Below are 1,153,433 nucleotides of genomic sequence, written 5' to 3' on the forward strand. Positions count from 1 at the left end.
GCTCCCTCACAAAGCCTGTTCTCAGTGATCTTCCCTCACGTGTTGCTGACAGTGGTACTCTACTCCCAGCCCCTGCAATTTAAAAGGAGTCCAAGTCTTAAGTTAAAGGAGTACATCCTTCAATGAGAACATTCTGGACCTCATAGGGGAAAGAGGGTCATGGAAAAAAAAAAGCCACGGGTTCTACTTTGAACTTGGAAGAGCAGACTGGTTATTATGGGCTGGCTGGCAGGCAGGACCAGGGGAATGTCAGCCCTGGGGAACATTCCTGGAGACTCCAGCCTTCCAGACACCCCTGAAATCCCATACCCAAACTGATCCTAAACCTAGAAATTCTTTCCCAGGATTGAAAAGCACTCTTTGCATCAATGAACGATCAAAACAAGGCATTTGGTCCTCCTTTTCCAGGGAAGCCATGCCTGACGTGCCTTCCCTTGAGTTCCAGGAGAGTTGAGAAACGTGTGGCTTGTTAATCTTTTTACAGAAACCAGAGCCTCCAGATCCATTTTGTAAAAGAACGTGAAGCCACATGAAAGAAGAAAAGATCATATTTTTATGTAGACAATTTCCCTTCATTCATTTAGTAGTGCTGCGACAATGTCTAACACTCTTTTTATCAGCAAGTGGTCAACAGAGCCTTCCTTTTGATAATTTGTTTGAAATTTAGCAGCTTATGCATTCTGGCACCAACCATCTTGCAGCTGGCACAGATCCTCCATGATTCCAGAGGGTCTGCAAGAGCTTTCTAGAGCCGCGGCAGGGATCCGGGGTGGTACAAGGCAGCCTTGGAGACTCACTCACCAGGAGACAGGTGGCAGTGGTGTCAGCTTTCCAGATGCCCATCAGAGTCCTTTCTCCTTCGGTGATCAAGAGGAAATCTCACATCTGTGCTGTGAATGTTAGGCCTAAATTAAATCAGTTTTTGTTTGTTTTTTTAAACAGTGAATTCCAACAATCCCACTTTATATATGTCTGCCTTCATCTTTTTCCATCTGTGTCTGAGTGTTTCTCTGCACCACATTCACTCTTTTTCTTTGTCCTTCTCTCTATTTCTCCCTCACGTCGCTATTTTCTTCTCTGTCACGCTTAACTGATCACCATATAGATAGGAAATTTGTTTAAACTTTTTGCTTTATTTATTTGAAATATCATTCTTGTTACAAAAGATGAATGGAATATTTTTATTCCTCTTTCTGTCTCAAAAAACAAAACCCAGCAACTCCACAATGTAACATTGTCCATACACGTGGCCTCCGACTGGGTGTCTGTCCACGGGGAGTCAGCAGCTCTCTAAAGGCAGCTTCTCCACTTGCACAAGAACAGCCGCTAAGTGCATCCACTAGGGAGTGGAAAGGCTTAAGATTTTCTTAGACAACATTATGTCCAAAAGGAATGGAGTTGATGATTTAAGAAAGGAAAGATGAGGAGTTTGTGAGATGTCTTCAATCTGATGCTTGAGGACCATTAGGAGGAGTTTAGACCACTATCCAAGCAGCCAGGGCAGGACTGAGCGTTCTGTTCTTCAGGCCTGCATCACTGGAAAATACCCATTTTTGCTTCCTTTCCCACTAAGCCAGACATGAGCCAGCACGGTAGGGAGCTGCTTTCCTGAGAACTGACCATCCGGCAACACTTCCCAAAAATTACCCTCTCGCACACACTCACACTCATACTCACACACTCTGTAAAAGTTCTCAAAATCTAAAAGGGGGCACTTCATATCCCAGAGGTATTGATTCCGTCCTCAGAGCCTGCTCACCGTCATTCACTTCTGCTCTGAGGTCTGAGGGTCCCAGATCAGGAACTGTCATTGTCACCTTTGGAGAATGACAGCTTATGCAGTGACCCTGAGAGAGAGTAATTTGCGTGGAAGAGTGTGTAAAGGCTGAAGTTATATTCAGAGATTTGTATCTAGCATTTCTGTTTGTAAATAAAAACTCAAAAAAGATATGTGATTATTTAACTATGTTAAATATAACATAGAGGACAAATGGATTTTTCTCAAAAACAAGTACAGAAAAAGAAGACTAATTGGGTAATTCTATACTTTATAAAGATGCAGGATTCTAAGTATGTCAGAGTGTGTAATTCTTCTCAAATTTAAAAGCAGTTGAAATTATTTTCTTTCAAGAAGTGACAACCATGATTTGCCTTGCCCACGCCCCGAAGGGCCAGCCCCTCCTCCCGAGCAGTTCACCCCTTTTTCCTGTTACGGCAACGCAGGGATGGTGCTGCGAGTCTGGCTGCTGCAGCGTGAATTCCCGCTAAACTGTGGGGAAGTCCTATGGCACTGACACGACTTTCTTTTTGTTACCATCAAGCCTACAAAAGACAATTTTTCAAGATCACACTTATCTATGCTGTAGATTTCATGTGTCAAACTGCAGTAATTTCTTAGCAGAGTGAAAAATATTCACTGCTCAAAAATAACATTGGGAGTAGTGGAGGTTTTTTTCCCTTTCTGGGCAATCACTAAACTTCAAACAGCTGCTGGTGAATAGCTTCCTTCCCCATCCTCCTGTCAGATTAAAAAACAAAAACCAAACCAATACAAAAAAACACCACAACAGCAGGAAATGCGACAACATACACTGCACTTAAATTCAAGCAAAGAGAAAATCTAGGTTGTATACATTATTCTGCCCTGAGCTAAGGAAAGTATCTTAGCAAATAAACGTCTTCTACAAACAGAGCATTTTTTTCTCTCTTTTCCAATAGTCTACATTCTTGGGAAAGGGGATTTCCGCCCCTAAGGTTATGGTATATGAGAAGAAACAAGGACAGGATATTTTTCAGGGAGATCATTCCAGGGAAATGACAAATTCTTTAGAGCACAGCTTGGCTTGGAAGTTATCTAGAGCCCAAGAACCTCCTCGCCAGCTCCCAGTCCTGAAGTCCTACAGCCAAGAATCTTAAGCAATCCACATTTCTTCCAAAAATTGATGGGTTACGTTTCTAGCTGCCCTCGGGTTTCCTTGTTGCAATCGTGTACCGTCTTCCCTACCTGAAAAATGCTTTCCACTGGTTACCTCCACTTGTCCAGGGAAGGTGTTCTGATTTGAGGAATTGATGTAAGAATTCCACGTTTGCTCCATGGTGACTGAGATGTTTTTCTCCCGAGGGACGTGGTCAGCATCACTCAAGGAGAAGCTGTCCCTCATGGGCAGGTAATCAGCACATGACCAGGAAAGGGAGAACAGAAAATGGCTCAGCTTGTCCAGAAGGAGGGCTGCGATGGGAAATGCTGATCATCTGGAAAATACTCCCTCTTAGCTCTGTGGGGCTCACCTCCAGATCACAGTGTCTCAAACTCCAATGTGCATAAATCACCCAGGATCTTGTGAAAATGCAGACTCCAATTCCGCAGGTCTGCAGTGGGTGGGGTCTGGTCATTTGCATTTCTGGCAGGCTTCTAGGCGATGCTGCTGCAGCTGCTTCTTAGATACTCTTTGAGGAGCAAGGTGCTAGAGAAGTGAGAGCTGCAGGGCGCTATCCAAAGTGTGGTCTGTAGATCAGAGCATCACCTGGGAGCTTGTTAGCAATGCAGGTTGCGTGGTCCTGCCCAGACCTCGGCAGATGAAATCTCTGGGTGTGGGCCCAGCTATCTGTGTCTAACAAACTGTCCAGGACAGTCTCGTGTATGCTGAATTTGAGAAACTGCCCTCGAGCCACGCCACTCAAGGTGGTTCTCAGACCGGCAACAGCCCTGTCACCCAGAAGCTTACTAGAAATGCGGAATCTCAGGCCCTGCCCCTGACATTCTGAATCAGAGTCTGCATTTGAACAAGACGCCCTAGTGATTGGTTTATCCTAGAGGACTTTCAGAAAAGCAGCGATGACCCTGAGCCCTCAAGGTGAGGACACACATTAAACCTGAGGGGCGGCCGCCATCCAGTGTGGATTGGCCCTCCTGCAGCCTTGGCCGGGGAGTCAGTGGAGGGCCTTCTGCCAGGGCCCACTCCGCTCAGGACTGAGCCTCCCTGCTGGACATAACCGGACCCAAGAGGGTCACCTGCAGGCTCAGCCACATGCCTCACCCACCACAGCCCACCAGGGCCGGCATCCACTACCCCAGCCAGTGCTGGCATCCAAGCCACTGGGCCACTGGGCCACTGGGCCTTCACTCTGGTATGTATTCTTCTTTATTTAATTGGAAAAGTAATATATGTCTACTGTGGGAAATGTAAAATGTGAAGAAGAAAAGAAAGTCCCCCATAATCTCATCACCCAGGGATGTTTACATTTTGGTGTATTTTCTTCCGGTCTTTTTTTCTATGCATTGTTAGAATTCCACATGTTTTCACTTATTATTGTTTTAGGCCTTAAAAGTGCTTGATAAACACAATTTTAATATCTATAAACACTCAAGTGAAATAGCAGGAATTAAAAATTTTTGTGCTAATGTTGACATTTGGATCATTTAACAATCTTCTTTCTATACATGCAAGGAAAATCTTTATATATTTTTTTAATTTCCTTTGGAAAGAGTCCTAAAGGTGTCGTTACAGTCAGTACTGAGCTGCCATGTTCTAATATTTGTAGGCTTTCGTTATCTATGGCCACTTTGCTTTTTGGAAGGTTTTGAACAATTGAAACTCTCACTGGTACGTCAGGGTGGCCTCACCTTGCCCTCACCAGTTTTGTGGACTCTTGTGGGAACATTTGCTAATGTGATGAAAAATAGCATATTGTTGCTGCCTGCCTGTTTCTCCACATGTGATGAGCACCTGTTCATTTGTGCGGCCCACACTGTGGATGGAACCTGCAGGAGCCATACAGCCCAAGGCAACTCTGCTTTTTCCCTTGTCTGGCCTAGCAACCTCCCTCCACTTCTGGGCATCCAGTGGCCACACCCAGCCTTTTCTTTGGGGGTCTCCTCAAGCCTCCAGAGCATGACCTTGTGCAGTCTAAGCTGACCCCAAGCCCCACCAGGCCCACACCTAGACCTGGCCATGGTCCAGGCAACTGCTTCCCAGTCCAGCTCTTACTCCAGGACTTTGGTTCCAGGTCAGTGTAAGTTGCATGTGCATGTGGCAAATTAGGTGTCTTTCCTCCTGGTGGATGTGGCCTGTAGGGGAGGAAGAATTTTCCTCTACCTAATGTGGGTTCATCTGGCCGGAGAACGAATTAAATTCACATGAGACAGAATAGCAAGAGAAAATTAAACAAAGCTTTATGAGGACCACGGCCCAGGGCCTTTCTTCCCAAAGGAAAAAAGGGCACCAAAGAAGTGGGGTGCACAGAGTGGTTATATACCCCCAAATAGGATGTTTCACATATGATTGAAATGTCCCTCCCACAATAGTCACAAGATTGCCCTGTCGGCACAGTGCTTTAGGGACACAGCAGGTAGTGGTCTGCTATCTCAGAGGGCGTAGCAGGAGGCAAGTCTATTGTCTCGAGCTGGATGGTCACAGGTGAGCACAGCAATCAGTTCCTAGCCTAAGGAAAGATGCTTAATCCTTAAGGAGATGCCAACGTTGGGAGGGGGAGGGAAGTCAGTTACAGGAGGTTACCAGAGAAGCACAGTAAACAAAATGCAGATTTAAGTCCTTGCCTTTGGCATCAATTAAGAGTTTCTAGAGACCTTCTTCCTGGTACAGAGGGAGATATCTTTACAGATGGAGAGTTCCTTTACAATGTAAGTGTCTCTTACAAAGGATAAGTAAATTCTACTTTTCAGTTGCTTTCCTGTCTGCAAAGTAGCTAGCCTCAAATAATCATCATGCCAAAGAGACATGTCTTGGGGTGGCCAAATCCAGGTCCCCACAGGCCCCATAGAGGCGTATGCAGGCCTCGGTGAAGGGAAAGGGTTTAGTTTCAGCCCTACTTACCTGTTGACCAGGTATCCTTCTGCAAGGCAAACCTGCACAGCTCTACAAGGTGGCCCCGAGGATGGAGCTCTCTGAGGAGTCTTCATGAAACCTCCGCGCTAGATTTGAGAAAGGAAAATACCTGCTCCCCCTCACTGTGAGCAATGGCTCTCTCCAGGAATCCTTTCCTCTCGTCTGGACATTTCAGCAACTCTTCCCCTTGAAGTGGGTGTTGAGCTAAGGGCTGCACACTCTAGGTTTTCCTGTATCCGCTTTTGGAATGAGGAAGTTGCTGAGACAGACACTTGTTTTAACTTCCTGCTACACAGGTTTATTATCTATTTGCTTTTTTCATTCTAAAGCTAGATCTTCCATCTGACAGTCTCTGAATGCCTTCCTCCCAAATCCTTCCTCTTCTCAGCTGGGGCTTGTGGCCTTGGAGCTGGACCAGCCTACATCTCTCTTGGGGAAGAAGCAGCTGTCATACCATGACATGTGCAGGTCTTTACTTTTTTTTTTTGGTGAGGAAGATTGGCCCTGAGCTAACATCCACTACCAATCTTCCTCTTTTTCAGAGGAAGATTAGCCTTGAGCTAACATTGGTGCCCATCTTCCTCTGTTTTTTATATGGGATGGCACCACAGCATGGCTTGATGAGTGGTGCCAGGTCTGCGCCAGGGATCTGAAACTATGAACCCTGGGCCACCAAAGTGGAGCATGCGAACTTAGCCACTACACCCCTGGGCCAGCCCCTACATGTCTCTACCTAGGGCCCAAGAAGGAGGATGTGGTTGGGGTGCTGGCTTAGGGAGAAGAGCAAGTGGAGAAGAGAGTCTACCTGTCTTGGTGTAACAACTGGAAAGATGGAGAAGTCACAGGCCATCAGGTCTAAATGACAGTCCCCCAGGAAAGGAACTCAGTAGTAGTTTCCTCCTGGTATAAAAGATCATCAGAGATAAACAGAAATGACAGTCAGTGTTGCAAACCCTGCTGCTGTCATACCTAAATGTGAGAGGCATGCTTCTGAGATCCCAACAAAGATCTCATCCTGGGGTGTCTATTTTCTGCTACTGGTAGCTGGAAACGGTATAGAAAATTGTCAGGGTTATGTTTTTGTCTATAAGTTTAGTTTCTAAATGAATCTCCATGCTGTTAATAATCATCACCAAAAGTAATACCCTTTCAGTAGCAACCTCATTCACTTTCTGCATACATCCCCCAGGGGTCGGGGTGGGGTCTGCAGGACTCTAGTGTGAGAGAAGCAGGGAGGAAAGGCTTCCTGGGGGAGCAGAGCACCCTCTTTCCCGAGCCACTTTGAGTGTGTGCAGTGTTCTCCTAAAATGACATCAGGCTTATATGTTGAAGATCATAACAGAATGCTATGGAGGGGAAAAAATCTCTCCACAAACTTACGTAACACCAAATGTAACAGCTCGCTCATGCATCCATGAGCATGAAATACAAGGTCAGCTCCACCACAGATGATGCCCAGAATCATCCCCATTCATGGACAGAGTCTGAAAGCACAACACAAAACAAAGACACTCTGAATGGGAAGCAGGTCAGGCGACTGGGTTTGCTGTTTTGGCCACTGTATGGAAATTTCTTTCTTATAGGAAGTGTGGATGAAAATAACCAATCTATAAATGAAAATTGGGGTGAGTTTATTATGAGCCAAATCTGAGGACTAGTTTAGTGGGAGCCTTCTTTCTTCAAGGAAGGGAGGGCACCAAAGAAGTAGGTTGTACAGAGTGGTTATATACCCTCAAAGAGCATGTTTCACATATGACTGAAATGTCCCTTTCACAATAGTCACGAGACCGCTCTGTTGGCACAGCAATTGAGGACATAGCAGGTATCAGGTCTGCTGTCTCAGTGGACACAGCAGGTAGCAGGTCTGCTGTCTTGAGCTGGGTGGTCACAGGGTGAGCACAGCAATCAAATCCTAGCCTAGGGAGAGATGCTTATCCTCAAGGAAATGCCAATGTCGGGGAAGTTGCACCTTTATCTTAAGGGCATTTGTTTGTGTCTTTGGGACACAGAAAATGCTTAAAGCAGATACACAATGCATGCTCAACGGCCACGTCAGGCCCTTTTGGAAAAACAAGGTCAGGCCAAATTAGGTTTACACTAAATGGCTTCCTCATATACTCCAATATATCCTATTGCTTGCCATTTGTCTGTCAGAAGCAACCCTCAACCAAATAAAAGATTTGACCTAACTAATTAAAAGTGAACTTCAAGCTGTCTGAGCAGCTGAATCCTATAGAATTTGTGCATATGTGGATTTCCTCCATAAACAAGCATCCCATGCAGAGAAAACAATATTCTGAGATCATTATTTTTTACCAAAAAGGAGTTTTCCTTGTAGTTATGTTGCTCTTTTGTTCAAAATTCTCAACACCGTCCAGGGAGGTGCTTTATTTGTGTTTCATATATTATCAGGTTTATGTTTGACAATTTTAATTCTTCTGAACCATTGTATACTTCTGCCTCACCAAAGAGTGACACTGAGTATAACAGTTATATTAGAACATAGTAACACAAGCAAACAAGAGATTTATAGATTACAAGTCCTCCAAACCACTATCAATGAAGAGTGTTGATTGAATTCTGCATAGAGGTTTTGGGGTGGCCTCCTATGGAAAGCAGAGAGCCATGTTTAGGAGGTCAGGCTGACTACCAAGCTCATCCTGTGAGACAGAGCCCAAATCCACCATGCCAGGTGAGTCCCGAGACTTCTGATCTGCAGACATCCAGGGCAAATGGGGATTGAGAAAGGAGAGTGGGGAATGAGCCCTAACACTGCGGCACAACTGCATCTCTGCCTGCAATGAGTGAGCGTGGGGGCGGGTGTTACCAGATTCTCCCGTGATTGAAGGCCCAGAACTTCAGCCCATCTTTTCATTCGACATGTGGGCAAATTTCGCCTGCGCAATACAGAAGTCTCAATGCAGACAGACCAAAAAAACTGAGTGGCAACATGTCCCAGAGGCAAATGACAACATCGGATGTTATGTGCATTTCCATTTTGGCCAAATTGCATTCTAAGCCCCAGAGGCCTTACACACAATGACTCTTAACTGCTCAAGAAGGTGGGCAGCAGCCAGTCAATCACACAGTCTCTCTGGAAACCTGGAGCTGGGAAGGATGCCTTCTGGCCCCTAGGCCAACATCATCCCCAGAGAGGGAATCCCTGGCCTGGGGGTCTCATTTAGCCTCTAATGTTAGAGGATTCCTTTCCTTCTGCGGCTGACTATTCTATTGTAAATCACTCTGAATGTTGTCGCATTCTTTCTCTTTTTGACTTAAATTTTGCTTTCTCGAAACTTCTATTCCTCGGCCCTATTGAATCAACCCAATATGTAGGTCTACTTTGTCTTCTTTTCAGCTGTTTTCAAAATATTTGAGGACACTCCCATGTTTAAGTGTTTTCATTTTCAATGTTAGCACACGGAGTTTTCCCACTTTTCTTCCCGCGGCATGGATTCTATTTGCGCTTTGCAGTCAGATAGTCCTGAGTGTGAGGACCTTGGGCAAATTACCAAGTCTCTCTGAGCCCAAGTTTTCTGCTTTGTAAAATGAGGACAGTAATGCTGTCTTAATTACTTATTGTTGCATAATGTCATAGGTTAAAAAGTGTTTATTTAGGCTTATGGTTCTGCTGGGTGGTTCTTCTGTTAAGGCTGAGTGGGCTAATCTCAGCTGGCCTTGTACGTGTGTGAGGTCAGTTGACAGGGTGGCTGCATGTTGGTGGTCCAAGGTGGCCTCATTCATGTCTGATGGTCAGAGGTGACAGGAATGACTGGGTCATATGTCTCTCCGGCTGGCCTGGGCTTATTCACATGGTGATAATGTTCTAAGAAGCCTCAATGCACACACCCTTTGAAGCCTCTGCTTACATCTCATTTACCAAGGTAAGTAACGTGGTCAGCCAGATTCAGGCGGTAGGGGACGGGACTCTGCTTCTTTACAGGAAGAGTGGAGAATTTTGGCTGTCTTTAGAATCTATCCTAAGTGTCAACCACAATAGTGACGGCATGAGGATTAAATGATAGAAAAAATGCAAAGGCCCAAGCACAGAGCTTGGCACATAGTAGGCATGCAATAAACTTTGATCTTCCTCATCCATGACACTTCCTCACCAGGTTTAGCAAGTGAGTAGGGCCCTCCAGACCCCATTGCCACAAAACCTGCCCGTCAGGGATTAATTAGATTTAAAAATTGCCTGGTAAAACTCTATTTGCTCTTTCAAGATATGCAGGATGTAAATTTAAGGTGTTATTACATTATTATGGCTTTCCCATCCTGGCTTGGGCTGCAAAATCAAGACTATCAAATATTATAGGCCTTTATTCTATTTTTACTGTTGGAGTACTGAAACATAAATTTAAATGGTAGAGACTGAAAAGTAAGATGACCTCTTTCCTGCCAATTGTATCAGTTGAGAATTGAGGTCTAAACTTTGAGAACTGCGAATCTTCTTCCAAGGGGGAAAAATGACTTAGTGATTTAAATTCATGTATGAGGGTTTTTGCAAAGGTGGTAAAAATAGCCTGTCTATGAAGCTGTTCCCTCCTTGGGCAATTTTATTGAATAAAGCTTAATAGTGACTAGTCTTAGCTGAACTAGAGTTTTTTTCCATGTCTTTTCATCAAGTCAAAGTATATATTTTTCTTTTTCTCATTTATTTTAAAACACGATTTAAAAATATTGAAGTACTATTTCTTTAAAGATGCTTGTTCCAAGCTGAGCGCCTAAGGGTTTTTCCCCCAGCGTTTAAACTGTAATTTTGTAGGTTACACTCATTTGCAGATTTTAGAAAGTACCTTTTATTCTTCTCTAAGTGTTAAAGCAATTTAGATTAATGGGCCTCGGACTCTTTGATACCTGTTTTTAAGGCTTTTCAAAATGTGTAGAAGACGATATCCTTTTATATGTGATAAGTAAAAATCTTGGCAGATGAAAGACTTTTTTCTTTTTGTTTTTGCACAAAAGAAATCTTTGGAGCAGTAGAAAAACTGCAGAGGAGACAGGAAAGATCTTCCATATCACGATTTTCTTCTCTCCCCCACTCCCCCTTTGGGAACTCTGCTCTTTGCAGCTGCTGGCAGGAAATGGGAAAAGATGCAGCAAGATACCAGCTCCACAGAGAGGGCCAAAGGAGGGCTAGGCTGACGCTCTTTATGAGCCACTTTATGCTCTGTGCCTAATGGTCACCGCTTGTTCCTGAAACGAGATGCTTCCACAGCCTAATATTCCACCTCCTGCCCCTTCCATCAGCACACGATGGCTCTATGAGAACCAGTGTTCTCTAATGAAGATGGTAATCCAGGCCCTGGAGGGTGAACTGGCTGATAGAAGCCCTGAGCGGTGCTAAAGACCCTAGGAGGAGGGCCTTTGTACACGCCACCAGCTGGGAGCAAGGCCTGTGGAGTTATGTTAGAACTGAAGACATCCCCCAAGAACCTCCAGAAAGTTGAAAATAATTATAATGCATCTGATTTTGCTAGTAGGTTTTGAAATTAAAAAAAAATCAAGTATGTATTTTTTTCCTTTTATGTTAATCAAAAACATATCAAGAATTTGGGGTAGTTGAAGTAATAGCAACTGCATAAATCGGGATTTCCCAACATATCCTCGAAAAATCAGTAGAGAACAGCAGGAAGAATAAATGGAACCACATGAAACCCAACTCTTGGCAGAACGGAAGACAGGGAATGCCTGAACTGAAAACAGCCCTGGGTAGAAAAATGAATGACAAACCTGAGGAAGCTATTTTTCACCCCATCTCAAGATTGTGGAAAGCAAGGGCATTCTGGGAAAAACTGAATGGAAGACTGAAGAGGGAATGTAGTGGTAGGACTAAGATTGACCTAAAATCATTTAAGTGCAAAAACGCCCAGCCCATGAGCTTAGCTGGAAGGAGCAGTCTTCAAAAGTCATTGCTTTGGGGGAGAAACTATAAGGAAGGAGACGCACTCTCTGGAGAACGGGTAGTATGGAGGAGAGAGCAAAAGGCAAAAGTTTTAGGGCTCTTCAGGGCAAGAGAGAAGCAAAACCTGTTCATACAATCCCTTACCCACACACCTCCAGAGAAAGCCATCCAGGAAAGAAAGCACAGTTTTCTACGTTGACAGAAGAGCTGCCCCTGAATGAGGAAACTTGTCAGCCACTCAGTAAAGTGAATAGAGAAACAGACCGAATATGTACAAAACCACTAGAACAGAGAGAACCCCTCAGCTGATTGAAAACTACTTCCCCCAAATGATCAAAGAGCGGAAGAGAAATGTAACATAAGACTCAAAACTGAATTAAACATCATCAACAAGCATTTTAGCATATAAAATCCCACCTGGATCAGAAATTCAAAAGCTAAAATCAGAAACAGGCAGAAATAGGAAGAAATGAAAAGAGAGTTGATTGATCTCAGAAAAGAAAAGGAAGAAAAAGACAAAATGATCTCAGAAATGAAAAATAAGTCACAAGTTGCTGAAAGGGGAATAGACTCAAATAAAAATTTAATAAGGAGTATTGAAGAAAGGTAGGAAAGTAGCCTAAACAATGAAAATGATATAAAGAAAGAACTAAAAATGCCCTGAGAGAAGGGAATTGACGAAACAGAGACAGACAAAAAACAGCATAGGTAATTGGGAACACGAAGAAGGAAAACACAGCAAGGAGCAAAACTAACATTTAAAACTATAACACAAGAAAAAATTTCCAGAAATAAGAGGAAACTTGAATCTACATATTGAAAGACCCACTTAGTACCTGGGAAAATTGACCAAATCAACTCTGAGACATATTCTAGTGAAGCTATTAAAATTTTATTAAAATTTAAAGATAAAGAAAAAAATCCCCGAAGCTCAAAAATCCCCAAGCAAAAAGATCAAATCATTTACAAGGGCAAGAGAATAAGGGAGCAGAAAAGAATAATATCTCATCGATGGCTATATAGGTTGTTAGGGGGAGACACAGTAAAAGATAAAAACAAAGTAACTAGAGGTTAGTGGCATTTAAAAAGCTGTGAGTAAAAGATAAACATTAGAACAAAACTTTGTTTTCCTAAATACCAAAAGAAAATTAAAAAATTAAACAAGCAATGAAAACACTTGACACAGGAAAAAGAACCCACACAGCATCTTCAACATAATGTGGTAATTTTAACATAAAGTAATGTGACATTGTTGAGACCAAACACAGCCTTCTACTCTCCAGAACCAAGAGCAAATAAATTCCCGTTGGTTTAAGTCACCTCGCTTGTGGTGCCTGTTACAGGAGCCCGAGGAAACAAATACAGCAATTAATAATCAATAAATCAATATCCTGTTTAAAAAGTACCAAAATAGACAAGCCACTAGCTAATTTAAAAAAGAAGAAAAAAAAGAGGAGGGAAAGAAAGCACAAACCCATAAACTAAGAAATGGAAAAGGGAAAGTAACTTGACCCAGAAAAAATTTAAATAATCATGAGTCCACTTTATAGGCTTCTCTGCAAATATATTTGAAAATGTAGTTGAAAGGAATAATTTCCTAAAGAAATACAGTTTATCAAAATTGAGCCCATTACAGACAGAAAACACATAAACAGACAAATTTCTGTAGCAAAAAGAGAATTATTAAGGAATTACTACATTAAAAAAAGAACCAGACTCATACAGTTTTACAGGATAATTCTACCAAACCTTCAAAGATTGGATATTCTTAATGATCCATAAATTGTTCCAAAGCATTAAAAAAGAAGGAAATTTCCTAATTCATTTTATGAAGCAACTATAACATTGACACTTTAGATTGACCTAAATCTGATTTTAAACGTATGAAAAAGAGAAAATAACAATGTCACATAAATATTGATGCAAATTTTCTGATAAAATATTATTGTAAACTTATCTTGTATTAAGAAAATTATGACCAAGTGGGATTTATTCCAGGAGTGGAAGCATGGTTCAATGTTAGGAAATCCATGAATATAATTTACATATTAATAGACCTAAGGAGAAAATCCATATGGTTATTATCATAGTTGCTGAAAAGTCTTTCAGTAAAACTCAATATCCATTCTTGATAAAAACACCAAAGAAAGTTGGATTTGATGGCTACTTTTTTAATTACAAGAATTATGTCCTTAGTCCTAAACTAGTACCTTAATGGGGAAATGCTAGAGAAATTTCCACTAACTCTAGAATATGGCAAGGAAGCTCACAGTATCTACTATTCCAGCATTACATTGGACATATTAGCACTGTACTGGACATAGTTAGTAACTATAAAATTATACAAGGGAAATAAATTAAAGGCATACAAATTGAAAAAGAAGTAAAACTAGATGTATTTTTGCATGTGTGATAAAATACTTTGAAAATTCTAGAGAACCAATGATAAAACTAACTCAAACAATAAACAAAAATTTAGTGAAGTAGCAGGGTATAAAACTAATATACAGAAATCAACAGTCTTCATTAACTAGTCAGAAGGTATGATGGTAGAGAAAACCCTATTTTCAATAGAAACAAAGAAGATAAAATACTCTAGAATAAACTTAACTAGAAATATTCAAAATCTAAATGAGAAAAACTTATAAAATCTCTGAAAAGTGCAAGATTAGATTTGAACAAGCCTCAAGGCATCCTTTGCTCTTGGATAAGACAACTCAGCAATATAAAGATGTCAATTCTCTCTATTTTAATTTATAAACTTAACACAATCCCAATAAAAATACCAACAAACTTTTAAAACGCAGACAAGTTGATACTAAAGCTTAGATGGAAAAATAAACGTGGTACAACCAGAATGCCCTTTAAAAAAAAGTATGAGAGCACCTGGCTCTATCAGACATTAAAACATAGTAAAGCCTTTACGATTAAAACTGCTATACTGGCCCATGAAGAGACAAAAAGGGCTATGGAATAATCAGAAAGACAAGAAATAGACCCAACTACATTTGAAAACCTAATATATGATAAAGGTGGCATCTTAAATCCCTGGGGCAAAGATAAACTTTTTAATAAATGATGCTGGGACAAACTGGTTAACCATTTGGAAAAGGATAAAAAATAGGTCCGTACCTCACACCACACAAAGGAAGAGACTGGGTCAGAGGTCCAAATGTAAAACTGAAGCCACACAATAACCAAAGGAAAATGTGGATGAATTCTACTATAACCTATAAACTGGGCATAGGGAAAAGCTATCAATGGCCCAAAACCTAAATGAAATAAAGATTCATAAGCTCAACTACATAAAAATACAAAGAATTTCTGCATATCAAAAGAAAAATGAAGATCTGGGAGAAAATATTTGCAACAAATCTGAGAGATAAAGAACGAATATTCTATTATATATATGCATATATAATAGAGAAAATGGGTAAAGATATCAATAATCACAAGAATATATAAAACATACGAACATATGAAACATATGAAAAAGAGTTCATCACTCTTAATAAGAGGAGGACAAATTAAAAGTAATTAAAATAGGGACCAGCCTGGTGGCATAGTGGTTAAGCGCACGTACTCTGCTTTGGCCGCCCAGGGTTCACGGATTCAGAGCCCAGGTGCGACCGATACACTGCTCATCAAGGCATGCTGTGGTAGCATCCCCCGTACAAAGTGGAGGAAGATTGGAACAGACGTTAGCTCAGCGACAGTCTTCCTCACCAAATAAATAAATAAATAAATACAATATACTGTTTCTTATCTATCAGATTGGCAAAGTTAAAAAGTATAGCTACGGTCTGAACGTGTCCCTCCAAAATTCCTGTGCTGAAACTTAACCCTGAATGTGATGGCCTTAGGAGGCGGTCACTTTGGGAGATGATTGGGTCATAGGGCTGAGCCCTCATGAATCAGAACAGTCCCTCGTAACAAGGCCAGAGACAGCTCCCTTCCTCTCTGTCCTGTGAGGTTACAAGGAGCTCTCACCGGACCATGCGGGCGCCCTCCAGAACCAGGAAGAATAAATTCTCGCTGTTTATAAGCCCCTCGTAGGGCTGGTCTCCACAGAGCAGGTTGCTTGCCCCTGTGTGAAGAACGAGAGAGAGAGAAAGAGAGAGAATGGTAGAGATTCAGCCATAAGATGATAAGGTAAATGTGGTAAAATGTTAACATTTTGGGAGTCTTGGTTAAGGATATATGGGAATTTTTGTTCTACTCCTGCAATTTTCCTGGAAGTCCAAAATTATGTCAAAAATTTTTTTTTTCTTTTTTAGGAAATGACTCCAGAACTATACAAAATCTACTGAAGTACAGGTCAAAGACTCTGATCCCCATTTGCTAAGCAGAGCTGCCACATAGGCTCGGTGTACACTGAGCATTGTTCTCGCTTACTTCTCCCAAATGCTTGATTTTCTTACATAATGTTAAAATACTAAACATTGAATGATGACAACCAGGGATCCCAGACAGTGAGCCACGATTAGTCTCCTTTCTGTGCAGATGGAGACACTGAGGAGGTTCTGCTCTTGTCCTGGAGTGAGCCCCTGGATGTTGACCTTCTAGCTGACACCTAAGGGGCTGAGCGGAGAGGATGGTATAGCACAGGTGGGCACAGCTTTTGTCACCTCCCCAGGAAGAAGTTCCCACCTGCCACCTCTTTCCCCAGCCAGATCTGCCCACTCGGTTTCATCGCCATTGCAGCTTGAGAGCTTAAAATGAAGGTTTATCTATTCCTCTTCTGTGGTCAGTTCCACCCTTAGTTGACCCAATTCCAAGATGTAGTTTGAGGTCAGGGCTAGCAAATGTGGGCTGTTTCAGATAGATGAAAAAGCTAATCTATTGCAGTTGTCCTGTGGAGCCACCTGACAACACTGATAGATTATTCGGGAGCAAGCACAAATTTCTAATATCAGTAGCGATGGTCAGTGCCCATGCATTCCACTTGTCACTTCCTCTAAAGTTTCTCTCCTTCTGTCTCATGAGATATCACTCATCATCTTTACATTCTTCTCTTTCTCTCTAAACTTCCTGCACAAGAGAGGTTGAAAAAAGAGGAGTTGTTCACATCTGTTTACCAAGAAATGGTGCAAAGCTCAGTGCACTTATATAATCTCTTATAAAATCTCTTATAAAATCATAATCTCTTATAAAAGTAACAGATACTTCTAAGTTCAGAATCTGGGCTTTTCCCAACTCCCCCCTCGCCCTTCCACTGCTCCCCACCAGCCCACCCTGGAGGGAACTCAGGAGGCCCTGAAAAGTAGAGGCTTCTCCCGGTGGCCTCACACCCCTGAGTGCAGCCTGAGGAGCCTGGGTGGGAATGCTCTTTTGCTAAGGCCATCACTTTGAAAAACAAACTTGGGAAACCCAAAGCACTGCCTTCCCCATTTTTAGAGAGCTGGTTTAAGTAGCGATATTTTCCCACTTGCCCGCTTGGCTGGGCATTTGAGGAATGTTCCAGTACAACATCTAGAAGGCATGTTGGCTCTGGACCCGATTGCCAGGGCTCGAATCTCAGTTTGCTGGGGAACTTGAGAAACTGAGACAACTTTAGTTTGTTTGTCTGCAAATGGGGCTAATACTTGCATCTGACTCCGAGTGGTGATGAGGATTAAAGAAGCTAATAGATTGAAGCGACAGTTCCAGCAAACACCAAAAGGCAAATAAGGGCAGCCCCTCCTCTCCCCACGGAAAGCACGTTTCTCCACGCTTGGCCAAAACGTCACGTGACTAGGTACAGTGGACACCAGTGGCTTGGGCGCCAGGTGCCTTCCTGCTGCACTCTCTTTTTATAGGGGCTCTTGGGGGCCGAGAACCCCAGACCAAGCTGGAGGAGAGAGGACTTTATGGCAGTGAGGGTGCCCTTGCTGGAAGAGAGGTCAGCTGCCTAAGGAGACTGCTGCCACTGCTGATGGCTCCCAGAGACCTTGTGCTTGTGGCAAGTTGAGAGCTCAGACAGCTCTCCTCTCCTCTGAGGGGAGAGGGAGCCCTTATTCCCAGGTGAGGTTGGCAGAGTTCTGAAGATTCCCATCCACGATGATCCATCCAAACACTAGTTAGGCACCACTCCAAGAGGGCTTTGCAGATGCAATTACATGGCTCAACAGCTGACTTTAAAATAGGGAGGTTATCCTGGACTTTTCAGATGGGTCCAATCTGATCACTTGGGCCCTTAAAAGCAGAAAAATTTCTCTGGTTGGAGTCAGGTGGACTCAAAGAGATTCAGTGAAAGAGGACAGCAGGGGAGATGAGGCGGGTGGGGGATCAAAGAGATTCAAAGCTTGAGAGAGACTCATTTGCTGTTGCTGGTTTTGAAGAGGGCAGGAATGGCGATGGGGTGGCCTCTGGAATCTGGAAACAACCCCTGGCCATGCCAGCAAGGAAACAGTCCTACCACCACATGGAACTGAGTTCCACCAACATACCAGATGACCCTGGAAACGTATTCTCCCCTATGCCTCCAGAAAGGGACGTGGCCTTGCTGGCTGACACCTTGAATTTGGCCTCGTGAGACTCTAAGCAGAGAGCCAGCTGAGCCGTGCTGTGCCTGCACTTCTGACCCACAGAAACTGGATAATAAATGGGTGCTCTTATAAGCCACGATGTTTGTGGTAATTTATCACAGCAGCAATAGGAAAGCACTAACACACAGGTCATCGGGAGAGTGTGGGCTGGGGGTGGGGTGACCCAGCCATCAACCCTGTTGGTCTCTCTCAGATCTGTCAAGAAGTCAGGAGAGTGCTTGATTCGGGGTAAAAGCTAGTTAAACGTTAACAGTGATGATGACAGTTACGACAACCATGAGGACACGGGGACCTACGGGAGACCACAAAGCTGGGACCTTCAGCCTACAGACTCACACTGAGTCCACCTTTACCAGCCCCTCCTCCCAAGACAATGAATTTGATGATACTTTGCCAGTCAGTCAGAAAAATGTCCTGAGTGTCTGTGTGTGCAGGGCCTTGATGGGGAATGTTCAGGGAGGGGAGCGGGGGTGGCTCACGCGGGTGCAGTTACTCAAACCCCAAGGCCTCTCTGAATCCTGGGGGCTCCATATCTGTTGTGGAGGGCCCAGCAGAACTGCAATCATTTTATTTGAAAATTTTTAAAATTATTTTTCATTTTTATTGGTTTTATACTTGGGTCAATGGTAATATGCCTTCCAGGATGTGGGGTGGGGCTGTACCTAAGTTTGATGATTGTTCAAGGTCATAGGTGTCAAGGATGATCCCTTGGTCTCTTCAGCCACTCTGAGTGACACCTGGCCCCACCTGGTGTGCTCCATGGGACCGGGGTTGGACTTCACTCAAGCTGCCTCAGATTCTTAGGCCTCAGTTTCCTCATCTAAAATGAGAGGGAGGGGTGAAATTAAAAAGTCTAAGACTTCTTTGACCTTTAAAAACTTGTGATTTCTGTGTCTGGGCAAAGCGTTACAGCCCCTGCCATCTTCATCCTACTTAATTGGTCGCCATGTCTGTCTCTTGGGGTGACCACAGGGTAGGCCCTTTCTCACAGCACCACCCCTCCTTCTTGCCATCCCACTCAGTCATAAGATCTCTTTTGTGAGCAAATAGGTATATATCTTTGAGGCCTAGGGAAAAATTCTGACCACAGACCTGGAGGGGCCAACTGCTGATCTCTGAGGTCTCTTCCTAGTTGTACACAGCCTGTTTGTAAACGTGTTTTCAACGTATCCGTTTTCCTAATTGGGTGATATAAACACATGTCACATATGTGTGGTGCGTTCAAGCTGTGTGATAGCTGCTGGTGGTTCGTGTGCAGGCTTTAGTCCTGGTAGCCCTGAAGTGCTGCTGCTGTCACAGCAGTCTGGGGAGGCACAGCACCCAGGCAGGGTTTCATCCAAGCCCATGAGCTGGGCTGGTTAAGCCCGCCACTCTCCAGAGCCAACAGAGCTGACTTTGGAAGGTCAGGCACAAAGGGCTCTGGGCTTCAGAACTAAGCAACTCCCGTTAAAACAGTCAGTCAGGATCCAGGCAGGAGACAGAAACTATACTGTAATTTGAAAGTTTAATGTAAAGAATCATTAACTATTATAGGGGACATATAATAGTAACAGGAAACTGGCTACTAAGAAATAAAGGGAGCTCTAAACAACACAGGGGTCACAGACACAAGAAGCAGCCACACCTAAGGGCTGAGACAGAACACCCAAGGCAGAGGTGCCCACACCCCAGGGCTGAGATCCAGACCTCACTGGAGGTGGAGGGCACGGTTGTGGCTCATGGGTGGGCAGAGAAGAGACCTGGTGCTGCCCCAACAGAGCTTTATGGGCATCTGCCCTCTGAGAAGATGGGGATCCTGTCCCCAAAGAGGGGCCGCATGTCAGAACTCGCTGCAAAGCTGTCCTCTGGCGTGTTGGGGACAGCAGCTCCTGCTGGCCACTGGCCTGCCAGAAGCCCGTCCTGGAGAAGCTGTAGGCTGTAGGAGCCTGGTGAGAGATGCACGCCAGGACCAGAGAGAGAAAACACCCTCCTTATCCAGCGTCCCTCCAGCGGCCTCCTCTGACAAAGGGTAACACTGTGCCAGCCAGCAAGGGAGAAATACTTGCAGGGCCCAGCTCCATTTTTTCAGAGCAGCCAAAGAATTTTGAATTTGGAACTGAGAGGCAATCAATTGATAACTGAATTTATTAACTGAGTTAAAGTTGATTGAATTAATTGGTTCACTGAATTGAAGTCAGTTGAATCCCCAGCAGTGAAGAAGACTGAGGTGTGGCAGAGGTAGAAGCACTTCCCTCCTCTCCCCTTCCAGGAGCCAGCGCCCAGGAGGAGGTCAAGACCAGCGATGGGGGCAGGGCTGCTGGCTGGGGCTGCCCAGGCTAAGGACCCAGAACTCCAGGGAGGCCCCTCCAAGACTTCACTGTGAATGGCCCCTTGATGCTGTGCAACTTGGCGTCCTACTTTGGAGAGGTTAGTCACGTGTTGCCAGATGAGGACCAGTTGTCCCTAGGAAAGGACAGAGTCAGTGGCAGAGTAAAGACTGTAGACCTGGGTTCAACACCATCGGCCCTCCCTATGAGGACGCAGGGAACGCCTAACACAGCCTCAATGAGACCGACCAGCTGTGCATTTTTGGGAAAGTTATTCTGCACGCCTCAGTTTCTGCAACTATGAACAAAGGGGCTGGGACGAGATAATATTTTATGTCGTATTAGCTCTGAAATTATACATGTGCATACTTCATTTATTCATTCTCCTACTCAGTTATTTATCAGCTCAGTGCAGATTTACTGTGAAACCGCTGGAGTTGAAACCTCAGAGTCCCTTGCTTGCACCGGTCCCTTCGAAAGCTCTGTCTTTTTCTGTCTATAAGTTTCATTCTTTCTCTTCAAGTGGACCCCCAAATTGTATAAGCTTCAGGTCCCACAAAACCTAGCTTCCCCTGTGCCCTCACCAAATCTTTGTTGAGAACCCCTTCTGAGGTCAGACACTGCACCAGGCTCAGTGACACCTGTGCTAGCTCCTGCCTCTGTCATGTGACAGCTGCACTGCCTCGAGGAGATTACTCCACTCTCTGAGCCTCACTGCTGTCATCTCAAAGCCCAGGTTGTTGTGAGGACCCCAGGAGGGAGCACGTGCAAAGGCACTGCACGCTGAGCAGATCCTCCAGCAACAGCAGCCCCATCCCCACATGGGGAGGAAAAGGGGAAGCTCTGGGAAGTTTGGGCAGGAGGCTCAGAGTTGAGAGGTATGCCCTAGGCTGTGGGGCTGCAGGGGAGCCTCTGAGCTGCAAGATGCAGAATCAGCTCCTGTGTAATACATCAAAGGATCCTCGAAGCAGCAGAGGGCAAGGGTGTGAGCATACGACGGCGTGGGGTCTATTTTTTGTGGGGTCCCTGTCTATATAAATAATTTGATTTAAAATGTATTAAAAAATTCACGAGCCCACGTGAGATTTAGTGACTGACTGCTGAAGATTCAGAACAACAGTGGGAAGAAGCCGCTTCCTCCTGTCTGTTGTCCAGTCGGTGTGTGAAGGTTCTTCGTGGCGTCCAGGCACCATCTCTTCCTGCTCTTTCTTGTCAGGTCACCATTCTGGCTAATGTCACAGCTCCTGTGTGAGAAGCAGCAGCCATGTGGTCCCTCCTCGCAATGCCAGGGCTCCGCCACATGTGGGCTGACACAATGGAGACCCTTCTGCCTCGGTGGCCCCTGGGGATGACGGACGGCTGTGACGCTGCTGCATCGTCACTCGGGAGGCTGCCCACGTGCTCAGGGCTGAATTGTGTCCCCCCAAATTCATGTATTGAAGTCCTATCCCCCAGTACCTCAGAATGTCCCTCTGTTCGGAGATACGGCGTTTACCAAGCTAAAGTGAGGCTGCCAGGGTGGCCCTAGCCCCGCATGACTGGTGTCCTCATTACACGGGTGAATCTGGAGGCGGACTCACGTTCAGAGAGAGTGCTACGCGAACAAGAAGACAGCCCTGGACAAGCCAAGGAGAGAAGTCTGGAACAGACCCTTCCCTCGAAGACCACAGGAGGAACCAATCCTGCCAACACCCCGATTCTGCACGTCTAGTCTCAACAGCCGCAAGATAACAAGCTTCTTGTGTGTGAGCCCCCCAGTCTGCGATGTTCCGTTACAGCCGCCGAGCTGGCTCACGCACAGTGAGCACTGGCTTCCCACGGTGTCTTCTCACGACCTTCTTAGACGCAAACGCTGAATCTTTAGAACGGCATCTCCTTCAATCGTAACTGCCATTTTAGTCCCTTCAGGCTGCTGTCACAAAGTGCCACAGACGGGGTGGCTGAGAAACAACAGACATTTATTTCTCACCATCCTAGAGGCTGAAAGTCCGAGGTTAGGGTGCAGCACCGTCCGTTCTGGCGGAAGCCCTCTGGGTTGCAGACGGCCGGTTTCTCGTCGTATCCTCACTAGGCAGAAAGAGGGTGAGAGAGCTCTCTGGGCTCTCTTTTATAAGGGCACTACTCCCATTCCTGAGAGCTCCACCCTCATGACCTCATCACCTCCCCAAAGCTCCACGTCCTAACATCACCTTGGGGGTTAGGATTTCAACATATGAATCACAAGGGGACATAAGCATTCATTCAGTCCACAAGAACTGGAGCAGGGACATTAGCCAGGGGCCCAGGCAGAGTGAGTAGAGGCGTCCCCTGCTGCAAGAACTGCTTGTCCCTCATCTGACACACGCAGCTCGAGACCAAGCAGGAGTGCACACCGTCACCACACGGACTGGGGCAGGAGAGGGCGCATCAGAAGGCCCACTGGTTGCAGTGTGAGGACCTCCAAAGTGTTGGGGAGAGGGTGTGGCCACCCCAGAGGCTCCTGTGTTGGAGTGGGTGACATGGTGAAGGACGCCTGGTGCTGCCCCTGTCCCCGTCGGCTGCTGGAGTCCAGAGGTGGCACTGCAGCGGGGGAGACAAAGTTCAGGCCCCAGGATGGGTGGTGGACAGTTGCTATCCTAGAGGCTGAACTCTTTCTGCATCTCACGTGAGTGAGAGTCACTCAGAATCAGTGTGAGCACTGTTCTGGCAGCCCATACATGCACTTCACAAAAAACAAAGTACACGCCAGCAGCAGCCATCTGCTCCCCAGCCCACACTCCCAGCACTGAGGTCTGGCCACAGGCCATTGGGGCAACCCCATAGGCTCCAGTTCTAGAGCTCCTGGGGGCCTCTAGCAAATCCCCACATAGGACAGAGGGTCAGAATGCCCTGAAAGGGAGAAACAGAGATGGGCCCCCGGGGTCTTGGGTATTCTGCCTGGACAGCCCTATTGCCCCTGCAGGTCGCAGGCACCAGACAGAGACGCAGACAACTTCCAGGAAGGTGTGTTGAGTGACTGGAGCCCTGCCGGAGCCTGTCCTGGGTGTGCCTGCCTCTCCCATGGGGAACTGCTGGCCTCTGCTGGCTGCACCCACTGGAAGAGAGTTGGAAAATTTCTGAACAGATAGTTTTTGCTACTGGGACTCATGCAGGACCGAGTACAAGCTCGAGGAGCCCTGCCCAGATGGCCTCCTCTGCCCTGGCCAGTCCCAGGCACGAGAGAGAGACAGAAAGTTTTTTGTTTTAGCTTCTAACATCAACTACTAATTTAATTTTTCCCAGCTTTACTGAGGTATAAATGACAAATAAAAATTGTACATATTTATGATGTTCAACATGATGTTTGATACACATAGACATTGTAAAATGATTACCACAATCAGGCTAATTAACATATGCATCCCTTCACATAGCTATCATTTTCTTTTTGGTGTGGTGAGAATATTTAAGATCTACAATCTTAGAAAATTTCAAATGTACAAGACCGTATTATTAGAGACAGAAATTTTAAAGAAATTCCCTCCAAAGGGCAAGAAGAAGGTGAGGGAAGATGAAGCGTGGGTCTGGGGCAGGATCTCTGCTTGCCTGGGTCTATGGGGGGTACAGGTGAGTCTGTCCGGCTGAGCAGAATGTTCTAGGAAGCCCTCAGCTACAGCCATCTTGAATCAGAAGTCTAGTAGTCAACAGCATGGGCACGACATTCAGACACACCTGGGTAGAGAGCTGACACTTCTACTCAGCTCGGTGACCTTGGATGACTGACTCAGCCTCTCTGAACTTCAGTTTCCTAATGTGTAAAACCAAGAGGAGTAATCATACCATTGGCTACTGGGGCTAAGCTCATACCATCTGGCCTCGTTGGCTCTGTTGTCGCCTTGTATCTGCGTTACCTTGGCGTGTGACTGAGGCTGTCTATGCCTCAGTTTCCTCATCTATAAAGCAAGGATAATAACGGTATGTCATAAGAACATGTACAACGGCTTGTGAGGATTCAGTAGCCAGTACAGACAGAGAGCACACAGCACCCACTCAGCGTCAGCCATCGTTACTGTCACCAGGACAAGGTTCAGGCTGCAGGCTTTCCTGCACGTGGCACCTTACCCCATGACTGGCACACGGCAGACACTCAAAGGTTAGCCAGTCCATCTCCACAGTGGGCGGAGGGAGCCCCTGGGCTGGAGTGGGGGATGGGGTTATCCTCCCAGCTTAGTCAAGTGGAGAGTGAATTGACTACACGGGACCTCGCGCCCTTCATGGCCCAATGAGGATGCTGAGGCCCCCGCTCAGCCCCACATTCTATGCTTTCTTTCTGTTCCACCCACCCACTGTGAGCACAAAAGCCAGACTGCGTGTGACAAGCCCCTCAAGGGGTAACAGCTCTGGGAGTGAGCTTCCTAGGGAAGGCCACTGGAAAAGCCAGAAAAGACAAAACAAGTGGGTGAAAAGTCGGCCAACCAGAAGAAAAGGTCAGAAATGGTAAGAAAAGAAAAGCATCTACAACGTTTCAGACAAGGCAACAGAGTGAGAGGAGAAAAGGAGATGAGGTGATAAAGAATAAGGAGATGGACAATCTAAGAGGCAGCCAAGAGAGGGGCTGCTGAAGAAGGAAGAGGCAGAAGAAAACGAGCGTGTTGCCTGTTGACAGAGGCCCCGGGACCCACACCGGGTTTGTACTCTCTGCCTGCTCAGGAGCTGCCATCAGGCCCTGTGCTGTCAGCCGCCCGAGGCCTGGGGGACAGCAAGGCCGCTCGTTTCTCCTGTTCCTTGTCGGCAGTGGGCACTTCAGGGAGAACTTGTACTTGGTCGTGGGGTCTGCCACACCAGGGAGATGAGGATGTGTATCTGTGCCTGCACTGGGGGAAGCTGAGGCTGTGCTTTCCCAGGAGTCACATTAGAGGGAAGAAGCCTGGAAACAGGTGTTGGCACTGCTCCTGACACCCAGGCTGTCCAAAGAGGTATTTTCCTTGCTTCCCTCTTTCTTTACGTCATTTAGAATATAATAATAAGAGAAAATAAATGATGCCAGGCACAGCTTTACACACTCTACAATTACTGGCTCATTTAACACTCTGTACAACCTTATGAAGCAGCATGATGCCCGTCACCCGTCCGCAGAGGGGGACATGGAGGACAGAGAGATGAAGGGGCTAGTTTGGGGCACCCAGTAAGTGGGCGGAGCTAGAATTCAAACCTGGGGCTGCCTCCTGTGGCCCCAGCTGGGAGCTCTCCACACTTGGGGACATGGCAACTTTGCCTTTCCTTTTGTTATTTTTAAATCGTACTAGCAGTTCATTTATTTTACACCACAATGGACTGCTGCTGCTTGATGAAAAGGGAAACAGGACTTCTGCGCCTCTGCAGTTTGGGACGTTTACTGGTTAGATTGAGATTTAACGAGTGGAAATAAAAAATACTTTGAGGGTATATACCTTATCAGGTAATATATATTCAAAACAAGATATTCAAAAATTAAGCATCTGCTAAGACACACTAATTTGCGGGGGAACGCTATTGCCTCATTCTGGCATAAATTCGCTGACAAAATCCACCACTCTGTACTTGCAAACTGGCTTTCAAGCCCTGGGCAGGCGCCTCTGCCTGGATGGGCCAAGTGTGACACGCGGTGTCAGCGGCTAAAAGGCCGTTAACCACAAGGAAGACAGGAATTGTAGCTGATGGCCTTCTGGGCAGTGTTGACAGAAGACTCTACGTTCTGGGCAGGTCCTTCCTGGTTGCCGCAGTCGACTGGGCTCCTGCTCTTGCCCAGCTCGCTCCCCCGACCCTGAGGAGCTGGATTTCAAATCACACCAGAGAGGCTGTGACAACTAGGTGACATGGAGTGTGCTGCCATAACCAGTCTATCAAAGGGGGCAATGTTACCACTGAGGAGGAGGCCACCCGTGCGTCACCCCCAACATGGCAGGCTGAGCCAGGAGGCGCTGGATCCCGCTGTGGGAAGGTACACCTCACTCTGGAGGCCTGGCCTGGTGGGGCATAGAGCCCTCTTCCTGGCGGGGCTCACCTCCTTGCAGGGAGCACTAGCGGCCATGGAGTGCAAAAGCAGAAGCTTGTGGGCTGTCTTCTCCCCAAGGCCAGACAAGGGACACTCAGGACATAGGTCTTGAAGCTCCTGCTGTCTGGAGACCACCCTTCCCCGGGAAGAGAGACGGAACACCTTCCTGTACTGGAACACAAAGGCCTAGGCTTCTGCTCACACGGAGGGTTTATTGACCAGGCACAGAGACCTATACGTTGCTACAGGACAGAAGGTTCACTTTGAGTAACAGATATGCCGCTCCACAAAAGTTAGGAGGGAGACTCATCCTTATTCGCATGATCCATAGACACACTTCGTTTCATTGCACTTCACTTTATTGTGCTTCACAGATACTGCGTTTCTTGGAAATTGAAGGTTTGTGGCAACCCTGCATCAAGCAAGTTTATCGGCACCATTTCTCCAACAGCATTTGCTCACTTTGTGTTCCTGTGTCATATTTTGGTAATTCTCTCAATATTTCAAACTTCTTCATTATTATTATATTTGTTATGATGATCTGTGACCAGTGACCTTTGCTGTTACTAATATAATCGCTTGGGCGCACCACAAACCACGCCCATGTGGGATGGCGAACTTAACTGATAAATGTTGTGTGTTCTGACTGCTCCACCAGGCGGCCGTTCCATCTCCCTCCCTCTCCTCGGGCCCCCCTATTCCCTCAGACACAACAATACTGCAATTAAGCCAATTAATAATTCTACAATGGCCTCTAAGAGTTCAAATGAGAGGAAGAGTTGCATGTCTCTCACTTTAAACCAAAAGCTAGAAATGATTAAGCTTAGCAAGGAAGGCACGTCCAAAGCCAAGATAGGCTGAAAGCTAGGCTTCTTGTGCCAAAGAGTCTAGCATAACTTTTATGTGCACTGGGAAACCCAAAAATTCGTGACTTACTTTTATTATGGTGGTCTGGAGTGGAACCTGCAATATCTCCAAGGTATGCCTGTTTTTGACAGTGCCTTGTTTGTGGTTGGTTGGAAGGGTAAAGCAGGTTGATGGAGAATGGAGAACCTGACAAATTTTTCTCTCTGGGGGGTTGGGAGGGTGAAATGGTTGATGGAAAATGTAGGTTATGACAGCGCCGCCACATGGAGGTTGGGTGGACAATGGAGATTATGATGCTTTCCCCTTGGGTGGGTGGAGGGTGAGGGGGCTGACAGAAAATGGAGGTTATGACCACGCCTCTCCCTACACAGCCAGGGAGTGGCAGTAGTGGAAAGTTATGTGGTGGCTTGAGCCCACAGGGCCCTGGGTGGGGTCTAAACAGGACCCATTGACACGCTTGGAATGTGCAGGATTGGGAGAGCAGGGGGGAGCGCTGTCTGCTCTGAGGCTGGAAAGATGGGCAGGAGTCCCTACCCGGCCAGACACACAAAGGCCTGTGATACCAAGGAGAGCCCCGCCCACACCCTGGTGTGACTGGCCCTTGAGGCTGCCTCTCTTCTGCCTTTTGGCCAGTCCCAGCTGACCCCCAGGGCCCTCACCTCAACCCCTCCACTGCTGCCCAGTGACCCCCAGTCTCTTTCCTAGGGTCCATCCACACCAGCAGCATCTAGGGACCACCTACCAATCCCTGATGTGTCCCCCACCCACCACCTAGCTGTGGTGGAGCCAACCCCGCATGGTGCCCCTGGGTCTGCACCTCCTCAGACTCTGCCACAGTCTGTCCCACTCAGGAACTTCCTCCTTGCTACGCTATGCCATCCTCCCTGTTGGCCCTCAGTCATCTCTGCCACTTCAGGCTCTCAGCACCTTCCCGAACTGGCCCACATGAAGCCTCCCCTAATAACCTCACCTGTCCGTGGTCCAGCCCCAAAGGATCTCCAGCCTGAGTCTTCTGGAGGAGGAGAAGGGCATCTCCAGCCAGCAGACAGGAAGGTGGGGTGCAGTCACTGTGCATCTCCCGAGGCATCGCTGGACACTGGACAGGCTGGTGGCCGGCCCGTGGCCTCTTTCATCAGCCACCTCCAAAGATGGAAAGTGGAAGAGTGTCCTCAAACTAGCAAGGACCTGGGCAAAGGGAATCCAGAGTTGCTTGTGTATCCACCTTGGGGCTGTGATGGGCAGGAGGTGGCCCGTGGCAGGCAGGGAGCCTGCACTTTCATGTGCTCTTCATGGGGTTCTCCCCATGCCCCGGGGGCTGGGTCTCCCATCACGCCCACTTTCAGGGTCGCAGCGATCTCCTGCCTGAAATTGTACAGTGAGAAAGGGGTTGGGCAGAAAATCCATGCCAGGGCCTTCTGTCTGAGGCCAACACCCTTGCTGGCCCTGCCTGTGCTGACAGGAGCATCTTGACCTCTCAGAAGCAAAAACACAAGAGCTCATGAGGCCCCGACTCAGACTCAGCATGTGTGAGCACCTTCCTTGTGTGGGGACCACGCTCAGGACTGGGGATACAGGGGGTAACGAAACGGGCCTGCCTGCTTTCAGGTTGCCCAGTGTCATGGGGAAGGGAGATAGCAATCAGACGGACCCACAAACGCATTTGTGATTACAGTGGTGATAGGACAGTGAAGAAGCCAGGGGAGTCTGAGCTAGCAGGGAGCCAGGAGGGTACCCTCGAGGAGATGACTGAGCTGATGATGAGCACACCTAGCCAGGTGGCCGACACCCAGGGCGAGGGAGGAGCACACGCAGAGGCCCAGCGGCGTGAAGGAGATGGGCCAGTTCTGGGAACTGCCGAAGAGGAGGAGGCTTTAGAGCTGTGGGCATGGGCAGGTGAGGAGCCCCGTTCCTGAGACCGCAGCAGCTGATCGGGAGACGCAGGCCTGGCAGACCCCTTCCCTGGGAGCTGTGGAGTGGGGAGGAGCCCTGGATAGTCAGGGATCAGCGCATCTGCATATAACTGAATGTCAACCTAGCAATGACTGGGAAAAAGAATGTGAAGTTCTTCTCTATCCTGTAAATAAGTCTGGATTCTGCGTGCCAAGATTAGGGCCCTGTCTCTGTCTTTCTGCTCCATCACCCTCCCGTGGCTTCCACCCCTGAGGTGCCACATGAGGGGGACCAGCCATCACGTGCCCACTCCGTATCTGCAGGAGGAAGGAGAGGTGGCAGTGAAGGGGCTGCTGCCTCACTTCCAGATCCTCCTCAGAAATCCCACACAGCCCTTCTGCTCAAAACTTAGTCACGTGACCACACCAGGGCTCAAGGGAGCCAAGAGCCTGGTCTTCTTGGGATGGGTGTGTGGCTCCATAAGGAAGAGGAAGAGGGTGTGTGCACTGAGATGACAGGAGCCGCCTGAACAACTGCCAACCCCCTACTGGCGTGTCCCTGACAAGCTCATCTGATGGTCCGCAGACGAATTCCTGGGCAGGAGGCAGGTTTCCTCCCGCAGGGATTGGGGGACACAGGCCCTTCATCCTCGGGGTCCTCCTTCCTCTGGGCCGGGCCTAGACTTGTCCTCTGACTTGCTTTCCCAGCAGAGACCCCAAGGAGTCCACTGGGCTGTTCAGGTTCTCCATCTCTCTCTCTGTTTTTCCTTGTTTTGTCTTGTTTTACAGTAGTAAAGATATTGATCTGGGTGAAGGGCTGTGCTCTGTCGATGGCCCCGACTGTAAACCATTCGTTACACACTTGTAGTCATTACACATGTTTAGCACTGACTGTGAGGGAAGCACGATGCTAGGACCCTGGAGGACACAACAGAATGAGACACGACTTTGACCTACAGCGGTCTATGTCTCAACAGGAGAAACACACATTTTGGTAGTTAGTGGAATCAGCACAAGAAATATTTAGATATTTAGATTACTCTGGGGATGAAGTGGACCAGCTAGGGTGCCTTCAGCTTCATATCAGAATTTCTGGCCCACAGTGGCTTCAGTGAAGGTGGCTATGATCCCACCAACAAGGAGCCCAGCGTTGGGAGGCCCCAGGGCTGATGAATGCATCAGGGGCAGCCTTGCCTCAGCTCCCCTGGGATTCTCTCCACCTCTTTCCTCAGGGTCTCACTGTGGCTGCTACAGCTGCTACCATCACATACTCACCCCACCAGGTCAAAGGCAGAGAGCGATGACCGATTCCTCCCATCTGCCTTTCTTTGGTTAAAGAGAGAAAACTTTCCCAAACACCACCTGCCTCCTACAGAGGCGTCCTCTTGGGCCCTATTGGCCAGACCTGGGTCAAATGCCCTCTTTGCCCTCAGCCAGTCCTAGTAAAGCAGAAGGGGAGGACCATGACTGATTCCCTTCAGTCATGATCGTTCCCTGGGAACAGGCCACTCCCTCTGAGCCCATGGCATCAGGAGACTACAACGATTTACATTTTATTTATTGGTATTACCGTTATTCAGTGTAGAGGAAAGAAATGACTGCTGGGGAAAATACCAACAATGCTTGCAACAGGAGGCAAGGAGGTCAACGACCAAACGTCCAGGTGTAGATAATGGATTGTCACTGTAGATGTAGAAGTCACCGAAATGACCACAGGGGTGTGGTGGTGCCAGCAGAGAGCAGGCGTAACGTCTTCAGTGAGGATCACAGCGATGGGGAAGGGGCAGACAACTGCATTGGAGGGGGGATGGGTGCCGTCCAGGAAGGTGCTTCCACCTTCTCAGATGGGCAGCCTACTCCCTCTGTTGCGCTGGACCCTCAGCGTGAGGACCCTTCCTCTTCTTGGAGTCTCGTCTCTTCTGTCCTTGCCCCAGGCCACCTGCAGCCCGCCTACCCTGCACTCTATCTCACTTTCCTTGAGGTCCCCTCCTCAGAACCTCTGTCAGATGGGAAAAGCTGCAGTCGCAATGGGAGAAGTTGCAGTGTTAGGATCCAGGTGCGCTTAGTGTCACCATGGAAACCCAGGGCGGAGCTTCGGCGATGGGCGGGGCTCCAGGGAGGACCCGAGGAACAGCCCACCCTCCGCCGGCTCTCAGATCCCAGCTGGTCCTGGGAGCACCTGTTGGGGCTGCCTCCTGTGGGCAGGTCACTGCCCCCACCCCCAGTGGCGCCATCTGTGAGATGAAGACTGCAAGGGGAGAGGGAGCCAGGCGCTGCAAGGGGCAAGGGCCTGTGAGGGCGCCTGACCGCCATGTAGTGGATGAAGGATGGTGTCTGCTTGGTGATGTCAGGAGGGCAGTGGTGAGAGCCTCCTGGCGATTGGCCAGCTGAGCTGCCTGGTGATTGGACGCACAAGCAAGGCTCCCCCCGCCCCGCCCCCCGTGATAGCCATCTGGCGATTGGTCTGGGGCACAGATGTGATGGCAGGAGGAGGCAGGGTGGTTATAAAAGCCAGGGTGCCGGTGGAGGCCTCACTGAGGGAAGAGATGGCATTTCCACGGCAGCCTTTCTTGCTCTTCCCAGCGTTGTCTGCTCTGTTCTCCAGCTGGATGACCATGCCCTTCCACTCCCACTCCCAACCCCCCCCACACCCATCCTGCCCTGGGCCTGTCGCCCACACCCTGTGCTCCATCTTCATGTTCAGGTTCACCTTGGCGTCCCTCTGGGGTCCCACAAGTCCTGGAACGCACACCCAGTGCCTCATGGATTTGTGCCCCTGGGCGCTCCTCACCTACTGCCTTCCCAATAGGCAGGGGCAAGTTGAGCACCAGGAGTCAGATACAAAGGGAGGACCTCACCAAAGAGTACATCAAGACATGGAGGACCTCTCCCAGACCTCCAGCATGGCAACCCAGTTCAGCACAGGGCAAGTGAGTCTGCTGGACACCCAGCCCACTGGAAGCCCCTGACCCAGGGCAGCTGCTGACACACACACACACACCCATCCTCTGGGACTCAACCCAGTTGCACATGATGTGTCCAGCCCCAAGTCTTCCCTGTCCATTTCCCAAGTCCTCATCTGCCTGTGGACGTCAGCACTTCTGCCAGGCCCAGGTGAGCTGGCTGGAAGAGGCCGCTCCCTGGTAGAAGACACCTCACAGTAGTCCTCATGCACCCCCCCCCCCCACCATGCTGCACTCAAAAAATCTGAGCCCAGAAGTCGCAGACAGTGAGGAGAGCGGCCTCAGAAACCTGCCATCGCCTCCTGGCAGCCTCGGCCCTGGCCATGTCCTTCGTTCCCAGATGCTGCCCCAACCACCTGAAAGGGAAGAACCGGTCCCAGCGGCCCCTCCCGCCCACGAGGATTCAGTCAGCCTGTAAGACAGAAGGCAGGCCAGGAACCAGGGCAGGGAGAACAAGCTGAACACAAAAAGTGGGGCATCTTGACGCAGACGTGAGACATCTGAGGTCCCGGGCCAGGCGGAAATCCACCTTCCAGCGGAGGGGCTGGTCGGCGCTGTCTGTGAGGGCAGAGGCTGCTGACCCTGTCGGAGGTGGCTCAGAAACATCAGTGGTTGGTGTCCAGGCGCCTGGAGCCATTCAGAGCACATCCCCCTGATGGGTCACTGTGCCCAGGTGCTGGTGGGCTCATGGCCTGAAGACCTTTGGTCTGGGACTCACTTCAGCCTGATGTCCTGGTGGCACGTCACTTGGAGAGCCTTTCTGTGGGGAGTTCTCTTGTCCAGAGGGAGCAAAGGCCGCTGTGTGTTAGAACAGGAGAACGAGCGGAAGTTGGAGGAGCTGTCCGTGGAAATCCGGTGTCTAGAGAAGGGTTTGACAGACTCTGAGGGAAAGCTCAAGGTGACCAAAACAGCTCTTACCACCGGCAGGGAAATTAATGAAGATCTGTGTAACGGAGTGTCCGAGCCAAAGTGTGTCCTAAAACTGTGTGAAGAAAATCAAAAGCTGAAAAATTCATTTGTCAACTTGGCATCCCAGCAAGGACATGAGTTAAAGCACTTGCCAGAGGACCAGGCCTCCCTGGACACGGCACGAGATGAGGAGGGGGCGTGCCAGCAAGTTCCGGAGGAGACCGGGCCCTGAGCCCAGAGGAGTCCTGGCTGAGCCTCTGGAGGAGGGGACAGGGCGGCGTCACAAGGACAGGCCGAGCAGCGGAGTTGGCCGCTCCCGGGCCGTGAGCTGGGGAGCTTCCACCAAGAAATGCGGGGTTCCCGGAAGCTTTTGCCTTCCAGGCAACATTTCCACAGTACCAGGCCTGACGTCCCCGCACACGGCCACCCCAGGAGGATGTGGAGCTGGCGTGGAATGTGGTCCCTCCTTGAGTGAGGTGGCGCGAGCTTCACGATGTCTGTGGGTTTTAAATACAGAAGTGTCCCAGGTGGTTGTGATGGACAGCCCAGGGTCACAATCAGCCACACGAGCTGTCTCATCCTCCAGCTGGCCGGTCCCGACAGGGCCAGTGTCTAATTTGACCCTGAGAGCAGAGCTGTGAGGGGGCAGGGGTCCCCACGGCTCTGAGAAGGTGTCGGGAACCACAGGGAGGTGACACTGAGCACAGCCTGCCCGTCCCATCAACGCTTCTCGCACGTGGTGACTCCTCTGAAACTCAAAGCCGCGCTGAGGTGGGCGCCTTCCTGCTGGGAAGGAGGCGGAGCCGGTCCGCACCCAGGTGTTTCTACCGAGACCAGTTCTGGCCGAGACCTCCCACCCAGTTTGTGGCAGACATGATGGCTCCGAACTGTGGCCCTGCAGCCAGTTGGAACCACCAATCTGTTCTCCACCTTTGGAGTTGTGTCAATTTGAGGTTGTTGCATGAATGGAATCACAGCTGTGACATTTTGAGATTGATTGTGATTTTTTCCACTCAGCATCATGCCCCTGAGATCCAGCCAAGTTGCATTAGTGGTTCTTTCTCTGTTGTTGCTGAGTAGGGTTCCATAGTGTAAACATACCACAGTTGTCCGTCCATTCACCTTTGAGGAACACTTTGGGTGTTTCCAGGTTTTTGGCTATCACAAATAAACTGCAGTAAACATCTGTGCACAGGTTTTGGTGGGAACTGAAGTTTCGTTCTCTGGGATGATGATCCAGGAGTGTGACTGCTGGGTTGTAGGGTACGTTTACGTTTAGCTTTTTAAGAACCTCTCAGACTGTCTTACGAGTGTGGCTGTGCCATGCACGTCCTCACCAGCACGTATGAGAGATCCACATTCTTGCCAACATTTGATGTTGTCACTGTTTTTTCTTTTACCCAGCTGTTCTAATAGGTGGGTAGTGATGTCTCATTCAGGTTTTCATTCGAATTTTCCTAATGGCGAGTGATGTGGAGTGTCTTTTCATGTGCTTATTTGCCATCTGTATGTTCTCTTTTGTGAAATGTCTGTTCATGTCTTTTTGCCCATTTTCTATTTGGCTAGTTCAGTTTTTTTACTGTTAAGTTTCGAGAGTTCCTTATATATTCTAGATACAAGTCCTTTGTCAGATATGTGGTTTACAAATACATTCTCCTAGTCTGTAGCTGTCTTTTCATCCTCCTAACAGTATCGTTAATAGAGCAAAAGATTTTAATTTTGATAAAATTCAATTTATCATCTTGTTTTCTTTCATGGATAGTGCTTTTAGTGTCTTGTCTAAGAATTCTTCACCAAGCCCTAGGTCCTGAAGATTTTCTACTATGCTTCCATCTAAAAGTTTTACAGTTTTACATTTTACTTTTAAATCTATGCTGTGAACAATTTGAGTTCGTTTGTGTATAAGGGATGAAGTTTAGGTCAAGGTATTTTTGTTCATTTGTTTTGTTTTTTGCCTGTGGATGTCCAGTTGCTCTGGCACCATTTGTTGAAAAGACTGTCTTCCATTAAATTGATTTTCACCTTTGTCAAAATCAGTGAGTTGTGCCCGCGTAGGTCTATGCTGGGTCCTCTATTCTGGTCCACTGATCATGTCTTTTCCTCCACCAATACCACAGTCTTGAGGTGGAGTGTACTGATTCCTCCCATCTTATTCCTCTTCGAACTTGTTTTAGCCATCCTAGTTCCTTAGAATTTCCATATAAACTTTAGAATAATCTTGTCTATGTCTATAAAAGAAAACTTTCTGGGATTTCTATAGGAATTGTGTTAAACCAGCATATCAATCTGGGGAGAACTGACGTCTTTACTGTGTTGCATCTTCTAATCCACAAGCATGGTATGTCTTTCCATTCATTTACATTTTTTATTTCCTTCATCAGTGCTATATAGATTTTAGCAAACATCTGTACAAACTTTTTAGATTTACATCTGTTTTAATGATTATAAATGGTATATTTAAAATTTCGGTTTCCATGTGTTCATTGCTAGGGTATAGAAATAAAATTGATATCAGTGTGATTACCCTGTTATCCTGAAACCTCGCTGAACTCACATATTAATTCTAAAGTGGTTTCTTGTTGTTTTGTTTTGTTTGTACATTCACAGGAATTCTCTACATAGACAATCATGCTGTCTACACAAAGGGACAGTTTTACTTTCCCCTTTCCAATTTGTCTGCCCCCCCTCACTTGCCTTACTGCATGGTCTAACTTCCTGCACGATGCCGAATGAGAGGGATGAGAGCGGACATCCCTGCCTTGTTCCCAATCTTAGGAGAAGAGCACTCAGTCTGTCACCATTCAATGTGATGTTAGCTGGAGGTTTTTGTAGATGCTCTTTATCAAGTTGAGGAATTCCCTCTGTTTCGATTTTTTCTGAGAGTTTTTATCATGAATGGGTGTTGAATTTTGTCAAATGCTCCTTCTGCATCAACTGAGGTGCTCATGTGATTTTCCCTCTTCAGCCTGTTGATATGGTGGATTATGCTGATGGATTTTCAAGTCTTGAAACTGCCTTCATCTCCGGAATAAACCCCACTTGATCATGGTGTACAATTCTTTTCATATAGTGCTGAATTCTATGTGATAATGTTTTATTGTGGATTTTTGGCATCTCTATTCATGGGGGATATTAGTTTGTAGGGTTTTTTTCTATATTATCTTTGTCAAGGTGAGTGTCAGAGTAATACAGGCTGCATAAAATAAGTTGGGAAGTGCTCTCTTGTTTCCTATTTCTGGAAAATATTATGTAAAATTGATGTTAATTCTTCTTTAAATGTTTGGAAAAATTCTCCAGTGAAGCAATCTAGGCCTGCAGATCTTTTTCGAGAGCTTTAAAATTATCAATTCAATTTCTTTGATAGTTATAGGGGTATTTAAATTACCTGTTTCAAGTGGGGGATATATAGTAGCTTGTGCTTTTTGAGAAATTGGTCCATTTCACCTAAGGTGTCAGTTTGTGTCGGGGGAGTATTCCCTTATTATTCTTTTGTTGTCTGCAGGCTCTGGGCTGATCGCCCTTGTTTCCTCTCCAGTATTCATAATTTGTGTCTTCTCTGTATCAATTTAACAAGAAGTTTGTCAGTTTTATTGATTGCTGTTTCATTGATTTTCTCTATTTTTCCTTTTTCAATTTCATTGATTCCTGCTCTTATTGTTGTTTTCTTTCTTTTGCTTGCCTTGGGTTTGTTTTGCTCTTCTTTTTTCTAGTTACCTAAGGTGCAAGTTTAGATGATTGATTTGAGATTTTTTCCTTTTTTTTTTTTGCTGAGGAAGATCTGCCCTGAGTTAACATCTGTTGCCAATCTTCCTCTTTTTGCTTGCAAAAAATTATCCCTGAGCTAACATCTGTGCCACTCTTCCTCTATTTTGTATGAGGGACACTGTCACAGCATGGCCACTGAGAAGTGGTGTAGGTCTGTGCCCGGGAACTGAACCCAGACTGCCAAAGCAGAGCATGCTGAGCTTAACCACTAGGCAACAGGGCCAGCCCCTGAGATTTTTCCTCTGTTTTAATGTCAGCATTTAATGCTGTAAATTTCCCTCTTGGCACTGCATGAACTGTGTTCCACAAATTTTAATATGCTTTGTTTAATTGTAATTTAGTTCAATGATTTTAATTTCCCTGACACTTGCTCTTTGCCCCATGAATTCTGTAGCTGTGTGTTGTTTAGTTTCCAAGAGTTTGGAGATTTTCCTGAAATCTCTGTATTATTTTTTTAGTATGACTCCATTGTCGTTGGAGAACATACTCTGTATGATTTCAATTCTTTTAAATTTGTTGAGATTTGCTTCATGACCCACGACACAGCCTATCTTGTTATATGTTCCGTGGGGACTTGAAAACAATATGAATTTTGCTCTTGTTGATTGGAGTGTTTTATAAATGCCCACGTCAATAATCTAAACCTGCATCTTGAGAAACTAGAAGAAAGAAGAGCAGAATAAACCCAAAACAAACAGAAGGAAGGAAAGCAGAGAAGAAAGAGCAGAAATCAACAAAGTTGAAAAAAGAAAAATAGAGAAAATCAATGAAAGAGCAATCAATAAAACTGACAAACCTCTAGCAAAACTGATAGGAAGAGAAGACAGACATTAGATGGTGTTGGCTGGGGGTGTTGCTGAGTTTCTTCTCTATCCCTGTGCATTTTCCGTGTAGCTGTTCTATTGCTCATTGAGAGGGCAGCGTTGAAGTCAACCACCAGAAGTGTTTTTCTTCTTTCAATTCCATCAGTTTTTGCTTCCTGTGTTTTGCAGCTTTGTTGTTTGTTGCATACACACTTAAGAGTGCTGTGTCTTCTTGGTGAAAGCATACATTTATCTTTCTGTAATGTCCCTCTCTGTCTCTGGAAATTTTTTTGCTCCAAAGTCTACCTTATTTGATATTAATTTAGCCATCCCTGTTTTCTTTTAATACTCACATGACTTATCTTTGTCCATCCTTTTGCTTTCAATCTGCCTATATTGATATATTTGAAGTGAGTTTTTTTGTATCCAGAATATAGCCAAATTAAACTTTTTTCATCCACTCTGCCCATCTCTTAGTTGTTTTATTTAGACCATTTACACTTGATATAATTTTTGATGTTAGGGCTTAAGTCTGACATTTTATTTTTTGTTTTCTGTGGGTTCCCTCTGTTTTTTGTTTCCATTTTTTCTTTACCTTCCTGTGGGTGACTTGAACATTTTTATAATCTTATTTTGACTTGTGTTTTTCAGTGTATCTCTTTGTATAGTTTTTTGTGTGCTGGTTCTAAGTGTGATGTTACACGTACGTAACATCACAGTCCACTGGTCTCCACACTTTACAGTTTGAGTGATGTGTAGGCACCTTACCTCCCCTTAGGTCACCTTAGCCTCCCCTGTCGATAATATAATTGTCTTCAATATTCCCTTTTCTTATATTGAGAACCACTGTCAGACAAAAATGTTATGATTTTTGCTTCAACCATCAAACATAATTTAGAAATATCAAGAGGAGAAGAAAAGTTTATTGTATTTACTCATATTTTCACTCTTTCTGTTTTTCTTTGTGATGTTCCGGGATTTTTAAAAACTTTCTTTCCTCTCAAGAACTTCTTTCAGCTCTTCTTTTAGGGTAGGTCTGATGGTGACAAATTCTTAATGTTCCTTCATCTGAGAGTCTTGATTTCATTTTCGTCCTTTAAAAATATTTTCACAGAATATAGAATTATGGGCTGGCAGTGATTTTCCTTCAGCACTTGAAAAATGGCATGCCATTTCTGGTTTCTATGGTTTCTAATGAGAAAGCCACTATCATTCAAGCGTTTTCTCCTCTATGGGTAAGACGTTATTTCTCTCTCGCTGCTTTCAAGACCTTTTCTTTGTCTTTAGTTTTCAGAAGTTTGATAATCATGTGTGGTCTTAGTCTTCTCAGGCTGCCATAACGAAATGCCACAGACTGGCCAGCTGAAACAGCAGAAATTTATTTCTCACAGTTCTGGAGGCTGGAGGTCTGAGATCAGGGTGACAGCATGGTCAGGTTCCAGTGGGCACCCTCATCCTGGCTCGCAGACGGCTACCTTCTCACTGTGTCCACACATGGCAGGGAGAGAGCAAGCGAGCCTCTCTTCTCATAAGAGCACTAATCCCATCATGGAGGTCCCACACTCACAACCTCATCTAAACCTAAGTACCTCCCAAAAGCCCCACCTCCAAATACTGTCACACAGGGCTTAGGACGTCAACACGTGAATTTTGGAAGGACAAAACTCAGTCCACAGCATGTGTCGGTGTAGATTTCTTTGGATTTATCCTATTTAGGTTATACTCGGTTTCTTGAATCTTCAGGTTAATATCTTCTGCGAAATTTGGAACATTATCAAGCATTTTTTCTTCAAATAGTTTTTAATCTCCACTTTTTTTCTTTTCTTATTCTGGGATTCCAATGACTCAAAGGTTAGATTTTTCGCTATAGTTTTATAGGTACCAGAGGTTCTGTTATTTTTTTTTTCTTTTCTTCAGTCTATTTCTCTCTTTTGTTCAGATGAGGTAATTTTTATTGTTCTATCTTCAAATTTACTGACTCTTTCCTCTGTCTTCTCCATTCTGCTATTGAGCTCATTTATTGTATTTTGAAATTTCAGTTTTTGTGTTTCTTCAGTTCTAAATTGTCAATTTAGTTCTTCACATCATCTGTTTCTTTGCTCAGACTTTGTACTTTTTAAATTTGTTTCAATCATGTTTGTAATTGTTTGTTGAAGGATTTTTGTGATGTCCACTTTAAAATCCTCATCAGATAATTGCAATATCTGTGTCATCTCAGTGTTGGGGGTCTTTTGATTGTTTAACTTATTCAGGATGGTATTTTCCTGGTTTTTATCCCCTCATCCCCAACACCAAATTGTAGTCACAGAAGGAGAATAGTCTGCCGGTCACCTAACCTGGAAATGCCAAAGGCCAGTCTTTCCCTCTCCCTGCATCAGCCCAGGGCAGGCCTCTAGTCCTCCCACATCCACCTGGGCACTCCCTTGGGGGAATGGACCCCTCACCAGCAACTCCAGGACCAGGTGTCTCATGGAGGGTTCTCCCTGTAGGTAGCCATCTGGGACCTTTCCCAGGCTCCACCCAGCCTCCTCTGGCTGCAAGCCACAGATGCCTCTGATGCATTCCCTCTTGCTCAGGTTAATCAAGGCCAATCTCTCAACTTGCACCAGAAAACCCAGGTAATACAGAACTGCTAAAATAAGTTGACTTTTCTCATAACCCCAATTAGTTAGAATGAAGGGAATATCCTCACTTCCCCCAAAACATGGATCAGACATTTCAACCTGAGTCCATCTACACCCAAAGTGCCTCCCCTACCATGGATCATGGCTGGCCCCATAGACAAGACAGTCCATTCACTCATGGGTAATGAAAACATATATTTGGGAAACACTTTTGACAAAAGTAACCGCAAACCCTTTCTACATGGAAGCTGGCTTGATGAAATGGAAGTGATGACCTGAACCACATTCTCGAAGTCAGGAAGTGGAAGTTCAATTCCACAAGACTTCTTCAGCTGAACTAAAGATGAGCTCACCGTGTTCATCTCACACTCCTCAGTGTGGCAGCAGTGCGAGGCCTGGACTGGAGCGGGTGGCCCAGGGTGCAGCTGCAGTGATGCCCCAGATGCAGCTCGCTGGACTCAGGGTTCTGTGGGTATCGCAGGACAGTCAGCCTGGAGGAAGCATCCCTGTGCAGAGTCTTGTAGAAGCCCCTGCCTTTGTAGACATCTGCTTTCTATTATGAAAACAAGTGCAACTAGGCGGGCTGAGCCCTCTGTCCAACATGGCAAAATGAGAGATCAGATTCAATGACATGGGACCCAGGAGAAGAGGTGCTGGCTCTCTGGGCAAATCACAGAAGTAAAGCTGATGTTTCAAAACTCCATTTTTGAATATCATATTTTCTAATGCAGATGTAAAATATAATGTATTCTTATAATAGTTTGCAGTAAACTGTGTTTCCCACGGCAGGAAGGAAGATGTCCCCCCATTTCTGCCCTGATTGTCCCTGCTGTCCCCCTTGCTCTCCACCATCTGCACTGAGGGCCCTGAGGCGGCCTCTGTCCTGCTGGCCACAGGGAAACTGAATGGACGCGTAGTAATTTCTGAATCAGAGCAACATAGATGTTGCTGAAAACACAAAATGAGTTGAAAGAAGAGGCAGCAGAGAGGGATGGAAGCTGAGGACTCTGTCCATCGTCCACCCATTTGACAAGGATGACCACAGGGCTTCTCCCGGCTTCGAGGGCAGGGGCCATGCTGGGCACGGGGCACAGAGGGGGCATGGGTCTGTGGGACAACGCTGAATGAACCTCACAGAAACGGTCACCCCAACTCCCCACTTGCTCTTCCTCTCACTTGCTTATGCCCCAAAGTGTCATCCTGGCCCCCTCCTCCCAACACAGCCCCCGCCCAGGCCGCCGTTCTCCCTGCAGAAGCCTAAGTGACCCACGGTCTATCTCATCCTCTGCATCCTGCCCAGCCCTGCTCGAACCTCCCGTAGCTTCCAGGACACAGGCTCCTCACCTGCCCTGCCCTGCCCGCGGGAGCCCCCAGGCCTGGGTGTCACCCCCTCCTTCACTGATCACCTCCCCTGGAAGGCTCCTCCCCATCTCCATGCGCCTTGGCCCCCTCAGGACCTCCCTGGGGACCCCCAAAGAGAGGGCCTGCTCCCCCAACTAGCCTGTCACCCAGTCCCCTCCGTCCGTCCCCTGAGCTCACGTTGCCCCTCCTCACACACTGGACTGGCGTCTGTCCCCCAGAAGGTGACCTCAGTGGGCCCAGGGACTGCTCTGAACCCCTCAACTTAGTGCAGGCCCAGCAGGTAGTTTGCGCTAACAAGCGCATGCTCTTTAGGGGAGGCCACGTTTAAGGAAACAGGCAAACTCGAGCTGGTTGTACGCAGTAGAGAGTAACATCTGACAGTAGCTGCTCTTCCGTGGTCCCGCAGTGACCCCAGATCTTTGTGAAGGCCTGTGCCTTAGAGCATGGGCCCCATGAGCAGGACGGGCTCCGCCCGCGGACGGCGTGGGCTGCTCCGTTGCTGGTGAACCACGCGGTGGACGCAAGTGGAGACTGCGAGTTCCTGGGGCAGACGGAGCCCTGGGACGCGGGACCCCGGAGGGACGAAGGCCGGCTCCGAGGGGCCCGCGGCCGGCCGTCGGGGCGCCGTCAGGTCCGCGCTGCTCCAGCCTCACCCGCCTCCCGCCCGCGCCCCCCGCGCAGCATCTCGGCCTCCGCGGCCCCCGCTCCAGAGCGCAGACCGGGCCTGAAACGGGAAAGGGGGCCGCAGCTCGGGTTTCCAGAGCGCAGAGGAGCACCGGGGGAGGCGAACGCGGCTTGTCCGCCTGCAGACGCTGGAAAGGCGCGGGCCGCCCCGCCCAGGGCCCTCCGCCCCGCAGCTTCTGGGCGGTGCCGGCCGTCACGTGCGCGCCCTCCGAGCCTTCGGAAGGCCGCCGGAGCTCGGGCTCCGCCGCCTGGGGAGGAGGGACCCTGCCGCTTCTCACGCATCGCTGGTCCGTCGCGGCGGGTTTAGGGGACGAGGCGGGTGAGCGTTTCTCGCTACAAATGCTGGCGGAAAGTGCTGGGTCGAGAGGCACTTGGTTCTGGCTGGGTCGGGGTGTTGAGCGAGTCACGCGAGTGACTTTGTCTCGTCTGTCCCAATCTGACCCCACCCAGGGCGCCCTTCACACACCGGTGGTGCAGAGAGAGACGCGGCAAAGGTTTGTTGAGTGAACCTGTGCACAGAGGAATGAGGCACCAGGGCCAGAAGGGGTGTGGCGGCAAGTGGCCACACTCCAGATCCGGGAATCGGGGATGGGGCACCCTCAAGCTGGACTCCCACGCTTTTGATTTCAAGGAGCCAACCGTCCAGGGCGTGCTGGAGGGTTGGCACCTTTCTATTTTAGGAATAAGAGCATGAGGGGCAGTTCCGTCCACACCGTCACCGCCTCATCTAAGGAGGGAGATTTTCCCAGCCCCTGGGAAGGACACAACTTCAGAGACAAGCCAGACCCTTCCAAGAAACAGGGACAGGTGGCTGATTGTCCTGGCCAGGCCCCTTTCAGGGTGAAGGGACGTTCCCCACCATCATAGGACAGGGGGACAACAGGCCTCACCAGTGGTCAGGCACAGAGGATGTGCAGTCACCTGCCAGGAGAGGGCGCTGGGACGCAGGTGCACTGCGGAGCCTGCTGTCCTGGAACCCACACGGAGAAGGTGCCTCAGGGAAGCAGGTGTGGTCAGTGTGTCAGTTGCTGAGGGGCCAGGACGGGGGCACAGTTGTGCACCAGCTGGTGGGCGTCAGGTGGTCCTGCTGGTCCCCTTGTGTCCCTCTTGCTGGTTCCGTGGGCCGCCCCCAGCTGCTGCATCGTGGGCCGCTGCAGGCTCCTGCAGAGCACTGCCTGTGTGATGGGCCACTTAGGCCCAGGTGCAGGGAGTGGAAGCGACGGGCACTCAGGCTGCCCCCAGGGCTCCCAAGCCTTTGAGCCTTCGGCTGGCTGGCGCTGGAGGAGGCGGGTGTAACTTGTGTCCAGGGCCCCACAGGATCAGATGGCACCCGTACCACGTGGCCTCTGGGGTGCTGTGCAGTGGACGTGGCCCACTGGGAAGCAGCCCGCCAGCCCGGACCGCCACCTGCACTTAGAAGGCTGCCAACCGGCGGCAGACGGGCTGAGCCTGGAGGGGAAAGCTCTCCCTTTGGAGCCACAGCGGGCATCCTGGACGGCCAAGGGCTCTGCCCCAGGCTCTGTGCACTCCTTCCACACAGTGGAACGAGTGGGACGGCGACGGGTGGATCGGCAGGTGAAGGATTTCCCACCTTTTGTGATGCACAGGTAGCTGTTTGAACTACTCTGGTGTCCTCTATTTAAATAAGCTAGACGTCCCCTGCTTGTCACCATCTCTGGTCCCACGTTTCTACAACCACGTGATCATTTAGGAAACCTCTTGGGTGACTTGTGACCAGTCAAGTCCTCAGCCGGCCTCAGGTCAGGTCACCTGCCAGCTGCGGGAGGAGAACTTCCCGGGCTGGGCGGCCTCCACCCATGGTGGGGGCCAGCTGCTGCCTCTGACGCCCTGTGTGCCCAGCTTCTGAGAGAACGGGGTCTCTGCAGTGCTGGGAGCCAAAGTCAGAGGCTCATACACCCCGAGCCAGGTCAGCCCCTTGGCCCTCATCCCCCCTCATCCCCAAACAGAGCCAGCCGGGACCCTGCAGGGGCTCCAGAACCATCAGCATTGGCACCACGGGAATGCGGACCCGCCCGGGACCAGGATGTCCCACCCTCAGAGCAGTCAGGGGTGGGGCCAGAGGAAATCACAGGACATAGGATTTGGAGATGGAATTTGGTGACAGCTGCTAACCTGTCCACCAGTCAGGACCCTCCATCAGCAAAAAGATTATGACTCACTGAAGGCTCAGATGATGGTTAGCACTTTTTAGCAATAAAGTATTTTTTAATTAAGGTGTGGACATTGCTTTTTTAGACGTTAACGCTATTGCACACTTAGTGGACTACAGCACAATGTGAACGTCACTTTTACGTGCATTGGGAAACAAGGAATCCGCATGACTCGCTTTATGGTGATACTCGCTTTATTGAGGTGCTCTGGAACCGCGCCAGCACTACCTCTGAGGTGTGCCTGCATTTTGAGCTCTCGAGTTAACAATAACTACCATTTATTAAGTACTTGTTAGGCGCTTTTCATACTGCATCAGTTGGAGTGTTTTTCGTTACAAATGACAGAAAACATACTTGAAATTTGTTTGAATAAAAGGGACTTCAGGGACCAGCCCCATGGCTGAGAGGTTAAGTTCACATGCTCCACTTCAGTGGCCCAGGGTTTTCTGGGTTCAAATCCTGGGCAGGGACATGGCATCACTCATCAAGCCATGCTGAGGCAGCGTCCCACATACCACAACTAGAAGGACCCACAACTAAAAATATACAACTATGTACTGGGGGGCTTTGGGGAGAAAAAGGAAAAATAAAATCTTAAAAAAAAAAATTGCCATTGAAAAAGAAAAAAACGGAACTTCAGGGCTCACATAACCAAAATAGCATAGGGACCAGATGAGGCTTAAGTGGGCACTGGCTCAGTTTCTCCCAGCTCTTTCTCCACTGGCCTCCCCCCATGGTCAGCCTGTACCTCAGGATGGCTCCCCCAGTAGCCCATGGCTCTCAGGGTCACAGGCCTCATGGAATCTATGTCATCAGGCAAAAGAAAACGTTGCTTCCCCAAACCATCTAAATCCTGAGCTTGGCTCTGATTGGACCCAAGTCACACACCACAGGTCACATGACTGGGATTAAGCCAATCAAGCTGTGACCAGGTCACTCCCACCCAAGACCCATGGTTGTTCCCTTTGGGAAGGATACCAAGGAGCCGACTGTCATTCAGAGGGTCTGCAATGTACACGCCATCTCATCTGATCCTCCTAACAACCCCAGGACATGGTCGTTAGTTTTCTCCTCCAAGATGAAGAGACTCAGGCTGATGGGCAAAGAGGAGTGACGTGCAGAATCAGCTGGCCTTCCATGGTGGAGCTGGGGCTGAATCCATGTCTGTGACCCCCAGCTCATACTTTTAACCCCATACCTTACTGCCTCCCATTTTAGAGATGGTTGACAGCACAGCTGATGGAAATTAGCGCATCTATTTGGCAGCATGGGGTAGAAATAGGCTGGAATTACACGGAAAGGAGGTGCTTTGAAAAAGAGAAGTGGCAGAAAAGAATCAGGTTCTGAAGCAGGAGAAGGAGCTGCCAGACTCTGTGGGGGCGGGGGGAGGTGAGAAGGGCCTGAGAGCAGGGGCTGGCTCCAGAGAGTCTCCGTGGAAGGGAAAGGCTTGGGGAGAGGGTGCCTCTTGGAATCCAGAGAGAACCACAGTATTAGAGTCCAGGTGGCCGTGCAGCGGGGAGGTCAAGCCTGAGGGCTGGGAATTTATACCTGGCAGTAAAATATCCTGTTTCATAGGAACTAAGAAGCCTTCCATTCTAAGATGCACCCAGATCACCGCGGAAGAAAAACTGGCAATAAAGCTGATATGATGCATTTTTAGCCGTGCAAGCTTTTCTTTATATTTATTGAAAGAACTCTTTTGGACTTCATAGACATGGATTTTTATCATCCATCGCTCTTGTGCTGACATAAAATTGAACGAATCAGTGCAATCCATCAGTTAGGGTATTTCTGATCAGCTACGTGGTGTCCCCCTTGGGTTCAGGGCGCGGGCCTGTGTTTCCCGTGCTCACTGGGCCCTAAAGGGTGGGAGAGAAGCAGCCTTTTTCTAAAGCGTTTCCAGGGTCTCGTGACTTCTCGGCCTCCAGTTGCGTCTCTGATGGGGACAGGCAGTCCATTTTCACGGATTACTCTCCGTGGGCATCTCTCTTTGTTAGGCACTCCACTGTTGCTTTGCAAGAAAACACGAAATTGCAATGTGAAGTATTTGCTTCTTTAACGTCAAATTTACACCCTGACACTCTGTGTCCATGCTCATCACATACACAATATTTTTTCATTTCAAGGCCGAATCATACTGTAATATTTTTGAAAATATTTTAAAACAGCAATTGAACTCACTGCATGTGGTACTGATAATGCCTGTAACCGGATTAAAGTGACGACCACAGGAAACACTTTGATGGAGTGAGCACACGCATAGTTAACGACAACCATGGCAGGTTGTCATACGGGTCACCTGCCTGACAGTGTTGTAAGAAATGTCCCTGGCTCTTGAAATGTGCCTCATAGATTCGACTCAGTGTGCTGGTTCCATGAGCATGTATTACCAAAGGCAGGAGAGGGCCCAAGGAAGAGCTGTCCGTGGGTCTGGCCCGCACACTGGAATTGCCTGGGGACTCTACAGATGACCTCCGTCCAGGCCGCAGCTCCAGAGGTTCCTATGTGGAACAGGACTGAAGTGGAGCTCCCTGCATCCCAGTGGTTTAGGAGGTCCCCAGGCGATTCTGATGCGCCTCTAGGGTTAGGTGGCGGTGGCCAGGAGGTTCCAAGGTTTCTGGGAGAGGAGGGGCGTGGCCCCTATCAGGGCTGCACCTGCTGCCTGGGTGGGTCCCCGAGAGCTGGCTGTGTCCCCCTGCAGTGCTGCAGCCATTTGCTACCAAAACACAAAACCTGGAAGTGCACACGCGGCTGTGGCCCCTCAGGACTCCCTGGCCAAGGAGAAGGCAGATTGTCCCTGTCCCTCACTCTGTGGAGCACCTGGGAGGAGTGTCCCAGGTGTTCCAGGACAAGAGCTCTTTAGGTTTTGTTCCGTGGCCCTGCCCTCCAGGGGGGACCAGACAGCAGACATTGGTGTGGCTCTGAGACACCTGGCTCTGCCTCCAGGTGTGCACTCCTGAGGACCCGCTTCCCCGTGCAAATCGCCTCCCATAAGGATGGCTGACTATCAGGGCACGAACCCTCCAGCACACCCCGGCATCTGGGCAGAGGCTCAGCCACCATCTGTGTTAAATCCAGGGGGACCTTGCATTTCCTGTTCAGACTGGGTGGGTTTGTAGGAAACATTCCCCTCGCGGTGGACGACACGTACTGGCTGATCACAGAGCTCTTGCGAACCAAGCTGGGTAATTCCGGCAGCCAGGGCCCTTCAACTGGCACTGCCCCGGGGGAACTCTGCGTCCATCCCGCTGAAGCCCCTCCTGGGCCATGGGACACAAATTCCTATGCAGTTAACTTGCAAACTAGGGTCTCCGGCTCCCTGACTGATTCCCTGGGAAAGTGTGCTCCAGGGGCTTCAGGATGGGGACTTGTGGCCAGAGCTGCCGGCCGTCAGAGGGGAGAGGCAGGCGGTGGAAGACTCCTGTTCGAACAGGACGACGGAGGCGGGTCTGCCTCCTGCCCCACAAGCTGTCCTCTCCAGCACCTTCCCTCCACACCCGCGTCTGGCTCTCTGCGCCCGCCCTGCCCTCCGGGGCCCTGGGAGCTGCTCCCTAACCCGGGGTGTCACCCCGCTGAGGTCCGCGCTGGGGAAGGTCGCGGTGCAGACATTCAGCTGTGCGTAATCCTCCGAAGCGATGATGCGCTTCACGCAGCGTATCAGCCATGCGCTGATTTGAAACTTTGGGGAAGAAACTAATTATCCAGAGCAGAGATAGACGTGTGGCCCGAGGATGGGCTTCAGGGATGGAAACGGAAGCCGCAGTGTTTGTGGGAGTGCGTGCGCTTTTTTAAGTGGGACAGGGTTCAAAACTTTTTTAGATTCTCGAATGGGTTGGTGGCCCCAGAAATGGTTAAGGACCCTTTTGTTTGTAGGAAGGCTCATTTGATTTTGGACTTTCGTCTCTCACATCGATGTTGGAACTCCTGCTGCTTAGGTAGTTTGACAGAATTTCCTGAGGGGCCACAACGGAGCCTGGTGTCAGTCACAGGGAAGCAGAAATTAGAAGTAGAGGAGAAAGGAAAAGGAAAACACAAGGGTTGGAACACAAAACAGAATTAAGACTGTCGAGGCCAATACCAGCCTTGTTTACAATAGCCCAAAGGTGGAAACCAATCAATGTCCAGTGTCAGATGAATGGACAGACCAAATGCGGTCCATCCACACAACGGGATATTACCCCGCCTTAAAAAGGAAGGAAATTCTGACACGCCACAGCGTGGATCAACCTTGAAGACGTTATTGCAAGTGAAATAAGCCTGACCCAAGAGGACAAATACTGTATGATTCCACATATATGAGGTACCTGGAGGAGTCAGATCCACAGAGGCTGAAAGCGCGGGTGCCAGGGGCTGGGGAGGGGGCTGGGGAGGGAACTGGGGAGTTAGTGTTTGACGCGTGCAGAGCTCCAACCCGGGACGATGAGACAGTTCTGGAGATGGATGGTGGTGATGGTTGCACACAGTGTGAGTGTACTTGGTGCCACTGAACTGTACACTCAAAATGATACATTTTATGTTATGTGTATTTTACCAAAGTTTTAAAAATGAAAAAAAAAAGACTGAGGCCAATGTCAAAATGCCAGCGTCCTATACACATGTTACAGTGGGTTACACACTTGGCTCTAAGGTTTCAGCAGCCGAGTCTCAAGCCTGTTTCCTTGGAGAGTGAGGGGCTTACCTGACTTATGAAGCAAAACACTTTGTCCTAATGGCCACTTAAGTACTGACAATTAAAACCAATACCTATTACACGGCCATTTAAACGTGTGACAATTTGCTAACGCTTTTATAAGCTAATGGGACCTGAAAGAGAAGGTGAATTATGTTAAAGTGATATATGTAATTTAAAATGAGAGTAATATCCGATAAATTGGTGTTTTACCAAATAGATGGAGACGCTGAGATAGCATGAAGAAGCGGGGAAACTTGGGAGAATGGACACAGATCCCTCTTTAAATCAGCAGATGAATGAAAACCAAGCATTCTGCCTCAGGTTGGGGAGGGAGAGCCAGCCCTGGGGTCACATGCATCCCAAACCCTATGTTTCCAGCACCAGGAAAATCTCGCTTCAGCCCCGGGAAGGCTGCCACTAGCTTCTCTGCTTTGCTGACCAGCCAGGACCCATGAGGTCTCATGACCCAGGATCTAATGATGCTGGAAGGATGCGGAAGCCCTTACACACAGCCCCTGAACGGCACATTCTCTTGCCAGGCTGGAGCAGACCCCCAGGAAAGCACAGCTGCCCCTGCTGGCCGGCTCCTACAGTGGCCTGGCTCCAGCACAAGGTGCCTGGGGGGTGGAATCCGCCTGGGTTGCTAGTCCTGTCCTCCTGGTCCCCTGCTGGCCTCACCTCGCAGGGAGTTCTAGGCTCCTTTCTCCTGTTGCCAGCTCACACTCCCTGGAGGTGGCAAGTGGGCCTGAAACCATCCAGAAAAACAGTCGCCTGCTCTTCAGGGAGGCCAGGGGTCTCCCTCACCCAACTGCGCTCCGGGCCTGAACTCTCAGGAAAAGACCCCTTGCAGCCCACCTAGAGATGGCTCCCCCAACCCCCACCTCCTGGCCGCCGGCCCCATTGTCCTGATTCAGTGCCTGTGTGGGGACTGCTCTGTCAAAAACCCACCCTCAAGTGCAGTGACCAGGGCCAGGGCAGAGTTTCCCTGCCTCACAGGGGCTGCATTCTGCTGACCCGTGGGTAGCAGGGCCAACCCGCCATCCCCTGCCGCCTCCTCCTAGGGAGCAGGAGTGCACCCCAAAGCATTAACAGCCAGTGGGGGCGGGTGAGGAGAGGGGCCACCCTCAGCCTCCCTCCCCGAGGGGGCTTCAGTTCCAGCACCCCCTGCAGGACTGCCCCTTCTCCATCCTTCTGCAAGGTCCGGGAGGAGGGAGGCGTGGGTGCCGGACAAGGCGGGGGCCGCGGGCAGCCGGGCCTGTCGGGGGCAGGAGGGCAGCTGCCATTCAGCCTCTGGGGCCCCGGGGGCCTCTCTGCGCCCCGCGCTGTAACCCGAGAGTGCAGGCCAGCGGCCGAGTGAGGCGTCCGCTGGTTTCAGCGCTCCCTCCAGCGGCCGGGGGACTCCACCGTCCGGAGGCTCAGGAGCGTGGGGCCGCCTCCGTGCCTGCCGCGCGCGCCAGGGTCTGCGCTGGCCGGGGAGGCCCGGAGCCGGGGGTCCCCGCGCCTCGGGCGCCTCTGCGTCTCCGCAGCACCGGCCCTGGCGGTCCGCGCCGCCCCCGGTCCCCGGCGCTTCTCGGTCTGGCCTGTTTTCCAGGGACCCCCGGGCGGCGCTGCAGCGAGCGCTCCCCCGGCGTTCACGCGCGTTCCCAGGCTCGCCGATCCCAGCCGCGTGTCCTCCTTCCGCGAAGTCGCCGCTCATCAGCCGGGTCCACACGGAGAAAGTGGAGGGAGACGCCTCTGCGGAAACGCTCCGGGCGGACTGCCAGGGCGAGAGCAGCCGTCCCACAGCGGTTCGTCTTCAGCGAGGGGGAAAGGAAGGGAGGCAAAGAACCCACGTGTTTTCTCGAAACCTGCCAGCTGCCAAGAAGCGCCCAACCGAGCTGTGCAGACGCGGAAACTAAGACAGAGAGATTAGATAGTAGATGGACTGCCCAAGATCAACAGCCGAAGAGCCCAGTGGCCATGGCTTGAACCCAGGAAGTTGGCTCCAGAGCCTGGACCCTCCGGGGAGGGCCTGTGGGGTGCGGGGGTGCAGGCAGCCTGAGTTCAAGTCCTGCCACGGCCCCATGGCGATGGTGCAACCTCGGGGGAACGTCCCCCTCCCCCCAAGAGCAGTCTCTGCGCCTGAGACACGGGGTTGACACCACCAGCTTCCTGGGGCCCTTTGGGAGGAGTAAACGGCGCAGTCTGCCGCGAGCTCGTGCGGACAATGGCTCCAAGGCCAGTGTTTTCTACACCGGGAGCAAGGGGCGGCTTTCAGACGCGTTCTTAGGTTAGCTGTGGTAATTACATTTTCATGCGATCATTTATATTAACATGGAGGGATAAGGGGGCATCTTACTGTGCTTTGATGAACCGAGAGAAACCTCCGCGGACTGCCCAGCAGAGCGTCTGCCGCCCGTGGTGGCAGCATCTCTGTTGACGGGCCCAGTGGCTGCTCTCCGAGCTCCAGGGCCTGGGGGTCCAGCTCGGTCATGGATGCAACTGCAAGAGCCTGGAGTCCACGCTGGCATCACTGCCCAGACGCAGCAACGAAGGGCGACTTCTTCCGATGCCTGACGATTGTCATTAGCTGCATGGACCAACACTGTATTTACCACAATTTTTACTTTCTCCCTGCGAAAGTCCTTGGGTAGATATAATTCCTCACCCTGACGCCATGTCGGCTGCAGTGGACGTCCATGTGGCTCCTGTTTCCTTCTGTCCCATACCACATCCCTGTGGGAAACAGGGAAGACCCTGCCTCTGGACAGGTGAGGGAGTGGAGGCCGGGCAGTGGCCGCCCAGGCGGGCCCTCCGTGGGCTGTGGAGGTTTAGTTTCATTTCCGTCTCACAGGGGGCAGCAGGGGCTTTGGGACACAGTTTCTGCTCTCTTAGAGGAGGAGAGAGGAGTGAATCGCTGTCCTGTTTTTTCTCTAATTACTGTACACTTGACAAGCATCCAATGACATCAGGTTTCTGGGGTCACTGGTGACTTGAATGGTGCGCTCAGATTCTCACAAACAGAGAGGCTGAGGGCCGCCCCATTTCTCTAACAGGAAAAGGTGAGGGGGTGAAACGATTAAGTGCCCCCGCCCGCACATGATCGGGAGATCGTATTAAAATGGCTGTTACACCGCATCTTTTGTTTAATGGGTTCCAAGCTCACCGCCAGCACAGTAACAGCAGCTGGAAGGTCAAGGCAGGGCCCGAGACAAGCATCTGGTCCTGCCCTTCCCTTGCAGCAGCTCCAGCCCTTCCTAGAGAGAGAGAAGTGGGGAAGGCCTCGCAGAAACGGAAGGCTTTGTCATAGAGCTATTACTTGGGCTGATGTTCACATAAGCTGCCTGACATGGATGTTTCCTGAAGGCTGAGAGCCCACTGAGAGACACAGTGAGGGCTCCGAGGGTCTGCGGGCTGCGGTGAGCTGGAAGGATCCGGAACTGGTCAGGAGGGCTTAGAGGTTTACACAAGCAAATGCTCCATCACTGTTCTGCAAGTCATCCGCATTTGTCGCTTCATGCGACTAAGAAAAAAATCAGCACTTGGATTCCTGCTCGAAATCCTCCAAAGGCAAACCTAAGACCCACGGGCGTTCTACGCAGACAGGAAACTCAGGGCCAGGGGTTTTCCAGCTGTTATCCCCAGAGCCCCAGGGCCCCCGCAGAGGCAAAGGCTGTGACAGGCCCTGGGGCTGGGGGACAGTGCAGAGCGGGCTGCTGATAGCGGGCTGATTCGACCTGTGAGAGACGCCCTGTGTGAGCCCTGCAAGCTCCAGTGACGGGAAGATTGAGGCATCTTCTTCACCTCACAGGGAAGGAGGAGAGGTTTTTGTTTTGTTTTGTATTATTGTGGTAAAATATGCAGACATAAAATTTATCACTTAACCATTTTAAGTGTATGGTTCAGTAGCATTAAATACATTCATATTGTTGTCAACCATCAGCACCATCCAGCTCCAGAACTTTTTCATCTTCCCAAACTGAAACTGTGTACCATTAAATAATAATTCCCATTTCACCTCTAGCCCAGCCCTTGGCCACAACTATTCTACTTTCTGTCCCTATGCATATGACTACTCTAGGGCCCTCATATAAGTGGAATCAAACAGCATTTGTCCCTTTGTGACTGGCTTATTTCCCTTAGCATGATGCCCTCAAGGTTCATCCAAGTTGTAGCAAGTGTCAGAACCTCCTTCCTTTTTGAGGCTGAGTAAATTCCCAATGTTTATCCACTCATCCTTTGATGGACATTTGGGTTGTTGCTGCCCTTTGGCTAATTGTGAATAGTGCTGCTATGAACACGGATGTACAAATATCTGTTCTAGCTCTTGTTTTCAGTTCTTTTAGGTATATGCCCAGAAGGGGAATTGTTGGATCATTTGGTAATTCTGTATTTAATTTTTTGAGGAACTGCCATACTATTTTCCACAGCTATTGCATTATTGTACATTTCTACCAGAAGCACACAAGGGTTCCAATTTCTCCACATTCTTGCCAACACTTGTTATTTTCTGTTTTTCTGTCTACAATTTTTTTTTCCTGAGGAAGATTCGCTCTGAGCTAACATTTGTGCCAAACTTCCTGTATTTTGTATGTGAGTTGCCACCACAGCATGACTGACGAGTGGTGTAGGTCCATGCCTAGGATCCAAACCTGTGAACCCAGGCCACCAAAGCAGAGAGCACTAAACTCAAGCACTGTGCCATGGGGCCGGTCCCCTGTTTTCCTGATAATAGACATCCAAATGGACATGAAATGGTATCTCATCGTGATTTGGGAAAGGCAAGTTTTTAAAAGGTCAAAACAGGAAGCAATGGTGAAAGAAGAGCTTTTCAGGCCACTTGGCTCTTCCCACCGAAATCTCCATCTGTTGCCCCTTGGCCTAATCCAGTTCCTAAAGATTTCATGTGTGGGCTGCCTCCTTCTCCTCCGGAAAAAGAGGGATGGTAGATTGGGTAGAGAGGAAAGCCTGGGGCTGGAACAGGAATTGGAGAAAGGAACTGAAGTAGGGAGGTAATTGCCAGTGTTGGGGATTTGGCAGTCATCTTTCTAGTGCCCGCCTGATAATAATAATAATAATAATAATAATAATAATAGCAATAACAACAACGGCAGTAGCCAGTCACTGAGATCTTACTGCTTATTGTGTTCCAGACTTTATTTCACCAGAGTCTCACAACAATCCTTTTTAAAGCTGAAGTTGGTGGGTTTGAGCTCAAGGTGACACAGCTAGTTGATCAGGATGCCGAGCTGGGAACTGGGGCCTGACTCCAGAGTCTATATCCTTAACCTCACATCCTCTTGCATAGGTCTGTGGAAATCCACCCACATTGCTGAGCACCTGGTAGGTACATGGTGACTGTTCACCAACAAGAAAATTCTAGTAAATTCAGTGTAGGACATCATCAAGCTACCCAAGACCTGCCCCCTCCACTGAAGACTGTTTCCTGGGCTAGAATAAATTGGAGAGGGGTCTCCTGTGAGTGGTCTGTGGTGGAGTTAGGGAGTGAAGAGGAAGCTATGAGGTGGTGATAGATAAGCTGGGCGTGCTTTCTGTAAGAGGACAGGAAGGGTGAGTGATTGGATGGGCTGTATAATGAAGAATTTGTCTGGTCTTTGTCCCAGGTTCCTGGCATGAAATTTCTAAACCCTTAGAATTTCCTGAGTGATAGGAGTCTTTGTTGTTTATAAGTCCCCTGGATCACACCTGAGTTTATGCTAATGAGGGCGTTCATGGTGGCCCCTAGATAGCTTTGGGATGGAGACTGGTCACCAGAAAGACAACCACGTGGTTATAGGGTTGGGACTGTGAGCCAGCCTGACCTCCAGGGAGGAATGGGGGCCTGGCGATTGAGTTCAATCACGTGGCCAATGATTTAATCAATCGTGCCTGAGTAATGAAACCCCAATAAAACCTCTGGACACTGAAGCTCAGTGGGGCGTCCTGGTTGGTGGCACATTGATGTCGGGGGTCAGGGGTGACATGCTGTGACCCCGTGGGGAGAGGGCATGGAAGCACTGCATTCAGGCCCCCCAGACCTCTCCCTATGGGTCTCTTCATTTGACTGTTCCTGACTTGTGTCCTTTACAGTAAACTATAGTCATAAGCATCATGCTTTCTTGAGTTTTGTGAGTCATTCCAGCATACTATCAAACCTGAGGGGGTCATGGGAACCATTGAATTTTAGCCAGTTCGTCAGAAGTGCAGGTGGCCTGGGGACCCCTGAACTTTCAGCCAGCATCTGAAATGACAGCAGCCTTGTGGGACTGAGCCCTTAACTTGTGCTAACTCTGGGTGGTTAGTGCCAGAATTGAATTGCAGTACACCAACTGGGGTTAGACCAGTTGGTCAAACTGAAGCCTTGTGGGGAAAATCCTCGCCTCCCCTAGGTCTGCAGCTGGATGAAACGTCCCAAAGAATGGCCACAGCCACTGGCCAAGCGACAGGTGTGGGGGGCTGGTTCCCAGTGAGTTCTCAGGAAGCCATTATTTAGTTTGCTATTTTAAATCTTTCTGCTTCCTGAGATTTGGTCAGGATATGGGATTTTTCTAAAAATTAGCAAAAGGAAGGTGGTAGCAGGGTAGAGAAATAGGGGAGTGAGCATTTCCAGAATTATGGAACACACTTCAAACTCTGAAGGGTCATAGTCTGCTCAGACATGAAGGAACTTGACCTTTTTTTAAAATTGAGATATAATTGACATGTAACATTGCATTAGTTTCAGGTGTACAACATAATGATTCGATATTTGTCTATATTATGAAACAATCACCACACTAAGTCTAATTAACATCCATCACTACACATAGGTAAAAATTTTTTTTTCTTGTGATGAGAACTTTTAAGATCTACTCTCTTAACAACTTCCAAATATACTATACAGTATTGTTAGCTACAGTCACCATGCTGTACGTTACATTTCCAAGACATTATTTTATAACTGGAAGTTTGTACCTTTTGATCACCTTCTTGCATTTCATCCCCTCTACCTCCCACCCCGGCAACCACCAATCTGTTCCCTGTATGAGTTCAAGTTGTGTTTTTTGTTTTTTGTTTGTTCTAGATGCCACATATAAGTGAGATCATACAGTATTCTCCTTTCTCTGTCTGACTTCACTTAGCATAATGCCTTCAGGGTCCATCCATGTTGTTGCAAATGGCAGGATTTTTCTTTTTTAATGCCTGAATAATATTCCATTATATATATATTATATAACATCATATGTATATAATCATATATATATATAAGATAATAGATTAAGACATTTTCTTAATCTATTCATCTATCCATGGACATTTAGGTTGTTTCCATGTCGTGGCTACTGTAAATAATGCTGCAATGAACATGAGGGTGTAGATATCTTTTTGAGTTAGTGTTTTCATTTCCTTCAGATAAATACCCAGAAGTGGAATTGTTGGATCATATGGTAGTTCTATTTTTAATTTTTTGGGGAACCTCCATACTGTTTTCCATAGTGACTGCAACAGTTTGCACTCCCACCAGCAATGCACAAGTTTTCCCTTTTTTGCACTTGCTCACTGACGCTTGGTATTTCTTGGCTATTAACAAATTAGCTAAATATGCTTAAAAGAAGAAAGAGCAAATCCCATACATACTCCCTCTTTTCTCGAGGAATGGAATCTCTGGATAACTCCACTGATTATAACGAGATACTGAAAGCCCATCAGCTTCCCATTAGGCTAATAGACCAGGTTAATAAACCATAATTATTGGACAAAAAGCAGAGGCCACATACAAAACTTAGAAACCACTTCTTTCCTGGAAAAGACACCAAGTCTCAAAGTCAACATCATTCAGAAAGAAAGATAAGAACCAAAAAGCCCCATGATATTACAAATGCAGCTTCCTTGTAATACAAAGAAATTCACCTCGATGATCAGCGGCTCTGGTTTGAATCAACTTGGTCTGCACAACCATGTCCTGACCAAGAATCAATAGCCACCAGCTCAAGGCTTCCCATCTCGCAGTGGGATCAAGGCAATATTCACTTACTTAGGGATCTGGTAAGACTTCTACAATTCTAGAAAGGCATAAAGTATCAGTTATTAAACTCATAGAGTTACTGAAATCTTAGGACAATGTAAAGCATGTGACACTGGGTATGTGCAAAAATAAGAATAAGGATCAAAAAAAGGACACAAATTGACGCTGTTATATCAATGTCGTTGTAACCTCTTTTGGTGAAAGGGCATCAGTCAACTTTGTAGTTTCCATTTTTTGTGTGACCATTTTGCATTTAAAGAGTCTTGTAACATTGAAGGGAATTCAGATGGTGGATTTGAGATTTTAATTAAATGCCTAAAAATGCTGGGTTAAGTTTGTAATCTAGGTTTTTTGTTGATTGGAAACATTAGTTAAATCAATAATTTTTTACTTATCAGTTGTAAATAATTGTAAATATTTAGAGCAATGTTGATGGTTTAATATCTAAAAGAATGCTGATTGTCTAATGAATTCCCAAGATTAATGATTGGGGCATTGCCTAAATTACAATTAGTAGTGAATATTCCTGTCCACGCACACATGCCTCTCAGACACTAAGAAATCCATCAGCACTGAAAATGGAAAACCAGCGCTTTTCTAATGCACAGTGAAATAAACTCAGAAATGTTGTAAAAATAAGTGCTCATCGTTTCACCAGCTACAGTTATCTTGTGAACCATCCGTAGTTTGTGCGCCGCACTGTGAAGAACCCCTGAGCAGAAGGTTCCAGAACCAAGGGGATAATAAAGTCCATTGATCTACACCTTTAAATTTCCAGGCTAGAAGTACTTCTTTCTAGAAACTTCTATTAGGTACTTTTAGCACCGCCTAAATAGCTAAGATAAATACAGCCCATGGTTAACATAGGTTAACATAAGGGAAGCCATCTTATAGAAGGGAACCATGTTAGGATTATAAATGACCCTGATCCTCAAGACATCCCCCACTCCTTGTCAGCAATGCTTTAGTTTTCACATAGCCTAGATAAGTCCACGCCTGCTTGTGAGAAATACGCATGCTCCGCTGTTTCCCTAGTCTTGGCTTATACATAGACCTTCCTATTTGGTAAGGCAGTAACTTTGTTCTTAAATTTTCCCGGGGATGTGACGACCTCCAGGAACAAGCCCTCTGCTGGCATCCATCACCAGGGACAAGAGGAAGGGATGATCTGGAGTCTCAAGGACGACAACACCAGATGGTCAACACTCCGAGGCACCCCGCCCGCCCCCCACTTCAGCCCATTTGCCCTGTATACCTGCTTCAAAGTTTTGTAGTTTTAAGATGGTTCTTTAGGACACTAGTCTGCCATCTTCCCCCTTGCTAGTAAGCTGTAATCGAAAGACCCTTTCTCTCCTACCACCTTGTCCCTGGACTGTTGGCTTATCTTTGTGGCAAGTAGAAGACCCCTTTTGGTGGTTACAGTACCAGAACTGGAATCTAAGTCAGAGATACAGAATTATCCTTAAAACTCAGCACCTTAAAATAACAAAAATTTATTATCTCACACAGTTTCCAAGGTCAAGAATCTGGGAGCAGCTTAGGTGTGTGGTTCTGGCTCAATGTCTCTCATGAAGTCACACCCAAGGTGTGGGCTGGGATGAGACAGTCATTTGAAGGCTGACTTGGGGCTGGAAAATCCTCTTCCCAGCTGTTTAGTGGCTGTTGGCTGAGGACCCAGTTCCCCACCAGGTGGGTCTTCCTCATGGGGTGTTCATCAGGGCATCTGGCTTCCCCCAATATGGGTGGGCCGTGAGAGAGCGAGGGCCAGCAGGACCCTTCAGTGCCTTTTCATGACCTTGTCTCAGAAGTCCCACACTTTCTTCCACTGCGTCCGATTTGTTAAAAACAAGTCACTAGCCCCAGCCTCACTCAAAGGAGAATGGGCTCCACCTCTTGAAGGGAGGCTGGTAGAGAATTTGTGGACCTATTTTTCAAACCGCCGGGGGAGCACGGGTGCTGGGGACGAAGCCAGGGTGGCCATTCTGAGCGTGGAGAGCAGCAGCCCGTGTGGATGTCACTCCCACACTCAGATGGCAGGTTTCCTTCCGGAGCTCAGAGCTGGCATCACTCAGGGCTGAACCCCTGAATCCCTGCAGTCATTTAAGCGCCATTAGCTGGAATGGGGACAGTGAAAACGACGCATTATCTGCCGACTGCCTGCGTTCTAACTTCTACTCCTTTAGAACATGTGCACTTCCTTTTGCTTTCCTTTCTTTTTTCTTTATGTCAGGGCCAGGACCAATACCGGATTCCTTCCTTCTAGCCCAGATGAGCTGGGCTTTCTAGTCGTTTCCCAAGCAAGAGCAGATATTTTTTTCCTGAATGTTTCAGAGTTCTTCAAGACCCAGAACAGATTCTCTAAGTATAGACGGCTTGCCTGCATATACTAAAAGGCACAGTAACTTGTTTATTTGTTCCTTCTCCCAGTCTCAATAAACATGCTGAGGTGGGCCCTGAGTCAGGCTCCTCACCCAAGGAGCTCCAGTCTGCTGGGTGACACAGACATGGAGCACACAGATACAGAGCCCTGGCACTGAGGGTTACCGGGGCGACGGTAGGGTCTGAAGAGACACAGCAACGTGTTCTGGAGGCCAGGGAGGGCTCTCGGAAAGGAGGAAGGATACCTTTTTGCGTTGGGGTTTCCTTCTGGTGGGTTACCACTTCCCCTTGCCCATGGAAGCAGGAGCTGAGGCTCTCCACATCCTGGTCACAGGGAATCTTGGTAGGTGGGAGCAGGGTAGAAGTTGCCTGTCTGCCCCATCTGTTGGCGGCTTTGTTACAGGAGTGCTGAGGGTGGGCTGGGGTTGCAGGGTGACTGAGAGAAGCAGCACAAGGAGAAACAACGTCCCAGGGCTGGTAGGGGGAGAGGGCTGCGGATTCCTGGAAAGTGAGTGGGCAGCTATGCACCAGTCTGTGGTTACAACCCAAGGAGGTGGCAAGATCCCACGGAGGCTGGCTGTATGGTGCCCCCAAAGCACAGGACCCTTGACGCCAGGCTGTCTAATCTTCCTGTGTCCTGTGGTTCAGGCAGGTTGATGCGGTGTGATGACCCCCCGGGCGGGACAAGGGTTTCCTGACGATCACGGGGACAGATGATGGGGGCTCCTAACTACAGAAGAGCCAGAATTCTGTACAGTTTTGCGGGTGGGTAGTGTGGGGGAGGAAGAACTATTCCTTTGTGCTCTAGGTTCTTCTGGAAGAAGATTCTGGCTGGTCTAAGATTAAATTGACATGAGACAGAATAACAGGAGAAAATCAAAGTTTAATAACATGTATACATGGGAGAAACCCAGGAAATCTGAGTCACTCACCAAAATGGCGGAAGCCGCTGCCTTGAATACCGTCTTCAGCCAAGCACAAAGGAGGCCCGCTGTTGGGGGTAGTGGTTGGGACTTCAAAGGGGAGGAAGGCAGTTTACATGGAGATGGGAAAGCAAGTGTTTGATAAGCAAATGTTGACCCTGTTTTGCAAAGACAGTGAGGGATGGAGAGGACTTGGATCCAATGGGCCTGGTTGGGCCCCTCCCTGTCCATCACGCCTAGTTTATGTCCTACTGCACTCATCTGTGCTGTTAGCTCCTTCCTGGCACGGGCCTTCTGTCTTAAGTTCTGTTAGGCAGTTAGGGGGAGGGCCAGAGCTTCTCTCAGAGTCTTTTGTTCTTAAAAATAAGCCAAAGAGACACATTTTGGGGTGGCAAATTCTGATCTCCTCCAGTAGGGTGAAAGCCTCAAGAAAGACTGAGATCTAATTTCCCTCCACCTACGCGTAACAGGGGCTGGAATCTTATGTAAGTTGACTTGAAGAAAATAGGACGACGCTTCCTGCATCCCCAGAGTTTGTCGTTGGAACCGTTCTGCTACTTGGAGGGACAGATGTTTGAAACAAAGCTGAGAGCTGAATGGTGCGCCCAGGAGAGGAGACACAGGCGAGAATTGCTCTCAAGGTTGAGGAAGAGCACGTGTGAGCATTTTTGACATGAGCTGTGGGAGATGTGAAGGATGACTGTGGCCCAGAGGATAGGGGCGGCTGCTGGAGGGGGAGGTGACTGGGTCCCATGAGGCCAATTGAAGAGCCAGGGCTCTTCCTTGAAGACAGTGCAGTGGGGAGGCAGGAAGGGAGAAGCAGGGATGGGAGGGGTGACAGGAGCACGTTTGGCTTTCTAAAAGGTCTCTCTGGATGCAGCCTGGGGAATAGGGTGAGAGGGGCATGATCAAACACCAGAGAGGAGTTTGCAGGCTGTTGTAGAGACCAGAGAAATGGTGCCTGGAAGAGTGTTGTTTTGGTGGGGGTAGAGAGGAGAGAACAGGTCTGAGAGATATTTAGAAGACAGTCTGAAAGTGCCCAGGTTTCCTGAATAAGCAACTAGGGGAATGGGCTGTCAAATCCCATGGCAGAGAGAAGGATTTCCCAAGGAGAGAGAGAGAAAGCTACCTGCCCATCTCCGATACAGCCCTAGGCCCAGGGCTTCAGAGATGATTCCTGCCCTCAGGACTGTCTCTTGAAGGATTGTCTCCTGAATTTGTTGAAAAGAAGATGAGATGGGTGTGGAGACAGATACCTTTATAGATATGAAGATGGACCATTTGTTTTTCCTGTGAAGTAGGAAATAAAGCCATTGTACAGTGTAGGTAGCTTGAGTGTGGAGAAGGCTTGGATTATTGGAGAGTGGGAAAGGAAAGATGGATACCATGAATTTACAGCATGGATAATATGCCCATTTGAGTAATTTTTTTCTAGCAGCTCTCAGCAGCTTGGATGTATTAAAGAAAGCAGCAGATGGATGGGGTTCTTTATTTGTTTATGTTTACACTGGGTTTCTTGTAGGCGGCATATAGTTGGGTCTTGCTTTTTTTAATCCAATCGGAGAATGTCTGACTTTTAATTGGGGAATTTAGCCCATTTACATTGTAATGTGATTATTGATATAGCCAAGTTTGAATCTACCATCTTGCTCTGTTTTCTATTTGTCCCATCTGTGCTTTGTTTCTTTGGTTTTTTTCTGCTTTCTTTAGGATTAATTGAGTCTTTTTTTATGATTCCAGTTTTATCTCCTTTGTAGGCTTAGTAGCCATAATTCTTCCTTGTGTTATTTTAGTGTTTGCTGTAGGGTTTATTGTGTACATCTTTAACTTACCGCTCACCTTCAAGTGACATTCCATGGCTGCATGGGGACAGGAAGAGTCTTACAGTGGGGTACTTCCATTTCTTCCCTCTCTGCCTTTATGCTTTGTTGTCATACTTTGCTGTCATACTTTGCTTCTACCTGTGTTATAAACCACACACTGCATTGTTATTATTTCTGATTTAAACAGTCAATTATCTTTCAACAATATTTAAATACTAAGAAAAGAAATCTTTTACGTTTATCCATGTAGTTACTCTTTCTGGTGTTGTCCATTCCGTTGTGTAGATGTATGTTTCCACCTGAGACATTCCCTTCATTTCTTGTATCATAAGTCTCCCGGTGGTGAGTTCTTTCAACTTTTGTATGTCAAAAGGTGCCTTTATTTTACCTTTGTTTTGGTAAATATTCTTGCTAGGTGTGGAATTCTAGGTTGACAGTTTTTATTTTATTCAGCACTTTCAACTGTTGCTCTGCTGTCTTCTGTCTTGCATTGTGTCCAAAGAGATGTCTGCTGTAATGCTTATCTTTCTCTGCACACAGTGTGTTTTTTTCTCTGGCTGCTTTGAGATTTTGTCTTTATCATTGGTTTTAAGCAATTTGCTTATGACATACTTTGGTGTGGTTTTCTTCATGTTTCTTGTGCTTGAAGTTTATTTGGTTTCTAGGATCTGTGGGTTCATAATTTCTATCAAGTTTAGAAAATTTTGGCCATTATTTCTTCAAATATTTTTTCCATTCCCTCTCTCCCCCACTTCAGGGAGAGGTAAAGAGTTCACTGATGCTCTGTTCATTTTTGTCCAATCTTTTCTCCTTGTGTTTTATTTTAAATAGTTTCTAAGGATGTCATCAAGTTCAGTGCTTTTTTCTTCTGCAGTCTAATCTGATGTTAACCCCATCTAGGATATTTTTTATCTTTTTGTAATTTTCATCTCTTAAAGTTCTATTTTGGTCTTTTTTATTTGTATCTTCCGTATCTTTGCTTAAATATGCTAAATATTTTCTCACACTTCTTGATCATCTGGAACACAGTTATTTAATAGCTCCTTTAATGTTCTTGTTCACTAATTCCATTACCCATGTTATTTCTGGGTCAGTTTTGATTGATTTCTTTTTCTCCTCATTGTATGTCATATTTTCCTGCTTCTTTGTGTGCCTGCCAATTTTGATTGGATGAAAAACACTGTTAATTTTATGTTCCTGACTGCTGGATATTTTTGTATTCCTATAACTATTTTTGAGTTTTGTTTTGTGAAGCAGTTAAATTACTTGAAAACCATTTGATCCTTTCAGTTATTGCTTTGTTGGGCAGGACCACGGCTGAGTTTAGTCTAGAGATAACTTTGCCCCATTGACTGAGGCAAAACCTTTCTGAGTTTTTTAGCTAATGGAAACTGGAGCTATTCTGGCCCTGGTGAACTTTGAATATTGTTCTCTCTGGTTTTTGGGGGAAGTTCTTTCTTTGGCCTCAGGTAACTTCCTTACATGCTGATCCTGATCAGGACTTAGCTGAAGGCTTGAGGGGCACAGTCTACAGATCTTCAGCACGCCTTCTCTTGCAGTGCTTTCGTCTCTGCTCCTCTGCCCTGGAAACTCTAGTTGCCTTGGATGTTTCAAACTCTCAACTCAAATAAGAGAACTCTTGTTTCAAATAAGGAAGACCCCTGGGCTACACCAAGGTCCCCCCTCCTTGCACCCATTGTCTGGACATCCTCTCCAGGATGTAAGCTGGGGAAATCCTAAGCTTCATCTAATTTGTTTCCTGTTTCCTTCATTACTTGATGTCTAGTGTCTTGAAAACCATTTTTTTTAAAAAATATATTTTCCCCAGTTTTTTAGTTGTTTCACTGAGGAGGGTAAATCTGGTCTTTGTTACTCTAGCTTGTCCAGGATTGGAAGTCCTGGATGAGTTTCTTTAAAACTGACGATTTGCAGGATAGATGTGATGGAACTATAAGGAGTCACGAGCATTGAGGGTGTTGGCAAAACTGGATGGAGTGTTCCATCGTGAGGCTTAAGCTGTCTGAGGAAAGAAAGTAAGAAGGGGAGCCATATTCAGAGAGTGGACTGAAGGGCTTCACAAATTCAGAGAACAAAGATGGCAGGAATAAAGCAAAGAGAAAGCTAGCAATTGAAGAGATTTCGGTCAGAATTTGGGATTTGTTTTTAAGATTTCAGAGGTGAGGCAGTTCAATGTGACAAGCTGCAGGGTGTGGCCATCAGCTGGCTCAAGTGGAGTATGAAGGGCAGGTGAAACTGAGGAAGTTTTTGGAATGTGGAAGAATGAGTTACCTCTGCCTGAGAGAATTTCAATTTCAATTTCTTTGGGAGCAACAGAAAGAGAATCTCATGTTAATTAAGGCTGTGGGGGAAGTTTATTTACAACTGAATAAAAGTTCTTTAAGGCATAGTAAAAATGACTGGACATAACGTCAGCAGAAGTAGCTGGGAGGACAAAAATGTATAGCAATACGGAGAGGACAGAACATGAGAGGAGTGAGCTTGATTGACAGGCTAAGCATTCCAGAGATGAGACTTACTATGTTCCAGTGAACAAGCCTGCATCAGTAGAGGTGCCAGCTGATGTGGGGGTCTTGAAGCAGGCTGGCAGGTGGTAGCCAACCTCCCAGACGGCTTCCAATGAGTCTCACCTCCTGGGATTTGTGCTCTGGTGTATCCCCTCCCACACTGAATAAGGCTGACTATTTGTAAACAATAGGATATTGTGGAAATGATGGAATATGACTTTCAAAGCTAGGGTATAAAATAACTATTGGCTTTTGCTTTTCTCCTTCTTGGGTCACTGGAAGAAGCCAGCTATCATGCTGCAAGGACAGTTAAGTAGCTTTTGAAGAGGCCCACATGGCCAGGAACCGAGCCCTCCTGCCAACAACCAGCACCAGCCTGCCAGGTGCATGAGTCAGCCACCTTGGAACCGTGTTCCCCACCCCAGTCAAACTCTCAGATCACTGTAGTCCTGACCCAACATTTTGACAGTCACTTCGTGAGTGACCTTAGAGCCTTAGCGCTAAGCTACTCCTGAATTTCTGACCCATAGAAATTGCATGAGATAATAAATATTTATTGGTCTTTTAGCATTTAAATTTTGGTGCAATTTGTTATTTAGCAGTAGATAACTAAGGCTGATCTTGGTACCCAGAACTGGGATGTCTTAACAAAACCTAAAAATCCAGGCATGGGTTTGGATCCAGACAGTGAGCAGAGCTGGAAGGACCCTGAGGAGAGCACCGGTGGGCAGCTCATGCACACTGCCACTTACCTGCTGGTCCACCTTGTTGGCACAGGGCAGCAGCTGGGCCTGCGGCTGCTCCACCTTCTGAGTGTGAAAACAAGATAGCTGCTGCTTCTCTTCTGCCCTCAACGTCTTGCACAAAATGACCTCTGAGGCTCACCTAACTGGAAATATATAGAGAACGGAATTCTGGGAAATGCAGTTTAGTGAAGCCAAGTTGACATATTGCAAAGCCACCATAGCACCCGAATGGAAGGCTGTTAAGAAGTTGTCCTTGACCAGGACCATGTCAGGAAGTCAGGGGTGGGATTATCTGGTTTGCGCAGTATCACAGGCATTGAAGTCTCTGGGAGGTTGCGGATGCCACAATGGAGGGGAACCCAGAGTATCAGGAGAAGGCAGAGAAGCGACACTTAGCCAGGAGCTCAGCTTCTTTTGTTTGCAAGGGGCAGAGACTCACTCATGTATTGAAAGTAACGGGACTCTCAACCATGATGCAAGGGCTCATGGGAAATCAGGAAAAGACACAAAATGCCTCTTCTCTTCTATCACTATTTCTGCTAAGAGGTGAAACCAAGTGAAAGAAAAATAAAAATCCCAGAGATTCAAAAGTCTAGAGGAAACTATTGGCTTCAATATGAGATGGAGCTTGACAGTGAAGGGATTGACTAGGCAATGGGTGGTATAGTCGAACTCAAGGTCACTTCTGCACCATGCTCAAATGGGTTCTCCTTCATCCAGGCTAGGGACTGAAGACCAGAGCCCTGCCCGTGTAGACGAAAGCCAAAGATGCCACATTTTCCCCTTGTCCTGGCCCAGTGGGCTCAGAAGGGGTGCAGCTTTCCATGTCTCTTCATCCCTCTTCCTGTATCCCGGAGAAACCGTTTTGAAGAGATACACAAGAGCAGTTTTTAATCTTTTAGGAGCTTATCAAAGAGAACCGGGTGGGGATGATGAGAGGCCACATCCTGCAGGATCCTGAGCAGTGAGGTAGGTGTTCAGTCCAGACTCAGCTCAGCTCCTGAGCGTGTGTTCAGTCCCACTCCCTTTAGGGGGGCTGGGAAACTTACGTCAGTCGGGGAGTATGGATTGTATACTCAGAGAACAACAAAACAGTGCGGGCCTCAGATGCAGATGTCGACGTCAGTCCCCTGGGCAGACAACCTCCACTCCTCTCCCTCTCCTCCTTAGACTCTTAGGCAGGAATGACCACCCTCCAGCCTCCTCCCTTCCAGAGTGGGCAATGGGACCCGTCTCTCTGTCTCAGGTGTTGTAAACAAGGGTGCCAGCGCTGCTGCCGCTGTCCCTCTGCCTCCCTGGGCTCTGGAGGCACCTGGCGCTGAGTGGCTGGGGGGACTTTGGACAAGTTACTTAATCTCTTCTAACCTAGTCTCTCCCGTGGTAGGATGGCTCCACATCTGTACCCAGATCCTACTGTCCTGGGGGGGATCTGCTGCCACACAGGAAAGCACCCTGCACAGTTTCCGGCACAGGTTGGTGTCTGAGCAACATCATCTATTGGTCATCATTTAGCATAGCCTGGAACTCAGTTTTACACTCATGTTGTAAGTCCACGGCACAGCTTCCTTCTTGAGAGGCCAGGCAGAGCCCAGAACAGCTCGGGCAGCCGCCCTGCCGGCTTCCCTCCTGCAGGAACTGTCTTACGCAGCTTGCAGCTTGTGTCCTGCTTAAATGCGCCTGACCCCATAATCCTTTAAAAAGTTTCAGGCTTGAGTGAGGCCTGGAGAGGACAGATATTACCCCCAGTTGGCCGAGGTGAAACAGAGGGAGGAGCGGTTGCTCCCCGCTGGCGTCCAGCCCAGAGCGCTCCGCAGCAGCCTCCCCACCCCTCCCGGGGAGCATTCACGCCACCGGACACCGTGGCTTGTGTTTCCTCGGCACCAGCGGGGGACTCCCAGGATAGACCTAGATTTCTCACTGACTAAAGTTGCCTCTCAAAATCCCAACTTGCTCTGCTTCAGGCCAACGTCCCAGGTGCAATCTCTGCCACCGGCCTGGGGTGAGTGCAGCTGCCCCCACCGCTTGGGCGCTGGGACACCAGGAATACACCACAACTGGTCATGGGTCTTTATTTATTGAGTCGAGAATGCACACAAGGTCACATCACACAGCAGATCATTACCAGGGCTCAATAAAAATGATTGTCACTCATTGTGCTTCACAAAAATTTCTTTTAATGAATAAATAATTTGATGAAATCAAAAATATTTACAATATAAACAAATGGAAAAGCTTTGGATCTGTGAATCTGATCATCGAGCTTTGCATTTCTGAACTGAATTCCTCCCAAGCTTTTCCCTTGGAAACAATATAAATCTGATAGAAACAGCAACTCATACAACATATCTTTGTTCATTATACGTTTATCTGTTAGTCTTGGAAAGCTACATAAGCTTATATTATGCAACATGTTAAAATACAAATATTAACTAAAATAATATATTATCATAATGCCAGGGAGCATTCTCCACGGAACAAAAATGTACACTCAGCTGTAACAATAACAAAGGTTCACGGGCCACAAAGTAATACCCCAAAGGTACAAATTCCTTCCTAAGAATATAATTGTGCTCTTCAGTTTACCAGATGTCTATGCTGCTCTAGCGAGCCGCCGGCCAGGAGCACAGCACGGACGGCTGTCTGCTGTGGGCTGTTTCTGTCAGGCAGCAGCATTACTGGGAATCGGGCAGTGCAAGCAGGTTTTTTTTTGCAAGCAGTTTTATGAACACTTTCTTGGGCTCTTAAAAAGAGCCAATTATGCAAAGCAAAAAAGCACACTGAGAAGTCTTCATCTCATCCGCACGAACACCATGGAGTCTCGGTTTTGTGGGATGAAAGCATTTGCTGGCAGGGCTCTTCATGCCGTCAGCCCGAATTCAAGTACTCCAGGGCCACCTCGTAGCAGAACTTGTACTGATCCTGGAAAGCAGAAGGGATGAAATGTCATCTCTATGACATCTAAATGTTGTTTCTATTAAAGCAGTTACACCAGATTAGGTTTTAATTGGAAGAAATCAAACTGCTAAGGATTTGAATCAGAAATTACTCGGAAGTGGCAGTTCTGAACCACAAACACCCGGGCTGTTTGTAGCTGTTCCCCACCAGGCCTGATGAAAGGCATTTTGCTATCCATGCTCATTAGAATTCCTGCGATGTTCTAGACAACTGAAACACATATACATGTTTGTCCACGTACATCAACATCCTAAGCACAAAGTATAGGGAAATCAAGAGGTACAAGGAGAGAGAATGAGGCTGGAGGAAATGCGTTCGTGACTTGCTCATATAAGGCCCTCGATAAATAAACGTGGCTTCACTCCTGGCTCAGCTTTACCTTTGCTTTTCAGTCAGCAGGATTTCCTACATTTTATGAGAATTTATTAAGCACCTCTTAAGTACCAAGCACCTTGACCTGGCTTCCCTGACTTTGAGAAGTCCACGGTCCAAGGGGGATGAGATGGGAACCCAATGACAACACCCAAGGCAGAGACCAGTGCGGCCACAGAGGTCCTCTATCAGGGGTCAGTAGGGAAGAGAGCAGAACTTGTCAGGGAAGATCTCCAAAGAGGTAGCAGGCAACAGGAGAGAGAATGAAGGCATGGAGCTGGGGTTGGTGGTTACACGCCTTGGGTGCCCAGGACAGTCCTGATTTACGCCTATTGTCCTGGTGTGATTGTTAGTAGCATCCTCTTTCACTCTCAAAAGCATTCCAGTTTAATGATGAAGTATATGGTCCTCCTACCTGGGATTGAACAGGTCTTCCAGGGAGACGCATCAGGATAAGGAAAGGCATAGAGGGGAAGTATTTGATCCCTCTGGGAGTCACATCCCAGTTCTGGACCAGGCAGTGAATTCATCTGCCTTGAGCACACCTTTCTTAGATCATAGCTTGGCCTGAGCAAGCCCTGTGTTAGGGGAGGGCATTCTGCACCTGTGTTTATGCAGCGTGCTGATGGATGCTCACCTGGGTGTGGCATCTGAACTGAGCAGAGGGACACAGGGCTTGAGGATGCCACCGTCGGCCACCTGGCAGCAGCCAGGGTCTGGGATGGAGGGGTTGAGCAACTGTAAGGCTCTCTTCCCACCTGAGTAATAGACGAGCTTTCGCCAGTTATGAGAGTCAGCGCCACTGTCTCATTATCTAACGCAATGGCCACAACCAAGGAAATGGATCTCTTATTGTTGGATTTGTGAAATTAATTAAAAATAAATTTCCATATTTTTTATATCTGCCTCCTAAGTAGTCATTGCAATTTTCCTTTCTTCATCTACATTTTGTTTTCTCAATGCCCCACTAGTCCAATCTATTTATTTAAAGACAAGGGTCATAGTTTGCCCTTCTGAATATAACACACTAGTTCTTGGCACAGAACCTGACACACAGTTGAGGGAGTCAAATGTTAGTTGTATATGGAAATGACGAGAAAACATGGGTTCAGCAGAATTTGATTCAACACAATAAACATTTAAGGCTACAGACTGGGGATTCAAGATACAGCCTCAGTCCTTCAGGAGCTCACAATCTAGAGGTGAAGATAGAAAGCAAACATCGTTTCAATATACTGAAGGTGCCACAAGATTAAAAATCAGTAGCAGTAACATCCTCCAGGATGGTTAAGATAAAAAAAGACAATAACAAGCGTTGGTGAGGACGTGGAGAACGGTACCTTAGCACACTGCTGGTGGGAGTGTGAACTCACGCAGCTGCCACGGAAAACTACGGCAGTGCCTCAAAAGCTTAAACCTAGTTACCCTCGGACCCAGCGACGCTACTCCCAGGTGTACACTCAAGAGAACTGACAATACGTCTACACAAAAACTTTCTGATGCACATGCCAGTATCTATTATTTCAGGATTTGACACTTTTATTTTCAGAATATTTAAAAGAAATTATTTGAATTTCAAAATTCTACAAGGCCATGTTTTCAAATCACTGGGCTGACATATTGATTACGACGTGCTCTCACCATTTCTGTTTTTGTGAATCACAGAACAAGTATTTTCATGGAAATCTGAGAGAGCCAATCCCTTATTGCATAAACATGATTTTGTACAAACCTAACTGTGAAATTAACTTCAGTGCCTACCATGAACCATCCTTTTAACAAACTAAAATGCTTGTAGAGGAGAAATGTGGCTGCTGGCCTCAGGCCACAGGGCAGCAGGTACCTGAGGGGTTTCGGGCTTCACTGCTAAGGGGAGACTGAGCTGGAAGTCACTGAAGTTGCCCTGTCACAGGCATGACTGTAATTTTCAAAACGAACTCTCCCGCTCTCATCATACCCCTCCTAAGCAAGCTGCCAATCCCCATAGATTGTGTGATGACTGGTTTCTGAATCAGAAAAATAAGGGGAATGAGCAGGAAGACCATTAATTGTCGCGTGCCCTCCCCGAAGCACCCTGGGAAATGCCTGGACGCCCCTACATTGGAAACCGGCGGGGCTCGATTGCCAGGTGCAGGGCTGTCTTCTGCGCCTCCCCTCCTCTCACTTGCTTCTGAACAGTGTAACTAAGCCACACAAGCTGTCCTTGCACTTCAGGGAAAAAAGAACATTTACGTCTTGGTCCCAAGCTCTCTGATTTGGGTGACATTAGCTGGCTTTGGGCGTGAAGAAGTGACTTGAACAGGGGCTCCACCTTGCGCAGGACAGCAACCAGAGTGACAGCTATTTCTCTCCGAGACGCCCGACCCATCTTCTCCCCAGACTACATCTCTGGTTCCCAGGAAGAGGGAGAAAGTGACATCTGAATGGGCGCCTAAATGTGCTTTTAAGTAAAACATACTTTAAAAGTCCCCGCTCTCTGAGGGAGGGCTTCGGAGGCTCCCCGGAAGGCTCACGCTGTGCCCCCGTTGACACACGCCGCCTGTGTCTGAGGAACGGGGCCCACAGTCAGCCTGGCACTCCCAACACCCCGCGTCGCCAGCCGAAGAAGATTCAGAAAGAACGGTCTGCACGGCTCACCGGGGCAAAGCTTCCCTCCCTCGGCTCCCACTTACTGAAACTAAGACAAATCTCCCAGCTTCAGACGGGTCTTCTGCCGACAGAGCTCTCAATCTGGACAAAATCCTTCTGATTGATACCCCTTGCCAGGAGGGTGAAATAGTCCCCATGTGCCAATAATTGTGGGTGGGACCATTTGGTTCAATGTTCCCAGCCAGGTCACACTGGGTGATCAGCCACTGTGCCAAGGAGACCCGGCGATGAGACAGCTGTGTGTCTCCGACAATGAACAGAACGGGTCATTACTCTCATCAACATCTCTAAAAATGTATGGAGAACTTTCTTCCCTCAAAGCCTTGTGCACAGGCCCTGCCTGGTTCTGTATTCAGACCCATCGGCATGTAGCCACAGTCTTCCTTAGGGTCCAGAGGGCAGCCAGGGGCAGCTCAGGATGGATGTGGGTCTGGCTGCAGAGAAGGAATGTCCAGTCACTCAGCAAATATCTGCTGGGTCCCTCCTTGGAGCCAGGAGCTCTGCTCGTGCTGAGGGGCGTGGCTGGCCCCTGCTTCAAGGAGATCAGAGTCTGGTGGCAGGAGGAAGGGCCAAGGCATTCACAGAGGTTACTCCAAATGCTTCCCTAAGAGCGCAGGAAGACCGACCACGAGAGGACTCAAGGAGAGGGAGGGCTGTGTGGCAGGGCCAGGCCCAAGGGAAGTAGAATGGCACCGAGTGTCCCCAGAGACAGGCCACACACCTGGTCGGGGGCACAGCTCGGGGATCTGAGCGAGCCTCTCTGATTCTCAACCCGAGTCTACACTTCCACCCCAACGTGCGCACCACCCTCCACATCCACACCCACAGACACTCAACCTACACCTATGTGCACATCCACAACTACACACACACACACACCCCCTCACTTTTCAAATAGCCCGTAAATGTCATGTAACTTCACAGGGAGAGCTATAGAGAGGCAGTTTATACACAGAAGTGAGTAGAGTTGTTGTGTTGTCCGCACAAGGGGGAGAAGTGTAGACCCCACACCATGTGCCATCTTGCAGGGAATACCTTGCACAGCATACGGTTTTTAGTATACTGAAGAGGAAAGTGGGGCCGTGTCTGGGTGGCCAGTCTAAATTACAGGGGGAGACACTGCAGAGGTCTGAGAGAGAGCAGGGGGGATATCGGTGAGGGGGTGGGCTTGGACACTCCTGTCAGCCAGCACGAGGCCTCTTCATCCTGCTGGCCCTGTCTCCCGCCCTGCAGCACAGGGAGTCACCTGCGCTGGCTCCATTCCAGGGCCTGGCCTTCGTTGGTCTGGGGCCTGGCCTGGGCACCAGCATTTGTGAGCGCCCCAGGAGATTGTGATGTGCAGCCCGGGCTGAGAGCCATTCTGGACTAGATAGTGAGTTTCCTAACCTTGGCTGCACACCAAGATCACTGTGGGGGGGAGGGGGCGGTTAATGTTCTGCTGCCGAAGCCAGGTCCCAGATCAGCTGGATCAGAGGCTCTGGGCTGGGTCCAGGGATCTGAATTTTTTTAAAGCTCCCATTTAAAAGAACAACCAATTTTATAGAAACAGAGAATAGAATGGTGGTTGCTAGAGACGGGGGGAAGGCGGAACGGGGTGATGTTGGTCAAAGGGTACAAAGTTTCAGTTATGAGAAGAATAGGTTTTGAGGCTCTAATGTATAGCAGGTTAATAATATGTATTGTATACTTGAAAGTTTCTGAGAGCAGATCTTCAGTGTTCTCACCATAACCATCTACAATAGAGCCCACTAGGTGAGGTGCCGGGCACATTACTTATCTTGATCTTGGTAACCATTCTACAGTGCATGTGTATCAAGTCATCACGTTGGCTTGTCCCCACCACATGCCAGGGGAAGGTACGTTCTCTGCTCAAAACCTGTCCCTTAAAGGCTGTGTCTCTATTAAGACACAGCCCTGGAAACTTCAAAAGCCAAGCGAGGAGGACAGAGGAGAGAGGGGCCCTGCTGGCTGAAACAGGCTGTTTTCCCGCCACTGTAATAGCTTCAGAGGACCTGGGCGCTGAGGACTCCATCTGAATCTGACCAGGCAAGTAGTGGCGAATCTCAGGCTGCACCCGCCTGTCCTGTCCCCTGGGCCCCAGTCCTTTGATGGGGACTTGAGGCTGGTTGAAGAGGAGGATAACTTACAAGCGCGGCTGAAAAAGGGGTCAAGAAAAAATCCAGCTGTCCCTGTTGGATAAAAAAATCCAGTCTTGTGTTATAAATTATTCTGCTTCCCAGCAATCAACCGGCTTTTCTCTAGAGCCCCCAAACCTAAAAATTCGAAGCAAGAAATCTTCAGGGCCTTCTGGATCTCCCTTGAGAGTGCCATGCTTCAAAATGGATGCATGAATTTTCAAACTCAGAAGCAATTTAGAAAAATCAGAGCCACAAAAGGAGACGAGGACGGACACACTGACCCTCTCTGCACACTCAGCCCATGTGGCAGGGAGGGTGTGCTGTCGTGGCGGGGGACCACGGCTACTTGTCAGCTTTAGCTTGAATCTCGACTCTCTCTTTAGCCCCTTTATCATATTTTAAGTCTTAACCCTACTGCCGCAGTGCTGGGGACCCAAAAACATAGGCTTTCCAAACTTGTCAGCATCAGCCATCTCTTCCTCCCTCTCTCTCGCCCCAGGCCATTCTCACGACCTTGGGATTAGTCCTACTGTTTCCTTCAGATCCTTCCCCCACTGACAGAGAAGCACAAAAACCTAATCTAAAAGCATCCTCCTTTAAGCTATTTTACTATTCTTCAGTCACAGTGGTTGGCATTTCAACAGCTCCATACAAAAAGAGAAATTTTGTGAAAGACTCTAAGAAAATAATTGCACACAGTCCTTTGTTTCTCCACTCCTTTAATCCTTTTCTCAGATATGGTCACCATAATTAAATGCAATATTCTGGATGTCAAACTAAAATTCACAGCTTTGATAAATATTAGGTGATTAAGCTATTTATAAAATATATAATTTGAAAATCTGGCATTTCATGTGCTATGATTATTCCTTCTCTGTGGAGACTAAGCTCTTAGCCATGCGGAAGGCACTGCCAGGAACTGAAATTAATAAGGATGTTCACTTGTGAGTTTCAAGTATTTCCACATTCCAAATGTGTTGAGATGAAGTCTGCTTGTGAAAACGCAAAGTGAGAGAGGAAGAGGGAGAAAAACCCTTACAAGCAAAGTGACTCATTACGCTTTTGCAAATCCCGTTTCCCTGCACATCTGTGAGCGCCTCAGCTACCCGGGAAGATGCCCACCCAGCAGGACAGAGGGAGGGGCCTACCAGGAGGTCCACCATGTTGGGCTTGTTGTTCCTCAGCGTCTTCACCGCGTGGAAAACATCGACCGTCCTCTGGTGCCGGAGCATCTCGCAGACAATGCTGATGGCACAGAATGTCCCACTGCGGCCTCCCCCGTTCCTGTCAGAAGAGAAATCAGATGGTTGGACCACATTCGCCCTTCGATGGCATTGCTCACACAATCTGTGGAGATGCCGCCCACACCCTAGAGAACCGGGCACGGTGAAGCTCTCTGAGGCCAGGAACTCTTGACCTGGGCCAGTTCTTCTGATTAAGGCAAATGGAGGCAATGAGCCTCAGCGTTGGGCCCACAGGTCCCTTGATGGGAGGAGACAAGAAGCTGGCACACCCTGTTCTCCCAGCTCCGCCTCAGCCCTAGATTATGTGAACTGAAACAGCACTTTATCAATTTTTATTGCAAGGGCCCACCACGAAAGCTTTTCAATGAACAGACACATCATCTAGTATCCGCCAGGATGGCTGGTGACGAGTATGGGTTATGTTCAAAGATGGACTTGGCCTTAAAAAAACCCATTAGTGTTTCATTATTTAGGTCTAAAACATAAGGGCTCTTTTTAAATACAACTTTTATTTTGAACTAATTTTAGATGTACAGAATCACTGCAAAACTAGCATAGAGAGTTCCCTTGCATAGGCACTTTACCCTGATGTGAACGTCTTACAAGCACAGAACATGATGGAACCCAGGAAAGTAACTGGTACGACACTACTAACTAAACCACAGATCTTAGCCACATGTCACCAGTTTTTTCACAAGTGTCCTTTCTCTGGTCCAGGATCCCACTTCGCATTTAACTGTCCTATCTCCTTACTTTCCTCTCTTCTGTGGTGGGTTCTCAGTCTTTCCTGACCCTGAGCATTTTTGAAGAGTACTGGTCAGTTATTTTGTAGAACAGAAAATAGAGAATGTAGATGTAGAAAGTAGCCATGGTTGCCATCCACAATTTAAGAAGTCATTACAAAATATAAATTGTAGAATGTCCCTTTATTTGGGTTTGTCTGATGCTTTCTCATGATTGGAAATGAGGTTATGCATTTTGGCCAGAAAACCACAGACAGGCCGCCGCATCCTTTGAGGGGTTCATGGTGGTGTTCTGCCTTATTGCTGGTGATTTTAACCTTGATCACTTATCAAGACAGTGGGTTTGGAGAGATTTGTTTCGCTGTGTAGTTACTATCTTTTTCTACTTTGAATTTTGGATAATTGGAATCATACAGTATATACTCTTTTGAGTCTAGCTCATTTCACTTAATATTATCTGTGAGAATCATCCATGTTGTTTCAGCAGTTTATTCTTTTCTATTTCTGAGATGAATTCATTGGACGGATATGCTTCTGTATAATTTATTTCTCCAAGAGCTGATCTCAGAAAATTTGGGCTATTTCCAGCTCTTGATGTTATGAGTAAACCTGCTGTAAACCTTCCTCATGATGCACATGACTGATTTCTGTAGTCATATACATAGCAGCAGACAAGCTCAGTCAGAGAAAACGTTTCTACTTAGCTTTAGGAGATGCTGTCAAACAGTTCCAAGTGGTTGTACCACACTGCTTTCTTACCAGCAGGGTACGGGAGTTCCAGTTACTCCACATTTTCACCAACACTTGGTATTATCACTTATTTGTTTGTCTTTTAAATTTCAGTCATTCTGGTGATTATGCAGTGGCATCCAAACCTGGTTTAAACTGTATCATCTTGAAAACTAATTATGCCGAGTACCTTTTCTGTGCTTATTGGCTATTCTTTTTTTTGAAAAATGAGGTTCCTGTCAAGTGTTTTGCCCATGGAAACAACTGGCTTGTCTCTTTTTCCTACTGACCTGCAGAAGTTCCGCGCCATCCTGGCTGAGAGTCCTTTGTCAGGTGTGTGTGTTGCAAACTCTGTGTCTGCTCTCTGTCTTGCTTTTTCACTCTCTTACTGGTGTCTTTTGATGAGCAGAAGTGCTTAACTTTAATGAAATCGAATTTATCAACACGTTCCTTCACAGCTAGTGTTCTGTGTCCGGTGTAACACATCCTTGGTTACCTTACGGTCATTAAGATTTTCTCCTAGAAGCTTCATTGTTTTTCTTTTCATGTTTTGGTCTACAGCGCGTCTGGAAATGACTTCCGCATGTTGTGTGAGGGGGGAGACCGTGAACACAGGCACTCTTCCCACTCCCCTGCCGTGGGGGCGTGGCTGTGGAGTCTCTGTTGTAGATCAGGCAACCCTGAGGTGCGGCTTGCCCTGGACCTTCTTTCTGCACCCTCAGTCTCGTTTCTATCCTTGCACTGAGCCCACACTGCTTCTTCCCCATCAGCTTTTTACCTAATGCTTTCAGTAGCTGTCGGCGACCATTGTCTACATCCATTATTTTCATTAAGTCTTGAAAAATGGCAGTATCTTAATTCTATGCATTTCTTCCGGTTTTATTAGCTGGAAGACATGTATAAAGAAGAACATTCCCTATTGCTCACCTTGAGTATTCACAGCTCAAGGAGCCATTCACAGTACCTGGGGGTCTGACTTGGCAGGGACGCTCTGCCCACACCCATCAGCTGGTGCTACGCTTTGCTGAATACCATGGCTGTTCTTATCTCAGGAACAGCAGGGAGCTGCCGTGGTTTAAAGCATTCATTCTGGCCTATCCTGGAGGATACCAATTTACAGTAACTTCATTTCTCACGACTAAAAATCTTAGATTTAGATATATAAATCTAAACAACAACAAACACTCTCACCAGGCCTGGCTCTCATGCCCAGCCTGATGCCAAGAGAGCAAGACGCAGCCCCATGGGAACCACAGGGGCCTGAATGAGGGAGAGAGATTCCCAGAGGAAAGTCAAGGTTCTCTCGCCAGCAGAAGGGGATGGGTGCTGGGCCGGCAGGAGGGGTGAAACAGCAGACACCCACCACTGCCCACTACAATGACAGAACAGCCCACGGTTTCAGATATCACACGGAGTTGCTCAGGCCAAGGTCAGCGCTGGGTCTTGGAAGCGTGGAGCCAGAGGGTGCGTACAAGATACAGGGATTTCAGGGCTCCTGGTGTCTCCTCTTCCATGGATCCTGGTGTCTCAGCCCCACTGGGCCTTAGGCCTTTGCCCCACAGCACTGGCCCCTGTTAGGAAGCTGCCAGCCCTGCACTCATTATGCTCCTAGCTCTATATGCTGCTGGTCTCCAGACACAGAAATGGGTATCTGCAAACTATTTTTATTTTTTTCGTGAGGAAGATTGGCCCTGAGCTAACATCTGTTGCCAATCCTCCTCTTTTTGCTTGAGGAAGATTGTTGCTGAGCTCACATCTGTGCCCATCTTCCTCTATTTTATGAGGGATGCCACCACAGCATGGCTTGATGAGTAGTGCTAGGTCTGCGCCTGGGATGCAAACCCACGAACCCTGGGCTGCCGAAGCAGAGTGTGTGAACTTAACCACTATGCTCTGGGGCCGGCCCCTCTGCAAACTATTTTTAGTACTTCAAAACCTAACAGGTATAATACAAACTCTAACTAAAATGTCAGTTTTTCTTGCTGGGATTGTATGAACTCACATTGGTGACCCTCTGATCTCATGCTGATCAGAGCCTATATCTGGACTAAGCGAAATAAAAATGGGGACGTGAACTGTTAATCAATCCTTTTTGGCATTTTCTTGGTGGAGACAGTTTCAAGGAACCGGGTCCAGGAGAAGGAAGGGGAAAATCGGAAGGGGGAGGGGCTAAGGACCAGTTTCAGAGGACAAAGGGTGGGGCCCTCTGGTTGAGGAGAAGCGTGAGCAAGTTCAGGAGACTCTTCCCGAGGGCACGTCCGCTTTCTGCTGGAGGAGGTGCTGCCACGTTCTGACTTGCTGAGCGGCAGGCCAGAGCTGGGCTGCCAGGGGGCATTGCGGGAGTCGTGGGCACCAAGGGGAGAGTAACCCAGGCCCTTAGCCGAGCTTGCCATTTCAACCAGCCTCGGTCTGCCCGAGGAAGACGTGGGAGAGATCTCATTGTGTGCTTCTAATGACACTCCACTGAAAAGAGACATAAGCTTATACTTAAAGTTTCCACAAATTCTCTAAACATCTTCCCTAACTGCCATTACTTTCTAATTGCCGGTTCCATTAAGCTGATTCCAGCTGGCTGATTAGCTACAGCTCATCGGCAAGGAGAAAATGCAGGTAAAAGTGCTCTGAAAAGCATGGAAGTCTCTATTCTGCGGCTCTCAGTCTTGGCTGTACATTGAAATAATCTAGGAGCTAAAAAAAAAAAACACTGATGTCTAGGTCCCACCCCTAGATATTTTGATTTAATTACTTTGGAGGCGGCCCGGGTATTTTTTTCCAAAGCTCCCTAAATGACTCTCAACAGGCAGCTGAGGTTGGGAACGATTGCTCTGCAGCAGAGGTTCTCCCGTTTCAGCACCTGCTACAACTCCTGGCCTGGAGGCCACGCTTTGGAGATGCTGGCTCTAAGCAAATCTTCCCAACACAGACACTCCCAGCCAAAACCACCCAAATCCAAAAGTACAAAGAAAAAGGAGCCAGTGCCTCTGAAGTTTCTGACATGATTTCCAATAGAATTACCGACTAGTGTGATGGTAAACCAGCTTTGCTGGGTGGGAGGAGCCCTGATTTGTAGCATTTGCTGATTCCTGTGATGTAAATACTTCCCCATAAATGATTTCAAGTTACCAACAGTTTAGAAAATTCAGCCAGCTCAGAAAATTCCTGAAAACTTAACAATTGTCTCCCAAGACTCACAAGGAGCCCACCCGGGTGTCTTTTTGTGAAGAGGTCCCAATCACAGTGTCAAGGCTTATTTTTATAGCAGTGACACCCCAACCAAATGCAAAACGTGTGTGTCTTTTTTTCTGCAAAGCAAACCAAACCCTTAATGAGTAGAATGATCATCTCCTTTCACCCAGACCTGCTTATTTCTTCTCCATTTATAGTGAAACAAAAGATAGTGAAGGAGGAGGTACCAGCCGGTGTGGGCCTGGCCATTCTGAGACGGAAGCTCTATCTGAGCACTTACAAGCAGTGCACAACTGTGCGGCCTTCACCGCCGTTGTATTCTTCCTGCCACTTGTCCACCTGGCGAATGAGCTTCAGGAAGGAGCGCTTGGACACCGGTGTGTCCCTGTACATCGGCCAGCCCAGGAACTGGAATTGCTGCACCATCCGATATCCATCTTGGGGCTACAGAGAGTCAGGCAACAATCAAGGAGAGGAAAGGAAACGGGCATTATTTACTTTACTGAATTCCAGGGGGCTGATTCCACCTGCTTGGTCTTCTCATCAAAGCAGGACATTATGGAAGGAGAGGCCTGGAAATAATGAAGGGCGTTTCTACTGGCCTGGAGAGTTATGAGTTTTAATCTCGAGATGTTATAAAAAAGCAGATGTTTTAAATAACAGGCCAGACAAATAAAAGTGAAGCAGAATGCTTACAATTTTGCAGAAGCCAAGTGAAAAATAACACACAACAGGAGCATTGACCACACTGTGCAGTGAGTGGTAAAATGGCTTTACTATAAGTACTGGTGAATTAAAAGTAAAGGATAAATTGTAATCTGGGGATGTTCGCGAGTTCAAGGTGATACAGATTACATTGTGTTTCCTGTGAGTATAATACGGTTTTGCTTATTTGTGTGAATTTTGCTGAGATATCAATAGTTAATTAATCTTTGGTCATAATTAAATGGAATTGCAGGATTCAAGAAAGTGTTAGAAAGCGGCCACACAGCTTCACTCTGGCCATGGCTAAATCACTTGGACTAAAGCTTCCTGGCCTTCAGCAGCGTTTGACCCAGGTGACCACTGTCTTCGGGCTGACACACTTTCTGCTCTCAGCTGTCCCACCCCCTCACGGGTCTTCCTCGCCTGCCCGCCTCCCTCGACTGCCTGCTGAGGACAGCGCCAGGCTCAGGCTCTGGGTCTTTTCTCCTCTCTGTCTCTCATGTGATGATGTCATTCAGTGTCATGGTTTTAAACATTCCAGTAAGTCGCCACTTTATATTGCCAGTTCAGACCTCTCTCCTGAGCTTCCCCCACAGACTCAAAGGCCTACTCGTACATCCACTTCAGTGTCTAGCAGTCACCTCCAACCTGGCACGTTTCAGAGTGAACTCGTGGCTCTCTCCCCATGTGTGCCCCACCCCCAAACAGGCCTCTTACACCCACAGTCTTTCCTAACTCTGCTAATATCAATTCCAGCATTCTGGTTCTCAGGACCAAATTCTTGAGAGTCACCCTTGACCCTCTGGGATCCAACCAACTGCCAGTCCTCCCGGCTCTGCTGCCAGAATCTATCCACCGCTTACTTGCTCCAGCTGCCACTGCTCTTGTCTTGCCACTGTCATTTCTCACCTGGATTGATGGGTCTCCCGTACAGTCTACTCACATCACAGAAGCCAGAGTGCTCCTTGTAGAAGGTAAATTATATCATGTGATTCTTCTACTCACAACCCTATAACGGCTCCTTATTTCCTTCAGAGCAAAAGCCCAAATCCTAGGAGTGGCCTGGAAGGCCCTAGAAGATCTCTGGCCACTACCTCCCCACTCCAACTTTCCTGCTAGGTGACGTTAGTTTACTGTGCTCCAGCACATCAGTCCCCTTACTGTTCCTGGAACTCACCAGGCAAGCCCTCACCTCAGGGCCTTTGCACTATCACTCTTGCCTGGAAAGCCATCTCTACAGAGAGCCATACGTCTGCTCCCTCACTTCTATTAGGTCTTTGCTCACAAAGCACATCAATTTAAGACAGAGCCTTGCTCTCTCTCCTGTTCATGACCCTAGCACATTCTACCTCCCCATGTTTTTTTCCATAGCATTTATTACTTTCTAAATACTACATCTATTACTATATCTGTTATACCCATTACTTTTCAGCTGTCTTCTCCCATTAGAGTAGAAGCTCCACACGGCAGGGAGCGTGGCTCTGTTCATTGCTATAGTTCAAGCTCCTGGAACAGTGACTGACAGAGCGGGGGCTCTAAGGATTCAACGGATGAGTAAAAAATGAAACCACAACGTGAGCCATGTTGGCTGCGATTCTTACTCTGGCTGCATTATAAATGCGGAATATCCTGCTGATGATGTCTTCTTCTAAATCAGCAGAAACAAATTCCACTTGGATAGGGCCGTGTCTGTGTACTCCATTCTCTGGCCAGTACTGCGGACACAACTGCATTCAAAACACAGAAACACAAGGTTATTTACAAAAATAAATTTACTCCTAACAGTTTGGACAAGGTCACTGTTGACATTCAGTAATTTTTAATACTTCATTGATTCACTTCCATTTCCTTCTTTTCTCTCTTCCTTCCAGCAAGTAGACTTAGGACTTTCTTGTTGGCTGATTCTTCAACTCCTCCTGTCCTTCTTCTAGTATTATTTTCTCAGAAAAGCATCTTTAAACCATGAGCAGTTCTGCTATCCAAGGAGGTCACGCAGACGCTGTTTATCACATCCGTTGTAACATCCCTGTTGCATGTTGTAAGGAACTCTTATCATGCCACTGGCTGCCATGACAAGAGCAGAGATACTCAAGATGGCACACACACCTGTCAATGCCCAAATCTCCATTCTCCCCTGCCCGGGCTGCACTGTCACTTGTAGTCATGTCTGGGAATAGGGCTATTTTGTGACAAGACATCGATAACAGTGTTGGGTTGCATTTTCATGCTCTGGTCCAAACCCTCCCAGCTCAGATCTAGGAAACCCAGTGTAATGAGAGGAAATGCTTTGCTGTTTTATGGGGAAGTGACTTTAATTAAAAAGGAAATTTCCTGGAGTCTCAAACTCCAGGTATTGGTGATCCTGGGTAACCAGAACTTTCGTATGAACGTGACACACAGCTCAGCATGCTGGGAGGCCTGCTGGGAGGGTGGCTTATGAAAGAGGCACTTTCATTTGCCACCACCCCACAGAAATACGAAGCCTGGAGACAGGTGAGGGAATGCCAAGATCTCTTCTTCTCACAAACCTTTCCTAAAACCCCAAGACCCTTGCAGGCATTTTAAGTCTGAAAGTAAACTTCTTTTAGGACTTGGCATCCAGTGATGTTTTGGGGAGGGACTTACCTGAGGGACAAATGGCCTGTGGTGAGGCAAGAGGAAACGACTTCATTATTTTATAAGTGGTTTCAACTGGCCAAGAGCAGATGAAAAACATATCATCTCATTTTGAGCAGAATGAGTATCCAGAGGTTGAAATTCTTTTTTGATGACTTTTATTTTCCACAGGATCTAAAATCTCATGTTAAAGGTTGGTTTATACCCAAGATTGCAAGATAGTTTTCAGTTAACAGTGGGTCAGTGGAAACAGCAATCTCCCTCTCTCTATTATAAAGAAGTTAAAACTTTGGACTTTATGATCACGAATGAACGTAGGATAACTAAGAGTACTTTTCACGTCAGCTAAGTTTATAGTATTTTAGAAATTACATTCCCTTATTTTTAAACAATGCTCCCATGAAATTTTTTCTTCCTCACCAGCACTTCCTGATGACAAGTTATAAAACTGCCTTGTCAAACCATAGCATGCTGATGTTTCTTTTCTTTTTTTTGGTGAGGAAGACTGGCCCTGAGCTAACATCTGTGCCAATTTTCCTTTATTTTGTATGTGGAATGCCACCACAGCATGGCTTGATGAGCAGTGTATAGGTCTGCACCTGGGATCTGAAGCCATGAACCCCGGGCCACCAAAGTGGAGTGTGCAAACTTAACCACTACACCACTGGGCCAGCCCCTATTTTCTTTTTGATACCAACATGCACCCACTATTAAAACTTACAGCCATTATGATGGGACTCCGAGATGGGAATCAAAGCCTTAACATGCGTGTTTGAACTGTTCTGCCCATTTTTCTTCTGACTGGGCGGGCTTCGCTTTTTGCTTCCTCTCTCAGTTCCAGCCCTGATCAAAAGCTTGTCATTCACACTAGAGAAATACAAATGGCCCAGGCCAGCACTTGGCTCCTGGCACACTCCATCCTGCACTCTGCCCAAGTAAACCGGGGAGAAAATGGCTTAAATGGTGCATAACATGCCCATGAACTGGACCTATAAATACTTAAAATAGTTGAGTGCTATTCCTGTACAATTGCAAAGCCTTTAAGTTCAAATGCGCAGTTTAGTGTTCTCTGCAAGACTGGGTCCCAAGAGCCTCTCCTCCCTCACTCTGAAATCAGCTCTGTCTGCCGAGCGGAACTGGAGTCCGTCTCTGCTACCACCGGCAAGCCAATGCCTGGTCTGCGTCCAGCAGCTCGGGCCTGGCATGCAGCTTTAGAGTTCAAACACCATTGTTCTAAAGAACACGCCCAAATCACTAATGTCTGGCTCACGAATGTGAGCAAAACCAGTATATCACTATATTTCAAGATTCACATGAGGGGAAGAAGAAGGACTCTGAAGAGGGAACAAGTCTCTTATCCTGTAACTGTCGATGACGAAGGAATCTTGAATCAGTGAAACTTAGCCCATGGCATTGTCAATTAGAAAATCAGGATCACTGCTCCTATTTTGAGTTGTGTCTTTGAAGTTCCCCAAGCTGTCGCGTGTGCTTGTCTTTATAAATGGTTGCAATCTATCCTTCGGAGAGGATCTATGGGGAAGAATTCTAAAACATTTAAGCTTCTTAAGTAAAAAGGACTCACTGAGGACAAGGATTATCATTATTATTTCATTAACTGGCTTTCAGGCTAGAGCCTTAACAATATAATGTAGTGCCTCAAACATAATTAAAAACATTATAGAATTGAAGTGAATGTCCATGCTATTTATGGCAGGTTGATGGCAATAAAATGGATTTTCGGAAGGGAAAATCTTGTCCAGTTCGGATGCTGAAATACTTCAGACCTCTTTTCTTCTTTTTTTTTTTTAAAAAGAGAATTTGTATCTACTAGATAGGAAATTAATTCCATTCCAGAACAAGTTTATTCTTAAAACACACTAAGTTCAAACCTCCCATAATGCCCTCGGTCATGATAGTTAAGCCTGGACTGGCAGAGCCGTCCCCTAGAGCAGCGAGCTCAGCTCCTAAAGGGCTCTGTGCCCACACTTGCCTGACAAATCCCTTTAAGAAAATGTTGCCAACCCCAACACTAATATTGAGTCATCATTGTCCATTCTTTCTCTTTTTATGTTTAAGAAAGGGAGCTGTGCAAAAGCCACACTTATCATTCTGAGCTTCTCTTACGTTCAAGTCCCAGTCTTCTTTCTTTTTAATAGCTTTATCAAAGAGCTGACAAAACTAATTGCTGTCCCTTAAAATCACATGTTGGTCTCCCCTGTCACCCGACCATGATGATCTCTCTCTCCTGCAGGCTCCAGGTGAGCTGTGCCAGGAAGCACACAGATGCCCAGGACACGACCGAGGGCAGAGTCAGAGGCCCACGTCCTCTCTTCACGACTCTCTGGTTTGCCTGCCCTGCCCTCAGCTCTGCGACAGTCACGTTCCAGGTGAGCTCCGGCTCCACCCACACCTCGTGTCTCCCCCAGTAGCGCTTCCATCCCCTGGGAACAGCCCCACTTCTGACCCTGTCTTGCCCTGTTGCTTCCACCATCTATGATTTCAGTCTGTCTTTCCAGTTTCGGTCTACTTTCTGCCCTGATCCCTAATTCCACCTGATTTTTGACATCCATGTTTCGACATGTCCAGTTCTCGATGCTGGCCTGGCTTTTGTGACCTGGCACTGGAGCCTGTACTTCTCAGAGAGCGACAGAGCAACCACAGGTTTGACCTGGGCACAGCCTGCCTGCGGGGATCCACGAGTCTCACCTGGGCAGGATCCACGTCGTTCAGCATCACGACAGACGTGCAGTGATAATCCAGCACTAGTCTCCAGAAGTCTTTCACCGTGTTTGGCAAAGGATGCTGGGTGACTATGAAAGCTGAAGGCTGTTTATAGCTCTGGAATCACAAACAAGAAAGATCCGAATACACCCCAGGAAAACGTGGAGGGCGGGAGCTAAGTTATCAGTGCACACGGGAGCTTGTGACAGAAGACACTGAGCATACTTAACACTGCTGAATTCTACTACCACATCCATGCCAAAATAGACTAAATGTAAACTCACCCGCAGAATAATACTGATCAAATACTCCCACTTTGATACTAGGAAAGCTTAATAAGTATATCTTACAAATTTTTTGATGTTTCTGGTAGAAAAGCAATATCGACCCTATACATAATTATTTTAATAGGGAAAATTTAACTTTACTTTAAAAAATATGCACAATTAAAACAGTCCTGCTTTCCCCAAAATCTTCACTTATCATTTACATGTGTGATGGTGTTACTTAATCCTGCCGTAAAAGGACACCCAGGCCTTTTACAGCTCCGGAGAGCTCCAAACAAGTGTAAGGACCTCTTTACTGACACCACACCGGTAGAATTAAGATTTCCATATTAGCACTGAAAATATCCATTCACTTTTTCCATCAACTAAATAGCAAATGCTCATTCAGTTAGAAGTCAACAGACTGACAGGAAGTAATGAGTTGTGTACTATTTGTACTGACAGGCAAATTTTTCCCCATGTTAATTACTGCCTAAATTAGGAGGAACGGGAACTAGAGTAATGCTGCAAACCGTATTATCCCACTTCACTTCCTTAGTGACTTAATAGCTGTCTCTTGCTCTCCGGGCGGCAGGGTGGAAATTAAGAGCTCAGAGAGTAACCAGGACACGCTTCATTTATCAATACTTTGGGACAGGTGGTCCCCGAGAGACCAAGAACCTCGGCCCTGACACAAAAACATACATGGAATCTGAAAGGCACTTTGTTGAAAAAACAGTTTATGTCTTAAAGAAAAACAAGTGCAGATGAGCGGAAGGAGGAGAGCCAGGCCCCGCCTGCCATCTTCCCAGGGCTCCTCCTTGAGAGAAATCTCCCCGTCTCCTTGCGAGGGCAGGTGAGCCGGCTTACGTCCATGAGGGCGGCGTTGATGTAGTTGCTGCTCTCCCCGTCGATGGTGATGAGGAAGGGCAGGCAGCGGTCTGGCGGCAGGATGTCCATGCACCGGTTCTTCTCATGGTTCCGGGGCAGAAGAGCGATGCTGCAGTCCTCCACGCGCAGGGTCGGTGTTACCATGTTCAGGGTCTAGGTGGAGAAACACAGACACGTGGGGAAGAAACACTGGATGGCACATGGTTTCAGCTTCACACGTCAGAAGATCCAGCCTGCTTGCAGCTGACCACAAGATGGTCCTGTCCCTCACTCACCCCATATCGCCACTTACACAGTTACATTTTTATTTCTCTTTTCTCTCCTTGGATTTTGTCCACAGACAGTACCCATCAGACATAAGGGCCACTGTGGATCTGTAAGATTAAGTGCCATAAAGTCCGACTAGGGCTGGACCTCTGGGTCTTGGGAGTAAAAGGTTGAGTAGAGTTTGGCCTAGAGCCAAGTACATTTAGACTGAAAGTGAATATGAGGGATGCAATGAAGAACTCTTGCCTGGTAAGTACACTGAATGCACCTTGCTTGGTGTAGCTGCACCAGTGTGACACTGTGGGACTGCCTGGTGTCTGCTTTCAAACGGGGAAATGGCTCTGCTACACCAGTGGTCCTTGACTAGGTAACTATCCCCCCCAGGGGACAGTGGCAATTTCTGTACACATTTTTGGTTATCACAACAGATGTGGTAGAGGCCTCCTGGCACCCAGGGTAGAGGCCAGGGATGCTGCTAAACATCCTACATGACAGCCCCCACAGCACAGAATTGTCAATAATGCTGAGGCTGAGAAACCCTGTGTTGGCTCAAGAGTTCAAGAGCTGACTTCGAGATACTTCTTAAGGAGCAAAGTCACAGCCAGTCGTCTCTCCCTTTAGCGTGACTTACCCGGAATTCCTCTTTAATCTGGCTTGAATTCGTCTGTGGATCCAGTTTGTTCATGTCATAATACAGAGACCTAACTTGGGAAGCAGGGATGGAGGTGTCTCCACAAAGACAGGCTTCTAGGATGGCATCGTGGATAAACACATATTGCTCCTGGTAAAGCAGATGGGACTAATTAGTAATAGAGAAACCAAGGCAACCCAAGAGAACTAGAGAAGGAGAGAAGCAGCTCCACGTGGTCAAGGTAATGGAACCGTGGTCTATCACAGACAATGTATCCCCGACAGAAAGGCTAAGTATGAAGACCTGACTGCTAGGAGGGGGTCTTCCAGCACCAGAAATCCTGTACCCACATGGGATGGCTGGGACATTCCTGAGTGGCCATGTGCGGCAGTATGAGGAAGGAAGGGAGGAAGAGACAAACGGGCTCAATGCAGAAGTGTTACATGGACTGATCAGAACCCATCAGACACGGATAAATCTCAGAGCAGGCGCTGTAATTCTGATCCCACGAGTGTGGAACACAATATCCCAGATGATGAAATGAGCAGAATCTTATCTATCTAGGATGAAAAGAGAATTTGCTAACCAAATTAATAGTGCAAAGGAGTTCCAGGGAAACTTGACATCACTGTGAAAACAAACAGTTCCAAGCACTTAAAGCTACTGATTGTGAAACACTAATTAATGTGATAATAACAAAAGTCTTATGTGTTCATAGAAGAGCTCTCGTTTGTATGTACAAATCCACAGTTTAAAAATAGGTACTCTCCTAATTCAGAATTGGCACTGACTTCTCCTACAGTTAATTACCAAAGTTTTACCATATTTATGATTGATTTTCAATTACATGAGATGCAAAAATCTCATTTTTTACCTTGATTTCTATAAATAAGTAGGACTCTTAATCCTTAAAAACAGCCCACTCTCTAAAACAACACCTCAAAAAAGAGGATCAAGAGAGAAATTGGATGTGGCAACATTTGATTAACTGTAACATATATTAAAAAATACATTATCATTATCTTTAAAACAAAGAATCCCTATTTTTTTTTTTTTAAAGATTTTATTTTTTCCTTTTTCTCCCCAAAGCCCCCCGGTACATAGTTGTATATTCTTCGCTGTGGGTCCTTCTAGTTGTGGCATGTGGGACGCTGCCTCAGCGTGGTCTGATGAGCAGTGCCATGTCCGCGCCCAGGATTCGAACCAACGAAACACTGGGCCGCCTGCAGCGGAGCGCGCGAACTTAACCACTCGGCCACGGGGCCAGCCCCCAAAGAATCCCTATTTTAAAGAGAAAAAGACCACGAAAGTAGCATTTACAGTTTTTGCTATTTTTCTTTGTTAGTAAAAAAAAAAAGGAATTCAGTTTCCTAGTGGCTTTTGTCAACTTTAATGTACAAACAAAATGTAAGGGATTCTTATTTATTCTTCATTCTACTTCAGGAATCATTTTCCAGGTGGTGGATGTAATACCTACTTAAAATGATGAAATAGTAAAAATATGAATTTCCTAAGAGCAGGACACAATACTTATTCTTAAAAACTTAAATTCCTGATAGCCCTTGAATTCTAATTAATGGAAGTACTAGTTTGTACAGAGTGCTTCTACAAAATGGGCAAATGCGCATGAGCCAGGCCACTGCGCCGAAGTTCCAGGAATAGGAGGAGAAGAACAAAATGTGCAGAGATGCCCTTGAGCCACTTGGCAAATGCCTGGCTATTTTCAGGAGTGGTCTTGTTCTGGTTACTAGGCAGTTTAAAAAGAAATGGTATTGAAATCCTGAATGCTTAATGTGGAGACTCTACTGGGCTCCTTGACACAGAAGCATAAGGAAATTTAGGGTCATGGCCACACACACCAGCACCTGGGAGACTCCTGCCCTTTTCTGTTTGTTTCTGAAAGGAAAAACCAAAGGAAAAAGGGAGGAAGGGGTGGAGGGAGTAAGGGAGGAGGGAGGAAGGGGAGGAGGGAGTGAGGGAGGAGGGAGGAAGGGGAGGAGGGAGTGAGGGAGGAGGGAGGAAGGCAGGCGGGATTGCCAGGTATTTCACTGTTTTCTTCCAGGGAGTTCTGAGGAGAGGACTGCTGGGGCTCCTCTCCCCTTGGCTGTGGCTCTGGGAGGTGGTGATGCCCGAGAGGCCCTGGGGACCCAGCCAAGGCCCGCCAGGGAGCACCTACCTCAGTCTGCACCATGTTCACTCTCCGCGAGCGCAGCTCCCTGACACAGTTATAGATGTCTACCACCCCTTCCCTGTCCGCCATGTCCAGCATGATATCGATGACGATGAAACAGCCTGTCCTCCCGGCACCGGCACTGAAGGGAAAGAGGGTCTGTCAGTGGAAGAGGAAGGATCCCTGCGCTGCTGCTGCTGCCGCCTTTACAAAAGCTTTATGATGTTGAAATTCACATAACATAAAATACACTATTTTAAAGCATACGATTCAGTGGCATTTTGCACCTTCACAATGTGGTGCTACCATCACCCCTATCGGGTCCCAACACATTTTCATCACCCCAAAGGCCGCCTGCACCCACTGCCCACTGTGCTTCCTTCCGGAGGCCCCCAGCGCTCTGCTTACCTGCAGTGCACCACCAACGGGCCTGCACTGGGCGGGCTCTTGGATTTGACCTGCCGGACGAATCCCAGCAGCCCCGTGGCATGGTAAGGGACCCCGTGATCCGGCCAGCCAGTGAAGTGGAACTGTCTGATCTCTCGGATTTCATGAACGCCTCTCTGCCATCAGCCAGTCAGCAGAACACAGGACGAGAGCAAAGGAAAATAAACGATGAGCAACCCAGAGACTGCAGTACCCCTGAGCAGTCAGCAAGCCTGCCGTGGGACTGTTTACTGCCGGGAAGGAGGGCTTTCTTAGAATTAGTGAGCACCGTGAAGCCTTATCGCAGGCAGGAAGGTGTCTGTGGGTGTGAAAGGGGAGGCAATATTGGGGAAAACCCTAACTGACAGGTGCAATTCCAGCAAATGAATGGATCTCTTTGATTCCTTGAAATTCCTTTCTAACAGTTTGTGAGTCACTTAGATCCTATGGTGTGAGGTGCAGGTCTGCAGAGAAAGAAGTGCAGAACGGGGACCAGAGGAATTAAAAGGGGATCTGTGGGCTCAAAACCAGCTACTGAAATGCAAGACTCTTGTTCTCTCTCTTCTGTCATCTGGTACCTTTGTGCCAGGTACACACTGTGGATGCTCAGAGAACATCCCTGGAAGAACGAATGAGGACTACTTTCTAACGAGATAGGCCAGAGAATTCATTTTCATTTGCAGCTCAGTTTGTTAGATTTCTCTTTTTAATTCGGGTAAACATTTAATGCATTCATCCATTCACCAACAATCTGAGTAAATGCAGTGCTTAAGGCATGATGCCAGGTGCTGGGGACACACAGGTACGAAGACAGTGTCTCTCGTCTTTAAGCGGCTGTCACAGTTGGCTTGTGGGAAACAGGCATGTAAGCAAAGATCTACCATGGAAATGAAGTTCTGCTGGAATTCTGTTAGATCACTAAGCTGAGGTGGGAGGGTTGCCTGCCATTGAACTAAAGTGAAGGCAGAAGAAAAGGGACTTTAAGGTTATTTGTTTTTTTAATTTACTCTTGTTTTGAGAATAATTAAGTTGATTTACATCTATCAACTTTTTTTTTTCTAACTATGAACCTATGAATTAGGACAATGTCTTAAAGCAAAAATCTGCTTTGAAAACAATTACTTCCAGAATCAAGGCTAGATGTGAACTGGGGGTCAAATTTGACTTTCTTCCTCCTCTCATTCAATGATCATTTACCAAATACCAGCTCTGTGTGAGGCCCTGGGTTTGGTTTTATTATATCTTAACATTAAATACCCACTAACCTCATAACACTCACCATCAGTTAGTGTTCACACATACTTAACGAGCAAAACAGAAATTTAGAATTTTTACGTGCTTTGAAAGACTAGGAGAGACAAACAATTGCAGATTTTAAGATAAGACTTATTTGCTATCAGTGTGTTAATATGACTTTTTAATAACTCACAAATGCTGAAGCCTTATTTCTCTTTGAAAATCATCCTATTCTTTAATGGAGTTTAAACATTAAGGAATTAGTCTGTCAGGGATTTGCATATGAAAATCAACACTGTCATCTGCTAAACACGCTCTGTGACCCCAGAGTAATATTACTAGGTGGTAGGAGCCCATATTTCTCATCACTGAAACCATGGTACCATTTGGCTGGTCCCAAAGTCTCCATCAGAAGACGCTGGTTGAATCTGTCACCCTCTAACCCTCAGAAAGCCCCCCTGGCTTTACTCACAACCAGGGCAGGGTGGTCCCATGAAGTGGGAAAGCCTATAACAAACATTGATTTATTTCAAAGAGGACCAAAGGGCATTTATTTCTTCCGTATACTGTCTTTTTATTTTTACTTTTTGAGAACTTCCCCTTCTAGCTTTGCTAGATTTCAGCTGCAGCATCCCCAGGTCCTGAACTCCAGCTGTCATAGGATGGGCCCCCAACTGATCTTAAGACTCACTTCCTGAGCAACGTCAGTGTCGGCTTCTGGGATGCAAAAAACTTCTTCCCAAAATAAACCCCCACCTTTGAATATGTTCACTATTGAGAAGATTAGCAAAGGACATTGCCTCCGAGCCAACTCTTATTCTTGTGCGTTGACATCGCAGTTTCTCCTCTTGCTGTTTCGTAATACATTTTGGGAAAAAACCCCATAGATGTGATCAGTGATCACAGCCCAAATACTTCTCAGTTTGATATCAATTAAGTTGTTTTTTTTTTTCGCTATAACAAGTATTAATGCTATAGGAAAAAACTGATATTCACTTCATTTTCCCATGTAATATAATGGGAAGGAAGAACCCAAGACATACAATAGGGCCTAGCCCAAAGTGGGTACATAATAAATATTTGTGGAATGAATGAATCGCTAAGTACAGGCTCTGTCTCTGAGATAGAAGGACCATATTCCACTGCCTTCTCTGAGTCCCAGGCACCTCCTGGGTAGAGAAAATTCAGCGGCTGTTGTCAACTTCCTTTCTGCTAGGATAGACGGGGACAGATTCACTAGACAGCCTGGATCCATGGAGACTTTTGAGTTCTCTTCCTCCTGACACAAAAGGCACTAAATGTTATTTAAAATCTGTTTAGCTTTGAGTCATCAGCTACATGGGAAAGGAAAGATGACAATCTCATGCAGAACAGGAATTCATCAGTTTCTAACCGCAACAAGTCTACTTGTTTCACAGAGCAGAGCCCAAAACCGTTTTTCACCTTTAGGTCCCTCGATGCAACATACTCTCAAAATAGAATCAGAATTTCAGGACTCTCCCAGTACACGCTTGACTGTTTTTTTCTTTCTCTTCTAATGAGAAAGTTTAAATCCTACAAGAAGTGCTCCACAGAAGTACTAATGATTTGTTTTCCTTAAAGGTTCCAGTTGCCCAGTTAGAAAATCTCTAACGTGTCATTCTGGTTTCCCCAAATGCCTCAGTAAGCTCCTCATCCTTCCCTTCCTTCCCCCACCTCTTCGCTGGCTGGCTGATGACTAAAATAACCGGGTATTTCAGAAACCTTTTGGTGCAGCTGGGGACGTAGAAGAGCACAATAAGAGGTTAAAAAAGAGCAAAGACATAAACAGACACCCCCCGAAGCAGCAGAGATGCGTTTTCAGCTTATTAGAGAGCTGACTACTGTTCAAAGAACTCCATGTTTAAGTGATGGTCTTTGGATGATTTTTTTTTTAAAGAAAAAAATATCGAGGGTCTTTTATCGCTATGCGTTTTAATGCAGTTATTCATGAGTGCTCTTGCCAAAAGCTATACTAAAATCCTCCATGTGTTTTTTTCCCCAATCCTGCCTAAGAAGGAAAAAAATTGACATCAAAGTGTGAGGTTCAGAACTTGAAGAATTGAGTCAAGCAGAACTCCACATTCTTTGAAGTCTCCAAGCCTCCTGCCTGCTTATTAAAAAAGACAGGCTAAGGAAAAAAAAGCTAAATAGTATGAAAAACAGATTAAAATAAAGTCTTTTCAGCCTTGTGATTCAGTGAGAAATACGGATTTGAAAACCAGGATAGGTAGTTCAAAACATCAGGATAAATTAGCCAACAAGCAAACTCTGCCATTTCCTTCATTTCCTAAAACTGGTCTTGTTAATCAGAAAGTGCGCTCGGATGCAATGAGAAGAGGAGGAGGATGGCCAAGCACTGCCCAGCAGTCCCCTTACACCCAGGTCCTCCCAGGACCTGCTACCATTAAATGAGTGCAGGGTTTCACTGAACAAATTCGTGACAGAATAGCTACGTCCACGGCAGGGCTCAGCTCTGGAGAATCAGCTCTTGATAGAAAAGTCTGTGGAACTCAGAGACAAAAGCCTGTTTCCCCTTCATCGAAGGCAAGATGAGGACTGGAAGGCAGAGCATTTCTCAGCCACATCACTTCCACCTTCCCCGCAGCCTACCTGTGACACTTCTCTGGATGGGCTGCAGTTTGCTTCACTTCCGGCCCCTCCCTATGTCAGCGGAAAGAGGGGGAATAAGGAAATTCCCTGTTATGCCCTACAACGAATCCCAGAGAAAAAGCCCCATCCATGCACATGGGATGAGGCAGAGGAGAGCCAAAGCACAGCATTCTCAACCCATCACCAGCAAGTATGAAAGGCTAAAACCAGTATGGGAGTGAGTATGAATGGAGGCGTTGGTTCATGCAAGAGAATCCCGTGTCTACTTATGTTTCCAGAGGGGTCACTTCCAACTGGAAAGCCCATCAGTCCATATTAAACCACAGGCCTGAAAAGCCTCAAGGAAGCAGAAAGATTCCAGAAGGAGTTAGGACCTGTGTCGCAACACTGATACTAACTCATTCCTGGGAAACCCATATGGACAGACAACATGAAGGACAGTTACCAAACTGCAAACAAAGAACTTAGAGAGATGGGACGAAAAATATCAACCAGGTTAAAATAAGGAAAAGGAAATAGGCATTATCTTTTGGTTTAGCTGCAAATTACAGATTCTTATGAAATGGGAACGATTTGCTTCAAAGATGGAACTGAGCTATTATAGAATCAGAGGGCAAGATGCAGTCTGGAGAAATCACTAGAGAGCGCCTACCTGCATTCAGGTGTGACCACATCTAAATTACCCAGATACGTTCCTGAGGCCAGCAACACTGTCCGACCACAGCTTTTCAAAGCAATGTGAAAACTTACCTTTTCAACAGCAAATGTTCTTATCACATATTCTGCCAGTAGTTCTGTTTCTATTAGGGTAACTTTAATGTCTTTATATATCTCTGTGTCATCTGGCCAGTATTTGCAGCATTTGACCTTTAGAAAACACAAAGGAAATGAAGTGTTTAGCGTTTTTTTTTTTGGAGTTCCCGAAATGATGGGTCACAGTATGATTTATAGGATAAAATTTGCACACAAAAACAGAAGTGAAGCTGCACAGTCAAGAGCAAGGTGTATTTATTTAGATCACCTACGCTTTTTTTCTCTCCCCAGAAAAAAGCAAAATTTGAGTTATGGGAGGAGTAAAGTCTAGGTCTAAAGTTAACAAATTATATATATACTGCAAATATCCCAGTTATAATAACCATTAACTTTTTGTTTATGTCTACTCGGGGAATGGCCTGGAAAAATAAACTGTGAAACATAGTTTTTGGGGCCAGGCCTGTGCCTACTGGTTAAGTTCGGCACGCTCTGCTTCAGTGGCTCGGGGCTCGGTTCCCAGGCGCGGACATACACTGCTCGTCAGCAGTCATGCTGAGATGGCAATCCACATACCAAACAGAGGAAGACTGGCACACATGCCAGCTGAGGGTGAATCCTCCTCAGGAAAAAAAAGGTAGTTTGCAATATTTTAGCTCCTCTGAATTTTAAATTCCTCCTAGTTTCAGAAATCAATTGAACACTTTTGAGGAAGAGTGAGCAGGAAATCAGAGCCAACAGTAAAGATTAGAGATTTTTTTCTGAAGAAGGAAGTAGCTATGTATTTTTCCCAAGTTAGAATTACAGATTTGTTTTAAAGTAAATTCAATATACAAAACCAGGTAAAATATGAACACAGTCTTTCCATATTGCTGGAAGCCTCTAATCTAAGGATTTTTCAGGTGCAAGGCACTTGTTAGACTCAGCCCCTCCTAGAAAATTGTTTTTTTGTCCTGTACTGTAGCTCTTCCAGACATCGGCAAAAGCCTGGGATGAGGGAGGAGCAGTGGAAGCTGGGCAGGGCCACGTAGCTTGGTCCCTGTAGCTCTGTCCTTAGCCTCAGCTGCTCTATCCAGAATTCCTGGCAGCTTCATCCACTCCTGTTGCCATCCCTCCATGGATGAACTTCTGCACCTCTTGCCCTATTTCTCCAAGTGTTGAATCCCATTTCTAACTTCTTTTGTGGGCATTTCCCTTGGCGGTCCTGCCAGCACCTCAAAGGCAATATGTTTAAAGGAGAATTCTTTGTCCCACATCCACTGCTTTCCTCCTGACTCCCTATGTTAATAACGCTATGATTTCCCAGTCACCCAGGCACAAAGTCTGGCGATTCCTTCTCCAAAACCCAACCAACTGCCACATCTAAGAAGTTTTTGAAATATCTCTCAAACATGTTTTCCAACTTTTTATTCTCTCTGCCGTATCTTAGTTCGAGTTCTGGGAACCTCCTGCATGGGCATTCTGCACGTGCTAGTACCAGAAAAACCCTTCCAAAGCGCCATCCCAAAGGCTCTGCTCTCTCAGGAAGCTCTATTTTGAACTGCTGCCTGTGAAATTAAAGAGAAAGTCAATCTGGCCTACCATTAGGCATCTTTTATTCGCCCAGAAAGAGCATTTCATCCTTATCTTTCACTACTCTCCTGTCTGTTCACATTTATTTTATGTTCAAAGACAAGTGACTTGCCCCGACCCCCAAACAGACCTCATGATCCAGACTCCTACTCATGCCCTTCCTTCTGTTTAGAATGTTCTCCTCCCACCCATACCTTCCTAGCTGAAAATTTCATCCATTCTTCAAGGCATATTTCCAGTGCCACACCGCTTCAAAGTCTTCCTCCATAGATGTGAGCTCTCTCTCTTTGTGATCCTCTGATAAAATGTGCATGTTCTGCTAGTATGACACCATTCTTATACTGCTGGATACCTGCTTATTACCTGCCAACATGGAAGGGGTGTTGTATCGCTTATTTCTGCAAACCTGCAACATCTGGCTTGTGTCCCATATACACCGAATACGCAATAGATACATGTAGAACTGAATTTCATGGAGAAAATCACACGATTAGTGTAGGAAGTAAAATTCCAGATTGGGAAAGTTTACAAAAAGAAATATTTGACTAAGGTGACCTTTTCCACAAAGCAAAACACCTTAGCACACTAGTGTTTCCAGTGTGGTACAGGGCTGGTCATTATCTTAGCTGGCTTCCTCAGGAAACTTTCTGGCAGCTGGTTCCAGAGTAGCCTCATTACCTTGACTTGCAAGATGTAAGCCAGACACATCTGGAGTTGGAGAGACAGTGCAGCATAAGACAAAGGTGGTCCTGCCCCACTACATTTTCAGTTTCCTTTGGGAATCTTTTTCTTTTTCTCATGAGAACACTATCTGTGACTTAATGAAGCATAGATATTTATAAATATTATGGTTTATCCAGAATATCTCAAAGATTTACACCATGAATACCTGTGCTGGATCTAAACTATTCCAGAATGAGAGAGATCTGTAATTTCTCCTGTTTGTTTCCTAGATGTACAGTGAATCTGAGCAGACCATGTGTATTTGTGGAGATTTCTAATTTGATAGCAACCCTAGTTTCACTTGCAGAATGTCTCATTACTTTCACAATGTTAATTAATAGGTGCTTCTATGGTACACACTGGAGTCTCCTCTATATTGGGGGACTTGCTTTACCTTTCTCTGACTTCAATTACTCAAGCAGAGGGTAGTGAATACAAAGAGAGTACATAAGTGCACTTTTAAAATGAAACAATTCTTGATGGAATGAACATGTAATTCAAAAACCCATGTAGTTCTCTGAAAATTACAAGAGAACAAACACACGCCTGCAACCTACGTTAACTTGGTGTTATCTTTAATAAAAGTATCTTATTAGAACGCAGTGGATGCAGGACATCCAGTATGGTCACCTATTCTTCTATTTTAGACTCCTTACCCTTTCAGTACCCAAATTTTCAATAAATATGGGCGTGGGGGCTTCAACGCCTTGGAGTCAGAGAAACCAAAAGCCTCTGCAACGTACTGAAGGCTGAGTATCTCTTTCCAATTCCCTTGGGTGAGCTTGGGTTCCACGGGAAATCCGACCCGCCCTGCCCTTCTAGGCCCCTCTGGCCACCACCCCCCGCGCCCCACCCCGCACCCTCGGCCGGACGCAGCCAGGCGCCCCCGCGCGTCGGCGGCAGGAAACAGCCGCGCGGTCCAGGAGGAGCCGCGCCCCCGTGGGACAGGTGCCGCCGGTCTGCCTGCGATGGAAAAAAAGGCGGTCTGCTCCGAACCGCGGCGTGCTAACTCCGCGCCCTCCGGACGCCGCAGATGGGCAGTAATTAGAGAAAGGAAGCCTTGGGTTTGCTTCCTTCCAGAACCTGGTTACCGGCAGAGCCTTCTCCCGTGCAGAGGCACCTGGCTGGTCGGGCCCAGAAAAGGCAGACCAGCCATTTCAAATCCTGCCGTCACCATCTCATCTCCCAGTATATCCTGAAATGGTTTGCCACATCTGTTTTTAGCCTACTAAAAACCTTTCTAAATTGGGTTCCTTTTAGTGTCTTTTTAACTGCTTGGACTTGTGTCAGATTATTATTTTGCTTAAAAAAAAAAAGAGGAATGTATGCTTCTTTCTGGATGCAGACTTTCCATGCCTGGGGAGTCTGGGTCTTGAGTAGCCTCCTGTCCTCTAAGGTCTGCATACAGGGACATTAAGACCAGTGGTTTGGGGGTGCCTGTTGGAACCCAGGAACTGCAGAACCAGACGCTGAACCACACTCCCCTGCTTGTGGGTCAGGCTCCGCTGCCTTCTGCACCCTGGTGCTACCAGCACAGCTTCTAGGAGAGGCTGTGCTTCCCATGCATCTTAATCACCTTCAGCAACAGCCTTCAGCCCAGAAAGCTAGGCCCTGATCAGGCTCCACCAGTTACCTGCCCTAGCCTGGTTCCATGGGCTGTCAACCAGGCACTGGCTTCCAAGCCCTACTGCCTCCCACAGGCACTCATTGTTGGCTTTAAATTTGCATTTCAACCAAGCTCCCAGGTGCCGCTGCTCTGCCTGTAGACCACACTTTGAGCAGCAAGGATTTGATGGCAGTCTGCCTCTCTCCTTAAAGTCCCAGTGAACTTGGGTACATCACTCAAGTTTGCCCAAGGTTCCTTACCTGTAAAGAGGGGATGCATTTAGTTTCTCTCTCAGAGTGTTCTAAGGTTAAATCAGGGGTTGCCAAATTTGTCTGTAGATTAGAATAACTTTGGAGGGTACTGAATTCCAAAGCCGAGGCCACACTCCAGGCCAATTAAATCCTAATTTCTGGGGTGAGACAGAGGCATTCATGGTTTCTTGTAGCTCCCTGGGCGACTCCAAAGTACAGATGGGTTTGGGAATCACTGGATTAAGTGATCTAATGCAATGAAAACATTTGCCCCAGTGCTAGTTTATTCTAAGTGTTCAAAAATGGAAACTCATTTTTATTACGTGATAACTTTGTGATCTGGATTATAGGTGACCACAGGAGTTGAAAGGCAGGGAGCCCACTAAGGGCCTGGAGCGGTGAGCAGGGTTTTCTGGAGAAGGAAGAGGGAAACAGCGGGCATGGCAGCTGAGCATGGTTTATGATGGGGAGACTGCAGGCGAGAACAAAGCAAAGGGAGACTCCAGCCTGGCCTCCTGTGAAGCTGTCCTGCGAACCTCACTCCCGGTGGTCAGGAGGCTCTACAGAGTGGGCGGCAGATCTCTTCTCCACGAGGCTGCTTTGATGAACCCCCACAGAAATTCGCAATGGTGTCTGTGATTTGCAGGGAGACGCGTATCAAATAGAGTGGCGAGGAATCACAGAGACAGACAGTTTCCAAACATTCACTTTCCAGATCATTACAAGTGCCAGACACAAGCCTTCCACGCTTGCATTTTGCTGCCTGGAATCACCGCCTTCTCACAACTGTGGCTTCACTCGGCAGCTCAGGGTGGGCAAGTGATTGGCCTGAGAGAAGAGAGCCAGCACGAGCCACGTGTCCTAAAATGAAGCGGAAAGCAGGCCCAGGGAGGGCGAGTGACTGTTCCAGGGAACAAGCTGGATGGGGCGAGGGAGAGGCTGCAGACCCAGGCTCTGGCCCCAGAGCAGGGCTCTTGGGAGGGTGGAACTCAAGGCACATATGCTTTCCAGTGTGGCCAGGTCTGGCTTCAGGAGCAGATCCCAGGTAGGAAGCCTTGGACTGCCTTTAGCTACCTTGGCTTTTTGGAGGTGAGTGAGGGTATGAAGGGTGGAGGGGCAGGAAGAACAGAATCACACTCTGAAACCATTACTCATTTTTGTCCCTGATCGTGTGTTGCTGTGTTTCTGCTGGAGCCTTCCATATCACCAGCTCCACGGGCCAGCAGGAAGGAGGCTGGGGTGGGATGTGAAGGGCTGTTTAAGTGCACTGGGCATGGGTCCAAGGACTCACTGCGCTAAGAAACCCATGATTAGAAGGATTAAGGAATTGAATGTTAGCTCGTCACCTGGGGGCACCATAGTGTGATCTAATAAACGTAACTTTAAAGGGGTGGAAGGGAAGAAAAACAAAAAGGCTCTCAGAAGTTTTGATTCTGCAAGAGGTTTTCAACAGATTTCTTTTTTTTTTTAAGAGACATCCAAAGAGAGTGACCACAGTGCTATTAAGTTGTGTTTGGGCCAGCTGAGGACAGCTTTGATGGAGATATTGGATATGAGAGCAAAAAGGCGGCTTATGCCGAAGAAGTTACCAAGAAGAGGCCCAGCCAAGAGCAGCTGCCAGCAAGGCTTCCAAGAGAACAGACTGCATCCAAATTTGTTTTACAGAGCTCTCACAGCAATAAAAACATTCACGCACTTAAATATCCTGAAAATATGGATTCCTTTGGCTCGGTGTGATGGCGTAAGGGGGAAGCGCATTTGCTTTTTCTTTTTTTGCTAACTTGTGATACTGTAGCCAGTGACTTATACCGCTGAGCCTCAGTTTTCTCATGCATAACAGGGGATAAGAGCATTGATCCCTTAGGGAGGCTGAGGATTAAATGCGATAATATGGATCAAGGCTTTGCATAAGTACAGTACCTGGCTTATAATAGGTTTCCTAGTTCTTCCCTTCCACACCTGCCCCATTTGGGCCTGGGGCCTCCCCTGGGCAATGGCCTGGATGCCTATTTCAAACCTGGCACTAAATGAAGAACTTCTGGAGGTCTGGATGGTTTGAATTCATGAAAACCACTTCATAGCCTGAGTAAATCCCTCTTTCACACCTTCAGGCTCCTGTCTAAAGTTCTCCCCCACAAGGCTTCTGGTTTTCTATCCGGTCTTCCAATTACATCTATTAATTAACGTTATTAATTGATGGACATACAGTACTTATAATGCACACGCTGTCACATCCATATCCATAACATTGGTTTTCCTCAGCTGTGCAGAAACAGGTGGCCTGGCACCTCCTGTGGAATTTTAAGTGTCACCTTACAGACCACCCAAGAAATGTGTCTTGTATCTTTTCTCTCTTAACCTCACGTGGATGTAAAGGGTCCTACCCACTAGATCAGAAAGCATCAGCACTTTGAAGAAACATACTTATCCAGAATGCCTGTTCTCTACTTTATTCAATAGATTTGGCTCTAACTTTTAGCCAATCCCAAAATTTAAGTCCTCTTGCCAAAGGAGGGAGATTTGCCATCATTGAGGACAATAAAAATTGTGTGCCACATACTCTAAACATTCTGATCAAAGAGTTTCAGAAGTCTTTCGAGCAATGACAATATTATTAGAACATATATATATCTATCTATATCTCAATTGTCTGAGGTACATCAGAGAAGACATTTCTTAGAGTGATCTCTGATGTATCTTTGAGAAAAGAATCCGTATTTTCTCTCACTGGCAGTTTTAACATGTATCAGGTTACAATTTAGATCCATGGAGGATTGCGTAGCTCCTAAAGGTTCATGTCTGTTCACTTTGTGCAAGTCACAGAGCCGTCCTGGCTAGACCACGTGGAGGTTACAATCATTCCGAGGCCTCAACCTACCTGATTACTTGCCACCTCATACTAATTTTGTGGAGGACACAATATTATCCCAATTTTCTGCATTATCCCACATAATCTGAATCTGGGAGAGGAGGAGAGGCCGAATTGGAAGATTTAAGGGATCAGCATCATGGCTGCAACGTGGCAAAGCCTGTGTCTGAGCTCAGGGCGGTGACATGCAGGCTGCCCTGGGGCACAGAGAGCAATGAGCTATGGTCTAATGCGTGTGAAGAACAGGTTAGTGTAAACAGCAAACCTAACTCAGGGCAGAAGGAGAGGCAAGCTCAGAGGTCGAGAGCACATTCCCTGGAGCCACACTGTCTGGGTTCAAATCTTGGCCCCATTTATTAGCTGTGTGACCTTGGGCAAGTTACTTAATCTCTCTGTGGCTCCATTTTCCCATTTGTAGAATGGGGATCATAAGAGTTGTTAGGAAGATTAACTAAATTCTTTTTTTGTGAAGCTCTTGGAACATGCTTGGCACAAGCACATGTTTGCTAAAATTAAAAAAAAAAGAAAACTGCTATTGGAATTCAGAAAAAAGAACATGAATTCTAAGGGAAGAGATTCAAAGCTTCACAAGGGAGACTGTGTTACAGATGAGACCAGAAAGATGAAGTGCGGTTTCCATGGGTGGATAGAAGGGGGAGGGCATTCTCATTGAGGAAGTGGGCAGAGGGCATTCAGGGCAGCCTGAGTGGTCCTGGAGCCTGCCGGTGGGGCCTAGAAGGATGGGGCCCCTGTTTCCTGACCTCCGGCCCCTCTGGCACTGTCCTGGATGGACTTCCTTGGTGCTGTATTTTGAAATAACAGGAATGGTATTGGGACAGAATGTGTGTACGTGAGGAGAAGGGGAGGATGCAGGAAACGGATTTCTGCAGGACTACATTTTTAAAGGGTACTAGTCCCTTTGAGTGAGTACACTTATTCACTGGAACCACCTCGGGACTCTGTGCAGCCAAGCCAGCTGTCCTGCTGGGGCGGGCTGCTAAGTGCAGAGTACAAACTGGATGCTAGAATGCACGTGTGAGTGGGCTGAGCATGGGGGAGTTAGGAGCAGTCGAGTGCCCAGGTACATGTGTTAGGCATCTCTGTCACCAGCTGCTGAGTAGACAGCTGTGGCCTGTTGCCTCAGAAGCAGGATGGTGTGATCCCCATAACAGGGACACCTGAGGGTTCTTAGAGCAGGTGAGCTCAGGGACTGGGCCTCCTGCGTCTCCCAGGTTGCCAGGATGTGACCTCTCGGGCTTAGTTACAGACCTGGAAACGTTCTCAGAGCATACCACTCTCAACACACACACACACACACACACACACACACACACATTCTTCTAGGTAGAGGGATAACATTTTGTTTTTAAAGAAGGTTTTTCCAACCTCTCTTAAAAACTCACATTTGATGACACAGCATGGTATAATGGAAAGAGGACTGGCTGGTGTGCAGGAGGGCCTTGGGCTAATTCTAACTGTGGTACAATCTAGCCACATGACCTTCTGCTAGCTGCAGAACCACTCTGGTCCTCAGTTTCCTTTTTTGCAAAAGAGGATGGTAGACCCTATGGCTGTTAAAATTATTCTGAGAGTTATCCAATTACATGACTCTGGAATGAGGTTCTTTGGAGCCATTTAGCATAGCGGTCAGGAGTCTGGTTCTGCAGATCCACTTCTAGGCCTGACATTTACTAGCTGCATGACCTTGGACCAGTTTCTTAACCTCTGAGAGCTTCAGTTTATTATCTGGTAAACTGGGATAACAATAATGCCTACATCACAGTCATTGCGAGGGTCTAAAGATCCATTTCTTGGGTCTTTAGTGAGAAATGTCCTTTCACTGTTAGTGGCAGTTGCCACTGGTGCCGTCTTACCATTGTGTCAGCACCTCTATTCTTAAGGAGGGAAGAGTTCACAGTACAGAGCTCCAGGTGTTCTATTTATTGTAGCAGCTCACACCTTATGGTCTATACCAGGATGAGGAAGACAATGGACTTTAATTTCAGAAACACTGATTTGGGTTAAATTCATCTGAGATAGTCTGAGGTACACCCTTGTCCCAATTAATCTCTTTGGGGAGGTAATGGCTCTGGGGTTCAGGAAGCACGGAAGAGGCACATCCAAAGGCACTGGCCCAGGGTCTTGTATCTTCACTGGTTCCATCACCCTCTTCCTTAGGTTATCACAGGAACTGCTACACAGAGCAGAAGACTTTGGAGAACAGAGTGGCATGAAGACCTGACCGGCCTCATTCTTGACTGAGCATCATGTAAGTTGTCCTAAGTATATGGAGTATGAGATTCAACCAGTCGAATGGATTACAAATCCTACAAATTCACTCTTGATTTTGGATACTCTACCCCACAATATCAGAATCTATCTTTGGTGAGATGAATATAACATCTTTTTCTAGAACAAAGAATTCTTTCTCCAGAATTTTAAGTGATAAGGGTTCTGTTTGCATGTCAGAGTAGACAGTCTGAAGGTGAAAGATGTAAACCCACTGTTGGGTTTTGAAATGTCTATTTCCTCTTACTGTTCATATTCCCTTCTGTGGGCAGGATTCTTCCACTACGTCACTGGTCTCCTTCAGCTGTTCCCTGTCAGGCCTTATTCTTCTTAGTAACTCCTAGCAAGGGATCCAGTGAGATCCCTGGAGGTTAACATTTCCACCGCCTAGACTCACCACTGGCCTAAGCGACCCGTCCACTTCCATAATCTGACAGCTCTTTCACAATTGTTATGTAATGTTACCCACATACATATTCCTAATCCTAAGGGCTACTGGGAAGAAAGCAATTTATGAGACAGCTTCTTGTCAAGTGTGAAGGGGGCTCTTCGATGGGATTTTATGTCAGATAAGTGTCCAGAGCTATCGCACATTCTCATGGCTAGAAACCTGGGCCCAGAGGAATAAGGTGGTGGCTTATGCCCTAAGCTGTTGTCCTGCTCTGGTCTTAAACATATGGCAGGTATTTAGGAGAAAAGCTTCTGAGGCAGTGAATTCTGGTTGTCTGTCAGCCTAGCAAATTACATTCTTCTGCACTTAAATTCCTTAATTAGTTAAAGTAGAGACACTGATGTCTTGCCTCTTGGTTAATCTGGAAGAAGCTGTAGACAGACTATAAAACTGCTCACTGGCTTATTTTGCCTCTTTGGCTTCCTCCTCCTGGGAGGCACCCAGCATTTACTCACATATTTACTTAGCCAGATAATCCCAAATCTTCAGGGAAAGGCAGAGCACGGAGGCCTCAGAAGATGAAGTAAGCAGATTTAGAAAGAAGAGTAGGAAAAAAAGAATTCTGCATTCAAGATAGGACATCATTTACTATTTTTCAACAAATTATTCAAGAATAGGATATACCTGCAGTGCAAAGTGGGGAAAAACCCCCAATTTCCAAGTGCTCATGTGAGCAGAACAAAGGAGGAGGGCTATGGCAGCCCTGAAACCATCCCATATTGCATCCAGTTACCCTGCCAAGAAACCACAGGGGGACGCTGCCCGAGCAGCTACGAATGGGACTGGGGCTCTCCTATAAAAACTCTCAGGCTGTGAGGCATTTGTCCCTGGGACACTTGTCCAGCTGCTACACATTCAGGCCCCACCCTCTAAAGCACTTTATAGACACTAAGGCAGGTGACCACCTACATGCACCCCAAAGATAATGGCAGAAAATTAGAGGTGACAGAGTGAGACAGCAGAGGATCCAATGCCAGGCCAGTAGAACGGGGACTATATAGGAAGCCCAGACACAGAGGAACATGAGGATTGTCCAGTGGCAGGCAACTGTGGCAAAGCAGCAAGAGTGTCTCCTGAAGGCGGGCGACAGGGCTTGACACTGATGACCATGGAAGCGGGCACCGCCACACAGGTCGTCTCCATGGGTTCAGCCAGAGAATGTGGAAGAGCTGATCCGCACGCAGCTCGCAGTTCCCTGGGGAGCTAGGAGCATGGGCTCTGGGGAACACTTGTTATCCAGACCGGCACATTTGCTTTGATCCTGCAACAGTCTGCCACCGTGGCAGTGTTAGAGATGGCTGATACAAAAGCGTAAGATGACTTACAGCACGTAAAGAATTGTTTCCAAACTTAATTTATAATCCATCCATATTTGAGTAAAAATGACTTTGCTTTTTTTAAAGGGACATGATGGATTAGGCTGAACTGTTAAGAACTTAATACAAAAGGATTAATTAGGCTAAATGTAGATATATTTCTGTCATATCAAACAGAGCTGTGGTGAACTCCACTCACATCTAGCGTGACCATGTCATACACACATGTGTGACTTTAGATTTCAGTGTGTTCTCCCAGCGTAGAAATCAAGGGAACAGGAGCAGTAAACAGAGGCTCCCCTCGTATGAAATACGTAATTTTGCACTAGCTTGTATGTGCCTTTGGAATTATTCTCCCACCTTGTCACAAACATTCACTGCATACTTTCTAATCTCTTCTGTGTCCGGCCTTTTGGGATTCATGGAGGAAACAACCTGGCCTCTGCTCACGAGGCCTGCGGCTGGTAGGGGAGGGAAAAATGGTACCTGTAGGGGTTTCGTTTTTTCTTGTATACAATTGTATGTTGTACCTCTATAATTGGATTTTAAATGTCTTGAAGGTAGGGTTCCTGTCTTCTGTTTTTCTGGGCTTCACCTAGAGTAGGTTGAGAGGTCACTCGATACCCACATGTTAACTAGTTATGTGTGTACCAGGAAGGCCACAAAAGAGATGAAGAAAGACTCCAAGGGGTTAAGATTTCTAACACTGACAACAGCAGAGAAACGGGGGTGTGAGCAAAAGATAGGAGACTGAGCTTGTCTTCCCCATGGGAAATTTACTAATTCACTGTGACAACTCGTACAGAATTCAGGAAAAAAGAGACAATGGTCTGCACTTAGAACAAATGGCAGCTTGCTATTCCCAACAAAGTACAGACACTTCTGAAGCTGAGGTAAAGTTGTGTGAGCAAGGAAGCGTGTGTGTGTGTGATACATACATTTGGGAGGAATCTTTTATCAGGTACAGGGCATGTGGACGTGTGAAGAAATCTAGTGTGGTACTCAGGTAAGCAAATGTGAGGGAGCGGAGTAGCTAGCCTGAAAAAAATGCACGTGTGTACACACGCATGCGCGCACACACACACGCACACTTATTTCAGGAACACTATCAGAGGGAAGTTTCCCGAAGGTGGGGTTAGCATTACAGAGATGAACTTTTATATCAGAAACCTCATTACTTTAAGCTTTAAAATGCTATACTTAGTATTTAATTTAAAATACTTAATGAGCCTTGAGTAAGATTGAAGAAAAAAGTTTTGTGGTTTTCTCCTTGCTTTATTCTGAGCCTCTTTATTTTCCTTTCATCTCACATTTTTCAAAATCACCACCCAATTTAGTAGTCAATGAAATGCTCCTTTCGATAGATTTGTTTTATAACTGTATCTGTTCTTGCATGCTCTTTATATCACGGTTTACCTTGCAATTAAATAGATTTTCTATTCAAATCGGACTGATGGACATTAAGTGATGATAATGATTCTCTATGGATTTTGGAGGGGGTAAAATAACTATTTCTGTGCACAAGGAGATCTCCTTCCAGATGCAAAAGTCATACTTGCAGTTACACTGAACACAATGGGGTGTGCACAGATATCTCTATTAAATGTTCATAAGAGTTCTCCAAAGGCGCCGTGTTCTCCCACGACCCCACTCCTGCTGCATGCGAGAACAGATGTGGTAGCTGATCACCGCTGAAAGAAACAGCAATGTGCTTGGAAGGTGAGGTTGCTTGATTGTGCCAGTTGATAAACCTGTGGATTGTTATTTTAAGAATTTTTGAAAAGAATATATTCTCTCAAAATTGTAGTTTACTGAGGTCAGATTATATCATTTTCAAAAAAGTTCCATAAATTACAGACTGAGTATCTTTTATGGTCTGCATATATTAAACATCGGTGGAGCACGTACAGACTTCGTCTCGTCGGCCCCTAATCACACACTGTGACCCCCTGCCCCACATCTGCACCTTGTGTGCAACAGTGCAGAAGGAACCCAGGTGACAGCTCTCTCCTAAGGAAGTGAATCATTCTACTTGAACATCCAGCCTCCACACTTTTCTCCCACTGTTGGTATTCAGAGCACACACAGCGGGAGCCAGGAGGCCACACGGATTAAGCAGATCTGGGCTGCAGATGCACCTATTAGCAAATGGATCACTGAGCCAACAGTAAACAACACACAGAAAAATATTTGTCATATAAATAAACATGGAATTTTAGAGTTCGTTTGGCCAACTTTCCTTCATTTCGGGGATGTGTAGAGTAAGGCTTGGAGGCGGGAACTGGTTGGTATAAGGTCACTGAGAAAGGCCTACGATGCCCTAGTGTGGTTACCATTCACCTCAGAGTCAGTTCTCTAGGACTCTGGCCACTGGTTGTCCCAGGATTCCCATGCCCCCAGGTCCTGCTGCCACAACTGAGTCTTGTTTGGTTCTGCCTCTATTCTTGTCTCCTCCCCTCTAAGAGAGGAGCCCACCAGCTCCTACTCCAGGCCAACCCATCACCTGTGTTCTCCCTGCCTCCTGAAAATCCCCATTTCCCCAATTTCTTCAGGTCTCAGCCCATGGCCTTGCTCCTATCTTCACCCAGAAAACTGATGTTCTCAGGAGACGGTGCCATTCCAAGTTTGGTGTTTACGTTTTTGTTGTATTTATTTAACTGCATCCTCATCTCCTCTGTTCTCTGGGCCCAGAGGAAAAGGCTCGTCCTTAGACAGCTGAACTGAAGACCTGCACTCTGGAGCCCTTCCCTCCTGCCTCCTTGGGAAACACCCTCCTCAGCTGTCCACTTTCTAATAATTCAATCTCTCCCTCCCTCCTGATTCTTTCCTCAACATACAACATTTTCAAAGATCTTCCACCTTTAAACTGTCCTTTGATTGCAAAGCCTCCTCTGTTTATAGCCCTGTTTCTCTCTTCCTTTCTCAGCTAAGCTGCTGACCAGTTTAACCTCAGTCTCTCCATCCTCACTCTTGCCTCTGTAGAGTGTCTTCAGTCCTCACCCTTTGTAGTGAATGCATGTTGTTTTTGGTCACTCAACATCCATTTCATCCATTCATCCTTCCTACTATGTCTTTGACTTCCTTTTAGGAAATTGGGGTGGCTTGTCAATTCGGGGCCTTGGATGGCTAGGGAGGAGCACATGAACCAACCTGGGGGCATCAGATGCTCTGTTCTTGTTATTTGAATCCTGATCACAGTGAAAAAGCCTGGGAATTGTTGACGCTCATCTTCTTGGCGGCAGTGCCCTGACCAAACTGGCTGTGAGCCCCCCTGCTCCCTGGCCCTCTGGAGTTGGTGCCTGCTTTCCTGTTTGTTGGCAAGCCTTATTCTTCACATCAACATTTTGAGCTCCTTATGTTCTTCCCATAAATTTCCCTTTGGCTTAAATTAGCCTGAGTTGATTTCGGTTGCATGCAATCAAAGAACTCTGATAGGTCATCCCTCTGGAACTACTCAGGCAAAAGGTTACCAATGACCTTTTCCTCGTTAAATCCAGTGGCTATTTTCCTGCTTTAGGTTACTTTCTCTCTGCAGCATCTCCACTATGTCCCTTTCTCCATGTTGCTCCCTCCCTCACTGCTTCAAGGGCTCTCTGTTGGCCACAAAGTGAAGCCCGACTCCTCATGTGCCTATCTAGCTCTCTATGACAAAGTCTCAATTCCCTCCCTATTTCCCCCTCTCTCCATGTTCATTGTGAACACATCTGAAGTTTCCCTCAGGGGTCCTGTGTTTGCCTCTGCCCTGAACACCCTTCCCTCCCTTCTTTGCTGATTAAATCCTATTTGTTCCTCCACACTCAGCCCCACACACCACTTTCTCTGGAAAGTATTTATTGACGAACCCCTCCAGCCTCCACTTCCTGTCTGATGAGGCGCCTCTTTTATGAACCGCCAGAGCACTCTGTGAAACCTTTCTCACAGAAGTTAAACACCTTGTTTGATTCCCCATTTCTGTGGACAGGGCTGCACGTAGCTTCTTCGTAGCCCCAGCCGCTTGTGTCTACACATATTGACTGGTGTGTAGCATGTGCTTGTTAACTGAAGGAATCCTCTCCTACCTCATCTGTGATTTTCCTCTGTCACCCTTTTCCCTTTCTTTTATTGTACTTTCAATCTCTGCTTCCAATTACATCTTCTTTTCAGACTCTCAGTTATGCTCATGTCTACCCAGCACCGTGCACACACACACACGTGCATACACACACACCCCCCGACCACGATAATCATACCTCGACCTTGCTTCCCTTGTAGTTGCTGCTCCATCTCTTTCCTTTGATTCAGTTCTCCAAGAACAAGCCGCACTATTATCTTGACCACACACATAGCCACTACTCCACTGCCATGAGGGGCATGGTTCTTTCACGCCACTGAGGCCTGCTATGTACTAAAGGCCTCTTGGTTGTTAAGAGGGCAGCACTGTGGAGCTGTGGAGAGGGCATGGGCTTTGGAACTAGACAGACCAAGATTTCAATTCTAGTTCTGTGCCCTTGGCCAAATTATGTATCCTCACTGAGCCCTAGTTTCTTAGTTTTGAAATTAAGGAATCTTTATGTGTATCTCATAGGGTAGCTGTGATAATGAAGAGAAACAAGCTTGTGAACCATTTAGCAGAATGCCTGGCACAGAGTAGGTGCTTGACACATTTTGTTATCTACCTTCCTCTCCCGAGTCCCATGTACCCTGCCCCTCTGCGCCTTGCTCACACTGCTTGCCTTCTTCTTGCTGAAACTCTATCCTCTCCTACTTCACATGCTTCTGGGGTGTCTTAGTTCTCACCCTGTTTCTCTTGCTGTTCTTTCTCAGACTCCATTCCTAGTTCTTCTTCCCCTATCTGTCCTGGATGGGATCCTCTCCAGTGCTCCTCTTCTCTCTCTCTGTTTTCTCTCGAGAATGCCATGCTTCTGGTACAGTGCTTATCACTTCACATTGTACTTTTTCATTTGCCGTTTTTTTTTTTTTAGAGGAAGATTAGCACTGAGCTAACTACTGCCAATCCTCCCCTCTTTTGTGTTTTTTTGCTGAGGAAGACTGGCCCTGAGCTAACATCCATGCCCATCTTCCTCTACTTTATATGTGGAATGCCTACCACAGTATGGCGTGCTAAGCAGTGCCATGTCCGCACCCAGGATCTGAACCAGCAAACCCAGGGCCGCCGAGAAGCGGAACGTGTGAACTTAACCACTGCGCCACCAAGCTGGCTCCCCATTTACCGTCTTTCTATCCCTTAGACTGTGCCATGTCTTTTCATCTTGCTATCCCTACTCTAGCCCAAGGCCTAGCACACAGTAGCTGCTCAGTAAACGAAGGGAGAATTTCACATTTCATAGCTTGTCTCTATGTCTTCATCTCATGTGTTCCTCCTGAGCTTTCTGGAAAGCCCCCGTTGTTGTTCATTCAGTGTCTCACACTCAGCAGGTCCAAAATGAATCATGTTGCCTTTCTCCTAAACCTGCTCTTTTTTTGGGGAGGGGAAAGGGATTCTCATTCTTGGTTAATAAACTTTACATCAGTCCAAGTCACAGTGGTAGAAACCTTGGTTCACAGTCAAGTTCTTTTCTCTTATCAGCATCCCCAAACAACACCCAAATTGTATATTTCCCATAAATTCCCAATGCCACTGCCACAACTCAAGCCACCTCCTCTCTTACCTAGAGTCTTGCTCTAAGCTCACCTGTCTCCGTGCCCTTCTATAACCTGCCTAAACCTTTTTTTAGTGGCCTCCCGAACTGTCTTTCACCAACACCAATCAGAACATAGGATTCACCGGCTCAGTGCCTTCCATTACAACAGACAAACACACCTCCGCTTCTGCTTCTACTGTTGCCTCCTCCTAGAAAGGCGTTTGAGACCCCCACTGACAAGGCCTCAGTGAGCTTTCAGCCTCAGAGGTCACTATGCTTCCCCATCACCTCTCTGACACAGCTGTGCCAGACCACTCACTCTTTCCCCATCTTGCCATTGACTCCCCTTTCTCTGTGTTCTTCCTGAAGTGGCTGTTGTCTCATCCGGCCATTTAAAATCCTTTCTCCCAGCTCCTCACACATTCTCCATGAAGTCCTCCAGGATCTTCTCAGGCAGAAGTAGGCCCTTTGCAAGTGCTATCATCATTCTGACTTACCCGTGTTACAGTTAATTGTTTAAATGGTTCTCTGTTACATAGTTTATGTTCTTTGAGGACAAGTGAATTATAAATACCTTTGTATTTCTTAGTGCCGTGGATACAGTAAGCGTATCAATAAATGTTGGATACATTGTGCTGACAAGGGATTAGAAAGCCTACTTTTGCGTTTGTGAACAAGACAAATCGGGCTCTTTAGCTGATTTTCTCACTTTGTACAGAGGGGCACTGAGATCTTTGGGCAGAGAAAACCTCAAAGGTTCAGAGGGGCAGCTAGGGCGTCACCTTTCCTGGAAGAGCCGGCTGGCAAGAGGGGTCTGTAGAGGGCCCCTCTCCTGCTGCTCATAGCTCAGTCCCAGTTAGTCCCTGGTTTCTTGGGTGATGTGCTGGGGGAGGTGACATGAAGTGTGGCAGTGCCTGGGTGGGAATCATCGTGGCCTACAGAGTGCCAACTTCATCTTTTCCCTAGCTCTGTGTGAAAGTTATGGAGAGAGGGAAGGCTTGAATCAGCTACATTAATATGATGGTTGAAGTGGTCAACAGTAGATTGAAATGGAGAGCAAAGTTTGTTGAACAAGTATAACCTAATCAAAGTTTAAGACTGTAACTACCCGAGTCACAAAATATCAATCTTAAATATCCAGTTCACTTAAAAAGTTCTATGAGAGGCAATAGCAAGAGTTCAAGACAGAATAATTTCAGCAATGTCTATAAAAAGAATTTGTCTCTTCCCTTTCATGTATGAGTTTGATATCTTGGAACAACTCAAGAGATCTTCTAAAAAATACTACTATTATTTTGTACTGTTAGGCATTATCTACATAATTCTTACTATTAAGCAATATTTCAACATTTTATCCAGGTCAACCTTGACTTTCTCTTCTTCTTCCATTGATCCTGGATCTGGTGGCTTTTGTAGAAAAGCAGATTTTTTGTTGTATGTGATAGGAGCACTTGGAATCTTAATATACCTTCCTTGCATGTGAATTAGGTTAATTCTGACATCAAGTGTTCATCTTAAACTTTTTTCTTTCATTACTTTTTTAGTGATAAATGTTGTGAAAGTCACCCTCTTTTGGTAGATAATAATCTTTAAAGCATCCATTTAGGGGGTCCCTCCCATCCTCTGCATTGATTAGAGGTTAACATCTCTGGTCTCTACTTTTCTTAGCTCCAAAACACTTATCACCTGTTATCAGAACTATTCGGAGCAACTCAACAATAATTTTCCTACATGACTATGAGACTTCATTTGGATTTTTAATAAATAGTCACATTCTAATGAGGTCTTCACAAAACTGACTAAATATGTTTAGAAATCATTAGCTTAAATTACCGGTGCAAAAATCTCCTTTGGGAGTCTCGCAGATTTGGTTATAAGATTTTTGGCAGATGGATCAGTACAACAACACAACAGAGTCTCTGAATCTCCACACAAACACTGTAAATGGGAATGCCTGGGAAACAGGCGACTGGATAAAAAGCCAAATGTCCCCTCAGGTGGGTTCATTAGAGAGGAAAACAATCACAACACATTCCAGTGCAATTTAAAAGCCAGGTGTGCAGCCATGGGCAGGTGCCAGGAAAACTGACAAGGGTCCCTTCCCAGAACACACAGGCTGAAAGGGGACACTCAGCGGTGACAAGGAAGTCTTAGATAATGACAGCTCCTGGCAGATGTACCGAGGACCCGCTGGAAGGAACAGCAGCATCCGCGTCTTCTGCACCAGGTGCTGCGACAGGGAAAGCCTCCCAGTGGCTCCAACACCAGCAATTACACTGCCTAACGCAGAGTGCTTCGGGCAAAAATCAGGAGGAGTGGGTTCCCAGCTCCGACTTAATGAACCGCCAGCAGTCTGGGTAAACAAACAGGCCTCCACCTAGCTCATGCCTAATTCATGACGGACACACCATGTGCGTAAACATGTTCAGTAGGTAGCTGCTGCCTGAACAACCATGTCATTTTGATTTCTTTGGTGGTTTGTTATTGCTGTTTTTAAGCATGGAAAATGGGGAAGTCATCTCCAAACAAATGTGCGGGATTAACAATGGGAACCGGCCTGCAATAAGGTTAGCCCCTTTTCCCGGAGGGAATGTGACCTTTTGTCAAAACCCCCAAATCACGCCAGACATTTCAAGGACAGATGCCATTACATTCATTACTAACTGAAGACAGGCTGAGGCAGGGGACTGGTGGTAACGAGGCGAGCACGCTTCAGAGCTTACCACACCCCACAAACCTGGTAAGGATATGGAAGGATTTTTTTTAAATAAGCTTACAAGATCTAAAATTGTGTTACTTTAAGCCCATAGGCTTCCATTTTTGGGTAAATCTGAAACCTAGTCACCGTCTCCCCTTTGGCTGCACACTGTTAGCTGGAATTTCATGGTTATTTGTCAGAAGGACTAATTTCCATCAAAAAATACAGTGACCACCCTTATGGGTTAGGTCCTCGTGCTGATGGAAGGAACAGGCCACACTGCATGGCCTTTTTATTTTCTGCTTTTCTAAAGTAGGTACCTCAAGACGAAACCTGGCTCCCTGCAAAATGTGCCCCATCCAAGAGACAGCGGGCTTCAGTGCGAGGCCTCTCCTCCACTGTAGAAATTTGACAACACACGCTTCTTTCCACCTTTCAGCCAAAGCCTAAGTTGTCCTCACCATTCCTGAAAGTGAAAGGTTTACCACAGGAAAAGAGCCTACCTCCTGAGTCACCGAGTCGAATTTCAATTAAGAAAAAATACACATGTGCCTTTATTTTAAAAAATCCAGCAGAAGTTGTTACTTTTAATAATTATCTACTTTTCGAAATAATTTACCTTGGTATTATTTTAGGTGAGCTCTGATGCAAACATGTAAAATTTGAGGTGGTGACTAACTTTTCAGGACCAGCGTTACTGTGAAGTAAAGCCCCGTGGGAGCAGCCTCCGGGTGCCTTTCTCCTTATCGTACGTAAGCAGTCAGTGTACATTTGTGAAATGAAGTGAAGGATTCAGAATGAATCACACATTTCAGGGGAAGAAACCCAAGAACATAAACATAGACAAAATATTTAGCTTAGCTATTTCACAGTTAACCTGGCATACGCTAATGGCTCTCTGATGCTAATTTGGAAGAATTCTCGTTTGTTCATTCATTTCATTGCGCATTTACTGAGAACCAGGAGGGAGAGGCCCACAATGTGCAAAAGGCGAAAGATTTATGCGATCTGAAGAGAAACCAGAGTATAGAGGCCCACAATTTGTAAGGCTGTCTCTTCCCTTAAAGAAGCTTGCCTTCTGGGGGAGCTAAAAAGTTTTTTTTTTTCATGTGTCATTACTGCTTTCATAGCAAAAGAAGGTAGATTTAGGGGGTAAAAAAGGTAATTATAGACACCACTGTAGGTCCCAGGTTTGTTGGTGGAAAGGTGAAGGTTACATTAACACGTATATTCAGGAAGTCCTCAGAAGGGGCTAGAACTTCTCCAACCACCTGACAGGTACGTAGAAACTCCCTGACTCTTTACAGGAACCCTGTGAAGCAGGGGCTACTGCATCCCCACTGCCCAGGAGAAAGGTCGGCAGTGGAGAGGCTCCGTGACCTCCTCTAGGCTCGTCATCGGTGAGCACCTGCCACCCCAAGCTCCAGGCCCGCTCCCCTGCTCTCACTGTCTCCCAGAAGGGAGGGAATTGAAAGATATAAATGGTTTTTATACTTTTAGTAGATAAAATATTGCTTTGTAAGTTTTTACACTTTACATAATGGTCCCATAGTACCTCCCCTCTTGTCTTGTCACTTATATCCTTTATCGTATAGAAAATTTTACATTTTAATACAGTCAAATTTCCCTATCCTTATTTTAACATGTTGAGTTTTTGGTATTTTTGGAACATTCTTAAAAAAAAAAGGTCATATTTTCCCCCATATTTTATTTTGAAAGTTTTAAAGCTTTATTTGTTACATTTTGGTCTTCATTTGGTATTCATTCTTGGGCGTTTTATGAAGGAGGCATTTTTTTTTGTCCAGTTGGGTAACCAAATGTCCCAGCTCACCTGACTGAAAAGCTCATGCTTTCCCCACTAATTACACATTTTCCCACATATGTCTACAGTCAACATCTGGGCTCTCTATTCTGATCTATTGGTCTTCTTTTCCCAATTTGTGGTACCTACAATATTTCTTTTTCCTATGTCCTTGCCTGGTTTTGATATCAAGGTTATACTAGCCTCTTAAAATAAAATGGAGGAACAGTCTTTCTTTTTTTCTTCTCTTAGAATAATTTTTATAAGATATGAATTATCCATTCCTTGAATATTTAGTATAACATACCTGTATATATATTTGGGATTGGTGTTTTTCCATGGTTAAATTTTTAACCATAATTCACTTTTTAAATAATTATTGTCTATTCAGAATTTGTTTCTTTTTGAGACAGTTTTGGAAAATCATATTCGTCAATAAAGTTGCCTAATTGATCTCAATTTTCAAATTTATTGTTTGTTATTCATATTATCTAATATGATAAAAAATCTTTATTTTGTTCCTAATATTGGTTACTTTTGGTTTTCTTGCTTTTAGTTCTGATTGTCAAATGTTTATTTCATTAGTCTTTTCACAAAACCTCTTTATCTTGCTTTTTATTAGTTTCTTTGCTTGTCATTAACCATTTTCTGCACTTGTTTATTTTTCTGTTCCTTTTTCTTTCTTTGCTTGTACTCTGTTCTTCACTGTCTTTCTGAATGAGATGCTCAGCTATTCTTTTCTCTTTTCAAATAACAACCTTTAAGAACATATATACCTTTTAGGGACCATTCTGTTTGCATCCTGCAGGTTCAGTGTATGATGCTGTATGTTTCCCAGTTCTAAGTATTTCCTGATTGATATCGGGTGTTTCCCCTTGACCCAGGAGTCAGTGCAAGTGCTTCCTCACCCAGATGCTAAGTGAAGACCAATTCACCTCCTTGTCATCTTTGTGTGCTGGTGTCGGGCTGGCTTCTCCCCGCACATACCCCCACCCCAGTCTGCCCCTTCTCTGAGTGTCTACCCTTTGTGGGTTTCTTTCTCCTCCTAGAGTTTCAAAATTATTATCTTAAAATTTTTTCCCCAGTTTTATTGAGATATAATTGACACACAGCACTGTGTAAGTTTAAGGTGTACAGCATAATAACTTGACTTATATATATTGTGAAATGATTACCATAATAATTTTAGTTAAAATCCATTATCTCATATAGGTACAGAAAAAAAGAAAAGGAGAAAAAAATGCTTTTTCTCTTGTGATGAGAACTCTTAGGATCTACACTCTTAACAACTTTCCTATATACCACTTGGCCGTGTTACCTGCAGTCACCCTGCCACACATCACATCCCCAGGTCTTATTTATCTTATCACCGGGAGTCAGTTTCTTTTGACCATCTTCCTCCAGTTCCTCCCCTCAGGATTTTGGTTTTACGTGGTAGGCTCAGTCCAAATTCTTGGTGCTGCACAGGTCCAAGACGTTATCTCCCGTTCTTGGTGGGCTTTAAAACCCAAGATCCAAGATCTCGAAGACTGAAGCCCCCTACCCTCTCACCAAGACTGACGTCCACCACGCTGCCCAGCCTTCGAAGGACAGCTGCAGCGTCCACTCTTTCTGGTCTCTAGTCCTCACTTTATTTCTGGTCTCCAGTTGTTTACTTTCCTGAGAGCTAAGCTAATTATTTTTAACTCATATATTTACATATACATGTGATATATACAAACATATTAAGACATTTATATTTTGTCTAGAACTTCTAGATTTTTGTAGGAGGAAGGATTTGGGTTAATTGGCATTTTTGCTAGAATTATAACTATCTCCCACTTCTTAATGTCTCTATTCTTCCTGGTTTTTGCCTCCTGATACCTTCTGAGAATCCGTTTTTTTGACAGCTTTATTGAAGATTAATTGATATAGAAAGAACTGCACATGTTTAATGTGTACAATGTGATGAGTTTCCACATACACAAACACCCTTGCTACCATCACATGGTTGAGGTAATAGACATACCCAGCGCCTCCCAGCCTCTCAGAGTCTCCCGTGTACCTTTTCTCTTGTGGTAAGAACACATAAAGTGAGATCCACCTTCTTAGTAAATTAAGTGCACAATGCTGTATCGTTAACCATAAGCACTATTTTGTATAGCACATCTCCAGAATTTATTCATCTAGCATAACTGACACTTTATACCTGGCACATGAACTCCCCATTCCCCCTCCTCCAAGCCCCTGGCAACCACTATTGTATTCTCTGCTTCTATGAATTTGACTTTCAGATGCCTCTTATAAGTAGAATCATGCAGTATCTGTCTGTCTGTGACTGGCTTATTTGACTTACCACAATGTCCTCCAGGTTCATCCATGTTGTCATAAATGGCAGGATTTCCCTCTTTTTTAAGCTGACTGAGAATCTTAAGAGACAACTGCTTTATGGTTTCTGCCCTAATCTTTCAATTCTAGGCTAACATCTTTGCTGAGGGTAAGTCTCACAATGTCAACTTCTCTAAGAAGTAATGGGTTCTTCTCTTGAGTTGAGCAGAACCACGGAATCAAGCCTACTATAAAACAAAGCAACTGCACTCTGTGTATTTTCTCATTTTTAAATTTCACTTTGAAAATAATGCTATAGCATACGACTACTGAAATTATAAGTACTTAGGAGTTTCCTGATTAAATAAAAGTAGCACCCCTTAACTGTTACTACAGATAAAGTAATCCAAGGCCTTGAGGGCAGATTATGATCTCCATTTCACAGGTGAGGAGATGGAGGCACAGGAAAGGAAAGTCTCAGCAAGAGGAGATGCTGGAATTCTATCCTGAGGACAGAATCCAGGGCTGCACACTGGTTTGAGAGTCAATATTCCAGAGTTGGGGAATGTAGCCCTGTCTAATGCAGCACCCATTGAGTTTTGACACCCAGCAACGATCATTCATGCTGAAAGGTATTTTTGTGTGCTCAATATAGCCAGATGATAACTGCTTTTAAATCTTGAGTGCCTTTCCTGTCTGTTGCTATCGCAACAAATGAAAGCAATTCAGGCTATGTTTACTGATAATTTATAAGCAAGCACAGAAAGTGATAGGAGGAATGCAGTAGTAAATGTTTTCGGGAGTACACATAGTACTTCAAAAGCTGGCTCCTGCCTTGCTACCAAGTAAACAAGGAACAAATGCCGTGAGGTAGACGGCCCACTTACCCGCCCCACCTCCACGAGGTTGGTCACCATTATTATGCTTGCGGTGTTTTCGTGCCACACCATCCTCCAGAAGTCATAGATGGTTTCTTGCATTGGTCCTGCAGGAAAACATAACAGAGGCTTTTTTTTTTCTTCCTAAGTCTGTAACTGGAAAATTTCTGGGGCTTACAAATAAATGTATTAATACCCACATATGGTTCCCTCACTTTTTAGAGGGCCAGAGCCCTCCTTTCTAGTGTTATACAGAAGGGTCCTCTTTCTAAACCAGCACCTACAGAAATACTGAAGTTTTCACACACGGTTGAATTTTCTCATGTCATCAAATGTATCTGCATTTGAGCTCTTTTTACTCCTCTTCAACTGCTGCCGTGAAAGAGATTTCTCCATCATTTAGCTATTTATCTCCATAATACTCAAGAGTGAAATTTAAAAAAAATGGATAACATTACTCTTCCTGCTAACAACTGGCAGCTATCCCAGGGAAATGGTATACAGAATGAAATGAGCCTCTATAGGAAAAATGGCCTTTCCTTGTTTCTAATATTTTTCTCATTCCATGCTATCTGTCAAATTAATGCATTTTTTTGCCTGACTTCCTAAACGGAGAGAGAAGTTCGAGTTTCAGCAGCTGTGCTTCCTCTCACTGAACATGATCAGCTTTTGGGATCTGAATATTAAAAACCTCCTTCTTATGGACTGGGGGAAAAAAAGAGGGGAAATAGATATTACAAAACGCTAGTGCTATAGATACTAGCAGGTACATAAAATTGGAATTTCAAATTTCTCCTCATCCAGGAATTTAAAAATGTAGACAAAGACAACAGATTAGTGGCTACCAGGGGAAAGGTGGGGTGGGGGTGGACACGAAGGGTGAAGGGGTGCACCTACAACACGACTGACAGACAATAATGTACAACTGAAATTTCACAAGATTGTAACCTATCATTAACTCAATAAAAATAAAAAAAATAAAAAAAAATTTCTCCTCATCCAGATTTTTTAAAAGCCCAAATTCTACTTTATGCCCATGCATATTTTGAGGGTACAAATGTAACAGTACAAATCTGTATAAGACAAGCAGAAATGCAAGGAAATGAGAGGAACACAACTTCAGTGGCATGAAGAGTCCCACACTGTATGTGGATCATACTGATGTTCAGGTGGGAGCTGGGACCAGGACGCAGTCATCCTGTAGTATCTTGACGCTGCAGATTACTAAATTTGGAGCTCAAATATGTGAATTACAGAGTTGCCTCTGCCTTTTAACCAGCTGTGTGATTTTTGGCAAATTACTTAGCCACTCTGAGCTTCAGTGTCTTCATCTTTACCTATATACTGATTTCAACAATGCTTCTCAAGGTTATTTTGAGGATTTGTGGAGTTAACGCACTTAGGCATTTTATGAATAGTAAAGCATTAGAACAAAAACAAGGTGTATTTAAAGATATTTATTAACAGTCGCTCCTTGGCTAAAGTCGGGACACTGAGCAATGATGGCACACACCCAAGGGGCCCCTTCGGTTCCCTCCCATTCGTCTTGGCCAATTACCAATTGCTTCTTGTCTAACTTTTCCTCTCCTTCCTCACCGTCCTCCTTCCCTTCTGTCCACAACACAAACGTCTATCATCCCTCCTTGCTGCTCTGGCTCCACTCTCACCCTCCCCGTGAAAACCGACTCCATTTCCTGATGTCTCTGTGTCTAGTCCCTTTATGGGACCATGCACGCCACCTCCCATGATGCTGCTCCTGCCATCTTGGCCCCTGTCCCTTGGCATGTGTGTACCACTGTCCCACTGTCCAGGCTGCAAATTTCAGTGACTTCAGTCTGAGGGTACAAATCAACGTCGGATCCCAGCAACCACTGCATTCCTGGCTTGTGCAGAGGTGCATTCATTGTGTACTTAACAGCTTGTTACTTATTTACAAGGAAAAAAAAAAACGCCCTGAGTCCATCTCTGCGCAGAGTCTTGCCATTGTGACCCCTGAAGCAAAGGGTGGCCTGTACCCTTTGTGCTTCCTTCACTAGATACACAAGCCTGTGCCACCTATTCTGAACCTTACGGAAACAGTTCTGATGACAATGGCTATAGTGGGCGGGTCAGGTGTGCCAGCACCTTAGATGGTGTGTGCCGGCAGGAAGAAAAGCCACCTCTCCTCTCAGTGCCCAACAGGAGTCTCCCAGAGACACTCTGGCCAGGGGCAAGTTCCAAGTCCAACTCACTTACCCTGGTTTACCATCAGAGGCCCTTGATTACTGATTTCAAGTTACCCCCTGAGGGAAACTTGGCTGTCAACTGCCTGCTGCTTCCTTGGTGCACTGTGGAATCTCTGGCACACAGCAGAGCTCAATGAATAAATGAATGAGTGAATGATTCAGTATGCATGTGGATAAAGAGTATTATTTATTATTAAAATATCATATTATATAGAGAGATATGAAATAATATTAACATATAATATTTGTATGAGTCCCTTTCTCAACTGATGGTTCAGAGCTTACAGTAGTAGCTTGAAAGCACGCTGCTTTACCCCTTTCAGCTCCTCGAAAGGGGGGCATCTTTTGCAAGGTTTCTTCAGACGGGAGTGGCGATGGCCCTGGCCTGAGAGCGCAGCCTCGGGGCACTGCTGTTGAACCACTGCTCCCAGGCACTGAGCAGGCCGCTCCTCTGATCTCCCTGCCCCAAGGCTTTGCCTCCAGGCTTCACTCAGTTCACCACCCTTCTCGATCGAAGGCAGTGGTTCTCAACTCTGGCTGCATATTACAGGTGCTGTGGATTTAAAAAAAAATTCTGACGTCCTAACCCAAGGGACTCTGATTTACTTGGTGTGGGTGAGGGTTAGGTCTGGGTGTTTTCAAATCCCTGTTGGTAGAGAACCATGGACCCACAGCGTCAGAGGCATTTGGCTCCGTCTTCAGACCTACCTGCAGGTGGCTTGCGCAGAGGTGTCATTGTGGAAGATCACACATTTGTTTGTTTTGAATCTACTGATTAGTCTAACGCAGTACACAAGCTCTTTGAATCAAGACATTCCATTTCTCTGATCTAGAAGGAACTTCACTCATAAAATGTCGTCTAGGAACATGGTGTACCACCTCACCAAGGGGCTGAGTCACAGGTAAGATGACACAGGTTTTTTAATGTTTACATAACTAAACTTGGGTTATCTTTAAAATAAAGGGCATTGATAAGCATTAGTGGCTCACTTGGGTGATGACATATACTTTAGTCTTGATGATTTTCTTACCCACTGACCTAGGCTAAAAAAAAGATTAGGATGGAAAAATGCATTAAGCGAGGTTCTTTTCAATGCTTAAAATTAGGTAACAAGTAACCAGAAGAACTCAAACAGTTTGGTGTTAAGATCTGAAAATAAAATGGGATAACAAGATTATCCTAAATTGATCCCAGGAAGAAAAAGAAGTCTGAGGAAAGGGCCCCCAGCGCCTGCTGCCGCAGCTCTGCCTCGTCCTTCCCCCGTCTCTTCTCCCCACCACTGGCGGGCCCTGTCCGTGCCGCGCCACAAGGGCTCTCTCCCCGACCTGCTCACTAGGGCAGGTCAGCAGTCAAACTGCTCAGAGGTGGGCGCTGGACGTTCTTGGCTGATGATTCAAGATATGTTCGCGAATGTTCATTCAAATCTGTTTTCTTTTTTTTTTTTGGAGGAAAAAAATGGAAGAAGGAAGGCACCTGGATTTAAGATTTTTAATGCAAAATTTGTCAATCCTCCTTTTCTTTTCCCTTTGACACATTTCAAATTATTTCCTGAGATCTGCATAAATTATGACTCAGGGATACATGTCTCCTGACAACACCAAAGAGCATTCTGGAGGCCGGGGCAGGGGAGGTTTACTGACCCTGAGAACTACGCCATTTGATTTCAGCAGCTCCTGGTGGGGTCTGAGAGAGTGTGGCCATCATGAGCCAACATTCCAGGTCTACAGATGTGTCCCTGGTACATAAGGCAGTTATTCTCAGCACCCATGCCCTCCCAGGGCTGAAAGTCGGGGAGGAAAACCATGGGAACGTCAGTATTCCTCCACCTGCCACGTCTGTCTTTGGAAAGCTGGTGTGGCAAACACCCTTGCCACGATAGAGAGGTCCCTGGGGATCGCTCACAGGGTGGACAAACAACTCAGCTGCCAAGACAAGGGATCCAACACAGCAAGCAAAGGACTGAGATACGTCCCTCCCTCCAGGTGTGAACATCTGCAGTTGACAGCCCCAGTATCTGATTTCCACAGGTTCTGGCTGGGGCTGCCGCTACCTCAGTATGGCTGCGCATTTACAGATGCTGCACAACAGGCAAGAAGGTTACTGATGGTGTTCAGGGTAGGCCGCCCCAAGATGCGCCACTCTGGTATGAGGATTATTTCGAGCTGAAGACAGTAAAGGCTCAGACTCAGGAAGAACATTCGACCTTTCCCCCTTAACTTCCTAAAAGAAAGAAAATAAAGGCCCGTTCCCAGGACAGGGCATCACCATGGATAACTTTAGGTTCTAGCAGACTAGGACGATCCTTGCTAAGCCCACTCTTATCAAAGTTCTATTTACCAAACATTTGCTTTTCCATTGCCTTGAGAGTTGCCTCCCTCCCCTTTGAAGCCCCAAATAACTACCCCAAACGTCCTCCTTGTCTGTAGCTGAAGATACTTAAACAGGAAGCCTCGGCCAGTTGGCTGAGTTACTCAGCTTCTCCTGAGTGTCTCCCATGTATACATGCTATTAAACTTTGTTTGATTTTCTTCTGCTAACCTGCCTTTTTAATTATTTGATCAGCCATAAGGACCTTAAGGGAAAGCGAGGGGAAATTCTCCCACTTCCCCGACATTATTCTCACAGTGCTCTCCCCATAGGGCTAAGGCCCAAAATTTCAATAATATCAGGCTGGTAATATATTCCATTTCCCTCCCAAGAGTTGGCCCCCACAGATCTCTGTGGAGAAGGAACCGTGCAAGGGGCCTACTTCCTACCACCCAGCCCCGCAGGAGCCACAGAAAAGGGCAGAAAGAACGAGAGCACAATAAAAAAATTAAAAACACAAGTGAAAGACACTCAAGAACAGACTCTATAGTGTAAGACAAATTCTCTCGTTAGTGGGACGTGAGAGATGTTAAAAATTACAATTTAAAACCTTGAAAGATGGCTTGTATCCCTTCTTTTCACATTCTAATTTCTATACAGTATGTTTTCTGTGTTAACTAGAGCTGTGGAGAGGACAAGATCCTTTAAGCTCACAATGGCATATTAGAGTGTTTTGAAGGGAAGAAAGATAGTACAAACACGGGTTGGTATTCCACCACAAACAGAATGATACTTAAGGTCTTCTGAGCACTTTATACTTCTCAGGTCCCATTTGAAGTATTCTGCGTGTGTTATCTCACTGAATTTAAACATTGCAATCCCATGCTGATGGGGCTATTGTTCGCCCCCATTTTACGGAAAGGAGCCTGAGGCCTAGGCAAGTCGGGTGAATTGCCCACGGTCACATGGCGAGTGAGTCGTGGAGTTGAGTTTTGAGGCCTGACCCCGTTGTGTCACACTGCCTCCATCTGAATGTCAAAGACCCTCGGGAGGGTTCTGCCTGCCAGGTGTGTGCACAGTCATCACGATCCCAGCATGAGGAAAAGAGGCAACCACCCGAAAATGACCTCGTTAAACATGTTTTTATGCCAGGTCCTTGCCCTCCTTTAAACCTCCCATGGTCCCACTGCTGCAGAATAAATCCAACTTCATGAGCACAGCCAGCTCCCAAGACTCCTTCTCCGCTGCCAACCTCTCTGACATCCCGAGCTGCAGCCTCCCAGGAGCTTTTCCAGGACGCAGCACATCCTGTTGACTGCTCCACTCCCCGATCCGAGGCCAAGCCACATGATGGCTCAGGCCAGAGCGCCCCACTCGGCTCTCTCCCCCTACTCTCTGCACCTCAGCCTCAGCCCATCTCTGAGAAACCTTCATTTTCCCCGCTTAAAATCTTCCAAGGGCTTCTACTGCTCTTAGAGCAACACTTACATTCTTTTTTTATTGAGAAGTTTTGTGTGTACAACATTATCATTCAGCTCACATACACAGTACAGTGTGCTCGCCACCAAAATCTAGTATCACCATATAATTGACCCCCTCTACCCGTTTTGTCCTTCCCCCACCTCCCTTTCCCTCTGGTGACCACCAATTTGCTCTCTGCAGAACCCAAATCCTTTAGGAAGGCACCCACGGCCCCGCACAGCCTGTGCCTGGCCTGGTCTCTGGTCTCTGCTTTCCCTGCGGCAGCTGTCGCCCTCCCTGGCTGCCCCCCGAGACCTAGTGGTACAGAAAAAAAGGGTCTCTGCTTTCCCTCCAGGCACTGTCGTCCTCCTCCCACTTGTGCTTCAATTCAAGCCCACATATCCCATCTCGCTGGTCTCAGCTTGACAGGCTGAAAGTCACTTCCTCAGGCAAGTTTTCCAAGACTCCAGCTTGGTTTCCATTTCTTCCTAACGTTCACTGTTAGGTGTGGTGCCAGTGTGTTCCTAATGCCCGTCTTCCTCAGCGGCCCGTGAACGTGGATCTGCCCATGCAGGTCACACCGCTTCCCTGTGCCTTGTGACATACCCCTAGCTTGCTTCCTTCCTTCAGATGCCCTTCCTGGTGGCCCCAGTGGGAATTTGAGCGCACAGCCTATCTACAGGTAAGCAGTGAGGCTGCTCTGTGCTCAGCATTCTGTGAGGGACGGCAAGCGGTGCAAGGTGAGTAATAGAAATACAGCCCCCACTTTCAGGAAGCCTGTACTTGCATAAGGTAGAGGTGAGGCAAGAACAGACCACATTCTCATAGAAAGTGCAGTAAGGGAACTTCAAAGTGAGACAGGCACACCCCTGGAGACATGTGGAGACTTTCCAAGCCATATGTGAGTAGTTTTAAAGTATTAATTTCAAGACATAACTTCTATATGGACTCTGCCAAAACTGATCTCCCTAAGAAAGAGCCCCCATGCAAAAGGGTTTTCCTCCTTCTTGACAAAACCCTCACCCATCTTAAATATTACCACGGGGCACTGCCCAGGTGTAAAACCCACAGGTCTGACATAAGGGGATGGATTGAAACACTGACTCTGAAAACTCACAGGGCTTCCTGCCTTCCATGTCTGAAACATATTTCTGTTAAGTGTAAAACTTGGTGTTAGAAATGGGGTATTTTGGTTCATATTGGGATGCTCTGAATTCAGAACTCCTGAAGCAACAGAGGCTGGTAATGCTTATTGTTTTAAACGTAACTGGAATGTTTTGCAGGGCCACCAAATTTTTTGGGATGAAATCCATGGGTGAAAGTTTCATGTGTTTTTTTCAGGTTAGGTATGCTTTAATCTATGAGGTAGTTAAAATATATTTATCACATTATAAAATACTTATTCTAATTACATCAATCTTCATTTTGTCTTAGAAAATTTTTAATACCGTTCCTCTCCTACTAAAAAGCTTACACAAACACACAAATAAAATTTTAGATATCAACTTAAAATGTCCAAAAGAGGTACATAATTTTTTCAAACTTCCTTTGGTGATATACAAGCAAAAACGTTTGAAGACCATGGTCAGTAAGTGATGTACGAGTGCGTCTACAGTAGCCAAAGTCAGGAAGAGATTCCATCTCACCGGCAAAGAGGCAGCAGGAAAGCATTATGAAAGACAGTGCACCTGCAAGGGGCCTCAAAGGATGGATACGACCTTGAAGTGTCCGAATGAGGGTGGAGGGTGGGGGTGGTAGGCCCTCCAGGTGGAACGTCCAGCGGAAGTGACTTCAGTGCCACCCGAGAGGGGTAGGGGATACGCATGGAGCCATCTTGTGAGAAAACGTGAAATTTTTATAAAAATTGCAGGTTCAGCGTTTATGAGTAGGAAAACAAGACCGATAGTAAAAAACACAACTAGGAAGAAATCTTTTAGATTGAAAGCTCGGCAAGTCAGAGGAAGAAGGCAGAGGAAGAAGCGTTTGGTCATCGGAGCAGACCCCAGGGGAGGCATGTGAACTGCAGAGAAGTTTTAACAGCTGTGGGCTCAGCCCAACGTGTGACAAGGTGGAAGCCACGAAGAAGGAAGGAAGGAAGAGGGAGCTGGAGGAGGAGGGCGCGGTGGCCAGCGGGCTGGGCTCTCTTGCGGGATGCACACAGAGGTCAGTGTCCAGGGTGTGGGGAGCTACTGTTTACTGAACAAAATCTCCCAGGAAATATGTTGAACGTGAACAGTAAAGAAGAGTAAATAAAGAGATCATGCTGCATATTGATTAATGAGAGGGAAACATTTTAAATATTTTCCTCTAGATATATTAAAAAATGCTACAATAACACTCTGAGGATGGCTCCCTGGGTACCCTAAGGGCGGTGGAGATCAGAATCCCAAGGACAGCAGCATATGGCCCCAGGGGGTGATTCACATGGAGCCCGGGAGGCAGGAAGGTCAGAGCAGTTCTGGGCAGGGTGACAGGCCCCCAGCTGGCATCACACTGCTGGCACAGCTGGGGCGGGACCCAAGTATCCCCAGTGCTGAGACCAGGCTCAGGTAGGCCTCTGGGCTTGGGAACCAGTGGGTCCCGGCTTACATCTGAACAAGAGTGGGGAAGACTGGGGCTGCCCTTGGAGGGCAGCTTTGGATGAAACAGGGCAGGACTCTTGGGGTCCCCAGTACAAGACTTTCACTTTGTCAGCAAAGGAGCTGAGGGTTCTGGGCTGGAAAGTACAGGGGGCCCAGAGAGGGGGTTGACAAGGCTGGTGGAGAGTTAATTAAATGACACACAAGGGTGATAAACCCAATAGGCCAGGTGTTGTAAGCTATGCTCATTTATTCACCACTGCAACTGTGTAAGTTTTCATCTTAAGATGAGAACGGGGCTTAGGAGACAAAGTGACTTGGAAGCTGGGATTCCAACCCAGGATTTCAATCCAGCTGCACTTTTTAAATCTCAGAATGACCTGAACAGACTGGGGGCCTTGTCTGTGCTCTAACTCCCTGACCAGACTGGTCCCGGGAGGGTGCGGAGCGCCTGTGTGTGGTGTGGGGTGCACACTGAAAGCTGCAAGGACAGAGGGCAGGGGCAGCAACCCTAGGGGCAAAGCAGCTGCAGAAAACCTAGGAGTCCTTACTTTGGGCAGGGGCCTGGCTTGAGCTTGGTCAAGTCCTTCAGGATCCAGTTCACTCCATCAGAATTGAAGGTGGAATATGAATGTGAAAAAAGATAGACCTGGGATTTACACATTTATCTTAAAGCTCTCTCTCATAAACAAAAGTGGCCCTAAATTTTTGATCCATTATTGTTATTATTGTTGCTGGTGATCATCTAGAATAAGTATTATGAAGTAAGTTATTCAACATTCAGAGCATTAGTGGTTTCTGAGTTTTTATTATAAAACTTTGTGACTTTTCAATATGATACTTCTACAACACTTACGTCTATAAATTTACATTTAGTAGCTTTTCATGTTTGCAGCAGTGAAACGCAAAAGGTAAAATATGCCACATGCTTTACGGACTGAATCTGTCTCCTGTGTCACAAATGCAATAATGGTGACACAGAGAACAGCTGGCCTGTGCATTCATATTCCTCAGTAACACTTACTGGATTGGTGCATTTTGCTCTCCCCTGAGGCTACTTATGTTAAAATCATGGAATTTTTATGAATAATTTTTGGTTTCAGCTGCAGAAAAAGAAAACCAAAGTTGAGATGGCTGAGTGCACGGGACATGATTTGCTCATCTTCCTGAATCGCTAAGAACGCCCTCCCCCCAATACCACTTAAAAGCAGCAAGGAAAATCAGCGAATGAATTAAAAGCAAACACTGAGAATTGTTCTATGGTGGGGAAAACTTGTGAATACTTGAACCTAAATTCAAAAATACAACCGGCAGCATGTTAAAATAGCATTTTCTAGGGATAGCTCTCATGTGAAATACCCTTTATGTCCAGAATTACAGGCTTAGAAATGTTCACCAGTCCAGTGGAATTCTAATTTGGTGACAGTAAAAGAGGAGAAAATAGTCATTGGAGCTGTAATAAAACGCACCTTTTTAGAAGTGGTGTCAAAAACGATGACTTACATAATGACGTTAAGTAGTGGTTTTCCCGTGAATAACTTCCCGTGCTCACACACAGCGACAATGCCTTCTCGTGCTGGAGAAGGTTCCTCCTGTGGGAGTCTGTCCCTTCCCCTGGCTCGCTCTGCTAGCAGGCACTTGCTTACTACCCTATTTCTTCTAAATTGGCTCACAAGGTTTGTGCTCCGCTTCTACCTAAAACACACTAGGCATGCACTTCCTGCTGTATCTGTGAATAACATTTCCTCTCACACATAATCTGCATGCTGATGTTTACATTTCACTCATACCCTCCCCTAAAATTCTCCTTTCAGACTGAAATAAGAATGTGAGCCAACAGTAACTGTGCAAAGATTCGTAGCTCTCTCTAGATAATTAGTTTAGGAAATGTCGGCTTCCAGGTGTGTCACCAGAACATATGAAATTCTGACTGGACACCAAAAGGTCATGTCAGTTTAATGAAGAGAAAATTGGTGTAAACCAAACACTAACGGACAGGCTGCACGCAAATTCTAAAACAGCCTGGGAACCCTCTGTCTGCAGTATCCCTTATAACCTTCAACCCGTAGCTCTTTTTTGGTTAATAATCTGACTTTCATCTTATTCATTTATTAAATTAAAAGTAATTATGAAATATTGATAATCAAAAAGGACAAAGAATAATATACTACATATTATTTAATATGTCTTAATAAAGATAATTTAATGTATAGCCACTTTCTTCCTAAGAAAGTGTATTTTTAATTCTAATCATTACCTTCCCATTTTTCATATTTGCATTGTCTAGCATCTTAATTCCTATATGAGTTCACCCTACCTTGATTAACCATTATTATAATTCTTTTCTCTTGTAAATTTTTATATGCCTTCATAGCTTTTTATTTTTTGCTGAGGAAGTTTCACTCTGAGCTAGTATGTGTTGCCAATCTTCCTCTTCTTTTTTTTTTTTTCTTGAGGAAGATTTGCCCAGAGTTAACATCCATGCCAGTCTTCCTCTATTTCGCATGTGGGATGCCAACACAGCATGGATTGACAAGTGGTGTAGGTCTTCACCAGGGATGTGAACCCACGATCCTGGGCTGCTGAAGTGGAGATCACCAGATTTAACCTCTATGCCATGAAGCTGGCCCACCTTCATAGTTTTTATTGTGGTTTTCCTTAATTTATGTTTACTAGGATAAAGTTTGTGCATTTCCACACTACTCCTAACAATGTTTCAAGTCATGGCAAAAACAGAGAAAGAGGGACATCTTGTGAAAAAGTAAACTGAGAACAAAATGACTCAAGTATTCTGCATGTTTTCTTCCTTTCCCTTGCTCATTATTTTAAAGCCTTAAAAAAGAAAATAAATGGAAATACTGACTTTGAAACCTAAGTTTGTCATGATATTTTTAGAAATTTTTTTTTTTCTTAAAAGCCACACGTGCTAAAATTAATCTGAATGAAGCATTTCAAAATAAAAATCTACAAGATCACCCTTGGGAGTCTTCAAATAAATTATTTCTGATACACAAATATATACAATCTCCTAACTATTTAGATACCTTCATGTGTTAAGAAAATCCAAAATAAAGATTAAAAAAGAAAAAGTCATTTAAAAAATAACTGGTTGCTCTCCTACCACATATGCCATATGATGATATAAATCATAATCATGGGCTTTATTAAAAAATAAAAAACCAACGCATATTATCTATAAAACCACTGGCGCACAAACTCAAAACCAAGTTTCTTCGAAGTGATACAAATGTTCTAAATGTTAAGAAAATTTTTTAAAAAATCTTTATATTCATAAAATAGAAGTGGAATAAGACTGATCTGATTGCGTTGCTAGGCAATTTGTTTTGGAAAGCTGTTAGTAAATTATTGGTTGATAATAAATCATCCTTCTTGCTTTCCCTGTGTGTTAGTGAGGCTTTGGGCGTGGGTCAGTGTGGGAGTCACTCGTAAGTGTTCGAAGCTATGGGCACAATTACTTACTAGTGTAGTGTCAATGTTTTACTGCCTGTATCTAAATATTTCACCTGGTATCTGTATTTTTCTTAAAGAACATAACCATGATACTGTTATATTACTTTAAAAAGAGCAATAATTACTTAAAATCAACAAATGGCCATCAACTATTGACTCCAACGTCCTTTTCCTAAGCTGACATGCAGCGTGTGGGGCACACCTGCATTTCCTGGGACTCCACCCTTGGGGAGTCGATCTGAGAAGTGGCCTGGAGGAGTTTCTTTCAGTTCAGTCCACTGTGTCTACTGCCTCCTGAGGGGTTGTGACCGGCCACTTTCAGGCACCTGGTCAACGTCTACCCAAACAGAAGCCAGTGCAGGCCTAGCCAGCCCCATCAACACAGTTGAGTTGCAGAAGCAGGCCAACAGTTTACACCTTTCTCTCTGTCTCCTTCTCATTTCACCCCCTGCTCCTCTGTCATTATTAGTTTCTCTCCCAGAAGATCATTTCCCAGTGGTTTCTTAGCCTTTTGTTCTCAGTGCTTTCACGGCCTTCCAAAGCTCCTCTCTAAAACATCCTTGTGTGAATTCTGATCTCAGAAACTGGTTTGCATTAAGCCTGTTGGGAAGGAACTCGTCTGGTCTTTGGAATTAAGCTGTTTCCCTGGTATGTAGTCCACCTTGAAATGTGCATCAGGGAAGCCTTCAGAACTCCAAGGCTGGGGTCCTTTGTTGCTATCAGAGTAGCTCAATTTCTGTAAGACTTCAAAAACTGAAGGAAAATATGCTTTTCCAAGCTTATGATATAGCTTATTGTCTTCCCAACCCCTATTTGTCTTTTGTTTAAAAGTTAACAATGAGGATAATCTTTGTACTTTGGAGGGGGTGCAGAATGTTTGAAAATACAGGGGGCTCCCTTTGATACAACCTTCTGGAAGGAAACATTAACAAGTGTAGAACGTAATGGCTTTTATCAAACTATATGAGCATACACTACACTTGAGTTAAAGCCTGAACTGCCCCTGTGCTATTGAGAGAGATGTCTTTTGGAATCCATAGGATCATAATGATAATGATAAGAACTGTGGTTAATATTTATTGAGAGGTTGCTTGCAGAGCTGGTATCTGAGAGCAGGCTATCCAACTCTAGAGTCTATACTCTGTTGCCCGTTGTGGGGGAGAAAGTCTTGTCCCAGTTACTGACATAAGACACATTTGCACATGGAAGGGATTTTAGGGCCAAGTTTCAAAGACTAGGTTGTGAACATGTCGCATAAGCAAACGAATATTTGTGAATCAAATCAATAATGGGGTGACTTCTAGCATGACTTGCACTTGGAAGTGAAATGTCCCAAGGCGTTTCTGGAAACACCACTCCCTCAAACGGGCTGTTGTTTGGATTTTGTTCTTTTCAGCCTCTATTCAGCCCTCCTCTCGAGTTGTGCCCCCCTAGCAGTTACAGAAACATTTCAGCTTGCAGTGGTACTGCTGTCACTGGGAATGCAAAGGCGGCTATCATTCTGAACACAGAACGCGGAATGATAAAGGCAGACAAATCAGAGTTGAGCGCGGCGAGGTAAAGATTAAGCCTCCAAAGAGAAACTCTTACACGGAAAAGAATAAAAGGGTTGGCAGGCAGCGTGTGGCAACAGTTTACCCTTGATGCAGAGACAGAGGCACTGCTACTGGCGGGACCTTTGGTCCCTGCTCCCTGGGACAGGTTGACGGGCAAGAGAAAGTGTTCACAGCCTCAGAAGGGAGCAACAGGACAGATGTTCCACCACAAGAGCCTCCTGCTGGCTGAGTCACAGAGCAGTCATCAGGCCTGTCTCCAAAGAGAATCCTCAGAAACCCATCATGAATATCTGTTCATGCTGTAAAGAGGAGAACAAAGGCAAGGCAATCAAGGAGGACAAACAAGAATGACAGCCTTCAAAATGGAGGGATTTGGGGACCCAAAGGATCTGGCTGCCTTCTGTCAAGGAGAAGTAAAGTGAGGGGGAAACCTACATTCACATGCTTCAGGGGCCCCTGCCAGAGAAATAAAAGCTTTCATTAGTTTCCATCTTCTTTAAGTAAGCTTTTTCCAGTACACAAGTGGGATCTACTTTTATTTAAGAAAAAAGAGAATAAATCTAAGAAATGAATAAAATAGAGGTAAGTTGACTCCCTAGACATAGCTTAGTGCCACCAACCTCAATTTTCAATGGCAGTGTAAGGCACTGCATCAGGAAATTTCCAGAAGCATCCTTTTGAGTGAGAAGGCAAGAAAAAAAGTAACTTGCAATGGCCAGAAACTTCCTAAACTGTGTCCATGGATGATACAGGAACCTGGTCCCAAGAGTCAAGAAAAGTGGTTCGAGGACTGCACTGGGTCTCACTTTTTCACCTGCTAAAGGGGGTAGGGATGGGGGAGAGAAATACCTGCAAGCAGTCTCCAAATCTGGTGTTGTGGCAAACTATAATTATTAACAGTTGGTTGTGTATATATACACCCACATTGTGTAATTCCTGAGGTCACTGCTGCATTCTTGACCCTGGACTGAGCCAGGGAACTTGGCAGGTGCAAAGAAATACCTGTTCAATTTTGGATGAACTATGTTTGAAAGGAATGGCTTGGCTTTGCAAGGGTCTGTGGTGCTGGAGGCCCTGGGAAGCCAGCACCAGGGAAAGGACAAGGACTTTTAGTTTCAGCTCTGTCCTCTCAAAGGGCTGAATCTGGAAGAAAGATGGGACCTCATATTTTTTCCTCCCTGTTGGACAAAAGCCACTTAGGAGACCAGAAACACATTAGGTTTCTCCAAAGTTGAACACTGCATACACTCTATTAAATAGGAATGTTAGTCCATATAGTTAGCAAATACTTTTGCATACATGACCCACTTGAACTCACATGGATGAAAGTCACTCAGATCAATTTGTTCTTTAAGTTTCAACAATTTCAACTACAAAACAAGGGAGTTGGAGCTAAAGAGTTTTAAAGTTTCTGCCAGCTCTAAAGGATTCTACAATTGTCTGCCTCAAACGAATAACACCTCTAAGTTACCCTTAAGGTAAAACTGGGGCCTGCTGAACAGCAGGACATCACTTTTCTTCAAGTTATTCTGTGTTAACTTAGGTTCCACTGCTTGAGGGAGATGTTTCTGCTGTGGCATCTGTAACAAGAGGGGTGGATGTTACCAACATGATCTATTTTGGTTTCACTTTTTAATTTTCAACCTGTTTTTAAACGTTCTCACTACTAATGAGCAAGTTTATTAAGAGCACAAGGATGAGAGATGTCTATGATCTGACCTTTCGGCTAATTGGCCAATATCTATTTAAGTTAATCTGGTGAAGAGACACTATCGTTTCTAAGGAAGTTTGTGGATAAGCTATTAATTGCAATTGTTCATTTCCCTTGGAAAACTACAGATGGAGAGTTACGTGCAGGTGGGCCCCACCTGGAGGACTTGGCACAGGGCGTTTGGCACACACAGACCTCGTGAGGGGTCACTTTGCCTGTGTATCAATCACACTTCCTCAAAGCCTCCCTATTTAAACGTGAAAACTTGAGAATATTCCACTTTACCAGGCAATACTTTTAAAACAATCTCAAATAGGATATAAATGAATCCAAACACAACGCACACCCACTGACACCGTGGGAGCATCAAGCCGGGCAGAGCCGTGTCAGCTAACACAGGCTCTGTTCTGGAAGCGCAAGCCGCACTGGGGCTTGGAGGAAGAAAAACAAAAGTTATTTACTGAAGACTTAGCTTTGGATTTAAAATTTTTGTCTTTCAATTCTACCGAGAAATAATTTCAAGTGTTCATCTCCATCTGGAGGCCAGCATGCAGGAGATAAAAGCTTCTTTACAGAGTGTGTAGGACTGGCACTGACGCACTGACAAGTCTGTGTGACAAGAATGACTTGCTGAGGAAAGTTACGTGTCCTACTCTGAGCACTATTATTTACTGCTTCAGGGGCCTGAAGGAGAATTTTGAGCTGGGAAAATAAAAACCCTATTTCTCTTTCTGAAAATCCTTATTAAAAATGTGCATTCCACACTGAGTACGTGGAAGAAATGTAGAAGAAAGCCAGACTAACAGCAAACAGAAGGAAGTCACGACAGCAAAGCTGCAGGTGCCGTGCAGCAGGTGAGGATCTGAGACATGCGCGCTGTCAACCTTCACCCCCACATCGGCATCATTTTCACTCAAAGTCTGCTTCTAGCTCAAAGTCTCTGCAGGAAATTTTTTCAGGTTTTTCTTTTACAAATTATCAAGAAATCATTATCATGGACAAATAAGACTGATTATATAGGTGTATATGGGAGGGGGTTATGCATACACAGGGTCAGGGCAGAACAGCAAAGTTAGTTTACCAAGATGGACTGTCTCCAAAAACACTGCCTGGATTGAGTGATGCCTAAAAGAAAGTGTCTATAAGAATAGGAGTGGACCAACCCTTAATGTAGAAAAGACGTAGGCACAGTACAGGAGATAACAATCGCAAATCCACCCAGGTGAACAGATGCTCTGTCGGGCCAGCATGAGATATCCTTCTTGCCTGGTTAGAATAGTCTATGGCCTGACTGCTATCTTGCGCACAGTAACTCCCAAATTGTCATTTAGCCATTCATTCATCCTCACTGTTCTTGTCTTGTCACTGAGCAGCTGCTTTGTGCCAGGAGTCCACTGGGCAGTTGGTAGGCACCTGTGGAATCAATGAATTTCGTGGCCCTTCTGTGTCAGGTCATGAAGCAACCTTCTGCCAAGTCATCTTCCTTCTTAGCTGGCCTGTGACACAGAATGCCCTTACGAGGCTGAGGGCAGTTCTGTCTGCTGGACGGTGACATTTCTCATTGTAAATAACTATCTGGTACCTGGTTTTCTGCATCAGTTCCTGTGGCCTATGCCAATGTGACTTGGCATCCGGAAATAGACACTGAGCATCCAGAGTTTCTAAGCATACAACGCAGATGGTGACAAGGTTAATGGCATGTCGTGGAGGCCCTCTGCAGGCCACAATTTCTATGAACTGTGCCTAGGCTTCTTAAAAATATGTAACTTAGCTTTATTCACATGTGAGAAATGCAAGTTCACGTCACTAGCTATTTAGAAGTTTATACAAGACTACTCACATTTTGAAATGTAGACACATTATTAGTAAGACCTACTTTGTGTTGTTTTTGTACCTTTTCAAGGTCAGTGAAGGAGGATATTATTTATCCTATAAACACTTATATGGTTCAAGGTCCTGGACACTGTCCTAAGCTCTCCCACTTCCTAGGTCTATGACCCTGAGCAAGTTACTTCAAGTCTCTGTGCCTCGGTCTCCCCATGTATAAATCCAGCACAGTAACAGTACTTACCCTCCATATTCATGGTAAAGATTAAATGAATTAGTAAATGTAAATGCTTAGAACACTGTCTGGCATGCAGTAAACACCAGGTAAGAATTTGCTCTTACAATGATTATTATTACTGTTTTCCAGACACTAGGACTCCACCTTACATAAATTTAGGAGGTTTGGATAACTCTTCCGTGGCAGCACAAGAATTTGGATCCAGGCCTTCTGGCTGAGGTACCTGTGTTACTTCCAGTACCTCCACTTTTAAGAAATAAATGCGAGCTATGGGACTGCCGTTCCAGTGTCTCATCATTGAAAGAGACTGTTTTCTAATATAAATGCTAAAATTGCTGAAAAGTGAGCAAAGCCATAAACTTTTCAGCAACAAAAGCAAAATGATAACATCAGCCAGCAAACCCAGCCTGAGACAAACAGGAAAACCCAGCCTTGACCGACCGTGGTTCACAATATTAAAGATTATAATAATAACTCCAGGATCTTTCAGGAAGAGGTTAGGCTAGTAAATAATTTTGATGCTGTCAGAAGTATATTTCACACAGTTATAAACAATCTATGACTTTTTTTTTTTGCCCAAAGGTAAAGGTGCTGCCTCAACAACTTCATGAGTTGTAACAGCACACCCAGCATGATATTTACTACTGTCTTTTTTTTTTTCCTGAGGAAGATCTGCCCTGAGCTAACATCTGCTGCCAATCTTCCTCTTTTTGGTATGTGAGCTGCTACCACAGCATGGCCATTAACAGTGGTGTACGTGCCAGGGAACTGAACCCGGGCTGCTAAAGTGGAGCATGCCAAACTTAACCACTAGGCCACCAGGGCTGGCCATCAATCTATGACATTTTTTAACCCCTAAGAAGTATGCCTTTTTTTTTTTAATTAACTCTGTGCTTTTTGTCTTACTACAAAATAGCTTTAAGTTTCTGACCAAAGTGAAGCTCTTACTCTGAGGTCCACACAGCCTGAGATAATTTGTAAATGGGAGTCAGTGGCTGGTATGTGTCCACGAACCATCTTAAATTATATAAAATGTTGCATATGTGTGCACATTTAAAATTTTCTTTCCGGGGAGAGGCTCTCTAGATTTCCCCAGCTACTGAGAGAAGTTCCTTGCCTCCTGAAGGTGAGGAACCGGGGGCCAGGGTACACAGGCTGGGCAGCCCTGGGGAGCGCGTGGTGGGACGCAGGGGTCTCCCTGTTCCCACGTCGCATCTGGGCACCTATCTGGAGACCCACTAGTCCAAGACTCGCCAAGGGTACTGCACGGAGCTAACACTGATGGTGACAGAGAGACTGGAGCCAATCAGTAGCCAGCCCTGTCATACTGCCTAATGCCGAGAAAAGCAACGATGAAGTGAAGTCCGTGTCAAGGCAACTATACTCAAAAGAGGAGTTGTGTGGATTTTACCACTCTAGAGTTAAAGTTACAACATCAAAGACAGTTTTAATTAAGAGGCATTTGAAGATATGACTGTATTGTAGAAAATTTGCTTTTTTTGAGAAGCACCGTAACTTAGAAGAAAGGAGTTGGAGCCTAGATTCCTTTTATTAAAGATTAACCACATGATTTTGAGGGCTGAGCTTCATAAAGCCCAGGTACAGCATGCAGTACATGAAAAGGAGCACAGACTCAGCCTCTGCTCAGGGCCGAATACCCCGCGTACATGCAGCACGAGGGGTCCCAGGGGCAGAAGCACCGCGCCCCATGTGCCCAGCAGCACTCAGCTACAGGTTGGTTCTGTGGTCAGCCTCTGCCCCTCCTCAGGGGTCTCAATTCTACTTACGAAATGAGACTAGTGATATCTAGAATGGTCAGAGCATAGAAAATGCATTCAATTAGTTATAGCACAAAGTCTAGCGCATTATAGGCATTTAATATTTATTGAACGAATGGATAAATAAAAACGCCGAATTTCAGAAAGAACAGCATCATATCAACCCAAACCACTAATGGAGAAAGAAAATGTATTTATCACTTTTTATTAAACGAAAAGGAAATATACTAAGAAATCAGCAGTTTTTGACTTGATAGTATAGTTAATATTAGAAAACATATTTTAGTCGTATGTAGCCTAGATCATTGAATATAATAAAAACACAACTGCCCCACTGCCATTATTGTAGTCTGAATTCTTCATTTCTATCCCAGATTTTTTTGTGTTTACTCCCCATCTTCTTTGTTTCCAGTTCTCTCTCCAGGATAATTCCACACTAATTATTCTCCTTAAAGCGCTCTCTTCGCCACCACATGGCGCCGGAACATCCTTCCTTCTCCCTCCGCGCCTTTCTGCCTTTCATTAGATAACATGCCTGTTCAAAGCCTTCTGACAAGCGTCCTCGCCCTACCTGTCAGTTCTCTGTTCTCAGCCCCTCTGACTCAGGGGATTTCATCTGGGCTGTGCAGATGTTTCAGGCTGGATCTTACTAAGTCTGAACGCCTATGTAAAATTGTGTACATGTGAATTTGTCCTGAGAGATGATCCATTTCAACAAGTGGCCAAGAAGACCCAAGAGGCACAGAGGTGAAGACCCTTCCCACCTCAGTTAGCTCTCTCCTGTGCCTTCTGCTGAGGGGCAGGGGGTGTGCTCCTTCTGGACTGCGGCAGGCAGTCCTCTCACTCGTCCTGTCCTCTGATAAGGGAACCTTTCCTTCAAGGTTGGCTGAAGACCTGCCTCCCCCACAAACCCCATAACCGCCCTCTACCCCATCTCCAGCTCCTCTGAAATCCCAGGCAAGTGCTGCTGCACCACCACATGACTATGACGTGCCCTCCAGATTTCACGATGCAGTCTGCTCCTCCTGAGGGAATTACAGGCAAGTTCCTGTAGGATCCTTCCATGCATCTCCAGCCCACAGATGAGCTCAGAAGTGAGGAAGAGGAACTCTGTGCTGGGCAGGCCATGTCCATCACAGACTTACAGCATTTCCTTCCACAACTACCTTGCACCGTCTCTCCTGAGTTCTCTAAAGCAGGACTCTTGAAGTCAGCATTAAAAATAAAACTAAACAATAAAAAGAACACTTCTCCAGGGCCCCCCTGTTCGTGCACCACGGGCCAGCAGATGTTCTCCCCAATCATTTTGGAGGAGCCGTTCTAAATGTGTGCCTCGAGCTCGTGGCCCATGTTGTCTCTGTGGGGTATCTTTTGGTTGTGAAATATGATTAGTTCTGGGCAATCCTACCCACCTGCGTACTCCTCTGGCCCCCACTGTGAACTCTGCTTTTGAAATACCACCTCTGCCCTGGCTCTGAGTACGGACATGCGGTAACAGACGTGACTTCCTCTCCTTTGAACCCTGGTGTGTCAAATCATAAATCCTGAATGTTACAATTGCATTAACAGCAGGTCAGGCAGACGTGATGAAGCGAATACAGGGTCATCAATATATTAGCTGCCAGATGGAAAACCATTAAATGAAGGGGAGACAGGAAGAACACACTAAAAAAGCCACAGATCTGCCTTGAATGTGGTCCCTTCAATTTGCAGGAACATTACCATTATCATCAAAGGTCAAAGTCAGTTACTGGTAGAAAAATCAATAAAGTTGGGGGAGAGATAGAGGCCAAATAGATAAATTCATGACATGTCTTCTGTACTGCAGGAACTTGGTATTTCACACTCTTGGGAATAAAACTGGTTGTCAGTAAATTAGATCATTCATGTAGTTTCATGTGTTCCTGCTATGAATAGGTTTTAAAGAATTATATCACTGCAGGATAGGAAAAAAAGAGCAAGGAGAGACTTTAAAATTGCATCTGCCTATTAGTCTTTATCATCTATTTTTTGGACTCTTAGAATTTGGTGTTTATGTGCTTGTTTTTAAAGAAGACAATCCACGAGCATGTTCCACCTCTCCACGGCAATTACTGCAGATGATCAAAAATCTCTATATGGGCAATCTGAGGACATCAGTTACAATATGCTTATGGCATATACTGGAAAAGAGATTATAATTTTTTAATATGAACATCATGGTCTGAACATATTACTCTTAACGTGATGTTTACTGTCTTGCCTGAAGGTTAGATTAAAAATCTTTGCTCACTTTTTCTCTCTCCCCCTGCACCAATAGCAGAGATGCAGTTTTTGAGTCCAATCTGTAACCCACTCCAGACTGGGGAAGGCGCCATGCACTGGTGAGCAGGGCATTACGCAGAGCCCTTCTCCTTTCAGGCCCATTGGTCGTCTACTACCAACTGGTTACATTTGCCATTTCTTAGCTGACAACAGATATATTTGCTCATTAGCACTTGATAGGTTGAATGTTGCTGAAGAGGACTGCTGACAATTCAGCACCATTCAAACTAATTCTGAAGGGGCCAGAAAGTGACATCTCTAGAGGCATTTTTCTTCACAGAATAATCTCCCTCAGGGAGAAAGGGGCTGAGAATGAACAAGGGAAGCCAGCCCAGGGGCCACACATAGGACTTGGGAGTTTCAATCTCAACTTCAGCTGGCTGTCTGGTCACATTAATCTAGAGGTCCTCAACTTTGAAAATTCAAATAAATTTAACTTTATGTTCATGCTATCTACAAAAACATAGGTTGCCATTCAAGGACTCAGTAGTATTTTGTATATTTTATGATCAAATTTTCACATATATTTATAAGAGCTGCTAATTTCAAATTACTGTGAAATTTATTATTTCAGATCGGTTATGACCCTAACTCTAGAATGTTCTGAAAGCCACTAGTATGGATGTAAAGAACTAATGATGCATTCCTCTAAAGGCATTGATTAGTTCAGTTTGGAGGCAGCCACGACTGGACATAGGGGTCCTGGACACATATCCTTGTTCTGTCCCAGATGGGACAGCTTGAGCCAGGCACCTGCTTCCTGAAGACCTGAACAACTCCTGTGCAAGAGCCCGCTTTTTGCCAAGTTCACGGTGGCACTCCCTGTGCGATGTTTCTTATGACTAGCAAATGACCTTGGAAGGAGACATTACTAACTTCATTTCAGAGAAGGAAACATACTTGGAGGTCAACCAGGTGTAGAGTCCGTAAGTGATGACCTGAGACTGGGGACTCTACGCATGGTGCCACCCAGGTTCTCACTGAGGCTGTGGGGATGAGGAGGATAAGGCTCCGTTTCAGCCACACTGTCCAACACCACCAGTAACGAATAGCCAAATGAAGCTATTTAAATCAATATTAAAACTTAAAATTCCGTTCATTTGCAGTAGATACATTTTGAGTATTAGTAGCCACATGTGAATAAGGGCTTCCATATTGGGTAGTGTAGATAGAGAAAATTTCCACCATTGCAGAAAGTTCTACTGGTAGTCCTGCTCAAATGTTGGCATCTGGTCTCTGGGTACAACCACCTCTTTTCCCATCCTGTGACTCATGAACTGAACCTGGCCTCTATCCTTTAGCTCCTTCTCTCTCCTCGTGGCCCTTTGAACACCTCTGGCCTCCCTGCCTCCAAGCCTAGAATTTCCAACCATGGCTCTCTTGGCATCCTTGATTCCCTTGCTCCTTGACTTTCTGTTAGGCATCTCTCTGCCAATCCCTAATCATTGGCAGGTCACATCCTTTTGATATCCCTGTTCCTGCTTCTGGGATATAATGCATCACTGGTAACAATGCTAAAATAATAAAATGGAGAGAATGTACACTTTTCAGCCCTAACTGGGTCCTCTCTGCCTCTTAGCACTTCTTCAGTTCACCTTGCACTGATTCACTAACTCGTCCCTGAAAACCTCAGATCTCTCATGATCCTCATTCTCCACAGATGACCTACCTCATAGTCGGTGGGTAAGACAATACAAAAAACATGCCATGAACTTCCCCAAGATGTTTCTCCAGCTTCCCTTTGATTTTCTTTAATCAAAGTGATCCACCAACTGCTTTCCAGCCAGGAGTACTAATTTCCTGCTTTCAGATCTTTGCTTGTGATGTCTCTGTCATTTAGAAGTTCTCCTCCCAATCTCACCTCTTCCACAAAGCTGTTTTTGGATCATCTCATCTGAAAGTAACCTCTTTCTTGCCCAAGTTTTCTTCGCATTTTCTCTGTACTTCTTGCAGCAGTTTTTAATTGGTGTTGCATGTACTAATGTACAGGTCACCTCACATCCTCCCCACTAAACCACAACCAGTGTGAGAGGGGGTGCTTGCTGGATTCAGCTTGCATCCCCAGCAGCAACTAGCACAGGTCTTTATATAGAGAGTATTCAGTATCTATTAATTGAATGAATATCTATATATATATATATATTTTTGCAAATGTCATATTAATTCCTAAGGTAGATTTAATCCAATAATTAATTAATGAACACATTTCTTCTAATGATTTCAACATGAAGTTCTAACTAAACAATTAAATTACCAGAAGTTCTGACGGGAAAACAAGAGTGTATGTGTTAATGACTAGAACTGCAATAAATGGTGCTACAGCAGTGTGTGATATCTTTCTGAGGGAGGTTGAAGCAGGTGCAAAATGCTAGAGAATGGGTAAAAAACCAAAGAAAGACAGCAAAGCTGAAATAAACTTACCTTGAGTAGCAATATAATGATTGGGTCGATGATAACCCTAAAAATAAATGAGAAAGAATATTGGACAAACTTAAAATCAATAAGCAGCAGAGAAGTCACATGCTAAGTTTGCCAAAATGAATGCACATACAAATAGCAACAGCCCCACCATCCGAAAGTTAAACCACCACACCTAGTGCCACTGAGTTCCCCTTGACAAGCGAAGGTGCAGCAATATGAGAGTTCTGACGCTTGCACGGGGGTGTGAGTGACGTGACCATACACTGGCTATGAGATGATGGATGAGCAATAAACACTAACGACTTATGGATTCTTTGAAATAACATAACCACAACTCTGATTAGAGTGCAAACAGACCGGGAATATGCAACAGAATTTCATTTGTGTTTGAGATGTTGTTGGCAATGTGCCAAAGCTTTAAGACCTATTCGGTTATATCAGTATAGACAGTTATGTCAATAATACTACTAACTATCATTCTTAAACCCTGCTAATACCATGCCATGATGCTATAGCCTGGGCCAGGAATTTAAAAAGGCAGAAATTTTGCAAGACCCCTTATTATGACCCTATAAGAGGAGGGAAAGATGATAATTGAGACCAAAGAACGAAAGGAGAAAAGAACATTGTAGATCAATATCTGCGAAAGAGAAAGCCAATTTAGAGAAAACTACACACAGTAACATATATCACCAAGGACCTCAATACTTTCCAGTTCTATACCCTGAGATTACCCAAAATACTGTGTCCAAAGCCAGCTGGAACACAGAATAAAGAAACTTGAAGAGGAAATACAGATTTCTCAGACAACTTAACCGCATACCTGTTAGATTTTGCTCTTAAAGCAAGCTGACAATAATGAACAACCAAGGAAACACATCCTTTTTTTTTTTCTTGAGGAGGACTGTTGCTGAGCTAACATCTGTGTCCAACTGCCTCTGCTTGGTATGTGGGACACCTGCCACAGCATGGCTTGATGAGCAGTGTGTAGGTCCGCATCTGGGATTTGAACCCGCAAATCCCAAGCTGCTGAAGTGGAGCACATGAACTTAACTACCACGCCACTGGGCTGGCCCCGAAACACATTCTTTTATACAACTGACCTGCTGTAGGTCTCAAATATAGAATCATGACATGTACTAAAGAAGATTATTTAGATGATTCCTCATTTCTTGCTAGCTGATAAGCTCCACAAGGCAAGACCCTGGTCCAACTTATTCGCTGTATATGTCAGTCCTAGCAAGGTGCTAGGAGATAGGAGGAACTCATTTGTTAAACTGAAACAGTCCACACAGTCCGTGAATTACCTACGTCAATGACAATGGTCATTTCCCAGTCCTCATCTAGTTGACCTATGAGCGGCAGGAACACAGTTAATCCTCTTGAAATACCTTCTCCGTTGGCCTTCAGGATACACCCTTTCCTCCTTTTCTTCCTCCCTCCCTGGCTCCTCCTCCTCTTTCATTTGTTCATTCTTCCCTTTCATCTTGATGGTGACTTTGGAATGCTCAGTTCTTGGACTCTTTCCTCTATCCATACTCACTCCCTTGGTGATCTCATCCAGTCTCCTGACCTTCCATACCACCATCTGTGTAACGATGAGTCTTGCATTCTAACTTCCAGCCTGGGCCTTTCTCCTGAAATCCTGATGTGTTATCAATCGCCTCCTCAACACCTCCACTTAGATGTATAATATATATTCAAAGCTTAACACATCTAAAACTAAATTCCTCATTTCCTCCCTATTTCCCACCGGAATCTGCTCCACCCTCACTCCTTCTCAGATAATGGTAACTCCATCTCTTGAAAACATCCTTGACCCCTCTCTTCCTCCTATACCCCTTAGCCAATCCGTCAGCAAATTCATCCACTCTGCCTTCAACAAAGATCCAGGATCCTACAAATTCTCTCGTTCCAGTGCACCACCTGGGCCAAGCCACCATCATCTCTCCGATAGCTTCCACAGCCGTCTAGCAGGTCTCCTTGCTTCTACTCGTACCTACCTACAGTTATTCTCCTCTCAGCTTCCAGATCACGTCACTCGTCTGCTCAAAGCCCTCTAATGACTGCCCATCTCACAGCAAAGGCTAAAGTCCTTACGATTGTTCACACTGCCTGGCCCCACAACCTCTCTCGCTTCATCACCTATGACTCTACCCCCTTCACACCACTCCACCAAAACTCACCTGCTTGTTTTGCTTCAAATGCACCAGGCATGCTCCTTAGTCAGGCCTTTCGTGAGCTATTTCTCAGCCTATAATGCTCATTCCCCAGATATCTACATGGCTCAATCCTTCATCTTCTTTGTTCAAATGTCAGCTTCTCAGTGGAGCTGACTTTAGCCACTCTATTCAAAATTGCAATCCACCTCTAAGCCTGGTGCTCCTATTCCCCCTTTATGGCTTTTATTTTCTCCATTGTACATATTACCTTCTAATACCATATGGAATTAACTGGCTTATTTCATTTATTATCTATTTCTCCCGATTAGAACCTCAGCTCCACTAGGTCAGAGGGTGGTTTTCTGATTTTAGTCTGAATTATTCACAGTTACAACTCCAGTACCTAGAACAGTACCTGACCTATGACAGGTGCTCAGTAAGATCTTACCGACGGTGAATAAAGGGGCCCTGAATATTGACTCTCTTCTCTGTTAAAATTGAAACCGATTAATCTGATATTTTCATTACTTTTGTGTTTCCTTTCTCTGTATCTCTACGCGCTCATTCTTTAAAGCTTAGTTCAAATGACCTCCTCTACAATGCCTACTCTGATCACATTTACTCCTTCAGGCAGTGATTCATCAAACACTTATTATGTGCTTACAATATTTCAGGCACGTACAGGTACAGGGGATACGAGGATGAGTAGGGCACTGTCCCCATGCTCGAGGACCCAGGAGGGGTTGTAGGAGCTGGGACTGGGGCATGAATATCTCCCAAGAGAAGGAGTGTCATAGAGAAGATGTTTCTTACTTCAGCTTCTAAATTGGGAGGCCTTGGGGAGACGGTGACAAGTCTTGGACACCTCTGAGTACTCCATTCCTGTAAGGTACTCATTAAACATTTGCTGAATAAAGGAATAAATGCAATGCAACTTAGGAAGAAATTCTGCTTAAATAAAAAAAAATCTAACTTGGGTTGGGTTGTTGTTGGTCATTTTCAAATGTAGGGGTCTTTGTTTGAAGAACAAGATATAAACTGTTCTTCAAATAATCATCCCCCAGGCCCCACTCTCAAATCTATAAATAAAAATGCCACATCTTTCCAATTAGCACTAAAAATAACATTCTTATAGTTATTTTTAGATAACTTTCAGAGATTGTGTTGCTAGTACTTTTAGTAGCATCTGAGTAATACTCAACCAAGACAATAAAAGAATCCACATACATGGATAAAGCCCGTCCACGGAAGTATTGATGGACTAAGAAACAGCGTGAGGTCCAAGCACAGTCTGCCTCGGGAACTACAAAGGAGCTGAAACCTGCTTAATGTAAACTTGGGGCTTGGAGGTAACAGCAACTTTCCCTTGATTTTCAGTCTGCTTTTGATTTCGTTCATTCTTTCAACTGAAAACATGCTGTCTCCTAAAGAATTTATTCTAATGTAAGGCATTAAGTTAACATGATGCAGAATGAACAAAGAAGCAGACTTCAATAATTAAAGAGTCTACATATTTAATGACATGTCTTGCGTGCATCAGAAGTCCTGGTTAACAGCTGCAGAGTACTTTGAAGGCAACTTAAAAGTGCAGTGATGACAAGAGATTGCAAATCATCGAATTAGGAATTAAAGTGTTTTGTCCTATTAATATGCAAACATTTTTTTAAGTGCCAAATAATCTAAGTTATTGACAAAAAATGGAAATAACATCTTCTTAGTCCACATAAGAACGGGGCAGCAAAGAAGACACAGAATGTTACAGAGGAGTTCACCAGCCCATAGGCTGACATATCTTCACTGTAAAGTTCTGTGGTGTATGGGGCAACATTAATGTGTGTTTGCTTCTGGAGTTGGACCAACGTGTGTCCACCAATCTCATAGTGGACACACGATGTGGTATGTGTCAGAATGGTTGGGTTTGCTGACAGTTTCAAAATACATACATCGATATAATTTCCATTGATATAGTCTGAGTTGGTGTCTCCTTCTATCGTTTGCAGCCTCACCCGGGAATGATCATCTGCAAAGAAAAAGGAAAAGAAAACAACAATTAGCAAAAGCAATCCGTTGGGCTGCTCAGAGCTCCCGGATGTAAGCACACTGCAAGAGATAGATCATCCACATCCACGCTGCTTCAAAGATAAACCAAGAACTAAATACTACAGACCTTCTACACTTCCTATTTTGCTATTAAGACTGGGAGGAATTTATGAGTCTTTGCATTTTACAGTAAATCTCATTAACTTATTCTTTGATCATTTACAGACGTCAAGTGTTGGCAGAGGTCTGAAATTCCTACGTAGAATTCTGTGAATCACAAGAGAATCATTTCTTGGGTTGGAAGTTTAGCAACTTCACTAAATCAGCATGCAAGCCCTGAGACTTTGAAGGTTGCCCATGACAGCCCCCCTGACAAATGATGGTTATAGAGCATGGCTCAGCGTCCTGGGAGGTGCAGACGCAGTTCTAACCTCAGTCATGGTCCCTGAGTTCTCTAAGCACTCCTTCTGCACCAGAGGGCTCTGGCGGGTAGAGCAAGGCTGTCCCCTACCAGCCATGTGGCTACAGGCCACTCAATAATGCCACCAAGCCTCACCAAACTGGGCTGTTTTAAGGTTTCACTGAGAACACAAATTGCCAAGCATGATGTCTGATACACAGCAAGTGCTGCAGAGGAGTTGTGACTGTGGTGTGACTTCATTATACTTCAATTTTTTTCTGAATGAAAAATTTTCTCCGCAAATACTATTGAGACTTCTCAATTATTTCCTTGGAAATCTGTATTTCAAAAAGGAAAGTGCTAAAAGCCCTATAAAGGCAGGGTTCTCCCTGTTTTGCTCACTGCTTACTCCTGACCCCTAGATTAGTATCTGGAACATAGCAGATTTGCCCCAAAATATTTTTTAAATCAGTAAAAAGTGAAACTTTTGTTTTTTAAAAAAATACTTCCTTTAAAAAATTATTTTCCTAAATGAATATTCTTTTTAGCAGAAGAACCCTCCTTTCAATTAAAGCTTACACACAAACCCAATATTTGGGACAGATAAGAGGAGCCACTCTGAAAGGGAGGCACTCGAGGTTTCTGAGTGGTGGCCTGGGGAGAACACTTGCAACACTCCAACGGTGCTGGCGCAGTGGGCGGCCCTGCCACCAGCCTGCTACCTCTGTCCACGCTTCATTTGGGATGATGGGGGTGAAAGGATGTCCTCAGTTTGAGCCAAGTGCCAGCAGACCTGCAGATGACAGGCCATTTTGTCTGCAGTCACTGGAGGAAGCTGATTTGGACCTGTTCCTTGGCTTGACGTGCTAATGGGTGAGTCAGCATTTCTATTGGTCCCTCACATTCAGCCTCCTGTGGGAGGAATGTTGAGTCTGTTTTCAGCAGTGCAGGCAGGAGGAAATCTGCGTACCTTCACTGGTGGGACTTTACACTTCTGTCACGACAGTCACATTATTTCACGTCAGGGCCTTACAAGTAGTCGGGGCTCTATCAGTTTACCTGGAATGTGGTCACACATTGGGCCAGACAAGAGAAAAACTTGGAGGAAGCCCTGTCTTTCTGTTCTGCTCAGAAGAGAAGATGGGTAGTGGCACGCGTGGGAGCTCCAACGTCAGGTGTGAGGTGATTTGGGGCAACTTACTTTATCTTTCTGTGCTTTAGCTTCCTTATCTGTACACTGGGGATTAGCAGTGCCTACCTCATGGAATTATTGTGAGCATGACTATAAGACACAGAAAGAGATTAGAAAAAAGCCTAGGCTAGAGAAAGTGATGGATAACATCAGTTGTTGTTATCAAGTGCTGTGCAATAAAGCCCCACAATTTTCTTCTATCTTTATAGTTGATGCCCAAAGAGACAACAGCAACCCAGAAATGGACCCATATGCAGTCAAAATTTTTCCTCATGGTGACCTGCTTTAAGAACTAGTTTCCTAGAATATATTTTGCTTAAAACCTGAGGCTCCCTCTCCATATTTTGCCAGGCTGTGGGGGAGGTGAGTGGTCGGGGCGCAGGGCACGCGTGGATTGTGGCGGCTTTTGTATTGTTAGGAGACCCAGCACATACACAGTTATTTCAGAATGGAGCTACAGGCAATTTCCCTGGTGAAGCCATTTGAGCTTTGAGAATGAGAGATGCTACAAGAGAGCTGATCACGGCTCTTCCACAGCACCAGGCTGTCCGTCAGCTCCTCTGAAGGGAGGGTAGGTTTACCTTCCTGTGCTCCGTGACTCTCCCGGGCAAGTCTTAAACAGGCAGGCGCTGCCTTAGAGTCTCCCAGTCTTGGAAGCAGGGCTGTCTTAGATCTACTGGACCCCCTTGTCAGAATCCTCCCTCTTTCCTACTTTATTTCTCTTAGGACCTCAGGATGATGCCGCCCACTCCCCAGGATTTACCAGCCTTGGGCTTCCCAAATTGTTCTGGAATGTTCTTGTTAGTGACTTCAATCTCTCATAAGACTGCACTCTCATCTCACACAAACTGCTTTTGAAACAGTTCCCCATTACCCCCTTACTATTCAGCCGGTTACCCACCCCTCAATTTTTTTAACTTTGCTGCTACTTCTCCAAATTTCATTGCTTCGCTCGCTTAATGAAATTGACAAGACAAATGTACAGCATATTTCCTAAGAAGACTAAGCTTGTTTTTATTTCTCTTTATACAGATGGTAGTATCTTTTTGTTTATTTTAAAGTTGATTCTACCAGATTATAACCTCTTGTGGTCAGAGAGCACACGGTGTCCATTCTGAATATCCCTGAGAGCACCTTTCCCCAAGGCCACAGTGCCCACCCAGGGGGCTCCACTCCCAGCGCAGCCTGCACTGCCATACACAGTGGTCCTGCCTAACACACCCCAGACAAGCACAAAGATTTAACTCTTCATCACACTAACGAATATGGTGACTCGACAGCCACTATCTCAGTGGAAGAAGCGGCAAGCTGTGATCAAGCGAGGCTCACTGGGGCTTTCCAGGGTGCCGGTAATGGTCCTGTTGTAGACCTGGTTTGTGTTTTTTGGGGTTTTTTTACAGGGAAAGATTCACCCTGAGCTAACGCCTGTTGCCAATCTTCCTCTTCTTTTTTTCCTCCCCAAAGCCCCAGTAGGTAGTTGTATATCCTCACTGTAAGTTGTTCTAGTTCTTCTACGTGAGCCACTGCCACAGGATGGCAAGTGACAGATGGGTGGTGTGGTTCCACAACTGGGAAGCAAACCCAGGCAACCAAAGTGGTGAGAGAATCACGCTTTAACCACTAGGCCATCAGGGCTGGCTTGGTGAATGGTTTTATGAGTGTTTGCTTTACAACAATCTATTAAATTGTATATGAATGTTTTATACCCAGGCCAGCGGCATAGTGGTTAAGTTCACGTGCTCTGCTTTGGCAGCCTGGGGTTCGTAGGTTTGGATCCTGGGTGTGGACCTACACACTGCTCATCAAGCCATCCTGTGGAGGCATCCCATGTACAAAATAGAGGAAGACTGGCATGAATGTTAGCTCACAGACAATCTTCCTCAAGTAAGAAAGGGGAGGATTGGCAGCAGATGTTAGCTCAGGGCCAATCTTCCTCACTAAAAAAAAAAAGAAGAAGAAGAAGAAGAAGAAGAGACCACCTTGAGAACATTATGCTAAGTGAAATAAGCCAGACACAAAAGGGCAAATACTGTATGGTCCCCACTTATATGAAGTACCTAAAGAGGTCAAATTCATAGAAACAGCAAGTAGAATGGTCGTTGTCAGGGGCTGGGGGAGGGGCAATGGGGAGTTAGTGTCTAATGGGTGCAGTTTCAGTTTGGGAAGACAGAAGTTCCGGAGATGGATGGTGGTGACGGTTGCACAACAATGTGAATGAACTTCATCCCACTCAACTGTACACTTAAAAATGGTTAAGATGGTAAGTTTTGTCTTATGCATATTTTACCACACTTAAAAAAAATGAGTCCTATTTCTCCCTTTGTGCCTCATAGAACACCTCCTCACGCTGCACTCTGACCCTGGACGTGGTAGGAAACAGTGCCTGCAGAGGGGGAGGACATCTCGTGCACTTGCAGTCTCATAGCCCTTGGGACTCCTCTGCTGGTGGACTCTCCTGAGAGGGGTGGCTCCCCTCCCCCCGGTGGAATAAAGGCAGTGGTGGCAGTGACTCTATGGCTGGATCCTAGAGGACAACGGTCACACATTATTAATATGTTCTCAGTGGAAATGGTTAAGAGTTATGGAAGTGAGTTTTACGAGGTGTTCTTTCTTTCAGTGATAAAGTAAGTGTGAGCAGTGACAAGTGAATGTATCTTAAGGCAGGGAGACAGACATTTTAGCAGTCAGAGTGGGCTGAATCTCGAGGAGGGAGTCCCGCTGTGGAGGAGAACACAGGAACATGAGTTTTGTCCATGGAGAGGAAGTTGGTCATCGCATGGCTGCACTTCTTGACTGTAATGGGTCAGCATTTATCACGTTAATCCTCTGCCTTCTGGCAGGTGCATGTGAAAACCAGCCTTCCTAATCAGCAATAAAATAAATAGGAAAGCATCAGTGTCACCCACATGGAGTCAGGGAAAGAAAAAGCACAAGCAGTAGGATGATGTGTTCCTACAGCCGGGCGTGCTTTCTCTGCCCGCTGCTCAGAGCTCTGAGACGCCTCCTGACAGAAACTGGGCTTCTCAGGTGTCCTCTTTTAAAGCAAGCTCTCAGCTGGCTGTAAGAACAATAAATATAGATGGTGGGGGTCAAATAAATCAGTACATAAAGGCTATTCACCATATTGTCCTGAAATCTCATTCATCTTGAATCACATACCAATTAAGAAGACTAACATATATCAACTACTCGTTTTAGGAAAACTTAATTTCAAGCCTAGAGGACATTTCCGGCATGTGGCATATATGGCAGTTACTCAGGCAAAAGTACCATAGAAATGCCAACAGTCCACTGGCTGAGCCCTGTCCTGCCAGTCTGCTTTGTAGGCCAACCAGCTGGGAAAGGGCCTTTCTCTGTGCCAGGAGCTCCCATTTGGGTTGAAAGGAGGAGGAAGCTTGGAGAACTCAACTGCTCAAGTATAAAAGTTTGGAAAATTCAGCAGAATGTGTAGTTAACCATAGGTCAACTATTGACCATGAAAGCCAAGGGGTGAAGTCTATAAGGACTTGGCATTTCTGGGAGACACAGACTGATGAGGCTGAAAAGACCTGAGCTCTAGAGTTACAAATTACCATCCTGTTTCTCAGTGTGGGTGTTTTTTTCTTGGTTATTCCAAAGCCATTTCACGTTGATACTGCATAGTAAATGAAAATATCAGGGCTTTGGTGTCCTGGAGACCATGATTTGAATGCTGGCTCTACTACTCCCACGAATTGTGAACCTAGACAAACTCTGAATCTTGCTGAGTTTCATCTGTAAAAAGGGGGTGGTAACGGGCAGCTTTACAGGCAGCGTTGGGAAGACCAAGTGAGGTACTTGTCAAATGCCTGGAACATAGGACAGTTAGTTCCCATTGAAAAGAGATGACCCTCTTATGTGAATAAAAGTGATGGCTTTCTTAAAGCTAAGCAGTTCACACCAGAAGGAACCCAGTATGCTCGTCTGGGGAACAGTAGAGCAGGGTAGAACTGACAACTCCAAGAAGCCACTCTTTGGGGAAGACGAGTTTGACCTTGTTTTAAAGAGGAAACAGGAAAAGGTTTGGAAACAGGCTGAATACTTAATAAGTCCTAACTCTTAATCCCCTGGCATCTATCCAACAACTTTTCTCTTCCATCCTTACTTCTGTACAACACAGCACAGAGGTTAAGGTCACGAGACTCTGGAGCCAGAACCTGTGGGTTTCCCTCCCAGTCCTCACTCTTTCCAGCTGTAGGACCTGTCGCAAGTTATTTAACCTCTCTGTGCCTCAGTTTCTTCAATTGTAAAATGAAGATTAAGTGAGTTAATATAAGCAATGCATTAGTAAACGTCTGGTACATAGTGAGAACCAAGTAAGAAGGAGCTATCATTTGTAGCATTACTGACTCAATTCAAGACCTGGTAATTTTTCACCTGGACTATTTTATTTCTGCCTGCAATGAATCCATGCTAAGAGTTGCTTTTCTAAAACACAACTTGTTCTATCCCCACCTAGTTTGAACCAGTCAATGATATCAACAAGGTACTGATCAACAGTGGTCTTATAAAACAATGGAATCTGATGCAGTCATTAAGAAGTATTACTATACCTTTAATTTCTTTGCCTGAAAAGATCTCTATGACAAATTGTAGAGTAAAATACAGCAGGTTACAAAGCTGCATGTCTCAAAAGAGTCTATTTATATGAAATAATAAATAATGCATTTGTATACGTGTGTAGGAATGCATATGGGGTAACTAAAAGGATGGGCTTTCTGCTGGGTGGTAAAATTTGAAGTGATACTTATTTTACTATTTATGATTTTATGTGCTACTTCAATTGTCTATATAGTTTATACTGTCTTAGTAATCAGACAGGAAAACAATAAACCTATTTTTACTTTAACAAATAAAGCCAACAACTTCAAGACATAGAAAAACAGATTTGAAGGAAATAGAAAAAAAAATGTTAGCAGGATTTGAACTTGGTTGCTGAGGTTCTGGGCAGTTTTTCCCAACTATTCTTTTATGCAGAAATTTTCTTTAATATGTATGAACTACTAACCTATTTAGCCACAGATGACTGAAATATGATCAAAATCCAACTAATGTTTATATTATAATCACACCTCAATGTTACCCCATCAAGAAAGGTTAGACACTCTGCCAATTTGAGAAACTCAATCTGCATAAAGAACTTGTTGCTATTCCTATCATTTCTTTCATAAAAGCTTTTACTACATAAAATAGGGCAAAAATAATATTTCTGGGTAAGAAACAGGCACATAAAGACCTGGCATAAAGCATAACAAACCATTGTTTACTGCTGAAAAATTATAATCTGTGGGCAGTTTCCCCCATGTATGCATGCATGTATTTATGTATATGTATGCAAGCATATACGTATTTATGCATGCATGTATGCACTTATGTGTTTATGTATGAGTGTGCATGCATTATGCATGCGTTTACTTATTCATGTGCACACACCTGCATGTATACACATGTATGCATTTATGTATGCATGTGCACAAAAACACATTTATGGATGGATGCACGTACACGCACACGTCTTTGTGTGTGTGCACGTGTTCATGCATGTATATGCACACATGTATTTATGCGTGTGCATGCACATATGCGTTATGTGTGAACGTACACATGCATATGTGTAGGTATGCATGTATTTATGGATGTGTGTATGATGCACACCTGCTTGCATTCATGCATTAGGATGGGGTAATTAGAGATTTAAAGCAGGTCTCTGTGCTCTACTCTCACTCCCTAAAACATGTTACTTATGCCCTTTTCATCAAGTAACATGTTTAAAATAGCAGAAATGGAGTATTTCACTGATAATCTTTCACCTCTAACCAATTCTCTTTCTGCTAAATATTGATGACATATTTAAGGTAAATTGGAATCACAATGATCTAAGTAACATTCGCCCTCTGAGAGGAGACTTGAAATTAATTTTAACTGCAATTAATCTCTGCAAATACTGGTTTGCTCCTCCTGTGGTTGCATTCTTGCCACGGAGTGCTAAACCACCGGCTCCCAGGCACAAGGTGCGGAGGAGCCAAGGCACCCGTTGGGAAGTGCTCCGTGGCCTGTCCCTCGCTGACCCCTTCTCCAGTCTGGGATCCCTGTTCAGGCCCACCTTGGGGCTCAGGCCATGCAGGCTCCGAGCATGGGGCAAGTAAGGAGCCTTTGCTTTCCGTGGAGGGGGCTGCCTGTGAAGCTTTGCTCTTGCTGCTGGTTTCATGTGATGCTAACTTAGTCTTGCCCTGTTTCTGACTCTTTTTCATCTAGAGCTCTGTCAGAGACTCTTACTCCTTATTCTTCAGATTCCTGGTAGGACCTCTGACTCTCATTTTGTCTGCTTTTTCTAGATTTTACTCTTTGGCTTCCTAAACATGTTGTGTCGATCTGTTTCTCCCTTCCTCTCTTCCACTTCACTTTTAATGCTGAAAGCTCTCCCAGCCAGTCCATTCTTATCTAACAAAATTCTTGTTCCCTCCTCCTCACTTCACCTGCATTTATACATAAACTGGATCACGACAGTAGTAGATTCCTAAAGTGACACTGTCGGAGTCGCTCAACTAGCAGAGAGAAGCACATGGCTATAAAACAAAATCCTGGAGAAGTGAAGTCTGCAGTGTGGGCTATCAAGACTGGGTTACTGTTTAAAAGAATCAGGTGGGACAGATGGGGTCAGGGGTCTCACTCTCCTCTTTGTTACCTCACTATTACCTGGGGAAAAGGAGTAGGAGATCATGGGTAAATCAATCAAGATGGAAACCAGCGCTCAGTAGGGCCCCTTGTCTCTCTTCACCTTCATAACTGCAGCTGTCTATCCTCGCTGTCATGTTCTCACTCACTTGCCTCCTCCTCCCTCTCCGGCTCCATTCAAAGCAGCTCTTGATAATTTCATGAATAATCCTCATGTTGCCACATCAGGGTCTTCACTGTATCACATATTCTAGCAATACACTATCGATGCCCCCTTTTCTCCATGAGAGAATGCTCCTTTGCGCCTGTTAAGCAGTTTTATCTTAGGATTTCTCATTATTGAAGTCCCTGCAGGCTGGGTCATAGGCTCTTTATGCCTTCTATGCTCCCTCCACAGATAATCTTAGCACACCAATGGCCTCAACCACCACTTATCTGCCTGTGATTCAGTAACTCATATTCAGGCCCACACCCCCTCTCTGTGTTTCAGAGCAGTCTGTATAACTGCCTGCTTGACATCTCATTTGAATATTTCAAAGGCATCTCAGTATGCCCCCAAATTAAACTCACAAGCTTTCCCTGCCTTTGCCAACCTCATGCCTACCTCTGAGCTCCCCTCCAAATCTGGTTCCCTTCCAGTGTTTCCCATCTGAGTAAATGGGCCATCTTCCCATCTGTCTGTCTGTCCATGCATCCACTCACCCATCCATCCGTCCATCCTCCTGCAAGCCAGAAGCACAGGAGTCATCTCTGATCCCTTGTTTTCTTACCGCTCATCCTATCCATTCAGTTTGATCAATTACTTCCCTTGAATCCATCTGCTTCTCTTCTTTTGAGTCCACATTATGATCACTTCTCTCCTGGGCTACTGAGAGACTCTCTTAACTAGTGTCCCCTTCCAATTCATTTTTTACTTTGTAGTCAGATTACATTTTCCAAATGCAAATTTGATTAATAACCCCTGTCCTTCCCCCCAAAAAGCCCTTTAATGAGGTTTCCCTTGTTCTTACAATAGACTAAAATCTTTAATCTGCCCTAGAAGGCCCTGCAGGCCTGGCTTCCACCTCCCTCTTTCTGGCCTACCTCACCCTCCCAAACCTCCCAGCTCTGGCCACCTGGCCTCCCTTCAGGTCCTCAGACTCAAGGGGTTCCGTCACGTGAAGGCTCTGTTCCCATGAGGCACCCTCTGTCTGCACCACCCCCTGCTCTAGCCCTTTATCCAGTGATCTTCCATTTCACATCCCCAGGGAAGCCTTCCCACGCCTTCTGAATAAGTCATCCTCACATTACGGGTTCTCACAGGACCATGGACCTCTTCTTTGTGGCCCTTAACTTCTATTTCATTTATTTGTATAATCATGTAATTCACTTGTATAATAATTTAAGTCTCTCCTCCACCGCCCCCATAGGAAACATCAGGGGCTGTCTCCATTTTGGCTCACTGCGGTCACCCTAGTGTCTTCACACTGCCACCTCTCCCCACTCTCACTCTGCTCCAGTAACGTTGGTTCCTTGCTGTCCCCTAACAGGCACCACGCTAAGGTAGGTGTGTCCCCCGCTCAGGGACTCTGCCTGGACTGGCTCCCTTCCTCACCTGCATCAGGTGCTGGTTTGCATCTTATCCTCTCAGGGAGGCCTTCTTGACCACAATTTAAAAATGGCAACCTCCGCCCCACTCATCTCCCTTCCTTGCTTTATTTTCTCAGTTACAAGCCTCACTTTCTAATATACATACTCTACAGTTGACTTAGTGATTGTTTCTCTGTTGCCCCACAAGAGTGTTAAGCACTATAAGGACAAGGAATCCTGTTTTGTTCCCTGCTCTCTCCCTGACACCTAGAATAGAGCCTGGCGTGGAGGCACTCAATAAATATCTGTTGAAAGAATGACTTCAGCTTGGCTCGAAGCCAGGCACAGGGGCGGACCAATACGTATTTGTTGAATGGACCACAGAAAGGGGTAGAGAGCCTGGGAAGGACCTGCAGATTCTGGCTCCTTATCTCCAATCGCAGCAGCACAAAAGAAGATCCCTGGCCCCAGGGGGCTGCCATTAGCAGGGAGATTTGGTAAATTGATGTGAGTCTTAAACTTAGAGTTAATGACAATTAGAAACTGTCTGTCATTAGCTGCAAGTGTCGGGTATCAGGAGGGCTATATTTTGCGGTGGCAATGGTGGCCCGAATATTCGTTCATATGTGGTAAGGGCTATCTCAGCACATTTATGGTGTGAATAAGGGAAAAGTTTAACTTACTTAAGAGGAAAAGCCAGTAAACAGTTTTTAAGCACCATAAAGACCATTTTATATGCAAACACTGTTGCAAAACAATGAATGTGATCATTACAAGCACTGCTCTGTTCTCTGAAAAGCACTAACAAGAGTCTCTAAAATGTGCTGACCGAATCCCCCAATCCCTCATCCCAGTTAGCGCGTTACTCCCGGGCCTAGGCTCTCGGCAGGAGGCTTCCCAATCCGTGCAACTGATCTTTCTACAATTACATAATTTTTTAGGGGGAGAGGAGATGGTAACACTCCTCTGTGCCTATAAAGAAACAACCGATATGGGTGTATGCATAAGCGTGATTTAGATAAGTATTTCTATTCTTTTTATTCCCCAAATTCTTCCACAAGTCTAACAGTATCGAAGATTTATTTTCACTGCTGTAACTAAAGACACACAGACAGCCTCAAATGAAGCATTCCCAAATGACGATTCTCAGAGAGGTACTGAGCCCAGCAGTGGCTTCATCAGACTCGACTGGGGAGCCCAGGCTGGACAGGGGCCATCCCCTAGGGAAAGGGCACTCAGACTGGAAGAGGGCAAACCAGGAGGTTGCAGTGCTTAAGCCAACAGTGTTGGGATTCACAATGCATAACCCGCATCAAACTTATCCTATTTATCGAGGGGTGGACTAACAGTGGTGTCTAAGGATTTGGATATCCTGTTTCAAAAGCATTGCTAACTGTTTGGCAGGTGGTCTGAGTGACTGCTATCTAAGGATCTGCCAGCAGAGAGCCTTATATGTTATTATATAAATACCCACAGACAGTTCTAGAGGGATTTTAGAAAACAATAGAAAACAAGAGGAAAAGATAACCATTGCAACATCACAGATAAAAGTGAAAGCCAGACACAGAAAGAAAAAAACTGCATGATCTGACTGATACTTGGAATCTAAAACTGTGGAATACATGGAAGCAGACAGTAGAACTGTGGGTACCAGGAGCAGGGAGGGGAGGACGTGGGGAGATGTTGGTCAAAGGGGACAGAGTTATGTGGGATGAGTACGTCTAGAAATCTAAAGTACAGCATGATGACTTGGTTAACAAAACTGTAATGAATCTGGAAATTGGCCAAGAGAGTAGATTTCAGGGGTTTTTACCACACATAAAAAAATGGTAACTATGTGAAGAGAAGACACGTCGATTAGCTTGATGTAGTAATCATTTCACTATGTATACATACATTACATCATCATGTTGCACACCTTAAATAGAGACAATTTTAATTTTAAAAATACATGGAGAAAAAGAAAAAGATCCTGTGTGTGTAGGGAAAGGCTTCAGGACGCCGCAGAAGCTAAGGAGTAAAACTAGGAGATTGAGCAGCCGGCGTTGAGAAGTCCCCTTTTTGACATTGTTCCTAGAAAGGCACAAAAACAATGCAACCTGATGAAGACACACTGAAAGAGCCTGGGAGGGAACAGGACAGAGGCCAGGTGAGAGCTAGAAAATCAGCCCCAGCGATCAGGAATAAAGGCCACAGCCAGGCAGACTACCCAGAAATGGAGCCCAGAGTCACAGTCTGTCACAAACCAGGTTGACAGCAGAGTGGTGCTAACAGTTAGGGAGCAATTATCTACCAGCTCATCGTTTTGAACCTGAGTCTTCCAAATGCTGATTATTTTTTCCATTTTAAATTACCTTATGAGTTGCCTAAGCTGAAAAAGAGTAAAGAGTAATTTAGGAGTAATAAAGAAGAAAAGATGTGATTTTTCTCCAGGTAACAACAATCAACGTTGTTTTTGTGTGGCATTTCAGTTCACTTCCACAACAGGTAGTGTTCTCAGGAAACTATGACATTGAGAAGTTCATAACTCACCCAAGGTCATTTGGCTAGTACTTGGTGGGGCGAAGCCTCCCACTGGATCTTCTAACTCCAAATCCTATGTTCCTCTCTTTTGCTCAAAAGGTCTTTCTTCCTTAGTCTACCCTCACTAGTTACCCATCTTCTACCAGCTCATGCGTGTCTCGGTCTGCTCCAGCCCATACATTGTAAAGTCATGGGAGTGGGAGGTGGAGTTGAACCTTTTCTGCCTCTGGCGACACCGTGCTAGACACACAGACTACACGCAGTGCCTATACATATGGGGTGATGAAATGGTAGGTCCTACGTGCAGGGTCTGGAGGTTGAAGATGGTCTTGGTGGTGGAAGAAATGTGCCCCGGGTGGTAGGAATGCCAGGCTCTCCTGGTGGGATCCGTTCTCCACTACAGCAGGAGTCAGCAAACTCCAACCTGTGGGCCGAATCCAGCCCAGGGCCTGATTTTGAAAATACAGTTTCACTGGAACATGGACAGGCCCATTCATTCATGTATTGTCTATGGCTGCTTTTGGACTCAACAGCAGAGCTGAGGAGGTGAAATGAGATGGGCAGGTCTGCAAAGCCTAAAATAGTTATTATTTGGCCCCTTACAGAAAGAATTTGCCCAACCCAGCAATAGATTGTGATTGTTGGGAGGGCAGTACCCCACTATGTTTAGCCATCTTTCCGTAACAGTGCCTAGCATGGGGTCTGGCAAATAGTAGGTGATAAATAAATATTTGTTGACTGAAGGGATGAACTATTGGGTCTATTTAACCACATACTCTTGGTCTAGCTGTGAGGAGAAATCAGGTAGAGGAACGGGATTTAGTGTTTCTGTGCACACCCAACCCAGGGAAGGGTCAGGGCGGAGACAAGGTGGCAGCACCTCTGGAGGCTGAAAAGAACTTTACAGGAGAGAATTCACTTGGAAAGCCTTGGAGAGCCTGCAGACTGTCCCGGAAAGCAAAGGAAGCAATCAATACAGGCCACCCCTGCGTTCGCCTTGAGGGGCTATGCCTCTCCCTGAGTCCATAGAAACGAAATTTTCTAAGTAATTAAACTAGAAAATCAATTTTACATCACAAAAGGACAACTACCTACTCACGTGATCACAGGCAAGTCACTTTAAAGATGAGGACAGCACTTAGTAGAGTTAAAATATTTTAAATTTGTATAGATTTTGTGGTTTTTAAATGTTTTCATGAAAAAGACGGTATAAATTCTGATTGCAGTAAAGTTGGGAGGTAGGTTAGGCCATGCTCATCTTTTATTCTGCTTCCCTTCCCATCCCACATTGAAACGTGCTGGCCAGTGCCCTGCAGCCAGCCCACCCAGAGTACAGACCAGGCAGGATGCAGCTACTGCCTTGCTCATCATCAGCCCACTATGAAATGTCCTCTGACATCTTGTCACCTCGGCACCCATTCTGAGCTAGGTGACAATTAGTGATACTGGGTTAACAATTAACACAGAAATGAGACCCTGTCCACACTATTCTTCTTAGACAATAGACATGAAACTGTCAAAAATGAACTTCTGCAGAAGGCCCTTAAGAGTGGCAGCTCCAGAATTTCTCTCCAGGGGGCCTGGGGGTCAGCATGGGGGCTAGAGGACTTAGCTTGAAGCTACCTTTGAACAGCAAGTGCACAGTTTTTACTTAGTTTGCATACTTATCAGGGGTGGCCTAGGGAGATAAAGGATGGGGAGGGAGGTGACTAAAGTCTCCTTACGCTGCGCCTTGTCACTGACATTGGCCTCTGCAGACTGTGACGCAATGGTGAAAACTTCAGGCACAGCAGCAAGCCGGTGGGGACCAGCCATCCAACTGCCCACTGGGTGGTGATTATAAAAGCTGCTCCTGGCTTGAAATCCTGCCTCCACATCTCATTAACTGTCTAACCCTTTTACCTTCTTTATGCTCAATTTCCTCTCCTGTGAAATAGACACAATCATATTACCTATTTCATGGTGCTACTATGGGAAGTGCGTGAATCAACACTAACACATGTGAAGTGCTTAGAGTGGTGTTTCGCATACAGTAAGTGCTCAGAAAATGCTAGCTTTTATTAGTTCGTTCACTAATCATTCAAAAATATTTCTCAAGTGTCTACCAAGTGCAGGTATTAAATTATACGTCAGGAAGGAGCGGACTCAAAGTTACACCAAACGGAAGTCAGTTGGATCTCTGAGCGCACTTCAAAATCACCCCACTGACATTGCCTTCTGCATCTCTGCATGTGCCCCACATCCGGGATACTATAGCCGCAGCAAGACAGAGGCTCCTCAGCCTCCCCTTCCACGAGGTATGGAGGGATGCCCCGGGCACTGCTGTGAGTTCCCCATTTTACCTCTGTGAATCCCCTTGGAGTTTGCTACAGAGCTGAAGGAACTCCTCAAAGGATCCTGCAAGCCACAACGAGCAGTCTGGATCCTTCTAACAGTGCAAAGCCTTAGTGGGCTCCTAGAGAATATGAAGGAAGTTGGAAGGATCTACATTGGTTAATTAACACCTCCCATGATGTCTGGCAAGAAATGATGGTTTCCTTCTCTGAGCCTCGATAAGACTGTATGCACAGCTCCTATATAGCCCAGTCTCATGGTGCTAGACAGGAGTCACAATGCTCTTATTATCTGCCTGGTCTGCTCTGTCCTGGGAGCAGGGACGTCGTCTCCATCACCTTGGAGTCCTCAGTGTGAGCCCAGTGTCTGGTGCTCCATAAGTGTCGATCAAATTCACTGAGGGGCAATTAAGCCTGAGATCTCAGGGAAACATCTTCTATCTAAACAGGGCTCCGACGACCAAATGAAGCACTAACTAAAGGAACAAACAAAGCACTCACTTCTCACCTGCAAAACCAGTAGTTTGGTTTTCTAAGTGGCCAAATGGAAAACAGGGCATGCTCATGCTCAGTCAGGACCATTCATGTTAAATGTAAACCCCACCTTTTTTTTTTTTTTGGAAAACACACTATAGATCTGCACTGTCCAATATGGGAGCCTCGTGTACCATTTAAACTCAAAATAATTAAAATTAAACACAATTTAAAACTCAGTTCCTCCGTCTCACCAGCCACATTTCAAGTGCTCGTGTGGTGAGTGTCTACTGCATCAGACAGCGCAGACACAGGACATTTCTACAGTCACAGAAAATCCGCTGGGCAGTGCTGCTACAGAATCTCTACTGTCCCACTAAGAAATGGTAACTCAGGCAAATACAATTTAACTGCACTTTCACAATCAATAAAGCTAATATATTGCTCCCCTGGACTATCCAAACCTTTCAAGTTTGTTCTCTTAAAAGTAATAAGACATGATGGGCTAGATGCTCTCTAGGTCTATTCTCACGTTGCCTTTTTTTTTAAGGTATGTATCTTCAGACATAGTATTAATTCGGTGAGTACCTCGTCAGTATGTTGGTGCAGTCATGTGTGACAGTGCGGTGACTGCAGAGGATGGATGGCTTCAGCCTTGGGAGAAGGAGGCTCATCAATCGACCGCGCGCCTCAGCATCGTTACAGGACATTAATGAGGTTGGGCTAGATTTAAGAACCTTCCAAGGTGTTATGAATTGGTAACATTCAGTCTCACCGCAATGGGGAATTTCTGAGATATAATGCTAGCTCTTTTGCTAATGAGTGTTGTGATATGAGGACTACCATTTAACTTCTGAGTTTCAGTTTCCTGTCCTTAAAATGAGGCTATTACTGACCTACCTAACCCAAGTGTCCAGAGGATGAATGAGTCCCTGTTTGCTGAGAACCCCGAGCTCCTGGCATTAAGGCATGCTGTGCATCGTTATTTCTATTTATTCTCACGTAGCAGCTGGGAAACATTAAGACTGTTATGTTTACTCCTTCTAAAATGCATTTTCCTTTTCAGCATTTTAACATTACCTACGTTACCCAAACCTTAAATCTAAAAGTAAAACTAGCCCCACAGCAGGACAGACACATTGACAGAGGGGGGGTATATAGGTAGTTTCTGCTTTCTTTAATAGGAGCATAACACTAGCTTTTCCAGCAGGATGAAGGCAGTAATTGCACCGTAAATTCTCACTGCATGAGGCTGGTGGTCAGTCTTAGCAGATGCAAAAAGAAAGTTATACTACAGTGCAATTACAGCAGCAACACTTACACGCAATGATGTTCCCGTATCTGTTCTTCATTCTGTTCTCATCCTTCTTAGCAGAGTCCCATGGTGCAGACTGCCCTTCAAAGAAGCTCTGGAGGAAGGAAAAGAGCGACACTAAGGGATACAATTTGGTGCAGGAAACACAGGGAGCTCAATGATGGAGGACATTCTCAAGAAATGGACACCAAGGGTCAGGAAGGAAAAGAATGTTCAGGGAATGGGATAATTGATTATTAAACTACTTTACATCTGAAATATTTCATTTAGCTTTTGTTTTCGTTTAGGTCCTGTGGTACAAATACGGAGCAGGGTTGAAGAGTGACCCACAATTTATCTGTACAATCCATTAAAAACTGCTGAGTGCTCCTCCCTATCCTACTTGAATATTCATTAGAGAAAAATATGACCTTTCTCTCAATTTCTTAATTATGTTACCATTTTTCAACATTCTCCTAAGACATATAAAGATATCATTTTTCTTCCCAATTGCTAACTGAAATAAAGTTATTTTTGGTTAAAACTGTGACAGTAGGTAAGCTAAGACTTCACGACTTCAAGGCTAAAATCTTGTAATAAATTCTGCCAGAGTTTTCTCTTCATTTTTAATGTACCTTAGATGTCCATTTATTTAAGGATTTGGCATTATTATGCCCAGGGTCTTTAATCTTCATGTGATTAGTCAGACATATATTTTTCCTGTTCAAGTTATAATGAAAATGTACTCTGTTATCAGTTGACAAGTGAAAGAAAATCTAGGACTTTCAGTTCCATTTCAGCCGCATTCCATTTTACCTTCAGGTAGCCAAGTCAATAAGGAGGAAATGGGAAGAAGGCTGGTAGCAAGAAACATTTAGTAAAACTGATTTCTTGTCTTTGCTTCAGCTACTCATACTTCTTGGCACCAATTGGGAAAGAGGAAAGAGAAGGAAGACAGCATAAAGGTGGAGCGGATGAAGGAAGGCACTGTTCCAAAATGCTGTGGGGCTGTTCCACTCTGGCTTTAGGGCCAGAGATGTGACGTCAGGAACTCACACCCTCAAACATGTGTCAGGATTGCTTTTTAAGTTGTCTCTTTAGAACTGAGGCTCTTTTCTACTCCCCTAATCTCCATCCCACCTATGGTGTTTGGCCGTCTTGGCCATTTCCACCAATTACCAATATTTAGTGATTAGTCTGTGGTTCAACAGGACCTCCTTATTATTCGTTTCTATGGGTCCAGTTATGCCTTATTAGTTAAACCGCTCCTTGGTGCTGCTGCACTAGGTGGGACATCTGCTCACAGACCCTACAGTGAGCCCCGGTCACCTGCATCTCGCACAGACCTGATCACGCAGAGGACAGTGCTCGGCGCCTTCTACCGTCTCTGCCACCAGATTGGATTCTGAGGGCCGGGACTGCGTTTGTACAGAGGCTGTTCCTCATGGTAGGAATCTGATTGATAATCAGTTATTGAATGAATGACTGACTGCAGTGTTTGGTGACAGTCTTTTTGGCTTTGATCTCAAAATGAAACTTAACTTCTGCAGCTTAAGTGTGTGAGTGGTTCAAATACTTGGAAAACCTGTGTGTGCACAGTTTGCAGATTTCATTCTGCTAGTTTGTGAAGTCCACACCCTATTTGTGACCTGCTGTGTGTTGATACCGCTGATACCACACAGCTCAGCCCTCATCAGAGCCTGGCTGGAAAAGAGCCCTGTCCTAGCTCTGTCCCACTGGCACCAGGACTTCCAGGCAACAAAACAGAAGGGGAGGACACACTATTTTATAACATGCAAGAGTGAAAGGATAACAGGGCAAACATAAGAGTTAGAGTTTTAGGGGCTGGCCCCGTGGCTGAGTGGTTAAGTTCACGCTCTGCTTCAGTGGCCCAGGGTTTTGCTGGTTCGGATCCTGGGCGAGGATATGGCACCACTCACCAGGCCATGCTGAGGCGGCATCCCACATGCCACAACTAGAAGGACCCACAACTAAAAATACACAACTACGTACCAGGGGGCTTTGGGAGAAAAAGGAAAAGTAAAATCTTAAAAAAAAAAAATTACTTTAAAAAAAAAAGATTACAGTTTTAAATTGCCCGTCCTAATTTCAGGTCCCATCATGATCATCTTTGACACCTTATCATCATAACAGTTTTTACATTATATTTATGATCTTGAAGAAAACATGGGGGCAGGCCAGGATCAGATGTACTATATACCTACAGGTATATTAACAAATTCACAATATACATTGCTAACTGAAGGGTAAAATACTGTATGATGCAGGACAAATGCAAGTAAAAACACTTTCAGGTTAATTAAGTCACTAGAAATACTAGCAGTAAAAATCACTAGTTAATTCCACCTAGAACAACACCATTATATGATCATGGGATTTATTTAAACATGTAACTTCCATTGTCCTATATAACGTGCACTTAAAATAGCTGTAGGGATTTTAAAGTCACACTCTTTTTCTGAATAGTGTCTTTGTTACTCTATGAATGACAATCATTTTACAGTTGAGTAATAACTATTATTTGACTTCCCTTATAACAATTTAATTTGACTTTGAGTTTGTCATGATGTAATTACGAATTTCATTTCCTTCTGCCTTTTCCACCCTTCTTAAAGTTTTCACATTTTGTTTATTGTAGGAAGATGAAGAAGGAAGCTGTCTTTGAGGGAGAACTTGCTGTCTTCCAATAGGTCCATGGTCACTAGTTAACCCTGTCACAGGGTGGAAGAGAAAGAGAGGAGAAAGGCGTCAACAGTGGATTAGGGGAGACGCATTTGTTGAACTAGTAAAAGAAAATGCTCCTCAGTCACCTCAGACAAATCCACACTGAGCCACGCCAGTCCCTTCCGTTCTTGACAAACAGACGCTGTCCTGTGCCGCACGTTGCTCACATCCCAGCTGTGTTTCTTTAGCATTTGTGGTAATCATAGGATTTCCAATAGCCCTTGCTTTTAAAAACAGCTATTTTAATTTGCTTGTTTTCATTTAACTGATGACCAGGAAACAGACATGAATCAACAATGAAACAATAGCCAATCTCCTTACACTTGAGTACTACACGTAGTTTCCAGCATGTTTTCATAGGGGTGGGCCCCAGTGCTGCCCATCCCCGAGCACTGATTATGGTGGGCATCAACACGCGATTGCAGAATGAAGGAGTCCATCCTCTCAACTAGTCCTCATGCGAGGGGTCAGGCCTGGATCCAGCCTCCCTGCACTACAGCCAAGGGGTACAAGAAAAGACCACAACCAGTTCACAACACACCACCTGGGTCAGACCTTCACGGCTCAGACTCTTATGCCATGGATCTTTTTGTCCCACCTCTACCCTGACAAGGACTTTGAAGGGGAAACCGTGTTAAATCTACTTAAATACACATGGCCTACAACTGCTTTCCATACCTAGATTGCATCTCCTTGTCTCTAAAGGAAGGTTTACAACAAGACAAAATGAAAGATGTCAAGTAAACTTTGTTTCATTGTTGATTACTTTTACGAGATAGGAACTTTTGCTATCTGTGAGGACAACGTGATCATCACCGCAGCGAAGCAGCAGCAGGAGGGCCACAGCAGAAGGGGAAGTTCCGGCCTGAGCCTCCCCAACTTCCTATGCAGGAATTATGTGAGTCACTTTAAGTGGCTAAATGCATTTTGTCTTAAACAAAAGCAAATCAAAACAAAAAAGAGCTGTTCCAAGAAACAGATCAGATGGCTAGTGCTATCCACAGAGTTCTGACTTCTATATATATGGTGACCAGGTCTTGCACTTTCAGGAACAGCTCTGCTTCCAATTATTTGCCAATCTCCCCATGAATACATATGCATCATTAAGACCATGTGTCCTTATCCTTGGCCTGGAAAATAAGTAGTATACCTATGTGGAGCCCAGAGAGAGGAAGGAAGGGCTTTCCGGATGGGCTAACTTGGCTTTTGTTTCCTTTTGTTATGGTGATGATTATATTTTTTATTTTCTAAGAGGGATCCAGTTTTAAATGTTAGAGTTTTTTGTTAGCATACATTTTCAAAATATCTGAAAAGATATTTACCTTAGACTTGACTCCCTCTTATGCTTGAAGTAGGACAAAATTTCTAGTTAGAAAATAAAACTTTATCTAGAGCTCTAGAGCCAAAGGGCACTCAGAGAAATTGACATGATATATAGGTCTCTCACACTGTGGGCCGATGGCTACTTTCCTGGCTTGGGAATTCTAAGCAAGAATGACAATCGTGGCAGGAATGCAGGTCATCAGTGCTGTAGAATACTGTCTCCTGTCTGGTCCACAGCCAGGCCTCGCACACAGATGTGACTTCCGAGGCAGCAGACATGCTTCCTCCATTCCTTTGTTTCTGGAGAAACTGAACCTTCTCTGACTACTTGTCTCCTTTTTTTTGTACACCATGAGATGGACAGATAGTCACTAAAAAACTCACCAGCAAAATATGTCTGAGGAAAATTAAATAATTTTGCTATGTAATCATTCTACTATGTCCTATTTCACATAGTTTTTGGCTTTTAAACATCTTTTAATAAATTAAGCAAATCAATGCACATTTTATATGACTTTTGTGCATTTTTCTTTGGGAAAGAACAAAAAGTTCTTTAGCTATTTTTTTATCTTCAAGAAGGTCAAAAGTTATATGTGTTCCTCTAAAATTACGCAGGGCCCGGTGGCGCAGTGGTTAAGTTCGTGTGCTCCCTTCGGCAGCTGGGAGTTCACAACATAACAAAAGTTATGAGCAGGTTCACTAAATCAGATTCAACCAAAGCACAGGGGGTACTTTGAAAACCGGCCCAATGAGAGAGCTGATGCGATGGCTACGGGAAATACGGCCAAAATCATCCTGTGGCGACTGATGACGTCTCACCCTCGGGGCAGCTGGTGGGACAGGTTTGGGAGACAGAGGACGGCCCATGCTCCCAGGACACTATTTATGAGAGGAATTGTAAATACAATAAGCACATTTAGGCAATATTTAGCGCTTAGGGCAGATTTTTAATATGCCGATACAATTTCACATACAAACTGTGGACTTTTATTTATGAAAAAAACACTGCGTATTTTGGGGATTTAAGTTAATGGGCCCACTGCACCCTCTGTTAGAATTCTCATAAATATACTTATGCTTTGACTCTACTTAAAATGTAATTAAAGTGTTTCCTCTGACCACCTCAGATCATATACACTGAGAAAAGGCAGCAAACTGGGGAGCCACTCTGCAAGGGTAATAAGTTTCTGAAACAGTAAAATGAAACTAGGCAAGCTCCAGCGAATGCCAACAACTTCCCCGCTCTGAGACGCTTTACTCTGCAAGGGCTCAGGGCTCGGGCAGAAGGAGCCTGAACATCCCCCACACAGCCATTTATTTCTGCACAGGAAACATGTTTCTGTGATTCAGTAGCCTCCTCCCCCACCTGGGATACCACCGTCATCTTCCGCAGGATATAATTAATACTTCTCAGTTGCCCATCTCAATAGAGCGTTACTCCAAAATGATGCAGTCTGTTAAAAATGCCACAGCTCCAAGATATTACAAAAGGAGAAAAAAGTCCCATTCAACAGAAAAGCTGCCATGAAGAAAGGGACGCAGGTCGAGGAGCCTGCAGGTAAGGCGCGTGTGCTTCCAGGCAGGGTGGGGCTAGTGCTCTCAGAAGCTCCACAAATCAGCTTCGCCTTCCTTTCTCAATGAATCAAACCGTGCATGTAAAATGACTAAAATCATCACCCTGAAAGAAAGAAGATGAACCCACTGGGGCATGCAACGTCTCTGAACTTTGTTTTTGGCCCAAACTTCTCTTCTGGTTCCTCAAAGCACCGCATTTTACTGGGTCAGAAACTACTGATTGCTGTTGCAGTGAACCAACTGAAGACCCCAACGTTGCCCAACAGGCCATGGAGTGGAGTGCCATCGGGAAGGTGGCCCCAGAAGCCCAGGTACAGCGGCAGCAGTGGTCACCAGTCACTGTCATTATCCAATACCCTGGACGGGGGCAGCCAAAGGGAGCATGTGATGCCTTAAGGGCAAAAGAGGTGAAGACGGCGAAAACAAGAACTAGACACACGAACTGTTATTTCTAAACAAACTGAAATCTGAATGTGAACTTCTTGATATTTTTGAAGAAGTTGCTAACTGATCTCACACTTCAAATGGCCATGTTTCATTGCAACTCAATAAATTCCAAATTTTGCAGAATTTTTCTCTTTGCAGGATTCAGGCAGGTGATGATCTTGACAATAGCTGTCATATTGCTCTACCTAACATCTCTTTCTCTTTTGATAATGGAATTGAGGTTTGCAGCCTAAAAAAATTATATGATATTTTAGTGCCCAGAAACTGTTCCCCCTGACATTTGGCTGAGCTCTAGAACATGTTTTTTTATTCTGTTGAAGATTACTCCAAATGAGTGACTTTTCACAGCAACGTCATATACTTCCTGTAGAATAATATCTGCTTATGAGTGTCTGAAGCTCTATCAGGTAAGCATTTTTATTCCTGCTGGGTAGATAAGCAATTTAGGATTGATAGCATGAAGTTGATTGCCTGAGATCATGCAGCCAGTAAGCAGAAGTTGGGACCCTGGACCCAAGGTCATCTGGCTTTGAACTCAAGTACTTCTGGCACTTGTCTGCAGAGCTGGCCAAGAACACGTGGCTTCATGCCCACTGCAGGGCACTGTGCAGGCAGCTTTCTGAAGTCACCCTTGCAGTGGGTCATGAGCCACCAGGCATTTCTGGGTTTCCACTTTTTATGGAATAAGCCTGTTCGATTCCACATAGCTCTGTTACCATCTGCACAGTGATTCCCCCAGGACCGTGAAGCTATGTGTACCCTGGAGGCTCCCTCAACCTACCTGCTTTTCTTTAAATTTGCCCAATTTCAAAACTCCTTTTCTTTCTACCTTCAGAATTACTGCAGTCGAAGCTCCCACTAATGATGTGACATATTCTTCAAGCATATCGAAGCAAAAAATATTTGAAAACCACTGATCAAGTGGCTGGAGAGAAAAAATACTCTTCACCAGAGTGAGAGAGTAAAAAGTGGTGAAAACGGTAACTGCAAAGCATTGGCTGTTTCAGAACATTCCACAGACAAGGCCAATATTCCCTAGAATTATATAGACTGATGCACAGGAAGGTGGTTTTAAAAGGGGGGCTATTTTGATATAATTGGGGTGAGTTTGGTTGAGCATTACTTTTAAGAGGCAGAGAGTAGCTGTTCAGGAATATTCAACACTGTCTTGGCCTGCCTTTCTCTTCCCTTTGTTCTCTAGAAGAGAGCTTAATTATGAAGAGCTCCCATTTTCAGCTGTACCCAGCACCTCCTCATCCAGGAAGCCTTCTTAGGGCTGGAAGCCTGCCTTCCTGCACATGTGATGAAGTCCTCACCCACTGATGCTGCAGAGGCAGCAAGAAGCTCCAGGGAGTCCCTGGTTCCCTGGCACTTGTCCTTGAAGGAGGCTTTCAAGGGCTCATCACAAGGATATTCATCAGTTTGAAACTCAAAGGCTACACCTGCAGACTCATTCTTCCAGATGGTCGTCGTAGGGCGCCCTGCTGCGTCCCACGCAATGAGGACTGGGGTAGTGGAGTGGCTCCACTGCAAGGGATATATTAGAAGCATTTATACTGATTATATAAAACTTGATTGAAGTTTACTTTTTTGAGTTAGGCATTGCCTATCCCTTGATCATGGTGGACATCATGAGATCAATCAATTTTGCAAAGATTCTGGAATTTGGGGCTGGCCCTATACTTACTGTACTACCCTGGCACCTCCAAGAGGCTACAGTAATTGGAAGGGTGTCAAAACAGTGATGTCAATATGCTGCTTGTCACAGATGGCACCAAAAAGAGGACTGCTTTGCTTTAAACGCAGGTGAAAGTGTCTGACTCAATTGTTTTGTAGTTTCTCTAGATCACTCTGGGTTTGAGTCCTACCTCCAGGATTGCCACCCACATGTCAGAGAGAGCACAATTTTCATTTCCCTTCAGATGAGATCTTGCCAGGGTTTGCGATGTTAATACCACTAGAGAACTGTAATTTACTCCGCCTCTGCACCTGCCTTGAAAGAGTGACTCGTCAGCGAGCTTGTGCTAAGGGTGCCTGAATCTTCAGAGACAAGCAAGGGGCCTTCCTTAGGAAGAGTTCCCCCCTAAAACATCCAGAGAACAAATGGATGCTTTTACAGAAATCTAGCTGCTCCTTTCCTTCTGAGAGCCGCCAGAAACATTGAGTTCCTATCAATCTCTTGCCTGCATTATTGCAGTAGCTTTCTACCTGGTTGCTTCACCCCACTCCAGCCTACACACTTCTCCCAGAGTGAGCTTTTGAAAACACACCTGGGCACCTGCCACTTTCTTATTTGAAAACTGACAGCATGGTGGCCATAAAGACCATGACACTCAACACACTTAGTGCACAGTAAGTGCCTAATCAGGGCCAGCAATTACTGTTCTTGTGCTAATATTAAAGCTTGAGCCTTTGATGACAACAAATCTTTACTGACGTTGCTGCCATTTTGTTACTGTCTCACTGACCACAGTCCTTTTCGGTTTTTCTGCTAGTGCCTCTACATTCTTCCTGCACTGATTCTACACGGGATTTAGAAGTGGGGTGATCATTGTTTTGTTCTTGCCCTTGTTTTTGGAGAACTGTGAGTTTTAAAATGTCCTCACCTCAGAAATCACAGCACATAGGTTTTACCAAATGTGACTGAAAATGTAAGGACACTTTTTAGACATGACAGACTTGGAAATGAATAAGTGTAGCAGAAAAAGGAATTTTAATGAGAGATTTGTGACTCTCTTTTTGACATCTATTAATTTATAAAACCTATCAGCACAATTCCCAGGCTCTGCCTGTAGTACTTAAGTCATGACAATTAAAGATAAAAATTTAGAAGGAAGAATTATTTTAGAAATTTGGAAATCAAGGTTAGACATATCTTTTCAAACAGTTTAGTGAAAAATAATTGAATCTCAATTTACTCTGTCCAAAAGTTCAACTTCTACTCTTAAAAGCAAACATTTTCATTGAAAATTATAACCCGTTATGAAATCAGAGTCATAACTGTTCTCCTTTATCGACTGATGTAGCCAAACGTCATTTCTTATTGAAGACTGTGGACACCACTACTTTACAGGTCCATCGACTACTTCTTGTGAGGAAAGTCTTGGCTCTCAGCCTTAGTCTACAGGCACGAGGAGGGGATTCTAAACAAAGTCAAAATAAAGAGCCTGCACCAGGCACAGAGGAGAAATCCCTGCATGTGGAAGTCTCTACATGTTGCTGATCACCCCTCCATAGAGATAGAGCCACTTACAACCTCTGTGGGGAATCCTGAAGGAACGAATTCACCTCTCAAACAGATTAAACATTATTGGTAGAAATCATCTTACTACAGACCTTGGGTGGAACGCCTTCCTCACCTGAATGTGCTCCCTACAAACTGTTATCATCTCAGCAGGAAGCTTTGGGATTGGAAGTTGCGCAGGCAAACAGAAAGATGAAACAAGAACCCTCGAAAGGTGAGAGATGATGAGAGAGGGGTCTGCAGCAACCACAAGTTCTGCCCAAATTGTAGTCATTGGTGAACGACCTTCACCACTTCCCTCTAATTTATTTAAGGATTTAAATACATTTATTTGGAAATGAAATTTCCTATCATTACAGTAAATGGAAAGCCAAAACACCACAGGTAAAGATAACAGAAAAAGTAAATACAATGAAAACAAAACAATGATATTAATCTCAGACGGGCAGTACAGCTTGGCTGTGTTCTGAGCCTGAGGCCTCTACTACGTCGGGTGAGAGAGATGTCAAAACACTACCCCAAACCAAGGCCCACTGACGAATCAAAGGATTGAAAGAACTAAGTGGACAAGCAATCACTTTCTCACCCTGAAATTCAGCACAGTTTATGCCTTGTGAGTGGACCTCCTAAAATTCACCTTGTACATCATTGGTTGTCTGCATCTCACACTTGGGGAGAGCTCTGAATTCACCGTCCATCTTGGCTCACAGCACGGTGTAGGAGAGGACAGAGCGCGGGATCTAGGACCGGAGGACTCGCGTTTAAATCCCATTTCTGACTGATTCCCGAGTGTGTGGCCACAGGGCAGTTAGTGAATGTGGTTTTAATTTATACAGTAGGAAAATACTACCATGATTTAAATTACTTCACAGGATTGCTTTCAGTATTCAAACCAATGAATGTCAGTGAAAAGAACATGTAGGGAGCTTGTACACATAAAGTGCCATACAACTGTCACGTGATAAGTGTAACGTATGCACCTGTAGAACTTCTCTGGTGATGCACGGGGCATAAAGCATGAAGGCCTCTCTCCTCGCCACCAGGTGCCCCATTGGAGAGGGGCTGAGCATTTATGGAGCCTCAGTACTGAGCATCTACCTGCCATATAGGAGGAGCTCTGTAAGTATTAAGTGAATAAAAAAGTGACAATTATAAATCAGAAGATTCCCACATCATAAATGTATTTGAATTTAATTTTTTTGAGGCCTCACTCTTCAAAAAGTTTTCAAAAATTATATGCTTATATCTAGTTTTAAGTAAATTACCATCATGATTGAGAGAGTAATGCTGAAAAGTCACACTCTACAAGGAGGGCATGGCACTCAGAATTTTAAAAGTTCCTCTCAAGTCCTATAGCATAGTTTTTATTGTTGTTCTTTAGAATCACAATCTGCTGAAAGGATAACAATTAGTTTAAGTGAACCAAGGTCAAATGATAAAAGCAAGTAGCCAAAAGTTGTATTTAGAATCTGCTGATGCTTTAAAAAATGAAGACTTGGCTCTAATTCAAGGAACCAGATATTAGAGTAAAACCTTGGGGGCATATGGTTCAAATTTTTGTTTAGAACTACAAGGTTTGGTATTACACTAAAAATAAGATGCTTTGTGTCATTAGAAGTCCTACCTTAAAACATTTTAGAGAAGGCAAGATAGTTGAAAGTAAATTAAAGTAAACTTGAGGGTCAGTTTTGAAATGCAAACAGCAGAGATCTAATGTCCTTGGAGGACCTGCATTACCGTCTCCATCATAAAACAGAATATCCAAAGATTGTTGTTTCAGCAAAGAGAATCCCTGAAAGGGGATTTGAATTTTGGCCAAGAAGAAGTGTAATAAGGAAAAAACTTTGGCTCAAAATATTTTGATTACATTAAGAATTCTTTTAGTGAAATCACAATAAGCTATCAATTCAGTAGTATTAATAAGAACAGATCATATTAATAATAACACACGATAACAAGGGCAGCATACTTGCTATGTTCTAAACACTACTCTAGGGGTTTTACCATAATCGCGCGAGGATATTACATAATCATATGTCTGTTATTTATCTGTCACATCTCATAGATGTCTCTTCTTAACACACAGGAATCCTTTAATCATTGTCTTGTTACAGCTGTAACTTACGCTCATGAAAAGAGACTCCAATATATTTATAAATAAAAGTTAACCTTATAATTATCATCACCAGTGAGCTAAGGAATCACTATGTTGGCAACCAATAAGTTTGAAATGAATTTTAAATTATACCAAAGAGTAATTTTAACTTTTTATTTCTAAATAATTGTGGATTCACAGGAAGTTGCAAAGATACTACAGAGAGGTCCCATGTACTCCTCAGTTTTCCCCAATGGTTCCCACATCACTGTAGTACAATATCAAAACCAGGAAACAGAACTCAGTACAATGTGCCTGTTTATTCTATGACATTTTAGTGGGGAAGGGTGTAAGTTTTCATTTCTCTGAGATAAAAGCCTGGGAGTGCGATTGTTGGGTAGAATGTTAAATGCATGTTTAATGTTTTAAGAAACCCCAAACTACTTTCCAGAGTGGCTCTACGTTTTCTATTCTCATCAGTAACTTATGAGCAATCCAGTGTCTCCACATTCTCACCAGCATTTGGTATTGTCTCTATTTTTTATTTTAGCTAATATGTGTGTAGTGGTACCTCCATGTGGTCTTAATTTGCATTTTCTTAATGGCTAACCATGTTGAATATCTCCTCATGTGCTTATTTGCCCTCTATATGGCCTCTAGTAAAGTGTCTTCCATGTCTTCACTCATTTCTAATTGGGTTATTTGTGTTTTTACTGTTGAGTTTTGAGAGTCCTTTACATGTTCTAGACACAAGTCGTTTGTCAGATATGTGGGTTACAAATACTTTTTACCAGACTAGAGCTTGTATTTTCATCCTCTTAACACAATATTTCACAGAGCAAATATTTTTAATTTTGATGAAGTCCAGTTTCCTAATTTTTTTCTTTTTGGATCACACTTTTGGTGTGATGTCTAAAAACTCTTCAACAAGTATTAGGTCCCGAAAGAATAACTTTTATTTGATTTAAAACACTGCAAAAATCTGTAATGTCTGAAAATTAAATTACTAAATTGAATAGCAATTATAACTGAGTAATCAACATTGAATCAGTGATTCAGTGTTAGTATCTGTACTTAAGACATCAGACGCCTTCTTAATGCATCAGTGGACCTCCATAACCCGGGTACTGCAAGATGACTCTTCAGTGCCCTTCCTTCCCTACTCCACTTCCACCTCTGAATAAACTGGGAGGTGGTCCCCATTTCCTAGGATTATTGAATGCCTTCTGTATGCTCTAGAGAAAGGATGCTGTTGTGAAAGGGCTAAGGCAAAAGAAGCTGCTGATTCTCAATGTATGGCTCATTCAAGCTCCCTGAACAACCCAAAGGGGTTCTAGCCCTGATGCTCAGTTCCTCAGTCACTCCAGCACACTGCAAGTGCTCACTAGCACAAGTGGCTCGTGGCCATGGTACTGGATAGCAGACTTCCGTCCTTACAGGAGGGGCCCTGCTCAATTGATCTGGTTGTCATGAAGGTAATCTTGCAACAAGCATCCTACTGTAAATTGAGGAGGAGAGCAGGAACAAAACAGTTCTATAGGCAGACAGTAGAAAGAAGGAAATCTTTGTAGATCTGCTAGGATGTGTAAGAGCCCAAGGTTGTACCAATGAATGAACAGGAAAGGCTAAGAAAGGAACAAGAGAAGCTAAGAAGTGAAAAGGAGAGAATGAAAGCATCGACATTAATGTAGGTCCAAGATAAAGGTCATAATGAGAGCTGTCTTCCATGCCTATCTATGTTCTAATTTATGAGGGACCTGACATTGCTCTAGCAGGGGGCCCTTCCTTCCCTTGCCTTGCCTTGAAAAGTTGATCTTAATACTGTACTTTGCTCAAACCTACCTCTTCTATGCATTTTCTTCTCCAGTTTCCATTGATCTTTTTTTCTTCCAAAATTCTATTGTGGCTACTGGCATGTCCCACTTACCTTCTTTACAGATCTGACATTTAATATTTTATGTTATTGTTTTTAAGCTTTTTTTTTTTTTTTTTGTGAGGAAGACTGGCCCTGAGCTAACAACTGTTGCCAATCTTCCTCTTTTTGCTTGGGGAAGATTGCCACTGAGCTAACACCTGTACCAACCTTCCTCTATTTTATGTGGGACAATGCCACAGCATGGCTTGACAAGCGGTGCTTGGTCAGGGCCCAGGATCCAAACCTGCAAAACCCAGGCTGCCAAAGTGGAGCGCACGAACCCAACCACCACATCACTGGGCCAGCCCCAATATTTTATGTTATTTTTATCACAATTAGAGTATGTGTTGACTGAAGAGAGGGCCCATGTCCCCACTTTTAATGTGCGCAGCAGAGAGCTCACAAAGCACATAGCTGTAAGATACCTGTTGCAGGGATGACCTTAATGACTGCCAAAGCCATTGAGCATGGCCCTTCCAGAACAGGAAATGTAATGGCGGTTCTACAGTGATTGAAATGTTCTACATTCTCACTCTCTAATACAATGGCTACTAGCCACTTGTGGCTATTGAGTACTTGCAATGAGGCTAGGGTGACTGAGGAACTGAATTCAAAATTTTATTTAACTTAAATTGACTTAGGTTTAAATAGGCACACGTGGCTAGTAGCTGCCATATTGGACAGCTCAGGTTATGATTTATAGCAAACCAGCGAGGCTGACGGACAGGAGCTGCCAGAGGATTGCCTCTCCCAATCTCTCAGGAAAAGCCCCTTGGTTGGGTCTCAAATTGTAAGATCTCTCAGCCTTCCTGGATATGAAATGTAATTTTCTTAGTGTTAAGAGATGAATTGTCTCCCTCCCTGCCAAATTCATATGTTGAAGCCTTAACCCCCAGTACCTCAGAATGTGACTGTATTTGGAGACAAGGCCATTAAAGAAGTAACTAAGTTAAATGAGGTCATATGGGTGGCCCGAATCCAAGACGACTCGTGTCTTTAAAAGAGGAGATTTGCACAGAGGGATGACCATATGAAGCAGCACCAAGAGGGCAGCCATTTGCAAGCCAAGGAAAGAGACCTCAGAGGAAACCCACTCATCAAGGCGCCCACGACTTGATCATGGACTTCTAGCCTCCAGAACCATGAGAAAATAGATATGTGTGGTTTAAGCCCCTTAGTCTGTCATGGCAGCCCAGGCAAACTAACAAACTTAGCACTTAAGAGCTGAATCCTTCCCAGTCATGGATGTGCAGGTATGAAACTGAAGTGACTCCAATGTGTAACCTCGAATGTTAACGTTCTACTTTAAAACGGGGATACTTTCTTTCCAAGTGTCCGTTATATCCGTGGTGCTGTATGAAGTGGCACTACCCGGAAAGCCGAGCTGTTACGCTGCTGCTGACACTGGCTGGTGAGCGTAGGGTTGGCGTAAGCAAAGTGGGATGTTTTGCGGGAATCAGTCATCGGAGTGCCGGAAACAGAAAACCTGGCTCAGGCAGACACAGGTCTCTTGCTGTAGCCTGACATTCAGTGGTGGATATACACACACAATTTTTGCTTCTCTGAACATCTTTTCCATACTGAACATTCATATTCTTAATTTTTTTGAGTGTTATTATCACTGAATTCTTAGTGAGGCTGTAGTTCACGCAGCAGGGAGACATTCTGCTTCAATACTGCAGACCTGGGATGTGTTGACAAAACAGACCCACTCACAGAGGCAGGCACACCGCACAGCCATAGCCTTCAAGACACAGCATCAAATGAAAGGAAATGTGGTCCATGGGCTACGAACCCACTCCTCAGCTAGGGCTTCTTTTGTAACGATACAGGGTGGGCAACTCCGGCAGCCAGCATTAATTAAGAACTATATGGGGATGATGAAAAGCCAGCAGCAATCTGCAGAGTCCTGGCAGTTAATTAAGGGTCAGAAAAGAGTCTTACTGCTTTCTTGCTCTGTCTGCTATGTCGGGCCTCAAAGTTGTGAAGTCTTGCGCATATGCCGACTTCATGCCTTTTCCATTTCACATTCCTAGTGGTAGAAGATGACCTCAAGAGAGGTCATTATTGCACTGCGACCTTTTCAAAATACTCATATTTAAATCATCCTCGACAGATGCAAATATTTTCCAGGATACATGACCTTCAAAAAAGGGCATTTCACAACCTTCCTAAAGAGTTTTGTCTATTTAGACTTGCTTTCAAAGGAGGCAGTTACAAAACCACTTTGAAAAAGAAGTAAATGGTACATGTTAGCTACATAAATGCAACTGTGGGTGGAGAACCAGGTCAAGAAAAAGAGCGGACATTTCACTAGACAGGAGAGTTGGGAGCTAAACAGGGCGTGCAGGGTTGGACATCAGCATCAGTGGTGAGCCCCCTGCCTCTCCTGTGCCCATTCCACCTGAGGGTCACTGTCAGGTTCACAGGATGCTGGCTGGCATGGCCCCTTCTGTATTTTCAGCAGCTACGTGCAATGTGCACATCCCAAGAACTTGAAATGAACTTACAAGCAATTACATTTCCACAGAAATGTATAACGTGATGAGGTTTTTCATTTATTTATTTTTTCATCTTGTCTCTGCTCTCCCTGAGGACTGCAGCAATCCCTCAATCAGAAGTGAAGGCTGAGGTTTAATGACTTCATGTATAATTTAGTTATCTGCATATGCCTCCTCCCTTTCCGTCCTGCAGAAGCTTAGGAAAGTATGACAGTTGATCAGATCTTCAAGGACACCAAAGATACACATTCCGGCTCTACCTTTTTATCCTACAACTTCTTTCATTAGACCTGTGCACTCAAGTTAAATGAGCTACTGTAAAATATCACAAAAGTTCAGCCCAGGAGATAGGAGATGACTCTGTTTTTTGTATTGCTCCCCACATAAAAATTTTCAGGACACTTTAGCTGCTATGTAAACATTATCTTTACACTGACTCCAGGCCTTTCTTTTTCATTAGATCCAATAGAGGTTAATTAGTCAGCTTCCTAAACTATATATGGGGTATGGACTGAGAAGCAGATACAGGGTGTTGGCCAAAAAAAAGAACTACCCATTCAGGACACCAAAATGAAATATTATATATTAAGAAACCAAAATCCTCTGTGCAGACATGCTCATGTATTTCCATAGTTTTGTGGGTTTTTTTCCTTTTCTACTTTTCCTCCTACTGATGTGAAATTAGAAGCACACAAAATATATTGGCTTTTTTCCATTTAAATCATTGTTATCGGGGCTGGCCCCGTGGCCGAGTGGTTAAGTTCGCGTGCTCCGCTGCAGGCGGCCCACTGTTTCGTTGGTTCGAATCCTGGGCGTGGACACGGCACTGCTCATCAAACCACGCTGAGGCAGCGTCCCACATGCCACAACTAGATGGACCCACAACAAAGAATATACAACTATGTACCAGGGGGCTTTGGGGAGAAAAAGGAAAAAAAATAAAATAAATAAATAAATAAAATCTTAAAAAAAAAATCATTGTTATCCAAAGACTTGAAAAGCACCTACTGTGCTAGAAACAGAAGTTACTTTAAAAGCTGTATTTCTTCTGGTAGCATGCCCATGATGGGCAGTGGAGCTCCTTCCAGCCCACCATGCCAAGAAAACTTTAAACACAAAACACAAATGTACACGTTTGCACACATAAAACAATAAGCTTTTACAAATCTCGATCACTTTAAGCTTTGCTTTTACCCTGAAAGATTTTAATTAAATTTTGAAAGTTTGTATAAGTGGGAGACTGACTTTTTGAAGTATGTTTATTTCTACATATCAAACATTGACAAATAATTTCAGTGTCTCTTTTTCCACTGCTCTGTTACTTGATCACACATATTGCACTTACTGCAGAAAAGCATTACAGTGTTTGAAGTGCAATACAGCATCCCGCTGGTGGCCAGCACCAAAGGACAAATCCACTTTGCTCTCGTCAGCCCTCTGCCACCACGCCTCTTCAGTGGTTGACTGAAGCAAATCTACACTGACGTCTGACTCGTAACAGTTCCAAATAAAGAGAAAATTGTACACACAAAATACAGAAAACAGGTCACTTCACAAGATGAAATTTCTTACAACACCATATTATCTTGCAGCCAGTAAATTAACTTCCAACATTTCTACCATTTCTTTATATTTTGGGAAATTGTGACCTGCCATTTTCAGTTAGGAGAAAGTTGTCAAGCTTTCTGGGTATCTGATATATACAGAATCCCTGTTCCAACCATCTCATCTTCTCCAGCCCTTTAGGTTTTACAGGCCCAAAGCATGGGAGAGATGACAAGGGAGATTCTATTTCCTTGTGTACCCAGAAGGTGGCATGGGCCTTGGAGTCAGTGTCCTGGGTTCATATTCTAGCAACCCCCAGGAGCTCCATGTCAGGGTAAGAGATTGAACACTCTAAGCCTCGGTTTCCTCATCTGTAGTGAAGGCATATGCGTGGGGAAGGTATGGCAAGTTTCAAATGAGATAATGCACCAAAGTGCCTAGCCCAGTACCCAGCCCATGGCTGATGCTCAACCAATGTTAGTTGCTATTATGATGAAAATGCTCATTTCTCTTACTGTCACCATGAAGATGTACACCACCTGTTTCTAATAATTTTCAAAAACATGAAATTATAATGATTGGTTATTAATCTTTGGCATCACTGGCCTGTGTTGACATATCATAAGACAGTCCTGTAAAGATTTCCTTGCTGCAGTCAACCAGCACGCCTATTAGCTGCTAAGCATAGAGCTGGACACTGCAGGCACCACAGCACAGAACAGCAGTCCTCGTCCTGGAGAAGACACAATCCAGTGTAGCATTTGTGAAACAGACAGAAATGGTACAGAGCAGTTAAATAGAGCCTATATTATGCAGCATGGACTCTGACATGCAGTAACGGTTTGGAGAAAGGAGAGATTAGTAAGGGGGTGATAGTTGGTGGGAGAAGGCTTCATAGAGACGAAACTCACAGTGGTCCTCCTAGAACCAACTAGAAGGACCTTGAAAGGTAGTGGGAGACAGGATTGGGCTCTAAGCAGAGGCAAGTGACGCCTGCAACAAAGACAGAGGTGTGGGAATTAGGGAAAGGGAGATGATCTGACTTAAGTGAAAGATTTTTATGACTGAACAAGGGGCTACAAGGAGAGGTGGGAAAAGTTCACAGGTGGGAGTCATAACCACTCAGTGCTTTAGACACTGGGAGTTTCTATGCACAGGGGAATGAGCAATATTTCAATGTGAAAGTGAAGCCTGGTGGGGGTATAATAACTGATTTGATTGGGGTGGTGGCTTGATGGCTCTGGCAGTGATGCAAGAATAGAGGGGCCCAGCTCTGGAATACAGTGAAAAGACAAATATTTATGCATGCACACAGATGTACACGCCGAATATCATTCCCACAACAGTCCTATGAGAGAGACATTCATCCCCTTTTCTCAACCAAGACTTGGAGGTTTCAAGAGGTGCACAGGAAGGGGCGACCATAGCAAAGTGTGCCTTCGTGTAGGCAGCACAGGAAGATGCCAGGAAATGCCTTTTTTAAAAAAAAAAAAAAAAAAAAGGATGTGTTTCGTACTTAGTAACCATCATAGCAAAGCTGACTGAAAGAGAGAACTGGATGATAAAGGGCCTGAACAGAAGTGACAGGGGCCTCCTTTGAAATGTCTTATGATTTTAAGACTTCCTGCTCTCATTCATGTCTTACCTAAACAGCAGAACAATTCCTTTACTTACCTGCTCTTATATTTGTTTTCCTGCAAAGGTCTGAACACAAGAGTCTCTTGGAACCATTAAAGTATTTACTTGTTCATTATTAGCCTCCTCATAAATCAAATGGACATCTCTGAAAGAGGATGCTTTGATTTTTATGACCCATTTAATCACAATTTTAAAATCTAGTACTAACTTTTATGCAGTCACTTTCTTACAGCACCTACCAGTTGCAAGTTGCAGTAGAAAGACGCTGTCTACAATGACAGTGGGCTGAAGGATAATCACATGTGTTCCATAAATTAAGGGGAGACCCCGCTAGTTACCCTTCAACAGGCGATGCTGGAATGGTGCCTGATGTCAATCAAAATCCCAACGAGCTCTTCCTTGATTAATTATGTATGCAAGCTCTTGACAATGACATTGCAGGAGTGTTTCCTGAGGACAACGAGCTGTGACTCTTATCTACCCTTGCTGAAAGTTTTCTAACTTTCCTTCACCAGGTGTTCTGGCACTGACAGTGGTGCACAGACTGTGTTCCTAAGGCTCTGAATGTCTAACCGTACTCCTGAGGGCCCTTGTGGAAAATGTGTTTAGAGGTCTAATTATTTAACAAGTGCTTAGAGGGATGTCATACTGAAAAACGGTCTTTCAAGAGCAATGCCAACACAGCTCAAGCACTGATTACACTGGTTGGACATAATTGCCAGTTCACAACAATCTTGACAGCCACTACTCAAACAATTTTGGAGGGAAAACTATTGAAAAGAGTCACATGGGAAAAGCATTGGAAAAGCAATTATGAAGAATCATTTATTTATTTTATGAGAATACTGATGTCAAAGATTGGCATTTTTTTTTAAATTAAAGTTATCTGACCAATGCAGTAATCATGGCTAGAAGTGGAAAAGTTAATTTAAAATTTTTATTTAGTGCAAAATAGATCAAATTCCATGTTCTGAAACCACCCAATGCTCCTTAAAATACTTAAGAGGTCAATAATATTAATGAGGTCTCTGCCAAGGTACAAACAAAAAGCTGGACAAGGAGATTGGGCATCAAGATCCTAAACAAAGCATAAACTACTGAAGACTCCTTGAAAGATTTACTCCCCCACCAACAATGCATGGAGCAGCATGACAATGAGCAGCGCCAGCCAGTTGCATTTACCATTGTCACCCAAAGCTCCCATGCAGGGACGATGGTTTCAAAGCATACTGGGAGCGGGTCAGCTGCCACTCTGCTGTAGAAGGGCTGAGGGACCGAAATGAAAACTTTACAGGACTGCACATTGACAGTCAGAACTAATGGCCAGAGGACTTTCCAAAGGGCAGAGGAAAATGGGCAAACTATACAGGGCTCTTCAGTAATTACTTTTCCATTAGTTTTAAATTGTTTATCCAGTTCCAATTTCTCCTCCTTTGTGCTCATCAGACTTGCACTACAATGCCTAAGTATAGGCAGCCTTGAATTGCAAATACAACTAATAAAAGACCCATATACACCAACTATTACTACTGTACCTGTTGATTCCCCTCAACCTCTGACAAATGAGAAGATGTTTCTACTGGGAGGGTCTTGTTTAAAAATCAGAGCTAATTTTGGACAAAGATCCAAAGGCTCAAGAGTGGAAGGAAGAGAAGAAGGAATAGGAGCTGCGATGGGAGATGTATGGGCCTGGCTGAAGGCCTGGCTGAAGTCCAGGCTGCGGGGCAGTGACAAGAGAGAGAGGAAGATGAATGACGAGCACAGGGAAGCATGAAAGAAGAGGTAACTGAGCAGAGGGAGTGGAACACATAATCTCATTTTTCAAAACCACTGTGATTCATAGAGGAAAGTCAGGCTGGCAGGGGGCTCATACAAATGATCAAGACTAGAGAGATCTGCGTACTAAAGGGAAATTGGACAGGTACGTTCACTCCATTTTACACATATGTCCTATGTAGACAGATGAGGAGCAAAACTGGAAGGCAAACATAGAGGTAAGGAGTCTGTGATCAGAGGAGAAAAATGCAACAACTGGCTACTGCAGGAGCATCTCTCAAAACAGGAGGATGGCGGCCGAGCATGACAACTGTCATTAGTCACCAAGACCCAAGGGTAGCAAAGGCCCATGTTGCAAGGGAAGTGTGGCCACCATTGTTATAAGCCTGCGACCCTGCAACCATTGGAACTATGTCACAACCAGGTTGAAAACATGGTTTTAGGATTAAGAAAGATATATACTCTTTGGTAGGTTCCTACTTACTCTGGTAGGGGAAGAGACAAAGGGGTGGTCTTAAAGACTGAAACCAAGATTTATTGATTTTTTTAATCCTAGACCTAGCTTTGATGGTCCTCAGTAAACATCTGCTAAATGCATGAATGAATAAATTAAAGAAGTGCTACCTTGTAGCTGCTGCAAATCCCAGGGGGTCTCTGTTATCAGGGAATCTCCTTCTCCTGAGACATTTGGAGAGGAAGAAAGATGTCTGTGAGAAGAAGTGTAAGCAATTAAATTAATTCTAGATTTTTAAATATGCATGCTAACATTTCCAGAGTGATTAGTAAAAGAAAAGAGAGTATGTCATTTCCAGACTGGTAGAGGGAAAAATAGAATGAGATAAATGAAAATTCAATTAATTAAAAGTAGGCAGGAAAAGGTAGGGTGGGGGAAGGAGCATAAGAAAATGTGGAACAAACAACTCACAAAATGAGGTGACGGGAATGAACTCAAAAACATCAGTAATCACAGCAAATTAAAAAGACACTAAGCAGTCAATTAGTAGAGTTTAAAGGTAAAAGCTATAAGACTTGACTGAAATAATAAAATACAGCTAGATGCTATTTACTAGACTCATAATTAAAATAGAGAGGTTGAAAATACATCCAGGAAAATACTAATGAGGAGGAAACTGGCATAGTCATACTGAAATTAGACAAAATAAATTGTAAAGTAAAAATATTACTAAAGACAATGGTGTCACTGCCTAATGGTGAAATGTTCAATTTGCTTGGAAGAGATGTCAGTTCTAAACTTGTATTTACCCAATAACTCAGCTTCAAAATATACGACCTCTTTTACCATAACTCTTTCAGTACCTGGTAGATTAAACAGACAAAAGGCTAGAAAATGTGAGCAAAAAAAAATTCTAAAACTTGATCTAAAGAACATATAGACCACTGCACTTAACATTGTTGTTAAGAATACATAAGATATTTAAGAAAATCAACCATGGTAAGGCTCTAAAAAGTGTCCATAAATTTCAATGAATTTCCTCTGATCATAATGCAATGAAGTTAGACATCATTCATAGAAAGACAACAAAAAACTTCCATGCACACACTCATGTACTCACATGCTCTAAGTAACTCAGGGGTCAAAAAGGAAACTGTAATGAAAATTTGAAGGTACTTAATATTCAATAATAAAGTACTTAACTGTCAGAGGAAAAATTAATAGTTTTAAATAAATGCTTATATTAGAAAAAAGAAAGATGGGGAAAATTAATGTGTTTAGCACTCTGTTTAAGAATAAGAACAGAATAAACTCAAAGAAAGTAGAAGAGCAGGAATAGAAGAAATTTTTAAAATGCAATGTGAAAGATCAACAAAACCAAAAGTTATTTCTTTGAAAAGACTAATAAAACCAACGAACTACTGGCAAGAATATTCAAGAAAAAAGAAAGATAGAAGGCACAAATAAACAATATTAATGATAATAAAGAAAAAAAGGAACATGAGTACAAATAAAAAAGATAAGAATATATTAACAAATGTATGCCGCTACATAAAAAGTAGACATACCAATTCCTGTGAAAATATTAACTATAAAATTAATCCGAGGAAAACTAGAAATCCAGAATAGTCCTATAATTACTGAAAAAGATAGTAATTAAAAATTTTGCCATGAGGAAAATGCCAGATCTAGCCAGTTTCACAGGCGAGTTCTAAAGATAATCTGAATCTTTCAGGAACTCTTTTGAGAGAATGGAAAGAATACAAAATGCCATCTCATTGATTTTAAAAAGCCAAAATACTTTTCATTCTAAAATGAGAAAATAAATATGAGAAGGATAAATAAGAGACTAGTCAGTCATGAACATAGCAAAAATCATTAGTGAACAGGTTTCAGAAATGTTTAACATGTATCATGACCAAGTTAGGTTTATCCCAGGAATGAAGGGTTGGTTCAATATTAGAATGTTAATTACATTACTTAACTCACTACACTAACATATTAAAGAGAAATCAAATAATTATTTTGTATAACAATCAATGCTAAAAGAGCCTTTCATCAAATTTAATATCTATCCATGGTAAATAATATTAATAAACTAGGAATGGAAGGGAATATCCTTAATTTAATCGAAACTAATTGTTAATCACTAAAGGCCTTTTCTCTGAAAATCAGGACCAAGATAATGATGCTTGCCAATCTAAGTTTTATTCAGGGTTGTACTGGAGGTTCTAGTCAGCTTTATTAACAAGAAAAAATAAGTAAAATGAATGAGGCTTAAAAAAAATCAAAACTGTCATTAATGAGAGTTGACATGATTTCTCCATAGAAAACTCCAGAATAATATACAGACAAATGACTGAAATAAAGACTGCTGAAAAACGTTTCTGGACAAAAGAGCAACATACAAAAGGCAATAAAATATATATGTGTGTGTATCTATATACAGATACACACACATATGTATAGATCTATACATTTATACACATACTCTATATACTTGAAATAAAAAGAAAATATAATTTTAAAAGATACTGTTGCCATAACAAAAAAAGTATACATAACTAAAAGATGTACAAGACTCTGGAGAACATTTTGAAACTTTATTGAAAAATATAAAAGAAGATCCAAATAAATGGAGACATAAACCACATTAAGGGATAGGGTGAGCCAATATTGCTAAGAATTCCATTCTCCAAAGCCTTATAAATAGATCCCATGCAATTCTAAAATTACACAGAGTTTTTTAAGAAGTTGACCATATAAAACGTCCACATTTTCCAAAGATGAGGTGATCCTAAAATCACGGAAGCACAAAGCCTAAGGATTGCAAACATGTTTCTAAAGAACAAGGGAGGCCGTGGGAGAGCTCACGCAAGTCAGCAAGAGACATCAGCACTCCAGCAAAAAAGGAGGCAAAGCATATGGACAATTCATAAAAGAAGAGTTTTCCATGGTCAATAAACACATGAAGGCATGTCGAGTTTCAAATGACACTCTTTTTTCACCCATCAAATTGGCAAAGATTAAAAAAAAGACTAATGATCATTTGGTGCAGGTGTGTTAGGTAAGCATTCTCACGGAGAGCGCTGGTGGCCAGTGTGCACTGGTACAACCTTTCTGCAAAGTTGGCTGTCACTATGTATAAAGAAGCTTAAGGATTTTTTGCACTTTGAACCAGTAACTTCACCTCTTGACATCTATCTATAGAAAATAACGTAGTTAATCCAAAGAACTATTCATAGCCATGTTCACAGAAAAGACATAGGAAACATCTGTGACATATTTTAAGTGGGAAAACAAGATATGAAACTCTTTATATAAAGATTCTAATGCATTAAAATATTGGATGGATAGTGGGTTTATTGGTAATTTTTGTCTTTTTTTCTTTACACTATTCTTAAAATTTCCAAATTTCTTTCAAAAACTATGTGGTGCTTTTAAAGGAAAACAACAATAAAATTGGGACTTCAGAACCTTTAAAACCATATCTTGTTACTCTGTATCCTTACAAGTGTTTTTCATTATTAAAACAGGGAAAAAATAAAATCAAGCATTGTCTTTTAGGCAGATAAATTATGTTCATTGGATTTATAGTATATTCTCTTCACGTTTCAAGAAGTAAGGTTAAAATACACTTAGTAATCAGCCAAATAAAATGTTTTGGCCATAAAACTGGCAAGCTCCTCAAATGTATAAGCACCTAAAGCACATAAATACAATACACATAAAACATACGCCGTATATTTATAATTAACACTGAATACATTATAATTATTCAGTATCTCTTGTATAATTTCCCTGCACTAAACAGATAAAAGGTTTTCCATGTGTCCCTAAAGGGCAACAACAGAGGATAAAGGGCGTGAAGAAGTTTTTTACATTTTTAGGATACTAAACAATATGGGTGAATTCCATCACGGACATAGAACTTATTTTATTTCAGAAGATGCAATAGAAGAAATTGGAAAAGTCAGCATGTTCTCTCTCTTTTCAATGAAACAGCAGGTCAAAAAGATTATGGGCTCTGATTCAATATTATTTTGGTCTGAATAACACATGTAACAATAATGTGAATTTATACTATATAAAATGTGTAATAAATTAATTCAAAACATTTAATCTATGTATTTCCTTATTATTCAAGATCCTTAAAAACTGGGACAGTGGGGATTAGAGATGTAATGGAACTATGATCACAAACACATTTCACACATTGTGAGTGCTTGATACAAAAATGGAATAATATCATTAGCATATCCTCTCAACTCAGAGTTCCCAGTGCTTTGGAGATGGAGCGGGGTTAGAGGTTAGAGGTGAGAGTGGAAGAGGTTGACATGGGAGAAGAGAGAGGAGGAAAAGATAGGAAGGGCACATCAGAATAGAAAGCCCTCATTCAGAAACGCTGAATAAATTCAAAACTGGCAAGAGAGAGCCAGAGAACTGCCCGTGGATCCTAAGTGATGGCACTCTCCAGCAGTGACCTCCAAGCTGTGGCTCTCAGGCAGCTGGTCAGTGTGGTCCAATGGAAAACATCTCACCCATGGAAATATGTCAACCAAACTGGAAGTCTGGCATCGCTGAAGTGAAGGCACTAGTAATAATATCAGAGCTGTTTAGTGAGCACGTGGTCTTCACAACTGTTGGAGTTGCTTCAGGAAATTAGAGCGATTCTCTCAAAGGCCCAGGGTTAGGGTCTCAGCAGAGACTCTTCAGTGACATGACAGGTCAAAGACTTGGGACTCAAGTCTTCTGATTGCCAATCTATTGTCCTTTCTAGTATACAGCACTATTGTTTGGGAAAAATAATTGACTTTTCAGCTGGTTTTTTTTTTTTGTATCATTTAATCAAAGCTTACAGGTGTTATCTTGGTTCCTCCTGGAGGTCAGAGATCCAGTTAACAAGGTTGTCACCATCATGTTGTACCAACTCATTGAAAAAAGATTCAACATCTTCCAGAGAGGATGTTTTACAAAAACTTGGGCTTTCACACACAACTCAAGTTTACACATGCATTTTCTCCCTCCCTCCTCCCTTCCTTCCTCTACTGGGTTGGTTGGCAGTAACAGTCCAGGGAGGCAGCATATGGAATCTACGCTCTTGAGAGCTATAGCTTGATTTTAACTTACAACTGCTCCTGGTGGGTTTCCAGTGAGCCAGGCAGGCTGATACCTGCAGAATGATTTCCCTGCATTTCTTAACAATCAAAAACTAGAGCAAGAGAGGAGCAATATTGGAGTGACCTCATTCTCAAAGCTGGGGCACTCAGCGAGGTTAATGGTCAGCAACTGCTGCCGCGGAGATGTTGAAACACACTAGAGTTGGTGCTTCAACGGGGTCCCCAGGGCTGGATGGGTCCTCTGCCAAGGGACAGAACACTTCAAGCAAACAAAACTGCACAGAGGAAAAATAACACTCTTGCTATGAAATCACAAGTCAAATCAATAAAACACAAGGTTAATCTCTGTGATGTTGCATGAGGAAGGGATATGGTGTAATGGAAAGAACATGGAGTTTAGGGTCAACAGATTAGGGAATAAACTCTACCACTCCATAGTGCGATGTCCTTGGGCAAGTTACCTGAATTCTGAGTTATTTCTTCATTTGTGAAGTGGATATGACAATAACGTAATAGCCCTGTGGTTAGAAATATCTCTGTGTATGTGTATCTTTGTGCAGTGCTGACACATTAGGTGTTAGACAAAGGTAGGTACCATCAACATTATCACCAAAATTCTAAGAGCCAAGCAAGACCTTATGAAAAGTCTACTCTTCAAAGCCTTGCTCCCCACTGACATTTGTCCATGATAGCACAAATTACTTCTACAAGCTTTGAAACTCTGTATGGTGACATTTTCTCTCTTAGAATAATCATGTTATGAAATGTACTCTAAGTCTCATCTAAATAATTCACACTATTGCTATATTGGGGTTAAAAAACAAATTTAAAGCAAATATGGATTAAAAGTATTTATCCTAAAATTTTTAAACATACGGTTGGCATTTGACAAGTAAAATGATTAGACAGAACCACATCTATTCTTACCATTTTTAAATGGTATTGGTGAGGTTCAAATTGGTCAGCACAGCTTTTTATGACTGGGTAATGCTAACCCACTCAATCCTGTATGATGATTTGCACCATTCTGAACATGTATTTCATAATACTTCTAGCCATGTTTATTTTCATTTCTCTTCTAGGGCTGTAAGCATTTAAATACAGAGAAATTAATATAAACTAATTTATAAAGTAACTCATATTTAGTAGTGCTTGTCAAATATCTATTAAATAAATCAGCTAATATATAACCTACTATCCTATCAGTTAATATACTGCCCATTGTATTATCAATTAACATACTGCCCACTGTATTATCAATTAATGCATTGCCCACTGTGTTGTCAATTAATGTGTTACATGTTGCCTTCCACGTTTTGAAACCCAGAGCTATGAGACTGTGGAGAGAACGGTTGTTTCTGATCAGGAGATCAAGGAAAGCTTCAGGAGGAGGTAACATCTGTGTTGGTTCTGAAGGGATTTAGCAAGTGAAGAAGAAGCTGGAAGTCCCTCTAGGCAGAGGCCACAACATGAAGCACAGCCCTGAGACATGAAGATGCTCAGAGCGTGAGGGATGGTGAGTGATTCAGAAGAGCTGGACCATAAGGCACACAGTGGAAAGCCACTGCAGGTAAAATTAACGCCTGAAATGCAGGCAAAGGTCATGTCATGGAGGCCTGAGATGCCATGGTAAGGAGTTTCTTATTTTTTATAGACTCTATAGCAGATACTGGAGCAAGATAGAGTAATATCTATGTTTTACAAAGAAAACTGGCTGCAGAGTGGAGGATAGACTTGAAGGAGGGAGATTAAATGTCAAGAGTTAAATTAGGGCACTCTCACAACAGTTGAGGCAAGAGACCAGGGCCAGGCAGTGGGACTGGAGAGGAAGGGATGGAAATGGTAACCGTGGGGAGGGAAAGTCGCTGGGACTTGTGACCTCTGATGTGGAGGTGAGGGAGGGGGCTGGAGAATGACAACTGTGCTGAAGCTAGCTAGACCAAGTTAGTGGGTGGTGACACTATCCAACTGACACCAGATACACCTGAGGTCAGCAAGTGCTAGGACACAGGGGCCTTTACAGTCCTTTCTGGGCTGGGTCCTGTGACTAATGGTATCTGACACTAAAAGCATGTTAACAAGTGGGAAAAGTACTTAACTTCTTGCAGCATAGAAAAGAAAATGCTAATAACGAGCTTCAAAATGGAAACCAGACAGTTGGCCACAGGTGCTTCAAACAAATTGGTCAATGTTCACCACCATGAACTACCATAAGAGGGAGGAGGGAGGGCCATAGAAAATAACAATGTTTAATGCAAGTTTCTGAAGTTTGAGCTCGTGCTTGATATTATCAGGGGCATGGGGAAAAGGAAACTGGATTAAAAAATCAGCCAACACATAAAGGGTCCTGAAAGCAAGCATAACAAAATGGAGCATGCAACAAATAAAACAGGTAGTTCTGTACTCGTAGTTTAGAAAAAATAAACCAAGTATTCACTGTAAAATCAACTCTACTGCACTATTTAAAAATCTGCAGAGACTTTTTCTCCTAAGACAGTATCCATAAATACCTGTGCTTGACTTGCCCCAAATATCTTGAGGCAACCTCAAAATTTGAGAGAGCAGCTTTGTCATTTTCTTGTGGACCTGGCCCAGTATTACCATAATGATTAAAGGAAAAACATATCAAAACTCACTTGGCCGCTACAGCATTTGGAGGCACAGCTGTTGTAATTCTCAACGCATTTACAGTGCTTGCCAATGCTCCCCCAACTCCTCATCCTTAGCTTTCAATGGTTTTGTTGTTTGTTTTGTATCCTGTGGGACAGAAAATAACCTGCACTGATTGTAGCAACCGATTGACTCAGCTGGTGCCTCAGAATATGAAATGGGACCTGAACCGCACATCTGAAAAGTGTGTGGACTGGAGGTGAGGGGAAGGGGGCACCTGCACCCTGGACTGCTCAGAAGCATGGAACCAGCTGTGTCAGGCAAAGGTTCTATCAGCCAAGTAACACCAAGTGCCTCTTACTCCACCTGCCCCACCTCTGTTGTCAAACCCAGCAAAGGCCTGCTGTGCACTGTTGTTAGAACTTCTCTAGAAGCACGTGCAGTTCTCCCTTGGCCGAGGAGCCTCTCCCAGGAGACGAGGCATGAGGCAGCCACGTGCTCTCCTCTCCAGCTCTGCTGCGGCCCCTCTGAGGAGCAGGGCCTGTCTTCCCAGCTAAGCGTCTGCCCCTTCTCAGGGCATCTGACCAGGGAATTATACTCACATCCTCCGCAGGGAGGAGGTGCTTTTCAGGGAGTGGTTTTCTTTTAGGTTCCACTGGCTTCCCTGTGGTGGACAGCAAGTAAACAGAAAACAGGTTTGGAGGGCAAGAGAGACATTTTAATGAAAATTCCTGCTTAATTTGCCACAACTTTGTCAAACAGAGACAAAGGCATCAAATGTAATATTGTGCTTGCATTTAACAAAATAAGCTATTTTACTTAGAAAACAGAGGGAAGGATGAGCAGGGAAGATAGGCAATCCATACATTTTTAAAAAGATTTACATGGAGATTCAAGGAGCTAGACATGTTTACAGAAAACCCAGGTTCCTCAGAAGAATGCACAGGTTGTACCTAAGCCTGAAGATTTTGGCATAATGTCTTTAATGCCTATTTAAATTGAGCTAAAAAAACCAAACTCCATGTTCCATTATAAACTCAATCCCCAGTGTTTGCGCCCCGGAGAAATACACAGGAGAACAGCAGGTGGGGTAAGGAGGATGCTTTTCTAAGTCTATGTAGATACATATCTACACACATGCATATTTTTCTCAAGAGCAGGCTGCAAAGAGTTACTTAGGGTATGTAAGTGTCAGCTCTAGTAACTGGAAAACAATTTTGTTTTTAAAGATTGGCACCTGAGCTAACAACTGTTGCCAATCTTCTTTTTTTTTCCTGCTTTTTCTCCCCCAATCCCCCCAGTACATAGTTGCATATTTTAGTTGTGAGTCCTTCTAGTTGTGGCATGTGGAATGCCGGCTCAGCGTGGCCTGACGAGCGGTGCCATGTCCGTGCCCAGGATCGGAACCAGTGAAACCCTGGGCCGCCAAAGCGGGGGGCGGGGCGTGAATTTGACCACTCAGCCATGGGTCGGCCCCTGGAAAATAAAGTTTTGAGCCCCAAAGCGATGTTGTTTATTAGTTAATGAACAGTTCTGTCTGTGTTTTTCAGGACGCTGTATCCGGCAGTAGTTTTAAATTGCTTGTTCGTCCTTGATCTTAATTTTACAATGACAGCAAACCATATTCTTTCAGAATTACATGACTGTTTTCCTATTTAAGGTTAATATCTTTCTCCAAAGAGACTTAGGATCAGTTCGAAAATTGAGGACTAAAGAAGCCTTCTGGGGATGACAGAGGGGGAGAAATTCACTCTCCAACCCCACAGGGTCACCAGTGAGGCGGCCGCCTCCATCTCTTCTGGCTCCCTGTGGCAGGATGGAGCAGTTCACAGCTCTAAGGCTGCTGGAGCGAGGAGGAGTAACGTGCCCAGGACACCCAGGTCAGGACGGGGCCCGTGGGTTCAGGGCAGGTAGAATACTGGCACACCTCCCTCTTCCACTCAGGTGATAAATGCCCGGGCATCTGCAGGGCAAGATCGCTCAGGCCTACACTGCTCCCTTGAGTGCAGCTCTCTCCTTTCTCCATTCTTGGTAAACCCACGGATTTTCCCTAAAAGGTTGGCACAGCCTGCTCTTGGCTTGTTTGGAAACAGACCAGCTCCTCTTTCACAGCCACGTAAACAAACTTGCCCTTTGCACTTGCCTTTCTCCTGAGATCCTGAACCCCTTCCCGCTGACAACACGCCATCTTCTGCTCAATTCAGTATGTTTACTTTTTCACTGTGATTCAGGTCTGAGTTTCTTTTGAATCACATTATTGCATTTCCCTGGTGAGATATGCCACGTGACGATCTTGTTAGACCAAAATCAAATATGAAACTTGCACTGCTCTTTTTCTCTGGTTTGGACACACTTATGGCAGCTGCTTGGGCAGGAATGAATCCCTCCAGCCTGCAGGCCAACTTTCAGACATTTTTGTCTTGGAAAAGATGAAGACGAGTTGGTTGAAGCAGTGTCAACAGAGAGGAAGTCACTATTTCAAAATTATTTTACAATCTAGACGGCTGGTTTTCCCCAATACACATGGATGGAGGAAAACCAGAAAGACTGATTGGATGATTATGCTGAGTGACAGAAGCTGCTGGAGACTTTCTTGACATTTTATCCCCAGAGACACTTCAGGATTGAAGTAATTCATTGCTTCACCAAGTGTGGAAGCCAAGCATTCCACAGCAATTTTGGAATGGAGATGGAGCAATGTAGTTCATATTACATTTTTTCAGCAAACTTATCCTCTCCCCTTCACTTTTTCTGTGTGTGTGTGTGAGGAAGATTGGCCCTGAGCTAATATCTGTGCCAATCTTCCTCTATTTTGTATGTGGGACACCACCACAGCATGGCTTGAGGAGTAGTGTGTAGGTCCACACCCAGGATCCGAACCTGCAAACCCTGGGCCACTGAAGCAGAGCACGCAAACTTAACCACTACGCCACTGGGCCAGTCCCTTCTGTTCCCTTTTTTGGGTGTGGATTATCTTTCAAGCCATTCCTATGTGTCTCTTACAAACAATGCTTAAAACATTAAGCTGATCATACTAAATAGATCTCCATCCAAGTATGGGAATGAGACTCACGTTATCTGAGTCTGTCTTCTCCTCCCACAGCTTCCAGAATGACGTCCAAGCTTCTCAGTGAGACACATGGGTCCCTGTGTGATGGGAGCCCTGACTACCCTCGCCCACCAGCCCTGCCCAAGATTCTGTTTCCCAGTGCACCTTGCTCTCTTGCTTTGTGTCTACCTGGCATGCTGCCCTCTTCACCTTCTCCTGGCCAATGCCCACTCATCCTGCAAGGGAAGACTCACCCCTGCCCAGTCCTGCTTCCCGGGCTGGCTCAGGAACCCCCTATGGCCTTCAAAGTAACACTGCAAATCTCTCTTGTGGGGTTTAGCTGGATGGACGTGCTGCAGCTGCTACAGGGCAGCTTCCTCCTGCAGAGTGAGCTTCCTGAGGGCAGGGTGTGCAGGTCCCCTCTGCGTCCCCAGCACCTAGCAGTGTCAGATTCACAGCATCTGCTTAGTACTCTCTGCTGAACTAATGAGTGCAACTTGTCAGGTTAAACTTACCCCCAAATCCTACCCAGGCAAAGATGCCAGTAGAACTATTTTTTTAAGAGTATTCTGTGACCTGCAGTCACAGCATTCCTTAGGACTTTCCTAACTTAGATATGGAAAGACTATTTTAGCAATAAAAGGTGACAGCATATATTTTAAAATACTGATTTTCCCAGTTCTCAAACTCTTTTTTCCACAGAATCAAACCTACCTACTTATTTAAGTTACTTTTTAAGGAGAACTTCTGACGATATGACACAGGGTAAAGGGATTACAGGGTAGTCCTGGAGTGAAGCAAAAACATACAGAGCCCTTTCCATAAAGCGACTGGCTCCCTCTCTCCTCAGAGTGCTGGACATGAGAGACAACAGAGATGTATTAAAACCACAATATGACACAGTTTCCCTAGAAAGAACACGGTGTGAACTTCTTCTCCTGGATCTTACTATAAGTTAGTATTTTTCTTTTACTAGCCAACACTTCAACTGAATGCTGGCTATAATTCTAGCACTTATGATGCATTAAATGAGTTAATCCTCACAATAATCTTATGAGGTCGATAGTTATTCCATTTTACAGATGAGGAAACTGAGGCCCAGAAAGGTTAGAGCTTGCCAGAGGTCACACAGCTGATGAGAAGCAGAGCTGACTTGGAACACAAGCAGTCTGGCACCAGAGCCTGTGTCTCAGTGTCTGATCTGTGAGATTCACATGACACCAGGCAGCCACAACATTCCTGACTTTCAATGTGGGTTAAAGGGAAGACGCATATTTAACAGTATGAGTCAAAGACGTACATTTGGGTAGAGTTCTATAGAACTCTAAAAAATAACTGCTTAAGGATTTTCTAGATTCGCACTAGAATAAAAATTCCCTGGCGTTAGAGAAACTGCAGCCTGGGACCTTTCACGGCCCTGCTAGTTCTCATGAACTTGGCTGTGCCTCTAGAAAAGATGTGGCATGTGATGCTGTGACACGGCAGGCAAGGATGGCGAGGGCCAGGCGTCAGGCTTTAGGGGAGACACTTCCAACTGGCGTCCCCTTCACCCTGGAGCCACTACATAGGTTCTTCGTGAACCCCATCCCTCCTCACGTCCCGCTACTCTCTCCCACCACGGTCCTCCTGCCAACATCAGCATCCCCCCAGGAGGGTAGCAGGAGGGAGTGCTTAATAATCTGAAAGTTACTGAGTGCCACGATTACTCCTAACAGAATTCTCCATTTCATGGTTCTCTCAGTAGCACATTCCTATTTGTTCCTGCTTTACTCTCCAGTGTATCATGTTTTCCCCTTCCATTTTTTTTTTAAAAACAGATACTGGTTTTGGTGTGTAAAAGTATTTACTTCTTTCCCCCAGCTTTATTGAGCTATAATTGATATATAACATTATGTAAATTTAAGGTGTACAATGTAATGACTTGATACACATCTTATTACTTTGTGTGTGTATGAGAGGAAGATGACTGGCCCTGAGCTAACACCTGTGCCAACCTTCCTCTATTTTACGTGGGACTCTGCCACAGGGTGGCTTGACAAGCGGTGCTAGGTCTGTGCCTGGGATTTGAACTTGCAAACCCCAGGCCACCAAAGTGGAGTGTGTGAACTTAACCACTATGCCACCGGGCCGGCCCCCACATCTTTTTACTTTTAAGCAATCCTCTCTGATCCACTGACTAGCTAGAATGAGAAAAAGAGTTTTTTGAAATGTAATTAATTAAACCTGGTGGTCTAGTGGTTAAGAATTGGTGGTCTCACCACCATGGCCTGGGTTCATTTCCTGTCAGGGAACCACACCATCTGTCTGTAAGTTGTCATACCATGGTGCCTGTGTTGCTGTGATGCTGAAAGCTATGCCACTGGTATTTCAAATACCAGCAGGTCACCCGTGGTGGACAAGTTTCAGCGGAGCTTCCAGACTAAGACAGACTAGGAAGAAGGACCTGGCCACCGACATCCGAAAAAACGAAAATCCTATGAAGAGCAGTGGAGCATTATCTGATCCAGCTCTGGAAGGTGAGAGGATGGCACAGAAAGGCCGGGCAGGGTTTCACTCTGCTGGACACAGGGTCACTAGGAGTCGGAATCGACTCGATGGCACCATCAACAACAATTAATTAATACAACGTTTTACTTCAGAGTATAACAACTCTTATAATCATCAATTATAATGTGCTTGAAAAGAGTATAAACCATTTCAGTTTGCACTTATAAATCATATTTCTTCAGGAGATCTGAATGGGAAATAATTTTTGCATATGTTCAAGTGTGTTATAAAAGCCCCGAGGTAGGTATTTTAAAATAGTCTGTGAAAAATTGGACTTGGGCTATTTTATAAACTGTTATTTGAGCCTATAACTAATCTCTTTGACATTAACATCTTTAACAAACATTTGTGCAATATCTGCATTCAGAAGATTGGATAGAACTAAGACATCATCTCTATTCATTAGGCTTATATTTTCCCAATAACCTAATTTTGTCTTTCATAAGATATTAATGCTTTTGGAAGTCTTACTCTTAATCCTATTAATTCCTAAGCTAGCCTTTAAAAGTGCATGAGGAAATATGCAAAGGCAGTCAGTTTCACTGAATTATAAGTTAAATTGCTAAAGGTAAATCTAAGAATTTCAGGGTTGCTAAAAAAAAACACTTCATCTGAAAATATTTTCTGGACTTAAACCCTTGGGGTCTGGTTTGAGTTAGTTTCCTTGGCTTTGCAGTCTTCTGAACTAAGGTCACTGGCAACATACAAGGATGCACATTCAGCAGAGCAAAGTGTGTCTGTTTGTCTGTACTGGACCAAAGACCTAGTCTTCAAGGAAGCATAGCAGTGGCATGCTCTGCCTGCTCTAACGAATCTTTGGTGAGTGAGCTTGGAAATGGAGCTAACCCAAGACAAGGCAGCTTCTGGAGCATTCACAGAGTATATGAGTGTGCCCCTGAGAGGAGAAAGAAGCAGAGTTTGAAACTTGTAGGATATGGAGGTGGTAGGAACTGATTTTACAACTGCTCTAATTCCAGACAAGATGTTTCCCAACTGTGAGCTAGTTAGGTAGATACAGGACCAGAAACACATTCTAAGATTTTAAAAAACACACATCCATATAGTCTTATTTTTGCTGTATGCACACTATCTTATCTTCACCAATGACTGTGAACTAATTTTAATAAGGTAAAAAGAGAAATCCATCTCCCCACCTTCCCCCGCTCATACACACATTCACACACACACACACTCACTCTCAGGTGATGGTGTGCTTCTTTGTATCAGACTTCTCCAAATCAATTAATTCTCTTCAGTTCTTGAATGACTTTTCAAGAGAATTAGCTAAGGTCAGAGGCTGTGAAGGGAGTGAGCCCTACATCTTATATTTGGTGAGAGAACATCACTGCTCCTGGAAAATCCCCTGAAAGCTGTCCGCACTAGATCCCAGGCCAGGGACACACTCTCTGGGCTGGCAGGACAATAACAGCCATGAGACTAACCAGTCCCTTTACTGTTGTCTAATCTCCACCACATGATATCACTAGTTGTTCTATAATTGCTTTAGGTGGACAGTTTCTTCCTGTGGTAACCACTACAAAACTATTAGGATTTAACATCATACTTAATTATAGGAAAATCTAAGAAAGGCGATCAGGAATCACTGGGGCAGTGAGCCAGGCAGGCCTCTATGTTCACTGCATATTTATGTAGAATAAGGGAAAAGGTGAAGTGGTGCCCCTTTTTCCATTTAACATATGTTAGCTTCCTGGTAACAAGTCTCACAGGCAGACGGAAATACACTCTGGATGAAAGGCCTGGTCCCTTTCTGGCAGCCCTTATGGGGTCTCACTGGCTGGCCAGATGAGTTGGGAGGACAGTAGCTGGCATCAGGCCCCAGAAGGCTGAGAAGGAGCCCTGGTGAGGAGCTCGTGCTCACCTCGTACTCTTCCTTGAAGCCGTAGCCCTCAGCACACTTCATCTGCGTGATGTGTTGGAGCAGGTCCGCCACCCGGATGGCGGGGTGAAGCTGCCCCGTCTGGTAGGGCACGTCGGCTGGCTCGCGCTTCTTGTAAGTGTGGGACTGCACCAAGCTGCTGGTGTCACTGGCCATCGTATGGGTCTCGTCTAGGAATAGAAGGCACAGGGAAAGTGAGGGAGAACCAGTGGGCTATGGCAGGGTCACTGAGAACGCTAGGAAGCTGCCGCTGACATCCCTCAACCTATGGCTGCAGTAATCCCTACGATGGCTCCGCAAAAAGGAAAAGTTAAATGCTTAGAAATTTAAATGGGATTGGCAACACTGATAGGAATGAGGCAGAAATCTTTGTTTTTACAAAGCAGTCCAAACGATATATTGCTTTCACAAAGCTAGTTGATAAGAACCCTTTAGCCTTTGGGTGCTAAAGTTTGTTAGAAGTTTCAGTCTGAAACTTCATCAAGGCCTGGTGCAAAACCAGCCTTGCATTCTTCCAAAGATTAGTTGACTAGTTTGTATGATGAAGTAAATAAACTCTGTACAAATGTTTTGTGAGCAAAATAAAAGTGCACAAAATGATTTGGTTTATAAAGCTAGCAATGAAAATGTGGACTTGATACATGAAATCTAAGCAAAGTGGAAAAAGAAAAGGGAAGTTGGTTTGATGAGTCACGGTGCATGCTGCAGGATCAGAAAGCTTGACAACGTGCTGTCGACCCACACACCACACATGGAATGTTCTACGAGAGCTAACATGCAGGCCAACATACAGCACAACTGACTGGCTTTGTCAGAACCTACAGAGAAGACACATACCCCCATTCCCTCCACACCTTTTCCATGGGGCGAATGGGGGACTTACCATTTATTGGCACTTTTAAGAAGATACATATAAGGAGAAAAGAGGAAAAAAAGGAAACAGGGCATAAGCAATAGTACTGTGTGAATAACTCCAGGCTGTTGCTATTTGGTGCTTTCATTTTACAGTTAAGTTTTCTAGTCACAGGTGGTCAGGGGGCCAAGCCTCAATTCTCCCTTCACGTCAGGATGGAGGTGTTGAATTTAAGCACTCAATACCAAAAGGAGGTTAAAATAGTATCATAATTGCTTTTCATTCCCCATGAACCAAGTCACGACTAAAAGAAGTCTTATTTGTATTCGACACATTTTCTCATTTAAATTCCTTGAACAAGTCAACCAAATTGTACTATAGAATTAATGTTAAAATTTGGTCAAATAAGCCTAAAGAGGCTATATTTTAATGGAAGACTACTAGTAAATTAGATTAACAAACTGAAGAAATTGTAGCTATTAAAAATGTCTTATGCAGGAAAGTGCTATTAGATTTAGAGTTCCCCATTTTCCACGTTAACTCATTATAATGCTGAATCTCTAGCCATTTTATGATTGAGGAGGTGTCTCATCAAACTATAATGCTGAAGTCACTTAAAATGAGACTATGAAATCAAAATTAATTTCAGGTACAAAGAATTAAAACATATAAGAAAGGATATGTTCAATTTTTTAATAAAAATTACCAGATTGTTTATCAACAGGGAATTCAGCTATGGGGTTTTTTTGTTTTTGTTTCTAAAACTGAGAAACTCAGCTCCAAAGGGCATTAATTTCCTTCAAAGGCGTTTGGTTTGCTGGGCCTGGTTTTGAAACCTCCCTTCCATCCGCATTGCAAAGCACTTGGGGATGCATGGCATGAAGGTGGCACACAGTGTGTCGCTATGTTGCTGTTGCTGAAATGGCACCTGGATCACTACAACGTGGCTAAAGACACAGAGACAAAATAAAAAAGGGTGGTAAGTGGATTTTATGATTTTCTTCATTTGGATTTGCTTTGAAATTTAGCAATTCATATGTTCCCATGTTCTTAGAATAGTCACAAATAAACTGGGAAATTCTCACGTCGGCTTTGCCTGCTGGCACCTGCCAGGCTCCTAAAGTGGGATGCAGATCCCTGCTGAAGTCCTGAACCCACCAGGCTGCAGCTACTCCAGTGGAAGTTCTGCTCTTTATACCAGAATAAATGGAATATTAATTAGTTTCCCCTGTGCCTCTCTCATTCTCTCAGTTTTGTAGCTTTGGGGAGGAACATAATTAAGGGCCCTCCACTGTGCACTCACTTCTACACTTCCCTTAAATGGATCACTGGGGCCTGGCATGCGGATCCCTGCAACCTCGCAGCACTCTGATCCCAGGGCCAGGCACTCTTGGAAGTTGCAACTCCACAGAGCTGCAACCACTGTCACCACTGTATGCATCACCCCTGCTGCATTAGGACATCTGGCCTCATCACCAGTGTGGATGCGTCCTAAAGCATTTAAACACCAGCCAGGCCATCAAAGAAAAGGCTGCATCCGTTATCTAGTACATAGATAGCGAAGAGGGAATAGGAGGTGTATCTTGCAATGTGTGTTATGAAATTGGGTCACCCACACCATTAGAAATTCTTGATTTCACCAAAATTAGTGATTATTCAGTTTCCTCTGACTTCTTAAAAAATTACTACTGATAAAATATCACTTTAATTTTCTTATATTTGTTAAAAGTACCCACCAACAATTTTTTTACTTAAGAATTATGCCTAAGAGGAAATCAGAAGTAAAGCTTCTCGCTAACCGTCCTGATGGTTCTCTAAGAATTGAGGACTAATTCTACCTGTATTTTTTAATAAACTAGTTTGAATTTTTAACAACCCAACTGAAAAATCTAGAATTGAAATGAGTGCTATGTTTTTGAGGTGGGGGAGGTTCTATCTATCGATCAATCTATTTATCTATCTAACTTTTTTTTGCAAGAAAATGATGGAAAGGCATCCTAAAGCTCCATCCATTAGGGCTGGGCACCTCAGCACATGAGAGCAAAAGGTGGAGGCAGGTGCTAGAGGATTTAAGTGCTGAGCTCTGAGTCACAACAGAACACTTCTTTTTGTCTTATTGTGAATTGTAATAGTACTACTGCCAAAAAGTGCCAGAGTAAGGTACAGCTTATCTTCTTCCCATGGCTTTAAGTGACAACCTCACTAATCCTTACTATACAATATATAGATTCATATTTACAGCAATGTGGCAAGAATAGTCCCCAAGCACTACCATTTGTTGCACTGGTTCATATATAAGCTAGACATGATAACAGTTATTTGTTGATCTGGCTGACTTATTTTTCACAATGTGCATCATTTTTGCTATTTGAATTGTCTGTTCAATTGATTCCCTCTCGGTAAAGCCTAACAAACTTTAAAAGATGCTATTAGTGTTCATAATAACAAAGTAGTGACTTTAAAAAATGATATTTGTTTAATAAGCTTATCTTAAATCCTGCTGCGAAATCTGAACATTTTCTTCCCTCTGACAATGCACATCTTAGCCCTCCCCACTCACAGCTCCCCCGAGGTCAGAACATCTACTAGAGAAACTGTGGAATGAATGCCACAGCACACAAAGAAGTCGCAAATCTTTGCCTATTGAAAGATTCTGCAAATGTCATCTGCATGGAGATTGCATTGTCGGGTGCCTGAGATTAGCCCGTGCCCCTCGCTTATGAAAAGAATAAAAATGCCGCCTTCTTTCCCTTATAGTTGGTATTAAATGGAGAGGGCTTAGTGAGCTTTGTTTGTTACCCTTCATAATGATGCAAATTCAAAATTCTGGTATATGTCCATTCTTAAACTTCTGAGTTCACTTTTTTCCTCAGGCAACAAACTTGCTTAAGCCCAGAAAGCACTATAAGGAGGAAAAATCACCCTCTATACAAAAATTGTAACAACTCAGAGAAAAGAGAAGCACAGGGGGAAAAATTATGCTGCAAAGATATAAACCCTTCTGAAGAGAATTAGGAAGCAGAAACGGCATAGCCGAGGATGGAACTCTCGCTCTGATGGACTGTCATACACCTTGAAGTCTTGCTGTGCTCCTTTTCGGTAAGGTTAGTAGCAAGAAAGGAAGGCAGCTGGGACACACTTGGGTTACTTATGCATCTCAAATGCAAGAGCAGCTCATGCCTCTTTGCTCATCATAGCCAGGTAATGCCATTTCTCCTCACCCTTCTTACACTGGACGAACGGGATTTTTTTTCTTTAACTCCCCGCTGGGACCATTTCATACTTTTAATGCATTCTGCCCCACTGAGCTAACATTTTATTTCATTTCTAGTGACATCTGACACATAGTAAACCACGTGATTATAAAGGGCCATCTTGTCATTTTGCTGTTGAGAACATCAGCTCCTTTGAAATTCCACTGTGTGACAGACACTTTGGAATGCTAGGGCTGCCCTGAGTGGCTCCAGGGAGGGGTAGGGGGCCAAAACTCTATTATGATTGTTTTTCTGTATAAGATTTGGCATAATTAGAAAAATGCTATTTTTGGAATTGAAGTTTTTAGCGCTTAGCAATAAGTGAAAATAATAAGAAACTATTTTCACTTTTACGACTGTCACATTGGACAGAATTCAGCTCTTAGAAGTACACAGCTGAGTGATGACATGCTGTGTTTTTCCCTGGATCAGAGCTAACTTTAAATTCCGAACATAGAAAGGAGGAATACTGGAGCTGGGATTGTCCATTTGAACCTTTTGGTATCATTGCCAACATACATGCAGCAAACTCTTCTTATGAATGGAAACTGTTTGGAGAAAAGTCTTTTTATTATCTACGTACTCCCCTGCCCCCCAGGCCACCCACCACCCCCGTGTCCTGCTTACAATCACTGCATCATACAGAATTAAAACTCCAATCTCCTAGAGAGGCCACTGACTTTCTAAATTACTCCTGCAATAAACTGTGATAAAGGGAAATGTTCTCACCTAAAATTGCAGTTGGCACAAATGGGTCTGTCATACATCATAAGCAGGTCAATGCAGAGAAAGTAAAAAGAGAAAGAACAGTAAATGATTGATGAAAGGCCCCCAATTTTCCCATAGAAAGCATCAGGGTACAACACATCAAACATGTTAAACTCCTAAAGCCTCATGGACAGCAACGTGAGCACGGATTGATGCTGATGCTCAGGGGTCAGGAAGAGATGAAACAATGGAAAAATCTGTTACCTGGGTAATAGGAGTTCGGCACCGATGTGCTCAGAGTATTTGTTTTCATTGTAAAAGATGATGGTGAAGACACAGCTGTAAACAAGATAAAGGCTAGTCAGCGGTTGTGCAGAGGCAACATCGGAAGACACGGCACTCTGAGGTCACTCACAGGGACACCATGCTGGTGTAGACTGCACTGAAGAAACCTCAGAGAAGCCCTGCAGTCTGTGTGGTAAATATTACCATTCCCCGCCGTCTCCAGGGACTTACTCAGACTTCAGAGGACAAGCACCCTTTTATCACTTAAAAGATTTTCTTACCCCACAAATGAAGAAAACACCCGATAACCACAACTGCTATTTTGAATTGAGAAATTCACTGGACTTCTAGCCTTTGCTTGCAGCAGTCTAGTATCATGCCGAGCTGATTTTTCACAACTAAGAGTGCGAGAATGTGTCCACACACGGCTTTTGGAGCATATCCTGACTGTTAGTGTTTTTGTAGTCTGCTGAGGCCCCTCCTTCCTCATATTGAATATTCCACAATGCTATGACCTGGTTTATGAAAAATAAATGCGATGCTCCACGTCTGCTATATTTAAGCTGAAAGTTTGCATGCCTACATATTGTTCTATTAGTCTTTTCAATCCTTATAAAAATGTTCATTTTTCTTTAAAATATTTCTCTGAAATACTGAAGATTTAACCATTACATATTCTCTTCCTATTATTAAGAGGGAAAGTCAATCCCATTCAACTTATTTGATTCCACTGAAAGTGGGTATTTCCTATTTTTAAAGCCGTTTGTTAAAAAAGTCTTCAACATCTTAATTGATTAGTGCTTTAAAAACACTTTAATTTCATTAAAGTGTAAGGATAAACGATTTGACTATGCTCAAGTACTCAAACTGGCTAATGTAAACCTTAACTCCTCTGATGCAGGTCCTTATCTACTAGACGCTGAGTTCCTGATCGGACACTAAAGCTCAAGCACAACACTGTATCATGGAAGCCATTCCTAATCCCTGTGGGTATTGCATGTTATCTTTATCCTGATGACTTGTTAAAATATTTTAGCTCTCCTGGAGCAGTTCCTTTAGGACAGTGTTTTTACCTATGTTCATATTTTCAAGTGTAGAATTAATAAATAATAAAACAAGGACCAGGACCCAGGCTGCCTGTCATTTATAAGATATTTTTCTAAAATAGAGAAGTATCACATTTATAATGCTCATTTATGGAAAGCTGCCAGGAGAAAATAAGAGAAATTGATGAAAATAAGAACAAAAAACCTGAGTACCTATAAAACATGTTTGGGTCAGCAAGAATAATGCCTATTATCTGCGAACATTTTTATGTGGTTGGTAAAACGTGCAAGCGGATAAAAAATAACTATGCTTATTTTCACCTTTAAAAAAGATATTTACATTTGTCTTCTAGTATAAAAATTAAACCCATTCCCACTATACCCATCTATTTTCCCCTTCTTATGTACAATTCCCATTTGCTTTGGTGGACAGATGATTCCCCATTCTCATAAATGTGCTCATGCTTATTTCTAAATTCTCCAATCTCATTTTTCTGTCTCCTTTCTAAAAGCCACTCACCTCCCAACTGCCAGCACTTTCTCCCAACCCTAGAAGATCTCAAACATCCCCAGACCTGTTACAGGTTTGGGGTTGGAAGCCTAGTGGTCCAATGAACACTTTTCCTCCCCCAGTAACGGCTTTCTTTTTTTCCAGGCATTAAGAGAGCATTATGATAAAGTTCACCATTGGCGTCACTCTCAACGGATGGGATTCGATGGAACTACTCATTGCCCAAAGAGTGGGAGGAAAATGGAATGCCCGCTGCTGCTTCTACAGGCTCTACTGATGGCAGGTAATGATGCTCAATGGCTGATGAGCCAAGGAAGCCGGCGCCAGCCTCTGCAGCAGTCCTCTTCAATGGGCACTCGTGGATTTCCACTGACATGTTCACTTTTTAAAAAGGAACTGCCAAATTAAATTTCCTGTCCAGAGGCATTATCCCTTGTTGCTCAAACTTCAAAAGCCTGGAAATTACTAATGTAGGTTTCTGCTCTTTGGGCAGGTAATTCCAAGTAAATTTAGTCATGAGCAATTTCACCATGAAATACAAAATTTGGAACATTAACGGGTTATCCTGGAAAGTGAGAACATATAGCCAGTGGTCCCTTTCAGACTGACATGCAAGAACTAACTGCTACTACAAAAATTCTAACCGTGTCTGTGGTGGGAAGGACTTTTCCCACCCGAGTCCTCAATAAATGCACCAGCAATAAATTGCTTTATTTTGGTAGTTAAATGCGTTGTATAGATATATATACGTACATACGCACATACATACATATGTATATACATATCTTTTTAATTAAAAGTATAATATTTGCTAAAAAAAAGCAGAAAAAATTCTCTGAAAAAATGGGATGCTGTTTGTGGTATACTGAAGCCCCACAGACTCACCTACACTGAAAATGACGTGAAAGAGCAAAGAACAACGACCAAGGAGGAGGAGTGCTGTCCTGCCCACCCGGGTCTAAGCCGAGTCTCCCTGTGTGTGCACTCCTGCTCCACTGGGCCAGGTGTGCACGTGGAACAAATAAATGAGACAGGGCGGACAACTGTAACAATATAAAGTGGCTCTCCGCGGATAAGGCAGACAACTGCAGCCACTATAAACAGAAAGAAAAAGCCTCTCTATGAAGGCTTGCTGAAGGGAGGAGAAAGGCGCAGAAGGCACATGTGTTGACTACGTGGTGATCAGAGAGAGGAGGAGTCAACTGGGCTGGGCTGCAGAATCAGAACAGGCCCAATGGGTGTCAAGACATGAGCACACACTGTGCATACTGGTATCAGCCCTCTCCCCCCAGAGACGGATTTCTGTGCTGCTCGCACTCAGAGGCCCCAAGCCTCTATGCATTTACACTAGTAACAGTGACGGCTGTACTTTTATTCCATCCCCACACTGACCAACACCCCAGCTATGCAGCCAGGATGAGCAGCAGCTCGTGGGTGTGGATTTCACATGGCAAAGAAACCTCTGACCTTGAACCCAGGAGGGCTGTGAACCACAGAGTCAGGCCACATCAGGGATTTACTTCTGGTCTCTGAGGAGATCTCCAGGGACACAAGAACCACTCCTTTTGTACTTCAAATAATCAATGTAGTTGTTAGCTTCCTAAAATAATGCCTTGTACCTGGATACAGGTGGTGGTGTGGGAAGGAATTAGCCCAGCTCAGTTTACCACCTGGCGGGAAATGTAAGACCTGTGAAGCGGGTATACAGTTTAACTTATTAATTGCCACTAACAGGCCTATAATAAAGGCAGAACCTGTCAGCCAAACAAACAAACAATTAACTTGTTACTGCCATTTAGTGAACTGTTTTATAACAGGCTTCTCTTGTGGAATCCCACACCTGACTAGCTTACAAACAGGATCTAAACAACAAAAAGGATGCTGAGAAGCAGCTGCCTTCCTCTTCGAGAAGAGAGAAGCCTTCACATCATTGCTCTCTAAGTCTTTACAGACACTTAACCGTGGCTGCCTCTGCTCTCCCATCTGGCCTATCACCTTTGCAACACCTTTTCTCCTAAGCCACCCACGGCACACAGAGGAGTTTTGGGGGTCTTTAAGGGGACTGGAGAAACCAACAGGGCACAAGAATTTCTTAGGGAGTTTTTGTTTTCTAATCCCCCAGTACTATCTGGAATCTGGGAAAACCAGAGAGACGTATGAGAAGCCAGGAAAGGGGTGCACTTACATCTCCCGTTCAGATTGTGCGTGTCCATGAATGAGAACGCCTCGTCGCAGTTTGTGCCTTGCTCGGCATAGCTCTTGTCCATCGAGTTCACCATCACAGTCATCTCCTGGTGGGTGCTGCTCATCGTCTCCTTCCGCTTCTTGGCTAGTTTCCTTTGAACAAAGAATTCATCATATAGACATGCATGTGAACGGAAAATGGGGGCATTGACATGTGTATTAACCAACGATCAGGAATAACTTGCGTTGAATTAATAGTATTCATCTATAACATTGATTTATGGTGACTTCTAGATGTTGGGTTTTCTGCCAACTGCAGAGAAACAGATGAAAAATATCCACTGCCTATCCTCAAAAAAACCCACTGCGATATTAGCCTAAAACATCACGTTCTGTTTCTCCTACTAAAAGCCAAATTAAAATGGTCAATGGCCCCACTACAATGCAATCATAATCTATTTACTGATATGCTCCTAGAATTACTTTTTAGTTTGGTGCCATATTCACTGTCAAAGAGTAAATACCCCTAGTAAATATTTGCCAAACAAAACTGAAATAATCCAAGGATGAATCTAAGAAGCATATTGTAGAGCAAAAGAGCAAAACTGGGCGAGGAATGAAGACAGTCTAACTGCAGTGCATGCGTACAGAGAGCAAGCAGTGACACGGAGCCCACACGGGACAAGGACCTCAGGCCTCAGGAGTGCTGGAGGGCAAAGCCTGAATGCTCACGTGGTGATCACACTCGATAAAATCCCAAATGAACCCAAATTAGATCCCCATCTGGGCTGGTCAACAGAGCAGAAGATAAAAAATGTCAAGTTGTTGGCTTCCCTGGAAAGTTCAGCAGAGGAGTAAGTCCCCGTGTTCCCTCACTCAGTGGAAGAGAATGCAAAAAGGTCAAGGAAGGCAGAGATTTCCAAGTCTTTTGGAGACAGTTTAATCCTGGCCTCTGCATCCTACTCATTGACCACCAAAAACTCCTAATTTGAAGTTACAGATACTTGGACAAAAGCCATAAAAACCTAAGTGAAATTGACATACAAATAAACAGATGAAACAAATTTTTACAGGTTTTACTACTGGAAGTTGTTTTATGCACCCAAGACAGACGAGATTAGAATTAGAGCTGCTTAAGAAGAAGGAATAAAGTGAAAAGGTTTAAGACCATAGCATCATAATACCAAAAATATTATGTCCTAAAATATTCTAATTCTGCCTAAGCACTTAGCAGCATTTACAACAGAAAATGGCAGCTATTCCTAGTAAATCATCTTGACTCTGATTGACCTAGGACACAGCAGAATTTAAAGTGAGCCCCATAATCAAAATCACCCCCATATTAGGTGATTGCTAATGCAATGAAAGGCATTGACAACATTAGACCATACGGATAAACTTTATTATCATTTCCAAATGCCACATAATCCAAATGCTTTCTTGCCTGTAGTTATAATAAGCTTTTAATTTCATACTTTGAAGGCAGAAGGGTTTCATTAATAAGTTGCCCTTTTTATTGCTAAAAGTTGTTGAAAAAAGATACATTTTTAAACAGAAAAATGAAAATCATCTAGAACTTCTTTGACAGTATTAACGTTGTGAAGATTTTTGAAAGGTAAAGCCAGCATGGTTCCTCTGGTGCTGGTGTTCCTCTCTCGTCAGCATGCAGACCATGATTATCCTCTGAGAGCCCGTTCTCCAGACAACCACACTAGTCCGGGCGCCAGGGTCTGGCCCTGGCTGCTCCCCGCAGGTGTCCTGGGCACAGGCAGCATCAGGCTCAAGCTGCACAGCAGTGGTTACAACACCCTTTCTCTCCACTTCTGAATCTGCCAGCTCATTGGAAAAGCATTCTCGGGCCAGGTCTCCCCAGGAACACTGAAGTGGAGGACTGAGATAAATAGTTCCGTAATTCAGGCAAAACGTCCCCTTTTTGCTGAATTTCTCTGATTTGCTTTAGACTGACTACGCAGATAACTGCCTCACTATTCTCTTTTGTTCTGCCTATGAAGAAAGGCATATTCAAGTTCCCCAGACTTCTCTGTCTGCTCTTGCTTCTATTCCTCGAATCCTTACAGGTTAGGAAACGACAGTGAATGCGCTTCCGACGTTGACACGAGGTATGTGTACACCAATAAAAGCTGTGCTTGTACTAGAAAAGATATTTCTCTTTTCTAATCCTCCATTGTGGGAACTAATTTCAGTGATGTCAAGCTACACGCTTCATTAATGATCTTTAAGCACAAAAGAAGGCCATTAAGGATTTGTGAGAGCCTGCTCAAATCAAAGAGGTCCAGTCAGAGACCCACAGCTCTAAGCTCATCTCCACTAAGCACATACTCTTGGTCTGTGAACCTTCTTCAAAACCCAGCTTACATGTCCTCAGCAAGCCTTCCTGAGTTAACGTTACCTGTTCACCAAATTTTTGCTCTCATCAGATGTCGCAAACACAAACGTCTCCCCAGGGCCAGGCAGGTCATGTAAGTGAGTAACGCAGGTGTAAGAGAATAAGGAGTGGTGGAGACTGGAGAAACGGAAGCGGGAAACAGCCACTCAGCTCCAACCGATCGATGCCCATGGACGTCCCAGACATTGCAAATTTCAGGAGAAATCAGAAATCCAAGTTTTATGTAAACTCGTTTAATTTTTAAGTGTTGTCAAATAATTCAAATTAAAAAAATAAAATACAAATGAAGCATGTGTGTGAGCACTTCTGTTCTCCATTAATAACAGAACTTAGACACTTAATTGTCTTGGAGCGGAAGGGAGTGGAAACTAACATAGTGCACAACTAGTGTATGACATGATTCTACAAGTGTGACCTCATGTAATACCAGGAACCTTGCAGGAGTTCTCCTTACTTCCTACTTCACAGATGAGGGACTGAGTCTCAGAGAAGTTAAGTAACTTATCCGAATGGTGGAGCTGCAATTGCACCCCAGATCTCTTTGACTCCAAAGATACTCATTCTAGAACACTGTGCTATCTCTTGCAGTGTATTTGTTAATTTACATTTCCTAACAAGTTACATTATAATTATCACAAAACTGCTTTCAATTGAATACTCTATCGCTTCATAACTGAATACTATGCTTAGAAACAGTAGGATTAATTTACTGGCACCTAGTCAACGCTTTGTTGTTCTTAGCACCATTGAGAGATTCTGACTCCTAGTGACCCTGTATGCAGAGTGCAACCCTGCCTGGTCTTTTCACGCTATCCTCTCACCTTCCAGCACTGTATCAGACTATTGTCTGATGCTATTCACAGGGTCTTCACGGCCAATTTTTTTGGAAGTGGGTGGCCAGGTCCTTCTTCCTAGTCTGTCTTAGTCTCGAAGCTCCACTGAAGCCTTCCACCACAGGTGACCCTGCTGGTATTTCAAATACTGGTGGCATAGCTTTCGGCATCACAGCAACACAGCCGCCAGAGTATGAGAACTGACAGATGGGTCATGTGGTTCCCTGACTGGAAACAAACCCAGGCCATGGCTATGAGAGTGCCGAATCTTAACCACTGGATCATCAATCAGTCAATGCTTTACACAAGCTCAATATGCCTGTTAATTGAATTAATCATTGTCATACCAAAGTATTAGTAAGGAGAGTTCTTTTACAGCCTACTCATCAGAAGTAGCTTGCCTGGTCATGGAGGCTGTGAGTTGTTGCCTGGGAGTTTCCTTTGTTCTTATACACAGCTAAAGGCTGTAGTCCATAATTACAGAAGGTTGAGGAAGGTTAGATTTAGAATTGAGGCTTGGGATGACTGGGGATAAATTATTTACTTCTCTTTCTCTTTTTCTCTCTTGGGCTTTGTGTTTTAGACCGGCATTTTTTTTTTTCCCCAAATGAAAATTGGAAACTGTAGGAAAACTTTGTGACTTAATGAAATAAAGTGTTTTGTGCAGGGAAACTCCTAAAGTAGAAGGAATTTTCTTTGCAATCTTATCTAAAGACACAAGCAAATTTATTTTCAATTTTTATTTATTTACTTATTTATTTTTTTATTTTTTTGAGGAAGATTAGCCCTGAGCTAACATCTTCTGCCAATCCTCCTCTTTTTGCTGAGGAAGCCTGGCCCTGAGCTAACATCCATGCCCATCTTCCTCTACTTTTTATACGTGGGATGCCTGCCACAGCATGGCCTGCCAAGCGGTGCCATGTCTGCACCCAGGATGCAAACCGGCAAACCCAGGGCCGCCAAGAAGTGGAACGTGCAAACTTGACTGCTGCGCTCCTGGGCCGGCCCCTCAATTTTTATTTTTAACAAATGGTTTGCCTGAAATATTTTAATCTCTAATCTCCAAATGTGGACTGCATAAATAGCAGAGGCCCTTAGTAATAATAATAATAATAATAATAATAATAATAATTCCTACTGACATCTAAAAATGGACCAGAAAAAATTAGAGAGGGCTTCCAGTTTATGTACAGCATGTAAAGAGCTCTGTCCTAACAACAAGTAAAAAGCTGAACAAACTAAAACCCAGCAACTCTTCTTAGCTTTGTCAGATGACTGAGGTCAAAGGGAAAACTGCTGCCCCCCCCAAATTACAGAGACAAACGGGGATACAGAGAGTCACTTCTCACCAGAGAAGAAACCCATGAGCAGAAATCTCTGCAAGAACCAGAAGCAGGACGGGAAAGCCTAAACTGTAATTGGTAAATTACTGGAGGCTCAGTGTGGACACGTCTGAGACTTAAACACTCCGGGGGGGCGTCGAGTGAGTTTTACCTCCATGATCCCTAGCAGGTTCCCACAGTAAAGATTAGAGAAAAAAAATCTCTTTGGGCTTCTGACAGGAGGAGGGGGGAAAGCAGTCATCTGAAATATACTCAGAGCATTCTGTGCTTCTTAAAAGGGCTTGTCTTCAGAAAGACTATTTTACTAGAGCCTAACCTGCTGCAGTTTTATCAGGGCATAACCAACCTGGGGGAAGGGAAATATCCAACTCTAGCTCCCTCCAGCCCTCCTGTCCCATTCAAGGGGGGGCTACCGAGAAGCACTTGTGAAGGTCACAGCCCAGGGTCACGAGTTCACTAAAAGACTGAGACCTAATCAAAGGACTATGGAATGCCTTCGTCTCCCTTGACACAATCACATTACTGAAGATCTATTTACAGCAGTTCCTTTCACAGCATATCTAGCAGTTCCTAGTATATAAAATCTGGGTTTAAAAAAAATTACAAGGCATACTAAAAAATACAGAGCAAGCATCTGTCTGAAAAGACAGAGCAAGCATTAGAATAAGACTCAGACATGGCAGGGATTTTGGAACTACCAAACTGGGAATTTAAAATAACTATGATTAATACGCTAAAGGCTCTAATGGAAAAAGTAGATCACATGTAGAAACAGATGGATAACATAAGCAAAGAGATAGAAATACTAGGAAAGAATCAGAAAGAAATGCTAGAGATCAAAAATACTGTAACAAACATGAAGAATGCCCTTGACAGGCTCATTCATTAGTAGGGTGGACATGGCTGATGAAAGAATCTCTAAGCTTGAAGATATGACCACAGAAGCTTCTCAAACAGAAAAGGAAAGAAAAAAAAAGACTGAAAAACAAAAGAACAGAATATCCCAAATCTGTGGGACAACTCCAAAGGGTGCAATATGTGTTCAGTGAGAAACCAGAAGGAGAAGAGAGAGAGAAAGAAATAGAAGCAATATTTGAAGCAATAGTGACTGAGAACTTCCCCCAAATTAATGTCAGATACCAAAACTCAGATTCAAGCAGCTCAGGGAATAACAAGCAGGATAAATGCCAAAATATCTACACTGAGGCATATCATATTCAAATTTCAGAAAGTCAAAGATAAAAAAATAGTCTTGAAAGAAGCTAGAGGAAAAAACATGTGAGCAAGAAGATGATTATATTTGATGATTATAGTTTATATATAAGTGAAATGGATGACAGCAATGATACAAGGCACAGGAGGGAGGAACCAGGAGGACCTTGTTGTCATAAAGTATTTACACTGTCTGTGATGCAGTATAGTGTTATTTGAAAGTAGGTTTGGATTAGTTGTAAACGTATATTGCTAATTCTAGGGCAATGCTAAAAATACTAAAAAAAGAAAGTAAGAAAGAAGAGAAAATGGAATAATATAAAATGCTCAATTAAAACCACAAAGGTGGAAAGAGAATGGAAGGCAAAAATGGGAATAAAGAATATGAGCAACAATAGAAAACAGTAAAAAATAGAGTAGAAAGTAATCCAACTATATAAATAATCACTTTAAATGTCAATGGTCTAAATACATCAATTAAAAGACAGAGATTGTCAGAGTAGATCACAAAACAAAACCCAACTAATATGTTATTTACAAGAAACCCACTTTAAAAATAAAGATACATATAGCTTAAAAGTAAAGGGATGCTGGGGCTGGCCCCGTGGCCGAGTGGTTAAGTTTGCGTGCTCCGCTGCAGGTGGCCCAGTGTTTCGTTGGTTCGAATCCTGGGCGTGGTCATGGCACTGCTCATCAAACCACACTGAGGCAGCGTCCCAATACCACAACTAGATGGACCCACAACGAAGAATACACAACTATGTACCGGGGGGCTTTGGGGAGAAAAAGGAAAAATATAAAATCTTTAAAAAAAAAAACAACAAAAAAAAGTAAAGGGATGCATACGATATACCATGCTAATATTAATCAAAAGAAAGTGAGAGTAGGGGCTGGCCTGGTGGTGTAGTGGTTAAGTTCATGTGCTCCACTTTGGTTGCCCAGGGTTTTTGGGTTTGGACCTTGGGTGTGGACCCACATACCACTTGCTAAGCTATGCTGTAGCAGCATCCCATATACAAAAAACAGAGGAAGATTGGCATGGGTGTTAGCTCAGGGTGAATCTTCCTCAAGCAAAAAGAGGAAGTTTGGCAACAGACGTTAGCTCAGCGCCAATCTTCTTCACCAAAAAAAAAAAAAAAAGTGGGAGTAGTTATATTAATTTCACACAGAGCAGATGTCAGAGAAAGGGAAGTTAGAGGTAAAGAAAGGCATTATATAATGATAAAAGAGTCAGTTCTCCAAGAACACTTAACAATCCTTAATGTGTATGTGCCTAACAACAGAACATCAAACTATGTGAGGTAAAACCCGAGAGAACTGCAAGGAGGAACAGCTGAGTCTACTACTGTACTTGGAGACTTCAACACCCCTCTCTCAGGAGTGGACAGATCTATAAGGCAGAAAGTCAGTAAGGACGTAGTTGAACTCAACAGCATCATCAATCAACTTGCTACAATTGGCATCTACAGAATACTTCATCTGACAATACTAGAATACATATTCTTCTCAAGTTCACAGAGAACATTCGTAAAGGCAGACCACATTCCCGACCATAAAACACACCTTGATAAATTCAAAAGAGTAAAAATCATGCAATGTATGCTCTTAGACCCAATGGAATTAAACTAAAAATCACTAAGAGAAAGATAGCTGGCAAATCTCACAATACATGTGGAGATTAAACAGTGTACGTCTTAACACATGGGTCAAAGAAGAAATCTCAGGAGAAATTTTAAAAATACTTTAAACCACATGAAAATAAAAATACAATATCATAATTTGTGGGATGCATCAAAAGTGGGGCTTAGAGGAAATTTATGGCACTGAACACAAAAATTAGAAAGGAATAAAGATCTACAATCAATAGTTTAAGTTTCTATGTAAGGAAAAAGAAGAGTAAATTAAATCCAAGTAAAGAGAATAAAATAAATAATAAAAATTAGAGCAGAAATCAATAAAATTGAAAAGAGGAAATCAATAGAAAAAAATCAATGAAACCAAAAGCTGATTCTTTGCAAAATTCAATAAAATTGATAAGCCTTTAACTAAGCTATCTAAGAAAAAAAGAGAGAAGACACACATTACTAAAATCAAAAATGAAAGAGAGAAGTGCTTGCTCCATGGCATAGCAGTTAAGTTCGCACACTCCACTTCGGAAGCCCAGGGTTCACCAGTTCGGATCCTGGGTGTGGACCTACGCACTGCTGTCAAGCCATGCTGTGGTGGATGTCCCACATATAAAGTAGAGGAAGATGGGCATGGATGTTAGCTCAGGGCCAATCTTCCTCAGCAAAAAGAAAGAGGAGGTTTGGTAGAGGACGTTAGCTCAGGGCTAATCTTCCTCAAAAAAAAAAAAAAAAAAAGAAAGTGTAAAAAAAAAAAGAAAAGAGGACATCAGATCTCATGGGCATTAAAAGGATAATAAAGGAATGCTATAAACTATTCTATGACCACAATTTGACAACCTAGATGAAACAGACCAATTCCTTGAATGGCATAACCTGTCAAAAGTCACACAAACAGAAATAGACAATATGAACAGGCCTATGGCTATTTAAAACATTAAATCAATACTTAACCTTCCCAAAACAGAAAGCATTATGCCTACATGGATTCACTGGTGAATTCTACCAAATATTTAAGAAAGATATTATACCAGTTCTCTACAATCTTTTCCAGAAGACAGAAACAGTGGGGCTACTTCTTAACTCATTTTACGAGGTCAGCATTACCCTAATACAAAACTCAGACAAAGAGATTACGGGAAAAGGAAACCATAGCCAATTTCTCCCATGAACATACATGTAAAAATCCTCAATGAAATGTTAGCAAATTGAATCCAACAATGTATAAAAAGAATTATACATAATGACCAAATGGTATTTATTTCAGGTATGCAAGGCTGGTTCAACATTCAAACATCAATTAATGTAGCTCACCACACTGACAGGCTAGAGAAGAAGCATCACATGATGATACCAATAGATGCAGGAAAAGCCTGAAGTGAAGTCCAGCACCCATTCATGAGAAAACACTCTCAGCAAACTAGGAATAGAGAGGGGACTCCCCCAACTTGATAAAGAACATCAATAAAAAACCTACATCTAACACCATGTTTAATGGTGAGAAACTAAAAGCTTTCCTGCTAAGATTAGGGACAAGGCAAGGATGTCCCCTCTTACTATTCATTTTCAACATTATACTGGAACTCCTGGCTAATGCAATATGACAAGAAAAGGTATACCATTTGGGAAGGAAGAAACAAAATTGTCTTTGTTTGCAGATGACATGATTGTCTATTTAGAAAGTACCAGTTACAGTATATAGGAGTGGAATTTTAAATTAAAAACACAATACCATTTATATTAGCACTCCCCAAAATAAACTACTTAGCTATAAATTTAACAAATATGCACAAAATCTACATGAGGAAAACTAAAAAATTCTGATGAAGGAAATCAAAGAAGAACTAAATGAATGGAGAGATAATCCAAGTTTATGGATGGGAAGACCCACTATTATCTAGATGTCAGTTCTTACCAATTTGATATATGGATTCAATGTAATCCCAATTAAATCTTAACAGGTTATTTTGTGGATATCAACAAACTGATTCTAAAGGTTACAGGGAGAGGCAGAAGACCCAGAATAGCCACTATAATGTTGATGCAGGAAAACACACATGGAGGACTGGTACTACACAACTTCAAGACTTACTACAAAGCTACAATAATTAAGACAGTGAGGTACTGGTGAAAAAAGAGACAAATAAATCAGTGAGACAGAATAGAGAGCCTGGAAAGAGACAGATACAAATACAGTCAACTGATCTTTGACACAACAAAGGGAATACAATGGAGAAAAAGACAGTCTTTTCAACAAATGGTGCTGGAACAAGTGGACATCCACATGCAAAAAATGAATCTAGGCACAGACCTTACACCCTTCATAAAAATTAACTCAAATTGATCATATTCTTAAATGTGAAATGTAAACCATGTTATCTAGAAGATAAAAAAGGAGAAAATCTAGATGACCTGGTGTTTGGCAATGAATTTTTAAATAAAAAAACAAAGTCATGACCTATGAATTAATAATTGGTAAGTTTAGACTTCATTAAAATTAAAAAGTTCTGCTCTGTGAAAGACATTGTCAAGAAATAAAAGAATGAGCCACAGACTGAGTGAAAATATTTGCAAAAGACACATGTGATAAAGGACTGTTATCCAAAATATACAAAGAACTTTTAAAACTCAGCAATATGCCATATGACCCATCCACCCCACTATGGAATGTCTATCCTAAGAACTTGAAATCAGCAATTCAAAGGGACTTATGCACCCCTATGTTCACCGCAGCATTATTCACAACAACCAAGACATGGAAGCAACCTAAGTACCCATCAACTGATGACTAGATAAAGAAAATTTGGTGTACACATATATAATGGAATACAACTCACTCATAAAAAATGAAAAAGTCATCCCATTCACAACAACATGGATGGACCTTGAGGGTATTATGTTAAGTGAAATAAGCCAGATAGAGAACGACAAACACTGTACAATTCCACTCATATGTGGAAGATAAACACATGGACAAAGAGAACAGATTAGTGGTTACTGGGGGAAGGGGGTGGGGGTTGGGCACAAAGGGTGAAGGGGTGCACCTATAAGATGACTGACATAATGTACAACTGAAATTTCACCATGGTGTAAACTATCATAACCTCAATTAAATAAAACCTCAACAATAAGAAAACAAACAACCTGATTTAAACATGGGGAAAAGACCTTAACAAATACCTCACCAAAGAAGATATACAGATGGCATGAAGCATATGAAAAGATGTTTCACATGACATGTCATGAGGGAAATGCAAATTAAAATAACAAGATACCATTATGTACCCATTCAAATGGCCAAAATCCACAACACTGACAACACCAAATGCTGACAAGCATGTGGAGCAACAGGAGCTCTCATTCATTGCTGGTGGGAAGGCAAAGTGATGCAGCCACTTCAGAAGACAGTTTGATGGTTTCTTACAAAACTAAACATACTCTTCCCATATGATCCAGCAATTGTGTTCCCTGGTATTCACCGAAAAGAGTTGAAAATTATGTCCAGACAAAAATCTGCACACGGCTGTTTAAAGTTGCTAAAAACCATAGTGTGTACAACACCAACAGTGATACCTAATGTAAACTCTAAATTTTGGGTAATAATGATGTGTCAATGTGTGTTCATCAGTTGTAACAAATGTACCATGCTGATGCAGGATGTTGACAGTGGGGAAGTTGTGAGTGTGTGTGGGACGGGGGGTACAGAAAGTATGTAGGAACTCTCTGCTCTCTCGTTCTACTTTCTGCTCAATTTTCTTGTAAATCTAAAACTCTTCCAAAAAATAAAGCTATTTAAAAAACTGCAATACTTACTGGAAAAAATTAGAGGAAGAAAAATATAGTTATAGCCCTAAATTTTCAAACTAGAATAAAGGTGGGGAAAAAAGAAAAATGTGGGATGAATTAAAATTAAAAGGGTAGTCCTTCATGCTTATTATATTCCAATATTTCTCTTGTATTTATTTCCAATTATAAAAATTAAAAACAAGGAGTGGAGGTGAGGGAAACAGAAGAAAACTTCTTGGCAAGTTATTATCTACGTGCTGCGTATGAGTCAGAACCAGCAAAGAAAATATGGTGACGAATGAACTCTTCAACACCGTGTCCTACAGAAGGAAGAGCTACAGGACAAACAGCTGCCCATTAGGAGACCCAAGAGCGGCACGGTTGGAAGGAGAGGAGAAATAACTCCTCCTATTTTCCTCTCTGAAACCCAGCCCAGTGGCAATTGTGAGAGGATGAGCACGGAAGGCCACGTTTTCCACGAATACCAAGCAGATTCAAGGGGAAGGAATCTGAGGGTCAACCTCAGTATAGACCCTAGTCACATTCCTTGTTTATTGTGACTCAGGGTTATAGGACATGGTTTACCAGAGAGCATGACTGCCCCCTCTCCCACCCCTATCAGAGATCCTACCACACTGGGTTATGCCAACAAAGACCACGACTGAGAAATGACTTGGCATCACTGACCTGAAGATCAGTTGTTGGCTCTAGACAAGGGGTCTTCATTTTTAAATTACCTGTCACTTAAAATTCTACAGGGATGGCAAAACTGGAGGATTTACTAGTTGCATTTAGACATAGGAATGAAAGAGCAAATGGTTTTCTGGTTCTGGCTTCTACAATTAAGGGTGTGCTTAGACTGAGGCAGACGCTGGAACTGAGAAGCATTTAATTTTTCTCACAGTAGGGATGAAATAGATATTGGTTGAGTCAAAGAAAGCATACATTATATGAAATTGCCAAGATTCAGCGGAATAAATCTAAATGAATAAGGGGCTGTGGCCTTAAAGATGGATCTCTGAGAATTATCAGATAGTGTTGTTTTTAAAGGCAAAATTTAAAGGAAAAAAAGCAGTGGTGTGACATTTAATTATTTCAACTCAAAAGAACTAGAACTACAACAGCTGATAGAAAAACAATGAAAACAATAATGACCAAACTTACGTAGCACTTCAGATAAGCCAGGCATTTTATGTTCATTAACTCTTTTAATTCTTACAACAGCCCCGTGAAGAAATTACTATTTTATCCCTATCTTAGCGAAAGGGAAACTGAGGCACAGTAGGGTTAAGTTGCCACATGGCTGGAGAACTCTAGGCATCTGGCATTGTTTCCCTATGTTGAGATAAAATCATCTTCATGAGACCGTCACTGGCATCACTAACCAAACTTTATTTGTTGCTTAAATCAGGTCACTGAAAATAGTCTAGTGTACTTTGCCTGCTGGGACTTTGTAGTTGACAACTGAGGCAAGAGTGTTCTTCTAATATCACTGCTAACTGTGTTACCACTTAAGAAAGCCACTCAATCCATCCCTTATACACAGCACTATGGAGCATGCTCCCTGCCTACCCAGCTGCTCTCTGGTTTTCACTGACTAGTAAACGTGGCACGTGGTTAGCACGAAGCAGATAGTTTCACGATAAGATGAGTCAGGGTTTTGATCTTTCTTGGGTCTCTGCTTCAGAGTTTACCTCTTGACCATGTGATGAGATAAAATGATAGGCTGATGTGGCCAAAAGAAGACTGGGAGGAGGGCCTAGGAATTTGTCTTCCTACCCTGCTACCGAGAAGTGCGGACAGACTTTATTAAAATACCACTTTAGACTGCAGCTTTATTTTGGGTGACCTAGTGGCAAGGACACCCTAGACGCTTCATTGGCAAGTCAGGGCATCTGCAAAGGAACACACACTAGGGCAAGGGAAGCAAAGAACAACGGGGACCTCTTAGGCAGGTTGTCAGGGTCTCTACACGTGTGCGCACACACACGTAACCATGTGCCTTTCATGCTGAAGAAGCTCAAATAACAGTTATAGTATACAAATTTAATAAAAATCAGTCTTTCTCTCTCAAACCTATAAGTTGAAAATGAAATATTTGGAAAAGGTTGGCTTTCTTTTGAAACAAGTTGAAATTACATGTATTACAATCTTGGATCACTTCAAAATCATGACTGTGATGATAGTCACTATTATCATGAGTACAATAAACAAGGGGATTGGGATTCATATCTTATTTATTGCAGCAAAATTCAGGGACTCCTAAGTTAACTCAACATGTGGAAACAAAAATCATTTCAATATCCTCATATATTAAACTTTTTATTTTTGGAATTAATAAAATTAAGGACAGAGCCTGCCATTTTTGGGGGGAGCTGAATACCTAAAGCTTTCTAACAGTAGGGTGTTTGACCGATGAGAAGGAAACTTTTCCTCAGTCTTGAATTTCAAAGGAAGCTCCGATTAGAAAGTATTATCCGTATAAGGTTTGAGAGCCATTGTTTTCATTCTCAGCCAACAGGTATTTTACTATGCTTCTCGGCAAATGTTACTGTCGACTGCATGAGGACAGGGTTTTTGCCAATTCAGTTTGCTGAACGTCCCCTGTTCTAGAACTGGGTCTGGCATGTGGTGGGCACTCAACAAGTACTTCCATTTGTTCCTATTATTCCAATTATCTGATTAATCATAATACCTTACTTCCAGACCATAAAAAATATATGATGAACATAACTGTGTGTGTGTGTGTGTGTGTGCGCGAGAGAGAGAGACAGAGACAGAGAGAGAGATGCACAGCTGATGACTTGGAAGCTTCCTGGTCATAGCCTGAAGATGACATGTACTTCTCGTGGCTTAATCCCATGGTATAGCTTTTCTTTTTTTTTTTTAAAAGATTTTATTTTTCTCCTTTTTCTCCCCAAAGCCCCCCGGTACATAGTTGTATATTTCGTTGTGGGTCCTTCTAGTTGTGGCATGTGGGACGCTGCCTCAGCGTGGTCTACTGAGCAGTGCCATGTCCGCGCCCAGGATTCGAACCAACGAAACACTGGGCCACCTGCAGCGGAGCGCGCGAACTTAACCACTCGGCCACGGGGCCAGCCCCTATAGCTTTTCATTTTATGTAAAGAATGAAAAGGACCCTGGCATTTGAAAACACATAACCATTTCATAGATGTACATATTTTATCTTTGAATTTTTCTAAGTGGTGAAAAGGAATTAAAAAAACCCACACAACTTTGTTTTGAAACTTGAATTTAAAATTATTCATATAACAGCCTTGGAGGAAAAGCCTGTGGGTTAATCCTGAAATGCACTTAACTATCACTCTCCCTCATTTTACTTGTGTGCTCAGGCACCTTCCGTACTGCCCTAGGTTATCTTTGCCACCAAGGAGAAATGCCTTGTTAACCCCACATTTCCTCATTTCCTCCCTCATTCTATACTTGGCTCCTGTGCCTGCAGGGTGACAGCTCCTGTTTTGTAACTTGTTGATGGTGCTTTAAGCTGGGCTCCTCTGAACACATGCTGCAGCAAGGAACAAAAATGCACACACATTCTATTCTCCAAGATCTACCTGCAGAGACAGCCCTCCTGACCAGCACATCCTCCACTGGGGAGTAAATCACAGCTCATATGAGCACCCAAGGTAATTTCCTACAGCAGCTGAAAATTTTTAAACACTAAAAAAAGTCAGCAGTAAAAATAATAGATGCAGTATCTGTCACCCTGAGTAATATTTTGTTTAGTTTTATTTCTCACATCAGGGCAATACGAACCCAGAGGGACTGGAACCAGCGATGGCACAGAAAATATGAAAACGGGTATAATCCACAAATAGAGCAAAATGGGAATAAAGTGACATCAGTGATAGCAGGGCCCCACTCACAGTCAGCTTATGTTGTTGAATTCTGTGTGTGCACATTATCTTGAAATTTAATGGTTTCAAAAATGTCACTCTGCAGCAAGACTAAATTGGTATAAGGTTGATCCTTGATCAAACTATAAATACAAGTGAGAAAGAGAGGAATTTTTAATGCATGTCATAGTGGGATAGTACCTCCAGTTTCCTCTGAAGTTTGTTAAGCTCACTAAAAAATAGGAATGCCGCTGTCTAATAAAAACGGAGCAAGCCAGTGGAGTCAGCACAGGGAAATCAAAGCCCAATAAACAAGAAAATTGCATGTTCTGTATCCTAAGTTAAGCAGTGACATTACCATAAAATGCAGGTGACCCCTTGGGTATGCAGAAATAAGCACCCAAGAAGCTCATGAACATACAGGATGAAAATTTTAAAAAAATCATTCTATTCCAAGTTTAAATTATAATTGATGGTTAATTTATTCAGGAGCAAATACAACCCATTTCTTTAGGGGCTCTAGCAAACTGCATGGAACACAGCAAATAAAAGAGATTGCTCCAGAAGCACTAGCTTTAGCCCAGGAAGGGATGTTCATCTGTGCTTGGATTCAGAGCTCAATCACTAGGCAGAATGGCCCCTCAAAGATGTCCACTTCCTAATTTTGGAAGCTGTGAATATGTTAGGCTACATGGTGAAAGGAATTAAGGCTGCAGACGGAAGTGAGGCTGCTAATCAGTTGATCATAAGGTAGGGAGGTTATCCTAAATTATCTGGGTGGGCTGATATAATTACAGGACGTCCTCATATTTTATCACTTACAGACATTCCTATGGTCATTTGACTGACCATTTTGGCCTTTTTAAAACACCTGTTTATCTGTCAACTCTTCTTCCTAACATAGGCCTACATTTTCTTATTAATTTATCCTAAATGACTGTCATTTTATTGTCAACAATATCTTTTTCCCCTGGAGAAATATAAAAATCATGCTTTAAAAATCTTTACCTCTGATTCTGAATTTGTAAGTTTCCCTTTTTTACAGATAAAGGCAAAGCAACCTAGACTTATTTTAGAACTTTGTTACACTGGTAGTGAAAGGTTCTTACTTGTTAACAGAAGTGTGAAAAGCAAATAATGTGGCCTTTACATGCTATTTACTTATGTATGTGTGTGTGGTGGGGTGGAAAACAGGAATTTACTTTTTTCAAAATTAAAATGAAGTCTCAAAAGTATCACCAAAGTTGTACTAAATTAGCTTATTTAACAAATTGTGTTTTCCCATATACTCACGAACACTTGACATCAATTACCAAAAGGTCTGCCAACCTGATGGGTGAAAAAACGGCATCTCATATTACGTTGATTTGCACATACCTGATTACGTGTGAGGTTGAATATCTTTTCAAATGTTACTTAGCCCTGCACTGCTTTTCTACAAATTGTCTGTGTATATTTTATATCCATTGTTCTATTTGGGTTGTTTTTTCTTACCAATGTCTAGATATTTTTTATATTTAGGTCACTAATACTTTGACATAAATATTAGAAATACTTTCTCCTAATCTATAGCTTGTTTTAAAATTTTGTTTATGGTGTCTTCAGGTAGACATTAGCTTAAAAATTTGATGTAATCTATCTAATTCATCAATTATATCTATTATGGTTAAGGGCATTCCCCACCTTGAAGTCATAAAGATATTCTCCTATAATTTATCATATACCAAAGGCTTTTTTCTTCCTAGTAACAGAAACAAAGGGGAGGAGTTAGATGCAAGCTTGTCAGATATGGCAGAAAGATAAGCAGACAATAGGGTTAAAGATGGTGGTGAAAGTAGCTGATGTAACTTTATAAGCAATAGCTGACATGGTTCAATGATTACCTCTTGCAACCAGATTATGATCTCTAAATGCCATTTATCACTAAAAGAAACCAGAGTTTCTTGGAGAAATGGCTGATTCCAGTCATGGGGAAGGCAATGCATAAGACGAGCTGAGAACATCCTGCTGTAACATGAAGTCAAGAAAGCTCTCAAAGAGTTCTGGAGTGATGTCAAAAGCACACAAGATATAGTGCAAATGGGCTCCTACTGGCCGAAGATGAGACACTCTGAACGTCCAAACACTACATACTGTATAGTATTGAAACATATCAAATACATTAAATTCCCTGAGTCCATAATGACACTATTAGTCGTCATATAAAGTCGTTATGGCACCAATTCGTTCTGAAATTGGAAAATAAAGGGAATAAGTCAAACGTTTATCTCGAGTTTCCTATATGAACTGTATTTCAGGGTAACTAAACAGTTGAGTAGAGAATGGTACTTAGTAAATAAAGAAGGAATGATAGAATTAGAATGTCACCATTTTGAAACCCCTAATAAAATAACAGATCTAAGCAATCATCATCAGTAGCTTAAAAAACCATTAAGTGAAAGTCTGATGTGGAACTTTATAATGGATGCATCAGGTTGGCAAAACCACCAGCCATTAATCAATCTGAGCATTCTGTGCTTCCTGATGCAATGTAATGGGAAGTACAAAGCAGCACCTACAAACAACTTTGACCAAAACAAGAAACCCAAATCTGATTAAGCCTCTAGTTCTTGCCTCAGTTCACAGGAAATACAAATAATAAAAGGATATGTTAAATGACACCATAGGAGAGCATCAGCCAAGTTCAGAATGTGAAAAATTCTACAGGATGAATGGTTCACTCAACAAATAAATGAGCTAGGGATAGAACAGACTATTCCATGTTACAAATGACGGATCAGATATGAAAGGTTAGGTGACTTGCTGTGGAACCAGAATAAAAACCCAGGTCTCCATTACTTTAATTCATTTTGTCCAGTGTATTCTGACCGAGATCTCTAGTTTGAGAAGCTCAGAGTCAGAACTAACTTTCATACGGACAATTTGGTTTTTCCATGTTTCAATGGAAATTCATAGAAAAATAAATTGAGATGAACATGCCATATGAGGCCACTGAAGAGGCTGTGCTAAATACCTAGTTCGAAAGGTAACAATAAGGCTGATTTTTGAAGACAGACAAATAGCTTTCCTTTTAAATGAGCATTTCATCTTGAAAGGGGGTTCTCCTTTTCCTCATTGACTGTCTTCCTCCTTTTCTTATGACTGAAGATCACACGATTTAAAGAAAAAGAGAGAACCTGAGTTTCCTCAGATGATAGCCGTGTGATTCTTAGGAGCAAATAACACAGACATGAAAGACATTTCCTGCAATGTATGACAGACTTTCAGATTATCTCTCTAGCTAATTAGCATTTTAGAAAAATTGAGTTTAATCATTGAAGAAGCCATCTGCTTATCTGGGAGATGTCTGGTGAACAGTGCTGGCAACTTCCACGGGATATGTACCCAGCAGGTACTGCACTTTCTTTTGATTTCTGAAGCAAAGAGAAAGACTCTACCATCTCCCTCCCCACATCCAACTAATTCAAACATAATGCCCTGCCTGTGTCAGGCTATGGTGCTCTTCACTCACATCCAAGAGTTAAGGGGGAGCAGAGGCTGGGTGGAAGGTATTTGAAAGTTCCTCTTGCATATACTTCATATACAGAGAAGAGATTTTTGGCTTTAGTTTCTAAAACACCTGTTTTTCCCCCCATATTAAATGTCATGACAGCAAACATATACTGGCATTTGACATACATCACAATTCCCAGACTGTGTGAGGTGTTGTTTTGAGCAGTCTGAACAAGTAAGACTTCTGGAGGTGGAAGAATCAGCAAAAATGGGCCCAAATCCTCCTCAGTCACAAACAGATTTCTTTTTCAGTCCTGTGACTTCAGATTGCTTTGGTGGCTGTGCCAGCAGATGTTCTACTGTGAAGGGTCTGCTCACCGAGTCACGAGGAGAATGCTCAGCAAGTTACTCTGCTAATGAGGCTTAAAACTAAAAACAACTACATGAAAAATATCTGCAATATTTAAGACTGTCGTATATTAAGATTAATAGAATTGAAAATCTTTTGCTAAACTATCCATTGGAAAGATTGGTTGCATCTCTACCCACCAACTCTAAGCCACTGACTTGAAGCCGCCCTAACATTTCATTCTCGCAAGATACAATAACAAATTCTTATCATTACTATCATATGGCTCTGCATTTCAGAGTTTATTTACAATTAGTCAACCAACTCTTAGAAAAATAGATAAGGTATGAGTGGTGTATAGTGAAGCCCAGGGGACATTCTGTGGAAGGCCTTGGGGGCAAAGCTGAGGAAGTGGGACACAATGCTTAAACAAGAAAAGTTATGCTGAGCAGGAAATAATAAAATAGGGATTGCATTTAGGAAAACAAATTTTCCATTTTCTCTTATCTCCTCATGAGTCCATTACCCCTTCCCTCTTCTGTCAGATGAATACTTCTTATTTCACCGAGTAAATAGCTGCAACCAGAGAAGATCACCTCCACATACTCAGTCAGTTCTAGCTTTTCATATGAAAGACACAGAAACTTCCCTAAGCCTTGGTCCCCCATATATATATATATATATTATGGGGAGAGTGTATCACCTACTTTGTAGGGTGATTATGAGAATTAAATGAGAATACAGGTAAAGCACACTTCCTGATACTTGGTAAGGACTCAACAGTTAGGAGGGAGACTGAGAACCTTCTCTAACAGCTGAATGTTGATTTAAACAACACTACTGTTTCATCTTGGATGTCTGGGTATCCATGAAAGATGTCTTTCATCCTTTTCCAGTATTCATTCATTCAGCATTTCATATGCACTCTCTGTGAGCTAGCAATGTGTTGGCAGTTTGGGATACATGGTGAAGACAACAGCCCTTGCTTCGGAGAAACTCCCACTACTAGGATAGATGGGCATGCAGAAACAGCCACAGTGGCCACAACAGCAGCACCAAAGCATGTTAGGGTACAGGCTCTATAAAGTACTAGGGACAGAGGTAACTGAGGGAATACACTCTCGATTATCATTTGGATAATGCTTTTCTTCATGTCTACTCCTATCTTACTCTTCTATGACAAATTCCTCTAATAGTAGTTTGCAAAACAAATACCCTCTCAAATCAGCAGTAGCTCAGCAGGGAAAAAATAGAAGAAAAGAGTTCAAGCTAAACAAAATGCCTCTACTTTTCAAGGGCATTCATTTAACTATTATTTCATCTGATTACCATCACTTTGTTCACGGGAACTTATCTCCTAAGGATTTTGTGCAGTATTTGATGAGTAAACTACCCTCACTCTGATGGTTCTCATTAATTATTATGAAGAAAATGTAGTGTTTAACGACATCCATCAGCACAAAAATGCTTACATTTAGTCCAAAGTAACATTAAGTACTAAGAACAAGAATGACCTTTGGATAGGTAATTCAAGGGATGATCAAAGAAAACACTCCTATTGTAAATGGAACCAGCAAATATAGTCACAGCTGTCAAAACAGATACCCAAGAGCCAGGTTCAGTCTTGGCTCTTTTCCCCAAAGGAGTTTTATTTGGGAGAAACTATAGCTTTCCTAACTAAAAAAAATATATATGGATTTAGTGGATCTATCCACTACACGTTGTATTTTTTCCTGATTCTCTCTTGACAATTGCTTCTACTTGGACAGGTTCACATGGGGAATGCCCCAACCTGGCCAGCGGGAGCATTGAGTGTAAATTCCTTAGCTTTTTCAAAATAGCAAAAGAAAATGAATCCCTTTGTATGCATATGTGTGTGCATGTGTGTATGTGTAATGAAAAGCAGGAGTATTTTATGACTGCTCTATGCTATATAAAAGGACTTTGATAAATGGCTTGCATTATGTAATGTCTGCATGCCCCAAAATGCAAGTTGATATGCATCTTTGAAGGATGTACATTCAGAACCAGCAGAAATACTTTAAACTTTCTGAAATCAGTACTCACAGTTTCCACATTTTCTTGGTCTTGTTTTTCCCTCCCTCCCTAATCTTTTATCTCCTTCTTTCCCTTTAATTCTTGTTATGTTTCCTTCATAATTTTATATTAACTTTTGCAGTTCTTCTTGATAATATCTAATGATTTTACTACTTAAGGTTGCCTCAATCCAGTACAAAGTGAGCATTAGATTAGAATTTGCATAAAAACTGAAACGAGAAACAATGCCCTAAGAGGAAACAAGGCTGACTTCCATCATCCTGTGAGGCTCCATACTGTGGCACAGGAAGCGAGGAACGCACTGTTCAGCACTCCTTCCACGCACAACACGCCGAGGGTGGAAAGCCTGGCTGAGATCATTTATGGCGAGGTTTTCTTCTCTTGAATTCTAAGAACCACAAATCATTACTCTTTCCCAAGGATAGGCTCACAGCAACCTGAATTCTACTTCTTCTTTGGAGGGCATTATGTCACCGTTCAATTCAAGAACAGCCAAGAGAAATAACACGTGGCACTCCTCAGTGCTTTTCCTTTAAAGCCCCAGAAGGCTCTGACAACCATTACCCATTACCAACGCTTCACTTACCAATGCTTCACATACAAAATGGACAAAGTGGAAGACAGAGAGAAATGAGAATCAGAAAAATTTTCTTTCCATTGAGCACCACCTTGCCCCTTTGCCATGGCTCCCCAGGATCCCCACAAAAGGGCAACAGTTAATCCGCTGTTTATTCAAAACCACTGACAGAAGTTAATAGACAGTTATAAACTAATTGAGTGTGTCTGTGATGTTGTCTCCTCATTCATCTTGGTTATTCAATTTAACTCCCTTAGTCTTCCATAAGGCACAGTGTCCCTGCTGCTCAAAACAGTCGCTTCTTGCAAGAAGGCCCTGGAACAACAGGAAACTAATAGTTTAAGTGTTCCTCTAAATTTGTTTGACAAAACTGACATTTAGTGCATTGTGTCACATTGCCGGTAATCTGCAATTTACCCCTGGGCATGCAGTGCATGCTCATTTTATTTACCTCTCATCGTTAAAAGCGTAATTAATATTCCACTCTGTAACAAAGATTAGAGATTTGACAAACATTGTAATTTAAATTCTCCATTATGGCAAACATTAAAATCAAACATCTTCCACACGCTCCATTGCATAAAGGACACGTGTAGCTGTAATTTAACTTTTTAGTTTTTAATACCACAAACTAATTTCTGCTGTCAGTGTAATGAGCTGGAAAACACAAATCTTGCTGCTCTCCGTGTGGGCACGGGGCTGTGAGAGATGAACTGAAGGGAGGGAGAGCACCAGTTTCTTTCAAAACGTATTTCGAAATGCACCAAGAAAATTGTATATGCATAATCTAGCAAATGCAGTGTGATACCATGGATCCCCGAAACCATTTTAAGCCTTTAAAAAAACAGCTGCAAAAATAAAACATTTCAAGAGAAAAGAAAGAAATTACTCTGGTATTCTTTTAAGTAAAGGTGTGTATGTATAAGGGAAATATACGCAGATACTGACCCCACACAAAACAAAACAACAACAAAGCCGCACTCGTGCATACTGAGACTTACTAAGACCAAGGTGGTCATTACGATGTCCATCACCAACAGAGCCCTTCCCAGAACACTGTCAGGGGAATATAAGGTGGCCAGCCTGCTGACGGAGTTCTCAAAGATGTACTACCACTCTTCTAATTCATGCTAATTTTCACTGGAATCTCAGCTTCATAAATTTTATGTGACTGATTAAAATTATTGTATGTAGAATACCTTCAGGCAGCTAAAATGGCTCATTAAACAAGGAAGCTAGCTGGGAATTATCAGTAATGGAACAAATTTGTATACGATGAATTTGATGTCTTTAGAAAGAACGTAGGAGGAAGTGTAAGTCCCTCTTCCCCACTGGAGCTGGGCTCCGGAGGGGAGGGAAGGGATGCCTTGATCTCCAAGAGGCTTGCCTATTCCCACTCTTCCTCCCTGAAATGCAGAAACCCCCTGACTTGCCGACTTCTGCATGAGACTTCATTAGTCACTGCCAACTTCAATCTGCTTCAGTTATTTCACATTCAGATCCCAGGGGGAAACATACTCTCTGCTGCAATTTCAGGCTAAACCAAAGATAAACTGATTCACTTTAGAAAATGACAAGCCAGCATGTCCCAACTTACACTAACATCTCACAACACAGAGAAAAGTTTGTGCAAATACTATTAACCCTGCCAAAGGATTAAATGAAACAGATACATGTTGCCAAGGCAGAAGGCTTCCAAATGGTCTAAGAGTCAAACACTCTACACAAAGCTGTTTCCATAAGCAACACAGTTCTGGAGTTAAGCACATCCGTTTCCCTCCACCCAGGGTAGGCGCAAGAGCCCTCCTAATGGATTTCCTCCTAAATGGTTCTTCTCCCAGGCATCCCATCTCAGCGGCACTGGAGGAGACCTGAGATCACTCCTGAGGAGCATGAATAGTGTACTAGTTTATAGCACTTAAAATGAAAATCTTTGCCAGCTCCTTGTAAAAAAGAGCACTCATTTCTATGAAATGCCTGTAATTTCCCACAAAATGCTTACGTATTCCCCATGGAAATAATATGTCACCAGATGATTCAGAGACGATTTATAAACTAGTTGGGCAAAAAACTAAATCAAAACATACCTGGTAGTTAAAAAACAAAATTTTGAAAAAGAATACCCAAATGAGAGATTTGGCCTTCCAGAAAACAAAACAAAATAGAATTATCCTCCCCCCTCCCTCCCAAAAACAGGAAAAAAAATTGAAAACAAACTAAAACAAGTATATTATCAACACAATCACACTAAATCAGAAAGAAAGAAATCAGCAGAACGTGTTTTCTTTACCTTACAGTCTATTATGAGCATTAATTACAGGTTTTGCATGTCTGAACTATTATTAATGTTATGTGTAGATACAACTGTCTGCGGGTCTAGAAATTATTTACTTATTGAAATTAATTAGAATAGGATATCATGATCTCTTTTCAACCATAAATTCTCTTTATTCCAAATTTTAGTGCACATAAATTTAAATCTCCAAATATTTGAAGTCATTTCGGAAAATTTCAGATACAGAGGATGTGAATGGCCAGGCAATCCTACTGGGAATAAGTAAAAAGAGAGAGATCTGGGGTCAGAAATAGAAAACCAAGGTAAAGTTGAATATGGAGCAGAAAAAGGTTTTTGCAATAAAACCAATCAACATGAAGGAAAATGAGGAAGAAAGCAGAACCATAGAACTTCACTCTTAAGAGAAAGACACGTCCTCGGCACGTGCTTTAGCTGAGGCTAAGTAACCCACGGTTATTGGTGGGGAGAGGTTATGTGAAATATGTTGTGTAGAATAAGAAAGGTTACTCCAAGCCTTTTTCATTCAAAGCATCCAAGTTACTCTTGCCTCAGGGAACCAGGTAAAAAGCGGGAGGTAGGACTTGAGGAAAGAATTAAAGCAAGGAGAGAATAATCGAGTCTTAAAATCAAAAAGGCTTTGAACAACTGTCTATAATGCCAGACACATGGGAAATGGCTCTTAATATGCATATTTCCAGGAATAATAAAAAATGCTTTCTGAGTATCTTCACGAAATTTTGGGAATGGCAAGTCTTGCAAAGTTTCTACCAAGCAAGAGATGGTAAATGACACAGTGCACAATATTGGTTATTACTATTTTAAAATACATTTAGGCAGTTGATGGCCCATTTATATAGTGCTTCATCTTCATTGTATTATAGAATGGAGATAGGACGCTTTTAGGGGTGTCATAGATTCCTCTTCCCATTGCTTCCCAATCTTGTTCCTCAACCATAAATTTTCCCAGTACATGATTTTTCAGAAACCCAGTTCTGGACATAGGGAAGGTACTTTTAAGAGAATAACTTTCAAATTTCATCGTATTCTCTGGGGTTAATGAAGTGGTCAAAATGGTACTAGTCAAAGAAAATCCAGCTTGGTCCTACAGAAAAATGTATTTAAATCATTAACAAGGATGTTCTGAATTTCATATGAGAAACACAAACTACTCACTGAAAACTCAAAGTCTGGATTTAAAATTCAAAGAGCCAGAGTCACTGCAGATAAAAAGAAAATGCATCAAGTGATTTTCAGAATTATAACAATACAATCTGCATTTTCTTTGCCATCATGGGTAATAACCAAACCTCTTAACAACACTTAAATAAACAAAATTAGAAACAACCATCGCTTCAGCTTTTGAAGCTGCGGTTCAGAAACTGCTACCTAATGTTATTGCTGATTAATGTTGTCACTGTGTCGTTACAAATGCACCACCAAACAGAAGCACACCTTTTCTGACAGGAATCCAGGGGTCACAATTTCATCCAGTGACTCACTAACACCTACTTTCCGCATTACTCAGAGCTTCTGTGTGCCTTTCCTCAAAGGCTGTGCTCACAGGATCCTGGTTCCTGCTGTACCAATTGCCACCACCCAAAGCCCTCTATGGGTGGGGCCTGGTATTTCAAACCCGGGAGAATCCTAGTGGCTTTGAGAATTCTTTGAGTCTCCAAAATTTTCTGGGCCTGAATTTATTGTGTGATACGACTAATTCCCATTTCAAAGTTTAACCCAGTCAAAAGTAGTATAAACTTGGGTGACAAATACCTGAATCCCAGGACTCTTTTGTTGAGGACGTCCTTCATTTGTGAAGTATCAAAAGCATGCTGATAGGGAGTCTATTTTATGCTATCTCCTGTCAAAGTCCTGCCATCGAATATGTGCTTAATGAATGCTAGGTGAATGTGAAACTGACCGTCCTGAATAGTTCATTTTGAACACAGCCTCATAGATGTGAAGGCTTGTTTAGGCCAAGAATAATTATCAGTCATTCTCTACCTCATTATCCCATTTCAAATTTCTGCACAGCACATACCACTATCTTATATTTGTCTCATCCCCTCATTTTTTTCAAGTCCTCTTCTCACTAGAATGCAAGTTCATCTCTCTGGTTCACTCCTGTAGTCCTAGCCCCTACAACAGCAGGCTTTCAGCAGGCATCAGTTGAATAAGGGAATGAATGAGATAGGTGCCACTCTAACACTCTCTCTCTCTCTGTGAAATCTATTCATCATATCCTTTACCACTGTCTTATCCACAGATTCCTTTACACAACTGCTGCAAACATGCCACTTTCAGAGAATGTGCTCCAGTAGAGCGCCTGCTTTCTTTGCTGCTCCTCCCTCAACATACTTCTGCATCAGGGGGATGTGTACAGCCTCCCTTTCCAATACACCTTCTCTGGTTCATAAGGTTTTGTTAAATGGGATTTCTCTAGGTTTACGACTAATCAGGACTAGTGCTAACTGGATACAGCTTCCTTTACCATCTTGGGTGTGAGGTTTCAGAACACTATAATCAGCATGCTGTAGGTCCTAGAGGACTCACTTATGTTACGACACATTCTGGAGCCTGTTGAGTTTTCCTGTGCTGAGTATTACCATCTTAAGTCATGCTGTTACTGCTTAAGCATTTAAGAAAATATTTATGTATAAGAACTACCCTCACAGAATATACTTAGCATAAATGACCTCTGTTATTTTTGTGATGAAAAAATCCAAAAGAAAAAACTTAAAACCTCCATTGAAATGTTCATGATTCACAGCCAAGAGGCTAGGGCACCAAGGCCTAGTAAGCTCCACACATCACTCCTAATATTGGTGTGTGTTATTTGCTGGGAACCCAAACTAAACATACTAGAGTTTGAGGTTTATATTTTCAAGTTGGCCTTCTGGAATGTTGGCAGACAGAATATAATGAAGGCCAGAAAATGAGGAATTGGCCTAAAAGTGGCTAGGAAGAATGTTCAGGAAGTTAGAGGAAGCAAGTTGGGACGAGGGTGGTTGGTGGGCAGAAGGTGAAGAGAAACAATGGACTTTTATTCTGTAGTCATAAGATGTAAATGTTAGTTAAAAATCTCACATATATAATTTATATTATAAAAAATTATACATATATACACACATATACATACATACATGCTGGGGAGTGACAAAGAAGTATTAAATTTTTAATTAAGAAATACAATCATTACTATTCATAACCCTAGACAGTGAAGAACATAGTTTCTAGACCTGTTAAAAAATGCATTAACGGCAGACCAAACATTCACTGTCATCCCTGGGGTTCACATTTGTACATGGCATTTTCTTTTTGTATCTGCCCATTCCTCACATGCCCAGCTGTCAAATTTCCATCCTTTCTTTCTGACTTCCTCTCTGAAGTCCTTCCTGTCCTCCTACCCTGGCACATGTGACCTTTTCCCCTCTGGGGACATTCTCATTTCCTCTTCCACAGTCCTCTTTTGTAGCCCTGATCATTGTCTTTTCTTGACTCTTTTCTTTACTAGACTGTGAATTGTGAATTGTTTGAGATGACCGTTTCCTTCGTTTTTTTTAATCTCTGCCCATTCATTTAACAAGGTTTTTATATCTTCTCATGTCCTCACTTCTCTTCTTACCCAGTTATGACAATCATTCCCTTACAAAGCTCGCAACTCTTCAGCTCCTCCATCACATCACAAAACCCTGCAGTTAAGTCCACTCTCCACCTCTCTGGCTTGCATCCTTACTGGTGGATATGGCTGGGAAAACATGCGCAGCCATTCTGATGAGGACAGGATCGCTAATCTCCATCGAGCCCTTAAGGCTGTCTGTCAATCACACTGTGTCTCCCTGGACCATTTGCCTTCCTTCTCTGCTCCAAAACAATTTCATACCTATTCCTCTCTTCTTGAATCTTCATTCCACATCTTCACTCTCAGCTGATGACTTTGCTTCCTGTTTCATTGAGAAAACTGAGGCAATGTAAAGAAACCTACACAAGTGTCCACCGCACCTCTCCCCACATCCCCTGGCTTCCATTCCGTTATGATGGATAAAATGACTGTGCCTCTGAGGCAAACTCTCCCGCTGTGCATCATGTCCCATGCATCCTATTACTCAAAGAGACTGCCCTAACGATTTTCCCCTCTTTTGCTACATCCCCAATTTTCCTTCTGTTATTCATCCTATCTTTACTCTGCATTCTCCTCCACCTGGATCCCATTGCTCTGCTTCTTTTTATAGCAAAACTCTAAAGAGTTGTTTATACTCACTGTCTCTAATTTCTCTCCAATTTTCTCTTGAAACCATTGCAGTAAAGATTTTGCTCCTAGCTGAAGCCATTAGGCAAGATTTCTTGTGACCTCCATGTTGATAAACCCCATGGTCTCTTTTTTTAGTCTTCACCTTACACAACCTATCAGCAGTTTTTGGTCAAGATGAACAGTCCTCTCTCAGTATTTACTTGGAAACTATCCTTCCCCGGTTTTCCGCCTCCATCACTAGCAATGCCTTCACTTTGCTTTGCTTGTTCATCCTCATCTCCCAAAGGTAACGCTTAAGGTTTTTAGACATAATTTCTAACTTGTGAATATCTGTCAATCAAACATATTTCTCTCAAATTGCCAAAATTTTTTTAAAGGTTTTATCCTTTGCTATGAATTTTATTATCTGTTTTGTAAGCCAGCAAACCAAAAAATGGTACAAATATTAGAATTAATGCTTTTCTGCAATTTATTATCATTTTATTATGTAAAAACACTTGCTATAGTAAAAATTATAAATTTCATCCTAAAGTTATCACTTTCCTTTAGTTTTTATCTATTTGAACATTCTTAATTGTTGTTTATACAGTTGGCAATGTTCACAGTAATCATTAGTTAGGGTCATTTTTACTCCTTTATAATAAAAACACAGGTATACTTCAAGTGATTGGTAGAATTTCCACCAAAAGAGACCCCAAGGAGATTTTCACTCATCTGTCATCAAGCATTTTGCTGATTTTTGCTGGTTTTAAGTTTTAATGACTAAACAATACTTAATCAAATGGTTGTATCATCATTTTTTTAAATCATGTCACTGTTGTTGGAAATTTAGGTAGCTTCCAAATAATTCAGTCGTATATAATCCTGCGATGACCATCCTTATCTTTAAAACTGAAAATTCCCTTATAAGAAATTCTGAGCAATATTGGATTAATTAGCATGCACATTTAAAATAACAGTGATGCAAACAATAAATTGCTTTAAAAAAACTTTGTACCAATTTCTACTCTCACCACAAAATGCATGAGGATGTGCTTCTCACTAGACTCTAACTGGATTTTAAAAGTAATTGTCAATTTGATGTGAAAAATAAACTATTTTATTTTCTAAATTTATATTTCATCGTTTATGAATGAAGTTGAACAGATTTTAATGTATATATTGATCATTTGCATTTCCACTTTTATAAATCGACTGTTCATATCCTTCGCCCATTTTTCTATTAAAATCTCAGTGCATCATTCATGGATTTGAATGGATTACATCAAGAGTATCAGCTATTAGTTATTCACAAAATGTTCAGCCTTGATAGCAGTCTTTTGTTGCCTCTACTGTTCTCTCTCCATTCATCTCATTGTGCATTTCCTCTCTTCTTTCACAACCAGAACTAATTCTTTTCCATCCTTCAAGGCTCAGCTCCTTGATGCATCTAACCTTTTGGTCTATGGTGACCTCACTTTTCTCTGAACTCAAAAGAAATCATTACCCCCACCTCATCCTGTCTTATTTAATTAATCACCTTTCAATATGTATAGTGTCCTATGAGACCCATGAGGTAAGAAGCCATTTCTCACACTTCACAGGCTCAGCACATTGGCACTAGACAACAGTGTTCCTAATCACTGGGCCCTCCAAACACCAATGCCAAACAAAAGTTAGCACTGATGTAAAAAGCATTTGCAATTTTCCTCTCCCTGAAGTATGTTTTCCCGAAGAAGGAAAATGTGATCAAATATAAACAATTCTCAGATAATAGAAATTCATTATGTATCTAGATGAGATTATTTTATATTACACAGTCCAAGCTGACATTATGTCCTGAGACGAACAAGTAAGTAATTATGTGTGAAAGCTAGCAGTGTGCAAATGGAAATATTTTTGGCAGATGTGATATCCACTGAACATAGTGGATGTGTCAAATTATTTTTATAACTCAAGCATAACATATCATTCCAAATATGACTATATACGGATCACAGCCATATTGCATATTGCTGTATTCTAAAACACCAAAATATTGAAAGTTATAAGGTCATGACCAATTAAACATATATATATATATATATATATATATACTAAAGAATAAGGAAAGCAAATCCAAAGAACTTAGTGTAGTTTATTATTAGTTATGGAAACCATATGCCTGTTTGGTACACATTTCTAAATATGAAACCATATAAGCGTAACCTAAGGCCATACATGCACATAGGAATAGAAGGGATGTCTGTCTGGAGAACCCACAAGGCAGCCTAATGGAGTTTTTTCTTTAGTACCAAATGGGTAAACTTGATATATATACTCCTTTTGTGTATAGGGACAGAATTTATAGTAGTGAGAAATGACTGTTTCTGGTAAGTGCATAGTTCTTCAAGCTTTCTACTAACTAAATGTTTTAATATTTCAGCTTTGAACTTTAGATCAAATTCTTAATTTTTTTATGATGAACATACTTTGTTCCCAAGGCTAGAATAGTTGTCTAATTGTCAAGCAAATTGGATAAACTGAAATCATTTAGCTACACGATATTTGGGCTGTTAACAATGTAAGAGCAACTCTAAAAAAAAGAAAAAAACCTAGGCACTTAATAGTAATTTAAACAGCAGATATCATTTTATGCTTGCAAATGCATATGAAACAAACAGAATATGGCACATGTTGATAACACAAACTCTTTCCACACTCAGACCAGAAGAATCACAAAACCTGATATACTAGAGAGAAAATAAGAGACTATAATTTTCAAAAACTTTTCTGGTTTTAAGGTGGGAAGCATTAGTGTTTTGCTTTGTTTTGTTTTAGTTACCATATAAGGATTACCTATGAAGAAGAGCTCTTGATCAAGTCATTTTCTGCGTCATGTCCAAATGCAGCTTTGGACAACTCTCAGATGAAGCAAAGCACAGTCAGACGGCCCTGCTGTCACACTGCTTCCCACCAGCACACGAACACTGCCTGCGTGGAGCAGCGCTCAGGCTGGGGGGCTTCCCCTCGCGTCCTCCCCATAGCTGGAACTGACATCAATGCATAGGCTTCATTTTTTTTCCTTCCCATTTTTTTGGTATTTTCTAAGATGGCATTGTGCTTCCAGAACTAATCTTCCTTCTATTTATATATTAATTTAAAAAACCCCTTACTGAACTATTTCACTAAACAAGTAGAGGAATTTAAAAAGTAAACAAACCTATTTAATTTCAAAATGTCAAGACTAATTCATGTCCCCACACATTTCAACACACACATAAAGAAAAGAGTAAAATGCATCCCCAAGTAAGGTAAGTGATGATAAATAAAAAGTGTCCAATTTGGGGTGGGGACGCTGCTATTGCTGAAACTGCAGGAAGGTAAGAGGTGAATGATAAAGACTGCCACGCACCGCTCCCCTTCCACGCCCCCTGCAAGCCAGAGAATGACACTGCAACAGTCGGCAATCCTTTTTAGATCATTCTGCATCAAATGATTTAAATTTCTTGGGTTCATTTTTTCAAGAAATAGCAGAGAAAAACCTCTTGCAGTTAGCATGCAGTTTGGTTTACTTCTGCACATAGGGAACCAGTGACTTCCTGGAGCACGCAGAGCACCCTTAGGATGTGTTTCCACCCAGCACCTTGAAAGGGAAGGTCTTGGGGTGCCGGCCTCTCCTGCTGCCCACACCCTTTACTTTGCCTCACAGAGCCTAAGAAAAATCTTTTATTTATCAGTAGGAAAGTTAATTTAGAAACCAAACTTTCACTCACTCAGAAGAAGTAAGGAATGACAAGAATGAATCTTTGCACCTTAGATTTCCCCCTCTCTCTCGTGTGTGCACACATATATAAGTGCATATATATATACACATACATACATGCACGTATTTTGCTGAACCTTTTGAAAGTTAGTTGCAGACATTATGACAATACAATTTACCCCTAACGCTTTAGCATGTATCACCTAAGAACAAGGAATTCTATATAATGCTCTCAAGAAATCTTAACAATACAAAAATATTATCTAATACATATGCATATTCAAATCTCCCAAATTGTCCTGATAATGTCCTTTATAGTTTTTTTTTTGGCTTGAGAATCAATCAAGCACCATGCATTGTGATTACTTGACATGCTTCTTTAGTCTCTTTAATCTAGAATAGTGCCCTGAATTTTTTACATTGACCTTTTTGAAGAATACAAGCTAGTTATTTTACAAAAACTTCCTGAAATCTATGTGGTCTTCTTTTTTCAATATGACATATATTGAGGAATTTACTCCATAGAAGTCTGTACTATGCTTCTCTGAGTTCTAGTTATTTTAAAGAGCAAAGGAACTCTATGAATGCTAATATTTACAGTATCAGTTACATGTTACCTTCAACACCCAAGAATGGTGCTATACTAGGAGCTGAACCAAATTGAATCAGAGGGGAGTTCCTCCCTGCATTTGCCAAGAATAATCTGCACTAGCAGGAATTACACAGATACACACTCAGTTTAATTCACTGTAAAAAAAATACATATATTTTATATTTTCAAATTAAAGTGCAAGCTCATTTTTAGGGGTGATGACTGGGAAAGTAATCCCAGCTCCATGCCCGCTGAGCTGAGGTGAGTGGGCCCTTCACGTAGGAAGAGGAACCGTGTGGGGACGTGGAGACAGGAAGGAGATAAGCTGGCGAGCTAGAGTGGGACGCTTTCCCCTATAAATGAAGGCCTACTGGAATTATGCGGAGCTTTCATTATATTTAACTAAGATAAGGTGATTGCCTAGGAGAAGGTGAAGCAGAGGACAACTGACACAGAGTCAAGGAGAAAAACACCAAATGACAGGACAATGGTCTCGATTTGTCAGAAATAAAAAATGGAAATAAAAATCAGTTACGGGACAATGAACTGATACAGTGGACAGGTTACACGAATTACCACAGCTTGCTAAATGTCAGGAGTTCACTGAGAAGTCTGCCGATTTCTTACCATTTCCAAAAAAAAAAAAAAAAAATAAGAGAACCAGTGCAAGTGGGAAGGAAGAATTATAAATTTGACAAATCATACACAAACACCTTAAAGGACTGAATTATTCTAGATACACACAAATCGGTGTTTTTTGTTTCATATAGACAAATTTCTGGATATGAGCTAAAAGGCAGGTAAAAAAGTAAAGGTGCTTACAGGATGCACATTATTCAGTCCTCTTTGGGCCCAAATTGAACACAGAATAAATGGAATATGACAAATATAACATAACAGAAACAGGTACCTCCTCTTTCTAGCATCACTTCAAATCCATTTATTGTAAAATACGCTTGTATAATATTTTAAAATGTGACCACTAGGTGTTGCCATGGGAAGGCTGGGAAAATGGGATTATTCTCATCATTATTATCACTAAATAAAAAATCAAAAGAGTCTGCAGGTGGGGAAGGGAGAAGATGAGATGGCTGGAACCGGAGCAGGCTGATCTGACCTTTCTTCACCTTAAAGGTCCCATATATCTGAAGGAGGGTGAGGCTAGCATCCTGTTCCTCCAGGTAGGCTCTGGAGCATGTGCCTCTTTTGCTGCCATCTCTACACAACACAATAATAATTGGTAATTTGGAGAAGTCAGTCCAGCCAGCCCAGTTAAACACATCATCTTAATAACTGATTTACTTAATTGATTCTAGAATGTGGCAGATATAACCAGGCAGGGCTATATTCATAGAGACTTTGACAAAGCAGGACATCTAAGTGGTGACAGCCTCAAGGCTGAGGTGGAGAGCACTCGATTCATTACTCAAACAACAGATGCAACGCTTCGGACTGCATGCTTAGATTGTTCCTCTCACCACTACTGACCAGCACTGGGCAGGGTGCCAAGCACGAGGAGGTGCTCAGTAAATATCTGTTGAATGAATGATCATTGCAGCTGATTTATTTTGTTATAAATCTGAGGGCATCTTTAATTAAGGAGACACAACTTCAGTTTAAAATTATCCAATATCTAACAATCAAAGGCAAAGTTTTACTTTAGTGAAATGAATACACATATCTTCCTTGTTCACAGTCTAGCCAAAGGATCTGATCTTCCAACAGATATTCAGTTTTTGAAACTTCCAGAAGCAGACTGTACACACAGGAAAATGTGGGCAAAGAGCAGGGATGATCTGTTTCCACCCATTAAACTTGGAACATTCTCATTCCAGCAGGTTTCTTAGTGACCCCTTGGAGATCAGAATTTCTGGAATGAGCTTCTAGCAATTGGTGAAGGCCTGCATGAAGTTTCACTGAGAATGTGCTTGGCTGCCAAATGCGTGGGCTCTCTCTATTTTCCTATTATATAGTTAAAGGACATTATCTTGTTCACCAACCATAACAGAAAAGCTAAACTTCATCTTTAATTACGTCTGAACATTCACCTGTTAGGACTGCTTCCACACTGCTCTGTAAGGCTTTTTGTGTGTGGTGTGAAAGTGAAAATGCTGATGTAACTGAGAACTATATTAGTGAAACCACAGGACGGCATGTGGCCTGATTAATCTTATGAACTCAGCATCAACACATTGCTCGAACATAATGCAGATTATAAATTTATGAATGTACAATACCAACTCCCAATAAACAGAAAAGCTTACTCCTAAGAATTTCTTAATTCTATTTCTCTTATCCTTGTCCTATGAACAAAAATTAAAGTGCCAAAGTAGTGGGTCATAAAATTTCACAAATTGATAAAAAGTAACATTTTTCAGTTTTCCCATCCTTTTATTATAAATATATCCTTCCAATAATTTAAGGTTGATGACCACATTAAAATTTATATGTAATAGTTAATTGCATGATTATTAATGATGTTCCATAGATGCTTAGCTTAGTGACGCAGCATCTGTGTAACATACTATTTTCCATGAAAAAATACACTGGGTAGATAGCAACATTATTACCTAAAATAATACATAAGAACCTTGAAGGATTTGCCTTGGCTTTCTACATAATATACTCCCAATTAACTACTCAGAGGCAACCAAAATTTAGAGTTATTAATGGCCCTCCAGTTTGCTTGTTTCCATACCCTCAGGTCAGATATTTGCCTAAAGTATGACACAGATACAGTGGGAGCCATTTTCGTCTCACCACATACCTCCTGCAATTCTGAATTCTAAGCGTCCAGAGACTTCTCTGAGGAACTTCACGGTTTAGAAGGACAGCGGCTTCTACCCTGAGCTCATGATAGGGGAGGCCAGGAACAGTATGGGAACAATGCAACATCGCACACCATTTAGAAACGTCAGAGCTGGAGTCCATGCAACTGACAAGTGTTACTCCAAACTGCTTTTTCACATAATCTAATGGTCTTTCTTAACATAGCTGCCGTCAAATGTGAAAAATAATTTGAAAGCCAACTACAATGAGAATTTTCCTGTCAACCCCCATAGTGGGCACTGATCCTAGACAGCTGAACATTCTAGGCAAATGCTGTGTGCAAATAGGACAATTTCTGAGTACTGCAGAACCAGTATGCTGGTACATGGTCCGCCTGCACAGCACTCCCTCATATCGACAGCACTTTTCTTCAAGGAGGCAGCCACTGCTTATTGTACTCCTTCCTACTCCCATCTCTGTACAGTAACAGCAATAAGGAATAGAGGTGTAACACTTGACCTGAAAAAAAGAGATGGTATCTGACAGCTTTCACTACATCTGTGGTAAAAACCTTTGACAGACCTAAGGTATCCTAAAGGCAGGCTTACTTACACACTGTGGAAAAAACTGATGTAAAAGGGCCTATCTCAGATTTCTTAAGAGATGCTGATGCAAGGAAATCCCATAAACCTCCCTGACCACCAGTTAAATGCATCCCAAATTACGGCTCAAACTCTAGAGGACAGCTAACCTAATGGGAGCAGGGGCTCAGTAATTCTAGTTCTTGAAGACCTTCTTAAAAGTTGGCTACCAGCTGGTCCAAGTGCTTAACTGGAAAGAAACACCAGCAACAAGATACTACTCAAGGTTGGGTAAGGATGCAAATGTGCCCTTTTTGTTTTTTCTCATATGATGTCAAGATTGATTTTATATTTCTTTTTTTACTGCCCCTTTGCCCATTCCAAATGGATGGTCTAGCTTGGTGCTGGCAGAGTCTCTCCACAATGTAACAGCTACTGAGCTTTGCTAAAAGGCAGCCATCACTGAACAAACTTATGCCAATTTTGTGTGTGATGGAACCACAAAGCAAATATATACTTCAGCCAGAGGTTACAATTTGCTAATGGAGTCCGTGTGAAAGGCTCTGTTTTTGGCTTTCCTGGAACATTAAAAAAAAGAAATTGTAAGAGTTGAGAATTTTGACTCCTTTTCACCCTGGCTACTGCCCAGTGGCTCTCGCCAAAGTGTGGATAACAACACCGCAGCTCCTGAGCGGTTTCTGAGCAGAGATGTCTTCATAGGCAGAAAGCTGCCCTGGGGGCGGCTGGCACCTCGGAGTAAGGCAGTTTCCAGGAGATCTCTGACTCCACCAAGGGGAAGAATTTGCACGCCCGATCCTCCCAGTCATAAACCGGGCTCTTGCAGCTCAGATCTGACAAAACAGAGAAGACAACCCAAGTCTTTGGCTGAGTAACACTATTTCACTCAAAGTATGTGGATTCCCAAACAGGAGTGCACAGCACAACAGTATTTCAAAAGCAAGCAGGAAAAGAAAAAAAAAAAAAAAGCAGCACAAAAATGTCATTGACAAGTGGATTTCTACATTCACTTTGAACAGACAGGATGTGGGATGAAGGCAGCTGTGGCTGCACTATTTCCCGCTCAGAGCGCTTCCAGAGGCCAACACCATAAATCACTCTAAGACTGCAACCGCAACAACAAACACGGCCGAATGAAGGAATGCCCCTGCCACCACAGACAGTCGGGAAGCTCCCACCATAAAGGTGTTGGTGGGTTTCCAGGCTGAAGTCCAGCGTGCTCCGTTACTCACTCAGGGCCCTGAGCACAGTGTTCCTCTATGGATAACCTTCCACAAAGTTCTAGACAGAACTTTCTAGACACATAGAACCTTGTTATTTAAATTTTCCTGTTTCCCACATATTTTCTCTTAGTTTTGAACAACTTTCTCATACTTCTTCCATCATTCTCAAAACTTCTGGCTGAAACAACCTGTATACTTGGTTACCATGGTTATCACGCCGACCATTCAACCATGTGACTATGGATGCAACTAGCTTTTAAACCAGAGAAACTGCCAAAGGAGGTTACAGGGATGAGGACAGAAAGACTAGGAAAAGGAGATGGCACAGAAGTGTTAATACTGTCAAATATTCTAAACATATTTTGAACTGTGGTGTTTAGACATGTAAAGTATGGGGGAAAATGGGGGAGGATGAATGGCTGGAAATAAAAGTTGTTGCTTGGTTTCAAAAATGGCTTTTCATAACAAGGAGGACGTTTCTAGCAGAGTGACATTACAGAGGGTCACTGAGAGAAGATCTTCAACGTCAATACAAACCTGTTGTAGCAGACCCTATGACCTGGGGCTTTCCTTAATATGGCATTCAAAATTTAAGACCTTGTGCCTGAAACAATTTAAAAAACCCACAGCACTTTTGTAAGACAGGCTAAAGTACAGAGTGGGCCACAGGGCTGAGGGCCCTGTCCATTTGGCCACCAAGCTTGGAATGGAGACAGCGCAGCACCCTCCCTCTAAACCTTGGCCTGCAGCCCTGGTCTCTAACTCAGGAAGCCCTAGTGCCCTCTCCGCCATTCTGCATCTTAATCAAAGCAGAAGGTGGCCAGCTGTGCACTGCTGCTGCTCTCCAACTCCCCGCTCCCCACATGTTGGGCCCTACTGACAGGAGTACCCTGAGTCTGCACAAGAGGCTGCTCTGGGGGTGGCAGGCATCTGGCCACGGGCTGCACGACAGCTGCCCTGGGCCACTTATGCTCATTACAGCTGACTCTAACTCATTGGGAGAAGGAAACTCTTACGCTGTCATCTGATAATATTGTTTAAAGGGCTTTGGGAGTTACATACATTTTGTTGACTTAACCTTTATACTGGAAACTATAAAACTGGAAAGAAGAATAAAAATAACAGGAAATCAATCTATAAGCATCTGTAAGAGTAAATGCAGCTGTACTACTGTACTACTTGATAACTTTCTTCCCCACAACTTTTTATCCTGAAAATCCTCAAGTCTACAGTAAAGGCAAAAGTATAGTACAATATACATCTGAATACCCTTCACTGAGATTCAGCAATTGCAAGTGCTTGCTTTCTCTCACTATCTTTTTCAGTATCTATATATATCTGTATCTTCCATGAGTTCTTCTCAGCAGCATCTGATAGTTAGTTTTAGATATTATTTCCACATGTAAATACTACTCAGCATATACCTCCTATATAAGCACAATACTATCATCACAACTGAGAAAACTAATGATTCTACAATGTTATTTAATATGCAGTCTGCACTCATTCAGTATGCCCAATTGTCCCCCAAATGCTTTGTTCTTTTCACTCTGCATACAGGTTCAAACACTGCTTTTCGTTATGTCTCTTCAGCCTCCTTTAATCCAGAACAGAACAATCTGCCTTTTTTTTTTAAACATCATTGACTTTTTGAAGAGTCCAGGCTAGCTGTATTGCAGAATGTCTTACATTCTAGATAGATATTTCTATTTGTTCCCAGATTAAACATTTATGTCACAACTACTACACAGGTGATTCTGTATCTTTCTAATTGCACCACATTAGGAGGCACATACTATTAAATTGTCTTACTATTAGCTTTGCTAAATATGACAAGACATTGGCCACTAGATCTTTCCCTTCTACAGGTTCAATTTTCTTTCATAGTAAGTAACCTGTAAGGTGACAATTTAAGATTGTGTGAATATTCTGACTTCCAGACTCTCTCTCACTCAGTCTTCTTTTTGGGGGGGTGGGGGGGAAGATTAGCCCTGAGCTAACACCTGCCACCAATCTTCCTCTTTTTGCTGAGGAAGACAGGCCCTGAGCTAACATCTGTGACTATCTTCCTCTACTTTATATGTGGGACACCTGCCACAGTGTGGCTTGACAAGTGGTGTGTAGGTCCACACCCGGGATCTGAACCGGTGAACCCCAGGTCGCCAAAGTGGAACACGCGAACTTAACCACTGCACCACTGGACTGGCCCTCACCCAGTCTTCTTAACAAACACTGATGATGCTTATCTGAATCAATTATTATATTGGACTTTGCAGAACGGTGATTTTCTAATCCTCTCATTTTTACATTTACTTACAGGTATTGCTCTGTAAAGAAAAACTTCCCTCGTCCCCTTCTCTTTATTTCTTTTTAATTTTTGGGGGTTTTAAAAGTTTACTATAAATGCGTGAATTTTAAAAAATTCAGTGTGTTATAATCAATTACTGCAATTATTCTTTGGGATGATCAAATTGTCCCATATTTTGCCTGTGGCAGACCTTTCAAGTTGGCCCCTGTGCTCTTTTGACATTATCCCCTTAGTTGTTGAATACAACCTTGCTTTCTGGCATAAGATGCTACAGGCTTACCTGGTTTTTCCCTAACCAGACGTGGAATTAGTCATTTCTCCAAGAAGCTTTAGTTTTTTAACGGGGAAGAGCATTTAGAAATCGAGATCTTGGTGTTACGTACGCTCACTGCAACTAGAGCTTCATCGTTTCTAGCTCATTTGAGTGAACAGAACTTGGGAAATTTTATATCTATTACATATTGTATACTTTTTAATTATGACTTCATACTGATATGACTTCATACTGATATTTCCAATTCAAATTTAACATTACAGAGATTTACTTTTCTTTTTTAAAGTATTTGCATCTTTTCTCTTACAGTGAGACTTTGGTCCCTAGTTATATTAATCTACTAGAGTATTTCCTTTATTCTACTATACATAAAACAATTTTAGAAAAACAATACCAATATTACTGTGAAAAATAAATCTATTGAAAAAAGTTCAAGATTTCATTGTAGTTCTTTCTGTCCTTAGAATACGTCCCACAAGGAATGTATAGTCAGGGAGTTGGATTCAAAAGTTACTGGAATTCATTTTTTTCTCTGGGTGGTAAAATTATCAATTTGATATATACTTAGATTCATCTGTTTTCATATATATTCAATCTCAGGATTAGTTTGCCTTATATTTTTAATTTTATTTTTGAATATGCAAAACATTTACATGCTTCAAAAGTCAAAACTATTATAAAAATAATACTCAGAGAAACCTCTTGCTTATCATCCTTTATTCCTTCCATTCCATTCCCACTCACCTATCCAAATTTTCAGGTGTTCTTGGATTCTCTTTGTAAAAATAATGTGTGTGTGCGTGATAGACAAACATATACGTATATTTACTTATTCCTCTTTCTTTCTTACTCAAGAGATATCACTCCACATACAATCATTTGCACCTTATACTTCACTGGTCTTTTCAAAATGGTGGAATTCTAATCCAACCATTCCTTCTCTATTTATTAGCTGGCATCCTTCTATAAAGAAGAGATTTTTCTTCTTCCTGTTTCCTTCTCTGGAAATCACTCTACTTCTCTTCTGTGAAGTCTTTTTCCATCCCTTTTACAGCTGGGTGGTACTCTAGTGTGTATTGCATAGTTTTGCACAGCTTTTCAATAAGATGGGCCATTCAGACGTGTCTTCTATGTTCTACCAACCTCTACCTTAAACTCAACCTCCAGGCACACTGGTTAAGCATCAAGCGACACAGCCTACATTCAGAGGTGACAACCTGAAGAGCACCCTACGAAAGCTAAGGTCGCAGGTGAACTCAGGGTGGAATACTTTGACTGGCTGGGCAAGGCTGCAAACAGGCTCAGTCTGACTGCAGCCTCCCTCAGCAATCCTACAACTTCTCTGTTAATTCCTCCTACAGCAAATGCAGACTTCTCCAGGGGCCCAGCCAATTTCCTAATCATGCTCTTAGGAGACGTTCACCTAATAAGATAGTAATTAATCTCTTCTATGCCAGCCTAGAACAGTAAAAGTATGACCTATTCCACAAGACACCCCCCCAACACAAATATACACCTGATTTTTTTCATTAAGAGGAAATCCAGTCTAGTTATATTAGCAGGAAAAAACCTGCCATGAATAAGTCGTTTCCCACATATATTCTCTGGGCTTACAACTATCTGTAGTCAATAAAGCAATCAGCCTGTACATTACTTTTAGTATCTCTGTATTTGAAATCTAATTTATCTGTTAAATTAACTGTATTTTATAAGAAATTACTACCTATAAACGTGGAACATGGATTTATTATTTTCAAACAGGGTAGACTAAAACATAAGACACTCAAATAAAATTTAGTTACTGATTATTAAACACATTGTATTCTGTCTTTTTGAAAGCCAAAAAGTCTAGAACAACTACTAGAAAACCTATGTTTGCAGCTATAACTGTTCTATCATCTCAGAAAAGTGAGATAAAGTAAACCCAGTCTTACAGGGTCAGTATTGAGTATGTGTTTAAAATATAGCATTGTTACTTTAATTTTTAAGCAAATAATTAAAAGCAACTGTGTAGAAAGATAGGCATATTCCTAACAATTTACAATACAACCAATTCATATGCCAGTCAAATAAATTTATTAACAATATCTTGTTGCATCTTAAAAGACGATTCTTTAAAGTCTCAGGGTGATGGGAAACCCTGTGGTCACTCTGGGGTCAGGTCTTCCAGGAGAGAATTTCCCCTGGACATGCCAGGCCGGCTGAGGAGTGACCTGTGGGCAATGACAACCCCCACACTCCTCATGCAATGGGTTACCTTCCCTCCACTCCACTCCAAGGAGGGAACAAACGAAGACCTTACACATCTGCTCTGAAGGATGCCAATTTCAGGCACAGACAAATAGTTCTCAAAATTTCTTTGTATTATCTCACTTCGGGCTGAAAATACAATTAGAAAGTCCGCTTACTTAGCAGCAGGAGTGCTTTAGCTTTTATAAGGAGGACTGGGCTGACAACATACTGTCCGTGGTGATGTGCTGAAGAGCAGGGTCAGCACGCCATTGCCTTGACGACTTAGAAACAACAGTACCACCCCGAGCTGATCTCTCTAAAAAACAGGGAACTATGCTTTCTCCATTGACCTTCAACCCTGAGATCTTTGAACGCATGAAACAAAAATAACTCATACCTAACAATCTTCAGAAAGGCATTTTCTGAAAAAGTGGTTGAATGTGGCCACTACTCTTGTCTCATTAATCCAACGGCTTTTAACTGGAAGTGCGGTGTAACATTTTTTTTAATGCTATAAATTTTTAAAGTAAACACGTTTGTACATCATCCCTGGAGATTCGTGGTGAGTCTAGGGGAGAGTCTGAATCTCTATATTGAAAAATAAAAGCTCTCCAGGTGTTTCTGATGTACAACCATTTTAACAAAATATTTTGTCCATTAAACTAGTTATAGAGAAACTAAGAAAAATTTCAAATTAAAGAGCTTAACTTAATCGTCTTCACTGTTAAGTCATTCACTGTTTACCAAATTTAAACAGAGCATCACTGCGTCATTGTCTCTCAAGGGCTGAATATAATATATGCAAGCCACGGTGGCCTGAGACTAGTCCTTAAGATGGGCATGTTCTTTAACATTACGGTAATGCACTGCCTGTTAGGTACAGGAAACATTTGGCACTTACTTCATTATAGAAAGCATTATTCACTTAAATATTTCCTACAGAGTCTGCTTCAAAATTATGAGTTGGTTCAGTGCTATAGAATGCAGAAAAATGTTGGCTGTTGCTACAATGAAGGGCTGTAAAAATTCCAGCTGTGCACATCCTTTGTATAAAGTGCAGAGGAACCTTCCCTCTGACTACAAGGTATTCAAACTTTAAGCACAACCATGGCTAGCTTTATGCTGAACTGCATGCCTTCTGGACTTTTTTCTTTTGTTTTACCTTTTAAAAATAAGATACTCTGCTGAGCATTTCCTTTCCACCAACATCTGAAAAATAATTTATGTTAGCAAGTTTATTTTTTGGCAGTTTGTTCTGTTTACGGAATGAAATATATTTTTAGCTCATGAAATGGAAAGCTTATATGATTTTAAGAATGGCTGGAAAGAAACAGAAAAAATATGATGTTAAATACAAGCATCTGAAATTGCCATCTGCATACAAATCTCCGAAAGGCAAATGGAATAAAGCATGACGTATTGTTCAACACAAACAGGGGAGCTGTTCCTCAAGGATGAAGCGGCTCAGAGAGACCGTGTGTGCATCTCCTCATGGTGGCCCTGAGTCCACACACTCCCCAGGGGCGGTGCAGTTCCACACCTAGTGCTCAACTTCACTCTCATATTGTGGCCAACTCGATGAGCAGCGCTGCCGTGCCTCCTGCACCCCTGCCTCACCCAACAGCCTAGTCTAAGTCCTGCTAACTTCACCTCTTGAATCTGTCCAGTTTTCTACATCTCCTCATTGTCAACAGGTCTAGGCTTCCAAAATCTCTTGCAATGGGCTCCCTGCAGATTTCTTGAAGCCACACTGGCCCCACTCCAATCTGCTCTGCACACTGTCATTAGAGAGAGCTTTGAAAACCCAAATCTAATCACATGATGCTCTTACTTAAAACACAGTACTGGTTTCTACTTCTCCTTCGATGAGAGCAAAATTCTTCCCCCGACCTAGAAGGCACCATGTGTTCCAGCCTGTATCTTCAGCAGCCTTGCGTACCAGGCTCTGCTTCTACCCCGAGAAGCCTTTCTCTCTTGGGGCTTTTTCCAGTCACTCACACTTGCCATGTTCCCTCCTGCCACAGGGCCCACTGCAGTTGTTGCTTCTACTACTTAAAATGTGCTACCTTCGACTTCAGCTCATTAACTCCTTTCAACATGCGGATCTCACTGGAGTCTCTTTCTGAGGGAAGACTTCTTCGACCAGGTTAAGTCACCCCTCCTATTATGGGCTTGTAGATAGAACACTGTGTGCCCCACCTTCCGTTATACTTGTCACAGAGCATGTGTACATCCATTTTGTGCTTATTTTATTAGTACCTGTCTTCTCAACTACAGTGAAAGGCCCACGAGGGCCGGCATGAGGCTGCCTTAGTTTTTCACTATATTTTACCTAGCACTGTGCCTGGTCCATTGAGTGTAATATGGTGGCTAAGCAGATATTCTGGAGTCGGCTGGCCCTGTGTTAACTGTATGACTTTGGGAAGTCACTTAACCTCCTTGTACCAAAGTTTCTCCATCTGCAAAATGGACTAAAAATAGAGGTGAGAGGATTAAATGAGTTAATTACATATAGGGCTTAGAACGCTGTCTGGCACACAGTCTTATCTAAGTGTTTGTACCACTATCACCACCACCACTACTACCACTTCTGTTATTATTGTTAAAGGCACTAAAAATATTGCATGAATGAATGATTTTCTAGGGAATTCTAAAAGACCACAGAGTATACTTTGGTCCATATTCCTGTGGAGGGGGAGAAATGGCACTGACATAGAAATTGTCCACGTCAGAGTTGTCTGTGGAGAGCAGCTTTGAGGGCTGCACACAAGGGTGGTCAGGAAAGGTGTTGTTGTCAAAGCAAAAACAAAGCAAAAGAACATCCTGGAAATTACCTGCATCTCCACTAATAAAGGAATGTTAAAACGCTAAGCAATGGTTTAAAGGAATAACACAGATCAACATATCCCGCCGATATGGAAAGAGCCCTAAGTCGTGTTAAACTATATAAAAAGTCATAGACTATCAGGATGGAACGATTCAATTTATAACAGGTACACATTAGTATGCTGTATTTTTCAGATCTAGGAACCAGATTACTTCTCTGGGGAACGAGACTGTGCATGGAGGGGGCAAAGGAGCAGCCTGCGGAGACGCTTTCCTTATTTACTTTACGGCTATACTTGCTGATTAACTTAATTCAATTCAATTTAATTTGTTATTATTATTATTTACAAATGAGCCCATATTCATCTCTTGGCTACAACTCAGATATTTAGCTAATGTTTTATGTTAGTCTGATCCCAAAGAATTCTGTCTCATTTTTCCCTGGCTGAGGAAAACAATAAAAGAAGCTAATAATCATTTAATTTATACATTAACACAGTCTCTAAGTACTTTATCTTACTTTGTTCTTTTGCTCTGTGCTACTCAAGAATCCTCTCTCTTCAGATGAGGCCCCGGGCCCCACGTGGTCATATGACTTTCACATTCTGTTGCATAAAGTTGTTCCAGAGAAACTTTTCACAGAAGACCTACGACAGGTCCCCTCTGAGGATGAGGATGTGAACCCGACACGGGAGGCATGTCTGTCGTGACACTCTGTTTACTCGTTTCTTTTCAGTCTCCTCCCCAAACTGTGCACTACATCTGTTATCCCTCTCACGACATTGCTGCTGAGCGTCCCGGAATGCTGCAGGCCCTCAGCCAGGCCTTCCTCCCGAATGGATGAAGGACACTGTCCAGGGAGGCTCCTGAAGGAGGCATGAGGGCAGAGAGGGGCCAAGAAAGATGGAAAAAGCAGCCGGGAAACCTTGATTAAAAACAAAATGAAAGACTCATCTCAGGACAACAACCCAGGATGCTCAGCCACTCTTTCTTTATATAATTACAGTTTTACAATTTTCCTTCCTCCTTTTTGTCTCATGATAATATTATGGACAACAACAGGGATTCTGATAAGAAAGTCACAACATCACATCTTTAGAAATAATATTAAAAATTAGGGTTTGAGGGGCTGGCCCCGTGGCCGAGTGGTTAAGTCTGTGCGCTCCGCTGCAGGCGGCCCAGTGTTTCGTTGGTTCGAATCCTGGGCACGGACATGGCGCTGCTCATCAAACCACGCTGAGGCAGCGTCCCACATGCTACAACTAGAAGGACCCACAACAAAGAATATACAACTATGTACCGGGGGGCTTTGGGGAGAAAAAGGAAAAAATAAATTCTTAAAAAAAAAAAAAAATTAGGGTTTGAATCATAGCACAATTTAGTCATATTTAAAAACTTGTAGAGGGTTTTTTTTAAATCAAGAAGAAAAGGTATTTATTTTTAGTATACTTCTAATGTTTAAAGCCATTTAGAAACTATGGTTTATTTTGTTTAGGTTTTAGAAATAAGAAAGCTGGTGACTTTCACTTAGAACAAAGAATGTGGACATGAGGAGCTTTTCCAAATGTTTTCAGGTATCTGTAGGGGTAGTTTAGAATCTGACAAAAGTGAACTTTTTGAAAGAAAGGTAGACTTACCTAATCGTAAGGACTGTGTGACTATAAGGTCAATTTCCTGTTCAAGTGGAGCGTGTGGAGACTACTGACTGATATTGAACTGTTAACTATAACTCGTCACGGCAAGATGTTTGTGACACTGTGAAGAAAACGAGCTTGAAAACAGCACATCAGCACTGTTCCGCTTCCACGGGATGTTCAGACAGACACACTCACGTCCACACACACATGTGCATACACATGGCGATGTGTGAAACGATGGTTGTCAGGACCATCACAGAACTCGGCAGCGGGGAAAGAGAGTAGATTATTTTCCTTCTTTCTTGGCACTTTTCTGCTATGATTAAACATTTTATAATAAACACGCATTAACTTTCCAAAGACAAGAAGACTCTTAAAGCTACCCTTTAGTCAGTTATCTAATCGCCACAGCATGTGCTTCTGAGCAGACTACAATGGCAGTTCCCACATAGCATCACCTGTGGTGCTTTGTAAAGAATAGAGACCTCTGGTTCTTCTCTGTTTGGGGCAATGTGGGGTGGGAGCTAAGAAGTCCCTTAGATGATCTGATTTGGAGGTAAATTTAAGAGAAAAGGGTACTACAACCTGTACAACATTCATAAAGATCACCTTATCTTTAAAATATTTAAAATGCACTAAGTTTAGCTAAGACAGTATCTCAGACTCTGAGCCCTGCCTTGGAGGTGAGACTTTTTTTATTTTTTAAAATAAACGAGAGTCTTTAACACATTGAGCAACTATAAATATATTTACACCCCTGTTCGATTCTGCTCTACAGTGAACAATCTGAGGTATTTCCTTTGATGATATAATCATGGCAGAAGAAAAATAATTAAATCAGAATAAGAATGGAAATATCAAAGGCAGCCCATAAGGTGAGCCAGAGACCCAGGATAATTAAAGTCCACAAACTAATGCTACTAATCTTCATCCTAAAATTGAATTAAAGTATTTAAAAGAACAGGCTCCCTTTGATTTCCAGTTTCTCTTTTTTAGAAAGTATTAAAAGGTTGAACTACTTTTAGGATGCCCAACCACAGAGAACTGTCTTTGCAGCGTTGCCAGCACTGATGGAGGAAAATGGGTTCCAAACCATGAATCTGGGGAAAACCTGCATCCGGTGTACACTCCCCCACAGGCCCTCAGCTTGTTTGATTTAACTGAATGTCCTGAGAAGCAGCCAGTGGAGATATTTCATAATATAACTCCACTCTTCTGAGATGCATCAGCAGCAGAGAGTAAGCAAGTTAGGCACAACCCCAGCTGCGCAGAGCAGCCACCTCTTCTGCCCTCGGGCGTAGTCCTTCACCTTCCCCCCTTAGTCCAGCCCAGCCTCATTCAGCCTCACCGCCTTGGTCCAGCCATCTGCCCCCTTCGGAAGGACAAACGTGCTCCAGTTGACAGCTCCCACCCTCTGCGAGGCCCCCACATCTTCCAGGGGGCATAGCACAACACAGCTCCAGGTCCCACTGCTCCTATGTCCCTGTCCACAGAGGTCCCTGCCTTCCTGCCAGAGGCCACCTGCTCCCCATGCCTCCCTCCATTCCTGCCTCCCTTCCTCGCCCTGCAGAGGCTCTGATGCATCTCTGCCTCCAGAAGTGCCATGTGTTCTATGGCCTAGTCTCAGGAGACTGTGGTCATTTCACCAACACTAAGCAAAATGAAGAAGACTGAGCTACACTTGAGAAAGACCAAAGCACTCTCAGCTCTCATTCTTTCCTCCTTGATTATTGCTTATTATTCTAAAATTGCTGAGGCATCTTCGAATCTCCAGAGGGGTCAAGCTTCCTGCTAATTTTGTTCACTGCTGCATTCACAATGTCTAGAACAGTGTTGGCATGCAATAGGATCTCAAAAAATTGTTGAACGGATAGATAAAGAGGCATGAAAAACTTTGTAAAGAATTACTAAAGAAACTACTTATTTTGTTGGGTGGGTGATGGGCTGAGAAACTATACACTGTGAGTCTAAGAAAAGCTCATACTTTTAAAAAGGTAAAAAAAAAAACCTTAAAAATCCATTAGGTTGTTCCAGTATATAATGAGTAATATGAAAACACATCTCCTCAGAAAAGCAGGAGAAAATGGAGTTGACAGAAAAAATTTAAAAAGAAGTAAAAAGTAATTAAGAAATCAACGCACATATAAACAAAGGACAGAAAAAAGGAATGGCAAAAGGAAAAGATGGAAAAGAAACAGACGTATTTCTGTTCAGTCTGCTCCACAATAATTAGAAATAAAACTGTCTACAGGGCTTTGGAGCCACAGTGCAGCATATCAGTCACCAACTCTGCCCGGGTTTGTGCACTGACGGACAGTGGCAGCTGCTGTTGATTCCTGGGGTTGACTTCCCTGTTGGAAGGTTTCTGGCCTTGATCTTTTCCCCTGACTGGCTGTTGGTGTTTTGCTAATCAGAGCAAAATCCTTCTTGGGTAACAACTGGGTGTTTCTGCAGCTAATCTTCGCGTGACCTTTCTCTCAGCCCTTCGTGCGACAGTCATTTGGACATTCAAAAGACATCACAAATTACCATCCTCTGGCAGATGCTGTGCACTTTGGTTCCCTTTATTAACAGAGATGGCTCTTGGGGTTAAGCTTAATAATTGACAGCAACCTTCTATAATGGGAGTGCTGAATTCTAGATTTTTTTTTCACAGAACGACATTCGGAATAGAGAAATCACATCTATATTTATATTTGCAGGAATAAATATGGGAATTACAAAGGGGAAGGGGCTTAAGCAGTCACCAGGTCCGACTCCCTGCCCCCAGGCATTGCATCTGAAATCTATGAAGATGGATGGCTGTCCGACCTATTTTTAGAGATTGCGATGGATAGAGATTACAGAGCCTCCCTTGTTAGCTTGCTTCCAAAAAGAACTTCTAGATTATGTCTAACTGTACTTTTTCTCCCTTTTGTACTGCCATACAATGAGCAATTCATTAATCGCTCAAAATACTAGATGAATTTGCCTTCAGGAAACTATTAACAATATAAGCTCATAAATTTTTAAACTTTTAAATTTGACCCTGGATGGACTAAATCTTTAATTTTTAACACTTTGTGAATATTGCTTCTCTTAATTAACATGCAAAGCTTTTAACTCTTAAAGGTGCTTCTTTCCCCCTTGTTAGTCATAGGAAGAACACACACTTGTCCTCTAGTCTTTGGCATCACAGAAATGAGAAAAACGTAAGAAAACGCAGAGCCACAAGGGGTGGGCAGCTCACGAATGAATCTGCTGTTTGTTTTTAGTGAGAAAACATAATTCTCTGCCTGTGAAAACAATCCTCTTACTGAGATATGTAAGGTTTCAAAGTAGAAATCCTTGCAATTCTAATTCTAAACTCTGTGCAACCAATGAAATTCCTTGAAGATACCTATCTGACTCAGTATGCTAAGCCAGGCCACACCGCTTAAGGCTATTTACTTCCTGGAAGCTGAATATAACTGGTCACAGTTTACTGGCTGTAAACACTTGGCCTAAGGTATTAATAGGTGAAGACCTTAAAACAAGAAAATTATATACTGTCTAATGCAACTCGCAGTTGCAAATGCTGAAAGTTGGTATAGGAAGAGGGTATTTATAGATCCTAGTGTGATTACTAAAACATTGGAATATAAAAACAGCACCTTCCACAAACAACTCAAAAGTCAAAACAAAGCAATTATACATTCAAGCTTTGACAGGAATTTTGGAGGGTTTTATTTTTTTGCTAAAATATAGCTTTTATCTCTAATTTCCTCATGGGGTGAATATTGATTAACTCCAGTTAAAGAAGTCTTTCTTGAGCACAAAACATCATTTCCTTATTTTAGACTTCTGCAGGTCACTGAAAAGTCAAAGAATAATATGATAAATTAATTTTTCTTGACTGTAGGATAACAACTGTAATTAGCAGCAAATCCTTTTGCCCTATTTGCATCCTATTTTCATGTGCTGAATTTTCCTTAATTACTCTGCAGTCTAATTAGGAAGCTCAATCTAGAGAAGAGCTCACAAAATCCAGTGATGCAGAGAGCAGAAGACTGCTTGTTCCACCTCATGGATTTACTGCTTGGGAATCCTGTAGTAAACCAGTTGGAACAGAGTCTATTTGTGAGGGCATTAACATGTAAACAGTGTCAGAGAGAAGACGCATGGTGCAGACTGGCCATGCTAATGGAAAGTGATATTGAGTTTACTAATTCAGATAAGGGCACACAGATTGCCTTTTCTCCAAAGCACAGGGACTGTCAGAGAAATAAATGCATGGCCCATGTTGCAATTAATTTGATTCTTGTTCTTTTAAGGCTCTACTTGTAGACTTAATTAAAGCTTTCACACACTGGGCACATTCAGGACGTATGTGAGTTTAATGGCTTCTTTTGAATGAAAGCAGCAGTGGAAGTTATGATTCAAATAGTAACAGGCAATCATAAGACAAAGATATTTTTAATAAGAAAGTATGCTCATTCTCACTCATGGAGCAATTCATTCTTTATTTTAATAAGAGACAGCAAATTGCACTTTCTCCATAGGTATTTTCGCCCTCTTCTTACTGCTCTATTATTTCTGAGCTAATTCTTCTCCACAGTCCATCAGTATTATACTTCTACCATTAGGTTGATAATGTCTTTCATCAAATTAACTATACTACCCATTCTTATGTTATGAAACCACAAACCTATCTGCTTTTGATTTGATCTTTAAGTTTAATTCCAAAATCACACTTACTTTCACTTGCTTTGTAAATGGACCAAGATCCTTTGTTGGAAAGCAGTACTTTTCTCAACTGACCTGTTTCTATCACTCAGAAGAAGCAGTGACATGAAATGAGCAAGCTAGGCACTCTGATGTAGCAAGTGTTATGAAATATTATGAGAACAATTACTAATAATGATAACAGTCCGACAACACATACTGCCACTTGTTTTACATTTTTTATATCTGAAAATTTCAACATAACTGCCACCTCCTCCTTGAAGTTTTCTGGATTCCTACAGCTGAAAGCAAGTTCTCTCTGTGAACTGGCAAAGCCTTTCCTTCTACATCCTATGGTGTTTTATCATTTTCAACCTAATACTGTCTTTATCTACATGGCTTCTGCTTCCTACGAGGCTATAATGCTCTTGAGATCCTTGGCTTAGTCTGATTTGTGTTGTCCTCGCAGCACCTTGGATAAGCAGGCACTCAAGGATTCATTGAATGAATCAGTGTGTCACTCTACCACTCTCAACCCCCAACTGAGCACAAACCTTTATTAAGAATGATGAAACAAATTCATCATAAATTAAGAAAAAAGTATGTGTTTGTGTGCATACATACATGTACATACATAGATATACATAGAGCTTTGTCCTAGGTATTAGCACACTCTGGGACAAGTAATTATGGTAGCAGATGAATCTATCTAGGATCCATTCAAGGCTAGTTTTTGCCATACCAAAGGTGTTTGCTATGGGATTGTCACACTACCAGCAGAATCAGGACCAAAGAACAAGGTTCACTTGAAATTTTCCTTCTGGTTCAATGGGCTATCCTGAGGTTAAGCATTTTGTTCTTGTGATGTTTAAGCTCACATGCTATGGTTGAGAATCTTCTTCATAATTAGGGTCCCGTTAGGACTCTAACAAGGAATGTTGGCAGCTGGCCCAGCTCTCTACTGGTGGTGTTTTGTCTTTTTTTTTCCGAGGAAGATTAACCTTGAGCTAACATCTACCCCCAATCCTCTTCTTTTTGCTGAAGAAGATTGGCCCTGAGCTAACAGCTGTACCCATCTTCTTCTACTTTATATGTGGGATGCCTGCCACAGCATGGCTTGATAAGCAGTGCATAGGTCCGCACCTGGGATCCAAACTGGTAAACCCAGGGCCACCTAAGCAAAGTGCGCGAACTTAACCACTGTGCCACTGGGTGAGCCCTGGGGCAGTGTTTCTTAATGTCAGTAAGGATCACTACATCACCTGGAAACTTGTTATACACATTCTCCCCTCCCACTATTCTAATTCACTATGTCTGAGGGCATGACCCAGAAGTATTCACTATCGTAAGCACCCCAGGTGAGTCTGAGGCAGGGGGTTCTCGGGCCACACATTGAGGAACACAGTTCTGCATCTTGAAACAGCTATGACCTGCACAATGCTGAACTTCCCAGTGCACAAAAGACCTAGCTATTAATTGGCTATGAATAGCAGCAAGACCATAAAACAAGGCTGGGATGATGGCCACCTTGCCTGTGTTGCAGAGAGAGGATCAATTTATAAAGTAAGAAAGGCCAGAAACTTGAAATGTTACATAGGAATAGTCAGGGTTATTTGCACCACTTGCCATCTTTCATCCATCATATAAATCTGAGTGACATGAGGGCAAATGTCTGAAAATGTATTAATCAATCCTTGTTTAATCATTCACATATTCCCTTAAGCTAATGGAATGATGTGCATGGGGTTGGGGCAACAGTAAGTCATTACCCTAAAGAGAGTAGCTGAGAGCAAGATCAGGTGCATGGGAGAGTACAATTAATAAGTTCAAACTTTATCTGCAGCCATCACATGGAATAAATATAATAAGAAACAAGTTTTCCTATTCAATTGAGGCTTCAGATCTGACAGACTACAGTGATTGTCATAGAAATAAACAAATCAAATAAGTGGACAAGAGTTCTCAGAGAAGCACTCTGAGTTTTAGTTTATCCAATTTATTTCTTTGTTGTAAATATCACAGCTGGTAATACTAGAATCGGACATCAGCAGTGCTAAGACAATCTTTAAGCATTATGTGGGAGTTCCTGAATTGATCAAATAAGAGAGGCCAAGAGAGGTCTCAGGACTTGCCAAAGTCACAGACTGACTTAGTGGCCCTGCTGGGGCTATGATCCAGGCGCCTGGACACAGCTCAATGTCTGCTCTTCCAAAACAGGATGAGCTTATCCTTTTCAGAAGACTCAGCATTTTTACTTCACTAGGATTCCCTTGAACGATCTGCAAGAAGTGACTACTGTCCTATAAAATGGGTACAAATAAACACAGAGCCATCACCATGGTTTTTACATGGAACTTGACAAGAAGAGGTTATCTTCTTTCCTTTGGCTTTCAACCTCTTTTCTAGGATGAGCAGCTAAGGACTGGCCCAGGACCCGAAGGAATGACATAAGCGGTTTCCAACTACATTGTCCACTTCTGTCTAAAAGTACTTAGAGAAAACTGAAGACTTTCAGCTTCACATAAAAGCTAATCCAGGTTACACTGGACATTTAGTTATCTAGACAGAGAATCTCCCCATGGATATGCATCCTTATGAACCTGACGACTCATCTTTAAACCCACAATTTTTGCTTTAATTGGCAAGTACATTTGTATGTTTAACATACCCTTCTCGATGCATGTGGCCCTCTGCAGAGGACTCTTGGGCACAGTTAGGGTGGGCCTTGCCGAGACAAGAGGCTCTTTAAATAAGACAGAGACATGCTTTGAAATGCCAACTTCTAAAATTCTAAGCAAAATGAACAGGATGATGCTCAAAAAAGTGTCTGAAGTTGAAACAGTTGCTTATAGAGAAGAAGAAATATCTAATAATACTTATCTTTCCTAAAGAGAAAAATGAAAATTTGAACTCACATGTTGACTAATTTTTTCTTTCTTTGAGAAACCACCTTTTGTCCTGACATTGGTAATAAAAAAAAATGGAATAGTCTTAAAACATTAGAGAAAGAGTCTAATTGTTCGGGATCTTAAAATGACATGCAAGAATTTCATTCTTCTTTGCAAAAATCTTTTAGTTCAATCCTGATGCCACTTATCTGATAATATTGATGAAAATGGGAATATAGCAAAAACATATCCAGTGGAATTATAGGGCTATTCAGAGGATTAACACTGGACAACAACAACAACACAAAAAAGCTCAGCCCCTGTCACCTACCTCCAGATTTAGACAGCTCTTCTGGCTAATGGAAAGGGCCGCAGGCTAGACACAGCCTCCTACTCTAAATGAGCCCAGGATGTGGGTGCCGACGCGGTTGTGTGAAACCTGCCATGTTTTCTCTTGGCTGTGACTCTTTCACTAAAGCCTCAATTCCTTCCTCCTCACAGAGGTCTGAGCTGTTTACAAAGCAACATTTCCTCATTTCTCACAGTCCCACAGCCATGGCAGACCAGTGGCATCTGGTTCAATATTTCATTAAATCCTCCTAAAAACTAACAGTTCAATCTATTAGAAAACTACAGTCCCCGAGGAACATAAATTACCTAGCAGGCTGCGCGTGGAGCACGCCGCACGGCCCATTTGCTGTGCAGACGTTTATAGCTGCAGACTTTCTGCACATTCCGGGTGCAAGAAGCGTAGCCTTTATAAGCCTCCCTCAGACACTAAACACTGAAACTTTAAATAAAAAAGTTTTTACCAAGAAAAGGTCATTTAGGTGTAGAATGAATAATTTTTGTGTTTTGCCTTAATTATCCAGGAATTTAATGTAGACTCTTTTCTTGGGAATACGAGTTTTGTGCCCCTCCTGTAGCCTGAGGATCCTCCATCCTCTCCTCGCCCTCAGCAAAGTGACTGAAGAGCATTCACACCATGGTCCCATCAGAAGGCTCTGCTCGACAGAAAATCTAGAGCTAATTTGCTTTTGCTGCAGGGCGTCTGCACATTTCATGACTCAGAAGTAGCTTCAGAGGAACGGTTTCATCCTGGACTAGCTTTGGCAATCAGTGGTCAGTGTGCGCCACCTTCAAACGTGCTTGTCACCTCACTGGTCATAGAAGCTTGGACACCTCGGATGGCCATCAGGAGGGGTGGGAAGGTGTCCTACTCCAGCTGCAGGAATAACGCCGGGGCAGACACAAGGGCCGGGCCTGGCCCGGAGGTCGATTCTTCAGGAATCGTCCTGCAGCTTGCTCCTCTGATGAGTTGTTCCTCCTACCCCAGCCATGAGTCTGAACTTCTATTTGTAATAATAAACAGAAAGGTAGGAAAATCTTTGTACATTACTTTCAAGGGCCCCAGACAAACTAGCCACAGGCCTAAGACCGCCTATATGTAATTCGAGGGCTTTTTATTTCTTGAGTGAGTTTAAGGTTATATGTTTGTTGTGTCGAGAAACAGTAAAATGAAGCTTTAATAAGAACAAATGTTCAACTCATTTACAAATTTACTGCTTGGCAGTTTGAGGGAGCAAAGACTGGAACTGTAATTGTGCGGCTGGCACAGCCATCAGTCACACCGGGGCCTTTTCAGTGGGGCCTGTCACAGATTAAGACTTCCTGCTTAGCAGAGCTCACCTAGCTGCACTAGAAAAATACACACGTTCTCAAATGAATCGTGTGGCCCTTGCATTGTCAATGACTTGTCGTGAAATTAGCATAGCTGACATCATTCAGTTAAGCAGTCACCAGAAAAGTCACATTAAAGAAATCTGTGCAGAAATTGCAAATTAGGATTTGCAGCTGTGGGTTCCCCTCCCCCCACCAAAGCATTTAACTTATCTGGGTTTCTGTTTTTTCATCTCTAAAATGAGAAGTTAGGAATTGACGAATTCTGAGGCTTCTTGTAGCTCTTGAAATTCTGTGCATCATTTAGTTTGAACAATCTTGTGCATTAAATGCATTCCAAATGATAGGAGTGTAAAGGGAATACTTGCATACTAAATCATGTTTCTGAATTACTGACACTGTTGTTTCAGGAATAAGGACTTAGAGAAAACAAAAAATGTACCCAGGATTAAAAAAAATCATATTTCTGGGAATTAGAATTCAGCCTATATGAATACACATACTTTGCAGAAAAAGAAGACAAATTAGCAATCAATCCACGTGATTCCCCAAGACTAGAGAAAGGTTCACACATACATCACACTAAACTCCTGCCTTGGGTGGAATTCTTACCAACCCTATGAATTATATGGAATCTCATGACAGCTCCAGATTAGCCAGCTCAGGATTTCCCTCTCTGTCGCTGGTGCTGCTGTCTCTGTGTAAATGCCTGCATCTGGAAACGCCGTGTGGAGGCTCACTAACGACGCGTCCAGAGCAGGCACTCAGCAGCGGGGTAAGGGCTGTAGATAAAGCTCCTCCTCTCACCCTGCCCTCACCCTCAAAAGCAAACAGAAAGTGTTTGTCTTATTGATTTGATAAGTGATATTTCCCTTATTCAACATGATATTTTTGGAAATTTGACTTTTGGGGCAGCGGTTGCTAACATGTGTCTGCCATACTTGGCAATAGGACTTTCTAACAACTTTTTGGGGGAAGAGAAAGAAAATAATGAACATAAGATGGTAGGAGAAAACAGACTTGTCTCCTGTCTTGTGGTGGTTCTCACTGTGATCCATCAGTGACATTTATCCTGTTCAGTTTTCATTTTCCTTCCATATACTCACAATATTTCTTTAAGGAAACCATCTTTAAGGGGGTTGATATGATATTTATAGAGAAATTTAATTCCAAAGTCAAACAGGAATGCAGAGTATTTTATTTAGCTTTTTCTATCGAGTCTAGGCAGAGCTTACATGTGGGACATTAGAGAGAATCTGGATGACGGGTGAGCAAATGTTCCTGTTTATAAACTCTCTGGTGATGGGCTCTGTGGGCCCACACAACTGTAAGCCCCTAGTGTGGGGAATCCATTGCAGTGATAGTGTCATTATGCAGATCTGCGTTGGTTAAATCCTGCTCTGGACAGTTAATAAAGAGAGGGGTGAGTGGTCCATAAATCAGCTTTGTTCCACAAAATCCAGCACTTTTCCCCTACATAAACAATTTGTGATTATCTACTGTTTTATCTGGATCTTTTCTCTCCTCCATTAACACAAATAATAGAGTGCTGAATCTACTTATAAAAGGAAGTTTGGAAAATAGTTATTTTAAGAAAAATGAATATGGAACTAGCTTATTTTTTTCATGATGAAAAAGAAACAGTCTGCAAATTACCAAATTTAGCAAATTTGCTAGTGAGAGAGAGAAAAAAAATTAAAACCAAGAGTACTGCAGGCATTAAATGTAGTCTACACGTTTATCTCTGCTAAGTTTAATTTAAAATATTTATGATGATACTTCAAAGTGTACTTTAGAATGTAAGAATGACAAAAGACTTATAAAGACCTTACCATAGTTTCCTATTGCTTAGCCTTGGCTATAAAGCAGTCTGGGGCTGCCAGGTTTAATGTGAAAACCAAACAATTTGGCATAAAATTGAGATCAGCCGTGATCAAAAATGAAAATATGTCCTTGTCAGATTCATTTAAAAATATTTAACAGTTCTCAGGAAATACCTTTCAGACTAAGATTAATACTGTAAAATAATGCTGAAATAGATGAAAAAGAACATTCAGATGCTGGTAAATATTTTCAGCTGAGTGCTAGGAACACACTCAGTGCTGTCCAGAGCTGAGAAGCTGAGGCCATTTCCCACCCAGCAGAAGATGATCCGAATGGGAAACACTTACATGTGGGAACAAGCAGGCAAGGGCAGAAAGTGGTACGAAGATCAGTCTAGAGCCCTAAAGTCATCCGAATGACAGGTGTACATCACTGCAAGGCTCTCTGTCACTGGACAGTAACACTTATCTCAGCATCAGAAGCCGCCCTACGTCAGCAGAGATAGAAAGCAGAGCTGCTCTGCCACGTTCCTCTCACCCCATTTTCCACATCTCAGAACCACACGCCAGCCCCGCCTGTTTCTGAAGGAAGGGTTTGCAAGCCCGCGTGGGGAGCCTGGATCTGGCTTGCTAAAGTGCAAACCTCAAGCTGCATGACATCTTTTCACTCAGGACACTAGACTTCTCGCCTTCGAACCGCAGAGGCTTCCACCAACACAAGCAAGCTACTCCTCACTAGTCCTGTGGAGGTGCAGCAGCCATGAAATGCAGAGCTGGAGTGTGTTCCATCCACAGGCTGGCAGCCTGAACTTCTCCTCTCAGAATCTAACAAGTGAGCACGTGAGAAATGAGAAGAACACAGCTGGAGTTTCAAGTTCCAGCCTTTTCTGTGGGTTCGAAGCAGGCTACTAATTATGGACTTCTGAGTCACAAAGGTGAGCCCAGCTGATCAGGGCAATGCTGAGAAGCAGTGGGCCTGGCCCTCTTGGGTAATGCAGTGAAAACACAGCAACGACAGGTGTTGTTGGTTGGAGTCACAGGCCTAACGCCACACGGTGCTACAAGTGGGGGAGCTATGAGGATTTCCATAGCAAGTATTCACTGCATTTGTATGAGAGGCTGCTAAACCAACTCGGATTTCTACAATGTGTGTACCATGGGGCTTGGAAATTATTTATGCGGGCAGGTGGCCATTCATTTGTAGCATATTTCAAGCCTAGTGAGGTGCTTGATATGGCAAAGGCTTCTAAAGGAACACAGGTAACCCAGGTCATCTCTGCTGCCTGACCTAAGTGAGCAGAGCTGACATCCAGGGGCAGCTTCCAGACCTCCCACCTGGCTCTGCAGGGTCCCTCTCACATGGGGTACAATGTTCTTTCACGAGATGAGTGAGATGAGAAATAGGACAATACTGGTTACAATATAGTCATGGGATTTTCTTGTGGCTTCTTTCCAGCTCAGTGGGTAGATATTGCGTCACCTTTTACTATGTCTATTCCATTTCAGCCAAAGAACCATAATGGTTTAGACTGGTAGCTCTGGAGACAGGTGGGCTGGGTTCACCTCTTGGTTCTGTCCTTACCAACTGTGTGACTTTAAACAACTTACTTTTCTCTGTCTCAGTTTCCTTGACTGTAAAAATAGGGTCTCAGAACATATGTCACAGTGTTGTTAGAAAGCCTAACAGCAATAATACTCATAAAAAATGTATGGTGGTGACTAGTATGAGGCAAAGGCTTAATATACATAGGCAATCATCATCATCATCATCATCGCTACAAAATAAGTAACAAGCAGTAGAAATGCAAAGAAGAATTTAGAAGAGTTAACTCATGTTCACTCATGGATGTGTTATTAGTAATTTAGATTATTCAAGGTAAATCTTGCTTTTATCATTTTTTGAGTCATTATCACTTCTTAATAAATTTATTTGGAGGAAAGATGGGCCCTACAAGGAGCTTCTGACAGATGTCATATACAACATATAAACAAATAGTGCCTCAAATTGGATAGTTAAGCAAAATTCTATTCCTGGGCACTGTCTTCTTCACAGTGACTCTGATCACAAAAAGAAGTTGCAGTTCAGGGAAAGCAGTTTTGCAGGAAGAAGACAGTGGGAAGCAAGAGTAGGATTGATTCCTTGCCTTAGTAATGACATGAAGCAAGTGGTTTTGAGTCAGCCAAGCCTCTTTTAGGAGCTAGGGGAAGGGGCCCTACAAAGGGCTCACATATGGTGGGACCTGCTGTTTACTTGCTCATTTATTCAATGATCCACAGTTATCTGCTCTAGGTTAGGAATGGGGGAGAGAAGGTGATTAACCATGGTTCCTGACCTCAAAGAGTTTCCAGGGAACTCAGAGCTACCAAGACTGCTCTGGATAGAGAAGCTACTTAGAAACAGTCAAACCAGGGGCCAGCCCTGTGTAGTGGCTGAGTTTGCCCACTCTGCTTTGGTGGCCCAGCGTTTGTGAGTTTGGTTCCTGGGCACTGACCTACATGCCGCCCATCAAGCCATGCTGTGGCAGCATCCCACATACAAAATGGAAGAAGATTGGCAGAGATGTTAGCTCAAGGTTTGGTTAGCTTCCTCACCAAGAAAAAAAAGAAACAGTCAAACCAGACAACAATTCAGGATCCACTAACTGCAGCTTCATTTAAGTGACAGGAACACGAGACCTAAGTTTTAGGCAGCATATACTGAATTTATTTTATTTATTTATTTTTAATCAAACCCATAAGAGTGAAATTATACAAATTCTGAGGCCTGCTGTAGCCGCCCCTGATGCAGGAAGGGTTAATAATCACTGGAAAAGGCTTGCCAACAAACTGTGACCTGGAGGTGAGAAGGCTGGTTAGCCAATGACGGGTAAGATCTCCAGGGGGAGGCAACCTAAGCCAGGCACGGTCGCCCAGGGGCACAGATGGAGACACGATATCAGGAGCAGGAGGGGCTGTTGCCTAGGAGTCCTTGCATACTCTGAGATAAAAATATACGAGCACAGCAACAACATGATAATATCAAAACAGAGGCTGAGGGAGGGCTCCTTGAGAAATCACTAAGAATTCTTGGCATCGGCTAATTACTTTGTCCAGAACACCTGTGTATGTTTAACAGATGTAAGTTATGTATATATTGAAACGCAGGTTATAATAAACTCAGAGTGGCCATCAGCCCTCTCCGCATCTATCCTGGTGTGTACACTGGATCACAACACCGACACCTGCATGTGGGGAGCTATGTGGATTTGATTTGAAGCACTGTGAGCTTCCAGAATGCTGGACACATTTATATTCTGTTTGTTGATGATGTGTGCCATAGTCACAGTTACTAGTGAAGCAAATAAAAAACTGACAGCTGTGAAAGCTATTGGCCTTACACTACCCATATTTCACTCTTTGGTGTCTAAAAACAATGCAGAGGACATACGGCTTTCTTCATCATTACTGCGACAATCAGTGCATCTCCAGTAATCTGAGCTCGTGTTTCGGCTGGTTCCAGGTTCATCACTGCCCTGCCTTGCTTCAGGGGTATAATGGTAACAACTGAGGGAGTACTTTTCAGAGGCTGTCACTCTCACCACTGTTAGTAACAGTACTGGAATACTTGAGCCTTCACGCTTCAGATGCGACGATGTATTTCTGTGGCCCTCCTTGCATCAGGTAAACATGTACTAATTGCATCCACATTCTCTTGCTGTGAGCTAGACAAAGAAACTATCCTAGCCAGCCCAGCTCGAACAGTCCAAAAGGCAGACGCTGCATTGAAAGCCTCGTCTACAATACTATCAGCTGGGCTAACACTCTGAGGCTGACTACTGATGAGAATGGTGAGAGCTGTACTGAGAGTTCAAAACCTGTCTACACATCACTCTGTCTACCAATATTGAAACCTTTTTTATTGTGGTAAAATACACATAACACAAAATTTACTGACTTAACCATTATTAAGTTCAGCAGCAGTAAGTACATTCACTTCCTTGTGCAACCATCAGCACCATCCATCTCCAGACCTTTTTCGTCTTCCCAAACTGAAAGTCGGTGTCCGTTAAACACTAACCCTCCATTCCCCATCCCCTGGCATTCACCATTCTATTTTCTGTCTCTATGAATTTGACTCCTCTAGATGCCTCAAATAAGTGGAATCATACAGTATTTGTCCTTCCGTGACTGGTCTATTTCACTTAGCATAATGGCCTCAAAGTTCATCCATGTTGTAGCATGTGTCAGAATTTCCTTCCTTTTTAAGACTAATATTCCATTGTATGTATATCCCACATTTTGTTTATCCATTCATCCATCAATGGGCATTTGGGTTGTTTCCACGTTTGGGCTGTTGCAAATAATGCTGAAGTGAACATGGGTGTGTGAATATTTGTTCAAGCCCCTGCTTTCACTTCTTTTGGGTGTATGCTCAGAAAGGAAGGCATTTCTGTAAATAAAACCAGTAGGGCTGTATTTCTGGGTCTCAGTTTGGTTCATTTTTCATTTTATGCACACCTAAAAAAGGGATTGCATGTTGCTAAAGAAATAAATTTAACAGACTATGTTTGCCAAATCACAAAATTAACTAATGAAGAGATTTATTTGCTAATATATCCTCTTCCAGTGGGCTCCTCAAGTCATGATAATAAATAATATTTCAGAATCTCCAAATCTACTTTAATTTGTTTTTCTATAATTCTTCTTAGTTTCTCTTTGAATTTATGGATCTTTCCTTACGGCTATTTCATTTACCTTAGCTTAACCTAATTTATTATTTATTCAGAGCTCCAGTTTAATTGTTTTAAGTTGTTCACAAATTATCACCAAAATGAGCTGTGTAAGATCTGAAAGAGAAATGATTGCTGAGTGCCCTCAATTTAACCTAAAAAATGCTACAGCTAATGCATTAGTCAGGATACTAATCAAAAAATATTTTGAGAATTCAAAATTTTGTAAGTCACAGAACACATGGTATTAAAAGAACTCTTGGTAATGTCCTTTCACTCTGTGTTAGGACAAGGACCTGAACATCAGTGAAGAGTGGCATACTGTACATACTCAGATCTATAATTGCGACCTTTCAAACTGTGAACTTGTTAATAATGCTCATTAATCAACCCCATTCATCCTAGAGTCAGTCTGTCCCTTCACATAATGAACTATCATTTTACTTAGCAACTTGTAACTTCAGTTAACTTTCATTGCCACTGCTGTTCTTTATATCAGAGGTGATCAGAAAAGTAAAAAGGTACACAGAATAAGAACCATTTATTTACACTGTGTTACTTTCTTAAATTATTGTCAGGGGCTCTGTGTTTGGAAGGCTTCCCTTGGGAGTAATCACTAACAACCTGGGTATCAGCTGTGGACGGCAGAAGGACACTTCAGGCTAATTATAGGGTGACACACAGAGCCTGGACCTCACACTACAACACTGATGAGTATGTCATCACTTGTGGGGACATTCAATAAGCTAGACTTAATCTAGAGTTAGGCAAGGTTTAGAGAATCAGGCTAGTACCTCGAAATTCCAGGTAAAAAAAAACCCCACAATTTTAGAATTTAGAGAGAAGTTTTAGAACAAGAGTTAGAAGCTATTTGGAGATCCAAATGGATGGGTTATTTATTTAAGTCCAGGCAACAGCACAGCAATTAGGACAGTGGGAAATTAAATTGCTCTTGAAGCTAAGCCTGTGGAGCTCAGGAATCTGAGCAATTTCCTGCCAAGGCATGAAAGTGGGTTGGCCTGGCCCTGGGGAGCCAGCTGTGGCACGGCCAGGGAGTGGCTCATAGGCTTCAGTGGGCTCCTTGGAAGGTGCTAGATGTTGCTGAGGAGAGGGTGGCAGGGCTGTGGTGTCAGGTGTGTCAGACATGTCATGATGGCTCCAGCATTCACTGTAGCCTAAAGCAGCAGAACATTTTCATAACTACAGCCTGATGTCAAGACCAAGTGGGGTCACCAGGCTGTGGACTGGACACTGGGACAGCTCAAAAACTTTAGAGCATCAGAGATTGTTTAAATTTGGATTCTTTTTCTTAAAGACAAGTCGTAAATACATGTGTATCTGTGTATGCCTGCATGTGTGTGTCTGTGTTAGGGCAGAGGGTAAAGAATATATGGGTAAATATAGTATCTTTTCATTCTCGGATTATAGCAGACTAATAAATTTTACTCCTTCTCAAACCCAGCATAAAGGAATCAACAGCCACAGTGTTAGCACACACCCTGTTCTCACACCATCTCCAGGTGTCTTGGCTTTGTTATCCGGGCTGGACTGAGCAGCAGGAGAACCTACAGGTGAAGGGCTCTGACTAGGTCAGCAGGCGCAATCATCAGGAGGTCACTCTAGGAAGGAGGGCCTTGCTGGTATGGGCTGGCTTCCCTCCTGAGAACCCACAATGATGAGCACTGTCATAGTCAGCCTAGGAATATCTCCTACACTGCGGGAACTGTTTTAAAAGACCAGCAAGATGATTAATATGAACCAAATTTAAGAAAGTTAACGTTAGTCTTAAGCACTCTAATAGATGTTACTATCTGAGGTTCATCTAGTCTCCAAAGATTCCACCCCGTATTACAGAGAAATTCTGGAGTCAACAGTAGTTCTAAGGGCAGAAATGCAGGGATGGGCTCAAGTTATAACCTGGAGACACACTTAATTCAAACCACTGGCAACATCACCAACAAGAGAAGCTTAAGTTGTCCTGGATTTCCAAGTAGGAACCACCTATTCACAAAATACATAGCAGGCCAGTTTTGCTATTTTAGGGCATCATGGGTACTAATGAGTACGTGGGTAGAGAGGAAGCTTGGGCAAGGAAAGAGTCTATTGTCTTCTTCTGGCATAAGACAAGACCTATTAAGCAATTCTCAGCAAAGACACCTTCATGCATTTCCAAGTGTCCCTAAGGGGGCAATACCATTCCCAGACGACAGCCACTGAGTTAAGAGTTTCAGTAAATGCTATGTCACCATTTCATTTTAAAGATCTTAATATATTTCTGAGATTTCCCTCTCTTCCTTTTTTAGTAAAGGTGAAGAAGACCATACTTAAGAATTAGGCACTGATAGCTGACCAACTCTCTTTCAGGAGTGGCCAATTTCTTTAGTGACTAACTGCTAACTTCAAACCCACAACTCGGCTTCTAGAGAAATCGAGTAAAAGGATAAAGGACTTTTTGATTGCTCCCAATAACTGTACACTTTCACGCAGCTGTTCAGTAAATAGCCTTTTCCTGATTTTCTTTCTATTAATGTTTTCTTTCTGACATAAGGACAGTGAACTAGCGTTTATCTAAACTTCTTATCAAACACACTGGAAGGAACAATGCCATGCAAGCGTGCAGTGGGAGGGCCATTAGAGGCTGAAGAGCTGGAAATGAGAAGACCCGAATGATTGGCGAGGAGCCCTGGCATAGCCACTGAAGACGTCAGTGTGAACATTTCCACTGTAAGCCGACTTAATGAAAGACCTGAAAAACTGGATATTTTAATTTCTTTAGAACTAATGTTCCTAGCATAAAGAATAATTCATCCTGAGGCTGCTTATTCATTTTTTGAATATAATAATTTTTATCTAAATTGATGTTGCTTGTACAAAATATGCAATGGAGCACATTATTTATAAAAAATGTTTCAAAGGTGGTTTCAAAATAAATGATAATTTATGTAAATGATAGTTTTGAGCCCATTTTTCTTTTATTAAGCTAGATCTGAATTGAAATATACCCCTATTCATTTAAACTATTTTAATATATCATATTAAAAACCTAAGGAACTGTTATTCAAACTTTTAAAAATCATACTATTTGAAATAGGGAATCTGTCCACCAGAATGCCTACACTTCAGGAAAATCAATAAAATACCTTATGATATTATAAAACTTATATCACTCCAAATAAATAAGATACCGAAGCAATTCAAAGCCCAGCGTTGCTCTGAAGCGCTTGCATTAAAGAAGAGCTTTTGTCTTCAGTCACTGAATCTACCATGTGTCCACTATGAGCAAAGCCCCGTGCTGGACATGAGAGTGGGGTGTCCAAGATGACTGAAAAGGACCACATCACACTGTGAGCACTGTCACCAGGAGTGGGTGAGGACAGCACCACATCCCTGCGTCGACCATGGAACCCTGGTGTTCAGGCAGGTGCTGCTTCAAGCCGTCTCAGGAACACAACTAACTTTTGCAAGTTGTATTCATGCCTGCACGTGTGCAGAAGAGAGAAAAATGGGCCATTCTTAGATGGGATAACCTGGGCTACATTTTTACCAATTTTTTGTTTTGTGTTTTGTTTTTGCAAACAAATAGAAGTATGTTGAATTTAATAAATGAGTCAATTTTTACTTGTTGCAGTAAAACCCATAAAAATAGCTTCGCTTTAGTTCCACCGCAGCAGTGCCAACAAGGAAACAGTACATATGAAAACAGCAACCACCACCAAAATTACTTCCACAAGATTTAGTGAAGCATCATTTTCACTTTCAAAGGCATACTCTGTGAAGACACTGGGCAAAAACATGCCTTTCCTGTTCTGGTCAATATATTATTTACCATAGTATTGCATCTTGTATTGGTGAGATCGGCCAAAAAAAAAAAGAGCATTCCTCTCTCCATCAACGCAGCAGTTCCTCTCCCTCCTCTTTAAATAGGAACGTGTCATTTTCTACAAACGAACGTAAGTTAAAGATTCCAGATATAATTCTTTTCCTGGTTAAAAAGAAATTCAGACTTATGTTAGAAGAAGAGGGATCGTGAATCTAGCCCAAAGAAAATCAGGTTAGAAATTAGCCTTTCTTTTTTAATGTATTTTTTCCTTATATTCTATGTGTTTTCATTATGGTTTTATTCATTAATACAAAACAAAACTAGAAAGAATTGAAGAAGTGATAATATTAAGTTTGAATTCCTGGATTCACTAACCAAGATGACAGGTTTAAACAACCACCCCAAGCAGAGCATCCTCAGTTTTCACACCCCAGGTATTCCCACGACACAAACCAGAAAGCGAAGACTCAACGTCATGAATGGAGATACACACCCTCCAAAGAACATGAAGAGCCTGGGTAGGAATGAGCTGAGGATGTCAACACATACCATCTGAAGACATCAGCTGTAGAGAATGATCAATTTTAGTGGTACACATGCAACCTCCTCTTAACACCTTGTATGTACTGTTAGACATAAGCTTCAAAGGTAAGATACACAGAAAGAACAAGTTTTAATAAGCTTTGCTAATGGAGACAGGATAAGAACGAGCTGTGCTAAAAAGTTACAGGGTAAAGGCATTAAAAACAGGAATCAATAGGACAACTGTGCCCTGAGATGGCTGGTGAGAGCCCCACTCAATGTGTGCAGGTTCAGGGCTGGTGCCTGGTCACACGGCAAGGGGGTTCACACTCCAGATGACTCCGGAGGCCTATCCCCATCTCCAGGAGTTGAGGCGGTTGGCTGAGTAGCGTCTAAGACAGGCTCAGGGAGCCCAAATAGATGCATGTTACTATTAAGCATACTGAAAAAAGTAATGCTGTCCTCTTCTGACCTCCGGAGGCAGATCACTTGGCCCCTTACAAGGTCTGGGTCTGACAGGTTTTGATATCCAAAGTTTTTGCGTTGAACGCCAAAGCCATGACTCAGAAGAATTTGGGGCTTAGAGGGAAGTCTCCAAAGTGGTAGTACCGATACCACAGATTTTGCCTGACATCTCTGTAGACAGGGTTTTTTCCATATTCCAGCAGCCCCCTTGACTGAGCAGGAGCCTCTGCATAAGGAATATGGAGAGTGAGGATGCCTGAAGAGCAGTCTCTCTTCGTGATTTCAGCTGTGGTACCTCACCAAGGTCTGGCCTCAAGCTTCGGGACAGAGGGCTATCTTACTCCAGGCAGCTGTGTTCCTAGCTATCTTCATAATTGCAGATGCAGGCTCTCCATGGGCAAGGACATTCCCCTCTAAAGGAGAAACAGCTCCTTGTCCTTGCTCATGTCCTGAGTATGGAAACAAAGACTTGGAGGCATTCACACAATGGGCATTGAAAGGAGAGAGTTAGCTACAGCTCATATAGAAAAGTAGGATAATATGTACATTACATATATAGTTAATATTTATTGGGGCCAGCACTCTAATGGCAATAAGTCACTTTCTTTTCCTAACACTCTTTTGGGATAAGTACTATTATTATGCTCCTGGTATACCAAGGGAAACTGAGGGACACAAGGCTGAGCAGCTTGCCCATAGTCACACAGCTAGTGAGCCACAGAGCCAAGGTGTGCATGTGGGCAGCTGTTTTCAGGGCCCACTGTCACCTGTGTGGCTCCCAGACTCTCATGCTTGTCTCTGAGGAGGAAGGGGTGGAGCTAATGCTCCCCTGCTTCACAACATACTAGAAAGCTTAGCAAAGTTCTCTTTCGCTAAACCAGACAAGGATACAGCATCCTCACTGTTGTGAGCTACTACAAGTAAACTCGTGACTCAAAGGATGACACAAAACACATATTTGAAAGGATTTAAGAAATACCTCTATGAAGAAGGAAGTGGAAAAACCTTTTATTTAGCTAATTCTCCAATGTTCTCTCAAAAATAAGATTGAAACATGCTGGCAGAGTTTCAAATAGCCGAAGACCTGCAGCAACAGGAAGCTGCAGCAAGCTGACGACTGCAGTGTTGCCCGCGAATGATCGCATGGAGGCCCTGCGTTTTACAGAGAGGCATCTCCGAGTTTTATTGCTGTGGCCAGTATAGCAGGGTGGTTACAAATCAGACAGACCTGGATTTGTCCCGGGCTCTGCCACCTACTGCGTGTGTCACCTTGGACAAGTTTCCCAACTCCTGGGTCCCTAAGCAATTATTTATCAAGCACCAACTATGTACATGAGTTATCTCACTTAGTCTTCATGTTTCCCCCATGAAGTTCACATCATCATCACCATCATCATCACATTTCACTCATGCAAAGTGAGTGAGGAGGTTAAGTAACTCATCTAAATTTACCCTGTTGTCAAGTAGGAGCTGGGATGTGAACCCAGGTTTGTAAATTCTAAAGCTCTGACACTTTCCTCCTATACAATAAAAAGTTGGTACCTACATTTCCCACTCTCCTTCAGACAATAAAATCTTCTTTATAAAAGAGCTCCCAAAGAAGCCCTGGTAGAACATAGTTAAATAAACCATTGGCTTGAGTCCAGAAACAGTGGCTAATACAGAAGCTATTAGGGTAATCATATGAAGTCTAGGTTAGCGGAGACTTTTAAAAAGGTCAACTTGCTTAACTGACCTCTGTATACCAAACCCACTCAGTTGTCATCTAGAAAACGGAAGGACATAGATAATTGACAGATTAGGGTGACATATCTGTACCTATTTTGTACACATAAATCCTGTTTCACACACCAGAGCCAGTGCTAGAGTAGAAAAGTCTCAGCATCTGGTTATTATTTACATGGCTGCATATTAAGTACGCATGTTCTAAATAAGAATCACAAAGCAATGTCTATATATTTTTCAGTGCAGTTTCAGAAAATGTGATTTTGAAAGAGGACTCTGAATGAAGCATCCAGACTTAAGACATTTTCCGCATACTACTCACACTTAGCTATAGCGGAAAAAAAATTCCTCTCTTGTATGTACACAGGTATAGCGGGAGAACTGTAGTTAACGTCAATTTGCCTCCAGCCACATGCAGCAGGAATCTCTTTGAAAACAGGGCTTTCATCAAATTTTCTCTCTTATCTTTTTTGTTTCATGACGTCTTCAGAAATAGTTTCTATTTTTATTGAGTTTTTTCTTGGTAGTACCACTATTGCTTAAATATAATAGAATGGGTCCTAATATTTAATGACATGCGCTGCATTTGCAAAAAGTACATCTGTTAAAAAATGCTATGGAAAGGAGGCAGAGTTCTAGTGCTTAGGATTAAGTAGTTAGATGTACTTACAACAGGTGTTCATGCAGCACAAGAGCTAACATTTGTATTTTGAGCAAGAATGCTTATCTCTTTAATTATTTTCATGCAGCCACAACTTTTATAATTTCTAATTACTACAATGGCTGAAACAGGAATATTACTGTAATTAATACAAATGTTCTCAAATTTCTCAAAGATCTACAGCAATTTTAGAAACAATAGTAAGTGTAATTAATCAGGGTAAAACTGAAGGTGCTTGTACGCTAAATTCCATCAAACGTTATTGAGATAAATTATTCCTTATGAAAAATGTTGAAAATGCAGGTATTTTCATTTATACAAATATACTTAATTATACATGGATGAAACATGATAAAAACTAAGTATCTCCTACTCAACTTGTTTTGAGAGTATGTTGTTCTGTAGCTCTGGATGAAATTTCTATTTCATAGATATTCATCTCACACCCTTTCTTAACATTCACTGCATCAAAACACTGTACTCTCAAAAGAAAATACATTTTTTGGAAAAATAAAATAGTAAGAAATTGCTTTGTTTATAGAATACAATAAAAATAAATGTAAAGGTTTTGTAAAAGTTTTTAAGGAAAAAGGGTTTCACATTATAATAGTCCAGGCAAGGCTCAAATGGATTAATATTCCTATACAAATTAACAGCATCATGAATTTGTGACAGGTTTAGAAAACATTAGTATAGCCAGATAAAACTGATGGTCACCTCAGCTTTTAGTCATTATTGCCTAGATGTAAAGAATTCCGTGAGTCAGGATGAGCTGAACAGATTTTACATGTTCTATCAGAGGCCGAGCTTCAACAACTATTTTTACGGAAGGCCAGGCCTTCAGAAGGCAACATGGTCTTAGCTAAGCTAATAACTGACAGGGCCACTCAATAAAGTTTGCTGTCCCCCTCCCAAGAGCTCAGCCCACCTGGCCTGGCATGCTGACAAACACAGGCGGTATACTGACTTCTCCCCAGCAGGACAGACTTCCAGCTGCATTGTCAGAAACACTGATGAAAGTGGTTTCACCACTTTCTCCTGGCCCCAGTCTGTCTTTGTGACGATGGCGTATATTTGCGTGGGCAGGCTCAGCGCGCTGTGGGTAGAGCCAAACAGGCTAACTAGCCCACACAGGGATGGCACTCGCGTTTGGTCAGCGTCAGGCTCTCACCAGGAAACATGCCTGTAATATACCGGAACCGCCCCTGAGGCCCTGCTTTTTCCGCCCACTCTCTCCTTCCTCATTTCCCCACTGCTCCCCACTTTCAACTGAGTGCCTCCTGAGTGACAGTGGGGGACATGTGGTTAAAAGATAAACTGCTCACCAACTAACACTCTGGACTTGAAGTGACTAGACAGAGAGCCTTTGGAAGAGCTGCTGGGCACGTCTGAATGATGAAATACAGTAACGAGCCACCACTGCACTGCTAGAATAGCGAGTGTATACTGTCACCATGGGCAGCCACTTAACAGAAAACCTGATATGCTGGAATTGGGAGGGACTTCAGGGATCATCTAGTGAAATTTTCTCAATTTACAAATGAGGAAACTAAGGGCCAGAGAAGTTCGGAATCACAAAGTTAGTTAAAATACAGATCTAGGAATTCCAGATCTAAATTCAGTGTTCATCTGGGGAGTTGGGGTGTAGGCGAAATGGGGGAAGGGGGTCACAAATTATAAACTTCCAGCTGTAAAGTAAATAAGTCATGTATAGCATAGTGACTATAGTAATAATAGTTAATAATATTGTATATTTGAAAGTTGCGAAGAAAGTAAACCTTAAAAGTCCTCATTACAAGAAAAAATAATTTTATAACTATGTATGGTAAGGAATCTTAACTAGGCTTACTGTGGTGATCATTTCACAATATATACAAATATCATATCATTATGTTGCATACCTGAAACTAATATAATCTGATTATACCTCAATAAAAAAATAAACTCAGTGTTCTTCTAACCAAACAATGTAGCTTATTACATATCAATAACACTTCAGCAACTTATCCACAATTAATACTATGTTTTAACTATTCTGTTTAAAACTACAACTTTTAAAATTTAGACTTAAATTTTGGGGAAAAATCCTGAACAATTAGAATTTTTAAGAATTTCTATTAAAAATGACAGTTTGTACCACATGACTGTTCAGGTCTAAATCTTACAAGTTTTGTATTTATACTGCATAGTATATTGGCAAATTTGCCTTAAAGAGAACATATTCTATATTTCAGAAAAAGCAAACACAAAAGTGGCACATGCTGTGAAAATAACCCTTTTAAGACTATCATCTAATAAATAATCCTGTAAATTTGATATGAGTTATTGGTGTTTAGTCTAAAGTTGTATCAAGGCCATATGTTACCACAGGCAACCTCTTCAAATGCATAACTTATGACATAAGCTCTGTGACTACCTGAGAGACTTAGGTAGAATAATGAATTAACCCAGCAGAAATCGACCCTTGAGGAATGAGTTAACATTTAGCTAAGGTCACAAACGCAACTGGATTAGTACTTTCAGTCTATTCCTCATAGAGAGCTTGCCAGATGACATGAAAATCCAACATATTTCCACAACTTAAAGTAAGTCTCTCCAAAATATTTAGTTTGAATATTCAGGCATGGAAGGGCCCAGTGTTACTTAGAATTTATACTGGATCATATTTTAAAAAACCAGTACAAAGCACTGGTACCAAAGATAAGCTGTCTACATACACACTGAGGTGGGGAGCGATGAAGAACATGCAGGACAAACATGTATAAGCTGTGACAGAGATGTAAAAGAGGAAGAAAAAGAAGAGAAATATAGAGGAGGAAAGAAAGAGATACATAGTAGAGAAGATTGAAATGAAAAGGAAAGAAAGAATTAAAAATGAGGAGACTTCCAGCTATAAAATAAATCAGTTCTGGGGATGTAATGTACAGCATGATGACTATAGCTAACAATACTGTACTGCATATTTGAAAGTTGCTAAGAGAGTAGATCTTAAAAGTTTTCATCACCAGAAAAAAATTTTTTTAAAAAAAGGAGAGAAATTAAATGATTGGTGAAAAAAGAGAGACAGGAATAGAGGACCCACAACAAGTGGGAAGGAGGAGGTGAAATGATGGCACAGTTAGTGATAAACATACAGCTGGGACTGAGCGACGGTTTGTCCCGAGGCCTAACAAGCACATTAAACATAAAATGGAGGAAGAAGTAAGAAAAGAAGAACACGTATGCATATATATTTGGATATTAACTCATGCCTTAAATATTGCTGTTACCCAAGGTTTTATCTTCATCCTTGACATCCTTCTTCTCACACCACAGCAACTTTGAGTGACCTCACCCAAACCCATGGCTTTAGCTCACCATATGTCGATGACTCTGACTATGGAAAGTATTATTCCTGGTCCACACCAGCATATCCAACTGGCCAGAGGACATTTCCACTTAACTTTACAGGAATAGTGAACTGGAAAAGTACAAAGCTCTCCATCTTTACTCCCCACATACGTGCCACTTCCTATATCCCACATTTTGGTGAAAGGTAAGATCTCCACTACGTCGTCCAAGCCAGTAACTAGGTTCTTTCTATACTGTTTCGTCTGCCTTGGCTTCTGCCTCCAAATGGTATGAAAACTTACCTCCTAATATTTCTAAAGCTGCCCCTCTCCTCATTCATCTGGTCTTCCTGACTTGAGTTCTCTTCCCTCCTCACTGCTCAACCCTAGTATCAGAATGATCTAAGGCAAAAATGACATTATGTTACTACCTGCTTAGAGGCCACCAGTGGATTTTAGGACCAGGTCCAGCCTCCTCAGATGATCAGACAAGATTTCAAGACCATGCTTTGCCAACCTCTCCATCCTCACCTCCTACCATCCAAGACCTTACTCTCACTCTGGAATTGTTTTTAAAATACAGAAAAAAGGAACAAGATTTGAGAATTATCTCTGTTTGGGAGAATTTATCCTATTGTTTCTTACCATCTATATTTTTATGTTGATAATTTTATATAAATTGAACATTGTATTATTAAGCAAATTTTTACCTATTTCTGCAAAACAGAAGACTGCGTATTTCTCAAGAATTGGAAGTGAAGATTGTTTATTACAGCAATATCTGTTTTCTACTCCTTTAGACCACCCCTTGGCTAGACAGGGCAATCTTACAACACCCAATGTGCTCCAGGTCTTGTCCTTATCCATGTCCAAACCTTGTGTTTCTGTCAGGTTGTTAATTACAGGGTCCTGTTCTGATTAAGCCCCCAGCATGGTGCCTGCATATAACATGGGCTCAACCAATTCTGTCATCATCACTATCTTCATTATAATGAGAAGGAAAGGTCTCCTTTCTCATAGCCTCAAGAACATCAAATACGTTAATATCTTGGTAATAAATACTAAAATTTCCTGGTGAATAAGTGGTTTTAAAGATTCTGCAGACCTTTATGTACCAATTTGTGGGAAAACAAATGATTCTTTTGTTAACTAGGCAGAATATGCTTCGCATGTTCATACAAAAATCACAGCCACTTACTCTAAATTTTGACTCATAACCTTGAATCCTATATGATAAAAAATATCAACAATCAGAGTCATAGGTGTGTCTTGGTCATCAAAGCCAGTTCAGTAAGTGACTATTTTCAAACACATGAAGCAAGCTGGCAAACAATGAGATAGAACCATGTCCTTGGTAAAGCTAGGAGCTTACCTTTTCTTCATCACCAACACAACTCCAAGGAATATAATGACGAAAAGCAAGATGCCAGCAATGACTCCAGCAATTTTAACTGTATGGTCTGTTTGTTTTTCGGGTTCTGGGACTGGTTTTGGAGTGGCAGCTCCTGAAAATGAAAGGAAATGAAAAAGGACAGACAGTGGGTAAGAGAGAATAAAGACATTACTTTTTAAAAAATTTTGCTGCATTTAACAGAATAATAAGACTTATCAGAGCCAGCAGACAGACAAGCTTTGATTTTTTTCAACAGCTTTCATATGCACCAAAAGGAGTGTAATTGTTCACATTGTTCTTCAATATTTTACTAACCCATAACATAAGATGGATACCCCACCCACGCCTGAGCCTTTTAGCAGAGACTCTTCTCAAACACACCTTTTATATTTTTATTATCTCTATCGGCTCCCTGCTCTTTTTGCCCTTTAAAAACCTGCTAAAAATACAATAGCTATCCTAAGCCTTTACCCAATTTGATTTGCTGGAACTTGATTTGCTCAATTATTTTTCATAAATGAAGCAGTAATTCCATAACATATTAGCCCAAACACCTGGAAAAGTGAGATAAGCTCATTTACCATGCATTTTGCCAGCAATTGTTTTTTTTAACACAATAGAGATTTTCCCCCTGCCTTTGGAAATCTAAATGTAGGTCACATCTGGTAAGCAAAAGACTCCTTCTAAGCAATTTATTCACAAAGTGGGAAGCAGCTGATGATCACACTCCTAGCACCTACATTTAATATCTGTTTAAATGAGAGAACCAGAGCCTTCCAGTGTCTACTGTCTTAGCTCTCCTGCTTTCCCATTTCCAAAACACCATTTGTCCTGTTTACAGCATATTGTGATGGAACGTCAAATCCATGTCTGATGAAATATCCATTTCCTCTGCTAACTGAGTTCAGGACAAAAAGCATTAGGAACGTGACGTTCAATTCACGAAACAGAAGCCGTTTGTCAAGGGCTTCTACCTCTCTAACCAGAACACAGCGGCGCTCCGCACCATCGCGTCACCCTCACCAGGTAGACACATCATTCCAAAAGTAGGAATTTTATGTCCAAATTTCTCACCTTAGAATTTTCTTCTTGTGTTTGGTAAAAAATATAATTAAAACTGAAAGTCGGTACCAGCCCTTTCTACCCTTTCTTTGGGTTTTCCACTCACACTTCATCTGATTCTTGAAAAACTTAACCATCATTGTGTCTTGTGTATTCCAGCCTGGGCTTATTCTAAGATGAGTCACGTCAGAGAAATAGGGAGTGTCAAGCTATAACTTTCCATCTGTTTCCAATGGGAACATACAAACAATGTTTCTTTTAGAAGTTATTCATATTAAGATTTTACACCAGACTCTGCATCCTAAACACAGCTGTGGCCGCCAGACCGACAAGTTGGTCAAGACTGCAGACAAACATAAGGCAGGAGACGGAGGGCCGTGGTCATCTGAGTTTCCACTCCACGCGCACATTCCAGTCAAAGTGTCAGTCGTAACGAGAGTAGTCGTGATGTGAAAATCACACCTTATCAAATACAAACCCTTCTGGATAACCCTTTATAGGTCATTTTTATTTCTGACAATTTCAGGAGGATGTCCTGTTACTTTGTTTGAATGAATATCCCTCAACTAGTTGTCCAGAAAAGCTTGAAAATATTAATGTTTACTATTTTTTATTGTAATTACATCTTAAGTATACCATTCCACTGGAACATATAACCAAGTAGTAAATTTGAAAGATACTGTTACGTTAAATAAATTGCTAAGAAAAATTTAAAAATAAAATGTGTGTTATAAAAAGATGAATAAGAACTGGAAAAAAAACAATCTATGTAAAAATAAATAACATTTCAAATTCACAAAACTAAGAAAAGGTCCAATGTTTTACAATTTTGATTTTTTTATCCAATTAAAAATACAACTCAAAAAAAATGGCTTCATTCTTCCAAATGTTGGCATATTGGGAGCCATTCCATTTGTCTCACTAGTTATAGACTGCAAGTTCTCCAAATATATTTTCTAAATGAATGATTCACTAAGTTTTTTGTATCTAAATTACCTTAATAAATAAAATACTTGAGAAAGAAATTATTTAGAAAAACTTTATTTAGCTTAAAAAATTTAAATGTAAAAAATAACACAGATGCATTATGACCCATACATGGTAAACACTCAGTGAGAGAAGAGTTTGTGCTGTGAATGGTCACACATTTGCTCCTGTTGACTAACAACTAGCTATGCTTTCCTGTAGCCTCTTACCTAAGCTCTAGAGACCTGGTGATGACTCTGCACGTGCTTGGGTCAGGAGACGCCATCCCCTGCAGCCTGCCATGGCCTTTAGGAAGCAGGCACGCACACTGAGATGCAGCCAGCATGAGCTCAGTATTGTCCTTCTTCAGCACTTACTTGTAACTCATCTCGCATTGCAGGTCAAGAAAATGAAATGTGCTCTCTCTGCAGGACGCAGTTCCAATGTGATTATGGTAGCAGTCATGCAAAATGGGAGAGCAACTCAAAAAAGGCGAGGGAGGCTACCCTGTGCTGTCTGTGAGGGACCCTCCCTTTGCCTGTAACGGGGCACGGCCACCACATCACTGCAGGGTGCTGAGTGAAGGGACTGATGCTGACGTCTGTTTTAGGGCTGCTCTGGGGAAGCATCAAGATAAACCTAAGTTGGGATGAAGTAAGTCACAGCCCTGAGATGATCTCATGGAGGTCTGTGTCATTAATCCCAGGTTCACTGTGGGCCCACACCTGAGATGATCTTTCGGAGGTGTGTCATTCATTCCAGGTCAACTCTGGGTCCACACCTGAGATGATCCATGGATATGTGTTTCATTAATCCTACATTCACTCTCGGTCCACACTTCAGATGACCTCATGGAGGTGTGTGTCAATCATTCCAGGTTCACTCTGGGTCCACACTTGAGATGCTTCACGGAGGTGTGTGTTATCATTCCACGTTCACTCTGGGTCCAGACCATCGTTGCCTATCTCTGGGTGCTCTGCCCCTCTACCTCCCACTGAAATGGGCATCTTTATCTTCTCTCCACTTGTGTTTCTTTGGAAACACTTTCTGTTTCTTGTGTCAGTCAGCCTCAGACAGAGGTTAATTTGTGACAGAATGTGGTTGCAACTGATAGCTTGTTTTTTGTTTTTTCCCTCACCCAAATCTATGAATTTAACAGTACAATTTACAAACTGCTTTTGGCAAAAGAGTTGTTTTCACAATATTTTCCCCTCAGTCTTGTTATTTTCTTGCCAAGTTTCTAACAGTGTAAACTTTTACTCTTTTTCTTGGTATAAATTCTAATTCTTCATAGGAAGGTATTTTATCTCTCCTACTGTGCATTCTGTTTAGAGTTTACTGCACATTTAGTTCCTTTTAAAGAGAATAAACTCAAATGTATGCATTCAACAGTAGGCATTATGTAGGCTTGAACATATTCATTAAAATGATGAATAAGCTAAATATTTCAAGGAGATTGAGGACGAGAAGCTGCTAAAATTACAGAGAATCATCTTCACAGATGCCCACTCCATCGAATCCTGGTGATAGTTCTGGGGTTTTTTGTTTTGTTGTTCTTTTAATGACCAAGAAAATAAAAAAGGGGGGTATTCCAGTGAATCCACATTAAGTTTTCAGATATAATGTCTAATGTGAAAAATCTCAAAACAAAGGGAACAATTACCCAATGCCATATTTGGTTGGTTTTCAACTTGGCAGAAAACAGTCAGTGCTGGCCCAGTGTTGGATATTAAATTAAATAATGGCACCATGCCAGGCTGAGAACCTGGAGTACTCAGCCACTGGCTTGATGTTTGGGCCGAATTTTGACACTGAACTGGTTGCATGGATTTTCCCAGAAGACCCAGGGCTGCAAGCCCAGAAGGCTGTGAGGCCATCACTGCTGCCTGGAGCTCCCGATGCTGCTGCCCTAGCATGAGGACTGTCTCACCTTGAGAAAACAGGAAGCCTTCCTAAAGGGGAGGGAGAGGAAGATCAGGAAGCACCGAGGGGGCAGCTTAGCCACCCAGAACCTCTGCATGATGGTGACTAGTGCTAGGCTGTCCTTGAATGTGGTGGCAAACCAGCAATATTCTTCATCTATTCAACAAGTGTTTGTTGAGTACCCAATATGTGCCATGCACTACATTAGGAAAACAGCAGCAAACAAATGGGAAGCCAAAACCTCGTCCTTGTGGAAGTTATATTCTTGTGGGGAAAGACAGACCCAGATGTAAACAAGTACTGTAGGCAGGATGTTACTTGGTACTCAGTACTGCAGAGAAACGTGCAGAATGGTGTGGGGACTCGAGGACGGGATAGTTGCTACTAAGATCTGAGACGGGGGATCAGAGAAGGAATTATTGAGAAAATAACATTTGAGCAGCCACCTGAAAGGAATGAGATATACTGATACGCAAGGTGGAGCACACTAGGCAGTGGGAAGAAAATCTTAAAGGATACAAGATGAGACTGTGAAATAGTGAGGTGTGACTGGAGTGGAGTCATCCAGGGGCAAGTGGTGGGACACACCTCAGAGTTGGGGGGACACCTCTGCACATCACTGGGAGGACTCTGCTTTTTCTCCACATGAGATGGGAGCTGTGGGAAGATTCTGAGTAGAGGAGCGATGTGATCTAGCTTATCTTTTAACAGGATCACACTGGCAGTGGTGTTTAGAATAGACCATAGGGTGTCCATGGTGAAACAGGAATGCCAGTTATGAGGGTACTGCAATAATCCAGGCAAGAGATTAGGATGGTTTGGAACAAGACGGTAGCAGTGGAGGTGGTAAGACATGGTTACACTTGAGATCTATTTTGACAGTCAAGCTGTCAATATTTGCCCATGAACTGGACATAGAGTGTGCTGGGATACCATCCAAGTTTCTGGCACGAGTAACGAGAAAGATGGAGTTGGCATTTACTGAAATGTAGAAGATGGAGAAGAGCAGATTTGGAGAGATAAGTGGGGAAATCAGGAGTATGGTGTTGGACAAGCAAAGTTTTGAGATATTATACATTCAAGGGAGACATTAAATAGGTAGTTGGAAAGAAAGGGGAGAGATCTAGGTTTAGGGCATAAATTTTAGGGTTGTCAGTGAAAAAATGGTATTTAAAGCCATGTGAGTGCTTGAGGGCAATTAGGAGGTGAAAGGCGGGGCGGGGGGTGAAAAGGAGCAGCCAACTGTGGAAGGAAGGAAATCAGGGAGGAAGAAGAAATCAGTGTGAATACAGACAAACAGGGAGCATCAATATGGAGGAGTCAGAGAGGAATGTGGGGATCAAGTGAAGTTTTTCTCTCAAAATGGGAGAACTTACAGCATTTTTGAATGCTAATGCTTATGATCCAATAGAGAGGGAAAAGTTGATGATGCAGGAGAGAAAGGAGATGACTGGTGGAGAAATGTCCTTGAAGGGGCAGGCAGGGATGGGCCCCAGTGCACAGAGGAGGGGTTGGCTTCAGTCACAGGACAGACATTTCACCCAGAGGAACAGGAGGGACAAGAAGCACATGGACACAAAAGCTTGATATACTGGTCTCATAGTGGAACATTTGAATAGTCTCTTCTGAAGGCTTCATTTTCCCAGTGATCAAGGAGGCAAGATGATCAGGTGTGACTGTGGAAGAGGGAGGAGGTGTGGTTAATTTGGGCAGGGAGGAAAAGTTTTGAAATAGTTGCCCAAGACAGCGGGGAGGTGAAGGGATAAGGTTGAGGATGTATGGAATTTGCTGCTGACTGACCTTAAGTCCAAGAGGACACAGAGGAAAGTTTTGAGAGTGGGAGACGAAGGAGAAAAAGTTGTACAGGGTGGTAAGGGGGTCAAAGTCTAGGGGAAGAAGGGAGAGCTAGACACCTGGGCTTCTTGAGAAAAAGGGCATAATGAGATGAATCCTGATGATCTCAAGACAGATAGTGATGGTGAGGTGTGAGGGTTTGAGGTAGGGGCTGTGGGTTTATCCAGGAGCACAGAGCTCTGAGGTCCTCTCCTCACTCTTCATAAGTAGGATGAAGAAGGGGAAGAGGAGGAGAAAAAGGCAGAGGGTGGTCCTACTCAGAGTTACATCCCAAAGGTGGGGAGGGGAGTGATCTGTGATCAAATTAGTGGTGGAAGAATTCCTGGAATGGACACTTGAACAATCCTATTCATATGGTACAGCTAATCTCGGTTTTCACAGTCATCAAGTTAACAACTCCTTACTGAGTACCTTTCATGCTCAAGGTATTGTAACCAGGCTCTGCAGGGGCATTTGAGATGATTGAGAAGACTGACACTTCCTCCTTCAGTGCACAGTAAAGGAAGCCACGTGAAGTGCCATGGGTGAGCTACAGAACCCAACCAGGGGAGAGTGAAGAGGGAGATCTGGAAAGGTCCTTCTCAGAGGGTTCAACACAAACGGGCTTGAAGCACAGGGAGGATTCCAACAGATGGTGGGAAAGATGCCTCACAAGCCAAGACAGAGAGGTAGGGAGCACAAAGAGCTCTCTGTGATCTTTCACTCATTTAGCTTGGCTGGAGCCTGGGTGCAGGTCGGGGAGCACTTGAGAAACTGAGGTTTGATGGTGTAATGGGCATTGTTTACTGATTGGAACAGCCTGTAAGAAATTTAAGAAGTGAGGAGCTGCAGAGGATAACGAGCTGTGCCTTGAGGAGGGTAGCTGTGCAGTACTACACAGGCCACTGAAGAAAGGAAGGGAAGGACGTCGGAGAGCACTGGGAAGGCTCTTGCCTCACCTTGGCCGGGAGCCTCCAATGTCTGATCTAAGGAACAAGTGGAACTGAAGGGACACAAGGACCTCACGGAGGACAGCGTCCTGGCTGCACACAGTGCGCTCGGCTCTCAGAGGGCCAGGGACTGGCTGGACGTTGGTGCCATTTATGGAAATAACGCAGCCGGCTTCCTTCCGTGGGAAGTGTGTTTGGGCTCAATGTTCAAAGTGAATTCAAGCAACAAAATACTTCATTCTCACAACATGCAAAACATTTCAGCAGCAAATCAAACACCAAAATACACTCCTGATTATTTGGGGAGAAAAGAGAAACGTTAGGGAGAGCAACCATGGGAACTGCTGAAAAGAGAACTGAGGAGGTTGAGAAAACTTATGAGATGAGAGATGAGCAAAAATAAAACTAGAAAATAAAATGGAAGCTGTGGAAATCCAAAGTGTGTTTCAAAGAGCACTAGTCTCAAAAGATATTCTAAAATTTCAACTGAGGAGGCCTCAGCCTCTTTGTACTAGCATTTTTATGACTTTATGGAATAGAGAACCTAGTTTAATTAATTTTCATAGGTTTTGTTTGTTTATCTGTTTACCTCTTGCAGCAGTAGATTTTGTTTATTTTTCTCAAAAATAGCAACCCTGGCTTCACAGACGACCGTAAGAAGTACAGTCGTGTCTCGCTGCTCAGAGAATTAGAACTCCTTGCAATCTGTGTTTAGTTTTTTCTGTTGTACCTTATTATCCATTATCATGGGACATCTCCAAGAGTTTTCATTTAAATTACATATCATTGTTTTTCTTTCTGGGATGCAAAGTCAGTCACTGCTCCTTGAATAGCCTACATTCACACGTTATGTGGAATATGCAACCTGATTATGCTCGTGAATTTGTAACTCTCCCAGTGTCCCTAATTTCCACCAGAGAGCATGCAGAGCATATACGACTTATGCGTATAATCAGAAACATAATTTTTCATATAAAACTGAGAAACTGAATTGTTTGATATATAGTGTCTCTAAAAAATTAATCTACTTTTTTATTTTTGTTCTAATTTCACGACAGTAACTGCTTTCATTTGTTGATGTGGCCAACACCCTGTCGGTAAGATGATCTATGAAAGCCTTCCCACTTACTATCTGGCACTAAAATTTCCAAGAGAATTACTAGTGCTGTTACTATTCTGATGAAATAGCTTTATTTTTTCCATTTGCATTTCTCAAATCATGGTCAAGTAATAAAATGAGGAACAATCTGTCAATAATAAGGTACCCGCTCTGTTCACCTTTCATTTAAAGTGAATAATCAATAAAGGGATGTGAGTGGCTGCTTCTGAAGTAGATGTTTTTGAGGATGCACCAGGAAGAGTGAATTTTCCCAAGAGTTTGTTTGAAACTAAACTTTTAAGGCATTAAAATAAAAATCTACTGTCCCTCAAATATTCTTCCAGACTCTGTGCCTTGGGTCATGGTCTAGCTCTTCAACATCATTCCTGGGGAAGAAAGCTGCCTGCACAAAGTAGTAGCTGTTTGCAAAAACCCCTTGTAGCTTTCTCTGCTGCCTGAAATTGGTCATTCGCGATCTGACCAAAAAGTAAGTGTACCTAATAAGTTCTATATGCTTGCTAGAAGAATCAGTATGTCTGAGGTTCAAAAAATGTACAGAGTCTAGCAAACTGCATGCAGAAGTGTGATGTGTCTTTCACATGGCCAACGAGCCACACGCACAAAGGACGGCCCTTAGAAATGCAATAAGGATTCCTGGGGTCTTAGGAGAGAGTGGGGTCATATAATTCTCTGACTCTCATTTAGTTATATACAATTTTTCCTCAAATAATGAAGTTTTTTAATAAATAAGGCTTATATTAATTGTGTCATTCTGTTCAATATATTCTAGAACAGAGGTTCTCTAATTATAGAGAATTTACGAATCATTTGGAGAGCTTCTGAAACACGCAATGGCTGGGTTCCCCGGGGACTCTGGCTCGAAGGTCTGAGGTAGGACCCAGGAACTGATATGGTCCACCTTAGGGGATTCTCCAAAACATGAAGAGGAGTCCAACCTGAGAACCACTGGTCCTAAGTATCTGTGAGGAAGTTTTCACAGACCATGGTAAAATGGGAAAAATATTTTAATTGGGTTATTTTTAAAACCTCCTGATATATTAATATCTTACTTTATCAGTTAGCTAATTTCCTTCACCAAACTAGTTTAAAAGATCCTTTCATACAATTAAGAGCCAAACCTACTGGAATCAGACCCTAGTTTTATGATCAGCCACAGTAAGTAGGGATTGGAAGATATTATTAACTGTAAAGGAATTTAAAGTCTGTGGACCAATTACCCAGAAGCCACTACATTAGATAAGAAGGAAGTGGCTGACCTATTTGAAGACCTACCTTATGTGCCAGGTGTCTTACATAGCTTTTATTTAATATTACACCATGAGGTATAATTAACAGTATTTTACAAATGAGGACACAGAGACAGCAGAAGCAGTCAGGATAGGTAGCTTGTCCAAAGTCAGTGAGAAGGGAAGGGAGGGGGCTACACTCTGCATCCAGATGTGCCTGTGAAGCCCACTCTTGTTTCACTGCATCACAACGTTCCCCCATAATACAGAAAACTTGGGTGATCACTGCTTATGCTGTGGAAGACAAGACTCAAGTTTAAAATCATCTTCATCAGTCATAAAGAGGAGAGCCTAATAAAAGAATGAAAAGAAACAAACAGAACTGCAGAACAATGAAATAAGGAAATTAAAATCCTGAAAGAAAAATAAGGTAAATATATGAGGACAAAGGACTTCCTGGGCCTAAATGCAGAAAAGAAAGTCCTAGTAACATAGTCAATGTGATTCTGAAGTGTAGAGAAGTGACATGCATGTGATCCTTCCAGAGTGCAACATGCTGGTCAAGGTAGAGATGCTGAAAGAGAATCAAAGAAAAGAAACACAAATAAATGATTGACAGGGTAGAAAAGAAGGACCGTGTAAAAGAGAAAAGGAATTGAGGTCATTTATCTACCCAAGGAGAAGACAGACCAGTGGGTGCTGTGATATTGTCTTCCACTGGAGCTTTTCAAGAGTAACAACTATTCCTTATCCATCTCTGACTTCTAGTAATCAACACAATGTTTTTAATGTAGTGGTCGACTGATAAGTGTTTATGGAATGAAAGTCTTAACCACACACAGGAGGTATTTATGAAGAGAACAATGACCACGTGTGATCTGTGCATAGAAGTGGAATATATTTGAACATATAGGCTTCAACAAAATGAGTTCAAGTTCTAACAGAGAAATGCAGCACCCGTTCTCTCTCTACATCCTTAGTGCCTAGAATGTAGCATGTACTCAATAAAAGTCAGAGCAAGTAATGAATTTTGGTTGTGCATAAAGGACATTTTGACCCTCGGCACATAAGAATGAAATATTTTGACATGAAAGGCGGTTCATCCATTCCGTCCCTGGGTTGAAGAATCATCACCTAACATTAGACAGGTCAGTTCCCACGCCCCTGCCAATCTCTAAGAAGTCAGAAAACGCTGCATTTTCCCCATCTCTTCTCCATTCCCACTGCCATGAACCTGGTTTATTTTTCTGCTGGACTCTTGTACTTGACTCCCAGGAAGACATCCCACTGCAGCCATATTAATCTTCCTGAAGAATAGCTCTAATAAGGTCACTCTTTCATTTAAAAAACACTACAACAAAACAAGACTTTCCTCATGCTTATTTCGAAGGGCAGTCAGGGCCTTCCATGGGCTAGCCCCCACTCCCTTTCCTAACTTCACGCCTCTCCTCTCTCTGCTTTCCTTCCTCCACCTACGTTCCAGCCAGATGGACATGCTCGGTTTTCCCCACACATCCAGCATTCCCCTCCTCAGGCCTATGCTCCTGCTGCTCCTTCTCCCTACTCACTTTTATAGGTTCAAATCCGTCAAAGGCCACATTGTTCAAAAACTGTTCCTGATGGCTTTGTAGAAAGCACTGTCTTTCCTACTGAGCTGTGGCGGCACCTTGTTTCACCCCTCTTGCAGAGAACTTACCATTTTCAACCTTGAGTTCAGTTATTTTGTAAATCCCTTATAGCTATACTAATATAAGTTCCTTGGGACAAAGCTGGTTTTACTTCTTGGCCTTCACATGACCTGTCCTAGTATCTTATTCTGTGTTCACAGTAGATGCGAGAACACTTTGCTGAATCAAAGCTCTCTCACAATAAATCTCATTTGAATTTCTCATTTCTACTTTCTTCATAGCCCAGCTATTCTCTTCTATTTGCGTTGAAGTTCTCAGACATGGGGCAATGAGTATAAAGGGAAAGAAAAAGGAGCAAAAAGTAGAAGTGGAAAGTAAAGGCCACAGGTGCTATCTTGTGGTCTTTCCTGCACTGATCCCCAGTGTTTAGTGGGGGGTTATTAAGAAGAGAGGCATCTGCAGCTATTTGCCAATGCCCCTTCATGAGCATCCAGACAACACGCTGAGAAAGGAGGAAAATGCCTGAACACTGGCTCTACTGAGCATGTGGAGAGACAGCCAGTACACAGAAGAAGAGTTTTTCTCATTATGCTGATGATGGACAAAAGTCCTTACCAGGAAATTTACTGACCAAACTTTCATCAATGATACAATGAGATTAATAGAAAGAGCATGGAAATAAACACTAGTGGCAAAATGTTTTATTTTCAGCACCAAAGCAGTGAAATATATATCCATCAATGATGAGAAAGTTAACTGGGTACGTATCAGAGAGACAGGAAGTGAGTACCTGTCAAGAATAAAGTGTTATGAACTCAATACTGGTAATGATTAAGTAACTATAGACCATTTTTCACGATCATATATGGAGTTTGTTTTAGAAGTCTTAAACTTGCCAAAATTTCTGCTGGAGAGTAATTACAATGGACTCAGCCTTTTTAGAAAGCAAACAAAGAGAAACTTCTAACAACACAAGGCTAATACGATTCAAACTATTCAGAATAATTTTACTTAATAAAATGGTTATATCATTCCTATGACCCTGCTTTGGAAGCATTTTCTAACTTCCTTGTTACTCATAAAAGAAATAAGATAGAAATCTGAAAAGGTTCTGTATTAAGCTCCTACACTGGCAAAAAGACACACGTAACTCACTCTGATGTGGTCTTTACCCATGTGAATATGTGTGTATGTGTGCACATTTTTACCTAAATATACACCAATATTTAAAGAAATTATTCAAAGACACATAAGGAGAACCCAAGTTGATAATACTATACAAAGATAATTTTGTTTCTTATGTTTACAGTGAAGTTATATATAATCTTGAGTAAAAAAGACAAAACTAAACCACTGCAAGGACAGCACCTAGGCCAAACTCCAGACACAAATTGGTATGCCGATATGTGCTCTGACCAAGAGCTCCAGCTTGAACGAACTGTTCTAATGAATATTAAGTCATAATTAATAATTACATCATTAGCAATACCAATAAGTAAATTATACATATTTAACTGAATATCAATTACACTGCTAAAGTGATGTATTGCTTGAATATGTACTGGAGTAAATAGGAAAACTCATCAGAGATACTGACAGATGTGCTGAGTAGACGCCATTCATTAACTCCAAGGCAGGTGCCAGGCTTATTTTCAAAGATTGCTTCTCAGAGATATTATTTATTCTTCTAAATGAAAGCAACATGTTGAAGAAAACGTGTGATGCTTCTCATTCCCTTACAAACTGCTCTGTATTCTCCCAACTTCATACCTGTCTCTGAAAAGGTTATTCGGTGAGATAATCTATATCCCTTCTTAATAGAGTTCTATTAAAGTGCGTGCTCTCATGCTCTCTAGGGAATTGTGTCACTGAAGGACAAACACAAAGAAAGGTGTCTGCAGTTAAACCAAGGACAGTGAGGAACAAAGGAACCCCAAATGGCCAGGACAACAAAGGGAGCCTGGTGTTTTTATTCTGCGTGCTGGGCTACAGGGAAGCGCAGAATAGGTTATATACTGCTTTAGGCTATTCTTGCTTCAAATAGAGTAGTTGTCTTTGAAAACGCAGTCGCTTTTTTCATCATTATCATCATCACCATCATTGCCAGTAGCAAGATAATAGCCTGGGTCATGCTGATGCTGTTTATATCCCAAAAACAGGCAAGTGGAAAATACCATCTGTGGGGGACACATTACAGGTCTTAACATATGATACAACAATGACGTTCCTCTCATGCTCCAGTGTGCGTGGAGCCCACCGCACACACATGGTGTTCAGGTAAATAACACCCTACTCAGCATCAAGAAATCCACTCATTTTCCCAGAAGTTCAATTTTCGACCTCTCTGAAAGTCTGGAGCATTCAAATTTGGGAGTGGCAGTGGCCTGGATTAATTACCTAGTTCTCTTGAAAGCCCCAAGGGCCATAAAACAATCCTCTATTAGAATAACAATAACAACATCACAAAAGAAGTTACCAGCAAATGCCAATTCCTCCACCTTCACCCAGAGCCAGCTTTGGGGGAGGACCCTTATATATTATATAGGTCATCGTATTCATTCTCCTGCAGCCCACTGTGAGGTTAAAAGAAGGAGTCTCCCCGTTTTGCAGAGAGGGAAGCTGAGATAGGGAGTTTAAGTGTTTGCCCAAGAAGTCTGGACTTGAACTCACTACCTTCTATCTAAAGCAAGTGCTTTCTACATCATGGGCACTGGGATCAGAGTTCCTGTGTGAACTACTCTATTAAAATCTAGTGCAGTTATTGGTCAGGTCCAGATTCCTGTCTGACTTGTTTGAGAACTGCCCTAGGACAGCATGTGGTTTTGAAAATGATCTGGAGTCTAAACCAGAGGGCCCTCACTGTTCCCTATCAGCTAGCTTGTCACTGTCACGGGGATGCCTTGACTCTTAAACTTTTCCATCATTTGCCCCCCAAGGGCAGATGAGAGAGAACAAGTACCAGTGCAAATCTGAGGTTTCTCTCAAGTTGCTTACCACTGGCTTCACATTTCCTTGAAGTCTGTTGTTTGATCTTTTGAAATAAAGCAGGCAAATTTTCCATTTTACTTCATGACATACTGATTTTTAATAAAAATAATGTTTTAAATGATTTATCATCAAGGAAATGATACTCCCTTTGCGAAGCCCTGGATTCCACCAGGACAAGCGTGAGATGGGAAAACAGCTGGAGAGATGCTGCAGTTCCACAAACAGCTGGAGAGATGCTGCAGCTCCACAAGGAGAGCGGCCCTCTCTCTTCCCTTCCCGTAGGGCAGCCTTCACACGGAGGGAAAGGCTATTGGAGTAAGACTGTGGTAGCTAAACTAGAAGAGCCATGGCTTGAGAACAAATCAGATATTAAAAGCCAAACCCAAGACCCTCACACATTAAAAACAATGACAATTCTAAAGGTAGTTGGGGGCGGGGGTGGTAATTTTAACATGCTAGAATTTCAGAAGTCAAACCTTTTTAAAGACTTTGGGCCTGGAGACTTCAACGAACAAATTTTGACACTGAAGTTGTCAAAAGGAGAAAAGAAAGGAGTCGGTTCTGTTGAAAAGACTGTGCTTTTTCTCCTTTCATTTGTAGGTCTGGGCTTTCCTTGATTCTTTTACAAGGTCAGTAGAATGTTTAAAATAAGAATTTTTTCTTCAAAAAGGAGTTTTGTTTATTCTCAGTCTATCCTTGATATTTTCTGGATATGCTGCCTCCTTGACATCCTGCCTTGTTAAGATAGTGAAGGAAATTCTGACTTCCTTTCCATTCTGACTAAATATATTGAATCACACTCATAAATACTTTAAAAGAACTCTCACAAATACTAAGTATTTTACAGTATTCTAAAAATACTTATTTACAAGAGAGACTAGTCCAAAGTCAACCAAAAAGTTAATCGCCAGCAGGACATCATGGCCCTCTGCCTACAAATTCTGAATGGAATTCACTCGTACCTTAGACGTAAAGCTGTTGGAATGAATTGTGATGTTTATATTCTCAATTGTAGTAGCATTTTCTTAAGCAAGTAAAGGGATGAAAATTAAAATATCACAATTGGTATCTACCGACAATAGTCAATGAACAGCTACTATGCGTCTGGTTCCATGCTAGGTACTGGGGTAAGAAGAAAGACCTAGTAAAACAGAGATTGTCACTCAGTTTTGATAAATATTTTTAAAATATCCAGGCCTTTTCCACATTTACTAATATCAAGGATGAATTAATTTAATTTTCCCATAAAATTGAAATATTTCCTTATAGAAAAGACAAGAATAATTTAACTCATTGCTATAAAATTTTTCATGTAAAAATCTTAAACTATTTTTCAAACTGCAATTACTTTCTTTTTCCCAGTATCTTGCATCTATTACTAATATCTTGGTTTATTTTGAGCTCAAAACTTTACTTTCAGCATTCCTTTTGGACATGAAATTCAAAGGTAGATTTCTTAAAATATAAAATTTTAATTTATGCTTTGCAAGCTAGAAAGCTCTATGCCCTAAGCAAATAAAAGACGCTTAAATACATTGTTTCATTTTCCTTTATCACACTGCTGATAGAAAGAGAAAACACAAAAGAATCTTGAAAATTAAATGGTTCCCTACATTGAAAATCTCTTACATAGAAATCCTAACGTTTATGTAGTAAAAATAAAAAACAATACTATTTCAGCGTAATAGACCTTTTAAAATATATTATTTCTGAAACAAAATGCTTGACATTTGACTCAGTATTTCCTTCCAAAAATGACAAGGAAAAAGGAACAGAATCTCCCATGGCAGACCTGCATTCTCTCACGATTTCCTTCTAACTATACTGTTTTATAGATGAAACTGCCATCGCAAAATGACAAATATAACATATAAAAGAACAAAAAAGGGCAATAAATCACCAGTGACACTACAGCCCATTAAAATGCATTCAGCTGGTGTTGCAAAAAGAATGAAAATTTCCCCTCACTTTATATTCTTTGCAGCTGGAAAGGAAATTTTAGAATCTTCAAGCAACCCTTACAAGAGATGCTGCAATTCCTACCAAATTCTCCTCACACTAACTTTCTACACTGGCTCCAAGGCCATATCTATCTATCTATCTATCTATCTATCTATCTATCTATCTATCTATCTATCTGTCGATAGATAGATAGATAGCACTGATACCCTCATTCACTGTTTAAGAAGAAATGCCCCAGTTGGGGACATGTGAGTTGTTAATCCTCCATACTGATATGATTCTGCATTTGAAAAAAACAGGGTCTAGGGCCAGCCCTGATGGCTTGTGGTTAGAGTTCGGCGTACCCTGCTTTGGCAGCCTGGGTATGGTCCCCACGCAACACTTTATGAGTCTAATGACTAAACTCTTGAAAGGGCAAAATATAACCGTCTGCAGCGAAAGGTGGTGAGGTTTTATCTCAGTGCCCATATTAAAATGATATTGCTGAGTTTTGTTTTCCTTTATGTTCTTTGCCAGTCTTGATTCACATGCATACCCCAGTATACAGCTCTCAACATAAATGAAGTGGATGCCTCAGGCAGAGCTTAAATGAAACCATTCTACCTCGAAGGTACTCAAAGTGCCCCTTTGATACCTTTGAGCCTAGCCCTTGACTCCCCGTCATGTGCTCTCCCATGCCCAGTGGAGATTATCAGTAACCCAGGGCCAGCACTTGGACTGCATAATTTCCTGCATTGAGCTCTTCTATTTACATCCGCTCACTGTTCTTTTCTCTAGGCTGGAGGACACCTTCCATTTCTTAGAGTTTTACTTCTGTCTTTTGGCCTCTTTCATCTCTCCTCCAACATTTCTAGTGTGGCTGGAGTGTATAGTGCAAACTTGAACCTGTCTGCCACTCCAGAAAACACCTCAATTGCTTCCTACTGCTCCTGGGATCAAGACCAAAGTCCTTGATGTAACTTACAAGGTCACAGTCGGCCTCTTTCTGCCTGTACAACCTGACTGGTTCACCACACAGCATTCTAGTCATGAATGCCTTTTCGTAATTCTTCACTCTTGGTCATGCTACTTCCCACCACAGGGCCTCTACACCTGCTGTTCCTGCCACTGACTGAGCTAAAGTTCAGTGAACAATCCCACCATCTTCAAGCTGTGCAGTGGTCTGGGCTGGGGCGGCCATGCGAAGGTGAGAGGAATTAACAGGGATCCATAAGAGTAAGTTGGAGGCCAGGTACAGTGCTTGTGTGGTGGTCTAGACTGGGGTGGCAGCCATGAGAAGGCGAGATGTCACTGAATCTAGAACCTATTCTTGAAGGAGACTTGACCAGACTGGCTAATACAGAAACTCCAAACTTGTATTAGAGGTCTTATAACAAGATCTGAATTAATGGAGAAATTTATCCCATTTTCACAGTCACAATGGTATGTAAATTTACTAAGATTCCACTGAGAATCTCAGTGGCATTTTGGAGTCTTCCCTGCCTAGTGTGCAGCAGGCTGCTGTCTCGTGCCTAGGACACGTCTGAACACAGCAGATGAGATTCCTGCTCTCAGGTGCTTCTATTTTAGGAGTGGGGAAGACAGCAGCAAATGTGACAGATAAGCACAGGAGGTAAGTGCTGTCAAAAAGGGGAAAGTAGCAGCGTAAGGGACCAGTTGTGTGGGAGGGACAGAGAGAGGAGTCATGGCAGGCTGTAGTGTTAAGAAGGGTGAGTATTCGAGGCAGATTTCACTGAGAAGGTGGAATTGTAGGAGGTGAAAGGGTTCGCCAAGTGTGTATCTGGGGAAGAATACTCTGCAGGAAGGGAAATGCTGGAGCAAAGCCTGCAGGTTGGCACACAGCGATGTGTGCAAAGCACAACGGGGGCAGCACGACTGGCGCAGGATGAGGAGGAGGGAGGAAGGGGAGAGGAGTTAAAGACGGAGGGGCTGGGCAGGCCACTGTAAGGACGGAGAAGTAGACAAGGAAAGATAAGCGGTGAGGGAGTTTTGACAAATAATTAGGAGAAAATTCTAGTTTTATCATAGAATAAAATATCCAGCATAAATAGCCAGCATAATCAAAAGATTATGACAATGGCGTAAAAGAGACAAAGAGGACTATAGCAGAATCTATATATGAGAACTTAATATATGACAATATGCATTTCAATTCTATGAGAAAATAACTTTATTTAATAGTGACAGCTGGCCTAACTGGTTGTTTATCTGGAAAAAAGCTAGACCTCTGCCCGGGAACACTCTACGCCGTATCAGTGGTAATTTCTAGATGATTCAAGAGCTAAAATTCAGGGTTATGGCTAAACAATCTGAGAGATGTGAAGATCTTCTTAAGCAAAATAAACATCTTGGAGAAACAGAGGAAAATGGGGGCATATTTGATTATCTAAAAATGAAAACTTTATTCCAAAAGACAAAGTCAAAAGAACAGTGATTGACAGGAATAAATATGAACAGATACAGAAGAAGAAATGTAAATGGCCAACAAACGTAAATCCTCAGCTTCAGGTAAAGTCATTAGAATACCATTTTCACCCATCACACTGGAAAAATTAAGTCGTAAACATCCAGAGCAGCTGGAGATGTGAGAAAGGGGCACTTAGACACTTGGTGGGAGAGTGAATTGCTACAATTTCGGAGGAAAGTAATCTGGTCAGTTCTACATAAAAAAATTGCCATTGGACCCATATTGGGAAATACTTAGAAATAAAAGTTGTAATAGAAAGAACATGTATAGAAGGTTCTTTATTCTAGTTTTTTGTTGTTGTTGTTAGTAGGAAAAAACTGGTGAAAATCTGAATGTCCATTAACAAGGAACTGCATGAATAGATCCTAAGGTCTGTTCCATACAGAGGCCAGCATCCAACCATTAAAGAGAATGTTGTAGACTGGTATGCATTGCTGCAGGGAACCTCGTGACATGCTAAGTGAAAAAGGCAACTTGCAGAGTCAAGTATACGGACAAGAGGTGAAGAAATCGTGTGTAGACGCTTGTGTACTTTTACATACATAGAGGGAAAGGTGTGGAAGTTTCAAAACCTGGATGAGGTTGGTGCAGACACAGGGTAAACTTTTTCAGTATATCTGAGTGTTTATAAGCTTTGTTTACTGAGCTATCTCAAGAGGCTAGCACAGTGGCTAGCATACAGCAGACAGGAAAAATGTGCTCAACTAATCAAGAAAGACATGACAGAGTATGCATTCTTCACATAATTTAAAAAGATGTGTAAAGGTAGGAAAGCAATAATATCTAACATTTATTGAGGGTTTACTAAGTACCTTATTTGTTCACTTACGAGTAGGTAAAACTATAATTCCCACTTCACAGATGAGCAAACTGAGGAACAAGATGCTACGTAACTCGCCCACAGTCACTGTGATGGCAAGGGGCACAGCTAGGATTTGGATGCAAGCCTTTTGGTTCTAGAGCCCACCCTCTTATCTACCACGCCACCCACGGCTCTCCTAAACTGAAGCTGCTGCCCCGCCCAGAGATCTGTGGGAAAAGGGGCTCCTAAGCCTTTTCCAGGGAACCCCACAGAGCACCAATTGAGAACCAACTGGACCAGACAATTTATAGGGTTTCCACCTCTGAGGGTCTATGATATGGCAACTGACTAATGAACGTTTGTGTAATGAAGGATTTGAGATCCTTGCCTTCCCTGGTGTACCCCCCGCCCATAGTCACCACCAAATTTAGATCCTAATTTAGCCTGTCTGCCTAGTTGCAGCCCTTGTCTAGGGCTAAAAATCCATAAACTGGAGACATATTAGATATAGGACTCTGTTTCATTCTTTGTAAAGATGGCAGGATAAACTTCTAGAAAGGTAGTGTTAGGGCTTCAGGGTGTACTTACATTTGATATTTGATATAGACCCACTCATCAATGAGACTCCCAGAAATTTGGTGGAGTTCAATTATGGTTTTTGTCCCTCAGGAAAAGTCATCCTTCTCTGTGACCCAATGGCTAGGACCACTAGGGGCATAAGGAAGGCCTAATCTGCCAGGGCTGGCAAAGGGTTGCCTGCCCAGAAGAGAGGGCCCAGCAATGGAAGGGGTCACTTGACCAAATCATCTTCGGGCTCATGGCTGAGAGAGTAGCTGCGGTGGGGGTGGAGGGCAACGTTCTACCATAGCACATGCAGGAGACACTCATCGATCAGCAAAGAACAGCAAAGGCGGAGGCTTGGGGGGCACAAAGCACACACCTTGAGTAGAATTAAAATCTGCCTGTTTCTGCCATTTCTCCAGCAACACTTGGAAGGAGCCAAGAAAGGAGATTGGATTTTTCTCAAGTGGGGACCAGCATGATATGTGGTAGAGGGCAAGTTGGCAAGGAGCCAAAGGGGTCCAGGTGTTGGTGAGAACCCAACCGAAAGGGCCGCATAGGGTGTCAGGGCCAGGTGGGAAACCAGTGAGGACTAGAGGGTGAAAAGGGGGATGTTCAAGTGGATGCTGGGGTCAGAGGACCCGAGGGCTCAAGTTACAAAGCCTGGGATCAAATTTACGTCCCCGACTCGACAGAATATTGGACTTCTGGAGCCCATGGAGGTGAGTATAATTCCTCTGAGTTTCCTTTTCTTGTCTGAAAAGTGTAACGATGTTTCTCTCAGGTGACCATTGTGAGAAGTTAGTGAAATAATGCCTGTGGAAGTCTCCGGCACAGTATCTAGAACACAGAAGTTTCTCCATAAATACTATAAGTTGTTTTTCTTCCTCAGTGGGGATCTAGTTCAGTGACTTAGATGTTTTATATTTTACATTAAAAAAATCTACTTGCTTAAAGAGCCACCTTAAGGAAAATAAGAAATTCCTTGGGATTTATTTCATGATCGCTTTGCCTATATACTGTGAAAATCAATAAAGAGGATCCTCATTTAAAATGGAGTCAGGAAGTCAGAAAAGGGAGTTCCCAGGCAGTGCCACTGCAGGTCAATTACAGAAAAGATGGTTAATTACAGACCCCAAAAGAAAGAAGTCAACAGTAAGGAATTGTCAATTATTGGAAGAAATATACATTGCATCCCAAACAGAAATTGACTACCCCAGCAACTCAGCCAATGAGAAACCATGCTGAACTCTCACTTTTCTCCAATGGACTTTTGTCACAAAACAACCCCTCCCGATTTCCCCTTTTTTTCCTTATAAAATAACATTCCTCTCCCTTGTTTGTTGGATTTGCCTATGGTCCACTATAGCATGCACATCCCAAATTGTACTTCTTTGGCTATGCCTGAGTAAAGTTGTTTGGCTGGTAAATAGCTGCTGTTTTATGTTCAAGGTTGACAATGCTGACAAACATTCTCTGTGTGACCATACTCTAGCCAGGCTTTTCAGAGCCCTTTTGACACAAAAGAACATTTGCGTTCTGAGGACCACACCCAGAAGAAGCTGATCAGATATCCTCAGTTCCTTTTTCAAAGGTCATCAATCTGACGAGTCACTGCTCTTCCCATGGGAAGGAATGAGAAGCGACCAAGTTTCTCTCTCTGCCCACACTCTAGACAGGCTCCTCTGAGTCATCTTCTCCACTAGGCCTCAATGTTGGCCTATAAAGACTGGAACAAACACTAACAGTTTCTAACAGCTCCAGGCTGCTTCCCTACGATGACCGTAGTCTCCCTCATAGTGCCTGCCTGAGAAAACTCAAAGTTGCCAAAAGAATTTACTGTTTGTTTCAGTGACATCTGAAGATGGCCCATCTCCCAGCCTCTGGGGGAGGGGAGAAGCCTAACTTGGATCAGTGCCAGTTAGCCAACCCAGATGGGTATCACATGGACCAATACGCCATTCCTGCTTTCTGTAATTTTTCACTTCTCTGAGCCCCCGCTCACCCACTCCCTACTCCCTAATTCTCCCTTTAAAACGCCCCATCACCCCTGTACAAATCGGAATGGAGCCCAGCTCTATCCCCTACAGTCAGTAGTTACAGAATAAAAGCTGTTGTCATTGCTTTAACTAAGGTCCAGCTGTGTTTATCTTTGACAACACAGACATATGGTACATGTATCTTTTTCAAAACTTGAAACTTTATGTGGGAATAATTGTTGGCTAGTTATTTTTTTTGGTACTAATTATATCTAGCAAGTAATTCTACATGCTCTGATTATCTGATTTGTACTTGAATCTCAGAAGTCATTTTGTCTATAAATTCTTTACAATACAGATCTTATTAGATGTATGGGTAACCAAAATGGATGATAAAAAATTGTTTAAGGCAATCATTCTCCACAGCATCTCAGAGATGGCTGGTTTATTAAATCATAACGGCAATATTTTAATATACAATAAACAGCCTAGAGATATTTATAAAGTTAACTAAAAAATCTTAAAGAGAAATTTCTAGCATGTACAGCTTTTTAATTTTCTTTCTAAAGCCATTCTATATTACAGATAACTAACCACAAAATAAAGGGAATGATGTAGAAACCAGAAGCATTTCCAGTTTCTAGAACTTTCTCTTTAGAGTAGGAGTTTTGAGGTAGATAGGACCTTCATTCCAATTATATATTCTATTCCCTTTCAGAATCTCCTAAATCTAGTGGTTTAGTAAAGCATTGTTTTAAACTGTGGGTTACAACTCATTAGTGGGAAATGAAATCAATTTAGTAGGTAAAAACTAGAATTTTCCAAAAAAATGAAATAGAATAGAATAGAACAGAACAGAGCAAATCAGAGTGAATCTTATTCAGTGAGTAGCTACAGTATCTAAAGCTTCTGCTTCAGTTAAACTTATGTGTGTTTCTGTGTGTATATTGGATGAGGATGTATTTGTACTGTTGACTGAGGACAACAAAGCTTAAGAAACATTCCCCAGTGCAGAGACAGGACTGCTTATCAAACACGCTAGCATCCTGCAGTCTGAGCTTCATTCATTCAGTGAATTAACTCGGCCAGTTGTGTCGGGCACAGTCTTCGTGCTGAAGTCAGGTCCTCTGGTGCTTGCTATCTTTGGTGTTAGGTGAATGGGGGGAGTTTCATCCACAATGAGGGAAACCTAATCAGCATGTGCCGCATTCTGGGACAAAAGGAACAGCACTACAGAGGACTCATGATCTTTTCAAGGTTTCCTGGTGCAAGTAGAGCCTTGAGTAGCATTTGTAGGGACAAGATGTCAGCACAATTAAAACAAAACAACTGCTGAAGGCGCTTCAGGATGTATCCCTCGTGTATCTCCCATTGGCTTCTGGAAGGGACCGTGTTGATCTAGTAAACAAACTACAGCTGTTCAATGGGTCACAGATGTGAGATGTTCAGATCTGTCCCACTGCACCATCTCCTAAGGTGCTCAACACAATGAGAAAGGCTTTGAAATACATGTCCTTTTCCCCAGTAGTTATAAAGCTGTTGTCTTTTCTTAGCTGCTAAATGACAGCGTGACAGTAATTTTTCATTTACAAGAGCATGTATCTATGTAGGTTTTGATGCTACTAATGCAAATATGCCTGATGCCAAGAGCCTGGGCAGCCACGCAGAGTGAGACTCTTTGCAAGAGTAGATCTCTACCTGGCCCACAGAAGGTGCTCAGTGAGTGCCAAGCGAGTGACTGAAGGAATGAAGTCTCCAGCTTGCAGTGTGACTCATGAACAAATCTACTAAAAAAGACAGTGTTACTGCTATCAAAGTTGATGTCTGATGCAAATGGGAAATGCAAAAGAAATATTACCTGGGTTTTAAGATTAACCATCATTAAAACCAGCAGTAAATACTGAAAAAAGAAGAAGAGTAGTTTTTTTTACTGACTCTTGAGGCTTATTCTAACACTCCATCATTATAATCCCTAAAAAACCAAAGTAAATGATGGAGATCACCTGCAGCCCTTAAAAGACTGGCAGCCATATACTTCAGCGATGGACATGTTCGTCACAGATTACTTCCAAGGTAACTACATGCACTGGATCTGAAAGCCTTGTGAAGGAAGCTGATTTATGAGGCATCTTCTTAACCATGCAAAGTCTACACAGAAAGCTATATTCAGAAGTTTCACTCCACGCCTAGTAAACAGTATGCTTAATTTGAAGGTGGCAGATTACAGGTAAAGCCTGAGAAAGGGGCCTAGTGAACTATATTCCCCACAAGGATTTGTTGGACAGGGGCAGGCCAGCTAAATTTTTATGCTTATTTTTACTGTTTTGAAGACTGGCACCTGAGCTAACATCTGTTGCCAATCTTCTTTTTTCCTTCTTCTTACCCCTAAAGCCCCCCAGTACGTAGTTGTACATTCTAGTTGCAGGTCCTTCTGGTTTGTGGCATGTGGGACGCAGCCTCAGCATGGCCTGACGAGCGGTGCCATGTCTGCGCCCAGGATCCGAACCAGCTAAACCCTGGGCCCCCAAAGCAGAGCGTGGGAACTTAACCACTCGGCCACGGGGCTGGCCCCAAGCCAGCTCATTTTTATTGATTTGCTGGCAAGACTGGTGCCAGCTCAGACACAATTGGGGGGGGGGGTCCCAGATTACTTTCAGGTTGGACACCTAACCCTACGCAGAGGGCCATCTCTGAAATGTAGGGCTTTAGAGGGGAAGACTGATGTTAAGAAAGACACTATCTCTTACGTACTTCTACTGTGGGAAGAGCACTTTAGAAGGTCAGGATATGAAAGAGTCTGTAACTATAAGAACTCAATCAGTAAAAGAAATATGCTTAAGAGAAACTTGAAGGCAAGGGAAGAGAAGTGTTAATAAGTTTACAGCTTCTGGCCCTGAAACAGAGGACTGAAATACGTATAGAGTTCCAGTAGAGAAAGAAGTAGAATTATCCTACATTTCTTTACCTTTTAAGAAGCAGTCTGTAATTTTCCTGAATCTCAGTTGCTCTAATTTCCAAAATAAGTTCACAGAACCACCTCAACATTTATGAATTATTACGAATTAAGCTTTCCTTTTTTTCTTAAATGTTAGGGTATATTCCGTAGTTCCCTTCGCACAAAACAACTGCTGGAGCACAGCTTCTGTGGAAAGCGCTTGCGTGTTTCTTAGTCGGCTTTCATCATGCCTGTGCTACGTGGCTAGCTATGCTGGCTATAATGCAGCAAGCTACAGTATCCCATCGATGATGCCTCTGAAACCAGGATTTGAGTCCTGCCTAAGCAATTATGTCAGAAATCTTGACAATGGCTTGCTTTTATTGTAGGACAAAAGTTTGTCTTCAGGCATTCTCTAACCACTCACCTTGGGTCTAGAGTAATTTACTGGACTCTTTTCCTATTTGAGTTTATACAGATATCCACATACCTTTGGAGGCGGTACAAATGGACAAGCTAATTCCTCTTACTATAAAGTAGCACACAGTTCAACTCCCTGACTCTAAACCAGTCAATATTTTAAAAACATCCCTAAATTATTCAATGTATTGACTTGCAGATGGCCCTGTCCCGTATATAAACACCCTGCTTTGAAACAAGGATCTATGATGAGTGCAGTCAGCTCTGCTCCTGTTGTAGGTACATGAAAAGCTATCTGAACAGCGTTACCCCAAACACCTTTGGGTAGCTTCATTTCCTAACACTGGCAGGCAAGATTGTGTATTGCTAAGTGTGTGTGCAAACAAGACCGTATAAGGTAAAAAAATAAACCTCTCTCGTCCTCATATCACAACAGCTTTTTTAGCTTAATTTGGATAACTGAGAACACATGTTTAGGTATTATGTTTGAAATCCTGTTTGAGGTCAGTGCTACTGCAAGTCCAGCAAATTTCATTTCTATATAACATTAGGTGAGAAAGGAACATACAATCGACACACATGATGAAAACATGCAGTGGAGTTGTGCTTAATGCATGGATATAAATGTGCACAGAGAAGAGGCCAAGCACATCACTCGATTTAATGCGGGCACAGGTCTGGACCAAGAGTCTGAAACATTGTAAACAAGCCTTAAGCAAAGGAGGAAATGTAGAGGGGAAACAAAGCTGAAAAAATGAGCAGGAAATGGGCAAGATGACTCATCTATACTTGAACATCTGACCTGTGAGCTGGTCGTCGCCTGCGGCAGGGGCGATGCGAATGTAAGGTGTTGTAAGCTGAGTCAGGATTATCGCAGCTATGGCAAAGGAAGATTCCCAGGTCAGCATGCATGAGGGAAGAAAAAGCCAGACTGAAGCTAGGCTAGCAAGGAGCATCTCCATCAGTTTATCACATTGTCTCAACTTTGTTCCAACAACAACAAAAAGAGAAGGAAAAAGAAAAAAACATAGCAAAGTGTTGAATTTTCCAAGTTCTTTTCCCTTACACGAGTTTTAGTCAGGCAGTGAGATTTCTAACTATGACACACTGGCAAGCGTTGGCTGAGATTCCGAATAGATCGACTGAAGAAAAAAGTAAAAACAAAAACGTCAGTCCTAAATAAAGGCTCTAGACTGAATAGTTTCCAACTGCTACTGAGTGTAGCATATAAAGATTCATTGTTAATGCTGATGATCCAATCTTTAGGCTTTTAAAATTTATTAGGTTGCTTAAAATTCTACTGCTTAAGTCACAATGTTTTCTCTTCTTGCTAAAATCACCTTTGTGAAGAATATTATCCTCTTTCACTAAAAACATTTTTATGTAGAGAAATTTCTACGATAAATAAATTTCATGTAGAGCATTTCCATTCAGGAACCTTATTTTGTCACATTAAGGGAATGAAAAAATGCACCTCAAAGCATTGGTTAAAAAAATAAAAAGTCAATCCCTGCCTTTGCTGTAGTTGTCATGGTTAACATGTGACTAAAGAAATGATTAAGATTCCTGAAGCGGACCAGGTGGGCTTCTTGGTTTGCCTGCACAGCTCAGCAGTTGGGTTTAAATGGTTAACATTTATGACACACAGATATTGAAAAAAAATTAAAAATTAAAACGTCAGGTCTAACATGATACAACTGGAAAATGATGCAAAGAAAAAATACTGGAAAATTAAGGACAGGCTTACATGAAAGATTACTAATTTACATGGAACAGCCTGGGTGCTATTAGAAATGTGGCAGTGAGTAAGGAAAATAGATCATCTACCATCTGCAGACAATTAAACCCAAAACTGCTGCTGCATAATATTTTGAAATATCCCTCTGCACCGTTCAAACAGTGCTGCTCCTTGTAACTAGACAACTGCAGCAATTGGGTTTAAAAGTGGTATAATCGTCTTTTACGCATTATTAACGAAAACATTCTAGTCTTGCTAAGTGAGATGAATAAACTTACAGTTTGGTCAGAGAATGGAGAACCCCCAAGGTATTACGAAGATAACTTTCTTGAAATAACACAGTATTCAATTTTGCATACTGATATGACAAATTGTAAACAGTAAAATGTTATTTCTAAGACTCGTTACAAACTTGGTACCAATTCCAAGTTGATACATAGAACATTTGCTGGGTCAGAGACTACTGTTGTTCAACCAACATTCCTGTGTGGGTTTTCATTACTTACAGGAAAATCTGACCTACGCTACTTTTGAGAAAAATTGTATGGTCTTATACAAAAACAGAGCAGCATCTATACAATGCAGAAAAAGGTAAACAATATGAACAAAAAGGTATTTGAAAATAGTTATGTGGGGCAGCCATGTAGTCACAACTAAAAGGAAGGCAAACTGCGATCTGGAAAAAGTACGTTACAGATACCAGGAAGGATTTTTATACCATCTCTACGCTCTGCCTTGTAAAGAGTTCATTTGTGACTATTATTTTTAGTTACAAGGAGAAAACTCGATGTTACAAATTACCTTAAAGTAGGGGTCAGCCGGCCTACAGCCTGCTTCTGCCAATACAATTTTACTGCAACACAGTCACGCCTATTTGTTTACGCCTCGCTGACGGCTGCTCTTGTGCAGCACTGCAGAGCTGAGTAGTTGTGACAGAGACCATATGGCTCACGAAGCCTCAAATATTTACCATCTGCCCTTTACATAAAAAGTTGCTGCCCTCTGTCTTAAAATAGCAATGAGAATGTATTATAAATGAGAATATTGCTAAATTTGGTAAAATAAAGTGAGAATTCCAGTCATATACTTTGCAGATAGTATCTGGTGCTGATAAACGTAGGGCCTCCTTTAGGTAAAAAGGTGTGCATGGAAGAGTAAAAACACATCCACTGTATCCGACTTCCCAAGTGCACTTCATGTGTATGTGGCGGGATCTTCTGGAATCTGATGAGCCGGTATTTACCGAACTGTGTTTGATGTGACTGGTGTTCCTTGAAAAATGAGTTGGGGTCAAAGAAATTTCAGAAGCATAGGGTTGAGCAAAGTTAAACAGGTTTCTTTTCCTCCGGAACTTCTCAGGGGCCTTACTGTACTAATGATGCACATTGTAAAGACTATTTCAGATCAAGAAAAGAAAACATTTTCTCTATAAAATGGTGATTGACAAATGTATATCATATTTATCTTCTTATTCTAAATTCACAGCTAAATGATAGCAGATTAGCAAATATGAGTGGTCTTACAATATAATTTTTCTCTGTATTTAATATGAGCAATTAAAAGGAATCTTAATTAGCTTTACATCTCAACAGGCATTCATTTCAGTTCTTTTATCAGTGTACTTTCATTCTGTAGCATTATGGCCTAGAAAGGATGATATTTCTTTGAACAAAACAGTGAACAGAAAAACAGTCTAGAGAAACTTCTCAAAGAGCCTAGTGATTAAAAAAAGAAACATTCAAATTTATGCATATATTTAGAAACCATATCAGAACAATGGAGATCCTTCAGTTTCCTGAAGGTCTTCCAGCAACGCACACGCACACTCCAGAACAAAGGTGGGTTAAATCAAATACTCAACTTTAAAAACAGTGAAGCAGTTTTGCACAGAAAATTCACCTTAAAATATGACATAAGAATAATGATTTGTTTTCTTTTTGTTTACGGTTTATGATCTGACTTCTATGATACTTTTGGAAAGACTTTAGCACGCGTTCTCTACAATTTTTGCTTTGATTTCTAGCTACACTGCTGTTAGCTAAATCACAGCAAGGAAAGGAACAAGTTAACACTATGACCTCACCCCTAGACACTAAAAACAGAGAAACAAACAAACAAAAAAGTGCCGAAACTTTTATGAACTCAAAATCCTCAAAATTTGAAAGGTGGCGTATTTATGTATCTGCACTTAGAAGTCTCACAGATGACACTATGCCTAACATATATAGTAGGCACTCAAATAACTTTTAAAATATATGTATAATGAGAATGCTCTTAAATGGCTATATTGTCAAGAAGAACATGGCTGGCATTGTATTATGGAAGATATATTATGGAAGACTGATGTAAAATATACAGTTTTTTGTATCAATTAGAATGAATATATCTCATTTAATACAAGAAGTGTAATTCACTAACGACAGATTTCAATTTTTAAATGTATCCTTGTCAGTTCAGAATTGATCATCAACAAGTCTTCCAAAACTAGCATAAAAAGATTTTCAACCCTACTAGTTACCATAGGCAGCCAAAAGGTAAGTAAAAGTTAAAGAAAACACATACACTAATTGCTAAAACTCAGTTGGGCCAAGTGGTCTTGAAAAGAATCCAGCTATAAAAATGTGAATGTGATTGAAAATCAAAATAAAAATTAGGAGAATCTAAGACTAGCTAAAAGCTATTCTATTTAATTCCACCACACAGATTTAAAAGAATCCTATGAATTGGGAGGGTAACATTCAAACTCCATATACATTCTCTCATTGTATGGTGTTTTTATCTTTTAATTCAAGAGATAGGATATTCTGTGATGAGTTTGCCTATAGTAAACAATCAAAATACAGTCACACACACCAGTGAGGAATTGGGACGTATAAATTAAAGGAGGATACATAAAAATAGAGGCCATTCCCCACATATGGAGATATGTAGTAACACATCTTAAGTTTTCTCCTGTGTCTAATTTTTGTCAGGCTTTATATTTGAGCTAATTAGTGTCAAAAAATATACTCTTGGAATATGATTAAAATAATCACAACATTAAATTTATAAATAGTATGAAATATATCCTTAAGAGACATACACATACTTGAAATTCAAATTAGTTTTTTGTGAAAAAAAATCTACCTTCACACTTTCTCTATAAAGATACTTGTCAACAGTTGTTTCATGAGAACATTGAAATCCCTGTAAATTCAAAACACTGCTTACGAAAGTGGTTTAGTACCTGAAGATTCAATGAAGCCACTGCACTGCCAGCAATATGTGGCAAACAACAGCCAGGATGTTTGAACTCTTTTAAATTTCAAACATCTTTACTATATGGTACCAAAAAAGCTGTTAGACCTGCCTGCTTCTCTGTTTTGACTAAGTAGTCAAGATGCAATGGCTTCCTACACTGCAAAAAGAATTCTTAGTATGAATAAGGAAAATTTATCTGATTATAAAGGTGGTGAAACATTAGACTGTGCAGTCCAGGAAGGTTGCTGAGTCTATACATGTAAAAATTAATAAAATAAAATAGTAACGAACAGTGTAGTCTTGCCTGGAGGGAGAATATCTTCCAAGGTTTCTTCCAGGACTATGAGCTCATGAATAGAAATGACAATGTTATGTAATGAATATTAAAATTTGTTTTCCTCTTTCCCCAAAAGAGGTTATTTGGATAGAGTCTCTTGCTGTGTAAATGTTTGCAAATGACTCAGAAAATATGAGTGGGGAATATTTAGTCAATCAGGTCATCTGATTGCCTAATCATCCTTTGGTGAATTGAAAAACAAATTACAATATTGATTAAATCTAGCTGATGAAAGAAAATGATCCAAATCACCATCTAATTCAATCTATTGTGGAAACAGCAAACGTCAGATTTCCATATTTACTAGTGTGTTATTTATATAATTATTTAACTATGCAAATGAATGTGATGACAGATATTTCATTGTTTTCAGAGTAAATGGAGCAGTGACTCAGGTCCAATAAAGAGGAGGGCAGCTACTTATACAACACAATACTGTAACTGGCCAGAGGCTCCGCTGGGCGAAAAGCCATGAGACACTGGGGTGGGAGTCCGAACATTGGGGACCAAGCCTCCACCTGAAGGTCATTAGCTAAGTGACCTTGGCAAGTCAATTCGTCTCCAAAAATATGCGTTTTCTTCATCTTAAAAATAAAAATAGCAATACCTGTCTCCTTTCTCACAGTAATGTTGAAGAAATAAATGAGAACCTGTGTATGAATGCCATTTTAAAACTTTCAGCTGTGATGTTAAACATAAGGCATTATAAATTAGGCACTCTGGAACTGGATTTACTCTTTGAGACCTCAAGGGTAAGCAGAATTCCATACAGCCATGTGAGCATGGGCGATGATCTGGAGATCCAAGAACCCTGACATCTCATTTGAGGGCCTCAGAGTACTGTAATGGTTAATAGTTAACACGGTATTACAGTTTATAAAACACATCAATAGCTGTAATTTCATGTATTATTTATTCCTATAAATAAAGGCACTTAATCAGGTACAAGAGGATATAAAGAATTGAGTGTTTTAAAATCAATATAAGTAGATTATTGGAAATAGAACTATGAGCCCATGAGGATAAAGAAAATACAAAAGAGGTGAGCACCTCACACAATGCCTGGCACACAACATGGAACTAGGAAATGTTTTCAGGCGAACTGAATGAGAGGGTCACGTATCTTCATGAAATAAGACTTCAATGAGGATTTTGAAAATGCAGGTGGGTGTCCATGACATATTCAAACTATGTTGTCTGAAAGTTGAACAGGAAGATATTTTCGTCCAACAGAACTCATCAAGTGACTAACTATCACGTCATTAAATCTGGTGCTGCAGACGCAGCAGCTTCTCGCCATCATGTCGAAATTAAATCACACAGAACTTCCTCCTTGTACCCATGGTTCTCTGATGGTCTGCTGAAAGACTGTATCTAACTAGAGTGTTAATTTATAATGCCTCATTAACGTAGCGTTTTACATTTCTCAAAGCATTTTCTCCTACACTTCCACATGTGATGGCTGAAAGCACACTGCAAAGCTGACAAGATGACAGGACAGCTCGCGAACACACACACTGCACTTTCTCCATTAGGAGGCACTGTGTGGCGAGCTGACGTTGGTTTGCCCTCGTCACTTCTACATCTCATCCTTGATCCCATCTTAGGATTTTAACCAGGCCTGGGAAACAGAACTTCCACTAACAACACCTGGTTACTGGGTTCAAAGAGACACACATCATCAGTGACAAACACCCCTGTGGACTCCACTCTGCAGAGCTCCTACAACTGAGCACTGCTGAAAGAGACCAGGGAATGTCTGACCACTTTGCATATGAAGATTCACTAGATAGAGTGCTAGTACGTATGCTACTATGGTTTAAAACACATTTACTGAGATCATATAAACATTGATTTTATTTTAAAAAAGATAACCAGGGGCTGGCCCAGTGGTGTAGTGGTTAAGCTCGTGCACTCTACTTCGGCGGCCTGGGGTTCACAGGTTTGGATCCTGGGCGTGCACCTACACACTGCTCATCAAGCCATGCTGTGGCAGCGTCCCACACACAAAACAGAGGAAGACTGGCACAGATGTTAGCTCAGGGACAATCTTCCTCAAGCAAAAAGAGGAGGATTGGCAACAGATGTTAGCTCAGTGCCCATCTTCCTCACCAAAAAAAAAAAAACAAGATAACCATTGAAAACTTCTTGGAACACAACAATATGACTTTTTATTTTAAAAAGTATCTACATGAAATACAGTCAGTCAGTGTTAGCTGCCATAAGATCCTAATACATACATACATGCACACACACATACACAGACTTATTCTAATAAAGTTAACGTTTCAAGAAGTTTTGAAATATCACATAACATTTTAAAGGACATAAACTAGGAGAGCATCCCACGATTTCAACCTACCTTTTGTGGCTACTCGGACACAGTCTATTTTGGTTTCCTGTGTCAAATAAAGAGGGGAAAAAAATCACTATTCATGTTTTATTTAAAACAAGTAAAGATATCTGCACTTTTATTTAAACTGATAAGGGAAGATGTCATTATTCCAGGTGTGGTGTTAATCTCACAATGATTACTCCTTGAACCACACTTAGATACATTTTCCGACTTCAGTGCTGGGGGTGGGGGCCGTTTCTGGAGCAGACGATGAGCTAGAAGCTAAACATAAATCTCTCTGCCTGGTTGCCCACGGCCTCCTTCTCCAGACCCTCACTTGCTCCTGTGCAAACTACTGAAAAGAAGTCTGCAGCCCAGTCTTCCCCCTTTCCCTGGCAAAAGTCAAGTCAGCGATGACATCGAGACCCTTGACCCTTGCTGTCGTATACCGTGATGTCTGGAAAACTTGCCCTTCTTTCTGAGGAAACGTTAATATCTCATCAGAGTTCTGGATTGGTCTGAACAAGGAAAGGGAAAAAAATTCAGAAACGACTTGATAGTTTTATTTTGTTTCCGTCTCATCTTTCTTAAGCTGTTTTCTCTTAGAAAAAAAAAATGATACCTAATTTAGTCACAGCTTTGGGAAGCATAAAGTCTGTGGAACCAAAGAAATGGGACAGAATATGTGGAAAAGACAGATGTTGTGAATCTCACAAAATTTTAAATGAGCTGAATGTATGTGGTGTAGCTATACTATCTTCCCATAAAATAGTAAGCTAAGCAGAATTACTAGCCAACTTTTGGTAATAAATGAAAATTGAAAACAAAAACAGTTGACAATATACTTTCCCTACCCAAACAAATATAAATATATTCCTTTCTTTCCATAAATTTCTCTAGATGAAAATAATTTTAAAAAGAGAAAAAAACACATTTTTTCCAAGTAAAAATACAAAGAAGATGAATTTATTTCTTCTATCCTATTTAATCTGATTGTGTTCACATTAATAACTCGCAATAGCCTAAGTAAGCAGCCATCTCTAAAACTTACCCCATTGGCTCTACTAGCAGCTTGGAAATAAATCCTGTAGCTCTTATGGGGGAGAAGGGGCGTGTTCCAGTATCCATTGTATGTCTTATTATCACCAATAGTAAAAGGCTGAGCAGCTTGGAGGCTGTTGGCTGGGAACTCGGCTGCAAAATAGTACTGGGAGTTCAGTATCGAAGCATTCTGGAAGTGAATCGGCACTGGGTAGCACTTTAAGATTTCTGTTGTCTTTTTAGTTCTTCGAGGACGTTCTTCCTCGACAACTATTTGGTAGACACTAGGAAAAAAAGAGCATCATCAGTGATATTTTATGATAAGTGACCTGATCCTCTTTATCTTCAAATGCACGAATCCACAGGATATCCAAAATAAAGAATATACTGACTATAGTCAATAATAAGTGCTTAGTACATAATGGACAGGCGTTCAACACTTGCTCAACGAAAGAGAGGGGAGTGCTCAATGTTCTTTCACAGTACTTCTCACCCCAAAGAATATCATTTATTGAGGGAAACAAAATTCAGCATAATTTTTAAAAATTTATATAACAATCTCTGTTTATATGAGCAGGACACTAAAATAATGTTTTTCTCACATGTAAGTGAAGGTGAGTCTGTAGATAATTCACTCATTTTACCTAATAAATGAAATTATGTTAACTGTAAGTTTATTAAAAAAGGCAACGTATTATTTCCTTCAATGACATCTGTATGGATGCATGTCAAGTTGTAACAAGTCACAAAACACCATGTGAAATGATTCATGTTAACTAAGATTTAACTTCTCATATTTTCTTATACTCCTTTGTCCTTCACAATATTCAATCAGTGGGAAGAGATGACATAAGAAAAGCAGAGAAAAGGAATTGGAATTTCAAAAGCCAAGGCCTTGGAGTTACAAGGGTTTCTAAGAGTAAATCATGAACGGGGCTACCTGAATTATACATGAGGCTAAGACGGGAATGAGCATCCTCCAAAGATGCCTGCAAGGATCCAGGTCCCCACGGAGGAGTGGATATCCCAGCACCTACCCACCTTTCCCTTCCCACCCCTTCCGATGTCTTTGAATTTTGAAGTAACCTTAGAAGAAGGGGAGACACTTTGAAGGGATGGACATTTTCTAATTAAGATATATACATGTACTAGAATGATAAACATTTGTGCAGTTTTGTCGGGGGAAAAAAGTTTCTAATGCTGAGAAAAACTAACTCACAACAGCTTTGAAAAACTGAATCTAGATTAGATTGAAAATCCTTCTGGAAAGGAGATGTATCTTTTGCCCACTGTATCAGAAAAGTGCCATGACTCCCCGGAATAATGCTGTAATCCTACAGTTGCTCAGTATGGGTACTCATTAATGCTGAGGAAAAAGATCAGAAGAGAGGTGCCCCCCACCCCCACTTACACCCGGGGAAGGCCTGGAGAGGGCCCTCCCTCTTTGGGCTCTTGTCCATATGAACACTAAATTGCCACTCGGTGTGAAATCACCATTTCTGGTAGTACAGCCACTTAGCACATTCTATTACAGTCATGCAACACAGCCACTGTTCAGTTTGTGATTCTGCCTAAATAAAAATCAATTGTCGTAGAACATCAAGATGATTGCTCAGTGGACAGGCAGTCCAGCAGGTTTACAGCGATTTCTGAGCAGGGATGTAAACTTAAAAAAAAAAAACCAGAAAAGAAATATGACTCTTACTTCCTAACATAGAGACTTTCTATTGGTCACGTGAGATGCTCCACCAACTCCACTGGTAGAATCCTCACTGCATGATGGATCCAACATGAAAAGAAGCATTTAGGAAGAATCTTCCTACAGAGAGGACAAGGAAGAGGTGAAGGGGACTTTAATTTCTTACCCCCTTCTCCCTAACTTCTTACATCTACAGTCAGATGTGGCCATTTAAAAATATATCTACATATTCTTTGACAGTTCTCCCATCAAAGAATGGAGTTGGCTGGGACCGGCCACGTGGCCAAGTGGTTAAGTTTGTGTGCTCTGCTATGGTGGCCCAGGGTTTCTCTGTTTCGGATCCTGGGTGCAGACATGGCACGGCTCATCAGGCCACGTTGAGGCAGCGTCCCATGTACCACAACTGGAAAGACCCACAACTATAATATACAACTATATACTGGGGGGATTTGGGGAGAAAAGAAAAAGATTGGCAACAGTTGTTAGCTCAGGGGCCAATCTTAAAAAAAAAAAGAATGGGGTTGGCCAACTTTAATGACTGCATGCGATCAACAGAATCTAATAGAGGGACACTGTGTAACTCCCAAGGCTTAGGTCAGAGAAGGCCATATATCTTCTGCTTGGTTCCCCAGGGAAGCTAGTTCTGGAGAAGAAGCTAGCCACCAGGTAAGTGACCCTGAACCTGCCATGCTGGAGAGGCCATGTTCAGGTGCTCTGCTCCACAGTCCTTAAGAGCTCCCAGCCAATAGTCAGCATCCCTGACAGGCATGTGTGTGAGCCCTCTTGGAAGGTCACACAGCTGAGCCTTCAGATGACAGCACCTTTGAGAGTCCCCAAGCAGGAACTGCCAAGCCAAAGCCTTTGCTGACCCATAAAATCACAGCAAAATAGAAAGGTTGTTTTAAGCTGCTCAAGTTTAAGTAATTGGATATGCAGCAAATATTAACCATGATATCAGCTCATAGAATAGCAACAGTAAAGGGTTAAGGTCAAAGTAAAAGACTGTAGCACAACCACAGGTGACAGCTGACCCATGAAGAAGTTTAGCCCAGGATGCCATTAAATACAAACAGCAGTGAGACGGTGTGACTGTTTCCTTGAAACGCCTTTTGTAGGGGTGGGGGACAGTGGCATACGCCTTGATCTAGGCTCTAATTCGAATTCTGCTAACAACCGAGGTTTTAAATTAATTCCTTTGGGTCTTATATTTTTCCTGTGAGTCAGATAAATCTCTAAGGTGCATTTTATATTTTTTATTCAGAATTTTTATTCATCATACAAGAACTCTCAAAAATGGATAAATCAAAGGAATAATGAATAACTACGCAAAGGGATTCTCCATTAAATAAAATAATTTTTAACATTGCCTTCTTTCTATCAGTCAGCTTTTCAAATTTATTTGCTATATGACATGATTTTCAAAATATTAGTTTAAAAACAGCCTCTGGGAAACCCATATACTAGACAAAAATGAACATATGTATGAAGAAAAAATGATTTGCAGAAATTATTCCATACAGGAAGTGCTAGGCCAGGTGCCTTACACATGTAGGTTTAATTTTCCCATTTTACTGATGAGAAAACAGGTTCAGAGGTGAAGTGCTCATTCTGTCTGGGGCACACAGCTAATTAAGTAGCAGACGTGGTCTCGTGACCAGCAGACAAGACAGTTCTAGCATTTCCTGTTGAAAAGTCCTGGTTAAGGCACTCATGTGAAACGTCTGCCCCATGGGCATCTTCACTTGCTCACGCAGACGCAACTTACCCAAAAACCAGTCCCCAGTCTACTTTCCATCATCAATTTATTTTGAGTAGTGTGTAGATTCTTTCTGATTTATCACATCAAGGGAGCTACAGATGGTAACTATACTTTTGACCTGAATTCCTTCTCCCACCTGTATATGTGTCATTAATGATTTCCAGGGAGGACACTCTCCTGGATTCCACAGTGATGCCACCACCTGATTGGTGTCCTCTCACACTCCTGATGCCTCCCAGGAACCTCGTCACCAGTGGCACCGAGGACAGTGATCACTCACTTCTCAACCCGAAGGGAGCTTCCACTACATGAAGATTAGCACAGCCACGCCTGGACTTCCCAAGTCCAAGATCTTGAGTTCTCCTACCACAAACATCTCCTCCTCCATTCCTTCACCCTGGCCCGGACTTGCCTTTGTTATCTGAATGCTATTTTTACCAACTGAAATCTTTTGTCACTCTCAGCAGATGACCCTACCTCAAAAAAAAAGCTGAGACCTTCTTATGAACTCTCTCTCAGGGGCTTACACGCTGTTCCTTCATTTTGGCATAGTCTTGCTCTGCTCCAAACTCACAAAAACATGCTTTCTGTAAAGCCTTACAGTCATTTGTGTCCTCCTATCAGTATTGCTAAAAGTCTTGTAAGTTCCTAGAGGAGGGCAGCTATGATTTAGTCATTTCTGTATCTCATGATGCTTAGAATGAAGGAGGTCATGAAGGACATATTTTTCAAAGCATAATATAGTCCAGAAATAATTTCTATTTATATACGTTACATGTAGTAATAGGGAGGAAATACACTGGTGTTCACAGATATGCCTCGCTTTAGTAAAATTTAATACTAAGTTTATTTTGTATTCATTTCCTGAATACTTAAAGCTAATAGAGGAGGAAATTACCAAGAAAAAGGTTTGTGATAAGAGGCTGCTGGTCAGACTGCAAGTTTATCCTGGATAACCCACAGTTAGGTAATGAACCCTGAGAGAATCAAGGTTGCATCTCTGTGCTCTCCACCTCCTCTCCCCACCATCTCTCACTTCCCACCTGTCTTTTCCCCAACGTTGCCAGTATGCGTGTTGTGGTGTGTGTGTGTTTACTCTTTATTAACTCAACAAATACTTTTTTTTTTTTTAATTTTTTATTTTTCCTTTTTCTCCCCAAAGCCCCCCAGTACATAGTTGTATATTCTTCATTGTGGGTCCATCTAGTTGTGGCATGTGGGATGCTGCTTCAGCGTGGTTTGATGAGCAGTGCCATGTTCATGCCCAGTATTCGAACCAACGAAACACTGGGCCACCTGCAGCGGAGCGCGCAAACTTAACCACTCAGCCACGGGGCCAGCCCCCTCAACAAATACTTTTTGAGTGCCTACTATGTGCCAGGCACTGCCCAACTTTAACAATACAATATTTGACATTCCCTAATGATGGAAAATTTTGTTTTGTAATTTAAATACCATCTAAGTGAATATGGATGAAAAAATTAATTTTCCAAACAGCAATTTTATGAGGATTAGATGAAAATTCGAGAGTTAAGTGATCATTCAGTGGGCCTCCATTTTAGCTAGCTGGTACGTTATACGACACACTCTACTCCAGATATATTACTTTTTAAATGGCTACCATCTACTCATCTTCAGATATATTAAAGGAAGAACTAAGTTGACTAGACCAATTTCGAACCCAAAATGTCTTTTCAGCCTTACTCCACAAGACAAATTAGATTTGCAAGCATTCAGACCTCAAATCTATTTGCTCTTTAATAATTTAAGCACTGAAAGGTCAAGCAGCTCTTTTCTATTCCCCTTTATCAAAGTCCAAGTGCTAATGAAAAATAGCTAAATCCTGCCTGCTGCCCACTTGCCACACATTGCTGTCTCCCTGATGGAAATTAACACATTATTGGCACGTAGCTCAACAGTACTTCGACAGAACTTTATGAAGGATATGTTTCTTATTTGTACAAATAGCATTTCACTAATGAATTTTATAAAATCTTTCCAACCACAATTTTAATCTCAAACGTGGCTTTTAAAATCTCACTGTTTGAATGGTTTTTCTAAAAAGATGATTGAAAAAGCAAACTCTCAAGGATAGAAAACCAAGCAGAAGTTTCTAGCTTAGTAAGCCGAATTAAAACTCTATTATCCTCTTAATGTATTACTCATGCTCTCTTTGTTTATTAAAGTTGAACCTCTCCTAGCCTTGTTCCACCACTATTCTGGAATTTAAACTAATATAGAATCTTCCTACGGCTTTTGTAATATGACAGCATAATCCATAGTGAAAATGACCCTGCCAAAAATGTGACATCACTATATCATAAGTTTCTCATGGAATAAAATTTAATTTAAAGTTTAATTTATGGTAGACTTTTCTACAACAAACTCTAAGACTTTTACAAGGAGAATAAGAAATCTGCATTTATATAGAATAGCAGATAAAGTATTTCTTAGAAAAGAACATCTGAACATCTTTCATGCACTCTGTTAAACTTGAAAGTTCAAATGTGGTCTTTCTGGTCTTTTCTAACTTTGAAGATTGTGAGGGGAAGCCTGCTGCAGATTTAAACTGACTTTAAAATTTCTGACCTAATTCATTTCAAGATTAAACCCTTAGTTGTAAGTCCATTTTCCTTATCTACTTATTCTATTTCTTATCAGCATAAAATATTGGAGGGTTATCCAACTGGATAACAGAATGGGGAGCAGGGACGCAGGGAGAGAGGGAGAGAAGTAATGATCCCTTTCAGTGTTGCTTTTGCTCCTCCTTACAGTAGGCACTTCTGATCATCTCGAGGATGTAGAACACCATGAAATGGTGTCTAATAGTGGCTTTTACCTTGATTTGCAATTTTTGGTAAAAACCATCTACTCTATGTTTAGAAGAAGAATAGAAACTAATATTAATATCTTCCTGAGGATAAATTTTTTGGGGAGGGTGAGAGGAAATGAAAGTGTAAGTTATATGCAGAACATGTAAAATAAATGCGTAATTAAGGTTTATTGCCATGCAACAACACAGAATCTATTTTCTTCCTGTTCTTTCTTCAGTCATATCCTTTTCCTAAAACTGTCAGCATTTACTAAAATGACACCCTAGTAATCCAAACAACCTGGTACAAGCGAACTAAGTTTTAGAAGTACTGTCACCAGTTTAAAATTAGAAAGGAAAAGGTCAGTTCAAAACGTTGAATACGTTTGTTATCATGACTCGGATGCCTTAGGGTCCCTCACGTAACACTGGTGCTGAGAGGGCTGACCTAACAGTCCTGTTCAGGAAATCACAAATGAGGACTAGAATCAGTTTGACACAGAGAGCGGGCACTGGATAACACGTGGCACAGCATAAGTAGGTCTGTGGAGCTGAATATTCCATGTTAACAACTTTAATTTCCCTTTGTCCTGCTCTAATCTAGTAATATTGGCCACAAATTGCTGTGGAACATTTGTGGGGCACTACAAATATATTTCACGTTCCTCTCTCACAAGCACGCCTAAACGTGCAGTCCGATGCCCTGCCCTCTGCTAGTTAGTGATAAAATCTGAGATAATAAAATATTAATTACAGCTGAAAGATTGGGTGAGCAATAGGGACTGAAATACAGGCCCACATTGTGAACAAAGGGCAGGAAGGAAAATTCTTCAGTTATGGAGGTTGGGATGTTAAAAGAACAACTAGAAAATTAGACTCAGGCTGAGAAGCGCTGTAAAAGGCCACCTGTTATTAATCTTCACAAGAGGCACCAAATTTCCAGTAAATTAGTCCTAGATGGAACATCTTCAAGAGTGATTTCTCCCCCTTTTAACAAGTGAAGATATTTCCTTTGCATATTTTATTTCACTTAAGTTTATCATAATTTAATCACTGCAATTTCCTAATAAACATATGACTATAAAAATTATAATTCAAGTTCAGCTACTATTATTAAAGCATGTGCTCTTAAACAGTTCCAGTAATTTGAATAAAAATAGAAATCAAATACTATCAAAGCCACACTAAATGTCTTTACTCTTGTATGTTAGTGTTATATTCAATTTATAATCTCTCAGCCCCTAACATTAGCAGTGCCACAGGCCGGGTGAGACAAACACGAGTGCTGCCGTCAGAGAGGCAGGGGCTACAGGGGCCGCTGAGACAGAACGGACTGGAGCTGCCATACCGTAGACACCTGGCTCCCGCTGTGCACTACATCATCGACTGACCACTAAGGTCCTTTCAAGCTCGAACGTTTCATAACTCCTGGTACAAGATCAGATGAGTCTGACATCAACAGATGAGAAAAAATTATTTCATTCATGTTTCCTCTGTCCTTCCTTTCCACAATATTGATCACATACCAGGCCCTGTGCCGGACAGGACAAGAATAAAAACAGCAATTGGGCACACACTGTCCCTGTCCTCGAGAAGCCCAGACTAAGGGTGTTAGAGACAGGTCACTCAAACAAAGAACTCCCGTGACAAGGATCTGATAAGGGTTTGTACAAAGGGTAATGAGGCGGCCCAGGGGAGGGGTGTCAACATCCACATCAAAATCCCTTGTAGCAGCTACTTCACTGAGGACATCTGGCCTGGAGCTAGTACCCAACCATTCCTACTGCCAGTAACCCCAAAGACTGCCCCTGCACTGCCCACAGCCACCAGCTCTTCCCCCAAAGTAAAAATAAAGCGACAGCAACAAACAAAAAAGCTAAAGTCTTTAGAGTCCCAGTGCAGGCTCCATTCACTCCAACCACTAGTGCAAACAAAACCCCACTGCAGTCCCCACAAGTTTCCATCAGACTCACTAAAAGCTGCTTGCAAGAACCCTTTATCAATAGTGCTGAAGACTGAAGGTAATGGGCCGGCCCCAGGTCAGATTCCTGCCAAAGTCCCGACCTAATACACAAGAGCCCCCCGAATTACCCCAATAGTAATCCCAAGAGTGGCAGGGTTTCCTCACTCTATTTCCACACTGCCCGGCTCCCGGCAGAACCACAATGTAGGGCATGACAAAGCAGGATTAGTTGTCTTGACCCCAGGGCCACCCACGATGCCTGACGTAAGGAACGGGAGCGGAGGTCTCTCTGCTCTTTAGGGTGCATGGGGGACGGAGCCCCCAAGCATGCCTAGGCTTGATCTTTGTTCCCTCCTGCCTCTCTCCACATCACTGACACACAAATTTGGAACTACCCTTTCTACCTTCTATAGTCACTCCTCAGGTTACAACATCCATAATTTCTTAATTTAAGTATTTCATTCAATATCCATTTTAATCATTAAAGTCAAATCTGAATATTACACATGCATTTTGTTGCTTTTCTGAGGGAGGTGGTGGTGGTGACAGATTTGGCACTGAGAGCCATTTCGGGCCCTCCTGTCCCTGGGCCGCCTCTCTGCCCTGCCTTCTCCAGGGAAGGCCCGGCCGGCACTCCCCGAGGACGAGGACCTGTGCTCGCTGGCGCACCTTCCCCAGAGGCCCTGGCCATAAGACTGGAGCTCTGACCTCACACACAGAATCCGTTAGTGGAGATTATGCTGAAGAAAAGAAAACTTGGATAATAGGGGAAGAAAAGCTATGCAGTATATTTTCATGCACAAAAGCAAGTTTGAAGTAGAGTTTGAGGGAAAGTTAAATTAAGTTTCATTGTATAAAAGCTCAAATACATCTACTCTATTATTATTATCTTCCCCTGCCATTTTTAAAGCTTCTTTTCAAGGGTTCTTGAAGAACAAACTTCGTTTTCAAAATGAATTTTCAAAGAGATGACTGACATTGTCATCCTAGAAGCAATATTAATAAAAATGATCTTTGTTTCCTGGCAGTAAAGGAATCCAGAGTATTATTTTTTAATACAATAAAATTTGCCTAAAATCAGGTGGGGGAAGGATGGTGGTGGTGGTGGTACTAAGGGATCTAACACCTGCTGTCAACACATGGTGTAGCAATTCAGCCATAATGAGTAAGAAAAAAAGAAGCCAACATAGTAATATAAAAACTGAAGTTTTACCATTGGATGACATTTTGATCTTTGTGATTATGTGTACACTCCAAAGAAAAAAGGAAAAATTTTAGGTTGGAAGCCAGATATTTAGAGCTCCTTTCCTTAAACAATTTTAGCAAAGGACAGACCCTTTTCAAAGGGTTCAAGAACTAGGACAAAAGAACATTTAGCCCAAAAGGCTTAAGATGCTCCTGCAGTTTATGTTTCTTCAATAAATAAGAGGGAACAATTTAAAAGTTATTTATAAGCATTTAAAAAGAGCTGGTATTTTCTTTCTTGATTCTCTTGAGACTATTAAAAAGGGTGAAACAAACTCTAATAACAAACTAACATAATAAGAACCCAAGAATACAATCCCATTTACAATCACAACAAAAAGAATAAAATATCTAGGAATAAATTTAACCAAGGAGGTGAAAGACCTATACTATAAACTGAAAGAAATAGATAACGACAGAAAGAAATGGAAAGATATTCCATGCACAAGGATTGGAAGAATAAACATAGTTAAAATGTTCATGCTACCTAAAGCAATCTAAAGATTCAAGAGAATCCCAATCAGAATCCCAATGATGGGGCTGGCCCCGTGGCCAACTGGTTAAGTTCGTGCGCTCCGCTGCAGGCGGCCCAGTGTTTCTTTGGTTTGAATCCTGGGCGCGGACATGGCACTGCTCATCAAGCCACACTGAGGCAGCATCCCACATGCACAACTAGAAGGACCCACAACGAAGAGTATACAACTACGTACCGGGGGGCTTTGGGGAGGAAAAAAATAAAATCTTTAAAAAAAAAAAAAAAAAAAGAATCCCAATGACGTTCTTCACAGAAATAGAACAAAGAGTCCTAAAATTCATATGGAGCAACAAGAGACCCTGAATAGCCAAAGCAATCCTCAGAAACAAGAACAAAGCTGGTGGCATCACAATCCCTGACTTCAAAATATATTACAAAGCTATAGTAATCAAAACGGCATGGTACTGGCACAAGAACAGACACACAGATCAATGGAACAGAACTGAAAGCCCAGAAATAAAACCACACATTCAACAGAGGAGCCAAGAGCATACAATAGGCAAAGGAAAGCCTCTTCAATAAACGGTGCTGGGAAAACTGGAGAGCCACACGCAAAAGAATGAAAGTAGATCTTTATCTTTCCCCATGCACAAAAATAGACTCAAAATGGATCAAAGACTTGAAGTTAAGACCTGAAACCATAAAACTTCTGGAAGATAATATAGGCAGCACGCTCTTTGACATCAGACTTAAAAGCATCTTTTCGAATACCGTTTCTTCTCAGACAAAGAAAACAAAAGAAAAAATAAACAAGTGGGACTTCATCAGACTAAAGAGCTTCTGGAAGGCAAAGGAAACCAAGATCAAAATAAAAAAACAACCCACTAACTGGGAGAAAATATTTGCAAATCATATATCCGATAAGGGGTTAATCTCCATATATAAAAGAACGCACACAAATGAACTACAAAAAAACAAACCAACCCAATCAAAAAGTGGGCAGACGATATGAACAGATATTTTTCCAAAAAAGATATACAGATGGCCAACATGGACATGAAAAGATGCTCAATATCACTAATCATCAGGGAAATGCAAGTCAAAACTACACTTAGATATCATCTTACGCCCATTAGAATCACTATAATTACCAAGACAAAAAACAAAAATGTGGGCCAGCCCTGTGGCTGAGTGGTTGAGCTCGAGTGATGCTCTTCAGCAGCCAGGGGTTTCGAAGTTCTGATCCTAGGCATGGACATGGTGCTGCTCAATGGGCCACGTTGGGGCGGTGCCCCACATGCTACAACTAGAAGGACCCACAACTAAAATATACAACTATGTACTGTGGGGATTTAGGGGGAAAAAGCAAACCCCTCGCCCCCCCCAAAAATGTTGGAGAGATTGTGGAGAAAAGGGAAACCTTATCCACTGCTGGTGGGAATGCTAACTGGTGCAGCCACTGTTGAAAATAGTATGGAGATTTCTCAAAAAATTAAAAATAGAAATACCATATGACCCAGCTATCCCACTACTGGGTATTTACACAAAGAACTTGAAATCAACAATTCAAAGAGACTTATGCACCCCTATGTTCATTGAAGCATTATTCACAACAGCCAAGACTTGGAAGCAACCCAAGTGCCCACTGACTGATGATTGGATAAAGAAGATATGGTAAATATATACAATGGAATACTACTCAGCCACAAAAAAAGACAAAATTGTCCCATTCGCAACCACATGGATGGAACTTGAGGGCATTATGTTAACTGAAATAAGCCAGAGAAAGACAAACATTGTATGATTTCACTCATATGTGGAATATAAACAAACTTACAGACAAAGAGAGCAAATTAGTGGTTACTGGGGGAAGGGGGGTGGAGGGTGGGCACAAAGGGTGAAGGGGTGTACGTATATGGTGTGTGACAAATTATAATGTACAACTGAAATTTCACAATGTTATAAACTATTATGACCACAATAAAAAATATACATGGTATAAAAGATAAAATAAAATAAAGATTGGCCCTGGAGCTAACAACAACAAAATGGTGAAACAAAAAAGAACACATTAACAAAAAAAGATCGATAAATTTGATTAAAAAATCCAATACACTAAAATGAATTTGTTTAATCCAAGTTCTTCAAGTTCTCAAAATTTTCTTGCTAAACATTTAGCAGATTTGGTGGGGTTGGGCTTGACCAAAAAGAAAAGTTTTAAGAATGTTGAAGTTTCAAAGTTAAGTTAGTTTTAAAAAAATGCCGAAGTTTAAAGTTATTAGTTTAAAGAAATAATGAAGACGACAAAGCCCCTGCCTCTAATGTCTAAGAAGTAATAGGGATAACCCCAAAGATTCCAACAATCATCATCTCAAAACAAAGGTGTAGTAGGTTTTCTTAACACTAGAAGAGACAATAAAGAAGGGATGTTAATTTGCAGAACAGCCCATGTCTGCAGAGGAAGTTGTAACTACCTTGGTTCCACAGAGAGTCTGCAGGGAAGGTGTCTGTGGGCTGAGAGGAGGGGAGTGGGGACTGCTCCTGAGAGGGGGCAGGTTCCCGATGGTTCACGTGGCCACGTAGGGTTGTAGGGAGTGAGCACTGCTGTGGGGTTAGAGTGGGTAGAGCAGCTAACCTTTCCAGACTTCGGTTCTCTCAACAGTGAACAAGGATGCCAGCAACTAACTAGGAAGTCTACTCTGGACGAGTAGAAATCATTTCCTAAAGGACCACGCAGGGACCTAACGCCTTAGAGCTACTTAATCCAAGAAACAATGATTATTCGTGTTTAAATTTATTATTATAATTACTGTCCCTACATCACAAGCTGCTCAGATCATAACTGAAGTTCAGGAATATTATACTAGGACCTAGAAAATTTTCCAACACATGGGCAGAAGAAAAGGGTTACCATGTTATCTATAAGTCATTGCCATCATTACAGGCCAGAAGACCATCTACAATAAATAAGAAAAGCTGTCCTACATTGAGCAGGTAACATCCGTGTTAGACGCTGTCCTTAGCGCTCGCTTACTGTCATCAGTTCTCCCAGCCACCCTTTGAGGGAGGTATTATTACTCACCTCTAAGTGATGAGAAGAATGAGACTCAGAACAGTTACACAACTTGCACAACGTTAACAGGGCAAATGGGTGCCAGGATTTAAACCCAGCATCATCAAACTCCATCCTGTGGTTGCTTGCATTTTTTTTTAATGATTTTATTTTTCCTTTTTCTTCCCAAAGCCCCCAGTACATAGTTGTATATTCTTCGTTGTGGGTCCTTCTAGTTGTGGCATGAGGGATGCTACCTCAGCGTGGTTTTATGAGCAGTGCCATGTCTGAGCCCAGGATTTGAACCAACGAAACACTGGGCCGCCTGCAGCAGGGTGCGCGAACTTAACCACTCAGCCACGGGGCCAGCCCCGGTTGCTTGCATTTCCTTCCTAGGAGAGAGCTGTTATTTGTAACTACTCTAACCAACAAGCTTTCTCACTACTGTGGTGTTTTGATGGAACAAAAGGTCTTCTAAAACTTTGACAATTTTATAGAATGAACGCAAAGTATTAACACCTAACATATTTCTTACAACCTCCATAAAATTATTGTCAAAATATGGGTTATCTTTAGAACACAGATGCTATTTAAATGATAATCACGGTTTATTGGCATAAAAGTTAAAGGACAGTAAGGATTAGAAATTTTAAGCATATTACCAAAAGCAAGGAATAAACGGAGTGAAGACTGAATAGCAATCTAGTCAACATGTTTTGTTAAGCAAATCCCGGTATCATAGTTTTACCCTTTTTTAGCACTTCAGTTTACAGAGAACTTTCGCCTGTATTAGTCTTCATGACAACGCTGTGAGAGAGGCAGGGCACGTACTGGACTCCAGTTTTAGCACTGAAGAGAGACTCAGAGCTCACAGGAATGGCCCAAGGTCACATAACAGTAAATATACAGCCTAAACACAAGGCTTCTGGTCCATGCCAAGCGTTCTTTTAATTTCTGATGCCACCTTTCTAAAGGATTAAGTCCTACAAATTATTTACAATAGAAAGATCAGATTTCAATCACTCTACATAAGACTTCAGTCATTGGAGAGAACTCAGAGAGCGCACCACAGGAGCACTCATCAGCCTCCTCCCACCCAAGAGCCCCTGTGTTTGATGGGGGCCAAGGCTCCAGCCTCTGGAACACTCACTTCTTAACTTTTCATCCAGAAGATGCACGGGCCTCTTCACTTCCTCTGTGTCCCTGCCCCAGTGATTGACCTAATACGCAAATCCAATCATATCTTTGCCCTATTAAAAATCCTTCTATAGGGGCTGGCCCCGTGGCCGAGTGGTTAAGTTCGCGCGCTCCGCTGCAGGTGGCCCAGTGTTTTGTTGGTTTGAATCCTGGGCGCGGACATGGCACTGCTCATAAAACCACGCTGAGGCAGCGTCCCATATGCCACAACTAGAAGGACCCACAACGAAGAATATACAACTATGTACCAGGGGGCTTTGGGGAGAAAAAGGAAAAAAAATAAAATCTTTAAAAGAAAAAAAACCAAACAAACAAACAAACAAAAATCCTTCTATAGTCCAATCGTGTGTGTGTGTTGGGGGTAGGAGGTGGGACAGAAGAGGGAAGAAGAGAGAAGATTCCATGTTAAGGAAGCATCAAATGCAACCTGGCACATTCTCAGTACCGTGTGTATAGTATATTCACATGATTTCAGCTGCAGCATGGCTTGAAGGGGAAGCTGAGCCAGGGACCGACTAGATAACGGGCACCTTCCATATTAGACGACGAAGTCTGGATACATCCTGAGAGCAATGGCGAAACACTGATGGATTATCAAGCAGGAGAGTGAAAGACCCCTGCAGCCACAGTGTGGAGTGGGATTGAAGAACTGAGAGAGGCACGAGTGTGAACTAGGCAGCAATGGGGGATGGACAGGAAAGGAGACAAGGTGGGGTGAGAAGCAGGCATCAGGTGTCAGGACAGGCCTGCAAGATTACAGTGACCTCCTGACAGAAGCTGAGTTTGTAGCAGGGGCTTACCTGAGGTAGTCTTTCTGAGTTTCTCTTCTCATTAAAAAAAAAAAAACCAGATTAATTCAAGGGTAAAGGTAGGGTATTCTTTTATGCTTCTGCACTACATGAAAGGCTCATGGCATTTAACTTTTATTTAGGGATGGAAATACAAATTTAAAACTCTTCCTGGTCTTGATATGTCCACGTAGTTAAAAGGAGGTTTTAGACCCTTAGCTTCTTATCTATAAAAGTTTCAGTGATAATTACTTCTGCTCACAAGAAAAAAATGAGATTCAATTCAATAAATATTTACTGCACACCTAATTAGGTGTGAGGTACTGAATGATATTCAGAAACTAAATTATGAAAATCATTTTGTGATCATTTTCATTTCATATTACATTTACACACATTTTATATAATGATTAACCTGGGAAAATGCTCACTGTCAGCATTAAATACATAAATCTAATACTCCTGAGTGCTGGTCAAACCTCATTTATGAAAGGTGTTTTTAATTATATTTACAAGGATGACTACTGTTTACATCTCTTTACTTTCTCCCATCCTAGACTTTTCTACAGGTTGCTCCTCTCCTTGGTGGACCTACACTCACATTCTAGCCCGATTGGCCCCTTCCTACTTCCTGGCTCCTTTGGGTTTCAGCTTAAATGACAAATGCTGATTCCCTTGTTGAGATTTCTTCTTTCTGTCATATGCTCTTAGAGTCCCCTCGACTTTTCTGTACATCATGATCACCATCCTAGCACAGTGACTTGAACTTGAATAGGTATTTGGTGAACAAATGAAGAATGAATGAACAATAGTCAAAAGTCAACCCTAAAATTTCCCATAACCTTCTGCAGTATTATAAAGGGCAAGAATGTTAACTAGATGCTAATAACTACAGAGAGCTCTTCTCACTTCTCATTGAACAGAAAATACTCATACTGACACTGGACAGTAAAACACTTTTTTATGTAAAAGTAGAGAAGTGAAACAACTGGGACACAGTTAGAGAACAACTCAAAAGGGATATGGAAACATCGAAAAAACCAGCATCACTCCATAATTGACTAACGGGTTGAAAAATTGAGTATTAATTTACTTACATAGCTGCAAACCAAATATAGGTAATCATCACAGGCATAAAATATAACAAAGTACTTAATAATTTTTGATGAAACAGTAGGCAAATCAGCATTTTCATGACACAATTATATTTTATATACAATTACACTGTATACAGTTATAAGTGCTGTTTAATAAAATATTCTGCTGAAGAGAATGACATAAAACAGAGTTCATTATATGGCTGTGTCCTCCCAAATAGGAGCAAGAAGTACTACTGTAACATGAGGAAAGAAGTCAGATCCTCTCGGGTTGCTTCTTGGCTCTGAAAGTCCGTGCCTCTAAGCAGCACACTGGTTGGCTTTCACTCTCTGCCCAACACGTGACTCAGCCTCTTAGAACTTGTAATCTTTTCTAATGTATAGATGTGGTTTCAACACCTTAAAAAAGTTAAAGTGACGCATCTATAGTCAAGTCAGTTAGTCTCTTTCAGAATTCCCAAGATCTTATCTCCAAAGGCTTTCAGTTTAGCTCAGAACACCTCTAGAAATTCAACCCTTAAACTCTTTGGAATCAATCATTGTCATTAGGAAGACCCAGCAGTTCCTGAGAGCAAATGGCATAGCAGCTTTGAGATTCGTAACTAAGGCAATATGCCTTTCAACTCAACGCATTTGCAACCTTTTGGTGCTGTGGGTTTATAATTGAGACTACTTTTAAATTATTCCTCTGGTAGCATTTACAGATGGTCCAGAGAGATGGGTGAAAAGAAACAGCATGTAACTTTCTCTATTGTCAATAGAAAGTGAGATCAACTCGTACGTCTACCTCTCTCACCCTGAGGGAGGGCTTTGAGGCTGCTGGTCAGAATGGTGGACAAACACACAGCAGTGCCTGCTCTCACCGCTAGGGAGGCAGTGATGTTTAACGTATGGCCTCTACTGTAAATGACACTCCAGGGCTTTCAGGTCATCTGTAGTTCCAATCTCAGACATTTATCTTTTCAGAGAGAAGCCAAGCGTGGGTTCCTTTGGGCATAGCAAGAATGAGAAAAAGTATGATCAGAAACTTGGTTCTTCCCTGGCCCAGTCAAGAACTGCCACAATCTTCCACTCAGCGTACTGCTGGCATTCCTTTTGGAACTGGGAGAAGTATTTGCCTTCTGGCTTTTAATAAGCAAAGACACTGCCACATCCATTCAGTGGTCATTGCATACACACCCCAATACATATAATAATCATCATAAAAGTAGCTAGCAGAGGCTCAGGGTAAAGGGGTCAGGCTGATGCAGTTAAAGGAAGTTAGACAGAAACAAAATGAGAAAGATCCGGAAAGTTCTTCTGAGCAAGAGGGACTGAGTATGCCACATATTTACTGCTTATGAAAACTGGGATTTAAAAATGTTCATACAATTAGTGATTTCCAATAAACAGGCATTGCCAAGCTACGTTTTCAAATTCTGGTGTTCTAGTATTCACTTTAACAATGTTTTAAACAGTTAATACCACCAATCATTTTGATTAGCCAACACATTCTCTTCTTTATTCTAAAAAGGCTAGATGTTTTGATTCCTCTAGATCCTGTCTCTAATGAAAATTAACATTTGGCATTTGCAAAACCCTTTCCCTTCACACCGTAAGGGTTAGTTATATCTTAACTGGGCCCTATGAAAAGGAACCCCCGGAAGGCCCAGCACATCCTCTGCCTGCAACTCCTTTCACCTCTCCTATGCCCCGCCCCTGCTAACCCACCTTCCACTGCTGGGCTAATCTTCCTTACATTTTACGTAAATCACTTAAATGGCTACTCACCGCCTAAAGGATAAATCTCCACTCCTTGGCATGGACCTTAAGGTTGCCCAATCCAGCCCCTATCTCCCTTGCTGCTTCCTCCATTCCATGCCTCTCTAATTATAACACGCTTCTCACTCTCAGATCAGGCCAACTGACGCAGTCCTCCTTGTCCTCTTGGAACTTTTCTGTCTCATTTATTATTTATTCCCTGCCACATACTTAACCTTCCCTGCGGCACACCTCCCCATGACATACATCCCTTGACAATATCCACCTGTCAAGATTCAGCTGCTCAGCTCCAGCCTGCTCCTCTCTGAAATCTCACCTGACCTGCTAATGTACAGCCCTTCCCCTTCAGGCACCCTGGTGCCAGTGCTCATCCCTGCAACTGGAGACCATATGACATGTCAGTCTCTTGTGTCTAGACTGCTGACCCCTGGAGAAGAGCACCCATAACAAGCTCCTCTGTGCCCCCGTGCTCAGCACAGTGCTTGGAACCTAGTGAGTACTGAACAACTGTAACCTAACAATGACTCCATGAGGGAAGATGCTATGGGCCTTGTTCTGGAGAGATGAGGGACCCGAGGCTCTGAGATGTTAACACATTTGTAATGGCCACTTAGTTAGTCAATGAAAGAGACAGGATTTAAAACTAGGTTTAACTCCAAAGAGTATGTTCTTTCCCTATGTCATGGGCCTCGTTTTAAAAGTTAGGTCCACAATGCATGTGGCACATAAAGCAGAGCAATTATTTGAATATTAGAATAGTTTCCTCCTTAGAATATGCCACAGGAGCAAAGAGTGATTCCTCCTGGCTAAAAGCTATGCATGACACCTGACGCTATCTTGTATCTTAGGTCATAATGATCTTGATTATTAATTATTGGTAGATTCAGTAGTTTCTAAGTTAATTTATAGCACAGCATTGTTTAGATCTGGAACTTATACATTAATTTATAACAGGTGAATTTAAAATCAAGCTACCTTTAAATTTATATTTTAGAATATTTGGATCTTAAGGTAAACTTGGCATTATGGGGTACACTATAGTCTTTTCTTTCTCAAAATAATATTGGCATTTCAGCAAGAAAAGAAAATGAAGAGACAAACATTTTTGTGAATAAACAATAAAAAATATTACAAGACAAAAACGGAAAACTACAGGCCAATATCACTGCTGAATATAGGTGCAAAAATCCTCAACAAAATATTGGCAACCCGAATACAGCAATAAATCAAAAAGATCATATATCATGATCAAGTGGGACTTATTCCAGGGACACAGGGATGGTTCAACACCCACAAATCAATCAACGTGATACAGCACATTAACCAACTGAGGAATAAAAACCACATGATCATCTCAATAGATGCAGAGAAAACATGTGACAAGATCCAATAGCCATTTATGATAAAAACTCTTAACAACATTGGGATAGAAGGAAATTACCTCAACATAATAAAGGCCATATATGACAAACCTAGAGCCAACATCATCCTCAATGGGGAAAAACTGAACGCCATCCCTCTGAGAACAGGAACAAGACAAGGATACTCACTATCACCATTCTTATTCAACACAGTGCTGGAGGTTTTGTCCAGAGCAATTAGGCAAGAGAAAGGAATAAAAGGAATCCAAATAGGAAGTGAAGAAGTGAACCTCTCACTGTTTGCAGACGACATGATCTTATATAGAGAAAACCCTAAAGAATCCATCGGAAAACTATTAGAAATAATTAACAACTACAGTAAAGTTGCATGGTACAAAATCGCCTTACAAAAATAAGTCACATTTCTGTACTCTAATAACGAACTTACAGAAAGAGAACTCAAGAATATAATTCCATTTACAATCACACACAAAAAAGAATAAAGTATCTAGAAATAAATTTAACTAAGGAGGTGATGGACATATACAATGAAAACTCTAAGACATTATTGAAAGAAATAGATGATGGCATAAAGAGATGGAAAGAGATTCCATGCACATGGATTAGAAGAATAAACATAGTTAAAATGTCCATACTACCTAAAGCAACCTACAGATTCAATGCAATCCCAATCAGAATCCCAATGACATTCTTCACAGAAATAGAGCAAAGAATCCTAAAATTCATATGGGGCAACCAAAGACCCCAAATTGCTAAAGGAATGCTGAGAAACAAGAACAAAGCTGGAGGCATCACAATCCCTGACTTCAAAATGTACTACAAAGCCATAGTGAACAAAACAGCATGGTACTGGTACAAAAACAGGCACACAGATCAATGGAATAGAACTGAAAGCCCAGTAATAAAACTGCATGTGTATGGACAGCTAATCTTAGACAAAGGTGCCAAGAACATACAATGGAGAAAAGACAGTCTCTTCAATAAATGGTGTTGGGAAAACTGGACAGCTACATGCAAAAGAATGAAAGTAGACCATTATCTCACGCCATACACAAAAATAAACTCAAAATGGATCAAAGACTTGAAGGCTAGTCCTGAAACCATAAAACTCCTGGAAGATGATATAAGTAGTACACTCTTTGACATTGAACTTTAAAGGATCTTTTTGAATACGATCTCTTCTCAGACAAGGGAATCAAAAGAAAAAAATAAACAAATGGGAGTTCATCAGACTAAAGAGCTTCTGCAAGGCAAAAGAAACTAGGATCAAAACCAAAAGATGATCCACTAATTGGGAGAAAATTTTTGCAAATCATATATCCGATAAGGGATTAATCTCCATAAAATATAAGGAGCTCACACAACTGAACAACAAGAAAACAAACAGCCCGATCAAAACACGGGCAGAGGATATGAACAGACATTTTTCCAAAGAAGATATACAGATGGCCAATAAACACATGAAAAGATGTTCAACATCACTAATCATTAGGGAAATGGAAATCAAAATTACACTAAGATATCACCTTATGCATGTTAAAGTGGCTATAATCACTAAGACTAAAAATAACAAGTCCTGCAGAGGATGTAGAAAGAAGGGAACCCTCATGCACTGTTGGTGGGAATGCAAACTGGTACATCCACTATGGAAAACAGTATGGAGATTCCTCAAAAAACTAAAAATAGAACTACCTTATGACCCAGCTATCACACTACTGGGTATCTACCCAAATAACTTGAAATCAACAATCCTAAGTAACATATGTTCGTCGCAGCACTATTCACAATAGCCAAGACATAGAGACTATCTGAGTGCCCAACGACTGATGATTGGATAAAGAAGAGGTGGTATATATATATACAAAGGAATACTACTCAGCCAGAAAAAAAGACAAATTCATCCCATTTGTAACAACATGGAAAGACCTAGAGGGAATTAAGCTTAGTGAAATAAGCCAGACGGGAAAGACAAACATCAGATGATTTATCTCATATGTGGAATATGAACAAGCACATGGATGAAGAAAACAGTTCAGTGGTTACCAGGGGAAGGGGGGTAAGTGGTGGGCACAGGGGGTGAAGGGGACCTATGTGGGGACACACAAGAAATAATGTACAACTGAAACTTCACAGTGATGTAAACTATTATGAACTCAAATTAAAAAGAAAATAATGAGTCATCTATCATATCTCTTCATGTTTTTTGGTCTCGTCTGTGATATATCTGTTCATAATTTTTAGCCATTTTTTCTGCTGTATTTTCTATTGATTTGAACATGTTCTTTACATATGTTCTCAATACAAATATTTTGTCAGTTAACAAATATCTTCTCCCAGTTTGTTGCTTGTCTTTTTGCTTTTTTTAGGTGTCTTTTGAAACATAAATAAAATTTAATTTGGTTCAACTTATGAAAAAATAATAATAATCAATACTTCCAAATCGCTATTTAACTGGCTCCTCTGAGCCAGGATCAAACTCTTGGGCAAAAGTATTCTGATTAAAAGGATAATTTTTAGAATCTGGGGATTTGATTCTAACATAATCATAAAATGGCATTTGAATCACAAATATCTTTCTTAAGAAAGTGGAAGGATCAGATTCTTCACAGTCAAATAGAACACAGACTTCACTGAGCCACACGTGTTCCATGCCTCACTGTCACTTCACGGGCTGTCATGTGGTGAACTTTACTTTTAGCATGGTTATAAACACAAGATCAGTTTCCTTTTGTTTTATTGTTAAGTGTTTTGACCATAATTAGCTAATGATTCAGGGGTCAACAGGGAAACATCTGACTTTCCTTAAGACTTGTCATACTACAGAAGTGGGGCCAGGGGAAAGTTCATTACCTATTTATAATATTAATTTCTAAAAACATGCAAATCATAAACAAACAGGTAGCGAGATGCAATCAAATTTTAAAATGCAGCAGAGATATCAGAATTTATAGAAAAATTATGATTTTATTGATAGAGAAAATTGTTAAATCGCTAATTTATTTTTTATGTAAAATTAGATATTTTGTGATAACAGGTTTGAATAAAATGAAACACACAAAGGAAAAGTTAGAGGACGAGGGCTAGTCTTATGAAAAGAACTAACAGAAACCACCTACTGATATGGTTTGGAGAGCACCACAGCAAGAACAAACATGTGCAGCTTTTAGTATGTGCGAAGTATGGCTTAAAGTCTTTTAAAAAATATGACCACATTTAATTATCACAGGAACCCTACAATGCTGACATCTCAAAGGCTCCCTGCACAAAGGAGAAGAGAATGAGAAGTCCAAGAAGCTAGCATTAATGGAGTGAAATGTCTTTTCTTGGACTTATAGATGGCAGGCAATCAAATGGATTGCTGCCACCTTAACAAAAAACAACAAAAAACAAACCTGGTCCATACTTCAAAATATCAAACTTCTAAACCATAATCAATTATATGCCAACAACTGTAATTCCTAAGCTAGGAAACTTCTTAAAACAAAATGCACAATTATCTCCTACCTTCGATAATAATAATGACCTCTTTCCTTGCTTTTACTGTCAAAAGATCTCTTTGTTCCATCTGAGGTGGCAGTTTTCACAGGTTCCCTGAGACTGTCATGCTGAGTCCCTTTCACAAAAACTGCCGTGTGCCAACCAGCTGGGGACATGAGTGAGGCTGATGGCCCACGAGGAGAATCAGTCTCATTTTCTGTATAACTCCAGGATCAAAACAAACATTTTTAGGAAGCGTAACAAATTTTCTTAAAATAAGTACAATTACTTTACTGCTTATTTATCCTCAAGGGACTGAAAACTTGTCCTTCACCTTGTTCTAAGAACACAGAATGAGTTTTCAAAGGACAAAGAGCTTGATAATGAGAAAAAATAGTATCCTTTAATACATTTGTAATTTTCTATCTTTGTTATTTGATGAGTAGCTTGAGTAAATCAGGAAATATTAGAAGTTAACAACAAGGCTTTAATATCTCCACTGTACACATTTTCCTAATTACCTACATAAGGCAAAGCAGCAAAGGAAAAAATGACAGAGGAATAAGTGAGAATAGCACACATCTGTAGTCTATCACGATAATGAATTCAAGGCAAGATCAATATAATAAAAATTTGGACATATTACATAAAAATAAATTCTTGATTTATATATGAAACTAAAGTTGTTTTATGATACAAGTCTTTTTTTAAAAAAATCAGAAGTGTTTTGGATGAATAAAGAATTTATGCTTGCTCTCTACTAACAGGAAATATTTCCTATCTCATTTGAAATCTCACTTCACCTAAGACACATCATTAAAAAAAGCAAGGCAAAATATTTCTTCCATTCCTTACGCCCTCATCTCTTCCCCATTCATAATGTCGTGAAGTCTCTATTTGCTTTAAGATTGGCCCTGACTCTCAGCAACAGAAACTATTCACAAACTGCTTTTTAAATATAACTGTTAAGGAAGCATTCAATTGTGAAGACAACCACAGTATAGTAAGTTGCCAATGACAAGAAGAGTAGAGCATTAACATAATTAGGGCTACAAATAGAAGAACAAAGTGGCTGCTGTAAATTAAAATTGCATTCACATGCTTAGGCACCGGTTTGACATTTTGGTCTTGATGTGATTACTGCCCACCTCCCATCCCCACAATAGACAACCATAACAGATGTTTTCCCCACTCAATAGTTTCTCCTGAATGAATGAATCAAAGGATGATTTGGTAATCTTTTAATATTGCACTGAAATGAATATCAGAATGTTTAATTAATTAACATACTCAAGTACTGAGTTTTAATTAAGAAGACATATAGCTCCAAAACATTTATGAACAATGCCTAACGAACAAAAATGAGAGTCATTTAAAAAGACTATCACCTAAGGCTCAAAAATGTGACTTAGTCTGAAGCCTAGACCATTAGAAGTTATAAAACATCATGAACGCGGGATATTGCACACAGTAGGTTATATTTATATACATATATACACATATGCAAGAGTAAAACCACAGAGAATTTTCACTGTGCAAGCAAAGCACAACAGTTTGTGTAAAACTCATTATTTAGAGTACTGCTCTTTTACCGGCAAATTACAAGGATATTCTCTGTTGGATTGTGTCTGTATGGAATGAACAGTGGAGAGGAGGAGAGAGAGAAATGAGGTGATTCTAAATGAGTAAAAGAAAATTAAGCTTTTCCCTGTCTTACTAAAGAAAAAAAATTGACTCCATACACAGACATTAAAATTCTATCCTAGGTGCTAGTTTACTGGATGGAATGATGGAATTCGTGTTCTTCCTGGCCACCTCAGGATCTAAATAATTTTATGTGACAGAGCTGATGTGTTGATCAATAAAAAGACAACAATCATTTACATTGAAAGTTCAGTGCAATTTCAAGAATCTGCATTAACTAAGCTGAGTGTTTGTAGTGGAATCAATACACAACCACCTTACTTAGTGAAGTGCACACATGAAGTACGACTGAATTTTCAACACCAGTGAATATGGATTAAAGAAAAATCAAATCCATTGAAAGAATGGGTTTTGGAAATCACACAATGACAGTATTTTTGAACACATAATACTGTGCAAAATCCAGGGAGGCAAACAGATGTTCTCTTCTATTTCCCCTCTTTCTTCTAGTATTTATCTTATCATTTGAGAACAGCTTTCTTCTATTGCAGTCTGATTACATGTGCATTTTGCAGATGTGTTCAAATCTTCTAATCTACATTATGGCTTTATATTTTAGGTCTCTATGATTTCCTAATCAGAGTTCTTATTTCTCTAAACATAAAATAAAATTGGAATTTTTCAATACTCCATTTATTTTGAGACTATTATGGACATTTTTTCCAAAATAGTCTTTCTAGATACATCGGTCCTCCATCTACTCAATAGATAATCAGTCCCGTTATGTTGTACTATAATAACAAATCCTTTGAACAGAAGATTCACTTTTCTGCAAAAAAAAAAAAGAAATCCTTTGACAGGTGAGGTTGAGATAATTCCCGCTCTCAAATTTGTGCCAATAAAACTAACCCATTTAAGACAAGCACCCTTCCAGTAAAGGGTTATCTGTAGTGGATTTCCCTCAAATGCTTACTGAACAGTGTCCCACGAGAAGTGATCCTGATTCCAGCCTTAGATTCAGATGATGAACACAGTAAATTTATTAATTTCAAGATGCTAACATTGTGGAAGAAGGTCTATTGGAGGCAGAATGCAAATGACCCTGGCAAATTTGAGGAACATTTAGCCAATAACAAGATGATGATTAATCAAAGCAGAGCAGTGCTGAACTGGAAATTAGGGCATTACGATAACTGTGAAAGAAGATGTGACAATACAAACTGAAATCTTAGCAGAGTGAGAGAGCTGGGCCTGATAAAATGATGGAAAACCTGTGGTGAAAGCTATCTATTTTGGACACTCTGAGAAGTATTTGAATCTGTATTTTTTCAGCTATAAGAATAGAAAGCCTGAGGATATCTACAATTAACTAGCTAGTAAGGCTCCAAAGTCTTCAAAAACAACTGGAGATGTGTAGAAGTAGACAACAAAATAATGCCTTAGCAGGGCCTATGATAGAAAATGCAAACAGTAGTTTGAAATGCAAGTAACACCTTAAAGAGATAACGGCTAACACAGATTGCCCAAAGGAATATTATTTGAAAACTTAAGACTTGGAAACATCCATACAAAAACATGGATGGAAATCTGACTGAAAGGGTTTGAAAGAAAGATGCAACAGGACAGGAATAGAAAATGTATAAAAGGAGTTTATATAAGAATAAAGTAGAAAAAGGCATAACTGGCTATGTTGGAGAAAGGTTAGGATTTCACTTCCTTCTGTCTGGAGGCATTGAAACTGCCTGACCTTTACCCTTTCATTGTATCATAATGTTTCTACAGTAGAACACTGACTCCCATCCCAACGGCCCATTATTGCTGAGTCTGGGCAACTGTGAAATTGGTCAGAAAAAAATGATGCTCCCAAGGCCATTGTCAGAGAGTCAATTTTCATTTAATGATAATTCAGCTTTCTGGAGTGGAAAAAGTCTGACCCTCAGCCACAGGTACACTTGAGTCTTGGACAGCCATCTAAGGAGCATGTGCCATGGGTCATCCGGGTTAGTGCAACCCCTCAGCACTGCACAAATCAACCCAAGGTGCCTGCGGAGTGTCAGTGGCATCACTTTTTTAGCAGCAATAATATCTGAAATTTGGAATAGACTTTTGTATATTTCATAGTGTTCTCACAAACTGCACCTATGAACGGCAATCCTAAATCTCTTACATGAGCTACTATGTTAAATAAGTCAATAGAGTAAACTAAAAATTGTTGCATAAAGTTTTGTAGATTTTCAAGTAAAAGTTTCTGTGATTCCACTCTAATTTGACTTTACTGTCAACTTATATTGTTCTGTTTTTACTCCTGATTCTATGAACTGAGATATGTCTACATCTTATCAAATAGAAAGAAATCCAAACAATCTCCCTACGATATTGTTGTGAAAACGTGATCAAACAGAGCCAGGTTTTAAAAGGTTAATGAAATAAAATTCTACAAAGGAACATGGAAACAAACCCTATGTTGCCTTAACGTGAATGTAAATGTTTCCTTGGAGTACACTATTCAAAATAATAGATTATTTTGAAGAAAACCCATTCTGATAATACAAAATATCTAAATCCCTCTGAAACAGGTAGAAATTTCATTTATATAGATTAATGAGTTTATGACAAGTTCATACTCAAGCGGTAGTCAGGCATTCCTTTGCTCCTACCTAGGAAGAATAAATTTATTTTATTCATTCACTGTAAAAGTTACACTTTGTAATTTCTTAGCTATATAAATTATCATGGAATGAGAAATGGGGCCTACATGCCAGTAATAAACTTAAATCTGTTTGAATGAAGACTTCACAGTGATCTTTCCAATAATCTGTTTCTTTTTAAAAAATAATTATATAGTACATAGTCAATTGAGAAATTAGCCGATTTACTAAAGTTAACTGATTAAAAAACCCAGGTAAACAAAAAAGCTCCCAAAGGTCCATTTAAAGAATAGAGCTCAGGATAAAATGTCATCTGCCCTTGGGAACTAAATTGCAGCAGCAATTACCTTTTAAAAGTAAAGCCACCTCTCAAAAGACTGGAGCTTTTGTTCTTATCTTCAAAGAACAACCCACTTCCATCAGAATCAAACTCTTTACACAACACTTGATCACTCCACATCAAAGCACTTCCCTTTTCCTCACTCATTTCTTTTAATTAGAGTTAATAAAGATATGAGTTTACATGCTGACTGAGGTTGGTAGCAAATCTCTGGAAAACACATTTGAGAAATTAATCAGCTTGATTTTACTTTTTCTCTCTCTAGGGCCAGCCCACCCCTTCCCTGCTCCATACCTGACAGGTGCGCCTCGGCTGTGCGCAGGTTTCAGCATGACCGTCACTGTATTGTCAGTTTGATTCAAAGGGGTCTCAAGTTCATAAGCCGGCATAGAGGGTGCTGGGGGAAATGCAAAAGACGGGAGACTCATTATATCTGGTTTATCCTTTTAGTTTTCTTTTTACTTTCATTTACAAAGAACATTAAGAACACAGTACCCTTAGCTTAAATTGCAGCTATCAACCAACCATGAAGAGCCTTTCTGTATACGTCCTACACAGAATATCAGGACAACTGCTAAAACCAGGATGTGCTGACTTCTTTGATCCTGTGTTTAAGTTGGCAGAGGGCATGAGGGGAGCTTGTGAAGTGTTAGTAATACTCTGTTTCTCAATTTGGAGTCTCACTAAATGGCTGCAGTCAGTTTGTGAAAATTCATTCAGCTGTACACTTATAAGCTGTGAACTTTTCTGTACATATGCTTTTCTTCAAGAAAACATTTACTTCAAATGCATATTTAAGAAATAATTACTAGGATCATAAAACTGAACTTTACGCTTCTTCCATCTAAGCCAAGGTTTCTCGTGCAGCAAAGATCCATCTGGGGATTGGAAGAGGACCTTTGGAGCCAGAGAGGCTCACTGAAATTAGTGCCCACTTGTGGGCTCTCAGAGAAAGCATGAGAGTGGAGAAGACATGGGAATTGAAGTAAGAAAGGGTTACTTCTTGGGTTTGACTTTTTGCTGTTTTGTTTTAACCAGCATCAGACCTTCGGCACATTAATTATCTCTGTAATTTCAGTTTACTTATCTTTCAAAATAGGAAAATATCCTCTAGGGCTATTATGAGAATTCAAAGAGATAACAGATAAAGAAAGACAGGCAAATATAATTCTATAAATGTCAGTTCTCTTCCCAATGTGAATGCTATTTCCAGGGCCACTTCCTCTCATTCTTCATTCACTAGATTGTTAAGTCTTATCAAGAGAAGACAACAGCTGAGCTCTTTGGTAATTCTGTCTTCACCACGACAGGAGAATTCATCTCATGCAGGCTGTGATAAGGGAGGGCACATGGTCTTTCTTTAAGATCCATAGGTATAGACAGGTATCTGATGAGAATGCTAGAGATCACTTCTTGTAAATACAGGTCTTTAAAATCTCTTACATATAAAATGCTTTTATGTAAAGACATGGGCTATATCTCAGTTCTAATTGTTAGATTTTCTCAGCATTAAAAATTAACTCCAATTCTATTAAAAATTAACTCCAATTCATAATATAGAATTACATTTTGTACAGAGAGTAGTTCTCTATCTGAGGTCCATGAAAGTACAAGATAGGGACCTACAAACTATAAAATTTTTTTCAATATAAAAATCAAATAGTGGGGCCGGCCCCGTGGCCGAATGGTTAAGTTCGCACGCTCTGCTTTGGTGGCCCAGGGTTTCACCGGTTCAAATCCTGGGTGCGGACATGGCACCACTCATCAAGCCATTCTGAGACGGCATCCCACATGCCACAACTGGAAGGACCCACAACTAAAAAATACACAACTATGTACTGGGGGGCTTTGGGAGAAAAATAAAATCTTAAAAAAAAATCAAATAGTTTTTCTTGATGACCCTTCTTAGGCTAACTAAAATGTCAGCTGTCTTTGCTTTTCGATCGAACTGTATGACCTTGGGGGGACTAACAGTGACTCAAATCAACCAGAATTTTTATCGAATGAAGATGGTAAAAATAAATTATTTTTTTCTAAAAGAATACCCTCTTTAAAATATTAATCTTTGAAATATGGTTTCCGTAGGGGAAAATTACCTAAAAAAGAGCTTGAAGGTATACACATTGGTACACAATTTCTCTTTAAATCTCCATGATAAATTTATGCACCAGATAATATCATCTTAGTTCATACCCAGGGATAAATTCACCTGATCAACATCAGAGAGGAAGTACACAGTAAAATTATGACTAGAACCCAGATTTTCTGATTCTAGGTCCAGTGGTCTTTCTACTCACTCATCTGTACAACTTGTGTCATTTTCCTAACCTCTAATTTTTCTATCTCCCAAGGATTTTTTCCTCTTTCCCAACTCTCCATATTGTTCTTAAAACCTAATGCTTTATATCAAATATCAAGAGTATATTAAACTTCAAGTCAAGTTTGTGCTTATAAATAAAATCTTCACAGAATAAAAAATTTTCCCATGTTATAATTGCTTAAATCATTTCAAACTTCCCTCCCTCAAAACCTAGTAGAATGCTTACAGTACTCTAGTTGTGAGTACTTCCCATCCTTCAATTCTAAACAAAAATTCTAAACAAAAACTTCTACGAAACTAGGAGTAAGGGACAACAATATAAAAATCAGGCTAAATATTATTTAGTAAACACTGACATTAAAAGACTGAGCCCCTTCCTGCCTCCTGCTTACCTACCCCCAGCCAAAACAGTCAAACTCAACACTTCCCCATGCCCTGTTCACCTACCCCAGCCAAAACAGTCAAACTCAACACTTCCCCACTTCCTGCTCACCTACCCCAACCAAAACAAACTCAACACTTCCCCACTTCCTGCTCACCTACCCCAACCAAAACAGTCAAACTCAACACTTCCCCACGCCCTGCTCACCTACCCCCAGCCAAAACAGTTAAACTCAACATCTCCCCCCTCACATCCAAGGGGAAAAATGAGAAAAGAAGACATCCCTGGAACTGTGTTTCCTGCTGTTACATATCCCACACCAGATGGCAACTCCATTTCCTCTAGGCTCAAGCACAGACATGTTCTGCTCAGCTGCACATGCCCAGAAATATTTCTCAAACTATGTCTTTTGTTGGATGGCATAATTGAGTCTCTACAAGCAAAAAGCTAGAGGCCATGAGTGCCTGGTGCCACCCCTCTATTGTCACCTCTCTCTTCAGGACTTGAAACTACTAATGGTGAAACTACTAAATACCAAGGAAGGCTGATCCTTCTGGAAGTGGACTCCATATACTGCTGTCTTTCTGCTGACCACTCAGTCATTCATGGCTCATTACAGAGATCTGTCCAACACTGCTACTCTGGTAACTTGGGACGGTCAAGTGGCTAAGAGTGTATAGAACAGAACCTTCTGCTCCTGTCCAAGTCCTCCAATGCAAACTGTTAAACAGTGGCTGCTTTATGACACAGGATGATCTTAAGCTCCCAAATTATAAATGTTTGTAGTACTTTAATTCCATTGAGTCTGATTTTCAGAAACCCCAAAATATTAATTTGAATACAAATTAATCTAAGTTTGGGTGAACTTTGGATACTTGACAATGGGAATAAAAAGAACAAACATGCTACTTCTGATAAAAGACATAATTCATGAATACACAATATACCTGATATTTTGGTGGTGAACTGATTTGTTGCTGGAGGTCCAAAACCCTTAGCTGTGCTAGCTCGGATGGTAAAGGAGTATGTGGTTCCCGGATACAGTCCAAAAAATAGAAAATGGGTTTCATTTCCCAGTTTTGAAACTCTTCCACTTTGATTGGATAAATCTATTTCTGGGTCAAAGGAACTGACTGCTTTGTAGGTGATCTGCAAGAGAATAAGAATGCGATAAAATATCCGGAGCAGATGGACCAAGACTGCATCTTTATCCAGTAACCCCTCTGATGTACACACTGTCAGACACTTTATGATGAGCTCTCCTACTCACTTAGAGTCTTCAAATCCTGGGTCCAGTGAAGGGGCACAGGAACTCAGCCAAAACTGTTATGAGTTATTACTTTTATAGACAGAGGAACTGAAAGCCAGTAGATTAGAACATAAAGGATGAGCTCAGGTTTAAGCTAATTCCTTGACGTTGTTTGCTTTCAAAATGTCATTTTTGAAAACTACATTACAGTTGGCTTAAAACAAAATAACAAAATATACAACTAGCTCAAACAGATAAGGACCTGACAAGGGTAAGGCCTCATCTCTCATTCAGTGCCTATAGTTTGGTTTAGCGCTGAAGAGGATTACTGTCTACTGGGAATAAGGACACTTTTAAAGGTTTTCATCAATGTGGGCAAAGATATCTGCTCTAAAAATAAATCCTAGACATGTGTCAGTAGCTCTTGATACTTTGACTGTGGTGCTTATGATGGGTCATATTTAATTCTTTTCTTTAGAGCAATGCTGTCCAATAGAATTTTCTGTCATGATGGAGATGTTCTACTCTGCTCTTTTCAATACAGTAGCTGCTAGCCACAAGTGGCTATGGAGCACTTGAAATGTGGCTAGTCAGACTGAGGAGCTGAAAATTTTATTTTATTTAATTTCAATTAACTAAAATTTAAATTTAAACTTCCACGCGTGACTAGGAGTTGCCATTTCGGCCAGTGCCACTCTAGAAGGTTTCATGATATCTGCCACGTAACAGGTATTCAAGGCACATTGGATTGAGCCTGGAATGTGTGAAAATAAATATAGCATAGGTGCCTTTAAATTTTGTCCTTTCAAATGATTTTTTAAAGAATTTCACTATAAGTAGTTCATCAACTATTCAAGAAAATGCATTTTAGTGGTGATTACTAACTTCTGTCGGTTGTAATGACATAATTTTTAAATGTGGCATATTCAAAAGTTTTAAATTGCAAAACTGAGCACTTTTCTTGCTTTTAAATAGGTAAACTTACTTATAATTTATGTGCATGAAGACTAACACTGTTATTATACAAAGTGATAATTGACATTCTTTCTTCTTATATTTATACCATGTGATTATAATTAAGGAGACCTCTCTGAAAGAATATTTAGATTGAATCAACTAAGCTTTGGCAAGAAAACGTTTGCTGTATGTATTAATCACTGCAGTGCATGACACTATCAGAGTCAGGCAGCACATCTGTTGGTAACCCTCTCTCAGACTTCCCTCACGAGGTTACTCTAGTCAAGAGACAAGACCATGTCTACCACCCAGCTGCTGTGGGAGGGACTTCAGCAACAACGGCATTGCCATGTGCTTAGTTGCTTAGTTTCACCTCTATTCTGATGCCCCCAGAGAAAAGGGTGGTTCAGAGAAGGCACATCTAAGCTATGACAGCATACTGCTCCCCCAAAGTTTATTAATTAATTAATTCACCCATTCAAAACATATTCATTGCATGCTTCTTATGTACCAACCACCTTGCTCTGAGTTGGGATGTCATAGGTGATTCAGACATGGTGCCTGTCCTGGAGGAGGTAACAGTCTGGTGGGGAAGGAGAGAAGCATCCAGCAATTATGATACAGTATAATTAACATAAGAACTAGCACTGCCCGCCAGGGCTAGGTTAATCTTACTCGTTTTACTGCCTTACTAAAACGTTCAATGGGACACAAATGCTTACAGGACAAAGTCCAAAACCCCTAGCTTCGTGTTTAGGCTATGCCTAGACCTTCCTCTCCAAACTTATTTCTGAATACGTGATATGACGACATTAGATGTTCTTCTGTCCTGACCAGGGGATAAAGATTCACTGCCCTACAAGCACTGGGCTTTTCTGACACTGCTTTTGCTCATAAACTTTCACTGGCCTGGAACATGATAGTGTTATCTCTGTTCTGTTTTCTCCATTATGATCTCAGATTCATTCATTCCATTCAAATATTGATCGAATGTTGACATTCTGTGAGCCCTGGGGTCAGCAGTAGATGAAGGCCTTGCCGTCAGGTAGCTAGGAATCTGGACTGGGGTACGAGGGAGCTAGGGAGACATACGATGAGTAGATTAATAAATTTTAAACACTGCATTCCAAGGAAGAAACAAACTGGGTGCTAAGATAAAGAATATTGTCTGGGGAGAAGGGTACATACACAGCCATTTAGAATGGTTGGGGAAGGGCCCACCGAGGAGACGTCAGTGAATCTGAGAAGACTTAAACTTTGTGAAGGAGCCAGCCATGCCAAGAGTTTGGGAAGAAGAGCCTGAACTAAGGCTGTAAAGCAGGAGCGTTCTGGGCACAGTTAATGGACAGAAGGGAGGCCTGTATGGCTGCAGCCCAGAGAGTGAGGTGACTGTGGTTCACGGGGGGGCTGCAGAAGGGGGCAGCGACAACAGCATGCAGCATCTGTATTCCAAGAAACGAAGCATGGATACATACAATGAGGGGACTTCGAACATTTTAAAGTGTGAAAACAAAATGATCTGCTTTCCCTTATAAAAACATCATTTTGGCTGCCAGGTGGGGGACTGATTTGATGGAAGGGAGCAATAAAGGTATTTGGGAGACCACTAGGAGCTACTGCAGAGCCCACGGGGTAAAGCTATAGCACAGGTGAGAGAATAAGTGGCTGGGACCACAGTTGGGGCAGTGAGGAGGGCAATAAATGAAAAGAATTGTCATATTTTAGAGACAAAATGGACAGAACTCAGTGATGGACTGGATGTGGGGGAAAGATGGAAAAATCAAGGATAGGTTAGATGTTGTGGGCTTGAGTAAAAGATGGCTCCACTTACTGAACTGGGATGGAATGAATGAAGAGAAGTTAACAGTTGGATTGTGGACATATCAAGTTTGAGATGCCTATGAAGTCAAGCAGACATACTGTGTATGACACAAAACTGGGGTCTGAGAGCTCTGGGCTGGAAATCGAGACTTGAGGGTGATCAGCACTGAAATATTATGGTTCAGGAAAGGATGAGGCCACTGGGGAAGGGATTTTAGGGGAACATGCATATTTAATATAAGGTGGAGGAGAAGAAGCCAACAGAAGAGCCAGAAAAGTGGGAAGGAAGCCAAAAGAGAGAGAGCTGTCATAGAAATCAAAAGAGAAAAGAAAGTATTTTAAGAAAGAAATGCTTTCAAAGATGCTGTTGAGAGTTCTGGTGAGATTGGAACAAAAAGGTATCCATTGATGTCTCAGCCAGAGTTCCCATGTTACTTCTCCATAAAGCCCCCGACACCTGACCTAACAGTCACTGCATCCGCTGAATGTCCTCTGTTGCAACTGTGTCCATACAATTCACCTGGCAATGATGTTGCATTATGATTGCACAACAGGCTCTAGGAGCTCTTGTATAGTCTTAGATTGTGATTTACATATGCCAAAGGAACTGGAACTCTTCATAGAATTGTCTCTTCTTTCTGAGGAGTGACTGATGTCTTATTCTTCTTTCTGATCCCACTGTGATCAGTAAATATTTGGCACTTAGTATATATCTTCCTACAAAGACTACTGGGGAGAGCAGGTGTGAGAGCTCTCACACAAATGCTCACACTATAGCAAGCAGGATGTCTGCTCGACTGGCACAGAATGTAAAGCAAAAAGCAAATGCTTTATCAAAGGACTTGCTGTTCTGCTGGGGCTGCTGGGTTTGTATTTGCCTATAGCCATGGAGCTGCAAGATAAGCCAGGCCCAGGGTTCTTAATTGTCTTTCAGTCACAGCCCTTTGATAATTTGATAAAAATTATAGAGCTTCTCTTTTCTACCCATAAAAACGCACATATACACGAATTCATGCACTCCTAAAAACTATGAATACTCTCCCTCACCTGTAACAAATCCCTAACAAACAAATATGTTGTATATTTGTGGACACAAATCATCTGAAAGTTTATGGATTCCCCTCAAACATATAAAGCTCTGGGAGACTGAATTCTAGGGATAAAGAAAAGATCCTCAGGAACAGGGGCAATCTGGCTCAAGAACTCCACTGCCCGTTGCAGAGATGATGCTCAATAAGCATCTGCTGCCCTGAGCAGCAGTTCTCAAGGGCGCCAGGATATACCTCCATGCTCAAAGCCAAATGCAGCATGTCCTTTGGGCATTTATTTCTTCACTGTTCATTCAACGAGTGTTAATTAAGTGCCTATTAAGTATCAGGCTGCAGAAAAGCAGCAGGAAACACCCAGAAGGAAAGTTTGGGACTGCTTTCACACTTGCACTGCATCACCGGCTAAGGGCCAAAGCAGTTTTTTTTTTTAACTTTTTATTAAGATTATGATAGTTTACAACCTTGTGAAATTTCAGTTGTACATTATTGTTAGTCCTGTTGTAGGTGCACCACTTCACCCTTTGTGCCCTCCCCCACCCCCCCTTTCCCCTGGTAACCACCAATCAGTTCTCTTTGTCTATATGTTTAACTTCCACCTGTGAGTGGAGTCATACAGAGTTGGTCTTTCTCTATCTGGCTTATTTCACTTAACACAATACCCTCAAGGTCCATCCCCGTTATTGTGAATGGGACGATTTTATCCTTTTTTTATGGCTGAGTAGTAGTCCATTGTATATATACCATATCTTCTTTATTCAATCATCAATTGATGGGCACTTAGGTTGCTTCCACATCTTGGCTATTGTGCATAATGCTGCGGTGAACATAGGGGTGCATGGGACTTTTGCAATTGCTGATTTCAGGTTCTTAGGATAGATACCCAATAGTCGGATGGCTGGGTCATATGGTATCTCTATTTTTAATTTTTTGAGCAATCTCCATACTGTTTTCCATAGTGGCTGCACCAGTTTGCATTCCCACCAACAGTGTATGAGGGTTCCTTTTTCTCCACAACCTCTCCAACATTTGCCACTTTTTGTTTTGGTTATTTTTGCCCTTCTAACCAAAGCAGTTTTAATGAAGCCTCTATAGGGAACACTCACGTTCCAGTGTTGGATCTAGGTAATGTTATGGGATGACTCAAGTCAAAAGCAAACTGAAAAGCAAACAACATACCTAGGGGTTAAATTTAGATGAGATGGAGTCAACTGCTGTTTTGTTGGATGATTTCTGATTTGTATGTAAGTGCCTGAAATATTCCAAAAGTATCTTCCCCTCCTCCACTTAAAGTTTCAAATTCTAAACTGAGGGATTCATAGAGAACCAAAATGTAATAAGACATAATCTTTGACCAGGAGAGGAACCAAAATCTTCTAGGGAGTGTGAGTTGATTGTAATTCCATTCAGCGTTAAATACAGTCCTTTAATGGAGGTCCAAGCAATCAAAGGAACAAATAATTAAGTCTGATTTCAGGGAAGGAAAGGATCTAGGATGCTTCAGGGAAAAGTACAGTATTTGAGTGAAACACTGAAAGATAAACAGAAGTCTCATAGGAGGAGAATGGAGGGGAGGGCATCAGGACAGAAGAAAGATATAAGCAAAAACAGGTGGTATGACAGTTGAGAAGGTTCTTGGAGAAAAGAAAATTCCATATTCATGGCTCCTTAAATTCCAGAAGAAAAACAATGGGAGATGCAGTAATAAATGTAAACTGGGATTAGATCATGGCAGCCTTCAATACTGAAACCAAACTTCTTTACTTGGCCCTAAAGTATTTATTTCTTTCTACACTACTACCTATCTCAGTCAACGGTGACTGAGCCTAGTTATCCAGGCTCGGGATCCTGAGGTGTCTCCAACTCTCGATCTGTCAACGCCCCAATTGGGTGACAAGTCCAGATCATTCTACTTTACTATGTGCCCAAGCAGCCCTGCACTTTATACTCTTTTCACACATTGTATTGATTTGCACTTACTGATCTGTTACTTATTTCATTCTCTCTATACTGAGTTGCTGATAGGGCCCTTACTTTTAGCAAGAAGGGACAACACTTTTGTATACTTTTGTCGTCACTAGGCAACTATGAGCCATGTAAATTTAGTGTGGTACAGTGGAAATACTGTGTATTTGGGAGTATTAGTGACTGATAAACTTTTGGAAACAGATGTGATACACAATGTCTAAATTTTGATAGATACCCTCAAATTACCTACAAAAGAAGTTGCAAATGTATCTTCCCATTAACAGTCTAGGCGTGCACATATTTCCCCACATTTCTCCTTAACACTTGATACCTACGAACGTAGTTTCTGTAGCGCTTGTTTTATTGCTTTCTTAATCATTAGTAAGGTAGGGTAGGTATCTTTTCACATGCTTACATGTCATTCGGATTTTTTTCCTATAAGTTGCCTGCTCTTATTCTTTGTCCATTTTTTTTCTAATGGAGTGTTTTATCTATTTCTTGTTAATCCATATCGTCTCTGTACATTACAGCCACAAGCCCATGACTGCTATAATATTGAAAATCATTTCTCCAAGTCCTCTGTTTGTATGTAGACTTTCTTTGTGGTATCTTTCATCATTCAGAAGTTTAAATTCTTCTATAACCAAATCTGTCAATCTTTTAAAAAATGACTTGGGCTTTATGTCAAGCTTAGAAAGACATATTACAAAAATGTCTTCCTTATTTTTCTTAGAGTTTAAGTTTTGCATTTAGATCATGAATCTATTTGGTATTTATTTCTGTATGATGTGAGGTGGGGACCTTATATGGCATGTTATTCTTGTGATAAAATGCTGGATTTGCTAACATTTATTAAATTTTATCCATCTATATTCATAAATGAACTTTCCCTATAATTGCTACCTTGTAAAATTTGGAAGGACATGTATCTAATTGTTAATAGTAATTACATCTGGAATGTGAAATTGGCAAGCAAGGATATTTTATTTTGACTACTTCTATACCTAAAATATTGTTTCAGAGAACAATATTAGATTTATAACTTGATAACACAAAAATGTTGATAGCTGTTGAGGAAGCGTGTAACTATAAGTCCCAGGTTTTAGGAAGATGACTCTGATAAAATGAAATGGCAGATAGGGAGGAAAGGTAGGAGGAAGGCTGGAGCTGGAACAAAGGTGGGGAATACAGAAAGGACAGGCTCGGAGAAGGCTGAAGATGGATGTCAGGGGGAAATTAGGGCAAAGACTAAGATCAGAAGAATGCTTTAATGTTGTAAATTACCGTAACTCATGACAAAAAATGATGTCGTCAGCATTTTCCAATCATTAACGGTTTGGTATACCTTTCATAAGAGGTAAAGAGAGAACTTGAGAATAACCTGAACCCATGGCATACCCATTTACATCTACAGCATTCAATCTGTTTTTTTTTCTCTCCTTCAGAAACTATCCAGTGTGCTCCCTGCCCTAAAGAACCCCTGTACCACTTGTTAGTAAGCTTTTTTCCAATTATGAAAATTTACCTCCCCTAAATTTTACCTATAGTCAAGTGTGTTTCTATGACAGAATACACTGTTCCTAAGGTCCCTCTTTCCTTTTGGGCAACTGTTCTACTTCCTCAGCATGACGTCTGCTGCAGGAGACGGGTTCTGCAGAGAGGGGACCAAGTCTGGTTCAACATCAGCCCTCAGCTCCAGGAGGAAGCTATGTCTGTCGTAGACTCTGGCACAAGCTGGGCGAATCAGAGCATGTAGTGCATCTTAACTAAAGAAGAGCTCCCTCCTGAGACCCCATGTAAGGCCTACCCAGAGGAACCTGAGACTCCCTCCCTCCTGCTTCTAGAAAACATGGGGGGAAGAGAAAGAAAGATGGAAGTCAGAAAACTTATATTTAACCACTTAAGCATGATTCACACATTTGACATTTTCCCTCAGTACCTAAAAAAATGAACCATGCTGCTCTACTTACCTATATCTGATTTTTAAAACCCTGATTTATGACACACTGACGTATCCCCATTGTCGTGGCATTTAGATCAGTGTTCAACTGGGAGATCCGGGCTGCTGAAGTCAGAGAGATTAATGGGTTCTTCTTTTAAATTATTATTCCTATTGTTTTCACATTAAAGTTACTTATTGCCCAAAGATAAATGTTCAGTAGGATCAGAAAGAATCTGGCTATTATTTTCTGTCTGTCTAGATATCAACATGTGATTTTTAGGACAGATAGACCTATTTCTTGGAACTTAACATTGGCTTCAAAGACTGTATCTTTTCTAGTAAAATATTCTGTTATTCTTAGGTAAGAATTTCCAAAACTGAGACTGCCAAATGGTCTTGGGGCCAAAATATTAACTATAGTTATTATAAGATTATAAAAGATTCTGATCGCTGAGAAAAAATTGCGAACTTGTTTAATTATAAAACTTAGCTCTACTAAAGCTGAGCCATGGATTTTCCTAACACTCAATTCTTTTACAATGAAGCAGCCAATAAACAGCATCAGTAACTTAACATGAAAATCAACTTTTTTCTTTTATCTTTTCCCTTACTTTGTTTGGCTTTCAATTAAAAACAGTACTTTTTGGCATTTCAGTACCAATTTTCAAAAGGGATAAGGAAACATACATGTGAGGCCAGCTGGGTCAGGAGGGTTACCAGTGATTACCGCCTGACAGCTGATCTGCTCAGGCTTTTGTCTGTAGTTCTGAAAGGTATTCAGGCAGAGCTTCCACAGGAGCAACTGCCGCGATTTTTAGAAACCTAACAACATATAATTTTGTTGAATTTGCATTCAAATAAATGCTAGCTTAAAAAAAATGCACCTGCTTGTTTCTATGACAATAGCCATAGTGAAATGATGCTCATACAGCTGTGATGATGACTGCCACCCCATTATTGCTGTTATTTTTCCTTGAATAATTCATCAAGTTCTTCTCTGCTTTCTATCATTCAACCATTTGATATGCCTGAGTAGACAAAACTACGTCACAGAAGTCTAAAGGGTGTTTTGCTAATACTAAGAAAACAAAAGACATTATTGTATTGTTATTCCTGTGGCAATACCTGCTGACTTTGCTAATTGGATAATCAGTGTTTATAATTCAGTAGTAAAATATTTTATAGCTAGCAAGAATTGGATTCTGCAATTGCCTCCTAATCAATATACTCTACAAAATAGCTATTGTTTTTAATAAAGGTGATTTTTTAATATTAAGTTGCATCTTTACATATAATAACATATAATCTGGAAATATTCAAATTATTATAAATATACATTCTGAAATTATACATAAGTCAAAAACTCAGTTTTAATTTTTTTGATTTTATACAGTAACCATTATAACTATTAAAGACATTCAACTTCTTAAAAGGAATGTCATTATGCATTTTTTAATACTAGAGAGCCTAGATATCATAAAAATTAAAATAAAAAATTAAATTACTAACGAATGTGTACACTACCTCATATAAAGTGATGATACCGTACGTTTGAATGGGTTCTCGCCACTGAAGAAATATCTTCTCCTCAAAGGCACTTCCTTGGATGGATTCAGTAGGAACAGCACCTGGCACTAGAAGGGGAAAAAAAAATTGATAAATGTTTGAGTAACAAACTCCCCCTAAACTAGATTTTTCTAGACTTGATAGGTTTTTAGCTCTCTATTGAGGCACAAGATTTTAATAGCACATAGATACCCTCAATTTTCTTTTGAAGATCCAAAATTTAAAACCATTTTGGTTACACCATCCTTATAAAGAAAATAATTCTATCACTTTTTTCTTTAAAGTTTGAATCAACTGGACAAAGCTCAGTAATCAGTAATCTCTCAGTAATGGGAGATGCAGTAATAAATGTAAACTGGGATTAGATCATGGCAGCCTTCAATACTGAAACCAAACTTCTTTACTTGGCCCTAAAGTCTATTTCTTTCTACACTACTACCTATCTCAGTCAACGGTGACTGAGCCTAGTTATCCAGGCTCGGGATCCTGAGGTGTCTCCAACTCTCGATCTGTCAACGCCCCAATTGGGTGACAAGTCCAGATCATTCTACTTTACTATGTGCCCAAGCAGCCCTGCACTTTATACTCTTTTCACACATTGTATTGATTTGCACTTACTGATCTGTTACTTATTTCATTCTTTCTATACTGAGTTGCTGATAGGGCCCTTACTTTCAGCACAGAAGGAACAACACTTTTTTATACTTTTGTATAGGACCTGAATAGACATTTTTCCAAAGAAGACATATTGAAGACCAACATGAAAAGATGCTCACCATCACTAATCATCAGGGAAATGCAAATCAAAACCACAATGAGATACCACCTCACACTTGTTAGAAGGGCTATCATCAAAAACAACAACAAATAACAAGTGTTGGCAAGGATGTAGAGAAAAGGGAACACTTGTGCACTGTTGGTGGGAATATAATTGGTGTAGTCACTATGAAAAACAGAATGGAGGTTCCTCAAAAAATTAAAAATAGAACTGCCATTCAATCCAGCAATTCCACTTCTGGGCATTTACTTGAAGAAAACAAATACACTAATGTGAAAGACAGAGGTACCCTTATGTTCACTGCAACATTATTCACAATAGCCAAGATATGGAAGCAACCCAAGTGTCCATCAATGGATGAAAGAGTAAAAAAGATGTGGTGTATATAAATATAATGGAATAATACTCAGCCATAAAAAGGAATGAAATCTTGCCATTTGGGACAACATGGATGGACCTAGAGGTACTATGGTAAGTGAAATAAGACAGAGAAAGACAAATACCACATGATTTCACTTCTATGTGGAATATGGAAAACAAACAAATGAACAAACAAAACAAAACAGAAACAGACTCATACATACACAGAACAAACTAGGAGTTGCCAGAGGGGAACAGGGTAAAATGAGTGAAGGGGATTAAGAGGTACAAACTTCCAGTTATAAAATCAGTAAGTCATGGGGTGGAATGTACAGCCCAGGGAATATAGTCAACAATACTGTAATAACTTTGTATGGTGACAGATGGTGAGTAGAGTTAACATGGTGATCATTTTGTAATGTATATTGAAATAGCAAATCACTATGTTGTACACTTGAAACTAACATCATATTGTATGTCAACTGTATTTCAATAAAGAATAAATATAAATAAACTTAAAAATAAAAATTAAAAAATAGAAACATTGAAAAAATTGCCTTATGTCAGGAAGAGATAAAGTGAATTGAAACAAAACACCAGGCAAGCTAATTAAATTAGGGAAGACAGTACCTCGTAGGAACTTAGGCCCAGTATCTATTCATGGAAGTCCTAGGAATTCAGGATGTGGGATATATAGCCTTAATTTCTAAGTTTGTAGAATTGAGCCCTATTCTGTCTTGTGACACTCTAAACAGTAATAAAAAGATAATTTTTCCCACATACTTTCTCATGAAATAAACAATTCAATAAAAATATTATACTACAACAAAACTCACAATGTTCAATGAATTATAGCCTTTGTGAATGGTAGATAAATAAAGTGACTCCACAATTATTTTTCTCCTCAAACTTGGTATTGTTTGACAATTACTGTACTTCTGTTTTTCTTTTCTCTTTTTTGAAGTAATTTTTGTTGTTGTTGTTAGGAAATATAGTGTGTGTGTGTGTGTGTGTGTGTGTGTGTGAGGAATATTGGCCTTGAGCTAACATCTGTTGCCAATCTTCCTCTTTTTGCTTGAGGAAGACTGTTGCTGAGCCAACATCTGTGCCAATCCTCCTGTATTTTACCTGGGAAGCTGCCACAGTGTGGCTTGGCGAATGGTCCTAGCTAGGTCCACGCAGGGGATCCGAGATGGGGATCTGAACCTGTGAACCCTGGGCCACCAAAAGGGAGTGCATGAACTTAACCACTACACCAGTGAGTCGACCCCAGGAAATACAATTTTAAATAAAAGTTTTTCTAATTAACTACATGGCAGTGTGCTATGAAACAATAGATTTTTATTTGGAAATAATGCATGCACCTCAGGGACTAGCAAGTTAATTTAAACAAACAAAAATAGAAGTTATTCTGATCTCATGTTTTGACAGAACTTGAGAGAATTCCTAGCTCATGTCAGATCCCTGTCTAAAACCCAAAGGTTTAGAGTGGGTTCATGCTCAGCAAGACATATCTATCCACTCACCTCTAGAAATGCCTGCATTTATCTCCCTCTCTCATTGATGAAAACATTACTGTTGATTGGAACACGAATTAAATGATTACCGACAAATTTACTGTTTTATTTAAAGACTAATAAAATATTTTTGTGTTTATTACCTACTAAATATCATGCATGTTGCTATAGAAGAAAAACAGATGGCTTCTTCTCTCAAGTAGTTTATAGTTAAGAGAAAAAAATTTATATATAACGAAAGAGAGAACAAGAAAGGGTCACCATGAGTTGCTTTGAATCGTTACAACAATAACAATAATAATCATTTGTTAAAGGCCCGCCTCTGGCAGCTACAAACAGCTCTCTATGTAAATTTCTTCTAACCCTAATACACCTGAGAATTGTTATTATTCTTATTTCTCAGAAGACGAAATTGAGGCTTAGAGAATTAAGGATCAGTAAGTGCAAATAATTTCAGAAGGATGAGAGTAAGACGGCTGGAAGAGTTGGAAACAGTTTTATGAAGAATCTGAAGCTTGAGGAGAACTTCAGCACGTAGGGGAGGAGATGAAATTGAAATGCAGCCAGGTGGGAAGGCACATGGGAGAGGAGAACAGACAATGAGGAAGAGCCCAGGATGCAAGGAGTGTTGCATACAGGAGCGAATTTGAGGTGAGATCTTTGCAGAATGACTGCAGTGGAGGAAAAGTTGTTAGTTCTAGAGTATGAGCCAAGAATAAAGAAGCCCTTGAAAATCAAGACTTGGAAAAAGAGAATCATTTAAAGCTCTTGTGGAGAGAGTGACATGATGCAAACGTATTTTTAAAGATTAGTTTAATGACTGCGTAGGGGGCCATTGGAATGGAAAAAGCTGGAACACAAAGAAGAGTTGAAACCATTACAGAGATTTCAGCATTAAATAATGAGGATCTGAACATAGGTCCTGGAAGTTGAGAGACAAGAACAATCTCCCATTTTGGAAGTAGAAACAACAGGAGCTACGACCAAATTAAATACAGAAATGTAGGGGAGGAAGGGTCCAGAGATGGACCTATTGACAATACCGACACCTTCTTTCCTCTTTCCCGGGAGATGAAAAAGAGTTGGAAGAAACAGAAATAGGGCTTCCAATCTCAGCCTTGACTGAGTGACTTGTATCAAACTAATACTGCTTACAAAAGTAATTGTAATAGGACAGCTATTTGAGAGCAGCCAACACAGGCAGGACTTGAGGGGCTACAAAAAAGAAAAGAGAAGGATGTGGGGTGAACTCCTCCTTTACTCTGGCTGTTTCGATGTTCTTCTTCTACAGCAATATGCATGGTATTGCACAGGTAATAAACATTCCAAAATACTTTGGCAGCTCTTTAAGTGGAACAATAAAGTGTTATTATAAACATTTAATTCATGTTATAATCAACGATCAAAGGGCATAATCAGCTGCATGAAGAAACAGAAAGTTAAACATCTATCTTCCCAGGAAAAGTAAGAGTATTCATTTAATGGGTTCCAAGGTCTTTGCCACTTATTCTGACCCCTAGCAAATGAATTTCACGGCAAATGTATGAAACATTATCACTGTATTTTATGTGCTGTAGGAACACATTGTTGTACATGACAGTCCCCTTTATAATCAGAGGAAAAGCACATTTAGATCCATGCTCTGGGATTCAAGGTGTAATTTTACTATTTTAAATTATTTTAGAGGTTTATTGCAATTGTGTATTTGCTTTTTTTGATGAGTTGCTGGAAATGTGCATGGTTTATTTGTTAAACCCTTGTTTATTGACGTAATATCCGATTACAACATTGTTCCTGTGGGAAAGTATGTTTTTCATGACCACCACCCTAATGAGGTGGTGCTAAAAGCAAGGGCAGCCTCTGTTCTGTACTGAATTTTTATCTGAACTATGAAAAATGTTTCAGAATGCCATTTAAATACATTTAAGTAACCATTTCATTTAAATTACCTGATACCCCAAACAACAACTCTTCAGTCCAACACGATAATAAAAGTTGAACAAGAACCACAGCATAGAGAAAAGTAATTATATGACTCATAAAGAATTAAAATCCTACATCTTCATGCCCTTTACCTTTTTCAGTCAATGCTTAAGTACTCAGAAGCACAGACACACATTTGTGCTGTTCAACACAGTAAGTAGTTCTTTCTTCCAGTTTCATTACAAAGATCTCAATTTAAAAGAAAGAAAAGCTGCTTTTTTAAAAGAATATCTATTTCACACAAGCATATTACTTGAAAGTACTCACGATCTTCATCTGTCTGTACTATGAGTTCTTGACTTTCCCTCCGTCCCTCAGGATTCATGAGGACGAGTTTCACACTAACGTTGGTATATGGTGAGAGGTTGGTGATTGTATGCTGGGGGTGGGAATTATCTGTATCCCAGCTTACTTCTTCCCGCACTTGTTCCTGTCCTCCGACTTGGTAACAGTAGTGAACTGTAAGATTATAACTATGGCAACGAGTTACGTTGTAGCCAAATGGCTCCCAGCGGATAGTGATTTGACGAGATTTAACTTCTACTACTTCCAGTTTTCTTGGGCCACGCATGGGATCTATTAGAAAAGAAAAGAAGAAAAAAGACGACATAAGAGAAAGAATTATAAAAGTTCTGGTGATGCCCACATGTCAAAGATAGTCCTACTTGTCCCCAGTACCTGCTCTCCTCTTCTTCCAGAGTAATAAAATCCCTAAATCACAGCTGGGCATAAGGCCACTGAAAATAAAGACTAAAATGTTCAGCGTCTTCAGCAAGGTGTGGCCATGTGCCTACATTCCAGTGAGTGGCACATAAGATGATATGTCAAGAACAGTTTCTGGGAGGTATCCTTGAAAGGAAGTGGCTCACCATCTTTGTCCATTTTTCCTTCCTATTAGCTGGATTGAGGATATGATGTTTGGAGCTCATGCAGCCATAATGGACCATGAGGTGCATTGGAATTCAAAGCAATGGTGAAGAAGGAGACAGAATTCCTGATAATCACTGAGCTATCATACCATCCCTGAACTTGCAAAATTTTTATCAGGGAGAAATACAATGCTTTTATTTAAAGCTCTTCGCCTCTGGGTCTCTGATACACAAAACCAATCTAAATGTTAATTATACACATATTTTATCTTTTAAAATTAACTTGCAATTATGCAATTGGAAAACATAAGAATAAATGCTTGTGAATTCAGCATGAAATATAATGATTGGAGAACATAAACTTCTGAGCAGAACTCCAGGCCTTTTTGGGTTCTGATTTGTATAGAATTCCAAACAATTAAGGTGAAAGTAGTTCTTTCCTATCGCTGACAATGTCTTAGTTATTATTCCTTAGCTTAAGCCCCAGGTACAGAGCTTCAAGCTTAGAAATCTAAATGACATGCAGGGAATATAAGCATTTTGAATGATTTGAAAAAAAGAATATACACAGAGGAAGCTTAAACTTAGTATGAAAATACAAAACTAAACACAGAAAATATTTATTGAGCACTTACTATGTGCCATACACTGTTCTAAAACTTTCACCTTTCATGGGTTTGGGGAGAACTGATCTGAAATGCTCTGCTTTGGTAGACCCATAAATACATTTGATCCATATATTTGAGTTTTCTTTTCCTGAATTGTGGCCATCATATATGAATGTAAAAAGATCTACAATTGGTAAGGGAAATAAGCATGAGAACTTGAGAAATAACAGCTACCATTTACTGAGTGTGCACTTACTACATGCAAGTTGCTTTATATATAGTCTCTATTCCTCAAAACAATCCTGTGGATTAAGTACCATCCTCCCCAATACATGGATGATAAAATTGTGGCTAAGCTTGGTTCAACAACTTGACCAAGGTCAAGGTTTGACTGGGGCACTTGAATTCCTATCTGACAACTAAACATATGCTGCTTCAACTCTACTGCAGTCTCTACCAAAATAAAGAAAATCGGATTGAAAGAAATGAGGACGTTAAAGATACCAAAACTCCACCTAAGACATGACCAAAGAACGTGAACTATAATCAAGATTCCATGTAGTTAATCTTGGGACAAAAGTGGTGAAGAATCCTTCTCCTGTCTCCTAACTCCATAGAAGAGGGGTCCAGGCCACGGTCCCCAGCTCAGCTTCCCCAGGCAGCCCGACCTCTACTGTGTGGCTGCTGGATATTTGTTGGGATTAGTACTTAAGTTCATTTCTTGATTTCCATTTATGCATAAATTGCTTGTTTTCTTCATCATTGAAGACCTAGAGAGAACCTAGAATCATCCTCTTTCCCTGTGACCTCCAACAAATGAAAACGTTTCAAGTGAAATCATGTTTTGTGGGGTTTTTTTTTTTTTTTTTTTTTTTAAGAAACTCACTCTTGGGTTTTCTTTCAGCTGAATTCTTTTCTTGGGGTTGGGAGGTGGCGGTGGGGAAGATTGGCCTTAGGCTAACATCTGTTGCCAATCTCCCTGTTTTTCTCCCCAAAGCCGCAGTACATAGTTGTACATCCTAGTTGTAGTTCACTCTAGTTCTTCTATGTGGGACGCTGCTACAGCATGGCCTGGAGTGGCGCTAGGTCCACACCCAGGATCCAAACTGGCAAACCCCGAGCTGCCTAAGCACAGTGTGAGAACTTAACCACTTGGCCACAGGGCTGGCCCCAATGTTTGAGTTTCATATATGCTAGATAGGATTAATCTGCCAGATACCTGCTCAAACCATAAAACAAGGTTAACAGTGATCATTGCTACTCCATCCTGTAATAACTCTAGGAACCAAGGACAAGTGAGACGAAAACTCCCCCAGGGAATCTTGAGTGGCATTCTCATGGGATGTTCCTTATTATTAATTTTTTATATTTAAATTACTAGTGTTACGGAAAATATCATAAATAAGTTATTTAGAAATAACACTGGGCGTTTTTTCCAGTCTAGTGACTTTTTTTAAGTTAATTTTTATTGAGTTTATGATAGTTTACCATCTTGTGAAATTTCATCTGTACATTATTGTTTGTCAGTCGTGTTGTAGGTGCACCCCTTCACCCTTTGTGCCCATCCCCCACCCCTCTTTCCCCTGGTAGCTGCTAATCCGTTCTCTTTGTCCACATGTTTAAATTCCTCATATGAATGGAGTCATACAGAGATTGTCCTTCTCTATCTGGCTTATTTCACTTAACATAATTCCCTCCAGGTCCATCTGTGTTGTTGAAAGACTGGCCCTGAGCTAACATCTGTGCTCATCTTCCTCTATTTTATACGTGGGATGCCTGCCACAGCATGGCTTGATAAGCAGTGCATAGGTCTGCACCCGGGATCCAAACCAGTGAACCTCAAGCCACTGAAGCGGAGCATGTGAACTTAACCACTGTGCCACCAGGCTGGCCCCCAGTCTAGTGACTTTTTATAATTTAAAGGAAAGGTCTAATTTTATCTAATGTTTCATTAGTTGAGTGTTTACAAAAACGTTTAATAAGCTCCAGATCCCTTATGCATAAACAGATTAACATGCATCTCTTCGCCCCTTTCTTTATTAATCACAAGTTTCCACAAGGACTGTTCCAAAGCATTTTCCTAAGGTTTTCATCAATTGTACTGACTAATAAAATGACTAAATGCTTCAGATATTAGTTTAAACAAGCAATGCAGTTCTCACTTAATTTCACTAGAAAACTACTTTCCACTGCATAAATAAGCCTGCTTCATCTCAGTATTCCTTAGCCAAGAAAATACACACTTGAATTAAGCTCCAGGATTAAAAAACAAGGGTTCTATCTGTCTACTGGTCAAATTTTCCTGAAATGCATGTTCCCTTCCTCTTTCTTATTACCTCTTAGAATCCCATAATGGTAAAATTATATCTCAAACTTTCCTTAAATATGCCAAGTAAAATAGCTAGGCCTAGCACAAAACAACCAACCATCTCTATGACCACGACCCCAGAGACTCTGTTGTCATGAATGGTAATTAACAGCCTAGAGAAAGAGGCTGTATGAGGTCTAAGTCTTAGAGGAAAAGAGCCTTTGCTCACTGGCTTGCATCTTCAAGTTCCCAATTTACAAAAACAAAACTATCTCACAGAAGCCTTCCAAACAGAGTATTTCCTTTGTGGGCCTTTGCCTATAGTACGGTTCTGTTGTGTCTCCTGATATGTCGATACCAACATGGCAAGGTCAATCAAATCAATGGGGGTAGGGATGAAAGCTACTTTGACTCTGATTGCTACATACTTCTCCCATTCATCAACAGCTGAAGAGAGAACTTGAATCAATACACAGGTGACACGGTCCACCTTAGATGAAACGCTGTCATTTTCTCTTGCCAGAGCCCAAAGGCAAGAGTGAGTAAGTTGGGAAAATGGCTAGTAAAACACAGATACATCCAGTCACATAAATTGAGTATCGTGTGCTACCAAGTGCCTGTGATAACGTCCTCCTTTGACAATAGCATTGATAGGCTAAGTCCAATGATAAAGGAAATCCAACAACCTTTTCAACTCATCCTAAGCAAACTGCCATATTTCATTGCTTTTTTCTTTCCTTCTGCCATTATGCAAAACTGAGTTCTGATCTAGCAATGGCTTATAATGGTTACATCTTAAATTAATGTTTCATAGCACCTTTATCTTCAGTGTTTATACCTGAACCGTTTCTGTCAGTGTGCTGCTCGCTGTGAGTGAGGCACTCCACAGAGACCTTTACTCCAGTGAGTACACTGACGATCACTGAGGACTTTGAAGGGCATCACTGTAGGAATGTCTCACACTGTAGGAAAGAAATAGCAACTTCATAACCAGAAGTGTGTAATTTCAGTAGGCTAATTACAACTCATACTCCATTGCTGGGAGCAGAATACAAACACTGCCAAAAAAACTTGGCATACTATTACTCACTTTCTATGTGCTGAAAATAATCTCTCAGGGTTAGATAACAGGGTAATAAATTATATTCACAGGACCACTAGTTGTAGGATATTTGCTTCTCTTTCCTCACAATCCTAAAGATGCAAGTTGATTCCAAGGTCATTTCTCTTGACTCTCGCACCCCTGGCCACACTGGAAGGGGTATCATGAAGCCCAGCTGGCATGAATCATGAGGCCACTTGGTCCAATCTGGGCACACTGACTCATGATAAGAGACTAGAATGGCCTCTTTAAGTAGTGCAATGGCTGTCGCAGCCCAAGCTTAGTCAGGGAGTTCTTACCGATTTCTCTGCTGGCATGAGCAGCATTTTTCATTTTGTTCTCTTTCTGCCAGTTTGAGCCGGGTTTCAAGCAGAGAAGTCTGATAGTTGCAATCTTGACCTGAGGGACCAGCAAGCCTAGTTCTAGCCTCCAGCACTTTAGCATCCTATTTAATCAGTGATCCTGGCTCCTTCTACATTCCGTCCTGTTTTTCTACAAATGAGGGTAGAAACTGACCGTTAGGATCAATTTCCACTGCAGGTTCAATTCACAGCTCATTTCTCTGGAACTCTGCACTTTACCTTCTATTACTACTCCAGTGCTTTTTCAGAAACTCAATTTCAGAACTTGGGAGAGATATTTGGGTGTAATTTTAGGATCCTGTCATTGATAATCAAAAACGCAGATTACAAACCAATGCTCTTGCTAACAGGTTTCTCTTTTCTACCTCTTCATGAACTATCCAGAGGTCTATTAGAATAAAAGGAGTAATAACCAAAATTGCACGGTGGGCCCTCTTTGGCACCTTCAGCTACTGTATTTCTCCCTCACTAGTCACACAAAAGAAGGTGACAAAATAATAAAGTAATAGCTTTACTTACTTTATTCAGTTAAATCAGAGCAAAGACCTGATTAACTAATATTACATTGACCTACCCAGTCATTCAATATTCCTAAGCAGCAAGGATTCAAGGCACGGCACTATTTTCAAGTAACATAGCTATAGTTTTTGAATTAGTCAATGTTTTCCAGAATTTATAAAGTGCCCTTTGTGGTAAAGTTGAAAATTTGAAATATATCAATCTTCAATTTATGCTATCTATAAGTATCTATAAACCTGTGATATAATTGAATAAATTAAAACGTCATAAAAATTATATGAATTTGAATAGTCTCTTTTACCAAAATACACTTCACATTAATAATTTTTACATTTTATCATGATTAGAATCAAGAAATGCTCTTGAAAAATCATCCGTTCTTTTTAAATATATCACATAATCCTATATTAAAGAATAGTGTCTTCTTAAATAATAGACTGAATTTCAAAGATAGTACTAATTTAAGAGATGAGAAACAGTCTTACTGAATAAATGAATGAAAGGGTAGCGATGCCAAGCCTTACATAGAATCAAACATTCTACTCCATTTCTTAGTTTAGGATGCACATGTTCTCCACAATGTGTTTTCCAAGTGCTGGTTTGAACTTAGCCTAAATCATAAAGGTAAGTAACCTATGACTCCATGTTGCTGGGAAATGGACTATCCACATATTGATGATATTGATCAGTTTAATTTTGATCACAGTAGAAAGCTGGAATTCCTACTCATGGTTTATGGGAAAAGGAAAGGATTGTCTTACATGACAAAACTAGGACACAACTAACTGGGAATGCAGATCCTTTCAGGCAAGAGGGAAGGCTGCACACGCACTCTAACCAGGAGCAACCACTGAGAGTCTGGAGGGAGCATTCTCTAGCGGCGTTAGGTGGCCCTGAAAGAGCAGCATGCACAAATGCTTTGCTTAGTTCCTGGTCTGGTTTGTACATTTAAAAAACCAAGTAAAAGAATATATCCTAGGCCTTTCGTCAGTCACCCATGGTGTCTGGTTCCAGGATAATGTCACCAACGCTTTTAGGATAATTTTTTAAAAGAATTTTTAAATGTAAAACTCTTAAGAGTTTGTTGAATGGAGGTTGGAAAAAACAGGCAGTAAACAAATTACTATTGACACCTTCCAAAACAAAGAAATACCAGCTTTGATAAGGTACTGAATGGCAATAGCATTTGTCATACTTTATTCTGCCTGAATTGATGAACTGTACAAAATAAGGCTAGGAGTCCCACAATGGTTGAAAGATGTTATTCTATTAAATATAAAGTATTATTTTTTCTTGGGATTAATTTAAGGTTTAATTTTAAGTAATTTTTTAAGAAAAAATTGTAAGTAATAAAACCTTTAAAACACATTGAAAAGTACAAAATAAAACAATCACCTGTGTACTGACTAATACCAAATGTTAACATTTGTGTTTTGCTTCAGATTGCTTTTTACTAAAGCAATAAAATATTACTGATATAAATCCTTTTCACATTTCTGCAGGCGTCTCAAGATTATTATGTTTCATTCCCAGACATGTTTTTGTACTTTTATTAAATATATCTGGGATGCTTAAAATTTTACATAAATGTTACCATTCTTTGCAACTTGAGGTTTCATTCCACATTAGCCAAGTTGAAACATGTAATCGAGTTTAGTACAGATAGATCACGTAGATCATTTTAACTGGTGTACAGAATTCCGTTAAATAAATAAACCATTGTTTACTTTTCCCTTCCTTATTGGGGAACAGATAGGGTGAGTCTACTCCTTCTCTATCACAGTGCTGTACGATGAGCATCCCTCTCTATATGCCCCCTTGGCCCCAGTTTCCTTTGGGTGAACACAAAAAGTAGGACTGCTGGCTTGTAGAGCTTGCACATATTTAAGTGTACTAGATAAGGTCAAATTGCTCTCCAAAAGGAAAACAATATTCAGATGTTCTTTTCCCCCAAACAGATTCTATTTCAAGGCTAAACAGCTAATGCCGCTTCTTGATGATAAATTTTGAATTATTGGTACCGGTTCCAGTAAACGTAAATAAGCAAAGTCTAATGTGGGACCATTTTATGAACTGCATATTTGACATAATATTTGAAATAAAAATTTATTTTGTACAGCACCATTTCTTTCTTTGACTATAGAAACACTGTTTGACAAGTATTTATGTTAGGAATCTCTCCCAATAACCACTCATCATATCATTATATGTATTTGTATCAGAGCAAAATAAAATAAAACATTCAAACTCATTAAATAGAGGATTAGATAAATTAATAAATTGTCAGATAATAAATTCCTAAAATAATCATTAAGATTTCTGATTACAACAAAATGGCACATAATCTACATAGAAGGGCCCTCCCACTTCAAAACAATCAGATCCAGCATAAGATAATTTTTTACTGCATATGACGTGATGTGTCTCCATTGGCACCTCACACTGTGTCCCTTGTCTAAAAAAAAGTGTAAGCTGACATGATAACTCTGCAATCTAAAGAGCAACATATATCAGCTCTGCAATCTAAAAACCAACCGTTGGTCAGGGGCACCATAGAGAAGCTGAACCTGATGCTCCTAGGTTAAGACAGATACTTGGAAGTGTCTAAAGCATCCATAGTCAGTACTATCTCTTGAATCCCAGCAGACATGAACAAAAATCTATTTCGAATGAAATCATCCCTAATTAGGTCCTTTGTTTTCAAAGATAAAGACCAACCAAATATAAGCTTATTAGCAGAGATCACCAAAAACCTAGGAAACAAGCTACTATGAGTGAAAGTCAGTAGAAATATGAAACAACAGATTTAGATCCCCAAATTTATCACAGGTAGAATATCAAACTTGACTCACACTTTCAAATTGAAAACTGTAATCACAAAAATGAGCATGTCACTCTGAAAAATGACCAAGCCAATTTAAAAACAACCAAATATAACTTTTAGAAATAAAAAAACTGAAATATAACAAAAGCTAAATGGATGGATAAGACAGCAAGATTGAACACAGCTTAGGAGAGGACTGATGAACTAGAAGATAGATCGGAAGCAATTATCTTAGAATGTAGCATAGAGTACTAGAAAGAGGAAAGCAATAGAAAATAAGACAGAGAGATGGAGGACAGAATTTGAGGATCTAACTTATTATTTTTTTTAATTTTATTTTTCCTTTTTCTCCCCAAAGCCCCCCGGTAAATAGTTGTGTATTTTTAGTTGTGGGTCCTTCTAGTTGTGGCATGTGGGATGCTGCCTCAGCATGGCCTGATGAGTGGTGCCATGTCTGCACCCAGGATTCGAACCGGCAAAACCCTGGGCCGCTGAAGTAGAGTGCGCGAACTTAACCACTCAGCCACGGGGCCGGCCCACAGAGGGTCTAACTTATTTTTAATTCAATTCTAGGAGGAGAACAGAGAGGATAGAGGGGAGGTACTACCTGAAGACATAATGTCTGAGAAATTTCCAGAATTGACAAAAGCCACCAACTAAAAGATAAGGAAAGTATAACATACATTAAAAAAAGAACAAATGAAATTAAGTCCACACTTAGACATAGTGTAATTAATTACAGGCACCAAAATCAAGGAGAAGATCTTAAAAGCATGTAGAGAGGAAAGATGTATCACTTACAAAGTGATGGTAATTTGATTGACAGAATATTTCTCAACAACAACCACAGAAGGCAGAAAAGAGGGGAAAATGTATACTAAGTGCTAGGAGAAAATGTGTCAACTTGGAACTGCATAGCTAATAAAATTATCCCTCAACAAATAAAGGTGATATAAAGATGATTTCAAAGAATCAAAACTGACTTGAGTTTACTGCCAATAACCTAAAAGAAAGAATAAACTTCAGGAAGAAAAAAAGATATTTGAAGGAGGATGTGAGATGCTAGGAGAAATGATGAGCAAAGAAATAGCTAAATTTATATTTGAAAATGTCTATTTGAGAGAGTTTAAAAAACGATGTAGAATTAAACCACCAGCAAGATCAATATAAGCAGGGAGGGGAAGCTCCGAGTGGGGATGGTGTACCATCCTACAGCGTCAGGAGAGAGGAGTTTAACATTACAGACTGTGTCAAGTACACACTTTGTTAAAATGCAATGTATAGACTTTGTTAAGTATGCATGGCAAGTTTTCTGGAGTAACCACTATAAAAATGGCACTAGAGTGATAATTTTTGCAATACTAAAGAAGAAGAATGATTTTTAAAAACCTAATACACTCACAGGAAAAAAATAGTCTAATACTATTACTAAAGAAAAAAGCCAAGTCTAATACTAGCATAGTTGGATTTGTTTTGGAAGAAACAAGTCCAAATATATTAATCACAATAAATATAAATGGAATCTTGTCAATTAAAAGATCCAGAGTATTAGACTCAATGTAAAATTAATATCCTGTTTGTAAGGCATAAATCTAAGCCATATGTACACATCAAGTTGAAAGTAAAACAATATAAAAAAGATAATTGGGGCCAGCCCCATGGCCTAGTGGTTAAGTTTGGCATGCTCCACTTTGGTGGCCCAGGTTCAGTTCCCGGGTGCAGACCCACACGACTTGTCAGTGGTCATGCTGTAGCAGTGACCCACATACAAAATAGAGGAAGACTGGCACAGATGTTAGCTCAGGGCAAATCCTCCTCACTTTAAAAAAAAACAGAAAAAATAATTGGCAAATATTAATCAAAAGAAACACAGAGTAGTTGAATTAAGGGTCACAGATAATAATGATAAAATACATTTGATACATAATGATAAAAGTTTCAATTTATCAAGAAGATATAACAATTGTAAATTCTTACGTACCAAATAAGATAGCCCTAAAATATATGAAGCAATTGATGTCTTAATACCAAAAGCAAACAAGGATAATGTGTGTGAGCAATATTTTTTATTCAAGAGCATTAATTAAAAAATTCTAAACAAAATATTCAAATCCAGCCATATATTTATGAAACTGATAACACTGCATGACCATGTTAGATTAAGTAGGAGGGTTTAACATTAAAAATCTATAAATGTAATTCATCACATTTAAAATTAAAAAAGAAAAACATATGACCACTTCAACAGACAGAGAAAGAACATTTGTTAAAATTGCCATTCAATATAAGAAAAACTTCTGGCAAATTAAGAACAGGATGAAGTTTCACAACCTGATCAGCAAACACTGTTCTTAATGGCAACACATTCAGGAACTATGCAAGAATACAAACCATCACTGCCCCTATCGAACATTTTCCTTGAAGTTCTAGCCAATATGGTAGGAAATAAAAGGTATCAGAATTGAAAAGGAAAAAACAGAACTCTCATTATACACAGACACTGTGAATGTCTTAGCACACATGCAGGAACTACAAAGTGTAAGAAACAGCAAAGGTTTAGCAAGGTGGCTGAATATGAGATTAATACTTAGAACTCTGTATTTCTACATATCAACAACAAACTGAAACACTAATTTAAAAAGATACCATTTACAATAGAACCAAAATATATAAGGTACGCAGGAATAAATCTTACAAGAGAACCATAATAAATAAAAATCCCAAATTTATTGTAAGGAATTAGTGAGGATCAAAATAACTGGAGAGCTATAACATGTTCATGAATAGAAAGACTCAATACTATGAAGGTATCAGTTCTCCCCAAGGTAATCTATGGAATCAGTGCCATTTCAATCAAAATCTAATTAGAGTTTTGAGAAATTTGATGTTGATTCTATAATAAATAAAGAACACAGGCCTCCAGTCATAACACTCCTGGAGAATGGAATAGAGAAACTTGTCCTATCAGACAGCAAGAGTTATTTCAAAGCTACAGTAACTAAACAGTGTGGCACTGCTGGAAGAACAGACATGGAGCAGAAAGGAAAGCTAACATATGACACAAGTGGCATTATAATTCTGACTCCTGGGGAAAAAATGGTGCTGTGAAAACTCTATCCATAGTGGAAAAAAAAAGAAAGTGGATTCCTACTCTGTGCCTCACACAAATCAATTCCTTCTAAATTAAAAGCTTAAACATAGGGGCTGGACCAGTGGCTCAGTGGTTAAGTGTGCACATTTTGCTTCGGTGGCCCAGGGTTCACCGGTTCAGATCCTGGGTGCGGACATGGCACCACTTGGCAAGCCATGCTGTGGTAGGCGTCCCACATATAAAGTAGAGGAAGATGGGCACGGATGTTAGCTCAGGGTCAGTCTTCCTCAGCAAAAAGAGGAGGACTGGCAGCAGATGTTAGCTCAGGGCTGATCTTCCTCAAAAAAAAAACAAAAGCTTAAATATAAAAAAATTTAAATTTTTATTAAAATATGTGGGGGATTATCTCAGCGTAAACAAGTATTTCTTAAATAAGAAACAAAAAGCACCAGTATCAATGAAAAGCCTGCTAATTTATACTGCATTAAAATGAAGAACTTATGTTTACAAAGTTGTACCATAAAGAAAATGAAAAGCTAAGACATAAGTTTATTCTTGGTAGGAAAAGGGAAACAACCAAATAGAATAAGGACAAGTAGGCATTTCATAGAAACATAAAAAGGCAAGCCACAGGGCAGGAGATACTGGCAACCATTTAACAAAGGAGAGGTATCTAGAACACATACAGAATGCCCACAAATCACAAGAAAAAGATGACAACTCAAAAGAAAAATGGGTGAAAGCTAAGAAAAGGAATTTCACAGAAGAAGAAAAAAACAGACCATAAACATATGAAGATATGTTCGAAGTTAGTACTAATCTGAGAAATGCAAATTAACTAAGGTCACAGTGAGGTTCCATTTTATAACAACCAGAATAGCAAACATTAAGACGTTTGTTCACACTAACTGCTGGCAAGATGTAGGTCAACAGAAATGAGAGTGTGAACTGGTGTAGCCGCAGCGGAAGACAGCTTGGCATCATCTTGTGAGATAAACATTTGAACACTCAAATCAGCAGTTGTATGCTTAGGTATATGTCTTAGAACAGTCCTTTTAAACTTCTCTGATGATAAGAATAATCTGGAACACTTTTTAAATATCAAGCTTCCTAGGCGTTTTCCCCAGAGAGTCTGATTTGCTGGTCCTGAAAAGAAGCCACAGTACTTGCATCTTATGAAGCAGCCCTAGTGATTCTCACCTCGAGCGAGAGCAGCTCGGGAAACAGCCTAACGCCGCGCTGCTCAAAGCCTAGTTCTCCCCCCAGCAGTAGTGGCTGCACCAGGAAGCTCATTAGAAATGCAGGTGCTCAGGGCCCCCTCTGACCTCCTGAGGCGGAACCTTCCTTTGCACATTCAAGTTTGAGAAACTTCAGACAGAGAGGAGTGCTTTTCAGAGTACAGGCTGGGTCTCTGGGTCTTAGACTCAGACTAGCATTTGTTGTAGAGAATAGAAACTAAAACATTAGAATGCATTTTAGGTTGAAAGGTGAGGACTGTAGTGTGCAATTTCTGTTTCAGGTATATACACACACTCTCCTGCAAATTTACAGGTGCATGTACACTGTGTCACAATGTGCAATATATTTCATACTGCAGCCAAAGAGTGATAAACACATTCCTAGAGATATTACTCCCTGGGGGCACTAGGAGATATGTACAGAAATGTTCTTAGCAGCACTGTTGACAAAAGAATAAGAAAGAAAAATGTGGAAACTACCCAAATATCTACTGACAAGAAAACAGATAAATATTCATACAATGGAAAATTATACTACTGTATAGTGAAAACGAATAAACCAACTATCAACCTTAGAAACATAGAACAGAATGAAAAACTCAAGTCACAGAAGAGTACTATGATACAACTTTATAAAAGTGAAAAACAAGCAAAAGTGAATTAAGAACATAAATATGTGATAAAACTATTTTAACAAAGTAACAGAAGAGCAAAGGAAAACTTTACATGAAAACTCATGATGCGGGTTACCTCTGCCCTGGAGGCAAAGGGATAAAATGGGAAGCACAGTTAGATGCAGAAGTTCTAAGGATGCTTTATTTTCACTCTGATGAGTCAATTATTGTTATGCTGCACAATTTATGTAAGTTACATATATTCTATTGTTTATATGAATATGACATAATAACTTCAAAAAAAAAGAAAAAAGTTTACAGGGAAGACACAAATATCCCAGAAACATTGTTGGCTCTTTGAAATTTCCTTCCTGGAGAACAGCCTATCTTCACTTCTTATGAGAGAAAGACTATGATTTCTACCAGCCACACTTAAGGGAAGCAAGATAACATATCACTGAATATTTAACTGTCCTGGATATACACCCATGGATGGAGACCTCTGACTTGAAAAGCACAGAAAGCCCTCTCCTCACAAGGTGTAACAGGCTTCACACCAGTAATGTTCTCTTCCCTGAAACCCAACGTCTGGATCCTGAAAGCTGAGTCTCAGGCCTGGTGCTCAGCCTGGCTCTGACACTTTGGGTACAGTTACTGCTTCCCCCTTCCCCTGCCCAAACTTCTGAACCTCTTTCTCTTTCATTCTTGGATACTTACAGCAAGATCCAAAAGAGAACTGAGGACTGTCACACCAAGAAGGAGAGAGCACAAGACAGAGAACTGTCTAAAGTCATGGCTAGCCCACATGGCAACTTTGTGAACATCAGAAAGAGGGCCCCTTCCTCAACGCACTTATTGTCATCTGCGGGAAAACTGCCACAATAAAATATACAAATCTATGTGTCTTATGCTATGAATGGGCACCATATGTTTGTGCAATGCATGGCCTGCACAACTGTATGCCGTGGACCTGTTTGAATAAGTGTGTGTGTGTGTATGTAGATGTGTATGCGTTTGTGTGCTGTTCAAAATGTGCAAGTTACATGATCAAAAAGACATGCTTTCTACCAAATATATATATATATATATGCTGCATATACCAAAAGTTCTTAGAGAAGACATTTTTAATGAATAATTTCAAAACTTATGATAAACCAGGTCTGCAGAAGTGGATATGCTGTGAGGTTGATGAGGTATTGTTTTTACAACAAACTAATACCATTTACCAGACTTTAATATTCATTTATGTACATAAAATACTTAAATTGCATTTTTCACAAAGTTACCAATTATACTTACTCCTCCCTAATCTTCTTTCTCCCTCATGCCACTGCCAGAATGCCTTTCATATTCAACAGTTTATCTGAATCAATGGAAGGACTTCTAATTGATGTCCCCTTATCATTGGAACCAAATAAAAAATGCTTCCATTGGTAAGTCACAACTATCAACAGATCACATCATCATCCTTACTTTCTTCACCAGTCAAGCAAATCTGCCTGCTGTGCCCCAAATACAGTTCTCCCTCCAAAATTGGTATCTCTGCTCTCACTAAGCCATAAACATGCGGCAATAGTTATCTTTTTATCTCCCAAAAAGTAGCCTTCAATTCCTTTCAATCTTGGCTCAAAAATCAATCGTTTTTATGACTATTTCTTCCTAGTTAAAATAAAAACTCAGAAACTTTCATTGACCCATGTAGTCAAAATCCTAATGTCCATATGTTGGTTTTGTTTCTATATGTTTTATTTGTGTTCTGTAACCATCAAGTTCATTAAGCACTGATCCCACGTCTAACATGAATGCTTTATCCTTGAAGTTGCCTATATTTGCTAATCAACAGATTTGATAAAAGGATAGTAACATGTAATAAACAACAAGCATCTTGCTCAGTTCCTTTGTTTTCATAAGTCAATTCAGGAAACATCTTCTTTTCTCCAGTATTTACTAATTTTCTACAAAAAGCCTTTCCAAGTTCTTTCTTGTGACCTGCATCTCTGTTTTACTTTCCTGTGTTAAAGACATCGCACTGGCACTATAAACATGGCTTCTACTAACCACAGGAACAGTCTATTTTTGCCTGAGTTCCTCGGTGACATTTCCAAAGTGTAAAGTTCATCACCATAGAAGGAACACTACTGCTACACAGTAGAATTAGAATCTTCAGTTGTTTTGATGCACTGGCATGAACAAATTGCAATGCATCCTATAGATGAACTTTACAAGAAATTCTTGTATGAAATAAAAACGAGTCTGCAGTAAAAGGCTTCCTTGGTATTTATTTCAGACTATATAGAGTAGAAGGAGGCAAAATGATTTTCACAAAATTTTTCAGAACTGTCAAAAATTGGTTTGCATTGCATTTTGACCTTCTCTGACCCTCATAAAGCTGTGAAACACACAAAAAGCCTTGGATGTCTGGATCTGATATTTTACCCAAAGCAAAAGGGTACCCACACCATTCACTCTTTGTTACAGAAGTAATGTAATCAGTGTTGGAAAAAAGCCAATCAAACACAATTTTACTTCTACCTACAGGAACTATTCTCTCTGGTTGATACCAAGCAGATAAATGCTATTTAAAACCTTTTTACCTGTTCGGAGCCTCCTACTTTGGTATTTACAATCTTTATATGATTAAACAGTTTTCTGTTTGAAGTTGTTTATGAGTCTAGGCAAATGGTTTCACAAAACACCACACTTGACTGTGCTCAATTGATTGCTATACTATAATTATTCTTCTGTGTTTTCATCAACAACTTGTTTTAAAAAGAGCTTTCTTCAATTTAAAATCACATATGATTGATAAGTTTGTATTTAATAACCTAAGTTTTCCATCCTTCTAATCTTCTAGGGAAGCTTGGAGAATGAAAGGGTAGAAAACTCAGTTCTGGAAGGACAGCATGTTGCCAGCATCCCACTGAAGACTGTCAATAGCAGGACAGAAAGAAGGATCACCAGAGGAAGAAATGGACCAGTTTCTTTTATTTTAAAAAGGTGAGAGAAAAAACAAAGGTTCTAACTTGAAATTATTTCTGCTCCTCCAAACAAACAACTTAAAAAAAAAATTGTGGGGCCAGCCTGGTGGTGCAGCGGTTAAGTGCACACATTCTGCTTTGGCGGCCCGGTGTTCGTGGGTTCAGATTCTGGGTGGGGACAAGGCACCGCTTGGCAAGCCATGCTGTGGTAGGCGTCCCACGTATAAAGTAGAAGAAGGTGGGCATGGATGTTAGCTCAGGGCCAGTCTCCCTCAGCAAAAAGAGGAGGATTGGCAGTAGTTAGCTCAGGGCTAATCTTCCTCAAAATAAAAAAAAAAAATTTGCTGCTTTTGTAGTGTAGTTTACCTCTCTGCTGAATTATCTCCAGATTTTGCTATCAGATTAGCACCATTTCAGCATCAATTTTACTCTAAAAGTGGTTTTTGTATGGGATTAACATCATTTTCCCACCTTTATGACTCTGCAATGTTACCTTCCTAACCCTTTCAAATATTATGGCTATGGTAATATGAGAAAGCTCAATTTTTTTATTTGAAAAATAGAACGGCAATGTGGATTTTTTTCTCTTTGCTGTTTTCCTGAAAGCCAGAAAATCAATCAATTATTTATTGAAGATGTGCTGATTCATAGTTATTTATTTCAACACTCTCCCAGGCCGGTCATCTGCTCTATATTCCTTTCAGGAGTCGTCTATTACATTTATTTATAAATAACTACCCCAAACTTCTCCTTCAAATGAACTTTTGTCCCCTGATCTCATAGTACTCAACTGGAAAAAGTTCTAGACATTCTCATCTCCACAGTTCACAAAGATGAAGAGGGCTGGGTCACAAAGCCCCCAAGAACCCCGTGCCATTTCGTGCATTCTGACCTCACTCCTCCCACTTCCCCAGCTTCTGACATCAGCTGTCTTGGGTGAGGGCAGCGCCCTCGTCCCACCTGGTGAGGAACCCCTGCATTACAAACATGGTCACATATAATATTAATTTAACACCTGGAGAAAGCAGGTTGTGGGGCAGATATAATACAGCACATTTTTGTTCTTAGGTTGCTTGGTGCTATTTTTTCTTTTTTTAACTTGCTATGTTCTCCAGGTATCACCTTCTTTAGTAAAATAACAAGGGAACTTGTTGTAATAATCACAAGCATAATAAGGATAATAATAATAAGGGTTATTATAACAGTTAATTTTTCACTCAACTTTTGAAAATTAATCACAGTTCACTATACACATTTCTTTCACTTTTAATTCTGCTTATTTGCTACAAAAACTTTTTAAAAAAACCTAACTGAGAAGTATGCTGCCTTGAATATTGCTTAGAAGTGATTGAAAAACTATGGAATATATTGAATAATCTTAATAAGGTAGAACATTCATTTGCCATCTAGTGTTCAGTTTAGTTTAAAATACTCATGATTTTTACCATGTTGAAAATTAATTAGACATTTTCATGAGGATCCACAATAATTCTAATGGGTTACTTATGTAATAAACAGGTTATTGATATAATAAACAGTAAAAAATATCTTAGCTTTTTTTCATCCTTTCTGAAGTTGAATTCTTAGCAAAGAATAAAGTCTTCCAAAATTGAAAACCACCTTTCCTTGGGTTAGTGCTCATTTCCCTGCATTTCTGGGCACTTTTTCATTCACTAATCCCTTGGAGCAAGAGCAAATGATGAGTCAGATGCAGCAGGCACAAACCCAGACAGTGGGAGGCGGCGGTCATGCTTAGCTTTGACATGGAGGTCCAGAATCTGGATTCTGCGGAGAGCAGATCACATCTATGTTTTGAGCGTCGCGACCTGACAAAGTTAATTTGCCACACTGGGGATTCTGAGAGGTGCTAGGTCCTGAAACTAGACCTCCCTGTGGGGTAGAGGAAGATGACAGAATACAATAAATGGAGTCTGTGGCAAAAGATAATAGGTTAAAGGAAGGAAACCACATCACAGAGGACAAACAGACGCACAGACTGGGGGCCTTGGGGAGGGGGTGGTGATCAATAATCATACACCTTCCCCGACTTCCACCCTGAAGATGGGCCCCAGTCTCCCAGCCTCTGTGGGGGAGCCTAACCTGGATGAGTGCCAGTTAGCAAACCCAGGTGGGTGACACGTGGACCAATAGGCCCTTCCTGTTTTGCGTAACTTTTCCCTTCCCTGACTCTACTGAGACCCCGCTCACCCCTCTCTACTCCCTTTAAAATGCCTGGTCACCTCTGAGCAAAGCCAAGCTGAGTTCAGTTCACGCTGTACTCTTTCCCCTCTTGCAACAGTTTTTTTCTCACTAAAATCCGCGCTCCCCACTTTAACTAGAGTCTGGCTTTGTTTGTCTTTGATAGAAAGCAGGAAAGAGAAGGTTGGGGAGGAGGTCCTTTCCTCTCTATGGAAGCATTACCCCCAACCCAGGTAACGTGGAAAAGAACTAAAAAACATCTAACTAAAAAAAACCCCAGAAAATCAACATAGTACAAACAAAGCTTATTTCTAATGTAAACCAGAACAGCAAGCATTTATTATGAAGACATTACCACAGGAACAAATAATAGAGGACAGGAAAGATATTCCAGGTGGAGGGGACCATATCAATGAAGACAAAATGTCACGTGATGGCATGACATCTCTCTTCAGCAGACTAAAACAGTGCTGTCAGGATAACATTAGGAAATTCTGCCAGAGACCAGCAAGGTCTTCAGCACAGAAGGGGACCCAGGGAGAATATTAGGCATATTATTAAGAAAGAGGGTCAGGTACTGCCACAGACAGGTATCTACTTGCTTGACAAGGGGTGTAAGTTGGGATCTACTCTGCTCACTTACCACTGGGGTAACATGAAGTTATAAGGCAGCCAGAAGTCAAGTGACTAGGCGCTGAGCTGCACGCCCCCCTCAAATCTCCCCTGCATGAAGTCCCTGAAGGAGGCAGCACAGGATTAAGCTTGCATATGGGCTCCCCTGCACAGTGGCCCCTGCTATGGCGAGAGGGGCTCTGAGGAGCCTGTGAGGCAGACACGGTGACCATCGGCAGCAGAGGGCTGGACTGGAGAGGAGAAAGCCTGGAGGAAGGGCGCTTGGCTGGAGTTCTCACAGGAGCACAGCACTGGCAATGGCAGACTCAGCCTGTACCAGGAAAACAGCAGGCAACGTGAGAAACCTCTTGGAAACAAACCACAGGGTGTGGTTGATTAGACAGTCAGAGGGGTAGGAGTGGAGGTGGAGGGTGGGGCAAAGGACAGGGAAAAGACAAATTAAAAAAAAGACTCAAACTATAGGCAGTCTTGCCAAGACGAGGAAAAACGGGACAAGAGGCTGGGTGGAGATGGATCCAACTGTTTGCTGCTGGTGCCACATCCATAAAAGACACCCCAAGTGGCACTTAAAGTGAATCTGAAACTCAGGGTCAGGACGGAGAATTTGGAGGTTATGGGACTGTGCAAGCCACTGACATAGATGGTGGTTCCAAGGAAAAGCATTTAAAAATAAGAGAGGAATATTGGAAACGGCTACATTAGTTGAACTTCATTTTATGTTGATTTTATGTTTTTTCCTTTTAAGATTCTTCAAGGCATCTGCTCTCCCCTATGAAACTGACAGTAATAAGATATTAAGAGTTCTAATTTTTAAACCATTCATTCTTTGATATATGCCATTTTCAATACACTATTTTACAATAGGTTTTACTTGAATTTTAAAAGAACGTAAGTTTTTAGTCAAGTAAAGAATTTTCATCTCTGAACTACAGCCAATTGGTATTTGGATTTTTATATTTGGTACATACTTAATAGTTACACATTTTAGAGAATGCCTCATTTAAATTCTAATGTATTTTAATAAGGAATGAAAGAAAATATCACCCAGCATTTTTTTTTTTAAATTACCCCTAGTGCTTGATTACTCCTCCACAATCAAAATCACGTCTTAAATATGAATGATACAAAACAAGACTCCAGCCTGAATGTCTAACAGAGAGATTTTAGCTGCTTGTTTAAAATGACATACCTAGCTATTCAGTAATCACTTCGTAATAACCCCTTTCATTTCCAAATCTACTTAGCCATCAGGCAGCAGTGAGGAAAAAGCTGGCAGCAGTTTTTACAACTGCACATTAGTTTTACATTTCATGACAAGCTAATTCTAGAGAGTTCTAAAGAGAGACAAGCGTGGGTCCTTGTGACTTTCCTTTGCATGAAGGAAGCATGTGTCTAGCTGCTAAATGAAAGATAAAAGACTACAGGCATATACTTTTCACTTCACCCTAAGTCAGTGACAATTGCCCCAGTTTCACCCCAGTGCCATAGTATGTATCCAAGTCAACAAAAAGTAAGTAGGCTGACAATTGCTCCTCAACGCCAGTCAAAGAATTCAGAATCCTAGTCACAACTGGACTTAATCACGGTGTGAGGCTCAGGTCTTCATAAGAGGCCCTGGGTCTAAATGCCACATCATCCTAATGCAGAACTTCAGCTTACACATTTTATAAGGCAAGAAAATCTAACCATACTGTATTAGAAATGACCAGGACGCTTGGCCATTTTAAACTTGGTCCTACAAAAAGCATTTCAATGCAGACTAACTCAAGGTCCTGCCTTTTAATGATGCTTCTAATTAAATTCAAAACCCCACTGAGTGTCAAAGGTGAGTCTCTATAGCACTAAACATCTGAAAGAGTAAACTGGTTTCAAAGTATTAGTTAAACCAACCCATGATCCACACCTGAGCAGTACTTTAAGCTCTTGGTTTAAGCTTTTAAGGTTGCCATGAAAATCGTCTGGTAAGATGATAAACCATGGCATAAATCTCAGATTTTTAGCAGCTCCATCCTTGCCAGGAAAGCAGAAGCACAGATGTTGTTTATAATGTTGTACAAAAATAAATGGGATACGCTATTTCATACATCAGTCTGAAGAAGATGTAGCAGGACGTTCTTGCTATCACTGCAGTCTATTGCTGCTGACAAACTCCATTAATTCAAAGTCATTATCCCCAACAATGTTAGCTAAATCGAGAATTTACGACATGACTTTATTGAACCAAAGTGACAAGTCTGCATGACCATATAAATCTATGCTAAAGAAATGTTATCAATTAATGCTACATGGCTAAATAGCAGAGTTAATTTTTTTCTAAATGGATACATTCTGATATGTGTAATCAACCTGAACCAAGGAATGTAGGATGAAATCAACTTTGGCAAATTAATTGTCAAATGCAGGAATTAATAAGTGAACAATATTCTCCAGATCAACTGGTGAAATAAACTTTGAACTGCTCCGTGCATTCAGGCCCAGAATGAACAGAAATAGCTCTGTCACCAAGTAATTATGTGTTAACTGTTTTAAACATCTTGCAACAAGACAGACTAGAACACAGATGTGAAATGGAAAAATTTGAGATTAAAAGGTAACAAATGAAAAGAAATTCACTTTTCCTTTTTGACTGAATCTTATTCTTTTTATATTTCCTGACACAAATAATCCATATCATTGTTCTCAAAAAGCCTGTGATTCTTTTCCTTTAAATCCTACCACTACCAATGACCTTGAACTATATCGTCTCTCTCAACCCCAAGTCAGCTTTTGGTTGACTTGCCACATAATTTAATAATAACACACATACTGCTAGCCCAATGCACTCTTATGCTTAATTGTACCCAGCTACAATACAGGAAGCAGGAGTAGCTGGCTCTGGAGCTGGGGAATCACCCAAGTACAAAAATAATTCTGAATGGGAATGCTGTTTGGGTGAGACTGAGGAGAGCAAGATTCCTGCTTGGCTGCCATACATGGAAACACATGGTACATATTTAGAGAAAGCATGCCAGCCAGCACCTGCCTGCTTTTCACAAGCTAAAATGCACTGCTCTGTGTTGTTGTTGAAAACTAGAAGCTTGGGATAGGTTGCTCATGAGGCTAAAACTAAAAGCAGTGATGGCAGTGGGTAGCAAAGACACCACATCATTCTCACTAGGGTTCTAAGGCAAGAGGAAGTTGAATTGAACTGGGGAGATGGGAGAGGTGTCAGGGCCTGGGGAATCTGTACAGGGGAAACAAGTTGTCAAGCAGGGAGAGGAACCACACCACAGGTATCTGACCCTCAGTTCAGGGGGAAATTATCCACTAAGGGTTTCCTTTTTCCCATCTCATAAAAATTATTACATCTTCACTAAAGCTATGAATTTAGATTCATTCAAGCTATGAAAAAGATTTAAATTACTAACCCTAATGTTCTATCAGCTTCTAATATATCCTCTTTGCAATATATCCAAGAAGGTTTTTTTTTTTAAATTGAGATCTTCAATTATTACTTTTGACCAGAGTATGGGTATCCACAATATGGGAAGGTCTTTGCAATAATCTCAAAGTCTCAAGACCTTCTCAGGCCTTATGTCAATTGCCAACTCTCTCTGAAAATCTTCTGTCCTGAAAAAGAGTAAATATGGATCTAACCTGTATCAAATACCACATTTTAAACAATAACATTAAAGATAATATCTATCATTTTTGAATACTTATGTTTCAAGCAGTATTCTAAGCAGGCATACATATATATATTTTAGCAAAATTATTAAACATAGAAGGAATTATTATAAAATTACACTTAAAACTTAGTAGAAATATAAGATTAAGATAAAACCTCCTTTAATATAAGTAAGGAAGCAGAATTGAACAAGTATCAGATTGTTGAGAAGAGAAATACGGTAATCTTCAACAGTTCCTAGAACTTCTAACGAGGCTTCACTTCTTCATGCATGGTTTATTTGTGTACAAAATAATATACAAGATTTAATGGGTGTTTGCAACACTGACAACTGCATTTTATTAACTTCAAAGGCTGGCTTCTAGACAATAAATCTGGTGTGCTCTAATAATGTAGGTATTAAAAATATGCTACTTTAGAATTATGAATTTGGTAATTACTTCTGAGTTGCACAAAATCATAAAATGTACTAGGTTTTCTTTACATAATTCTGGTAAAAAAATAAACTAAAAATGTAGTTCCAGTTACTTATTAATATTAAGACCTTTTCAAGATGTTATAAAGACATGTTTCGTCATGGATTATGTTCCTAGGACTCACTCTAGCAAATATCCTATTTCTGGCTATGTATATAACTTTAATCACTCTGCAGTCGTCTCCCAGAATTAAAAGTGTGGGGGCGGGGAGGGATACTTGTCTGAGAAAAATCCAGAGGCTGACTAAATGGCTACTGGAAATACTACTAATATTGTGACAATATTATGATTAAAATCTGGCTACCTCCTAAAAATTCAAGAAGCTAACTGCAGATGGGGAAAAAAGCAGAAAACTAATACATATTCTTAAAACTGTGTAGGCTTCTTTCTTCCTCCCATCCATGCAGCTGTTTCCCTCCTGCTAAAACAAACGGAAATTTGATTAACGTGACAAGTAACCTTATTCTAAATTCCAGGGATGTTATCAGTGTCTGGTGGAAAATACAGGCAGTCACACTTCTCTGTCTATCCTAAAGATTCGCAAGTGGTATTGGGGGGAATCTTCAGTCATTCAGTGAACAGTGAGTGACTGAGCATGTATCACGAATGATCAGGGTATAGGAACATGAAGAATATGAGGTACTCGGAGTCTATCACATCAGTCAGACATAAATAGTTTCACAACAGAGTGAGAATTCTAAAACTAGATCCATGTTCTTTCAGTGGTGACACCTCAGAGAGAAGAAACCCCAAAGGTATTAAGAGATAAAGGTCAGTGATCTTGAGCTAATACAAAACAGTGCAGCTCTGGCCTCAGGACTGTTCCAGACACTTCTGGGATGTGTGGGCTTCTCCACATGGTCTAGTCACTATTCCAGACCTCGGCTTCCTCAGATTAGAAGGGCATCGCCACCCAATTCACTCTCAGTGTTTAAAAGGCACCTCAAAATTAACTGAAGTAAATATAACCCATTTAACAGTTTTACAAATTTGAATTGAAGTGAGAAAAAGAAATAATCAGAGAATTAGAACCTACAAAGATGTGTGAAACTGTTATGTTAGGGAGGTGTACTTATAGGGGTTGAGGATGCAGACTCTTTACACACATGTACGTTTAACTCATTTCTAAAAGTGAGAAATTTAGTACCTCAAGGGAAATGGATATTTTTCAATAACTGCAGTTAACTAAATATAGGCTTCTCACACTTAAGATGTTGAATCAGCAATAGGAAAGTCACAGTATGCTGCCTCAGTAATTAAATAATTAAATCATATCTAAAAAGGAAAGAAATTTTCAAAAATGTAAAGAAGCTATTATGTGAGGGACAAAATGTTTTTCCTCATAAGTACATTCTGGGAGCCTAGAAAATTACTAAAGATGCAAGAAACTTATTTTCTGTTAAGTACATGAGACAACGATGAGGTAATTCTAACCAAAGAAGGTGTTACGTGAGAGAGAGATACAAAGCTACCAGGCACAAAAGCACACAAACTTTGAAGAAGCCTTTATTCTGAGAAGACAGCTCGAAAAATGGGACTTTTTCCTTATCCTAGGTGTTTTACTCAACTTCATTTTTTACTTACACACAATGCCCATACTTTGTCCAAATCAGTTATCCAGCTGAAGGACTCACCCTCTTTAAGGTATGTGCTCTTTCATAAAACAAGGAGTTAGTAATGCCAGGCCAGAGGAAGCTCTTCAAGCCAAACACCAGGACTGACAAACACCCAGTAAATGGCAGCCTCCTCTGCACTGTAAAGTTCTCTCACTGAGAACAGCGAGAACGATGTCTACACTACCATTGCAAATCAGGCCATCTTTGAAATGGGACAGCACATATTCAATTCAGCACATTTCAATTCAGAAATACCCACATTAAATGTGCACTCAGGTGAGGTGTCCAGATAACTGTTCAGTGCTGCTGGAGCTCAGGTAACAGAAAAAGACATAAGCAAAAGTCATAATGCTAAGAGATACGCCCAGTTCTTCAGTGTGAACTAGTGTTAAATCTAACTATGGTGAGGCTGGCCCGGTGGCACAGCAGTTAAGTGCGCACGTTCCCCTTCAGCTGCCCGAGGTTCCCCAGTTCGGATCCCAGGTGCAGACATGGCACCGCTTGGCAAGCCATGCTGTGGTAGGCGTCCTGCATATAAAGTAGAGGAAGATGGGCACGGATGTTAGCTCAGGGCCAGTCTTCCTCAGCAAAAAGAGGAGGATTGGCAGATGTTAGCTCAGGGCTAATCTTCCTCAAAATAAAATAAAATAAAAAATGAATAGTAAAAAAAACAATCTAACTATGGTTAACAATATCTCTGAGAAAACATAATTTTTAATTCATGTATAGTTAAGTGCCCACAAACTACATTCTGTCCACAAAAGAAATTGTGTGATGCACTCAGAATAATAAAGTCACTTAGAAACCAAGTATTTCCCATTTACCAATTTCTCCCTTAGCCAGTCCCTCCAACCTTGAGGTAAGCATACAGCTAGAGAAACTAGTTACAAAAGGAAGTCTTCAGCTTACAGCCTAGGTCCCACTGTTTTAGTGTTAAAAAGCAATAAGGGACAATTTATTACAACTTCCTACCTGATGCATGAATACTTCTTAAAAACCTCTAAAAGGTTACTTTGCCTTCTCTCCCAGCATGCATTGCCTTGGGGCAGCCAGTTTCTGTTTGGGACAAATATAATGCAGAGCATTTTTTCCGTTGTGTCAGAACAGCCTCCTTGAATCAATCCACTTTTTCTTTTGAAGTCAAACAAAATATATACATATATATTTTAAGAAGGACTTTTTTTTTTTTGAGGAAGATTAGCCCTGAGCTAACTACTGCCAGTCCTCCTCGTTTTTTGCTGAGGAAGCCTGGCCCTGAGCTAACATCCGTGCCCATATTCCTCTACTTTATATGTGAGACGCCTACCACAGCATGGCGTGCCAAACAGTGCCATGTCCGCACCCAGGATTCGAACCGGCGAACCCCAGGCCACCGAGAGGCAGAACACGCAAACTTAACCGCTACGCCACTGGGGTGGCCCCTTAACAAGGTCTTGTTTTTTGTTTTTTTGTGAGGAAGATTTGCCCTTAGCTAATGTCTGTTGCCAATCCTCCTCTTTTTTTGCTTGAGGAATAATAGCCCTGAGCTAACATCTGTACTAATCTTCCTCTACTTTGTATGTGGGATGTCACCACAGCTTGGCTGACGAGTGGAGTAGATCTGTACCCAGGATCCGAACCTACATCCTGGGCTGTGGAAGTGGAACATGCAGAACTTTAACCACTTGGCCACGGGGTAGGCCCAAGCAAAACAGTTTTATCCTTCTAGCCAGAGGTATCCTGCCATATGTGAAGAGCTATCATGGTCCCCCAAGGCTTCCTTTCTCACAAACACCACCAACTGATTCAATTTTCAGCAGGATATGGCTATTCAACCTGAAACGATGTTTTTTGCTCTATTTCAATAATACCTGGACTATTTATTCAGCTTTGGCACCTCATTCCTACTAAGACATGGATGCTTTCTCAAAGATACCCAACAAGATATACATTGGAGGGTGACGTCAGCATCATGGCGGAATGAGTTGCTCCTTTGTCTCTCGCCTTTAAGTTACAACTATTAAGATATCCAGAGACCAAAAAAGGATCCTCTGCACAGCACACCAGAATGCCTAAGAGGTCCACAGATCTATACATCTGAAGGTATGGGGACTGGGCCTCCCAGAGGCAGTGGAACCAGGGGAGCAGCAGTGGCTCCTGAGACTGGAAGCTCCAGGAACTGTGGTGGTGCCTGCAACTAGAGGCTCCAGGAACTGTGGTAACATGCATGAACAGAAACCCCAGGGATCGAGGCAGCCCATGTTCCTGGAGGCTCCAAGAACTGCAGTGGTGCCCATGACAAAGCCCCTTTCTTCTCCCCTGGTGATGGTGCCTCTAAACCCAACCCTCCCAGCAGCATGGCCTGCATCCAAGACCCCAGTGTCCGTGTCATTGGCAACAGTGTCCATGACCAGACATTCCAGGAACCACTGCAGCGCCTGAGACCAGAGGCACCAGGAACTGAGGCAGCCCCTGCAACCAGAGGCTCCAGGAATCATGGTGGCACCTCCAACACAGCCCCTCCTCCTCTCCCAACAGTGGCAGCAGTGCCTGTGACCTGAGGCTCCAGGAACGATGGCAGCACCCAAGACCAGAGGCTACAAGAACAGCAGTGGTGCCTGTGACCCAGGTACTCGTCCTGCAGTGGCAGTGCCAGTGACACCCATGACCTAGTTACCCTTCCCCCCATGGTGGTGGCAGTGACACACATGACCCACCCAGCAGCATTGGTGACACCTGCAAACACAGTGCCCCTGACAGTGGCAGTGCCAGCACCCCCAGAAAACCTAGGAGCAGCAGTGGAGGCATAATGTGCAGCAGCAGCTCCTGGCTGCAACAGTGTCAAAGCCATGGAGAGCCTGGTAATAGCACCAGCAAAGCCCATGACCCCAGTCCCTCTGTAGCTGCAATGGTGCCTAGAACTCTGGACCCTCACCTGTGGCAGCAGCGCCTGCAGACCCAACAAACCCAGATGTGGTGGAGGTGGCCATGATACCAGCTTCCACCCCACCCTCCCCAGGCTCCCATCACAATGGGGGAACCCTGAACACAGCAAAGGTGCTCGCTGGCTCGGTGACTCCAGTGGTGATGACTACAACCAGAGTGACACTGTAAGAAGTGAGGCACCAGCAACCTCAGAGGCACAAGCAGTACAAGGGCACAGACAACACCTCTGGCAGAGGAACTAGAGGGTGGAAAGCACAGGCTCTCAAATACAATCAGAAACAGCTCAGATTCAAATTAAAAAAAAATTACCTAAATAAGAAAGGTGTTTGCTGCCACAAATGCATGGGCAGAGGAACAACTCATCAAACACCATGAAAAATTACACTGACACAGAATTACAAAAAGAAAACCACAATGTGGTTTCTCCAGAAACCAAACTAGAAGTCATGGAAGACTGTGACCTAGCTGATAGAGAAATCAAAATGCTGTCATGAAGAAACACAACAAGCTATAAGAAAACTCAGACAGTTCAATAAGCTCAGATATAAAATTAATGAACAGAAGGAGTACATCGCCAAAGAGATTAAAACTCCAAAAATGAACCAAACAGTAATTCTGGAGCTGAGGAACTCAATAAATGAGATGAAGAATAAAGTAGAAAGCAATGGAAATAGAGCAGACCACATGGAAGAGAGAATTAGCAAGCTCAAAGATAGAAACCTAGAATTGACTCAGGTGCAAGAGGAAAGAGAAGTAAGATTTCTAAAAATGGAGAAATTCTATGAGAAACATATGATTCAATTAGGAAAAACAACATAAGGATAATGGGTATCCCAGAAGAAGAAGGGAGGGAAAGGGGAGAAGAGTGCTTAGTTCAGAACTTCCCAAACCTGGGGAAGAAACTGGATATACAAATACACAAAGCTAATAGAGCACCTAATTATCTCAATGCAAAACACATTCTCTAAGGTACATTATATTAAAACTGTCAAAAGTCAATGACAAAGAAAGAATATTAAGGGAAGTCAGGGAGAAAAAACAGTAACTTACAAAGGCACCCATATTAGGGCATGAGCAGATTTCTCAGCAGAAACTCTACGGGCCAGGAGAGAATGGAATGATACATTCAAAATATTGAAGATAAAAACTGTCTGCCAAGAATACTCTATCCAGGAGAGTTGTTTTTCAAATACAAAGAAGAAATAAAGGTTTTCCCAGACAAACAAAAACTAAGGGATTTCATCACCACTAGACTTGCCTTACAAGAATTCTTGAAAAGAACTCTCCAAAAGGCAAAGCTTTGCAAACTTCCAGCAAGGTGATAACTAGACAGACAGAATAGAAAAATGCAACTCTATAGCAGAATAGGTTAGTAAACATTTAATTATAACATAATGGTGAAAGGGAAAGAAATCATTAAAAACAATTATAAACACTTCAATTTGGTAATGAACTCACAATCCAAAAAGGGGTAATTTGTGACAACAAAAACATAGAAGGGGAAGAGGAAAAGGATGGAACCTACAGAGGCAAATGGAGATAAGATGTTATGAGGAGAAAAAGGACTATCTCATCTATGAGATCTTTTATACAAACTTCATAGCAACCACAAAACAAAAATTCAGAGCAGAGTCATGAAACATAAAAAAAGAGGAAACTGAAAAACACATCACAGAAAAGCACCAAACTGAAATGGCAGACAGAAATACAAGAAACAAGAAACAGGAAAAATAAACAATGGAAATACACAGCAGTCAGAAAACAAGAGACAAAATGGCAGTATTAAGTCTTCATATATCAACAATCACACTAAATGTAAAAGGATTGAATTCAGCAATCAAAAGACACATGGTTTAATGGATTAAAAACAAAGACCCAACAATATGCTGCCTCCAGGGAGACCCATCTCAGTTCTAAAGACAAATATAGGCACAGAGTGAAAGGATGAAAGATGATACCCCAAGCAAATGGCAACCAAAAGAAAACAGGTATAGCCATACTTATATCAACAAAATAGACTTCAAACCAAAAAAAGACAATAAGAGACAAACATGGATATAATATAATGACAAAGTGGACAATCTACCAAAAACACATAACATTTACTAATGTACCTAAAATGTACCTAAAAAAGGAGCACTTAAGTCTATAATGCAGTTATTAACAGACCAAAAAGGGAGAAAGGGACAGCAACATAATAATAGTAGGGGACTTCAATATCCCACAGCCATCAGTGGATAGACCATCCAGACAGAGAATCAACAAGAAAAGATTGGATTTAAATGAAACACTAGACTTAATAGATACATCTAGAGAATATTCCATCCAAAAGCAGAATACACATTCTTCTCAAGTGCACATGGAACATTCTCAAAGATAGACCATATGCTGGGAAACAAAACAAGTCTCAATAAATTTAACAAGTTTGAAATCATATCCAGCATCTTTTTTGGCCAAAATGGTATGAAACTAGAAATCAACTGCAAGAAGAAAGCTGGAAAAGTCACAAATATGTGGAGACTAAACAACATGCTACTGAACAGCTATTGGATCAATGAAGAAATCAAAGGAGAAATAAAAAAAATACCTAGAAAGAAATGAAAATGAAAACACAACATACCAAAATCTATATGGCTTGTACACAGACAGAAGTATACAGTAATAAAGGTCTGCCTCAAGGAATGAGAAAAATATCAAACAATCTTAACAGTACACCTAAAGGAACTAAAAGAAAATCATGTCCAAAGTCAGTAGAAGGAAGGAAACAATAAAAATCAGAGTGGAAATAAATAAAGATAATAAAAGGAAATAGAAAAGATCAACAAAACTAAGAGGTGGTTCTTTGAAAAGATAAGCAAAATTGACAAACCTTTGGCTACAGTCACTAAGAAAAAAGAGAGAAGGCTCAAATAAATAAAATCATAAAATAAACAGGAGAAATTACAGTAGATACCACAGAAATATAAAGGATTATAAGACAATACTATGAAAAGCTGTACACAAACAAATTGAATAACCAAGAAGAAAAGTAAATTCTTAGAATCATATAGCCTCCCAAAACTGAATCAAGAAGAAATAGATAATCTGAATAGGTCAGCCATTAATAAAGAGATTGAAACAGTAATCAAAAAGCTTCCAAAAAAACAAAATTCCAGACCAGGCAATTTCTCTGGTGAATTCTACCAAACATTCAATAAAGATTTAATACCTATCATTTTCAAACTCTTCGAAGAAAATTGAAGAGGAAGGGACACTTCCTAATTCATTTTATGAGGCCAACATTACCCCAATTCCAAAACCAGATAAGGACAACACAAAAAAGGAAAAGTACAAGCCAGTATCATGGATGAACATAGACGCAAAAATCCTCAAAAAAAATTAGCAAATTGAATACAACAAGACATTAAAACGATCATACACCACAATCGAGGTTTATTCTAGAGATGCAAGGATGGTTCAATAGCCACAAGCCCATCAATGTGATACACCACATTGACAAAATGAAAAAAAATCATATGATCATCTCAATAGATGCAGAGAAAGCATTCGACAGGATTCAACATCTATTTATGATTAAAAATTCTTGATAAAATGGGTATAGAAGGAAATTACCTCAACATAATAAAGGCCATATACAATAAACCCACAGCTAACATCATACTCAACCATGAAAAACTGAAAGCTATCCCTCTAAAAACAGGAACAAGACAAGGATGCCCACTCTCATCACTCTTAGTCAACATACTATTGGAAGTTCTAGCCAGAGCAATTAGCCAAGAAAAAGAAATAAAAGGGATCCAAATTGGAAAAAAAGAAGTAAAACTGTCACTATTTGTAGATAACGTGATTTTATATATAAAAATCCCTAAGGAATCTGGCAAAAAACTACAAGAAACAGTTAATGAAGAAAGTTGCAGGGTACAAAATCAACATACAAAAATCAGTTGTATTTCTACACACTAAAAACAAACTAACAGAAAAACAAATTAAGAATACAATCCCATTTACAATCACAATCAAAAGAATAAAATGCCTAGCGATAAATTAAACCACGAGGTGAAAGAGCTGTACACTGAAAACTATAAGACATTGCTGAAAGAAATCAAAAAAGACACCAAGAAATGAACAGATATTCCATGTCCATGGATTGGAAGAATTAACATAGTTAAAATTTCCATATTACCTAAAGCAATCTACAGATTCAAAGCAATCTCTATCAGAATCCCAAAGACATTTTCATGGAAATAGAGCAAAGAATCTTAAAATTTATATGGAACAAAAAAAGACCCCAAACAGTCAAAGCAATCTTGAGAAGAAAGAACAAAGCTGGAGGTATCACACTCCCTGAATTCAAAATATACTATAAAGCTATAGTAATCAAAACAATACATTACTGGCAGAAAAACAGACACACAGAACAATGGAACAGAACCAAGAGCCCAGAAATAAACCCACACATTTATGGACAGCTAATTTTTGACAAAGGAGTCAAGAACATACAATGGAGAAAGGAAAGTCTCTTCAATAAATGGTGCTGGGAAAAGTGGATAGCTATGTGCAAAAGAATGAAAGCAGATCATTATCTTACACCATACACAAAAACTAACTCAAAGTGAATTAAAGAGTGAATGTAAGACCTGAAACAATAAAACTTCTAGAAGAATACCGAGGCAGTATGCTCTTTGACATCAGTCTTATCTTTTTGAATACCATGTCTCATCAGGCAAGGAAAACAAAAGAAAAAAAACCAAATGGGACTACATCAAACTAAACATCTTCTGCATGACAAAGGAAACCATCAACAAAATGAAAATATAACCTACCAATTGGGAGAGGATATTTGCAAATCATATATCTGATAAAGGGTTAACATCCAAAATATAGAAAGAACTCACACAACTCTACAACAAAAACCCAAACAGCTCAATTAAAAAACGGGCAGAAGATCTGAACAGACATTTTTCCAAAGAAGATATATAGATGGCAAATAGGCACACGAAAATGTGTTCGACATCACTAATTAGGGAAATGCAAATCATAACCATAATGAGATATCATCTTATGCCTGTCAGAACGGATATTATTTAAAGAACAAGAAATAAAAAGTATTGGAGAGGATATAGAGAAAAGGGAATCCTCAGACATTGCTGGTGGGAATGGAAACTGGTGTGGTCACTATGGAAAATAGTATGGAGTTTCCTCAAAAAATAAAAAATAGAACTACCATATGATCCAGCTATTCCACTTCTGAGTATTTATCCAAAGAACACAAAAACACCTACTTGAAAAGATATATGCACCCATATGTTCATTGCAGTATTATTCACAATAGCCAAGACTTGGAAACAACCTAAGTGCCCATCAACAGATGAATGGATAAAGAAGATTTGGTGTACATATGTATACAATGGAATACTACTCAGCCATAAAAAAGATGAAATCTTGCCATTTGTGACAACATGGATGGACTTTGAGGGTATTATGCAAAGTGAAATAAGTCACATGGAGGAAGACAAATACTGTATGATTTCACTCATAAGTGGAAGATAAAACAAGAACAAACAAACACACAGACATGGAGACTAGATTGGTGGTTACCTGAGGGGAAGTGTGAGGGGGAGGGCAAAAGGAGTGAAAGGGCATATGTGTACAGTGATGGATTGCAATTAGTCTCTGGGTGGTGAACACAATGTAGTCTATAGAGAAACTGAAATACAATGATGTAAACCTGCAATTTACAAAATGTTATAAACCAATATTACTTCAACAATAAAAGATATACATTGAGGTATAATAAATATATCATACCAAGAATCTAAAATAAATTTCAAGTAGCTTGTTTCTTAATCTACCTTGAACCTGAATTTCTTTCCAATGAGGCACTTCCTCTACATCCATTTTGCAGATTATTTTTCTTGATAGAGAAAACCTATCTGAGAATCGAAGTTTTTGTTCTCTTTCTGTTGTTTCTTAATTTTATATCATTTATTCCAGCCAGTTACGCCTAATTTTTTCTTGTTTCTTATATAAACTTTCAAAAGTCCACGTTGCATTCTTGCTTTCTAAATCTCTTCTCTTTGCCTTCTTCCTTATGCTTACCAGTCTGGGAGGTACACCACAACAAAGTGGGAGAGGCCAGCAATTGGAAGTAGGAAATGTTGAGTCTGAAGCCAAGCTTCACTGGTTTCCAGTTGAGTGACATTGGATGTGGGACAACTTCTAAGAACTCCAGTTTCCTTATTTCTAAATTGAGCTAATAATTCCTATTAGAGGGTTCTTTTAAGGATTAAGTGAGCTAACGCACTAACTACTCCCAGCACAGTACCCAGCACACAGAAAGCTATTCCTAGAAATCTACAAGTAGGTTTTTCCCCATAACTTTTTAATGGTATTACAAAAACAACAGAAAGTCATTGTTCAAAATTTCAAAATACAGATGAACAAAGAAAAAAATAAAATATGAATCACCTAAAATCTTACTACTCCAAGATATTGAACTTAACATTTTGGTGTATATTATCTATACTTATTCTATATGTGCATATGTCTCTAATTGTAAAAAATTGGAATGATTCTAAAGCACATATTATAGCCTAGTTTTTGTACTTACAAATGAAAATTTTCTGTGATAAAATATTTAAAGGACTATCCTTTCAAATAGCTGCATTCGGGGCTGCCCCATGGCCGAGTGGTTAAGTTAGTGTGCTCTGATTCAGTGGCCCAGGATTTTGCTGGTTCAGATCCTGAGCGCGGACATGGCACCGCTCATCAAACCATGCTGAGGCAGCATTCCAGATAGCACAACCAGAGGCACTCACACCTAGAATATACAGTTATGTACTTGGGGAGGGGGCTTTGGGGAGGAGAAGAAAAAAGAAAGAAGATTGGCAACAGATGTTAGTTCAGGTGCCAATCTTTAAAAAAAATTTTTTTTTAAATAGCTGCACCGTATTCTACTGAATATACATACTATAATTCATCTAACAAATTCCCTATTGTTTGCCACTGAAAGTATTTACAATTTTCAAAATATAAACTTCACTGTAGTAACTATTCTTGAAGCTCTCTTTGCACACGATCCCCCTTCCCTCCCTTAGAGTGTACTTCTAGAAATACAAATGCTAAGTTAAAGGATAGTAAATGTCTAAGAATTACCAAGTTGCCCTCCAGAAAATTGTTCCCTTTTATATTTCCATTAACAATGTATAACAGTATCTCTTCTCTAACATCAAGTACAATAGTGGATTGAATAGTGGACCCCCAAAAGATTTATCCATGTCCAAGAACCTCTGAGTGTGATCTAATTTAGAAAGAGGGTCTTTGAAGATGTCATTAAGGATCTTGAGATGAAAAAATCCTTCTGGATTATGTGGGCAGGCCCTAAACCCAATGCTAAGTGTTCTTACAGAAGACACAGTGGAGATTTGATATACAGAAGAGAAGAAGAGAGGGCCACATGAGGATAGAGGCATCATTAAAGTGATTCAACCACAAGCAAGGAATGCTGACAGCCACCAGACGGCAGAAGAGGAACAGAATCTCATCTAGAACCTCTGGAGGGAGCATAGTCCAGCTGACACCTCGAATTTGGATTTTGGCCTCCAGAACTGGTGTTTTATGCCACCAAGTGTGTGGTATTTGTTACAGCAGTCACAGGAAAGTAATACAGATTTTGGTACCAGAAAGTGGAGTGTTGATGTTACCAATGTGTAAAAATGCGGAAGTTGCTGTGGAATTGGGAAGTGGGCAGAGGCTGAAAAAATTTTGAGGCATGTGACAGAGGAAGCATGTCTTTCCTTGAATAGGCTGTTGGCAGAAATATGATTGTTAAAGACACTGCTGGTGAGGCTGTGAAAGGAAATAAGAAACATGTTATTTGAAACTGGAGGAAAGACAATCGTTACATAGTGGCAGAAAACTTGGCTGAATCGTGTTCTACAGTTGTATGGAAGGCAGAATTTACAAGTGATAAACTGAGATATTAAGGTAAGATTTCCAAGTAAAATGGTGAAGGTACAGCCTTTTTTCTCCTTCTGGCTTCTAATAAAATGTAAGAGAAGAACATAAAATTGAAGAAGAAACTGTTAAGCTAAAGGAACCAGCACTTGATAGTTTGGAAGGTTCTTAACCTATCCAGATTGCAAAGGATGCTAAAATTAGGCTATTCACTATTGGGAAAGGTACTCTGGAGTGAGAGCCAAGGGGATGGCTGGATAACCTTTTGCTCAAGAGATAATGTGTGTGACTCATGGGTCCAATTAACTATCTCAGTAGAAGCTAGCAATTGGGACAGGGTTATCCAGAAAAGTTCCATGGAGAACTCTTATCTAAAAGCCTGGATCCTGTGACATATATAGGAGGCCCACAATGTTTCTGAGAATGTTATATCAGCAAAAACACTATTAGCTTGTGTTGAAAGAGACGAAGACAGGATTAAATAAAGAAAGGCTGTCAGACTTCTGGAATTCTATAGGTAAGAAATGGGCTGATAGAGCTACTTGGCTAAAAACATATACTACCCTTCAAAGAAAAGGAAACAATCCTTAGGGTGGAGCCTTGGTCATACAGTGGAGCCATGGGTACAGAGGCAGAGGCCAGAGGAGTCACAGGTACAGAGGCAGAGGCCAGTGAGCACAGAGACAGAGGATGGCAGAACTATGAGCTCAGAGAGTGGAACACTGAGCTTTGGAGGTCTTGAAATCTAATGGAATTTGCCAAGCTGGGTTTCAAACTTGCTTTAGACTGTGACTCTTTTATTCCTTCTAATTTCTCCTTTTGGGAATGGAAATATCTATTTTATTCTTGTCCCATTATTTTATTTTGGAAGCAGATAACTTGTTTTTTAGTTTCACAGGTCTACAAATGAAATGGGGTTTTTCTCTAGAATGGATCATACCCAGAGTCTCAGTCATACTTGATTTGGATGATTCAGATGATGAGTTGGGACTTTTTAGCTGATAAAATTTTAGATGTAACTTTAGATTTAAATTCGATGCTGTAATATGTTGAAACCTTTGGGGATGTTGGGTTGGGGTAGATGTATTTTGCACATAGTATGGACATGAATGTTTTAGGAACAGATGGCGGGCTGTGGTGAGTTGAGTGGTGGCACCCAAAAATATATGTCTATCTTCTCAAACCTGTGAGTATGACCTAATTTGGAAAAAGGGTCTTTGCAGATTAAATTAATTTAAAGATCTAGAAATGAAGAGATATTAGATTATGTGAGTTAGCCCTAAATCCAAACATCAGTGTCTTTGTAGTAGATACACAGGGAAGATTTGACAAACAGTTGAAGAGAAGGCCATGTGAAGATGGAGGCAGAGAATGGAGAGATGCAGCAACAAGCCAAGGAATGCCAACAGTCACCAGAAGCTGGAAGAGGAAAGGAATGGAATCTGGAGGGAGCACAGCTCTGCCAACACCTTGATGGTAATTTGTTATGCTCACCAATATCAGACTACTATAACATAGTACAGGCACACATTATTTTTTTTTTAATTGCCAATTTGATACACATCAAAAATATATCATTTAAATATGTATTTTTTTCTATTTATAACACATGCTAACTTTTTAAATATGTTTAAGAGCCATTCTTACTTCTATTTTCATCAATTGCCGGTTGCAATCTTTTACTCATTCTCATAGCATTCATCTTTTCCTTATTGATTTTTTAAGAGCTCATAATATATTCAAGATATTATTCTTTTCACTTCTGGTTTTAAACATTTTCTCTGGGTTGTCATTTGCCTTTTTTTTACATGATTTTTGCATTAAGAGACTTAAAAAGCTGTACTCAAATCTAGCAATCTTTTCTTTAACTGTTTTGACTTTTGAGATTGTGCTGAGAAGGATCTCACATTCCTCAACGCGTATGAGTACAAATGTGTATACTTGTCCTATTTTTTTTTAGTACTTCCAAAGCTTCACCTTTTTCAGTTGTCTTAATATATCTTAAATTTATGTTATTAGAGTGAAATAAACATCTAATTGTATTTTTTTCCAAATGACAATTCTGCTGTCCCAAAACCATTTATTAAATAAGTCATTTTTGTTCATCTAGATTTGAAATGCTACTTTTGTAAATTTCATACGCTTGTACTTTCTATTTTTATCCCACTGAACTGTAATATTTTTATTAAAATAACTATATAAAATGTTTTAATATATGTAGAGCAAATCACCCTCTCCTGAATGCTTCTGTTTCAATTTTTTTACTAGTTTCATATAATTCTCCAAAGAATTTTAAAAGCATTTTGCAAGTCCCTAAAAGTTACTTGGATTTTAACTGAAATTAAATTAAATTTATGTTAGTTTTGGGAGAACTGACATCTTTAATATATGAAGATTTCCTCCATTTATTACAGTATTTCTTGTTAGGATTTGTCTTAGGCACTGTATATTTTTAGTAGTACTATAAATGGAATCTTCTTAATTACATTTTATATAAAGATTATAGGAAAGCTAGGAATAGCAACAAAAACAAAACAATGAAAGTAAATACTTCTATCGTACTAACTGTGTAGTAGGCATATAATAATTTATTTCATTCTCATAACAATCCCCCTTATGCAGATGAGGAATCTGAGGCACAAACATTAGGCACTTTCCCAAGGTTATATAACTGACAGGTGGTACTAGGAATCACTTTTTACTTTAGGACATGGATGCTTATTGTATTTGGTAAGTATTTTGCATCTTTTAAATGTGTCATCAGTCATTTAACTGTTTCTCTTTCTATCTTCCTGGTTAATTCAGACCTTGGCCACGCTTCACTAACTCCAGAATGAGACCAAGCTTGACCAGCCTAGGAAAGACTGCTGATCTGCAACTTGCAAATTCCACCACAGCGATCTGTTACACCACTCTCCACATCTCCATCTATCTGCCAGACACTTGTTTCAGTCTCTTTGATGCCCTGGCTACCTATTATTGAAGACTATAGCTCTGCAGGGGCTGGCCCAGTGGTGCAGTGGTTAAGTTCACACATTCCACTTTGGCGGCCTAGGGTTCTCCAGTTCGGATCCTGGGTGCGGACATGGCACCACTTGGCACGCCATACTGTGGTAGGTGTCCCACGTATAAAGTGGAGGAAGACGGGCCTGGATGTTAGCTCAGGGCCAGTCTTTCTCAGCAAAAAGAGGAAGATTGGCAGCAGATGTTAGTTCAGGGCTAATCTTCCTTAAAAAAAAAAAAAAAGACTAGGGGCTGGCTCCGTGGCCAAGAGGTTAAGTTCGCGCGCTCTGCTGCAATGGCCCAGGGTTCGGATCCTGGGCGCGGACATGGCACTGCTCGTCAGGCCACGTTGAGGCAGCGTCCCACATACAACAACTAGAAGGACCTGCAACTAAGATATACAACTATGCACGGGGGCGGGGGGGGGGGGGTTGTTTGGGAAATAAAGCAGAAAGAAAAAAAAAGAAGACTGGCAACAGTTGTTAGCCCAGGTGCCAATCCTTAAAAAAAAAAAAAAAAAGGAAGATTGGCAACAGTTGTTAGCCTAGGTGCCAATCTTGGAAAAAAAAAAAAAAGACTATAGCACTGCAAATGTGCCTCCATTTTAACTCTACTACATTGTCTTTCTTTAATGCAATCACTTCAAATGCAAGAGGAAGACACGTTTTTGGCCCTGACTTTTTTGCAGAATTGCCTTGCTGTCCAGACTGCTTTGTTTCTTGTATTTTCATTAATTCCACGCATATTGTATCTGACAGAATTACTGTTGTGCTTGTTGACAGGACTCTCTGGCCTCCAAACATCAAACGCATGATGTTCCTATCAAACTTGACATCTGTTTTTCATTCCCAGGGATTGATTTTCCACCCACTAGCCAACATATTTCATAGAAAAAACTGTTAGCACTATCTGCAAAGTATTGATTGCAGTAACACTGAAATCCCTACCTGAAAATTTACAGCCTTAATTTCCAGTAGGTTACATCAGTTATCTCCAAGTGGGTGAAGATTTAAGAGTATGACCAGCATGTGCGAACTAAAAGGTTTACTACTGAACAGCCTACACAACCTGCAACTTAGATAGAATTGGAAAGATAGAAATAAATGTTAAGTAACTGCTTGATTACGTTTCTCAAAGATCAGATGAAATGGTCACTGTTTTCCAAGCAAAGAATCAAAATACATACAAAGTACATTCTCTTTCAAAAAAAGCAGAAGCATTTAAAATAGAAAGAAAATGCAACATTCAATGTTGCAATTTAGAAACAGAAGACTGGGCAGTTCACAGGTAATTTACTCTAAGATTAAGAGCAAAAAGTCTTATTTTTTGTAAAATGTATGACATAGAATTTATTACTTTATATATAAAACGCAGAGAGTCTTACCATGATTTAATTATCTGACTTCTCATTGAACCACTATATACTGAGGAACTCCTATGTGCTAGTCACTGTATTAAGAATTTCATTTGAATCACCTCATGTTGTCCACACAATATTCATAAGACTGGTACAATTTTCCATACTTTTTGAGAAGAGGGACCTCACTTAGGAACTCCCTTTGTGTTCTACACAGAGGAGACACAGAGATAAAGTTTTCAATAATGGAATTGAAAGGACTAAATATTTCAAAATTTATTATGTTAAAATAGATAGATGAACTTTAAGATAATCCCATGGTTGAGACTGGCCCAGTGGCGTAGTGGTTAAGTTCACGCACTCGGCTTTGGCCGCCTGGGGTTTGCAGGTTTGGATTCCGGGTGCGGACCTAGCACCACTTGTCTAGCCATACTGTGGTGGCATCCCACATAAAATAAAGAAAGATTGGCACAGATGTTAGCTCAGCAACAATCTTCCTGCAGCAAAAAGAGGAAAATTGGCAACAGATGTTAGCTCATGGCCAATCTTCCTCACAAAAAAAAAACACCAAAAAACAAAAAAACTAAGATAATCCCAGGATCAGCATGCTGACCTATTTCTATAGGAACGTGTCCCATAGAAACAGCACTTACACTTGTCTACAGTACTCTATACATGTGGTTTTGAGTAAATTCTCACTTTAAGGCAACATGGCAAGGAGAGAATTATTGGACACTACCTTAGAAGTGACCTTGGGAAGCCAGTGTATCAAGTTCTAGCTCCTCCAATCACTTTTTACTCTATTCTATCTAGAGCAAAAATTACTAATTACCCAACCATCAGGCCCAAAACTGTGTTTAATGCTACTGGAAATATACAAGAAGCGTAAAATATTACTTATGCTCAAAATAATTATTTTTGTGGTGGGTATGAATCTAATATGTATGGAATACATAAATGAAGAATGTACATAATGTCCACATTGTACTGTACAAAGCAGATGCTTTATTTTCTTCAAGGGTTCTGAGGACAGAGACATAGCAAAGGCTGGAACGGGCTATATAGTATATGGAGACGGTAGTATCTGGGATCTTACTTAAAGGAAGAGATTGGTCTGAACTGTAACCAAAGGGAGAAAGAAGGAAGGCATTCTAGGCAAGGACAGCATCATTAGCAAAAGCTCAATATAAAATGAATGTGTCTAAATTAAGAGCTGAGGCCATGTGGAGAGGCTGGCCCAATCACAGGTGAGATCAGATCACCCAGGGCTGCAACAGAGTTTGAAATTTATCCCTCAGACTTCGGGAAGACATAAAGAGGAAAACATTCAACTCAGCAATTATTCACTGAGGGTTTACTGTGTGCCAGGCACTATACTGATGCTGGGGATGCAAAATTAAGTACAACATAATCCCTGCTTTCAAGGAACTCACATTCAGTGGTGAAGATTGACATACAAAGTGATAAGAATTACAAAAAAAGTGTTTTGGCACAAGAACAGAAATATATTTAACGTACGAAAGAGGATAGGGAAGGAAGGAGTAAATTCTTAATTGGGGCATGAGGAAGTAGTGGTTGGGGGTCAGTGCCAGGAAGGCTTCCCAATGGAAGTGACATCTGAGCTGGGAGTAGAAGAGTAGACAGATGATGACCAGGCAGGCAAGGCTGGGAGGGGCACTCCCAGCAGGGCAAACATGTCAGGAGGTGGAAGGGGACTTGAAGTGAGGGAAACCATATGAATGAAAGCAGATAGAAAGTTACTTCACACTCCATTTAGGAAACACATGCATAATCCACTGCATAATGAAGGCCCAGCCCAGAGCATTGTGGAGAAAGGGAATGAAGAACCTACACTTCCATTTCCTAGAGGATTTAGTGGATTACAATGTTCTACAACTAAAAATCAAAAAGCAAGAATTAAAGTGCATTGAGCTTGCCGGCATTTGAGATGCTACTGACAAATTATTAAAAGGCAAATGGTGAAGGTGGCTCAATTTCAAGACTAATTCACGGTCTTCTTTGCACACTTTGTCTTCCCCCATTAGATCCTCTTGGTAAATACTATTGCCATTCAACCAGTTGAATATGCTAGAAATGCAGAAGTCATCTTTGATACCTCACTTCTGTCCCTCTCTCTTTCCCTTGTACACAATTTTTCGTCAAGTTCTGTGTGTTTTATTTTCTAAACATCCTCTGAACTAGTCAATTTTCACCTGTCTACTTCCAACACTACAGACCAAACTACCATCTTTTACCTAGACTATTACAAGGACTCCTAACTCCAGTGTCTGATATAGTAGGTATTTACTAAATATTAGCTTAATTAATAATTTATTAATTTAAGGAATTAAGGAAATTGTTAAGTAGGGCTTTAGGAGGCAGCACAGACAATATTGCACATACGGTTTTAATGGGCAAGTTCTGGACAAAAAGTCATATTGATCATGCCCATAAATTAAAAACATACTAACTATAAAAATGCACCTGTTGTATCTACATTTACTTAATAAATTTTCCTGTAGTGACACTAAACCAGGCATTATGCTAGGATCTACTTGATCCTCACCAAGAAGAAAATTAGAACTCAAGGGATTAGCTTCCCAACCATTAAACTAGGATGCCTCCCTAATGGCTACATAGACTAGAAAAGTCAAAGTTGGCTCAAGACTGCTGGGAAGATGGCAGCATAGGCAGACTCTGAACTTCCCTCCTCCTACGGACACAACAAATTTACAACTACCCTTGGAAAAATTATCCCTGAGAGAAAACCAGAAACTGGATAAAAAGAACCCCCACAACAAAGGACAGTGCTGACTGATGTGGAAGAGGCAGAAGCTCCTTTCTGGAGAGGAGAAAGCCACATTCTAGCTGCGGCACTTCATAGCCAGGAGAAATCTTAAGGTATGAAGCCTTCCCTGGAGAAGAGGTGGATTGGAGCAGGAGAGCTTTGCCATAATAAGCAGCTTTTGAATTCAGCACAACTGAGATGAGTGTCATGATATCTGGCTTTGCTGGCTATTAAATAGAACAGGGGATATCCTAGAAAAGCTATCCAACATAAGAGAAAGAAGAGCGTGCTCTTAAAGGGCCCATACACAAATTTACCGATTTCAGAAAGCAACCTAAAGTCACCAGAAAGAAAGGTACATAGTCCTTTGGTGAAAAGAGACTCACCTGGTAGGCTCTGGGTGCATCCTGGTGAGAGGTGAGACCTCTCTGGAAACTGAAACATTGGTGGCGGCCATTGTTGTGACCTAGTACAGGCATGTTGGCACAGATGATGGCAGACGCCATTGGAGTTCTTCCCTTGGCCTGTTAGCCCAGGGTCTGCTGCACCCACTAGAGCACTGATTTAATTCAGCTCAGCCCAGGCAGGCAGCCTGCCCTAGGAACTGGCCCCACCCAACAGTAAGCCCTCAGGCAACTTGTGGGCCTGCACAGGTAGGGTGTGTGACACCTCTGAAGTGGGGCAAGCGGGGCCACCTCCTTGGGTAGGGCATACACATGGGGCATGACTGCATTGATGGGGTATGCGGACCTGTGGGCCATGGGGCTTGTCAGCTGGAGCAGACTTGTGCTTCTCAAACAACCACACAGGGGATTGGCCCCACATTGCAACGCCTGAAACAATGGAGTGCTGCTATATCTGGGGCCTGCTCCACCCAGCTGCATCACTGAGAGAGCTGACAACAGCCTTGAAGGCTGGAGGCCTACAGCAACTGTAAGGCCTTGAGCCTAGCACCAGCCATTCTGAGGCCCTACTCACTAAACAGAAAAACTACAACAGGAATCTGCTATTAGAGCTTCTAACCAACTGTGCCGGGGCTCCCCATACCAGATAAAGTGACTGAAGGGACTGTGGCAGCTGCACACAGCTGAGCATTACAACCAGCTGGCCAGGGAGAGAGCCTAGTCTCCCCATGCACCTGCAGAAAGAGTAATCCTGTCCCAAAAGAAGGACACACGTAGCCCACACTGGGGTCACTCCTGGAACTGGTGACAAGAGGGATGAACACTATTTGGGCCTCATAAGGCATCTCCTAAATAATGCCACTTCTTCAAGATCAGGAGATGCAGCTGATATACCTAATACATAGATATAAGCACAGAGAAAGAGGAAAAATGAGGAGACAAAGGAACATGTTTCAAATAAGGGAACAGGACAAATCCTCAAAAAAGAACTAAATGAAGCAGAGATAAACAATCTACCTGATAAAGAGTACAAACTAATAGTCATAAGGATGCTCACTGATATTGGGAGAAGAATGACAAATACAGTGAAATTTTCAACATAGAGTTGGAAAATATAAAAAAGAACCAATCAGGGGCCGGCCCAGTGGTATAGTGGTTAAGATCACACTCTCTGCTTTGGCAGCCCAGGGTTCACTGGTTCGGATCCTGGGTACAGACATAGCACCACTCACCAGGCCATGCTGAGGTGGCATCCCACATAGAGGAATTGGAGGAACCTAAAACTGGGATATACAACCATGTACTGGGGGGCTTTGGGAGAAAGAACAAAAAAGAAGAAGGAAGACTGGCAAGAGATGTTAGCTCAGGGCTGATCTTCCTCAGAAAAAAACCCCACAAAACTTAAGAGACCATCAACTTAATATAGAAGCTATACAAGTAGGTTATTATACATGAACCTCATGGTAATCACAAACCAGAAAGCTATAACAAATACACAAAAAATTAATAGAAAGGAACTCAAACATAATATTAAAGAAAGCCATCAGATCACATGGGAAGAGAGCAAGAGAAGAAGAAAGGAACAGATAAGAACTACTAAAACACCCAGAAAAAAAGTAACAAAATGGCAATAAGTACGTACTTATCAATAGCTACTTTAAATGTCAATGTACTAAATGTTCCAATCAAAACACACAGGGTGGCTGATTGGATTAAAGAACCAAGATCCATATATAGGCTGCATACAAGAGACACACTTCAGACCTAAAAAATTCACAAACTGAAATTGAAGGGATGGAGAAAGACTCCATGGCAATGGCATGGCAAGGAAAAGATAGCTAGGGTAGCAAGACTTATATCAGACAAAAAAGACTTTAAAGCAAAAATGGTAACAAGAGACAAGGAAGGGCACTACATAATGATAAAGGGAACAATCCAACAAGATGATGTAAGACTTGTAAAAATCTATGCACCCAACAGAGGAGTACCTATATATATATATATATATATATATATATATATATATATATGTAAAGTGACTATTAACAGACATAAAAGGAGAAATACATAGTAACAATAATAGTAGGGGACTTTAACACTCCATTTACATCAATGGATAGATCATCCAAATGGAAGATCAATAAGGAAACATTAGCCTTAAATGACACATTAGGCCAGATGGACTTAGTAGATATACACAGAACACATCATCCCCAAACTGCAGAATACACATTCTTTTCAAATGTACATGGAACATTCTCCAGGATAGTTCACGAATTAGGCCACAAAACAAGTCTCAATAAATTTAGGAAGACTGAAAAAATACCAAGCATCTTTTCTGACCACAAAGGTATGGAACTATAAATCAACTACAGGAAGAAAATTAGAAAAGCCACAATATGTGCAGATTAAACAAAATGCTACTGAACAACTACTGAGTCAATGAAGAAATCAAAGGAGAAATTAAAAATACCTGGAGTCAAATGAAAATGAAAATATGACGTACCAAAATTTATGGAATACAGCAAAAGTGGGACCTTAGAAAAGAGGGTTCTAAGAGGGTTCAGAGCAATACAAGCCTACTTCAACAAGCAAGAAAAATCTCAAATAAGCAATCTAACAGTGCAGCTAAAGGAACTCGAAAAAGAAGAATAAACATAGCCCAAAATCAGTAGAAGAAAGGAAATAATAAAATTTAGAGCAGATATACATGAAATAGAGACTAAAAAATCAGTAGACAAAAACAATGAAACAAAGAGCTGATTCTTTGAAAAGATAAAAAAAATTGATAAAACTTTATCCAGACTCACCAAGTAAAAAAGAGAGAAGGCTCAGATAAATAAAATCGGAAGTGAAGGAGGAGAAATTACAACAGACATCTCAGAAATACAAAAGATTATAAGGGAATACTATGAAAAGCTATACACCAACAAATTGGATAATCTAGAAGAAATGGATAAATTCTTAGAATCATACAACCTTCCAAAACAGGATCAAGAAGAAATAGAGAATTTGAATAGACCAATCACCAATAAGGAGATCAAAACAGTAATCCAAAACCTCCCCTAAAATAAAAGTCCAGAACCAGATGTCTTCCCTGGTGAATTCTACCAAACATTCAAAGAAAACTTAATACCTGTCCTTCTCAAACTCTTCCAAAAAATTGAAGAGAAGAGGAATCTTGCTAACTCATTCCAAGAGGCTAACATTACCGTGATCCCAACACCAGACAAGGACAACACAAAAAGAGAAAATTACAGGCCAACATCAGTGATGAACATCGATGCAAAAATCCTCAACCAAATATTAGCAAATCAAATACGATAATAATTTAAGTGGACATACACCATGGTCAACTGGGATTTATTCCAGGGATGCAGGTGTGCTTCAACATCTGCAAATCAATCAATGTGATACACCTCATTAACAAAATGAATAGAAATCACACAGTCATCTCAATAGATGCAGACAAAGCATTTGACAAGATACAACATCCATTTATGATAAAAAAAAAAAGCTCTGAATAAAATGGGTATAGAAGGAAAATAACTCAACATAATAAAGTCCATCTATGATAAACCCACAACTAATAGCATTCTCAACAGATAAAAACTGAAAGTCTTCTCTCTAAGAACAGGAACCAGACAAAGATGCACTCTTTTGCCACTCGTATTTATTATAGTATTGGAAGTCCTAGCCAGAGCAATCAGGCAAGAAAAAGAAGTAAAAGGGATCCAAATTGGAAAGGAAGAAGTGAAACTATCACTATTTGCAGATGACATGATTTTATATACAGAAATCCCTAAAGAATCCACCAAAAAACTTTTAGACATAATAAAGGAATACAGTAAAGTTGCAGGATACAAAATCAACACACAAAAATAGGTTGTGTTTCTATACACTAACAATGAAGCAGAAGAAAGAGAAATTAAGCATATGATCTGATTTACAATCACAACAAAAAGGATAAAATACCGAGGAATAAATTTAGCCAAAGAGGTGAAAGACTTGCACACTGAAAACAATAAAACATTGTTGAAAGAAACTGTGGAATACACAATGAAGTGGAAAGATATCCATGCTCTCAGATTGGAAGAATTAACATAGTTAAAACGTCCATACTTCCTACAGCAATCTACAGATTCAATGCAATCCCTACCAAAGTTCCAACAACATTTTTCACAGAAATAGAACAAAGAATCCTAAAATATATATCAAACAACAAAAGACCCCAAATAGCTAAAGTAATCCTGAGGAAAAAGTACAAAGCTGGAGGCATCAAAACTCCCTGATTTCAAAATATGCTACAAAGCTAGAATAATCAAAACAGGATGGTACAGGCACAAAAACACACAGATAAGTGGAAGAGAACTGAGAGCCCAGAAATAAGCCCACACATCTATGGACAGCTAGTTTTTGACCAGGGAGCCAAGAACATACAATGGAGAAAGGAATGTCTCCTTAATAAATGGTGTTAGGAAAACTAGACAGCCAAGTGAAAAACAAAGAAAGTAGACCACTGTCTTACACCATATACAAAAATTAACTCAAAATTGATCAAAGACTTGAATGTAATGCCTGAAACCAAAAAACTTCTAGAAGAAAACACAGGCAGTATGCTCTTTGACATCAGTCTTAGCAGCATCTTTTCAAGTATCATGTCTGATTGGGCAAGGGAAACAATAGAAAAAATAAACAAATAGGACTACATCAAACTAAAAGCTTCTGCAAAGCAAAGGAAACCATCAACAAAGCGAAAAGACGATCTACTAATTGGGAGAAGATATTTTCACATCATGTATCCAGTAAGCGGTTAATATCCAAAATATATGAAGAACTCATACACCTAAACAACAAAAAATCAAACAACCCAATTAAAAAATGGGCAAAAGATCTGAACAGACATTTTTCCAAAGAAGATAAACAGATGGCCAAGAAGCACATGAAAATATAGTGAACATTAATAATTATTAGGGAAATCCAAGTCATAACTACATTGAGATATCACCTCATGCCTGTCAGAATGGCTATAATTAACAAGACAAGAAATAACAAGTCTTGGAGAGGATGTGGAGAAAAGAGAACTCTCATACACTGGTGGTAGGAGTGCAAACTGGTGTAACCACTATGGAAAACAGTATGGAGATTCCTCAAAAAGCTAAGAATAGACCTAGCACACGATCTAGCTATTCCACTGCTGGGTATTTATCCAAAGAACATGAAACACAAATGTGTAAAGATATATGCACCTTTATGTTCACTATAGCATTATCCACAATAGCCAAGACGTGGAAACAACCCAAGTGCCCAAGAACTGATGAATGGATAAAGAAGATGTGGTATACATACACAATGGAATACTACTCGGCCATAAAAAAGATGAAATCTTGCCATTTGGGACAACAAGGATGGACCTTGAGGGTATTATGCTAAGTGAAATAAGTCAGAAGGAGAAAGTCAAATACCACATAAATAGAATATATAAAAACAACAAACAAACAAACACATGGATACAGAGATTAGATTGGTTGTTACCAGAGGGGTAGTGGGGAGGGAAGAGGGCAAAAAGGGTGACTGGGGACATGTGTATGCTGATAGATGGTAATGTGTCTTCAGGTGGTGAATATGATATAATCTAGAAGAAACTGAAATATAATGATATACATCTAAAATTTATATAATGTTATAATAATTTTTTATTTTACTTCAATAAAACAATGTTATCTCAATAAAATAAAGAAAAAGTCAAGATACAATTTTGCCCATACACGTGAAAGTTTTCAAAAAAAAGAGAAGAAGAATTAGGTTATCAGATTAGAGATCTGTACCTCTAAGAATGGTAAACAGGATGGACGATCAGATTTGAATGTATTTAGAAAGAGTAAATGCCCTTGTAAAGCAGCATAGAGAGAACTACCCAGGGTAACCAGGGGCAGGGGTACAAGCTAACAGAGGAAGGGAATGGCGTAGCAAAAGGAGACGGGGAGCAGGTGGTGATAGAGGAGGAAGTGGCAGACAGATAGAAAGGAAGCCAAAGAGAAATTCTATTTTTTTATTTGCAATTTTTTTAAAATATAAGACTTGTCTTCACGTCTAGTCAATCATTCTTCTAAAACTGTAGTAAATCTATCACTTTACCCATGGTTCTACTTTGTGGAGTCTTCCATACTAACTCTGGAATGAAGTTGCTCATTGAAAGTCAAACTTTCAGAGGTTAAGCTCCTTCCTGGTTTTATGTTTCTTTGCTTCCTTGTGTTTTTTAAAAAATTTTGCTATATAAGAAGTCTCTTTAATGTCTGACTAATAAATAGATATTTTTATACATGTGTATATTTGGCTATGAAATATGTTAACAGAAGCATGCAGAATCTAATTAAATGGAATTTCAAAATGACTTACAAAGGTTATTACCTCACAAATATCACATTTCCATACAAAATATATTCCAGAGGAATGTAAAATCCTAGTAACTTTCACATGCCAAAGTGGCAGGGGCTTCCATTTTCTTAAGGGATAAATTTCTCATTCTAGAATATAAGAAATTAATTATCAAGCTATCTCTCTAAGTAAAAATTGACTGTAACTAGGAATACAAAATAAATTTCCACCTAACTTCTTTATACTAAAATAATAAAAAGACTGAATATGGAACTGAAATTCTGAAAGACCAATCATTAAAATGAATAGATCAAGACTTAACTTTAAGAATATTTTATAGTGTTTTGCTGGAAGTAAATTTTGGTTTTTGGTGAAGAAATGAGTATTACCAAGCTTAAGCAAAGGCTTTTTTACTTCATGTATATAATACGGAAGAATATACATCAGTGTCAATGACTATCTGTTTATACAATAATAAATAGGAATAATTTGGGTCATTTAGTGTCTGTATTGTAAAAAAAACTTTTTGACAGGGAAAATCATTTGTTTATGAATATATCACCATCCCAGAAATTAGTGCCTTATAATATAAGACATTCAGCAAAGACCATGTAAGTCATATTTCTAAAGGACATGTTTGATTTTATGTGTACCAAAATTTGGAAATATGATAACGGAAATACCAGTTAAATAATATTCCACATACTAGGTAGTTAGCATGAAATTAGGTAAACATAACTACTATTATTGTTCCCTCTACTTCTCCTGTGTGTGATTTTGGATCCTAAGTACTTTGTACTTAACATATTCTTATACCACTATATGATACTCACAAGTATTATTCTAATCCTGCATACCATTCAACACAGAGTTCTAACAGACATCAAGTATCAGGAGAGGAATTTGAGCTGTGGATAGGTCTAAGCAATGGAAAAAGAGGTTGGTGTTTGATACCATCTGATTCCCCTTCTCTAAGTCTTCACCCAATGGCCGCGCCATTCACAGACTGTCCCTACCATCCAATGAGTCAAAAACATCTCATTAACTTGTAATCCAGAGGTGACCAAGGTGCCTTGCCTCTGCAGTGCCAAAGAAATTGTCTCCAACCCTGGGCTGTAACCTCAGGGTGCCCTGCATCTGTGTCCAGCAACTTCTCCAAGGAGTTTTGAGTAGCTGGAAATATATTTTCTCTTCCTTTTGGCACTGAGCTCTTGGTCAGTTCCTTCTCTTGCTGAATCTTATGCCTGTTTCCATGGTCACTAGAGCTGTAGAGTCATTCACTGAACAAGTACTTTTCTTCCCTTGCTCTCTCTTGAAAGTCTCTCTCACGCAGGCATTTATATGCGCAGCAGATCTCCCATCTTCAAATCCCTGTTTTTATTTGGAATGGACTAGCTATCTTTGTTTCCTTGACATCTGAAAACCCTGGCCTCAGGTTCTATGTCATGCCAAGCAGTCTACCAAGGTATTTTCCCACACAAATAAAGTTCCTTCCCTAATCTGGTGCCAGTTGTTGAAATAATTCATTTCTTACGTTCATGAGATTGTATAACACTTCATATTATATGTAGCAAAGAAACACACAAAAATAATTGATAAGTGAATCAATTAATATCTTCCTTGAGTGTATTTATCTTTTATAGAAGCTTAAAGGAGATGGCAATGATTAACATAAAAGAAGAAAGCTCTTGTGGTACCAAGTCAGGCAGATTGGCAAGAGAAATGCCCAGGAGGGTGCTCTTCGCATTGCTCCAGTCATAACCTTTACGTCTCTGTTAGAGGCTGGAGGAACCACAGGGGTGTCCAGATGACTTCAGAACAGAGTCGATCAGTTTTTACAGTCTTCAAAATTTAAGGTCACTTAAGTTCTTTTCAAACATTTAGACAAAAGTACCACCAGTAGCGGGAGAGAGAGAATAAAGAGGTCCCGGAGTGCTGTATTAAGCCGCTTGCTGCAAACACGATATTTATTTGAAGACCAAAAATTTTATCTTAAAAATATGCAGACTTTCGATCCTATTACATAAACATTTTTAATATAAAATAGTATTATTCATTACTTATTACTGATTAAAATTGCTATGGCAGGAAGGTGCCACTTCTTCCCCATAGTTTTGTCTATAAGGTAGGAGAGAGGTTTCCTGATTTGAGAAGTGCAGACTTAAGCAAGAAAGCGATTTGCTGAAATATGGACATTTTAAGGCTTTGAACAGAAAAATGGTTGCCTATAAGTAGAGTGCCCGTATGTCCTGGTTTGCAATGGACAGTCCCAAGTTTCAGCCTGATGTTCTGGCATAATTGTTATTAGCTAAACATATGCAGGTTTGGATGACAAAATAGATGGTTACCTTGCCTATTAGCTATGAAACTGCTACCATATCCTAGACTCATAGTCGTCTTTGGCAGAAATGCCCACAAGCCATGGGACAATAAGAATGACAACCAAAAGTGTGCACAATTAGATCAGGCCCCAACAGAAACTAATGGACAGAGATCAACCAAACGGTAAAGCTGTGAAAAATTTGACATCTAAATATTTAATTGAAATATTTACCTGAAAGGAAAGGAAAAAATCAACTAACAATACTCAAATCAATTAATAAAATCACTAATACCAAAAAGAGGCAGAAATTGAAAACAGAGAAACAAACAACAGAGCTCATCTCATAGCAAATCTGCTCTCATAACATTTCTGCTCTCATAACAGACTGATATGAGACTTCCTAAGGGCAAGTACAGCATCCTTCACTTTTTATTTATATAAACATGTAGTGTCAAAATAAAGGCACACATCTGGGCCTTTGATCAAAAGTACATGATAAGTTGAAGCAGTCATACTGATTTTGGACTGAGCTCTCATTCTATCGATTAAAGTAAGTATTAGAAAAATGCCTTCGCTAAAGACAGGAAAAACCCTAAGTCAGAAAACGGTTCATTGTAGAAGATTTTTACAAGCGTGCACATGTGTTTGTGTATGCTGACAATTTACCATTATAAATTGGTAAGTAATTATCAGTTATTCACTTTGTACATTATTCATTACAATTTTTTAAATGTTCAATTCCAGCTGTTATTAATACATTTAAAAATTTTTTCCTTTGATTGAAAATAACAAGTTTTTCTGAGGCTGGCCCGGTGGTGCAGTGGTCAAGTTCGCATGTTCCGCTTCCGTGGCCTGGGGTTCACCAGTTCAGATACCAGGTGCGGACCTATGCACCGCTTGTTGAGCCATGCTGTGGCAGGTGTCCCACATATAAAGTAGAGGAAGATGGGCACGGACGTTAGTTGAGGGCCAGTCTTCCTCAGAAAAAAGAGAAGGATTGATGGCAGATGTTAGCTCAGGGCTAATCTTCCTCAAAAAAAAAAAAGAAAAAAAAAAGGAAAAAGAAAATAACAAGCTTCTTAAAATTTGCCTAACATTGAACTTTTTTTCCAGCTTTATTGTGATACAATTGACATATGACCTTGTGTAAGTTTCCAGTGTGCCATATTAAGGTGATGATTTGATATACATAAATATTGGTTAATGATTACCATAATAAAATTATTTAACACATCCATCACCTTACACAGTTATCATCTTTTTGTGTGTGTGAGAACTTTTAAGACTTGCTTTCTTAGTGACTTTCAAGTACAGCATTGTTAATTATAGTCATCATGCTGTAAATAGATCTCTAGAACATATTTATGTTATAATTGGAAGTTTGTACTCTTGACCAACTTCAACTCATTCCCCCTCCATCCCTCACCCTACCTTTGGTAACCAACAATCTACTCTGTTTCTATCAGTTCAGTTTTTTTAGATTCACATACAAGTAACATCATACAGTATTTGCCTTTCCCTGTCTGATTTATTTCACTTAGCATAAGGCCTTCAATGTCCATCCACCTTGTTGCAAATGGCAGGATTTCCTTCACTTTTATGCGTGAATAACATTGCACCATCTGTATATACACATCACATCTTCACCCATTCATCCATAGATGGGCACTTAGGTTGTATCCATGTCTTGACTATTGTGAATAATTCTGCAATGCACATGGGACTGCAGTTATCTCTTGGAGATCATAATTTCATTTCCTTCAGATATATACCATCAAGTGGGATTGCTGGATCATACAGTAGTTCTATTTTTAAGTTTTTGAGGAATAACCTACAGTTTTTCATCGGGGCTGTACCAACATACATTTCTACCAACAGTACACAAGGGTTCCCATTTCTCCAAAACCCTGCTAGCACTTGTAATCTCTTGTCTTTTTGATAATAGCCATTCTAAGAGGTATGAGGTGATAACTCATTGTGGTTTTGATTTGCATTTCCCTGATGATTAGTGATGTTGAGCATCTTTTCATGTACCTGTTTGCCATTTGTATATCTTCCCTGGAAAAACGTCGATTCAGGTCTTTGCCCATTTTTAAATGAGATTATTACTATTATTGCTATTAAGTTGTGAGTTCCTCATATATTTTGGATATTAACTCCTTATCAGGCATATGATTTGTAAATATTTGTTTCTATTCCATGGGTTGATTGTTTCCTTTGCTGTGCAGAAGCTGTCTAGTTTGATGTAGTCCCACTTGTTTATTTTTGCTTTTCCTGCTTATGCTTTTGGCTTCACTCCAAAAAGAAAACATTTCAGAGACTGAAATCAGGGACTTTTTCCATATTTTCCTCTAGGAATTTTATGGCTCATGTCTTACATTTAGGTCTTTAATTCATTTCAAGTTATTTTTTGTGAATGATGTAAGATAGGAGTCCAGTTTCATTCTTTTGTATGTGAATATCCAGCTTTCCCAACACCATTTATTATAGAGACTATCTTTTCTCCATTGTATAGGCTTGGTTCCCTTGCCAAATATCAATTGATTGCATATGTGTGTTTTTATTTCTGGGCTCTTGATTCTGTTTTATTAGTCTATGTGTCTGTTTTTATGCCAGTACCCTACTGTTTTGGTTACTATAGGTTTGCAATATAGTTTGAAATCAGGAAGTGTGATGCCTCCTGCTTTGTTCTTCTTTCTCAAGATTGCTTTGGCTATTCAGGGCCCTTTGTGGGAACTTCCATATTAATTTTAGGATCGTTTTTTCTGTTTCCGCAAAACGTGGCCATTGGAATTTTGATAGGGGTTGCATTGAAGACATAGATGGCTTTGGGTATTATGGACATTTTAACAATATTAATTCTTCCAATCCATGAACACAGGATGTCTTTCCATTTATTTGTGTCTTCTTCAATTTATTTCATCAATATCTTATAGTTTTCAGTGAACAGATCTTTCACTTCCTTGCTTAAATTTATACTTAAGCATTTTACTGTTTTTGATGCTCTTGTGAATGGGATTGTTTTCTTTCTTTTTCAGATAGGCTACTGTTAGTATACAGAAACACAACCAACTTTTGTATCCTGCAATTGTACTGAATTTGTTTATTAATTCTAAAAGTTTTTGGTGGAGTCTTTAAGGTTTTCTATATATAAGATCATGTCATATGCAGAGACATTTTTACTTCTTTCTTTCAGATCTAGATGTCTTTTATTTCTTCTTGTTCTTTTGGTTAGGACTTCTAGCATTACGTTGAATGGGACTGGTAAGAGCAAGCACCCTTGTCTTGATCCTGATCTTATGGGAAGAGATTTATATCTGTCGTGGTGCAGTATGGTATTAGCTGAAGGCTTCCCACTATGTATGGCCTTCATTTTGTTGTAATATGTTCCTTCTATACTCAATTTTTTATCATGAAATGATATTGAATTGTGAAATGAGTTTCCTCTGTCTATTGAGATGATCATGTGATTTTTATCTCTCATTCTATTAATGTGATGTATCACATTTATTGATTTCTGTATGTTAAATCATCATTACATCCCAGGGATAAATCCTACTTGATTGCTGTGTATGATCCTTTTAATGTGGTGTTCAATCTGGTTTGCTAGTATTTTGTTGAGGATTTTTGCATCTATGTTTATCAGGGATATTGGCATGTAATATTCTTTTCTTGTAGTGTCCTTATCTGACTTTGGTATCAGGATAATGGTAGTCTCATAAAATAAGTATGGAAGTATTCTCTCCTCTTCAATTTTCTAAAGAAGTTTGAGAAGATTGGCATTAATCTTCTTTAAATGTATGGTAGAATTCACCAGTGAATCCATCTGGTCCAGGGCTTTTCTTTGTTGGGAGGCTTTTGATTACTAATTCAATCTCATCACAAGTAATAGTTCTGTTCAGGATTTCTATTTCTTCATGATTCAGTCTTGGTAGTTTTTGTATATTTCTGGGAATTTTTCCATTTTTTCTAGGTTATCCCAATCTGTTGGTGTATAATTGTTCAGAGTAGTCTCTTAGGGTCCTTTGTATTTCTATGGTATCTCTTGTAATGTCTACTCTTTCATTTCTGATTTTATTTGAGTTCTCTTTTTGCTTTTCTTGGTTAGTCAAGCTACAGATTTGTCAGTTTCGTTTATCTTTTCAAAGAACCAACTCTTAATTTTGTTATCTTTTCTATTGTTTTCCTATTCTCTATTTCATTTATTCCTACTCTAATTTTCATTTCTCCCTTCTTTCTCCTAAATTTGACCTTAGTTTCTTATTCTTTTTCCTTGAGGTGTAATGTTAGGTTGTTTATTTGAGATCTTTCTTTTTTCTTGGTGTACGAATTTATAGCTGCAAACTTTCCTCATAGAACTGCTTTTGATGCATTCCATAAGTTTTGGTATGTTGTATTTCCATTTTTGTTTGTCTCAAGATATTGGTTTACCTTTGATGTTTTCTTTGATCCATTGGTTGTGCTGGAATGTGTTGTTTAATTTCCACATATTTGTGAATTTTCCAGCTTTCCTCATTTTATTGATTTCTAGTTGCATTCCATTGTGGATGGAAAAGATACTTGATATAACTTCTTTCTTCTTGAATTTGTTGAGGCTTATTTTGTGGCCTAACATATGATCTTAGAAAGGGTTGTGTGTGTGCTTGAGAATAATGTGCATTCTGCTGCTGTTGGATGGGATGTTCTATTTATGTCTGTTAGGTCCACTGGTCTATAGTGTTGTTCAAATCTGTCGTTCTCTTATTGACTCTCTCTTTGTATGATCTACTACTCTCTGTTGAGAGTAGGATATTAATGTCCTCAATGATTATTGTTTTGCTGTTTATTTCTCATATTAATATTGTTAGTATTTGCTTTACGTATTTAGGTGTTCTGATGTTGGGCACATAATATTTATAATTGTTGTACATTCTTGATGAATTAACCACTTTATCATTATATAATAATATTCTTTGTCTCTTGTGACCATTTTTAGTTTAAATTCTATTTTGTCTAAGTATAGCTACCCTTGCTTTCTTTTGGTCACCCTTTGCTTGAGATATCTCTTCTAACCATTCACTCTCAGCCAATGTGTGTCCTTAAACCTAAAATGGGCCTTTTGTCAGCAGCATGTCATTGGATGTTACTTTTTTTTTTTTAATCCATTCAGTCATTCTATGTCTTTCATTTGGAGAATTTAATCCATTTATGTTTAAAATCATTATTGATAGATAAGTACTTGCTATTGCCATTTTATTAATTGTTTTCTAAATGTTTTGTAGATCCTGTGTTCCCTACTTCTTCCCTTGTTGTCTTCCTATGTGATTTGATGACTTTTTGTGATGGTATGTTTTGACTCCTTTATCATAACCCTTTATGTATCTACTACAGGTTTTTCCTTTGTGATTATCATGAGGATTACACAAATACCTTATAGTTATCCTAATTTAAGCTGATAACAACATTGACAGCATACAGAAACTTTATACTTTTACTTCTTTCTCCCTCACATTTTAGGTTATGGATGTCACACTTTACATCTTTGTTGCTGTTGTTGTTATTGAGAAAGATTGGCCCTGAGCTAACCTGCATTGCCAATCCTCCTCTTTTTGCTCAAGAAAGACTGTCATTGAGCTAACATCTGTAACAATCTTCCTCTATGTTGTATGTGGGATGCTGCCACAGCATGGCTTGATGAGTGATGTGCATGTCCAAACCCAGGATCTGAACCTGTGAACTCTGGGCCACTGAAGTGGAGCATGCAAACTTAACCACTATGCCACTGGGCCAGCCTCTACATCTTTTTCATATTATGTCCCTAATAACGAAGTATTATAGTTATAGTTATTTTTAATATATTTGTTTCTCCACTTTTAAAATTGAATTGGAGGTGGCTTATGCAACACCATTATAATATAAGAGAATCTGACTTTGACTATGTATTTACTTTTACCAGTGTGTTTTACTCATTCGTAAGTTTTCATGTTGTTAATAGCATCCTTTCATTTCGGCTTGTAAAATACCCTTTAGTACTTGTTGTAAGGCAGACAGATCTAGTAATGATGAACTCCATCAGGTTTTGTTTGTTTTGGAAAGTCTTTATCTCTTCTTCTCTTCTGAAGAACAGTTTTGTCAGGTATAATATTCTTTTCTTGGTTGACAGTCTTTTTCTCTCAATATTTTGAATATATCATCCCACTGTCTCATGGCCTGTAAAGTTTCCTCAGAGAAATATGCTCATGGGGGCTCCCTTGTATGTGATAAGTCACTTTTCTCTTATTGCCTTCAAAATTCTGTCTGTGAATTTTGACAATTTAATCATAATGTGTCTTGGTGTAGCTCTTTTGGGGTTCAGCCTATTTGACGTTTTTTGGGCCTTATGAATCTGGATGTCCATTTCGCTCCCTATCTTTGGGAAAGTTTTAGCTGTTTTTCTTTAAATAAACTTTCTGTCCCTTTTTTCCCTGTTCTCCTTCCAGGATTCCCATTATGCAAATATTATTTTCTTCCTGGTATCCCATGAGTCCAGTAGGTTTTCTTACTTGTTTTCATTCTTTATTCTTTTTGTATCTCTTTTGGATAATTTCAAATGATCTGTCTTTATGTTCACTGATTCTTTCTTCTGGTTGGTTGAGTCTGTTGTTCCATATCTTTATTGAATTCTTCAGTTCAGTCATGGTATTCTTCAGCTCTAGGATTTCTGTTGTCATTTTTTTCCCTTATGGTTTTGATTTGTTTGTTGAACTTCTCATTTTGTTCATGCATTGTTTTCCTAATTTCGCATAGCTGTCTATCTGTGTCTCCTTGTCGTTTGCTGTACTACTTTAAAAGGATTATTCTGAACTCTTTGTCAGACAGGTCATAGATTTCCATTCTTTAGAGTCAGTCATTGGAGCATTACTAATTTCCTTTGGAGGTTTTCCTTGGAGGTGTCACGTTCACCTAGTTGTTCACCATCCTTGTATTCTTGATTTGGTATTTGCCCATTTGGTAAGCAGTCTTCTCTTCTATAGTTTCACTTCAGCAGGGAGAGACCTTCACCAGTCAGCTCAGCTTGGGGTACTAGATGAGCCAGCCAGTATCATCCATGGGCAGGGGTGCTTGCTATGGATGCCTGTATTTGAATGAGGTCACCACCCATGTTCTGAGGTAGTGTGTGTGAGAAGGTGCTTCTGGCTGGGGTGTGTGGTTAAGTGGGCTTGTTGATGTGTTCCACATTCAAGGGGGGCTGCTGAGTTGTCTCACTCATTGAATAGGGCTGCTGGCTGTGCTCCATGGTCAGGTGGGGTCATGAGCTGGACTCTGCAATCACCTCTGGATAGGTTTGCAGGCTGTGTTCCCTGGCAGGGGGTTGCCTCTGGTTGGATTCTACAGTGGGGCAGGGCTGCAGGCTGTATTTCACTCTTGGTCAGGTGGGGCCTCAGGCAGTGCTCTCCAACCAGATGATGCCACTGGCTGGAGTTTGTTTTTAGGCAGGGCCACAGGTCTGTTTTACAGTCAGAAAAGGCCTCAGTCTGTGGTCTGTGATCAGGTAGAAGTGCAGACTGTGCTCAAAGTTGAGTGGGGCTGCAGGCTGGACTTTGCCAAGTGGCTGTGCTCTGCTGTTGGGTGAAGTCACTGGTCAGTCTTCTGTTTTGGAGGGGCCTTTAGCTGTACCCTGCAGTGGGGTGAGCCTGGAAACTGCTGTGCAGTTAGTTAGGGTCACTGTTGGCGTCTACGGTTAGGTGGGGCTATAGCCTACACTCTGCAAATGTGCAGGGTCCCTGGCTGGGATCCTTGCCTGGATGAGACTGCAGGCTGTGTTCACTATTGGGCAGAGTCACATGATGGGCTCTGGTGCTGGATGGTATTGTAGGCTGTGCTCCATGGCTGGGTGGTACCATAGGCTAGGTTCTGAGGCTGCTCAGGGTCACTATGTAGCCTCCCTGATTATGCAATGCCAGAGGCTATGCTCAAAACTTGGGTAGGGATGTTGGATTGACTCCCTGCCTGGAAGGGTCACAGGATGTGCTCCACATAACCTGTGGCCATGCTTCCCAGAAGGGCAGGACTAGAGCCTATGCTCAGCAGTTGCATGGGACTGTGAGTTTACTTCTCAGTGTGGATGGGCCATAGGATGGGCTCCATTGCTGGTATGGCCCATGGGCTGGGAATCCAAATCAGGCAGCACTGTCAACCAAGCTCCCTGGCCAGACAGGGCCACTGGCTCAACTCTGCAGATGACTGTAGCCACTGGCTTGGATCTCTGTTTGGATGCCACTAAAAGCAGGAACATGGTCTGCCAAGAACTGAGCGCTGGTTGCTATAATTTGTGTCTCTTTCTTTGTCTCTATCTGATCCCCAGTGGTTAAGCTCCTGATCCCTGCAGCGATCCCCATGAAGTGAGACTCAAGTGGGCCTACTGGGAAGTGTCCCATCATGCTGGGAAAGCTGGATGTCCACCTTGGTTGTCTTTTTCTCATTGGAGAAACCATGAGCCCAGGCAGGCCCTTTTGGCATGATGCTGGGCTGGCCAGGGGGAGGGGCATTGCATTCAGAGTGCAGCCTTTCCTCAATGCAGTCCTTCTCATCTCTGTGGTCCAGGGCCGGTTTTAGCCTCGCCTCTGTGGTTCTGGGATTTTCAAAATAGTGTCTTGTCTATGGATAGTTGCTGGTTGGTCTTTTGTCAGGAGGCCTAAAGTTGGGAACGACCTATGTCACCATCTTGATGATGTCCCTCCCCTGAAGTTCTTCATTTAATTTTCTAAGACTACCTTCACATCACTCAGTTAAACTCTGTGAAGAACACCAGAATGCTCTAAAACTTTTTATTTGTATGCCAGTTTACTGCAATGAACCATAAAACTATAAAAAACAAATTGATTAGGTTCTTAGAATAAAATCCTTCGTGTCAATTTATGAATGCACACTTACGTATGCCAACTGTATTTAAAATAGAAACTATATCTATTATTATCTTAAGTTAAACATAGATAAGTATGGTCTGTTTGGAAATAAATCAGAAGATACAACAAGTATTTTACATTAGTATATGATTTCAGCAATCCATGTTCTCCTGAGAACACGTAAGTACTTTATTAGTACCTGGAATTAATGTCCCCCCAAAATTCCAACTTGATAGAATCTCCAGTTTCTTCAATGTATCAATTTTTTCCTTCACTTTTCTTCTTTCCCTCCCTAGCAGGGGTGGCCTGCTCATCCCATCAATGACTCTCACTTACTTACAACTCCTGACTTTTGTCCTTTCATTTCCTCCACAAAGCAGACCCTACACTCCTGTGTTAGACTTCCATATTCTGACTCCTCATTTCTATGTCAAGGACTTCATAAATTGCTGGGTATCTCTGAATAAGAGGTTGGTGCTACATCAGACTGATGATATCCAATCTTCCTGGGGCTAAGGCATCATTAGAAAGCTTCCCCTTCTTTTCTGTCCTGTCCCCTCAGAAGTTTGTCAAGTTTCTATAACAAATATTTGCCAAACATTTTATATCCATACCACTTACATAATACCCCATAAAGTTTAGGCACTTAAATATCTTTAAGTGAATAACAGAGGGACTTCTTACATATTAAGGAAGTTGAAGGTCATTCATATGGCTAAAGGATACAACTTCTTTCATACTGCCCCAGAGGGAAAGTGTAGGCCTTGGGAGGAAGCAACAGAAAGATGGACTTCAGACCAGTAGGGGTGCAATTAGGAGCTGCCTATGTCTCACTACCTTCATCAGGTGTGAACTTCCTACCCATATGTGTGCCTGAGTAATAGTGAGTGGACACCTGTTACAGGTTTTGTATAGGTGACTGTGGCTGAGGTGAGAAGATGATCTTTAAAGGTCTCTTCAGAATTCAGATTCAAGAGAGATGTGCGATGAGCTGTGAAATGTAAGGATTGTGTATGAAGAGATATGAGAAAAAAAGTATGAGTAATAGAAATTGAATTAGAAAATGCCTCCTAAGATTCTATGCTTTCTCTGCATCACATGCCCCCAATAGCTCAGTACTACACTCTTGCCTATGTGTAGTGATAGCAGGGCAGAAGAATGAGAAAGATCAGGAGCAATATATCACCATAAGAGGATGGCTTTTGGGGTTTTTGGAAAGTTCACAAGTAGTCTTTCTAACTGGTCCTCTCATCTATAGAAGTCAGTCCCAGGTTTAATTTTATTTCAAGTGTCCCTGTCCCTGGGGGCACAATTTGGGAGTTAGGGACAGCCTTTTAATCTTCTACAGGACCTACAGGGTAGGAAACAATGTCCCTCAGAGAAGAGAAATAATGAAGAGAGGATGCAGAGATGCAAGACAGAGAGAGAGTACTGGTTTATGTTCCGGACGAGGTTACAGGTCTTGGATCTGTCCTCCCTATGAGGCATGTTTGTATGCTTATCATCCATGTCTCTTTCATGATTAAGCACATATCACTTGGTTTCTGTTACTTGGAATCAAAGCAGTTTAACTAGTATACCACAGCCCCTGTAAGACTGCTTGAAGCAGCTGCCTCATATCAACCAAAGCCGAGGTCAGAAATGCTTAACTGTCACCATGGGCAGAAAATATTTCTTATTGCCCAACACAATTTTCCAACATAGCGTGTAGTGGGATGGTCACCAGGAATCGCTACTCAGAAGACTGCCAGATTTTAACAACTTTTCTCAGTCTTCCTGACAGGTGCTTCCGGCCAGGATCATCACACATTTTTCATCAGAATGTATCTAGTTATAACGAAGTCCCACTACTGCACTGGAAATAAAAGACTCAGAGAATGCCACTGAAAATGTGCCCAGAAGCTTCAGTGATCACAAGTACCAGGGCTTTAAAAAAAAATCATAGTCCTATACAGAACTATTCCAAATGATACTTTACTGAGCACATTCAGATTCTATGCTCATCTCCTGCACAGAAACGATATGCAAAATGGGTGTTGTCTTTTGTTTTTTTTTAATATCATCAATGAACAAAACCGACCAACACAAGTGGAAGAAAAAATTCTGGAAGAATAGTGTGCACCATATAAATATACCATAATTGAACTGTAAATGCACCAAGTAAGTACTAAGAGACCAGGAAGTGATTCAGCTGATTAAGCAAAGATATCCCAAATCTTATGCAACAGAAAGAATGCTCCATGTTCTAAAAGACTTAAAAATTCTCATGGGATCTATAAATATTTTCTAAAGAATTTTCACCTTGCTAAAATGTCATTTTTTTAAAACAGCATAATCTGGAGCATTGTATAAGTCTTAGACATTTTTTCTCTTCAAATTTTGAATTCTCACAGAACCATAAAAATTCTTTTTAATCACGTGCATTATCTTTCAGACACATAGTTTACAGTAATAATGAAAAGACTGTGCCTTGACTCGCTCTCCTTTTTCATGCCATAAAGACAAATGAACCCACAAATAATGAGAATCCCACTAGTGTGATTCAAATTAAATGAATGGTTATTTGGACAGGGGATTGGGATGGCATTGCCATATGCATGAAAAAAAGGATGGGGTGGGTGTGGTTTTAAGTGGAGAGTAATGAGCACAGATACTTCAGATGCTTTTTGTCACAGATACTTCAATCAAAATAGCCAATGAAGATTAGTGTCAACAGTTACTTATAAATTATTTGTATATATTAAAACTCCTCATCAAAGCTTCTCCTTGGTAAGATTTTTTAAGTATCAAGTCTTGTTACCCTACATTAGGGGAAAAAGTAACAGTGTCCCTCTTATTAAATAATAATAAAGTTTCTCAGGGGATCTTTTTCTCAGTTACCTTGAATCGCAGCAATTTAAGTCAAGAGAACAATCTCAACAGCTCAACGTTTAGATATATAATGAACTTGAAGTCAGTTTTACAAAGATAAAACACAACCTCTAATCCTCCTTGTTTTTAATTCCATGACAGTCAACAACAGATAAGAAATAGGAGGGGGAATAAAAGATGTTTTCTTTTCCACTGCTACATAGTTTAAAAATATTGAATAAGGACTAAAGAGATGGTGAAATTATTAGAAATAATGAGCAAATAGTAATACGACCAAAGCTTCCTACGGACTACCACATCATTTTGTCTATTATATAGGATAATAATGCCTTTCATGTATTTTTCCACATGGGTTAAAACTAAAAAGAAAAATTTAGGTTGAACTTTCTGATTGTGAATACCAACATTATAATGAATTAACTCATCTCATTTAATTCTTACAAGTCTTAGTTTTACATGATATCTCTATAAAGGATGAAACAGACTCAGTCAAATTAAGTAACTTGTCCAAAACCACACCAATAATGAGTGACAAATTCATTTCAAAGTCAAACCACTTGCCTTCCACTGTGCTTCCTCCTGGGCTAACCCATCTTTACATATGGGCTTTACACTGTAGAGTTTAAGTGGGTTCCGCCTATGAAGAATGAAGAGAACTGATAACATACTCTCTAGAAGGCTTTTCTGTTGTGTTTTTATTCAGTACCTTTCTAAGAAGTCAAAAGGCTGCCATAGACATTCCCTTATTAATATTTACCATTTATCTGCGTGCACTAGTTTTGGATGCTATTACTATTTTGGATGGGAAAATTAAAGTGAGCACTGGTGAGCAGAAATGTCAGCAAATGAATGGCAGTTTGGACTAGAAGTCTAGTCACCTAATACATAATCCGGAGCCCTAGCCACTAAATCTTGCTTTTGGTGATACAGCAAACCACACAAGGTCATGCTACTACTAATCTTTCATGAAACCAAATGTCAACAATACTATTATAAATCGTTCTTCATTTTCTACCATAATATTCCGTATATATTCAATCTTAAGACCACACATTCATATATAAAGGTTGAAAGAAAATCCAATTTCTTTCTATAATTATATAAATTATTTTTAACATGTCACAATCATTTTACACAAGAAAGGAGAAAGAATTTATCCATCAATTTATACTCAAATATTTTTTCTCTCTTTATGGAATTGATCCTCTAATATTGTGGATTAATTATTTTTCCTTTCCTTAAAGAATTCTTAAAGAGAATGAAGTCATTCTGATAAATGTTCCATTTCCTGTTCTTCAGCAGCAGATGTCTACTTCTGCCTAGAGGACAAGTCTAATGCTCTGTGATAAAGAGGGGAGCACAGCAAAGGACCATACAACAACTTGTGTCTCGTGCACAACAGATACAAAAATTGCCACTTAAAAAGGTTCCTATAGGTTTCCCCATAATCCCTAATATTATTAACAATCAGGTTCCTATTTTAGTTGAGTCTTGACCAAAATGTGTCTTTTATGTGGTCCCTTACAAAACTAGAAATGATTTCAGAAAAACACACACATCAAGGTCAGGCTGTAAGCTCTCAATAGATGACACATCCATTTCACTTAATGGATTCACCTGTATGGTTCAAAATTAAAATAAATAAAAAGTATGTTAACCCCTCTGTGTCTTCATGAATGTCATCTCTTAAGCCTGGAATATGTTCCTACTTTTCTTCTTTATCAAGAACTATCTTAGTTATCCTTTAAGGCTTGGCAGAAAGACTACCTCTTCAGGTCAGCCTTTGCTGGCACACTATTGGCTTGAACATTAGCTCATCCTGGGTCATATAATATTTTCGTGATTCCTCTATTGAGTAAGCATTTCCCATTTGCTACCTAATAGTTTATATCCTGTCTAAGGCTGTGCATTCCTTGAAAGGTGCAGCCAGGCTGGTTTTAGCTCTGTACTTCCCCCAGGACATTCCCGTATTTATTTCTCAAATAGGTTGGCAATGATTGTTTGGGAAATGTAGTATAGAGGCCCCTTGAGCTATAAATTTCTTGGGTCTAGTCAGAGCTCCAATGGCCTTGTACAGGTGATACCACTCACCTTAGCTACCTCACTGTAACATGGACCCATGATACCTGTTTCTGGGAAGCTCTTTTCCCAACCCCAAAGCATAACTGAAAATATGCTTTTTAAATTGTGTTTTGCTATACAAGTATAAGGCATCATACCTATATATGTGTGTATTTTTTTAAGGATAAAATGTTGTATACTGTATAAAACACTTGAAATAATGAATACAGGGTCTATATAATAACATATTTGATCTACTTTGAGTAAAAACATATTTAAAGGTGTGGCCGGCCCCGTGGCCAAGCACTTAAGTTTGCATGCTTCACTGCGGCAGCCCACGGTTTCACCAGTTCGGATCCTGGGCGTGGACATGGCACCGCTCGTTAGGCCACGTTGGTTGAAGCGGCATCCTACAAGCCACAACTAGAAGGACCTGCCACTAAGATATATAACTATGTACCTGGGGGGTTGGGGGAGATAAAGCAGAAAAAAAATAAATAAAACATATTTAAAGGGAATACTCTCAGAAGTCATCAGGAAATAGAGCCACCCAACGCATGTCTAATTTATAGATGAATGGCGAAAGCTCCTTGTTTAAAATGTGTGATTGTTTTCGGATTATTTATATGAACAGAAATATTCCTTTGAAAATGAGAGTGCATTTATAGTGATCAAATGGTATCAACAGCTACATTAATTATATGCTATTTTTCTAAGTCACCCTGATGTCAACTCTCCTCTTGTCTTCTAGCTTCTTTGACCACATTTAGTTTCTGTTTTATCCGGTACCCACCAAATGCAGAAATGAGTATCTTTTGGATGCACCAGGAAGAATTTGCTTATAGAAGGAACTGATAACCCTCTAAGACTTTTCTTAAGATTTTTTTTAAGTGAGGCAAAGTAGAGAGTTTGTATCAAACACTCAAGAGCAAAAACGTAATCATCTGTTTTCTTCTATCAGTCAGCAGAGTTCTAGTTCTCTCTTCTTTCCCTGTCTCTCCATTCCCATACCCCCCTCCACCAATTATTTCTTTTTCTAGTAACAGCATTTCAAGACCATCTCAAGTTTACTCCAAAATCTCATTTTAGTGTTACACACAACAAAAGGGACCCGAGTTAATAGGCATACATTCTAGCACCATCTTTTGTAATTTGATTATACTTTGAGGTCTCACCCATCTCAGGAGCTTTTCCAAATAACTTTACTTTTCATTCTGAGATTAATTCTGGTAAATTCAAATTTTTCCTATCTTTAGGCACCTAAAAAGTTGTGGGATTTTTTGGGGCTGGCCCCGTGGCCGAGTGGTTGGGTTCGCGCGCTCCGCTGCAGGCGGCCCAGTGTTTCGTTGGTTCGAATCCTGGGCGCGGACATGGCACTGCTCATCAGACCACGCTGAGGCAGCATCCCACATGCCACAACTAGAAGGACCCACAACGAAGAATATACAACTATGTACCGGGGGGCTTTGGGGAGAAAAAGGAAAAAATAAAAAAATAAAATCTTAAAAAAAAAAAAAAAGTTGTGGGATTTTTTTTGGGGGGGCAGTGGAATTTTCAATTATAATTCTAATTTAAAATGCTTCAAAACGATAAATTCTCAATTCTACACTCATCTTGAAAATAATTAGTAATACACCTCTTTCAAAGCATAGGAGCATTCACATAAAGATCATTTCCTTCTCTGACACTTAGGCATTTAAACATTCTTGTCACATATTCCTTGGAAAGGTTCTGCTCTAAATTAGATTTGGAACTATCATACTAATACTAAATCAAGTAAATTCTACCACCAGAGTAAGCTTGGCTGTCAATTATAGTCGTTAGACTGCCAGAGACGCAAGTCCTAGTGTGTTATTCAAAGGGTCAGGGACACTTTTCTTTGTTGAATTTGAAGCTATATTTCATCTTTTGAATTGAGTATAAACAGCTTTAAATGAGAAGAGAATTTCATTTAAAAAAAAAGAAGAAGTTTAAGCAGCTTATTTATTCTCTCATCTTTAAAGTGAAACAAAAAACATGAACTATAGAACTACTATGAGTAGCAATTTTTCATTTTGTCGTTTACCTGTTCTTTAGAGAGAGCCTTTGTCTCAGGGCAGGGATGGGGGTCAGTAATGGAAGATCTGTACTCCTTGTATGTGTCGTCATGCAGACACACGATGCACTTTCTTGCTATGCTTGAGTCAGTGGTAGGCTCCCTAAGCTACATGCACAAATGTGGATTCACCAAGAAGGATAAATTCCAAAATTCAGTAAGCTTATCAAGAATGAGTTCAGCTGATGAACTCAAACAACACTCCCAGACATTAAAAGTGAGGGCCGAGATGAGCCAAGCCCTTTTCTCTGAGGTACCAGGTAACTCCTGGAATACGAAAAATAAACTCTGTAATTGACACAGCGTCTCTGGAACAATGTTTTATTGGAGTACATCTAAAGAAGAAGCTCATACAAAGGATAAATCCCATTAGTGTTTCATCACAAACTGTTGACACTAAGTATAGACTTGTTTCAGTGTGTTGGGTGTGTATGTATGTGTGTGTATACATATACACACACCCATCTCTCTCTCACACACACATGTGTATGTATGTGTGTATATATTATTCTTAGTTTATCTTAATTTAGACGTATCTACAAATTTTCAAACAAAACATGATTTCCTTTGTCTTTAGATCTATTTTGTGCATTATTCTTTAGTCAAATATACACTTTTACCTTTCATTTAGCAGTAAACAACTGACACGTAATATATCCATAAAAGGCAATTATCCTAATGGTTCTAATTACCTTGTAACACTTGCTCTTTTTTCCTTAAGTGAGTAGGTACAAAAATGTTTGTTTTCTTCAAGAAGGTAAGAAAAAGGAAAAGAAAAGATGTTCTTTTCAGCAATTCACTAATACAGGAGAATTGTCACCTCTTTGAAAACAAAAAAATCTTTGAAATGAGAAAGTATGAAAAATAAAATTTCCACTCAAAAAACTGCTTAATTATCATAAATACCAAATCCTTCGCTTAACACAGGCTTTCTTAATTAAAATACATATACATACAAATTTAAGTGTTAACTTTTACATGATATTTTTAAAAGTTTGATTATCTAAATTCCTGGTGACAGATAATTTTCTTTCAAAATATTGGCCCAATATCAATTTCTCGTATTCTAACAGCCAGGAAAAAAGTTACCTAATTTCCTCAAAATCTAATTAAATAATCTCCACCAAAATAAAAGCTTGTTCTTCTTACATTGCCTGTGTTAAAGAAGAGAAAAAACTGGAACTGACACTAAAACCTTAGTTTTTTTTCGTTTTAACTTGAATTTGTTGTTTATAATGAAATCTTGAATTTCAGGATGGCACGTTTGTATATAATTTTCACTAATGCATGCAAAATAAGTCTGCACCTACAACATATATTCATACTTTCTCTTGAAAGGTCTAAATTTTTGATGCTGAAAAAGTATAATCTCTATAAGGGGGTGATATAACTCCTACACGTTGGTATTTTTGAAACTCTAGAAAAACTTTCAGAAGCCCAAATGGATTTTCTCCCTCTAACAAATACGTGGCCATTTCAACTAGTCCCTGTTACTCTTGAAGGAATGGCACTCCTCTATCAGAGGGCCTGACAAAGACAGGTGCCTCAGGGAACAGTATTTTCTAGACTAAAAGAAACTGAAATCTAGGATTCAGGTTACTACAAAAGGACAAATTCTGCTATTTAATACTATTTTCATACTGCTTTCTGAAAGCTTTCATGCTGTTGAAAATTGAACCAGTCTTTAGAAACATGAATACACTGAGCATAGTGTTTATACCAAGATATGGTATTTTCCCCCTCAGTATAGCTAGTGAGCAAGGCTTCCCTCCCTCCAGGGCACATGCCCTATGGGAAGGGTGGTGGGTGTTGAAAGATCCTTTGCTACCACTCTTCCTCTTCCTCTTTCATCCTCCCCTGTCATGGAGCAGCTGGAAGCATGCCCCATTCAGCCTTGAGCAGTCTAGCTCTTCTGCGCATTTCCCACTCCTCCACACTCTGGGTAAAACAAAAAACATACTTTATTTAAGACATACAACATTGAATGAATTGTGATTCCCTTTGTTAACTGAGAGCATTTCCAAACAAGACAGAGGTGCTCAGGCAAAGAACAAAAGGCAACATAATTGGAAGGCTGTGGGATGCCAGAGGGACATCCTGGTAGAAAAAAGGTACTATTCTAGAGAATTTCTATCGCAGAAATGCACTTCCTTTAGAGTTTCAGGAAACAAAAGAAAGCATGTCTAAAATAACTCTTAAGTTTGAAATAAAAGCATATGCACTATATCTCCAAGTTGGATGGAATCAATAAAGAAAACTTTGCATCTAAAAAAATTAACTACCAGAGGTCTAATTACTGTTTTTGAAAGAGGTTAGAATTCCCCATAGTGCAGTAAGGCACACAGATTAACATTCCCTTGGGTCACGTCTCCTCGCCCAGGGGACCGTGATCACACGGACAAATCCACTGGGGAGTAGCCAGAAATATAGAAAGGGAACCACAGTAACAAGAAATCCTGGTTTTCTACTCTAAGGGAGGAAGGGCTGAAATATGAGAAAGAAAAAATGCACAAGAAACATTTCATTTTATGCCTAGCCCTATACCTATAATTTGGTCATTTTACTATCAGTGATTTTAAGATAAGTACTAATAAACGTATATTTCTTCTTCTAAAGCTGAAGGTGGTATCCCTTCAAGAAGCAACAGTTCACGTTAAATTATTGTTAGTTGTGTTACAAACATGGTACTTTAAACTTTGTTCTTGCTATTCCTGTTGAGTTCATTAGCCACCACAAATCCTGCACATCATCTGTAATAATCCTCTTGAGCAATCCTTTACTAATAGCTAAAGTTTGTCTTTGCATTTGAAAGTTAAGATGGAAGAGGCATAGCAGGGAATGATTGCAACAAGTTTCACGTTTCTGCAAAAGTCCCCACCAGGTTACAATAGTTTGCCTGGGGCAAAGAATGACTGAGCAAAGAATTTGTAGCAGAACTCACTAAAAATAATCAAATCTTCAAATGAGTCTAAAAATGGGTTAAAAGAAATTTACTAGAATGAACCATGCAAGGGTTTTTTACAGGTACTAAAGGCTACGGATAGTTGGATGTGAAGAACTGAACACCAGAAAGCGTCCTGTTCAACCTCTCCCTTCAAGGAAAGTCACCTGTTTTCCATTCCCCTGCCAGCAGGCAGGCCCAGGTCCAGAGGCTGGGGCATGGCTATTTCAGCCTTGGTTTTCACTGCCAACATTTGGCTCCAATCTCCCCTCCAGCCTGAACCGTACATGATCTACTCTCTTCTGTCTCTCCTCATAGGGTTTCAACCCAAATCAAGCCCTGCACTGCTCTACAGGCCCCAGTATTCCCTCACCCTTTCTGGAAAGCCTGTTCTGTTGAGCAGTGTGAGCAGACACTCGCCTTATTTCAATCTGGATTTTCCTAAATCAAAATACTTTCCTCCTCCTAAATATCCCGAATTATAGGAAGGACTCTTGGGTTGGGCTCGTCACTGCCTCTTTTGGACTTTTTTTTTAACACCATTTCCTCACATTCATGACACTGTTGCCAAATTACCTCCATGGCATCCAAATATCTTCTTAGCCAGTCTCACCTCTAGCTCACCACTCTCTCCGGCCCTTCATCTCCTGGAGTCTATAATCTTCGTATCTATACAAGCCATATTCAAAGTTAATCTGGCTGAAAGAACCCCAAGCCCCTCCCTGCCTCTTCTGTTTGACCTTTGGTTCCAGAGACATCTTCAGCTTAAACACATGCTATGCCCAACACCTTCAGTGTAGATCTCACCCTCCCCGATCTCCACCTCCTGCCTTCAAGGTTTTCTACTCTCTCTGTCTTCAGTGAGTCTGTAAGCTCTTTGACCTTTTGTATTGGCCTGCCCTGTCCACACATGCTACCCAGCCCTAGGGAGAATCACAATCTGAATGTTTGAATAGTTCCTTCTCATCTCCACTCTTTTCAATGTGAGAATCCTCTTTCTTGAGCTGAGTCTTTTGTAATGGAGAGAGTTTGGCTAGGCTATAAGACTAATGACAATAAAACCAGAATGGTATGAAAAATAGGACTTATCTGAGGTCTGTGAGTTAACCACACTGGAGGAACAGAAATTTCATAAGGAAAATAATAAGAGATAACACCAAATAGAAGGTGAACCCAGACAAGAAAGACTAACACTTTCGTGCGTAATCTATGAGACAAAAGTCACTGCAGGCTTTTAGGCAGGGAAATGACTTGACCAGACACTTTAGGAAAATTAATGAAGTGAGCCTCTAAGAAGTCATTTAGCCTAGAATGTCCTCCTGTCTCTGTACAACACGCTATCATTACCGGCATCACATCTGTTACAAAACATGTCTAAAAATAGACATTCTCTGACTTTGTTTATTTTTGCTACTTGGTAGCAAAACCAGGATTCCAACTAGAACAGGCAATTGACTGTTTCAGGCTCCAGGATTAAAAAAAAAAGTTATAGAAGCCAAGGAAATACAACTGCTTTATTCCTTGTCTGACGATGCCTCATCTTTTAACCATAACATATTTCTTCAAAATGACAGTTAATATTTACTGAGCACCTTATGTGCCACACTCATGCTCCATGCTTTACCTACTTCACCATGAAATTGCACCCAGTGCACAAGATCAGTTTGTAAATGAGGAAGGCTATCATAGATGCTCTCACCTTTGAAATGTCCTTGCTTCCTTCCCTCCATTTATCTCGCAGATGCCTCTCCAATTATGGCTTGCATTTCAAAGCTCAGCCTAAATTCTGAACACTCTGACCCTCTGGGAAGCCTCCTCCTGTGGCCACTGCTAATGCCAGCATCTCTCCTGAAGGGCTGCAGCAAAAAGCTGTGTGTAGCACCATGCCATTCATCCATTCAGTTTTAAGTCTCCTTACATTCTTATTAAAGCATTTAATTTTTACTCTTTGCTTTTCCCTCTAAAGTATGAGTGGGCAGGATTTAGCTCTTGCACCTTTCCATAATCCCAGTGACTGCTGAATAATTAATGCACAAAAGACATGGCAGTGGAAGAGAGTGACCTCAGTGTGGATCTCTAAGCACGTGCTTGTTTCCATGGAGTTGAGCATGAAGGATCAGGGCTTCTGGCAACAACGCTTTTCTTCTAGCGAGCGTCCAAAAGTTCAAAGAAAAAGCAACAATCACGTCCAAAGCTACATGAAGTCAAAGAGAACAATCTATTATTTTTTTCTCTGTCAATCAAACACATTATTAAACCCTAAATCACCCAAAATACAAAGAAATAACATTACTAGTTATTTAAGTTTTGAACCAAGGCCTTCAAGCCCCAGGATATGGAATGCTTTCTTCTCTCGTTCTTTAATTATCCCTAAAAACAATAAAGACCTTTTATTTAAAAATATAAAACAAACAAGTGGGTTTGCTTTTAAGATTTTTAAGATGAAAGATCTAACCTTTCACCAAACTTCTTCGTCAGCCTTTAATTTTCCCATTGATAGTCTTGTCAGCTGCTGTTTATTGATTTCCTGGAAATTTATTCTCTATAGTACAGAACTGAACTGCCAACCTCTCACTGTGCACATCTGATACTCTGCAGTTTCTGGGGGGGCAGGAGGAGAACCTGAGGTTGGCTGGCGGCAGGGCAGCTACATCAGCCTGTGATTGAGCAGACACTGCCTCTAATACTACAACAACACTTCAGTGGACTTTTCATTCTTCAAACAACAGCCAAGCTGCAAATACCTCAGATATAGTTCAGGGATAATTTTTACTGAAATATTTCTTAGATATTTAACAGTCCCTAAAAAATAGGCAAAGGTGTGCTGTCACTTCAAAAGTGAAGTCAGCCACACATGGGGGAAGGCACCCGGCAGCCCAGGCATCAGAAAGTGGTTACCTAGGGGAATTCAAACTAATAAAAAGGGTCAGGATTGACTTCTCTGCTAATGTCTTAAACCATTCGACAAGAAGCTACCACCAGAAATAATCACAATGGATAAAATAACTTGACTTATAGTTTCCACTCAATGTTAAAATTTCAGTTTTTAGAAGTAAGACTTTCAGTGGCCAATGGTAGATTCAGTATCGAACCTTGAACACTGGGATCCACACTTTTATATCCTGTTAGCTCTCGTCATTCTCCACAATAGTGGACCTGTACCACAGTGTCTCAAATATTTGGCCAGTTCCAGTTTTTTCCTGCTTGTTAAATCAGGATGAGAACTGACCAAGAAGCCCCCTTTTGGATCTATTCCAACCCGATGGCTTGCTGGGCACTCATTTTAATTTCACTTGAAAAATAGATCGACTGTTTACCTGATTCCAGATTGTTCCAGTTAGAGAGAGAATACAGTGCCAAGTGCTTGGAGAAGCATAAGATAGTAGGTAAAGTTAAAGGTAGTATTTACGTAGCAAACATTTATTCAAGAAATTAGTCCCACTATCCAGACATGCCTGATAAAAAGAATCTCCTGCACTTGTGAAAACACAGAATCCTAGATCCCTGAGAATCAGAACTGGCAAGTCAGAATCAGTCTAGGGAAACTGTGCAGGGGACCAAAGGACAAACATGTTTTTTTTTTCAGTTTCCTGGTTCTCATGGAATTTAATAAACAGTCATTTAGTTGGAGTATTATTATTTAATTTTGGAAGAGAGGGGTTAGGATCCACTTTAGAAGAGTGAAACAGAATTAAACTCAAACCATTTTGAGAACAAAATAATAGACATTTTTTATCTAACTCAGGTGAGTTTCTTAAAATAAGACTTCAGAGAGTCTCAAATAGAGTCAGATGACTTCTCATAACCAATCCACATTAAAACCCACACAGGTACAAGAACTGACACAGAAGACAGTTTTGCCCATGGACCATTATTGGTCCACCTCTTGAGGACCTGCATGGGAGCTCTGGAAGATGCTAAAGAAGATCAAGAACTGTGGCACTGTTTGGTGTGACTCAGGAGGCCTGGTACTCCAGTGCAGAGGATCCAACACACCACAGCAGTCCTAAAATCCTGACTCTTTCTGGGGCTGTCACAGTTTTAGGAATACAAGATCCTCCTAGATCTAGCTCTCATTTTCTGGAAACGGGGCCAGAAACACACCAGATTCCACTATCGGGAAAGCCAGCAGAGAAGAGAGAGAAATAAGAGGGGAACCTACCTCTGCCACGTGCTCTTTTGCCCTGTACTACAACAATGATTTTGATGCAAGGACCTTCTAATGTACTTCATGATTAATCAAGGACAGGAAGGCCTCATAATATAATATGCAAATATCTTCTGCTAAACATTCATTATGCCAAGAGTACCACTACAACTCACGTGGATGTCATTCACAGAAAACACCCATCACAACACACATGCCTATTCTTTTTTTTTTTAAAAGATTTTATTTTTCCTTTTTCTCCCAAAGCCCCCCCGGTACATAGTTGTGCATTTTTAGTTGTGGGTCCTTCTAGTTGTGACATGTGGGACGCTGCCTCAGCATGGCTTGACGAGTGGCGCCATGTCTGTGCCCAGGATTTGAACCAGCGAAACCCCGGCTGCCAAAGCAGAGCATATGAACTTAACCACTCAGGCACAGAGCTGGCCCCCTATTATTCTTAAAATGAAGTCTTATATAAGGAATAAGGAAGTTTAAATTTCACTGACATCTCAAAGTATTTATAAATGTTTGAGACAAAGGACATGAGCTATTAATTCACAGAGCAGGAGCCAGTAACCATGTGAAAACTCATTTTTCTAACTAGACATCAAAACACATGTAAACCTGTCCTGGTGGGCAGCGGGCCTGGCAGGAGCTCGTTCAGGTCTCAAGTCCACCTGCTCTAACGTGCCTCACCTTGATCTTCTGCAGACGCAGGCTGCCCCCAGAAGAGGAGATGGTGAGTCCTTCTTTTACTTCACACCCCTCTAAGTCACTCCAAAACCAAATAAATTAGTTTTCTGCTTACATGTAGAGCCCCACAGATCCAGTACGATTCAGAGGATTCTCTGAAGGATATCCCCATCTCCAATACAGTCTTATCCACTATAGTTCCTGAAATCACTTTTAACAAGGAAAGAAAAGCCATTTATTCCACAATTAGAAATTAAAAGGCTTAAAATACAAAAGATAGACTGAGGCAGTGCTTAAGTATAAATGAGTTTCAGCTGTAAAACAGTAATAATAATAATAATAATAATACAATTCTTGAGAACTGTAATGGGAGCAGAGGAAGAAAGCAAGCACCCTGGGAAGTATGGGGCTCCTGCAATAGGAGAGGCTGCCTCTGGGGTGACAAAAAGGCACTCTTCTACAAGGACAAAAGCCACTGGAGGTGACGGCAGGAGTCTTGGACACAAATCTGTGTCCCGCTATTCACTTGCTGTAGAATTCAAGGAGAGTCTTCAATTTGTTGACCCACAGTAGACCCATCTATAAAGTGGGGATGATGTCAACCTCCACCACTGCTCTGGGAATCAGATGGGATTACTCACGTAAAAGCATTTGAACGTATACGGCTGTGTATCAAAGTGAAGCAATGTTTGTGCATTAGAAGGCTGGAGCCAGAAAATAAAAACCTCCCAGAGACACAACTTTGTGCAAAGTGAGCCCCTCTGTTTTAACAGGATCAAGACAAGGAGATGCCATATGTGACACTATTCCAGTTATGCAGCTATGAAATCAGAGGCTCTACTGAGAGGATCTGTGAATCATTTGGTTTGGTTGTAACACAGCTGATCTGATTATCAAAGGGGATTGCTTAATTGAGATATGCCTGTTCCACAGCTCTGTCACCCTGCTTTAGGTGTATTTCCACGAACGATTCACCAGCCATGCCCAAAGGCCAATCTTTAAACAAGCTCTGAAATAAAGTTACCACTCAGCCATACAAGCTGCAAACATGCTTCTGGAAAATACAACATAGTGTGTGCTCATCATTTACACAGACAGCTGGAGTCTACAGAAATGCAAATATTGTCATCACTAAAATGTACTGAAAAAATATTCTTCACTGAAATGCAAAGGGAGGGGGAACCATGAGAGAGACAGAGCTATCAACAAATCCAAACTTTAAGTAAATAAAAAACAAATTCCAGTTTTCTGTAAAAGTAGGGTGGGGGTTGACTTTCTATGAGTCTGTTACCCTGACTTACACCCTGAGCCAGGAGCTTGCTGCTCTCCCCAGGGTTCCCTCCAGCTTTGTGAAATGTGCAGTCATCAGCCGTTGAAGCGTCTCCCCTTTCCCTGGTGCTGTAGGGTTTCCTCCTTTTAGTTTTCTTCTCTCACACCAGAGGCCAGCCATCTTCTGAACTGAATTACTGGGGGCTGCAAAGGATACTAACTCAGGCCACACCCACCCTAGCTTTGCATTCTTCAGTTCAAAGCCTATTGGAACACCTTCTTTAAGTCCACTAGATAGTCAGGCAAACGGCCAATCAAAATACACTAACTGGTGCCAAATATTATCAATATGAATTACCTGAGCCATTTCTCCATCCAATTCCCTATAAGACAGACACCACTCACAAGACACATACATACACACACTTTATATAAAAACATGGGGCCAGCCTGGTGGCACAGTGATTAAGTTTGCACATTCCACTTCAGCAGCCCAGAGTTCGCTGGTTCGGATCCCAGGTGCAGACCTACCCACTGCTTCTCAAGCCATGCTGTGGCAGGTGGCCCACATAAAACAGAGGAAGATGGGCACGGATGTTAGCTCAGGGCTAGTCTTCGTCAGCAAAAAGAGGAAGATTGGCAGCAGATGTTAGCTCAGGGCTAATCTTCCTCAAAAAAACCCCAGAAAACAGAAAACAGAAAAAATCCACGAACTGCAAAATTACTGTGATTCCATGGCTCACCTTCATTATTTTAAACCCAAGAGGCTTATCCCACATGCACCTCTCAACCCTCACTTTAAATGAGGGGCTGCTTTCAATTTAAAGCCCAAATCACTTTCAGCCTTCAAAACAATCCTCAATTCACCCTCAAATCAGAGAAAGTGATTGGGATTAAAGAAATTCAGTGCACAGCTGAGATACCCCCTCTGTCACTTTCTCTCCAGGCCACATGGGGCTCCTGGAGGTTAATAGGTCAGCCCATGAAGAAAGAATTTCCATCTCTTTAGAGAGGTATACACCTTCTGTACCAGGCAACAACTGGCCATCAGAAAAGTTAAAGTAAGTGCTTTTCAGGGCTGGAAGAACTCACTCAGCTTCCATTTGCCAGAACTATTATTGCACTCTTGGAGCTTCTAGCAGGAAATGAGTGACTGAACTTGGTGCTCCTATGGAGAAGAAAAGGCAAGTAATATTTTTCTTCCTTGTTCCTTAAGTTTCCTCTAAATAGAATGGTCACAGGCAGATGGCCAAGAGGCAGCACAAAGAGAGCATAATTAAGGAACGCCACCTTGTTGCAGTAGGCCCTCAAATGTGTATTAAATGAAGCTGTTGAACTAATGGTGCAATCATATAGATGCAAAGAAATATGCAATCTCTTAAAATCTTTAATGTACATAATATAATTAACTCCCAGGGATTTAGTTTAGGGCTTTGAGCCACAGCTTTGACTGTTCTGCAGAAGTTAAAATCTGGCTTTGCCTCTGTGATCTTCAGGATGGCCTGATGGAAGGGGCGATCTGTTCTTCATTCTGCAGATTCGGGAAAGCTCGGAGAAGACCTTCTGCAAGTACAGAAACCATGTGCTGTGACTGAGGAACATTCCTCTCTCGGAGAATACCAGCTCTGTCGTCCACACTTGAAATGGCATGCCCACTTCGCCAGCTCTTCACCAGCTATGGCAACGTGAGAAGCACTCTAAGAAATATGGCACAAAAATGAGCATCAGACTGTTTTGTGTATTTCATTTTATTTTTGGTCCTAGCAGTGAAATTTTAGAGGATTCTTTCATATTTCAGTTTTTAATAGAAGAGAAAAATTTGAAATTAAAAAATAACTACTCCCCACACCTGTTAGTTTCTTGAGTTGCTTGTCACATTGAAGAGAGACGTATCAGCATTTCTTATCCTTCTTCTCGGCCTGAGGATTGTGATCATGGACACACGGAAGTGAAATTCACTTTAATTTCACCTCGGTGGGGAGATGATTATTTATTGGTTCCTGAACATTAGAATGTATCAGAATCACCTTACGTTAAGGACTTGTTAAAACAAGATTTCCAGGCCCCACCATCCAGAGTTTCTAATTCAATACATCTGAGCTGGAGCCTGAGAATTTGCAATTTCTAGCAAGTTCTCACAATGCTGATGCTGCTGGTCCAGAAACCACAGTTTGAGAAGCCTTGACATAGTAGAATATATAGGGCTGAACCTCAGAAGAAATGAAAAACAAGTAGACCCAGCTTCTCCCAGACTCACTGATTTTTCTTAACAGCATTTTCACTCCACACCAGGCGTCCAATGACTTGATATTGTATCTTTTCTGCCACTGGCTCTCACTTCTACTTAATCAATAGCAGGTGCTGTTGGGTGCTAATGAGTTAACATATGTTTAGGTCAAATCATACCTGGTAAGGAATTACTTGCTCTGCTACCTGAATGTATCAACTGAGGGCAGGATGTTCACTCCCTTCTGAATGTTCGCTTTTCAATGTTATCTAGGTTTTTAGAAATCAAGCTCAAATAAGAAAAGAGGAAAGAGACTATGTGTGTATTCTCAGCATTCAGACATCTGAATGTCTGTTAGCCACCCTTCCCAGGTGTGAAGATTTTCTGCCTTGGGATAGGGCTTCATAAATCTAAATACAGCTTGAACATGAGTGGGTAGATTACCTGCAATTTTTTTATCTCATCCCATGTGGTTCCTTGATGGCCAAAATAATCAGAAGCAATTTTCAACATTTAACAATAACTCTTTTTAAATTCTGAACCTTAATGACATTAGCTGAGGCAGAACTGCTCAAGGAAACCAACGGAAAACATCAATTATAATGCACAGCAGGTGCTGACAGTGAACTTGGTGCCAGAGAGACATAAATATGTGTTAACATTATTTGACATTATTTGTTCAGTAGGACCAGTCTTAAAGCTTTCTGCCTGCATGTATTCCAAATGCCCGACAGAGCTGCCTGACATTAGTCAACCTCATCAGGCCAACTTACTGCTGGAGTTCACCAGACAGGCAATACACAGGGACACTGCCTGCCTTTTTGCTGAGAAAAGATCAGTGCAGGGAATGGGACGGAGGGTTTATGAGCAATGCAGATTTGACCATTGGATTCTTGTAATCACTTCATAATTATTCCTAATTTTGGAATATATATCTGAGGACAGCCCTGTGAAATCACAAAAGTCAGTGTGAATGAAGGCTGGTGGAGGGGCAAATCAAAAACCATACCTTTCACCCAGCCTTCTATCACCAGAAAATCTTTAGCCTGAGGCCAATCTCTCAGCAGCTTTTGTTAATTTCTAGTAGAACTTCCAGTAAACCTTTCAGGCCAGACACAAACACACAGACACCAAATTTCACTATGGTTTTTGTCAACAGTTTGTGCCATTCAGAACTGAGGAGGTGGCAATAATTACCCCAGTAGTTTTGGCAGCAAAAGCATCAGTGGCTACATGTATAACGAGAGCTCCATCCTGGAGTTCCTGAGAGGTCTCCAACTGTATTCCCTCGTGGAAGACAGAGGAATGAAAAGTGCCAGTTCTGCTCAGCAGAGAGTTTTAATGATTCGTTCTGCACCAAGGCTGTCAAAGGGAGCGAGTGGCGGACGCAGCTGCTGGGCGATCATTTCAGGTGTATGCTGAAGCAAGCGTGTTATTCTGCTCTCTTTCAAAGCTTCGGTTGCTCACTCTTCTGCCTCAGATAGTTTCAGTTTGCTCTAAAACGCCATTTTTCACTAAATACTTTGGAAATGATAGTCTCTTTCTGGGTGCCCACAATGTTTCACCAATTTATCCTAACCACCATTCTTCATATGTCTTGGAGTTATTTGCTGTGTTTCCACTTGAGTAGTTTCTTCAAGTGCCTGCCACCACTGGAAAAGGTGAATAAGTCTTTGGAAAAGCACACAGAAATGCTGGCAATTGTAAAAGCTGACTACCTGGTTGACCTCCTCTACAGGAACATTCAGCATACAATGCTATCCAGAGCTGATTGTTTTCTTCTCTTTCCTTGTGGCTTCATGATGCATGGTTTGCGTTGGGTGAGGCAGCTTTTGTAAGGTACAACTCTATGTCTCTATTGAACTTGGTCTAAGAAGGTAGGTCTAAGATCCCACTTTAGGCTAATGCCCATAAACACGAGTATTTATAATTAAGGATCCTATTTCCAGCTTACTTATAGAGGGCGATTATTTCTTTGCTTAAGTAAATCTCTGTACTATATCAATGATTATTTTTGTATAAAAATGTGAATTGAGGCAAGGCTGTCAGAAAAAATGAGAATTCTGTTATTCAAATATACCTGTAAAAATCCAAACGTTATTTCTTATTGACACATAGTAAGACCATAATAAATCAAAGAGAATGACATAAACAATGGATTTGATTAATAACATACCTAAGTAACTTTAATAAATGTATTTACTAATAGTTTATCTCATATGGACTTTTGCCTAAATGCAGCACACTTTTCAGCTATCCAGAAATGACATTTAAATTTTTGGCATTCACAGTTGTGATGGTTAATTTTACACGTCCATTTGACTGTGCCGTGGGATGCCCAGACATTTGGCCAAATGTTATATTTCCAAAGAGTTTGCTAATCCTGAGACTCTGAAACATCACCCATGTATCTCATGATGGATTCTTTCCCATGTAACTCCCGTAAGTTATGGGCCTTCTACACACATTCCGTAAGTTATGAACCTTTACAGCATTCACTGCTCATGTTTTTCTGCGAATCTGGAACTACATGGACCATCAGCAAAAGCCTTAATGTCAAACACTTACTAATGGGCATGAAGTCTCCTGAATCACCTGTCTAATTAGTTTAAAACTGATCCAAACCAAAGATGTTCTATACAAAAGTGCTAGAAGGGGTTGCTACTGAAAAATATAAATCTGCTTGGTACAGCTGGTTCCTTTCTTTAAGGGAAATTATTTGCTGCAAGGATATTAACGAAATTAAGGCCCTGGATTACTATCATGTGCTACTGCCTTACAAACAAATATTTGTTTTGCTTTAATAATTACTTCTGAAGGCTCCTTGAGATTTGCCTCTGTCCTTTTCCTCCCTTCCTTCCTTGGAACCTTCCACAACCTACTTCCTTCCCTCCCTTCCAGGTCATAAGCCATTTTCCAGTCACAAAGAAGAGTAATTCCATTAACATTACTGCTAAAGTCACCACAATTCTCAAGTGGTTAAAAGCACTGTCACTGGAATAACCTGCACTCTCTATTTTGCATTATCCCTCACTTAAAGAATAGTGACCAGTGGACATGGTGTTCAACTTTAACAGTGGGTATGGTGAAAATGGTTAAAAAGAGGATTTTTAAAAATTTCCCTAGTGCTTTCATGACATTCTCTGAGGTCAGGACATAAGCTGAAAAACAAATTAGGAACCTCATTCATGGTTTTTTCATTCTCAAGAATACATGGATATTAACTGCAAGCATATAAATTCACTGATTCCACTGAATTACATTCAATTATACTGGGTCAGTAAGCTTCAAGCAAACCAAAAGCTTAATCTGAACCATTTTCACAAGGCTTCCATTAGCTACAACAATCACTCATCTAAGAAACCACTAAAAACACCCTGTCACCTGTAAAGCCTGGCACACTGAGACAAGCGTTCTGCAACCCCCACCCCAAGGCCCACCATCACTTTCACATGTGGAACTGGGCTGACATGAACACAGGGAGTTTTCTTGAATGGAAAGAACGACTTATAAGAGAGGGCATTGTGGAGGGAAGGCCCTCCTCTGTCTAGGTGATCAGTGTCCACTGTCTACATGTGAGCCTACCAGGCTTCTCCCTCAGGGTTGGAAGGCTAACACCTTCATCTCCGTGAATCAGTGCTAGTCAGCACTTAAACCTTCTAGGAAAAACCACTGAATCCTGCAAACAACTCAATTGAAAATTTCAACCCTAAAACATTTTGGCTGTATACTGAATATATTTTAAATTCATATTTTTTTAATGCATATAAGTAGTTACCACTCAAAAACACCCTCAATGAAACCATTCACTAGACAGCAGTCTACATGTAATATTATCCAAAGGAAGTCCACATGGTCTCTCCTTACTAGGAGACTGTAATCTGAGATAAACTGGCTGCAACGAAATAACTAGAGAATCAAACAGCGGAACACATTTAGCACACAAACAATCACACACATACACAATTCTTCACTGCTAAAATGCAAAGGCACTGGTGCATTTTGAATGACGGTTAGTGTTAGAATAGATGTGACAGGTATATACTCAGAAAAAGTAAGATCAGGAGAAAATACCACCTTGAAAATGAGAGAAGGCTTTGAAGAGCTGCATGAAGGAAGAGAGTAACTGAGGTCTGTGGGAGGGGAAGTGAAGACTAAGAGAGTAGATGAGTGGCAAATGAATAATACATATATGTAGCTTTCATATTTGGCACATAAAATATAATAAGTGTGTAAGTGAACAAATACAACATTAAAAATGTTGACTGACATACAAATGGCCAACAGGTACATGAAAAGATGCTCAACATTACTAATCATCAAGGAAATACAAATCAAAACCACAATGAGATATCACCTCACACCTCTTAGAATGGCTGTCAGCAAAAAGACAAGAAAACAGCAAGCGTTGGCCAGGATGTGGAGAAAAGGGAACTCCTGTGCACTGTTGGTGGGAATGTAAATTGGTGCACATGGAAAACAGTATGGAGCTTCCTCAAGAAGTTAAAAATAGAGCTACTATATGATCCAGCAATCCCACTTCACATGTCCAAAGGAAATGAAATCAGGATCTTGAAGAGACATCGGCATTTCCATGTTCACTGCATCATCATTCACAATAGCCAAGATATGGAAACAACCTAAGTGTCCATCAATGACTGAATGGATAAAGACGATGTGGTAGGCAGATACAATGGAATATTATTCAGCCATGAGAGAGAAGGAAATCCTGCCACTTACGACGACAACATGGGTGGACCTTGAGGGCATTCTGCTTAGTGAAATAAGCCAGACAGAGAAAGACAAATGCTGCATGGTATCACTTATATGTGGAATCTAAAAAAAAAAGTCAAACTCATAGAAACAGAGAGTAGGAGTTAAAGAGTGGTTGCCAGGGGCTGGAGGTGGGGCAATAAGGAGAGGCTGGTAACAGGGAACAAACTTTCAGCTATAAGATGGATACACTCTGAGGATCTAATATAAAACATGATGCCATAGCTGATAACACTGTAGTGTAAATTTAAATTTGCTATGAGAGTAGAACTTAAATGTTCTCACCAAAAAAAGGGTAAATATGTGAGGTGATAGATGAGTTCACTAACTAGGTGAGGGGAATCCTTTCACAACGTATATGTATATCAAATCACCATGACGTACACTTAAAATATCTCACAATCTTATATGTCAATTATACCTCAATAAAGCTGAACTTTAAAAAAAAATGTTGACCCAGAAGAATTGAGTGGATATGGTAGAAAAGTTGACATCAACAGGCCAATACGAGGTTACCCAGCAGGACGCAGTGAAGGGACACACACATAACGGGTGGAGAGGAAACGTGCAGCGGCTGCTGGCGGCAAGGAGAACAGAAGGGCTTCTTCTCATGCTTACAAGTCAGGAACAAGGAGAGTCAGGCTTAAATTTTAATTCATGTTCATAATTGAAGATTGATATGCATTGTAAGGAAAGTTCTGTGTTAAGATGGATCAAGAGGGGTTAATTTGGGGATAACAATAGCAATAGGTAAGCAAGATGAGTACAGATTTTGATTGAGCCCACTGGCCTCTGGCCTACTGCTCATGGTTCAGCACAATAATGCCAGCTACTAGAGGGCATTCACTTTTTCCGCTACTTTGCTTGCTATTCAGATACGTTAGCCACATCAATTGACACTGCTCTCTCAGGTCTGTGTTAATAGCAATTATAGTAATAAACTTAATAACCACAAAATAAAAATCCCGTCTCCTATGATGCAGAGTATCCCGGGCGCTCTGCATTCATCATCTTCTTAGGCTTTGCGGGACACCAGCGAGGAGGAACTGTTTCCAATCCTACCTGAGGGCCTAGGAAACTACGGCTTAGACTGGTTCAACGACTTGACTTGCTCAAGGTCAGGGCTGGGCAAACTCTCTGTACAGGGTCAGAGAACAAACGTTTCAGGCCTCTGAGTAGTTCTGCCCTAACTACTCAACTTGGCCTTTAAAGTGTAAAAACATCAGACAATATGTAAAGGGATGAGCGGGGCTGTGTTCCAATAAAACTTTATCTATGAACACTGAGATTTGAATTTATATAATTTCATGTGTCACAAAACATCACTGTCTTTTTTTGTTGTTTTTTTCCCCAAACATTATACAGTTTACAGGCCATATAAAAACAGGAGGCAGCCTGGCTTTGGCCCACGAACTGTCCTCTGCTGACCCCTGCTCAAGGTGATCCACTAAGGTTTAAGTGGCAGAACCAGGATTCAAAGCAGGCTTCTCAGCCTGCAGAAACCGTGCCACCTTCTACAGGCCTCAAAGTACAGTCTACCGTAACCGCTAACTACATTTGGTCTATGAGGCTACCCCAAGTGTTAACTAATATTAGCATATATAATAATAATTGATAAACAATATAGAGTGAACTTTCAACCTATTTAAATCCAATAAATATTAATTGAATATATATTAACATAATAGGCAAAGTATATACAAATATCTAAGAAAAGGTACATTTTCTCTAACCTTTAGGTGTTAGCAATAGTTCTTTACTCTGTAGTTGATTTTCCCCATGCTTCCATTGACCTCAGTCTCCAATCTGACATTGTGTGGGGCCTAAATCCAACTTGTATCAAAAGTTCTTAGAACTTGAACAGATACTTTTATGTGAATGTTCATCGCAGCCTTGAAAACAACTCAAGCGCATCAACAAATGATTGGATAAACAAAACATGCAATGGCATATTAGCTAGCCATAAAAATGAGTGAAATTTTGATATATTCCACAACATGGATGGACCTTTAAAACATTATGTTTAGTGAAATAAGTCAGACACAGAGGTACAAATATTGTATGATTCCACTTATACGAAATACCTAGAACAGGCAAATTCACAGAGATAGAAGAGAGAACAGAAGTTACCAGGGACTGTGGGGCGGGAGGAAGTGAGAGTGACTGTTTCATGGCTACAGTGTTTTTGTTGGAGATGATGAAAATGTTTTGGGTATAGATAGTGGTAATGACCATACAACATTGTGAATGCATTTAAAGACACTGAAGATGGTTAAAATGATAAACAGCATGTTATGTATATTTTATTGCAATAAACAGTTTTTTAAAAAGCCCTTACTAGCGAGTCCTATGACTTTTCTTTTAATAAAAACTAGAAAAGTTCTAGGGGGGCCAGCCCCGAGGCCAAGTGGTTAAGTTCATGTGCTTTGCTTCAGCGGGCCTGGGTTCACCAGTTTGGATCCTGGACCTATGCCCCACTCATCAAGCCATGCTATGGTGGCATCCCACACAGAAGAACTAAAATGACCTGCCACTAGGATATACAACTATATACTGGGGCTTTGGAAAGGAAAAAAAAAAGGGGAAGCTTGGCAACAGATGTTAGCTCAGAGCCAATCTTCCTCACCACAAAAAAAAAAAAAAGGAAAGAAAAACTAGAAAGATTCTATTCAAACCATAAACTGATGAAAAGATTACATGTATTTTACCAAAACTTTCAGATCACTATAAGTAGTTCTAAGTCATTTTTATTTTCAAATGCATACTTGCTTTTGAAGACATCAAAGAAGGGTGAAAAGTTTTTGTTTCCTTAAATTTTGAAAATCAATCAATATGCATTGTGAAAAAGAAAAGATGAATCACAATAATGTTGACTCTGAAAACTGTTTTTTTTTTATTTTTTTTTATTAATGTTATGATAGATTACAACCTTTTGAGATTTCAGTTGTACATTTTTGTTAGTCATATTGTGGGTACACCACTTCCCCCTCCGTGCCCTCCCCCCACCCCCCTTTTCCCTGGTAACCACCGTTCAGATCTCCTTCTCAATATACTAATTTCCACCTATGAGTGGAGTCATATAGAGTTCGTCTTTCTCTGACTGACTTATTTCGCTTAACATAATGCCCTCGAGGTCCATCCACGTTGTTGTGAATGGGCCAATTTCGTCTTTTTTCTTGGCTGAGTAGTATTCCATTGTGTATATATACCACATCTTCTTTATCCAATCATCAGTTTCTGGGCATGTAGGCTGGTTCCACGTCTTGGCTATTGTAAATAATGCTGCGATGAACATAGGGGTGCAACGGACTCTTGAGATATCTGATATCAGGTTCTTAGGATAGATACCCAGTAATGGGATGGCTGGGTCATAGGGTATTTCTATTTTTAACTTTTTGAGAAATCTCCATACTGTTTTCCATAGTGGCTGTACCAGTTTGCATTCCCACCAACAGTGTATGAGGGTTCCTCTTTCTCCACAACCTCTCCAACATTTGTCGTTCTTGGTTTTGGATGTTTTTGCCAATCTAACGGGGGTAAGGTGATATCTTAGTGTAGTTTTGATTTGCATTTCCCTGATGATTAGCGATGATGAACATCTTTTCATGTGTCTATTGGCCATATTCATATCTTCTTTTGAGAAATGTCTGTTCATGTCCTCTGCCCATTTTTTGATCGGGTTGTTTGTTTTTTTGTTGTTAAGCAGTGTGAGTTCTTTGTATATTATGGAGATTAACCCTTTGTCGGATAAGTGGCTTGTAAATATTTTTTCCCAATTAGTGAGCTGTTTTTTTGTTTCAATTCTGTTTTCCCTTGCCTTGAAGAAGCTCTTTAGTCTGATGAAGTCCCATTTGTTTATTCTTTCTATTGTTTCCCTCAACTGAGGAGTTACAGTGTCCGAAAAGATTCTTTTGAAACTGATGTCAAAGAGTGTACTGCCTATATTCTCTTCCAAAAGACTTATTGTCTCAGGCCTAATCTTTAGGTCTTTGATCCATTTTGAGTTTATTTTGGTGTGTGGTGAAAAAGAATGGTCGATTTTCAATCTTTTGCATGTGGCTGACCAGTTTTCCCAGCACCATTTGTTGAAGAGACTTTCTTTTCTCCATTGTAGGCCCTCTGCTCCTTTGTCGAAGATTAGCGGTGCATAGATGTGTGGTTTTATCTCTGGGCTTTCAATTCTGTTCCATTGATCTGTGGACCTGTTTTTGTACCAGTACCATGCTGTTTTGATCACTGTAGCTTTGTAGTATGTTTTGAAATCTGGGGTTGTGATTCTGCCGGCTTTGTTTTTCTTGCTCAGGATTGCTTTAGCAATTCGCGGTCTTTTGTTGCCCCATATGAATTTTAGGATTGTTTGTTCAATTTCTGTGAAGAATGTTCTTGGGATTCTGATTGGGATAGCATTGAATCTGTATATTGCTTTAGGTAGTATGGACATTTTAACTATGTTTATTCTTCCAATCCATGTGCAAGGAATGTCTTTCCATCTCGTTATGTCATCGTCAATTTCTTTCAAGAAAGTCTTGTAGTTTTCATTGTATAGATCCTTCACTTCCTTGGTTAAGTTTATCCCAAGGTATTTTATTCTTTTCGTTTCGATTGTGAATGGGATAGAGTTCTTGAGTTCTTTTTCTGTTAGTTTATTGTTAGTGTACAGAAATGCTACTGATTTATGCACATTAATTTTATACCCTGCTACTTTGCTGTAGTTGTTGATTATTTCTAATAGTTTTTCTGTGGATTCTTTGCGGTTTTCTATGTATAAGATCATGTCGTCTGCAAACAACGAGAGTTTTACTTCTTCGTTACCTATTTGGATTCCTTTTATTTCTTTTTCCTGCCGAATTGCTCTGGCCAGCACCTCCAGTACTATGTTGAATAGGAGTGGTGAAAGTGGGCACCCTTGTCTTGTTCCTGTCCTCAGAGGGATGGCTTTCAGCTTTTGTCCGTTGAGTATGATGTTGGCTGTGGGTCTATCATATATGGCCTTTATTATGTTGAGGTACTTTCCTTCTATACCCATTTTACTGAGGGTCTTTATCATAAATGGGTGTTGGATCTTGTCGAATGCTTTCTCTGCATCTATTGAGATGATCATGTGGTTTTTGTTTTTCATTTTGTTGATGTAGTGTATCACATTGATTGACTTGCGGATGTTGAACCATCCCTGTGTCCCTGGTATAAATCCCACTTGATCATGGTGTATAATCTTTTTGATGTATTGCTGTAATAGGTTTGCCAAAATTTTGTTGAGGATTTTTGCATCTATGTTCATCAGTGATATCGGCCTGTAGTTCTCCTTCTTTGTGTTGTCCTTGTCAGGTTTGGGGATCAGAGTGATGTTGGCTTCATAGAATGTGTTAGGGAGTTCTCCATCGTTCTCAATTTTCTGGAACAGTTTGAGGAGAATAGGTATTAAGTCTTCTTTGAATGTTTGGTAGAATTCTCCAGAGAAGCCGTCTGGTCCTGGACTCTTATTTTTGGGGAGGTTTTTGATTACCGTTTCTATTTCCTTACTTGTGATAGGTCTATTCAGATTCTCCATTTCTTCCTGATTCAGTTTGGGGAGATTGTAGGAGTCTAGGAATTTGTCCATTTCTTCCAGGTTGTTCAATTTGTTGGCATATAGTTTTTCATAGTATTCTCTTATGATCTCTTGTATTTCATTGGTATCTGTTGTGATTTCTCCTCTGTCATTCCTGATTTTATTAATTTGCGATTTCTCTCTTTTTTTCTTGGTGAGTCTGGCTAGGGGTTTGTCAATTTTGTTAATTCTTTCGAAAAACCAACTCTTTGTTTCATTGATCCTTTCTATTGTCTTTTTTGTTTCAATATCGTTTATTTCTGCTCTTATTTTTATTATTTCCCTCCTTCTACTGACTCTGGGATTTGTTTGTTCTTCTTTTTCTAGTTCAGTTAGGTGTCGTTTGAGGTTGCTTACGTGAGCTTTTTCTTGTTTAGTGAGGTGAGCCTGTATTGCAATGAATTTCCCTCTTAGGACTGCTTTTGCTGCATCCCAAATGATTTGGTATGTCGTGTTCTCATTTTCATTTGTCTCCAGATAATATTTGATTTCTTCTTTAATTTCTTCAATGATCCATTGTTTGTTGAGAAGCGTGTTGTTTAGCCTCCACATTTTTGCACCTTTCTCTGCTTTTTTCTTGTAGTTGATTTCTAGTTTAATAGCGTTATGATCAGAAAAGATGCTTGATATTATTTCAACTCTCTTGTATTTATTGATGTTTGCTTTGGTTCCCAAAATATGGTCAATCCTTGAGAATGTTCCATGTGCACTTGAGAAGAATGTGTAACCTGCTGTTTTTGGATGAAGTGTTCTATATATATCTATTAAGTCCATCTGGTCTAATTTTTCATTTAATTCTATTATTTCCCTGTTGATTTTCTGTCTGGATGTTCTGTCCATTGGTGTTAATGGTGTGTTGAGGTCCCCTACTATTATTGTATTGTTGTTGATGTCTTCTTTTAGTTCTATTAAGAGTTGCTTTACAAATTTTGGTGCTCCTGTGTTGGGTGCGTATATATTTATAAGTGTTATGTCTTCTTGGTGGAGAGTCCCTTTTATCATTATATACTGTCCCTCTTTATCTTTCTTTATCTGTTTTACTTTGAAATCTACCTTGTCTGATATTAGTATAGCGACACCTGCTTTCTTTTGTTCATTATTAGCTTGGAGTATTGTTCTCCATCCCTTCACTCTGAGTCTGTGTTTGTCTTTGGGGCTGAGGTGTGTTTCCTGGAGGCAGCATATTGTTGGATCTTGTTCTTTGATCCATCCTGCCACTCTGTGTCTTTTGATTGGGGAGTTCAATCCATTTACATTTAGAGTGATTATTGAGATGTGGGGGCCTTCCACTCCCATTTTGTGTCTTGTTTTCCGGTTTTCTTCAGTTTCCTTTGTTTCTCGTCCCATGGTTTAATCTGTTCTGATGTAGAGCTGCTACTCTCTGTTGTTGTCCTTCTACTTATCTCCTCTGCTCTTGGTTTTGTAGCCCCTTTCCTTTTTTGGATTTTTCAGGAGTGAGGGTTTTCCTGAGGATTTCCTGAAGAGGAGGTTTTGTGGCAATGAACTCCCTTAATTTTTGTTTATCTGGGAAAGTTTTTATTTCTCCATCGTATTTGAAGGATATTTTCGCTGGGTAGAGAATTCTCGGCTGTAGATTTTTGTCCTTCAGATTTTTGAATATATCATTCCACTCTCTTCTAGCCTGTAAACTTTCTGCTGAGAAATCTGCTGATAGCCTGATGGGGGTTCCTTTGTAGGTTAGTTTCTTTTGCCTGGCTGTCCTTAATATTTTCTCCTTGTCGTTGACTTTTGCTAGCTTCACTACTATATGCCGTGGAGTTGGTCTTCTTGCATTGATAAAGTTTGGAGATCTATTGGCTTCTGTCACCTGCAGATCCATCTCCCTCACCAGATTTGGGAAGTTCTCAGCCATTATTTCTTTGAATAGGTTTTCTGCCCCTTTCTCCTTCTCTTCTCCCTCTGGTATACCTATAATCCTTACGTTGCATCTCCTAATTGTGTCTGATAATTCTTGGAGAGTTTCTTCATTTCTTTTAAGTCTTGCTTCTCTCTCCTCCTCTGCCTGCAACAATTCTATATTGCCATCTTCCAAATTGCTAATTCTTTCCTCCATATTATCGGCCCTACTGTTCAGAGCATCTAGATTTTTCTTAATCTCCTCTATTGTGTTCTTCATTTCCAATATTTCTGTTTGGTTCTTCTTTATCGTATCAAACTCTTTTGTGACATAGCTCCTGAACTCGTTGAGTTGTCGGTCAGAATTCTCTCTTAACTCATTGAGAATCTTGATGGCTGTTTTGAAGTCGTCATCATTTAGGTTATATATCTCATTTTCTTTGGGATTGTTTTCTGTGTATTTGTTACTTTCTTTCTGTTCTGGAGATTTAATGTATTTTTTCATATTGCTTGATGTTGTTGATTTGTGCCTCCGCATGGAGATAGAGTTTAGTTGCTCCTTTCACTTGTTTCAGCTGCTGTGGTGGGGGGAGCCGCTGTTTATACTTCACCAACCAGGAACCCTGTCCGTAGTTGCTAACTGGGCCTGGGCCCCTCTTCGTAGCCACAGTGGCCCTTTGTATTCCCTCCTCTGCCGTGGGGGCCGTCACAGGGGGGCTTCAGGCTGCAGGTGGCTACTGTTGCAGCCCACCTAGATGTGCTCTCTCCTTGGGGTCTGCAACGGTGTTATGGGCTTTTCCAGCGGCCAGGGGTGGGATCACTTATATTTGTTGCTCCGTTGCTCTCTGCACCCACCAAAACTCACTTGTCCTCTATGGGTCGCAGGAGAGCTATTGGCTTCTTCTACAGTCTGTGGTTAGTACACCTAGCTATGCTGCTTTTGCCCTGGGGTCTTCCAGCCTTGTGGCTGGCGGCTGGGTGCCTTCTACTGGTGCTGTGCAGAGGCTTTCCCTAAGGCTGCTGTGAGCCTGTAGGGTTTCCCCCTAGGCTACTAAGCTGGGTCTCTGGAACTCTCTCCAGCCCCAGTCCTCTCCGAGATCTCCGGCAATCCCTAGCCTGACGGGGCGGGCAACGGCAGCTGGGGGTCACCCCGCCCTCAGGGCTTCTCTCCGGGCCTCTGCCGGGAGCCCTGAATGCTGGGCGTGGCCCCTCTGCTAATGGCAGACAGAGAGTTTTGTCTGCTGCCTGGCGGAGCTCCGGCGCTTCCCCTCCGGGTCGCAGGACGGGCCTTTGAAAGTTCCCCCCGCCCCGGACCTCTCCGAGATCTCCGGCAATCCCTAGCCCCACGGGGCGGGCAACGGCAGCTGAGGGTCGCCACGCTCTCTGGGATTCTCTCCGGGCCTCTCCCGGAGCCGTGAATGCTCAGCGTGGTCCCTCTGCTAACGGCAGACAGAGAGTTTTGTCTGCTGCCTGGGCGGAGCTCCGGCGCTTCCCCTCCGGGTCGCAGAACCGGCCTTTGAAACTTCCCCCCGCCCCGGTCCTCTCCGAGATCTCCGGCAATCCCTAGCCCCACGGGGCGGGCAACGGCAGCTGAGGGTCGCCACGCTCTCTGGGATTCTCTCCGGGCCTCTCCCGGAGCCGTGAATGCTCAGCGTGGCCCCTCTGCTAACGGCAGACAGAGAGTTTTGTCTGCTGCCCGGGCGGAGCTCCGGCGCTTCCCCTCCGGGTCGCAGAACCGGCCTTTGAAACTTCCCCCCGCCCCGGTCCTCTCCGAGATCTCCGGCAATCCCTAGCCCCACGGGGCGGGCAACGGCAGCTGGGGGTCGCCCCGCTCTCTGGGATTGTCTCCGGGCCTCTCCCGGAGCCGTGAATGCTCAGCGTGGCCCCTCTGCTAACGGCAGACAGAGAGTTTTGTCTGCTGCCCGGGCGGGGCTCCGGCGCTTCCCCTCCGGGTCGCAGAACCGGCCTTTGAAACTTCCCCCCGCCCCGGTCCTCTCCGAGATCTCCGGCAATCCCTAGCCCCACAGGGCGGGCAACGGCAGCTGGGGGTCGCCCCGCTCTCTGGGATTGTCTCCGGGCCTCTCCCGGAGCCGTGAATGCTCAGCGTGGCCCCTCTGCTAACGGCAGACAGAGAGTTTTGTCTGCTGCCCGGGCGGAGCTCCGGCGCTTCCCCTCCGGGTTGCAGAACCGGCCTTTGAAACTTCCCCCCGCCCCGGTCCTCTCCGAGATCTCCGGCAATCCCTAGTCCCACGGGGTGGGCAACGGCAGCTGGGAGACCTCCGTGCCCTCCGTGTCTCTCTCTGGGACCCTCCGGGCGCCCCGAGCACCAGGCTGGGTCTCCCCGCCAATGGCGGGGAGAGACTCTCCCCGCGGGCTCAGGTGTGCAACTCCAAAGTTTCCCTCTGCGTTTAGGAGTAATTGCGGGGGGTTTAGGTAGGGTTCTGGTCACCTGTTTCCACCGTCGCTCCTCTGTTGTGTTCTCGCTCCTGGCCTAGATGTGTGTGGATCCTCTGGGGGCGTCCGCTGGAAGAAAGCCGCTTGCGGGTACTAGGCTGCCCGTCGGGGTCGGAGAGTTTTCACCTATTTCCACATCCTCCCGGAGGAAAGTCCATCCGCCTTCCGATGTATAGTCGCGTGGGTGTCTCAGACGTCCTGAGATGTTGTCTGGATATCCTTTGTCAAGCGATAAGTGTCCAAATAATTGTAGACTCGAAGGGCGAGAGACAAAGAGGACTACTCACGGCGCCATCTTGGATCCCCCCCTCTCTGAAAACTGTTTTTAATCTTTGACATATTTTAAAAATTAGTACGATATTGAAAGCATTAAATGTATTTGCTTTTCATGGGTTTTTCTAAATCAGGTAAAACTGAAATCAAAACATCACCCAGGAGAATTTTCACATCAGCCCTCGCTGTGTCCTGGAGTCCAGTGGGCCCCACTCCCCATCCTCTGTCCCCTGAGAATCATCACTGACAGCCACTGGCTGTGGGGCTGCCCTCAGCTCACTGGAAATGAGTTACACAGTAGAACGAAAAAGAGGCTGCCAAGAAACACTCACGACTGCTCTTCTCCAGTTCACTGATTCTCACTTCTATTATATATTAAGTATTTTGAAGTGAGAGCTTATGCTATTAATAATTTAAGAAAAATTAAAGACAGTAAATATTTCTCCACTTGTTCCTTTACCAGTGGCTTAGCCAGCTTCAGTTGACTCATATAATCACAATTGAGTCAACCTTCTTTTCGTTATAATGTAAGAATAATCCTTTTAAAATCCTATCACAACACGGTCTAACAGGGGTTTACATAAACTTTTACACGTTTCTCAAGAGGCATCCAGTGGGGAGTGGGGAACTAAAGATAGATTTTGGAGTACAGTCATAGCTCGAAAGACCTGTGTTCAACTCGCAGTCTCCATATTGGGGTAACTGTCTTAGATCTCTAGGGCTGCCTTAGCAAAGCACCACAGACTGAGTGGCCTAAATAACAGAAATTTATTTTCTCACTGACCTGGGGGGCAGGAGAGTCTAAGATCAAGGCGTCAGCAGGCCTGGTTTCTCCTGAGGCCTCTCTCCTGGGCTTGCAGATGCCTGTCATCTCCCTGTGTCTCCACATGGTCGTCCCTCTGTGTGTGCCTGTGTCCTAATCTCCTCTTCTTATAAGGACACCAGTCATACTGGATTAGGGCCCAATCTAATGGCCTCAATTTAACTTAATTACTTCTTTAAAGACCTTATCTCTAAATACAGTCAGATTCTGAAGACTGTGGGTTAGGACTTCAATAAATGAATTTTGAGAGAATACAATCCAGCCCATAATACCAACCCAGAACACCACTGTAAATTACTGTGTATAAAGATACTCTCCAAACTGAAAACTGTTTGCTAAACTTGGACCATGCCAGTGCATACATGACCTCCACTGCTTACTGGTGCTAGGTTAACTCCAGCACCTGCCACTGCTGCTGGATCTCTAAGGAACCACAGCACCGTCATGTGGGGAGGTGCATCCACTGTTCCTGAGGCTGGGCCTGGGCTTCCTATCTCCAGGGAAACAATGCTGGCTCCCTCTGGCACAAGGAGGTGATGGGAAACACTGCCCAGGCAATGGCTGGCAATCACAAATTTGAATAAGTGCCACTGTGGTTCTCTGCTTTGCTCTAAGAACGGACCAGAACCACAGAATGGAAAATACTCCAAGGCAACCAGGTACATAAAAGCAAGGAAATCTGTTTTTTTCTTTCCTGAGAAAATGAAAACACATTGCAAAACCCCACAAAAGAGTTTGATTCCATGTGTTAGGCTGAGCTAAGCTGCTTTAAGCCCTGTTACACAGTACTGAGGACTTGAACTAGCACATTCATTCAAATTCTGATAAGCTCTCTAGAATTTTTTAAAATGTTTTCAGCCCATCTATTTGAGTATTGAGCCTTAGACAGCTCTCCTTTTATCTTCCAACTTCAAAGTATAATTCTGAAATAAAGGTTTACTTTTCTGTGAGTTCTGAAAGGTTTATACCGTCAGGGACAATGGGCTGATGATTTTGGAAACCTGTCCCAGACTCCCAATAAACTTCCATTTGCATTCCAGCCTGTCCCTTAGATGGTGGTTAGGACCACAGCTAGTCTGGAGTCCACCTGGCCCTTTGACACTCCGTGAAATTTATTCTCTGAATATTAATTGTGATGGTGGAGTTTCTAAATATTATCTACACTTGTATCACTTTGAAATTTTTAGTTCCCTAGCAACAAAGTAGCTGTGCCATAACAGAAGGAAGCCAATATGGAGTCAGCCCCACACGGAACTGTTTCCGAGTTCTGTGCGACCTTCGGATATCACTTAAGCGCTCAGAACCTCAGCTTCCTGATTTGGAAAATGAGGATACTGTTATCTATCTCACAGCCATTCTAGGAACTAGGCAAAAAAATGGATGTGGCAATACCTTATAAATTATAATGCATCAAAGACAGTATCAGAGGGGGCGTTTTTCTTGATTCGTCAATGACTATGACTGCTGGTCAGCAGTCATCACTGCCCTTTGCTTAGAAACCCCAGGTGGCCTGGTGGCATGGGGCCGTTTCATACTCTGACTTTATCTGAAGACTATTCCATGAGGAATGCTGAAACACACTGCTTTGCAGACCACATTATATTCTAACAATTTACATTTTATTCATCAAGTTAACAATATTTCAAGGCAAACTGGTAAGCTACCACCCTTGATAATGCTGATTTACCATTACGGATAAAAACTGCAAATGTCTCTTGCTCTTTAGCATTAAATATTGAGTGAAAGTGGAGCTTTTATTGACAGCTTTATTACTTTATTTTACTACCACACGTTTTTATGTGACAGTAAAGCAGCTAAACACACATTAAATAAATGCTGAGATAACTTGATAATGACCTTTCACAGACGATTTTCTCCAAGAAGGTTGGTGGTAAAGAAGACAGGAAAATGTGTTAAAAGGAGAAAGTAGCCTGACCTAGACAGCACTAGGAGCAATTCCTTAAATATCAAAAACATGTCTGGGCCCCTGGTGTGTGCTGGCACCGATGCACATGAGACAAAAAGAAACAAGTCTACGGTTTTGTCTTTTTTATTTTACAGACTGATGACAGAGCCAGAGACAGAAAACATTTTTAGAGTATATGAGACAAATGTCATAATGAAGATGTGTGCAAAGTGTTATGGTGGGATGGGGACAGGGCATTGATTCTGAATGGTGAATAAGGCAAGGCCTCATAGGTCCTTTACGCAAAGTGTGTGTTAAGTTTGACAAGCAGAAAACAAAAGGCATTTCTTGAGAAAGCATGTGAAAAGGCACGAAGGCATGCAAGAGAACACCTGAACAATGTGCTTCGGGAAGTGGCAAAGGTTCAGTGTGACTGAAATGTAAGCTCTTGGGATCTGGTCAGCCATGTGAAGTCCCTCACAAACTTGCTAAAGCCTCCTGATTCTCAGAAGCCCCAGAGAACCATCTCTATATGTAACACTTGTTCACACTTAAGGACTGTACCATGACAGCCACTCCTCAAGAGCATGCCTGGAGGTCAGAGGCATTCAGCTGGCAGGTCAGGTGGAGTGAGGAAAGGATGCTGGGAGGTCGGTATTAGATTGACTGCCTCACACTTTGATGTAACTGGCTCCTTTGAGGAAAAAAACTTATCATTCACTGCTCGTTAGACACTAATCCAGACTCTGAATGACCTGGATTCGCTCACTAAGTACATGCTGAGTGCTCACCCTGGGCAGGTGCTGTGCATGCATCAGAGAACGAGGCAGACAGTGTTCCTGAAGACTTGAGGCTTCCATGTAGCAGAGATAGATGTTTACAAAATGACCTGAAGGGGGGCTGCCTGGTAGCATAGCAGTTAAGTTTGTGCATTTCACTTCGGAGCCCAGGGTTCGCAGGTTCAGATCCTGGGTGCAGATCTAGCACTGCTTGTCAGGACATGCTGAGGTGGCGTCCCTCATAAAATAGAGGAAGACTGCCACGGATGTTAGCTCAGTGACAATCCTCCTCACAAAAAATAATAAAATAAAATGACCTCAAGGAAATGCATGGTAACCTCACCTAGAGATAGTTCAGGGAAAAGGTCCCTGAGGAAGCGATATTTCACCAGAGATCTGAAGGGGAGGCACACAGTGGTGAAGCGGGGAAACAGTTCTGGCAGGGGGCACATCTCCCGTGCTTCCCAGGCAGGAAGGAGCAGCTGGAGTTGAGGGAATGAACGAAGTACAATGAAGCTGAGCTGAGAGAGCAAGGAGCCAACGGTGAGAGCTGATGGAGAGGGAGGCCAGGGCCAGACAGTGGGGAACACAGCCAGACATTCGTGCCCACTCCTTCGATGGCCCCAGCGCCACAAACAGGACGGACAGAAACCCCTGCCCTGCTGGAGCTGACATGCTAGCGGGGGAGACAGGTCAGCTCACAAGACGCCCTGGCATGTCAGCCTGTGAGACCAGCGGTGGAGAACAGAGAGGCGGCAAGTGCGGGGCTGCTGTGTGTCAAGGAGTCTGTATTTTATTTTCTTTCCACTTTTGCTTAGACACGGTCTGATTACAACCACATTTTAAAGAGATCTCTGACTACAGGATAGAGACACTCTGGAGGGGACCAAAAAGAATAAAGAGTGAGGAGCTGGAGGGTGCAGAGTCAGCAGGGCTAGGGGCTGAGGCTAGCGCAGAGGCATTGCAGATACACCTTCTAAACACCGAGACGTTTAGGAAAAAGCATGGGCAGGATTCAGTGATTGATTCAGTGTAGAGGGTGAAGTCGTGCAAAGAGTCAAGGTTTCTGGCCGGAATGAGTGGGCAGTTTGTGGAATTATTTCTTGAGCTAAGGGATATGGACAGAAAAATATTTATCTTGGGGGCAGGGAAGGCTATGGGTGGGGAGGAAGATGCTCAGTTGCATTTTAGGGATGAAGAGTTGGAGATACCCAGGTAGTCCAAGTGGGCATGTCCAGCACACAGCACTACTGGAGGCAGCCGCAGGTCCAGTGGACGGCACCTGGAGCTCCCTTTCAGCTGGGCAGGGGACAGGGACGTGGAGAGGCGGGGAGTGATGGAACCCAGGGTGTGAATGAGCTGGCCCCTTGCTCTGCAGTCCTTCTTAGTCAGGAAGAGGAAACAAGTCCAAAGCAGCTTCAACCAAAATGTCAGTGCAGCTCATCCCACACCCTCCTACAACCCCATCAGGGCCTCTCCGGTGGAGCCCCCCACACTCTGCCAGCACACTGCAAGACAAGAGGACCCCGACCACAGCACCAAGACACCAGGCCTGTGGTTTCCTAGTCTCACTTTTTACTTTATATTTCATGTCTGCTATTAATTATTCAAAATAATACCATTTTCTGAGCATACACTGCTGGAAAAAGATAAGTAATCAGATAAATTATGAGCTGTACATTCTCTTTGGAAAAAAGAAGGTTTAACTTAAATATTTTTCATTTGGACTTACAAATACACGATGTAACATGTTAACTATTTGTCTCAAATGAAACACCTTTGATTTATAATCTGTCCAAAAAAGCAGCTTAGGTCTACCTTTCTAAACCTACAATTAAAATATTTCCAAAGGTGCCAACTCACGAACTTATCAGGAAGATTTATAAATTGCAAACTGTTGGAATTTCTGCTTCCCAAATCCCCAATAATTTTATATACAGAGTAATCTATATTGCTGATTTATTTCAAAGTCATTCTTAGGAACTCCAGGATTCTACCCCAGAATGGACCATTTGTGTGTTTTATATCCTTAGGCAGGGTTAGGCAAAGGCGGCAGAAACGGAAACTACAATGGAGGGTCAGTGATATCCTCTGCCAGCTGGGCACAGATCATCTCCAGAAATGATCTCTCTGCTCTCACTGCTGTTTTCACTTGGGCTACAGAGAGAGCTTCAATAGCCACAATGAAATTAAAGACCTAGCTTAGAGACAGGTCACCCAGGTAACAGTCAATTTTCTTTGCCATGGATCTATGGCACAGAGAAAACACAGGTGCAGAACACAGAGTCATGTTCTGTCAGCTTCCCTGTGAAGCACTGTGCTTAAAAATCACTATAGGCAATTCCGAGGATGGAAAAATATGTGTTTTCAAAAAATTATAAAACGGTATTGCAATTTACACGAAAGAATGCTGTCACCTGCTCACAGATCCTTCATAACAGTTAATATCCTAATCTTACTATTATGACACAAACCTTTTTAATAATTAAAGCTGAGATGTGATCAGTATGCTCTAAAGACAGGTATAATATTAATAAAATATAGAGTGAGAGTTATGATTTCACAGCACTACAAAGAAATTTTTTTTTTGAGGAAGATTAGCCCTGAGCTAACATCTGCTGCCAATCCTCCTCTTTTTGCTAAGGCAGACTGGCCCTGAGCTAACCTCCGTGCCCATCTTCCTTTACTTTGTATGTGGGATGCCTACCACAGCATGGCTTGCCAGGAGGTGCAATGTCTGCACCTGGGATCTGAACTGGTGAACCCCGGGCGCCGAAGTGGAACGGTGTGCACTTAACCGCTGCACCACTGGGCTGGACCCAAGAAATTCTTTTTTAAAGAGAAGAAGATACATGCTAATACATCAAAACAAACAAAAAAATGTTACCGGTGTATACCTAATAAGTGAGCAGGATGGATTTGCTAATGTGAGAGAGCCTAACTGAGGACAAAACATTTAATGTGACCACCTTACTAAGTCTACCTTACTAATAACCTTTTGGCTAGGGGGCTATTTAATACCTCATAGTCAGAGTTCCACATTATAATTTAAAATAAATTGATACCCAGCCTCATAGAATTGCAGCAAGAAGCAAACACACACATCAAGAAATAATAGAGAAGGTCGAGTAATCTTACATTCTAGTTCTTGGTAGAGTTACAGCTAAACGACCCTGTCAGATAATTATCTTTTACTCCTCCAAGTATCTCTTAGTGCTGAATAACCCTGTCAGGTTAAATCTATTAGTTATATACAACTAACCAGCCCATTCAGTTTACGTCAATTTTATCTGGTTCTATCTAGAAATGAGAAATTCTTACTGTCCAACTACATCCTTAAATCAACTCTAAACCAGGGCTACAGGCTTTACTCATGGACCAGGGTTTTGTAGTGAGGCAAAAAGCAAAGTGTACCAAGAGCCACAAGTGGGGCTCTGAGAGCTGCTTCTGTAGCAAGAGACTCACTGCGCACGTGCACATTTGCAGTCACCATGACTTGTGCAAACAGTCTCACGGTGCACCTGTCTAAACAGACTCGCTTTGCACTTGTGCGAGTTGCTTAAGTTATCCAGTCTCAATTTCCCAGTCAACAAAATGTATGAACCAGATGAAGTCATAAAGAACTTAATGTTTTTCTTCTAAGTATATTCTGTCAAGAACTGTGAAGGGTCTGAGATTTTCTCCAACTTTCAAATTAGCAGGTTACCTGCCCCAGTTTCATGGATGTTGGCAGACATGAGACTCCTAGGTCAGAGACAAAGGACTTTATTATTAACACCAGAGCAAGTAGCATGAGCTTCAAGTTCCTGTGAGGTGCCCTTGCACCCAAAGTCCCATGGGGTCAACAAGAAGGGTCCAAGTCATGCTATATACAACAGGTTTGTGTTATATTTGAAGAACCCTATGTTTAGGGAATCCAAATCTTTTACTATGGGTGTAAGCAAATCTGTCTGCCCTCTGCTCCAGAAAGAGATACTATTTTTATCATACTGAACAGTAAGACAGCTTGTCCTCTGCTCCAGCAGGAGGCACTATCTCTGTCTTCCAAGGCTATTCACTATACAAATGTCCTCGAAAAGATAACCCAGAATAAAGGCCATCAGTGCCCCTGCTGGCAAGATGTGCAGAAGCATGAGAGGACCATGCAGAATTGCATCCCAACATCCTCTAAACAATTCAGGTATTATCAATTTCTTTCATTGTAACTGACTTAAGCTTGGATCCACACTGAGTATGATGAATGGATTTCTAATTAATGACTACAGCAATTTTTTCTAGTATCCTTACGAAAATCAAGGTTTTTTTTTTTTTTTTTAATATGGAAAGCAAGGTTCTTTGCAGATTTCAATTCTGATTCTTAGATAGTACTCAACAATCTTGAACACATTTACTCAAGATCAGAAATAAATCTTACCCAACTTCTCAATAGTAATTTGACTACAAATACTGCATTCAATTCATACTGCATTCAACTCATATCAACTTGTATAACAGACACCGTTAGTTTGCATAATGGACACTGTTAGTTCTTATCCAGCATTCACCCTCCTCTCTTCCTTCCCAGTAGCTCCCCCAATTCCTGATTTGGTTTAGCTATTTAGTTATCCATACCTTGTGGCTCAGGGATGGCTCATCCCATTTCTAGTCCCAAGGGTACACTTTTTTTTTTCTTAGAGTAGTTTTAGGTTCACAGCAAAACTGAGCAGAGAGTATAGAGAGTTCCCGTATACTCCCAGCCCCACACATGCACAGCCTCCCGCATATTTGTTAGAAATATAAATTCCTGAGGCTGGTGCCAAACTTACTGAACCATAAACTCTGGGGTAAGACACAGCAATCTATCTTTTAACAAGCCTTCCAGGTGATTCTCATGCACACTAACATCACTAAAGTACATTAAAGTTTGAGAATAAGGACACTAAGTGAATCAGTTCATGAAAATTCCCTGGCTATTATTATCGGTCCCTAACTGGCTTAACAGACTGAAAGAAAGGAGGTATATTCTAGGCCTAGGGAAACGTTTCTTTCTCCCCTCGGCCAGATTTGAATAAGGGACATTTTCCTAGTTGCTTCTGAAAGCCATCTTATAACCATGAAGAGGACTAGCATTGGCTTGAAGCCAAAGTGGTCGAGATTTGGAAAGAACTTCTGACCTTGGTAATATTACTGAGCCACTAAATCAACAAACTATAAACTGTTACTTATCTATGAACTTTCCTGTTACTACAAGTTAATAAATTTCCTTATTGGTTAGCCTGTATAAGCTGGCTTAATTTTACTTGCAGCCCAAAATATCCTGATTAAAACAATTTATTTGTAAAGTTCCTATCTGCCTTAATGTTTATGTTTATTTTAGATAGATTTAAGCACATAATATGTAAACATTTCTCTTTAACAAAATATACTACAAATAAAGTCAAAAGCCAAATGGTAGAATGATGAAAAATATTTAGAAAACATACGACAGACAAACGGTTAATAACCCATTATATAAAAAACTCCTACAAATTGAAAAGAAAAAGATTGGGAAAGCATCCTAAGGCTAAAAATAGATAATATGATGATGAAAAAATATAAAAAGTCAATAAACATATGAAAAAAAGTGAAATGCAAATTTAAACAGTAACATACCATTTCCAAACTGACAAACTAGCAACAAATTCTAAAAGATCACTAACATTCAGTGCTCAAAAGCATGTTCAGAAACTAACATTCTCACACCTTGCTGATGGAGTTTAACTCGCTAGAAACTTCTGGAAAGCAATCTGACAACATCTACTAAAATCTTTTGTTTTTTGAATTTTTTTTTTTTTTTGAGGAAGATTAGCCCTGAGCTAACATGTGCTGCCAATCCTCCTCTTTTTGCTAAGGAAGACTGGCCCTGAGCTAATATCCGTGCCCATCTTCCTCTACTTTATATGTAGGACACCTGCCACAGCATGGCTTGCCAAGCAGTGCCATGTCCACATCTGGGATCGGAACTGGTGAACCCTGGGCCGCTGAAGCAGAACATGAGAACTTAACCGCTGCGCCATGCGCCGGCCCTACTAAAATCTTACATGCACTTATCTCTGGCCTGCCAATTCTAGCTTAAAACTGTAAACTACAGAAATAAAAATACTTTAAGGAGATAGATTGATAGATATTCATCGAAATATTCCTTTTAATAGAAAACAGCAATAACCTGACTATCCATCAAAAGGAAAAGGGCTGAATTATTAGGGTATCCATATTCCAGAATAATAAACAGCTACTACTAAGAATGAGTTAAATCTCCATATGTTGCACTAGACTCTAGCAACTAGAGAGATGAGCAGAAAATACTGACGGATGTGAAATACAGTTGCAGAACACCACATACAATATGATCTGATCTTGTACATGAGATATGTGTAGATATTTATATGTCTAAATGGGCACAGAGAGAGACATGGGAGAATAAACACCTACGTACTATCCTTGGGAAAAGGACTGAAAGAAAGATGAAGCAATCTATTAACTACTTCATCATGTTCTTCTGAAGTTTTTGCCTTCTTATGTGGCATCTATGACTTCAGTAATTAAAACAGATCATCAATAAGATATAAACATTAACAAATGTTATTTATGATGAATTCATGATCCAAATTAACAACATAGTCTACCTAAAAATCAGTGAAATTTCAATACATAACATTTAAAAAGAAATATATTTTAATATCTATACCTTCTCTAATGATAATTTTTGCTAGATGATTTATGGTTTTTCAATGCCAAATATAAACATGTGTCTAGATCTATATGAAAGACATATTGCTATTTGGTCAACAGAAATATTTTACCTGGATAGTTATATTCCTTGTATTACTCATTCTACAAGGATAATAACATAGATGGAAGGTCAGCAATTTTGATTATCAAACAGTTCTATTATCTTTCTTATTTTAATAAATAGGTATAACCATACTTCCTAATAAAATTTCTTGTATTTGTAAGTTTTAATTTCATTTATATGCATTATTCATTTTTAAAGCTTTCTATTTACTTGCAATTTATTCTCATAATTACTCGTTCTTTATATTCTTAAAATTAACTTATCAAAAATATCACACAAAGGAACATACTTTGTTCCCTCATAAACCAAAATTTTGACATATCATCAAGCTTTTATAATCTGTTATTACTGTGCAAGTTTTAGCTCTCATTTATTCTACTTCTTACTAATTTAGTTTTTAACAACATGGGTGGCATTATCCTTACAGATAAAGCAGGCAAGTTCTAAGTGGAGGCTAAATGCCACTGAATGTGTTCCTGTTAAGCTATCTGTCCACATTAATGGGGACAAACAAGTTGAGAGCTGGATTGATAAGAGGAGAATGAATCTGAGTGTGCCAAGGCAAGAACGAATAGATCCAAACAGGACTTAAGAGGTCAAAGATAAAATCCATCTATTTCCCAATTCACGCAATTGATTTTGGACATGCTGAGTTTGAGGTTCCAGGCACCAACACAGAGTGTACCTAGTAAGTTAAGTGAGAGTGAACTTTCCTAAAGTGTTCTAAAGACAAAGGTCGTCTTGAGACTACTTCTTTCCACTCTTGGGTCAGGGTCACAAAATACAAGTAAGCCTGTCTCAAAGCAGTCCTCAAACTAGCAGATTTTACCTGTGTGCTTCAATTCCTCAGGTCCACAGCATCAGAACCCTCATCTCCAGTCTCATTCAACAGAGGCCCTCCGCCTTCCTGAGGTCTGCATGGCAATGAGTAGAGGGAAAGATGTCCCCCAGGACACCTGGGTCATATTGCTGGGCTGCCTGTTGCTCTGATCACACTGTGATTGTCCGGCTTCGCATGTTCTGGGCAAACGTATGGGGTTAGTGTCTAGGCAGTACTCCTCAAGGATAAAGCATTCACATGTATTCTCTTTTCTTTGCCAGCTCCAGTGACTCTGGGTCACTATGTGGTTTTCTATCCTGACAACACTTGAAAGACTCAAAATGCAACATTTTCCCGGGTTCCAGTAAACATGCAATCATTTTTGAATATTTGCTTGAGGACATACATATTATTTGTTTCACTTAAAGCAAACTGTAACTTGACATGTGTGTGGCAAACAAAACCCAACCCACTCAGCTTAAAAGTCCTCTTAGAAGATTTTGCCATACTAGTACTTATCCTCAGTTGTAACAAGTTCATCAATTTTGTACAGTGATCAGAATTTGCTAGCAAGCCTACTTAGAATTCAGGGTACACCAGATGACAAAAGTACTCTGCTAACCATTTTTATGCATGAGAACATTTAATTCTTCCAGCAGAGCTATGAAGAAGGTGATAGTATTGGTAGAAGATCAACTAGAATTATTAGGAAACGCAGGTTCAGGACAGTTATGTAATTTGTTGGGATACTTTTTACGTATTAGTGTCAGAACCAGCACCCACACCATGTCAGTCAGACTTTAAAGTGAAAGAAGTTAAGCGATAGACATTGTCTCCTCTGAATAAGTCCAAAATATTCACAAAGGTAGTGACAAAATTACAAAGCTCTACGATAATTTAGAATGGTTAATTATGCTCTAAGTCCTATCAAAAAATGTAAGTGTGTAGTACACTCTGGTTATGCATGTATTACAAATGCTGACATCGAGACCATAAAATACAACTCTGCTGCAGCATAAATTTGATAAGGAACTAAGGCATTTATTTACTCTAATAAAATTAATAATTTCATTATCCATACTTTTTTTTTTGCTAAATATCTGAGACATGGGGAAAGATTCAGATGATGGAGAGTCTCTTCAAAAATTGTCCAGGAAGATTTAGTAGATGTCTCCTTTTTTCTAGAAGATACTTTTGTGGGAAGTAGAGGCATCCTCCAGCAATGGCTTTAGGACCACAGTCAACATACTATGGTTGGTGCTCAATAAGGGACTAATACTGAAAATAATGATGTTTCTCTATGATAGCAACACCCCCCCACTGCCCCCAGACAGAGACTGAAAGAATCGGAACACTAGAACGAGAAATTTGTTCAAGCCCCTCATAGATGTACAAAATGTGATTTTCAATGTTAAAGGGTCCATCAGAGGCACAAACGGGTGAAGACAGGCCACTGACTGACAGTCCCCAGATCTTTCTCTTAATCTTCCCTACCTGCTCATCTCATTCAAAGCTACACAGGAAGTTGCCTACAAAGACTTCCAAACTTCGCCTAGAGCACGCTCATCTTTCACAGCCAACTGGCCTGCTTGACGCCTTCCAGAGAACTAGCGGGGCACTTGAAGCCACTGCATAACTAACGGCAACCACTTTCATTCGTCCCATCCTTTCAGAGGAGCCTCCAAACCTTTTCACGCAGAATGGCTCAAGCATTTCCACACTGTCCGCCCACGGCCATGGCCTGTGGGTTCAGACGCGGAAGGTGCTGAACCAGTGTTTAAAGGCAGCAGGGTTTAGGTTGAGGCATTGCAAAGCCTCTGGGGCGTGAAGGGACTGAAGATACTAGAATAAACAAGGAGCTGGGCTGCTGCTAGGTTCCTGTCCTCTGCCCGGACGCTATGCTACCCAGTGCAAGTGTATTTACACCTGCAGTCTAACAGGAAGATACTTTCTATGCCCTGTTAATGTTTCTAATTAAAAAAAGGTTCTTAATGGTTTAATGTGTTGGAAATGTGTTAAAAACATGTTGCCCTCTGGCAGAGCTATTTTAGAATTAGAACACTCTAATTTTTCCTTGGTAAATAAACTTAGATTAAAAATAAATTATGTTCCATTCAATGAGGTCTTTGACCTGCATTCATTCTGAAAAACAGCCACTGTCAGATCTTAGACGAGCTCCCACCTGCCCCTGTGTGCCTGTGGGTCAGCTGTGTAAGTCCAAACATGTATTGTAACGCTGGCAACAGTTTTATACAGAAAAGACAAATCTGGATGTCCTTGATTTAGGAAGAAAACAAATGAGGTTTCGGCAGAGTTTAATTTCAGATCAGACTCATTCCAATCTGAATGTTTCTTTTTCTCTCACAAAAGGAATAAGAATAATATATAAATAGACACAGAGAGACCAGCCTTCAGTAGAATGTAGGAATCCACAGTTCAGGCTTCATGTAAGGCCCCCTTGTCAAGAAACCCGTCGTCACTAATTTTCCATATGTGAATCTCATTCAGGTGTATTTAAAATGAGTCACTCCAGTGTCACATTTAGCAAATACAGGGAATTAATATTTCAAAATGTGAAAATTCATCAGGAGAACCCTCACTTAAAATGGAGTCAGGAGGCCAGAAGAGGGAGCTCCCACACAGTACCACTCAAGGTCAATTACAGAAAAGATAGTCAATTACAGACGCCAACTGAAGTCCTCAACTAAAAAGAATTATTAATTACAGGAAGAAATGTACACTGCATCCCAAACAGAAATTGACTACCCCAGCAACTCAGCCAATGAGAAGCCACCACAACCCTGAACTCCTGCTTTTTCTCCAATGGACTGTCATTCAAAATGACCTCTCCCAATTTCCTCCTTTTTCCCTATAATGTTTATCTCCTTGACTGTTGTATTTGCCAATGGACAACCAAAGCAGAGACATCCTGTAGTGCAGTTCTTTGGCTCTTCCTGAATCAACTTGTTTTGCTGGTAAAATAACTGGCTGTTTTATTTTCAAGGTCAAGAAAGCCAATATTAAGCTAAATCTTGTCAGATTTAGACTGGACCTGGTAGGACAGAGGGTGTGACTACATAAGCTTTCTAAGAGATGTTCTCAGGGAATATGATAAAAGACCACGTAGAATTTGAACCTTGTAGTTAGCAGAACGTTCCCCAGTCCAGGATGCTGGGCCTCTGCCCTGAAGGACTGTTGAGCCCTTGTTTGTGGATGCACGTGTCCATCAAAGCAGATGGCAAGGATGCAAGAGAGCTACACAAATACATCTGTTCTAGTGCAACAATTCAGCTGCCATCACAAAGGACACGAGATACACGAAAATGTACACCATAACGAGTTGGGCACAAACTCAATCTCTTACAGACTAAAGAGCACTGGAAGGTGAAGTGACTTGAAGTAGATGAGAAGTATGTTCCCTATCTTCTGTCACTGAAAGTACTACAGATAAGATAGCAATAACTGCATGTTAGCAAAGCAATTAAGAACAAAAATTAGGGGCCAGTCTGGTGGTGCAGTGGTTAAGTTCCCACGTTCCGCTTCGGCGGCCCGGGGTTCACCGGTTCGGATCCCAAGTGCAGACATGGCACTGCTCTGCAAACCATGCTGTGGTAGGCATCCCACATATAAAGCAGAGGAAGATGGGCACGGATGTGAGCTCAGGTCCAGTCGTCTTCCTCAGCAAAAAGAGGGGGATTGGCAATAGTTAGTTCAGGGCTAATCTTCCTCAAAAAAAAAAGAACAAAAATTAATTTTAATGTAACACATATTTGAAGCTCTTACAGTTATGTAAAAGGTTTCAACAACTCATATATAAAATAAATATACCCTTCTATGCAAACAGCTATAAAAATTTACCCACCATAACTAGTTTAAAAGAATGGTACTGTATAAAGAAAACCCTCTGCTTTCTTATATAGCACGCTTTATTCTCGACAAACAGAGGCTGACTACTGACGGGAGACACCACCACTCATAGCATTTACTTGTACTGTGACTCTCTGGAGACATGGCAGTACTACCTGCTTTAGTAGGCAAGACTGCCATACGTCAGAGAGATGAAGCATTTCTAAACTCTGAAAATTATTAATTTAATTAAAAACTAAAGTCACTGCTTAAAGTATCAAACTAGTTTGCAAAGAATCACATAAACTAAGTATACACAGTACAATTATCAGAGTAATTAAAAAGGTGCAATCCTATATTTTATAAAATGGGTGAAACTTGAGGACACTATGCAAAGTGGAATAAGCCAAACACAAAAGGACGAATTCTGTATGAGTTCTCTTACGTGAGGTACCTAGAGTAGTGAAATTCATAGAGACAGAAAGTAGAATGGTGCACACCAGGGCCTGCGAAGTGGGGAGAGCAGGGAGTTACTGTTTAATGGGTATAGTGTTTCAGTTTTGCAAGATGAAAAAGTTCTGGAGATTAGCTGAATGTACCTAACACTATTGAACTATACTCCTAGAAATGGTTAAGATGGCAAATTTTGTATTATGTTGTTTTACAATTAACATTAAAAAATAATCTAATAAAAAATCTCCTGCCCCTCCATTCTTTCTCTCTCTATTTTCCTTCACAGCATTTATATTATACATGCATATATATATTTGTTTATTGCGTGTACACTTCCTCCCTCCACTAGCCCCAAGTACATCAGCCTGAAGGTAGGATCTTGCCTTGTTTCTCCACCATCAGGGCCTGGAACAGTGCTTTGTAAATATGGGTGCTCAATAAATATCTTATAAGCACATTTTTAAAAGCTACAATCATCTCTTTTTTCCAAAGATTTTTAGTTATCTTAATTCTAAAGAACGCATTTCAGCTGAGCTTTTTCTTTTATTCTCACCCATCTTAATTGTTAAGTCATTAGTTTATCATCATCCTTCTTTAGCTCCTGGGGCCAATTAGCTAGCCACTTAACCACAGTTAAACAATAACTAGGATACATAAAGAGTAATATCCCAAAATAAAACACATAAGAAGTCCACCGTGAAAATTAATCTAGCAGCATCACCTGTTTCTCTTTTACAAGTACTTACCACTTAATGGGTTATTATATATAGGCTGCACATACTTATAAGAATGTAAGATATAATAGAAAACACAAACTAAATTGCATTTTGCTTAACTGGATACTGAAGTAATTTCAGCTCTCTGGGGTTACCCAACTGGAGCTGAACTGCAGAGCTGGAAAATAACTGGATATATGTATACATCTTGAAAACAGCTCCTGACTATAATCATTTTTTTTAAATACCCCATATAGGCAGACCATTTTATCATCTGTAAAATGCTTTGACAGATAATATCTAACCTGATCTTCAAAAACACCTCAGATATTGTCTGGGCAGTTGTCTCTGCCGCTATTTAGAGACGAAGAGGTGGACCCAGAGAAGCTAAGGGATTTGATCAAGGTCGCATGTGGACAGCCTGTGCATATATTTGAAAATAATTTGCAGAAGCACAAGAAGAGCTCTGGAAGCACACTACAACACAATTCCTGAAAGAGATCTGCCCAGGTAATGAGACTGTGTCTACAAGCTACACGTGAAAATCAATTCCATTGCACAGCAATGGGCAATAAATAGTGATCTGGCCATTTTAATGCAAGAAGTGAAATGCAGTTTCATGGGTGTCACCAAAACACGATCGGATTGGTTTCACTGGTGCAGCACAGAAATGAAAACAGAGAGCTTGTCCAAGAGAAACAGATTTCACAGAAGAAATGAGAGAATGATGCCTGTCATAAATGCAGCGCTCAATTGCAGGGAATTCTGTGAGCCCATAATATACTACAGTGGTCCTCAGATTTTCAGTTTACCAGATAAATAATATTCCTAAAACACTAAGGCAATAAAATCAGGTTGCCAACATCTAATTCTTTTGAATGAAAATGTTAAAAGATCAAAAATTTTTAATAGCAGTTAGCTTTTTTCTTTTTAAAGATTGGCACTTGAGCTAACAATTGTTGCGAATCTTTTTTTTTTCTGCTGTTTCTTCCCAAATCCCCCCAGTACATAGTTGTATATTATTAATTGTGGGCCTTCCTATTGTGATACGTGGGATGCCACCTCAGCATGGCCTGACGAGTGGTGCCATGTCCACGCCCAGAATCTGAACCAGTGAAACCCTGGGCTGCTGAAGCGGAGCGCACAAACTTAACCACTCGGCCATGGGACTGGCCCCCAGCAGTTAGCTTTTATCAACTACTTGCTGTATGTAAGGTTCTTTTCTAGGTGCCTTATATGCAAGAGCACATTAAGGCTTCACAGCCACACTACGAGATATATCCCCTGTTTTCTAGATAAGGCAACAGCAGCTCAGAGAACATACCCACACTCACATGCACAGCTCTGGGCAGAGTCAGAACTCAAACCCAGGCAGCCTGGTCCCACAGCCTGTGTTCTCCACTGCTGACTCTGGCTCTAATACCCACCAGAATTATCATTTCAAAAAAAGGTTATTTTAGCACAAAAGCCCGGCAGAAAATCTCAGAATAGGAGTCAGTCCCTCAAGTTTAATCTATTCAGCAGGATTAAAAACTCACTATTTTCCCCCTTTTGCTCCAGTTTTTGCAAACATCATCACAGACCTCCAGTGGCCTGCAGAGGAGAAGCATGATTATGGAGTATTTGGACAAGAATAAAATAAAAGTGAAACTCAAAGGCTTTCAGGGTGAAACAGATGACGGAGTACTTCATTAGACAGAGAACACCATGTGAACCATAGGATTTTCATGTTGAAGAGATCTTCAGGGGCAACCAGCAACACCTCTTCTGAAGACGAGGCCTTCCATAAAGTCCAGTTCTGCTTGGACGGATCAGCCGCTGGAAACTCACTATTCATGCCTCAGTTCTTGTTAGATTTGCACAGAAACCCTGTTCTTCCTCAGTGCTTTTCTCAGTTCTTTCCATCATTCCTCAATGGTCAAGCAAGGTTCCAGAAGCTTTCCTAGCCTAGTTGCTTTCCCTTGAGCACAGTCTGTTTTGTGCTCCCTCTTTTAAAACACTGGACCCAGAAACAAATGCGATAATTACAGGAAGACTAAGACTATCACCTCCTTCAACACAGGCATTTTGCTTTCTTAATGCAATCTAGGATTATATTAGAGGTTTTCTTTGGGTGGAGGAGGGTGAGGCAATGGCATTTCAGATTGATTAATATAATTCATATTGTAGATTTGTGTGCATTTAAGCCAAATCCTCAAGCTTTTTTTTTTTTTTCTATATACGCTGCTGCTAACTATTTTTACTTTAATTTCATACTAGTACTCTTGGCTTTTTAAGTCACCCAGGATAAATGTAGCATTATTCCCACTACATGGGATCCTATTAGGTTCATCCACTGTTTAAGCCTGGCCAAGGACATTTTCCATCTACTTTGTGGAATGCCTGGAGTCTCTCCCAGGTTATGAGATCTATGAATTGCCCTTTATGAACCTGAATGCTCACAAACCTTCTGAGTAACATTCTGGGACCACCATCAAATTTCCAGTCTATAGTTTACAGCACTTGTCTTCTTTTAACTCAGTCCTGCTTCCCACAAGTTCCCACTTCTCACCAACAGCAGTCACCAGGCTTATCTGAAGATTTTCTCAAAAGCCTCAAGCCAGGAAAGGGGGAAACTATATTTCTTCATCCAGTTAAGTCTCATGGGACGTCACTTCCTCAGCCAACCAACACGTCTTCCCTCTCCTTTCTAACTGTGTCTCTTCTCACCTAACAGACTTCTATTTCGCAAGACTGATTTGCCCACTACAAGTGTTTCAAAAATGTTTAATGCCAGTGGGCGACATACTGGGAACACTGTTGACTGAAGCAAGCAAATGTAAGAGTAAAACAGGCGCTTTATCATCAGCTTCCTTGCTCAAGTGAGGTGTAACGCCATGGCCAAAACAGGATGCCTCAAAATAACACTGAAGAGGAATAACAGTAAACTCACTGCTGACAGAGCATGCTTAGAGGAGGATGGCAGATCACGTGGGCTTCTATTTCCCCACCTGTAATCAGGGGAGCACAGTATCTGCCCTGGATACTTCACAAGGCAGTTATAAAGTAAGTAACAGACCCAAAAATAATCCTACGTCAATCAATACTGCAATATTATGTAGTATTATACATACTATTGTTTGCATTACAACACATGATAAGATAATATAAAAAGTTATTTCACAAAATGGAAGGGAAATTTTATTAAATGAAAGAGAGAGTGGAGGTAGTATGGTTTAAAGAAGTGAAGAAGAGAAAGGATTATGAAACTCGTTTCTCCTTAGAACCACCCACCAGGGCTGTGGACATCACCAGCCCAGAACAGCAGTCCTTATTCAGAGACTCCGCACTGAGGACAACGTGAGCACAGGGGTGTGGTGTCTGGGAAACAGACCCAGCGTTGGCTAAAACAGGCCCGTCATTGCACTCAGTAGCAGAAAAAAGGTACCCCTGAATAAAAAAGGTGCCCGTTCCCTTTTCTAATGAAAATTTTTTTAAAAAAACAAAAAAACAGGGTCTGGCCCAGTGGTGCAGTGTGTTAAGTTCGCAAGTTCCACTTTGGAGGCCTGGGGTTCGCCGGTTCGGATCTCCGGTGCAGACATGGCACCGCTTGGCAAGCCATGCTGTGGCAGGCGTCCCACATACAAAGTAGAGGAGGATGGGCACGGATGTTAGCTCAGGGCCAGTCTTCCTCAGCAAAAAGAGGAGGATTGACAGCAGATGTTAGCTCAGGGCTAATCTTCCTCAAAAAAACAAAAAATAAATAAATAAAATTAAAAAAACCAAAAATTTTCTATGAGTTTTTAACCTGTGGAAATAGTTTACTGTAAATTATGAAGAAACAATGAAACAGCTACAACTGTTACGGTTTAATCATTTCTCCTATGAGACAGTGTCAGACTGTGCTCTGAGTACTTTTAAAACTTAGAAAAAAAAAGAAACATATTGATAAATGTCTTCTTAAATAATTCTGTCTGAAGAATCAATTAAGTCCATAAAAACGTATGGAACCTCCTCACCTCAGCCCACAGTTCAATATAGGGATTGTGCATTTAAATGATGAATGGACACTTTAGCATCCCAATATACCATTTCTCTCTGCTTCCTACCCAAGGGCAGCCCTGTGGAAACAACACTATAAGCCCTCATGGGAGCCTTCTTTAGGTTTTGATTTTTCTAAGACTACGTTTCTCTCTCCATCAACCCTCCTTTTACTTAAGCTGCAGAACGAGTTCAGCACAGTCGATCAGAACTTGATAATCTAAACTTAAAGACTGCATGAAGCTCACAAATCACCTGTGCTTACTTTACAAATGGGCCCCATGTCATTGGCAAGCAGCCCCTCCATTAAATATCCATCAATAAAAACACAGCTCTAAAGCTATCTCTAAGCTGGAATCTATTATTCCAAAGCCCCTCCAGGCTACAAGCACATTAACTGTGAAGATAAAACAAAGGGATCAGGATGAGAGCATCTGACCTATGAGCAGACAGCATTAAAGTGACAGTTCCTGTCAACCTTAGGGATAATTCAATATGAACTATGTGATACTCATGGAAGGTGTAAATTAAGAATAGGAAACAGGGGCCGGCCTGGTGGCACAGTGGTTAAGTTGGCACATTCTGCTTCGGTGGGCTGGGGTTCGCTGGTTGGGATCCTGGGTGTGGACGTGGCACCACTTGTCAAGCCATGCTGTGGTAGGTGTCCCACATATAAAGTAGAGGAAGATGGGCACGGATGTTAGCTCAGGGCCAGTCTTCCTCAGCAAAAAGAGGAGGATTGGCAGCAGATGTTAGCTGAGGCCTAATCTTCCTCAAAAACAAACAAAAAAAAGAATAGGAAACATAGGGGTGGAGGTCTCCTGAGAGATACCAAGCCTTGAGGTCCCGAAGTCCATAGGGCTACTGTTCACAGGTGGAGGGAATTTTTTTGTGCCTGTACAGATTCTGACAGAGCTGAGGGAAGCCTGCTGGCCACTCGACAGACACCAGTGCTGCAGGTCAATGCCCAGAACCAGGACAGTTAGTTCCAGGTTTCCCATACTCACCGGCACACTTTGTTCTTGTTCTGAGAGCTGGCCCAGGAGATCCAGTACCACCCTCCCCGGGCCTGGTGAGAAGCACACTGATCTCATACTCTGTATCCGGGTCAAGGTGCCCAATTTTATAACTCGTGGAATCCACTGGCTGCCGGTCATTCCAGCTCCCACTTGCTGTGCAGTACTCTACCTCTCGGGCGACAATGGGTCCATCCCCATTGATGGAGTTGGCGTTGAGCTGTATCCACAGGTAGGTCGCCCCTACAGAGGCAAGCTGAGGTGGGGCAATGGGAACAGGTGGTTCTGAAAGGCAAAGCAGAGAGCCATGTTTCAGACATTTTGGTCTTCAGTTTAGAAGAGCTAAGTACATCAATTATTAAAACACAGAAGACATTAAAATTGCAGGAATGAATTGAAGAGAATGGTTTTGTTCAGGTTAATAATAAAAAGCATACTGATAAAGATTTTCACAATGTTCAGATTTGTGAAATAAATCATCTTTAAAACCCAAGCTTGCAGGGCCAGCCCAGTGGCGTGGTTGGCGCACTCTGCTTCAGTGGCCCTGGTTCGTCAGCCCGGATCCCAAGCATGGACCCACCCACCCACGCTGAGGCAGGCGTCCCACATATAAAATAGAGGAAGATGGGCACAGATGCTAGCTCAGGGCCAATCTTCCTCAGCAAAAAGAGGAGGATTGGCAGCAGATATTAGCTCAGGGCTAATCTTCCTCACCAAAAAAATAAGAAAAATAAATAAATAAATAAACATTTAAAAACCTAAGCTTGCTCAAGTAAATATACCCCCAATTTCCTTGGAGGACAGAATTCATTTTTCTTTGGCAGCTACATAAACATCAAAAGATTTTTTTTTCCCCCACTAAAAGTAACTTGCTAAATCTCTCTCAAGTGGTAGTATTTAAGCTCTAGGAGGCACTCTGCTGTTGTCAACCCCCTTATTGGAAATGTCTTCAAAATCATCAAAGGTACTAGTTATATCATTAAATTCAGTTTCCTCATATTTATGTTCCAAAAATATCATCACTTTAAAAATATGGCCAAAATTATAGTTTATCTCATCATAAATGCATTTCCAGGATGACTCGTTTCCCAAAAAAACTATCACAGTGGGCTCATTCAGCTCCAGGAGAAGTGAGCAGTCTGGATACTAAAGTCCACCACTGCTACTGTTCAGGGAACTTCCAGTAATGAGTCTTATTAAAGCAGCGAACGGAAAGAAAGCTCTGATGCTCAGCACAAGCTACGCCCAGCTTGATAAGACTCTAAGCAATCAACAGCAAACATTCTTAACAACCCAAGAAAGTCTCTCTCATTGTTTAAAACCTGACACTGACTTTTTCCAGATCATTGTCTGAGAAGGGAGAGAGAGACACCATTGTTTTAAATAGTATTCCCAGTGCATTGGTTAGGCGCTAGCTGAGTGGCTCACTAGGCATCACATAAAGGCATTCCATATGCCAGCGTCAACGTGAGTGGCACCACACAGGATATTAGGAAATAATTGTATGAAAAACATATTTCCATCTTAATGAATCTCCAACTGAGAAAAACATAAGATCTAGTGTTTTTTTTCAAGAATGCTTTCGCAGGTAGTTTGTTCCTTTTGGGTGTGTTTTGTTTTTAACTCCTCATTTAGCTCATATGAATGCACGGAAAATAAAGTCTGCTACGTTCTATCACTGGCATCTGCTGGCTTGCATGCTGCTTCTTCTGTGCTTGCCATGGCAACACAGCCACTTGATCACAGTCATGTTTCCTGCTGAACTGGACCTCAGAGCATCTACATCTGACCTTGGCCCCTGAGACGATACTAGGTGGGTCCCGAGACCAACTAAGAAACCAGTAACATTAGTTGCTGGGATGGAATGTCTTTGTTCTTTTCTGTATCCAAGGTATGATGAGTCATACCAACGTTTTTAAATAGCTGGGGAAATCTCAATAAACTGAGTAAAAATAAGACTCTTAAGGATGAATTATGTTTGGGGTACTATAAATTTAGTGTAAATTTACTAAAATATTGTTCCCATTGTTTATAAACTACAACTTTATGGTAGCTCTTCATTTCTTTAAATAGTTCTGATGCAACTCATAATGATTTAACATCAATTTATATCATTAGGCAAATCGATTCCTTGAACCAAGACATGAAATGGGCCTCTTATACGATATCCTAAGGCATTTATGCAGCCAGGCTGAAAGAGTAGTTAATTACTTTGAAGTTGCAAATGCTAGCAAGGGTTGCTGAACTGCCATTCAAAATACAACTCATGGGCAAGGCCACAAGGTTTAGTGAGCAAACCAATTCATTTACAACTTTGTTACTAGTATCCTGAAATAGACATGACTTTAATGTTTGTTTGTCCTGAGAATATTTTCTCTATTTATTCCCTACTAAGAAAAGTACCAAACTTGTTAAATCAAATGAAAGATTCAACTACAACCTGGAAATAATTGAGACAGATATTCAAAGGACTTTTGAGGTGCTGGAAGAATCAGTATTATAACAACTCAATATCTAAATTTCGAATAAACTTTCCCAAAGTGAAGGAAGGAAGGAACTCAATCTATACTAAGTGATAAAAAGCAATTTAAAAAATTTAATTCAAACAGAAGTGAAAGGACACCATAAAAGTAATTCTAAATGAAGCCAGCAATGATGAAATTTATATACATAGAGATACATACACTACATCTAATTGATACATATATATGAATGTCTAATATATATCTCATATAATTAAATGTTATTGATACATATGCATACATACATGCACTGTGGAGTTTATATGAAATATTTTTATGTCCTTGATTACCAAAAGCAGTAGTAGACATGAATAAGAACAGAGTGATGGTTAAAACATGACTTGGGCTTCATTTGGGGGCTGGCACCAAGTCATTGTGTGACCTTGTGAAAGTTACAAACTCTATGGACTTCAGTTTTTCCCATTTTTAAAAAATTTGCACTCCAAATATTACATGTATGTAAAAAGTATTAAATTATATACAGGTGGCTAAAAAAATGTCATTGTATATTTTAAAGTAATTATCTTAAGGTAGTACTTCATTAAAGATAACATGCTAGATTCTACTAGCATGTTACCTTTAAAAATGAAACATATGAAAAATATGGCTATAAAATTCTAAATGGAAGAAAATTCAAATTTCCAATCTGAGCCATAACTGCAAGCCAGTTGTCACTGGCTTTGGCAGTGTACAGGGATGGAAAGAGGTGCCTGGACATTTTTATCACCATGAGCCAAGCTATCTCTACACTCTCATGAGACAGGGAAACGTGCTGCATAAACGTGAATAAAAATCCATTCATTCTTTGTGTTCATGCTTGTTCTGGAAGGCTAGAAATTTCTGATTTACTTATAGCTCCCAACAAACAGATTTTTCCACAGAGGCGATTTTTAGAGAAGTTACTAGGATTTGCATCCTGCTGTTCATGGAGCAGAATGCCTCAAGAACACGGGCACCAGCAGGTCATGATGAAGCACTGTAGCAATGATAAATCAGAAGACAGAACACAATCACAAAGAACTGAACCAAGATGAAAACTAAGTCATAACCCATTCTTCACAGAAATAGAACAAAGAATCCTAAAATTCATACGGAACAACAAAAGATCCCGAATAGCTAAAGCAATCCTGAGAAAAAAGAACAAAGTTGGAGGCATCACAATCCCAGACTTCAAAATGTACTACAAAGCTACAGTAATCAAAACAGCATGGTACAGGTACAAAAAGAGACACACTGATCAATGGAACATAATTGAAAACCCCGAAATAAAAGCTCTTATGTATGGACAGCTTCAACAAAAGAGCCATGAACATACGATGGAGAAAAGAAAGTCTCTTTAATAAATGGTGCTGGGAAAACTGGACAGCCACATGAAAAAGAATGAAAGTAGACCATTATCTTACACCATACACAAAAATAGACTCAAAATAGATTAAAGACTTGAAGGTAAGACATGAAACCATAAAACTCCTAGAAGGAAATACAGGCAGTACACTCTTTGAAATTGGTCTTAGAAGCATATTTTTGAATACCATGTCTACTCAGGCAAGGGAAACAAAAGAAAAAATAAACAAACAGGACTTCATCAGACTAAAGAGGTTCTTCCAGGCTAAGGAAACTAGGATCAAAACGAAAAACATCCCACCAACTGGGAGAAAATATTTGCCAATCATATATCCAAAAAGGAGTTAATCTCTAAAGTATATAAGGAACTCATACAACTTAACAACAAAATAAAAAACAACCCAATCAAAAAATGGGCAGAGGAAATGAACAGACATTTTTCCAAAGAAGATATACAGATAGCCAATAGGCACATGAAAAGATGTTCAACATTACTAATTATTAAGGAAATGTAAATCAAAACTACAATGAGATACCACCTTACATCTGTAAGAAAGGCTATAATTACCAAGACAAAAAATAACAAATGTTGGAGAGGATGTAGAGAAAAGGGAACTCTCATACACTACTGGCGGGAATGCAAACTGGTGAAGTCACTATGGAAAACAGTATGGAGATTCCTCAAAAAACTAAAAAGAGAAATAGGATATGACCCAGCTATCCCACTACTGGATATTTATCCACAGAACTTGAAATCAACAATACAAAGAGACTTATGCATCCCTATGTTCACTGCAGCATTATTCACAATAGCCAAGATGTGGAAGCAACCTAAGCGCCCATAAGTGGATAAAGAAGACGTGGTATACGTACACAATGGAATACTACTCAGCCACAAAAAAAGACAAAATTGTCCCATTTGCAACAACATGGATGGACCTTGAGGGTATCATATTAAGTGAAATAAGCGAGACAGAGAAAGACAAACACCATATAACTTCACCCATATGTGGAAGATAAACAAACACATGGAAAAAAAGAACAGATTAGTGGTTACCAGTGGGGAAAAGGGGAGGTGGGCATAAGGGATAAAGGGGCACATATATATATATGGTGACTGAGTAATAATGATGTACAACTGAAATTTTACAATGTTATAAACTATTATGATGTCAGTAAAAAAAATCCCAGAGCCTGCCCAGTGGCACAGCAGTTAAGTTCACATGTTCCACTTCGGTGGCCTGGAGTTCACCAGTTTGGATCCCGGGTGCCGACCTATGCACCACTTATCAAGCCATGCTGTGGCAGGTGTCCCACATATAGAGTAGAGGAAAATGGGATCGGATGTTAGCTCAGGGCCAGTCTTCCTCAGCAGAAAGAGGAGGATTGGCAGCGGATGTTAGCTCAGGGCTAATCTTCCTGAAAAAAAAAATCCAACCCTCACCCCCCCAAAAGTTAAGTTGTAACCATAATGATAAAGAACTCAGCCCTAGGAACACTGAGGCAGATGCTCTAGTGGATTTGTTGGTAAATGGTGCCCATTTTCTGCATTCCGACTCCTCACTTCCCAGAGGGCCTTCTGCAGAGTAAGGTGTGCATAACTATGAAGAGTTTCAGTTTTCTTATAAATATTAAACTCAAACTCAAATACTAGCCAGGAAGGCTAGTTAAAGTTTCACTACAAACCAAAATTCACAAGAATCTGCGTGGCAAAATATCTCACTCAAGTTGATACGCTGAAGTGCGCTTCCTTACACAGGCCGGTAGTCACTGCAGTAGGTGGACGCTGCCCGGGGTAGGCTCACCAGCAGACCTGTCCTCTCATGAGCCACAGGTGACAGGACTAGCAGCAGTGACTCACAACGGAAGCATATGCCAAAAATAGGTTTTGTAATAAAGGCTATGGCCCCCAGGATTCTGATTCAACATGGGTATGGCAGGGGGAGGGGAGAATGGGTGGGCAGGCATTTATATGTTTTAAAATTTGGAAAGGTAGTACTGACATGCATTCCTAAATGAAGCCCACTAATGTACTGGAGCAGAGAATGAGAATCACCTCGTCCCCCTCCTCCTTCCAACATGGCCTGAAGAGGTGCTGGCTGCTTACTGTGTACACTGTTCGAAGTACCATTCATATACTGTTTGCAGTTGATCCTCCTGATAGCCCTATAGGGTAGGCAACATTATTACATCTTTTTTTTTTTTTTTTTTTTCTGGAGGCAGATTAGCCCTGAGCTAACATCCACTGCCAATTCTGCTTGTTTTGCTGAGGAACAATGGCCCTGAGCTAACACCCATGCCTATCTTCCTCTACTTATATGTGAGACACCTGCCACAGCATGGCTTGACAAGCAGTGTGCAGGTCCGTGCCTAGGATCAAAATTGGGGAACCCCCCCGCCCGCCCCCACCCCTGCTCCTGCCCCCAGCCCCAGAAGTGGAGCTTGCAAACTTAACTGCTACACCACCAGGCCGGCCCCAGTGTCTATTTTATACATGAGGAAACAGAAGCACAGAGGGAGTAAGCCACTGGCCCATGCCCACATAGCTAGTTCTGGGGTTTGAACCCTGCAGTCTTTCAAACTACCTGCATACAGAAAGCTGCTGACAAAAAGAATAGCAGCTCCCAAAGAGATCAATGTGACGCTCCATATTTAACAAATCCGGGGAAAATATTTAAAAAGTAGCCATCATTCTATTCTCCTAGGATGAAACAGCAATTGCCTGTCACGAGTTGTCTAAAAATGCCTTATGGTATATCTAAAAGTCCAATTATTCTGTCTGCGACCTAAACTCTGCAGCCTACAAAAAAATAAAAATTACACAAGCCAAAAGAAACTTATTTCCCCTGCCTTTTCTTCCTCCTCCTCCGCCTTCCTGAATATAATGACTCAATCTTTCAGTCAAGCAAAATATAGTAATAGACCTAACTGCAGCATTATGAATGTTAACTCAGTGTTATCAATATGGCTTGTGTGATATGACTGAGCATTTTTATACTGACACTGCTTCATGTTATTAACCACCCTGCTATCATAAACACCCTGGCTGGTGAATATTTGCATTTTAAGTGATTTCTTATCATTAAAATTTTTCATTCCTTAAAAAAATTTACAGGTTGTAATCTTTGTATACAGAGTTGTCAGGAGAACTTGCCAAGAGTACATTCATTGTTTTGTATGCAACTAAACCAACATAAATAAATAGATTGTTTCAAAAATATTGCTCACATGCAGAATTTGAACTTAAAATGCAATCCATCAACATAGCCTGTTGCCAAACCACTGTTCAGAAACAGACAAGGATAAGTTTGAGCTTTAAACAAATAATGACTCACAACCATTTAACATGTCTATTTTAATAGACTGTTTTGGGGTATAAAAATACATTAAATACCTTTAACTACCAGTTCTGCATAGTTTGATACTCCAACACCTCCTTCGGTGCGAATCATGCAGCGGTACTTTCCCGCATCTCGTTTTGTTGTGTTCACGACATTAAATGAAGCTATGAATCGCCGGGAATTAGTCACCTTGATTTCCTTCAGAGGAGCATCTCGGACGTCAATGCCCTGTGGAAATGAGGGTAGGGAGGACAAGAGGAAACAACATCAGCTGTCATATCACAACAGTAAGACACCTGATGGCATGTTATATCGATGTTTCTTCCATCCAGATCTTGGTTTAGTCGTTTATTACCCACAGGGTAGGAAACTGAAATGCTGCCACATTCAACACTTTCAAGATTGAAAGACGCAAAATTAAGTGTGCAGAAATGTCTTGTTTTGCCCCTTCAAGATATTAATTATGTTAAATTGACTCAAGAAGAGAAGACAAAAAGCATATGGAAAAATTCCTTATTTTGCTCCAGAACTATTAACATTTGATCTTTTCATAACACTTTATCTTTGTTTTTATGCTTGGCTGGGAAAAAAATTAATTCACACACTACCTTATTACTGAGCTCATTTTATGTATGAACAAACAAACAATTTATCAAGAATTACATTAAAAACCTAAGTAGGCATTAGCATATTCCCTATGGAACAGGGCTGAAGGACTAGTCAAAGCGTCATGACACTCTCCCTGGACAAACAAAACCCAAGCAGTAGACGCTTAACATGACCTGATACTGAAATGCTACAAGAGAAAATCTTCTCCACATCCTACAGACCCAGGACGCCATACAGCAGGTTCCATCACTGGGGCACTTTGTCTTACACTATCCCTGACACACTCATAGTCTTTAGTTACACCTACTTGGAAATGCATCATATGTTTCTTGTAGTTTAAAGTCTCAAAAGAAGGCTACAGACTTCAAATCCATATATTTTTTCACAAGGATCAGGAAAGAGGCTCTCTTTAACATGTTATTTGCAACTATTAAGTAGCAAACAATGGGCACAGACCCTAAGGTTAACACACAGCGCCAAACACTATGTCCATTTATTCACCCAGCTACCACTCTGGGGTGCCAACCACATGCTATCACTGTGTTGAGACACTAGGCTCAGAGTCGTGAACAAAAGAGTGGTTGCTGTGCTCATGGCACTTCAGTTAGTGGGAAGTCTAGGCTTGAAATAAGCACACAGTCACAAAGATGCCCAGGGTGGTAAAGGACAGAGCAGGCGGCTGGCAGAAATCACCATGCGGACCATCTTTAGATATGGAGGCCAAGGGAGGCCAGTTTGAGGAAGCGACATCGGAGCTGAGATCTGAAGGGTAAGTGGGAGCTAACCAGGCACAGGGGGAGGGAGGGAGAGAAAGCATCACTGAAGTCCCAGGAAAAGGTAGAGGAAGCCAGAGAGGGTTGGAAAGAGCTGAAAGCTTAGGATGGAATTAAGGCAGCCAGTGGGACTGGGGAGGCGGGCAAGCACCTGTGCATTCAGGGACTTGCAGGCTATATTAAAATGTACGTGTTTACAGGATGAAAACGTTAGGCTAAAAATAGTAAAACTCATCTGTATTACTTGGCGATTTATGTTACGCAGGCTTTTGGAAGCTTTTATCTGTGGTATTTTCTTTGGCGCTATGTCCTAATGGCCGAGTCTGGGAGTTAGACTGACCAGGGTGCCCAACCTAACTGCAGTGACTTACCCTCCCAGAGCCTCCCTCTCCTCCTCTGTAATGAGGAGAGGATACAACTCACTTTCAGGGTAGCTGTGAGAATTCACGGCTATCTGCAAGGACACTGGCATACTGCCTGGCACCACAGCTCCCCATCCGAATTCTGGACCAACTGAACGATGAGTTCAAGGAGAAAGGCAGATAGGCTGTGAAAATGCCACCTTCATTACTGATGAACCTGATTCTGAAGAATACGGCTGATGTGCAGGAACAATGGGGCTGCTAACACTGAAGCACGAATTAAACAGGCTCACCTACCCAGCCACAGGCCGCACAGAAAACCACAAGGCCTCCCATATGTTGGGTGGTGCTGTGAAACTCAAAGGATGGAGGAACAGAGCTCCTAGAGGGAGTTAGCTCCCGCAGAAGTGGTGGGGCTGTGCACACTCACAGTCTCCTTCCCAGGCAGCTCCCACTTGGGCCGAGAAAAGGCATCAGGAGTGCTACACTAGTACACTCCCTGCCACAGGGAAGGAAACATCAGGGGTGGGGAAAAAGAGTTCCACCAACATCATCTGTAGTATTATCTGTCAAAACAACCTTGTTAATAGCTCTAAAAGTCATAAATAAGAATATGAAGTTCCATATATATCTTATATGTCTTATGTGTCTTTTATTTTTAACTAAATCCCCTAAATTTGGTTTGACAGAGGGCACCAAGAAGCTAGAAAAACAAAACAAAGTCAATCTAGCGTTATTAATTACTACAACAGGAGATAGCATTCCTCTCTGTATTCCATGCACTCAGTCTCCCATTCTCTCCCGAAATAACTAAATCGTCAATTCTACCACCAGGAGTAACATTAGACCTACTACTCTATAAAATTAAGTTTGTCTTTTTTCAAACTAAAGAAAAAATCTCATCTCTAGTTTTGAAAAAAAAAATTAACCCCTAAAGGTAGATTTCATATCCATAGTATTTGTTTTGTTTACCAACAACAAAAGGGCTATCTACTTATTTATTTATTTACTTGTGGCATGAATCATGTAAGAATATACTTTTCTAGTAATCCTGTAATATTTTTCCTAATAGAATAAGCCTATCTCAAAAGAATGTTTATCCAAAAGAATTTTAAAGTATGCAATTATTGTTCCTTCACAACTGTTCAAGGCTGTACTGAGGACACGCAAGTTTAAAACAAACCTCCTTTCTGGATTCTTACATATGCTGAGAGGAGTATCAGTTCACAGTTGTCTTCAGGCCACAGATTTATCCTTTAAAATAAACAGCTTCAAACAAACAACTCTAATGAGTCACATGAACTCTTAGGAATGGGTCTTTCTTCTTAATCCCATGTATTTAATCACACAGAAAGTTAGATTCAGCTTCTTCAAGAGAAATGGTAGGCAGGAAGAAGAAACCTAGTGCTAACTAGCAATCATTTTAGCTTAGGAATGACACCAAATCATAAATATTGTTCAAATCTGCAGGCCATTTTGTATTTAATCATTTGTCTGTGCATGGATCTAAGCATTCACTCAACTAATACTTAGTAGAAATCTTTAATGAGGCGGGCGCCCCATCATATACGGGGAGTATGGAGTTAAAAGAACAATCCCTTACCTAACTGAATTTGTAGTCTGGTTAGAAAAACAGAAAAAGAAGGCAATGATTATAGTACAGAGCAATGAATTGCCTAATACAGTGAACACTGGAGAGAGGTGTGAGGGTTGGCTTTCTAGAAAGCATGACTTGAGGTCAGGCTTGAGGATGATACGAGTTTCTCCTTCTTTCTTTCTTCCTCCTATACAGGAGTGAAGGAGGAGGAATGGAGTCCAGTGAGTGAGAAGAGCTCTGCAAAAGTTAAGAGCCAAGAGCGCACGGAGCTGCAGGGGAAGAAGAATGTATTCTGTACAGCTAGGACAGAAGTGCTTCTAGCAACAGCAGGTGATGAGGCTAGAAAGATAAGCACAGGATAGACCACACCAGGGAATAGGACATTATAGTTTTTCCTGATGCCACGAATGGAAGGATTCTAGGCAAAAGAGTGACATGAACACAACTACAGGTACAATAATGGACTGAAGGAAAGAGTGTGGGAACCCAATGATGTTAAGCTAAACTGGCTATATTTTTTTCAGAAATCATAGTAGCAAATGACAAAAAAAAAGGAATGAAAGATAGAAAGGGAAGGATTCTAAATACATTTAAGAAATAAAATCAACAAAAAGTGTGTTATACTACAGTAACATCTTTCTCTTCTGCAGACTAAAAGGTCCTCAGGGTCAAGAAACATATCTCATTCATTTTGTATACATGGGTGCAGAAGAAATAGAACTCAATAAATATTTGACGACTCTAGGAATCATAGCCTCAGTGGAAAAAATGTTCCATAGGTAGAACAGAAAAGTGAGGTTGTTAAATTAACAGATTTATATTCCAGACCCTAAAACTGGACAATTAATCTTTATTTACAAGAGAGACCAATAGGGAAAATAAAAGGAAATTTTAGAGTTTCTGTGTGTTCCTCATCAGCAACAGTGCATACCCATCACCACTGTGGTAGGCAGAATAATGGCCCCCCAAAATGTCTACTCCCTAGTCTCCAGAACCTGTGAAAATGTTCCTTCCTATACAAAAGAGAGTTTTCAGGTATAATTAAAATAAGGATCTGGAGATGGGAAGATTACGCTAGATTATCTGGGTGGGCCCAGTGTAATCACAAGGTAGGCAAAAGGTAGGGGGGTCAAATGCAGAAGAAGATGTGACCACAGAAGCAGAATTAGAGTGATGTGCTTTGAATATGGAGGAAGGGAGTAGGAGCCAAGAAATAAAGGAGATCTCTAGAAGCTATAAAGGCAAGGAACAGATTCTCCCCTACAGCTTCCAGAAGGAACCAGCCCTGCCACCACCTTATTTTAGGACTTCTGACCTCCAGAACTATAAGATAATAAAGCCACTAAGTTTGTGATTATTTGTTATAGCAGCAATAGGACACTAATACAATGACCATCAAGATAATGAGCAAGCATGTGGCTTTTCAAAGATGCACAGTAGTCACACATTCTGATTTGTTGGGGCTATACAGCAAATTTTTAAGGTTGGTTTAGGTCTTATGGACTAGCAATAGTTCTATTCAAAAGCCATTACCGTAGCCAAAACAAAAGAACAAAGTCAGAAGACTCACATTTCTCAACTTCAAAACGTACTATAAAGCTACAGTAATCCAAAAGTACAGTGCGCTGCATCAAACATATGGATACGGTTATCTTTTTTGAATTAGTGTTTCTGTGTCCTTTGGATAAATACCCAGAAGTGGAATAGCTGGATCATATGGTAGCTCTATTTCTAATTTTTTGAAGAATTTCCATACGTAGTTACCAGAGGAGGGTGGGGGGAGGGGTAATGAGGCACATTTGTTTGGTGATGGATGGCAGTTAGACTCTTAGTGGGGAACACGATGTAGTCTGTACAAAAGGTGAAATATAATGATATACACCTGAAATTTATACAATGTTGTAAATCAATATTACCTCAATTAAAAAAAAAGCATAAAAAAGTACAGAGTAGTACTACCATAAGGACAGACACAGACCAATGTTATATAATGGAGATCCCAGAAATAAACCCTCATATATATGTTCAGTGGAATTTTGATAATGGGAAAATGATAGTCTTTTTAACAAATGGTACACTGATATCCACATGCAAAAAAAAGGAAGTTGCACCCTTATCTTTCACCATATACAAAAGTTAACTCAAAACGGATCAAATACCTAAAATCAAGAGGTAAAACTATAAATCTCTTAGAAGAAAACATAGGGGGACATCTTCATAACTTTGAAATTGGAAGTGATTTCTTAAGTATAATGCCAAAATAATAGGCAACCAAAGAAAAAATTGATAAGACTTCATCAAAATTAAAAACTTTTGTGCATCAAAGGACACTATTAAGAGAGTGAAAAGACAACCAACAGTATGGGAGAAAATATTCACAAATCATATATCTGATATGGGATTAATATCCTGAATACATAAAGAAGTTCTACAACTCAACAACAATAACAACAACAACAAAACAATCCAATTTAAAAATGGGCAAAGGACTTAAGCAGACACTTCCCTCAAAGAACATATACAAATGGCCAATAAGCAAACAAAAAGATGCTCAACATCATTAGTCAATAGAGAAATGCAAATCAAAACCACAAGGAGATACCACTTCATATCCAGTAGGATGGCTATTATCCATAAAAAAGAAGGAAAAATAGCAAGGGTTTGCAAGGCTGTAGGGAAACTAGAACACTTGTACATTGCTGGTGGGGATATAAAATGATGAAATCACTGTGGAAAACAGTTTGGCAACTCCTCAGAAAGTTAAACATAGAATTATCATATTATTCAGTAATTCTACTCCTAGATATAACCTAAAAGAATTGAAAACAGGGACTCAAATAGAGATTTACATGCCAATGTTCACAGCAGCATTATTCACAATAGCCAAAAGATGGACAACAACCCAAGTATCCACTGATGGATGAATGGATGAACAGTATGTGCTCTATCCATGCAATGAAACATTATTTAGCCCTAAAAAGAAAGAAAATTCTCACACATGCTACAACATGGATGAACCTTGACAATGTTACATTAAGTGCAATAAACCAATCACAAAAAGACAAAAGTGGTATGATTCCACTTATAAGAGGTATCTAGAATCAGCAAATTCATAGGGACAGAAAGTAGAATGGAGGTTATGAGGAACTGTGGGGAGAGGGGGATAGGAGTTATTTCTTAATGGTTTTTGTTTTAGGTGATGGAAAAGTTTTGGAAATCAATAGCGGTAATGGTTACACAACATTGTGAATGTACTTAATGCCACTGAATTATACACTTAAAAACAGTCAAAATGGTAAACTTCATGTTATGTATATTAAGCCATCACTATCTACTGCAGTTCAACAGCATAAACTCCAGCTTTTGCACCTACATTTGAAGACTGCTTTAGAATAACCTCTAGTGTAGGTTAAAAATATTTGCAAAGAATAGGTAAAATGTGCTTGGTGAGTTAAATGGAGAATGGAATGAGAGATACAAAGCAGACGTGATATGGCCAAGCAGGGACAGAAGAGGAAAGCAAGAAAGGCTTTCTTCATCCAGGTAAGATGGGGTGAATGCAGAATCCAGATGGCACAGCATTGTAGATGTCTACAAGATGCCAGATACACCTGTATAAACAAAATATACTCAAGGACGACAAAAAGAAATGATTTTTCAAGATTTTTAAACTCAAATGTTCACTACAGAAACATTTTTTAAATACAGGAAATAAAAAATAAAGACATTTAAAACACATAATGTGTGGGGCAGGCCTGGTGGCGTGTCGGTTGGGTCCCCGTGCTCTGCTTCGGCGGCCAGGGTTTCGCAGGTTCGGATCCTGGGTGCAGACCCAGCACTGCTGGTTAAACCATGCTGTCGCGGCATCCCACATAAAGTAGAGGAAGACTGGCACAGAAGTTAGCTCAGCAACAATCTTCCTCAAGCAAAAAGAGGAAGACTGACAACAGATGTTAGCTCAGGGCAAATCTTCCTCACACACACACAAACATAACACATAATCCCATCGCTTAGAGAAATATCATAAATAGTTTAGGATGTTTTAACTTTTTCTTTAACTTAGGATAGTTAACTTTTTCTGTTGCACGTTATTTTAATTTAAATAAAATTTGAAATAGTGGTCCAAAATACAGATAAGGTTTTATCTCTTTGTTTAAACTTCCTGTGATACCTGAAGAATTTTTCATAACATTAGATAATTTCAAAAACATGCTTTTTAAGGCTTCCCACTTTATGGCTGTAGCATATTTATGTAAATATTTCCCTAATGTTATACATTTAAGTAATTTTATTTTTCACTATTATAAATGAGATTAGGACAATCCCTATTTCCTAAAATTATTAGGTCAAAGGGAATAAAAAATTTTAAGTTTTTTTTGATGAATAACATAAGAGGCTCTATAGAGAGCTAGTATCTATTTACAAGAACTGCTTTTTAATGAGAGTTCAGATGGCTCCTAAAATCAAGTTGTTTTCCAACTCCTTTCAAATATTACAAACAGATCAAACAAGACAGAGAATTGGCCTAAATCACTGACCTTTTCTTACTAATACTTCCCAAACAGTATACAATAGAAAAAAAAGTCAGCTTATCTTGGCTAAAAGATCAAATATTAAAAAGAATATTTCTATTTACTTTTGTGGTACTGTATGGCTCCTACAGTATAAATTCAGTTATTCTCTTACTAGATAGCACTTAAAATGGAAATGAATCCCATTTTTAATATTTTAAAGAATGATAAGTTCCTTACAATATTCTGACATGCAGTCTACACTGACCTCTTCCCACAGGACAGGGTATTCCTTGAAATTCACATCTTTAATATCCCTAAGTGGATATTTCTAAAAATGGAATATACAGAGCAAACTAAGTAAGATTAAGTGTGCTTAAGATAATTTAAGTGAAGAGCATGTACCACGACTAAAATGTACACTTAGAATTAGGGACACATGGCAATATTTAAATATCTATAAGATTAATCACTCAGATTGATGTAAACCATTTAAATTGGTGGCATCCCCAGTAGTTTCATACAAGTAGAAAATCCCACTTTGGAAATGAGAGACTGAAGAATAAAAGGAAGAAAGAGGAAAAAGTGAGACACAAAAGAGAAGAGAAGGAGGCAATGACAGTGTAAAGGTGTAAAACTAAGGAATGGAGAGGAGGTGAGCAAAGGGAGAGGAGAAAGGGGGAGCAGGGCAGAGGGAAGGGTCAGAGATGGCAGGGAAAGAGACGGGGGAGGCACAGAAAGGAGAGCAGAGCCACTGCCCACATAATTCACACGAGAAGAAAGACCACTCCTTGGACAATATTAATCCTTTTCCTTTGAAATCCTGACATTTATACTTTAACAATAGTCCTCTTGTTTCTTGATGATGAGAAAAATCTGACAGGTCCAACAGTAACTTTAGGTTCGTATTAGCTCAATTATCAGATAACTCCCATAAAGAAGCAATCTATAGCTGGGTTAACAAAGGAGAAATGAGAGAACATCCTCAGAGCACTGGGCAGGAGGAGGAAGCAGAGAGAGATCTCACTCTTTACTCTGTTAGTGTCAAATCCTGTTTATTGGGCCATTAGGAAAGGAGGAAGACACAGGGTTTGCAGCTGTTGGCAAGTCTTTGGGCAGCATCGCCTATGATATCTCTGTGGACAAGGGGAGAGCAACATGGGACAAATGCCAGGAAAGTCGAGTGGACCAGAAAGCTGTGAACGACCAGAATCCGTGGCTGCCTGTCTGCGTAGATGCGAAAGTGTTTCTGGAGCCTCAGCTCAAGGTTATTTCCGGGACTCTTCCAATACACTTGGAAAAAGTCATAGATGTGTTTGTCAAATGTACAGATATTCAGTGACAATTAACCAGCACATGGGTGAATAAAATGCCATAAAAGAAAAAGGTATCTTTAAAGCCTAACAATAAATTTAAACTAACAAGAAAACATCAATCAAAATAAATGCAAAGCAACCCTGTACTTCCTTGTAAAATCAGACTTTGCAAGGATAACTGGAGACGTGACTTAGCGGCACCCTCATCACCTGAAGGTATACAAAGATTGTGAAGTGGGTTTTTTTAAACCTAATTCAATTTTCAGTTATATTAATAGAAATAAAATATCTGGAGAGGTGGTGATGGGAGACACTCCTGGAAGACAGCATTCTGTTCTGAGCACCCCGCTTTCTGAGGAGCATACAAGAAGGAGGCCTGCTCAGGGGAACATGCACAGGTCACTGGCGTGCTCACCTTCTTTGCAGGTAAACAGCCCGTAAGCATCTGGAAACAGAGGACTCAAGATGGAGAAGGCAGCCCTGTGCTGGCACTGAGAGACCAGGCATGCACAAGAGGGACTGCATGTGCAGGGCATGGCTGTGGAGCTCCATCACTTATCTGAAACTCCTGGGGTAAAATGTAATGCAGAATTCGGATTTGCTTTTGATTTTAAAAAGGTGTGTATACTTGATATTATGCAATGCTCCCAGGAGAGTCAGGGTCAGCACCCCATAACCAGACTCACTGATATCTCTGCATCAAAACATATGAACACTGACTGTAAGGAAGAAAAACAGAGGCCATAAACAGCTTCAGGTCAGTTTAGATCAGGTTTTGTCACCAAAGGAATTACCAAGTGGGCAGGTTTTGCTACTAAATTAGACATAGAGAACTTTCAGTTTTCAGATTTTGGAATAAAAGAATGATCTCCAAGAAAGTACCTAACAGGTCCTATCCACCCTCACACACAATCACTGCACCTCCCCCACTCCCGCCCGCCCCCCCACCCCCACCCATTCTGCTAGTTACCTCGGCTCCAGCCACCCTGGGATCCTTACTGTCTCTTCACCACCCAGGCATGCTCCTCCCTCAAGGCCTCTCCCTTCCTCCTCCTGGAATGCTCTCCCCAATTATCCTCAGAGCTAACTCCTTCATCCCCTTCCAGTTACTGCTCAAATACATTCTCAAGGAGGCCTACCTGGACCTAGATTTAAAACTGAAACCTGCTCCTGCATGGTACTGCTTATCCGCTCCATCCTGCCCAGCTTTTCCTATTTGAATGCCACACATCACAGTGAACAAACTACATCGCTTATTCACTATGGCTATTGTCTATCTCCTCCCTACTAGAATACAAGGCCCACAAAGGTGGGGATCTTTGCCAGCTTTCTTATTGCTGTATCTCTAGCACTGAAACCATGCCTGGTACATCCTAGGGAGGGTTGGAAGTAATATTTAGAGGAATTTAGGCATTGAATGGGTGACTGAACAAGTTGATTTTTAAGATGCCTTTTGGTCCCCAAATACCCTTCCTCAGGTCAAAATGAAACAGGGAAGAGAGGTCAGCCCATTTTCTCTGACGTATGGAGGTGTGAAAAGGCCCGTGAGTCCCTTTCCCCATCTGCCTTTCCCCATGACAGGGATGACCAGACAGGACAATGTATTCAGAACCTTGGGGACTCCTGAGCATCTAGGAGCCTATGGGGAAACTTTTTGTTATTCTGGCAGAACAAAATGACGAAAATGTACATTGGGTAGAGATAGCAAATTTGTCAGCCAGTTTTCTCTCAATTTTCACAGAGTTAGAAAAAGGCAGCTCTGCCAAGGATTGGAGCTCTGTGTTCAAAAGCATTATAGCAGCACAATGAAAAATCACCAAGAATGGGCCTTCTTACTGTTCTTTAGAATATTAGAGTTCACTGAGAGACAGAGCCTAGGACATCCCATGTCCAATGCAAAGCACAGCCCCTGAATGTCCAGGGTTGTTAAAGAAATTGCTGACCCATCTTTCATCAACTTAATGAACAACCATAATGGCCATGTCTGAGAGGAAATGATCTAGTGGGTTAAATACAGCTTTTTATAACAGGAAGAGTATCTTTAAACACGTATGTATTTCAATTTGAGCAAGCTAGAAAAAAAAGTACTGATAGTTATTTAAATTAGACTTACAACCCTCTTTATGCAATGGACTAAGCCTAGGACTTCTAAATGAGCAGTAATTTACCAGCAAAAAGATACATATTAAGTCTTTCAAAAGGACTTTTGCAATAATCAGAGCAATGATTGAAAGAAATTGAGGTCTGGGAAGTTAGCAGCACTTGGAGCAAATTAACCAATCGCAGGCAGTTTGGAGCTGCTGTGAGCGCACAGGCTTAAGAGAAGATCTGGGCCAGTCGCCCTGCTTCAGCCAGACAGGTGGGGATTAAACTGCACTCCCATTTATTCCAGGGGGAATCTGTATTATCCCACTTTCAAATATGCCCATTTGTAAAAGAGTGATTGAAATTTTTACCACTGGGATCACTAATAATATCAGCAGGGCCTGGAATAATTTTGTTTAAAACATTTTATGTAATCTAAATCTAATAATAATTTAATACTTCAAGAAATCTACTTTCTGGAGCACATATATTTTTTATTTTAATAACTAAGATAGTGCTGACCTTTGATTTCTAGGCCATAACAAAGCTAACCCAAATATTTATCAATTTGGAATACCAGAAGCAGAAGTTCTCACTTACATTATCATATACTATGAATATATTGACAAATATACTTTGATTTACTAATGGATATACAGATAGCCAAAATAATATGCAGATATCCAAAGTAATGTATTATTTGAACATATAATAGTATTTTTTTTTTTTTGAGGAAGATTAGCCCTGAGCTAACTGCTGCCAATCTTCCTCTTTTTCTGAGGAAGACTGGCCCTGAGTTAACATCTGTGCCCATCTTCCTCTACTTTATACACGGGACACCTACCAGCATGGCATGGCAAGCAATGCCAGTGTCCACACCCGGGATCCGAACTGGTGAACCCCGGGCTGCCAAAGCAGAATGTGTGCACTTAACCGCTGCGCCACCGGGCCGGCCCCTGAACATGTAATAGTCTTATAGGCATATTCGAGCACAAAATTTGATCATGGAAATTTAAACCTCATTCTGATATTTAGGCGTAGTTCATTCCATTACATATTTGTAATATTTGAATAATTTAACTAACTTGTGTTTAAATTTTATTTATAAGTTCATTCAAATAATATAGAATCTACATAATAAATGCAGTAATTAGAAATACTAATGAAATAAGAAGTTCTTTAGTCTTAAAATCAAATAACCAACTGTTGACTGGATTAACCCAGCCACATCAAACAAAGGAGCCTGACCTGAGCCTGACTGACATTTCCTGTTAGGCTAAAGGTTTGGCCTTGCAAGGCAAGGACTCAGCCCTGTTTACTTCGAAACTGTAATAATGGCCCTCTAACATGAGGAAGACGGCAGTGTCTGCGTAATTGTTCACGAGCTAAAAGATTTGGCTAGTCATAAACATGGCTGGCTAAGAACATCACTTTTTCCCAATCAATATGCCTTGCAATACACTACTCCTTCTGAAAACATAGTTGACACAAGATAAAGATGCAATATAAAGGAGGCTAAAAGCCCTGTAGTTCTGAATTTGAATTGGAATGGTCAATATGACCGAAGAAGATTTTACTTTTAAATGTGTGCAGTCGTATATATCCTAGCTCTGTCCGATGAGAAGATACAGAAATAATAAACCGTAGTAAGGAGTACCTCTATGTTCAGATTACAATTTCCTATTACCAGTTCTCACTACAAAAGAACCAGGGCTCCATGGAGAAATGGCCGACCCTAGGTCATTAAGGTGGAAAATGTAAAATAAAAGCCTGGAACATACTGTCATACCAGAAAGCAAGAAAGGTATCTGAGATGGCCCAGGACAGGGGTCACCTATGCTGAGTAAGCCTCAATGTTTAGGGGTAGAAGATCTGAGCATCAACAAAGATAGTAAGTGCGATGAATCAAAACATATCACTTTTTTTGTTTAAATCCATATCACTTTTTTTGTTTAATTCTACAAGTTGGTGAGGATGACAATGACGACAATAACCCTGTTAACCCCCCTGGCCACTTGTAGGTGATGCCAGTAAACAACCTCATTATTTTTGAAAATTTGCTAAAAGACAAAGTATCAAATATTTATACCATCTTTCCTTTCTGATTTATCTATCAGTGTAACCAACTAGTAGATATGGGAGAGCTTTTCTTTTTAGAAGTATTCTAGGTACTAAACAAGGAAGGACTGATAGAATCGGACCCTTCTGCAACCCTTAATGAATTAACGAAAACAGGAATGATCATCAATGGCTGATAACATCACAAAAAGAGACAAAATTTACAAGAAACACAACAGTCAGAAGAACATGTTAAATGACCCTACTGGAGGGCAATAAGCAAAACTCAAAATATGGGAAACTGTACACAAGAAACACAGCTTCAACAACAATAACCACCACCACAAATGAGGGGAAATGGATGGAAAACCTAAAGATGAAAAGGACTTAAGAGATGCAGCATCTGATTGCAAAGGGTAAACTCTATTGCAATCATAATTCAAATAACCTGCTGAAAGAAATAAAGTTGTCAGACAGTGAAGGAAACGTGAACACTGACTTTTTCTAGAACTCACATAGTCACTATTACTATTATTTTAAGGCCTGTGATCTCTTAGAGCAGGAGTCTGAGGCTAAATCCAGCCCACCATCTGTTTTGCACAGCTCACAAGCTAAGAATGGTTTTTACATTTTTTTTAATGGTTGAAGAAAATCAAAAGAATAACACTTTGTGACAATAAAAATTATATAAAATTCAAATTCCACTGTCTATACATAAAGCTGTATTAAACACAGCTACATTCCTTCATTCATGTGTTGTCTGTGGCTGCTTTCCTGCGACAATGGTGGAACTGAATTTCTGCAACAAACACTGTCTGGCCTTCAACATTTACTATCTGGCCCTTTACAGAAAAAGTTTGCCAACCCCTGTTTTAGAGAAACACTAAAAGTTAAATGATATGATGACTGAGATTGTTTCAAAATAATCAGAGAGGAAGCAGGTGGAAACACAGATGAAGCCATCGGCTACACACTGTTCGTTGCTAAAGGTGCATGCTGAATGTATGAAGTCCACAACGTTATTCTCTCTACCTCTGTACATATTTACAATTTCCATAATAGAAATGAAAAGAAACTTTTCCTCAAATAAACAATTAGAAAATAATCTACCATTTTTGTATTTTTGAATGACTTTTTTAACAATGATTATTTCCCCAAGAAAATACATGGCTTATAAATACTCGATGCTATATGAATCAAAGAACCATTGTGTCTGGGTGTCATTCACCTCCTGCAAAAGAATCAAGCCATTTATATGGTAAAAGTACCACGGAAGTAGAAGAGAAAATACAGTTTGGTGAGGGGGAACCATATCCCAGATGTAGCAGCCCTATTCTGCAGCAATCTTTGTGTAACTACTAACCACATACCCAGCACACGAAAAGTATGTAATATGCATTTCTTGAATGAAAGTAATAACTGGCTTCTAAATCTTAAGAATAAACAGAAACTCAATTAATTTGTCACTGTCCTTTGTGTTTAGTGGACATCATTTCTTATAGGAGAGACAAACAAAACTGCATTACATGTAGACAATAGCCAATTGCCTTTCCTTTGAAAAAATGGAATGAAGGATGGCATTTTAATAAGTAGGAGAGATGCAGAAGAGAATAAAAATATGCTTTATGATTTCAAAGTTCATCCTCTGTAGCAGCTGCCTGGCTGCCACTGTGTGCCAGTCAGAGGTATCTATGGCCTTGTCCCAAACTGGGTCACGCTGGGACTGAAAGTATCATGATTTGTTCTCCATTCCACTTCTAAGGTCCTAAAGACAGTTTTGAAATTGAAACCCATCAAAAATTGTCAAATGTTCTTTCCACCTCAAAGAAGGACCTAAGTAAACTTCCCTCTCTCTTTTCTAAGCACATAATTCCAGATTACCAAACTGAAAATCTAGAAATTTAAAGACCACCTCAGGCAGATACATAAACCTCCTAGCTAAAACATTTTCCATTTTTTCCTCCCCTTCCAAAAAGAAAAGACAGGAGAGGAAAAGATCAGAGATCTTCACAATGTCCAAACTCTGCAGGACGCTTGCTCCAAGGCCTGGATCATGAAAAGGAGACAGGAGGGGCAGAGTGTTAGTATTCTCAGCCCTCCATCATCGAAACTCTGGAGCACGGCTGTCTCCATCTTCCCTTCTCCTGATACAGCTGCGATTTCATGAAAGTCAGAGAGACGAATGAACCTTCTGGTGAATATGAGAAATGAAACAGAATAAATGCTTTCACAGGATTTATGGTTATTGGGTCCAAAGCAAGCAGTCCTGAAGACTGGCAGTTGATGCCTTTCTCTCCTGCCCTCCAAACTGAACCAACCTGACCTGCAGTTTTCAAAGGGCAATTTCACATCCTGGCCCAGAGCCCTGCAGATTGCTGTGGAGGAGAGAGCTCTCCCACTGCTCCTCCACCTCTTTCCGGCACATCCTATTCAGAGCACCAGCTGCTTATCTTTTTTGATGAGTTAGGTGATATCACAAAAAAAGTAAAATTTATTAATTAATTTCTCCCAGAATCTCCATCAATGTAAACTAAATCTTTACCTTTAAATGAAGGTGATTTAAAATCACACTCAGTTAAAACACATGGTATATGCTTTGAAGGCGTTCAGTAGCTTGAGTCTGAACGGTCACTGTTGTACTATATACAGATATTTAACTAACTAAAGCAGCAATGGATGCAATCTCGACCACTCCAAATTTGAAGGAGCAAATGGTTCCTATAGCAACTGCAGACAGTCCTCTAGGTGCATTCCTGGTGTTTGCCATGACGGTAAGTGATGTTAAATTTCAATGTTAATATATATGCTATAAAATACCCAAGTTAAGCTTGCCAAGGGATCCATAATTTTACTTCTTTTTAAATCATTTTATGGCTTCTATATATCATACCAAAATTGTTCTGATATACAGTTGTGATTTTTTTCCCTCACAATCTATAAATGCAACTAAAAGCCACCAAGGAACATTGACCAAATGTACATATTTTTTAACCAAAAAGCCAAAGCAACATTCCACACACCTGAATACAATTTGAATTTTAAATTCTGATGAAAACTATCAGTTAAATTACTACATGATGTTTATGAATCCACAAGGAAATGTCTGGGTCTTTGTACTATGCAGGAGGCATTATGTTTAAGGATGTTGTTTCTGAACTTAGATGGCCTGATTCAAATCACAACACTTGTTACTAGCAATGTGCAACCGGAAACATCAGTGAAACTTCCCGAGCCTCAGTCTCTTCTTCTGTACACGGGCACAAAAGAGTTCTCTTAGGGATCACTCAAGGGAAAAACACCTAACATAGCCTAGCAGAGGTCCCAGCACACAGCGGTGCTCAGCAAAGGGAGTTGTAATTATTTTATTTCAAACACATCTGTTAAAGTCAGTAATATAAATACTATTAATACAATTTATAATTTACTCATTCATGAACTAAATTCTATAGTAAGTCAGAGGAGCTATTCTTATAAGAGAATCACTTTATAAGTTACAAAAATTTCAAGATTTACCTTTTTCTCCCAAAAAAGGTCTAAAATTATCTGAGCTCAGAAAAGGAATACAAGTAGTTTATTAGGCTGGTGAAAAATACTTTTTTCACAATTGGGTAGCTCATATCCCATTAAGTGGATTATATATCAAACTCTCAAAAGAAAAAAAGATCTCTTGGCTAAGTAAAAATAGTTTTAATCGCAAGTGAATATTATTTTTAGAAAATCAAGCTTCCCAAATTAAGAGCATATATTTAATTAAATACAAAAATTTCCATACAAAAAAAAAGAATGAGGTGGGTTTCATTCATTAGTTACGATGACACAGGTCTGTTGCCCTGCTGAGAACTCAGATGGATGATCCTTAATAGAGGTATATTTCTATTACCTTTAACTGAGGTCCTATGGCAAGAAATTTTTTTAAACGGTAGAGATAGAGAACAAAATTTTACAACAGAGCATAAAAATGCCTAGGGAAAGGAGACAAGAAATCAAGGTTTAGGAAAGACGATATATTGACCACACTTGCTTCTAGAATTTCTCTAACTTCACACGATATTTGCTATATATTCGGAAACATCAAAACAGACACCACCAGGCTCTGAATGTCCCTCCTCTCATCAAAGACCATCCCTCTGGAGAGGAGCCATGGGCCTAAAACACACACTCTAGAAGGACAGAGTTCGTGACTGCCTCTTTGTGCCTCTGTTCCTGGTCCAACTCTTGGGCCTTGAGATTCACCTGGAGAAGACACGTGATTTGTTTGGGCAGGCAGTAAGCTGAGCACCCTGAGTAGCTACTCACTGAGCATTTGTTACGTGGCAGGTACTCTTCTGGGGGCTGGGTTGCAAGCAGTGTTTTTAACAGAGTACTTCATAGTAATACCACCCGATTTCCTTTTGTATCTCTGTGAATTGATGCATGTTATGAAATTTTAAAATGCTGTTCTGTGCCTTACTTCTAATAAACACCAAGCTCTCTTTGCTAGGAGCGAAACAATTATCTTATGCTATGATCTTTCTAAAGTTAACAGAGGTTACCATCGCAGTAAATCTGAGAATATTTGGTTGAAAGGCTGATATGATTTGAAATACAAGGCTACTCAGTGAAGACAAATGTCCAAGTGACAAAATTCACTATTTATAAAGAAAAAGTAGTTTTACATACCAATTGACTTTCCCTACCAAAATGGAGTTATCTTTAATAAATATCAAAATAATTGAATACATGACTACGTTAAAGTTTCCTACCTTTCCTGGCCTTCTATTTTCTCATTAATAAAATGAGGATTTTATTTGATTTGAAGATTGCTCCAAATACAGAAGTTACATAATTTTGATTCTAAAAAGTGAGCCACTTAAAAATGATAGGGGCCTCTAAGACCTGTCAAGAGAAAAACATTTTTCCAGGTTTCCTTCACCAGCTGCTATTCACCCAACATGCACATGTCAGGGCCCGGCTGCTTGATCAAAGCTGCCAGTCATCTGCTGTTGAAAAGGCATCTCCACTGTCTCCTTGCTTTCTGCCATTTGGCTGAAACGTTTTCATTTCCTACCCACTTCTGAATCTGATATGCTAGCTGAGTGCTATAGAATGAACGGATGTGTCTCCCCAAAATTCATGTGCAGAAACCTAATCCCCAATGTGATGGTATTTGGCGGTGGGAGCTTTGGGAGATGATTAGGTTTAGATGAAGTCATGAGAGTGGAGCCCCTATTAGTAGAATTAGGGCTCTTACAAGGGACAAAGAAATCAGAGGATGCATGTGAAGATGAAGCAAGAAGACAACAGTCTGTAACCAGGGAGCTAGTCCTTGCCAAGGACCTGGATGTTCTGGCACCCTGATCTTAGACTTCCAGCCTCCGGAACTATGAGAAATGTTGTTCTTGAGCCACCCAGTCTATGCTAGTTTGTTATAGCAGCCTGAGCAGACTAAGGCACTGAGTAAGAAGAACAAGGAATGGAGAAGTGTCTGCAATGTATCCAAAATGAATTAAAGAGCAGAAATCACAAAAATGCCCAAGCTGCCCCAGAGGCAGGAGAAGAGGGCAAGGTGGCCCACGTTCCCTGAAAAACAATATGCACAAACCATCTTCAGATTTACGAACTTTACTGCTAGCTTTGGTGATCGTCTTTATTTATTGAAAAGCTGAAGTAGGTATTATAAATATTAATACTCAACAGAGAATAATTCTCAATATCGGAAAATAAAATTTAAAATACGAAAGAATAGTAATTTTAATACAATCATACACAGCTTAAAGGGTCAATGCATAAAAAATATATTGCCCATCAGCAAATAATACATAAGAATAAAAAGAACAATATCTAAAATTCCATTTTCTCTTCTCAGTTCTTACCTACATACATATTCTGATATATTTTCAAAATGTAGGCTCCACAAGTGTGTGGAAAGTTGATAATAACAGGAAGTATGGTCATGTTTTGGGTGCTTGAATGATTTTACAAATACGTTTCATTTGAGTAGCTCCCATGGTTACAGTCTATGTTGTGTGCATAGACTGCCATATCTGATAGCATATAGCAAGGATCTTCACAAATTCAGGGCATAGCAGTTTTGTAGTACATACAAAGAGGTTTATAGATGCTGTCATCCTACTTACATTGGAGGGTATTATAAGTACTTTGCAGCTGTAATAGTTGATGCTTATGAACTGTGCTTTATTTTGTTGTTCTATACTCTAGAAACACCGATCCCGCCCTGGCAATAACCTGTGTGGCCTACAGATAAGATGGAGAAAGTGTAAGCAGATGGGACACACCTGTTAATCATAAACATTTCTTCATTAGTGTCATCATCAGATTTATTTGTGTTATGTTTTTGTGAAAGACTCTGACAGTGATCATATTTAATCTACATTTTAAACAATCAAACAATTGGCCATTTTTCATGAATGGGGATCAATATGTACATGTAATACATGTGAACATTTCTTCCTATGGTGAGGATGGCTCCTTGATGTTGATCATGTAATGCCGGTCACAACCAAATTCTTTTAACAAAGCGGTAAATGCATACTGTCTATGCACCTAGCTCAGGCTCTGAGAAGGCACAAGTGATAATGGAGTTACTCAGCAGTGAAGTAAATGGACAGAAAAGGGGTGTACTCTCCCGACTATGCCATTACCTTTGTGACCTGGGACAATCCCACACCTCAAACTCCTCATCTATTAAAGAAGTACAAGACCATAGGATACACCCATGAAGCTGTGCAAAATGCCTGTGGTAGAACTCAAAGACTGTAACAAAGGTAACACAAATTGTTATAATTGATTATACTCAAAACACTGATGTTCTCCAAATAAAAGACGTATTATTAATTTCTAAATCCTGAGTTGGGAAGATTCAAACAATAACAAAAATGACAAAAAATTTTTTCCAGTTTTCTGCCTGGATCTCAGAATTATTCTGAGGATCCAAACGCATCTTATATGTGGAAAAGCACTTTTGAAGCTGTCATGGCATTAGAGTAATAAGGAAGAAGGTCCATACTCATGCTTCTAGACTACAGAGACCTGGTCCAGGACTCCAGGATTGCTTCTCCTCACAACTTCTGAAGAACAGCCGGAGGCAAAGGGCACAGACAGAGGGCAGGTGGGCTCTGTGGAACCACCACGTGCCGAGAATCCTCCTCGCTTCTGGAAATGACTCCCCACAAATACAGGTTAATAGAAACCATCCTTGAAAGTGAAGGACACAGTCTTATTTCATCAACTAATAATAAAATAAATATCTCCCCACAAATGCCTATCCAACTAGAGGAAATAAATCATTTAACAGTAAAATTATCCTAATATCACAAAGACCCACAAACCAAATAGCACATGGAGTCTAAGTTTCACTTGGAATTTCAAAGTCTCGGCAGTTCTATCTTTATCACCCTCTTCGTGCCGGCCCTTGTGGAAAGCTGTGGGGCAACATGCAGTCACCTCTGCGAAGAAGGGTGAGAAAGGACTTGGTCACAGACAAAGAGAGGCACTAATGGACTGACTGTAAAACAATGTATCAACACTGTGACCAACTTCCACAGAACCAAAAGAAGAGAGACCTGCTACATGAGAAATTCAACATGAGAGTCACAGCAGGGCCACTGAATACAGGGAACGGCTGTATCTGATATTTGCCTTTCCTTCCTGACGTGGACAACGTGTTGCACCTGGCTTCAGCACAGTGCTTTCCAGGCGTGTTGTAATTACCTGGGGAGTTTTGAACAAAATTTGGAATGGTGGGCCCCACCCCACCAATTAGACCAAGTAAGTGAGAATCTGAGTGTAGACCAGATATTTTTTACAACACTCCAAGTGATTCTATAGTGGAGTTAGGGCTAAGAACTCTGCACTTAGACCCTTTTTTTCAAAACAGTAGTCGGCTTTCTTCTTACAACATGACAGATTCTCTTCAAAACAAAGTCTCCCACTTTGCAATAGGATGCAGTTAAAGATCCCCAACCCGCAAGGACATGCTCAAGTTTGAGCAGGAGCATCCGAAGTCCAGGATATTTACAAAAACAAAAGAAGCAAATTGTGTCCTCAACTTGCCTGTAGATTCTTGGGCATATCTAAGACTTTGTTGAGGCAAGAGCGTAGACTTTATTGTATTCTCTCAAGTAACAATAACACAAATATCAGGAGAAAAGAATATTTTTATGTGAAAAATTAAGATTTCTAGAGATAAATCAAAGATGGCAAGGATAGTTTCATTATTAAAAGGTAGTTGGTGCATTGTGAAAAATGTCAATGAAAAAGAGTCTGTCTCATCATTAATTACCACCAGAGATAGGCAATCTTGACCACGTTTAATACCAAACAACCACTAACTAAGAAAATAATTCTGAATCTGTAACATCAAGAATTTAAAATAACTGGAAAGTGGGACAAAAGGGGCAAAAATGTTGAATACTGAAGACCAAGGCTCAGCTCAGTTTTCACACGCCGCAAAAAGCTCTTAAAGTGGAGACTGCAAAACTTAGAGAAGGAAACAATAAAGATAAACTTGATACACACAATTTCAGGCCTCTGCATGCATTCCTCCCTGCTAGCTAGGGGAGTCTCTAACAGGGACAGTAGGATATGAAAAAAGACAGTGACATTAAGGTAGGAGGGTAGAGAATCATGTGCACAAGACCCAACCAGTATTTGAGAAGCCACCTCCAGAATATAGTCCCCATTTGTCAACATATTGGTGACTAATCTTGGGATCGTCCATCTGGCTGTCTCCCATTCTACCAAGAAATAAAGAAATAAAAATGATCATTTATTTCAGTAATGATGATTAAAAGGGATAGGGATTTGAAAATTATAGTGTCATGCAAATGTGACACATGACAATCATTATTACACTGCAGAAGAAGGTGTGATAGGAGGTGGAGAGGTCACCCCAACAGAGGAAAAGTCAACATGCATGAAATGGACACCATGTGGGGTGGAATAGTATATGCAGAGGGTTAAAACATGAAGCAGCTCAGCAGCAAACTAAAATAAGCAAACAATCAAACCAAGCCCAAACTAAAACCAACCATAGGATCTGTAAGGAAAGTGGGGGGAATTCAACACTAATCAAGGTGAAGGATGAGCAGCCTGCAGACTAATGCTTAAAGGAAGAAAAGAGTGGGGGGAAGGCCAGCTCAGTGGCATAGTGGTTAAGTTCGTGCGCTCCATCCACTTCAGTGGCCCAGGGTTCACAGGTTTGGATCCCAGGTGCAGATCTAGCCCCACTCATCAAGCCAAGCTGTGGCAGCATCCCACATAAAACAGAGGAAGACTGGCACAGAAGTTAGCCCAGGAACAATCTTCCTCACACACAAAAAAGGAAGAAACAACTGTATTGAATCATTACGTTGTACAACTGAAACTAATATAATGTTATATGTCAACTATCCCTTAATAAAAAAGAAAGGAAAGAAGGAAGGAAAAGAAAGAAAGAAAAAGAGAAAGAAGAATAAAATTGGAGACTACTACGGGGGAAAAATGAAACCCAGAGCCTAAAGAATGGGGTGGTGCTCTGGTTAGAAGGGACAAGTCACTTAATCCCACTCACTCTGTCAGAATTCTGAGACCATGGCTATATTCAGATGGTGGAATTTGAAAGATTGTGAAACAAGTTGCACGAATGAGGATTACACTAAAAAATGTCTACTTGAATGATCAAAAGTAAAAGATGTGTTATTAATTTCTAAGTTTAGGTGTAGTGCTGTGGAAATTTGAATTACAAAAAGGCTATAAACTTGCGTGCGTGCGTGTGTGTGTGAGATTCTTTGGATTTTTCTCTAGAGGAGCAGCAGGGAAGGGGACTATATTTTGGACTTTAATATTCTGCTGTAAAAGTAACTTGACAACCAGATCTTCAAAGCAAGATGACTAAGCAGAAGTAAAGGGAAAAACAGAAATACAGAACCAGGTCCATTATTAGCTTATCCAGCACTTTTAGTAATCTGGCCACTTATTAATGAAGAAGGAAGGGAACCAGGAAAACTTCTCATAGCATCAATCTTCCATTAGCAAGCTGACGCTGCCTCGCTTCTCTGCGCCCCTCTCCAGGGGCCATCTATTCCTCCCACTGCACTGGCTGAACTGGTGAAAATGAGTCACTGTACCTGTAACCAGAGCCTGTCGCCTGCCACGGTCCTGCCGATGGCACTGCACTGGAAGGTGGCAAACTGGCCGGCATTGACTTCCACATTCTGAATCCGCAGGAAGTGGGGAGTTCTGGCTACATGGAGAAAAAGAATTGAAAATGTTAAAAGTGGAGCCCAGTGGCTTAGTGGTTAAGTTCACATGCTCCACTTTGGAGGCCCAGGTTTCACAGGTTTGGATCCCAGGCACAGACCTAGACACCACTCACCAAACCATGCTGTGGTGGCGTCCCACATACAAAATAGAGGAAGACTGGCACAGACGTTAGCTCAGTGACAATCTTCCTCAAGCAAAAAGAGGAAGACTGGCAACAGACATTAACTCAGGGCCAGTCGTCCTACCAAAAAAAAAAAAAAAAAAGAAGAAGAAGATCTGTAACTAATATGTGTCTTTTTGAATCTATTTGTAATTTCAGGGCTTTCAGTTTGTTTACCTTTGAAGAAAATAAAGCTTTTGCTTATAAAGACTTTAAAGATTTCATTATGATTGTAAAAGATATTATGGAAAGATTTGGTGTGCTCTGTAAAAGACTAAAAAGTCAAGCATTCTGGGATAGAACCAAACCAGAAGAAGATATTTTATTGTTCCTGCTGTGTAAATTATCATAGCTCAGCAGTCTTCTTGTAATAACAGATCTGTATTAATAAAGATTACACTGGAGCCTAATTGATGTTTTGAACAAAAACATATTAGATATTTATACTAGCAACATGAAAAGAACAGTAAGAAGTTAAATGATGTTGTCAAGGAAACTTTTTAAGCCAAGTACAGAGCTGTGGGTAATATATATTTTAATACAACTAATTGGTATGCAGCATTACTTGTGTAATATTTCCCAGCTACCACAAATACTGTCCCTATAGACAGACTCTGAAATTATGCTGGGATTGCCAGAGCATGGCAGTTTTTGCTGATTCTTATTTCCAATTTAAGAAGAAAGAATGATTCCAAATGCTTAACGGCATTAAGTCTCGTAACATACATTGTCCATAGGGGACAGTTGTATAAATAAAGGATAATCCTACTTGGTCTGAGAAGCACAGAGCGATTTCTGCAGCACACTAAAAACATGTGTCAGGGAACTGGAATGACAGGTCAGGAACTACATTTTGTGATAATTTCTACTTTTAGGGAAAAATTCTCTTATCACAACAGTGACAGAATGAAAGAGTAGCAAGGGTTGGGGGGGGGAATAGGGGGTAGAAAAGGAAGAGAACAGGATGATAGTATTTTCTGGGAGGGATGGATAAATCTGGACAAAAACAAGAATAAGTTTATATGCCTTGCCAGCTTTTGCCCATATCCAACATGTCTTTAGGCCATGTCTAGACTCTTCCAAAGAACATTGCCCCACGACTGGGTACCCAAAGATGATAAACAAACATTGATATTAGCCTGTGTAGGACATAATTAGGAATGGAAGGGGTTACTACCCCACAACAAAGAAAAATGCATTTTAATATCAATAACACACAGGAAAACCCCACTACTAATTTGGAGACCACTAATAATTCAGACAATGTATTCAAGACGCTTAGCACGCAAAATGTCCTAAAAAACTTCCAAAAAAGCAGTCTAACTATGGGTCATTTTTTCTAATATTAATATATTAATTTAAAACCCAATGAACTATTTTTCATTAACATAATCAAATGACCCATGGTCAAGAAGAACATGAGTCTATGGTTTTTAACAATCTCTGTAAAAACTCCATAAATCAAATTTCTCCTCTACTTTCTATTCCCAAAAAGCTGAAAGACCCATTGTTTTTAGAAAATGGAAAAATGTCACACTTTTTGAGCATTTATATGCTAGAAACTTTTCCCTTGAATACTCACAAATGTTCTGTGAGGTAGGTGTTTTTTCCATTTTACAGATGGGAGAACTTGTGGGTATTTGGCTAGTAAGTGTCAGGCCCAGAGTGTAAACTCTGGTCTAGCCAATTTCAAAGGCCAGCATGGCCCACTATTGCACGTGGCCTCTGCAAGACTCGCCGCCCGCAGTCTGCCTTCCCGTGCACCCATCCCACTGCAAGTGGCTCCCTGTCTGACTGTGGGCATTCTAGATTCTTTCAAGGCCCTTCTCAAATGCAATTCTTTCCATGAAGCTTCCATGGATTCTCTTATCTTGTTGGTAGACCCTTCCAGCATCACATATCCTCTATCTGATATACAACAGTGATTGGGATGACGCTCCTTGTTGGGATTGTTGGGATGACCCTCACTGCTGTCTTAATCACTTTTATGTGCAATAAATAGCACTTGATATTAATGATTCCCACATGGTAGACACTCAGTATCATAATTAAATCGAGCTCCTATTATTTAAAATAAAACCACACATATCCTTGAAAATTGTTTACTTGCAATTTCAACTTCTTTAGAATTCCGCTCTCCCACTTCACCTCTGATACAAATGAACAAAATTTTACCATAAAAAGATTTATACAAATTATTATTTTAGATATACCTAGACCAACATTAACAGAGATCATTAAGAATTTGAGATTTGGCTAAATTAATAGGACTACATTGGAAGCCGAAAAGCTGTTTTCTTGTCAAAGAAACTGAAGCAAAATTGAGTATGCCTCTTCTAATCCAACACAATATGTCCATTATAGTATATATGTCATCAATTGGAAATGTTTTCAACTGTTTTTTCTCCCCTGTAAAATAATTCTAAGCACATAACCCCTAGCCACCTGGATATTGAACTACACTATGTACATATCATTAGAAAAAAGAAAAACAAGGGAAGTGAAAACTCCTCTGTTCACCAGTGTATTTGTACAACATATTTTAGCTACTTCACAGGAATTCTAAGGTAGCTGATCAGAGAGGTTTATGCTCTGCAACCTTTCAGGACACACAGACAGACAGACAGACACAGACACAGACACAGACACACACACAGACACACACACACACACATACTACCCTGCATTGCTGATTCCTTAAGGAACCGCTAGGTCCATTTCCTATCAACCATCCTGAGCCATTGGTGGTTCCCTTGTTCAAGGGATCTCCCAGTCACTCACCGTCACAGGCTCCGCCCCTCTATGGAACCACTGTCCTCAGATCACCAACTAGCCCCCAATTGGCCCAACAACCTTCATTCTTTTCTCTTCCTGACTGTCTCCCAGCAACAAGAAATGCTTTCAGCCACACTGATCTTGTTTCAAAACTTCCAAAAAAACTTCCAAATTCTACTTTCAAAGTCATCTTCCATCACTTTTCCTTTTGTTTATTCTTCATTGGGCTCCTCCCCTAACTAAAGATTTGTCTCAGAATTAGACCTTGGTTCACTTCCCTTGCAGAGTGTTTGTGCTCCCTGGTGATATCTTCTACCACCAGCCAGTCAACAACTCAGAGCAAGAACTCCTCAAGCCAGATCCACAAGGCTCTCACTAAAAAACACAACAAAGCAGAAAGTAGCATTTCTGAGGCTCTTAGAAACAAGGAACATGTGAAAGTCTCACCGGGCTATACTCCTGTCAGCCACAAGGTAAGTTCTCAATTATCAGGAGCTTTGGAGCCACTTCTGTCAACTGTGTGCCTCCACAAGGGCAGACAGGCACTCCAAAGTCACACCTGACATCACACTGCACTCCAGACGAAGGGCATCCAGACCAAGGAAAAGAACAGCCACTATACCCTGCATTGGTCAGCCTCTCCTGGAGACAGAGTCCACTGATGGAGTCACAACAAGATGAAAGCTGACAAGCCAGGTATGGTCAGAGGGTGACAAATACTCTGGGGAACTGTTGTCCTATGAAGAACAGGTTTCTAAAAAGCAGACCCTTGAGTCTAGTGGAGGAAAAACTGGGGCACAGGTGAAGGTTAGGGGCAACTGAGAATGACAGCTGACTGAAATTTGGACCCGGTATGCAGAAACAATGGGGAGGCATGTTTCCCTAAAGGTAATGAAGGGTTTTCTAACACTTAGGCTTATAGAACATGTTTGAGCTGGCTACTGAGGGAACCATTTGTAGAGGTAGAATTTGCAGCTGGCTGGGCAGAAAGGTGGGTAGCCTGGGCCTCCCATTTGTGGCTGCTGTCCTACTGACTGTTGCCAGCTCTCAGGGGGTTCGTTCAAGTCTTAGCCCCTAAGAGCCCTTGTCACCTCCCCCCATTGCCTTGGCACTGCCTGTGGCAATGGGTCCTTGTTTGCTTTCTCCTTGGCTATCTTTGGGTATGGGGGCTGCATCCTCTGTCCCCTCTTTGGGGACACCTCTTGCATCCACAGTTAAACCACAATGAAGCTTATGTTTGAGACACATTTAGAATAAACATCATCTCTGAAGCTGGGCTAGAATTCCAGGCTTCTTTGGAAGGTGCCTCTTGGGTGGGAAGTTCTGCCTGGTCTTGGTTTTGAGGCCTCTGTTCTTCCTTGATACTTTTTTTTGTCTTGGCAGGGAAGGAGTCCCCCTGAGCTAACATCTGTTGCCAATCTTCCATATTTTTTTCCTCCCCAAAACCCCAGTACATAGTTGTATATCCTAGCTGTAAGTTGGTCTAATTCTTCTATGTGAGCCACTGCCACAGGATGGCAACTGACAGACGAGTGGTGTGGTTCTGTGACCAGGAAATGAACCTGGGCCGCCAAAGTGGTGAGAGCACTGAACTTTAACCACTAGGCCATCAGGGCTGGCTCCCTGCTTCCTTTCTTGTTGGCATGACTTTACTAAGGATAATTTAGAACTTGGCTCCTTTGAGAAAACTTAAATCTCCCAAGCTGTCTCCTGCATACATTGACCACTTTCATATTCCTGTGGGCTTTTCAAGACTTAAATTATGCCACACACTCAGATAGCAGGATGTCTCGCTAACATTTCCATCTCCTGTCCATCTCATGGCCTTCTAATTCTGCTCGCCTCTTACTCAGGTCACTATAATAAGTTGGGTCTCTAACACAAGGTGTTTGGGTGTGTAATCATCTTTCATTTCTTGGGTTACATGGGTGTTATACCTGAGGCTGCTATTCTGCAGTTTCACCCGCTTGGTTAAGCCCGGGGTCAGTTCTGAGCCTGTGCTGGAAGGTTGCTAAATATTTTGAGTATCACCTCTGATATATCCTTGCATAGTTAAGCTACTAAAACTTAAAGGTATTCCCTAAAACTCCATTGCAAAAATCTCCATGTGCTACTCAAGTAAGTTTTAGGCCTTGGCTTCTTAACCTGTACCCACCTATGACTCCTTCTTCTTCTTCCTCCTGTTTCTCCCTCCCCACCTCCCAAGGCTGCCAAAATTCTTAAAGTCTCTTATGCACTGCTACTGAGTTCTCTTAACTTTTCTCAATCAGAAGGGTCCATCAAGGTATTCTGGGAACAACAGAACACTGTATGCACCCTTCCTCCTGTAGATGCAGAAACACAGGAAAGGTTTTCTTTCCTATAGTAACTTTTCCCTTCCTGCTATAATCATTTCATTAGAAAGAGATTTGCAGCCCTTCAAAAGCTTCCACATTTTCTGAGTGGCACAGGGGGAAAGCTAAAATACATTTATAGTTTGGAACATCAAGAATAAGCTTCCCATGGACTAAAATCATTTACAGAAAATGAATTTCAAACATTGAATTTTTTAAGTTCATTCCTTATCAAGCATGTCAGGTGAGTTATTTTGGAAGAGCAAGGGGGGGGGTATCCACATAGTTTTCTTTTCTTTAAAAGATATTATAGCATTTTTCTGAACTGTCTGAGAAATAATATAATTTATTTTCCCCAAAATCTGAATGGCCTCCTGAAACAACTCTCTAGACTATCTTCATTTTACATGTTCCTCCTACTAATATGACTAGTACAATAAAAGATCTCCAAGATATCTGAAATCAATTTAATTGTTTTTCCTAAGATTTGTGATTTAAGTAATTTATACTTAACTTTTAGAAAATATTTTCAATAATAAACATTACAAATACAGAAGTACTTAAGTTTTTAATCATATATAAATTTATCTCTAAGAAGCAACTTTTGAAATACACATGCATTTCTGCACAGTTAATTTTTTTAAAAATGGAAAGCAACCTGTAACCTGTTGAGGAGATACATAGTATGCTGACCTATAGCTTGGGCCTCCTGAGGCAGGCTGGGAAGTTACTTTGACTCATCTAGGTTCATAGTGAACTCAGGAATGTTCACATAGACTATTTATTTGCACTAGGTAGGGAGGCTAATGAAAAGCCAAATCATGAGAACAGCTGAAAATGGGGTAGGGATGGGGAAGGGAGGGGAATGAAGGTAAAAAAAATTCCTATTGGAACCAAAAAAAGAAAGCTTCCAGCACCTGGCAGAATCCTTTCTCATGTGGGCATATTATGGGTGGCTATGCTATTCACAGGCTGCTCTGAGAGGTCTGGTGGGATTTTCTGGCTCCGCATAGCACTTTCAGAGCAATTCTTTGCCATTAAAGAAACTTTACATCCTCTATCTTGGTCTACTGGTATCCTTCGACATCTTTGTGGCAACTATGCACGTTTTTTTTTTTTCCAAACTAACAAGATATGATCAGCATCTTCCTTTTCAAATATTTATCTTAAACTATTAGAAAATCTGCCTAATATACATCAGTTGTTATCAGTCAGGGGCAATGTCATCCCCCAGGGGACATCTGACAATGTCTGGAGACATTTTTGGTTATCACAACAGGGGTGAGGAAGGTGGGGGTACTACTGGTGTCTGGTGGACAAAGGCCAAAGATGCTGTTAAACATCCTACAATGCACAAAACAGCCCTCACAAAAAAGAATCACCTGGCCCAAAATGTCACTAGTGTCAAGGATGAGAAATCCTCATAGACATCACATGGACATACAGAAGTTTACTGGAACATTCCCCTACTGTCAAACATTTGAGCTTCTTATACATAATGCCAAGATAAAAATTTTCATAATTCAATCCTCATGTAGACTTTTTGGTTTTTCTTTAGGACAACTTTTTAGAAATTGAATTGCTAAGACAAAAACAATGAATTTTTAAAAGATTTTTGACACAAATTGCCAATCTGTTTTCCTTAAAGTGCAAAACCATTTGCATTTCTACCAGCAGGGTACATAAGAGTGCTCTTTTCATCACCCCCTCGAAAATACTAATTATTAATTTCTGTAATCTTTCTGGAGGAACTTTATGAAAAACATGTACTCTGCTCTATCAGCTAACTTAATAATAATAAATAATTTGAATATTGGGATTGTCACTGGTTCTGCTATAGGTTTGTTCATCCATAGGAAGTCTGCCCCTGGGAAAACTGCTTTCCTAAGGGCCTTGTTTCTAGCAACGGGTACCTGAACCAAAGAGAAAGACACAGTAAAACTCATTTATCAATGCAATCTGCTAATCCTTACTGTCTCCAGGGGGTTGCCTGTCAGGATATTTTCAATTTGGAGGCCAGAGAAATGATTGTGTGATAGTCTTTCTTTGTTTACCCCCATTCTTAATAAAGACACGTTGCACAGGATAAAAGTTATCACTTCTTTAGAATGGTTGTGATCTTCAATATGGCTTTCTCAAAGACTGCCACTGCATATTTTACTTGCACAGTGACCTTAAGGATCTAAGCAATTTATACCTCTGTTCAAATTGTATTTTGGGAGGGCCCTTCTGTGGAACAGATTGACTATCTTTGGTTTGGGAAATAGTGTTGCTTGGTTGAGAAAAAGACTGCCAGAGAAAAATAACCTGGTTAATATAATAAAGCCACACCTCAAATGGAAACCAGATGAAGACATACAAACGTATTAAACATAAAGGCTTTTATAAGCAAATTATCCTTTTCAAATGAAAGATAATTAAACAACCGGAATGGAAGATAGTAACTCATCCACCAGGGCAAGACAAAGAGACTGTGGAATCTTATTTTCCAGATCAGTTTCCTCCAAGAACATAGAAGTCAAAATTTCTACTAATGGCATTTATATTTTTCAATACATGTTAAAGGCCTATATAATCTTTCCAAAGTTTTAAGACGCCTGGATTCTCCCTGTCTAGTGCTGTAAGTCCTGGAATTGTTTTCAGTTGAGAAGTAGTTTCCAGCTGATACTATTTTAAGATTTGGATTTCAGCACATGTGTGTTCAAGTATCAATACTTCAGCCCCTTATTAGAAGCAGAAGTTCTTAAACCCAAGCCTCAGTGCATTTTTTTTTTTTAATTTGCAAAATAGGGATTAAAAATATACCTATCTCATAGGGTTGGGATGATGATTAAAAAAGATAATTCTAGGAAGGCATTCTGTGTGCCTGGTACTTAGCCTCAAAAATATTCATTACTATTTAAAATAACTAATCTATCACTGGAAACTGGAAAAGATCCCAAGAAAAAGAGCTCTATAGCCAGGAAAATTTCGATCCCATGCTGAGCTGTATGCTCTGAACCTTGCCAAACTACCTTAATTGTAACACCAGGTAGAGCACTGTTAGAGCGAAAAATTTCAATCCTATCCCATATTCAAAAAGAAAAATTCTCTCTCTCTCTCTCCAAATTTATAGGCCCACTTGGCTCCTGGATACCCTTTCGAAATGCTATGCCAGCTTTCTTCTAAATTCTGCAGGAGTTCTAAAAACTAAGTATCTTCCATGAATATCAAACAGGTTTTCTAGTATAACTCTCCTATTTTCTCATCTCTGCCATATTCTGTTGCTTCTTACAAAGAAAACACTTTTTAAAAGAATAGAGATTTGGAGGTATTAATTGATTTCAAATCAGCCTTTTGATCCCAAAGCCAGGAATTATCACTGACCAAGATACAAATCTTTTTGTAGATGTTTCCTATTATTGATTCTTCAAAGCCTGCATCAAAACACTAACAACGAAATTAGAGAACAGTAATTTTAGAGATCAAAGTGCAAACTGAAGTAGGACAAAAGAGGACTGTGTCCTAACCCCTTTTCAATTTCATTTACATGTTAATGTAATGGCATAGCTTGAAATGAACTAGAGGCATGCCCAACTGCCAGAGTAAACAGTCAGTGTTTCTGTTTATTTGCATAGCATATTATCACATATATGGAAGTCAACTTCTGCCGAAAAGAACAGCCTGGTACCACCCACGTTAACACTAAAAACAATATATTTTTCAAAATTTTTTTTAATTTTAAAATGAACACTGCTAAATTACCCCCATCTAAGAAATCAATCAATTTAGCTAAGTACGGTTACAATCTGCAGCTAACTCATTCTAGTGGGCCTATCAGGATGGAGTGCCTGATAATAATAATAACAGCTCACATTTATTGAGCTCTTACATTATGCTAAGCACTGTTCTAAGTTCTTTATGTACATCATCTCATTTAGTCCCTAAATTTACCCTATGAGAAAGCATTATTATTATTATCCCCATGATATGAATGAGGCTATAGGGCCAAAGAGGCCAAGTAACTCTTGTGATAGAAGCAGGAAGCTTTGCTCTTAATATGTTTCAGAACAAAACTATTTTTGTTTTGCTTGAAATTTAAGAATGTTTCTTAATGGGATAATTTTTCAAGTAGAAAAATAGATCCAACATTCTTATCATAGAAAAAGAAGCTAGGCACTATATACAAATAACTTCCTATATCTTGAAGAATAATAATATTCTTTTGGAGAAAGTTCTAAGGTAAGCTCCTACAAGTTTAAAATGAAATGTCAGCTCTAAGTCTTGCACATCTCTGAACCAAAGCATGTAGATCTGTCTTTATTCAACAGAACATGATTCAGAAAATAATTCTTTTTATTTATCACTGTTATTCTTATTTTAATCACACTGTTTAATGTCTTCATAAAAAATCTAAATTTCGAAGCAGGCAAGCAATGTTGGGTATGCAAATAAATTAGTGAGTGAAAAAATTAATTTTGTTTTATAAAATAAGAATAATTTTGAACCTAGGACGCCATATTATGAACTCAGTGTTTCTTAAATGTTTAAAGAAACTGTTGACTTATTTCGTATTGCTAAGCAGTAATACAGAATAGTCTTGGATTTTGTATTCAATTTATCCAATATGTGGCACATGGGGTTATAAGGTTTTTCTTCTAATGTTTTTCATTATATTAGTATGTTTTTAAATTGGCAGAAAAATAATCGGGCATGATACTCTGTAATTTTAGATTTCAGAATTCAAGGAATCCTATGTGAAAATTAATGTGTAATATGACAACATATTAAAAATGTTATTCACCATAATCAAGTGGAATTTATCCTAGGAATGCCAAGTTGACTTAACATCCAAAAATCAATCAATATAATACACCTCACTAATAAAAGATAAAAGAAAAAAACCCACATAACAATCCAATAGATGATGGAGTTCAGGAAAGGCTACCCCAAAATATGGCACTGGGGCATACTGAATATTTTAAGCTGAAGGAGTTTGAGAAAACAGTAGAAGTAAGAAGGTCACTCCGACCTTCCCCGACTCTGACTCTTCTCCCCTGAAACAGTAATAAAACCCTCATGTGAGAGGTGTCCTCCCTACACCAGGAGAAAGAACTTCCTTAGTCCAAAGGTAAAAGGACACAGAGAAGAATTTGGACAAACATGTCTTGCTGAGTTTCCCTTCGTTTCCTATACTTACCTCATATTCTTTAACATCTGTACAAAACTTGTACCCTGAACACTGTAAACACTATTGAAGGAAATTTTAAAAGACTCCAATAAAGGGAAAGACATCCCATGTTCATGGATCAGAACACCTAATATTGTTAAGATGGCAATAACCTGCACCCAAAGTGATCTATGGATTCAATGCAATCCCCATCAGAATCTCAGCTGCCTTTCTGGCTAAAATTGATAAATTTATCCTAATATTTATAGGGAAATGCAAGACCCAGAACAGACAAAACAATATTGAAAAAAGAAGAACAATATTAGAGGATTCACAGATCCCCATTTCAAAACTTACTAGAAAATTACGGCAGTCAAGACACTAAGGTGCTGGCAGAAGGACAGACATATAGATCAACAGAACAGAACTGGGAGTTCAGAAATAAATCTTTATATTCACAGTCAATTGATTTTTGACAAAGATGCCAAGACAATTCAATGGGGAAAGAAAAGTCTGTCACCAAATGGTGCGTGAATCATTGGATATCCATATGCAGAAAGAATGAAGTTACACCACTTCCTTATATAATATACAAATATTAACTCAAAATAGATCATAGACCTATATGTAAGAGTTGAAACCATAAAACTCTAGAAGAAATCATAGTGTTAAAACCTTATGATCTTGCATTAGGGAAAGCATTCTCAGATATAGCAGCAAATGACACAAATGGCACACAAGTGACAAAAGAAAAAAATAGAAAATTGGACTTCATCAAAAGTAAAAACTTTGTGCTGCAAACAATGTTATCAAAAAAATGAAAAACTAACCCACAGAGTAGAGGAAAATATTTTTAAATTATATATCTGATAAGGGACTTGTATCCAGATATACAAAAAACCCTCTTATAATTCACTAATAAAAAGATAAATAACTCAGTTAAAAATGAGGAAAGGATTAGAATAGTCATTTCTCCAAAAAAGGGATACAAGTGGCCAATAAACCCATGAAAAGAAGTTCAACATTATCAGTCCTTAGGGAATCAAAACCACAGAGATACTACTTCAAACCCACTAGGATGGCTATGATCAAAAGAGACAGTAACAAATAGTGGCAAGAATATGGAGAAATTGGAACCCTCATATACTGCTTTTCAGAATGTAAAACGGCGCAGCCAATTTGAAAAAGAATTTCACAGTTTCTCAAAATGGTAAACATAGAGTTACCATGTGACCCAGCAGTTCTCTTAAGTACACGTCCAAGAGAACTGAAAACAAATGTACACACAAAAGCCTGTACATAAATGTTCATAGCATCATCATCCACAATAGCCAAAAGCTGGAAAAAAGTCATGTCCATCAATTGATGAATGAATAACAAAGAATGTGGTATATCATACAATGGAATATGACCTGGCTTTAGAAAGAATGAAGTATTGATGCACTCTACAACATGATGAACCGTGAAATGTTATGCTAAGTGAAAGAAGCTAGACAGAAAGGATCACAAATTGTATGATTATATTTAAATGAAATATGCAGAGCAAGCAAATCTACAGAGACAGAAAGTAGATTAGTGGTTGCCTAGAGCTGGGGCTGTGGTCCAGGGGAAATGGAGAATGACTGTTAATGGGGACAGAGTTTCTTTTTGGGGTAATGAAAATGTTCTAAAATTGACTATGGTAATGTTACACAACTCTGTCAATATATTAAAATACACTTTAAATGGGTGAATTGTATGATATGTGAATATCTTAATAAACCTGTTAAAATTCTGCATGACTTATAAGATATAAAAATATATATCAACACCACAAAGTAATGATAGAAATAGCCATATACGCATAGCTTATAACCTCCTTAAAAACAGGAGACAACATTATGAAGCTGATAATATGCTTCTTCAGTTTCTCCTAGGATTATTGAAGAAAATTCAAAATATATTTTTAGTGAGCATACCAAATACAAAATTATCGATGTCCATTAGAAATGGTCTTAAGCCAGAAAACTGCTGATTCTGCACAGTCATCTCCACATTTCAAGCTGGTACTGCATCTTGTCACTACATTAAAATCAATTTTAGGAGTAACTGTATACTCTTAACAGAACAGCTACTTTTAAAAAACTGTTCTAATGCCTACTCATAAACCTATATGAATCCAAACAGGAGCCTTCAGAGTGAAGCAAGAAAGTTCAGCAGTTTTGCATCTTTTTGGAAAGCATAGTTTTGGATAGGAAATAGTTACCTCCTTTATGATTTAAATTTAACGAACATCAAAATTTCAAAGAAATTGATTATTATTTAGAAATCTTGACAGGAAAATCCCTCAAAATATTACCGTAAAGCTTTCCATTTTAAGATCAAACTATTGCCTTCTTTAAAGTCTTTATTTGCATGTTTTCCCCATAAACTTAAAGATTCAGGAAAAAATAACTACAAAAAGGCTATCATCAAAAGCATTTAAAGCTTACAGTTCAAAATGCCATTGTATCATACATCACCTGAGTACAGAGCCTGTTTTGCAATTCTGTGTCTCCTAACTGCAGTTTGCAAAGCCAATTAGGTATTAGCATGGGTACTCTCCTCTCCAAAGGAGAAACTTAATCACTATCTCTACGGCCAGGGCAGCCGGGCTTGGAAGGAATGAGCAAAACTGCAGGAGACGTGTTCAGGAAGGCTCTGATAGAAGGACAAGCCTTAAGTCTTTATGTCTTACTGAAGGCACTGACTCATGCTGTGGTATGGGAGGGCCACACTTCGGGAACTCTTGTTCGCCAGATACAGAAGAAGGAACCAAGAACAAAAAAGCCCCAAGCAAAGTTGGCACGGCCACTGCATCTGCACCCAGGCAGCAATGCCATCTACCTTGCGATGAGGTTTGCTCTGAGAAACAGGGAGCGCCCAGCAGAGAGTAGGGATGCAGTACTACCGTCTGATTTTTTACCTCTGATACAAGGTGACTCAGAGGCTGGGAACATTTATGCACATTAGAAGATCCCATGGCACTTTTCCAAGCCTGAGGCTATTACTCCAAATGTGTGGCCAAGTTCCAACTCAGGTAATTATATTCTGCATCCCAAATTTGCCTGCTGTTCCAATTAGGTACAGCACTGTCCGTTTCCTGCCTTTTCAGAATAAAGAGGGAGAAATTCTTCTTGAACTTGCGGGTCTTGGTGACAGAAGAAAAGGCAAAAGGAACATGCCACAAAAGTAACATCCGCCTTAGTATGAACAAGATGATTGCCATGCTTGAACTCCAGGGTTGTGGCAAGCTCCGAGCACCAGATAAAGACCTCCAGATGGAATCTGACTAGCGCATGAAGACACCCTCCTCAGATGACAACCACGCCGGGATTCTCTATAACTACTTCAGCGAGTGCTCGCATGATCTAGTCATTCGTGCAATAAACGCAGAGACACTCCTGCAAGTGTTTACATTTCTAATATCCTTGTACATACAACCATTCTCTCGTGAATTTGGGTAGGGACCATCAGCAGAGATCCAGGAATGTATGAACTAGCGAGTTTTCTCTTTAATGCCAGGGACCCTAAAAATAAAGCAGGCTGCCATACCTCAGATGGTCAAAGATTTAAAGTCTGACAATATCAATTTTGGGCAAGGATGTAGGGAAAATAAAACCTCCGTGCATTGCTGGTGGGACTATAAACCGGTTCAGACACTTTTCATAGCAATTTGGCAGTATCTAGAAAAGCAAAAATGTTTCTACCCTGCATCTCAGCAATTCTGCTTCTAGGATTTGCCCTGCTGAGGCTCTCAAACACTGCACCCAGAGGCACACACGTGGTGTTCATTGCAGCAATGTTTGTCAAAGAGAAAAAGTGGAGGAAAAACTAAACGTTCATAGAAGAATAGAAAAATAAAATGTAGTATATTGATATGATAGAGCATCACGGACTGATCTAAAAAATGTAATGCTAAGTGGGGGGAACAAAGAATACAGAGTAATGTGTATAGTTGAATACCATTCATTAGAATTTGCAAAAGGCAAACATTACTCTCTCACTTTCTACGAATACACAGTGATTAGGGGAAACAGTGTGCATACATGCATGGACACTTGCACACAAACACATGCACACACACACACTTGCAGTGTTTTGGTGGTTCAAGCTCTCAGAGACCTGTTCTGGGCTGGGAAATTCCCCACTGTGTGTTTTTTGGTAAAAGTCTAGTCTTGGCTTCCACGACAGAAGTTGAAAAAGCCACAGCTTGCTTTCTTAAATCACCCTGGTTGATAGTAGGGAGATGAGCTCAAGTCTAGCTTGCCCACACTGACAATCCCACTCGGGAGTCTGAGCCTAAGGCTGAGCGTGTGAAGGCATAGAGACAGTGACGAACATCCAGGTACTGGTGGCAAGGGTCACCCTGAACGGGTCAGCTGGCCAGAGGAGCAGGCTCCAGCACCTATGTCCTCACGGATGGCCCCTCTGGCACAGCAGCCACTGTGGTTCTGGCTGCAGAGCCTCCCTTTCAGTTCCTGCTCATTACATGAGCCAAGATCACTGACATTCCGAGTGGTTCTATTTGCCAGCCAATTCCCTTTTAACACAAAGCTTTTCTGCTTAAATCAGCTATGTCTGTTTCTGCTGCTTGTGGACAGAAACTCATAGACGGAGAGGAGCAAAAGCAAGTCACCACTGTGGTGGCCCCTGGGAAGGTGGGGGAGAAATGGGACTGGCAATCTGCAATATTTTATTGATTTAAGAACAAAGGTTCAGATGCAAATGACAAGCTGTTAATAGTTGTTCCTACTGGGTGGTAACAAGAAAAGGCTTAGTTTATCACCCACTGGACTTTTTAAAAGTACAGTCATGCCTCACTTAACAACAGGGACGTGTTCTGAGAAATGCACCGTTAGGCGACTTCATTGTCCTATGAACATCATAGAGTTACTCACACAAACCTACATGGTACAGCCCACTACACACCTAGGCTCTATGGTACTGATCTTATGGGACCACCGTGGTATGTGTGATCCGTCATTGACCAACATGTCGTTATGCAGCGCATGACTGTACTAAGTTTGGAAAGATGAAAACAGGCCATTTCTGGGGTCCCCAGGTGGTTTGGGTAGATTTCTTATATTCAACAGATCCCCACCTGTTTGGGGCTATACTGCTTCAAACTATGTCAGAAACATACTGGCTATAGGAAAAAAATGCACAGATACTCAATGTTCAACCTTGTGATACTGTTTACAAAGGAAATCCAAAGATGTTTGCGAGGCTGTCTGAGCACACCAAAGCATCCCACTAGTCCCCATTCCTGGTGTTCATGTTAAAGACACTTAGGTACACACAGTGACGTTCCACATGAAACACGTGTGTTCGACATCCAGGTGGGCAAAGCAATGCCCTGGGACTTGTCAGGGGACTCTCTCAGCAGGACTTGTTTCCCCAGGTGTGAGCACCTACTTTAAACCTGTAGTGGAAAGGTGCCCCCAACAATGTACCGAAATGTTTAAAAGTTGAGGCAACTTACTACATGGATGTCCTAACACCTTCACTTCATCGATAGCGAGGTAGCCTTGATGTCCAGAAGTTATAACTTCAAAAATCACCTAGAAAATTAAAAAAGATTTACATTATTCCCTCATTTTTGTCAGACTTTTACCAAATGCCTCCTATATATAAGACACGTAGTTTCACTCATTCATTGGTGTTTCCGACAAACATTAATGGAGCACTTAATATCTGCCAGTCAGTGTTCCAGGTCCTAAGACTACAAAGAGAAGCAGACCCAACCCCAGTTTCCAGGAAGGATAGTGGGAATGGGTGGGTAAGACAGCGCCCTTGCCTCAAGGACTCACCCAGGAAGGGGTCTACCATGGTTAGGATCAGATATTTGGAAGACAGAGGCTTAAAGTCATTTACCAGGGGCAATGTTGGGATTGAAATTGCTTTATGAGAACATATTTTCTGGCCAGCTCCTTTGAAGAGACTCTATGTCAAGACTGACCATGTGTGGCCCTAGGTTTTATAAAACTAAAATTAAAAAACTACCATAAGTGCCATGAAGGAGAAGTACACAGTACTAGAAGAACATACACCAAGAGGACATCCCATGAGGAGGTGACATTTGAGCCGATAGCTGAATGGGAATGAGCTAACAGTGTGAAGAGGGTAAGGCTCCTTCTGGGGCATGTGCAAAGGCCCCAAGGTAGACAGGACCACGGCCATGAAGAGCAGAATTGGGACCTACAGCAATAAAGGTCAACTGTGGCCAGGTTATAGAGGCTCTACTCATAGGGCAGAGATTTCAAGAAGAACATCGTATTGATAAAATAGAGAAGAGACTATGCTAACTGAAATTCAGATGGCAGAGGTTTGAATTAAGAAAAGAATGATACAAAAATCTCTGCAGTGGTGAAATCAAGAGGGCTTTAGCAACTGCTTGATCATAGGAGAAGCAGGGTAAGAAAAGAAGAGCAACATGCTCTGAGGTTCTCATAGGACTGGCATTTTTGAGATGGTGGAGCCACTCAGAGAAATTGAGGTTAAAGGAGAAAGAGGAACTAGTAAGAATATTATCAATTTTCCTAATATGATTGTCTAAAAGTGTCTGTTGTCAGGCAATTACTAAAAAGGTTCACATGACATTACTTTAACTTCTATTTACATATAGCAGGAAACTCTTCACATGACATTATTTTAACCTCTATTTACACATAGCAGGAAACTCTATCAGCAGGGAGACCACAGCTCATGCCATATGAAGATGATAAGTCTTAAAACACAACACAGCAATTGCACTCTTGGAAGAATGAAAATTTTCATTCATATAAAAACCTGCAAACAAATGTTTAGAGAAGCTTTATTCATATTAGCCAAAAACTGGAAACAGTCCAGATGTCATTCAAATGGTAAACGATTAAACAAATTGTGGTACCTGTATAGCATGGAATACTCCTCAGCAATAAAAAGGAACTAGCTAGTGATAGACCCAACAACTTGGATGAATCTCCAGAGAATCATGCTGAGTGAAAAGCCAATCACAAAAGACTTCATACTATACAACGCATTTATGTAACATAGTGTAATGTTAAAATTTCAGAAATGGAGGACAGATTGGGGTTGCCAGAGATTAAAGATGGAAGGAGAGGGGACAGAGGGAGATGGGTGTGGTTATAAAAAGACAACACAAGCGATCCTTGTGATGGTGGAACTGTTAAAATCTTCACTGTGGTGGTGGATGCACGAACCTACTCAGGTATTAGTATTAAAACTGTATAGCTTAGAGTGTTAATCACATCAGCTAAAATATGGAAGCAACCCAAGAGCCCATCGATGGATGAGTGGATAAGTAAAATGTGGTCTATATATACAATGGAATATTATTCAGCCTCAAAAAGGTAGGGAATTTTGACACATGCCACAACCTGGATGAACTTGGAGGACATTCTGCTAAGCAAAATAAGCTAGTCACAGAAGGGCAAATACTGTGTGATCTCCCTTATATGAGGTACCTAGAGTGGTCAAATTCATAGCGAAAGCAAGTAGAATGGTGGTGCCAGGGGCTGGGGGAGGGGTGTACAGGGAACTATGGTTTAATGAGTACAGAGTTCAGTTTTACAAGACGAAAAGAGTTCTGGAGATGTGTGATGGTGAAGGGTGCACAACAACGTGAATGTAACCAATACCACTGAAGTGTACACTTAAACATGGGTAAGATAATAAATTTTTTGTTATTTGTGTTGTAGCACAATAAAAAAGTGAAAAAAACTGTGTGGAACTAAACATACACACACACACATGCATGCACAAGTACAAGTAAAACAGGAAAACTGAAAAAGCTCAGTAGATTTTAATAATGTCGATATGCTGGTTGTGATATTATACTTTCAGATTTGCAAAACATTACCATTGGAGGAAACTGGGTTACATGTACACAGGAATCTGTATTATTTCTTACTACTGCATCTGACTTCACAATTATCTCCATAAACATTTCAATTTAAAAAAATAATTCTAAGTTACCTTTTACTAAGCACATTACATGTTACAAACACTGGGAAGATATCGCTCCATTATCTTATTTATTAGTTCATGTGAAAATTCTCTGATGATGTCAGATTTAAGAATGAAGAGATTTAGATACAAAGTGCAATGAGTCTACCGTAGACGTAACTTAAAAACCCGGTCTTTTTGATTGAAATGTCGTGATGTTTTCACTACTATACACTGCCTGAAGAAACACTTCAACCCCAGGACTGCATTATTTATGTTTGTGCAATGGATGTAAAAACGGAGAAAGCAATCAGCAGAGCCCAAAATGGAAAAGCTCAGGGGGCTTCCTAGATAAGAAGTCATCCCAGAAACATCTGCTAGACTAGATGACAATGTGTCATAATGCCACCACATTAAAATACAAAACACACAAAGGAGAGAGAGGCCCAGGAGAAAAAGAGAAATGAAATAAAACTTTGTCCTGTTCATAAGTATAATATATTTTTTTTCACTGATGATACAGAGAAAGAAGAGATGCATGGATATTCCTGCAATGGGATGTTGCTAATTTATCTCTCTACTGAAGTCTACAGGAGAGCAATCGAGGGGACAAAAGCAGATGAAGATTGAGAGCGAGTATAGGAAACAGCCTTCCAGAGGCCCTCCAAACAGAGCCCTAGGGAACAGTCATATCCGGCCTCACGGGAGGCAGCAACAGTAAGCAGTGCAGGAACTCGCCACCTGCTCTGGTCAGAATGGCCACTGCACAGACTGATGCCCACAAACACCAGCCACCCAAGAACACCATCACTCTGGTCATGAAAAAGGCATTTTGAAAGCCAACCCTAGAAATGTTCATCCATCCTTCCTTCCTTCCTTCCATGTGTCCTCCCTTCCTCCCCTCCCTCTTATTCATTCTTCAACTCAAGGTTCCCATGAGTGTCATCTCTATTCCAGGCGCTGTGATAAGCACTTGGAGCATCTCAAGAACAGAACAGATGAAGACACTTTCTTCATCAAAACTGCCCTTCTTCTTACAGAAAATTACATTTTACTTTATCAACGACAAGAGCCAAAGCTTCTCATAAAAATGGGATAATTCTTATTTTTGAAGGGATGCACTGACTCTGAGAATATAGCGCACATATAGAACATGCTCATGTGGATCTATTTTTGAAGTTGACGTGTGTAAATTTAATGCACAATATTTTATTTAAACCAATACAGGGCCATGGCCCTACCAAAGAAAAGGAGAGAGAAAAGGAGGAGGCTAGAAAAGCCACCTTAAACCCTCTGAATCTGTCTTATCATCCATCACACTAATATAATTTCTCTCTCTCAAAAGTTTTACCCTCAAAAATTCTGAGTCTTACTGTCCAGATATTTATAGAATATTTACTACAAGCTCTAGGAGGAAAAATATTAGACAATTTTATGAAATTTAAGCTTTAGTTGGAGAAAAAATAAGGAACACAATGAAAGAACAGAACAAGACAACAATGGCCAAAGGACAGATGGGAACAATAAAAAACTCACAGGAATGTGATCCTTCTCCACTACAGGACTGTCACCTCTTCCTTACCAAACCAACCAGGACGCCTAAGATACAGCCAACATGACCTTGAATACAGTTTCTGAACCTGCTGGTATAAACTCATAGATGCTCAGTATGGACTCACCAGTGTCCTTACCAGACTAGAGGCAGAGAGAGACTCAGCAACAAGCCAACAAACTCCACATTCCCCAGCACATTCACTGGCCCATGAGGCCACAAGGAAAGAAGTAAACACATGCTTATTTCCAAAACCTTCTTTGCTCCCCTCAGTCCTCCCACTGGAATACCAAAAAGCAAAGAAAGACAGCAACTTATTATAATACACTAAGAAAACAATAGGTGACCTTTTCAGTTCATTACAAACTTCCAAGAGTAAACTTCTGGAACATGGCAGGTTCCAGCACTGACTGACAGCTCATTGTAGAGACAAAAAGAGGAAAACAATCTTTATAGATACGTTTATGTGTGTGTGTGTGTGTACTCCCACATGCACACATACAAACATACACACACACGTTTTTATATATAAGTAAATATTTCACGACACATTTAGGTTTTATCCATAAGAAGGTGGATTACATGTTACAAGTTTGAAGCAATAAGTTCAAAGTTTCTTTCTAAAACTTGAGGCAAGTTTTTCAAAAGACTATTTTCCAGCTCTTTTTTAGTAATTTCAGTCAAAGGATGTATGAGCACAAGTTTTATTATCTGCTTCATCAAGTTTATAATTCAGTATAGAAATGTTTCAACACATACCACAGTTATAAGGCAGGTATGATTTGTACTAAAAGTTTGCTATTTTGAAAAAAACATGATTAAATGAAGACAGCTGAATTTATGTGCTATAGAACAATCTTAGATCAACCTAACTTGATTTAACACCTGACCATTAAGAGATTTACTTTTTTGTTTCTAAGAAACAAGAGGGTTAAAACATGCAGCTCAAAAGATGAGGCCTATCTTAAATAGGTTTCTTAAAAACAGATTTTAGAATCCCACACAAAGGTTTCCCTGTCTTGAACTCTTGCTGTCTGGCAAGTTTCCATCTTGTACATTTTTCTAGCCAGCAACCTTACCAAGAAGGCTTCAAAAGCAAAAATATTTTTGTTTCTTTTTGTCAAATAAGGGAGAACTCTATTGAAGGTATATTTATTGCTCTGGTGAAGTATAACAAGTGTATGCAGGACCCACTGGGAGCCCCTGGAATGTCTGAAAATGCCAGCATCCAGGGCCACAAAGCCTGAGGCCAGAGGAAACAAGAAACAATAACAGGAGAACACTAGGGCACCACTGAAGAAAGACAAAAGAAAGGTATAACGAATTGATCTGGGGATGTAGCTGTGTTTAATTTTATCAAACAGATAGAATACATTGAAAATCCATATTAGAAGTGAGGCTTGGCTCTTTTTAGGGATTCATACCATGTCTTTTCTTTCAAGAAGAAATTCAATAAGTCAAAAAACATTTATATATTGCATATATCCATGTCTCAGTTAACTTTCATATAAATTATCTAATTTTCCCCAGTCAACCATATGAGGTGGGTAATACTAACTTTCCTTTAGGAATGAGTAGGACTGACTCAAAAAAGTTAAGTAATTTTTCTAAGGTCACATAATTAGTGCACTGCAGAGTTGGGGCGTAATTCTAGGTCTATTTCACTTCTAAGTGTGGACTCTTTTCATGTTACCAAATTGCCTTAACTAGCAGGTATGACAGACTATGTATGTAGAACATATATTCCTACGTGTATATATATACACATATTCATACATACCTATATATACATACACACATATATAAAACACACAACCATGCATACACACACACATCCTTTAATGCAAATATATATTTATATATATATATGTTCTAAATTTTTTACTTCAGATTTCAGTAAGGAATGTAGTAACCATCTATTTGGCCTGGAAATGTAGATGCAAGGAACAATTACATAACTTAGTCTTAACAGCATAAATTTTAAGAGAAGTCGGCAAACTATAGCTAATGAGCCAAACTGGCCCCAACCTCTGTTTTCATATTGCCTACAAGCTAAGGATGTTTTTAAAGTTTTCAATGGAGGGCGTAAATCAGAAGAAGAAGATTTTCTGTTAAATGAGTATTATATAAATTCAAATTTTAATGTCCATCCATAAAGCTTTATTGGAACACAGCCACACTCATTCATTTATGTGTTGTCTACAGCAACTCATGCACAACAACAGCAGAGTTGAGTAGTTGCCACAGAGACCATCTGGCCCGCAAAGCCAGAAATATTTACTATCTGGTATCCTGCTTTAAGAGAAAACTTTCCTGCTTGGCTCACCAACACACTGTCATTATTCTAGATAACAAGAAAGGATGTGTCAATAGCAATAGTTTGTCACAGCCAAATATGATAGGCCTTGCACTTCATGTAGGAGCCTTGTATTCCAGCAATGGCAGAGAGAAACCTCCTCCCTGGCTTGACTTGTTTCCTTTGTCTTACACAGGTGGTGTTTTAAATTCCCACTTAAGCCTGTAGTATCATTACTGATTTTTTTTTAAATGCCTAATTGCAATATACCAAAACAAAATCATAGAAACCAATTACTTTATAGACCTCAAAATACTGTATACAATTAAACTAAAAATAAAATAAAATAAAACCTAACTCATTTAGAAGTCAGATCTTCTATAAAGAAAATGAACTGAGAATTTATAACACTTTAATATTAAAACCTGACCCTGAGATCTCATTCTACACAATGTTCTTTAGCATTAGCTGGATTTCAGCTAAATGTTCATTGTTTGTTTTTACCAAAACACAGACATCTTTAGGAAGAATGTCTTTACCTTCTAGCCCAACCTAAATTGTGATTATATAAAAAACTGAAAGCTAAAGTGGTGGATCAGTATGACAGAATCAGAGAGCCATATCTTTTTCTGGAATAATTTTGCCACAACACAGAATTTAATTTTGCATCACCTTTTTTTGGGATTTAGCTTAACAGAAGATATAATCAATCCTAATTTGTGGATCCTCTATTTGTGAATTCCCATACTTGCTACTTTATTTGAAACTCCAAAATCAATACTTGCAAAGCTTTCATGGTCATTTGTTCACATGTACAGAGTAGCAAAAATGTGAGGTGCCCAACACATATGAGCCATCTGAGGCAGAACAAGGCGATGCTCTGCCTTCTTGTCTCAGTTCTCATACCCAAATAAGTGTCCTCATCCTGGGCTATTTAGTGCCATGTTTTTCACTTTTTGTGCCTTTAGTGATGATGTTGCTACTTAAAATGGCCCCAAGGCAGTGCTGAAGTACTGTCCAGTGTTCCTACACGCAGGAAAGCTGTAATGTGCCTTAGAGAGAAAAATACGTGTGTTAAATAAGTTTCATTCAGACATCAGCCATACTGCTGGAGGCTGAGTTCAATGTTGAGAATTAACAATATATATTAAATAAGGTGTTTTTAACAGAAGCACACCTAAAACAAGATTAGGTAGTGATCAGTTGATAAAAATGTTGTGACTAGAGGCTTGCAGAATAATCCCATATTTCCCACAAAATTCAGTGCTCTCTGTGACTTTAGAGCACTTAATGACCACAAATGAGAATCACTGAGTTCACGTGTTTGGATTCACAGAGTCCTCATTTCTATCAAAGAACTCGGGCAGAGGAAAGACTCAATACTCATTTTTGCTGATGGTTCCAATATATTATTTGCAGTCACAAGATGTAAAGAAATGCAGACTAGAGAGGATCAATATTTCTTAAGTCACTCAACAAATAACATCTCAGGAGACAAGGCGTCATATCCGTACTGTCTTTGGAGGCTGTGGGCAATTGCTCTCAGGTAGGAACAACAGGTTAAAGCCCTGACGGGTGCTCTTTCGTTTGCTCATGGAAAGCCATGCTAGATGTCGGCCTGTGAGGGGTTTGACTTCAGGTTCTCCTTCAGATGCCTGCCAAACGGGAGAGCGGAGCAGTTTAACACCCAGCATCCTGACCCTCCCTGCTTCAGTGAAGAGCAAAATGAGCTTTCCATGCTGCCACTGTCCTGAGCTCTGTGCGAGTGAAGAAAAGGGGTCTGCTGACCACCACAAACCCTACAGAAAATGTGTGCTGGAAGTCAGTCATCAGTTCTCCAGAACAAAGGGGATTAAACAGTACATGTCTTTCCTTCCAGACATAACCTAGTAGATCCTTTCTGATTTGATTTATCCAAAAACCAAAGATAGATCGTACCCATTTACAAATACTGCTGTTGTTGAGTTTTTTTCCAGATGGGTTAAATAAAAAACAAGACACAGGAAAAGAAAAGTTTCTATAATGATAAAGAATCAAAGCAAAACCACAAACTGTGTGACCTTAAAAAATCAGGAACAAAATATTAAAGCATTTGTTTATATGGACATGTTATCAAAGTAAAGTAAAAATCTACTTTCCCAAAGTTAAAGGAGTTCAAAGGACAAGATTCACAGATTATCGGTGCTCTGTCAGCCCTATTCATTTAAATTATTCTTAAATGACCATCTATTTTTTCTACCAATAAACACAACTTTCCTTACTTTTATTTTTGTTTTCCCTTTCACTTTTGAAAGGACTAGTGTTCTTTTCAAATCTTTTATAATCATAGCTCAAATACTCATTCTATAAAACAGGACATAAAAGAAAATTAAGGTAGAGGAAAAAATAGGAAAGTTATAAGGCAGCGTGTTGTGAAGCAAGAAGCAACAGACCACAGAGAAGGATAAGATGTTAACCCAGAAGTACTTATCCTTGATCACCAAATAAATAGCACAAGCTAAGAATGAAACTTAGAGATGTGCTAAGTTTTTTAAAATAAATAAATAAAAACATTTTCTTTGAAGATGAAAATCGTCACGTGAATCGATCTACTCCCTAAATGCAGCACTGGGTTCATATGAAATTGACAGCCTAGGATGTCCCCACTGATTTCTTAAAACAGACTGTTTATCTTTTTTAAGCACAAAATGCAGAAGATGGGAGCAACTGCTTAAAATAGCTTTCCTGATGGAGACAGAGTTATGTTTCACTGCCACCTCTAATTCCCCACATCATCCTAAAGGTATGAAGCAATTCAGTTGTCCTGCACTTGGAATAAGGGCCATAAGCTAAGGAATTTATGCAGTCAGAGAAAGTTGTGTTTTTCCATTGGTACATATCAGTATTTCCCAAGTATACTCCAGGGAATACTAGACTTGAGATGCTCAGCAAAAGCCCAAACTGATGCCCAAACTCCAGCTGCGTACCCGTACCTGCCATTTGTCCCTCCTGGAGATTCAGAAACATTCCCCAGCTCTGAAATGGCTTGCAGGACAGAATGTATTCAACTTTGTTTAAATCAGGGCTTCTTCCCATTTGGTCAACTAATTCCTTTCCACATGCCTGGGATTTGTGGAACACAATCCAGAAAACACTCACTTATTCAGACTTAAAACACTGTCTCTGAGCAGCAAACATATGTGGAGCTGTTGCCACTCAGGGTGGCTTTACATGACTTTCTGGTAAAATAAGTGGGCTGAAGGCAAAGACAGCAAAGGGACCCAGGTGGCCATGCAGGGACTAAAGGCTGGAGCTTAATGTGAAGAGATGGGCAAGATCAAGTCATTCCCATTCCCTGCACTCCTCCTTTACAGGAACAGTGTCGGACTGCTAAAGGGTAAATCTTGGTTTAGCCTTCCTAAAGTGTAGATCCCTTTGTGTCCTCACTGCACAGAGAATTTAGAGTGGGGCTCAGCTGGAATCCACTCTCCAGCTTCCCCCAGGACCCTGCACTACATCTAAGGCAGGTGTTTTTACAGGGAGGCCCCAGAGAAACAAAAAGGCTCTGGTCATTCCATGACATCCTCACATTCCCTCTGTCACTGCCCACCGGCCCCCAGCCCAACCCCTTTACTGAGAGGCCTTGGGGAGGGGCTTTCACCGTCACCTATGCATTTTTCTCTTTGCAAAGCAACCATCTGTATTAAAGATCACTGCCTCCTTGGGCTCTGACTGGATTCAGAGTCACCATATTCCAAAGCAGGGAAAAAGGCAGTGAGCACGGGCTGCCGGCGATGTCTCTGGGGGCATGCAGGGTTAGGAACCCAGAGAAAGTGATAGGGGGCCTCTGGAAACTTGTGGGACCAGGGGAGAGGAGAGACAAGGGGAAGAAGCAGAATCAAAGGAAATCTTTTTGTTTTTAATTAGCACAAAAAGCAAGATGGTGCTTGTGAGAGGAAAATGCTATTCTTAAAATGGCAGGAAGTCAATGTCCACATCAAAGGCGCAGATGCAAGAGCCCAGGTACCTCTCACTGCTGCTGCCCAACAGAGGGGCAGGTTCTGAGTAGCAGCAATTAGGACAAACATTAATTAAGGAATTAAATATGTGTTAATCACCAAATACTTGGCAATTTATGTTTTAAGGAACAGTAATTAACCTGCAATTAGCTGCATCCTGTGCAGGTTACCATTAGATTTGTACCTATGGAAGACTATTCTCCTATAAATGGGAAAAGCTACAGAAAATGTGGTAAAAACACTTAACTCTGTTAAGAAACGTTGTACAACTCTATAAATGCCTAATAAAGATAATGTTAGGGAAAGACTGTGAAAATGAGAAATGCCTAGGAAAACCTAGATGTTTCTCAAAAGGACACAGGGCAGTTGTGTCTTGTTGTGTTGAAAGTCTCCCCCAGTCCAACAACTACAGGCTCAGATTCTGACCAAGGTGAAAAATGACTCAGTATGCTGCAGCCAAAACTGAGTGAGAAATGGATATTCTTGACAAAAGCAGAGGGGAAGGGACAGGACAGACAGAAGGAGCCCAGAACAACAGTTCCAAATCATGCTTCCCAGAGCACTGGATCCCCGAGATGAGGTAAAGAGTCCAGGGAACGCTGACCCCCGACCCTGCGATGCCTCCCCTCGCAGTTGTGCGTGACAGCAGTTCTCAGACGCTCTGGTGGAGAGGAACCTGGTTCACTTCACTTCACCAGATGTTTCCCTAAAGCGTTTCTTCCCAGAACCCTTTTTAACTGAACACCTTTGCCATTCCACTAAACACACTGAAGGAGGGCCTTAGCAGGGACAAAGCACTCAACTAGTAGCTGTTTCTCTTTTTACTGCCTTCCACAAACCTTAATCTCAATAAACTACCACCATTTATTGAGAGGCCAGCACGTCCCAAACGTGCTTTTCCTTTCATCTTCACACCCTGCACAGTCTTTATATTTAGTCCCATAATTAGGGAAGTGAGGGTCAGTACATTTAAATCAGTTGCCCAAGCTGATAAGGAAGCAGGGTTGATATTCAAATCCAGTTTTGTTGGACCCAAAGCCTATGTTCTTTTACTACACTATGAAGCTGCCCATTTTCAAGCAATATTATAATAGGAAATTCTTTAAAAGAGTTAATTCATCAATCTTAACATATTACATCAAAACTACTTAATAAAGTGTGAAAAGTATCTTATAGAAATACACTAGGATTTCAATTATACAATCACCTTACACTAATTTTTTAGATCTCTATAACGTAACTTGCAGCCTAAACACTAACCTAGAGGTGCTGTCTGGGGGAAGCTGAGTATCTCTGCGCTGAGAGACGGTCTCTCAAGGGCACCATCCTCTTTAGATGTCCATGTCCTATTACCTTGTCCTCAGCTGTTGGGCTCCAAAACAGCCAATCTGTATTCTAAGAATGCATCATTTGGATGTTGACTTTTATAAACCACGTTCATAAAAGAAAATGTCACACACATGCATGCACGTGTGATACCAGAAAACTATTTTTTATATTTTGTGATTAGAAATATAACAGTCATGTAAAGCACACTCACATCATCAGGCTAGTGCAGACCTCCTTATAGAGAAGTCTATCTTGGAAAATGCTTCAGAAGCAGACAGGCTTGCGCATTGTTCCCGTTTTTAAGAGCATCAGGATACGACAGTCACCTCCTCAGTAAGGGTGTGCTAGCCCCACGGGCTGGGGGCTGCAGTCCACAGCAGGGAAGCCCCTACCTGCGGCAGCGATGCCTGAACACAGACAACTCATTTTTCTGATTGTCTCCAGTTGGGCTGACACCTTGGGCCAGAAGTGGAAATAGGATCTGGTAGGTGTTTTCCTTCTTCTTCACCTCTGTTAGTACAGCTTGTGTTTCTCATCCAAACTAGGAAATACCATTCAGGTCTTATATGGCAATTTTAAGGCTTAACGTTCGGCGTTTGGGAAGTTTCCTGCTGACGTCTCTCTTGTATCCTCTACAGAGTGCCATTTACCTAACAGCTTATGCTACTATTATTGTAATGACTTCAGTATGTTTACTGCCCAGCAGATAAAGGGGAAATAGACGGAAGTACAACCTTAACTGTGCTGTTAAAACTTTAAAGGCTGATGCTTGGTTGGGAGTGCTCAGGAATTGAATGAAAAGTGCATTTTCAGGGTATCCAAACCCTTTACAGTTGTTGATCACCAGGTTCTTAAACACTTAGCAATGCTATATTAAAGAATCTCTACAAATCTACCTTTAAATCCAAAGTCTGAAGCTATTTCTAATGAATTACCCATTGAACTAAAAAGTATAATAGGAATGAAGTTCCAGTTCAGTCTGGCAGGTCACGCACTGCTCAGTAACGTGAAAGAGGTCACAGAAGGAAGTGGGAGAGCTTGGGGGTGAGGGGTCAAAGGTTCACAACCGGGAAGGCAAAATATTTTATTCAAAATGTTCAAGAAAGTGAGAATTCATTGAAAATAACAATGGTCTGATATACAGGACCACCTTACTTTCAATACAGTTTGTTAATTCCTTTTTAAAGGCTGGTCTCCTAACACTGTTTATAAATTAAATTATTCCTTTAATTTTGACTGTATAAGCTAAGTTGATAAAGCCTTTATGGATTGAAAGTTCTGCCCCCCTCAAATTCGTATGTTGAAGCCCTAAGCCCTGATGTGATAGAATTTGGAGACAGAGCATTAAGGAGGTAATTATGTTCAGATGAGGTCATGAGGAGCCACTCTATTGGAATTAGTGTCCTCATAAGAAGAGGAAGAGAGACCGGGGCTCACTCGCTTTCCACATGCACACACAGAGGAAAGGCCATATGAGTGCACAATGAGAAGACAAGAAGGTGGCCATCTACAAGCCAGGAAGAAGACCCTCACCAAGAATGGAATCTGCAGGCACGTTGATCTTTCTGGTCTCCAGAACTATGAGAAATAAATGTCTGTTATTTAAGTCACCCAGTCTGTGGCATTTGTTCTAACAGCCCAAGCTGAATAAAACAAAGGCAAAATAAAAATCTAAGATCTGGATTGAAACCAATGCCAAAACCAATACAATGCACTGAGCTCTGGAAGTTGTGAAGGGTTCCAAAAGAGCTCACTCCTAGAGGTTTTCAGTGGGCACCATTAAGGTGAAAGAGAAGAAAACAAGGGCAAAGGTGGGCAGGACATGCCTTCTGATCTGTCTAGGAATGTGTCCTACTAGCCTCCATCCAGCAGATGCCTGGAGACTAAGAAGGACCTAGCTCAGGTCCCAGAGGAGCAGTGGGACGTCACCGAGCTGGGCCTTATCATCTTTGGGAAGGTCTCCTCCAAAGGAAGTTTCTAAAACACTCAGCCTCTTAGCCTAGTCCACTGTAGAAAAGCCTTCTGAAGCCTAGCTAGCCAAACCCACTTCCACTGCTTCCATGTTAATCCCATGAAGGAAGAACTTCGTCCCAGAGGCCATATTTTTTAATTAGATCACTGATTGGTTATTAAAACATTTATAAAAAAGAAGGTTATTCATTAAATAGGATATTTTCCCTCGGCAAGAAAAATTAGTTTTTAGTATTTTTTGTTTCGTAAGTAAAAGCAGTATGTGTACGTTAGGGAAAATTTAGAATAGGACAGATGACAGAAAGAAAAAAATTCAAATCACTAGCTGGGGAGATACCACTTTTTAATATATTTATTTCAGCATATATTTTAGCCTTTTATAAATATATAGTATATATATTTAATGTAAACAATGGAATTTAACATATTGTTTTATACCGATTTTTTCCACTTAACAATATAAGCTTAAATACATTATTAAACAGTCTTACATAACATTATTCTTAATCATTGTAAAATGAACTTTTATACTGTGGTAGCATAAATTTACTAATCCTCTATTGTTGGAAATACTATTTCTGATTTTTCATTATTATAAATAAACTGCCATGAATATACTTGTGTCAATTATTTGCAAACGCTCTTTTATTATTTCCTTTGGATGAATTCCTAAAGTAGATTCCTAAATTTAGACATATCTACATTTTTAACACTTTTAAAATGCATTGCTGAAGTGTACTCTAAAAAGATTCTAACAATTTACACGTGGACTAACAAAGCTTTTACTACCTCTTCACTTCCATTTATTTATTAAATACCAGAAATTGTTGTAGGTACGAGGGTGCAAAGATAAATTAAGCAAGAAATGTACAGCCCATTTCTTCCCAAAATCAAATCCAGGAATAGAGAAATTGCGGATTGGTGCATCTTCCCTAATAAACACCAAACCCATAGGATGGATTCCGGGTGCTGTTCATGCCATTTGGATGACAAGCAGCCTTCAAGAAGACCCAGTTTTCCCATCCCTGAGTCTAGCCAAGCACCTCAATTCAACATGAGAGATGATCTGGGAGACATGTTCCAGTTGGCTCCTGAGTGAGTCAAAGGAATTAAGAAAGGGAAAAGGAAAATATTGCAATCCTCTTAATGCATCCTCTTAGCTTGAAATTAATTGAGTATTCTTAACAGCAAGTTATATTGTAAAGGCGTTGTGGGCAAAATGAAATAGAGCGGCCAATGCCATTGTCACTAATTTCTCACCTTAGATCCTGAGTTGGGATGCTCTGTGGTGCAGGCACTCGCCGACAGCACAGATGTGACATCATGATTGCTTCGTACTACTACTTAACTGCTCCTGGGCCTCCACCCTTCACTTACTTTAAACAAGAACTCAAAGTGGGCAAGTGGGTCTCAACAGAACACCCCAAATAACAGGACAGCAGCCCCCCTAAAGACAAGGACTCAGTTCACATGCGTAACGGGTGGGAACAGGGACCTGCACCTCACTAGCCAGTCTCCACAAGGGGTCCATCTTAATAACTTATTTACTCCTGAGATCCACTCACAGGAGAAGGGGCTGCTTCTTTTAGAATCAAGTGCTGTCTCCCTGGGTCAGACAGGGCTTACTTAAATACAGAAAGTAACATTTCCTTGCAGAAGGCACTCCCTGCTCTGCTGCAGGTTACTGCTTTTATTTTTTTAAAACAATAGATGCATAAACAAGTTTGAAGGGTATTTTACTCATTTCTCAAGGTAGTGTAACAACAAACAAAGCCTCAATATGCTCCCTATCAAAAAGCATAAGCTTTCCCTACATTGGCATAAAATATACCAACACTTCTTATACTTTCTCTGATTAGACTAATATAAAGGCAATTCATAACTTTAGAAGTTAGCGGATGCATCAAAACACGAAATGAAATCAAAGAGCATACCTGGTAAAAGTTAGGCCAAAAAGTACTAATGGCCAGTTCTGCCCTGTTCCATGTTCGCGTCGGGTCTCCAGATATATTCCAGATAGGATTCCCCAAAGGCCCATTATTGACCTTCACGTAGACACTGAGTATCCCAGGAGCAGAATTACTCTTGCTGGATACAAAATAGTGAAAATCAATGCAGTGGGTATCATTTTCTTTAAGCTGAGGTAAGAAGAGGTGGGCTCTCTGCCCCTCAGGTCTCCCAGATGTGTTCACCAACATGAAAGAGCCTATGAAAACAAAATCAAAGGAGAGTCACAATGAGAAACACTACTTTCCAGGCATTTCTGAAAAGCCACCATCATTTACACGAGTTGACACTGCAACTCCACATATCTTACTTAGGTTTTAAAAGTCCCATCTCTTTCATATCTTTTTACCCCCAAAGTGTTCTCAAGATCAGCAACCGGAAAATTCCCTTGATGTCACCGCAATTAGCCTCCTAAATAAAAATATGCATAATTTGCAGACCTGCACTGATCAATCTGGTAGTCACTAGCCACATGTGGCTATCTAAAAAAATAATTTAAATTCCAAAACATTAAAAGTTCAGGTCTTCAGTCACATTAGCCTCATTTCAAGCACTCAGCAGCCACATGTGGCTAGCTGCTACCATATTGAGCAGCACAGATACTGAACCTTTCCATCATCTCAGAAAGTTCTATTGGACAGCACTATTGTATAACGGTACCACCAGTTAGTCATCATAGCCACTTTAAGATTCTCGCATAATCTAGAGAAAGATTACAGATTGGTCTGGTTTGTGGAATCTTAGAACACACTATTAGCCCTAGGATGCTCCTTATTGTCAATATAATATGATTCTCTTGCAGTTCAGCACCACAACCCTGCCCCACTGCTGTAACCGTTGACTTCCTTGACAGTGGAGGTGTTTTCATGACAGGGTATGACTGAGCATAGTGATGCGATTGCTGTGCCAATTGGAGGATGGTCATTCTCAGAAATCCCTATGAGGTTTTCGTATCTGTACATCTGTGGCACTAACCAACCCATAAGTGCTGAAGAATTTCCAGATAGATTCAAGCTTTCCAGATACTCTGGCATCAGAGATGTCATTTGGGCCCTCCTCATGTTTAAGATCAACAGAAAAGGCAACTAAAAAGATTGTATGAATTTTATATATCACACAAAGAGAGATAAAAGCAAAATGTTCTATGATGAAAGGGAAAACAGGTCATCCTAAGTCCTCTTTAGCAGAGAGGAAAAATATGCTGAAATTCCAAGGAGGAAGTACATTTAAATTTGGAGTACACAAATGGAAAAAAAAAATACTACGTGGGTGAGGTTAAACTCATGATTTCTACGGGGTGAGCAGACTATTATCAACAATTGAGTATTCTTCTCAAAACTTCCCTTATTGTGAACCATAATCTTCAAAGTAGTGTGTGTATGTATGTATGTGTGTATACATCCACACATATCTATAAACATACAAACACAATACTAGAGAAAGTGTGTATTTTTAATCTTGTCTACAAACTGAAGTCCTAAACAGAAAAATGAGAAGACTACCTTTCCCACAGAATTATTATAAGGACTAAATAAGATACATAAATGTAGACATATCCTTTATAAATTAACAGTCTATTATTAAGGGATCAATATTATAAAATGTTTGCTTCTGGCTTTTACCCTCAGTATGCCCTTATATGAGGTGAGGTATTGTTAATGCCATTTACAACAAACAGGAATTGAGTCACAGAGGAATTAGGAAGCAGTTTATCCAGATTTTAGGATGAGTTAGTGACAAAACCAGAACTGTGAGCTTCTGCGTTTCCAGCCCATTACTCATCTTGCCACACTCCAATACCCCATGTTGCTTCATGTGCCATTTGAGCACATATGAAGAAAACAGACCCCTCACGACAGTGAAGCAAAATCATAGTACCTATGTGAAAATAGAGCAATTTTTCAAGAGATGAATGCCATGCACCTGGAAATACGAAAGCCAAGCCACAGGGAACGGTTATCTACAAGACGTGTGTCCCAGCAATGAGGAAGAACTGCAAATGTGACTTAAGAAAGAGTTGGGGTCAGAGAAAGGGAACAGGTTCCAAGAGAATATCACTGAAATAATTCGGGTTAGCTAGAGTCTGCACAATGCAAAGTAATCTTCAAAATGCGCAGGGCTCACCAACCCCATCATAAATTTAAAAGCAGGCTGTTAATGTTTATAAAATGAGTTTAAATTCTACTTTTCCACTTTTAGCAAAATATAAGTGGATTTACTCCATATTCTATCATCTGGAGCTCTGTTATCTACAACATAGTTACCATGTACACTCCTACTGATGGGGCTGAGGTGTGACATGGCCTTGAGGCCAAGCGTGAATCACCAAAATCTTTAGTATTGCCACACTGCCAAGAGTATGATTTCTTGCAGTGTTTCCATCAATTGAACTTGGGCAGCCGGGGTGGTAAACAGGGCCGTATGCAAAGGATGGCCAAAGCACCTGTTCCCACACCCCGTGAAGTCTAGCGTGGATGCTTGGATGAAGGTGAAACGGGGGAGTCTCTTCCCACATGTCGCCATAAGCTGGGTAACTTTCTACCATTACTGCTCAGGAAATCACCAGGGTTCCCTAAAATACCATTTTCCTAGTTACACAGCCTGTCCTCCAACACTCACTCCGCTGTGCTCCATTCCAGCACAAAATGCTCTGTCAGCTTTTGAGCTGTCTGAAGTATACAGAAATTTTTATCTTGAGGTCACGGTGAAATTCAGGTACTCTAAGTGACACACACTCAACTGATCCTAATTTTTATACTCCTTTCTCCCTCCCCCCCCCCCCCCCCCCCCCCCCAGTTTTCAAGCCAGAATATAGTCTGTTTTGTTACATGGCATGCTTCTGTAATGCATATTAGCTCACAAAGGGCAGTGACATCTATCTAACACAGGAGTCCCTTTGGTTCATGTGCAATTTTTTACAGGACATTAAAGTTTTAGAGTGATTGGGGCAAATTTTTTCCCAGATAAAGGAGGCTACCTGGCCTCCTTTAAACAAAGCTAAAAATCCTACAGAAGTGCCTTTGTTTAGCATAAGAAGTGGCAAGAAGTTTAGTGGTTTAAAGAGCCATTCCTCTTCCCACTCTCTTAAGCTGTCTGGGAAACTGCGAGAACAGATAAAGAAACTGAAGCTTCTGCTCCCCTTCTGTGTTGAAAAAGGAGAGAACTCTCACTGATGAAGAAGATAAACCCTGGGTCATATTTTTAAGTCACCAGAAAGTGGTCTCTATCAGAAGGCAATGACTTCAAGGACCTCTCTAGTGAGGAGGAGGAAGCTGGAGCCCCAGGGTACAGGGCTCAGGACGTACTCGCTAGGATTCTAAGTTAAGGAGACAGTATTGTTATTAGGGTTGTTACCATTTTTGTTGGTTCCCTGGTTACAAAGCTCCATAGATTTTTGAGTGGTCAACCCCATTTTTCTCACAAGATCTATCACTCTCAGTGCATCATTTTGTGAAATTAGTCAGAGGTTTTCCAAGAACACATATGGCATTGGTAGGAACGCCTACTTCACTGTGCTGTCTTCCTCCTTCCCTTGTTCTGGCCCACAGGAAGCAATTCCGTCTGGACTGCCCCACTGTCACGGGCAGAGTTACTCTCCTTCCAAACTGTCCAGAAACCAAGTAAGCAGCACTCTGATGTCAATATGCACAATTTTTTAGAGGAAAAGTCTCTGTTTACTCAGCACTTGTTCCCTGGGGTCTGGTCCCCTGAGAGATCTCTTTTTTCTTTCTCCAGAGGCTTGCAGCTGGTATTCCTATGCAGCCCCCACAATGAAAAATTAATGCATATAAAGGAACTTGGGACAATGCTTGCCACATAGCACAAGATCAAAAAACGTTTGCGATTATCATTATGATTACTTTGTTTCCTAATACCTCCTAAATTCATGGCTTCTCTAAATTATCTGTAATTCTTTAGCATTTGGCTCTATATATTTCCACTTGTCTGCTTCACAGACCTCCTGGTCCTATCCTAATTCACTTAAGTGGTCATTTTTCCTTTCCTTATGAGAGAGCAAATATTTTTTGAAATATTACAAAACCTTCACCTCAGTTAATCTCTCCCCTACATTAAGCTTTGGGGAGGGAATCTGCATTTCTGTGTGTGGTCACGAAGACTTACCTTATGGCTTCAAAGTATAGAAGATGACATTTCAGTAACACAAGTATTTCCTGACAGTGCTGCACTATTGTTTTATGGTGAGTTTACAGAAGAAAGTGTGAATACTTCTGTTTAGCATAGTCTAGCAACCCAGAATCCTGGGGTAAATTCACAGTTGTGCAAAATGGAATGGCAGGTGGGAGGGAAGAGATGCCTTTTAATTGCTTGAATTTATCACCTATCTGCTATGAAAGTAAAGTCAACTCATGAACCCAAACCCACCATTTAAAGAAATAAAAGCATTTCTATTCAATTTTAGACTATTAAGTCTGTTTTTTAAAAATCTCCCTATATGGCTGAATGTTTAATTTTCACCTTCTACTTCAGTGTTTTGACTGTGAGGAAATGCATTTTCAAAGAGTAATTGGGTCTCCCTCAGTAGGTACTTTCTTATCTCAATTTTTTTTCCCCTACAAAAAACACTCCAACTGGGCAAATAAATAAAAGAAATCAGAATTCAAATTAGCATAGAAATTCTGTTTGTGTTCAGATAACAAAACACCCTCTAGTCACAAGTAGAGAAGTAGAGAATGCAACATCGCAGGTGAATGAAAAGGGCTCCACGTAATGGAGTCGGCTTCAGAAGGGGCAGTCTTTACATGCAGTCTTTGAGGGTCTTTAAGAATAATTATTTTGGTTTCCCTGAAAAGGAAAACTCTGTTTTTAGAACATGCAATGTTCTCATTCTTGAGTCTTCGGGTGAATTAAATTTAGCTTAATCACATCCACTGGCAAATGCTTTTGATTAGACTATCTTGCATCATTGTTTGTGACAGGAGCAATAGCTACATATAATTAGTTATTCCCTTCCACCCCATCATTAAAATCTGCACTGGTGTGGTAGAGGCTCTGGAATTTTAAAGGCTGAGAAAACTGCATGAGTTCTCTTCCTACATTTGAGAAAGCTTCTGCACAGAACAAAGAAGGGGTGGTTTTCTGTCATCAGCAGGAAGCAAAATTATGTGTGTTATTAAATACTTCAACTGACAGAGATGTAGCATTTTAGAAACTTTAAGGTTATTATAACACTCACTTTTTAAGCTTCTTAGTTTTAGTAAAAGTGCACAGACCATTGGTCTTTCTCTCCCTTTGGCTGTTTTGTCTTCATTTTTCCTCAATGACCGCGCCTTCAAATTTGTGGACTTAAGATCCAAAAGCTACGTAAAAAGTTTACAAGTTCCATCTTTGCTGGCACATATCCTGCTTCTCTCTAGTTCACACAGCCATTTGTACTTCTTCTGACCTATTTAGCTACACTAGTTGTAACAATTCAGTTATCCAGAGCAGCGCTTCTCAACCAATCTATGATGAAGGACCAGTTTTTAAAATTTCCAATATATCTCAGATCACATTTATGTAAAATACAATAAACATGAATTTCTAGAAAAAGGAAATAAAAAGACATGCAAAATGCAAGCCCAAATTTGTTATTAGATTAAATAAACATAAAATTATCAAGTTCCTATAAAAATTTCTAAAGACTTGCTCTCAATTTCCACACTGGTCATGGACCAGGAAAAAGGTGTAGACCCGCTCTGATCTGTAGACCACACTAAGTGGCAGGGGCTTAAAGTTATAACGGTACAGCATCCTGGGTACCCAAATAAATATACATTTTTCCTCAACAGCAGAAGAGGAAGACAGACAGACAAAATGAAAGAAAGGAAAGAAAAAAAACTTCTGGTTTCTTAACCCAAAGATAATGGCTATAACCCCAGTCCCCTGGCTCTGAAAGAAGGTGGTGGCAGAAGAGAGAGCATAGGAAGCAAGTGGACAAAGAGGGAGGAGACAAACGCGATCGTGGTGAACGGAAATGCAGCACTGAGACTCTGAACTCACAAAAGAACCAGCTTCAAGGCAAGGCAAGACAAGACAGAGAAGTCGGTGGGCCACAGCACGGGAATCACCACTTACACTGGCTGTTCTTAAGGACAGCACAGGGAAATGCGCCCCTCAGTGCCTAGGCCAGAGACTCCATACACTCCATCTCATTCACTCCTCCCAAGAACGAAGACTCCATGAAACACAGAGAACCGTTAACTCACCAGATCACCAAAGCGGCCCACTGACAGCATCTGACAGAGCTAGGAGAATTTGAACTTTTTACGTCACGCTCCAAAGACAATGCTCTAAAACCAGTATTTTCCAAACAGCTTAACCATAACTCAAAGTACCAAATATAGTGTATACTGTAACCCAGTATACATGTGTGATAAGGCGTGTGCACTTAGGCACACACACACATTTAGACACAAAACTTTCCTGAAAAATGTGTGTTGCTGTTTCTTACTATGTGTGTGTGTGTATTATAGCCACATTTCCTATTCTACCCTATTTCATTCTGCAACATAAATCAGCAAGTGAACGCTGGGTACAACCCACATTTGACTGCACAGCCCACGGATGCTTCAAGGCCGCACTGCAACTCCTCCTCTGTAACCAAAACCAACAAGATCTAAACCACACTCTGCCTCCACAGTAAGAAGGCTTTTTATCTTTAATTGTAATTTTAAATTTGATCTCATCCCTCAAATATCAACATGGCAGGCTGCATGCCTTCTCCGGCTCCCTCAGCCAGTACTAACAGTGGTCCTGAAGAATATGCCTTTTCTGACGAGAAACCTCATGAAATAGGGAAGATGAAAGCCTGTGGAGAAATAAATGAACTCGGAGCAAAGCTCAAAGGGAACAAAGCCTCTGCAGGGAGCTGCCTCCATCACTTTAGAAATACTTATTAGCACCCATTTCAGCCTGATGAAACCAATGTCTCCACAGCCACAGTCACGTTCCACAGATCAGATGTCACCCATCCTTCTTAAGCTACTGCCTCTTCTATGCGACTTTCAAAAATTTCACCCTTTCACAAATGTGAAATACTTATTTGCAACCACTAGAGAATAAAACTTTAACAAACAAAAATTGTCTCTTCACCCAAATGTCATATCTCCCTTTCTATTTTGCCCTCTCTCTTCTTGCCTTTCTTGTGGATTTTCAACAATTACTGGGCAAGGCCATGTTAGTTCCACTAATTTTTGCCACGTTTGTAATATGGTGGTGAAAATACAGTAAGATGGCAAAGAAGTAGCAACATGCACAGGGAAGCCCAAGCAAAGGTCTAACCAACTGCGCAAGCTTTTTACTCCTCAGGAGTCCAGCTTGCACTATCCCTGAGAGAGAGCTGAACTGCTCCCCTGGCGTGGGCCTTCGTACAAGTCACACTGGTTAGTACATGGCACTCTGTTCTCCTCGAGGGAATTCGGCATCCATCTAGATGCTCTAAAATTAATAATAAGCATAGCTCATACACCTAAAATGTGCACAAAACACTTCTTACAAGACATTTATATTAAATATCCCAAAGATATGAAATTGTCAATTTAGAGATTCACAAGCTAACTGAATGGCTATTTTTATTATTGATTATTCATAAAAATACTGAGCTGACCAAATATATTCATTCTCCTTAACTAGTCACTTTTAGCCATGACAGGACTCCTCTGAGTGCCCATTATGTACTGGGCATTTTGAGAAATACAAACAATAAAACTTGGACCCATTCCTCCAGCAAGAACCTCACAGTTTAGCTGTATGTTATATTTTAAATATTTTGTATTCAGCACAGAAAGAAAAGAAAAACACAGTATTAACAAATCAGGTCCACTAAGTTTACCAATATTTACATAACTACAACCTGAAGTGCCTGTAAAATTTGCAGATTTAGAACTATCAACTAGTAACTCTTAAAAAAAGAATTTTGAGACAGCAATCACATGAGACAAAGAAGGAATGAGGAGGCTCAAGGAAAAGTGAAGATGCCCTGGGGGCTCCCCTAAGTCCCACCATGTGCTCTCCCTTCCGAAGAGAAGTGAAGCTCTAATGAGAACTGATGCATCTTAGAATGTGTCATGCAGACAATCGGCTTCAGTGACTCAGCTGGAAAACACTAGGTGTGCACTTCATAATTTATAAGGAAAGAACAAACAGCAAGTAAAGTAAACACAGCCTTTTAACTGTCTGACAACACTAATGACTGTATCTCAGGAAATGAGCCACCAGTACAATGCAGAAGTGACAGGTAGACTGTTTAGAACGTTCTTAAGAGACTGCTTAATTTCCCATATGTCAGGCTTTTATTGATTGACATCTTTACGAACTAGTTCATTTTATTTTAAATCTCAGAATGACACAAGCCATCACAATATAAGCTTCCACTTATTTTTTCCCCTAAATTATTGCTGCTTTAGAGATGATTTTTTTATATGTGTATCTTGTGATAGTCTACCAGCTAAACTACGTCGTTCTTAAAGAAGAAATTATACAGTTAGATTCTATAGAAAATGTAAACCAAACAAATATTTTAAAAGTGCATCATCTTTCACCTTTTCAGTTTGACTAGAAACCTGCTAATGCTGCTTAAGGAGCGAGCTACATCATTCTTTGTCATATAGAATAGTTCTCCAAAAAACTCCAACAGTTCTGTTAACATCCCTGGTTGAGAGCTCCCCATATTCCTGAAGAGGAAACCAAAGGATTTTGCTTAAGAGGTTTCATTAGCCTGGCTGGGGTCAGAAGTCAGAGTCACACGGGGATATGCACTGATTGATCAGAGGGCAGAAAGAAGAAATTACCAAAACTCAACAAGGTTAATCAGCAGAGGAAATTAAACTGGTCTCCACATTAAACTGATGATATAATATCAAATTTATAAACGATCAAAACAGCCTTGAATTTAAGGAATGTCTTGGGGTAATTAATCAGAAAAGGCATCATGATACCAATAAATAATTAGCAAATGATATGAAAAGGCAATTTGCATTAGCAGAAATACAACTACTGAAGATATAACTGCAAAAATACTCATCTTCACCACCAAATCAAAAAAATTAAATTAAAGCAAATGTCAAGTAAAATTTTAAACATGAGTAAATTTCTTAAATATGTAAAGATTTCAAAACCAAACATTTGTGAGATTCTGGTGAAGCTCCTGCACGTGTTCAGGAAGGAAGCATGATCATTTATTACAGTAGTCCAATGGTAAAGACCTTAAAGAGAGTCATGCTCCTTGCCCTGCTAGAGAGGGGAAAGAAATCTCACCTACAAAACTTACCTAGCCCTGACCTTAGGAAAATCACTCTAAACCTGAGTCAGCTCATCTATAAAATAACAAAAGGAGTGCCTACTTTGAAAGTCGTTCTGAGAGCCACATGAACTAAAGTGGGCAAAGGACTCATCCTGGTGCATGACAAGACGTGGTGTGGCTCCTTGAGCTTGCTGGGAAGAGGTGGGGCTCTGCAGCCAGTCAGCCTATATTTGGATCTTAACTCAGCCACCTACTGGATGTCACTGAGCAAGTTACCTAACTTCACTATGCCTGAGTTTCATAACCTGGGAAGTGGGGATAAAACTGCACCAACTTCAAAGAGGTTGTTCAGTGAATTAAATGAGATGATTCACATAGAATGCTTCTTAGAAGAGTGCCTGATACATGGTAGTAATGGCAGCCCTGATATCAGTTCCCCTACTTTAAACCCAGCATTTATGGGGTTAAAAACCAAAGCACTCTTTCCCTTCTTACTCCCTGGCTCCAGCTCCAGAATCCATCATCCACCATCAAGACAAACAGCCAAGGTCAGCCACTTGCAAATTTCCTTATCTCCTCCTCCTCCCTGCAAACAGCCTCCCAAGGCAAAATGCAGGCTGGTGGGAAAGCTCTGACCAGCAAGGCCACTGACACTCCCCGCCTCTCTACAGTCAGCCACATTCCTCACAAACCTTTAAAACCACTCACCTCACCTCTTTCAGGGAGACGAGATGAAATGAGACAAATTTGAGGGCTCACTCTCGTCTCCCTGCTGATATCACCCAAAATAAAAACCCTTTACTTGCCATAAGCCTGGTGTTCCAGTTTTCATTTGGCCCCTTTTGTGAGGTGGGTAAAGACCCTATGTTTGTAGGCGGTAACAGTAGGCCTGCACCAAAGTTTGACCTTGGCTCTGGTTTTTATCCAAATGTATCTGGCCTTAGTTTAGGAAGATGGAATGGCTGAAAGCCTACTTAAAGGTAATTTCTGGTGCCCCTGTACTTACGTGTATCAATGATCATGTGATTATATAGGATACAAACATCCACATCTATTCAACACAATATGGTCAGTGACACAAACCAGGTATGCCATTCAGATTTATTTTAAATATCTAGACATGAATCTTTAAATATATGTAATCATTTTGGATGTAACTTGGAGTGAAAAATCTCCTAATGTGATTAAAAGGTTGAAATTTTACCAAATCTGTTGAATTATTACAAGAGTAAACTGCTACAATAATTAACACTGATTGAGAAAGCTGTTAATTGTATTTACAAAACTAATTATTAAGAACTTTCAAATAGTAAAATAAATAGGTAAATATATTGACTTAATGTGGAGTAATAATAGGTAATATTTATATGATATTTAATATGTAACAGGCATTATTCTTTAAGGGCTTTACATATAGTAACTTTTTTAACTCTTACAGATGATGAGAAAGCTGAGGCACACAGAGATTAAGTAACTTGTTCAAGATCATTCAGCTAGTAAGCAGTAGAAATGAGATATGACCCCCAGGCAAACTAGCTCAGAGTCTATGCTCTTAAGCACAGATACCACGCTATTTCTCATTTTAAGAGACAGCACATTAGTTAGAGAACTTTAGGAAGAATATTATATCCTCTTGAGTCTAGAGATAGAGATATAGTCTAATTCAGATAAATAAACCTAAGACTACCAGAGAAGAGGGAACATATGAACATGTTCACTACCAGGTGAGCAACTCTGGGCTAACCTGCTGGGGAAGGGGGGTCCTATGAAGCAGAGATGAGCCTTCCCAGCCAGGCCCCAGCTGATCCAACAGCTGACTGGGAGGCCCCAACTGATCCAACAGCTGACTGCCGATGCATGAAGGAGCCCAGTCAAGACTAGCCATATACAGCCCCAATCAGCAGAAGCACTCAGCTGAGCCCAGCCCTACTGCTGACCCATGGAAGTGTCAGCTATGGGCATTGTTTTAAGACATTAAGTTTGGGGATGGTGTATTATGTAGCAAAAGCTAACGATATCTGGTTGAATCTAGTTGATAAGTATATGGGGGTCACAGAAGTACCCTCTCTACCCCTGTATATTTTGAACATTTTCATAAAGCTTTAAATGATGAAACAAATTTTTTAAAGCTAACTATCTAAATGGGCTGAATTTTGGATCATGTCGTATCACTGAAAATGCATTACAGAAAATTAATGTGTCTTTCTGAGAGCACTCAGTTCTACATATGATTCAAAAAAAGATAATCTATTTGGAAATCTAATTTAATCTAACTTAATTTTTGAAAAATCATCTAAGAATGAGTTTATATCAATATAAACCTTGTGAATTACACGCACACACGTACTTATACATTTATACAAACATACATATACACAGGGAGAGAGAGAGAATGGATTTTACAAACAAATTAACTGAAAAAAGAGTAAAGATGGTAAAGCTCAGGTTTTTGGAAAGAACGGTGATTGTTATCAAAAATGTTCCATTTATACCCATGGTATCCTTGAATATAGCATAATATATTGAACAATTTACCCACTGTTAGATATTTCAATTATCATTTCTGAAGAATTTCTAAATGAAGCTTTTGAATTCTCTCTCTCCTTAGCATTTTCAACCTGTAGGAACTATATTTTAATTCAAACAGTTCAATTCCGTACATCTTGATTTAGTCTATTAGACAGGTGATCTAGAAACACATTCAGATAATATTATTTTATCACTGTGTCTCTAAGCTTAACTGGGTGGAGAACTACTTTTACAGGAGTTCTACTATTTAATTTTAGTTGTTTTTTTTTTCAGAATACAGTATAACTTCCTACATTTCTAATAAAACCTAAAGTGTTAAAACACCTCTCTCTGATTTTCATGGAGTTCTAAAGACATGTTTTTCCCATCTCAAGCCTATTTTATTTTCCCTTTTAATTAAATTTCACATAGCTTAAACTTTAACCAATTTAAATTATTCATTTGTTTAAGCTTCTTTCAAAACATACTCACTTGATGATGAATTGATCTGCATATAAGAGAAATAACGGTATACCTGGAGAATTTCCAGGGAGAAGTCAATATATCAGCTTTCTCAATAGCAAAAAACTAGGTAACTAAATTGTAAACATCCTTGCAGACTTTATCTTTTTATACATAGGCCAAGTTCTTTCTTATCCTGGGCTTTAAGTCTTTCCTTTACCTTTTTTAAACAACAAAAGTAACATTAGCCATGAAAAAAGTCAAAAAATAAAAGGAGGAAAAATTAACAACTTCTTCCTCACTCTTACTCAAACACCCACAACTTATCCCATTGAGGCAATAGCGTATTTCCTTCACACTCTTCTTTATACACATACAAACATAAATTCACATACATGAAGTGAGTATTTTTTTAGCCTCTCTCTATTTTTTTCAAAGAAAAATCACCTGACACATTCCTTTACAATTCGTTTTGTCCCTTAACCAACAACATAACATGGACAACTCTCTGGGCCAGTACAGACACATGGACTCAGCTCAACATGTTAATACTACTACACTGAGTAAACCCCAGCGAACATCCACGTGAACACACCGACACTCTCATTGCTGTATACAGTCTTACAAGTCAGGTTTCTGACCAAAAGGTATATGTAGTTTTAATTTTCCAGTGTTTTTATTTATTGGATATAAATACTAAACAATTGCTCCAGACATGAAAATAGTAATTTTTTAATTAATGATAATAGTCAGTCATGTACATAAAGTGGCCCTGTGACTTCAGAGAAGAGCAGATTGGCTAATGTGAAAGAAGGTTGGAGTCCAGAGGAAACTGTTTCTTGGCCTCCCCTGTTCCAAGCAGGGACAATCATGACTTCCTCCTCACATTGTTATTATTGCTATTATGAATATTTATCAAGTACCTGCTACATGCCACTCACTCTGCTAAGCACTTTGTATCTTTAAAAACTACCAAGCTTCACTGAAAAATATGAATTTTAAATAAGACATTAATATAAGGTAAACAATTAGATCAACCTCTGGATCTCTTCAGAAGCCCAGAGTATACTGTTTATTCTTGTTGTTTCCTAATGTAATAAAACGATACAATAACACTCATGTGGCTTTACTTAAAAATGTGATTTAAGGCCAAATTATTCAAAACAGATGTCCAATTTCCTTAGCTTACACAACCCCAGAGAAGACAAACATTATCTGCTAAGTGCTCAAAGAGTCTGGGGATCAGAAACATTTGTGATGTATCATAGAGACACTCAAGAATGCTAAGTGCACTCCATCTTCTTCCTCAACAGAGTTCCCCATTCGCATATTTCGTTAAGAGGCCCCACAAGAATCACTCCCAACCTTCGTTACTGTACAAATAATATGTTCGTGATTGCTGGTAATGAAATGGGAAGAAATGTAGGAGAGTTAAAAATGTTGATTATCTTAGGGATTCTTATTCAAGACTAACTTCTCTTTTATTTAACCAATATTTTGGTGAATAACTTATACAAAGTATTGCTCTTAATCCAAATGGAGATACAGACCACGTAGACATAAACACACTAGATACAATTACAAAGAAACATGAATATAAGTGCACAATAATATAATTTTTTATGTTAACATATACAGGAAATATTAGGAACGATATACCAACAATAGCAGACAAATATAGAGAAGTGACATTGGAGAAGTCGGGAAAGATCAAAGGGACATTTCAAATTACAATCAAAGGATTTATGTCTGAGTGGCTGGAGAGCTGACGGTGTTCAATATGATTCTTAGCTCAAACGATGTAGAAGAACAGTGATTGCATATTTTGTTGACAACTGAATTTTACCTAACAAAAAGCAAAATAGGAAATTTTGTACTTCAATATCCTTAACCTTGCATATTACCTGGCATATGAGGGGCACTCAATTAGCTGTTGAATTAACTACCTGAATATATCAGAATCAAGAAATGGCAATGGATGCTATTTTAAAATCACTTCATGTATCTTACTGGTAGAAATATTTTTTCTTTAGTTTTTCCTCTTTATTATTTATATAATTGACACACTAAGATAAAAGAGCAAACTTTTAGTATTTTACAAGTACCTCCACAATACATTCCAAATTTCTGAGCAAAGCATTCAAGGTCTTATCAGTCTTCAATTACATTCTTATCTTTTTCACTCTTTAAATCTATAAACATGCAGTGAGTAAGTACTGTGTGCCAGGCACTGTAGTAGGCACCACTGATTCAAGGTTGACTAGACTCAAGCCCCATTCATTTTTTTTTTCTTCCTGCTTTTTCTCCCCGAATCTGCCCAGTATATAGTTGCATATTTAGTTGTGGGTCCTTCTAGCTGTGGCATGTGGGACGCCCTCTCAAAGTGGCCTGATGAGCAGTGCCATGTCTGCGCCCAGGATCTGAACCACCGAAACCCTGGGCTGCTGAAGGGGAGCGCACGAACTTAACCACTTTGCCATGGGGCCGGCCCCTTGAGCCCCATTCTTAATTCGAGTAGGGCAGGTTAATAATTACATTGGAATGGTGTAATAGAGCTATCCAACAGTCATTTAGGGCATAAAGAAAAGGGGCACTGAAGCTAGTTTGGGAAGTGGGGGTAAGTAACAGCTCTTTAGAGGAAGGGATCTCTGAGCTGTCTCCCAGGATGAGTAGTTAGCCAGGCCAGTGGTGGAAGGAAAATGGATTAGGGGTTCAGTACTTGGCCATTCAACAAACATTTGTGAGTTCCCCACAGGTAACAGACACCGATATTGGGCATGAGGAAGACATGTTCATGGCCCTTCAGAAGCTTCAAGTCTAACAGGGTAAGCAACCATATAGTCAAATAATTAGAATACAAAGCTCTAAGTGTATGTCAGAGAGATAGTCAAAGTACTAAGCAGTAGAGAAGCATGGCAGAAAAGAGTGGCTAGTGCAACTTCAGCATTATTATCAGGGTAATTTAAGAACTGTACCATCACTAAGAAATTTTAAAGCACCACACAAATACAAACAATGATCACCCTTATCTTTAAAGATGGAAGAATGCTTGTGATTCAGGTTATTCACTGGGAAAACTTTAGAAGAGTTAACCAGCACTCAACAACTGAAATTGAGATGTGATTTGACTTCATGAGGAGCAGGATTTCCACAGTTGTTTTAGAAATTGTAGTATGACTTCCAGGAGAACAACTGAGCTCTTCCAGAAATAAGAGTGGTTCATATTAAAATGCTTTGTTCTTTACAGCTTGGCGCTTTGCTCTTATAAAATTTCTTTTGAGAGCTGCATTGCTGTCTTAAGTGGTCTTCCAGGGAGATGAACTCCCACCTGGCAGACAAACAGATCAGATACTTTAAAACTAACCATTTCTGTGAGGGGTTTGAAAGCTATTTTATCCCCATGAGAGTTAGCTGCCAGAGAAGCCGTTCTCTTAGAGAGCATTTTATTAGGCAGAATTACTTCCACACCCAGAGGAGAAAACTGAACTAAGGACAAAAAATACTTAAAAATCATTCTGGAAAAAAGACCTTAAATGGTGTTTTAATATTTTCAATAAAAATCATTCAGTTAGTTTAATATTTAAAATGATCTCTCAAACTTTGTATTTGTTTGTGGACAGTGAAATGAAGAGATGAGAGGATGGGTACTATTTAGAATTAAGTTATTTATCAGGAACATAAAAAATTAAGTCCTAGAGAGTAAGAATACCAAAACAAAAACCATGAACAGCCGAACAGATGTCATCAAGTCCATTCACTTATTTAGATGACTTGGCATATACTATACTCGGCATATACAAAAATTATGTTATCCAATTTCTGACCCTTCAAAAATTCGCAAGAAAAGAAGAGACTGCTAAAAGCAGACATGCAGGCAACAATGAGGAAAATGAGTTGCCAAAAGAAAAGACACTATAAAAGAGAGCCAATGACACGTCCAAGCACTGCAGCTGAGGGCAGCTATCAGCACGGGTAAGCCACCATGCTGCAGCAGGTTTTGGGAAAATCTTTATATCCTTACTGATGACCTTAACTTACTACCAAAAGGGTGGCTTATATTCAGCAAGGCAGGAGGATGCCGGATAGAGTTCTGAATGACTTTCATCTAACAGTAGTTAAGATAATTCCTGGTACTAAGGGGGTTAGTCAGCCATCTTAAAAATTCAGCTTTACAGAACTTCATCTGCCAAGGTCTAAGGACAGCCATGCTGTGTTGTAATTTTAACTTCAGTTCCACTTTCATTTCACAACCATTAGCGTTCATGATGACACGACAAAGATTAACCTGCACATGACCTAATCTCTAGCCTGCGGGGTGATGCTGGGCCCTCAGATTTTAGGATATTCCTAATGCTCCTGTCAGTTAGGAGCTTGGAGAACAACCACATGTGGTTAGACACCAAGTGAGCTGATACTCGTGGCCCCACAGGTCCTCCTGCTGCTCACCAGCCATTTTAGTTCCAGGTCTCTCCCTAGCAAGCTTCACAAAGGTTTCCAGAGAGTTTTCTACAGAAAATTAACTTACCTGCATAAAATGTGGGATATTAACTAGTCCCATCATACTTTGGATATCTCTAGACAAAAGATTCAAATGAAAGGTTGCTTGCACTCTTCTAGATTGCTGGAATTCACCTTGTCCAGAGAGGTGCCTAAAAAGCCCCATTACTGTGTAGGGGAACAGACTTTGCCACCTCAAGATGAGTCTCCTTGGCATGAAGATAATTTTGGGTTATTTTTTTAAAAAATGCAGACAAGGGAAAAGCTCTGAAAACCAAGTAGAAGTTACCCTTTGTAAGATACATTTACATTTGTAAGAGAAATCTCCATCTGTAAAGACACCTCCCTCTCTGTACAAGGAAGAAGGGGGGATGACCTTGTCTCTATAAACTCTTGTCAATGTGGAAGGCAATGACTTAAATCTACATAATAACCTTACACTTGTTTACTGTGCTTTTCTGGTAATCTCCCATAACTGACTTCCCCCACCCCCAAACATCCTCCTTTATCTTTAGCTGAAGATGGCATTGAAGGTGGTGGCTTTAGCCATTCTGGCGAGCCACTCAGTTTTCCTGGGTTTTTCCCATGTATACGTGTTATAAAGCTTTGTTTGATTTTCTCCTGTTATTATGTCTCATGTCAATTTAATTATTAGACCAGCCAGAAGGACCTAGAGGGTAGAGGAATTATCTTCCTCCCCTATGACTGATTCCAAAAGTCTGGGGATCACTAAAATCTGGCATTCAACAGAGTCCGAGGCATAGGAACTCTTGACGTAAAGCAATTTCCTTCCTACCTGCGAATTAAAGAATGCCTCAGGGCTGCCATGGGGTGAGGGTGGTGGTGACTGCTTTATCCTTTAAGGAGATAAAATTACAATCTTAACCTGAGTTTAGATCATATATTACTTTTATTAAAGAAGAATGGCAAGAGATACCATTTGCTTTTTCCATCATAACCTACAACTGGAAAGGTTTTGTTGAAAGCCTTTATTTCTTTTTGAGACTGTGGTAAGTTCTGGAATAAGCTGTTGACTGCTAACATACAAAATGTTATTATTTATTTATTTATTTGAGGAAGATTAGCCCTGAGCTAACTACTGCCAGTCCTCGTCTTTTTGCTGAGGAAGACTGGCCCTGAGCTAACATCCGTGCCCATCTTCCTCCACCTTATGCATGGGATGCCTACCACAGCATGGCCTTTGCCAAGCGGTGCCATGTCCGCACCCGGGATCTGAACTGGTTAACCCTGGGCCGCCAAGAAGTGGAACGTGTGAACTTAACCGCTGAACCAGTGGGCTGGGCCCCAAAACGTTAATATTTTTGTTGGCAAATGCACAGACCATCTGTAAGACCAAAATAAACATCTAGAACATTATAGAGAATGGCACCTAAATTTCATCATGTAGTTTAACAAAAAATAATACAGCTGGTTTTGCCTCTGGTTCCTGGCACAGAGCTGCAAAAATCCTTGGAATTTCCTGAGTGACAGGAGTATCTTTGTGATGTTAATAAGCTGACTCAGAGAGGGACCCCTCCATTGCTTCAGGACGGGGGCTGGTCACCAGAAAGACTACATGATTAGAGGGTTGGAATTTTTAGCCCCCTACACTCCAACCCCCACATACCATCAGGGAGGGGGACAGACTGGAGATTGAGTTCAATCCCATGGCCAATGTTTAACCAATCATGCCTCTGTAATGAACCTTCAACAAAAAGTCTGGACACCAAAGCTCAGTAGAGCTCCCCAGTTTGTGCCCCGATCCCATGAGGAAAGGGCATGGAAGCTCTGCATGCTCCCACAAACCACCCCAGATCTTCCATCTGGCTGCTCCTGAGTTGCATCTTTAATAGCAAAACTGTGATTGTAAGCATAGTGCTTTTCTGAGTTCTGTCAGTCATTCCATTGAATTATTGAACCTGAAGAGCAATCATGGGAATCCTCAAATTTGTAGCCAAGTTAGACACAGGTGTACGTGGCCTAGGGACCCCACTTGCAGTGAGCATCTGAGGTAATAAGGGCAGTCTTTTCAAGGGGCCCTCTCCTTTAACTTCTGAATCTGATGCTAACTGTGGGTAGTTAGAGTCAGAATAGAAGGACTTTGCCCTTAACTTGTGGAGTCTGTGTAAACTCTAGGTAGCCAGTGCCAGAAATGAAGTGAATTGCAGGACACCCAGTTGGTGCCAGAGAGTTGGTGTTGGAATGTAATCAGTAGGTCCTTCCTCCCTGGCTTGTATTTTTCTCTAGCCACTCACTCTTTCCATGTTACAATATAGCAACACCAAACCACTACAACCTTCCCCAATGTCATGCTCACACATGCCTACAAGACTTTACAATCTCCTTCTGGAACATTCTCCATGTTATACATAAGGCAAACTCTTACTTTTCCTTCAAAATTCAGCTTAAGGGCCATAATGTATATTCGTTTTCAAACAGACAGAAAGAATATTCCTGCCTAAGACGAATGAACCACAAAAACAGAACCATCTTTTGTACAGTACTCCACTTGTCCAACCCAGCCTCAGCTTCTGCTTGTCCTCCTTTAAATGCTATGTTGCACTAACAAAAATAGTCATTGCCTAACACACTAAACCTCCAAGGCCTTACAGATCTTATTTCCTTCCATCCCCACCCTAATCCTCCTGGCAAACTCCCACTCCTTCCTCATCAAAGCACCCTCTGAACAACTCTCTAGAAGTCTTATGATTCATCTGCTTTTCCCACCTGGTGCCCCACTGTTCCCACAATAGCCCCCACCAGCATAATACCTCATACTGCTTGTCTGTCTACCTTAAGGGCAGAGAACTTCTCTTTTCACCTTCTATCTCTAACACATGTAGCCATAGTGCCAAGAATACAGTACAGGTGGAGTAAACATTCAGTGAATGACACCTGAGTCTCTTAGTTTCTTCCACAGCAGTGTGGTAGGGCTGAAAGCATAATCAGCTGAAACCCACAGCCCTTTGTTCCAGACTTAGCTTACTGCAAAATTATCATACAACCCCCAACAGATCTGGTCTGGATATTAGGATATTAATATCTGAAGTCTCCCTTAGGCGTGTATCTATGGACACATACAATTAGTAGAGAAGGCGGCAAATAACTGTGGCATAAGTAACTCAAGAATTAGAAATAACTTCTATTAGGTATCTGTGAAATTTGAACTAAAAGAAATCCTAGATCTCTAACCACAAAATGGTACCAGTGGTAGGAGAAGCAAAATGTCCGCTGTACATAGAAAGCGTCCAATAAACATTTGCATTAGAACGTGCTCAGAGAAATCAGCACTCCTAAAAAAGCTATCCATTTAATAATTGCCACTTAGTGGCCACTTTAGAAAGAAAAGATAATTTCTTTCCCTAGGAAGGTTAACATCTAAAAAACATTAAGCCTCATCATTCATCTACCCACATTTTAATAGATCCACCAAACCCCAGATCAATTAAATCAAACCTATAGTTTATATTACCGCTTTATACTTAAAAAAAAAAAAAAGACTAGCACTTAAGTAAAAGGGCAGTGGAATCCTGATGACTAATGCTGTTGCCAAACTTTTCCCCATTCCAAACCTAACCGCACAAAGATAAATACAATTATGGGAAGCTGTACAGAGTTTCCATAGAAATCTCCCTGAATAGTATGTGCATGTTTCATTTTTTCTGGTCAAAGTTTCTACAGTGACTTCTGATAACCAGTCTCCTTAGAGAGATGATAGGGCCCGCCTCCCCAAGCTCCGGGTGACTTACCCAGGCAGGCTGCACACGAAGGCCTACCACAGGGGATATCGCAATTCTGTATTAATGAAAGAGGGGTATCATTTCTTCTTAGATTCAAATGAAGGTGAAATTATTCAGAGACTCAGTTATCTTTACGGAGTAACTGCACTTAGCCTTCAATATTATCGGGACAACATTTAATAGTTTTAACAGAACTAACCCCAGCAAAAGTGTTAAGCTCATCTTGCACCTTGCTCACCCCATGTTACTTCTCTCACCCTTGACCTCTGTGCCCCTCCATTCATCTACTTAAGAATTTCTTCAGAGAAATCCCTGCGAGGAGTCCATGGCTAAAAGCCAGGGGGTCCATGAACTTAGATGAACAAAATTACATCTTAATTTTCAATACCTTCTAGCTGAATACAGCATTTCCTTCAAATATAGTGTAGGCAACAAACCACAAGGGTGTTAGCAGAACTTGTGACTCTGTCATCAAACGGAAAATCACCGAGATTTTCATATCATGTTACCATGCTACATTAACTACTTTGAAACTACCAGAGTTAATAGATGTACTCATTATTAACGCAATGATGTATAAAGACATCGCTATTATATCACAATTGTTTTTAAGATTTGGATTCCTTCATTTTGATTTAATGTTCCATTGTAATCTTATGGATTTTATTTTATGTATTTAAAACCATCATTCTGAGAAGGGGCCTATGGGGTTCACCAGGCTGCTGAGGGCATCTATGGCACAAAAATAATTAAGAACTCAAGCTCTAAATGTTCACACCTTTCTATGATTCCACTTCCCTTAAGATGATTTGCATTTTTTAAATGTTTTCAAAAAACATAGAATTTCAGGCACCTAGATAATATATGAATCTGAAAGAGAGATTTTCTACCCAATATTCAATCGAATGTATGGCCTACAAATTCCGTTTTTTTTTTCTGGTAGGTACTGCTGTCCATATCAGGATTTTAGCTTCCCGGATATATGAGGGTTCTCGCTCTCCGTCGCCTCAACATATGAGTTAGTTTAACAGAAGCCTTCAGATTGACGGTTTTTAGACTTGTTTTGTGTATATTTGTAGAGTTTGTTTGTTTTGAAAAGAACCCAGAATCAGAAGTTCTGGGTTCTTTTTTTCTTTTTTTTTTTTGAGGAAGATTAGCCCTGACTTAACATCTGCTGCCAATCCTCCTCTTTTTGCTGAGGAAGACTGGCCCTGAGCTCACATCCATGCCCATCTTCCTCCACTTTATATGTGGGGCGCCTGCCACAGCATGGCTTGCCAAGTGGTGCCATGTCTGCACCTGGGATCCCAACCAGCGAACCCCGGGCCACCGAAGCAGAATGTATGCATTTAACCACTGTGCCACCGGGCCGGCCCCTATTTGTAGAGTTTTTAGGTTCCTTTCAATTTATCCAAAATAATCTGTAGAAAATGCTCATTAGGTACAAGAGTAAATATTTTTAAGTATTATGCTGTCACTTGCAAAACCCTTCTGTAACAAGCCAGACTGCATTCAAATATTAAAAACATGAAAATCCTCAGTGAATAATTGTTAGCCTCACTTAGTTTTCATATTACTATAAATACAGAGTGTGTTTCATTTTAATCATTATTCTATTTACTTTATAAGCAGAAATTTAGAAGCACAGAGCATAAAGATTTTTAGGGGATTTACAGAACTGCAAACTTTCAGTTTTAAAAAAAATTTGCAGGGAAGGCTGAGAGACAGAGAAATAATGCACTCAGTCACTGAGGACATATTTATTCATGGTCTAGACACTGGGCTAGGAGCTGGGATTCACAGTTGAAGAGGATAGGGGCCTGGGCTCAGGCGACACAGTCTCATCTTAGAGGGGAAGGCAGACATGTTTAAGGCATAACTAAGAATACAGCATGAACGTGGAAGCACACAGGAAGGAGCAATTACGGAGGGATGGAGTAGGAAGGTCAGATCAGATATGGCTTCCTTCTCAGAGGAGAAAGCTTTAAAGGATGCGTTTGCCATATGAGCTGGAGAAGAACAAGAATAAGGATTCAAATGGGAGGCAAGTAAGAGCACCGGTGAGCATAATTCCTTTGCAGCAGCAGGGGCAGGAACCTGCGGACAGGAGATGGCCTGTAAAATAAAGATTGGCATGTCGAGATAGAGTAAGGAGTGGGCCTCTACCACGCTTAAGGGTATCACAATCCCTGGGCAAATTTAGTGCAAATCACATACCTTTACAATTGTTCTTTATAATATACATCTCAGATAATTTCCCTGCATATTGGGTAAAGCTTGTTTCTGCTAAATGCAAGTATTCCAGAGGGACAAGATAGCGGAAAAGGTGAGGCAGGAGGCTGAGCAGGTGATTCCCTTCTGGAAAGGCTAATAAGGTCTCATTATGACTTTAGTGTTGGGGGTCCCAGTCACACGCACCAGGTACTTCACCTGTTATCTGAGGCTGAACGAGACACAGGCCCTGTTCTGCCCTCACTGAGCACATAAATCCATCTGTTTATCTGAATCTGCTTTATCTCTCTCAAACTGAAAAATGAAAAAGTACAAAATCTGGTAGAAATTCCCCACAAATTTTCTCAAATGTGAACCCCAAACCCCTAAGCCCTGAAACTCCACTTTAGCTGGCTTCCTTCAAAAACGGAGCCTTAGAGGGGCTGGCCCAGTGGCACAGCAGTTAAGTTTGTGCACTCCGCTTCAGGAGCCCAGGGTTTGCAGGTTTGGATCCTGGGTGCGGACCTACCCACTGCTTCTCAAGCCATGCTGTGGCAGGCATCCCACATATAAAGTAGAGGAAGATGTTAGCTCGGGGCCAGTCTTCCTCAGCAAAAAAAGAGGAGGATTGGCGGCAGATGTTAGCTCGGGGATAATCTTCCTCAAAAAGAAAAAAACCAAACAAACCAACCAAAAACCAAAAAAACAGAGCCTTAGGCAAAGACTTTCTGGCTTCCATGTGAAGGGGAGCGAGTGGGAAGGGGAGGGAGGGAAAATGAAGGGAAGGGAACTGGTTACTGACCTGGACATGGTCCTCAGGAGCACAGCAGATCAAGGAGCTATAAATCTCCTGAACCTGCAGACAGCCTGTCTTGGAGGAAGAAGTTATTCCCTAGCTCTGGTCTCCTCCGAAGGTCAAGGTTTCTGATCAAGGTTTGCCTCATGGGCACCAACCCCCCATATTTCTGATTGGTCTCTGGCTCCCCTGGTGGCTGAGTCCCACCATAGGAGTGGCATCAACTGTGACGACCAGGGGGTGCAGGGCGTGCAGGGAGTACCAGTGGGTCCCGGGCAGCACTGACTCTCAGAGGCACAGGACATCCCCCATGCGTGAGGTGAAAATGCTGGTTCTTGATCACAAGTGACATCAGAGTGGGGGACAGGCCTAATGGCTGGTCTTGCTGGCTCAGCAAAAGTGCCATGACGACATGGCTGCCACCACGAAGGATCAGGGTAGAAACCCATCCTCTGTGTCTAGAGAACGCAGCAGGCATCAGGTAATCCACCTTGAGGGATGTCAGTGAAGCAGAGCAGAAAACTGTGGCAGGAGCGTCCTGGAAGATGCATAAACTGGGTCCAGCACAACATGTCCATTAATGTATATATCACACATGTCTATACATACTGTAGATCTAACATAGGTCTTAACCACTTGGCTTCAGCTTTACATGGAATTCATTTTGAAGAACTTTACACAAAACAGAGACCATCAGTAGAGGTGTTTGCCTTGACTAGTGTCATTACAGTTATGAGTTAAGCAAAACTGTTCAAATTGCATTTATATGCTTGGATTTCACATTTCCTGCACTTTGAGGCAGGACTTCAGAATTCACTAACTGCTTCAAGGAGTTCCTTCTGTAATCAAAGGATGTGGTATTTTTAAAGCAGTCATATGATTAGAGTGACTGGCAAATTAAATCATGAATTGTTCCTCTCAATAGAAGATTGACTGGTCAGTTGTTTGCTGGAATGTCAGCTCCCGGAGGACTTGTTCACAGATATCCTCTGCATCTTGACACACCATCTGGACCTAATAGGTGCTCAGTAAACAACGTCACATTCTTTATCTAGTGGATGGAACACAGGGAGCTAGCCTACCAAGATCATGGATTCCCCATCACAATATTCTTATTTCAAGATTTCTCTCCAAAACATTTACAGGCATTGTGCTAAGTATTTTACGTATATTAACACTTGTATTAAATTAAATTATATGGGTAACTCCCATCACAATAATAAAAATACATTTTGCCACCAGAACGAACTTAATTTTGCAGTCTCTAAGTGCCACATTTCAAACCAGCATTGGTGACTCAATCCTGCACTCTTTCAAAATGTGCCCTTCCCTTGTACAGCACCTTTATTTACCCTATTTGATAAGAAAAATAAAGTCCACATCAAGATTTAAATCCTTAATAAGCTCTAAGTGACCGTAAGCTTAATGGGCTTTAATTTAACTGCAGACTACTTAGGGCCAGGCAGAAGGAGCCTTATAACCTGAGAAATCGGACAGATTCCAATGGAAGATTCGCCTTTTCTTTCTCTTCTAAAGAAAAGAAAACATTAAGCAAGCCTCTCGTCTCTTTGCTCCCCTTTTGTGAGGGTCCCATCATCTGTTTCACTATCTGTGTCTGCAGCTCTAAAAAATGAACGCTATGATGTAATCTCAGCTTTATTCCTGCCCACACCTCCCAGGTCTGTATTCAAGGGCTTTGTTCTAGTGTTACATTGATACAGAAAAGTTGACTGTAGAAACAGCTAAAAACAAGCCAGACAGTAGGCCTACTATGAGAAAGGTAATGTGATGGGGTCCCAGGATGAGGATGAAGGCCCTGGAGGAGGGAGGGCAGCAAGGATGCCTGATTCAATACCAAATGGAGCAGAATCTAGAGCTTTCCAGGCAAAGGCCCCTTTTTCTAGCCACAGAACCCCCGAGTGAAATGTAAACACATGTAGAGTCTCATTCCTCCTTCAGCACATTAATCATGCATTTTTTGTAATAATTCTTTCCTATAATTTCCAACCGTCACACGAACATTTTCCTTCATGCAGAATCGGTGAAGCTGCTGTCCCAGCTGTATGGTAAGGCTACCTGTTAGCACGGTTATTAGATCACAGTGCCAATCAGACCTGGGCTGCTTATTTCAACACGATTTAAAACAATTTAATCTGGTTATGTTACTGCAAGGTTTAAACATCGAGCTTCCCAGTTGCTTATGAGATAAAGCCCCACACAAGATCCTTCAGACTGGGCCCAGAGTCCTATTAAGTGTTACGCCCTGTCAACCTCTGTGCTGGGGCCTCTACATTGCTCCTCAACACTGAGACCTTCCACCTTCCACAGTCTCCCACAGCAGAGCGGGGCAAGCCACTAACTTTTTCTGCCAGAGTCAAGAAGGTTTCCCAGAAGAGATGGCATCTGAAGGACGAGGAAAGGAACAGTGAAAGTCTTCTGCATCCACAGGCTCTCCAAAAAGTGGTTTCAGGAGCACAGGCCAGGGAAGGCAGCCTGGAGCTCCTCTCTGCGAGCTATTTATAACCAGGTGTATCTGAGATGAGTGCTGCCTCTGTATGAACAGAGAATATAGATGTCACCCCCTTGTCCTCTGAAAATGCACAACCTGGCTGCAGTTTAGACATATAAATGACACTTTGAGACCTTTTTAATTGGTCCAATACTTATAAGCATTACTTAAAATAGTTTTTAATTTCCACTTTTAGAATTGTCACTATAGTTGCATTGCATGTCTATGAGATGTGGCTATGTCTTTGTAAACTTTTGCTATCAGGATAACTAACTACTGTTTTCAAGGCCAGAATAATATAAGAATGCAAAAATAAGAACAGAGCAGGCATCAGAAAACTTTTCCATTCCTGGAGAAAGTAGAAGGGAATCCAGAATACTGGATTATATTAACTTCATTAATCACACAGTCACCATGAAACAATATTTAAAAAGGGGATGAGGACGTCTAGCACCTATAGGGCTTATATGCAGTGAATGATTTAATCATTAAACCAAGCCAATGAGCAGTATTATACTCATTTTGTGGAAGCGTAGAAATGGTGAGTAACTCACTCTAGGTCACGAAGGTCAGTGGTACCCACACCCAGGTGCATCTGATTCCAGTCTGTGCTGCTTCTCTTGTGACCCTTTCACTGTGGGGATGCTGCTTTTAGCCACATTCCCAGGCAATATTAAACATTTGAATTGTGCCATTAATTCTCCTTATTCTGATTCTGTGTTCACTAACTTACCCAAATGTTTCTCCAGGTAGTTAAGGTGCTAGCCAGAGAAAGCTAGTGTTCTCTCTGATTGATGGTTATATTTTGTTCATTGCAAAATAGTAAACTGGAATTTAGCTTTACACAAGTCTTTTGGGAGCTTGGTTACCAAGAAGCTGATCCATTCTCACTTTACTGACAAAAGCTCACTTAGTCATAAGAAACTATAAGGTGAGTTCAGTATCATTTCCATTTTACAAATGATAGAGTAATATTAGTGAGGGGAGTACATTGCCCAAGATTATTCAGCCACAAATGGGTGGAGATGGGATCCAAGGGCAAGTCAGTTTCTGAGTCTTTGTGTCTAGGATCATACCATGGCCACCTTCCTTCCTTGAGTGGGTCCCACCCCCTCCCAGGAATGGAAGGCAGAAAAGAAAAGGAGCCAAGGGGAGCCTTGTGGGTGGGGAGCAATCCTGCAAGACAGAGGCATGCCAGCTGGAGTGTGGATGAGGTGTTTCCCAAGCCACAGAGCCTGAGTCCCACGCCAGTGAGGCTACTTGAAACCATGTCTCGTTAATCAGTGTTTGCCAAGTGTGGCACATAATGTCTGGGACATTGCTCAGGACAGCTGAACTTTTTTTTTCCCCTGTGTTGAGATCTCTTGGGATTTACTCTCTTGCCAACTTTCCTATATATTGTACAGCAGTGTTATCTATAGTCATCATGTTGAACATTACATCCCTAGTACTTATCTATCTTATAACTGGAAGTTCGTGTCTTTTGACCACCTTCTTCCAGTTCTCCCTTCCCCCACCCTCTACCTCTGGTAACCACATGTCTGATCTCTTTTTCTATGAGTTTGTTTTTTGTTTAGATTCCACATTTAAGTGAGAGAACATACTCTGTCTGTCTCAGTCTGACTTATTTAACATAGCATGATGCCTTCAAGGTCCATCCATGTTGTTGCAAATGGTAGGATTTCGTTTTTTTATGGCTGAATAATACTCCACTGTATATATACACCACAGCTTCTTTATCCTCTCATCCATTGATGGTCACTCAGGTTATTTCCATGTCTTGGCTATTATGAATAATGCTGCTATGAAGATGGGGGTGCAGATATCTTTTCCAGTTAGTGTTTTAACTTCCTTTGGCTATATTCCCAGAAGTAGAATTGCTGGATCATATGGTAGTTCCACTTTTCATTTTTTTGAGGAACTTCCATACTGTTTTCCATAGAGGCTGTGCAAATTTACAATTCCACCAACAGCACAGAAGGGTTCCCTTTTCTCACATCCATAACAGTATTTGCTATCTTTTTGATGATGGCCATTCTAATAAGTATGAGGTGATATCTCATTGTGGGTTTTTTTTTTTTTTAAAGATTTTATTTTTTCCTTTTTCTCCCCAAAGCCCCCCGGTACATAGTTGTGTATTCTTCGTTGTGGGTTCTTCTAGTTGTGGCATGTGGGACGCTGCCTCAGCGTGGTCTGATGAGCAGTGCCATGTCCGCGCCCAGGATTCGAACTAACGAAACACTGGGCTGCCTGCAGCGGAGCGCGTGAACTTAACCACTCGGCCACGGGGCCAGCCCCTCATTGTGGTTTTAATTTGCATCTCTGCAATGACTAGTGACGTTGAGCACCTTTTCATGTACCTGTTGGACTTTCATATATCTTCTTTAGAGAAATTCCTATTCAGGTCTTTTGCCCATTTTTTAACTAGGATTTTTTTTGCTATTGAGTTGTATGAGTTCTTTATATATTTTGGATATTAACCCTTTATCAGATATATGCTTTGCAAATATTTTCTCCCATTCCATACATTGTCTTTTCACTTTATTGATTGTTTCTTTTGCTGTGCAGAAGCTTTTTAGTTTGATGTAGTCACACTTATTTATTTTTTATTTTGTTGCTTTATTTTAGGTGTCATATCCAAAAATCATTACCAAGACATCCATCATGGTGTTTTATTCCTATGTTTTCTTCCAGGAGTTTCATGGTTTCAGGTCTTTCACTTGAGTCTTTAATCCATTTCAAGTCAATTTTTGTGAGTGGTATAAGATATGGGTCCAGTTTCATTATTTTACATGTGAATATCCAATTATCCCAGCACCATTTATTGAAGAGACTGTTTTTTCTCCACTGAGTATTCTCGGCTCCTTTGTCAAATACTATTTGACCATATATGCTTGGGTGTATTTCTGGGCGCTTGATTCTGTTCCATTGGTCTATTTGTCTGTTTTCATGCCACTACCATGTTTTGATAACTTTATAACTTTATAGCGTAGCTTGAAATCAGGAAGGGTGATGCCTCCTGCTTTGATCTTCTTTCCCAGTATTTCTTTGACTATTCAGTCTTCTGTGGTTCTGTACAAATTTTAGGGATGTTTTCTCTATTTTTGTAAAAAGTGTTATTGAAATCTTGACAGAGATTGCATTGAATCTATAGATACCTTTGGTAATATTGACATATTAACAACATTAATTCTCCCAATCCACGTACACAGGATACCTTTCTATTTATAAGTGCCTTCTTTGATTTCTTTCATCAATCTCATGTAGTTTTCAGTGTAGAGATATTTCACTTCCTCAATTAAATTTATTCCTAAGTATTCTATTGTTTTTGATGCTACTATAAATGAGAGCAATTTCTTTATTTCTTTTTCAGAAATTTTACTGTTAGTGTATAGAAACACTACTGATTTTTATAAGTTAATTTTGTATCCTGCAACTTTACTGAAATTATTGATTAGGTCTAACAGTTTTTTGATTGAATCTTTATGATTTTCTATAAACAAAATCATATCATCTGCAATAGAGAAAATTTTACTTCTTTCTTTCCAATTCTAATAACTTTTTTTCTTTTTCTTGCCTGATTGCTCCAGCTAGGACTTCCAGAACTGTGCTGAATAGGAATGGTGAGAGTAGGCATGCTTATCTTATTTCTGATGTTAAAGGAAAAGGTTTCAGCCTTTCATCTTTGAGTATTACGTTAACTGTAGGTTTGTCATATTTGGCTTTATTATTGAGATATGTTCCTTCTATGCCTAATTTGTTAAGAGTTTTTATCACGAATGGATGTTGAAATTTGCCAAAACATTTTCCCACATCTACTAGAGATTATCATATGATTTTTCCTTTGATTCTATTAATGTGATGAATCACACTGATTGATTTTCATATGTTGAACCATCCTTGCATCCCAGGGATGAATCCCAATTGAAGATTATGAATGATCCTTTTAATGTGCTGCTGAATTGAGTTTGATAGTATTTTCTTGAGAATTTTTGCATCCATATTCATCAGGAATATTGGCCTGTAGTTTTCTTTTCTAGTAGTGTCCCTTTTCTGTTTTTATATCAAGATAATGCTGGCCTCCTAAAATGAGTTTGGGAGCGTTCCCTGCTCTTTGATTTTTTGGAAAAGTTTGAGAAGGACTGGTGTTAATTCGTTAAGTGTTTGGTAAAATTTGACGTCTGATCCTGGACTTTTCTTCATTGGGAGATTTTTGATTACTAATTCAATCTCCCTACTAGAAACTGGTCTACTCAAATTTTCTATTTTTTTCTGATTCAGTCTGGGTAAGTTGCATGTTTCTAATAATTTTTCCATTTCTTCTAGATTGTCCAGTTTGTTGGCATATGGTTGTTCATAGTAGTCTTTTCTGATCCTTTGAATTTCTGTGGTATCATTTGTAATGTCTCCTTTTTCATTTATAATTTTGTGGATTTGGGTCCTTTCTCTTTTTTCCTTGGTTAGTCTGGCTAAGAGTTTGTTAGTATTCTTTACCTTGTCAAAGAACTAATTCTTAGTTTGGTTAATCTTTTCTGTTGTTTTTCTCTTCTCTATTTCATTTATTTCTACTGTAATCTTTATTACATAATTTCCTTCTTTCTGCTAACTTTGAGGCTCAATTTGTTCTTTTCCTAGTTCCTTAAGGTGGAGAGTTAGCTTGTTTATTTGGGAGCTTTCTTACTTCTTAATGCAGGCATTTATTTGTTTATTTATTTACTTTTAAAGATTGGCAAGTGCCAATCTTCTTTTTTCTTATTCTTCTCCCAAAAGCCCCCCAATACATAGTTGTGTATTCTAGTTGTAGGTCATTCTGGTTCTGCTATGTGGGACACTGCCTCAGCATGTATTGATGAGCATTGCTAGGCCAAGGTCCAGGATCCAAACCAGCAAAGCCTTGGGCCGCCAAAGCAGAGCCCACACACTTAACCACTCATCCATGGGGCTGGCCCCAATGCAGGCATTTATTGCTATGAATTTCCCTCTTATAACTACCTTTATTGCATCCCGTGAGTTCCAGAATGTTGTGTTTCCATTTTTGTTTGTGTCAAGAAACTTCATTTCCCCTTTCATTTCTTCTTTGATACATTGGTTGCTCAAGAGACTGTTGTTTAAGTTCCATTTCTTCATGAATTTTTCAGTTTTCCTCGTGTTATTGGTTTCTAATTTCATGCCATTGTGATCAGACAAGACACTTGGTATGATTTCAATATTCCTGAGTTTGCTAGGACTTGTTTTGGGCCTAACATATGGTCTATCCTAGAAAATCTTCCATGCACACTTGAGAAGAATGTGTATTCTGCTGTTGTTGGATAGAATGTTCTATACATGTCTGTTAGGTCCATTGGTCTACAGTGTTATTCAAATCTGCTTATTCCTTATTGATTCTCTGTCTGGATGATCTATCCAATGTTGAGAGTGGGATATTAAAGTCCTCAACTATTATTGCATTATTGTTTTTCTCTCCTTTTTAACTCTGTTAGTTTTTACTTTATATATTTAGGTGCTCCACTGTTGGGTGCATTAATAATCACAACTGTATATCTTCTTGATATATTGATCCCTTTATCATTACATAATGACAATCTTTGTCTCTTTTTACCATTTTTACAGTCTTTTTTGTCTGATATAAGTATAGCTACCACTGCTTGCTTTTGGTTACCGTTTGCTTGAAATTTCTTTTTTCCATCCCTTCACTCTTGGTCTATGTGTGTCTTTAAGCCTAAAGAGAGTCTGTTGTACGCAGTATATTGTTGGATTTTGTTTTTTTATCCATTCTATGTCTTTGATTGGAAAATTTAATCTGTTTACGTTTAAAGTAATTATTGATAGGTAAGAAATTACTATTACCATTTAATATTTTCTGGTTGCTTTGTAGATCCATTATTCCTGTTTCTTATCCTGCTGTCTTTTTTGTGTACATCAATGTCTTTTGGTATCAGTATTCTTTGACTTCTTTATCATGTTCTTTTGTGTAATTACTGCAAGATTTTCCCTTGTGGTTACCATGAAGCTTATGTAAAATATCTTAAACAGAAAACATCCTATTTTAAACTGGTAACAACTTAACTTCAATACAATTTGTAAGCTTTACACTTTTATTTCTCCTCCCCCTCACATTTTAGATTATTCCTGCTAAGATTTACATGGTTTTATATTGTGTAACTAATAATAGATTATTGTAGTTACAATTATTTTTACTATTTTTTTTTACCTTTAAGCTAGAGTTGTTCATGATTTATGCACCACTATTACACAATATTGCAGAATATAGCTATGACTATATACTTACTATCACCAGTGAGATTTATGCAAACTTTAAATGTTTTTAAGATGTTAATTAGCATTCTTTTATTTCCAAAGAACACCCTTTAGCATTTCTTGTAAGGCAGGTCTAGTAGTAAGGTACTCCTCAGCTTTTGTTTGCTTGGAAAAGTCTTTTTCCTTTCTTTCTTTCTAAAGGACAGCTTTGCCACATATAGAATTCTTGGTTATTTTCTTTAAATATTTTGAATGTGTCATCCCATTCCCTCCTGGCCTAAAAAGTTTCTGTTGAGAAATTCACCATGTGGGACCCCTTGTATGATATATCCTCTCTTTTCTCTTGCTGGTCTCAAAATTCTTTGTCATTGACTTTTGACAATTTACTTAAAATGTGCTTCTGTGTAGCCCTATTCAGGTTCAATTTATCTGGGGTCCTTTGGGCCTCATGGATCTGGACGTTAGGTTCCCCGGGTTCAGGAAGTTTTCAGTCATTATTGCTTTAAATATACTGTCTGTCTCTTCCTCTTTCTCTTCTCCTTCTGGAATTTCCATAATTTAATATTGTTTCTTTTCATCAGGTCCCATAATTCCCATAGAATTTCTTCATTGTTTTTCATTCTTTTTTCTTTTTGCTCCTCTGACTGGGTAATTTCAAATGTTTTATCTTCCAAGTTGCTGATTCTTTCTTCTGCATGATCAAATCTACTTTTGAAACTCTCTATTGAACTCTTCAGTTCAGTTATTGTATTTTTCAACTCTAGGATTTCTATTTGGTTTCTTTTGATGGTTGCTATTTCTTTGTCGAACTTCTCATTTTGTTCACTTATTGTTTTCCTAATTTCATTTAGTCGTCTATGTTTTCATGTAGTTCACTAAACTTCCTTAAGAGGATTATTCTGAATTCTTTGATAGTTCACAGATCTCCATTTCTTCAGGGTCAGTTATTGGAGCTTTATTAGTTTCCTTTGGTGGTGTCATATATACCTGATTTTTTGTGATCCTTGATTCCTTATGTTAGTATCTTACATCTGAGGAATGGGGCTCCTCTTCCAGACATTATAGGTTCACTTTGGCAGAGCCAGTTCTTCACCAATCAGCTCACTTTGGATTTCTGGGTATGTTGGTTGGTAATGTCCTTGGGCAGATGGGGCCTGCTATTATGGTCTATTTTGAGGAGAGACAACTGTTTGAGCTCTGAGGACAGGGATGGGGGGGTGTGTGCGACTGGCTGAGAACAGCTGGAACTGCTGGCTTGGATCCCTACCCAGGTGAGGCTGTAGGATGTGCTCCACAGTTGCCTAGATTCTCTGGTAAGGCTTACTAGATGATCGGGACTGGTACCATATTTAGAAGTAGAGCTATGAATTAGCTTCCCTGCCTTGGCAGGGCAGCAGGGCATGACCCAGGGCCTGTACAGCTCATTGTCTGGGGGCCAAATGAGGCCTCAGTGTGCAGTGAATTCCCTGGCCAGGTGAGGCTACTGATCTTTCTCTGCAGTCATGGAAGCTACAGGCTGCACTCTCTGTTCAAATGCCACTTTATGTAGGGCTGTTGAACCAGCTTCCCAGCTTTCCATGTGCTCTGCTTAGGTTCCGTGGTCAGACCATCTGAAGGCTGTATTCTAATTAGGGATACCAATTAGATTGTCTGCCTGGATGCAGCAGGAGAAGCAGCTCTAAAACCAGTAAAGCTCCTTGTTTGTTGTCTTAACTCAAGCTGACCTGCACCCCAAGTTTCTAGCTGAACAGGGCTACTGGCTTGCTCTGTAAACTACTGGCTCTGCTTTCCCTTCTCTTGGCTCACGTGCCACTGGGTCACACAGCTTTCAGGTTTTTTCACCAGCCCTTCTGGTTAGATGGGGCTGGGAACCACAGTAAGTGGGGCTATGTCCCAGCCCCCTTGCCTGGGCAGGAAGGGGAGGGGGCAGTGACAGGTGACTGGGAGGGGCCAGGAGCTACCTTCAGTCTTGCCTTTGAATTAATCCCTCTGCTTGTGTACAGTAAGAGAAGCCTCCATGCCTGACACTGCCTTTACTCTGGGGGTGATCAGCTCTGCCTGCCTGCTCACAGTTTGAGTATGCCACTGGGCCGCACAGCTTCCAGAGGTTGTCACCCGCCCTTCTGGTCAGATGGGACTAGAAGGCACTCTCCACAGTGGCTTGGGGTGTGACTCAGTGCCTTGCCTGGGTGTGGGCAAACTGGGCTCTAGGATCCACAAAACTCCTCATTAGAGGATCCAATTCAGGCAGATCTGCACCCTGCCGAGCTCCCTGCTCAGAGTGCACCCATGACTTGGTTCTGTAGATGAGTAAAGCCACTGGTTGGGATTACTACTTAGAAACTGCAGATATGAACTCCATCTGCCAAGATCCATGCGCTGGTTGTTGTAAGCCCCCTCCCCACTCTCCATCACCTTCAGATTCCCAGTGGTTGAGCCCCACAGATTCCCCCACAATTCCCGTGGGGCGAGATCAGAATAGAAGCTCTCATGAAGCAATCCACAATGCTGGCAGATGGGCTGGTTGTTCCCCTTGGATTCTGGAGGCTCAGGGGAGACCTCTCCTCATAGTGCTGCACTGGCCTGGGGGAGGGGCCATGCGGTCAACACACAGCCACTTCTCTTACCCTTTCTAATGCAGTTTGTCTTGGTCTCTGAGGTGCAAGGGTGCTTCAGCCTCACCCCCATGTTCTAGGATTCTCTCAGCGCTGTCTCATTCTTGAATAGTTATCAGCTGTTCTTCTTGTAAGGAGGACAAAAGTCAGGAATGACTTATGTCACCACCTTGGTGATATCACACCATAAGCTTGTTTTTTAATTGCGATGAGATAGAAATTTCAAGAGAGAAAAGGCAGTACAGACATACTTCATTTTATTGTGCTTCACTTAATTGTGCTTTGCAGATATTGCATTTTTTACAAATTGAAGGTTTCTGGCAACCCTGCATTGAGCAAGTCTATCAACGCTATTTTACCAACAGCATGTGCTCACTTCATGTTCCTGTCTCATGTTTTGGTAATTCTCACAATATTTCAAACTTTTTCATTATTATTATATTTGTTATGGCAATCGGTGATCAGTGATTTTTGATGTTACTGTTGTAATGGCTTCGAGGCACCATGAATTGTACCCATATAAAATGGCAATAAATCAATAAACGTGTGTGTTCTGACAGCTCCACTGACAGGCCATTCCCCCATATCTCCCTCTCCTTGGGTCTTCCTATTCCCTGAGGCACAACAATATTGATTTTAGGCCAATGAATAACCCTGCAATGGGCCCTAAGTGTTCAAGTTGTGGGGGACTGGAATTGGCCATCCCAAAGTATGTCTCTTTGACATGAGGATTATTTTGGGCTAGTTATTTTTAAAAACTGCAGACATGAGAGAAACTCTGAAAAGTAGAATTTACTTACCCTTTGTTAAAAGACATTAACATTTGTAAAGGAAATCTCCATCTGTAAAGGTGCCTCCCTCTCTGTACCAGGAAGAAGGGGGGATGTCCTTTTTTCTAGAAACTTTTAATTAATGTGGAAGGCAAGGACTTAAATTTGCATAATAATCTTACCCTTGTTTATTGTGCTTTTCTGGTAATTTCCTATTACTGACTCCCCCCACCCCCAACATCCTCCTTTGTCCTTAGTTGGGGTTAGTATTTAGGGTGAGAACTTCAGCCATTTTGGTGAACTGCTCAGTTTTCCTGAGCTTCTACCATGTATACATGTTATAAAGCATTGTTTAACTTTCTCCTGTTATTCTGTCTCATGTAGATTTAATTCGTTGCCTGGCCAGAAGGACCCAGAGTGGGTCAAGGAAATGTCTTCCTCCCCTCCAAAGTCAAAGGAGGAGTTACACATCTCTCACTTTAAATCAAAAGTTAGAAATGATTAAGCTTAGTGAGGAAGGCACCTTGAAAGCCAAGACAGGCCAAAAGCTAAGCCTCTTGTGTCAAATAGTCAACCAAGTTGTGAATACAAAGGAAAAGTTCTTGAAGGAAATTAAAAGTATTATTCCAGCGAACACATGAATGACATGAAAGCAAATTGGCCTATTGCTGACGTGAAGAAAGTTTTAGTGTCTGGATAGAAGATCAAACCAGCCACAACATTCCCTTAAGCCAAGGCCTAATCTAGAGCAAGGCCCTAACTTTCTTCAATTCTACGAAGGCTGAGAGAGGTTTGGAAGCTGCAGAAGAAAAGTCTGAAGCTAGCAGAGGTTGGTTCATGAGGTTTAAGGAAAGAAGCCATCTCCATAACATAAAAGTGCAAGGTGAAGCTGCCAGTGCTGATGTGGAAGCTGCAGCAAGTTATCCAGAAGATCTAGCTGAGATAATTAATGAAGGTGGCTAGATTTTCAGTATAGACAAAACAGCCTTATATTGAAAGAAGATGCCATCTGGTACTTTCAAAGCTGGAAACAAGAAGTCAACACCTGGCTTCAAAGCTTCAAAGGACAGGCAGACTCTCTTGTTAGGGGCTAATGCAGCTGGTGACTTTCAGTTGAAGCCAATGCTCATTTACCATTCTGAAAATCCTGGGGTCCTTAAGAATTATGCTAAGTCTGCTCTGCCTGTGCTCTATAAATGGAACAACAGAGTCTGGATGACAGCGTATCTGTTTCTAACATGCTTTATTGAATTTTTAAAGCCCACTTTTGAGACCTACTGCTCAGAAAAAAGATTTCTTTCCAAGTATTACTGCTCATGGACAAGCCACCTGGTTACCCAAGAGCTCTGATGGAGATGCACAATGAGATTATTGTTGTTTTCATGTCTGTTAATACAACATCCATTCTGCAGTCTATGGATCAAGGAGTAATTTTTACTTTCAAGTTCTATTATTTAAGAAATACATTTTGTAAGGCTATAGCTGCCATAGATAGTGATTCCTCTGATGAATCTGAGAAAAGTCAATTAAAAACCTGGAAAGGATTCACTATTCTAGATGCCATTAAGAACATTTGTAATTCATAGGAAGAGATCAAAATATCAACATTAACATGAGTCTCTAAGAAGTTGATTCCACCCCACATAGATGGAGGAGTTGAAGACTTCAGTGGAGGGAGTAACTGCAGATATAGTAGAAATAGCAAGCGTAGCAAAGTAGAATTTGCCCACTCAAGATGTGTCTCTTTGGCATAAGGATATTTGGCTGGTTACTTTTAAGAAACAGCAGACATGGGAGAAGCTCTGAAAAGTAAAAGTTACCCTTTATAAGAGACATTTACATTTGTGAAGGAAATCTCCATCTGTAAAGGTGTCTCCCTCTCTGTACTGGGAAGAGGGAGGTGACCTTACCTCTAGAAGCCCCTAGCAATGAGGAAGGCAAGGACTTAAATCTGCATAATAACCTTACTCTTGTTTACTATGCTTTTCTGGTAATCTCCCATAACTGACTCTCCTTACCCTCAACATCCTCCTTTGCCTTTAGCTGAAGATGGTATTTAAGATGACAACCTTGGCCATTCTGGTGAGTCACCTAGTTTTCCTGGGTTTCTCCCATGTATACATGTTATAAAGGTTTGTTTGATTTTCTCCTGTTATTCTGTCTCATGTCAATTTAATTTGTGGCCCAGCCAGAAGGACCTACAGGGTAGAGGATTTGTCTTCCTCCCCCACACAAGAGAATGAGAATAGAAGCGGAGCCTGAAAATGTGACTGAATTGCTGCAATCACATGATAAAACTAACAAATGAGGAGTTGCTTCTTCTGGATAAGCAAAGAAAGTGATTTCTTGAGATGGAATCTACTCCTGGTGAAGATGCTATGAAGATCGCTGAAATGAAAACAAAGGACTTAGAATTTGACATAAACTTAGTTGATAAAACAGTGGCAGAATTTGAGAGGATTGACTCTAGTTTTGAAAGAAGTTCTACGGTGGGTAAAATGCTATCAAATAGCATTACATGCTACAGAGAAATTGTTCTTGAAAGCAAGAGTCAATTGATGCAGCAAACTTCATTGTTGTCTTTTTAAGAAAGCGCCATGAACCACCCCGATCTTCACCAATTATCACCCTGATCAGTCAGTGGCCTTCAATATCTAGGCAAGACCCTCCACCAGCAAAAGGATGACTCGCTAAAGGCTCAAACGATGGTTAGCATTTTTTAATTAAGGTACGTTCAATTTTTTAACACATAATGCTATTGCACACTTAATAGACTGTTGAATAATGTAAACACAACTTTCATAGGCACTGGGAAACCAAAAAATGTGTGACTTGCTTCCTTGCAATATTTGCTTTATTGTGGTGGTCTAAAATTAAACCTATAACATCTCCAAGGTTGCCTGTAAACTGAGCTTTAAGTGAAGAACCTAATGCACAGCACTCTAACAATTTAAGAGGCTGTGTACACAGAGGCTAGTAACCAGCTGCTCTTCTCCACTGAGGAGAGAAAGGGAAGAAAATGACTCACGCTGTACCACAAGTCACTGAAAATATATATAATCAAAAATAGTTTCATAGCAAATAAAGTTGTAAATTCTCCCCTGGAAACTTTTCAATATAAAATGCTCATCTGCCTAGGGGTTGGTGGGCGTGCTCATGTCTGAAGGCCAGGTATATTGCTACCTAATCTCTAAAGATATATGTGTAAGATAATTAACTATTGAAAACTATTTCCTGGGAAGCAAATCTGTCAAGCAAAGATCAAAAGTCTGCTGGATGAAGCAATAAGAAATGAAGCTTCTCTTCCATACTTCTTATATGATAATGTTTACACAGAAAATTCTAAATCATTAAGAATCCCTTCTTAAGGGGGCTGGCCCTGGGGCTGAGTGGTTAAGTTCGCACACTCTGCTTCGGCAGCCCAGGGTTTCGCTGGTTCGAAGCCTGGGCGCAGACATGGCACCACTCATCAAGCCATGCTGAGGCGGCGTCCCACATGCCACAACTAGAAGGACCTACAACTAAAAATATACAGCTATGTACCAAAGGGCTTTGGGAGAAAAAGGAAAAATAAAATCTTTAAAAAAGAGAATCCCTTCTTAAAAATGACATATTGGGGCCGGCCCAGTGGCAGATTGGTTAAGTTTGCACACTCTGCTTTGGCAGCTCTGGTTCATGGGTTCAAGATCCCAGGTACAGATCTACACACCAATCATCAAGCCATGCTGTGGCAGTATTCCACATACAAAGTAGAGGAATACTGGCACAGATGTTAGCCCAGCAATAATCTTCCTCTAGCAAAAAGAGGAAGATGGACAACAGATGTTAGCTTTCGGCCAATTGTCTTCAACTGTCACACACACACACACAAAAAAGACATATTAGTGTAAAAAATTCTATCAGTTCAAGAGTTTAAAAAGTAAAAATTAAAAGTCTCCCACTCTCTCAAATCTTTAATTCCATCCCTCAGAGGTGACCAAATGCTAACAATCTCATGTGTGTGCTCCCAGACATTAGCTTCATCTTTAAATAGTACTGTAAGGTTAGGAAGCAAGCCAAAGAATATTTCTGTTCTGGTACCTGCATTTTCAAGCAGTTGCCAGTATCTTATATTACAAACTTTCATTCCATAATGGAATTTCAAGTAAAATGAAATTAGGCTCTGTTTCATTTTCCACACTAAATTTTTTTTGACGAGACCTGTCAAGATTTTACATAGAAAATTCACTTGATTCTTAGAAAAGAAGAATGTTTGCAGAAGTATAAAGAGGTAACATAATAGATCCTCTTTACTTCTACATTAGCCAAGAAAGGAGAAAAAAAGTGTGAACCAGAATTGGAAGCTTATGGAATTCTTTCCCTAATACGCTCTTATTTCTCCTATATTTCAGCAATAAAAACCAGAGGTCACACAGTAAAAGCAGAATGACAATTACTGGAAAATAATAAATAACCATTTCTTTAAAAGCAACTATATCCATCATTTCCTTAAGACAAAGGAATTATTTTCTTTCATTTTCTTAAGGTACACAAGAACTCATATTGCTGTCAAAATTCTCTGTTATGTGGAACTTCAGGGGGAAATCCTGAAATACATCCTAACAAATGGCCAATTCAGCAGTCTAGGTCCAACAGATAGAGAAAGATAATTTTATGGCTCATTTTCTCTCCAACACCTGCTCTCATTAGCTAGGCTTCTTTCAATGAAAAGAAAACCAGACTGAAAACGTAATCTCACTGACTAACAATTTACAAAATCAGTTTTCATTGAAGTTCAAAGCTGTAGACCTGATTAGGAAAAACTGCTCCCTGATTGAAGCTGTTTATCTTGGTGGACAACAGCAGTTCTAACGAGAATCAGCTTGATAAAGAATATTATTTTAAGCTCTTGCAAGAATACTTTTTTCAAGTTCTCTATTTCTCTTCCACAGGCATATACATGTCTCCATCACTTCTAGTCAATGGAGGTGCTTTCATTAGGCAAAGAATAACTGGAATATGAGATACAAAATGAAGAAGAGATTCAGAAACGGTGTGATTTTCTTGATGCTCACATTTTTGATGTACTGGGTGAAATACCAAAGAATGAGGGAAGGTGGGCTCCTCAATCTTCTTGGATGCTTTCATTTTATCTGCCTACTTCTGGAACCAATGTACTTCCAGTAAAATTTTACTAGCACAAAAGAAAACTGCCTTACTACCAATTCTGGACTTTACCTGAAGCTCCCAGGTGTGGCCCACACAGCACCAACTTCAAGCCCTGGAAAGGCAGACCAAGTCCGTTCTCTTCTCACTCACACTGAGCCCTATGTTCCATTTCCTCAACTACACAACTGAGATGACAGAAAACATCAATCTCCCTTGAAAAGGACTGTGGAAAGGAATGACATGGGCTGAATTTGAAAGCTGCACAAAGATGGGGTCAGCATCAATATTTTCCCAATGCCCTGAGTGCTATCTGTTCTGTCTTCGGCAAAGTCTATTCATTACAGTCAAGTCTCCAGAATATTATGTAATATACTGTCTGTTATGAATGTTGAAGCTACGCTATCAGGTAGACAGACAACACTTAGAAGGGTTCTATTTTCCTTTTACTTGGCATCTTTTATCCATGTAAAGTTTTCCATTGCTACTAATGCCTCTTGTCTTAAGTCAACTTTTTCTGATTTCAGTTTAGTACACCAGCTTTCCTTTGGTTTAGGGGATTCAACCTTTTATTTTCACCCTTTCTATACTTTCATATTTAAGATGTGCCCCTTGTAAGTAGTAAATAGGCTTTTCCCCCCTGTCCTTTTTATCCAATCTGACGATCTCTGCCTTGGAAGTGGAGATCTACTTTCTGTATATTTAGGATCATTATAGCTATATGTGGGCTGGAACTTTCCATTGAGCCACCTGTTCCTTATTCCTTTTTCTCCCCTTTATTGCCCCGTTCTGGACTGAATGTTTTTATTATTTGAGTTTCCATGCCAGCACCTTGTTATTTACACATTCTTTCTCTATTCCTTTCGTGATTGCCCCAGAGATTACCATATGACTTCCTGAATACTGAAGTTCAATACCAACTCGTACTTAGACCACTTCCCAATAAACTCAAGCTTAAAACACTTTTAACTCCATTTTATTTTTCCTGACTTATGTGCTATTGCTGTTGTGCATTTTAAACCTCTATGTGAGACCCCAAAAGCTACTATTACTTTTATTTTTGACAGTTTTTATTTAGATTTACCCTTGCCATTACTCCTCACTGCTCGTTGCAGCTTCATGCTTTATCTAGACTCACTTTTCTTTTGCCTAAGGAACTTCCTTTAGCATTCCTTTAGTGCAATTGTGCTGGTAATTACTTTCCTCAGCTCTTATGTGTTTTGTGATTTTTGGGGTATAAAAATAACTTTTGTTTCATCTTCATTGGAAGTAGAATGCTGAGTTGGTGAGTATTTCTTCTTAGTCCTCTGAAGGCATTGATCCGCTGACCTTCTAGCTGTTGTCGTTTGGCCGTCAACCTTACTATTGCTCCTCGGAGGGTAACATGTCTTCCTTGCTGGCTGCTTTTAAGACATTTTTTTGTCTTTGGTTTTTATCAGTTTGACTACAGTGAGCTTAAATTTTCTTTGCACTTATCATGCTTAGGTTCATAACTCTTCTTGACATTTGTGGTTTGATGTTGTTTGTCAGTCTTGGAAAAACTTCCATCCTTATCTCCTCAAACATTCCTTCTGTCCCTTTGTCTGTCTCCTCTTTTTCTGGGACTCCAATTACATATGCCAGACCTTCTACTCCCTACGTCTTGTGTTTTTCATCCTTTTTGTTCCCTTCTGAACTTCAGGCTAATTTTTCTGCCCAAATTTTGCTTAATTAATTCTTCCTTTAGTGGTGTAAAATCTGCTAAACCAACCCATTGCGTCTTTTAACTTATTACAGATTTTCATTCTAGAATCTCCATTTGATCCTTTTTCATACAATTAGTTCTTTATGAAATTTCCCCATCTTGTTATTAAATTCTCTTAATATTTTAATCATTGTTATATTAAAGTTCTTTGATTAATGTTATATTAAAGAACCAACTCCACTATCTGGATCACCTAAGGGTTTCTATTTTTATGCTTTTTGTCTTATTGATTTTCAGTTAAATCCTGTGTTTTGGGTTACCTGGTTATTTTTAATTGAACAACACTGTCAATGACAAATTACAGAGAAAATTTGAGACTCCAGTTTATGTTACCTTCCTCCAGAGAGGATTTACTTTTGTTTCTGGAAGATGGACAGGTTAGGAACAGAGCCCTTTCTTTCCGAGCTTCAATCACTGTAAGAACCAGTCTCTTTCAGGTTCACTCTCATTCCTTTGGTGTAACCCTTTGGGGTCTCAAGTGAAAGCTTGGGCTGTTTACTGGGGCTCCTCTTCCTTGGCATGACATGGGTTCCAGAGCTTCCCAAGTTATCCACAAGCTCTAGCCCGCTCTTCAGCCTCCCAGATGACACTTGTGACTCAGGAAATGCCTGAATGGGAAAAGTGGTGCCAAATGCTGGGCTCATCTTTTTGGACTGCCTTCTATCTTGAATATTAGCCCCACAAATTCTTGTTGTCTTACAAATCTCAATGCTTTTAAAATCATATCCTTCACTCCTCCCAGACTGTTTAGTTCTAAATGAAGAATGGTCCCAAATGAGCTAATTGGCCACTGCTAGAAATGGAATTCTCACACTGTCATTTAAAAGCTCAAGAACCAAGCTGAAAAATTTAAGTTCTCATATCATTTTCTCCCAAATTACATATACTGTAAGATATACCTTGGGACAAAATTGTTGTAAACATGCATGTATAATGCAAATTCTTATTCAAGATGGATGCAAGGGTACATGAACTGGCCACGTCTGAGGACCGCCTGGGTTCAAATCTTGGCTGTTAGACTTTGGACAAGTTACTCAACCTGTGCATTCACTTCACCATTTATCAAATAGGAATTTTCCTACCTGTGGCATAGGTAGCTCTGAGGATATAAACAAAACACATGAAAGTGTTTAGGAAAGTACATTCTACTCTAGTAGTAAAACCTCAATAAATATTAGCAAACTATTATTATAATTACTATTAAAATAAATATTAATGTAAGTAGCATCTTTCATAACATGCATTTCTAAAGATAGTTCCATGGTTTATACTGGAAATCTTTCTCTTGAGTTTGTCACCTCTGGTGACTGTCTCTTGCTCCCATATTTTGCTGTCAATCTTTGCTGATTTCTGCAGGGTGGCCAGTCTGTTCTTTTCAGTTATTTCTCACAATTATTACTGGTACCTCATTATTTTAAGGTGTTTCCAAAAGTCTACATATCATAGCTGCAAAGAAACATATTAACAGACAACTGAATTCCATTCATTTAATGTAAACTGAGACACAGACTGAAAGCACAACCTCCTTGAGTTGGTACCAGCACACCCGTAGATATCTGCTCTCATTTCCCACTCAAGAATTGGAGCTAGAATTATATATTCCTTTAGAGACCTACTGCATCTGAATACTTCAGCTATATTTCTTTATGTCTAGAACTCTCAAAGAGACAAATCTGGGATTCATTCTTTTTGTTTCATAAAGATTGCAAGGGCAGGGAGTGAGCACGGGGTGCAAGACGGAGGCATGGGGGTAATGTCAGCAAAACACACACCAGACTTCTCAAGAGAACAGCACTTTCTCGACAACCTGAAACACACTGGACCCCCACTGAAACCTATGAGACTTTCTGCCTGCAAGGAGGAAAACATCACAGTCAGCCACTAGAGGAAAATCCACTTCACAGGTGAGAGGGAAAGTCAGAGTCATTCTGGGTGCAATATATTTTACAAATACATATATACACTAATGAGGCAGATGCCAGCTCAGATCAAGCCCAATCAGCCATCTGCTCCCCTGTGGCGCTGGAGAGGAAAAGAATAGAACTTTCAATTCCTAAACCAGAATCAAGGCTGAAACATACTTGATAGTTTATTTACAAGGAAATTTGCCACATTTATAGTGAAAGCTATTTAACTTTCAGAAGTTAATATGCTACTTTATGTAATAAATTACCACAGTTTTAAAAGAAAATGAAAATATTTCATTTTAGAAACAGTAGGTTTATCCTTACTGTGTAAAGTAGGAGCACTCCCAAGCAAATTTTATTTTTAAGCAATTCTCTGTAATTCAGAACTTAATGAAAACAAAGACATTAAATGACAGTAAGTCGCACCTTTTTTCCAGGTGAAATATGGTGGTTTGCCTATTATTGCAGGAATAAAGTTTATCAACATCATGACAACTGGCAGGTTAAACTTTTAAGCATTTTTCATACTGTTTCACCTGACTGCAGAAAGACAAAATCTCTCAGAGCCGCCTGGCCAATCTGACTCTGAAACAGTCTACTTATTTAAGTAGGGATGCAAATCAACACCTTGACCTACCAGCTTCGGTTTACTCCAGTAGACATTATGCAATGCCTCCTACAGGCTGGGCATGGTGCCAGTGAGCAGAGAGACAGAGCCCGGCAGGCAGGACTGGAAGGAGGAGACTGGTGCGAAAAAAACAGAGGTAAGTACAAGGTGACTGTCAGGCAGCCCAACGTCCACGTGTTGTGAAAGGCAATGCATTTGGGTGCAATTCTGACTCATGAAGTTGTTGACCTGACAGACCTGTAATATGAAGCTTTTGTCCATTTTCCCTTTGTCCATTTCTCTGCTGAAACAGTTCTCTGTACGTGAGTAGCCACTCCCCCTGTGGGTGACAGAGGACATGTGTTTGCCCTGTGTCCCCTCCCTTGAGAGGACTCTCCAACTGCACAGTCTGGGTCAGTCTGTTAATCAAGGTGAGCAGATGCTTCAGGCAGGGAAATGAGAATTCTTCTTGCCTGGGTAATGGTGAGTGCATTGTTTGGATTTGGCTTTGTGACCTTCTCCACAAAATGTGTAATATGGATACTGAGAGGGAGAAAGAAAGTTCCTCCTCCTTTTCAATCCTAGTTGTAGAGAACTAAGCTTGAGGTTGTCCTTAGTCATCTCTCAAGCCAATGGAGAAAATGTGCCTGAGAACAAAGCCATAGCATAGGGGGAAGTGAGCTGAGCTACAGAAAGGGAGACAGAGCATGGCTGGCATTGGTTGAGTCCCTGGATCCAGCTGTGCCTGAAGTCATACTCCATTCACCCACACTCCCAACTATATAAATCAATAAATCCCTCTTTATGATTAAGCTAGATTTGGGTTTCAGAAACTACAACCAAGCAAGCAGACTACAATAGCCTTCTACATCCAACACTTAATAGCACTCTGTCCAGTCAAGAAGAAACTGCTGGATAACTAGTACAAATTAAATTCTAAGGGACCTTCCAAAGATTGATAGTTTACACCTGCTTGGTTGCTCTGTTCTTGAAAATAAAATGATACTCTGAAATACATAAAGAGGCCAAATAGAAGGTAGGAAGTCCCTGAGATCAGACAAAATATAGTAGAAATAAGGAAGAAGACAAGTATTTGGAGGGGAACATCAGCTACAGGTCCAGAAATGCCAGTAAGATTAGGGATCAGAATTAGGAGCAGGAAGCAACTACTCAGAAAAGCTGAGTGGAGTGCCAAAGACAAGAAGGAAGGCAAAACAGTGTCTTATGACAGTGAACAGCAGGCAGGAGTCAGTCAAGAAGCATTTACTGAGTGCCTTTGAGTGCTAGGTACAGTGCCCTGCAAATGAGATAAGATTAATAAAACATGGCCCAGGCGTCCAATCCACTGTGAGACAAGAACACATCAACCAACAGCAACCTTGTAAGGACAATAATCACGCTATGCACAGGTTACTGCCACAGACATATGGGGGAGGCCCACAGCCCAAGACTGAAGGATGAGGGCACAACATAGCGTGGTTGTTGCTACAATGATACCCGAACATCCTAGAGGAAAACAGTTTTCACTAGTTGTAGGAAATACAGGAAAAAAGGCAAAAGCATTTCAAGTTACCTAAGATTCTTGTGGAAAGGAAGTCATTGTTTCATTCATTGCACAATGATATAAAAGTAATTCTTCCTTGATTTAGTAATCAAGATAAACAAATCAACAAAAAAGACCATGCATTCTATCTTACAAGAGATCTACTACTACCACACACAAATAATTTATCTGGCCTCCCCCGACCTCATCCCGTTTTAAGAGTGTACAGTGGACACATATGCTGCACGGTTCCTCCCCACCTCTAGGGCTGATGGACGCATTTCCCCAGCTGTGGGAACACTGCTGGCCATCAGCTGTGGGCCTCTAGTATTGCCTTGGATGAAGAGAGTGACCTTGCCCAAGGTAACCCACATCCAGTGACCGGTCAACACCGGGCTATGAAGACTCAGCCTCCTAACCCCAACTCAGGACAACTCTGAAAGGCCCTCAGAGTTTCAGCGGTTTCAGATGGGGTTGGCTGAGGCTTCAGAGCTTCGGAGGGCTCAGCCGAGACCTTTGTTGAGACTGCAGCACAGAACTGAGCAGAGGAAGAAGTAGGGCTGCTTCCTTCCCTTCCCTTCCCCAGACTTGCTCCCAAGGGCACCCCTAAGAGATACCCAGGGAACCCAAACTGCAACAGTGTGCTATGTCTATGGACTTTGGGAACCCACAGTGATTCTGGAAAGAAGGAAAAGAAACTCATTTCTAAATTTCCACTATTGAAAGATGAAGGGCAAAAATCAAAAAGGTACCGCCAAACTTATAGTAAAAGGGAATTCTGTCTATGACTATAAAAAGGAGGAATCAATAGCAACAGAAAAATATTGCTAATCAGGCTGTTTCATTTATCCCATAGATATTTAGGCTTCAGCGTATTGAAAAATTTTCACAAAACAAAAGCTTTGATCATAAGAAAATCCTTCAGGACCTGTGTGGTCATGAGAAGGTGAGATGCTGCACATGTGAAGGAGCATACAAGAGTCCACCGCTTCATCAAAGAGTGACTGAACACATAAGCTCACTTCTGTAAAGCATACAGATCTAAAGATTTCTCATGAAGTTCTCAAAAGCGTCACACATTCTTGAGAGACTTAGCCAATGCAAACTCATGCAATGCAATTTTGAACATGATTGGTCGTATTCTAAGTGTTGTTTCAGGAAAAAGTAGTTTCAGAACCTCAAACTTTTCTAGTTTAATGCTCTTCTAGGAGAGATAATGAATTCCACCCAGCAAACAACTTTTGCTAATGAAGCAAATCCTTTAATAAAATCTCATAAAGACAGAGAACTGTGCCATCAGACAAAAGACTATGAATCTGAAGGGCATGTCTCAGAGATTCTGTCTATTACACAGCACTGTCTCTAAAGATCTTAAGGGTGACATTCCTCAGTAGAAGCTCAAGAACTTATCTCTAAGAGATGGGTGTGGCTTTTGTCTAAAGGAATGAACCTCAATTAGATTCAAGGGAAACTCACCAGGTTTTTAAAAAAATTGGGCTGACAGAAACACTGCCAGCTCCAACTAAAACGAAGAGACAGTTCTAATGAAAAGAGACCTCTGAATGCCCAAACTACTACAAGCAGAAATCAGGCTGGGAAACTATTCAATACAATTGGCCGTTTCTTATGGAAGAGGAAGAATGACTTAGACAGAAACGAGAGCTATGGAGAATCATTCCTAGAAGTAGGACTGAGTCCTAATCAAGCAGCTACATCACATGCCAGGCAGTATCTCAGAGTTTCTATGAACCAGTGACTCCAACATGCTTCCCATTCCAGCCCTTTCTGAATAGGAGACTCTATCTAGCAACATTAACCATCACAGGGATAAAAAAATAGTACCTACTTCATCAGGTTGTTGTGTGGCTTAAGTGAGATAATGCCCATAGGTGCTTAGCACAATGCTGGGCACAGAGTAAATGCTCAATACATGCTAATTATTACTGGGATGACCATGATTTTGCCCTGGACAGCCCTGCTTTATACCTGTTTTTCTGGCATAATTATAAATGACACCCTTGTGTCTCTTAGTTATTACCTACAAATTAGTCTTGCAAACCAGAGGATCCTTCGGCCCCATGCTTCACCCAACCTTTATGTGAAAGTGGCTCTAAGGGAAAGAGCCAAGGGACATGCTGCACGTCCCTGAGGAGACAGATCCAGGGCATCACCCTCTTCAGCTCTGGCTGCCCTCACCTGCCAAAAGCACTAGACCTCCAGTCGCACTCCATCACAGTAGCTCAGTCAATTGTGAATCAACAATGAAAGCCAGATTATGTTTACCATATCTCTATTTTGAGCATCAGAAGAGTATATCATTCATTTAAGAAAAAATAAAAGTTTTCCTTAAGCTAAATTCAAAATGTTGCCACTTAATGTGTTAAACACTTATTACAGTGACTCCTTTCTCAGGTTCTAGAAAGCTTAGGTATTATATACTCTAGTAACCTCAGAAACAGTTTAAATTAACCTCAAGTATTAAAAAGAATAGGCAGCACAAATGTCATGTTTCTATGCCGAAATGACAGGACTTTCAGTAAGTTAAATAGCTTTTTCTTTCGTTCCTCTTCCATCTCCCACTCCCAAGCCAAGGGGCTCATCTTATGAACTTTCTCAACCTACAGTTCAATCTGGCATCCTACAGAATTCTCAAATCACCCTGCATAGGCTATCCACAGCATCAACACCATTAAGTCACTTTCCTTTCTAGGTAACTGGCTATTTTCATGATTATACTAATGTCAGAATATTTTAAGCAACTCAGGTGTTGGAAAATCTACAAATTGTACTCTGAATAATCCAGTGCTGAACGGTGCCTCTCATTAAGCAACGATTTGAGCCCAAAATGCCCTCATCTGCCTGACCTAAAGTTAAAAATACAACTATCGTGTTCTTGTAAAGAGGCATTAAGCAGAAGAGAGGCTCCAGAATATCCCTATATCTTTTCTGAATTATACAATTTTGTTTATATTATGATCACTTAAAATTTGCTATGAGCTTTAGTGTATTGACAGAAATTCCTTCTATATGATTTGCTGTAGAACTCAGAAATCTGAAATTATGCCACGTGACTCACTATAAAATAATGAGCCTGGTGTTTGTATATAGCTTCTCCAATTACTTTCATTGTGGTACTTTACAAATTGTATCTTGTACTTTCATCTGAAATCAGTTTGAGATTAGAACGAAAAAAGTGAAACCTGTCTTATAGAACAAAATTCCCAATAAAATTTATATAAAGTTTAATACAAGAAACACATTGACAAAAGCATCTTGCATTTTCAAGGACATGTCAAACCCAAACAGTAGCAGCTTCTGGAGTTCCAACAAAACAAACAAATTCTGCAGCTAACCGTTGTACCATATGTTTCTAATGGTTTTTATTTTACATAAAGCCAATTTATCCTTTGAACAAAACACATCACAGAGGCACGTCATTGAAGGCACATTTCTGACCATTTGTCAATTTCTTGCTACAACAAGCTCTGAAGTCTGAACAGGAAGCCAAATCCTGCCTGAAATTAATGGACACATTGCCAATGATTTGCCAGCACAGACCCTGCCAGAACAGTGAAAACTCTGGATTACTTTCCCTGTGAACTTTTGGAGGAAGACCCACAAAGTGATTCTTACAGCTGCCAGATATCTTCCCCAAGAGCTTCAAGATAGGATAACTTCAAAAGAAGAATTTACCTACTATACGTGCATATTGTCCTCTCATAAGTAAGTTAACTTATTTCTTAACGAACCACATGTTAGTTAATTTTTCCTTGCAAATTATCTAGAACAAAATTTAACACTCAGGAAGCCTTCCTCTGCCAGTCAGTGATCCTGCTTTCAATGTTAATCGGAAATGTTCGGAAAATAAATATACTTTTGTGTTGGCATAAGACTAACATGATAAGGAAGATAGAGTTGCTCCCAATGGTTTTATTTCAAAGTAAAATAGAAATAACCTTTGGCAATATTTAAGACCACTGCTCCACTTCCCCATACAGATAATCAATAGTTGACAACTGTAATCCAACCCTTGTTGAAAATAAAAGGAGTATGTTATTTTCCTCAAAAACTAAGTGCAGTAAGACTGAAGACTGCGATTGTCCAGAACTTTCAAGAAACTTAAATCCTCCCCATATTATACTACAATTCTGCCTAAATGCTATTTTGGAACTTAGCAGAATACAGAACACAGTCAAACAAATCCCTTACATATCCTATCATGTCACTCGAAATTTTTCAGTAGTGAAGTGAGAGATTCAGGATAAACTCCACACCCTTCCCCACAAAAAAAAAAAAAAATAGTAGAGTCTATTTTGTTCAGTGTGACAGAAAAGCTCAAATCAAAGTAGGCTAATCCAAAACGGAAATATATTAGCTCCTATAACTAACAGACACAGGGATAAAAATGCTCTGAAGTGCAGAGTGAAAGGACTCAAATGATGCCTTGACTCAAATCTCTGTCCATCAGCTCTGTCCACCAATGGCTGCCTTCATCTCAGCCAGGATGACTGGCAGCAGCAATGCGCCTATATCCCACCTATTCAAGGCCCACGGGAAAAAGAGCATACCTCTTCCTAGCAACTATGACGTAAGTCTCCTGATTCACTCTGACTGGATGAACTCAGCCTTCTACATAAGTAATGGTGGCCAGGGAGAGCCAGGGAGATGGGACTCGATCGACTTGCAATATCAAAGTCAGATTCCCACCTCTGAACCAATCTTTATGACTAGGGGAAAGTGAGCCTCTGGCCAGCCTTGTGTGACATGTCCCACTCCTGCAGTTGGAATGGAGCCTCACCTGAAGCACACAGTCAGCAATAAGAGAGGTGGCTCCCAAAGGAAATGCATGTTTTGTTACAGAAAGGAAGGGGAGCGGATACAGGACAGCAAAACACAACATTTGCCACATTCTATTATATTTAATTCATTAAAACAATAAAGTATATTGAATTATGTTTATGAGATTTAACTCACAACAGTTGAAAGAAAGGAGATATTCCATTTAGGTCCAAGTTAACCACAACATTCATTCAGAAAAGTACAAGACAGTATCATTAAATGATTTAATTACCAGCTAAACATAAAAAATGAACATAATCAATACTCAATTATTAAAATGCTGGACAATAAAATAAAGGCAAAGGGAACAGATAAGTAAATAAATAGAAAGAAAGAAAAGACAAGAAAGAAGAAAAAAATACAGATTCCCAAGGGAAAAAGAACCCTGGTTAGGCAGCTCTTTCCCAAGAAAGAGTAGTCTAATTTCTACTAAAAATAGAAAAATTCTAGAAGTAGCACATGGAAGTCTTTACTCTTCCTTCTACGACCAAATGAAAGAATTCCACTTCATGAGATTCACAATTACATATATGAAAGGGTCTTGCATACGATCCTGCACATCCTTTATGACATGCTTAGATTTATATGTCATGTTGACTTAAGACATCTTTTAAGGGTGGTCTCACAGTCAAGATTGTAAAATGTCAACAACATAACACAAACGTGTTTTGGTTACTTATACATATAATTTTTCAATTGATATTCCAGATATCTACAAACTCTTCATATTAAAATGTCACTTTAGCAGCTGGCCCAGTGGCAAAGTGGTTAAGTTCGCACGTTCCACTTCTTGGCAGCCCAGGGTTCGCTGGTTCAGATCCCGGGTGCGGACATGGCACCACTTGGGAAAAGCAATGCTGTGGTAGGCATCCCATGTATAAAGTAGAGGAAGATGGGCATGGATGTTAGCTCAGGGCCAATCTTCCGCAGCAAAAAAAAGGGGAGGATTGGCAGTAGTTAGCTCAGGGCTAATCTTCTTCTTCAAAAAAAATTAAAGATAAATAAATAAAAATAAAATAAAATAAAAATGGCACTTTACATTAACAATCTAGTTTTAGCCACCTATTTCTGGAATACAAATACCTTGATTAGCTAAGGTGGAATATACTAGTATTTTCCAGGAAATAAAATATGCATCTATTGTTATCTTGAATGTGAAGAGAGTGTCATCCTGAATTCTAAGGCAGGCAAACATATAATTATTATGTACTCAGGTTTTCAGGTTTCCTGAAAACATTATGCATAGAAATGTCTCTAACATTTATGTACATTGTTTTGTTTGTTCTCAACACAGAAGAGCTTTGAACCATACACACTGTCACAAAGACATCACTATTATCATCATCATCTATAGTCAGGTTTTAATTATTTATGATAAAAATGGTATAGATAAGATAAATGGCAAATAATCTGAAAAGCATTTCATTTTGATTCCAAAATACAGTTTGCTCTTTACAGTCAACGCACGTCTCTGATACTGTGGGACTCAACAGCACTGCGTGTGAACTGCTGGGACTTAGTGGAGGCCAGACAAAAAAAGAGAAGAAAAGTGGTTCTTTATTGCAATACTTATAGAATGTCATCATTCATTAGTGTAACTACTTTTTCTTTTACAAATACTTTTCATACCTATGACTTCATCTTTTTTTTTTTGCTTGAGGAAGCTTAGCCCTGAGCTAACATCTGTGCCAGTCTTCCTCCACTTTATATGTGGGTTGCCGCCACAGCACAGCTGATGAGTGGTGTAAGTCTGAGCCCGGGATCTGAATGCACGAACCTGGGCTGCCAAAGTGGAATGCACCAAACTTAAACACTGTGCCACGGGGCTGACCCCCATTTATCTTTCTGAGAATACTCCCTACAATAAGCATAGGTATTAGATCAACTGCAGTGCCAGCAGGGCTCGTTCCACAACCCAGTTTTCCTAGATGGCTTCCAACACACCTTTCTCCATTAGACTGGAATAATCCCTTTCAGTGTAGTCTTTCTGACTTCTTATGTCAGTCTAAAGAATAGAGCATCCTCCCCACCAGATGTGTGGCACAGTACACGTCTATCCCTCCCAGCCAAGTTCACTCAGGAATGCAATGCCTTTCCAGGTGCCCTCGACAGGGCCCAGGCAGACCCTTCACACACGAGGTGGATAAGACTCAGCCCTGCTCGAAGGGCCTGCAGTCGTGGTGCTTTCAGGTTTCCATTTCCCTGCTCACAAAGTTTTCCAGGTGTTAAGAATTCTAACTCAGCAGTTCCTCAACCTGGTTACTCATCAGAATCACAAGAAAGGCCTCTGAAACTCCAGGTCCCTGCTCTCGTTTGATTTTAGTTAGTATGAGGTGGGACCAAGTATATACATGGTACCCATGTGCACATATTTACACACTCTCACACACACACACACACACACTGCCAGGATATGTCAGCCATTGTCACACTGCTCTGGATTATAAACTACCTGTGGTCATGGACTCTATCTGGCTCCTTTCTAAAACCCCCAAAGCATCTGGTAAAGCATCTGTACAAGACAAGTGGAATATGTCTACTGACTTCTTAACAGGTAACTGATAATGTCCACAACTGGGATAAAAAACATGTTTCCTGACAATCTCCAGATACGTCTCCATTATGGATATGTGTCCAGTGATGTGGGCAAGTGTGTTCATGTGGAACACCATAACTACACCAGCAGTTCTGCAGATGGGCCCTGATAAAGACGCAGGCATATTCCCTGAATGCTTGGTGTGGGGGTCGACTCCGCTTTGGCTTCTGTTGTCAAACTTTAGGTGATCCTTGGTGCTCAGTGACCGTGGCCAACCCAGATCACTGATGCATGGGGCACCGGTCTAGCAGGAAGGAGATGTACACATTTATTGAACACTTACTATCTTTCAAGGGTAAGAAGATGGATAAGCCATAGTCTCTAACCTCAAATAATTTGCTCTCTAGAGGAGGAGAGAGATTTTCAAACCATAGCACAGCTATGAGAAGTGCTACAGCAAAGCAATAAAGATGGGACACATTTTCTTTCACCGCTGCCCATAGGTGAATTTTAATGAAAAAGTGAGAAAGGCTACAGGCCACAGCTATGTTTAATGAAATCAATTCCATGCTGTGAGAAGAAAAAGAAGAGAGAGACAGCAGACTGGAGGGGGATGTACGGTTGAGGGGAAGTATTGGGTTTGTTTGTTTTTAAGATTAGGGAGATAACAACTTGCCTTTTTTTATACCTGTATTAATGGAGAACAGATGTGTATGCTACTTTGCACCAAACTGCATCCACGATACCCTGCATACAGTCACTGCACAATTAAGTTTTTGTTAAAGAAAAGGAAGTACGTCTTTGCCTAGAAAAAGAGTAAAAGAAATATGCCAAAAAAGTAGAGAGTCGTTTTCTTTGGATGATATTATTGGAGTCACTTTTATTTTGTTATACAATTTCCTGATTTTCTAGGATGAGCAAGTATTACTTTCATTATGAGAAAGAGAACAATGGCATGAGCTTTCTTTACATCAAGGAAATTCCACTTGATACAACCATCAACTATTCAACATCTTTCATTTCTTACTTTCTGCTGATTTTTGCCTTTCAAGGAAACAACTGAGCCTGCAAGATGGAAAGAAACCATTTTACAATGTCCAGTTTACATTTCCGAAGTCACAGCACTTGACTTTACTGGGTAACACAACTCACAAGTAAGCCACTTCATTATGATCAGAAAGAGCTTTGGTTGGCACTGCCCATCCACATCCACCTCAGCATGCTGTGTCTAGAGCCCTGGAAAGGCACGTTAATAGGGGACATGCCCACTGTAAGGCTTAACATGTTTAGTGTAGCTTCCATTAAGTCTGAAATATAAATCTCACACATGGAGATGAGGATACAATCAGACAAAACTTTGTTAGACAATGTATAGTGCAGTTTACTGTGAGCTAATGTGGAGCAGGTTCACAGCACCCTATCAGAGGATCACACAGTGATACATGGACACAGATTCATGGAGACTTGTTTCATTCAGGTTCTAAATGTGCAATCGTGCCTGGCTGATATTAGGTTGACGAGGATGCAATCCAATAAGCAGGAACAGCAAGGTGGTCTGAGAATCACCATTATGCCAGACACGTGTACATGGCAATAATAATTATACTTATGGAACAGGTTTTGTGAGGATTAAATGAGTTAATATATGCAAAGCTTTTAGAACAATGCCTGGTTCATAATAAGCACCGATAATATCCTATTAGATATATTCCAGAAAATGTAAGCTTCAAGACATGAGAGATTTCTGTCTGTTCTACTTACTCCCATCTCCCCACGTAGGTGATATCCATAAATAAATATTTAGTGAACGAACAAATACTGGGGTAAGAACAAAGAGGCAAAGGGCTTGTTCTGAGGGGTACAGGGCAGTGATGACTAGCAGGGGATAGGAGCATCAGGGCTCGCCTATCAGAGAAAACCTAAAGAGTCTCTAGTTGAGGGCACTGAAGACATCAGTGGCTACCAGCCAACCTGGGACCCTTTTAAATTAGAGTCATTTTGACCCAATAACCCAACTTCCAAACCTGCATTTTCTTTTCCCTCACCCGCTTTCCTAATACTCCTGTATCTCTCACAAACACCTGGCTCTGAAGGACCTTCGTTGTTCTTAGAGCAGAAGTCCCTAGACTTCCTCAGTCCATGGTGCTCTCAGCATTTCAGCATTTTTTTCATGGTACCCCTAGGCCAAAAGAAATATCTGACCACTGTTTATTAAATATCTAAGTCTAAACAACTGAAGAGTAGTCCTTTACATGGTGTCCAGCTAATACTGCAGTGTTCCCCTTGAAAAAGTAAACATCCCACAATACTCCTGTAAATTTGTTCCTTGTATGCCAAGGAACGCCAGAACCCCAGGGTTCCTTGGCATACAGTTTGGGAACCAGAGCCTTAGCAATTAGCCTTTATTCTCTTCAGGATAAACTGCAACTAAATTAGGAACACCATTTAGTTCAGCATCCTGGCTCCTTGCCACTTCCTCCTAGCCAATGTCCTCCTTTAAAAGCTGGACAGAGACCCTGGTCCCAGCAGCACTGACAGCCACTGCATGTGAAATGGCAGTAAGCCTTATACTAACTGAAGCAAGAGAAGACCAATCTCTCCACATCTTTAAAAAAGACAGACAGACAGACATGTTTAAGCATTTGGCATAGATCCATGAAGAAAACCTAAAGTCTAGAAAGCGCAGTAGCGCGTCCATTCACCTAGGAGCTCCACCAAGCAGCCAACAACTTCTTGAGCAGCATGGCCCTCCCTACAAACAAGCTTCCCCGGGTCAGAGTCCATTCACCTGATGGCAGGTGTCTAACATGCTCTCAGTCAGCATGGACAAAGCACGCTGGAACACTGAGGTATTTCTCCTTTCACCACATCCCAAGAGGGAGACCTGTATTTGAGGTGGTGTTTTGTTTTATTATAAATGTCAAGGCAAGGCTTTTAACCTTAGTAATTGGACAGGAAAATACAAGGTACAACTGAATTTAAAAAATGTATCTTGCTGATAGGACTAGTCTTACTAGTTACTAAAAGGAAAGGGGAGAAAAAGGAGAGAAGAAAAACCCTGAAAATTATGGAGGAAAAAAATGAGCAACAAAAGAGAATTTTTATAAAACACTGAAGGATCTCTTCTCTCAAAGAAAGAGAATGCTATTGAGCAAAAATAAAAACAAAACAACCACCATCACAAAAATGCAACAACTTCCATCTGCTGTTGGGTTGGTAGGTAACCACCATTAGACTACCACGGGGTTGTTATATGCCTCCACTGTGGCTGCGAGCAACCGTCCAGAGAGATGTTGCCCTGCGGAACACTGAGAATCCTACTTCCTCTAGAAAGCTTATTCTGAAACTGACATTCCAAACCTAAGTGCAGCATAGGAGAGTGGGGCCGAACCCCAGCAGGGTCTAGGTAATGCTCATAGGAGAGTAACTGTGGCCTGACCTAGGGGAAGCAGAATAGAGAACCACTGTGAGTCCTGCATGGAGACAGGTATTTGTCTGAGAAGTGACAAGGAAGTGGCCCAGGAGTGGGGATGGAGAAGGTTAAAGAGGCAAGGGCTGGGGGACACTTACTGCTGCGGCTCGCATGCACCCCAACGTGAGGAGACAATACAGACTAATCCAGCCAGCAGGCTTGAACGCAGGCATAAGGGCTCGGGGCCCCTCTGATTCAAGCTTGAATTTACAACTGCCTGGTGGGACCACTCGCGTGGATATCCATCTTAGTCAGTTCAAGCTGCTATAAGAAAAATACCATAGACTGGATGGCTTAAACAATAAGGATTTATTTCTCACAGTTCTGAAGTCCAAGATCAAGGGGCCAGTCAATTCAGTTCCTGGTGAGGCCCTCTTCTGATTTGCAGAGGGATGCCTTCTTGCTGTGTCCTCACTTGTTGGGAAGGGGAGGGCTCTGGTCTCTTCATGCCCTTATAAAGACATTAATCCCATCATGGGGGCTCCACACTCATGACCTCATCTAAACCTAATTATCTCCCAAAGGCCCTGGCTCTGAATACCATCACACTGGGGATTAGAGTTTCAACATAGGAATTTTGGGGGAGACATAGCAGTACCCTTCTGTTCATGGAACTGAACATGTGTGAAACACAGTCATTTTCCTCCCCCCACCCCCACAATGTAATCATTCTGTTTTCTTAATCTGTACTCAGACAGTTTCTAAACTGCCTTCACCCAGGTAAACACCACTGTGTCATCTTCCTCCATTCTGTGTCTTTGCAGGGAGGAGAGGCAAGAGCGTTTCTATGCAAGGGGAGCTTTGTAAGCATCCTGAGGCCGGGAAATATTAAAGCCTGAATAGAGCAACAAAAATAGAATGAATACTACAAATGCGGAGGACATCAGGACAGTGGTCCTCAACCAGGAGTGGTTTTCTCCCCCAGAAGGCATTTGGCAATGCCCAGAGACATTTTCAATTATCATAAGGATTATGCATTTAGATGCCTCTCGTGAGCAGAAGCCAGGGATGCAGCAAAACATCCTATATTGCACAGGATAGCCCAGAGACTCCACATAGACGACTGTCCCTGTAAAGTCAAGTCTGGACCACGGCACTGAGCTACTGCAAGAAAGAAAGTGTGAGAGACAAAGGGAAAACACCCTAGGCTACAAGTCCTAGAAATACCTATGTGCCAAGGGCAGGTAAGGGAAGGAGCCTGTGGAGACTGAGGGGACGCCAAGAAGACACGTGTGAGTGTGCAATGTCAGGAGAGCCCCAGGAGGAGGAGCTTTCAGCAGGCCGAGGTGGAAAAGTAGGAGAAAGCTGAGTTGAATTTGGCCATTTTATTTATTTACATCCTTCTTCAGTCCAAAAGAGATTTGAGACATTTGGATTTGACAGTTCAAGATCCACAGAGGCCTAGAGAGCCTCCGATGTAAGGGCAGCGACGAAAGCCAAGGCAGCCCATGAAGAATTGCCTCATTTAAAAAAATGACCATAAAAAACAAGCCAGAGGTAACGATTCCATCCCATCCACAGACCACATCAAACTAACAGCCTGAGCTACTTAAACCCCACCTAGAAATATTTAGTAGTGCATATCTTTATTTGACTAATCTCTCTATTGGCAAAATTATAAGTATTATTCTCTAAGTACATAGTATATAAAGTACACTTCAGAACAGAACTCTCAAAACAGAAACTCTCAAGTCAAACACAAATTAATGAATTCTATTACTAGCGTTGATTTTTTGGTCACTAGAAATTAAAATGTTATAGTTGGCTGTTATTATAACTCAAAGCAATCTCAATGGGAGAAAAGACTATTTCCACACTATAGCCCAGGCCAGGCATTCTGAAACACACTAGGCGTTTTTGAGATTGCCTCAATAACGCTGGATATATATGCCTGCAATGAAACTGGATGGGGAGAAAAAATAGTACTGAAGTTTACAAGGAGGGAAAATATAGTTTGAGTTAGTTAGATTCTAAGTGTTCTTTCCCCAGGAATAATGCAAAAATAAAAGCAAAGCAGGTTCAACTGTATAGAAAGTAAATTTAGGGTTACTCTCCAAAGCAGTAGAGAGGCTGCATTCTAAGACAACTACCTACCTTTGATTTAGTTGGAGACACTGATAGACAGGAGTCAGCTAGGGCAGCTAGAATCCAGTTACTTCATTTACCCTCCAAGCAGGCCCTGCTCTGGACAGGGCTTGGGCAGCACAGCAGAGAACTCACCTGGAGAGAGGCAGCAGGAGGGAAACAGAGGGACACCTGGAGCCACACAGCCTACCTGGCAGCTCCAAGGAGAGCTCTCAATAGGGGAGAACACTTCCTGCTACCCTGCAGCACTGCATTGAGATGAGGGTAGATCTGGCTACTATCGGGGGTCTAGGAGGGCAAGCAGACATACCAAAGGGTCCTTTAGGAGATGCGCCCATTTTCTTCCCCAGAAGATCCTGTACAGTCTCACCCTTGTTTAAGATATAGCAGTAAGTATAAATTAGCAATGTACCTCATCAAGAGAGTTGGGGACTCACCTGGTATTAATTTTTCACAAATTAATATTTGACCATGACCCTCCACTTTATAAAACTCTTCAGTGGCTCCTGGCTGCCATTTATGGAGGGGCTGGCTTCTCTCTCCAGTCCCTTCTCCAGCATTCCCCAATCCCTCTCTTCTTTTCAATGTCACACCCTAGAAGTATTAAACCACTTGAAATCCCTCAAGTATATTATCTTTACTTTACCATACTGACCATCTAGAAAACTCTGATATTCTTTCCTCCAATCACTGCCCAGGCTTTATCTCTCCTGGGAAACTTCCTCAAACCTTTCACTCCTGAGTCTTCCTAGATTCCTCATATAACCCCTTCTGTACTTCCGCCCTACTGTCCTTCCACCATGAGTTTCTGCCTGTCACTCTGCTGGAACATCAACTCCCCACGGGCATGAGCTCTGCTCCCTCTCCTCATGTTCTAGCACAGAAGTCACCAACTACACACATGCATTCCTGCATTCGCTCCAGCCATAAGAATAAAATGGCAGTTAATATTGTTTAAGCATTCATGGGCACAGGCACAGAGTAGTACTTCATAGACATGTAATTTTGACCACATCTCTGTGATGTAGTTTACTATTCCATTTTGAGATGCAAAAACCTGGGCCAGAGAAGTAGGTAACTGCCCCAAGATGCCATGACTACTAAGTGCAAGCAAGGATTCAAATAGGCTTAGGACAATTCACTATATATTCCCTCCTAGAATCCCCTATGGGCCAGGTTCTGTGCTAGATACAAAGATGAATAAAATCCCAGAGTCCAACAGGCAAAGACAAAATACATAAGGGTGCAATTAAGTGTCACAGGGGCTAGGATGTCAATCTGTGCCCAGGAGGAAGAAGCAAGAAGAAGGGATTAATCTTACTTTAGGATGGAATCAGAACTGCTTTTGAATGATTGAATGAAGTAAAGGAAGTGAATGTGGTGAAAAAAATTTTGAAGCCTTTGCAGAGAAGCAATAATACCCAGATCTAACCAAGGAAATTAATAATGCTTTCTTTATTCTCTGAGCTATTTTTCACCATAACTCTCTTAAAAACAACAACAACAACACACACCTAAGTTGGTGTAGAAGAAATGGTGTTGTATGGAATCATATTCCCTAGAAATTAAGTTACACCTCTCCCTGAAAACTTTAGTTAAAAACTCCCTCAAAAGAGTGTGTTGGCCAAGATAAAAGCAACTAATTTCCCCTGGGGGGAAGGAGTGACTAACCTATCAAATCTCTAGGCCAATGAGACCCGCGAGTGTGAGGTTAAGGACAGATGCACGCACAATCTACCTGGCACGACCTTCCTTTCTGGCATAAAGCTTTTTTCATCCTTAAGCACTCGGATAGAAAGGTTGGCAGCCTTTGTCTCTCCTGGTTTCCCTGCAACTCACAGCAAGTGAGGACCAGTGGTGAGATTAACGCTGTTCAGAGGAGCGCGTGACAGGCTGCCCTGGACCTGTGCCCAAATTTGACGACTTCTGAGAATCACATGGTGCACAAACAAGTGCAATTTTACAATGTGACCCCAATTATCCTACCAGAGATGGCTCAATCCATCATACTGTTACAGAACAACAGAGTAGACAAAGTGCATCCCCATACAGGTGTGCATTCCTTCACCAAGTAGATATGAAAAGCAGTACAGACATCATTTCATAAATTGAACCATTTAGAATCCTTCACAAAGCTAGGAATCTTTTGTTATAATAAAAACCACATCTTATATTTTATCCATTGTGCAAGTTTAGGCTCATATTGTGGTCAAGTGTCAATTATTACAGCAGGAGTAGTACAAAAATAGCCCAAAATGGTATCTAATTATCTGTTATATATCCAATTTCATGGAAAAAATGCAGTTGTCTCTGAAACTCACAAACTTCAAATAAATTATGTACAGAAGTTACATGTCATTAAATTTATATCAACTTATTTCACAGAGTAGATAAATATTTTAGGAGTTAATGACTGCATCTTTCCTTAATGTCAAGTTTACCTTGGATTAGCAATATGATCTATTGACCTGGTCTTAGTCTAGCAATAAGTAATTATCACTCATGGGTAAACAGACTAACTAGAATAAAATAAAAGACCCTCTCTTCTGAAAGGACGGACTTCAAATAAAATTTCAGTCATTATGCTGAAATATTACTTATCAGTCTTTTATATATTTATGTTGTTTGGATCAACTGTGTGTTACTGATAATTGTAATGACAACTCAATCCAGAAGAATTTGATTTTAAAACATAGAACTTTACGGTAACAAGAAATTTTTTAAGTATTAATTTAATTTATATGTTTATTTTAGATGTAGATAAACAAAATAGGGTAATTCATAAAAGAGTGAAAGGAGCAAACACATAACATTAGAAATTCAGTGAGGAAACTAGGGTGAAAATATGATGCAAAGAAGAAAGACAAAATGTAAAATTTCTAAATGTTAAAGAAGTTGTTCATTATTTAAAATGAACATAACAGCCCTTAAATTACTATGGTATTTAGATTCCAGATGACATATTTAAAAGAATAATTATAACATTTTATTTCAAAATGTTGATATTTATAATTTAATGAGAATTACATCCTTTACCCATATTACAACTTATGATGAAAAACTTTGCATGTCAATTCACAAGTTCAGAAGGGGAGTGCATTATTGTTTTTTAAAAAATCTACTTTGCAAACACCTAGACTATAAGATCTCTATGTCAACTCTCTATCTCATGCCAATGCTGAGACTCCAGCTTCCAAGGACGAACACATCAGAGAAATAGTTCTTAACTAACAGAACACAACTTTCTCTCTTATTACACTGGCATTTTCCAAAGGCAATGCTAGTCCAGTCAGAGACTCTTTGGAAAAAGGGCTCCATGTTCAAAAGCTGAAACAACACTGCAAAGGGAACTCTACTTGCCATAAAGACAAAGTAACAGGGACCAGATTTACTGTCTCATGTGAAACAAATAAAACGCAGACAAAATATACAAAACAACCATTTATAAGATACTAGATTCCAGGAACCGAAGGACAATGATCTTTGAAAGACAGGAAACAAATGAAGTGAACCCTACAATTACCCCAGCTTACTCCCATGAGAGTCTCCAAGCTGTGTGCAGGTGGGGGAATTCAGACAGAGCCCAACAGATTTCCTGGTTTGAAGGGACAATCAGAGAGGGTCTGGAGAGGCCAAGGTGGCCAGAGTTTGCAAGACAGAGTACCAGAGAAAAGAGAGCTGCACAGAGCTAGTGAGCACTGGGGATCCACAGAGCACTCCCCTCAAGTATTCAGTTGAGTAGTCATCAGCACAAGCACATAAGGAAATGACCCACGTCTGGAGAAAGAATCATCCAAAAGGATTAGAGGTGACAGTGTCCACACTGGGCCAGGAATAGTGCATCTTCCCACCAGGCATTCTGAAAAATCTCAATTCACAGAGGGTTGTGAGGATCCGGGATGGTCTTGCCTCAGCAGTCAAGAACAATTAATCCTAGATTGCACACTGCTCCTATTCTGCCTCACAAGTTTTAAAAGCAGGATGAAAAAGGATCAAAATGTTTCCAAATAACTTAATACATCCCAGAACAAAGCTGAAGAATATTTACAGGAATATAAATATATCTAGTACTCAATGTAAAGTTCACAATGTCTGGCATCCAATCTAAACCTACCCAGCACACAAACAAACAGGAAAATAGGACCAATAATGAGGAGATCAATCAATCCATTGATACACACCCAGAACTAACACAGATATTGGAACCAGTAGACAAGGACATTTAAATAGTTATCATAACTATATTCTCTGTATTAAAAACATTAAGTAGAGACATGGGAGAAATTAAAAAGAAAACAAGTAGAACTTTTAGAGATGAAACTCACAAGGTCTGAAATGAAAACTATGCTGGATTGGAATAACTACACATTAGACATTGCAGAATAAAAGATCAGTAAACTTGAAAACATAGCAATAGAAATTACCTAAAATGAAACATAGACAGAAAAGAGAATTTGTTTTTAAATGAACATCAGTGATGTGTGGAACACTTTCAAGAGGTATAATAAATATATAATTGGAGTTCTTAAAGAAGAAGAGAAAGAGAGGCAGACAGCAAGATTATTTCAAGGTATAATGGCAAAAGTTTCCAAATTGGATGAAAACTATAAATCCATAGATCCAAGAAGCTCATGAACTTCAAGCACAAGAAATGTGGAAAAAACTATGCCAAGGTACAACATAATCAAATTGCATCAAACTAGCGATAAACAGAAAAATCTTAAAAGCAGTCAAAGGAAAAAAACAACACTTACAGAAGACCAAAGATAAAGATGAAAGCTGATTTCCCATCAAATACAATACAAGCAACAAGAAAGTGGAGCAGGATCTTTAAAATACTGGAAAAAAAAAAAAAAAAACTGTCCTAACTACATCCGGAATTCTACATCCAGCAAAATTGTTTTCAAAAATAATGGAGGCAAAATAAAGACATTTTCAGATATTCAAAAGCTGAAAGAACTCATTACCCACAAGTACACACTATAAGAAATGAATGAAGTTCTTTAGGCAGAAAAAAAAGATACCAGATGTAAATATGGATATATACAGAGGAATGGAGAGCACCAGAAATAGTAACTATATGGGCAAATATTTAAGACTTTTTCCTATTCTTTAAATCTCTTTTAAAAATTGTAGAAATATAGTTAATAATATATTGTGGGGTTTATAAAAAATATAAAAGTAACATGTATGATGATGACAGCACAAAGGCTGAGGGGAGAGAAACAGAAGTTCACTATTGAAGGTTCTTATATTGTACTTAAAGTGGTATAATAACATCACTTGAAGGTAGCCTGCAATAAGTTAAATACATAAACTATATGAATACTATTAGAGTTATAGCTAATAAGCCATCAAAGAAAATAAAATAGAATTAAAAAATAAAATAAAAGAAGGCAGAGAAAGAGAGGAAAGTCAACCAAAAAAAGATAGGACAAACAGAAAACAAATAACAAAATGATAGATTTCAACCTAACCATATCAATAATTACATTAAATGTAAATGATCTAAATATGCCCATTAAAAGAGAGTACCAGATTAGACAAAAAAGCAAGTCTCAACTACGTACTGCCTACAAGAAATGCACTACAAATACAAAGATATAATTCAGTTATAAGTAAAAGAGTAGAAAAATATCTACCTAATACTAATCAAACAAAAGCTAGAGTGGCTATAAGATAGATTTCAGAGTATAAAATATTACCTAGGATAAAGGAGGTTATTTCATAAGGAAAAAAATGGTCAACTCATCAAGAGAATGTCATAATTCTAAACTTTTATGTACTTAATAATGGACTTTGAAAATGAATGAAGCAAAAACTCATAGAACTGCAAGGAGAAATAAACCGATCCACAATTACAATCAGGTATTTTAATACTCCTTGCTCAATAATTGATAGAAGAAATAGACAGAAAATCAGTAATGATATATAAGGTTTGAAAAATATTATTAACCAACTTGACCTCACTGACATTTATAGGACACTATAACCAATAACAGTAGAATACATACTATTTCCAAGTGCACACAGAACATTTGCCAAGATAGCACATATTCTGGGCTATAAATAAACCTCAACAAATTTAAAAGGATCCAAATCATACCAAAGTATCTTTTCTGGCTACAACAGAGTTAAATTGGAAATCAATACTATAAACATACCTGGAAAATCTCCAAATATGTGTGCATTTCTAACACACTAACTACACACTTCAAAACAACCCACAGGTCAAAGAGGAAACAAAAAGGGAAATTATATAAAGTATTTTTAACTGAATGAAAATAGAAAAACATATCAAAATTTGTGAGATGCCACTAAAACTGTACTTAAGGGTGAAAAACATTGTATATATTCAGATGTGTTGACTTTGTTAAGTCCCAGAAGAAAGGAATTGTCAAACTTATTTTGTTGCAGAAGCTTCTGGTTTTGATGAAGCTATTAAATCTCACAGAACATAACTTGGGACCCAAAAGTCCGTATTACTCACTCAGCATTCAGCGATATACTAGTCAGTGTTACTGAATTTTTCACTCAGCCATGTCTCACCTCCCCTGTTAAATTAGAATCTCTTCGAAGGGAGAGGACATAACATACACTGACGTCCTTCAAACAGTGTAGCACAATACACAATTCAGATCCTCCCTTGCACTTAGGATTTTGCACTGGTTTTGTGCCTTTCTTCATTGATTTTCCCTTCAAACACTGTCTATTCCCATACTTTGAACTATAATCTCTCTCAAACATGCAGCTTTTGCTCTGACCTTTTCCTCAAATACTAGGCCTCTATTTCTAACTGGACATCACTATGAGGAAAACTTACCATTAATAAGATAGAAACATGCCCCAAACCAAATGTAGCACTTTACCCCACAATCAACTTTCCTATCTTCAAGAATGAAAGTATAAATTGTGGATATTTTGTCAATGACTGAGACAAGGGTGGTAGGAATGAGAACAGAAAACCGTGGACAGATTTGAGGGATGTTTAGGAGGGAGAAAGTACAGAAACTGCTAACTGCCTGGATGAGAAAGGAAGAAGCTGGGACCACTCCCTGATTTCTGGCTTGTGCAACTGGATGAATGGTGGTGCAGTATACAGAGTGAAAAAGCTTCTCTATGCTTGACAGATTAAGTCTCAACTGATTTCAGTTTTCCCAGGAGGATGCTGACACCCCTGGAGGAACAGAGATCCGCACAGCAGCACCAAACACCCCTCTCAGTATCCACCTCCCATAAACTTTGGAGAAAAGCAGCTTAAAACAAATACAGCCTCATGAATTGGGTAATATCAAACCTCAACTACAGAGATGGACACACAACCACAAACTGTTAAACACTTGAAGAAAATGAACACCACAAAAGAGAGACAGCAATTACAACAAATAGTAAAAGTAACACTCTAGCAAAGAGATATTAGAGCAAAGAGGAAATTTTAAAAGAGGTCTGAATAGAAAGAGACTACCATGTTAATAACAAAAAAAGTGATTTCGAAAATGTTTAAAAAATGATATTTGAGATGAAAAATGCAATATTTGGTCTAAACAGGAAAAAGGATACAGCTGAAGAATAAATTAGTAATCTGGAAGACAGAGCCAATGAATGATCCTACCCACCAAAAGAAAAGAGAGAGATTAAAAAATGTGAAAGAAAAGACAGCCAAGAAGTTGTAACATATGTCTAACATGAATTTTGAAAGAAAAAAAAGAGAAAGTAACAGAAAAGACCAAAGAAGAAATAGAAGAAAACTGCAGAGTTGAAGGCACACATCCTCAGTCAAGAGAGGTCATGAAGGTCCAAGCATGACGAAGGGAACAATGGCCCAAATCTGGATGAGAAGCTCCTTGGAGCCAGGTCCTCTGTTTTAAACACTTGAATGTTTCTTATGTGGCTACCAGAAATGTTGCACTTAAAGGATACTCACTACTAAAACTATGGCATGGAAGGAGAGCACAGAAATGAATGAGTGATTCTGTCTTAGAGAAACGGTTTTACTGGCTACTGAATCCAAGCTGTTGAACTTTGTCAATCTCAGCAAAGTTTCTGCTGCAAAATTCATCTTTGAGATCACAACACAGTAATGTGTATCACTGTATCCTTACGTTTACATTCATTCTCATTCTCTATCTCTCCTTTTTTTCCTCTCTCTCTTCCCCTTACCTGTACTCCTTGTTCCCTCCTACTTTAATTTGCATGCAAAACCATGGGAACCTGGTCTTGGCACATGTTTATCTTTCAAGGAATCGCATAAGAGACCCTCTTGAAGGGAAACCTCACCAAAATGGGCATACTCTGTAAACACATGAAAGTCACAGGGATTACTCTATCAGCATAATGTCTCATAGAAAGAGGCAGCTGAAACATTGTCAGTTGCATTCTATGTGAACAGCACAAATAAGCTACAAATAAGCCAGGCTTTAGAAATACCCGGCTCTCTCCTTTAGTCCAACCTAAGACCGACAAGTTGTACCATGACCCTCTGCACTCCTGCTGCTAGTTATCATTCCATACCCCATTCACGCACTGTGCAGCCGTACTTAATGTTCACTCTTCAAAGAGCTAGACCATCTAGACCCAATTTCTTCTTTGTAAGCAAGTACACTTTGAACATGTATCGCTGTAAAAGAAAAAAAACCTTTCTGAGTCTCGGTTTTCAACATTCAGTAGTAAAGTTGGCAACTGGATATTTTAAATTCCGTACTGATTGCAGAGCTCTCCCAGACTGCTTTGTAGAGTTTTATTTTCATAGAGTGCCATGACAAGCCATCATATTCTGTCCCCTAAGGGAAGAGAAAGATCTATCTTTTTAAAATAGCTGCAGGAGATTCCTGGGGCAGATCACACCCCTCTTGCACTAAACCCATGGAGCTTAAGATCTAAAAGGCTCACCTCCCACTGTGAAAGATCATTCTTCACCTTTGGTCCCACAAACATTAATGGGGCTGCCTCTAGGTACCTTGACTGGAAAGAGAAAAGTGGCTTATAAGAAATGCTCCGGCTCACGGAAGGGGAGTGATAAAAGTGAGAACAGTAAAGGCACACAATGGACAGAACAGAACCTACAGCCTCATTATAATAATAAAAAAGGGTTAAAAGTCACTTGAAAAGCTGAAATGAGGAAAAGAATCAAGCCCTAAGGAAAGTGAATGATGGCCATAGAGGAACTGGGGATTGGAGGAATAAGTGTCAGGAATGTGTCAGGAATGTCTCAATTATCTAATAATGCCATCACAGAGATAGGGTTGCTAAGGAAAATATATTAAATTGAAACTGGATTCAATTCATTTTTTTCTTGATTAGGAATCAGTGGGCAAGGGCCTCAATGGACATGAACTATGATACAAAGGGTTTCAGAACCAGGACTCACACTCACCCCAATGACATATGCTGGAACTTAATTTTCTAAAATGTAATCCCAGATATTAATCTATCTGGGGCCTCTCATAAACAGAGGCTGCCATATATGTGCAAAAATCACCCCAAACCCCTGGTGATATGAACTCTTTCAACTGTTCAGAATACAGATTATAACCAACCAACAGTACTTCCCACATGAAGTTCCATGATCTCTGTCTCTGGTGTACCAGTGTACACAGCCCTGGGCCCCTCCCTTTGGCTCTCAGCCCGCATACTACAGTTTCTGCCTGGCCACAGCCACGCTGCAGACATCATGGCTTTTGAGTCTCTCAGCATCCTGTGCAAAGCAAAGCCTCTTGCTGGGGACATGCAGTCAGGGCGAATTGCTCCTGCTGCAGGAGGACAGGACACCAGGGAACTTTCACACACTCTCAAAGAGGGTGGTTCAGATGGAAACCAGTTTTGGGCTTGCTGTCACAGGCTGTGGACACTTTATCAAGTCATGCTTGCCTCTCCTCTGCTCCTTGCAGAAACTGTTCCAGGGAACCTCATCAATGTCTGCATACTTTTTTCCCGTGGCATTGTTTCACAAGGCAAGCTGGTTGCCTATGCTGCAACATGACTTGTGGCAATTAGCCCAATATTGATTCAAAAAAATTGATGCACAAAAACTAGACTAGAAAAAGTGTCCAATTTTTCAGAAAAACTGTAAACCATGGATTAGTCTTGATTTTAGTAATTTAAAATGAAGTTACTACCTTCATTCAAAATAGCAGAAAGTATGAAAGGTGTTGAAAAATGGCGTGTGCTTTGGTAAACATCTATACATTTCAAATAAGGAAAAAACTGCTAAGGAAAATAAACCCTCTAATTGAAGCCTATTTCATGTAAGATAGGCTTGACAAGCACAATGCATTTTAAGGTACATACTTTAGCAATTTTGCTGAAGTCAGTCCACAAATTTAACACCTCTGCTGCCCCAAACTCCAGAGACAATACCTTCCAACTGTCTGTTCAAATTACACTCTCCCTCCTTCCATCTCTCTGTCTTGCACATGTGCACGCAGGCACATACACACACACACACACACACACTACAAAGTAGGTATCTTTCAGGCTAATAAGGCACTTAACTCACACTATTTCTCTTGTACCTCTAATGCTTTAAGAGTCAAGTGTAAACACATATAGCCTGTAAATAGGCTACCTGTTTGTAAGCAATGGATTCTATTTCTTTGTTCAAGAAATTTCTTTGCTCAAGAAATTCATTTGTAAGCAGGCTACCTGGAAACCATAATTATTCTTATGGGAAACTATGTACTTCAAGTTAATTTGCATCCCCAGGCTATTCATAATGAGTCCACGTAGCACAGTGTCCCACAGTTAGCGCCATAACAAGTGTACCACTGAACCTAACTATGAGATTATAGTGCCACCGGGGGAACATGCAGATTGTCTCCCATTTTAGGGACCTATCCACACTTCCACCTCAACTTGCTAAAGGCCGGTTCCTGAGGCCTCAGAGGAACAGGAACTGGAGCTTAGGAAGGGCAGGAGGGGGTGTGAAAGGGGTGGGTGGTGGTGGGATCTTTGCTACTCTAGATCCCTAAGAATAGATATTGCTGATTCCAGCTGGTACTCCAGTTGGGTTTTTATTCCCCACTCTCAGGCTCTACCTGCCTCCTATTAGTCCAAAGCCATCATGTACTGCAGAAGCTCAGGAGGACTGACTTTCTCTGGATAACCTGCTGCGGAGAATGTACTCTCACAGGTTTGCCCCTGAAGCCAGCATGAGACCTCGAGGCTTTCTTAGGAAATGTATTGCTGGTATCCTTACAGTGCTTCACTCTTCCGGTCCAACCCTCCAACTTCATTCCCCAGTCTGCTACCCTGCTCCTCTCATCCTAAACTCTAAAAGAAAGACAAAAATCACATGAAGGGCTGTACTAAAACTTACCTTTACTGCAAAATTAACATGCAATCAGGTTATTGTGAGCACTCAGTCTCAACAGGCCTGGTGTGGGGTGGGAGGTATGCCAGCGACTGTGGAGAAGGGAAAGAGTTGGGGCCTGAGCCGAGTTGCTGGCACACAAGGAGACAGAGGTGGTAACGATGGGAAGACAGTGGCTGCATCAAGGGTGGAGGAGCTACAGTTACCTTCTCTCCCTCCATCCTGCACCCTGCCCAGACCCAGGAGGGGTGTCAGTGGGGCCAAGAGCAGGTTGGAGCAGAGTGGGGCCAGGAGCAGCAGAAAGGAGTGCTCCCTAGATCCAGGCTACCTTTTATTTATTTATTTATTTATTTATTTATTTATTTATTTATTTATTTATTTATTATTTTTTGGTGAGGAAGATTGGCCCTAAGCTAACATTCATTGCCAATCTTCTTCTTTTTGCTTGAGGAAGACTATTTTTGAGCTAACATCCATGCCAATCTTCCTCTATTTTATATGTGGGACACCACCATAGCATGGCTTGATGAGTGCTGTGTAGGTCCATGCCCAGGACCTGAACCCATGAACCCCAGGCTACTTAAAGGGAGGAAGGGAACTTAATCACTACGCCACTGGGCGGCCCCCACCGGGTTACCCTTTAAAGCTCTCTTTACGTGTTAACTCACTGGACCCTACTGAGGAGGCAGGTGCTGTTATTCACAGAGGGGAAATGGGCACAGAGAAGCTGAGTAGCTTGCCTGAGGCCCAGAGGAGAAACTTGAATGCAGGCTCCACAGAGGGAGTTTGCTCTCTTACCCACCTTCTCTCCTGGGCATCCAAGAGAACACAAGGTGATCCCAAGTGGCCCAAGTCAGAGAAAGCCAGCACAGAAGCCTTGCTGAACGTTTGCCTGCTCTGTGGCAAACCTCTGTGAGTCCCAAGTCCTTAACCATCCAATGTGGGAAGTGATCAGTAAGAATTAAATGACGGGAAAGCAACACCGTGTCTGACGTAGAGCAGGTACTCCATAACTGATGGCTATTACTACTATTATTATTTAAATCTGGGAGTCTCAGTATTGCTTCCATTTCTTCCAATCAGGAAAATGATGCAAATTAGAGATGAATATTTTTACACTTAGTTTATATTCACTTTTAATATTATAGAATATTAAAATGTTGGAGAAAATTTAGCAGATAGTCATGACATAATACTAACAAAGCTAATAAAATATTCTTTATTCAAAGAAATTCCTCATTTCTCACATTTAGAGTTTAATTGCATGTCCAACTGATCAAAAACTTTCTTCAAGATTAGCTGAAATCTTTTGATACTGTATATGTAATTTCAACAATTCAACCTATGTCAAACAGTAAGTTGACGACAACAGGAAAAAAATCTAAAGTATGTCACCAAATTCAGGCTCATTTTCTACTACTTAACGCCAATGAAGAATTAAAAATTATGCAACTCTTTGTTTTAAACCTCACAAAGGAAGAGTATCCTTCAGAGATGAGGCCACATTTTCTCTATGTGGTTATAGGTTTATCCTTTTAAATGAAGTGGATGCAGATTTTTTTTCCAGGAATCACAGCCCAGAGTCTCCCTATGAATGAGATCTATTCCCCACTGGTGCCAGCTCGCCTCTCTGGTCAGGGATGGCAGCTTCCTAAGCCAGCACGCCCATCCTCCACTTCTCCTCTCTGCCTCCGGCCCACTTTTGAACCACTTCTTCACACAGCTCTAACTCTTCAAGGCAGTGTGAGAAGACAGAAAAAGGAAAGATAAAAATCACACTCTGTCATTTTCGTGTCTATTTCACAGATTTGAGGAAATAGAGACAAAGGAAGTTTGGGGAACGCCTTTAACATTTCTTTCCACTCAAGCTCCCTCTAACCCTCATGACAGACAGACTCCACTATGTCACGAATATACATGAGACACTGGGACGCAGAAAAACACATCTTTTCCTAGGACAGCTGGAAAGATTTACCACTTTATCTCTAAACTTAAAAAAGAATGTTAAGAATTGGAGACGATAAAATAAAGGCTAAGTCTGAACCTCCAGAGTAATTCTGTGAAACAAAACCTATACCATGTACCAAATAGTGAGACGGCATAGACTCCACCCACACTGACTCAAATGTAAAAAAGTAAAAAATGACGTATATCCAAATATTTGTATCTATTTCCTCAAACACATAAAACCAAAAACCGATCAGAGCCTCAGCAGGTTAGCTATGCTTGTTTTTCATTTCTCAGTGGTGGGGCACTTACTCATTTCACTTGGGGGCTTCTTGGGTGTTAAAATCACAAAAATAACTAAGATTACAATGAAAAAGAAGAAATGCAAGCAACCACTTTGCAAGCACAGATACATTTTTTTCAGATGTCTTTTTGATATTTAAGCAATAAGTTCAATGAGACATCCAGAAATGGTTGGCAGTGGGAAACATAAAACAGGCAGGTCACAGGTAGATGGATATGTGGGTGGGAAGCAAACCAGCTTTTTAAATACCTACAGGTATCAGGTTTTGTGCTTGTTTTTTTTTTTTTAATTTAAGACAACAACTAAAGCATCCAAGGACTGCCCAATATCCTGTATTTTAATAAAGTTAACTTACAAAAACTTTAATTTTTCTGTTTCTCATTTTTGCTGCCAATGTTCCATAAAAAGGGACACTCTCTCCTAAAGGAGACATTTCAGCAGTTATCTTTTCAAAAATCTATTCTTATGTCAGCACTACAGGAAAAATAACGACATCACCAACAATTTCACCTTTGAAAATTGGAATCTGTGAAGACACATGAACACTTGGAAGCAGACCCCAGTTTATCAAAGCAGAAACAACTAGGAATACAGGAGGAAAACTCTCTTCTCATGATGGGCAGGCCTGGGATCTCAAAAGGCACACTGCCCAGGCCCCTAGGATGATTAGATGTCACCCGCAGCTTTCTCAAGTGGAGCTGCAGAAGAGTTGTGAGGACAATAGACACCTGGCAGAGCACGCTGCGGGCAGGGAAAAAGGAAGAGAAAAGAATGTCTGGTCCTCCTGAAAACAACCTTGTTTCACATCTCTCCCTTCCAACGCTGAAACCATTTTAGGCACCATATCATCTTACCCATGTGGTAGCCCAGCCATGCTGCTCTTGAAAAAGCTCTACAACTTCCCCTCTGTGTACACACGTAACCAAAATAAGGTCATCTCAATTTAAAGGAAAAGGGGCAAAAAAATCAATCAAGCATGTAGCATCTGGGCCTATCAGATGCTCCGAGTCCACTGAAAAGGGGGCAATTGAGTGAAGAACGAATATCTGTGAGCAGCACCATCTATCTAGAGAGCAGCCGCAGTGTCTGGTCATGGCTCAGCTATGCATAAAGCAACACCCATGCGGCCTCAGAGCCATCTTCCAGTACAGCAGTCCTCTCTCTGCTGTGTTTGGTTCACTCTTGAGCAAATATATTGAATTTTTTTTTAATTTAATGGCTCTCTTTTATTCTTGATGTCTCTAGATTCTTCTTCCTCAAATTAGTCTGTAATTTATTTTTAATGCCCTTATCATGTCCTGCAGATTGTATTCTAGTTTTTATTATCTATAAATGATTAGTTTGATCTTGTTTGTTGTGTCTGCTGACTATACCTCGTGACAGTGGATTTTCAGATGTGTTTCTGATATTCATCTGTAAGTTCATAATAATTCAGAATATTTCCTTCCATGGAGGTCCCACACATCTATAGGACCAATTCATAGGAAGTGGTTTAATGTAAGTGGTAAGAAGTTTTTTCATAGGAGAACCTTAGGTTGTGGAGGCATCCTTGATGAGGTCCTATGGGTGCAATGATTTTCAGACCAAATTTTATGTTAGTTTCTGACTTTGCTGCTTCCACATAATGAAAATTTAGCTCATCAAACATGAAAGGGCAAGGTAGAGGTTCCAAATTCCAACCTGGATTAAGTTAAGAGTTTTTCCAGTGGGCCTTCCCTGCCCAAGTCTATGCCTATCTCCAGTGTGCCCCGAGGCATGAAGCCTACAGCCTCCGCCGAAAACTCTAGCCCCTAAAGCACACCCTGCTCAAGTCATCCCCTCGCCTCTCACTGCTGTGGCCTCCCTCTTCATTCCTGGCGCCTGAAGATCTCCCTTTCTTGGTTCTGATTATGAGTATGTATTTTAAAAATATTTTTAATATTAAATTTTTCATATATTTTTCTAGCACTTCCTTTGATTTAGGATTGGAGGGGGCTTCCCAAGCCAACTGCTTCTGCCATCTTGAAGAACAACAAGCTTCTTACCTAACCTCAAAACTCTCTTTTATCATTTTCGTATTAAATTTACTGAGCATCTGTCTTTTATAAAGATTAGTACTTGGTTCTGTATATACTTTAGACAGTGAAGCATAGACCATGCTTCTTCCCTCCATGAATTTATAGTCCAGAATGAAAGATAAGACAATTGCCCATGGAACAAATAAGTATCAAGTAAATAATGTAATCATCAAGGGTTAAGAAGTTCAGTAAAACTGCTTCTAAACTTGCTGTCAAAAGAAGGATTGAGATATTAAAGCTCAACTCTCAAAACTCTTTGGACTTGAACAGTGTTTTAGAAAGTTTTTATCTCAATAGTACCAAGATGGAAGTAAAAGAGATTTAGACAGCACAGCAAGTTATTGAAGAGTTTCAGAAATCTTCTAAGAAACTGAATAGGTTGGTAGCAATCATTCTGGAAAGAAATGGGTAGAAACGGTGAGAGAAGAAACAACGAGCTATGGTGGCATGGTTGTATGAACATGCTGAGTGTGTCTGACAGAAAAATCTGAGATAATGAGGCCAGTCTCAGGGATGTTAAGTTTACAAAAAAGTGTTATCAACAGACGAATGTTAAAAACAAAGCTGGAGGGGCCAGCCCCATGGGTGAGTGGTTAAAGTTCCATGTGCTCCACTTTGGTGGTCCTGTGTTTGCTGGTTCAGACCCCGGGTGCAGACCTACTCCACTCATCAGCCACGCTGTGGAGGGATCCCACATACAAAGTAGAGGAGGATTGGCAATGGATGTTAGCTCAGGGCTAATCTTCCTCAGCAGAAAACAAAAAAGAACAAAGCTGAAATGTGGAACTAGAGAAAGATATCAGATTTGGAGATTTCTTTCTGTGAATCATCTTCAGAGAAACGCTGGTAGAGGCTGAGCAGGGAATGGTGGTGCCTCAGAACAGAAGATAATAAAGAGGGAAGCAATTTCAAGTGTTTCTGTTACTTTGAACGTAAATAAAGCCAATCAGAGAAATAACCACGCTCTAATATATTTTTCATTTGCTCAATATGAAATTGTGCCCTTAAAAAATTGGAGATGGCCCATTTACAAACGACAGAAATGCTGGGAGCAGGATGTCATTACATGCTCAATGTATAAAGAACTTGGAATTATCCTAAAGCACATCTGTATTTAAATGAAAATAATGTGACTAAAAGGATTTACTGGAAGTGAGATTCAATCTGCTGACAGAGACTGAAAGAGACATTCAGTTGCTTAAGGGAAGAAAGGGATCTAAAATAAAGGCATGATTTTATTTCATTTTTATATGAAGCTTAATTAAATATTTCCATTTTCAAAGTCAGGCAAATGATGTGAATTATTGAAAGTCTTTGTGTTGATTTTAAAGGATACTTTTTCGGAACACAGATATGTACATCTTAAGATTTCAAATCCAGGTCCATCTGCAATCAGAGACTAGTATTAATAAAGTAGATTTCAGATCCATACTGATGATAACATATGTCAAAGAAATTTAGACAATGCACCCATCTGAGCAGTTTTAAATGAAATTTGGTTACAAAGCTCAGCGCAACTCTCAAAACATGCTGTTACTTTCAGAAGGAAGCTGTCTAAAACACTACCTAATATCAGAGTATACAACTATTGCTCTGGCCTGTCCAATTCATGTATCACATCTCCCTCGCCACAGTGAGTGGTTCAGGAATGAACATGGGACTAAAGGTGGTCCAATGAGACCCAATCCTAGGACTTCTACTTGAACTACTGCCCACCCCTTAGTGGGGTGACTGATCTAGTAAGCTTACAGCCTGGAGCTCTTGTTGGACATCTTGTCTCCACAAGGGAAGAGCCTACTCTGATAAACCAACATGCAGGGAAGCAGGGATGGCATTATTTGAGCTCCTGGATCCAGCTATGCCTGAAAGATTGCCGTTGGAATTTTCACTTACATAAAACAATAAATCCTCCTGTGTAGTTTGGGTCCACCTGCGATGGGTATTCACTAGATCGAAGAGTCTTAATCTAAATATTGATCAATATTTTGAATAGCCTGTCATCAAATTCTTTCCAAAACTGCATTTTTGATGTTCTGCATATATATATACAGGGATATTCATTTTTTCTTACTATTTCATATTTCAGATTGAGTTCTGATAATTCTAAATTAATAAGCTTCAATTTATAGTCAATGAAGCAGGAATGTGTTACCAGTTAAGAGGTTCCAAGTGCAGGTAGAGAAAGTTTTCAATAACTCAAATCTAATTATTTCACTCTTTAATGGTCATCCATTTTCCTTAAGATGAAATTCAATCATGTTTTCTTGGCTTGCCTCTTCAGTCCCTTCTCTTGGTCATTTGCTCCCCTGGGCTAAGCTTTTAGCCATTCCAAATTTCTTTCTGCTCTTCAAACATGCTATGTTCTTTTTCTTCTGTGATAGGTAGAATAATGCCCCCCACTACCATTAGCAATGTCCATGTCCTAATTCCCCAGACTCTGTGCATATGGTAAATTACATGGAAAAGAGGAATTAAGATTGCAGATGGAATTAAGGTTGCTAATCAGTTGACCTTGAGATGGAGAGATTATCTGGGATTATCGGGTGGGCCCAATGTAATCACAAGAGTCCTTAGAAGTGGCATAAGGAGGCAGGAGGTGAGAGTTAGAGATGTGAAGGTGCCAGGTGGCTGGCTTTGAGGATGGAAGAAGGAATCACAAGCCAAGGACTGCAAGCAGCCTCTAGAAACTGGAAAAAGCAAGGAAAGGGATTCTCCTCTAGAGCCTCCAGAAGGGATGCAGCCCTTCTGACACCTTGATTTTATCCTGGGAAGACCCATTTCAGTACTTCTGACCTCCAGAATCGTAAGATAACTTTTCTTATTTTAAGTCATGAAATTCTGGTAATTTATTATAGCAACAACAGGAAATTAATGTATCTGTCTAGAACATTCTGCCTTCCCCCATCCTCTCACCATAAATCCTTACTGTCCTTCAGGTCTCAGATTAGATATCATTTCCTCTCTGAAGCATGGTATGAGCATCCAATGTTAGGTACCCTTCTTCTGTGCTTCCATAATATCCTGTATTCCCAGGATTGGCTTTCTATAATTCTAACTGCCATTATAAATTGGAATTACCTCTATACCTGTCTATATTTCCTCAAAAAATTGTAACTTCCTTGAGGGTTTGTTTACTCTTGAATATGCACTACCTAGTAGACTGTCTGATACATAATAGTTTTTCAATAATTATTTGAGTGAATGAATGACATAATCAATGAATGAACCAATTAATCAATAAAGAGACATAATACTTTCTATGGAACTCAAATAGACTAACTCTCTTATTGTAGGCAGAACTCAATTTACTAGGAGGTTGGGTTCAGAAGTGACATCAATGGTGATCAAGTGCTCAGATTAGTCTACGTCTTTACAAACTGCAATACAGGTTAAATATTGCACATCTGTAATAATGGCAGTGGGTTGTCATATAGAAATGTCAGAAAACAGGCAGAAATGTGAAACAGGTAGCCATGGTAAGCTGCCCATGGTAGGGGTCCTCAGGAAACAGGAGCCAGCAAATGAAGCTTGGGAGCTGCCTCAAACCAGAAAAGGTAGAAGAAAGCCTCAGAGAAAGGAGACAAGAAGAAACAAAAAGTTCTTCTAGCTAAAGGATGCCAGACTTAAGAGAAGGAAAGAAATAGAATATTTCTAGGGGGCAGGCCCTGTGGTTGAGTGGTTAAGTTTGTGCGCTCCGCTGCGGCGGCCCAGGGTTTTGCTGGTTCGGATCCTGGGCGCGGACATGGCACCGCTCATCAGGCCACGCTGAGGCAGCATCCCATATGCCACAACTAGAAAGACCTGCAACTAAGATATACAACTATGTACCAGGGGGGATTTGGGGAGATTAAGCAGAAAAAAAAAAAAAAAAGATTGGCCAGAGTTGTTAGCTCAGGTGCCAATCTTTAAAAAAAAAAAAAGAATATTTCTAAATGTGGGTTCTCTACTATACTCTCCAATACAGTAACCATTAGCCACATGTGGCTACGTACATTTACAATTTAATAAATTAAAATACAAAATTTAGTTCCCCAGTTGCACTAGCCAGCTTTCAGTGCTCAAAGCCACATGTGGCTAGTAGCTACCAAACTGGACAGCAAAGATATATAACACTTCCACCAACACAGGAAGTTCTACTGGGCAGCACTCTAATAGATTTGCTACACGCTTTTGGGCTCTCCGGCCTGGTGAATGTAACCGCTGGCAACTAGAAAGGGCGGACTTTAATGCTTTCAATGTTGCATTTAAATAGTTTCTCATCATACTAAGAAGCTGCAAAATTAATTTTAAGGGCTTGGGGTAGCTGAAACAACTTTATTGATTAGGCTCCACCTAGACTCATATTTGTAAGATGCCCAAATCCAAATATCCTGCACTCGTTCACAGGTTTGAGGCAGGGTAGCATCATCTCACATTGACAGATACGGCCATGGCATGTTCCCCAGTCACAGCTGAGGACAGCAATAGGGAAGCCTAAGGGATCACCACTGATTTAACAATGATTAATGAAGATGCAGTGCGATCTTTCCTTTTAAAATCAGTAACAAGATAAGGATGCTATGTAAATAGAAGATACAAAAGAATCTACAGAAAACATTTAGAATTAATAAGAAAATTTAAGAAGGTAGGTGGATACAAGGTCAACATAGGAGAAAGGAATATATTTCTATGTACCAGCAACAGTTAAAACATGAATTTTTTTAATATAACATTTACAACAGCATCAAAAAATATCAACTATCGAGAATCAAAGCTGTTCAAAGCCTCTCCAAGGTATATTATAAAACTTTACTGGGGAAGAACAGAGAAGATCTGAATAAGCAGAGCTAACAAATCAAGTTCATTGATTAAAAGGCATGATATATTTCAGATACTAAATCTCTCCCAAATTGACCTATAGATTTAACACAATCCCAATAAAAATATCAACAGGTATTTTTGTAGAACTTGACAAGCTGGTTTTGAAATATGAATGGAAATGCCAATAGTATCTAAGATACTCTTACAGAACTTGAAAAAGGACAAGGTAGGACTTGCTCTAGCAGGTATGAAAACATAGTATACAACTGCAGTAGCCAAGACAGTGTAGTTATTGCTGCAGGTATAGACAAGCTGACCAATCGAACAGAATACAGCGCAGATACATAACTACAAATATGTATATAGTTATCTCTTTATGTTGATTTATGGCAAAAGTTGCACTGCAGAACAGAGAAGAATGATCTTTTAAATAACGTTGTTAGAGAAATTTGGTTTCCATACTGGAAAGTAATAGGAAGGAAAGAAGGGAAGGAGGGAAAGACGGAGAACGAAAGGGAGGAGAGGGGCGGGCCCCATGGTCGAGTGGTTGAGTTCACGCTCTATTTCAGTGGCCCAGGGTTTCACCAGTTAGGATCCTGGGCGCGGACATGTCACCGCTCATTGGGCCATGCTGGGGCTGCATCCCACATGCCACAACTGGAAGGACCACAACTAAAATATACAACTATGTACCAGGGGGCTTTGGGGAGAAAAAGGAAAACTAAAATCTTTTAAAAAACAAAAAAAGAAAGGGAGGGGAAAAAATAAATCCCTTAATTCACTTCATGCACAAAAATAAAGTCTGAGTAGATTAAACAGCAAAATAGAAAGAAAATATATAAAGGTTCTATACAATAATATAGAGTATCTTCCAGACCTTGGTATATAGAAGGATTTCTTAAATAGTACGCAAAAAGTCTTAACCGTAAAAGAAAAAATTAATGTTTAACTAAGGTAAGAATTCTACTCATTAAAAGATACCATGAAGAGAGTGAAAAATAAGACAATGATAGTTAACACACAACTAACAAAGGATGTATAAAAATTATTTAAAGAACTAGTACAAATCAATGAGAAAGCTTCACAAAAGAGGAACTCCAAATGGCCACGAGCACAAAATTACATCAATTTAATTGGTAATAAGGGAAATACAAGTTTCAACACTGAGATTCTATCACATACCTATCATCTTGGTAATTTAAGCTGATCATTTAAATCGACAACGCCTAGCGTTACAAAGATGTGGCACAAGAGTAACTCTTACACATTGTTACTGGGACTGGTACAACTATCTTGGAAAAATTCGTCAGTACTGAAAATAAAGTAGAAGTCATACATACTCTATACTCAATTCCAATCTTTGTGTGATTATGTTCATTAGGATACATACATAACACTATGCACAGCAGCATTGCTCCATGGAAACCTAAAAACAGAAAAAATTCAAATGTCCAGCAAGAGTAAAATGAGTAAACAAACTGAGGTATATTCATATATAGGAATATCATTAAGCAACATCAATGAACTAACTACAGCCACATACAACATTCTTGAATCTTAAATGATATTGAGAGAAAGAACTAAGATACAAGCTAAGAGAGTGCATATTATTCCATGTAGATAAAATCCAAAAGCAGGCAAAACTAAAACTGGGTATAGTATATGCGTAGGTGTTAAAATTATATTTACAAAAGCAATGAAATTATTAACGTAAAACTCAAGATACTGGTCACATCTGGGCAGAAGAAAGGGAAGCACAGCTGAGGGCTTCTTCAGTATGGAAGTTTCAGTATGTTCTGTTTCTTGACCTGGATTATGGTTAAGCAGATAATAGCATCATAATTATTTAGCTGTACAGTCATATTTTACTCACTTTATTGTTAGCATATTTCACAAAAAAATGCTTTACAAAAACCAAATCTTCAATGAATGACATAAACATGTAGGATCTCTTGGTAAGATCCTCTACCATGGCACCTTCAATATTGTATGCTTTTTCCTCAAATTTCCCTAGAAACTTAAAATAATTAAAAATAAACAAAAAATAACAATGGAGGATCCTCACGTATGATCCTGAGTCACACACAGTCAAGAAGTGGTTGAAGTGTAGGTCTTTAGTAAGGCAAACCAGAGGCACACAATATTAAGATGGGCAAAGCATGAAACATATGTGATCTTATTATCACTATTGCCAAATATTATACGTTGAAAATAATTTACATTAGCACACAGCACATTATCAATTTAAATTAGCCTAAGACAGCATGGTTAGTATTTGTTCAATACTAAGATGTGTCGAGAATCTGAGAACATTTATAATAAACTTAAAGATAGATAACGAATATAAGAAGTTCCAGACTAGAACAGATTTTTCATCTTAAACGTATCTCTGAAAAGATGTTGCCTTCTCCATCATGACCACATAAAGGGATCATTTAATGGGTTTACGGACTAGTTTACCTTTCTTTCTTTCTCTCTTTTTTTGTGAGGAAAATCGGCCCTGAGCTATTATCTGTTACCAATCTTACTCTTTTCTTTTGCTTGAGGAAGACTGGCTCTGAGCTAACATCTGGCCCAATCTTCCTCTATTTTGTAGGTGGGATGATGCCACAGCAAAGCTTGACACATGGTGCTAGGTCCATGCCTGGGATGTGAACCTGTGAACCCTGGCTGATGAAGTGGAACATGTGAACTTAACCACTATGCCACTGGGCCAGCCCCTGGACTAGTATTGCTTTACACTCAGTCATTCACCAGGTTTATGACTGAGGTATTAGGCACATACTGACATGCTCCTTTTCACAGTCACAAGCAGGTACTGCGAGCATTACAGTCACGGTGCCCTGTGACTGCAGGGTTAGAGAGCTTTAACATATGTAGTCCAGCTCCCTCATTTCACTGCTTGGACTCCCCTTTTCCCGGGAGTTACATAGATGAGCTAGTCTATACATCTGTTTAAAAAAAACATTCTTAAGAATTCAAACACTGATTTTGCCATGAGTGCATTCTGTGAGGATAGATCGAGGTGGTTCAATCCTAACGTACTTGGAATGTTTCCATTTTCAAGGTTGTATGGGCAATGAAGTTTTGTCTAACTAAAAGAATATTAATATACTTTAGTTAGGTTTTTTAAATACCATGAAGTCTTACACTAATCATTTTAGTGCTGATTAAGGAAAAAAATAAGCCTTTATTTCTCATTTAAGCCAATGTTCACACAAATCAGAAAATAAAGACTTATAGAAAGATGATAAAGAAAACTCAAACTGTCATAAATACTGTGGCTATACCCTTCTAGATACTGTCTGTAGTTCTGTATTTTTGCACAATTCAATCACACTATATAATTTTGTAATCTGACTTTTCCCTTAGTTAATACTGTATCTTCTTTTTCTATGTTTTTTTTAATTGAGGTCATATTGGGTTTTAACATTGTGTAAATTTCAGATGTACTTTATACTTCAGTTTCTGCATAGACTGCATTGTGTTCACTACCAATAGCCTAGATTTTGTCCATCACCATCCCTGAGTTAATATTATAAAGTTATAAATGTAAATAAAGGTATATCTACAGCCCCCTTTAATGGTTTTAGGGTCTCTAATATAGGGATGCCCCATACAGAGTATAGCCAACTTGAGGTTGCTAGACATTAAGATTTTTTTAAACATCAAATCATAAAAAAAAAAAAAATAGAGAACAGGTTTAACTCTCTGTAGACTAATTTACATTTTGTTTCAAAAGTAATCGTACTATCAATTTTTATGTAATATCCAGAATAGGCAAATCTAGAGAGACAGAAAGGAGATGAGTAGTTTCCAGAGGCTGGGGGTGATGGGAAGGAACAGAAAGGGACTGCTTAATAGGCACAGGATTTCCACTGGGGTGATGAGAATGTTCTGGAACTAGATAGCGATGGTTGCGCAACATTGTAAATATTTTACTACAATACAAAAAAATACTAAAACTTAAATACAAGTAAAAAACTTTAAAAAAAAAACCCACTAAAACAAAATATTGCCAAATGCTCTATGGCTCAGCCACATTCTTCTAATTTTACAAACCAAAACCAAAAATGGGTACTTGAAATACTCATTTTTAATGACTCTGTTGTCTTGACCACTAGGTACTTACAGTAAATTTATCAGAGACCGGCAAAATCAAGACATAAACATAGATGTAATATTGAACATCTTGAGTTTGAAGAAACTTACCAGTAGGCTACTAAAAATACAAGTCTGATTGCAAAGAAAAATATGGCCTAAATATTTATAACTAGAAGCCAGAGGCCCACTGGTGGTAAATGAAGAGTATTTATGAAATAGTACGTTATTTCATAAATTCTTACTAACATAAAATATCAACATAATTATGAACAAATGGTAGAAAAATTAACTTTAAATATGCACATTGAGGGGCCAGCCTGGTGGCATAGTGGTTAGGTTCGTGCACTCCGCTTCGGAGGCCTGGGGTTCATGGGTTCGGATCCTGGGCATGGACCTACACACCACTCACGTGTTCACTGCTGAGGTGGCATCCCACATACAAAATAGAGGAAGACTGGCAACAGATGTTAACTCAGGGCTAATCTTCCTCACCAAAAACAAAAAAAAGCATATTGAATAACCGGGTTTAGAGAAGCATCTTTTAGCCTACTGAGATGTAGATGTATTAATCGTTTCTGAGTCCTAATTCCCAATAACCAGGGGAATCCGGGAAGAGACTTTGAGGTAGTTTTCTTTTAATGTTTAAAAATTTTTAATTGTGAAAAAAATACACATAACACAAAATTTACCATCTTAACCACTGTTAAGTGTGCAGCACGGTGGTGTTAAATACATCCACATTATTGTGCCACCAATGTCCATGATTTTTTTTTTTAATTATCAACCTTCATGGGTACTTTATTTCCTCTTTTATGCTAAGATCACAAACTCATGCATTTCTGTCGCTCCAGAACGAGAGTTCTAACCCTAGGGCAACTATAACCAGCAGACAAGGGGTGGCCTTTTTGTGAATCTAGCTCTAGTCCTAAATCAAATGGGAGAGTCCTCCCCCACTTCAGGGAAAGCAACTTAAGACATCTGAAGGAGTTGTTAATGGCGGTGGTGGCAACAGCAGCCGTAGGCCTTGAACCTGGGATTAGCCACTTCCAAGACTGTGGCTAAAGAACCCACTGGACTACCAAGAATACCACAGGAGCCGCCGGGACAGGAAAAAGGAGGCTTCTGGGGGCTGGAGTCCCAGGGATTCTGCTGCTCCTGAGGTCACATGTATTCTCCTTGGTGGTGCTCCCTCAGATCTGAAGGCCAGAGGAAGCCAGGGTTAGGCTCAATTAAGTACTTTCCAAGGCACCAGACAGTAGCCTAAAAACCTACAATAGTTCACATCCATCTAAGTAGCTGGTAAGCAGCAGCAGGATCTGCATAATTAACTCTTCTCCATGCTGTCATCTTCAATTACAGAGGACCACTGCCTGTTAAACAAACAAGCCTAAAGGCCAAAGATGAGGCTGCTCTGAGTGGACCTCCTGCTTGCTCTGGAAAATCTCTACTGGATTACCCAGAGATGCTCTTTGAAAATTTTGCCAGCGTTTTCTCATGCCACTGTTTGTGAAGTTTTATGACGGTCCACTCACTAAGAACTGGGGGCCACTGCATTGCACACAGGACAAGTCACATCTGCCTTTCAGATATTCATCATCTTCTTTTCTATTTAACCTATTTTGGCAAATTGTATGAAACCATCACTCTTTTAGATACCTTTGTACCAGCACATACTAACTTACATTGTATATTTGCATTGCGAGTTTTGTTCACCAAGATACTATTATTCTGAACTGTAACAATTTTACTATTTTTGCCACTACTTTTAATTTTAATAGGCCACTTTTGAAACCTGGATCCATTATTGCCACTTTGGGCTGAAGTACCACACAACAGTAACAAAGATGACAGATTTAACAGATGTAATTAGTAGCAAGATGATGATATAAATGCACATTAACCAACTTGAACTTCAGACTTGGCCGAACTTGGCAGAGATGAGCCGGCTTAGTGCTTGCGGGTGGCAGGTGTATGTGGTCATTCAAGTCACAGACATGGCTGCGGATCAGATTACAAGTCCCTTTGAGTTTAGAGAGAGGAGAAACATACACATACACAACCTTTCAGATTAAGCAAAAAGACTTCCACACCTGTATGTACTTTGACCACATGACTCAGAAAGGGCTGACTAATCCAGGAGAAGGGAAGTCAGAGCTCATTTCACTTCCCCCAGGAGGTCCTAGCAGGGTCAGTGGTGTCACTCACCAAATGGAGTGTCCCTGATGCACTGTACCATTCCCAGGAGATGGCATCAGACTGAAGGCCACTACGTCTCATGGGGCTAATGGGTGTAAATGCTCATATTTCAGCAGAGCCCAGGCATCTCTGGGTGCTTTTGCCAAGTTCCAGTCAAATCAAATATCCAAATCCAGACCCACACCAGTATCACCGTAAACCAGGGTCACGGCTTTCCACCTAGTGACCATCTCAAGGGGTTGTTGTTACTGAGCCTGGGAGTGCCACCCCCACGAGGAATGTTCTCATGAGTTCCCTCTGAATGCACTTATACAGAACATGTAGAAGTTTTAGGAGCCAGAAAGTTATCAGTATCCTAACAGGATGACTGAGCAGCGTCATAATTCTATTTCAAATCTGTAAAATGTATGTATGTAAATAAAAAGCCTCAGCCCCCTTTTTATGCAATTGTCCCATCTCCCATGGACCACTTTGGGGATTGCCGGATAGAGTTAAATGCCAAGGACAGAATTCCCCCCTTACTATCTTTCTGTTCTTTCTCTGCCCTGAGCCACTAGGTGTCCAGGTTCTCTAAAAGGAAGGTGGGATGCCTTATACTTGAGTCGAGCGTCTGGGACTGTGCTCTAATCAGGGCAGGTGGCCTCCTCCTTCCTTCCTCCTTGCTGTCCTGGACTACCTACAGGTGCCTGGCATTGCCTGTCTCTAGCACCTTTGCTGCTCGAGATACCTTCCCCTGTAAAGACTCCCCCTCCTCTCCTGATGTGTGCCCCAATGTTTGCTCTTCGTGCTCTGTGCTCCTGCTGCTTCCTGGGGAGATGTCTGTGGTGCTGCCCTTCTTTGTTTGTTGTAATGTTCCCACATCTGACATGGTCTTTCCCTAAGACCCAGGGATATCTGAAATGTCTGAAAGTCAGCTGTGACTTGTCCTGTGTGTGATGCAGTGGCCCCTAGTTCTCAGTGAGTGGACCTTCATAAAACTTTAACAAACAGTGGCATGAGAAAATGTTTGCAAAATTTTCAAAGAGCATCTCTGGGTAATCCAATAGGGATTTTCTAGAACAAGCACATTAATTTCGTCTATAAACCTAAAGAATGTTGTCATGAAAGAAACAGAAGACCCTCAGTTACAGAGGCACCATTCAAAATTGTTCTCGAAGGAAAAAGAAATGTACAAATCACACTTTGAGACCCTCCTGAAGCCAGGTGCAAGGTTGACGAACAATATTATGTGCAGAGAGAAAGCAGAAGAGTCTTCTGGCAGAATTTCTACACCAAATGACACTGCTGGACACCAATCGAATACCAAAATAAATGGCAATAGAAAATCCAAGTCACACAATGGAGAATGACAACTGCTGTCCACAATACCTTCCAGGAGATAGCCACTGAATGCAGTCTGTGAGTTAGCTCTTAGAACAGGCAGGCTTAGAAGGGAGAACTGCTCTACAACCTCTGGCATTTTGACAGGAGTAACGCATTTTGCTTGATGCGTTGGAGGTTTGTTTTATAAAGCATGAGGTAGACCTGGAAAGCGCTCTGAGGTTGTCCTGCTGGAGCCCTGGCCAGGCTTCCATCAAAGGATCTCAGAGCTGCACCCGGCTAACACCCCATACCGGACTTATACACAGGCAACTGTTGGCACAGGGCAACTTGAGGTCCAAGAGTCCCATGCCAATGCTATTTTTGAGATCTCTGGCACACTGAAAAAATGCAGAGATGCCAAGATATAATTTTTAAATTGTGTTATTTTAAATTTTAACATATGAACACTTTAAATACTAAAAATATTATAATTCAATATAGCTACGCTATTCATAAGATAAAATAGATTAAAAATACTAATTTCTGGTGTACAGTGTGATCCAGCAGTGAGATATAGATTTGCCCATATGATGGACATATTCTACTTTCAATCTAATTCACACATGTCTGTGCCCTAAAATGTATTCTTTTCTGAAGATAATGTTGAAAGTCTAAGTGTGAGGCTTGGGCCCATGGCCCTCTTGTCACTTCACCCTCACCTCAGGACACACCAAGGTGGACTCAACACCATAAGCCTCCTGATCTTGATTCACTGCTGAATAAAACAGTGAGAAAGGGGAAATGACCAAATTTTAGCCAAATTTCCAGCACATTGCATAAAGAAAGATAACTGCTTGCTACAGTGAAATGTCCTGGCTGGTCACAGACAATGCCAGTAAAGACAGTTTATGACTTCATGGTGCCAACTCAAGCCACCTATTTCAGCAACATATTAACTATCTTGAACAGCTTATCGCTCTATAACTGGGAGATAAAAATAAACCCCTATAGGTGCCAAGACAATTCAACAGGAAAAGGATAGTGTATTAGTTTGCTAGAGCTGCCATAAAAAAATACTGCAGGTTGGGTGGCTTAAACAACAGAAATGTATTTTCTCACCGTTCTGGAGTTCGGAAGTCTAAGATGAAGGTGCTGGCAGGGCTGCTCTATTCGGAGGCCCCTCCCACGGGCCTGCAGAAGGCCCTCTTCTCACCGTGTCTTCACACCGCCTTTCCTCTGTGCGTGCACATCGCTGGGGCCTCTTCCTCCTCTTGTAAGGACACCAGTCACACTGGATTAGAGCCCATGCTAAGGGCCTCATTTAATGTAATCACCTCTTTAAAAACCTAATCTCCAAATACAGTTACATTTGGGGGCAGAACCTCAACACATAGATTTGGGCCTGGAGGAGGGGGGACACAATCCAGTTCGCAACAGATGGTCTATTCAACAAATCGGACTGGGACTTTTGGATATACAAAAATAAACTAATAAACTTAGGCTCTTACCTTACACCATATACAACAATTAACTCAAATGAAACCTGAACCTAAATGTAAGACATTTAGGAGGAAAGTAAACGTGAAACTTTTAGGAGAAAACATAAGAGAAAAATCTATCTGATCTTAAGATATAATACCAAAAGCATGCTCCATAAAAGAAGAAAATGATTAGTTGGTTTCTCTACCAGACACTGGTCTAAGCTCTTTACACACTGTCTCTCACTTAATTCTTCTAACAGCATTATGACATGTTCTCTTCATTTTAAGACAAAGAAACTGAGGCTCAGAGAGGTCAAGTAACTTGAACAATGTCATATAGTCAGGAGGTGCTGAAGTCAGAAAGCAATTACTAAGCATGCTAACAGCAACCTTCCTATTGGGCAGATTGCAGAGCAGAATTAGAACCCACACCCTAATACTTCCATAGAATTAAAAAATATTTTCTAAAGCTGAATACAATCAAGTCTTGGTTTGGGAATCTATTTTGAGTATCTCCAAGCTAAACTATCCAAACTTCCAGCTTTCAGTTGTGGGATGTTCCTTGATGTGGTTCTTGCATAGTCTACAGGGAGAAATCTCAAGGGCCAGCTAGGTAGATAACTTGAAAACAAAGTTAAAAAAATCTTTCATGGGAAATAAATCACTTTTACTTTTGCCAATTTGAAATACAACCTTTCAAAATTTATTCTAAAATTTGTGATTGACCTTTTGTGATTTTTTAAAAAATGTATTATGTGCCAGTCATATAATCAGTGGACACCAAAAGTTTGATAAATATAGCCCATACAAGGGGAGGTATGAGCCCCAGGAAGTTGAGCACAGATGTTGCCAGAGGGATGGTAGACAGGAGAGCAGCAAAACCACAGAGCACTGAGCAGAGCAAAGCAGAAGGGATGAGAACAGAGGCGCCAGGGACTCGGCACCCTCTGGATTTTCCTTCATAGAAAGAGAAGCCAGAGAGGTCCTTCCGTACCTCTGCAATAATCCACTTCTCCCAGGCCCAAGGTTAAAACTGAACTTGATATATCGCACAGACTACTATGAAGAATAATCTACAAAAATTACCATGATGTCATCTATTGGTATCCATACCTTTAAATTATAGGTTGGCATTTTAGTTTATTAAGAAGCTCCTTCAGAGGTATTAAAAATCTGTTTACTCCTAGTATTGATTTTTTGATAAATATATTATCCAGCGAGGTTATATGCAGTGATTTCTCTGGAAAAGGTGACATTTACTCAATGATATTTACTTTACTGACTTAAGTAGCAATATATGCTCATATATCTTGCTATATCTGGGACATTATCTTTGCAGAGTTAAAGTCAGAGAATATCTGTTTTATAGAAATATTTCGGCACGGTTAATAACATAAAGCTTAAGAAGGACTCTAGGTGTGTAAGATCTACTAGTTATGAATTAATTCTTCACTGACTTTAAATCAATATGCCATAAAGTTAAAGTTAATTCTCAAAACTTATTTTAGTCAATTAACTGGATGTTTTAAAGATAGCATTCCTTCAAAGACAAAAGAAAGCCATCATTATATTCAATTTCAAGTAATTTCCTCTTATAATAATTTACCAGGACCACAGCCTTTTCTTAAATGAAATTCTCCAAGGCCAAGTGTGGCAGAGGCTGCAAACCAATCACTAAATGTTCTTCTTCCTCCTGGGCACCACGTAAAGGAGCCCCCACTGCCCTTGCAGGTTGTAGGGACCACATGACTTCGTTCTCTCCACTTCCAAATCTGGTCCATAGACAGCCCCCACCTCCCACCCACATTCCCCACAGACTTTCTCTTTTGCCGTCTAAGATGATGTCTACAAGAGGGCAATCCTGCACACATGCTAAAGATGGCAGTCCTTCTCAGCCTGGACGTTTGTGTGGGACAGGGTTCCCACTCTAGACTATCATATGAATGGAAAATAAAGGTCTACAGTGTTAAGGCGCTGAAATTTGGGGATTTATTTGTCCAAGTCTCTAGTACATTTTTGTATTCTATAAATTTTTAACAAAAACAAAGAGCTTCATTTTCTTTAAAAGCTCTTTAATCTTAAAATAAGGATCTAGATCACAGGACCTATTGAATTTGGATGTATCATATTCTCAGAATTCATTCAATAAGTCAATAGACATTTGTGGAATAATCATTTCATTTGCTCTTACAAAGACAAAGTAAGTGAAAATGTCTCCCATGAATGGAATTATTTAGCTTGGAAAACAACCTATTTGTAAACTGCATCTTCAAATTATACAGAAAGCCTAACAATACAAAAATATGATAAACTACCAGCTCCTTAAATAACAATGCATTTGGTCACAATTGGGTTTTTTATGTATTTGTTTGATTGGTGAGTTGTTTTTTGTGTTTATTTTTGTTAACCAATTTTCATCTCCAATTCTTAAGTGTTAGCAGCTACTCCCATGACCCACCTCAGGTCGTCATCTTTCTTTCCTTTTTAATTTACTGGAAGATAACTCATCAGCTTAGAAAGCACTGAACTTAGGAATTTGAAAAACAGTCATTTTTTCCCCATTGATAAGTAGAAGTAGCAAGAAGGGCAAGAAACGCAACAAATGACATGACTTTAAAGGGCTTCGCAACAATTAGTATTTTTGAAAGGTTTAGTTGAAATTGTCAAAGATGAAGTCTTAGAGTACTCTTCTTTAACTCACCTAAGCAGAATGGTATGAGTATTCAAGGAAGAAAGGAAAACAGTCACTTAACTCAGAAGACCCCTTGAAACTAAGATTGCTTTAAAGTTCCTCTCTTTGTGTTAGTGGGTAAGTAAAGAGGCAAATGAAGACAACCTCTCTCTATTTCCTACGCTGACCTCAGAAAAGCTGTGACCAAAGTTTACCACACTGGCTGAAAAAAGATCTGCCCTCTGGGATTTACTCTGCATCAAAACATGGGCCTGCTGTGGCCTAGGATTCAAACCTGCTCCCCTGGAGCTCAGGGGGTTCCTCTGCTCTTTCCTTTGCTGTGGATATGTCACTAAAGAAAATATTGCTGTTATCTACTGAGGAAAGTCACTAATGATAAAGACCTTATGAAATGCAAGAATGAGTAAGAACTCTGAACCAAACCAAAGGAGAGGAGGGAGAGAAGTGCAGAAGGCATATTCAGAATTAGCTCATTCCCAACTAGAGAAGCACAGCAGTGTCACCTGGGGCAAGAAGCGCACCCTCCAAGAAAAGAACAAAGAATTACATGTCTCCATCTGCTGGGGGACTTAAGGAATTACCCAAATTAGAAAGTGTGACTTGGCAGAATGCTTATTTAAAATCCTATTAAAGATAAATTAAATAAGAAAAGAAAATACTACCCCATTTCAGGGATAAGAAAGTGTGACTGGCCCTATCAGTCACAACTATATACTTTTGTTACTTAAAGTTTGAAATGAAACAAATAACATGCCATTTCTCTTTTCAGTGTCAAGGTAAATAATGTATGAACCCAATACAGGCATTTTATAAGGAGGTACCCTCTCTCACTGAAGGCAGCCCCTATTCCACACGATTCTACTGGAGAAAGAAGCAGGCTGTATGCCAGCTACAGCAGATGGGCAGATGGCCACTTCCTGCTCTTGATCACATCTATTAAATCTTCTTAGGAAGCCTAGATAAAGGGTTCTCAGCCTATGGGGGACTCCAAATAATGGACTCTCTAAAGGGAGTCCCAGGCTTCAGAAGCCACCATAATGGTTAGGCAATTTGTAGACGAAATTAATCCTTGGTGAGTCTTTGCCCCTTCATGAATTTAGTTTTCTTTTCTTCCATTCAGTGCATTATTCTATTTTAATACTTGGTCTTTCTGTCAGGTAAAGCATCATGTCCCTATGCTTGGGTCATCTGTGCTGTTCTTTATTTCTTAGGATACAAACATTGCCTGCCCACAGCAGGTGCTTCATAAGTATTTACTGAAAAAAGGAGAAAAGGTCCTGGCACTAGAAAGGGCTAGAAAGGTCATCTGCTCCATTTTCCTCAAGCTTAAATATTAACTGTCTATAATAGTTGGACAAATCTATAAAGTTCACCAGATTCCCTTGCTAACACTTTCCATGACTATATTAATATTAAACTCAGAAAATGTTTATCTATCATGCCTTTTAAATATTAGCAAGTTCTGTTAGAACCCCTATCTTTGGAAATAAACGTGTTACCTTACATAATGGGACTATTGATGGGAGGTGTGTGACTGGTAAGTTCACCCACAGGATTTGTTAGCAGCTCACACACAATCTCTATCAGGCACAGTTCCCACGTTTTCCTGATAATGTTCAGCCATCTTTATACCATTTTGTCACTATACATTTCATGATAAAGGGGGTTGAAATTATTTTACCCTGACATATATATGACAGTTCCATAGTTACTGAATGAATTTATACAGGCTTGCCCAGATATGAATAAGTTTAAATAATTCACTCTAGCCAAGCTTCTGCTGTCCTGAAAGCTATACCCAAACAATTTCAAATAGATGAATCTTAATCCTACTTTCAAGTTTTTCTAGAGCATGAGACTTCAGAAACGCAACCTTCATAGAATTAGTAGTACTCACACTTAATGTGGCTTTATACAATGTAATTTTATGTGTATTATTTCATTTAAACTGGGTATTTATTAGTATAAAGATGGAATACATTTCAATAATAGAAACGGACTATTTATATTGTCTTTATTCAAAAAGAAAAAGTGAATTACGACACTCAGGGATATCCTTTTGCAATGTTTCCAAAATCTTTTCCCTGTTTTCTTTTCCTTCCAGACTCCTCTGAGCCTTTAACTGTAAATCATCAAGGTAGGCATCTCCCTTAAGATGGTCTAGGTCCAGTTCTCAAAGTGTCTTCCAGGGACCCGGAAATTCCTGAGGCCCTTTCAAGGAATCCCATAGGTCAAAACTGTTTTCATGATGATAATATGACATTATTATTCCCATTTTGCTCTGAATTACTAACAAGTGTACACCATTGCTCTGATGGCTAATAGAATGTATGCTCTGTTTTAAAAATTTCTCAGTTGTAATTTCTAACCCAGAAAATGTAAATAGATATTACCCACCTGAACAAAAAGCCCTTTGGATGTTTCAAAAAAAACTTTTTGAAGAATATAAAGGGATCCTAAGACCAAAAAGTTTGAGAACCACTCAACAACCCACCCCAAAATCTCAGTGGCATAATACAAGGAAGTCTGTCTCACTTAGGCACAGGGATCTGCAGTCAGCTGAGAGTGTGTGTGTGTGTGTGTGTGTGTGCATGTGTGTGTATGTAGGGTCAGGAGAAGTCACTGCTGCATTTCCTCACTCAGCTACTCAGGCTTAAGCATTTCAAGGCTTGCTCAATCTCCAAGGCACGAAAAGGGGAGAGAACATGAGGAATCCTGTACTGGCTCTAGAAGTCTCTGCCTGAAAGTGACACATGTCACTCCTACTCACATTTTACCAGCCAAATGAGATGTGGCCACATCTCAATCAAAGGGGACAGAGACACACCATCCTCACACGTTTCCAGGAGGTGAAAGCTGAAAGCAGTTATTCAACACTACTAAGTACCACAAGGGCTATCTCTTCAAGCAGCTAATCTCTTCCCAGCATCTTTTCCCTAAGTTATTCGCCCTCACAACCAAGTATTCATGAGGCCTCACAAAACACATTTTTGGAAGTGTGGAGAGATGGTATTTAAATATGACACATACATGTTCACATATTTAAAATTTTCTTTCAAAACAATTGAGAAACATCAAATCTAAACAAAATATATTATGGTAAACTCTTGCCAAAGCTAGTATATACTGCTATTGTGTAAAACGGGCTTTCTCAAAGCCTTTGACCGACATGTAAAACCAATTATTTATAATAATTTGTGCCATTAACAAATGTCCAACACCTTTCCATAGGAGCAAGACCCAGATCGATTCAAATAAATTAACATTCCTGTCTGAACTGGCTCATCCAGCCCAAGTAACAAATTCATACGTCAAGGGTGGGCTGACCCAATGACCCACCTGCTGAAAAATACAAACTGTATCATTTTGTTTTCCACATAACAAGTATTGATTGCAATGTTAGAAAGGTCAATTGTCATCAGCTCATTCACTGACCTGCTGGCAAATTGCAGCCTGTCACTCCACGGTGAGCCAGAACCATCAGGAGGAACTAAGGCATGGTGTGTTTATAGAGTACAATTGGGGAGGTGACACCATTTTCACAAGATGTATGTTTAACAGGGTGAGTGTCACAGTCAACAGAGAGGGAAAGAGGAAGTGGCATGAAAAGGAACGACTGTAAGAGAGATTTCATAATTTCCCAGGATGACTACCAGAAACTTTATTGATTTATATGTGCTTTAAAATGCACTGGATCAAACCCAGTCTGTTTCTAAGTCTTATGCCAAGGGTTTCAATATTTTGTGCATTTTCTATGGTTAACAGAATAAATACCAAAAATATCTATGAGTAACAAAATAAATACAAAAAATAGAAAGTTCCCCAGAAGGAGAAATAAAATTAAATAAAATTTAGGAGAAATAAAATTAAGAAACAACCCCATATTAGACAACCTAAATCAGACAAGATGGGTCCTTTGAGAAACACATTTTCAGTGGCATCCCCTCTAGGAGGACCACTATGTTCATATGCTACCCACAGATCCTATTCAGACACTTCCTGCTGCATAATCAGTGTCTCAACTTGTCCACTCGCCAGAGGGAGGCATTATGATTGTCCAGCTGACAATTAATTAAATAGCCACAAGTATTTCTCTTTCACCCACTTAAGCTTTTAAATATCACTTTAAGATATAATTTATCATAGTCTACTAGAATAAAATATCAGTCAACTATGCATTAAAGACTACTTATTTAAAATAATGATCTGCACAATCATTTCATGGAGTTTGCCAAGAAATTCTGTATGATTTTTTTCTTTATTCAGCCCCATATTACAGACAGGATACAAATGAATGCAAGCATGCATCCAAAAATAAAATTTAATAATTCCTTATGTGTTTTCTTACAAAGTTTCAGCTAGCCACCAAGATATCTACCAACAGGATAAAGATCTTTATACTTGATACACCCACTGAGGCATAAGACCACAGCGTGTAGCATTTGTCCTATTTTAGGAAGTCCTAAAATTACATCCCTAAAGTTAGTCGCTCTAAATTAGTCCATAACCTCCACTAAACCTCTCCAGTAAAGACCAAGGAATCACCCCAATATGCTCAGAAAGGGAAGACATGGGTCCACCTAGGTTTTTAAAATATAAATATTTTCAATGCAATTTGACAGGAGAGCATTTTGCCTCAAATGCATCAGAGGATAAGAATCACACTGGCATGGCCCCAAGTCGGTGTACCTCACTCATGTGTCTTTCATTTCGCCTCATAGATAGCAAATTTTGCTCAGTTTCAAAACTAAAGTTTAAAAAGTAGTATAATAAATACTTACATATACTTCACCTAGACTTAACAATTGTTTACATCTTGCCACACTTGCACACACACTCTCTCTCTTAACACACACACAATTTTTTTCTGCACAGACATCCAGACACTTACCCCTAAATACTTTCACATGAATCTCCCAAGAACAAGGGCATTCTCCTACACATTCGTAAGTTTTGTGGTACTTATTCACTAACCAACTTTCCTTATTACATCTTTTCCTAAAAATCTCTTATGAGGAATTTTGAGTTTTCCTCTAGAAGTAGTCAAATAATTTCTTTTTTCCTCCCTTTTCCAGAAAGCAACGATTACCTCCTTGCTTAGCATCCTTCACCAACTTGGGAAGGCCTCTGAGAGTCTTCTCTCCAGTGCTCACCTCCACCCCTTCCCCTCCCCAGCCTCTGCAGTTCCCTGTTGGCAGTTTCCTGACACTGCAGAGTCAGAGCAGCCATGTGAGTGCATGTGCTTTTCCACCCTCCACCCACTGCTTGGGACAGCAGGCTCACTCTGCCTGGCGCGCCCACCTGTTCAGCCTCACTTCTCACGCTCTCATGGCCCCTCTTGGGGAGCCGCCTCCTCCCAGAGGCCTTCCGTGCACCCTCACCCACCAGTCTCTGTCTGGTCCCTACAAGAGCACTGGCCACACCACTTCTACAGCTCCTGGAAGACTGGGCGCAGTTCATCACTACATCCCCAGTGCCCCAGTGCCTCACACACAGCTGGTGCTACAAGAGAGGACTTCCATTTCTTCCTGGTCTTCAGGCAAAAAGAATAATTCAGGCTTAACCATTTCTTTTTCTGTTTTTTTTTTTTTTTGGAACTTTTTTTAATGGTCATGTTTCCTTAATGGCGATCTTTTTTAAAAATTTTATTTTATTTGAGGTCATATTGACATATTGTGTAAATTTCAGATTACATTATTATAAATTATTGGTAATCTTTTTTTTCAAGTAATGTTATTGAGATCATAATGGTTTATAACATTGCATAATTTGGGTGCTCATTATTGTTAATCAATTTCTGAATACACTTCATAGTGCTCACCCCCCCTGTAGTCTAATTTTCATCCATCACCATACATATGTGGCCCTTTATCCTTTTCGTCCACCCCCCAAGCTCTTTCCCCTCTGGTAACCACTGAACTGTTCTCTTTGTCCATGTATTTGTTATCTTCCACATATGAGAGAAATCATGCAGTATTTGTGCTTCTCTGTCTGATATATTTTGCTTAACATCATACTCTCAAGGTCCATCCATGTTGCTGCAAATAGGACAATTTTGTCTTTTTTATGGCTGAGTAGTATTCCACTGTATGTATAAACCACATCTTCTTTATCCATTCATCTGTAGAAGGGCACTGGGTGGCCTCCACATCTTGGCTGTTGTGAAGAATGCTGCAATGAACGCAGGGGAACATAAATCTCTTTGGATCACTGATTTTAAGTTCTTCGGATAAACAACGAGTTGTGGGATAGCTGGGTCATATGGTATTTCTATTTTTGATTTTTTAAGAAATCTCCATACTGTTTTCCATAGTGGCTGCACCAGTTTGCATTCCCACCAGCAGTGTATGAGGGTTTCCTTTTCTCCACACTCTCTCCATTTGTCGTTTTTTGTCTTGGTAATTATAGCTATTCTGACTAGTGTAAGGTGATATCTCTTCGTAGTTTTGATTTGCATTAGTGATGTTGAACATCTTTTCACGTGTCTGTTGCCATCTGGATATCTTCCTTGGAAAAATGATTGTTGATATCCTCTGCCCATTTTTTGATCGGGTTGTTTTGTTGTTATTGTTGAGTTGTATCAGTTCTTTATATATTTTAGAGATGAACCCCTTGTCTGATAAATGATTTGCCAATATTTTTTCCCAGTTGGTGGGTTGTCTTTTCATTTTGTTGATGGTTTTATTTGCTTTGTAGAAGCTTTTTAGTCTGATGTGGTCCCATTTAACTTTTTCTTTTGTTTCCCTTGCCTGAGTGGACATAGGATTCGAAAACATGTTGCCAAGACCAATACCAAAGAAGGTACTGCCTATATTTCTTCTAGGAGTTTTATGGTTTCAGGTCTTACATTCAAATCTTTAATCCATTTAGAATTAATTTTTCTGTATGATGCAAGATAATGGTCTACTTTCATTCTTTTGCATGTGGCTGTCCAGTTTTCCAAACACCATTTATTGAAGAGACTTTCCTTTCTCCAATGTATGTTCTTGGCTCCTTTGTCAAAGATTAACTATGCATAGGTGTGTGGTTTTATTTCTGGCCTTCCAATTCTTATCCATCGATCTGCTTGTCTGTTTTTGTGCCAGTACCATGCTGTTTTGATTATTATAGCTTTCTAGTACTTTTTGAAGTCAGGGATTGTAAGCCTTCATCTTTGTTCCTTTTCTCAGGATTGCTTTGGCTATTAAGGGTCTTTTGCTGCTCCATATAAATTTTTGGATTCTTTGTTCTATTTCTGTGAAGAATGTCATTGGGACTCTGATTGGGATTGCATTGAATCTGTAGATTGCTTTAGGTAGTATGGACATTTTAACTATGTTTTTTCTTCTGACCCATGCATATAGAATCTCTCTCTGTTTCTTTATATCTTCTTCAATTTCTTTCAATGATGTCTTATAGTTTCCAGTGTATAGGTATTTCACCTTTTTGGTTAAGTTTATTCCTGGGTATTTTATTCTTTTTGTAGCGAGTGTAAATGGGATTGTATTCTTGATTTCTCTTTCCGTTAGTTCATTGTTAGTGTATAGAAATGCAACTGATTTTTCTAAATTGATTTTGTATCTTGAAACTTTGCTGTAGTTGTTGATTATTCTGGTGGATTTTTTAGGGTTTTCTATATATAGAATCATGTTATCTGCAAATAGTGAAAGTTTCACTTCCTCCTTTTCAGTTTGGATTCCTTTTTCTTGCCTAATTGCTCTGGCCAATACCTCCAGTACTATGTTGAATAGGAGTGGCAAGAGTGGGCACCTTATCTTGTTCCTGTTCTCAGAGGGATGGCTTTCAGTTTTTCACCATTAAGTATAATGTTGGCTGTGGGTTTGCCATATATGGCCTTAATTCTGTTGAGGTACTTTCCTTCTACATGCATTTTATTGAGTTTTTAGCATGAATGCATGTTGGACAGTGTCAAATGCTTTCTCTGCATCTATTGAGATGATCATGTGATTCTTATTCCTCATTTTGTTAATGTGGTGTATCACATTGATTGATTTGCAGATGTTGAACCATCCCTGTGTCCCTAGAATAAATCCCACTTGATCATGGTGTACGATCCTTTTAATGTATTGCTGTATTCAGTTTGCCAATACTTCATTGAGGATTTTTGCATCTAAGTTCCTCAGTGATATTGGCCTGTAGTTTTCCTTTTTTGTGTTGCCCTTGTCTGGTTTTGGTATCAGGATAATGTCGGCCTCATAGAATGTGTTAGGAAGCATTCCTTCTTCTTCACTTTTTCAGAATAGTTTGAGAATAGGTACTAAATCTTCTTTGAATGTTTGGTAGAGTTCTCCAAACAAGCCATCTGGTCCTGGACTTTTGTTTTCTTTGGAGGTTTTCGATCACTGTTTCAATCTCTCTACTTGTTATTGGTTTATTCAGACTCTCTCTTTCTTTTCTTGACTCAGTTTTGGGAGGTTGTATGAGTATAGGAATTCATCCATTTCTTCTAGGTTATCAAATTGGTGGGCATATAGCTTTTCATAGTATTCTCTTATAATCCTTTGTATTTCTGCAGTATCTGTTTTAATTTCTCTCCTTTCATTTCTAATTTTATTTATTTGAGCCTTCTCTCTTTTTTTCTTGGTGAGTCTGGCTAAGGGTTTGTCAATTTTGTTTATCTTCTCAAAGAACCAGCTCTTAGTTTCATCAATCCTTTCTACTGTTTTTTTAGTCTATATTTCATTTATTTCTGCTCTGATTTTAATTACTTCCCTCTTTCTGTTGACTTTGGGCTTTGTTTGTGCTTCTGTTTCTAGCTCTGTTAGGCGCATTTCAAGATTATTTGAGATTTTTCTTGCTTGTTGAGGTGGGCTTGTATTGCTATGAATTTCCCTCCTAGGACTGCTTTTGCTGGATCCCATAAGAGTTGGTATGTTCTATTTTCGTTTTTGTTTGTCTTCAGGTATTTTTTAACTTTTATTTTGATTTCTTCATTGATCAAATGGCTGTTCAATAGCATGTTGTCTAGTCTCCACATATTTCTGACTTTCCCCATTTTTTTCTTGTGGTTGATTTCTAGGTTCACAGCATTGTGGTCAGAAAAGACGGTTGGGATGACTTCAATCTTCTTAAATTTATTGAGGCTTGCCTTGTTTCCCAACACATGGTCTATCTTTGAGAATGATCCACGTGCACTTGAGAAGAATGTATCTTCCACTGTTTCTGGATGGAATGCTCTCTATATATCTATTAAGTCCATCTGATCAAATGCTTCATTTAAATCTACTATGTCCTTATTGATTTTTGTCTGGATGATCTGTCCATTGATGTAAGTGGGGTGTTGAGCTCCCCTACTATTACTGTGTTGCTGTTAATTCCTCCCTTTAGATCTGTTAATAATTGCCTTAAGTACTTTGGTGCCCCTGTGTTAGGTGCATATATATTAACAAGTATTATTTCCTCTTAGTGGAATGTCACTTTTATCATTTTACACTTCCCCTCTTTTTCTCTCATTGTCTTTTTTACCTTGAAGTCTACTTTGTCTGATAAAACTATGGCAATACCTGCTTTCTTTTGTTTGCCATTATCTTGGAGTATTGTCTTCCATCCCTTCACTCTAAGCCTGTGTTTGTCTTTAGAACTGAGATGTGTTTCCTGGAGGCAGCAAAGTGTTGGCTGTTGTTTTTTAATCCATCCAGCTACTCTGTGTCTTTTGATTGGAGAATTCAACCCATTTACATTTAGAGTGACTGTTGGTATATGAGGGCTTAATACAGACATTTTATCTCTTGTTTTCTGGTTGTTCCACGTTTACATTGTTTTTCTTCCTTTGTATTTCTGACTGCCATTTCATTTTGGTGGTTTTTTGAGGGGATTTTCTCAGTTTTCTCACTTTTTATGAATTGTAGCTCTACTCTGATTTTTTGTTTAGTGCTTACCATGAGGATTGTACGAAAGATATTGAAGATGAGATAATCCATTTTCTCAGTCTCTTACCTCCATTAACCTAAGCAGATTCCTTCCCTTTCTTCTCCCCTGCTGAGTAATTGCTGTTACAAATTGCTCTGTTTTTAATGTTGTAAGTTTGTGACTAAGTTGCAGCATTTATCATTAATTTTGGTGCTTTCTTTCCCTTTCTCTTTTAAGTTGTGATTCAGCATTTGTCTTCCTGTTCTGGTAGAAAGCTGCAGGTTTCTGATCATGTCTGTCTATGTATTTTCTTGCACAGAGCGTTGTAGACCTTTGCCTTTTTGTTGCTGTTGTGAGAGCTTCTTTAATTATTTCTTGTAGGGGAGGTCTAGTGGTGATGAACTCCCTCAGCTTTTGTTTATCTGGGAAAGCTTTTATTTCTCCATCATATCTGAGGAAAGTTTCACCAGATAGAGTATTCTGGGCTGAACGTTTTTGTCTTTCAACATTTTGAATATATCATTCCATTCTCTCCTAGCCTGTAGGTTTTATTCTGAGAAATCTGCTGAAAGCATAATAAGGATTCCTTTGTAGGTTATTTTCTTTTGCCTTGCTGATCCTAATATTTTTTATTTGTCCTTGACTTTTGCCATTTTTACTATTATATCCCTTGGAGAAGGTCTTTTAGCATTGATGAAATTAGGTGTTCTATTAGCTTCATTTATTTGTAAATCCAGAACCATCTCCAGGTTTGGGAAGTTCTCAGAAATTATTTCTTTGAACAAGGTCTCTGTTTACTTCTCCCCCTTTTCTCTTTCTAGAATACATATAATCCTTATGCTGCTTTTCCTAATTGAGTCAGATATTTCTCTAAGAATTTCTTGATTGTTAAAACATTTTAGTTCTGTCTCCTCCTCTACCTGTAGAATTTCTACATTTTTATCCTCTAGGTCAATAATTCTTTCCTCCATAAAATCAGTTCTATTTCTTAAGGATTCTAGGTTATTTTTTATTTCATTGTGTTTTTCATATCCAGAATTTCTGCTTGATTTTTTTTTTTTTTTAGTTTCAATCTCTCTGGTGAAGAGACTCACTTTATTGCTGAGCTCCTTGAATTGTCCTTCCATGTTTTCTTGTAAGTTGTTGAGTTTCCTTATGACAGCTATTTTGAATTCTCTGCCATTTAAGTTGTAAATTTCTGTGCCTTAGGTGTTGGTTTCTGGAGAATTGTCATTTTCCTTCTGTTCTGAATTGCTGCTGCAGTTTCTCATGGTGTTTGATGAACTAATCTTTTACTGGGGCATTTGTGGTATTCTTAGTTTGAAGATTCCACCTGGTACCGCTAGGGGGAAGCAGGAGCAGAGTTTCTGGCCCCACCACATCTGCTGGAAGCTGTGTGAGTATTATGGGTGCTTTCCCCAGCCTGGGGTATCTTCAGGCACTTGTGTGCACTGTACTTGGTGGGTGGGGCTTCCTTGCCAGCAAGGGAGAGCTTGTCAGAGCTAGGGAAAATCCTTGGCCCCGCAGGGGCACTATGGGCTCCCCTTTCCCACCAGGAAAGTGATCACCAGCAGGCTAAAAGCTGCCACTGCCTCTTCCCTCAGCTGGCTGCACATATTCCCTCTTTGGGGGCTCAGCAGCACTATGAGTGTTCACATGGCCCTGGGTTGTATTCACCCCAGCATGTAGATCTGCTGCAGTCTCTGCTTGAGGTCTGCAGGATCACTGTGCTTGGCAGGTGGGGCTTGGCAGCAGAGGGGCATGGTAGTCTTCCTTCCTCGCCAGGAGAGTAATCACCAGTGTGGGCTAAGGGTTACCACCACCTCCTCCCACGGTCACTCAGGTGCATGCTCCCACTTTTGGGGCACTTAAGCCAGGCTGGAAAGCATTTGTGTGTGTGCACAGGGCTACCAGGGAAGAGCAGGGCATGCTCACCTATCTCTACCACTTCCCGAGGGGGCCAGTCCATCCACCCACAGATGTATAGCTGCATGTGTCTCTCACATGTCCTGTTGTGCTATGTGGGCTTCCTCCATCGGTCAGTGAATGTCCATTTAGTTGTAGTTCAAAAGGGGGAGAGACAAAGGGAACAGTTCACACTGCCATGTTGCTGACGTCACACTTGGGCTTAACCATTTCTTATTTAAATAAAATTCAGATTTCTTGGGCTATGGAAAGTCCCAAAGTTGCTTAAAAGGGAGCCTGCACCTGTGATAATTTGACCTGACACAGGCAGAAGGTGAATGGGATGAACCAGAGCCCCCAGGCCACACAGAATTTTGAAGGCCCTCCCCTTGCTGGGTGTCTGTGCGAGGGCAACTTTAATGGCACCGTTAACCTGCCAGTGGCCGTGCAAGCTAGCTCATCAAGGGCACACTCCAAACCAATCTGACAAAAAGATCCTGCCCTCCATAAAGAGAGGTTGCTGTCTGGCAGCCCTGGACCCAAGTGGCTAGTCTTCCTCAGGCCTTGGGCTTTCTGGTCTTTAGAGAAGTTGTTTTCAAAACAGCTTATCCCCACTCTACCTCCCCTGTGCAGTCAAATAAGGAATCTGCACTCAAAAGACTGAAAGACTGTGCCTGAGTTTCACATCAAAACCCATTGTCTTTTCTCTTGACTCTTATTGCCAAAGTGGGCCCCTCCATCCCAAGCACTTGACCATGCCCATATAATCACTTCCCCATTGCCCCATCACTCTGAACCTCGCCTCTCCCACCTCTTGCCCCCTCTACTCAGATTTTGAGAGATTTACAATATCTGTCATGATTGGCTGCCTGTTTATTCCATTACTTGGCTTCACATAACTCTTATGACGTCATCTGGTACAATTTCACAGGAAATCAAGCAATAAATAAACCTATTTTAAAAACATTTATATACACAGGCTCATTTGTATATTTTTAAGCAAATACTTAAAAAAATAGCTAGCCACTATTCTTACTTTTTGTAACAGTTTCCAATCAGCCTAGACAGGAATTTAGAAAAAAACTGAAGAAGAACACTTCTGAACACTGAATATAAACTATAAAAATAAATACTCATAGACAATATACTGTCCCCTTGAAACACTTAACTATTAAAAATCAGGACACTTTTCCAAAAAAAAAAATGATTGCTCTGATCTAGAAAGTCTTTGAAAGATCTTGAAAGTCTATAAAAACTGAATCACTGAAAACATTATGCCAAGGGAAATAAGGCAGACACAAAAGGACAAATAACCTATGATTCCACTTATATGAAGTACCTAGAATAGTTATATCCATAGAGACAGGAATTAGGATTGTGGTTGTCAACGGCAAGGGGAAGGAAGAATGGGGTGTTAGCGTTTAATGGGTGCAGAATTTCAGTTTGGTAAGATAAAAACTTCTGGGGATGGATGGTGGAGATGGTTGCACAACAATTTGAATATACTTGATGCTACAGAACTGTAGTCTTAAAATGGTTAAAATGTAACTTTTATCTTATGTGTTGTCACCTCTGAGTGGAGCACATTGTTTACACCCATGTTAAAAAGAGGCTACCCAGAGCCCTATGCTGTTTAACTAAGAACTCCCCAAGATCACTGATCTGAAATGGTTTTTTCTCATTATCATCTGAAATTATTTTTCTAAATTTTGTAACTTAGAAACTGCTGACAGAATGTAACTCCAGTCCAATTTCTTTCACTGTGTCTCATCATTCACTCTTCAAAAGCTAACTGGAAACCCATTCTCAGCCTCACCAAGGTGATCTGAATTAAGACACAGGGAGTGACAATGTTCATCGATGACCATCTTACATCTGGATGCCAGGCAGGCACCCCACTGGGGACACTTGAATGAGACACTCAAGGACAATGAAACTTTTCATTTCCTGAGTTCATGGACTAGAAATCTTCAGGATCAACTAAAATAATGCCAAATACAATGATCCCTCCCCAAAATAATTTTAAGTTTTACTTTTTATTATAAAGGTATACTTGATCATAAAGGAAATGTGTGAAATAGAAATGATAGGGCAATTATCCCAAATCCTACTGTCCTGACAAAAAACATTGTTGGTATTTTAATGGACTTCTTTCAGCTTGTTTTTTTAACACTTTCAAAAATCATATGAAGACCTGTATTTTCTGTTTCTTGCTTGGTATCATTTAGAAGAGAAAACAAAAACTTAGCATGAACTGCCCACTTCACAGAGAGTCCAAATTAAGCTAAGAGATGAATTCATACCAAATTGCTCCTAAAAAATTACTTAATAATAATAAAAGGAGTGCATTTCTTGAACCTTGTGCTGGGCCAGGTACCAGGCTCAGCTGCTGAGGTGGATTATTTTGTCTCACCTGATCAAGAACTCAATGAGGCAGGTTCTAAACGCTTTTCCATGGCTTTGGAAAGTCTCCTTTGAGACTGACTGCCTCACTCCCTCAGGCGGAGCTCACCCCTGCCTCAGTCTTTGCTCCTGCTCTTCCCTCTGCCCACATCACTCAGCCTCCACGGCCTCCTTGCCGCTGCCCGGATCCTAGTCTTTGCTCATGGACAGCTTCCTCAGAGAGGCTGTCCTTGTCTGTAACTCCCACCACTCACTAAGCCCTTATCCTGATTTAGTTTGTCTTCACAGCCTTTCGTACGTCCCGCCATCACCGTATATGTCTCTCTGCTTATTGGCTGACTGCCCACCAGATACAGTCAGCAAGAGGAGGAGGCTCTACTACTGCAGCCCCAGCACCAGCAGCCAGGTCCAGGGTGGCACTCCACAAACACACATTACCAACACTTGACAGACGAGGATACTGAGAAACTGAGAGCTGAAGAGCCTGCCCAAGATCAACAGCTATGAAGCAATCTGACCCAGGTGGGGCCTGCAGCCCCCACAGTGGAGAGTCCTCATGTTCATTTTGATAAGATCCAAATAGGTGCCACCTGGGATGAAGACTGTTCCCCTTCACTAGGCACATGTGCTCCCGTGGAAAGATCAAGGCACTTAGAAGGGCAAAAATGGAGGCTATTTCTCTCATGTCTAGGCCTGGGGCAAGTTTAACTTCTCTGAACATCAGTCTCCTAAGGTATAAAACACAGATAATGCCACCCAATCTGTCAGAGTCAAAATGGGGATCAAATGATACAGAGCAAAGAAGCAAATTTCGTCAACTACTAAGAGTCATTCGCATGTACCAGATTACTTTGTTTTATAAGGGAGAACGATGGAAGGTACTGCACTGCCACTTGCCTATGATTCAGACTTTTTGCTCTTTTTTTTTTTTAAGGAACAAAGCATACAAGAAAGCTAAATTTGATGCTATAGTGTGCTAAGTCTAATGAACTGAAATTTGTATTACCTTTTAAGTATTCATTTCCAAAAAGTCAATAAATGAGGGAAAGCATAGTCTTATAGGATATAATCTTTCAGCAATCCAAGAGCAATCTTAGCAGACTGAGAACCTAAGGTACACCGGGAGGGTCCCTGATTTGTTCATTCAATGATGAAGCCCAAGCATCTCTAACAATGCCTAACCCATAGCAGGTATTTAATAAATATTTGTTGAATGTTTACAGATTCAAAGAATGGATAAGATAATTAGACAACTGTCTGAATATTCTGTGCCAACATATTACTCACTAAATATACACTGATATTTAAGGAGTAAAAATGACTTTTCAAGCACACGGTCTTCTTTTCTTCATCATGCACTAAGCCCTCCATAAGCCCTGAAGTGTGACTAGATAGGGAAGTCTTCCCGAGCATGAGGAAATTATGCCGAGATGGATGCACCCAAAGAGAAAACTTCAATTTCTTTGTCTATCAATCCACCATCTCTCTCAAATGTGAAACTGACTCTAAACAAACATATGCAGTCATTTTTTCCATTTTTCTGGGTCATCACACTAAGAGTGCATATTGCTTCTCCATCTAGGCACTTCCATCTCTCTGCCTTTCATATGGGCACCCAAAGAAATCATTTAATCCTTTGTTACACTATCTCCATGAAGATCCAGAAACACCACTCAATTTGTAATATGTAAAACTACGATAGGGAAGCTAAATGAGACTTCCACTAGTTGCATGTTACACTGCCTGGAAAAGAACTAAGAGTATTACGTTTTCCCGGCAGTAGCACCCAAATTCACTTAATAATAGCCTTTAGAAGTATGCTATCTTACGGGGATCATGTGGGGTATAAATAAATGTTAACTTTATGAAGAGCAAATGGCTATGATTACAAGCTACCTTTACATTTTAATATCATGGGTGAATTTATTGTTTAACTTTTTTAATAACAAAGGGTCACATTTTCTTATATATAAGATATGGAACTTGTTAAATATCTATTCTATGGAACTGCAGCAGTAAGGTACAAACATTATACTTTCATGAAATATAAAAACATCAACCATTGTCAAACTGTGCAGGTGTTTTTACATCATAAAACACCTATTAATCAATGCTTCTTAGTCTACTCTGATAATTACATGTGGACTGCAGTATATAAAGTGATAGAATACAACACTGCTAACAGAATGTAGCAGGTTATCATGTGGTTAATTATTTGGTTCTTGGGCTCAAAGTAGTAGTCCTTATAATAAAGTTTAAGAAAGTTTCCATTGCTAAGATCAATTGATATGAAATGCAGCAGGCACTTACCAATAAAAGTGAAACCACGTGTGGCATAGATTCACTGTCAAGAAAACCATAGTTCAGAGCTAGTTACAAAAGTATCACCTACTCTAACATAAATGTCAGCTTCAAATACAAACATTTAAACGGCATTTGGTATTTATTTGCCCTAAATATGTATTTCCAGAGCCAATGTCACTCAGAATAGTTATCAAGTCAGCTTGTATAAAGCTCCACACTGTATTTAAATTTTTTCAACGTGGTTAAAAATAACCTCACACATGAAGATACAAAGAAACAACTCCTACACACTGAAGCATCGATTTCAAAAAGGACAGAAGTAAAATTCTAATTACAGCAAATTTAAAAATTAGAGTAAAAATTTTAGTGTCTCACTGCCATAATTTTAAAATTCATCTTGATGGATTATTTGCTTATTAGAATCACAACAGTCCCACAAGGATTTTGGTACTAAATAACAAAAATCATGATGCTTTTTCAATAGACAGCAAATTTATGGGAAAGATAGAGAAAAATCCCTAATCAACACGGTTTTTTCCTCACTAATTTTAATAGCCCAATGCTTGGAGAACATATAATCTGAAAGTGAAAGAAACAGTGAAGTCATGTTTGTATGTTAATAATTATAATATGAATACAAAAAACAGTAACATATAAACTGAGTCCAAAGCAACAATTATATGCTGGAGCCAAAATGGTCTAAGAGAGGGGTCGGCACAATTTTTCTGTAAAGGGTCAGACAGGAAATACCTAGGCTTTGTGGCCCTGACAGCATCTGCTGCAACTACTCAGCTCGGCCGCTGTAGCTTGAAACCAGCCACTGATAATGTTTAACAAATGAGCATGGCTGTATGCCAATAAAACTGTGATTATGGACACTGAAATCTGAATTTCACGTGTCACAAAATATTACTATTCTTTTGATTTTCTCCAAACATTTAAAAATGTAAAAATCATTCTTAACCTGAAAGTACACAAACACTGGCAACACGCTGGACTGGGCCTGCAGGACACAGTTTGCCAGCCCTCAGTCTAGGGCATCACAGAACCAGGCTACCCAAGCAAGACCAAACACAAATGCATACATGAGAACAAATCCAATAACATTTTGAATAAAGGTTTAAAAAAATTAACCTTCAAAAAGCTATGGTTGTATCTGATTTTGCCACCCATTTATGCTGAGAAATTCATAAAACTAGTTTCTGTTTTAGTGTAAGAGGGCCAGCTTTGGAATCTGTTTTTGAAAGGAATAAATCATGTTACATATATTAACAGAAAGAAGGAGGAGAGGGCCAGCCCGGTGGCGCAGCAATTAAGTTCACACATTCTGCTTTGGCGGCCCAGGGCTTGCCAGTTTGGATCCCGGGTGCTGACCTATGCACCACTTGTCAAGCCATGCTGTGGCAGGCGTCCCACACATAAAGTAGAGGAAGATGGGCACAGATGTTAGCTCAGGGCCAGTCTTCCTCAGCAAAAGAGGAAGATTGGCAGCAGATATTAGCTCAGGGCTAATCTTCCTTAAAAAAACAAAAAAAAGAAAAGAAAGAATGGAGGAGGAAGAAGAGGAGACCAAAGAATGGAGGAGAAAATCCATCGAACTAAACAGTATTTAAAACTCACAGCTGCATATACATCTAGGAAACTCAGTGTTAAAGTCCGTACCTTAGGATACTACTATATGCAATTTATAAGGTGATATTTCCTTACTTCCCGCAACAATGCTTCACTGAGTGTTTAACTTCTCACTTCAGGTGGATAGGTCAGCTGGGCACAAGTCCATATCCTTTATAACAAACATATTGGGCTTACAGTAAGAAAATTGCTCTTAGAATACCTCTAATCTATACCACATTTAATCATAAATAGTTTTAGATTGTTCACTAATTGTATTTTTGTAACTTTCTCTCCCTAGTAGATAAATTCCTAGAGAGAACGAATAATTTCTAATAATCCTTCATCTCCCACAGTAATCTGCATCGTGATTAGCATACGCTAGGGCTCTAGGAAAATTTTTTTAATGATTAAAGTTAGTTTAATGAATAGTAGGAAAAAAATACCCATAATTGCAGCTCTATATTATAGCAAAACACCTGATGGAACAACTATCAATTTTCCAAAATCTCCTCTGGACCCATGCCACGGGCCTGGAGACAGGAGAGAGGGACAGGGCCTTCCCCAGCTCCCTCTAGACCTTCGGGCCCTCCAACCACCCACGGGCCCAACAGCCACTTGTCTGGCAGTGCGGGTTGAGGGCACACCTTCTGTAACTATCAGAAACCAGAGAGAACTGATAAAAGTTTTGGAAGATATAACACTCAGAGATTTTAAGTTACAAAGGCCTAACATTAACATTAATTAGGCCCGATAAGTATTCCATTAGTCAACAGAAGTAGAATAAATTCAAATAGAAGATTTAAATGCCCCCACTTCATTCTTCCAAAGGCAGTCATCACAGGGCAGATATTTGCAAAGTTGCTTCTCCTTTATTCCTTCAATTACCCAAGTGATTGTTCTAGGATATAAGTGGTCTTTGCTCTTTATTGCCAATTTTGTAACGGTCTCTGCTAGGAAGCCATGCTTTCTGTATTTAAAACTCGGACAACTTGGTCTGAGATGGTATTATGGGACATCAGAAAGAAGGAAAAACAAGATCAAGATCGTGACAAGAAGCAATCTCCTCCTCCCCTTTACGGAGGGAGGTGGATCATCGTGTGACAAAAATAGAACCAGTGGAGGCTGAAGAAGATACTGCAATATAGAGGCACATTTGTAAAAGTCAATTTCTCTAAGTCAGCCTTCAAACTAAAGGACCATAATAATGAAACCTACTACCTCGTGTGAAAAATTACAAATTTTTCACCAAATTAGCAGATAACACAGACAGCCCGAGTGCACTCATGTGGAGATATCTCTCAGGACTAAATCTGAGCGCCCTCCACGCTACCACAGACTCAGCCATCCCCAGCGTCTCTGGACACAGGCTGGACCCTTGAGAGAGAAGAGGCGATGACCAAAAGGCCTTGAGACTGAGAAGCCTGTTTGGAAAGGGACAGCTCCACAGGGAGCACTGCCAGCTCTCCTCTGCCCCGTCCCAACAGCGCTGAGAATGAAAGCAGGAAGTGGAAATTGGAAAAACAAGTAAAGCACCACTGATTCAAACACAAGCAATATTCAAAAGCACACACACACGCTTCCAAGAGAAAAAGAGCGACAGAAAAGGGGAATGTCAGCCGTAGGGAAATAACTCAGAGCTAAAGAGGTTTCGAAGTCTGGTAAAGCCATGGTGCTAAGGAGCTCAAGGTTCCTTCCTTTGATGTCAGAAGGAGTTGAATGTGGGAAGGAGAGGGCAAGAACGTGGTGGGCATCATAATTGTTAAAGCTTAAGAATAACATTAAACTCTACTTCATGTTTAAGAGCTACTTTTATAAGATGACAATGTAATTACTGCTAAATTGAGGTACATTAATGAAGAACTTTATAGTCATTAAAAAGTACAAAAAATGTGTTTTATCAGAAATCCAAATCAGAAAACATGTTTCACAGTTTGAATCCTGAATGGGGCACACTCACCACCCCATTTGTAAAATGAATCTATAAATCTAAATTTTTTTTTTTTAAAGATTGGCACCTGAGCTAACAACTGTTGCCAATCTTCTTTTTTTTTTTTTTCTCCCCAAATCTCCCCAGCACATAGCTGTATATTTTAGTTGTGGGTCCTTCTAGTTGTGGTATGTGGGACGCCGCCTCAACATGGCCTAATGAGTGGTGCCATGTTCACGGCCAGGATTGGAACGGGTGAAACCCTGGGCCACCAAAGCTGAGCGCACGAACTTAACCACTCGGCCACGGGGCCGGCCCCCAAGTTTTAAAGGGACGTTCAACACCACAGCCTGAAAAGAAGTCATTAAAAAATCAACCTCCAATGTGATTAGGGTTCACTAGTCACCATCTTCCCACTCATCCTTCTAAAAGAGAGAGAGAATTCTTGCTAGTATTCAGTGCAACAAAATATGTCTCATTCATTGGAAAATTTACTAAGCACCTCTACAGGGAAAAAGTATCCACATTGTGCATCACCATTTTATCTTCCGAATGCTTTCAAAATCACTGGCATCCTCCCAGATCTCCAGGTGCCAAGTGAGCCCCTGAGGCTGACAAAGGTTAAGTGACCTCCCAAGGTCTCCTATTTGCAAACGGAGACGCTGTTATTTAGATTCTTCAGCTAGAGTTCCATCCACTAGACACATCCAGGAGAGACAACAATCTATTTCCCATATCTGCTGCTTGGGAAGGGATCAACTGGGTGATGCCCATTAATCTAGCTCAGATGTATCCAAAGATAAAGGAAGCAAACTTCAATTAGACTTTAAAGGGAGAGAGACAAAGATTAATTCTTTGCAGTTGGTGCTCTTAATTGTACTATCCTCACTAGCTAATTGGCCTTTGACTGCCACACTCAAAAACCAACACCTTTACTCATTCAACCAATACCCAGTGAACATTTGCTATGATTATGACTCTTCTGCACCTTTGATTTTAAAAAGAAAACTTAAAACTGAAGGCAAACCTGATGGCATCCATGGATCAGAAGTTGGTTTGGTCAAGGTGTTCACCTGTTCCCAGTTGAAGTCATCATCTTCAGCTTGACTATATCCACACGTGTTATAGGGCTCATCAAAGAGGCAACCACCTAAAATGTAAAAGAATGAAAAGTAACATAAATAACAACCAGACCTCTGGAATAAGCTATGATGACTGCAGCTAATTGTAAACCTACTTAATGCTAAACTAAATTTGACTTGACCTTTGTGCTCAGGAACTGTGGCTCTTGACCCTACTGTACACTTGCTAAGTGCTAGCTGATGTTAACCACGCCCTGCCAGTACTGCTGTTCCCCCAAACAACCCAGTCCTGCTGTTCCCTCTAAAAACCCACCATTTGTATAATCCACTTGAAAGTAAAACCTAAGCAAATTTATAATTCATATTTTGCAGATTTACATAATTTTGGAATAATTGATCTTGTGTTCAACGTAAGCGCTCAACGTGTTTTCAATAGAAAAAGTATTGTAATTTGTCCAATAAATTAAAAGAGAAATGCTTTCACCACAACACCGGCACAATGGTAGAGGAAAAAATGCAGTAGAAATCACGGATGTAGCTTGCAAAATATTTTTCCAAGGATTATTCTAATTCTAACATAGAAGGAGGTTTCACTTTAACACTTTGGAGACCTGAGGTCTCAAAATTAAAAGAGATTATAAATTTGCTTATAGTCCACACAATTTTTAAAAGCAAGAATAAATTCAAAACTAAAATATGGTAAACATCTACTCAATTCAGTGCTAGAAATGAAGCTACCTAAATAAAAAAACAAAGAATAATAGAGAATGTAGTATACGCAAAGAATTCAGCTGTTTCAGCATCCTGGGAAACACTGATGACTTGAAGTCCCACCCCACATCCTTTTAAATGTCTCCTGTTACTTTGAATTATTACAGTATCAAATCTTTTCCCCAATGTTTCATATTGCAAAAGTGAGTGATTATAATGATCATCTGAATTATTCTGAGAATTGTACTGCCCATTATATAATGCTATTATATTAGTTTAAAAGATTATAATCATTTGCCAATGATGAGAATTAAGGGTCTGGTTAAGAAAACAGAAAAATAAGAATATTACTACACTATGTCTGTAATGTATGCTCTGCCGGCAAGAAAATAAAACAGCAATTGCACAAACTCAGAAGTAAAATAGATGTTAGAGATCACTTGGCCCAACTTCCATCCAAATTCTTATGTCAATTCTACAATCTTCTAGACAGACAGCTTCTGAACAGATGAGATACTCAGAATTTAGAAAAGCATCCCCACCATGTAGACAATTCCTCCTTAAAAAAGCCCAAACTACTTCTTGAAATGTATACCATCTATCTTAGCTCTACCCATGAAGAAATGGTAAAAAGCCTCAGTTCTTACACAGGAAAGCTGGTTATTTGAAAAGAGCCGTCATGTTCTAAGTCTTCACTTCTCTAGGCAAAACATGCTTTGCTCCCCTTAATTCCTTCTACTAAAAGGTTTTCAGACTTTCACCATCCTGGCAGGTGTCCTCTGAATACTCTCAGTTTAACAGCACTCTTCCAAAAGAATGACTCCCAGGACTGGAGCCAGACTTCAACTGGCTCCTTCTCTTGACCTCGTGCTCTTTCAGCAGTCTGGGTAGAGTACTGGTCCATGCTGAGCTTCTGCGAGCCTGAAATCCCATACGCCTTTTTCATACCACTGCCACTGAGCCACTTCTCCTGTCTTGTAATAAGGTGAGTGACTTTCTAGAATTCAAATAGAGGACTGTATATTTATCCTTATTAAACCTCATCTTATCGTTTTCAGTGTATCACCCCAGCCTGTTGGGAGCTTTTGGAGTCCTGATTTTGTCATTCTGGTATTAGTCATCCTACCTAGATTTGTGTTATCTGCAAATTTGATAAGCACGCTTCTATGTCTGCCTCCAAATTGCTGATAAAACATATTGAACGGGGCAGAAACAAGGGACCTCAGACCACTTTTAAAGGTCTCTCCCAGTTTTATAGCTTTGTTTTAGTCATTAGCTCCAGACATGACGATGAAATTAGTGGCCCTGGACACTGCCTGCTGTAACAATTTTAACAGAACTGGTCAATTCAACATTCTACTGGGAACAGAAAATTCATTACAAAGACACAGCATTAACTCAACATTCCACCTTGGCAATAATTGGTAATTTATACTTCCCTCTTACTTAGATTTAACAAGTTCACAAACAAAGTGGATTTGTTTAAGGTACATAATACCAACAACTTTCCAAAGAAGGGCAAGAAATGTTAGAAAACTACACAAAAAATATTTTTTGAGAAATGTTTTTCCCTTGGTTGCAAATCCTAATTTTGATGTAGAAAATAGCTTCAGTGCTGTAGGAATAAGCCCAAACAGCAGTATCACTAATAATATTCAAAAAGAAAGAACTAAGAATTTTGACAGAACAGGGCCCCCACAGTGGAAACATAGATAGCATTTTGATGAAAGTCCTGCAGTGCAATCTTAAACAGTGAGAAACAGCTATACTCATCCACAAACAACTCAAGGCTGGTTAAAGATCTGGTTTACAAAACAACTGTTGGCACTGAAGATACAGCCAAATATAAAGGGAAGAGCATGCCTGGCTGTCAGCAAACCCCAGAGACTAATGCAATGCTGGTGCAAGGATACAATTTTCCCATTACATAAGGCTGTTCTCATCACTTGAAAAGAAACGTTAAAAGTATCATACAGTCTTTCTAGACCCGTGTATGATTACTGAACTTCTGGAAAATGAGATACACTATGAATTTCCTATTGCCCAAAGACATATGCCCCTGCATGCCTATTTTCAGATTCACCACTGGCCTTCATCCCACAGATGCTGAGACCCTAAGAAGAGCAAAGGTGAATTACTGAGCTAAAATAAAATGAGATTAAGGTAAATGACATTGGAATTGATACAACCAATTAAAGAGAAAACAATTAAGCACTTAGTTTTCAAGGAAGCTTTGTGTAGAGGTGAAGAGAACAAGTTCCAGAGTCAAATGTCTGGCACATCCCCATTCCTGCCCTGCCAGTTCTGTGATTGCAGACAAATCATTTACCCTCTCTGAACCCAGTTTCTTTACCTTTAAAATGGAGATAACATGTCCCTCCCATGGTATTTCTGACCATTTACTTAAGTGGCAAATACAAAGTTAGCATAACATATGTTAGGCATGTCAAGCAGTATTAGTAATTATTAATTCTTAAATCCTTCATACCATATATACCTCATACAACAATTATTCTCAGGAGTTCATTTCATTGCAAATAGTTGGAATACATACTTGGAAAGTAAAAAGTGTACTTCATAAGATGCTGAAGAGTTGTGAACATTCATGCAGGCACACTCCTGTTGGCTCCTCTGGGGCGCATGCAGGAGCAAAGAACAGGGGGACAGGGGCCTGGCTAGGTTTTCCAAGTAAATGGTCTCGGGCCAATGAAGAACACGATAAGGAAGCAAAGTCCCCTGAAACACCGAAATGAAGCACTTCCAAAAGTAAGCCTTTTTGATTTTGAGAATAACCCAGACAGTTTGTCATCATGTAAAGGAATGTGGTCAGCAACAGACTTGCCAAGGTTTCTCCAGAATTGTGTTACTTGGATTGATGCCCAACAGCTCATGGTTGGACTATATTCTTCCATCAAAATCAAAGTAACTTATTTCTCTTTTGTGGAGGGGAATCAGGACTGAACCAAAAGTCATACAAGACGGAGGAAAGGCGATGCAAGCTGGATAGGGTGGTGGTCTGCATCAGGCATATTCTCTCTCTCACACACAGACATGCATGCGTGCCCACATGCCTCCCTCCTACCTTGAGAAAGGCTTTTCCTCAGCAACTCTGGATACAACACAGATGTATTGGATGAATAATAAGTTATTATGCAAAGGAAGTGTCAACAGATGTCAAATACTCAGGTAATCAACAATGATAATGATTTCTGTATAACGATGTTTGCGTGGCCTGTTCCAAGACACGCAATGCAAAACAATAACATAAAAATTAAATTAACAAAATCAAAGAAAAGTAAGTTAAAAGGCAAGGAAAGTAGAGCAAATAAACAATTAAGAATAACACCAGGAATATGGCTAGGGCACAATCATCACCACCAAGTAATAAAAAATGTCACTAGGTTCATTTACTGGAAGTAAGCCACAAACTTCACTTTGTGCTTTTGGGTAGCCAGTGAAAAGAGGAAAATATGATTGATTACATAATTCACAGTATCTATGAGATAATATTAATACTAAAACTAATAATAGGGGCTAACATTTACTGAGGACATGTTTAATCCTCATACCAACCCTATATGGCAGATACAGAAACTGAAGCACAGAAGGTTACACAGCTTGCACAAAATCTCAAAGCTGGAAGGTAATGAAGCAGAGATTTGAATTCAGGCATCCTGTCTTGAGAGCCCACATTCTTAACGCTATGTGATAGTATCTCCAAGCTGAAAACCCAAAAGTAACACCACTACTCCTAATTCTAAATCCAGAGAGAACTGTCTTCCCAGGGCCCTGGTAAGAAGCAATCAACTTAAGTTAATGAAAAGACTTTGCGATGGCGTCCACCAGCACAGAGCACTGGGTTTTAGGGTCTATTCAGTAACATGCCATGATAGCATGTCATCAAACTTCAATTCCATAAAGATTTTGTGGGAGCTCGGTGCATTCTAGGACTAAAACTGTAATATCCCTTAAAATGGTCTTTATGAATATTTTTTCTCTCACCAAAGTCACAGTGGGCTGCCAAGAGTTTGTGTATTTACTCCCCAAGAAGAAATTGCAACTAGACTGTGCTATGACTGAAGTATAGAGCCACATGCTTTAGAAATGAGATGAAATGGCATTAGGCCTGATATATTTCATGAGAACTGCAGGTTTTAAAATGAACAGATGAATGAAAGCCTATAGGCAGGGTAGGAATTCTGCTCAAAAGTAATTTTGATTATAACTGTATCTTAGTCATCTTGGTATTCCCTAGACCTGGTGCATGGTAGGCACCCAATAAATGCTTTTTAGAAAAATGGGTAACAACTTCCCCAAAATTCTATGCAGAATTTGGCTGCAATAATCATGCCTGGAAATCTTTAAAAGAAGTGTAATGTAATATCGACCTAAACAATGAAAACAATCTCAGTATATCCCCACAAAACACCCATCTCTGTCCTGGTGTATTCCAAGATGAACCAGCTACAAATGTGACTAAATCACTGAACTGTTCATTTTATATTATGGTTGAAAACTGTAAGCTGGTTAAACGTTAATGAAGTTTCCACAAATAATGGCTTTTGCTTTAGAAAAGTTGATTTTTTTTTCTGGTGATAATGAGATAGAAAGGCTAGTTGTCTATAAAGGTCATTCTTGATTTACTGAAATAAAATATTGTCATTTGCATATTGGAGGGAATTTATCTGTCTTCTTTCTTTGGAGTAGCAGACAATTCTTCAGTAGATCCAAGAATAGTATGACATCATTAAGATAGAAGCTTTAAAGGAGAGGATGCTCTACTTTTTCCCCAAAGGAAACTTTATAAGATCTTTCACATGACCATCCGATAGCCTACTGAAGCCCTAGGCATGGAGAGCAGACAAAGGAAAACACATTGATGAGGTTTAGAGCAATATTTAAAAATATTTTTGGTATTGTGATCCACAGGTATGACACCTTGATCCAACACACATATATGCACATTTTACAAACCAAATTTATCTGTCCTGAGATACACTGATACTTTTCATTTCTGTTCTAGTCGATTTTGTAAAAGGCAGGTCTAGATCCACTAACTGACTTCAGGGTCCTTCCGAGGTTGCTGCCTATAGTCTTTAAGGTTTGGGGATGAGAACCACTACCTGGGACTGTTTCTTTATCCTGAAGTTATTCATCAGCACTACTATGTGAGAGACCTACCAAGGCAGTCAGAGTGCCACCTTTGATCTAGAAAGTTCTCTGGGACTAACAGCTACCATTTCCTGAACATCTGCCACATGCCAGCCAGATTCTGCTTAAGGCAATATGTAGTTTTATTTCATTTACTCCTCACAACCAGTATAACACTTTTGTCTCAATATGCCTGTGTCAAATAACTTGTTACATAACAAAACCATGCAAATGTTTTTTAAAACCCTAAAGGCAAGCATCGATATGCTTTGCACCAGTTATCAACGTTTTACGTCTCAGCTCTAAACTCACTTTTCATTGCTTGCTCTGCAAAAATGCATCCAGGTCCTCTACCTACGTTTCCTGCCCCAGCTGGTAAGATGTTAAGCGTCATCAGTCAATGGTCTAGGGTTTGGGAGAGGCACTGCAGGAGAAAGGGTGGGCTTAAAGGACTCCCTTGAAGGCTCCTCAGCACACAGCACATGAGGCTTTCCCGGCACCAGGTCTGCAGTGCAGGAGGCTTCCCCGTGCCCAGCTCCTATAGCGCATGGCGGCCAGCAGGGCCCAGTAGACAGCAGCTAGCCCTAGCACCCCCTCTGCGGTTTTGTAGAGCGCCCTCAGAGGGACATCTCCCATGAGCAGCTTTCCCTGCCACTCTAGAGGACACATTTCCTCCAAGTTCTATCAGTGTAGCCCCAAAGCGACTTCCCTGTCATCCCCTGAGCCCTGGATCTCAACTCTAGAAGGATCTCCTCCTTGGAGCCCTATTTCTGCCCTGGAGCAATGGCTGCTCCCCAAGCCTGCTCTTCCTTTATTCTTAGAGCTCTCTTTAATTTGTACTAGCCAATCTCTTGTATTACAATCCACTGTGTATGTTAATTTTTCTTTATATTAAACTCTCCCTGTTCAAATTACTGCGTGGTTTCTGTCTCCTGGTTGGATCTTGATTGACACATTGCTATTTTTACAAATGGCAGTTTGGGGTGATAAATATCTCGCCCAAAGTCACAGAGAGTTCTGTGTGTGGCTAGCAGTTCAACCAATGTCTGAGTCCAACGTTCATGCTCTTTCCAGTCTGCACATTTCCACCCTTAACACACACTATGAAGTTAACAACAAGGTGTAATATTTATATAGGGATTGTTACACGAATTGCATTGCAAATAAGCTCCTGAAAGAGCTGTTTCTAAGAAGTTAGTGGAGGACAATCAAATGTTAATATCATAAACTTATTTATTAGATACATATATACTTTGAATTGTTTTGCCGTTAACAGGTTAAATTGACATATATTCCAGCAATGGTTCTTCTTGTTATAATTACAGTCCATTTAAAGTTATTTTGTAAAAAGACTGTAATACTCCTTAAGGAGATTTCTGGAACACTTTTCTCATTTGTTCTAAATACAGAACGACCCCATTTAAGGCAGCCTTTTAAATGCATAAAGTATTAAATGGGTCTCTCTACAGAGAGGGAAGATCAAAAACTAGTGCTAAAGTATCCCTCAAAAGAATTGATGTTACATGTTCTATTTTCCTAAAATAGATGTAATCTCAGATGGTCCTATCCACTTATTTCAAATTTAAAACTGTGAGATAAATGACTATAAACTACACATTTCAAAGGATAACTAGAAAATTAGCTATAATATACATAATTGCTTTAAGAGTTAAAAAAACAAACCTACACCAACAAAGCACAGCCACTGCTTTCTGCTTGTAAATCAATCCAGTGATGCCTACATTTAATTGCCTGTCAAACAATGACAGCATATAATGCCTCTTAAACTTTGAGTGCCCCACTGATGGTTAGTGAATCAGACACTAAGCATTATAGAACTCTTCTACATAATTTAATCTACCAAGCAGTTTTTACACATTGCACAGGCATTTAAGCAGCTAATGCTATGATTTATTGTAAAAAATGCTATTTGCCGATGGATATATTTTATATAATTCAAATGAAGTGAGTTGTCTTGTTCTTAAAGTTTCTACGGTTTATCACACTCACTGCATATTTCATTTCATATCAATCTATTGATTTATACTTTTTAAAAAAGACTAATTGCAACAACCAATCATGTATTTTTTTTATTGATCTTAAATCTGTTTTTTTTTAAATGGGTAATGGTGTTATTTCTATTCCCAAATATTATATGCATCCAGCCAAATCATTAGGACTTGGCTGTCTCAGTTTTCCATACACAAACAAGTACCTCATCAAGTTGCTACAGGATTTAATTAAACCACTCATATGAATTCCCTGTAAATAGGAACCTACCTGAATATAACAGTGTGCTTTTATCCTTGACACCAATATTGAAAACTATAGTGTGAAAAACAGTTGTTTCCCTCTAACACAGCAATAGGAGTAACAAAGGAAAACAGAATGATGGGATATCTGTAAGAACAGTCCAGCGGAGGAAATGAGCAAGTCTAGATCAGCATCAGTACCTCCTCTCCAGAGTCACCTCTGTCCCAAGTCCCACACTGGAGCAGTGGTTCTCAAAGTGGCTCCCTGGACCAGCAACAGCACCTGAGAACTTGTTGGAAATGCAAATTCTCAGGCCTGGTCCCCCACCCACTGAATCAGAAACACTGGGCAGGGTCCATCCATCTGGGTTTTAACAAGCCAGACCTCCAGGTGATTCTGATATGCATTAATGTTGGAGAACCACTATTCTAGACTGACCTATTAACCAGAATCTTCTGGGAGCAGCCCCAGGAATTTTAAAAAAATTCCCAGAGTAATCTAATCATTGACCCATTTTAGAAAAGTGCTCTAGATCAGTAGTTTAAACATTTTTAAGAAGGTATCATACCAGTTTTTTTTAAAGGCACAACCATTCTATGTTTACTTATGTATAAATTATATATAATGTAGTACTCGACATATGCAGATTATTACTGACACACATTTAATTGACCTTTTAAAGTACGAAGTTGAAAATAAACATAAACTGAAGTTCAAATATTTTCTTTCATACATCAGTGGATGGTATTATACACCTCAAAGAGTGTGGAGAAAGACTTTTGGAGATCAGTGCTCTAAATAACTCTTTTTAGTCATAAATATGGGAGAATAAGGGCAACAGAAGAATACTGCTTGATCAAAGTGTTGAATTCTATGCTCTGATTTCATGCTATGAAACCCCAAGATGTGATTTTTCTCCTAAGTAGAACTACTCAACAAGAAGAGATATCCTAGGTAGAAAACAATCCTGGTTATTGGTCAGAGATACCCAGGAAATTAATAAAAAAAACAGAACTTCATTTTATGCCCAATAGCACTCCTGCCAGTTTACTATGATTTACAAATCCATCTCTTGATGATTTTATTAGCATAAAGTCATTATCTGGGACAGCTGATAAAATAAACTCCTGAACTCACCAACACACAGTCCAGTCAAGCCATGTTATTCAGCTTGAAACAGCCAGCCAATTGTTTATTTTTACTGGATGCTGATTAACCTAAACGTAATTAATGCATTTCTCTCAAAGAACATTTTCTTATACACACTACATTCACTGGGTAGAACCCAATTATAAGGAAAAAGGAAATATGATTTCCTAAATCCTCTTGATAAAACATTCGTTCCAATTTCCAATCATTAGGAGTACTTATTGTAAAACAAAAATCGGTAACCTGTAAGACTGATTCAACTTAATTGGAATCCAAGACTCAGGATACATTAAGTCCTGGATCTGTCAGCTACCTATTCTATCTTTGGACAAGTCACAGACCATGTGTCTTGCTCACTGTATGAAAAGGGGATGCCCAGTTCACACATCATGGGTAGAATTAACATACCTAATGTCAACGATGAAAATGGGGGGGTCATAAAGGACAGTCTTCCATTTATTCCAGGAGCCCCAATGAGCTGGAAAGTAGAAATATGAACTGGCGTCCCCAACTCCCACTTGTCAGTCACTGTTTCTTTATCCTTCAGGCCTTTCTTAGTGTGCACATCTCATTCATTGGGTCCAGCGTGATCTCACATTTACAGATGTGCATTTTTTAGAAAATATGAGTCCAAAATTCAAGTCTCCTATCTAATTTGGTGCTCAAACAAGGAAAAAGCAATCTATTCCAAAGAGGGGACGGGGGGGTGGGGGGGTGGGTCTCTGTCTGACTTGCAGGGAAACAGTGTGCTGCTTCAACCCAGAAGTTTCCTAAAGGATTTTCAGAGGCAATTTGACCATAGCAAATCCCCGAGGATTTATGCCCTATAGAAGACACAACTCTTGTAATATTTATTACGTATCTCCCAGGAAAATTGTGAAGGTTGAACTTGGTGGTAAATGTGAAAGTATACTCACTGTTACAAGACGATGCACATCAAAGAAAGCCAGGACCATTCTGGTGATGCTATCTGAAACAGGAAATTAAAGTGATAGGCATCTCTATACAGATATTGCCTATTTCGGTTGATGGCACCACAAACCAGAGGCTCAAGTCAAACCCTGTCAGTCAACCTCCTCTCTGCCCAACAACTTCCTGAGTGTTTCCCCATAAGTCTCCTATTCCAACCATACCATGATTTGAGTTTCAGCTCATGTCCCCAATGAACTTGACCCATCTTCTCACATCTAGACTCTGCCCTCTCCAGTATATCTCACACACTACCAACAAGCTGACCTTCTATAAAACACACAGCTAAAAATGGTTTTCCCCTACTTAAAGAGATTCATCAGCTCCTCCCCGCCCATGGGATAATATTCAAATGTTATCACGTGACATAAGAGAATTTCCAGATTTGATCCTTACTTCTTTATCTTCATTTCTTGCCACCACTTCCCTTTCAGTATCCTCTGGTAATCCCTGACTATCTGGAGCTTCACCCCAATGACCGTACTGCCCACATACCACACATCTGCTCATGCTGTCCCTGCACCCCCATCCCAGGGTCTGGCTGGCAGACTCCTGTCCACTGTTCAAATCCCAGGCCCCCTCTCTTGGGTACCTCTTACTGATTCCTTTTCACAGATAAAATCCATCACTCCTTCCTGTGTACCATCACTGCAAAATATACAGGTCTTCTAGACGTCCTTACCACCCCATACAGCAATACAGTTGTGAGGCAGCACACTTACTTGTCTCTTCTACTGCACTGTGAGCTCCCTGGGCCTAGACAATGTTTTCTTCACCTGTGTCTCCAGTCCTGGAAAGGTGCCTGCTACTCACTACGTATCTGCTGGGCTTAATGAAATTTGGTAAAGTTTTTTGAAACAAAGGTTAAGAAGAAAATCCTTTTACTATTCTATCTTTATTAGAAAGGAACACTGAAGAAAAAATACTAATGGACTCTATTCACTAAACACTCTGGCCACACCAAGGGAAGAAGAACCCTGTTTCCAGAGTTCTTGCTTTTTTGATCTGACTCATGGCATCTCTTTCCCTTCCTCCCTCTCACTTATGTGCCAGGCATTGTGTCGGGCACTGGGCAGGAAGGGGAGCAGGTGAGAGGGAATATGCAGAGGATGAAAAAGCAAGTCTTGTCCTCCGGGGAGACAACTTGGGGGACAGGAAGTAGTTAAAAACCAGAACCGTGAAAAATGCTGTGGGATCCAAGAGAAACAACAAAAACTCATCCTGAAGATCTCTTGTCCCTAAACAGTCCAGATAAAAAGAAAACCAGAGTCAGCAACTTGATGTGAGAATCTAAGATATCCACGGCCTATTATTCTGAGAATCTGCATAATAAGGCAGTTATTTGGCAGACCTCAGCATAAGTCAACAGAAAGCACACAGACTTTCTGTGTATCTGTGTATCACACTGGAACTCTGGTTCAAGGCCGCAGTTGGTTGTGTTTGCTTTTATGCTTTAAACATAACAAGAAGGTTAACCATTCCATATTATATATCTTTCAAATTTGGGAAACGTTAAAGTAGTGAATACTTATTCAATACTAAACTTCAATTCTCAGCATAAAGGAAGTACACTTTGAAGAAGAATAATTCGTTACATAAATTTTTAAATTAGGAAGCTGGATTCCATGCAAAATTCTCCAAGCTAAGAGCAATACTGACACAGCACAACAATTATTGTGAATCAGCTTTCCTTCCAGTCATTTTATACGACCAATCAGTTGCTAAAATATAGGGAACTAAGTGTATTAACTCTTCTCCAGGTCAGTGCAGCTGGAGTGTTTTTCTTTTTTCAACTGACCGTTTACTCAATATTCTATTTACCTTTTGTAGGAGGTATTATTTTGCCACTGACTAAAGAGAACAAGTGGTCTGAGGGAACAACTCTGGACCAGGAAGCAGGATCTGGGTCCCAGTCCTGTCCCTGCCTATGTGTGGCTTTGGGCAAGGCAACTAGCCAGCAGTGCGGAGATACAATAGAAAGAACATAGATTTGCCACCAAAAAGACCTGAGGTTAGTCCGAATCCTATCAACTTAAAAGCTTTCCTCATCTATTCATCTGTAAAGCCATCTACCTTCTAGAATGCTATAAGAATTAAATGACTTTGTACATAGGTGTGTGTTTATATATACATATAGATATTAAACTATCTATCTATCCACTTACCTACCCGTCTACTTAGTAAATAGGTAAATGCTGGCTCCCTTTCCTTTCTGGTCCCAGTGTTCTGATCTATATAAAATAGCATGGATAAACTAGATCATTGGTTTTTCAAACTGTGATCCTGAGAACCCTCAGATCCCCTTAGACTGTGAAAGTGAACCCAGTGCAGGCCTTACTAAAACCCTACTTCAACCTCATATATTTGACATTCATTTACTTTAAATATTGGGGTCCCATGAGCAATAAAAGAGTTGTACCAGGGGCCAAGCCTGTGGAAGCATAGTGGTTAAGTTTGGCATGTTCCACTTTGGGGGCATGGGTTTGCGGGTTCTGGTCCTGGGTGCAGACCTACACCACTTGTAGGCCACACTGTGGCAGTGACCCACATGTGAAGTACAGGAAGACTGGCACAGATGTCAGCTTAGGGCTGGTCTTCTTCAAGCAAAGAATGAGGAAAACTGGCAAAAGATGTTAGCTCAGGGCTAATCTTCCTCAGCAAAAAAAGAAAAAAGAATTATACCATAAAAAGTTAATTTTAACAATATTTGACAACTTCAGGTCTAGATGACCTCTAAGGAAATATTTCCACTCTAAGATTATACATTCTATTATTTTTCTCTCTCTTCTCTTAAATATAATACTTCTTTACCGGGAACATAATGGAGGTTAAAATGTGTAGGCGTATATCCAGATATACGGTTGAGTGGGGGCTAATAATAATATAAACCTCAAATAAAATAGTGTTAAATAATAGAAGCAAAATGATGGCTGAGCTCAATGTTTAAGAGAGAAGAGGGGCCAGCCTGGTGGTGTAGTGGTTAAGTTCACATGCTCCACTTCGGCGGCCCAGGGTTCACATGTTTGGCGCAGACCCATACACCACTCATCAAGCCACGTGTGGCGGCATCTCACATACAAAATAGAGAAATAGAGGAAGACTGGTGCAGATGTTACCTCAGGGCCATTCCTCCTCACCAAAAAAAAAAAAAGGAGAAAAGAAGGTTTAGGAAGAGGGAGTGACTAGAGGTAGAAGAAACTCTCTTGATATGAAGATTTGTGTGAGGGCTGGCCATGCTCCTGGCTGGGGAAGAGCAGAGAACATGAAATCACAGGACTTGGCACCCACTCAATCCTATGTGGGCTGGGATCGATTTAGGGTGATCACTCCTATCCAAGTCAACCCCAAAAAGATTACATTACATTTGATGAAAAGATCTTTTTTGTTTTGAGGAAGATTAGCTCTGAGCTAACTGCTGCTAATCCTCCTCTTTTTGCTGAGGAAGACTGGCCCTGAGCTAATGTCCACGCCCATCTTCCTCTACTTTATATGTGGGATGCCTACCACAGCATGGTGTTTGCAAAGTGGTGCCATGTCCGAACCTGGGATCCGAACCGGCAAACCCCGGGCCGCCAAGAAGCAGAACATATGAACATAAGCGCTGCGCCACTGGGCCGGCCCCTGAAAAGATCATTTGAGAACACAAAATATGACTTCAGTAGGAGTCTTCTCAACCTGCCCCCCCTCAGCATCTGCTGACTCAAGTCCAAAATTATCTGAATCAGTTTACATTTTTCAGTCTACAACAAAGAGGCTCAAAATCTAAAACTTGAACAAACACTATATGAAAATGGATCCATACAGCCAGTCCTCTAACCACATTCACTCCAAAAAATATTTATTTAGAGCTATCACATGCAGGCCCACACAAACAAACTCCAAGTACAAATAACTAGATGTGGGGTATTTCTTATTTTAATAAAGATAACTTAGGGAAATTACACATAGGAAAAGTTGATGGGGAACAGGTTCAAAAGAGAAGATAACATCAAGGTCAGTGACTTCCTAATACACCTGGGATGAGCCGTATTTGCTTCAGAAACTATTCACTGGCATATTTTTTTTTTTTTAAAGATTGGCACCTGGGCTAACAATTGTTGCCAATCTTTTTTTTTTCTGCTTTATCTCCCCACCCCCCGCCCTGTACATAGTTGTATATCTTAGTTGCAGGTCCTTCTACTTGTGGGACGTGGGACGCCGCCTCAATGTGGCCTGACGAGCGGTGCCATGTCCGCGCCCAGGATCCGAACCCTGGGCCGCCGCAGCAGAGCGTGTGAACATAACCACTCAGCCACGGAGCCGGCCCCTCACCAGCATATTTTTAATAGAAATCCAGGAGAGTGGAGAGCTGTGCTTCTCATGAAACTCTTCTTTCTCATATGGCTGAGTTGTTATAAGGAACTGTGGTCCCTGGGATTAGTTAATCAAAGCATCACCATATCGTTGATTTTAATCATCTGAGTATGTAATTCTACACTTGATTATATGTGGCCTGGATCCCTCTTTCTTATTAGATGCTCTTTAAGTAAGCTTACTGTCCACCCTTGGCCATACTGGACACTTACCTTGAACAACATCTAACCTAGCACTGGGCACCTCATGAATAAAGAAAAACTCTTGAGGATCAATGTAATATTGACTGGGCTTAAGAAACAGTGACCCTTCATGGGGCCAGAAATGTGCCTGAGGAAACTTCACAGACTGGTTTAATTTCTGTAACGCTGAATCCAAGGATCAAATGCAGGACTTTGGGAGCCAAAGCCCCCTGCTAAGGACAAGCTTCGGTTACCAGCAGATCACTCAGCCTCAGTCATCACTGGAAAACACATCTCTGATCAGAGCCCTCCACTAGAGTTACTGTATCCCATATGATTTTGCCAGTATAAACAATGTGCCCCCTCTTCCATGGGTTTAGGAAAAAAGAGAGAGCAGGCACCACTTCTCTGCATACACTTCACTGAAATAACATTTCTTAGGCTGAAAGTAAAAACCAAGTTGCATCAATATCAATTTTTGGCTCCATAAATTTCAGAAAGATGTTTATCATAGAAATGCAGACCTGACCTTAACCACAGGAGAGTAAAATGTAGCACCATTACTAACAATTCTCAAGAAAGACCTTGATTATACTGAGCTTTTGATATATTGATAGCTTCAAAATTAAAAAGCAAAACCCAAAGGAAACTAGAAGATTTAATTAGGTCAGGACAAAACTTTTTTTTAAAAAAGACCTATAATAGATAAATTTTTAAATCTCTAGATCCACCAAACATTGTCCTTTAAGCATTGAGATATTAACACAAATATGAATCCTGATTTACAAACTGGGTGGCAAGCCTACTTCTCTGACGTGTTTACAGCTGAGCTCCTGAAAACACTGTTTCCCTACGTCACAGAACATTTCTCTAAGGTTACTGATCTCCAGGATTCCTGCCCTAGCACTGTTCTCATTCTGTTTTACTTACTTTTCTTCTAGCTCAGTGATTCTTAAACTTTTGGGAATTTATGGATCCTTCTGAGAATCTGAATAGAGTTATCCATGATCTGTCTTCCCAGGACAAATGGATAATGTGCAAATTTTATAATTCCTTGCATTTACAAAGCCCTCGGGGATAATTCAGCACTTACTCAAAGGGCCGCTCACTGACCACCTGTGTCGGAATCAACTCAGATAATTTCTTAAAACACAGATCCTAAGCCCCACTCCAGACCTATGGAATCAGAACTGTTGGAAGTGGAGTTGGATCTCTAAATTTTAGGTGGCTTCCTGCTGATTCTTCTGCCAGTTGAAGTGCAAGCAAGATCCTCTACTATTGCCATTTTTCTATCCTCTCATGGCATTGAGTGGTTCTGAAACAGATGCTCCTCCGGCACCCACTCACCTCGCCCAAGCACTCCAAGGTCATTTCCACATGACCAAAGGGCACTTCCACCTGCATCTTCACTGGCTCTACGTGCCAGGTTCGTACTTCCACACACAACCACTCCCAGTCCCCACACACAGCAGGTTCCTAGACTCTTCTACACACTTACTGGAGGCCGTCCCTGCCCACCTGCCCAGCAGACTACTGCTCACTCATCCATTAAAGCCCATTGCTAGAGAATGTATCAGCTCCCCTCTTTCTTCCTGGGTTATTAGCTCTTCAGTGAATGCCACAATTCTCACATGTACGAGACTGTCCCTATTCTCACTCTGTACAGTACATGTTCATGCACTGGCCTCCTGACTACAAAGTGAGCACCTGGAACTTACTGCAGAAGCAGCGCCTGGCACCCTAACTGTTTGTAGTAAGACTGAAGGATGTCCAACTTACATTTCCACACGGGAACACAGATCACCCAAAGTATTACGCAAGTAAGGAAACTGAGGCTGGAGGATTTGCCCCATTTATCACAGGCACTCCAGTCAGCAACCAATAACTCCTGATCCATACAAGGGCACTGTGTAGTGTGGTAACAGAAGCCAAAACACAGGATCCTGACCCTCTATTTTAATCTAGTTAGCGATACGTGACACATATGTGACCAACTATAATTCAGCATTGTGTCAAGAAGGTGACCTATTACCAGAAATTACTAAGAGGCTACTATAAGTTAGGAAGAAGAAGGGGGAATTCATAGGGTAGAAGGCATTTAAGGTGTGGCTAAGAAGAGGGGTCAAGTTCTGAGGGGCAGATAGACTGCAGCGAGCATAAACACAGAGGAGAGAAGGCACACCGTGAGAAGGCTACTGTGTGCGCGTGGAATCAAAGTTCACGGCAGCATGAGTAACACAAAGGAGGGCTGCAGACCAGGCCTCAAAGGCAGACCAAAGCAGTCTAATGCCACGCCGGTGTCCACCCTGGGCAGGAAGGGGATTACCACTCTGCCACATTCATGATTCCATGTGGTCATCCACAACAGTCTGGTGACATAGGGGGGCAAAAATGTGATCCCATCTGACAGACAAGGGAAGAAGTCAGAACATGCTCTGACCTGCCTACAGTAGAGAGGTAGATGACGGCAGAGGTGGACCTGGGCTCTTGGTTTCCTAACGCCTAAGAGGCACATTTTCCTTACAGTATAATCATTATACATAATTACAGTAGGATGACTAGTCTATGGATGCTCCTTTCATTTCTACTACTTAAATAAAGTGCATCTTTACTAAAGCAGACACCTTAGACGTCATCCTTGAATGTATCCTCAAACAGCACGGACATCTTAACACCACTGAAGATGCTTTATAGACTTATTAAATAAAGATTTGATGACAACAGAAACAAGTTAATTAAAGAAACACACGAAGTGAGATTTATTTCCTGAAATAGATACCAGAGAAAATTCACTCCTAGTACCAACTACCAATAATTCTGCTCAACAAATCAATCCTTTACAGACTGAAGCATGTTAAGCAAAAGTGCTTCAAGAGGCAATACACTGAGGTACGCATGTTTACAGCAAAACACAGGGACGTGCAGATTAATCACTTGTTTGCTTTTTCCATTTGCATCAGAAACCTGACCTTACACTGAAAGCAGCCACAAGGAACCATCAAGAAAACTCAGACACTGCAGCAGGGTGCTGAGAGATCAAATCTCCCTTCAAAATTGAAAAGAAATGCTAATGCTCTCCAGCTCAGAACTGCTGTACTAGAAAGGAAATTAATATCAAAGCTGGAACAGCATCTACTGTTCCATCCAGTAAGATGAAAACAATGGTGTTTGACCAAAAAGCACAAGGAAATATAGGAGGCTGATAGGAACAGAGGAAATGAAGATGGATCTTACAGAGTATCCAAATGGAACACAGTTGAACAAGAGAAACTCGAGAGGGAGAGCAAGGTTTGTGTGGAAAAGGTATGACCACAGTAGCGTCTCAGCCTAAAATTCTGTATTCTTTAAACTCTTACCTTAGCCTCCCACCAAGAGAGTGGCACATAACTGGAATGGCATTATAAAATAAAAACTTTGCAGAAAAGTACAAACATAATTAATTGTATCCTATCATTTTTTGGAGGCAGGATTTTCTATACAAAAGGTTGGTCACACATAGGGCCAACAATATTTAAGAAAAAAAACAGACATGGAGGGAAACTGTTCTCATCTAATTTTATTTCGAGTCAGTTTAAAAGCCAAATGATATACACCGCACAAAATTCTTGCACTGTCTTCAAATCCTATTTTTGCTTTGGGCCCGAATTCAACCAGCTGCTACGCATCTCAGTCCCTCCTCCACGTGGACTGTGCATGTTCTTCCCTCACGGCAGCAGGAAGATGATCCTCACCCATGCCCTAAAAGAATCTGTTGCCATTTCCTATTTCTCTTACTTCTGGTCCTCCTTCTCACTATGAAAAAAAATCATGTTGACTGAACAGATCACAACATCCCACTCCTCAAAGGACCTATGAAATCTTGGCTATTTCTGGCTGGTCTTTTTTTCCTAGACCAATCTCTGGTTTGTCTGTATTTTCACTGATAATTCTACCCCTTCCTGTAGGGTACACGTCCCTCCTCTACCACGAGTTGTTTGATTTGTCTGATTATTACCTTGAGATTCTTGGCTCCACTATCACAAAGTGTACCCTGGTAAATTTAAAGAGAAGAGTAATTCATCAGAAAGGTAGTTAATAAATGGTAGATTGGAGAACCATGCTCTGGCAGGGACCTAGAGAGGAGAGACAGACAGGATCGGGCCACAGGAACAGGGTGCTTAGGAACACCAGACTCTCCCGTCACTCTGTGCTCTGCAAAAGCCACACAGTGAATCATCTCTAACTAATCCCACTGGGCATTCCCTCAAGGTTCGCATGTCCTGCATTAAGCTTCTGGGTAGCTGCAGGTAGTCGCTGAACCACCTTCTAGCTACCAGGGAGAAGATAGAGGGACTCTGCATCCCCTTTGGCCTCCCTAGAGTGAGGTGCGTCTTGCCTTCCTCTTGTCCTGAGATCCCCGATCTATTGCCGTCCACTTCTGCTGCTTATTTCTCGAGAGAACAAACTGTGAAAAGAATAAAGTAACACTGCTGTAAAGATGCTACCACAGCTAGTACAACTGGCAGTTCAATCAAAGGACTTGTTACCTCATTTTCAAGTGGCACAACCGCCTAGCAATTATTCCCGCCAATATGGAAAGGAGCCTGACATCTCAATACTTAGAGAAAACGAAGACAGTGAAGGGAGATAACATCTTGGGAGCCAGAAGTCTGGTCTATGGCAAATGATGCACATGTCTATTTGTTTACTATTCACACACTCTCTCATTCAAATATTTGCTTGGATTATACGTCCATTATTTGTTTCAGATTCAAGAACCTAGATGTTGCCAATTCACATTCTATGAAATTCTGCCTACAATAAGCAGAGGAAGTGAGGAGTTATTGTAAGAGTCTCTTAAAACTGCTCCACGCAAGACCCAGCACGGTGCTAGGCACATTAGGATCCTTCATCATCATTTGCTGATGACAAAAACTATGAGGTGTATGATGAAAAGGTAAAGAAGAAACAGAAAACCGAAAAGCAACTACACAGCACTAGTTAAGATTTTAAATGCCCACTAATCTACATACAACCTGAAGTTCTAAGGCATTTTCACATACTTGAAATATAAGCTTGTCATTTTGAAAAAGAAAAAACAATAAAAAGGAACACAGCACATGCGTGAACAGTTATGTTAGCAGTGCCAGAAGGAAACAGGAGGAGATGGGCCAAAGAGGAGAAGGAAAAAAAGGTGAGTGAAGCCAAAAATCCAACAGCATAACAGGTACCAAAATGAAACAGTATGCATACAGCCAAAAAGAAAATAGAATTATAAATTAAGCCAACAGAAATGGTATGATTCCAGCAAAAACATTATCAAATATAGCCAAAACAAAATGATATGAATGATGATAAAAGTGGCATTTTAAAGAGAAGCAAATTTAACTATTTGAAACTTCTTAAAGGTCGTATGGCTGAGCTAGTCTGCAGTAGTATACGAACTCACTTGATTGTTGATTTAAACCCTGATTATATTACATACAGGGAGTAAGAAGGGAATTTAATACTTATTGATCATCTACTATGTCACAGTTACTTAACACACCTCACTTAACACACACTCATACTCAAAAGCTCAATCATATAGGAAACATTGTGCTCATCTAACTGATGAGCAAACTAAAGCTTGCAGAGACAAGTTTCTCAAGATTATATAAGCAAGTTAATAACAGTAACTAGCACTCAAATCAAGATGTGCCCGCTTTCAAAACTTAACCACCTCAATTTATTTTCCTTTCATAAATATTACATGGGATATAGAGATCACTGGCTACTTCTCAATGGACGTTTTACAAAATTACTAATTTTTCCAAACAGGTTCAATCAAATTTATATAACTAGAAAAATATCTGTATCCCCTTCCAAACTGGCTTCAATACTCGACTAAACCAAAACATCTACGACTGCTCCTTCATGTCTGATTCATCATAACGGTTCCAGAATCCACCCCTCCCCAATTATTAAACTTCTAAGTGACTTTTTCCTTTAAGGAGAGCCTAGAAAGTTATGAGTACTTACAAAAAATAAACAAAATAAAATTTAAGCCAAGAGCATCCATCATAGTTACTAGTAAACTTAGAAAGTACATTCCTTGCCAAGTGGCCACAACTAAGAAGCCAAAGGACATCTGAGCCGAGTAGGTAGCTTTCTCTGAGTATGGTTTCCATGGGTCACAAGTCCATGTCCAACAGTAATAAAACCTAAAATTAACCATTACTGTCATGTTTCCTTACTAGTACAAATCACAGAACTATTAAAAAAAGAAGAAAGTCCTCAAGGTCTATCATATGTTCTTTCCTAGAATGTCATATTGTCCAAGCAACAAATGATGTTCAGAATCACACCACAAATATTACAAGATTCCAGAAAACACAAAAATGCATTCAGCATAATTAAACATGGTTTAATAATTCAGGCAGGAAACTTGGTTAATCCTTACGAGATAAGATTTTCATTAAGAATTGAAACCAAAAAACATTTAATTCATTTATCAATATGTATGTATGTGAGTTGAACAGGGAACAGGAGGGAAGAAAATAATTTAAAAAATGCGCTATTAGGGTTGGTAAATGCCAGATGGAAAAGTCATTCATTCAACTAATATGCACAAGCACCAAGTGTGTGCTGGGCTGAGTACTGAGAGTGGGGATATGGTGGTAAACACCACATGGTGGAAGCAGCGTCTGCCCTCATGGAGTTGAATGTTTAATATCAAGAATCTACTGCCTAGTAGACAAGACTGGTCTTCTCTCTAAAGGTTGGAAATGAAGAACACACAGTCTCTGTTTGAGAGGTTTATAATTTTGGGAAGAAACAAGATAAAACAGAGGGGTGGGGCTCTGCCAAAAGATAATCCAAGACAAACAAGCTCAAAGAAGGAAGAGAACACCACCATCCTCCTGATTCTCTCCCTCTGGAGGCAGCCATACTGGCTGTGATGGTTAATTGTATGTGTCTACTTGACTGGATCACAAGATGCCAAGATCTTTGGTTAAACATTGTCTCTGGGTGCATCTGTGAGAGTGTTTCCAGAAGAGACTAGCATTTGAATCAGTCCACTGACTAAAGCAGACGGCCCTCCCCAATGTGGGTGGGCCCATCCGATCCACTGAGGGCTGAACGGAACGAAAAGGTGGAGGAAGAGAGAATTTTCTCTCTCTGCCTGATTGAATGAGCTGGAACACCAGCCTTCTCCTGCCCTCAGACTGAGACTCACACCATCAGCCCTCTGGTTCTCAGAACTAAACCACCAGCTTTCCTGGGTTTCCAGTTTGCAGAGGACAGATCATGGGACTTGTCAGTCTCCATAATCAAGTGAACCAATTCCTTATAACAAATATCTTTATGTAAATATATATATTTATATATATAAATCCTACTGGTTCTACTTCCCTGGAGAACCCTGACTAATATGCTGGCCTTTTGCTGTCTTGGCCTATGTCACAAGTGTTACTCCAGGGCTTTGCATGTCCCTCCTCCTGGAATACTCTTAAAACCTCTCATCACAGAGCAATCTCCCACGACCCTGAGGACTCAGCTCAAACACCACTTTCTCAGTGGCAGCATCCCTGATCAGTCCATCCCAACCAAATGAAGTCTCCCTACGTTCCTGCAGAACTTCCACTTCACACTAGTAACAGTCAATTCATTTGTGATTATTTATTCAGTGTAAAATAAATACGAAAAATGTTTTTAGAAAGTAAAGATTATTATTAGCTTGAGAGGCAGTTGTGAGGAAATTCTTCACAGAGGAAGAATCATACACTGAAGAATGTAGCCAGGTGACCAGCTTTAGAGACAGTAGGGGTATCTAGCAGATGTATGCTAGCTGCCTGGTGCTGTGCACGTCACACTGCAAAGACGGCTCTCAGTGAAAGCTCACAGCAACTCTATCGGGGAACTGTGTGTACTTCAAAAATGAAGAAACTTGGGTTTGGAGGCAATACATTTTCTACCCAAAGTCACACAACTTGTAAGCAAAAAAACTGTCTTTTCAGACAAAAATCTAATTCCAAAATTGCATGTGAAAAACCCATTCCCAATTCCCTTTGTTTTCAGATAAGAAAATCAAGACTCCAGGCCATGAAATCACTTACATCAAGTGGCAGAGCCAAAAAGGGCAGATAATGGTAGTGGCAATATATAAAAAGGAAGGAAAGTGAATATCAATGGGAATGAAAATCCAACAAAGTCAAATGTAGGGATGGAGGGATGAAGAAAAGTCCAATGTGACCTGAACATTTCAGGCTGTTTACAAGACTAGATGAGTCAGGAAAGGTGCTTGTGGAGAAGGATGGCAGACACACCCAGCAGACAATTAGCAAGGTCAGATCCTCCTCAAAGGTGTGTGAGAACAAGAGCGAGCCAAGGAGCACAGACATTCATGGGGTCAGCAGATGAGGTTGGAAACATAAGCTGGGAGCAAATTGATATTGGCCTTGAATGTCAAGCATCCAGCCTCCCTCACATTACTCTGCACATCTGTACGTCTCACTGGAGTCAGTGGGTGACAAGCCCAGTCTCTGTCCTCCTGGGGGGAAAGTTACATCCAGAGCCCATTTAGGGGACACATGCCGGAGAGTTCTGCTGTGCCACAGGAACCAAGAAGAAACATCTTTGTTCCCATGCCAAGGGGACTTGCTTCCATCTTACCATTTCTAGCCTTGTATGCTCAAGCCTGGACATTGGAAGTCTCAGTTACGCTGAGAGTTCAGTTTTGCTGAGGACAGAGGCTGTAAAGGAGACAATTCTAGCTGGATATAGAATGGTCCAAAAATAAAGAAATTAGATGAAATAAACTGTGGTCATGAGATGGCACACATTTTATCCAGAGTTGTGGGGAAAACAGCTGTTCTGGAAGTGACCAACAGGTAGGGAGGATAAAGGGGATGTGGCACAATTGAGGTAAGAATGTCAGGAGGGTCTTAAATGTCAAACAGAAAACTTTTATTTGCTATAATAACCAATAAAGAGCCATTCTGGACACCTGAGCAGAGACTGATGCAAGGAATAGTATTCAATTTGCAGCTGTGCAGTGTGAACCAGAACAAAAAAGAGACTAGCCAATGCCAGTAAGTACATAGGCAGCTTCAAAATTAGTAGAAAGGGTTAAATCCACAAAGTACTTTGGAGGAAGATGAGGCAGTGTAAAAGAAGGAGTGTTTAAAAAAATAGCCTGTAACAAGCCTGCTACAATAAAGGGCTTAGAAATAATTTGAATTTGTTTAATAAAACAACAGAATTTTAAAGTGAACAAGTATATAAATTTAAATATAGCTTATCAGAACAAAACTTATCCCCATAGCACTTCCTTTTACAGTTATTAAAATGATAGAGGGGCCGGCCCGGTGGCACAGCGGTTAAGTTCGTTAAGTTCGCACGTTCTGCTTCTTGGCGGCCCGGGGTTCACGGGTTCAGATCCCAGGTGCAGACATGGCACCGCTTGGCACACCATGCTGTGGTAGGCATCCCACATATAAAGCAGAGGAAGATGAGCATGGATGTTAGCTCAGGGCCAGGCTTGCTCAGCAAAAAAGAGGAGGACTGGCAGTAGTTAGCTCAGGGCTAATCTTCCTCAAAGAAAAAAAACAGATAGAGAAAAATATCCTTTAGTCAGAAAACTATCCTGTAATTCCAATTTTCTTAGCAAAACCTAGAAAGATATTATACATTTGGAGATTTATATGGAGACTCTTATCAAGTAAGATACTAGGTCTTAAAATCTAAAGTGAATAAGGACCTTGCTTAAGAAGTCAGAAGGCAACCGTTGACCGACATTAACTGTCATCATAGCACTAGATATCAGGCCTCTCAAACCATGTGCAAACACAGGCTTTTATCCAACTTGCTTTAAAAGAATTTTTTAAATGCTTGATAAAGCAGAGACAGATCTGACCTCACAAGGCAAATAACTTCACTTAAAAACAGAATTGTTTAACCCTAGGGATTTCTGCAAAGATTGTTTTAAACATCCCTAACATGGGGATTGAGATTATATATCTTTGCTTTATAAACCACAAAGCACTAGATCCAGGTAAATTACCGTTAAAGTGAGTGACTCTCCCTGCAAGCCCCATCCTTCTGCCTGTGACGCTGTAAGCACAAACCGTGTGCTATCCCATTAAAATGGCTCAGGCTATTAGGAACAAATGGGGTCAAACTGTAATCACACTTAAATAGGACTCCAAGTCCTACTGGCAGACAAGACATGAATTTCCCACATGGTCCCCAGGAAATTTTTTTTAACACACCCAAAATCTCGGTTAAAATACAAAGATTATTAACTCACATCTGTGGATATTCCAAAGTATACAAGGAGACCAGGCAGGTTCTGGATTGTAGGGAGAAATGCAATTAATGAGCAATTACTATTTAAAAACCAAATTATTGTCAAAACAGCTTGACAAAAAATGGTGGTTTTTAACATGCACAGCTTACAGTAGTGCTGCCAACAAAACCAGTGGGTGGTTATTCTGCCAGCTAAAACGGTTCTATAATGGGGGCAGGGGCCAGAAGAACCGTTCTGCCCCCTCCCACAGACTCTCTTTCCAGCAGCAATTCATTTGGCTACATCCCAGTCCTGTTTCTGCAGACCTTCCTGGTTCTTAACAAGGAATCAACTTTGCCAACACCTTGATCTTGGACTTGTAGCTTCCAAGACCGTGAGACAATAAATTCCCATTGTGTAAGCCACTGTCTGTGGTTCTGTGTTACAGCAGACTAGTACACTACCTCAGATGGCTGGCACAGGAAATCCACTTCTCTCTAGGGGAGCTCACTGAGGCACCCAGCCCTTCTCCTTTCCACAGGCTCTCGAAGGCACTATGCCTGTTCTGGCACTGACATGAACAGGCCAGCTCTTAGTCCATCTCCAGAATGCAGCCGAACCTCACTTCTGTATCCTGGACAAGCCCACATGTTCCATTCATGGGTATGTTTGGGAGGGGTGATTTGACCCATTACATGCTTCATGTCATTACACTAAAATAGTTCACTGGTAAATTTAAGAAACAAAAGCAAAACTTTAAATGAATTGTGTGCTTGCTTTAGGATCAAAAAGAGAGAAAAGTTATGAGACTAAGAATCTCTGTTAACGTAGCGAAAGGCAAAAATCATGGCCACAAACCACAGAAAGAAGAAAGGAAACATCCTGGGAGTCCAGTGAAGAGAAAGGAGGTAACAGATTTCACCCAGAGTGAGAAACAGCCCTGAGGGTTCATGGCTGTCAGAGACCCTGGAGCCACAGAGGTTTCACTGTCTTCCTTTTCTACCTCCCTTGAATATCATCCCCTAATGCCTTTCTACCTTCCTCCAGCCTCCCTTGCCAGAAGAAACAATCACCTTGCACTCACCATCCAGCTGGGAGAAGAAATGTGGGAGGGAGGCCTCGTCCTAATGTTAAGGGAATGATGTCAAAGGCTACTACTGTCAAGGCTATAATGGGGAGAAAAGGCAGGGAAGAAATGTTGTAGGCATTCCAAATTAAATTCTGATTTAATTACTGATTTAAAGTATGATTTTTCGGGTCTATTTGGGGCTCTAAAGAATTTAGTGGGCTGATAAAATTGTATTCTGAATATAATGTAATTCTGAAATGTAATATAATGTAATTCTGAAAATATCTGAATTATATCCTCACTTTTGAAGGATATTATCATTGGATATAGAATTCTAGATTGGCAGAATTCCTCCAGGACTTTGAAAATATGTCATTGTCTTCTGGATGCCATTGTTTCTGTTGAGAAATCAAGTCAAAATCTTGTTGCTTTTTTGAAGACCATATGTCTTTTTTTCTCTGGCTGCTTCCAGCAGTTGCTCTTTGTATTTGATTTTCAGCAATTTGATCACAGTGTGCCTAAGTATAGTGCTCTTTGTGTTATCTTGTTGAGGTTTGTAATTATCCCAAATCTCTGCCCTATGTGTCTTATCAATTTTGGAAATTCTCAGACACCATCTCTTGAGACATTGCTTCTATCTCATTCTTCTCTCCTCTTTTTCTGGGCCTCCACTTCCATGTTAAGTTAAATGTATCCACCATGCCCATATGTCTCAGACTCTTTTCTGTATTTTTCATATTTTGTCTCTCTTTGCATCCATTTGGATATTTTATTCCGTCTTTTCACTATTTTTCTCTTCATCTATTTAAATCATCTATTGAGTTTTTAATTTTAGCTACTGTATTTTTCAATTTTAGAATTTCTAGTAACTGATATCAAAATTCTCAACCTTGTCTTTTAATTACTTTAACATATTAATCATAGCTACTTTAAAGCACATATTGCTCAACTCCTTTTTCCAGATACCTTTAGATCTGCTTCTAGTGTCTGTGTTTTCTCTTGGTTTTTGGTCACAGGTTTGACATCTCTTCCCACGCTCGGTTATTTCTGACGGGATTCTGACAGGCAGACAGGATTGGGGTACAGCAATTCTACACCACCTCAATCTAATTAGTCATTGAGATGATCTGAGCTGGTCTACTTCCTATTCACCCTAACACCCAGATGTGGCCTTTGAGGTCCCCAAGCCTGGGGTGTCTACCTTCTTTGTGGCAAGCCCTGAACTCCAATTTAGTTGCCCTTCCCCCAGCCCTGTGAGTCTCTTAAAAGCTCTGCTCTTTAATATTTATTACCAATTACCAAAGCACACACTGAGAGGCTGATACACTCAGTTTTGAGGAGAAAAGAGGCCCCAAATGCAGGGCTTATAGCTCTGTGCTTCCTGGATCATGCAATTACTATTTAGCAATCCTCTGGGAACTTCAAATAGACAGCTGTATATACAGTTCAGTTTTCTAATTGTTCTCAGCAAAAGGAGTGGCCTAAAATAACTTAGTCCTATTGCCATCGTCTGATGTAGCGGAGGAAGACAAATCTTCTACTCACTCTAGGTCCTTCTGGCTGGGCAGAGAACTTAATTGACATGAGACAGAATAACAGGAGAAAATCAAACAAAGCTTTATAATGTGTATACATGGGAGAGACCCAGGAAATGTGAGTAACTTAACAAAATGGCTGAGCTGCCAGCTTAAATACCATCTTCAGCCAAAGACAAAGGAAGATGTTGGGAGTGGAGGAAGTCAGTTATGGGAGATTACCAGAAAAGCACAGTAAACAAGAGTAAGGTTATTATGCAGATTTAAGTGCTTGCCTTCAGTATTGACAAGAGTTTCTAGAGATAACGTCATCCCTCTCTGGTACAGAGAGGGAGCTATCTTTACAGATGGAGATTTCCTTTACAAATATAAAGGTGTCTTACAAAGGGTAACTTCTACTTGGTTTTCAGAGCTTCTTTCTTGTCTGCAGTTTCTTAAAAGTAACCAGCCCAAAATAATCCTCATGCCAAAGAAACACATTTTGGGGTGGCCAATTCTGATCCCCAACATTGACAATGAGCTGATCAAATTTTACTTCCATCCTTACAACAGCCCTAGGAAGTACTACTTAATATTGACATTATATAGCAGAGAAGATGGATTCCAGAGAATTTTGATAACTTACCTAGGTTCGTCAGCACCCAAACACTAAGGCAGGATTTGAGCCCAGTTCAACAGAACTTCAGAGCTGAGTCTCTTAACCACCATATATTACACCTTCTCTGATTTTCTCCTTAATACCACCTAAGTGATAGAAAGGCTCAGAAAATGGCATGCTGGAGTTCAGAGGTAGTATTCTCACTCCAAAATCCCATCCTCCTGATGGTCTTTCTACTAGAGTTTGGAATCTAAATACATTTAACTTTTGTTTTTTCCTATGGGAAATCTGAACTTCAAATAAATGTGATTTTGAAATGCAGTTCTATCTCCATTGAAAGTTAAGATACTTTTTATGATCAAAATTATCCTCTGGTTGTTCTGGGAAAATGTGGGGTGGTGTCCAATTTCCTTCTCATTTTTTAGACGAATAAACTGAAGACCACAAAGATAAAGACTTTGGCTTCTGGTTTATTTATTCATTCAAAAAATATTTATCTATTATCTACTATATGCCAGGCACTGTTCTCAGCACCTGAGACATATTTTAACAGGCAAGACAGAATACAAACAATAAACATAAATTAGCCAATTCTATAAATCTTGAGTTCTATGGGGAAAAGAGAGAGCTGTGTAAAAGGATCGGGATGGCAGGGGATAAAGGGCAGGTTGCATGATTTTACTTTCACATAAGATTTTCTAATATAGTTGATAATTACTCCACCTCCCTCCCACTCTATTCTTCATAAAGACATGCTTCTTTACAGAATAACTGAGCCTTTTCTCACCTGCCAGTTCAGTTTCCTACCACCTTTAAATGCCCCAGAACGAAAATCATAGCAGTCAATAGTCATTCTGAGTAACTATCATGCCTTTAAGGACTGGCGGGAAAACAAATACACTAATCACTCCTTTGTAACAGAATCTGGTATTCTCCACACCGTGGTCTTTTTGAGCCCAAAAATCTTCAGACAAATGTGGTCCAATTTTTTTCAAACCAGGTTTCACTTACTTTCCACAACACCTTTTAAAGAAGCTCTACTGAGTAATTCTTAAAAATATTACATAGTCTGGTTTAGGCTGTAAAAGGATTTCCTCAGTTAATCTAAATAACATAAATCCAAGTGTGATGCTTTCTCACTAACTGCAGAAAAATCTAAGTCAGAAACCTGATTTCACCGTAATCACGGCCATTTGTTTGATGAATTTTGCTGTTATTTCAGAATACTTATGAAGCCTCTCAGATAAGAAGACACTAAGACCAGAATAAGCGCTACTGAATGATGTATTCCTGCTTTTATGTAAACAAAAGTATTAAATCTTGATAGTTTCTATGGATGTTCTTAATCTACAACTTAAAAGAAGAACATAGATTTCTATATAAACCAGTTTGTAGACCAAAACATACGTAAGAAATAATTACACAGCATATAAATTCCCTTTTTGTTTTACATCCAAAATATTCAAGGGAAAATTCACTGACATCAGCCAGCTACATACTTAACCCTGTAGTGGTAACCTCTTAATATCTCTTAAATACGGCAGGAATTTCATTTCTCCAGTTTGTTAAAATGCCTGTGCTGGCCAGCATTTCCCTTTTTATTTTAAAAAAATATTATTCAAAATTTGTCAAGTAATTGTCTCTATTTCTACCACTCTTGTATTTCACAGTAATCACACAGTAAACACTTAGGAACAAACTGTCAACCCAGTGACACTAGCTAGGACAGAAGAATTTCTTAGACTGTGTGAAAGATTCCACTTTAAAAATGCTGGAGTAAGTATAAGAATATTAACTTTCATTTACATAACATGATACATTGCACTAAAGATGCATTATTGCATGACATCCTCACAATAGTGTATTAAATTTGATAAGACAGGTATTACAACTCCCTTTGTTGTAAGTGATAAAAATCAGGCAAAGCAAAGTGAAGTGATGATCAGTGACCCACAGGTGGTGAGGAGAGAACTGGATATTTGGACCGTTTTTCTTCCTACTCAGAACAACTTAAGGTTTAAGCACTGAACAATAATCATTCCAACCTAGATTTGAAGCTCATGGTTAGGTGCAACCAGACGTGTTACTTAACATTTTGTGCCTCTCTTTTCTCATTAGTCAGACAGGATATGATCCATGGTTCCACAGCACTGTCGAGAGGACTCAACCAGGAACAGCACATGAAGCACAGTGCTGGCGGCCCACGTAACGGGCAAACACTCTCCTACAGAAATCAGTGCAATTTCATTTCCAATTTTGAAGTTAAATTTTAACTTTCAGTAGAAATTATTAACAATTTTATAATCTATCACAATCTATCTCTAGCTGTTTCTCAGACCTTTGTCTTTTAGGGCTCCTATATGCTTCAAAGTCTTTTTCTGTGTCCGAATGCTGATCTGCTACACAGAATCCCAGGGTCTCCTTCAAACCAATAGAGTTCTTTAAAAAGACAGAAATACATTTCCCAAATACACATCTTTTAATCCATCTAATTTCCTAGTATAATACTTTAAATATAAATGATGAATAGACAGTTGGGTGAATGGATGAAAGGATGAATGGAAAGACACACTACTGGATAGGAAAAATCCAGTGACTCAACTATTTTGCACAGTCAGACTGAGAAAATCCTAAGAGCCCATGTACTGCACAAGAAAAAGAAATAAAAGCTCAGTTTTGCATCCATTAATCCAAAATTTTGTGTTGGGTATTTTTTTAAGTTGTTGGAAATAGCCAACATATTTTTCACTCACTGCAATTTAAAACAAATTCTGCTCTAAATGTATATAATGCCTTACAAATGGGAAGGTGAAAACTGCATGCAGGATTCCTTTACACTGCCCTACCCTAGATCACCCTTTTGCAGGTAATTCTAAGTTTATCATCTTTAGTTTTAGGTATCTGAGGATATTTATCCATAGCTTCCCACACACTCATATCTCATATCTTCAAACTCTAGGAACCTTCAGTGGGGAACAATGTGTTAACGCTGTAAGTAATCAGGTTCTAGATGTCATGTTTTTTTACAGAACTGGAAAGAGTAGAAGGCGGTATATCAGAATAACAATAGCTCTTGATAAATGGATGCACAGCCATTCCTGTAAACAGGAACTTCCCTGCAGGAAAACGTCCTCCCCTGGGATCAGTAATTTGGCTGTTGCCTTAGAGAACTGATGAAAGCAATGACAGGACAAAAAGGCTGATTTCCCCCGCCTCTGTTGAGGGGAAGCCACTGACAAGGTTTGATTTGCACTAAAAGAATTCTGGGTTTCTTTCGAAACAGACCCTGAAAGAGGAAACCCATCTCATCAGAGGCACAAGCACCTTACTGCAATGTAAACCCCGTAGAGGTGAAGCCACTTATTAAGAGTTTTGACAGTTTTGTCAAAAATCACCACCTCTAGTGCTTCACGGGAGCCATACAGGAAATATGGAGCCATTCCTCTGTTTTCATTAACTGAAAAAATTAGTGACTAACAAATATAACGTTTTATTAAAAGCCACCAAGGAAATCAGTCACAAGAAAATTTCTTGCTGACAATGTTTTAAAATGCTCTGGTGCAGGAGCCCTTGCTCCGTGGCAATGACAAACACTAGCTCCACACACTTGGAGTAAGGCAGGCCTGGCAGCAGGTGGAATGGGTTCTCCCCCTCCTCAGCAAAACCTGAGTGCCACCCTCAGCCTAGAAACCCAGGTGGCTGCCCACCTACTTGTTGGAGCCTGAGCACAGCCAAGGTGGGGAGGTGTGTGCTCTGATGAAATAATGACAAGTAGTAGGATATAATGGAGTACATGAGGAAGGCACTTGGTTTAAAACTAATTCGGCCTGACCTTGTTTTTCTGAAAGGCCTGACATCGCCTATTGAGCATGCTTTGTACATCTGCTTTAAACATTTACAATGTCCCAAAGCCAAGAATGATGCCTTAAAGATAGGGATGTTGCCTCCTCATATCAGCATTTCTTTAAGGATAAGCATTTCTTCCCAGAAACTAACAATTAATTACTGACCTGCTTTAACTTATCTCATGACCACTGACCTGCTGTGTTCACATAGTGAGTGCTGACCTGCTGTGCCAGCAAAGCATCTCGTGACAGTAGTAAAAGAGATATTCCTGTCATATGTGATGTATGTTCTTTGTTCTAAGACAGTACACAACCACTCTGTACACCCCACTTCTTTGGAGAGCTTCTTTCTTTGGGGAAGGAAGCCCCTAGCCTACAGTCCTCAAACTGGCTCATATAATAAACTCACCCCAATTTTGATTTATAGATTGATTATGGATTATTTGCACTGACAGCTTTCAGGCATGATGCCCAATGAACACCTGTCATATGCAAGGAATATTCACTAAATACCTACTGTATGGCCACCGCCATGCTAAAAACTTTTCATGAAGCATCTCATCTTGTACTTAGAACACCACAAAGTATTGTATACATTATGATTATTCCCATTTACCAATGAAGAAACTGAGATGAAGAGAGGATAGCACCTTGCTCCAGTTCACAAAGCCAGGCAGTTAAACTCCAGTCTACACACTTCCCACCGCCCCACACTGCTTCCTTTGCAATCCCTAAGAATGGGGATGGCTACAGACATGATGCTTCATGCTTGGAGCTGAGGGTGCGGTGGAGAAAACCACCAAAGCCCTGAGCGACCTGAGAGTGCCCTGTTCTGTAAAACCATCTTTGACGATGGAAATGTTCACAACTGTCCAATAACGTCCCCATCAGCCACATGTGGCTAGTGAGCAGCTGAAATGTGGCTAGAGTGACTGAAGAACTAAATTTTTAATTTTACTTTTTATTTGTTTGAATTTGAACAGTCAATGTGGCTAACAGCCACCATATTGAACAGCAACCTTAGAGTTTAGGAGAAACAAGACGTTTTTTCCTAAGTGTCGATACAGGACAGGAAATACAAAGAGGTAAATTCTCTAAGAGATATTCAGATAAAGCCTCTTCTAAAATTCAAAGAACACATTACCTATAGTTGTAGAAAATCAAAGTTGATTTGATCACACCATCATACGTGGTGAAAGCAAGAAGAACTCTAAGAAAAAGCAAGGAGACTGCAAGTAAGCATGAGTGTTGCTACAAGTACCACGTGACTGGACTGTAAAACATGGGAAGATGAGTAACAGGGAGAATGTGGCAAAATAACGAGAGACAAACACGGAAAATCTAATTAGCTATTAAGATGTTTATTGTGTGCATTCTCCACTAAACAGTAAGGTTAAAGAGTGAGAAAGCAAAAGGAAAAGAGTCTACTAATCAAAAGAAAGGCATCATTAATACAAAGAAACAAAACATAGAACTACGTGTCCACAGAGAAGGATCATGATAAGTAAAGGGCAATATACGGAGAAAGCATTTTTTAGAAGCACGCATTGAAGACAGAAGAGTAGAACTCAAAACACTGATGAGCATGGTCACTGGGGAAGCTACAGTGCCCACCACTGGCCACACAAGGGCACCAGTGGAGTGTGCCAATGGGTAGCCAACAGCCATCACCTGGGATTGGGGGAGCAAATATTCGCCTTTAGGCATGTTTCATTGCCACACTACTGGGAATGCCAAGTCCTCTTCAGGGTCTGGGCCCACATTGGCCCAAAGGGTTCTCATGCTGGTGGCTGGGGCAGAGGAACTGCCATGGACAGGTTGGCAGACAAGGGGCTAGCATAGGCCCCCACTCCTCCACCCTAAGCATCGATCACACACAAAGATCCTGGGAGCACCAGTACCAGGCCATGGCTATGTACCAACCACGCCGCGGATATGTTAACACTGTAATAACCTGACATATACTGGTTTAATATGGGTCTGAGTCTCATTTAATCCATGGGGTCAAACTAAACCTTACATCACAGAGAAAAAGCAAATAGGTGTCCTGAGGCTACTTTCAGGTTTCTTTTGCTTACGTAGTGTTGAACACCAATGGTCTTTATTTCATTGCATTAGAATTAGTTAACAGCAGAGAGAGACCAGGAAGTTTCAGTTTAAAAATTCCAGACTTGGGGCTTTTATGAAAACTCAGAAGATCTGGCAAAACTAGGCCCATATTCCCACCTGGAGCTGAGCAGTGGCGGCTCCTCTTACATCAGGACTGATTCACTCACTAATGTCACTTGTCCCTTGCCCAAGAAGTTACCTGGGTTTGTGGCCCTTGCCATGGAAGGTAAGGTGTCTGTGCTATAAAGCAGCATTGCAGTGAAGACAGGAGCTCAAGCTGAAGCAAAACTCAATGCCCAGAGGAAGAGAGGCAATTTTTGTCCTAATGAATTTGGAACCATCACTCTACAGAAAATTATTTTCCCCCAGCGTGCCAATGGGGCTACCACAGACTTTTTAACTGAACTTGAGCAATGTCACAATACTTCCTAGGACATTAATGCCAGTAAGGCTTTTTCAAGCACTAGTAAAATTCCATACCACTTTCTCCCTTTTTCTTTTTTTTTAGACGAAGTCTTTTTTTTTTTTTTTTTAAGATTGCCTCCTAAGCTAATGTGTGTTGCTAATCTTTTTTTTCTTCTTCTTCTTCTTCCCAGAGTTCCCCACTGCATAGTTACTTACCCTAGTTGTGAGTGCCTCTGCTTGTGCTCTCGCCTTTTCTAATTAACGTATACAATAAATCTGTAACCTGCTTTACTTCTTAAGAAACTACAACTCAGATCAATTTTAAATATCAACTCTACTAGAATTCAGATTTGCCTGCCCTCTCCTCCAAATTTTTATCTGTTCACAAGAATTCCATGACACTCTTGATTTAGTACTTAGAACATTAGTATCAACAATTACAAAATTAAACTCAAGTATACATAAAATTACAATTATATGAACACATCTCAGATTTATTAGATAAACCAAAGCCTAATTTAAAGCTGAAATTTGACAGCATGGGCAAACGCACTGCACTACACTGCAGCCTCATTTGCTTTGGACAGAAACAATGTACTACCTTGTTAGTTCTTTTCCTACTGAACTCTCCGTCAGTCCCTCCCCCAAACCACACTGCCCTGACTCACACAGATTTAGGGCACCCGTTCTCCATCCGCCTTCATGGTGCTTGATATGAATACTAATCATTTGTCCTCAGCCAACAGGCACAGCTGGCTCAGAAAAGGCTTCTGTAGGTTTAATACAAAGCTGAGCCACACTTTGGATGTAAGTGTGGAACATAGGACTGGGAGTTTCAAGCCCTTCATAGGTGGGAAATGTTTAGTGTGGAGAGCATTTTTCTTTTTCAGGGAGAAGGAAGGGGTTACAATGCCTGTATTGTAGTGCAAAGGTTCCTAAACACAGCAGGAAGCTGACTACCTAAGGAGCCCTGGAAAAGCTTTGGAAACCAATCCAAAAGCTTTATACTCAGGGTTAGTCTGATTCAGTGGTTCAGGTATGGGACCCAAGAGTCCACACTGTGGATAAGTTCCTCCCAGGAGTTAAGGAAGATCAGGTGGATTAAAGAAGAACTGCTCCCTACTGGTCTGCATCTCCTCTCTCAAGGATGCAGCGAGGATGAGGCTACAGGGAGGCCAGAAGAGGCACTCGGAAGGCGGTGCACAGATAGAGAGGAAGAGGAACCAAGGGCCTGGTTGGGGAGAAAAAAGCCTGAAGATACGCTTTACAACAAATCTTCTATATAGCTAGCCCTGTATCTTGTGTGCATAAGGCTATTTGGTGATGGGTTGTTACCATTGGGAGGGCATGGACCTAGAAACTCTTCCCGGAGTCTGACTTTTCACCGAATTGTACCATTCATCTCAAGTAACAGACATCAAAAACACCTGAAAAATAACTTCGGGTGCTCAAAAAAGAAATGCCCTTATTAGAAGGTTCTAGGGTATTTACAAAATATTTTTCATTCTTTAGACTCATGAGAGAAGAAAAAACGGACTGGTCAAGGGAGAATGCATTGACTACAAACATGGACTTTATAGAGAGACTGTGAGATAGAGAGTGTGGTTAACAGTCAAATCTTTAATGGCACTATTAGACACAAATGGCAAAGTCTCCACATGGCACTCCAAACTTACGCCAATAAAAAAATGGTAGACTAAACTTTCAAATTCAAATACAGTAATTTGTCAAACTCAAACACAGTAATATAATCCTGATTTAGCTGGACTTCTGACCACCCAGAATATAAACTGCATTTTCCAAATTCAGTCCAAATTTTCCCATCTTCCTTGCAGCAAGTATTCTCATAACTAAGTTCTGACCAATGACAATGAAATGTAAGTGGAAGTATTATGTGGCTGCTTCCAGAAACACCAGATAAGTGAGCTAATAATGGCCCTCTCCCCCCATCCCACTTTTCTTCTTCATCACTTACTCCGTCAAACTAGCTAAAATTAGGAGGTGATGGCTGGAGCTTGACCAGTCATCTTGAGCCTTGAAGAGCCACATTAGGATGGTAAGGGAGCGAGAAAGATGGAGCCTAACACACCAGTCATGGTCTTTTTATTTCTGCACTCTGTTTACATGAAAGAAAAAGTAAAATTCTACTTCCTTACATCATTCTTCTTTTGTGTTTTCTATCACTTTGGGCTGGATCTAATCCTAACTGATACATAATGTTTTATACCAATAATTTCCATTACGATGCTAGAAAATATTTTTTTAATTGGATTTTCTTGCTCTTCAAAAAATAACTATTTGGTCTTTGCCTCTGCAGATTCAGAAGTTATTTAAGATGGCATCGTACAGCAACTCTATTAGCAAAATTCATGAATCAATTTTTTGTCAGCTCACAAGTGCTGAGTAAGCTGGAGAGAAACAGGAACAGGGAATGATCTCCTTTCCCCTACTTTCCCCCACATATTTGCTCTTTAATTCAAAACTGATGGCAACAAGTTTTTCGCTTTTTGGGTATTTTTTGGTGAGGAAGACTGGCCCTAACCTAACATCTGTGCTGATCTTCCTCTATTTTGTATGTGGGATGCCACCACAGCATGGCTTCATGGGCGGTGTGTAGGTCTGTGCCCAGGATCTGAACCCACAAACCCCGCCAAAGCAGAGCATGCAAACTTAACCATTATGCCACCAGGCCGGCCCTGGCATCAACTTTTAAGAGTCCGTTATATTTATTTTTCACCATGAACATCCTTTCCCTTACCCTTAACTCACCAAAGATACTGATAAGATTTGAGGGTCACAGAATCCACGTAGAGTTGATACATGAAGATGTATGGTGGGGATGAAAAGAAAAGCTATTCCTGGGAGTCAGGAAACCTGCATTCTTATCCTGGTTCCACTGCAGACAATCAAGATGACCCTGTTGTGACAGTCATTTACCTCTTAAGGCCCAGTTTTCTTAGCTGTGAACTAATGGGATTGGATGAGATTATCTCTAGGATTCTGTGATCCTAAATGATAACCCGTAAAGTATCTTAAAGGACTCGAAATTAATACTTGAAATACTAACCCAGCTTATTTCAATTCAGAACATTTATATTTAAGAATAAGCTAGTATTTTTATACCATTGTATCCTAAGAATACATTTCCATTGCTGTTCTACTAAATTGATATTCATTCTTATTGAACGTTTTGGAACAAATTTGAAAATCTTAAATTGATAAGCAGAAAGCGAAAGCTTGATGAAGAAGTGTTACTCCCTTTCAGGGTGTGTAAATCCTGTAAGATAAAAGTTGTTAAATACCATTTAATCCACTCTGGAGTACAGTTAAACACATATGATGGATGGCAGGTTATCTTGATCTTTTCCATTTGTTAAATTATGATAGATGAATGACTTTCACTGCAGAATTTCCAAGCAGAGCCTGTGTTTGAACTCCCTGTCTTTATCAAGAGCTTCCAGTCAACAATTGTTCTAAATCTGTCTCCATCAAACCAATGTGACACTCCACAATTATGATAAAGGGAAAGGGCAGAAACCCTCCAGAATAAATTCCTCAATTTCGTGTGTGATGTGAAGTGCAATCAACATGTCAGTGAAGTGAAGTGAAACTGCCTCAACAAATTCACAGCGTTTCGGACTTTTAAGTAAGCTTTCTAAGCAACCCTCTCTTAACCCCAAGGCGGGGGAAAAGCTTCTGGCTCCACAATTACTTGCCTTTAGGGAAAGAATTTATGACACCCCATTGGTACAAAAACTTTGCACTTCATGTCTCCTGTTCTCTGAGTAATACAACAATCACAGATAAAGGACTTTTACTTATCTGTTCTAAATCTGAATGAAGAGTGATAAAGAACCGTTAAACTGTGGATAATCCAAAAATCATCGTCAGGACTTTAGGTAACAATATAGGTGTTTGTTTACTCTGTGTGTATTCAGTACATTTATGTTTCTAATTACTTGTGCTTTAAGGAAATATAGGTACTTTTCTGCCACCCCATGAAAACACAAATTTATAAGTTGGGGAGATAATGTAGGAACAAATAAATGACTGGCAGTTTAAATATTCAAATAGCTTAAGAAAATAATTTATGCACCAAATTTCTAAATAAATAAGTTAAATCATCAAAAGAGAAAAAGTAAACACAACATGGCTCATTTTCAGCAACCTATGGCAACATTCTCTCAAAAGCCCAGGAATAAAGATTTTTTAAAGTTATGTGTTTCAGCATAATCCTGAGAGTCAATTTTCATTTACAAGGGTCCAGCTTGGTCCTTACAAAACAGGTCTTATTATATAAGTGCCACATATTTATAATAATAGGACCCTCCAAACCTACTCAACTTAAGGACAATGTTATAGTGAAGTTTTAGGCATAATAAAGATTTAAGGTCAAAGCAGAATTTTTTCCCATAAATATCTGACACTTGGAAGGTATTTCATATAGGCATTAAAGTAGGTTTAGCACATATATATATGTATATGTATAATATGTATATATATATTTGTGTCTGTGTGTGAGGAAGATTGACCCTGAGCTAACATCTGTTGCCAATCTTCCTCTTTTTGCTTGAGGAAGATAATGGCTGAGCTAACATCTGTGCCAATCTTCCTCCATTTTAAGTAGGATGCCGCCACAACGTGGCTTGACAAGCGGTGCTAGGTCCATGCCCAGAATCCAGGCCTGCGAACCCCGGGCCATCAAAGCAGAGCGTGTGAACTTAACCACTACACCACTGGGATGGCCCCTAGAGTGTATATTTTTCATTTGCGGAATACACTAGAGATAACTTCAACAACACAGAATGTCCAAAAGCTTCATCTTAGTTCATTATTTTATCACTAAGATAAAAATGAGACTAAGATTTAAATTTAGCTTATTAGCTTTATATGGTCCAATATGATTAGAGGTTTTTAAAACCCCTGAAGTTAGAGGTATTTTAAAAATCAAAGCAGCTAACGAGGATGATAATTTAAGTAATAAACTCAAATGCGTGCTTTGGATAATAAGGAAAAAATGCCAAAGAGTGGCTTTCAAACAAACAGTGCAGAAAGCAGGAGTCAGAGTCAGAGACCAGTTTTAATTGCTTTACTTTGGTGACTGCTACAGCTTCCTTCTGAAATGAACTCTACCTCAACTGTATTCTTTCATATGGTTTTTACTGTTTGTTTCAATGTTAGCCTTAAAATAAATGCTATTTTTAAATATAATAGAAGTTCCGCTTGAGGCAGAAAAGTACAGAATAAAGGAAAGATGGGGAAAGAGATAATATTCCACCCAGGGGCTATTGTAGAGCATGATTTTCTAATCTATCCTATGATAATCACCCACATCACTGCCTAAAAGGGATCCATGTGCCCTGAATCAAGGACAAACAAGCATCCCGGCAAAGTCCCCTGGGAAAAAAAATTAAGCCAAAATTGAGGAGCATTTCTCCATTTGTCTGACATACAACGAAGGTTAAGGCATTTCATTCAGGAATACCTCACATACAAATTGGAGAGAAATTAATTTTCAAAATGATTAATAGTTTCTTGATGATCTTTCAGTTTTTTACCAATGAAAATACATTTAAATTGAGGTAGGGTTCACAAATAATCCAGGACACAGAAAAATTACTCCTGTTTTTATCAAATAAAATGGGAAAATGCTGCTATTTTGGATTTGAGATGGTCATGAAAAACCAGAATAATTAAACACACTGAATTACTGTAATATGAATCAGAAGTAATATTCTTAAATATCAAAATATCTGGATGTTAAGTATCATATCGTATTATGGTACAAAAGAGCTGCAACTGGAAGAATATGGAGAAGCCTTAAAGAAAAAGGCCTGAGACTGGAGACCAGAAGATTTGGGTTCTAATCCCAAATTCATTGTTCATACTTACTGATTCTGCGACCTTGACCAAATTACCTTAAACTCTGATGCCCTTGATTTTAGTGCCTATAACACAGAACTTATGATAAGACCTACAGTGCTATTTCAGGGCTTAACATGAGATAATATGTAAATGTCACATAACGTTTGTAAAACACCTAGAACACAGTGGATGATGCTAAGCAATAGAGGTTTTTCAACCACTTAACATAATTCTTCGAATTTCTCACATTTGGATTTGCTACAAAATTGCAAATGTTTAGCACAGCACACAGGAAACCTATTGATCCATTCTCAAGTTATTTTAGAAATAAAAGCCAAACACATACTCACTTTCCCACATCCAATTGGGGAGAAATGGTAATTTGGCTGTTTATTTGGATTTCTATGTCTGCAAAGCAGCTTTTCAACATAAATTCAAATTTGACATGCCATTGGCTTGCCACAAAAAAATCAGTTACTTGGCTATCTCTCAAAAGACTTTACTAAATATTGCTGTGAAATTTAAGGATAAAACATGAGAACACACAATCAATAAAAAATTATCTGAGTATACACTTAAATTCACTAAGGATTAATACTAAAGACAGCATATTTTCCTTACAAGCCAAAATAACTTAGTAAAGAATAAAAGTAATCTTTGAGATTAAAAGTATCTGTTTTTGATGAAAACATATACTGAAAATATAATCTCAGCATGCACACAAACACAACAAAACTGGCTTCTCTCATAATTATCTTGGCATAATAGAATTAGAGGAGAGAGAGGCTGGTCTTAAGAGTTACTCAGTCCATGGTCCCTTCTGGTCAAGAGTCCCTTCTACCATATTCCCTGTCTGGTGTCCATTCAGTCTCTACTTACATACTGTCAATGACAGGGAAGTCATTACTTTTCAAATAATCCATTCCATCCTTTCACAGTTCTAATTGATAGGAAGCTTTAATTGAAACTAAAACCACCAAGAAACCTCACAACAACAACAACAACAACAAAACAAAAACCCCCAACAATTTCTGTCTTAACATTGAATTATATATAATGAGTAACTGAAAAGCCCAGTCTTTTCATATGAACTACTGGCAAGGCTGATATCCTCAATTCTTCACTTACATACTGATTTCTTCTTAAACTAAAGGCACGGCTTTATGTCACTTAGATCTATTATTCCAAGATAGAGTATTACAGTTCATTTTTATTTGCAAAAAATAAGAGCTGCATTAAAAAGTCATGAAAACTTAGGCCGAGCAAACAGAAAAGTAGTGTTGAGTTCAAAGAAGGTAATAGCCCCAGTGCATCCACACTAATGATGCTGCACTAGAAATCCAGATGGAAGCATCACTCTTCAGCAAGGCATGATGGCAAAACAGTGGACTTTCAGAGAATGGCCATCCCACTCGGAGAGAGATTGAAAGATGGCAGAATATGAGACTCAACTGAGGAATGAAGGATATTTAGTGTGGTTGGTAGGCTGAGAAGGGAGGTGAAGATACATAACCCATTTACTCATAAACCCCCACCAAAGACCTTCTAGGTACCAGGCAAGTACCAGTACCTTCTATGCACTGTGCAAGTCATAGATTACTAATCTTTAAATATTTCAAGGGCTATGAAACTAAAAAATTTAAAATAAATGATACTCTCAACAACCCACGGAATGGGAGAAAATATTTTTAAATCATATATCTAATAAGAGATTTATAACTAGACTATACAAAGCACTCTTAAAACTCAATAAGAAACTAATAACCCAATTAAAAATGGGCAAAGGATCTGAAAATCATTCTCGAAAGAAGATTAGAAATGGCCCAAAAGCATAGGAAAAAATATTCAACATCAATAGTCACTAGGGAAACGCAACTCAAATCCACAGCGAGTACCACTTCACACCCATTAGTATTGGTAGAATCAAAAAGATGGACAATAACAAGAATTGGCAAGGATGTGGAGAAATTGGAACCCTTATACAATGCTGGTGGGAATGAAAATGGTGCAGCTTCAATGGAAAAGTTTGGCAGTTCTTAAAAAACATATACATAGAGTTACCGTATGACCCAAGAGTTTGACTCCTAGGTATCTAACAGAGAAATGAAAACAAACATCCACACAAAATGTTGTATAAAAATGTATAGAAATATTATTCATCAATAGACAAAAAGTGGGAAGAACCCAGATGTCAATTAACTGATGAATGGATATATAAACTGTGCTATATCCACATGATGGAATATTAAGCCATAAAAAGGAGTGAAGTATTGATACATGCTACACCATGGATGAACTTTGAAAACATTATGCTAAGTGAAAGAAGCCAGTCACAAAAGACTAGGTATTATATGATTCCATTTATACGAAATGTTTAGTATAAGCAAATCTGTAGAGACAGAAAGTAGATTAGTAGTCGCCTAGGGCTAAGGTTGACTGCTAACGGGTACAGGATTTCTTTAGCAGTAATGAAAATGATCTAAAATTAGATTGTGCTAATGGTTGTACAACTCTTTGGATATACAAAAACCATTGAATTATACACTTTAAATCAGTGAATTGTATGGTGTGTGGATTATATATTAATAAAGCTCTTTAAAAAAATAACAGAAAAAGACACTCTATCATTTCAGAAGGGAGACCTACACATCAATCCTTAGAAGAAAAAGAAAGTTAAATTTGGGGACAGAATAAATTACGACAGTTCATCATTTAGATGTGGCCAATAACCAGGATAAGCTATCTTACTGCTGAAGACTGCAAGTTCAGGGAGAAGCTAAATAAGCTTCTAAACTAGCTGCCATAGATGGGATACCTACAGTTGGGATAAATCAGTTGAAATTTGGATCAGTTGACATCTAGGTTTAAACGCAACTTTAAAATAGTACCAGTCTATGTAACTCGTAAGTGTATGAAAAATATGAATCTTGACATTTTAATTCCATACTTATTCTTCAATAACACTATAATAATAAATAGTTTAAAATAAAAAATAAAATAGGAGCCAGAGTCCCATCACCCTACAAATTTTAAAGTTTATTTCAAATACATGTATATACTAGGAGCAGTCAACAAATCTTTAAGACTGATTTCTTAATCTTTACTAATCTCTCTGTCTTATATTGAACAGTAAGCTGCCTTCAGTCATACTGTTAAAATTATCTGAACATACGTGCTCTGACCATTGGAAATTATATACACCCTATGTGCCCATAATGGAGGTTAAAAAATAAAAAAAGTTCACTGTTAGATTCTGAAAAATTTTTTGCAGCCAAGGTGAAGCAATTGATCCTCATGGAAAACCACATTCCAGGAATAATGCAATGCACCAATATTCTGAACGTGTGATGATGGTATAAATGAATCAGCTTTCTTTATGACAGTCACTACTTGTCAGGGACCAGGTTTCTTGCAGGCTTGGTCTAATTTAAATTAGGTTTTACTAGTTCGATGTTGCTTTCCATTTTTTATTTTAAAACTAGAATTGGGAAAAAATAGTTAAAGCCACACTTTTCCAACAACAGAAACCATCATGATTGTCCTTTTATCAGTAATTCCTAACACTTTGGTTGAATAAAATAGAAAATATATTTTAAAAAATATATAAATGTCAGTAGTGCACACAAGAACGATGCTATGAAAAAGCAGAAAATTTGTTACTACTTTCATTCAACAAATGTACTGAGTGACAGCTATCTAACAGGCCAATATCTGATCCTGGAGGGTCACACTTTTTGTCCTCCAGGAGTTTATACCATATATTAAAAGAAAAAAGAAACAGGAAATCACTATAGTACGTAAAAGGGACATTAGAATAAGTTTCATGAAAATATATAGGAAATCAATAAAAACATTTTTTATTGATCTTTTCAAATAAATAGGTAAATCAATAGGAATTCAGAAAGAGGTCACTTTTAGAGGGTTGTGTGAGCAGAGCCTTGAGGCACAGAACACTAATTTCAATTTCAATCACCAGAAGGTATATGTAAGGAAGTTTTAACATACATTGCATTACACAATCCAAAATTTAACATTTTATAATATGCACTGATTCAACATACCCTCAGAATAGCTTTCTAAAAATATCAGGATCTACTCTACAAAGAGAACCCTGCTTCTCAACAACGTCAATACGTACACTCATTTACTCCATCCAACAGTACACAAATATAATTCAGAAGATCTACACCAATGCCACTAAGGAGAGTTCAAGATTTCTTTGTGGTTGTGTCTTTTCTCCCGGAGGGAATATATAATGGACGGAGCCCAAAATTTACCCGAATTAGCTTTTTCTTCTGTGTGGTTACATCATCATCAGGTTTGTTTTATTTCAATTTTCTGGTTTGTTTTTCTCATTCCTTTTACTTTAACTTTAAATTTGAATATTTAAAACATTACATTGTTCAAAAATGCAAACCACATAAACATTCCCATAAACCTTCTACGCTTTGTACTGGGATGCAGTTAAGTTACTCAGACACAGTCTGCTCCTTTCAGATCTTGTGTTAATGATTTGTTAGGTGGATCTAAAATCAAGGTTTAATGACTCCCCACTTCTGAGTCAGTCTGGTTGGTGAGAACAGCCCTGCATATGCACTCCAGGCACTGTTCCCTCCAATCCTTCCTGAGGGTTCCTTTCCCAGGCTGAACTAGGTTTCCTCACCTGCATGTGCTGAGCTGGGGCATACTCAAGTGGCACACTGTGTATATCTAGGGCCCTCCCTTCTGGCAGTCTCTCTTCTCTTGTACTCTGTACTAGGAACTCTGGCCATCTTGGTCTCCCTAGACTGACTCTGCTGGGCTCCCCCTGGGCTGCTCTTCCCTGCGCTGTGGTCTGGAGATTCCCCCCAGGAGTCAGCAGAGGCAATCACAGGGCTCACTGCCTAGGTTTGCCCTCTCAGTAATCACTGTCCTTTGTCGCCAGATGTCCATGTCTTGAAAACCCCCTCTGTCATTTTGTCTTTTTTTCTTAGTACTTTTGTCTTTTTTTTTTTTCAGTTGTTTCAACTAGAAGGTAAATCCAGTCCCTGTTATTCCATCTTGACTAGGAGCAGACGATGTATTAAGAGAAATCTCACCCTCATCCGATCCTTTCCATCTGCTTCCCAAAGTCATCATGTTTAACAGCTTATGGTTTATCCTTCCAGTGTTTATACAAAAATAAGCAGATATATGTATATTTTCCTATTCTGTCATTCTTGCATAAAAGGTAGTATAATTTACATACTCTCTTTAGTAACTTTCTCTTTCCTCTCATCAGTGTGTCCTAGAAACCACACCATAGCAGTCCATAGAGACCTTTGGCTTTATTTCTAATGGCTACAGAATATTCTGTTTCATAGACGCACAATGGTTTACTCAGCCAGTCTTCTAGGGCTGAGCATTTAATTTGATCCCATTTTGCTATTTCAAATAATGCCACAATGAGTAACTGAGTAAATCTTGTTCCTTTTTTTGGAGAGATGCATTTTCAGGGTAAGCTCCTAGACCTGGGATCGCTGGTTCCAAGGGTAAACTGCATGTGGCATGCTCTTTGTTTGAGTTCCAGAGAAGCAGACCTTGTGACCAGGAAACAACTGCAAATGTCTATTTGAGAGATCTGGGGAACACTGATGACACCAGAAGAAAATGCAGCCAAGAAAGGGTGCTCTATGGAGCCTGCTGCCCTAGTGGAGACAGACAGTTAATCCTGAAGGGAAACCCTGGGAAATGGTGCAGAGAACAGGCTTCCAAATTATACCACCTGAGGAACTGAACCAATGCTCAAGAGTCAGTGGGTGAGAGCTTCCCCCAGAGAAGGTAAATTCCTAGGCATTTTCAACTTGCCATGCTGGTGAGCAGAGGAAACTCCCAAGGTTCTGGGGGAAAACCTCAGCGTGCACTGAAAGATTAGGGGAAAGTGGGGGCATGGACAAGGCTGGCTACAGTGATTCTCTTAGTTTTTGGCCAATCTCCCTCCAAAGGCCAGGGGCCATCTTGCACTCACAACAGGAATGTGACAGCCTGTTACACCTCAGCTTTGCCAACAGAATTTGTCAAGATTTTGAATTTTTGCCAGTCTTTTAGGTGAAAAATGGTATCTTGGTAAAGTGCTGTTTTAATTTGCATTTCTTTTATTATTAGTGAACTTGAACATCTTCATATATGTCTAAGAGCCATTTCCATAACTGTTTACATGGACTGTCTGTTATATCCTTTATCTTTCTCCTGAGTTTTTGGTCTTTTCTTTGATATTAGGAAGCCTATGTCTTTATTTCTAACATGTTGCAAGTATTTTTTCCCAGTGTGTCATTTCTCTTTTGATTTTGCTTATGGTGGTTTTTGTCACACAAATCTTTTCATTTTTTATGTTGTTACAAATTTATCAATCTTTTCTTTTAGTCCATCTAGATTTTAAGTCATAGAAAGGCTTTCCTTATATGTAGTGAATTCACCCATGTTTTATTTTAGTATTTGTCTGGCTTCATTTTTTTCCTTGATTTTTCTCTTTTTTTTTTTTCCTACAATTAGATATCTGATTGATTTGAAGTTTATTCTGGTATGTGGTGTGAGCTATGAATCCTATTTTGTATTTTCCAAATGATTATCAAGTTGTCACAACACCACTTATTAAAAGTCTATCTTTTCCAATAAAAAGAAGTGAACTATCAAACCACCAAAAGACACAAAGGAACCTTAAATGCATACTGCTAAGTGAAAGAAGCCAATCTGAAAAAGCTACATACTGCATGATTCCAACTATATGACATCCTGGAAAAGGCAAAATAGGCATAAGAAAAAAAATCAGGGGTTGCTAGGAGCTTGGGGTGAGGGAGGGAAGGGAAGGATAAATAGGTGGAGCACAGGAGATTTTTAGGGCAAAGAAATTCCTACTCTATGTGATACCATAACCGTGGACACACAATATTATGCATTTGTCAAAACCCACAGAATATACAACACAGAGAGTGAGTCCTAACGTAAACTACAGACTTAAGTTAACAGTAATGTATCAATATCGGCTCGTCAATTGTAACAAATGCATCAAACCCATGCAATAAGTTAAAAATAAGGGAAATTGGGGGAAAGAGGTTTATGGGAACTCTCTACACTTTTTGATCAATTTTTTCTATAAACCTACAACTACTCAAAAAATAGTTAAATTAAAACAATGTAGTACTGGCATAAAGACAGAAATACAGAACACTAGAACAGAATAGACAGCCCAGAAATAAACTTTCTCTTATATAGCCAAATTATTTTCAACAAGGGTGCCAAGACCATTCAATGGGGAAAGGACAGTCTCTTCAATAAATAGTATTGGGAAAACTATATGTCCACATGCAAAAGAGAATAAAGTTGGACTCTCACCGTGCACCATTTATAGGCATACCTAGTTTTACTGTGCTTAGTTTTATTGCGCCTCACAGATAAATTGTGTTTTTTACAAACTGAAGGTTTGTGACAACCCTGCATTGAGCAAGTCTATCAGTGCCATCTTTCCAACAGAATTTGCTCACTTTGTGTCTGTTTCACATTTTGGTAATTCTAATATTTCAAACTTTTTGATTATTATATTCATTACGGTGATCTGCGATCAGTGATCTTTGATATTACCACTGCAATTACTTTTGGGCACCACCAACTGAGCCCATATAAGATGATTAACTTAATAGATAAATGTTGTGTGTATTATGACTGCTCCATTGACCAGCCGTTCCCCCATCTCTCTCCCTCCCCTCAGCCTCCCTATTCCCTGATACATAAGAATATGAAATTAGGCCAGTTAATAACCCCACAATGCCTTCTAAGTTTTCAAGTCAAAGGAAGAGTCAGACACCTCTCACTTTAAATCAAAAGCTAGAAATGATTAAGCTTAGTGAGGAAGGCATGTTGAAAGCCAAGACAGGCCAAAAGCTGGGCCTCTTGTGCCAAATGGTTAGCCAAGACATGAATGCAAAGTAAGAGTTCTTGAAGGAAATGATAAGTGCTACTCCAGTGAACACATGAATGACAAGCAAGTGAAACAGCCTTATTGCTGACATGGAGAAAGCTTTAGTTTCTGGATAGAAGATCAAACCAGTCACAACATTCCCTTAAGCCATAGCCTAATCCACAGCAACGCCCTAACTCTCTTCAATTCTATGAAGGCTGAGAGAGGTGAGAAAGCTGCAGAAGAAAATGTGAAGCTAGCAGAGGTCGGTTGGTTCATGAGGTTTAAGGAGAGAAGCCATCTCCATAACATAAAAGTGCAAAGTGAAGCAGCAAGTGCTGATGTAGAAGCTGCAGCAAGTTATCCAGAAGATGCAGCTAAGATCATTAATGAAGGTGGCTACATGAAACAACAGACTTTCGTGTAGCTTATATTGGAAGACGATGCCATCCAGGACCTTCATAGCTAGAGAGGAGAAGTCAACACCTGGCTTCAAAGCTTCAAAGGACAGGCAGGCTCTCTTGTTAGGGGCTAATGCAGCTGGTGACTAAGTTGAAGTCAGTGCTCATTCACCATTCTGAAAATCCTAGCGTCCTTAAGAACGACGCTAAATCTACTCTGCCTGTGCTCTATAAATGGAACAACAAAGCCCGGATGACAGCACATCTGTTTACAACATGGTTTACTGAATATTTTAAACCCTTGTTAAGACCTACTGCTTAGAAAACAAGATTCCTTTCAAAATATTACCTGGTCACCCCAGAGCTCTGATGTAGACGTATAACAAGAATAATGTTGTTTTCATACCTGCTAACACGCCATCCACTCTTCAGCCCATGAAGCAAGGAATAATTTTAACTTTCAAGTCTTATTACTTAAGAAATACATTTTGCAAGGCTACAGCTGCCATAGATAGTGATTCCTCTGATGCATCTGAGCAAAGTAAATATAAACCCTTCTGTAAAGGATTCACCTTCTAGATGGCATTAAGGAAATTGTGATTCATGGGAAGAGATTAAAATATCAACACTGATAGGAACTTGGAAGAAGGTGATTCCAACCCTCATGGATGGCTTTGAGGGGTTCAAGACATTGTTGGAGGAAGTAAGTGCAGATGTGGTGGAAATAGCAAGAGAACTAGAATTAGAAGTGGAGCCTGAAGATGTGACTGAATTGCTGCAATTTCATGATAAAAGTTTAATGGATGAGGAGTTGCTTCTTCTGGATGAGCAAAGAAAGTGGTTTCTTGAGATGGAATCTACTCCTGGTGAAGATGCTGTGAAGACTGTTGAAATGACAACAAAGGATTTCAAATATGACATAAACTTAGTTGATAAAGCAGTGGCAGGGTTTGAGAGGACTGACTCTAGTTCTGAAAGAAGTTCTGGTGTGGGTGAAATGCTATCAGACAGCATCGCACGCTACAGAGAAACCATTCTTGAAAGAAAGACTCAATCAATGCAGCAAACTTCATTGTTGTCTTATTTTAAGAAGTTGCCACAGCCACCCCAACCTCCAGCAACCACCACCCTGATCAGTCAGCAGCCATCAGCATTGGGGCAAGACCCTCCACCAGTAAAAACATTACAACTCGTTGAAGGCTCAGATGACAGCTAGCATGTTTTAGCAATAAAATGTTTTTTAATTAAGGCATGTACATTGGGTTTTTTTACACATAATGCTATTTCACACTTAACAGACTACAGTATAATGTAAACATAAATTTTATATGCACTGGGAAACCAAAGAATTCGTGTGACTCGCTTTTCTTGTGATATTTGTTTTGCTGAAGTGGTATGGAACCAAACTTGCAATATCTCCAAGGTATGCCTATACAAAAATTAACTCAAAATGGATCAAAGAACTAAACATAAGAGCTAAACTATAAAACTCCTAAAAGAAGATATAGCAGAAAAGTTTCATGATATTGCATTTGACAATGATTTCTTGGATATGACGCTAAAAGCACGGGCAACAAAAGGAAAAATAGATAAACTGGACTAATTCAAAATTTAAAACTTCTGTGTATCAAGTCACAATCAACGGAGTGAAAAGGCAACCCACAGCAGGAGAAAATATTTGCAAATGATAGCTCTGTTAAGGGGTTAACATAGAGATTCTATAAAGAATGTCTACAATTCAACAACAAAAAAGCAAACAATCCCAGGCCAGGCCCAGTTGCCTAGTGGCTAAGTTTGGCATATCAGTGGCCCAAGTTCAGTTCCTGGGCGTGGACCTACACCACTCATTTCATTAGTGGCCATGCTGTGGTGGCAGCTCACATACAAAAAGAGGACCACTGGCAGTGGATGTTAGCTTAGGGTAAATCTTCCTCAGGAAAAAAAAACACAAAAACCTGATTAAATGACTTGAATAGACATTTCTCCAAAGAAAATACACAAATGGCCAATAAGAGTATAAAAAGATAAAGGATGCTGAACATCTTTCATCATTAGGGAAATGCAAATCAAATCCACAATGAGATACCACCTCATGCCCATTAGAAGGGCTACTACAAAAAAAATAGAAAGTAATGAGTATTGGCAACAAGATAAGAGAAATCAGAACATTACCTACTGTTGGTGGGAATGTAAACTGTGGAAAATAGTATAGTAAGTTCCCAAAAAAGTAAAAGTAGAATTACCATATGATCCAGTAATTCTACTTCTAGGTATATAACCCCCGAAAGTTGAAATCAAGGTCACAGAGATATTTTTTCACCCACATTCATTGTAGCATTATTCACAGTAGCCAAAGGGTGGAAGCAACCCAAGTGTGCATAAATGGATGAACAGATAAATAAAATGTGGTATATACATACAACAGAATATTATTCAGCCTTAAAAATGAAGAAAATTCTGACACATGCTACAACATGGATGAACCTTGAAGACATTACACTAAGTGACATAAGCCAGTCACAAAAAGAACAATACTGTATAATTCCGCCTTGATGCAGTCCCTAGAGGAGTCAGATGCATAGAGACAGAAAGTAGAATGGTGGGTGCCATGGGCTGAGGGGTGAGGGGAAACGGAGAGTTTCTTTTTAATGGGAATGGATTTTAAGATTTGCATGATAAAGAGAGTTATGGGAACAGATGACAGTGATAGTTGAACAACAATGTGAATATACTTAACATTACCATATACCTAAAAAAATGGTTAAACTGGTAAATTTTATGTTTTACCACTATTAAAAATGAAACAAAATAAAGTCTACTGATTTTTCAAAAAGTCTATCTTTTCCCACTGATTTGAGAATCCGCGTTCATGATACTGAATTTCCTTGCGTTCCTGGGTCTATTTCTGGACGTTTTCCCCCAGTGGCCAAATGGCATGTAATTAGCACCACACTACTTCATCACTGAGGCTCTACAGTGTGACTATTGGATAAAATAAATCCCTCAGGACTCTTCTCCTTCCAGGTTTTCCTAGATATTCTTGTATGTTTGTTTTCCATGTGAACATGAGAACCAAATTATCAAGCTCAAAATAAAAACATGTCACTTTTACTGGTTGCATTAAATTTTTTTAACTTTTCGAAAAATGACATCTTTATGACGTTGAGTTCCCCTATCCAAGAACAGGTTATGACTATCCATTCAGGTCTACTTTTGGACCTTCCAGGAGAGATTTTGAGTTTCTGTTATAAAGATTGTGTATATATACACTTAATTTTACTCCCAAGTATTTTATTTTCTTGTTATTGTTGTTGCTGTAAAATAGGATTTTCTCTTCCGTCTTACCTTCTGCTCAGTTAATGTTTGATTTTTGTATGTTAATTTTATATCCTAGTACCTTCTAAACTCTTTTATTGTGTTCCTTTTCTCAATTTGATTCTTTTCGATTTTCCAGGTATCACCTGCAAAGAGATACTGTTACCTCCTCTTGTACAATTTTCCTTCCTCTAATTATCTTTCCTTGTCTGATTTCAGCAGCTAATACCTCCAACATAAAGTTAAACAGAGGTGAAGACGGTGTTATCCTTGCCTTGTTTGGGGGCTAGCAGGAATGCTTCTCATATTTCAACTAAGTAAGATACTAGCCGTGTTTCTGCAGTCTAAATATTTTAGCTAATGTTAAAGAATTATTCCTCAATTCCTTTTTATTGAGTGTTTTATTTTAAGTCAGCAATAGGTGCTGAATTGTGCCAAAGGCCCTCTCAGCATGTATAAAGAGAATCATAATAAAGGCCTTGACCATAATCCCATAAATTCCATGAAGGCAGAGACTTCGACTGCATTTTTCAACACCTATCTATGGAATGTTAACACAGAAAGTTCAGTATTACTTATTTAATTTTTTGTGAGGAAGATAGGCCCTGAGCTAACATCTGTTGCCAATCTTTCTCTTTTTGCTTGAGGAAGATTGTTGTTGAGCTAACATCTGTGCCAATCTTCCTCTATTTTATGTGGGATGCTGCCACAGCGTGGCTTGACGAGCAGTGCTAGGTCAGCACCTGGCATCAGAACTGGTGAACCCTGGGCCACCAAAGCAGAGCGCACAAGCTTAACCACTATGTGACTGGGCCAGCCCCTAGGATTATTTCTGATACATGCATGAATGAGCCATCAAGTTTCTAATTCTGCTATACAACATACTGATTATTATATTATTTTCTAGTGTTTATAATACACCACAAGCACATTATAACTATCAGAGTATTCACACTTGCTCATCTAATAAGTGGACCCAAGGGGGGAAAACAACAACAACTGGCAGTGGGAGGCTACAGACTTCACCTGCACAATTTAAGTTTTAAAGCATTCAATAAAAATTCCATCTCTGTACTAAGGAACCTGTTTCTTTTCTCTCTCTGGAGGTCAGAAGCAGCAATAGAGAGCTAATCTAAGCCAATTTTAAATAATCTATACCAATTTCAACATTCATTATGCTCTCATTGTAAAAATGTTCAGGTGAAAAGCTCAGGGCATCTAACAGCAGGTTGAAAGCCTTAATTCAGTGGGAGAACGGGACACCATAAGCCAATAATAGAAAAGCCTTTTTAACAAAGGACGTTACTCTCTTAAAGTAGTAATCTATAGTAAATTACACAGAAAGAACTTGATTATAGTTTTCAGTCTTTTAGAAAAGGATAATTTCATATGAAGTTAAAAGCTGATTCATTTTTGCAAGGGCTTTACTAGCTGTCAATTATATTCTTTATGAATCGTCCACTGAGTTGATGTAGAGTTAAACACAGATTGGAAAACATTATTTGGTTACAATTAAGGCTTTCAATATGATATTGTAAAAGCTGGATATACTACCAAAAATATATATTCTTGATCCCGTTTAATTTATATTTCTATAGACCAGATACTCACTTTATTTAAAAACCTTACTGTATGCTTACTCAAAGCCAATTCAAGAGCTGAATACAGCAGTTGGGCATAAATAATCAAAACACTTTTAAACAGGACATTCTGTAATATTCTAGTGCTAAAGTAATTCTTGATAAAATACTGGAAAAAGTCAACAGATAGGGGATCAACTTTTGGGATAATTTTGTCTGAACACACAAAGAGAAAATTGTGGTAGCACCAACTTTGAGGATCACCTGCTAATAAATTCAACCCTCTCCCAGAACAGAGGAAAAAACTGAACTCAAGGAGAATAATTGATTTTCCAAGCCACACATCCAGTCACTGGTAGAGCCAGAACTAATTTGGGTTTCCCAATCAAGTATTAACTCCACTTTTTCTGTTTCTGTCTCTAAAACACAGTTACACAGAATATGGGACACATCTTGTAAGGATTGCACAATATATCTTGGCATGGCTGGCACTGGATGTCAATTTGTATTTTGCTTAAGGACCCACAGGTAAGTTCCCTTAAGTAGTTTTAAAAGAGCCTGCAGGTGATTAATAAAATATTTTTCTCTCCTTCACGATTTTAAACATTACCATACAAAGTTAAATGGTAGGGCCTTGAGTAATTAATAATGCTTATATTGCCTATAAAGAGATTTAAAAATGCTCTCTCAGACATGAGGTAGGTTTTTAAAACTGATTCCACAATTATCTTGAACAGGAATTCAGACATCAAGAGTCACCAAACATCAATGATCTAAACATTACTGCCTTAAAAGTCACTTTTTGTGTTTGTTGCACTCTCACTCCCTTCGTTCCCCATCCCCAAATCTTGAAGCAGTTTTATTTACATGACTAGCCTCAAAAAAATTATTTCCTAGGAAAGTTTAAGGGCTGGATGACTAAAAGTAATTTATAGTTCTTTCCATAAGTTTTATTCTGTTTTAAATCATAACTCATTCTTAACACTCTCAAAATACTCAATACGTGTAGTATCTAGTTTCAGGATAAGCTTTCTTACACAGGTAGAAGCAAATGTCCTTTTTTATTAGCAAGAACAAGGGTGGAGTCTGCATTGTGTTCCACTGGGACAGTCTGCTCCTCCGTATCAGCATCTTGGCTTCCTGTCCCTTTATGTCATCTTCTACTTCAGATAATCACCTCTCCTGAGCCATTTTAAAATCTCATTTTAAAAAAACCTGGCCTCCCCAAAAAATCCTAATTATTGCTTCTTTCTTGATGTATCACACCCCTTCGTGCCTACAGCAGATGATCACTATATGTCATTTTCAGATGATCTGGACCCAAGCAATGTCCCTTGGTTGTACAGAAAGAAAAAAACCTGAAAAGGATTACAGGGGTAGAGAATCAAAAAGAGAACGATTAAGCAAGATAAGATAACTAAATAAGATTCATACATTCTATATATTGAATAATCAATATAGTGCTCCTTTATCTTTTGAGTTTTTAAGGAAACTTCAATTTAAAAAGTTAACATTATTTATTAGAATTTAAAATGCAAAAATAACTTCATCTTAACCCTTATAATCAATCAAAAAACTATGAACCAGACATAGTTAATTGGACTCTGCCAATCACCAGGACTGTGAAGTTGCTGCATGTTGTTAAACACCACGTTACAATGCTTTCAATGGTTTTTTTGGTGTTTTCTCCAACATGAGATTTCCTTTTTTCTCCTCCTTCTAAAAAATTATGATTTAACTTTGGAAAAATAGTAAAACAGAGAAAATAAAGAAGAATATTTTAAAACCACACAATACTAACAATCCAAGTACAACCACTGTTAAAACTTTGAGCTATCTATAGAAATAAATATAGATGTAGATATTGATATATTTTTCAAACATTTTTAAGTAAAAATGATTATCTGTCTTTATAAAAATAGATCATGCTATTCACATTTTATAGTATTTTTTCATTTAGTATATTTCATTTAACATATTTATTCTTTTCAACTGACGAATTACTGAAATGTTGTTTCTCGTGATGATAGAGTATTCTACTATACAGATTTAATAATTTATTTCATATTGGACATTCCATGTTGGACATTTACTTACTGAACATTTACTTTATTTTCAACTTTGAGCTCTTAAAAACACTGGGATGAACAACTTGGTAGCTAAATATTTACATATAATTTCAGTTACTTCCTTAAGATATCTTCCTCAGGTAAAAGTACAGGTTCAAACACCATGCACAATTTTAAGGTTTTGCCACCTTGTTCCCTAAAATGTAGCAGTGTAAACTTATCAGCTAAGAGTGAGACTGTTGTATGTCCCCAAATCCTTGACAACATGATCGTCTATTATCTCAATTTAGTAGACTGAAATAAGTAAGCAAATGATTGTTATTTTAATTTTTACCTCTGCAATTATTAGTAGGATTTATTATTTATTTGTGTGCATTGCTTATTTGCATTTTCCTTTTGAAAATTATCATGTATTTTGTTCGTGTCAAAAATGTACTAATTTCATCCTTAATCCCAAGTGATAATCTAGCTAGGTATAAAATTCTAGGATAACACTTATTTTCTCTTAGCACTTTAAAATCCAGTGTCTTCTGTCATCTGTTTTTATTGATAAAAGATCTATAATCAGTCTCTTTTTTTTTGGTAAATAATCTGTCTATTTTCTTTGATAGCTCTTAATATTCTCCCTCTCTCTTTGATGTCCTTTGTAAATTTTTACCATGAGCTCATCTTTACTACAAATTGTCTTCTTCTGGGGTCCCAAGAGGCATTCCCCTGGAATGATTTTATGGTTGCCCCTCCCTCAGCCCAATGTGATTTTGAAGTAGTTGGTCAGATTTTATGTTGGTTTTTTAGTCCAGGGCTTCCCAAGAATAATCAGAGGAAGCATTCAGTTCCAAACGCATGTCCTGCACAGTCTAGGAGATCCAGTGCCCCATAATTTGTATTGTTTACATCTACTGCCTAGGAATCCAGCTTCTGTCTCATCTTTTAGCCAGCAGGCAGAATTTTTGCCAACTGAACCACTCTTCCTTGGCTATTGGATTTATTTATGCAGGAAGCCAAATTCCTGTTCATACTCACTTGGTTCTGTACGGCATTAAAACCCAAGAATATAAAGGGTTTATCATCCAGATACTCACATCAGTATGAGAATTCACTTCCTCTCATCACTGACAGTCCTCACTTCATTTTTGGCACTTACAGATTTTATTTCCTTATATTAAATCTCCTTTATATATTTATCTTTATAAAATATTTTTAACTATTATTTTAATGTTAGAACTGAAAGGTAAGGGACCTTCCACATCAGCTCACTCTAATGGCATATTCTAACCTACGCATTTTTCAGAAACTTCTCTAAGTCTTCATTATAGTATCCTACAATGAAAGCAGCATAATAGACTGAATTATTACAACAATGATACTTAAGTACAATGGGGTAAAGGATGCTCTCTTCAATAAATAGTTCTGGGTCAACTGGATAGCCAGATGGAAGAAAGGTAGCTTGACCTTATCTCACATAATTCATGAAAATCAATTTCAGAAGGACTAAAAATATAAATGTGAAAGATAAAACAATAAAGTGCTTATAAGAAAACACAGGAGAATATCTTAGTGACCTTGGTATAGGCAAAAAATTCTTACACAGGCCACAGAAAATGTTAACTATGAAAGGAACAAGTTATAAATGAGACTCTATTAAAAATAACCTATGTTTATCAAAAGATAAAAGATTAAGAGAGTAATGAGGATAATGTAATTAGGTTAATGAAGAATTTGACCCAGAAGTTATTCTTCTGGAAAGCTGTTAAAAACAAGTAAAAGAAAACAACAAAAAAGCAATCAAGTAAACGAAGCTTCACCTTCAGGGCCATGGAAGAGTAAAGGGGGACTCACACTACTGATACTCAGTAGAAGCAGGAAAGACAGAAGATGAACATATCTTCCACCTCCAGCTCTGTGGTTGACTTCTAAGCATCAACAAAGCAGGACGTTCAGAAAATTCAAAGATCCCTGCTTTATTCTCAACTGTCCCAGGCAAAATTCTGCTCCAGTCATGCCATATAACAAGCTATTTGTAGCTACAAGAGATACACCAAGTAAGTGGCTCCTTTGTAGGAAATCCTAATGCTCTTCCTACTACTAAAATCAAATCAGCCGCACAGAAAAATGGGCAAAAGACATTAAAAAGGAGGAATACAAATGAACAATAAAAGTTTAAATGATGTTCAACTCACTATTAATCCAAGAAATGCAAACAAATCCCCTTCCACCAACCTAGTCTGAGAACAAAACTTCAGTGGTAGTCAGTCTGATTCAGTGCTTAGGCTTCTCTGGACACGTGACTACATTCCACAACTACTGATCTAAATGTCTACACCTAGTCAGTAAGTGAGCCTCCTCAAGTCCTCCTGTATGCCAGATTTGTAGTAGCATTGCTTCTTGACTGCCAACCCAGAGTTTGTAGATATCATCTCACCAGGAAAGCAATAAACAAAATGCAAGGGGAACCACTGGCAGGGAACAGCAAAGGAGAGAGCAGGGGAGGAGGGAAAGGAAGCAGCAAGAAGCAAGAAAGGAGGGAGAAAAGATGCTCATTGTTGGGCATGGCAAAATGCCCACAACAACTTCAGATGCCCCCATTACCACAGGCTGTAAGTCCTGACTTTGCATCTTTTTATCTTTGCATCTTTACTGATAGTGTACTTCTATCCCCAGGTGACATGTGGAATCAGATGATCTTAGCAAACTTCTCCTGCTACAGACTTTCATACAATCCAGAAACACGAAAATGTGTATAGATGCTCTGACTGATTATAAATCATTACATATGTATACATGTATGTGTACATATGTGTGTGTGTGCATAGGAACCACTAAGAAATTGTTTATTGGTGCAATCTAAAACTGCAAAATAACAATTTAGAAATAAGAATGTCTGGAGATCAGATGAGCCAAATATCCAAGGAATGGGTAAAAAGCTTCAAATCAACGTTGTTCTCTAACTGATTTTTTTCAACTGCACACATTTAAGAGACTTGTAATGCTACAGGAACAGAGCAGTGGCAAACGTCCCATCTCTCCCTGTGGCATTCATCCACAGCCTGCTTTTCAATCTACTTGCGGGACATCGAATCTGCTAAAACACATTTTTTAAAGTGAGGGATCTCTTAAGTTTGTCTTATGGTGAATGCATATTAATCAGCATTCCTCACTCACAAACTTACTCCTCCTTCAAGGGCAAGTTCAATTAGTACCTCAATCATGCATTTATTCTGCAAACACTGGTTGTGCACCTACAACATGTGGGGCCCTGGGAATGCACAGCTGAATAAAACAAATTCCTACACTCGAGAAACCCGGAGAATACTGAGGGAGACAGAAGTTGAAATGCTAGGGGATATGTGCATCCCTCGGGTATGCAAGAGGCACTAGACTCTGAAGGAGGAAGTTGCATCCCCAAGAAGCTAAATTTTGAAGGCTAACAAGGAATTCACCAGACAAAGTGGGAAGAGTCCTCCAATGGAAGCAAAGGCAGAGGGAGAGTCACAGAAGGGTGAACATCAGCGGTCAGCTGTGGGAAGGTGGGAGAAATGGCAAAAGGCTGCTGGGGTCTTCCTCAGAAGTTTGGGCTGTATGTAAGGGGTGATGTGTACACCGCACAAATGATAGCAATATGGCAGATGGCTTGAAGCTAAGGGAGACTGGAAGCAAAAAACCAGTTAGAGCTGACTTCAAAGGCCCAGGCAGGAAGGAGGCTGCCCTGAAGCCACAGTCCTGTGGTGCTGAAGAAGAGACAGTGAGGAACTGAAGGTGGCAGCAGGACTCAGGTGGGAAGAGGGACTTTTTTTCCCGTGCAGACTTTGTAAAGGGAGTATCCGCACAGAGTGAGGGAACAAGAGACCAAATGCAGGGTTTGAGAGGGAGTTTGTTGTCATTGTTTCAAGAGGAGGTGATGAGACTTTTGCGGCAGACACTTTAAGTGTGGCCAACAAGCACATTAAACCACTCATCTGTACTTAGTGTTCCCTCTGTACTTGCACATATCTCCAGCACACAACTCATGAACTATTTGCAGGTATTATTTATTAACAGAATCAGTCACACTGCTTGCAACAGAACCAAAGGATGGTGATCTTCTGACTCACTTTTCCATCTTGAGCATCTGGCAATGACTGGCACAGGGGAGGAACTGGGAGCATTTTCTGGGGACAACATTTTTCTCCATTCTATAAAAAACTATTTGAATTTGAATACAATTTTTAAAGATCCACGTCTTCTCCCTCCATTCCTACGTATGGAGTGTAGACAGACATGATACCCGCTATTAGTACCTAATGAGGACATTTCCCATGCCAAATTAGGGTAGCTCTCTAGATTACTATTTAAACAAACTGAATTGCAAGACTATTAGGACTATAGTATTTATAAGAATTGAACCTCTTATAGTTTGATAAGGACAAACCTGCTGACTTTATATGCTCTAGTCAACTACAGAGCTGTCCCCTAAGGACAAGAGTAAACAGTAATTCAGTACTACTCCAAGAAATTTGACAGTTGGACAAGATGCCTATTAAACTCCTCAAGTGTGCGTATCAAGCTGTCAATAAGATTGAACACATAGTAAACCCTCAATATCTGTGAATCTTGTTTGTTAATGATAGTCTTTAATTCTTTCAAGGATTTGGAGAACATTGAAAAAAAAGGAACTCAGTAGGACTTGAAAGAAGGGGTACACTTTAATTCTGGCATGGCCAAGTACCCAGGTATCTGCATATCTAGAAGCCTTCCAGATGGGTGATGTTCATGATCTTGAAAATCTCCACCAAACTGTTCCATCGAGCTAAACTCAAATCAGCTCTTGGAAGATAATGTGTTAGTAGTGATCCTTTGCTGGGTTTTATTCATTTCCCTTCATGCTAACACACCCCGACATTCAATAATGATCAAGCAGCACATATGGATAATGCTATTTGGTATATGCTAACAATCTTGGCAGGTTTCCCTTTAATAAACCACTCCAGATGTCAGTCTCAGTAATTATGCCTGCCATCATTCAGCTTTAGAAATGAAATACTGCTGCTACAATTCCTTGTTTGTGTTTCTATGGATCATCTACAAACATAAAGCCTGCAAAGACAGCCCATGAATGGGCTCTGCATAGAAACGTGCATAAACACAGACCAAGCAACAAGACAACCAGCGTTAATTGGTAACTATGCAAACACTGATGCTGTTAGAAGTTTTCACATGATTCTTACACAGTGCATTTGCACCTCTATAGCTAATGAAACATTTATACATTCTGGTGCATTACTCTTTCAAAATATGCCAGAAAAGTGACAAATCTGATTCAAACAATTATCTGTGGTACCTGAGTTGTATATGAAGAAAACATCTACTCCGAATACTTGTTTCTACGAAAATTAAAACTGAGATGTATGTTAAACTTTTAAGAGTACTGTTAGAATCAGAAGAACATGAGATTGTTTTCATTTTTCAACGGTTAATTTGCAAAAAGTCAGCCCAAGTGCTCTACTTAAGATTTGGCGCTCTCACTGCTACGGCCCAGGTTTGTTTTCTGGTCAGGGACCCACACCCCTGTCTGTCAGTTGTCATACCGTGGTGCCTATGTTGTTGTGATGCTGAAAGCCATGCCACTGGTATTTCAAATACCAGTAGGGCCACCCATGGTGGACAGGTTTCAGTGGAGCTTCCAGACTAAGACAGAGTAGGAAGAAGGACCTGGCCACCCACTTCCAAAATAACTGGCCATGAAAACCCTGTGAATAGCAGCAGAGCACTGTCTATGCCAGAAGGTGAGAGGATGGTGCAGAAAGACCGGGCAGGGTTCCACTCTGCCGTACTGAGGGTCTCTAGGAATCGGAATCAACTCGATGACACTAACAACAAACAAATTTGCAAAAAGATTTTTTTGAAATACTATTAATAAAATAAGTCAAAACAGATCTGTAAGTAAGCATCAGATCAATAAGTTATAATGATTTGATTTAAAGAAAAAACCGTGAAAAGGCATATCTGATGTTACAAGTGATGCAATTTTCTTGGCTTGAAAATCAATCTACTTGGTGAGGAATAATCAACCCAATCTTTTCAGATATTTAAATGATCATGCTAAAAAGCCAACATTAACCATTTAATTAATTAAACTGATATCAAATGACTGCTGACATTAGAATATTAAAATTACTAATAATGCCATCGGTGTCATCGAGGCATTGAGAAAGGCACAGTTATAAGAACTAATTTTACATTAAGTGGTGTAAGCAACATTTTTACCCATTTATCGTCAAACCATCATGAGACCACTGTCATATCCCTGTCAAAACCCATTTGCTTCCCTGAAGGTATAAAGTGAAAACTGCACTTTGATGGGAGGCTGGCCACAAACCGTGGGCTTTACCACTTGAACCACGTTAATGAGCAGCATGGCGCCAAACACCACTATTCCTACTAACTTCAAGAAGTCCATAGTCAGGGCAGTTAATTCCATATAAAAGCTCTCTGAGGTAGATGAAATCTAAACAAGAAATATCAAGTAAACTGAAAATAAACAACTATATGGCAAAAACAAACAAGGGCATTTTAAAGCTTAAAATTACATGATGATGCATAGAATGCACTCAAAACTTTCAGAAATGCAAGAGACACAAGGCATCGTCCCGACCCCAACAGCTCTGGCACTTTCCAGGGAAGCACTAACTGCCACTGACTGGCACATGTCACAGCAGCACAAAAGACTGTGTGGCAGCCCATCTCTAGGGCTGAAGGAAATCCACGTCACATGCTTCACTGCGCCCATATACACACAACCAACAACCGGAAGGGACAGGGTATTACTAAAACCAGTCCAACATTTAAAAGTTCCTGTTATCTATCAAGTATAACTCAAACGACGTGCAAGTCCCTTCTGGTTTCTATGTCTTGCTAAGAAATCTGACTGACATGGTGAGCTCTGAGTTATACAGGAGGTTAGGTAGCAGCAGCCTCTAAAGTGATGCCAACCTGGGTTCAAACCCCGCCTTGTTCACTTGTGAGCTGTTCCAGCACATCGCTCAGGTTGATCAAACTTACCTCATGTGCAAAATGAGGATAACATCAACCCCTCCCACTCAGGGCTACTGCCAGCATTAAAGGAGATGAGGCTCAGGAAAAAATTAATGCAAGGGTTGCCCTCAGTAAGCCTTCAATAAAGCTGGGTTTCCATTTCCATTCATTTTTTATTTTTTTGGGGGGGGGGATTAATTTTTTTTATTTTTTATTAAGGTTATAAAAGTTAACATCCTTGTGAAATTACAGTTCTCCATCATTATTCGTCATGTTGTAGGTACACCACTTCACCCCTAGTGCCCTCCCCCCATCCCCCTTTCACCTGGCAACCACCGATCAGTCCTCTTTGTCCATATGTTAACTACCACCTATGAGTGGAGTCATACAGAGTTCATCTTTCTCTGTCTGGCTTATTTCACTCAACATAATACTCTAAAGGTCTATCCACGTTGTTGTGAATGGGACAACTTTGCCCTTATTTATGGCTGAGTAGTATTCCATTGTATATATATATATATATATATACATCACATCTTCTTTATCCAATCATCAGTTGCTGGGCACTTAGGTTGGTTCCATGACTTGGCTATTGTGAATAATGCTGTGATGAACGTAGGGGTGCATGGAACTTTTGGAATTGCTGATTTCAGGTTCTTAGGATAGATACCCAGTAGTGGGGTGGCTGGGTCATAAGGTATTTCTATTCTTCACTTTTTGAGGAATCTCCATACTGTTTTCCATAGTGGCTGCACCAGTTTGCATTCCCACCAACAGTGTATGAGGGTTCCCTTTTCTCCACAGCCTCTCCAACATTTGTCATTCTAGGTTTTGGATATTTTTGCCATTCTAACAGGTGTAAGGTGGTATCTTAGTGTAGTTTTGATTTGCATTTCCATGATGATTAGTGATGATGAGCACCTTTTCATGTGTCTATTGGCCATCCGTATATCTTCTTTGGAGAAATGTCTGTTCAGGTCCCCTGCCCATTTTGTAATGGGGTTATTTGATTTTTTATTGTGGAGTTCTGTGAGTTCTTTGTATATTATGGAGATTAACCCTTTGTTGGATAAATAACTTGTGAATATTTTTTCCCACTTAGTGGACTGTTTTTTTGTTTCAATCCTGTTTTCCCTTGCCTTGAAGAAGCTCTTTAGCCTGATGAAGTCCCATTTGTTTCTTCTTTCTATTGTTTCCCTCATGTGAGGGGTTATGGTGTCCGAAAAGATTCTTTTGAAAGTGATGTCAAAGAGTGTACTGCCGATATTCTCTTCTAGAAGACTTATTGTTTCAGGCCTAATCTTCAGGTCTTTGATCCATTTTCAGTTTATTTTAGTAAATGGTGAAAAAGAATGGTTGATTTTCATTCTTTTACATGTGGCTGTCCAGTTTTCCCAGCACCATTTGTTGAAGAGACTTAATTTCTTTCATTGTAGGCCCTGAGCTCCTTTGTCAAAGATTAGCTGTCCACAGATGTGTGGTTTTATTTCTGGGCTTTAAATTCTGTTCCATTGATCTGAGTGCCTGTTTTTGTACCAGTCCCATGCGGTTTTGATTACTGTAGCTTTGTAGTATGTTTTGAAGTCAGGGATTGTGATGCCTCCAGCTTTGTTCTTCTTTCTCAGGATTGCTTTAGCAATTCGGGGTCTTTTGTTGCCCCATATGAATTTTAGGATTCTTTCTTCAATTTCTGTAAAGAATGACATTGGAATTCTGATTGGGATAGCGTTGAATCTGTAGATTGCTTTAGGAAGTATGGACATTTTAACTATGTTTATTCTTCCAATCCATGTGCATGGAATGTCTTTCCATCTCTTTAGGTTGTCATCGATTTCTTTCAAGAAGGTCTTGTAGTTTTCGTTGTATAGATCTTTCACTTCCTTGGTTAAATTTATCCCAAGGTATTTTATTCTTTTTGTTGCGATCGTGAATGGGATTAAGTTCTTGAGATCTTTTTCTGTCAGTTCATTGTTAGCATGTAGAAATGTTACTGATTTATGTATGTTGATTTTATACCCTGCAGCTTTGCTGTAGTTGTTGATTGTTTCTAATAGTTTTTGTATGGATTCTTTGGGGTTTATTATATATAAGATCATGTCGTCTGCAAACAGTGAGAGTTTTACTTCTTCGTTGCCTATTTGGATTCCTTTTATTTCTTTTACCTGCCGAATAGCTCTGGTCAAACCTCCAGTACTATGTTGAATAGGACAGGTGAAAGTGGGGACCCTTGTCTTGTTCCTGTTCTGAGAGGGATGGGTTTCAGTTTTTGTGCATTGAGTGTGATGTTGGCTGTGGGTTTGTCATATATGGCCCTTATTATGTTGAGGTACTTTCCTTCTATACCCATTTCATTGAGAGTTTTTATCATAAATGGATGTTGGATCTTTTGGAATGCTTTCTCTGCATCTATTGAGATGATCATGTAGTATATGTTTCTCATTTTGTTAATGTAGTGAATCACATTGATTGACTTGCAGATGTTGAACCATCCCTGTGTCCCTCGTATAAATCCCACTTGATCATGATGTATAATCTTTTGGATATATTGCTGTATTCGGTTTGCCAAAATTTTGTTGAGGATTTTTGCATCTATGTTCATCCGTGATATTGGCCTGTAGTTTTCCTTCTTTGTGTTGTCCTTGTCAGGTTTGGGGATCAGGGTGATGTTGGCTTCATAGGATGTATCAGGGAGTGCTCCATGTTCCTCAATTTTCTGAAATAGTTTGAGAAGGATAGGTATTAAATCTTCTTTGAATGTTTGGTAGAATTCTCCAGAGAAGCCGTCTCGTCCTGGACTCTTATTTTTGGGGAGGTTTTTGATTACTCTTTCTATTTCTTTACTTGTGATTGGTCTATTCAGATTCTCTATTTCTTCCTGATTCAGTTTGGGTAGGGTGTATTAATCTAGGAATTTATCCATTTCTTCCAGGTTGTTCAATTTGTTGGAATATAGTTTTTCATAGTATTCTCTTATGATCCTTTGTATTTCTTCAGTATCTGTTGTGATTTCTCCTCTCTCATTTCTAATTTTATTTATTTGAGACTTCTCTCCTTTTTTTTTTTTAGTGAGTCTGGCTAAGGGTTTGTCGATTTTGTTAATTTTTTCGAAGAACCAACTCTTTGTTTCATTGATCCTTTCTACTGTCTTTTTTGTTTCAATATCATTTATTTCTGATCTAATTGTTATAATTTCCCTCCTTCTACTGACTTTGGGCTTTGTTTGTTCTTCTTTTTCTAATTCCGTTAGGTGTCGTTTGAGGTTGTTTATGTAAGATTTTTCTTGCTTATTGAGGTGAGCCTGTATTGCAATGAAGTTTCCTCTTAGGACTGCCTTTGCTGCATCCCAAATAATTTGGTACGGTGTGTTTTCATTTTCATTTGTCTCCAGATAATATTTGATTTCTTCTTTAATTTCTTCAATAATCCACTGTTTGTTCAGTAGCATGTTTTTTTGTCTCCACGTTTTTGGCCCTTTCCCAGCTTTATTCTCGTAGTTGATTTCTAGTTTCATAGCACTGTGATCAGAAAAGATGCTTGATATTATTTCAACCCTTCTGAACTTATGGATGCTTGCTTTGTTTCCCAAGATATGGTCTATCCTTGAGAATGTTCCATGCACGCTTGAGAAGAATGTGTAACCTGCTGTTTTTGAATGAAGTGTCCTATATATATGTATTAGGTGAATATGATCTAATTTTTCATTTCATTCTATAATTTCCTTGTTGATTTTCTGTCTGGATGATCTGCCCATTGGTGTTAATGGGGTGTTGAGGTCCCCTACTATTATTGTATTACTGTTGATGTCTCCTTTTAGTTTCGTAAAGAGTTTCTTCACGAATTTTGGTGCTACTGTGTTAGGTGCATATATATTTATAACCATTATGTCATCTTGGTGGAGTGTCCCTTTTATCATTATATACTGCCCCTGATTGTCGTTCATTACCTGTTTTGCTTTGAAGTCTACTTTGTCTGATATAACTATGGCAACACCTGCTTTCTTTTGTTCATTATTGGCTTTGAGTATTGTCTTCCACCCCTTCACTCTGAGTCTGTGTTTGTCTTTGGGGCTGAGGTGTGTTTCCTGGAGGCAAAATATTGTTGGATCTTATTGTTTGATCCATCCTGCCACTCTGTGCCTTTTGATTGGAGAGTTCCATCCAGTCACGTTTAGAGTGATTATTGAAACGTCGGGTCCTACTGTTGCAATTTCATCATTTGCTTTCCGGTTCTTTTGCATTTTGTCCTGATGGAGAGCTGTTACTTTGTGTTATTGTCCTTCTGCTTATTTCCTTTGTTCTGGATTTTGTAACCCCTTTCCTTTTTTTGATTTTTCAGGAATGAGGTTCTTCCTGAGCAATTCTTGAATAGGTGGTTCTGTGGTGATGAACTCCCTTAACTTTTGTTTATCTGAGAAAGTTTTTATTTCTCCATCGTATTTGAAGGATATTTTTGCTGGGTAGAGTATTCTTGGCTGCAAGTTTTTATCCTTCAGAGTTTTGAATATTTCATTCCAATCTCTTCTAGCCTGTAAGGTCTCTCCTGAGAAGTCTGCTGATAGCCTTATGGGGTTTCCTTTGTAAGTTATTTTCTTCTGCCTGGCTGCCCTTAGTATTTTCTCTTTGTCATTGACTTTTGCTAGTTTCACTATTATATGTCTTGGGGTTGGTCTTCTTGCGTTAATAAAGTTTGGAGATCGATTGGCTTCGGTCACATGAAGTTCCATCTCTCTTCAGAAGTCTGGAAAGTTCTCAGCTTTTATTTCTTTGAACAGGCCTTCTGCCCCCTTCTCCTTCTCTTCTCCCTCTGGTATACCTATAATCCTTATGTTGCATCTCCTAATTGAGTCGCATAATTCTCGGAGAGTTTCTACATTTCTTTTTAGTCTTAATTCTCTCTCCTCCTCTGCCTGCAGCATTTCTATATTCCTATCCTCCAAGTTGCTAATTCTGTCCTCTGTATTATCGACCCTACTGTTCAGAGAGTCCAGATTTTTCTTAATCTCCTCCATTGTATTCTTCATCTCCAGTATTTCTAATTGGTTCTTCTTTACGGTGTCATGCTCTTTTGTGACATAGCTCCTGAACTCATGGAGTTGTGTATCTGAATTCTCTTTTAGGTCATTGAATTTTTTAATAATGCCAGTTTTGAAATCATCGTCATTTAGGTTGTACATTTCATTGTCTTTGGGATTGTTTTCTGGATGCTTATCATTTTCCTTCTGTTCTCGATATTTAATATATTTTTTCATACTGCTTGATGGCGTGTATTTGTGCCTCCGCATAGAGATAGAGTTTAGTCGCTGCTTCCACTTGTTGCGATTGGTGTGTGTCGGGGGGCAGCTGTTTAGACTACACCAACCAGGAACCCTGTCAGCTGTTACTGACTGGACCTGGACCCCTCCTCGTAGTCACAGTGGTCCTGTGTGGTCCCTCGTCAGTTGTGGGGGCTATCGCAAGGGGGCCTCAGGCTGCTGTTGCCTACTGCTGCAGCCCACCTAGACGCGCTCCCTCCTTGTGGTCTGCAGCCGTGTTGTGGGCTTTCCCAGCAGCCAGGAGCAGGATCACCTATAATCTCTGATTTGTCCCTAACAGAGCCCACCAGATGACACTTGTCCACTATAGGTCCCAGAAGAGCTATGGGTATCTTCTGCAGTCTGACATTAGATCACTTAGCTGTGCTGCTTTTGCCCCAGGGCCTTCCCACCTTGCGATTGCCAGTCGGGACCTCTCCACTAGTGCTGTGCAGAGGCTTTCACTGAGGCTGCTGTAAGAACCTGGATTTCCCCCCTGGGCTACATAGTCATTTCACCAGAGCTCTACTCTGCCCCACTTTTCTCTCACAGGGTCTCTGGGAGCCCCTTGCCTCATCTGGGACACGGTCAGAGTCCGTAGGCCTGGCAGTGGCTTGTAAGCTGCTGCCTTGTGGGGAATTCTACTCTAGGGAGCTTCCTGGTGTTTCGAATGCTGTGCGGGGCATCCCTGCCAATGGCAAGCAGAGGCCCTCCCTGCTGGGGGGTGTGGGACCCTGGAACAACCCCTCGGGCCACAGAGCCGGGTGTTGGAGCTCCACCCAGTCCCCAGGCACATCCACGGGAAGTCCGGGCACTCCATTTCCTTTCTTGTGAGGATTTTTTTAATCTCAATTTTTTTTTTCCTTAAAGATTGGCACCTGGGCTAACAACTGTTGCCAATCTTTTTTTTTTTTTTCTGCTTTATCTCCCCAAACCCTCCCTGTACATAGTTGTATATCTTAGCTGTGGGTCCTTCTAGTTGTGGAATGTGGGACGCTCCCTCAACGTGGCCTGACGAGCAGCGCCATGTCCACGCCCAGGATCCCAACCCTGGGCCGCTGCAGTGGAGCGTGCGAACTTAACCACTCGGCCACAGAGCCGGCCCCTAATCTCAATTTTTAAAATACTGTTTTAAACATATTTATTCTAATTTTATAAACTTACCACATTCTGTAAACAAGTTGTAACCTCTCATGAATACATTCTTACAGCCAGTTCCTTCTCTTTATATTTCATAATGCTGTGGAAAGGAGTTTCCTATGCTTGCTACTTTTAACTGTCCACACCTAATCAAATCCAAAGTACGTGTTTTCCAAAGCATTCTTTTCTACGAGGAAGAATCATCATTACACACCATCAGGAATTTCTCACGACATTTCACAGAAAGGAAAATGATTTCAGAAACACAAGACACATGGTATTTATTAAGACTAGAATGCACACGTGACCTATGTTCTGGAGTAGCTGAGTCCTCAAATTTAGGGGAGTTGACAACACAAAGGAAAAGCAACATGGACAGGGGAGTCATTACAAACCCCAGGAACACCACACCCCAGAACTCAAACTACCAGGCTTCTGTGATCACTTGGCCATGCTCGATCACTAGGTTGGCATAGCAGACAGCAGTCATGCCTAAAACAAGTGATCCCAAGGCTCTCTGTGACATCCCACTGCCTACTGAACAGTGGTCAGGTCCTAAGGCTTTCTAAGACTGGCACCACCAAACTTCTCTCCATAACACATTACAATTCAAATTATGCCTCTCATTTTTTAAAACACCAGTTCTATCTCTTACTTTCCCTGTACATAGTCATACTTGCCCCAACCCCTTAGGCTCAATCCCCTGCCCCTCCACAGCCCAAGTCTGCAGCTCTGACAGCCATCTGGGATTCCAGAGCCCAGCACAAATGCCACTTCCTCCATGATGCCTTCTTAGATTTTCCTTAGATGCAATTATTCTCTTCTCCTTTTTTTTTCTTTTTTTTGTGAGGAAGACAGGCCCTGAGCTAGCATCTGTTGCCAATCCTCCTCTCTTTGCTTGAGGAAAATTGTCGCTGAGCTAACACCTGTGCCAATCTTCCTCTATTTTATGTGGGTTGGTGCCACAGTGTGGCTTGATGAGTGGTGCTAGGTCTGTGCCCAGGATCTGAAGGTGTGAACCCCAGGCCACTGAAGTGGAGCATGTGAACTTAACCACTGCACCACCAAGCCGGCCCCTACAATTACTCTCTTCTTATAACCTTTAAAAAGCACCTATTTTCCACTTTGAATTAGAGTTCTTTACTGCTACTCTAGATTGCCTCTATTATACCCTACACAATCCTAAGCAAAGAGCCTTGAGTGGGACTCCTCTTCATATTTTCCACACAGCATTTCACATGTTAGACAATCAATACAACTTTTTGGTAGAAGGAATGAATTAAGTTAAATATTTTCAAACGTTAGGCATATATCACTGGTTACCAATGCACCACGTGTTTCTGTTTATTGGCCTTTTAATATTTCTAGAACAGAAGGGCATTACAAAAGAGCAGGAAGGTTAGTCTCTGAGATCAGACTGCCTGGTTTCCAGTCCCAGTTCTGCCCCCATCTTAGCTGTGGAACTGTGGACAGGTTACTCCCAAAAAACGAGGCGGATGTAAAAGTGGATGATGACAGCGTCTACCTTCACACGGTTGGCAGGAAGTGGAATAAGATCATGAATGTGGAGTGCTCAGCAAGTAGTAACACTCCAATTTTAGCTCTTAAAACTTTTATAAAAACACATTCATGCAGGTCACTAGTTTGCCTCACGTAAGAATAAAACAAGCAACGTCAAGGCAAGCTAGTATGCAGTCTGTCTCAGCCCGCCCCAGCCATCTTCAGGGTGAGCATTTACAGTAATTACATTTGTTCTAGGTAATGCATGAGTATTTGATAAGATACTGGTGTGAACTCAATGCCGCAGAAAAACTACTCCCAAAATATAAGCAAATTAATTCCAGGAAATCTCACTTCTTCAGATTCCTCTGTAACTTTCAAGGTTTTGTTCTCCAACTCTCTCTTTCTTGTTGACAATTAAAGGACAAGAATCCCTCCTCCAACCAAACCCCTCACGCACACGTAGTATACAGTTAAGTCATTTCTAGAGAGTCACTGTAGTTCTCTCCAATCGTCAGGTGATCCATGTATTTTGGTGGTCATAAAGATAGCATGGTCCTGGTATCATTACAAAACCAAAGATAATTTGGTTTTAACCAGCGAAAACAGAGGAAGATAGAACTTTATGACTGTAGCAGCACTCAGTGTGAAACCCAAGAACAAGTATGGTCGGCCTCACAAACCAATTAAAAGTTTCTAATTACCCAATTGTTTTCATATAATCATTCAAAATGAAAATCATTCATTTCACAAAGATCAACAGTTCCAATTACATGTCAGGCTCTGTGAAAGTCACTTTGGATTAAAAGAAAATTAAGATACAGTCTCTCTTCAAGGCACTTACCGTCAGAAAGGGGTCCAGTTTAACAGAGATTTAAATCTCAAAATAAAACATATAACCCTATTCAAGTTTTCTTAGAGCACTGCTTAAAAATTTCCATGTTTTTCCCATATATTCAAAACAAACATTTTAAATCTTTTACTTCTAATGTTTCCAAACACAAGCCACTCTGATTTTCATATTTTCTCCTGTAAGGAAGTTGGTTAAAGTAATTAGAGGACCTAAAAATACAAAAATGTACAGTCAAAACACCATTGAGCAATTCTCTTTTTAAAATTACTTAATCAGTGGAGATGTGGCATCTAAGAAATATTCATCCCCAAAGTGAAAAAAGGTAAATATTTTTCTGGGTCATAGGACTAGGCTTTTGAGATCTATTGTAATAGCATTATTCACATTCCATTAAAATTCCAGAAAACAAAGAACTCAACATATAATCATAATTTAATTTCCCTTTGGATTATAAAAGAATTAAAGCTCTGGAGAAGGCCTGTCCTGAAGCCCAGCACTAAGCCTTCACTTGTGAGCACTGCACAGCTGAAGAAAGGCGAGGCTTTTCCTGAAGGTTTTTACCAAGGGGGTCAGAATTCATCAAGTTTAGGTAACAACCTTAATTTTAAAACACTAAACTATATTGCTTGCAGACATTCTTCAATTTACCTATGCTAGAACTATTTCCTGGCTTGTAGACTTGGAATTCTGACTAGATTTCCCTTTTGAAAACACTTATACATGTGGTTCCCTAGAACCTATTAAATGTTACACTTTGATTCACTAAAAAAAAAAAAACAACTTCATAATGAATCACAGCTGCCCAGAATAGCCTGGAGCACTTTCTAAGACACACTGTCCCTGCTCATAGGGAACTCTCAGGCCAAAAAGCAATACTGACAAATAAAAGCAGGTGTAATATAATGTACTAAATGTAATAATATAAATAACATATAAGATAGAGGAAGGGAAGAATATACAGTGGTTAAATATGCATTTGGGGAGCTGGCCTCAAAGCCTAACCAGGGTTTAAAACATAATCTTTTCTAAAATGACATTCCTAACAATTAACAAAATATTTATAGAAATGTAGCCTTCTGCTCCACGCTGGGGGCTGCCTGTGACCAGAAGGCTGCTGTAAATCTGCATCTACTCTCCCATGCTTTTCCACACAGGAACAGGAGCTGAGATGTCTAGGCTCCTGCAGCTCCTATCATATAGGGCTCATCTATCACAAATTAGTGTTTACTACTGAGTGAGATTAATTTCTACAGCCATTAGTAAAAGACCTTGCTCATACTCATTTAGCACATAGCTCCCACTCTTCCATTTCTGGTACTCGACACAAACAGTGTCAATACAATCATACTATATAGACTTAACGTATACATACCTAAGGTACCTGGCCAGGAAAGATCGTGTCAATAGAGCTCTTAGACAGTCCTTTAATCAGGCTCTTTGTGGTGCAATGATAAAGGACAATGATTCATCACCTTCAAGGTAAATAAACCCTTTTTAGGAAGGCATGTTATTCAGTAAAAACACAAAGTATAAACCACTCATATGAACTAAGAAAATTATTTTTAAAAATTAGAAAGTACTTACTACTAATTACAACTTTAATGAATATAAAAAATAATAAAGCCAGAGATGTCAACTGACCAGGAAAGCACACACATGCAGCAGGCATCCCTGGCTGCCTACTTTCTGACACTGGTCTGTAAAGTGTTCAGTAGATCACTGTTAAATTTTTTAAGTTCACATTTGTACCGCTCACTCCACTCCCTCATGTAAGAACAGTACACATCAGTGTTGTTGGTCTGTGCCAGTCTCCTCTGCTCCTTGCCACTAAAAGGAAACAACACACAACAGCGTGCAGTCCCAGATCACTGGGCAAGGCACCACGCTGTGAGCTGTGAGTGTGGGCTGCAGAGTGGGATGGCCTGGGTCAGGTTCAGATTTCGGATACTCTTTATCCTAGGGCAAACTGTTTCCTTATCTCTAAAACATGGACTGTTGTGAAGATTAGGTGAACACACAGGCCCTTTGCTGAGCACAAAGCCTGGTGCTTACAAATGCAATAAATCATGCTCATATTTCATCACTCCTGCTCCGTAAGTTCTGTCATGACCTTTCAGGGTCTTGTACTTCATGCAACAACCGTAGCTCCACCACTTACTGTGAAACCTCAGGCGTGTCACTGTCTCTCAGAGGCAGTTGCATCAACTCAACTAAGTTCAGCAGTGTCACCTGCCCCAGGGGTAGGATGTTGGAAGAATCTTAGGGGATGATTTATGCGAAAGAACTTGGCAGTCTGCAAAAGACGGTCATGCTGTTGATGATAATGGCATTCCTGTGCTGTCAGGCAGCCTGAACATAAGTTAATATAAATTTTCTCCATGCCATCCAGATGGGTGAGACATGGTTACAAACCAGGAAACGACAAAGCTCAAAGGGGGTTACAAATAATTCCAGGAGACCTGTCTGAGAAATAACCCACAAAATGAGGGGATCTTTCTGGTTAACTTTAGATCTAAGATCTAGTCAGTGAAAAAGGGGGTGAGAAGTCATAAGTGTAGCCACCCAGGGTAGACTGGACTGGGACTGTAGAAGTCTTGTGGAATATTTCCTATGTATGAGGAGACCAGCAGCTTCCCTGGTGGGGTGAAAATTCAAGAGCTGCCTCGAAGACAAGGATAAGCAGGGTGGGAAGAGGTTGCCACTGCAGGTCCAAGGGCCATGTGGATCTGACGTCCTGCAGCACTGGATGGGCACAGACACTTAGTGTGGCTGGGCATGAGACCCCTTTCCAGGACATGGAGTCCAATCTTTCACGATCTGAGGTCACAGTGCCCAGACCTCAGGTACCAATGCCACACAGCAACTTCTTGTTTAACTTTACTTCACTGCATTAATTCCCTGGTCCAGTCTGTTTTCAGATTAATCTTACTCAGATCAAGTCACTGTCCTGCTCAAAAGCTTCCAGTGGCTCCCCATTGCCTTTAAAGCCTAAATTCTTTACCACGCAATTTCCCTTCTCTTTCGTCCAAAACATGACCCTAAGCAACCTTTCTAGATACCTCTCAAGGCTTTCTTAGGCAATCCGTATCCAAGCACATTTAGCAATTGCCTTTTCCTGTGTGGTCCACTCATCCCAGAGTTCTTGCCCCTGCTCTTGGCTACTGTAGTCCGTGCACCCTGGAATTCGGCACCTTTCCTCAAAACCCTCACATGGTCACCATGGGCCAAACTCACCTCAGGTCATCTATCATCATCTCCAGGCACCCTGCCTTCATTGTCTCTCACTTTCTCAACACCCAAAGCCTTTTATATGATTACCATATGTTTATCAGAGTGCTTACACATAATAAATTCTCGTTAGGCATGATCAGTCAGCGAATACATCTTTAATTCTTTTCTAGAATCTTCTACTTCAAATTATAAAAGCTTAATACTTAATCCATCTCACATACTAGGTTTTAAACTACATAAGGACAGAATATCAGTCTAATTCATTTTTCATTCCTCATAGTACCTAACAAAAAGGTCTACCTATTATAAACATTCAGGAAGCACCTATCTAGTCAGTTCCAGCTTTGTGTCCTAAAAGTCTGGCATTTTAGATCAAGCCTCTTATATTCTTAACATATTGACTATTACATGTTTATTAAGTTTATATCAAAGTATAACAGAAAAACAATAGTATCTTCAAGTATTTAAAATTAGTTTAAATTAGCACTTATAATTTTGAAAACCTAGTATTTTAAATCTAAAAATGGAATAGAATAAAAATCAACATTAAGGATGTATTCACTCACTGGCAAGTAAACTTGAAAATATCTCAGGATATTATTAACCTGTGGTTTTAGACACAAAATATCTCAGGATATTACTAACTTGTGGTTTCAAATGTGTCATTTAGGGTTGTATTATTCTATGATTTGTGCTTATGAATTATTCAAGTAAGACTACAGTAAGAATAAAAGATGGAAACTGGTCAGTGTCTGTCAGCAACAGCAGAGAGAGCCGAATGTAAGTAGTTTCTTTATTCCAGTGAGAGCTCAACTAAATTCAATCATGCTGGGTCCACCAGTGGAACAAATAGGGGAAACAATTTTTCGCTCTCTAAAAATTACGTCAGTTTTCTTTCAGTTTGCTATTCTCTTTTTAGAATCTATTATTTCCCAATGAACAGTTCTCCCAGAAGCTCACCATACACAGCAAAATTGAAATATAATGATGCACACAGAGGTTAACTTAATAACACATTGACTCATTCAAGCTTGATTCAAGTAAACCTAGTTAGGTGAAACTCTATACCACATCAATTACTTACCCAAAATCAGGAAAGCTACTCTGATCATTGTATTTTATTCATACTATCTGAGAATTATAAAGTAGTGTTTTATGCTTAAAGAAGGTGACAGCATCAAAAAAAACTTTAAAAAGAGAGTTTTACTGTTTTATATTTTTCTCTCTCCATTTCACCATCTATACTGTATGACTCAGATGATCATGACCCTCAGTGCACTTAACATGTGCTCTCCACTCACCTGGACTTCCCAAGAGGAGTACAATGAGATCAAGAAAATACCTGACCCCTTCTATGTCTATGGTTTTAGATTTATCAAGAAATTTTTTTTTTTTCCTGAGGAACATTCTCCCTGAGTTAACATCCATTGCCTGTCTTCTACTTTTTGCTTGAGGACGATTCACCCTGAGTTAGTATCTGTGCCAATCTTCTTCTATTTATATGTGGGTCGCTGCCTCAGCACAGCCACTGACAAATGGTATAGGTCCACACCCAGGAACCAAAGCAGAGTTTGCTGAACTTAACCACTAGGTCATGGGGCAATTCTGATACAAGAAGATTGTAAAGAAAGTAGTGAAAGTACAAAGACTATTACTGAACCTGCTTTGACTTAAGATGAAAGTCAAAAAACGCTCCAAGGAAATCACATTTGGCTCACTTTGGTAAAACACACACACACAGAATTTTGAAAAAAATAATTATTTCCCAACTTATCTGACACGTATGGTACAACTCTGCGTTCTTGAAAATATTTTACATCTCTTCTCAGCCAAGGAAGAGAGGGGATTAATAGATCTCAGATGTCGTACATACTCTACTAACTTTTACTTAGAATTTACTAACTTTAACACAATGCAACAATTTTTTCATCTTCAGATTACCAAGATTTGAGAAGCTAAATAGCATACACTCTCTGCTTTAAAATTTCTCTTCTTAGCTCAAATCATTTGACTTAGCACACAAATTATACTCAAGTTGAATTACAAGCACATTTTATAACTTTATTTTTAGGATAAAGGTGACACGATTACCTTCCTCTGTAACAGCCTTCCTTATACTAAAACCAAATAATTGGATTTATCACATCCACTTGGTACCAATATTTGTTGGATTCATTCTACACGAAAGTACAAGGCGTTCATGCATGACTCCTCACTAGCTTCATTTCCTTTGTAACATATTTTAAGGGTCATATTTTTATTGCAGATTTAAAAGATACACATAAAATTATATTATTCAGGAGTTATTTTAAATTATAAAAATGTTCTTCTAGAACCTTACTACGGTTCTATCACATCCTGAGTTTTTTTTTTTTATAGTACTTAGATAATTTTCCTAAGAAAATTTCTCCCTTGTGTTGTATTGGGTACACTTTATAACTTGTTTCTCAAACTAAAAATGGTTCTCTGCAATACCTCTGAAATTTGAAGTAATCCACAATATTCTATTGAGAAATATACTAAAACTTTGAGTTAACAGTGTGCATATGAATATTAGAGGCAAAGAGAAAAAAAATCCCTATTTATGGATAATATATGAGGTAGACAAACTGGGTCACCACACACAAAGAAGAAAGCTAGAATCATCCATAGCATGGGGTCTGTATCTCTCTGTCCCCATCTCAAGGGCATCAATTCTCCACTCAAATGCTCTATGTTATGATCCTAGTTTGTTTACAAGATTCCTTTGGATTTTTAAAGTTTACCATTGTACAGCTTCTACTAACTTCACGCCTTTAAAAAGTATGCCAAGAAAGGATGGAGAAAAGTTATCACAGCTCAGTTTTTGGGTTCTGTATGTGTTCAGTATCCTTACATCTCTGAAAGTGCTCTGGAGGGTCAGGAAAAGCACCAGGTGATCAATTCCTCTGATTACCTACTCACATGCAGAAGAATGAGAGACAAGATTAAGGTTTTATAAACTAAATATTATCTGTAAACCTCATCTATAATTCATTGTGTTTTAAACTACTCATCACAACATGGAACGGTATATAAATTTGTACACTTCAAACTTTTATATAAAGACTTTGCTAGATATTCTCCACTGGCTACTCCAAATCCACCTTCCACCTTTCTCTACCTTTCTCCATGTGCTGGAGGTCAACCTACAGGGGCTCTGCCTCTGGTTGGGTTCCATCAACAGGGGGCTCCAGTAGGGGGTCAGAAGGCTCAAGGAAGGATAGGTCAGGCCACGGTGAGGCATTTTAATCCACAGCCTCCATCCCTGAAGCCTTTGGTTTGGCACCAGTTGAATTCATCTACAAAAACAACAGTTCCTCTGAGTGACCCCCTCCAATGGTTGTTGCCAGCCCTGACGGAGCTTTGCCATCCCCTGTTGGTGTATCTTAACCCAGGCTCCACCTTTTTAAATAGTTCCTCTATTAAATCCTCTTCAATCACCCATTTTAAACATAACTTCTGTTTCCTTCAGACACCCTGCTTGATACAAATTTTCTTCAGTTCACCTCAACAAGGTGAGCTCTTTCTCATATGAATTCTACTTACTTTATATTCCATTTATATAACATCCATACTGGAATTACCTTAATACCTAACTTATTTTTTTCCATTTAATTATGGCATGCTTGAGGACAGGAACATGTCATACTCCTTGGTGTTCAGACAGCGGGAACAAAACAAATACTTAACAGCTAACTCCTCAAGTTACGTTATGCTAGAAGTCTGGGACAGAGTAGTATGCTAATTTGCATCTTGTCACTGAGACCTCCTTCACAGTCATCATACTGAGAGTTTTTTCCTGTATTGGAAAGGCATAAAGCCCCATGGGCCCCATAAAGAGCACTGTCCCCTTCTGAGGGACCTCCTGCCATAGTAGCTCTATCTACATAAATCTGCTCTGGTCGACAAAGTCAAATTCCCAAATAAACATATCCTACCAACTTGGTCATAACCAACTGGGCTGAATGCTCCAACAAAAGGACAAAGCACAAGGAGAGAGACTTGAAGGGCAACTGTCATCACCCTACAGCAAATCCCCACGGCTTGGAAGGGCCTGGGCTCCTCTCTTCCTGACTTCATGAAGCACCTACTGTTTATACCTCAGGCATAAGTCTTCTCAGCCTTCTTCCATAACTTGTATAGCTTTATCACATGCTAACCTTGGGATTCACTTGAATGCCATCATCCAGGATTTATTCTTCCCCAACACCTATACCCTGCCTCAACATTTACAGGAATAGAGGCAGAAGCCTCCATCCTCCAATGAAGCAGAGGATACTCAGAAAGTACCCTCAGAAATTTGGGGTAACATCATCCCCCGAACTTTTTGGGAAGGACTATCTCTGTATTTCCACCACCATCTTTCCTTTGAAGATTCTCCATCTTTCCCTCTCCTTTCTTCTAGTGAGGGTACAAGCAAAGATTTCTGTAGCAGTTCCCCCTTGTGAAATAAAGCTCCCTGCAGGGGAGCCATGGTCACGGACAGGAGAGGACTGTGCCTGTCAGGTGTGGGGCACAGGTTCAGAAACATGGTATCATGGCTTCTGAGAAAAAACCAGTCCTACCCATCCTCCCAGGACAAAGGCAGACGTAGATCTTCAAAAGTGCTACCATGCTGGGGAAGTAGCTGGAACTGGAGTGTATGTGAGAGCTGACAAAATGGAACATAATCTCAGTTTGCCCCATGAAGGCATTTCTGGGGAACTGCTTTTATTGTTTTAAACTCCTATAGCTCCTTGTTTATGCTACAAACATAGAAGGTACATGTAGTAAAAAGGAATTTTAGTCCATCTCCATTACCATAAAAAATGAAGCACAGCATTGCTGTCCATTAAGAAAATTATCATTCAACGTGAACATAAATATCATCTGTCGTCAATACATACTTCATCGTGTTTAGATGTGAATTTAAAAATTTAAACTATTCTAGGGAATAAAATTATCACTAGGAAGGTTTCCTAAAGCAATTACGGTAGTAGGGGATTTTTAAATTACCATCTAACAGGCTGCTGATATCAGATAAATTAGAGTAAATCAAAATAAGATCAAAAGTGTACATAATATGCTGCTCCAATTCCACTATAGGTGTAAGTTGTTACATGGAATAGTTTTTATTTAAAATGAAGAACATTTACCAAAAGTATCATTTTTTATTTTCCCTGGTGGTTTTATGCCATTATTTTAATTCCTTGCCAGAACACCATTAAATCTTAGATTTTATCTAACTCACCAACAAACCTCCTTTTGCCTATTTATCCATTTAGAAATCTCATATTTTAAGTATAAAAAAGTCTGTGCTATCAAAAGTAACGATTTGCTCTTGTCAAAATTACATTATCAATATTTAAAACATTCTTTGCAATCTAATAGTAAAACTGGTCTGTGTCATTCCCAATGTACACATTAAATTTTTACTTTGAAACATTTACAAGATTAGTTGAGGTTATAAACTAGAAAAAAATCATTTTGAATAAGCCAGAAGCAATAACCTTATTCTATACCAGTTCTTCCTACAGCAGCTTACATTTGTTTTATAAAACAGCCAAAATCTTTTTGAAACTATTACTTCTTTCAGGAGCCTTCTCTTTTATGTCATTAACTTTGGCCTCTTTTTTTATCTTCAATCTTAAATTAATTCCCTGGGAAGCATGTAGCTTGGTGGCTGGTTGGAGGGATTAAATATAACGGTTTATAAAGAAAAGCAGCTTTTGATACAATGCTATTACAACATGATCACTTACCCATAAATTGTCAGATACAGAGGGCTTTTTATGTTAGACACAAATGTTGTTCGTTTTAAAAGCTATTATCATGCAACAAATAGTATGAAGATTATTTCTGTAGTTTGTATTCATTTTACAAATAAATAATCAGCATGACTCCAGGACAACAAACAATGCTTTTTGCTCATGTGTTATTTCCTTGCAGAATTTCTTTCCTTTTTTTTTCCGCCACAGGTTTTCATTGTGATATGCTAAATAGGCCCTTCTTATCAACCTAGTCAAAGGATTTCATTCATACTATGCAAATAAGGGGATATAACTGAAATATTCTAATTTAACATTAGCTTTTGGGGGGCTTTTGGGTTTCTATGATTTAAGACAGCAATTGTGTAATAATAAAAGACTATCTTGTTTAAGGCAGAAGTATGTTTTTTAAATCACACTCAATATATTTTTTTAAATAGTTTTTGAGAAAGCATTTTAAGGAAAAAGATTCTCAAATGAGGGTTGGTTTTCCCTAGCATCTACTCCCTCCTTGCTTGGTAAGTGCACCCTGAGGCCCTATGAAGGATGTATCCTTCCATCACTGGGTGCAGACTTGGGGTCCCTGCCCTTCTGGAGAAAGGTCCATGGGACTGTCTCTTCAGGACTTTGAGTCTTGATTAGCGGGGTGCCCAGAGACAAAAAGATTCTGTCTTGCAGCATGCTCTGAAAAGACAGAGCAGTAGTTAGGTAAAAAATCTTTCTCCCTGAAACTACTCTAGATTTCTCCTGACCTTTATCCCGAGCCCAGTTTTCTGGCCTGCCACTGGATTCTGTGAGTTTCCTGATGTCCTTACAATAAATTCCTTTTTTGCTTTAGATTAACCATGGTCCAGTTTTATTGCATGCAACCAAAGAACTCTAACTGCTACAGGAGGCCTTTTGTGAGACTACTCCGTGGTAAGTAGTGGACATTGACTCCATTGTAGCCATCAGGTGCTCTTCTCAGTGATGAACCCTTCCCTGACCTTCCCGAGCAGCCCTGAGGAGTCCTTAGGAGGTAAACTCAAAACAATCAATAGCCTTAGGAGAAGTGCTTTAAGGGTTTTTGTTGCTATGTCGCCCTAGGACTTGGCAACTGATCAGCATGGTAATGCTACATTTGCCCATTTATATAACGGAACTTCTAATTTATGACCTATAGTCTCAATTATATTTGTAGAAACCCCAAGTGACCCAGTTCCACAGACTCATTCCCACAATAAAATGACAGTGAACTGCCACATAATATGTCTTTGTCTCACCTATAAGACACATTAAGACTCTGGATATAGATTGTTTTGGAAGACTTGAAACAATACTTTCTCCTTTTCTAGTATGTTTACTATCATCTTTAGGAATCACTAACACCCTTTGAAGCATTGAGATATAATGATCATACTTTAGCTGAAATTTCTGCCCACAAATTTCTTAAAATCAAATGAAATTAGCCATCTCTACTGAAATAAGATATTTGCTGGGCCCCTGAGTAACAGGACAGGCTTCTGCTTGTTTCGGCAGGTTCAGATGGAGCCAGGGGCACTTGGAGGCGTTCTGACATATTCCTTATGGCGGGTGGAATTCTAAAAGTGCACCCACCTCACCCAAGATTCCATATCCTGCGAAACTCGTGAATATGATGACATATCATTCCTGTGATTATGCTCATTGTTAGGCTTATCTTATGCACAATTATAATTAGGATAACATAATTATGCCATGTTGTTATACTGCAGAGTTGAACTTAAGAGTAGGACATTTTGATCTCTGGCTCTGATTTAATCTCTTGAGCTCTCAAAAGTGGAGAGTGGTCTCCGGCTGGTGGCAAAAAGGGGAAGTCAGAGAGATTTGACTGGATGAGCCATTACTGGCTGTGAAACTGGACGGGGCCATAAGAAGGAATGCAGATAACCTTAGAGAGGTTGAGAACCACCACTGTAGAAAATCACCAGGGAACTGGGGACCTCCGATGATAGCCACAAGTAACTGGATTCGGCCAGCAACCTGAATGAGCCTGGAAGTGAACTCTTCCCCAGAGCATCCAGATAAGCACTGAGGCAGGGGACACCTTGATTTCGGCCTTGTGATGCCTTGAGCACAGCAAGCCAGCCCAGCCTTCTGATTTACAGAACGGTGAGCTCATCAGTGCATGCTGTCTTAACCTGCTAAGTCTGTGGCAACTTGTTATGCAACAGCAGAGAGCAAATAAATCCCTTGATCAAGAAACTCTTGGTCAGCTAAACTTACTTCTCACCCCAGAGTTTCCAGGTCTCTTTCCATGGAAAAGAAGACGTTTTTTGGGAAATTACTCTCCAAGTTCTGCTGCCAACCTCCCATGCCCAATACGATGCACTAGTTGTCACTGAAGGGGAAGAGGGATGAAGGGAAATGATGGCAACACTTAATGAGTGACTATTCAGTGTCAGGGATGTCACGAGGGGTCTTCATCTAACGTGCACAACATGGGGTTGGCCCGGTGGTGCAGCAGTTAAGTGTGCACATTCAACTTTGGCAGCCCGGGGTTCGCCAGTTCGGATCCCGGGTGCAGACATGGAACTGCCTGGCAAGCCATGCTGTGGTAGGCATCCCACATGTAAAGTAGAGGAAGATGGGCACAGATGTTAGCTCAGGGCCAGTCTTCCTCAGCAAAAAAGAGGAGGATTGGTAGCAGATGTTAGCTCAGGGCTAATCTTCCTCAAAAAAGAAAAAAGAAAAAAAAACCCACTTCACCGTGCACAACAATCCTGGTGGCAGAGAGTGTATCCTTATTTCACAGAAGCAGAAACTAAGCCCCAAAGACGTCAGGTTACATAGAAGCTCAAAGTTACACAGTAGCAGGTGAAAGCAAACGAGGAACAAGCTATTCTCTAAACTGGGTTTTTACCTTAAATTTATCCAAAATTACACTCACTCAAAAACTACTGCAGGACACTAAACCACAAGGATGAAAGAATCCTAAAGCGTAGGCTTCAGGCCTGAGGTCCTCTGTCCAACATAACTCACGTAACTCACACCTCACAATGCCTGAGACAGAAGAAAAAGATAGCTTTGCAGTGTCATTTAAAATGAAAACTCCTAAACAACTTCCCCCAAGCCCTGTAAGCAAGTTATTTGTGAGCCTAAAAAATTTGTGATTTCTTATATAGTGTCTAATTTTTAAGCTACATTTTAAAACTAACTTGAAGAGATCATATATTTCATCAACTCTACAATTACACCACAATGGGTCTTTTTTTTGTTTTTTGAAATCTCTAACAAATAGAACTGTTTAAATACTTTCTACTATCAATTGCAAACCAAGTAGACACCGTACCAATCATATAACAATTGACCCATATCCTGAGGAAGCGAGAATAAATCAAGTATAGCATAATAAAAGTCAGGGAGCAGAATCGAGTGAAATCTAAGATGCTACAGGCTTTCCTCCTTTTTTCTTTATTTTCAAGAAAATTTATAATCCTGATGACATGGAACCCACAGCTAAATAATTCTACATAAAACTGCCAGTTAGTATGTTTTTCAATGCTAGTTTCTCAATCCAGCTGTTTCATATACTTTTGTAGACATTTCCTCGAAATAGCTCTATCTGAGATTCTCTCCAGCCAGAATATTTAAATACACATGAACCAGGATAAGACTAAAATCTAGCCTGTGGGTTACAAACTGGGACTCAAGAATCTGACCAACTGAATTGGAATCCCAGCTCTGCCACTTACTATCTGTGTGGCCTTGACAATGATATACAATCTTAGCTTCCTCTTTGAGAAAATGGAGAACATAATAGTACAAGCCCACAGGGTGGCAGAGGTGAAATGAATTAGCACACACAAAGTTTCATACAGTGTTCACGGGGTGCCAAGCACAGTTCTAAGTATCAGCTCTAAGGAATGTTTTGCTCTATTATATGCACAAACTCTGCCTATATCCACAGTCAGTGCATGAGGAGCAACCAAGACAGACTTCTGGGGAATTCTCTTTCAGCGTCCACCATCCCCACATCTGCCCAACTGAACCACAACTATACTCATCTACAGCCATAGGTATGAAAGGACCACATTTTTAGTACATAAAGCAAATCTTAAAATGAATGTAGAAACTTCAGAGTCATTATTAAAGGAAAAGTAAGTAGCCAAGAATCAAGCAGGTAATGTGGCTAGTGAAGTGGGTGCAGCTTATCTGGAAGGCAACGCGAAGTAGCAGCATTGAGTGGTTAAACCAGGGATGCATTTGGGAACCATTTCTGAAGAGGAATAAGGATTCTTTTTAGGAATGTAGCACTATTTTAATTCCAAAATGCAGGGAGTGAGAGAGTCCCAAGCAGAGACATCATGACCAAACTGATGCTAAAAACAAAATTACAGGGAGAGAACTTGACGGCATATGCCAATAGGCTCCAACTGCCCATTAACCAACAATTAAAAATTTGCTCATTAAGAAAACTGCTTTTACGGGGGCGAGCCCCGTGGCTTAGCACACTCTGCTTCAGCAACCTGGGTTTGGTTCCTGGATGTGGACCTACACCACTCATCAGCAGCCATGCTTTGGTGGCAACCCACACACAAAATAGAGGAAGACTGACATAGATGTTATTCAGGGCAAATCTTCCTCCGGAAAAAAAAAACAAAAAAAACAAAAAAAAAAACCCTGCTTTTAGCAAAGTCCTATAAAATGTGGACTTTGTAGGCAGACATACACTCTCTCTACTTTATAGCTAAGCTTAACCTTAGCAAGCTACTTTAAACACCACTAAATCTCAATTTCTTCAACAACAAAAAAGGATAACATGAGTACCTTCTCACAGTTATCTGAGGATTAAATGAGATCATGCATAACAGTTGATAAGAAGGGATCCTTAAGTTTATCAATTATTATTATTCAGTTAATTCTGAGATTCACATTTTAAAAAAGGAGCTACTTCACAAAAGGGGGAAAAAAACTTCAAGACAAATTACTTCTTTTCTACACATTAACCTTAAGAAAGTTAAGAGTTTCTAAAGCACAGGGTCTAGCCTTTCCTCTGAGCTCAAGCATGACCTCTACACTCAGTCCACACATATCTCCCCTTGACTCCACCAAACATTCCATGTTGGATTCCAAGATCCAAACATGTCTGCCAACATTAGAGAACAGGGAAAATGGTTACCTCCCAGGGGCTGGCAGTTCACTATGGACTGAGCCACATGCTAAGCCAGCCACCCAAGGAAGACATGGAATCAAGGGTGGCTTTTCTTAGGGGATGGAGGAAGGAAGAGTGACACCCTGCATGGCACACAGTTAGATGAGGTCATGGCCAGTGTAGGGTGTGACGACCAAAGAGAAGGATACATTTCATTATTTTCAAGGAGTACTTATATCACAAAACTTTAAGACAACAGGTATCTGTTTAGTTTTCCCTATGCAAGCAAAAAATGCCCAGTTCCCCAGGTAAAGTAGCAAAGAAGAATTCCCCACACGCATCAGTCCCTGGTCTATGTGCATTTGGATAGAGGAAGTATAGAACAGAAGTGCTAACACGTGGGAACATTTTTCCTACATCTACTGGAAAACATCATCCCTTACAAGCACGAATTGTAGTAACACAGTTCCCTTCATCATTAGCAGACAATATATTTTTATTTTGTGCTGCAACATGGCAAGCATCAATCAATGAAGTTTTCACAATACACTAAGGCCCTTGAAGAGAGAAACTTGCCACCTTGAATAAAGCACGCTGTTGTAAGCAAGTTACTGTTCACATAGTTGCCTTTGGTTTTAGGGAGAAAAATCACATTATCGCATGGCACAGAACCACACATGCCAATGAGCACCACCACTCATTAATCTGCCCCTTTCCATCACATGTGATCCCTTCACATTTGAAATATTTAGAATTTACAGCTTCCACTAAATTATAATTCAAAAATGGGTAAAGTCTATTGTCAAGGTTAACTACTAACTTAAAAATTACTTGACACATTAATGGTCCACAGTCCCCCTATTGTATTATCAAAGGTTTTATTTTTTTAGAGCAGTTTTAGGTTCACAAAAAAACTGAGAGCAAGGAAGTGATCTTTTCACTGTCTCCATTAGCAGAATGTCTTTAGCAGAATGTCATATAGTTGGGATCATACAGTATGTAGCCTTTCATATTGGCCCCTTTAATCTAGAAATATGCATTTAAGTCTCTCCCCATGCCCCTTCATGGCTTGGTAGCCCATTTCTTTTAAGGTCTGAATAATACTCCATTGTCTGGATGTGCCACAGTTTATCCATTCATCTACTGAAGGACAGCTTGGGTGCTTCCAAGTTTTGGCAATCAGGAGCAAAGCTGCTATAAACATCCATGTGCAGGTTTTTGTGTGGACATAAGTTTTCAACTCCTCTGAGTAAATACCAAGGAACACAATTGCTGGATCATATGGTAGTATGTTTAGTTTTGTAACAAACTGTCAAACTGGCTGTACCATTTTGTACTCCCACCAGCAATGAATGAGTCCTGTTGCTCCACATCCTCACCAGCGCTTGGTGGTGTCAGTTTTGCCATTCTAACGGGTGTGTAGTAGTATGCCCTTGTGGTTTTAATTTGCATTTCCCTGATGACATATGATGTGGAGTATCTTTTCATGTGCCTATTTGCCATCTGTAATCGTCTTTGGTGAGGTGTCTGTTAAGGTTTGTGACCCTCCTGTATTGTTTAAGGCACACAAAATCTAAGAGAGACAGTCATTATTCACCACCAAACTTTGAATGCTAAAATTTTACATATACATCTCTGAGAAAATAGAAATACTCCCAACTATAAACCCTGATCTGAAAGTTCCTAAGCAATACTTAGAAATCAAACCTGGAAATATGTAAAAAATATAGTATATGTGAAATAAATGGCACAGCATGGCATAGGAAGATGGAATCAATTTTTTAAAAATTTAAACAGCATATCTTCCTAATTGTCTAAATTTTAGTTAACGAATACCAGAAGTTAGTAAAAGCTACAAATCTTGGAGGTTCAGAACGCAACAAAATACTGGACTATATGAGAAAATACATATTCAAAGCTAAAGAACAGGAGTAAAAGATAATCTCATTTCTTACCTGAAGGATTAGAAAAATAAAAAGATTTGAGCATCCACTACTGGCAAATGTATGAGGAAGAAGGTATGCCCTACATCGCTACAGGGAGGATGAATTGTACATCTTTTGTGGAAAGTAGCTGGTAATGAGAGTTAAAACTTAAAATACACATACCCTTTGATTCAGCAATCCTGCTTAGGAGTCTGTTCTATAGAAATAAAAGCATCAGCAGTTAAGGATAGATACATACAAATATATTGTTAAAAAAGCATTTGTAATAGTAAAAACTGAAAATAGCCTGAAAGTACATCAACAGGGACATGGCTGAATAAATGATGATATATCCATCTATAGAATATTATGCTGCAATCAAAAGATTGAAGGAGATCAATACATATCAAATAGCAAAGATGTTTTGAAATGCTAAGTAAAAAAGACTTTGGTAAGTATTGGGCATGGCCTAATGTCACGTGTGTAACATAAAACAGAAGTAGACTTCATACATATGTACATATTTATATACCTTTATATAAGCACAGAAAATACGTAGAAAGACACAAACCAAAGTGTTAACATTGAAAATCTCAAGAGGGCTGGGTTTAAAAGAGAAAGAAACTTAACTCTTCTAACAGCAGGCTTAAACGATTTTTGTAATAAAAATAAGGAGAAGAGTTGAAAGGTAAACGATAAAGTTTAGATTGGCATACTACATTTATTATAAGTGAGCATGCACAGATATACTCTTTTATAATCTTATCACTAACTTCTCCCTGTAAAAATATAGCCCATATGATTCTATTATCTGCCTGATTTCAACTGCTCCCCATCCCAAACTCAGGACATATTCCCAGTCATATCCTGTCTGTTTCTTCATTTAATGGGACATGCTTTCTATTAGCAGGTCTACCAGCACCACTAAACTGTCCCAGACCCCAAGAGCTGAAGATAGCTGGTCTGGGGGCTTGTGGGATGGGGTGGCTGGGGGATTGGCTTGCATGGGCCACGCAGACAGTCTAGGATCTCCTCAGAACATTACTATTCTTGATCACTGCAGTGTCTACTTCTACAGGACCTGATAGATGATGAGATAGTGTTTGCTGGTCCAGAATCTCACACATTCAGCAGTTCTTTGAAGGGAGACCTTCCACTCCCGTAGGGCCCTGTCCAGGCAAGGGTGCAACATGCTTGTGCCCCACAGCTGCTTCTCTTAGTGCTTTCCACTTTCAGTTCCCATACACAGAACTGCATCCATCCCCGGATGCAATCAAATCTCTTAAGTAGGATGACCATATATTTTATCATCCAACCAGGGAAACTTCTGAGAATGAAAGAGGGTGCTATTAAATGTTAGGCTGGAATAATAGGTGTATGCCAGGTCTATTCCAAGGAAAAAGAGACATACAGTCACCCTACCCAAGAGCAGTGAGCCATTACTGGCTACCACCCCCTTTCCTCATCATGACCCCTCTTTAGGGATGGGTGTCTTCCTTTATCCAGCACAATCATCACCTGCTTTCCAAGGGACAGGGTCTTGAGTCCTTCCACATTAGGTGCCATACGTGCCATATCCTCCTCCGTCCCTCCCTCATTCATTCTACAAATACATACCGAGCACCTACCAGTCTTTCATTCACTCCTTCCACTAATAACCAAGTGCCTGTCATACACTCAGGTACCAGGGATGCAACAGGGAGGAGCACAGAGAGCCTGTCTTTGTGGAGGTCACATTCTGCTTGGGGTAAACAGACAGTAAAAAAAATAATCAGATACATAATAGGTTAAGTGCTAAGTCCCACAGACAAAAGTAAGACACACAAGGGGCATCGGGATGGGGGGGTGAAGGGAGTGGGAGCTGCTCTCTCCACGGGGTGTGCGGCTGTCCTCTCTGAAAAGGAGGCATTTAAGCAGAGATCTAAGGAAAGGGCAGGACATTTCAGGCAGGAGAAATGGCAGGAAAGGGCTCCAAAAGGAGAGCAGGGTGCTCAAGGAGTGAGCACAAGGGAAGCAGTGGGCCTGATCATGGAGGAGAAGACTTTGGGTTTTACTCCAAGAAATGAGCCAAGTAACATGTGCCAAGACCTCTGCCACATGATGAGCACAAACAGAGCAGCCTCTGTCTGAATGAAATTAGTCTCTAAGGGAGGGCAGTAAGATATTAACCAACCAGAGAAACAAAGGCCTTCTAAGGAAGGCAATTTTCATCAATTCCCTTTTAAACTGTGGTCCATCTGCTTCTCTTGCTAAAGATAAGAGGGGAAAAAAGGCTAAGTTCTGGCGGGCTGCCATCTCTATAGGTAGATATTGAAACCTATTGTTATGCTATATCTGCTGAAACATACAGCTGTTAAACCAGTAATCACTTGGCATTTTTGGTTGCAAACATTTACCATTATCACTGAAAAAATAAAATAGTTCCCTTACACGATATACTTATTAATCTCCAAACAATTCCAAAAGCTCACATTCAGAGAGAATCTGGTAGGGTTTTATAAACTATAGGAATGTGTAATCACCAGCTGCCTCTGAGCAATTCTAGAAATACCATGTAGGTTTTACACAACTCCTTTATCAGACTTAAAAGAGAAAGATCTTAAGAGGAAAAGAGATAGGTGTTTGGAATGAGTAGGATATTAAATGTAGTCTGTCTAGAAAGTGTCAGCCATAATAAAATTAAGAGAAAATGTCACTCTTTAAATTAAATTCCCAAATAATTTCCATGGCTGGCCCTAAACTTGGCTTATCAGTGACCTCACTGGGAAAACTGTGCAAAGTGCAGAAAATCACTATTTGTCCGGAGACTTATGAATGATTCTCAAAGAATTAAAAAAGTACTTTTTAAAAAATATTTTCATATTCTCAAGACTAACAAAAATCTTCTCTTCTACACTGTTCTAGTTTTTAAATAATCTGGCACATTCAAGCAGTACAACACTTGTCAGTAAGATTTGTGCAGCTAAAACATTAGATTTGGGTGGTCTCTTAATACTCTAATCATTCACACACACACACGGCTAGAATCATCTTCCAGCTGCTGGAAAACTTGCCCAGATGGGACATCAACATTCTGAGACATGTAATTTTGGTGAGGGTGGGGAGATGAGAGTTTAGTTATAAAAATCAGTAATACTGATTTCAGCTACACATTGATCCTTTACAGCTGACCTTAACAAGCTAGATACCATGTAAATAAGGCTAAAGGACAAGGATGGGTTCAGAAGTTCAAGGTCACCAAAGCACTGGAAACAGCGATGACAACACCCCCACAGTTGGAACTGATCAGCGGTCACCAAATTTTCTTTCCTCCATGCCAGGGCTCCGAGGTGACTAAGAGGTTTTCTGTCTAGGGACCTGTCACCAAAGAAGCTAATCAGAAGATGAAAGAATTTTACCAACAATTGCAACAATAAATAATTTCTGCTTTCCAATAGCCAAGAATGCTATGGAAACACTAGGAAAGTAAGCCAAGAGAAATGTCTTTGCTTCCTTGAGCTTCTAAAAGCTTAGAATACACTTCTTGAGGACAAGAGCCAAATCTGAATTATGTGTTCAGCCCTTGATGCCTAACATAGGGCCACACATACAGCAATTTCACAATAAAAAAATGTGCTGAACGAGTAAACAAAATCTCTAGATTCAGCTTGATTGTGCACATTGTTTCAACACAACTCTTACCATGCAGTCACACAGCACTCTTTACTCCCCATCACCCACTAGGCCTAGAACAAAAGCGTCACTTTAGGGAGATGGCTAGGGCCTTTAGCACTTCCTACTTTTTGAACCACTAGGACTAAAAGTAATTTCTTTTCTATTTAACTGAGCAAAACAATAGCATTTCACTTCATTTCTACGTATCCACGGAAACAGAATGAAGAGCTTACCAAAGTCAATCTAGGCAGAATTTAATCTAATGCATTATTTTTATTTATTTTACTTATACCAGTGTCTGATTCTCTAGGTTGTGAACAAAATCAGAGAACCTCACAAGTAATTAACTTCTCTCCTCTTTGCTAGAAAACTTACTACTCCCCTCATCTATATCTGCGTTGTCTATCCCTAGGAAGAAAAAGGAACTGCCTCTCTACAATTATGATCTTGAAAGTCAACCCTCTCCCCATTGCCTGCCCAGCCTTTGGTTTCCTCCCCAGCATTCTCTCTCATTCACCAAAGACTGTGCAATTTGCTCCGCTCCTCTGGTGCGTCCCATCTTCCTCCCTAAGTTCTTCCCCACCTCCTGCCCCTTCGCAAAGAAAACAAAAGCCCCAGCAGGGAGGCCCTTCAGCTCCCATCTAACAGACACCTGCCCCATTTGAAAGGTCCTCCTCCATTTCCCCCAGCTACAGTGGAAGAGGAAATCTTACTCTTAGTTTGGGATAATTCTTCTATCTATGCTTAGGCTCCAATTCCCCCGCATCTTCTGGAGACCTTGTTTCAACTTATATAAGAATGGTTTTCAAATTTAGCTATCCTTTAGAATCACCTGGCAGCTTTTAAAAGTCCCAGCCCCAGCCAGAGAATAATATCAATTACATCAGAACCTCAGTGGGGACCCAGCATCAGTATTTTTTTCAAGATTCCAGGTGGCTTGAATGTGCAGCCAAAGCTAAGAACTGTGCTCCTCCATCTTAACTCTTTTGAAGGGTGTTTAAGTCTCTCTCACCTTAAAAACAGACCCTCCCTCAATCCCACGTCCCCCTGTAAGGACATCCACATCTTCCTCACTTCCTTCATGATGAAACTTCTTAAAAGATTGGTCTACTCTCGTCTCTACTTCCTCATCTGGACTCACTTCTCCACCCAGTTCATTCCAACCTCTGCCCTACTGTTTCACTGGACCTGCTTTCACTGCAGCCATCGACGACCCTATTGCTAAGGCTAGTTGTCTTCCCAGTCCTATTGTTCTCCACGTCCTTGGCTGCTCAGCAGCACATTTCTTCTTATCCATTTTTTTCCTGAATAGTTGTTTCCCTATTAAACAGTGTGTGATTCTGACTTAACACACAGAATCTTTCTATTTCATTGGTAAGGTTTTCTCCTATTACATCTTTGAATATTTTTTGTTCCCATTTTTATTCTCTTCCTTAGGAAAAACAAATATGTGATAGATAATCCAGTGTACCATCTTCAGAGAAATCATTTTTATCTCATCTTTTTCACTTCTTTTGTCAGAGTTTATCAAGTCTGACTTGTGTATCCTTGTGTTTTCACTTGGGTTTATTACTTTTTTTGTGGCTTCTAATGTGTTTTTCATCTTTCTAATGGTTTTATTTTTCTCTTTTATTTCTTTACTGAGATTGATAACCTCACTTTTTCCATCTCCTTTCTCTTTTCTTTCATTACATGTATCTTTCCTTAAACTTTTTTTGCAGGAAACCCAGTGATTCTTCTTCCTTGGAGGCAATTAAGAACTATGAGTTAGAATTTTTCTTCTGTTTGTAAGATAATTTGCCTTCTGATATATACTCTTCCTCTATCTTTGTCTGTGTTCCTTTCTTCTGTTGATTTGCACTATCTATGCCAAGGTGTGGTACTAACCAGAAGGCATTCATGCTGGAATGGGGACAATCAGCCATGTGCTGAAAAATAGCATAGGAAGATTAGCAAGCCTCAAGTTCAGTACTGATCTCCAACATTCTCTCCACCTCTGTTAACTCTGTTAAATTCTTGCACCCAGGAGTATTTCATACTCAAGGTTTTGGTGTGACTCATCAGTTTAAGCAGAGAGTCAGTGTAGGTTAGAGATCTCACGACCACCACTACCTGACTTGCTTCCAGCCTCACTTTGAGCAGTCCTCACTTTTAGGATCCCACATTAGACATTTAGAGGGCACTTGGTCACCATGGTTGCTGAGGTATGTTGGACACTGACTCCAGGTGACTCCATTCACATAGACTTTGATGTTAACAGGGTCCCTGGTGTTGTTTAGTTCACAACCTGCCCAACTGTACACAATGACTCTTCTCCTCCACCAGCTCCATGTCCAACTTTCTGTGGTATACGGCCGAGTTGCTACAGCGAGAGTCTCACTTCTACTATCTTAACATTTTAGTGAAGCCATTTAATTTCTATGAGCCTGACTACTTGAGCAATCTGTACCCTGCTCAAAATTTGAGGATGGTGTAAGCTCACAGCATCTTCTCTCTTTGGTCCAAATTTCACTATGTTTGGCAGATATTCCTTATAGTTTGTGTTCAAGGTTGTAGCTATTTAACAGAAAACAGTAACGTCTTCCTTGTTTTTCATTCTTTTTGTTCATTTTGGGGCTTCAAGACGGAAAAATGGAATAAAAATGCCTTTGCTCCACTATCTTTAACTAGGTCTTTGTTTAATTTTTAAACAGTTTAAACTAAGACAAACATTTTTTTAATTAAAGCTGACCAAATACTAACTATCCCAAAAAATTTAAGTTGATTAAATTATGAAAAATTACTTACCCTTCAATTTACTATTCTGAATATTTCCAAAGTTGAACTCATTTCTAAAAGAGAAATTCTTATTTTTGCTATATTTCACTATGTTACCTTATGTGCAAATCATGAATATATATTTTGCTTTCTCCTTATTAACAATCCCCATGAGGAAGCACTCCACCCTGGATTTTAGTTAACCACGGATCCCAACATTCGTTGAGCTTGTGAACTCATTTTAAGAAGCAGGTTCTTGAAAGACACCCTTAGAAAATTATGATTCTTACCAATGTCATGGATTAACTTTCATTTTTCTTAAACCTGAATAAACTGAGGCTGAATGATTTAAGGAGGATGGTTTTTCCCTGAGAAATTACATTGAAAAGTTAACAATGACAATTATAGATGACCAGCTTCTTCTCTCAACCTTGCTAAGTATGAATGAAGCTTTTATAAACTCCACCACTTGTGTACTTTGGTACACAGCCAGTACAACATTCTAATTTCGTCTCCATTTACGTTTTAAGTTTTTTCTTTCTTTCTTTTTTAGTCAATAAAAAAATTAAAACTAAACCAACTGTATGGGCTTTAAAAAGTCCAGCTTTCTCTTCCACTCCCACCTCCCACCCTTCCCACCCCCTGCCACTGAGCTATCACAACCTCAAATGCAAAATCATGATCAACTGCAATGGCCAATTATGTATTTCACTGACTTACAAATGAGAACGAATTTTCTCTAAATCCATTTACTTTCTTTTGGGAGAATATTTTAGAAATAATAATTGTTACATATTTCAATTTATTATATATTCCATTTACACAATAATGAAGCATTCCTCTATTTTGTAATGTAAATATTTTCTTCATAAAAAGATAGTTGTCTAGGTATAAAACAAATAAAAACTTCAGGTAAGCTATTATTGTCTTTTTTTCTAATTGAGAGTGACAAAATGAAGAACTGCTAGATTGTGACCCCTTGGAAGCTGGCGTTATATGGTCAGGAGGACAGAAAGAGAGGAGAGGCAGGGCAAAGCATTTCTCAGGACCAAGGCACATATCCTGCTAATGGAGGCACGGCAGGAAACACAACCTGACAAGCATTCAGAGACTGGAGCAATATTCCATCAAGTACTTTTAAATTCAGTTCCACACAAGTCAACTCAGTTTTGCCTGGAGATTTTACCAGACATTTAGCTAGTGTGCATATAATTACTCATCTCTCTGAACTGGGGGTGGGGAGGGGAAAACAGTACACAAGGGGCAAAGTGTTTACAGAAGGGAATGAACTAAAAGAGACGATGTGAAAAAGAGCTGAGACTCGGGGATTCATCCCAACTTGAAAAATTTTTTTATTTTATTTTAACATCTTTAAGCAACAATTTTTTTTTTTAAATCTAAAAGTTGTCACCTTTGTTTTGCTCAGAAGGCTAAGAATGTGTAATATTTCTTATTCCTGATGGAAGACCGACCTTCTTCATCTCATTTATCACAGCTATCTGAGATGGTTGTAGGATTCTTAGCATGTGTTACAACTTCCAATCATCTTTCACAGTCATCCAAGTTACTTGCCATACCATGAGCATCCTTAGAATATTATCTTCAGAATTCATTTGAAGTGTTTAGTAGTTAAAACTCCTTGGAAGAAGTCCTACTACTTTATAAAATCTTCAGCTGAGTTTTGAAATGACAATAATATTGCAATATACAAAGGAGCAATAGTACATGAATTCTTAAGCCAGATCTCTACAAAGTCTCATGTACCAAAACAGAAACGTGTATCAGACTGCTCCATGAATGTCTACATAGATCCCAGTTCTCATCTTCTCTGCTTCTACTGGTCATATCTTTGCTACTTGATTCATCAAATATTGAAGTGAAATACAATTCTCATAACTAATAAGTATGTTCGTGATCATCTAGAGAAATACACATTTTCTTGCTGTGTTCCATAGACTGACTTCATAACACCAAGCATGCTACCATACAATTTATAGACTGAAAATATACTTTGAATCAATGCAAACTTTTTTAACAAAGAGAGAGAATCTATACACACTAAGCTTTTTATCTTAACACAAACTCTTTATAGCTACACTGTGCAATATGATAGCTACCAGCCACATATGGCTATTGAGCACTTGAAAGGTAGCTAGTCCAAATTGAGATGTAAGTATAAAACACACACCAAATTTTGAAAGCTTAGTTTAAAAAAATGTAAAATATCTCATTAATAAATTCCATATTGATGACAGGTTTAAATGATAACATTTTGGATATTTAAGTTAAATGTTTTTAAATGTGGCTACTAGAAAAGGTTACATTATAATTATGGCTCACATTATATTTCTGTTGAATAGTGTGGTTTTCTAGACTAATGCTGAAATAGTCTATGAGGCAATTCAACCATACATTAGAGTAAAGGTATAAAATAATAAGCATTCTCTCCCTAACTCTCTCATGTGTGTGTGGCAGGGGGCGGGAACAGCGAAGCTGTCTATCAGGAAAGTCAATGAAACAAAAGATTCAGCTTGTTGCCTTTAGCCTTATCTCTGACATTTAACTCTTCCAAAAATTTCCTCCACTTCACTGCTTCCTGCTGTGAAAAGTTTCCAAGCAAATGGTGACCGGTGTCCCAGAAGGCAAGCATGTGCTTTATAGATCAGCTGAGCTATGGCAATCACCACTGCTCTAGAAACTCTGGGATCCAAACAGGTATGCGAATGGACAGACACCTGTAAGAGTTCATGAAATTCTCTCAGGTTAAACACAAGCACAACTTCAACACAAATCAGGCCACCCACTCAACACCCAAGCCACGCCTGCGGTTCTCATTCTACTATCACTACTGCCAAACAGAGGCATTCTTTCCATGAGACTGATCACCATGAAGGGGCGAGGGAATGGGTTATGGTCTCCATGCTAAACTCTAGCCCTAGCCTGTGAAAGCTCTCCACTGCTTCCCATCTCCCTGCCCTTGATTCCCTAGATTTCTACAGTAACTGAAACTCCATTTGGTCATGGACCAGTCACAACATGGCGATTGGACATTCTTTCATACACACCTTGGGGGCAGCAGATTTAGCATTTCCACAGAAGAGGTTCAGGATACACATACATTGACTCATTCATTCAACACATATTTACAGAGCTCCTACCATGTGCCAGGTGGTGTTCTAAAGCATTTCGCACACATCATTGAACAAAAGAGGCAAAGATCCCATTTGACAGGTCCACAGGCAAGACGGACAACAAACAAGAAACATAATAGAAAGGTGAGTGTTCTCAAAGGTGGTGAATGCAAACCAGAAAATAAGCAGCAGGTGTCAACGGTTAGGAAGGCCTGGGACTGAGGGGGCAGTGGTTATGGAAGTGGTCAGGGTGAGCCTCAGTGAGAAGGTGGGGTCTAGTCAAAGACCTCCGAGGGTGAGGAAGTGAGGGAGTGGGCCTCCGGGGAGTGGGGCTGGAGGCCAGCAGGGGCCCAAGTGAGGAGCATAGCTGGCATGGTCCACGTGCAGGAAGGAGGCCAGTGTGGCAGCAATGAGCTGGGTGAGGGGCTGAGTGACAGAAGGACCCAGAGGAAACAGGGCCAGACCAGGGAGGACTCAGAGGACACTGTGAGGACTTCAGTTTTCCCTCTTGAGATGAGAACCTGCCAGAAGCTTTTAAGCAAAGGAATGATTTGCTCTGACATCTGCTTTGAAAGAATCATCCCGTCTATTGTTCTGCATACTCTAGGGGTCAAGGATAGAAGCAGGGACTATCTAACTAAAATCTGTTAAACATTGTTGCAATTGAAAGCTAAATAATAACAATCAAGACAAAGAAAGATAAGAATCATGGTTTTTGATCTGGGTTGAAGGAGGAGAGGCTGCAGGTGGTAGAGTGGGAGAAGTGGGGAAAACCCACCGTTGCCAGGACACCAAATGGTATCTCTCTGACCCATCACTCAGGAGCAGGTCTGACTGACATTCCGCACATCTGCAGGCATGTGCACAGTGAAAGCCCTGACTGCTCTTGTCCTTTGAAAAGGACTGCAGTAACCAGAGTTCCACTTTTCCCTTTCTATGAAAGAGACTCTCTCTCTAAAAGCAAATTACAACAACAGAAAAGAAAAGGATGAACACATTCCAACCTGATTCAACATTCTTTATGGATTGTCTTCAGATTACCTCTAGCAGGAAAATGTGAGCATGTAAAGAAAAAAAAATATCAGTATAAATAAACAATAATTCAGAACTAATTTCCTTAGTTCTCATTTCACTGAATAATTATACCTTAGGGCTAACGTGAATAATTTATTAAGTAGCATGCAGTTTATATGTAGCCCTGCAACTTTCTGCCCTCATTATGCAATCATTTCAAATCATTCCAGAGCAAACCAGGGCGAAAAAGTGACTTCCATGCAAATATCCTTTTCCTATCAATCTATGGATACTTTACCAAGTATCTTTTTAGATTAACAAGAGCTATTCAAAAAGTTGTTTAAAAATCTTCTGTCTGAAATAAATTCCATAACCCATTAAAGTTCTAAAATGCCAAACTTCCTTTTTTTGTTAGATTATGCATACTGATTCTTAACTCAATTAAGCCTTCAAGGAATGTAAAACCATATACTTGCTTCCTGGTTTCTCCACAGTTATCAAAAGTAACCTATACTTCAACTAGGACCATTGTTACCACGCTATCCTCACAAAACAATTCAGTTTTGGTGGTTTGGGACCTAAAGGCCCCAGCAGACTTCACATTAAAATTGTGTCCACTTTTAGCTATTATAATAAGCCAACACGTAACGAAGCAACAATACCTTAATTCTTAGAGGTGGCCTGTTTTGATAAGTCTCACATAGTGAAGAACACTGATTATACAGACCTGAGTGGTCCTCATTTTTCTTGCTTCTTCATATTCCCTGTTACATTGCAGATCATCATAAAATCGCAATCTAATTACTACAATTATTAATTATGCTCATGATTAATTTGAAATACCTAACACAAAACGTAAATACTACAGTGAGAGACAACACAGTCTTAATGAAATTCTAACATCTGAAACTGTTTGTCATCATTATCAGTCAAGTAACTGTGCTTAATTTCCTCTCAGCCAGGCATATTAATAGAGTTGGTCCTTAGTATTATTTACTAAAAATGTGCTTCAATACAAAACGATTAGTGTACATCTGAACTGTGGCTTGGTACTGCAGATTCTCTTCCTCTATCAGGCTCCCAGGCCAACACTAAAATAAAATGATTAGTCTTTGCTTTTGACTTACTCAATACCTTCACATCCACTCCGCCTAAAACCCAGTCCCTTCAAAAAGTCTGCTGATTGCTTTGAACCCTCCAAATATAATAAGGTATAATAAGGAACACAGCCTTTTGTAAACTGCTATGCAAATTGTTTATATCAGAAATAGTGAGGAGAAGGTTGGTTGAGGGGGATAAATAAAAACAAGCATGCTTAGCCAAAAACACCAGGGCCCTTGTCTGAATATAGTAATCCTGAGCTATGGAACTGAGGAGTGGAGGGACAGACAGAACAACCAGCTGGATTTCCAGAAGACTCAGCCTAGAACTATGGGTGATGAAATTAAATCTGTATGATAGCCCTGAGGGTTGGGACAAAGTATTGTGAAGATTCTTCAGGCATTGGAGCCTTTCCCTTACTTAAACTAAAATAGAACTGTTAACCAGAGCATAAGGCTGCCCAGTGTCTATTCTGGCCAAAGCCCCCTAGTAACTCTGCTCTCTTCAGATCCAGTTATGGTGGAAGGAGGGAGTAGCACAGCTATTATTGATCCAACCTGGGTGTTCCTAACCATCTACTTGTCAATTGCCCCATGCAAGAAAAACTCAGGTCTTCGTTCTGGGAAGGGAAGGAAAGAGACGGTAAAGGAAGAGAAGGGAAGAGGGTGGGAAAAGAGAAATAGAGGGGAGGGAGGGGCTATATATGAGGAATTAGGGCAAAAGCGGAGGGGAGGCAAGGGATGGGGAATCCAAGAATAAATGCTTCTTAACCAAAACTTTCATTAATAGCTTTACCTCTTAAGTTTCTTTTAATTAAAACATTTTTTAAAAATTTATTCAGGTCACATTGGTTTATAACATCATATAAATTTCAGGTGTACATCATCATATTTCAACTTCTGAGTCGACTACATCATATTCACCAGTCAAAGACTAATTACCATCCATCACCATACACATGTGCCCCTTTCTCCCTCCTCCTCTCCCCACATGCCCTCTGGTAACCAATCTACTCTCTGTGCCTGTGTTTGTTTGTTGTCGTCGTTGTTTTATCTTCCACGTATGAGTGAAATCACATGGTATTCGACTTTCTCCTTCTGACTTATTTCACTTAGCACAATATCCTCAAGGTCCATCCATATTATTGGAAATGGCAAGATTCTTTATTTAATGAAATGTACTTTAATGATAGATCTTTAAAATATTTTATGGCATGTCTTTCTCCAAAAATCAAAACACATCCTGTCATTTTGCCATCAAGCAGTGTATCTCACTGTTTGAATATACTAGAATATTTGCCATATACAAATCACAGAATATTAACAAAAGTTAAATAGATCTACTCCATAAAACCCTAACTCAAGGATAGGTAGGGTAAGCAAGCTGATCCAATGAATAGCTCCAAATATCCTAATTTCAATGCTCTTTTAAATTATAATACCTTCAAAAAGAAGCAGATCACTGGAAGACAGCAGGAGGAATAATTTGGTCTCCCAATCTTAGAAACACTACTCAAGCTGGAGCTGAGTTTTACACAGTCATCACTTAGATATCTTTTGAAATCTCAAACTTAAAATGTCCAGCCAAACCTGATTTCTCCATCACATCCCATCTCCCAAACCTGTTCCTCTCATGGTCTTCCACATCTTGGTGAATGGCAATGTCATCAACTCACCTGCTCAGGCCAAAAACCTTGTAGTCACCCTTGACCTGTCCCTTCCAAACTCAAATCCAATATGTCACCAAATCCTACTGGCTCTACCTTTAAAAACATATCCAGAGACTGATCATTCCTCATCACCTCCATTGTTACCACCTGGTCCGAGCAACCATTAAGCCTTGCATTGACTATTTCAACAACTTCCTAATGGGTCAGCCTGCTTCCACCTTTGTCCCTGTACAATCTATTCTATAAAAAGTAGCCAGAGTGATCTTTTTAAAAAGTCAGCTCATATGACACTATGGCTCAAAGATCTTCAATGGCTTCCCATATGTGAGCAAAGCCATAATGTGTCCTCCGAGACCTGAAATGACTGACCCATGTGCCCTTTTCTCTTTTGAGGAAGATTATCCATGAGCTAACATCTGCTGCCAATCCTCCTCTTTTTGCTGAGGAACACTGGCCCTGAGCTAACATCCATGCCCATCTTCCTCTATTTTATATGTGGGATGCCTACCACAGCGTGGCTTGCCAAGTGGTGCCATGTCCGCACCCAGGATCCGAACTGGTGGACCCTGGGCCGCTGAAGCGGACTGTCCTTGTGCCTTTTCTGAACCCCTCTCCTAGGACTCTCCTCCACTCTCACTTGGCTTCTGCCTCTCTGCTTTCTTAATTCTCTATAGACAGGCTCTCTCTTCTGCCTAGAACATTCTTTTCCCAGATATCTATATAGCTCCATCTCTAGCTTTCTTCAAATGTCAGGGAGGCATTACCTGACTGTATTATTTAATGTTGCAAAGCACCTTCCCCCACCAACACTCCTTTTATGCCCTTCTCGGCTTTATTTTTTTCCATAGCACTTAGCCCCATCTCATATACCATCTTACTGTGGCAGATTATGTTTTCTAAAAATATAGCTCCAACAATATGTCCAGACCCATGTGTTTCTCTGGAATGTTGCCACTCACCTGTCAAGAGGTGGAGTCTATATGCTCTTCCCTTGAACCTGGGTGGGCCTTTGCGATTTCCCCCACTAACAGACTCTGGTGGAAGTGACTCTATATGATTTCCAAAGCTAGACCACAAAATGCAACACAGCTTCCGCCTGCCTCTCTAGAGACACTCATTCTTGGAATCCAGCCGCAATGCTATAATGAAAGCCAAGCCACATGAAGAGGCCCATACAGAGAGAAAAACCAATCCTTTCTCTACCCATCTTACCCTGGACTGCACTCCCAGCTGAGAGCCGGCACCAACCTGCTCACCCCGGAGTGAGTCACCCGGAAGCACCTCCTCCAGCACAGGGCCATGGATGTGGGGCCAGCACAGTCACACAGGGCCCTGTGCTCACAAGGGCTTGAACTTGGGGTTTAATGCTCTGTGGTCACAGTCTTGAAATTCCTAAAAATTTTACCTTTGAATTTGTATTCTGATGAGACAATGGAACAGAAGCTGAGGATTTGCAGCCCTGGCTCCTGCATGGTCCCTCATCTCTGGAACAGGTTCTCAGCTGCCCACTTTCTCAACTGCTGGCTCCCCTGCCCACCCTCATGCAGTGACTGCCATCTCCTCTGCTCCAGGTGGAGAACTGGGTGCAAACACAAGGAGGCTATCCTGTGATATGTCAAGGTGCAGCATGACAGGGGTTGTCCCCTCCTTGAGCTGGCAGCCATGGCATATGTGACAAGTGACTTGATGTGGGAGAGCCCTCATTCACCCCTATCCAGGTACCAAGCAGATCTGGCAAAGAGGCTGCACTCTTGACAGTCGCCAGTCCACTGAGGGTTGGGGTGGTGGGCCCAACGGAAGGGGAAAAGCCTGGCTTGACTTCCCCACCTTCGGCCAGGACAGAAGGCATCTGTCCTGGAGCTGGCAGCTGGTGGGCTGCATGTGCTGACTGGCAAGGCAGAGCCTCCAGGTGCCGGTGATGGTCTGCACTGCCCCACAAGTGTCACCAAGTTCAAGGAACCCATCTTTACAAAGCAAATAAAAAACACCTTGACATGTTGAGAAAGAAACAGTGGAAGGAAATATGTTCTATATTTTAATGCCGTTAACAGCACTTTTTTCTACTGCTCAAACAAGGGGCCTCTTATTTTCACTGTGCATCGGCCTCCTCCAGCCTTCACATGAACTGTCCCAGCTGATCCACGTAAGGCCAAGAGGCACCTTCCCCACTGAGCCCTGCCCAGACTGCAGATTCCTGAGCAAAATAAATGGTTGTGATGCTGTTAAGACACTCGGTTTGGGGCTGGCTGGCTGTGCAGCAGAAGATAACTATAACACTTAGCTCTCTATTGCCTAAACTCCTTCCCCCACACAGGCATGCACACACTGTGTGAAGGCAGTGATCTTGAGGGTGTGTTGTTCACTGCTGTATCCCCAGACCCTAGAACACTGCCTCACACATAGTGGTCACCCAATAAGTATTTGTTCAATGAACTGAAGTCCTGTTCATATGAAACTTTATCTTTAGACAGAGACACATTAAGCGAGTCACCAGAATGGGAAAACTTTACTAGGTTAAAATACTGAGGAGTAAATAGTTGGAAAGTGTCCAGTGCATGCTTGCTGATGGCCAGTGTGCTCAGGAAGGTGTGGTCTTTCCTGACATCCATTAGTGGCCTGGCAGTTCTAGAAGAGGGCACTGAGTTAGCACCATGTAGACAGGACTGCCATCCCCCACCCCGACCCATCTCTTACCCCTCAGAAGACAATGTCCTGGCCCCTGACCACTGTGCCTGCCACAGGCCTGCTGGGCGGAGAGGAGGGCATGATGCATTTATTCTGCGAAGATGGACAGATGCAAAGAAGTATTCTGAGCCATCAAAGGAGGTACAAATATGAACAAAACATGGTCCTTAGCATTAATGTTTTATTAGGATTATATATGTGAACATGCTTGGCAAAGTATACTGCCACTTGAAAATAAAACCATCAATGGTTGTAACAATTATTATTCAGGCTCTTTCCATGGTACCACATTGTCCCTTACCCTCAGATGTCACTCAGTACTTGCTCAACTAGGACAAAGAGGGTATACACCAGGAGTCTATGAAGAGTACCACAGGCTGGCAGTGTAAGTGGTTTTCCATGTAGCAGGAGATAAAAGTCTGCAGTAGGAACATGCTCACCTTTCTGCAGGACTGCTGGATATTTCTGAACCACCCAGGTCATTTTTACCCATGACTTCATTGTTACAAAAGGTTGGGTGAAACCCACTCTTCTGACCAAGTGCGGATTATGTTTCCATTTACTCGCCTGGAAGTAAGAGACAGATTTCTCTCTCTCTCGTCACATTCCTTGTCACTGTCTTCCCAAGGACTCCTCCCAACCTTTCCCTGCTGAGAACTCAGTCAGGGCCGAGATCTCAGAGCAGCAAACTCATTGGCAGGACCCCCATGAGCAGAGTGAGTAGCCCACAGAGGCAGCTGACGCAAGAGAGAGAGCCAAGCGCCAATCTTGGGTGTTCTTTTCTCTCAGTCAAATTCAGACACTGAACCACATGCATAACGGAAGCTTCCAAAAGCCACATGGGTGCCACATTAGCTGGTGTTATAAACATTCTGAGTGTCAGAAAACCAAATGAAAATGGATGCTAAATATCATTTCTCGTAAAAAGAAATACAGCTTTTTAAAAGTAAAATTTTGTTACAAATACATCAATGGTTTCTTGAACAGATCTTTCGCTCTGCCTCCCCAACGCTCTGCCCTGTGCAGACAGTCCTGTTCTCCTGTACACAGGTCTCCTGTCGCCCCCAGTGACTCATCCCGCCATCGAGCTGACTTGGACACGTTAGAGAGCATGTCTATCACGGTCTCAGGAAGGCTGGCGGGCTCCCCTGAGGGAAGGCAGAGCTCAGGCTCTCCTCGAGCCCTGTGTCTGGTGAGGTCGGTGGCCTCCAGGTATTTGGGGAAGAGGATCTAAGCGTTGCAATTAAGAACCCTGCCCGTCCTCGCAGGTTCCTACAGAGGCTCTGGAGCTTCCCCTCCTGAGCCTCCCACCTGTGGGCTCCCTCTGTCATCTGCCCTCTGGTGTGCAAGTGCAGCGCCTTCCAGGGTCCACTTGTATTCTCTAGAGGCTGGGTGGAGAAGAACTCTTTAAGCCATGCTGTCCACAGACCCCTCTGAACCCCACAAAATGAGGAAACATGACAGACAACTTTAAAATGAGGCAGACGAATCAAAATCATTGACCTTCTGGGACAGTCTAAGGCTTCTCCACTAGATTAAGCCAGTATACAAAGACTGGGCCATTTTCTTTGGTGCCAGTCTTCTCCACTAACCTAAGCACACTTGAGTTTCCATTGTCCAGAGGATACCCCAAAGTCAAAAAATAATACATGCATCCCAAATGTGGAAAAGACATATTCAGTGAGACTGCTGCACAAGCAAGACAGAGAGAACAAAGAACATACCATGCACTGAGCCAACTGCTATTTACTGAGCACCTACGATCTGCAAAGCAGTGCTGTAGGGTCTGGCACGTCGGTTAAGTAAGGCAAGCAAGGCCATTCCTCACTGGAAGCTTTCTTTTCACTTGGAGAAAGGAAAGACAGGCAATAAGTAGGGAAACAAACAATGCCCAATGTAACTTCAGATTGCAGGGAAGAGCTTACGTAGAAAAGGAATCGGGGTAGGGGGGTAATGCTGTAAACAGGGTGGTCAGGGATGGCCACCATGCATTCACTTATTCAGTAAATTATTTATTAATTTGTTAAGCACCAAATACTGTTCTAGACATTGAGAATACAGAAGTGAAACCAGAGAAGGGAATACAGAGCCAAGAGATTCCTGAATTTGTGGACTCACATTCTAGTGGGAGACAAACAAAATAATGAAAATATTTAGTACATAAGACGGAGAAGAGTCTGTGGAAAAAATAAAGCAGGGGAGGGGGGTTTGGGGGTGTGTATGTGTGTGTACACTTATAATTTTGAATAAGATCACCAAATCAGACTTCATTAGCAACCAGGTACCATTCGAAGGGAGATTTGGATATGGAAACACTGGCCATCTGAAAAACTGTGGGCAGAGCTCCAAGCAGAAGGACAGGAAGTACCAAGGCCCTGAGGCAGAAACAAAGCTAGAGACTTAAAGACTGGAAATGTCATCAGCATGATTGAAGCAGAGAAAATGAGGAGAAGGGAAGGAGATGAGGCCAGAGAGGTGACCAGCACAAAAGCACTCCCAGAAACCAAAGTAAGGCGGCCCCAAGAGAAAGAAGATACAGTTTCTGCTGATAGTCACCATTCAGTCTATTTAATAAGAAAACTTCATGCCTTCGGCTGTTTACTAAGTCAACAAAATATTAAACTGTGGACCTACTATGACTAAGACACTATGTGCTGCTCTTTCTCTGTAAGTATGTCATGCTTCAGGACCAACTTCGGATCCTACCAATAAAAATTCTTTCCAGGAGGAGAAAGCAAGCACTCAGAACAGATTAGAAAGCCTAGGTGTGTAACCTATCATGGCTGAGCTTGTATATATGGGAACAAGGAAGCAGAGAGGCCAGGCAATGCACTCTAATCTGAAGCTGAAATCCTGGAAGACGTCTACGTCAATCACTGAGCATTCTGCTACCCCCTGCTCTGAACTTACTCACTTAAGTATATCTATTTATGAAAGAAAGCTACCTGTCTTTTAGGAGGTCTCAAAGTTTTAAATAGGTTCTCAGGCCTTCTAGGAATTGTTTTGGAGACAAAGCACCAAATTCCGGTCGCTCCATTAGAGTCACCCCACAGCCCAGAAGAGCACTCAAGATGAACAGCAGATGTCAGGGGACTCTGCCCAAAAGAACGTGACTAAAAATCCTCATAGTTCTTTCCTGGGGAAGAGGCTTCGGAAAACAAGGCAAGCCCACGCTGGCAGGAGCAAATCATAAATGAAACACCCCACTGCTTTTTGAGCAGCGATGCTTTGAGAAAATTTCAGCCCGTCCTGAATGATGCCCCGCACGAGGCAGCGTACAATTAAAATCATAATGCCCCTTTCATGGCTCAGCTCGTGTAAACCCACCGTGTAATTTGACCAGAATACAGCATATGAAATGAGTAATGGAGCTTGTGTGTGTGTCCTGTCATTCTGCATTACTGCTGCGTAAAGAATAAAAGATGCAAACAGCAAGTGATGAGCGAGGTGAAGGAGGGAGATGAAAATGTCAGGAGTGGGAGGAAACTGTTAAATGGCACTGAATGCCCGGGCGGGTGTCTGTCTGCCCATGTGCTGCCTGTCTCCCTCAATCCATCATCGGAAAGGACAAGCCACCTCAGGAGGAATGAACGTCCTAAGTCAGGAGGATGGAGAGGCCACCGTCCTCACCGCCTACGGCAACAGCATGCCTGCCCTAAACTGTCAGTTCACGGGCTTCACTGTGGTCTGGCTGCTGTCAATGGGAGATCCAAAAACAGCTGCGCACAGGGGCCCCCACCTCAAACCCTGCCCACGATTTGGCAAACACTAAAATCTGAGGGTAAGCATGGTAATTTTAAGCATCCTTTAAAGGAATAGTAGACGGACACAACTATCTCTTCTCAGTGTTTGTTCAATTAAGAATCCAAATTTTAGCAAAAAGGGTCACACCACATCTGCAAATGCGGGGCTAGTAAGCAACAGAAAGATTCCAAGGGAAAATGGAGTTCTCTCTGCTCCCTACAGTCCACATTCATCTTGGAGCAGCGAAAGGTGGCCTAAGACCACAGGACACTCCACAGGACAACGCTGCTACTGCTGCAAGCCAACTGCTCCCTCAGGAGGAGAGCACGTCTCAGGGTTTGAGAGAACAGAAAACTATTTGCACAAAGGAATCCCCTCCTCAGATAAGAAAACAGGAGAACTTCTCCTAGTTTTTTCAGAGAAGAGGGAATACCAAGTGCTGCTACCCATCCCTGAAAAGAAAGGCAGGTCACCAGCTGGGCCCCAGAAAGAACACAGCGCACCTCCAAGGAGGTTCTTACTGTATGTTCTTAATATATGCTCATCAAGATATGTTCCTGTTTAGGGGCCAGCCTGGTGGCATACTGCCTAAGTTCCCGTGCTCCACTTCAGAGCCCCAGGGTTCACCCGTTCAGATCCCAGGTGTGGACCTACACACCGCTTATCAAGCCATGCTGTGGCATGTGTCTCATATATAAAGTAGAAGAAGATGGGCACAGATGTTAGCTCAGGGCCACTCTTCCTCAAAAAAAAAAAACAAAGAAAAGAAAGAAAAGAAAACAAGATATGTTCCTGTTTAGCATTTCAGGTAAAAACAGGGCTTTGGTTCTCCACTGCAGCACTGGATTCTTTTTTTTTTTTTTTTTTTTGGTGAGGATCTGCACCAATCTTCCTCTGTTTTCTATGTGGGATGCTGCCACAGCATGGCTTGATGAGTGGTGGGTAGCTCTGTGCTTGGGATCCGGACCCATGAACCCCAGGCTGCCAAAGCAGAGTGCACAAACTTTACTATGCCACTGGGCTGGCCCCCAGCACTGGATTCTTCAACAGGCATGTATTTGGTGATTGGGGGGGCAGGGAGAGGAGGGTGAGATGAACAGAGAACATTTAATTATATGTTAATGGCTTCATGATCTCAGGTGGTTGATTTTACCCAGACTATTTCCAGTATGTGAGTTATTTCAAAAACTAGGCCAATTGTACTATTTGGTTCTTTAGCCACATGTGTTTTTTCTTAAGTTTCTTCATTTGTTTGTCTGTTTTAATTATTAGACTTTACTTTTCAGAGAAGGTCTACATTTGCAGAAAAATTGAGCAGAAAGTACAGAGTTCTCACTATTTCCTCTCCCTTCCTCCACTCTCAGTTTCCCTGTATCATGAAGATCTTGATCAGTGTAGTACATTTGTTACAAGTGATGAACTAATATTGATACATTATTATTAACTAAGTCCACAGTTTACACTAGATTTCCCACCGTGTTGTACAGTTCTGTGGGTTTTGTCAAATGCATAATGTCATACATCCACCACTTGGGCAGTGTCACTGCCAGAGAAATCCACTGTACTCTACCTAGTCATCTCTCCCCTACCCCATCCCCAACCCCTGACAACCAGTGTTTTTTAATTTATTTCTCTCTCAAACTATAGTAAAATATACATAACATAAAACTTACAATGTTAGCCATTTTAAGTGTGCAGTTCAGTACTGTTAATTCACATTGTTGTGCAACCAGGTTCCAGAACTCTTTTCATCTTGAAACAAACTCTACACCCACTAAACAATAATTTCCCATTTCCCCTCCTCTTCCTCCCCCAGGCCCTGGCAACCACCATTCTACTTTCTAACACTATGAGTTTGACTACTTTAGGTCCCTCATATAAGTGGAATCATACAGTATTTGTCCTTTTGTGCTCGGCTTATTTCACTTAGTGTAACATCCTCAAGGTTTATCCATGTGGTAGCACGTGTCAGAATTTCCTTTTTAAGGCTGAATAATATTCTGTTGTACATACAGACCTCATTTTGCTTATCCATTCAACTGGCGATGGACACTTGCGTTGGTTCCACCTTTTAGCTATTGTGAATAATGCTGACATGAACACTGGTATACAAATATCTCTTCAAGATCCTGATTTCAATTATTTTGTGTACATACTCAGAAGCAGAATTGCTGCTATACAATTTCCCACAAGGGCTACACATTTTACACTCCCACCAAGCGTGCACAAAGGCTCCAATTTCTTCACATACTCACTAAAACTTTTATTTTATAAAATTTTAAATTTTTTTTGATAGTAGCTACCTTAATGGGTGTTAGGTACTGTTGATCTCTTTACTGTCTCTATAAGTTTGCCTTATCCTTAATGTCATAGAGTTGGAATCATATAGTATGTAGACTTTACAGACTGGTTTCTTTCACTTAGAAATATGCATTTAACCTTCCTCCATGTCTTTTTGTGGTTTGATAGCTTATTTCTTTTTAGTCCTAAATAATATTCCATTGCATGGATGTAAAATAGCTTATTCACCTATTGAAGAATATCTTAGTTGCTTTCAATTTTTGGCAATTAGGAATAAAGCTGCTATAAACAGTGACGTGTAAGTTTTTTTATGAACATAAGTTTTCAACTCAGACCTATGAGCACAACTGCTAAATCATTTGATAAGACTATATTTGGCTTTGTGAGAAAGTGCCAGACTGTCTAAGAAAGTGACTGTACCATTATATATATCTACCAGCAATGTATGAGAGTTCCTTTTGCTCCATATCCTTGCCAGCTGTGGGTTTTGTCAACATTTTGGATTTTAGCCATTCTAATAGGTGTGTGATGGTATCTCTGCTGTTTTAATTCGCAATTGTCTAATTCCATATTATATTGCCCCGCATGTTTTCATATGCTTACCTGCCTTCTGGATATCTTCCATGGTGAGTTGTCTACTCAGATCCTTTGCCCACATTTTAGTTTAACTGTTTATTATTGTTGAGTTTTAAGAGTTCTTTGTATATTTTGGATATTAGCCTTTTATCAGATATGCATTTTGCAAATATTTTCCCCTAGTCAGTGGCTTGTCTTTTCATTCTCTTAAGAATGTTTTTTGCAGAGCAGAAGTTTTTAATTTTAATGAAGTTCAACTTACCAATTTTTTCTTTCATGGATAATGCTTTTGGTGTCGTATCTAAAAATATATTGCCAAACCCAAGGTCACCTAAATTTTCTCCTATGGTATCTTCTAGGAGTTCTATAGTTTTGCATTTTACATTTAGGTCTATGATCCATTTGAGTTAAATTTTGTGAAAGGTAAAGTCAGTGTCTGTATTCATTTTTTGGCATATGGATGTCCACTTGTTCCAGCACCATTTGTTGAAAATACCATGTGTTTTTTATCATGTTCGTTCAATCTCCTCTGCTGACAAATGCTGAATGAATAAATGGGATGGTGTAAGGTGCATCAGTACAGCCTGGACCATGAATCTCCATATCACTGATACCAAACACAAAGAGTCTTCTTTCTAGTAATAAGAGTCTATGGGACGGTCACAGATAAGGGTAAAGGAAAATATCGTCACCCATTTCAGGTAAACTTTAAGTCATCTTTAATCCAAGAATTAAATATTTTTAAACTAAACTATCTGAAATTCCTAAAAATTTTTAACTCTTTTTGCCAAAAACTACAATAAATTATGGTTTGGGGGACTATGAAACTCGTACGCTGTTTCAATAAAGGACAGAATACACAAACAAAAAGTTTTTTTCATTAAGAATTTCATCAAGCAAAAGATTCATTGGCTTCAGACATAATGAATAATTTGTTTTAAACACTTTTTATTCTTTTGTTCATAAATAAGTATAGGGCTAATTTAAAGAGATTAAAATCTACCAAGACTATCATAGAAACTTAGCTTTCAAAGCACTTCGTCATATCTATCTACACCAATGGTTCTCCCAGTGTAGTCCACAGACCAGCAGCATCAGCCTCACCTGAGAACCTGTTAGAAATGTAAATTATCAGGTCCCACACTAACTTTGGGGATGCAGCTCAGAAATTTGTGTTTTAACAAGCCCTCCTGGTAATTCTGAGGCATTCCAAAGTTTGAGAACCCCTGCTGTATTCCATATGACCACCTCAACCACCCTTTGAAGTCCATGAAACAAGTGTCCTTAATCACCATTTGCCAGATTCCAATCTGTTAAGAGACCGGCTCAAAAAGAGCTGGCTAGGGGCATGGCTAGGACACACTCAGGTAGCCTTACAAAGCCAGAGCACTTCTGACTATACCATATTTCTTATTAAGCTAAAATTAAAAGAACCAAGATTTCAATATCCTGTAGAAAACAATTATCTTCAGGCGATATTTACTCTCACTATGCACGAAATACACCCCTCATGTAGAATGAGCCTCTATCTGGAATGTTGTCTATGGGTACTGATCATTTACCTAATAACTTTCTTACTCTAACTTTTACAAGAAGTAAGGGATAAGCACAGAACTATCAGTATATTAGTGAGAGACAACACTTTAAAACCTAACTCAAGATTTTTAGACCAGGTTTTATTTTGATACATTAGAGAAATAATCTGAATTTACCCTTGTGAGATTGACGTTTCAATAGAATTCCTGCATGTGACAGGAGACTATGGGCTCCCATTTGATCAGAGTTTTGCCTGGCTGATTTATGGGTAAATCTTTATCCTCAATGTGCATCTTAAACACATTTCTCATTTAAATCATTTCTCATTTAAAATTATTTCTCTTAATATATAAGAAAATGATATCTTAAATTTATTTCAACCAACCCTGATTTCACCATAACCTGTCTCATGACCAAGCTGCTTAAGATGAAAAGGGCTTGTAGTGGCCTCAGAAAGTGCCCATGATGCAAGGTAAATGATGGCAGAGGACAAAAACGTTAGAGATAATATCTTAAAGGGGGAACAGAATCCATTTCTCCTCCATCTGTGCCTTCTCCCTTTCCAGGATTGCCCCCACTACTCCTAAAAACACACAAACAGACACCTCCACAAAACATTCCAACTTGGAGGAAGCAAGGATGATGTAAACACAAGTCCACATGGGGGTCCCTCAATCTATCAAAGGATACACAAATAATGGTCCTAGGGTAACAAAGTGGGCAGGGCCAGCCTGGATTGTGAACAAAGGGCTCCAGGAACACTGCAGCAGGAGCTGGCAGTCCTGCTCAGCTGGGACAAGGAAGACAACTTGGGGCTGTGCTTGAAGAAAAGCAAGAGGGCAGCACAGGAAGGGCAGAAGAAGGCACTTGGCAAAGAGGTGAGCATAATGAAAGGCATAGCCAGGGAATGAAAACCAAACACTGCATGGTTCCCAGCTTCCTCTGGGAAGGGTAAGTCATCTAGGGCGTAAGCGACAAGGGCCTGCCTGGGAGATAAAGTCAGAACCATGGCAAGACGGCAAGACTGGAAGAGCCTTGAATGGAGAAACAGACAAGGAATTTTACACTTACCTCAAACACTGCAGTGGACTTGTTTTTTACACGTTATGTCATAAAAGTTTTACAACAACTCAAAAAATTTTGAACTTCCTATTTTACAGATTAGGAAACTGATACTAGAGAAGTTAGGAAACTGATCCATAGACAGCTAATAAACAAAAGTGCCAGTAAATAACTCCAGGTATGTCTAATTCCAGGTCAGTGTTAAATGCTGCTTTTGGAAGGCTTCCAGTCAAAGAAAATGAGGCTTTATTTTCTGGGCAGTAAGAAGCCACTGAGGTCTATAAAGTAAGTAACAGATGGTCAATCTATCTTTCAAGACAGGACTGGAAGATCAGGCGGGTATTACAATTAGCCAGCAACGGGAAGACGAAGCCTGAGTAGGGCATACCCTGCAAAGAGTGAAGCGAATCCTGAGAACTGGGAGGTGCAGCAAAGGAGGCTGCCATCTGAAAGTCAAAACCTTCACAAGTCAACACAGTAGACCAAAAAGATGTGCAAAGTAAACTTTCAAAGAAGCAAATCAAAGGAAAGGTTACGCTGATCACTGCTGTCACCTTGTCATCCATGGAGATCCTCGAGGCAAACTCCAGCAACACCCATCAAGGCCAGAGGAGAGGGAGGCTGCCCCAGCCCCCGGCTGCACCAGCTGGGGAACACAGGTGTGTCCTACTCTGGCAGTGGATGGATGAGGCCATCCTAACAAGGACCCCAGTTGTGACGAACAGATTTTAAGGTGAATCCACTCTAAAATGGGGCAGCCCATGAGAAATCTACTTGCATAAAAAAAAATGAGGATCCTATAAAGAGGCTGAAGGATGAAGAACTGGCAATGCCACCTCCTTCATCAGGACAGAGAGACACTTCTCAGTACCATGACACAGCTGCTGAGACCTGCCTCCCGGTTCAACCTCCCACTAACTCATAGCCAAGTGCTGTGCAGGGAAAGTTCTAAAGTGAAAAAAAGACCGTGTCACTGACAACTCTGGCCACCAACATCTCCAGTTTGGATCCTCTCTAATAAAAGGAAACAGCAGGAGGACAGCAGCCCTCACTTTGGCACATGGGACAGCCATGGAGGAATTGGGGGTACCAAACAGGCAGGAAGGCTAGGCCCAGGGACACCCAGGTGGACAATGCACACTGGCCTGTCTCTCTCCAGCCCCGCCAGCTCTCCCCTTCCTCATCTCACCTCACTCTCAGCACTGGCCTTCTCCCCTTTCCTTAGAAACCCATCCTCTGCACCTCAGCATCTCTGCACGCAGGGTTTCTCTCCCTGCCGTGCTCACTGCCCCTCATTCCCTATGAGTAACCCCTCTCTTCCTTCTGGGCTCAGATTGGTGTCAAGTCCTCAAGGACCCCAGACTTGGTTTGATTCCCCCCATCCCACGCTCTCATAAAGTCTCAGGATGTATTCAAGATGCCTCCCCTCTAGATGGCAAGCCCCATAAGGACAGGACGCCTGCCTGCACAGCTTATCAGTATGTACAGGATACCTGCAGGGGACAAGAATGCATTACTGTTAATGTTAACATGGCCCCAGTTTCAAACCTAGGCGTATGTTTACAAAAGAAACTTAAATCTCCCAGTACATTCCATTCCCTGCTTCCAGGCCCACCAAGAACACTGTGATTATAATGGGCTCCCCACATAACTTGCCAACAAAGAAAGGCTGTCTTGGCTAAAAGTTGTGGGTGCCCAGTTCTTTTAAGTCTGTCTCATTTTCTCATTATAAACAATAAAATTCCAATTTGCCTCTAGTTTGGGAGACCTAGTCCTGGTGAACTGACAAAACCCAATTTCTGCTTCTTCAAAGACCAAAGGCCAGACTCTGTATCTTAGCAAATTCATAAAGGAGACACCATCCTCTTAGGACCTTCTGTGCAGCCAGTCAATTCCTTTACAATGTCACTCAAAAGATGAACTTTTTCCTTTAATTTCTGCAGGCATTATAAATCCAGGAGAGAATAGTACCATGGGCTGGTCTTTATGCCATATACTGAATTACTATTGGTCTGACAGCCAAAATGAGCAGCATTCCACACTGGCAGAGAAGACAGCTCACGCATTTATTGCCTCTGAGACTATGGCTGGTATGAGGATTTGTGCTTTTAATGCTTTGCAACAACCAAGATGCATTTCAGCATTCTACCACTAAAATGGCTTTAAATTTTATTCTACATGCCTTCTCAAAATGTCTGTCATTAATTTTTTTTTAAGATTTTCTTTTTCCTTTTTTTTTCCCAAAGCCCCCTTGTACATAGTTGTGCATTTTTAGTTGTGGGTCCTTCTACTTGTGGCATGTGGGATGCCACCTCATCATGGCCTGATGAGTGGTGCCATGTCCACACCCAGGATCTGAACCTGCGAAACCCTGGGCTGCCGAAGTGGAGCGCGCAAACTTAACCACTAGGCCACGGGCCCAGGCCCACAAAATGTCTTATTTTTTAATCATTAGCAGTGACCAAAAGAAACCAAAAGTTTACCATTTTGATAAAATAGGTGGGTCATGAGTCAACTTCATTTCTAAACACTAAGGATCTTCCTGGAATTTTTGAAATAATTACATAGGTAGAAGTGAAACATGAACAAATCACAGGCATGCAAATACACCAGATACTGAACTACTCCCCTAATAAATACCATCAAATGGGGTGGGTATGTAAAATTGGAGTTTATAAATTAAATTAAAAACTGGCTTTTTTTTAATTAAATACTTAATATTTCTGTAAAATTTCTCCAAAGTTTAATCATACAAGTATTTAGAGAGTTTTAGGGAGAAACAAGTTCTTTTTCTATTTAACTACTTTAATATGACAGAAGACACGCACCTGTTTGAAACAGCTGACAAAAGTTTTACATAGACACAGTAACTGAAATGAAATCTATGAAGCAAACATATACTGAATACCTAATAATGATTGTTAGAGGAGACCCTCCTGTTCAACTGTTGAGGAAGGATTAGTTTTTTAGTTAATTGGAAAGAAGTTTCAGAATGGGAACTAAAAAGTAATAAATTAATCAAAAAATTTATTTTGAACTTCAATGATCTCAGTGTATATCATTCTCCAATCTTTCATGTATGACCAAGGTCTTCTCTCAGAGTGTAGGTCTGCCGAATAGAGTTCCCACTCATCTATCTTGCATAAACCTCACCACTTATGATTTTTCTCATGTTTCCAGTTTAGGCTTCCTCTAATTTTTTTCAGCTGGTTTGCTTACCTTAACACAATAGCATTTTTTGTTTTCCTAAAGGAGCTCCCCTTTAGTCTTTCCAAAGGATTCATCTAAATTTTTATAAGACAACTCTCTTTCTAACCCCTACTCATTTTCATCAATTTTCTTGATAGGGTAATTTTTTTTTGAGGAAGATTAGCCCTGAGCTAACTGCTGCCAATCCTCCTCTTTTCTCTGAGGAAGACTGGTCCTGAGCTAATGTCCATGCCCATCTTCCTCTACTTTATATGTGGGACGCCTACCACAGCATGGTGTGCCAAGTGGTGCCATGTCCACACCCGGGATCTGAACCGGTGAACTCCAGGCCGCCGAAGCAGAATGTGTGCTCTTAACCGCTGCGCCACAGGGCTAGCCACAATAATATGGTAATTTTGTAAATTAATTAAATTACAAATACAATTGTCATAAACAGTGCTGAGAACATACACAACTGGCTCTCCTAGGCATACAATTCTACTGTGCTTAGCATGCGGTGGACATTAATTAGTATGTTTTACAGAAGTAATAGAGAATATTAGTTGGTAAATTAGATTAATAAAAAATGTTTCAGGGACTGGCCTGGTGGCATAGTGGTTAAGTTTGGCACAATCCACTTCGGCAGTCTGGGTTTGCAGGTTTGGATGCTGGGTGCAGACCTACACCGTTCACCAAGCCATGCTGTGGTGGCAACGCACATACAAAATAGAGGAAAGACTGGCACAGATGTTAGCTCACCGCCAAGATTTCTCACCAAAAAAATGCAGTTTCCACAGTAAAGATTTTCTAATTTGAAAATAAAATAAATAGAAATGTTCTTCACTCTAAGAAGAGAGAAAACAGTATATAATAATCTAAATTTATGAACACAAATAACAGAGTGTTTATTTTTTAAACTTATTCCTCATTTTGCAAAAGAATTAATCTCAGACCATCTTTAATAAGTGGAAATTTCCAAAGAATTATAAAATATTCTTTTTATGGCATTTCACTTAATATGAAGATTTTAAGAGAAAAACATTCTTATTATAATAAGTAATACTAGTGTAGAGGGAATTTGTTTAAAAACATTCCTACAGAATTATTTTTAAATATGGGCTGCCTAGTTACTACAAGTTTTCTTGCCTTTTAACTTTTTAAACTTTATTTCACTGATATTAAATTCTTTTAATAGAATATTTTGAAATTATTCAATAGACTATCCATTCATGAACTATGCTTATATGTGCAACTGCAATGGAAGAAAGAAAGAGAGAATCTGAGTAAAAATTAACTTTTCTTTAGGCTGCTAAAAAAAAGGCCAGATTATTTTAAATTGCATATTTGCTTTACTATTTAAAGAAACAGTAATTTGGATTTCACAGTCCATTGAAACAACCTGAGAAACATGGATTCACGCTAAAAATAAAGAAATGTAGCTTGGGAGTTCTCGTCAAGACGGCGCTGTGAGCAGACGTTGAACTCGCCTCCTCCCACAAACACAACCAGGTTACAACAATTTTAGGAAGAATCACCCTGGATTGAAAACTGAAAACTGGATAAAAAGAACGCCCACAACAAGGGACAGTCCTGACGAAAGCAGAAGAGGCAGTAACTCCAGCTAGAGAGGAAAAAAGCCACCTTTGGGAGCAGCGGAGCTTCTCAGCTGGCCAGGCGGGAGCCAACCTAAGGTACGTAGCCCTCCCTGGAGGAGTGAGGTCCGGAGAGGGGGCAATACTGCTATAACCATCCTTCGGACTCAGCCCAGCTGAGAGCGGGGGTCTTACTGTCTGGCTTTGCTGGCTATTAACTGCAGCGAGGACACCCCAGAAAAGCTATCGGCCAAAAGCCGAAAAGATCCGGGTCTTAAAGTGCCCATGCACAAACTCACTCATTGCAGCAAGCTAAAATCACCAGAGAGAAGGCTGACTGTCCTTTGGTGAAACAAGACTCACCTGGTGGGCTCTGGGGGCATCTTGGTGAGAGGAGGATCCTCTCCGGAGACTGAGACTATGGTGGGGGCCATTGTTCTGAGCTGGTCCAGGCCTGCTGATAGGGACACAGGTGGGGGCCACTGAGGTGCGTCCCTTGGGCTGTTAGCCCAGGGGTCTGCCACACCCACTAGAGCACAGATTGAATCCAGTTCAGCCAGGGCAGGCAACCCGCCCTAGGGACTGGCCCCACCTAACAGCAAGGCCTCAGGCTACTTTTCAGCCTGCATTGACTGAATGCCTTGATCCTCTACAGGCAGGCAAAGGTGTCTGCCTCTGTGGGGCAGGGCTTGTGTGAGGACCTGGTGAACTGTGGGGGTCACTGGAGCAGAGGAGGGGGCCTCTGCAGTGTGGCGGTGGGGTATGCTCCAGGGGGTTGGGAAGTGTGCATGGACCAGGACTGTGCTGACAGTGTATGTGGTCCAGTGGGGGTTGAGGCTTATCAGCGGCAGAAGACTTGTGTTTCACAAATAGCCATAAAAAGGATCATCCTCACCTTCCAAAGCCTGAAACAACTGAGTGCCTCCATGCCAAGGGCTAGCCCTACTCAGCTGTGCTCCTAAGAGAACTGACATCAGCCTTGTTGGCCTCAAGCATATCACAACTGTAAGCCCCTGAGCCTAGCAACCAGCTAGACTGGGTACCAACCCAATTAAGAGGACCATTGCAATAAGAGTGTGCTAATAGGCGGGACCAAGATGGCAGAGTGAGTGGTCTTCTTTGTCTCTCCCCCGTCCAATCTACAACTAATTGGACATTCACCAATTAACAAAGGATATCCAGATAGCATCTCAAGATGCCTAAGAGTCTCGTACTACTATACATCGGATGGCGGACGGACTTCCCCCGGGAGGAGGTGGAAATAGGTGAAAACTCTCCGACCCCCAACCCCCGGACAGCCTAGTTCCTGCAGGAGGCTCTCTTCCAGCGGACTCCAACATAGCATCGCCACACAGCAAGGGCAGGAGTGTGCACTCACCAGCGGAGTGACGGTGGAAACAGGTGACAACAGCCCTACTCAAGCCCCCCGTGATTACACCTAAGCCCAGGGGGAATCCCCAGGGTCCCGCACCCAGCGGCAGGGAAGGCCTTTGCTCACCATTAGCAGGGAGGCCCCGCCCAGAATCCAGAACCAAGGGAAGCTCCCGGTGGGCGGATTCCCCGGCAGGGCACCAGACCGCAAGCTGCTGCTGGGCCCACAGTCTCCGGCGCACGGGTCAGTGCAGGGGGCATCTGGACTTCCCATAGATGTGCTTGGGGACCCGGTTGGAGCTCCAGCGCCCGGCTCTGTGGCCCAGGGGGAGGCTCAGGGGTCCCGCACCCACCCAGCAGGAAGGGCCTCTGCTCGCAATTGGCAGGGAGGCCCCACACAGCATTCGGAACACCAGGAAGCTCCCTAGAGCAGAATTCCCCACAAGGCAGCAGCTTACAAGCCACCGCCAGGCCCACGGACTCTGGCCATGTCCCAGACGAGGCAAGGGGCTCCCAGAGATCCCGTGAGAGTGGACTTGGGCAGAGTGGAGCTCCGGTGAAACGGCTACGTAGCCCAGGGGGGAACTCCAGGTTCCTACAGCAACCTGAGCAAAAACCTCTGCACAGCACTAGTGGAGAGGTCCCGACTGGCAATCGCAAGGCGGAAAGGACCTGAGGCAAAAGTAGCACAGCTAGGTGAGCTAACGACAGACTGCAGAAGATACCTATAGCTCTGCTGGGCCCCATAGTGGACCAGTGTGATCTTGTGGGCTCTGTTAGGTTCAAAGTGGCGATTATAGGTGATCCTGCCCCTGGCTGCTGGGAAAGCCCACAACACCGCTGCAGACCACAAAGAGGGAGCGCATCTAAGTGGGCTGCAACAATACACATCAGCAGCCTGAGGTCCCCTTGCGATTGTTCCCACAACTGACGAGGGACCACACAGGACCACTGTGACTAAGAGGAGGGGTCCAGGTCGAGTCAGTAACAGCTGACAGGGTTCCTGGTTGGTGCAGTCTAAACAGCTGCCCCCCCCCCCCACACCAGTCGCAACGAGTGGAAGCAGCGACTAAACTCTATCTCTATGCGGAGGCACAAATCCACGCCATCAAGCAGTATGAAAAAATATATTAACTCTCCAGAACAGAAGGAAAATGATAAGCACCCAGAAAACAACCTCACAGACAATAAAATCTATAACCTAAATGATGATGATTTCAAAATTGCCATTATTAAAAAACTCAACGAGTTAAGAGAGAATTCAGATACACAACTCAATGAGTTCAGGAGCTATGTCACAACAGAGCAGGACACTATAAAGAAGAACCAATTAGAAATACTAGAGATGAAGAACACAATGGAGGAGATTAAGAAAAATCTGGACTCTCTGAACAGTAGGGTCAATAATATGGAGGACAGAATTAGCAATTTGGAGGATAGGAATATAGAAATGCTGGAGACAGAGGAGGAGAGAGAACTAAGACTACAAAGAAATAAAGAAACTCTCTGAGAATTATCCGACTCAATTAGGAGATGCAACATAAGGATTATACGTATACCAGAGGGAGAAGAGAAGGAGAAGCGGGCAGAAGGCCTGTTCAAACAAATAATAGCTGAGAACTTTCCAAACTTGGGAAGAGAGATGGAACTTCATGTGACAGAAGCCAACAGGCCTCCAAAGTTTATTAACACAAGAAAACCAACCCCCAAAAAAATCAAAAAAAGAAAAGGGGTTACAAAATCCAGAACAAAGGAGATAAGCAGAAGGACAACAACACAAAGTAACAGCTCTCCATCAGGACAAAATGCAAAAGAACTGGAAAACAAGTGACAAAACGGCAACAGTAGGCCCCCACGTTTCAATAATCACTCTAAACGTGAATGGATTGAACTCTCCAATTAAAAGGCACAGAGTGGCAGGATGAATCAAGGAACAAGGTCCAACAATATACTGCCCCCAGGAAACACACCTCAGCCCCAAAGACAAATGCAGACTCAAAGTGAAGGGATGGAAGACAATACTCCAAGCTAATAACGAACCTAAGAAAGCAGGTGTTGCCATACTTATATCAAACAAAGTAGACTTCAAAGCAAAACAGATAAAGACAAAGAGGAGCAGTACATAATGATAAAAGGGACGCTCCACCAAGATGACATAACACTTATACATATATACGCACCTAATACAGGAGCACCAAAATTCGTAAAGAAAGTATTAACAAAACTAAAAGGAGACATCAACAGCAATATAATAATAGTAGGGGACCGCAACACCCCATTAACACCAATGGACAGATCATCCAGACAGAAAATCAACAAGGAAATTATAGAATTAAATGAAAAATTAGATCAGATGGACCTAATAGATATATATGGGACACTTCATCTAAAAACAGGAGGTTACAGATTCTTCTCAAGCACACATGGAACATTCTCAAGGATAGACCATATCTTGGGAAACAAAGCAAGCATCATAAGTTCAAGAGGATTGAAATAATATCAAGCATCTTTTCTGATCATAATGCTATGAAACTAGAAATCACGTACAAGAATAAAGCTGGGAAAGGGCCAAAAATGTGGAGACCAAACAACATGCTACTAAACAAACAATGGATTATTGAAGAAATTAAAGAAGAAATCAAACATTATCTGCAGACAAAAGAAAATGAAAACACACTGTACCAAATGATTTGGGACGCAGCAAAGGCAGTCCTAAGAGGGAAATTCACTGCAGTACAGGCTCACCTCAATAAGCAAGAAAAATCTTACATAAACAACCTCAAATGACACCTAACGGAATTAGAAAAAGAAGAACAAACAAAGCCCAAAGTCAGTAGAAGGAGGGAAGGAATAAAAATTAGAGCAGCAATAAATGATATTGAATCAAAAAAGACAGTAGAAAGGATCAATGAAACAAAGAGTTGGTTCTTTGAAAAAATTAACAAAATCGACAAACCCTTAGCCAGACTCACTAAAAAAAAAAAGAGAGATGTCTCAAATAAATAAAATTAGAAATGAGAGAGGAGAAATCACAACAGATACCAAAGAAATATAAAGGATCATAAGAGAATACTATGAAAAACTATATGCCAACAAATTGAACAACCTAGAAGAAATGGATAAATTCCTAGACTCATACAACCTCCCCAAACTGAATCAGGAAGAAATAGAGAATCTGAATAGACCAATCACAAGTAAAGAAATAGAAAGAGTAATCAAAAACCTCCCCAAAAATAAGAGTCCAGGACGAGACGGCTTCTCTGGAGAATTCTACCAAACATTCAAAGAAGATTTAATACCTATCCTTCTCAAACTATTCCAGAAAATTGAGGAAGATGGAACACTCCCTAACACATTCTATGAAGCCAACATCACCCTTATCCCCAAACCTGACAAGGACAACACAAAGAAGGAAAACTACAGGCCAATGTCACGGATGAACATAGAAGCAAAAATCCTCAACAAAATTTTGGCAAACTGAATACAGCAATATATCAAAAAGATTATACACCATGATCAAGTGGGATTTATACCAGGGACACAGGGATGGTTCAACATCTGCAAGACAATCAACGTGATTCACTACATTAACAATATGAGAAACAAAAACCACATGATCATCTCAATAGATGCAGAGAAATCATTCGACAAGATCCAACATCAATTTATGATAAAAACCCTCAATAAAATCGGTATAGAAGGAAAGCACCTCAACATAATAAAGGCCATATATGACAAACCCACAGCCAACATCATACTCAACGGACAAAAGCAGAAAGCCATCCCTCTCAGAACAGGAACAAGACACGAGTGCCCACTTTCACCACTCTTATTCAACATAGTACTGGATGTTTTGGGCAGAGCAATTCAGCAGGAAAAAGAAATAAAGGGAATGCAAATAGGCAACGAAGAAGTAAAACTCTCGCTGTTTGCAGACAACATGATCTTATATATAGAAAACCCCAAAGAATCCAAGGAAACACTATTAGAAACAATCAACAACTACAGCAAAGTTGCAGGGTATAAAATCAACATACATAAATCAGTAGCATTTCTATATGCTAACAATGAACTGACAGAAAAAGATCTCAAGAACTCAATCTGATTCATGATCGCAACAAAAACAATAAAATACCTTGGGATAAATTTAACCAAGGAAGTGAAAGATCTATACAACGAAAACTACAAGACCTTCTTGAAAGAAATCGATGACAACCTAAAGAGATGGAAAGACATTCCATGCACATGGATTGGAAGAATAAACATAGTTAAAATGTCCATACTTCCTAAAGCAATCTACAGATTCAACGCTATCCCAATCAGAATTCCAATGTCATTCTTTACAGAAATTGAAGAAAGAATCCTAAAATTCATATGGGGCAACAAAAGACCCCAAATTGCTAAAGCAATCCTGAGAAAGAAGAACAAGAGGCATCACAATCCCTGACTTCAAAACATACTACAAAGCTACAGTAATCAAAACCGCATGGAACTGGTACAAAAACAGGCACTCAGATCAATGGAACAGAATTTAAAGCCCAGAAATAAAACCCCCCATCTATGGATAGCTAATCTTTGACAAAGGAGCTGAGGGCCTACAATGGAGGAAATTAAGTCTCTTCAACAAATGGTGCTGGGAAAACTGGACAGCCACATGTAAAAGAATGAAAATCAACCATTCTTTTTCACCATTTACTAAAATAAACTCAAAATGGATCAAAGACCTAAAATTAGGCCTGAAGCAATAAGTCTTCTAGAAGAGAATATCGGCAGTACACTCTTTGACATCAGCTTCAAAAGAATCTTTTCAGACACCATAACCCCTCACATGAGAGAAACAATAGAAAGAATAAACAAATGGGACTTCATCAGACTAAAGAGCTTCTTCAAGGCAAGGGAAAACAGGATTGAAACAAAAAAACAGCCCACTAATTGGGAAAAAATATTCACAAGTTATTTATCCAACAAAGGGTTAATCTCCATAATATACAAAGAACTCACACAACTCAACAATAAAAAAATCAAACAACCCAATTACAAAATGGGCAGGGGACCTGAACAGACATTTCTCCAAAGAAGATATACGGATGGCCAATAGACACATGAAAAGATGCTCATCATCACTAATCATCAGGAAAATGCAAATCAAAACTACACTAAGATATTGCCTTACACCTGTTAGAATGGCAAAAATATCCAAAACCAAGAGTGACAAATGTTGGAGAGGCTGTGGAGAAAAGGGAACCCTCATACACTGTTGGTGGGAATGCAAACTGGTGCAGCCACTATGGAAAACAGTATGGAAATTCCTCAAAAAGTTAAGAATAGAAATACCTTATGACCCAGCCACCCCACTACTGGGTATCTATCCTAAGAACCTGAAATCAGCAATTCCAAAAGTTCCATGCACCCCTACGTTCATCACAGCATTATTCACAATAGCCAAGTCATGGAACCAACCTAAGCGCCCAGCAACTGATGATTGGATAAAGAAGATGTGGTATATATATACAATGGAATACTACTCAGCCATAACAAAGGACAAAGTCGTCCCATTCACAACCACATGGATAGACCTTGAGGGTATTATGTTGAGTGAAATAAGCCAGACAGAGAAAGACGAACTCTGTATGACTCCACTCATAGGTGGTAGTTAACATATGGACAAAGAGAACTGATCGGTGGTTGCCAGGGGAAAGGGGGATGGGGGGAGGGCACTAGGGGTGAAGTGGTGTACCTACAACATGACGAATAATGATGTGTAACTGTAATTTCACAAGGATGTTAACTTTCATAACCTTAATAAAAAAAAAAGAAAAAAAAGAAATGTAGCTTGCAGCCTTGTTAAGAAACAGAAGTTTTCCGATAAAGGCTTTTATTTCATGCCATGTCAGTACATAAAGTTTTATCTTATGAGTATTATACAAGGAAAAAAACGAGACACAAGTAATTGAAAGGAAGCCAATAACTGGGGACATGTGTTTTCACTGTCATAAACACCCCTATCTCATGTTTCACAAAGGAATCTGTGTCTGTTCTAGTAACAGAGCATAAAGAACATCTATTTTAAAAGAATATATTTAAATTTTATAAAATACTATACTAAATCTATTCCTAAATATTGGGAAAGAGTAAGTTCCATAAAACCAGCAAGCAAAATTCATTCCCCATATGCTATTACCCCAAATATGGGAAATTTATTAATATATAATTATTAAAAGATAAATAATACAAAGATGAAGCTTTTTTAAAAAAGTTCGTAAGATATAGAACAAGAGGCTATTACTGAAGTCTCAGGTCCCTTTACCTTTCAAATGTTTGCAGGCTGATGTGGCTGCAGGTAATTAAGCCAGAAGGGTAAAAATCACCCACAGTTTTCATGATAAATGTCGAAATAAGCACACCAAATGGCCACGTACCACAGCTTCTCACAAATAAAGTCAACACTTAAACTTTCTGTTATCCAGACATGATGCTGCTATGAAAGAAGTACAAAGTAGAAAAAGAGAAAAAACAGGGGCTTGTGATTGTTTTTTATTTCCCACTGTAGAATAAGTTTTTCCACTCCCAAGATGATTTAAGTTGACAAACTGGTTCTTCTGTTCGCTTAGCTTCCTGACCTCGAAAAGTCCATTTTCTAACTTCTGTCTCATCCAGCTGTTGACAGGCTAATGCCACCAACCAATGTAATAAAACCTCCAAGGGGTTTAGGATTAGGGTAGGAAATTGTAATGACAGCAGAATAATTAGATGTGAAGTCTGCCCAACTTTTAAGACCAGATCTCGTCTCTAAAAGAGAACAAACAGTTCTCTGGAAGGAGGTTAATGTATATTCCATCCCTCCCTGGGTACAATGTTGTGCGCATTTCTTGAGAAAAAACTAGAAACTCTTATTGCCTAACACTCTTCTTGAAAGTCGACACAATTTAAGGGCACTCTCTACTTTGGTGCAGTTTTTCTCAGAAACAAATGTCTAATTTTCCTTTTTTCACATAACCATGAGTCAGTAAGCCTACTACAGCTACTTGCTTTTAGATCCTAAGATATTTGAGGCAACGTCTGTCATGGATGCAGGCAGAAGAATTGGTGGCTGGAAAGTCAGACGTCTGCCCACCATACGCATCTTCTGTAGACGGTGCTCTGGCACGTGTCTTCTACATCCCTCCTAGTACCTAAGGGCATCGGGGTCAGACCTGGATCCACCTTAGATCAGTGACTGATCTCTCGAAGCCTCAGTTTCCTCATCTGTAAAGTGGAGCATTATTTGCAGGAGTCCTCACCTTGTGGATGGAAGGGAAGATCGATTAGAATGCATGTAAAGCACAGTGGTGGACCCAGATAAGTATTCAATCACATTTTCACCTATTTTTTTAACGCCCTGTTCTCTGATCCTAACAAATTAATGCCTATAAATAAAAGTCTTCCACTTTAAAATTAGCTTTGATTAACCACTATGTTCATATGTGGTATCACACCAAATCCTTTAAGAAAGTTTAGTGATCACAGTTACCATCTGATACAGAAATACAGCTTCAGGTAATTACCCTCTTCTTAGGAACCATGCTATCCCTCTGGTTTTATAGATGAGGTATGATGAAAGTATACACATTTCTGTTATTAATATCTGGAAGATATGTACATCTTATTGAATGAGAGAATGTCAACATTCTGTGGTTACGTTATAGCAATCATATCTTGATATATTATGCAGTTTTGGATTCACTAAGCCTTTTCTTGTCTCTTCCTTTCTTTCCTGATATTATGGAATATTTCTGATCACATTTATAACAACTCTAAAGGATAATTAGGAAAAATCAAATGTAAAACTTAAATACACACATACATAAAAACACACTTATTTAGTACTTAATACATAAAAGGACAAATTAAATCTATTAGCTGAGGTGAAACTTATCTGTGAATTATACTTTGGGCAAGCTTTCTCCTTCATACTTAATACTTCATTGTGGGTTAACAGCATATGACTAAGAAATGAAGAACTATATAATTAATATAATTTAGTTAATTATATTAATTTAATATAATATAGTTAAATATAATTGAGTCTAGCACAGGCCTCTGAATTTAAAGGTGCTTCCACAGCAAATCAAAGCAAAAACACAACAAGCATTTTGAAACTCCTACTTCGTACTCAGCACTCTATTTGGAAAGATGAGGAATACAGAAAAATTCAAGATGGGCCCTACTCTCGAGGAACTTAAAGTCTGGCAAGGGAAATGGAAGCACCTACTGAACTGAACAGGAAGTGGTTGAGAAGACAACAAAAGGTTCATGGAGAAGGAACGCATGGTTGCCTGGAGCAGGTGGGGACGTGTGCCATGAAAGGGCAGGACCAGCAGCCCCAAGGAGGATGCACAGGGCCAGGGCCAGGTCTGCTTAGGGGCGGAGAAGGAAAGACTGGAGGGACCTGTGTGTTGAACAGATCACGGTTTACATGCTCTCAAGATGTATTTCCACTCTCATAAAAACAAACAAACCACAAACTCCTAACCTTTCAGCAGATTCATGCTTTATTCTGGTCTGTTTATCAAGACACTGACACTGAATTTGTTTTATAAAAGCCCTAACCTCCAAGACTGTAGTTACAAGCTTTTATTTGCTTCAAGTCAAAGCTTTGGAACCCAAACTCCCGGGTACCCTAAAGTGAGAACTAAATAATCTTCTCAAGTAAGATTTAGGCATCCTTCTAATCAATCCATCATCCTATAATGTATTAGGGTTTTGATGGAAATGACATTAGCTTGGAAGACTAAAGGCCAGAGCCCACTTGCAATTCTACCACTAGACTAGGTGGGTTTGCTTCCTTTTTCAAATCTGCTTCTCCCCTTTCAGGTGGTTCTAGTGGATCTGCCATCACGCGTCCTTCTCTCATCACATCCTCAGGAATGAGGGCATGACCTAAAATTATGATACCCAACCTCTAGCCACAGCAATTGTCTAGGAGATCTACACATGAGGCAAGGCAGGAAAGTCACATATTTCCTGATATTTTAAATGCAGCTACAATACACAGGGGGAAGAGGAAGCTGCACTCCTTTCTTATTGGGATGGCTAATCTGGAATAGGCTCAATCACCACTATTAATACAATTTATGGTTGTCTTGGGGGCCTGGTGTAGGAAACATAAGGAAGATGCATAATTACTTACTATCTTGTTATTTTCTTTTGTCATTGTAGGAGAGAAGGGAGCAAACACTTAGAGGAGAACTGTGCCAAGAGATGGAGGGACATGCCTAGCAATACTGGTGAGGCTCCAAATCCACTCCTAGACTTCCTAGCCACACAAATCAGTACTGCTTTGTTTGTTCAGTTGGCTTAAACTAGTTTCAACTGGGGATTCTGCCACTTGCAACTGAAAGTGTCCTGACTAATACATAACAACCTGTGAAAAGTAAGCTTCCTTGGACCTAAGTTTTCCTCAGCATCACAAAATTCCTCCCAATAAGATCTTAAGCTTCTTTCATATAATTATTTGTTTCAAATTATGTAACTATCAGATAATTTGGGTGGTATAGATATTTGTAAGTAATGAATTCTTTCAACTGGACACAGGAAAAAAGTTGCTTTCTTTCTGCAGTGAGTTCTGGTTTTTAAACTGCCTATCTGTACTGGTGCAGAAGAAAGACCCCAAACGCTAATTGTCAATATAATAAAGTATAAAGTATATAACGTTTTTCTTGATCTTCTAACGTACAGAAACTTATTTTAAGTATCATTCTTTTTTCTTAGGTCACTGTCTGTCACTGCCAATTATTCCTGCATTCTGCCATTCATCTTTAACTAAACAGACCACCTTTATCCTCACTATTCCCACCAAATAAATTATCTGGAAAAGACTAGTTATTCACTTCCTTTGAATGACTTAGGAACTTGTATCTGGTTGGAAGTAAAATAAAGCATGATAACAAGGCTGTTTCCTATGTTTCTAATCTACTTGTTAAGATGTGGCAGCATTCTCTGGGTAAGTTTTCAAGCACAGATAATATACTAGCTGGAAAAGAAAACTGACGTAAAGACATTCTTTTTGTTCACAGGAAACGAGCCAATGGAAAAACAAGAAATTGCACGCAACATAAGGATAGTATCTGCTTGCTCAACATACATAATTAGAAAAAATGCCTAAAAAGTGAAAATGTGATACCTAGTTTAAATACATCACCTGGAAACCAAGGAAAGTTACAAAGTAAAATACTATACTTTTAGAGAAACATACTTAAACGTATTTGAGAAAATCAACTTTTCCACTGTGAGAAAAGAGTTTATAGTGATTATTGCCTGTGGAATAATTTAATATTTAATTAAATTTAGAAGTGTTTTTAATGAAATATGTCTTGTACCAAGTGAATAAATCAAAGGCAAATCATTTTTTAAAAGACCATAAAGAATGAATCTTCATTTTGGACTAAATAAATGATTGCTGAATCAAGAGAAGAAATAATAATTGGTAGACTTGAGCATATTTGTTAATAAATATAAAATTAACATAAGAATCAACCTAATAATATTCAAATAACAAATGCATTAAAACTGCAATTCTAATTTAAATAACTTGATACTGTAATGTAATACTTTATGATTTTGCCTAAGACAGTCTACATAACATTCTCAAACAATAAAAATGGACTTAAAATCATTAAAAGACTGGAGTAGACACAAAGGTGGATGCTTGCAAGCACATGTCATTAGACCAATGATTAGGAGATTATAAGCCACTGAGAAGTGTATACAACACACAGCAGGCACAAACACTGATAGTTCTCTTTATAATAGAATTTGAAACTTTAATTGTACTCTTTCTTTCTCCATTTCTAAAAACTCAAGTCATAGACCAAAATATTAAGAAGCATAAATTTTAAAATGAAAAATAAATTAATCTCATAAAGTAAAAAATATTAACCTTCAACTTCTGTCTTCCAAAAGATTTCTTCGTATTGATATAATGCTTTAACTAACCAATCTTTAGTTTTCTGTTTGGTTGTTTGAATGGTTTTTTGCTCACCTTCAAATCAGAGAAGATCTGAAATGGGCTAAATAAGTTTTAGCATTAATAAATGTATCCAGAACTTTACATATCTGTTCTGCTGGCAAAAGGCAAGCAAAGTCCTTCATACTAAAATTACTACCAAAACCCTATTAGATGGTAAGGTTAGTCAAAATGCAAAATTAGATTTTTGAACACTGATCTGATTCATCTGTGGAATTATCTGTTAAATTAATGCAGCACACCAGAAAAGTTTCAAAAGCAGTAAACACATTCTGTTTCAATGAAGGTCTAGGAAACACAGCGCTTAATATTTGTATGCAAGTCCAAAACTAAACTGGCATTTCCAGCAAGTCCACTCTGCTCATCAATGCCCTAATTCCCTTCTGAGATTTTTCAATATACACTCATTTGATGATTATTAAGAACCCACTATCCCCCAAGGAAATTTTAATAGAGTAGGAGAAAGAAAAAGAATATGAAACATACTACAAGTCATGCAAGCACAACTGAAGACACTAGACAGTGCCTGATGCATAGTAGGTGCCTCATAAGTATCTGTTGAGGGAGTGAACAAATGAGCGAGGTAGCTGCGAGGCCAGTGGGAAAGAGGAAGCATGCGTGCATTACTGAGTAAACTTCCACTTCCCTACCTTGACCAGGGACACCACCCAATGTATCTTCAAAGGATACCACGACATGCAATCATATTTCCTTTTTATTTGATTATGAAGAATCCCAATACTTAAAAGAAATAAAACAATAAAAGAACAAAAAAACCTAAACATAACAAAACTTTACTCTGAAATGTCCTGTACCAAAAGGAGATAAAAGGAGAAAATAAAATTTATCTTAAATTTGACCATACATTACTTTACTTAGATACATACACATGTATGAATAAATTAAACTTTTAATTACCATAACTTCACGGATATGACAGTACAATTACTAATGACCATGCCAGCTGCCTTCTCTTATGTTAACGCCCTCGTTCTAAATCTCTCACCCGACCCATTTCTGTAAAGCCAGTTTCCTTCAAAGCCTTCTTCAAAATGCAGCTTCTTGTCTGAAGTCCTTTGGACTTTTCCAGCTGTACACAAAACGTCCCTCCTCTGAAGTCACTCAGCAGGTGATAGGCCCTCTATCCTGAACTGACAGTGCTGGGAGCAGGTCTTATCTCCCGCCAGGCTGCATGCACCTCCAGAAGACACAGGTACCCTATGTTAGCCCCACTACTGCCCAGTAGAGTGACTTACAATTCTGAGATACACAGTATTTTTGAGTCATTAAGAGAATAAATAAAATTAATATCATCATGACAGGAAGACTGGTTTTACTTGGAAGTAAACGGTATACTACAATTAATGATGTAATGATCAATTCCATTCACTGATCTGAAGATGATTTAGCCTTCAGGCAAAATACAGGGCCTTGGGAGAACCAAAGGCAGCTCAGAATTGCGCCATCTCCAAGTGAGCTATCTCCTCTACCTGGAATACCATCTCCCCCAGTTTGTCATCTAGCCCCTCAAGTATTCCTTGAATGCCTACAATATTCCACGTCCTGCAATGGTTAATGGGTATACAAAATAGAACGTGTTACACGTAAGGTCCCAGCTCTTAAAGGTCCACTCTCGTGATGCACCTAAGCAAGTGCTTTCGGAAAGGCTTTCTTTCATGTGACAACAGTTAGAAAACAGACGCAACTGTCTGCTGGCACAGGCTCTGACATTCTCTCCACTGCTTTTCCTACCCTTCTCTAACAAAGGGAAGCCAAATGAGTCATTAACCATAAATAAACCGAGTAACCAATCTTAACCAAATGGGTAACTATCAAATTTAGTTGAAGTGGGCATTCTATGGGTTTTACAGTGCCTTAGAGGTCTCTGAACACTGTAATATATCCCCTGTTAATTTAGTCAAGCTGCCTCAGCAAGGAAGCCATAGACAGGCAAATGTGACTTCTGCCTAGTCCCCAGGGCCTCCTTCTGTCTCCAGTGGCTTTTCTGGGATCATTTAGGCATTAACTTGTCTGTGCTCAGGCATTTCCATCATGTTTGGGCTCAGTGTTATGGAACATCAAATAATCAAAGCTACTTAAATTTTAAAAGAATGTTCACAAGTTCATTATTTATTCAGTGGATAAAAAGTTTATTAATCCCTCACAATGTACAAAAATCTCTACAATCCTAAAGTATAGTTAGCTAGAAAAGACATCTAAAAATAAGCATAACATACGGCAACATATGATGAATGATAAGTCAAGGAGTCTGAAAAGAGGTCACTTCTTCATGAATAACAAAAGCTAACATTTACTGAGCGCTTACTATGTATTAAGCACAGAATACTGCACTAAGCATTTTATATGAAATATTAGCACATTAAATCATGAAGTCCTGCTTATCTGGTGGGAGGATAAACATGAAGAAAATGAGATTTGGGCCCTGCATCATAAAACCGTTTTAAATGTGAGAATATAAAATAAATGTTGATTTAAAAATGAACATAAGTCAATTTTTTCTATGTTTCTATACTTTGGTAAAAATATTTAAAACTCTAACATACATGGAGTATTCATTCCAATACACTTGAGGCATAAATTCTAAATATATGAGAAAATTTTGGAAGACTCAATGCAAATTTAAAAGCTATTTTTTTAACTAGTGATTTAAGTAAAAATACTCACTTCTGAAATCCTAAAAACACCCTATTAAGACTCAATTAAGATCAATTTAGTTTTATTTTTATATTTTAAAAACAAAAAATGAAATAAGATACATGCCCATGTAGTACATTAATAATTCATTGTCTATTATCTTAGGGACATTTAATATGAAAATAACACATTTTATTATATGCATGTTATTTCTTATTCTGGTAAATAATTCATATAATTTCCACACTAATTAAAATCATTTGAAATATGAATTCAGAGCTGTTTCTATCAGTAAGTTGGGCAAATACAGTGTACAAGTGATAACTAAGGACAAAAATTAAAGGAAAATAAACCTATCATCAAGGAGTTTTCAAGGATAACGAGGAGAAAGGTGTTCACAAGCAACTTAATGTGAGGCCAAATGCAATTGAGGCTCTATAAGTAGTAGCAAAATTCTGAGGAGAGAGGGATACATTTTTATCGGGAATCTAAGACATTTTTCTGTTGTGTCAATTGAGTTGGGCATTAACGATAAGAAACAGGCCTTTAATAAGTAAAAGTGAGGAGAAAACTCTTCCGCATGTACCATCTTCACAGCCATGGCAACAAAGACACAGCCAAGGCCAACCTGGGGCGGGGAGGGGAGGGTCAGGTAAACACTCAGGTGTAGCTAAGATACCAACTGTAATGGCCTAAATTAAATAAGGATCAGGGCACGTGGACTGAATGCCATGGTAGGGAGTTTGAACTTTATTTTACAGGTCTGCATTCCTCAAATTGGAGAGGGGATATAGAGAGAGGGTGATGGAGGGGATGGATAAAGCAGTGAATAAAATGGAAAAAAAATCCTGTTCTTTACGAAGAGAACACTCTAGTGGAGGATATAGACAACACAAAGTAAAAAGTAGTAAAAAATAAAACCACAGTATTTTGATATAAAATACAAGGGTAGGTATTTTAATAAGGAGTGATATTTCACCTGAAGGAATTGAGGGAAGCCATGAGGGATATTAGGGATGTGTATTCCAGGCAGGAGAAGCAGCAAGAACAGCTCCAAGGAGAAAGTGTGCCAGCACGTGCGAAGTACAGCAGGGCCATGTGACAGGAGAAGGGATTGAGGGGAGAGCAGTAGGGGATGAAATCAGGGAAGTGTTGGGAGCAGATCATACAGTGCCTGGGGGGCCTTGACAAGAGTTCTGTATTTTGCCAAGTGAAATGGTAAGGCATTGAAGTTCCCTAATCTTTTCACACTTTGCAAGTAATCTCAACAGACTATCATGGGGCAATGTGGGAAACAGGAGGGCCAGCTAATAACAGAATAATCCCAGAGAAGAATCACACCAACAAAGCCCTCGCGTGATGGTAGGGAATGTGGTCAGAAATATTCTGCAGGTAGAATCAACAAGATTTGCCAAAAGTTGATGGTGAGTGTGAGAGAAACAGAGAAAGCAAGAATGACTCCAAGTTTTTTGGTCTGAGAATGAGACAAAAGGCATATTATTTACTGAGATGGGAAAGAGGCAGGAGGAGCATCTGGAATGAAAGATGGGAGAATCAAGAGTTCCAGGTGAGTGATGCCTGGTCACTCTGCCAGGATGATATAGAGCTGGTCACACTGAAACTAGATCTGTCAAATGCCAAGACCCATACACTCTCCATTCAGCTTGATAAAGGCTGAGATGCAGGAACAAGGGGTAACAACACGAGGGATTGTGAGCAGAGTGAAGGGAAGGTGGGAGAGTTGACAAGAATGGAGAAGTTAAATAGAAGGCAAGGCAGGGTGCCAGGAACAAGGGGAGAGCAAGAAACCAGACAAGATGTGGGATGTTTGCTGAGTGATTCTGATACAGAATCAACCAAAGATGAATTAAAGAAAAAGCAAGAACATGGAGACTGCTGCTAAGACTAGATAACATGTTCACAGCATCTATGAGAGAGAGCCCATTTCAGCAAGGAATGGTTACCCAATCTGAACTCCCTTGAATTTTAGCAGCAATATTCCTCTTTCCAGGAGGCACTTGGAATGTCTTCCTTTGACAATGTCTTATTAATGGAACAACTAAAAAGCCCACTTACCTCCAAAAAGTGTAGGAGTTCATGATATAGACTATTGTTAGTAATGTGCTGTGTCATGTAGCACCCTGAATTGAATGAAGAAAAGGAAAGCACTGCTGTTTTTCGAGAATTATTGCTGTAGCATTTTCTGCTTCCATGTGCTATCTCAACACCACTGCTGTAATGACATACTGTAGTGTGATACATCAGTGGCTAATCCTGAGGATTCTCTATTATCTCCTGCTTTAGGATGTGCAGCATCAGAAATCTGATGGATTAATGAAAGACTGTTACTGCTAATTGCTGACATAAGACTATTTAGGGCACTGAGGCAATCACTGAATTTTTTCAGATGTTTTCACAGCTTTTCAGAGCACTGTACTAATCAGCCATGCTAATTCTAACAGTAAACAGCACAGAGCTTTGGTGAGAGACCATTAAAACTCTCCATCATTTCATCCTACAACTCCTTCCCAAATACCATCCCTAAATCCAGATAATTTGCCTTAGACAACTTACCAACTGTGAAGTTTACTCTAGCCAGACTCGAGGCACAAGTGATGGCTAGAATTTTACACGTCCCTAATTAAAACAGATGTGGCCCCCAGTGGCAGCCAGGGAGCCTTTTTCAGCTGCCCTAGCTTAGAATATGCCTCAGCAAAGTGAATCAGACCTCTGTTCAGGGAAAGGCCATCAAGTGCTGAGGCACAAGGTTTCTTGAAGATGATCTGTTCCACTGAAGACCTATGGGCCACTGAAATCTCACCAGTAGAGCACTGTGAGTAGAAACAGCATTTAGAATTAAACATGAGCTCCAATTCTAATTCTGACCCTTATTATCTGTGCAACTTTTTGGCCAATTACACAACCTCTCTGAATCTCACTTTTGTCAGCTATAAAATGAGGATATCACTTCATGTCTTTGCATATAAAATGTCTAGCAGCCCAGCCAACAATTCAGAAAATACCATAATCCAGCCCTTGCATAGGTGTGCCACTATATGGGAAATAGGTACACTAGTCAAACAGCTTGATGACAAGTGGCCACTGACATCATCCCCTGTGCTGATTCAACGTACTACCAACCTTCTAACTCAGCTTCCCCTTAGGCTGTTTGGATCTGGGTACAATATGCCTATCACAGAATGTTGTATCACATTCTCACTGATAAACTAGCATTTGACATTAGGGTCATTATACATCTGCACCTTGTGATTTTGTTTAACCTGCTTGAGTAGAATCAACACAGGATATATTGGCAATCAAATTTCATTAACCTCCAGAACCTGGAGGACATTATGCTAAGTGAAATAAGCCAGGCATGAAAAGACAAATACAGCATGATCTCACTTATACGTGGAATCTAAAAAAGTCAAACTCATAGAAGCAGAGGGTCGAATGGTGGATGCCAGGTGCTTGGGGATGGAGAGAAATGGGAGATACTGGTCAAAGGGCACAAAGTTTCAGTTATGCAGGATGAATAAGTTCTGGAGATCTAATGTGCAGCATGATGACCATGGTTAATAACACTGTATTGTGCACTTGAAATTTGCTAAGAAAGTAAATCTTAAATGTTCTCACCACCAAAAACAAAAATAACCATGCAAGGTGAAGGATGTGTTAATGAGCTTGATTGTGGTGATCATTCCACAACACATACGTATATCAAATGTGCACATATATATATAATTAAATATATACAATTTTTACTTGTCAATTACACCTCAATAAAGCTGGAAAAAAACTCATTAAGGTCCATAACTAGTGTTACTGCCTCTCCCTGACAGATAAGTGGCAGCAGAAAAATCACTAGGGGAAGCCCAGACTTGGGAGAAGGGGCGGTATGAGGGAACCGTTTATCTATGGAGGGAACAGTTCTGTGTCTAACTCCCCAACTGGACTCTGTAATCCCCAGGAGCACCCAATGAATCCCTGGTATATCATGAAATTAAAACGTCAGCCCTGTGTTAGGTAACTCCCTCTCATTTTGAATACAAATGTGTTATATATGGCAAAGTTCATGGGAAGAAATATATCTTATCACAGTTACTAAAGTTGAGAATCAGTGCTGTAGAAAATCAAGCTGATTGATTATTTAGGAAAGGAAGGGTGAAGACAAAGAAGAAAATTAACACAGGTTTTGATGAAACTAAGTAATGTTTTCTCAGTGGGATTCAGTTTCAATTTAAAGCTGAAAGGACTCTTTGAGCTTAAAGATATTGGATGATTTGGTTAAAATTCCCAAGGATTGGATTCAAGATTACTTTGTAATCTCATGACTTTAAAACCTTCTTAATTAAAGACTTACATTTGTTTTAAATGAAACAGGACGTAGATCTGAAGACCAGAAAAGCAAATCAGTATGAGGGAAAATAGTTCTGATGCTGGGTAGTCCCCGAGGCTCCCAAATTTAATGTGATACTCAATAAAGAGGAGTCAGAGCCTGGATGCGGGCTCTCACTTTCACACGTGAAGTGCACTGACCCAAGGCCTGGAGTACAAAACCACCTGCTCATATCAACACTACCACATCCATCTGGAACCACCCTCCCCTCCTTAGATTACAAGGAAAAATGTGGTATTAATGGTGTGTTATCTTATCTCAAAGAGAGAAGAACAAAGCCTTGGTCTCTAGAAAGTCGATTCACAAGGGCTCACTGGTGTAAGAGACTGGAATGGAAATCCCTCATCTTCTCAAAGATTTCTTCAGAGTTCAAGACAAAATATTTTAAGATAGCAAAGATGAGACCTTAAAAGCATTACTTCACAGTTTTTTTCAATTCCCTCACACACAATTCTAAAATAAATCAGCAAATAGGCCAAAAGTCTACTCCACTTTTTAAACTGTTTTAAAACCCGCTCCACATTCCCCGTCCTACTTGTCTGCTCCTGCTCATAACCCAGTTTCTCAGGAGAGTTATCGAGAATCACTGTCTCTGTTGCTCACCCCTCGAGCTCACTACAGCCTTGCCACACACACAAAGGGCTCTCGCTAAAGCCTCAGTGATCTCCACAACAGTGAATCAAGGCCGTTCTTAGGCGCCATCTTTCCTCCTGTGCTCACCACTGCACCATCTTGAAACTCTCTTCCTTGGGCTTCCCTGACACCACTCCTGGTTTCCTCCTCCACCAGGCATTCAGTATCAGGAGAGTCTGCCTGGCCCTGGGTCTCTTCTCACCCTTTCTGCTCCCCAGACAATTTCATCTGCCCCCTTGGCTTTAGTCCCTGACCTCGCCTTCTGAACTCCCATTAGCGATCTCAGAGTGGCTGTCTCTGCACCTGAAATTCCATACATTCAAACCGTTCCTAAAACCCTGGCTCTCCTCCAGGGCTCCTTTGATGAGTAAATGGTATCACTCTCCACTCCTAATACCCTCTTTCCCTTATCCACATAATCCAATCTATCATCATCCTGCTGATTTCAGCTCTCACATACCTCCTCATTTCCCAGTGTCATTCACCTGGAATACTTCCATGGTCTATGAATCAATCTTTCACTATCCACCTTGCCCCTCTCCATCCACACTTCTAAATCCACTCTCTTCAGAGCCCGAGTGATCTCTAAAAATATTATGTGTATTTGTGTGTGTATGCACATTCACACACACTCATATCATCTTGCTACCTGGTGTTGCTCTAACCTAAACTGGTTTATAATTGCACTTAAGATCCTTCACATGGTTCAGCGGACTCTCTCATTTCTGCCCCCCATATCTCCACATTTTTCTAATACAATTCTCCCTTTACCCTCTGTGTTACAGCCATGTTGGCCTTTCAGTTTCTAAAACATTCCATATACTCTCTTCAAAAAGGGGCTTTTGTATATCTGTGACCTCTGCTATACCACCACCACCACCCACCACCACTCCTACCCCACAAATGGATCACCTATTATGCGGATTAAAAATTCAGATGATCAGACCCCACCCTAAACCTAATGAATCAAAACATCTCAGGGTAGCCAGAATACATCCTTTCAACTAATGGCCAGACAATTCTGATGAGCAGGTTTGGGGACCTAATATAAACAATCATCCTCCTAAATACGTGAAACATCCTGACCACATTCACAGGCCCAAGATCTCCATCACCACTCACCATTAATGAGGTAATCCATTCCTCCTGTGGAAGTTAGACAGCTCTTCCTTATATTGACCTGGTGCTTGCCTTCCGGAACCTTCTACCCATTGGTCCTAGTTCAATAATTCCTTAAAAATCTCCCTCGTAGGACATGATTGGCACCTCCACCATCTTAATGGCTTTCCTCTGAGGCTGCTTCCATGCCATCTGCCGTCTTTTTTTTTTAAGGCTTTCATTTTTTAGAGCAGTTTTAGATTCACAGTAAAGTTGAAGGGAAGGTAAAGAGATTTTCCCTATATTCCCTGCCTTCAAACATGGTTAGCCTCCCCAATATCGACATTCTCCACTCGAGTAGGACATGTGTTACAACTGATGAACCTACACTGACACATCATTATCACCCAGAGTCCACAGTCTACCATCATTTTTAAGTGTGGCTCCTAACGCCAAATGTAAATGGTTCCAGGCCAATTCTTCATTGAAGCTAACTCAGTGGTTCAAAAGGACACTCTCAACTGGGTAGTGGTCATGAAACCAGCACGGGGGCAAATGGAGATAGGCTGGAAACCTTGCTGGTCATTTATGAGGCTTCAGATTGCAAACTGCACCAAGTGTCAGCTTCCTCATTTATTAAACTGGGACAATGGTAGTGCCTTCCTCTCTGGGCCAATATAAGGATTAAAATAGCTCATGCCTGGAAACCACACAGCCTGGTGCCTGTCGCATAGAGGTGTACATAAACAGAATTGAGCTCCCTGAAGACAGGGCTTTACGTCAGTTTGCTTTAGCCCCACTGGCACTTCAAACAGCGCCTGACGCACATGGGACATTCAATTATTTGTTGAATGACTGAATTATTAACAGTCATAGACAACTAGAATTTAAAATAAGAAAAATTTAAAATTTGAATATAGTAAAAAAAAACAGAAGTAAAATGAAAATGAATTCTAATTTAGTTTTCCTTTTTGTTTAAATTAAAGTATATTCTTTAAGGTGGCTCTTAAAATCCAACTAATGGTTTTGACATATCATACAGTGATTTACATGTCTTATTCTTTTAAATAAAATGAGATAAGAAATGTTTGATTTAGAAGCAAGTTTTTGTACCATATTTGCAACGTTCAGAAAGCTATATTATGTTTTTCAAATCTCATTTCAAAGATAATAACTATCGTGCAACAGTAGCACACCAGGGAATAACAGAAACACATTAAATCAGTTGCATTAATTTTAAGTAGAATCATTAAACTACTTAACATTTTTTGTTTCTAAATTATTTTAATGTTTTGACATTAAAGTGAAAAATAGTGAATGCTTCAGATACTTAAAAAGATCCACTCTGGTAGACAGACACCTAATAGTGGCTCATAGGATATGTATCCTGAGATATCTACCTTTTATATTAGTATTCAATATATTCTTAATATATTTAGCATATTCACCATATGGCCATATGAAAATTCTTCAAACTCTTTTAGAAAAAACAAGGTGGCATTTTGTTTTCAAATAGGAGTACAAGGGGAGCCACACACAGCAGGATTTCCATTTGCACAGGGCCTCTTATTTGGAAGGAACAGAACTCTGCTCACCTTAGCATGGCACAAGCAACCTGTTGTCTAACTCACCTTACTGTTATTTTCCCTTCTGCTCCTTTTAGTGGGAAATAACTGGGTTAAGTTCAGTTCTACTCCCTACCACAAAAGCTCCTGAAACGTTTCAGATGGCACTTGAGGCAAGCAAGGCCCACGTACCCAGACTCTAGAGCCTCTGGGACCCACCCAGAGGCCTCGTCTTCATGCTCCTTAGGATTCAGCACAGGGCCCGCAGGGAGCAGGTGCTTCCTAAACACTTGCTGGAATGAACTGAGCATCACCACAGGTCCCCGGGCATCCTATATCCGAAAGTCTGCCTTCCACAGTATCCCAAGCCTAGAGTCCAGCCAGAAAACACTAGGATAAAGACCTTCACCCAACAGATGGCTGTGCACTGGGAGGGGCCAGCACTCTGCGCAGACAGGATGTCACTCCCAGGGCCCTGGCCAAGGACAGGACACATGACCTGAGTCAGTGAAGAAAAATGACTTCCCTTCCTGGCTTCTGGGCTTAACCAGGCCCTCAAGGAAGGGAGCTGTGACCCTGACAAGGGAAAGGCCAACGTTTGAGACCCAAAAGGACTGTGACTTTTGGAGGCCAAAAACTGACAAAGGAAAATGTCCTGCCAAAGTGAAGACAGAGTGGCTGGCTATGCAAGTCAGTGGGGGTCAGGAAGTGAGCAGAAATCGCATGGAATGGAGGCAACAGCTCCCAGAAGGAATCCTAATTCCACCACTATTGTAGTGTGAGTCACCCAGAGCCTTGAGAAGGGGAGAGCAGAGAATTCCCCCTGCAAAGAGGAAGGACACTAATCCACCTGTATAATGTGATAGGCCTGGAGTCTGGCGTCCAAGTGAGGGGCAGCCAAGTATAACTCATTCCCCATGGGGAAGATGATTGGATAGAGCATAAGAGCGTGTCAAAACCTCACAACTATACCCCAGGCAACCCTGGTATGGAACCTGGAGTAACACAGGTCAGGCTTATACTGTGAGCCGAGTGCTGGGGTCATACACATTACAATCTTGTGACTAGCAGGCTCTTATGTTCATGAAGCCATCAGCTTTTATTATGGCAGGGGGTGGGGGCTCTGCTAACAGAAGTTATCTGTGTGCTCCCTCCCATTCTCCTCACAAATTTTATTTTCTCGTCATCCACCACCAGGTCAACAGCTGCAGTCTGTGATAGCAGTTTTTAGGTCCCTTTGTATCAGATTGTGAAATGGGAAATTTCCTCTCTGCCTAAAGTCTATGCATCAGGTCTACACTGTATGAACCCTGCTAGAGTCTACAGACTGTGAAGCCCTTTTAAGTGGGGGTGGAGACAACAATCTTTGCCAAAGTTGTGCTTGTCTCACAGAGAGCATGCCATTTCCTATGTCATATCACCTAACTGGAAAGTGTAAGAAAACAACCCAATTTAAAAACAGACCTAGAACACAAGTACTGGTTTGAAGGGTTAAGTTCTGATAATGGGTCTACGCAGCCTTTCCTTTCCTCTGTGAACATCATAATCCGGGAAAAAGGTGGGAAATTAAGGGAACCTTGCATTAGATGTGCTCACAAATGTTAACTTATTCAGGGCTCACAGCAGGAAGTATCATCGCTATGTTATGGAAAATGGAGGTGGGAGGGGACTTGGCTGTGACCTATTCCAGCTGGACTCTGCTGCACACTTTGGTTTTGGGTTTCAAACCCTGCCCTGCAACTGCCAGTGTCACACACTGCCCACTACTAGCGATCCTACTGTAACTTTGCCGGTGACTGACGAAAACCCATGAAGTACATCTGGATGATGTGCAAGGCCCTGCCATCTCCTGGTGTTTTCTCCCAGGAAGGCCTGGAGGAGCTCTAATGAAAGCTTTGTTTTCTATTCTCCTACCTCACAGTGTCATTTCACCACAGGGCAAGGATTAGGCCATATTCCTTCTTCATTTTTAAGTCAAAAATAGCAAACTGATTCCAATAGTGTAGGAAACCAGACTTTTAAAAACATCTATTTGCATTCAATATAAGAGCTAGAAAATTACTAGCAGGTGAAATCAAATCGGGAAATCTCTGACTTACTGATATTCTATTAGGTTGCTTTGTTCTGTTTTGTTTTTCAACGACTTTCATTTCATGAAAAGAGGAAACGTATTTGAAACCACATTTTAGTGCCTGCTTAAAAAGACTTGAACTTGGAGTTTTCCAAGGCTTCTACAGGTTTTCACAAAAACTTTTATTACTCTCCTTAAATATACACTCTCACTGATAGCTGTACGTGTACTTCGAGCTTTTACAGAGTTTCTATAAATTTTGTTGGAGGCAAAAAATGATTCCTTCCAGGTCCTTGGAAATAGGTGACATGGGGAGCTGGTGAAGCCTCATGCCTGGTTCCTCAGCAGCAGCCGCCACCTGCACACAGTGCTTGCCACAGGCCAGGCAGTGGGCCAGGAGCCTCGCACTGGAGATGCTACCGCTGTCTCCATTTTACAGAGAGGAAACTGAGGCCCTGAGAAGTGAGACAGCTTGCCCAAGCCCCACAACCAGGAGAAGGAAGAGCTGAGATTCAAATCCAGCCAGTCCACAGTCCTGCCCCGATGCACTTCAGGAGACACTGCCCAATGGCAAACTAGGTGACGTGGGGAGAAGCCCATCAAGCTGTGACCTGACCTCAGGATGAGCACAGAATGAGCACCCCTGGCTGCTCAGTCTTAGGAAGCCTGTAGGGAAAGAACATGGAAGACCAACTCAAGTTATAAGTAATTAGTCTAATTAGCCACGTGGCCTTAGGCAAATCACTGGAGGCCTTATTTTTTTAATTTAAAATGCCAGAAGCTGATGAAGGAGAGTTTGTATGATAGTTTCCAGTATGTTCGTGTCTAATGCAGTTTCAGGCTGCACAGTACTGACAGGATTTGTTTAATGATAATAGCTTTTTCCTATATAATTTTCAGTAGTCCTTCTCTCATAATTCTCTCTGTGTGCCCAAGCTGGAAGAAAGGAGCAGTGGAGAGCTGGGGCTGCATCCAGGAGGTCACCTCACAGGGTTATTCTCGAGGTACATAAAGGTGCCTGTCACGCGGGAGGAGCTTGTGAATAGGAGTCATTTTTATTATTCTAGGCCTTAATCATCTCTCATCTAAACTATTAAGCCTCATGAAAACATGAAAACAAAGACACTCAATGTAGCATTATTAATAGTGAAAGACTGCTAACAACCTAAATGTACAACATGGCAAAAAGTAAGAATTATGGAACAGTACTAAAGTCATATATGGCTATTGAAAATCATATTCCCAAGATTATTTCTCAGCATGGAAAATAATGATGATCTTGATCACTAAAAGGTGCAAGCTGTAAAAACTGCATACATAGCATATTCACTACTACACACAGAAGTACACATGTTTAATGCATATATACACACATGGACATCTGGAAAAAATACAATAAATTGCTAATAATGCTTCTTTGAGTAATTGGATTATGTTTTATACTCCTTTTGATACCTTCTGGTATTTTCTAGTTTTTCGTACAATGACAATCCAGGACTCATACAGTCAGAAAAAGCATTAAAAACCTAAAACAATTTTTGACAAAGAACAAACACATTTTCAAATAAAGGTAAAATTTACACTAAAAGCAAAATCATTTTTAAGTAACCAAAGTTTAAAGGATCACCCCAAAGAAATCAGCTCACACCAAAAAGGAAAAATACAAAAATAATTATTTTCAGAAATTCAACTAGCATTAAAAATAAGAAGTTTAACATACTGAGAATTTAAAAATAAAAAATATATAATAAAAATTTCATACAAATGACTGGCCAGAATCACAGAAAAATCAGAAACGGAAAGTCTTAGAAAATGATTTTTCCTCTTATGCCTGGAAAAATATCTTGGAGGGATTACGGGTTCAGAGGAGAACTTGGCCAAACTTTGGCTTGTTTCAACAACCCCATTTTTTGTTCTTTCTCTCTCTCTCAACACAGGCACACACACACACAAAGCCAGGCCCAAGCAAGTATTTAACTCTTGACTTGCAGATTAGAAAGAATCCAGCTTCCCCAAGAGCCTCACCGACACCTGAGGGGTGTTCCGTCCGACTCCACGCTGAAGCTGACGAGGCAGCCTGTTCTTTGCTTCTGTCCCCACCTCACTGACACCCTCCCACACCAGCAGGAAGGCTGCTGGCCCATCTCAGGGCTTGCTTCTTGATACCCACCCTATTTATCTAGGGCTTTGCCACGGCATGGTCCATAGCAGACGTGTCATCCAGGCCCTCAATTGAATTGTGCCTCTTAAGATTCCACATGACAGCACCTCTTGAAGACTAACAAATCTCAGGGCTGGTCCCAGCATAGTTCCCGACGGGGTCTTTTACTCCAATTGTTTCCATTCTACAGAAAGTAGTCACATTAACAGCTCTTTTTGAAAGGATAAAACCAATAAACTAGGGAGCCCAGTATCAATTCCTCTCACAGGAGAGGCCTACCCCTACCATGGGCTGCAATGGTAAAGGGAGGTGTGGGAGGGTGAGGGTGATGCCTAGAAGCTTGAAAGGTAAAGCAATAACGTATGCACACAGTACATATTTTCTTGACTTTTAAACCAAAAAAAGAACCATTAACTACATCTTTCAGAAAATGCAGACCATGCATTACTCAGAAAAATTCAATTCAAGAATACTCTTCTTCATTTAACAGTCAAATTGTGGTTCTTTAGAGCAAGTATTCTAGAGCCTGGGTTCAAATCTCAGTTAACCAATTAGCTGTGTGGCCTTGGGTAAGCTTCTTTACCTCTCTGTTTAAAGCACTTAAAAAAGCACAGCATATAGTAAGCACTATAAAAGTTTTAGCTACCATTATTATTTTATCATTGTTGTTTTATTATTGTTGTTACCATCTATTTAAACAGGACTTCTACAGTTTCAAATATTTCCAACTCTTTCAACTATGTCTATTTAATTATACTCAACAGCCGTGTGATAATTAAGTACAAAATGGTCTGTTTTGGAATCAGAGGATCTTTTGCAGCTCGTTCAGCTATGTAATGGTCATGTGGATAACCTGAGTATATTATTACCTTCTCTGAGCCTCAATTCCCCATATATAATGCATATTATATCACTAACCTCCTAGAGTTTGTAAAGAGTGAAAAACATTCGTGAAAAGCAGATTTTATAAAGCACTGAGACGTACCTGTGGAAAATAGATCTAGAATGTGATTTCCCAACAGCTCTGGCTCTGTGAAATACACAAATCTTACTTGCTTGGCAATTACAGTGACTACTTTCATCAACCTTAGGACACAATTTTTTCCTCATCTGTAGGCAACAGGAGGGTGCCTAGGGTCCCATCACTCAAGGCCATATATCTAAAGGAGAGAAGTTGCTTTCCACTTTAGGGTTAAGATGAAAATGAGAATTCCTGCCAAGAAACCATCCAAAGGATAAAAACGGAGTTAGCTAGTGGAGGGAAGAGGAAGAAGGTTCAAGGCGACCCATGGCAGAAAAAGAAAATGAAGACAAAGGCCAATTCCCCATAAAGCTGTTCTTGTCCAGGAGCCACAGGCTGGTCTAGCCCTCTCTTACCACCTACCATGTCAGCACAGGAATTTCTCTACTCAGCATAAGGTGATGAAATACTGATGGGCCTCTTGAGCACATGTGTTTTCCTCAAGAAGAATCCAGCACCTATGGGTTATATCAGTCAGGGTGGGCCGAGCTATGCTGCAGTAACAATCACAGAATATCAGTGAATAGATCACTCCTCCTTCATGCTCCAGGCCCACTGCAGGTCAGCTGGGGCTCTTTTCCAAGTCATCCTACACTGGGGCCAAAATATTGCAAGTTGCCATGGCAGGGGGCACAGGATGTAGAGAAACACACACTGGCTCTTAATGCTTCTGCCCAGAAGTGACATTTAATTGGCCAAAGCAAGTCATAGGGCCATGTATGTTCAAATGGACAGGGAAGTACAGTCCTACTCTAGACAAGAAAGAGTGTCAGAATGTGAACATCCATACATCCAGGTCCCCAAGACCAGCTTTCCCACCTGCTCCATAGAGAACACATCCAGGAAACGTTCCCACCAGGATCTCAAACGACTGACTGGAGAGTGTGAAGCAGAGCTTCAACTGGTACCCTTAGACAAATGGTGACAGCTTCTCTCCCACCTCTTCAACAAGTGTTTCCTTATAGCCTACACGCTGGATAGTACCAAGCTTAAACTGTTACTCAAGACTAAATGATCATCGCTATCCCGTATTTCAAACACATACACGTGCATACATACACAAGCAGAAATTGCCTACCATCTGTCCTGAAAATAAAATATTCTTTTTTTTACAAATAACACTTTTCTAGGATCGGAGTCCCCAGTGAAATGTTTCTTTACAAAGCTCAGTCAATCCCAAGTGAAAATTCTTTCTGAGAAAATGTCACCATCTGTAAATGTTCCCTGGGGCCAAGCTCAAGTAGGTGCTGCAGAGCTTCTCCCAGAACTAAACCCTCCGTGAATCAAGCTTTTAGATACTCTCAACACTCTTGGCATCCAGACACTCGTATAACCCTGAATTATTTATTCACCAATCTTTGCACAACTTTCTAAACACCAATGGAGACTGGGACAGTTTCAGCTATTTGATGTTACATCTTCTCAAGTGGCTAAAGAGGCTATAAAGCACCCCATTGCTTAAGCCTGCCATCTCAGTTCCATTAGCAGTAAAGACCTCTCTATTCAAACTGCTAAGTAAATCCTCCGAGAGCCCAGGGACTGTTTCATGCTTGAAAGCAACTGTTAAGAATTTGACAACAACCAAACTGTTCCTATTTAATCCTTCTCCCAAGGTAAAAAGAATTATAGGTAAACATATGCCTTCATTATTTGCTTTGCTGCATTTCAATACCCAATCCCACACAAAATTGCCAGCCAAGAATTTAATGCAATCACTTCTGTATTTCAGAGTTATTGCCTGTGCAGAATGCAAAAAGCTTAACAAAGGGCTATGGAGCTGGTTAGCCCGCACCTGTATTTTGTGAAGCATACATCTTAAATGTCACAGGGGTAAAGTCCAATTGTGGTGATGCTTTCTAGAAGGTTTTAACACTTCCAGGTTTCTTTTAGCTGGCAACAAATATTTAGTTTTGAACTAAAATCAAAGGGTACACCAAACTACAGAAAGAAAAATGAAGAAAGAAATTGCAGAACCGAAATTTTTATTATTTGGTTTTGAAAGATAGTAGATATGGGGTACAGGGTTTGGGGTTTATTTCTGGATTTTTTTCTTTCAAGCTTTATTGTTTTTATCCTTTACTAATTTATATGCTTATAAAACTTCTGAAAACCAACAAGGGTTAGGCTGGTCATCTTCTCCAGTAGAGGGCTATTTGGAAAACCAGAGCATTGAAGCAATTTCTTTGAACTGCTCTACAATCTCCAGTACTTCCCCCACCAACACACACATGCAAATAGTCACCAAAGCACCAGTTTCCTCATGGAAATACCCTGCAGCAAGATTATCAAGTGAACCACCAATGATAAATATTCTGTCAGTTTCTATATCTTATGATAACCTCTCTTTACATACCTACACTATGGAAGAACCCACCGAGGTATCACTCTCAAGAAAGCAGTTTTTGCTGTCACTTACTTAGAGGAAAGACTTCTATGTTACTTCCACTGTGGAGTGAAAAGCATTTGGTATCTACTGGGATCTTGACTTAAAAAACAATGACACACTGTCTATTTTAATAATACTTAATCCTGTGCAAATCTCCCTAAATTAAAGAGCTATTGTAATTTCTATAACACTGAAAGATTATTTGCCCCAAAGGTACATGCTCTGTTTCTGACTGGTATGGCAAAGACGGTATAGATTAGGGCACACGCTATAGGCCAACCAATGGTTAAAGGACATCCTTCAGAAGTCTATACATCTCAACGTGAAAAGAGAGCATTTTCAAATCATGTTAGAACAATTACTTTTGCTTTTTTTCCTTCCAGGTATACTGTATGTCAACAATCAAATACACATCATAATTTCCTTTTTCTTTTACAGTATTTTAGGTTGCTTCTAATAATATGACATTTTACTAACCAAGGGCACTTACTAGCTTTGTTATTATGAGCAATGAAAATATGAAACGAGGTCTTATTATTCCTGAGAGATTCAGAAGCACCCAGGTAAATTCTTGAGATTTTCTCAATAATATCCTAACTACAATGACTCTCTATTTGAGATAAGATCACCTCATTATTTCAAGACATATTTTTAATCCTAATCTGTTTTCTTCTGCCCATTTACCACATTTGGGGACTCTTCTCTCCTTAATCCACTTCAATTTGGCAAACTAATTTCAACAGTAGGCCAAAATGAACTAAGAAGATAAGTGACTCCTGAAGTAAAAGAGATATGACTGTCATTCTTTATATTGTGTTATCCTTGTCACTGAGGAGTGACCTTTCTGCTAGATGGAAACATGCCTTCTCGAGGCTAGCCGATCCTATCCTGGGGACCCTTTGCTGCCCAACATGCTATCCAGAGGAGCAAGGGTGAAGATCTGTGCATGGGCACAGTGCACTGGGCAGGTGCCAGCCAAGTGGACTTATTCTCAGGTATGAGAGCCTGAGAAGTAGAATCAGAAGCAAACACACCACCAACTCTCCAGGTACAATACTGAGCCAATGTGTTCACTCAGTCTAGGTGGTAGGTCCTAGATTTATGGCTCCTACTAAAGCTAATTTTATTACTACATTAAAAAGAAGTTCCAAAATGTAATAAATCGAGTGAAAGTGAGGGGAAAAAATACACTTTAAAAATCTATTATTCAAGTAGAATAAATAATCAGTAAATCAGAAAAAGAGAAGTGGCAGTAATGAGAAGGGAAAGATAGAGACATGAAACCTACTTGACTGCAATACCTTTATATATTCAAGCTTGTTAACCCACCTCATTTCCCTCAGGGAAGGAAAGACACCATTTTCTTTATCGCAGTGTTTTATTCAACTGTCTACGAAATGTGTACTATTCAATAATCACTTCCAGGAAAAAATTTTTTTGGTTTTGCTTTGTTTCAGGATTTTTGGCTACATTATTAGCAAGTTGCATGTGAAAATAAGACATTTTTATTAATGGTGGAAGAATATTTCCAATATGGAGCTGTCATCAACAAGTGAGACTCAAAGCAACATCTTAGAGAACAGATTCCAGTCCATTACTTCTCAAGATCCCAGGCCCTGAAGCCCATAACTCCAACAGCTACTTCTAGCATTCCTCTTCCTCCGAGCCAATTCACACAGAACCAAGAGCCCAGGGCAGCGTTCCAGATCTTCCAGACCGAGAGTAGGTAAACCAAAGTGAAAGCAGAAATGTTCACAATTTATTCAACGACGCAGCATTCCTGAACCTCCCACTTCCCAGACATTCCGCCACACTAACTCATGTGGTTAACGATTATTGTCTTCTCACGAAAGGCTTATAGAGAAATACGTGTATATATTTATACACATCCCCAGTGTTCAAGCTTGATGCAAACCCTCTTTAAAAGTAAGCTTTTTAATTAAGGCTTATATTTTTTCATTTAGGCAAATAACTTCTAAATTTACTCAGGAAAACAGAAAAAGAAATACTATCTGGGATGTTTTGATACAATTCAATAAATCATTATTGAGAATGTAATTTTGCTACAGGGAAATAGAATGAAAATGGGGAGGTTATGCTTTCAAAGAGCTTACAGATTAATAGAGGGGAAAGTCATTTAAACAAATATCAGTAAGTTCTGCAAAGTAAAATGGCCATATATTCTGGGCACTAGAAAATCATCAAGCAGGGGATATTAGTTCTAGTCAGGAAGAATTTGGGGAGGCTTCAGAGAAGAGGTGACATTTAAGCAAGGACTTGAGAGTTGAGGAGAATTTTGATTATTCAACCTACAAATAAAAATGTCCCATCACTTCAAGTTTTCCAAGTTTCCCTGTCTAAATTCCTTAAAACCATAAAATCCCCTTAGAAAATCCTGTTGTCAGAATCATAATCTCCACACATCCACTGACATAGGCTGGGTGCCTTTCAAACAGCCCATCCCCTAACATGGTAGAGAGCCCTGGATGTTTTATACTGGAATAGAACTCTATTTCTAATGCATCTATTCAAACACATTATTTTAAATTCCCTTCTGCTTTTTGTGAATATGAAACTTCTCTCTCTATACTCCTTTTGATCAAAGAAGAATGATGGTGAGAACAGTGTCAAATGACCCAGCACAGCCCGGCCACTCACATGTGGAAACACTAAGAAACTCTCATCTTGGGCACGGGCCAGGAAAGCAAGCCAGACAAATAAGAGACATTGGGATCAACTTAGCCCTGAGAGTGGTGCGAATGGGAGGGGCTCCGCAGGCCTCTAAATCCTCGCCCTGGAAGCCACCAGCAGCTCTGCTCTCCTAGGAAGGCAGGCAGGAAGGGAGACAGGAGGGGAAGCTCTGACAGCCACACTTTCCTCCAAGTACAAACTGGCTGTGGGCCCTGGAGGTGTTCTCTAGGAAGCCAGCCCTGGGGCAGGAGAAGAGAGGAAAGGGGCCCAAGAGGGAGCGAGGCACAGAGCCAGCCACCCATCCACAGCGGGCCAGTACCTGGTGAATGGACCCAAACCTCTACAGAGCAGCACAGGGCCTTTCTGAGAAGCAGAACCAAAGGCGGCTAGATTCAGCCAGAGTCTCAAGAAGCAAAAGAAATTGGCAAGCAACCCCCAAGGCTTTGCGGGTGTTACTTTGGGTCAGGTCTGTGGGAGTCTGATAGCTGAGAAGAGGGTACCAATGCCTGTCTGAAACACCAGCAGTGTCCCAACCCAGGAATCCCAGTTTCCTGAAGACCCATCTGAGAAGGGAGGGGAAACATTCCTCAAGAGCACCTCAAGGGGAAGAGAGAATGGGCACATCTTCCTCCTCTTGCTGCTGCAGAATGAGAGGCCAGGCAAAGGCCTTCTGCACGCTTCCTTGCTGCCTCCCATGTACCAGGCAGCTCCTCAGGTCACACGGCAAGGCTCCCCTTCACTAAGGTGGCACGATGCAAACACCAATATGGCTTTTGGCCCTGGTCCAAAACCTTGCTACTTTGGATTACAAAAAACCTTTCCTCATTTGTCTCCCTGTTTCATCAAAGTACACATCAGACTTTAGACAGGGCCCCAGGGCTCATCCCTCCACACACACACAACACAAGAGCCCGTCAGCCTTGCCAGTGGCAGGCGCCTATTACTCCCACAGATTCCCGAGTGTGTCCCAAAGGGCACGAGCCACTCAAGGGGCTCCATGGGTGCGTACATTTAGGATATTCTGTAAACCATTGCAATCTGGGCCTTCAACGAAGAAACCTGTTTAGCTCTGTTTAACCTCAAATTTCAAACCATCTTAATACCATCAATCAACTTTTTTCTCATATAACACTTATTCCTATATTCCATACAACATATGAGGGAAACGGGCCCATTCCACCAGTGGAATGCACTGCCAGAAAATTCCTTCTCTTTATCTTGGAATATCAACCTAAAATCTTAAAACAGAGAAAGAAGCCACTTGTTGAATCTTACTAGAATATTCTATTTGTTGTCGAGGGGAGGGACAAGTAGGTTCAGAGTTAAACTCTCAACTCCAGTCTCATACTGATGTTAAAAACTGACTGTCCCTCTTAAAAATGTGATGAAACTTTTAAAAATAGTTGTTAGAAGGAAGTTTATGTACACCTCCCCTGTAGTGGAAAACAACTCTTTAAGTCCATGCTTTAAGAAGCCACATTACAGGATACACATAGGTCTGTGCTAAAGACTGATGGCAATATTAATCTCGCGTCAAACTTATCTGTTTGTCAACAGCAGCTGACAATTTCTTAATGAAAAACGAGAAGTATAGTGAACTAGTATTTCACATCAGGCAGGGAAATTCATTGAGATGATTTGGTTAGGGTTGATATAATTCAGATTATTAACTGGATCAATTGCCTATAAGGGATCCAATTTTCTCTGAAGAAAAAGGCATCCCTTCAGAGTGACAACAAGCTATTTCATTCTTTTTAGGATCACTTATCATTCAGTCCCAACTTCTAAGTTTACAAGGAGCTCTAATCACCTCAGACACGAACCTTCCCAGGTTCTTTAATATTCCTTCAGTTCCTTAGCTTCGAACGGATCTTAGATCACACAAAATGAAACTTCCAGCATCTTTTTCTCCTTCTGAAACTGGATTCCAGATGTGCTGTAACTGTGGCCTGACACAGCCCACAGGCTCATTATACTGTGTATACTTTATTACTATGGCAACACCAGCTTTGCCTTGTATTTGTGCTGTTTCATGCTGAGTTGGCAGTTTAAGTAAATTTCCACAATAACCCTTAAATCATTTGCACAATTAGTAGGTTTGATTTGGATTCTATCTAACACATGTTCTCTGGTTCTGCTTCTTACCCAGAGGATAGAGGTTTTTATCCATTGTGATGCATTCACCACCACAGACCCTCAATGAGTCAAATCCATCCATCGCCCATCAAAGCATCCATGTGTCATCTTCTCATTTCCAATAACTATCTAGCAGCCTGAATAAAGCTATCAATGTTATCAGGGAAAATTCAGATTTCCACTCAACAGGGTCATTTCTACCTAAACAACATTACAATTTATCTACCTGGAGAAAAAATTATGAGTTAGCCCTATTGGAGCTGACAATAGTCATCTGCTGATCCTAGGAGATTAGTCAAACAGCGTTGCCTCTTTGTTACACTGAAATCAACCAAACATTTATGTCCTGATCAGTATCTGCATGGGCAACATAGTCCCAGCTCTCAGGGGAGTTTCAACATCAGAAGAGACAAGGTAGATAGGTCAGCATCAGCTGCAAGCATTATTTATTGAGTGACTACTGAATTAAACAAAAGTGACTAAAATAATATAAAACTAGGAGTTAAATTGTATTTTTAAGGGTTTAATATAGATTATCACAGGGACCCAAGTTTGAGAAACCCATAATTATCCTTTGAGGCTATAAGCAAAGCTATCTTCTTATCTCCCCTAAAGAGGATAAATATTACCAGGGCAAAAAGGTTGAGTCACATACAGGACATTGGTTTCCTCAGCCATGTAGGAAGGGTACCTGTGACTCTCTAGATCCTGTTCTTTTGAAGAGAGACAGGGAGGTAGGCCAGGAGCTTGAGCAGCAGACACACTTGAAGGGAGCCCTCCTATTGGAGCTGAGAAAATTCTACTTTATTAATCCAATTAACTAATGACATGTTATTTTATGAAGCCTTGTTGAGGTGGTCCTCAATAAGATGAGTTGGTCCAGCATCATCTATACCATGCTAAAAGAATTAAAGATCCCCTGAGGTGAAAAGAGAAGGGGCAACGGAAATGAGTGAGAACCATAAGGAGAAGGTCATGTCAGTATCTACTCCTCACACACCCAATTTTGGAGGACTGTGCTGGAATGTATGATTTCATTAGAGCTTCATTCTCATTCACTGAAGAGCTATGACTTCATGCAAACATTAAGATATAGTTGGGATTTAGATGGAACAGGAGACATTTAAAATAAGAGGTTTAACAGGAAGCAAGGTTCCAAGGCAGACAGAATCCAGGTAAATTTGTGGAACAGGTCTGACAGTGTGGTTAAGAGATGCTGGGAAACAGTGGAAAGCGCACTGGACTAGTAAGGTCAAGTCAGGCTAAGGAAAGGCCAGAACCTGGACATGCATTATCTAATGCACTTAAAAGGAAGGCAGTGAAGATTTTGCAAGCAGAATAAGGATTACTTGTCCTTAAAGCCACCTATAATGTGACCAGCACCTCTACACCAAGATCCACATACATTCTGGACATTTACTCAGAACAAAGAACAAAAGTAAACTGTAGCATGATACCAGCAGACCGCTCTGTGACATGCACACAGAATGTACTAGTTCACTTCACTTTCTCTCTCTTCTGAAAAAAAGATACAAAGAAAGAAAGAAGTTATTCCAAAAAGATGTGAGAAAAATTCAAGTAATGTGTGATCTTAGTTACCCTGGTATCCCTCTAAGTCAGTGTTTCTCAAATCTGAATAAGGTTCAGAAACTTTCTGAAGAAAAGTAATTATCAAGGACCCAAAGAATATCATACTAAAGAGTCCTGGGGGAGTCTGGTTTGAGAAACACTAACTTAAAACTAGAAAAACTTAAACAAAGACTTTATAACTGACAAAATACACTTTTAAGAGATCAAGACAAGGTTTAAAAATCATGTAGAACTCTCGCCAGAGAATTACCATAGGAACTCAAGTTCGAGAACTCCATTTAGAACTGTGCAAAACCCAGAAATTTCTATCAAACAAGCTACTCTTGTCAGTTTGCCCTAATGTCAAGATAGTATAAGAAATTTTTCAGTTCAAGGAGTCTTTATGAGACATTTCCTAAAATGACCACTTATCTTATCAAGTTTCCATACTGCCCAATACAGCTCGTCTTGTGTCTTTCACATCTTCCATATCTAATGGGTCTCCCTGTTGATGTCTATAATATAATTATCATTTTCATTAAAATGTCTCCCAATCACCAATACTAAACTAAGAGTTTAAGTCATTTGTCTAGGGTCCCCCCCCTCCAGCCACAAGGGAAACAAAGTTGTCATAATTGCATCACCAACAACATGGGAAGCATCCCTCATTAGCCGTTGTCATTAGTAAAATTCTGAGGCCAGTACCCCCCTACACCATTAGAAATCCACTGGAATTATCTTTTTGCCTCTGCGGAAATATTTTTCCCTAACTTAAGGCTAATGGCCATAACTGGGTAATAATCAGAAATTCCAGAGCTGATAGGGTTTGGGGGATCCTCTAATTCCAACAGATCAAAAATTGAGGTTTTCCCTCAATTGGAGGTGGTGCCTGGGGGGTTATAAAAGGAACTGACAGGGAGGTGAAGTGAATGGATATCAGCTCCATGCAGATACATTTTCTAAATCGAGGTTCCCTATAAAACCGTGTGAAGACTGAAAAGAAGGGCAGTTTTTGGAATGCACTGCTCTTCCATGATATCATTCTATGTGAGAGAATTCCGAGTCTCTGCAAGGGGACATACTGGGCTAAGGTAGGAAGCAGCCAATGGCAGCGGCTGAAACAGAACACCTAGGCCTGTCCCCAAGCCAGTGCTTCACCCCAGGACCTACCTGTGCACCTGTCTCTAGGCGAGTCGTGGCTTCTTAGTGAACTGGGAGCTCAGTCTGGTCAAGAATCTCCTATCATTACAGCCATGCAAAAAAAAGAATGTGAGGGGAAATTCACTATGATTTTAGAAGACCAAAATCTCAGAAGATGAAAGAAAGGGAGCTGGGTAGAAAAATCTCAGGAACTCTTAGGACTACAGAATTATTTTTAGTTTTAAATGACATTAGCTAGAAAGCATACACTAGGAAGGAATGAACAAGTACATGTAATCATTTAATAATAGCATAAACATACCCTAGGGGAGAAAAGAGGAATTAGGAAGAGCATCCCAGATAGCTGACCTTGACATCTGCCTCTATTCCCTCTGATCAGCCGACCTTTTGGGGCACAGAGGAACTAGTCTGCACTTGCAGAGTTTTCCAGATGTTTCTGGAATTGCTCTCTTTGCTTCTTACATCTGTTCTAACTGGGAGAGGCTACTCTTTAATCAAACTGCCCCCACCAGTACACCCCCACCACAGTTCCCAAGAGAGTTCTTCTAAAAGTTCTCTAAGCTGTTTCAGAGCAGACAACACTACCACAATTTTTCATGCTCCAGCTCATCCCCAAATCCACATGGCTCAAGAATGAGACCCAAGAATGGAAAAAGCCTGACATGGAAAATTTTAGTGCCTTGATGCCAAGGCTCAAGGGGTTAAATGGAAAATCCAAAGGAAATCTGAACTCTACAGATACACAAACAACAACTTCAGTCACCTTCTCAGGATTGAAAAAGAGCCAGGTCCTGGGGGCCGGCCCAGTGGCGCAGCAGTTAAGTGCGCACGTTCCGCTTCTTGGCAGCCCATGGTTCCTCGGTTCAGTCCCGGGTGTGGACATGGCACCGCTTGGCGCACCATGCTGTGGCAGGCATCCCACAAATAAAGTAGAGGAAGATGGGCATGGATGTTAGCTCAGGGCCAGGCTTCCTCAGCAAAAAGAGGAGGACTGGCAGTAGTTAGCTCAGGGCTAACCTTCCTAAAAAAAAAAAAAAGAGCCAGGTCCTTCCCATTCTTATCTTAGAGACCTCAAAAGCTCACCGACAATAATTCCAGAGATCAATGTGGAGATTCCAGGAGAAAATATCCAATACATCTTTCTTATCTTGGACAAGCTGTGTTGAAATGGTGCAATGTCAGGAGTGTGCAGAAGCATGCATGCCGGAAATAACACTTGAATCAGGAGAAATGATTCTTTGTCTCTCCAGACTATCCCTGCCTCCCTTTCCCATTTCATCTCAATATTCTCAGGGTACTTCTATCCTATTGTCTCTAAAAAAAAAGCCTACTTAAAAGAAAGGGGATGTTCATTCCTTTGATGTGAATATGGTCAATGTGATGCCTCTCCCAGAAGCCCTGGCCTTTCCAGCCTCTTCCGTAACTAGGGAACGGAAGGCTTTATGGTTTCATTCACTACTGGAACAGGTGGGAGAGCCATCCTGCAGAGCAAGAGGGTACAACGTCCCTAAAAGGCCAGCATATGGGCAGCTGGTAAGGCTAGAATGGCAATAAGGCAGCTACTGAGCTGCTCCTCCACCCCCATGCCATTTGGGATTAAATATCAGACCTCGGGGCAGAAAAAAATCACACTGTGGGGGAGGAGCAGGGCGGGGCTGAAGTGTCCACAGGACTTTGACATACGTAGAGAGGATGATCAGTTCTCTGAGGACCACAGAGAGGAATGAGCAGCTTACCTATGGCATCCGGGATTGTTATTTTAGGAAAGTGACATCTTAGGATTCAGCAGGCAGTGAGCAACTTGAAACTTACCAGCCTGGAGGCCATCACAGAGAAGGCCCCACAAGACTAGCTTCTACTACATGAAGTTGGCAGATGTGGGAGAGAAATCATTACTCATTTTCTGGTAAGAGACTATTAGAATCGTACTCAAATGTTTAATTTACTTAACCAATATCTCTAATTCTGAGGCACAGAGAGGTTAAGTAATTTGCCTGAGGGCACACAACAAGTTGTGGGACCAGAAATCTGCCTCCCGAGTGTAAGCTGCGGTCTAAACCCTAGGCTAGGCTGCCTCCCTCAGGTGGGAGATGCCTGCAGAGGAGAGCACTCAGCACATGGAACACAGCCACTGCCTGCACTTCATCTGCAGGCTTTTCCATATGCAATGAGCAAAGAAAGGAAGCACCAGTTAACTGGCTGCAGTGAAAATTTCCGTAGTAAATATGTGTAAGATAGCTCCACTCCTTGTAGCTCCAAATCTCAGTTTCTGCATCATTAAAATGGTGAGAAGAACAGCATCTCCCCTCAGGAGCTGGTGTGAACATTTAAGGAAGTAGCGCCTGTTACAACACTGCACCCAGGGCCTGGCACACACCCAGCTCCGTTCTCCACCTTTCAGAGGACACTTGCGAAGCTCGAATGGAAGACTCCAGGTATGGGTTAGGAACCCCCAAGGTAAGGCACCTGAGAGTCTATCTGTAAACAGCAGAAAGGGAAGTCAATGACAGAGTAGAAATAAAATTTAGGGAGCCACGGGATGAGCTGGCAGGTCAGGGGACCCCCAGCAAAGCAGTTTCACTCAAAGTGGGATGGGGGCAATGTGCAGAGACACCAAGGCCAACCAGGTCAGAAAAATCTGCTTCCGAGGGAATCTAGGGACCAGAAACTAACAAGGAAGCTTCCTCCAGCAACTGTAGCGCAGACTGAACATAATAAAAGAAACTTCTCCCATCCATTCAACCAAAGCCAGGGTCTGAGTCTGGACAAAAAGCTTAGGAACTAGGAAGGTAATTAAGGGCAGGAGAGCCCGAACCGCCTCTTCATGCTTTAAACAATATAAACTGGCCAAATAACACAGCATTACCTTGCTTACCTCCACAAAGTAGGTACTGTACAACATCATCACATTCCGCTAGCATATGTGACTGTGTGCATATGGCATGCACAGAAATTGTAACTTTTGGGTGAATTCAACAATTCAAAGTCAGCCATAGGAAAAAACCCACCAAAAATGATTTTTACCCTCTCTGACTTCAGAACCGGATCCTAGGACAAGATGCTCCTCACTTGCACTGCATACCTGATCTCTGGGAGGTGGAGAACAAGAAGCAATGCTCTTGCTGCCCCCTCCCCATCCAGCCCCCACCCATCCAAGATCAGAGCCTAAGGTTGAACTGTTTCCTTCAGAGAAGGGGGCAATAGACCCCATAAGCAACCTCGTGAGACTGTGTCTTCTTTCTGGAGCTGTGCAGACCCAAAGGCCCCTAAATCACCTGTGCCCAGGGACTAGGGGTGGCGACCAATTTATTCTCCAGCCTCAACACCAGTAGACAGAAGAGTCTTCTCCCAAACAGCCAACACAGGCCATTACGCCCTTGGGAGTTTTAAGGATGATCTCAGTCTTCATTCCAGAAAGACGGCAGGTAGCAAGCAGCCAGGCAGCCACCCCACAGTTGTGGGAGGGGGTCTAAAGGTCCCCCTACCCTGCTCCATCCAGAGGACAGGTGAAGGGAATGTCTGCTTTGAGGGGCTTTAGAAGAGCTTCCTGCCTTCCCTATTCCCAGGCCCTGTCCATCCCCAGAAACACTGACTTCTCTGGTTCCAAAGCACAGCTTCTGTCTTTGTATAGTTCTGCAAATGCTTATCCCAGGGTGAGAACCAGACTTCCCCTGACACCACCTAACCCCATGGCAGCTCTTGGTCTGTGCCCAAGGAGGCCCTGGGGAGCTGGACTGGGCGAGCTGGGCTGGCAACACAGCAGACTCCTCCCCAAATCACTGCCACAGGCCTCAGAGCTGATAGATGATGGCCAGAACGTCACGACCTACACAAAATTGAAGCTGTCCAGAAGAGGTAACATCAGAATGAGCTGTGCATGGCTAACATCAACTCACTGCACACAATTCAACTCTGCAAAGTAACCAAGGAAATAATCCTTAAAATAACCAAGAAGATTTGGCTTGATCCACTGCAAGGTCTTGAAAAGACAAGCTGGTTTTCACCTGCGACTTATACTTCTAGTGGAGAAAAGAATGCTGATGTGCTATGAACAAGGCTCTCTTTTCTTTCCTGAAACTTTTTGCTACCAAGCATGCTACCAAAAAGCGGGGGGAGAGGGTATGTATGACATATTTGCTGATTTCTAAAAGGAAAAAAGGATAAGGTGATAAATACAACTAATTTCTACGACTGTGACATGGAAATTTTATATAAGCTCAGCCTTTTTGCTATAGTATTTATTAATATTCTAGTGAGTAAAACTGACACAGTTGATCACATTAAAAATTCATCTGGGGAAGTTTTTCTCAGTATTCCAAATTGTACCAAACTGTCAGCACCAAAAGAGAAAAGCCAAAACTCTATTTTGGCGGAACTATGACAGCTTTACTGTAATGTAAATTGAAAATTACTGTGTAATACCGCTGAGAAATATGAGAGTATTAGAACTGTTTTATCATTCCATCCAAAACTAAATGAGAAGAAATACTTGTCTTCCAACTATGGCTGAAGGATCCCTGGCTGCCTGCTGTGCTCTCCTCTGTATCTCCATGGAAATGACTGTGGCACCAGGTGAATGGGATGCCTCCTGGGCATCTTTCAGCAACCAAACCCTCTACTGCCTCTATTTTTGTTTACAGTTACTGCTAGATTATGCATTTCACAAGATGGTAATATCAAAATAAAATTTTAAAATCCTTTTATTTCCTCCTTCTGAGTATACACATTCCTACAATATTCATGCATTTGACATCACCATCAATATGTAACATTCTTGAAAAAAAACACCGCTTGCAAATTTCCCCCAGCAGCCCCCACAGGGGCTATGTCAGACCACTCTGAACTGAAATAGTACTTGCAGGTGCTACCACTAACGTTGCAAACTCCACAGGATTTTCTGCATCAGAGAATCTTGGTTTTCTAGATTTTAGCAAATATTCTATTTTAATCAAGTTGGGTTTTTGTTTTGTATTAACAGAGCAACAGCTATGTCCAAATCCCATCATGAACCTCCAGCCTTACCTCCCGGCATCTGGCATTTGGCCATGCAGCCACCGTGTCTCACTCTTAACTCTCCAGATCCTAAATCTGTCTCCTGAGGTACCAAATTTAGCATGGAGACTTGCTCGGCATGAAAAGAATTGGAACAACTCATTCACAACCTGGATCACTTTTCGGTCTCCCAAGGAGAGAGACAATTTTAGTAAACCTCAAATAAAAAAATAAATGGATCAGGCTCAAGTCGCAGTAACTACACTGATCAATATGTTGACTGAAAATCATTTCTTGTATGAGGGAAAAAATCAGCACATGTGATGCAATGTGATGACTTCATAAATGATTATGTCGGCATCAAAAATCTATAAGGCAGCTGATCACTACATTATAAAGGATGGAGATGAAGGGGAAGCAAGCTCCTGATTTAACTATAAACAAAAGCCAACATGTCAGGTCTAAACACCCACTGAAAGTGCTTTCTGATAGAGCTCACGCTGAGCTGCAGAAGTCTGGATGCCACTCAGCTGTGGGGATCAATGCTCCATTGTGAACCCGCAGGCTTAGCAGAAACTCAACAGGCTACTGTGTGTTTCACAGCAAGATCCCTGAAAGGATAAAAATCAGTAATTTTTAACCAGGGGAGCAGGAGAGTTTGTCCATTTTAAAGCCAAAACTATCAACTGGCAGTAGGAAGAAAGGAAGATGGAGGAACGGACAGAAGGGGCAGGCCTCAGGCTAACAGTCCTACAGCAAAGCAGGGAGGGAGAGAGAACTGGGAGGTTCTGTCCTGCTCAGGGCCTGTCCACCAGACTCTCTTCCTGAAGGATATCTGGCCTCATGTTGGTCTCACACACCAGACACCCAGCCTAGGTTAGAAGGAAAAGCCAATGCCAGATAAGCAAGACCTGGCAGATGTTAACAGCAGGAGCCCTAAGCAAAGTTGCCTAACATCCAAATCAGACACGTCCAGAAAGATGCTAAATGACTCTGCTAAACTGGAGCTGCAGGAAGGTATTTTCGGAGTTTTGCAATGGATCTCAACAAAACAAATTTTATAGTTACAGAAAACTCCAATTATTTCTTTACCATAAAGTTAAAGGATAACATCAACGAAGATTACAATGATTCCAAAGAAATTGTTCTTAGACATTTTCATAATACCTTATCCTTTTCCCCTAATATTTTTAATGTCAAATATTGACATATGTACTTAAACTCACTGAAGTATTAATACTCATTTTTTTTATTGCAACAAGTTTATTTTTAAGGCACCAAGGTCACAGTCAAAGGAAAAGAGACTAACTGAATAGCAGCATCATTTAACTTTTGTATAGTGCTTATTAGTTTACACAGTGCTTTTTACAGAAGCTTCGTCACAATCATATTTCCCAGATAACCCAACATCTAATGCTAAAATCAACCAAACCAACCAAACCTTTGCCTAAAGCTTCTCGTTGGTTTTCTTGTGATTTTTCCCTCATTAATTCCTCTTCACAGTCTTTTTACTAGGTGAGACTGAAAATCAAGCTCACAGAGGTGGACTAACTAGCCCATGGTCTTACACCACATTAGTGCTAGAAACTAGGACACCAAGCCCCCTGCCCAGCCCTGACTTGCAGCCACTTTTCTGCCCTGACAGTCTTTGAGAGCACAGACTCCGAAGGCAACTGCCAGGAGTGCACTGCCAAGTCTGCCAGCAAGCAGATAAGCAGACCTGAGGCAGTTACTACAATGCGCCACACCTCAGTCACTGCGTCAAGAAGATGGGGATAATGGTGGCACCTTTCTCCCAGGGCGGCGTAAGTCAGTGCATATCACAGTACTTGGCACACAGTAAAGCCTCAAAAAACCATACTGTTTCTGGAGTTATCATTCTCACTCCCTCAAATGTGAACAATTCCTGGCAGCAACCAGATTACCAAACTTAACTGGCACAAGACTAGCTGATGGAATTGGTATGATATAATGCTGTATGATCACATAAACTATCATTACACATGTGTGGCACACTGAAGAACGGCCGCCCAGGGACATAAAGTCCTAACCCCTGGAATTGGTAAATGTTACCTTATTTGGAAAAAAGGTCTTTTCAGATATAATTAAAGGTCTTGAGATGAGAAGATAACCCTGGATTATCCAGGTGAGCCCCAACTCCAATAACAAGAATCCTTGAGGAGACACACAGAGGAGAAGAAAGAGACGAGAAGGCCACGTGAAGATGGAAGCAGAGACAAGGCGAGGTAGCATCTAGAAACAAGGGGAGAGGCCTGGAACGACTGCCCCACTGAGCCTCAGGAGGGAGCGCAGCCCTGTTGACAGCTGGACTCCGCACTTGTGGCCTCCAGAACCATGAGAGAATAAGTTTCTGTTGGTTTAAGTCACCAAGTTTGTGGTGATTTGTTACGGCAGGACAAATTTCCTGGTGTACACCAGGAAAAACGTAGTGATCTGTCAAGCAAGACATAAAAGGGGGAAGAGAAATTTCCACAGCTGGGATTGTACTTCTTGACGAAGCTGCTAAGGGGGAGGAAAACCTGATTGAAACTTGGACTTAACATCCAAGAAAATGTTTGGAAACTGTCCAATCTGGGAAAACAGTCATTTGGACACTCTGGCCAGTTTCCTCCCTTCAGAGGTAGGAATGTGGACCACTGTCCCCTGCAGGGCAGGGCCACGTAACCTGGGAGTTGGCTCTGTCAATGCACAGGTGCTCTTTACAGGTTTGCTTCCTTTGGAGGACTGCTGTCTTTTCCAAATGTGCCATTAGGCTCTGCGTTTCTGAGGAGAGGAGCTTGTTCCTAGGCAAGCAGCACTCACTGCCGATGAAGGAGCCGTTTCCTCGGAGGCAGCACCAGGAGGCCCACGGAGAGTCAGGTGCGGCTCATGAAGCTGCAGGCACCTTCTGGGGCATCAGGAGGGGCCTCCTGAGTGCAGATGCCAACAGCCCACAGTGCACACAGCCAGCAGCCACCACAGGTGCTCTGCCCCGCAGCTTAGGAGGACCCGGAGGGAGGGCGAGGCCTGGCACAGAGACTTCTTTAGGAGCAAGAGAAGTATGTCCTTCGGGGAGCCTCCAAGGGAGCAACGAAGACATGTGTTCTACAGTCCACTCCTCTGAGGTCTGGCGACATCCAAGTCAGGAAATGTGTTTCAAGTAAAGTCATTCAATTCAATCAACATTTGCAGGGCAGTCTAGGGAGCAAGCAGTGTTACTTGCTGGAAACGTAAGGGGAGACAAGATTCTTGCCCTCCCGATTTCAGAGGGAGTTCTCTACCATGATGATGAAAATGACAATATTAGAGATAATAATGAAAACAATGGCTGACATTTGCTGCATGTTTACTACTTAACAGTCACTGTCCTATGTCCCATATATTTATTATTTCATTTGGTCCTTGCATTGAGGAATCTGAGGCCCAGAGAAGTTAAGTAACTTACCCTTCCTCAAACAGCTAGAAAGGAGGAGCCAGGTTTCAAATCCAGGCAGTTAAATTCTAGAGTCCTGCTCTTAACAACTGTAAGAAGTGTGAAAAGGGATAAGAGATTTGGGTAAAGCATAATGAAAACACATAAGATAGCCACTGACTCTACACCAAAGTAGGGTGTGTTGTAGGAGGAAAGGACAGTGAGGAGGGGACATGAAATTACAATGTGAAAGATGAGAGTATCACCGGGAGGAAGGTGGGGGTGGACCTCACACCAGAGCTTGGGCAAGAGAACAAGCATGAGAGTTTTGTGAAAGCCAACTGTGCATCAGGAGCAGCCCAGCCATCTGTTAGGGGTTCACCAGGAAATTCAAGTCCCGTGGAAAAGGAGGCCAAGATCAGCTTTTGACCATGAAAAGGCCTTTGCTTTCTTTCAAGAGGCCTTTACAACCACCTGAGTTGCTTTTGAAAGTGCAGATTCTCCTAGGACCCATTCCAGCCTCCTGAATCAAAACTGTTCAGGGTGGTTCAACTCTCTGCACTTTAGCAAGCCCCTGAGATGATGACGTGAATCCTAAGGCTGGAGAGACCTGCTGTAGCACATGAGACTATTGTACCAATGGTCTAGCCAGAAGATGGGAGGGTCCCAATTAGACAACGGAATTTCCATATAGAACTTCTTATTAAACTTGCAATTGTATAGACAAATTGAAGAATCACTTGAGACTAATTAGACCTGCATTAATTCTCATAGTACAATCCACATTCTAACTATAGCAGTGCAGCTCCTAATTACAAATTCAATCTGTCTCAGGGTGGAGCTATTTTTTATTTCGAGTTTGAATACTGCCCTGTAGCAATTAAAAATAAGTATTTTAGCTATATCTCAAAACGTAAAGCACAATGAGTACATCTTATTTTCTAATCAAGACTTCAAAGTTCCTTTCCCTTTAACAGCTCTTAACAATAACATACTTACAAAAGCTTCATAGTGACTAAAGAATGACCTCGCTCAACAATAGCTGAGTTAAATTCTTCTAAAACAGGTTGCAGCCAAGAAATTCTAAACACGATGCAACTACTCAAGCCACAGAAGGCCACTGTGTTTTGGAAGGGCAAAAACTGGAATGACACAGAATATTTTTATTTGGTCTAAAACTTGGTAATAATGCTTAAACATGTACAGAGTTCCAACGATTTAAGGGTCCCTGGAAGGAATACGGAATTTACATCCTTTAGGAATGAGACTTCACTGCTAAGTAAGTGGGTACAAATCATCTTGAACTGGCTACTGCACCAAGGGACACACAGTTGCTTGCTTACTCCATGTTGCTTTAAAAAAAAAAAGGGTTCAAAACTGAATACTCAGGCCAAGGAGTCAGTCAACAAAAAACAAACACTAAGATAACAGCAATGTTTAACAGAAAAAGACCCAACGCGGGGCAAAAGTTGAATAAGCAAAGAACACTTCTCTCAACAAAGTGCTGACATCAACAATACTATTAATAAGCCAAGCTCAGCTATGGGTGGGAACCCTGGCATGAAAGGATGCCCGATTAGCACTATTCCATATCGGCCTAAAAGGGAATGTGACTTAACTCTGGAAAATTCTGAGTACCTAACTTTCTCCTCCTCCCCTCAAAGAACTAAGCTCTGAATTGAGCACCTACTAGATGATCAATAAACACACGCAGACACGACCAGTAGAGACAGTGTAATGAATAGCAAACAGGTTTTTCCTAACCCCAGAATTATGCTTTGTACTCATTCCTATGAAAGTATATACAACTTGAACAGAATCACAAGCACTTAACTCACATTTCAGTTAGATAAACAGAGGATCATAATTTTGAGCCACACTGTTTACTATAAGATATTACTTGGCTGTTGGTAATAAACATTTTGAGTTTGGAGAAACCAAAGCTTTTCTTGGTAATTCTGAGCTCAGAAACAAGAAAAATCAACCAATATATATTCTGATTAAGACAGAAGGAATTTCATCTTGTTTTTGTTTTATATAAGTAGAATTTTGAAAAACATAGGCCTTTGTTTTATTCAAGAATCTAATCTAATGTTATATCTAAAACTTCTCATTAATTTCAAAAGGACTCTTTCTATAAAAGCCATTTTGAAAATGCAAAATATCCCATTTTTGGAAATGCAATGTATTTTTGAAATGCATTGTTCCAAGTTTTGAACATTTCAGTATTAACGCTAATATGCGTTATTTATAAATGTTCTGACACATGATCCTAAACTGCCCATGTCTGGACAGTTTTAGGGAAGAAATCTTTTCACCTATCAGTTACATTTTTATTATTTGCAAATTTGCATTCTCTTTCAAATAGTGTGGTATTTGAAACCAACTTTCGAAAAACAACTTTTTAAAAAACCTCAGCTGACCTCAGGGTTGTGACAGTGGCTAGCTCCCTCTGTCTAATTTCATCCTACTTGCATTTTCCCACAAAGAGCACAACAACTGATTAGAGTAAGTCAATAAACTGCCCGTTTGGGGCAAGAATTACCTCCAATTAGAACACTGATAGGATGGATAAAGAAATGATTAACACTCACATCTGAATAAAGCAAATGGACCAGAAAGGAAAGAACAGCCTTCTTCCAACCCATTTAGCACCTCTCTGCCAATGACTCAAGGCCTCTACTACTGATCACAAAAGCAATTCTTCATCCCCCTTACCACACACATGCACGCACACACACACATACACACACAGTTAAGTTTCTCTATGTTAAGAAAATGCTATGAATTAAAAGATAAATGAAGAAACTGGGGAAAAATACTTTAAAGAGAAGGCTCACATTCCTACAAAGAATTTTAACAAAACCATAAATAAGATGATGACTCTAGTAGGAAAAAAAAGTAAAAGACAAGTCAATAAATAAATACAAATAGCCAATAAAACTTACCAATATTTTTTCAATATATTTCCAAAGAAAACCATTTTTTGTCAAACAATTTGGCAAAGACTGAATTACTTCTGGTGTGTTTGGAGGTGTGGAATATAAATGGACACAACCTTTCTTGAGGGCAGTTTGTCAGAAATCCACAAACACATTTACAGTGATTTATCCAACGTAAATAAACAGGGATGTGCAAAAAGTTGATGTGTGTAGAAAGATGCTCATCACGGCACAATTCAGCATTTCGCATAACAGCCATAGGTTGGAAACAATATCCAGCCTAAGAGAAAGTTCCATAAAAAACATGTACTTCTACATCAAGGAGCATTATGCAGCCACGGAAATATGCTATCAAATGTCTTCTTAAATTTTAAGGATATAGGAAAATACACTTTTAAGATTATTTAAAGTTAATTTAATTTAAAGTCATAATTTAAGGTTAAGTTAAAAAAAGAGAAAGACTGAATTATATATATATGACTCTCATTTCTTAAAACACATACACAAATTGCAAACTGGAAAGAAATATATTGACTTATAGTGATGACAAGTGGCAGCATTATAAACATTTTTCTTCTTTATGTTTACTATTATCCAAACTTGCTCTATGAAAACATAAGTATTATTTTTAACAAAAAAGAGTTAAAGAGAAAAGAAACTATACAATATATAAAGAGTAAAGAAATAAATTAACTGTAAAGCAATGTTTCTATCAAAATATGCCTAGAAGATTTCAACTCAAAATTTTAAAAACTTCATTTTAAAAGGTTATCTACATAATGAAATTTATGATAGAGATGTTTTAGGGTAAAAGTGAAGCTACACAATGCTATAATTTATGAAATTCATTGACTTATCGAAAAAATGAGTATCTGATATGTGCCACACACCATTCTAGGCATCAGGGACACAGAATGATCAAGTTTAATTAAAAACAATTATTTAATTATAAGGTAGGCACTGGTATGGTGAGAACCTTCACTGGGATGTTTGAGGAGCACCCTCTTACTTATTTGGGGAGGGGACAGAACCCCTTCGAAAAACTGTATGGATGGAAGGAAATAACACAATTCTCTAGTTATTGCCTCCAAAATAAAAGAGAGAAATTAGGTCATTTTTCTAAAAATGAAAAATGGGATCTTAACTGAGCAATCCTTATCAGTAATTTTTTTTTAACAAACTCACCCACCTTAAGTATCAAGTTTATATATTTAGTCCCAATTTGCAGCTAAATATTTAGTGGAAAGGTATTCAATAATTGCAAATCTGGAAAAAAATTACAATATTAAAAGAAAGCAACTCTGAAAATAATTTATTACTTTTCCATTTGCTTTGTTGACTTTTGGGTCTCCAATTCGATATCTTTAATCCTTTCAAAGTGAAATGGCTGAATTCGACATTTTAACATATGAGTGTTTATTCTCCTAGTCTCTATCAAACAGACATCTGGGGAAAATTTCTTTATGATGTTTTCTTTAATACAGTCTCCTTGTGGCAACAAGAATGATCACCTCAAAAGTCACTTCTTCAAGGAAGCCTTCCCTGATTAGCCAAACCTTCCCCATTACATGAGCTCCCAGTTCCTGGTGCGACTTTCTTTGCAGCACTCACTTCAGTGTGTCATTCAACATGTATTTGTGTGCCCCCTCCACTAAAATGCAATCCCATGAGAACAGAGAGCAGGCCTGTTTGCTCCTCTCTCGATCCCCAACACCTAGCAGAGTTTTAGCATTCACGGACTAAAAGATCAGGTAAGGAAAAGCCATAGCGTTCTGGCCCTGAGAAGACTCAGAGACAGCTTAATAAAACGTAAGGATAATTAGGTCTCAAGTTTCCTCATGAGTTAGATTAGCTTCATGCAAAGAAACACCCTGCTTTCTTGCTCCAGGCCAGCTGGGGAAAGGGCACTAAACACCACATATCCTATTCCAGATGGGGGCTGCTGTGAGGCCATGGGAAGAACACCGAGTGTGGACCTGAAGGCCAGTGTTCACATCCTGGGCTCTGCTGGTTAACAGCCATGCCAGGCCTAAGTACATTTCCCTGTGTCTTTTATGTGAGAGCTATTGCCAATTTCATGGGATGACTTTTTTAGAACAAAATTAATTTTTTGAGAAAAGAAAAAATAAAAACTGCAAAACTACAGAAATGTTAGGCTTCATTATCATCTTGATAGGTGAAGACTATACTGCTTTAGCCTCAACTGACCTCAGGATATAAGATGTACACCAAATTCAAATATTCACAGATGAACAGCAGAGCAGGGCAAAGACCCAAAAATGGGACCAGAAGTATTCTGTATCTAATTAACAGGAAGATCTTCACCAATTACTGACAGTTAATATGTTAAAAACGTGGAGAGAGCAACATTGCTATTGAATTGCCTGTGCCAACACCTTCTTCCATTAACAAAGCCACCTGAGACTTCACTGAAGGGTCAGGAGCGTTTGACGCGCCGAGCCTCCCTTGCAATGCTGCATCTCCTCGGACGACAACTGTCATGAACCGCTGTTACCAAACAACCTTCACCTAATTACTGTCCCCCAACAGTGGCCAAACATTAACCCTGCCAGAACAAAAATCACCATGTGAGAGACATTCCCCAGCACTTCAATAGCTATAGAAAAAGCCATTGCATACTCAGGCCAATCTGCTTGATCCCTAGAGGGGCTCTGTGCAGCCAACCCCTCCTCAAAGGCACATCGGGAAGGTTCTGATCTTGCTCAGATTTGACACTTCACAGGCGCCTTCCTGAGGTTTTCTTACAGCCATGGTGACTGCCTGGGTACTACATGCTCCAAAATCCTCCAGGCAAAAGCCACTTCTGCCATCATCAATGGCGGGGCACCCTGGGATCCCAACCAAGCCCTGTCTGAGCCTGAAGAGAACCCTGGCTCCTGCCCACATCCAGCCTGGCTGACCTCACTGAATGAGCCACTCAGAGGATGGAGAGACCCTAGAACCCCAAGGTACAGTGGCAGTACTGCTGTGGTCTCAGCTGTCAAAACTCAGTGCAGAGAAGTCATGGCTTCAATGATGTTCATTTAAGAAATAAGTGATTTTTCACTCTGCTAGGATGCTGATTTCTGTCTCTAAATCAACCAGCTATACATCATCTTTGCCTCCCACAGAGTTACCTTTGCTGAATTGTTTTCAAGTTATTCCTTCAATTTGGAGGTCAGGTTGAAAAAAAAATAGCTGCATACATTTTGCTGCCCCAATGTCACCGAAACTGTTACTGAGAAGAACATGCCCCAGCACCTCCCTCAGCCTGCTGACACACAGCCCTCAGCAGGAACCCAGGAGCAGCAAACAGAGATACTGTTTCTCGCTCTCAGAGAAAGACTTTCTGCATTTCCCTTTTCCAGGACTGCCAGGGAGCTTAAAATCAATATCTAACAGTAAATACATCTACCTTTTTCACTCTTATGTTAGTAATTTTCTTATCTTTTTATGTCCCACTCCAAATAAATTAAATGGAACTGACTCTACTATTTCTTCTAGAAATGTGATTTTTTTTTCTTTTGCCAATCAAAAATGTCTACTGCTTCCTTCACATCTACAGGAACTTGACTGGGGAAGAGGTGGGAGGGAGGGAAGCTTTATTCTATCCTCAAGGAGTTCACTAACCCACTTAGGTAAAAGAGTATTACATCTGACTGAAGGAGTTCTAGGTTCCGATTTTACTCCAGAAATCAAATCCCAGCTCCATCATTTACCTACCACGAAACCTTAGATAAGCCACATAGGTTTTCTGAATCTTGGTCTCCACATTTGTGAACTGTGAATGTATGGCCTTCCCCACCAAGCTGCTGAGATTCACAACTGGTAGAGGGGGTTCAGGCAAGTTATACTCTGTAGACCATTATATCTGAGTAAGCTCCTTATGTCATTAATACAGAGGTTCAAGGTTAAAGGCTTGTAAAGTAAAATTCCTGCAATGCCGTTTCCTCTAGCAGGGAACTAGTGGATAGAAAGCGGACCTAAGTGATTGCTAATGCATTAATGACTGACATGTGGCAGCGACAGTGAGACACACAGATGCAATTTGACATTAATGGAGAGATTTGCCTGTGGTCATGTACATGGCAGGGAGGGGGGACCCACTGCCTCTTGCCTTTAACTTGGATATGAAATCAAACGTCAGCCAAGATTAATTAGAAGCCTGGAGTTTCATTCCACGCTGTTGATAGGAAAAGTACATTTCCATAATGTGAGGAAACGTTTCTGTGGGACGCAAATCTGGCTGACATTGAGGGAAGGGCTGCTTCATTGTGAATGCTGCCTGTGTGGTGCTTGTCAGGGCAATTACTTTCAGCTCAAGTGGCTTGCTTTTTAACATTTTATTATCTTAACAACAAAAAACCCTGGAAGCAATAATTATTTATTATGTTAATTCTTTAGCTTTCTTCCTGAAATTTCTGTAAAACCATTAAAAACTAGCTGTGCCCTTGAAACAAACCATGAGTTTATTAATACTCAACCAATTAAGGGGAAAAAAGCAAAGTAACAGAACGCTCCACACCAGCAATTATTAACTAAGCAGTCGGTCTGCACACTTTCCTTGCCAAAAATTTTATTCCAGAAAGCATCCCATATATTTAACTGACTGGAAAACAATGTGAAATGTGTTTACATCATTACAAGGGCTTAGAAAATCTGAAGGAACAGTAAGAACCTGCTGCAGATGTCTAGAAAATGATCACATGCGAGTTATAATGGAAGCCATAGTCCTTTTTCACTTCTCACAAATATGGAAAGCACCTCCAGAGTCTTCCTGCAACCCGCTAGGGAAGGCCTCCAAAGCAAAGAGCAACTTTATCTTCTCAGTTCAACTCCTTTCTCCAGCAGGTACACACGTGCACACATAAATACACACACACACACACGGGTGCACACATACACACACTTGACCCCCTTTGTATTTATTAATTAAACCTTAGCAGTTTCTCTTTCTGGAACACTTTGTCAACATCACCCCTTTTTTTATAACACACACTCCAATCTTTTAGCTCCCTAGCTCAGGACCCCATGGACAGAAAAGGTCAGGCCAATTCACTAACAGCCCAGGGTAGGAGCCAGTAACTAAGGAGCCACTTGCAATGCTCCAGCGGGAAGCTGAGAGCAGTAACTGGGTGTGGTACTCCCCTCCTCAGGCAGGCAGTGGCCTGCCAGCTCGGGAACAGGAAGAGTCCAGAACGGGCAGGACACTGCAGCCCGCAAGGAGCAAGGCCACAGGACTGGTCCACGCTTGTGGCAGTAAGGCGCAGAGGCACCCCCGTGGCAGTCAGGGCAGAAGACCCTGCCTAGGCAAGGAGAAGAAAGCTTTTGGGAACACCCTTGGGACATCCCATAGACTTTCTAACTGGGTGGGTGGAACACATGATGAGCTGGAGGTTCCAGAGAGCTGAGGAGGCAACATCACCTCTCCCCCCTCCTCCCTTATTGTTCTATGACTTATTTTACCCTCCAAGCCCATGTCACCCACACAAATATGATTACGGAAAACTTCAAAAATTAGTTATAGCCTTTATTTTTCTATTTTCCAGGTGACTCTTAAAACTTGTGGGACTATCCAATTTAAAACAACAACGCGACAAGAAAAACACTCAGTGAGGTCTAGTGGAACTATTAAGACAGTAAAAATTCTGACTGCTTCTGGGTTTGAATCCATTTTCATCCTTAATGGTACTTCAGTATTTCTTACTTTCAAAGTACTAAAATACATAATACAAGGAGTCAATAACTTCAAATCAAACAATAGGCTGCTAAAATGTTTTACTCAGAGTTCTGTTACTGTTGCAATCATGCTGAATAATAAACTTCAAACTTTTTTGGGAAAGGAACACAAATAGGTGCATATAAGCAATGGGGGACACAGTCAGAGCGCCCAGAGGTCAGCATTAATACCTCCCCATCTACTCTCCCCGTGCCCGCTGCTCAAAGCGTGGTAAGCATTCCTGGGTGCCGAATTCATCTTCCCTACCTGCTAAAGAAAGCAGCTGCCAACCATGGTTTTTAAAAATTAGTATATTTCAGGTTATTATCTTTAGTTTTCAAAATAAACATGGTTCAATTATATTTTCTGAAATTGTTTTTCTCTCTTTCTTTAAGCACAGAATACCTGTCTGGTGTCTAAATATAAACACAGGAAACCAGAATTAAAAATCTAGCACTCTCAAAATTTTGTTAATTCTTACCCATTTCCTTTCCCCCAAATAAAAGTGAATCCTAGGAGATCTAAATAAAAAAGAACAAGCTGGCTCTCATTCTCTCTCTCTGTCATTAATGGTGTTTAAACATACAGCAAGGAAGCTGTTTCACGTGCTTTAGAGTATTCTCTGAATTTTTAGCAGTGGGGATTTCAATCTGTGTTGTATTTGTTGCGGGGCTCAATTACAGCACAGACTCACTTGTTAGCCTCACTCATCCTTTCTCCCCCACTCCCTCACTGGCACGCTGCTTCCCCAAGCTCTGTGATCTAATTCTGCACAAAGGCTTAATAAGGTTGTAGAGATTTAATACATTTAGGAGTGTTGCTCACAAGTTAACCAATCCATTAACACTCCAACAAAGAAACAATTCCAAAGGAAAAGCCAGCCAAACGAGGATTAGAAGACAACTGGCTAAGGGTACAATCTGTTTAAAAAGTCACATTGCAATACATTTTCACACATGCACTTATATGTGTTGTGTTTTATACATTTCAGAGCAAAGAAAAATAGAGGTAAATTATGTCATCTGAGAAGTTTCCTCTTTCCCTGTTGGGTTTCTAGAAGTAGGAGATGATCACCGACTGCTCTTTGTCTGTTCATACTCACAAAATCATCACAGTTCTTCATTGAACTAAATACTCTTGGATTCAACTCTTACATAATAACTATTTGAAATAATTTTCATCATAAGATGGATATATGAACACACAGAAGGAAATCGGGTAAATATAGAAAAATTAAAAAGAAAGCAAAAATATCAATAAAACCACTATCCAGAAATAACCACTATTAATATTTTGGCTTGCATTTTATACATTTCCATAGATTTTTAAATAAACCTTTCAAATCATTAAATAAAACTTGCATTATCCTATACTTATGATTTTGTCACCAGTTTTTACCCAATATGTGATGATCTCAAGTCCTTTAATATTCTTCTTTGTCATGATTCTTAGTGACTGCATGGCATTCTGTTATACACCATGACTTAATTCATTCTCTACTGGTGGGTATTTAGGTTGTTCCTAATTTTTCACCACTCTAAATAAAGCTTTGATGAACACGCTTTCAGGGGATTCTCTGTACATATCCACTCATTTCCTTAGGAGGAATTTATCATATTTTAATAAAGTCCCACTCTTTTTGCATCCCAATGCTCCAGGGGTATACAATCTACTTTAGAGACCTGTGCTTTAGATGACCCATCACTCTGGAAACAACCACTGGCCAATGGGTTTACCTCGGATTACCCACCACCTTGCCATCTTTTTCAGACCCATGCAAAGCATACTATAAATATCCTTATGTAGGAAAATTACTAAAATACTTACTAGATGCTAGTGTTGTATTTTCTGAAAGAAATTTAAAGGAGAAATTTGACTTAATATTAGTAAAGGCATATGAGCTTCATCATTTTCCTAAGTAGCGCATTATAAAAGATTTGCTGCCTTGCTTTAGGACTCAGGGAAAACTGAGCCCCGGCTTTCTCTAGGGCCTAAACAAACCATTTAACCTGTGCTTCAAGATCTTTGTAATGAGATAATTCCCACCCACTTCCCATGAAAGCAACATCAGAGAGACCACACAGAGTGAAGAGGGAATCTCAAACCATCAAGCACCTTGGACACACAGGCCATTTCAAGCATCTCTACAGCTCCCCATGCTGCTTGTTCCCTCAAAGTTCTGCTGCCGGGAAGGAGGTGAGAATTCAACTGGAAACTGTTAATTGTCTGGAAGATTTAGTTACATAATAGGAAACTAATTTTTTCGCAAGAGTCTTTCAGGTCAAATTGATTCTTTCAGGTCAAATGAGGAGTTTACTCCATCATTTGGTTTTCATACAATTATTAATAACTTATAAGCTTAAGCCCTAATATCTAAATTTTTTGAAGTCATAATGACGTGTTTCAATTCAGAAGGGGTGACTGAAGCAGAGAGACAAAAAGTATTTGCCAAAGTCACAGACTAAGTCAAGACCAGAATACCAGAGTTCACCAGCTGGGTTTCTGCCTCCTTGTGTTGGGGATTTGGGGGAAACAAACAGGGGGAACACAGAGGAGTTTCAGGGCAGTGAAAATAGTCTGTATAATGCTATAATGGCAGATGCATGTCATTATACATTTGCCCAAACCCATAGAAGCTATAACACCCAAGAGTGAATCCTAATGTAAACTATGGACTTGAATGATAATGATATTTCAATGCACGTTGATCGATTGTAACAAATGCACCACCCCAGTGGGGGATGTTGATAATGAGAGAGGCTGTGCATATGGGTGCAGGGGGTATAGAGGAAATCTCTGCACCTTGCTCTTAATTTTGAATCAAAACTGGTCTAAAAAATTGTTTTTTTAAAAACATTAAGGTCTCTATTCAGAAAGATAAAAGCTACAGACTCCTTGCCGTAGGACCCTGCCCCATCATTTCTGGTGTTGGTGTGAAAGTCCTAAAAGAGTCACAGAGCAAGGGACCTCTGCAGCTACAGGAAAATTAAGACGTACACAGAGCTGATGGGGGAAAGGGCACCAATTTCCATCCTAGCATCAAGTAGGTTCTTCTTTCCTGTCTGCCCTTTCTCAACAGACCTCACACCTTACAAAAGGAAGGCACACCTCTCAGTGTAAGAACCTCCACAGCAGCCAAGAAATAATGTGCGCCATTGCTCTCAAAGCAGCCTTCTTTAGTGATTAATCGAACAGCAGACACTCCCCATAGGGCTTCATGTCTTTCCCTGTCATGTCCATATTTCATTTAAGGGTAGAACAATGTACTAGAGATAGAATATTTAGCCCTTGTGGAATGTTATAAAGTCAGGTATCTTACAGAATTTAAGGACCACACATCTTCCTTCCCTTGACTGTAAAGAACTTTTTTCAGAGCCAAAGAATTGGTGAAATTAAAAAAAAAAAAAAAGATGACATTCATAAATACAAATTTACAAAAAATTACTTTTAAATGTACCTAAATGTAATGATCTTTTAAGCATATATATTCACACTCAAATATGACAACAGCTGGAAATAAAAGAACCTGCAAACAACTGAAAGTGTAGATGTTCCTGACACTGATTCTTATATAACTGCAATGCTTTCCAAACTGTTCAAATTATACAGAAAAAATTCACAAATAAAAATCCATGAGATTTAGTTTATATTCAGTGTGTATTATACAGTAATACAGTTAAAATCCAATTTATCAAATATTTATTTATGAAGTAATTTTTTCAATGAAAGTCAACCCTCATGTTATAAAATATTTAATATTTGCTAACTCTTATTATCAAAAATATGCTACATCAATGTGCTGCTGTGTCAATTTATTTTGAGAAGCATATACCTCTCTTTTATTAAATACATAGGAAAAGTTGGATCCTGATATCTTCAGAAACTGATGCAGTTATTTCTGAAAGTATGTCATGATTCTTATTTAATTATTCCTGGAAGTCAAACACCAGAGTTCAAAACACACATTTACCAGAAAAACAGCATGCTTTTTAATTGCAATCCTTACTTTATAATACCTCATAATTTTAGGTGCTCATTGTATTACATTAATAAGAAACAGAATAGATTTGCCATGGTTTTATAACTTATTAAAAATATATAATTAATTATATTAAATTTACATCATTTTAAACTTGGCTAACCTGCTTAAATAATTTATCATATCATTTCTTTTTGCTGTTTTTTTCAAGTTTTCCTCAAAACACAAATTAAACACTTATCTGAAATTAAAAACTAAGTTAGACCTTTTCTGATAAAAAGTAAGGGGGATTAGACTGACAGCTTTGATGAGGACTGCTGTGCTAACCAGATCGTATGACAGATACTTTTCATTCACTGATTAGCGTAAATTTTCACCTCTAAGGTTTGACCAAAAAATCTACACATATACACTATATATACACATTTATATAATATATACGTATATTTAAAGCAAGCACTGGCCAAAGTGTATTAAAATTCTTTCTGTTTTCAAAAACATTTCTGGATATTTCTGCATTTCTGGGTTAAACATGGTGGCTTTAACTTAAAAAATAACAGGTGTACTTAACAGTTACTGAGGAATCTGGGTTTACTCAGCCTGCTTGGTTTACTTCCCAGCAAATTAGAAGGTGCATGACTGGATGACAAATCCTTTAGAGACTAGTTGGTTTAAAAGTTTTTGCTTTGAACAATTCTGAGAATGAAACTAATCAAACTGTCAACTATAGGTCATTAAAAATAATTTCTGATGCTAGACCTCAATGTGCATCTGGCAAGAAACGTGGAAAGAATTCAAAGTGGCACTGCTACACAAAACTCCTCTGTGCTATCTACCTATGTACAGAACAAGTTTCCCAGCACACATTTATACAAGTGAAAATCGGAAATAGAATCAACTGGTGTTTAACCCTGTTTAGCAGTAGGTAAAATCTTTCAACATATACATGAGCTAATTTTTAAAACTCCAGTTGATTTCTGAAATACTATTCCAGTAAATTTTAGCAATGATTCGATTGTATACTAATAATTTTAGTGATAACTCAGATAAAATTTAGCACACAGAGCTTTATGATTCCATAAAATTAAAGATAGAATTTTCAATTTCATACCTATTTTTGTTGCAGAGAAGTTTGATAAGTAATCACTAAAAGACTTTCAAGCTTAAATATGTTATAATAAGATTCTATAGGAAAATAAAATGTAAATACGAGTTCAAGAAGAAAAATTATGCTGGTAAAATTTCTCTCAATTAAATAAAAGCTTGTTCGTGTAATTTTAAATGGACAATGGAGAGTATCAAATCCTTTTGGGATCTGGAGTCTGTTTCTGATGGATGCCTTTAAAAGACATTTTTTAAGTTTTATCTTAAAATGTCAATATTTACCATAGTGCGTAAAATCCCTCCTTCTCAAGCTTATAAACAAATGATGCAAAATTTCAGATCTGAACTTACCAATGTACAAGGAAGTGTCCAATTTTTTTAAATTCTTCAGTTGGATTCCCAAGCATAAAAGTCAGAAGACTACCCACAGGCAATGCCCCACAGATGCTGGAAGTGAGCAGCAGTGGCTCCTTGCTCAGGAAAGCCATGTCACTAGAGTAGGAGCCGTAAAGCACTATCTGTCCCTAGTTTTGTCCCAACCCTAGCAGTTTTGCTGGTTATGTTACAACACAGTCTCCAGAATGATAAACGCATCCGCTGAACTCTGTTTTGAGTCATCCTCCAAAATAGAAAGACGAGCCCAATAAGTGTCCTGAGAGCTGGTGTTCTCCTCCGTTCCTTCATCTTGTTATGCAGGGGCCCGTGCCCTTCACACACGAAGCATCCGTGCACCCTCCATGGACTCTTAGATAACCCATCAAAAGTGTCACACACAAAAAGATTCAGGGTCTTGAAACAGAGGCAGGTTAAGTTCCTGGTGTGTGAAGAGTGATTCTAATTGTATCTGATATAAAGACCTGGCAGGCTCTGCGGCTTAGCGGCTTCAGATACAGGCTGATCAAATTCAAGCCTCACCTCTGCCCTTGCAACTTGTCTGAGCTTGGTCGCTTTGCTGGTTACTCTGAGCTCATTTCCCAGCCTGTAAACTGGGGGTAATTTAGGTGGTTATCAGTATTAAATCAGGTAATACACTTAAAAAAGCACTTAAAATAATGCCCAACATTTTAAGTATCCAACAAGCATTAGTTGTCCTTTTGTTACGTTATAAGTACTTCTACCCTTAAGTCCTGCTGTGCTGATTAGAAATATGGTAAATAGAGCACCAGCCCACCAGCCAGGTGCCTGATGCAGACATGGTGCTTACGCTTTGATCTACCACTTCTCTCTGTTCACATCAACACTCACTGTCTTGACTACACCCTTCAGAGGACAAACAGGATGGCTAGTAGCCCGTCCACTGGCTATTCCACCACAGTAAGAGGATGATGGTCAGTGGGATATAGATACTTGTGTAGTTCGCCACTTTCATTTAAAATCCATCTATTACAGGAGATGCAGATGAAGGAGGGGAAAAAGGAAAAGAAAAAGAGAAAGCCTTGGAATGTGATATCAAGCACAGGGATAAAAGAAGCTACGTTTCTGATTCCTGAACCTTCCCTAACACCTCACACTTTTCTAACTTCTGGCCTAAATCCCATCCCTCACAAAGTCATCCTTAAATACAGTAGCAACTACCATCTACCGCATGGATACAGAAGGGAAAGACACCAAGTCTCCAACAACATAATCTTCTAATTAAAAAAAAAAACTATGACACGTTTGTTCTCCCTCTGCATCTACTCTAAGTAGATGGCCACTACCTTCACCAACTCACTTGCTTAGGAGGCATCCCATTTTAAGAGGGGAAAAAAAGACCATTTAAAGCCAATATTTAGAGGTCTCTTGTCTCCCTTTCCTCTGAACAGTGCCCACTTTGCATTGGCACCCTGCAACCCCACAGCCCGCCCTGCAAGGGCCTGCATGCTGACCCCTGGAGAGCCTCCCCTCAAAAGGCGTCCTTCCCACAGACTCAGCTTCCAGCACTTTTGCTGGGCCAGCCCTCAGCTCAACCCATGTGCCCCTCAAGTTCTTCTGCAGGCTCCTGTGAGCCAACCATCTTCTTGGACATCCTTACATCCTCAGCACCCAGCACAGCGAGGCCCCAGGCCCTCAACACAGAGTTCACCAAGCAGTCCTCTCCAGCAGAAGGTGTGGCCTCTTCCTATGGCAGGACTTCATCTTGCCTCATTTCACTCTCAGTCCTCGATGATTATTTATTTTCAGAAAAGAATACGCCTTGCAAACAACTATTTTTTCCAATCACTGAGGAGTTCTCACTCCTGTATTCAGTTTTAGTCTCTAGAACTGAGGCAGGAAGGAATAATCTTGGGGTACAAGCGGTGGTCCAGAATAGAATAAACAATACGCATTCAGAAAGCATCCCAAAAGGAAAAAAAAAATGCTACTTAAATTTCCCATTTACAAAGAGACAGAGAACCACCACCTGGTGGCTGGAGCTTTTTTATTTTCAGTAAAAGTAGGCTAGGAGAAGGGTCGCAGGGGCAGAACGAGGAGCACAGGGTAGCTCCACAGAATGTCTTGACTCCAGCTGAAATCCTAAGAAACAGCAAACCAAGGGGCGCAACAGCAAAGGTGGCTCACCCGTGGCGAGGACTTTTTAGCTGAGAAAGCAATTTTTAAAATTATTTCATCTGATCCTCATATCTCTTTAGGCACTCGAAGCAGTTATTATAATATCCATTTTATTCTTCTGGGACTTAAGTCACAATTAGAAGAGCTGACCCCAAGCATGCCAGACGGAAGCAGAACCAAACATCAGAACCTAAGGTCAGTCCCGGGACCTCCCTCTTCCTTGACAATGAACAAACCATCTCATCTGACCTCCAGCTGCTCAGGAATCTTTCAAAAATAAGTACTTATGTATATATTTGCATCTGTTGACAATGATCATCATTTCATAAATGACTTTCACAAAAAAATCTAAATCCATAATTTTAAAAAAATCACTCTGAAAAATGCTAATTCTCTTAATATTCACTTACTCTACTTTTAATAATGCACAGTTATTTTGCTTATTTTCCCCCAATGATGTTGCAAAAAAAGTGATTTAAATAAGCAAAGTACATAACCACTGTAGACTATTCTATACCAAATACTTCTTTCCCGTGGTGACTACAATTAGCCCCGACTCATTGGATTCTAAGTCCTTCAAATACGGATCTACATGTTTTCTGTGCCTTTGTCCAACCTCAAAAGAAAATGCAATTTGCTCCAAAGAAGGTGATTAACATCAAACTCCAAAGGCCTGACCACTTCGACCTGGAGTGGCAGGTCTTCAAACAAATTATCACTGACATTGGTGGCATTTGCCCAAGACCACTGACGCACACACACAAGAGACTTACAAAGGATCTTTCCCTTTTCACCTCAATCAGATATCCAGATGCTAAACACAAGAAATTACAAAAACACATTCTATCTAGAGGATTTGAAACCACGGAGAAGACAACATTCTGCCCCCCTCTGTTCATTAAAAATATGGACAATGTCTAATCAATTAATTTCATCCAAGTTACTCAGAAGCTAAGAACTTCTTCTAATTTACTATTGCAGAGGGCAGCAAAATAGCAGTAGCGACAGTGCACTGCTGGGCTATGCCAACTTTACAATTGTTTTTAACATCAGAATAAGAAACTGTACCAAATACTTAAGCACACTTAAAAATTATGACATGTGCTTTGGGCCCAAGAGGCAGGGAGAGGAACAGAGGCTTTGGGCCCAAGAAGCACTGGAGGAATGGAGCCGTTTGGGGTCCACAAAGAGCTGTACCCACTGTCTGTGTGACATCCTGAAATGTGTAGGGCCTCAGTCCTATAAACCATAAAATGACAGTGCCACCACATTCTCCGTATAGGATTGCTTTGGTAGTAAACAACATGTAAAGGAATCAACACCCAGGTGGCACGCAATATTCCTTTCTCCTCTTCCCTTGCCCCTGGGAAGCCAGAGGAAATAGCGGCAAGTTTATGAACTGAATTACAAAAGGAAGAAAACCTGAGGCTGAGTGAACCATACCCTTTGGGGTTTTCAGACATAAATGGAACACACAAGGCAATGACTCAAGGTTACTCCATGGTCATAGGGCTCTACCAGCAACAACAGCAGCTCTTACAGACCCGGCACCGGGTTTTCCATAGGATGACAAAGGAGGGAGACATCATCCCCTCTTTACAGATGAAGACACTGGCCTCAGAGAGGCAACGTGACTTTCACAGCTGATAAATGACACAGCCAGGATGAGAACTCAGGTTTAATCAGTCCACAATCACCTTCAGAATACACCCAGAGACATGATAGTTTGTATAAGTCTCTTTTTATACAGTCGACTATCATATTTGATCTCTGAAGTAAATCTATGAATCAGAATGCCACTGAATAACCCTATTTACAGATGAGGAACTGAATTCACTCAGGTTAAACAGCTTCCCTCTCAGAGGACAGTAAGCGGCAGGGTGGGCCCTTGAATGCAGGTCTTTTAAACCTAAATTCCTTTTTCTCATGCTGCCAGTGATGTCCCAACAGTGTTCTGCAAAGCAGAGGCGTCTCAGAGCACAGGTGCTGGGTCCTGGCAGACCCCTGCGTGGCACCAATTCTCTACCTCTCCTTGTAGCCATACTCTTTACAATGTGGTCCCACAGCCCCACACACCAAGGGGTGAGATCTGTTTTTTCTACCTTTGATTCTAGCCTGGCCTTTGACTGGCTTTGACCAGAAGAATAAGGTGAAAGTGACAATGTGCCCTTCCCAAGCATGAGCCAAGAGGGCCCAGCACACTTCTGCTCTTTCTTTGGAAAATCTTCCTGCTAGAGAATGAAGGACCACATGGAGGAGAGTGCAGTTGTCCCAGCCAAGGCCATCCTAGACCAACTTGCATCGAGCTAACCCCAAAATATCAAGAGAGCCCAGCCAAGCTCAGCTGAGTAGAGACACGTACATAAAGTATAGTTTAGACAAGCAGACGTCCTATGGAACATAAAAAATAGTAAATGCTTGTTGTTTTAAGCCATCAAGTTTGGGGGTGGTTTGTTACACAGCAATAGCTAACCATTATACCTTGTTTCCCAATTTGTAGAGTCACTTTTTTAATCCGCCCACATAAAATTTTGCTTAACCAAAAGATTTTGATGCTTTAAAAAATAAAGTAGAGAACTAGTGAACTAGGCCATAATAACCTCCCTACCATCTTCCCACTCCAGTGTTCTTCACTTTTAGTGAGTTACGAATGTGTTCCATGGTGTCCTAGGAAGTAACGGAAGTGCGCACACACTAAAGTTGTATCCAGAACACTAACTCAGATGTTAAGGTTTGGAACTCATTTATTTTCTGCAACCACCACCTAGTTCCAAAAGATTTAATGCATTTATAATGATACATAAAATGCTGCAAGATAAATTAGAATGAGTTGAGAAAAGTGAAGAGAAGACTAAGAATCAGGCCAGGAAAAGGAACCAGAAATGAGGTCCTCCTGCAAAGATGGTGGCTCTGGGCGTTTTGTTGCTTTTTGCCCAGCCAGCATCCACTCTCTTCAACAGGTAACAGTATCCATCTTTCCATGGAGAAACCTCCACTTCCCCACTCTTATTCCATGTGGTTCATGTGGGATGACCACATGCCTCGTCCAGTGGGTGGGTCAAGCAGAGCATGAGGTCAAAGAGGAAGCAGGTGACATGAGCCACTCAATGAGCCCAACAGCAGGAGTGGTTTGTACCACTGGGGGAGAGAATCTCTCTTTTCACCGGGCTTGGAGCTGGAGGATTCAGCTTGTAACCCCTCAGAAACATCACACACAGAGAGGAAAGATGCTTAGAGAAGAGTCAGAACTCCATGACTGCATTGAGCCCCCGGACCAGCCGTGCCCATCCACAGCCTTCTCTGTCATAAGAGCCAACCAATTCCCTGTTTGATGAAGGCCAGCTTTGACTGAGTTCTTCTGGTTGGAAAAGTTCTAACTACTACAAAACACACATTTGAATCTGGCTTTCTATCAGCCAACATAAAGAGGAAAACTTGATGGGTTATACAATTTGCTATGTCCACAAGAAGAAACTAGCTGCACAGAAGAATCACCTTTTCCTGGAACTAAGACCTGGAAAGAAATCTCCCCAGAGGATCAGTATAAAAATTCTACATCGTGTAATAAGACCTCATTCAGCATCTCTGTACCAGACACAATACTCCACTGAACTGCTTTTGCTTAGGCGCACCTCCACAGAGGTGTATGGCATCAAATCAAAGTGCAAATCAGGACAAGGCAACTGCACCTGTGCGCCTGGGGCTGGGAGATCTAACATGGTACACATACCCCATGCTCAGATGGCTGGACTATGCTAGGAACGGAGGCAGCTTTACCTGCCAAAGCTTCCATCAATTCTCTCAGCCAAGCTTTAAGTAGCTCCTGGTCAGCAATAGGTTTGACAATATCATACTCTCTCAGCACACAACCTAGCACATAATTAGTGCTCCAGTGAGTTATGGTTATGGTGAATATGGTTATCACTTATTACTATCAATTCTAAGGGCCTGAAATAAGGCTTACCTCTGTTGCCAATATTTAAGTAGAAAATCACACCTAAACAGTCTAGTTGCTGCAGAGCCTCTGGTGGCACCTGTTAATGGCCGCGTGTGAATGGCACATATGTATGTGTAGTTACATTCTCAAGTGGAGAGGAAAAGAGTGAGCTTCATTTGTGCCTATCCTGGCAAAGGCAGCCTACGGCAAATGTAGGAAGCATCTAAAATCTTTCAGACATCCCTTCAAATTGACTCCATTTTAACAAGCAACTTCATGCTGTATCAGGCAGACTGGACCCAATGTTCTAGACATCTCTCCCATCATCTATCCAAAACGACCCATTGATCCACATCTCATTCTCTTACACCATGCTATTTGACAAACTAATCTGAACTAAGATGACAATCCTCATACTCTTTAAGTGACTGGAGAGACCTTATAGATACTTGCATCACATGTCTTCATTTTACAAGTGAGAAATCTGACATCTAAGACGTCAACTTATCAAGGTGACAGCTAGTTGGGGATGTCATATTTAAGATGACTTAATGAGCCACCTCTCCCAGAGACGACATTTCAATAAGCACCTTTCTTCCTTGGTCAAAATGATGAGCTAGTAGAAATTTCAAGTGCTTTAACAGACTGGTATGCCCATTTTGAGGTTCGTGAGTATTTTAGGAACTACAACCACCAAAATGCCAAGATTCTGGCCCATGCTTATGGGGCCCCTGAGACCAGTAATTCTACAGTGTCCATATGTTTTAGCGAACATGAGACAAAGGAATAAGTGCTGGAAAATAATCTTCCCAATATCATCTTGTCTCATGATCTTCTCTGAATGAGTCATCTAAAAATGTGGGCTTATATCTACAAACATAAAGATCTAAAATCATCTGTGTTCAGATTACTCTGAAATGTCTTTATTCTTTCACTATAATATCCTAAAAATTCCAGATTGATATCACATGTACTAGAGGCCACCAACTTGGAAGATGGATATGAAGCAGATAAGCTTCTATAAAATACCTTGTTTCACAATTCATTTTCTCTTCTGACACCAGAAAGTCTCTGCTTCATAAAAGAAATACTCTCTAGTCAATTATAGTTTGATATGTAAAAATTCATGTAATGATCCTCAGATGCTTTCTTAACACAGTCAAAGAAGATGTGATAAATTCTCCAAAAGGCAGGGTCTCCGAGTCATTGCTAAGTTTTTACCAGTGATCTTTCAACTTGAATTAGCATCAAGATCATCTGAAGTGTTTCTTTACCAGTTTCTGCGGCCCTAATCCAGAGATTCTGACTCAGGAGGTCTACGGGGCGAGGAATCTACTTTTTTCACAAGAGCCACAGGTGACTCCAACACAGGTGTCTAACACTACCTTCCACGGCAATGAGTAGCGCTGGCTTCTCACGGCCAATGGCCAATTCTCATGGTCAATTCTGAGGTGATCATTTTGCATTTTCGGGGGAGGGGGTTCTTTTAAAACATAATATTGGCCATATATTTATAACATATATATGTGTATAACAGCATCTACATACATACCACCTATACAATCTCCAGGCACAACTATCAAGGCCTTGGACCCAGAAAGGGGACTTACTGGTTTGAACCGTATGAAACTGCCAATATGCAACTCTTTCTGACTCACAAAAACAGCAAATTCATATGGTTAAACCTACAATGGACATGGATGATGGCAGAACAGACCGATCCCCTCTTTTCCTCACAACTGAACAGAAGCAGCCTTGTCACCTCAAGAGGCCTCCTAATCCTGCAAGGTATTTTTCAAGAAAAGAAAACTGAGGCTCAGAAAAATTAACATCCCAAGGCCACACAGCTGCTCAGTGGTAAAAAGAGAATTCAGACTCAAGCGTACCTGACCTGCCGGGGGCTCTGCCCTCTCTCACGGCGGTTCAGTGGTAAAAACAGAATTCAGACTCAAGTGTACCTGACCTGCCTGGGGCCTCTGCCCTCTTCCCATGCCCTGGGCACCCCACAGCTGACGTCAGGGCTTTAACACACTCCACTTGTTCAAGTCCCTCTGTGACTGGGCAGGTCCCCCACTCCAAACCTGCCAAGGGTCAGTAACACAGGACTCTCCAAGAGCTTCCCCCAGGACTCCCCGCCCACTGAGCAGTGCCGCACAGAGGGGAGGGACTCTAAAAAGCCACCCAAACGGGATGAAGATGGTAACTAGGGCAAGAACCCCCATGACATACATACACGACATAATGCCAATGGATGACAACTGTGGAGATTTTACACCACAGCAGTCAGGATTTCAAAAGCCAAGCAAGTGGAGAACACAGTTTACAAGACTGTTGTCAGAGTAGCCTCTTTTTTATCAAGTTTCATCTTTTGAGAGTATACCACACCAAACGAAAAGGACCGAGAGCACGCCAGCTACACTGAAGATGAGCCAGATGTTAACAGGATGGAGTCTGAGCTCTGTATGGGTACACCTAATCGCATTCCACGTCAGAAATAAAAACTGCAGAGATACTATATGTTACTCCCTGTCAGGGAACCTGCTTACTAGGGAGTCCACGCTTCTTTTAAGATACCAGCAACTAAAATCAAATCCCCTAGAGTTGAGGCATGATAAATCTACCACATGGGGAATTTTTTCTTTAGTGATCAGTATTACATCAAAATTCTACTTTATGGCAATAACTGATTTGTAAATTTTTATTATACATGATAAAATTACAGGCTTACTTTTACATATTTAGCAAACAAAAGGTAACACTTTTTCCTTTAAATTTAGCAACTGAATATCTACACGCCTACAAATTGCTAAGGGTACCAAGCACAAAACCCACAATCTGGGCCTATCGTTAAGGTTATTACAAATGCTCAAAAGAGTCCAACTTGATGGAAAGAAGAAAAAAAAGTTCAGCAATAAGCAAAAATAATCTGATTTTTTTTCTGTAAGGGAACATCTTTCAATCATTTGTTCATTCATTCAACAAATATTTATTAAGTGATTACTACATGGTAAACACTATTCAGTTATTTGATTTTATACATCATCAGTATTTATTTTAACAGGAATGTCTTAGACCACTTTTCTATCTAGAGAGAATACGACAGTGAGTCAATTTTAAGCACGTGGCTGTGACATGATTTAAAGTACCTCAAACTATACCAACTGAGAAGAGAGATCAAATAGGATCCATCAAAAATGGACTATAAAATGGTGTGGTCCAATGTCCTTTCCTAGACTGTCAGAAGCCCACCTTCGAGTCTGTTCTGATTCCACCTCTGGAAGCAGGAGAAGCAATGGGGCCTCTGGCTTCCACAGTAACCTGGACTAAAACATATTCTTTTCATTGGATGCGATTAATCTGCTTTTTGCATACTGAATAGGAAAGAGAGATTAAAATAAATATTCACCCATATGAAAACAAACTGATGCTCTATAAGCTTTTATGCTTTGCAGCCCATGAAAACTCAATGCTTCACTTCTGCTTAGGCTGCCATACTTTATTTAAAAGTATGATTTATTTAAAATCTTTCTGTTAAATGGTGGCTTTTTTTTCGAAAGGAGGTTCTAGAACTGTATCCTTCTGGACCAGTCTTTGACAACTCTTACTCTTTCTCTCTTGCACGGCCCACAGTCATCGCTCTTTCACCCACAAGGTCCTCTCCTTCCCTATCAGCCCCAGTTCGAAGGTAAGCCGCACAGCCTTCTCTTGGATCCTCCACCCTTCTCTTGCTTTCAATTCAGGGCGCAACATTTGTGCTTCATTTTTTAATGAGTCATCAGTCTTCAAAGTTTTAAGCAGGAAAATTGACTGAATCAGATTTCCATGCAAATTTTAACGACTTCCTGTATTATAAACCTAAACTGACAAGACTGCAGAAGTAATCTCTTGCAAATGTAAGTGCAGTACACAAGCCACTTCAGGTGGATGTTACACACCTACAAATGGCCGTTCACGCACTGCCTTTTCTGGTCTACTAAAAGGCCTCATCGAGAGGGCCCCAATGGTTAATATGAACTCTTACTTCATTGGCAGAAATACAACTTCTTCCAATTCCACTGCTATATATAGAATAGCAGTTTATGTTTTGATACAGCAAAAAGAACAAAGAAAAAATGAGAAAGATAATAACAGAGGCGTTTAAAGTTGTCTTGGGGTCAGTGCTGAACTACAACAAACTAAATTACAACTACGACTAGTGGAACAAGAACTTCCACTACAGAATGTAACGTTACAATACAGAGTTAGGGACCCGCACACAGGCGCCCTCCTTCAGCGGGAAGTGGATGAGTCCCGGAAGCCTTCCGTGGGTAAGGCTGGGCCTTTCCCGCCCCAGGCAGGTGGGCTCAGGGATGCAGCTACACCTAGCGATCAGCTGCATGTCACAGCAAGAGGAACAGGAAGCAGGTGGCTAGCCTGCCTTGGAAAAGCACTCTGCGACAGTCTCTGAATTCAGTCTGGTAACATTTTTAAGATAAATTTGTTAAATGACATCACAATCACTTTTATTTACCTCGAGGTTTAAGTGATGGAGATGCAATGACTGTCTTTTGCCCATAAAAGAAAAACAAGGCTCTGTTTAGGATATACACTGTTAGTACTTTAAAGAGATACATAATGAAAAACTTTGATTTTCTATCGGGAGGGTGAGTTTATCTCCAAGGCAAAGGTTCACAATTTCCACATTAAAATTCCAAATTTTACGTACATCAATTTCCAGTTCTCTCCTAAGAAAATCCTTCTTTCTTTTTATTTCAGTGGATTTTGAAACTTCTAATAAATGGACAACTTTTCAAAGTATGGTAACTACATCTTTCTTTGTCCATTACCACCCCAGCGCCCCCTCCCAGAAAGGGGCCTTACGAACAGTAAGTGCTCGATAAATATTTACTTGAATTAAAGGCATTATTTGAATAGGCACATTGGGACATGTGCTTATCACAACAACCAACAAATATCTTCTATACACAATATCAACCCAGAGAAATTTCTAACGGCCAATCATTACTGCAAAATTTAATTAAAACTTTATGTTTTGGTACCTAAAATTACAGAAAACTTTTCTCATTTAAGCTTTACAACTGGCTGGATCTAATATCTTCCCCAGATAAGACTATTATTTGAAATGTCACGCTAGCAGTTTCAGCTAACAGGCTGAGAGTCATCCCACAATCACACCAGCCTGTTCATAATCTTGGCCGTGGTCATCAGGAGGCTAATAAGTGCATGAATATGAATTATATTTTACCCCTAGTTCTCCTTCAGCTCTTGTCAAGAGAGGCTGATCATGTGGTTTGGAACAGTAGTTCTCACACTTTATCAAGCACCAGAATCCCCTGGAGGGCTTGTTCCAATACAGCCTGCGCCCTCCCCCCAGGCTTGCTGATTCAGTAGGTCTGGGCAGGGCCAAGAGTCTGTGTGTTTAACAAGTTCCCAAGCGATGCTGATACTGCTGGTCCAAGGACAACACCTCAAGAACTACTCTTTTAGAATGTTTCTCAAACTGTGGCCACAAACCAGGCTCACCCAGGGATGCTGTGGGACCCTCCATGGATCTTCCACTTCAGAATCACCACGGCTTGACCCCAACAATCAACATGGGAAGGCCTGCTCCAGGTGATCCCTGGGTACACTAAAGTTTTGAGAAGCCCGGGTTTTAACACAGGTGGCCATCAATGCAGGCTCAATACCCACAGGCCCTCCCAAGGCCCCTGAAGCCGCTGAGGGGCAGGATGTCGGCATGATCTACATGCACGTCTATCCCTCTTGATTATCCTCCCTTAACTTTCCATATGTTTCACCCTCAACAGCAAAGGGAGTATAAGGGCAGCAACCCTCCACAGCCAGGATCTCCAGAACTTAGGGTGTTTATGCCTGAGCACACAACCCTTTTCTTGTCATCCTTGTTTTCTTTTTATTTTCTCTCACACACTCCCACCCCTTAATTACGCCCTGGCCTTGCCAGCAGCTCCCCGCCCTCGCCCCAAAAGTGGGGGGACTACAGACTACCAAGGTTGATGACTAAAGCTTTCCTGCTCCCCACCCAATACCAGCCTTGCTTATTTTTCTCTACTGAGTTTTTGGAGCTACAGTGTAAACTCAGGCTCTCTGATGACTAAACTGAAAACCACGGCAGTATTTTAGGAACCTGAGAAGCTGTATCCTCTGATGATGGGAGGTTTACATTATTTTGTAGCTTTTTAAAATGTTTCATTAGTGAGTCAGAAAAACATTAGTAATTAAACCTCCTCTCACTTACAAAGAAGGTTATTAATATGTTGTAGTCATAAAGCTATAAGCACACTTAACATATCAAACTGCAAGGAAGTTTGTAGGAAAGTCGGTTTTCAAAGAGAGGAATCTTAAAAAACACGGTGGACAATACCCTTAAGAAAGATGTTATACTGTTGAAAAAGTATGTAACTACTTATTAAAATGCCTGACCCCTGACTGAACACTATGTCTTAGGATATTTAGATAATACACACTCATTCCAGAAAACTTAAGAAAATCTAAAACAAAAACTGAAAGGAAACAATACTTAATCCAAAACATAGTTTCTCTACCAAAAGATATATACAGACTATGAATTCCTAGAATGGATTACAATTGTTATGGAACTACTAAAATGCAAATAAAGCCACCTATTTTTTATAGAATTATCACAAAAATACTTAAATTCTAAAACCTACATATCCCAAAATGAAAGACTATGCTTTATTCATATAGGGCTTATATAATCTGAAGACATAATTCAGATTACTTGCTCATTAAAGAAAGTTCATTTAGATTTCCTCAGGTCATATACATACTTATCCATATATCACTGTATGTAAGGAAATTCTCTTCTGCAAACCTGTAAAATAGGCCTTGTAAAACATGAGAGACTAAAACCTGTAATTTTCCAGATCAGAACAATTTATTACTCTCAAGAAATATTTCTTTACATAGACCTAACACTAAAAATGTTACAGTAATTTCTTGGCATATTTCTTTCATTTCTTTAAATTTGAATTGTTTTCATATCAATTATCAATCTAGGCAAAGCACCACAAAAATGTAAAATGTCATGACAAGATATTTGAAAAAGAAAAAATAAATCACTCTGCTAAACAAATCTATTCCCACTCTTTATAAAGGGCACTTTAAAATTTTGTATTTTGAAATAATTTTAGACTTACAGAAAAGCTGTAAAAAGAGGACAAAGATTTCAAGTACATGCTCACCTGCTTCCTCTAACGTTTACATCTGACATAACCATAGAATTACCAAAACTAAGAAACTATACATTGGGACAATACTACTAACTAAACTATGGACTTTACTCCAATTTCAGCTATTTTTCCACAGATGTCCTTAAAAGAGTATTTTAAAAAATAAATTTCTCCACAAGAGTCCCACAAGGTTATGTTAGGGATTAATTTGTTCCAAATACTAGAGTGGAAACAAAGGGCCAAATCTGTTTGTATTTCTATTTCTGCAAACCAAAGTGTGCCAAGCAGAACTTAACACATCAGTCCCATTATAATGTAAAACTAAACACTTGGTCACATAATATATTAATAACAACTTGGCTTTAAAGAAATCGGGTCAAAGAGACTGCCAGCTCTTTGGCTTCTCACTTGGAAAAGAGAATTTCAAGCAAAAGTAAAATGACTTAAACTTCTTCCTCACGTCTTACTTGTATACCTTTTTATAAAAGTTATTTTTAATGATCATTAAAAGCCTAGAAGGCAGAAAGTGAACCTCCAATATTTTGCCTAACAAATGAGAAATCATAAAAGTAGAAAGTGATTTTTTTAAATGGAATGTTTATAGTAAATAAAGTCCTCATAGACCAAAAACCTAATTCTTTTCTTTTTTCTTCCAATAAGATTAGCACTCTATTTCTGATGTCTGGCACCCAAATTATGCGTAGTTACCTCCAGAAATGACAAACTGACAATCACATAAATTCCAAAACCATTCCAAAAGAGCATATGAGAATGAGGAGTGCTGCCGAAGGGGAACAACAATGTACCTTGTTTATAAATCTTCGTTATACCAAAAACCTCCACTGATTACATAAAACCTCATGACCGAGTCCACCGGGTGGCCTAAAGAGAACCTGAGTGGAAACTGTCCATTTCAAGGAGGGAAGATGCAAGCCCAGTCTGACTTCTAACAATCACTCCTCTCACCCTCCTGTGTCAGTCATTTCACATACAATTTGAATGTTTCCGAATGATCGGGATTCACATTAATTGTTTATTCAATGAATAGTGAGTGCCTGTTAGGTCTAAGACTCTACGCTAAGTGCTTTTTGGAGACACACGGAGAAAAAAAACTGACTTTGCCCTCAAGAAGTTTACAATCGAGCTCCTGTATCCTTAAAACTGATTTCCACGTCAGGTGAAAAGCAGTCAACTATCATAATTTTTGGAAGAATCATAAAAAGAAATAAGTGCCAGTGCCATCATAATTAACTTTCCCAACATACAAAAAACCTGACTTTTCTAAAGCATTCACCTGTAAAATGCAACATGGAGAGAAAAAAATGTAATGCACTGCACCATATCTGATCCTCACACGCACAAAATTTGCCAACATCAATTTTTTAAAATTTCCACATTTCCAAGCAATCTCTTAGATACTGCCCTTCACGTCCCCTTTACCCGCTAACATCCCAGGATAACCCTAGATTTCCAAATAAAAAGAAAGCACTTAAATTAATGGTATGAAAACTCAAACAAATAGAATGATCCATTTCCCCCAAAAGAAAAAACCTAGCTTTTAGTAAAAGTCTCTTTGGGTTTGACTGATAATTTAAATCAGCCTTAACAAGGACCACAGGTCGCTACTACTAAGCTGAAATCCTTTTTAATGATAAGAGGCCTATGGTTTAAATAAGCTATGTAAATATTCGTTTCCACCCCCTTGCACAGAACTAAAAAGCCATCCAAAAGCTATTTGACACAGCTTAACTTTAAACAAATCCCAGGCAGGGAGTTTGGGATCTTAATAAAGAGAAAGCCATCACCAAGGGCCTCGCATTTGGCTTCTCATCCTAATGAGTCACCTGGCTCTAAAACTGGCCAGTCTGCCCCATAATTCACTAATAGGAAAGAACTCAGGCCCAAATCTGCATCAACTTTCTATCAGAGAGCAGCGCATCATTTTGTTAAGTCCTCTGGTGCACACGCAATTACCAGAAGTTAAGGAAATATCAAACTTAGGAAAAGGGTTTTTCTCTATCAAAGTTGACGGGTGGGGTTTTACAGCACAGAGCAATCAGCCAACTACAAATTCAACTTCATCTCTGTGGCCAACTGTGGTCCAGGGTCCTGCAGCTCCGTAACACAGGAGACACAGCCTTCTGTGCCTGTGTGTACCCTGGACTCCAAGAAGTAAAAAGCTATGTTTCCACGAGCCAGAGAGCCAAACGTCTACACGGTCTAAAACACGCGTTTTACTGTTGGTGAAAGTCTCCTTCATCAAATTAAAAAGAAAAAGTCCAACTTACTCATCCCTCCCGAATAAACAAAGAAATCTATTTTACAACCCAAATTTAAAGCCAAATAGCAAGCTTTTTATTAAAAGAAAAACAAAAAGCCCAGCGCCACCACTGCATGTAGACCTTCATGAAAACTAATACACACAAGAAAGAAAGTGTGCAAATGTGCGACGTTAGCTGTCCATGCACGTGCGCGCTCCAGAAGCCGACGGCGATCCAGAGGTCATCGCTGTAACTCCGTGTGGGGCTCGGCCCCTCGCCTGACCCTGGACTCCGTTCCCAGGTCCTCTCCACCAGGAGCTCCCCCGGACTCGGGACGCCCGCGCGCAGGCAGGCACACACGCACACTCATGCACACTCGCACGCACACTGCCAGTCCCCTTGCTGCCCACCTGGGACCCCGGGCGGCGGGGCTGCGCGAACGAGCTGCCCCCGGCCGCGGCGCTCCGCTGGGGGCCGAGGGCGGGGAGGGGGAGCCCGGCGGGCGCAGGGCCGCGGCGCCTGGGGCCTGGGGGCCCGGGCCCTCCCTCTGGGGCGCCGGCTTCCCCCGCTAGGACGGAGAAGGAGCGCTCCCTTCTGCTCTCGGGAGCCAGGTCACCGACCGCAACGGGCTGGGGGCGGCGGCAGGAAGGGCAGGGTGCCGGGCGATCGCAGCCGCCGCCGGAGCTGCGGCCGGGCCGGGGAGATCGCCGCGGGCGCAGCGGGCACCGGCGACCCGGCCCGGCCGCGGCTAGGGGTCGGAAGGACAGCGCAGCGCCCACGCCCGGCGGCCGGCGGCTGCAGCTCCGAACTTCAGGCAAAGTTTTCTGCTGTTCCTCTCGGAGCCGGCCGGGGCCTCGGAGTGGCGGCGGCCGCCCCGCGCAGGAGCCCAGGCCGCGGAGGGCCGGCGCCGAGATGCGGGTCCCGGCTCAGGGGATCAGGCTGGGTGCCCGGCGCCAGCTACACGGCGGGCGCAGTGCCCCCCGCCACCCGCCCTCGGCTCTCGCACCCGAGAGGCTGCCGGCGTCCGGGCCCCCGCTCCGGCCCGCGCGCCCCCGGCCATGGCAGCAGTGGCCCCGCTTACCTGAAAACGCCTCCCCTGCCGCAGTTAGCAAAAGTCCGGCCAAAGTGGCCAGGCAAGTCCCAAGTCTCCTCATGTCGCGGCGTGCGCGCCGGGCCGCTCGCCGGCGGCGGCGGTGGGCGCGCGAGGGCGAAGGGCGGGCGGGAGCCCCGGCTGCGAGGCGGGGAGAAGAGCCGCGTAAACAGCCAGACACACAGGCAGACCCCGAAAGTGCCGGCGGTGGCACAAGTCCGGACTCCAGCGGCGGCGCCGCCAGGGAGAGGCGCCGGGTCCTCCGCCCCTGCCGCCCGCCTCAGTCGGCGTCCGGCGCTGCTGTGAGAGGGAGCGGAGGGCGCGCCCGCGGAGCCAAAATCCGCCCTCCGTGCCGGCGCTGCGCCGCCCTTGCTCGGACCCGAGCCGCCGGCACCCGCCGTGGCCGTGGCTGTGGCCGCGCGCGTCCCGCTCGCCGCCTCTCCGCCCGCAGCCCCGAGCCAGCCCCCGGGCGGCGGCGCGCCGCTGGCCGAGCGCGCGCCGGCTCCGCGCGGGGCTCTTGCACCCGACTGACTGGCGCTGCCCCGCAGGCCGGCTGAAGGGAGCGCCCACGTCACGCCGCCCGGCGCCGCCGCGGCCCGCTAGAGGGCGTGCGCGCCCAGCCCCGCCGGCCCGGCCGGCCTCGGGGGGACTCGGGGGCGGCCCGCGGCCACCGCCGCCGCCACCGGTGCGGCGTCCCCGCGCGGGGAGCAGCGGCGAGCAGACCCCGCCCCCCGCTCGCCCCAACTGCGCGCGGCCTCTGTTGGCGCTGGCTTCGGGGACCTGCCGTGCAAGGGCTGCGCCTCGACCAGAAGTTTGTCCAGGGGCGCCCGCCGCGAGGAGTTTGTGAGAACGGCGGCGGCCCCGAGGCCTGCGGCCCCGCGGGCGTGGCGAGCCGGCTGCGTCCCTGCCGCGCCGCGCCGCGCCGGGCGGCGTGCCTCCGAGTCGCAGAGCCCGCGCCCCCGGCAGCTCGGGAAAGCCGAGCCAGGCGAGCGGCAGGCTGGAAGGGCTGCGGGCGGAGCGAAGTTGGCGGGCGCCGCGACCCCGCGGCGGGCCAGGGCGCTGCTGTCCCGGACCCCGCGCCCGCGGAGCCTGCCGCGCTCCGCCGCCTCGTCGAGCCCCGCGTCCCCGGCGGCCCGCGGCGAGCGCACCGAGACGGGGGTTTGGACACAACCTGTGATTTCTGTATCTGGTGCGAAGTGTTGGGAAACGAGGGAGGAGGCGGCGTGACTGATGAATCAAATACTGCCTTGAAATATTTAATTTACCATTTTGGCTCTGGGATGACTAGTGAGTGAATAAAAACACTTCCAATGCTTCAGTAAAGAGGTTCACTTTGTGAAATTACCGGAAAAAAAAGAAAGTGGTCGTTCCATCTCCCTCGGAGTGAGCGCCTTGAAATCGGCCCTGTGGACGGCAGGCCTGGCTGACTGAACGCAGTAGGAGGCCTGCGAAGAGGTTAACTTAGAAACCAAAGTAACGGGCGTGAGTCACACGGTGTTCCAGCACCGGCAAAGACGTGGGCAAGACGCCAAAGCCACGACGCAGGCATGCCCCAGAGCTCCCCAGCGTGCTTCCACCCACTGCTTATAAGGCCGAGAAAGTAGGGGGATCCCGCGCGCACCTTGGTCCTGTCTCCAGAAGACCTCACAACCGACAGACGAGGGTATGTTACAGCAGTCACGTCCCCGGGGCAGATTTAGGGACTAGAGGACTTGTGCCTTTGGCGTCCCAACCAACAGCTCCTCTTTCTTCAGGAATTCCACTTTCTAGATCCTTGTCAGAAGTGCTCTTTAAAAGGCTCTATGTTAATAATTTACTTATTAATATGACGTTACATCATCCTGCTACTTCTCCCAAGTATGTCCTTGTTGAGACTTTAATTGCAAAATGAGCATTTGAAGCATCAGAGAGGTAGGAGAATGGCATACCTCAAATGGGTCAACAAATGAGGGTGGTCCAGTCTGGAACCCAAATTTGCTTTTTTTTGAATGGCAATATGCTTTCCAATAGAACTTTCATGCTAGTAGATGCATAGAGAATCAAGATGAGGTAAAAGTAAATCTAGTCACTTTCCTTCTGAGAAACTTCAAGTTGGGTGAAAAAGCTAAGATTGGGATAGGTTTTCGTTGGCAACATATGTTAATTGCTTCAGCAAATGTCTGTTAAAGCCATACTATACGCCAGGCACTATGCCACGTCCTGTAGGTTGTGTTAAGCTGGGATCCCTCAGAAATAGACCTGGAGGTAAGATTTTAAGTCCAGTGGTTTTTATTGGGGAAGTAATCCCAGGAAGTCAGACAGAGGGAGAAAAATAAGTCAATATAGTCCCTCAAAACTTGTGACAACTACTGTCTGTTTACTCCCTCTTACAGGTGACTGGCCAGAGCAGCCCTGAGCCCAAATGGAAGGCCTCTGCTGAAACTGGATGGCTTGGACTTCCTCTAAGGTGGGGGCCCTATGGGAGTCCTCTGAGAGGACATTTGCTTTGACTTGTTTTTTCAGCAGTGGAGGTTCTTCATTTTAGTCCAACCATGGGATGTGTCCTGGCTCTCTGGGGACAATAGTGACATTTTCAAAATGGTCGGTCAGAGTTAGGGGTGCTGTGAGGCCAGCCTCCAGCATTGGTGGGCTTGGAGCAAGTGTACAAATGGAAACCCATCGTATGTCTAAATATTTCAGTTATTTATCAAGCTAGCAAACCACTATATCATATGTTACATCTTCCTACCTTGACAAATATAACAATATTGAAAGATAAGAAAATCTATAGTTTTTCAACCGGCCAGGGAGGGAAACACTAGACTCCCTGGGTACCTGCAGAAAGAGCAACCCTGCCACAGCAGAAGGAGACGAGTAACCCACACAGGGGTCATTCCTGGATCATTTGGACTAGTGATGAGAGGGAAGCACACTGCTGGGCCACAAAAGGCATCTCTTAGAAAAGCCCACTTCTCTAAAATCAGGAGACGTAGCTGACGCACCTAATACATAGATATAAGCACAGAGAAAGAGGCAAAATGAGGAGGCAAAGGGATACATTCCAAGCACAGGAACAGGACCAAAACCCCAGAAAAAGAAGTAAATGAAACAGAAATAAGCAACCTACCTGACAGAGTTCAAACAAAAACTCATAAGGATGCTCACTGATATTGGGAGACAACTGGATGAACACAGAATGTCAACAGAGAATTGGAAAATATAAAAAGAACCAATCAGAAATGAAAAATACAATACTAGAAATGAAAAATTCACTAGAGGGACTCAATAGCAGAGTAGATGATACAGAGGAACGGATCAGTGAGCTGGATGAAAGACTAGGGGAAATCACCCAAGCTGAACAGATAAAAGAAAAAAGAATTTAAAAGAATGAGAACAGTCTAAGGAACCTCTGGGAAAACATCAAGTGCACTAACATTCATATTATAGGTGTCGCAGAAGGAGAAGAGAGAGAGAAAGGGGCAGAGAATCTATTTGAAGAAATAATAGCTGAAAACTCTCCTAATCTGAGGAAGGAAACAAACATCCAAGTAGAGGAATCATACAGAGCACCAAACAAGATAAACCCAAGGAGGCCCACACCAAGACACATTATGATTAAAATGTCCAAAATTAAAGATAAAGAGAGAATCCAAAAAGCAGTAAGAGAAAGGCAACAAGTGACATACAAAGGAAAGCCCATAAGGCTATCACCAGACTTCTCAGCCAAAACCCTTCAAGCTAGAAGAGAGTGGCATGACATATTTAAAGTGCTGAAAGGACAAAACCTGCAGCCAGGAATACTCTATCTAGCAAGGTTATCATTCAGAATGGATGGAGAGATAAAAAGCTTCCCAGACAAGCAAAAATTAGAGGAGTTTATCACCAAGAAACCAGTTCTACAAGAAATGCTGAAGGGACTTAGTTAAGTGGGACAGAGAAGACCAAAAATAAGGATAAGAAAATTATCAAAACAAACACACAAACAAAAAACAACCAAGCAATAGAACCACTAGTAAAGGCAAATATATAGTCAAGGTAGCAGATCAAACACCTATGAACATAATATGAAGGTTAAAAGACCAAAGTACTAAAATTATTTATTTCAATGATAAGAGGGTAATGGAAAGACACACACAAAACAAGAGACTAGATATGATTTCAAAAACATAAAATGTGGGAGGAGGGGAGTAAAAGAGTAGAGCTTTTAGACAGAGGTCTAGCTAAGGAGACTATCAACTCAATATAGGTTGCTATATATGTAGAATATTATATAGGAACCTCATGGTAATCACAAACCATAAACCTATACAGAAAATACACAAATAAGTAAGAGGAAAGAAATCAAGCATATCACTGAAGAAAGCCATCAAACCACAAGAGAAGAGAGCAAGAGCAGAACAAAGGAACAGAGAACTACTAAAGCACTCAGAAAAAAAAAGGAACAAAATGGCAATAAATACATAGTTATCAATAGCTACTTTAAATGTCAATGGACTAAATGTTCCAATCAAAAAGCATAAGTTGGCTGATTGGATAAAAAAACAAGACCCATATATATGCTGCATACAAGAGGCGCACTTCAGACCAAAGGACACTCACAAACTGAAAGTGAAAGGGTGGAAAAAGTTATTCCATGCAAATGGCAAAGAAAAGAAAGCTGGAGTAGCAACACTTATGTCAGACAAAATAGACTTTAAAACAAAAACTGTAACAGGAGACAAAGAAGGGCACTATATAATGATAAAGGGAACAATCCAACAAGAGCATATAACACTTATAAATATCTATGCACCCAACATGGGAGCAACTAAATATATAAAGCAATTATTAAGAGACTTAAAGGAGAAATAGACAGCAACACAATAATAGTAGGGGCCTTCAGCACTCCACTTACACCAGTGGATAGATCATCCAAACAGAAGATCAGTAAGAAACACTGACCTTAAATGACACATTAGATCAGATGGACTTGGTAGATATATACAGAACATTCCATCCAAAAACCAAAGAATACTCATTCTTTTCAAATGCATATGGAAGATGCTCCAGGATAGATCACATATTAGGCCACAAAGCAAGTCACAATAAATTAAAGAAGATTGAAATAATACCAAGCATCTTTTCCAACCACAAAGGTATGAAACTAGAAATCAACTACAGGAAGAAAATCAGATAAGCCACAAATATGAGATTAAAGAAAATGCTACTAAACAACAATTGGGTCAATGAGAAATGAAAGGAGAAATAAAAAATTACCTGAAGACAAATGAAAATGAAATTCCGACATGCCCAAATCTATGGGATACAGCAAAAGCAGTTCTAAGAGGAAAGTTTATAGCAATTCACGCCTACCTCAACAAACAAGAAAAATCCCCTCCCCCCAATCTAACACTGCACCTAATGGAACTGGAAGAAGAAGAACAAACAAAACCCTAAATCAGTAGAAGGAAGGAAATAATAAAAATCAGAACACAAATAAATGAAATAGAGACTATAAAACAGAAGAAAAAATCAGTGAAACCAAGAGCTGGTTCTTCGAAAAGATAAACAAAATTGACCAACCTTCAGCTAGACTCACGAAGAAAAAGAGAAGGCTCAAATAAAATCAGAAATTAAAGAGGAGAAATTCAATGGACACCTCAGTAATACAAAAGATATGGGAGAATACTATGAAAAGCTATACGCCAACAAATTGGATAATCTAAAAGAAATGGATAAATTCTTAGAATCATACAACCTTTCAAAACTGGATCAAGAAGAAGTAGAGAATTTGAATAGTCCAATCACCAGTAAGGAGATTGAAACAGTAATCAAAAACCTCCCCAAAAATGAAAGTCCAGGACCAGACAGCTTGCCTGGTGAATTCTACCAAATGTTCAAAGAAGACTGAATACCCATCCTTCTCAGACTCTTCCACAAATTGAAGAAGAGGGGAGGCTTCCTAACTCATTCGTCCAAGCCAACATTATCCTGATACCAAAACCAGACAGGGTCAACACAAAAAAAGAAAATTACAGACCAATATCACTGATGCACATCAAAGCAAAAATCCTCAACAAAATATTGGCAAATAGAATACAATAATACATTAAAAAGTTCATACACCATGATCGAGAGGGTTTGATTCCAGGAATACAGGGATGGTTCAACACCTACAAGTCAATCAATGTGATACACCACATTAACAAGATGATAAATAAAAATCACATGATCGTCTCAATAGATGCAGAGAAAGCATTTGACAAGATTCTGCATCCATTTAGGATAAAAACTCTAAATAAAATGGGTATAGAAGGAAAATAACATAATTAAGGCCATATATGACAAAAAAAAACACATCTAATATCATCCTCAATAGAGAAAAATTGAAAGCTATCTCTCTAAGAACAGGAAGCAGACAAGGATGCTCACTTTCACCACCCTTATTTAACATAGTATTGGAAGTCCTAGCCAGAGCAATCAGGCAAGAAAAAGAAATAAAAGGATCTACATTAGAAAAGAAGTGAAACTGTCACTATTTGCAGACGATATGATTTTCCGTATAGAAAAACCTAAAGAACTCACTAAGAAACTTTTACAAATAAATGAATACAGTCAAGCGAAAGGATACAAAATCAATATACAAAAATCAGTTATGTTTCTATACACTAACAACGAAGTAGCAGAAAGAGAAATTAAGAAGACAATCCCATTTACAATTGCAATACAAAGAATAAAATACCTAGGAATAAACTTAACCAAAGAGGTGAAAGATCTGTACACTAAAGACTATAAAACACTATTGAAAGAAATTGAAGAAGACGCAAAGAAATGGAAAGATATTCCATGCTCTTGGATTGGAAGAAGTAATGTAGTTAAAATGTCCATACTTCCTAAAGCAGTCTATAGATTCAATGCAATTCCTATCAAAGTTCCAAGGACATTTTTCACAGAAATAGAACAAAGAATCCTTAAATTTATATGGAACAACGAAAGACCCCAAATAGCCAAAGGGATCCCGAGGAAAAAACAAAGCTGGAGGTATCACATTCCCTGATTTCAAAATATACTACAAAGCTATAGTAACCAAACAGCATGGTACTGGCACAAAAACAGACACACAGATCAATGGAACAGAATCCAGAGCCCAGAAACAAACCCACACATGTATGGACAGCTAATTTTCAACAAGGGAGCCAAGAGAATACAATGGAGAAAGGAGAGTATCTTCAATAAATGATGTTGGGAAAACTGGACAGCCACATGCAAAAGAATGAAAGTAGACCATTGTATTACACCATGCACAAAAATCAACTCAAAATGGATTACAGACTTGCATGTAAGACCTGAAACCATAAAACTTCTAGAAGAAAACTTAGGCAGTACGCTCTTTGACATCCATCTTAGCAGCATTTTTTCAAATACCATGTCTGGATTGGGCAAGGGAAACAATAGAAAAAATAAACAAATGGGACTACATCAAACTAAAAAGCTTCTGCACAGCAAAGGAAACCATCAACAAAACGAAAAGACAACCTAACAATTGAGAGAAGATATTTGCAAACCATATATCAGATAAGGGCTTAATATCCAAAATATACAAAGAACTCATACATCTCAACAACAAAAAAACCCAACAACCCAATTAAAAGAATGGGCAAAAAATCTGAACAGAGATTTTTCCAAAGAAGATATAAGGATGGCCAACAGGCATCTGAAAAGATTTTCAATATCATTAACTATCAGGGAAATGCAAATCAAAACTACAATGAGGTATCACCTCACTCCCGTCAGAATGGCTATATTAGCAAGACAGGAGACAACAAATGTTGGAGAGGATGTGGAGAGAAGGGAACCCTCTTACATTGCTGGTGGGAGTGCAAACTGGTGCAGCCACTGTGGAAAACAGTGTGGACTTTCCTCAGAAAATTAAGAATAGATCTACCATATGATCAGTCTATTCTGCTCCTGGATATTTATCCAAAGAACTTGAAAACATGAATGCATAAAGATACATGCACCCCTATGTTCATTGCAGCCTTATTCACAATAGCCAAGACTTGGAAGCAAACTGGGTGCCCATCAATGGATGAATGGATAAAGATGTGGTATAGATACACAATGGAATAATACTCAGCCATAAGAAGCAATGAAATCTGGCCATTTGTGACAACATGGCTGGACCTTGAGGGTATTATGCTAAGTGAAATAAGTCAGAGGGAGAAAATCAAATACCGTATGATCTCATTCATAATTAGAAGACCAAAAATAATGACAAACAGACACATAGCAACAGAGATTGGATTAGTGGTTACCAGACGGGAAGGAGGGAGGAAGGGAGGAGGGTGAAAAGAGTGATTAGGCACATGTGTGTGGGGATGGATTGTAATTAGTCTTTGGGTGGTAAACATGATGTAATCTACACAGAACTTGAAATATATTACACAGTACACCTGAAAGTTGTGTAATGTTATAATCCAATGTTACTGCAATAAAAAAGAAAACAGTCAAGAAAAGAAAATGACCTATAGTTTTTATATGACAAAAGCCAGCAAAATATCAAAGACAACTGAATATACCCTCATGCATACCTAGATTTTCTGTTGATAGTCTGGCTATATGAATAAGTAATAAAATAAAGATATACATAATTAATACATTATTATATATTTATTCCATTAAATTGATTTTTTCCTTTATTTGAGTAAAAACTAATATGTTGTTATAATTAAGATGGTCACATAATTCGTGTTACAGGGACGGTAATGATCTGAAGCTTTGCTGTTCTATATGGCGCACCTAGCCACATTTCAGTCAGTTTTGTTCCTCAGTAGCACTGGCTATATTGCAAGTGCTCTTAGACACATGTGGCTAGTGGCCACTGTATTGGACAGCACAGATGTAGAATATTTCCATCATCACAGAAAGTTCCATGGGACAACACTGATAAAAGATTAGTGTACTAAAATTTTACAAAATTGGAGTATATTTTTCATCAAAATTTAAATCAAATTTTTAAAATTAGAAAATTAAAATACTTTCCCGTAGTTGTTGAAAGTTATTTTCTTCCAAATGGTTCAAGGTTATCTATTAAAATTAAAACGCGAGCTACAAATTATGATTATGAATACCAATATTTAAATAAAAATTATTCATAAAAAGCTTAAAATTTTTATTTAGCATTTGAACATTCAATTATACCTTATTAAATTTTTTTTTGAGGAAGATTAGCCCTGAGCTAACTGCTGCCAATCCTCCTCTTTTTGCTGAGGAAGACTGGCCCAGAGCCAACATCCATGCCCATCTTCCTCTGCTTTACATGTGGGACGCCTACCACAGCATGGCTTGCCAAGCGGTGCCTTGTCCACACCTGGATCCCAATCAGGGAACCCTGGGCCGCCAAGAAGCGGAACGTGCGCACTTAACTGCTGTGCCACCGGACCAGCCCCTAAATTTTTGATAAAATAAAAACTATTAGCAGTTCTAACATTCAGTGTCCACCTGGTTGTCCATGTAAAGAATCAGTGTCACATTTCACATGTGTTATAAAGACATTTCTACCATTGTAACTGTCAAATTAATTACTTAGTTTTGCAAAATATTCCTCAGTCACCATGTTCAACCAGGTGCCAATACTATATGAATGGGCGACTTCCTTCTGAACCATGGATTGGAACACGAAGGGAAGCAAGAAAACTGATGCTTGACACTACTGGAAACAGTGTGCATTATTTAAGACTGTATGATATTCTTGCTGTCTGAAAGGAAAGACTTGATTCTTAATTAATATGACTTCAAGACAGTGCCTCTGCCATTACATCATCCACACAGCTAAGTGTCCATCCGCCGTGTCAGCAGCAGCACACACCAAAAACCTTCACAGCAGTATTTCCCAGACAGGGGACCCAAGTTGTGGCGAAGCGTTTCTCTGGGGCCTGAACAGAGTTGGTTTTGAGAGCAGATGTTTAGGATTATGTTTATGCTTCCTGAGCACTAAGCACCAGACCCTAGTGACAGAAGTGACCATGTCTCCCTTAATAAATTTATTTTGATAGGTTTGTGATACTCAGGCCCTGTAAGGCACGGGCACAGGGCAGGAGCCCACCTTGCCAGGTCTGTGGGCAGAATGGCCAACTGCACTTATGGAGTAGTGGGATCTCTAGCAGCAGTTCGTGAAACTTGTCCAAACTGCATTCAAGTCAAAATGTAAGTTAAGAAAAGGAAGGAAACTGGTCTGACCATAAGCTACCCCTACCTATCCAAATTATATGTTGACTTTAGACCTTAACTTCATGCAGAAAGTCCCTGATCCATCCGAAGTATCACCACACCTGCCAAAAGGCATAGACAAAGTTAGGTCACTTAAATGCCCCAAGGTGGCTTAATTGAAAAGATTGTCCTTATTTTCATTACTCATGTTTTCTTCTCTAGGCCTTGTTGCTATGATTATTTCCCACTTTTTGAGGTACACTGAGATCATGAAAGTGTATTTCGAGACAATGAAGGGAAAATGTAAGCACCCTGTATAGGTTTCCACAAAGACGTATTGTCTTTCACTGATCAAAAGACAGTATGTCGCTGAAAAAAAGAAAGGAAGGAAGGAGGCAGGGAGAGAGGGGAAAGAGAGGACAGATGGAGAGAGGGAAGGAAGGAAGGAGAAAGGGAGGGAGTCGGAGACAGAGAGCTAGCTCAGAATGTGGAGTGCACCTTCACTGAGTCCCGACTGCGAGTTAAAGTAGTTGATTTCCACTCCCTGCTTGTAGCAGTGGCATCACACGTGAAAGCTCGGTGTGGATCTAGAGGCACTGGACAGACTGATGGTTTATTCTGTGGATCTCAGACTAAGCAAAGCTTTAAGTGTACAGTGCATCACAGTCTCTGCCCAGCCCTCAGAGCAGTGTGTGCGCCCTGGGCAGCAGCGGGGCAGCGGGACACGGTGATGGCAGACCCCTGCCCTGCACACACTCGCCACTGGAGTCTACTCTGCTTAGCTTCAGACAGGAGAGGAGCAAACAGAACTTTTCACCCAGGACTTCACATCATTGCTCACCTTTTGAATGTGTGCACATGAAACTGGGGAGAATGGCATGAGATGGAAAACTCATTGTTTTTCTCAGGGGCCGGAAGAAACCAGGTCATTTAAACTTTCCCCGATGCAGCCCTGTTCTCACCTGAACAGAAGAAAGAATGGGCGCAGGTGCCCTTTGTTATAGCTGTTCATGTCCTACCTAAGGCCAGAACCTGTCACCGACAAAAGGCAAAACTCATCCCAGCATAGTTCAAAGCCACTTTTGTATAAAGGATTAAATCACTAGGGTGACATTTTTGATGCCCCAGGAATTCCTTCTCATGGCCTAATTAAGACAGGAGAGGTAATACGTTTTAGTTCTTTGTTTTGCCCCCATTACCCTCAGAATATAATCTCCTGAAGTGTTGATGCTAGGGCAATGCATTTGCATATTATTTTTAAAAATCTTAACCCTCACACTATTAATCTGCGTGACATTGGGCAAGTCACTTAACCTCTCTGTGCTTCAGTTTCCTTATCTGTAAACTGAAGGGAATAATTGTACCTACTTCACAGAGTTCTTGTGAGGATTAAATGAGTAATAATACAAAGTGTTTGGAACAGTTTCTGGCACATAATTAGTGATATATAGGTGGTTGTTGTTAGTAACCACTGATTTTAGAATCAAATACTAAAGAGAGTCTGCTGTGCACAAAGTTCTGTGCTAGGGTTCTGTACAGGCGGAGATGGGATAGAAAAATCTAATTGGGCTCAGTTACCATTTGGATGGGAAGACCGTCAGCAGTTGTTCCCATCCTTTCTCATCAGACTCTTCTTTTGGGCATACTGAGGTTCTGTCAGCTGCTAGACCCCACCCAGGACCATATCCAGTAAACCCCGTGGTTTGTCTCAGCAGGGCTTCCTGTTTGCTCATCTGCAGATGAGAGTAAGAGTTTTTGTCCTGTCTGCCGTCTTGCATTGTGAGAATCAGTGACAGTGTGTATGGCGCTGCTTTAGAAACAGGCCCTCGCTTACTGGACTTTGAGTTCATTATGTGGCTCTCATATTTCATTTTACCAGGTGGGATTAGAAGTTCAATTTGCAAATAGGTCATATTTTTATAAAAATCTGTTTCTAATGGGAACTTTTACCTTTTCACTATTTTAGGTAAAATGATTAGGTAGGTTGATATTCTTGAAAAATTCCCCACTTAGTCATGGGTTCCGTAGCAAGGTGAATGCTACGTGGCAGTCTCAATATACTGGAAAATATAATTATGGCAGCCACATCCAAACCTGTGTTCCCAGGAACAGTAGATGTAGGAAGTGACCTGCTGGAGAGACCCTGGCAACAATCTAACCTTCAGAATGCCTGTCACCTCTGTAGATTGTTTTGTATGTTCTGCAGGGAACGACACAGATCTCCCTGTGACTTCCCTGCCATGTGTGAGCAGGACACTAGGGCTGATTTACGCCGAGGAGCCCCCTGGGGAAACAGGTCAAGCTGTACCCTTTCCTTCCGCTCCTGCATCCTGGACTCCTGGACGAGGGGAAACGACTGCCTACAGGAGGCACTCCTCTGACCAGAATACTGTCTGCCCCGCCCTCTGGGAAGGGAGAGCCAGTGGTAGGCTTTTTCCTCTCTGGAAGCAGGGATCCATCTTAAATGACCAGTGGCAGCAGCAACCTTACAGACACAGTAACCACTCTCCCAAACACACATCAGTGGTAGTTCTCAGGCTGGTTCCTTGAATATGGGAAAAGACAAGGAAAAAAACTGATTTATGAAGATTTTATCAGAGCCCTCTGGTGGTCATTGTAGACTCACTTCCTTTGTTTAAGTCACCAAGAAGTCCTAGAGGAAAATGCTTCCTGCAATCTCTGGAGCTGGGAAGTTTTAGAGATCTGCTGGCTCACTCAGAACGTGTGCAATGACACATTGCTGTCTGCATCACAGTCGATTCAAAGGCACAGACAGGCACCAGCTCACCAAGCTGCAGCTCCTTTCCACACGGGTGTTCAATACACAAGCAAGTGTCGGTCTTTGTATCCCTCTTTTCTCCCCAGAGGCTTTGAACTAATGTTCTATATTAGTTCTTGTGCCTTTGAGTGAGATAACTGTTTTTTCTCACAACACAGTTTGGAGGTTAGTCAGATTTTCCAAAACTCAGGGTGGAAATCATGGTACTGTATCATGTTCCCATGGATTCTTATTTCCTTTTTATTTCGCTTTCTTTAAAACAAATCCTTTGAAGTCAATAGGTACATTCTTTAAATCTCTGCTTGACTAGTACTATTAAGAAACGTACTAACAATGTCAGTCCTATCTCAGATTAAATTATTGCAACAATGGTGTCCTAGGTCCTGTGATCTGTAATATAGCTGGGTTTCCACTAGAATATGAAAAAAACATTTCAATGCTAACATCAAAGAAAAGATCATCTTTACTTTCTCTTCATCTTTGATATTTTAAAGTTTCCAAATGTTGCATTTTAAATTGAAGATTTCTAGAAGTCATTACTGTCAAGATGAGACAAGCTGTAGAAGAAAACATTCAAACTTATCTCAGTGTGTTTTTTGAGCTAACATTTACTGAAGCCTTACTAGGAGCAAAGCATTTTGCTCGAGCAGTAAAACTCTGAAAGACGTATATGATCACCATGGCTATTTTAGAGACAAGGAAACTGAGGCTTAAAGATAGAATGACCTAGATCTTATAAAGATAAGTAATATAATTAGGCCACAATCACTCAGCTGGTGGCAAGTGGTGGAACTTAAATTTGTAGGCAAATATTCTAATTTCCAGAGCTCCCTTTCTCAGTCACTCTGGTGTAATTTCCATCTTCATCTTTGTCTCTTCCTACCAAAAATTCTTTGTCACATGGTTGTCTAACTTGCCATTCTCTGGCCACACACTGCACTGATCTTTGTTTATGTGATGATCTCAAAGCTCCCAACTAAATTTTTTCCATCCTTGAAGGATGTATAAGTCAGGATTTTGTTGATCTCTGGATAACAGATGACCAGCCAACCCTGGCATATAGAACAATGGTTAAGGATGTAGGATTGAGTAATACACTGCCTGAGTTCAAAGTCCAGCTGCTCCACTTACTAACTGAATAACTTGGGTAAATTATTCAACCTTTCCATGCCTCAACTTCCTTATCTCAAAATTAGGATAACAATGGTACTTATTTCTTTAAGTCTTTATGAGGATAACTGTGAATTCAAGTAAACCACTTAGAAAGTGTTAAAAAATAAGTTACCATTCTGTAGTTTCTTATATGGAGGTAGGCAGTCCAGGTGGTGCAGCCATGTCACCATGCCGTTGAGGATCCAGTTTCCTCCTGTTCTCCTGCTCATTCTCAGCCTTGCAAAACCTAAGTGCCTCCTGCATTCCAGGCAGAAAGAGGAAAGGCAAAGAACAAAACCACTTCTTCTTGTGGGCATTTGGCTTTTCTTTGAGAAGGAAAGGCCCCTAAAGGACTTTCTCCTCCAGCAAAAGTGGTGTCATATGACCAGGCCTTGCTTCCATGGTAGCTGGGAATTGTAGTCATATGTTTCCCAGCCTCTCTAGTGGAGGAAGGTAGGGGAGAACGCGGCTGGGAATGGCTGTTAAGTGAACCGACCTCTAGTACCGCCCAAAAGACCCAGCTCCTAGCCCACCTACTTGTCTTCCTTAATTACCGACTTAAAGGGCAAGACTTAGACTATGTCTTTGGAACTAATTTATGGTTCTGTCTGCCTGGGACCCATATTTTTTCATGGTTGGTTTTTTCTTATCTTCAGGTTCCAGTTAATGCCTTCTCCTCAGAAAGGAACTCTCTAACCACCACAATGAATACAGGTTTCTCCTCGTATCCTCCTTTGTAGCACACTGCTTATTTCCTTCCTGATGCTGAATTTAATTGGTGAGATGAAAAGGACGATATTTTTTATATTCCCAGTAAGCAGGGTTTTTTCCCTGCCCTTGGTACACCACTATGGCCCCTCCTAAGAGGGCAGGATGCTGTCACTTCAGGAAGGAGGAGAATATACTGTGGAAGTTCAGGTCAAAGAGAACCGAGGGTGGAGAGCCATCCCCTTGCTGCCACAGTGAACGCTGGCAGAAGAAGGAAACGAAAGTAGAGCTACGAGGCCAGACATCAAGGCGGAAGTGCCCAAGAACACTGAGGTCAGTGGCCCAATTTCAGAGAATAGTCACACCTCTCATAGAAATCCCAGGTTCGACATGTCACTAGTCTGACCAGGTCAGTCATATCATTCAATAGCTGCACAGGAACGTAGCTGGATTTTTTTGAATGAATGAATAAATGAATGGATTATTTTGAATGATGTTTTGACAGAATGTGAATACCCCATATTTTGATGAGATGTGAGATTTTGGCCTCACTGCAATTTAGCTACAAAATGATGTTTTGTTCCCTCAAAGATGACTTCTTCAGGGCAGAGACTGCCTTTTTCTTCTTTGCATCCCCTTTGGGGCCTCCTACAGAGGTACTCCATGGATATTGCTTAATTGATTAAATGAGGTGCTGAAGATAAAAATGACAGAATTAGGAAGAAACAAAGGATTATAAATCCTAGGTTACCTGTATTTTTCTTCAGAAAAGAGAGATACTAGCAGATGGAAATGGCAGATACTGTCGGCTCACTTCTGTGCTTAATATAGAAGAACAGCCATGAAGGAAATAAGATTCCCAGAGGGCACCTAAGATAAGAAAATCAGTATTTAACCTTAAGAAATATGGCTTTGTACTTAGCTAATGACTTGTATTGTACGCATGCTTACCAGGGAATCAAATTTGATGTCTTGAAATCTTGATTAAATTTCTAGGTTTCATTCTGTTTCCCTAACCATAAATTTATCTGAATTTTTTTTAGCGTTTGCTTGGTAGAGACTGGAATCTTTAATTCCTGCCTAATACTCTCATTTTTGTCAGACTATGTAGACATTGAATCAGCCACCAGAATCAGCTCCCTGCTGTTTCATTCTCTCTGTCCTCTGTTCATTTCAGGAGCTCCATTAGACCACATGTGAACAGAAGCATGGCAGTTCCAGTTCCATACATCGATGGCAGTGACCTCTGGGACGTGAACCTCTATGATCCTCAGTTTCCACTTAGGTTAAAGGACTAATACCTGCTCAAATGGAATTATAAAATTATGAGGAGGATGAAATGAGGTCCATGTGAAATACTTTATATAATGTACAGCGATATACAGATGAGAATTATTATATCTTATACGTAGCATCATGAGCCTGTATTTCATTCCCTTTTTACAGGAAAAGATACTGAGAGCAGAAAGTCCAAATTTATTAGGGATTTGTGTTAAAGATGGTATACTGAACACACTCTTGTACCTTTGCCTCCTCCTGAAATCCTAAAATAATGACAATAAAGAGATAGGGAGAAAAAAAGGAGGCAATAGCAACACAATTTTGAAAGTGGAAAAGCAAAAGTGGAAAGAAGAGTGGCAACTTACCAGCAGAACAAGGGAAAACGAATCCTAAGCTGCAACTTGAGAAACTCAAGAAGCACTCTACTCTGCACCCCCAAAGTCCCCAAGGCTTCAGGAAGTGGGGTCTAAGTGGGCTGCAAACAGGAGGGTTGTTAAAAGTCTGTTTAAATGTAGTGAACACCCGCTGACCAAATCATCTTTTCTCTGCTTGACCAAGGTGACTGCCTCTCATCTGCTCTGGCTGAAGATTAGAGGTTAATGCTCTGGCAGAGTCACAGCAGGCAGTGTTTGCACTGCTTGGGGACATCAGGCACAAGTGAGGTTGGGACTACCATGTTGAAGATGGAGCTTAAGTGACAGTGTAAATAATGAATTCTGAAACACCTCAACCTTTTTTCCCCCTCAGCTTCCAGAACATTGACCACTAGGCTTCTCTTCTCCAGACAGAAGATGAGAAGATTCTTCTCTGAAGAATCTGACCAGCTCAAGAGATAAGACCTAGATTCCGATGTTGGGGTTCTGCCAATGAAACCGTCCAGTAGCTGACAAACATGTACGTGCCTCACCCACATGCTTGGAACTTCCCACAAGCTTCAAAATGCCCCATTTTTTTTCTTCTATCTATTTATAGCTCTACTGAGGTATAATTTACAACTATAAAATAATGTCCCACTTTTAAATATGATAGAGAATCAGGGGCTATCAGAAAGCTGAGGAAAATCTCTAATATGAAACATAATAAACAGAAACAACTAACATCAGATATTAGACGGAGACATGAAAACTTCAAAAAATATCTATCAATAACAGTCTTAGAGCCTCTTTAAAATAAAAGCAAGATGCTATAGAAAGGAGTATCCAAAGAACAAAAATGAATTCTTAGAAATTAAAAATAAAATAGCAGAAATCAAAGACTCAATAGAAAGGATGGAAAATAAAGTTCTTGAATTTATTCATTAAAGTAGAACAAATTTACTTTCCATTAAAGCAGGAGGAAAAGACATGGAGAAGAAATATAGGAATGAAAAGATGAGAAAATCAGAACATTAGGCCAGGAACATTTATCATCCAGAAAATGAAGTTCCAAAGGAAAAGAAAAAGAGAGAAAACAGAGGGACATAAATAATCAGAAAATAAACGAAGAACATTTTCCAGAAATGAAGGGCTTGGATCTCCAGATGGAAAGGGCCCTTTGAAGCCCAGCATAAAAGAGAAGAATAGCCCTAGAACATGCACATCATCGTGAAATTTCAGAGCAGTGGGACAAAGAAAAGATATCCCAAGCTTCCAGAGAGGAAAAACTGGCTTCAGAAAATGGATTGTGAAGCAGAATGAATTTAGACTTCTCAACAGCATTCAGAAGCCTGGAAAACAACAGAATAAAGGCTTCAAAATTCTGAAAGAAACCTATTTCCTATCTGAAATTGTATTCTCAGCCACACTAAAATAAAGTGTTATGGCGAAATAAAAACATGTTCAAATATGCAAAGTTTCAGAAAAATTAACTTCTTCTAAGGAAACTACTGACAGATGTGCTCCACCCAAATGAGAGAGCAAACCAAGAATTAAAAAGGCATAGAATTTGGAATACAAAAGATTCAACACAGGAAAGACAGAGAGAATTCTCAGGATTATAGTGTAGGGAGATCTCAGATGACAGCTGTGCAGAACACCCAGGGAAGACTGGGTTGAGTCAGGAGGTCCATGAGAGTTGTCTCCAAGAAGATGAAATTAATAGAATCCTTTAAACATAGTGAGAGGAGATTTAGATGTTCATGCGTAGAATTTGGAATGAATTGGTGATACAAATTAGATGATTAGAAAATTAAGCCAGCAAAAAATAAGTCTATTGTTAACTCCAAAAAGTTGTGAAGGAAAGAAAATGTGATCATAGAATACAACATGTCACTGTGAACAGCATTTGGTTGTTATAATAATGTTAACAATAAATATTTATCTCACCCAAATTATTATATAACTGTATTGAGAGGCTGGGAACACAGAAGTGTGGTGTTTCTGCTGTATGGGGGTGATGGTGGTGAGGGAGGGTAGTAAAGGAGAGCCGAATCTTCATCCTCCCACATGGAGAGTCAATAGCAAAGTCTTAAATTAGTAGTATATAAACATGGTATTTAGATATGTGAAGGTAAATATCAAAAGAAATGGTTAATAGTGTTAAAAGTGATTGTCCCTAAGAATAGGAAATGTGTATGGGGGCGGAGGAGAGTGGTCATCATGTGGTCATTAGGACAGATTTTGTGCATTTGTAACTGTAATAAAACTATAAACTAAATTGCTCAAAAAGTCAACTAAATTGCCAAACTATAGTTTTGGCACAGGAGACAAAATTATAGTTTCTCAACATCTTTTCTTTGGATTATACAACTTGCCCCATTTCTAAGCACTTGAGACACTGAAATTACAAATAGCCAATGGCTAGACCAAATATAAAAATAGAACTCTGACCCATAATCTGCAGCAACCAGCCCAGGAAGCCAACCTGCTATAAGCCCACCTTGTAGGAAATCAGACCATAACCCCTTGCAACAATTGGCCCCAAATGGCCAGAACTTGATTAATAACTGACAGCTTCCCTAATTTTTGTCCCAGCTTCCAACTGAGGACCAACTCGTGAAAGGCAAGTGTACACCCCTAACCAATTACCTAGGATGCATCTTTTCCAGCTAGCCCGCTAACAGCTCCCCCATGCCACCATCCTCCAAGCAGTGCATACCTGAAGCTTTCCTTTGTCCCACATAGCTATCCCACTCTTCGGGCTGCCTTTGAGTCTTGACCAAGCACAAGTGTTGGTGGCTGACTCCCCTGCTAAGCAAGTTCTTAATAAATACCCTTTGCTTGTTCTCATTTAATTGGTCTTCAGTTATTTCCACACACTATTTTGTGGCATTACAAATTTTTGAAGATTGAAAACCATTTTATTTGTCAAGAATTAATGTCAGCTAAACCAACGATACAAATTCAGGAAGATTTACTAATTTCTTGACAAATCCTTACATTTATTTGCTCATATATTGTGCTCTATTTCCACATACAAAGTGCTGCACTGGGTGTCATGGGAGATACAAAGATGAATTAGGTAAGTTGAGTATTTCAGTTAATTGGATTTAATAATTTTAGAGTTTCTTAAATTCAGATAATCAAAATTATCTCAAGTTTAGACAACTCAATTAAAGCTGTATTCATACTTTTAAGAAAATGAACATAATTTTAAAAAGCAAGTTCCAAAAAGAGAGATCAACTTAGTATTATACTTTTTTATTTAAAATTTTCTCTCAAATTGCCCAATTTAAATTTTCTTACTTAACTATCTTGGCATATGTGTAAAATATGTTTTTTTTTTTACCCCCTTGAAATCTCCTCTTATGTTTACTACTACAAATATAAATGTTAAATGAATTTCATTTATGCACATTTTCCTCTTTGTGCTTTAGAACTGAATTGCAGATGTCATATGAAGGGCACATATATGATTGTGGAAAATTATTCTATTGAAAATAACAGTAGTTTTTATAATGATGTAAATCTGAGAACGCAAAAGAAATTGAGGTTAGAAAGATAGATGTATTTACTAAAAAACTACTGTGTGCAAATGGTAAACTAGTTTTTAGCAAGATGCAAATAATGCAATCAGTGGGAGTTTGACTAGTCCATGCAGTTGTCAAAGGCATGTGGGATGTGCAAATAATAGCTGGAAATTTGTTGTGGACATGAAGCTATTAAACTTGTCTCCTGCTGCATTCAATATGGTAGTAAAAACTATTATTAAATAACTGATTTTATAGCAACTGTTAAAATTATTTGGCCAAAGTATAAATTAGAGTTTATGATGGATGCAAATGTATGTCTTAAAATGTATACCACTAATTTAGGCTCTTTTCCCATTTTAAAATAACCACTCAAACGAAAGAACAGTGATTACCACAATAAGAGCAAATCAATAAGGCTGCAGGAAGGCTTCACAAGCCTGAAACACGAAATGTGACTTTGCTTTTCACACACAGAATCCCACAATTATTGGGGATCTCTTCCCTAGTTGAGGGCACATAGCTTGCATTAGCAGTAATGGGGTGACACACATGAAATCCTGAGAACCAATTAAGGGGCAGAAACGATGGATCTGATCCCAAGAGCCTTCTGTGTCACATGCAGATATGCAGAGGGTCTGTTGGCACCCACCACATCTGGAGACGTAGAAGTGTAGCTGATTAACCAACTCGTGTTGGTTAGCCTTTCTAGCCTTTGTTTCTACAGGCATCATTTCTTCCCTCACAGTCCCTGAAATAAAACTTCTCACTTTATGGAAAACAAAATTTTTTAGCAAATGAAATGTCTCATTGAATGTCTCATTCAATGTACCATTGAAACTTTTTAGAAATGAGATTCCCAGGCCCCGCCCTGTATTTATAGTCTCTGAGGCCGATGCTGGGGCATGGTGTTTCCTAAAGCTCCTCAGGTGGTTGGGGGCCAGGGGCTGGGCAGGGTTTGAGAAGCGGTAGCACTGGCCTGTAATATCTAACTCACGATTCAGCCAAAAGTAAACACATCATCTATATTTGAGGGTAGATCAATTTTATGGAATATTTAGAAATACATGTACAATTTGGAAAGCAAAAATTCTTAGGAGCATAAAATGAGTTGGAAGCTGCTCTAAAAGTCATATAATCTGAGTTTTAAAAATTAATCTCTCTGATTAATTTTGGTAAAGATAGATTTGTTTGTAAAGATAGATTACTGGTCTCCTGCCTAACTGCTGAGTCTACATTTCTGAGAATGAGGCCTGGGCTCTGTACGGTTTAAAATTTTGAAAATACATCTTATGATTCATCTAGGAATTATAATTTTTCCCACTAAGCGTCCCTGTTCTTTCACTACTTCCCCAGATGGCATGGTTCCCTGCCACTTATCACCCAATCACTGTCCTTTGCACCAAACTCAGTTTGCCTACTTCTCCTTGAAAGCACCGTGACTGTATGGAGCATCATCCTTGCCCCAGTTTTGCATTCTGGTGGTGCCAGAGAACCAAGATTCAGTCAACTCTTCTGGCATCTTTTTCACATTTTTGGCTCACGTTGATCTACCAGTTACCCAAAAATGTTAAGTTTTTTGTTTTTCTCCAAAAGTGCTATTGCGCCATAGTTCTTCCATCTTGGGTTTGTGGAGTGGAATGTTAACCTAATACGGAGCCACTTAAATTTGGTTTTGTTAGACTTAGTTCAAGATCCAGCTTGACAGGTTCATTTTGGATTCTATCATTCAATATGTTAATCTCTGTCTTTCCCAGTTCATGTCACACTTGAATTTGATAAACATGCCATTTCTGGCCTGACTGAAGTTATTGATAAACATATCAAATGGAAGAGAACCTTTGGCAGATCTCCTAAAGATCTCCCCTGTGTCAACATTGGTCACCATCTGGGCAATCTAGTTTTCACCTGGTCACACATGCGCCACATATCTGACTGCTCAGTCCAGGTTTCACCAACTTATTAACAAAAACACTCTTAGAAACTTTAAAAAGCTGCCTTGTTAAAATTGAATCTTAACAGCTACATTATTTCACAGTACCCAAAATCTCTGTATCTGCAACATATATTTCATTTTATTCCTTTAATTGTCAACAGATACATTGCCCATCTTACAACTTGACTCTTTTTTCCCTTCTCTTCATAGGAAGAACTTTACCAGTGTGAAATTTCTTATGATTCTTTTTTCTAAACTTCCACCAACATACACTGTCTTCTCTCATGACAAGATTCTAGCTGGTCCAAAGGTTACAGTGTCTGACAGTAATTCGTCAAGGTACCACATTTCAATTGCTTCAGCACATTTCAATTAGGAGACCTTTGAAGTGAGAAAGGAAAAGAAATAGACTGGGAGTCAGGTAATACGAAAAGAAAAGCAGCATGAAAAGAGAGGATAAGAAACATCTCTGGACAATAGAAAAAGCAAAAAACCCTAACAGGAATTCTCGGGAACGAGTTGATTCCACCTCTGACTCAAAGTAAACGTTCATAAAATGCATGCATGGGTATTTCAAAGCATTGAGTTTAAGCAGAAAATTCCCAAAGCCTTTAAGATTGTGAAATGGATCCAACATGAAATACTTTTTCAGAATTCTAATAGTGGAGATGTAATTTATGCTAGTATTTCTGTAAACAAAAAGAAAAAAGTCTGGCTTAAGCAAAAAGGGGACTTACCGGTTTAACCACTTATAATCCAGAGGCTGGCCTAGCTTCAGGCCTGGCTGAATCCTGAAATGATGTCATTAGGACTCCATCTCCCTCTGTTGTTCTTTATTTTATCCTCCTGCTGATCCCAGCCTTAGGCACGTAATGTATTCTCCTCTTGGTGGCAAGATGTCTGCAGGCTCACACACTCAAAACCCAGTCCAGAATAAAAGAGACAATGTTCCCTCTCATTAATTCTGCCCAGGTTTAGTAGGCTGAATAATGGCCACACAAAGATATCAGGTCCTAATCCTTGGAACCAAGAAAAAAAGAGTCTTTGCAGATGTGATTATGTTATGAAACTTGACGTGGGGACATTGTCCTGGATTTTCCATGTGGACCTCAAATACAATCACAAGTGTTCTTATAGGAAGAAAGCAGAGGGAAACTCCACACACATACAGAAGAGGAGGAGGTGATGTGACCATGGAGGCAGAGACGGTCGCCATGTGGCCGTAAGTGAAGGAATGCTGGCAGCCACCAGAAGCTGGAAGCTGCAAGAAACAATTCTCTCCTAGAGCCTCCAGAGGGAGCACAGCCCTGCTGACACCTCGATTTTGGCTCAGTGAAACCGATTTCAGACTTCTGGCCTCCAGAACTGTGAAAGAATAAATTTCCGTTATTTTAAACCACCAGGTTTGGGGTAATTTGTTACAGTAGCCACAGGAAACTAATACATCAGGTACTGGGGTTCACTCTGATCTGACCACCCTGAGTCACATGACTAACTGAACCAATCACTTGACACTGACAAGTCAGGCTGGGTTATCCACTTCATCCTGGGACCATGGCAGAGCCTTTCATCGGGCAAATGAACTCCAAGTGCAGGAGGGGGAGGTTGGCCAAAAGAAAAGCATAACTAGAACTAGATGCTTGCTGGAGAGAGGGCAAAAAACAGCAGATACCCATCTCGTGTTTGAAAGGAGATGGTGGGAAGGAAGTGCAAAGTAAATACTTACATTCAAGACTATTATAACATTAGCGCACTTAAACTTTTTTTGTTGTTGTGATGATGTTGTTAAGCAGCATATTATCAGGAATACACTGAGTTGAACAGAGACCACTTACTGAGAGCAGATTTGTTTTTATTACCAATCACTGGAACTTCTCCAGCTTTGACATGTCTCCTTTTGGAAAAGTAGTACATTAAGATCACACATATCATTGCAAATAGAAATATACTATGATATTAAGTATTTATGTACTATGACATTTTGTATCTATTTTCTAATATTCTTTCCGATAATGTCTAAGAAATTGTAGTAACAGCTACAGGAAGAACTTGTGCAGGTCTGCAGTGTGAGGTCTATCCAACTTTCCACACCTCTTCTGGAATTAGAACTAACTGGCCTGTGAAGACAGCGCTCAAGGTTGGCTCTGCCTCTTAGGAGCTCTTCCATCTTGGGTAAATTACTTACTTTCCTAATGTCTGTTTCTTCATATGTAAAATGAAGATGCAAAATTTCACAGAATTTGTTTTGAAAATTATCTAAAAATATGTGTGAAAGCATCTAGCAGGGTGCACAACACAAAGTAAGATGCTAATAACACTCCATTATGAATCTATAATCCAATAAGCACAATTTAGATCATTATTCCTATAATTTGTCCTCTTCTTCTTACCCACACTGAAGCTCTGCCAGTGACTCATTTCAGCTTCAAAAGATATAGTTTCCATTTGGCTTAGTATGTTGATTCTCAGAAGATCCTGATGTCAAATGTACTCTTCAATGTTTTACCCTATTCTTCACCTCTTGAAACTTTGTGAAATTTAAAGTAAGATCACTTTCAATGCTGAACCTTGCAGAGCTATATCTGCTTACTTATTCCCAAACTGTTTTTGATGCTAATAAAATTTCTTTGATAGGACTGAATATCCTGGCCCACCTCCTCAACCTGACATGGCTCATTTGCCTTTCTTTTGAAGCCTTCAGATTTTATTTTGAAGGTTTAAATTATTTGGATCTATTAGTTTTCCCTTAGCTCTTTCATTATTTACTCTCAGAAACTCTAGTTGATAAGGCAGGCATAATTTCCCTTTATGTACATTTGCTGGAGGGAAGAGGAAAGCTGGTACTATTGGATCCACAGGGAAGAGAAGGCCCCAGTTAGGGCGCACATTAGCCCCTGGGTTCCTGTGCCTGTGAGCCAGTGTCTGCCCTTGTGAGCAACGCCATAGCAGCTCTGAGTGCCCTCGGGACATTCAGGAAATTTGGGACCCAGTTGGACAGGTTTTGGGGGTTTATATTACTCCATCTTTGACCAGGAAATTTTAGAACTCTGTTGCAGAGCCCCGATAACCATTTGATCACTGGCCTTTTTTATTTAATGAATATCTGATTATAGTCAGGGTAGTTGTTATTCCAAACATAAGCCACATCTAAAATAACTACATTTTACTGGGCTTCAGAGACTTAGGGAGACATAGAGATGAAATACAGAGAGACGACTTTTATAGATATAATTTAAACGTTTGCTAAAAATTTAAATAATGAAGCTTACTATTTAATGAGGAATTTTAACCACCTCATATTTATAATTTATACCTTGTTGAGTATCATAAGATTTCACCTGTGAATACCGTACATTCTGGAAATAGGTATGCCAAAACCCCAAATCCTAAAAGTGGTAAGATTATGAACAATTTTTAATTTCTTTTTTCCTAGGCACATTTCCTAAAACTTCTATATTTAACATGTCATATTCATAATACGAAATATTTTGATTAATACTTTTTAAAAGAAAAAATTTCTTAAAGAAATAACAATTATGAATTTGCATCACAGTGTTAGTTTTATGAGTTAAAGCTGTAAATATATCCAATAACATAAAAGTGTTTAAGGTTTCATCCTTATACAGTAGAATGCAATTATCCTTTACTTAACAAGTATTTGCATTCATTTGGGTGGGGGGATACTATCTTAGAAATTTATATCCATTTCTCAATTATCTATTCTTTTCATTGTTTGGCCAACAAGCCATCCTTTTGACTCAGTTCAAGTCTTCACCAAAAACTGTTGTATTCTAGTGCTGAGATGGAAGGCTTACATCGATGAAAAGCAAGAATGATGTTAATTAAAAGAACATGATTTACATTTTCACTTGGCTCTTCTGAGAGTCTGACTTTAAGGCTAACAGCCAACTGGAGACTGAGAGAAAAGGCCCTTTAAATGTTGAAGAATTAGTATCAGTAACACAGGGACATTCAGACTATAGCTGAAAGTGTCTGGAATTCACAAATGAATGTGAATATGAGAGGGTAGAATGTTCATAAGTATTTTTTCTCTGAGGTTGGATAATAAAAATATGGTGCAAAGAAAAAAAAAATCAAAACTCCCTTAGGATAAAAAGTGATTGTGGAAAGCATTGGGAATGGTTGTAAAATAAGAGAACTCAGGATGAAGCAGAGCGATTCCAATGTTAAATCCATTTCTGGTGACCGGGTGATACACGCCTGTGGTTGCCAAGTAAGCGGCCCAATAGGAAGGAGAGTAACATTTCCATGGATGGGTCTCCTCAGGGCTGTTTCCCTCTCAGCTGGGTAGAGGAATTCCAGGCCTTAGCAAAGAAGGCATCCCATGTCTTCTCAGTGTTGTCCAAGACCATAACTTGAGGGGCAGGATCAGCCACTTGCAAGGTACTGATAAGGACCTATCCACAGTAATTAAGGTTGGCAGATAACACAGGCTTTGTCACTCGAAGGCAGGATAGACCAAAGTGACAAATGTTTGTATCCTATTGCTCTAAGGTCTTCAATACAACGCACAATGAGCGAGCAGAACGGAAAAGTTTCTGAGCGTAGATAGAGACTCAGACTGAGTGGGATGTTTGTTTTTTATTTAGGCCCAATGAGGAAAATAAATTTATATTGAAGGTACTGATGGCAGTCAAAGCTTAATGATTATAAATTTTACTTTGCCTTGGTGTATTTTTTTTAACTTTTTTCCATATTTTATCCCATTTTTATACCAAGAAATTAAAGATAGGTGTAAATGTTTGTCATTAATTTCACAGAGTTGAATGCATAAAGATCACAATTAGATACATCATGTATTGTATTCTTGCTTTTTTCTTAGTTGTCCCCACCTGAAAAACCTAATCAGCGATCTACGTAACCAAAGCCAGGCCTCATCATTCACCCAAAGGGAGTCTGGGCGACATACCAGAAAGAGAACGCAGTTAATCGTCCTTGTTTTATCAACATGGTCTCTTAGCCAGCAAGCCCCTTAGGAAGAGATCTAAGTAATTCCTTCTCTGTGATCTTTTTAATCAAAACTAAAAGACCCAGTCTTCAAGAGAATGGCACAGAATTTTTAACCCACTCTGGCTATTCTTTACATTGTTGTTACAACCTTTATACACTAACTCAGAATCTATTCCTTTCCGCTCAATCAGGGCTACAGACCAGTAGACCTCGAAAGTGAAATAAGAACTCACTGCAGCATGGAGAAAAATCTCCAAGTGTGGCATGGTTCCAAAGAGAAGTTTCTATTCCGTTTAGGCATTCAAAGAGATTAAACAGGGCTTCAGCACCTACCCCATCTATAACACACACGTTTCCATGTAAAGTCATCTTTTGCAATTTTAGGTCATATTTTTTGTTACTGAACTACACTTGGAGTTATCAGATTGGCCCTAGAGAGTCTTTGTTTCTTCCTAGAAGCAGAGTCTGGAACTCATGTCAGTTCTCCCAGCTATAGAATGACATCTCCTTGAGGACAGGTATATTTCCAAGGCCTGTTTCGGGTGTAGATGACAGAGAATATCACAAATCTCCCACCTCAGATATGTATTTACTCATGTTTCAAGTTTTTCTCTAGTCTGTTCTCCACAGTTCTTTACCGTCTCCTCTTTTCTCTCCTCTTCGAATGGCTCTGGATCAGATTTTACACAGTAGGCGGAACTAGATTTAGGCCTCACTTCCAGAGTGTTTATAGCCAGCTCTCTACTCATGAGCACTCTTTTCTTCTCATGGTTTATTCAGAGGGACAGGACTTTTGTTAAAACTTTGAAATCGACACACACACACCACACAAGATAAAGCCAGAGGGGTTTCCTCTTATCTTACTATTGAATGTTATTAGTTTTTGCAAGTGATCATGTCCATTTGATCCTTTCTTTTTAGATCCTATTATATGTGCAAGTATCGGATTTTCACACAAAAATGAACATTTCTGTAGAAAACACATACACACGTACAAATAACGGTAATTCAGAGGGAAAAGTGATATAAAGAGGCATGACCAACCACTATTGAACAAAAGGAAGAAAAATTAAAATTAGTGGAGGGAAGACAGAATTGACGAGAAAACCAAAAAGTGGCAATTGACATAGGCCATAACGAATGGACAGGGCTATTCAGATTACTAAATAGCTTTGTTTTTATATGATATCAACAATACATATAAATTACATATATGTACACATACATGTATATATGTGACTGGATATAAATGGTCAGACCTTAAATATAAAAACTAAACTGTTTTTTTCTTCCCTTTCCTTGTGATACCAGAAGAACAAAATGGAAAATGTTTCCGTCATCTCCTGGCAGGTTGAAACTTTCCAGCCCTTAAGGAAAGGGTAACCAGTTTTGGAGGTTCAAGCTCTGGCTATAATGAGCCACCAAATACATTATGAAAGCTCACCAGGAAGGGTTGGGTTAGACAAAAAGGCTTGTGTTCTAGAGAAGGAAGGGTGGGGCGTTCCCTAGACTAGGAGGGGAAATATGCCCAAGGGTCCCAGGGAAAGAGGACCTGCTCTTCTGGTGACCTCCTGGGGAAGGAATAGAATCCCAAAGAAGCTATGTGACACATCTCAGGGGGGATGTATCTAGGGATTGTTAGTTCTCAGTAGCGACATGGAAACCACAGAAAGTGTGTTAACCATGTCTTTTTACTCTATATTTTTTGATACTTTGACGCCTTGGGGCTTTGCTGACCCTGCAGAGTACTAATCTTATGGGACCATCATTACACATGTGGTCTGTTGGCAACCGAAGTATCATTACACAGCCATGACTGTATTTCACTGTATGAAAGAAGTATAGTGTATTTAACCATTTTCTTGTCCTTGTATATTTAGATTGCATTAATCTTTTACTATCAGGTTATGCTGTCTTGAATATCTTTCTAATGAAAACTTTATCCATATCCATTATTATTCCTTTAAGAGAAATTCCTAGAAGGGCAACTTATATGCCAAAGAATATGCATATTTTAGGGCTTTTCTATGTGTTGGCAAATCATCCTCCAGAAATTTCCTCTCAGCAACAGCGTATGAGAATTCTCACTTCTTCACATGGTAAAAGATTCAGCAATAGATTAGTTACACACGTCATATCCTTGCCATATATTTGTGTGCAATTTCTGTATGCTGTTCATGATTACATAATAAAAAATACACTTTGATAATTTTTAGAGTAAACCAAGGAGAACCACTAATATAGTTAAGGGTTTGGAATTATTTTTTTCAAAGGCTGAAAAATGAAGTTACTCACGAAGCACGTGACTACAAGATTGCTTCTTGTCAGGCCTTCAGCAAGGTTAATGATCAGCTTTTCTCCCTGCTATTCACCGAGTCCAGAAGTTATCAAACATAAAAAATGTTTGTCACAATAAAAGTTATTGTCGGCTGTGGTAAGCAGAATGGCCGCCTGAAGAAGTTCACGCCCAGATTCCTGGATCCTGTGAATGAGTGACATTTCATGGCAAAAGGGACTTCAGAGATATAATGAGGGTTATGGACCTTAAGATGGGGTGGGCCTGTCCGTTATTCTGATAACAGGAAGTTAGGGACGTTCCAAGCGGCAGCAGGATGAATGCCCTGTTGTTGGCTCTTGTATGTAGAGGCCCACATGCACAGACCGGAGAAGGGCGTCTAGGAGCTGAGGGCAGCCCCCAGCTGGCAGCCAGAAAGGGAAGGAAGACGTTGTCCTACATCTGTAACGAGCTGGATTCTGCCAACAACTCAAATGGGCTTACAAGCGGATTGTTTTCTGAGCCTCCAGATAAGAGCCCAGCTGGCTGATGCTGTGATTTTCACCTGTGCTTCTGACCTCCGTAACTGTGAGATAATACGTTTGTGTTGTATTAAGCTATTAAATCTGTCGTATTGGTTACTGCATTGGTAGGAAGCTAGTACATTTGTTGAGTAAATAAATGAAAAAACATAAATAAAAAAATGAATTAGTGAATAAATGAATCAAATATGGTTTAAGAGTGGAAATTGTCATATACTTTTTCTAAAAGAGTTGTGGAATCACGGGTCCTTCTTACTTCTGAGGTCCTTTGAATCCTTCCTTTCATGTTGCAGATCCACGTCAAAGTTTTGTCCCATCTACGGCTTCCAAGAAAACACAATTATTTGAACCACCATCTCTGCCTGGTTGTGATAAGATTTATTATTACTTTTAGTGGGTAGTAACTATTTCATGCTTGTGATTCCCCATAATTATTGCTTGAAGAACGTGAGCATTTCCCATCCAGCACACAAACTGTTAATCTTCTTAAGCAGTGAATTTGGAATTAAGCACCTGCATACATTCACTCTTTTTCCAACAGGTATTTACTAGATGCCTGTTCTGAAATAGTTTTCTGATAGGTTCTGAAGCTATTACAAAAGAAATACAGATAGTTCCCAAATTAAAAAGTGATTTACGCTCTAGAGGTTTATCTCTAAGTTAGGGCTTTGACACTCAGGACATACTTCCACATAGAAACAATACCAAAAACAGTGACTCTGTACTGAAATCAGCCCACAAAAGCCCATCAAAATTTACTTGAACGAATCCTAAAAGAATTTAACCACTATTTGTTTTTCCTACGGGAAAAAGATTTAGTTCTCCAATTTGTAATGTTAGAAGCTGAACATTCTGCGGGGAAGAACTGGCTCCTACAGCAGTGACTTGCGCAGCAGAGGCTCCACTGGGCAACGGAGCATATAAGCCTGCATTAAACAAAATCTTTACTATATGCTTGCTTGAACTGCCTTGTTTGGTTTTGTTTTAGCTATGTATATTAGGAAAATCAGTTATCCTTCTGTTGGATTATCTTGTTCTCTCTTCCACATCTACTATCTTCCCTCTAGCTGCTTTTGTTATATCCAGATTCTGTAATTATCACTGTTAACTCTCAGAATCTGTACATCTGTCACCTTAGACATTCATTTCCTAGAAACACTAAATGGGAAAATAAATGGCAATTAGCTCCACAGAGAAGCCAGTGCTCAGATTCAGAATTTAAGTTTCCTTAACCTTTCATTTATTACTTAAACTTTCATTTCATTAATAAAGGTGGTGCCACTCAGTCAGAAATTATCTGTGATCTTTAAGATGTGTCACCCACATCCAGCTACTTGGAGACAAGTCATGTGCCTAAACCATTCCAATAGGTAGGTTGATAGATAAATTAGAAAAGGTGGTATATATAGAGAGATGATATGGTATAGACATAGATCTCAGTTACATACAAAAGTAGGTGGTACAGACAACAAATCTTTTAGGCTTTAAGAAAATGGAACTCAGCTTGTGCTTGATTCAACCATTCAGCAATCCCCAGTGGGTAATTTCCTTGCTCATGGTTTTACCTCTTCCTTGTAGACTCCTCTTACCCTACCTTCTCCATCTCTGTATATCTTTATCTTACCCACTTTTATCACCCAGCACATATACATACTTCTATGGGGCCTTCCCTGACAACCCCATATTGAGAGAATCTAACCTTTCTCTCATTTCTCGGGGCAACTCATCACTACTTTTCTTATGACATAGCGAATGAAAATGGGTAGGTGTGTTAAGAAAACTGCAAGGATGGACTTTAAAAATATGTTAAGAAAATGATAAGGTAAATTGAGATTTACATAAAATAAAGAAACAGGGAGAACATTTTAGATGTGGTGAAGCTGGTTAGAGAAGATGATGAACAAAGACATAGAAGCTGGAAGTCAGAGGGATGGCTTTCAGGAGCCAGAGGGTTCTACTGAAGGTGGCAGAAGGTGAAATGTTCAAAAGTAGTTGGGGAGCAGATGGTGAAGGGCCTTTCACAATGCCTCAGGGATTAAGACTTTGGACTTCATCCTGAAAGCAACAGGGACCATCAAATGTACTGTTAAAGTAGGCAGTTAGGAAGATTAATTTGGCAGCAGTATGTAAGCTGGATGCAGAGAGCTTATTAAAAAGATATTTTAGTAATATGAGGGGGGTAGCAGGTACAAATTTTAGAGGCCCTAGTCAAGTGTGCAACAAGAACACGAAGAAAACCCATAACTGTCCTCATTTTCTAGAATTCATTTTTGAGTGTGTGTGTGTGAGGAAGATTGTCAGTGAGCTAACATCTGTGCCAATCTTCCTCTATTTTATGTGGGGTGCTGCCACAGCGTGGCTTGGTGAGTGGTGCTAGTTCTGCACCCAGCATTCAAACCTGTGAACCCTGGGCCGCCAAAGTGGAGCGTGCGAACTTAACTACTATACCACCAGGTCAGCCCCTAGAATTCATTTTAATTCCCTTCTACTTGCTGAAGAAAATTTACTCTAGTCACTTCCAGGTAAAACAAGTCCAATTCTGTGTTTTCTCAGCTTTTTGGACTCCATCATTTCAGGAAGGGGTGGAAGGTGTACGTGGGAGACATTCATTTTAACCTTCTCCACACTACGGTGGAGCTTGTTCCCAATGTTACTCATCTTGTCCTCTATGTGGGCATGCGATGGTGGTCCCTCAGACAAAGCCTGGATGCTCACTGGGAGAAGAGGTTGTCCACACAGAATCCTCCTAAAGAGAAGTTCCCTCATTCTGACTGGGATATCCCTTGCAGGTCCCTCTCTTAGATGACCTTAGTCTCCAGAATTGGAAGGCCATGGCAACTTTCAGACACCATCCACACCGCTTCTGCCCACAGGGCACTAGGTGAACTGTCTCCAGCTGTCATTTGCATGTGAGCCACACCACCAGTTTCAGCTTGCAGCTTCTTCTCAGTGACGGCAGGGCCATGGGGGATTTCTCTCCCAGTTTTGCTGTCTGCTGGCTCCCAGTCCCACTCTACCAGAAGAACTTTCTGTTCATGAGTCCCCACACTCAAATAAGAAAACCAATTATGTCCTCTCTCAGGACTCATACTGAGAGGGCAGAGGGTAGGACACAAACTCTCACATCCATGTTTAACTCCCCTCCCCTCATTTCCCTCCTTAGCAACTTCGAGATTCTTTTTTTTTAGTCTAGATAGGGGAGTTGTGCATGTGGATCTGAATCTTTCAGTATTACCTCAAGGATTTTGAACTTAAGAATCAAGAATTTGCTGCCTCTTGTTTTTTCCTGGTTCTACAATGGGTTCCACAATGACAGTGGGCATCTCCTACCTAACTCTGATCTGGAAGGGCCTCTTAGGAAACAAATGAATGACTTAGGTGGGAGTGGGAGTGGGCATGGGCAATCACATCACTTTGTACTTTGAAATACTTTGCCACCACATAATTATGATATCCTCAAGGCCTAGACTTAGATGGAAGAAAGGATAAGAAGGAAAAATCCATTGGATTTGATTAGTGTGTTAGAATCTGATGTAGATACAGAATTCAAAGAAAGTTTTTAAGATATTGAGCCTGAGTGAATGGGAAATGACTGAAGTGGAGGGGACTTAAGAAAGAATGAGAGAGAGAGAGAGACAAACTAGTTGTTTATGTCCCATGGCTGATACACCCGAACCTGGATGAGAGCAACACATGTAGAGTGCACGTTAATTTTATTAGTGATCTAAGATTAGCAGGCTCTAGAGGATCAAGTCCTTTGATACCACTCACTAAGTGTGGTTTGGAAATGAGTATACCTGTTCATTAATTTACCTTGGGGATTATATCTAATGGGATGACTGTTAGCAGTCATTTGCTCATGACCACTGGGCCACTCAGATGGGAACTGGTGCTTGGCCCTCTGTTGGATCAGCATGTTGATTAGTGAGCACGGAATAAGAACAGATCGAGCTGCTGTAATTAGGGGCTATCCAACTATTGAAGAAGATGAATGGCTCTTCTTAGTCCCAGGAATATTCCTAAGATACACCCTTGTAGTCTTTAGAATCAGCCTGTTTCCTTCCCCAGAGACTGTGAGGACACACTGACAAATTCTACGATACTATTCTTTGTCTATATTCTTTATCTGTCATCCAAAACCTCTATCATTTCCTTATGACAGTTTGCAATTTCTTAAATTACTGCTAATCTTCTACCAGTTACATTTTAAATTGCTAACTTCCCTTTTAGGGAAGCATGCTAGACCCCTGGGGAGCCTTAGAAAGCACCCTCAAATTGCTAGCAATATGTCTGTGAATCATCTTTTGGGTGGCTTATTTCCTGCGATGATTTCTGCAGATGGCTAATCTGACCCGTTTTATGTTGGTTCCTGTTAGTGCTAACCTCTAAGCATGAGATCTGATTCTGTCCTGATTTTTTGTTGTTTTCCTTTAGCTTTCCTTTCTAAATTTCCATATTTCTGGCATTTGCCAGGATTTAGAAAGTAAGGCAGTGGGAAAGAACTGACTTTAGTTTCGGACATATGGAGAATTTGATATGTATTCCATATTGAACTAACTAGAATAAGAATATGTTAATTGTAGAGGTTAAGGGGGTCAATACATAACACCTTTTTCTTTCCTTCCCCAGCTTTTTTTTTTTTTTCTTCCCAAATGAAGCAATGAGATCCAGAAATTGGGAAAATAGAGAAAAAAAGATAACAGCTTTATTACTCTGTCCCAAGTGCTTAAAACAGTGCCTTGGAAATAATCAATAGTCAATAAAGATTTGGTAGATGAACAAATGAACAAAAGCTCGGCTGAAGAACTTCCTAACACTTCATTTCTGAGTTACAGTCACCTACCCAGCTCTGAGAAGATCTAGACAACCAAAGCATCTTCCATAGAGATGCACAGGCTGCCTTCCACAGCAGCTCCTGCAGGCAGGCTCATCCTGAGACAGCGGGTAAGAGCTTGCCCAGCAGGACAAGTCACTTTTCCTCTCAAAGAAGAGAGTGAGTGAGAAAGTGGAGAGAGGCCAGAATGTTATTCTGAGCGGAAGTCCTTTTATAGAACAAAAGGCCTTGGGGTGAAGTCTCCTTTAAAGTATCTTCAGCTTATGGCTCCTTTAAGTCACTGAAACTAACAGAACCTGTCCATGCCTGAGGAGCAAAGCCATAGGAATTAGACAGAAGGAGATTATTTTTTCCAATTTTTTTTATTGTGGTAAAATACACATAACATAAGATTGATCACTTTAACCATTTTTACGTGTACAGTTCAGTGGTTTTAAGTACCTAAGTACTTTCATTTCATTGTGTAATCATCACCACCATCCATCTCCAGAACCCATTTCATCTTGCCAACCTGAAACTACATACCCATTAAACAATAACTCCATGTTTTACCCACCCCCTAATCCCAGCAACCACTATTCTACTGTCTGTCTCTATTAATTTGACTATGGCAGAAGGAGATTTTAAAAAATCAGCATTATCTTAAATAGATGCTGGATTAGAGGATGAAGCTTAGGTGTATGGCCAGAGTAGGCTTCCTAACTCTAAACGACTCTCCAGAATTAAACTCACCCAACCACTTGCCAACCACAGATCCCTCCCACCCTCTCCACCTCTCCCACAGAGGTAGACCACCCAGGAAGGTCGGGTGGAGGTTAGACCACTCTGTGGACAGGCAGACCCTGACAAGGTGCCCGAAAGGGCCTGACGTGAGCATGCTCAATCCATCTGTCAAGCTGTCCAGGAAGATGTGACGAGTCTTCCCACAGGGAGGAGTGGGGATAAAGTGGGAGAGGCCAGGAGCCTTACTCTGATGGAAGTCTCTTCATGAGGACACAAGGTCAAAGGATGTCAGGCAATGTGGAAAGAAGGCCTAGAAATTTCATCTCACTCTCACACTAATCGCTGTCCAACCAAACAAGAGGAAAGCCAAAGCCAGGAGGAGTGGGGAGGATGCTGGCGCTTAGCTGGGAGTCACAGCACACCATCATCCAGTCATGTTTGCCCATCTAGTGGAATACATAAAAGAAGCCAACTGCCTGGAAGTGGGTGACTGACAACTTGCATCCATATGTTTTGTTTCTAAGTTGATTTTTTTTTTTTTTGTATTACAGAAAGAGTGAGCAACAATTCTGCCCTCACAGACTAAAGAGATTGTTATCCTCAAGAGATCACTTTTTCAACCCAAAGTGAATCAGTTGCCTGTGTCAGCTGCTGTCTAGATAAGCTATCTGAAGACATTTGCAGAAAACTGCAACAGAGCTGGGAGAGAGAGGGCAAGAGCCAAGCACTCACTTCCTCCTCGTCTTTCTTCTCTTTCCCATTAGAGTGTGCAGGCTTCCTCTCCTCTTTCTTCTCTTTCCCATTAGAGTGCGCAGGCTTCCTCTCCCAGCAAGAATTGTTCCCACATCTTCTCAGAGACACAGACACCTGAAATGTTTTCTAGCACATCTTTTCTCTCAATGTTATTCAAAATCATGGCTGAAACTGAAGCCAACAAAAGATATGCTAGTCCAGGGCCCTTTGTGTGGGCTCGAAGGAAGCAGGCACTTGCACTGCAAGAAGCGTCAGTTCTTTATTTTAGAAGAAACTCTGATTGCTTCTGTTACCAACACACTGAGAAGAGCAGATAACCCAGGCTTTTGGTTAACTTGAACTGGCTGTGAATTCTTTTCTGAAAGCTTTCAGGGTCTTAAAATTTTTTATACTTTCAGAAGTTGGAATTCAAGAAATAGTCTCAGGTTGGAAATCTGACAAGCCAGCAGCTGGAGGACTGACTTTCCTGGGAAAATGCCAAATCACCCTAGATCTCTCAGACAATACTTGCACAGATATTTAACTAGCTCTCTTGAGGTTTTTCTCTGCTCTTCTCAGAAGATTGTATTACATTTGGTGTTCCGAGAACCTTAAAGAGAATAGGTACCTTGCTGAGGCAATGATGTAAAAAAATATTTTGCATGCAAAGAAAGCTGCTCCCATGAAACCCACTCTTGCGGGCCCCTCATGGTGTCACAGATTTGTCTGACTGGTTGGTGGCCTTTAAATATAGTTCTCATACTCTTCTATAGAAACATATGATAGCTTATTTTTGTTGGTTTGAGGAAGATAAGCCCTGAGCTAACTACTGCCAAACCTCCTCTTTTTGCTGAGGAAGACTGGCCCTGAGCTAACAACCATGACCATCTTCCTCTACTTTATACGTGGGACGCCTGCCACAGCATGGCTTTTGCCAAGCGGCGCCATGTCCACACCCGGCATCCGAACCGGCAAACTCCGGGCCAACGAGAAGCAGAATGTGCGCGCTTAACTGCTGCGCCACCCAGCCGGCCCCCTGATTGCTTATCTTTAAACACTTAACCGTTAAAACTTTAACCGCACTTAAAAAAGTTAAGTTAACTTAACTTAACCCAGCCGGCCCCCTGATTGCTTATCTTTAAACAGAAACCAGTGCTTTCATACCCTGAACACTACCCTGCGACAGTAAGAGTTCTTGCCCCAAAAGTGCTTTAGGAAGAATCAAGTAGAATTCGCTGCTTCTCTCCTCTTAGGCGCGGATTCTGTTCTCTTTCTAGGGGATGGTACTCTGTCTGCCTCTTTGTTCGTTTCTCAGGATGGGGAGGAAGGAGAGAGCATAATGGGATAAGGAAGGTCCCTCTGGGCGTCCTTCCTCCTATCCCAAGGACAGCTTCCTGCCGCCTGCCACCCCCTTATTCTCCCAGCCTTAGGGTCTGCTCATTGTTCTTTGAGTTGTTCTTAGGAAAGCTCTGCAAGAGACTTGACCTGGTGGATCCCGCTGGCAGATGTGCGTTGCCTCTATAGGCCCGAATTTCAGAAATCTCTGAAGGCAAAGCTTCTTATTAAGCATTTTATTCTCTATAAAAGTACTGACACATTTTGTACAATTACCCTTCTAAAAGAGGTTATTTCGCCATTAATGGACTTTTTAAGCTGATCTGCAATTCCGCTAAATAAATAAGTAGACATAGAATGCAGACTCAAAACACATTACTCTTGAATCAAATTAGTGCTTTGAAAATTTTGGCTTTTAGGAGGGCGGTCTTTGCATTTATGTAGTATACTAAGCTGAGACCAAATCATAAATAAGTTGAAATAATGCACTGATGACTTTGTTTCAATTGCGGATGTGTTTTTTTCTAGGTTTGGATCTATTCTTTCATTTGTATGTAGTTAAAACTTTCCGTTTAATGTGCATAGTACACTCAAAGTGTCTGTGTACTTGGGTCTCAGCTACTTTCTGTTAATCTTTGTGGAGACAGGGACTTTTAGCCCTGATGAAGTGGAGTAAGCATGGCAATTTCAGTAAAAAGATGGGCTTTGAAATTTTGCCAGTTTCCTTAGTTTCTGTGAATATCAGTTTCCTTATTTCTAAAGTGAGGAAAGTAATATTTACATGACAGCAGGTGTTTCAAGAATTAAACGGTATAATAATGGAAAAGCAGTTAGCTCATTACATGATCAAATCTAACAAATATTAAATCTGACAGTGAACTGGGAGTTAGTTCTTAATGCCAGCTCCACCACTTCCTCACAGTGTGAACTTGGGATAGCTACTTAAACATTTTAAGCCTCAGTTTCCTCATCAGCAAAATGGGAACATAGAAATGAGATATTGTTATGTAAAATGTTTAGTGCTATGTTAAGTTCATGGTAGGCTTTTTCTTTTTAAAAAAAAACAGCTTTATTGAGATATGAGTCACACACCATATAGTTCACTCATTAAAGTGTACAATTCAATGATTTTTAATAAATCCAAAAATATGTGCAACCATCACCATGGTTTATTTAGAACATTTTCATCACCTCAAACAGAACCCCGTACCCTTTAGTTATCCCCCCTCTATTCCACTATCCTTAACCCTCAGTCCTACTCAACCCCTAATAGCTACTTCTTGTCTCTATCGATGTCCCTGTTCTTGACACTTCATGTGAATGGAATCAGACGATATGTGGTCTTCTGTTTCTGTGTGTTCTTCCACTTCGCATAATTTTATCAAGGTTCATCCATGTTGTAGCATGTATCTGTACTTCAATCCTTTTTCTGGCCAAATAATATTCCATTATTAAAATGTGGTATGGATATACCACATTTTGTTTATCCATTCTCCGTGAACCTATTCAAATATTGATGGACATTTGGGTTATTTCCACCTTTTGGCTATGATGAATAACGCTACTATAAACATTCATGTAAAAGTTTTTGTGTGTACATAGGTTTTCATTTCTCTTGGGTATCTACTTAGGAGTGGGATTCTAGGTCATCTGGTAACTCTATGTTTAATAATTGAAAGAAATGCCAGACTGTTTTCCAAAAGGGCTGCACCATTTCACATTCTCACTCTCAATGTCCAAGGGTTCCAATTTCTCCAAATCCTTGTCACTGCTTATCTGACTTTTTTATTTTAGCCATCCTGGTGGGTGTGAAGTGGTATTTTATTATACCCTTGACTTGCATTTCCCTGATGATTAATGATGTTGAGCATCTTTCCGTGTGCTCATTGGCTGTTCTTCCTTGAAGAAATGTCTATTCAGATACTTTGTCCATTTTTTAATTGGGTTATTTGTCTTTTTTGTTATTGAATTGTAAGTGTTCTTTATATATTCTGGATACAGGTCCTTTATCAGATATGTACTTTGTAAATATTTTCTTCCATTCTGTTGTCTGTCTTTTTACTTTCTTGATAAAGTCCTTTGAAGCACAAAAGTTTTTAATGTTAATGAAGCCCAATTGATGTATTATTTTTTCTTCTGTTGCACATGCTTTTGGTGTCATATCTAAGAATCTTCTGCCAAATACAAGGTCATAAAGATTTGCCCCTAAGTTTTCTTCTAAGAGTTTTACAGTTTCAGCTCTTACACTTAGGCCTTTGACCCATTTTGAGTTAATTTTTGTATGTGGTGTGATGTAAGGGTTCAACTTCATTCTTTTCCATATAAATATCCAGTTTCCCCAGCACCATTTGTTGAAAAGTCTATTTTTTCCTCCATTGGATGATCTTGGCAACCTTGTTGAAAATCAGTGGACAATAGATATATGGGTTCATTTCTGGACTCTCATTTCTACTCAATTAACCTATATGTCTACTCTTGTGTTAGTACCACACCAGGTCAATTAACATTGTTTTGTAGTAAGTTTTGAAATTGAGAAGTATGAGTCCTTCTACTCTGTTCTTTTTCAAGATCATTTTTGCTATTCTGGATCCCCTGCAATTCCATATGAATTTTTAAATCAGCTTGTCAGCTGGGAATCTGATTGGGATTGCGTTGAATCTGTAGATCAGTCTAGGGAGTAGCACCATCTTAACCATGTTAAGTCTTCCAATCCATGAACATAGGATGTTTCTCCTGTTATTTAGATCTTTCAACATTTTGTAGTTTTCAGAGTATAACTTTGTACTTTTTTTGTTAAATTTACTTCTAAATATTTTATTTTTTATGATTCTATTATAAATGAAATTTTCTTAATTTTGTTTTCAGATTGTTCAAATGCATAGAAATATAATTGATGTTTTTATATTCATCTTGTATCCTGAAACCTTGCAGAACTAGTTTACTAGTTTTTTTTAGTGGATTTCTTAGGATTTCTATCCACGAGATCATGTCAACTGTGAATAACAATAGTTATACTTCTTCCTTTCCAATCTAGATGTCTTTTATTTCTTTCTCTTGCCTAATTGCCCTAGTGAGAACCTCAAGTATAATGTTGAATAGGGGTAGTGAGAGCAGACATCCTGGTCTTGTTCCTAACATTTGGGGTGAAAACATCCAGTCTTTCAACATTAAATATGATGTTAGCTGTGGGTTTTTCATATATGGTCTTTATCACGTCGAGAAAGTTCCCTTCTATTGTTAGTTTATCAGGTGTTTTTATCACGAGACAGTGTTGGATTTTGTCAAATGCTTTTTTTGCATCTATTAAGATGATCATGTGATTTTTTCCCCCTTCTATTGATAATGATGTATCATATCAATTGATTTTCAGATGTTGAACCAAACTTGTATCCTTGGGTTAAATCTCACTTGGTTATGGTGTATAATTCTTTTTAGATGCTGCTGTATTCAGTTTGTTAGTATTTTGTTGAGGATATTTGTGCCCATATTCACAAGAGATATTGGTCTTTAGTTTTCTTTTCCTGTGATTTCTTTGTCTGGTTTGGGTATCATGGTAATACCGGCCTTATAAAATGAGTTGGGAAGTGTTCCCTCCTCTTCTATTTTTTTAGGAGAATTTGTGGAGAATTGGTATTAATGCTTTAAATGTGTTGTAAAATTCAGCAGTGATGCTCTCTGGGCCTGAGTTTTTCTTTGTGGGTAGCTTTCGATTACCAATTCAATCTCTTCACTTGTTATAGGTTTATTCAGATTGTCTAGTATTTTTAAGGTAGTTTCAGTAGTTTGTGTCTTTCAAAGAACTTGTCAGTTTCACTTAGTTTATCTAATTTGTTGGTATTCAGTTGTTCATAGTATTATTTTATGATCCTTTAAAAAATCTCTGTAAGGTCATTAGGAATGTCCTCTCTTTTATTTCTGCTTCTAGTAATTTGAAGCTTTTTCTCTTTTCTTCTTGGTTGATCTACCTAAATGATTGTAAATTTTGCTGATCTTTTGAAAGAACCAGCTTTTGTTTTCATTGATTTTCTCTATTGTTTTTCTATTCTCTATTTTGTTGACTTTTGCTTTAATCTTTATTATTTCCTGCACATGTTAGACTAAGTTTTGCTTGCTCTCCTTTTTCCAGTGTCTTAAGATGGAAGGTATTGATTTGAGATCTTTTTTCTTTCTTAATATATGCATTTTCAACTATGAATTTCCCTCTAAGCTCTGCTTTAGCTGCATCCCATTAGTTTTGATATGTTATGTCTTCATTTATAGTCATCTCAAAAGTATTTTTGCATCTTCCCACGATTTCTTCTTTGCCTCATTGGTTATTTAGGAGTGTGTTATTTAATTTCCACCTATTTGTGAGCTTCCCAAATTTTTTTCCTGCTATTGCTTTCTAATTTTTTTTTTCATTGTGGTTGAAGAATATACTTTGTGCTATTTCTATCCTTTAAATTTTACTGAAGTTTATTTTGTGGCTGAGCATACAGTTTATCCTGGAGAATGTCCCATGTGCATTTGAGAAGAGTGTGTATCTGTTGTTATTGGGTGCAGTGTTCTATAGATATCTGTTAGGTATAGATAGTTTATAGTGTTGTTTAAGTCTTCTGTTTCCCTGTTGATCTTCTGCCTAGTTGTTCTATCCATTATTGAAAGTGAGATGTTAAAGTCTCCAACTATTGTTATTGAGTTGTCTATTTCTCCCTTCAAATATATCAGTTTTTGCTTCATGTATTTGGGTCTCTGTTTTAAGCACATATATGTATATAATTGATATCTTCCTGATTGATAGGGCTTTATTTTTCTCTTTCCTTGACCATACCCAGTTGTTAAACTGTAGTAATTGCTGGTTTATTGCTCTAGTGTTTTCAACAACGCTCTGGGGCATAACAATTTAGCTAGTATCTTGAATCTCCTCTCACTTGCCTTTCACTACCATCTCCACTGTTCTTGAGAGCACTTTAGGTTTAAACTTATCCATTCTTTGTTACAGATGAAGTCAATACATTTGGAAAGAGATGGAGAGCTATGGGTTTTAAAGTCTGCTTCTCCCCAAGACAAAATCTGTAAACCAGAGCTCTGGAGCTTGGAGTAGGGATAATGGCAACCTTCTCTCTGTTACTCTGCTCTAAGACCTGAGCGCTTCGTGGACTGTGAGGTGTGGAGAGAGGCAGCAGCCTGAGGTTCTCTTGGCTTGCTTCTAGCATGGGACCACAAAGTGGGGCAAATGTTACCAGGGCCCAATATTCTCAGTGACCTGTGCCCGAGGTGGAACTTCCATCCCATGAGTTGGGATGGGTTGGGGAAGAAAGCCCCCATGTCTCAACCACACTTGCACAGAACCTAGTCTCAGTAACAGCAGCTGGGGCAGGATGAGAAATCCTGAGGTCTTGCTTCTCTTGGGAAGAAAGCCTTTCTACTGGGGGATGGGAGGAGAGTGAGCCCCATTTTCTTGGCTGCAGCAGACTAGAGTGGTGCCCTTGCTGAGCAGGGAGTGGGGAAAAGAGAATGGTCTTGGCTCAAATATCATAGACTCTCATCTTTCTTACAAAATTTTCTTGAATAAATGTTTTCTTTATTTGCTCTTTGCCCTTTGGACCATTTGCAGAGGCTTTAAATGGTTGTCTTTTCCTGGTAAGTATTTAATACATGTTAGTTGGCCTTCCTTTTACCTTTATTTCCTCCCCAAAGACTGAAACAATCTTGAAACCCTCTTCTAGCCAACAACTTTTATTTTAGCGTTTCATAATCATTAATCGCATTAGAAAGATTTCTTTGATCACACTCTATTTTCTTGTGATGCCCTTAGGGGTCAGCTTCTTTCTATATGCCAGGTAGAATCACAGAACACTCTAACAGATGATGAGGAGGGATAATTTAACACCATTTTTTTCTTATGGTCCAGAACCTTCACTATCCTTTAAGCCTTTATATTTTACCCAGCTCCTGAGGGTATTTCTAAATAAAAAATGGCTCAGTGCTGCTTCTGAGTCCTTTCAAGAGCAATGCTGGTTGGTCATTTATTCATAACAGCAAATTCTCAAAAATCTTTGTGAACCATAATAATATCCCATAAACACTTTTGCCTACTCCACTACTAACCAGATTTTTTTCAACAGTACAGTTAGTATAACTCCTTCCCCACCATTCAGGGGTTCTATTGACATGTCAATACCCCTCAAGGTTTATACTTTGGTCTATTCAAACTGCTGATATGATTTTCCTACACTCTGGCTTAGTGATTTCAAGTCTTAGTCGTACTCTAGTCCTCATATCTGCTTTCTGCATAAACACAGTGGCCTATCATTACATGATCAAGCCATAATGCTGAGCAACAGCACAGAGAGTATATCATCACGTCACTGCCATTCTGTGTGGAAGGCTTCTTTGCGTTCCTGTCAAGCACTTTTGAACTCTATGACAGCTCACCCTGGACTGTTGTGAGTATCACCTTTCTCATTTCCTAATCTGACAATTTGCCATATTTTCACTTCGGAATATCTTGAAGACTACCTGAGATTATGGACTGGTAAATCTTATTTCCCAACTGGTTACAATTCAAGGGTCCATTATGACTGAAAATAAGGAAAAACACAGAAAATAGATTTATGTACACCTGATAGAAGTACAGCCTCACAAAGCAAACGTAACTCAGAGAATAAAAAAATGAGAGGAAGAAAAGTCATGAGAGAATAGAGAAAGAAAATACTATATCAGTCAGAGTTAAAATTAAAAACAAAAATCTCCAAATTTTTATAATAATTTTTAAAATATTGCAAAGCAATACCTGTTGCCAGATCAAAATGAAATTCCTTGTAATATATACTGTATGATTGCTGATCTCTGTTTATGACATTTATCTTTATGAATTCATTGATTTCATAAGGGAGAAAGGCTAAAATAGTATTGGCATTATCCTGCTTGTCTTCATGAAGAGAAATGTCAATGTCATAATAAAGATGAGGTATCCTTTACAGATACATACTCCTTAGATATTACATTTTGAAATTACAAATTTTAAAGAATCAGCCTAGTTTTTTAAATGTCTTGATTAATAAGATAACAAAGGAAAATATATTCATTTTTTATTGAAAGATCATGGAGTTGTGGATATTTAAGATTATTTCTATATGGCTTTGGGAAATAAATTTTGGACTACAATATGAATTTGGGTATATTTGTTATTCAAGGGATTCATATCAACTGAAATATGAAGGCTGTGTTGTGGAGATTCACTCAGGAGGACGTAATAAAGTCTCCACATTTCACCTCTGTTTCTCCGATCGGCTCCAGCCTGCAACTCCACGTTTGCGAAAGTTGCTATCACCTTTCAGTCTTAGGCAAAGCACATTTGCTTTTCTAAACTTGCTTGTCTCTCAAGCTCTCAGCTTTCCCTGGGTTAGAAGAGATAAATAAGTGTTTTAAGTTTTGAAAAGACTTTCCTGGTAATTGGGAGTAAGAACCTCGACTATTTTTCCTTCTAGGTTCTGCAGGCTGCATATGTAATCACAGGAGGTGACGAGTCGATAAGAGTTCAGAATAGAACAGAGGACCACTGGGAGTGACTTAAAGCTTTTCTAGGAACGGATAGTGGATCGTTGTTCCCCAAATGGGTTTGTAACATTTGTTAAGCTGTTATTTTATGTACACTCAAATCCAAATTTCTGGTTATATGTCCATTTCTGCATATTGTATAGTTTATGCCATCTACAGCTATAGATGCTCCTCATAAAATGAGAGAAAGGAGCAGGTAGATATAGACACAGTCACCTGCATAGAATGGCAGAATCCTTTGCCATGGGGCCATCTTTCTAGAGACAATCTTGCTGACTTCCACTAGCTGAATCTCTTACTGCTTGTTAATGACCAAAATCAAAGACATTTCCCATTTGTTTGAGACACACTCAAAATTTGCACATAAATCCAAAGTCATTGTATCAAGGATGAATTCCAATAATCTGTGGAAAGCTAATTATTGTTATGATACTGAAACAATGAGAATACCTTGTTAAATTTGATTTTCCTACCTATCGGTGTCTTACCATGTTTTTTCCAGGATATTTCCCCCAAGCATATGCTTTTCATTTGCATCAGAATTTCCCTCATTAAAATGTGTGTGTCCAGCACTCGCTCCAGCAGGTATTGAACAACAGACCCACCGACTAACTGCACGAATAAGGCTTCGCTCAGGCAGAAAGATGAGTTCCTTTTTATTTTGTCTTAGTTTCTGTGACTTAAGGAGGGAAACAGTGATATACAGCTTATGTTCCTGGTGATCTAAAATTGAAGCACATAATGCAGAAGCTGAGTGTGAGAACAGAGACAAAGGGTCTCTAAAGCATAAAAGGATCAAAGGGAAATGTCAGCGTGAAGTAGATTGAGAATAAAGGAAAAGGGCAGAAGTGGGAAGAAGAGGCTGGGAGGGAGAGAGAAAGCAACCTGCCTTCAACAGCAGAGGGTGAACTGGGGAGCGGCAGAGGCACTGCAGGAGGGAGGCTGAGGCCAAAGCAACAGGCCGTCCTTCTACTTTAATAGCTCACGGAGCAAACGGCTCAGTGAACTAGACTTGCCCAATGAACACCATGCTTCGTATTATCAGGAGGAGGAAAAGGGCTGTATTAAAACTAAGAGCAGATCTACGAGATGGAGGGGGGGATACTTGAGACTATAAAGATCTAGAGAGCTCAGAGAGGTGGAGCAAGAATCCGTGTTTTCTGACTTTGTCACTTTCAGAACTTGGCCACATGAAGTCAGGATGGGAGCGTTTTACCTCTTAACCAGTGTGGGGAAGTGCTTTACCGCCTCTGGTTCCTGAGAACAGAGAGTCCCAGGTGAGACACAGCAGGTGTCATGTAGAGATGAAGTCAGAGGCACCTGCACAGCTCCGATTGAGGAATCTAATGGGCACCCGATTTCAAAGGGCCAACCTACTTGAAGCCATTCCTTTCTTAAGGCTTCACTCCTCTGGTTCAAGACATGTTTTCCTTTGCTTAGCAGGAACTGATGGACACTTAGAATAAAGCACCAAGTAGCAAGGAATGGGGAGAAGGAGGCGAAATAGGGAGGAAGCCACTTAGAAAAATGTAGGCAGTTTCCTAGGACTTTGAAAGGGTTCCAAGTGTTAAACATTTTCCTTCTTTCTTTGACCTGAATTAGATCATTGCCACCATCCTTTTCTTAATGAATATTTTATAGGAAAACCTGGCAAGTTAATGTCCCAGTGTCTCAAACAGGATTATCCACATATCCCCCAGCCCCTCCCCTCCAACAGGGAATATTTGGCAATGTCTGAAAACATTTTTGGTTGTGACACTGGGAAGGGTGCCACTGGCATCTAGTGGGCAGAGGCCAGGGATGCTGCTAAACATCCTACAATGCACAGGACAGCCCCCCACCACAAGGAATTATCTGGCCTAAAATGTCAAAAGTGCCAAATTTGAGAAACCCTGGTGTGCTGACACAGTCATATAAATGAAAGACAGAAGTTCCACGCAAATTCCTTTGTTCATCCGTTCATTCATCGGCAAATGTTCAGTGAATATGTTCAAGACAGTGTGCCAGCTGCTAAGATGCAAAGATGAGGTGCACACAATCCTGGCCTTGAAGAATTTGCTGCTTCAACAACAGAGTATATGACATAAACATTCAGAGCAAAGAGGGATTATTCCCAGGTGCGCATCAGAGAAGGCTTCCAGAAATGGCAGCGTTTAAATGCTGGGTGGGAGACATGCGGAGGAGTGGGATCCACTCTCCAAAGAAAGGAAAGGGAGGCGCAATTAGGCGGACCAGGAAGCAAACAGTGGGACAGGATCAGAGCTTACTGGAGTGGAAGGAGGGAAGAGAGTGCGGGAAGAGCAGTTGCGACCGGGCTGTGTTATGCCTTGAAAGCCAGGCTGAAAAGATTTTGTTGCTGCTTGTTCCTCTGTTTATTTGTTTTTACTGCATCTTATAGTCAAGGGAATCCATTAAGGGTTTTTGAGCAGAGATTTGCCATGAAGCTGCAACATTTTCCTAGCAGAAGTGGGTGAGTGGTGGCCTTTGAGAAGCCCTATGTCCCCACTGCTCCCTGCACTGGTCACCTAGTGAGAGAACTGAGTACACTCTGCCCATGGCCCTGAGTCTGACAGTCCTCCTTAGCCTGGTCTGTAAGCCAGGCTGCCTTTCTCAGACACTGATCTTGCTGCTTACCTCCCATTTCCTTCCTTTCTTCACTGTTAGCATTTCATCTTTATTCTTATTTTTTGAGCCACGACTCTAGGTCCTCCTAATCACAGAATTTGTTTCAAAACCCCATTGGTTCTAACACAGTAGCGTCAGAATCACTCAGGGATGGGAGGGGTGGGGGGACAGGAGGGAGGAATTACCAAGGGGGTATGTTGACTGTCGTGATGGTTTTATGGCGTGTGCTTATGTCAAAACTTATCAAACTGTACATTTTAAATAGGTACAATTTACTGTATGTCAATTTTATTTCAACGAAGTTGTTAAAAAAAGAATCACCAGGGGGGCTTGCAATTTTGCATTTCTAACACTCTTTGAGAAGCACTGCTCTAAACCCACTTGGATAAACCAGTTCACCCCCACTTTCTGCATGGTTTCCAGATTTCCCTGTCAGGATCCCTTGTGAAGGGCTGTCAGGCACATGCTAACCTTCCATCATCGACAGCTCCTCATCCTTGGCCATTGCAGTCTGGCTCCGCCTTCCACCACTGTAACAAAATTGCTCCTTTGAAGATTATAGATGATGATGATACTCAGCATTTATATTGTTCTTATGTGCCAGTTTTATTCTAAATACTTTACATGTATATTGACTCATGAATCCTCAGAACAAGCCAATGAGATAGATACTATTATAATTTCAACTGTAAGGTGGGAAAAGTAAAGTACAGGGAAGTTGACAAGTGGTCCCAGGCCTCATAGCTGGTAAGCAGTGGAGTTAGGACTGGAATGCAGGCAATCTGGCTCCAGAGTCATGTTCTTAACCACTGCTTGTCTTCATTGCCGTATCCATGGCCTCTTTTAACTTGACCACTTAGAAAGAAAAAAAAAGTACATTCTGAAGCTGGTCTGGCAGTCAGGGCTGTCATGTTATTCTCCTGTTAGACATAAACAGACTCATAGAACAACAACTTCAGCCAAGCCTACCATTAGATCATGTTAAATTGAAACAAAATGAGGCCACTTCATAATTTTTTCTAAGAAGACAAAAGCAAGGTTATTGTGCCTCCACAAAATACCAAATATCCTCTCTCTCAGACAAAAAAAGTGATTACTTCTTCTTTACCAGTTACAATTTTATCTTCTTTCTAGCTTTCCCTCCCTACAGATAAGATTTATTAAGACACCCAATCATAGAACTGTCCTCGCTCTCTGACAACACCCAGTTTGCAGTGAGCTCCTGCTTCCTCAGACTCCCTTCGAATGACTCAACCAAAGCCCAGATCCTATAGCAGGTTCTAACGCCATCTCACTGAGACACTCTGAGGTTCCCCACGGCATGGGCCTTCCCTCCTGCAACAAGCAATACGTCCAACTTGTTCAACTACAAATGGGTTCCTGGTGGGCTTTGGCTGGAGAGCACTGACATTTCTGTGCCACATATGACTTCCCAGTCTTGAAACTCTCTTCTTCCTTGGCTTCTAGAACATTGTCTCCTGATTCTCCTCCTATTTTTTGATGACTTCCAATGATTTCTACCACTTGGTATTCATGTCCTCGTGTAATTCCCTCCCCTCAAGTGTGGGCTGGCCCTAATGACTTCCTTCTAACAAACAGAAGATGCCAAAAACAGTAGAATATCCATTCTGAGATTAGGTTACAAAAAGACTCTAGCTTCCATCTTGCTTGCTCTCTCTTGCTCTTTTGTTTGCTCACTCTCATGGAGCCAGTTTGCCATACTGTGAACTGCTCTGTGGAGAAGCCCATAGAAAGTAGGTTTCCCACAGAGAAAACCAGAGAGAAGTGTCAAGGAACCAATGTAGGCCTCCAAGAAACAGCCATCAAGGTACTGAGTCCTGCCAACAACCACTTGAGCTACCTTAGAATTGGATCATGCCCTAGACGAGCCTTGAGAGGACTGCCATCCTGGCTGATGCCTTGACTGCAGCCTCAGGAGAGACTTTGAAGAGAGGCATTCAGCTAAGCTGTGCTGGATTCCTCGCCCACAGAAACTATAAGATAGTACATTTTTATTATTTTAAGTCTTTAAATTTTGGGGTAATTTGTTATGCAGACATAGATAACTATTACAGACCTCTGTAATACAAAAACTAATTATTCTAGGCATACAACTAGTCATGTCACTGGCATGGACTCTTTCATGGCTGACCACTGCCTCTAGGATAAAGGTTCACAATCTGACGCAAGCTTTGACATATCCTTTGCTGTAGCCACAATAAAACTGCTCACAGGGCCCAGAAAATACTATGTGACTTTGTCCTGTTGCCTTTCCATAGAGTGTCACACATCCTGTTAAGTATTCTCAAGAGCTCCCCATCAGAATTAATTTCTCCTCTTCTGTGGTTCCAAAGCCAAGAGAAACAGGTAGAAATGAAGGCAGGAAAAGTAGAGAAAGCACACAGAAATGAAGAAGTAAAGAAAAATAAATATAACGATAGAAGAGATGGCAGCTAGAAGAACGATAAAAGAAACTCATCGGCTCCAAAGAGAAAGGACTGTGCACCGCAGCAAAAGGCAGACTTGCCCGCAACGGGGGTAGAAGACCGTGTTTGTAAAAGCATCAGTCTAATCCTTAGTTTGGGAGTTACATTTGTAGCTGCGGGGAATGATGGTAGAAGCCTTAGGTGGAAGCTGGCTGTTGCTATTTTTGGCCAACCAACATAAGCAGCCTGAGGCAGAGGCAGACGCCTAGGGCCCTGCTTCCGCGATGCCCATCATGCACTCGGCTCTGCGTACATTTACAAATATTATTTTTAGATGTCATTTCTGGCTCTCAGAACTTTTGGCTCTCAGAGTTACTTCACTCCCCACCCTTAAATTAGCTTTCTTTCCTGTGGAATGACAGGGATTCTATGATGAAATCAGGTCAACTCTGCTCAGAATTGCCATTAAATCTTCTTTTGAGAATCTTGCTTTTATTTTTCCTGTTGGGGTGGCCATTTGTCTAAGGAAGTTCATAATGAAAAACCTTTGCTAAAGGCAGCAAAGGCCAGAAATATCTAACAGTATGCAAATCCCGCAGGCAGCTCCTAGACTGAAAGAGAAGGAAGGTGGGCTGTTCTACTCTTATGAAGAGGAGATGTATTAAAATGCAGTCATTAACTGGTGGAGTGTTCTAGAATTGGCGGTTACCTGCTGGGCATTCAGGTTTCGTTTCTCTGGGGGTAGGACAAAACCATACTTGCTCATGGGAAGCTGCAAGAGAGGAAGGCTGGGAGCAGTGGAGCGTGGATCTCAGCAAAGTGAGGCAGAGATGGAGAAGGAATGCCTTTGCGTTCATTATTCTGATGGAGGGTGGGAAAGGTTGCCTGTGGCTGAGACAGTAGGAGTGGTTGTTAACAGCAGGAGAGCAGTCCAGCCAGGGCAAGCCAGTGGCCATGTGTTACTCATTTACCCTGCAAGAGTTTTGACAAGAGTGAGGAGTACCAGGTACTGATTATAAGGTTCCTTACTTTGATTATCTAAGATCATAAGGAGACCTTTTAATATGAAAAGCATGCTAATATTTTATCTGGCTTACGAATCTCTAGAACTAATATGTGTAGCCCAGACTTGTCATTGTAACTTTTATTTACATGGCTTGTCCGTTTGCCTGCTTGCCTTTCCCTCTCTCTCCTGCTTTCCTCTTCGTCCTCTATATCCCAGGGGCTCGTTCAGGAATTAGGCGGTGCCTGCACTTGAGGAGCTGCCTCCAGACCAGCTGCTAACAAGACTGGCTCTCAGAGATGTGCACTGCTGCATGTTGCCGGGCATCAGCGGAGGACAAACCAACTTTCTGTGCTCTTCAGTTGCTGCAGGCTCCTCCTGCTGCCTCAGCACCTACATCCACATGGAGATCCTCCAACCTGGGGTGTCCCAAGGGTCCAGTCCATCAAGACTCTCACCTTCCTGGCTGCTTCTGTCACTACGAGAAGTCCAAGCCTCAAGGTCACCATCATTGGCCAGATTGCCCTGAATATGCCCTAATCTGACCTCATCCTCTACCTTTCGCCATCCTCCCAAATCATGCCAAAAGGTCCCTTTGAACTTCATCTCCATCATCAACAAAGTCTCAGTGTGTCTTCAACCTCTTGCCCAAATATTCTATACCCCTTCTTGTTCCAACTCAGATTTGCAAACATTTTTTGTGTAGGGCCAGGTAATACATATTTTAGGCTTTGTGGGCCATATAGTCTCTGTTGCAATTACATAACTTTGCTATTCTAGTGCAAAAGCAGCCACAGAAAATACGTAAACGAAGTGTTCCAATAAAGCCTTATTTACAAAATCAGGGGCAGGCCAGGCTTGGCCCAGCGGTGGTAATTTTCCAATCCCTCCTCTAACAGAAACCTGGCTACTGCCACGGGAATCCTGCTTCACTCAGCTTTCAGGTGAAGGCAGTTTTCCCCTCGTACAAACTTCCTAGGTCACGGCTGTCAATGGCCCATCTTTCTGTTACGTTCTCTTATTTTTTGATGACTTGAACACTTGAGTCACTTCACCCTTAACCTTATCACCAATCTTGGAGACTTCAGAATTTAATACATGGCCATCCAGCACCCTGGTCTCTCAGTTCCTTAGTCTTTTAGAGCCACTAATTCTTTTTTTTAAAGATTTTATTTTTCCTTTTTCTCCCCAAAGCCCCCCGGTACATAGTTGTGTATTATTTTAGTTGTGGGTCCCTCTAGTTGTGGCATATGGGACACCGCCTCAGCATGGCCTGATGAGCGGTGCCATGTCTGCACCCAGGATCCGAACCCGCAAAACCCGGGCTGCCAAAGCAAAGTGCGAGAACTTAACCGCTCGGCCTCGGGGCCAGCCCCTAGAGGCACTAATTCTTATTCCACCTCACTTCAGCCACCTATTCACAAAGCCATATCCCAGAACTTATCACCAAGCACATTCCCAGCATCTCAATTTCAAACATCTCCTCTCCAACCATCACCGTCTATTCTCCAGAATATCTAGTAAGTTCACCCCAAAGTTCCCTGAATTTAACGAGACCTCAAATCACACATCACTCACTTCCTGTCCTCACTTCTCTCCTAGACTTGATGATCCAGTACTAGAACCATTCCCCTGAAAACACACAGAGCCCTTTGCTCTCCTGTTTCCTCACTGAACTCCAACCCTGGCTAAGGCCAAATACCCTCCAATCTGCACCTGCTGCAAAACAATTCGGTGTGGCAGAAAAGAACCACACAACCACATGACTGGATTCACTACAGACAAATCTCAGCAAACCCAACAAAAATCCCCATCCTGAAGGAGCTATGATTCTAGTGATAGAGAAAAGACAATGAGCAAAATAAATTAAGATATATAGTAAATTAGAGGATGACAAATTCTTTTTAAATTAATTAATTAATTATTTAGTTTCAGGTGTACGTCTAATATATTTTGAGTTCCGTGTAGATTACATCATGTTCACCACCCAAAGACTAATTACCATCCATCCACACACACACATGCCTTATCACCCCTTTTGCCCTCCTCCCTTCCCCCTTCCTCTACAGCAACCACCAATCCAATCTCTGTTGCCTTGTGTTTGTTTGTCATTGTTTTTATCTTCTACTTATGAGTGAGATCATGTGGTATTTGACTTTCTCCCTCTGAATTATTTCACTTACCATAATACCCTCAAGGTCCATCCATGTTGTCACAAAAGGCCAGATTTCATCGTTTCTTATGGCTGAGTAGTATTCCATCGTGTATAAATACCACATCTTCTTTATCCATTCGTCCCTTGATGGGCACCCAGTTTGCTTCCAAGTCTTGGCTGTTGTGAATAAGGCTGCGATGAACATAGGGGTGCATGTATGTTTACGCATTCGTGTTTTCAAGTTCTTTAGATAAATACTTAGCAGCAGAATAGCGGGATCATATGGTAGATTTATTCTTAATTTTCTGAGGAAACTCCATAGTGTTTTCCACAGTGGCTGCACCAGATGCACTCCCACAAGTAGTGTACGAGGGTTCCCTTCTCTCCACATCCTCTCCAACATTTATTGTTTCCTGTCTTGCTAATTATAGCCATTCTGGTGGGAGTGAGGTGATATCCCATTGAAGTTCTGATTTGCATCTCCCTAATAGTAATGTTGAGCATGTTTTCAGGTGCCTGTTGGCCATCCTGTATATCTTCTTTGGAGAAATCTCTGTTCGGATCTTTTGCCCATTTTTTAAATTGTGTTGTTGGTTTTTTTGTTGTTGAGACGCATGAGTTCTTTGTATATTTTGGATATTAACCCCTTATCTGATATATGGTTTGCAAATGTCTTCTCCCAATAGTGAGGTTGTCTTTTCGTTTTGTTGATGGTTTCCTTGCTGTGCAGAAGCTTTTTAGTCTGATGTAGTCCCATTTGTTTATTTTTTCTATTGTTTTCCTTGCCCAGTCCAGACATGGTATTTGAAAAAATGCTGCTAAGATGGATGTCAAAGAGTGTACTGCCTATATTTTCCTCTAGAAATTTTATAGTTTCAGGTCTTATATGCAAGTCTTTAATCCATTTTGAGTTGATTTTTGTGCATGGTGTAATACAATGGTCTACTTTCATTCTTTTACATATGGCTGTCCAGTTTTCCCAACATCATTTATTGAAGAGACTCTCCTTTCTCCATTGTATGCTCTTGGCTCCCCTGTTGAAAATTAGCTGTCCATATATGTGTGGGTTTATTTTTGGGTTCTCGATTCTGTTCTATTGATCTGTGTGTTTGTTTTTGTGCCAGTACCATGCTGTTTTGATTACTATACCTTTGTAGTATATTTTGAAATCAGGGAGTGTGATACCTCCAGCTTTGTTCTTTTTCCTCAGGATCCCTTTGGCTATTTGGGGTCTTTTGTTGATCCATATAAATTTTAGGATTCTTTCTTCTCTTTCTCTGAAAAATGTCGTTGGAACTTTGATAGGGATTGCATTGAATCTATAGATTGCTTTAGGAAGTATGGACATGTTAACTATGTTAATTCTTCCAATCCAAGAGCATGGAATATCTTTCCATTTCTTTGTGTCTTCTTCAATTTCTTTCAACAACGTTTTATAGTTTTCGGTGTACAGATCTTTCATCTCTTTGGTTAAGTTTATTCCTAGTTATTTTATTCTTTTTATTGACATTGTAAACGGGATTGTCATCTTAATTTCTCTTTCTGCTACTTCGCTGTTTGTGTAGAGAAACACAACTGATTTTTGTATGTTGATTTTGTATCCTTTGGCTTGACTGGATTCATTTATTATTTCTAAAAGTTTTAGTGACTTCTTTAGGGTTTTCTATATAGAAAATCATACCATCTGCAAATAGTGACAGTTTCGCTTCTTCTTTTCCAATTTGGATCCCTTTTATTTCTTTTTCTTGCCTGATTGCTCTGGCTAGGACTTCCAATACTATGTTAAATAAGAGTGGTGAAAGTGGGCATCCTCATCTGGTTCCTGTTCTTAGAGGGATAGCTTTCAGTTTTTCTCTATTGAGGATGATATTAGCTATGTTCTTGTCACATATGGCCTTTATTATGTTAAGGTATTTTCCATCTATACACATTTTGTTTGGAGTTTTTATCCTAAATGGATGTGGTATCTTGTCAAATGCTTTCTCTGCATCTATTGAGATGATCATGTGATTTTTATCCTTCGTTTTGTTAATGTGGTGTATCACATTGATTGATTTGTGGATGTTGAACCAGCCTTGCATCCCTGGAATCAAACCCACTTGATCATGATGTATGATCTTTTTAATGTATTGTTGTATTCTATTTGCCAATATTTTGTTGATGATTTTTGCTTTGATGTGCATCAGTGACATTGATCTGTAATTTTCTTTTTTTGTGTTGTCCTTGTCTGGTTTTGGTATCAGGATAATGTTGGCTTTGAAGAATGAGTTAGGAAGCTTCCCCTCCTTTTCAATTTTTGGAAGAGTTTGAGAAGGATAGGTATTCAGTCTTATTTGAACATTTGGTAGAATTCACCAGGGAAGGCATCTGATCCTGGACTTTTATTTTTGGGAGGTTTTTGATTACTGTTTCAATCTCCTTACTGATGGTTGGTCTATTCAAATTTTCTACTTCTTCTTGATCCAGTTTTGAAAGGTTGTATGATTCTAAGAATAAATCCATTTCTTCTAGATTATCCAATTTGTTGGTGTATAGCTTTTCATAGTATTCTCTTATAATCTTTTGTATTTCTGAGGTGTCCATTTTAATTTCTCCTCTTTCATTTCTGATTTTATTTATTTGAGCCTTCTCTCTTTTTTTCTTGGTGAGTCTAACTAAAGGTTCATCAATTTTGTTTATCTTTTCAAGGAACCAGCTCTTGGTTTCATTGATTCTTTCTTTTGTTTTATAGTCTCTATTTCATTTATTTCTGCTCTGATTTTTATTATTTCCAGCCTTCTACTGATTTGGGGCTTTGTCTGTTCTTCTTTTTACAGTTCTGTTAGGTGCACTGTTAGATTGTTTATTTGGGATTTTTCTTGTTTGTTGAGGTAGGCCTGAATTGATATAAACTTCCCCCTTCGAATCACTTTTGCTGTATCTCATAAATTTTGGCATGTTGTATTTTCATTTTCATTTGTCTCCAGGTATTTTTTGAATTCTGCTTTGATTTCTTCCTTGACTCATTTGTTGTTTAGTAGCATTTTGTTTAATCTGCACATATTTCCTGCTTTTCTGATTTTCTTCCTATGGTTTATTTCTAGTTTCATACTTTTGTGGTCAGAAAAGATGCTTGGTATATTTCAGTCTTCTTAGATTTATTGAGACTTGTTTTGTGCCCTAATAAATGATCAATCCTGGAGACTGTCTCGTGTGCATTTGAAAGGAATGTGTATTCTGTGGTTTTGGGATGGAATGTTCTATATATATCTACTGAGTCCATCTGGTCTAATGTGTTGTTTAAGGCCAATGTTTCCTTATTGATTTTCTGTTTGGATGATCTATCCATTGTTGTTAGTGGAGTGTTAAAGTCCCCTACTATTATTTTGTTACTGTCTATCTCTCCTTTTATGTCTGTTAATTATTGCTTTATATATTTAGGTGCTCCTATGTTGGATGCATAGATATTTATAAGTGTTGTAGAGGATGATAAATTCTACAGAGGAAAAAATAAAGTGGAGAAGGAAGTTATGAAGTGGGAGAGGGGTGTGAAATATTAGATAAGGTGGCCAGGGAAGGCCTACTGAGAAGATGGCTTTTGCATGTAAACAAGAAGTGAATGAGGGCAAAAAACCATGTGTACATCTTGGGGAAAAGCATCCCAAGCTGAATGAATACAGCAAATGTAAAGGTCTTGTGATGGGCATGTGCTTGGCTTATCTGAGACTCAACAAAGAGGCTTGTGCAGTTCAATCAGAGTGGGTGACCAGAACAGTAGATGTGATCAGAGAAGTAACATGACTGCATTAGTTATCCATTGCCATGTACCAAATTACCACAAACTTAGAGCCTCAAACAACACCCATTTATTAGCTCACAGTTTCCTTGGGTCAGGATTCCAGGTGCAGCTTAACTGGGTCCTCTGCTCAGGTCTCATAAGGCTGCGATCAACGTGTCAGCTGGGCCGTGTTCTCATCTGGAGGGTTGACTACAGGAGGATCTACTTTCAAGCTCTCTCAGGGTATTGGCAGAATTCATTTCCTTGCAACTGTAAAACTGAGAGCTTCAGGGTTTTTTTTGCTGGGTCTCAGTGGAGCCCTCTCTCAATTTTTAGAGGCTCCATGGAATTTCTTGCCACATGGTCCACTCCGTAGGCAGTTCACAACACGGCAGCTTTCTTTTTCAAAGCCAGCAGGAGAGTGAGAGAGAGTCTGTTAGCAAGAGGGAACGTTATGTAAAGTGATGTAATTACAAGAGTGACATCCAACACCTTTGCTGTATTCTGTTGGTTAGAAGCCAGTCACAGCTTCCACCCACACTCAAGGGGAGATGATCACACAAAGGCATTGACACCAAGAAGGAGGATCATGGTGCCTCCTCAGAGTCTGTGCTGCAAGGACTCAGATCACATTGAGATATATGGGCCCTTGTTAGGACTTTGACTTTTTCTCTGAGTGAGAGTGGGAGCCATTGGAAAGTTTTGAGCTGAGGAACGACATGATATGACTTGTGTTTTAACAGGATCCCTCCAGATGATGGGTTGTGAATAGTCTGCAGGGGGCCAGGGATGGAAATAGGGAGATCAGCTAAGAGGCTATTCCAATAATCCAGTTGATATTGGGAAGTTTAGAGTGGTGGCAATGGAGACGTTTAGAGTGGTGGCAAAAGGAAAGAATTATATTCTGGGTATAACTTGAAGGCAGAGCCAATGTTATTTGCTAACAGGTCAGATATAGAATGTGAGAGAGAGAGGTCAAGGGTTATCCCAAGGTTTTTGGCTTGAACAACTAGAAGGTTGGAGTTGCCATTATTTATGATGGAGAATAGTGAGGGAAAGCAGGTTTAAGGCAGAATATCAGGATTTCAATTTTTGATATGTTTGAGCTGCCAGCCACTTGATGACAGGTCAATTATACTGGTCACATTCTACTCTGGAAGGAGGAGTGATTTTTCCTTATGGGAACTGACATTTATCCCAGGTTTGAGTTTGCATTCCACACCCGCAGCACATCTGCAAGCACCACTCTGAAGCTTACAGCGTGCTTCATTTATAGCTACAGGCTCCCAAATAACATTGTCTTGCACCAAAGGACCCATTTTTATGGCAAAGGAAGTATGACAAAGGGCACACGACCAAGCGATACAGCAGGTTCTCCCATACATCTCATCTCCTAGAAGCCGGAGGAATGTTGGAGTGGCTTATTATGCATTCCAGAAAGGCATGAGCTTGGGGATAGAGGATAGGGTATATGCTTTGAACTACTGGCTGGTGTGGAGTGCTGTGTCTCTGATAGCTAGACTTCACAGGTCCAGGAACTAAGGGGTAAAATCAGGATTGACTCTTTCACCATCGCTCTCAGAACCCATCCATCTGGCAACTCTAAGCTCAATGGCTGAAAATCCTGGTTCCCAAGAGAAGACTGCTGTGACCTGGGCACAATCAAGCTTCCACAGAAGCTAAAGCAAGCGTGCAACCTGGGCAAGTTGGTCTCTTCAAGACGAGAGACTGACAGGCAAGGAAAGCAGTTCCTATACTGGCAGGGGAAATCAATTCTGATTATCGTGAGGAGCTACTCTTTCTGCTGCAGTGTGACAGGGAGGAGAGCATCTGGAACTCAGGGAATTCAATGGGGCATCTTGTAAGTGTGAGTAAGTGGGGTCACCAAATGAACCCACTGTGGACACGAGTAGATCTTAGAGCTGCAAGAGGTTTGCCAGGAGACATGTATCGTCCCCATATCTCACCCCACTGCCTACCTCAAATTTCAGCTTCAGGAGCAGTGGACAGTTCCTGTGTATGCTGCTGTGTTTGGCCTAAGTGCCTTCTGCATCCTTGTTTCTCTAGTCTAGAACTTTCTCTGAACTTGCACTAGCTCACTCAATTGAGGGCATTGTAGCTGGAAAGCTTAAGGGATTTAATACCTTCAGGAGCAGTCCTGGAGCAATACGAGATGGGACCTAATGGATAATGCTCAGCCTCCCATCTTTTTGGTGGGGCAATTTGGAGTCACATTCTGCATGGCGCCTCAGAAGGACTGAGCCTCAAGTGCCCAGAGCAGTAACCAGCTCAATTAACACATGCTATAGTGGCTTTTATTCCTCCCATCTCTCCCACTTTTCCCTCTTCACTTCTACTTCCGGGAGTCACCTCCAAAATAAACCACTGTTCTGAAACCCAGTCTAAGTCAGTAGGCCCCCAGGCCAGCACTGCGTGTGTCTGGCTGATGCCTGTGGTGAGGAGCCTGTGATGTGCGGGTCTGCGCTAAAGGAGAGGGTTTGCAGGCTCTGGGGCTGGGAGAGTACCCCAGGGCAAGTCTAGGGCTTCTTTGGGCAACAGAGCACAGGGCTGTGGCCTTCTCTAAGCTCCAGTCTCCTCCTTGTTCCTAAGAAGAAATGATGATGACTCTCTTCTCAGGTTGTCATTTCCAATTATAGCTTGTTGTTTAGGAATGCAATTGGGGAAAATTCTGTACTGATTAGAAAGAGTTTAAGACTTCTTCCTGACTAGAACTGATCTTGTACCCTCAACCTTCCTAGCCCTACCCCACACAGACTGTTATCCATAATCCCTATCTTTAAATCATTTTTGACTTGAATTCAGTGAAAACAAGGCACTGCATATTCATGCATGGTTTATTGCTTTTATGCTGAAGTTTCTATTTCATTTATATGATTTCTACTTGGAATGGCAGCTCCTGAAAGCAGGAATGAAACTGTAAGTCTCTTTGATATGCAGTTAGATGCCAGTGGTGGAAGTGTGTCTTTCCTCACTTGAGGATGAACTCTCCTTCTTCTGCTCATTCAGTTATGACTATAGATAAATATACCATGCATGGAAAAGAAATCTTTAAAATTATATGCATTCTTTCTTGTCTAAGTCAGTTCAGAACTATTATTTTGACGAATGTCCTAAAGTATTAACAGACCTAATTTTCCAGAGGTCGAATGGTGGTAGAAAGAGAAATGAGATGGAGGACATTGGGTTAATGGTCTTCAGGCCTGAGTGGGAAAATGGAGCCCATCAAACACAGCGATGAGACAGAGGTGCCTGTCTTCCCACACTTCATCCAGCTCAGATAATACAAAAAGTGCCAACTTTTATTAGGTCTCTAATGGATTGTTAGCAGTTCAAGCAAGGGAGTGTCCCTTCTCATGATCCTTCTTTCAAAGAGCGTATTTCTTTTCTTCCTAATTAATTGCACTCCCTCATAAGAATGAGAGCAGTGGTTCATACAACAGGGCATCTCTTAGATCAAGTGAAATCAGTGAAGAATCAGGAGATTTCTCCAGGGCATTCCTACAGCCTCTCCAACTCTCCACTGCTTCTGGTAACTCATAGTGCTCAGGCAGTTTTCCAGCAGAACCCTCTACTCCAGTTTGGCTGTTTGCTCACGTCTGTGAGGTGTGACACTGGCGGCTAGATGTGAGAAGTGAGACCAGCACAGGCATCACACCCAGATGGTGTTTTGTCCCCTGGTGAGTAGTGATTCTCTGAACTAAGAGTGGTACAAGGCGATTAGGAATTCATTTTCCTTGTTATCCGACACACTGCCTGGGGTAATTAAAAGACAACTAGTAAAAGCAGTGTTTCTGTCTTTTGTTCTAATTTAGTGATACAGATTTATTACTTATGTAATATAAATGAGGTTCATTTATTAATCAGTATAAGAATGTGCCACTGGCCTTTTCTTAGCTTAGCTGCTACTTACATTTAAAAACAACAAAGATTAAGTCAACGAAAAAGGCACTGTGTTTTATTAGTATAAGAGTCACAGCAAACTGCTGAATGGAGTTCCTCTGACTGTACAGCTGAGGAAAACGGTACTAGAGATGGGGGGGCTCGGTCACCTTGCTGAGGTTAGGTCATAGTTACATTGGCTAGAAGCTCTCTTACCCGGAGCCCAGGGCTGGGAGAAGAACAGAAACTCAACAGTAGATGTTTGAACGGAGGGATGAATGAGGAAGGAGTGAATGCATGAGACTGAGGGTAGCACGGATCGGTGGTGATTGGCCAGTTCAGGGATATTTTTTCTCCATCAAGTTACCCTGAAAATGACTCAGAGGGCTCTGTGCTTTGAGGCCACCGGCGGTTAGGAAGATCCGACGCAGCAGATGGCTTATTGCCCCATCATTGTATTAAAGGGACCTGCATTCAGCATGCTCTTGAAATGAAATCTAAGTAATTATTAAAGGAAATAGACTGGTTCATTTTTTCCCCAATTTAGAAAACATAAATAATACAGGTAATGATTTTTCCTATTGTGTTCCTCCTTTTTTTTAAAGGATGAAATAAAATTCGAAAGATTAGGAGTTCAGACATCAGCACTAACTTTCTCCCAATCTGCTATAGACTAGTTGAAGATGTTCAACGTGTGTTCCTGCAATTCTGTTACTTTACTTTACTTTATTCTGTAACTTTACTAAGGTTGCTTCATGAATTCAAAATGTCTGTTGTTTGGGAGTCACATTGCTCTCAAAAGTTCAATCCTTTAAAGATTAGCTCCTAACCTCAAATTTCTATGGCTTTCCTTGCTTACTCTAGTGAAATAAATTTGGCTTAAATTGCATTCATCCTCCTAATTACATGTTAAATTATTTTTTAATCATTTTATTAAAATATAGGGAAAAAGATTTTCAACAAGTAAATATGATCAAATGAAATGTTTACATAGAATTTGTTAAAAAAAAAAAAGAACCTCTAGATTTTTGTTTTTAAAAGATGATATGAATTTTTAATTAAATTTTGGTCCTCTCCATGTCTGGTTCTTGTTCCATTTCCTCCAAAACTCCTCATTAAAACATCAGGAGTTTAAAGTTGTTTATAAATATTTTTAGAGGATCTTACATATCTTAAGTATTCACCATATTCTTGTAATTAAAACTTACCCTGAAAAACAGCACTTTTCTATGTTACTGCTGTTTCAATCAGGTCTTACTTAGCCTTGACCATCCATGTTCATTTTGCCTCACGGAGCTGCAAACCCTTGGCCATGGGCCAAGCCTGACCAACAGTCTGTTTTCACATGGCTTGTGGGCTAACAACCAATTTTACATTTTTAAATCATTTAAGAAAATCCAAAGAATAATATTTTGTGATGCATGAAAACTGAATAAAATTCAAATTTGTGTCCACCAATAAAGTTTTATTGAAACACTGCCACACTCATCCATGAATATATTGGTTGCTATCATACTACAATGACTGAGATGAATAATTGCATCAGAGACTGTATGGCCCTCAAAGCATGAAAAATCTGGCCCTTTTCGGAAGAAGTTTGACATTTCTGTTCTAGTCTGTTAGGTTTTCTCATGAAGAGAACCCTGTTCACCTCCCCTCTTTTGCCAGTCCCTAGTGTTAGTAACCTTTAGCCTGAACTTAGCTCCTAACACACCGTGAAGCTTTTGTTCCTGTTATATGTCCACACTGAGTTTTCTTTTCCCTAATGCCAGAGAAGCTATCCCCAAACAAATGGGCTGCAACATGGGACTTGTGGTAGCCAGCCTTTAAGATGGCCCCAGTGATGCTGGCATTCACACCCCTCTGTGGTCCCCTTTCATATTCGTAGGGTTGGTGTTTGTGACCAGAAGCATATGGCGGAAGCGTTGTATGTTATGTCTGAGATTATGTTATAAAAGACGCTGTTACTTCCTTTTTGGTCTCTTTCTTGCCCTCACCCTCAGATCACTTGGCTTTGGGAAGTAATGTTGTAAGCGACACTATGGAGAAGCCCATGATGGGGGGAAGCCTCCTGCCAGCACCATGTAAGTTAGCTTGAAAGTCGATCCTCCAGCCCTGTAGTCAAGGATTCAGAGACTGTAGCACCAATCAACAGCTTGACTGCAGCTCACAAGAGCCCTCTAAGCCAGACCATCCAGCTAACTCATTCCCAGCTCCTCGACCCTCAGAAAATGTATGAAAGAAGTAAACCTTTGTTACCTTAGCAGCTAACATTGGGGTAATTTGTTATGGAGCAACAGATAACCAATACAGAACTTGAAAAGCCTCATATTGTCTACCACGGCTCTATCTTTTATCCCATTACTATATCCTGTCTATTCTGGTCGTTTTTGAAATGTGACTTTCTTTCCACTTTATGGCCTTGCCTCATCTGTGGAACCTGATTTTTCAAAAGTTTTTCTTGACTTTGAACTTTTACTTCTCTTCTCGAACTGGAATCCAGCTTCTCCCCTGGGCTGTTTCTCTCCCAAGTGACTTTATAGTTTAGTTCAGACTCCTTGGTTCTCCCTGATCCCAGAATATAAATCATTTCTAGGTTGTTGATGTCAAGTTCTCCAGATCAATATTTCCAATAGGAAAATAAGGTGAAAAATTCCCCAGAGAAAATATTTTTTGTCTTTTTGAATATTCTTGCTAATATCATTGTGTTATTTTTAGCCTTTTATTTGAAGAAAGTAAAAGATATAAGAAAATTTAGAAGCAGGAAGGAAATTTAGAAGTGGTATAATCTGACTACTTGATTTATACATGATAAAAAGAAGTCCCTGATGTTATGTGATGTTCCCAAGGTCACTCAGCTAGTTACTGGATCCCTTAATGCTGTGAAAGAGCATTTAAATGTAATAGGTCTACGAAGGGTAATTGAAGCTAAATCAGGCTTTTTTGGGGGGTGAGGATAGAGTGAGTTTTTGCTGAGGATATTGATCAAGCTCTTCTGTCTGAGTGAGTCCTGGTTCAATTACCAGAGAGAGGATGAATACAACGACCATGGTATGAGTCAAGAGGCCTGGGTCAAACAGCAGCTGCTAGATCCCAGTATCCAGCTGCTATAAGAAAATGTAAGAAGCTTTTTTCTACTGATGATTTGATTCAATGGTTTGCTATACAGACAGAGAAAATAAGGCCTAATTGAGTCTTGAGAGAAAAAAACCCAAAACAGAGCAAAACAGATTGACAGAATGCCTAGGAACTGGACCAAAGGTGTAGACAGAAAACGGGTTGGATGTGAAATCTGTGGAGAGAGAAGTGAGAGGAAGTGTTAGTGTTTTACTCTATACACTTTCATAGTTTTTAATCTTTTACAATAAGAATGTGTTTGAGCATTTCTTATGTAATTTTTTTAAAAGATTTTATTTTTCCTTTTTCTCCCCAAAGCCCCCTGGTACTTAGTTATGTATTTTTAGTTGTGGGTCCTTCTAGTTGTGGCATGTAGGATGCCACATCAGCGTGGCTTGATGAGTGGTGCTATGTCCGCGCCCAGGGTCTGAACCTGCGAAACCCTGAGCCGTCAAAGCGGAGCGCGCGAACTTAACCACTCGGCCACGGGGCCAGCCCCCTCTTATGTAATTTTCACAAGGTTTTACAAAGTTTTTACCAAAAAAGTAGCCCCATTCAATATAACCACTTTAAAAAGTGAGTTTGAAAGTAGAATTTGGGATTGTGTGTTACAGGTACACAACTCAAACAACGGTCTATGTGAAACGAATAAGCACCAGTGTATTACAAGCAAGGAAAAGCCAAAACAGCCTAGAAATCAAGACATATATTTTGACAGAAGTGAAAGTCACAGGGAATAGACTCAAACACAACTGATCTCATGAGAAAGAAATGGGGTTCAGTTACACCTTAAGGGATGTGAATTAGCCATAACGAAGAGCTTCTTCGTGGTAGAGCTATTCAGAGCAGGAAGGAAATTTAGTAATGAATTATTTGGGCAAATTGGGAATCTTTTCCCTTGGATATTTTACAAGTGGAATTGAAAAGCACCTGTTTCAGACTAATTAGATATAGTTGAGATTGTGGATTGAATTAGTCAACAGCTTTTCCATTTGGTTAATAGAGAAAAAAACTAGTAGCAACTTTGCTAGTCACAGTCAGCATGCAATCATTTTAAAATAAAATAAACGTGGGTGAAAAATCTGTGTGTTCTAAGTACCTAACTAAATCCTGGATAATCAACTCACATTTAATTTTAATATCTCTTGTAAATATCTTCCTTTTTCACCTATGGTTCAAGCTCAGACCTCCAAATCTTTTACATGTTTTAAAACTTAGCCATGTTTCCTATTTTTTCTATAACGGACACATATTTTTGTGTAATTAAAAAATATATAAAAACTACAAAGAAAAAAGGCAAATTCCTGGAACACTGTAAAACAGTAAGATCTCACTATTTTGGACTTGTGAGAAAAAACAAAATACTTCATTTTAAATTATTTTACTACCTTAAGGTAAATATTATATATAACATAAACCAGGATAAAAGATAGTTTTAATAAAGAAATGAGTTATATATCTCCAAAATTATGTAAGACAAGCTTGTTATTAGACATATTTTAAACATTTTATATTGATTAAGCTATTAATTTGTACTAGCAGTAAAAGAAGACTGACTTGCTTGGAAAAACAGCCCCCATTACACTCAGTCACCATTTTCAAATAGAACCTGTGTCACCACGGTGTTACTAGCTTGTCGTCCTTCTGTGAAGTGACAATCTTAGTCTCTGATTGCTGAACAGACAGAGGGCGAGACAAAGACAGGAAAGAGGAGCAAAGACTGTGCATAACTTGTGCAGAGGAGAACAGGAAACTAAAATGCCAGCAACTAAACAGTGAGGCCAGTGTCTCCACGTGATAAATTATTGGGCATAGCAATGTGCTTTGAAATTCACCCCTCATCACTCCCTATGCTTATATCCTGGTCAAGAAAAGATCCCGGGTAAATGAGACTTCAGTTAATCCAAATATCATATTGAAATCTTGCTTATTAAGAAATGTTAGAAATTACAGAAAATAATGGCTGTTTTCAACTGAGACATTTTCAACTCTTCTTTTGGTATTGTAATTTTTAGATGTGATACTAACATTCTTGTTTAATTTAGTTTACTTTTAATTATCTCGGTAACCATATTAATATTTAGGAATTAAACAATTATATGAATGGTAGAATTACAACTATTTAAAATTTTTATCTTTCATACTTTGATATATTTTCTGCTTTTTAAAAAACACTAATGAGCATCTATTATTTTTACAATAGAAAGAAACTCCATGTCGTGGGTTAGTAAAAGAACAATGGATTCAGAACTTCGTGTCTTTCACCTCCCTGGCTGTGCTGCCCTGGAATCCCGTCTGGAGAAAGATTTGGAGGAAAGTTCTGTCCAGTGATATCTCCCAAACCGTAAAGTCTGGGAAGCTCTAGGCTGGAGCGAGCCTCCACCCCGTTTCAGGCTGTGCCTGGGACAGCCGGAGATCGCTCCTGCATGTCTCAAAGACTCCACGAGCCAGGAAGAGGAAAGAGCGGCTCAGCTCTGGCCTTCTCCTTCCCTCTTCCTCCTCCTTCAAGAGGAGGAGATGATGAGCACAATTTTTAAAAAATTCTGTTAGGAAAGTATTGTAAGCAAAAAAGGAAAAAGTGTCTGTGTCCATTCATTCATTCATTCATTCATATTGGTTGCTTCCAGGAAGAAGAGCTGGGTGGGGGCTGGGGAGGGAGTGAGACATTTTCCAGTGTATACCCTTTTAGACCTTTTGATTTTTTCACCATGTACATGCCACACCTATTCAAAAAGGTAATTACCTAAAGAGAGTTAGGTCGTCTATGTATTCTCTTTCCTAAATATTCCTCCAGGACAGGCACATGGTTTGCTTCCTCACTTATTCAGATTCTGCTCAACTGTGACTTTATCAGTGAGGCCTTCTGCCCAATCCCCCAACCTCCGTCTTTCTTTATGCCCTTACCTGGTTCTTTTTTCTTCACCTGACATAACCTCTCGTCCTTATTTGCTTATTGCCTGTCTCTCCCCTCTAGTATTTGGATTCCAGGAGCGCAGTGACTTTGTTTTGTTTGCTGCTGTGTTCCAAGAGCCTAGATTAGTGCCTCGCATGCAGTCGGTACTTAGTACGTATTTGCTGGTGAACGAATGAGTGAATGACTCGGTAGACATCCATCTCCTTTACTCCCTGCGTCTACTCAGTTGCTGACATCTGTAACTTCTTCATAATGCCTTTCATGCCTTTCCTTGTCGTTACCACAACCTAGTGCACCTTCTGCCTGGAAGCCTATCCCCCAACTTCTACTCAGTCTGCTCCTCAAATCTACTCTGAACACTGAGGTCTGTTAATATGCCCAAAAAAACACTTTCACTTACAGCTGAAGTAGAAAAGTATTTAGACTTTCTTTCTCTATTCAGCCTAATATTTGAAAAGCCAAGTCACTCTCTATTGCCCTAATATAAGTACAAAATCCTTAGCTTGATTTTCAATGGACTTCACAATATGGTATTAAAATATTGTCAAGTTTTATTTCTAATTATTCTCCTAAGTGAACTTCTCTTTCCACTGTCTTGGGACTATTCCAGGTCCATTCTGGGGTTTTTTGTTTTTCGTTTTTTTTGCTGAGGAAGATTCTCACTGAGCTAACATCTATGCCACTCTTCCTCTGCTTTATATGTGGGTCACCAGCACAGCATGGCTGAAAAATGGCGTAGGTCTGTGCCTGGGATGTGAACTCACAAACCTGGTGGCTGAAGCAGAATGCACTGAACTTGGCCACTATCCCACAGGTCCAGCCCCCCAGGCCCGTTCTTAATTAAAGATCCTTACTCACATTCTTGCTCCAGCTTCTTCAGATTTGACCTAAATTATAAGGCTTAGCACAAATCCCACCTTCTTTAGTGAATCCTTACTCCAGCCCTGCAGCCCAGTGACATTTCCTCTGAATTTAGAGTCTTTGCTCTCTGTGTCTCTCACTTTTCACCTAATCACATGACATAGCCTCAAGAAATTTTTCTTCTGTATATATATATGTTTTTGAGGAAGATTAGCTCTGAGCTAACATCTGCAACCAATCCTCCTCTTTTTGCTGAGGAAGACTGGCCCTGAGCTAACATCCATTCCCATCTTCCTCTACTCTATATGTGGGACGCCTACCACAGCATGGTTTGACAAGCCGGTGACATGTCGGCACCCGGGATCCAAACCGGCGAACCCCGGGCCGCCAAAGCGGAACGTGTGCCGTTAACCACTGCGCCCCTGGGCTGGCCCCTCTTCTGTATGTTTTTTTAAATTGCTGTTTGCCTTTCCAATGCCAATTATCTTTTAATTTGTTTTCAATTTGTTGCTCATAAGCTGTGATAATTTAGGTTGTTAGTTAAGTCATTCAATATGAATATTAGTCAGTGTAGACTAGATTTGCTGCAGTGACCAAGTAACCCACAGATCTCAGTGGCTTAGCAGAGCAGAAGTTCCTTTCTCATCCACGCCACTTAGCCAGGGCCGGTGGGTGGGGGGGCTTGCCCCTCCAAGTCTCTCAGAGACCCCACTGATAGACACTGCAGCACCTCACAGGAGAGCTCCACGGTCAGTGCAGTGGGGAGCTGGGAGCGTGGGGCGCTTACACCAGGTCCTGAGTTCCTCAGATAGACGTGACGCTCATCGCTCCCACTCATAGCCTTTTGACCACAAAAACTCACATGACTCCACTGAACTGCAAGGGGACTGCAAAATGTGAAAGCACACTAGATACTATTGAAGCAAAATGTTTACATCATGAATAGATCAAGTTACTCACACAAGTTGGTTGACTTTACCTAGGATGGACCAGACTTTGTACAGCTGAGAAATATCATATAATGCATTTGCGTATTGAGAATAAGTATCCTATTACTGTGGTTTAATTTAAGCTGAAAGCTCAATTCAGTGCCAAACCACAACAAGCTTATTTTTATGCCTTGGAGTTAAGAATCAACTGATGTTGACTCCCATGTGTGTGCACAAAGCCACTATTTTTAAAGCTTATTTGCCAAGTCTTAAAGGATTTTCATATATCCCAAGATGACTATGGAAATCATCTCCTTATTTAATATGTGGTTGACGCCTGGTTAGAAAGAAATGTCACTTTCTTAGCATCTCTTTCTAGCAATTAGATGGGGAATTGTAATACTTGGTATGTCACTCAATCTCTACCAAAGGATTTTCAGGTCAGAAGTGCACTTCTCAGTTCCCCCGCTGAAGTAACAAGATCCATAATCAGTTAATGAAATGTTTTCATGAATCATGACTAGGGTATTTCACTCAAATGTAACTGAAATAGCACAGCCTATTCTGGCTTGAAAAGATAAAGCTGTGTGCAAACTTATTATGCAATAAAGAATAGCCTCATGTTCATTACGTTCAAATCATGCTGAGTAGACTTGCATTTGGCTAAGTTAAAGTCAGAGTGATGGCTGGGTTACTTTGTAAGATGCAGATTTGGGGACATAGGCAGGCTTTTGGTTGGCACTGCTGAAGTCCGCAGAGCTGTTCCTTACTATGTATCAAACAATATTCCTAATGCCTTTCGAATCCAGATTTTCTGGTTGCAACTTTCAAAATACCTTTCTCATCATGTGAAATAAGATTTTAAAAAGAATGTTTACAATTTGCACGTGTGGCAGATACCTGGAGTATCCAGCACTCCTTTTCTTCCCCCCTCCCTCCTTCCACTTCGTCTTCCTCCTCTCTTCCTCCCTGTCCCTTTTTTTTCCTTTTTTGCTTTGGGTACAGGGGTTGACTTAAGCATTAGGTTCATGGATATTATTATCGTTAGTCCATATAAGGCTTTTCTCTCATTTGTGAGTGAGTGAGTTTGGCTGTCTTTATATTTAGTCTCTTTTATCAGCATACTTCACTACCCTTTCTGTCTCACTATTATAGGCAAATATTTAAATTTAAGATGTAGCTTTGTATTTGCATGCCTTCTTGAAAAATGTGTATTTTTTTTGCAGGTATTTTTAATTTATGTAAATAGTTTTTAAAATCTCATTCTCATTACTACGGTGTTTCTTAGGGCCATATGGGTTGATACGTGAACTTCCGTTGGTTCTAACTGTTGCATGGTCACCATGATGTGCATCTGCATGGGTCATTTTCCCAGTGATGGGAACCAGGTCACCCCCGACCCCCTGCCACCATAGACAATGCTTCGGTGAACATCCTCATACATGTCCCTTGATGGGCATGCATAGAATTTCCATAGCATTTGCACCAGAGGAGAAAATTTGGGTCACATATGACTTAGGCATGTCATATTACTCTCTGAAATGAGTGTCCAGAACTGTACTGTGAACTCCCCTCCCCATCCTCGTGAATGCTGAGGGAGCCATCATATTGGTACCATTTGATCTTGCCTCCTGGCCTCAGTTGCTTTGACCAGGGGTCCACATAGATTTCATACTGGGTCAGTGAGCTCAGTCCTAGTGTTAGGGTTCAGTGAAAGAAGGATTGATTTGGGGGAGAAGGAATTTCAGTGCAAGTCAGGGCAATAAGACAAAAGCCAAGCTACCCCTTGTTGAAAATTTTGGGGGAGCTGAAATGTGATGGATGTGAGGGTACCCAGGGCACAGTGGATTCCTAGCTTAGGGGACTGCAGACAGGCGCCCCCATGTAGAAACCCCCTGTGCCTCAGCAGTTGGTGCCAGAGCCATGTGGTGAGCAATGATCCAGTTTCAGTAAAACATCATCATCTCTCACATTAAATTAATGATGTTAATTTGAATGTTATTGCTTTTGTAGCTCTGCTTGTAATTAATTTGTAAATTTGTTTTGGTTTTATAACTGTAAACGAGCCATGATCATAAGGAGTTTATACTTAATTTTATGTTTCTTTATATTTGAGTAGCAATGTGATAAAAAAATTAAAGTCAACCCTGAGGGGGTCTCTTTGTTTCTTAAAAGTGTCTCTATTTTAAAAACTCAGGCTGGAGAAGTATTGCTCAAGTAAGATCTCATGGAGTTGGCTCTTGGGTCCAACTTTAGGCATACATGTTTATCCCTGTTTGATATCATCTTATTAGGTTCTAGTCCTGGCGATCTTTTTCATCTCAATTCTGTCATCCAGCAGAGTGCTTTCCTTCCAGCTTTATGCCTTTGGCAGATTTGAAAAGCATGCCACCAGTCAATGTTCTTAGTTGCAAGAAATGGAATCAGCTCTGGCTGATGCAAGTAGAGAAGTAATTGGTTGCAAGGAGTTGGGGTGGTTCATAGGTTTACTGGGAAGGCCCCAGAACTGTGGGATACGGCAGGGAGAGGGCAGCCTGAGCTGCAGAAAAGATGCTATCACAAGCCAGTCTACAAAACTCCACTGTGGAGGACGTCACTGTCCCTCGTGCCTGGCTGGCATAGCCTGCCAGGCGTCTGGCTCTGGACCATGGACACAGGCTCTGTAGTGTTCCAGTGCTGCCCGGAAGCCTGAAGCTGCTGCTGCAGCCCGTCTCCTACCACCAGAAGGCATTTGCCCCCGTCACTTCTCCTCTGTTTCAAAGTTGGGGGTGTGTGAACCTGGGTGTCTGGCCTAGGTCACCCACCCACACTCTAGATGCAAGGGAGGGTGGGAATGCAAGTATCTGGTACTTTCAGGATCTACTTTTGGAGGTGAGCTCTCCCTCCCATCAGGGCTTGTTATGTAAGCAATTCCCCAGACACAAGAAGGAGGTTCAGATTCCAGGCAGGGATAAAAAGACAAATTTACACTCCCCATGCATTTTATGTCTTTATCTAAGTAATTGTCAAAAATGTAGAATAAGACCAGAGTGAGGATGGCTAGAGTTGGCAAGAGGCCTTCCTCCTGCCACTCTGCCCACAGCGATGACTAGCAGGACGATTCCATGGGGTGGGACCGGGTGGCATCTGAGGTTTGCCTCTGCTCTCTGCCTTATCCACAAATCACATTTTCTCCCAAACCCACACTCATAAAGGGAGGGGGAAGGAGGAGACAGGAGGAGAGCACGTTAGTTCTTGTTTCGTTTGTGTTCTTTCATCTTGCTAGATGCATTTCCAGAACCATGTAAATCAATGGCTTTTTTCATTACTGCAATAAAATTTGCCTTTGTACCTGACTCCCCAAGGAGCTGAAACATAAGCAGAGCTTCCACAATTCACACTCCACCACACTCCAGCGCAATGTCTTTGTTAAGGCTCTGTTTGATCATTTCACTTTTGATCTGTCTGTTTGCTTGGCAAGAGCCATCCTAGTCTGCTGAGGGCCCTTCCACAGCAGCTCCTCTGAGAAGGCCTCTCGGAACCAGATCAGCGCCCCTTGGAAGTGTGTTTTGTTTACGTTGGCTCATTGTTCAATCATGCCTGCTCTATGGGAAACCTGCCAGTTTTCACAAAGTCAAAATGCATGAAAAGTCCAACGCATGTTTGTCAATACACTTGTCTTCAAGCAACCAGGTGTAGGGTGAGGGTGGGAGGCAGGAGGCTGGTAACGGGACAGGAAATTTTATCAGCAATCCCCAGTGGTCAGAAGCTGGTCAAGTAGAGCCAAGTTATTTTCCCCTTTGGACCAGAGCAAGAGAAAGAAGGGGAGCCCAGGGAACACTATTTTCCTTCATGTTCAGGAGGAAATGCTAAAGCAACAGATGTAGAGGGAGCCCAACAAGTGTTAATCAAATAAATGTATATAAACAAGCTATATATATTTTTTACAAGCAATATTGGATAAATAAGACTTATAAACAGCAACTGTAATCTGAGACCAAAATCCAGGCAGTCACTTACTTTCACATGAAACAAGTTATAAAAGCCAAAGTCTAAATATGGTAGGGGAGGATCTCAAGAGAGCTAAAAAATATCATAGAACAGCTTGAATTATAGCTGCTCCAGGCTGCCCACCCAGCTGTCCTGCAGGCTGGCCAGGGCCTTCATATGGTAGGCGGCAGCCACCAGCACCGAGGGCTTGGGCAAGCCCAGTGGGACACCCTCCCTCCTCAAGGAGGCGGTCCCATCCTGTCAACCACATCCCTGGGGCAGAGATGCAGGGTTGGGCAGCCCACAGAGCCTCAAGCCTTCATGCCGAGTTGCTCTAGTTCCCAGACACTGAAGTAGCGGAAGGTTCCGACCCTTCCTTCCTCCACCACAAGCACTTTTACTCAACCTAGGAAGGGGGATGCGTCCACATATGTTCATTGTGTGGATAACTAAGACATCTTCTAAGACGAAGTGACTGAAATCTGCGGAGAGATGTGTAGTCAGCTCTTAGTATTTAATTATTTGTAAATGTTAAAATATTGGCCCCAAATATGATTTCTTAACTATTTTGTATGGAAGCTGTATTTGGCTTAGCTCTTTCAATGTGGATAGACGCTTCACTGGAAAACGCCTGCCCTTTTAAGCTGAATACAAAAGCAGAAGCTCAGCATTTGTTTGTTTCGCTCATCATCAAATACTAGGGAACTTTGATAAAGAAAGCCTTTTATCTGTCCTTGTTTAGTAGAATTGGAAGCAGAGAGACAGAAGAGCTGAGCCGACCGAGGGTCACAACTATCTGGCATCAGAATACTTGAATAATTGGAATGATTATTAGTAAATACACAATAGCAAATTAATCATATGTAAGTGAAAGCGTGTTTGTTCTCTCTTCAGGGAGAGGCAAGATGAGGAAGCTTGACTTTAGGTGGTAAGAAGCCAAGCAGCTTCTTTCTCCTGGTTCCCGAGGGCTGGCGCCCGGGTCAGGGTGTGTGCTCTGCTCACTGTCCCCCGTTCGAGGCGGTGCGGAAGGCGCTCAGAAGGGCTCTCGCAGTGCAGGGTGGGTGAGATCTGGGCCCCTCAGGTCCCTCATGAACTTGCAGTAGGGCATCTTCGCTCTGCAGAGGACTGACGGAGTCACAGCTGTTAGTCTCTGCTTGGAGTCCACCAGTGACTGAGGTGCGAATCCTGGAAGAGGCAGCCCCCAAGTTTCCCCTGTTATCTGACGGTAACAGATGCAGGAGTGCAGCCATGTTCGTGAGTAAGCGAATCTGCCTAGAACGTTGGTCAGAGGGCACAGCACTTACTAAATCCTCAATAAACGTCGTTCATTATTATTTACGTAATCCTCTTTATTGTGCCCTTTACTTGGCAAAATGACTGGAAGACGTCGATATATTACTGATCATTCATTTTTGTTCACATGTGAAAGGAAGAGACTCTCAGATGTTTGATGAAAGAACACTCGTGCTGTTTTCCGTGTGGTGGGGATGAGGGCAGCCCGTGTTATATGATTACCGCACACCTGCACGTGTGAGGGATCTCCAGCATTGCCTTCATTTAGGAGACACTTTTTGGCCTCTGCCACTTCAACTAAGCACAAATTCAGTAATTTCCAAGTAATTCTTACGTACTGTACACAGGTACACTCTATTCTGGATCTTCAAATTTTGATCCCAAAACATTTATTGTCCTTCTTCGTTAAGCCCAATACCATGACAATATAATTCTGAGTGGAAAGTTGTCTTATTTATAGTCTTCTGGAACACTTTTTTATTTGAAAAACATCCTTTTTCAAAAAAGTACGTTTTGACAATGATGAAAACAAAGAAAAAGAGAATGGAAGTGTTTTGAGGGGTGAGATGTTTTTACTTTTACTAATTTATTCTTCAGTCAAGACGTGGTTTTTATTTATAGAGATCATGCTTAATGTGGGGATGGTGAGAACTCTGTTAACGTGACAGTTTTAGAAACTCTCAATGTTTTTTTAAAAAAACAGCAATAAAAACTGCTTAAAAACAAAGCAATGTATTTTCATTTCTCAGTTTTTAGGACATCTGAGTTTATAACACCAAGCACACTAATTTCTTTTACTCTTTTACCATACACTCCAGGATTATGTGTCTACCAAATTCCAAATCTAAGGTCAAGTCTGTTTAAAACACATCTTTTGTGTGTGTGTGCGAGGAAGATTGGCCCTGACCTAACATTTGTTGCCAATCTTCTTCTTTTTACTTGAGGAAGATTGTCACTGAGCTAACATCTGTGCCAATCCTTCTCTATTTTACGTGGGATGCTGCCACAGCATGGCTTGACAGTGGTGCTAGGTCCGCGCCCAAGATCTGAACCCGCAAACCCCAGGCTGCCAAAGCAGAGTGTGTGAATTTAACCACTATGTCACTGGGCTGGCCCCAAGAACACATCTTTGTAAGGATTTCTCCCCAGTAAATGGATTATCTTTGCATGGATTTTAGGTTATGCATTTTTATGATGTATTTGAAGGGTTGGGGATTCTGAACATACATTTTCCTCAATTAATAAGATAATTTATTCCAATTCCAATCCACACCCAAACATATTTTGATGACTTCCCAAAAGCTTTTATTAGAGACATTGTTAGGAAAGAGAAATGAATATCATAAGATTCAGTCTAACTGCTTCTAATGTTATTGCTCTGAGCCTCCTTGCAGTGAAAACAAAGAGGAAAACGAAATTAGTTACGATATTCACATTTTTTAAAAACCTAAATGCCCACTAGTTGCTTATGAGGAGCACATTTTGTCCTGGCCCTGGGACCTGAGAGAAATCTCTCCATTGCATCTCATAAAGGTAAAACTATGTAATATGATTTTTGGAATGTTCAAAAAAATCCCTAAAACAAATGCAATACTGAATTTTATATGGCTGTCTTTACATAAGTAGAAAACATGATGCAAAACCAAAATTCCATAAAAAAATTCTACAAAAGCCCAAAGCAGAGAAGAGTAATCTAGGACCTGTGGGCTATGGGAGGCCTGCCATTCTTCCATCACAGACCAAAACTGGGTTCCAGGAAGCCCCCACATGTAGGGAGATGACTTCCCCCATCCATGGCAGGTTGACAACAGAGTCAGAACAAGATAGGGCATTCTTCCATTCAGACTGATCTCACAGAACTCCTCGCTCAGAAGCATCAGCTGCAGGAAATACGATGTTTTCCAGGGCAGTGCTGTCCAGGAGAACTCTCTGCGGTGGTAGAGATCTTCCATACCCGGTGCCGTCCAATGTTGTAGTCATTAGCCACATGCGACTATTGGGTCTGTGGAACAGTGAAACTGAGGAACTGAGTTTTAAATTTTATTTATATTTAATTACTTTAAATTTCAAAAGCCGCAGTGGCCAGTGGCTGCTTTATCAGACACCGCAGCTCCAGGGCACCAAGAAGTGGGCAGCAAACTCAGCTTCTTTCTGCTCTGATTCTGGGCCCCTGTTGAGGCTGGATGATTCTATTGGTCTGGCAGAGAGAGGAAGATCCACAAATTGTGTTTGTCTAGAGCGTGGCTCTGAGCATGAGTTTGTGAAGGCTTCAGGCAGGGATGATGGGGAACAGGAAAGGTTGAGGCATGTGGGTGAGACACCCTATGTGGCCCATGCCGGCAGTGGTCATGGGGTCCTGGCACCTGCAGCCCTCTAAGCCTTCCAGAACGGCCGCTTCTGCTGCACCGTTCCTGATGGCTGTACCTGGGGAGCGGGGATGTGGGCATCAGGCTGGGGGCCACAATGGCCTCTCTGGTGACGGATTCAGGCTCAGCTGTGTGTTTGCTTCCCGGCTCCTTTCTCAGGGAGGAGGTGTGGATTTCCCCAGCTGAGGAATCACAGTGCCCTCGAGTAATAATATCTTACCTCGTTTTAGTTATGCTGCTTATAATACAATCTATAAGCTTAAAATTTTAAATTTTAAAAAGAATGCAATCATAAGAGGTAACAAAACACAAACCTCATTTCACAATACAGGTCCAGTTAAGGAAAGCAAAAATAAACCAGATCCTACAGTGTCTTACTCAACGACAGAATGTGTTTAAAAGGCAACAGTACAAGTTGCTCCAGAGCATTCCAGTAACTTCTGAAATTTTAACTCCCAAAAGGATACGCTGGTGATACAGGAATAAAGGCAATATTTTGGAACAGTAGCAGATATTGCATTCTTTATTTGAAAATATATAATTCTAAAATAAAAAAGAATAATGCTTGTAACATTTTATTATTTTTTCAAAAATATTCTTTCTTATGCAAAAAAATTTCTTGCTCAGAAACAGACCGTTGTCATACAGTTCAAGTACAAAGCTTCTTATGCACTGGCTTAAACCAAGGATTTCCCTAAATATGATTATGTGATTTTTCATAATGATCATAAATATTAATGTAAGTGAAAAACCATCCCTCTCTCGCATAATATATCGTGTTAGCTATAGAAATTGATGTCAGATTCAAGTCTAATTACTTCTGTTTCGTTTCTGCTATTTTTTTATTCTCTTAATGTTTTTTTGTCTGAGCTTCCAACCATTTCTTAAAAGATGCAATATTTCTTTATAAAGTAGCAACAGAAACTATGTAAATAAATAATTCTACACAAAGTAAATGGAGCCAGTCATAAGAATAGGTTGAAACAAATTATTGCTGTCTTCTAACAAGAAATTTTTGCGTAAGCAAAACGATGGATTAAATAAACATAAGACTCAAGCTCAGGCCTTCCCGGTTCAAGCCCCCGCTGCTGACCGCACTCTGCAGGGACAGGGGCAGGGGCACTGGAGGCCTCAGCGTCCAGACAGCTCGAATCCAGTCACAGTTCCTACTGCTCTCCCTTTTTGAGTAAGAGTTGCACAGGTTATCATAGACTTTTAAGAGCCTTTCCTCTTATTTCTTCTTTTCATATTGAAATATAATTGACATATAACATTGCGTAAGTTTGAGGTGTACAACGTGTTAATTTTCCACGTTTATATATGGCAGTGTGAATACCACCATAGTTTTAGCTAACACCTCTGTCATGTCACAGAGTTATTTCTTTTTTGTGGTGGGAACAATTAAGACCTAATCTCTTGGCAACTTTGAAGTTGATAACACAGTATTGTTGACCACCCTCACTATGCTGTGCGTTAGCTCTCCAGGACTTATTTATCTCCTAGTTCCCAGTTTGTACCCTTATACGGCATCTCCCCAATACCCCACCACCCAGCCTCTGGTAACCACCATTTTATTCTCTCATTTCTTATTTTGTCTCAGCTTTATGAGAAGGCCGGTAGGTACTGTTCACCCAGTAGTTTGATAAGTACCAGGTTAATTTTTGTAATGCCATGTAGTGCAAGCCTTGCTGCCAGGCAGACCTGGGTTTGAATCCTGGTTCTGCCACTGTGTGCTCCAGGGAGTACCTTAACCTTGCTTTGCTTCAGATTTCTCGTGTATAAAAAGGGGCGATCTTATAAACGAGGGTGTGAGGTTTTCATTGGGTAGGAGGTGAAAAGCCTGGCCCATAATAATTGCTATGACAATAAATGACAACACCGTGCTCCAGGGCTGAAGTGATGCTGTAACTGCTCCAGGGGAACAGAGACAGCACACAGCAAACCACGTGGTCTCTCCTTCCTACGGGCAGTTCCCAGCAGACCTAGAAAGTGGTGCCTGGACAGCTCTAGTTCCTTTGGGTTCTTGCCTGATTGAGACCGTCTATTGCTTTTATACCCAAAGAACAACCTGGCTTCTTATACAACACTGATGTCGCGCTCTCTCTCCTTCAGAATGCCTCAGGCGTTGCACATTTCAGACTGGCACTGATGCTCGAGGAAAAGGCGTTGCAGCCTGGTTCCCCCCCCACATCCTCCCTGTTCACCCCATAAGGTATTTTCTTCTTCTTTCTAGATCCCCATGGGATATTTTTTTTTGAAATTGAGGTTCTGTAAATTTACCAAATGTGTCCTGGTGTTGACCATTTGTATCACTTTTTCCAAGGACACAGATGTGTTTAAAGAATTCATTCATTCAACAAATTTATATTAAGTTTCTCCCATGTTCCAGGCACTATTCTAGTTGCTGTGGATATGTCAGTGAACAAAACGGACAAAAAGGCTTGCCTTTATGAAGATTATATTCTCATGGAGGGAGACGGTCAGTTATTATATAATACGTTATATAAGCATAATATAAAGAGTAGATTATATAGTGTTGTGAAAGGTGGTGAGTGCTCTGCAAGGGGTAGAGGGCCTGCAGGATAGAGATGTGCTGTAATTTCACATGGATTGGTTTGGGTGGGCCTGGCTTGGAAGCGACGTTTGAGCAAAGGGTTGATGGAGGTGAGGGTGAGAGGGCATGGTTATCCTGGAGGATGGAGGGCCTAGCAGAGGGGTGGCAGGAGCTGAGGGGACGCAGCAGGGAGGTGGGGTGGCGGCTGCACAGAGAGAGAGAGAGGAGGCTGGAGAGTGCTGGGGGGCTAGGTCAGGCAGCCCTGGACCACTGTGGGGTCTTTGGCTTTTTATCTGGGTGACATGGGAGCCATTGCAGAGTTTCCAGCACAGAAGAGACGTAATCTGACTTACGCTGTGGCAGCTGTGTTACGAAAGACTAGGGTGGAGAAAGACTAAACTCTTGCTTTTATTCAGAAACACTTAAAATAAACCCATTGTATCTTTGTTTTCATTCGATTTACCTTGGTATTTTCTTCAGAAATAAGAATGACGCGTATCTTGGGTCTCTTGGTCAGTACCTCACATTTATCATCTGTCACCTTTGCACATCGCTGCTTTGCTTTCCATCATGTTAGTAAGATTTCCTCAAATGTGTTCTCGGCTTATTTGCTCATTTGACAGACAGTTATTCAGTGTGTTGGGTGTGTTAGACACCGCTCCACAACTGGAGGTATGGAGGAGCAGAGGGCAAAGGCACCTGCTTCACAGACGCCCACATACCAGTGGAGGAGACAGACAACACACCAAGTAGACAAACACACACAATGACGTCGTGTAGCAGCAGTGCCAACAGGAATGGAGTGGGAGTTATGTTCTAGAAAAGGATGAGGGGAGAAGCATTAGATACTAGGGTCAAATGAGATCTCCCTGAGGGATCTCTGAGCTGAGACCTGAGGGACAGGAAGAAACCAGCCATGTGCCCCGGCAGGCAGAGATCCGTGAGGGCGGCAGGAAGTGCCAAGCCCTGAGAGCCAGCGCGAGCTCGAGCTTGGAGGACTTGAGGAAGGAAGAGGGGTGGCTGGAGGCAGCTAGGGAGCAGTGTGGGTGGCCAGGTCAGAGAAGTAGGCAAGGAAGGAAACTGGATTTCATACTCAGGGCAAAGGTGGTCACTGGAGGATTTTGAGCAGGACGCAAAGGTGGTCTATCGACATTGCTGAAAGACCGAGGTGGGGCAGGATTTCTTAAACAAGGCATGAAAAGCAAATCATAAAGGAGAAGATTTATAAATCTTGTTGCATTAAAATCAAAAGTTCTATTATCAAAACACATGATTTAAAAAGTGAAGCAACAACCATAAAACCAATCAATGATTAATATCAAGAATGTCTAAACATTTTTCCTATAAATCATTAAGAAGGAAAAAAGTCAATAGAAAAATAGGCTGAAGATATGAATAGGAAAACAGAAGTCAATAAGCATGTAAAAGATGCTCACTATGACTGGTGTTCAGATTTTAGAAGACACGAGATACTATTTCACAGCCATCAGATTGGTAAAAACCACTAGACTTGCAATATAAAGTTTAGGAAAGGATCTAGAGCAATAGGAGCTCACATATTGATGGAGGACAATAAATTGGTAAAAAACAGTTTGGAGAATGGTTGGAAATATCAAAAAAAGTTGAAGATTCTCATTCTCTTCAACCCAGAAATTTCACCACAGAATATATACCTTAGATAAATTCTTGCACATGTATGCAAGGGAATATCTCAAATATGTTCACAGTAGCTGTCTCAGTCTGTGCAGGCTGCCATAAAAGTATCATAGGCTATCTGGCTTGTAAACAATAGACATTTAATTCTCACAGTTCTGGAAGCTGGAAGTCAGAGATTGGAGTGCCGGTATGGTCAGGTTCTGAGGATATCCCTCTTCCAGGTTTCAGACTGCTGTCTTCTTGCTGGGTCCTCACAAGGCAGAGGGGGCAAGGGAGCTCTCTGGGACCTCCTTTATGAGGGCACTAATCTCATGCATGATGGCTCCACCCTCACGACCTAATCACCTCCTAAAGGCTCCACCTGAAAATAGCAGCACATTGGGGCTTAGGTTTCAACATATGAATTTTGGGGACACATTCAGTCTACAGCAGCAAGTAGCATTGTTTGTAATAATGAAAAAGAAACAACCTAAATATCAACAGGAAAATCTATAAATTATTTTATGTATTTGGAATACTAAACAACAGTTAAAAATGAATGAATAAGAGTCATAGGTATCAAAATAGATTAATCTCACAAATATACTGTGGAGTGAAAGAGAATTGTAGAAAAACTACGTATTTTCTTAGAAATACTAAGCATTATACTCATAAGTGCAGTTTAAAAACATACAGAAACAACATATTTTTTAGAAAACCAAACACAAGGATAAAAATATGTAGAAATACATGTGAATGACAAGCACAAAATTCAGTTTAATGCTCCCCTTTGATGGAGAGGAGAGGGGGAATAGTGAGGCAGGGCTACCCAACAGCTTTCACTAGTCTGCAATATTCTATTTCTTGCGCTGCATTGTGGGTATATGGGTATAGATTTGGAGTTTTGAGCTGCTGTTGATTTTACATTACAAAATGTTATTATGAAATATTTAAATCTAGAAACATGCATAAAGAAAAAAGATCCCTTGGTCTTGTTGTGGAAAATGGTGGGCAAGAGTGAAAGCAGAGATAACCAGTGGAGGATTGAGTAGTGCATTAATCCAGACAAGAAATGGTAGACATGGGGGAAAGTCAAGGTGGTGCCAACCAGAGTTGGTGATGAATTCGTGGAGTGAGTTGAAGAGACGAATTGAGTATGACTCCTAGAATATTGGCTCAAGGAATGGAATGGGCACATGACTACTTATGAGACAAAGAAGACCAGGAGACAAATATGTTTGGGGGTGGGAGGAGATTGTGAAGTTCAGTTCAGAATATATTAAGTTTGAGAAGCTTATTAGACATCCAAGTCAAAACATCAAGTTGAGAGTTAGATATGAATGAAGAGCTCAAGGAAAGAGAGATGAATTTGGGAGTCATTAACATATAGATGGCATGAGAATACCTGGAGAGAGATGGTAGGTAAAGTAGAAGAAACCCAGAATGATTGATGGACATTCTACTATTGGCTGAGGAGGAGCTAAGACAGAAACCTGAAAAGGAGTCAAGTGACATCAGAAGTCAGGTGACAGAATGATATCGGAAGAAGGGAGGGTTGATCCTGCTGAAGTCAAGCAAAATGTGGATGGAGAAGTGGCAATATGGAAGTTGTTGACGAAAGATGTTTCCGAGTCATGGTCAGGGCAAAACAGACTGGACTGAGCTCATGAGTAAATGGGAGGAAATAGGGATGGATTAATCCACCTGCAAAAAATAAACAAAATACGAATACCACTGAGCCCTTTTTTAACCCCTCATCTTTCTCATTTCCCTCCCATCTCAGAGTGAATCACTGTCTGGAAGCTGGTGAATATCCTTTCTGCCACATTTTTACATTTTCACCGCATAGGCATACTTACGTAATTAAAATGCTTTGTATTTTTAACGTTTATAGAAATGCTCTCATAGTTGACATATCAATATGCAACTTGACTTTTTCACTCGACATTATAATGTTGAGATGTGGTTACATGACACCTGCAGATTAGTAGACTAGCTACTTATTTTTAACTGCTTTATAGGAGTCCACTGTATCAGTATAAGACAATTTATTCTTTATTCCTCTATTTATGAATAGTTAGGTGGGTTTTCATTTTTGTTGCACATGACTCCTTGGACTCATATTCAAGGGTCTTCTTGTCCACATACCTAGAAGTTGAATTTCTGAATTTCTAAATTATAGGTGTCTTAGTCTGCTTGGGCTGCCATTACAAAATACTACAGATGAGGTGGGGCTCAAACAGCAGAAATTTATTTTCTCACAGTCCTGGAGGCTGGAAGTCCGAGATCAGGATGCCAACATGGCTGTTTTCTGGTGAGAGCCCTCTTTCTGACTTGCTGTTGGCCACCTTCTTGCTGGGTTCTCACATGGCAGAGAGAGAGATCTCACTTTCTTTTCTTACAAGGCCACAGTACTATAGGATTAGGGCCCTGCTCTTATGACCTCATTTATCCTTCATTACCTCCTAAAGACCCTATCTCCAGATACAGTCTCGTTGGGATTAGAGATTCCACACATGAATTTAGGGGCGGGTCAGGGGAGAGGGGAACAAAATTCAGTCCATAGCGATTGGTTACTGGCATTTTTTCACTAGATACTGTCAAATTGCTCTCGAGAGTAGTGGTGACAATTTACACTCTCATAAACAGAATAAATACTTACCGTTTTAAATTGGAAATCAAAGGAAGAAATTTAAATTTTAAATTTTTATAACAGTTTTGGGCATAAATTGATATCTGAAACATGAATGTGAATGGAATTCCAGATTCTAGAAACTATTAATGCATAGACTCTAAGGAACCTCATCTTTAGGAGGCACCTTAAGTGGCACGATATTATCAGAATCAGGCAGGGAGTCTAGTCAAACACCAGGCATCTCTTGAGCGTGCAGCATGTTCCAAACATCTTTCCACCATGGAAATCAGTTAACTTAGAACACATATATCATCTCATGAAGTCACTGATCTTTAAACTACAGTGTGGGAAATGCTAGTTTACAGCATGGCAGGAGCAGAAACCAAGCACAACATTCAGATATCCACCTTCTCCGTTCCTAGGACAAACACCACCTCTTACGGATGACGTAGTATAGGAGGGCCTTGGTTACGAACTCAAGAGGTTCAGAGTTAACTTAGTGACGGTATTGATCCTTTTCTGATCTGATCTTGGTTTCTATGACTGGTTTCTTGCAAAGGGCTAGATGGAACCTTGTAGCCTTCTTTCCAGTAATTGAGTCCCTTGGTTTTACATCTGTTACTCCAAGACCCTCGAAGGGGGCCTACTTTGCTCTTCCCTTCCTTTCATGGACTAGAGTTCTGTCCATCTACCTAGGTCTTGTCAGCTCCCTCATATAGCACTCACCCACCGACCTCAGCTTCCTCCTTTGCCTTCAGTGCATTCTGGCTACCCTTGGTCTGACCCAAACTGCTGTCCTGTCCATTCAACAAATAATTTATTGCGTTCCTATCGAGAGTTGTGAAGACTGAAATGAGCAAGAAATACTCCCAGAAGAGGTGAATTTTTTTTCATTAATGTTATGATAGATTACAACCTTGTGAGATTTCAGTTGTACATTTTTGTTAGTCATGTTGTGGGTACACCACTTCCCCCTCTGTGCCCTCCCCCCTCCCCCCCTTTTCCCTGGTAACCACCGATCAGATCTCCTTATCAATATACTAATTTCCACCTATGAGTGGAGTCATATAGAGTTCGTCTTTCTCTGACTGGCTTATTTCGCTTAACATAATACCCTCGAGGTCCATCCACGTTGTTGTGAATGGGCCAATTTTGTCTTTTTTTATGGCTGAGTAGTATTCCATTGTGTATATATACCACATCTTCTTTAGCCAATCATCAGTTTCTGGGCATGTAGGCTGGTTCCACGTCTTGGCTATTGTAAATAATGCTGCGATGAACATAGGGGTGCAACGGACTCTTGAGATTTCTGATATCAGGTTCTTAGGATAGATAGCCAGTAATGGGATGGCTGGGTCATAGAGTATTTCTATTTTTAACTTTTTGAGAAATCTCCATACTGTTTTCCATAGTGGCTGTACCAGTTTGCATTCCCACCAACAGTGTATGAGGGTTCCTTTTTCTCCACAACCTCTCCAACATTTGTCACTCTTGGTTTTGGATGTTTTTGCCAATCTAACGGGTGTAAGGTGATATCTTAGTGTAGTTTTGATTTGCATTTCCCTGATGATTAGCAATGATGAACATCTTTTCATGTGTCTATTGGCCATATTCATATCTTCTTTTGAGAAATGTCTGTTCATGTCCTCTGCCCATTTTTTGATCGGGTTGTTTGTTTTTTTGTTGTTAAGCAGTGTGAGTTCTTTGTATATTATGGAGATTAACCCTTTGTCGGATAAGTGGCTTGTAAATATTTTTTCCCAATTAGTGAGCTGTTTTTTTGTTTCAATCCTGTTTTCCCTTGCCTTGAAGAAGCTCTTTAGTCTGATGAAGTCCCATTTGTTTATTCTTTCTATTGTTTCCCTCAACTGAGGAGTTACAGTGTCCGAAAAGATTCTTTTGAAACTGATGTCAAAGAGTGTACTGCCTATATTCTCTTCCAAAAGACTTATTGTCTCAGGCCTAATCTTTAGGTCTTTGATCCATTTTGAGTTTATTTTGGTGTGTGGTGAAAAAGACTGGTCAATTTTCAATCTTTTGCATGTGGCTGTCCAGTTTTCCCAGCACCATTTGTTGAAGAGACTTTCTTTCCTCCATTGTAGGCCCTCTGCTCCTTTGTCGAAGATTAGCTGTCCATAGATGTGTGGTTTTATCTCTGGGCTTTCAATTCTGTTCCATTGATCTGTGGACCTGTTTTTGTACCAGTCCCATGCTGTTTTGATCACTGTAGCTTTGTAGTATGTTTTGAAATCGGGGATTGTGATTCCGCCGGCTTTGTTTTTCTTGCTCAGGATTGCTTTAGCAATTCGCGGTCTTTTGTTGCCCCATATGAATTTTAGGATTGTTTGTTCAATTTCTGTGAAGAATGTTCTTGGGATTCTGATTGGGATAGCATTGAATCTGTATATTGCTTTAGGTAGTATGGACATTTTAACTATGTTTATTCTTCCAATCCACGTGCAAGGAATGTCTTTCCATCTCTTTATGTCATCGTCAATTTCTTTCAAGAAAGTCTTGTAGTTTTCATTGTATAGATCCTTCACTTCCTTGGTTAAGTTTATCCCAAGGTATTTTATTCTTTTCGTTGCGATTGTGAATGGGATTGAGTTCTTGAGTTCTTTTTCTGTTAGTTCATTGTTAGTGTATAGAAATGCTACTGATTTATGCACGTTAATTTTATACCCTGCTACTTTGCTGTAGTTGTTGATTATTTCTAATAGTTTTTCTGTGGATTCTTTGGGGTTTTCTATATATAAGATCATGTCGTCTGCAAACAACGAGAGTTTTACTTCTTCATTACCTATTTGGATTCCTTTTATTTCTTTTTCCTGCCAAATTGCTCTGGCCAGCACCTCCAGTACTATGTTGAATAGGAGTGGTGAAAGTGGGCACCCTTGTCTTGTTCCTGTCCTCAGAGGGATGGCTTTCAGTTTTTGTCCATTGAGTATGATGTTGGCTGTGGGTCTATCATATATGGCCTTTATTATGTTGAGGTACTTTCCTTCTATACCCATTTTACTGAGGGTTTTTATCATAAATGGGTGTTGGATCTTGTCGAATGCTTTCTCTGCATCTGTTGAGATGATCATGTGGTTTTTGTTTTTCATTTTGTTGATGTAGTGTATCACGTTGATTGACTTGCAGATGTTGAACCATCCCTGTGTCCCTGGTATAAATCCCACTTGATCATGGTGTATAATCTTTTTGATGTATTGCTGTAATAGGTTTGCCAAAATTTTGTTGAGGATTTTTGCATCTATGTTCATCAGTGATATCGGCCTGTAGTTCTCCTTCTTTGTGTTGTCCTTGTCAGGTTTGGGGATCAGAGTGATGTTGGCTTCATAGAATGTGTTAGGGAGTTCTCCATCTTTCTCAATTTTCTGGAACAGTTTGAGGAGAATAGGTATTAAGTCTTCTTTGAATGTTTGGTAGAATTCTCCAGAGAAGCCGTCTGGTCCTGGACTCTTATTTTTGGGGAGGTTTTTGATTACCGTTTCTATTTCCTTACTTGTGATTGGCCTATTCAGATTCTCCATTTCTTCCTGATTCAGTTTGGGGAGATTGTAGGAGTCTAGGAATTTGTCCATTTCTTCCAGGTTGTTCAATTTGTTGGCATATAGTTTTTCATAGTATTCTCTTATGATCTCTTGTATTTCATTGGTATCTGTTGTGATTTCTCCTGTCTCATTCCTAATTTTATTAATTTGCGATTTCTCTCTTCTTTTCTTGGTGAGTCTGGCTAGGGGTTTGTCAATTTTGTTAATTCTTTCGAAGAACCAACTCTTTGTTTCATTGATCCTTTCTATTGTCTTTTTTGTTTCAATATCGTTTATTTCTGCTCTTATTTTTATTATTTCCCTCCTTCTACTGACTCTGGGCTTTGTTTGTTCTTCTTTTTCTAGTTCTGTTAGGTGTCGTTTGAGGTTGCTTATGTGAGCTTTTTCTTGTTTAGTGAGGTGAGCCTGTATTGCGATGAATTTCCCTCTTAGGACTGCTTTTGCTGCATCCCAAATGATTTGGTATGTCGTGTTCTCATTTTCATTAGTCTCCAGATAAAATTTGATTTCTTCTTTAATTTCTTCAATGATCCATTGTTTGTTGAGAAGCGTGTTGTTTAGTCTCCACATTTTTGCACCTTTCTCTGCTTTTTTCTTGTAGTTGATTTCTAGTTTAATAGCATTATGATCAGAAAAGATGCTTGATATTATTTCAACTCTCTTGTATTTATTGATGTTTGCTTTGGTTCCCAAAATATGGTCAATCCTTGAGAATGTTCCATGTGCACTTGAGAAGAATGTGTAACCTGCTGTTTTTGGATGAAGTGTTCTATATATATCTATTAAGTCCATCTGGTCTAATTTTTCATTTAATTCTATTATTTCCTTGTTGATTTTCTGTCTGGATGTTCTGTCCATTGGTGTTAATGGTGTGTTGAGGTCCCCTACTATTATTGTATTGTTGTTGATGTCTTCTTTTAGTTCTATTAAGAGTTGCTTTACAAATTTTGGTGCTCCTCTGTTGGGTGCGTATATATTTATAAGTGTTATGTCTTCTTGGTGGAGAGTCCCTTTTATCATTATATACTGTCCCTCTTTATCTTTCTTTATCTGTTTTGCTTTGAAATCTACCTTGTCTGATATTAGTATAGCGATACCTGCTTTCTTTTGTTCATTATTAGCTTGGAGTATTGTTCTCCATCCCTTCACTCTGAGTCTGTGTTTGTCTTTGGGGCTGAGGTGTGTTTCCTGGAGGCAGCATATTGTTGGATCTTGTTCTTTGATCCATCCTGCCACTCTGTGTCTTTTGATTGGGGAGTTCAATCCATTTACATTTAGAGTGATTATTGAGATGTGGGGGCCTACCACTACCATTTTGTGTCTTGTTTTCCAGTTTTCTTCAGTTTCCTTTGTTTCTCGTCCCATGGTTTAATCTGTTCTGATGTAGAGCTGCTACTCTCTGTTGTTGTCCTTCTACTTATCTCCTCTGCTCTTGGCTTTGTAGCCCCTTTCCTTTTTTGGATTTTTCAGGAATGAGGGTTTTCCTGAGGATTTCCTGAAGAGGAGGTTTTGTGGCAATGAACTCCCTTAATTTTTGTTTATCTGGGAAAGTTTTTATTTCTCCATCGTATTTGAAGGATATTTTCGCTGGGTAGAGAATTCTCGGCTGTAGATTTTTGTCCTTCAGATTTTTGAATATATCATTCCACTCTCTTCTAGCCTGTAAAGTTTCTGCTGAGAAATCTGCTGATAGCCTGATGGGGGTTCCTTTGTAGGTTAGTTTCTTTTGCCTGGCTGTCCTTAGTATTTTCTCCTTGTCGTTGATTTTTGCTAGCTTCACTACTATATGTCGTGGAGTTGGTCTTCTTGCATTGATAAAGTTTGGAGATCTATTGGCTTCTGTCACCTGAAGATCCATCTCCCTCACCAGATTTGGGAAGTTCTCAGCCATTATTTCTTTGAATAGGCTTTCTGTCCCTTTCTCCTTCTCTTCTCCCTCTGGTATACCTATAATCCTTACGTTGCATCTCCTAATTGTGTCTGATAATTCTCGGAGAGTTTCTTCATTTCTTTTTAGTCTTGCTTCTCTCTCCTCCTCTGCCTGCAGCAATTCTATATTGCCATCTTCCAAATTGCTAATTCTTTCCTCCATATTATCGGCCCTACTGTTCAGAGCTTCTGGATTTTTCTTAATCTCCTCTATTGTGTTCTTCATTTCCAATATTTCTGTTTGGTTCTTCTTTATCGTATCAAACTCTTTTGTGACATAGCTCCTGAACTCGTTGAGTTGTCGGTCAGAATTCTCTCTTAACTCATTGAGAATCTTAATGATGGCTGTTTTGAAGTCATCATCATTTAGGTTATATATCTCATTTTCTTTGGGATTGTTTTCCGTGTATTTGTTACTTTCTTTCTGTTCTGGAGATTTAATGTATTTTTTCATATTGCTTGATGTTGTTGATTTGTGCCTCCGCATGGAGATAGAGTTTAGTTGCTCCTTTCACTTGTTTCAGCTGCTGCGGTGGGGGAGCAGCTGTTTATACTGCACCAACCAGGAACCCTGTCCGCAGTTGCTAACTGGGCCTGGGCCCCTCCTCGTAGCCACAGTGGCCCTTTGGATTCCCTCCTCTGCCATGGGGGCCGTCACAGGGGGGCTTCGGGCTGCTGGTGCCTACTGTTGCAGCCCACCTAGATGTGCTCTCTCCTTGGGGTCTGCAACAGTGTTATGGGCTTTTCCAGCGGCCAGGGGTGGGATCACTTATATTTGTCGCTCCGTTGCTGTCGGCACCCACAAAATCTCACTTGTCCTCTATGGGTCGCAGGAGAGCTATTGGCATCTTCTACAGTCTGTTGTTAGTTCACCTAGCTATGCTGCTTTTGCCCTGGGGTCTTCCAGCCTTGTGGCTGGCGGCTGGGTGCCTTTTACTGGTGCTGTGCAGAGGCTTTCCCTAAGGCTGCTGTGAGCCTGTAGGGTTTCCCCCTAGGCTACGAAGCTGGGTCTCTGGAACTCCCCCCAGCCCCAGTCCTCTCCTAGATCTCCGGCTATCCCTAGTCCCACGGGGCGGGCAACGGCATCTGGGGGTCACCCCGCCCTCTGGGATTCTCTCCGGGCCTCTCCCGGAGCCGTGAATGCTGGGCGTAGCCCCTCTGCTAATGGCAGACAGAGAGTTTTGTCTGCTGCCCGGGCGGAACTCCGGAGCTTCCCCTCCGGGTCGCAGAGCCGGCCTTTGAAAGTTCCCCCAGCCCCGGTCCTCTCCGAGATCTCCAGCAATCCCTACTCCCACAGGGCGGGCAATGGCAGCTGGGAGACCTCCGTACCCTCAGCGACTCTCTCTGGGACCCTCCAGGCACTGCGAACACCAGGCAGGGTCTCCCCGCGGGCTCAGGTGTGCAACTCCAAAGTTTCCCTCTGCGTTTAGGAGTAATTGCGGGGGGTTTAGGTAGGGTTCTGGTCACCTGTTTCCACCGTTGCTCCTCTGTTGTGTGCTGCTCCTGCCCTAGATGTGTGTAGATCCTCTGGGGGCGTCCGTTGGAAGAAAGCCGCTTGCGGGTACTAGGCTGCTCGTCGGGGTCGGAGAGTTTTCACCTATTTCCACATCCTCCCGGAGGAAAGTCCATCCGCCTTCCGATGTATAGTCACGTGGGTATCTCAGACGTCCTGAGATGCTGTCTGGATATCCTTTGTCAAGCGATAAGTGTCCAAATAATTGTAGACTTGAAGGGGGAGAGACAAAGAGGACTACTCACGGCGCCATCTTGGATCTTCCCTCCAGAAGAGGTGAATTTTGAGCTGAGATTTAAAGGATGGAAGTGTGTAGGTGAGAGAAGGCATTCTAAGTGAAAGAAACACCCTTAGCAAAAGTGTCATACCTCTGGAATGGACGAGGCATGAGAAGTTACGTAAAGCCAAATGAGAAGGCCAAGGCCAAGGACCAAAGGGACAGACTCAGATCCTGGTGCTACCAAAAAAATCACCGGGATAGGAGGCTAGCTAGCATGCATCCATGGAGTAGCTGCAATATTGGTGGCAGTCAAAGCAAATGGGGCCCAGCTGAGAGGATGTGGTTTTGGGATGACATATTTAACATAGCAAGAGGTCCCAAGAGGCCGAGAAGAACAGTAACAGTGGGATACAAGGTGCGTAATCCTCAAGACAGCAAGGCAAGACAGTCAATGGCATCAGGCAGATCTGTGGAGAGGGATCAGTCCCAGCTACCCAGCTGGGGTTCAGGAAAGAGTTAGCGACTTAGGCCCTAGAAATGAAAGAGGGAAAGTAAAACTCCTTTCAGGAGTCGGAGAGGCTGAGGCTCATTACCAGGTGGTGATATCTAAGTGTAAGAGTGGGAAGCACAAGGAGAGCCCTGGGGCCCTGGCCAAGACCGTATCAGAACAAGAGCACCTCGGCAAGAGTATGGTTAGTGTGTCACCCCCAAAGATTAATTTATGCATCTTTTTAGATTTGCACTGGTCCTGGGAAGATGAGGATGGCCTCCCCTGCATGTGGGAATCAGCAGGTTGTAGCTGTGGCCGGGGAAGGGATGCCATGGTTGAAATGAATCAAGTGGTGGGATGGAGAACAACTCCGCTCTGGGGTCTCATAGACCTACGTCCAAATCCTCAAGACCACCATGAAGGAAGGCCTTTTTGGAGTTGAGAGAAGCAGTAAAAGCAGATGGATATGAGTAGGAAGAGCAAATATGTTGGTAAACAGGATTAAAGGTGGCTAAATAGAAAATGTTGGGAGCCAAATTATTTTTAAAACAGTTTGCAATGTTTATATACACTGCCACAACCTTATGGTTGTTTTCCAAATATTGTGCTTAGACTGATGTAGATCTAAGTAGGAGTCATATGTTGTACTTCTTAAAATATAAAAGGAGGGACATTATGCAGGATCTGTTGACAATTGCACGAATGTAGTGAACTACTGACAAGTTCTTTGTTCCTGTCAGCACAGCATGCTGCCTTGCATAGGCGTTTCAAGATTTTAATCAACCTTAGAGTAAACTAAATTGAGAGCACTTTAGAAAAAAAGCTTCCTAAAGAAATACTGCCTATGGGTTCCATCAACCACAGACTTCTTAGAGATTCTGGCAGCCTCTTATACCAGCACCCCCCACAAAGCCTGGAACAGATGCCACATCAAACAGAGGAGGGCTTGCTGGGGACCATAATAGGGCTTTTGGCATATATGAGCCCTTTTGCTCCTTCCTGTAATTCAGGCGTGTCAGTGACTTTAAATAATAATAGTAATTATAGTCTATGTCTAGACAGCAACTTCCCCCTTTGTGTGAGGATAGCTACGAAAGTCTTTTGACTCACATGCTCACAATTCCTCTGAAAATAAGAGGCAATATTGGTTGCCATGCAGAGGTTCTCTTGTCCTTTGGTGCGGTGGGGGGGGGGGGGGGCGGCGCGGGGGCAGCTCATCTCCCTGACCCCACAGCTCTGTCGGGGTCTGGATGCTCTGTACCAGTGATATGGGCAGCTGCCCCTTAGCCCAAATGCTTCTTTGTGTTTACAAAGTTGCTGTATTTGATTAAATCTAAGATGCCACCAATTGTAGAATGTGCCGTTCTTTTATGTACCACTAATTTTAAAAGTTGTTGCTAATTCTAATTGTAAGACACTATCAACGCTAGGTGCACCCTGCTACCAGAGACATGCATATGTGGAAATGGGAAGACATGGAGGTGTGTCTTAAAGCAGATGAAAAAGGATGCTTACGCTGTTCCCTGGAGCTTGCTGGAAGAAAAGGGGCAGGAACCTTAGCACAGTTGGAACTTTCAAAGACAAAAATAAAAATTGCAAGAAAAGCCCATAGGAGCCCTGAGAAAGAGCTCACCAGGAGGGATGACAGAGTCTGGGGATGTGCCCTAAGAAGGCCCAAGGGTCGGTGGAGGGGGCTCGTGCCACCTGTGGTCCCTGGTACACGTGGAGCAGATGAATGTGTGTGAACTGGAAGGGCTGCAGCTCTGGGGCTGTGGGACACGACCCTTTCCAGGACGTGGAAGAACAGCCTGCATGAGGACAGGTGGGGCAGGAGCTCGGCCACACGCCTGGGCTCGTGGCACGGCTTGCAGTCAGATGGCAGCAGGTGCTTCATCGTGCCTGGGCTGGGAGTGGGAAAAGGTGGGAAGCACTCTTCAGGTTGGGCTTAGAGTGGGTGCTTCCTGGGCAGGGTCCGAGGCCACATGTTGGAGAAGCTCGGATGGATTTAGATAGAGTTACTCCTCCCTGGGAGAAGCTAGGACTCTTGCTGGAAGGCAGACTCGGCAATTTGAGCACATATATAAATCCAACCTCATCTATGCTCATGTGAGATAAGGATGAAACAAATTAGTTGCGTTTTGATAAAGGAGGAGCCATACAGATGTTGGAATAAAAGTGCGTAGACAGTGGTAGTAGTAACAGAAGTAGGCCAGGAGCAACCAACTACCCAGGATTTCTCATTGCTGGGTGGGAACAATGGGAAAGCCCCCCAAGTTTCTGTTCCCAAGCTATCAACAGGGCTCATTAGGTGAGGCGGTCTCCTCACACCGGGACAGTATTATGACGCTCAGGGAGGGCTACCTCCCCTCAGGGCCTTGTCATAGCATCTTGAATCCTAGTCAACTGTGTTAGTAAAATGAGAGTCATTTGAACGCACGCTTGTGTAGGGAGAGCAGAGGCTACACACATGGTGAGGACTTTTGCTGGGGGCAGTGCTGCTGGCGGTTTGTACAGGGGGGCTCTGGCTCAGAGTTCAAAAGGTGCTAAGGGGAGAGTAAGAAGCCTGATGTGCTTCTCAATGGAGTTCCAGCAGGAGAGAAATGGGGAAGATGGGGGAAAGGCAATATACAAAAAATAAGTGATGGAGAATTTTTCCAAACTGATGAAGCTGAGTAGAAATTAGAATGTAAAATCTCCAAACTAATAGAGAGAGAAAATAAAAGGAGAGGGCAGGGAGGATACTCTCAAACAATACAAAAGAAGGCCAGAAAGGGAAACAGCAGCCTAAAAAGTCAGCACAAACAGAATGTACAGAATAAAAAGGTAGCAACACATCCAAATACATAAGTACTCACCATCGATGTGCTTGTACCACATTTCTGCCGGACTGCATTTAAAAAGTCCCCAGCAAAGGTTGTTTATGAGCCCATCTCTCTAAGACAAAGTTTCAGAAAGATGAAACGTACCGGGGGCCTCAAAGTACGCCAGCTGTGCCAGCTTATGTGGAGTTGACCTGGTTATATTGGAATTATGCTTCAGAGACTCTTTTCATCCTAGACCATGACTTTGGATTTTTAGATGCCCTAATTTTTTTTTCTTTTCTGTAGTCCTGTGCTAATTTTCTGCACTAACTTAAATCAGTAGCTCAACAGCATGCGATCTGTTTCCTGATTTCTAGACAGTGTTGCGTTCTGCCTGAGATTTCTGTGCAGGGAAGGACCTGGGCAAGAAAGCATCCCGCTGCCAAAGGGAGACAGGGAAGGACAGGTAACTTTCCCAAGGTCATGCATGCAGTTAGAGGCAATTGGTTAGCGTGTGTGCATCCTTTGAGCTTTCAGGCCAGGAAGGTGATGCTCAATGGTGAAGGGCTCCTTCATCCCACTCATGTCATGGGCAACCTTCTTCTCGAGGTCTGTCTGCCTGTCTCATCTCTCTGGTCCCAGGGACCCACCTCCTCATGCTCCTCCTGCAGCTACTGCCCTGGTTTTCCCTTGAAAATTCTACTCACTCTTGTCTCCTCTCCCTCAAGAGACGAGATATGAACTGGCTAAGGGGATAAACTCCAAATACATCATAATTTTCTTAGGAAGACATTTCTCCAACTAGGATAAAACAACTCAGTAAATTTTGTTTGAGAATCTACTATGTATAAAATACCATACCAAATGTCAATGATTGAAAAATAAATCAGACCCTCTAGTCTCTGCTATTGAGGCCTTCGATTCTAATGGAGGAGATAAGTAAGTAAACACACGGTTTCAGGGTCATCTGTGTTATCCTGACAACAGAGGAGATACAGCCTCCCTCACTCAGCAGGAGTGCAGGAAGGTGTACAGAAGAAACACGCCTGAGAAGGAAGTAGGTGGAGATGAAGAGCATTTCATGCAGATAAACTAGCATGAACAAAACACAGAAGTGAAACGTGTGTGATTTGTGAAAGTGCCTGCCCGATGGTGTTACCTTGCATCATGTGCAAAGGAGGTGGCTGAGAACTGTTTAGCAGCCCTTGAAACTTACCTTCTTGAAGGTGTGAAAGGTTTGGAGTAAAAATAACCAAGAAGTAATTTTTGTGTATGGTGTAAGATAACGGTCTACTTTTATTTTTTTGCATGTGGCTGTCCAGTTTTCCCAACACCATTTATTGAGGAGATTTTCCTGTCTGTATTGTATGTTCTTGGCTCCTTTGTCAAAGACTAGCTGTCCATAAATGCCTGGGTTTATTTCTGGGCTCTCAGTTCTGTTCCATTGATCGGTATGTGTGTTTTTCTGCCAGTACCATGCTGTTTTGGTTACTACAGCTTTGTATGATATTTTGAGTTCATAGAGTGTGATACCTCCAACTTTGTTCCTTTTTCTTAGGATTGTTTTGGCTATTCCATGGGTGTGTTGTTGTTCCATGTGAATTTTAGGATTCTTTGTTCTATTTCCATGAAGAATATCATTGGGATTCTGATTGTGATTGCATTAAATCTGTAGACTGCCTTAGGTAATGTGGACATTTTAACTATGTTTATTCGTCTAATGCATGAGCATGGAATATCTTTCCACTTCTTTATGTTTTGAACGTAAGACCTGAAACCATAAAACTCTTAGAAGAAAATATAGGCAGTACACTTTTTGACATCAGTCTTAGCAGTATCTTTGCGAATACTATGTCTACTTAGGCAAGGGAATCAAAAGAAAAAATACACAAATGGGACTGCATCAGATTAAAAACCTTCTGCAAAGCAAAGGAAACCACCAATAAAACAAAAAGACAACCCACAAACTGGGAGAAAATAGTGGCAAATCATATATTTGAAAAGGGGTTAATTTCCAAAATATATAAAGAACTCATATGACTCAGTAACAAAAAAATGAGCAATCCAATCAAAAGATGGGCAGAGGATACGAACATTTTTCTAAAGAAGATATGCAGATGGCCAATAGGCACATGAAAAGATGTTCAACATCACTAATTATTAGGGAAATGCGAATCAAAACTACAGTGAGATATCACCTCACATCTGTCAAAATGGATATAATTAACAAGACAAGAAATAATAAGTGTTGGAGAGGATGTGGAGAGAAGGGAACCCTCATCCACTGCTGGTGGGAACGCAAACTGGTGCAGCCACTATGGAAGACAGTATGGACACTTCTTAAAAATTAAAAATAGAACTACCATATGATCCAGTTATTCCACTACTGCGTATTTGTCCAAAGAATATGAAATCACTAATTCAAAAAGATACATGCACCCCATGTTCATCACAGCGTTATTCACAAAATCCAAAGTGTGGAAGCAAACCAAGTGCCCATCAATGGAAGAATGGATAAAGAAGATGTGGTATACAATGGAATACTACTCAGCCATGAAAAGACAAAATTGTGCCATTTGTGACAATATGGATGGACCTTGAGGGCATTATGATAAGTGAAATAAGTTAGACAGAAAAAGACAAGTAGTGTATGATTTCACTCATATGTGGACAATAAACACACAAACACATACGTAAGGAGAACAGATTAGTGGTTACCAGGAAAAAGGGGTTAGGGGAGGCTGAAAAGGGTAAAGGGGCACGTGTATATGGTGATAGATAAAAACAGGCTATTGTTGGTAAAGACGATGCAGTCTACATAGAAACTAAAATACAATAATGTGCACCAGAAATTTACACAACATTAAAAGCCAATTATGATCTCAATAAAAAAAAGTAACCAAGAGCTGGCAACTGGAGAGAGGATCTCTTTTGAGAGTGTTGCGGGTGTGCTGAGTCTCTTCCACCCCCTTGGAGAGGATATGAAGTGCTTGCTCCCCACTTCACACCAGGGGGAAACGCTACACTGAAACTCTCTGGAGAACTTGATGTATGTCTCTGGGACCCGGGGGCACAGTTGATTGGTGTCTGACTTAGGCCTGAAAAGCCTAAAGGTGTGAGGCTGGGGCTGGCCAGCTATTGTATGGCAGAGCTAGGAGGGGTGAATGCATTGGGCATGTCTCATGTGGCTGCAAGCCCAGAGCTTGTCAGAGCTGGGGGTGCATGTGGGGAGAGAGTGCTTACCCTGGGGTGGTCTGTCTCAGATCACATGCAGAGTCCTTCCTGGAGAGGTGACATCAGACCAGCAGAGAGAAGCTGAAGGTGGTCAGAGTGTCCAGCTGGTTACAGGCAGGTGGGAGATTGCCAGAGGGGGGCGTTCTCTGAAGACCCAATGAAAATGCCCCATGAAAGGGAGTCAGCTTCTACACCTGCCATGCCCAAACAGCAGCGATGCTGACCCATTCTAGTAGTCATCAGGTAAGACCTCTCTTGTCTCCCTACTTCTTCTTCCTCCCTCTCCCTACTCCCTAAGCCGGGGCAGGGGGCTGGGAACAAACTGGGGTTAGCAGCTGGGGGAGGAGGATGGAAGTGCAGGGTTGGGAAAGAGAAAAAGCCCACTGAGACCCCTTGTCAGTGCAGGGGACAAGTCTGCAGCAGGCACAGGTTGGGGACAGGGAGACTCTCCCACAGAAACGCAGGTCCAAGACATTTGAACTACTGACACACATCAGTAATTGATGTGTGTGTGTGTGATATAGGTGGCTGAAGGACTAGCTGCACTTTAAGAGTGAGCAGAGAAGAAATGGAACATGCTCTAGATTTTATCCAATAGGCAAGAAGAAACCTTAGCCATTACCAAAGAGACAAGCAGGTGCAGTGGGGAGAAAGAACACTGTTTGGGTCATGTCCATTTAAGGGTTATATTTGCAGGCATCACACTCTACTGAAACTGGCTTGCCTTAGTATGGTTTCAGCTCACGGGGTCTCGGGTTGGACTCTATTTTATTAGGTCCCCCACATACTCCCGTGTGACCTCCGCTAAGTTACTTGATTCCTCTAAACCCCATTTTATACATAAATTAAGATAAAGCAAAGTTTTGTTTGTAAAAGTCTCAGCTCTGTACTGTCTAATACAGTAGCCATCAGCCACACGTGGCTATTGAGCACTGGACACGTGACTGGTCTGAATTGAGACATGCTGTGAGCATTAATACACACCAGATTTCCACAACTTAGTACACTGAAGTGATAATGTTTTAGATATATTGGGTAAATAGGATGTGCTATTAAAATTAACTTTACTTGTTTCTTTTTATTGATTTAACGTGTCTATTAGAAAATTGCAATGACATACGAGGCTTACATTACATTTCTATTGGATTGCACTGGTTTAGACAACGCTTGACTCTTAGACACTCAGTAAATGTTAACTCTGTTATTTCTGAAGAAACTTCATGAGGGCAAGGAATGCATGTTGGTTAGTGTTGTGGCTTGAGTACTGAGAGTGTCTGGTACGGGACGGGTGTTCAGTGAGTCAGCTGACGGGTCAAGGAAGGACTGCTTCGTAGCCAGTCCGCTCATGAGGCTCACTGCTTGGTTCTGGCCAGCGTGTGTTCTGTTCTGTTGATCAGCATCCATGCTTATGTGTTCTGAAATACCTCAATGTCACCCTTAGCTGGTTGCATCCTTGTGGTCCAACTCACTTATCACTTCCTCCAGCAACCTATCCCTAGTTCCTCCTCCCTCTTATCTCTCCACCAAGAAACCATCTCTCCCTCTTATAACGTCATACATTTTTGAAAAAGTATTTTGAAAAATTCTTTCTCACAGGAGTTCTCACAGCCTTTGGCCCCTCTGATATATTAATGTAAGTTCCTTACGAGCTTGCTCGCTCTGATGCTCCTCTGTTCTTAGCATATTTCTCTGTGCAGAGCAGGTGCTCAATATGGGTTTGTTGAATTAAATTACCGTTTTCTTTGCATCCTTCTTACATTCTTCTTTATAGAGCTTAGCATCAGGCTGGCTGTTTAAGAGTCCAAAGAATGAATAAACCAATGGGACTGACCTGCAAAGGGAGAGAATGAGGAAACCTCTCTTAATGTCAAGGGCATTTTAATGGTGGTCCAGGAGACCTTCCTTCTCCATGGTTGGAGCCACTGGGGCTTCTAGTTAGGGCCAGGAAGAGTAAAAGGCAGGTCTCATTGGACTAATGGGAAAGGTGGGACTGATCTCACCCCCAGGGAACTGTCAATTGGCAGAGCCCATATTTGTGCTCAAGCAATGAACTCTGCTGACTACCCCAGTGACAGCTCTTCTATGCGCAAAGCAATATTAGCAGGTGATCTTCTTCATGGCCTTTCCAGTACAGGGGCTGCACGTTCTCATTTAAGACTGAGACCTGGGCAAGACAATGGCTCGCTACTCAGTGTTGGTCAGTCAATGCCCAGCATTCGTCAAAAAAAACAGAACAGAACAAAAGTGAAACCAAGGTTTCTATGCAGAAAATACAGTCCATCTCATAATAAAAACCCAACAACAAACTCCCTGCCCCCAAAATGAAAATCCTTGGATTTTCTGATGGTTTTCCATAAAGTTCTCTCTCAAGGAGAAGGTGCACTGAGCCCGGAGAGCAGCCGTGTGAATGCCCAAAAGAAGAATGGGAGAGGGCCTGCGGCCCGCGGGGAACAAGGCGGGGGCCCACCCGAGCTGGCTTTGGGATTAGAAAGGTTTGGCTTTGGATCTGAACTCTGCTTCCCACTGCCTGAGCGGTCCTTGGCAAGTTAACCTCTCTGAACCTCAGTTTCTCCTTCTGTAGTGATAACACTAGGTAACCTATTCTGAGAGCGACTGTGTGCCAGGCCCTCTGCTAAGTGAGACAGGTTTCATCGAAGCTTAGGAGGTAAGTATCATCCTCAGGCTCATTTCACAGACGAGGAGCTGAGGTACAGAGAGGGTGAGTAACTGCCAGAGTCGCCCTGCCTCAAACGTAGTCAGTGGGTGCTTTGGAAGGTTTTAACATCCATCATGTGGGGCTGCTGCGAAAGGCGTACTCAGACGCCTGGCTTCCAATAGGCTCTCCAGAGAGGGTGGCAATGACCCACTGCCTAAAGCCTGCCCCGCCCCACCAGCGGCCAGTCCTTCTTTTGACTGTGGGTGGAGTGGCGTTGGAAGGAGATGAGGAGCTATGAACCTGTTGGCACTGATGATCAGAAGGCCTTCCTCGGGATGATCTGTAAGGGATCACACGTGTCACTGCTGCATTATGTGCGGTTTAGATTCTGTTTATACTGCTGAAATGTAGCCTTGTGACACCATTCACAGTCACATTCTCTCTTGTACGGATAGAGTGTTACTAATTTCCTAATCCTGTCTGGGACTTCAAACCCTGGATGTGGCTACGTTGCCCACAGAGAAAGCAACTTGGTGACACAGGCATTTCCTTCTTCTGCTGTAGGATGACACTCTGTTTTATCTTTGAAAAGAATCTTCCTGGTGAGTAGTATTAAGAGTGTGTTGTGAAGTGAAGCCAGGCAGCAGCTAGACTGGCAGCCCAGATGTCTGTGGAGAATTAACTTGTCAAAACACAATCCACTTGTTAGACACACTCCTTTTGTTTCCCTCTTTTGTCTTTATACCATTCCAAATTTAGACCAAATCAGGAAACATGAAAAGGATACGAGGGGTGATGGAAGAAGTTGGTAAAGGAAAGAGTCTATCCTATCCATTGCTGAACATTCTGAAACTCTTTTTTTCTTAAGCTAAATCATTAAAAAGAAACAGTCGCTTTTATTCTGGGTATATGTTCTGTCCCATGTGTAAGAACAAAACAAAATAATACAAATACATAGAAAACATATGACATTTAACTATATAGCAGTGTTTGTTATTTGGGTTGTTTTGAAAAACAAAAAGGAATATTTCCTGAATTTAAAAAATTATAACAGATGTGTTGATATGATCACACCTTCAAATAAACAATCGGATGATTTCAGTGAGCTTAAGAACTCAAGTTTTTCGCCAGCTTTCAGGTGTTCACTCTTGTAAGTTAAACATTGTTACTCTCTTCGTATTCCTATCAACAAATTCTGTTATAATTTTTTATTGAGGTTTAGTCAACATATAGTGAAACTCTTAACTCTTGCTGCAAATTGTACATTGGTCACGCCTGAGCCCCTGCCTCTGGCCGCCTGATGGAGTCTCGGGCTCAGCCAAGCAAGGCCGCTGTTCTCCACGGTAAGTGTTTGCCTCCAAGCTCTGCCTGGAGCCCAGGGCACTGAGTGGGCGCCTGGACTGTGCATGACGGCGGACAGCGAGCTGTGCTCAATGTTGGCACATTGTGAATGTGAATGACTGTGATTTCCCAAGCTAGAAATGACCTGCTTTACTAACTGCCTAGGAAAAAACCACATTTACTTAACTACATGTCTTTCATCTGACAAAATATGTATCACCAGTTTCATCTAATTACTTAAATGTTAATCATTTGTTGAATTTAAAAATTTTTAAGCCAATCCTAAAAAATTACACTATTTTCTAACACATTTATTATTAGTATTATATATAGAAAAAGAAAAAAATGGAACATGCTACAATAATGGAGATCATCACAAGCACATAGTTTTAGAAAATATGTGTTTGGTTTTGTTTTGTTTTTTGTCCAAAATGCGAGCCCCCGCTCTGCTTCCTGGAGGCACGGCCAGGCTTCCTGAGCCGGGCTTCCTCAGGAGCTCAGAGTGCAGCCAGGGTCCAGACAAGAGATAAAACAGTAAGGATTTCAGATCGAAAAGGATTTATGGGCCAGCCTGGCTGGGTGGTAAAGACAGCAACCTTGAGGCAAAGAGGACTGGTGAGCCCCTCCTCCTTTCCAAAGGCACCTGCAAAAGCCACGTGCCCCAGCCTTTGGTTCTCAGTTCCCCAAAAAACCAATAACAAAAATAATTATGCATTGCCAGGCTGACCAACAAGCATGCTCCAGAAAAGAAGGCTTCCTCCTGCAATCCAGTTTTTGCTTCCCAAACCCTAGACTAGGAAGCAAAATGTTTCAGCAAAGCCCCGCCCCCCATCCCAGAAAGAGCATTCTCCCTTCTTCCTGCCTGAGCACAGTCCGCTGAGCACCACTTAGTTTTCTCCCAACTTGGTTGGACAAAATAGGTGCTGTCTCCACGTGCCAGCCTTTCCACACACATGGCAAATGGGCATGGGAGCTTCCTCTGAGCACATAGATTGTTTCGAAGGAGACAGGGAAACAAGGCTGGGATGGGCCCGGGAGAGCACCCCTTTTTGCCCACGTGGGAGACTGATTACCTGTTTACAATGGAAATCCGGGGGGAGCATTTTTCATTGTAGAACGAGAGCTGACATTATGCTGCTGGTGTTTGAAGAGCCAAATATCAAGACGGCAGTAAAGAAAGAGACTGTTGCATCAGAGGGAAGATGGCCTCCTGCCCTCACTTCTCTCCTCTTGGCGTGAGTGTGCACATTCTTTAAGCAGGGAGAAAATCCTGCTAAAAGGCCTCTCCGTGCTGTTTTAGAAACTCAGAATAATGGTACGTCTGGAACTTTTTGTACCATTTTCTGTAGTTGAATCTAGTTTGTATTATCTTTCAACCCCTTCTAAACACAAGTCAAAACTGACTTTGCGACAATCTTTCACTCCTGCAAAGTGTTCTAAAACTTGTATTTATTTCTCTCATTTCTAAAACACAGTTTGAATGCCTTTTGGGAGCTTTAGTATTTGGGGTCTGGCTGAAGCAAAATGAAATGGCATCATGCTGGCTAGAGTTCAGCATTTAGCATTTTAGAGAAAATCTTTAGAGAGAGCACAGCTGAAATAGACTGGAATCTACATTCATACGGCCATCAAAGGAACAGAAACACGCCGGGGGCCCCCATGTGCAGCAGCAGGCCTCAGAAGAAGTACCAGTGATGCACAGGAACATGGACAGGGACCAGGAGAAAGAAAAGCTTTCTTGGGGCAACTGTTCCTGAATTTTTCACCGGTGCACAAAGGGACAAGAGAAACTGATCTCTGACAAGGACATGGCTACATCAAACCTAGCTTCTAGAGACTCCTTAAAATGGGTCCCTGGGCTCCTTGGTACCCTGATTGACATGCAGTGGGGTGGAAGAGGAGCGTGGAGATGGCTCCAGCCCAGCGCCTGGCCTGCAGGGCTGGAACGGAACAAGCAATACATGTCTAGGGCCATAGAGAGGAAAACTGTGCATATGTGGTCCACGCCAGTGAAATGCCAGGACAGCACGGCATGTGTGAGATGCCACTGAAACAGTGAAAGGAGCTCTACCGAGGCACCGCAGTCTGTGGGCTCCGAGTCCTTCACCTGTTGCCTGTCCGTGCAAGGGCAGGTGGACGCGCTCCGCAGCTCTGGGAAGGCTAACGAGGAGCAGACGTCCCTGCAGCTGTGCTATAATGTCTCTCCCAGGCCTGGGGCTGCCACGCTGAGGAGGGCACAAGGGCTGCAGACTGATGGCACCGGGAACTTTCAGCTCCCACACACGTCTGAAGGAAGGCAGGTAAGGCAAGAACAAACAGCCCAGGAACAGGAGGATGAATACAGGGGCTGCCAACGAAGGGGGAGGCCCCTACCTACCCAGGGCAGCGTTTTCTGATGATAGAACAGTTGCCTCCCCAACAGTAGATAAGGACATTTTTACTGATGTGCTCGAGAAGAGATTTGACAATTTTTGGCAAGTAGCTGAATATTAAAGAAATAGCAGATTTAAATATCAATGATTTTAAAAGGTAAAATTAGCTGAACTCTTGGAAAAAAAATGAGATGAGATAGGAAGATGCATACCTATTCAGAGAATTTGCTGGAGAAGATTCCAAAGGGTTATTGTTGTGTTTTTGTTTCCAGTAATAACAGCTCTATCAGAAGCAGGGTAAACTATGAATAGAATAATAATATGTAGCAATCCAGTCCCAAGGAGAATGTTGAAAGCTCATAGTCCCATTTCTTTTTGGTCCAATTTTAGATTTTTCAATAAAAGAGAAATAAGGGTTGTGGTAAAAACTCTTTTTCTCTCTTCTTTTTAAAAACGCTTACTCCATAATTAGAATTTTTGATTCTGTACTAACGAAGTGATACAGATACAGGAATATTTGAATTCACAGCTGATTCATAAATAGCATCTTGCCAGGAATTCCAGCCTCTCCTCCAGTATACCTCTGTCTGTGGAGCGCTGGAAGGAAGCAACCTGTTTTGGACTTGGATGTTTTATCTTTTTGTGCCTGCTGTCGGGTGGACTGACACAGAGGCAAATTCTGCAGTCATGGCTCAGTTAGAGACTATTCTATAGGGTGTCCGGAGACTTTGGTGAGCATTGCTAGAAACTGAGCCCCAGTGCCAGCTGCCAGTAAATCTGGGAGTGTGGAGCTGTAATCAAGTCTGGAGAGGTCAACCAAATTCTAATTCTATTCTATTAAATATGCATTTCCAAAGGAGGTTGTAATCAGAAGGGAAAATGGGGCAGTGGCCCTAAGAGTTCTGTGCTGAGGCTCAGTGTGGGCAGGTATATTGACTATGTTTTTTGTTTTCTGTATTCTTGATGCTCCGGCATTTGGGCCCCTGATCTTGGAGGGGTTGCCTTTCCCAGGGCTGGCCAAGTCCTAGAGATAGTGATCAACTCCCCTGTGAGCACACCTAGACATATAAATCAACCAATCAAGAGCCCATATCCCCTGCCATCTCCTTCATCAAACTCTCATATCACACCAATGTTCCCTCTGCCCTAAATCACCCCAGGGCCAGGTGCCAGACAACTAGGAACCAGCCCTATAGCCCAGGGCCTGCTGAAATCATTCAAACCATCCAATCCTAAGCCTATTCAGTGTACTGATCTTGCCTGGCCCATTCCTTCAGGAGAAACCCCTGACTCACGCTCTGGGCCATACTGTCCCCTCTCCTCTTCCCGCTCCTGATACAGCCTGGTGCTTCTGCATGTGGCTCTGCGTGTTTGGCGTGCATCCTGGTTCCAGGGATCTGAGAGTATAAACTTCTTCCTTTATGACAATCATTTCTGTGTCTGTTGCCTTACCATACCTGACTAAAACAAATCTCGGGTATGTTTTAAACACAACAGGGTTACTGATCATGCAAGACTGGGTGGTGGTTTGTAACTTTCCTGCTCCTGAGCAATGCCTGTGAAGAGGGTTAGGCTGCAGACCCTTGAGCTGCAGCCCAGGAGTGGCAGTTGGGGCGACTTGACTCTGCATGTAATTCTGCTAAAGAGGTCTGAGGATCAGAACTGGCAAACACAGGGCTAGGAGAATCTAGACATGGGAAGCAGAACTGGTAGAACCAGGTCAAAAAGAGAGTCCCCCTTGAAAAATGTACTTACTTTTTGTTGTAGCAATTCCAATTCTGGAAACTGATCATAAGGAAATAACAAGCTATGCACAAATATCTTTGGAAATCTTTTTATATTGTATATTATTTATAGTAAACAAAAAGAAGTCACACTAAACAGGCAGCATTAGAAGATTTGTTAAGTACGTAATGATACAGTCATGCGATGCATTCCTTAGCAGTCATCTGGCACAGTGTTTCATGTCATGTGAAAATAATAAGAAGATATTGTTTACTTAAAAAATCAGTTAATAAAACAGGGATATAATCTTTTTTCATAAAATAGACATCAACATTTATGTAGAGATTAAAAACTGGGGTTATCTCTGGGTCATGCCATTACACTTGTTTTGTGTATTTGTTTATTTTTCTGCATTTTCTAAATTCTGTGCAGTGAACATGTATTAATAAATTAATTTCATTATTCTCCAGCATACAGGCTGGGTTGTCCCCAGAGCAGGACAGAGAAACCCTGAGTACCCAACAGATACCTATAGAAGGAACATGGACAATGTGCTACCCCGCCCCCAAAGACTGGAGAGATCTACATACACCCTACACCGAGGGCTTTGTCAATAGTGAGGGTTCAATAAGCCCAGGCGGTTTGGCCTTCAGAGAAAGCATGCTGAGTTTATCTCCAAGCCCCATCTGCTAGTAGGTGAGAGGTACTCATCTCTGGCTCCCTGGCTCTGGAATGAGGCCTGGTGGTTCCAGGTGACAGGGAGGCCACAGGAGTGTTATTAGACCTGGGCAGGGATGGTGATCTGGAGTGATGCTCCAGTTGATGTGGAGAACTCATAATTAGCAACAGCAGGGGTACAGAGCAAGGACCCTGAGGAGGAGGAGAAATAACCCACCAGCGAAGGGCAAGAATACTCCACTCACCAGATCATCAATCCCTTAATAACTGAGGGGTGATGATACTTACAGTAAATACGCTTTAATAGGAAAGAAGGCAAAGACTCTGATAAGTATACAATAATTTGTGAAAAGGGTAAACATAAGAGCATACAGTAGTTAATCCATCTACGAGGAAGGGAAATCAATATTGATCAATTCATTTCAAGTGATGATCTCTATTTTCATTAGGAAACCATATTTCTTTCTAAAATTTAAGGATGAGGGTAGCGATGCCTGTCACTTTTCCATCCCTCACGGATGTTAGAAGAACGAAACCTGGGAAACAGCTGCATTTGAAACGATCACTCAGAAAACACTTGTGGCATTCATTGAAGTCATGCAGTATTTTTATAATTACAAAGAATTATTATTAAAATGTGAGTACTCCAAATTTTAACTCTGCTATATTCACAAGGCTGCTGCTTTCTGACAAATAACCTGCGACAATTTCATAATACAGGGTTCAGAAACCTCATTAGACCACACGCATGGTGCCGCTGAAGCCCTCGGTGGTTTCCAAGGCCATGTGAAAATGTAATTAGACAAACCACAGGCGTCTGCCAATGTGGTGCATTGGCTCCAGACAGGTGGAATCTCAGGGTGCCCCAGAGCTTTCGCAGGACGATTTACTTTCAGTGTCAGCAACTCGAACACAAATCGAAGATGGTCTCTTTGCTCTTGCAGGAGAAAGTATTGCCAAATGCACAGATTAAATGATGTCTGGCCGCCAGATTTTGTTCTATCACCCTGTGTGCCACCAAATGCCGATGGGACACTTTCTGAGCTACAAAATGGGTGCACAGTCCTGGTCACTGACGTGTGGGCCGCTGTGGGATACGTCTATGGAACTGGCTATAAGTATGAAGCAGAAAATACCATCTGATCCTGTGCAGCTAATTCCTGGTGCTCCACTGCATGTGTGCAGTCAAGGCTCCTCCCTGGAAGCGGTGTGTTGGTCGTCCTGACAACGTCAGTAGTGAGCCCTTCAGTAGATGTCAGATCTAAAGCTGGTGAAGCAAATGGTAATGGGAGGAGGCAGATGACATGCCACCTTACTGTCTGGACAGTATTTCTGGAAGAAAAAGATCCTGGCCAATGGACCCATTGGGATGTGCAGTGGTGGAAGAAACAGAGGCTTTGGAATCTGACAGATCTGAGCTTGGGCTCTGGATGTATCATCCGCCTTTGTGGTCTTTGACATGCTAGTTGATCTTTGACATCAAAACTGAGCCTCAGTTTTCTCTTCTGAAAATTGGGGTAATTGTATTTCCCTTATGGGGTTTTATTGAGGATTAAAGTGTACATGGCAGTATTATTTTGAGAAGTATTAATTGATGCGTACCCTCAAATTCACACACACACATTCCCTTTTACCTTGTCTATGCTTTATATGATCTGCTAACACTGGGGCCTCTTAGCTCCAAATGAGAGTTGAACCAGAGGAACAAATATGTCAAATTCTTGGCTTTTAATGCAAACAAAACAAACAACCCTCGTTGAAAGAGGAGGACAGGAAAATCTGAGAAGAATTCTTGTTCTGTCAGAGCTGCCTCTTTCTTAGCACTGACCCTGAACCTTCCCTGTACATTATGCTGCAGAGATAGGGCAGGCTTAAGGGCATGTAGGAACCAGAAAGGATCCACTGGTCCACTAGGAACCCAGGTTCAGAGGGTAAAATTTTCCATCTTAAAGCCCAGAGGCCAGGCAATAACTGTGAGAATATTGCCTGCTCTTGTATAAATGCTAGCTGCCACGAACAATGCTGATACGGACATGGGGGTGCAAACGTCTCTTCAAGACCCTGCTTTCACTTCTTTTGAGCATATGCCCAGAAGTGGAGTTGCTGGATCTTGGTAATTCTGTGTTTACTTTTTAAGGCACTGCCATATTGTTTTCCACTGCAGCTGCCTCATTTTACATTCCCACCAACAATGCAAAAGAATTCCAATTTCTTCACATTGTTGCCAACACTTATCTTCTCTACATTTTTTTTTTTCTTTGCTATTATAGTAAACCTAACGGGTGTCCCATAAGTTTTTGAAAGCTCTCTAGTTGATTCTATTTTTCGGTCAAGGCTGAGAGCCTCTGATCTCGGCTCTGCCAAGCTTATCAGAGAGTCAGCTGAGAGGAGACTCTGCCTCCTCCTCTGGCTAAACCACCTGATGTGGAGAAGGAGCCTAGAGACAACACAAAAATCCACTCCTAGTGGAGAGAGGAGAGATGTCAGCAAGTATCCAGATCACCTGCCAGGCTGAGGGAGCCGTGAGAGAGAAACATCCCTTGTAGGATGATAAAGATCCACTGGGAAGGACATTTGTGATGATTATTTCAATGTATTAATTGGTATGTTTCCCTTACATACACTCCCTATTAAACATTGCCCCTCCCACCTTTCATTCATTCAGGCCCCAGGATATGAGGTCTCCAGTGCCCTAGGAGGGAGTGGAACTGGAGAACAACAAAGTCAAGTTCTTGGCTTTTAAGTTAAAAACAAACCAATATCATGGGACGAACACAGAAAGATTTTAGAAAAATACTACTGGACCTCCTCTTTCCACCAGATAAAATTCCTCTGAAGTGAAGGTGGGGGCAAGCATCAGGAAAGAAACAAGGAGACTGGATGTTGGTGATACATTGGTGCAACCACTGACATAACATCGGTGGTGGTGACAACGGTAAAGCCTGAGATTTGGCAGAGGGACCACGGGCTCCCTGTGTGGACAGGGCTAGTCCCCTGCACATCGTTCCTGTATAGGAGTGCACGTGGGGCAGCTCTACAGGTCAAAATTGTGGCAGGGCTGGTCTGCATGGAAAGGACCCAGGACAGGCCCCTGAGTCCTCGGTGTCCTAAGAAAGGTGGATTATTTGAAAGCTTTTCCTGCCCCAGAGAGAGGATAGGCTGAGAGAGGGCAGTGGGCCAAAGAAATGCTGTGCAGAAAGTGGCGGGGGGCTCACTCGTCTCCGTTTCTGCCACCCAGTGTTCCAGGCATCTGCACACATCATCATAACACCAAACTCACTGCTGGCTCCAGGCAGAGAAGATTTTTGTCTTTTCCTTCTAGCCCTGTGTTTGTTTTCCCAATCCACATTTTCTGCCTCAGCATAGGCCCCCTTTCAGGGCGAATGACAGTAAGACCATCAATTCCCTTCAGTGGAAACCCTGTACCCCACGTTATGCCCAGGGCTTTGTCCTGACCCTGTGGTTCTAACAACACATTCGAACAAGTCTGATAGAAGGGCGGGTGTCAAAATCTGCATCATTAAGTCTTACAGAACAACACATAAGAGACATCAGCAGCCCAGTCTACCATGGCTGCCTGATGCTCAGACTAGATCCTTTTAGTCTTTCCCCATCAGCATTTCAATAAACCTCAGAAGCTAGTCTCGCCCAGGGCCGTTTTGTTATTATTTTAATAAGCTTCATAGCCATCTCTGGACCAAGGCCACCTGCTCTCATTCTAGTCACTTCTTAGCCCTCATCTGCTGTACCTCACCCAAAAGGCTTCATCTTTTTAAAAGTTATGTTGTAGGGGGGTGCTGTCTTGACCAATTTCAGTGGACCGTGTGTGATGCCCTCTTGGTAAGTGCCCTGGTCCTATGAATCCTGCATCTTTGTAAAGGCCCCTAACCATTCTTCATAAAACCTGGAAAAGAACGTTTGTCTCTGTCCTGAAAAAGAAACGCAACTAAGAAATAATTAGTGAAAAATTAGCCAAGCAAGTGACCTCTGGGGCTGAACATAATTTTTCTGTCCTCATGGGCTCCAAACAGCAATTGAATAAGAATTATTCTAATTATCATTCTGGAGAGGCCACAGCCCTAGGACGAGGAACAGAAGATGACATCTGATGCCTGGACTGCAGCTCATGCCCGCGTGCCACTTAACCCTGGTAGCTACCAGTCAAAGTGATTGCTTCCAACTGCCACCCAAGGGTTTCATGAGGAAGAACTCATTCCTTTTATAATGGGGTGACTCTCATTGAAATACTCGATAACAAGCAGTGAGGTGATCCGAGCCAAGACTCGTGACCATCAGGCCTTTTTCCTTTACACCCGTTTTATGGAGTTGCACGGGTTTTCTGGTTTTAAGCACAAGCAAGATGTAACTCATCTATAATTCTTTACAAGTTCATGTCAGGGTCTTTTTATTCTACTCAGATAATATACTGTTGCACTGAAAATCCCAATGAAGCCTTTGGAAAGGGACAAAAAAATAATAGCCAATTATTGTTAGCTTATTTTATTTCTTCTTAGAGTGACTTTTTTTTGGAACACAGAATGATGGGTTTTGAAGACGCCTGCTCTACTGGACCATACAAAGGAAATTAATGTCAAGTGTGACAGCCAATCCCTGGGCCATTTCAGTTTTTAATATTCTACAACTGTAATCATTTTTCAAGATTCTATTCATAAAGAAGATTTTAGAGTGCTGATGTCCATGTAATCCTTACAGACTAGTGGATACTTTTCAGTTGAATAACACGTTACATTTAAACTGGCGTGGGCAGTCTTTAAAGTGCTGTCACTCAGCAGTCTCTCATCTCGTCCTATAACTTTCCCATGAAACAGGCACAGGTAGCCTTGCTGTCACACAGCTGAGCAACACAGAGATGATCTGAAGACAATTTAAGGGCTTGCATGGCTGGTGAAGGGCCAGAACCCCAACTAGAACTCAGCTCTTTGAATTACAGTCCAGTTACCTCATCACGCATGCTGGGAAGAGTGTCGGATTTGGTGTCAGAATACTCGGCTGTACACCTGAGTTTGCATATGTAGCTGCTTATTTCACTGAGTGGTTGTGCCAAGTGAGTGCATGAATGTAAACATGCCACACAAATGTGGACACCTTTTCTGCTTGTGAAACTGGACAGTCTGGTCATATGAGGGCATGAAAGGACCTCCTTCCACTCGGGAGATGATTTCATTAAGTTCCTTGGGTGTCTCTACCCCAGCGGTTCTCTACTGGGGAGGGGCATTGTCTGGAGATACTCTGGTTGTCACCAACAGGCAGGGTGCTCCTGGCATCTGGTGAGTAGAGGCTGGGATGCTGCTAAACATCCTGCACTGCACAGGACAGCCCATGATAAAGAATTTTCCAGCCCCAAATGTCAATAGTGCTGAGGTTGAGAATTCCCGCTCCAGAGTAGGCTTCTGAATCTGAGGTCCATGGACTCACAGTTTGGCTGGGAGGATCCAGGAACCCACCCTAAAAACATTATATGGTCTACTGGGGGCAAGTGCGGGTTTCTCTGTGGCAAGGGTTCATGACCGTCAATAGGTTCTCACAGAGATCTGTAGTTTCAGAGCAGCTATGATCCTTGCTCTAGCTGTGTCTTAATACCCAATGAAACTGCTGCCTACGCAAAGTTTTGTGTCCTCAAATCTTTTTGGGGAGCCAGGATTGACATATTGTTTAATAAATAAAATATGATATATTGACCTCAAGCAAGTAATGAGTGAGAAAGATGCACTGGAAGAGCTAGCAGGTGATAGGGCCTCAACAGTTGGGACCAGGCAGAGCGTGGGTAGTGCTGGGAGAAAAATATCATTTCCACTCTTGACTTCTTTGCACTTTGTACAGAGAGAGTCAGAATGAGACTCGCAGGTATCTCTGAGAGTGGTCTGCTCACCTAATGCCCTTGGAAGTTGACTTATGTTGCCTCATTCAAGATGATTTTACTCCCACAGTACAGCTTATAAACTTCAGAGCCAGGTCTGACTCTCTTACTAGAAGGAGTTGGCAGCCCTGCTGGAATCCAAACATCAATTCAGACATCCTGGCTAAGTGACCAACAGTAAATGCCATCACAGTATGAAAGAGTCAACACTTCCCTACAGCCATGATTCATAACCTGTTAAATTGTAACCATAGACGCGCACCTGATGAGGTGATGAGCACCTCCTCAGAAGACTGCTGTCTGCCCCAAACACATTAATGTTGCCTTCTCAAGGTGACAAGCGTTCAGAGTCTCTCTGGGCCACAGTTTCGTCTTGATTAGAGCATGTACATACTTCTTTGTCCCTGTATCCTGTAATATTTATTTCATAAGGTTTTGAATCAGCTTTAGCCCTCTCTAGCTTAACTTTCTAAATTACCTTCCTAGATTTCTTGACAGTTGGGGGAAATAAGATAGAAGAGAATAGTTCAGTCTGACTTTCAGACAGAATACTTTCTTTTAATGGCTATGACTGTTAAATTGCAATACATTTTTCTTCTCTAATCTCTATGCATTGAACATGTCCAAAATACAAATAGTTATTGCTGGTGTTGCTGCCCAGGTCACACTGTTTCCAGTGCGGCATGAATTCTGTGGGTGAAAATAACCTGTTCCTCTTTCTCTATTCCTTGACTATTACACAAAAAGCCCTGGAGGTAGAGTATAAGCCTCACCTTCCATTTTGTTCTGGATTATTTTGCTCCAAGTCTAAGCCTCATTCCCAGAACATAAATGAAGTTTACTGCAAATGAGACAGTTATAAAACTTTTTTAAAAGACAGCTTTAATGTGAAGGTAATCCTTTAAGAAAAAATTAAAAAGCCAATCATATCCTCTCTGAAAAATGGATAAAGTCGAGAAGCACTAATGGGTTATAGAGTTTCTCACCTGCAGCTCACATGGTCCAATCCTCTCAGAGCGGAAGGTAATCACATTGTTTATAGCCACTCTGCTGCCTGCGTGATCTCAGCCCAGCTCCTAATTCAAGTGTCCATGTTACAAAAGCTCTTGTCAACCGCCATCGGCTCAGCAGGGAGCAGCCACGGAAGCTGAGCTGCTCGCCCTTGGAGTGAGCACTTCAGGGTAGGGTTCTGGCTCATTAGTTGTGACAGAGGATGGCCCTCGCCACATGGTCCCCGTGTAAGTATAAACCCAAGAAACTTGTTTCTCCAGAGGTTTCAATAATGCATCTATCTTCAGAGCCAAACTCATTCAAAGACTCTGAAAGAAGAGCAAGCCATCTTCCGTTAGTACAGGTCGGTAATCCAGGTGGAAATGAGGACTCCCCACAGGATGGAAAATAGGGCCATATCCTGACGTCCATCGTTAGTTGCCTTTTACAGGCTGACTTCTGCAGATTGGTCAATTCAGACTTCACTGGAGACTCACACACAGACACTAACGGGGCACTCAGAGAATAACTGCAAATCTGGAAGGCAGTGTTGCCAAAGTGCCCGAACATTTACAGCAAACATCCCAGAAGAAGGGAAACAGTCTGGTCACGGAATATTTGGAACAGAATAAGGTTGGTTACATTTTGGTATAAAATAAGCGTTAAATACTGACTTGCTAAGATAATGAGAGTCAGCATGCATGTGATTAAGAGTACATACACAGTCTGCAAACAGACCACCAGGGTTTGAATTCTGAGTCTTTCACCTCTGAATATGTGATCTAGGGCAAGTACTTAACTTCTCTGAGACTGGTTTTCTCATTAGTAAACTGGGGTGTGCACAGAATCTGTATTATTTGAGTTGTTGAAATTTAAGTGAAATAATGTACATAAAGTATTAGAGCCTATGGGCAGTGCTCAAACAATCACCCATCCAACAAATATTCCTTGAGGGCCAACTACGGGCCAGGGGCTGTGCTTGGCAGGTGGGAGATAACAATGGACCAGAGAGACAGAAATTGCGCATACACAAAAATCTCAAAAATACTTGGAGGTCACATTTTACGAGTACTCAATAAATGTTCACATTTTGTAGCAAACACTCAATAAATAGTTAGTGCTATGAAGAATCTAATCAATTCTTTTTGTCATGAGTGGAACATGCGTTCCAGGAAGCCTGAACCCAGTTTCCCCAGGGGCACTGCTCAGAGGATGTGACGACCGCTGGAGGATTTTCCTGGTCTTCTGATGAAGCCCTTCTCTTCCTGAACACTTTAATATTGCTTACGAGATGGCATCACCATGGCCAAGAAACTGGAGGAGAGAGACTGTGCAGAGAAACTCACAGCCTGCAAGGCCCTTTGCTGTCCCTCCCAGCACAGGGGCCGTCTCCGGAGGGGAGGGAGGCCCTCGGCACAGTGGTGTGCCCTGATCACTGTGGCTGTGGCAGGTACAAGTTTTGGCTTCAGTGTGACCCCTGAGCCTATTTGTCTTAATAGCCACAGCCCTTCTGATGTTTAGGGCACTTTGCCTCTACTCAGAGCGAGGAAGCCGTGAATAAACGCGTTGTTGGTGCTTCTTCTTGTCTGACTTGGAGCACGCTGGCGGGTGGGGGCTCAGCCTGTGGTCTGTCTCCAACGAGTCACAGACATAAGAGGCAGTAGTTAAAGAGACCTGACACCTGAGACATTGCTCTCCCTCGTCCCATGGGCAATGGACCAACCAAAGTTGCTGACCCCACTTCCAGGATGTTCCAATTCACTGCTGTTAATCTTTTTCACATTTAAGATTGCATGCACAGCTATGCAAATTAGCAGAGGCTTATCAGCTCAGGATTTGAGAGAAATTGAACTGATTTGAAATGAATTGATAGACAAGAAAGAACTTATCTAAAAATTTAGAATACATTCCACAGCCCTGGAGGAATACTTCTGCCTACCACCCGGAAGAGAAGGGTTAAAAAATAAATAAATAAATAAATAAATATATAGTTAAAATGTCTTGCATGAAAGATAGTTTTTAAGCTCCCTGTAAGGTATAGGGCTATTACGTTATTGTATACATTACATTATATCGATGTACACATGCACATTACACATATATACACATACATACATATCTGATCAAGTTACTGAAATGATACACAACTTTGCTGCATGAGCACAATCTATACTAATGTGACCCTTTTAAAATAAAATCTACATGATGGGCTTTAGAGGATGATATATCCACGATAACTTTTAAATAAGATAATGAATAAATAAAATTTATAGATTTATAGAACTGAAATGTAAATCATATAATTATCAGTTTGATTCAGGTTCAGAAATTACTTTCACTTTCCAATACTTTTATATTAGAAAATATTCAACTTTTTTTGTGGTTAAAATATGTTATCTCATTGTCTTTAGTTTGCCGAATGGATCAAATAAAAAAACATATGTCATTTAGATTTGGTTTAGACTGAGGCTCTGAAAAGCTCATGCGACTTCTTTTGGTTCCATTAAAGTTTCTGCCAAAAATCCATGAATTTCATTATAATTAAAAGAGTCACGTTTTCTTCCATTAAATATTTACAATAATAAGTTGTAAAGTGGACTTATTGGAGTTTTCATTTGAGATATCAGAGGGTAATCATAAGGGGGGGAAGTGATATAATCCACAGACTGCATCAGAAAACTCCCAAAAAGTTGAGTTGAACATCAGCAAGATTCATGTCTCCAAAGTTAGAAACTGTAAGAATTAAAAGAAAACGTAGAATTATCTCTGAAAAAGCAGAAAAATGCTTTTGAAGTTTGACTCTTCCCTCCTCTAATACTTTCCTTATTAACAGAAGTAAACGCTATCACCTTAGTTCTAACGTCAGTTAAACTTAACTTTAAACAGTATCACTATTGCCCGTATGCCACATCTGTTTGAAACAGGATATTCTGAAAAGGCTCAAATCTTTTTCTGTTCTTTTTTCTAGCTGCTAAAATGTCTTAGAAAATTATATATTTTTGTATTAACTGGTTTCAAAAGCCTCTTTAAATAAAAGTGACCCAGCAGCTGAGTTAAAATATTTCAGTCTTACAGAAAAAGTAAACATAATACTTCCTTCAGGAAAACACCATTTTTCAACGAGATGCAGAGACATTAATAATGTTTACTTTTTATGCGTTTTCCTCAATTCTCAAAATATCATAGTGACAGAATCATTAAAATAAAGGTTAAGAAGAGCCAAGAAAGACAACTGAACTGATACTTGTGCCAGACAAGCCAGGTTAAGGGACAATTTCTGCAAGAGACAGGGAGAGCCACGAAATATTTCTTTTACAAATTTTTTATTTTCTGTTTTCATTTCAATTGCCTAACTTGACTTATAACAACCCACAGTCACTGGTTTTTTTTTTTTTTTTGGTTTTTTTTTTTAAAGATTTTTTTAATTGTTTTCCTTTTTCTTCCCAAAGCCCCCCGGTACATAGTTGTATATTCTTTGTTGTGGGTCCTTCTAGTTGTGGCATGTGGGACGCTGCCTCAGCGTGGTTTAATGAGCAGTGCCATGTCCGCACCCAGGATTCGAACCAACGAAACACTGGACCGCCTGCAGTGGAGCGCGCAAACTTAGCCACTCGCCCACGGGGCCAGCCCCACAGTCACTGGTTTTTTAAAGCCTTGTTTGTGATTGAACATGCATTTGTAAACCTGGAAGAGTCTATAGAGATCACTCTGCTTTGCCTTCTCACTTTACCAGTGGAATCACAGAGACTGGGCCAGCCCACAGAGTCAGTCACCTGGAGCCATGCACGCGGAAACCATCTGACTTCGCCCAGGTTTTCCCCCACCCCCAGGACACGTCCTTGCGCTAACACTCCTAGCCATCAAACTTGCATTGTCTGATGTACCAGAGGGAAGAGAGAGGGTGTATCTGGTCTCCCCACGGCACCTCTTTTCTCAAACGTTCAGAGCTTCCACCTAACTCCAGCCCTCCGCGTCCAACCTGGCATTAGGAAAATGAAAAAGAGTATATGGAGTGTTCCCCTAAACTTTTGTAAATTAGCGCTTGTGACTATCAGGCACTGGAAGGTCTTTCAGAATAATGTCCTGTGGCCATCTTTTACTCCTCACCAGAAGTGGAAACAAATACATTTCTGGCTTAAAAATAATTTGTGGGAAAAATAGCTGAGTGGTTGCCTATGACCGTGGGGAGAGGGAGGGAAGGACGGTAAAGGGCAGGAGGAATCCCTGAGGGTGACAGAAATGTTCTGTATCTTAGTTGTGGTGGCAGCTCCTTGGGTATATACGGTATAACTCTCAAAACGCATGGAATTGCACACTTTAAAAGGACTCAGTTTTTGTACATAAATAATTTTTTCATATATTTGAGTTTAAGAAAACTGTGTCAGGAATCCTATGATAAAAGCTTCTAAATTATTATTTCTCTTGTTATTAATGAATAAAATAGGCTCTATTATTGTTTAATGTAGTTTTAATAAGATTATCATAAGGAGATTTCAAGAAAGCAAAACCACCTACCTATATGATACGGGAAATGAAAGATGTCTGAGTATCAATACATTTAAAAATAGAAGACTGTGTAAGGAAGGTGAATTTAATTCAAGAATCTTCCCTTTCCTACTCAGGAAAGGACTGGAAACTGATCTTCATGGGTGTGAGAAGGAAGCAGCCCTGTCTCTTTACCTCTTTGTTGACCAGAGTGTCCTCCTCAGTCCACAGGCGAAAAAGAAATACCTTTTAAAAGCTTACTACTTTCCTTTACTTATTTTCCATTTGACCTGATATCTAAAAATATACAGCTATGCAATAGTCTCCCTTTCTCCATCACAGCAGATAATTAATCTACAGTTCTGGTCAACTATCTTAAGTCCGCCAATTAACTTCTATCTTTAAGCATGCCATTTCACATTGCCTCTCCCAGAGTCTCTAGGGAGAATGTCTAAATGCAGTGGCCTATTTTCATGCAACCGAATGCTCTTAAACCTGATACTATCTCCTGGATCTTGGATTCGGCGTGGTGTGGAAGGCACAGCCTCACAGCAGCTGAAGAGGCCTCAGTCCCTCTCCTGCAGCGCCATGGGAAGTGCACGGTGCTGCCTGTGCTCCTGTGACGCAAGAGGAAAGCGTTAGAGGTTTAATACACTAAACGGGTGGAATTTCTCTCAGCAAATAGTAAGTAACACCAATTAGGCCCTTTGCCAATGCTTTTGGGTCTTTAAATATCAGGGCAGAATGCCCTCTGGGGAAGATACTATCTGCAGGCAGAGGCGGCCCTGGAATGGGCAACAAAGAGGGTCTCGCTCACCCTGCACATGTGGACTGGAGCGCCCGTCCCTGATGCCCTGGCATACTCAGCTCTTTTGCCAGACTGAGATGCCTTCATTCTGTCCTTGCTCACCTCTTTCCTTTCCTGTAGAAGCTCTCCTATTTATGTGTGACACACGAGAATTCAGGACGATAAGTAATTTAATGATGAAGATTAGGAAAACAAGCTAGATTTTTCTCTCTGAAGCCCTTCCCCTAGGATTATCATTGATTCCTTGTGTAGTGGTTTTATTTTTCCCTTTGATCCGGTGTATTTCCATAAAAGAATGCAATGTTTTATGCAATGTTTCCCGTACAGATGTATATTTCATCTGTGTACATAAGGAATACAAATAAGTAGGGATGTGTCAGAGGCTGGAATGGAGATCAGAAGGGGCAAACCACAAACCATGGTGAAGGGCAGCAGCCAGCATTCTTTCTGTGCTGGTGTTTAGGAGAGGTGGAATGGGGCCAAGGAAAGCACACGGACTCTGAAATCACACTTACCTGGAAACTAATCAAACTCTGCTAACCTACCTGTTGGGTGACCTTGGGCATGCAAGTTAGTTTTACTCAAACTGTTTCATCGTCAATAAACAAAGAGGTAAAAGCGTTGTTACTAGGAAACTCACCAGGTTGGCATTTCAGTCCTTGACTTCTGGGGACTATCCACTTTTAAATTCCATGATTCTGCTAGCTTGAATAAGAGTTTATTCTTTCTTATGGGAATCAACACATCACACTGTGGACAGGAGAAAGTGCCCCTTGTTTGTGGGTACTGTTCAAGGCAGGAATGGAGCCTGGAGGACACAGCGTGGATCTGGACTCAAAAGACCTGGTCACGGCAAAGAGCACCGCTGTATTCGTGGCATGACTGTGGAAAAGAGGTTTTTTGTTTTATTTTGTTTTTAATAGTAAAATTATGTGTTCCAAACCTTCTCTGTAAAAAAATGGAATTTTGAAGTACAGGTTTGGTTTCAAGAAACTGCTAATGCCGAACTACACAAGAACTGCTGTTTACAATTCAGCGACATCTCAGTTGACAACAAATTAGAATTGGAAGCTAACAACTGAAAGTGTAGAGAGGGCAGAAAATGTCACAGGAGGGACATGAGAGATTTAACCTGGAGGAGAATAAAAGTAGTGGGAAATGCTCATCATTAGAAAAGAAAAGTGCCTCTGAGTGAGGTATTTGTAATAAAAGGTTGGGTTTAAGTAAACAAGGAATCTGCAGAGGGAAATAAAGGTATGTGGTCGACACAGGACAACGGTGAGGCCTGGAGTCCCGGGCCCAATGACACAACCTGTAGAATTCACTAACGGTAAACATTTTTCTTACCCACTAGAAAAAGAATAGCAAATTGGCTGAATGTTCGGAATTTTAAATTTTTGCTTCACAATTGAAAAACCAAACGCAACAATATCTAGTGGTTGCAAATAGATCCCAGTGGACACAAGACAAATGAATCACAGAGAGACGCGGTGGAAAGACTCAGAATAGCCATTTGGGTGACAGAGCGCGGGTTCCTTCAGCGAGCCTGTGCGCTCGGGGCAGTAGTTCTGTGTTAACTGCATATAACATAGTCTTATTTTTCTGCTAAGGGAACATTTATCGAATGTTTACTGTGTGCTTTCTATGCAAAGCTCGTTTTTCTGCTCTCATTTTTCTGCTAAGGGAACATTTATCAAATGTTTACTGTGTGCTTTCTATGCAAAGCTCGTTTAATCCTCACAAGAACCCAAAGACATAGGTCCAAATTTGATTCCCTTTTCAGAAAGCAATATGCTGGACAACTGAGTGGTCAGGCAGTGTACGCAGGCCACACAACTAGCAGTTGTCTGCGGTTTGAACCTGTGCCTCTGACCGCAAAGGGCTCTTCATTTCTACCTACCCAGCTCCTTGCCAAACTAGAATGACAATGCCAATCTTCTCCGACTCACAGGGCATTTTGGGAGAAGCATACAACAGGAGATGTGTGAAGATGCAACATAAAACATAGGCTACCTTCTCAATAGGTATCATAAGCTGATGAGGTGCTAGCTGTAGGCTAGCTGAAAACAGTGCAAAACATTTTGGAGATTCAAACACATTATCCTTTTTTAATATTAACTAAAAATTTTTAATACATTTTAAGAGCCTAAGACAGCTTATTTAAACCAAACAATTAACATTGATAAAGTGTGAGCATTCACCAAAGTGGATAGATCTCAAAGACGTACTGTTGAGCGTAGAAAAGCAAGTTGGGGAATGCTTTGTACCATTTTTTTTTTTTTACCATTTGTTCCAGCATTTGAAATACAAAGTTGTACTATATATTATATATGAATAATACATATTTAGTAAAATTATAAAACCATGGATCATGTTGAAATTCATATAATGCCAGCTGCACTAACAAAGAAGCCCTGAAATTTTAAAGGCTTTAATGCAAAAAATGCTTAATTCTTCTCATTTACATCGCAGTCTAACGGGGATGTGCCTGGCTCCACATGGCCATTCGAGGACCCCGGCTGTCTCCATCTTGTGGTCCTGGGTCCCTCTCTCTTCAGTAAGTCACTCCCCTGGCAGAGAAGTGCCATTATCCCTTCCACCCAGGTTCCAGGGGCCAGAATCCGTCACACGCCCACCCCTAGCTACATGAAAGTCTGGGGACCACAGTTTAACCTCAGGCCCGAGAAGAGAAGGGAAGTGATTTTAGTGAATTGCGACAGATGGGAAGGTGTGCAGTAACTTCTGGATAATGGCTATGTGTAGTCAGGAAAAGAGGAAAGCTAAAGCAAATATGCAAAATTTAATATTTTTATAGCTGGGTGAAGGGCATGAGTATTACATTACTCTCCATAATTTTCTTTATGTTTAAATGTTTTACAGTTTTAAAAAGAACAAAAGAGGTGCAAGTGGGACAACTTCCTTAATGCTCCTTATTAGCCTGCCTGTGGTCCTTAACTAACACAGAGTTGGCAAACTAAGGCCCGCTAAGTTTTCATTCTTTCAAAGGATTGTAAAAAAGAATAATAATGATAATAAATGACGGAAGCTGTACATGGCCCACAAAGCCTAAAATATTTACCACCTGGCCCTCTGTAGAAAAAGAAGCGGTAGTCAACCCTTGTGCTAGAACAAAAAGAAAATATAATTTACTGTCTTCAAAACATAAATTAAAACTCACTATATGCCAGGCACTGTGCTCGCACATGAATTCTTTTTAATTTAATCCTTATTACAGCTCTATTCAGGAGGTAGACAGGAAATTGAGGCACAGAGAGTTAAGCAACTTGCACAAGCTCACACAGCTATTAAATGAAATTTAATAGAATTCAAATCCTGGTTGTCTGATTCCAGAGCCTTTGTTTTTCACTATTATACTATTTTTTCTTCCTAATTTACATTTTGATTTCTCATATTTACAAGAATTTTCTGAAAGAAAAGTATTTTCGTATTTTCTGAATCTTAATCAACTGATGAAATTACAGTTTACATTAAAGTCATGTGTTTACATTCAAATTTTCAGTAAAGGAGGCCTCCAGAAGGCAGTAGCGTCATCCATGAATTCCGCCTCAGGACAGTAAAGGGACCATTAGGAAACATTTGCTGCTAAAAGGGCTGTCGGTTCTGCTGGTTTAGAAACCACTGCTGCTGCGGCGTGGGAAGAAGGATTGAAGAGGCACTGGGGCTGAAGGACGCAGGGCAGGACGAGACAATTAGTGATCAGGAAGTCGAGGGAGCCGAGGGCTGCAGGCCTGGGGGTCTTGGCTGCTGCCCTAGAAAGGGCCTGAGACTGAGCTTCTGGGAGGCGATCTGCGGAGCGAGTGCTCCTAGGAAAACCCGTAGGGAAGTGAGAGCAGAGGACAGACGGTGGAGGAACAAGGGAGGGCGCGGATTTAGCTGGCCTCTGGCCTCTGGCCTCGGCCTCGGCCTCGGCCTGACCCCTGGGGACACTCTGGAGCCTGGGCATCTTCTCAGCCAGGCGTCGCTGGTGGGCTCCCTCAGCTGAGGGCCCTTCTCTGGAGAGGGGCTCAGCAGGGGGCCCTGAGCAGTCCATAAAGCACCTAGAAGATGGTGCACAGCTCAGGAGGCGGTCTGGGCGTGGCAGGAACAGTGCAGCCCCAGAGGCTGGTAGATAGAGCCTGCTAAGTGTTTCTGGGAGAAGTCAAGCAGGAGGCCACGCGGAGAATGAGTAGAGCCACGGCGGCTCCTGCGGAGGTGTTGGGAGGGAAGTCTGAGTGAATTAGGTTGAGGAATGAAGGTGGGGACAGCAAGTTCAGACCACTTTTTAAAAACTTGGATTGAAGAGAGAATCTGAAAAGTGAACTAATAGCTAGAGGGACGTGTGACATTCTCAATACCTCCTAATTCACAGCCTCTTCTGAGTGGCTCTTTGCCATGTCCTGTCCCAGCTCTGGCCACACCTAATTGGATCTGGAATGGGTTAGTGTCTATCTTCAGAAGCTGTCGGTGGCCTAGCGAAAGAGTCTTGCCAGAGGCACAGGTAGTGAGTTGGCCGAACTCATCTTACCTTCTCTTTCAGGGAGCTTGAATGTGAGGCTGACTTTGCGGCAGCGGAGATGGGGCAGCTGAGTCATGAGCTGGCTCCAGACTTCCTCCTGGGCCAGCAGCGCTGGGTTGACTTGTGGAGCCCCTCTGTTCACCAGTGAGCCACAGCCTTCCAGGGCTCCTGGCTGGGGCTCTGCTGGGACTGTTTCCTCTCTCAGGGGCGCCTTTACCGAATCCTCCTTCAGTAAGATATCTACAGGGTATCCTCCTTTTCTGACCATCTGAGAGCCTAACCCTAGGCAGGCGGTATGGGCGACAAGGAAGGCTTCGCATTGTATTGCACCAATCTAAGATGTCATCAGTTGAAAGGCATATCACCATTTTATGTTCCAAGAAAGAAAAAAAAACCTTCAGGAGAATTGTAAGAGGCCTTCAATTGTAAGAAACATCCTGATTTCAGAGATGTTAAATGTGAAAAAAGTGAGTCTTAGAATTGATGAAATATAGCATGTTCAGAAAGTGAGCGTTGAGGAGGTTTAAAGACTGAGTGGAAGGAGCTCTTTGGCAGATAGCAGATGAAGACACGCCAGGAGGGAGAGCGGGATAAACAAAGCAGCAAGGATGGCCGGAAGCAAGAGGGACTGGCTCAAGGACACAGGGATGTCCCGCCCTCCAGACCCTCGGACCAGCTCTGCAGATGTGGGCGGAGCGTGGGTTAGAAAGCTTGGGCCTCTCTCTCAGTTGCTGGAGCAATGTGTGTTTCATTCGGAATTCTTTCAGGACGTTTTTTAGGAGCTCTTTTATAAGCTCAGACTTGTGTTTCTTAGTGTTAACTGCATTTTGCCGGGGATTTTCGAGACAGCTGAGAGCAAATGGATGTACAATCTAGTGTTTAATAAAAGGACAAACAAGCTCCAAGGGGAGAGCGTTGCTCGCATGACCGCGCCGCTCTTTGGCAGAACGGCACACAGTAGTGCTCACACAACGTTACCAAGATGTGTGCTCAGACGACGATGTTTAACGAAAACAGTGCACGCTTGAAGGTATGATGCTAGAACAGCCTGAGTCCATGGGAGGTGTTTCTTACGCTGACAAAGGCCTGAAAGTGCAGCTGGACCGTCGCTCGATATACAGATGGGAAGACGAGGCCAGCAGGCGTCAGAAGGGCCCAGAGTCCCAGGGGGAGTGCGTGGGACCGGGAGTCGAGAGCTTCTCCTCCTGGGCGAGGAGGGCTTCCTCCAGCCACTCCATCACTCACTGGGCAGTTTTATAAATTCTGTCTTCAGGTTAAATATTTTCATTCATTTTTGAACAAAGTTATGTGTGATTATGGTTTGCTTTCCACAAAGATAGCCGTTTTACTAACCTTCAGCTCAAGGTGAAGAGAGTCTGGGCTGGGAACTCGGGCACTCAGAGCATCAGCACCATGTTGGGACTGATCTGATTTGTCCTCAGTGGGCAGAAGCTCATGGAGGGCAGAGGTCGCAGTACACTCTGTTCTGTGCAGCTGGGTCTTCACTCAGGGCCCCACTTGCACTTTGACCTCACCTTAGTGCTACTTCACAAAAGGCTGAGTGTGCAGGTGTCCCATCACCTCAGAGAAGACCATCCCCCCGAGGCCAGCTTTGGAGGACCCCTCCATCGGAGATTGCAGCTCCACCCCCCACCGGCCCCGCCTGAGCTCAGGTGACTGTGGTTGCCTGCTGCTACATTGGCCTCTCTGCCTTTGTTCATGCTAACCTCTCAGGCTGAAGCATTTCTACCCACCAACCTCTTCAAACATATCTGCCCCCGTGGACCCACCCAGTACTTAGCCAATGCCTGCTGTGCACAGGGACCGAGGCAGGCGTGGGCCTCCAGTGGCACACCAAAATAACCTGGTCTCTGCCATCACAGTGCAGTGGGAAAGAAATACCCCAGACACACAGAAATGCATCCATTGCCACAAATGGCAGAAACTGATGCTATGAGATAGAATAGGAGGAGCGCTTACTCCAGATTGCCTGGTGGTCTGGAAAGGCTCCTCTGAGAAAGTAACGTGCAGGATGAAACCTGAAAACCCTCTAAGCTCCAGCCACATCGACATGATCATCATTCCCAGCAAACACTAGGGCGACCCCTGCCTGAGTCCTTCTGTTCCAGGTGCTGTGCTGTCGGGAACCTCCTTGTCCACCCACACTGCCCCTTGCTACTGTTTCCTTCTTCCCTGACCTGTTCCCACTGCACTCTGGCATGCAGCTTGGGTATCACCTCCTCAGACAGCCTCAGACAATCGGTTGGGGTGGTGCCTCAGTCTGCCGTCCCAGGGCACCTTGTGCAAACTGCTGTCGTCCCACCTCTGGTGACGGACATCGCCTGTCAGCCAGCATCTCCCTGACTACGGACTAAGTCACAGGGCAGAGCTAAATCATCCTTGTAGGCCAGGCTCTGAATCAGCATCTTCTACATCGTAGGCACTTGGCAAATGTTCTTGAAGATCCATAATTTATTTATCCAACGAGTCTGAAGCATACTGGGAAGTCATGGTTCTCATTTGTTGAAAAACACAACAGAACATACATTTTGGATGGAAGTTACCTTTGATATCACATTTGTTTTAACCACTGCTCGCTTGTCTATGTTCAAGATTTCAAGACTCAGGAAATATTTCTGAATTTGGGGAATCAGACTGTGAACCAGGACGCGAATGGTGCAGGCAGATGGTCACCCACTGTGAGGTCACACGGTCTCCGCTCTGTCCAGCTCCTATCCCCCAGCTGCAGGCCTCAGAGAAGTGACTCCACGCCAGGCCTCGGAATTGGGCTCTGTAACATGGGAACCATATTATCACCTAGCTTATACAGCTGTTGGAAGATTAGAGGACACAACAGATATAGTCACTGTTTATCATGGTGATACTTACTACGTATGGTAGTAATATTGCAAAGGCTGTGGAAATAAATTTTCTCTAAAGCTGTGAGCGCCCCGAGTCTTTTTGTTTTACTGCCTCCAAAGTGCAAAGACTAAAAAGTGTTTGGTTTTTTATCATCTGGCTTGAATTTTCGTAGTCTTTAAATAAATAACCAGGTGCATCAATTAAGTCAGGTTATATGTTTTACGGGAAAACGTTAAGGTGGAAAGGGCCAGCCATTCATTTAGATGTTGTTCCTTCTTAAATTTTAACATATGTAAGAACTGTGTTTAATAACGAGAAGGTACTGTTTAAATTTCTCACTCTGAGAGACAGCCAGAAGGAACATTAGCAAGGCTCTAAGGAGGGGATTTCAAACTGGATTCCTTGGATCCCTGGGTCTGTGGCCTTGACTCAGGGGCTGTGGGGTCTCTGGGGCTTCAGTGTCATTGCTGTGGCCCCATCTAAGTTCCTCCATCCTCTGTGCCACGAGGAGAGACTATCTCGGGACTGGCCTTTTCCTTGTTAGGGAGCCCTCGCTATTTATGTATGCCTTTGCATTTTCTTGACATTCTCATGAATTTATGTGGAGCTCTGGCTTGAACATGCACTATGGAATGTTGATTGCTCACTCAACCTCATTACCCTCGGCTGCAGCCCTCAGACTCTGCCTGGCCCTCTCCAGCAGGGACCCTCTGTGTCCTCATTTTGTGCATGGTCGTCCCTGCTAGATGAACATTCTAGAGGTTTGGAGGACCTCCGGAGCTGCGTTTTGTGAAAGCTCTATTCCTGAACTGGAGTCTAAGCTGGAAATGACCAGGCAGGGGTGGAGGTGCACCAACCGGGATGGCTCAGTGTGGGGGTGGGTCCTTAACCAGGCCGTGCCCAGTGTCCAGGCCACGGGGAGACAAGTGGCCATTATTCAAACCATTAAGTAAGAATTCAGCTACATTTATTTTTCTAAAATTAAATGCAGTTAGGTTGAGAGTTTTAGTAAATGTTAAGTATGTGTAATTAATGGCAAATATTTTGCTCAGAGACTCTCAACAGATCATTTGTGATTAATCAGTTGATTTGGAAGGTTAATCAAATAAAAGAGCCACATTTCCTAGACTAGACCCTTAAAGCTCTCTCTCTCTCTCTGTCTCTCACATACACACGCATGCACTCTCGTGTTCACATGCTGGCATTTCACATATTAGGCCCTGAAGAAGATAATTTCCTCCCAGGTTTGCCACTTCAAATGTCTCTTGAAGTCATGATTCATTTCCACTTTCTCCATTCCCCATTGCCAAAATTCCTCATCTCTCCTCTTATCAAACATCAAATATAAATAGACTTGAAAATAGTTTTATGTCAGAAGTAGGTTTGGTTTTTTGGTGAGGAAGTTTAGCCCTGAGCTAACATCCACCAATCCTCCTCTCTTTGCTGAGAAAGGTTGGTCCTGAGCTAACATCTGTGCCCATCTTCCTCTATTTTATATGTGGGATGCCTGCCACAGCATGGCTTGATAAGCGGCGCATGGGTCCACACCCAGGATCCAAACCTGCGAATCCAGCAGACCACTCAAGTGGAGCTGGCGAACTTAACCACTGCGCCACCGACCAGCCCTGTCAGAAGTAGCTTTTGCTTACAAATTGCACATTGCCATCAACGTGTGTCAGATCACAGTGGCAGAATGAAAAGCTCCCACGCTCCCTCCTTCCTCCATCCTGGCCCTGGTCCCTAAAGCAGCCACTCCAAGTCATGTGCTGGTTATAAGCCACATGCTCTCAGACTGCCAAATGCTTTCAAGGTTTCCATAAAACTTTGAGTTTGTGGCTGATTTCAAAAAGTTGAATTTTAAAATAAGCAGAAAAATAATTTTCTTTGGAGCTTTTAAGTAGTTTTGAAACCAAATATAAATTCTTAACTAAAATAAAAATTTTAATGTCCTCTTGTTATTTGCCTCTCTTGAATACTGAGGAACATAACGGTTCCACATTTTGAACTAATTACGTATGACAAAAACAAAACTCTCTACATTTGTCCAATTGTTCTGGAAAATTTCTGAAGCATCATCAACCGTGTTTACCTTATATAACATCCTTTCAATATAGTTTAACCTCTCTAATATTGAAGCCCAAATGAAGACTATGATAGCAATGAAAAAGAAAAAAGAAGAAGTACCCTCATGGTAAAAGTGGTATTTTTAGTCCACCAGATAGCTGCCTGCCTAACTTATGGACTCTTCACGAGGATCCAATGAGATCATGGAGAGGCGAATACCAGTGAATTCAAAATGGTGTACAAATGTAAGGGACTAATTTTATTGTTGTAGTTATTATTGTTCTTTTTATTGTTAACATGGCTAAGAGTTTTGTGTGCTCCTGTAATCAGCCAGAGAATCTTTAGAAAGAAATAATAGACAACCACGTAGAGCTGCGTATGAAAACATCACCAATGTTCCTAGTGCCTTTCCGAGCTGTCCTGGAGCCTGACTGTCAGCGCCGTGCTCCTGTGAGCTCCATTTGATCATGACAGCGCTTTGCTTAAATCTTACCGGGCAGGAAGGCTTGTGGGAAAGATTGTTAAGCGGTTCATTAGACAGACATTCCTAGGTGGCTGCCTGTGTGCTAGGCCCAGGTCTATGTGAACAAAACAGACAAAAATCTCTGCCACTGAGAAACTTACAATCTAGTGGCGGCAGACTATAAGCAACACAGACAGGTTAAAACTAAGTGAATTAAATGGTTAGAAAATGATAAGTAGGTGTAAAAAAGGAAAACACAGAATAGGTTGAGTAGGACTGGAGGGTGGGGGTGCATTGCCATTTTAAATAGGATGACCAGGATGGGCCTAATTGAGCTGCTGACACGTGAGCAAAGACTAGAAGCATATGAGGGGGAAACCACATGGATTTCAGGCAGAGGCATGGCCAGTGCAAAGGGCCTGAGGGACCTGCACAGCCTGCTTGAGGAGCAGCAACAAGGCCAGTTTGGCTGGAACCAAATGAGTGAGCAGGTGAATACAAGGAGATATAACGTCAGAGGCTGAGCTAGATGAGCTGGGGGTGGTTACTGTGTCACGAGGGCCTTAGAGACCATAATAAGGACTTGATTTCTTTCTCTTAGTGAGTTGGGATGCTTCAGAGTATGGAGAGAAGGAATGGTGCGATCTGATTTGTCCTTTAAAAGGATCCTCCTGGTGATAGTGCTGAAAATAAATATGGGAGTGTGTGTGCAATTTTGGAAACACAGTGACCAGCTAGAAGAGTATTGCAATAATCCAGGTGTGAAATAATAGTATCTGGACCAGTGTGGTAGAGGAGGAGGTGGTGAGAGGTGGTAGGATTCTGCACATAATTGGACGTTAGAGCTAACGTGACTTCCTTTCAGATTGGATGTTGCATGTCTGACAGCGAGGAGCCAGGGACCACTCCAAGCCGACACAACAGTGTGCTTTTCTTATTGCAGCTTCTTGGAAAGTATGATATAGTTATTGAAATCTTAGATTATTTTGTTAAAGTGCCCTTTAGAAAACTGTATCAATTTACATTCTTATCAATTGTTGGGTTTTTTTTTTTTAAGATTTTATTTTTTTCCTTTTTCTCCCCAAAGCCTCCAGGTACATAGTTGTATATTCTTAGTTGTGGGTCCTTCTAGTTGTGGCATGTGGGACGCTGCCTCAGCGTGGCTCGATGAGCGGTGCCATGTCCGTGCCCAGGATTCGAACTGAGGAAACACTGAGCCGCCTGCAGCAGAGCGCGAGAACTTAACCACTCAGCCACGGGGCCGGCCCCTCTTATTAATTGTTTTAATTCGTATTTCTTTAATTACAACTGTTGAAACTTTTTTTATATTTATTGGACATTTATGTTTCTTTTTATTGTAGAATCAAATTTTCTCCCACTGATACAACTGTTAGCTTGATAGTATATGAAATTCCCACATTTCCTGGGCTAAACATTACCTCTTATTTTCAGACATATTATGTTTATTCTTTCAGATAAAATATGGAATTGTTTTGTTCAGTAATGTCATCCTCCTGGGAATTATACAGGAACCAGATTGAATTTAAAGATTAAATTAGGGAGAATTGACATCTTTCCTTTCAATATCTTATTTTTCAATACGTATTTTGTAAGCAATCACCTTATAGGCTTTCTTATTTTTCCTAATCTTTGGTCATTTGTTAATCCTACGTTTTCAATACATGAAAGTGTGGCATCAGGAAAAACAATAATTTTGCTTCCTTTTTTCCATTGTTAATACCTCTTATTTCATGCTTTCATCTAATTCTATTAGTCAGCATGTCCAAATGAATGTTAAAAGAAATTTGTGTTAATTGAAACCTGAACTGATTCTAACCATAATTCAAAGGATTGTGTTTTTTTGTTTTGGGTTTTTTTTTTACTATCATGCTTACTGTTTCTAAATTATATATATTTACATATAACAATAATTTTTCAGAAAAGGTAAAGAATTTAGAAGATGGCCTTTTGGCACCTATTTAGATGATCATTTTTGTCTTTTGACTAACATGGTAAATTGTACCAATAGTTTTGTGTGTGTGTGTGTGTGTTTGTGTGTGAGAGAGAGAGAGAGAGAGAGAGGAAGATTGGCCCTGAGCTAACATCTGTGCTAATCTTCCTCCATTTTTTGCATGTGGGACACTGCCACAGCATGGCTTGATGAGTGGTGTGTAGGTCTGCACCCGGGATCTGAACCCATGAACTCTTGGCTGCTGAAGCACACAAACTTAACTGCCATGCCACCAGGCTGGCCCCATCTAATAGCTTTTATTATACTGAATGTCTTTGCATTTCAAGACCTAAGGAATAAATCCAATCTGGTTAATTTTTATTTATTAAATATAGTTAATATATTTTGATTGATGATATAAATAATAGCAACAACACACAATTTCAGTCTCACTTCCGGTGGCTCCTGTTTGTTAAATCAATTATTAAAACTAATCACAGGTAAAATGCCATGTAAGGAAGTTCATAAAATCATGGACTAAGTTTAATTTTACATTTTGGGTGATTCTGAAGATATAAGACATAATTGGCAGCAAAAGCTTAATATTTCAGCTTTACAACATAAAGTAAGAAATAAGATGAAACCCACTTTGGGCTGTAGATGTGGTAGCAAATAACTACAAAGTTCCTGGTAAGATGATGAGAGCAAAAGCATGTTCCACCCCAAATACATATTGGAAAAGGCCAGCAGCCAGGAGCCACTTGACGTGCCTCCTTTTCCCGGAAATTTATGTTTAACTGGAAAATCCAACATATAAAATAGTAAGTTGTTTGAAACTACATTCCTTTATTTTTCAACCTCAGGAAAAGAAACAAAAAAAAAATCTCTTGGAGGCATATTTCTGTAGGGGATAAACCAAATTAGATTTGCTTTCTCTCCTTAAGTGGTTAATCAGATCAACTTTGAGGCTTCAGCTTTGATAAAAACAAAACGAGCAAGGTTTGGGGAGAGGGATGAACAGGTGGGGCGTAGAGGTTTTTCGGGCACTGTAAATATCCCGTGTGATGCCATAATGATGGATACATGCCCCACATTTGTTCAAACCCATAGAACACAAGGTACAACACCAAGAGGGAACCCTAATGTCAACTATGAACTCTGGGTGATAATGATGTGTCCATGTATGTTCATGACTTGTAACAAAAGAACCACTCTGGTGGGAGATATAGATAATGGGGGAGGCTATGCATATGGGGGCAGAGGGTATATGGGACGTTGTTGTACCTTCTGCTCAGTTTTGCTCTGAACCTAAAACTTCTCTGAAAAAGAAAGTCTCAATAAAAGAAAGCAAAACAAAACCAGCAAGGCTAGTGAAGAGGGTGTCTCCATCCATGCCTGTCGTGTTCTGGCTTCTTCAGCCTTAGTCTCAGCTTCCTTTGGCCCCAATTTCTCCCCAAGTGTCTCAAAGCTAAACACTTGGGTTTCCGTCCTGCTCTTGAAAGAGTCTCTAACCTTTAAACTCCCCTCCCTTTTCCTAGAAGCTCTCATTTCTTGTGAACTGTGTACTCCCTTAGAGACTTCCTCTCTGGTCTTCACAGAAGAGACTGGGGACAATACTTAATGTAGAAACACTCACCAGTTGTGGAGGGACGAGGATGGAGGAGATCTCAGGTTCTATTGAAAACTGCATTTCAATATTTATAAGGCCAGAAATGAATTCAATTTTCAACCCTGAGTCCTAAAAACTGATCAAGACAAAGAGAAATGTTGTGCCTGCTCTCCAGGCCTGCGGCCTCAGGCATCTGTGCAGGACTGCAGCAGACAGCAAACCTCCCTGCAAAGGACGCTGCCCACGTTACGATGAAAGCACAATAGTAATCGGGTTTAGCAGATACTATGAAATTATTGCCCTTCAGAATATGTATCTTTTTAATCTTCCAGTTCTAAACAACCTTTGCGAAGGCTCATGTCTGAGGATTTCCTCGGCGATCTCCGTGTGCAGTAAAACTCTCTGTCTCTATGCCGCCGGACACTTTGGAATGAGAACTTCCCTTGGGCCTCAAGACGACTCTCCTGGTGGGAAGTCTCGACATGTTTATTCATCTCTGTCTTTCCAGAGTCTCAGGGACACCAGGTTTGCTGTAAAGAGGTACAAGTCTAGTACTTTCTGTCTCAACCAAGAGTGACACCATGAAAAGGACTGAGAGATGCCATGAGCACAATGCTAGTAGTTGGATTTCTGAGAGCTTTACACAGTGAAAGAGACAAACCTCTTTATGCCTGTGGTCTCAGATGGGGAGTGTTTCCACAGTGGGCATGCGAATCTGTGGAACTCCTCTTTGTAAGATGAAAAAGGCACTTTATATGGTGTTTGCATGATTCTGTGGGTCCCTGGACGCCATTGCTGGAGATGGATGCTTCTTCCCTCTTTCTCTTGCCCCGCCCTCTTTCTCCTTCCTCCGTCTTCATCAGACACTTCCCAGTTGCTCCTGCGTCTAGACCCAGTGCTAGGCTCCTTGGATGCACAGGGGAGCAAAGCACTGTATCTCTGCTGTCAAAGACCTTGCAGTCCAGTGAGGGAATAGAAAGTAACCGAATGCTGACACAAATAAAGATGCGATTCCAAACACGATAACTACTGAGAAAAAATATATAGAAAGCTGTGTAAGACTCTGCCATGGTACTATTTAAACTACCACAATAAAAATGAGGAGGAGATAAGTAGGTAAAGAAGGGAGTGGGCAAGAGCCTTGGATTCAGAGGCCCCAGCACGTGTGAAGGACCACGTGAGAGGGAGCTGGAGCAGCAGCTGAGAAGAGCCTGGTAAGGCAGCAAGGGGCCAGTTGTGCAGGCTCTGAGACCATGTTAAGATTTCAGTCCAATGCTAAGGGCAATGAGAAACCACTGACGGTTCTAATTGGGAGGGGGCTGGGTGATAGGAGCAGGTTTGCATTTTAGATAGACTTTATTTTTTTTAAAATTATTTTATTGAGGTCATATTGGCTTATAACATTCTGTAAATTTTAGGAGTACATTATTAAATTTCAGCTCCTGTATAGACTGCATTGTGTTCACCACCAATAGACTAGTTTTTATTTGTCACCGTACATATGTGCCCCTTTACCCCTTTCGCCTTCCCCTGACCCCTTCCCCTCTGGTAACCACCAATCTGTTCTCTTTATGTATGTGTTTGTTTGTTGCTTTATCTTCTAAATATGAGTGAAATCATACAGTGTTTCTTTTCCTTTGACTTATGTCACTTAGCATAATACCCTCAAAGTCCATCCGTGTTGTTGCAAATGGCATGATCTTGTCTTTTTTATGGCTCAGTAGTATTCCATTGTATAAATATACCACATCTTCTTTATCCATTCATCCCTTGATGGGCACTTGGGCTGCTTCCAAGTCTTGGCTACTATGAATAATGCTGCAATGAACATAGGGGTGCGTATATCTTTTTGAATTATTGATTTCATGTTCTCTGGATAAATACCCAGTAGTGACAAAGCTGGATCATAGGGTATTTTTATTTTTAATTTTTTGAGAAATTTCCATGCTGTTTTCTATAGTGGCTGCACTAGTTTGCATTCCCACCAGCAGTGTATGAGGGTTCCCTTTTCTCCACATCCTTTCCAAAACTTGTTGTTTCTTGTCTTGTTAACCACAGCCATTCTGACAGGTGTGACGTGGTATCTCGTAGTTTTGATTTGCATTTCCCTAATAATTAGTGATGTTGAACATCTTTTCATAGGCCTGTTGCCCATCTGTATGTCTTCTTTGGAAAAATGCCTGTTCATATCTTCTGCCCATTTTTTGATTGAGTTTTTCATTTTGTTTTTGTTGAGTCCTATGAGTTTTTTGTATATTTTGGAAGTTAACCCATTGTAGATTATACGATTTGCCAATATTTTCTCCAAGTTGGTGGGTTGTCTTTTCATTTTGTTGATGGTTTCCTTTGCTTCACAGAAGCCTTTTGGTCTGATGTAGTCCCGTTTGTTTATTTTTTCTTTTGTTTCCTTTACCTGAGGAGACATGTATTTAAAAAGATACTGCAAAGACCAGTGTCAAAGACCCATGTCAAAGAGAGTCTGCTTATGTTTTCTTCTAGGAGTTTTATGGTTTCAGGTCTTACATTCAAGTCTTTAATCTATTTTGAGTTAATTTTTGTCTCTGTTGTAAGATAGTGGTCTACTTTCATTCTTTTGCACGTGGTAGTCCAGTTTTCCCAACACAATTTATTGAAGAGATTTTCCTTTCTCTGTTACATGTAGAAATAAACAAAATAGAGACCAAAACACAATAGAAAGGATCAATGAAACTAAGAGCTGGTTCTTTGAACAGAAAAACAAAACTGACAAACTCTTAGCCAGATTCACTAAGAAAAAAAGAGAGAATACTCAAATAAAACCTGAAATGAAAGAAGAGAAATTACAATGGACACCACAGAAATACAAGGGATTACAAAATAATACTATGAAAGGCAATATGTCAACAGATTGGTTAACCCAGAAGAAATGAATAAATTCCTAGAATCATACAACCTCCCAAACATACCTCCTATACATGCCTGCAACATCCCAAAACCAAATCAAGAAGAATTAGAGAATATGAATAAACTAATCACTAGTAAAGAGATTGAAACAATTATCAAAAACCTCTCAAAACACAGAAGTCGGGACCAGATGGCTTCTCTGGTGAATTCTACCAAGCATTCAAAGAAGGTTTAATAGCTATCCTTCTCAAACTCTTCCAAAAAATTGAAGAGGAAAGGATGCTTCCTAATTCATTTTACAAGGCCAACATTACCCTGATACCCAAACCAGACTAGGACAACACAAAAAAGGAAAATTACAGGCCAATATCACTGATGAACATAGATGCAAAAATTCTCAACAAAATATTAATAAATTGAATACAATACATTAGATGTATCATACACCACAATCAAGTGGGATTTATTCCAGGGATACAAGGATGGTTCAACAATCACAAAAACCAATGTGATACTCCACACTAATAACATGAAGGATAAAAGTCACATGATCATCTTAAGCAATCATCTTGTCAAATGCAGAGAAAGCATTTGACAAGATCCAACATCCATTTATGATAAAAAGCAACTCTCAATAAAATAGATATAAAAGGAAAGTACCTCAACATAATAAGGGCCATATATGACAAACCCACAGCCAACAACATACTCAGTGGTGACAAACTGAAAGCTATTCCTCTGAGAACAGGAACAAGACAAGAGTGCCCACTCTTGCCACTCTTATTCATCATAGTACTGGAAGTTTTAGCCAGAGCAATTAAGCAAGAAAAAGAAATAAATGGCATCCACATTGGAAAGGAAGAAGCAAACTGTTACTATTTACAGATGACAGGATTCTATATATAGAAAACCCTAAAGAATCCACCAAAAACTATAGGAAATAATTAAAGAATATGGTAAAGTTGCAGAGTACAAAATCAACATACAAAAATCCATTTCATTTCTATACACTAATAATGAACTAGCATAAAGAGAAATCAAGAATACAATCCCACTTAAAAATACAACAAAAAGAGTAAAATACCTAGGAATAAATTTAACCAAGGAGGTGAAAGTCCTATACACTGAAAACTAAAGGATATTATTGAAAGAAACTGAAGAAGATATACAGAAATGGAAAGATATTCTGTGCTTATGGATTGGAAGAATTAACATAGTTAAAATGTCCATATTACCTAAAGCCATCTACAGATTCAGTGCAATCCCAATCAGAATCCCAATGACATCCTTCATGGAAATAGAATCCTAAAATTTATGTGGAATGACAAAAGAACCCAAACAGCCAAAGCAATCCTAAGAACCAAGCTGGAGGCTTGCAATCCCTGAATTCAAAATATACTATAAAGCTATAGTAATCAAAACAGCATGGTACGGTCTGAAAAACAGACACACAGATCAATGGAACAGAATCAAGAGCCCAAAAATAAACCCGCACATCTATGAACAGCTAATCTTAGACAAAGGAGCCAAGAATGTACAAAGGTTTGCATTTTTAAAGATCATTCTTTAGGGGCTGGCCCAGTAGTGTAGTGGTTAAGTTCACGTGCTCTGCTTCAGCGGCCTGAGGTTCACAGGTTCGGATCCCAGGTGCAGACCTAGCGCCACTCATCCAGCCATGCTGTGGTGGCACCCCACATGAATAGAGGAAGATTGGCACAGATGTTAGGTCAGCGACAACCTTCCTCAAGCAAAAAGAGGAAGATTGGCAACAGACGTCAGCTCAGGGCCAATCTTCCTCACACACACACACACACAAAAAGACCATTGTTGCTGCTATGTGGGAAATGGATTAGAGAAGAGCAAGCATGGGCATGAGAGGCTAGCTTGGGGTCCAGGCAGCGATTCAAGTGGTTTGGCCTGAACTGACAGCAGTGGAAATGGGGAGGAGATGAGGGATTTGAGTGATAGTTAGAATGTAAAGTCCATAGCTCTTGATAACAGATTAGATATGCGGAACAAAAGAAAAGGAGATATGAAAGAACGTTTCTGTCCTGCACAAGCGGATGGGCGCTCCTGCTGTTTACTGTGAGAGGCAACTGCAGGAAGAGAAAGTCTGGGGCAGCGGTGGTGGAACCAGTCATTCATTGCGTTTTGGACACATTGAATTTAAGGTACTTTTGAGATATCCAAAGACAGACATCAAATAGAAGATCAGATACTATATCTGGGATAGAGAAGAGAGGTCTGGCCTCGGGATATACAATTCTTGAGTCATCAGTGCACAGGTGCTACTGAAGTCAAAGGTCTTGATGAGATTGCCTAGGAGGAGAATCTAGAGTGAGAGGAGGAGCTCAGCCTTAAGGAACTCCTTCATTAATAGCTGGGTGACAGAAAGTAAGTGTGCAAAGGAGACTGAGACAAAGGTCTGGCATCACAAATGCCACAGGGAGGAGAGAATGGTCCATACTGGAAAATGCAGGGAATAAGCCAAGTCAAATGAGAACTGAAAGCATTCAGTGGAATTATTAACACGGAAGTTACTTAGGGCCTTGGCAAGCTTTGTGACCTTCACCTGACCCGAAAGCAAACAGTACACATTGCTCCACGGGTCACTGAGAAAAGCAAGTTCTGAGTAGAGGCTGAGAGACATAATATAATTTACTAACAGATACAGTTTATTTTACGTTGACCTCTTGAAACAAAACAAAATAAATAAAAAATAATAAATTTAAATGATTGAAATCTGGAGAGATGCAACTGCAAATATGTATTTTTATAACTACTCTGTATTTCGTTTTATACTAAGACGCTATCTTTTTTTCTAACAAAGAAGCCAAAAAAGCTAAGGATCCTGTTGAAAACTGTAGCAGAACAAGTTCAGCAATGGCTATAAACCTAAAAAAACCCCAAAAACCAGTTTTCAAGGGTGCAGGCTTCGAAAAGATTCTGGTCAGTGACTGGTGGTTTCAATCAAAATAATCCAGGTGGATATCAACTGTCAATAGAAGTATTTTTTAACAATACATAAAAGCGTGTTCCTATTGACTTACTTGAGGTTCTTGCCCAAAGACCTTTTTCTCCCAGAAGCAATTGATGAGATCTCATTTCTCCCATTTTCAGACAAATGGGATTTTCAGTGAACATTCTTCCTTCGTCCATGATGTTTGGACCTCGGCATGCCGCTCAGTCAATACCTGCAAATGTTTAATCAATGATTGCTCACATACTCCCTTGCCCAAAATGGCCCTATTGGACAAGTTCTAAAACTGCTCTTCCCATGAAGTTAGTGAATTCCAAATTCATGTCCATATCTTTAAATGAACCTCTTGGGAGACTTTGCTGTATGAGAGATCTGGTCAACAAGGGCAGAATTCCTCTAGAAGAGAGATTGGTAAACTGTGGCCCGTGGGCTAAGTCTGCTGCCTGCTTCTGTATGACAAACTGGCTAAGAAGATATACGTATTTTTGCAGTTTTAAATGCTTGAAAAAATCAAAAGAAAAATAACGTGCATGACATGCAAATTGTATGAAATCCAAGTTTCAGTGACTAAAAATCCAGTTTTATTGGAGCACAGCCCATTAACTCATTTATGTCTTGTCTATGGCTTCTTTCATGCTATGGCAGAGTTGAGCAGTTGTAAATGGTCCATAGAAGCCACAAAGCCTAAAATCTTCATTCCCTGACTCCTTATGGGAACGGTTTGCTGAACCTACTCTAGAAACGGTCATCTCAGGGCTCTGACTGCCCTGACTCTTGGAGAGTTGGCATGGGAAGTGAAGATCATAATGCCGTTTCTCATTTGCCAAGACTTCTACAGTCCAAAGTGTTTCATCCTCACAATAAGCCTTTGAGTTAGGAAGGGTGGGCATTATTAACTCCATTTTACAGATAAAGAAATTAGGGTCCAGAAATATTGACCAGATTAAGCCCACAGCAATGCTGTAAATAGGTATTATTGCTTCCATTTTAAAGGTGGAAAGATGAAAACTCAAAGAGGTTAAGTGACTCACACAAGATCAGCCATTGTGTCAGAATGAGACTTGAACTTGGATCTTCTGGTACCTAATAAATACCTAATTTGCCCACACCGCCACCGACTGCTCCCTGGGTAGAGCAGCTGGTGGCTTTTTGAGCTGTCCCTTTTCTAGAGAGGATTATTTTTTACTTTAATACGGACACCACCCTGAAGAGAAAGTCCTTTGTTCTTGGTCCTAATCTGGTTTAGGCCAAGAAGCAGTCGAGTACATTTGAGATTTCTTCGCATCCCCTCTGTAGACCTTGGGTAACCCGAGTTTTAGTGGCTGTTCCAAGATGGCAGCCAATATGTTGCTGAGGAGGGCAAAGTACAAAATTGTTCAGAGAACTGAAATTGTGGCTAAGGAGAGCAGGCCTCTGGTATTTTTGGAGCTCCATTTCTCAATCACGTCCTTCTTCCTCTCCAGCCATCTTTTGTCCTCTTTCTTTTCTTTATTTTTTATTCTCCTTTCTTCCCCTCTTCTTGTCTTTCTCCTCACATTCTCTTGGTTTAAGTGCCTTAACGGTGGCAGCAAAAAGGATCAAGAGCATTTTAAATTCATGAACTGAACACTTGGAGGTAAGGCACAATGCTAATATGTCGCTTAGAGTCATGTGTTTAGAGTGTTGCTGTGAGCCTGGATTGCCTTTACCATGGCCAGGAAGGCCCAAAGACTCTGCTTCCTGCCTGCTCATCCTCACCCCCTTTGCTCTGGCCTCTTTCTGTTCTTTCACACTCCAGAAACTTGACAAACGCTGTTCCCTTTGCTTGGCTTCTTATCACAAAAACAACTTCCTCTTGTGTGCCCTGTCTCAGTTCCACAGTCCCCTCCTCAGAGCTCAGAGAGGCCTTCTCTGACCGCGCTGTCTAGGACGCCATGCCTCTCCCTCATGCACTAGCACAGCACCAGTTTATTTTGTTCATAGCACCTCACCCACTGTATTATCTTCTTACTGGGTATGACAGACCTGAATGCGAGCTCCAGGACCTTCTCTGACTAACGTGCACCACCGTGGTCCCAGCATTCATCACAGTGCCTGGCACAAAGTTAAGGCAATCAAGAATATTTTTGGATAATGAATAAATAAAATTTCCAAAAGGTGAAATTCCCAAATTAAAATTTATTTTGATTTGCAATTCACTATAAGCTCTAAGTTCTCTCATATATATAGTTTAATTTATCTTAACAATTTAAATATAATTTAAATAAACTAGTTAAATATACAGTTTATTTTAGAAATTAAAAAAAACACTGAGGACTTCCAATTCTGGCCAAGATGCTCCATCCCCATTGTTTACTACTCCTACCGGCCTTGCTCTTAGCTAAAACACCCTGGACATAACACAATTAATGTGCATAGGAAGATCCTGGAAAGTGAAAGCCTGGCTTGGGAACTTGCCACTTGAGGAAGAACACTGCACATGTCCCCTGGGTTTTCTTTCTGCCTCCATGTATTGAGAAGGGGTACTGCAGAAGTCTGTAACCCAGAACTGCCAACAGGCACAGACGGAAAAAAGCCCAAGCAAAGCTTCCTCTCTCTAGTGAGAGGACTGGGAATATAGTGTAGTGAAACAGAAAATGTTCTTGAGAATAGCTGCCCCACTCCAGACAAACACCAGAGAAAATCTGCCCCAAACCCAAAGCCCTGTGCTGTCAGCAGGGCCAAGTAGAAGCTGGATTTCCAGCCCCTCCCGGCAGAAACAACCAAGGGAGTTGACACTGCTTCTCCATGAGGGTGGTGCCAGTGGGGTGGAATAGGGAGCTGAACTTCCCCTGCACCAGTGGCAGTGAGATGGAATGAGGTAGAGCAAAGCGGTGCCAGTTAACACTCCACTTCTGCCTTCTCCTGGTGTCAGGGGGCCCAATGGGGAGCTGAACACCCAGTCCCCTCTATACCTGTACAATACACCGAAACAGGGTAACTCTGCAAAAAAAAAGAAAAGAAAAGACTAAGTGGGATCATAGCATGCTACCTAAAATACCTAGAAGGTCCAGGATACGGTAGAAAATTATTCATCATACCAAGAACCAGGAAAATCTCAACTTGAACGAGAAATGACAAGGAACAGACACCAACACCAATATACCACATATGTTGGATTTATCAACAAGGATCTTAAAACACCTTTCATAAGACTGCTTCAATCGGCAATTACAAACACACGTGAAGCAAACGGATAAATAGAAAGCCTTAGCAAAGAAATGGAATAGAAATATAGATATAAAGAACCAAATGGAAATTTTAGAACTGAAAAGTAGAATAACTGAAATAAAACTCACTGGATGGGCTCAACAGTGGAATGGAGAGAACAGAGGAAAGAATCAGTGAACATGAAGAGAGAATGTTAGAAATTACTCAACTTGGACAACAAAGAGAAAATAGACTGAAAAGAAATGGACCGCGTGTCAGGGGCCTGGGAGACAGCAACCGAAGACCTAACATTTACCCCACTGGGGTCCTAGAAGGAAAGGAGGACAAGCATGGGGCTGAAAAAGTGCTTGGAAAAATGAGGGCTGAAAACTCCCTAAATTTGACAGAAGACAGAAACCTGCAAATGTAGGGAACTGAGCGAACCCCAGAACAAGGTCAATCCAAAAAATTCAAGTCAAGGGACATCAAATCAAACTTCAGAAAACTAAAGGCAAAGAAAAATTTCTTTAAACACAAAGGAAATGATGAAAGAAACATGACATATCAGGAGTGAAGAACAGTAGAAAACATAAAAATGAGGGTAAATATTATAGACTATCCTTATCTTGAAACTTCTAAATTATGTCAAATGATTGAAGCAAAAATTATAACACTGTCTGATGTCGTTCTCAATATATGTAGAGGAAACAGTAATGTTAATTATACTGTGAAGGCGGAGGGCAAATGGACCTAAATGAATGCAAGGTTTCTATGCTTTACTCAAACTTGTATCAGATTGAGACCAGTGGACAGTGATAAGTTCCATATGTGTAATATAGTACCTGGGGCAATCACTCAAGTAGCTGTATGAAAAGCTATACTCAAAAACTTTACACAAATCAGAATGGAATTCTAAAAAGTGTTCAAATAAGCCTCAGGAAGGCAAAAAAAGTGAAAAGAGGGAAGGAAAATGAGGACAAACAGAAGACAAATAGTAAAATGGTAGAATTAAGCAATAACATACTAAAATTAAATTAAATGTAAATTTCATTCATCTAAACACACCAATTAAGAGACAGAGATTGGCAGACTGAATTTTTAAAAGTGGCTCAATTATAAGCTGTCTAAAAGAAACTCACGTCAAATGTGTTAGTATATGGGTAGGTTGAAAGGAAACAAATATGAAAAAAGACATATCATGTAAACATTAAAAGAAAGCAGGAATAAGCCTTTGATAAAGCAGACTTTAGAGCACAGAAAGCTACAAGGGATCAAGAAGAGCATTACATGATCATGAGAGGGACAACCAGCTGTAAAGACGATGAAATAAAACCCATCTTACTCCCAATACTCAACTCTCAGGATGATTTAGTTTTTTATTTTGTTCATCTTTTCCTTTTGGTGTATAAATATGAGCGTATTTGCAGACAGAGCTTATAATGCTTACACTTCTTTTTTTTACCATTTTTTAATTTAACAATATCTCTTGAACGGATTTCCAGGTTTTACATTTTTTTCCCTGTAACATCCTTTAATGTCTTACTAGCATTAAATAGATGAAAACAGCCCAATTGTTTTCAAACCCCTTTAAGCCACACAGCACTTCTTTCTTAAACCCTTGTCTTGCAGGGAGGTGAAGGCGGAGCTGCTCTTTGCAGAGTGGGGAGCGGGAGGCCCAGTGGTGTCTTGTGTGGTCTCCCCAATAGTTTCCTCTAAAGGTCCCTGACGCAGCTCCAGCAGATGTTGAGCCTCTCGGATGAGGTGTAAAACTGTCATTTTATAAAACAATGACAAAAATGCCATATCAAGTATATTCAATGCTAAAGTTTTAATTGTACTCAAATCCATCCCTACCTTTTACCAGCTGTGATTATCACCGTGGCCTTGTATTTCACTTTATAAGGAAAAGAGAAACATAGATGTTTGAGCTGTAGTTGCCATGGTGATAAGCAGAGTCAAGGGACTGGGCTAGTTGTCCTTTTCTGTGTCTTCCAGAACTTTTCATTTAAAATTCCTACTTTTCTAAGCTGTGTCGCTATAGACCCAAACTGTCCATCTTGACAGCTGAGTTTTGTACAGCAATATATTTTCACCTATAGGAATTAGTTATTGGCATAGCATTCTTAGCAATGCTGAGTTTTTCTTACTGAAATTGAAAATATGTCAAGACCTCCAAAGTCCTTCTAGCAGTAATTAACCTAAGCATGCCATTATGGTTTTGGTAGTATAGATAATTTGTAAATATGACACAATTTCTTTAAAAGTCTGAGCATTTAATAAAATAGTCAACTATGATCTACAGATCCAGCTACATAAAATGCTTCTTACAAAAGCATGTACTAAAAATTATATTTAGACTGCAGCTTCCTAAGAAAACAATTAATGGACCGTATCGAGTAGCACATACTTTTGCTAGAAGTGAGTGAAAAGGCCGTGTTTTCTCAGTGAGACACGCCTTTGGCAATTCATTCCATCTGCAGAAGTCTCAGCTGCCAAGTTTGCTGCTAATCAGGGTTTCTATCTCAGCCGACAGTCCTGGTGGAGAGCCGTGCTTTGATTTACTTGTGCTGTTTAATGTCATGATTCAGAACTTCAGAGAAAGTGCGATCGTCTCTACTTGGTGCACATGCAAAAGGACAACTAGGTTTTTGATGCCCCGCATTTGCTGGGGAAGACAATTATTGATACAAACTTTATAACCTGCTCCAGAGGACTCTAACAATCGTGCAAATTTTAGGGTGTAATCACTTCAAAGGTTAGCCTTCCCACATGAGCTTGCCAGAGCCCACAAGCAGCCTTTAGTGCCATTCATTGCGCAAAACTCAATGACCTTGCCACCTGGACAAAAATGCGATTCCAGGGGGCTCAGAATTCCAAGATAGATGCAACAGCATTTCAATCTCATTAATGTTTGTTATGAATTTCCATTAATCGTGTTCCATTTCAGGGACTATCCCTAATGTTTTCTGAAAAGCAACCCAATGAAGTGATTAACAAAACTAAAGCTTTAACTCAGCATATTTCTGTGAGGTCTTGATTAGTGAAAGCAAGCAAACCAGGAAAGAAGACTGGACAAAGAGAATAATGTCTGTGCGGCTGGGCTGTGCTGACTTCCACTTGACCTTGTGCTCCTCGTGTGGAAATGATGCATTTTTTAGTGCAGGTGCTGGGAGATGGCACTGTACCCTCGTGTAGAGTCGGAGTTTATTCGTGGAGTGTTTGAAGTGTACCTCCTAATGCCTTGGGACCTCCATTTCCCCATAAGGCAGGCAGATGATGGAGTGGTTTTTCATTTGCGAGATCAGGGTTCTTAGTGTATGGTTTGATTCATAAGCAAGACTCATGACAAAGTGAAAAGGGTCTGTGTGTTCTTGGTGAAATAAAAAAATGGATGTAGAGGATGTGCAGGGTAATTTGGATTACAATAAGGTGCTCTGACCACTCAGGCTGGGGCCAGGCCATATAATATGAATCTGATTCACGTGTTGTCTCATTCTTCTGAGTTCCCAATGATCTACAATTTGTGTTTATCAATTTACAACCAGCACATCATGTATTCTGAGCAGTTCACACTGGCTGCAGCACAAAGCACATACTTATTAGTGACATAAATCAAGAGTTTCTGTACCTGAATAGAGATTAATCTGTAATCCATGCCCGGAAAAGGAGCCCTGGCAAGCAGTGCAGGCTGTCCCTCTGGCAAACACTCATAACCCTCTTCCGGGAACACTGGCCGGCCCATGTGGATTCTGCTTCCAGGGGAGAAAGGGCAAGCAGGAAGGTCCGCCCATGGTTTAAATCAGTTAGGACCTCAGAGGACTCCAGAGGTGGGAGTTTTCTTTTTCTTAACTATGATACATTTTCATGACGGAGGAGGAGGCCTGGAAAAAAGAGTTGTGACTAGCATAAAAGAGGACACAGGGGTTTCTGTACAAATAAAAATATTCTGTCTGCCAGATCTTTTCTGGTGATAGGGCTAACTACGCTTTTTCTTTACAAGAGACAGCCATGACCCAGGTGAGAAACTTTGGCTTGAAAATAGCTGCTTCCTGGGCAGCAAATGGGTTAATTAAAAGTTGAATGATTTTTAAGGCCCAAATGAGTCAACTAGAATTTGGATGCCAAATGTTCACCCGAGAGAGGTGAATAAATGCTCACAGGGCATCTGAAAAGGACAAAGGTTCTTGGAAGCGGTGGGAGGAATTCATCAAGGGAGAAATGCCGTTGCCCAGGTTACCGCCTGTAAACCCTTGGTTGGGAGAGTTTGGGGTGAGTTGCAGCATGCTGCTGATGAGCCCCAGCCCCGAGGAGGAGGATCTCCAGGAGAATCAGCGGGCAGCACCACGGCCCACAGCGCCCAGGGCATGCTGCCAGCGGGACACGGAGCATTGGACAAGCAACCCTCAGAGACGACCTTTACCTGCAGTGGGGACACATCATGATCTCTCCTCAGGCTCAGAATCCCATCATCCCCATGAAGTCTACCCCACCCACTTAAAGGATTAAGTTACAAATATGAAGACAAAAGAGAAAAAAATAGGCATTTTTGGGCACTGTTTGAAGACTGAGTAGGGGCCAGCCCGGTGGTGCAGCAGTTAAGTTCACACTTTCCGCTTCTCAGCATCCTGGGGTTCGCCAGTTCAGATCCCGGGTGCAGACATGGCACCGCTTGGCAAAAGCCATGCTGTGGTAGGCGTCCCACATATAAAGTAGAGGAAGATGGGCATGGATGTTAGCTCAGTGCCCGTCTTCCTCAACAAAAAGAGGAGGTTTGGCAGCAGATGTTAGCTCAGGGCTAATCTTCCTCAAAAAAAAAAAAAAGATAAATAAAGACTGAGTAAATTGCCTTTATTTATAAGAGGAGAGCAAGGGATATGTCATTAATGGCATGCTGCCAGGGCCCTGCCCTGTAGCCTAATGGCTAAGTTCGGCATGCTCCACTTCTGGAGCCTGGCTTCAGTTCCTGGGTGAGGACCTATCCCTCGCATCAGCAGCCATGCTGTGGAGGCATCCCATATACAAAATAGAGGAAGATTGGCACAGATGTTGGGAAGTTTGGGCCAAACTTCCTCAGCCAAAAAAATAAAAGGAACAACAACCAACTGCCTGAATAAAGGCACCTTAGCCCCAGGAACAAAATTTCCACCACTGCGATCTGTCAGGGGTTTGCGAGGTCAAGCGCGTCAAGCAGAGAGGGCGTCCGCACGTCTTCCTCCTAGACCACTTTCTTTCCTGATGCAGTCAAGTGCTCAATCCACATTCATTGTTTTTTTCTTTTCTATCTTTAGAATGTTCTGGGAAGTCACTAACTTTTTGCTGATTGGAAGAAGCATTAAAATGTTTACTGTTACCACATTCAGTTCCTTCCCTTCCCATGTACCTTTGTTTCCAAGGTAGATAAGCAGTTTAATCAGGATCGTATCTTCCAGGTTATGCTACTGTATTTATGGATTTATAGTTCTTTCTTTCAATTTCCTTCTTGTATAATGCCATGCCAAAGTAGAAAAGAGACGGGGTCATTTCTTTCTCTGCATTTGAATCAGCTTGTTGTCTCCCAAGAACGTCAAATCAGCATCAGATAAAAGAACAAGCTTCAAGCTAAATGCCATCGCCTGAGAAAACGGAAGCCACTGGACACACTTCTACCTGCTCCCACCACCACATCTTCACAAGGGCCGGCATCCACGCCCGCTCGCTCCTCCTGCCCCCATTACTATGGCTCAGCTGTCCTTGCTCCTCTTGAAGACTGGACCTCCTCTTGGGCTCCCTTGTCTATTCATGGGCATCTCTCCAGGTTCTTCCTTCTCCTGTTCCTTTGATCACAGTTTTTCCTTGCATCTTAAAAAAAAGAAAGAATCTCTATTGACTCCAGTCAAGGTTCTACTTCACCTCTGCTCTCCCTTTACAGCAAAACACCTCAAAAGAGTGACCGATACTCTGTCTCACATCCTCCCTCGTATTGTCTCTTAAATCTGATTCATTTGAGTATTGTCCCCACTACTCCATCAAAATTGTCCTAGCAAAGTTTGCCAGTAAAACCCCATGTTGTTTACTTGGCCTATCAGTAGCATTTGGCACAGATTCTCACTCCCTCCTCCCAGAAACTATTCACTTGACTTTTGGGCTATCACCTTCTGCTGGTTTCCCTTCAAACTCTGCTGGCTTTTCCCCAGCCTTTTGTTAGTTCTCTTTCCTGGTACTTTTCATCTTGCTGACTCTTGGTTGGAGTGCCAAGGGCTCCAACCCCAGTGATCTCATCCATGCTCATGACTTTAAGTACTGTTATAATAGCCATGTCTTTAGCTTCTGCATGCTGATGCTTTGACATCTGGGGTCTTGCTGACCTGGAGGCACCGCCCCTCCCAGTGCTAGCCAATTCCTAGAGGTAGTAAACAAGCTGCCTACCTGTGAACACAGCTTTCACATGCAAACCAACCAAGTTAGAGCCGCTATCCACCTCCCCTAATCATGCCAGGGCTGGTGCCAGGCATACAGATACAGCCCCTGTGACCTGGAGCCGCAGAAATTATTCCAACTAGCCAGTCCAACTAGCCTGCTTCCCCTGGCTTGCCCATTCCTTCCCACGGAAACCACAACAAAGTCTCTTGCCCACAGTTTCCTTCTCTGTCTGTCTGCCCACCCATCTCACTTTGGCATGGCCTCATGTGGCCCTGAACGCTGTGCCTCTGTTTCTGGGGAAGTGTGAGTATAAGAAGCTTCTTCCTTCATGACAATCATCTCTGTGTCGATGTGTTTTACCTTCCCTGATTAAAACAAATCCAGGGTATCCTTAAAACAACTATAATCACACACACACACACATACACACATAGACACACACACTCCAAACTGACGTCTCTACGCCAGACATCTCCGGGAACTCCTGACTCATATATTCATCTGCCTTCTGAACATCTCCACTAGATGGCAAGTAGTACCTCACACTGGGCACATCCAGACCCGATCTTCTATGATTCCCCCCAAACCTGACCCTCCCCCAGTCTTCCCCATATCAGTTAACGATGACTCAATCTTTCCTGTTGCTCAGGTCAAAAACTGAGATGTCATAGTTTACTCTTGTCTTTCTTTTGTATCTCACATCTAATTCATTGGCAAGTTCTCTTGGCTCTGTCTTCAAGTGACATCTAGAACCTATCCTTCTTCTACAATGCCATGCCAAAATAAAACTCACTACCACTGTGTCAGTCTTCGCTCATAAAAACGTACCCGAAACACAATAAATACTTAATAAACATGCATTGAACGACTGTCATAGTAAATGTATTCTACTTATTTTATGATCTGATTAATTGATAAATTAATGTTAAGTCCTACATTGTTACAAGTGGGATAGCATAACACTTTGCTTCTATCTTCTTGGACTTGAGGAAAGATTAAAATTTATTGCCCCAATGTAAGCTGAGCTCTGCAGAGAGAGATGAGATTGCTCCAAGTCAGTTCCATCTCTGTAGACGTTTAACCCTTCCCAAAGGTTCCCATGAATTCCCGAGGAGCCTGACCCTCGTGATCACCCCTGCCCCTGCCCGCCATGGAAATGGGCGAGGCTACAGATCGCCTCGCTGTGCTCTACCTTATGACCCTTTCTACACAAAGTTGACACGAGACTCAGTTTTCACTCAAATCATTTTGAGTATAGCACAATTTACAGAGGAGGGAATTATATTTCAGAAACGCAACAATTTCAAATTGAACACCGCAAGTCATGTTCACTCAACACTGGGGATTGTTTAATGGCCAGATCACTTCATGCAGTTCTCAGTATTGTACTTTTTCTCTCCCTGCCACCTCCTTCCTCCTAGATTGCTACTCCATTTCCCTTCAAAATTCTTATTTTTTTCAGGAAAAGAAAAAAACAGGCCTTCTATGTTACAAGATTTTACACCTAAGATGGTTTTTGTCTGTGTTCTTATTATGAATAATTTCAAACATATAAAAAATTTAAAGAATAGGACACTGAACATCAATGTGTCACACCATTCAGATCTGATAATTGTTTATATATATATATATATATATATATATATACATATTTTTTGAGGAAGATCAGCCCTGAGCTAACTACTGCCAATCTTCCTCTTTTTGCTGAGGAAGACTCGCCCTTGAGCTATCATCCATGCCCATCTTCCTCTATTTAATACGTGGACGCCTACCACAGCATGGCGTTTGCCAAGTGGTGCCATATCCGCACCCGGGATCCGAACCGGCGAACCCCGGGCCAGCCCCTAATTGTTGATATTTTGTCATACTTTCTTCATCTATATCTTTTGCTGAACCATTTTAAAGTAATTTACAGATGTTATAGTGCTTTATACCATTAGTACCATCTTCACAAAATGAGGACATAATCGTCCATAACCACAGTGCGATCTCCATGTCAAACATATTGACAATATTCCTGAATATCATCTAGCGCCTGGTTCATTTTCAAATTTCTCCACTGGCCCCCAAACAATTGAGGCTTGAAATATTAATTTTACTTATTTACTTGTTCAGTTAAACCTGTATTTAAAATAGCGTTCTATTGCTATTAAACATTTTAATATGGTTGCATGCTTTTCCTAACACTTCTCTTTGTACGAAGTGGAGACAAATACCAGTAGCCAAATGCTCTTTATTGTATTACCTGTTGGAGTAAACCAATACCATTAAAGTGGGGTCTCTATTTTACACAGCTGTTTAATGCCATAAGATGTATGGACTCACTTGTTAAATTGGGATCTGTAAGCAAAAACAAATGGAGGGAAGAGCAACAGAGACAATGAGTAATGGAAATAGTTTCCAGACTGCAGAAGCCACAGCTTTAGTAGAAAATATACGCAGCCCTGAGGAAAGACTTTCCTGGGTCCTTGTGTCTGTTACCTAGCAACAAGCCCATTACACAGGGGCACGCTGGCGTCCAGTTAACAGGGCACAGGAAGAACGCGTGAGGAAGAGGACCAAATTTCTTCTTTTATACTATGTTAATAACTCAGGACTGTGGCAGTGTTTGACAGGGGCAAGTGTCTGAAGAAATCATTCCTGTGTAATGCTTTCTCACGTTAGATCCCTAAAGGAAGAAAATGGCTTTAGTTTAATTTGCTGTGCACATGTCACTACTTATTTGTCCATATAGCTATCTGATAAGAGTTAAATATACCACATGAAAAAGAAAATCGTCCAAACTCAAATTGGTTTTGATTCATGGTGTAAAGCTCTAAGACCCATCCAAATTCATTCCTAACAGCAAATGAAATCAGCGTCACAGATTTACCATCATTATTATTTTTTGCTTTTAAAATTGCTTTTAAGTAAATTACTGCTTTTTTAGGTTTGGCTTCTTTCTTCTATTAGGTGTTAATCTGAACTGACAGGATAGCTTCTCTGTCATCTGTTTTTGCCTAAAGTTTTTCACAGAAAAAAGGATTGTTTCGATAGCACAGTGTTTGAATAATGTAGCTATGCCGGTGGTCATTAATGGCAACACCATCCTTTAAAGCTTGCTCCAAGCGCTTCACTAGCACTGCTCCTCACTTCCCTTTCAGCTAAGTCAGGGGAAGATGTGCGCCAACCAAGGACAGGACAGAAGCCCAGAGCTCCTGGTCCCTGGCCCAGCTTGCCATCAGTTAAACTGTGTCTTCAATTTTGTGTGTGTTTTAAAGTTTTTAAATTGTGGTAAAATACACATAACATAAAATTTACTATCTTAACCATTTTTTTTGAAGATTGTCACCTGAGTTAACAACTATTGCCAGTCTTTTTTTTCCTTTCCTTCTTCTTTTCCCCAAAGCCCCTCAGTACACACTTGTAGATTCTAGTTGTGAGTGCCTCTGGTTCTGCTATGTGGGACGCCGCCTCAGCATGGCCTAACGAGCGGTGCCACGTCCACGCCAAGGATCCAGACAGATGAAATCCTGGGCCACCAAAGCGGAACATGCGAACTTTTACCACTGTGCCATGGGGCTGGCCCCTATCTTAATCATTTTTAAGTGCACAGTTCGATAGTGTTAAGTATATTCACATTGTTGCAGAACCAATCTCTAGACCTTTCTTCATATTCCTAAACTGAAATTCTGTACCCATTAAACAACAACTCTCCATTCCCCTCGTCCCCTAGCCCTTGACAACCACCATCTACTTTCTGTCTTTATGAAGTTGACGACTCTAGGTACCGCATAGAGGTCGGTCATACAGTACTCATCTTTCTGTGACCTGATTGTTTCACTTAGCGCTATGTCCTCCAGGTTCATCCATGTCATACCATGGGTCAGAATTGCCTTCCTTTTCAAGGCTGAATAATATTCCATTGTATGCATATAGCACATTTTGTTTATCCACTCACTGGTCAATGGACACTTGGGTTGCTTCCACCTTGTCAGTATTATGAATAATGCTATGAACATAGGTATACAAATATCCCTTCAAGGCTGTTTTCAGTTACTTGGGATATGTACTCAGAACTGGAATTATTGGATCATATAATAATTCTATATTTTTGAGGAACCACCATACTGTTTTCCATAGTGGCCATACCATTTTACATTCCCACCAGCAGTGCATAAAGGTTTCAATTTCTCCACATCCTCGCCAAGACTTGTTATTCTCTGTTTTTTTTTTTTTTTGATAGTAGCCATCCCAGTGGGTGTGAGGTGGCATCTCATTGTGGTTTTGGTTTGCATCTCCCTAATAATCAGTGATGTTGAGCGTCTTTCATGTACTTACTGACCATTTGTATATCTTCTTTGAAAAAATATCTATTCAAGTTCTTTGCCCATTTTTAAAATCAGGCTGTTTGGGTTTTTGTTGTTGTTGGGTTGTAGGAGTTCTTCATATATTCTGGACATCAACTTTGGTGTCATATCCAAGAAACCATTGTGAAATCCAATGTCATGAAGCTTTTTTCCTACTTTTTCTTCTAAGAGTTTTATAATTTAGCTCTTATGTTCAGGTCTTTGATCCATTTTGAGTTAATTTTAGTATATGGTAAGGTAAGGGTTCCACTTCATTCTTTTACATGTAGATTTCTGGCTTTCCCAACATCATTTGTCAAAAAGACTGGCTCTTCCCCCTTGAATAACACCTTCCTCAAAAATCATTTGACTCTGTATGTAAGGGTTTATTTCTGGGCTTTCTACTCTATTCCATAGAACCATATGTCTATCTTTATGCTAGCACCACACTTTTTGATTACTGTAGCTTTGTAATAAGTTTAAAATCAGGAAATGTGAGACCTTCAACTTTGTTCTTTTTCAAGTTTGCTTTGGCTATTTGGAGTCCCTTGAGATTCCATATGAATTTTAGGATGGATTTTTCTATTTCTACAGAAAAAAAATGTCACTGGGATTTTTGATAGGGATTGTGTTTTTCTAATTTTTTTGAGGTCTCAGAAACTCATTTGTCTAGGATTATGCTCTGAAATCTCAAAGTTCTGCAGACAATGAAAGTGGGACGTAGAATTTACTAAAAAGACAATGGCCACATTTGCCATGTTTTCATTTTTTGGAAAAATAATTCTTGTTGGTGTTCACGACACTGAGATTCCACAGTAACAGTAAACTTTTATTTAAGGCTCACTATTCATTAGGCAATGTTCTAAATGCTTTAAATGCATTGTCATTTAATTCTCACAGCAGCTCTATGGGATAAATACTATTATTAACCCCATTTATGGAAGAGGACACTAAAGTATGAAGAGTTTAAATAACTTGCTCAAAGCCGTGGAGCTGGGAAAGGACAGCGCTGGGATTTGAACCCAAGCAACATAACTCCCAAGTCTATGCTCCTAACAACTACATCATCCCGTGCCTTCATGTTGGTTGTTCATTCATTCATTCATCCGACAAATCTTATTGCAAGGTCCTGGAAATTCAGTGGTGAGTGAGGTAGACATTTTCTTCTGCCCTCACAGGCTAGTCCTCACAACTGATGGACATAATAGCCAAATGCTAATAGTTGTTGCTGTCCTATCACCCTGGTCTACTCAATTATCATACATCACCAGGTGAGTCACTGCCAAATTGTCAAAGATCAGGCTTTTTGTTAGAGAGATATGACTCATCACTCATTTATTAATTTGCTTATTAAACACTTATTGGGTACACTTACTATGCACCAAATGCTGGATCAAAGTATGTTGCGGAAACAGGCATGCACAAGAATGTGGCCATGTGCTAAGGACTGGCTTTTATAAGGAGGATGCTCAGGGTGTTTGGGGAGCATGGAGAATACTCCAGCTGAGGGGTTAAGGAGGAGGGCCGCTGTCAGGAAAGGCCCCTCCTCCTCCTCTGCTTGTCTGGCTGTGTCAGAATATATATTCAATTTGTATATGACTTCTTCTATTTCTGTAGGACCTACGGGAATACTGCATAGGAATACTGTTACTCAAAGCCCCTCTCAGGTGAGGTTCTCTCCTCCATGGACCGCTTGGCTACTAAATCTTCTAAATCCTTAGTACTCCCCACCTCTATAGCTTGGGACCACCATTTATCATCATTGCTAACCGAAGAGCCATGTGACTCTAAATTGCATTTACTGTGTTATTATAATATAGAAATTAGAAGCCGTGAGGGGCCATTGCAGGCTGTAGCAGGGCGCCAGTGCCCCACCCATACCTGCTGCTTTGAGCACTTTGGTGCACTGGGTTTCCAGCTGGCAGTATCTACTTTTTTTTTTCATGAAGGCATTCACGGGCCTCCAGAGTGAACTCTCTCCACCTGTGATAGAAGCCAAAGTGCCATGGGATTGATCCATGTGTCCTGGGAGCAGCCCTTGGCCAATAGCAGCAGGTGGGACATCCGGAAGTGCAACTTCCACACTGGTTCCTGGATTTCTACAGCACGATGGAGCGCCAGGCACCTGCTGTGGGAACTACTTTGCCCTTTCTTGGTTACGTTTCCTTTTCTGTCTTGCTTGCTGTCCTATAGGTGCTGCCTGCGTGCGATCCCAAGTAAGCTAATTGCACTTGGATCTTTGTCCTGGAGATTATTTCTGGGATGCTCATACTGAGACAGGGCACAGTCTGAGAACTCCTCTCCCAGAGTCTTGACGAGTTCTGGTGCCACCTCCAGCAGGCCCTGCTCGTCCATGGGCACGTCACATGCACACCAGTTCCTTGGAAGCTCTTCGTGCAGAAAGTATCACGTCTTCCTTCAAGAGAGACCAAGAATCTCAAACAGGTGTAGGCTTGCCTTTTAGAAGCTTTCATTCTCAATTACTCCCCAATACTTGGCCTTTCTATTTATTTGTTCACTCATTTCATTCTGGATGCATTGTTTAAGAGTCCAGCGTGTGCTGGTCGTGAAGGTGCCCAGAGGATTTGCTTTCACTGCCCCTGGTCTTCAGATTATCACAGCTTGGGAGGCAAGGCCATTCATAGTGTTCTTTTGTGACTTCATTGCAGATGAAACCTGTGCTTGAAGTTACCTTCCTGGAGATGCCAGAAGTCTGGGGATGTGTTTCTCCCCATACGTCTCCATAGCTACTAAGATGGGGAAAAATTCTGCTGGGTTTAGGGAGCAACATCAAAACATTCCAGCAGACATTGATATATTTTTTTAGCCAGAACAGCGTCAGTCTAGAGAACTGAGAGGTATCGTGTTGGTAAATCAAGGAAGAAGACAAGGGTCTGAAGATAGAAACGATTGAAAGGTAGTAGGGGAGGCAAAGTTACAGAGTAAGAGGGAAAGTGACAAAACGGGGTGGGGAGAGAGAAGCAGGAGATAGGACTAAAAGAAAATTCCAAACACTTTCTGTCTGCTTTGCTGCTCTGCATTTGACATCTCTGCTTGGAAAACAAAAAGGAAAGAGGAAAAAGCAGACGATCACACAGCCTCCAACGCCACAGTGGACGGCAGTCCAAGACTCCTCGCAGGGCCTTCCAGGTCGTTTCTACAGCATTTCGAGTGTTGCTTCAAGTGTTCTAATAATTACTATCTGAGAGTGACGCTATGATTTTTGTTTCTCATCACATTCCTAGCAAATTGACAGTGTCAAATCAGAGTCTATTTTGGACTCAGAGTTTATGATGTGGCTGCTTGTGAGTTGCTTAGGAAATGGGAGATAGCCAAGAGCAGCATTTGGGCTCCATCGGAAAATTGCACTATTTTTCATATTTTGCTATACCTTTCGTTCTTTTTTTTTTTCTCACAGCTGGAAAATGACAAAATGAGTTTTATCCCTCTACCTCTTTGAATACTATTTAACCAAAAAGTGAATTGCAGCAAAGTAAAATACTTTCCTATTTTCAAATTTGCAGGCATCCTACCATCAAAGGAAGTCGATTTCATCAGCCCAATGGATGGGAAAACACTGCATCCTTTTTAGATAAAACTCTCCCCTCTGAAACCAGAGTTCCAAAGGAGCAAATTACCAACTGCACTGGCACTGGTACAGGATTAGAGATGAGGATCCTATCTCCTGTTTCTGCCGCTCTTCATCATTTCTAAGCTACTGACACACAGAAACTACCTGATCTGCTTCTCGTCCGAGGCTCCTCAGGGCTAGGAGAGGAACGGCCAGGAACACAAACAGTGCACAATCCTTGCGCGTCTGTGAGAGAGGAACACCCAGCCCAGGGCCTGGGCTCGACTTTGCTCTGCGGAAATCTCCCCAAGATAGTAAATGCTCACAAGGAGCAGATGGACGCCCTGTTTCTCCAAGGTCTTCTTCCAAAGGCCCCTCCACACGAAGAGGCCAGGGATGAGCCCCAACTCCCTCTGAAGGAGGGGAGGGAGGAAAGGCTAAGTTGATTTTGCTTCTGTTCCAGTCTGAGGTTTTCCTGGCTCCAACTCTGACTCAGAAGGAGGGAAGCAGCCTGGGTGGAAAAAAAAGATTCTATTCATAGCTCCACTGCTGGCGCGGCTGCTCTTGTCGCTCCCTGGGCCTCTCGCTCGGTCTGTGAAATGGGGCGAGGATGCTGACCTCAGATGAACATTTGAGACTTAATTTATATGTGCAGGGCTTTGAAACTGAGAACAATAGGTGTAATTTGAACATAAAGCGTTGCTATTATTTCTCTGCCACTTCTGCCAGCACTTTATTGTCTTCACTGTACACTATTATCCAGGGTTTTGTTTAGAAAGTATTACTACTCGTCCAACAACACCCACACCACTAAGCCTCTGCGTTCAGAGGGGGCTGCATGTACAGCACAAGGACAGTCTTGGTAGTGGCTCTGATATTTTTGCTTATTAATTAAAAGAAAACTTTAAAACATATAGAAGGATGGTAATTTCCCGTAAACACTGGGAAACTTTCTGCTTTAGAACCAAAGCAAAAGACCTCTTTCACCTTCTGTCCCAAAACGACGTATGCACGCTGAGCATTTCCCACTCTGTGAGGAACGCAGGCGTGCACGAGCAGGGGCTGCGTGCTGGGAACGCGGCAGTGCTGGGCGTTTATGAGGATGGAAGGCTGCCAGCTCCTCGGGACCACAGAGCTCAGGGCTGACGAGGGCAAGGGAGTCTCTTTACTGTTACCACTCGTACATTGCCTCCATAAATATCTTCTTTTTATTATTACTTCTGCTGGTTTTAGATTTAGTTTATGGATGCAGTTAATGCTGTATCTGAATGTTAAGGGAATTGCTATCCTTGTTAAGATTCTGCCCACTTGGGGAGATTTGCTTAGGCTTTTTCCCCCCTGCAATAAACACATCTGGTGGACGGCAAAGGGCTTATTTTCCCCCTCGATACCCTGGGGAGCGTTTGGTGGGAGTGAGTTTCAAGCACCAAAGAGAGCATTCCTTGAAAGGCTTAGCACGCTTCGATGTTGGCTGAGGAGGGTGATCCTCCCGGCCTGCGGTTATGGAGGAAAGGGCTGGGCACCTGCTGCAGCAGCCAGGCTGTGTCTGCATAGTCATTCCCCAAGAACAAGGGAGGAGGACCAAAGACAAAACCGATAGGGGGCCCATCCCGCGTGGGGTTCACCCACTGCCAGAGCGCTAGCTGCGTCCCCATCTTGTCCCAGAGAGGAAGCCCCCTCTGCTTAGAATGGTGACTAGTTGTGGGTGAGAGATCTACTAACTGCGGGGATCAAAAACTGGATTCCTGAGAGAGGTCGACCCAATCCTTTCGACCATGTTCATCACTCAGAAGAGGTGGTCAACTGGCTGACCCTCACGCCTCTGACAACATTCCACAGTGTCATGGGAACAGAGCCAAGAAGCACAGGCGCGTGCATATATGTGTGTGTGTGGAATTTCTCAGCCAGAACTCTTTCCTGCACTTCAGAGCCATATATCTAATGGCCTATGGTGCATCTCTACTGAAGTCCATAAGCACCTTTAGCAAAACATTCTCAAAATCCATCCCATATTGTTTCCCTCCCAATCTGTTCTTTCTTTTTCTTCATTTAAGAAAACCATTTGCTCATCTGCTCAGCTGCCCAAACCCGACACGCTGATGTTCACCTTACCACCTTTGTTTTCCTTGCCCCAGGGCCATATCCATTAAATCACTATGTCATTGTGATTCTGACTTATAAATATCCTCTCTGTCCTGCTGTTCTCTATTCCAGTTGCTGTCACCTTGTCTCAGGCTACCGTTCTAACCCAGATTACTGCAACAAGTCTCCAGTCTGGCCCATCCGACCCATTCTCCTAGTGTACAGAGTGACATTTAGATGTCATACTACCTTCACTGACTCCCTGTCTCCTTCAGAAAAGGTTCAGTCTCTATAAGATGACTTAGAAGCACCTTTGTGGTCTGACTCCTCTCCCTACCCCTGGCAGCTCCAAGGCCCTGGCCATACTGAATTACTTGCATTTCCCCAAACCACCACTGCCTCTAAATGGGCCTTTGCATATGTTTCTCTTCCTACCCAGAGCAATCTTCCCCTCTCTACAGCTGGTTCTAACTCAGCTTTCAGTTCTTGGTTTAGATGCCACTTTCAAGAAGCTCTTTCTCCTCAAAGATTGGGCAAAATACCCCTCTCGTATTCCATGATGAGATGCTCACATGGTGTTCGTGAACCAGAGATAAGGCGGATCGAGGGGGCTGTGCATAGAGGGAGGCACCCCCAACGTGGGAGGGCTTTTCTAAAACCCTTTCCACCGCAGCTGGCCCCCTAGCCTGAAAGGACCACAGGCGTCTTTGTTCACAAGCTAGCACCTCATGCTGCACCCCACACGCTAGCAGAGTCATGTTGTGCTGTCACGGCCCTTTCCCGGTGAGTACCCGGTACGAGGTGACAAGCTCCTTGAGGGGAGCAGATGCTGTACTTTGTTCATGGTTTAACCCTCAGCATGGAGCACAGCTTCAAGCACCTACTCAGCATATACGTGTTTCCTGGATAAAAACATGTGTGAGTCTTCCTACATCCAGTTCAATGGTTTTCAACTATATTATGGTTTCCTTTCCTCTATTTTCCCTTATTTTATTTTAAGCTCTATATTTTGCTGTCAAAACATCCACGTAGACCCACAGTTTTGTGTTTTATACAAAACTGTGGCTCATCTTACTCAAATAGAAAATAGGTTACAATGCAGTTGAAGCAGTAGCAGCAAAAACAGCGATAGACAACACTTATTGAGCACTTGCTGAATGCCAGGCAGTGTCCTAAGCTTCCCTTTGTTATTTCACTTAATTGTCACCAGAACTCTGTAGAGGAGGTATTAGTTATCGCCTCATTCCAAAGATCAGGGAACCAGGGAAGGGAGGGTGAAGTTTATTCAAGAATTAGAAAATGGTAGAATCAGAAAGCAAGCCCAGGCAGACTGACTTTGACATCCAGCCTGTGGATCAACAAGCTATGCTTCGTAGAGTCGAAACTGAGTTAAAATGTGATCTTGTGAATATCTCCTCCTGGGAATGTTTCGCAGTGAGCATCAGAGTCCCACTGCATTTGTGTTATTAACAATGCAGAGGACTGACTGAAGTTCAGGGATTCCTTCTCTTGAGGGAGATTTTTGCTTTCCTCTGAGGACCCGGCAATGGAGAGCCAGTTGTGTTTTGTGAGTATTCTCGGGTCCAGTCTTCCAGCTGCCATTGCCACGTCACAACTACACCCATCTGAGCGTGCAAAGGGTATGAGAAGGCCACCCTGAGACGGAGCTGCTACCCTAAGTGCATGGCTACCCTAGGAGCCGATGAGGAGTCTCGCTGACTGCACACCTTCTCGTGAGCCGAAAGCCTTGCTCGGCGAAGTCCCGCCTCCCTAACGATTCCTTCCTTCACCAAGACCCAACCACCTGGTAGCAAGCAAGCTACTTCTCTTTCTTCCCCCCGTCCCTCCCTGTCTTCAGTTCTCAGAGACAAAAGATGTGAGGAAAAGGAGAAGCAATAAGGCCCCCTACAGAAGCCACAGTCCTCTGCCCGTGCTGGAGGTTCAGACCTACCTGCTCTCCGACCGCCATGGAGGAAAGATTAAAAGCCTTGATTAGAGTTTCAAGATTGTAACCAGTGGGCGAGGCTCAAATAGAGCTTACAAGGTTGATTTCTGGTGCTTTAAATGCCAAAGTGTTGGGTCAACACTTCTACCAGGGAAAGATGGCTTCTAGACGAGGCATCTGGCATTTGAGCTCACGTGAGCATATGTGTTTACTGTGTCCAGAGAAGTCAACACTCTTGCTGAGCACCCGCCCCGTGCCCAGAGCTGGACTGAATTAGCTCCGAGGGTCAGGGTCTGGCAGCAGCGTGTCGCCTTTAGCCCAGTGAGAGCAGAACGACAGATGGGAGGCGAAGGCGTCGTTTGGAGAAACCTGGGTTCTGAAGAGGCCTTCCAGTGTGTACACTTTCCAGCTCACTGGTACTCACTTCCTCCAGTGTACTTTTTATTGCAAGTCTTGCTTATGCTCCCTCCATAAATTAGCCAGGTGAGGCTAATAGACCAGCGCAATGGGCAACATGGAAACTGGGAAGGAGAAGCAGAAAGCGAACAGACCCCGGACATATGGATGGCAGAAATTTACTTATTTATTTTTTAGTTGCCAACACATATAGTGCTTATTATGCATCCAGTCCCTATTAAACATTAACTATATACCCATTTTAGCCCCTAACAGCCCAATGAAGTATTATTATTATTATCCTCATTTGATGAATAAGCAAATGAAGGCACAGAGAGGTTAAGTAACTGCCCAAGGTCACACAGATGCGGATTTTTACTTGGCCAACAACATGGGCCAAATTCACTTGTCAACATTTATTAATTCAGAGATTTCCACAAAAACCCAGATTTGTGGTATTTCTTTAAAAACTGGAAGATCTGGTGACACCGGGCCCTATGGCAAGCAGAACTAAGCCATAAAATGTAAACATTTATTAGCGAGAGTACCTGTTTTATAAATCCTTTATAAAAGAGTGACGTCCCCACTCTTGTCTCTACAGACACTATGAAGCAATGTTTATGAAAGATTCACCTTGAGACAAAAATGAGACAGTATTCTAATAGTGGATTCAACTCCCCATCTGGTGAGATTAGGCAATAACTTCTTCCAAGAAATTAGGAGGCAAAGGGCCAAACAGACCTCAAGACCAAGGGAGCTGCTCCCCTTGGTAGGTAATGTTGGGCTAAGGGGTGTGCAAGATTCTCGAACCCCATTCACGCAATGGTGCAAGTGCATGAATAAAATTTACTCATTACTTCTCTAAGAAATTATTTCTGATAATGCTTATGATCAGGGTAGCTATATAATGTGCTGTCTAAACTAGGACACTTGTAAGCGTGAAAGCAGCTGTTCCATTTCTCAGTTTATTGCATCTCATCTCAAAGTCCATCCTTCATTGCCTGCTCTACTATAACACAGATGAGCCCTGCGAATATTTCTCCTTAGTCAGCTGGAACGCAGTGGAGGATGCTGCAGGAACACTGGAGGAGGAAGGAGTTTCTCTTCCTCATTCTAAAGTGCTCCTCTCTAGGATTTTGCACATGTGGTTTCTCCCGCCCATGGGGCCGTCAGCAAATGGTGGCCAGCAATGCCCAGTGGCCCGCAGCTTCACCCACCACCCCTTTGAGCAGCATTGCAGGTGAGCACCACCATGGAGACTTCTAAAATCTCCTTGTGGCCTTGTAGTAAAGGCACAGCACCTCCTCATGGACAGCTTCCTTCAGTACTCTAGAAGGCAGAATTCTGGCAAGTTCCACCTGCATAGCACTACAGCAACTGATTTCTCTGGCGTCAAGTGAACCATGGCCACGTCTGCACCAAGGAGGTTTGGAACTCCAGCTGGGAGCTGAAGGGGTACATCTCTTCCTTGGGTGCTTGACCTTAGCCTTGGGGACAGGGCTGCATCTTCCATTTGCAATTCTTTGACTCTTTATACTTCTCCTTAACTCTCACCAGACAATTTCTCGTTATTCCAATCACCTGTGATTCATTCTTTGTATTAAACTTTCCCATGCAAATTACTATGTGTTCTCTCTCTCCTGATTGGTCCCTGACTGATACACAATTGATATTGAGAGTGGTCCCAGAAGATAGACTTGCGAAAGGTGGGATTTGGGGATTGGTTTGGTTGTGCCCTTTGGTCTGAGCACAACGCTGAGCTCAGTAACAACTGATGCCAGTACGCCGTGGCTCGAGTGGCGTCACAGCCAATCAGGCTATTCCCTGTGGTGAAGCACCACTGACGCATGCACTTGGGAGTACAAGTGGCTGCTGTACTGGGCCATCATGGTGACAGTAATTCCTACAAGGTCCGAGGTGTGGGGCAGATCCTGCTGAGCACACTTGAAGCAAGTACAGAAAGAAATGAAAATAAAGGTCCTTTAACTCTCAGTTCAAGTCACGGTCTGAGAACTAGGAGCTTTCATGACAGAAAAGAATCTCTTATTTCTTGTTGCTGTAGGGCTCACGTTGCTAAAAATTAAACACAAAATTTACTTGCAATGATTGCTGAAGTTCAACAGTTGGATTCACAATCTCACCAAGTTTCTCATGTATAAGTCAGGGCAATGGGGAAAAATAGGCTCCTGAAACTCAGAATGAGCACCTCTGGTTAGACGGATTGTCACGTGAAACCGACATCCACATCTCAGTTACCAGCAGAAATGGCTTCCTTCCAGGTCCTGGGAGACTAGACTTGTTTTCTTGAAAACCCTGTGATAACCATGCCCCAGTGGGGTACGTGCCTTGAAAGGGGATGTCTATTCTCCTCAAGACCCTCCATAACCACCCCATTTTCCCACTCAGCTCAGCACTGGGCTCCAATCTCAGCGTGCTCCAGAGGCACAGACATGTGCTATGGCCCAGGAAGAAATAGGTTGTACACCAAAGGACTATAAGACTTTCCTAATATATATCCATAGAAACCTGGAGAACATGTGTGGGGGTGGATTCTAAGGGTGATAGACTAGGGAAGGAGGACTAGAATTGTGGGTAGGACCAAATTCATTGATATTGGTTTCAGATTTCATGTGTCAGCTTCTGCCATTGCAAGTGGCTCTACCAATGGGCTTGTTTGGTTAACTGAAATTGGGCCTCAAAAGTGGCCTGAGTTTAATAAAGCTGAGATGCCAGAGTACTCCCGGCCTAATGTAGAGGAGGGGCTCCCAGGACTTAGGGAGACAGGAATTGGGAACTGGGTTTATCACATGTGACCTGCACATGTGCCCAGCTCACAACTACCATAAGCAGGTCAGGAGGACACTCCCTTCACTCAGGCATAGAGAAACGCATCCAGGAGGGGAGTGCCTGCATCTGTGGAGAACTCTGCGGTTGTTATCTTTTGAAGGCCAGGCGTGACCTAGGGGATCTGATCATTCAGATGGGCTCCCTGGTTTCAGTGAGACTGATGGGGTCCTGGAGGTGCAGAGCCCAGAGTAGTGCGCTGTTTGTGACTATGCCTGCCCAGCAGTGCAAACTAGCAACCCAGGGGCTAAGTCACCCCTCAGAGGGGTGTTATTGAACCGTTTCTCAGTGCAGATTCACAGAGCAGTATTTGAAGTGTTTCTCTCTGGGTTGTAGACCTTTGATTAGGGTCTTTCAAATGGTAACTAACCACCCCTGGAGTGTGAATTTCTAATTTGAAGGGTACTTCAAATGTTAACTGACTGCACCCAGTGAATAGATTAAACTAAATTGTGTACACAGATGTATCACGTGAAAGGCGCTGAAGTATTTTAAAGTAAATTATAGGCAATGTGATCAACAGTCTTTCTCAGGTGATAAAAATCAGCGGCAGCTGAGTGACAGGCACTCAGCGCTAGACGGGCAGGCATGCTCCCCTTGCCACAGTCCCCGCCGCTCCCTGGAATCTCCCTGCCATCGCATGGTTGCCCTCTGTCATCATGCTCGCTCTGTCATTGTTTTCACAGCTGTGCTGGAGGGAAAGCGGAATATGGACTGTACTGTGTCTCTACCAAAAGAAGGACAGTGAGAACCAGACCTGGGAGGGGTGTGTTTTCAACAAAAATAGGAGAGAGTACGGTCATTATTTGTAAAGGATGCTTCTATGCGATTCATACACAAAGCGAAGTGAACCCTTTGGAAAGTTTAAGACACTGCGGTGAGTTGTTCGTCCAAGGGTGGCTGTGGCGTCTCCTGACCCACGTGCTCTTCTGTAACGTGGCGGGTCACCCTTCAACAACAGGTACAGTTTGCAGATGAGGAAACCTGGGTGCGATGTCTCGGTCCGAGGCCACCCAGGTTATCTGCAGCACCACCAAGTCCCAGACCCACCTCTTCTGACTCCCTGTACAGTGCTCATAGAGGAGCACAAGCATGCTGAGTAACAGCGAGGCCCGGAAGCTGGCTCTGTGTCTAGCGTGGCGCCTGACAGGTGAATGCAAGGCTGGAGAGAGAGAGAAACTGAATCGGCGGTCAAATTCAAAATGGAAAATTGGAGATAACGACAAGAAAGTCAGATGCAAGAACATAGAGAATAAGAAACAAATACACTATACTTAAACCTGGGCTGAACTTAGTGATTTGTTTGACCAATAAAATGTGGAAGGAACATTCTGGCACTTTTGGGGCTAGGTCCCTCTTGAGCCAAGTCAACCCATGGAGGCATAGAGATAATTGTTGTTTTAAGACTTTACCTGTGAGCATGGTTGTTGTGCAGCAATTGATAACCAAAATAGACTCCTTATGAAATAATCCTGTTTTCTACTTAAGTTTCTGCCCGGACCCTGGAGTATGTGAGTCTGAGACCTCCCACTTAGAGTTTTGTCATTATTGGAGACTGATGTCACGCACCATCTCAACTAGCATTTGTCCATCATGAATATTCGACCATGAATATTCATTGTGCGTAAACAGATTCAGCAGGCTTCTGTTGAGCAACAGAAGTTCAACAGAACTTCTGGGGTTTTTTTTCCGGGAGGAATAATAATCTCCAGCCTTTCCTAGTCATTCTCCACCTCAGAGATGGGGTCCTGGGCTCCAGAAGGTGCCCCTCCAGACACGTGGGGGATTTATACTTAGGAAGAGTAGAGTAGTTATTTTTCACTTGAACAACTAGATTTGCTTCTCACCTCCAATAGACTTTCAAAAAGAGGGTATTATGTTAAGCGAAATAAGCCAGTCAGAGAAAGACGAACTCTATATGACTCCACTCATAGGTGGAAATTAGTATACTGATAAGGAGATCTGATCGGTGGTTACCAGGGAAAAGGGGGGGTGGGGGGAGGGCACAGAGGGGGAAGAGGTGTACCCACAACATGACTAACAAAAATGTACATCTGAAATCTCACAAGGTTGTAATCTATCATAACATTAATAAAAAAAAATAAAATAAAAAATAAAAAAAAAAAGAGGTTAAATGATGCTATTTTATGATGGGGCACAGTGGCCTCACCATGGTTATAGCGTGGCAAGGGAGAATCTAGGCCTTATTACTATAGCTTCGGTCACCCACCACGAACCACATGCTGCCAGCCCCTTTCCCCCAGCCCCACACCCTCTCTGACCTCTCCTGACTTTGTTCCTCACTCTCTACATGCTTGCATTTGACTTTGTCTTCATCTCTTCAATTTGACTACCAATCCATTCTCTCTCTCTCCCTCTCACCAAGCTTGCCCTCACCCACCAGGCACCATCTTGGGAACAGAGGCAGCTGCCAGCAGCCCCGTTGCTTGACCTTCTTCTCCACAAGCTCTATACTGGGAGTCAGGAGAGCTGGGCCTGGACCTGGTTGTGGCCAGATAAGGTAGGAGGCCTCGGAGCAAGACACTGCATACCTGTGTGCTCATCTGGGAAAATAAAAGAATGGCTCCATTCCGGGGCTCCTTGCAGCTCCTCGTTCTTACTTCCGCATCTGCCTACTCATTTCTTTTGACCTTCCTCAGCAGGCCACTCACAAGAACTTCCTCCATGAGCCTTTTCTTGGATGTATAGGGATGGAGTTCGACCACAAATATATTTTATCCCTCTCTTCTTAATATATTATTTTGCACCTTGCCCTTAGCTGTTTCAGAAATCCCAGTGAATATCTGCCAAGGTTAAATCCAACCTTGTTGTAATTTTGGTCCTGCAGGAAAGCAATTGCTTCATCCATCATTTAGCTCAGTCCCACACTAATCAGATCGAGATCACATAATAATCTTTTTCATAACGCCACAAAACAGTTGAGTTCAAATAATGTCTTTACCAAGACCTCAATCTATTGTTCCAAACAATAAAACAGCATTCCTATCAGAAAAGGCCATCTTTTTCCTGCCTGGGCCAGTGGGCCCTACTTTGGGAGAGACGCACACAGACGGGAAGCCACTCCTCTTCCTCTTCCCCCACCTGGCCTCAGGGCCAGGACCTGGCTCCGGAAAAGGCCTCAGTGGCTCCAGCTGCTCTAGTCCCTCTGCTCTGTGGGACCTTGGGGCAGCCTGGAGCTGCGGTGTCGCTCGAGGTCTCAGCTCTGCACAGCATCCGGTCACTGAAAGGGAGCCCTCCCACTCAGGCGTTTATCTCATTCTTTTTCCTGAGACCCAGCCCGGCCAACAGGGCTCACAAATGCTATCAGCATTCTGCTTCTTCCCCTGCAGATATGCTTGGGAACAACTTCTGAATATAAAGACTTTAAACAATGAACAACGTTTGAGATAGAATTAGAGCTAAGTCCTGAGCAAACAGCTGGATGAAATACGTCTTTATCTCTGACTGTCTCTAATTTAAACAACCATAAGATGTTTGTTCAAAACGCCGGTGGCGTATCTGGCTGTGCCGGCTTTTAGGAGTTCCACCCCCCACCACCCGTCAGCTGCTGGGAGAAAATGACATCTTTTCCTGAAGTTGATTACTTTCTCTCTTCTCAGGATTCACTCCCACCAGAGTCAGCGCCAGGTCGGTTTTCTGAGGCTGATTGCTGTGCCCTGCTAGAGGTTGTCCTGGCAGTGGTCCCCAGGTGGGGCTGGCCATCAACAGCCCGCATTTCTGGGGTGGTATAGTGTGGAGTTTGCTGCTTTTCCCCTGCTCGGGAGAATCTGGCATGTAGATACCTGTCTGCCCAGGCCTTCTGATCTCCACTTCAGTTTTAATTGAATCCTTTGCAGAATATGCCAGGGAACAAATTACATGGAGAAAGTCATCAGTGTGACACATGTCATTAACAAGGCGAGTGAGGCCCCGAGTGGAGGGCAGCCCCGCTGCATGGGCACAGGTGGGAAAGCAGCCGCGTAGGCGTCAGCCTGACCTCAGCTTTTAACTCTGCAGTGAATTCAACTCTCCCTGAGAAGGAGGATGGTTCTTCGCTGGCAAGAATCCTCTTGGCCCCCTCCCCTTTTTGTCTCACTCCGCCCTTAGGATAATGAGGTTCTCAGGCTCTCTGACCAAGCTGCATGTTTCCTGGCGTCCCCCGGATGGAGGGACAAGGCCGGCCTGCATTTGTGCGTCAGCGCCTGTTGACTTGCCATCCTCAGGGCCTCCCTTTACAGACCTAGATCAACACGTCACCGGAATGACGTTCTCACAGCCAGTGTCCACCTGCCTAGCCCTAGTGGATCCCACACCCAACGACTGTCTGAAAGCTCCACCAAAGGGCAAAATGAAAAACAGTCCCCAAGAGCCCTGCGCACCAGGGACGAGGCAGACAGAGGAGGGGTGGGGACTCTGTGGCCTCGCGGCGTCCTGTTCCGCTTGACCCTAGCAGTCTTGTTTCCAAATCCTGCCCTCTGTAGGGCCAGTGTGTGGAGAATGCAGACAAGCGTGCTCCGCGCGCCTCTTCACACTGGGATGGAAGGGGCTTCCAACTTTTCTTGGGGCTGCTTTCCGGAGAAGGCAAGGAACCCACTGGGCTCCAGCTTGTTTTCTTGCTCAGATTCACAAATATTTCAAGGAAATGGAGTTTGACTGGTGGCACAGAGTAACAAATGCATGAATAATGAGGGACCTGAGATGTGAGTGTTGTAAATATGCCAAGTGCCCTCGCATGCCATTCACTTGCGGGCTTTCCTGCCTGCCTGTCATGGGAGCTTGGCTCAACTTGATGAGCAAGCCATACAGGGTACGTATTTTGCTTCCCTAACAGGAATAGGTGCCTGGCTCCGTGCAAATGGCTGTAATCATCAAGTGCCCAGTCACAACATTGTAGCACAGCACAAATATTCAAGCTCCATTCAGAGAGCACTCTGAAATCATCACACTGCTAATTATAAGTGCAGCTTCCTTCCATTCTTCTTACATCCTGCAGATAGCCAAACTTAGGAAATAATCGTCAGATTCCCCTGGAATGGCAGCTGGTAGCTTGATAAGGCAGCGTCTGGGTTTGGACTGTGGCAGAATTTGTGAGACTGAGTCTCTGTCAGAGCACGGCTTTTAGCGCTGAACGATCAGGACACCGTGAGAACACATCCCTGTGCCTTGGCACGCTGCCCCACACTGGAGCACTCTGGCTGGGTAAACACGCTGCCCTTCGTGATCCTTGGGCATCCCTAGCCTTGCTGTAGTTTTGTCCGAAAGGATCAGCCCTCCTTTAAAGGGGACTTGCCAGAGTTGGGAGAGTGGCATGGAAAGTTTGTCATTTTATCAGCCCAGAGGCAAGACTAGATACAAGCACGTAGATTTGATCTAGAACAGTCTTTTTTAGAGTTTGGGATCACCTTTCAAGAAATATGGGGATTGGTTCCATCCAATGCACGTGGTGACAGGAGACGACTCGGCCTCTCCCCTCCTTCCTGGGTACAGAGCATTGTCATTGTGTCCTTCCAGCCCTGAGGCCCATAGGTGCTTAATGGTTCTGTATTTGTTCTTCATTATTGTTTTCAACATGGCTGGAAATCTGCCCAGCGGTGCGCATCCAGCGGAGAATCAAAATGAGAAAACGTACGATGTTGCTGCTCCAGGCCTCTGAGAGCAGCGCAAGGACTGAGGGACCTCACAGCAAAGCTGTGCAGTAGAAGCACTCTGCCCCTTCCCGGCTGTGTGACCTTGGGCAGGTCACTTAATCACTCCGGGCTCCTGCTCCTTCTTCCTATAAAATGAAGGCTGTACTAGAAGCTTCTTCAATCATTGATATTTAATATTAAATCATTTAACAGCTATTGGTTAGCCACTTGTGCCAGGCAATGTGTCGGTTATTGAAGACCAAACAGCTTGAGGTCAGTGTCCTTGAGAGGCTCACCCTGCACACTGGCGTATAGACAGTACCATCCCGCACTGTGGCAGGTGCAAGGATGGGCCACCAGGTCCCCACTCAGGGAAGAACTTGCTGCCCAGCGGCAGGCAGAGATCCCCTGTGCAGGGCCACGCCCTCTGAGTGAGTCAGCGAGGCTGGGGGATAAAGGCCCAGCACAGGCCCACGCAGGGCCGTGTTTGCCCACAGCTTGCCGGTAGCTGAGCCTTTGTGAGGGCTGACTAACATTTGACTTCTCTTAGTCCTCAGTCCTTTCACAAGTGCCCACCCCTAATCCACATCCCGTCCTCCAAACTCCATCGCAGCACCTACTTCTAGAGAACTGACTGCAACATGTCCAGAACGGTCACGGGGGTCATGGGGTGATGGTGTGGATGGAGGAGCACAGGGAGAGCCTAGGAGTGCATCCTTGTTATCCCTCCACTGCTGTCACTGTGGTGGAGGGCTGCACCCTGAGTACCTTCCTTCTTAGTTTGGTTTCCTCCGAAGCAGAGCCTGAGACAAGGCCTTGGGTGGAGGGGCTTGTTAAGCGACCCCAGGAAGCAGGAGTAAGAAGTGAGGAGAGTAAAGTGGCAACGAGGAAAAGCCACACGGTGGGCACTGTTGAGTGGCCTGACCTCATGGTAACTGGGCTCCATCCCCCAGGGGAGCCACTAAGGAGCACGTAGACCTGCTGTAGAGCATCCCGTCTGGTCACTGGCACTCAGCCCTGCTGGCTGAGGGCTGCCTCTCCTTTCCACCCCTGAAAAAGGGGCTGAAAAAGCAAAAGATGCTCTGGGCACTTGAAGTGGCTCCCCCGGCAGCATCGCAAAGACCACCTTTCACAGCAGCAGCCAAAATGAGAAGCAGCCGAGAGTGATGGCATGGGGCCCTGTGGTCACCACAGCCTGTTAACTCCCGACCCGATATTGGGTTGCTGTCATTTCCTACTCAGGGGCGACCCTAATCTCCCCACACGGCTCACAAATGAAAAGGGCTGAGGCTGAGCTGGGCCGTGGACAGGCTGTTTGGACACCTTGAGGGAGTGGCAGTGGTGCTGGTCCTGGCCTGGGTCCCAGCAGCACAGGCCTATGGCTGTGTGTTGGGGCTCAAGAGCCAAACGACGTGGGCTCATATCCCGGCTTTGCCGCTTGGCATCTGTGAGAGCTTGGTCAGCGGCAAACCGTTTCCTCCTCTGTAGAGGGGTTATCAGAGGGCTTGCCCTGGGGGGTGGTCGAGAGGACAATGCGGTCCTGCTGGAGAGCACTTTGCACAGTGCCCAGCACGATACCCAGGTCTACTCTCATTAGGCGTCGGTGTTCTTAGGTCTTAACTGTGTCTCTCCCGCGATGGGAGTCTGGACACTGCTTCCTCAACCCCCGGGACAGCTGCAGGGTACCACTTTATTGTCCATTATGATAACCCCACAATTGCAAGGACAGGAACGCAGACGCATTTCCCCCACAGTTGTGAGAAGTAGTCCTACAAGTATTTCCTTCTTTTTTTAGTGTGTAAGAGGGCAAAAGAGCCATTGTTGACATAAAGAATAGACTGCACCCCTCCCACACCTAAAGCTTCTTGGACAAGGTCCACTGTGAACTTAGAGCCTTTCTGAGGTCGCTTAACATCTATAATTGCTCCACGATAGTGGTCCTCATGTTTGCACCCAAATCACCCTTCATGCTCCATGAGGCAAACTGCTTTAAAGACATCTTTCAGCAGCTTTGTTTTGTGTTTACTAAATTACTTACTTTACAATAAGCCTGATGAGAGGCATGCTTCATTGTTCTTGAGTTCTACCCCAGCAGAAATACAATAATCGTGGATTTAAGCACTTCTGGTTGCTTGTATGTATCATTCATTCTTTGACTCCCTCCCTCCCTCTCAGCATTGTGGGTTACCTGGATGCTGGCACACCCTTTGCTGCTGTAACTGGGGTCAATTCATGGAAGGAGGGAAGCTTTCCTGGTCTTGGTGGATTTCATCAGCCTCTGAAGGATGTAAAATCAGGACAACCGACTCTGAACCCAGGCTAAGGTTCAAGGGCTGACTGAGCCCTTGGGAAGGAATTCCATTGGGGTTAATAATGTCCGTCCACCACGTAGGGAACTTGACACAGTGCCTGGCATGTACTAAGCTAAAGGCAAGTCCTATTTAGACTATCTCATGACATATTGGACTTAAGGGTTTTGAATTTGGACACGAGTTTGGAATTTCTGGTGGAGCATTTCTAGCATGTCTTCGGTTTGAATTTCGAAAGACTAATTAACTTTTTTAACTTTTCTTCGTAACAGGTATTCTCTCTCCAAGGGTATTTAAGCATAAATCTAGAACATGATCAAAGGCCTTTTAAAATATTTTTTAATATTTATTATTATAATTGTTCATTACTGTGCCCAGGCACAACGGGAGAAAAAAAGAGAAATGTGAATGTTGGACAGGGGCTGAGGAGGGGCGAGGAGAGAAGGGTCCACAGCCTCTCTGCTGGCCCTGGCTCAGTGTGGGTCATGGAAAGAACCTCCCCAGGTGAGACGACACTCTGGACAGTCCTCTGAGCACAGACCAGATGAACAGAGGTGCTCCTCAAAAACAAAGCAAAAAATGAATTTAGGAGTAGTTTGTGAAGATGCTCCACTTTAGAGTGGCTTGCTCAAAGTTATTATCCACTCAGTTGAGTTTAGTCGTCATCAATTAAGTAAAAGCCAGAAGTTTGAAACATTCATCCAGAGTATCAGGCCCTCAGCCTCTGTGGGTGGCCCCAAGCTCCCCTTTCGATCATGGAACATCCCAGCCGACCTTCTCCATGGTCAGCCTTGACATAGTTCTTACTCGGCGTATTATCTAGGGAGATGAGGTTATGCTCTCTGGGTCAGGTGATTTTCAAGAACAGCAATCCTCTAGGTTTCTCCTTAAATGACAACTCAGGAATTGAGTTCCTGTCACTTTATGCTCCATCATTATTGAGTCCTTTGCTCGAAGCCTCGAAAATGAGAAAGAGAGGGGAAAGCAAGGAAGATCTTACGTGGGACATTTTAAGACCAGCCTGGAAGGCAAGGGTACTATTCTGCCCACATTCCATCAGCCAGGACTTAGTCACATGATCTGAATCCCACTGCAAGGCAGGCTGGGAAATGTAGTTTTCTTGAGTGCGAGGACGAGTAAACGGTGCTAGTGGGCATCCAGCTGGTCTCTGACACCCTGGACATTATTTCAGACCATCATTTCTGCTAATAGTTAGCTAATGTTCTTCTCTGCAATGATCTTAGGCTGTTTGCAAAAATGAATTTATGTTCAGAGGAGTTAAGTGAAATGTTCAAATTCCTTGAGTTCACTGAAAAGATAGAACTACCCATTTTTCAACACCCACTTGTGTTAGCGTAGGGTGGGATAGGCTAGACAATGCTGTAGTAACAACCTCCAAATCTCAGTGGCTTGAGACCAAAGGTTTATTTCTCACTCCAAATCCCACTGTGATCTAGAAAATGATCCAGGGCACTACTCTCCTTGCACCAGCCTCTCCTTTCAGGCCACTTTGATCTCTTGGCTCATCCTTCTCATGTAAGAATTCCTTCATGATTGTGGCTGCAGAGGAAGAACATGTGCAAAAGCACACACTGACACGTAAGTGCTCCCACCTGTGAGTGAGCCGCATCACTTGTACTCCCATTTCATTGCTGAAAGCAGACCATGTGACCACAGCGCAGTCAAGGCAGCAGGGAGCAAGATCTTTCCAGACATCCTGGAAGGGGGACGATCAGGAAACCATGGGGACACTAATCACGTCTTCTGTCCCTGCAGGCAGTGAGGGAAGGGGCCCGTGAGCTCTCGCTGCCCCATGTTTCAGATGGCTGCTTATGCTGCTGCTGATGGTTTTCAGAATATAGACTCCAAAAGACTCTTGGACACCAGGATGGCTGGGGCTTTCCATCCTCCCCGTGCCCTTCCTTATGTTCTACATCCCCCTTTACCTAACCCCCCGGGTTCTGGTGGGATGGTCTGTCACAAGATCTTGCATTTGTGTTAAAATGCAAAGCCCGTTCAGGTTATAAGGCAAGGCAGGTTTTAGTTTCTGTAGGATTATGAACTGAAAGGAAAGGCACTTGAGCTGACAAGAACCACTTTCCCAGTTCCTGCCTATGATAGGAAAGAATGAGGACAATGGAGAAAGGGGAGCAAAGCTAAATTAGACACACACACACACACACACACACGGATACACACACACACGGTGGGGGTGGGGCGTGTGCTCTGATGACATGGTTGAGACCCTGGATCCAACCACATCTGTCCCAGCATCCATTTGGTATTCAGATCACAGAACTCAGTAGAGACCCAGCCCATTCTGTCTCCCCCTGGACTGATTGGAGTTTCCTTCACTTATAATTGAAAACATTCCGATTAATATATATATAAAATTTCTCAAATAGTCTTCTGGAGAAATGCAGCTCTGGTCCCTGGACGGGGGAGCAAGCACGTGCGCTGCTGTAAACCTGAGAGAGGAGCTGGAGTGCTGATCCAGGCTACCAGAGACATCGAGGAAATGGACACGTGTCCAGATCTTTGACGAAGAGCCACATGGGATTAGGACTGGAGGACGGGACACTGTGGTTCTCCAGGGAGTCTGAAGCTGTTTAGGGAAAGGTGGCTGGGGGGACGTACCCTGAAGTCTCAAGTCTGAGCATCTACAAATAGATGACTTCAGGAGCTTGGCATTGGAATGGTTATTTTCTATGTCATCTCTGGCAGGAGGCATTATGTAGGATATTTCTAAGGAAACTAAGTCTATACAGCACATTAACCTTCATCTAGTTTTTAGTAAATTTTTCTACTCAACTTTTAAGAAACTGGGGTGGTCCCTTCGGAAGACAGGTGCTAGGATGCAATCATGCTTGGCTCCCAGCCCCTCTGCATGCTTGAGTGGGAGGTGGTCAGGTCTTATCTGTGTGTGAGCAGAGCTCCTGGGAGAACAATTGGGGAAGAAAGGAAGTGTGCAAATGAACAGGCTTTAGTATCTGCTCCACTCTAGGAGCCTGCTTTCGGTATATATATGTTTAATCCCTCAAGATCCTGAAAGGAAGGTGACTTTCTATTTATTTATTTGCTGAGGAAGATTTGCCCTGAGTTAACATCTGTGCGAGGCTTCCTCTATTTTGTATTTGGGCTGCTGCCACAGCATGGCTGCTGATGAGCAGTGTAGGTCAGCGCCTGGGAACTGAACCCATGAACCCTGGGCCACTGAAGCAGAGCGTGGTGAACTTAACCACTAGGCCAAGGGACTGGCCCCAAGAAGGTGATTTTGTAAGTGAGGAGATGCAGGCTGAGAGGGTAAGTAACTTGCCGTGCTCTTAGAGCTGGCATGTAACAAAGCTGAAGGGGAGTTGGCTTTCTCTGATTCCAGCGCACTTTTCAGGAAACAGTGTGGCCAGCCCTCACCCCACTGACCCCCTACTCCCATTTTCAGAAGTCTGAAATTCTGTGATAGAAACTAAGACACTTTCATTTGTGAGAAAAAGCAAAACTTTTGATTTAGAATGAGAGAAAGAATCCAAAAATCGGGGGGTGGGGGGGGGAATACTTGTGTTCCTGGTGACAAATTTCATTCATTTCATAACTTTGTGGCTGGTGGCAGCAAGTCACGAGCTCAGGGGCTGGGAACTAGTGTTTCTGAAGAAGGAGTCAAGTATGAGCCAGACTGAGAACTTCACAGCCCTTCTAGTAGATAAATACTGAACTGCACACAAATGAACAGGGACAAGAGTCAGGGCTTCTAGAAAAAACAGTTTCCATTTCATTTCTATGTCTGTATGTAAAGTTAGAAAGAATGAGGAGAAGACAAAAGGAGATAAAGCAAAAGGGTAATGTAATAGCAGCAAAACCAACATGCACTGAACAGTATTTTGAAAGGTTAACAATGGAGAAGGCATTTCCTCTCTTGAAACGCTCTGGAATTATGGCAGTAGAAATGAATAGGGTACACTGAATATCTACTGGCTTTACAAAGTAAAAGGAACATGGGAGAGGAATTTCCAGGAAAGCAAGGTGAGCGAGAAGTCATACAATGGAATACTATACAGCCAGAAAAATAAATGAACTAGAGCTGCAAGTAGCTACATGGGTAAATCTCAGAAACACACTATTGAGTAAAGGTTCCGTGTTGTGTTATACATTTACATAAAAAAACCAAAAACATTTACTAAAAAAAGACAAAAACAAGCAAACGAGTTAGTTCTACATATTGTTTAAAGTTATGTACACATGTAACATAAGATAGGCATGCAGGGATCAGTAACCACTGAACCCAGGGTTGCAGTTCCCTCTGGGCAGGGAGGGAATGGGGTCTTTGGGCTGAGGACCACCACAGGGAGTGCCCACTGCCTTTGTAATGTTCATCAGCTAAGCTGAGGAGGGACAAATTGACATTTGCTAAATTAGTCTCTGCATGTTTTTGATCTCTGAAATATTTCCTAACGAATAAGAAAGAGGTAGCTGACAGAGATTAATTTAGTAAAGGAGAGTAAAAGGCAAGGGACCCTGGATCTTAGGAAGGAATCTAAGATCCCCTTACAATGGTTTGTCCCAAGTGTGGGGTCCTGCTGATTGCATATTTGGCTGACAGCTTAAATGTGACATTTGGAAATTGTTTTTGCCTGAATCAAACACTTCACGTCTTACCTCTCACTTTATGCAAATATAATGCCAGTCACACAGTAGAAAAATCTCTTGTGGGTGATTTATTATAGGAAACTGATATGTTTTCTTTTCTAGTCTTTTTATCTTGGGCAAATTATAAATATTTTAAATGTCAAAAAGGAGGAAGAGCAATGCCATGTGCAGGCCTTCGCGTGGACAGCCCTAATTCAGCAAGAGAAGGCAGTGTTCAGGATGGACAGAGACATTGCATTGGGTGATAGCCAATCCCTATCCTTGCAGGTTTACAAATTCAAAAGCTTATGTTATTATAAAATAAGAAAACTAAACCTTTTTCATTTACATCTTCAAATGTCTTGTTACTTAAAATATAATAACCTATACCACGAAAGAGGTTTTATAAATCCAAAAGAGGGTGAAAATCCTAAAAAAAAAAAGTGCACGAGGAATATGAAGAGACAATTTACGAAAAGAAGCATAGATGATCAAAGATATATATAATGCTCAATTTCATTAATGGTCAAAGATATGCAAGGTAAAAATATTGAGGTTTTATTTCCATTTTCACCTATAAAATTGCAAAAGATTAGAAAAATTGAAAAGACTGTCTTCTTCTCATGAGGTTCAGTGACATGCTAAAATACACTGTTTTCCTTAAGACAAGAACTAGTTCCACATGGAGAGGGAACTATGTCTGCCTTCTGAGTTGTCTTTGTAGTATGACTTAAAGTGTTCCAGAAAATCTTTACAAAATATCTCCAAATTAGCCTGTTATAGGTAATTAAATTTCTTCCCCTGCTCAATCTTTAGATAACATGCTCAAGGAGTTTATTAAAATGCAGTAAATTACCTGGGTGTGGCAAGCCCTTGGCCATTATCACCTATTAAATCTATTACTAAAATTAGATTACCAGTTTAGCTGCTAAATAGACACTAACAAACTGTTTTTCTTCTAAATTTTTGTAGTTTTGAGCAGAAAATACAACTGCAATAGCATAACTCATGATGCATATACAACAAACTATGACAAACGTATACACATATTTATATATGTATAAATACATACATATAACATGTATAAGTTAACATAAGTTTCATATTTGTATTATACATATACATGCAACATTATAGAAATTAACTAACTTTAGGTCTGTCTGTTTTCTTTTGTAATGAAAAGACACTTGCAACAAAATTAATTTGGCATATCCAGTGAGATCCATGTTTATTTTCATACCACGCAGTAGTTAGACATAAGTGGTGGGAAGCCCATAAAAGAAAAGAAAAGAATTTTCTCCTTTCTTATTTTGTTTCAACTATGTATCATCAACATCATGTTAACCTTTTATCTAATGCAATTAATCGTAGACTATTTGCCCTTCATGCACATAATATCCCTTACTCTTATTAAGAAATAATGGTTTTCAAGGGGGCTTCCCAACTCTGCCAGTTCCCTGGCTTTTGACAAAGGCCTGGAAGCAAGTACTCAACACTATGAGGTCTCTTAAGTGCGAAGGAGCTTGATGCAAAAGTAATCTTGGCTCACAAAGTTCTGGACTGTAGACTCGGGGGTGGTAGGGAAGACCTAACTAAGGAGTGGCAGCAGGGAGGAAGAAAAGGACCACAGGGAGAAGAGAGACCGACTCCTCCAAAGTAATGAACCGCGATCAGTATGAGAGATGGGCGGGGACTGCTAAGAAAGGGGAGAAGAGGGACCCACAGAAGCATCCTCCAGTTCCTGCTGACTGAGCACCGGAGGGCATCCTAGAAAGCCACAGCATGTTCACACTCCAGCCTGGGCTTAGCTGTCTCTTGGCTTCAGAGCAAATCAAAACCTGGTCCTGCTGATCCCACATTGCTCCTATCTCCTTCCCAGGGCCAGCTTTCCTTTAGATTTAGGCAAAGTCAAGTGAAGAGGATTAAATATGCAAATACATGGAAGAATGTACTCTTTATGAGAATGACACGAAATTGAACTATAATCATGCATGGTAATACGTCTTGTTGAAGGAGACGGAAAAGGATCTAAAGCAGAGGGGGAGGTGGTCAAGAAGGCAGAGCAAGTTCTTGCAGAAACGCATTCCACTTCACATACAAAGCTATGATAAGCAAAACAATTCTTAAAAATATGTTTGATTCATTTTCTTAAGTCTCAATAAAAACCACTCAGTACTCAAGAAACAGCTTAATCATCTACGTGGACCAGTAATAAAACGGGATCACAGAACAGTGAGCAGGGACCAACCCTCAGGCCTGCTGGAAAGCAGGAGGAGAGACAGGCAGGAGTGGCCAGGAGTTCTACTCTAAAGAGAGAAGGGGGACGGAAAGTTCCCGTGCAGACCGGGTGGGATGCGCTGGGGCTCCCTGCAAAAGAACATAGGCTGAACTGAGCTACAGCTACTAACGAGGTCTCTGGTAGAACGTTAGCTGTTTGCTTGGGTGGAAAAAAAGAACAGAAATTAATCTGCAATATGAAACTAGGCCTAGCTGTGTACCGGCAAAGGGATTGGGTTTGCGTCTAAGGGCTCAAGCTGTAGCATAAAAGTTGATTATGACTGGGGCTGCGCATTGCTGGGAGGGGGCAACCCCCAAAAGACCAGATGTGAAAGGTTGGACATGAGGAGAGGAAGTGGAAGGCAAAGAACTGGCACTGGGAATTTCAAAACACAGGAGGAAGATTAAAATCATAAAAGGCAGCCAAAACATTTAATCAGTGACGAATTTATTTCTGAAAAAATGAAAATAATAGAGTAATGTGAAAGGATTTAAAATGAGTATGGTAATATCTTCAAAGGAGTAAAGGAAGGAAAAATTGTATTTAAAAAAATACAAAAACTGGCAGTTATTAATCACTAATAGCAGATATGAAAAAGCACCAGTTAGGAGCCAGGAAGTGAAAAATATAGTTGTTGAAATAAAAAAGAAAAACTCAACAGATGTTATCAAGTCCATATAAGGCACAGCCAAAGAGAAGACGTAGTAAAATGATTTAAGTGTTGAGGATTTCGCCTAGAATACAACACTAAGATGAAGAGATGAAAGAGAAATGCAAACCGCTGAGACACGGAAGAGCAAGAGACGCCGCGACACATCTCGTGGTGATTCCAGAAGCAGAGGAGAGAGGAAACGGGGGTGAGGCCATAGTCAAAGAGATAACAGCTGAGAATACTCAGAACAAGGAAATAGACAAATCCTTAGATTGGAAGAACACCCCTAGTTCTACACAACGTAACAGACATTCAAAGAGGAGTCTGTAGATCAAGAAAAAAGAGAGATTATTAAAGATGCCAGAGAGGGGGGGAATAAACTTAAACCCAGATTATCTACTAAGGAACAACAATTGGATTGAGAGCATCGGGGACAGCAGGGACTGGAAGACAATGGAGCAATGTCATGCACATGCTGAAGGAAAGCACTGTCAGCTTGGAATTCCACGTAGACCTAAATGATCATTCAAGGATGAGGAGAGGAGCCGGCTCCCTGGCCAAGTGGGTAAAGTTCTGTGCACTCTGCTTCGGCAGCCCGGGGTTTACAGGTTCGGATCCTGGGTGCAGACCTATCCCACTCATCAGCCATGCTGTGGAGGCATCCCACATACAAAGTAGAGGAAGATTGGCACAGGTGTTGGCTCAGGGCAAATCTTCCTCACAAAAAAAAAAGAATGAGGACAAAATAATTTAGAGCCACAAAGACGAAGGATGTATATCATCAAAAAGGTAAATAAATCCAGAAAGAAGCAGGAGATGCACTAAGCTGGGGTCATTATAAATAATGCAACAGGGGCTAAACTCTAACATGGACAATGCGAATCCACCAGGAAAATGCTCAACGTGTGACACAGCCCACTGGGACTAAATTAGACATTAGAAACATGGTGGATAAAAGGAAAACCCAACCTCCAGTTAAGCAAACTTTGTTACCCTGTAAGAAAGGAAGGAAGGTAGGAAAAGATAGAAAGAAAAAGAGATGGATTAAGGAGGGAGGAAGTTTGTCCACCAGTCCCTAGATTTCTCAGGAAGCAGAGAAGTGAGGCATTCCTCAAGAGATGTGCTTGGAAAGACGAGCAGAAGGGAGTTGAGGTCTGTTGAGTTTGCTCCCCCACCCCCAGGGGGTGGTGGTTGGGGGACACATGGAAAATGTGAGCCCAAGAATTTCTGACCAGTGGGCAGGCGTTCACTCCCCTGGACAAGAACTCTCCCAGGAGAGGATGGCAGCACGGGAGTGCTCCATGGAAGGGCAGCCTGGAGTGTGGGGCGGGTCCCACTGCCCTATGGGTCCCAGGTTGGGAGTCAGACAGAGGTTTCTCAGAGCAGGAGGAGGGCACTGACGTCAGAGGCTCCTGTTCTGTGTCAAGCCAGACTGCATTCGACGGCACCCCTCAGGCTTGGAAGATGTTCAAACGCAACTCTCTGCCCCCATCCCCTCTCTGCTAGGAGCTTGAGAAGCCAGTGCAGGCAGCTGCTGTGCCATAACGAGTGGGGCTCTGGGGAGATACGTGGTAAAGAGGATTTTTAACAACTTAGCTCAAATTAATGAATGACATCCCTTCTTGGACCTTATTGAAAATTTATAAAGATTTTAAAATTGCTATTAATTGCTTCTTTTGCTATCTGACTGGTGGATTTCTTTTGAATGTGACGCTGTACCGAGAACTTGAAGGTTCAGCTGTTTTTGGATTACACACATAAAATGTAGCTGCTGTCCCTCTGGGGGAGGAGCAGTAAGCCAGCTGTTCTTCCTGCGCTCGATTTCCACCTGTCCATGCGCAGGATGAAAGTTGCCATCCGAGGACTATTGGGCGTGGAGGGCCAGGTGCTGGGCCAATGCTGACCAGAGAGCTTTTGCAAGGCTCCACAATTTCACGTATTTTAGAGTTTCTTCTCAGCAGACCCAGCTCAGCCTTCCCTGCACAGAGGCGTTTCCTCTGTGGAGACCACGTCCCTTGGCGGGCAAGATGCTGTATGATGTACAGGATGCACAGTATGCTGATGAATTGGCTCACCTGTCATAAGGCGCTAAAGCCAGTGTCCACAAGAGGAAGGGCTATTTCACAGCTGCATTTCCAATGCCTAGAATCATGCCTTAATATTTGGTGAATGAAGCCACATGGATAAGGGCCAACCCTTGACATCCCAGCTTCTGCATGGCTCTTTTATAAATACCTTTGGAATGTGTATTACTTCATGATAGAAATAAAAGAAAAGTTGGGGTTGACAAATGTGAATATTGCATAGGATACTAACAGGCCAGAAAAAAAATGGCTTAGAGAAATAGACAGGTTCCTGAGTGCATTTTAAGTAGAGCAAAAAAGGAATTCAGGCTATCTGCTGCCTGAGAGATTTAGTCTAAGAAATATCGCTGTGCCATGAAATTAATTACTATCAGAAAAGAAAGCCTGCAGTGATTTAAAATTATATTGCATATATCTATGTAGTATATTACAGTACATTAAGAAAGTTAAAGCAAATTAAAAGCCCTAAAACAATCCACATATTATTTCAAGATCCCAGTGGCATATTAATTATGCCTTCTACACTATTCATTTTGTCTCTTTTGTAAACATAGGCAGTCTCAGAATTAAACCACTTGGCTAATAAGAGGTCCTTGCATGGAAACAGCCGTTGCTCCTCCGTCCTCTTGTAATGTCACAGGGGCTGTGGCGGCCAAAGGTCCTGGCTGCCACTCACCCCACCAACACCCCAGAGCTGGTGCCTATGGAGCCCCCAGTGCTAATTCCAATTTCAACTTCCCTTTATGCCTTAAGGCATCCAGCACTCAAGTCTTTGAAAGATGCTGAGGAGTATTCCAACTGTGTTGATTCCAACTGTGATGATTGGGTTTTAGGGTCCAGCCTGAGAGTCTGCTCATCACTGAGAACATATGGGTCAACTGTGAGTCAGAAGAGACTAATTATTAAGAATACAGTTCTGGAGAAGTCAGACCACCCATGTTAGTCTCCAGGCTCTGACTTCTGTGAAGAGTGTAACCTTGGACGGTTTGGCTGCTCTTTGCCTCCGTAAAATGACAACAATAATTATAAGTGAACTTATAAGTACTATTATGGGCTGAATAGTACGCCCTCAAAATTCATATATTGAGGTCCTAACCCCTAGTACCTCAGAATGTGACTGTATTTGGAGATAGGGCCTGTAATAGAGTAACTGAGTTAAAACGAGATCCTATGGGTGGGCCCTAATTCAATGTGACTGGTGTCTTTCTAAGAAAGAAGAAATTAGAACAGACACGCACAGAAAAAGCCATGTGAAGACACGGGTAGAGGACAGCATCTGCAAGCCAAGGAGACAGGTTCCCAAAGAAAGAAACCCTGCCAAGCCCTTATCTTGCACTTCTGGCCTCCAGAATTGTGTGAAAATAAATGCCTGTTGTTTAAGCCCCTCCGTCTGTGGTCCTTTGTTATGGGGGCCTAGAAAACTAGCACAGTGTGTTTCAGGATTCCAAGAGCCAAAGCATGAGGGAAATGCTTAGAAAAGTGACTAGATAGTAGGCAGGTGACAAATGTTAGCTCTCATTATCATGCAGCCAAGTATCTTGCAAATTCTAAATGACTTTCCTAAGAATTAAGATTTAGACCCCAACCTGTTCATACTGTGGGGACTATTACGTATTGGATTACCTCGAAAATTGTCTTTTTACATTAAACATTTATTTGCTCATTCGTTCATAAAATAAACATGCATTCACTGCCAACTTTGAGCCAGGAACTATGCCTGGGGCTGGGAGTACAAGATGGATAGGACACAGCTTGTAACCCTTCCTTGAGGAGCTTACAGTATCTGGAAATGGTCCAACATGGCGCTTGGCATCATTAGAGTGACAGAGTTGTGGCTGGAGGCCAGCAGGTTGAACATGGCAATAAAGGAGAACAAATCGTCTGTCTGCAGGGCAGGCAGGAGAGGGGCTCTCTGGACCAGTTGAAATCCAGCCCAGCTCTAATAATGATGGGAGTTTTCTAGGGAAATTCTACAGTCACCTGGTGCTGACCCGCAACATCCAGAAAAGATGGCTCTGTCTGAGCAAAACTTCCATGACGGGCTGGAGGTTGAAAGGTTGCAAGCAAAGGCCAACTCTGCTGGTACAATCGTAGGGCACAAGGGTCTGGCAGGTGCGGAGTCTAATGGGGGAAATGCTGATGCCTTCCCCTCTCCCCAGTCACACTGTCTGGCAGGGACAGACTGAATTAGTCGCTTACATGTTCCTTAGGGAGGCCACTTACACAGCCAGGTCAGATGTCCTTGCAAGGATAATGTCATTAATGAGATCCCAAATTTCTTTACTTTCTTAAACGACTTTATTCAGGTATAATTGACCTACAATAAAATACAAGCATTTAAATTGTAATATTTGATTTTTGACATACGTATCCACCACTAAAACATTCGCCACGTACAAGATCATAGACACATTCATCCTGCTCCAGTTTCCTCATGCCCCTTAGTGATCTCTCCTTCTTGGTCCTCCCTGCCCCCCGCCTGCAGGCAACTGCTGAGCTGCTTGCTGTCACTGTAAATGATTGACATGTGGGTTGTTTCCCCATTTTGGCTTTTGCAAATGAAGCTACTATGAACATTAGTGTACAGGTCTTTGTATGGTTATAGCCTTTCTTTTCTCTTGGGTAAATACATAGGAGTGGAATGGTTGGCTCCTATGATAGGTGTATGTACACTTCTTGAAGAAACTGAGAACTGTTTTTCAAAGTGGTTGTCTCATTTTACTTTCCTCCCAGCAGTCAATGAGACTTCCAGTTCCTCCACATCCTCCTCAATATGTTCAGTCTTTTCTAATTTTTTTTTTTTTTGGTCTCTAAGTGCAGCTTTATTGTCATTTGGCTTCTTGTAATATATATATATATATATTTTTTATTAAGGTTACGATAGTTAACAACCTTGTGAAATTACAGTTGTACATCACTATTAGTCATGTTGTAGGTACACCACTTCACCCCTAGTGCCCTCCCCCAACCCCCCCTTTCCCCTGGTAACCAGCAATCAGTTCTCTTTGTCCATATGTTAACTACCACCTATGAGTGGAGTCGTACAGACTTCATCTTTCTCTGTCTGGCTTATTTCACTTAACATAATACCCTCAAGGTCTACCCATGTTGTTGTGAATGGGACGACTTTGTCCTTTTTTATGGCTGAGTAGTATTCCACTGTATATATATACCATATCTTCTTTATCCAATCATCACTTGCTGGGCACTTAGGTTGGTTCCATGACTTGGCTATTGTGAATAATGCTGCGATGAACATAGGGGTGCATGAGACTTTTGGAATTGCTGATTTCAGGTTCTTAGGATAGATTCCCAGTAGTGGGATGGCTGGGTCATAAGGTATTTCTATTCTTAACTTTTTGAGGAATTTCCATACTGTTTTCCATAGTGGCTGCACCAGTTTGCATTCCCCCCAACAGTGTATGAGGGTTCCCTTTTCTCCACAGCCTCTCCAACATTTGTCACTCTTGGTTTTGGATATTTTTGCCATTCTAACAGGTGTAAGGTGATATCTTAGTGAAGTTTTGATTTGCATTTCCCTGATGATAAGTGATGATGAGCATCTTTTCATGTGTCTATTGGCCATCCGTATATCTTCTTTGGAGAAATGTCTGTTCATGTCCCCTGCCCATTTTGTAATTGGGTTGTTTAATTTTTTGTTGTTGAGTTGTGTGAGTTCTTTGTATATTATGGAGATTAACCCTTTGTCGGATAAATAACTTGTGAATATTTTTTCCCAATTAGTGGGCTGTTTTTTTGTTTCAATCCTGTTTTCCCTTGCCTTGAAGAAGCTCTTTAGTCTGATGAAGTCCCATTTGTTTATTCTTTCTATTGTTTCCCTCATGTGAGGGGTTATGGTGTCCGAAAAGATGTTTTTGAAGCTGATGTCAAAGAGTGTACTGCCGATATTCTCTTCTAGAAGACTTATTGTTTCAGGCCTAATCTTTAGATCTTTGATCTATTTTGAGTTTATTTTAGTAAATGGTGAAAAACAATGGTTGATTTTCATTCTTTTACATGTGGCTGTCCAGTTTTCCCAGCACCATTTGTTGAAGAGACTTTCTTTCCTCCATTGTAGGCCCTCAGCTCCTTTGTCAAAGATTAGCTGTCCACAGATGTGGGGTTTTATTTCTGGGCTTTCAATTCTGTTCCATTGATCTGTGCACCTGTTTTTGTACCAGTCCCATGCTGTTTTGATTACTGTAGCTTTGTAGTATGTTTTGAAGTCAGGGATTGTGATGCCTCCAGCTTTGTTCTTCTTTCTCAGGATTGCTTTAGCAGTTCAGGGTCTTTTGTTGCCTCATACGAATTTTAGGATTCTTTGTTCAATTTCTGTAAAGAATGACATTGAAATTCTGATTGGGATAGCGTTGAATCTGTAGATTGCTTTAGGTAGTATGGACATTTTAACTATGTTTATTCTTCCAATCCATGTGCATGGAATGTCTTTCGATCTCTTTATGTCATTGTCAATTTCTTTCAAGAAGGTCTTGTAGTTTTCGTTGTATAGATCTTTCACTTCCTTGGTTAAATTTATCCCAAGGTATTTTATTCTTTTTGTTGCGATCGTGAATGGGATTGAGTTCTTGAGATCTTTTTCTGTTAGTTCATTGTTAGCATATAGAAATGCTACTGATTTATGTATGTTGATTTTATACACTGCAAATTTGCTGTAGTTGTTGATTGTTTCTAATAGTTTTTCTATGGATTCTTTGGGGTTTTCTATACATAAGATCATGTCGTCTGCAAACAGTGAGAGTTTTACTTCTTCATTGCCTATTTGGATTCCTTTTATTTCTTTTTCCTATCGAATTGCTCTGGCCAACACCTCCAGTACTATGTTGAATAAGAGTGGTGAAAGTGGGCACCCTTGTCTTGTTCCTGTTCTGAGAGGGATGGCTTTCAGTTTTTGTCCGTTGAGAATGATGTTGGCTGCGGGTTTGTCATATATGGCCTTTATTATGTTGAGGTACTTCCCTTCTATACCTATTTTATTGAGGGTTTTTATCATAAATGGATGTTGGATCTTGTCAAATGCTTTCTCTGCGTCTATTGAGATGATCATGTGGTTTTTGTTTCTCATTTTGTTAATGTAGTGAATCACATTGATTGACTTGCAGATGTTGAACCATCCCTGTGTCTCTGGTATAAATCCCACTTGATCATGGTGTATAATCTTTTTGATGTATTGCTGTATTTGGTTTGCCAAAATTTTGTTGGGGATTTTTGCATCTATGTTCATCAGTGATATTGGCCTGTAGTTTTCCTTCTTTGTGTTGTCCTTGTCAGGTTTGGGGATCAGGGTGATGTTGGCTTCATAGAATGTATTAGGGAGTGCTCCATCTTCCTCTATTTTGTGGAATAGTTTGAGAAGGATAGGTATTAAATCTTCTTTGAATGTTTGGTAGAATTCTCCAGAGAAGCCATCTGGTCCTGGACTCTTATTTTTGGGGAGGTTTTTGATTACTGTTTCTATTTCTTTTCTTGTGATTGGTCTTTTCAGATTCATTATTTCTTCCTGATTCAGTTTTGGGAGGTTGTATGAGTCTAGGAATTTATCCATTTCTTCTAGGTTGTTCAATTTGTTGGCATATAGTTTTTCATAATATTCTCTTATGATCCTTTGTATTTCTTCAGTATCTGTTGTGATTTCTCCTCTCTCATTTCTAATTTTATTTATTTGAGACTTCTCTCTTTTTTTTTAGTGAGTCTGGCTAAGGGTTTGTCGATTTTGTTAACTTTTTCAAAGAACCAACTCTTTGTTTCATTGATCCTTTCTACTGTCTTTTTTGTTTCAATATCATTTATTTCTGCTCTAATTTTTATTGTTTCCCTCCTTCTACTGACTTTGGGCTTTGTTTGTTCTTCTTTTTCTAATTCTGCTAGGTGTCGTTTGAGGTTGTTTATGTAAGATTTTCCTTGCTTATTGAGGTGAGCCTGTATTGCAATGAATTTCCCTCTTAGGACTGCCTTTGCTGTGTCCCGGATAATTTGGTACAGTATGTTTTCATTTTCATTTGTCTCCAGATAATATTTGATTTCTTCTTTAATTTCTTCAATAATCCATTGTTTGTTCAGTAGCATGTTGTTTAGTCTCCACATTTTTGTCCCTTTCCCATCTTTATTCTTGTAGTTGATTTCTAGTTTCATAGCATTATGATCAGAAAATATGCTTGATATTATTTCAACCCTCTTGAACTTATGGATGCTTGCTTTGTTTCCCAAGATATGGTCTATCCTTGAGAATGTTCCATGCGTGCTTGAGAAAAATGTGTAACCTGCTGTTTTTGATGAAGTGTCCTATATATATCTATTAGGTCCATCTGATCTAATTTTTCATTTAATTCTATAATTTCCTTGTTGATTTTCTGTCTGGATATCTGTCCATTGGTGTTAATGGGGTGTTGAGGTCCCCTACTATTATTGTATTGCTGTTGATGTCTCCTTTTAGTTTTGTTAATAGTTTCTTTACAAATTTCGGTGCTCCTGTGTTAAGTGCATATATATTTATAAGTGTCATGTCATCTTGGTGGAGTGTCCCTTTTATCATTATATACTGCCCCTCTTTGTCTTTCTTTATCTGTTTTGCTTTGAAGTCTACTTTGTCTGATATAAGTGTGGCAACACCTGCTTTCTTTTGTTCATTATTAGCTTGGAGTATTGTCTTCCATCCCTTCACTTTGAGTCTGTGTTTTGTCTTTGGGGCTGAGGTGTGTTTCCTGGAGGCAGCATATTGTTGGATCTTGTTCTTTGATCCCTCCTGCCACTCTGTGCCTTTTGATTGGAGAGTTCAATCTATTCACGTTTAGAGTGATTATTGAAATGTGGGGGCCAACTGTTGCCATTTTTTCACTTGTTTTCCAGTTCTTTTGCATTTTGTCCTGATGGAGAGCTGTTACTTTGTGTTATTGTCCTTCTGCTTATCTCCTTTGTTCTGGATTTTGTAACCCCTTTCCTTTTTTTGATTTTTCAGGAATGAGGTTCTTCCTGAGCATTTCTTGAAGAGGAGGTTTTGTGGCAATGAACTCCTTTAACTTCTGTTTATCTGGGAAGTTTTTATTTCTCCATTGTATTTGAAGGATATTTTCGCTGGGTAGAGTATTCTTGGCTGCAGGTTTTTGTCCTTCAGAGTTTTGAATATTTCATTCCAATCTCTTCTCCTGAGAAGTCTCCTGAGAAATCTGCTGATAGCCTTATGGGGTTTCCTTTGTAAGTTATTTTCTTCTGCCTGGCTGCCCTTAGTATTTTCTCTTTGTTGTTGACTTTTGCTAGTTTCACTACTATATGCCTTGGGGTTGGTCTTCTTGCATTAATAAAGTTTGGAGATCTATTGGCTTCTGTCACATGAAGTTCCATCTCTCTTCCCAAGTTTGGAAAGTTCTCAGCTGTTATTTCTTTGAACAGGCCTTCTGCCCCCTTCTCCTTCTCTTCTCCCTCTGGTATACCTATAATCCTTATGTTGCATCTCCTAATTGAGTCAGATAATTCTCGGAGAGTTTCTTCATTTCTTTGTAGTCTTAGTTCTCTCTCCTCCTCTGCCTGCAGCATTTCTATATTCCTATCCTCCAAATTGCTAATTCTGTCCTCCATATTATCGATGCTACTGTTCAGAGAGTCCAGATTTTTCTTAATCTTCTCCATTGTGTTCTTCATCTCCAGTATTTCTAATTGGTTCTTCTTTATAGTATCAAGCTCTTTTGTGACATAGCTCCTGAACTCATTGAGTTGTCTATCTGAATTCTCTTTTAACTTGTTGAGTTTTTTTAATAATGGCAGTTTTGAAATCATCGTCATTTAGGTTATAGATTTCATTGTCTTTGGGATTGTTTTCTGGGTGCTTATCATTTTCCTTCTGTTCTGGAGATTTAATATATTTTTTCATACTGCTTGATGGTGTGGATTTGTGCCTCCGCATAGAGATAGAGTTTAGTCGCTGCTTCCACTTGTTGTGACTGGTGTGGGGGTGGGGGGCAGCTGTTTAGACTGCACCAACCAGGAACCCTGTCAGCTGTTACTGACTGGACCTGGACCCCTCCTTGTAGTCACAGTGGTCCTGTGGGGTCCCTCGGTGTTTGTGGGGGCAATCGCAAGGAGGCCTCAGGCTGCTGGTGCCTACTGTTGCAGTCCACTTAGACACACTCCCTCCTCGGGGTCTGCAGCGGTGTTATGGGCTTTCCCAGGAGCCTGGAGCAGGATCACCTATAATCACAGCTTTGTCACTGACAGAGCCCACAAGATCATACTTGTTCACTATAGGTCCCAGCAGAGCTATGGGTACCTTCTGCAGTCTGTCATTAGCTCACCTAGCTGTGCTACTTTTGCCCCAGGGCCTTCCCGCCTTGCGATTGCCACTTGGGACCTCTCCACTAGTGCTGTGCAGAGGCTTTCGCTGAGGCTGATGTAGGAACCTGGAGTTCTCCCCGGGCCACGTAGCCGTTCCACCGGAGCTCCACTCTGCCCCATACCACTCTCACGGGGTCTCTGGGAGCCCCTTGCTTGTCTTGGACAAGGCCAGAGTCCGTGGGCCTGGCGGTGGCTGGCAAGCTGCTGCCTTGAGGGGAATTCTGCTCTAGGGAGCTTCCTGGTGTTCCGAATGCTGGGCAGGGCCTCCCTGCCAATGGCGAGCAGAGGCTTTCCCTGCCAGGGGGATGCAGGACCCCAGAGCCTCCCCCCGGGCTGCAGAGCCAGGCACTGGAGCTCCAATCCCATCCCCAAGCACGTCCATGGGAAGTCCAGGCGCCCCCTGCACCGACCCATGCACGGCCGGAGACCGTGGGCCCAGCAGCAGCTGGCGGTCTGGTGCCGTGCTGGGGAATCCGCTCGCCAGGAGCTTCCCTTTGTTCTGGTTTCTGGGTGGGGCCTCCCTGCTAATGACCAGCAGAGGCTTTCCCTCCTGGGGGGTGCAGGATGCCAGGGCCTCCCCATGGGCCACAGAGCCAGGCGCTGGAGCTCCAACCCTGTCCCCAAGTACATCCATGGGAAGTCTGGACTCCCCCTGCACCAACCCATGCGCCAGAGACCGTGGGCCCAGCAGCAGCTGATGGGCTGGTGCCGTGCTGGGGAATCTGCTCACTGGGAGCTTTCCTTTGTTCTGGTTTCTGGGCAGGGCCTCCCTGCTAATGGCAAGCAGAGGCCTTCCCTGCCGGCGGGTGCGGGACCCTGGAGATTCACCCTGGGTTTAGGTGTAATTGCTGGGGGCTTAGGTAGGGCTGTTGTCACCTGTTTCCACCGTTGCTCCACTGGTGAGTGCATACTCCTGCCCTTGGTGCATGGCGATGCTATGGGGGAGTCCGCTGGAAGAGAGCCTCTTGCAGGTACTAGGCTGTCCAGGGGTGGGGGGTCGGAGAGTTTTCACCTATTTCCACCTCCTCCCAGGGGGAAGTCTGTCTGCCTTCCGATGTATAGCAGCACGAGTCTCTTAGGTGTCCTGAGACGCTATCTGGATATCCTTTGTTAATCGGTGAATGTCCAATTAGTTGTAGATTCGACGGGGGAGAGACAAAGAAGACCACTCACTCTGCCATCTTGGTCCCGCCCCCTCAGTCTTTTCCAATTTTTAATAGCTGTGTAGTGAGTATCATTGTAGCTTTAATTTGCATTTCTCTAATGACTGATGATGAAATGTTTGATCAGATCTTTTGCTGATTTTTTTTATGGTTTGTTGGTTTTCATATTACTGTTTGGAGAGTTTCCTATATTTTCTGGATTCAAATAAGATATATGCTTTGCAAACATTTTCTCTCAGTCTGAGGCTTGGCTTTTCATTCTCTAAACAGTCATTCGAAGAGCAGACTTTTAAATTTTAGTAAAGTTTGATTGATCAATTCGTTCTTTTATGGCATATGTTTTAGGTGTCATATCTAGAAAATCTTTGCCTCACTCAAGTTGCAGTTTTTCACCTATCTTCTCTTCTAGAAGATCTATAGTTTTAAGTTTTACGTTTAAGTGCACGATTTTTGAGTTACTATCTTTAAGTCAAGTTGGTTCATAATTGTGTTCAAGTCTTCTATATCCTTACTGATTTTCTATCGAGCTTTCTCTCAGTTATTGTGAGAGAGAGACTGATATCTTGACTACAACCCTGGATTTGATCACTTTCCCCTGAACTTCTATCAGTTGTGCTTCCTGGGTTTTGAGGCTCTATTATTAGGTGCATATGGAGTATTGGTATGCCTTATTGATGAATTTACCCCTTTGTCGTGATGAAATGACCTTCTCTATCCGGGGTAACAGCTTCTGTTCTGAAATCTACTTTGTCTGACGTTAATGTAGCTGCTACAACTTTCTTTTGATTAATATTAGCATGGGATATATTTTTTTCAGTCACTTACTTTTAATCTACCTGTGTCTTTATATTTAAATTGTGTTCTTTGTGGGTGGCATATAGTTGTGTCTTGGTTTTTTATCCATTTGGCAATCTTGACCTTTTGATTGAAGTGTTTAGACTATTAACATTTACAGTGAATATGGATATGTTTAGGTTTGTATCTATCATCTTGCTGTTTATTTTCTATTTATCTCATTTTTTTTTATTTCCTTTTTCTTCTTCTGCCTTCTTTAGGGTTAACTAAATATTTTTTATGATTTCATTGTATCTTCTTTGTTGGCTTATCAGCTCTAACTCCTTGTTTTGTTACTGGAGTAGCTCCTTTAGGGCTTATAGTATACATCATTCACTTATCCTCGTTACCTTCTAGTGATACTGCACCAATTCACATTTTGTCTTAGACCTCTTGGTCTGCTATAACAGAATACCACAGACTGGATCGCTGAAACAAACATTACTTTCTCACAGTTCTGGAGGCTGGGAAGCCCAAGATCAAGGTGCTGGCAGATCCAGTGTCTGGTGAGGAGCTTCTTCCTGGTTTGCAAATGGCCTTGTTGTTGTGTTCCCACATGGTGGGAAGGAGAGAGAGTTCCTGTCTCTTCTTATAAGAGCACTGATCCCATTCAGGAGGGTTCATCCTAACCACCTAATCATGAACTAATCACCTCCCAAAGGCCCCGCTTCCTGATATGATCACATTGGGGGTTAAAATTTCAATATATGAATTTTGGGGGGGATGCAATCATTCAGTCCATAATACATGTATTATAAGAACCATAAAATGGTATATTCCATTTCCCCCCACCAGCCTTTATGCTATTGTTGTCGCATATTTTACTGTTACATGTTATAAAGCCCACAATACATTGTTATTAAGTTTGTTTAAACAATCGATTATCTTTTAAACATTTTTAAACAATGAGAAAAAATGATCATATATTTAATCTTTAGTTACCATTTCTGGTGCTCCTCATTTCTTTGTGTAGATACGGGTTTCCATCTGGCATTGTTTCCCTTCTGCCTGAAGGGTTTCCTTTAACATTTCCTATAGTGTGGGTCTTCTGGGGCAATGAATTCTTACAGCTTTTGTATGTCTAAAAATATCTTTATTTTGCCTTCATTTTTGGAACATATTTTCACTGAGCATAGACTTTCGATTGACTTTTTTCTTTACCGATGCTTCTCTGTCTGCTGCCATCCGCAGTGTGTGCTTCTGCACACACATCCTTTTTCTTCTGCTGATTTTTGTTTCCTTGTCGCTGGCTTTGAGCACTTTTAATTTGATCTGTCTTGGTATAGTTTTATCCATGCTTATTGTGCTTGGAGTTCATTGAACTTCTCAGGAGTCTAGGTTTATTGTTTTCATCAATTTTGGAAACGTTGGCCATTATTTCCTTAAATATTTTTTCTCCCCTGTTCTCCTTTGATGACTCCAATGCCATGGATGTTAAGGTGCTTGAAGTTGTCTCTCAGCTCACTGATGCTCTTTCCAGTTTTTAAAGATACTTGTTTCTATGTTTGTCTAGATAGCTTCTATGTCTTCAAGTTTATCGATCTTTTCTCCTGCAATCACCAAACTGCCATTAATTCCATTCAATGTGTTTTCATCAAAGACAATTTAGTTTTCATCTCTAGAAGTTGTGTTTGGTAATTTTCATATCTTGTAAGTCTCTACTTAACTTTTTGAGCATATGAAATACATCTATAATAACTATTTGTCTTTGTCTGCAAATTCTAACACCTGTGTCACTTCGGGGTAAATTTTGATTGAGTGATTTTTCTCTTTTTCTGAATTGTTGCCTACCTGGTAACTTTTTACCAGGTATTATACATCGTCAAATTTGCTCTTTCGAGTACTGGATAGTTTTGTATTCCTGTGAGTATTTTCTTGAGCTTTGTTCTGGGATATGATTAAGTTACTTGAAAGTAGTTTGGCCTTTTCAGGTCTTGCATTTAAGATTCATTATGTGGGACAAGAGCACGGCTAATTTTCATCCACTACTGAGGCAAGGCGCTTTTGAATGCTTTCCCCAGTGTTCTGTGAGTTATGAGGTTATCCAGTCTGACTGGTGGGAACAGGCACTATTCCTGGCTCTATGCAAGTGTCAAGTGCTGTTTATTCTTACCCTTTAAGATAAGATAGAGTAGTTCTTTCCCCATCCTTGGGTTGTTTTCTCTACCTACACACTGATCAATACTCAGCCGAACACCCAGAGCTCTGGAGTTCCCTCTCTGGGCAGCTGTCTCCCCTCTAATATTCTGTCTTACAAACTCTAGTCACCTTCTTCTCCGTAGATTCTTAGCTCTGTCTCCTAAGCTCAGTGAGTCTGCTCTTCCTGGTCACTTATTTCCTGTGCCATGCCCTGGAAACTCTCTCAAGGCAGTAAACTCAGATGGTCATAGGCCTCACGTCATTTGCTTCCCATCTCTCAGCAATCACTGTCCTTCATGACTAATGTCCAGTGTCTTGAAAACTAGTGCATCATATATTTTATTCACAAAAAGCACAAGGTCTTATGACCTAGACTCTGACATTACACTTCATCATTTCCACAATATCCTGTTGCCTAGAGAAGTAGCCCTCTCCAGTGTGTGTGTGTTAGAGAGGGGGTGAGGGTGTCTGAAGTCAAGGATCACTGGAGACTGGTCACCACCCACGGCGGTGAACCCGTCACCTCAGGGAGTGGGAAAATTAGGTTCGATGGGCAGGGCAGAGCCAGATGATAGCACATCAGAAAGAGCTGATATCCATCAGAAAGTGTTTTGATGGAAATAATTCTTTTCTACTCTTATTCTATAAACATTTCTGTCTCAAGTAAACTTTCATTACACTGTTTCACTGTCATATAAGCGCTGATCTCCTCTATTAAACTGAAAATTGCTGGAAGACAGAGACCATCTCTTATTCATATTGGGTCCCCCAACCTTCTAGTGTCATGCCTGGGTTACAGTGGGAGCTCAAGCATGGTTTTTTGAATGGAATCAAGGGCTGGAACAGTAAGTTTACCAATATCTATTACATGGCCCTAAATGTTGAGATATGCTAAGCTGGAAAGTGGCATAATGAAAAAGGTGCTTTAGGAAAGCTGATGAGAATCAAAGAGTCAGGGACAGAGGTCAAGGAGCTCTATTCCAAAGCTGATGTGGCAATTCAGGCATAAAATGTTAAGACTTGGAATAGGTGGAAGTAAGAAACAGCAATAAAGTAGAATACTTAAATTTTATACAAAGAAAATAATTAATAGGACTCATTGGCAACTGGGTTTGAAAGGAAGGAAGAGCCAAGATGACCCTAGGGTTTCAAGCCAAGGATGCCTGAAAATTGTGGTGTCACCAACCTGTTAAGACAGTGCTCAGACTGGGTACATCATTCTCCTTCCAAAATGATTCTTCTTTTATTTCCTATCTGAGTGACCTAAACTCAAATAAACTTGGAATTGTTCTCAACTTTTTCTTCTTCCTTACCTATGAATCAAGTTGCAGGTTGGGTTTCCTGTGAAGCAGACTCAGATGGAGTTGAGTGTGCAGGGTGTTTATTAGGGTGTATCCTGATCTGCCCTGTGGAAGAGAGAAGAATGAAGCAGGAGTGAACAGAGGGAGAAGTAAGCTGCATGCAGCCTTGGGTCATTCCACAGGGAACACTGGAGCTAGATCAGCCCTTCAGAGCGGCCTCAGACTGGACCAAGGTGGGCAAACCTTCATGCCTTCACATCACTTAGTCATTGGGCCACAACGGGTTGGGAAGTGACCTCAGGCGAGGAGCTCCGTGCAACTCCAGAATCCCTGAAGAGGTTGGCTGCTGAAGACGTCTGCTCACACCATTCCCAGTAACTGGGGCAGCAATTCCTTCATTGGCGGGGCATTTGGGTGGCACATCACAGCATTCACAACACTATGACCCCCAAGTCGCCATCACAGCTTCATGGGTTAGTTATTTGGGGTTCTCATTACTTTCTCCTGAATCTCTGCAGCAAGGTCCTAGTTTAATTCTCTCCTTACTGCCTTCGCTTCTCTCCAGTCCACTTCTCACACTGCTGCCGTGATGATCTAAACAGAGACGTAATTGTGCCATTCTTCATCCTACAATCATTCAGTGGTTTCTCATTACCTGTGGAATCGCAGTCTGGACTGCCAAACAACCTGCCCTCTGTCCCTGACAATCTCCTCGGGTTTCACATGTCTTCTGGTTCTTTCTCTGTCAGATACCTTCCTTCTCTGACCTGACTTTTTGTTTAGCTCACTCTTCTTGCCCTGTCCTTCAGATTCACCTCCTTACGAAACCTCTGTGACTCTGCTAGCCTGGGCTAAGTGACCTTTCAATATGTCATTGTAGCCCTCATCATTTTCCTTTTTGTAGCATTTATTACAGGATGCACCAACTGTCTATTGGCAGAAACTCATCTCACTGAGAGCATAGGCACACAGTTTGCTCTCTTTAACCCAGACTCTACCATGTGGTCTGGCATATAGGGGGACTCTCAAGTGTTTGAACAGTAAATGAATTAATCAAACAATAATTTGAAAAATATGCTTACCTTACTTTATTCTCCTGATTACTAACCACTCTCTTTTGGACATCTGGAACAGAGTTTTCAAAAGCAGGAGCCAGTCTATGAAATGAGGCTTATTGATGGATCAGCTCTGAACTTCCCAGTGAAAATATTGCAGTCTATGAAGTTTAGCCAAGGAGCTCCTTTGGATCACTATTAATGATCTTCCCTGTGGCTGCTGAGTAAGGTACTACAGGGAAGGAAATCACTGACTGCTCTGATCCTGGCCTCCAAGTGTCCCTCTGTGCTCTCCTTTTCATACTCCGTCCAGCAGACCCAAAAGCAGAACCAGGGCGGGTGTGTATCCTTCCCTCTTCTCAGGCTGCTGCAACCTGCGTGGATGTCTTCTTCTGCCTCTGGTTTCTGGGTTCCAGTTTCCTCCCAGGACAAGAAGAGATGGTGACACTTGAAGAACCCCTCCTGCCCTCGCCCCAGCCCAGTGCTGTCCAGACTCCACCCTCTCGCCTGTCTTCCTGCCTGAAGCGAGAGAGAATCTCGAGTCCTCGCAGCCACTTGTCTTTAACAGACACTCGGTACCCCTCACCCGTGCATCACTGAGCCCCAGCAGAGGTTCACACTTGAACAGAGGCGAGCCTGCCAGTTTTCCTCATAGGCCCACGTGCAGGAGCACAGAGATGCTTGTAAGACAGCAATGATCTTTCGATAAATTCTCTCACCTTATTAGTCTGTATTAGTTTAGCATTGCGTCTAAAAGGGCCCTTAGATAGAGTACCACATTGCTTCAGACACCATTGGCTTTTTGGAAGTCACAGAGACACTTGGAGAAACTTTAAATAATTCATTTTACAAGGCCATGCCCTGTCCTGAGAGGTTTTCATGTTGAATTCTATTAAGAGCTTTTCTCTTTTGTTAGAATGCACATATTAACAATTAAAAGCCATTTAAAATAATTGATTCAATTCGCTAAAGCCAACAAATTAATTAACTGATGCATAATTAATCAGAGCAGCAAGGCATCCCTTCTTAAGGGACTAGATAAGAAAGCTGTGATTTGTGAGTTCGTGAACAGAGCAGATAGTCAGCTGTGCTCTTGAACCAGATACTGATACAATCAGGGGCATAATTTAAGAGCCAAAGGCTGTTCAGCACACAGAGGGAGCACTTGACCTTGGCTGCTCCTCTCAGTGTGAAGTGATACTCTGTGCTTGAGCTCGGTCTTAAGGTAGACACAGATTTTTGGATGTTAGAGCATGGGTCGGGAGTAGGTCCTGAGAAAGCATCCTGGTCCATTGCTCAACACATACCAGTAGACTCAAATTGCAGTCGAGGAAGGTGCCTGCCTGTAATGTGTTTCAGGTCCATGAAGAGATGAGTCCAAAAACTGAGAGTAAGCATTTAGAAACTTTTTTGGGGGGGTGTGAGGTGGGGTGAGGAGGATTGGCCCTGAGCTAATATCTGTTGCCAATCCTCCTGTTTTTGCTTGAGGAAGATTGTTGCTGAGCTAACATCTGTGCCAATCTTCCTCTATTTTGTATGTGGGACACCACCATAGCGTGGCTTGATGAGTCTTTTTTATTTAACTTTCCTAGTAATTCATTTTTATTGTATTTAAAATAAGTATCAGTACGCCATAGATTACAAATTGTAAAAAAACAAACAGAATAGTCCTTTACTACAGATATTTATAGAACTATTGCCTTGGATCGTTCCAGAAATCCTTAAGCCCAAACCTTGAAAAATACTGTCTGGCCTGCACGTGTTCTAAGGAAGATAACATGAGTTCTACTTCCCTTTGCAGGTGAGTTGAAAATCAGATTTGAGACGCCTTGCGTCTTGTCTCTGTGGAGGTGTTCCTGTGCTCTGCAGAGTCAGTGCCATCTAGAGAACAAGACGGGCAAAGATGGAGCAAAGCCATGTGAGCTGTAAATCATCCAGCTGCACTGAGACTCATTTTGAACATGTGCCCACTGAGAGGGTCTGGAGTTATCTGTGCAAAGTCATGTATAATCAGCAGCCACAGCAGAGCGTTAGAGGGCGCGAGCGCAGACCACAGTGCATGAATGGTCCTGACCGCCAGAGCAAGAGTGGCGAGAACTGAGGACTGCACCTCGGGTTCGTAGCAAGTAAACAACAGAAAAGAAAACTAAGAGTCGTCCTTTGGGGACCGTGGGGTGTTGACGAATAGGTTGGGAGAGAGGTAGTTAGCCGCACCCAGACTTCACCAACAGCAGTGGAGGGAGTGCAGCCACTTACTTGAGCAGAATGGACACCCGCTGGGGCCTGACTCCAAGTTGTCCTTGGGTTGTGGTAACAGAACACCTCCAGCAAGTTTGCCTAAAGCCTCTTTGGTGCTGAAGTAGCTGTAATAGCCTTTGTAGCTCCTTAGATGGGATTCAAGGGGGCCTGTCTTGGTGACTTATAGGTTATGGTGTATGCACGTGTGGACCAACAAGACGACCCCCCACAGCTCATGCATCCCTTCCCATTCCTTGAACTCTTACCATGTACAAGAGCTCTGACTTGAGAGCGAAGGGGGCTCATAGCTTGGTTTTTGTGTGTGCGTGGTCTTTGAAACATGGTTTCAAGATTTTAAAAGTGAAATTACTATTCTGAAAATAGAAGTTGTTTGTTGTGAAACAGCTACCGTATTGCCAAATCATAATAGAAGAGGAAACCCCTCTCCTGAGATTGCACGTGGGATCCATTTAGTCACAGGAATGGGGACAAATCCAATGTACTGAATCAGAAACACTATACTTCCAAAAACCAATGAGCGGCTCAATGTAACAACCCGGATACTTCTGGAGTCACCTAAGTAGTAGGGGAGAATATGAGGAGTGGAGAAAATCAGGCAGATCGGGGTTCAAATTTAACTTCTCTACTTTCTAGCTATATAATCTTGGAAACGTTACTTGACCTCTCTGAGCCTCAGACCCCTAATTTGTAAATTGGAGATACGAGCTGCTACCCCGAAAGGCTAACACCAATGGAACACTTCCTGTATGCCAGGGCCTGCTCAGGATTTGCGTGGTGTTTTTTTTTTGTTTTTATCGGTTTTTTTTGCTTATCCTCACAGCAAGTCTTTGAAGTCATATACTGTGGTAACCTGGTGCCCGAGTCCAAACACTCAACCGTCACAGCTTCCGAGATCAAGCACAGGGAGGACTGAGCATAGCACCTAGCACATAGCAGGCACTTAGTAAGTGGAGTCATTTGTCCATTATTAGTGCTTCCACAGCTCGGGGAGACAAAGGCGGCTCCGGAGGTGAAATGCACGCTTGGCTTCCTCTGCATTCCCCCCGCTGCTCTGCTTTGATAGCCATGGGAGGCTGCACAGGCTCCGGGTTTCTCAGGCCCCAGCTCTGGCCCCAGGCATGTCGGAAGAAAGCAGGTTTTCCTTCAGGGCCAGCCTTAGGCAGGGAATAATTTTAGGGATAACTGGAAGGCCATCCTCCCTTAAGGCCTGGATGTTGCCTAGAACTCATTTCAGGGGAGTCATGCCATTCATTCTGCTGGGATAGCAAGAAAGCTCAACTATGCAAATCCCCAAGAGAAGTTACACAAAAGTGTGAATAAATTTCAGACATACGGTATAAAATGATATCAGGTCTTAATAGCTGTGACAGAAGAGACTTCAAAATGTAGAAAAGCAAGGGATCTCATCAAGATGGCGCTGTAAGCAGACGTTGAACTTGGCTCCGCCCACGAACACAACCAGGTTACAACAATTTTGGGAAGAATCACCCTGGATTGAAACTGAAAACTGGATAAAAAGAACCCCCACGACAAGGGACAGTCCTGATGAAAGCAGAAGAGGCAGTAACTCCGGCAGGAGAGGAAAAAAGCCACCTTTGGGAGCAGCGGAGCTTCTCAGCTGGCCAGGTGGGAGCCACCCTAAGGTATGCAACCCTCCCTGGAGGAGTGAGGTCCGGAGCGGGGGCAATACTGCTATAACCATCCTTCGGACTCAGCCCAGCTGAGAGGGGGGTCTTACTGTCTGGCTTTGCTGGCTATTAACTGCAGCGAGGACACCCCAGAAAAGCTATCGGCCGAAAGCCAAAAAGATCCGGGTCTTAAAGGGCCCACGCACAAACTCACTCATTGCAGCAACCTAAAATCACCAGAGAGAAGGCTGACTGTCCTCTGGTGAAACAAGACTCACCTGGTGGGCTCTGGGGGCATCTTGGTGAGAGGAGGATCCTCTCCGGAGACTGAGACATTGGTGGGGGCCGTTGTTCTGAGCTGGTCCAGGCGTGCTGAAAGGGACACTGGTGGGGGCCATTGAGGAGCATCTCTTGGGCTGTTAGCCCAGGGGTCTGCCACACCCACTAGAGCACAGATTGAATCCAGTTCAGCCAGGGCAGGCAATCCGCCCTAGGGACTGGCCCCACCTAACAGCAAGCCCTCAGGCTACTTTTCAGCCTGCATTGACTGGGTGCCTTGATCCTCTACAGGCAGACAAGGGTGTCTGCCTCTGTGGGGCAGGGCTTCTGTGAGGACCAAGTGAACTGTGGGGGGCATTGGGGCAGAGGTGGGGGCCTCTGCAGTGTGGCATTGGGGTGCACTCCAGGTGGTTGAGAAGTGGGGTATGCTCCAGGGGGTTGAGAAGTGTGCACGGACCAGGACTGTGTTGACAGTGTATGTGGTCCAGTGGGGGGTGAGGCTTATCAGCGGCAGAAGACTTGTGCTTCACAAAGAGCCATAAAAAGGATCATCCCCACCTTCCAAAGCCTGAAACAACTGAGTGCCTCCATGCCAAGAGCTAGCCCCACTCAGCTACACTCCTAAGAGAACTGACAACAGCCTTGTTGGCCTCAGGCCTATCACAACTGTACGCCCCTGAGCCTAGCAACCAGCAACACCTGGTACCAACCCAATTAAGAGGACAATTGCAATAAGAGTGTGCTAATAGACTTTGTAGCCAACAGTGCTGAGGCCCCTCCAAACCGGATTTACAAACAGCTGGCCAGGGAAGGAAAGATCAGACTGCCTGGGTACCTGCAGTGGGAGCAACCCTGCCACAGCAGAAGAACACAAGTAGCCCACAAAGGGGACACTCCTGGTTCTTATGGACTGGTGATGAGAGGGAAGCACACTGCTGGGCCTCATAAGGCATCTCATACATGAGGCCACTTCTCCAAGATCAGGAGACATAGCCGACTCACCTAATACATAGAAATAAGCACAGAGAAAGAGGCATAATGAGGAGACAAAGGAATACTTTCCAAGCAAGGGAACACTACAAAACACCAGAAAAAGAACTAAGTGAAACAGAAACTGGTGACCTCCTCGACAAAGAATTCAAACAAAATATAATGAGGATGCTCACAGATATGCGGAGAAGAATGGATGAACACAGTGAGCACATCAGCAAAGAACTGGAAGATATAAAAAAGAGCCAATCAGAAATGAAGAATACAATACTCGAAATGAGAAATTCACTAGAGGGACTCAATAGCAGAGTAGAGGAAGCAGAAGAATGGATCAGTGAGCTAGACGAAAGACTAGAGGAAATCACCCAAGCAGAACAGAAAAGAGAAAAAAGAATTAGACAGAATGAGAACAGTGTAAGGGAACTCTGGGACAATATCAAGCGTGCCAACATTCGGATTATAGGGGTCCCAGAAGGAGAAGAGAGAGATAAAGGGGCAGAAAATTTATTTGTCGAAATAATAGAGGAAAAATTTTCTCACCTGAGGAAGGAAACAGACATCCAAGTTCAGGAAGCACAGAGAGCTCCAAACAAGAGAAGTCCAAAGAGGCCCACACCAAGACATATTATAATCAAAATGTCTAAAATTAAAGACAAAGAGAGAATCCTAAAAGCAGCAAGAGAAAGGCCACAAGTGACATATAAAGGGAAGCCCATTAGGCTGTCAGCGGACTTCTCAGTTGAGACCCTACAGGCGAGAAGAGAATGGCACGACATATTTGAAGTGCTAAAAGGAAAAAGCTTACAACCAAGAATACTCTATCAATCAAGGCTGTCATTCAGAATGGAAGGAGAGATAAAGAGCTTCCCAGACAAGCAAAAATTAAAGGAGTTTATCACCAAGAAACCAGTTCTACAAGAAATACTGAAGGGACTTATTTAAGTGGGAAAGCAATGACCACAAATAGCGATAAAAGAAAAAAAAATATCAAAAAAAACTAAAACAACAACAAGAAAAAACAGGCAATAAAATCACTTGTAAGGTAAAAGTATAGTAAAGGCAGCAGATCAACTACCTGTGAAGATAACATGAAGGTTAAAAGACAGATGTACTAAAATCACCTATTTCAATGATAAGAGGGTAATAGATAGACACACACTAAACAAAAGACTATATATGAAGTGAAAAACATATAATGTGGGAGGAGGGGAGTGAAAAAGCAGAGCTTTTAGAAAGAGGTCAAGCTAAAGAGTCTATCTACTCAAGATAGACTGTTATATGTGTAGTATATTAAATAGGATCCTCATGGTAACCACAAACCAGAAACCTATAACAAGCAGGAAAAACAGAAAGACAAAAGAAATCAAACATATTACTAAAGATAGCCATCAAAGCACAAGTGAAGAGAGCAAGAGAAAAAGAAAGGAACTGAGAACTACTAAAACACCCAATAAAAAGAAAAAGTGACAAAATGGCAATAAATACATATTTATCAATAGCTACTTTAAATGTCAATGGACTAAATGCTCCAATCAAATGCCATAGGGTAGCCAACTGGATAAAAAAACAAGATCCATGTATATGCTGCATACAAGACCTACACTTCACTTCAGACCTACACTCACAAACTGAAAGTGAAAGGATGGAAAAAGATATTCCATGCAAATGGCAAAGAAAAGAAAGTGGGGGTAGCAATACTTATATCAGACAAAATAGACTTTAAATCAAAAACTGTAATAAGAGACAAAGACGGGCACTACATAATGATAAAGGGAACAATCCAACAAGAAAATATAACACTTGTAAATATCTACACACCCAACATAGGAGCACCTAAATATATAAAGCAATTATTAACAGACATAAGAGGAGAAATAGACAGTAACACAACAATAGTAGGGGACTTTAACACTCCACTTACACCAATGGATAGATCATCCAAACAGAGGATCAACAAGGAAACACTCACCTTAAAGGACACGTTAGACCAGATGGACTTGGTAGATATATACAGAACATTCCATCCAAAAACCACAGAATACACATTCTTTTCAAATGCCCATGGAACATTCTCCAGGACTGATCATATATTAGGCCACAAAACAAGTCTCAATAAATTTAAGAAGATCGAAATAATACCATGCATCTTTTCTGACCACAAAGGTATGAAACTGGAAATCAACTACAGAAAGAAAACCAGAAAAGCCACAAAAATGTGGAGATTGAACAAAATGCTACTGAACAACGATTGGGTCAATGAAGAAATCAAAGAAGAAATAAAAAATTCCTGGAGACAAATGAAAATGAAAACATGACATGCCAAAATCTGTGGGATACAGCAAAAGCAGTTCTACGAGGGAAGTTTATAGCAATTCAGGCCTACCTCAACAAAGAAGAAAAATCCCAAATAGGCAATCTAAAAGTGCACCTAAAGGTACTGGAAAAAGAACAATGAACAAAGCCCAAAATCAGCAGAAGGAAGGAAATAATAAAAATCAGAGCAGAAATAAACGAAATAGAGACTAAAAAAACTACAGAAAAAATTAATGAAACCAAGAGCTGGTTCTTCGAAAAGATAAACAAAATTGACAAACCCTTAGCTAGACTCACCAAGAAAAAAAGAGAGAAGGCTCAAATAAATAAAATCAGAAATGAAAGAGGAGAGATTACAACTGACACCTCAGAAATACAAAAGATAATAAGAGAATACTATGAAAAGCTATACGCCAACCAATTGGATAATCTAGAAGAAATGGATAAATTCTTAGAAACATACAACCTTCCAAAACTGGACCAAGAAGATGTAGAAAATTTGAATAGACCGATCACCAGTAAGGAGATTGAAACAGCAATTAAAAACCTCCCAAAAAATAAAAGTCCAGGACCAGGTGGCTTCCCTGGTGAATTCTACCAAATATTCAAAGAAGTCTTAATACCTATCCTTCTCAAACTCTTCCAAAAAATTGAAGAGGAGGGGAGGCTTCCTAACTCCTTCTACAAAGCAAACATTATCCTGATACCAAAACCAGACAAGGACAACACAAAAAAAAGAAAATTACCAGCCAATATCACTGATGAACATCGATGCAAAAATCCTCAACAAAATACTAGCAAATCGAACACAACAATACATTAAAAAGATCATACATCATGATCAAGTGGGTTTCATTCCGGGGATGCAGGGATGGTTCAACATCCGCAAATATATCAACGTGATACACCACATTAACAAAACGAAGGCTAAAAATCACATGATCATCTCAATAGATGCAGAGAAAGCACTTGACAAGATACAGCATCCATTTATGATAAAAACTCTAAGTAAAATGGGTGTAGAAGGAAAATACCTCAACATAATAAAGGCCATATATGACAAACCCACAGCAAATATCATTCTCAATGGAGAAAAACTGAAAGCTATCCCTCTAAGAACAGGAACCAGACAAGGATGCCCACTGTCACCACTCTTATTTAACATAGTGTTGGAAGTCCTAGCCAGAGCAATCAGGCAAGAAAAAGAAATAAAAGGGACCCACACTGGAAAAGAAGAAGTGAAACTGTCACTCTTTGCAGACGACATGATTTTATATATAGAAAACCCTAAAGAATTTATGGAAAAACTTTTAGAAATAATAAAGGAATACAGTCAAGTTGCGGGATACAAAATCAATGTACAAAAATCAGTTGCGTTTCTATACACTAGCAACGAAGTAGCAGAAAGAGAAATTAAGAATACAATCCCATTTACAATTGCAACAAAAAGAATAAAATACATAGGAATAAACTTAACCAAAGAGGTGAAAGATCTGTACACCGAAAACTATAAAACATTGTTGAAAGAAATCGAAGAAGACACAAAGAAATGGAAAGATATTCCATGCTCTTGGATTGGAAGAATTAACATTGTTAAAATGTCCATACTTCCTAAGGCAATCTATAGATTCAACGTAATCCCTATCAAAGTTCCAAGAACATTTTTTACAGAAATAGAACAAAGAATCCTAAAATTTTTATGGAACAACAAAAGACCCCGAATAGCCAAAGGATTCCTGAGAAAAAAGAACAAAGCTGGAGGTGTCACACTCCCTGATTTCAAAATATACTACAAAGCTATAGTAACCAAAACAGCATGGTTCTGGCACAAAAACAGACACACAGATCAATGGAACAGAACCGAGAGCCCGGAAGTAAACCCACACATTTATGAACAGCTAATATTCAACAAGGGAGCCAAGAGCATACAATGGAGAAAGGAGAGTCTCTTCAATAAATGGTGTTGGGAAAACTGGACAGCCACATGCAAAAGAATGAAAGTAGACCATTCCCTTATACCATGCACAAAAATCAACTCAAAATGGATTAAAGACTTGAATGTAAGACCCGAAACCATGAGACTTCTAGAAGGAAACATAGGCAGTACGCTCTATGACATTGGTCTGAGCAGCACATTTTCAAGTCCCATGTCTGACCAGGCAAAGGAAACAAAAGAAAAAATGAACAAATGGGACTACATCAAACTAAAAAGCTTCTGCACTGCAAAGGAAACCATCAACAAAACGAAAAGACAAAGTAACAATTGGGAGAAGATATTTGCAAATCACATATCAGATAAGGGGTTAATATCCAAAATATTACAAAGAACTCATACAGCTCAACAACAAAAAACCCAACAATCCAATTAGAAAATGGGCAAAAGATCTGAACAGAGATTTCTCCAAAGAAGATATATGGATGGCCAGCAGGAATATAAAAAGATGCTCAACATCATTAGCTATGAGGGAAATGCAAATCAAAACTACAATGAGGTGTCACCTCACTCCGGTCAGAATGGCTATAATTAACAAGACAGGAAACAACAAATGTTGGAGAGGATGTGGAGAGAAGGGAACCCTTGTTCACTGCTGGTGGCAGTGCAGACTGGTGCAGCCACTATGGAAAGCAGTTTGGAGTATCCTCAGAAAATTAAGGATAGATCTACCATATGATCCAGCTATCCCACTGCTGGGTATTTCTCCAAAGAACTTGCAAACACAAAGGCATAAAGATACTTGCACCCCTATGTTCATTGTGGCATTATACACAATAGCCAAGACTTGGAAGCAACCCAGGTGCCCATCAAGGGACGAATGGATAAAGAAGATGTGGTATTTATACACGATGGACTACTACTCAGCCATAAGAAATTACGAAATCCAGCCATTTGTGACAACATGGATGGACCTTGAGGGCATTATGCCGAGTGAAATAAGTCAGAGGGAGAAAGTCAAATACCATATGATCTCACTCACAAGTAGAAGATAAAAACGACAAAAAAAGAAAAACACATAGCATTGGAGATTGGACTGGTGGTTACCATTGGGGCAGGGGTTAGGGGGGAGGGCAAAAGGGGTGATTAGGGTCACATGTGAGGGGATGCACTATAATTAGTGTTCGGGTGGTGAACATGAGGTAAGGTATCCAGAATTTGAAATATGATATACATCCGAAAAAAATAAAAATTAAAAATAAATAAATAAACATTTTTTAAAAATTTAAAAAATAAATAAATAAACAAATTTTAAAAAATAAAATGTAGAAAAGCAATGGTCTCCTGGCGTGAGTTAGAAGATGCTCTGGAAAGAGAAGCGAGGCTGGAAACAATCTTAGGAGTGTCTCGTTTTTATATCTGGCTGGCCCTGCTTATCTCCACCTGTGTGCAGATAAATCCCATATTGTGAGCAAAGCGAAGAAACCTCTGGAAGAAGTGTGCCTGCACCACAGTGCACCTCTATGAGCAGCTGTGCTGGCCGCTTTGGCCCAGCCAAGCTCTCCTCTTGGGCCATGGGCCTGGGGGGTGTGGTCACGCAACTTCACCTCCACCCTTCTCCTCCTCATCTTCTAACTGTATATGGCCAAATAGTTCTTACAATTAGGCTCCCGGTTCAAATCCCAATTCCCCACTCACCAGCTGCCTGACTTGGGGCAAGTACTTGCTCTCCAGGAACAGGGAGGATGAAACGAGACACTGAGCTCAGGCCCTCTGCTCTGGGCCGGTATGTAGTAAGCAACTCCCCATTCATGCTTGTGACCCACAGAAAGCGACTGGCCAGTCAGACAGGTGCCAGGCCCCCCTGTCTTCTCAGACCAGCTGTGCCATTTGTAGCTGCACACCCTTTAGGGCTGAGACACAGTTATTCATTTACAGAGATTATACAGTTTCAAAATGTTTCCTTTCCGCTTCACATGAATACCCACCAGTGACTTACCTCTCACATGACTGTGGGTCTTTAAAGATACAGGCCATCTAAGGCCGGAGATAGGGTTTCTGACACTACACTTTCTCCATGACCCCGGGGGAGTCACCTCACCTGTCGTGTTTCCTCTGAGGTAAAAGGGAGCGAGCGGCTGAGACAACTTTCAGCAAAACCTTCCCTGGGTGTTGGTCAGGACTGCCGTGTAAAGCCATAGTATATTTTCTGAACCTCAGTTTGCCTATCTGCAAGCCCAAATTGTCACTGCCTTATGACAATTTACTTAATATGAACATTAATAAGCTTCATACTTTCTTTCCAGCTCTCTCTAAGTATCCCTCATGCTGTGTTCCCACCCCCGCCCCTCAAAAAGGAAATGAGAGCTTAGAGTAGCTTCTGGAGCCTGCACATCAGCTGAAACCATCCAATGACAAAACCAGTAAGAAAATTCTGTAAATATGCTTCTACATGCAGTCAATAGAACCATTCAAAAGAGCCTGTGGAAGTATCACATGGTCAACATGCATCTGCTGAGCGTCCGCCAGGCGCTAAGTCCCTCGGATAAAGTGAATCGGTGTCCTTGTTCTGAAGGAATTTACAGTATACTATGGGGAGATAAATGCATGAAACCAAGTAACTCCAACTCAAGGCTGGAGGGCTAAGTGCCAAAAAAGAGAGACAAATTCAATATCACGCGAGTTCGAAGGAGAGAAAGTTACTTGTAGCTGAGAGATCTGTCCCTGACACTCCAGTGCTGGCTGTAGGAAAGCTTTGTGGGGAAGGAGCTGAGGGAGGCGAGCTCTGAGGGTAGGTAGGATATGGATCTCTGAAGACGGGACGGGTGCAGGGTCTGCGGGGAGGGAGAGAAAGGAACATTCCAGAGCAAAAGCATGAAGGTGGAAGGGAAAGTCCAGGATGGATCCACAGGCAGTGGATGGTGCATTCAGTTGGCCTGGTTCTGAGCAATGAAGCTATAAACGTTGTCTGAGATCTCAGAAAGCCTTGAACTCTAAGATAAATAATTTATGCCCTGTTCCTTAAGTTATTAGAAAACATTCAAAGTTTTGCAGCAGAGAAAGATATGTAGGATGAGACGGAAGGGGACAGGTAGGGGAGAGGGTGCCCTGTGAGGAGAAGGTGGTACTAATCCCGATCAGAGGGGATGGCAGTGCGGGTGAGAGCCCCGCACGTGAAGAGGTAAGAAGAGATTTGAAGACAGAAGGACCACACATCCTTCCCGTTTGCCAGGGACTGTTGTGACTTCCGCCTGCTGTTCTGGTGTAATTATTAGCGACACTCTTTTTACAAGTGTGCCAGTTTGGCAATAAGTTATAACCCGAGTTGAAAGTGATGTTAAGCTGAGTAACTAGAAGGGTGAAACAGAGAGAAAGAAGCAGGTTTTGGAGGAAAATGAGTCTGGTTGTGGACATACCAAGTTTGAGGTAGTGTTAGGGCTTCCAAGGAGAAAAAGATAAGAATAATAATAATAGTCAACATTTCTTGAGTGCTTACTCGGTGCCAAGCAGAGCGTTCACTCATTTATTCTTCTCAACAACCCTGTGAGGTAGGAATTATTATTACCCTCATCTTATAGCTGATGAAAATTCAGGCCTGGACCTCAGGAGAGAGTTCAGAATAGAGACAAGCATCCAGGAACTATCCAGCAAGAAGAGGTGGCGGAGGCCAGCGGAGAGCGTGAAGCAAGGGATGAGGATCAAGAACAAAGATGGAAATAGCAGGAGAAAGAGGAGGTTGGGAAGACATAAAGGGAGCATTTGGTTATGTTACCACCTGCAAACATAGGTTCCCTACCCGCCACACAAGAGGGGCCGAATGAAAACCGGAACGCCAGGCTTATGGCAACGAAAGGGTTTTTATTTCAGGTGACATCAGCCGAGAGACGAGAGTGAGCCCTCAAATTTGTCTCCTTTCATCTCATCTGCCCGAAAGAGGTGAGGCGAGGGGTTTTAAAGGTTTGTGAGGAATGTGGCTGACTGTAGAGAGGTGGGGGGAGTCAGTGGCCTTGCTGGTCAGAGCTTTCCCACCAGCCTGCGTTCTGCCTTGGGAGGCTGTTTGCAGGGAGGAGGATAAGGAACCCAGGTGGGCGACCTTGGCTGTTTGTCTGCGTGGCTGATAGTGGATTCTGGAGCTGGAGCCAGGTAGTAAGCAGGGAAAGAGTGCTTTGGTTTTAACCCCACGTATGCTGGGTTTAATATAGGGGAAATGATATCAGGGCTGGCATCAGTTACAGAGGTGGAGAAACCAAAATTACAGCATCTTGAAAACCAGGGCAAGAGGAAAGAGACTGGCCAGCTCATTAGTGCAGAGCACTGCAGAGTGATGAGACGGAGGAGGACTGGAAAGGAAGGTTGGATTGGTGACTTCTGACCCAACAGCAGGCAGGTTAACTTCTCCATCATCAAAAATGTTTCTATTGTACCAGATTGTTGGGCAACCACATAAGGACAGGTGTCAGGCCCCTCCTGCCGTCCTGAGTGGTGTGGAGATTGCTGCCGGCCTCATGTTTTGGGGAGCTAGGTAGGAAGTCCATTTGGAGGGTACTGCTGGCTCTGGGAGGTGGGGTGCCTGAAGCACGGGGTGAGAAAGTCTATGCGTGTGTGTGCGCGCGAGGCGCCATTTCCGCCCGGAGCTACCGTTGAAGCAGACTTTTTAAAGCAAAGTGATCAAGCATTCCCTCAGAATCCAAGCAGCATGTAGAAGTAAATGGAAAGAACTATAGGCTTATCTCACCTTTGACTATTGAAAGGAACTCACCAACCTATCTGTCAGCCTCACTGGGCCTGACTCTTGCCAGACTTAATGTAGGAGATGTCCGTCATGGATGCCAGGTGGTGATGAAACGAATCCTTATTGTTTTGTTACAGTGTGCCTGTTAGCATTTTGAGTATTTGTTTTGTGTCCCTTTGGAAGTAGGACGCAATTAGCCATGAAGTTGTTGTTTCTCTTGGTGTGAGATACAATAAGTTACTGGGCTGAAACAACTAGAACCTCAAAATCTGGAGTAGGCTAGAATCTATTTTCCCTCTCAGTTTCAATTTACATTCTTCCTCCACCTGCACCAAACTTCCTCCCTGAAGAATTTGGTGTTTTATGATGAACCTGTCTTTTGATTCAGGAGATAAATTGAGGGCTTCTCAACCTCAGCACTATTGACGTTTTGGACAGCGTAATTCTCCGTTGTGGAGGTCTGACCTGTGCACCGTAGCTTGTTCAGCCACCTCCCTGGCCTCTTACCACAAGACACCAACAGCAGCTAACCCCTCTCCCCAAGCTGTAACTATCCAACGTGTCTCCAGACATCGCCAAATGCCCCCCCCAGCAGCAAAATTTCCCGAGTTTGAGAACCACTGTGATAAGCTCATTCGTACAAAGATGTTAGTGACTTAATCTGATGTTTCTCCAATGAATACTTCCATTTTGCAAGTGGAATTAAGGAGAAATAATGCCAGCAAGCAGATATGTTGATCTCTCTATTTTTCTGTAGCCCAATCAATCTCTAATTTGAGCTTCCTGATGGCAGAAATATAATCCATATAATGGATTGACTTGGTCATCTTCGGGATTGGATTCAATCAATTCAAGGCAGGGTTTCCAGCTCAGTCCTGGGACGTTTGCATAGTGCGATGATGTTCATCCGGAGGGAGCAGCAGGATATGCTGGGACTTGGCCTGCTTTGTGCTGGCACTCTCTGTGTCATGCAAGGATTCTCTCTGGTTCTCTGGTGGCGTCATCCCTGCTTGCATCCACTGGAGTTCTACCATCACCTTTAATGGCTGTCTCCACTCTGCGTCTTCTTTGTCCTGACCGCAGGCTCCCGTAGGACACAGGAAACTTCAGAAAGCCCTCCTTGGCTTCTTTGAGACTGAGGCAGACTCTCCTGGCCTGGACCCACCTTGCTGTGGTCCTGTTCTACAGCTGCCAATGTGTGCTGTTGTGACTTCCCTCTGTCACTGGATCCTTGTGCCCTTTTTACACCCCCTGATACAGCCAGAGTGGGAGGCAGCCAGTGTCCACCTCTCTTGCTTTTCTTCTTCTCAAGCTTGGAGCAGAGAGAGGGAAAGAGAAGGCTCTTAAACTTAAAAGCCAATACTTCACTGCCTTTGTTTGATTTTGCAAAGGCAATTTCTTCCTAAGACAGTGATGCATCATTGCTAGCTGCCTGGGCGCAGGAAGGCCCTTGGGCCTAGTGGAGAAATTGACTGGAAAGAGAACACCTGGCTTCACGTCTCCCCTGCTCTCCTCCCTCTACAGGCACCACAGCTCCGGACATATACAAAAGGCAGCTTTTTCCAGACACTTCCTCCACAAACCGCGTGACATTGCACAGGGAGACTTAATTTATCTAATTACACCAGGCTCTTTGATGGGCAACTATGGGTCAGAGGTATGGAACCTTAGACAATCCATTTCTCTTCATCAGTCAGCAAAACTACATCAAAGTACGCATTACAAAGTAGTGTGTCCTCAACATCTATACAGACCTGAGAAGTACAATGGGAAATCCGGAAGGATGTCAATATGTAGGCACATATTACTAAATGTGTTCATTCAACCTCTAGAGAATAATAATATTCTTTATACTGGGGACACATAAGACGCAGTGAAAAATAAGACTGCCTTCCCACAGCTATAGTTAGGAATAAATAGTATCAAGCATTTATCCAGCACTGAACACTGTCTCACGTGGTCTTATAATTACCAAGATAACTATCTCACACGTTCTCTTTCTGTAAGCTTCCATCACCTCCTACCCTTCCTGATTCTTAATGATGCACTTGCTTTATACTTCACCCAGGAAACAGAAGCAGAGAGAGTGGAACTTGCATGAGCGCCATCCTCCTGCACCTGCACCCATGTTCTCTGGCTCCCTCCTGTCACTCTGGATCAGGTCAGCCCCTTCACTTCTCACTAGACCCCATCGCCTCTCCTTCCTAAGAATTTCTTCATGCAATTAATTCTCTTGGCTCTTTCCTGTCTTGTCAAACCCTGCCTTCCTACTCTTTTTTCCTCATCAGAAAAGTAAATATATTTTTCTCCTTTGATATCAAATGAAAAAAAAATTTTAAAGCCCCCCTGGATTTTGCTTTCCCTCCACTAGCACTGGATTTCTTTCCTTCCCATTACAGAAAACTCAACGGAGTCCTCCATCCTTACCTTCTCCCTTTTTTCACCAACTCGCTCCGGTCAACTTCCACCTACTCGTCAAAGGAAACTGCTCTGATCAAAGGCACCGGGAACCTCCAGTTGTGAACTCAACAGTCAGTACTCACTGCCCAAGGTTGCTGACCGCTTTTCCTTCCTGACACACTTACTCCACTTGGAATGTAGAACTCCACGTCTCTCCTCTTTCTCCCATTCCTGTGATTCTCTCTCACCTCTGGATGGTGCAGCATCTTTGGATGCATTCTATTTTCCACCCACACTCACTCCCTGGAAGTGCTCAGCCATTGCATGACTGGAAATGCACCTATATGCTGATGACACCCCAAATTTATGTCTCCAGCCTGGCTGCCTCTCCTGGACTTCAGACATACGTACATCTACCTACTTGAAATCTCTACCTGGATACTCACAGACATCTAAAACTTCTCATGTCCCAAACCAAGCTCCTGATCTCTCCCTGCTCCCCTCCCTGCCACCTCAAGCCTGCTCAAGTCCTCCTCACTTCAGCAAACAGCAATTCTATCCTTCTGGTTGATCAGGCCAAACCCAGGAGTAACTCTTGACTTCTCTCAGATCTGCATATGGTTCATCAGCAAGTTCTGTCAGTTTTACCTTCAAGATGTATCCCAAATCTGAACACTTCCCAGCTTTTCCGCTGCCACCACCGTAGTCAGCCCACCATCCTGTTATTGATATTGCTTCCCAGACTCAACGCGTGAGGTCCTGTTCACAGCTTCCTTAGGCCAGCGGCCCCCACCTGTTTACTTTCAGATCACTTTATATCTTTAGAAGTAATTGAGTAAAGACTTTTGCTATGTGGGCTACAGCTGTTGATATTTGCTGTACTACAAATTAAAACTGAAAGTTTAAAAGTACTTCATTAAAAAAAACAATAAACCCATTGCATGTTAGTGTAAATAAAATAACTTTATGAAAAAATAACTATTTTCAAAAACAAAAAAATGAGAAAAGCAGCAGCATACATTTTGAAAAGTGTGTTTTGTAAATTGTTAAATGTCTGTCTTAATAGAATATAGATGGATTCCCAATTCTGCTTTTGCTTTCAATCTGTTAAACATCATACATCTTATAGCCTCTAGAAAATTCCGCTGTAGAAAACTCACGAGAAAACTCGTGAGAAGACGGGCATGAAAAGGACAAGTTACGCCTTACATTACGTTGAAACTATTTCGACTTCATGAAGGTCCCTGTAAAGTTCTCAAGGACGCCCAGGAGGCCCCAGGTCATCCTTTGAAAAATGCTGAGTTAGAGCAGGTCATGCCTCTGCTCAGAGGCTGGCAATGGCTTCCGGACACAGGGGAATGAAAGTCAAAGTCCTTACAGTGGTCTTCAAAGACCCGCAAGGCCTGTCCCTGTTACCTGTCTGGCCTCAGCCCCTCACTCACTCTGTTCCTGCCATGCAGCCTCCTTTTCAGTCCTAAAACACTTGAGGCATGATCCTGCCTCAGACCCTTTGCACTTTCTGTTTCCTCAGCCCAGAATGTTCTTCCTCCCTATTCTGCATGGCTCAGTCTCTCTTCTCACTTCACAAATGTACTCAGACCTTGTCAACGAGGTCTCCCCGGCCTCCTCGCTGAAACGGCAGCCTGTCTCCCATCCCGCTGCTCCTCTGAGGCTCCCATCTCCCCTGCACACTTTATTCTTTCCTTAGTATTTATCTCCATCTAGTTTACCACTTATTTTGCAGTTTATTTTTGTTTACTTCTTCTCCCCTACCCCCAAACACATCCTATAACTGTTTATAATTTTAAAAATAGGAAATACTCTGAATATCTAACAGTGAAGAACAAGTTAAATAAAGGACATCACATCTGATGCCAGCATCCTCGCTGGAAGGCGGGCCGGGCTTTGGTCATCTGTTCACCGCCGTCTTCTCAGCAACTACGAGAGTACGTGGTACCTAGCAAGCACTTGATACAATTGAAGGATGAATGAAACAAATGAGTGAGTGAATGAATGACTAGCCCTGTGATGTAGGCATCACTATCTCTGTATTCCAGTTGAGGAAGCACAAACTTAGGATAAGACTTTCTCTGAGTCACAGCGTTTGTGAATAACGAGTCTTGAATACAGGTCTGCTGACTGCAAAGCCCGTGCTCTGTCAACCACACCCCCCCCCCCCCCCCCCCCCCCCCCCCGCCCAGTGCATACGCAGGTGCGCACGCTGGATCGCACAAGCCGGTTCAAGCCGACTTGGAGATGAGACATTTTCTAACTGTACCTTCCTCATTGGAACAGCCCTCAAGGATGGTGGAATCTACAGGTGAGGACAATGGGCTCAGAGATGTGACATGACTCGCCTGGAGTCACAGGCCACAGAGCAGGAAGTAGAATCTGCTAACCAACCAAGGAATGCGAGTCATGGGTGGCTCCATGTAACCCACTACAGTTTGGTTAGACATTCTGCCTTTGAAGCCATTCATGGTTAAAGCCCCACATTTGCTTGGATTGACGACGTCACAGTCACATTGACTGGTATGGTTTTGCTGTAGAGACAGGCAATTTTAGGGCGTTTATCTTCATGTCTTGGTGACTAGTCAGGACATGTGCTGGTGCTGCAGAGCTGCCTTCCTCATGGTCCAGGCTTGGCTGCTGGGCTCAGGAGCCCTGAGTCTGTGCTCGACCTGCTTCCCTAAGGGCGGGGGCTGCCATTGCTCACACACCTTCTCCTTGGGCAGGGCACAGTGTTGAGGCTTTATCCACATCTATGATCTCACTCACGTCCCAGCACAACCTTGTGAGTGGTTTTTCTTATCATTCCAACTCTCAGACTCAGAAGGCTAAGGAACTTGATGAAATTCAGAAAACCAGTGAGTGAGAAACCCAAGAGTGGAATGTACGTCTTTCTGATTCTACAGTGCGTGCTCCTGGCATCTTATAAAGTAGGTGTACAACACGCTGCCACTCTAACTTCACAGGACAAGCAGGGAGACGGCTTAATCTCCCCGCACTCAGTGCCCTCAGAGGGTCTGGTGAGACAAGGGGAGGAAGGAAGTAGCTCTTATCTGTGGTCCTTTCTTACACATCTCTTCCTGTCTCTTAGAAAGAATTTAGAAAGTGTCGAATTTGTTTTAAAATACTCTAAGAAAGAAAAACGTGTGTGTGTGTGTTGGGAGAGGGCAGATAGATGAAACAAGACTGACAGGTTTTTTATAATTTTGAATGTAGGTACTGGAGATACAGGGTTTCATTATACTAATCTCTTTATTTTGTGTATGTTTGAGGTTCTCCATAATAAAGATTTAAAAAGGAAAAAAGATTCAGCTAAAAGAATGTTCATCCTGTAATTGTTTATGATCACAAAATATAGGAAATATTCTAAATTTTAGCAATGAGAGATACTTTAAATAAATGATGTTACATCTGACCCATGTATTTACAATTATGTAGATGTAATTTATTCATGTGGAAAATATACACAATATGCTAAATAAAAATAAAAAATAATTTCCAGGAAAAGATAGATATTAAAATTTCATTTTGATTTTTTAAGTGTATATTTATACTTTAATGTTTGTGTTTATACCTGTATTGAAAAGAATCTAGAAATATTCTTTGAAGACTTAACTTCATATACTTAGATAACACATGAACTTTCAAAATGAAGATGTATCACCACTGCAATTAAACTTTTTTTACTTTTTGTGTGTGTGAGGAAGATTGGCCCTGAGCTAACACCTGTGGCCAATTTTCCTCTTTTTGCTTGAGGAAGATTGTCACTGAGCTAACATCTGTGCCAATCTTCCTCTATTTTATGTGGGATGTTGCCACCGCATGGCTTGAAGAGCGGTGCTATGCCCATGTCTAGGATTCGAACCTACAAACCCCAGGCCGCCTAAGTGGGGCAGGCGAACTTAACTGCTACACCACTGGGCTGGCCCCTGTTTTTACATTTTTTAAATGGAGATCATAAAACTGCATGTATAAGATGGTCATATTTTCATTTAAGAAAAAAACAAAGGAAAAGGAAAGACTCAGAACCAGAACCTGGACATAGAATGCAGGCGATACCTCAAAATTACAGGACCAGAGCTAATCAGCTGGAGGGAAAGTTTGGGAGAAAAACAGGACCAGACCCATTGCCCGCCAGGAGCACAGAACATGAGCGCTCTCCCCCCAAGCCTGGGAAGGCAGTTAGCGCTCAGCGCAGTGCAGGGCTCGGCCACCACTGGTTAATTTGAACAGCTCCTCTCTGCTCCACTACGGGAATGTGCATTCCCTGAATAGAGGGTGACTTGAGCTCATTATTTCTTACAGTAGAAAGTTCTGATAGAAGTAATTCTCCTTTGAAGAGAGAAAGGCAGCGACGAACAAAACAGTGGGGGGAGTCGCTCCTGAGAGTGTCACCAGTGTCTGCCTGGTGACAGCTCTGCTGAGTGACCTTACAGGTAACAAGGTGCAGCCCCTTCCAGGGACGAGGGAGCTGAGGCTGCCGATGGACTTTTACTCCAAGGACAAGGCAGAGGATAAAGTAAACGAGTCCATTAGGATGCTGTAGGCCCTCGAGGGGATCGTAATTGTAGACAAAATCGTACCAGCAGACTCATGCTGTCTGGCTAAAGGGAAAATCTGTAGTTCAGACCATGAAGGAGGCAGCTGGGTCTGTTGCTTTAGATAACATAAATGTAAGGTCAGAAATCTTACCCCGGACGTGCTATAGTGTGAGGCTCTCATCCGTATCCTTTAGCCATCAAGCACAAAGATAAGCTAATATGTCAAAGCAATACTAATGGGACTCTGTGGCTTCTATTAATCAAGTGTCTCCAATCAATTAGGGGTTTTAACTTAGTCATCCCAACATAAATATCTTTTAACATCAATTAAGGCCACTGTTCATCATCATGATGGCTTTGTCATGGTATGTGGGGTGTTTTTGCTGCTGAAATTTTAACAGAGAGGAAGAAAAGACACTTGGGGCAAAGTAGAAGATTTCCTAGCCCTTGACCCACACTTGCGTCAGGGAACAAGGATCAGGTCTGTGCTGTGCTGGAGGTGCTCCCCATTCAAGTGCTCCTTGAGCCTGCCAGGGGAGGTGTCACTCAATGGGACAAATATTCTTCAATAACCTAGTTTGAGTGAGAAACTCTGCTAGGCCCTGGACTTTACTTGTTACACTGAATAAATAAAGAATTGAAAACCCATCATCTTCTCACAAAGTTTTCAAAGTTAAATGATGCCAGAAAATATCTAAATGCTTAAGAAATGTTGATCAGTATTAAACATTATAACTTCCGATTTAAGATTGAGTTGCACCTATGGCAAAGAGATAAAACCAATTCTATAATCATTTTCACGTGCTCCTCCTGCCACACCCTTTCACTTCTTTCCCACATAAAAATCGGCAGTAGGGGCTTTTCTGTTCCAATTACCCTGCAGTGGCGTAATCCTGCCACACGAACCATAATCATCAATAAGTACTCTGAAGTACCTTGAATTACACTAGGTCTTAAAAACTTCTCTAAAATTTCCCCCCAATGTTTAGTTAAGCAGTGGTTCTTAACCTTTTAGGGCTATGTCGTGTGCAAATTCTGAGGAGTCCTCAGAATCCCCGACGCCCGTGCAAACCCCAGGTTCAAGTCGGCATAAACAGGAACCATCTGTCCATCCATCCCTCCACCCACCCACCCACGCGTTCATCCATGAATTCATTTTTACCCACCTTAGGAAGAGGAAATTGCCCTGAGACTGGGGAGAGCCATTACCAAATCATAACTGACATCAGACATATGTTTAAATATTTATTAATACTCATTCAGAAGTCATATATGATTCAGATGCTATATACAAATATTCAGATAAACGCTTTCAAAACATTTGTATTTACCCCCCTCCTTAACAAATTTTAAGCATCCTCAAAATATACACTTATATTTTATACATTTATGTGTATCACTGTGCCAATATATTATGTACATTATAAAATACACACAAAATATGTGTTTTTAAAAGCTGACTTTAAATTAAATATAAAGTTCTGATATTTTCTTCTCTCACCAATATAATATACGTGTATATCTCGGATATACACATCCCACTGTAGAGGTACTGAGTTAGGAGTTATGTTGTGTTGCCTACTTGCATGAGTGGCAAGTCCCACATCCCATACTCGAGCAGATATAAGAAATAAACGCTAGCCGCTCTATTTTCTCATGGAATCTTTTTGGAGAAGTGATGCTTCCCTTATTCTTTCATATGACCCAAGAAGTTTTCTTGGAATGTATGGGTGTGGTCAACTTCTTTGTCTACATAAGTTTAGTTTCACAGACACTGAGGACATTCTGATCCAGAGGAAGATGTCCTGGTACTCATGGGCTCAGAAGCTAATCAGGAGGCAGACACACAAATGGGTAGCTGGCGGTGCACTGAGTGCTGTGTACTCTGGGGGCACAGAGCAAGGTGCTGCAGGCTGGCCACCCTTGTCCTTCCCCCAGACTGCCGACAGGATCCAAGCCCACAACGTGGATGTGCAGTCAACACGCCTCTATGAACCATCACTTCTTCGTAAACCTCAGTGAAATCACAGATCAGACTTCAACATCAGAACTCCTCTGTTGTATTCCTTGACCATCTTGAGTGAAAAATAAACATACACACAGAATGACATATGATATTCCCACAATTCGTCTATCCATTCCTTTACTTTTTCACCATTGTCAACGCTACAATCAACAGCACACCTCTTTCCCCAGTGGATGGTGGCAGCTCTGCACCATTGTATCAATCAAAAAAATGAGAAACAGAGCACTGGTGACTTATGATAAAGCAGAGCGGAGTGGGAGAGCTTTGTCATCTCCGGGGAGATAAGGACAGTATTGTTCGTTTCATTTCACCAGGGGCTAGCACAGCACCTGGTACTGAATGGAATTTCTACAAACATTTGACGAAGGCATATAGATGTTGGTAGCCCTCCCGGATGCAAATTAGCTTTTAGGACAGAAGTGAAAAATGAGGTTGGGGACATCTAGAGACTGATAGAACTTGGAATGCTATAGTGCTGAATGAAGCCCTAGAAATGCTGGTAAGTTTTTGACGAAAAAGTGGGAAATAATGACAGTTGCTTTTGAGAAAGAGAATAACCGTAATATTATCACCCATCTTTACTGAGTATTTACCATGCCCCAAGCACTGCCTAATTGCTTCATTGTGATTAACGCGATTGATCTTCACAGCAACCTTGTTAAGTGAGTACTTTCATGTTCATTACTTCATAGAAAGGGAAACCGAGGCACCAAGAGGATGAGTAGCTTGGACACCAATAAAGGTCAGAGCACTCTTCTGCACCAGGCCCAGGACTCTGCCCATCACGTGAACCCTGGTTTCCGGGGTGGCGTCAGGCAGCTTGAGGAAGACCCGGGCCCAGAGGTGCGGGAGGGCACAGACTGGGCGTCCCTGTGCCGGTGCGCAGCGAGCCCGCGAGGGAGAGCGGAAACTGCACCAGAGACGTCTCCCTCTCTGCCCGAGGCCATCTTTGCTGTCTGCCTGAGCAGCCTTTGTGCAGATTTTCCGGGATTCTCTGCACATCGCCAGGAAGTCAGGATGGCATAAGCACACAGCAAATGTCCCCTGCTCAGCACGCTCTCCAAGTAAACCCGCAAAGCCGGCCCGCCGCGTTCCCCGGCAGGCTTCAGCCACAGGACGAAGCAGCGCTCCTCCGTAAGGTTTTGAATACAAAGCGATTGTATCCAAATGTGTTTTATCTAATTTGACCTCACCAACCTCCGGAGGTGGAAGCATTTGCGGTTTTTAAGTGACACAGCAAACACTCTCTTTAGAGAGGAAGCGAATCCTCCTTCTCTCGGGAGCCTGTGTTCTTCAGCCTTCCCGGAGTGGATCAACACGGATTTTTATAGCTGCTGATGGGCTGGTTTGGAACCACATTTGTCCATCAGTTCAGACAGAAGTGCTGACTTTTTTTTTATTTTGAGAAAGTGGAAACAAGCTAAATCTGTTTGTTTCCGTTTCACGGGATCTTAGGTCCGAATCCATGTTCTTTCTGTTTTAGTTCTGTACTTCGTGTTCCCAGGGTATGATGCACAGGTGATCTTTGCAGCCATCTGAGCTCTGTCTTGGTCCTTGGGTGGAAGTGCTCAGCATTCACGGAAATGACCAAGGCGGGGCCACTTTACCGCTACTCTCAAGCCCATAGGAGCGCCGACGCACACCTCTTAGAGAAAGGCTTTGCAGGCTCTTTAAAAGACTCAAGCGCGGCCGGCCTACTCTCTGTCATCTGTGTCATCCGGCGGATTCTTCTTCCCCGTGGTGGTTCGCCATCTCCACCTCCCACCCCCATGCGTGCCTCTGTTCCGTTTCTTCACCAGTTTTCCAGGATAATGTAACTGTCCTGCAGAACCACCGCGTGTGATGTGATGGCACAGAGGGAAGCACTGGGAGTCGTCCTGGGAGACTCTGAGTGCCACGCTGTTGAGAACAGGGGCCTGGGCGGAGCCCAGTCGAGTCCTAGCTCGCACCTGTGTCAGTATGAGACTGTGGGTGTCACTTGGCTCTCTGAACTTCAGTGTCTTCATCTGTAAAGTGGGCAAAATAATAATAATAGCTCCGTGTACTGATTGAGGCTCCTTCTGTTGCAGGTGACAGAGACTCTGCTGAAATTCACTTACGCAGAAATGGGGGCATCGGTTCACACACTGTAGGACAGAGGACACATGGACCTGGGTTTGGATCTCTGTCCTTTCTGCCTACCCCCTTCATGTTGCCTCGTCCTCTCCAATTGGGCCTTGCACACTGGCAGGGCCTAGGCCACAAAAGGCCCCACATCCTACCAGCTCTGGCCTGGGAGGCAGAATGGAGGTATCCTCCCAGGGCCAGCCAGAGGTGTCCAGAGGAGGCTGTGATTGAGCTGGCTTGGCCCCAAGCCCACCCCAAACCAAGCACTGGTCAGGGCTGTGGCATAATTTGAGGCCCCAAACTCCACCAGGACTCCCTGCCTGGTCAAGGAGCCACGGGAGCAAGGTGTGCTGGGATGGCAGAGATGAGAACCGCCATATTACCTCACTGGGTCTGGGTGAGGCAGAATGGCAGATGGACACAAAGCACCTGGGCAGATTATCTGGAACAGAGTGATCACCCAGGCTTGGCCCTTAGTACTGACATGGCAGGTGCAGGCCGAGGGGCAATGCTGCCAGGAGCCTTGGGAAGCAGAGGAGAAGATTCTCAGTAGATGGGAGTGGACCGAGAGGGCGCTTTCTGGAAATGGCTTGGGCAGGCTGGTGACACTGTGCCTGGGGATTTACAGGGCTGCATTGAAATCTTACCTGACCCATTGCTGCGGGAGCAGGTGGACACACCCACACGCTCACACCTACCTGCTCACACACACTCACATCGTGGCTCACACACATTTACACACACACTTGCACACCCACACACTCACTCATGTACTCACACACATGCTCGTGTGCTCACACTATACTCATTCACACATGTACTTGCATTGCACACATGCTTACACATTCGTGTGCACACTCATGCTTTTGTACACTCACATCCAGCCCTTCCTGGCCGCATTGCCTTGCCCTGGGTTGATGGTACAGGGTAAGAGTCCCCAGGAGATAGGGGCATCCTCCTGAAGGCATCCCAGAATATAGGTTTGCATCTGTCAGGGTTTTGCCAGGAAAGAGGTGGTGACTGAGGGGACTTCCATGACAAGACAACTTACAACAGTGGGACCTAACTTAGAGAAACCAGAAAGAGGTGCTGGAGCATGGGGACAAGTAGCAGCAGAGCAGGGCACCGCTCTCAGGCCTAAAGGGGCACGAGAAGGAGTGGGTCCCCAGCCTGCAGAGAGAGCAGTGGCTGCAGGAGCGAAATGGCCAACAGAACTGGGCCTTTGGTAAAAGAACCAGGGAAATAAGATCTCCTTGATGTTTCCTCCCACTCTCTGATCTCCTGCCACTGCCACCTATTGACCCAGACCAGCTGGCCACCAGAAGGAAGGGAACCAGTTGAGGTGGCCCACACTGGTCAGCCCGCAGAGCTCCGAGCAGATGGGGAAGTGGAGAAGGGACCGGAGGGACGGGGAAATAGCCAGCTCCAAACCCACAGGGAGTGCTTCAGGGACCAGGGGCCTCTCCCAACAGTTCAAGGTCAGAGGGACATCTAGATGCCACCACAATGTAATTTTCAGGACCCCCAGATAGATAGCCAGCTCGGGAGACTCCTCGCCCTCATGGCCCCTGAAGCTGGGGTCAGGGGTCAGGGCATGTCCTAGCTCCGCCCATCAGGGAGGCAGCCCTGGATGGGCAGCAGTCAAGTCTTGGAGGCTTGAGACCACCTGTGCTGGAATCTTCCTCTGCTGTGTGACTTTGGGCAAACCAACTAACGTTTACGAGCCTCAGTTTCTTCTCCATGAAATGGGAATAACCCTTCCTCACAGGATTAGTCTAAGGATTTAGATAACACAAGTAGGACTCCCAGGACAGTGCTGGGAGATGTGCACTACACCGTGGCTATTATTATGAGGCTTAAAGGGAAGAGTTACTTAGTTGATAAAACTGTTTTACAACTTTTTGGAACATTTTTATGACTTCAGAGATGCAAGGGAAACCTTCGTGGCGTAATGCACATGAGCTTCCACTTAAGGTTTTGGCTGCAGAGATAGCACCTTGTCGGGGTGCTGGAAACTCTCCTGCTAACTTTCTTCCCTCCTGTTTCCACCACAGGCACAAAACTCTGTGGTGCTTTTTCGTTCTAACACAGAGCGCTAACTTGCAGTTGATCATCATAATGACCTGGGAACCTTGTTAAAGATCCCTGGGCCCCCTGTGAATATTCAGATCCTCTAGCTCTGGAGTCCAGCCTGGGAAGCTGGGTTTTGGACAATTGCCCCAGGTGTTTCTGATGCACAATCAGGTGTGTGAACCAGTATAATGATGTACATTTCGGACTCAGAAGGACTGTGTCAACATGGGGTAATGGGATGGATACCCATAGCCTCACTGATTCAGAGCAGATGGATGGGCTGGCATTTCAGTGGCTTTTATGTTTTAGCATCTTGTCCTGGTCCAAACTGAGGGCGTTTGGGCGCGTGCTCGTGTGTGCTTCACGTCACCTTCCAGCGTTCTTTGGTTTGACTGTTGGCGTTTTCTAGAATGATGTCCTGGGCCAGTAGTCTACCAAGAATGACGTGGCTCCACAACTTTGGCATTAACTGAGAGGTTCAGTTACTCTGCGTTTTGGCTTTAGGTTGTTGTTAAGGGTTACCTAACTTGGGAATCTGTGTTATCATCCTTTAACTCAGTGGTTCCACTCTGTTTGGAGACCTGGAAGGTCTTCTCCATGCAGCGTGTGTTGAACGCACCTTTTCCCTTGCACCTAACAGGGAATATGGTGCAGCATTTCTGATCCTGGTCCCCACTTCCTCCCCTTCTGGCTGCCCTCCTTCTAGCCCATCCTGGGGAGCGAGCATTGAGTGTCCTCTTCTTTAAATGCCAATGAGGGTCTATTGCTCCCCTGCTTAAACCCTGGGATAGCTGCCCCTCCACTTCCTATGACATCTGCCCTCTAAATTCACCTCCCCCTCCTGCCCACTCCCTCACTGGGCTTCTTTATGTTCCTTGAACTTACTGAGTGTTCTGCTTAGAGCAGAGATTTCATCAACTCTCCAACCTCCGTTCCCAGGGGATTATTCCAGACCATTCATAGTAATTCCATTCCCCTCATCAGGGCTTGGCTGAGGAACGGACAAGCCTAAACTAAATTGGGCTAATGAGAAGGGAGGGGAGTTCAGCTGAGGAGCATCTGGGAAGAACATCTTCACTTCTGAAAGAGAGCCCAGGGAAGAGATGAGTGTGGATAAGGCTGCTGGCAGTCCTTTCCAAGGTCTTGTAGGATTGCAGGCTTGGGATGAACTCAGTGCTGAAAATGGCCAAGTAAAAAGAGACAAAGGACCTCATCGTGCTGTTGAACTAGTGAAGCAACCCGCCCTGACGTCGGGCATATCTCTGCACTTCCTGTTCTGTGAGAGGATTAATTGCCTTGTTATTTAAGGCATTTTTTTTTTCCTGAGTAGAGAGTTTTGCTTATAACCAGAAGCATCCTAAATGTTTGATGTTGTTCTCTCTGCCTTGGGTGTTCCCATTGCTCACTTATTATTGCAAATCTAATTTCCTTTTTCAGACAAGTCATCTCCATCTGTCTTATTTAAAACAGCTGCTCTGACTCCACAGAAAAATAGCTCTGTGACTTCTCTGTATGTCCTCATAGCACTTCTCACCATCTTAAATTACACTATGGATTGCTTCCTCCTACACAAAATGCAAACTCCTTGAAGACAGGCACTCGCTCCTGCTTACCACCACACCCCCCAAAACAGTCACTGGCACATAGCAGGGGCTCTGTAAACATCTGTTAGGTCTCTTCCCAATAAACTCTTTTCTGTAAGCAGAGCATGGTGCCCTGTGCTCCACTGTAAGCCAGGGCAAGAGAAATGCAGCAAGCATGGAAGATATTTCTGGCCCATTCTGGAGGGTATTCAAAAGATTGATTAGATGTTTAATAAATATCTGTTGAAAAAAATAAAAATCTAGAGCAGTGGGCTATAAAATGTTGTCATTGTATGTATTAATTAGTGTTTCTCAAACTTTAAACCCTTCCTTCCTTTAATTAACATACAAATCTCTCAGCACTCCCCGCTCTGGGAAGCATCACACCACACACACACACACACACACAGATCCGGGTGGAGGGGGCAGTGTGGGGTCCTTGCTGGAAACCCCTGAACCTCAAGAAGAGTTAGTTGAGGCTTGTTTTTGGTTGTTTGCATTATAAACCTAACAGAGATTCCCTTCTCTCTCTTTCCCTTCCTTGCTCCAGATAATTTGATTGAGAATCACTGTTTTTCATGCCAGCCGAGGTTTGGGTGCATATTAGGAACAATATGGTTTTCCAGTTTCAGGTTCAGGAACAAAACCACCTTAGCCTCACGGGGAGCCTGGTCATCAAGTGCTGGAAGGACAGTGGCCATTTGTGGCCAGCTTTGACATGCCAGCCACTGTGCTTGGCTCTTTAGCTGCTTGATCCAATTTCATCCTCATGTGAGTTAGCTGAGGTAGGGTCCCAGTGTTCTAGAGGTGGATCTTGGGCTGGACAGGTGCTAACTGACTTGCCAAGGCCAGGCCTGCACCAGTCCTGAACCTGCATTCTGAGCTGTTTCTCTGTTGCGCTTGTCATGTCAGAGTCCAGGTGGCCTCAGCGTCCACTGAGGCAGAGCAGAAGCACTCTCCGGAGAGGAGGGAGTGACCAGGGTGTCTGCTCTCTATCTCACACCTGACGCACAGCCGTCTCAGGAGGCGGCTGCAGCCAGCATCGCAGCCTTGCTGGGGAGGTCTCCAGGGAGCCATGCGGCAGGCCCACGTTGAGAGTGACAGCAGTGTAGTTGAGATAAGAAATAATGCAATTCTCCAGGCAGAACTGCAGTCTTCCAGCCCATAGAAATGATTCCTTTAGTAATTTTGCCAAGGATTATGTGTTATGTGTGCTTGGGGAACCAACACAGCCTGAGAAGCCGTCAATATTTCTAGAAAAGGGTGCGTGTAATCAGTCAAGCATTCCAAAAAAAATATAGTCAATGATTTTAACAGCAAGTGGTTTTGACTCTGAAAAGATTCAACTACAGATTTTCGTTCTTCTTTCCCTCATCGCTGCAAGAATCTCCCTGAGCAATTTCTTAAAGAATTAAAATGCAATGTTTCTGGGGTAACAAATCACCCCATCTTACGGCTAGGAGCGTTATCGCTCTCTAGGTAACAGGTCTGAAGAGAGACTGCGGAAGATTCTGGAGACTGCCAGAGAGACCCTGCAGAAGGAAACACAGGGAGCTCCTGTCAAGATGTAATTGTTTTGACTCCAAGTTAGCCTCTTGATAATGCCCCGGGAACAAGGAGAGCGTGGACGGTGTGCAGGGCACACAGGGAAGGGGCGGTGCAGTCACGATAGGGCACCAGGGCTGAGCAGGTCTCCAGGAGAGCACTTCGTGGGTAGGGGCTGGCACGACTGGGCCCTTAAATCGTGTACTCACTGATCTCTCCCTTGGTTCTTCATCAAGATCTGGTTTGGTTTATATAATGGCTGTCTTATTCATCATTTTGTGAAGAACTAAAAGTGGATATCTGTCCTAGAAGTGACATTTTCCTTGGGAAAGAGTATATAATGATTTATTACCAGGTTACTGTATTTTGGAGACTGGCTCAAATTTGCAGTCCTGCCGGAAACATTACTGACAGCATTCCATTAACGCCTTTGCTGTGGAAATTATCTTTGCGGGGGAAAGAAGAGAAAGGCAACCAAAGCCTAAGAACGGAGCCGAATGAGGCCCTCCAGGACTGGATGGAGCTCTTACAAACCCACCATGTTCTGAAAGGAGGGGCAGGATGCCTTTGTTCCTGACGGAATGTCTCTGGCACCCCTGAGAAAGGTACAGCTGGTGAGCCCTGCTGGGAGTGCCATCTGCCTTCCAGGGTTTCTCCATGACCTGTATCTCGTCTCCATCTACCCTGGGTCTTGTCACGCCTCTCAGAGCTCACATCAGAAAGCAACAGCCAGGTCCGAGTTCCTATCCTCCTACAGGCCCCAGGCCTTCACACACTAAACACATAGACTCCTATGTGCCACTGACCCCCGACCCCCACCCCATCTTTCTAGCTCTCTCTGGGCCTCTCTTCCTACCCTCTACAGCCTAGACCCCATGGCTGATTATATAACCACTCTTTCATCAACACCCTCCCCGCTTGTACCCTGTCTTGTGGAGCCCCAGTCCTGGAGCAGTCCCGCAACAGTTTTCCCTACTGTATCCTTGAGATTGCAGTTAGTTGTATGTGATAGAACCTGACATCAGTGGCTTAATCAGAGGTTTTACTTTTTCCTCCGTAAGAGAAAGCCACAGGGCTGATGTGGACATGAACAGTGCTCCTGACAGGCTCTTTCTTTCTCCTCCCTCAGTCATTGGTAGTGTGGGTCTTTGTCCTCATGCCTGTTGCCTTATGGTCATAACATGGTTGTGCTACTTCTAGAACTGTGTCTGCATTCCAGGCAGGAAAAGGGGAAGGGTAAAGGGCAAAGGGTACGTGCCAGTTGAGTGTGCCCACAGACGAATAAATTAAAAAAAAAACACACACCTTTTCTGAAAGGATCACTTGGGGATTTCTGCTTATATCTCATTGGCCAGTCACAAGCCACCCCTGGAAACAAGGGAGGCTGATAAATTAAGTGTCTTCACTGGGCACATCACCTCTCCAAACAGAATGGGGCTCTGTTAGTAAGGAAAGTGGGAAGGGGATCTGGTCTAGACAATTAGTCGTCTCGGTGCTCCTCTACCCCAGGCTGCTACAGAGGGAGCACTGCAAACACTTGGTCTCCTGCTCAGCAGCCCCCTCTCTGCCCTCAGAGGCGGGCCCACACCTCAGTACTGTCTGTAAGTCCTCTGCCCAACCCCACCCTCCTCGCTGTCCCTCCTGTGACAACGACATGTCAACCATCAGGCAAGTCCCCATATATGTAAACACACTGACATCTACCTTGAGTCTCAGTGGATGAGTTCCCCCCGCCACCGCCCTCCGTCTATGCTTCTGTCACCCCCTCCTTGTTGACTTGGCCCCACTCGTGGTCCACTGGCACTCAGATCTTCAACTTCTTCCTCTCTCCTGGCTGTCTTCCCCCAGTCTCTCAACCTACAGTAGATTCTGTATCTTGTTGCGAGGACCACTTGAGTTTAATATGTGTGAAGCACTTAGAATGGTTATTGACCCATAGAAATAACTCCACAAGAATTAGTTGTTATGATGGTTATTCTAAAAAAATGCCAAGCAATAAAACACTGTTTGACCCTTTGTATATACATCTGCTTGTGGAAACCAGTTACTCAAATATCCCAGAAATAGGAGCTTCAACGTGTCTTAAACCAAGGTGAGCTTCCTCCTCAGGCTGTTCACTGTCTCAGTGAGTGGGACCAACATCCAGTTACTCAAACCAGAACCCAGGGGGCCATCCTTAGTTTGACCTTCTCCCACTTTGTCCCAACTCCAGAAATCATGAAGTCAGTCAAGTAAACCTCCTAAATATTTTGGAGTTTGCTCCTTCCTCCCCATCCTGTGCTCGCAGCCTAGGGAAATCCAGCAGCATCCTGACTCATCTCCCGTGGCTTGGGGCATACATAGTCTCCTCAAAGCTCTCCTCTATGTGACCACCTGTGCACCACAGACCACGCAGGCCTACTCGGGGCACTCCACACAGCAGTGCCAACAGCTCATGGTAGCAGAGCTAATAAGCGTTTCTCCTAGAAAGCTTACTTTGATGTTAGTTAAGCAAAATTTAAGTAAGAATTTTGTCTATAAGTACTGCTTTTAAAAAATGAAAACAATAAAAGTAGAATGCACTTCTCCCGTGTGGTTCTATGGGCTGGATCTCGTGCTAGAATGCAAGCCTGCTCCGTTTGGGGTAAGCGGTGGAGCCCCGCCGGGGCAGCAGTGCGGCGGTCACTGCCCCACCTCTGGCCTTTGCTACCCTTGCTGCCACTGGCTCGCCCTCTTCCTCTGGACTGGAGTCAAGATGATAATAAGCATTCCTTCCCCTCTGGATGGCCAGAACAGAGCCACAGAGTCTAGAGCTGGAACTCATGATATTTATAAATCTTTTTTAAGCCAGAAATTGTTCTTGTAAGAATGAAGAGACAGGCTTGTCTTTAAGCGGGAACATTTTGTCAAAGAGCTTAAAGTTTTCGGATCTCAAATCACTTTTCTAAAGGCTGTATTAGGTCAGAAGGGGGCCAGGATCATCACTGCCATCTGATAGGAGATAGAGCTAAAATACCCGACAGGAAGGTTAGTAGTAACTTGCTCACAGCGGTGTCAGACGGATTTGAGCCAGATTTGATCCCTACACAGTGTTCTCTTCACGGCTGACACTTCTCAGGTAAAATGCAGCTGGTCATAATCTGTAAATCTGGACTGGTTTTGGATCTGGAGGGTGAAGGGCAAAGAGTGATGTGGTCACGCTATCCAATTAATAAGGTTTTCAAGACTAGGTGGGAGAAAAAAGGAGTGGAAAAGGTGTAATGTAGAAGTCAGCTTCTTCCAGTTCTCAAACACTGCCTGATGACTCCCTATCTTCCTGTTTGTAATCTTATTGCTTCCATTAAGGTATCTAATAGAATGTCTTTATGTTCATTGAGAGAAAGTGCACTCTGGTTTCAGGCAGAAATGACTTTCTAAGGCAAGGGCTGAGGAGAAAACAAGGCTGTGGGGCCCAGGTCTACAAAGCACTCCCTTGTTCCTGAGGAGGAGGAAAGAGAGGGCAGGTGGCAGGCTGTGATGCAGGGAGCCCAAGAACTGGGGAGCAGTCAGGCAACTGGAGGTATACAGCTAACAAATGAAATAATTATCCTGGAACCACAGCTTTTCTCTACTGTGATCTAAAATCCTGAATTGTAAAAGCCAGAGGTAAGTAATCTGGATATAGAGCCACTTGTGGTTTGGTCACCGCCTTAAATCATTGTTCTTATCTTCCCAAGGCTTTCCCAAGGGAAACTGCTGTTTCCAACCCCACCGAGCCTCCGTCCGTGGACCATACTCTCTTGCGCTCTGGTCTGTCTGCTGCTATCCCCACTTCCTGGATGCTCTTCACTGCCTTCCCTACATGCTTGACTTTTACTTACACTGCAAAGATTCAATTTTCTAAGACAGTACAGTAAGGACTTCTTTAAACCCACTCCCCCACAAAAGCAATGAGAACACTAGCTGGAACTATCAGACTCAACTTTACCAGAATTCTGGAAATTAACTAAAGGTTTGCAACAGTCTGAGGAGACTTTATTCAAGAAAGCTGAATTTCTGTAAGAAAAGCAAGATTTGTAGCATTTTTACTTGACCTAATCTCCTCCCCCTCTCACCAGCTTCACAGTAATCTTGAAAACCAACAGCCTCACAACTATGATAGTCTCCAGTGGCTGCTAAGGTGCTGCTTTCGAAGACTATCATTTTCCCATAAAGAAAATACCATACCAAATGGCTTCACTGTTGAATTCCCCCAAGCATTCAAAGAAAAAAAAACACCAATCTTTCATAAGCTCTTCCAAAAAATACAAGAGAGGGGCACTTTTTCCAATTCATTCCTTGAGGCCAGTATTACTTAAACCGGACACAGACATCACAAGAAAAGAAAATTATAAATCAATATACCTTATGAATATAGATGAAAAAATCCCCAACAAAATACCAACAAATCTAATCTAGCAACATGTAAAAAGGATTATGCACCAAGGCCAAGTGGAAAAACCAATCAGTGTAATGCATCATGTTAATGGAATAAAGGACAATAAAATACATGATCATCCCAACAGATGCATAAGAAGCATTTTAGAAAATCTAATACCCTTCATGTTAAAAACATCAAGTAATTAACAATATGAGAGAACTTCCTCAACCTAATAAAACCCATAGCTAACATAATTATGAAGTCATAATCATATTGATTATGCTGAATGCTTTCCCTCTAAGATTAGGAACAAGATGTGGATGTCCACTCTCATCTCTTCTACTCAATATTGTACTTGATCTTCTAGCCAGGTGAGTAAAACAAATAAGCATCAACATTGGAAAGGAAAAAAACTATCTCTATTCACAGGTGCAATGATCTTGTGTATAGAAAATCCTAAAGAATCCAGAAAAAAATCTATTAAAGTTAATGAATACATTCAGCAAGATTGCAGGATATAAGACAAATAGACAAAAATCAACTGGATTTCTAGACATTAGCAAGGAGCAATTCAAAAGTGAAATTAAGAAAACAATCATTTTCATACCATCAAAAAGGATACGTTTAAGTGAAGACATGTAAGACTTATACATACACTGAAAACTACAAGACATCACTTAAAGAAATTTCGGAAAACCTAAATAAAATCCTGTGTTTATGAATTGGAAGACTTAACATTGGGGAGGTGGCAGTACTCCCCAAAGTGACCTAGAGATTCAAGCAGTGACAATCAAAATTCCAACTGTCTTTCTGCAGAAGTTGACAAGCTGATCCTAAAATTCACATGGAAATGCAAGGAACCCAGAATCACCAAAACAATCTTGAAAAAGAACAAAGTTGGAGGATACATACGTCCCAATTTCAAACTTACTACAAAGTTGCAGTAATCAAGACATGTGGTATCGGCACAAGGGGAGACATACAGATAAATGGAATAGAATTGAAGGTCCAAAAATAAGCCCTCATATCCAGGGCCCACTGATTTTTGACAAGGTTCAGAAAAATGCAAAAAGAATGAAGTCGAACCACTATTTCACACCATATACAAAATTTAACTTAGAACTGATCATGGACTCAAATTTAATAGCTAAAATTGTAAAACTCTTAGAAGAAAACCTGGGCATAAGTCACTGTAACCTGGCATTAGGCAATGATTTCTTAGACATGACGCCAAAAGCATAAGCAACAAAAGAAAATATATATAATTTGGACATCATCAAAATTAAAAACTTTCAGCATCAATGATACCATCAAGAATGTGAAAAGAGAGTTCATAGAATAAAATACTTACAAATTTTATATCTCATAAAGGACTTGTGTACATAAAAAACCTTATAAACATAAAAAGACGACCCAATTCAAAATGGGCAAAGGATTTGAATAGACATTTTCAGGAAAATATAAAATGGCAAATAAGCACATGAAAATATGCTAAACATCATAAGTCATCAGGGAAATGCAAATCAAAACCACAGTGAGATACCATTTCACACTCACTAGGATGGCTATAATCAAAAAGATAGACAATAACAAGTGTTGACAAGGATGTGGAAATATTGGAACACATATGTTGCTGCTGAGAATGTGAAATGATGTGGCAGCCATGAAAAACAATTTGGTAGTTCATTAAAAAGTTAAACACAGAGTTACCATATGACTCAGCAATTTCACTCCCAGGTAGTTTGAAAACTCCACACAAAAACACCAATGTTCATAGCAGCATTATTCCTAACAGTCAAAATGTGTAAACAGTCAGAAAGTCCATCAGTTGAGTTAATGGAGAAACAAAATGGGTAAAAGGAATGAAGTACTGACACGTGCTACAACATGGTGAATCTTGAAAGTATTATGTTGAGTGAAAGAAGCCAGAAACAAAAGGCCACATATTGTATGATTCCACTTACGTGAAATGTGCAGACTAGACAAAGACATGGACACAAGAAGCAGATTAGTGGTTGAGGAGCCTACAGAGTGGAGAGTGACAGCTGATGGGTAAGTGTTTCTTTTTGGGGTGATGAAATTGTTCTGGGACTAGATAGTGGGGATAGTTATACAACTTTGTGTATATACTTAAAACACTGAGTTTGTCACTTTGAAACTGTGGATTTTATGGTATGTGAATTGTATCTCAATAATGCTGCTATATATACATTTTTTTAAAGAGTCTATGTGAACCTCGTCCCCTTCTTCTAATTCTCCTTTGCAGCATCCCCGGCTGTATCAAGCCTCTTTGCTCTGCAGCATCCTGTGCTTCTCTTCCTTCTTCCAGTGGATTGTAGCTAAGGCCCTTCTCTGCCTTATTTCCACATCACCAACACTTAGTACAGTGACTAGCACAGCACAGCAAGTAGTAATTTTGGGAGATGTGAATGAAATTTACGCTCTTCCATGTTCACCTTGTATCCAGAGTGAGATGCCCAGCTCTGCCACCATCTGTGGGAACTTGGGAAGACCTCACAGCCTATCTGGGCAGAAATTGCCTCATCTGCAAAGTGAGAATGATGAATATGCACTCTGGTTGTCTAGCCCTCCCCTCCCTCACTGGACAAGCAGGGTCCTGGGGTGGTGGGCTGGGCTGGGATTTGGATGTCTGGGTTTGCTGAGGGAACATGAGTGACTCCTTGCAAGGTCAAAGGATGTGCTACAAGCAGCAACCAGAGGTGATCCCAGAGCAGAAGCCTCACAGGACGGGCTGGGCAGAGAGAGAGAATGCCCAGACACGCACCAGGGTATGTGAGGCATGGGGACCCCAACCAAGAAGAGCAAGAAGGTTCAAGTGGAGGCCCGGAAGCAGAATTTGGAGAGACTTCCTGAGCAGCTGGACATCATCTGGGTGAGCCTGAAATATCGGCTGGGAATGAAGAAGCAGCAGTCAAGGGCTCTAAACTGGCTGAATTAGGGGTGTCTTAAAAGCAAGCCAGACCCTGCATGTGTGAGAAGGGTGGAGGGGGGTGGATTTCTAGTAATGGCCACATGCCTCTGCAGGAAATATGGGTGGAGACTGAAGGAATTAGAGTGGCCGTGTTGGCTGCTGGAGGTCAGGAAGAGACTGGAGTGGGAGGCAAGGGAATGTAAGAGATGGAGATACGAGCATCATTATGACCCGCTGGAGGAGGAACCTGCAGAGAGAGAATGACGGATGATCTAAGAATGCTTGCTGTGTGCCTGGCACGATGTTAGGCTTGTTCTGTGGATTCCTCACTTAGTTCCCACAGCAACTCTATAATATGGATACAATTATAATACCATTTTAGAGATGAGAAGTTTGAGGCTGAGAAAGGTTAAGTTGCTCACCCTGCTTCACTCAATCGGTAGATGCAGAGCTGAGAGATATGGGCCAAGTGCTTCTACTCAAGGAGGGAGGAATCTGCTGGGAGGCTCTGCTGCCTGGGGGAGCGTGGGTGTAATAAAGGATGCACAAAATCATTGCAGCACCGGCATGTTTTGGGTCTTTATCAGACTGGATTTTGAGTCTCCGTCTTGTATTTTCAGCTACCAGCTCTAGATTTGGCGGGGGCAGAGAGAAACAGAGCTGGAGCGGGCGTGGCCCCAAGTCCATGCCTTGTCTCACTGTGATTAAGGAGGGAAACTAAGCCTGCAAGAAGTCTGTTTTGGAAACTCAAAGTGCTTGCCCATCCAGAAAGGCTGCGCTTTGATATCCAAAACAACACGTTGAATTAAATGTGTTTTAGAGCCAAGAGTGGAGAAAATTAATCGGCTTATAATACAATATATACCAAGGCACCTGCAGTCTAAAAGGAAGCACCAAAAAAAAAAAAAAAAAAAAACCCATGTTTCCTGTAATCTGATAGATGTGTATTGTCTGAAAGGAATTATTGGGGATGCGTTTTGCCTTTTTTGCCTTAATAGAGAGAGAGGAAAACTGTGGTCATAAACGTGTCAAAAGCTCTTTTGAGATGAAGAGAGTCAGGGTCCATTTTCCTCCTGCTCTCGTGTCTTCATCTCCCCAAAGCCCACGCGGGTGACGTCGCAGGGGCTGGGAGACAGCTGCGGGCCTTCAGTGGCTGCTTCATCATCTCCCCAAAAGTTCATGTCGGTGTTCGTGAGATCAAACTGAAAGCATGTAATCTGTTCTATATTGATATTTATATTAAAGGCACCACAATGTGGGAACTAATGTAGATGGATATGTAATTCGATGATTAAATGATATGGACTTCATAGTGGAGAATTTATTTTCAGATTCTAATTAGAACCAAAATGAACTGTGTAGATTCTTGTTAACGCACGTGGATTACCTTGTACACTACAACATTAATGAAACTCTTTTTTTCGTGTCATTTCCAAAGCAGTCAGGGAGCCAAAGTGGGTGATCAGAGAAAACAGTTTCCTCCAGTGAGTCCTCAGGCCCCAAGACCTGAGGACAGGCCTGTGCATGACGCAAGCACAGTTCGGGGACCCTCACTGATGACCGTCACTGGAGATGTCCACAGGGCGCTGGAGGCCAGGCATCAGATGGGAGCTGGACAGATGACCTTAAGTTCCTGTGTGGCTCCATGATGGCAGGAATCTACCGAAGAGGTGACTCTGTGACCCTCCTCCCAGGGCAACCCCCTGCTCCACAAGGCAGGGAGAGACAGGACTTGCTGTCTGTGCCTGAGGAGAGGATCCTTTCTCTGTGCTGAAAATGTGCAGTCATCAGAACTGCTATTTACTTAGGCAATCTTCAGCTTGGCCATAGGGATTTTTCTGGCTTACTATTCGTACACTTATATTTGAGCTCTCACAACAAGTACCCCTGAGCCAAAACAAACCAGTGCCTCAACTAATTGACCGTGCACATTTAACCAATTACCCAAGTCATTAGCACTAACCAGTCTCAGCTTCTCTTAGGTTCTTGCCTATGAGGAAGGGAAAGTCTCCCTTGGCCATGAGTGTGAATCAGAAAGATGAGTGGGCTCATCCACTGGACTCTTGGACTTTGAGCAAGACATCAGTCTTTACTTCAACCAGGGGAAAGAGAAAAGAGAAGGGAAGTAGTGCACTTTTTTTCCTGACTAGCTAAGCTCTAAGCCACTTGTAGATATGTCCTCTCATTTAATTTTCACGAAATTCCAAAACTGAGCCCAGAGAGTTTAAGCAACGGGCCCATGATCACACAGCTCTAATTCAGAGCTGATTTAGAGAAGGGACCTGCATTCCTTATAGTCTGCAGTCATCACCTTCTCGCATCTCTCCTGAGGAAGTCAGCTCCTTAAGTCCTGAAGGGGGAGCCACCTGCCCTGTGCTGAAGAAAGACACTTCACTCAAAATCACCAATCATGGACCACCGGGAACTGGAAAGCTGGCAGGCCTAGAATGTGGACCTTTCCAGCTTCCCCCTCCCCTCCCCCACCCCTACTCCATCTTTGCCCATTGCAACTAGACATAAATAAATAATCGAGAAAACAAACAAGGCTTCTGAAGTCTGCCTAGTTTCCTGTCTCTGCAGACTGTGAGAACAATGTGCATTGTTCCTCTCTACTGAAGACAGTTTTTATATAAATAAGGGATGTGTAACTCCCGTCACCAATGTTAGAATTCCATTTAAAAGTAAACTGACTTCCTGAAATATATGTATTGGCAGCAGTGGCCACCACAGCTGGTATTACATTTTACGTTTAACACAGTGCTGTTTGCCTTGACAGATTCCATATTTTTTCATATATAAATCAATAGAGTGATGTTTGAAGAGCTCGAATCTATCTTTCCTCGTTCCCCACTTCAACCCTGCATTCTGAACTCATAAAGAAGGAACTTTCTAGCAGGCATCATTTAGGTGGAGGCTGTTATTTACAGCATTTGACTGTAGCAGCATTGACTGTAAACTCAAACAAGAAATGCCTGGAAAGAAAGCCAGGAATTTGATTCTGAACGGAAGCATTCTAATAATTTTTTAAAATCATGTATGCATGTGTGCATGTGTGTGCATGCATTTGTGCGGGGGGCAGTATACATGTGTCTGTTTGTGTACGTATGCATGTGTGTGTGTGTTGTAAGACCAATTATATATAGTTTTTTCACGATCTTCTGACCTGACCATGCAGGCCATGGGTATGGCGAGGAGCAGCCAACCAAGGCAAGAACCTTCGGGCTGCAGGGGCTGGCAAAGCAGGGAATGAGCAGTGGTGGGAAGTGGCTGTGTGTGGGGAGACTCTGAGCAGGGGTGAGCCTGGACTTCTCTTGTGGAACAGCACCTCTCGAGATTGGCTTTGGCTTTGGAAAGGTAGAAAGCCACTGAGGCCTCTAGCCTCTACCTCAGCTTCTTCACTCAACCCTCAAGGAAGACAGGTGCTGATCAGGAATCACTTTCCCAGCTCATTTTCTAGTAGGTGGAGCTTGGGGTTATACAGAAGCTTGTGCAGAAAAATGGGAGTCTCTCTGGCTGCGTTTGTGTGTGTGTGTGTAGCAGAAAGGTAAAACTTTGGCTAGGATCCTTTTTTTTTTTTAAGACTAATGACCTGTAATTTGTTGTTACCATAGAATGACATGACTTGTAGCTTTGCTGTCTAGAATTGGTTGATAGATTTAAAACAAAGAGTAAGTCAAGAACTCTCCAGGACCTTATACCATTTAACATTTAAGACAAAGCCGGAGATGGTGAGTCATGATCCTGGTAGATGAGGGTTATAATAGAAGGGGAGGGTACCACGGGTAGAGAGTGGGCATTTCAAGCTAGGAGCTCACCCACTTGGCTGTATTTGCATGGCCCAAAGGACAACGCTAAGTACACAACTGTTGTAGGAATTCTGACATTTTGGGAGGTCTCTGCTGTCCCCCTCTTCAATTTTCTTTTGAAGAAAAGATTTTTTTCTTTTATTTTAATCTGAAACCTTCTGATTGTTTCCATATATAGAAATTCACAGACTATTTGACCTCTTTCCCTTCTCTTTGTAGTGCCTAGGTTTCACATCATTTATTCTATTCAATAATTGATATTCATTAGAAAGAGAATCTTATGTGATTTAAATTTTATTCCTTTGTCAGTCCATGTATTCTAATTTGGGGTCAGAAATGAGAGTCCCTCCTGTGACTCTCTGTGGAGGAGTTGTCTCTGTCCCCTTAACTCCACGGTCCAGGAGGAAACCTGCTGGCCCAATGACTAAAGCCACATTTCCAGGGGAGTTGAGCTTGGAGATAGACCAGGAAATGAGAACTCTCTGTTATAGTTCTTATCTGTCAGGAATGTATATATTTTACGTTTCTTTGTAGAGCACTATAATCTGAAATTTAGGTTTGAGCAGAGAGAAAAGCGACTACTCAGGCCTCAGTGCTGGACAAATGAGTCTTTGTCAGGATCCAGCCCAGCCTATTGGTGTTCTGCATTGGGATTTGGATCAAAGCCATAGGCAACACAAACATAGCTTAGCATTCTATTTGCTAATTAATCATTGCCACTGATCCTCAGAGACTTAGGAGGAAGTAGTGATCAAGGGTAGGGTTTTAATAGTCCTGGCTCCTTGACTAAGCGCTCTCAAAACACCATCTGGTACCTTCCAATCTCACCATTTAGCAACTCTACCAATAGATCCCATGATATCAACAGTTAGGGCAGAAAGAGAATTCAATCAACTAGGATGCATGGTTAAGAATTGAAGTGAAGGAACTTCATTTAGATCCACTGGCCAAAAGATCACAGAGAGCAGCAATTTGGTGAAGGCAGAAGAAACTAAACCAGTCTACTCACTGTCCCTTTGATTCTCCACCTGCATTCCCTAATGGAGGTCGCATAGGAGTGGATAAGCAACTGACAGGCACCAGGGAGGTCTCTGATGAATTTTCACATCACAGACCTTTGCTCTTCCCCCTGCTGCTGGAACGTGGAACACCCACCACCACTGTCCAGATCTTACGCATTCCTCAAGATCCAGTTCAAGTCCAAAGTCTTCCCTATGGTGCCAGACCATAGTGATCCTTCCAGAATCATTTGGATCAAAATGAGATAGCTTCTTCTGTTTATTAAGTTTTTATTTTTATTCTATGTGATTTGTCTTCTCAGCTAAGTTATAAATATCTTAGGAGTTGTTACCATATTTTATATTTCTCTGTTCTCTGCAGAGCCTAGCGCAGTGACTTGTATGCAGCATGTGCTCATTTGCCATTAATGGATTTTTGAATGAAGAGTCTAAAAGGCCCAGGAATGGGAAAACCTGCTCTGATTTTTGATAAAAAAGGAAAACTAACTCCTTGAATCTTCATCTGCAAGGCTATTCCTGAATCGCAATGGGAATTCCTTTGACACCTTCTTGGCATACAATCATTCCAACCTCTTTATTTCAAACTGCAGTTAAATTAGTTAGAAGATAACCTAATTTTGGAAAGAATGTGCATACTGTAGTCCATCAGTTCTAAAATGCACATTTTTTTTCATTTTTAACATTGATGGCTCTTATAATTATCACTATTTTGTTCTTCCTTATGTTATATAAAATAATGGTGCTTCTTATAATGGATGATGACGTAAAGCTAATGGAACACAGTGTGTCTGCATGCCCACCTAGTAATTCATCTACAATTCCATGCAATGGCCTTTACTTGACGAATGAATGCGGAAGGAGTTCATAGCTTACATCAAAATTTGACTGTCCCCTACCCTGTTCCTTCCCCCTGCTTCCACTGTCATGCATGTTTTTAGGCATCTTCTTAGAGCTTTTAGGGCGTCTGTGGACTCAGAGTTGGGGGAAGAGAAGGTCGCATAAGTAGAAAGTATAGTAAGTAAAGTGCATCCAGAGAAAGACACCCAGACACAGCCAGAGCCAGGCACATCTAGTTTGCCTGTCATCTCTACTTCCATTTTGTCTTCTTTTTATTATTTCTTTATGTTTATGCAGCTTGAAATTTCATCAGTCTGTGATTTATTGGGGTGTTGGGAGTAGAAATAATTATCTACTTTAAAAACACAAATATCTTAGTTAATGACTTAACGCTAGTGTGTCTTAGTTATCTAGCTTCTTCTTACTAGTCAACTGAGATCAACAACACCAAGGTGGAGGAGCGTGGAAGAGAGGAATGGATGGCAGGAAGAACTCGTCGAGGGCGGGGCGGTTGGACAGTTTATTCTGCATAGTCTTCAAAACATGAGTTTCAATATGGACTACTTCTATCTCAATGAAAGCCTGGGTGGGCTGAAAAGAGGGATCCAGGGAGGATAGGTGAAGTTGGAGGTTCACGACCTGACCTTGTACTAGGAATCAGAGAAAAGGCAGTGCTGTCTCTTGCTTCTTTCTATAGCACTTGTGTGCTGAATAGGGGCGCTGTATTTGGCTGTCCAGCATCCATCCTCCTTTCCTCTTTCTTTTTGATTCAGATGTTGGCCTTTTCCTCTTTCAGTGCAGGAGTGTCAGGGAGGGCTTACACTACTCCCACCCCGTGATTGGCTGAATTCAATGAACATATCCCATCCCAGAGAAAGCATCTGGGGCAATGAGATGTGTGTTTCTGAGAAAGCATCATCTCTCTTCTTCTAAGAAAGCTAGTAGGAGAAACACTTTTACTTGCTTTGGACAGGGTGGTGTAAGGCTGTGGTGTCCTGTTCTCTTTCAGAGTTATATAGATTTTTGTAGGTTGACCTGGAAACCTAACCAACATATATATCATTTTTATAATAGAAAATTTTCATCTTTGGAAACACCGTTGACTTTAAGCAAACTTTTGGAAACCAACCTGTTCATCAACCCAAGAGTAATAGTGGCAATTTTTGAATAATAAGAGTCATCGATATGTACCAAAGAAGTGAAGAATCTCTTCTATAATATTTCAAAAATTTTAGAGTGACATTGTGTCCTGAAGTGATATATTAGATTAGAAGGGAATATGACACCCTGATATAAAAATGCAAGAAACTGAAGTAATTTATGAAGAGCTGGCAGCTAGCTTCATGTTAACTCTCACTGTGTGGGCATTAAATTACTTTGGATGCCACAGTAAGACGCTTCAGTACATTGTGTTATGAAAGTACCAGGTTCAAGGTCCAGTGATCAAAGCTGGGATGCTCTTAAAAAGGAGGGTCTGCCCAGCATATTGGAGAACAGGTTATTTCAGCCCAATCTGGCCCAAGGAGGGGCCCAGGACATCTGCAGATTGAGATCCGTTTGGTTCCAGGATGGTCAAGAAGGGTTTGCTTTATCCATGGATAATCTTCACACTCACATAATAAATAAATAAAATAATGACAACAGGCAATGATTTTAGAGGACTTTTCAGTCCGTAAAATGCTTTTGCACATATGTATCTCAGTTGTGCTCAGGAGAGGTAGCATGTCTGTCCTAGAGAGTCGCCAGCAGGTCAGGCAGTGCTCAGGGTCTCATAGCAGGGCTGGGACTCGAACAGCTTTTCTGACTCCCAAACATAAAACTTGAGTTTATTAACTAATCCAGATGTTTCCACTACGTCTTGCCTCAAGCTTTACTGAGAAAATTGAGACCACCAGGTGTGAGTTCCCTTGCTTTCCCTCATCTACATCTTAATGTATCTTTGCAATCATCTATACTTTCTCCATTTTCTCTTGTCTTAAATAAAAGGAAAAGACGACCCCTCCCATATCCACAGCAAATTCACTGGCCTGTGTTCATGCCTCCTTTATTCTTCCCTAGGTCATCTCTGGTTTCTTTGTCTCCTGCCTCCTTCCCCTTTGCCTCCAAATGTGTTGAATTCTTCCATGTACAAAAAACAAAGCTTTTATCTGTGGTCCTATTCTTATTCTTTTCCTTCCTTTCCTTTCATCCCTTACCCTTGAGAAAAAGCAATTCTACATTCAGGCTCACCAAGCATCCCTCTCCCTTCTGCCCACATCCAGCATCTCACCACTCACCGTTAGTTCCACTTTCATCATGGCTCTAGATTTGTTTCTTCTTCTCCATGCCCAAGGAAATCATCCTAATTCAAGCCCTCATTACTCTTCTTAGGACTAAATTGTGACCCTCCAAATTCACACGTTGAAGTCCTAACTTCTAGTACCATAGAACGTGACTGTATTCGAGATGGGGCCTTTAGGGGACAATTAAGTAAAATGAGGTCGTTAGGGTGGGCTCTGATCCTATAGACTGGTGTCCTTATAAGAAGAGGAGCTAAAGATACACACACGCACAGGAAAGACCATATAAAGATGGACCGAGAAGACAACCATCTACAAGCCAAGGAGGGAGGCCTCAGAGGAAACCAACCCTGCTGACACCTTGGTCTCAGATTTCCAGCTTCCATAAGTGCAAAAATAAATGCGTGTCATTTAAACCCTCCCAGTCTGTAATACTTTTTTATGGCAGCCCTAGCAGACTTATACAACCCCAAAACTCTAATTAGCTTATAACCACTTTCCATTGCTTCCCTTCCACTGTCAATGTCCTTCTGCAGGACCAAGGATAAGAATAATTTTCTTAAATCACCACTTTGACTACAGCACTCCCCTTCTCAAGAAATTCCAATGGCTTCTTTCCACCTCTAGTAAGTTTGAAAAGCTTTCATCCTAGCGTTTAAGGCTCCCACAATTTTATTACCGTCTCCCTGTCCAGCTGCATCTTCCTTAACTTCTGACTTGAATTTCTGCTTATTTCATACTCAACTATTTGCCATACCCACCATGATTTTCCTTTGGACATCCCTTCCCTGCCACACCTTAGCATCTCCATTGACGGAATCCCCATCCACATTTCAAGGCCAAGGCCAAATGGCACCTCCAAAAAGTCTTGCCTTAACTTCTTTTTTCTTCTAAATTCTGGAGGAAAATACCATGTATTTTACTCATGGGACATATAACCCACAACGCTTAATTTATAGTAATGTGTGCCCTGGATATAACTCAACTCCTCAACTAGACTCTAGTTTCTTGGAGGACAAGGATCATTGTTTGTTTGTTTATTTTGTATTCTCTATACTTCTTGCCAGAATGTTTTATACATAGCAAGGGATCAGTAACCATTGGTAATAAATTAATAAATCAAAGTACAAGTTGAAGTGAGCACCTATTGCTTCCTCACTCCTGGGTAATAAAAATAACATTTTAAGGGGCGTAGAAATGTAGAATCTAGCTCAATGCTCTACAACGGACCTTATTTATTTTTACATACCTATTGTCTTTGTTTTTATTTATCCATCTTCCGTATCTTTCCTGTGGATTGTTTCGGTTTTTATGTGGTTATGAAGAAGCGCTGGTATAGAATATTGCTCAACTTCACTTGGGTTCCCACTTAATCACTTTTGTAATATACTCATTGCATTATTTGAAGTAGCTCCTGTATAACTTCCATGCTCGAGCGTATTCATTTAATGAAGATTGAAAATGGATAACCAACCACTTTTGCTATCATGTATATGTTATCAAGGAAAGTATGCTATTGCTTTGTAACTGTCGATTCAAAGAGAATTTCCTTTTGTTTACTGTGCTGATGAATAACCCCTGCTCCCCACCCGACTGCTCTTCAGAACAGCTCTGGCGCTGGCGGTGCTCGCTGGCTAGACAAATATATCACTGCGATTGGAAAACTATCACGAGAGGGACAGTTCCAGGCTGAAAATGAGGCAATTAGCTCTCAGCATGAAAAGGTGTGTCAGATGTTCCTGAAACTGAGTGACAGAGAATGCTGTCTTAAGCCAGGCATGATCCCAAGGGCTGATGGCCACGCAGGCTGCCTCCCCGCATGTTTCTGTTGAGGAGGATGACTTCTGAACTGAATTCCGTGCTCACCCCGGGCCACTGTGCTGGTGGGTAGTTGTGCAGAAGTATATATATATGGGTTCAAGTATTCATTCTCACCATTCCCTTTATTAGTAGGAGGAATTCTGCTGCACAAATCATGTTGACTCTTCAGAAAAATCACCAGAGGAGACATTTTGTGTGTGGGTCAACAGCAGTCCCTTCCTTGAGAGAGCAGCTTTTCCACAGCTCTTGTTTCTGGTGGGTCTACCAATCATGGTTCCTGATAACCCGCCTGGAGAATCATAGCCCTGTCCTCAACGACTGGTCACAGTGGTGAGTGTGTCACATGCACTGGGCCAGTGAGAGGCTTTTTCTGGGAATCATATATCCTGAAGCAGGATGAGAGTCTCCTTTCTTTGCGGTTGCCACATTGACAGGACGTAAGCCTGGGTTTAGCAGCGCCCCATGCCAAGCGGATGCAATCTGTTTGGATTAGAAGGGAAAGAAGAAGCCAATTTACCAAGATAAACAAAGACAAGTTGGAGAGAGAGAGAGAGAAAGAGAGAGAGAGGACATTATTTGCATCACTGTACCCAGCCTTCCTTATGGCCGTTTCTCCTACTGTCTTCACAATTCCATGAGTGCACAATCCTCTTCTATTCATGTGTGCTTTAAGCTGAAGAGCCAGCCCCTGGAGAAGAGGGGCTGGTGGTGGGTGTGGAAACGCGGAACACTGCCTTGCAGGACGCCTGCCTCAGGGCCCTCCCTGTGCAGTTGTGCTTGGATATACCAGCGAAGATTGGCAGGGGGTCGGAAGTGGCCACCAGGTGTCCTAGCTCAGCCTCATGCGGGCTGGGCTGCCAGGTAGGATAGCCACAGAGGTTGTATGTGGCTCTCCAACACACAGTTTCCGTTCCAAGACTCTTTCAGTCTAGTCAAGGAGATAAGACAAGACACTCAGAGAAACAGAGAACAATCGGGAGCGCCCTGCCTCCGTCCACCAACATTCACAGCCTGCTCGTTGGTGCTATGGGGCTGTGGAGAGGAGCAGACAGGCGGGGCTAGTAGGGTCTCTCAGGGTTCTTGGTGGCTGTGGTCCTTGATCAGGGCCTTGGAAGGACAGCTGGCGTCTGTAGTCAAATAGAATCCCAAGTTTTTAAATGATGGGAAAAAATTATTCTCTTCACCCTTTAGACTTTTAGAATAGCTGGAAGTATTTGCTTCCTACTTTTCTCAACGGTTTTAGGTTTTTCCTTTTGTTTTATTCTTTAATTGTCCCAAGGATTATCAGGGCCACACCAGAAGTGCAGGGCAGACTCTGCACTCGTTCTGGTCTTGGCCAAACTGGGACACCCGGCTCTCACGGCTGTAGGGAAAAGAGTGTCTCTTTGCAATGAGGTCAAATGCGGGCAGGTGGCCACTTGCTCTACCTCCCTCACAGCACTGCCGTGACCAATCACTAAGATCACCTGTGGGGCAACACGTAAGAAAAGCAAATAGCATAAAGCAAATACTATTATCAATCAAAGCCTCTGAGCTCTGATACCAAACATATTACCATTCATCAAATGAATGGACCATAGCCTTGCAGATTTGGTCTGCATGGTTCAGTGTGGTCCTTGCTCAGAAATGCCAAGAGCAGATGAACTTGGTGGCCTCCATCCAGACTGTTGTTCTGAATGATGATGCTAACCAATCCTTTTACTTTTCAGTATTTATTTATTTATTTATTGAGGAAGATTAGCCCTGACCTAACATCTGCTGCCAATCCTCCTCTTTTTGCTGAGGAAGACTGGCCCTGAGCTAACATCTGTACCCATCTTCCTCTACTTTATATGTGGGACACCTACCACAGCATGGCGTGCCAAGCAATATGTAGGTCCAGACCAGGATCCGAACATGCGAACCCTGGGCCACAGAAGCAGAACGTGCGTACTCTAACTACTGCACCACTGGCCCAGCCCTAACTTTTCAGTATTTAAAAGGAAAGAACTTATTCAAGAAATTGCAATAATAAAGCATTTGTTTAACTCTCTTCAATTTATAAAATTACTTTATATTTATAAATTCATATTTAAGATAGATTCCAAATTTTAAAAATGGATAAAGAGGGATAAATAAAGGAAAAAGAAAAAGTATATTTGTGACAAGTACTGTTCAAAACAATTTAAAGTTTCAGGGATTAAATTCTCTTCCTACAGATCAAGAGCCCTGAGAAGACACAATTGATGTGGACTTCTCAGTTCATCCCATGTGAGTACTAACACCTTGAGTGAGATAGTGAACAGCTTCTAAAGAGATGAATCTTCATTCCAGGGATGAATATTAAATTTCACATTCCATAAAGGACTTGAGCCAGATCTGCTGCATGAAAAGTGACTCTTGGTTAATGTCGTCCGAAGGAAGGAGGGCACCTTCTCCTTGCTTCTGATTTGGATTGCCTGGCTCATACCAGCGAAAAAAAAAGGCAGTCATTTCCCCTCGTGGTCACCTCAGCTGTCCCCTTGATATCAAAGATACTACAAGCATATTTTTATTCTGGACCAGGACCAAGAGGTTTCTCAATCTATCAAGATTTGTCCGAACCTACATTTGGTCACCAAGAAATGTAGAGAATATAATCTCTTGAGCTTCTTGAAACTTGTCTGGCTGGTAAAGGTGGGGAAGTAAGACTAACTCATCAGAGGAGTGACTTTATGATGGTGTGTGCCTTTTAGACTGTACTCCTCCCCCGCCTCTGAATCAGTATGGTTTGCTCAGGAGACCTTGCTGTTAGAGAGTTAAGAGCTGATGTTGCTTCAAGTCGGGAACCTACAGACAATTGTCGCAGGTCTCGTGGATGATCCTCTGTAGGCCAGAGGTGAACGAGATACCGGGGCTGAAGCTGCTGAATAAATAACTCACGTCTGGCAGGACCACATCCATGACTTCCAGAGGGAGAAACAAAATGGCACCCTTCCACGTGCCAAATAGCGAGTGAATTCATCTTGTTGATGAAATTTAAAATGTGTGCAGGACACTCCTGGCAAGGGAGAAGGAGAAATGCAATTTCCAAGTTTCTGGCCTGTGAAACATGAGAAAAAACACAGAAGGAGATGTATTGCCAACAGATACCACCCAGCCCGAACTCCATCTTCAGTATTTCTAGTTTGGTATGTTTCCTGCACCAGTCCCCGCCCCCCTTCCTAACTTTCAGCCACTGTACAGTTCTGACTGGTGCTTGCCCATTGATGCTTATTGTCCCAGATAAATTTCTTCCCTAAAAGCAAAGCAATGACCAAGTGGTCTTCAAAATAATTCTCCATTCACTTCCGTTTTCTCTCCTTTGGACCCAAACCTCCCTAATCCCTTCCACTTCTACTTTTCTTAAATAAAAAACAATTGCATAAGTAAGCATCTTAACACAGATTGGGAATGCTAATATGTGCAAAATGTATTAGATCTGACAGCAGAGACGTTACCATCATAAATGAAAGATGTTGAAAGTGTGGTAGCTATGGCTTGTTTAAAAGAGCATTAATTCAACTCAATATGACCATTTACATTTAACAAAAGACTCACAATGACCTTTTGACATACTTTTCCTCCTCTTGGATCTGGTTGGTGTGAAGAGTAAAACCATGCTAAGAAAACATAAGGATGTAGTGGTGGGAGGGTGAAAACATAAAATAGGGTAATTCTGTTCAAATCTTCAAGCTAAAGAGAGGAAATCAGTTATGCCACTTTTAGTGAAATTTTATGTCAGATCAGAGCAATAAAGGGAAATGAGTCACTGACCACATTCCCTTCCCCAAGCTAGGAGCCACAGGACAGAGGATCAATACTTCAGTCTCATGTTGTTTTTGTCCTGGGTTGAAGCCCAAGGGGCTGGGGAAATGACGTTCTGTGAGTGGCTGGTGACTCAGCTATTGTGTCTACACCCAGCCCTGTGAGGCCAACGCTGGGCCTGCACGCCACATCACTGCTATGCCCCCAGCCCCCGTCAGGTTCTGCCAGTGGGAGGCGCTAGAGGGAGCCAGGGAGGAGGAAGGAGGGAGGGCGGACCTGATCGTGTCAGCTCGCCACTCCTCCGGGTGTTCCCCTAGCTACAATTCTTCCTCTCCACAGCAGCGGCGGAATCCCGTTGGCAGTTTTGCTAACACTCAAAGAACCGTCCTCATCGCATAGGCTCAGAGCCCAGCACCAGCTGAGCGGAGCCTCCTCAGAGCTGAGACCAAGCACAGTCAGCCCGGAACTTCCAGGTCTGATACCCCAGCCACAGGGGCGGCAGCTGCTCCACCGCTATGCCAGGATATCTGGCTGTCTCTTTTGTCTATTTAGATATCTAGTTAACAACCCTACGCACAGTTTACGATTCTTTTTTTATTATTATTGTTGTGTGTGTGTGTGTGTGTGTGTGAGGAAGATTGTCACTGAGCTAACATCTGTGCCAATCTTCCTGTACTTTATGTAGGATGCTGCCACAGCATGGCTTGACCAGCTGTGCTAGCTCCACACCTGGGATCCAACCTGTGAACCCCAGCGTGCAAACTTAACCACTGTGCCACTGGGCCAGCCCCTATAATTCTTTATGTTAAATTCTCTCTCTTAAAATAACTAGTGTGGTTTCTGTCTCCTGACTGGACCCTGACTGATAGCCTGAGCAACCACCACTTTGGGAATATAGAAGGCCTTGTATTTGCTGAATGAATGAGTGAACGAATGAACAAATGGCCTCAGAGCTCTTTGGAGGCTGACCAAAGGCTCTACTCATTGCATGCTCAGAGGAAATGAACAAAAGTCCCCCTGGGAGGCTGTAGGGTGCCCCCGGGAATCCCCTCCCCTTGTCACCCCGACTCCCACTCAGCTTTCTGGACAAGCCCTTTTCCAGAACCCTCTTCTGGGCTCCCTCACCTCCAACAGGGACAGTCAGGGACAGTCTCTGGACTGTGGTAAACTTGCCCCTGGTCAACAGGGTTTCTGCAATAGGTGACTTGGAACTATCTGGAGTGACACCCAGTTCTGCATGTAAACACCGCGTTTCTGTTGTCTGCCAGGCCTGCACTTTCAACTAACTATCTGCCAAACTCTGGCGAATCTCAGACCTCATCCCTGCCCCAGGAAAGAACATAGCTGGGGGAGAAGTTGGGTTGACTATTACCCATGTGAAGTAACACAGTAGGAAGCAAATGAACCTGATTAAAGAAAATGGAGTACATTTCTGGCTTGGCAGAGACAAAAATATATAAATAAATTTTTAAATGCACCTGAAATTTTCCCTTGTTACAACCTTACTTAGGAGCTGAAATCCTAAAACGAGAGTGCCACCTGCTGTCCATTGTCAAACCTAAACATCACAAGTATTTCAAAGCTGATGCCCAGAGCGTCAATTGTGGACAAAACATGCCAGTTAACGAGGCACGAAGGTGCATATGCCTAAGTCATTTAGTTTCCACAGGGTGTGTGGCCCTGCCCAGAGCAGGGGAACTTACACACATCCAGTTACTCCAGGGGAGGCATGCTCTCAAGCATCTGGCTCTTTGAAAAGGTACCTCATCCAAAGATAGGGAGTATGCCACACTTTCTGGCAAAACTCTCGGCAGATGAAACTGAAACTGGACAGTTAATGTATGGAAATAAATCATTATGGCTGTGGATGAGAGAGAATAAGATTACAGGAACCTGTTCCATAGAATGAGTGAAGCGTGGGATGTTAGCACTAGAACGGGTCTTAAAATATTTTTTACAAGAGCAGTAGCAAACTGTAAAAGTAGGTGAAGTGGGTGACAGCTTATAAATGCCATTTTGGGGTATTGGAGAGGATGGTGCCTATGAGAGAGCGTTGAAAATACAGAGTGGAGATGATGAGGACGATAAATGTTATTTGTTAACCCCCTCCCAGGATGAGGAAGAAAGACCACCTTTCCCTATCTGTTTCTGAAAACCCTTAACAAGAAATGTGACAAATTTACAGGCAAAATTAAAGGTGAAGATTAAAATGCAAATATCACAGAAAAGAAGAAAATAGACTCATATGTGTTACTGCAAAGAGCAAAGGGTTTTACATTTTCTTTCCTGAAACAATGTTGGAGTGGTGCATATGCGTGAGGGGTGTGTCTAGCCTGAGTGAGTGAGAAATAAAATAAACCAAAAAGGATTGCAATGGTGATCAAGTCAAGGGGGCAGAAGGCAATTCAAGGATGGATGCATCGGACCAAGCACAGCTCGTCACACTGTGATCAGGACAGGAGAACTCGTGCAAGTGGACAGCGGGCATGCCTCCTCGTTATGCTGCCAGCTTAGCCCTGCCCATAGCCTGGGAAGTGTGAGGGGGGCCCATGATGGCCACAGTCCTGCTTACAAAGCCAACAATGTACGTAACCTCTGGGATAATTTGATGCTATGGTCTCCAATGTAACAGGGTTTTTTCTGTTTTCTCTTTTCATTTTTATTTTGTGTGGAACTCATTTCACATCCTTGAGGTAGGTGTGTGGTTTATCTATAGTTTCCCCATTACTGTCCACAGGTGTACATGCCGTCTCTCTGCTACCTGCACATAATCCATCACGACTCTCTGTTCACTGGCACGTGAACAGAATCAAGTGATATTCACAGCGAGACACCATGAGACCCTAAGGTGCTTCTAAATCGTCAGTGATCAGATTATGTTCAGTGAAATATTGGTGTCAAGTATGTTTCCCTGTGATCCAATTTCCTAGAATCGAACACCAACATTGCTAAATGTGACATTTGGTGACTCACTGTAATCCAGGATATCAATTGAATGGAATTGCTCTTCCAAGTGTGCTTACGCATCATTTGCAGTAGAAGCAAATGAAGTTAAATTTGTTTCCATGCCTATATAACATTTTCGTTTCAATGATAATTGAAGGCTTTCAGGGCAATAGAAATTTACCTGAAGGTAAATCTCAAAAAATTATTAAAGCATACCAAAGCACGTCAGTCATAACGGGTATTTTCATGATATTGATAACATTGACTTAGCAAAACTAATTGGAGAGCCTACAGTGCTTCAGACTTTGTGCTCAGCACCATGGGGGAGAAAGACTGAGTAAGATGTGATCCTGCCTTCTCTGAATAGTTTGTCCAAATCGCCTCCTTCTGCAACCCCTCCACCATCTATAGGCTTAACCTGGATTTATTTTTCTCCATAGCAGTTAACACTATCTGAAATAACATATGATGGTTGTGTAGCAAAATAATGTAACGAACACCCATGAACACATCAACAGCTCACATTTCTTTCCTTGTTGGTTTTCGATCTCTCCCAGGAGTGAGGTCCATGAGGAGAGAGACTTCATCTGATCCTCCACTGAATCCCCAGGGACGAGAAGTACAAAGTAAGTGTTCAATAATTGTTTGTTGATCCAGGAATCATGGTTAGACAAATCTATGTCAATATATGTTTTGGGGTTTTCTATACTGGCTTATTTTTTCCATGGTAAGTAAACTCAGCTGTTCCTGGCTTAGCAAAATGATTATTGAAATTGAGTAGGTGCTTTAATTGCCCTGCATGGCACATTTATAAAAATGAGACATTTTCTAATTCATATATATCTTCCTAACTCATTCATTTTTCTACCAAATTATGTCTCTCACATTATGAAACACATCCCTTGGACTTTTGCTTTCTGGTCATCGTAGCCTTTTCACATTAAGATATATAAACTCCAGAAATATCATTAATTTGAAACAGATCAGATCCTGGACATTTATGTTAACTGATCTGCTGTGCAACCATTTGTTGAGTGAATACTGTATGCCACAGGAGTGCCAGCACTTTGCATATGGTCCATTTTAGCTAAATTTATTCTAAAAATAAATGTTATCCTCATCTTGCAGGTAAGAAAACTGAGCCTCACGCCAGTTTAGTAATAAACCTAAAGTTTGACATCAAATGAATGTTAGATCCTGGGTCAAACTCTTCTGACTCTCATATCCAGGCTTTTCCATGACCATTCACATGTATACTTTATATTGTATAAGATGGTATACAATAAAAAGTGCTAAAATCTTTTCTCATGTAAAAGTGGAGCACAAACAATATTGTTTGTATAGATCAGTAACGCCAGTTTGCCAGTAAATATGACATTTTCTCCCACTGATTATTAACTTGTGACTGGGGCCGCCTCAGGTGGGTGATTCAGGCAAGGCAGGGGAGAGTAGGGTGCCACAAGCCCTGGGGTGCAATGAGCTTGGGGTGCAATGAGCTTGGGGTGCAATGAGCTTGGGGTGCAGCCAGCTCAAGTGTGCTATGAGCTACGGGGTGCTACGATTTCAAGGGTGCTATGAGATCAGGGGTGCAATGAGCTCAGAGGTACTAAGAGTTCAGGGGGCATTGAGCTCAGGGTGCTATGAGTTCAGGACGCTTTGGGTGTAGCAGTCGGCGAGCTGAGGGGCGCTAGGTTTCACAGCAGGCCTGCATTATGGCTTTCATGAGCCCTAGGCATTTTTGTCTTTGTCTGCCTCTTCCTCCATAAAAATTATTAAAAATTATATTGTTTGACTGTGCTAGTATAAAGACAAATATAACACACACTGGATTCATTATTACACGTTTGTTATTATTATATTCAGTTTTCTTCTGATTTTAAAAGAAATTAGAGTTTAAACACATTCATGGGCCCTACCAACTATTGTGGGCCTGGGCCTGCTGGAGAGTGGGTAAATTGGCCCTGAGGAAGGGGGTTAGGCAGTGCTCCCCACATTTTATTTTTTCTAATGTGTATTTTTTCTACTTCTCTAATTCCCATCATGAGAAAGTTATTTGTTTAGATCATATGCCTATTAAGGCATAAATGTTATTGGAAGAATAGATGTTAGGTTAGCACCCTATGTACAATTTAAATAGGCAAGAGCAGAGATGAGATGCCTGGGCCACAGGTGGGCTTGGCAGAGGGCCTGCAACCACGCTCTTTGGGAAGACGCCACCCAGTCAGCTTCCTACAGAGGGACCAAGGGCTTGCCCGGCAAGATCTTGGATATCTGTCTACACATCTTGTCCCGCTTCTCCTCTTGTGTTTTTATAAAAACCAACAAATTTTGGCCCATTTCTTCTCACTCTTTTTGCTAACATCCACCCACATGCATGCACACACAGGTATTAAAGTTTGAATCATTCTGTATATATAGATTAAATTCTGCATATTTTCCCTTGTCCTTAAAACTTTACTGTTTTTATGGCTCTTCACTAAGACTTGTGTTTTAAGTGTTTTGTTAATCCATTGGGTTTTCCAAAGACTTGGAAGGCATAGTCTATTTTAAATCTAACAAGAGTTTCTTTTAAGCTATAAAAATATTACATCATACGTTTCCCTAACTACCAAAATTAAGCCATGACATGATAGCTTTTGTGTACATGACATAAGATGAGGTATTTTGCGTTGTTTTAATTCAACATTACCTCCTATATCCCAGACTTTATTAATAAAATCTGGGATTTTAGACCAATTTTCTCTTATTACTATTTTTCTACCAAATAAAATTCTATACTAAATCTGAAATTTTTCAGGAGACTTTCAAGCTAAATTTATAACAAACTTATAGGTTTTATGCTATATTCATAGATTTATGCTAAATCTACAATTAGCAGCTTTCGTTGTTCACCGTTGGTCCTTTTATATCACAATTATCCATTCACCAATAGCAGATAGTTTCTTGTTTGGCTAGAGGACATCTAAAGCAATTTTTACCAGAATAGTACGTTAATGCCTATTTCTTGAACCTTAAATATTTGGGAATATCTTTCTGTTGCCTTCATATGGAAAATAACTCAACGGGGCATATATTTAGGGGTTGCAATTGCTTTGCCTCAAAAGGCAAATGTTCCATCATCAGATCTTAGTATTCAATGATTCTCTAGTTTCTGAACTTCTCTAGATAACCTATTTTTTCTGCGTGAGTTCTTGTTGGATTTTTTTCCTGATCCCAGCAATTCAAAAATATTGTAAAGACATCTCATGTCACCGATGCCTCAACTTGGCAACCTCTTTCTCAATTGCACACTCAGGTCTTTTTTCAGCCCAGGCTCAGGAAAGTTCTCCTCCTCTCCCACAATGATGTCTTTGATTATTACTGCATCTGCTCCACTTGTCGTCTCTTTCCTGGGGAACAGCCCTCACTTCTCTCACACGCTTGCTTGTTATCCCCTCCCCACCAACAGCGCCGTGAGTAGATGTCAGTATCCCTGTTTTGCAGATGAAAGATTCGTCCAAATCCACACACGCAGTACATACTGGGACTGAGCTTCAAGTGCGCATGACCCAAAGGTCAAGTTCTTTGACCCCTACACTGTACTCTCGTCTTGTACTGTCAACACCACCCGCGTCCTGGTCTTTGCCTGTGATTCTCTTTCCTCTCCATTCTGGGAGGGCCGCTCGGTTAGTCTTGTCCGTTGAGCAGTTTCCAAGGTGTCATTCTGCTCTTCACTGGATCCAGGGAGATTAATTCAGCTTTGAATTTCTAGTTCCCTGTAATGCTTACTTCTTTTATTATCTCACTTCTCTTCACATTCTGTCTCGGTTGCCTGTCAGTCCATTCTCCTTTAGACATTTTGTTCCTGTTTCAAAAAGACAACACAATTTTTCATCCTATGAAAGATGATCATTTTTCTCTAAAATGGTCTAGGAGTGTTTGGAGAAAAATATCACTTCCAGTGAAATTTTAGCATGAAGTTCACTTCCTTTGGTCTGTAAGGTTTTTTCAAAGGCTCTCTGGTTTCCTGTTTGCTTGTCCAAGAACACAGAGCAGCACAAGAGGAGGAGATGAGCAGCTGTGAGCTCCTGTCCCCATTCTGTTCCACTCCTAGAAAGAGCAGGGGACATCCCATCCCTCTCACTTACCTGTGTCTCTGGGGCTTGCATCCAGCATGTCTTTCCTACCCGCCCTGTCTGACCTTCTGGCTCTTTGTAATATTCGAGCACCTGAAGAGGAGCAGCCGCCACAGGGCTCTTCTGGACTCTGTCCTCTTTAATTGTGATTTGAGGGCACTACTCCCTCCAGAAGGCAGTGTTCTTCCTTAGAGATCGCAGAATTATCTAACTGGGTCAGACAAAAGTACTTTTATGGAGAGGAGGAAGACAGAATTTGACTGTGTCAAATAGTTGCATCTGGAGAGTCGAGGCCTGTTTGTTACAGACGGGGCCGATTTTGGGGGAAGGATGAAAGGGACCCCAACCTCCTCCAGCCAGCAGGAGCACTCCATTGCTGGGGGCCCAGCTTCTGCTTTCTCCACTGTGTCCCATTAGTCCTACAGTTTGCAGAAATTCTTCCCAAACTCTGGCGGGAGATGGGCTGCCAGTCCCGGTGATGGGGTTGTGAATAGATTCTCCCCTTATAAATTGAAAGTTATTTCAGTGGGAGATGAGGGGAACTGAATCAGGAGCTGCCGGCAAAACTTTAAATTGGAAACCTTCTTTGCATTTCCTCCCCCCAATATAAAAAGTTACCGCATCACTGTCTAATTCCAAGAGAACTTAACATTGAATGTTTTAAGTGTGTACTCAATAAACAGATAAAAGGGAAAGAATGATACTGATATGATAAAGTGCCCACTGCACTGTAAGAATATTCCGGCCTGTCTATCCGTGTCTGGGGCACCACCCTGTGGAGCAGATCCAGAGGGAGCCGAATGCTGTGGTGAATGCTTGGTCATGGTGCTTCTAGGAAGTCCACAGCAATTCATTCAGTATGCAGTGTAACTGCTTAATGAGAAGACCCTCCTGCTGTCACTACCAGCACCAGCAACAGACACAGTTCCAGAGACCCCCAGAACGCCCTCAGAAAGGCCTGCCCTGGGGGCACCGGGCTGGTCTGGCACCCTCACTGTTCTGGGTCTCTTGGGAACAGCATCTGCCCGAAGCAACTGAAACTGTGTTTGAGAAGAGATCAAATACTGGAGGAGATATGAAGCCACTAAAAGGATGGAGAATAGAAAATAAGGTCTCTGGGAAGAGGTGGGTTAGGAAACAAGGCCAGGTCAGTGCTCTAGGGAGGAGCCGATGGTGAGGGGAGGCGAGAGATTAGCGGAAATCGTAGCGCAATAGGCAGGGCAGCAGAGGCTACTGGGAAGGGCCAGGAGCACCGCCTGTCCCTCCCTCAGGGTCTGGATAGTTGAGTCAGGGGCAAACTGGGCATCAGAAATAAAGATTAAATAAAGATCCCACATTAGTGTGGGAAGGTTCCTAAGATACGTTACCAAAAAACCTTCTTTATTTTGTTCAGGGATCTTGAAACAAACCAACAGATGCACAAATGAACAATCAAGTACCTATGTACTCATTTTACAACTTTCTCAATTCCAGCATGCCTTGAGGTTCCAGAAGCCATGAGGCAAGTGATGTTTGCCATTATCTGCCATTCCAGAGGAACATCTTAAAACAGCTGTTTTAGGCACTTCTGCAAAGTAAGGGAATATGGTTCTTGCCAGCTCCTTGTCTAAATAGAAACATTTCAGTGATGCAGCCAGTAAAATTGGTAGCCTTTGATCTCTAAAGGCTGTGACAAGACCCTGCTTTGCTTGCAAATAGCAGAGCTAATTATTTTCCTGCCTTTGATAGGTATTTGGCTACCACCCCAAACTACATAATTGGCATCGTCTACTTTTGTCAAACAGAAATACCACAGATGAAGCTCTGGCACTACCACACAGAGAAGTATATGCTATCTGGGTCTGGCTAATTAGATAATTTTCATAACCTAAATGCAGCCCAAAATTCACGCCAGTCGTGAAAGAATCAATCAATGAAATGTCTGTGCCAAGAGCCATCTCTCTGGCCTCCCATTTGGCTTCCAGCTTTCCTGCAATTGGAAAACACATGTGGTGAGTTCAGATCTGGCAGGGGGAGGACTGGGCAGCGGAATCCCAGGGTGATTGGTAGTGACAAGAGCAATACCAGTCCATGTCACATGCAGGATTCTGGCCATTGGTAAGTTTGCAATTGTACTGTGGAAAGACCTACAAGCCAGCAAAAGGGGCCACTGGGACACAGTGACAAGTCAAGTGACTTTGTCTCCTTTAGAGGCAGTACTGTTTAATTATTGAATGAAAATAATCCAGAAATGAATTCCAACTGCTTGATATATAAATTGATAATGGTGCTGTGGGGCCGGCCCTGTGGTCGAGTGGCTAATTTCCTGCACTCTGCTTTGGTGGCCCGGGGTTTTGCCAGTTCGGATCCTGGGCGCAGGCATGGCACGCTCATCAAGCCATGCTGAGGCGGCATCCCACATAGCACAACCAGAAGGACCTACAACTAGAATATACAACTATGTACGGCGGGGGCTTTGGGGAGAAGAAGGAAAAATAAAATCTTAAAAAATAAATTACATAAGAAATGCTCAAATACATTCTTATCTCATCAGGGAGTGCTTTAGATTAACAAAGGTGAACATTCTAACATTACCGGAGGGGTTACTACATCATGTTAAATATTTCATCTGTCTGATATCACTTTACTGACTCACCACTATAATTTACTAAATCAGCCTCCCAGTCAAACTATTTGAAAAACCACATTTTTCACAGTGCGGTTTGACTTTCAGTGTCCTCTCTGGCCGTGCCTGCAAACATGCATCTTCCCTTCTTCCATCTGCTTGCTGTTTTCCACAAGTGGCATGCGGGAGGCAGTAAATCCCTGGCTACATGAGTGGAGCAGGTAGACAGGTTGAGAAGTCAATGGGAATGAGGCAAAGGGAGGTGAGGGCACATCAGAAGCGGATGTGGATGGGCATCTGGTCAGTCTGTTGGACAGAGTCAGGACTCAGCACTAAGAGTGGAAATAAGCGGCTGCCCCAAGCCCAGATGCCTGAGGCTGCAGTAGGCAGTGAACTGACAACTTTCATCCTTGGAGCAACTGGATGCCTCAGTCTGAAGTCATCCAGAGTGTTGGTCCTACTGAAAGCTTCTGATAGGACAGCAACGCACCTTTGTCTGTCTTGCCAAGATTGACTCATTCTGTAACTGAGTACTTTGTCCATTCATCTGAGGAGTATTTGTAGGACTACTATGTGCTAGGCATTTTAGAATCAATGATGATCAAGATATGGTCTCAGAACTCATGGACTTACACAGTCCAGTGAGATCACTGCTGTTTCCCTTGTGCCAGATGCATTAGAGGGACCATTTTCAATCCTTCCAGCAACCCTGCAATGATAGGTATTATCAGCCCTATGTTACAGATGAGAAGTTAAGTACCTCTTGTGAGTTCATGCATCTAGGATGTTAACAGCCTACCATGTGGACTCAGATCCTTGTGACACCAGAGTCCGAGCTTTTTGTTACAGAAGGGGATCCTACTTACCTAAACAAAGCACAATGGGTGTTATCTTTCGTGTGGATCTACAGAGTCAAAGGGCAGTGTAGCCCCACCTAGGACTTCTCCTTGAAAGAGTGAAAAGACTCTTCCTCTTTTGTGCTCATTGAGGTCTAATGGGAAGCGTTCAGGGTTTCTTCGGCCTGACTAATATCTGTGGGCTTGGGTTCTTTTGTTGGAAACCTCTCCCAGTGTTCTGCACCCCTTACATCTACAACCACAAGGAAACTGGGCCCATGTTCACTCTAGGAGGCTTTAATGGAGAGGAAAACATGGTTGTGGAGCAAAATGTTTCAATCAATGGGATATTTTTGTCATTTTTCAGAGATTTTAGTAACCTGGATACAATCTTATCTACCACAGCAAGTCAAGACAGGTTTGTTCAGGCCTTCGCATAAGGCATGAGATGGATGCACTTCTATCCTTGTCTCAGAGACAGGGCCAGAGGTCTGAGCTAATGTGAAATTTCTGTAATTGTAATTAGGTCATTATACTGAATCACTTTTATTCGTAAAATATAAATGATCCATTAAATCCCAGTCCTAATTTCATCCTGTTCCCCTTTCTGTTAGACAGAGTGCAAACAGAGCCTACAGCAGCATTTAAATGATGGCAGTGTCATCTCTGCATGGCCTTGGTCCTTTATAGCTGAATCCTTTACCATCTCTCACCGGGTGGCACTGTTTCTTCAATTACTACTCCCTCGTGGTCTTCTGAGTGGATTCTTTTGATTAGATCCACCAGGATAGATTATGCTGAGGAATGTAGTATACCTTACAAGCAGTTAACCATCCGCATGACCACAGAATAGAAAGGAAAAGAAATAATGCTATTCATCACTTACATCTCAAAAAAGAATGATCACCTTCCAATTAAACAAATCTATTTAAAAGAATTGTGTTCTCAACTATTTAAAAATAGAATAGCATACCAAAATCTGGATAAAAGTAGATATAACAAAATATGAATAGTAGTTACTTCCAGAAGGTGGGATTAGTGGTGGTGTCAACCTTCTTACTGATATTTTCCCATTTCATTTAGTGTCTGTAATAAGCATGTGATATTGTTAAAATCAGAACAAAGAACAATAAACATTTTATTATTTTATTAAATCTTAGTTTATGAAATGTTACCAAAAACATTCAAATTTAAACTGTATATTATACACACAGGAAGAGACTTGAAAGCTAGAGATGTAACTTGACATTCCCATAAAGTCTTGGTTCCAGGATTTTGTCTCTAACATCATGGCAAAACCTGAATCATGATCCCACATAAAACAAATTTAAAATTTGGATATAGTATTTTAAAAAATTGTTTTAGATGCAGCAGTGACCTAGAAAGTGGAAATTCAGAGAGGGAAGGGAATCACTGAGGCAGCCATTTTCAAAACTAAAGTGTTTGCCAAAACTAGCTGAACCTGAGCTTAAATTTCCCATAGCTTCTTAGGGCATGAGGAAAAGGAGACACAGCCTGGAGTCTGCCCAAGGGAAGAAGTCTGCCTCCTACCTTCAAAACAACTTAAACTCCAACCAGATGGCTAACCCTCAAGATAAAGGTGAGCTAGAAATAAACCCACATTCCTACCCCCAGGAGATAGCAAGAGAAATGTCCAGTTGTAAAGATTTTGGCTGAGCAGAGAAAAAAATTTCCACCTAGAATCCATAAAGACATACATTAACTTAAAGCCATCCCAGGTGGATGAGGCACTCAAGAATCAGCAGAAGCAAATGCAGGTCCTCTCTAGAGGAATCCCCTCCCCACTTTCAACCTGATTTTCAGAGGATTACTTCAGTTCATTCAGATAAAGCTCCACAGTGAAAAAATCACAAAATTTACAAGGAAACAAGACCTACGAGCAAAAGGCAACAGAAACGAAAACAAAAATTAGCACAACTGAATTAAGACACTAGATATTGGAATTATCAGACAATGAATATAAAATAAGTATGTTTAATATGTTAAATGACATGGAAGGGAAAGGATTGGAAACAGTAATGAGGAAAAGGTTAGAAAAGAAGACCTAGCAGATTGGAATGAGAACCAAATACAATTTCTAGAATTTAAAAATATAACAATTAAAATTAAAAATTCATTTGATCTGTTTAACTGCTCAAGACTTAGCTGAAGAGAAATTAACAAACTAGAAGATGAACCTGAAGAAATTTCCCAGAAGTCAGCCTAGAGAGAAAAAATGATGGAAAACATGAAAGAGAGTTTAAGATCAATGATAGAGTGAGAAAAAATATAACAAACACTGAATCAGAGTTTCAGAAAGAGTGGACAGAATAGGGAGAGGCAATCATATAACTGCTGAGAATTTTCCAGAACTGAGGAAAAATGTCAATCAACAGATTCAAGAAGTTAGTGAATCCAAACCAGTCTGATCAATAAAAATAAAACACTAAGAGACATCATGATGAAAGTGAAGGAAAACAGAGAAAAGTAGAGAAATCATAAAATCAGTCAATAGATAAAAGATAAATTGCCTAAAAAGAATAGCAGTTAGACTGACAGCTGACTTTTCAAAAAGAGCAATGGAAGACGACATAGAGTGGAGAGACATGAAGGTGCTAAAACAAAATAACACTCAGCCTCGAGTTACATCCCCAGAAAATATCACTCAAGAAGAAAGACAAAACAAATACATTTTTAGATAAATAAAAACTAATAGTATTTTCCAATGACCATTAACATGCTAGAGCATGTCAGGAAAGGAAATTTGAAAGGACATACATTGGTTAAAGAAGAAATGTGATTCCCAGATAGGTGGTCTAAGCTGGAATGGTAAGGCAAAAATGCGCTAAATATATGGGTACAACTAACAAAAAAAGACTGTCGTAAACAATAATAAAAATGTGTGATTTATTTTAAAAAGAGAGAGAACTAAAATACAAAATGTGAAAAAATGTAGAAGAAGTAGAAAGAGAAGTAATCAGAATTAAAGTATTTTAAATGGCTTGTATAGATGGACCGTAGAGATACAGATTAACTTTAGACTTTGACAAGTTAACTGCATAACTTCCCAACTAGCAGAGCAAAAAATGAAATGGGGAAAAAAATTAAATCTAAAAGAAAGGAAGAAAGGAAAGAAGCAGAAACCTGTAGATAGTAGAACAAACAGCACCAAATAGAGAGTCAAAAAAAATAATCTCAATTCCATACAGAATTTAGAGCGCCACTTCTGGAACACTGGAGTTGTTAACCTTAGATACGCAGGCAAAAGGAAAAGTCAGAAGTTGATCAGCCTCGTTCCTCGAGGCACCGCTGTGAGAGTGGGAAGGTCTGGCTCTTCGAGCCACATGAACCTTCTTCATGATCACCCCACCATCAAAACTCTACTGAAGCAAAACACATCCTCTGAACTCATCCACAAGCCTTCAGGATTCCCTGCGTTCATGCAGGAGCAAACCTCAGAATCTATAATACAGTCCATGGGTCGGCAAACTTTTTCTGAAAAGAGCCAGATAGTAAATATTTTAGGCATTATGGGCCGCTAAGGTCTGTGTTGCAACTACTCAACTCTGTTTCTGTAATGCGAATGCAGCCAGAGACAATGTGTAAAGGAGAGGCTAGGAGCGGCGCTACACTCCAATAAAACTTTATTTGCTCAAACAGGCAATGATCCAGAATTAGTCTGCAGCCTGTAATTTGCTGACCCTGATTTAGTTCAAAAGGCACAATTAGAGGAGACACTTTACTTCATTTAACAATATTAATTCCAGCTTTCAAATAGACTTGGAAAATGCCTTCTGTAATATGGTCTCTGTGGCAACTGACCCCGCTGACCACATGTAAGGAACTATTTTAGGCAGTAGTGGGGCTGTGCCAGGTAATTCACACATCCCATGTGGCATCCACGTTGCCATAAAGCTACCAACAGAAGGCAAGAAAGAACTGGTCACTTAATTGGGTGCCATCTAACGTGTCCCTCACAGCCACATACCTACAACTGTGCGTAGACGATGCTGTAATGTCAGCCCCAGAGGCTATGGATACTTCCTGGGCAACATCCCAGCACAGTAGAGGGATTAGGCTTGTCTAAATATATTGATAAATAGAGAGGAGGACAGATGGCTCTACCTCATGACTCTTGAAATTAGAGGCACAGCAAAAGGAGAAGAGGTGAGTGACATTAATCCCCTTCAACCACTTAACAAGGAATGCCACAACAGCATTTCAAACTTGCAGCCTGGGGGTCTATTATCCCAGAAACACACCTCAGAATGGGCACAAAGGTTTCCTACAGCAGAGTGAAATAACTTCAGAGGATTCTGAATGGAAACCAAAACAAAACTGGGAAAATGAAAGGCTAACATATGGAGGCTTTCAGGAAACAAGATGAATGCAAGCTCTGGAAGAAAAGGGCCTTGAGCTTGAGAGGACCGTGCTGGTGAACGAGGCGGAAAGAGTAAGAAGCAGAATCAGCCTCAGAGTTGGGGTTGGTACGTGAGGATTCCGCAGTGGGCCACCCGACCTAGGCACCCTGGAGAGCTGTTGACCTCTTTCTTGCTGGTTGTTGCTCTCTCCCAGTGAGGGACAAACTGTGGAATAGCGTGCCTAGACAGGCACTTCTTACAAGGATATCCGGGGGTATGGATTTTCCCATGGGATGGGACAGGACTAAACTTTGCCATACATTTAAAATGTTTTCTTCTTTTGACTTGGACTACGTAGTATAAAAAGTACGCGCTATATCAGCAGCCAAAGCAACTCATCTGGGACTTACAAGCACCATCCATCATATGTGGCATTTTGATCCAGGGTTCCGTCTGAGGCTTGAAATGACAGAGCTGCCAGCATATGTGAAATGTGCCTTCGCTGTTTGCTGTTGCATTTCATCCTTGATTTACTGTCACTTGTGGAGGTATTGAACACGTTATTGAAGGGCTGAATTGATGTCTACAACAGTCCTTCAGCTGTCTTCGATTTTCAGAGCCAAGTATTTTAACAGAATCGCTACAACTGAAACCAGAGTGTAAAAACGTTTGTATTTGTTTATTGGAAAACAATCAATAAACTATTCCTACAATGTTTGAAGACCTGTCTATATCAGAAATGACAGATTTCATACCAGGATGGGTTGGCCTGTTTCAAGCTCCGAACAGTGAAGATGCTCTGGAGCCCAGGACACAGTGGGCTTAATGTGATCAACCACAGGGCCCAGCCTGGACCGTGATCCTGGAGCATGCACAGACAGCAGTGTGTCTGGAAGCCCTGGGAGACGGCTTCCAACCTCAGCCCAAAGAGTCACCAGGAAGACTATGGGGAGAGAGGGAGACAAGGAGAGGATGGGCTGCCTGGACAACAGCAGCGATCTCTCTGCTAGGACGCACCCCAGAGCAGAACTTCTTTCCCAGCAAACACCAAGGGAGTCTGGGAGTGTGCCTAGGCGACCTGTGGACACTGGGGAGCCTAGGGTGAGGGGCGCAGATCTGAGTCCCCCTGACTCCAAAGTGGTCTGAGTTTGGGCATTAACCACGAGGAACTCAAAAAGCAACGTTTAGAGAAATATGGCGGGGTGGTGGGGGGAGTAAGTTCCACGCACCTGAAGCGCAAAGTCTGTCCTTGGAGGATTTAAGCACATGCTGCTGTGGCCCCAAAACTAAGGGCTCTCTTAGAGGAACATGCTTGGTTCTGTTACAGAACGGGACCATCCCAACTGCTACAGCAGGGAGAGTGCAGATGAGAAGGGAAGAAGCAAAGCAGAGTGTCAAAGGGAGAGGCCTTCCCAGAACCGGACAGGACTGCCCCAAAGGCTCCTGGGCGGGAGGAACCAGGGCCAGCGGGGATCCGCCGCCTGCCCCTCCCCCGCCCCTGCGTGTGAGAGCCCGAGCCTGTGAATTCCACTGGCCTCTGGTTTCACCAGCTCTCACCCACTCCTCCTGTCGCTCATTTGCTCCCGCCTTGCCTCGCACTGATTTCTAATTCTGCCCACAAGGGCGCTGCCGTAGATGGTGCCTCCTGTTGGAGTAGATCATGACATTTCCCTAAGGTCACGTTCGCTGAGTGGCAGCAGCCAGGAGATGCGCCCAGTGCTGCCCCCCGGGAAACCAGCTCCTCCAGGCTCGGAGAGGCGTCAGCCCCCAGCTCGCTGCTCCCAACGCCTCACTATGGGCGCCCTCTGTGCCCCACTTTCCTCAGGGAAAATAACCAATTAACAGGATTGCTGTAGAGACTAACTGGGAGATGTAAATCACTAGGATTCACCAACACCCACAGTGGGGGAGTTGGTAGTAATACCAAAAACTACCCGGATGTGCTTGAATATTAACGGTCTCTTTCTTAAATTCACTTTCAGGTGCACAGACTGAATTTAATCATAGTAAACTGCATAGCTCTCTTTACTTCAGTCTTTTCCTTTAAAGTTCTGAGGAAAGAAATCTTCTGTGTCCTATTAAGGGGAGCTATCTAAGCACAAATGAAAGGGGTCCCCCTGCAGTCACAACCCGATGCCCTCCCTGGGGAGATCAGGGACCTGTACCTGAGAGAAAACTGGGAGCAGTGGTTGAGAGCGCCGTTCCTGGAATCAGACACACCCGGAGTCAGGGCCCAGCTCCTTCACTTACTAGATTGACGAGCAATTTAAGCTCTTCAGGTCTCAGTCTCCCAACCTGTAAAACGGGGTGATGGTATCTGTATACTAGAGAGCTTATAAGAATTAAATAGACCTGACTCATGGTAAGTACTCAATAAATTACCTACATTTCTGCTATTATCCTATTTAACTATTATTATTATTTAGTCCACATACCACCAGCTAAGAAACATATGTAGGTAAACTGTAGCAAGCAGATAATGTCCTCTACCAAACAAACAGTGAACAAGATGATACTGCCAATGGTGGCCATACTGTCCCCAAGCTAATCATTTATTTATTTAACTCATGACTGTGAGTTTAATTATGTATGCACTGTTAATGTTAAAGTTAACCTAAATAAGTGATGAGCACCTCATATGTTTATTCTTTACTTCTCAAGTACAAAATTTTTTAACGAACATAACTTGGTTTTATCTTAAAAGGCACTTCTTAATCAAGGACACACATACATCACTTAGTTGATAAACAAATTTCAACTAAGGCACACTTTCCAAATGAATGATTTCTAATAATCGGATGTGAATGCATTCTTTACAATGTACTAAGTACATAATGGGGGCCAGGAACAAAGTTCTATGTGTGGTAATGTGGCAATGAAATAAGGCAGATATGCTGCCTACCGTCACGGGTGGGAGGCAAACGTTATACAAAATATACGTCCATATGCGTATATGTGTAATTATATATGCATTTAATTATATGTGCACACAATCACAACCAGACCTGTGCATGTAATTTCAGTTATAGTCAGGACTATGAAGCAAACGTGAACGGTCAGGGAAAGCTCTCCTGAGAAAGTGTGTTGAACTGAAACCTGAAGGGGGAGGAGGCTCTGGCCAGGCAGGGTCACCCAGGGGCAGGGAACAGTGTGTTTGAAAGTCCTAAGATAGGACCGTGTTGAGACTCTCCAGGAACTAAAGAAGGCCGTATGGGTGCACATTCGTGAGAGAACAGAGGGGTGTGTAACGAGTCTGAAGAAATAGTGAGAGCTGGAGTTGGCAAGAGCCTGTAGATCGTAGGATTTTGCATTTTATTGCAAGTTCATACTGAAGGGCTTTAAGCAGGGGTCTAACATGATCCAATTTTCATTCTTTAAAATCCCTCTTTGTGCCTGTGTGGAGGATGGAAGGAAAAAGCGGCCAAGAGAAGGAAATAGGGAGACGAGAGTGAGGCATGATGATGGCCTGGACAGGACGGTAGTGGACGAGCAGAAGAGAAGGATTTGGAGGAAGAATCTCAGGAGTGGGCTATAGATTCTATGGAAGAATTAAGAGAGGGAGGCGGCTGGACGGAATCTCGGGTTTCTGGGTGGATAGAGGTACCATTTATAGAGGTGGAGAACAAGGGAGAAGGCTCATATTTAAGGGAGAAATATCAAGGAATCAGTGGACTGGACTATTTGCATAGTGAGCCCCTGTTACTCAAATTGTCTGAGCACAATTTTTTTTTTTCTTTGTCAGGAATATTGGCCCTGAGCTAATATCTGTAGCCAGTCTTCCTCTTTTTGTTGGAGGAACATTGTCCCTGAGCTAACATCTGTGCCAGTCTTCCTCTATTTTGTATGTGGGACGCTGCCACAGCATGGCTTGATGCGTGTTGTAGGTCCACGTGGGATCCGAACTGGTGAACCCCAGCCTGCCAAAACTGAGTATGCAAACTTAACCACTATGCCACCAGGCTGGCCCCTACAAGCGTTTTTAAAGAGATATGTATGGGGAAGAAGTTTAGATTAGATTTGTTTTAAGGTTTGTTTGTTCCAATTCTAGAGCTTGCAACTATTGAATGGATGTTAGCCTGAGTAATAGCAAAAAGAGAAAAAACATAAATATTTGTCCACTCCTTGACCTATGGACTTGGGTATAAACTACAACTTTTTTTTACCTTCAATATGAAACTAGTTGACATTTCTCTGCCTTATACAGTATTGTTGCATTATATGAAAAATTGAGTTTTAAAGATTTGAAATAATGTGGGAACATTATTAATAAGGCCTCATTTTTGCACAAAACTTAAAATAATATTAATCCTCTAAGTAAAAAAAAAAAATCAAGAATTGCCATTTCAAAGCTGATAAATCCTGTCAATTTTGAACTGTGTTTATGTTACTTTCCTGTGGCTGTGTCACTTTATCTGGTAAACGGAAATGTTGATTATTCTTTTCTAGAATTAGTGATGAACTATGACAGTTTTGAATTAGGTAAGAAAGAAAACATCCTCACTTATACTGAGACTTCCTATGTAGCAGAATTACAGGATTTTAGCTTAGAAATGATCTTGCCCAGCCCCCATAGATGTAGCTTTGTACAAGGCTATGAACCCAGTAGAATTAGAGAATTGTCTCTTCTTCCAAATATTTCACGTATATTCGCAAATGTATTATTCTTTTTTTTTTAAGATTTTATTTTTTCCTTTTTCTCCCCAAAGCCCCCTGGTACATAGTTGTATATTCTTCACTGTGGGTCCTTCTAGCTGTGGCATGTGGGATGCCGCCTCAGCGTGGTTTGATGAGCAGTGCCGTGTCTGCGCCCAGGATTCGAACCAACGAAACACTGGGCCGCCTGCAGCGGAGCGCGCAAACTTAACCACTTGGCCACGGGGCTGGCCCCTGCAAATATATTATTTTAACAAGTTCTTTCTTCTCTTCTACTTTGTGCCCAATTCTCCCAAAGTATAGATTTAAAGTAAATTGTTAGCAAATTTGTAGACAGTTTTTAAACTGCAGTGATATGTGGGTAGAATGGCAAGTATCAAATCAGAAATTATTCCTTACATTTCTGTTCCCCAAGAAGGAGGAACCACAAGATGGAAAAAGACCTATCACCATCAAAACACGTGTGGAGAAAGTAATTTCCCAGTGAGAAGGCACAGTCCTGCGGGCTGTCTCTGAGGTCTGAGCAAGACACGTAGGGTCTGCTCAGAAGACCTTGTATTAACAAGACGGAAACAACAATCGGAGTATTTGACCAATATGGCGAAAAAATAAGTGCACATACATGCCAATAGAACTGCTTGGCTTTCAGAACTGTTCAGCATTTTGTTTTATTTTATTTTCAATATCCTGTGGGAAAAAAGAGAGAAAGAAAAAGAAACAATGAATCACATCCTACATTGATCTCAGGAAAGAAGCCCCTCTCTCTGCGTGATTGGGCAAGAACGGATCATGACCTATGGCAGTGTCTCTGCCCCCACACACAAATAAGAGTCTACAGCCCAGTAATGCCCCCTTATACGTGACTTTATGGTGTTGCCACACCTGTGGAGAGAATATGAGATAAGGGCAAAATAAAAGGTAGATTTAGTTAGAGTTCCAAAAGAAAGCTGTTTGCTTCTGCTTTAATAAGAGAGGCATTAGTCATTTAGAACAAGAAAAGCAGCAGAACACACAATACAACAGAGAGTGACCAAGAAATCCCTGGGCGCCTTGTCTCATGGACCCCTCAAGATGCCAGCGGGGGAGCAGGCACCTGCAGCATGTGGGTGGAGAAAATACAGGGCAAACCTTAAATTACATTTATCAGCTTTTGCATTCTAAAACATACTTATGAGAATGACAGATTTAAGGAAAGTTTTCCCTTCCAAAATTCGAAGAGGAAATCCAATGTAAATGTTAGTTTTGCCATCCCTCACTCTTGTTTGAAGCACATAGCTTACAAACATAATGATATTCCCCAAGATCGAAATAAATTAAAACCAATGGAGAAGGAAAAAGAGAGAAGGGAGACGAATTGAGACTTGTCCAACTGTGTTCCAGTAAATGTTGAATGAGACCAACATGCATCTGTGCTTGATGATTGATTAAAATCAATGCCAATCAGGACAGTGGGGAGGGGCAGTGGAGCAAACAAAGGCATGGGGCAGAAGTATCCACTCCAAACGCTTGTCCTGCTATGCTCTCATTTCCGTGTGATTGAAGAATGCCTCTCTTCCTGTCAACCAATAATTTTAGGGGTTTTCACAAATACAGATCTGAGATACAGATATAGTAATATCTCGTTTACTCAGCATCTGGAAAAAACAAGCATTTACCACATGTGGGAATTTTCCAGATGACTGAGTATAGCACTTTGAGTAGCAAAACTTAAAGAAAAAGAATCACCATTTTTGATTGGAGCCCTTGACAATTGATACGTCTTTTCCTGACTCCTTCCTGGGTATTTTGCTGATGATTCCCAAATTTATGTCTCCAATCCATACCTCTCCCCTGAACCCTAGGGCCTTTATCCAAGTGCCTACTCAGCAGACCCATTTGAAAATCTATTTATCATCTTAAAATTATCATGTTGATGTTCTCTCTTCTAAAACCTTCCTCTCTCAATAGATGACAACTTTATCCTTCCAGTTGCTCAAGTCAAACACATTGAAGTTATTCTAGATCTTTCTGTCTCTCTGTTTCTCTCTGTCTCTGTCCCTCTGTGTGTGTGTGTGCACGAGTGTGTCTCTCTCCACACCCAATCCATCAGCAATTTCTGATGGTGCTATAATTAAAATATCTCCACAATCAGATCACCTCCACCACTTCCACGCTGGTCAAGCCACCTCATCTGTTACTTGAAATATTGCAACAGATTCCTAACTTGTCTCCATACTTTTACTTTTGCCCCTATAGTCTATTCTTAACCCAGTAGTCAAAGTATCTCCTCTAAAATATAAGTTAGTATGTGTTTCTTCTCTACTTAAAATCTCCAATGGCTTCCCACCTCACTCAGAGAAAAAGCCAAAGTTCTTCTAATGGCCTAAAGCCTCATATGAGCCATCTCTAACATCAACATGACCTCAGCGTTCTCCCCTGCACCCACTGCATTCCACGGACATACCAGGCACACTTCTGCCTTTCCATGTGCTTTCTCTTCCCTCTGGAATACTTTCTCCTAAAATGTACCTACATGGCTATCTTCTTCACTTTCTACAGGTCTCTGCTTCAACATGATTTTCTCACCTTACAACAAATACCCTCCCAAATCTATTCTCCCTCACTGCTTTATTTTTCTCCATATATTTGTCATTATCTAACATAGTATGTATGTATGCATTTATGCATTCATCCATTCATTATCTTACGATGAGCTTAAAGGTCTCACCTACGAATAAATGAATAAATGTATGACATTAACCCTGGGATCTCAGCAGTATTTTGAATAACCGAGCTTGACATATAAATGACCTCTTGATAGAGTAGCATTATTCCACTTGGGAGGAAAGTGTGATATGCCTAATATCTTGTCAAAGGGTTCTCCGAGGAGCAAGAACCTCCAGAAATGATGTGGGAGCTCCCTCTTGGTCGCCTGGATAATGAGTTAGTGGGACCAGGGCTTCAGGAGGGAATAGCACTCTAGGTTGTCTTCCTGGGACCGATGAGTTCCATCCCTTATGGCAACTCCATGATGCCCAAGGTTTGCTGGTGCAGCTGGCTTTCTTAGACCACTCCTAGCATCAAAACCAGACAGGCAGGCACCAAAGGTGTCTTATTATTGTGCTCAAGATTTCCCCAAGAAGAGAGAGTACTATCAAGAGAGCAAGTTCTCTCCCAGAAAGGCATACCCACCACACGTGGCCAGCATGGAGGGGAATCTGAGGACCTTTAGCTTCTCTCCCCTTGCTTTCTTAATAAAGTCTCCTATTTAACCCATGCTCTTTGGGGGATCCCTAAGGCCACCCTCAAGTTCAAGAATTTGCTAGAAGGACTCACAGAATTCAGAAAAATCTGTTATACTCATGGTTATAGTTTATTACAGCAAAAGGACACAAGTCAAAATCAACAGATAGAAGGTGCATATGGCAGAATCCAGGAGAGACCAGGCACAACCTTCCCATTGTCCTCCCCTAATGGAGTTGTTTGGTGGTGCTTAATTCTCCCAGCAATGATATGTGACACATATGGAGTATTGCCACCCAGGGAAGTTCACATGAGCCTTGGTGTCCAGGGTTTTACTGGGAGTTGGTCACAGAGGCATGGAGCTCCCATGTGACTGACCTCAGCTCCTCAGTCTCCAGCCTCTCCAGAGGTCAGACTAATACTGGGTTGCTGAAGGCCACACCATAAACCACACTGTAGCATGGACTCTCTGGTGTAGCCCAGGTACACAAAGACACTCTTATCAGGCAGGTTTAGAGGTTTTTCCTCAAGAGCTGGTCAAAGGCCACACTTCTCTTGGAAATGTGCAGAATTTGAACACCCTAGGCCTGCTGAGTCAACCCTTCACTGCACACATGCTACGTGATTTTGTCAAATTCACCCTTGTCCTTTGCACAATAGGTGATGACTATGAGGGAACCAACCTCACGTGGCATAAAAAAGAACCTGTTCATTTTGATCTGTCAGAAAGAGAGTTACTTTCCCTCTTCTGCTGTAGAAAAGAGTCAGTTAAAAGGACATTTGAGTTAGTGGATTAATATAAAGAGCCTGCCAAGTTAATTTACAAACTGAGTTAACTCAATTTTCTATGGACAACATATTACATCGTCAGATGAACAATTAAAATGTTCTATAACAAACATATTATATACATTTCTGGGAGATAAACAGATTTCTCAATTATTTACAATAGATGTTTAATAATGATAATAAGAAAGTTTAAAGAATTAAAACATAAGGAAGACTTTTATCCTTCTTGGCTAGATTCTTTGTTTATACTACTTCTGTGATTTCCACAATGAAAATATTCCTTAACCTTCTCATATATCTTGGCCGAGGAGCATAATACCAGAACCATACTTTGAATTCTCAAAGTACTTATGGCAACAAAATTACTCATGAATCCTTATCAAACACAATTGTAACTTGCCCTCTTATAAGGAAGGTTAGTGAAAAACAAATTAAAGTCATTAATTTCTAATTTCCACAATGTAGATATCATCAATTTGAGGCTTTAACTAAAACAGTGGAGGCAGAGAAAGGAGCGATATTATTAAGAAGCAAAGAAACCAAAGGAAGAGCTATTTTGCAGTTTTATGTGTGCTCATTTCCAAAAGTTGCTTTTGAAAATTTATAGCAAAATTCATACGTGCATGTGGCTCATACGTGCATGTGCATGAGGAAGTGCTGTGAAGAAGGCATAAATTTCAGCTCTAAGTACCCAAATCCTATTATTGAATCAAATCCAATTAGCACTTTTTTTATGGAAAACAGATAATTAGAAATTCCTTCTCTCCAGAAACATAGGCGTTTTAAATCAATCAATCAACAAAGCCAAACAGAAATATTCCCTCTGAGCCTCCAATCCAGTAAAAAGTTAGAGATGGAGTCCAGACAATCTGGAGGTCTGCAAACTCAAGGCAAAACTAAATTAGACCTCTATGCTGCAGCAACGAGATATTAAAGCAGTCATACTGATCTTGACCCATTTCCTCATGCTTCTTGCTTTTCTCAGTAATCACAATGATTATAAGCTCAGATATCTATTTAGTGAGGCATTAGATAAGGGGAAGACAAAGCAAAAAAATAAAAAAAATACAGTCAGAATTTCAGAACTGAAAGAAGCTAAAAGTGAGTTCACCTTAAAGTAAGTTCAATCGCCTCACTTTACAGAAAACTGAGGCCCTGAGAGGCTGAGTCGTCCGTGCACACGGGTTCATTTTCTCGTGCATTCATTCAGTACGTCATTACTGAACAGCTTCCCTATGCTGGATGCAAAAGTAAAAGTCAGCAAAGAGTTCAAAGCCTAGCGGCAGAGCTCGTCAGGAAAATCAGGAGCGTCCAGGGAGCAGCTTAATCTAGAATTCGAGCGGCAGCCCTTTTCTGGTGGGCACACATGCTGCTAGCGCAGGTTTTCTCCAGTCGGCCTTATGACAGGAAACAGCTAGAGTGCTTGTCAGACCCACACATGCCAGCCCTGCCCTAGACCTCCTGAATCTGAAAGTCTTCCAAAGGAACCTGGGATTCTAAATTTTCCACAAGTGCCCAGATGAATTTAATCACGAGGCCCCAGCAGGGCTTCCATCCACCGGCCAGGTTCAGAGATCTCCCACCTTCGACTGCTCTCTTTCAGCTGGTAGCTCCGGGCCCCGTTGGCTTAGTCCCATATCTGACTGTTTAGGTAAGAGCCTACATCACTATTTCTCAGCTCAGAGTCACCGGCAGAATTATGTAGTGAGCTTAAAAAAAAAAAAAAGCAGCTCAGGCCTCACTCAAACCAACTATATTAGAATCTCTCAAATTGAAATTTAAGGCTTTCTTTTTCTGAAGTTCCACAGGGGCTTCTGATGAGCAGCCAGTGTTGAAGGCCATGCTAACCCACGGTCCTTCCAGAACGCTCAGGAGAGACCTTCGCCCACATGCGGTGGGAGAGGGGCTTGGGAGCACCTCTTGAACCCATGACACACGGTGCCACCATTATTGTAATGTGTCCTTCTCCCCCCATGTGCCTGCCCAAATCTTAGATTCAAGCAGGAAAAAAACTGCCACAAAGGTGTTATAAAGCAGACCACTCTGCAACAATGAGAGTCACAAATTTTCCATCAAGACAAAGCAAAACAAAGGAACCATTGGGTCGATAACCATTGTGTTAGATTGTGTATACCCCACACCATTTCAGTCACACCACACCTCTGCGCCTCCTGCAGCCCCGCCCCATGGCTTTGTGCTAGTTTAGGCATCGATTAAGGCAGTTGTCCGCAGAGGACTGCATCATGTTTAGCTGAGCCTTGTTTTCTTTGCCCAGGGACTTGGGAGCTCTTGGAGGGTGGGGAACTTGTCTCTCATCCTGTCCCCAACACTTGTAGTTTAGGATGCACAGATGCTCAGTAAGTCCTGTGCAATCAACACATGCAGCTCTCAGGCCAGAGCTTTTCCCACTACGCCACAGGGCCTCTTCTCGAATGCACGCACAGGGTGATGGGCATGACATTCAGGAGACAGAAGAACACACATTCCCCCAAGCGGCATGTCCTGGCACACTGACTTCTGAACTCAAGTCACTCAAGACCAAAGAATACGGGTGATTAGGTGATGTTCCATCAGCAGCTCTAGCCCATGCCATCAGGCCAATGGTCTTGTAGTTTTCACAACGTATGTTTCTCTCAAGAGTATCAGTAAATACTTTGACACTTTCAGAATGGACTTCCGTTCACCTTTTATTTTCTGTCCTATGCTGAAATAAGGAGTAAGTCTAGAAGCAGTGAGAAATAAGCTCTCTCCCTGCAAGTAGATTCCTTTGACACCACTAAAAAAAATCTGCATAGCAAGCTGCATGCTAAGGCCTTCAGCAATGCTTGCCTAATGACGCTCACAGACTCATGACCAGCCTTCTCTGCATCTCTTTTATTACTGTGCTGTCCCTTTTTTTTTTAATTAGTAATGCTTTGGATTCAACTGGACATACAACTTAAAAGGAACATTTAATAAAAAGTTCTTTTCTCAACAAGGTCAAGATCATTCCCATTATTGTTTATAATAGCTTTCATGTTCCTCTGAATTTTATTCCATTTTCTTAAAATATATGGAGAGGTTGTGTTTTGGTATTTTGGGATGAATTATAACTATATCAAGTATACTGGTACTTAGTTGCACATTTAATCATGGCTGGGTATTTGGTGTTTCTCAAGTATATCTTACACGGTATTGAAAATAACTCTGATGGAGTAAGAAGATAGAGCACGTGTGGATAGTTAAGTAGATACTGATGGAAATTGAGTAGTATCTTCATATTAGCTAAATCTAGCAGCTTGAATTTTTGCTTTTTTGTTTTTGTTTTTTTAAGACCATTTCCTGAACTCATCTTCTATTTTTCATCTTTTGTAACAGAATCTCAGGAACTCCATCAGGACAGACTCTCCATAGGGTATGGATATTACTGAGAAGAGGCACTGAAGCCCAGCCTTCAGGCCTCACTCAGCCCCGTGATCTCAGGTGTTGACACTTGCATGTGTCTTCCAGTGACGAAGCCCACAGTCCTTCAATCTTCCTCTGTTTTTAATGCATAGCTATAAAAATGCATATTTAGTTAGTACATGCTTTGAGGCATATGAAATGGAATTTTAAAATGCACTGATACATGACCAGAAGAAAAATGTTCCGTTTACTGGATCCCTGCCGTAACAGCAGCATCCTCTCTCGCCAGTGCCAGTGCGACGTCAGTGTGCGCACAGGTGCACAGTCCCGTGGTCGCTCTGTCTTCGGTTACTGCAGAAAGGCAGCCTATTAGCTAAGCCTGAGAATGGAGTACAATTCTTCTATTAACCATTTATTTAGCCAACAAACTAAGTAATGACGACATTTTTCTTTCTATTATGCGGGAGTTTTATGCATTTAGCAGTATTATTCCTTGAACAGATGTGTCTTTTCAAAGTCGTCATCCTTTCCTATGAACATAGGATTTCTTCTTAATTGTATGGTTTTAAGCTACAATTGCTTCAAAAGGAGTTTCTAAACACACCACTGAGATTGCTCTGAACTGAGAGCCAGGTGACATGAAAACCGCAGTGTCATCAAGAACGTGAGCAGCCAGCTCCCCACATCAAGCACCCAGTTAGCTCGTATTCTTTGGCTAAATAACTCCACAGTCAGTGCAGTCATCCTCAGAAGCCTTAGAAATACCTGGGAGTGATCTGAATGCGGCAGTATCAGAACTACAAAAGAGAAGCAAGAAGCATTTCGCAGTCAGTCAGCAGACTGTAGAATCTGACACTGAAGGTTGTATCAAATCCCCGCCACGTGAGGGTTTTGAATAACCAAGCACGCTAGCCAGTCCCCTGCACAACACTTCCCTTTATCAATAAAGGAGCATTCACGAAGAATCAATATCTAAAGCCCGTTGGGCACCTCCCAGTACTTCTATGATTTCCTCATGCTGAGCGTTAACAAAGAAAACCTTGCTACTACACTTTTGAGAGGCACCCATGGACGCTGGCAACCAAATGATACCACTTTTTTCTAATAAGAAGTATAATAAGCTCTTGGGTCACCTTCAAAATACGGTTCCGTTCTTTCCCCGGAATAGAGTTACTGTGGAATCAGGTGACTGAAAAAGTGAGGAGAGGAAATAAAAGGATGGCTCAGCAGTAAAAGCTGGCGCTGCTGCCCGAGCCTGCCTCTCTGCCCACAGCAAGGTCATGGAAACTCAGTGCGAGCCCAAGCGGCTGTCAGTAGCAGACACCAACAGGTGTGATCCTGGCACACATCGGTGTTTGTCTGACAGCTGCGTGTGCTCCCGCCAGAGCTCCAGCCAGTGATCTGCCTGGGTCTGCTCTGCAGAGGAAGACTCGCCCTACAGTTTCCCACTGAGTCATGAGGTCAAGGAAGAATCCCACTGATGTCTTTAAATAGTCTTGGCTCCAGCAAGCTAATGTGTGTGATGCTACTGGAGTGTGCCTGTGTGTGCCTGGCAGGGATATGCGGGGCTCCGCTTGCTGCTGGAGACGGAATTTAGAGGGGACTTCTTCAGCTGCCTCCCAGTGATGCTGGTAAGACCTGTTGGCAACGACTCCAAAGAAGAGCTCACGCACAAACGTGCTAAGGGAACTATGGTATCTGACGATAACAGCGGGAATTGTTGCCCCCTTTTGTGGATGGGAAAATTGACTTTAGAGTCTGCTAGGTAAATCACTTGTCCCCATGAATAAGCTATATGGACCCCCTTTGAGCAGCTCTTGAAAGAAGTCAGACGGCAGCTCTACACTACAATTGCCTGAGCTCAGAACCTGAGAACGAGCTACCGACCACCCCAGCACTTTGCTGCTCTTTTCCAAATGGCGTGAAGTGGGGAGGAGGAATTAGGATAAGATGCCCACAGTGGACGGAGGGTCTGGCTGATTCAGCCCACCGTGTTCTTTGGTGACTAAGACTTTGGGGCTCAGTCTAGTCTGCCCACCCACGTTATCCATGCTTCAGCCCCTTGCTTACATTTCTCTTTAGCAGGGCTCACATTTGCCACATATTTTAGAAACCCACACGAGTCTGTCTCTTTCACCAAAGTGTGAGCTCCTTGGTAGAAGAAGCAGGGTGTTATTCCTCTTGAAGTCCCAGCCCAGTGTCTAGGCTAAAGAAGGTGCTAATAAATATAAGTTTAACTGAATTAAACTAAACATGAAAAAGTTAGACAAGCCTTGGCAGCAAATCTAAATCCTAGGTCTTGATATTGTTTGCTATGTTCTGTAGACAAATGAGCCAAGAAACCTGGGCACTTGGCTCTCCATTATCTGAAGGTACTGTACTTTCTTCAGTGCCACATTTTCATCCTAAATCTTCAACTCCAAATGAATAGCAATGTCTTAGGGATTCTTGGCAGCCATGACAGCAGTAAGATCCAATGACCCTTGTGACAGGAACTCTGTAATTGCTTGTCCTGATGTTCGTGTTTAACAGCTGTGTACTTTTAAAATTAAAAACAAAACAAACTTAATATTTGCACAGGCCCTTTTGTCCAAAGAGCTTTTAAATGTCACTCAACTCATTTTTTAAATGTCCCTATGTGAAAGCCAAGTGGCAAATACTACCTTCCTCTTAATGGGAAAAGGGTAATTACTTGTTTTCTGTGGCTTATCTATGCCTTACCTCCTCTTTCCTGCCTTTTCACCATTTTCCCCCCAATTATTAGCTCATCTCTGAGAGGGCAAATCTAGAAAGGGAGGAGAAGTGAAGTTAGAATCGGATAACGTAACCACTGGCCGGCATCTCTAGAAAAGCTCAGGGATGTGCCTATGGATGCAAGAGGACTGGGAAAGAAGGTAGACACTGACATTAAAATTGATTTGTATTTATTATCTGAAAGCCATCATGCTACCCCCATCATTCACCACCAGACGTGAACAAAAGCAGCTCGATTCTTACTCTATAGACATTTTAGAGACAATGTTCCTCTGACTGTTTCCCCAGAACCTGAGGGGAAAGCTCTGTCTGATTTGGTCATCGCCGGCAGGGCAGGGCCCCAGCTGGCTCTTTGGTCCCAGGTAACACTTACCAAGGCTGATGGAGGAGTGTGTCTCGCTGTTACCTGGCTGCAGGCTGCCGATTCGAGGGTTGAAACCAGACGGTGTCAGTGCCTCACATCGCACTTGGCTCACACCACATGCTTAGCAAATATCTGACTTTCGGATTGCATTGAATTAGACCTGCTGTCCACTATTCCAAGGGCTGAATCCCACTACTCCTCAGAAGAATCAGAGCAATTATTTCTCTTCGGAGAAAACCAAAGGCCTGCTTCAATTTATGTTTAGAATGAGATGAACATAATATTTTGGGGCTTATTAGGAACCTATAGAGTTCAAAGCAAACACTTCCCTACAACAGGTGTTCAATACGATTTAGCAAATGGTAACACAAGCACTGAGCCACGCAAACAGTAAGGGGAGAAAGTTTAGACTACACAAGTACCCAGCTGACAAGTCTCCATGCACTGGCTCCAGTCCACGCTTCCTGGGCCGCATCAGTTGTGCTTTTTATCCTTCAGGTAGCTGAAGAGCATCTCCAGGCCCCCCTCCACCAGCTCTGGCAGAGGCTTGGAAAGAGGGTTATGGGAAATATGGAGCCCCTTGTCCATGGGGTTCCAAGCAATCCTCGCCAGTCGACACAGCAGGTAGAGTTCGTCCGGGAGGGTCTGGATGTCATTGTTGTTCAAGTTCAGCAGCTCCAGGCTCGTGAGCAGGCAGAGAGACCGCGGGAAGGAGTGGATATTGTTTCTCTCCGCGATGAAGATCTGCAGGCTGACCAGACACTGGATGCTCTCAGCGATGTTTTCCAGGCGGTTAGAGCCCACGTGCAAAAAATCCAGCTCCTTCAGTGAAAACACACAGATGGGGATGTGAGCAAAATAGTTGTTGCTGATGTTGAGCTTCCTCAGTCTGGGGAGGTCGGCGAAGCTGGCAGGAAGCTGGGAAAGGCAGTTGTGCGACAGGCTCAGGACCTCCAGGTTTTTGCAGGCGCTCAGCTCGGCCGGCATCTCGGTCAGGCAGTTCATGTTGACGAACAGCACCTTCAGGCTCTTGAGGAGGCTGATTTCTCGGGGCAGACTCTTTAGGCGGTTCCCGCACAGGTTCAGGACCACGAGCCGAGTCAGCTTCCCCACCTCGGGCGGGAGAACCCTGAGCTGGTTGTGAGACAGATTGAGTTTCTGGACCTCAGACAAGCCCCACAGAAAGTCGGGGATGTCTGTCATTCCCTTGGTGACCAGGCTGAAGCTGACGTGGCGCATGCCCCGCTTCAGCAGAGACCGTGGGTCCTTTCCGGAGAGCAGGGCATCGTCCCACGGCGAGAATTTCTGCCTCCCGGCCAGCAGCACCATCCCCTTGGGGCCCTTGTCCTGGGAGTGGGCACTTGACTGCCGCGCCCCCATTCTCCCTCCTTTGCACCCTCTCTCCGCCGCCGCCCGAAGGCTGGGGTCCTGTCGCACCCCAGCTGCTAAGCGGCCGGCGCAGGCAGGCAGCGAGAGCGGCGGCGAGGACAGAGTGCGGCGGCGGACGCGGGGGAGCTTCGGCGGTTTCTCTCTGAGCAGCCGGGCTGTAACGGTATACTGTCCCTGGGGCTGCAGAACTGAACCACTCCATTCCCTCTGAACGCCACCAGGCAGCTGTCACTGTCACTCTGCCCGGGTTTATTGGCCTGTATGTGCAAGCGGGTCACAGGGAGGCGGCAGCTAACTTTCCCCGCTCAGCTTTTCTTGGGTATCACAGCTGAGCAGGGTGGTTAGCAAGCCCGTCTCCCAAAAGAGGTAAAGTGGAAAAATTAAGCAGGCCCGCCAGCGCCAGGCCGTGGGCACGGTCTCGGGAGCGCGCCCGGACGCCAGGGGGACGGCTGAACGCCAGCCACAGAGTTAGGCTTCAAAAGCTGAAGACCGTCAGACGGCAGCAAACGCACCCATTTCAAACTTCGGTGAATTGTGCAGTCATGAAAAAGAAACAAGGAGCCTGGACACCTGGAATCCTCCGGCGGAAGGTTCCCCACGGTACCGGTCAGAGGGGACTCGCGAGGAGGGAGTGAAGGAGGGGCTGGACCCCCGCTGCCCTTTCTCCCAGAGCAGCTCCGGGATCAGAGTGTGCTGTGAGCTTCTGGGGTCAGCTTGGGGCACCTTAAATGTCTGACCGACCCCTCGGTGTTTGCCTTAGTAGGATGAGCACCGGGTGCCCGCTGTCCCGGAAGAATGTCGCTGGTATGGACCGATGTCTCTCTCTCGAATTAAAAATGTTCACTTACACTCTAAGTATGTAGAGTCAGTTATGAGTGTTATGGGCTGCATTGTGTCCCCTCAAATTTCAAATGTTGAAGTCCTAACCCCCAGTACCCAGAATGTGGCTGTATTTGGAAATAGGGCCACGTGAAGACACCGGGAGGAGCCAAGGACAGAGGCCTCGCAAGCAACCGATCGTGCGGACACCTTGCTCCCGGCCTTGTAGCCTCCAGAACCTGTATTTAGGGCACCCAGCCTGTCACGCTGTGTTAGGGTGGCCTTAGCAAACTAATACAGTTGGGAGGAGGCAGACACATTTGCATACCCGAAAAATCCTAAAAATATGTCGTGATTAAGGGGAGAAGAGACATCAAGGTTGATGACAGGGTTCTGAGAGGAGGGCTGCAGGCTGTAGAGGCTGCTCCCCTGGAAGCACATGGCTCTTGCTGGCAGCAGCCCCTGCATAGCCCTTGGCACAGAAGCTCTGTCCTGGAGAGCAATCACAGAGCTGTGATCACCAAGCCAGGAGCTCAGCTGGGCTCAGGCTGGGCGATCCCGGAATCTGCAGGTCCACCCACGGAGGGGCCAGGGCCTGGGTGAGAGGAGCAGCGGGAGGTGTAAATCAAACAATGCCAGCCCATTTCAGCTCCACGTGGCATTTGAGAGAGATGTGCTCCCTGTGACTGAGTAGCCCCTGGCGTTCTCAGACAGAGGTTGACACTTTGGACATTTTAGTAATGGGATGCTTCAGTGTTCTAGCTGTTTATTAAGGGGAAAAAAAGTAATGTAGCTAAATCTGTATCCTAAGTTTTTGAAGCAGACTATGCCTTACACATGTAAATTTCATATGACAATGGAGTTCTGCTGTTAAAAAAAAAGTGAGCTATGCTCCTCTTTCCCTCTTCCCTTCCATGAGCGTGATAAATGATGTTAGAGTTCCTGAAATGTGGGGAATAGCAGGAGCTGGGGTGGTTTGAGCAGGAGTCGACAGCTTTCTTCTTTGTGGCAATTCTCCTTTTCCCTTAATACATCTTTTTCCAATAAATACTTTTTTTGAGCAGTTAATAGCCAACACTTATTGAATGCTTACTAAGTGAAAGGCATCGCACTTTACATGCAGGATGGGTGATAAAATGATCTCTACTTTACAGATGAGGAAAGGAAGATAGTGAGAGGTCAAGTTACTTATTACGCAAGATCAAATCACTTGCCCAAGGTCAAGTACCTAGTCAATGGCAGAACCAGAATTCAAACCCAGCCCGTCCAACTCCACAGCCCAGGCTGGGAGCTACAAGAAGACTCTGGACTTAGCCCTGTAGAAAGATGGAATAACTGTGGCTAGGATATGGTTTTTTCTTTTCAAATTGCTAGAGGTAAGGCTTGAGGGAACATAGGTAAAGAAATTACTAAGTAACTACCTGCATAGATATAACTACATAATTAAGCATTAACCCTGCTTATACTACCCCCAAACAACTAAGAAAAGCAAAAGTTAAAACATCATTCCAGAAGAGTTTGGTGTAATGGATTTAATCCCCTCCAAAAATAGTTCAGTTCTTCTGTCGTGAGGTTCTCATATCAAATGGCTGAGCTGTGTGAATAGCTGACTTTGTTTCTTCTAACGGTTTGAAACATAGATGCTGACTGCTTGCTTAACCACGGTTGTCGGGTCAGAGCGCGATCACCTAGAGGCTGGTCAGCGCCTCTAGGCCTGCGTCTTCGCAAATGAAATAGGTCATGTGAGGGGAAGATTTCCCAGAGCCCCTCCCCCCTTCTTCATGGTGGACTCTCGCTGCAAATGAGACCACTGCAGGGAAGTGAAGGCAGGCTTAACGTCTTTTCTAAGGCATGCAAAATCCAAGGCGGCTTTTATTTTCCTTCCATTCACATTGATCCCCAGGGAATTAGCAATGGCCGGGATGCTGCTGGCTTGAGGATGCGCTACGGAGGCCACACATCCGGCTTTGCCACGAGACACTTCTGAGGCTCTCCGAATGGATTTCAGTTTGGATTAAGCCTCAGAACAATAGATTGCTGGACAGGTTTTTGAGATTCCAGGGCGTGGTGAGTAATGTGATTGCCTTCAAATCCTAAGGAAGTCATAGAATAATCGGAATGTATTCAGTATGCTCAATGTATTTCCTGCACTTCTGTGTAATCCAATTGTTTATTTTCCAACATATGAAAATCCACATTTATTCATACTGAATTCATACAATAACTATTGAAAACAATTCTTTTTATTCTTGCTGTGGCTTTTCAGCTTAGGACTATATATTATGTCTGTTAATTTTGAATGAAAGAAATGTGTATGTTTAAATAGTTTATTAAAATAACCATTTTACTAATTTAAAATTTTAAAAATAGAAAATGTAGGCAAGTATGAAGAGAGACAACCCAATTAATGTTTTGCATATGTAAATCTAGGTCTTGTTCCTGTGCATATCTACTTCAATGTGTTTTCTTTTACTGAAGAAAAATTTTTTTATGTGTCTTAGCCCAGGTTTCCTCAAAAGTACAGCTTGAGGCAAAAGCTATGGGATGAATGTTTGATTGAGGAGTACTATCCAGGCCCGCGAAAATCAGGGGGCCTGGGAAGTCACGGGAGGAAGGAGAGCAAATGGGAGCCGTGCCTTCCGAGCTGGCCGCGACCCTGCATCCGGCACAGCCTGGTGCTGGGCTTGCAGACACCCGCGGAGAGGCTGCGTTAAACCAGCACGTCTCAGAACAGTCCAGGGTTAAGCATCTGCAACATGCATGCAATGGGGAGCCCAAAGTACAGAACAAAATTCCCTAATTTGTGGTTATGATGGGACATAAGCCATAGTACAGTGAGGGTACATGGTAAGACCCCGCTAACTGACAGCTGTTCCGTAAGTGACAGCTGTTATACTATCATACTCACATACCCCCCCCCCAACACACATGCCCCTGGATTCATTTACTGAACTTTCTCGGTACATTTGATTTTTACTTTGTCCTTGTTCACGAACTTTATACTCTCTTCAAGGCCAATCAAACCTGTGTCCATGAAGCATCTCTCATTTATCTTTCACTCACATTATATTTGCAGAGTATTTACTTAGTTTCAGAAGCTGTTTTAGACATTGTTATACGGTCTATCTGATGCTCCTAAGACTTGTGAGGTCCATATTGTTAACTGCGTGTTAAATATGATGAAGTTAAGCTTCAGTGGGGTTAACTGATGCTCCAAGTTACAAAACTGGTTAGTATAAGAGTTAAGACCAACACTTGTCTTCTGATCTAAATCCTGTTCTCTTTTTACCATGCGAAGATGTGGCCTCCCTCGGCAGTTTTTTCTCAGTACAGTGGTTATTATTACTCTCACTGGAGCATGCCCCAGCCTTCCGGCTTGTAGCCACCACAGTGAGAGGGAGCACAGCCTGGTGCTCAATATTATGAGCCCAATTAACATGGCTGAGAGCCTTGGATTTTAATCCTGAGTTTATTACCGAAAGGCCATGTGACCTTGGGCAAGTTACTTAGCTTGTCTGTAATTTCCATTTCTTCATATGTAAAATGGAGATGATAGTACCTTGTAAGGCTGCCATGGGAATTAAATGACTTAATACATAAAAATGCTTAGAACACGTCTCCACACGTAGTCAGTGAATGGATACCTGACAGGTCACAGGAAAGACGGCCAAGTGCACTGCCGTCTCCAGGGGCACGCGAGAGAGGACCTTGTCCAGTACGGGTGAGCCTGGCCCTTTCGTCTCCTGAAGCCTCCCTCTCAACCAGCCAGCCATCAGCTCTTCCCAGGGAAACGTGCGTTCCCCGAAAGTGAGAGGTTCAGGCGCAGGTTCTCAGGCCGATCTAAACGGAGCTGCTTTTCTCTGTGAGGCAAGCTCCTCTTCTGAAACCCTTCATCCTGGGGTTTGATCGCTGTCTCCCTCTGTTCATTCAGCTCACATTTGCTGTCCGCTCAATTAGATTCAGCCTCTTGTCTCCCCTAGAGCCCTGGAACAGTTCTGAGGACGAAGTAGGCACTCAATAAATGCTTACTGAAATGCACAAACACTTGGGGCCTAATGGAAGTTTGCTGGGAGAAAAGAACAATGCAGAAGGCACTTGGCTACCCTGTTTCTTTTTGATTGCTTCACTGTCACTGTATTTTGACCTGCTTAATGCATCCCTGCAGAGGACTCTACCCACACCCCGTGTGCAAGAGCTGGTCACTGGACTCCTGATTCAACCTCCGTTGCAGCAACTCCTTGGACAAAGCTTTGCCAGACAAGCCAAGTCTATTCCATCTTTCGGAGGAAGCCTCAGCACCTTCTCGAGGAAGGTCCTGGTCCTGCTGTCCTGCAGGCTGCCTGGCACTGAGTGAGCGAGGCTCAGCCCCTCTCCATCCTCGCCTGTAAGTGGGATAATTGGGCTTCCTCCTCACAAGCCTGTTGTGAGGATCAAATGGGGTGATGTAAGGACAGCAAGTAGCACAGCACCTCCTGCAAAAGGGCCCCTAGTGCCATTCAAGAGTCCACTGTAATCCATCCTCGGCATCGTGGCCAGAATGTTCTAGAAGTCTATTCCTACCAACCCGCTGCATAAGCTGTCCTTGCAGGCCATGGTCACACACTTGCCCACATCGCAGTCTCACATCCCACCATTTACCGTCTAACACACACACACACACACACACACACACACACACTTGACCTTCCAGCAACACTGAGGTAGTAACCTCAGTGACTCCCTGCACACCCCTTGTGTTTTCAGGATGCTGTCTCTTTGTTCATGCTGGTCCCTTGATTGCACGCTAGCACCACTCATGTTTCTCGCAAGATACAGTGTCACCTCCTAAGAAAGCCTTCCCTGACCACCCCACCTCACTCTGGGGCTGCCTGGGCATCCTTCCTTGCCTTCTGGAGCATCCTGGACTCTCCTTTCTCACACACAGTGCTCATCCCTCCTAACAGCAGCAGTTCTCAACTGCGGCAACTTTGCCCCTCAGGGGACACTTGGAAATGTCTGGGGACATGTTTGATCAACTAAGGGGATGGTGGTGCTGCTACGGGCATCTAGCAGGTAGAGGCCAGGGATGCTGCTAACATCCTGCGGTGCACAGGACAGCCCCCCAACAGAGAGTTGTGGGCACCAAATCTCAACAATGCCAAGGTTGAGAAACCCTTACATGAGGGTGATCAGCTTTTGTATCTCCCCTCTTAGACCATATACACTTGTTAAAGCTGGAGCTGAATCTATTCATCACTGTTTGTTCCCCTTGAGCAGGATATCAGCCAATATGTGATGCCCATTCAATGAGCCTAGCTCCTCCCCCACTAAATCCTGTTATTTGTGAATCAAGCCCACTCTACTTTAGGAGGGTTACTGCCCCTCTACTACTCTGTGACCCACGTGACCAGAAACATAAATAAAACCTGTGTTGTGTGTCAAGTGGTATCAAACTTCTATTTATGCAGAATCACACTGCTGACATTAACCATTCAGGAAAAGAGAGAGCACAGCAAGGCCATTTCACTCTCTGGGATCTGAACATCAGTAGCTCCAGCCTGTCAGAGAAACCAAGCCCCAGTACAACTCTAAGAAAACACTGAGTCTATCTTCCTAGCAGCTGCATCTCATCAAACCATCTCAACAAATTAAAATCGAGCTTTTAAAAAGGTTGCTGCCAGAAAGAGATCCACTTTGTTATTATACACCTTTTCCTCTCAGGAAATCCCTCTGTTGGGCTAACTCTAGCTCTGTCCGCTTCCATTTTCCCTGCATCTTCCTGTTTGTCCTCATGGAGCTGCGTAACCAGCAAATGCTTTTATAGTCCTGCTCATCTGGGCCTGATCATCAAAGCACGCTTCATGTTTAACAGCAGCAAACAAAGGAGGAAATAAAAAGATGCTTTGATTAGAAGTCGAGAGAGCAATCAAACACCACATCAGCATTCTGCACGTTAAGTTTATCTCAGAAAGCAAGGTCATGAATTTAAGAGCGATGAGATGCTATATAATATCCTCAGACCAAAGGAGCAGAGCTTCATTAAGGAGCAAGTCTCCTTTTAAGAAGTTTCAAATTATTGTGACATTGTAGGATGATAAATTTTCAAGTGGCTAACAAAAGAAAATAGAAGCAGAGAGATGAAGTTCAATCAAGTGGACCACACAGTCCTTATCAGAGATACACGCCTCTCCAATAAGAAGTTCACAATATGCTGTGTGTATTTAACTCACGTGTTTGATAAATTATAAGTTGGAGTCTCATTTTAAAACTCCTCCAAAAACCCATTACTGTTTTAATTTCAGATTTGGCCTGAACTATGTTAGCAAAAAGAAACCCCCTTCCCTGCCAAGGGCACAAGATAGAGTAGACTAGAGTCGGTGCCGGGAGCCCGAGGGATCCCATTTCCAGTTTCAAATCCTGGGTTATGAATGAGGCTGTGCAGTCAGAGAGCTGACGGCCGATTCCAGCTCTGCCACTTTCGGCCATGTGACCTGGGGCCAATTGCTCAGCTGCTCGAACTCTCAGTCTCCTCCTGAGAGTTGGGAAGGATAATAACTTGGGATCATTATGAGTATTAAGTGAGGTAAAGCAGGTAGACCCTTAGCTTGGGTGCTGGCATATAGTAAAGTGATTGGCAAGGATTAGTGGTGACAAGTGCTATTACTGCTCTGCTAGTTGTATGACTTCAGGCACGTTTTCAGCCTCGCTGAGTTTGCTGTGGGTATTAGAAATAGACCGTATACGACAATGACTCAGAGTTGGAGCTCCTATAAGCATAGTCATCGTCATCATCAGGGACGTCACTGTCTTGGTGGTGATTTGACTTTTAAGTGACAGCACTTTACCTGAAAGAAAAGGAGTTATAATGTCTCTATACTTAAAACCATATACATAAATTATTGCAACCACATAAAAATTATATGTGCACATAGGCAAGATCTGACAGAAAGCAGAGAAAGATAGAAATCGATTTTTTGGGACGTCAGCCATGTGGATAAGTTTCGTTCTTTTTGTTTGAGTTCTGCTAATGTTATAACTGTGTTTAATAATAGTGCTTAAAAATTTTCTATTATATCAAAGTATAATAAATCCCCATACATCTACCAGACACCTTCAACAATTAATAATGCTCTTTTATAGTTATGGAGGAAAATTCAAGTCAGCACTGTTCCAATTGTAATAAATTTCATAAGTGAACGAGGCAATAAAGTTGACCTGGAATAAGCAGGAGCATGAGGAGTATGGAACAGAGAATAAAAGAGTCTGACTCAACCAAAAACTTCACTCTGGCTGCTCAAAGTAAGCAGGAGCCAGCCCAGGTGTCTTCATATCACATAGTCCCTTGCATTCATTCAACAAGCATTTATGAAGTGCTTGCTCTGTACCAGGCCAGGTGCCAGATCCTAGGAATGTAAAGAAGAGAAAGCCACTGGGCAAAGAGCAAGGTGATGGCCAACTCCATGTCCTTACTGAATTCCTCCTGAAAACCCAGCAAAGTGTTTCAGTGCGTGGTTACTAGTGCTGTCATAGAAATACATCTAAGTTGGGGTGGGAAGAGACAGAGGGAGGAAGAAGCCTGGCGAGGGATGGGACAGCGCGGGACGCAGGGGAGGCAGGAGCTTGGTTCGGCCACGTGGGAGCTGGACTGAGCATGGAAAGAAGAGGAACTAGCAGGAGCAGGATGTGCCCCGTGCCCAGAGGAACGGCAAGAACTTTGGAAAGACCCGAGGAGAGGATGCAAATGGGTGAAAGAAGCTGCCTCTGAGGGCGCAGAGAAGGTAGACTGACTACCAGAGAAAAGAAATGCAAGTGTGCACTCCTTCAGCTCGCTTTTCTCAGAATACATCATCTTTAAAGAGTTATTTGACTTGACTTAACGACTTGTCTTCCTTTCATGGTGATTCTGTTCAATGTGAGTTTGAAGAGGATTTCATTGTTCCAGCGTCACACTTTTAGAAAAATACGTGGCTTTGGCTTCAGGCGCCCCGCAAGGGTTTAATGACTATTCATTTAGGCCTTTGCAAGATTTAATTACTTATTATTGTAATGGATTTTAAATATCTCTTTAAAACTAATTAAAAAGAGTAAGTCTTAATTAAGGACTGAAGGTGCTTAAAAATTTTTGGAGTTACATATTATGTCCAACTGAGCGAACTTTATTTCCGCATTAACACATGTCCTGTGGTTGCATATCCTCCTCTCTTGTGCTTGTCTCCTTGCAAGCTCCACTCAGGCACACAGGCCTCCTTCTCAAGAGCACCAGACCGGCTCCTGCATCAGGGCCCATCTTCCGCTGCTTGGAGCTTGTCCTTGCAAATACCTGTGCGCTGCCTGAAGCCCCAACTAAGTTCCCGAGGGTGGGGCTTGCCTGGGGGCCTGAGAATTGATGGGAGCTCCACCACCCAGTTTGGAAGCTGGAAGTGTGGAGAGAGGGTTGCCCAACTTCCTGTCTAGTTGCCCTACAAGGTGGTGGGTCTCGGAGAGAGCTTAGAACCAACCCAGGGGTGGGGAAAAAGACATTTCCAAATTTGATTGAATTGAAACCAAAAATTACTGCAACATCACTGAATTTAATTGCATTTTTACAGACAGTTTTGTGTAAGTTTTCAGTTACCATGCAGCTATGAGAGCTCGTGATAAATTTAAATCTGGTTATAAGAAAACAAGAAAGTTATTTTTTGCACAGCTCAGTTTGGCTGGAAATCATGCATACTCTACCTACAGAGCTTTTGAGAATTCAAAAAGAAAAACAATGAGGATGAGAGTCTATGAGAAATGAGATGCTCAGCTGACAGCCAGCACTAACCACCAGATACGTGTGGAGGCCATCTCAGCCCGTCTAGCCCCGGTTGAGCCGTCAGACAGCAGCTTCATGAGTAATCACAGGTGAGACCAGCAGAACCACCCAGCAGAGCCCAGTCCAACTTGCTGATCCACAGAATCATGAGCAAATAACATAGTCATTGTTGAAAGCTGTTAAGTTTTGGAATGGTTTGTTACGCAGCGACAGATAATTGATAGACACGTGTAAAGTTGTACACAGTGGACTCAGCTCTCATCCACACCTAGTGGAAACAGAAATTGTCATCTGTCAGGAAGGTACACAATAATACAGTGGATAAAATTATAAAAGAGTCATGCATTACCCCTTATTACTTTCCTTCGTTCCTTCCTTTCTTCCTTCCTTCCTTACTTCCTTCCTTCTTTCCTTCCTACCTTCCTTCTTTCCTTCTCTCTTCCTCTTTTTTTTTTTTAATGGGAATGACATATTTGATAAAACTCAATGTCTTTTAAAGTGCAATTTGGATAGACGTTTTGGAAAGTTTCAGTATAACAAGTAAGAAATCATAGACTTGTGATTTAAATGTATAGGAAGAGCACTTTCTCTTGTCATCTTTAACTTTATTTCCTAAAGAACAGAAAGAAAATTCAGGTAAAAAATAAATGGTATAGCAAACCTTAGTTGAGAGCCATTCTACAATGTAGATAGCCTGTACTCTTCAAAAATGTCAAGATCATGAAAGTAAAAAAAAAAAAGAAAAGACTAAGGAATTGTTCCCAATAAAAGGAGCCTGAAGAGAAATGACAACTAAACGTAATGGGTGATTCTTGATTGGATCTTGAACCAGAAAAAATTAGTTTTCTTGTTTTGCTATAAAGACATTAGTGGGATGATTCTGAAATTTGAATAAGCTGTGTAGATTAGATGATAGCATTGCATCAATCTTAATTTTACGCTTTGAAAATCATTCTACGGTCATGTAAGAGAATGTCATCTTTTTAAAAGAAATACTCACTGAAGTATTTAGGAACAAAGGGGCATTATATCTACAACTTACTCTCAAATGGTTAAGAAAATATGTACATAAACATTTATTAAATATTATGTCTATGACACAGAATAAGAAAGCAAGTGAGGTAAAATGTTATCTTTCAGGAATTGTGGGTTAAGAATATGTAGGAACTCTTTATACCATTTTGCAACTTTTCTCTAAATCTAAAACTATTTAAAATTAAAGTGCTTAAAAGTTTTGTTAAAGTAGTGGAATGTGAAACGAAAGTGATAAAGATGAACAATTATGTAAGTTGGAATTACTCTGTCAGCGAGAAGCAAGCTGTAAGAATCACTCAGCAATGGGAAGACAAGAGAAGAAGAAACTGAAGTTTTAAATTGGAATGGACATTTTTAATACCTAAAAGGAACAAAAGAACTGGAGAATTTATCCAAAATGCCTTTAGATGATAGAAAAGGGAAAATATAGTTGAAGGCAGCAGTTGGAAAAAATGAAACCCTTTCACCTTTGTGCCCAAGCTCCTGCTGTCCAGTACATGAGTCTCACTCTCACACCCTTATCTGGTCTCTCAGGAGAAGTCAGAGAGCAGAGTGGCTACAGAAAAAGAGGGTATTGCAGCTATCTCCTCATAGCATGGAAACTTGCCTTCTCCTCGTTCTTTCCTTAATGGCCTATGTTAGTGCTTTTAATTTTCTTCTTTTTGAAGAAACTCTCTTTAGAGTGCCATAGCTGTCTTTCCAGAGGAAAAGCACAATCAGTCTCAGGGAGTTCTGAGTCCTCCTCTATTTATTATTTTGTTTGGTGTATAAACTTGCAACTAGTAGCTAAGTTCTGGAGAGCTAATGCACAACATGGTGATTACAGTCAACACTACTGTATTATACTCAAAGTTGTTAAGCGACTAGCTCTTAATTGTTCTCAACATAAAAAAGAAATGATAATTATGTGATGTGATAGAGGTGTTAGCAACGCTGCGGGAGCAATATTGCAATATATAAATGCGTCACACCACCACATTGCACACCTCAAACTTCCACAATGTTATATGGCAATTATACCTCAATAAAAAAAAGAACATGTAATAACGAGACTTCTAAGAATGCTTCTTGCCTGCTGCATCAAATGCAGTGTTATATCAGGGTATGGATTTGGCACCCATTCAGCAATGCATGTGGAGAAGTGTTTCAGAACACGTGCAATAAAGAGGTTTCTAAGAAAAAAGAAAAGATGAGAAAGCCTAGAGAAAAGATATGAAAAGTGACTCAAGAGAACCCAGAAAAGAAGGAAAAGGAGGAGGAGGAAGAAGCAGAGGAGGAGGGGAAAGGATGTGGAAGGTGGTTGTTTCTTTAGCTTCCAAATCTGGGCCACGCTTTTCCTCTGTCATTTGGAAGGATTAATTTGCTAGGTGAGGGGACCGTGTTACTCAGCAGAAAAGCTTACAGGTAAAATCTCAGGAAGGCTGGGAAGGTTCAGCAGCAGACCCAGAGAGGACCACGTGAGAGTCAATATCATAGCGCTGACAGCAAGGGAGGGCTGCGTCTTAGATTGTGCAAGGGATTTTGTTTACTGGAAAAACAACTTGCATTATTTCATCACTCGGGTCCCAGACAAATTCCCACATGTCCTCCTAGGAAACGGGGTGGAGGCGGATGTCTCTTATTAACAGTGACTTGCCATCACTGTGCAAACTTTTCCTTTGTCATTTACCACCTCCCTCTAGCCAATGTTTGTCCCCAAAGGAGTTGCGTTGACTTTTAGTAAAGAGTGTGGGGGGGGATATGGGAGGGCTGAGGACAAGAGGTGGGAGAATGGCTTTCACATAGAACTTTGAAAGGCTTTCCTTTCAGTCTGGAAATTCTAGTGTTTCTCTTACAGTGGCTTGGGAATCATCATATTTCTGTTTCTTTTACTCCTCTTTTTTTCAAGACCCTGATTCTTTGAAAATGCATACAAATGCTCATGTTTTCTACTTTCAACTTTGAGAATTACTTCCATATAAATTCATTCCTATTCCAAAAAAAATCTCTCTTTTCAAAAAGAGTGATAGAGAAGCAGCCTTGCCATTAAGGGTCTGGCCCTGCATTCCTGGAGCCTTGAGTTCCTCTCTGCAAATTGGAGAGTTGCTGTAGGAACCAGGTGCTCTTCAGCACAGAGCCTGGCTCACGGGAAGAGCTCAATAAACATGGGCCACCATCATTTTCATTGTCTTACTTCTCCCTTCCAGTACAAAAATACAGAGGTGACTTACCTAAATGAAACCAGGGAAGGCATATGGAAATCAAGAAGTACGTTAGGAAAATTAGGCAGTCAGCATCAAAAGAATTGAACCTGCTTCACCTTCTCTTACTCTTCCCTTTCCAATTTGTTTGTGTATATCTACCACACTAAATACTTAGTGTTTCTGTTTCTCTATTTCTTATCCAGTCCAGCATTGCTGCTGTGTATAAGACTCTATGGCCTCTGCTAAGGGGAAGGCACCAAAATATGGATGCTCCCCTTGAACAGCAGCCGGGAGGAAGAGTGGGGGGTGGAAGAGGGTAGGTGGAAAATTAAGGATGTGATTGGAGGGCTGAAGAGACTTTTTGCAGTGCAACGATTTTTATTAACTAATTGCAAGGTTTAGCATAAGCCCAAGAATGACATTTTGCAGGTTTAACAGAGTCAGCAGTTCTAACAACTAGCCAGATTAGCCCCAATGACACAATAAAACTCTTATGTTTACTGAAAGTCTATAAGACATTGAGCCCTAAGCATTTTTCTAACGAGTAGAATAGACAGTGGAAGTGAATGGAATAGAATATAGATGAAGAAAGAGAGAGAAATGGAAAGAAAAAAATAAAGAAAGTGCATGTAGCAAATATGAAAATAATGTAGGGCTTGATGACTACTGAGGATAAGAGCTGGGAGGGGTTTGGGAAAGTCATTCTCCTTGGAAGTCATTATAGGAGTACGACAGCACTCAGAACCAAGCCGACACACTGTCATCTTTTTCTAGAAGAATATTCAAGAAAGATTTTGTTTTCAGCAACTTCAACAAGTATCATTTGAAATGGGCTAGCCACAGTCAAGCCCTACCATATAAAGTCCTGCCAAAAAGTTTCACAACTATCTTTTTGGAGCCAAGTAAATTATTTTTAACCAGTAGGCACCAAAGACTCTCTGAAGTACGTCATCCAACAGAAGTCTGGGTTCTTCCGTTGTTGATTCTAATCTCATAATTCAAAACAGCTGAAAGGTCTAAACATCAACGAAGAACATACCACAAAGCTTAACAGATACCTTGCGTGCTAAAGCTGGGAGGAAGCCCAGGTCTCTGGTTTACTGCCTCTGAACTAACAGATAACTGAACTGAGATCCAGCTCTGTTGAGAGGTGTCCCCAGAGCTACACAGCCGATGGCAAAACAGGGGCCGAACTTGAATCCCAGCATCCCAGCTCCAGCTCAGCAACGTTCCACTCTACTACATGGCCCTTTCCTGAAATCATCTTAAAGTAGTACTCTTCTCAGAGATAATATATTTTAAACAGAATCAAATCTTCAAAATAAAAGGAATGAGGTTGTAATTGGTTGACTTCCAGGCTCTAGCCAGTAGGGAGAAATTTCTGGTCATGAATGTGGCCTGTCTTGTGCCTCTGAGATTTCCCCATGAAGAGAATGGTTGCTTGCTCTCCCTACAGTTAAGACAAACTTTGGGGAAGGGAAGGGAGAATTGGGATGACATGAGAACACTGGTGTTGGTGTGGAGCCTCTTAACCTTCCTTCCCTCCCAGGAATAAAAAGGAGGTACTGGAGGTGTCATCATGACATGGGGTGCTGGACAGAGCACTCATTATACAGCAGGGAGACTTGAGTTTGAGACCCAGCTCTTGCACTGACTTCCTGGGAAACGTGCCTTCTTGCTCAGCCTCTGGACCTCAGGTTCTTCAATATAAAATAGGGACTCTATCTACATCAGAAGCTTATGAAAACAACTCAGTGGGATAACAGACATGATCACTCATTGTAAACCATACTTCATTATACAGACTTAAGTTATTGTTGTTATCATTATTACTAATTGTTCAAAAATTGATCACTCTTGTCCTTGCCACTTAACAAGTTTGCAGACTCCTAGATGGAACTATCCAGGTGCAGGAAGATCCTGAGCTCACCTCCTCCCACAGACACAACAAATCTACAACTACATACGGAATAATTCCCTCTAAAGGGGACCTGGAAAGCAGATGAACAAAGCCTCCACAACAAAGGAGACACTGAGAAGGTGGGAGAAGCAGAGAGACCATCCCACTAAGGAAAAACTCACAACCCAGTCGTGGTGTTTCATGGTTGGGAGGGCTCTCAAAGATACAGAACTTTTCCCTGAGGAACAAGGGGTTTGAGCTCCACAAAAGGAACCCCAACCCTTAGATCCTGCACAGCAGAGATGAGCTCCCAAAATACCTGCCTTTGAAAACCAATGGGGAATATGTCCAAGAAAACTATAGAATTGTAAGGAAAGGGAAACCCACCATTAAAGGGTTCATGCACAGACTCATTCAACCTGGAAACCAGCACAAAAACAGCAGATTTAAAGCACATAGACCACAGATGAAGGATACCCACTTACTAATTTTACAGTGCCCGCTGGAGAGGCAGGAGACAGCTGGGACTCTCCCCAGGGACTGAAACACTGGCAACAGCCATTTTTGTGATCTCATTCTGCTGTGCCAATGCAGATGCTGGTGGACACCATTTAGGAATCCTCCTTTTAGCCTGCTAGCATCAATGAGTGTGTTCCATTGAGAACCCTACCCATGCTTGTGCCTTGGGCAGACCTCACAGCCTGCTAAATGATAGTCCTGCCTGCCAGCACACCCACAGCAACCGAGGCTGGGCCTTGCAGCCAGCCATGCTGGGGGTCAGCCCTGCCCATCAGCATGGCTGTACAAGTTGAAATCAAGCCTTTCAGCCAGCTGCACTGGGGACCAGCCTTGCCCACCAGTGTGCTCAAAGTAGTCGTGGCCAGGCCTCACTGCCAGCTGGGCTAGGGGCCCGCCTCACCTGTCAGCATGCCTGTAGCAGTCGTGGCCCCACCACAACAGGAGAGTGCACAAACTCCATACAGGAGAACACCTCTGGAGCACCTGGCTCTGGTGGCCAGAGAGGATTGCACTGCTGGTCCTCACAGGACTTCTACAGAAGCCACTCCTTCAAGACTGTGAGAGATACCTGATCTACCTAACACATAAAAACAAACACAGAGAAGTAGGCAAAATGAGAAGACAAAGAAATATGCTCCAAACAAAAGAATCAGACATAATTTCAGAAAAACAACCAAAAAGAGGTAAGCAATCTGCTCAATAAAGAGTTCAAAGTAATGGTCATAAAACTGCTCATCAAACTCAGTAGAAGAATGGATGAACACAGTAAGAACTTCAACAAAGACATAGAAAATATAAGAAAGTACCAATCAGAGTTGAAGAATAAAATGACTGAAATGAAAAATATACTAGAGGGAATCAACAGTAAATTAGATGATACAGAAGAAAAGATCAGTGATCTGGGAGATGGGGTAGTAGAAATCACCCAAGCTGAACACCAGAAGAAAAAAAGAACTTAAAAATATGAGGCTAGTTTAAGGGACCTCTGACACAACATCAAGCCTACTAACATTCACATTGTAGGGGTCCCAGAGGAGAAGAGAGAGAAAAGGGGAAGAAAGCTTACCTGGAGAAATAATAGCTGAAAACTTCCCTAACCTGAGAAAGGAAACAAACATCCAGGTCCAGGAAGCAACACAGCAAGACATATTATAATTAAAATGTCAGAAATTAAAGATAAAGAGAAATTTAAAAGCAGCAAGAGAAAAACCATTAGTTACATACAAAGAAACCCCAACAGGACTATCAGCTGATTTTTCAGAAGAAACCTTGCAGGCCAGGAGCTAGTAGCATGATATATTCAAAGTGCTGAAAGGAAAAAACTTACAACCAAGAATACTCTACCCAGCAAGGTTATCTGTTAGAATTGAAGGAGAGATAAAGATATTTCCAGGGCCGGCCCAGTAGCATAGCAGTTAAGTGCACACATTCCGCTTCTGGTGGCTGGGGGTTCGCCGGTTCAGTTCCCAGGTGTGGACATGGCACCGCTTGGCAAAAGCCATGCTGTGGCAGGCGTCTCACATATAAGGTGGAGGAAGATGGGCAGGGATGTAGCTCAGGGCCAGGCTTCCTCAGCAAAAAGAGGGGGATTGGCAGCAGATGTTAGCTCAGGGCTAATCTTCCTCAAAAAACAAAAATTAAAGATATTTCCAGACAAACTAAAGGAGTTCATCACCTCTAGACCAGCCTTACACAAAATGTTAGAATGACTTCTTCAAATGAAAAGGAAAAGGCCATAACTAGAAATAAGAAAATCCTGAAAGAAAGAAATCTCACTGGTAAAGGCAAACATATTGTAATAGTAGTGGATCAGCCACCTGTATAGCCGGTATGAAGGTTAAAGGACAAAAGCAGTAAAATCACTGATATCTCCAATAGTTAGCTAAGGGAGACACAGATAAAAAGATGCAGAAAAATGATATCAAAAACATAAAACATGGAGGGAGGTGTAAAAATGTAGTGCTTTTAGAATGCACTCAAACTGAAGCAACCATCAACTTAAAATACACTGCTATACACATAGGTTGTTATAAATGAACTTCATAGTAACCACAAAACGAAAACCTATAATAGGTACACAAAAAAATAAAGAGAAAGGAATACAAACACAACACTAAAGAAAGTTATCAAATCACAAGGAAAGAGAACAAGAGAAGGAGAAAGGAACAAATTAAAACTACAAAAACAACCAAAAGCAATCAACAAAATGGCAATAAGTACATACCTATCAATAAATACTTTAAATATAAATGGACTAAATGCTCCAGTCAAAGACATAGGGTAGCTGAACGGATAAACAAAAAAACAAGACCCATATAAAGGCTGACTACAAGAGACTCACTTCAGAATGAAATACACACACTACTGAAAGTAAAAGGATAGAAAATGATATTCCATGCAAATGGAAATAAAAAGAAAACTGGGGTGGGGGCTGGCCCCATGGCCGAGTGGTTGGGTTTGCGCGCTCCGCTGCAGGCGGCCCAGTGTTTCGTTGGTTCGAATCCTGGGCGCGGACATGGCACTGCTCATCAAACCACGCTGAGGCAGTGTCCCACATGCCACAACTAGAAGGACCCACAACGAAGAATACACAACTATGTACCGGAGGGCTTTGGGGAGAAAAAGGAAAAAATAAAATCTTTAAAAAAAAAAAAAAAGAAAAGAAAACTGGGGTGGCAATACTTATATCAGACAAAATAGACTTTAAAATAAAGTCTGTAACAAGAGACAAAGAAGGGCATTACATAACGATAAAGGAATCAATCCAACAAGTGGATATAAAACTAGTAACTATCTGTGTACCAAACATAGGAGCACCTAAATATGTAAAGCCAATATTGACAGAGATAAAGAGAGAAATTGCCAGTAATGCAATAATAGTGAGGGACTTTAACACCCTACTTACATCAATGGATAGATCATCCAGAAAGAAAAATCAATAAGGAAACATTGGCCTTAAAAGACACATTAAACAGATAGACTTAATAGATACATACAGAACCTTCCACCTAAAAGTAGTGAAATATACATTCTTTTCAAGTGAACATGGAACATTCTCCAGGATAGATCACACGTTAGGCCACGATATAAGTTTCAATAAGTTTAAGAAGGTTGAAATCATATCAAGTGTTATTTTCAGCCACAATGATATTAAAATCAATTACAAGAAGAAAACTGGAAAAAAACACAAACACACAGAGGCTAAACAACTTGCTACTAAACAACCAGTGCATCAATGAAGAAATCAAAGAGGAAATAAAAAAACACCTTGAGACAAACAAAAATGGAAACACAATGTTCCAAAATCTATGGGATGCAGCAAAAGCAGTTCTAAGAGGGAAGTTTGTAACAATATAGGCCTACCTCAGGAAATAAGAAAAATCTCAAATAAACAATATAAACTTACACCTATAGGAACCATAAAAAGAAGCACAAAGCCCAAAGTTAGTAGAAGGAAAGAAATAATAAAGATCAGAGTGAAAATAAATGAAATAGAGACTAGAAAACCAATAGAGAAGACCAATGAAACTAAGAGCTGGTTCTTTGAAAAGATAAACAAAATTGATAAGCCTTCAGCCAGACTCATCAAGAAAAAAAGAGAGAAGGCCCAAATAAAATCAGAAATGAAAGAGAAGTTACAACCAATACTACAAAAACACCAAGGATCTTAAGAGACTATAAACAATTATATGCCAACAGATTGGACAGCCTAGGAGAAATGGATAAATTCCTGGAAATATACAATCACCCAAGACTAAATTATGAAGAAATAGAAAATTTAAACAGACTGATTATTAGTAATGAAATTGAATTGATAATCAAAAAACTCCCAACAAACAAAAGTCCTGGACCAGATAACTTCACAGGTAAATTCTCCCAAACATTTAAAGAGGAGTTAATACCTGTATTTTTCAAATGATTCTAAAACGTTGATGAGAAAGAAATGTTGCCAAACTCATTCTACAAGGCCAGCATCACTCTCATACCAAAACCAGACAAAGATAGTACAAAAAAAGAAAATTACAGGCCAGTATCTGTGATGAACATAGATGCAAAAATCCTCAACAAAATATTAGCAAACCAAATGCAACAATACATTAAAAGGGTCATACAACACAATCCAGTGGGATTTATTCCAGGGATGCAAGGATGGTTCAATATTCACAAATCAATCAACGTGATACACCACATGAATAAAATGAAGGATAAAAATCATATGATCATCTCAATAGATGAAGAAAAAGCATTTAATAAAATTCAACATCCATTTATGATAACAACACTCAACAAAATGGGTATAGAGGGAATATATCCCAACATAATAAAAACCAAATACAGCAAACCTACAGCTAACATCATACTAATGGTGAAAAGCTGAAAGCCTTTTCTCTACGATCAGGAACAAAACAAGGATGCCCACTCTTATCACTTTTATTCAACATTGTATTGCAAGTCCTAGCCACAGCAATCAGATTAGAAAAAGAAATGAAAGGCATCCAAATTGGAAAGAAAGAAGTAAAACTGTCACTATTTGCAGATGACATGATGATACTATATATATATATAAACCTAAAGACTATACAAAAAAACTATTAAAACAAATAAATGAATTCAGGAAAGTTGCAGGATACAAAATTAATATACAAAAATCTGTTGTGTTTCTATACACTAACAAACTATAAGAAAGAGAAATTAAGAAAACAATCCCACTTACAACTGCATCAAAAAGAATAAAATATCTAGGAATAAATTTAACCAAAGATGTGTAAGACCTGTACTCTGAAAACTATAAGACATTGATGAAAGAAATTAAAAATGGCACAAATAAATGGAAAGATATACCATGCTCATGGATTAGAAGAATTAATATTGTTAAAATGTCCATACTACCCAAAGCAATCTACAGATTCAATACAATCCCTGTCAAAATACCAATTGTATTCTTCACAGAACTAGAAAAAATAATTATAAAACTTATATGTAACCACAAATGACCCCAAACAGCCAATGCAATCTTGAGAAAGAAGAACAAAGCTACAGATATCACGCTTCCTGATTTCAAACTGTATTACAAAGCTATAGTAATTAAAACAGTATGGTAGTGGCACAAAAACATACACATAGATCAACAGAATGGACTAGAAAACCCAAAAATAAATCCACACTTGTATAGTCAATTAATTTATGACCAAAAAAGCAAGAATTTACAATGGGGAAGAGACAATCTCTTTAATACATGGTTTTGGGAAAACTGAACAGCTACATGCAAAAGAGTGAAACTGAACCACTTACACCACATAAAAAATAAGCTCAGAATAGATTAAAGACTTGAATGTAAGACCTGAAACCATAAAACTCCTAGAAGAAAATGTAGGCAGTAAGCTCTTTGACATTGGCATTGGTTTAAGCAATATTTTTTTGAATCTGTCTCCTCCAGCAAGGACAACTAAAGCAAAAATGAGCAAATGGGACTACATCAAACTAAAGAACTTTTGCACAGTGAAGGAAAGGATCAATGAAGGAAAAGACAACCTGCTTACTGGGAGAAGACATTTGCAAATGATAGATCATGTAAGAGGTTAATATCCAAAATATATAAAGAACTCATATAACTCAATATCAAAAAAACAAACAATCCAATTAAGAAATGGGCAGAGGATTTGAATAGACATTTTCCCAAAGAAGACATACAGATGGCCAACAGACACATGCAAAGATGCTCAACATCACTAATCATCAGGGAAATGCAAGTAAAAACCACAAAGAGATATCACCTCACCTATCAGAATGGCTGTCATCAAAAAGATAAGAAATCACAAGAGTTGGTGAGGATGTGGAGAATAGGTAAGCCTTGTGCATTGTTGGTGGGAATGTAAATTTGTGCAATCACTATGAAAAACAGTAGGGAGGTTCCTCAAAAAGTTAAAAATAGCACTACCATAAAATCCAGCAATCCCACTTCTGGGCATATATCTGAAGGAAATGAAAACAGATTCTCAAAGAGACATCAGCACTCCCATGTTCATCACAGCATTATTCACAATAGCCAAGATATGGAAGCAACCTAAGTGTCCATCAATAGTGGAATGGAAAAAGAAGACACCTATATACAATGGAATATTACTCATCCGTAAAAAAAGAATGAAATCCTGGCATTTTTGACAACATGGATGAAATTTGAGGGCATTATACTAAGTGAAATAAGTCAGGCAGAGAAAGACAAATACTATGTGGTATCATTTATATGTGGAATCTAAAAAACGCAAACTCATAGAAACAGAGACTAGAGTGGTGGTTACCAGGGGCTGGGGGGTGGGGGAAATGGGGAGAGGTTCATCAAAGGGTACAAACTTCCAGTTATAAGATGACTAAGTTCTAGGAATTTAATGTACAGTGTGGTGATTATAGTTAAAAATACTGTATTATATACTTGAAAGTTTCTGAGAGAGTAGATCTTAAATGTTCTCACCATAAAAAAGAAATGGAAATTAGGTGACACAATACAGGTGTTAGCTAACACTGTGGTGTAATTATTTTGCAATATATGTGTCAAGACATTATACATCTTAAACTTACACAATGTTATGTATCAATTAAATTTCAGTAAAGCTGGAAAAGCAAATCCTTTGAAGGAAGGTCTGATCTGTGCTGTTTGTTTGAGCTGTGTGGTCTTAGGTTGCTAACATGCTCCCCATATTTGACCTCTTGTGCCCTGAGAACCTCTGAGAAGCAAACATTTTTTGTGAATTAGTGTGAAACTACTTGGGTTAAAAGAAATGAAAAAGGAAGGGCAAAGCAGCAGTATAAGAGAACATGAAAAATCACACATCTCTCTAGATAAGTCATAGCAACCTTGTCTCTCACAGCTTCTGTCTTTTGGATCACAGTTTTTTTTTGCTTGATTTCCTTCTCCTTGTGGAGACTATAAAATTTTTTTCACATATTTTCTCCTAGTATATTAGTACATTTGAGTTTCAGTTTAAAACCTTTAAATTTTGATCCAACTAAAATTTGTTTATTTTTTATTAGGTGTGAGGTAAGGATCCAACTTTGTATTTTTTCCCCAAATAGCTACCTAGTTATCCTAATACAATTTATTAAAGAGAAAACATTTTCCTCCTGATTCAAAATCGTCTGGGCTTTTTGCATTTCTTGGTGTTCCTCATGGGACAAGTTCATTTAAACAAAAATTTCAGATCATCTGGCCTCGAAGGTCTGGTTGATGTTTTAGTTGGAGCTGGGTAGGAGGTGTTCGTCTCAACTAGACTGGAATGGTCTCAGGTAAATTTCAGGAGACTCGTGCTGAGGGGAAGGAGATTAACACATGGTAACTAGATGGACCCCCTGCCTGGAATTCTCGCGTGTTTGATTTTTGCATTCTTGCTTTGCTCTTCCAATGCTGTAGGAAAAGTTAGCTGTTCTGGACATTTTGATGTTACCTCATTAAAATGTGTGTGTAAGTAACGGAGTGTGAATGACTGCAAGTGTGTGTGTGTAAGTGCAAGCGTGTGAGTGTGTGTGGGTGTGTGTGATTTTACAAATTTGCTTATACATATGTAATTTTTGCCTTGCATGCTAACAATAATCTGATTCCCATATATAATATGATTACACAATACAGTAGGAGAAGTAACAGGTATGTTTAACACAGTTTTTACTGTAATGACCACTATCACATGACACACATCCATGCATTCTCTCCCCTGCATTATACTCCAGATCTCCTCTGGAGTTCAGGGTTTGACATCATCCTAAGTGACTTAGAAATCGCCATAGCCAACTCCTATGGAGAATATGATGAGAATATCCAGCTCTTTTTGCCCTTCTTCTACTTAAGAAGAGTTAACATATGAATAGCTTGGAAGTTCAGAAAATAGCCTGAAAAGGTCTCCCTTTTCCTCTCCAGACATTAAGCTTACTCCTGTATCAGATTCAACTGCATCCTTAGCTTCTCCTTATAGCCTTCTCTGATCATTCCACCTCACAGTGATCCGTCCTCATACTTTAAACTCTGATAATGTGATGGAGAAGATCTATCCATCAGAATTCCCTTTGGGAAAGTCAGTGTATGGATTTGAAAAGAATACTTTGAAAATCTTTTTGGGTTAAAAGTGAGACTCAACGGAAATGAATAAGTAACAAAATATGGCCATCAAACTGCCTTCTAAAGAAGGTGGAAGCTGTTACCTGGAGAGGTCATAGTTTGGCTGAGCAACGGTGATAAATTTGTGGGTGCAAGTTTGAGGGCAGTTGCTGGTACAGTGTTGAAATTCTTTCCATAATAGAAGAGAAAGACATTTGAGCTCCCTCTGAGAAGGAGCCAGCTGTGTGGCTGAGACAACACTTGGGAGAACACCACTGTCTAGTTGTTTGCTGAGGAGCATGGGATCTAAGCCGTCTCCTACATCTCTAACACTCAATATTCACTAAATTTGACAGCGCTTATCGGGGCTTTCCTCTGAACTCAAACAAGAGCTGAGATGGGCATCTGGGTTGGCTCAGGAAATGGAGACATCATATGCCCAGACAGATGCCTGGAAGATGAGGGGGTGCCATTTGGGCTACCCCCGAGTGATGCTCTGTGTGTGAGCCGCGACTCCGGCACTTCACCAGTCACATAAAGCTGCATATTCTGGTTTCAGCCTCAAGGAGGAGACAGGCAAGGTACATAAACACAAGAAATATTAAAGATGGAGTGCTAACTGTAGCCCAGTGTGAACAGATGGAGAAGAGAAGTGTTTTCTTCTTTGTGTCATTGGTCCATGCACTTAGTAGGTTCTGAGTAACTGCACACTAACAAGTGATTGTCTCTAACCCTTCTAACCAACTTCCCAGATTTCTCTTTCACATGGGAGGATATGTTGGGCATCATGCCTACCCTTGTGGGGAATGTATAGCCCTTTCTTGCGCTAGTCTTCTATTAAGAAGTCACTACTTGATTTGATTGGCTGTTCAAAAAATAAGCAAAAGTCTAAGAATTAACTCAGATCAGATTTGGAGTCTTCAGAGATTGCCAGTGTCCTGGTAAAGGCTGGTAGCACCTCTAATGAAACATTTATCAGGACTGTCGTTTTGCAAATGACAAATCAATTTGAAGTAATGTTTCTTCTGGAAGATGAAGGTGCACAGCTGAGCTTCACACCCATCACAGGCTGACATTGCCTTGAACCTCCTAGCTTCAGCCTTTCATTGTGTAGCAAATATGTGACACAAATGTAGCAGAAGGAACGCTCCTGCAGGGGTGCAAACCGCTGTAACAAGGCGGGTGCAGCAGCCCGCATGCCCAACATAAATAAAGCATCAGCAAATTCAGGAAAACAGAACGCATAATTGAACTGAGATGAGGACAAGAGTCAGGTTTTGTAAGATCATCCCTAAGTGGATGCAGCTAATGGCTTTACCTTTTCTTCTCAAATCAGGGCTGAATGGCTGAGTAGGCAGCTGAGGAGGCAGGTAGCAGCAAGGGAAGGGTCACAGACATGCAGAGCTTCCAAGCAGCAAACACAGGCTGTCTTGTTGAGGGAATAGTTTTTAGGGCTTGGGAAATGGATAGAGGGAAAAGCAACGAACAAAGGAAATGGGTAAAAGTGCCCTCTGTTTCACAGAGAAATCCTGAAGTCTCAGAAAAGCTGTTTTCCATCCTCGCATTAGACTCTGAGTCTCCACGGGGGACTGTGGTTTATTCAAGTGTCTAATGCCTGCTTGGCACCAAGTGCAGTGTCTCACGGGTAGAAGGAACGCAGGGAAGGTGTGTTGAACTACTTTTATCTTTAACTTTATTATCTCCCTCTTCCTTCTTTCCTCCTGCAAAGGCACAAACCAGGAATCCTCCTGGATTCCCATTTAAAATGGCTTTGGTTTAGTGAAATCTTAACATCTAATTAGAAATGGAAAAGCAAGCAGAAAAGACAGAATCGTGGAAATCGAAGTTAGTATAAATGGTAAGTTTGAGATTTTTATTGCTAGTCAATAAGGAATGTCTAAGAAACAGGACAAAATACATCAAGCCATGGTTTTCAGGCATTGGACATTAGCACAGGACGTTGATTCCTGAGATGGGAGAAACAAATAAAGTAGCCCGACCATTGCCTGCTTACTGCCTGGAGGGGAGGGTACCAGGAACAGCTGGGCAGCCTCCCTTAGTTCCAGAGACGATCCTGGGAGTACGAGGAGGACAAAAGGGCCAGAGTCTGTAGGGCAGAGAATTAGAGAGGTGAGAGCTACATAGAAACAAATCTCTGAAGACCTACAAAGGGGCCCTCTCCAGTCTGCACCTGAGTATTGATCAGGGTAAGCACGTGATGAGATGACCAAGGCCAGGAAAAGAACCACCGAAAAGGAGTACAGAGAACCAACCACTTCAAGTCACACAGGACCAGCAACAGTTTGTGTTCCAGAGTGGAAAAGCCTTTTAATTTATACTACACCAGGTAGAATACTCATATAGTATTGCCTCAGTAATGGAAAACTTTAAAATAAGACCTGCTTGGACCCAGCTAACAAAACTTAAAAGCAAGCCACAAAAGGATCCAACCCTTTTTGGGGAAATAAATAGCATTCCAGAACATAGCTCAAAAATGTCTATAGTAACACAAAATACGCAGACTTTACAAGGAAAAACTCACAATGTTATTGTTATCCAATCAGAAAATGTTAGGCAGGCACGGAAGCAAGAAAATATGACTCAGCTGCAGTCTTAGGGGGCCCCTTTGCAGATCTCAGAGCTCTCTCTCTATGTAGTGCTTGCCTCTCCGGTTAAAATCTACCAAACACTTAAGAAAGAACTAATACCAATTGTACACAAACTGGTCAATGAAATTGCAGAGAAGATAATATTTAGCAACTCATTCTATGAGACCAAGATTACTCAGGTACCAAAACCAGACAAAAGTATTATAGGGAAGGGGCTGGCCCCGTGGCTGAGTGGTTGGGTTTGCGCGCTCCGCTGCAGGCGGCCCGGTGTTTCATCGGTTCGAATCCTGGGCGTGGACATGGCACTGCTCATCAAGCCACGCTGAGGCAGCGTCCCACATGCCACAACTACAAGGACCCACAACGAAGAATTTACAACTGTGTACTGGGGGGCTTTGGGGAGAAAAAATAAAATCTTTAAAAAAAAAAAAGCATTATAGGGAAGAAAACTACAGACCAATATCCCTCAAGAACAGAGATGTAAAAATCCTTAACAAAATTGTAGTAAATTTAATGAAGCAATATATAAAAATGTATCATGTCCAAGTGGAGTTTATTCTAGAAATGCAAAGTTGATTTAACATTTTAAAATCAATCAATATAATTCATATATTAGAAAACAAAAAAAGAAAAACTACATGATCTTCTCAAGAGATGCAGAAAAATCATTTGACAAAATTCAACATCCATTCCTGATAAAAACCCTCTAAAAACTAGAAATGGAAATTTCCATGACCTAGTAAAAAGCGTCAACAAAACTCTTACAGTTAACATCATACTCAATGGCTAAAGACTAAATTCTCTTCCTCTAAGATCAGAAACAAGGAAAAGATTTCACTCTTACCACTGCTATCCAACAGTGTGCTAGAGGTCCTAGCCAATGCAATAAGAGAGAGTAAAGAAAGAAAAGTCTTCTAGATCAGAAAGCAAGAAGGGAAACAGTCTTTATTCACAAATGACATGGAGAAAATCCTACAGAATATTTAAACACCTAAAATAACTACTGGGTGAGTTTAGCAAGGTTCCAGGTTAGAATATCAATGTACAAAAATTGGCTTATTTCTATATCCTAGCAACAATTATGCATTTAAGTAACAAAAAATACTATTTATAATAGCATCAAGATTATGAAATACTTAAGGATAAATTTGCTGAAAGATATATAAGAATTGTACTTTGAAAACCACAAAACATGGTTAAGAGAAATGATGTTAATGGATTGGAAGATGCAACATTGTTAAAATGTCGATTGTTCCCAAGCAACCTGTGATTTAATAAATCTCAACAAACAGCCCAGAAAATTCTTTTATTGAAATTGACCAGTTAATTCTAAAATTTGTATGGAAACGCAAAGGACCAAAACAATTTTTAAGAAAAGAAACAAAGTCGTAGGATTTATACTAACTGATTTCAGGACTTACTATAAAGCTACAGTAATCAAGACAGTGTAGTTGTGGCAAAAAAAGAGACAAACAGAGAGTCCAAAAAGTGCAAACAATTGTGTATCCGTGTACAAAAAAAGGGAAAGAGAGAGAGAGAAAAAAGAATGAACTTCTATCCATAACTCACGCCATATCTAAAAATGCATCATAGACCCAAATGTAAAACCTGAAACTATAAAACTCCTGGAAGAAAACATAGGAGAAAATCTTTGTGATACTGAGTTAGACAAAGAATTCTTAGATAAAACACCAAAAGCATAACTCAGAAAAGAAAACATTGATAAAATGGACTTCATAAAAATTAAAAACTTGTACTCTTCGAAAAACACTGTTAAAAGAATGGAAAGACAAACCACAAACCGGGAGGAAATATTTGCAAATCACATATCCAGTAAAGGACTACTATCCAGATTCTATAAGGGTTCTCAAAATTCAATAATAAGAAAACAAACAACTCAAGTGAAGATGAGCAAAATATTTGGACATTTCGCCAAAAAGATATATGCATAGTAAACAAGCATGTGAAAATATGTTCAACATCATTAGCCTTTAGGGAAAGGCAAATCAAAACTACAATGAAATACTACTATACGATCACGGGAATAGCTACATTTCAGAAGATTAACCATGCCAAGTGTTGACAGGGATGTGGAGCAACTTTACTCTTATACACTGCTGATGGGAATATAAAATGGTATAACCATTTTAGAAAACAGTTTGACGGCTTCTTAAAAACGTAAACATACACCTGCCATGTAATCCAGTCATTCCACTCCTAGGTATTTACTCAAGATAAACGAGCTCATACATTTACACAAAGACTTATACATAAACAGGCACAGCAGATCCACCCATAATAGCCAAAACCCAGAAGCCCAAATGTCCATCGACAAGTGAAAGGACAAACAAATTGTAGTATATCCATACAATGTAATGATAATCAGGAATAAAAAGAAACAGACTGCGGATACCCACAAAAACGTGGTTGAATCTGAAAATAACTATGCTGAGTGAAAGAAGCCACACACACACCAAAGAGTACGTACTTTATGACTCCATTTACATAAAATTCCTGAATATGCAAATTAACCTATAAAGACAGAAAGCATATCACCGATTACCTGGAGATGTGGTGGCAGGGAGGAGCAAGGAAGATTACCAAGGGGTATGAAGAAACTTTGGGGGATTTATATACGTGTGTGTGTGCGCGCGTGCACCAAACTTCATCAAATGGTATTTTAAACATGTACAGTTTAGTTTACATCAATTTACTTTAATAAAACTTAAAAAGTAAATTAATTTCCTAAGTTGTTTAATTAGGAAAAAATATTTACATCTTCGAGGGAACCTCTTACTTTTCAAACAAGTACTACTTTCATTTTCCGATCTTCAGAAGAACCCTATGGAGTCGGGGGTAGAGCGGTGCTATTTCAACTATCTAGAGAATGATTCTGGTCTCAGAGAGGGGAAGTGCTTCAAGTTCCCATGGCCGAGCAGGGGTAGAACCAAAGTTACAACGCAGGTTTTCTGGCGACTGGAACAATCACGATACCTGCACCGCTGAGTACGCAAGTCTCATGGAAAAGCCTGCAACGGGCCTGTTGAAGATGCTGTTTCCATCAGCCCAAATTCAACCAATAAATCTCTGAAGTCATTTTGCTTTAACCTGTTGCTGGATTTGGAGTAAAACCAAAGTTACTAGTGACAGTTTGAGAGGATTTTCAACCACAAAGTGCAAAGTACATTGCACTCCAGCCACCCCGGATGAGTTATTGGCCAGTTTATTGATCACATTGGGTAATCACCAAAATCCCTGGAAGCTCTAGGACTGAGGCCTGTGCAATGGCGCACAAGTCCTTCCCAAGAAAAGGAGCCCATAAAAGAAGGTCTTCTTTGTGAATAACATGCGTTCCTCACGACTCTCAAATTCCTAGAGATGATCTTGCTGTTCCTAGAGATGTGCTTTCTCTCCATAGATATCTTTGAGTTTTTCCTGTATCTAAAACACACCTAATCAGCAGTGAA

At 41.4% G+C, this 1,153,433-nt stretch overlaps 2 protein-coding genes and 2 long non-coding RNA genes across 20 annotated transcripts; 2 read left to right on the plus strand and 2 right to left on the minus strand.

The window, feature by feature from the left end:
• Positions 1-67,722: 67,722 nt before the first annotated feature.
• Positions 67,723-847,699, minus strand: PTPRM (protein tyrosine phosphatase receptor type M). Of its 8 annotated transcripts, XM_070513575.1 has the most exons (34): positions 847,217-847,685; positions 652,508-652,630; positions 539,730-540,001; positions 524,185-524,263; positions 508,129-508,244; positions 484,765-484,939; positions 477,496-477,789; positions 362,229-362,537; positions 357,282-357,391; positions 347,722-347,923; positions 344,367-344,469; positions 316,744-317,017; positions 315,720-315,756; positions 308,845-308,919; positions 283,200-283,332; positions 209,256-209,407; positions 205,493-205,567; positions 205,250-205,276; positions 200,396-200,583; positions 163,960-164,047; positions 147,358-147,434; positions 143,253-143,289; positions 119,383-119,480; positions 94,992-95,108; positions 94,242-94,292; positions 90,357-90,511; positions 89,955-90,090; positions 87,779-87,928; positions 86,860-87,033; positions 85,709-85,840; positions 81,988-82,113; positions 79,962-80,125; positions 74,928-75,063; positions 67,723-68,584 (listed from the first exon to the last, which is right to left on the minus strand). In XM_070513575.1, exons 1-34 carry the CDS (start codon positions 847,287-847,289, stop codon positions 68,531-68,533), a joined length of 4,512 nt encoding a protein of 1,503 aa, XP_070369676.1. In that variant the 5' UTR covers positions 847,290-847,685; the 3' UTR covers positions 67,723-68,530. The 8 variants fall into 8 exon arrangements, with proteins under 8 accessions (XP_070369676.1, XP_070369679.1, XP_070369677.1 ...); XM_070513578.1 differs by lacking the exon at positions 308,845-308,919; XM_070513576.1 differs by lacking the exon at positions 205,250-205,276.
• Positions 847,700-848,125: 426 nt separating this feature from the next.
• LOC106838021 (uncharacterized) lies at positions 848,126-864,766 on the plus strand. Its single transcript, XR_011504564.1, has 3 exons — positions 848,126-848,888; positions 849,598-849,671; positions 863,209-864,766. It is a non-coding gene; the product is annotated as an uncharacterized lncRNA (long non-coding RNA).
• A 98,892-nt stretch (positions 864,767-963,658) lies between these two features.
• Positions 963,659-1,002,415, plus strand: LOC139045776 (uncharacterized). Its single transcript, XR_011504870.1, has 3 exons — positions 963,659-964,780; positions 978,702-978,909; positions 1,001,652-1,002,415. It is a non-coding gene; the product is annotated as an uncharacterized lncRNA (long non-coding RNA).
• An 80,626-nt stretch (positions 1,002,416-1,083,041) lies between these two features.
• LRRC30 (leucine rich repeat containing 30) lies at positions 1,083,042-1,130,291 on the minus strand. 10 transcript variants are annotated; one of them, XR_011504568.1, is made up of 4 exons: positions 1,122,663-1,130,291; positions 1,112,763-1,112,827; positions 1,109,653-1,109,782; positions 1,083,042-1,091,920 (listed from the first exon to the last, which is right to left on the minus strand). XR_011504568.1 is itself a non-coding variant. In XM_070513581.1 (1 exon), the coding sequence occupies exon 1, from the start codon at positions 1,124,031-1,124,033 to the stop codon at positions 1,123,128-1,123,130; it is 906 nt and encodes a 301-aa protein (XP_070369682.1). In that variant the 5' UTR covers positions 1,124,034-1,130,291; the 3' UTR covers positions 1,122,443-1,123,127. The 10 variants fall into 10 exon arrangements, 1 of the variants encoding a protein (XP_070369682.1); XR_011504566.1 differs by lacking the exon at positions 1,083,042-1,091,920 and adding an exon at positions 1,104,087-1,108,133 and having other exon boundaries at positions 1,108,243-1,109,782; XR_011504567.1 differs by lacking the exon at positions 1,083,042-1,091,920 and adding an exon at positions 1,104,103-1,108,133.
• Positions 1,130,292-1,153,433: the final 23,142 nt, after the last annotated feature.

The sequence above is a fragment of the Equus asinus genome, chromosome 7 (assembly GCF_041296235.1).
Source record: "Equus asinus isolate D_3611 breed Donkey chromosome 7, EquAss-T2T_v2, whole genome shotgun sequence".
Lineage (NCBI taxonomy): Eukaryota > Metazoa > Chordata > Mammalia > Perissodactyla > Equidae > Equus > Equus asinus.

Bases quoted from the DNA above. Each gene is read 5' to 3' on its own strand.
- PTPRM (XM_070513575.1), bottom strand. From the start codon at position 847,289: ATGAGGAGACTTGGGACTTGCCTGGCCACTTTGGCCGGACTTTTGCTA. The intron at 164,048-200,395 runs GTGAGCACGAGC...TCCTTCCTCCAG, and splicing joins GCTTCAAGGAAGAGTACGAG to AGCTTCTTTGAAGGGCAGTC. The intron at 90,512-94,241 runs GTAGGCTGCGGG...GGCTGATGGCAG, and splicing joins CATCCAGAGAAGTGTCACAG to AGAGGCGTTCATGAAATCCG.
- LRRC30 (XM_070513581.1), bottom strand. From the start codon at position 1,124,033: ATGGGGGCGCGGCAGTCAAGTGCCCACTCCCAGGACAAGGGCCCCAAG.